The sequence below is a fragment of the Typopeltis vanoorti genome, chromosome 20 (genome assembly GCF_054136105.1).
Source record: "Typopeltis vanoorti isolate ZY-2024b chromosome 20, IOZ_Tvanoo_1.0, whole genome shotgun sequence".
NCBI lineage: Eukaryota > Metazoa > Arthropoda > Arachnida > Uropygi > Thelyphonidae > Typopeltis > Typopeltis vanoorti.
In genome coordinates this window covers 49313272-50466704 of record NC_143568.1, presented here as the reverse complement: position 1 = coordinate 50466704, position 1153433 = coordinate 49313272, and the positions used below count along the sequence as shown (strand labels likewise).

Here is a 1153433-nt window from a genome sequence, read left to right as displayed (position 1 = left end):
GAACAAATCATTTGCTATATATATTGTTCATGTACAATTGAAATGGCAAAGGACCAAGTACTTAGCTCTGCAGTACATCCCTGGTCACCTGCCTTATCCTTGACATAACTCCTCCATAAAACCAGTCATGATATCTAATAATTTACCCTCTAATCCAAATCACCAGCTTAATATCCATCCAAATATGCTTCAATTTATGAAACACAGTTCCATTTGAAATCCTGTCAAAAAATTTTATGAAATCCACCAGTAATCCTGCCTTTATCCAACTCAGTTGTCACATTATCATAAAAAAGCAATAAAATTACTAAAGCAAAACTTACACTTTACAGAAGACTATATCATAAAAAAGTAATAAAATTACTAAAGCAAAACTTGCACTTTACAGAAAACTATATTGTTCTGTGTAAAATATATTCCTGTGCATCCACTCTTGAAGTATGTTTTACCACCTTCGATAGCTTAACCATCACTCCTGAGATAGTGATAGCAAATAATTTACTACTCCTGTCTTAGAGCTTCCTTTATCAGTAGAACCTTTTTGCCTCTTTCTACTTCATTTTCCCAGAACTAAAGCATAAAATAACAGCTTGGTCAGAGTAGATGGCAATTTCCTTGCACATTCTCATAACACATGGATTGATATATACCATCTAATTTTCTGTGTTTGCATTAAAGTTTGCCATTACCCAAGCAATACCAGTTCATTGCTTGGTGTGGAATCCGTTGTGGAATCTTGTATTATCCCATCACATGTCATTGCAGTATCAACCACCGGGATGGTACGCACACACTTGCAAGATCACTCAGTAACCCAACTTACATTTGCTTTTTTTTTTTTTTTTTTTAGCTCCTTACCATTGGCACTTGCATCGTTCTTTTTACTTGTCACATAGTGAATGATGCCTTTAGGATTCCTTTTCAACTAGCTTCCCGTCATTTGCTTCCTTATCATACAGGTTACCCTTTTTGCCTGTGGGCTTGTACTGGTCGTGGTTATACTTTTTTTTTTTTTTAATATTCATTACACAACTTTTTCTGAACCGCTTAATGATGCTAAATGTCCATTTAATATCTACCTGATTTATTCTATTGTCTCTGTGTACACAGTCTGATACTGCTTTCTTCAAACCACCCTTGACCATCTGCCATCCAATTCTTGTGTTGTGGAACTGCTAAATACTGATTCCTCAGCTTGATTCCCAGTACAGGATATAAAATGCTAAGAGCTGAGATTTTTGGGGCCGAATTATAAGTTCTTTTTAAAAATGTTTAGTCATAAGTGATTCATTGTTTTCTGTATTATTATTTTTATGAGTGTGTACTTGCATCCTTTGTTTTCTTATTTCTGTGGCTTTAAAAGTTTTTTTTTGTTTGTTAGACTATATATATATATATATATATATATATACATACACACACACACACACGGTATTGTGCACATACCAGCTGCTGAATTCCTGTGTACAAATTGACCAAAGCATGCACAGGAGTTGCATTTGCTTGTCTATATGGAAACCACTGCTTTCTGCGAAGAACCAGAGAGTTAATCTACCATGACTGGAAAAACGTCATGACCTGATGGGTCAGGGCACCTTGTTCTGTACCGACGGTAGGCAGAGAGCTTGGCGGGAGTCCCATGAAACAATGAATCCAGTGCCTTGTAAACAATTAAAGGTTCTGGTGGTATCGTGGTGTGGGGCATGTTCTGTTGGTATGGAATGGGCCCCTTGATATTGCTGGCAGTTCGGGTATTGCACAAGAAATACATGTTGCTAATCAAGTCCATCCTGCAATGTTGACTTTTTATCCAGCAAATGCCATTTGCTTCATGGACAACAATGCTACTGTCCATCATACAAGAATCTGTCAGCAGTGGTTCAGCAAACAGGACAATGACCGATAGCATCTTCCCTGTCCCACAAAGACCAAATATCTGAATCCCATTCAGGGTGTAGGTATAGGACATGTTAGAAAAGCAGATTTGGAGCAAAGTCCTTTTCTGTCATATCTGAGCTAGTTAAAGGACTATTTGGTGAATTCATGGTAAATTGAAGGTGTATATACCATCCAATACGTTGTGGAATCTGACAAGCTGCATGTTGCTGTAATTCAGGCTAAAGAAGGGTCAACATAGTATTAAAAGTTTCTAAATTAGTGGCCAGTATCTGGAACTCTGCTTGTAATTTATATGTACCCCATAGAATCCTATTATTGTCTATGGCAATGGTTCTCAAAGGGTGTGCCCTGTGGTATTCCAGAGAAATATGTGTCCAGATATAAAAATATAGTTACTCTATTATACCTTTTCATTACGGATATACCGCTCTTTTTGTCAACACATCATTATCATATTAACAGCAGTTTTTCTTGCAAAGAGAACAAGAATATGGTTTATTCTTGTTGTGTATATTACTTATTTTAAAAGTGGTGGAAGTGGATGTTATGTGCATATTACTTATTTTCAGATAAATACACCCAAATAAAATGGATAGATTTCTCAAAAAGAAGCGTGATATTGAAGAATCAGATTCTGGAAGTGAGCAAAAGTTAAGTGCAAGTAAGAAAGCAAAATCGCAGCCTACTCGCAAATATAATGAGTTATTTAAGCTTTGGTTTCACCTGGACCGGAAGTGAAGATCATCCTTTGCCGCTATGTTTAGTATGTGGATGTAAAATGGCAAATGAATCATTGCTTCCTAGTAATTTGGGTAAACATTTTGAAACTATCAGCTAACGCCTATGTTGTTCTCGTATAGGGAGTAGGCATTTTGAAACTATACACTCTAATTTACAAGATAAATCTAAGTTTTTTCAAGAGATTGTCTGAACAGCAAACAAAAGTGGCAAATTCTTTTAAAAGTATAATGACTGTTTTCTGATAAAGTTTAACATTTTGAATAGCTATCTTGATAAATGGCAGTTAACATGGAAGTCGTGTGTAGGCATTTGTACAGATGGAGCTCCTTCCATGGTAGGCTGTGTTAAGGGCCTCACATCTTTTGTAAAAAAACAAAATGAGAATGTTATCGTAACTCACTGCTTTCTTCGTAGGGAGGCCTTGAAGGCAAAAACATTGGGAGAAAAATTAAGAGAAGTTTTAGATCAAGTTGTTCAGATGGTAAACTTTATTAAAACAAGACCTGTCAAATCGCGTTTATTTGAAAAGCTTTGTATCGATATGGATTCACAACACAGAAGGCTGCTTTTACACACGAAGGTGAGGTGGCTGTCAAGGGGGGAAAGTACTTACCCGTGTACACGAGCTACGACAAGAACTTGTGTTTTTTGAAGAGATGAAACAATTACATTTTTGTAACCTCCTTCGGTGCGAATTTTGGATTGCCAGGTTACAGTATTTGGCCGATATATTTCAGCAGCTCAATATTTTGAATACTAACATGCAAGGGAAAGAAGAAAATATTATCACATCCACTGACAAAATGAAAGCGTTTCAGAGAAAACTACAGGTTTGGAAAAGAAAAGCTGTTGAAGGTAATTTGGAAATATTTCCATTGGTAAGTAACACTTGCATAAATGAAACATTTCCAATACTAGTTGAACATTTAACAAATTAAGAAGAAAAATTGAGTTCTTATTTTCCATCACTTAACACTGAACAATACGATTGGATTAGAAACCCATTTATGGAAACTTCAAGTGATTTTGTTTTAACATTAACAGAAGAAGAACTGGCAGCTATATCCACTGATCGTGGATTGATGATTAAACATAAGGAATTGTCTCTTGAAGCCTTTTGGATTTCTATAAAAGAAGAATATATGTCAATATCTAAAAAAGCTTTGAACATTTTACTATAATTTTCAACATATTTATGTGAATTAGGATTTTCTACCCTCACCACAATCAGGTGTAAAAAGAGAATACCTCTTTAATGTATTGACGAGGAAATAAGAGTTTGTCTTTCAAATATATGCCCAAACATTGAAGCAATCGCTAGGACACATCAGGCTCATGTTTCTCATAAACACAAGAATGAATAAACTTAACACTTTCATTGCCAAGCTGAAAATTGGAATTTTGTGTGGTGGCCACATTTTTTTTATTTTTTTATTTAGTTAGCGACGTCCACGCGATAACGCGCGATCGGTTGTTTGGTGAGAACTCGCATCGCGCGATATCGCGTGATTGGCAATGAACGTGTTAAGGCATGTTTTATTTTATTTTTTATCGCATTGTTTTTTTTTCTGTAATATTTGACTTAATTATTATAACATATTTCTCAGAAATGTGTATATAGTGCGCCTATAATTATTTGTAGGATTTTAAATGCGCCCGGACTTCAAAAAGTTTGAGACCACTGGTCTATGGTATGAGAAGTCCAAGATTGTGCATACTGTTGTCTGCCTATTGCTGTCTCTGCTAGACCACTACTCAAATCCTCACTCTAGGAAATGGGAAATGAGATTCATGTAAAAAGGTTACGTTTTTTCTAGTCTTCAGTGAACGGTTCTGAGATGCAGATTGTAATAATGTTTAGTCATTTAGCCTCTGTAGCTCAGTCGGTATAGATGAAGTACTTTGGTGGGATAGACCTGGATTTGATTTCCATGTGATGTGAGGAACTTGTATTGAATGTTTTCGACTGAAGGTGGGCTATTTGTTCTCATAGAGGTGGAGAGTTTTTCTCCTGGAAACTCGGATTTTTCGTTCTTCAAAATAGGCAAATCAGTTTCTTGAACACAGATCTATAGGCAGAATACTTCAGGGAATGATGGTAGTCAGCAGTGACTCCTGACTAGGAAGTAGCAACTTCTGACTTATAAATCATCTTGGATCTGAATACAAATAATGATATTCTAGATATTTCCATACTCCTAAAAACAATGTATAGTCATAAGCATTATACCTTGATTGGAGTTGCATATGGAGGATAGTACATTAGTTTGAAGACTAGGAATAAACTCTTCTTCTTCCTCTTCTTAATTTCCATGAACAGTCATATATGAGTTTATACGAGAAGAAAAAAAATGTTTCCTCAGTATAATCGATGGTGCAGATGCTCACCATTAGTCAGACTGTTCTGCGTTGTATCTTTCCATTTCTGAAATGGCTGAATGATACCACTGTACAGCCTACAATATATTTGCATTTTCCTGGATAAGTCACCTTTTATCCAGTATTCTACAAAAGTGCTTTTTTCGAAGTCCCCGAGATCGCTTCTGTTGCATGCCATGTTCATAAGCACTTTTGAATGAACAGTGCATTACACACCTGTATTATGTATACTGATTTTCACCCTAATACCAGAGCCACGTGCAGGGTGAAATGATTAAGTGTGAAATAACGAGAGCGATCATAACATTTTGAGAAACATGGCCTTATAACTAAGATTTTTTGCAGTAATTAGCAACAACAAATAAGATGCAAACTGTAGTTGTGGTCATCAATGTGTAGTTATAAGCATAGATAACTTGACCAGATATATTTCAGAAGTGCATATGGAGGACGCTGAGTTTAGGTTTTCTCACTATCATTTCTATTAATCCATTAAAACTCTTTGCTCACACAGAGTAACCACTAAGATAAAAAGTAGCAATTCTAAATTTTGCTGCTAGCTTCCATCTTTGTTCTCTCTCTCTCTGATTATTTAACCTGGTAGTTTTGATTCCTATGGTTTCAGCTCGTTTAGCTAAATTTCAGATTTTATACATGATCATTCAGTTCGTGTCAGATATGAAATGGAGTGTTTACATAACTGATAGCTGAATGTGAAACCTGTTCGCAAGAAAATAAAATTACACTTTGTTACCCATTAGTACAATTGTTCAAATGACAGCTTATGTCTGCATTAAGAACTAGCAAGGTAATGCCACAACTTAGCAGGTTACATGACAGGCACTGTCACAACAGGTGTCATCATGAGTGATAGCAATTTGGGGTACTTAGTTATGATTCTACTTTGTAGAAGAGCATGAGCCATTTCTCTCCAGATTTTCTGCAATCACCCTAAATTTTTTTCTGGAAAGTAGTACCCACCTGCATGATTCCTAGGCTTTATTGATGCAAGATCAATAAAGTCAACTGGAACAGCAAATGGCAATGATGAAACTATATACCTGTAAAGTAACCTCTTGAATAATGTATGCACTACTGAAACGAGCCCAGTTGCTATTTGGATATCCCAGACTTTGCATCCAAAGAACAATTCATAGCCATAGTGGTCAAAGAGAGAATGATGAGTTTATAAATTCTGAGTGTGTTTGCAAACACTGTCACGCACAGATAAAATGATTCTATGCTATTCGTATGCTTGTGGAACAATGAGCAACCACAACTTTTTTTCTTAATTATTTTTTAAAAAATAGAAGTCTTGTATGTCTAATACTGGAATTACTTGGCAGCATGCAAATAGTTGCTTTATAGCAGTAGGGTGTATGAAGAAAGATTGTTATAACTGATTCTAGTGGTTGATTAAAGGAAACTTTTACAGGCCTTGAGCTTTTCTTCTATGGTTCCGAATTAGTCAGATTTGGCACAGATGATAGGTTTTCCCCAACCTCAAAAAACCTATTATTAACCCAACATCGAAAAATATTGACCGCAGAACTCATTATTACATATAATAATGAGTGTTAGCCTATAATGGTATAAGAAGCAGAAGTATTCTGCCATAGTCTCTCCCTTCCAAAAGGCTTGGAAAGGAGGCTTGGTTTTCACCGAAGCAGAAGTATTCTGCCATAGTCTCTCTCTTCTAAAAGGCTTGGTTTTCACAGATTAAGCTCACTATCAGTGAAGACAAAAATGGTTGGAGACTGAATGTACATCTATTCTCAAATGACGGTTAGGGCTACATGAGCACTGCCTATATATTTTGAGGTTTAAAAGGTGGAGGATTTATCATATTTTTATGTGTAACTTAATTCTTACTATCTGTGGCCTTGGATTATCAGCTCGCTTATTACAAGAATGTGTCATGGATTTGACTCGGCTCTGAGTAGGCTATTATTATTATTATTATTCGTGACACCTCCAAGGAGACGGAAGACTCATCGTTGGAGGACGCCTACTGTACAACTCTCCGTTTCCACCACTACACCAAACCTCCACTAACAATCATCTACATCATAGGTTCCTAAACTTTTTCGGGCCACCACCCACTTTGCAAGACATAAATTTTGTAATGTCCCCCTATTATACACACATATATACATGCTCTATTTTCTCATTGACATAGAAAATTGACATCTATTTCTATCTGACATGGTAAATTTTCAAATGATTAAATAATTGAAATAGAAAATTGATAAAAAAATTGATCTTGTAAGACGGGCATAAGATAATGCAATATTTAAATTTTAAATGATTATCTAATCGCAAAATGACGAAAATAATTAATTTTTAAATATATATTATTTTCTTCTATAAAGAGCCACCGACCCCTAGACCGCCAAAATACCCCCAAATGCTTCTGATCCTACTATATTCCCCCCCCCCCCCAGAAGGCTTCGGCGCCGACTGGGGGGCGGTACCGCCCACTTTGGGAACCTATGATCTACATCAACACCATCTACTGCCCACGACCACCACATCTAGTATTTTTTGTCATGAAAAACCCAAGTTTCCGGGAAAAAAAACCTGCTACCACCGTTTGAGATCTGCTAACTCATCTTTAATCGAAAATGTCCCTATAACGATTCCTCCCGTCACGACAAGAATCGAACTTAGGCCTTTTCTAATCAAAGGGCGCAATATACCGTCGTTCCTCCAATTGCGCTACTGAGGCGCTATTTAACAGAAGCCTCAGCAGTAGAACGTCCTTGGGATTAATAAAAAAAAAAAAAAAAAAAAAAAAAAAAAAACAACTAACGCCTTTTATTCCCTAATAGGGAGTAGGCGAGGCCTTTATACCCTATCTAGCTTTTGGAGACTGAGTGGGCAGTTCAATCTCCACCGGTAGCCAATCAGAGATAGCTGGCCAATGTCTATCACTAATTATAGCAGCTGCCGATGAAGAGGCTGGCAAACAAGTGCTGCCATCTCTTGGTACCTAACCCTAACAAGATATGTCACTGTCTGAAATAATGTGGGTACTACGGTCGATTTTCTTGAGTTAACGGGACGAAAAACCCGAGTTTCCGGGAGAAAAAATCCGCTTGCCTGTGCCAAAGATCGACTAACTCGGGAACCGGTCGAAGATAGGCTTAGAAAAAGTTCCTCCAGTCAGCGACTAGACTAGAACCTAGGTCTAACTTCAAGCGGTCAAGCGCAGAAGATGCAAGCGCCACTTCCACTGAGCTACACAGGGCAAAAAAAACATGAGAGTGTCCTTGGGATTTTATATGGTGAATGTCGCCGGTTCGTAACGCCACTGAAAGATAAGTAATTTTTTTGCTATATATTACTCTCTTAGTTTCTTGTACCTATTTGTTTTATAAATGTGCGTGATGGACTAAGTTAATTAGATTTATATTGTTGGTTTAGCGCCAACGCATAGCAGAATAATTGCAGCGTAGATGTCTTTGTTTGGTGTGTTAAATTTGCATGATTTCTTACATTGTTGATTTTGTGAGATGTATTCATCGCAAAAGTTGAGCGATTTGTTGAAAGAGAGAAAAACTGGTGAGCGAGTGTGTAGTAAGTGTTTTGAAAGTTAGTGAGGAGAGAAAAAAATTACGTGACAGTAGAGTAGAGATTATCGACAGAAGAAGATCGTATGATTAAACGAGATTTAGATCGTAAGAAGATAACGTTTACAGTGATTCTGTGATAAGAGAAATACACCAGAAAAGCGCGATAAAATCTTGTTTCTCTGATGCGAAAATTAATAATAATAGAGGTATTATCGGACTGCAGAAAGGGTAGGTAAAGGAATAATTTGTTATAGGTGGCACCAATGACACGAGAGGTGAGAATTACAGTATTGTATGAAGGAGAATGCCAAAGAATTATTGGAAGAAGAGAAAAAGGAGTTTGAAAAGTCGAAGTTTTAAGACTGTTGACTTGATAGAGACGAAATGAGGACTGCGATGTTAGCTAACAAATCAATATGTACATGTTGCAGAAGGGCGATTTAGAGTTTGTAGTCATGAGAATTTGATGAATAAAACGTATATAATGCTAATGGACTGCACTTTAATGGTGGATTCGTAGTAGGTGCTTAGGGAGAATTTTGTTCATTCAGGATGTGGAATTGCAAGGGCGGGAAAAACTAAAGAAATTAGGACAGATGTAGGCAAGTGTGTGTGAAAGCCATCCTTCAAGCAAATGATTGTGTGAATAAACAAAAAAAAAAAAAAAAAAAATACGGCATCTAGTCTCTCAGGCAACAGTGTCAAATGGGGTATTAATTCAGGATATAAACGTGGTTAGGGCTAAAGGTAATGTTACAGTTTCTATATAGTAGGTGCCCTCCCTCGTTGAGTCTTTGAACTCTGGAGGTGTCAAGTAATAATAATAATGATATACTAACCATGGAAATATCAGGCATAAGAAGGATGAGTTTTTGGCAGTAGTATTTTGCAAAAATGCCAAGTTTGAATCAGTCAAGGTAAAGCTTTGAAAAGTTTCTCTTGCCGGCGACTAGAATCGAACTTATAACTATCTTTCTTTTGGTAGCTTAGTGTTATGGATACAGTCGTCATTTACAGTGGATCTGCAATGTCATTGCTGATTTTCTTATCCTTTTCTTTACTGTAATCAAGGAATGTGCATACTTTGCCTTATCCGTCGCATCATAGCAAATTATTTGTTTCTTATTCTTCAGATAATTGTACTTTAATATATTCTGAAATGTTTGCAGTTATGCAACAACCTCTGTCAATGGATAAAAGAAAATTAGAAGCTGTTTTTATCAGTCACTTCCATATATATAAGTTAAGTTCTCTGTAATCATGAGAAACGGGTTAACATGATTTATGTATACTTAAGTTTATTTAAGTCCTTTTGATGTATACATTTAAGTGCTTTTCAAGGGACGCACATGTTTTTAATAGTACTCATATTTTATAGAAGTTTGACCACATAGGTATGCACTCATCAGAGAATTTTGGATGCTGTATATTACATCCGAAATAACAAACCAGCGATAAGAGAATAGACGGACATTCTTCTTATGTATTCGGCCAACGAGCAGGTTCTTCTCTTATTAGCAAAAACTTTCCTTCCACTCTCTTCTGTTCTGTTCTGTCTTTTCTTTCAAGGTTGTGTTCAGCATGCTTCATTCAGGATGTCATCTAGCATTGTTTTCTTTACTCTTCCTCTGGGTCTATTTCCGTCTATTTTTCCTTCAATAACATCTCTGGTGATTCCATTTCTTCTCAGAATATGTCTGATCCAGTTTCCCTTTCTTTTTTTATCCTCTTTAACAGACTTCTTTCTTCTTCTACTCTTTTTAAGACCTCTTCGTTAGTTATTTTATTAGTTATTTTAGTGATTTTTTTCACCCTTCTCCACATATCTCAAAGCTTTCCAAAATGTTAATTTTTTCTTTCTTCTGTGTCCAAGTTTCAGCTGCACAGAGGGCAACACTCCACACATAACATTTTATTAGTCCTTTGTTTAGGTTTCTGTCCATTTTACTTCTGAATAAATTCCATTTTCTATTAATGGCATCTCTTCCCAACGCTATTCTTGCTTTTATGTCACTTTTACTTCTTCCATCACTGCTAATCTCACTTCCTAGATATTTAAATGCCTTTAGTTGATTCAATTTTCCCCAATTTATTCTGATATCCATATTTGTCTCTTTCCTTGTTACTTTCATTACCTTTGTTTTTCTTATATTAATTTTCATTCCATAATTTATACAGGACTCCAGTATGTTGTAATCCTGTTTCAGTATTTGATAATAATGTCTTGTCATTTGCATATCGTATTGCAAATATCTGTCTACCTCCAATGTTTATTCCTTCTTCTGAATTCTCCAGTGCTTCTTTTAACATTGCTTCGGAATACATTTTAAACAAAATTGGTGACAGAGAACAGCCGTATCTTACTCCTCGTCCAATGATACCTGGTTCTGTTGTACCATATATCTCTCTCACCATAACAGTTTGTCCCATATATAGTGAAATAATAATCTTCTGTCTTTCCAATCTATACTAATCTTTTCCATCACTTCCACTGTCTTATCCCATTTTACAAAGTCAAAAGCGTTTATCAAAATCTATATAACAGATATTAACGTCTTTTTCACTTCCAGTCTTTTTTTACTTATTATTCTTAACAGTTCAATCGCATCTCTTGTTCCCCTACCCTTCATGAAACAAAACTGATCTTCTCCAAGAAATTCTCTACCTTAGGTGCAAATCTTTGTGTTAGAATTCTCGTAAGTATTTTTGATATATGGAAAATGAGGCTTATTTTTCTAAAATCCTTGCAGTTCACCGCATTACTTTTCTTTGGCATAGGCATAAATATTAAGGTCATCAAATCTTTGGGTAATTCTCCTGTTATAAATAAAATTTATTATTTTGGTTATTTCTTCAATTCCTTTCTTCTGAAGTTGTTTCAGGAATTCTGCAGATATTTCATCTATTCCCTCTGCCTTTCCACATATTAGTTCTTTAATAGCCATTTCTACTTCTGTCTTCAAAATCTCTGGGCCTATATCATCTTCATTTACCTTCTTAGATCTTCAACGTATTCCTTCCATCTCATTAGGATTTTATCTTCTTCAGTTATGATTTTCCCATTCTTGTTTTCCATGCCTCTAGCTTTAATTCCATTTCTCTTGGGGTTCATGCTTCTTGCTTTTTCGTACAAAACATCATATCTTCCCACTTTCTCACAATTTTCAATTTGTTCACATTGTTTTCTAAGCCAATCTCCTCTACTTCTTTCTGCTTTCCTTCTCAATTTGTCATTCAGGGTTCTATATTATATTTTCCCTTCTGGGATGTCTTTATTTTTCCATTTTCTTCTTTCTTCCTTTAGAGAAATCATCTTATTAGTTATCCAAGGTTTTTTTTATTATTATTATTCTTTTAGCTTTCACATATCCAATTTCTTCTTCTGCATTCTTTATTTTCTCTTTAACTTGTTCCCATTTCTTTTCCGGATCTTCAGTTTTGACAAAACTTGTTTCCTCTAATTCTTTCTCCAACCTATTTACCTTGGTTAATTTTTAATTTCTCTAAGTTCTATTTTTTCCCTTTTCATAGCTTCTTTAACTTCTTTAGTTTCACACTTATTTCTATGAATAGTAGGTTGTACTCAGAGTAAATATCGGCTCCAGGTTACGTGCATGCATTTTTTACACTATTTTTGTATCTTTGCTTTACTATAATGTAATCAATTTGATATCTTTCCGTATCTCCTGTTTTTTTCATGTGTGTAGTCTTCTCTTTGATTTTTTAAACCAAGTATTCGTAATTAGTAGTTTATTTTCTTTACAGAATTCAACTAACCTTTTCCCTCTCTCATTTCTATTACCTAGTCCGTATCTTCCTACTACACTCCCATCCTCTTCTTCTCCCACCACTCCATTCCAGTCTCCCATTATAGTAATATAGTCTTTGGTAGCTTAGTGGATGTGGCGTTTGCACACCACGGCGCTTGGCCGCACGAAGGAAGACATGGTTTCGAGTCTAGTCGGCGACTAGGGAAAATTTTTCTAAGCCTTTTTTCGACCGGTTCCCGAGTTAGTCGATCTCTGGCACGGGCAAGCGGGTTTTTCGTCCCGTAAACTCAAGAAAACCGACCGTAGAACTCACATTATTTCAGACATTAAATATATTGTGTTAGGGTTAGGGACCACGAGATGGCGGCACATTTGAGCCGTCTCTCTTCACTGAGTACCGCTTAATTAGTGATAGCCTTGGGCCATCTGTCTCTGATTGGTACCAGTGGAGATTGAACCGCCCACTCAGTCTCCAAAAGTTAGATAGGGCTAAATGGCCTCGCCTACTCCCCGTATACGGGGAATAAAAAGGCGTTAGCTGATTTTTTTTTTTTTTGATATATATATATATATATATATATATATATATATAATTTTTGAAATAATTAATAGTTAATGGTAGGGAGCTGATTAAATAGGGAATATTTTGAAGAACCTCCTTATTTCCTGTAGGTTTGAACGAGTTTCTGCTAGTTTTGAAGTGAAATGTGTTATTGTTTGCAATGAGTTTAGTACAAGTTGTGTAAATAGGTAGTTCAACGAATGAATAGCGATGATCAGTGAAAACGAGAAAATGCATAAATATAACATTGACAACTATTCATTGTGAAAAATGACGTAGCGTCATATATTTTGGAACTTTGAAGTGTTTTCGGTAACTATGATTGTGCTGGATAAGCAAGAGAAGCAAGTTGTTTATTGTGCTTTTTTATCACGATTAATTATAATAGTTTTGCAGGTGAGTTTTTCCAGTAGTTATTGGTTATGAATTAAAAATATAAGTATTGTTAATTGAGAGAAAACTGCGAACAGCAACTTTTCTGGTCGTATTGAACGACTAAAGGAAATTAGTCTCTTATAACCCTAATTTTATTTATTATTTATCTGTTTTTTTCTTGAAGAAAATCCTAGAGTTCTGTTCTTTTGTTTTGAATACGATTTTTCTTTAATGCCAAAAGTAATCTGCCATCTTGCCTATCTTCTAGTGTCTCCTTTTCACTTGTGGTGGAATCTTTCACGCTGCTCTTTTCGCTTACTATACCGACATTCTTATGGAACTATTCCAGATCAAGAGCAAGTATCTTCAGGATCATTTTAGAACTTTTTTTTTACCATATTTCTAAATCATATAACTGTCACATCAGGACTACAGTGCAATATACTAGAGAACCTTAATGCAGGCGGTATACATTTATTCTCATGACGTATACCTCAAGAAATTGAAGACACCAGAGCTAGCAGGGATTCTTAACTTTCACACTTATTCTAAAGATACATACAGATGTCACATCAGGACTGTACAATGCAAAATACTAGAGAACCTTTCTGCAGGCGGTATACATTTATTCTCATGACTTATACCTCAAGAAACTGAAGACACCAGAGCTAGCAGGGATTCTTAACTTTCACACTTATTCTAAAGATACATACAGATCAATATGTTTCACTAGGTCATTTAATTTGTTGTGTATGATCTGTTGTAGTAGTTTGTTCAGTTTCAGATTGATAAGAGTAACATTCGTTGCTTATATTGACATCACATTCTGAATTAGATGACAGAATTAAGTGGTAAAGGTAGCTCAGACAATGAGCTGCAGTCAATTATGTGGGTACTTTAAGGAAATCCAAGGACTTTGCAGGAGGTCCACCCAACCCACACATCATCTACCATTCCTTTTCATCTACCATTCATTTCCTTAGAATTGTTCACAAATGATGCACTTGCCACTCCTGATGGAAGTCCATTCTACTCACTTGCCAAGAGAAAAATCACCCTTTCTGTACTCTTAATTTCTTGGTATTGTCCTTAGTTCTTTCTCTTTCTCTCTTCCCCCACTATATAATGATTCATCTATCATTGTTCCATAAAATCCTTTCATTTCTCTATCACATTACTCCTCTGCATGTCCGTTAGGTATATACAGTATATATTTCATTTTTTTTCTCATATCCAGTATTTCATAGTTTTGATATCATCTGATTATTTACCTCCACACTTCTTCACAGTTTTCTGATCTTCTCGCCCCATCCAGGAGACTGGATCTGGGCACAGCTGTCTAGAAATGGTCATATCAAGGTCATGTAAATAGGCACAGTGACATCTCTATCTTCACATGTTAGTCCATAGCATCAATTATCTTCTGTGCAGTATTCTTCACTTTGTAATGTGTTCTCTAAACTTAAAACTACCTTCTCAAACTATCACTCTGAAATACTGTCCTCTGGGAGCATACTATAATTCCATCAGTATAATGTTTTCTGGAACCTTTTCAGACCAAAACATAGTTTTGATTTTGGTATCATGGAACTGTCATCCATTATTTGTCCATAGCGCCAGCCTATTCAGATTGTATTGCATGAACTTCATATGAGAATTATTTCTTATTACTATGTAAATTAGCATTCCCTTCAGACAGTTGGAAATATTTCCTAAGCATTTCCAATATCATTAATATAAAAATTGAACATTAATAGTTAACTTGCAGTGGTCCTGTAGTATTCACTTTTGATCTCTTCAACTGCCCTCCTCACCATACATTATTTTCTGTACTCAGAAGCTATCTTCTCGACCATGTTACTACTTTATTTTCCATTTTCAAATTGGGTTTATACAACAACCACGTTTGTGATATTTTGTCAAATTCCTTAGCATAGCCCACTAACATTGTGGTATATCTTTAATTTATTCATATAAGTCATAACTTTATCATAAAATGACGAAAAAATTACTTAGACAAGATCTCCCTTTTTGCAGAGTATAGATTCCCTGTCCATTCATTCCTGAACTCTCTCTCTCCCTTACTAACATTTCTAAACTAAATTAGCATGCAGAGCTGCTGATTGGCTTATGATTTAGTGCTTCTGTTTTGGTACCCTCATGTGATGGGAGACTATCTTGCCCACTTTCCATCATCATGGGATGGAAAGTATTCTGTATACCCTCAAGGGGTGCACAGTATACTAAATCAGCACTACATCATGAAGTTAACATTATTACTAGTTTCCAAATTAATGTTATTTGCCAGAAATCATACATTGTTAGATCTTATATTTTGGTCTTCTCTTCTAAGCTACTACTAACTGCATCAATCCAGCTTGATAATCTTTTTCCCCGCCATCCTATCATGAAACGTTTCTTTTGTTAACTTTTCCTCATCCATTCCGTTTAACTGACTGTATTATTTAGATTATCCTCTGTACATATTCTTGATTGCCAATGGTGTCAGGTTCCTTTCTATTATTGTCATTTTTAATATGATTTTGCTATTGATGGCATCTCTCCCCCCCCCCCCCCCCCAATTTTTCTCAGACTCTATCTGTGGTCTCTAGTCTTTGATCAACTGTTTCATAATTTTAAACTCTCAGGCCCATAAATTAAAATTAGTTTTGAATACCATTAGGTATTCAGACTAATTTTATTTGTTGTTTAATGGAGAAAACACATCTAAAAATGATAATTAATTAAATTTATTTAGCTAATTAGATTATAAGCCAATATTTTGCCTTGTCACCAAGACATTTTCATGGACACAAACAAATAATAAGCATGTGTGTGCAGGGACACCAGCAGGAAGGCAAACAGACTGATTTTAAATTACCATTAATGTTGGTGACTGCAAGGAGCTGGGAGACTATCTCACAGTGGTCTCCCAATTCCTACAGTCCTAACTGGTGTTTTCTGTGGGTGTGATGGGTGGAATTTTGCATACAGTCTCTAAACCTAAGCAGCTGAATTTGCTTAGGTTTAGAGAGAATTTTGTATTGCCATGGCAAATTTCAGGAACGGTCTCTACGATTTGTATCTGTTTCTGTATAAGAGGGAGATTTTTCCCATTGGATCTAGTGGTCTGTGTCTATGGCTGTAGTGTAGATGATGGATATATTTTATCGGTTTTTCTAGGTGGATGTTAGCTGTTTTTTTGGTTTTTCTGAAGTATTTATGTTTACATGAGGCAGGATGATCAAGATGGTTAAGTGGATCTTTAGGTTAGCATATAAGAGTAGCTAATATATTCACTCATCTAAATATATCTAAGCACAATTGAATTTATCTTCTCGGTCTGATCTACACTTCCAGTCATTCCTGGTACATACATATCTCATAGCATTTGCAGGTGCCAATAAACTCGCACTTTTTCACAAAAGGCATTACTTTTTCATCCATACAAATACACCCAAAAATGAAATAATGCTTACTGCTAACATATTTTGGGTGGTGCACCCCCCAGATCTCTACTAGCATTACTTTTTCACCCATACAAATACATACAAACATGAAATACTGCATACTGCTAGTCACTGCTAGCATTGCTTGATGCTCTTCAGAGGTGGACAATCAGGTTAACATGTTCTTGCCAGGCACAACACAAATTGCCATTCACTGCAAGTTTATGGGACATCATATGACAAACCTCTTATACGTCCTGCTTTCTACCTGTTATTCTTGCCACAAATTGTATGTATGTTTTCTAGAAAAAAGAAGCAAAGTTATATTAGAAGGGAAACGACTTTTTGCTTTCTGATTATATATTTTATTGATAATTAAGAAATTCTATAATTTAATTGTTTGTTCACATACCAGCCACTGAATTAGAAAGTTCACAGAAATCAGTTGTTTCTGCAAAGGCATGCAACTACCAGTACCGATCCTCTTCAATTCCTTGTGCATTGTCCAGTGAGATAGCAATCTCGTTCCTGACAGACTGTCTTAGGACCACAGTTATGACAAGAAATGTGGGTAGGCTATTTCTCCACTGATTAAAAACCTGGGATATGTTACCATTTAAGAAACCAGTTAGCCCTGCTGTTTTCAAAATTGTGGTTCCAGGGAGACGTGGATTCACAGTATGCCCTTTATTGAACTCTAAAAGATCCTTTGCTTTTCTCATTGTGATCAGCACTATTGATGATTACCGACTAGCAACATTCTTAGATAATTGCCTAGAACATGTAGTTACACACGTGACCAAGCATTTTACATATATGCTGCTTAAGTGACATTTGCATATATCTGTAAATGTTTCTAATTCAGTGGCTGGTTTGTGTATTTGTATGCTATGACAACAGTTTACAAATATTAGTTATACTTGAAAATTCTAATGAAAAAACTTGAAATTGATGTTCCATATATATATTATCAAAGATGTAAAAATGTGTCTACCCATCTACAGCAGAAGAGAAGTGAAGTGAGCTTCTGCCAGATATGTGGCACATTCAAAACGTAGCCCCCATAAATGTGTTACCGTATTTTTTGGACGAAAAGACACACCCCAAATTTATGAGACAATTTTTAGCAAAAATATATTATTATATAAAAATATTCACAAACCTTAAATTTCATTTATTATTACAATAACTTATACCAGGAGCATTCAGTTTGTTTTCACTCGTCTCATTACTGTCACTTTTCGTATTATTGTCTAAACTATTATTATCACTCTCTTCAAAAATTAAGTCATCTTCAGTACCATCCATCACATTACTTATGCTGCATTTTTTAAAAGACTTAATAATGGTCTCATCTGTTCACAACCACATGTGCTCTCTGACTAACTGCTATTGATGGCGGTAAAGTTTTTGTATGTAAATCAAGTGATTTCCACATATGCAGTGAGATGCGTTTGGCTCGCATCAAAAACATAGGAAACCATGACTTACCCAGTATCAATTAGCTTCGAACAATAAGATACACCCCAATTCTAAATCAGTTTCTCTATGTAAAAAGGTGTGTCATATCATCATCAAATTCCTGACATGTACCCTCAAGGGGTGTACAGGATATGATAGTACTACATGAAAAATTTACATCATTACTAACTTCCTATCTACAATTTTCCTCCAAATCAGTCTGTTACTTGTCAAGACTCCAACATTATCAGATCTTATATTTTTATCGTCTAAGGCACATTGTACCGTATCAATCCACCTATATCTTGGCCTTCCTCTGGGTCATTTTCCAGCCAACCTGGCTTGTTTTGCTAATCTTTCCTCGCCCATTCTGTTTAAGTGACCATACCACCTGAGATTAGCTCTGCTAACGCATTCCTGGATGCTGACAATGTCAAGTTCTTTCCTAATATCCTCGTTTTTAATATGATATTGCCATTGGTGGCATCTGTTCACGCCTATAATCTTTCTCAGGACTCTCATATCTGTGGTCTCTAGTCTTTGGGGAAGTGTTTTACTTCTGACACAGCTCTCAGATCCATAAGTTAAAACTGGTTTGAACACTGTCTTGTATACAGCTAATTTAGTGTTCTGACTAATTTCTCTCTTATTCCATATGAATTTATTCAATTGACTTCCTACCATACCAGCTTTGTTGATTCTGTTGTCTATTTCCATATTTAATTTACCATCTTCACTAAAAATTGTGCCTAAGTAGCTGAAATGTTTACTTGTTAAACAGGTTCTCCATTCAAAACACAGTTGACATTTTCAATGATTCTACCTATTTTCATTGTCTTTATCTTTTTATTGCTGACCTTCATATCATATCTATTACAACAGTTATTCAATTTATTCAGGGAATCTTGCAAATTTGTAGTGGATTTATTTAGAAGTATAACATCATCCGCATAAAGCAAAGAGCTGACATTAACATTTCCAATTTTGATATCATGTTTAATACCACTTTCCTTCATAATGTGATCCATATAGATAATGAATAACAGAGGGGATAATGTACATCCTTGTCTCACACCAGATTTAACATTAAGCCATCTGCCTATACTTCCTTCAATTCTATCTGCTGACTTGCAACTCAAATAAAGACTGAGTATTGCTTGATATAATACCCTATTGACACCATATAACTGTAGTGTATTGAATAGCTTCTCTCTTGGCACTTTGTCGTATGCCTTTTCCAGATCGACGAAACGTAAACATAGAACTTTGTTATATTCCCATGCTTTCTCAACTAATTGTCGTAAAGTGAAATTCTGATCCTGACAGCCTCTATTTGGCGTGAATTCAGCTTGTTCTTCACCAAGCTTTTCTTGTCAACTGTTTCTTAAGTATACTGGCATAAATCTTGCCCAGAACACTCAGTCGGAAAATACCTCTGTAATTCTCACATTCAGTTTTATTTCCCTTTTTATATATGGGTACTATGAGAGCTGTACTCCAATCATCAGGAATTCGTCCCTCTGTCCACGCCTTCTGAACTGTGCAGTGCAGCCACTGTAAGACTTTTATGCCACCATACTTCAGCATTTCTGGTTGGATATCATCTACTCCTGCTGCCTTTCCACATTTCAAGCCTTTGTTGGCTTTTTCTACTTCAAGTATGGATATGTATTCGTGACTGTATGCCTGTTGAGTGTTTTTTACCACTGTGCTATCACTGCTTGTTTCATTTAGCAATTTTTCGAAATAATTACTCCATACTTCAAGGATATCTTTTTCTCCCGTTTTCATGTCACCTTTATCATCTCTATCTCCTTTTACAGCACTCCTTCCTCCATTTCTAAGCTTCTTCAACAACCTCCAGAATATTTTACCTCCTTCTTGATATTTATTTTCTATGTTCTTGCTAAAGTCCTCCCATGACTTTTGTTCAGCTAGTTTTACACAGTGTTTTGCTTTCTTACATTTGTCTCTGTATTCTCTAAGAGCAAAAGCTGACTTATTTGCCAGGAACTTTTGATATGCTTTCTTCTTTGCCTTTACTGCCTCTTACTTCCTGTGTCCACCATGGAGATCTGATTTTTCTCTCCTTGCAGACAACCTCACAACATGCCTCTCTGGCTGAATCAGTCTGGATTTTCTTCAAGGTTTGCCACTGAATCTCCAAGGTTTGGTTCTTGTTCTCAAACTCTTTCATCTTTTCTTCAATAATCTTTGTGTATTTTAGTCTACAGTTGACATCTGAGAGCTGCTCAACTTTTATTCGCTTTACAACTTTCTTACATGTCATTCTTTTCAATATGAAATTAAATTTTATCCTGCTCAAGACTAAATAGTGATCACTTCCAATTTCAAATCTTCTGTACACTCTGGTGTCCTACACCAGGGAGAAAACATCACTATCAACAATAACATAATCAGTGAGACTTTTCTTATTCCTTGCCTCTTCTCTCCATGTGAATTTGTGCACATTTTTATGTTGGAACATGGTGTTAGTAATAACCAGTCCATGTCCTGAACAGAAATCCAACAGGTATTTGCAATTATTATTAGCTTTGCTCCTTCTACCTTAGTAGAGCCTTCTGTTGGACTATAGGCACAAATTAGTCTCATTGTTCAGTTCCCCATTCTGATATTTGCCCACATCATTCTACTCGAGACTGCCTGCCATTCAAGAGGATTAGCCTCGTATTTTATATTATTATTATTATTATTAAGAGAGACGTCCAGGGAGTCAGAGACTCATCGAGGGAGGCCACATACTACACACACCAGCTATCATACTTATTCTTGAATTCATTCACTCTGCTTGCACTCACAACAATCAATGACAATCCATTCCAATCACGCACCACCCTCTGAGAGAAAAATCTGGCCCTTACATCCTTCTTGGCAGCCTTCATTCTCAGCTTCCAAGGATGCCCTCTTGTCCTTTCCCCACCCTCCATAAATTGAAAAATCCCATCAATTGAAATCTTGTATGACCCTTTTAGCAGTTTGTAAGTCTCAATCATATCACCCCTCTTTCTCCTATTTGCTAGTGTCTGCAATCTACAAATTCTCAACCTGTTTTCATAATCAGTATTCGACAATCCTGGTATCATTTTTAACACTCGCCTTTGTACTCTCTCCAATATATCAGAATCACATCGGAAACCAGGAGACCAGACCTGTGCACAATAGTCAAAGTGAGGTCTTATCAAGGCCTTGTAAAGAGGCAAAATAACATCCTTATGTGAACGTTCATTTGAGCATTGCAATTATCTTTTGAGTTGTATTTGCAATCTTTGTCACATGGCCCCTGAACTTCAACTTCCTATCTATTAACACTCCAAGATCCCTAGCCTCATCAGTTTCTTCTAGCCTAATCCCACCAATATAATACGACATTGGATAGGAAATCATGCCGAAGTGAATGACTTTACATTTACTGACATTGAACTGACACCCATTTTCCCATGCCCACAATTCCAGCTTATTCAAATCATTCTGCAAGGACTGCATATCAGCAGCATTCATGATTACCCTGCCTATCTTTGCATCATTAGCAAATAACTGTATGTTGCTTGTCAAATCCTTCCCAATATCATTAATGTACTGATTGAATAACAGTGGACCAAGCGGTATACCACTTATTACCTTAAACCTTGCAGACTCAGATCCCCCGTATACCACTTTTTGATATCTGTCAGTCAGCCATCCTCTTATCATTGCTAATGTTGTATAACCCAAACCCATTTTCTCCAATTTATGCAGCAGTCTGTCATGTTGTATTCTGTCAAAAGCCTTAGCAAAATCGAAAAGTATCATGGTGCATCCATTCCCCTTGTCTAGTTCAATGGTAACATTGTCATGGAATGTGAGCAAGTTGCTAAAACATGACCTTCCCTTAGTAAACCCATGTTGTTCATTGCAAAGTAGAGATTCACTGTCAACCCATTTCTGAATACGGGCCCTAACTAATTTTTCTAAAATCTTCACCACCACTCCTGAGATACTAATTGGTCGATAGTTTGATACATCGGTCTTTGCACCACCCTTACATTCCTTCCATTCCTGCGGAATCTTCCCTGCTCTGAGACTCATATTAAACATCTTGGTCAAAGGAATGATCAATTCAACTGAACACTCTTTTTAGTACACATGCTGATATTCCATCAGTCCCTATTGCTGAATTCTTATTCAGTTTGTGCAACAGCTCTAATACCTCGGCCTCACACATCTGTGTTTCTTCATCTAGTGAAGAGGTAACAGTGAGCTCAATGTTGCGTTCACAAGGTTGATAGCTTTTGACGAAAAGGGACACTCATTAACTGAACAACCTCTTCTGCATCAGTAACCCTCACTCCATCTGGATTTAGAAGAGTTATTCTTTCATATTCATTCTTTCTTTCTTTTGCTTGCAGCATATCGATAGAATTCTTGTGGGTTGTCTTTCGCATACAGAGCCAGTTTCTTTTCATAATCAGACTTTGCTTTCCATACAACAGTTGTGACTATTCTAGCCAGCTGCTTATAATGTTCATAATGGACGTCATCCTTATGCAAACAGTATCCCTTCCACATCGTCCTTTTCTTACGAATCTCTTGCTTAATAAGTTTACACATCCATTTGACTCCTACGCTATTTATTCTTCGAACTCTTGGGACACATTCTGATTTCACATCATTTAAATATTGTTTAAATGCTTCCCATACACTGTCGATATCCTTTCCACCCAGCAACCGATCCCATTCCACTGAACTCAGTATACTCCTCAGTTGGTCATAATTTCCTGCTTTGTAGTTCAACATGTAACTTTTTCTGAATGGAACATTCATAAACTTGGTCACTTCCCAAGTGAGTACTGCATGATCACCGTCACCAACTGGAGGCAGAATAGTTATGTCTTTAACTGAAATGCCTTCTGACACTATAATCAAATCTAGCATGTTGAAATTTAGTATTGCATACTATGGCTACCCCTTCTTTTCCTCGATTGTCATTGCCTGAATATAACATTTTATATTTATTGCTCAGAAAGATCTCACCAGTTTTTGTCTTTTTTGTTTCAGTCACCCCTATTTTGTCGATCTGGTACTTATCTAATTCCTCAGCTAGCTCCATTTCTTTGCCATTCAGGCTTCTTATGTTGATAGTACCGATCTTTAACTCTGGTGATGTTGAGTTGGAGTGTGCTTTCTGATTTGTTCCAGTAGCTGACTTTTCGCTTTTCTCCCTGGTTCCCTGGCGAAAACAACGGGGGCCTTGTTTAACTGGGCGACGCCCCAGCCGGCATGAAATTTTGTCATGTTGTGCCATCATTTTGTATATTGGTTTAAGCCAATAAGAATTTGGTCGGCTAAATCCCAAATTTGCCAGCCCATCCTCGTTCGTTCAGTATCCAGGTAGATACCTAACAGGGTGCACCACGAGAAGGTGAGGATTGGACATTAGGTCAGAAGCCCTGGTCGGTTCTCCACATTCCTTTAAAGGCTATGTGGAGGTCTCCTCTCAGTTATATAGCTTTGACCCTTAAGCACCCCAGGTGTGTCTTATGGTCTGAAAAATATGATAATTAATGACCCCCTCTCTCACAGAATCACTTGAATTCTTCTCTCACAGATGTTCAGTTTTTGCCTTATGCTTTTTCTACAGGAATTTATTATTATTATTATTATCGTCATCATCAGACCTTTATGGAGTCGAGAGACTCATTGCTAGAGGTCACAGTCTCAGATGCACAGCTCATCATACATTGTCTTAAATGCATTTTTACCCTTTCTTTTTTTGGAATGCAGTGTCATTTACATACAAATTAAACAACAAACCCCAAAGCACACCAATAGTACTTTTTTGAGGGATATCGCTCTTCCATACACAACCTGCTGATACCTATCAGACAGCCAGTTTCCAATCCATTGCACTAATCTACCATCCAACCCCATCTGTTCTAGTTTAATTACCAACTTGTCATGTGGCAAATGTTGAAGTTCTTTGCAAAACATAAATATACTCTCTGTATGCATTCCCCTTGTTCAATGCATTTGTCACTTGTTATAATAAGTTAGTAGATTGCTAAAATACAATTCTCCTTTAGAAAATCCATGCTGTCTATGAAAGAGAATTCTGTTACTGTCAACCTAGTTCTGAATCATTGACCTCACATGTTTTTAGAACACACTTCCTTTTTCTGTCAGGCTCATTTCAGACGTGTATTCAAATCCCTCTTTCGGCACATTGTCATTCATCATCACTACCACTACTTTTCATGTCTTCACTCTCATGTCATATTTAAGTAATACACTCTTTACCTTACTTTTTTCTCTCATTATCTCTAGTGTTCTTTCAAATTATTTGTTATGAGCATCATTTTGTCTGCTGCAACAGTCTGCTCTGTTGCACTTTTATAACCAGAGTTGAATGTTCTTTATTGTTCTTCCAGTCAGCTTCATCTTTTGCACCTGAAATCATTTAACATGTATATTAAATTATAGAGCAGGTCTCCTGGATTATCCAACCCTTAGCCTACCCATGGTACTATTATATAATACCTAACATTGTACAAAACCTTTTATGGGTGGGATTTACATAAATATATACAAATAACAGTTGTTGATCTCTTATCTGAAGATTATCATGAGCTTGATCAAAATGTAAGGTCTTGAGGTTTGGGACACATCGATGGGATGCTGCATACTCTATTGGAGGAGATATACTTGAGGAAGTAGGGGAGACGAGATCTGGGGTTGATGATCGATAGAAACCTGAAATTTAAAGGACATATTGCAAAGGTGGTGAAGGTAACACAGAGGATTGCTGCAATAATGAAAAGGACAGTGACCTGCAGAGATAAAAGAGTTATCATTTCGTTGTATAAGACCCTGATTAGACCACACTTAGACTACTGTTCTCAGATTTGGTTCCCAGGATTTGAAGGGGATAAAATGGCTGTGGAAAGGATACACAGGCAGATAACAAAGACAGTTTCAGGACTGTACAATGTTAGTTATGAGGATCGTCTGAGGGAATGTGGACTGCTGAGTTTGGTGGATAGAAGAAGGAGAGGTGATATGATTGAGATGATGAGTCTTGATAGACTTGTGTTTCCTAGGAAGGAACTCCTGCGATGAGTCTTTTGACTCCTTGGAGGCCTAAATAATAATAATAATAAATTGTCTTGCATACAAAAGTATTAAACACTTATCTGAAAAGTATAGTAGTTGAGTAAAAATGCTTTTTTTTTTTCTCTTTCTAGATAATTTTTAATGTCATCATACCAGATCACGAAGCTGATTGCTTTCATAGTCCGGGTCAGGTGGATAAAACTGTTGGTGACAACATAGTCTCATTTCTTTTTGGAGGATTCAGGAACTGGGATGCACAGTACTTCATGCATATTGCTCATTATGGTTATACTTATGAAAATACACTTGCTTTTTTCCCACTCTTTCCCTGTGCAATGCATATTATGGCATGCCTTCTGAATGTGGTATTTTGTGATCTTTTTAGTTTTCATAGTCTATTGCTGGTCAGTGGTGTGCTCATCAATTTTGTATCATTTATTGTTTCTGCACTAATTTTATATGAACTTACTATACTTGTTATGAGTGACAAAAGGCATGCCTTTGTTTCAGCATTTTTCTTCTGCATAAATCCAGCTAGTATTTTCTTTAGTTCCTGTTATTCTGAATCACTTTTTAGTCTTTTGACCTTTACAGGAATGCTTCTTGTGGAAAAGAGAAAGATTGCTTTGGCTGCTGTATTATTTGGACTTTCTTGTATTGTCAGATCCAATGGCATTGTATCTAGTGGTTTTGTTTTTTATTATCGATTGAAGCATTTTATTTTACAACTCTATGTGCCAGGTAGAAGGACCATTGGATATAGAGTAGTGGCTCTGCAAAGCTGGTTTTCAGTAACATTTGGCGAATTTATGATGTGTTCTGTGCCTCTAATAATTTATCAATTTTATGCAAGTCGTTTATATTGTGTTACTCATTCATTATCATCATCATTACCTCAGGAAATAAAAGACTATGCATTAGAGAGAGATTATAAGATAGCAGGCACAGAGCCCAGTTTGTGGTGCACCAAAAAACTTCCTTTATCATATGGTTATGTGCAGAATAAATACTGGGATGTTGGATTCCTTAGGTATTACCAGATGAAGCAGTTGCCAAACTTTCTTGTTGCAGTTCCTATAATAACTTTAATAATTCTGAGTGCTATCAAATATGCTGCACAAAACTGGGACTACTGTATCAGATTTGGAGTCAAAGTAAAAATTTATAAGGCAGATTCCTGTATTTTTGAGAATGGCAAATGTTTTGTATATTTTGTACATGCTGCAGTACTGACAGTGATAAGCCTCCTTTTTATTCATATACAGGTAAAATTGCTTTATATATATATATATAATCTTTTTGATTTTTTATATATCGTTTACCTTACACATGCACTATCTTTTGATGTGAATTTTATTAGCATGGGTATTATTTTGCTATTATACATATACTGTCAGGGCCGGTGGAAGCAGGCCTGCATTGCAGGTGGGTGCTGTTTTGAAGTGTTAGTGTGTAGTTTCATTCTTTCTTTAAATTTTTGTAAACGAATTAAGTAATAATAATTAGATAAGTCAATATAATTGCTGCAAATTTACATATTCTGCATAAAAATAGATCAGATTTTCTCCCACTAAGATTGTCATGAACGCACCTTCTTAGGCAGCAAGCACACTGCTTCGCTCGGCTCAGAGCAGCCCTGTGCAACGACCCTATCCCATAATGTATTTTCAACGGGACCTTAGAGTCTCATTCCACTGAAGCGCTAGTAGTCGTTTGGCCCGGTTCAACCAGTGCAGAACTCTGTGAAATCGTCATGTTGCCAATGTAAGTAATTCTAACCAGGTGTAATGTGATATATGATTTTAAGATTGACAACTATAACTGTCCGTTTCATGGGGACGGTTTCTATTTTGAAATAAAAACAATAAAATTCAGTTACATTTGCTCTGGCTACTGTTAGTAGTAGATATCATTTACTACCCTGCTGATTTCGGCACTGGAAATCCTATTCAGCCCTTGTCAGTAGAATAGGATTTTAAGATTGACAACTATAAAACGGTCCGTTTCATCCCCATAGCTCAAAGTATGATTCACTTACTCTCGTTAATCGAACAGTATTTGTAAGACAGTGATGAAATAAAGACAAATTATTCAGAGTGTTCTTACATTTGACGTTTAAAATCTGCATATTTGTACTTGTAAACAGTTCCTCTTGGTAAGTATTATTAATTATATCATTGATTACCTGTTGTAATTATGGAGTTTTTATAAAGGTTTTATTTTTATTTTTCTTCTAATAACTTCAAATATAGAGCTGACCGTTATTATTATTTTTTTTCAAAAGTTATTTTGTAACCCAAAAAATTATTATATTATTTATTACTATACATACATAGTTTATTCACAATATGATACAATGTGAAAAGGGAAAAGAGATTTATATTAGAAATTAAATATTGCAAATTATGGTCTTCCAAGTCTCTCTATCTTGAGCTAACTGGTAGATGTCAGATGGAGTTTTGCAGTTCAGCCTACTGATGGTTTCACATATGTATTGCCAAAATTGTTTGCATGGTCTTCCTCTACTGTGTTTGCCATCTTCTGGTTTGTACAGGATGAGGGATTTCAAAAAGGACAAGAATTCAGGATGTCTGAGTTGATGCCCAAGCCATCTGAGTTGTAGTTTTTTGACTATACTGACAAATGGTTCTTGCTTAGCCAGATTTAGCACAGCAGAGTTAGTGACTCGGTCCATCCAGGTGTATCCAAGGATCAGTCTGAGACATGTAGTTCCAAATGAGTTAATTAGATCTGTAGTTTTTTGGTGCTTATTGTCCAGGTTTGAGAAGCATACAAGAAGATGAATCTACTGGTTGCATAGTGTAGTCTTATTTTTGTCTTTAATGATACTAATGATGATTTTCAGATGGGGCAGAGTTTGTTATGGACGACCAGAGCCAGCTGTTTATGTTTTCTGATATCATTTTCTGTATTGCTGATGTATGATCCAAAGTATTGAAAGTCCTTTACTCTTTCTAAGGGTTTATTGTTGATATGAAGTATAAAGTTTTCACAACCTATTGAGAATACTTTGTACTTTTGGATCTGCTGACCAATAAGTTTAGCCTGTGCCTCTAGTAGACTAAGATGTTTTTGTGCATTTGTTGGTTCTGTATCGATAAGTGCAACATCGTCAGCAAAGCTAAGATCCGTTATTTGCATGGTGTGGGTGGATGTTTTAATGTTAATTATGGGAGTCGATGTGTTGATGGTCCGGACGAGGTAGTCCAAACATATTAAAAACAAATAAGCTGCTAGTATAACACCTTGCAGGACTCCTGTTGTCACCGGAAAGGATTCAGATGTTTCTGTTTTAAGGATTACTATAAAAATATTTTATTACTATAAAAATTTTAAATCTAATTTCTTAAATTTCAGTTTATTTTCAAAAATAGATTAAACAAGTGGATATGAAGGAAAAGTTATCAGTGCAAAAAATCGAAAAAGAAAAGCTGCGAAAGAAGCACTGGCTCAAAAACAAGCCGGAGCTCTTAATACTTTAATTAAAAAAAATTAAAAATTCTTCTGATGATACAGATCAGCCAAACAAACCAGAAATTGATGTTGATGAACCTAGGTTATCAACAAGCTCTTATAATGATGTAATTGGTGAAGAAGAAAGTGAAACGTGGGAATTAAATGAGAAACACTTGGACAAGTAACTGACAAGGGAGACAAGAGTTATGATAATGGAGCAAATATGAAGGGAAAGAAAAATGAGCTTCAAAATTTACTTTTAACTAAAAATCCTCGGGCTTTCTACGTTCCATGTGCTGCGCACACTCTCAATTTAATGATCAACGATCCAGCAAAAGTAAATGCAGATACAAATAGTTTTTTTGCAACTGTACAAGAAATATATAATTTTTTTCATCATCTCCAAGGCATTGGACAATTCTTTTGAAATTATATCAAATATAACATTAAAACAGCCATTGGAAACTCGTTGGGAAAGCAAAATTAAAGCAATTTGCTCTCTATGTTACCAATTAGGAGAAATTTCTGATGCGCTTTTTGAATTTTTAAATAATGACAACTTCAATAAAGAAAATCAAAATGAAGCACAAGTTTTATGTCTTAAAATCAAAGACTATAGATTCATCTGCTCTTTAATAATTTGGCACGATTTGCTTAACAGAATAAATCCTGTTAGTAAAGCTCTTCAGGATAAAAATATGAATATATCACTAGTCTTAAGATCCATTGGAAATTTTAAAAAATTCATATCAGAATATCGATCAGATATAAATTATAAAAAAGTTCTTGAAATAGCAAAACAACTAAGTGACGACATGGATGGAGAAACAGAGTTTAAATTTGTATTAGAATTCGACGACAGAAGAAAAAATGTCAGTTTCAATACTAACATCCTGATGAACAGCCACAAACACCAGAAGATAAATTTAAAGTCAACGTATTTTATACACTTTTGGATACTGCATGGACTTCGTTAAATGAACGTTTTGAACAACTTTTAAAACTCACGTTAATAATTTTAATTTTTTGTATAAACTTTTTCAAACGAAGAGTTAAGAAAAAACTGCGACGACTTATATATTCTTTTGAAAGATGGTAACAATAAAGATATAAATGCTGTGGAACTCTTTGACGAGATATAATCTTATACAGATATTTTTTGAAACGATACTTCAAAAATTGAAAATCCTCTCAATATTCTTAAATATATTGTGTCAAATAATTTATCTTTTCCGAATTTTGCAATTGTTTTAAGAATATTATTAACTATACCTGTTAGTTTAGCAAGCGGTGAGCGTTCGTTTTCAAAACTTAAATTACTTAAGACTTATTTAAGAACAAGTATGTTACAAACAACGCTTGAAAGTCTAGCATTAATAGTTATTGAAAATGATATATGTGAAAACTTAGACATTAAGAATATTATAGATAATTTTGTTAATATCAAAACTAGGAAATTTAATTAATAAAATGTTTTCAAGAAAAAATGTGTAATTTAAATTCTTTCCACATGATTATGACAAAAATAAAAATAAATAAATAAATTGCCATTTGTTTGGGGGTGCCCATTTCAGCTTTGCAGGTGGGTGATATCCAGCCTAGCGCCGGCCCTGTATACTGTATTGCTATTATATATATATAAGAGCAGCTAAATGCTGTTCCTTTTATTAAACATGGCTGCCCTTGCTTATATTTTCTTTTTTAATGTATGTGACTTGTAATATGCTTAACTTGTTCTGTCATACCTAATAATAGTATTATTGTTATCTTATTTTTTCTTTTAATTTTTAGACTCATATGAAAATGTAAAGTCATATTTGACATACCCAACAGTTACAGTTGTTATCACATTATAATACTTGAATTTCACTGGTGGATAGCAAAAAAAAAAAAAAAAAAGTGCTTTCTGTAGCTTACTGAATGGAATAAATAATATAAGTGAACTCGTAGAAATGGTATAATTACTATAAGTGAACTTATATTAGAATATATTGTTAGAATAAATTAGAACTAATATGAGTGAAATTTAGTAAACTACAGTTTATTAAAATCAATAAACTCGATTATATTATGAAATCAAGTTTAACTCACTAATTATTAAGGTTATTTTACTGAATTAGAGAAGTTACATTTGATTTGTTTTCATTATATAAGAAAAAAACCCTGTGTACTAGAATTTTGCAATGATGTACGATATTTACCAGATACAGGTAATCCTCGTATAACGCGGATGTTAGGTTACATAGAAATGCTGCGTTATATGAGGCTTAGATTTGTTACATCACATAGAAAAAGTTGGGTTAGGTTTCAAAATCTTTTTTTTTTGTTATTATTATATAAACAACAATGACATATCCAACAAAAATATATTTTTATTTAATTCAGGTAATTCATGCAAGTTAAGAAAACATAAACTGTTATTATTATTATTTCGGGCAACTCCAAGGAGTCGACAGACTCATTGAGGGAGACCCTAACATCATGTCAAGAACAACTATTCAACATTCACACAGTATCTATCATACCTCGCCTTGAACTCATTCACAGTCATAGCACCCACAACAGACTCTGGCAGCTTATTCCACTCATTCACCACTCTCCAAGTAAAAAACCTGGCTCTAACACTCCTGCTAACCACATTCTTGCCCAGCTTCCATGTATGGCCCTAGTCCTCCCCCCACCAGTCCTATTCTCAAAAATATCTTCTGGATTAATCTTATAGAAATCTTTCAGTAATTTGAATGTCTCAATCATATCACCCCTTTTCCACCTATCAACCAATTTCTGCAACCCACAAAACTTCAACCTGTTTTCATAAGGTTCATTCCATAGACCTGCTATCATCTTGGTCACTCGTTTCTGGATCTTCTCCACCTCCTCCCCATCAGGAAGAAACCCTGGTGCCCATATCTGGGCACAGTAGTCTAGATGGGGTCTTATCAAGGCTCGATACAGAGGAACAATAACTTGTTTGTCTCTTCTTGTTAAGGTATTTTTCAGCAACCAAGTGATTTGATGAGCTGATTTAGCCACTTTTGCGATGTGCCCCCTAAACTTCAACTCCCTATCCACCAACACTCCCAAATCCCTAGCCTCATCAATCTCCTGGAGTACAGTTCCACCAATGTGATATACTGCTGCTAATCTTTTCACCCCAAAATGCATAACCTTACACTTTGCCACATTAAATTGACATCCATTTTCCTTAGTCCAGTCCTCCAAAGTATCCAAATCATCTTGCAAAATTTTTACATCCTGTGCACTCACTATTGCTCTACCCAACTTTGCATCATCAGCAAACAAGTGAACACTTCCTCTCAGATCCTTTCCTATATCATTAATGAACAAATTGGAAAGTAGTGGTCCAAGAACAGAACCCTGCGGCACACCACTAGTCACAAGCCGTCTTTTGGATCTACTCCTGAATAAACCACTCTCTGATATCTCTCCATCAGCCACCCTCCTATCCATCCCCATATGCTGCAGTTTACTGATTAGAGTTCCATGTGGTATCCTGTCAAAGGCCCTAGCAAGGTCCAGTAGAATCACTGTAAACCCATTACCCTTATCCAGTTCAGCCGTCACTGTGTTATAAAACATGAGCAAGTTACTGAGGCACAATCTACCCTTCACAAAACCATGTTGTCCCCAACTATGAGATGAATACATAGTATAAAATTATAAATTGTACATAAATTTCATTGCACATAATGCATAAATGTTTTAGACAATAAAATAAAATGCATATTTTAATCGTCATCACTGTCTTCAGAAATAACTTTTCGTTGATGTTCTTTAAGTGGCCGAATGACGTCACCACTTGAAATCTCTTGGATATCATTTGTATAATTATGTATGTAACTCAACAGAAAATAAACTGCTCAGCTTGAGAATAACACACTTATGATTTTAAATGCACTTTCCTGGCAGAAAATGAAGACAATTTTCAACAATAAACACTTTATACAGTAAACCCTAGATGGCGAACCTATGGCACCCATGCCAGAGGTGGCACGCCTGAGAATTTTGCTGGCATGTTAACGATTTACAGGTGATATCCTTTTATACGCTTAGAAATTATTGAAGTTTTTTTTTTAATTGTTACAATATGTACAAGCTGAATTTTGTTTTACACAAGACAGCAGCTATAAAGACGTGCATGTAATTGGTGCGGTATTAACAAATGATTGCGGTACTCAAAGACAAAAGCAACTGACAAGTGTTGATTTGAAATGCTAATTCTCTTCAGTCGAATTCCATAATATCTGAAATTGTCATAACAACATTCACTATTAGTTTTAACACATTCACAACATGGTGTCATTTATCGTTCCAGTGGAACTTCTCATTACTGACTGGCTCAACTCACACAAACGTTTCAATCCTTGGTTGAATTTTATGGCTTCTTCTTTGCGTTTTAGGTGGCAGGTGAACTCACATATTCATTATATGGCATGTTTCAATTCTTGGTAGTCTTTTATTTTAAGTTAGCCTTTGTGATCTGTCATAATGATATCGAGAATTTCAAATGCAATAAAACAAACACTTATTATTGAAAAATTGGACAATAGTTTTTAGTTAGATACTATGTTTCAGTGCAACGTATGGTTTTGCTTAAGTCTATACATAATAGTTTCTGTGAGAGGGGACATGTGATTTATTACTTAACGCTGTTTTTTTATTTCATCTGTCGCTAATTGCACTATTTGTTGAGAATGACACAGGCTGCAAAAGCCTCTGTACAGTACCTTATTCAGTGATGCAATAAAACTAAATTCGATACTTATTACTTGCGCAATATGGGCAGACACAAATTTAACGAAGATAAAATTTGATTTTTAAGTCCCGTGGTGAAAAATATGAATAAATAAATAAATAAAGGGTTACTAGAAATTGTAGACCGCGTTATATCGAAACTGCGTTGAACAAGGGATACAATTTGTAGACCGCGTTATATCAAAACCGCATTGTATAAGTACTGCGTTATACCAGGGTTACCTGTACTTAATTGTTTGGTAGATTTAAGCCATATTGCTGACAGCAAAAACAAGAACTCTTTCATACAAATGACTGTAAAAAAGGAGGAGAGAGAGAGAGAGTAAAACTCAGTCTATTCAATTATTATAATGCTTATTTTATAATAACAAGCACTATATTCATCCCTCAATATTAGAGCTTACTGACAGTCCATAAAGCAAACATTCCATTCCTTTCCATACTGGCTATTATTAAACAGTCCAATGTACAAACATAAATGTCTAGTTTTTTATACCATAGTTTAATTTACAAGGCACTAATTAAGAAAATAGATAATATATTTATTTTTTTAATTGTTGATATTTCAGTTGTTTTTCTATCCAGCACCTTCGGATCAAAAACAGTTATTCACAGTATGCAAATAACAACAATTAGTTAATAGTGGGAACAGTTTAAAACAACACAAGAAATTAAAGGTCCTATTTGGCACCATCTATTGTTGGATACAGAGAGAGAGGTTGACAAGTATTAATTTGATTTTAAAACAAATGACTCCCACAATTTTGGTAAATTGATACAGCCATAACTGTTGAAATTTAGGGAATGTTTCAAAACTGCTGATTTCAAAAACAGTTTCTCTGGTTATGATTTCTGTGTACTACTTTTGTTTTCTTTCATCTTGTGTGAAAGGGTGTCTAAGACATGGTCTGCTGGTCCTGACTTGCCATAATAATTGTGCTGAAAGTATTTCTTATGTTCTCCTAAGCAGACATCATCTGATCTCTGTCTTACCATAGCAAGCCATTTCACAAGTACATGACACTTCATATATTCTTGACTGTGAAAAATGAGAGAGTTTGTCTTTAGGTGAACAGATATAGGTTGCCGGTTTGATATATGGTTTAAATGTGGTGTGAAACTGGTATTTATTAAGCACTTTGGATATCTTTTCAGATGTGCTTTGAATGTATGGAATAGTCACAGATACATTAGGGAATGTGGAGGTATTTACTCTTTCTTCTGGGGATTTTAGCCATTGGTTAAAAAAGTGTGTCAAAGATAAGCGAGTTCAGTGGTAAGAGTGGTATTATTGGGAGAGATAGCTCTGGCTTTGTGTGAGTGTTTTTAGTATACCATGCTGTTCTGCTGGATGATAGTATGATTGATTGATTGATTGATATCTTCCAGTCTGTAAATAGAAATTGAATTATTTGGAATATGTGTTACTAGTGTATCTAGAAAGGGTAAACAATTAATTGATCCTTTTCTGTTGTGAAGTGGATTTTAGGATGCTGGCTATTATATATACTATTACAGCGGTCGCCAATCTTTTGGACCTCACGGACCACTAAACTCACAATTTTGAATCCCGTGGACTACTAACATGAATTTTTTTAAAAAGGTACAAACATGTATAAAATAATGATCATAAAAGTTGTTTAATTATAACAAAATTATTGGTGTGATATATGTTGCTGCTTGTTTGAAATAAGTTTATGGATTCTTGGCTCCAATGATGTCACTGCAACACGGAGAGCCGTTTCTATTTCAAGCCAACAGCAGTACTTGTTTTTAATTGCCATAACAGATGAAAATGTCTTTTCACACAAATAGATTGTTGCAAATGGAATCAAAATTTTGATGGCTTTTTTCACTCAGCACTGGGTATTCACTTTTTACAGAGAGCCAGAAATGATGTCTTGATGACGACGAGTGGAATTTAGCTTTGAGACTGTCGTTGGATGATAGATCGATTAGGCTTTCTTTTTCTTTCATTCTCAAATTGCTATCTTCAATTTTCGCTGAAAATGGATCCATATTGCCATGTCTGTGATCCTCTTCCTTTGGGTAACAACTGCCAAAAGATTCTGTGAGCAACCATAAGTGCTGTCGAACAATGGTTATTACCTGTTAGTTGACATCCTCTTTTTTCATATACTCATCAAGATTCGGGAACATTTGCAGATCTTCTTCAGCCAAACCGTATTTGCCACAGCAATATTTTCTTTTGAAATGCATCCATTTTACCTTGCAGTGTGAACACATCCGTAAGCTGTCCTTGTAAGGACGTGTTTAGCTCGTTTAACAGTGAAAAAATATCTGCCAAGTATGCAAGCTTGGCTACCCAATCATCATCAGACAAGAGATCTAGGAATTTCGATTTATTTTGTTGCTGGAAAAATAACTTGACTTCTTGGCGCAAGTCGAACAATGAGATTAGTATTTTGCCTCTCGACAGCCATCTCATCTCAGCGTGAAGGAGATGAGTATATTGAGAGCCCATTCTTCACAAAGTGCCTCAAATATTCGAGAATTGAGTGCTTTGTGCTGAATTTCATTTACAATTTTATTTACATCAGAGAGTACTTCGTGCAGTTCTGGTGACATTCTTTTCACCGCAAGTTACAATGTAAAATTCAATGAGTAAACAAGATGTCTGGGTGTCCAACATCTTTCACTTTTGTAACAACTCCTGAAAGATTCCTGGTCATGCTAGCAGCACCATCTGTGCATATCCCAACACATTTCTTCCATTCAATACCGTGTCTCAGTAAATAACCATTAAGTGCATCAAAAATCTCAGAGCCGATTGTTCTACCTGGCAAGTTGAGCAAACAGAGCTCTCTCCTTAACACTCAGACCTCAGAAAACAAAGGAGAACTGCCTTTTTAGTTATGTCTGTTGATTCGTCGAGTTGAATTGAATAAAATGTTGAATTTTTCACCATTTCTATCACTTGATTTTCAATATCTTCGATTCTGCGCTTCACAGTGTGTTAGCAGACATAGGAATTACTTTCAGTCTCTGGACAGTCTGTTTCCCTAAAACCTCTTCACAGGCTTGTAACAAGCAAGGCTTAATTAATTCTTCTCAAATCGTATATGGTTTTTTACTTTTCGCGATTTTGAAGTGTTCTCAAATACGAAGCCTTGACTAGGGACTTATCTTCAACAGTCATTTTTGCTAATGAACTTATTTGCTTTTGCATACTTTCACGCATCCTTTGAAAATATTCAACTGGCTTCTTAGGTAAATCTGAGTGTTTTGACTGCAAGTGCCTGGCGAGTTTCGAAGGTTTCATGGCATCATTCCATAAACTCTCGGAACACACGACACGAAGCAGCCATGGATCCAACTCACTTCCTGGTTCTTGGATAAATCCAAAATTCAAGTAGTCCCCATCATATTTTCTTGAAACCTTGAACTTTTTCTTCTCTCCACCCCCAGTTGTAATGTCCTTCCTGATGGTTCCTGTCAGGAACTGTGGAGGCTCTTATTCATTAATCAACTCATGGTTATGCAAAGTATTACCGAAGAAATGCAAAATGCTTGGTTACTTTTTCTCACTCATTGTGGATTTATTTTATTCAAATCTTAAACCAAACAAGAAATGACAGTTATCAAACTCAAGCTCTTCGATGCCATTAAATATCACACTATGCACAGTGGAAAAATGGACTCATTTGATGGATACAATCATCAAGGCTGCCGATGACTGCATAGGATTAAGGAAGAAGCAAATAAAAAAAACCATGGATCACCCAGGACATTCTAGTTCTAATAGATGAAAGAAGAAAATACAAAACCTCCCTAAAGGAAGAAGGCAAAGACAAATATAAACATATAAAAAATATGATAAATAGAAAGTGTAAAGAAGCAAAAGAACAATGGTATACAGAGAAATGTAAAGAAATAGAAGATCTAACAAAGACTGGAAGAATCGATAAAGCTTATAACATTATAAAAAGAATAAGCCAGCAAAACAAGACAAGAAGTACAATTATCAAAAATAAACAGGGGAGCATACTTATAGATAAGGAAGAAATTTTGGAAAGATGGAAGGAGTGCTTAGAAGATCTATATAGTGGAAAAGATGTAGATGCCAAGAATATAGAAGATGAAACAAGACTTGATATGGAAGAAATTGGTCCAACTATATTAAAAGATGAATTTGAATGGGCACTGAATGAATTGTCAGACAACAAGGCACCAGGCACTGATAACATCCCTTCAGAATTAATAAAAACTCAGGAAACATAACTAAGTCATACCTTTTCAAGATCATAAAGGATATTTATGAAACAGGGATCATCCCCAAAGATTTTACACAATGCTCTATCATACCCATTCCTAAAGTAAATAATGCAAACAAATGTGAAAATCATCGAACAATAAGCTTAATATCACATGTTTCGAAAATACTACTCAAAATTATACAAAAAAGACTAACAAAGAAGGTTGAAGAATATGTTGGCAATGACCAGTTTGGATTCAGGAAATAGCAGGGGGACAAGAGATGCAATCCTAGCTCTAAAAACAGTTATTGAAAGAAGATTGGAGAAGAATCAAAATACTCTGATAGTCTTTCTTGACTTGGAGAAAGCCTTCGATAGTAATCTAACTGGAATCAAATGTTTCACCTCCTGAAAACAATAAAGGTAGATTGGAGAGATAGAAGGCTCATATTTAATCTTTACACATCAAGAAGCCCCAATAGAAGCAGCCAGCAATACAACAAAAACCGCAATAGAAAAAATACGTAGAGGTGTAAGACAGGGGTGCTCTCTTTCACCCATATTGTTTAATCTGTACATTGAAGATGCAATAAATAAACTGAAAGAACTAATAGAAACTGGAATTAAGATAAATGGAATTGATATTAATTGGCTACGGTTTGCAGATGATATAGCAGATTTAGCTGATAACGAAAACAAACTGAAAGCCACCCTAACAAAGATGGAAGAAATCTTCACACAGTACAACCTAAAAATTAATTATAAGAAAACAATTATTAATTACAAGTAAAGCAAATCCAATGAAAATAAACCTGGAAATAAATATTTCCAGGTTTATTTTCATTTAAATCCTCTTTTAAATATCTTGGAAGCCTTATCACAGAAGATGGAAGAAACCAATCAGATATTAAAGCACGGATAATCCTAACCAAAAAAGTATTCTATAACAGAAGAAACATTTTTAGCAGTAAAGGACTTGGCATCCAGCTCAAAAAAAGGCTAGTGAAAACATACATATGGAGCATTGCATTATATGGTTGTGAGGCCTGGACTCTGACAAAACAAGACCTGAAAAAGTTGGAGGCATTTGAACTTTGGTGCTGGAGAAAGATGATGAAAATTAGTTGGACAGAAAAGAAAAGTAATGAAGTTCTGGATATAGTTCATGAAGAGCGGTCATTAATGAAACACATCAATAAGAGAAGAAAAAGCCTAATTGGACACCATTTGAGGCATGGGGGACTGATTACAAAAATAATGGAGGGGACTGTACCAGGAAAGAGGCCACGAGGTAGACCAAGAATTTCATATATAAATAACATAATGATGCAAACTGGCGGTAAGAGTTATGAAGAGATAAAAAGGAAGTCAGAAGACAGGATGCTGTGATGTGCTACTATATTTACCAATTTTCGGATTGATGCACCAAAGAAGAGAGAGTAGTAGTAGTATGGGCAATTCCAAGGAGTCCTTAGACTCATCAAGGGAGGCCCTAACATCATGTCATCATCATCATCATCATCATCATCAAATTCCTGACATGTACCCTCAAGGGGTGTACAGGATATGATAGTACTACATGAAAAAATTACATCATTACTAACTTCCTATCTACAGTTTTCCTCCAAATCAGTCTGTTACTTATCAAGACTCCAACATTATCAGATCTTATATTTCTATCGTCTAAGGCACTTTGTACTGTATCAACCCACCTATATCTTGGTCTTCCTCTGGGTCGTTTTCCTACCAACCTGGCAGAGAACACATGTTTTGCTAATCTTTCCTCGCCCATTCTGTTTAAGTGACCATACCACCTGAGATTAGCTCTGCTAACACATTCCTGGATGCTGACAATGTCAAGTTCTTTCCTAATATCCTCGTTTTTAATATGATATTGCCATTGATGCCATCTGTTCATGCTTCTAATCTTTCTCAGGACTCTCATATCTGCGGTGTCTAGTCTTTACTTCTGACCCAAACATCAAGGGAGGCCCTAACATCATGTCAAGAACAACTATTCAACATTCACACAGTATCTATCATACTTTGCCTTGAACTCATTCACAATCATGGCACTCACAACAGACTCTGGCAGCTTATTCCACTCATTTACCACTCTAAAAGTAAAGAACCCAGCTCTAACACCCTTGCTAACTACACTCTTGATCAGTTTCCATGGATGGTCCCTAGTTCTCCCACCACCAGACCTGTTCTGAAAAATTTCTTCTGAATTAATCTTGTAAACACTCCTCAGTTAGTTGTATGTCTCAATCATATCACTCCTTTTCTGCCTATCAACCAGTTTATGTAATCCATAAATCTTTAACCTGTTCGCGTAAGGTTTATTCCATAGACTTGCTACCATCTTGGTCACTTGCCTGTAGATCCTTTCCACCTCTTCCTCATCACCAAGAAAAAAAACCCTGGTGCCCACGTCTGCATGCAGTAGTCAAGATGGGGTCTTATTAAACTCTTGATAAAGAGAAAGTCTTGCTTGTCAAAGTATTTTTCAGTAACTAAGTGATCTGATGAGCTACTTTTGCTCTCTGCCCCCTAAACTAACTTCCTATCCGCTAACACTCAAGTCTCTGGCTTAGTCAATTTCTTGGAGTACAGTTCCACTAAGTGGTATACAGCTGGTAATCTTTTCACCCCATCATGCATAACCGTACATTTTGCCACATTAAACTCGCATCGATCCTCCTTTGCCCAGTTTGCCAATCTATCCAAATCATCCTGCAAAATTTGGACATCATTTGTATTAACTATTGCTCTACCTAACTTTGCATCATGCCAAATAACTGAACAATTCCTATCAGATCCTCTCCTATATATTGTTAATGAAGAAATTAAATGGTGGCAGTCTAACAGCAGAACCTTGCAGCATGCCACTAGTCACAGGCCTTCTTTTGGGTTCTACTCCTGAATAAATTACTCTCTGATATCTCTATCAACCACCCTCCTATCCATCTCCCCTTGTGCTGCAGTTTACTGATTAGAATTCCAAGTGGTATCCTGTCAAAGGCCTTTGCAAAGTCCAGCAGTATCATTGTAAATGCATTACCTTAATCCAACTGAGCTGTTACTGTATTATAAAAGGTGAGCAAGTTCCTGAAGCATGATATAACCTTCACAAAACCATGCTATTCCCCCCCCCCCCCCATACAGTATCTCATTTCCATCTACCCTTTCCTGTATTTTGCTCTTGACCAACTTCTCCAATACTTTGACAACAACTCTTAATATGCCGATTGGTCGGTAATTTGCAACATTGGAACTAACCTAGAGCTGAGACTTAGATTAAATAATATGGGCAATGGCACTGATAATTCCCTTGCCGCTACACATAAAACTCTAGCTGGTATACCATCCAATCCCACAGCTGTATTCACATTAAGGTTCTGTAATATGCTATCCACTTCCATTTCATTTATCTCAGTTCCCATATAAGCCTTTGGCTCTCTCATTCCTGCTATATCACCACCTGGATGATATATACTCTTGTAAAGTGTTCACTCAGTAATTCTACTATTTTGACTGATTCAGTTGCCTCCCTACCATCGGTATTCCTTAAAATTATTCTGCCATATACATTTTTCTTTTACTTGCAGCATATCGTAAGAACTGTTTCAGATTCTCTTTAGCCTGCATTGCTCACTTCCTTTCATAATCTGCTTTTTGCCTTTTTTACAACGCTAATTGCCCTTCTGGTCTGAGCCAGAAGGGCAATTAGTGCTCTTCTGGCTCAAGATGAATATCATTCAGCTTGCTGATGATATTCATCCATTTAACTCCCTCTTGATTTACTCTCCTTTACCACTTCCCATACACTATCAACATTTAGCCCTTGCAGTTTTACATGCCATGGCACCGATCCAAGCAATCTCCTAAGCTTGTCATACTTATATAAAACACAATGAATTAATAAAAGACTCGACAAGTTTCGTAAGTCGTTTGACTTACATCTTCAGGGGTAAAAGGAAACTGAAAGTTAAAACAACAACAACAAAAGAGATTAATAGTCCATACTATACAGTTGTAGCCATCTGATTATTCATAAAATTAAAAATCAGAATGCAGATTCAAAGCAGTGCTGAGTTTAAAAAATGCTGGATGATGCCACATTCTGTTGTTCACGTTCATCATGTCCGAGGTCTGACTGAGGTATATTTTTTATTAAAGCTGACCAAACTTGGTGGAGAATTAATCCTTGATTTTTATTGCATTGTGTTGGTATTTTAAGCATGTTTGCAACTTCTTTCAATTTCCTTATGTAACAGTTTTTTCCTACGTGCGACATGTTTGTATTCTGCCATAGTACATTGTGGCCGGTGGAAGTGGTATGGAAAGCTAGACCTGATTTTTGTTCTCTTCTATTTTGCACATCCTTTTGGTATTCGTTCATGCGAATTTCCCCAGATCTTCCTGTCTGTCCTATGTAGCAGATGCCGCAAAATCGCTATCACACTTCCATATATCAAAAATGTTACAGACAAGATGGCTAAATTACTTAACAAATATAACATCAAAGTAGCCTTCTGCCGCTGGAAAAAATTTCGAGATTTCTACATCCCCCGAAACCTCCTCATCATCCTTTAAAAAAAAAACAGGTGTTTACAAAATGTATTGTTCTTGTGGCATCTGCTATGTAGGACAGACAGGAAGATCTGAGGAAATTCGCATGAACGAACACCAAAAGGATGTGCAAAACAGAAGAGAACAAAAATCAGGTCTAGCTTTCCCTACCACTTCAACAGGCCACAATGTACTATGGCAGACTACAATCATGTTGTACATAGATAAAAACTGTTACATAAGGAAATTTAAAGAAGCTGCAAACATGCTTAAAATACCAACATACAAAAAAATCAAGGATTAATTCTCCACCAAGTTTGGTCAGCTTTAATAAAAAATATACCTCAGTCAGACCTCGGACATGATGAACGTGAACAACAGAACGTGGCATCATCCAGCGTTGTTTAAACCCAGCAGTGCTGGATTTAAACAATGAAAAACAGAGGGGAGGGGTTTAACCCCCCCCCCCCCCTCTCTGTTTTTCAAATGTTTGCAAGGTTCCTTGTTCTTGTAAATAAGATTTACAAGAACAATTACAAGATTTATCTTATCTTATTAATTTATGATCAAACTGGGCGAATGTCCATATCCATTGAAAAAATAGAAATACATTCACCGCTGACACTATGGTCAGTTGGGTTTAGCTGATACCTTGCACAGAATCAAATGGAAAAAAACTATTATGCTTCACTGCAACAAATATAAACTTTAAAGACTTTTTTTTTTTTTTTTTGTAGAATCAGCAGCAGGTTGGAAAAATCAACCTAATCTTCATATAGTTGTTACCCAAGAATTTGGAAACTTAATCTTAGGTCTCCTGCTCAACAGCATCTATAGAGGGCATCCCCTCAAAGGATTTGGGCTTTTAATCTAACTTTTTTCCTATTTACTGTTTTGAGTGTTTTAGTGTGTGCGCTTTTACAATTTTAAGATTGTATCCCTGATGATGTCTTTGTGGCAGAACTGAAATATAGGATCTATTAAACCTAATAATGAGTGCGAACTGAAATTACCCAAAAGATGGATAAGGAAAATATTTTCCTCATACATCTGTTTCTCTCTCTCAAAATAATCTCCACGGTACCAAATAAACACTTGCTATAGCATTCATACAAGATTTAGAATGACTTCAGAACATATATACTGTGATGGTACTTAGTGCTGCTATTATATTCTTGTGAATGTGATCAAATTGTTGCCCTGTCAATCTCAATTTCAACTTGAAAAATGTCATGTATACTGGAGGTCAGGGAAGTCCCTACTTCCCTGACCAGTTCTTGTTCCATTGATTGCTTTATTCACATTTAGCTCACTTGCTAACATTTGAAATGCCAGTCATCAATTACTTGCCAGTAAATTGGAGACTTTTTAGCAATTTAGGGCTGTAGGCTGTTTTTGGTCACCCAATTCAGTGGTAATCTGTTATATCATTCTCTCTTTAAGATTCTGAAGCCATCAAAATGTTTGGGCTTTGAATAGTGTCTCATTTTCATAAGCTGTTTGTAATATTTCATGTATTTCAGTGGTACTTTTCCAGCTTAAAAAAAAACTTGGCATTAGTTTCTGTATTTGTGCTAGATACTTTCATATAATTTGTTTTCTACTGCACTGTGCTGTGTATATTAGGTTAATTATTATACAGGTATCTTCATGGAGTCAGCATAGGGGCTTAAGACATCACAGGAGACCCTATATTGACACACTAGCCATTATCACAGAATATCTATCATACCCCTCCTTAAACTCATTCACAGACAAATCACTCACCAACTCTGCCGACGCATTTCATCAGGAGTGACCTCATTCTCTCCTCTCCTACACTGTACCAATACCAAAAAAAAAAGTCACCAGCATCAATACTTTTATATAAAACCCCTTTAATAAATTATATGGTTCTATCATATCTCCTCTCTTACACCAATCAGCTAGTTTTTGGAGCCTACAGAACTTCAATCTGTTCTCCTAAGAAACATTCCACAGGCCTGCCACAATCTTTGTCACCTGCCTCCAAATCCTCTCCACCACTTCATTACCAGGGAATCCAGGTGACCCAATACGTGTGTGTGTGCAGTAGTCCAGATGTAGTCTCATCAATGTTTATAAAGCGGAACAATAATTCTTTTGTGTATAGTTAGGACTAGTGAAAACAAGTAACACAGTTACACACTTTAATTGCATCTCAGCACACTAGAAATGGCATTACCCTTTATCAAAATTCATTTTTGAATATTAATTACATTGAGTTCCTTTATAATACCATCATATACAGGGTATTCGGGATAAATTTGACATATTTATAATTAATTATATTTTTCCGTAATCCGCCACATCCACTGAGCTATACAAGCCTGTGTACCTCAGTGGATGTGGCGTTTGCACACCACCCCGCTAGGCCGCACGAAGGAAGTCTTGGTTTCGAGTCTAGTCGGCGACTAGAGGAAATTTTTCTAAGCCTTTTTTCGACCGGTTCCCGAGTTAGTCGATCTCTGGCACGGGCAAGCAGGTTTTTCCTCCCGGAAACTCGGGTTTTTCGTCCTGTAAACTCAAGAAAATCGACCGTAGAACCCACATAATTTCAGACATTAAATATATTGTGTTAGGGTTAGAGACCACGAGATGGCGGCACATTTGAGCCGTCTCTCTTCACTGCGTACCGCTTAATTAGTGATAGCCTTGGGCCATCTGTCTCTGATTGGGTACCAGTGGAGATTGAACCGCCCACTCAGTCTCCAAAAGTTAGATAGGGCTAAATGGCCTCGCCTACTCCCGTATATACGGGAATAAAAAGGCGTTAGTTGATTTTTTTTTTTTTTTTTTTTTTTTAAAGTTACATGTATTAACACACACTTCTCTTCATTTAAAAGTTTGGACCCTTCTTCATTCATATACAAGATGTCAGAAAGGATGGATAGCTGGAACCCACCTGAATCATGGAAGAGAATAACTTGTATCATGATGATTCGTGCCCGCCATCAAAATAAGGATATTACGACTGCTGCCCAATGCTCCCTGAATACAGTAAAAACAATCAGGCATGAACTAGAGACTTGCAATGGTGACTACGAGGATGTAGCAAGAAGAAAGATCCCTAGCAGACGATCTGATTGCGTTCGTACAGCAGAATTCCTCGCAAATCTGCAGGAACAGGTGTTGAAGAACCCTGGCATTGGAATTCGGGCTTTGTTCGTGGAGTTGCTAACTGTAGTCAAGCCCTGGATAACAAGGGTAGCCAATGGTAGGCCGTATGTATGGCAGCAGGATTCGGCCCCTTGCCACACCTCTGGGAAAAGTCAAAAATGGTTGTCTGAAAATTTCTACGACTTCACCAGTCCAAATGTTTGGCCTCCAAACTCCCCAGACCTTAACCCCATGGATTATTTTGTATGGGGCGCAGTTGAAAAAGACACCAATCGCACTTCCAGTAATACAAAAGCCCAGTTAATGGATAAAATTAAAACAGTTTTTGCGGCCCTTCCCAGGGAGACTGTAGCATCAGCTTGTTCGAGGTTCCGAAGCAGAATTGAAGCTGTGATCGATGCTAATGGTGGTTATTTTGAGTAAATCTTGTTGATAGTATTGTAATTAACTCTGCCTGTAATGTTTTTTTGTCAATTCATTAAATTTAATAGATACAAAGAAGATTTTCTTTTTCCTTACGAAACTGTCAAATTTATCCCGAACACCCTGTATATTATGCAATTGAAGAGATGGTATCAATAACAAAAGCATAATTTTCTCAGAACTTGCACCTTACATATCTTTAGTCTCTGAACTATTTAATTTAATTTTCAATCTATCTTTGAGATTTGTAAGTTAAAGCTAGTTTGAACACTGTCCTATATACTACTAGTTTGGCTAATTTCTCTCTTTTTCCAAATGAATATATTTATATTTAAATAACTGTCTACTATACCAACTTTTATTTATTAATGCTATCTTAACTGAAAGTTATCTAAATAGCTAAAATGTTTTAATTGTTCCATAGGTTTGTGAATGCAATTAACTTTCTCTCATTTATTTATTGCTACTTTCCATGCCTAAATTTGTTATAGCAGTTTAGTCAGAATTCTGAAGACATTGATTTATTTAGAAGTAATAACAACATGTGGCTAAAGTAAATAGCTTGATTTAATATCTCCAATTTTGATATCAGGTTTATTGCTCTATAGATGGTTAATAATAGTGGAAATGGCATTTGTCCTTGCCTTATATCATTCACTGCTAAAGTAAACTTGTGACTTAAATGTAAGCTATATATTGTGTATAATATAATGAATGTTATAATGTTTATGAATTCGCAGAAGAAAATAACTTCATTATGAACAGCTTTTTCAAGAAGAAAATCAATGAAAAATGGACTTGAAGCCTAAATGGACAAACTTACAATGAAATAGACTTCATCCTCTCCAACAGAAGATATATAATAAATAATACCGAAGTGCTTAATAGATTTAATACAGGAAGTGACCACAGACTAGTAAGGGCAAAAGTATGGATCAACAAAAAAGGGGAATGGAATAAGCTTATAAGAAAAAAAAGTCCAATTTAGTGAATCTACAGAACCTCTACCACAATAAAAGCTGTTATAGAGAATCACTCAAAAATGAACTAAAAAAGTTAAACACAGCTACTACCATCAATGCTAATGAAATCTTAACAAAATCTATCTTGAATTGTGCATTAGAAATAGGTGTAAAAAGGCACCAAAGAGAAGAAAAACTAAGACAGGAAACCTTAGATCTGATGAAGAAAAGAAAAAAATATGAAATATGAAAAGAGATTTGAATGCCACAATAAAATAGAATATGCAGAAATTTGTAAAACTATACTTAAAAGGATGAAATTAGATCGTATAATACTAGGAAAATTAAAGAAACAATAGTAATATGAAGGACCTAAGATGAACATTATTAGTTGGAACCAAGGAAATAGTTGCTGTGAGAGGAAAAAATGGTGAACTTATAATAAAAAATTGAGATGCAATAATCAAAAGAATTCAGGAATTTTATACTGAACTCTATGAAGACAAAGACTGAGACATCCAAGAATGAAATTAGATGAAATCATCTATGGATAACTCGAGTGAGGAAGAACACGATGCCCCGAGATCTTATAAGGTGAAGTGGAAATGGTACTGCAGGAAATGAATGGAAAGACCTCAGGAGAAGATGGAATTATGGTAGACTTCTTAAAACTGGGAGGAAGAAGCCCTGTAATCAAACAGCTGACTAAACTCTTTAATAAATGCCTAAAACAGAGAAAAATTCCAAAAAATTGGAACAATTCACTTTTAATATTAATTTTTAAAAAGGGCAATAAGGAAGAAATTAAAAACTACAGCCATATAAGCCTACTTCCCACCATATATAAAGTCTTCACAAAAATTATAATATAATAGAATAAAATCTAAACTAGAGGGAATTGCAATCCTGTGAACAAGTTGGATTTAGAAAGAATTACAATACTTTGGACCATATTCACACATTAAGACAGCTCGTTGAAAAATGAATTGAATACAATCAACCCTTATATCTGGCCTATATATATAGACTATGAAAAAGCATTTGATTCAATTAAAACATCTATAACACTAAAAGCACTTGAAACCCAGGGAACTGAGAAACCATATATTGAAACACTAAAACATATTTACAATAATGCAACTTCTGTAATTAAATTATATAAAAAACAGTGAAAAGTTTCCAATACAAAAAGGCATTCGGCAAGGTGACATCATATCTCCCAAATTATTTACAGCTGCACTAGAGGAAGTCTTTAGAAGCCTTGATTGGGAAACAAAAGGAATAAACATAAATGGAGAAAGGCTGCATCATCTAAAATTTGCAGATATTGTCCTAATAGCAGATAATCTTGATCTGAAAGAAAGGCTAAATCAGCTAAATGAAGCCTCAAAAGTAATTGGATTAAAAATAAATACAGAAAAAACAAAAATAATGATGAATAAATACATAAAATAACTGTCAAAGTTGAAAACCATGAAATAGAACAAGTTACTTCATATGTATATTTGGGCCAATTCTCATCCTTTGAGGATTGCCAAAGAAAAGAGATTGAACGAAGAATTCACCTTGGATGGATGGCTTATGGGAAAATGAGAGACATATTCAGAAGTGACATCCCTATGAGTCTAAAAAGGAAAGCTTTCAACCAGTGCATACTTCCTGTCCTGACATGGACTTTAAGAGAAGCCCTAAACAAAAAGCTGAGAATAACACATCACCACATGGAGAGAAGTATGCTAAAAATATCATTAAGAGATAGGAAGACAAATACCTGGATAAAATCCAGGTATTTGTCTTCCTATCTCTCCTATCATTCTCAAACAGATGTCATGGATATTGTAAAATACTTTAAACAGGCTAAGTGGAGATGGGCTAGCCAGATGCAGTGACAGGAGATGGACTAGAAAAAACAACAGAGTGGAGACAGAGAAGGTGGAGAGATGAACTGGAACAAATTGCAGGAGTGAGATGGATGGGAGAGGCAGAAAACTGAGTGGTCTGGAAAATCATGGGGGAGACTTTCGTCCAGCAGTGGACAGAACCAAAAGGCTGAAGAATATGTTACATTTTTACCTTCTCGGTAATCGAAACATCTTTTCATGGGTATATTCTCATTTCTCAGCTGTCTTTAAGTGAAATTTAATCTTATTTTTTTACCTTGCATATGTTCCCCCCTCCTCTAATGGCATGTGACACTTTCTAGTAACACTCAGTATGATTTATTCTTAAGTCTGCTGATTTTTTTATCCTTGTTTTTATCCTACTTCATTTGAAACACTTGGTTCCAAAAGGAATTTGGAACCAAGTGTTTGGTTCCAAATTCCTTTAATTATATGTTCCCCCCTCCTCTAATGGCATGTGACACTTTCTAGTAACACTCAGTATGATTTATTCTTAAGTCTGCTGATTTTTTTATCCTTGTTTTTATCCTACTTCATTTGAAACACTTGGTTCCAAAAGGAATTTGGAACCAAGTGTTTGGTTCCAAATTCCTTTAATTATATATTTTTATACATGACTGATTTATATATTCTTACTTTTGTTAGATTTTTTTTTTTTTCATTTAATTCTAATTTACATCTGATTGGTTCTTTTGCATTTACCATTATTTTTTTATTTCTCTGTTGATATTTGCAGGTTAAAACTACTATATATTTGTTGGAGTCCGAATTGTTTTTTTGGAGATCTTAATTTTCGGCAAGTAATGCATATCCAACCAAATTTCATTTAATTTGTTTCTCTTAAATTTTGGTATTTCATTCATGATTATGGATTTAAAGAATCACTTTGCATTGATCCCTTTCCCTATTGGGATTTTTTCTAATTTGTGTTCTGATATCTTGTTACACATTCATTTTTTGTGTATATATCTGTTCATTTCAGTGATATCTTTCTTGATTCTACTACTTTCAGGAAATCCTATCCTATATCCTGATTCTGTTGAAAGCTTTCTCCAAGTTAATGAAACACATTGTATTGGTTGGTTGATTTCTGTTCCTAGAAATCAAATATGGAAATCAGTACATGATCTTACCTTTATATGTAATCTTTGTTCAACATTATATTTTAAATATTGGCATTGTAATATTCATTCTCTATATTGTTTAATTAAATTTCTCATGTTTTCAATAATTTCTTTACCTCCATATTTTAGGCTTTTCATTATAAATTCTGTGCATTCCAGATGGCTGATTCTAATAAATTATTTCTATTTCCTGATTTTAATGAGGTGATATTTCAGCCAGTATAGTGTTTGTTATGGACTTAACTGCTACAGAACAGAGTTCTGTAGTGGCTCAGTCCCAAATTACCAGCTTATAGTATTTATTCTGTAACTAAGAAAGTTCTCTAACAATAGGGCACACTCTAGGAATGCAGTAATTGGACATCAGTTCTGCATTTCTTACAAATTTCCATTGGAGGTCTTTTTCTTTTAAGTGGTCATTATTTCATCCCCTCCCCATGAAAATAGTAATTAATATTTTCTCTTTTATGTTCCAGGTTTCAACACGGCTTCTTGCATCTTCTAGTCCAGTGTTGTACTGGATTGCAGCCTTTCATACATCTAAGCCAGGATCCTGTTCAAGAAAGGATAAGGATAATGAGAAATCAGCAATGATGTTTTCCTATTGGAATTTAAACCTTGAAGAAAATGGAATCTCTCTTCAGAATTTACATTCTAAGTTGATCACTTTGTACTTTTGTGTATATTTGGTATTGGGAACTTTGTTGCATGTTAACTTTCTTCCTTGGACGTGAACAACAATGAAGACACTATATTTAGTTACATTTTGAAGTTCTCTGCTAAGGAAGATGCCATATTGTATTAAACAAGGTTGTTCCTGTTTAAATAAACTAAACATTTACACTCCGGGATTTTTTTTTTTAATCTAAACGTGCACAATAATCCACAAGGCCTTATACAGTGGAATCATAATCTCTTTATTTCTACATGTCAAGGCTAAAGATACAGCCTAATTAAATGGATACAACTCAAAAAAATCATCAGCTACTTCCCTACACACACACCAACCCATACAAGAAGCCTGTAGAACTCCTATACCATATATCAAAAGGCATCTCTGAATGCCTTTTGATTATGAAGAAATACAAACTTGCTACCTATATAAATCAATTGCAACCAGATCCACAATTTGCTACCTTCACCAAAAGAAACTCTCACCTACGATGCTACCTGGCATATACAAAGTTCCATGTTCTTGTAAGATGTCGTACTATGGACAAACAGGAAGATCTACAAGTCTCTGAACACTTAAGTCCACATCGGTCTGATTAAACTGCATAAATCTGGCCTCAGTCAACATGGAGTTGAAAACCCTAACCATAGAATCCAATGGAAAAACACCAAGCTGCTACATAGATCCTTATATAAACACGAGCATTTATATAAATAATGCACTGAAGCCTTATGTCAGAGACCCAGTCTTAACTGTAATGACTGTCTCACTATCCCAAAGGTCTGGGGAATATCTCAATTGGATAAAATAAATATATTTGATATATTTTAATTTACAGCCGAATATTTTAGTCCTCAAACATGCTACTATATGCATAGAGGGATTCTAACGTAAGCATATGCACTAACTGTTCCTTTGAATGTAATTCCTAGTATTGTTTGTAATAACTGTACTGATGTCTTAAGATGAAATATCTACATATTAAAATTTAATTACTGTGGTATAACATTTAGTTTTTGAAAACATCACCTACATATTTATGTAAAGTAGACCTTGTGAATTTACGTTGTATTTTGGGAATCTTGTGACTGCGCGCACATTTTTTTTTATGTGGCTCTCCACCCACGAAAGTTTTTTTTTTTTTTGTAAACCCACAGTACATTTCCATTGTAGGTTGGCTAAGGATTTTTTTTTTCCTATTTTTATTAATTTTATATATATTTTTTTACCTGGTCAAAGCCCTGCTCCAGTGACCAAACGTGGACTTTTTCAATCCTCCAATAAGCAGTTGAAATCAGTTTTCAAGAAGAACCAGCTTTTGTTCTCTTTACACCAGCTGCTATCCCTAATGGTCTTTAAAATGCCCCCCCCCCCCCCCGTCTCTTTTAGCCACGCACACAGCACTGATATGTTACAGGTTTTGCAACTTCCCATGTATGGAGTTAATATAAATATAAATAAACATTTACTGGTACCGATCATCACTGTGGCCTGATTGTCCCATTTTGAAATATCACATAATTCCCACTTGAAACTGGCGTTCATTCGAGAAATTTAGTTTCACGTTCAATATCAATACCATTGCTACTCCTTTTCCTTAATCCTAAATAAATATTAAGGATTTCACTTGTTCTTAATCTCAGTCACATTTGTTTAAGCCTATATCAACCTACTTCTCTGCTTGCTCAACCTTTTTTCCATTTGATGATCATCTTCAATTCTGGTGAGGTTGTTCATTACTTTATATTTATTTATCAATAGTATACATTAAATTCGAAAACTGGGGGATAAACCCATAAAGTACGATTATTTCAGATGTCATTCTCTATTCTAAGTAATCAGCACCCTGAAATATATGAGGGCACTTCCAGAGATTATTTTAATGCAACATTTTCTTTCTCTATAAATTAATATGTTGATTCTGATCTCCCCCTTCTGCTGCATACTGCAATAGTAACAGATCCACTAGCAAAGCAGAAAACAGAGAAGGAAAAATTCAGTTTCAAAGCTTGATATAACCTCACACAGTGATAAACAGGTTATTTTTTAAAAATAAATTTTCCTTTTCTCTAGTTAATAAAATATAAGTATTAGGTAGTTCAGTATAGCTCACATGTGCAGTTTTCATTATAAATGGGACAACAATTAACTAATGCACTACATGATCAAGCAAATGGGAACAGATCATGTGAAAAGATAAATTTCAGTAGATTCTTAAAGGTGCAGTTGCCTCACAGAATCAAAAGCGAGTTTTTTTAGTTGTTGAATGGAACACTGGTGTATTTAGATAATGAATTTGTCTTCTTGAATGCTGAATAATAATACAAGTCAGTATATAACATATTTTAATAGTATTCTTAATGATACTAGTTTGTTATAAAAAATACAAAAGGTACAAATATTTACAAACATTTACAGACAATACTGCATTATGGAAAATAATATTGAGCACTGTTAGATAATGAAACTAACTAAAAGCGGTTTTTTTTTTTAAACTTCAATTTTTTTCAAAGGCAACTTTCACTTATTTTATATAATCATTATTTTGATTTTGTCAAATAAGATGCTTTTAAATGAAACCTAAAAGTTAAGATGAAGCAGATCTGTAATGATAATGAGAGGGGAAAAAAGCACTGAATTTTATGAAAACTTATTTGCTTAACAGCAAGATTATGGATCACAAAATATCTGCATGCAATTTACTCAAAATAAAATTTTGAATCAAAAGAAGAATCCCCTCTTATTCACAGGTCATTCTATGCATTAAGAAATGTTACATAAAATTAGATAATTTTTTGTTGATATATACACTTTCAAACATGGGGACAGGAAATGATTAATTTATGCATTTTAATAATTGCACACATTTGAAACATATACCTAGTTCACCTCTTCATTCTTTTTTTTTTTTTTTTTTTTTTTTTTTTTGTATTTAGATTGATATTTAAATAGATAAAATATTTTACATGAGTTTTCTAGAGTGCTGTAAGCAAAAAATTTGCTATTTTAAAAAATAGCATTCTGAAACTCGTAAAATGACATAAAAAAAGGTATGCATTGAAATATGAAAATGTGATATCCCTTGTGATATTGCAAAATTAATTATTGAACTGTGCGAATCTAGTGGGAGAAAAAGAACAAAAATTTCATTTACAAATATTTAAAAATTGCGGATGTACACTTTCTTAAAATTATATTTGACTGATGGCAAAATATATTCAAACATTTCACAATATATAAATGAAAAATTAGCATTAACAAGTTGATACTATAAAAAAAAAAAAATCACTGCCAATTATTTTTTTAAAAAATGTTAAAAACTGACTACAAGATTTACAAAACTGATAACATTAAAAGAGGGTAAAAGATAAAAGCAACCAGCATGAAATTTACTTTCTCTGATTAGATAAGTTGAACTTTTTCAACCTCGAAGTTCTTACAATAGCAACAGCAAATTCTCAAAAAATTGTAAATTAAGACTAATAAATATCATTGTTATACTGTATACTATTGTTTGTCATTATTTCAGAAACATTTTTGAATATCTTCAGTTTTGATCTCAAGAAAATATCTTATGATGTTGGTTTTCCTTTGCTAGATCCTGATTTTGAAGATATCAATTTCTCCACCATTGTCTTTGCATATCTGAGACGAGAACCCAACTCTCGTGAACAGCCATATTTTTCTATCCGCTTCAACCTAAATACTCTGAATTCTCTGTTTTCATCTATATATGAAACAGCTCCCATGAGAGGACAAAGAATTATTTTTGTGTGATCTTGAAAAAAGTTTATCTAAGAGAAAATAAGAAAAAGAAATGTTAATATATTCAATTCCTGTAAGGTCATACATAAACTTTATATATGTTAAAGATATCAAGCTATTTTAAACCTGGTTTTACTCCATTTCCCAAGTAAGCAAACAGACAAACATTATATATAAACATTTGCACCTGCAAGTGTTTATATATATACAGGGTGTTCGGGATAAATTTGACAGTTTCGTAAGGAAAAAGAAAATCTTCTTTGTATCTATTAAATTTAATGAATTGACAAAAAAACATTACAGGCAGAGTTAATTACAATACTATCAACAAGATTTACTCAAAATAACCACCATTAGCATCGATCACAGCTTCAATTCTGCTTCGGAACCTCGAACAAGCTGATGCTACAGTCTCCCTGGGAAGGGCCGCAAAAACTGTTTTAATTTTATCCATTAACTGGGCTTTTGTATTACTGGAAGTGCGATTGGTGTCTTTTTCAACTGCGCCCCATACAAAATAATCCATGGGGTTAAAGGTCTGGGGAGTTTGGAGGCCAAACATTTGGACTGGTGAAGTCGTAGAAATTTTCAGACAACCATTTTTGACTTTTCCCAGAGGTGTGGCAAGGGGCCGAATCCTGCTGCCATACATACGGCCTACCATTGGCTACCCTTGTTATCCAGGGCTTGACTACAGTTAGCAACTCCACGAACAAAGCCCGAATTCCAATGCCAGGGTTCTTCAACACCTGTTCCTGCAGATTTGCGAGGAATTCTGCTGTACGAACGCAATCAGATCGTCTGCTAGGGATCTTTCTTCTTGCTACATCCTCGTAGTCACCATTGCAAGTCTCTAGTTCATGCCTGATTGTTTTTACTGTATTCAGGGAGCATTGGGCAGCAGTCGTAATATCCTTATTTTGATGGCGGGCATCATCATGATACAAGTTATTCTCTTCCATGATTCAGGTGGGTTCCAGCTATCCATCCTTTCTGACATCTTGTATATGAATGAAGAAGGGTCCAAACTTTTAAATGAAGAGAAGTGTGTGTTAATACATGTAACTTACGGAAAAATATAATTAATTATAAATATGTCAAATTTATCCCGAACACCCTGTATATATATATATATATATATGAAAGAATGATCATTAACTCGGTTAACATACATATTTTTATGAAGAATTGAATGACAGGAACCAAGATTTAAGTAAAAAGGTTTTAATATAAAAACACTACTAGTTTCGGCCTGTAACAGCCTTCATCAGGGTGACATTATAAAAAAATACTAAACACTGATGGTTAAAATATTGTCCCATCAATTCGATCCGTGTTAATTCCTCGCATATATGGTGGTCCTAAAATCCATAAAGAGAACACCCCATTACGCCCAATTGTAGAAGGTATCAATTCTCTGATGTACAATCTTTCAAAATATCTTGCCAAATACTTTTCAGGCAAGTCACCATCCTTTATCAAGAACACTACAGAATTTGTTATATACATCAAGGATATTACAGTTAATGAAGATGACATCATGGCTAGCTTGGACATAACTTCTTTGTTCACTAATGTCCCAACAAATGAAGTCCTAACATTATTTAAGGACAAGTTAGCCTTGCTTACACATTGCATCAGGTCCGGTTACTTCAAATTTCAAGATAATATATACAAACAAAATCATGGACTGGCTATGGGTAATCCTTTATCCCCTGTACTCGCAAATATTTACTTAGAGGATTTTGAAACCAAGGCTTTAACTCTTCTCTTCCTTTAACACCTAAAGTTTGGAAATGCTACGTAGATGATGTCTTCATTATTTGGAGCCATGGACATGAATCCCTTATGGTTTTCCTCAAACATCTTAATAACTAACATCAAAGTATTAAGTTTACTGCTGAGCTTGAAACGGATAATTCCTTGCCTTTTCTTGATGTCAAACTGACTCGCTCTTCTGATAAACTCAAAATATCGATATAGAAAGCCTACACATACCAACAGATGTCTGCATAGTCAGTCCCATCATTTCCCTCCTCATAAGCTTGGAATAATTTCCACCTTGGGACATACAGCCTGTTCTCTTCTGGATGACCCAAATGAACTTCTTACAGAAATAAACCATCTGAAAACTTCTTTCGAAGTTAATGGATATTCCAAGAGAATCATTGAAAAATTCCTTCTTAATCCTCCTAAACATCACTCAGAAGAAACAAATAGATTCAAAGGCAATATATCTATTCCTTACATAAGTACAGTTTCACAGAAAGTAGCAAAAGTTCTAAGAAAATACAATATCAGAACCCTTGTTCATTCCAATTCCAAAGATCCGTTTCTTAATAAGCCATCCAAAACCTTGTCATCATCATTTAAATTAAGGGGATATTAAATCCCACATTGTTTTAAAACCGAATAAGAAACTCAAAGATTGGAATCAGAGTTTCATGCCGAATATAGTAAACTATAAAGTATCAGCGATTACTAGCGTGAGCTAATGCAAGTAGTCCTAGTACGCAGTACAATCTCGGGCAACTCAAATACCCTGGTGTATATAAAATATTGTGTGATTGTGATATTCCTTATTTTCGGCAGACAGACAAATCTGTCGAATTGCGTATGGAAGAACACATGCGGGACATTACTTACAAGAGACAGCGAGCCAGTGCATTATCAAGTCATATCCTTTTCTCGGCTAATCCTAATGATGAAAACCAAAGTCACAAAGTCTGCTGGAAAAATCTACTAACATCTTCCGTTGCAATGAACTTGAGAGAAAAATCGTGGAATCTAGAGAAATCATCTTCAATCCTGTTCATCTAAATAATAACTTAAGCTACAACCTCCCAGATAGTCATTCAGCTGTAATCATGTACTGGCGTTCACGTGATGCTGCAGGAATGCACTCTTCCAACAATGCAACAAACGAAAGAACAGCTTTAAATACAACTGCAACGTTTTCATGTTAATTATGTATAGAGACTCTCTATGTTGTTCATAGTCTTAACCATCAGTGTTTAGTGGTTTTTTTTTTTTTTTAATAATGTCACCTGATGAAGGCTGTTACAGGCCGAAACTAGTAGTGTTTTTATATTAAAACACTTTTACATTAAATCTCGGTTCTAGTCATTCAATTCTTCATAAAAATATATGTTCATCCTGCATACTGTTGTGTGTGTCAATTAAAGAATAAGCCATTTTTTTTACTCGTTTAAATAGAATCTGCTAGTGTTCTTTCTAACAAGCAAGTGCATGTTTCAGTAGCTTTATTAGTTTTCACATAGATTCTGTTTGAGTGGGACAGTGTTGGGGCATTATCTCAAAAATAAGAAAATGGAACAACTAGCTGTAATAATTATTTTAAACCAGGCCAATTTGTCTCAACCATTGAATAATTTTAAAATGGCATACAGGGATGACTGCCTATGTTTGAGTTGCTCATACAATTTCAAGATGGTAGCTATTCAATAGAAGTTGATCCATGACCAGGAAGAGGCCTGTCTCAGTTCAGACTGATAAAAATGTGGAAAAAGCTTGTCAACAATGATTGCTCAAATCACCACTCAGATGACTGCAGAGAAATTAAAGAATGTGAAATTTTGCCGGAAAATCATAATTGTATGAAAATCGTTTTCATACAATTCATATCACATGTTTTTGACTCCAGAGTAGAGAGAAAATTGTGTTGCTTACTGTGAAAATTTCATTAAAATTGGATGACCAAGATTGTACCATTTTAGAATCTTGTGACTGGTAATGAATCATGGTGCTTCCAATACAACCCAGCAATAAAATGGCAAAGCATTAAATAGCAATCACTGATATCCTCAAGACAACAAAAGGTTCAAATGCAGAAGTTTCATGCAGTCCATGGGATGTCACTATGTGTGGAATTTTCATTTAAGGAGTATTGTAGCTTCAAACCATAGCTCTTTCTTTTGTAAACTGTACAATCACTAGAAGCTTCTCCTCTGCAATTGTTTATAACCAATGTTATAAACTGATTTCCTTGTTATCCATTAGCAGGACAAGGATAACCTAATGACCTTCAGTGCTACAGTTCTGTCTCAGATCTCACAAGAAATCTTACTTCCTCCTTACTCTGGATAATATCCAGATCTCCAAATGGAAACAAATCTCATCCACAACTTCTTCAGCCTCCAAAAACTTGTGTGCTTTTCCTTGAGTTATTACTTTACTGTACAACTACAAACAGTATACATCTGAAATCTGCCCAATGGGGAATATACCTTGCATTTGGAGCAGTAAACATAAAACCATCCTAAAAGATTGCTTGATGATATAAGAACCTCCAGTTAAATGAACTCTGTCCCAGATTCACTCCAATCTCATTCATTCACATACTGTTTGTGCATTGTCTCTTTGACAGATATTTTCAATGCACAAACATTCCCCCCCCCCCCATTATTTTTCAGGAAATTACAAAGTATACTAAATATTAACTATAACAACTTTATTTAATACTTCCGACATTTTGTTAACTGTGCATCAGTGCAAGGTAAAATGCACTGATCCAAGTGCTCTGCAATTGTAAAGAATATTCTAAGTGAGCATTTTGAAGATCTAATTGCAGATATTGGAGATGGAAATTACAGTTTGGTGTGTTCTCCATTTGGCCATATGACATATTTAGAAGTATCTTGTCTGTTTGAGTCTTCTTTGTCTTACTAACAACAATTCTTTTGCTAGCTTCAGTTCTTTTCTTTTGGAGCTTCTAATGTTGTCTGTCTTCAATTCTGTTGTGTTTGAGGCTAGTAGTTAACTTCACTGTTCATCTTGGTTCCTTGACAAAAAGAGCTGTGGCTATCATAACAGGGGGTCCTATTCATGAGATTTATTAATGTTCTGTCATCATGCTTTTGGTATTAAAAATTACAGAATACAATTTAGTGAATCAAGTCCCAAATTTTCAGTCCATCATCATCTATTCAGTATTATTCACACGGATTCCTTGAGAATACTGAAAATGGTGTGCACGTAAGACAATGATGACTAGGCATTTGAAAAGTTCTTATCATTTTGCTATTCATTGCAGCACATGTTTACCTAGCTTTGATCATTAATTCCCCACTTCACATAATCTGTGAAGTGGGGAATTAAGAATTGTACTTCACTTAAATTCCAACTCTGGCAAAGTTTATTTCTGTCTTCAGGTTTCAAAATTATGTACATTTCTAGAGCCCTTTATGTTTTTTATTTTTATTTTCAATCATTTGTCTGAGATTCACGTTTTAAGTAAAATTTCTCCCCCATATATATTTCATCAATTAGGTTTTCACAGCCATTGGACAGTTTAACAAAAAATCAACTTATATGACTATTTGAATAACAAAATAGAAAAAACTATTTCTAAAAGGCACTTCTAGTCTCTGTGGTTTTACTTGGTTAATAGTGAACTGATTCTAATCACATTAATTTAGCTTCCTGAGGTGGAGATAATGCTACCATGGCAGAACCCCAAGCATTAAAACATTCAAAAGAAAATGTTAAAATTCTTCCTGCAGTCTAGCTAGTCCATTCTTGAGAAATTACACAACCAAACTAATAATTTCCTCAAGACTACTTTTTAATGTTTTAGAGAATTAAGATTATCTCTCCGTCTCTGTACCCTCTCATCCCTTGCACGTACAGAGTACCTAAAATACATAAGGAAAATATTCCACTAAGACAACTTGTAAATGAAATTGACTCTCCTACTTATAAGTTATCTAAGCATCTAGAAAAATTATTGAAATCATAGTGAAATCATAGCCAACTTCTCTATTTCCTAAGGTATTAAGAAGTAGTATTAGTTATTTTACAAGATAATTTATCTAGAAAAGTTATGACACTCTTCACTCATAAATTCAGGCTACTTTATTTTTAGAAACACAATATACAAACAAAATTTTGGGTTAGCCATGAGCAACCTTCTATCACCTGTACCAGCAAATATATGCTTAGAACCCTTTGAAGAAGAAAGCAATTAATACCTTTCTGTTGCAATCATGACTGTGGAAAAAGATAGATTGATAATGTTTTCTTGATTTAAAGAAAACAGTTCCCTTCTTTTTCTTCACGTAAGACTCACATGCTCATTTTAAAAACAGAAGATCTCTATTCACAGAAAACTCACCTCTAAAGCTTGGTATGATTTCTATTTTGGGAGCCCATGCTCTCTTCATCAGGAATGAAGAAGAGATTGCCAAAGAATTATCTCACCTCATCTTCCTTTTACACTTTTTTACCTGGCGGTATTGAGGGTTTATTAATTATCGGACCTCAAACAGTTCACAGGATAAGGTGGTCAGCCCTATGCCCTGGTGTATTCTATGTCCATAGTGTTGAGTTCTCAAGGCCGGTTTGCCTGCTTTGCAGGATGAAAACCCCCAGGATAAACTGGGGAAAAAATCCTACTGTCCATGCCCAAAACTGGCTAACTTGGCTATGGCTTAGGAAGATCCTTCAGCTCCTCACGTCACCAATGGGAATCGAACCTAGGACAGTCCTTTCCCAGGCATATGGTTGCGAAGCACACAGCCACTAGGCTAACTGCGCAAACCTGCCAAAGAATTAAAGTTGCTTTTATTGGTATTTCAGAAGAATGGTTATTGTTAACAGACTGTTTCTATTTAATCTGTCTAAACACCATGTCATAGAAAGTAATGATGTGAAAGGTTACATTACTATTTCGTATATCAGCTCCATTTCTAGGAAGGTGGCAAAAATCCTCTAGAAATATAAGATCCATACTTTATTCACCTCCCTAATGAAGCTTCAAATCCTGGCTTTGCCCAGTAAAACCAAAACATAAAAATTTAAGGTATCCAGCTGTTTACTGTCTTTGGTGTGGCTTCAATTCCCCATATTATGGACAAACTGAGACATCGACCGAGTTTCATATCGAAGAGCATCTCGGATATCCTAAGGTAGAACTAGGGCCTCAGTTTTATCCAGTAGTGGTCTTAATTCTTCTGATCCTGTCGATGATCAATCCACTACATACTCGGTAAACTGGAATAGCTCTGAAATTATATAAATACTATGATGAACTTGAAAGAAAAATCACGGAATCAACAGAAATTGCATCGAACCGTGTTCACCTTATAGTCATAACTATTATTCTTCTGGAAATAACAAAATATACTAATATATTAATTATAAGAAACTTTAATACTTTCTTATATTTTGGCACTGTTACATTGTCATCATCAATGATCACAAAAAATAATGATATGTGAATGCAGGTAGTAATAGTGGGCAAATGAAGCCGAATAAAGGCAATAGAAGTTAGGCCTAGAGTCCTAAATGGTCCTTAGAAATATAGAAATATATCATCATCATCATCAAATTCCAGCCATGTACCCTCAAGGGGTGTACAGGATATGATTGTACTACATGAAAAAAATTACATCATTACTAATTTCCTATCTACAATTTTCCTCCAAATCAGTCTGTTACTTGTCAAGACTCCAACATTATCAGATCTTATATTTCTATCGTCTAAGGCACTTTGTACCGTATCAATCCACCTATATCTTGGTCTTCCTCTGGGTCATTTTGCTGCCAACCTGGCAGAGAACACTTGTTTTGCTAATCTTTCCTCGCCCATTCTGTTTAAGTGACCATACCACCTGAGATTAGCTCTGCTAACGCATTCCTGGATGTTGATAATGTCAAGTTCTTTCCTAATATCCTCGTTTTTAATATGATATTGCCATTGATGCCATCTGTTCACGCCTCTAATCTTTCTCAGGACTCTCATATCTGCGGTCTCTAGTCTTTGGGGAAGTGTTTTACTTCTGACCCAGCTCTCAGATCCATAAGTTAAAACAGGTTTGAACACTGTCTTGTATACAGCTAATTTCTCTTATTCCATATGAATTTATTCAACTGACTATATACCATATCAGCTTTGCTGATTCTGTTGTCTATTTCTATATTTAATTTACCATCTTCAGTAAAAATCGTGCCTAAATAGCTGAAATGTTTTACTTGTTCCACAGGTTCTCCATTCACAACACAGTTGACATTTTCAATGATTCTGCCTATTTTCATTGTCTTTGTCTTTTTATTGCTGACCTTCATACCATATCTATTACATCAGCTATTCAATTTAGTCAGAGAATCTTGCACACTTGTAGCGGATTTACTTAGAAGTATAACATCATCCGCATAAAGCAAAGAGCTGACATTAACATCTCCAATTTTGATATCATGTTTAATACCACTTTCCTTCATAATGTGATCCATATAGATAATGAATAACACAGGGGATAATGTACATCCTTGTCTCTCACCAGATTTAACATTAAACCATCTTCCTGTACTTCCTTCAATTCTAACTGCTGACTTACAACTCAAATAAAGACCAAGTATTGCTTGATATAATGTCCCATTGACACCATATAACTGCAGCGTATTGAATAGCTTCTCTCTTGGCACCTTGTCATATGCCTTTTCCAAATCGACAAAACTTAAATACAGATCTTTGTTATATTCCCATGCTTTCTCGACTATTTGTCGTCAAGTGAAGATCTGATCCTGGCTGCCTCTATCTGAATCCAGCTTGTTCTTCACCAAGCTTTTCTTCCACAATTCTTCTCAACCGTTTCTCAAGTATACTTGCATAGATCTTGCCAGGAACACTCAGTAGGGAAATACCTTTATAATTCTCACATGCATTTTTATTTCCCTTTTATATGGGTACTATGAGAGCTCTACTCCAATCATCGGGAATTCGTCCCTCTGTCCAGGCTTTCTGAACTATGCAGTGCAGCCACTATAAGACTTTTATACCACCATACTTCAGCATTTCTGGTCGAATATCATCTACTCCTGCTGCCTTTCCACATTTCAAGCCTTTGATGGCTTTTTCTACTTCAAGTATGGATTTTTCTACATCAAGCATGTATTCCTGACTGCATGCCTGGTCAGTGTTTTTTACCACTGTGCTGTCATCGCTGCTTGTTTCATTTAGCAGTTTTTCAAAGTAATTACTCCATACTTCAAGGATATCTTTTTCTCCTGTTTTCATGCCACTTTTATCATCTCTAACTCCTTTTACAGCACTCTTTCCTCTATTCCTAAGCTTCTTCAACAACCTCCAGAATATTTTGCCACCTTCTTGATATTTATTTTCTATATTCTTTCCAAAATCTTCCCACGACTTTTGTTTAGCTAGTTTTACACAGTGTTTAGCATTCTTTATTTGTCTCTGTATTCTCTAAGAGCACAAGCTGACTTATTTGACAGGAAACTTTGATAAGCTTTCTTCTTTTCCTTCACTACCTCTTTAACTAGCTACATCCCTCTATGGCAGAATCAATCAATGTTTTCTTCAGAGTTTGCCACTGAATCTCCAAGGTTTGATTCCTGTTCTCAATCTCTTTCATTTTTTCTTCAATAATCTTTGTGTATTTTAGTCTACAGTTCACATCTGAGAGCTGCTCAACTTTTATTCGCTTTAAAACTTTCTTACATGTTATTCTTTTGAATATGAAATTCAATTTTATCTTGCTCAAGACTAAACAGTGATCACTTCCAATTTCAAATCCTCTGTACACGCTGGTGTCCTGCACCAGGGAGAAAACATCACTATCAACAATAACATAGTCAATGAGACTTTTCTTATTCCTAGCCTCTTCTCTCCATGTGAATTTGTGCACATTTTTATGTTGGAACAGGGTGTTAGTAATAAAAAGTCCATGTCCTAAGCAGAAATCCAACAGATATTTGCCATTATTATTAGTTTTGCTCTTTTCTCCAAGTTTTCCCAAAATATTTTTGTATGTCTCACAATCATTTCCTACTCTGCTATTTAGATCCCCAACAAGGACCAACTTTTCATTTTTCATTGTGTCAGTTGCTTTTTCTAAAGCCTCAAAAAATTCCTCCACTTCTACCTTAGTAGAACCTTCTTTGGGATCATAGGCACAAATAAGTCTCATTGTCCAGTTCCCCATTCTCATATTTGCCCACATTACTCTACTTGAGACTGACTGCCATTCAAGAAGATTAGCCTCGTATTTTGTGTTGAATACTATGGCTACTTCTCTCTCAGGGAAGTATATATGGTGGGGTGGTCCGAATATACTGAATAAGGACTCGTGGACCAACAGCGCCATAAGGGGCAATCATCTTGATTGTAAGGGAAGCGGCACTCCCATGGACCCCTAGCTGGATCTATCCTCTCCTTCTTCTACTTTGAGGAAGACTCACTTACTTTAATCTTTCCTATAAGGCCTTATCAGCCAACTCTTCTTACTTTATGACCCTTGTGCTATTAGAGTACTCGAGGGCCATGGGGTCTCTTCATTTCTGGCCTTACAACTATGTCCTCTCTGTAAACCTTACTATATTTCTTCTATAATCTACCCTTTCCCCTTCAATATACCCTATTCCTCCTATGGGTTTAAATTCGGAAGAAGGCGAGTTCAGAAGCTTTAAGGTAGCAGCCCTACCACTGAACTATTCCATCGTCAGGCTAGTCCCCTGACATGGAGAACATAACCATACTTGTAAGCTGACAGAAAAAGATAATCGGATTGAATCTATGGGAAACGACCCTGGAATGGAAAAGGGAAAACGAAAATGGAAACGACAAAATATAATACACATAGCAAACTGGAATGTAAGAGGAATAGCATATAAAGAAATAGAATTAGACCAGTTATTAAATGAAAGAAACTTTAAAATAGCAGTAATCACTATAACAAAAAAAAAATTAAAAGGAACTATGAGAACTGAAAATTTTAATGTGATATACAGTGGAGTCGACAGAGACCAAAGAGCACAAGCAGGAGTCATGATTTGGATTCATAACTCCCTTTCAAAACAGTTAAAACATTATAAATTATGGAATGAAAGAATAATAATAGAAGCTAGAATAAAAATAGAGGCTATTTAACAATAATTGATTTATATGCCCCAGAAGAAGGAAGAGAACAGGATAATATTGATTTTTATAATCAGCTACAAAACATATATAATAAAATAAATAAAAATGATTACATAATTTTAGCAGGAGACTTAAATGCAAGAATTGGAAACACAAAAATTAATAATAATATAGGAATACATGGAGAACACACTCTAAACAGAAATGGTAAAAAATTGATTGACTTTGTAGTTTATAATAACCTAAAAATAATGAATTCCTTCTATAAACATAAAGACATACATAAATATACTTGGGCAGCAAGAGGATGGAAATCAATATTAGATTACTTCATATTAAATGAAAAGACATCAAAATTTTCACTAGATGTTAGAGTTCACAGAGAATATGAAATAACCAGTGACCACTTCCTTGTTAAAATAAAATTAAGATTACCACCTAAATGGCTACAAGTAACAAGAACAGAAAGAAAAATTGAAACATTTGTTTATAAAACTAGACTATTGAATGACACAAATGTACAATGGCTATATGAACAAAGAATTAACCAGTATCTAGATAAAATAAAACAAAATGAAGAAATAGAAATAGAATGGCTTAATATAAAAACGATACTAAATGCAGCAGCAAATGAAAGCTTAGGAAAGACCAAAAAATTCAATAAAAGAAAAAAACTGAAGATCTGGGATGATACAATCAAAGAAATAATCAAAAAGAAAAAAGAAGCCTATCACAAATGGTTAAGCAGTAAAAGATTAGAAGATGAAATAGAATATAAAAGAATAAGAGCCATAGCTAAAAGAGAAGTCAGAAAAAGACAGAGAATCATGGAATAAATTTGTTTCTAATTTAGAACATGATTTATATAAAATAAGACCCAATGTATATAAGATTTTGAAACACCTAAATGCAGATACCAAAGAAAACATAAAATTAAACACTGAATTGAAATTAGAAGAATTTCTAAATTACTACACAGAACTGTGGACAGACAAATATTTTAAAAAAGACAACTGGCAAACAATTAACGAAAATGAAAAGGAAATAACTGAAGAAGAATTAGAAATCAGCCTGAAAGAAACAAGAAACGGAAAATCACCTGGAGAAGATAAGCTAGGTTCAGAACTATATAAATACGCAGGAACAAGATTCAAAGGAAGAATCTTATTATTTTTAAATAAAATTTACTCAACTGGTATCCCCCCAATAGAATGGAAAAAAGCAACTGTGATTCCTATCTTTAAGAAAGGTAATAGAGATGACCCTAAAAACTATAGAGGTATCAGTATACTAAATTCATGTTACAAAATATACAGCAGAATCTTAAATAACAAACTAATGAAATATTCCGAAAACTTTATTCTAGAGGTACAAAATGGATTTAGAAAAGGACGATCATGTATAGACTCAGCCTTCTGCCTAAAATTAATAATAGAGAAAAGAAGAGAATATAATTTAGAAACACATATTGCATTTATTGACTTTGGAAAAGCATTTGACAAAGTTAAAAGAAACATTATTTAACATATTAAAAGAAAGACAAATACCAAATAATATCCTAAAAGCTGTCACAAGTATATATGAAAATAATCAAATACAAATAAGATTAAATCATGAGCTATCATATACAAGAGAGATAAACCAAGGGGTCCGACAGGGATGTCCCCTCTCAGCAACTCTTTTTAATATCTACTTAAATGAAATAATAATAAAATGGAGTAAAAATTTACATCAAGGAATTAAACTTTCACCTACAGTTAACTGAAACACTCTCCTCTTTGCAGACGACCAAATAATAATTACAAATTCTGAAGATAACTTTCAGAAAGCTATTTTAAATCTAAATGAGATATCCAAAGATTATGGTATGATAATATCAACGGAAAAATCAAAAACTATGGCCTTTAAAGGAAAAGATCCAGCAAGAACTAAAATAGTATATTAGATAACAAGATCTTAGAGCAGGTGAATTCATTTAACTACCTAGGATGTATGATCACTTATGAAAATGAAAAAGATAAACATAAAAATTGCAAAATATTTAAAAATAACAGGAGTAATTAACTCTATATTTAAACCAAACCTAGTTCAAAAACAAAAAAAACCAGGCTAAAAGTATACAATACATTAGCCCTACCGCTCTTAATGTATGGAAGCGAAATCTGGACAATAAAACAAAAAGACAAACAAAGATTAACAACAGCAGAAATGAAGTTTATGAGAAAAACTGCAAAGTATACCCTATTTGATCACAAAAGAAACGAAGATATTATGAAAGAATTAAACCAAGAACCAGTAATTGAAAAAATTAAAAAATATAAACATAGATGGATGGAACACATTCAAAGAATGAAAACAGAAAGATTACCAAAACAAGCCTTAAAGTACAAGCCATTAGGAAAAAGAAAACCAGGACGTCCTCTTAAACGATTCAATGATGACTTCTAAGGCCGGAACAGGCCATATTAGGCCTAAATCCTTGATACGTATGATGATGATGACTAATGCTACTCCTTCTTTTCCTTGATTGTCATTGCCTGAATATAACATTTTGTATTTATTGCTCAGAATGATCACCAGTTTTGGTCTTTTTTGTTTCAGTCACCCCTATTATGTCGATCTGGTACTTATGTAGTTCCTCAGCTAGCTCCATTTCTTTGGCATTCAGGCTTCTTACGTTGATAGTACCGATCAACAACACTCTGGTGATGTTGAGTTGTGACGGGGGCCTTGTTTAACCGGGTGACGCCCCCAGCTGGCATGAAATTTTGTCATGTCGTACCATCATTTTTTATTTTGGTTTAACCAATAACAATACAATTTAGTCGGCTAAATCCCTAATTGCCAGCCCATCCTCGTTCGTTCAGTATCCAAGTATATACCCAACAGGGTGCACCACGAGAAGGTGAGGATTGGACATTAGGTCAGAAGCTCTGGTCGGTTCTCCGCATTCCTTTAAAGGCTAAGTGGAGGTCTCCTCTCAGTTATACAGCTTTGACCCTTAAGCACCCCAGTCTCTGAAACGCACTCAATGCTGAATACTTATACAAGTAAAATACACTTCGCCTTAATTTTTCATAAAACCTAAACGATCGTCCATGTTAGAATTATTAATAATAAACTACTAATTAAAGGAAATAATTTTAATGTGCAAATGTTTCTGACATTTTATTGTGTATATTATTGTATTATTGAATGCCTGATAACATAAAAGCGGCCATGAAATGAATTTAATTACTTGGGGCAACATAAACATTGCGCAAGTAGCTAAATCAGCTCATGGTGAGATGGATAGCTGGGTGGTTGATGGAGAGATATCAAAGAGTAGTTTATTCAGGAGTAGAGTCCAAAAAACGGCCTGTGACTAGTGGTATGCCACAGGGTTCTGTTCTTGGACCACTGCTGTTTAATCTGTTCATTAACGATATAGGGAAGGGTCTAAGTGGGACAGTTCATTTGTTCGCTGATGATGCAAAGTTGGGTAGGGCGATAGTGAATGCAGATGATGTCAAAGTCTTGCAAGATGACTTAGATAGATTGGAGTTCTGGACTAAGGAGAATGGATGTCAATTTAATGTGACAAAATGTAAGGTTATGCATTTCGGAGTGAAAAGATTAGCAGCAGTATACCACATTGGTGGAACTGTAGTCCAAGAGATTGATGAGGCCAGGGACTTGGGAGTGTTGGTGGATAGGGAGATGAAGTTTAGGGGGCACATTGCGAAAGTAGCTAAATCAGCTCATCAACTCACTTGGTTGTTGAAAAATACCTTGACGAGCAGAGAAAAACAAGTTATTGTACCTCTGTACCGAGCCCTGATAAGACCTCATCTCGACTACTGTGCCCAGATTTGGTCACCTCGGTTCCTTCTTGATGGGGAGGAGGTTGAGAGGATCCAGAGGCGAGTGACTAAGATGATAGCAGGTCTATGGAATGAACCATTTGAGAACAGGTTGAAGATTTGTGGGTTGCAGAAACTAGTTGATAGGCGGAAAAGGGGGAGACATGATTGAGACATTCAAATTGCTAAAAGGATTCTATAGGATTAATTCAGATATTTTTGAGATCAGGACTGGTGGTGGGAGAACTAGGGGACACCCATGGAAGCTGGGCAAGAGCGTGGTTAGCAGGGGTGTTAGAGCTGGGTTCTTTACTTTTAGAGTGGTAAATGAGTGGAATAAGCTGCCAGAGTCTGTTGTGGGTGCTATGACAGTGAGCGAGTTCAAGGCAAGGTATGATAGATACTGTGAGAATGTTGAACAGCTGCATGAACATGATGTTCAGGGCCTCCCTCGATGAGTCTAAGGACTCCTGGAGTAGCCCGTGGTAATAATAATAATAATAATTAACTTATTATCATCAGTTATTTAGTGTTGTGTACATTCTAAGACCAAAGCGATTCCAAAACCAGAGGTTAAGTATTAGCAATGCGTGTGTGTTTATCTGTAGCACCAAATGATGAATGAATTATTCTTGGAAAAAAATATTTTGTTTTCAAGCATTAAAAATATATATATATACAGCCTATGGATTTACTAAGTAATTGTAAATACAAATTTCCTGTTGACAGTTAACAGGAAATTAAACTCTATACTAAGAAAGAGGATTATTATTCTTATTATATTTCTGTAGTACATAAATGACAGGAGTCAGCAGTATGTATTGATGCCTCAATTTTGCATTTCTGAAATTACTAATCTTGATTTAAATACATACAGCAAGCGTAGTATGCATTATGAAATTTTTTCACATAACATAGCACATAAATGGCAAAAATAGACCATATATATAAATGCTTGTAATCTTTGTTTTTTGTTATATTTAGAAAGAATAAAACATCACCATAGCAAAGTAAAAACAAACAAGATGCCACATATATAAACCAGTATTACATCCATTGGGATGTCATTCTAAAGAAAAAGTGATGAATTTGTTTAAGGCACCACACTTGTTATTTTTTTTTTTTAACTGACAATGTTATGATTTTTCCCTCCTTTATATTATTAATTTAATGGTAGAACTGCAGTTTAACATATTTCTACATGTATAGAAAGAGTGATATCTAGTGATCTAGTGTTAAGGGAGAAAAACAGGCAATTAAATTTGCTGACTGCACAGGGCACTACTGAATCTCAGGGGTCAGTTGACCTACTTTTGAATCTTTGAAGGATTGCTGTTTTGCAAGTCGGATAAATGGTAGATGACTGTAAATAAATAAACCACATGAGAAATATTTGTGTACTTAATTTATTTTCATGCATATGAATATTCACAATGTTAAGGTAAATGATTCCCCCCCCCCTTTCCTTCCAGTAATAATCCTACTAGGAGGTAATTTATTTCCTGTATGCTCCATTGTATGCAGTGTCTATATTACATGTAGCTTCCAAGTACTGATTAACATTTATATTTATTTGTATGTATGTATTCTGACTTTTATATCCATATTTATACACTATAAAATTCACATAATATCAGTAATTTATTACATTACAATGACTGGAAGTTGATCTTATTAGCAAAATTAATTCTGATTAATGCTTTTGGATAAGTCTGTTTTGACACTGGTTTCCAGAAGTGATGCCATGTATTAAAGGCATTTGGATGTTGTCTAGTGACTGACAGTCGTCGTAGAGCATGTTGAAGGTGCAGACAACAAATGCATGATAGGGAGTCCAGGATATGGAATCTATGTAGGTAGTGTCTTAATTTTCCATCTCCCATTAGTAGCACGGTTAAACCTGGAGATATGGCATGTTTTTTCAGCCAGAGTCTGCTTCTGATACTTGGCAAGAATTCTTTTGTTGTTGATCTGTTTTCTGATGTTTTCCATTTTACTTTTGCTGTTGTACTTTTGGTAACTTGTTTCTAGTCATTCATTTATAGCCGCTTCATTATCCAGCTGATCTGCTCTGTCGTTTCCTGCTACCCCAGTATGCACATTCACCTAACAGAACTTGATTTCCCATCCCTGATAGAGTGAGATTCCAAACCTGATTTCTGGTCTGTTATATTAACGCTATATGGTTGTTGGAACAGAGGGAATGCAGTCCAGAGCAGCATTCTTGTATAATGGACTATAATATGCAATGAAAGAACAACTGATTCCCTTTGGTTGTGCTTCTGTCAATGTATATATGGAAATCGTCACTTTCAGAGCTTTCTTTCTTTCTCCTTAATATATGTTCTCTTTGCTGGGTGAGGCCCCCTACTGTAATGAAGTGGGCATTTGTAGCAATCTGGATCGGGTGTTGGAATTTCTGTTGTATCTTCCAGAAGCGACTTCATATATAAGAGAGAATTCTTGCATTGTCAGGCAGATCAGTGTTATACGAGCAATAACACAAGCTGCCTCAAAAGATATTGTCCTGTGTTCTTTAATTATTCGTATGGCTATAAGGCAATGAACTCTGTTCAGTTTTTCTTTGAATTTAGTGCATGTTTCTAGGCAGGTGCAGCATAAGATATCAACGAGCACTGAAAACAATATATATATATATTGTTTTCAGTGCTCATTGGCCGATTCTCCACTTTATCCTTGCAGACCTAGATGGTTTACTATTTGTAAGCTTTTTTCCTGCAACATATGAGATGTTTGTCGAAGGTAAATTTTTCATCTATTGTTACTCCTGGATATTTTAAACTCACTGGCTACCCTAGAGAACTTCCTTGTTTAGGAAGAACATTATAGGTTGTTTTGATTTTTTATGTGAGATGTGGAGCACTTTACACTTGGTGCTATTGAAGGTAACTTTCTTCTCTCGTACCCACTATGCAATTTTAAAGAGTTCTTCATCTGGCCATTACTTCTAAATGTAAGACTGAATCATTGTTCTGATCCACAGCAGGAACCCTGCAGACAGCCTTGTTTGACTTCTTTTGTTAGAGCTGTTCATCGACCATTACTTCTAAATGTAAGCCATCACACCCCTGAATTATTGTCCTGGTCGACAGCAAGAACCTTGCGGACAGCCTTGTTTGACTTCTTTTGTTAGAGCTGTTGTTTTTAAATGTCATGGTTTCTCTTCAGAAGAATTATTAGAGTAGGAATGTAAAGAAAGAGTAGAATTATTAGAGAAGGTTTTTTAGACATTTGAAATCTCTTAATCAATTAATTACGGCTGGCCACTATGCAGCATTGAAGGCTCTTTGTACATCAAGTGAGATCAGTAGTAAATCTTTGGTAGAGACTGAGAGTTGTAGAGTAGGTGCCCTCCTTCGATGAGTCTTTGAACTCCTTGGAGTTGTCACATAATATTAATAATTGTGTCTACTGTGCTTGATTGAGATCTAAATGCACATTGATTGCTGCTAAATAGATCTCTTGAGTAGACCAAGTGGATTGTTTGGTTTAATCAGAAGTTTTTCTTAGTACCTTACCAGCAACGTTTACCAGACTAATTGGCCTGTATTTGCTAATTTCATTGGATGTTTCTTTTCCTGGTTTGATTATGGTTATAATTTTAAAGGGTTTACATAATAAAGGAAATTGCCATCTTTTTAGGCATTCGTTGTTTACTGTCATTATGAATTTGTGGAATTTGACAAACACGCTTAGGAGTATATTGCTGGTTATTACATTGTTAGATATTGAATGGAGAACTTCTTGACAAGTTATTCATTCAAGATCTAACATGTAAGCTTCACAAAATAACAAAGAAATTTGCATAATACTTGCTTACCAGCGGAAGGTGAGAAACACCTAAGTTGTTGTATGTGAAAGTATATGTCAGTATGTGTAATGTATTGGAATTATTTATTGTCAAATGGAAAGCTAAAATCAAGAATTATGCCAGATTAGCAATTCGTGTAAAGGAATAATGGTTTAATTTATGTATTATTAAGCTATCATAAAATCGTAAGTCGCCAGGTAAGAAATGACTAATAGGATCAATGGTCATGTCTAAGCCGCAAGCGCCTGTCGTAACGCCAAAGGCTGACGTAAGCGCCTTTCCTCAAAAACACCTAATGGCAAGGAGGGAAAGCAAGGGATCAACCTAAGGGCGATGTAAGTTATGGATCGTGCGAAAAAACAATACAGAAAAAGAGGGCGCTGAGTAAGAATATTTAAGGCAACATGCGCCAAGCTCTAGGCTTTTTTCTGTTTCTTCCGGGATTTTGGAGATCGAGGACTCTTGACGAGTGATCGGAGATAGGACAAGCCAAGAGTGCTGTGTCGATGGACAGCTGGCCGTATTCATGACTTGCACTGAGAGGTATTCCACGGAGACCCATATGAGAATCAACAGCTCATGCAGAATGACCCGCCCGATCGAGCGGAGAAGGCTCGTAGTTCCGGCTATTTTCTTGATTTGTGTCCGGTAGCAGAGAATAGAACAACTCGCTCACAAGACCTGACCCAGAACCATCCAAGACGAAGGATGACACGTGGCAGCTAATAGACCGTCGGAGGGACTTAGTAAAGTAAAGATCCTTTTGTTTTATATCTTGAGATTGTTTGAAGGTAGAATTTGTGTCTTGATAAAGCAAGACTGAGGACATTTTAGAGAACTTTGATAGGATAGAGTAATTAATACAGCCAATTCTATTAGACAAAGAATTGTATAGGATAAATCTCTAACTTGCATAGGATTGAAGTAGTGAAAACCCTTTGTTAATTGAATAAATTTAACTAAGAGAGAAATGAGTTGTGAAATGTCTATTTCATGTAAAATGTGAATGAAGGAACTCGACTTGAGTGTGACACTGTTTAATTATCCATTTGTATTACATGATTTTGCATGTCAGTTTATGTAAGAAGGTTAGATTAGTATTGAATGTCTTATACTTAACATAAGACAATCACTTAGCTAACAATTCAGAAGTTTTGATAACTTAACACAAGATTTAATGTACCTGTCTTTTAGCATTAATAAACATGTTTTGTTACTTGAACCTGAGTCTTGCCTGAATTCGAGGTGTCAAACTACCACTTGTGAAAATAGAACCAAATAGCTGGAAGGAGTTTAGATAATTATATAATTGAGATTAGATCTTAGGTCACGACTGCAAGGTACCGAGATCTATATACTTGTGTGTGAATTCTAGATTAATGTATATGCCTAAAACCTAGGAATATTTCCATGAGCTTGAATTATATTCTTGTTATAGGAAGCTGGCTGGCGCAGTTAAAATAAAAATTTGCCAGTTTCTGAAGAGGAAATATCCCTAGGAGTCAAACCAGGTTATGTATTAAGGAGAAAGATATAACAAGGTAAAAGGATATAGAGAGAACTGGATCAAAATTGGATCATACTAAATACGTACTCTAATAAAGAAACGGAAATACAGAGACGTAACACCATGTTCTCCAGGAGTCTTTGTTGGTTCCATTGATCTTAATACTGACTTGATTTCATTAGTTGTGAATAAATCATCATTAGGAATGTCTATGTCAGTTTCCATTCTTATTAAATTTTTGGATTTCTTCATCTGTTGATTTGTCATCCTCAGGTATAAACTCGTTTGTCATAATAGCTGCAGTTCCTGCTAAGTTTTTAGTGTAGGAGCAGTCTGTTTTCTTGATAGTTGATAACATAGGTGTTGCCTTATTCTTGCTTGCTGCTAATTTATATATGCAGTTCCAAGGATTCAATACCTTTGAAACAATACAGAATTTTTTCCATGATTTTTGTATTTATAGTAGTTCTGTCTTCTACTCTGTCTTAAATCTTGATTATTGTATGTTCTTTGATATAGTCATCTAAGTGTTTACACATCTTCTTAGGACTGTTAGTTCATCATTACGAAGTACTGATTTTCTTCCATTGATATTTAACTTCTTGATTGTTCTAAATGTTTGGTCGCTGGTTTTTTTCAGACTTGATGAAAGTGCGGAAGCAAGGAAGTCTATGTCGGCTTGTGCTGATACCCAGATTGCTAGGTTCTTGTCTAAGCTGAGCTGCTGTTCGCTGATCCCATTCAAGTGATGTTCTGAGATTAGACATGCAAATTCTCTTTTTAATGTTTTTAGAATTGTCTAAATTGGTTTTGTTAGTGAAGCACTTGAAGTTAATGCGATGGTTTGTCTTGTGTATTCCATTTAAATTTTTGTTACTGATGATGAAACTTAATGTTTCATCATCAGTAACAGCTTTCCTCTTCCTTGCATCTCCATTCAGAAACCTGGTAGAATAGCATCATTTGCTATTATCAGATCAATGAAGCTGCTTTTTCTGGTATTTTTGAATGATGAGTATTACAGTCATCGTTTAGTAAGTGTAGAGAATTTGATGCTAAAAACTCTTCCAAATTTTTAACTCTATTGTTTGTGCTCTCATTAAACCATAAAATGGAATGGGCATTACTAGTGGTGAGCCATAAGGGGCTCGCGTGAGCCCTTTGTTAATTTTTTCTCAAATTTGTGAGCTCCTTTTTTTTTTCTTTTTTTTTTGAAAAAATAAAGCAATGTTTTTTTGAAACATATTAAGCGACAAACTCATACGGTAACTTAACAAAAATCTATTCGGCAGTATACAGATTATTTGGAATTATTGTTTCAACTCCTCTATAACGAATGCGCCCAAGTTCAAAAATAAAATAAGCATGCGTTTATTTTATTTTCGAACAGCTGTGTCTTTACCCTTCTCCATTCTGGTAGCCAATCAAATGTTTCATAAAAGATTTCTTTCTTATTATATTTTGATAGTTAAAAAATGTTTTTCTTATGTAAGATAAATTAACACAGTTGATTGTGTGCAAATATTTCATGTTTAGATCATGAAATATTTGTTTAAAAATTATAGCCTTTAGAGGTTGATTGTTCTCTCATACTTTTCGATTGGAATTTGTACACAAGTTGTATCAATAAAAGTAGTGTGAAATATGGCTTTTTTTTTTTCCTCGATGATGCTTGCCCTTTGTTAAAATTCCCATAGCTCACCACTGGGTATTACTATCCATTCCAAGAATTAGGCCATGATTGATGATAAAATCCATGATCTTGCCCTTTTTTTTTTTAAAGTTGTATTTCATGTCAGTATGATAGTCTAGATACATACTCGCAGCAAAAGTTTTAATTCCTCTGTATGTAATTTCGATAAGTACTGTGTCCTCATTGCTGTGCTGAGAAATTAATATTGCCTCGACTTCAGGGTTGACCATGAGTATTACAGTTTTCTTTCTTTCTGATCATTTGGAAAATATTTTATAATTAGTTGGAAAGGCACATATTTTGTTGTTGATGTTGTAAGGTTCTCGTATTAATGCTAGTCCTATATTTTTTCTATTTATGAGTTCTGTTAAGTTATTTACAGCTTGATAGAGTGCTGAAGATTTATCTGAAGGCATGCCAAGTAAGTAGTGCTGCTTCTGCTAGCTTTATTATTGCCTTCCATATTCTATGTTTTCAATTTTGAGCTGTCTACAGCTCAAATTTTCTTTTTTTTTTTCTTTTTTATGTCATGATGAATTTCAGGATCATCTTTGTATTGCCACTGAAGAATTCTTCATTCTGCATGCATATTGAGTCAATTGCATTGTTCATATCAATTTCGCTGAGAATATTGTACACAATTAAATTTACAATTTGTGTAAAATGGTTCTTACTAGGATTTGGTAGTAATGTGCATTCCTTACAGATTTTTTTATTAGCAAGTCTCTGTCAGTCTTTTCTTTGGATTGAATTATTCCTCCATTATTAATACTTTTAATTTTTGCGATTCTGATTTTTCTTGGGTCTATTCTTTTATATTTTTGGTTTCTTTGCTGTTTAGTTGAGCTATCGGTTTCACTATCAATTTATAGTAAGGATTGTTTTCAGATGACTTTGTTTTTAGCATTGTTTTAACAAATTGTGAGTACAGCTGAGTATACTAAGCTAAGTTAGCTTGTTTGTAATAGAATGCAGTTCTTTTGATATTTTTGTTTCATTTTTCATTTTATCGAATACCTTCGTTAGTTCACTCACTGCAGTTAGTATGTCCTTTTTTGAATCGTTTCTTAAATTGCTGCTTACTTTGGGAATGTTATGCAGCAAATCGAAGGCTTTTTCGAACTCTAATTCATCCTGTGCCACCATCTTAGTGTTAACACTTTGACGACCATATGCAACAAGTGTGCCACATGCATACACTTTCTGCTAGCGCCATGCGATACATATATGTTTCACAGGTTAACTTGTCGTTATTCCTCAGTGAAACAGCTGTGTCTTACAGCAGCTATTTTTAATGCATGGCCTGGTGCACTAAAAATTGAGCTTAGCCCATCAAAATACTTGAAATTTTTCATGTATCAAAATAAGAAAATATACGTACAGGTATCCCTCGATTAACGCGATTAATTAATCCCTCGATGTTACTGCGTATATCAAAATCACGTTAATCAAATATAACAATCAATGCTAAAAAGTACAATTCGTCAATGATCGATTACTGTATTAATAATTTATTTTATATGGTACTCTTTTAGGAAAGATAAAAATGTATGCAAAGTAAATGTTTAATAAATACTTGTACCTACATTATTTACTGGAATTTTTTTTATCGAAACAAGTTATCAAGAGTCATTTGAATAGTTTTTGTTTTTTTCTTTTCAGCATAATGACTCTCCAGACCTCGGCAAACAAGCAATAAAACAAAGAAAAAACACTGCAAATATAATACATAATAGTACAAATTAAGTGGATGTTGAATCCAACATTATTTGATAGCCGAATATAGAAACCACAAGAGTTTCGTGCTGAAACTATAGAAACTAAAAGTTTCTGAGAATGCAAGCATAAGCAACCTTATGGGCAACTCATAGTAAAGGTAGAGTAAGCTGCGGATCGCTTTCCTTAGTATTTTCCATAATGTAAAGCACATCTCCTAGAGCAGTGGTCTCCAAACTTTTTTGATCACGTACCCCCAAGAGAGAAAAAATAAAGAGCACGTACCCCCAATTGATCGAGCAAAAATCTATTGTAATAAGTATTATAAAGAGGAAATATGCCTTGTATCATCATATAATAAATAAAAACACTAGATATTTTTATACATTATTTTTATTATTAACAGCTTACAAACATTTATTACAATATTTAATGTGAACAATGGCCTTGCATTTCTTTCATAATTTCTTGAAATTCTGGTTTGATGGCTTCTGATACTGCGATACGAAGGTCTGGTTCCAAGTTTAATTTATTTCGATATTTGGTTTTAATACCTGTCATTGCAGAAAATGATACCTCACATAAACGGTAGGAGTGCATCATTTGCTGTGTTTACTAAATTGCTATACTCAGACTTCAGTTCCATCCACCAATTGTGAAGAGATTTCTGTTGAAATTCGTTTTCCAAAGTTGTGTTGTATCTAATGTCAATTAATTGCTCTTGAAAAAATAATCGGAAGGTGGTCAATTTTTACATTTTCTGCAAATGGGTATAAAATCCATTGAAATTCTTCGCCAGGAAGATCTGTGAATAAGTTACAAAAGTATGTCTCTAAACTTTTTAAACATGCAGATATTAGACTTTTATAAAGATGGAAACATTTCTAAACATCCCTTTTCAAATTTCTCTCTCCACAGCACCATTTTCTTTCGAAATACAGTTATTTTCTCATTCATTGTTAAAATGTTACCTTTTCCTTGAAGAGACAAATTAAGCATGTTTACTTTTTCAAAAATATCAGCTAGGTAGCATAGTATTAATAACCACTTATCGTTATTGAAAAGATCTGCAAATTTTTTATCTTTATCCAGTAGGAAAATGCGCAACTCGTCTTTTAGGTCTACGACTCTCTTAAGCCCTTTTCCTCGAGATAACCAATGAACCTCCATGTGGTATAGAAGATTTTTGTGGATACTGCCCATCTCTTGACATAGTACTGTAAATATTTTACTATTCAAAGGCCTCGTTTTTATAAAATTAACTATATTGATAACATCCTGCAGTATTTTGTGTATATCAGGCTGCATTTTTTTTGCCACAATAGCTTGCCTGTGGAAAATACAATGAATGTGGTGCAATTTCAGTTACTTTACCTTTGAATCCTTTCTTTGTACCAGTTAAAGCAGATGCTCCATCGCTAGTTATGCTTAAACAGTTTTTCCACAAATTATTGTTTTTAACAAAGTTATTTACTGTTGAGAAGATATCTTCCCCTGTACATCTTTCCTGCTCACAAAAAAGTAGTTCTTCGTGTAATTCATTATTAAAATAATATCTAGTAAATACCAATAACTGAGACAGGTTGGCAACATCTGTGCTTTCATCAAACTGTATAGCAAATTTCCCACATTGAGTCATTTGTTTTAATAGTTGCTTCTTTATATTATCTGCAATGATTTCTATATGTCTACCAATAGTATTTGCTGATAAGGGAATACATTTTAGTTTATCTGCATATTCTTTTCCATGGATTATTTCTACTGTTTTTATGGCGGTTGGGAGTACAAGTATTTCCCCAATGGTGTGTGGCTTTTGGTCTTTTGCAATTAAGAATGCAACCTCAAGAGATGCCTCCAAATATTTATCGTTAATTTTAGTGAATTTTTTTAAGTTGTTGGATTGAGAATTACATGTCTTCAAACATCGTTCAAAGAATTGTAAAGATTTGTGTTCATGTTCAGGATGTTTAGTTTTTAAGTGTCTTACTAATAATGATGGTTTCATACTTCCATTACATAGCATCTCATGACACAATACACATGTAGGACGAGGTTCATTGTTGACTATCGTCGATGTAAATCCCCATTTCAAGTAGTCTTCTTGGGCAAGGTTTTGTTAAGTTTCAGATTAATGTTTTTATCACTTAATTTGACTGATAACGAACTTGTTTGAATAGAAGAATCAATCCTATCTTTTCCTTGTTGTTCGTCTGATGTAGAAGTACTATCATAATTATCTTCAATTTGCAGTTTCTTTGGAGGAAATTTTTTTAACCATTTATCCATTTTGTGAGGGTTAATTTGTAAAATTTAAATATAATTCATTTACTATTGATAATATTAAACACTTTTAAAAAATGTAAGCAATTTTGATAATATTAATTCACTATTTCTAGTGTAAACGTAAAAGTAAGCACAAAAAAGCATTGGAATTGCACAGAAAAAATATATACTAAAAAATCGTTAAACTTACTACTAATAGTCAAATAATTAATACAACTGTGGTGTCATCTGTAGATAGCAGGATAACTAAGCAATTTTCTTTCTCTAGTTGGGCTTGTCAACACTAGGATGCTCTACAAATAATGGCAATTATAAGAAGTAAGAGATTTACTCCCTAGTTTTAAAAACATGACAGCTTCGCCATGGACAATTATGTGCGCTACTCGCAAATTTAAGTTTACAGGATCTTTATAACGTCTTTGTCTATGTTAGATATATGTTTAATTGATGAAAGAAAGTAATATTCTTTATCTTTAATTAATTACTTAATTTTTTTCCTATCAATATAAAACTTTTTTTGACGTACCCTGTGTATCAACTCGCGTACCCCAGGGGTTACACGTACCACACTTTGGAGACCACTGTCCTGGAGGACATGTATGATAAATAAGCCTTTGGCTCTCTATTTCAATAATACATGATGGTTTATTTATTTTCAGTTACAATCTAAAAATTATTGAACAAACAAACCATACTATACTAACATCGGAGGTTGCGGTATCTCTCAGGTACAATTTACTGTCAAATATCACTAACCTTTACATAACATATGTTAAACCAAACTTACAGCAAAAAACAGAGCGGAATATCACTCGCAACATATGAATGCACAGCTACTCATGACCTCCAAGCTATATACTGAATTATGTAAGAAAATTTATATTAAACATTTTGCATGTATCTGTCAGATTAGCAGCGAGCTCTGCAAGATCAAAGGCATGTTAATCAAGGGGATTGCCGTAATTAATTTCGCTGCGTTGATCAAATCCCGCTTTAAACAAAACCACGTTAAGCAAGGGATGCATGTATATATTTTTACTATTTTTTTGCAAGTGTTTCAATAAAACAAAGGAGATAAATTGAAGTATTTATTTCAAAAAGGCAAGAAATGAAAGCTATTTTGATTTCAACTTGACAATAAATGAAACATTATCTTTATTATTTTTAGTCAAAAAAAAAAAAAAAAAGCTAATTGCTAAAGGGTGCAATCAGGCTTCACAAAAGCATGTCACAGTAATATTTTTTGCACTGGCCACATTTCCACGAAGAAAATGCTTTCTTCGTGGAAATGCAGCTGCAACATGAAATCTCATGTTGACTGCAATCACGTTGCAGCTGCAACATTTCTGTTGATATCTTGTTATAGCAAACACATCTTTGCCTGTTGGATGTACCCATATCTGCCAACATATGTTTATTCATCTTCTGGGATTGACGTTCTCGATTATTTTTAGACATACCTAACAAAGATTCGGCAACTTGCTCTCTAAAAGCAGTCATTGATATGTTTCAACCAGTTACACCTTTATAGAGGAAATAAGAGTTTACGACAGACGACACCCTAGAAGCATGTCGACGCAATTTTCCTGAACCATTTGATACCCTTTCTCGAACTTGTTGAATAAGATTTGATCTGGTCAGATAAATCTATGAAAGTCTTAGATTTGTTATAATCTACGATGGCATCAGGCTTATTTATTTCAGAATTTCTACTGCAGCTGACAGTCATCATCTGACCAACATGCTTTGTAGAAAGAGTTAGGACATCACATTTGTCCTGCCACTTCGTGACCACAATTCCTGTATTGCTCTCCATAGAAATGCATTCACCTTTTCTTAGTTTTTTTTTTTTTTAAAATTACTTCTCCTGGGTTGTTTTTCCTCAAGGTACCGACGAGGTGTGTTTTTCTTTCAAGAAACTTATGGGTGAGATCTACACTTGTGTAATAATTGTCTACGTAAACTCTTCTGCCACAATCCAGCAGTGGGTCGCATAATTTCATAACAATAGCAGTTGGGACATTTTCATTGGCATTTGTCAAATTTTTCTCTTTCCCGCAATAAATTCTGAAGTCATAGGTATAGCCACCTTCGACGCATAACTTGAATAGTTTGACTCCAAATTTATGTCGTTTGATTTTTTATGTATTGCAGGAATGTTATCCTGCCTCGAAAAGGGACCAATGTCTCGTCTATACAGACTCCTTCACTGGGTGTGAAATAATGTTTAAATTTAGCTCTCAAAGATTCAATTAGTGGCATGAGCTTATATGGTTTATTGGAAACATCTGCATTTTCATTATTCGAAAAATGCCAGTTTGATAGCAGCAGCTCAAAATGATTTCGTGACATGACATTACTAATTTTATTTGAATACATTATTTTTTTTTGACTAATAGTCAGACAAGTGAGGCAAACGGAAAAGACCCATCCCAAGCTGCAATCCAATGAAAGTCTTCATTTCCTGTATGTTGGTATCCTTCTATTTGTTGATTCTCATACTGGGCAAACAACTTGCATTTATTTTCTGAGAAGCATAACAATTAGTTTCGTTTGATCATGAGTTCCAACAAATGATCATCTAAGAACAATCTATAAAAATCGATGGGCAACTTTTCAAACATATTTTCAAAGAGTTCAAGTATTCCTGCATTTTCACCTTCGAATGGAAATTCCTTCAAATACCTTCCTGTTACTTTGCCCCATGCCAGAGAGGATAATTCATCTTCGTTTTCTTTTCCTGAGGAATCATTTAGGTAGAAATCTCACAACATTCTCAATAGTTTCTGGGATGTGGTCGTCTGTAAAATAGTTTTTGGTAGGTATGTTTGTGGATGAGGAACAAGATGGAAAAACAGGAGGAACGTCTGGCAGTGTTTTTTTCTTTTTCAAGAGCAGTCTTTCACTATCTGAAGATGATGAGCTGCCTACTTTACTTGGCTTGTACTCAGCATCATCAGATGAGCCCTCGAAAGGATGGTCTTCTTCTTCGGAGATCAATTCATCCAAAAGTTTTCTGCAATCTTTGCTGCTGTCTCTCATAGTCACCCATGTTACTAAAATAACAACATTCTCAAAACATGCAATATTTTACATCAGAATTACCTAATGAAAAGAAGTACCTGTTTTCTGTTTCACTATATCACTTAGCTAGCGATAAAACAAAGTCACAACAACTCAGTAAACAAATATACTAAGAAATCCAAACTTGGTAGATAGGTTATATGTGAAACACACATGCCTCACATGGCCACGTGGTGTTTTATGTTGGCACAGTCTTACTTTGCTCAGCAGGCCATGTGAAACACACGTGTGTCACACTAAATAAACGTCTCAACAAAAACAAAAAATTGTTTTCACAGCATGGTAAGTGAAATAATAATCACTAGAATAACATAATATGACGATTCAGTGTAGTGGCCTGTGAAGACGGAAAAAATTAGAATCGCAGCAGTTAAAGTGTTAATCAAAGTTGTAGTATAACAACTTTCCTATTGAATTACTAAGTTTTCTAAGGTACAAAGTTTAAGAGATTGTATTTACAGTTGTGCTACTTGCTCCGGGAAGTGAAGCTTCCACTGAATTAGACTTTAGAGGGTTATTTCTTGTGACCTTTGTGCATCCAGTGGTAGAAGTGTGTGTGTAGTGGGGAGGACTGCTAGCCCTTGCTATAGTAGCTAATCCTACTATGAGAGGGATGTTGTCTTTAAGGGTAGCTGAACAATGAATACAGTCTGACCAGCAGTATTCAGTCCATAAAGAGAGAATAAAAAATCACTCATACGTGCTTAGGACTATAATGATATGGAGTAAATTACTCACTGTTAGAAAGAGCACTGTACAAGCAAAACTGGATGTAACTCGTTACATCCAGTTTTCCTGTTTGATACTGAACAAAACCAAGGTAAAAAGAGGAGCAATCCAAGCCTACTCATGTTCTTATGTGTGTGTGTATTTTATTTTTTTGATGAATGTGTAGGGATAGAGGTTTAGATATTTAGAACATGAAAAGAAATGAAAAGGTTCTTTAGGAATGTATGATGCAAATTATGATATTCTTCAAATTTTTAGATTGTTAAGTCAGGTGACTTGAAAACTTTGGAGCACAGAAATAGTCTGGTATAGTGGAATATTTGATATGGTGCATTTTCTTTATAATAGTATTGTACCTATGGTGCTTCACTTGGGGCACTTTAAGTTGTTATTAATCAGTTGTTTTTTTAATAATGATGTTTGTTATAGTAAGAGTAATTGTAAAAAACAACTGATTTTAATATCACAAATTAGCTCCTTACTTGGTGTTAAACAAAAAATGACATTTCTGATTTTAAGCAGCATCAGTTAATACTGATTATTTTTGCTTTCTCATCATCTCATCTTCCTTATACCCTCTTTTACCTTGCGGTGTCGAGGGTCCATTGATCATCGGACCTCACTCCGTTTACAGGATAAGGTGGTCACAGCCTTATGTCCCGGTGTATCCTATGGCCTGTAGTGTTGAGTTCTCAAGGCCAGTTTGCCTGCTTTGCGGGATGAAAAACCCCAGAATAAACTGGGGAAAAAACCCTGCTGTCCACGCCCAAGACTGGCTAACTTGGCTATGGCTGAGGAAGATCCTTCAGCTCCTCAAGTCACTGACAGGAATCGAATTTCAATTTAAATATTTTACATTACATTTCCGTATTGATAAATTATAATGAACTTAAATTTCTACTCACCTGAAGAGTACCATTTGTTAGGTGAAACACAATAGCATTACGAGTTCGAAACCAGGCTCGTAGATATGGAAGACGTGTAAGTTCATCTCCTTCTCTAGGTGTTATAGTCTCTCCTGCTTTCAACAAGTGTTCGCTCATGTAGTTTTGAAAATACTTAAGTAATGTTACCTTTTTACTTAATGTTTCAGGATACTCATGTAAAGTATGATAATGCTCTTTACCATCTCTCTCTATGTAATGGATATTCCTAAAAATTAATAGGTAATAATTCACAATCAAACAATAGTATTCTGAAATGACGTGTCATGCATAAATATATTGCAATTAATTGTTATAAATGGCATACAGCCAGTTTTATTAAGTGTATTATCATAACCTTTCGACCAACCTTTTTTTCCCCTACCAATCGACTAACCTTTGCCGGCAAAGGTTGGTCGATTGGTAGAGCCTCTGCTACTAATGGCTCGGTTAAGTAAGTTTGAGCGGAGTTAGTAGTTGGAAGGGGACGAATCGTTCGATGCTGTTGGCACACTCTCCCTCGATGAGTCTTTGGACTCCCTGGAGGTGTCAAATAATAACAATAACATATTCATATGGACATCACATTCATTGAACAGTTCACAGGAGAATGCTTTTATGTAATATATAGTTAAGAATTACTATAAACACACAGTTGACTCTCACTGCAGTAAAACTACTATAACAAACTATCAGAGAGTTCTAAACAAAACTCCAGATATAATTAATATGTTAAAAAAAAAAGCAGGTAACCTTTTATAATGAACTGCTTTTAAGTGAGAATCAACTGTACATATTTTCTATTTAACTGGAAACTAATTTATTTTAGTTATTTCAACAACAATGAAAATTAGCCATCCTATGAAAACTACTTTTTTATTCTTGTAGTGCTGAATTTAACACTGCATGACATAGCATAGCATGAATGACTACCAAAACATAAGCCTGTCCATGTCTGTTTGAAGAGAGCTTTATCAACTTTATTCATCGATGAGTAAACAAAGGTTTAACCAGCAGCAGCACAGCACCACAAACATGGTCAACCATGAAGCAATTTGGGGACTTACATCTTTATATCACACAAGGACCAATGCAAGAACTCTGCAACAAGCTGGTCAGGGTCTCCTGAAAAGTCCAAATAAGGAAAAATAGAGGATCCTGCATTAAGCGAGACAAAAAACACAAGAAAGAAAAAGAAGCATGAAAGACTGTTGCATAAACTGGAGAATATGGGATCAGATTATAAACTATTAGCATGGATAAGAGGATGGCTCACTGACAGATATTAAAAAGTCGTATATGAGGTGAATCTACAAGATTCAAGGTAACCAGTGGTGTGCCTCAAGGACCAGTCCTTGGTCCATTGTTATTCAATCTGTACATTAATGACATTGGGAAGGATTTGACATATGATATACAGCTATTTGCTTATGATGCAAAGATAGGTAGGGTAATCAGAAGTGCTGCTGATAAGCAGTACTTGCAGAATGATTTGAATAGGCTGGAAATGTGGGCATGTGAAAATGGCTGTCAGTTTAATGTTAATGAATGTAAAGCCATGCATTTTGGTCTGATTAGATATCCAAAGTCATATTATATTGGTGGGATTGCTAGAAGAAACTGATTAGGCTGGGGATGGGGGTGGAGTCTTAGTAGACAGGAATTTGAAGTTCAAGGATTATATAAGCAAAAATTGTAAATACAACTCTGAGAATAATTGCAATGCTGAAATGAACCTTGCCATGTAAAGATAAGGAAGTCATTTTGCCTCTTTACAAGTCACTGATAAGACCTCACTTGGATCTTGGACTACTGCACGCAGGTCTGGTCTCCTGTTTTCCGTAGTGATTCTGATACAGTGGAGAGAGTGCAAAGGAGAGTGTCAAAATTGATATCAGGATTGTGGAATATTGATTATGAAGAGAGACTGAGAATTTGTAGGTTGCAGACACTAGCAAACAGGAGAAAGAAGGGGTGATATGATTGCAAATTACAAACTTCTGAACAGGTTATACAGAATTTCAGAAGATGGAATTTAATTTTATGGAGGGTGGGGAAAGGATAAGGACTAGATTTTTCTCTCATAAAGTGATGCATGATCAGAATGGATTGCTGGTGCGAATGGTGCCTCCCTTAATGAGTTCCTCATCCCTCGAGGTCCCATTTAATAATATTTGATATCATTGTTATTATGTAACAATTCAGGCAATAATGACTATGGAAAGGAAGGAAGGCGTATCTATAATATTCAATACTAAAAGTGAAGATGATAATCTTTAATGGCAGGTAATGTTAACTAGGATGATGCAAACAAACAACAAAATGGAGAAATGGATCACAAAAGGTTCTACTAAGGAAGTGGAGGAGGAATTTTTGAAATCATTACAGTAAATAGTCGACATTACGAAAAGTTGGTCCTTTTTATACAAGGAAGTAGGAAATGATTACAAGACATATAAAAATGTTTTGGCCAAAAAGCAGAGAACAATAATGATATTCAGGTATGGATTAATAACTAATATGTTCCAACAAAGATATCCATAAATTTACATAGCGCGAGATATAAGAATTCTCTCAGACCACATTATTGGTGACATTTGTTTCAATATTTTCAAAATGCTTCAGCATACAACATATTTGAAAGATGATGTAATCACCTTTAATTTTGAGTAGAATAAAAATGAATTTCATTCTGATAAAAAATATGTACAAATGTTTTAAAAAGCTTTCAGAGGCAAACTGAAGGCACATAAAAAAAAAATTTTGAAAACAAGACCGAAAACCCGGGGGACTTATTTACAGACACTAACAAAGAAGTCTACAAGGATTTTTTTTTTAAAAAAAAATCAGAATACCAGTTGGATTCAGAAGGTCGAAGAGGTAATAAAAGTTCTTAGCAAGTAAGTCCAGTATTTGTTCAGAAATATGTAAAAGTGGCTAAACGAAAGTGAAAGAAAAATTTGTAAGAATATGGATATATATGAGGAAAGTAGCGATATATTCAGGAGGCTAATTTAATAGCCCCCTGAACATATTGGTACTTAACTGAAGAAAAGAATAAAAGGAATCAGAAATGATATGCCATCATCAATTTCCTGATATGTACCCTCAAGGATAAGGGATAATCCTTGAGGGTACATATATGCACCCTCAAGGTAAATATATGCACAATACATCTCTAATACAGACTTAGCCTCTCCTTTACCAAGACCATACTGCATGGCAAAGATTAACATCCTTCCAGAGGTGTCCCCATTTTCACAGGACAGTACGGATCTAGACTGGAAAGTCGAAAAATATTCCAGACGAAGGCAATGACACATCACCTCTGTACCTTGTCAAGAACATTCTATGAACATGCCAAAAATGAGAACGTACGATATGGTGCTGGATGGCAAGACCCCCGGGTCTGAAGGCATCCAAACAAGTAGAACTAGTTTTTATGATGTGTCCAGGTCAAACCCAGAAAGAAGCTTGGTCACGGATGTTGCTGGTTGGAAAAGGGCGACTCCCTGTTTCACAAGAAACCACAAGATTGGAACTTCGAATGTTAGAAGTATGAACCAAGTAAGCTAAAAATAATAATGACGGAAATGGAGTGCAAGAAGCTGGATATATTGGGAATAAGTAAACTTAGATGGACAGGAATGGGCCATTTTCAGTCAGGGGACTATATGGTGTATTACTCAGGAAAAAGATGGCTAGGTATGTATTAGGTTATAATCCAGTGAGTGACAGAATCATTTCTCTCAGAGTGAGTGGACATCCAATGAATATGACCATCTTCAGGTTTATGCACCCACTGCGAAGCAGCAGAAGAAGACATAGAAGAATTTTATGTCACGTTACAAGAAGTGATACATGCAACACCAAAGCGAGATTTATGGCTACTTATCGGAGATTGGAATGCAAAAGTGGGAGAAACAGAGGAACAAGGAATAGCAGGTCATTTTGGTTCATGTATTCGTAACACTGCAAGGAAGACTAGTTGAGTTTTGTGCAGAGAATAGTTTATTTGTTGCTAACACCTGCTTTAAACAGCACAAATGAAGATTGTATGGATATCACCTAATGGAAAATACAGAAATCAAATTGACTGTATACTTGGACAAAGAAGATGAAGTGCAATTCAGTCTGTCAAGATTTTTGCAGGTGCAGACTGTGGAACAGACCATGAATTATTAGTGGCTATGATAGATGTGAAATTGCAGAAACTGAAACCAACACAAATGTCGATCAGATATGATCTTGGAAACATAACAGTTGAATACAATATTAGTATACAGAACAGATTCAACACACTCAATTTGTGTGAAAGAGAACCAGATGAACTATGGGAAGAGATTAAAGATATAATTAAAACAGAAGCAAAGAACAATATTCCAACAGTTTGGAAGAAGAAGTCCAAATAGCTGTCAGAAGATGCCATCAACTCTCAGGAAAGGAGGAAAATGAAGGCTACAAGAAATTTGCAGGAAGCACAGCATTTGAACGCAGAATTTCAATGACAAGCCAGAAGAGACAACGAAAAATACTTTAACCAGGAATGCCAACAAATAGAAGACAAAAACAATAAGGGAAAAACAAGAAATCTTTTCAAAAAGATCAGGGAACTGATAAGGAAATTTAGTGCCAAGGTGACAATATTGAAAAGTAAAGACAAAGGATATCTTACAGAATCAAAGAAAGATGGAAAGAGTATACAGAAGCCCTTTACAGAAAGGACTCCAAAATTACTGAGAAATTTGAAGAGCAGGCTTATACACAGGAGCCAGTACCACTGGAGAGTGAAGTGAGGTGGGCACTGCAACAGCTATCCAGTAAGAAAGCACCAGGAGGGGAATGGAATGCCTATTGAGCTGCTCAAAGCCCTGGGAGAAAAAGCAGTTAAAATTTTAAACAGCTCTATGTCAGCAAATTTGGATCACATCTACATGGCCTAGGGAATGGAAAAAATCAGTTTATATATCTTTACTGAAGAAAGGTGAGGAAAGGGAGTGCAAAAATTACAGAACTATAGCACTGATTTCTCATGCAAGTAAAGTCTTACTTAAGATCATTCAGAAAAGACTGGAACCATTCATGAAGAGAGAAATGCCAGATGAACAGGCAGAGAAGAACAAAAGAGAGATCAGATCACCAATGTGAGATGGATAATAGAAAGAGACAGGAATATCAAAAGAATGCCTTCCTTTGTTTCCTTGACTATAGTAATGCTTTTGACTCTGTAGATCATGTGAATCTGTGGAATGTGTTAAGAACAATGGGAGTACAAGAGCATTTCATTATCCTTCTGAGGAATCTTTATTATGAACAAGAAGCTACTGTTTGAACAGATCTTGGAGAAACAGTATTTCACAATAGGCAAAGGGGTGCAACAAGTACAGGGGTAGTGTTGTGTCCTGAATAACCCAAGAAAAAGAATTACCATTTTTTTATTCAGGAAAAACTCTCTTTGAAAATAGGCAGAGAATGTGGTGTGTTGGCTATAAACTGGAAATGTATATATATGTATATAACACTAAGATAGGAGTAAGAAATTATATAACAAATGAAAGAAAATTGTAAGACCTAACCTGTTATGTTTAAGGGTCTGATAGAGAAATTATTTAATGTATTGAATTAATTTAAGAACCCCATTTTATGTGTCATGAGATAACAAAATCTGTAAGCCAGAGTCCAAGGGTCACCTTTTTGATCGTCCAGTGTTATGTGTGCTGGGGGGGGGGGGGGAATTATGAGAAAGAGAAACTAGAGCGCTTTCTAAGAAAACATGCCAAAAGTACGTGCGATGTAGTGGAAGGAGCTGGACGGCGTGACGAAAACCCACATGACCGCATTGGCGGGCATCGCGATATACGAGAAACGCTGGGAAGAGCATGAAAACAAAAAGGTCAAGCAACCCCCAGTCGAGGCTTTTTTTGGTTCCTGTTTCCTGACCTCTCGGACGTTGGTCCGGTCAGCACCTACAGAGAAGTTCCGGGCTGGTCGTGGAAGGTATGAGTCGTCTGCCGCAGCGTATGGAATAGGGCTAGCTATTTCCTTGGACTAGGATAGGATAGCTATGCTATATCGTGCGACGGAAAAACCAAGTAGATGCCGTCCGTTCTGGATAAGCTCCTGAGCCATATCGCCCTACCCGCTGAGAATCTGGCTGTACAGTTGTCAAAAGTAACCAGACGAGCAGCAGACTGAGAAGAAGCCTTGATGCCCAGACAAGGAAGAAGAAAGGAACGAGTATCATTTCAAAGAGTAATGTAGACTCTTGTATTATATATTCACGGTTAAGGAATTGTGTGTTTTCCAAAGAACATTTTGTGTAGTGGACTTATGATATGGAACTTTAGGAACTGCCACCAACTTGGCATAGACCCATCTTTGAGAATTATTTGCCTAGAAGGGCTCTATTTAATTTGTATGAATTAATTGTGTTGTTTTAAGTGATATAACTGGTGACCACGTGACTGTAGAATGTGTAATAACTTGTGATGAGATAATGTTAGGTTACATATAGAAGTGGTCCAAGCAAATTTGTTCATGTATTTCATTAGTAGTAATGAACCAGAGATCTTACAAAAATTTGATTCAGATTACCTAGAAATAAGACTTTCATGCATCATTTCTTTAATTAATAAATATGTTTCTTAGTACCTGCCTGATCTGGTTTAATATATGAATTCAAATAGCCACTCATAAAATTATTATCGAACTTAGCGAGAAAAACCACATGTATAATTTAACAAAGCGGACCACGACTGCATGCAAGGATATAGTGAACAGAAGTTAGAAATTTACTGTAGTTTAGTTACTGTGTATCACTCTGAGAGAGCCATCATGGATAAGAGTCTCATCTATCCTCGGTATTGGCTGGTGCAGTTAAAAAATAAATTTGTCAATGCTTATCAGGTGTACTGTCTCAGAAGATATGTTTAATTACCGCATTTCATTCTAGGACAAAGCCCTAATCATTAAGTATCCTACACGTAATTAAACTTAAGAGCGGCCAAAGATTTTGTTTGTTTAAAAAAAAGGGGGAAAGATTTAAGAGAACGAGTTAAGTGTAGACTAACCTTAAAGGCTAAAAGGGACAAAATATAGAAATAAAGAATATAACAGCAGCTCGTGCATAGGCACTGTGGAACTGCAGCATCCCCAATTTTTCTCAATATATAAATATATTTATTAATTTATTTATATTTGCTTGTAATATTTAATTTTGTCATCAACAATCCTGTACAATTCTCTTATTTTGTATAAAAAATAATAAAAATCCATCTTGTAGCTTAGGAGGCGAAGGACGCTAGCAGCACTGTATTTACCACAGTGTCATATTGTGGTAAACACAGTTTACCACAAGCATATGCACGTCATAGTGAGATGGGAGCTATTAGCCTAATGCACCACTGTCCGTCGTGCAGTTCTATTGTTGTTTATATGCAGTTTGCGCCAGTAGTACAGTGTTCGTAGTGCTTATGTTTACTCTGTCTCTTTAAATATTTGGACATTACAATTAAAGGATTTAATTGTAATGTCCAAAAATTGTAAATCCATTCCTTTAATTACAATTAAAGGAATAGATTTTATTTTTAAGAAATTTTAAATTACACTAAACTGTATAATTTTATCGATAATAAACAATTTTTTCATGTTTAATTTTTACCATAATTTTGATATTTTATCCAATCACGTATACATACATACAGTGTGTATGTATATTTCGAAAATTGCAGCACCCCCATGATTTCAAGCCACGAGCCGCCACTGAACAAGGATGTATTTTATCTCTGTACCTGTTTAACATATACAACGAATACATTTTAAGATTGGCAGGGCTGGAGGAGTCTTCAGTTGGAATTAAAATTGGTGGAAGAAATATTAATAATTTGAGGTATGCAGATGATACCACCTTGCTAGCAGAATGCAAAGAAGATTTGAAGGAACTTATTATGAAAATTAAAGAAGAAAGTGCTAAATATAGCCTTAAACTTAACCTCAAAAAGACAAAAGTTATGGCAACGTGAACTTAATGATTTTGAAGTAGATGGGGAGAAAATGGAAGCAGTTAACAATTTTGTGCTCCTAGGATCCCGAATTGATAAAAATGGTTACTGTACTGAATTAGAAGATTATTACTTGGAAAGAAAGCAATGGCAAATTTAAGCAAGATCTTTAAAGCCAGATTGCTCCCTTGAAGCAATGATCATCAAGCATAAATTGTCATACTTTGGACATATTATATGGGCAAATGACAGTCTGGAAAAGATGATGATGCTTGCTAAAGTTGATGGAAGAGAAGAGGAAGACCAAGAATTAGATGGGTGGATGGAGTTAAAGAAGAAACTGGAATTCACTTGGAAATTCTGGAAGATATGGCCAGGGACAGATCTGAATGGAGAGTGTATGTTCATAGAATCACCAGGAGTTGAAAACGACTCGATGGAACATAACATAACACACCCTCAAGGAGCGTTCAGACTACTATAACAGCACTACATGGTTAAATATATATTATGATTAATCTCCTATCCACAATTTTCCTCCGAGTTAGTCGATTACAGTCGTATCTCGCTAATCTGAACTAATAAAAACCACACTCGTTCAGATTAGTGAAAAGTTCGGATTCGCGAATTTTCCCCCAAGAGGCAACAATAACTAGCATTTAAGACAAAAATAATCAGATTCTAATGGTACATCAATTTAATTCTGTAAATAAATAAAGTAACTGATAGAAAAAAAGCTACTGTACTGTAATATAAAACTTAGAAAATAATACAAATTTATTTTAGTAAAAAATTTAGTTTGTATGTGCCTGTTTTGTCGAGGATTCTGATTTAATAAAATTGCATAGTTCAGTACATAACTCAATTTGCGTAAAAAAATATCACTTTCTTGTACATAACACAAAAAAAAAGTTTCACAAAATAATAGGAAAAAGAAGTTTTTTTATTTCTTTGTAAAAAAGTCACTGATTTTCTTTTGCTTCTTGGAAGCAAAACGTTTTTCGAATGCTTCTTCTCAGAGCTGCATTAGCAATAAAATTTTGTGGAAAGGCATATCATTCTGCTTAGCCTATTCTATACGCATATTAAAACTATCAACTGCTTCTTCATGTGTTACTTTTTTTTCCCCCCTTCAAATTCTTTATCGTCATCAACGTCTGCTAATTCATTCTGTAACGTCATATTTATAATTTCAGCATCTGATTTGATTTCAAATTCACTTTCGGTTCTACCTGTAATTCATTCCGTAACATCTGTCTGTGAAATTTCAACATTTGGATTTATAATTCTAACCAAATTATGCATGTTTTGAATTTCCGCTTTTTGTGTATCACCGTAGTTATCTTCGTAAATTCTAGAAAGCCACAGTTTTTTCATGACGCTCGACAGCGGTGATTCATGCCGACAATACAGTACGTACTGTACAGTATAAAAAAGAAAACATGAACACACAATAAATCAAAATAGGCCTACAGTGTAACCATACAATTGACAGTATGAAAAAAATACTGTACTGTAATAATAATAAAATAAATAATAATAGTTAAAATAATAATTATTAAATAAAAATAATAGCACACAAAATAATAATACGTAATAAATAAAACTTTTTTTTTCCCTTTCAAACCGCAGTTCGGATTACTGGAGGGTTCGGACTAAAGAGGTTTGGATTAGCGAGAGACTGCTGTACTTGTCAGCACTCAAATATTATGAAATCTAGCATATCATTGATTGTCTCTAAGGCAATTCTGAATGAATCAATCCACCTAGACCTTGGTCTTCCTCTGGGTCTCTTTCCTGTCATCTTGGCATTAAACACCGCTTTTGCTAACCTTTCCTCACCCATTCTTTTTAAGTGGCCATACTACCTTAGATTAGCTCTGCTTACACATTTTTGAATGCTAATAATGTCAAGTTCCTTTCTAATATCTTCATTTTTAATATGATTCTACCATTGATGCCATCGGTTTACTCTCCTAATTTTTCTCATAACATTGTCGTGTATGCCGATAGTATGCCGTTTTGGCTAATTTCTCTCTTATTCCATATAAATTTATTCAGCTGGGTAGCCACCCAGACCAACATTGCTTATTTTGTTATCTATTTCCAGATTTAATTTGCCATATTCACTTAAAACTGTGCCCAAATAGCTGAAATATTTTACTTGTTCTATAGGCTCACCATTCAAAATGTAGTTGATGTTCAATATTTCTGCCTATTTTGATAGTCTTTTTAATTACTGATTTTCATGCCAAGTTTTTTTACAGCTGTTATTTAATTTATTTAGAGAATCCTGGAGACTTGCACTACATGTGTTTAGGAGTACAACATCATCTGCATAAAGCAAAGATCTAAATTTGATGTCTCCAATTCTAATATCAAGGCCCAATGCCATTTCTTTCATAATGATCATAATGTGATCCCTGATTTCACATTCAACCATTTTACTGCATTTCCTTCAATTCTAACCGATTTACAAACTTGCATATACATCAAGTATTGCTCTGTAGAATGTTCCATTTACTCCATATAATCACAGTGTTTTGAAAAGTTTTTCTCTGGGCACCTTGTCATATGCTTTTTCCAGACCTACAAAACTTAAAATATAGATCCTTGTCATATTCCCATGATTTCTCATAATGTGAAAATCTGATCTTGACAACCTGTATTTGGCCTGAACCCAGCTTGTTCTTCTCCTTCACATTTCTCTTCCACAGTCTTTCTGAACTTCTTTTCAAGTATGCTAGCATAAATCTTACCTGGAACAATAAGTAGAGGAATTCCTCTGTAATGCTCACATTCAGTTCCCCCACCCCCTTTTTTTTGAGATGGTATGTAACGGTTTGGTGTACAGACAGATTTATTAACAGCAGAGAAATATGGATGTGAAATTATTTTAATTTTGAAACTTTTCCTTCTAGCAGTGAATGAGTACCAGAACTTACTGTTTTACAAAACAAGCACTAGTTATAACCAGTGTTTGTTTTGTAAAATATATATGGAATAAGAGAAAAATTAATAAAAGCACCAAATTCCACTCTACAAGGTAATGTTCAAATAAATTTTAACTTATGGATCTCAGAAATAAAAACTGATCCAAAACTAGAGACCAGAGATATGGGTCCTGAGAAAAATTAGAGTGAACAGATAGAATCAATCAGCATTATGTTAAAAATGAATGTTAGCATTTAAGAATGTGTGAGCAAAACTAATTACAGGTGATATGGCCACTTGAAGAGAATAATTTTTCTGGTTAGCAAAACAATGTCAAGATGTAGATCTAGAGGAAGATCAAGATCTAGATTGTTTGTTGCAGTTAGAAGTGCCTTAGAAGACCAAAATATAAGATATGACAATACTGGAGTAATGGAAAGACTAATTTAGAAGAAATTAGTCTTTCCATTAAATTTACAAGGGAATCCCTCTTCACTTTAAGACAAAGCACTTTGCATATACAGTGGTATCTCGCTAATCCGAACTAATAAAAACCGTGCTCATTCGGATTAGCGAATTTTCACCCAAGAGACTACAATAACTAGCGTTTAAGACAAAAATAATAAGATTCTAATGGTACATCAAATTTAGTTCTGTAAATAAATTAAGTAACTGATAGAAAAAAAGCTACTGTAGTGCAATGTAAAACTTAAAAAAAGTACACAAGTTTATTTTAGTAAAAAATTTAGTTTTGTATGTACCTGTATTGTTGAGGATTCTGATTTAATAAAATTGCATAGTTCAGTACATAACTTAATTTGCATAAAAAATATCACTTTCTTGTACAGAACACAAAGAAAAGTTTCACAAACTAACACACGAAAAAAAGCTTTTTTTATTTATTTGTAAAAAAGTCAGTGCTTTTCTTTTGCTTCTTGGAAGCTAAACTTTTTTTCGAATGCTTCTTTTCAGAGCAGTATCATTCTGCTTAGCCCATTCTTTACACATATTAAAACTGTCAACTGCCTCTTCATGTTTTACTTTTTTTTTCTTTGAGTTCTTTGTCATCATCATCCTCTAATTCATTCTGTAGCGTTATATTTATAATTTCAGCATCTGATTTGATTTCAAATTCGGTGATTCATGCCGACAATACAGTCTTACTGTACAGTATAAAAAAGCAAACGTGAACACACACACACACACAATAAATCAAAATAGGCCTACAATATAACCATACAATCAACAGTATGAAAAAATACTGTACTGTAATAATAATAAAATAAATAATAATAGTTAAAATAATAATTATTAAATAAAAATAATAGTGCATAAAATAATAATACGTAATAAATAAAATTTTTTTTCTTTCAAACCGCAGCTCGGATTACTGGTTTGGACTAAAGAGGTTTGGATTAGCGAGATACCACTGTATTCTGTTATTTATTCTGAGAAGAGCTCTCATTTTGCTTTGTTGCCTTTAGTTTAGCCAAAAAAGCATTTACATTTTAATGGAAATTTAAAGTAGACAGCCTTTTGCTAAATTCAGTTAGTCACAATTCTACCAGTAAAACTTCCTGTTATGTCCTGTAATTAGACAGGTGTATATAAGAGCTTAAAAGACTCAGATTTTAAATTTCTTTAGGTAGAGTAATAGTCTGACATGAGTACTGCCTAGAACAAGTCCATTTTTGAGTATTTTCTACACAGTCAATTAATAGAGAGGGATAATAAAAAATACATCCATTTTCATTTTTATTTCAAGTGGCAAACATTGTCTTAGAAAGTTTTAAAAGTTCAATAGTGATTGTGGGCTTATGAAAATACACATCACCACAAATTGTCTTGATAATGCACTACATAAAACAAAAACTCTGCTTAGGTGCTTGTATATTAAAGTTTCTATTAGTGATTTTGAATTGGGGGTTTGCTAGCTTCACAGCTGTTTAAATCAACATCCATTATTTTATAATGAAGTAGCAAGAAAGCGGTTAGCCTAGTGGCTGTGTGCTTTGCAACCATATGCCTTGGGAAGGAGTGTCCGATACCTATCGGTGACGTGAGGAGCAGAAGGATTTTCCTCAGCCATAGTCAAGTTAGCCGGTCTTGGGGATGGACAGTAGGGTTTTTTCCCCAGTTTATCGTGGGGTTTTCCTCCTTCAAAGCAGGCAAACCGGTCTTGGGAACGCAACACTACAGAACATAGGATACACCGGGGCGTAGGGCTGACCACCTTATCCTGTGAACGGTTTGAGGTCCGATGATTAATAAACCCTCGACACTGCAAGGTAAAAGAGGGTAAAAGGAAGATGAGATGAGAAGCAAGAAAAAGATGCCTTCTATCCAGATTTATTATAACAACTTTATATTTGATTCAATTAGGATGGATATATAATTTGTATAAGTCATACAATTATGTGAAAATTTAGCGTTTTTTTTTACTCCATTTTTGTTAAACAAAATCACAAACCAGACTCACCCTTTGCAATTGTTGTAATCTGGATGAGAAAAATTTACTATTTTCAATTTTGAAACTTCTTAACTTATTATGAAAACAAGGCACAGCATGTGGAAACAGACACTGATATACACTATCTACCAATAAACATCTGGACACCCCTGTTATTTGAAGTTATGGAACATTGCAGGTTTGTTAATACCATAAAAACCTGTGTACAATTAGTAGGAAGCAGTATTTCATTGTAGCAGTTGAATACAGGTGATATGGCAACATGACATTCAGTGACTTTGAGAGAGGTGTCATTGTGGGCTGTCACATGGGTGGCATGACCATACATGCCATTGCCACTCAACTGGAGCATCCAAAGGCGATGTGATCAACAAATGGAGACGTTCTGGCATCACTAGTGCAGGAAAACACCCAGGGCAACCACTGAAAATGACTGACAGGGACAGGAGAGTGTTAAAATGGGCAGCATGCAAAACCAGCTACAATCAGCACAAACCATCTGTAATGAGTTCCAGAGCACCATTAAACCATGGTGAGCACTAATACTCTACAAAAATAACTCCATTTACTGGGTTTCCATGGTAGAGCAGTGGCACACATCACAACAATGAACAAGGCAGCTTGTCTGGTTAAACAGCGTGTGAACTGGAGAAGTGGAAAATGGTACTCTGGAGCGATGAACGAAGGTTCACCTGTTTCCAGTCTGATGGGAAGATGTGGGTGTGAAGGAAGCCTGGTGAACACTTGTTACCACAGTATGTTGTACCCACAGTAAAGTTTGGTGTGGAGAAGTAATGGCATGGAGTACATTCAGCTGGTTTGGTGGAGTATCACTGGAGAAGTAATGGCATGGAATACATTCAGCTGGTTTGGAGGTGAAACCACTGGTCCTTGTCTGTGGTTCCATGAAGGAAGCTAACATTGATATTCTGGATAATCAGGTGATTCCTACACTGTGGAGATTTTATGAAATGAACCCGTGTTACTATCAAGACGACAATTCCCCATGCTACAAAGCTGCAGTTGTTTGTTATGGAATGGTATGAAGAGATGTGTGATAAACAAACTGCCCTGTGCAGAGTCCTGACCTCAACCCCATCGAACATCTGTGCGATCAATTAGAACGGGATTGAGGTCCAGAGCAGCATGTCCTTGATCTGTCACTGAACTCAGTGCTACTTTGATGGAGGAATGGAGACAAGTCCTACCTGATGTATGCCGCACAATGGTGGAAAGTCTTTCTCAAAAGGTGCAGGAGGTGATCAAAGCCAAAAGGTGGACATACCTGATATTAGGATTCGCCCACTGGTATCAATTGTAAATTGTGAAAGTGTCCGGACAACTATTGGTAGATAGCGTATTTGCTTAACTAAATTATTACACTAATAGTTAGCAACACATTCAGTAGACCAAAATGGTTCCAGATATTTATTACTATTTCAAAGCTGTGCTACACCATTCTATTCAGACCACAGTTAGCTTAATTAAGTAAATTGTACTTTTTATGAAATCATATTTTCTTCGGTTTAACGAAGTAGATTGATTGCAACTCTGAGATAGTGACAAACTACTATATTAGCCATTTGATAGTGATATTTCAGAATGATATAATGAAACTACTTACTGGCCATCAGCTAAGAGGATGATACGAGACGAATCATTGAATAAAACACCTACGCTGTTATCACAAAGTTGAAGGCCTAGTCCATACTTATCTGTATAATCCACCCACTTGCTTACCCAAAATATTGGAACTGCAGCTGGATCTTCAGTTTCATCTGTACAGAGAGAGAGAGAGATAAGATTGATATATATATCAATCAGACACAGAGCAGATATGAAAAACTACACTAATTCATCAGATTTCCAAAGTGATTTATTGATAAGTCAAGATTACTAATTTAGCTGGTGGTCTGATTAAGTCCATTTCAAATGACAAGTATCAGTTGTGAGAAGCAGAAGGCTATTGTTTAGAATTACAAGTGAAGCAACTAAAGTTATGAGGCCAGTACATTGTGTTTATTAAGTGTGCTTTTTTTTCCCTGGCCTGCTCTGTAAAATAAAAATTCAAAGTTTCTGAGAAGAAAACCCTGCCATCTTTGTAAGAGGCCAGCTCATTAATTTTCAGCTGAAAAGCCCTTATAAGAGAAACAGAGGGAATCATTACCTGTCTAACATTGATTATGTGGGCAGTAGTTATATAACAAAATTCTTGACCACTGTGGGATGTTGAGTGGGTAGCTTAAACCATGTGTTTGTGATTATTAGCTCCTCTTCCTGGCAGAATTGAAAAAGACGGTCACCATTCTCATTTCTTGTGCCCAGTCCATGTTCGCCAACTACATCTCCACTTCTACCTTTCCCAACTTTAGCATTGAAATCATCCATGCCTATGTTAATATCATGCTTTTTTGTGTTTTTATTAGTTCTTTTAATTGATCATAAAAGTACTTGAAATGCAAGTACTTGACTGTTGCTAAAAGATAATTTTATTATTCCTCTTTTTACATCTCCACTAGCACTGAATTAGATGGTCAGTTAATCCAAATGTGATTTTAGATGGACTTAGATCTCCTTAAGGTTGACTGAGAATAAAGACAAAATGAAGTAAACTATTTTTAATTTCCAAGTCTGCTGAAAAGTACAGCCTCCATCAGTGGGAATACTATATTCTTTATAAGCAGTGGTTGACAACAGGTCAACTGTGATCCACCAGTTCACTATAAATTTACGGTTAATCGATTGCAACAGACATTCAAATATTTTTAATCACCAATTGGCAATTAAAAAAATTAATATTCACTTAAAGCTGATCTGGATAGAAAACATACTGTAGGGGAAAAAAAAAAAATCACAAATTTTTCAGAAAACTTATCTGAAAATGCAATTATTATATATGAAGCAGTCTCTTCTTAAAAGTTATCAGGAAAAGATATGAAATAGTATGTCAAGTAATGTATACCCAAATGCAAGAAAATATAAATGTTTACATTACTAGTTTGGTTCTACATATTTATGTGAATTGGCTTTTTTATACTGGCACAAATTTGACCCAGATGAAGATGAGCATCATTTCACTCTTACAAATTTCACACAAAGATTCTTTATGACTGGCCTTAATCATAATATAACCCCTCATTTTGGAAGCATGGTAGATGACATCACATTAATGAATAATTATTTAAATATAAATTTAATCAATACTTAATTTCAAAATTAATTTTCATTCTGTTAAATATTTTTCTAAATCAGATGGAGCGAACAGAAACGGTATTCTTGTAGCTCATTTTAAAGAAAAAAAAATAGATCATATCTTAGATGATATCTGTATAGAATTCTATGATTTTTTTTAGATTCTTATAGAGGACTCTCATATCTGTGGTCTCTAGTCGAGTGTTTTATTTCTAACCCAACTCTCAAGAAAATATTTGATATCGTAAATCTCTTGGCAACTGATAAGGTTAGAAGGCATCATCAAATTCCTGCCATGTACCCTCAGGGGATGTACAGGATATGATAGTACAACATGAAAAAAATTACATCATTACTAACTTCCTATCTACAATTTTCCTCCAAATCAGTCTGTTACTTGTCAAGACTCCAACATTATCAGATCCTATATTTCTATCGTCTCAGGCACTTTGTACCGTATCAATCCACCTATATCTTGGTCTTCCTCTGGGTCGTTTTCCTGCCAACCTGGCAGAGAACACTTGTTCTGCCCATCTTTCTTCACCCATTCTGTTTAAGTGACCATATCACCTGAGATTAGCTCTGCTAACGCATTCCTGGATGTTGACAATGTCAAGTTCCTTCCTAATATCCTCGTTTTTAATATGATATTGCCATTGATGCCATCTGTTCACGCCTATAATCTTTCTCAGGACTCTCATATCTGCAGTCTCTAATCTTTGGTCAAGTGTTTTACTTCTGACCCAGCTCTCAGATCCACAAGTTAAAACTGGTTTGAACACCGTCTTGTATACAGCTAATTTAGTGTTCCGACTAATTTCTCTCTTATTCCATATGAATTTATTCAACTGACTTCCTAACATACCAGCTTTGCTGATTCTGTTGTCTATTTGTATATTTAATTTACCATCTTTAGTAAAAATCGTGCCTAAGTAGCTGAAATGTTTCACTTGTTCCACAGGTTCTCCATTCACAACACAGTTGACATTTTCAATGATTCTGCCTATTTTCATTGTCTTTGTCTTTTTAATGCTGACCTTCATACCATATCTATTACAACAGCTATTCAATTTAGTCAGAGAATCTTGCAGATTTGTAGCGGATTTATTTAGAAGTATAACATCATCCGAATAAAGCAAAGAGCTGACATTAACATCTCCAATTTTATATCAGGTTTAATACCGCATTCCTTCATAATGTGATCCATACAGATAATGAATAACAGAGGGGATAATGTACATCCTTGTCTCACACCAGATTTAACATTAAACCATCTTCCTGTATTTCCTTCAATTCTAACTGCCGACTTACAACTCAAACAAAGACTAAGTATTGCTTCACATAATGCCCAATTGACACAATATAACTGTAGCGTATTGAATAGCTTCTCTCTTGGCACCTTGTCATATGCCTTTTCCAGATCGACAAAACTTAAATACAGATTTTTGTTATATTCTCTTGCTTTCTCAACTATTTGTCGTAAGCTGAAGATCTGATCCTGACAGCCTCTATTTGGCCTGAATCCAGCTTGTTCTTCACCAAACTTTTTTCCACAATTCTTCTCAACCGTTTCTAAAGTATACTTGGAGAGATTTTGCCAGGAACACTCAGTAGGGAAATACTTCTGGAATACTCACAATCAGTATTATTTTCCTTTTTTATATATGGGTACTGTTAAATTGTGAATGAAACTATGTTGTGTAATTTATTTTTTTCATTCACATTTAACATTGCTTATTATATATTAATCATGATTTGTATAAAAATTATTTATTGTTCCTTAATTAAGGATTACTATTTAAATATTTATTCTAAACTTAACCTACTATTAATTTATTAAATATAATATGTAATATGTAATAATTTATGATAACTAAAATATATATAAAGTAACGAAAAGTGTTATTATAAATAATTGCATACGTAATGAAAAAGCTGATTAAGTAGCTCAAATATTCTGTTTATTCTTATTTGTAAAAATTTAACGCTATGTAATCACTTATGTAGTTGTAGAGCGTTGTATTACATTAGCGAAATGTTTACGTTCATTGGTTGTCATGGAGACGCATGAAATAAACAAGCACGAGTCGAAGAGTGCGTGACCTTGGAACAAAATGGAGAAAGAAAGGCAATAAGAATTATATATTAGAGAAAAAGAGAGAGTTTTGCGGAGCCTGAAGGAAGGTAGGATACAAGCAAAGAAGTGAAGGAAAATTATAAATTCTTTAGGGCAGAAATTCATTAGAATAGTGTTAGAAGTGAGCAAAAACATAGTGAATCATATACTCAGCTGCAAGTGAGATCAGCTGTTGTTGTAGAGGAAAATTGTTGTCGTAATCGGATAAATAAAGAACTGGACATTCAATGGGAAATTCTGATTAGTTCCAGTTAGTCTAGGATTACGTCTTAATTCTATGTTGCCCTGAGAAGAATTATAATGAAATTAACTAGTTGGAGAAAAGTAAACAAGGAAAGATATCAGTACCTTATTGCTGTTGTTTAGAGTAGTGAAGCGCGATTAACAGTAGTTCAGTTAAAGCGTTGGAGAATTTTATTTAATGTGTTCCGCTAGCTTAAATAAGTTAATTCATAAGTGTGCTCACAATAATTTGATGTATTGAAGATTGTATCTGGTAAGAGTAGTCATACATGTTTGTTTATTCTAACATTAACTATAACGTATCTTCGAAGTTCAAGGTCCGAAATAAGATTGCTTGGAATATTGTCTACCTTGATTAGTGCCTGCTGTGAATTTAAACATTAAGTACAACTGATAGATATGTGCAGACTGATCAAATGAGAAGTTTTGTTTTATTAACTTGAGTTAAGAAAGCTTATAATTTTGAAGCTGTGAATTGTATGTTAAAGTTTAGAACATTGAATTGGAATGAGTGACTTAGCAAGATGCATTAAGTTATTTGTATTGTTTCATTTAAAAATAGAATACTTGTATTTGTTATATATCATATATTAAATGTTTTATTTTATCAATCTAAATATTGTGTTTGCCTGAATTCCCTTTTATTGCACCGTTCATAAAAAATTCGAATCTTGCGGGTGCCCCAAGTAGAATAGTAAATAATTCGGCCTAAAGGAGAAGACTGCTAACTTAATTAAGAACTGATCCTACTGTTTTATTTAGACTAATCTAAAAATAGGGTGGCGCAGTATAATTATAAATTTCCCTACTTTTGGATCGGTGATCAATTTGCAAATTAGTTGTTTTATTAATAAGAGTAACTTGAAACAAGATGGCAGATTAGAACACAACATGAAAATAGAACGTCACGACAGGTACTATTAGAGCTCTACTCCAATCATCGGGAATTCGTCCCTCTGTACAGGCTTTCTGAACTATGCAGTGCAGCCACTGTAAGACTTTTATACCACCATATTTCAGCATTTCTGGTCGAATATCATCTACTCCCGCTGCCTTTCCACATTTCACGCCTTTGGCTTTTTCTACTTCAAGTATGGATATATATTCCTAACTGTATGCCTGTGGAGTGTTTTTTACCATTGTGCTATCACTGCTTGTTTCATTTAGCAGAAAGTAATTACTCCATACTTCACGGATATCTTTTTCTTCTGTTTTTATGTCACCTTTATCATCTCTAACTCCTTTTACATCACTCTTTCCTCCATTTCTATGCTTCTTCAACAACATCCAGAATATCTTACCACCTTCTTGATATTTATTTTCTATGTTCTTGCGAAAGTCCTCCCATGACTTTTGTGTTTAACTAGTTTTACACTGTTTCGCTTTCTTACATTTGTCTCTGTATTCTCTAAGAGCAAAAGATGACTTATTTGCCAGGAACTTTTGATATGCTTTCTTCTTTTCGTTCACTGCCTCTTTGACTTCCTGTGTCCACCATGGAGTTCTGATTTTGCTATCCTTGCAGACAACCTCACCACATGCCTCTCTGGCAGAATCAATCAGGGTTTTCTTCAAGGCTTGCCACTGTATCTCCAAGGTTTGGTTCCTGTTCTCAAACTCTTTCATTTTTTCTTCAATAATCTTTGTGTATTTTAGTCTACAGTTCACATCTGAGAGCTGCTCAACTTTTATTCACTTTAAAACTTTCTTACATGTTATTCTTTTCAATATAAAATTCAATTTTATCCTGCTCAAAACCAAATAGTGATCACTTCCAATTTCAAATTCTCTGTACACTCTGGTGTCCTGCACCAGGGAGAAAACATCACTATCAACAATAACATAGTCAATGAGACTTTTCTTATTCCTTGCCTCTTTTCTTCATATGAATTTATGCACATTTTTTTGTTGGAACATGGCGTTAGTAATAACCAGTCCATGTCCTGAGCAGAAATCCAACAGGTATTTGCCATTATTATTAGCTTTGCTCTTTTTTCCAAATTTTCCCAAAATATTTTTGTATGTCTCACAATCATTTCCTACTCTGCTATTCAGATCCCCAACAAGGACTAACTTTTCCTTTTTCATTGTGTCAGATCCTTTTTCTAAAGCATCAAAAAATTCCTCCACTTCTACCTTAATAGAACCTTCTGTGGGGCCATAGGAATAAATAAATCTCATTGTCCAATTCCCCATTCTGATATTTGCCCACATCACTCTACTTGTGACTGACTGCCATTCAAGAAGATTAGCCTCGTATTTTGTTGAATACTATGGCTACTCCTTTTCCTTGATTGTCATTGCCTGAATATAACATTTTGTATTTAATGCTCAGAAAGATCTCACCAGTTTTTGTCTTTTTTGTTTCAGCCACCCCTATTATGTCGATCTGGTACTTATCTAATTCTTCAGCTAGCTCAATTTCTTTGCCATTCAGGCTTCTTATGTTGATAGTTCCGATCTTTAACTCTGGTGATGTTGAGTTGGAGTGTGCTTTCTGATTTGTTCCAGTAGCTGACTTTTCGCTGTTCACCCTGGTTCCCTGGCGAAAGCAACTGGGGCCTTGTTTAACCGGGTGACGCCCCAGCCGGCATGAAATTTTGTCATGTTGTACCATCATTTTCTATATTGGTTTAAGCCAATATGAATACAATTTGGTCGACTAAATCCCAAATTGCCAACCCGTCCTCGTTCGTTCAGTATCCAGGTAGATACCCAACAGGGTGCACCACGAGAAGGTGAGGATTGGACATTAGGTCATAAGCCCTGGTCGGTTCTCCACATTCCTTTAAAGGCTATGTGGAGGTCTCCTCTCAGTTATACAGCTTTGATGCTTAAGCACCCCTACTAATAATCATTAACATCATAAATCCATCTAACCATTGAGTACTATAAATATTCGACTCAATACAAAAGGCATTCAAATTGATTAATGAACCATCTCTCATTAATTCACTCTGCATAAATACAGTACAAACTGTAGAAACTGACACACACACACACACACACACACACACACACACACACACACACACACACACACACACACACACACACACACACACACACATTCAATTTCTGCAGTTTGTAATTTCTACAAATATTTCCAAGGATGTGTATATGAAGAAGACAGTCATTATTTCCCAAACCTTTTCTGAATCTGTTAAAACATGTAGCAGCTATTAATTTTCTATTGATGTCATAGTAGCATAATGCCCATACTACATACTCCAGCATGTAGCTTGAGAGAGGGATTAGCAGACCCAGCTTGGACCTTACAGAAACTACAAAGAGGTCTCAAAGTTTGTAGCTAGGAGGTTAAAACCATTTTCTCATATAATGATGTAAACAAATGTTCCATGAACTTACACGCTTAATAGTAGTCTTGATTATATACAGGGTGTTCGGGATAAATTTGACAGTTTCGTAAGGAAAAAGAAAATCTTCTTTGTATCTATTAAATTTAATGAATTGACAAAAAAACATTACAGGCAGAGTTAATTACAATACTATCAACAAGATTTACTCAAAATAACCACCATTAGCATCGATCACAGCTTCAATTCTGCTTCGGAACCTCGAACAAGCTGATGCTACAGTCTCCCTGGGAAGGGCTGCAAAAACTGTTTTAATTTTATCCATTAACTGGGCTTTTGTATTACTGGAAGTGCGATTGGTGTCTTTTTCAACTGCGCCCCATACAAAATAATCCATGGGGTTAAGGTCTGGGGAGTTTGGAGGCCAAACATTTGGACTGGTGAAGTCGTAGAAATTTTCAGACAACCATTTTTGACTTTTCCCAGAGGTGTGGCAAGGGGCCGAATCCTGCTGCCATACATACGGCCTACCATTGGCTACCCTTGTTATCCAGGGCTTGACTACAGTTAGCAACTCCACGAACAAAGCCCGAATTCCAATGCCAGGGTTCTTCAACACCTGTTCCTGCAGATTTGCGAGGAATTCTGCTGTACGAACGCAATCAGATCGTCTGCTAGGGATCTTTCTTCTTGCTACATCCTCGTAGTCACCATTGCAAGTCTCTAGTTCATGCCTGATTGTTTTTACTGTATTCAGGGAGCATTGGGCAGCAGTCGTAATATCCTTATTTTGATGGCGGGCATCATCATGATACAAGTTATTCTCTTCCATGATTCAGGTGGGTTCCAGCTATCCATCCTTTCTGACATCTTGTATATGAATGAAGAAGGGTCCAAACTTTTAAATGAAGAGAAGTGTGTGTTAATACATGTAACTTACGGAAAAATATAATTAATTATAAATATGTCAAATTTATCCCGAACACCCTGTATGTGCAAAGCAGGTTTTTAAGTTTTGGGGAGACAGCAATATGAAAGTTGATCTAAAACTGAAATATCTGGTTATCTTAGATTTATCTCTTCCATATTAATCCATTAATTGATTTCTATAAAAAAATAACTTGGCTTAACAATATTAATACATTAACATTTTACAAAAATCACATACAAGAAAATTAAGCTTACCTTCCCTAATAACAGGCTTTTCAGATGGCCTTGCAGCCACAACTGAAGTTAGATAGACTAGAAGATCCCCTAGATAATAATCGGCTGGCACTTCAGCTAAAAAATGGATTCTGAAAATTATTCTGCATCATTTTATATAAGAGATTATATAATTAACTATCAATTATTAAATGTACTATACTATAATTACAATATCTTTCTATACTTCTCATAATCTAACTTAATTTCATGCTTGTTCCCCCAAAGGTTTAATGCTAATCACTATTGTCTCCATTTACTTTTTCAATACTTAAAAACCAAGTGTGTTTTCAGTATTTTTGTAATTTAAAACTTAACAAATGCCAATTAATTTTGGTCCTGTTATTTCTGAAAAAAACTGAATGTTACGCCTCAAAATAAATATTAATTTTTATGGATATTTTTGTATATTTTTGTTTAGGAGTACCCTTTTTTTATAATGTCATTGGCTTTTTACTAAATTTTTAGCATTACTGATGTTTTAAAGACAGATACCTGAAGAATATATGGGAAGAATAATTTTGGATATACCTTTCTAGGATGTTACTGATTGTCTTCTTATTCAGCAGCATCCAGCATATGGTGATATACATTTGTATGACTGAAAGGAAGGGGGGGGGGGGGTTTGGAAATATGGAGATAGAGAGATGTAGGAGAGTTGCGGGCGAGGCACGCCAATTTTAAAAAACCCGGGTTTTAAGGGTGGGCTGGGAATTCTTTAGGAAAAGGTGAAAAATAATAGGAAAATTTTTTTTGGGAAAGGAGAAGGATAGAGTATCATGGAAAAAGATTAGGGGTGGTGCTAATGGAGTATGAGCTATTTCAACAGTGCATCGTCTTCGGAGCTCATGGGAAAAGTGGAGGCTATGGCATGTCGGCTTGGTGTTTTTGTCTTTGGTGTGTGTGTGTTATTTTCTATTGATTGGAATCATGACCTAATTTTTATGTTTTTGAGCTTCCAACTCTCGAAGATTATATAGGGTCGGTGAATATTTGAGTTTTTGTTGCATTTTATGGCTATCGTTTTGGTATTCTAAGCATTGTTTCATTTTTCTGTATGTCTATTTTATGGCTTTGTCAATTTGTGGGATATTCTTTAATAGTGTACACTGCTATTTCTGTTTTTCCTGTATTTTGTATTCTGTTTTTATTTTGGTTATTGTGTTTCTTATGGTTTAAATGTTGTGGAATTGATATGTTGCAGTCACGGAAGTGTTCCTGTAGTCTTGCCCATAAAGATCTGATTGTGGAACATTTGTAGTGGCATTACAGTCTTGTTGGCAAAGAAATTTGTAAACTACATTGTGATGTTCTAGTATTTCTTTGTATGTGTGAGATTTCCTTTATCTTATGGAAAATATTGTTTGATGATGACACACAACTGGGAAGAGCAATAGTAAATGATGTAGAAGAGCAATAGTAGAGGGAGAAAAAATTTTTTTTTCATTCCAGTAAACTGTTCTGGTTCGGAGCAAAAAATTTCGCTCTCTGCAGGATGACTTAAACTAGTAGTATGGGGTAGAGGTACTTGGCTGCCAGTTTATTTTGGCCAAGTGTAAGCTGGCGCTTTGGGAAGAAAAGATTACAAGCTGCATACTATATTGATAAAAACTGAACTGATGAGGCAAGGAACTTGGGAATGATTGTAAATAAAGAGTTGAAGTTTAGTATGACTTTTAGTTTAGTATGAAAATCCTTAATGCTATGTCTAGATTTGGATACATGTTTTGTAATGAGAGTTCGTAATTTTTTTGCAAAATTTGATAAGCGTCCATATCGCCTAAATTTACAAAAACTTCCATGGCTTGATATTTGAAACTCTCAATTTCACATACAAATTCTGGAGCATATTATATTTCAATGGCAGGTCAGCGGCACATTGTTTGAGATCATCTAGCTGCATAATTTTTAAAGTGTGTCCATTTAAAAAACTGAAGTCATTTGTTTGCGACCTCTTGTAAATCTATCAATGAGTTGTATGAGTATTAGATCTAAAACTTCAGCATTTCTTTTTTTAGTAATGCAGTTTCATTCATGGCAAACAAACCATCAGTAGCGTTCTCACGAGGCATATTTTTTATTTTGCAGCGTCTCTTTTCTGGAATGTCGTCATCATCAAATTCCTGCCATGTACCCTCAAGGGGTGTACAGGATATGACAGTATTACATGAAAAAAAAAAATTACATCATTATTAATTTCCTATCTACAATTTTCCTCCAAATCAGCCTGTTACTTGTCATCACTCCAACATTATCAGATCTTATATTTCTATCTTCTAAGGCACTTTGTACCGTATCAATCCACCTATATCTTGGTCTTCCTCTGGGTCGTTTTCCTGCCAACCTGGCAGAGAACACTTGTTTTGCTAATCTTTCCTCGCCCATTCTGTTTAAGTGACCATATCACCTGAGATTAGCTCTGCTGACGCATTCCTGGATGCTGACAATGCCAAGTTCTTTCCTAATATCCTCATTTTTAATATGATACTGCCATTGATGCCATCTGTTCACACCTATAATCTTTCTCAGGACTCTCATATCTGTGGTCTCTAGTCTTTGGTCAAGTGTTTTACTTCTGTCCCAGCTCTCGGATCCATAAGTTAAAACTGGTTTGAACACTGTCTTGTATACAGCTAATTTAGTGTTCCGACTAATTTCTCTCTTATTCCATATGAATTTATTCAACTGACTTCCTAACATACCAGCTTTGCTGATTCTGTTGTCTATTTCTATATTTAATTTACCATCTTCAGTAAAAATCGTGCCTAAATAGCTGAAATGTTTTACTTGTTCCACAGGTTCTCCATTCACAACACAATTGACATTTTCAATGATTCTGCCTATTTTCATTGTCTTTGTCTTTTTATTGCTGACCTTCATACCATATCTATTACAACAGCTGTTCAATTTAGTCAGAGAATCTTGCAGACTTGTAGCGGATTTATTTAGAAGTATAACATCGTCCGTATAAAGCAAAGAGCTGACATTAACATCTCCAATTCTGATATCATGTTTAATACCACTTTCCTTCATAATGTGATCCATATAGATAATGAATAACACAGGGGATAATGTACATCCTTGTCTCACACCAGATTTAACATTAAACCATCTTCCTGTACTTCCTTCAATTCTAACTGCTGACTTACAACTCAAATAAAGACTAAGTATTGCTTGATATAATGCCCCATTGACACCATATAACTGCAGCGTATTGAATAGCTTCTCTCTTGGCACCTTGTCATATGCCTTTTCCAAATCGACAAAACTTAAATACATATCTCTGTTATATTCCCATGCTTTCTCGACTATTTGTCGTAAAGTGAAGATCTGATCCTGACAGCCTCTATTTGGCCTGAATCCAGCTTGTTCTTCACCAAGCTTTTCTTCCACAATTCTTCTCAACCGTTTCTCAAGTATACTTGCATAGATCTTGCCAGGAACACTCAGTAGGGAAATACCTCTGTAATTCTCACATTCAGTTTTATTTCCCTTTTTATATATGGGTACTATGAGAGCTCTACTCCAATCATCGGGAATTCGTCCCTCTATCCAGGCTTTCTGAACTATGCAGTGCAGCCACTGTAAGACTCTTATACCACCATACTTCAGCATTTCTGGTCGAATATCATCTACTCCTGCTGCCTTTCCACATTTCAAGCCTTTGATGGCTTTTTCTACTTCAAGTATGGATATGTATTCCTGACTGCATGCCTGGTCAATGTCTTTTACCACTGTGCTGACATCACTGCTTGTTTCATTTAGCAGTTTTTCAAAATAATTACTCCATACTTCAAGGATATCTTTTTCTCCTGTTTTCATGTCACCTTTATCATCTCTAATTCCTTTTATAGCACTCTTTCTTCCATTCTTAAGCTTCTTCAACAACCTCCAGAATATTTTGCCACCTTCTTGATATTTATTTTCTATATTCTTGCCAAAGTCCTCCCATGACTTTTGTTTAGCTAGTTTTACACAGTGTTTAGCATTCTTGCATTTGTCTCTATATTCTCTAAGAGCACAAGCTGACTTATTTGACAGGAACTTTTGGTATGCTTTCTTCTTTTCCTTCACTGCCTCTTTAACTTCCTGTGTCCACCAGGGAGTTCTGATTTTTTTATCCTTACAGACAACTTCACCACATGCCTCTCTGGCTGAATCAATCAATGTTTTCTTCAGAGTTTGCCACTGAATCTCCAAGGTTTGATTCCTGTTCTCAAACTCTTTCATTTTTTCTTCAATAATCTTTGTGTATTATAGTCTACAGCTCACATCTGAGAGCTGCTCAACTTTTATTCGCTTTAAAACTTTCTTACACGTTATTCTTTTCAATATGAAATTCAATTTTATCCTGCTCAAGACTAAATAGTGATCACTTCCAATTTCAAATCCTCTGTACACTCTGGTGTCCTGCACCAGGGAGAAAACATCACTATCTACAATAACATAGTCAATGAGACTTTTCTTATTCCTTGCCTCTTCTCTCCATGTGAATTTGTGCACATTTTTATGTTGGAACATGGTGTTAGTAATAACCAGTCCATGTCCTGAGCAGAAATCCAACAGATATTTGCCATTATCATTAGCTTTGCACTTTTCTCCAAATTTTCCCAAAATATTTTTGTATGTCTCACAATCATTTCCTACTCTGCTATTTAGATCCCCAACAAGGAGCAACTTTTCATTTTTCATTGTGTCAGTTGCTTTTTCTAAAGCCTCAAAAAATTCCTCCACTTCTACCTTAGTAGAACCTTCTGTGGGACCATAGGCACAAATAAGTGTCATTGTCCAGTTCCCCATTCTCATATTTGACCACATTACTCTACTTGAGACTGACTGCCATTCAAGAAGATTAGCCTCGTATTTTGTGTTGAATACTATGGCTACTCCTTCTTTTCCTTGATTGTCATTGCCTGAATATAACGTTTTGTATTTATTGCTCAGAAAGATCTCACCAGTTTTGGTCTTTTTTGTTTCAGTCACCCCTATTATGTCGATCTGGTACTTATCTAATTCCTCAGCTAGCTCCATTTCTTTGCCATTCAGGCTTCTTACGTTGATAGTACCGATCTTCAACTCTGGTGATGATGAGTTGGGGTTTATTTTCAGATTTGTTCCAGTAGCTGACTTTTCGCTGTTCACCCTGGTTCCCTGGCGAAAACGACGGGGGCCTTGTTTAACCGGGCGACGCCACAGCCGGCATGAAATTTTGTCATGTTGTACCATCATTCTATATTTTGGTTTAACCAATAAGAATACAATTTGGTCGGCTAGGAATGTAAGTTTGAATATTTATTGTTTCGGCTAAACTTTTTGCTGAATTGCGAGGAGAATCGAAAAAATCATTTCGGTACTGTTGAATTTCATTTTTTAGAGCTTTTATCATTTTCACAGCATTTTTGACTGTGTTTTTTTCCCTTGTAAAAGTAAATTTACTTTATCTTTCCTAATCTTGTATCCCAAAATATTAATAGTGCAACAAAATTAAATTTTGTTAATAACTTCAGCAACATTCGAGCATTTGTTACAGAGTCTACTGTAACTTGTCTTTATCCATGACACATTTCATTAAGAAGTTGTATTATTAAAGGCATTTGATTTTCTAAGGCTTTTACCGCGTTAGCTATCGCGGACCACCTCGTGTCACTTAAACCTTTAAGACGAACAGATAATTTTTCCTTTAAAAGATCTCATCTACTAGTAGAATTTACAAAAAAGTTAAACAAGTTTAAAAAAGTTGAATTGTTCCAAAACATGATTTCATTTGAACAGATGTTTGTGCAGCATGAATGCCTATTAAATTAAGGCTGTGAGCAGTGCATGGAACAAACCTCGCCATATTGGTTAAACGTAATATCCTGGCTTGTACCCCCTTGTATTTACCTGCCATATTCGCTTCATTATCACACGACTGTCCTCTTATGTTTCTAATATTTAATCCGTCTGATATTAACTTTTTCCCGATGTCATTCACAAGTGCTTCGATAGTTTTTGCATGTGTCACAATAAAATCTATGAAGGTTTCTTCAATGCTACATTTATTCGTGTTAGGATCAATGTTAACATAGTGCAAAATTTGGGTTATCTGTTCCTGGTGAGAAGTGTAAGGTGTGCTAATAAATAAAATAGAAAAATATTTTGCTTTTTGAATATTTGAAACAATATGCTGTCTAATAAAAAGAAGCAACTATATTAATTATATCATTTTGTAATATTGAGAAATATCAAGTTAATCATTTTGAGAAATAATTAACTTGATTTTTCTTGCGACTTTCAATATGTTGTGCAGTAATAGGATCGTAATGACTAATAATTCTATCGAGTTCAAAAATTTTCCACATTCGGGTTGACCAATTTTTTCACAGTCATTTTTTTTTACGCAGTGCAGAATGGAATCCAAATAACTTTTAAATTATGCCTCCACTTTTCTTTTTCTTTTAAAATTGCTTCTTATATGTGATCATCTATAAAACCACCTTTCTTAATTTTTGATTCGAAAGTTTTCCATTCGACATAATTTTTTTTATGATATAATGAATTTTCATGACATGGTAACATAGGATTCAAATGCTGCCAGTCTCGAAACCCCGCAGTGGTCCATACATTCTGATTTTTTCCAAAAAGAATACATGGAAAACAGAACAGTGCATCTTTTCTTGCAATATATCAACCAATTTCTGAGTTCTCCGTTTGACATGGTTTTTACAAAACATTTATCAAAATGCAAATTTTCTGTATCAGAATAAACACTTATATTATCGCACAACTCTGGTCCATGTTGAACAAATATTTGTATGTGAGTATTGGTTATGTGCCATGTTGTGGGATCTGCATGTTTATCCTGCTTCCAATGCAGGGTCTGCATGTTACATTAGATATGACTTTTGTTAGTACAATCCCCAGCCCGCCTGTCACTGGGAGGGGGATTGTATTTTTTGACTGTAATGTGTGTTCATGGGGCTGGGTTACCTGTTCTGAGGGACGAAAAACCCAAGTTTTTTCTGGGAGGAAAAAATCTACCTCTGTATGAGACTGGCTAACTCACCTTTAGTCGAAAGACCAGATAAAGGTTCCTCATGTCATTAACGGAAATCGAACCCAGGTTTTTCCGACCAAAGAGTTTTGTCTATACTGACTGAGCTATGGAGACTTTATATAGGAAAATATTACTGATGCACAAATTAAACAACAAAGGATCAAGTACTGAGTCCTGTGGTACACCATTTGTCAACTGCCATCTCCTGGATTTGACTTCTGTATAAACCACTCTGATATCTGTCCATCAGTCGCTCTAATTCATAACACTAGATTCATATTTGTATGACATCAGCCAATGTATGAAAATTTCGAGGCACCTTCCTCTCTTCCAGGATAGTCTTCAAGTTCCTGAATCCACTATGGAGTTTGTCGTTGCAGGCAACCTCATGTTGCTAGCTGAATGAATCAATGTTTTTTTTAGTGTCTGATCATGAGTTTCAAACTTTTTTTTAATTATTATTATTTTTTTATTTTGCATATACTTGGTCTACAATTCACCTCTGAAAGCTGCTCAATGTCATTCTTTTTTAAAACTTTTTTCTTTCAGTATGCTATATTGATTTTTTTAAATGGCCATGACTTTCCTAAATCCCTTATATACGCTGGAATCTTGAACCAGTATGAGGATATCACTATCATCAACAACAGACCTCTTACCTTCAATGTGAATTTCTGCACATCACTGTGTTGGAACATGGTATTAATGATGATTAATCCACATCCTGAATGGAAATCTTGCATGTGCTTGCTTTTATTGTTAAGTGTTGCTCTTTTTCAAGTTTTTTCAAAATATTTCTGTATGAACATTCATTTCCTACTCTGCTGTTTAGATCTCTGATACTAAGAGAGTTTCCCTTTTTGTCAGCTGCCTTCTAACGATTAGAGAAATTCTCCCATTTCTTTAGTAAAGCTTGCTATGGAAAAATTTCTCTAATCAATAGAAGACAGCTGATAAACAGGGGAAACTCTGTTAGTATCAGAGATCCAAAAGCAGAGTAGCAACTAAAAAAATATTAAACATCAGACACTAAACTCACATCATTGCTTAAAACTGTGTGCCATTCAAGAAGTTTGTCTTCATGTTTAGTGTTATGCTATATAGATAATCTGTCCTTTTCCTGATTACTGCTGCATGCATTCAGGGAGTTGTAATGATTGTTTTCAAGAATCTGACCTGTTCTTATTGTTTTAGTAACACTAATTATGTCAACATGGCACTGCTCTAATTTTTCTGCAAATTTAGAAATGGAATTGGGATTTGGTTTATACTTTCAGAATTATATGCATTTGTGTTTATTGAGAAAGGTATTTAAAGATGGCCATGAGACAAATAAATATATTAATCAACCAGAAATGCTCAAATATAGAGGTATGAAAATTTTGCAGTGGTTGCACTTAATTCATAAAACATAGAAGATTGAATTCCAGATTATTGGAATACACCTCTCATAGTTCCCATCTTAAAAAGAAAGAGTGAGAGAGAGAGAGGAATTTCTCTTGAGAATTCCAGGTAAGATTTATGTAAACATACTTAAGCTTAAAAAAATCTAGTAGTGAAGCCAAAGAAAGAAGCAGCTTGGTTCAGGCCAAACAAGTTATGAGGACGGGGATCAAATATTCACTTTAAGACAGTTGAGAGTCAGGAGAATATAGCAAGGATCTGTATTTATGTTTTACAGATCAAGAAAAGGAATGTGACACGTGCCAAGATGTTCAAAATGCTGCAGTTATACAATATAAATGGAACACTGTACAGAGCAATACATCTTCTTCTAGCCCTTGTTATAGTTATAGTCCTTCAACTTTCTACTGAATGAGCAATACATAGTTACAGTACCCCCCCCCCCCGACTTACGTAAATTCGCAGTTACATAATAAATCTCAAAAATTACAACTACTAGAGCATATGAACATGTTTGCGGCTTTTGTCTTTGACATCCATTGCAGTATGCAACGACATAATGTTAACTAGACTCGGCATTCACAGCAAATGTAACGAATAGTAACAGGCAGTGACAGGTTACCGGTAAACGCCGAGAGCAGCAGAGGGCAAGTGTGCAAAAGCCATAACATTCAAACTGAAACCTACCAATTAGAAATAAGGAATCCGTAAACAATTCCTCCTTTCCCTGACCCGTCAGTAGTCCATGCCTCACGCAGTTAGTTTAATCACTTGTTTATCACCATTACTGTTCGTTGTTTATTTACCCTTAAAATAAATTCAAAACGCAAAACCGAATGTGCCGGTAATAAATCTAAAAAACAAAGGTCTGCAATTACTTTAGAAGAAAAGTTGAAAATAATTCTTATGTATGAAGACGGGAAAATTATATCAACAATAGCTCGGGATATAAATCGATCTATTTCGACAGTGAATACGATAGTGAAGGATAAAGTTCGCATTGTTGAAAGCATGAAAGGTGTGGTAACATTGACGGGCACAATCATTACCAAGAAGAGGCTGAGCCCGATTTCAGAGATGGAGAAATTGTTGTCTGACCGGGGTGGCATGGGATGAAGTCAAGCAGACAACAATGAACACTGTGTGGAAGAAACTCTGCCCAGAAATGGGGCAAAATCGTTTAAAGGAAGGAGAACAGACAATGACTGATACGGTTGTCAAGTTGACACAAGAATTACAGCAACCAACGGAGACGTGCGTGCAACTGGCAGATATAAATTCGAGCAATTAGAGCTGGAAGTGGATAACGCTAACGAGCTTCTTTTGAGTCACGATGAAGAGCTTACTAATGATGACCTTATTCGGTTGGAGGCATTCCGAAATTCCGAAGAAAATACTATGCCGACTGAACCGCTAACTCCAGACGTTAAGAAATTTACAACGATGGGACTAGCCAAGACTTTTAACCTGATAAACATGGCGCTAGCAAAATTAGAATCGATGGATCCGAACACCAAGCGGTTCGAGAATGTTAGCCGCCGCATCCATTCCGATATGTCTAGCTACAAGACCATCTACGATGACAAAAAGCGTGTGACCACACAATCCACTCTAGACGTGTTTGTGAGATGCCGCTCACAACAACATCAAGATGATAACTCAGACGACCCCAACTACACTCAGCCTTCAACATCAAGAGGGGTAGAAGTTGCCAGAGAACAGCATTTCTCTTCACAACCATCCACCACCGACTCTCCCACTACAGAGCTAAATTAGCTGTCACAAGACATTTTTTTATTTGAAAAGTGTTATTTCAGTTTGTTTTTATATTCTTTTATATATTTTTCATACTTTTATAGTTTATATCTGAGTAAATGCTGCTGCATGATGTTTCATTTATAAAATAATGCTGTGTAAATAATATACTGTACATATCTGTATATATATATACATACATAATAAATATTGCAGTTTCTTATGAAGTTACACTTAAGCAATTTACAAATTTGACTTACGTAAAATTCAAGTTACGTAAAGGTTTACGGAATGCATTACTTACATAACTTGGGGGGGGGGGGTTACTGTACATTTAAGTTTTTAGTCAGGAGTAAGAATCGAAGGAAGTACAGGATAGTTTGGTGTAAAATCAGGTGTATGACAAGAAAGCACACTATATCAACTCTAAATCTTCTATTATGGATGAACATTATTAAGTTAAGTGGCATCAAAACTGATAGTAAAGGCTTCAGGATTCAGCTAAATTGAATAAATTTGGTATGAAAAATCAAGAATAAGACTAAGACCAAAACTATGAAAACAGGGGCAGGAACATGGATAATATCAACTGTCTGGAGAGCTTTGTTAGACAAGTAAAATATTTCAGCTATTTAGTCAACTTTTAATGATAACAAATAAATAAATTTATAAAGGATAACTTCACATTCAGTTTTATTTCCCTTTTTATAGATGGGATCTATGAGAGCTCTATTCCAATCACAACTAGACTTTCAAGACCACACTGTCTGAATTACGCAGTGTGGCAACTGTAAAACTTTAATACTTCCATATTTGAGCATTTCTTGTATATATCTGATCCAGCTGCTTTTCTCCACTTCAAGTTTCCAACAGCTTTTTCCCACCTCAATACTGATAGTCTTATCCATATCAGTTTATTCATTTTACTCTTCACATACCAACTTTTCTTATTCAGCTTGTCTATTTTCATATTTAATTTGCCTCTGCTAAAGAAGTGTCTAAATACCTAAAATATGTTACTTGTTTAACAAGCTCTCTAGATAGTTGATATTTTCATGTTCCTACCTATTTTCATAGTTTTTTTTTTTTTTTCAGATTTGTTACTTAATTATTCAATTTAGCTCTTTACTTTTACCCACATATTATATACTTTCAAATTAATCCAGTAAGCCTTCTGGATTCCTGAACTAAATCGAATAACTGCTGTAACAAATCTGACAAGAAAATCAGCAATAAAAAGAAGATTAAGCTAGGAACATGAAAAATATCATGAAAATATGGAAAAGAATGGACAGAAGTTAGAACAAAAATTAGAAACAAAAGACGGAAGATATTCTTGTATAAAGAGATAAATGTGAAGTTTTTGGTAGTTATTAATCCATATAGGATTTATTTCAGTCGAAGCTGAAAAGAAGTTTATCGATTTCCAATTCATATAGAACAGGCTCAGTAAAGTTTTATTTAGAATTCACAGTCTGATAAGTGATTTCTATGGATATGATTTTAGCTATTTTTTCAGGTGCTTTCATATAGAAGGCAAATGCTGTTCTGAAGTGTTGAAACTGATGTTTTTAGAAGAATGTTGACTTTCATATAGAGAGCTAATTCATTCTAAAGTGCTATAGTTATAGTAGTTTATTCAGTGAAGCTTGTTACTTTTATTCAGTGGTCTGCAATTTTGAAGTACAAGAATTTGACTGTTGTGTTGCTGTCATATAGAGATCATCTATATGCTGTCACATAGAGCCCTTTGTGGTAGTCTTTCTCCTGTGTGAACTCAAAAAGGAATAAAAGTTCTTTAGAAGGCAAGATACTAAGGTTCCACAAGTTTTGTCCATATAGAATAATAACTGTTGGTTTACATGATTGGAAGAAAGTTATCCACATCAGTGTTTTGCTTATTGTAAACTGAAGAATATACTGCTGCTTGTGTAGTAGTTAAGTAGAATAATGCGAAAATAAATGTAAAAAAATTAGTCAAAGGGAAACGTGATAATTAGTACTTTGTTGCATTCCACATAGCTTTTATGACTGTTCATAAATGGCTGGGCATTTTATTTACTAGTGGTTCCCAGTTTTTTTTTTTTTTAATCAAAACATGCCCATCTGCAGACTAGAAACAAGTTCATTTTTGTCTCTTGGAGCAACTTCTTGAAGACGTTTCTTCATAATTTCCCACAAATTCTCAATGGGGTTTATATCTGGTTAGAGTGCCAGCCAAGGAATTGCATTGATTTGCCTTTCTTTGAGCCATCTAGTAGTGGTCTTGGAAAGGTGACACAAGAAGCTGAATCTTGCTGAAAAAGGAAATCACCATCACATAAATCTTTCGATGCCAGTAATATAAAATTCTTGAGAATTTCTTGGTACACTTTGAAATTAACTCTTTTGTACACAATACACAGCCTACCTGTACCCTCTGTGGTCATACATGTCCATACCATGACAGAGGCTGCAAATTTCATCAAACATTTCATGCATTCTTTATCAAATGCTTCTTGTTCAAGAAGCCAAATACAAATCGCTTGATGATCATCATCACTAAAAAGTACCTCTTTCTAGTCCTCTTGATCCCACAACAGTCTTTGCTTACACCAGTGCCTCTAGCTGCCTTTTGCTTGGAAGTCATAAGCAGCTTTTTCTTAGGCACACATGATTTAAAACCCAATTTGTGAAGTCGTCTCAACATCGTAGATTTAGACACATTCACAATACATCCACTTTCATGAACTTTACAAGTCCGGAGTAGGAGACCATAGCACAGATCTCCAAATTAAATGGCATCAAATCACCCTTACGAATCACACGTAACATCTCAGCCGTTATAAGATTTACAAGACTAAAATATGTGAGGACCTTCTATCTCAACCAAAAATCAACAACAGTGACATGTCACTTCCAAGAAGTTTTAATATGGCTCTGATGATGATAGTGTAATACTAGAGAAGTATTAACATTAATAAACTAATTTTGCATGTATTTAATACAGTAACTTTACAGACTAGATGAGGAGATTAAATACCAGATGACCAGAATAAAGCTGTAATAGCACTACTCTGTTAAAAAGGAAATAATGAGAGAATTACAGTAATTGTAATTTCTCTACTGAGTGTCATGATTTATACAAGCATACTTAAGGCTAAGAAAAACTGTAGAAGGAAATCTATGAGAACAAGCCGAATTTAGGCCAAACAGGGATTGTAAATCAGATTTTCACTTTTAGACTAGTATTTTAGTTTTGTAGATACAGAAAAAAGTATAAAGACCAGGTGCCACGATAAAATATTAAAATTATATGCCATAAATAGGATGTTATACAGGGTAATAAATAGTCCACATCTAAGTTTTAAGTCAGTACTTAGAATTGGAGGTACTGAAAGAGTTTGATGTAAAATCAGGGCTAACTATCTCATTTTCCCTCTTATGGATAATTTTTATTCATTATGGGACAGAATTAAACATATCAATATTGGAGATGTTCAACCCAGTTCAAGTTTCAAAAACTGTAAACAGCCAAGTACATGAAAAATATCAACTGCAATCTCAACCTACAGAACAAATAGAATATTTCAGCTACTTAGGAAAAGCTTTTATTGACAGTAGCAAATTAAACATAAATATCTGTTACTGGAAGTTTCATAGAAACGTGTAGTAGACATTTATATAAATAAATGTCTACGACATTTATTTATATAAATTTGAATAAACGTGTAGTAGACTTTTATATAAATAAATGTCTACTACACGTTTTTGGAGATAAATATAAATAACAGCGAACACGTGTAAGTGAAATTAGAATTTTAATATCGATCCCTATATATTTTGCCCACTGTAACATGAGCATCATTCAAGGAGAATGCAAACAACTGGTTACTACTTTCAAATTATGAAACAAGAGTGAATCATACAACATGAGTCTATGACTCGTGTCTCAGTCACAGCTGAGTGAACAAGGGATAGCAGTATTTAAGTTCCAAGGAACTGAAGTATAGTTTTGTAACTTATGCTTTTAAAAAAAAAAAAAAAAAAATTTATGGTGATTACTTCCTAAACTTTGAGATAGGCAAGCAGTCCAATCCGTTCAAATTAAGATGATAATGCAAGGTTTCACAAGTTTCAGAAACAGATGGTTGAATTTAAGTCTACTGTAATGCAAAACCTTGATTTGATTCTGATGAACTATGTCTAGTGTCCCAGGAAGGAGAAGCAAGGCCAGAATCCTTCAATTTCACAAATCTTATTTAGTCTTGGTGTTTTTGCATTCAAAGTAGCAAAGTTGGAAGGAACAGGACACTTGATGAACACTAGGTAAGGATAAAGGAAGCAATTTATCCTTGGAGATGGTAGGAAAGGAGATAACTTCTGTTCTGGTTTGAAAGTGTATAAATTGTATTTGCAAGGAATTTGCCTTAAAGGAATCTGTTCAGAAATTCCTTTAAGGCAAAATATGGAAATCCTTTAAACATCAGATTGTATTCTCGCTATAAGATGATTATTATTTTCTGGATCATTATACACTTTATTGAATTTTTCTAAAATAACAAATTGATCAAGCTCTATGAACAAGACACTTGATAATACCTGGCTAAACTTCCACCTTTGTATATTCTATTTTCAGCACTACAGGTTCTTTGTTCCTTAAGTCACAACAAACATTCTTATCACAAAAACTGATAAAGGCAATGGCACTGATCAAATGGATACCATGAAGTAAAACTTTTTAATATTTTACTATGAGACAGATCAACATACAGTATAATCAGAGATCCAACTCAGGTCAAATTAACAAATAAATTATTGGACTTTAGGTATAATCACCTACTAGGTATTTATCAAGCGATTCTTATTTTATTGAATTCTTCTATTAGAATTTAATAAATTAAGAATCACATCTATGTCTAATGGGTATAACTATAACACCATCTAGAAAATAATAATTATCCTACACCCAGACCACAATCTAATGTTAAAGGATTTCCATGCCCTACCATATAGGGACTTCCGAACAAATGACACAATTCTTCGCAAATACGATCTGAACATTACTTTAACCAGCACAGAAGTTATCTTCTTTCTTACCATCAACCAAGAATAAATTGCCACTTCTATCCTTACCTGCTGTTTATCAAGTGCTCTGTTGCTATCAACTTTCCTACTTTGGAGAAACTGGTTGTTCTGATCAGAATAGGGATCCCAGACGTCCCGTAAAATACGGGATCGTCCCGTTTTTTTGCTAATGCGTCCCATTGTCCCGAGAAAACTCTTTGGGACAGCTTTTTGTCTTGTATTTTAGAGTTCAAGACTGAATAACAAAATTGACGAGTTACAATTTCTATTCTATTACAAACATTGCTCTCCGTCATTACAAGGAACTGTAGATGCATTGTTATTTTCTCAAGGTGAGTGATGGCAACACTGCAACAATGATAAGTTTGTTAGAACAGTGCGCATCTGCATTGACATTTTGGCGTGTGCCGTGATATCGGTTCAGCTTTAAATAGCACGGATTAGTCCTCTTGGCCCACGCCATTTTAGAAGCTTGCGCCGAGAGAAACAGGTTGCTGCTTGAAGAGTATTAATTACTGTACGGCTGCTGTTAAAATGTATGGTTTTTCAATTCTCCTGTGGCCCTGTTGAAAATGCCGAAAAGGAAGTATGATTATACAGACACTTTAAAAACTCAATTTCCGTTTTTTTTTAAAAAAAAATCTACTAAATTGGGCGAGACAGATAAAGTGGAGTGTACAGTTTGTGGTGGCTTGTTTAGCATTGAGCATGATGGAAAGTCCGACATTACCCAGCACATTGCTACAAAAAGACATAAATCTGCATCTCGAGCTAGTACAAGTGCAAAAGTCAGTGATTTCTTAGTAAAGTGTGTGCATAGTAAATTTTTAGAATCAAAGGGTGCTAGCCTTGCTTCTCATCACAAACACTAGACGTTATTCATTGTAATCAAACCAAGATTTTTCACTAAAGTAGGTTTAAATTCAATAGTTTATTTATTAAAACTTGTGAAATTCTGTATCATCATCCTAATCTTAACTTATCATACTGTGTACTATCTCAGAGTTCTAGGAGGTAATTACCAGAAACTTCATTAAAAAAAAAAAAAGGATGTTTAGTTCTGTAACTCAAGCTTAACTTAAGCTGCAATTATAGAACTACACTCGGTTCTCAGGAACTTGAATAGTGCTTTCTTCTTCTGTTCACTCAGCTATGACAGACACAAGTAATTAAACTCATCCTATATTAGTCATTCTTGAGTTTGATAATTTGAATGTTGTAACCTATATTTTGCATTAACTTTTTTTAAAATATAATACCAAGCATGGAAGCCCACAGAATAAGGAAAATTGGCATGTTGGGAAGCAATTATACACGTTTATATGGACAAAGACAAATTAGCAAAAGAAAATGTACAAATAACTTATGGAACTGAGAGCCCGGTTAAAAAAAATTAGGGAAGGAACAATGAGATTTGTGATGGAATCGTAAGAAAAATAAAGATATTATAATGAAAAAAAGAATGCATAAGCAGAGCTAATTTAAAAGTATAAAAACTGAATCGGGGAGGAGAAGGTCAATAAAAACTTTTTTTTTTCCCTTTTATATATATGCTAGGAAAGCAGGGAAAAAGACCCAATGGAAGAATCAGTATGGTTTGATGCAGTCAGAAGTGCTTCAGAAATGAAATGCATTATCAATCATCATCAATTTCCTGATATGTACCACCAAGGAGTGTTCAAGTTACTATGACAGCACTACATGATTAAGTTTACATTATTATTAATCTCCTATCAACAATTTTCCTCCAAATCAATCTATTACTTATGAGCACTCCAATATTGCCATAAGAATGCATAAGCAGAGCTAATTTAAAAGTATAAAAACTGAATCGGGGAGGAGAAGGTCAATAAAAACTTTTTTTTTCCCTTTTATATATATGCCAGGAAAGCAGGGAAAAAGACCCAATGGAAGAATCAGTATGGTTTGATGCAGTCAGAAGTGCTTCAGAAATGAAATGCATTATCAATCATCATCAATTTTCTGATATGTACCACCAAGGAGTGTTCAAGTTACTATGACAGCTACATGATTAAGTTTACATTTTTATTAATCTCCTATCAAAAATTTTCCTCCAAATCAATCTATTACTTATGAGCACTCCAATATTGCCATATCTAACAATTCGTGCTTCTAAGGAACTCCTGACTGAATCAATCCACTTATACTATAGCCTTCCTCTGGGTCTCTTTTCTACCATCTTAGCATCAAACACCTGTTTTGCTAACCTTTCCTCACCCATTCTATTTAAGTGGCCACCAACCTCAGATTAGCTCTAATGGCAATAATGTCTAGTTCCTTTCTAATATTTTCATTTTTAATATGATTCTGCCATCAGATCACTCTCCTAATTTTTCTCAGAACCCTCATATCTGTGGTCTCTAGTCTTTAATCGAGTGCTTTATTTCTAACCCAGCTCTCAGAGCCATAACTTAAAACTGGTTTAAACACTGTTTTGTATACTGCTAGTTTGGCATTTTGGCTAATTTCTCTCTTATTCCATATAAATTTATTCATGTGACTTGCCGACCATATCAGTTTTGCTTATTCTGTTGTCTATTTCAAGATTTAACTTGCCACTTTCACTAAAAACTGTGCCTAAATAGCTGAAATATTTTACTTGTTCTATAGGAACTCCATTCACATCCAAACACTGAACACATTGCAACCGATGTGTTCAGTGTTTCTGCCTATTTTCTTAGTTTTTGTTTTTTGATTACTGATTTTCATGCCAGATTTGTTACAGCTGAAATTCAATTTAGTTAGAGAATCCTTGGGGGGGACTTGCACTAGACATGTTTAGGAGTACAAAATCACCTGCATAAAGCAAAGAGCTAAGTTTGACATCTCCAATTCTAATACATAATGCTACTTTCTTTCATAATTGGATCCATGATGATATTAGAGTGGAGATAACATGAATACTTGTCTTATCCATGATTTTACATCAAATCATCTTCCTGTATTTTCTTCGATTCTCACTGCTGACTGACAACAAATATAGACTATGTATTGCTTTGTATAATGTTACATTCCCGTCCTCATCCTTGTCATATTCCCAGAACGTCTCAACTATTTGTCTTAAAGTGAAAATCTGGTCTTGATAACCTCTATTTGGCCTGAACCCAGCTTGCTCTTCTCAAAGTTTCTCTTCCACAATCTTTCTCAAACTCTTTTAAAGTATGCTTGCATAAAGCTCACCTGGAACACATCATCATTATCAAATTCCTGACATGTACCTTCAAGGGGTGTACAAGATATGATAGTACTACATGAAAAATTTACATCATTACTAACTTCCTATCTACAATTTTCCTCCAAATCAGTCTGTTACATTGTCAAGACTCCGACATTATCAGATCTTATATTACTATCGTCTAAGGCACTTTATACCATATCAATCCACCTATATCTTGGTCTTCCTCTGGGTCGTTTTGCTGCCAACCTGGCAGAGAACACTTGTTCTGCCCATCTTTCTTCACCCATTCTGTTTAAGTGACCATACCACCTGAGATTAGCTCTGCTAACGCATTCCCGGATGCTGACAATGTCAAGTTCTTTCCTAATATCCTTGTTTTTAATATGATATTGCCATTGATGCCATCTGTTCATGCCTCTAATCTATCTCAGGACTCTCATATTTCAGGTCTCTAGTCTTTGGTGAAGTGTTTTACTTCTGACCCAGCTCTCAGATCCATAAGTTAAAACTGGTTTGAACACTGTCTTGTCTACAGCTAATTTAGTGTTTCAACTAATTTCTCTCTTATTTCATATGAATTTATTCAATTGACTTCCTACCATACCAGCTTTGTGGATTCTGATGTCTATTCCCATATTTAATTTACTATCGTCACTAAAAATCATGCCTAAGTAGCTGAAATGTTTTACTTGTTCCACAACACAGTTGACATTTTCAACAATTCTAACTATTTTCATTGCCTTTGTCTTTTTAATGCTGACCTTCATACCATATCTATGACTAAATTGAATAACTGTTGTAGTAGATATGGTATGAAGGTCAGCAAACTTGTAGTGGATTTATTTAGAAGTATAACATTGTCCACATAAAGCAGAGCTGACATTAACATCACCAATTTTGATATCATGTTTAATACCACTTTCCTTCATAATGTGATCCATTAGATAATGAATAACACAGGGGATAACGTACATCCTTGTCTCACACCAGATTTAACATTAAACCATCTTCCCGTACTTCCTATAATACCCCATTGACACCATATAACTGTAGCGTATCGAATATCCTCTCTTGGCACCTTGTCATATGCCTTTTCCAGATCGACAAAATTTAAATATAGATCTTTGTTATATTCCCATGCTTTCTCAACTATTTGTCGTAAAGTGAAGATCTGATCCTGACAGCCTCTATTTGGCCTGAATCCAGCTTATTCTTCACCAAGCTTTTCTTCCACAATTCTTCTCAACCGTTACTTAAATTAAGGGGATATTAAATCCCGCATAGTTTTAAAACTGAATAAGAAACTCAAAGATCAGAATCAGAGAGTTTCTTGCCGAATATAGTAAACTATAAAGTATCGGCGATACTAGCGTTAGCCAATGCAAGTGATCCTAGTACGTAGTACAATACCGGGCAGCTCGTTGCAAAGGTGAAGGAAGTTCAGATCGCTATTCTTAGGTATTTTCCATAATGTAAAAACACATTTCCTGGGAAATGTATGCTGTTATTACATTATGGAGGGAGGTCACTACCCAGACCGGTTTCAGCCTTTTTTGAGGCTTCATCAGTGAGTAGCTAGACCTAATACCAAAGTGTATAGCGAAAAGAACTTATATACTCTGCGAACGAGTTTCCCAAACAGGTGCAACCATTAAGTTACTTAAGTATAAAGAGCTAATAAGCTTCATTTCAGCAATGAAAACATTACTTAAATTAAGGGGTTATTAAATCCCGCATAGTTTAAAAACCGAATAAGAAACTCAAAGATCGGAATCAGAGAGTTTCTTGCCGAATATAGTAAACTATAAAGTATCGGCGATACTAGCGTTAGCCAATGCAAGTGATCCTAGTACGTAGTACAATACCGGGCAGCTCGTTGCAAAGGTGAAGGAAGTTCAGATCGCTATTCTTAGGTATTTTCCATAATGTAAAAACACATTTCCTGGGAAATGTATGCTGTTATTACATTATGGAGGGAGGTCACTACCCAGACCGGTTTCAGCCTTTTTTGAGGCTTCATCAGTGAGTAGCTAGACCTAATACCAAAGTGTATATCGAAAAGAACTTATGTACTCTGCGAACGAGTTTTCCAAACAGGTGCAACCATTAAGTTACTTAAGTATAAAGAGCTAATAAGCTTCATTTCGGCAATGAAAACATTACTTAAATTAAGGGGATATTAAATCCCGCATAGTTTTAAAACCGAATAAGAAACTCAAAGATCGGAATCAGAGAGTTTCTTGCCGAATATAGTAAACTATAAAGTATCGGCGATACTAGCGTTAGCCAATGCAAGTGATCCTAGTACGTAGTACAATACCGGGCAGCTCGTTGCAAAGGTGAAGGAAGTTCAGATCGCTATTCTTAGGTATTTTCCATAATGTAAAAACACATTTCCTGGGAAATGTATGCTGCTATTACATTATGGAGGGAGGTCACTACCCAGATCGGTTTCAGCCTTTTTTGAGGCTTCATCAGTGATTCGGTTTTAAAACTATGCGGGATTTTCTTATTCGGTTTTAAAACTATGCGGGATTTAATATCCCCTTAATTTACGTAATGTTTTCATTGCCGAAATGAAGCTTATTAGCTCTTTATACTTAAGTCTTCTCAACCGTTTCTCAAGTATACTTGCATAGATCTTGCCAGGAACACTCAGTAGGGAAATACCTCTGTAATTCTCACATTTAGTTTTATTTCCCTTTTTATATATGGGTACTATTAGAGCTCTACTCCAATCATCGGGAATTCATCCCTCTGTCCAGGCGTTCTGAACTATGCAGTGCAGCCACTGTAAGACTTTTATACCACCATACTTCAGCATTTCTGGTCGAATATCATCTACTCCTGCTGCCTTTCCACATTTCAAGCCTTTGATTGCTTTTTCTACTTCAAGTATGGATAAGTATTCCTGACTGCATGTCTGGTCAGTGTTTTTTTACCAGTGTGCTGTCATCACTGCTTGTTTCATTCAGCAGTTTTTCAAAGTAATTACTCCATACCTCAAGGATATCTTTTTCTACCGTTTTCATGTCACCTTTATCATCTCTAATTCCTTTTACAGCACTCTTTCCTCCATTCCTAAGCTTCTTCAACAACCTCCAGAATATTTTGCCACCTTCTTGATATTTATTTTCTATATTCTTGCCAAAGTCCTCCCATGACTTTTGTTTAGCTAGTTTTACACAGTGTTTAGCATTCTTGCATTTGTCTCTATATTCTCTAAGAGCACAAGCTGACTTATTTGTCAGGCACTTTTGATATGCTTTCTTCTTTTCCTTCACTGCCTCTTTAACTTCCTGTGTCCACCAGGGAATTCTGATTTTTTTATCCTTGCAGACAACCTCACCACATGCCTCTCTGGCAGAATCAATCAATGTTTTCTTCAGAGTTTGCCACTGAATCTCCAAGGTTTGATTCCTGTTCTCAAACTCTTTCATTTTTTCTTCAAAAAATACACAAAGTTTATTTTAATAAATAATCTTTGTGTATTTTAGTCTAAGTTCACATCTGAGAGCTGATCAACTTTTATTTGCTTTAAAACTTTCTTACATGTTATTCTTTTCAATATGAAATTCAATTTTATCCTGCTCAAGACTAAATAGTGATCACTTCCAATTTCAAATCATCTGTACACTCTGGTGTCCTGCACCAGGGAGAAAACATCACTATCAACAATAACATAGTCAATGAGACTTTTCTTATTCCTTGCATCTTCTCTCCATGTGAATTTGTGCAAAATTTTTATGTTGGAACATGGTGTTAGTAATAACCAGTCCTGTAACCAGTACCTGGAACACTTAGTAGAGAAATTGCTCTGTAATTCTCACATTCAGCTTTGTTTACATTTTTTATAGATGGATACTATTTGAGCTCTACTCCATTCATCAGGATTTTGACCTTCTGACCAGGCCCTCTGAATTCCATAATGTGAATTTAATCTAAACTATCCTACTATGGATGCAAAAGCAGGACAACAACCAACATCAGCATTGCTGAACATAAGGACTATATCCATTTCCACCAGTACAGTCACTCAGCACATGCTAGAAGTCCACTCTACTCCATCACAGCAAATATAAATATGAAATTCCTTGAATCTGCTTATGTCTTAAGAAACTACCTAAACTTCAACAAATTGGTTGCTTGGAACTGCCAAAACTTTGGGAAGCTCTCATCCTCTGCACTTTAGCCCATTATCTAAGTACACTCATTTTAGACCACTATTGAGGCCTTTAAGCTTACTCTCAATTGATACATTCCAGCCTTATTACTTAGTGTAGTGCCTGTGTGTGTACATCATATCATGTTCCATGATGATAGAAATTTGCATTAAATTTATTTTAGTTAATATATTTATCTATGTTGTAATTTCCTTAAAAAATACAGTTACGAATCGCCAACATATAAGCCTTACCACGAAACTAAACTTAATGATATACAAAATATGCAAGTATTGAATTATGGCAGTTTATATTCATATTATAATCAATTTCTCTTCTACTTGAAATTTTATTTAATTTACTATAACTGAACAGCACTTCAGCAGATTATTCTCTGGCATATTTGTAACAAACAGTGGCAGTGTAAAAAAAAAAAAGTTATCAATTACAATTTTACATCTAAATTATAAAGAATTCATTTATTCTGATCCTAGTTTTTTAATACATATCAACCCATGAAAAGTTTCAATCTATTGCACATTAGTATCATGAGTGGATTAAGGATTAGATAATTTGGAAACCCTGCTCTGGTAATCCACTTTAAGAAACTAACTACAGTAAATAGGAGAGGCTCACATAGGGTACAACATACAGGGTACAATGCAATCCAACTACCACTTGAACAAATTCAGAAAGCCATGGTGCAGTGGGATGCAAAGATACAGCCTGTTGGCTGGAGAGCAGATATGCTATCTGGTTAGCCAATCAGGATGGCAAATTCCTTATGGACCAATGTTATTAATACAATTCTTTCTTTTAAGGTTACACAGAGGTCAGCATTCAAGTGAAGAATTTATAGAGACATCACACATTAGAATAATTACTTTACTTAACATTAAGAAAGTAACAATCGACGTTTCAACCTCTGCATTGAGATCATCAAGAAAACATGCAGGATACAAGCTACATGACACTCCACTATACAAAAGTAAGATGAATCTAAATGTTTGTTAATCATTTAACCGAGCCTGACTTCTGGTGGGAAAAAACAAAACAAAAAGAACTATATTAAGGAATTTCTAAACTCCTTTCATATTGAGATTTTCTTCTGTTTGGGGTTGTTCTGGTATGGGTTCTCCACATTCTTGGAATAATTAATCCATTTTTGTTCAGATTTAGATGATGTTCAGCATTTCACAAGCTTCTTTGAATTTTCTTTCAAACCAGGTTTTGGTGCCTTTCCAGTCAATTCTGTGGCATGTTTGAAATGCATGTTCTGATAGGCCTGTTTTACCATAGTGGAGGTATTTAATATGGCATTTATGTTCATCTTTCCTGACTGGGATGGTTCATCCTGTTTTCCCTATGTAAGGTAGGTTATAGGTACATTGAATTTTCTAAATCCCAGGGCGGACAAGGTATGGAAGAGGATCTTTGGAGGAGCTAAGTAAATTTCTTAATTTTGCCAGGGGTTTGAAGGTTGTGTTGATGTTGTATTTAAGTAGTGTTCTGTATTTTCCAAAATGCCCCTAATGTAGAGTATGGCTATGGCATTCTTGTAATATTTTTCGCAATTAATGGCATTTTTTATGGAGGATCTTGTGAACTATTTTTTTTTTTTTTTTTTTTTGTAGCCATGTTTTTTTTTTTTACAAATGTTTGGTTAATAATTTCAAATTCTTGGCTCAGAGGTTGTTCATTGGAGCAAATTGTTAGAGCTCTATGTTTCAGGGTGCTGATATGACTAATAGTTTTTGTGTTGGATGGTGGTATGAATTTTTATGTATGTATTGGCCTGTGTGTGTAGGTTTGTGGTAGACTGTGAAGGAGAGACCGGCTGAGGGAAGACGTGTGACAAGTGTGTCTAGAAAAGGAAGAGAGTTGTTTTTGATTTTGATGGTGAATTGGATATATTTGTGTTGTTTGTTCAGCTGGCTTAGAAATGTTTAATGCTTTGTGGCTGTAGGGCCAAATAACAAAAATATCATCACCATATCTGAGCCAGACTTTGGGTTTTAGGCTGGTCGAATCTAGAACTCATTGCTTGAAGTCGTCCATGTAAAGGTTAGCTATTGGGGGGGGGGACGAGCCCATGGCCATACCTTCTTTTTGTAAGTAAAAATTATTTTGCCACACAAAATACCCAGAGCGAAGTATGTGGGCAAAGAAGGCTATGATATCAGGTAAAAATATGTCTTGTAAGAGAAGAAGTCTCATTGATTGGGACATTAGTGAAAAGGGTAGTTATATCAAAGCTGACTAATAAATCTTCGTCGTTGAGTGACATTTCTAATTGTGTTCATGAAGTGTGTATTTTTTAGAGTTATTAATACAATAATTGAAAACCTTTGTTTTCATATTTATAATCTGAGTTTGCTGTTCATATAATAATCTAAAGGCATCAGCAATAGAAAAATATGAAAATTTTGAAGTACCTTAGCTTAATAAACATACTTACCTGGTGATGGTTTATGTATTTTATCAAGATGTTCCTCATCTTCCATTACAGCATTCTCTGGAACATCTGCTAATTTCCCTGAAGATGGCTTTATTAATCCACATTTTTGTGTGGTATCTGAAGGAAAGTAAAATTCTAAATTAAGGAAATGTTATATACATGCATAAGTGAATTAAGTTATATCCACCTATCCAAACACAAACTATAAAAGAATACATTTTTTTTAATATCCATATAATTAGCAGTTATATTCACTATTATAATAAAATAAACTAATGGTAATTTACAAGACCATTACAATAATGTGCAATCTGAGAGTACAAAGTAAAAGTTAAAACATTGCCACCTCAGACACTGCCAGGAAAAACAAGGTCTGCATATCAAACTGGGCAAAACTATCAAGAGGCACATTATTGGTAGGAAGGTGGAATGTCTGTACTTTATGCGGGAAAGATAGACTTTGCAAGATGGAGCAATACCAGTGCAATATCTTTGGATTAGCAGAGATTGTGATGAACACGCAGGGGAGATGAAAGAATCATCAGGTGTGGGAATAATACAAAACAAAGCAGGGGGTGAATTTTTTTTGCAGTAAAAGAAGAGAAGCATTATTAGGATATAAACTAGTAAATGAAAGAATGGTAAGGTCTGCAAGCAACACTATTTAACATCACAGTAGTCCAGATCTCTTCAACCACTTCAGAAAATACTAAGGAAGAAAGTTATTTTATAACAACTCAGAGGCAATCTTGTAAGAAAGCTAAACACTGTTAAATTAACTAAACCAAAGTTATGGGAAGAATTTCATAAGAACACAGAAAATAAATATCAGGAAGGTGGCAAGATATTCTGTAGTTAGTTGAAAAAGCTCGGAAATGGAGAAAAGAGTGCAGTAAAAGAAATTAGAAATGATTACAAGTGGCATGAAAACTGGAGAAAAAGATATTCTTGATGTATGGAGTAATTACTTCAAAAAATTGCTAAATGAAACAAGCAGAGACAACACAGTGGAAAAAAAACACTCAACATATGCAATAAGGAATACATACTTAAAGTAGAAAAAGCGATTAAAAGCCTGAAATGTGGAAAGGCAGCTGGAGTGATTATATTCAATCAGAAATGCTCAAGCATGGAGGTATAAATGTCTTGCAGTGGCTGCAATGCATAGTTCAGAAGACCTGGACAGAGGGACGAATTCCAGATCATTGCAGTAGAGCTCTCATAGCACCCATATATAACAAGGAAAATAAAACAATGCGAGAATTATAGAGGTATTTCCCTTCTGAGTGTTACTGATAAGATTTATGTAAGTATACTTGAGAAATGGTTGAGAAGATTTTAGAAAGGAAGCTTGGTGAAGAACAAGCTGAATTCAGGCCAAACAGAGGCCGTCAGGATCAGATTTTCACTTTACGACAAGTAGTTGAGAAATCATGGGAATATAACAAAGCTCCGTGTTTAATTTTGTAGATCTGGAAAAGTCATATGACAAGGTGCCAAGAGAAAAAGCTATTCAAAACGCTACAGTTATACGTGTCAATGGGGCATATATCAAGTAATGCTTAGTCTTTATTTGAGTTGTAAGTCAGCAGTTAGAATTGAAGGAGGTACAGGAAGATGGTTTAATGTTAAATCTGGTGTGAGACAAGTATGTACATTATTCTCTCTGTTATTCATTACACTGGCCAACAAAAAATTTTTTTTCTGCTGATTATGATCTGACACTTGTTTTTTTTTACTAATTTGGGTGCGTGATTTCAAATATCAAACCTATTTTTCTCTTTCACGCCAGGTTTTTCTTCCATGGCATTTTCTTTTTGCTAATTTGTAAGTTTTTGATAGTTTTAAGGAGGCAGTACTATTTAGAGGAACAAAAAAATCGATTTTTTAATATTATTTTCTAAAAATATGTACTTTTAAAAATCTGTTCCTAACTTTTTATCAAGAAATTCAAAAAATACCCGAAGATATAGCCTATTATTCAAAGCGGTGCACAGATCAGAATCGAAGCGCTCACCGCTCTCGCTTGTTAGTAAACGAATAAATGCGTAAGAACCTGCAACGGTACGTGCTGGCGCTTTGAATGCAAGAGAGGCCGATAACCGACCTAATACCTTTAGGTGATGAAAAGTAGGCGATGACAACTGCTTAAAACAAATGAATGCTATATGCATCATAGCGGACAAAAAATGATCGAAATCAGTCAATCGTTAAATGATCGTGAAAGTATGATGAGCGCTTATAACGTTTCAATAAATTCTCTAGTTTATTTTGTCTTGTTAATTGTATGTTAGTCAGCAGTGAAGAAAATACATCGTGTCTACTACTCGAAATTGTGTCAATAGTGTTTATTCGTTTGCTAACAAGCGAGAGCAGTGAGTGCTCCGATTCTGATCTGCGCACCGCTTTGAATAATAGGCTATATCTTCGGGAATTTTTCGAATCTCTTGATAAAAAGTTAGGAACAGATTTTTAAAAGTACATACTTTCAGAAAATAATATTAATAAAACCGATTTTTTTGATCCTCTAAATAGTACTGCCTCCTTAAAACTATCAAAAACTTACAAATTAGCAAAAAGAAAATGCCATAGAGGAAAAACCTGACTTGATAGAGAAAAATGGGTTTGATATTTGAAATCAGCGCACCCAAATTAATAAAAAAACAAGTCTCATATAAAAGTCAGCAAAAATTGTGTTGGACAGTGTTATCTATACTGTAGCCCGCACCCCCACCCCAAAATCTGCAAGTTTGCTTTTCTGCAGTTTCAGCTATCCGTGGTTAACCCAAGTCGAAAAATATTAAATTGAAAATTTCAGAAATAAACAATTCATAAGTTTTAAATTGAGCTGTTCTGAGTAGTTGCCTGTTATCAGATCGATTATTGAGGTATCAGGTATCAGTGCTTGTGTTCAAGTAACCCTCATTTTACTTTATAATGGTCCCAAAGCGCAAGAGTAGTGATGCTGGCAATTTGGATCTGCCAAAGAGAAGCCGTAAAGTGCTTACTTTTAAATAAAAAGGTGAAAGTTCTCAACTTCAAAAAATAATAAATAAATAATAAAGTGTATGCTGAGGTTACTAAGATTTCGTTCACATTTAGTTAACTTTTATTACAGTCTATTGTTATAATTGTTCTATTTTATTATTATTGTTGTTAATCTCTTACTGTGCATAATTTATAAATTAAACTTTATCATAAGTATGTATGTAGAGAAAAAAAACATTGTATATAGGGTTTGGTACTATCTGCAGTTTCAGGTATCCGTGGGGGATCTTGGAACGTATCCTCCACAGATAAGGGGGGGGGGGGAAGACTACTGTATGGATCACATTATGAAGGAAAGTGGTATTAAACCAGATATCAAAATTGGATATGTTAATCTCAGCTCTTTACACTTTACGTAGATAATGTTATACTTATAAATCCAGTACAAGTCTGCAAGAAGCCCTGACTAAACTGAATAACTGTTGAAATAGATATGGTATTAAGGTCAGCAACAGCAAGACAAAGAAAATGAAAATAGGCAGAAACATTGAAAATATCAACTGCATTGTGAATGGAGAACCTATAGAACAAGTAAAACATTTCAGCTACTTAAACACAATTTTTAGTGACGATGGTAAATTAAATAAGGAAACAGAATCAAAAAAGCTAGTATGGTAGAAGTCAACTGAATAAATTTGTATGGAATAGGAGAGAAATTAGCCAAAACACTAAATTAGTTATATACAAGACAGTATTCAAGCCAGTTTTAACTTATAGATCTGAGAGCTGGGTCAGAAGTAAAATACTTGAGCAAAGACCTGCAGATATGAGAGTTCCTGAGAAAGATTAGAGGCATGAATAGATTACATCAATGGCAATATCATATTAAAAATGAGGATATTAGGAAAGAACTTGACATTGCCATATCTTACTAGATGAAAAGAATTAGAGGATTATAAGTTATTACTATTAACTTCACTCGATAGAACAGTACACAAGAATTAGTTTAAGAGTATAAAGATTCATGTAATCCAATGCCAGTTTTTCAATATCATTTTAGTAAGCCTTGTGCTGTAATCAATTAATGTAAAACTCTCAGAGTTCTTTACACAACTCTTTTAATCAGCTCTGAGAGTTCTACATTAATTAATGTAGTTAATCAATGTTAACACAGTTAACTCGGCTGGCAAGAAAAGGAACGCCAGTTTGACATTTCTTCTGACAACAGTAGTAACTGTTGTCAGAAGAAATGGCATTTAATTCTTACAACGAGGAAAGAAATTTTTCTTTTTTCTTACTAAGAAAAGTGAGAAATGGATTTGTTAGATTTCTTATTTGTTTACCTGGTATTTACTGACATGCATAATAATGATGAACCTCCATTAATTATACTGATTGAAAAGTTAAAATCAAATTTTACTAGTCTTGTAAATTAAGGTTGGATTTTTTCTTGTAACTTTTGTCAGTATAAATTAAGCAAATTGCTTAATTCCTCATTAAGATACCAGAAGCATTCATCATCATCAAATTCCTGATATGTACCCTCAAGGGGTGTACAGGATATGACAGTACTAAATGAAAAATTTACATCATTACTAACTTCCTATCTACAATTTTCCTCCAAATCAGTCTGTTACTTGTCAAGACTCCAACATTATCAGATCTTATATTACTATCATCTAAGGCACTTTGTACCATACCAATCCACCTATATCTTGGTCTTCCTCTGGGTCATTTTCCTGCCAACCTGGCAGAGAACACATGTTTTGCTAATCTTTCCTCGCCCATTCTGTTTAAGTGAACATATCACCTGAGATTAGCTCTGCTAACGCATTCCTGGATGCTGACAATGTCAAGTTCTTTCCTAATATCCATGTTTTTAATATGATATTGCCATTGATGCCATCTGTTCACGCCTCTAATCTTTCTCAGGATTCTCATATTTGCAGTCTCTAGTCTTTGGTTCAAGTGTTTTACTTTTGACCCAGCTCTCAGATCCATAAGTTAAAACTGGTTTGAACACCGTCTTGTATACAGCTAATTTAGTGTTCTGACTAATTTCTCTCTTATTCCATATGAAATTATTCAATCGACTTCCTACCATACCAGATTTGTTGATCCTGTTGTCTAATTCCATATTTAATTTACCATCTTCAGTAAAAATCGTGACCAAGTAGCTGAAATATTTTACTTGTCCCACAGGTTCCCCGTTCACAACACAGTTGTCATTTTCAACAATTCTACATATTTTCATTGCCTTTGCCTTTTTAATGCTGACCTTCATACCATATCTATTACAATAATTATTCAATTTAGTCAGGGAATCTTGCAAACTTGTTGTGGATTTATTTAGAAGTATAACATCATCAGCATAAAGCAAAGAGCTGACATTAACATCTCCAATTCTGATATCATGTTTAATACCACTTTCCTTCATAATGTGATCCATATAGATAATGAATAACATAGGGGATAATGTACATCCTTGTCTCACACCAGATTTAACATTAAACCATCTTCCTGTACTTCCTTCAATTCTAACTGCTGACTTACAACTCAAATAAAGACCAAGTATTGCTTGATATAATGCCTCATTGACACGATATAACTGTAGCGTATTGAATAGCTTCTCTCTTGGCACCTTGTCATATGCCTTTTCCAGTTCGACAAAACTTAAATACAGATCTTTGTTATATCCCATGCTTTCTCGACTATTTGCCGTAAAGTGAAGATCTGATCCTGACAGCTTCTATTTGGTCTGAATCCAGCTTGTTGTTCACCAAACTTTTCTTCCACAATTCTTCTTAACTGTTTCTCAAGTATACTTGCATAGATCTTGCCAGGAACATTCAGTAGGGAACTTCTGTAATACTCACATTCGGTTTTATTTCACTTTTTATATATGGGTTCTAATAGAGTTCTAATGCAATCATCGGGAATTCGTCCCTCTGTCCAGGCTTTCTGAACCATGCAGCGCAGCCACTGTAAGACTTTTATACCACCATACTTCAGCATTTCTGGTCGATCTACTCCTGCTGCCTTTCCACATTTCAAGCCTTTGATGGCTTTTTCTACTTCGAGTATGGATATGTATTCCTGACTGCATGCATGGTTAGTGTTTTTTACATTGTACTATCATCACTGCTTGTTTCTTTTAGCAGTTTTTCAAAGTTATTTCTCCTTACTTCAAGGATATCATTTTCTCCTGTTTTCATGTAACCTTTATCATCTGTAACTCCTTTTCTAAGCTTCTTCATCAACCTCCAGAATATCTTACCACATTCTGGATATTTATTTTCTATGTTCTTGCCAAAGTTCTCCCATGACTTTAGTTTAGCTAGTTTTACACAGTATTTCGCTTTCTTACAATTGTCTCTGTATTCTCTAAGAGCAAATGTGAGAGTTATTTGCCAGGAACTTTTGATATGCTTTCTTCTTTTCCTTCACTGCCTCTTTAACTTCCTGTGTCCACCATGGAGTTCTGATTTTGCTATCCTTGCAGACAACCTCACCACATGCCTCTCTGGCTGAATCAATCAGGGTTTTCTTCAAGGCTTGCCACTGAATCTCCAAGGTTTGGTTCATGTTCTCAAACTCTTGCAGTTTTTCTTCAATAATCTTTGTGTATTTTAGTCTACAGTTCACATCTGAGAGCTGCTCAACTTTTATTCGCTTTAAAGCTTTCTTACATGTTATTCTTTTCAATATGAAATTCAATTTTATCCTGCTCAAGACTAAATAGTGATCATTTCCAATTTCAAATCCTCTATACACTCTGGTGTTCTGCACCAGGGTGAAAACATAACTATGAACAATAACATAGTCAATTTCTTATTCCTTGCCTCTTCTCTCCATGTGAATTTGTGCACATTTTTATGTTGGAACATGGTGTTAGTAATAACCAGTCCATATCCTGAGCAAAAAGCCAACAGATATTTGCCATTATTATTAGCTTTGTTCTTTTCTCCAAATTTTCCCAAAATATTTTTGTATGTTTGACAATCATTTCCTACTCTGCTATTTAGATCCCCAACAAGGACCAACTTTTCATTTTTCATTGCGTCAGTTGCTTTTTCTAAAGCATCAAAAATTTCCTCCACTTCTACCTTAGTACAACCTTCTGCGGGACCATCGGCACAAATAAGTCTCATTATCCAATTCCCCATTCTATTTTCCCACATCACTCTACTTGAGACTGCCTGCCATTCAAGAAGATTAGCCTCGTATTTTGTGTTGAATACTATGGCTACTCCTTTTCCTTGATTGTCATTTCCTGAATATAACATTTTGTATTTATTGCTCAGAAAGATCTCACCAGTTTTGGTCTATTTTGTTTCAGTCACCCCTATTATGTCGATCTGGTACTTATCTAATTCTTCAGCTAGCTACATTTCCTTACCCTTCAGGCTTCTTATGTTGATAGTACCGATCTATAACTCTGGTGATGTTCACTTTCACTGTTCGCTCTGGTTCCCTGCAGAAAACAACGGGGCCTTGTTTAACCAGGCAACTCCCCAGACAGCATAAAATTTTGTCATGTTGTACCACCATTTTCTATATTGGTTTAAGCCAATAAGAATACAATTTGGTCGGCTAAATCCCAAATTGCCAGCCCATCCTCATTTGTTCAGTATCCAAGTAGATACCCAACAGGGTGCACCATGAGAAGATGAGGACTGGACATTAGGTCAGAAGCCCTGGTCGGTTCTCCGCATTCCTTTACAGGCTATGTGGAGGTCTCCTCTCAGTTATACAGCTATTGTTAAACTGATATTGAAAATTTGCAATGAGAGTACTTAGCCCCATTACATTTTTCTAGAGGCTAAATAAGTAAAAATAATGACAATATTAACAGAAATTAAAAATTCTCCAATGCTTTTATAATAAAAGAATTCATAACCAGATTATATATCTCAATAGCTACTATAGAAACTGGAACATTTTAAATGTGCATAACATTCATGACATCTAAGGTTTGCAATTTTTAATGAATGACGACCAGATTTAATGTACGATGATGCCTAGGTTGTAATTGCGTTGAGCAGGTGTGTGTAGCATGTCTAAAGATCCTTCAATTTTCAGATGAAGCTGCTATGGTGTGAATGTGGTATTTCTGATTTCTGCAAAAGTATAGGATTTCTTGGTGATATGACAGGCTAATCTATGGGTCTGTATTTCTTCTTTTCCACATTTTAAATATTTTCTGATGTGAGAATTATCTGATTTGTACTACATAACGTATGCTGCATATTTCTTAAGGGATAAACGAGGTGGTTTATGAGGATGTAAAAATCTAGATATAATGTAAAAGTTACTACTTCTTGTAGTAATAATAATAATCTGCAATGCTTATAAGCCCTTAAAGCTCACAATCTACATGGATTGGCTTTCCTAACCATGATTTTAGCCTAAAATGCTGTCTTATGCTTAACCCGGTGCTGGTGAGGTGGGAAAATGTAACAAAAGTGGTAAGGTGGGGTCCCACAGACCCACTCAAATAATTTACCCTTCGGCAAGTAAAAGGCTCCCTCTGTGGATTCTTCCTCACAGTCTTGTTCTATATCAGACTCATAGTTACTGACTAATTCTAAATCAATATCACTATCATCTCTGCTAAATGGCTCCTCGTCTGTTAAAGCTTCATCTATAAGTTGACGTAACTCATCTGGTAAAAAAAAGATATTCTCAAAATACCCTCTAAATATTTACGAAAATGTATTTGCTTATGGTATGTAAAAATATAGAAGACACAGCAGTACCGATAATATTTTAGTAGAATATACATGAAAACAACTTACGTTTCGGAAGTAAACATAGTCATACTTTTGGGAAGGTGGGGTCTGGTGGACCCCAGCACACCCAACTTGTTTGCGTGCAACAGCCTGTTGCCTATGCCGTCAAGTAGCAAATTACGGGAAGGGAAGCTATACCAAGGCATGACTCACTGCCATGCATTGAAAGCTATAGTCAATTTAAAAACTTTGGGGTCTGTGACGGGTTAAATATATTTTTTTGTCTGTAAATTTTGTGTGCACGTTATCCTGGACAATTTGTCAAGATGTAGGATGAAAAACCTGAGTTTATAGGAGCAAACCCCAATCATCACCATATATGTGAGCAACCAATTAACTTAGAGGTCCAGAAAAGTCAGCATAACCAATCCATAAAAGTTGGTGGTGGATCACAATTACTTCAGTGGTTATTGAAAAATATTAGCATTAGTTTTGCCTAAATAATATTCCAATGAATCTTAAGGATTTTTTGAAGGCAAGTGTTTTTGACGCTATATTATACTGAATATAAGTGGATGGAATATTGAGTACATGCAAGAGTTGTGCTCAAAGATAATAATATTGATCATTGCTATGCACTGTACAGTTTGAAATTACTATGGTAATGCATCAGGGTTCTCCTGATCAACTAGCAAATAATTCTGCCAGGATGTTCCTGCAGTAAATCCAAATATATTGAGATTCAGCAGTAACTATAGAAGAAATATACTGACAGAAGACTACTGAGTATTTGCTTCATTGTAGACATGTCTTCACTCCTCCCCTCAAAAAAATTATGTTCCTGCTCTACAGATCACTCTTATAAATCAGATCAGAAAAATGTCTCTCCCCTCACAAAAATTTCTGCATCTACTTTGTGACCTTAACACAAATAATGCACCCAACCGCTTAAATATTTCAAAAGCCAACTTATTTCTTACTCAACTGGCAGCCTAAACAATTACTTTATCTCAACTATCCAAACTATACTTTCACCTGAATTTACAATTCATAGAATTCCTTCATAAAAACAATACAAGAGTGTGCTGAAAAGTTGTGATAATCACCATGAAGGAATTGAGGTACATGTAACTAATACATTATTCTTCATATTCCCCATGAAGTGTTATACACTTGTTACAATGCTGCTGCTGCTGCATCATTTGCAATGATGAGAAAAAAGTCTTTCCCTTGTTGCACAAACCAGTCCTCAGCTGTAGATATGACTTCATCTGTGGTAAATTTTGTGCCTTTCAGGAATCGGAAATAATCAGATGGGGTATTGTCTATTGTGTATTCTCTGCTGGGTTTCATGGGCAATGTGAGCAGGTGCACTGTCCTGCAAAAGCAACACATCTCTGCTCATTTTCCCATGATTTGCTGTTTCCTGCAGCTTTTCCTTTAGTATCTCCTTCAATTCCTTCAGAGCTGTTGAATAAATTGCTGCTGTAACAGTTTCACCTTTCTTGAGGTACTTGGTAAGAATTACACCATCCATATCGCAAAAGACAATGGCAAGAACCTTCCCTGCTGACTTTTGGGTTCAGAACTTCTTTGGCCGTGGAGAAACTTTGTGTCTTCACTCCATTGACTGTTGTTTGGCCTCTGGGTCATAGTGATGAAGCCATGTTTCATCAACAGTCACAATACAAGCCAAAAAATTTGCACTTGATTTCTCAAAATTCCTTGTGATGACAACACACATTCTCTTTTAGTCAGCATTCAAACATTTGGGGGACCTACTTCGGTGAGAGCTCCTGCATGTCCAGATGCTGGTGGATAATGATCCTAACTTGTTCTCTGGATATCCTCAGAGTCTTTGCAATGTTTCTGGCTGGCATTTGTCTATCATCAACAAGGATCATGGCATTCATTGCATCAATGTTTTAGGGTGTGATCACTGAGAAAGGTCTTCCTGACCTGGGGGCATCTGTTTTCTTAAGATGCCCAGTTTTAAACTTGGCCACGTATCTGGCAACTATTGGATATGCTGGGGGGAATAGTCCCTAAAGTCTCACAAAGTTTGGTGAATCTCAGTTCTGGATTTTCTTACAACACGAAAAACTTGATGAGCCTGCACCCCGCATCTCCAAAGACAAAACATGTCTTCTTATATATCATAAAAGAAAAAGAACAAATTATTACAATTTGATGAAACATGGGGATTCAATGCCATGTTTCATTATCATAGTATGTCTGCATGTCAGAAAATTTGACATTCTCTGATTCTTAGCGTTCCAGTGGTTTTAAACAGCCCAGAAGGTGAGGCTGGGTGTGCGTCAAGACAATAACACCCAGAAGTCGTTAGTGGCTGTGATTGGTTATTGTGTGAAGAAATCCAATTGAATGTTGTCATTTGTCATGAGTTGCTGTTTTTGTTTACTGAGTTTCACATGCATGAAATGTGATCATGCGTTTTTATGACACTGATATAGACAAGTTTTTAATATATATTTATAATTTCTATGAGTAATTAATAACTTTTTTCCCATGTTTACAATGGGAAACAGTGTTGACGATGTACTAAATGTCCCTTTTTTTTTTGCCAGAGCTTTTGCAGATCGTACGATTATAGTCAAATGAGGTTGGAACATATGTATAATAAGTAAGTAATACAAATTATTTCAGCCTTTCTTTGGTTCATTCTGAAAAAATAATCATTTCCAAAGTGATTACTTTTTCCGATTTTTGTGCATATTATATAGCTGTATTTAAAAATCATATCAAAATTCAAAATATCCGTGTCTCACTTTAGTATTTGCCAATAATAATGTAATCTCACCATGAAGCATAAACCCTTTGTGCATCTCACATAAATGCCATGCGTGAAGCATAGCAGCTGTTCATTTGACATTTATGCTTTCCAGAATTAAAATTATATTAATTGATAAATGAAAGTATCAAAGATATCCTACAGTTAATTGCATTGGACCAATTAAGATGAGAGCTGATATGGTATGCACACTTAAAACTTTCATACATCAATAAAAATGCAAATCATACGGTTAAATTGATGTGAATTTTGTAACATGGGTTGTATAAACAACACGACAGCACATCCAACCTAAATCACCATTCCTTCTGAAGTCATAGGTTTCATTCCATATGAAAGAAAGAAATGGGAGTAGTAGGCCTGTCCATAAAGCAGTTCAAATGTAATAGGATGCTGGGCAGCTGTTACTCATGGTAGTGTACACCCAGCAAAAATGGGGGGGGGGGATACTGGATACCAACTATACTGAACGGTTTATGGAAAAGTTGCCCGCCAGCATTTTGCCCCCTGTAGATAATCAGTAGGTTACAAAAATGTAAATACAGTCAACTCTCTATAACTCGAATTTTTAATGAAGTCCCAGCCCCTTTAGTCGAGATTCAATGTTAAACTCTCTTGATAACTCGAACCGAACGTCCGATAACTCTAACTTTTCCAAACAAATTTTTAAAATTACATTCGTGTACAAATTGTCACGTAGCTTTTAAACTAATTTCTCCCTTTTTTGTATGTCTTCAGGGTTCTCTTTCCATTGTGAAAGTATTAACTGGAACTGTCAATCCTTTCACAATGGAAAGAATACATACTCGACCACGAGGGCGACAGTCAAGTGGTAGTGATGGACATGGGGGAGGGGAGGGGGGGAACAGTGCGTGTTTGCTGTTTTCGCTGCCTCATTATCGGCGATGCATCGCGTAAACAAGCTGAACATCACAGGCAGTGCAATATCTACATATTATTTTTGCATCTTGATTAATCCTGTGTGTACAATGGCAAAAAGTGTTCCATCAATAAGAGGCAAAAGAAAATTGGGAGATGATAACAACCACATTTACGTGTTTTCAAAGAGAACTGTAGATGAACAACATGGAATCTGGCTTTGTGAAAAACGTTCCATCTGCAAAGGGCGTGTTAGGACAGGGGATTAAGGAGACCCAGTTGTGAAAGTTGTAACTAAACATAACAATGCAGCTCAAGCTGCAAGGTCGGAAGCATTGCAATTGATTGGTCAAATATGGCAACATGCAACAACCACGAACGAACGGCCACAGCAAATTGTTGCATCAGTAATTGCAGAGGCTCATGCCAATGTTGCGGCATTACATCCTAAAAAGGATTCACTTAAACGAACCATTCATCATGTTAGATGCAACAATGGTACTCCTGCTTTACCGAGCAATCTCCAGGACCTAGTAATTCCACAAAATTATCAAGAAATTATTATCGATGGCAATGTACAACAGTTTTTGATGTATGATTCTCAGGACGAACTGCTCCAGGGTAGCATGCTTATTTTTTCCATTAGTAACAATCTCCAGTTATTAGCACATAGCCAGGAGTGGTTTTCTGATGCAACTTTTAGCACAGTACCCACGCATTTCCAGCAGCTTTATACAATTCGTGTGGTTCAATTCAATGCAGTTATTCCAGTGGTCTACACGCTTCTGCCAATCGTGCCACACGTCAAGTTGCTTGAAGAAGTTAAAAATCTACAACCGGGTCTCCATCCGCAGCGAGTTATGACAGATTTCAAACAAAGTGGCATGCAAGCCTTCCAACAAGGATTTCTTAGTATTGTAAATACCGGTTATTATTTTCATCTTTCCTAAAGTGTTTGGCGAAAGGTACAGAAAAGCCCGATATGAACAAGACAATGAATTTGCTCGTTGGATTCGAATGATTCTGGCATTGGCATTTATTCCTCCTGCTAACATTATTCAAGCATTTGAAGATTTAGTTGAAACTGATGACTTCCCCATTGAAGCTATGGTGATTGCAAACTACTTTGAAGATACATATATTGGAAGACAACGGAGATGCTGGCAATTGCCCATCTTTGCAATCGAATTGTGGAATGTTTACACACGAACACTGAATGATCAGCAACGTACCAACAACAGCGTGGAGAGGTGGCACAGGGGATTTCAGGAAACTTGTGCTACTTTATTCCCAAACATTTACCGATTCATTGATTCTTTAAAGAAACAACAAGGGCTGAACAATTTTGAAATTACACAACTAATTACCCGTAATTCAGGCAATCAAAGAAACAAGTATGCAATTTCTGCTAGAATCAAAACAATAGTCCAAGATTTTCAAAATCATAATGTAGTTGATTACTTTAGAGGCATTGCATAAGTTTTAAACAATAATAATGTGCATTTATTCTATTAAAACAAAATAAATTAGAATTATTAAAAAATTAGATGTATTATTTACATTTTTATAGCTTACTCATTATCTACAGGGGATGAAATGTGCCGGCGCGAAATGCTGGGAGCGACTTTTCCGGATCCCATACTGAACAGCTCCCATTGAAATATCTGCATAGGAATCACAATGCAGAAACTTACTATGAGACAGTGGGTGAAGAGTAAGTGAGAGAAGAGCTATCAATTAATTTGCTCTCATGCTGTACAATGGATACCAGCTGAGTATAATATAGTGCACAGATCAGGCAAATATCTCATTCATCAGATGTTAGCCAGGATGTATGTACTATAGCACAGTTGCCTAATATATCATAGTCACAAGTTTATTTCTGAATCTGGTCCATTTATAAGTTTTTATTAATGCTATGGTTAATTTTAATCCTGTATAATTAACTAACCATCATCGCCATCATCAAATTCCTGCTATGTACTCTCAAGGGGGGGGGGGTCCAGGATAATGATAGTAGTACATGAAAAATTTACATCATTACTAACTTCATATCTACAATTTTCCTCCAAATCAGTCTGTTATCTGTCAAGACTCCAGCATTATGAAATCTTATATTTCTATCATCTAAGGCACTTTGTACTGTATCAAACCACCTATATCTTGGTCTCCCTCTGGATCTTTTTTCTGCCAACCTTCCTGAAAACACTTGTTTTGCTAATCTTTCTTCTCCCATTCTGTTTAAGTGATCATACCACCTGAGATTAGCTCTGTAAACACATTCTGGATGCTGACAATGTCAAGTTCTTACCAATATCCTCATTTTTAATATGATATTGCCATTGATGCCATCTGTTCATGCCTCTAATCTTTCTCAGGACTCTCATATCTGCGGTCTCTAGTCTCTGGTCAAATGTTTTACTTCTGATCCAGATATCAGATCCGTAAGTTAAAATTGGTTTGAACACTCTTGTATATAGCTAATTTAGTGTTTTGACTAATTTCTCTCTTATTCCATATAAATTGATTAAGTTGACTTCCTACCATACCAGCTTTTGAGTCTGTTGTCTATTTCCATATTTAATTTGCCACCTTCACTAAAAATTGTGCCTAAGTAGCTGAAATGTTTCATTTGTTCTATAGGTTCTCCATTCACAATGCAGTTGATATTTTCAATTGTCTTTGTCTTCTGCCTATTTTCATTGTCTTTTGTCTTGCTATTGCTGACCTTCATACCATAGCTATTACAACAGTTATTCAATTTAGCCAGGGAATATTGCAGGCTTGTAGCAGATTTATTTAGAAGTACAACATCGTCCATGTAAAGCAAAGAACTGAGATTAACATCTCCAATTTTGATATCAGATTTAATACCACTTTCCTTCATAATGTGATCCATATAGATAACGAATAACAAAGGAGAATATGTACATCCTTGTCTGACACCAGATTTAACATTAAACCATCTTCCTGTACTTCCTTCAATTATAACTGCTGACTTACAACTCAAATAAAGACTAAGTATTGCTTGATATAATGCCCCATTAACACCATATAACTGTAGTGTTTGGAATAGATTCTCTCTCGCCACCTTGTCATATGCCTTTTCCAGATCAACAAAACTTAAAAACAGATCTTTGTTATTTTCCCATGATTTCTCAACTAATTGCCATAAATTGAAAATGTGATCCTGACAGCTTCTATTTGGCCTGAATCCAGCTTGTTCTTCACCAAGCTTCTCTTCCACAATCCTTCTCAACTGTTTCTCATCTCTACTCGCATATATCTTACCAGGAACACCCAGTAGGGAAATACCTCTGTAATTCTCACATTCAGTTTTATTTCCCTTTTTATATATGGGTACCATGAGAGCTCTGTTCTAATCAGCTGGAATTTGTCCCTCTGTCCAGGCCTTTTGAACTATGCAGTACAGCAAATGTAAGACTTTTATACCTCCATACGTTAGCATTTCTGGTCGAACATCATCTACTCCTGCTGCCTTTCCACATTTCAGGCTTTTTCTACCTCAAGTATTCCTGACTGCATCCCTGTTGTGTGTTTTTTTTTTACCACTGTGCGGTCACTGTTTGTTTCATTTAGCAATTTTTCAAAGTAATTGCTCCATACTTCAAGGATATCTTTTTTCTCCAGTTTTCATGTCACCTTTATCATGTCTAATTCCTTTTACATCACTCTTTCCTCCATTCTGAGTTTCTTCAACAACCTCCAGAATATCTTGCCACCTTCTTGATGTTTATTTTCTATATTCTTGCTAAAGTCCTCCCATGACTTTTGTTTAGCTAGTTTTACACAGTCTTTAGCATTCTTATATTTGTCTCTGCATTCTCTAAGAGCACAAGCTGACTTATTTGCCAGGAACTTTTGATATGCTTTCTTCTTTTTTTCACTGCCTCTTTAACTTCCTGTGTCCACCATTGAGTTCTGATTTTTTTTTTATCCTTGCAGACAACCTCACCACATGCTTCTCTGGCTGAATCAATGAGTGTTTTCTTCAGGGCTTGTCACTGAATCTCCAAGGTTTGGTTCCTGTTCTCAAACTCTTTCATTTTTTCTCATGACTGCAAGCCTGTAATGGATCACGAACCTACAGAAATTTCTTATAAAAGTTATTCGTAAAATATGTTTCAAATTCCGTTTCAGATTTCTGAGGTGGTCACAAACCCTTTCCAGAAACTTAGAATCAATAAAAATATCATTTTCCACTAAAAATGATTCCAATGTTGGAAAAGATGCAAATTATCTGTCTTTTACATAATTAATCCATAAAACCAGTTTTTTTCTCGAATGCCTTTATTTTGTCGTAGGCACCAAGAACAGTTAAAGAATTTTCCTGAAGGGAGAGATTATTCTTATTATTAGTCACCTCCAGGGAGTCCAAAGACTCATCTAGAGAGGGCATCTACTTTACAACTCTGCTTCCACCACCTGACCGCAACTACACCAATGCCATCTACCGCCAACCACCACCACCACTAGTATTTCCACAGACAATCACAAACATCCATGCCCACGGCAGGATTCGAACCCGCAGCCTCTTAACTGAGAGCAGATACGCTAGCCACTCGGCCAGCCAGGTTGGCCAGATTTAGTTCATTTAATTTCGAAAAAATGTATGAAAGATAGGATAGTGTTGATAACTATGCTTCGTCAACAAGGAGTGATGCAAAATCAGAATTATGTTCATTTACAAATAATAAAACTTCGTGCCTTAATTGAAATAACCTTGTTAGTACTTTGCCCCTGGAAAGCCAGCAAATTTCAAAGTGAAGTAAAAGTTGTATATATTCACTGCCCATTTCATCGCAGAGTACTGAAAATACCCTGTTATTTAACGGTCGAGCTTTAATAAAATTAACTAGCTTTACAGCGTTATATAGCACAGTTTTAAATTCTGGTGGCATTCCTTTGGAGGCTTCCCTATGTATGAAACAATGTACCCGATTCATATCCAGAGTTACTTCCTTGACCATAGAAACAACCCCACTATGCCTGCCTGTAAGGACACGAGTTGCATCCGAAGCCTATACTATACATTTTCCCCACTGGATCCTCTTGTGTATTATGTAATTATTGAGAGTGTGAAATATTTCTTCTCCAGTTGTTCGGGAAGACAAAGTTCTACAAAACAGAATATCACCATGAATGTTGTTATCATGCACATATCTTACGTAGCATGTTAACTGCGCATCACTTGTAACATCAGTAGTCTCGTCTATTTGTAACGCATAATAACAGCTCTTCTTAACTCTTTTGATTAACTGAGATTCTACGTCACCTGCCATATCATTAATTCTGCAACCGACAGTGTCATTTGAAAGAAGAATCAAATCAACATCTTTTAGTAACCTGTTGCCAAACATCGTTTTTACCACATCTTTCATAACTGGAAGTAGCAAATTTTCCCCGATAGAATGAGGTTTCCCTGTTTTCGCTATGTGCAAACTTAAGAGATAGGATGCTTCCAGTGCCTTGCTATTAATGGAACCCATGGCCGAAACTATATCTTTCCAATGATTTAATGTCCCTAAGCGTCGCTGAAAAAATTCAATTGGCTTATTTTTCACATCACAATGTTTAGTTTCTAAATGTTGGAGTTTTGCAGGTTTCATGCACTCATTCAACAACACTTCATAACACATTGAGGTTTCTGTTCACTTTCATCTCCACACCAAGTAAACTCAAATTCCAAATATGAACTGTTATATTTCCTACTGTATTTTTTTCTTTGAACTGCTTGTTTCTTCTTCTTTAATAGTATCAGATTTACTCACCGTTACAACACTTGTATCACAATTAGGGTTAGCATCATCTGTTTTATTTGCCCTTCTTTTCAAAGTCCTAGTTCTAAGCCACTTTTCCATTATTAAAAAATGTTTCCAAAAAATATATAAATATATAAATACTGGAGTTAACTCAGGACACACTTCGTCCAAGTGTCACTTAGCATTTCTCAAGATAAGTGACACTTGGACGAAGTGTGTCCTGAGTTAACTCCAGTATTTATATATGAGCCTTGATCAAAGGAGGGAAACCTTCAATAATAAAAATAAATAAACAACAAGCCATTGGTTGAAATGTGGAAAACACATGTTCACTTCAAATCTGACAAAACAGCAAGGGAAGGCAGAAGCAATAAAACTATATTATTGTTCTCTTCACCCCTCTTTTATTATTGTCATTCTGCCGCTATAAATTTAGCAGTAGAATGATGAATAATAATAAAAAGGGCGAAGTGAACAACAATATAGTTTTATTGCTTCCGCCTTTGAACATTCTGACGATATATATATATATTTTTTTGACTCCATTTGATTTCAATAATTTTTACTTATTCAATTTTAATTTGTTTAGATAATTAAAAAATTATATATTTAATTAATTAATTTAAGTCTGCCTGTGGACCACCTGTCCCATCGATGGGACAGATAACAATGGTTGAGAAACACTGCTCTACTGCATTAAGTAACAGCATTGGATTTCCAAATATTAACAATAATCATTTTAAATATTGAGAAATAGCATACAAACAGTCCAAACTAACCACATTGAACATGCTTTCCCGCTCCCTTTCCTGTGTTCATTTGTTTACTCCTTGGAGCAAATTTCTTTTATCATTACTTCAAGAATTCCAACATGTTTAGATTTGTCAAAGTGAGGAGGCTGCATACAAACAGAGAAATGTCAAAAACACTTAACTACTACTATATCAAACTGGTTTAAGAAATTAAATATCCAATTATCCACCATCAAGAGGGCAACAAATTTGACTACTAAATCAACCTTGCTCTGAACATAATATATTATGGTTAAATGGTTAAAGAAATTATATATCCAACTCCAGAACCAAAGAAGGCAGTCAATTTGAATACTATAACAACCTTGCTCAGACCTATAGCAACTGAACTAAACCATATTAAGCACTTCAACATGCATTTACTTAGTACGTAATTAGCTGATTGAATTATTCAAAATGGAAAGCCAGAAATATCTAAACAGATCACATATCAATTGGACTTATCACTGAGTCAAAATAAATTATATTTGACAAATTAGATTCTTGTTCGTATCTTTTATGTGAGAGTGAGTACACAAAGAATTCCTGAAGTATCTTTACGAATTGACTACTTGTACATAGTGACAGTTGACTTCACCACTACCTCAGCTCTGCATAGTGGCAGAGAACAGTTCAACAGGAAATGGCTATACTCTGAGAATATGGACTTTTCAGATGACCTTTATTGGAGGGCTCATCAAAAGGATAACAATGGAGATATATACAGAAGTCACCAAAATACTTCACGTGCAAATGAAAGTCTGCATGACTGGTATAAGGATTCATAACAGTACTTCATGACAAATACTAAAACATTTATTAAGTTTACACTGGATTTTTTTTTAATCTGCATTTTCAGGGCACAAATTACAAGCTGTGGTAGAACAGTATGCAATTAGATTGTTGTAGAAACAATTCAAATATAACTGAAAAGGAACTAATATCCTAACAGTCATGCTGTAGCATTCAGATAAAAAAAGAGTTAATTCAGAGAAGTGAGGCTAAATGTGGTCTTAACCATCTTCCAGATCCTCAGCAAATTAAAGCAGCCATACTAACTGAGATCAGAGTGTTTTATAATTTATGCTAATTCCAAAAATAGTCTTTCAGACCAATAGCAACTTCTATATAATGCAATTGTCTGCTTACATTTAATTTTGGGCAAGGAATACTCAGAGATGCTATGCCAGTCCTAATTTGTACCACAAAAATTATCACAAATGTAGTTTTTATTTCTCAATGTAGATACTATGAGATCTACTGGTCTGTCCAAAGACCAGTTTGCAACACAAGGAATCATTTACACTCTGGGATGTGCAAAAGAACGAAGATGATCTTTTGGAGAACGGATCAAGGTTGCTAGCTGAATATATGGTTTGAAAATGGCATGGAAATTCTATTTATGAGGAACATCATACATATTTTTAGATATACCCTGCATATAGCAGATGCGAATAGTTTTATTGTCATAAAAACCTATACATAAAGGTATAGGATTCGACCTATACCTTTATGTCAGGTATAGGTAGAATGGTGGAAGATAGTTTTTATCTATATTAGAGCTCGTAGCCATGATTGGAATATGGGAAAGAGTAATTGAAGCAAGGTTATGGCAGGAAACGAAAATTGGTTATGCCAGGAAGAGGGACAATGGATGCAATATTTGCGCTAAGGCGATTGATGGAGAAATATAGAAATGCAAGTGGATCTGCACATGGTGTTTATAGATCTGGAAAAGGCATACGACAGAGTGGCCAGGCAGGAGGTATGGAGGTTTATGAGAAAGAAGGGGGTGTCGGAGAAGTACGTGAGGTTGGTGAAGGAGATGTATGAGGGAACAGAAACTCAGGTCAGGTTTAGTGTCGGCATGACAGAAGGATTCCCTATTGTCGTAGGGCTATACCAAGGGTCAGCTCTGAGCCCCTACCTCTTTGACCTGGTCATGAATGTACTAGTGGAGGATGTCAAGAAGGAGGCACCATGGAGCATGCTATATGCCGATGACATTGTTCTATGCGAATCATCCCAAGAGAAGCTTGAAAATACCCTGGAAGAGTGGAGAAAGGCATTGGAGGAGAGCGGCATGAGAATTAACCGGGTGAAGACTGAATATATGTCAACGGGGAGTGACGAGGATATCATCATACGACTCCAGGGTGAAAGGCTAATTTCAGGGAAGAAATTCAAGTACCTTGGGTCGGTTGTCGAGAGGAATGGTGACCTGGATGAGGATATACAGCACCGAATAACATGCGGTTGGATGAATTGGAGGAAGATGAGCGGGGTCCTGTGCGACAAGAGAGTGAGTTGTAAGAGGAAAGGAAAGCTCTATAAGATGGTGGTGAGGCCGGCGATGCTCCATGGTGCAGAGACGTGGCCTATAACCAAGGCACAGGAGAGGAAGATGGAGGTAGCGGAGATGCGGATGTTGAGATGGATGAGTGATGTGACAAAGGACAGGATAAGGAATGACTACATCAGAGGGATGGTTAAGGTGGGACCAATTGGCAAGAAGATACAAGAAAGTAGGCTGAGGTGGTTTGGACATGTTGAGAGGAAGGGTGAGGAGTATGTTGGTAAACGAGTGGAGTATATGAAGTTGGAGGGAAGGAGGAAAAGAGGCAGGCCCAAGCTCAGGTGGAGGGATAAGATGACAGAGGATCTTAGGGAGAAAGGATGGAGTCCGAAGGATGCCCTGGACCGGAGAACTTGGAAGAGGAAGGTTAAAGATTGGTGCGCCGACCCCGTTTAACATGGGATAAGGCAGAGTGAAAGAAGAAGAAGAGCTCGTAGCCATGATTGTATTTTAAGAATGATGTGTGACTGCTTATGTAAATACCCTCTAGCATATATATAAGTTTCCTATAAACAGAAGGATAATGAACTATTTGTTAAGTCATGTAACTAATTATGTATAGAAAGGGAAGACTTTCTTTATCTACAACGAAGTGTATTTTGGAGATTGGCTGTTTTGAATGCATTGAACATATATCTAATGTGTCTAAGGCCAAGAAACCAAATAGCAAACACATCATAGTGCTCATTTGGATGTAGCGATGTTGTTAATGCATGGGTTTTCTAGAAATTCCCATAGAAATTATTGGCAAGAGGGGAAAAGGGAGGGGAAACCCAACGCAATCCCATCTAGCTGGTTAAATATATTTTCTTTCCATATAACCTGTATGCATGGTGAATTTAAATAAGTCAAATATGCAAGGTGTGTGGGGGAGGGGTTGGCTTAATATGCACAAGTTTCTGTTATAGTGCATTGGTAAATAATGAAATATCAAAGTTGATCATGATGTCAGAACATTTTAGGTCAAGATTTTTTTTTTTCATTGAGATTTTAAAGTGAACAGAATTTTTAATCGAGGAGGAAGAATTACACATGACGAGAGAATAGTGATTTTATTACTCATCTGGAAAAGTTTGTAGGTATTTATGCTATCAAACTTTAGGATGAAGTGAGAAGTACTGGATTTGTGAATTTATATCCAGAACAATTTAACATGGCAAAGTTTACTTTTTTTGGTTGAAAATTAGCAAAAAACTAATTATTAAAATTAAAAGTGTGTAAATTATTAAAAAATAATTTATTTTTTTCTTTTGATATTTTGTGTACTCCTGATCTATAAACCCAGTAAGTAAAGAAGTCTTTTAGAAGATCAAACAGAATATAACAGAAAACATGAATAATCTATTCATTTTTGTTGTATAAATTTAAAGCTGCATTTTTTGTAAGTGGTTGTGATAACATACAACTATGCAGTCTTGTCAAGACAAGAATTTTTTTTTTTTTTTGAAGCTTCACATTTTTTAATGTTAGACTTTTCAAATTCTTTACCTGCTGCAGTTTCACAGATGTAGATGACTGACCAAAGTTCTGGATTTATATTCAAAACAGTTCAGTTCTTCTAACAAAATAATAATGGCCTTGATTTGACAAGCTCTACATAGGTGAGGCTAATTTATTTCCATATTAATGCCAGAATCACCATTTGGATACATTTAGCCTTAGAGGAATGGAACTTGTTCAGATTTTAAATAACCAGGGATATTATTAGTGTACTGACATCTTTAACAAAAGGTAAGCCTATTGAGCTGTTGTCCCCCAATATTAGTTTCCACTTACCCACCTATCTAATTCCTGAAATGCTTTTGTACAAGGTAACATCTCAGTGCAGAATCTGGAAACATACTGACACATATCTATACACATTCACTCAACAAATTTATCATAACAGACACTTAAAAAAGACTGACTATATGTACATATATGACTATATTAAATTACTAATCTAAATAACTAGACATTTTGGTCTGAAAATTACAGATATCTTCAAAAACCTTATACTTAAAACAAAACTCATTTACTATAAGTAAAAAGTGAAAATCATAATTTTTCAATCACTCCTAAATGAGTATTTTTTTTAGAAATCACAACAGCACTCAACATGTGAACTACAATCTATCTCCCACAGTGGCTAATAATGCTGGTTTGGATGTGACCAGCATTCTAATAAAATCCAAACCTACAAAGAGAAACAATTTTACCAAAAGGAATATCAGCCTTAAAAAACTTATACAACAACAAAAAAAAAACTTATAATCAAAGCAAATATGGGTAATAATTATCATAATGAATCAAACTGAGTACAAAAGAAAAATTAACAAAATTTTCTAAAAGATGATTTACTTACCACATCAGAGGATTTGAATCTTAAAAGTATAAATTATTCAAAAGTGTTATATCTTGGCCTTAAGAAATTACCAAAAAACTAAAACCATACCTTCCCATTTTAAAACCTTCCAGATATATCACACATGACAAATTCAAACCCAATATTCTGTCCTGCAGCTGATAGCAGAGATGGCACAACCTACAAACTTGCTGAAAATTGGCAAAATCACTTTCTCCTCCTCATAGGGCAACTCTCCTTCCATCAAAAATTCCATTCACTTTAAAATCTCAGAAACTTTAATTCAGACATCACTTTAGCTTTGATGCCACTTCATTATTTACCAATGTAATACTAAAGACAAAAACTCTTGTCCTTAAGGAAGATTTCCCTTAACATATTTTAATCATTAATTCACAATACACTCATGTTACTTTTCACAAAAAGGAAGAATAAATAGACTGGACTTGACTGCAATGAGATCCTATCTATATCCAATCACTTCTATGTGCAATTTCTAGAAATCCCAAGAATTCAACACCACTACACAAAACTCAACACCCTAGCCTATATATGTGTTATTTGGTCTCATGACCTTAGATACCTTTTTAATTCATTTGATGCAGCCAAATTCAAATTGCATTTCACTATTAAAAAAACTCTTTCCTTCAATGAAACTAGTTACACAACTACCCAATAGCATTATCATCCAAGTTCTATTTGTTCCAATGACAGCATATGTCATTGGAACAGATAGAAGATGCCACAGAACTCATTTTTAACCAACTACTACAATCCCTATGATATAGATAAAATAATAACATACAAAATTGCCACTAAACTATTTCCATCCACTATAACTATGGTAGGTACAACCATAGTTACAGTGGGTGGAAAAAATAGATGAAGTTCTTTATAAATATAATCTCCATGCCACCCCTTTTGAACCACACATCCAGCTATTAGCCATCATCCATTCTCTAGAAGATCAGCTTCATCCTCTTGCACATCTTGGAGTGTGAAAAGGTTCCTTATGCCTACTCTGGGTAGATCTGCTAACATCTCCCTTGAAGAACAAAATAGTTCGTGATGATCTGCACAGCAAGTCAGGACAAGCAGACTATACCCTGGATACTACTTCACACAAGATTAAATGAAAGAAGTTGCTCAAGGTCTGATAGATTATTTTGGAAAACAGGATCCCCTATAAAAATCCTCCCTATTTTAATAAATATGGTTGAATTAATTTGTCAAAGATCTGGAAGACAGCCATCCTAAGGTGCATTTAGATTGCCTTCTCTGAACGAACCTTGTTTTTATCTGGTTCCTAGAAAAAGCTTGTTAGAACATTAGTTCCTTTGCAGTTACAATTTGAATTATTTCTACAACAATCTAATTGATTGCTGTGTGTTTTAGCACAGAACTCTGAGCTCTGAAGATGACGGTAGTTTGGTTTTGTCTTCTACTGTTGCTTATACAGTAAAGCATTCTTATGAACTATCACCAACACACCTAAGGCTATTATCAATATTAGTAAATAATAAAAAGTAAAATATAATTTGTCAAGTTTTCATTTACTTTGACCTACAGAAAAAAATCGCTAAATGCATCACTCATCCAAAGTATTTTAATAATATGGTGATTTACTATTTTACTACTCGTATAATGAAATAACTTTAGAAATTAGCTTTTCATTTGATATCGCTTGGGTCTCTGCCTTCCACCAATGTAGTTCGTGATGATCTACAACATTTAATATAACATAAATTAAGACAAACTGGTCAGGTAGTAGTAATAATGCATGTCTCAAAGGAATTGTGCACATACTGTAGGATACTGGAGCAATATGACATTTAGCCTACTGCATGCTTATGCCTGAATAAAGAATAAAAACAAGAATGTAGTTTCCTGTTATGAGAATGCATTTCACCATAATGTGTTATAGTTACAACAAAGACGTGTAATAAACATGCAACATACATGCACTTACCTTTGTTAAGTTCTACGAGTGGCTTTCTGTTGATAATAGATAAATCAGATGATACCATACTTTTAGCATCAAATCGAGGAGCCATTGTAAGGCACGAGGTAGGAAGACGAGTTGGGACATAACCTTGAAAATGAGATATTTAGCAATAACTACTGTAATATTTTTAATGTTTAACTTATTCAATAGTCATTTTTATAAAGGGTTTCATGCTTAAGAGTGGATTTTTTTTTTTAACTGCCTATTCTTGAAATTTGAAAGATAATTTCTATAACTCTGAACTCAAAGAATTATAGGTTTTTGTGGCAAATATTTTAACTGAACAAAGAAAATCAGGAAAAACTGAATAATTTCTGATGTTAGTCTAAACAATATCAGACAAATAATAAATTTAGTTTAATCCTTTATCCAAGTGTAGGCAAACAAAGTTTCCTCCTGAAAATATCTTCATGACTGACGTAAGGTGGTGCACAACTCCGAGCAAAGGTGGACCAAGCTCTCATCACCCCTAGTCTCAGTATCTCCCATAATGCAAAGCACATCTCCTTGAGGAGATGTATACTGCTATGCATTAAGGGTCACTACCCAGACCGGTTTCGACCTTTATTGAGGTCTTGTCAGTGGGAGGCAGACCCAAACGTGGAGATACTAAGGCAGAAGCAATAGGAGAGGTCATATTTACCTATAGGAGTTGCCAACAGGTGTACCACCTTATTACCGAATTACTCTGGATTTAGAGAAAGATGTTGGAAGTTTATTTTGCACTTGGTTAGACTATAATAAATTTAGTTTAATCCTTTATCCAAGTGTAAGCAAACAAAGTTTGCACCTGTAAATATCTTCAGGACTGAGGTAAGGTGGTGCAACACCAGGCAACTCCTAGCAAAGGTGGACCATTACACTTGGATAAAGGATTAAACTAAATTTATTATAGTCTAACCAAGTGCAAAATAAACTTGCAATATCAGACAAAGTTCAGGGAATAATTAATACGAATTAAAAGCCAGGTGTTCTTTTGACCAACTAGCAGCAAACAATACTTAAAATTAATGCTTCATAGCAGATGACTTGTTTCAGATTTCCTGAGTTCTTTAGACAGATATCCTTTGCTGACATTAAAATTTGCACTTAACCAATTATCATCAATATACCTGCAAATGACGAATCATTTTTAAGCCCTTCACAAAATGTAAAATTAATTTTGTTAAATAACCTGTAAAATTCAAAAATAGTTCAATTCCTTTTCAAGTGTTGTATACTAACAATACTATTTATCATAAAATTACTGCTACATATCCCTCAATGCGCATAAAGAACAAGTAAATCTGCTAACATCTACCTTAACAAAATTGTTTGCGATGTGCACAGCAAGTTAGGACTAGCAGACCATACCCTAGATACTCCTTCACACAAGATTGAATGAAAGAAGGCTACCATAGTGCAAAGAAGTTGTTCAAGGTTGCTCACACATACCAGCAACTGAATTAGAAACTTTTATTTTCAGCGATTTCCATATAAGCATGCAACTGCTAATACCAATCCTCTGTGCAATGTTCCCTGCACACAGTTCAGTGAGATATGTGTCAGGAGCAGTCATCATGAAATCTTTGGTCAACTGCTGCACACACGAAGTTCTGTTTGTCTGTACAAGCCTTCTCAGAGATGCCAGCGATCTCATTCCTGACAGTCTGAGGACTAGTTACACCGCTTGGACAAGCAATGCGAATTATATTTCCCTGATTAAACTCCAAAGATATCTCACATTCTGAGAAATCAGTAAGCTATACTGTTTTCAAAATCGTGGCTCCAGCCAGATGGGCACCCACAATAAGCCCTTTATTGAAATCAGAAATCATTAACACTGTTAACGATTAGTGACCAGCAGCAGTAGACATTCTTAAATAGTTGCCTAGAACATGTAATGAATGTAACCAAGTATTTTGCATATAAGCTGCATAAGCGATGTTTATGTACATCTGTCTAATTCAGTAGCTGGTACATGTACAATAGTACTACATAAGTTCGTATTATTAAATTAAACATTTTTGTTCCAAATTAATGGAACAAAATTGAATATAAAAATAATACTGATCTCATCCACTTCACACCAGATACTTCAAACTCACCACTACATGGGACATTGTTATCACCACTGTTTTCTTGCATTTCTACTCTAATTGCTTCAGTCTTTGAAAGACAGCACTTCCCAAACTGTGGGCCACAGCTACCTTGGGGCTGTACATTTTGTTGAGGAGGGCCGTGAAATAATGAAAACAAATTTAAAATATTTTAAGACTAAGTAGATTTTTTTTAAATCTTAAAAGAAACATTTAATTTTTATTATTTCTTTAGGATTAGACATTAAGTCAGAAGCCCTGATTGATTCTCTGCATTTTTTTAAAGACTATGTGGAGGTCTCCTCTCAGTTATGCAGCTTTGACCCTTAAGCACTCCTTGTTCATTGCTTAATTTTGATCATCTTTCATTTGTTAATATGCTTATATGGCCTGCCCAACTGAATTTACATTTTACAACACTTTGCGATATCAACTACTCCAATCAATTATTTCTAATTTATCCCTTTTTTTCTCTTATTCTTCTCTCCAGAGCTCTTTAGAACACACACAATCTACCTTCTGGTTTTGAAACCGTTTCTAAAGTCTCACTTCCATAGATAAACAATGGAATTATGCATGCATTAATATAGCTTGTGTTTGTGGAGCATGTATGTTCAAGCAAAACACTTAACAATACATCCATCTTTTTGGTTTCAAAGATTAGGGCTGAAAAAGGATTAGCAATATTCCTTGTCTAGTGAGATGTTCTGAATTCCACAGATGATAAAAAAAAAATCTCATAATATAATTTTCTTTTTTTATTATTACAAGACATATATTATAGAAATATATAATTTATATCACAGAGCAAACAGCTACTTTTCAGGAATATTTCATTATTGAAGATATGGCAGTTTTTTCTTTAATACTTCAACTACTTTAAAGTTGGACAAAAATTTTAAATAAGCTACAAAATGGTTTGCAGGCACACAGCTAATTCCACGGATTAAATAATCTGGGAATACTACCGTTGAGACAAAGTATTCTTTTACTTCTTTTTCATTTTTTTTTATCTTTTCTTTTACAAAGTAAAAGAAAAGATAAAAGTATTCTTTTACTAACACTTCAGTTGCTAAACAAGCAAGTGGCAACTGGAAAATGAAAATCATTATCATCTATAGGCTTAAACATCTATGGCAGAGTGGGATATGATCTCACATCTTATTAGTTTTAAGTAGTAATGCTATGACAGATCTGGCTAAGACTCAAATAAGTTCAGTGTGGTGAAAATACATTATACTGTTGCTGTATATCCAATTTATTAAAACTTAATAGTATCAGCATGGTGGATGCTCATGCTTTGTGCAGTGGCTAAACAGGATTCTGACTTAGGCATTCAGTCGTAATCCCCACACTATGGATCTAAAGTCATTCAAATCCATATACATGGTGTATGAACCTAAATACATTATTCATTTGGTGCTCCACTACTGCATGGCCTGGGGATGATCCGCAATACCATGCCACTACTGAATGATTCTCGTCATGACGAGGGGAATCCTTAAAGTGAGGTAAGTTAGCCAATCTCATCCAGAGGTAGCAGGGTTTTTTCTCCCAGAAACTCAGATATTTCATCCTGAGTACACACAAATCAGCCTTCGTAACACATGCAATTTACAGACAAAAAATACTGTTGTTGGTGTTGATGGGCATTAGATGGCATTGATGGTAGTAGTGTCATAGTAAGAGAATTAGGCAGTAGTGGAGACGGTGAGAAATATTTATCAAAGTAGAGTGTCCTCCCACAATAAGTCCTTAGACTCCCTGGAGGAGTCAAGTAATAATAATATCATCCAAAATCTCATGCACCAGATAAGGAACAGCCAGTAGAACTGTACTCATTTCTGAAAAAGCAAATAAGCAAGTCCTACCATAATCTAGATACAGCTAGTTTACAAACTGACTTAATCTACCTTAGCTCTCTAGTGCATGCACTGCATTATTTCCTATACTGCTAATACTTCCCATCTTGGATTCCTATGCTACTGGTCATCAGCATATGGGTTCATCCCATTGAGACCACCAATGTAGTTTGATTAGAACAGTTATCATTAATCAAGTCAAGAGATTTCCTAGAAATAGTGAACAGGGAAAAGTATAGTTAAACGAGCACATCACCTCCTTGCAATTAATCACTAGTCATTTTCCCTGTGATAATAGGGAAAATGACTAGCCGCACAGATGACAAACGATGTTTCTAGGAGTCCTCCTCTGGGATTTTAGTACCACAGATGAAGTGTATGTGGGACCGATCCTATCAGATTAGATCAGAATTTCAAAAGGTGGAATACTTGAGAAATCATGGGAATATGACAAGGATATATACTTAAGTTTTGTAGATCTGGAAAAGGTATATGAAGTGTGCCCAGAGAAAACCTCTTCATAACACTACAATTATATGTGGTAAATGGAATATTATACAGAGCAATCCACAGACTATATTTAAGTTGTCATTCAGCAGTAAGGAACTAAATGAAATACAGGAAGATTGTTTGATGTAAAATCAGGGGTAAGACAAGGATACACATTATCCCCACTCTTACTCATCTATATAGATCCCATTTTGAAAGAAAAGTGGCATGAGGACTGATATTAGAATTTGAGATGTAAAACTTAGATCTTTGCTTTATGCAGATGTTGTACCCCTAAACATCTAATGCAAGTCTCCAGGATTTTCTAACTACGTAGGCTGTTTACCTTCAATTAAATAAAACAGATTACCTTTAATCATCATCATTTACATGGTTTTTTCGAAGTAACTACTGTGAGACGCCATGCATTTGTTCCAACGTTGCATTCACTTCTTAAACACATGTGAGAGTCCGTTTTTTGAGAGTTCTTTCAAAACCGCCTCCACAGCTTTTACACATGCTTTGTTGCTTTCGAAATGGCGGCCTCAGTGGTTTCTTGAGCTGAGGAAACAGCCAGAAATCGCACAGTGCGAGATCAGGACTGTGTGGAGGGTGTGGTAGGATATCTGTCTTGTTCTTCTGTAAAATGTCCACTACACAACCAGCAATATGCGGGCTTGCATTATCGTGGTGCAATAAGAAGCCATTCTTCAGCAATGGACGCTTCCTTTTGACGTGCTTGATGATAATCGCTGCTGTGTTGATCATTGTCTCTGTGATGGACATTGAAGGTCTTCTCTCGCGTTCAAGATCTTCCACATTTTGCCTTCCTTCCTTAAAAGTTTTATGCCAGCAAAAAAAACTTGCCCTCGACATTGCTTCATCGTGGAAAGCTTCACGTATCATGTTAAAAAATTCCGATCGGATTGCCTTATATGAGAGTGGTCTGAAAAGTTCTCGGCCTAACATCGAAAAAATGAATTTGTAATTTCAAAATTATTTTTATTTTTCAACATAATCTCTCTTAAGACTAATTCCAGCGATGCTTCAGCGCCATTAACCCATCCCTGTAGTGGTTCTCAGTGAGATCTGCAAAATACCCCTGTAGAGCTGCAATCACCTCTTGATTCGAAGAAAAACTCTCACCAGCGAGGAAGAGTTTTAGTTTTGGGAAGAGATAAAAGTCAGGAGCCAAATCTGGGGAATAGGGTGGATGTTCCAACAATTCATAGTACAGATCCCTTAATTTTCCCATTGCCAAAACACTTTTGTGGGCAGGTGCATTGTCCCGATGAAAGATTTTTCTTCTTCAAACCGTGTCTTTTCTCATGAATTTTTTCATCTAGTCTGGTTAAAAGATCGGAATAATATTCTGCGGTTATTAGACCCAAAATACTGATGTCATGATCTTTCCTGCTGATGTAACTGACTTTGTCATCTTTGGCACTGAACAACTGGCTTCTGTCCACTATTTTGATTGCTGTTTGAATTGTGGTGTGTAATGGTGAATCCAAGTCTCATCCATAGTAATAAATCAATGCACAAAATCAGTTTTATTCCTGTTAAAATGCTCCAAGCACTGTTCAGAGATTTTCATGCGAGTGCATTTTTGATCTGCTGTGAGCAAGCGTGGCACCTATCCTGCGCAAAGCTTTTCCATATGCAATTCTTCTGGCAAAATATATCCTACACATTCTTTTGAGATGCCTATAGTGTCTGCAATTTCACACACTTTGACTCGCCGGTCATGCAATACCATATTGTGCACTTGATCAATGATTTCTGGTGTTGTTATACTTTTTGGATGTCCTTCACGTGGATCATCCTCAAGGCTGGTGCAGCCACGTTTAAACTTGGCAGCCCATTTCTTAATTGTCGAAAACAAACGAGAAGAGTGCCCATAAACTTTTATGAACTTAGAATGAATTTCTTTTGGCGTTAAACCTTCTTTTACAAAGAATTTTATAACCACACGATACTCAATTTTATCTCTTTCAAGGGATACAGACAACGCTTTTGCTTCAGACAGTATATAAAACAAACTACTTGATAGAATGACTTGCAATTTCACATGGATGCTTATGACAGATGTACCAACTTTAGAAAAAAAAAAAAATCTTGCTGATAGTGTTGCCATCTATGGTCGAGGCCGAGAACTTTTCAGACCACCCTCGTAAAGCACTTGATCAAAAGACTAGAAACCACAGATACAAGGGTTCTAAGAAAAATTAGAAAAGTGAACAGATGGCATCAATGGCAGAATCATATTAAAAATGAAGATAGTAGAAAGGAACTTGACAATGTTAGCATTCAAGAATGGGTCAGCAGAGGTAATCTAAGTTTGCATGGAAATTTAAATAGGTCAGGAAAGACATGCAGAGCAAGACAAAGGTCTAGGTGGATTGATTCAATCAGAATTGCCTTAGAAGTATGGAATGTTAGATATGATAATATTGGAGTACTCAGAAGTAATAGACTAATTTGAAGGAAAAGTGTTGATAAGAGATTAATAATAATGTAACTTAATCATGTAGTGTTGTCATAGTAACCTGAAGAGCCTCCATAGCTCAGTCAATATGGACTAGGGTCTTTGGTCGGAAAGAGCTGGGTTGGATTCCCATCCATGACACAAGGAACCTTTATCTGGTCTCTTTTGACAAAAGGTTAGTTAGCTGGTCTCATACAGAGGTAGACAGTTTTTTCACCTAGAAACTCCAGTTTTTTGTGCCTCAGAACAGGCAAACTGGCCTGTGAACACCCACAAATCTACAGAGTCATCAAAATGCATACTTAATCCCTCATTAGGAGGGCTCAACCAGTCCAAAGATACGTTGAGGAAAGAGGGGAACCCCATGCACAAATAAGTAAATAAAGTAACCTGAACACTCCTTGAGGGTGCATATCAAGAAATTGATGATGCTATTTCATGCTCCTTTAATTGCTCCACCATAGTTTTATTTCAGATTTGATATAAGTTTTTGCTAGTTTATTTCAGCGACAAGATCAGAGCTCCAATCCAACATCTACCATTGAGACTCTCAATTATACCCATCATTTACTTGTGCTTGATAATTTCTTCACTGTGACCATCATGTGCAGAAATCATTGTTAACAAATGATCTCAATTGTCATTGCAATATGTTGTTTTAATTAAGATCTGATTCTCCTTGTCCATGCTGGTTGTTTAAGCAAACAACCATTCGTTGTTTGCTTAAACAGTTGTGCATTCCAAGAGATGGTCTTTGTTAAGATATTTAAATATCTTAAAATTATTTTGTTTACTGTTGATAGTTTAGGTAATTGAAAATGAAATAAAACATGTATAAAAATATAGTTATGTTTATAGTTTTAAAGTTAGATAGTGCTAAACGGCCTTGTCTACTCCCTATATGGGAATAAAAAGGCATTAGCTTATTTATTTTATTATTTTTTATAGTTTCACTTGGTAGTTGACTAGCAACACAATTACACCTAACCCTGCCTTGTGGTTTGAGTCAGCAGAAAGCCTATTATTCAGCAACATGAACAATTGGCAAGATATACACACCTTTCTCTGCTGTTGAAATTAAAATACCTGTAGACGATTTTTACTGAATGCAATGAAATAATCATCAAGTGGAAAAGAAACTTCACACTGCAAACAAATGTATCCAGTCTGTCCTCATTACTGAAAAAATTTCTCTTTGCTGTTTGTGATACCTGGCTGTCATGAAGTCATTTCACATAGTCGCAGTTGCAATCAAGGGAATACAGTGCATGCTCAATTGTGATATTATAAATAATGAACAGCTGCTGCACATGAGAGAAAAGAAATATATGGAGAGGAGTTAAAGAATGGAAACAGATAGAAGGATATAAGGGAGAGATGGAAATTATTCCCTTTAGAAATAAGAAAACATAAGAAATGAATGGCTGTATTTTGTGGATTCCTTATTAGAAGTTCCTATTGCAAGTTGGCTCCATTCAGGCACAACTACATGGATATCTCAACAAACTGTGGTGAGAGAGTGACAAGTTCATATATCTTCATTGTTGTAATTTTTGCTTTTTTGAGTGAAGATTATATGAAAAGGTATTCTTTGTGTGGAACTGACAGTTGTCTAGTAAAAATGCTGGAATGTTCCATATACATTGTTTCCTGCTTCAGTACTAAATAACTGAGTTTTATGAAGAACACTCTTGATTGTATTTCTTCACTATGACCAGCATTGGCACATGCTAGTTCTGAGCCAGCTATTAGTTGCTGGCTGAAAGAGTTCAGCTAGACAATTAATCTGGCATGCTGAGCTGACGAGGGATTCCACAAGAAGTCCCCAAGCTGATTTGGTCTCAACCATTCCATCAATGGAGAGTTGGACAAGCGAATCCTTGTCCAAAGGTTACGAATCAGTCTTGGCGACTTCTCACATTTACATTACTTCATCAAATAGAGGATGTTCACCATCAAAAGCTGGAATATAATATTATTGCAAGCATGGATAATCTTAGAATGTAATTAGACTATTATATATACATATATCAAAAGATATTACTTATTCCAAGGTATAATACATGCAGAGCCACTATAGCCCAGTCAAACTGGATAATACCCTTTAGTTGGAAAGCTCTAGGTTTAAATACTATTTCTATGAAGAAACTTAATCAGGTCTTTTCAAATGAAAAGGTGGTAACTAGGGTTTTTTTTTATCCCACAACCAGACAAACCAGCCAGAACACATGCAATTTATATGGTAATTATAGGTATACAGTTAATGCTAAACCATTTTATCGAATAATTATGGTAATGAAACCCAAGGATACTTTGGAAGATTATGGGCACTTAAGGGCCTGTTGGAACCACTGATAATGATAACACACAGGGGACCAAAACCTAAAGATGAACACTTTCTGAAGATTACAACCGCAAATTCAGATGAATCAGCCTTGTGGCAATTTATATAACTGACGATTTCAAGTAGAAAGTGGGTACACATTTAAATATTTGAATTGTGTGCAAATGGGTCATGTGGTAGCACTCAACAGCATAAAAGACAAAAGGCTGAGCTAAGCAAATTGTGTTTGAAGGAAGCTCTTTTCGAGGAGAAATAAAGTTGCAAACTTCAGTGTCTTGTAATGCCTAAAACATCTAGTCAATTTCAAGCAGAAAAGAATTATTGCAAAGCTTGAAGGCGGCTGCAGAATTACTGATAACGACAGAGTTTGAAATATCACATAGAGTTGTATCTAGGCTCTGGGCAGCATTTCAAACAAATGAATGTGTTCCAGACATTTGCTAAGAGGTCAAATGTCTCATTCTACCATGCCCTACCATGGAGCATGAAGACAGATTTTTGGTTATAACAGCAAAACACAATTGACACACCATGACAGGTCAGCTTGCAAGTTGGCTCTATTCAGGCACAACTATGCAGATATCTCAAACTGTGGCGAGACATCAGTGACAAGTAGGCCTGTAATTTATGTCCCTTTAACCACAGAGCATGTTTTCAGTGGTGTTGTATCCATAAAAATTGTACAAGATACCAATGGGCTAATGTAATTTTTACAGATGAGTCGTTTTAGTCTTTATTCTGAATCTTGATGACACTTGATCTGCCGTGAAAGTGGTACTGCTTACCATCACGAGAATCTTCTCGAAAGGGATAAATACAGGTGGTCATGGTGTAAGAAGACATTATATTTAATGGACACACCGAGCTACAAGTGCTGGAAAATAGACTATGACTGGTGAACAATATTGCAATGAAGTTCTTCAGTGGCATGTTTGATTATTCTGTGGTGCTGTTGATGAAAAATTCATTTTTATGGATGACAACACCACACCACATCATACACGAGCAGCATTTAATATTTAAGATTTAAGAGCTGATTAAACTCTGCAATAGTTGAAATGAGTTTAAAAACATGGTTTCTGCAGTAAACAAACATACGGAATGAACCTTTGGGAACCAATGGGACTAAATGTATTCAATAATCATCTCAGTATAGAAAGACTAATTTTTGACAGGAGTTACCAAGCCTTTTTGGAATGTGTTTTGATATTTCTGACACCACAGAATATTTTCATGATGAAGCTTTCGACATTTTTACTCCTGAAAGATTCTATAGCTATGGTAAAGTTGTACCACGATTAGGATAAGTTATTATTATCCTATGACTCCCCCCCCCCCCCCATGGAGTTAGACCTCTAGAAAGTTCCTTGGTCATACACAGCTCATTATACCTTGCCTTAAACACACTCAAATTTCTTGCAGACACCACACTCTAAGGGAATCATTCACAACTCTCCATGCAAAATCCTACTTCACTCCCTTGCTCACACCCTCTTTATACAGCTTCCATGGATGACCTCTTGTTCTCCACCGATCTCCCACCATTTTATGAAAAATCTCTTCAATGCTAATCCTACAGCAACCCCTTACCAACTTGTACGTCTCTATCATATCACCCCCCTCTTCCTCCTATCCACTAAATTCTGTAAACTGCATCTTTTTGGCCTCTCTTCATACTCAACGTTCTAGAGACCAGAACCATCTTAGTCAATTGCTTCTGGACCCTTTCCAATACATCTTTGTCTTTTGAAAACCAGGTGGCCAAATCTGTAGACAGTAGTCCATACATGGCCTTATACAATGTAACCAGAATCTCTTTACTTCTACAAGTCAGTGTCCTCTGCATCATTCCTGGAATTCGTTGTGTTATCCTCCCAATTTTGGCAACGTGCACTCTAAATTTTAGATTCTTATCCACCATCACCCTAAGATCTCTTATTTACTCTGCCTCCAACAATATATTCCCACCAAGCATAAATTCTGCATGTATTCGTTTGTTTCCCAAATTTTAAAACTTTGCATTGTCTGCAAACAATGGCCCTAAAATAGACCACTGAGGCACTCCACTAGTGACTTTTCTCTTCCAGGATATTTCTACATAACTTGTTGATAGCTATCAGATAGCCAATATTCAATCCAATGTACTAGTCTAATATCCAATCTCATCCACTCCAGTTTAACTATCAACTTATGTGGTAATCTATCAAAAGCCTTTGCAAAATCTAAGTATACTACTGTGCATCCATCTCCTTTGTCAAATGAAAATCTCACCTTATTGTAATAAGTAGATTACAAAAACAAGACCTCCCTTTAGCAAATCTATGCTGTCCATCAAAAATGATACCACTGTTGTCAATCGAATTCTAGATCCTGGTTCTCACCCCCTCTCCAACACTTTAACTACAACAACTGACACACACACACGTATAATTTGATGCTTGAGCTGTGTCACCTCCCTTATGAAGAAGCACAATCTTGCCTTCCTTCCACTACTTTGGAACTTGACCCAATGTAAGACTCATATCATATTAAACAAATATGTCAAGGCAGATGCGAACTCCCTGGCAAATTCCTTCAAAATATGTGGTGATATATCATTTTGTCTTACAGTCATATTAACATTAAGTTTGCTCAAATCCCCATATACCTCTTCCTCACTTACAGTCAAGTCCCTCTTCCTCATCATGTAACATTCACAAGACTGAAAGACCTTTAATGAACTGCTTATTAAATATAATTGGTCATCCTTAGTAGAAGATGCTGTACACATATTGCTCAACTAAGTAATTATTTTTGTAGTAGATATTTTGTTATATATAATAATTGGTGGTATTTTGTTTATTTTTGACTGTTGTTAAGTGTTGTTGTTTAGTCAACTTTTATTATGCAATATACTTCCAGAAACGTTTACAGAACCGAAGCATATGAGAAAAAGGATGATCAAGACATTAATGTTAACTGATATCAACGTGTGGGGATTAGTGTGATGTAGTGTGTTTAATGTATTCATTGCTGAAAGTGAGAATGGAGAAAATATTTTTGAAAATGAATAAGAAATGCGAGTTGTGTTGGGAGCAAAACAATGAGGTGACTGATATTATGGATATAAGGCAGGATTGTCAGTGTTGTGGAGACTATTGGAGATGGTGAATGATAGTGCACAAAATATGAATGAGAGTTTGAAGGATGTGGTTGAAAGTAATAATGTGGATGATGAGATGCTAGTGTGGAAAGAAATTGCACTTATGCAGACGCTTTCACAGGACAAATCGTGAGCCAGGATGACTGGAGAAACAACTGGTGTGTGTGTTACACAAGGATGGAGAAAGAAAGCGAATGAATGGGAAAAGCATAAAAGTGCAAAAAAACTGGGAAAAAAAGAGATAGTATTGTATGGGATTTGATACTAAGAGATATACTAAAAGAGTGACAAAAGCATGTTTTGAGGTGCAAAGAACAAAGGATGTTACTGAAGCTCTAAGTTTGCAGAAGAAAGAAGTGAATAAATTAATTGTTTTGGAAGGCATCAAATTATTTGAAAGGTGAAAAATATACAATGAGAAGATATGAAAACATTGTTAGAATAAGCAAAAATAAAGAGTAAGAAAGTAGATTGTGAGTATGCTGCCTTGGTATTATAGTATGGAATTGAGAAGAAGGGTCATGATTGACAATGAGAAGATTGTGGAATGGGGTGCAGTTTATAGATATGTAGAGTGAATTTGATAGACATAAGTACCTATATATGACTGATAGAGAGCACTTAAATGTGCTTGGAGAAAGTATTGTTCATTGCGAGTTTGGAAGTCCAAAACCAGGGAAAGTAGAGATATAATGGGGGGGGGGGGGGGGGGAAAGCAATCAAGCATGTGTCTAATGCATGTACACGAATACTCAACGTATCAGAAATAAAGGAGATGAGTTTTTAGCATTAGTCAGCTCAACTTGATCTAAAAATTATTGGCATCAGCAAGACCTCGTTGTCAGAGAATGATGTAATTATAGGGGTAGAATGTAATGGATATTGTATTTTCAGAGAAGATAGTAGAAATAGGGCAGGAGGAGTATTATTAGGGTATTATTAATGACAGCCGAAGAACTTCAACCAACAAAAATAGAAGTTAAGGTAGAGGTTAAGGGGATGTTGAAATGCATGTACACGAATGCTCAAAGTATCAGAAATAAAGGAGATGAGTTTTTAGCATTAGTCAGCTCAACTTGACCAAAAAATTATTGGCATCAGCAGGACCTTGTTGTCAGAGAATGATGTAATTATAGGGTTAGAATGTAATGGATATTGTATTTTCAGAGAAGATAGAAGAAATTGGGCAGGAGGAGTATTATTAACGATAGCCAAAGAACTTCAACCAACAAAAATAGAAGTTAAGGTAGAGGCCAATAGGACAAAATATATTGTTGGCTGCTGCTATAGAAATGGGGGGGGGGGTCTAGAAGAAAATGTGGATGGCATGCATTAGCAGATTTGCACAATGGGTGCAGGCTCAGCAATTATCATGGGACACTTCGACTATGGTGATATAGATTGGAAGGAGGGAAGAACACATGCCAAAATGGAAATGGAATTTATACAGTTACTAAGAGATAATTATCTGAAACAGCACATGATGGAAGGGATCAGGGATTTGAGCATCTTGGATCTGGTAACAGCATCCAAAGATCTACCTCCTATCAGGGAAAGTGACCATGCAGTCTTCTCCTGAGAGATTGCTCAACATGTGGACATTTCAGTCAAGAAAGGGTTTATGCAGAACTACAAAGCTAGTGATTATGACAAACTTGGAGCAGTGCCATGGCATAAGAAACTACAAGGAATGAATGTCATTAGTGCATGGGAAGTCGCCAAGGATTGTTTGAGCTAGGCAGTATCAGAGTGCATACCTAAGATCAGGAGGATAAAGCTAGTAGGGATTAAGTGGATGACTAGAAATATAAAGAAGGAGCAGCAAAAAAAAAAAAAAAGGGGGGGAAAAAGCATTTGGAAGGAATATAAACAACAAGATGATCAGTATGCCAATGAGCAGTATAAAACACAAACAAGAAGGGTAGAGTAAGGAAGATTTCAAGAGAAAATTAGCTAAGCAAGCTAAAGTAAATCCAAAAGAATTCTTTTGCTACATAGCAAGTAAGAGAAAGAATGATTATGGAAAGATAACTTTACTCAGTGCAGGTGGTAGGAAAGTGACAGAAACAGAAGAAATAGTTCAGTTACTAAGTGATCACTTTGCAAGGTTATATCATCCAGGTTTTGTATATACTGATGTGAGCATTGAGGTAGATAAACAAGAGGTACTCAGCATATTGAAAAATACAAATGTGAATACAGCAGTGGGCGATGGCATATTTGCTCATGCGCTACGAGAATGTGAAAGTGAATTTGCAGTGCCTCTGACAAAGCTGTTTAATCTAGGTCAACTCTGGTAAGGTTCCAATGGAGTGGAAGGAGGGTACGATAGTTCCATTACATAATGGTGCTCCAAGACAGAAGTAGCAACTTACAAACCAGTTAGAATCTCTTGGTTAAAAGTAAAATTCAAGGAATATGATACTTTAAATGGGGCAGCATGGCTTTTTAAAAATTACACTCTGCCTCAGTAATTTATTGACATTTTATAATAAAGTGACAGCAGAATTGGATAAAGGAAATGGCTATACTATACCATGATACTGCTGGACTTTGCAAAGACATTTGACAGAATACCACATGGAAAACTATTACATAGGTTGGAGTAAACGGCAATGGATATGAGGCTGGTGGCATGGATGGTGGGGGCTGATAGAGTGGAATCAAGGCAGATAAAGGTTACTAGTGGAGAGTCCCAGGGCTCTGTACTAGGACCACTACTCTTTATTTGATATTAATGATATAGTAGAAGATTTGAAGGGGGCATTCAGTTGTTTGCTGATGGTGCAAAAACTAAAGAGGGCAATAGCTGACACTGGTGATGTAGATATCTTACAAGATGATTTAAATAAATTGGCAGTGTGGACAAAGGAAAATGGTTGTAAATTCAATGCCATAAAATGTAAGGTACTGGACTTCGGGATTAAAAGATTGCACACTTCGTATTACATTGATGGTACTAATTTACAGGAAATTGATGAGATTAGGGATCTTTGGGTGATGGTAGATAGAGATTTGAAATTTAGAGGATATATTGCAAGAGTTGGCAAAATAGCTCAAAGGATTACTCTGATTCTGAAGAGCACATTGGCAAGTAAAGATAGTTATTATCCCTCTTTATAAGGCTATGATTCAGCCACATTTTGACTACTGTGGACAGATTTGGTCACCTGAATTTCTTCGGAATCGGGAAGCAGTGGAGAAGATTCAGAGACGAGCGACCAAGCTGGTGACAGGTCTGTGGAATGTTCCTAATGAGGACAGGTTGAGGGTGTGTGAGTTGCAGAGTTTAGTTGACAGTCAGAGGAGAGGGGATATGACAGAAATTTGTAGGTTATTAAGATTGACACAGAAGAAATTTTTCATTACATGGGGAGTAGGTTCTTTTCTTGGAGAGTGGTGAAGGAATGGAATGGGATGTCAGAGGCAGCTGCAAGCACACCAACAGTGAATAGGTTTAAGGAGATGTATGATAGGTATTGTGTTAGTGGATAGAGTGGGTCTGCTTGCAATGAGTCTTTGACTCCATGGAGTGCCCATATAAATAATATCTCAACTATGTACTTGCAGCAGTCGTTCTTATACTATTTTTCCAATCAATGTCATCCTTCCATAATCTCTCTTTTTTTTTTTTGCTGGCTGCTTATCAAAAGAACTCCCTAGGATTTTTTTTTTTTTTGGTTTCATCAGCTAACTGCTGCTCATGATGCATTTGTGCTACCATTACCAACTGAGTCACCCTCCTTGCCTGTTGTTTGTAATCTTCATGAAATTGATTATTACCACTCATCTTATATTGCCTCCATAATGCCTTTTTCCTCTGTACTGTATGTTAATCTCTTCATTCATTTCACACCTACATTATTTCACTTTTGGACACTTGGAAAATACATTTAAACATTCCTTCTACTAGAGAGTTCTTGAATATCACACAAGCAGCATTGATCTCCTTTCCAGCCAACTCCCTATTCCATGCTACACCTACAGTCTGTCTCCTGAGCTTCTCATAATCAAAAGTCTTGTAGTTTACATATACTCTTTGCTAACAGAAGTCCTCACACTGCTAGCAACCACCCAGGTAATCACTTCATGGTCACTCTCATCAACTGGAGGGTGATTTGACATCTCATTTATAATAACATGTTCTGATGAGATGATCAAATCCAAGACCACCAAATCTTCGTGTGGCTGACGTAGTTGCCCTTCAAAAACTCAAGAAACACATTTTTACTTTTGGGTACTATCTCATCACCCCAGTCTATACTGCCATAATTAAAATCACACATAATGATCACCCTTTTCTTATTTGCTTGGCTAATTTGATTATATATTTCATGGTCACTAATATCTATCAGGTCAATCCAAAAGTAATGTTGTTTTTAGCATTAAGTTTTATAAGGATATAAAAATAAATCACTTGCTATCAAGTATATATTGATAGCAATTCATACTTATTGCTATCAATATATACCCCCCACCCCAAATTCCGGAGCAGTAGGCCAGTTCTCTTTGAATTCTGATGAATCGAAAGGTGGTTCGAATCTTCGAAACTGTCAGAATGGGGGAGCTAGACAATGAGACTTATTTGTGCCAACGGTCCCACAAAAGGTTCAACTAAGGTAGAAGTGGAGGAATTTTTTGAAAATAGCAGAGTAGGAAATGATTGTCAGACATACAAAAATATTTTGGGAAAATTTGGAGAAAAGAGCAAAGCTAATAATAATGGCAAATATCTGTTGGATTTCTGCTTAGGACATGGATTTTTATTACTAACACCCTGTTCCAACATAAAAATGTGCACAAATTCACATGGAGAGAAGAGGCTAGGAATAAGAAAAGTCTCATTGACTATGTTATTGTTGATAGTGATGTTTTCTCCATGGTGCAGGACACCAGAGTATACAGAGGATTTGAAATTGGAAGTGATCACTATTTAGTCTTGAGCAGGATAAAATTGAATTTCGTATTGAAAAGAATAACATGTAAGAAAGTTTTAAAGAGAATAAAAGTTGAGCATCTCTCAGATGTGAACTGTAGACTAAAATACACAAAGATTATTGAAGAAAAAATGAAAGAGTTTGAGAACATGAATCAAACCTTGGAGATTCAGTGGCAAGCCTTTAAGAAAACCCTGATTGATTCAGCTAGAGAGTCATGTGGTGAAGTTCTCTGCAAGGATAGTAAAATTAGAAATCCATGGTGGACACAGGAAGTTAAAGAAGAAAGCATATCAAAAGTTCCTGGCAAATAAGTCAGCTTGTGCTCTTAGAGAATACAGAGACAAATGTAAGAAAGCTAAACAGAAGTCATGGGAGGACTTTGGCAAGAACATAGAAAATAAATATCAAGAAGGTGGCAAAATATTCTGGAGGTTGTTGAAGAAGCTTAGGAATGGAGGAAAGAGTGCTGTAAAAGAAGTTACAGATAATAAACTAAATGAAACAAGCAGTGATGACAGCACAGTCATAAAAAACACTGACCAGGCATGCAGTCAGGAATACATATCCATACTTGATGTAGAAAAAGCCATCAAAGGCTTGAAATGTGGAAAGGCACAGGAGTAGATGATATTCGACCAAAAATGCTGAAGTATGGTGGTATAAAAGTCTTACAGTGGCTGCACTGCACAGTTCAGAATGCCTGGACAGAGGGACAAATTCCCGATGATTGGAGTAGAGCTCTCATAGTACCCATATATAAAAAGGGAAATAAAACTGAATGTGAATTACAGAGGTATATCCCTACTGAGTGTTCCTAGCAAGATCTATGCAAGTATACTTGAGAAACGGTTGAGAAGAATTGTGGAAGAAAAGCTTGGTGAAGAACAAGCTGGATTCAGGTCAAATAGAGGCTGCCAGGATCAGATCTTCACTTACGACAAATAGTGGAGAAATCATGGGAATATAACAAAGATCTGTATTTAAGTTTTGTCGATTTGGAAAAAGCATATGATAAGGTGCCAAGAGATAAGCTATTCAATGCACTACTACAGTTATATGGTGTCAATGGGGCATTATATCAAGCAATACTTAGTCTTTATTTGAGTTGTAAGTCAGCAGTTAGAATTGAAGGAAGTACAGGAAGATGGTTTAATGTTAAATCTGGTGTGAGACAAGGATGTACGTTATCTCCTCTGTTATTCATTATCTATATGGATCACATTATGAAGGAAAGTGGTATTAAACCAGATAGCAAAATTGGAGATGTTAATGTCAGCTCTTTGCTTTATGCGGACGATGTTATACTTCTAAATAAATCTGCTACAAGTTTGCAAGATTCTCTGACTAAATTGAATAACTGTTGTAATAGATATGGTATGAAGGTCAGCAATAAAAAGACAAAGACAATGAAAACAGGCAGAATCATTGAAAATGTCAACTGTGTTGTGAATGGAGAAACTGAGGAACAAGTAAAACCTTTCTGCTACTTAAGCATATTTTTTAGTGAAGATGGTGAATTAAATATAGAAATAGACAACAGAATCAACAAAGCTTGTATGGTAGGAAGTCAATTGAATAAATTCATATGGAATAAGAGAGAAATTAGTCGGAACACTAAATTAGCTGTATTTAAATTTAATTTAAATACAACTGATTTAAATACTCCAATTTAAATTATCGATCTGAGAGCTGGGGCAGAAGTAAAATACTTTACCAAAGACTGGAGACCGCAGACATGAGAGTCCTGTTGGTTATGAAAATCATTAAATCTTTCTCTCTTCGAACTCACTTCGCAAGACGGCTAATTCTGTAGCATATTCATCAAGAGATGAACAGTTGTACTCAGCAAGAAACTGAAAATGAGTTAAGTCTTTTTTTGCGAGTTGTGCCTCGCCACAAAAGCTTTGATGTGATCAAACAGAATGTGCACCAGTTGATCTTTGGATTGTAGCCGCGTATTTAGGTCATTCATATGAGAGATGTCAGTCACAAAGGCAAAGTCTGTAATCTGCTTCGGATCGTTAAATTCCGCAAATCGGATTCCCCTTGGTTTGCATGAACTGCAGTATTTCACTCCTTAAGTCAAAGACTCTTAAGAACCTTACCTCTGCTCAAAAAAAAAAAAAAAAGAACACACATCACTATAATAAACCACATCAACCATAATCCGCTTCGCACTCTTGGATGAAAAAAAATCTTGGAACTGACGATGATTCAATCCTCTTGCCCTAATAATGTTGAAGACAGTCGCAATAACTTTCATGACATTCTCAAATCCAATAGTTTTCGTGCACAAATTCTCCTAGTGGTTTAAACAGTGGTAATGAACGAAATGTTTTCCTTCTAGTTCCAGTTCTTTCTGCAGCAGCGCAACAAGCCCTTTGTTCTTTCCCACCATAAGCAGGGGCACCATCAGTTACTACACCCTTGAGGTTGGTTAAGCTGAGGTAGAAATGCTGGAGCATTTTCTTTTCGGCTTGAAGAATATCAGTGCCTTTCATCGTTCCCTTCATAGGTATGAGTGCTAGCAGTTCTTCTGTCACAATGAACTGTTGATAAATGCCACAGACAAAGATACCCAGCTGTGCTGTATCCTTCTCATCTGTGCTCTCATCGAAAGCCAGTGAATAAGACGTAAATTCAGACAACCGTTTTTTTAAAGTTCCTTCAATGTCATTGGCAAGTTCTTTGACACTTCGTGCTACAGTTATCCCAGACACACTCGGTTTTTTAAACACTTCCTAGTTATTTGGACATAATATCCCCAGCAGCGATGAGACACTCTTTCACAAACTCACTGTCCCAGAAGGATTTTGATTTTTTAGCAAATTTTTTCCGCTATTAGATAACTTAATTTGATGCACGCTTCGCTCTCTTCCCTCTGCCTTTTAAACGTATCCTGTTGGCATTTTAAATCAATTTGGAGACTGTTCAACTTTGTCCACACAAAGCCGCCCTTGAATGTGATAGAAATTGGATGCATGCTTTGTCTCAGTGTCATTTTATATTGTATTCTTTTGATACTGACACTGACTCACGACAAATTAAACACACTGCCTTAACACTGATCGGCCCCAAAAAAAAAAATACAAATTAGTCCACTTTTCATTAAAAACCCGACAAGAATCACTTGATTTATGCTTTTTTACTCGTAGACGACATAGTGATGGAAGGTGATCCCAAAAATGATCCAAAATAACCGTGTGATGGTTATTATCCACTGAATATGTCTCACACTAATGGGAAAAAGTCTGGCAATATAAAACCACAACAGGCTATGACTAACACGAACTTGCGTGCGCTTATACACGGATATGACACTGTTCACAACTAACTCACTGACTGTGCATGCGATCCTCTTGTATTTATATGAAAATAATGAAGTATCGAGAACCTTCGAGATGTATCTGAAAGGCACTAGACAGTGCACTTGAACGAACTACTGCTTCAGCCATCTACCTGCAATGTTAGTACTAGTACTTGAGTACTACTTGCCGCTGGTAGATGGCTGAAGAAACATCATCATCAAATTCCTGACATATACCCTCAAGGGGTGTACAGGATATGATAGTAGTAAATGAAAAACCTACATCATTACTAACTTCCTATCTACAATTTTCCTCCAAATCAGTCTATTAATTGTCAGGACTCCAACATTATCAGATCTTATATTTCTATCGACTAAGGCACTTTGTACCGTATCAATCCACTTATATCTTGGTCTTCTTGCCAACCTGACAGAGAACACTTGTTTTGCTAATCTTTCCTCATCCATTCTGTTTAAGTGACCATACCACCTGTGATTGCTCTGCTAACGCATTCCTGGATGCTGCTAATGTCAAGTTCTTTCCCAATATCCTCGTTTTTAATATGATATTGCCATTGATGCCATCTATTCACACCTATAATCTTTCTCAGGACTTTCATATCTGCAGTCTCTAGTCGTTGGTCAAGTGTTTTACTTCTGACCCAGCTCTCATCCATAAGTTAAAACTGGTTTGAACACTGTCTTGTATACAGCTAATTCAGTGTTCCGACTAATTTTTCTGTTATTCGATATTAATTTAATTTAATTGACTTCTTAATATACCAACTTTGTGGATTCTGTTGTCTATTTCCATATTTAATTTACCATCTTCACTAAAAATCGTGAGCAAGTAGCTGAAATGTTTGACTTGTTCCAGTTCTCCATTCACAACAGATGACATTCTCAATGATTCTGCCTATTTTTATTCTTTGTATTGCTGACCTTCATGCCATATCTATTACAACAGTTATTCAATTTAGTCAGGGAATGTTGCAGGCTTGTAGCAGATTTATTTACAAGTATAACATCGTCTGCATAAAGCAAAGAGCTGACATTAACATCTCCAATTCTGATATCATGTTTAATACCACTTTCTTTCATAATGTGATCCATATAGATAATGAATAACAGAGGGGATAATGTACATCCTTGTCTCACACCAGATTTAACATTAAACCATCTTCCTGTACTTCTTTCAATTCTAACTGCTGAACTTGAAACTCAAATAAAGACTAAGTATTGCTTGATATAATGCCCTATTAACACCATATAACTGTAGCATATTGAATAGCTTCTCTCTTGGCACCTTGTCATATGCCTTTTCCAGATCGACAAAACTTAAATACAGATCTTTGTTATATTCCCGTGCTTTCTCAACTATTTGTCACAAAGTGAAGATCTGATCCTGACAGCCTCCATTTGGCCTGAATCCGGCTTGTTCTTCCACAATTCTTCTCAACCATTTTTCAAGTATACTGGCATAAATCTTGCCAGGAACACTGAGTGGGGAAATACCTCTGTAATTCTCACATTCAATTTTATTTCCCTTTTTATATATGGGTACTATCAGAGCTCTACTCCAATCATCAAGAGTTCGTCCCTCTGTTCAGGCGTTCTGAACTATGCAGTGCAGCCACTGTAAGACTTTTATACCACCATACTTCAGAATATCTGGTCGAATATCATCTAGTCCTGCTGCCTTTCCATATTTCAAGTCTTTGATGGCTTTTTCTACTTGAATTATGGATATGCATTCCTGACTGTATGCCTGTTGAGTGTTTTTTACCACTGTTCTAACACTGCTTGTTTCATTCAGCAATTTTTCGAAGTAATTACTCCATATTTCAAGGATATCTTTTTCTCCTGTTTTTCACCTTTATCACCTCTATCTCCTTTTACAGCACTCTTTCCTCCTTTTTTAGCTTCTTCAACAACCGCCAGAATATCTTAACCACCTTCTTGATATTTATTTTCTATGTTCTTGCCAAAGTCCTCCGATGACTTTTGTTTAGCTAGTTTTACACAGAGTTTAGCTTTCTTACATTTGTCTCCGTATTCTCTAAGAGCACAAGCTGACTTATTTGCTAGGTACTTTTGATATGCTTTCTTCTTTTCCTTCACTACCTCTTTAATCTCCTATGTCCACCATTGAGTTCTGATTTTTCAATCCTTGCACACAACCTCACCACATGCCTCTCTGGCTAAATCAATCAATGTTTTCTTCAGGGCTTGCCACTGAATCTCCAAGGTTTGGTTCCTGTTCTCAAACTCTTTCATTTTTTCTTCAATAATCTTTGTGTATTTTAGTCTCCAGTTCACATCTGAGAGATGCTCAACTTTTATTCGCTTTAAAGCTTTCTTACATGTTATTCTTTTCAATAAGAAATCCAATTTTATCTTGCTCAAGACTAAATAGTGATCATTTCCAATTTCAAATCCTCTGTACACTCTTGTGTCCTGCACCAGGGAGAAAACATCACTATAAACAATAACATAGTCAATGAGACTTTTCTTATTCCTTGCCTCTTCTCTCCATGTGAATTTGTGCACATTTTTATGTTGGAACATGGTTTTAGTAATAACCAGTCCATGTCCTGAGCAGAAATCCAACAGATATTTGCCATTATAATTAGCTTCGAGTTTTCTCCAAATTTTCCCAAAGTATTTTTGTATGTCTGACAATCATTTCCTACTCTGCTATTTAGATCCCCAATAAGAACCAACTTTTCCTTTTGCATTGTGTCAGATGCTTTCTCTAAAGCATCAAAAAATTCTTCCACTTCTACCTTAGTAGAACCTTCTGTGGGACCATAGGCACAAAATAAGTCTCATTGTCCAATTCCCCATTCTCATATTTGCCCACATCCTACTGAGACTGCCTGCCATTCAAGATGATTATCCTCATATTTTGTGTTAAATACTATGGCTACTCCTTTTCCTTGCCTGAATATAACATTTTGTATTTATTGCTCACAAAGATCTCACCACTTTTTGTATTTTTTGTTCAGTCAACCCTATTATGTCGATCTGGTACTTATCTAATTCCTCAGCTAGGTCCATTTCTTTGTCATTCAGGCTTTTTATGTTGATGGTACCGATCTTTAACTGTGGTGATATTGAGTTGAGGTGTGCTTTCAGATTTGTTCCAGTAGCCGACTTTTCGCTGTTCACCCTGGTGAAAACAACAGGGGGGGGGGGCTTGTTTAACCGGGCAATTCCCCAGCCGGCATGAAATATTGTCATGTTGTACCATCATTTTTTATATTGGTTTAAGCCAATAAGAATACAATTTGTTCAGCTAAATCCCAAATTTCCAGCCCATCTTCATTTGTTCAGTATCCAGGTAGATACCCAACAGGGTGCACCACGAGAAGGTGAGGATTGGACATTAGGTCAAAGGCCCTGGTCGGGTTCTCCGCATTCCTTTAAAGGCTATGTGGACGTCTCCTCTCAATTATACAGCTTTGATCCTTAAGCACCCCAGCCTATTTAATATTTATTTTTGTATGATTTCATGTAAAATATCAAATGCACAGCATTTCTTGTGAATCTAGACAGCATCCTGCAATTCTAAATACCGCAGTATAGCTTCATTGAAATTTTTTTATTTAACCGCGTTTTAATGTTAAGTTGTTCTTTTTTCAAAATGGCTGGCGGGCCACAGCAAAGAGATCCGTAGGCCACAGGTGGCCCACGGTCCATGCGTTGAAGACCCCTGATCTACATCAACACCATCTACTGGCCGCCACCACCACCACTAGTATTTTCACAGACAATCACAAACATACATGCCCACAGCAGGATTTGAACCTGCAGCCTTTTGGCTGTAGAGCGGATATGCTAACCACTCGGCCAACCAGGTTGGTAACTGCTGGCCTTGTTGGATGAGTGTTTAAAACTCTTTAAAGAAGAGTTATTTTCTAGAATAAAATACAGCTGATCACTAATGTTAAATAACTTATATTGCAAAAAGAATGATGTTGCTCCTTGGGCTCAAAGTAGTTTATTTATTTTACTTGATTTCATTTTTTTGGAGAAGGCATACGCAGGGTTAAGTCAGGGCAGATGAGATAGAATGTACAAATATCTTCATAGTGATTACTGTGTGAACTTTATAAGGAAAAATTGTACTTTGTTTCTTAGGCATAAGGCTACATAAGACAGTTAATGGTAAAAAGTTGCACAGAAGCCTGATTAAATACTTTTAAGCCAAGTGCTACTTAAGAATTTCAACTTGATTTTTGAAATCACAACATTATTATTTATATAAATCATTATGTAAACAAAGAAATATATTAGTATATCATATCTGCTATATGTACTAGTTCAATAACTCATTTTTCATGTTCTTTAAATGAAGTGCTTCTTGTCTATATGCATATAAATCATACATTAAAGTGGAAAATATAAAGAAAGTGATTAAATTCAGGGCGCTAAAAAATAATTTGGTATAAGCAGAAGGGGATGCCCTCACAAGAAGAGGGGGTGGAGCATTTCAAATCCAGATTTGTTCAAGGTCACACAAAACAATCTGGCATATTTTCCTCAAGGTAGAATTTTTTTTTTTTAATTTAAACAAATATATAAGATTTTTACTATATTCCATTAAATGACTGATAGTACAATTAAAAACATAAATAGATTCACTTCATACTTCAAATCCCTGGAAGGCATAATTCAAATGAACATTCTCAATTAAGTGATTCTGATTGTATTCTGAAGAAAGACTGCCTGTAATGCAACTTTTCACTTGGAAACTTTATACTTACTATTAACAAGAAAGTTGTCTTGCATTATTTGGTCCATTGTTGGACGCTGACTTGGTTCTGAGCGTAGCAACTTTTGAATAAGCAATCTTGCTGAAGGACTTATTCGAGAAGGAATTTGGTACTCATTCCTCTTGATCCTTAAATAAGTATCTTTTAGACAGGTAGTTTCAAAGGGAGGCTTACCTACCAACAAGGTGTATCTGTAATTTGAAGATTAAAAAAAAGCTTATTTAAAAGTTTGAATATGATCAAATCATGAATTTTAATAAGTTTCCTGTATACTGATATATCAAAAAATTAAACCTTTTTCCTGAATTAGTCAGGATTGGTTTGATTTACTTTGCAACGATGATACTACACTATTACAAAAGTTAGAGGAGTAAAGAAGGTAACAAGTAATAAATAGTTAACTATTATGTACAAGAAAACAATTGGTAAAACCAATACTTCATAAAGTTAAAAAGAAGTCTACATAAAAAAAAAAATATATATATATAGTTTATAAATATGTTCTATATAAATATTAATCCTCAGTAGAAATTTAAAAAAAAATGAAGAGCAGAGGAATCAAAGCATGCAGAGGGCTCAAACAGATTATTAAAGCCCTAAAAAATAGTTACTACGCTCGCAGACAAAAATGAGTGCATATGATGAGCATATGCAAGATGGATAAGGTGCAAACAGAACTTACAAGCATATCAGATCTGTGGTGGCACTTTATCCATCATGCATGATTCTTTAAGGTCCTTGCAGACCAAGCCTGGTCTGGTAGAGCTTGTAGTTAGTCTATTCCATAATGTTTGCTTATGAGGATAATAGTTTTGTCTTAGTTTTCCTGAAGTCAGTGCATGAAACAGGCAGATGGTGGTAGTGGTGGGGGACAATGAGCAGATCTAGTTGCAGTTTGTACAGCCTCATTTCCCTTAATTCAAACAGAATATGAGGTAAACATCCAGAAGACGAGAGAACAAATATTGAATCTGAGAAAGCAATGGATATTTTTGGCTTTACAAATCTGTATAGATATGAGTCTTTAGTAGCATTTTATGTAGATTAGTGCAAGCCTTATACGCAGTTATATTGTAGTCTTGTTTATTTTTGTTTTTCAAGTGAGGTATTGTACAGAATTTTATTGATAGTTGGTTGTAACTATTTTTTTTAGGAAGTAAATGTAGTAAAGTTGTTGCATTCTAGCAGTATCTGAAAATACAGCTGAACTTTGTTATAACAAAGCCCAGAAATAACGAGATCACAGCTATAATAAGCAAAAAGCCACAATGATTTTAATTTATGCATATTCCCATACAATTTAATAACAATTTCGATAACTATGCAAATATTCTTAATTGCTTAGATCGTTCTGGGAATATGCAAGATGGATAGGCTGCAAACACAAAACTTACAAGCATATGAGGTCTTTGGTTGCACTTGATCCATCATGCATATGATTCTTTATGGTCCTTGCAGACCAAACTTGGTCTGCAAGGATCACAAAGTTTGTAAAAAGTTTGTAAAGACTAACAGGCTTTGGTAGAGTTTGTTAGTCTTTACTCCATAATAGTTTTGGTCTTAGTTTTCCTGAAGTTAGCGTACAACACAGGCAGATGGCAGGGCAATGAGCAGACCTAGCTGCAGTTTCTTGGAACAGACAAACATGAAAGGAGTGAGAGCTTTTCACAACCACCTGCATTGGTTTATGGGCCAGTTTATAACCTAATCTTGTCCTTGGGGACCATCCCCCACTCTACCTAATTCTCAAGTGTCTAGCTTCTGGCCTTCCTCACTTTAAAAACTAACGCTTCTTCTGAAACATATTGACTAAAAGAAAGTGTTTCTCGGATCACCAAAAAAAAAGTCTCCTTTCCTTTAGTGTTACACAGTGATCAGCATTCATTTTAGACAAATTATGGATTCTACAATCATGTTAGAAACGATTATTTTAATTTCCCGACGTTTCGACCTCACATTAAGGTCATCTGGATATATATTATATATATGGTATACTCCAGGGTGGGCCAGCAGAGGATCCTTGGATGAATTGAGTAAGTTCTTTAACTTTGCAAGAGGTTTAAAGGTGGTTTTAAGGTTGTATTTTTGTAGTATTCTGTTTATTTCGTCTGATATCCCTTTAATGTATGGAATGGTTATGGTTTTATTGTAGCCTGTTTATTTTTGTTTTTTAAGTGAGGTATTGTACAGAATTTCATTGATAGTTGGTTGTAACCATTATTTAGGAAGGTACTGCTGATAACTTTTAATTCATCTTTAAGTGCTTGTTCATTGGAGCCAATCTTCAAAGCCATGTTTTTTAGTGTATTAATGACCCCTAGCACAATTCCTATCCATGATCCTAAATCTAATATAACAATTGGCATGTTAAATTAGGACATCATTTTTACTGTAACAAAACTATCTATATAAAAGAATGTTTCTCTGATGTTCTCTTAAATAGAATATAGTTTTGATGTAGTTAATTTATTTTATTTCATTTATTTATTGTAATTTTATTTTCACTAGAGGTTAGGCCAGTAGAATAAACGTTGATCAAATCATTGTCCCTACAGCATACTGTGCGAAATGAAATTTAGCTCATCTCTGTACATATATATGTATATACTCCAGATGATGACCTTAATATGAAGGTCGAAACATCAGGAAATTAAAATAATTATTTATAACACGGTTGTAGATTCCATAACTTGTGTAAAATGAAAAGTCTAAATTATTTGTGAGTGAGAACGTTGTCCTCTTCAACAGAATTGACACTGCGGAAGAATAGAGATGTTTACACATCAACATAAACACTGGAAATCAATGTAACTGAAAAAGGAAAAAAAATTTTTTAGAAAGTTCAAGCTTAGAAACATCGATTTCAAGCATTCCTTCAATGGTGCACTGCACAAAGAAGTGCTGGAAGCTAGCTGGACTAATGTAAAACTGACATAGCATTATTACTTACACATATTTCTGGTCGTAAAATGTTAAAAAATATGACTTATTCATAAACTGATCATAGATATTTAATTCGTACGTATGTTCGTACGATATTGCCTACCGGTTTCGCTAGTAACTGACCAGTTACACAGTACAAAAAAACGTTAGTATCTGTTAGGTAGCTAAGGTAACACTTTCGTGTGACATGTCTGTATGAATCGTGACTTTCTACTAAGTATCATGAACACGCGTTACATACAAACGTGTAATATGATTATTTGTGTACTGTAGTTCTGTCGGACTGAGAGAATTAATTAAATTTTTCCAAGTATCGTTTAGTATGGCCTCTTGATTTCTGTTTAGGTTGCTGCCTGAACACAGCACTACTGCTGCTTCTTTGAATAATCGATATCTGTAATCATTATCTACGTAGGGCATAGAGCTGTTATCCCAGTCTGTAGTGTGGTTCAAAGTTGAAAAGTGATGTGCTAAACCGGAGGTGATCGTTCTGTTGTGAAAACGAAATCTTCACCAACAGTACTCCTAAACCTTCAACATGGTGGAGATATGTGGATGATATCTTCATCATATGGCAGGACAACATGGAAAACCTATATATATTTGTCAATAAAATCAACTCACTCCACAATAAAATCAAATTTACTCTAGAAGTAGAAAACAATGAACTACACTTCTTGGACATACTAGTTAAAAGACAGAGTAACAATTTCAAACTGTCTATTTACAAAAACCCTACGGACACTGGACGATATCTACATTCCTCTTCAAACAATCACAGGTCACATAAACAGAACATCATCCACATGTTGAGAAATCTAGTCAGAAACTTTATCTCCGACGAAGAAGTTCAGACAGAACTGTCCCAAATTGCTATAACACAATCGCAAAATGGTTATCCTCAAAACATCATCAACAAATTTCTATACAAAGATAACCAACAAGAAAGAACAGTCTCCCAGCAAATTTCAACAGCAGTCATCCCCTTCATGGGCTCAATTTCCACCAAAATTACAAGATTGTTAAAAGCTCATAACACCAGGGTTGTATTTAAACCAACTACTAGTCAGGTTCTAAGATCTCCTAAGGACAGTGTTCCATTTTATAAATATCCAGGTGTGTGTAATATTCCATGCAAGTGCGGTCTTTCCTACATTGGACAAACTTCGAGAAGCCTGGAAATAAGACAGAAACAACATGTTGGCGATGTAAATCACAACAGAACGATCACCTCCAGTTTAGCACATCACTTTTCAACTTTGAACTGGGATAACAGCTCTATGCCCTACGTAGATAATGATTACAGACATTGATTATTCAAAGAAGCAGCAACAGTGCTACGTATAGGCAGAAACCTAAACAGAAATCAAGGGGCCATACTGAATGATACTTGGCAAAATCTAATTAATTCTCTCAGTCCAAAAGAACTACAGTATGCGAATAATCATTATATTGCATGTAACGAGTGTTCATGATACTTAGTAGACAGTCATGATTAATACAGACATGTCACGCGAAAGTGTTACCTTAGCTACCTAAGGGGTACTAACGTTTTTTGTATTCTTAAACCTTTTTTTTTTTTGCATTTACCATTTTTTTTTTGTACTGTGCAAGCCTTGGGAAAGCTAGTCAGTTACTAGCGAAACCGGTAGGAAATATTGTACGAATATACATACGAATTAAATATCTATGGTCAGTTTATCAATAAGTATTATGTTTTTTTATAGCATTGTTACGTCATTTTTTAAAAGACTAATTTAAATCATTTAAATTAAGGGGATATTTAATCCCACATTATTTCAAAGCCGAATAAGAAACTCTAAGATAGAAATCAAAGAGTTTCATGCCAAATATAGCAAGCTATAAAAGTTCAGCGAGTCCAAGCGTAAGCAAATACCTGGGTAGTACAATACCGAGCAACTCGTAGTAAAGGTGGATAAAGCTAGGATCACTATTCTTAGTATTAACCCTAATGTAATACTCATCCCCTAGGAGATGTATGTTGTTTTACATTAAAGGAGATAGGTCACTACCCAGACCGGTTTCAACTTTTATTGAGGTCTCATCAGCGAGTAGGTAGACCAATAAATACCAAGATTGTAGTGATAATAGCTTTAATATTTTACAGTACGAGTTGTTAAAGAAGTGTACAAATAAATTAATGAAATAAAGAGCCAAAAGGCTTCTGGCTCTTTATTTCACTAATTTAAATCATTTTTATTACTAATTATTGTTTTTAATTATAAAGAAATGGTTTAATATTAATTGTATGGTTTAAAAATTATGGACAAATAAATTGTGTTTTGTAGTTCATACAAGCATAATCATACAAATAATATCTGAGTATGTTTTTAGCTTTTGTTTTTTTTAATCTATATTTATCAGTTATTGAGAATTAAAAAAAAAAAGATATAGATTGAACTCATCACTGATATAGTGAGTAATGGTTATAACGAGAAAATTTTGTTAGTCCCCTGGCACTCATTATAACCAAATATTGTATATTATGAGTGAGAAGACAGCTACTGATCTTTTTAAGTTATATAGGAAGACATTAAATCAGAGTATTCTGTTCTGCAAGCTTGAAAGTGCTGCTGTTATAGTGCAAAGGGTAGAATGTTTGGGTAACCTGAACACAGGAAAGGTGCATGCATCAAACTGCCATATGTCAGTTTGATGAGTATTATACAAATTCACCCAACATGGACAAAAAACAATTGGTCACATAGGATGATGTGGAAGTGATTTTATTTATTTTAGTCATATATATATATATATATATATATATAGCAAATGAACTACACCCTCTGTCCAAAAAGAAACCGAACTATTGATATAAAATAAAACACAGGCCAATTATAATTATTTAAATCATTTATTTCAATCAATATACTCTCCCTCAGCTTCGATACAGCGTTTGGCACATGGTCAATTAATTCATTAAATGAGTTTTTTTTTATATATCGGTTTTTGGGATACTATTGAAGGTCGTAGTTACTGCCGCTTAAACATTTTCGATGGTGTCGTACTGCTTTCCTTTCATCAACAGAACTTTTCATGAAAAGTTCTGTTTCTTTTTGGACAGAGGGTGTATAAAGGTAGTTTGTTTTGATGTACAGAGCTAGGAATCTGAAGACTTTGAATGTTGCAGTTGCAATGCTGATTGCTTGATGGTGGATGGGCTTCAACCATTGTAGCGTGCAGTCTCTGACAGGCATATACATGAGACATTTTTATCTGACAAGTGGAGCAAAGGGAGCAAATAACATTTATATGCATTCCAAGAGGCTAGGGTGTAAAGCATATTCATTACTAATAAGGCATGTATTCAACTTATAAATATGAAGTAGAAAGCCCACCCCCCCTTTTTTTTTTGTCAAACAGATGTCCAAGAACTTGGCTTCTGTTGCAACTGCGATGGGAGTGTGTCCTAGTCTTAGTTCTGGTAAGGGTGAAGACCACATTTGCAACAAAAATGTATACAAGCAGTCTACTGTGATGAAAACCTAAACCTTTGCAAGATTATTCTAAAAGATGATCAATGGCATACTGGCAACTGTTTCATATTGCAGAAAAACAGATGGTAAAGTCATCTACATGGAGGATTACTGACAGGTGGATAAAGTTCAGTTATTGAGTTAAATGTGATTGCAAAAAAGCATGACACTTAAACCCAAACCTTGCAGGACTCCCTCTTCTTGGGTGTAGGATCAAGAGAGTGATTTCCACTCCAACCTAAAAATTTTTGGTTGGATAAAATGTTCGTGATAAAAAGAGACCGAAGTCGTGCAAGTTGTTTAGCATTCCAAATCTTCAGCTGAGTCAAACTTTTCCCATGACAAAGAAAACTAACACTAAGTGCTTGAGTTTAGCAAGCCGTCACTAATGGATACCTCCAGTCAGATTAGGCGATCAGTTATTGAGTGTTTATAGAAGGCAGAAAACATGTCAAAAAAAGGACATTTCTCTCCAGAAATGTCCATAAAAGACAAGAGTTAACTATTTTTTCAGCATCATGCACAAGCAAATGATTAGAGCAGCTGGACAACAGTAAGCTGGAATTTTTGGATCCTTACCTGTCTTTGGGAAGGCAATCATTGAACTGTTTCTTACTGGGTTTCTGGAAATTTTCTGTGAAAGCAACTGGAGCAGTTGATCCATGGAGGATGGTGAAAGATGTTTAAACATATCATAATACTTATTGTGCCACAGCAGTTCATCAAACCAGCTTTTTCTACGACCCATTCTTGTTTTGTGAATGGCCTATTAATCTTTGTGGCTGTTTTGAAGAGAATTTGATGTTATTCTGTTTTGCTTTTTTCTGGGAAAGAAACTTGGGAGGAATAAAAGTTATTGCAAATGTTTTGATGCCAAAACATTGGCAATAAAAATTTTGATGAGGAAGAGAAAGTGAGCAGTCACCTTGCGATTTTCCATCAATGTAGCACGTAGCAGCCCATACAGAAAAGTGGATATCATGGGGAAATTATTGAAAAGTTATCACTGATTTCCCACTTTAACAGGGGAAGAAGTTGAGTAAGTAGGTTATTAAGTCAATGGCAGTGATTTTGGGGTAGCATATGGAAGAAGGTATTGCTTCGAGTTTAAGAGGAAGATTTTTTGACTATCAAAATATAATCATCAAATTCCTGACATGTACTCTCAGGGGATGTACAGGATATGATAGTACTACATGAAAAATTTACATCATTACTAACTTCCTATCTACAATTTTCCTCCAAATGAGTCTGTTACTTGTCAAGACTCCAACATTATCAGATCTTATATTTCTATCATCTAAGCCACTTTGTACCGTATCAATCCACCTATATCTTGGTCATCCTCTGGGTCGTTTTCTTGCCAACCTAGCAGAGAACACTCGTTTTGCTAATCTTTCCTCGCTCATTCTGTTTAAGTGACCATACCACCTGAGATTAGCTTGCTAATGCATTCCTGGATGCAGACAATGTCAAGTTCTTTCCTAATATCCTCGCTTTTAATATGATATTGCAATTGAGGCCATCTGTTTACGCCTCTAATCTTTCTCAGGACTCTCATATCTGCGGTCTCTAGTCTTTGGTCAGGTGTTTTACTTCTGACCCATCTCTCAGATCCACAAATTAAAATTGGTTTGAACACTGTCTTGTATACAGCTAATTTAGGGTTCTGACTAATTTCTCTCTTATTCCATATGAATTTATTCAATTGACTTCCTACCATACCAGCTTTGTTGATTCTGCTGTCTATTTTCATATTTAATTTACCATCTTCACTAAAAATCGTGCCTAAGTAGCTGAAATGTTTTACTTGTTCCACAGGTTCTCCATTCACAACACAGTTGACATTTTCAACAATTCTACCTATTTTCATTGTCTTTGTCTTTTTAATGCTGACCTTCATACCATATCTATTACAACAGTTATTCAATTTAGTCAGGGAATCTTGCAAACTTGTAGCGGATTTATTTAGAAGTATAACATCGTCCGCATAAAGCAAAAGAGCTGACATTAACATCCCCAATTCTGATATCATGTTTAATACCACTTTCCTTCATAATGTGATCCATATAGATAATGAATAGCAGAGGGGATAATGTACATCCTTGTCTCACACCAGATTCAACATTAAACCATCTTCCTGTACTTCCTTCAATTCTAACTGCTGACTTACAACTCAAATAAAGACTAAAAAATCAAAATATATTAAGAATGAAATCTTTTATAAAACATTTGATTGGCTACCAGAAGAAAGAAGGGTAAAGATAGCGCATGTGCTTATTTTATTTTCAAACTTGGGCACATTCGTTATAGAGGAATTGAAACAATAATTCCAAATAATCTATACACTACAGAATAGACTAATTTGTGTTAGGCTACCGTATAAGTTTGTCGCTTAATATGTTTCAAAAAAAAAAAAAAAAAAAAAATTTTTTTTTTTTTAAATAAAAAAGTAAACAAGAATAAAAGGTTCGCAAATTTGAGAAAAATTTAACGAAGGGCTCACGCGTGCCCCTTATAGCTCACTACTGCTTACATGTGATGCTAACATTTTGTAATGTGGGACTGTCATCTGACTTTAAATATGGATCCTGCAAGCAAAAGCACATTGGCTTACATATTGATATTGCTGATGTTTGGACAAATCTACAATAACTGCATTGTAGAAATGGATTTACTATTTTTGGTGGATTCATTTGGATTCTGATGTTGTGAAGTTATGATTCCTAAACCTTCTAGTTTTCTTTATGGGAACTGTAGAAAGTCAGTGTCTCTCTTCCTACTCGAGAAAAATATATTCAAAATACCAACTAACTCCACCCAGAACACCAGGTATTTTAATGGTTTTGTTTTCTTGTGGGTGGACAGTAGTATCCACGCTATCTATTAATGGATCTGGGGGCATGGTACTGATTCTCTGAGGACATTTGTGATAATTTTTTTTTTTTTTTTTGAATTAACTGATTTAAGTAGTGGAATCATTTCTGGTGAATTTTCATAGGCAAGGCCATATTAATTTTTAATCTGATTCACTATCAAGACTGCATACAAACTGTACTATTCAGGGGTTATATAATTGTGAAAAAGTGGGACATACACGTTAAGGTTCTCTTTGACACTTTCTTTTACAGTTGCCTTCTCAGAAGCAGAGTTTATTACCAGGTGTTACTGCAAATGCCGTGATATACTCCCTCTTCTCCTCCTGATACGAAATGTTTCGCTCAGTCTTGAGTTTTTGATTCTTTTCATTTACTATGCTCAAGAGTAGTCTGGATATTCTTCCTTATAAACAAGGCATTGCAGTGTTTTGCATGTCTTTGTTCTTGTGCTCTTTAGTGACAAATATGGCAGAGCTGTGAAAGGCAATCTGAAAACATAATTCTCAAACTGCATGCCACTGCTACTGACACTGAAAGTGCAAAGGGCTTGGGAATATAGAGCCCACCAATTTTTTTTAACAGATGTGGGTTTTAGGCTGTTGAACATAAGGATGATATTCCTGGTCAGAACCAGTTGACCATCCTTATGGTATGAGAATCTTATAGATGTCACTCTTTGGTGTCATTTAACTCAGAGTAAATTTACTCTTCACTGGGAACAAGGAGGAGGCTCCACTCTGATCTTAGTCCTCAAAATTCAGTTTTGCATTGTGGGCATGATTGGTATCCCCCCCCCACACACACACAAACACAAATGTTTCAAACTCTGATTCAAACAAGATACTGATGCAATGCAAAGACATGCATTGCATCAGTATCTTGTTGAGTTACAGCCTCAAAGATAGCAGTTTCTGTTTTAAGGGTTTTTATTTATTGCCATCATTAGTCTTTATTATGGGGCCAGACAGATACATCAATTACTCTAACTCATGCTTAATTCGCCTCTATGTGAAGCACATGTTTGTGGTGGAAGAGACAGATCCTCGTGATGATGCTAACTTTTTCCATTATTAATTTTTTTTCTATACTTGTTACCATGTTTGCTGTTGGTGCAATCTATAGAAATTCAGAAAGGGAATCTGGTAGTTTTGCACTACTTTTGCCCTGCTTTGACAAGATGGGTGGTTCTGGATGACCCAGCCAGGATTAATTAGCTAGTGAGCTTGCCTGCACGAGTCAATGATGTTGAAGTCTCTTCCCCATTGTCTAGGTACAGTGGTCAAATTTGTTGTAGTGCTGATAGGATCTCTGGGGTTGCTTGTTATCCAACTTACTGGTGCAGTAAATGCTGGCAAGACGATAGAAATCCACATTTCATTCCTTAATATGTGGTGCTGAATCTTCTTACTTTTGAGAATGAGTTATTTTTATGCTCATGTTTATCAGGGGGCCCCTTCAAAAAACCCAAGTATAGAAATTATTTGCATATCAACTGAAAATAAGAAGCAGAGAACACCAGAGACCAACAGATAACCATCCAGTGAGGAAAATCTTTCCCTTCTTCATCCAAATGGGTTTGGAAGGAATAATTGCTTCTGCCTTAGTATCTCCACGTTTGGGTCTGCCTCCAACTGACGAGACCTCACTAAAGGTCGAAACCGGTCTGGGTAGTGGCTCTTCCCTTAATGCATAGCAGTATACATGTCCTCAAGGAGATATACTTTGCATTATGAGAGATACTGAGACTAGGAGTGATGAGAGCTTGGTCCACCTTTGCTCGGAGTTGCACTACCTTACCTCGGTCCTGAAGATATTTTCAGGTGCAAACTTTGTTTGCTTATCCAAGTGTAAACTTGGATAAAGGATTAAACTAAATTTATTATAGTCTAACCTAGTGCAAAATAAACTTCCAACTTCTGTAATAATAAAAATAGGACATCACTGTTACTGGAAGGAAAACTATCTGTAAGCAAGAATGTTTATTTATGTAATCATAAATTAAATCTAGCCTGATGTAATTTTTTTGGTTTGAAATGTAATGCAGCTAGTCTTGTATATTTATGTATGCTCCAGATGATCTTGATATGAAGATCAAAACGTCGGGATAATAAAAAGAATTATTTTAACGCCGTTGTAGAATCCATAATTTCAAAAATGAATGCTGATCACCGTGGTAACACTAAAAGAAAGGAATACTTCACACCTTCACAGCTGCTGACTCTATACAAATCCAAAAATCTGCCCAGCCATGGAATATTGCTTCCATGTTTAGGGTGGTGAACCAAAATCCTCTCCAAGATTGCTCTGTTCTATCCAGAAGAGGGCAATCTGGCTAATTAATGATCAGTCTCTCATATATCCACTTCAGTACCTCTCTTACATTCATAAGACATTCAGAAACTGAATGTCTTACAGACATTCAGTTTCTGCCTTATGTCTCTTCTACAGATACTTTCATGGACAGTGCTGTGCTGAGTTGGCCACTATTATTCGTCCACTTGCCATCAAATCATTTATTAGAACAAGAGCCACTGCTAACCACATCCTTTTATAGTCCATCTTGAAACTCACTGAACCAACTTCACTGCTTTATCTTTCATTCCATCTAATTCTGTTATTTGGAATAGTCTCCCCCAACTCTGCCTTCCCCAAAGATTACATACACCTTTCACCTGTTCAAACAAAATATGAACAGATTCCTCTTTCTATCTCTTTCCCACACGGCACTAATGTGCTATGGTCATGTGGCCTTTTGTTGTGAATCAGATATATAAAAACTCATAATGCTAAACATTATGAAATACGAAGTAAACTAAGTCAACTGTTCTCTATATATGATTAGTCTAGACAAAGATATGTGTAAAATTTTGTCTGGTTATTCTTGGATAAAAGTAAGAATGAAAATAACTTTTTTATTTTATTTATGAAGTATAAATATACTTTCTGAGGAAGAAAAAAAACACATAGTAACAAAAGTGAAGTTATGCATCTGGAGTGCATGTGAATATTTTCCCATCTCCCCCATTTTTTATTACTTACACACACGTTCATAGAAACTGCATCACCTTACATAAACATAGTTTTTAGTAGTTAAATGGTCATTTTCAGGTTTATCATGGTCACTCATGCCCAAATAATTTACTAACTTTTTATAATAGTGACAGCTGAATTGGATAAAAAGGGAAGGGCACAATACTGCTAAATTTTGCAAATTTTTTTTAACAGGATATCACATGGAAACCTGTTATGCAGATTACAACAAATGGGAATAATATAGTACCTGGTCTGTGGATTAACTATTTTAAAGCTATTATCCTTGAGAAGAAAAAACAGTGAGTCTCTCCATGATATCTGATAATTCTGATCATATTTTTCATATTGCATGCTAGAAGAAATGGGCAAGAGTAAACCAGAACTCTACCACCTAGAACTGCAGAGGTTTAGTTTTCCTATGAGGAATATGGGCAACACCCATCAACTCATCTAATTTCACTCCAGCCTGATAATCTAATGCATCTGGCTGGGAAATATATCCAGGACTACTAATGAGCCTAGTACCATGAAGGTGTAGGAAGAACATATGGTTGCTTCAGGCTAACCAGATTTCAGTGGTGAAGTTCAGCATACTTCACCTTGTAGTGGGGAGAGCATCAGTTTTTCATCACCAGTGTTCTAAACCTTTAATGTTTAGCCCCGGACAGACAGATAGTGCTCCTAGTATCTGTACCACTACCAGAAGGAAAATATAAAGAACTGAGATAAGGAGCAGATAAAATCTGTCAAAGGATAAAAAGACAAGCCCTTAATGAAATCATATTCACAACAGAATAAGAAATGAAGAGCAAGGACAATCTTAGATAAGGTTATAAATTAAGCAAATTAAAGGAGAATGTATGCAGAGATGGCTAGATATATACAATCATCCCTCAACTTACTTCAGGGTTCCGTTCCGTCCAGCAGGACGTAAGTTGGTCGGACATAAGTCGATACATTAAATCAACAGAGTTACATGAGTTAGGGACTTAACCATAATAAGTATATTGCCATTTTAATTTTTATAAAACTGTACTGTACAGTACATTACTGCCATTATAAAACAGGAAAATAATCACCCAAATCTTCCTCCAGTCATATCTTTATTACCTTCCCTATGAGAAGGACCAATCTGCAGCTCTTCTGGTGTAACTTTTGGTTTTTTGATGAAAATGTCCAATGTGCTTTGTGCTTTGCTTATTCCTCTTCTTTTCATCATAAATTTGTTGATAGCAAGCAAACGCATCATGTACTTTCATTTCTACTAATAAGTAGCGTTCAACATTGAGGTCCATGACTTCAGCCATTTTGAGAACATTGCTAACTGCAGAGAACATTTCTGCAAGACCCTTCACTGCAAATTGTTTAACTACTTCTCCTTGTTTCTCTTTTCCCTCCTCCTTTTCTCATTCTTCCTCTTTTGCAACACGTTCTTCCAGTTCGACCAATTCTTCGTCGGTGAACTCTTCAGGGCCACTTCCAACGAGTTGAATTATGTAGTCATCGTTCACTTTGAGATTATGATTGTTAGCTAGTCACACTATTTCTTCACTCAATTTACAAAGGTCTTAATTTTTTTTCGTAACTTCCAAAATCGTACACAAACCTTTGTAACGTCTTTCTCCATATGCCACACATATATTGAGAGGTCACTTCGTTCCAAGCCACAGCAATATTTTTAATAGCATGATAAATATTGAATGCAGTCCAGAATTGCAGGAGAGTCTGGTCGTTTCCTTCAGTGGCAGAAATGGCTTCTGAAAAAGTCCTCCATAGATAATAAGCCTTAAACACTGCAAGAACTCCCTGATCCATCTGTTGGATCAATGAAGCAGTGTTTGGAGGGAGAAACAAGACCTTGAACTTGGGGTGAAGATCACCGATGTAAGACGGATGACCTGGAGCATTATCTAGAATTAATAAAATTTTAAATTCTATATTTTGTTTCACACAATAGCTTTCCATTTCACTCTCGCATAACAGTTAAGGCATCTGCAAACAATTTTTGAGTCATCCACGATTCTCTTATTGTTCCGATAATGAACTGGAAGAGTATGCTTCCTAATGTTTTTGAAGGCTTGTGGATTCTCACTGTGCCATATCACAAATGGTTTCAGTTTATATCCAGCCATATTACTCCCTAACAAAATCATAATGCAGTCTTCGAGAGCTTTGAAACCCAGCATAGATTTTAGCTTTTTGTGGATGAATGTCAGCTCGGGCATCCAAGTCTTAAGCCTCTGCTCCAAGATTGGCCATTTTGCTGGTTTTCCTCTTTAGGCCCTCTTCTTATCTGGCATCTTGAGTCGTTCTTCCTGTTTTCTCCACTGTCTAATCATACACTCAGTGAGAGGAGGTCCTGTCTCTCTGAAGCTTTCTTTCAATGTTCTTTTGGGTAATTGATGACTTTTAACTTGAATTTTGAAGAATATGACAATCTTTTTTTATTTTTGTACATTTTTATGAGCTAGTGCTCAAAACATTGTTAATGCATTAACTTACCTCACCAACGAGTTTCAGACATATGAATGCTTTCAGAGTTCTGATTGGTTTATTCAAAATCTGCCATTCATGATGTCAATCGAGAGAGTTAACAAAGGCTAGTGATTGGTGGAAGCCTGTTCGCAGAGACAAGGTACCGGCAGTTTCGCCATGGCAACCGCGGGTCTCTCAACCAGTACCCCCCCCCCCCCGTTTATAAGACAATCCCCCGATTTTTTGGTCTAAACAGTTTAGAATAAAGTATCGTCCTATACACAGAAAAATATGGTAAATCTCCTAGACACACAAAAAAAATTTTACTCATCCAAAGTATTGGTCTACTGTATAAAAATAGTTATAGGTGATTTTTTTTTTTTTTTAAATAATCTCATTATTACAAAACAAAGCAAGACATCCTTTATTTCTCACTATACATTACAAGTATACAGAAACATGCTTTCCTTTAATGTGAATTGAAAACATACAAGTATGTGTTCCCCCCCTCTTTTTTTTTTGTTCATAATGAAGGGTGAATTTATATAAATTATTCATAAACAATAATAGGAACCACAAATAATAAAATTTACGAAAACAAGAAATTAGGTAACACTTGCTGTGAAGCCAAATGTATGATGCACTAGTCACATGGTTCGGTCTTTGTCTTGTCATTGCAACATAATCATTTTTTTAAAATAATAGCATTAAAAAACCTTTTCATTATATAAAATGCTCAACTATTTAATCACACTGAACATATTCATGTTGTGAGCTGCAAAAAGAAGCTTATGACAAGTCTATATTACAACTGTGCACCTACTTAAGGGATAAAGGTCTTGGAAGAATATGATATATAGATGTATTTAATTAGATTGCAACAAATTTAATTTGTGTTTATAATTGCAGTATTACTTTGTTAATGAATTATTGATGCGAGAAAAACTATTTTTTTTTAATAATAGATTGTCTATTACATGTCGTGCATACTGTATATACATGTAAGGTTAATACTGAATTAAATGAATGTATTAATCTGATTATAAAATTTATTTATTGGAAATGATAAAACTAATTTAAACGTACACATATGAAAGCTTACTTTTTTTTGCGACACATCAAGTGTATGCAATTTACTGTTTTTCAAGTAAAGCAGTATAACTATGACATGTAATGGCAGCTTATTTTTCTCACTTTGTGACTGAAATGAAAACCAGAAGTGTGATGACATGTAGTGAAGCATGCATGGAGCGAAAATAACACAATAATACTGCTGAGAGAAAAAGAGAAGGATTTTTGAAACTCTATAGTGCATATTTATGAAGTCTGTTATAGAAAGCGAATGTTTAAAAGTTAACAATTATGTTATGAGAATGATGACAGGACAACTATTGGAGAGAAAAATATACAATAGTTTTTGATTGAGGTTGAGTTTTTTAATTATTGTACATTTTTTCATAGTCTTTCACATTTAAAAGTCATAACAAACTAGTCATCTTTACAAAAGCGAAGATGACTAGCTTACGTTATGACTTTTAGAGTAAATCTGCAACTAAAATTGCAAGTGTTATTGTGATTCTTTATTAGTGTTCGGATTAAGGATTTCAAAGACAGAAGTTTTATCTTCAACTCTCTAAAAATAAAACTTCAATAAATTCATTAGCAGCCACCCATAATCAAATAACTTGACAGTGAATGATATGTATTAAAAGGAAAAAAGTGTAAATTATGAGAAGAAAATAATACATTTTGAATGCATTTAGAACGAAAACTGAATATTCACTTGCCACTTGTCTCTGATAACTTGCTTGTGACAAGTGGATTTTTTTGGACAACAAACTTTTCCTGTAAAAATACATTAATTCTTTCAACACAAGTTTTATATCAGTGGTATACTAATAAATTGTGTACTGTACTTTCTTTCAATGCAGGAACCAAAAAGAACATCATGATTAATTATTATTAATATTGCATAAATTATTTTCCAATGATTCATTTTTACTATCCTTGTATTTATTTCAGAAATGCATTAAATTTGACAACATATCTTCTAAACAAGAAAAAAAAAAAATTAAATAAATACTTGCATTTCTACCTGAGAATGTCAATGTTGCAAGCCTATTTCCACAGGTTTTCACTCTTTCTGTGTGTTCTGTTGCATTCATTTTATGATTGAGATTATTTTATTTTTTTAACATGTTTGTACATGTGCCTGTATGTAAAATTAAGTTATTTGTACCTGAATGTCTGCTTGGATGAGTACAAATAAAAAAAAAAAAAATCCCAGCATTTTCATTATGAATGAGAACATGACTTTTTTTTTTTTTTTTTTTTTTTTTTAACCAAAGCAAAAGGGAACTGTGTTTAAGTTCAGGCAATAAACTGAACACTGCTGCTGAACCAAGTATAACATTATCCACATAAAGCAAATAGCTGGCATTTACATCTCCAATTCTGATATCAGGTTTAATACCACTATCCTTCATAATGTGATCCATATAGATAATGTACATCTTTTTCTGACACCAGATTTAACATTAAATCACTTTCTTGTACTTCCTTCAATTGTAACTGCTGATTTAATGGTAACTCAATGACTAAGTATTGTTTGATATTGTAAAAGTTCAATGCAACAGAAATTTTCGTTCGCCTAACGCATCGACCTTTTACTGAAGGTCAAACCTAGAGAACGTGTAAATATGTTTATTGTATTATCTCTTAGTGTTCTTTATAGAATATGTACAACCCAACAGGAATTAGTTTACTCCTTTAAAAACAAAGCATGTAAAATTGAAAATGCCAATTGCAACACGGAGCAGTCGGGAAGCTGTTTGATTCCTGTCTGCATAGTCAGTCACAGGTGGCCTTCAAGGTCAGAGCAGAAAGGAACAAGTGAAATCAAACAGGAGTTCCACAGGCTGACCAAATGGGATTAAGAACATAAAAGAGGATAGCAGCGAAAGTTCCAGAATCCACTTTCGGATTAGTAACATGAAAGGAGATAGTGGCGAAAGTTCGAGAAACCAGCTATCACGTGATATTGTAAGGGGGATCCAAAACTGAACCCAAGGCATGGAATATGAGGGACATATAAGTGAGGAATTGGGCAGTGATAGGAATCAACACTGAGAGAGATAGTCACCTAGTGAGTGAACTAGGAGGAGTTGCTGCCCAGATGCAAAGATAATCTGATGGAAGGAATGCGGAGGTCGATCTGCCATAAAGCCATTCGAGTCTAAAGAGCATGGATGTCCCGAGGCAAACAAGGAGGGAGAACGAAATGTCCAGCTGCTATTCCGCTCCTACAGAGTCTGTGAAAAGCCGACGATCGTAATCTTGCCCGAGTTTCCACACTGGAAAGTTGTCCCTTGCACCCCGCTTGCTGACCCCGACGAGGCCGCTGGTACTCCGTGAACTTCGAAGTTAAGGATCCTAAAGCCCGGAGCGAAAAATAGGAATATCAGACGCCATGACTGATAGAAATAGCCGATGCATCAATAGAAGAACATTTCACGTGAGTGTGATATCATTTGTTATAAGTTACCTGTGCTGTAAGAAAGATATAATAACTGACTGTTGAGATTTATAGGATAGGATAGCCAGAGAATAACTAATGCGCTCTTTTTCATAGAAATTAATAGTTAATGTGTAGAGCGGAGTATAGCTAATTCCTGAAGAATTACATGGGTTTTAAGAGTGATCTGTAACTTGTAATTAATTAAGTCTGTTTTGATATAATTGATAAATTAATGTATATGTTCTGATAATATAGATGCAGTTTAAACTAAGGTACTAAAATTCATGTGATAAATTAAATAACATAAAATAACTGATTGACTGGAAAGGATTGACATGTATTTTAATGAATCAGGGTATTTGCTATTAATATCTTGTTATTGTTGTGATACCAGAGGATTAGACGTGCGAGATATTAGCTTAGAAAAGTTTTAACAATTAACAGAACAATCAGAAGGATGTTTGTTATGAGGCATTTAGATAATCTGCATGAATTTGATGATTTGAGATTTAACAGAGGATAGTTCCCCTGTACCTTTTGTATTGTACAATTCTTACTTAGCATTCATTAAATAAGTCCTTTGAATTTTTACAAAATATTGTTGACTGATCTTATTTCATCACAATGCATTGATCTGAAATAAACTGAGCCTGTAAGCGGTAATCACTAGAATCATATCAGAGAGAGATGCCACGACTGTTAAGACTTTTTTTGAGATTTTGAAATTTGGTTAAATCATAGTCTGCCGGAAGTTTTCATAAATTCTTGTACCAATCTTGGGACATGGAGGCACAATCAGAAATTAATATGAATATCCATGGTTCTCAGGTATAAGAAGTACTGAATCACTGAACGTAGTATATGTAAAGGGACAATGAGTGAATTGTAAGAAAAAGAATATAAACCGAATGGAAACGACAGAACATAGAAAATACAACGAACAATAAAATATTACAATATAATACGCCATTGACATAGCATTTTGAATATCTTCTCTCTTGGCACCTTATCATATGCTTTTTCCAGATCTACAAAACTTAAATATAGATCTTTGTTATATTCCCATGCTTTCTCGACTATTTGTCGTCAAGTGAAGATCTGATCCTCACAGCCTCTATTTGGCCTGAATCCAGCTTGTTCTTCACCAAGCATCTCTTCCACAATTCTTCTCAACCGTTTCTCAAGTATACTTGCATATATCTTATTAGGAACACCCAGTAGAGAAATACCTCTGTAATTCTCACATTCAGTTTTATTTCCATTTTTATATATGGGTACTATGACAGCTCTTACTCCAATTATCTGGAATTTGTCCCTCTGTCCAGGTCCTCTGAACTATGCTGCAGTGCAGCCACTGTTAGACTTTTAACCTTCCATACTTGAGCATTTCTGGTCAAATATCATCTACTTTTCATCCAGTCGCTTTTCCACATTCAAGCTTTTGATGGCTTTTTCTACTTCAAGTATGGATATGTATTTCTGATTACATGACTGGTCAGTTTTTTTTTTACACCTGTGTTGTCACTGATTGTTTCATTTAACAATTTTTTGAAGTAATTACTCCATACATTTATGATATTCTACCAGAAATGTCTTAAAACTTAAATCTGTATTTAAGTTTTGTCGATCTGGAAAAGGCATATGACAATGTGCCAAGAGAGAAGCTATTCAATACGTTACAATTATATGGTGTCAATGGGGCATTATATCAAGCAATACTTAGTCTTTATTTGAATTGTGAGTCAGCAGTTAGAATTGAAAGAAGTACAGGAAGACGGCTTAATGTTAAATCTGGTGTGAGAGAAGGATGTACATTATCTCCTCTGTTATTCATTATCTATATGGATCACATTATGAAGGAAAGTGGTATTAAAGATATCAAAATTGAAGATGTTAATGCCAACTATTTGCTTTATGTGTCTAATGTTATACAGTGGTATCTCGCTAATCAAAACCTCTTTAGTCCGAACCCTCCAGTAATCCGAACTGCAGTTTGAAAGAAAAAAAAAAGTTTTATTTATTATGTATTATTTTTATTTAATAATTATTTTAACTATTATTATTTATTTTATTATTATTACAGTACAGTATAACCACGGTGACAAAAAAAAAGAGGAAATTCTCCATCATCATCATCAAATTCATGCCATGTACCCTCAAGGGGTGTACAGGATATGACAGTACTACATGAAAAAAAATTACATCATTATTAATTTCCTATCTACAATTTTCCTCCAAATCAGTCTGTTACTTGTCAAGACTCCAACATTATCAGATCTTATATTTCTATCGTCTAAGGCACTTTGTACCGTATCAATCCACCTATATCTTGGTCTTTCTCTGGGTCGTTTTGCTGATAACCTGGCAGAGAACACTTGTTTTGCTAATCTTTCCTCACCCATTCTGTTTAAGTGACCATACCACCTGAGATTAGCTCTGCTAACGCATTCCTGGATGTTGACAATGTCAAGTTCTTTCCTAATATCCTTGTTTTTAATATGATATTGCCATTGATGCCATCTGTTCACGCCTATAATCTTTCTCAGGACTCTCATATCTGTGGTCTCTAGTCTTTGGTCAAGTATTTTATTTCTGACCAAGCTCTCAGATCAATAGGTTAAAACTGGTTTGAACACTGTCTTGTATACAGCTAATTTAGTGTTCCGACTAATTTCTCTCTTATTCCATATGAATTTATTGAACTGACTTCCCACCATACCAGCTTTGTTGATTCTGTTGTCTATTTCTATATTTAATTTACCATCTTCAGTAAAAATCGTGCCTAAATAGCTGAAATATTTTACTTGTTCCACAGGTTCTCCATTCACAACACAGTTGACATTTTCAATGATTCTGCCTATTTTCATTGTCTTTGTATTTTTATTGCTGACCTTCATACCATATCTATTACAACAGCTATTAAATTTAATCAGAGAATTTTGCAGACTTGTAGCAGATTTATTTAGAAGTATAACATCATCCGCATAAAGCAAAGAGCTGACATTAACATCTCCAATTTTGATATCGTGTTTAATACCACTTTCCTTCATAATGTGATCCATATAGATAATGTACATCCTTGTCTCACACCAGATTTAACATTAAACCATCTTCCTGTACTTCCTTCAATTCTAACTGCTGACTTACAACTCAAAGAATATTGCTTGATATAATGCCCCATTAACACCATATAACTGCAGCGTATTGAACAGCTTCTCTCTTGGCACCTTGTCATATGCCTTTTCCAGATCGACAAAACTTAAATACAGATCTTTGTTATATTCCCATGCTTTCTCGACTATTTGTCGTAAAGTGAAGATCTGATCCTGACAGCCTCTATTTGGCCTAAATCCAGCTTGTTCTTCACCAAGCTTTTCTTCCACAATTCTTCTCAACCGTTTCTCAAGTATACTTGCATAGATCTTGCCAGGAACACTCAGTAGGGAAATACCTCTGTAATTCTCACATGCAGTTTTATTTCCCTCTTTTATATATGGGTACTATGAGAGCTCTACTCCAATCATCGGGAATTCGTCCCTCTGTCCAGGCTTTCTGAACTATGCAGTGCAGCCACTGTAAGACTCTTATACAACCATACTTCAGCATTTATGGTCGAATATCATCTACTCCTGCTGCCTTTCCACATTTCAAGCCTTTGATGGCTTTTTCTACTTCAAGTATGGATATGTATTCCTGACTGCATGCCTGGTTAGTATTTTTTTACCACTGTGCTGTCATCACTGCTTGTTTCATTTAGCAGTTTTTCAAAGTAATTACTCCATACTTCAAGGATATCTTTTTCTCCCATTTTCATGTCACCTTTATCATCTCTAATTCCTTTTACAGCACTCTCTCCTCCATTCTTAAGCTTCTTCAACAACCTCCAGAATATTTTGCCACCTTCTTGATATTTATTTTCTATATTCTTGCCAAAGTCCTCCCATGACTTTTGTTTAGCTAGTTTTACACAGTGTTTAGCATTCTTGCATTTGTCTCTATATTCTCTAAGAGCACAAGCTGACTTATTTGACAAGAACTTTTGGTATGCTTTCTTCTTTTCCTTCACTGCCTCTTTAACTTCCTGTGTCCACCAGGGAGTTGTGATTTTTTTATCCTTACAGATAACCTCACCACATGCTTCTCTGGCAGAATCAATCAATGTTTTCTTCAAAGTTTGCCACTGAATCTCCAAGGTTTGATTCCTGTTCTCAAACTCTTTCGTTTTTTCTTCAATAATCTTTGTGTATTTTAGCCTACAGTTCACATCTGAGAGCTGCTCAACTTTTATTCGCTTTAAAACTTTCTTACATGTTATTCTTTTCAATAGGAAATTCAATTTTATCCTGCTCAAAACCAAATAGTGATCACTTCCAATTTCAAATCCTCTGTACACTCTGGTGTCCTGCACCAGGGAGAAAACATCACTATCAACAATAACATAGTCAATGAGACTTTTCTTATTCCTAGCCTCTTCTCTCCATGTGAATTTGTGCACATTTTTATGTTGGAACATGGTGTTAGTAATAACCAGTCCATGTCCTGAGCAGAAATCCAACAACAGATATTTGCCATTATTATTAGCTTTGCTCTTTTCTCCAAATTTTCCCAAAATATTTTTGTATGTCTCACAATCATTTCCTACTCTGCTATTTAGATCCCCAACAAGGACCAACTTTTCCTTTTTCATTGTGTCAGTTGCTTTTTCTAAAGCCTCAAAAAATTCCTCCACTTCTACCTTAGTAGAACCTTCTTTGGGATCATAGGCACAAATAAGTCTCATTGTCCAGTTCCCCATTCTCATATTTGCCCACATTACTCTACTTGAGACTGACAGTCATTCACGAAGATTAGCCTCGTATTTTGTGTTGAATACTATGGCTACTCCTTCTTTTCTTTGATTGTCATTGCCTGAATATAACATTTTGTATTTATTGCTCAGAACGATCTCACCAGTTTTGGTCTTTTTTGTTTCAGTCACTCCTATTATGTCGATCTGGTACTTATATAATTCCTCAGCTAGCTCCATTTCTTTGCCATTCAGGCTTCTTACGTTGATAGTACCGATCTTTAACTCTGGTGATGTTGAGTTGGGGTTTATTTTCAGATTTGTTCCAGTAGCTGACTTTTCGCTGTTCGCCCTGGTTTTCTGGCGAAAACAACGGGGGCCTTGTTTAACCTTGCGACGCCCCATCCGGCATGAAATTTTGTCATGTTGTACCATCATTCTATATTTTGGTTTAACCAATAAGAATACAATTTCGTCGGCTAAATCCCAAATTGCCAGCCCATCCTCGTCCGTTCAGTATCCAAGTAGATACCCAACAGGGTGCACCACGAGAAGGTGAGGATTGGACATTAGGTCAGAAGCCCTGGTCGGTTCTCTGCATTCCTTTAAAGGCCATGCAGAGGTCTCCTCTCAGTTATACAGCTTTGACCCTTAAACGTGCATAATTTGGTTAAAAATATAAATCCAAATGTTGAAATTTCACCAACAATTGTTAAGGAATGGATTACAGGTAGAACCGAAAGTGAATTCGAAATCAAATCAGATGCTGAAATTATGATGCCACGGAATAAATCAGAATACAATGATGACAATAAAGAACTCGAAGAAAAAAAAAAGTAGAACAAGAAGAGGCAGCTGACAGCATTCCCCAAAATTTTATTGCTAATGCAGCTCCGAGAAGACGCATTAGAAAAAATTTTAGCTTCCAAGAAGCAAAAGAAAATCAGTGACTTTTTTTTACAAAGAAATAAAAAAAACTTTTTTTTGTGTTATGTACAAGAAAGTGATATTTTTTACGCAAATTAAGTTACGTACTGAAGTATGCAATTTTATTAAATCAGAATCCTCAACAATACAGGTACATACAAACTAAATTTTTTACTAAAATAAACTTGTGTTATTTTAGTAAAAAAACTCAGTACTGTATTATTTTTTAAGTTTTACATTATATTACAGTACAGTAGCTTTTTTCTATCAGTTACTTCATTTATTTACAGAATTATATCGATGTACCATTAGAATCTGATTATTTTTGTCTTAAACGCTAATAATTGTTGTCTCTTGGGGGTAATTCACTAATCCGAATGAGCATGGTTTTTATTATTTTGGATTAGTGAGATAATACTGTACTTCTAAACAAATCTGTTACAAGTCTGCAAGATTCTCTGACTAAATTGAATAACTGTTCTAATAGAAATGGTATGAAGGTCAGCAATAAAAAGTCAAAGACAATGAAAATAGGCAGAATCATTGAAAATGTCAACTGCGTTGTGAACGGAGAACCTGTGGAACAAGTCAAACATTTCAGCTACTTGGGCACAATTTTTAGTGACGATGTAAATTAAATATGGGAATAGACATCAGAATCCACAAAGCTGGTATGGTAGGAAGTCGATTGAATAAATTCATATGGAATAAGAGAGAAATTAGTTGGAACACTAAATTAGCTGTATACAAGACAATCTTCAAACCAGTTTGAACTTAAGGATCTGAGAGCTGGGTCAGAAGTAAAACATTTGACCAAAGACTAGAGACCGCAGATATGAGAGTCCTGAGAAAGATTAGAGGCGTGAGCAGATAGCATCAATAGTAACATCATATTAAAAACGAGGATATTACGAAAGAACTTGACATTGTCAGCATCCAGAAATGCATTAGCAGAGCTAATCTCAGGCGGTCACTTAAACAGAATGAGCGAGGAAAGATTAGCTAAACAAGTATACTCTGCCAGGTTGGCAGGAAAATGATCCAGAGGAAGACTAAGATATAGGTGGATTGATATGGTACAAAGTGCCTTAGACGACAGAAATATAAGATCTGATAATGTTGAAGTCTTGACAAGTAACAGACTGATTTGGAGGAAAATTGTAGAAGGAAGTTACTAATGATGTAAATTTTTCATGTAGTACTATCATATCCTGTACACCCATTGAGAATACATGGCAGGAATTTGATGATGATGATGATTACTCCATACTTCAAGGATATGGTTTTCTCCAGTTTTCATGTCACCTTTATCATCTCCAATTATGTTTCCAGCACTCTTGCCTCCATTTCTGAGCTTCAACAACCTCCAGAATATCTTGCCACCTTCTAGATATTTATTTTCTATTTACCAGTCTTCACATCATTTTGTTTAGCTTCCTTACATTTGTCTCTGTATTCTATAAGAGCACAAGCTGACTCATGTGCCAGCAACTTTTGATATGCTTTCTTCTTTTCCATTACTGCCTCTTTAACTTCCTGTGTTCACCATGGAGTTCTGATCTTTCTATCCTTGCAGACAACACACCACATCCCTCACTGGCTGAATCAATCAATATTTTCTTCAGGGCTTGCCACTGAATCTCCATGGTTTGGTTCCTGTTCACAAACTCTTTCATTTTTTCTTGCATTTTAGTCTACATTTCACACCTGAGAGCTGCTCAACTTTTATTCCCTTTAAAACTTTCTTACATGTTCATATTTTCAATATGAAATTCAATTTTATCCTGCTCAAGACTAAATGGTGATCACTTCCAATTTCAAATCCTCTCTACACTCTAGTGTCCTGCACCAGAGAGAAAACATCATTATCCACAATAACATGGTCAATGAGACTTTTGTTATTCCTTGCCTCTTCTCTCCATGTGAATTTATGCACATTTTTGTGTTGGAACACTGCTAGTAATAATCAGTCCTTGTCCTGAGCAGAAATCCAACATGTTTGCAATTATCATTAGCTTTGCTCTTTTCTCCAAATTTTCTCAAAACATTTTTGTATGTCTGACAATCATTTCTTACTATGCTATTTAGATCTCCAACAAGCACCAACATTTCATTTTTCATTGTGTCAGTTGCTTTCTCTAAAGTCTCAAAAAATTCCTGAATGGAGGAATTAAATTATTTATTTACCTTAAATTGGTTAACTGATTTGTTTGCTTGCTTTTTTAAATCCTGTGATTTTGAAAAGATGAAATTTGGAAGTAGTTTTGTGGGATACATGTTTGTGCTTACCTCTTGTTGTATACTTTGTGGATCCTTTCAGATAAGTTATTTATAATGCCTGCATATAGTACTTGTGAGACAAACATACAGTCACATTCATGCATACCAAAATATGCTAATGATATTTAGTTTGTAATTAAGATATTAGATTGAATTTATTTTTTCTCTCACTTGAGTTTTGTTCCTTCAGTAAGATTTTATTAACAAATAAATAAATAAACAAGGCTGACCAAATTCACATGGAGGGAAACATAGAAGTCTTTTTGAATTTATTTTTAGTGTGATATCTTCAATACTAATTCAGAATATAAGGCTATACATGAGACTTCACACAGAAAGTGATTGCCATTTAGTTTTGAACATGATAAAAGTGAATGGCATGCAGAAAAGAAAAATAAGAATGCATTAAAAAAAAAGAAAGAAAAAGAAACTTTCAGAAGTGAAAATGCAGAGTGAAATATTCAAATATAATTGAAAGGAAAAAAAAAAAGAATATTTGAAAACAGGAATCGAATCATTGAGATCCAGTCATGATATCACAGAAAATGTGTTCACAGATTCAGCCAAGAAGATAGGTGATAGTGAAATTTACAAGAATAGAAAAATCAGATTGAACACAAACTGGCAGACATGAAAAATATGAAATCATATTAAAAATTTCCTGGAAAGTAAATAAACAAGTACCCTGAAAAAATACAAAGAACAATGTAGAAAGTATGCTTTGTGTAAAAGCAGTTGGACAGAAATCATGGAAATAATAGCAGGAATGAAGAAATAAATATGAAGATGGCAAAATATCAAAAATCGCTATAACAAACTACTGAAAAATCTCACCTACAGATCCACAAGTACAATTCTATGTTAAAATAAATTCATTATAACAAACTCCAGTATGACCTGTTCCTGTGGTTCTCACAAGTTCGCTACTATAGCAAGAGTCAGCTGGTCATTCCGCGAGTTGTCATTCTCTAAAGATTGTTGACATAAACATATGAATTATATCAGATTCAACACTGAGGATCATGAGATTTTAGATTTTCCTTACATATGACTATGAACAAAATTCTTTGCACAAGTTACTTTAAATTCTAGGCTCTTCAAAAAAAAAAAAAAAACAGTTTCTTACAATTAACCCAATTACAAATGTAACAGCGGTTGAAAACTTTGAAACAAATGCTACAAAGTTCATTAATTATATATTTTTTCCCTATGAACACTGTTGACTTTCTGGCGCAGCAACACCAGCTACTGTGTGCAGAGTTTAAAATAAAGTCAAAGATAAGAACCTTTGGAAGCCATGGGAAGAAGAAAATTAAGTGGTTTCGCTTAAAAGAAGAGAATGTGAGGAACCGTTTTAGGGAGAAGGTATTAGAGAGGATTTCGGATGGACTAGAAAGTGTACAAGACTGGTGGAGACATAATTCAAATGTAATTCTAAGCTATGCAATTGAGGTCCTTGGTGAAACATCCAGAAAGATTAGAGAGCAGAAGGAAGGTTGGTGAGGATGGGACAAGTCCAGAGTGGTAGAGGACAGAGAGAAAAAGCAAGAAGCCAAAAGAGTTGTTGCACAGGTGAAGGCCATGGTGCATCAAGACCTTTATGATCAATTAGGAACAAAGGAAGGACAGAGAAAGCTTTATCGATTGGCAAAATGTAGAAATAAGGCATCAAAGGACATCGTACATGTGAGGCAGATAAAATACTCTGGAGGAAGGGTATTAAGGAGGGACGTGGATATAAGAAACAGATGGAGAACATACTTTGCAGGGCTTTTGAATGAAGAAAATGCAAGGACTCACAGAGAAGATGGGGAACCTAATGAGGGGATGGTGCAGAACATTTGTAGAGTGGAAGTGAAGGAAGCCATAAAGAGGATGAAGAATGGAAAAATGGTAGGGCCTGACAGGATCCCAGTGGAGGCATGGAAGGCACTAGGGGAAGTGGGAATTGACCTGCTGTGGGACCTGTTCATAAAAGTTTGTCAACAGGAAAATATACCTGAAGAATGGAGGGAAAGTACTCTTGTCCCCATCTACAAGAGTAAATGAGATGCCCAAGACTGTAGGAATTACAGAGGAATAAAGTTGATGTCCCACACAATGAAGATCCTCTAGGATCTTCATTGTCCCACACAATGAAGATCCTAGAGGGTTCTTGATGGAAGACTGAGGAAGGAGGTGGAGAATGCAAAGGAGCAATTTGGCTTCATGCCTGGTCGATCGATGACAGATGGTATCTTTGGGTTACGACAGATGATGGAAAAATATCGAGAGAAGCAACAGGAGCTACACCTGGTTTTTATTGATCTGGAGAAAGCATATGATAGTGTGCCAAGGCAAGAAGTCTGGTGGTGTTTGAGGGAGAAGAAGGTACCGGAGAAATATGTCAGGTTTTGGTGCAGGAGATGTACAGAAATGTGAAGACAAGAGTTCAAACCTGCCTGGGAGAGACAGAAAGTTTTCCAGTGACAGTTGGCTTGCATCAAGGGTCAGCATTAAGTCCGTTCCTGTTTAATATTGTGACGGAGGTGGTGACAGAGGAGGTGAGAGAAGACACACCTTGGACTATGTTGTATGCAGATGACATCGTGCTGTGTGCAGAATCAAGAGAAGTGGCAGCTAAACTGGAAAGTTGGAAGAAAGTACTGGAAGAGAGAGGTATGAGACTGAGCAGAAGTAAGACGAGTATATGTGTTGCAATGTGGATGGCAACCAGGAGACAGATCTAGAGCTGGAAGATCAATGACTTTAGATACTTAGGTTCAACAATGAAAGAGGATGGTGAGGCTGAGAAGGAAGTGGGATGCAGGATGGAAGAACTGGAGAGAGATGGCTGGAGTGCTATGCAATAAGAGGATGCCAATCAATCTAAAAGGCAAAATCTACAGGACAGTAGTAAGACCAGCTATGATGTATGCTATGGATATCGTGGCCCTGAGGAAAAATAACATCAGCAGGATGGAGGTAGCAGAGATGAGAATGCTTAGGTGGATGTGCGGTTTGACCAGAAAGGATCGTCTGAGAAATGACTATGTAAGTGGAACGGTGAAAGTTACGAACTTAGGAGCAAAGATATAGGAGGCGAGATTAAGATGGTCTGCTCATGTGATGAGGAGGGAGGAAGAGTATGTGGGAAGAAAGGTCATGCAGATGGATGTGCAGGGGAGGAGGAAATGCAGACGGCCAAAGAAGAGATGGAGGGAGATAGTGGAGGAGGACTTGAGGATGAACTTGGATGTGGCTACAGCCCAAGACAGGAGGTTGTGGAGGAGACTCACCAAACAGCGACCCTACTTAAGTGGGAAAAGCTGCAGAAGAAGAAGAACACCGTTGACTTTCACTACAGTAAACCTGTGGGGACTTCTTGGTAGTTTGTTACAGTGAGGTAGTTTGTCATAATGGTTTTTCATAAATCAGTTTTCTATATAAGAGTAGCAGTAATACAACTACATTATCTCTAATGACAATTAATCCTCTACACAGAATTAACTAGTTACTTACAATATACAGCCAAGTGACCAAACATCCACTTCAAAGCTGTGTCCTTTCTTAGAAAGCACTTCCGGCGCAATGTAGTTAGGTGTCCCACACAGAGTCCTCAGAAAATACAAAAATGCAGAATTAAAAAAGTGCACACGTGCGCACGCGCACACCTGTGAAAAATAAGAAACAGTAATCTAAATTTATGTTAATTTGCAAAGTCATACCTTATTTGAAATAAAGACTAGCAAACGATTTTAGCAATGCATGAAATAGCTACAATCAACTCTTACTACAACAAACTTGTAAGGACCATAGGAATAGTTTGTTATAGTGGATTGCAGCATTGCAACTATGGAGCTTTGGTTGGGACTATTCACTAGTAAGTTACTGTTCACGTGTTTGTTATGGTGGCATCTGCTATAGTGAGTCGACTATAATTATTTTTCCTTCTATCTTTAATTAAAAGCACATAGATCATGCAATATAACGTGTCCCCAAGAAATAACAATTTATTCACAGGAATATATGTAATAATATCAACTGCTTGATTGATATCATTCCAAATTAAAGCTCAAAATTTTTGAAACCTAACAGCAGCAACTCATGTTATAAAAGACAAGGTTCCAACAGCACAGAATGACAGAAGTGCAGCATATCATACAAAGAAAAAAGTGAAATATACAAATTTAGTTTACTTATAAAACAAAACTGGTAGCTAAGAAATACTATACATATAAGACAGGATCCTTAAATATTTATGTAGCTACTAATTTCTCAAATATTTAAAAAGAAATTGGCTGTTTTTTTTTTTTTTTAATCAATTTTGTTTCCATTTTATATATTCCAAACATTAGAGCCTTTTAAAAATCCCATCAAAAAACTGCACTGAATTTTTATTCTCAATATCTTTTACATATTAAGATATGCATGTCTGAAAAAATTCTTCATGTTCTTCTAGACCATGGGTGGGCAACCTTTTTAAGTGTGTGTGCCAAAATTGCAAAATCTTTGATGCAAAATTTTCTCACATGCCAACCGAAATTTTGGAGAACATATTATTTGGTGTCTTAAGTATTGGAAGAACCTTTTCTGATAATCAATCCCACTAGATTGATCAAAGAACAGATTGTAAGAGTGATTATTGGAGTCATGTAAGACTGAATGACTGTAAAAATTAGTGAGGAATTTTTTACTTAAAAGTCCTAACCTGTTGATAGAGTGGATATTTTTTTATTTGCCTTTAAGTGTAATTCTAGCTGTAATATACAACCACACAATTTAAAGATGCAATTTTTAACATCAGCAAAAGATGTAAACAATAATTCTAAATTTATATATATATATATATATATATATATATATATATATCAATCAGACAAGTTTTTTCCAGTATATTTTACAGCGCACAATCTCATAATCATTTTACTTGACTGAAGTACAATAAAAGTAAAGATATCCTTTTTTTCGATTCTTAATCCTTTATGAGTAATACATAAAAATTACAGATAAAATAACATTTTATTTTATGTAATATATTAAATAGAAGTTAATCACCACTGATGACAAATAATTTTCTTTATCATCTTGTAACCTGTAGAGATATGCATGCGCTACTAGTTTAATCTGTAAGGCTATTCCTATTACGAGACAATGTTCATCATCGAGAACAATGATTCACAAGAATATGTAGATGTAAAAAAAAAATGGATAGTAATGCCGTTGCAAAGATTTTTAAACATACAAAAGTTTCTGGAATAGTATTCCAAGTCCTTAGTCTCTCGTTTTCTGCACTTCTCTCTGTTACTCCCATCTCTAATTGCTTCCTCCTTTTCAATATTTTCCAAGTCAACTCTGAGGTCAACAAATTTCTGCCTTCAAACTGAGCTACTTTGAAAATCAATCAACTGCATTTCAAATTCCACCATATTTATCCACAAAAACATCTGCGAGTTTAATTCATCAAGTTTTATAGTGTCTGGAAAATTAATGAATTTTGCAGTCTAGTTCTCTGAACTTAACAAATCTTAGAAAGAACTTTCTAAGATTTGTTAAAGTTTAAAAATAGCTTTTGAAGACATTGGCAGTCTGTTTTGTCATCCTTTTGGAGATCATTGATGCATTTCTTTAGGTTTGGAAAATATCTAAATCTCTCACTGTCTACATCCCTCTTAAAAACTCCTAGTTTCATTTCAAATGTCTTTATGTCATCAAACATAACATCAAGAATCTTACCAGAGCCCTGTAGTATAAGGTTCAAATCATTTAAATGTTTGCAAAAATCTGCAAAAATCATCAGTTTACAAACCCACATGTCACACATTTCTTTATAAGACATTTGTTGATGTCAAAAAGAGATTTATCTCATCCAGGCATTCAACAAATCATTTCAGAACAAGACCTTGAATAAGCCAACAAACATTGCTGCATATTATTTGTCATTTGTACACTTTATCCACCTCATTCAATAGATTCTGAAATTGTCTTTTATTCAAAGCACGTGCAGAAATGTAATTAAAAATCTTGGTTACTGTTTATATCACTTCCTTGAAGTTCCTTTAGGCCAGCTTTTGCACATAAAGTCTCCTTATGTATGATACAATGAAAACTTATCAGCGGATGACCAACATGTTCTGCAAACAGATTAACAAATCCTGTTGTGATGGATGCCACCACTTCTGAAATATCAATTTGCCGAATAGATGATTTGTTCATAACTGTTTTATATATTTCAACCCCAGTGGTACGCTCAGGTAGTGTTACAAGGTTAATCATCTCTTTGCATACTTCATCAACCCTACAAAATCGAGCAAAAATTGCTAGCCTAGCTGATGATGTAATCTGTGCTCTCATCAACACAAACAGAAAAGAACTTACATGAAGCCAAATCTTTATTAATTGTTCTGCTGTATTCCTTTCCAATTTAAGTATCCTTAAGTGTGTTTCTACTCAGAGACAAATCTTTAATGCGCTTAATAATTTTTACCTTTTCTGAAAGATTGTCAAGAAGGAAAGGAGCACATTCTAGCCGTACTCCCCATCACTGGGTGGTTTTCCATGTTGGGCAATAACCTTTGAAACCTCAAAACTAGCAGCAACTAATTTGGAACTAGGCTTACCTGAAATAAATTTCTAAGTATCGGATGTTTTTTCTGTCTTGTTCATTTCATGAGAAATTAATTCTCTTTGTTCTTGCTCACTTTTATTGCTCAAGTTCTTACGAACAGTTTTAAAATGTCTCTTTCCAGAAGAAGTCCTACAAACAACTGATTTGGAACATAAAATGCATAATGCTTTATTATCTTTCTTAATCATACCAAATTTTTCAGTCCAGTATTCTTTAAATTCTCTAATATCCTATTCATTGAATATGTCTGTTTCTTTGCTGATGGTTGTGACATTCTGTACAAACTGTAAAGGGCAGGAAGCAAATAAAAATATATGATAATGGTATATATATATATATATATATATAGCATAAATATGAATAGAAGAAAGGAGTAAGAAAGAGAGGAAGTCAAGAAGGGAATAAAGTGAACCGCAAAAGGAAAAAAGTAAATTACAACTGAATGACCAAAGTTGAACAACCAAAAGGTACATACAAAAAGTAATTGCTTTCTTCATACAGCTTCCAACTTTAATGAAAATCGGATCATGGGGTATAAAAATGTGGACAGGACTTATGGACACTAACAAAAATTACAATTTGGACTCAAAAAATCTCATCATAATCATTCTCTGCATACACCTACCAAGTTTAAGCAAACCAAAAATTAGTACAATTATAAGCCTCCCTACAGCTACACACATGCAAATGAAAGAGAAAGGTGCGCATGCCATCTAATCATGCAGATAACACTTCATAATCCTGAGTATTGATAATACATTTCACATAGCTTTAACAATAACTCATGTTTATGGCAATGTAAAGAAAATTTGCATTTATATCTAATAAATTAAACATTAATTAACAATAAATAATTCCAATCCATATTTTAATGACTTATGATTTAATTAAATCCAAATATATATACACACTTTAGAAAACCGATAAATTCTTTACGAAACACGAAAAAAATAAAAAGATGGTAAAGGCGTCAGGCCATGTCTGGCTGCCTAACGAATGATGCAACAACCGAATAAGACAAAACTTGTACATCAGTATATCGCAAAGTTTGTTTCATTTTCTTATTACTAATTATTACTAAAACAGTTGATAGTGTTTGTTTCTTTATTGCATTTTTATTTGATATCGCTCTACTTAATAAAATTGCATTCTGTTAGGTTAAAATATACAACTCAATGAAGATGTTGGATATGTATTTATTTATTTTTTTTTAATAAATAAATGAGTAAGAAAGTGAGCCGTGGGTTCAGTGCCGTAAAAAAGTCATTGGTTTGCCACGTTTGGCACATGTGCCAAAGGTTCCCCATCCCTGTTCTAGACTGTCCCACCAAGCCTACAAATGCCACAAGAGCAGTGAATTTTGTAAACTCCTGGGAGGATGTGGAGGTTTTTGGTAGGTGTAAGAACCTCAAGATTTTATATGGTGGCAAAAAAAGCCACATTAATTTTGTAATCACAAAGCAACATGTAATGCAATGTAATTGCATTTTTGAAATCTCATCTAAAGGAGCTATCAGAGGAACATCAGGAATTTTGTTAATTGTCTTCGGTTCATATGCCTCAGGTAGTGCAGTTCTTCACTCCATTTTTCTGATTTACTGGAAATGTTGTAGGCTCTATCTCGATGTTTTAATCATGTCTATCTTTTGTAATGGATAGTGTTGTAAAGTGGTACGTAAAAATCTTCCAGCTGTGGCAGATTTTCTGTATACTGAAAAGATCAATCTTCAAAAAGAACCAGGGATATGATGCATGTCATGCCACAGAATGTGACAGCAATAACTAGCATTGTTCCAACGTGTACATATTAATTAATAAAGATTTTTTTTCTGATCATTTTGTTTATATGTACAAGTATTGAAGTTGTGATAACATCTGCTATGTGTAATTAAGTTTTTCTAGATTTTTCATACAAGTTTTGTACACTCGATGATACAAGTCCAACCATTTACAAAACTTGTCAGGTTATATTGTTTATTTTAATAAACCAATTTTATTTTTTAGAAACTAAGTCTCAATACCAAAAATTAAAAATGAATGTATATTATTTCTGGGAAAACTCCCATGTTACTCCTCTTTATAAACTATTATGATTATAGCTATATTGCCTGCTTCAGTTTAGGAGTACCCCTGTTTAAATGTCATTGGCTATTTACTCATGGATTCTTAGGGCATTATGAGTGTAGATGTACTAAAAAGTATATGTAGCCTAAGGAATAGAAAATTGCACATACCTTTTTCTGGGTGTAGTGGCTTTTCCTCAGTCTGCGATGTCGAAAACTGCAGAGTGTGTGTGTGGGGGGGGGTAGGCAGTTTGGTAGAATAAGTTAGAAAAACCCGGGTTTTTTTCGTAACATATAGAAACATGTACTTTTATATAGGGTGGGGAAAAAGTGAAAGGGTTAAATTTTTTTAAAATAGGGAGGGGGGAGGGGAAAGGTGGTTGACGGGGTGTGGACCGTTTCGACTATTCGTGGTCGTCATCTGAACACATCGGGAAAGTGGAAGCTATGTCAGGTCGGGTGAGTGCTTCTGCTTTAGAGGTGTTTGTGTTGTCTCCTATTGGTCGGGGTTGTGACCTCAATTTTATGTTGTGAAGCTTCCAAACCTCGGAGATTATGTAGGGCCTGTGTACGTTGATAGAGTTCGCGTCACACTTTATAGCTATTGTTTCCGATATTCTGAGCATTGTTTCATTGTCTTGTCTGTCTATTATGATGGCCTTGTCTATCTGCGGGGTGTGTTTTTGTTCAAGGGCATGAACAGCTATTTCCGTTTTTCCTGTGTTTTGTATACGATTTTTCTTTTTGATGTTGCGTTTTTTAGTGTTTAAATGTTCTGGAATAGGGATGTTACAGTCACGGAAGTGTTCTTGTAGTCTTGCCCATAAAGACCTGATGGTGGAACCTGTGTAGGTGATGTCACAGTCTTTTTGGCAGGGAAATTTATAGACTACATTGTGCTGTTCAAATATTTCTTTTTGTGTGTGAGGTTTGGTGGATTTTAGGAGGTTTGCCAGTTTTTTGGCTAGTGGTGAATACCAGTTTGTAGTCAGTATGTTTGAAGATGTATTTATAGGCTTTGTATGTGTTTTGGGTGTATGGTAGTTTGATAATTTTTTGTGTAGGGAAGTTCGTTTTGGTACTTGGGTTGTTTTGGCGGTTTTTTGCCGTCTTGTTTGCGTAGTTAATCAGTTGTGTAGGATAGTTGCGATTTAGGAAGATCTGTGTTAGTTTTTTTATTTCAGCGTTTAGGCTATTTTGATTGGTTGAAAATTTGTAAGCATTTATGAATTGTGATAAGATGACGGATTTTTTAACAGAATACGGATGGTATGAGTGAAAATGGAGGTAGTTTCCGATGTGTGAGGGTTTGTGGTATATTTTCGTGGCTATTTTGTTGTGGGTTCTGGTTAATGTCAAGTTTAAGAAGTTGATGGATTTGTTCTGTTCGGTTTCTGTGGTGAATTTTAATCTGTTGCTGTAGCTGTTTAGGGATGTTTTTAAGGTGGTGATGTGTGTGGGATTACCAATGCACAGAATATCGTCTACGTATCTGCCATAAAAGGTGATGCCGGGGGGAAGGGAAGAGTGGAGTAGAAGTGATTCTATATGTGCCAGGAATAATTCCGCTCAATGGGATAGAATCACTTCTACTCCACCCTTTCCTTCCCCCCGGCATCACCTTTTATGGCAGATACGTAGACGATATTCTGTGCATTGGTAATCCCACACACATCACCACCTTAAAAACATCCCTAAACAGCTACAGCAACAGATTAAAATTCACCACAGAAACCGAACAGAACAAATCCATCAACTTCTTAAACTTGACATTAACCAGAACACACAACAAAATAGCCACGAAAATATACCACAAACCCTCACAAATCGGAAACTACCTCAATTTTCACTCATACCATCCGTATTCTGTTAAAAAATCCGTCATCTTATCACAATTCATAAATGCTTACAAATTTTCAACCAATCAAAATAACATAAACGCTGAAATAAAAAAACTAACACAGATCTTCCTAAATCGCAACTATCCTACACAACTGATTAACTACGCAAACAAGAAGGCAAAAAACCGCCAAAACAACCCAAGTACCAAAACGAACTTCCCTACACAAAAAATTATCAAACTACCATACACCCAAAACACATACAAAGCCTATAAATACATCTTCAAACATACTGACTACAAACTGGTATTCACCACTAGCCAAAAACTGGCAAACCTCCTAAAATCCACCAAACCTCACACACAAAAAGAAATATTTGAACAGCACAATGTAGTCTATAAATTTCCCTGCCAAAAAGACTGTGACGTCACCTACACAGGTTCCACCATCAGGTCTTTATGGGCAAGACTACAAGAACACTTCCGTGACTGTAACATCCCTATTCCAGAACATTTAAACACTAAAAAACGCAACATCAAAAAGAAAAATCGTATACAAAACACAGGAAAAACGGAAATAGCTGTTCATGCCCTTGAACAAAAACACACCCCGCAGATAGACAAGGCCATCATAATAGACAGACAAGACAATGAAACAATGCTCAGAATATCGGAAACAATAGCTATAAAGTGCGACGCGAACTCTATCAACGTACACAGGCCCTACATAATCTCCGAGGTTTGGAAGCTTCACAACATAAAATTGAGGTCACAACCCCGACCAATAGGAGACAACACAAACACCTCTAAAGCAGAAGCACTCACCCGACCTGACATAGCTTCCACTTTCCCGATGTGTTCAGATGACGACCACGAATAGTCGAAACGGTCCACACCCCGTCAACCACCTTTCCCCTTCTCCCTCCCTATTTTAAAAAAAATTTAACCCTTTCACTTTTTCCCCACCCTATATAAAAGTACATGTTTCTATATGTTACGAAAAAAACCCGGGTTTTTCTAACTTATTCTACCAAACTGACTACCCCCCCACACACACACTCTGCAGTTTTCGACATCACAGACTGAGGAAAAGCCACTACACCCAGAAAAAGGTATGTGCAATTTTCTATTCCTTAGGCTACATATACTTTTTAGTACATCTACACTCATAATGCCCTAAGAATCCATGAGTAAATAGCCAATGACATTTAAACAGGGGTACTCCTAAACTGAAGCAGGCAATATAGCTGTAATCATAATAATTAAAAATGAAGATTTGCTGAACCACAAAATTATTCATGTTCTTCTACAATGCGATTTGTTTTTGGCTTTCTTTTCACTGTGGGAAATTTGATTTCAACACTGTGTAGATTTTTTTAAAATTGTTTATCCATATTATCTCTAATTTTCATGTATGCATATTATTCTAATGTAATCCATGTTTTAATATATTTATCTTTGAACTGAGTTTTGTATTTTTTTGTTTAATATTGCATTTTAGGTCCCCGCTCTCGAGGAGACACTGTAACCCCTAGAGAGTGTGTCCCTTCGGTGGCGGATAGGTGAGCCCACCATGTGTGTGTGTGTGTGTGTGATGGGGTGGTCCGAATATACTGAATAAGGACTCATGAACCAACAGGGCAATCATCTTGATTGTAAGGGAAGTGGCATGGATCCCTAGCTGGATCTATCCTCTTCTTTGAGGAAGATCCACTTACTTTAATCTTTCCTATAAGGCCTTATCAGCCAACTATTCTTATTTTATGACCCTTATGCTATTAGAGTACTCGAGGGCCATCGGGTCTTTTTATTTCTGACCTTACAACTATGCCCTCTCTATAAACCTTACTATAATTCTTCTATAATCTACTCTTTCCTCCTTCAATATACCCTATTCCTCCTATGGGTTTAAATTTGGAAGAAGGCTAGTTCAGAAGCCCTATGGTAGCAGCCCTACCACTGAACTATTCCATTGTCAGGCTAGTCCCCTGACATGGAGAACATAATCCTATTTGTAAGCTGACAGAAAAAGATAATCTGATTGAATCTATGGAAAATGACCCTGGAATGGAAAAGGCAAAATATAATACACATAGCAAAATGTAAGAGGAATAGCATATAAAGAAATAGAATTAGACCAACTATTAAATGAAAGAAATTTTAAAATCGCAGTAATCACTGAAACAAATAAGAAATTAATAAAAGGAACTATGAAAACCAAAAATTTTAATGTGATATACAGTGGAGTTGACAGAGACCACAGAGACCATAACTCCCTTTCAAAACAGTTAAAACATTATAAATTATGGAATGAAAGAATAATAGAAGCTAGAATAAAAATAGATAGAAGCTATTTAACAATAATTGGTTTATATGTCCCAGAAGAACGATAATATTGATTTTTATAATCAGCTACAAAACATATATAATAAAATAAATAAAAATGATTACATAATTTTAGCAGGAGACTTAAATGCAAGAATTGGAAACACAAAAATTAATAATAATATAGGAATACATGGAGAACACACTCTAAACAGAAATGGTAAAAAATTGATTGACTTTGTAGTTTATAATAACCTAAAAATAATGAATTCCTTCTATAAACATAAAGACATACATAAATATACTTGGGCAGCAAGAGGATGGAAATCAATATTAGATTACTTCATATTAAATGAAAAGACATCAAAATTTTCACTAGATGTTAGAGTTCACAGAGAATATGAAATAACCAGTGACCACTTCCTTGTTAAAATAAAATTAAGATTACCACCTAAATGGCTACAAGTAACAAGAACAGAAAGAAAAATTGAAACATTTGTTTATAAAACTAGACTATTGAATGACACAAATGTACAATGGCTATATGAACAAAGAATTAACCAGTATCTAGATAAAATAAAACAAAATGAAGAAATAGAAATAGAATGGCTTAATATAAAAACGATACTAAATGCAGCAGCAAATGAAAGCTTAGGAAAGACCAAAAAATTCAATAAAAGAAAAAAACTGAAGATCTGGGATGATACAATCAAAAAAATAATCAAAAAGAAACCTATCACAAATGGTTAAGCAGTAAAAGATTAGAAGATGAAATAGAATATAAAAGAATAAGAGCCACAGCTAAAAGAGAAATCAGAAAAAAAACAGAGAATCATGGAACAAATTTGTCTCGAATTTAGAACATGATTTATATAAAATAAGACCCAATGTATATAAGATTTTGAAACACTTAAATGCAGCAAGAGAACATAAAATTAAACACTGAATGGAAATTAGAAGAATTTCTAAATTACTAGACAGAATTGTGGACAGACAAATATTTTAAAAAAAGACAAGTGGCAAACAATTAACGAAAATGAAAAGGAAATAACTAAAGAAGAATTAGAAATCAGCCTCAGCCTGAAAGAAACAAGAAACGGAAAATCACCTGGAGAAGATAAGCTAAGTTCAGAACTATATAAATATGCAGGAACAAGATTCAAAGAAAGACTCATTATTTTTAAATAAAATTTATTCAACTGGTATCCCTCCAATACAATGGAAAAAAGCAATTATGATTCCTATCTTTAAAAAAAGGTAATAGAGATGACCCTAAAAACTATAGACGTATCAGTATACTAAATTCCTGTTACAAAATATATAGCACAATCTTAAATAGCAAACTAATGAAATATTCCAAAAACTTTATTTTAGAAGTACAGAATGGATTTAGAAAAGGGTGATCATGTATAGACCTGGCATTTTGCCTAAAATTAATAATAGAGAAAAGAAGAGAATACAATTTAGGAACACATATTGCATTTATTGACTTTGAAAAAGCATTTGACAAAGTTAAAAGAAACATATTAAAAGAAAGACAAATACCAAACAATATCCTAAAAGCTATCACAAATATATATGAAAATAATCAAATACAAATAAGATTAAATCACGAGCTATCATATACGAGAGAGATAAACCAAGGGGTCCGACAGGGATGTCTCCTCTCAGCAACTCTTTTTAATATTTACTTAAATGAAATAATAATAAAATAGAATAAAAATATACGCCAAGGAATTAAACTTTCTCCTACAGTGAACTTAAACACCCTCCTTTTTTGCCAGACCAAATAATAATTACTAATTCTGAAGATAACTTACAGAAAGCAATTTTAGATCTAAATGAGACAGCCAAAGATTATGGTATAATAATATCAACAGAAAAATCAAAAACTATGGTCTTTAAAGGACAAGATCCAGCAAGAACTAAAATAGTAATAGATAACAAGATCTTAGAACAGGTGAATTCATTTAACTACCTAGGATGTATGATCACATATGAAAATGAAAAAGATATAAACGCAAAAATTGCAAAATATTTAAAAATAACAGGTGTAATTAACTCTATATTTAAACCAAACCTAGTTCAAAAACAAACCAGACTAAAAGTATACAATACATTAGCCCTACCAGTCTTAATGTATGGAAGCAAAATCTGGACAATAAAACAAAAAGATTAATAACAGTAGAAATGAGGTTTATGAGAAAAACTGCAAAGTATACCGTATTTGATCACAAAAGAAACGAAGAAATTATGAAAGAATTAAACCAAGAACCAGTAATAGAAAAAATTAAAAAATATAAACAGAAATGGATGGAACACGTTCAAAGAATGAAAACAGAAAGATTTCCAAAACAAGCCTTAAAGTACAAGCCATTAGGGTAAAGAAAACCAGGATGTCCTCTTAAACGATTCAACGATGACTTCTAAGGCCGGAACAGGCCATGCTAGGCCTAAATCCTTGATACGCATGATGACGATGAATGTTTTGATTAATTTTACAGTACAATGTCATTATTAGTCTTTATCAATCCCAAGAGAGTGTGCTTATGTTCTAATCAATTGCAGGGAAAGGATATTCTTTTTTGCTCTATCTTGAGACTCCATTCCCTGATTTTTGACTGAATGGAAGTGATTTAAAACTGCCACTTGATTTTTTGTTCTAAACAGTTTCAGCAAATGCTGGATAATGGATGTGATGTACTATCACTGAATTCTCATGTCAGAACACTGTCCAAGACTGCACAGATGTATGTCTATAAATAACTTTTAGTGGAACTAGTTCCTTATAAATATACTCATATCACCAATAATGGGAACAATGTTTAGTCTCATTTAGAATACCTCATGTATTGTGAAGAACCGAAAAATTGAAAATTTAGACTGCCAAACATGGAATATGTCAGCAATTATGACTGACATATTTTTAAGGATTTTAAATCAATAATACTTGTTTTGCAAAAATTCAAGTACAGTAAAACCCCGAAGTTACACGGTAGGTGAGACCAACAAAAAAAAAAAGCGCATAAGTCGAATTTGCGTAACTCAGGGTATAATTTTGCATGTAATTTATATATACAAACATACAATTGGGACCAAAGGTTTACAAAAATACCTATATTATTTAAGAAACATAATCATAGTTTTTCGTACATAAAAAAAAGAAAGTTATTTCGATGTCTATGGTTTCATAAAATCTAATAGATTCGTCTGACGGCATAATGTCTTTTTCTTGTCACGCAAAATTTCTTCATAGCCAGCTAATGATTTTTTTATTCCTTGCCTTGTGGCTACAATTCATTCCTCGTTAGAATCTATGTCCTCCAAAATCTGTAAATTTTTCTTTTATGATTGTTCTTACTGCGGATTCCTGTAGATCGAACTTCTTTGCTAGCTCACAAATTTTCATTCTGCCTTCAAAATCCTTAATAATGTTGAGTTTTGTTTCCAAAGTCAATGTTTTTCTTTTCTTGCTAGCTGTAGAAGAATCGGACTTGCTTCTTTTGGATGACATTATTATTTTTTATGTGATAAAATTTTTATCAAGAACATAACATTAAACAATCGCAAGGTTTGTAGACTATAAAAATAGTGTATGAATGGAGGCCATGCAAAACATGTCAGTGCTTGTTCACAGCATGTGCGACACTGGCGAATGCGGCCAGCACCTGAAAGATACGACTAGTGGTGAGGCGTGAAGCGGGATGGGAATACGTACATATAAAAAACCGCGTAACTCCGGATTCGCGTAAGTCGGTGTATGATTGTACTCTTATTTATGGAAGGATAAGTCAAGTACTGAAAATATGTTAAATTTATTTTAAAACCGTAAAGGACTTGCAGTTGAAGCACTGAGCAATCATAATGCAAATCTACTAACATGCAACAAGTTTTTCTACTTCTATTAGAGAAAACGTTTCTATTTCAGGCTTAATTATAACTAAACTAAGATTCAGAATTTCAGACAGCATTAAAAAAGACACCAATTAGCAGTGCTTTGCAATTTTATAAATTCTAATATTTTGTTAACATCAAACTATTTTACTTTTTAATATCTAATACTAATTAAATTTTATTTCCCTATATACTAAAATAATCAGTTCATTATTATAGCATTTTATGACTATACACAAATCCCTATTTTAGCAAAAATGTGAATATCAATAGAATAAAATTTTTGGGGATTTGAAAACTGCAATTATCTGTTCCCAATGATTAAAGTGTCAGGAATTTAGAAACCTTAGTGTTGGGCATTCCATTATTTCTTAAATTAGAATTTTTTTTTCCTTTTTTTTTCCCCAATTCCACACTGATGGTATTTAGTAATTTTGTATTTAGAAAGAAGCATTCTTGGAGACAAAATTTTTGGGAAGATGCAGACTACTTTGTCTATTCTGAGAAGTTTATTGCATGTTACAGCTTCTTAGCTCACTGTGGTCTTATGATCAGAGGAGATGACTGAGCAATCTCAAAAAGTTAAGCCCACCTCAAGGCAGCTAACTTAGAAAAAGGCTAACCAGTTAGGAACCAGTCTAGTGTTCCAATTGGTATTTAGCTACATCAAACTGGTGAAAACAACAAAGAAGGATAATCTTTGGCTATGTGCTAAAAAGGAGCTGAGATCTCTCCAACACTATCCATTAGTCTTGTCTTTCTTCGAATATTATCAGGCTCTCTTGCACCCATATACTACTCTAGGTCTTGAACACCCTTTAACTTTTTCAAGTCAAATAAAAATTAAAATCAGTCTGGATAGTGACTCCTTACCAATATGCATTTCAATATACACATCAGAGATGGAATATGCTGTACATTATGCAATACTAAAATAATGAGATGAGAAATTAAAAGCCTCTATACACAAGTAGAGAAGCTGTGAAAATTAAAATACTTCACATACAAACTTTTCTTTGCTCATTACAATATAATTTCATGGTAATAGGGGAAAGGATGCTAGCATCATATTTAGTAGCAGCTGTCATACATGTGTTGCTCAGATAAGTCCTAATTAGTAAATATTGGAATTATTGTTAAATATAATCGATGCTATTTTCTTTATTTTTAACTGTGCTGTCAAGTGTTGTTTAGTCATGAATATTACAAAGTGATCTATGTTATGGCACCGATGCGTACAAGAAAAATCGCAGCCAAGACATCAATCCTGAATCATATTAATATGCGGGATTTAGTGTAATGTAGCATATCTTTATTGTATCAACTTTATTGTATTCATTGCCAAGACTGTATGGTTTTGTGGTACAAGAGTGTTTGTTGGATATATTTTTTAGTGAATGGAAGAAATGCAAGCTGTGTTGGCAGTGGAAGAATAAAATGAAATGGCAGATATTAAGGTAGGATTGTGAGTGTTATGAAGCATGTAGCAGGAGTGAATGATAGTGCACAAAATATGAATGAGGTTTAATGAAAGTGGTTGAGATGCCAATGCAGAAAGAAATTGCACTTACATGTACTCCTTCACAGCGCAAAATGCGAGCTCAAGCGACTGGAGAAACAAATAGCTTATGGTACAGCAGGAGGGAGACAGAAAGAAAGAGTACGTGGAGAAAAGATAAGAAGTATACTTAATGTGAAAGTAACAAATGCATGTTTTCTAGGTATATAACAAGGTGCCCAGAGAAAAGCTGTTCAAAACACTATGATTATATGGGAAAAACTGGAACATTATACAGGGCAATAGAGACTATATTTAAGTAGTAAGTCAGCAGTTAGAATTGAAGGAAATACAGGAAGTTGGTTTCATGTAAAATCAGGAGCAAGACAAGAATGAATATTATCTCCACTTTTATCTATATGCATTACATTATGAAAGAAAGTGGAATGAATCATGATATTAGAATTGGAGAAGGCAAACTTAGATCTCTGCTTTATGCAGAAGGCACTGTACTACTAAATACATCTAGTGCACGTCTCCAGGATTCTCTAACTAAATTGAATAACAGCTGTAACAAATTTAGTATGAAAATCGATAATAAAAAGACAAAAACTAAGAAAATAGGCAGAAACACTTAACATATCAACTACAATCTGAATGGAGAGTCTATAGAACAAGTAAAATATTTCAGCTATTTAAGCACAGTTTTTAGTGAAGATGGCAAGGTAAATCTGGAAATAAACAACAGAATAAAAAAAGCTAGTATGGTGAGGAGCCAGCTGAATAAATTTATATGGAAACAGAGAAATTAGCCAAAAGACCAAACTAGCAATATAAAAGACAGTGTTCAAACTAAGTTTTAAGTTATGGTTCTAAGAGATGGGTTAGAAACAAAACACTTCATCAAAGACTAGAGACTGCAGATATGAGAGTTCTGAGAAAAATTAGAGGAATTTTACATTGTTAGCATTTGGAAATGTGTTAGCAGAGCTAATCTAAGGTGGTATGGGCACTTAAATAAAATGGGTGAGGAAAGTAGCAAAACAGGTGTCGATGCTAAGATGACAGAAAAGAGACCCTGAGGAAGCCCAAGGTCTAGGTGGAGATTCAGTCAGAAGTGCCTTAGAAGCATGAAATGTTAGATATGACAATAATGGAGTGCTCACAAGTAACAGTTGATTTGGAGGAAAGTTGTTGATAGGAGATTAATAATAATGCAAACATAATCAAGTAGTGCTGTCATAGTAGCCTTACCCAGTTGAGGGTATATATCATGAAATTGATGATTATGATGCCTTAAGTATCATAAATAAAAGAGGAGTTTCTGGCATTGGTAAGCTTGACTTGGCCAAAAATTATTGGCATCAGCGAGACCCCCTGCTGAAGAGAATGATGTAGTTACAGGGATAGAATGTAATGGATATTGTATTTTCAGAGAAGTTAGAAGAAATAGAGCAGGATAATGGTATAGTCTCAATAGATCGCAGTATGTTGGCTGCTCTTCTAAGCACGACACCCACACCAGTACCTAGGTCATCTGTGGATGATTTGGTGCCCGCACGTCACACCTGAATGGTGCGCCATAAGAAGCAGCTGCCGCATAGTCTCAAAGGCTGCCTTGATGCTTCCATTCTAGTGGCCTCATCACCAGAGCGATCGCACCGTAACAGTATGAAAGCAACTCTGGCTAGCACTGCCTTTTAATGCAGAAGGCACAAACGGTGTCATTGCAGTGGCTACATGGGATTCTGACAGAGGCGTTCAGTCATAATCCAATGGATGGTAGCTTCGCACCCACCACTGGTCACTTGACCAAGCACATGTACAACTGTCCGAACCTGCAGTTCCTATCGTACTGAGCAGGATTACTATCGCAACGACTAGTCATCAGTAGGGAAAACTAACCTATAATCTTTATCATCAGGTTAGACTCTCCTATAGTATACGAATGCATCAACCTTGAGGTTCATCACCCCAACTTGTTACTCTTATATTCTCTTGGTTTACTATACTATCAGGTCAAACTTCAGACTCTCTTGGCAATGTACCCTGTCTCACATTAAAGACCTAAAGACGTTCAGTCCTTAATGTTCCGTGGTACATGAACCTAAAGTCGTTCAGTTCATGCAGTTATCACAGTATGACTTTAAGCCATACTCGCCAGTGCAAAATCAAAACCTATATTATTTAGATTATTGCCAGATTTTCGTGCTGCCGCTAACAGCAGGTGAAGCACCAGCCTGGGCTTGGCTAGTAGAATTTTCACCTAGCCAAAACTTATTCCTTCTTTCCCCAATTGCTTGCTCGTTTCCTAGAATGGAAGCATCAAGGCAGCCATTGAGATATGCAGCACCATTCAGGTATGACGTGTGGGCACCAAATTGTCCACACACGACCTAGGTACTGGTGTGGGTGTCGTGCTTAGAAGAGCAGCCACCATACTGTGATCTATTGAGACTCATCCTCTGACTGAGGAATTTAGCTCCACACCCAAAGACAATAACTTAGATTAAGTTAGAAATAAGCTAACATGTAAGCTAGGTTAAGAAAAGGGAACAAAACAAACAATTGGGGAAAGAAGGAATAAGTTCTGACTAGGTGAAAATTCTACTGCTCAAGCCGGCACTTCACTTGGCGTTAGTGACAGCACGAAAATCTGGCAATCTAAATAATAGAGGTACTGATTTGCATTGGTAAGTAGGGCTATAGTACGCCCACAGATTCGAGACCCTTCGACACTTCTGCGCGTGTCAACAGAAGAAGAATCCATTCCGATAATAGGGTAATCAATCCGTATTGTGGGACGAGTTGTTTATTATTACACGTTGGAAAATTAACTTCTCTTTTATGATCATTGTAGTTAACTATGTTGCTTGTATAACAGTTGGAAAATTTTACTTATGAAGCACGGGATTTCGCGTGTTGGCGACCAATTCGTACATCCTTCATTTCTTTCTCCCCTTCAGCATGAATAGACTATTCTTGGCAAGTCTCCAAGCGAATATTATATGACTATAATAGTCATACTGTGGTAACTGCATGAACTGAACGACTTTACGTTCATGTACCACGTTTAATTAAGGACTAAACCCCTTTAGGTCCTTAATGCAAGACAGGGGCACATTGCCAAGAGAGTCTGACCTGATATGAACCTCAAGGTTGAAGCAAGCACATATCATAGGAGACCAAGATGGGCTAACCTAATGATAAAGATTACAGGTTAGTTTTATCCTACTGATGCCTAGTCGTTGCGATAGTAATCCTGCTCCGTACGAGAGGAACTGCAGGTTCGGACACTTGGTACATGTGCTTGGTCAAGTGACCAGTAGCGTGAAGCTACCATCCGTGCGATTATGACTGAATGCCTCTAAGTCGGAATCCCATCTAGCCACTGCAACGATACTATTCGTGCCCCGCATGCTAAAAGGCAGTGCTAGCCGAAGTTGCTTTCATACTGTCATGGTGTGATCGCTCTGGCGATGAGGCCACTAGAATGGAAGCATCAAGGCAGCCGTTGAGACTACGCCGCACCATTCAGGTGTGATGTGCGGGCACTAAATCGTCCGTAGACGACCTAGGTACTGGTGTGGGTGTTGTGCTTAGAAGAGCAGCCACCATACTGCGATCTGTTGAGAAGCCCTGGCTGGCGCTTCACCTCCCAATAGCAACAGCATGAAAATCTGGCAATAATCTAAATAATAATATAGGTTTTGATTTTGCACTGGCAAGTATGGCTTAAAGTTAGTGTGGTAACTGCATGAACTGAACGACCTTAGGTTCATATACCACGGAGCATTAAGGACTGAACGCCTTTAGGTCTTTAATGTGAGACAGGGGTACATAGCCAAGTGATACTATAGTAAACCAAGAGAATATAAGAGTAACAAGTTGGGGTGATGAACTTCAAGGTTAATGCATTCGTATACTATAGGAGACTAAGAGAGTCTAATCTGATGATAAAGATTACAGGATACCTGATAAAACTCCAACAAAATAGAATTTAAAAAAGATTGTAGATCTGATGGAAATGGTTCATTTGAGGCCAGCTGGCGATAATTTTCCAACTAACAATGTATAAACCTGGTATAAACAATGTATAGACCTGTTATAAACCTGGTGGTCAAAAGCAGATGTGAATGACATGCATCAACAGATTACCACAATTATCATGGGGCACTTCTGTATCTCCCCATAGTTGGAGGAGGAAAGAACACCTGCCAAAATGGAATTGGAATTTATACAGTTGCTAAGGGATAATTACCTGAAGCAGCACATGAAGCCAGGGATTTGAGAGTTGGATTTGGTAATAGCATTAGACGATCTACCTGTAACTACAGTACCAACTCTGCCTCCAATCAGGGTAAGTGACCATGCAGTCTTGTCTTGGCAGGTTGCTCAAAATGTGGAATTTTCAGTCAAGAAAGCATTTATGTTGAACTACAAAGCTGACAATTATAAAAAAGTGAGGTGGCAACTTGAAGCAGTGCCATGGCATAAGAAACTACACGGAATGAATGTCAGAACATGAGAAGTCGTCAGGGATTGTCTGAGCGGGGCAGTATCAGACTGCATACCCAGGTCAGGAGGATAAACCGAGTATGAATTAACTGGATGAATAGCAATATAAAGTAGGAGCTGCAAAAAAAGCATTGTTGAAGGAATATAAACAAAAAGGTGATCAGCATGCTCATGAGCAATATAAACACAAGCAAGAAGAGTAACTAGAATGGTATGGATGGCTAAATCAGATCATGAGAGAAAATTAGCTAAGCTAGAAGAGTTTTTTTTTGCTACATAGCAAATAAGAGAAAGAATTATTATGGAAAAACTAACTATCTTAGTGCCAATGGTAGGAAAGTTATAGAAGCAGAAGAAAGTTCAGTTAATCAATGATCACTTTACCAGGGTATATCATCCAGATGGTAACTTTGCAGTTACTGACATGATGGAGACTGATGTGAGAATATGAGATAGATGAAATGGAGGTACTCAGTATATTGAAAAATATCAATGCAAATGCAGCAGTGGACCTGGATGGTATGTCAGCTTGTGTGCTATGAGAATGTATAAGTGAATTGGCGGTGCCTGTGATGAAGTTGTGTAATCGATGTCTCAGCTCTAGCAAGGTTCCAGAGTGGAAAGAGGATAAGATAGTTCCATTACATAAAGATGGCTCCAAGACAGAAGTAACAAATTACAAACCAATTAGTATCTCTGGAGTAGTGGTTAAAGTACTGGAAAGGTTGAAAAGTAAAATTCAGGAATGGGTGGATAGGAATATGATACTCTACAGGGAGCAGCATGGCTTCATAAAAGATAGGTCCTGCTTCAGTAATATATTTGCATTTTATAATCAGATGACAGTGGAACTGGATAAAGGAAATAGCTATACTATGATACTGCTGGATTTTGCAAATAGAAATCTGTTAGAGCAAATCGGAATTTGCTCCAACCTTTGGTGGCAGGATAAGTGGGTGGGCAGGGACATCAGAGATTAGAAGATGGTGTATGGTGGAATGTAAACGAGACAAATGAGGGTGACTGGTGGAGTGCCCCAGGGCTCTGCACTAGAACCACTACTCTTTAATTTGTACATTAATGATATAGTGGAAGATTTCAGGGGGAATATTCAACAGCTGCCTCCCCAGAAAAACTGGGGAGGCAACTGTTGCTAAAAGTGATAGATATGCATTACCTCAAAAAAAAAAAACACTTTGAGGTAATGCATTTTGGGATAAAAAATATTACATATTTCGTATCATACTGATGAGGTTAGTGGTCTGGGGGTGATGGTTAATAGAATTTAAATTTAGAGGACATATTGCAAGGGTTGGCAAAATAGCTCAGAGGATTACTTGGATGCTGATGAGTCCATTGACAAGTAAAGATAGGGAGGTTATTATCCCTCTTTAAAAGGCTACAGTTTGGCCACAAGCTGACTACTGTGCACAGATTTATTCATTTGCATCTCTAGCAGACCAGGAGGTGGTGGTGGAGGATAGACAAGTGACCAAGCTCGTGAAAGGTCTGTGGAATGAGCTTTGTGATCATAGATTGAATGTGTGATATAATAGAATCTATAAGTATGATAGAAACTTAGTTAAGGGATTCTATAAGATTGACACAAAAGAAATTTTTAAAGACATGAAGATGTGGGGAAAACAATGGATGAGACTTGGAAATTGTCTAAGAGTGGTTAGTAAGGATGCGCTTGCTAAATTCTGTACTTGGAGAATGCTGAATGAGTGAAATGGATTGCCAGAGGCAGTTGTTAGAGCTCCAACAGTGAATAAGTTTAAGAAGATGTATTATAGATATTGTGTTAATGGATAGTGTTGATTTCCCATGATGCGTCTTGACTCCACACAAAACAAAAATAATACTAATATAATTTTCCACCATTACAATAGGTAGCCTTTTATCCCTGCATTCTGAAGTGAAAATCTTGCACTATTAAGTGCAAGGTTATTATTAAATATTACAACTGTAATAACCCCACTAAACTCTCCAAATTAAAAATCAACTCAAATTGTCCCAAAGGAAATTCACCCGCATCGCTCCTTATAACTCTTCCCAACTTCGCATCATCAGCAAATAACATTATTGCCAGTCAATCCACATCAAATAAAAGTTAAAAGGAGGGGCCCAAGGACAGAACGGTGCAGTATACCCCCCCTGGTTACCTTCCTTTTCTTGCCATCATTCAAAAAACTGATCTCAAAATTCTAAGTAATATGTTACCGGATGTTTAATAGAGACATGCATGTAAAAAATAGTCTAATATTTAGGCCTTGAATGAACAGTTTCATTCAAGGAGAAGGCAGAAGCACTGCCTACAATTAAATTATGAACACTTAAAGGAATTATACTGTTATCATCATCATCATCAAATTCCTGCCATGTACCCTCAAGAGGTGTACAGGATATGATAGTACTACATGAAAAATTTACATCATTACTAACTTCCTATTTACAATTTTCCTCCAAATCAGTCGGTTACTTGTCAAGACTCCAACATTATCAGATCTTATATTTCGATCTTCTAAGGCACTTTTTACTGTATCAATCCACCTATATCTTGGTCTTCCTCTGGGTCGTTTTCCTGCCAACCTGGCAGAGAACACTTGTTTTGCTAATCTTTCCTCGCCCATTCTGTTTAAGTGAACATATCACCTGAGATTAGCTCTGCTAACGCATTCCGGGATGCTGACAATGTCTTGCTATCTGTTCGTGCCCCTAATCTTTCTCAGGACTCTCATATCTGCTGTCTCTAGTCTTTGGTCAAGTGTTTTACTTCTGACCCAGCTCTCAGATCCATAAGTTAAAACTGGTTTGAACACCATCTTGTATACAGCTAATTTAGTGTTCCGACTAATTTCTCTCTTATTACATATGAATTTATTCAATTGACTTCCTACCGTGCCAGCTTTGTTGATTCTATTGTCTATTTCCATAGTTAATTTACCATCTTCTCTAAAAATCGTGCCTAAGTAGCTGAAATGTTTTACTTGTTCCACAGGTTCTCCATTCACAATGCAGTTGACATTTTCAATGCTTCTGCCTATTTTCATTGTCCTTGTCTTTTTTATTGCTGACCTTCATACCTTAACTATTACAACAGTTATTCAATTTAGTCAGAGAATCTTGCAGACTTGTAGCAGATTTATTTAGAAGTATAACATTGTCCGCATAAAGCAAAGAGCTGACATTAATATCTCCAATTTTGTTATCAGGTTTAATACCACTTTCCTTCATAATATGATCCATATGGATATTAAATGACAGAGGGGATAATATACATCATTGTCTGACACCAGATTTAACATCAAACCATCTTCCTGTACTTCCTTCACTTTTAACTGCAGACTCACAACTCAAATAAGGACTGAGTATTGGTTAATATAATGCCCCCAATGACACCATATAACTGTAGCATTTTGAATAGTTTCTCTCGTGGCACCTTGTGATGCCTTTTCCAAATCGACAAAACTTATATACAGATCTTTGTTATATTCCCATGCTTTCTCGACTATTTGTCGTAAAGATCCTGATAGCCTGTATTTGGCCTGAATCCAGCTTGTTCTTCACCAAGCTTTTCTTCCACAATTCTTTTCAACCGTTTCTCAAGTATAATTGCATATATCTTACCAGGAACACTCAGTAGGGAAATACCTCTAATTTTCACATTCAGTTTTATTTCCCTTTTTTATATATGGGTACTATGAGAGCTCTACTCAATTCATCGTGAATTTGTCCCTCTGTCCAGGCCTTTTGAACTATGCAGTGCAGCTACTGTAAGACTTCTATACCTCCATACTTCAGCATTTCTGGTCGAATATCATCTACTCCTGCTGCCTTTCCACATTTCAGGCCTTTGATGACTTTTTCTACTTCAAGTATGGATATGTATTCCTGACTGTATGAATGTTGAGTTTTATTTTATTTATTTTTTTTTTTTTATCACTGTGCTATCACTGCTTGTTTCAATTAGCAATTTTTCAAAGTAATTACTCCATACTTCAAGGATATCTTTTTCTCCAGTTTTCATTTCACCTTTATCATATCTAATTCATTTTCAACACTCTTTCCTCCATTTCTGAGCTTCTTCAACAATCTCCAGAATATCTTGCCATCTTTTGATATTTATTTTCTGTTCTTACTGTTAAATTGTGATTAATAAAGTTGTTAAGAGAATTTTTTCCTTCATAATTTAACAGGCAATGACACTATAAAAGAAAATTGCTTGCATCAAAGTGTGTAAATTATATTATGATATTTTAAGCAAAGAGAAGATAATTGTAAAAATTTATAAGAAAAGATTGTTATCCCGTTATATAAATAGGACACTTGAGCTAGTTGAATTTTGGCTGTGAATTTTCTAGGAAAAGAACTTTAACGTATAATTGAAATAGTATAAAATTTAGATAGACAAAGCATGGTTAAATGACACATTTTGTTAGAGAGAATTAGGGCTTGATCCAAGGCCAAAGTACAGGATTAAAAGAATTTGCTGCAAGCATATCATGTGCACATGGCACAAGATGCATAAGTAAGAAAATCGCCACCAAAAGCCACCACGCTGAGCGGTGTCTATGCGCTGGGGGGGAGGAAGAATGTTACGGAAGGTGCCGATAGGGTGAGGTGATAAAAGGGTTAGGAACCCCCCCCACACACAGAGGCCTTTTTTAGTTCTTTTCTTCAGTGTGTGCGCTTAACAAGTGGAGATACAGTTCCAGAACGGGAGGGGAATCTCTGCCCCGATTCCTGGCAGAGGAGAATGGAAAGCGCCACATATCTACAGAAAAGGTTATGTATAACAAACCCGAGGAGAATATCTTTATTCTGGAAAAGACAAGGTAGTCTGCGGAAAAGCTCAGAGTCTATGCAGAATGGTTCACGTCGAAGGTTACTTTAGCCCAAGTATCTCCCTAGGAAAAAAAGGCATGACCTACAGGAAACGAGTAGGCCTATATTGATGATCGAGAAATCCCAGATACTTTCCCCAGCAAGAAGAAATCATTTCGAGGATCCAGAGAAGAGTAAAGAAAGGAACAAGCGTAGGAACCCGCTGTAAAACAGTATCATATAATTTTCTTGTTAATTAATGTGAATGAATAATATGTAATTCAAGATCTGAAGACTTAAACAGAAATAGAATAGGACTGTAGCATAATATAAACTGTGAAAGGAAATGAGTGTAAATTTAGGAGTATTATACTAAGGATGTGTGTCTATAAGGAGCTAATGCATGTTAACTAGATTTTATTAGAAAGGAATTTGAAGAATTTATGTGTGATATAGTTTGGAGCAGCACAATTGTCAATCCTATACGAGTTACATGATTTAACGCTCATATTTGCTGATAATATTTGCACAATATTTTGTAGTATTCAATTGAATTTTACCAAATTTCCATGCACTGTATAAATGTTAGTATGTTGAATAAATCTTTTGCTTCTTCTAATTCAGTTGGCTGTATGCACTATCCGATGAACCACTTGTTAAACATACAAACCTAGGCGGGAGATTTAAGTAGTGAAGTTATGGTCACGATTGCAAAGTTGTTAGTCATTGAGGTATATCTGTGTATCCTCTTCTTGTTTAAGATTTCCTCTTTCAAACTAATTGTCATAAGCGGTGCAGCATTAACAAATAAATGTCTTAGGACCTTAAGAGAAGAACCTCAGAAGCTTTGTTGCATTTGGATTTTCGCTCAACCCCGAGGCAATTCCTTTGTACTTAGAAAGGACCACGTGACACCATAGGGCGAACATAACATATAGAGCATAATTAACAAAGTAATTAATGAAAAAGGGACACAACATTACCAAAGTCTTTCCATGACTTTTGTTTAGCTAGTTTTACACAGTGTTTAGCTTTCTTGCATTTCTCTCTGTATTCTCTAAGAGCACTATGCTGACAGGAACTTTTATATGCCTTCTTTTCCTTCATTTCCTCTTTAACTTCCTGTGTCCACCATGGAGTCCTGATTTTTCTATCCTTGCCGACAACCTCACCACATACCTCACTGGCTGAATCAATCAGAGTTTTCTTCAATGCTTGCCACTGAATCTCCAAGGTTTGGTTCCTGTTCTCAAACTCTTATTTTTTCTTCAATAATCTTTGTGTATTTTAGTCTACAGTTCACATCTGAGAGATGCTCAACTTTTATTCGCTTTAAAACTTTTTTAAATGTTGTTCTTTTCGAAACGAAATTCAATTTTATCCTCTCAAGACTAAATAGTGATCATTTCCAATTTCAAATCCTCTGCACACTCTGGTGTCCTGCGCCAGGGAGAAAACATCACTATCAACAATAACATAGTCAATGAGACTTTTCTTATTCCTTGCCTCTTCTCTCCATGTGAATTTGTGCACATTTTTATGTTGGAACATGGTGTTAGTAATAACCAGCCCATATCCTGAGCAGAAATCCAACAGGCATTTGCCTGTATTATTAGCTTTGAACTTTTCTCCAAATTTTCCCAAAGTATTTTTGTATGTCTGACAATCATTTCCTACTCTGCTATTTAGATCCCCAATAAGAACCAACTTTTCCTTTTTCATTGTGTCAGTTGCTTTCTCTAAAGCATCAAAAAATTCTTCCACTTCTACCTTAGTAGAACCTTCTGTGGGACCATAGGCACAAATAAGTCTCATCGTCCAGTTCACCATTCTGATATCTGTCCACATCACTCTACTTAAGGCTGCATGCCATTCAAAAAGATTAGCCTCATATTTAGTGTTGAATACTACTTCTACTCCTCCTTTTCCTTGATTGTCATTGCCTGAATATAACATTTTGTATTTATTGCTCAGAAAGTCCACACCAGTTTTGTCTTGTTTGTTTCAGTCACTACTATTGTGTTTATCTGGTACTTATCTAATTCCTCAGCTAGCTCCATTTCTTTGCCATTCAGTCTTCTTATGTTGATAGTACTGATCTTTAACTCTGCTGATGTTGAGTTGGGGGTGCGTTTTCAGATTTGTTCCAGTAGCTGACTGACTTTTCACTGTTTGCCCTGGTTCCCTGGCGAAAACAACAGGGACCTTGTTTAACCGGAACGATGCCCCAGCCAGCATGAAATTCTGTCATGTTGTACCATCATTTTGTATTTTGGTTTAAGCCAATAAGAATACAATTTGATCGGCTAAATCCCAAATTGCCAGCCTGTCCTTGTTCGTTCAGTATCCAGGCAGATACCTAACAGGGAGCACCATGAGAAGGTGAGGATCGGACATTAGGTCATAAGCCCTGGTCAGTTCTCCGCGTTCCTTTAAAGGCTATGTAGAGGTCTCCTCTCAGTTATACAGCTTTGACCCTTAAGCAACCCTCATACTGTTGTCTATTTCAAAATTTAATTTGCCATCCTCACTAAAACCTGTGCCTAAATAGCCGAAATATTTTATGTCATACAGGCTCTCCATTCAGAATGCAGCTGAAGTTTTGCATGTTCCCAAATCTTTTGCATTAACACCTCATTGTTTGTCTCATTTCAGTTTTATGATAGGTGTATAAAAAGGCATTAAAGAATTACATACAGATGACTTTAGCAAGCTATGGTTTGAGATTGCCCATATTTTATATAATGCTAAACCTCCTATTCTGAATATTTCTTTATCTGAATTGCAAGCTCTCCAATTTTACACCAAAATAATAACATTGTTATAACAGTCTGACAAAGAAAATGCAATAGTTCTGATGGATACCACTGACTAAAATCACAAACTTAACATTTAATATGAGGCAAATTTACTTACAGTATAATCGACAGAGATCCTATGCAAAATCAGCTAAACAAATTACTAGGTCAAACTATTCCTTAGATCAGGGGTCTTCAACCTATCAGACAGTGCAGCCTGCATTAAAAATTTCAATGAATCCTGTGGGCCACTAAGCTATACTACAGTATTTAGAATAAGATGCTTTCCAGCTTCACAAGGAACGCTGTGCATTTGATACTTTACATAAAATCCTATAAAAATAAACTCGGCTTTAAGAGCATAGGTAGGAGTCGGGCTCATGACAAGTAGATGCGCTTATACACATATCATACTGTTCACAACTGACTCGCTGACTGTAGATGAGATCCTCTTGTATTTTTATTTTCATATAAATATAGGCAACCTTCGAGATGTATCTGGAAGGCACTAGACAGCGCACTCGAACGAAGTACTGCTTCAGCCTGCGACATTAATACTTAAGTACTGTTTGGCGCTGGTAGATGGCTGAAGAAGCATGTCTAATATTTATTTTTATAGGATTTTATATACAGTATCAAATGCACAGTGTTCCTTGTGAAGCTGGAAAGCATCATACAATTCTAAATACCGCAGTATAGCTTAGTGGCCCGCGGGCTTCACTGAAATTATATTTTATTTAATCGCGTTTTAATGTTAAATAGTGAATTTTTCAAAATGGCTGGTGGGCCATGGCAAAGAGCTTAGCAGGCCACCTGTGGCCCACCGTGTTGAAGACCCCTGCCTTAGATGCTAATACTATTGAAAAGTTGCAGATTCATCACGCTCACCACCACATGTATTTATGGCTTTACTAAAGTGCACAAATTAGGTTATATATCCAGTGGCGAGCTATAAGGGGCTCATTTTTTAAATTTTTCTTAAATTTAAAAATTTAAATTTAAGAAAAATTTAAAAATTGTTAAATTTTTAAATTTTTTTAAAATTTAACAATTTTTTGTTAAATTGTTAAATTTTTCTCAAATTTGCGAGCCCCTTGTTCTTTTTTACATTTAAAAAAAAAAAAAAAAATTTTTTTTTTGAAACATATTAAGAGACAAACTCATACGGTAATCTAACAAGAATTAGTCTATTCGGTAGTGTATAATTATTTGGAATGATTGTTTCAACTCCTCTATAACGAATGTGTCGAAGTTTGAAAATAAAATATACACATGTGTTATCTTTACCCTTCTCCCTTCTGGTAGCCAATTGTATGGTAAAATTAGTAGACAATCAAATGTTTAATAAAAGGTTTCGTTCTTATTATATTTTGATAGTTAAAAAATGTTTTTCTTATGTAAGATAAATTAACACAGTTGATTGTGTGCAAATATTTCATGTTTAGATCATGAAATATTTGTTTAAAAATGATAGCCTTTAGAGGTTGATTGTCCGCTCATACTTTTTGATAGAAATTTGTACACAAGCAGTATTAATAAAAGTTTTTGTGTGAAATAAGTCTTTTTTTTTTTTTTTGCTCGACGATGTGATTCCTTTGTTAAAATTTTCATAGCTCACCACTGATTATATCCAATAGTTGATTTCATTGGATCTCCTACTTATTATTCGGAAAGGTATCTTTCAACACTTCTACAAACCTGATTGGAAAAATCACCTTTTATATCAAAAATAGTTTTGACTTAAAAAATTCAGGTTCAAGGGGGGAGCGGGGTCTGAAATTATGGTTTCTTTTTATGTAATTTCTAACCAGAAAGGGTTTGTGATTCTAGGTGAATACTAAGTGGATTTATGAGTCTGGTGCAGAGTCAGGAGTGGGTTGCTCATCATCATCAAATTCCTGCCATATACCCTCACAAGGGGTGTACAGGATATGATAGTACTACATGAAAAAAAATTACATCATTACTAACTTCCTATCTACAATTTTACTCCAAATCAGTCTGTTACTTGTCAAGACTCCAACATTATCAGTCTTATATTTCTATCGTCTAAGGCACTTTGTACCGTATCAATCCACCTATATCTTGGTCTTCCTCTGGGTCGTTTTGCTGCGAACCTGGAAGAGAACACTTGTTTTGCTAATCTTTCCTCGCTCATTCTATTTAAGTGACCATACTACCTGAGATTAGCTCTGCTAACGCATTCCTGGATGCTGACAATGTCAAGTTATTTCCTAATATCCTCGTTTTTAATATAATATTGCCATTGATGCCATCTGTTCACACCTATAATCTTTCTCAGGACTCTCATATCTGCGGTCTCTAGTCTTTGGTCAAGTGTATTACTTCTGACCCAGCTCTCAGATCCATAAGTTAAAACTGGCTTGAACACTGTCTTGTATACAGACAATTTAGTGTTCCGACTAATTTCTCTTTTATTCCATATGAATTTATTCAATTGACTTCCTACCATACCAGCTTTGCTGATTCTGTTGTCTATTTCTATATTTAATTTACCATCTTCAGTAAAAATCGTGCCTAAGTAGGTGAAATGTTTTACTTGTTCCACAGGTTCTCCATTCACAACACAGTTGACATTTTCAATGATTCTGCCTATTTTCATTGTCTTTGTATTTTTATTGCTGACCTTCATACCATATCTATTACAACAGCTATTCAATTTAGTCAGAGAATCTTGCAGACTTGTAGCGGATTTATTTAGAAGTATAACATCATCCGCGTAAAGCAAAGAGCTGACATTAACATCACCAATTTTGATATCATGTTTAATACCACTTTCCTTCATAATGTGATCCATATAGATAATGAATAACAGAGGGGATAATGTACATCCTTGTCTCACACCATATTTAACATTGAACCATCTTCCTGTACTTCATTCAATTCTAACTGCTGACTTACAACTCAAATAAAGACTAAGTATTGCTCGATATAATGCTCCATTGACACCATATAACTGCAGTGTATTGAATAGCTTCTCTTTTGGCACCTTGTCATATGCCTTTTCCAAATCGACAAAACTTAAATACAGATCTTCGTTATATTCCCATGCTTTCTCAACTATTTGTCGTAAAGTGAAGATCTGATCTTGACAGCCTCTATTTGGCCTGTATCCAGCTTGTTCTTCACCAAGCTTTTCTTCCACAATTCTTCTCAACCATTTCTCAAGTATACTTACATAGATCTTGCCAGGAACACTCAGTAGGGAAATACCTCTGTAATTCTCACATTCAGTTTTATTTCCCTTTTCATATATGGGTACTATGAGAGCTCTACTCCAATCATCGGGAATTCATCCCTCTGTCCAGGCTTTCTGAACTATGCAGTGCAGCCACTGTAAGACTTTTATACCACCATACTTCAGCATTTCTGGTTGAATATCATCTACTCCTGCTGCCTTTCCACATTTCAAGCCTTTGATAGCTTTTTCTACTTCTAGTATGGATATGTATTCCTGACTGCATGCCTGGTCAGTGTTTTTTTACCACTGTGCTGTCATCACTGCTTGTTTCATTTAGCAGTTTTTCAAAGTAATTACTCCATACTTCAAGGCTATCTTTTTCTCCTGTTTTCATGTCACCTTTATCATCTCTAATTCCTTTTACAGCACTCTTTCCTCTATTCTTAAGCTTCTTCAACAACCTCCAGAATATTTTCCCACCTTCTTGATATTTATTTTCTATATTCTTGCCAAAGTCTTCCCATGACTTTTGTTTAGCTAGTTTTACACAGTGTTTAGCATTCTTGCATTTGTCTCTATATTCTCTAAGAGCACAAGCTGACTTATTTGACAAGAACTTTTGGTATGCTTTCTTCTTTTCCTTCACTGCCTCTTTAACTTCCTGTGTCCACCAGGGAGTTGTGATTTTTTTTATCCTTACAGATAACCTCACCACATGCTTCTCTGGCAGAATCAATCAATGTTTTCTTCAGAGTTTGCCACTGAATCTCCAAGGTTTGATTCCTGTTCTCAAACTCTTTCATTTTCTTCTCAATAATATTTCTGTATTTTAGTCTACAGTTCACATCTGAGAGCTGCTCAACTTTTATTCGCTTTAAAACTTTCTTACATGTTATTCTTTTCGATATGAAATTCAATTTTATCCTGCTCAAGACTAAATAGTGATCACTTCCAATTTAAAATCCTCTGTACACTCTGGTGTCCTGCACCAGGGAGAAAACATCACTATCAACAATAACATAGTCAATGAGACTTTTCTTATTCCTAGCCTCTTCTCTCCATGTGAATTTGTGCACATTTTTATGTTGGAACATGGTGTTAGTAATAACCATGTCCATGTCCTGAGCAGAAATCCCACAACAGATATTTGCCATTATTATTAGCTTTGCTCTTTTTTCCAAATTTTCCCAAAATATTTTTGTATGTCTCACAATCATTTCCTACTCTGCTATTTAGATCCCCAACAAGGACCAACTATTCATTTTTCATTGTGTCAGTTGCTTTTTCTAAAGCCTCAAAAAATTCCTCCACTTCTACCTTAGTAGAACCTTCTGTGGGACCATAGGCACAAATAAGTCTCATTGTCCAGTTCACCATTCTCATATTTGCCGACATTACTCTACTTGAGACTGACTGCCATTCAAGAAGATTAGTCTCATATTTTGTGTTGAATACTATGGCTGCTACTCCTTTTCCTTGATTATCATTGCCTGAATATAACATTTTGTATTTATTGCTCAGAAAGATCTCACCAGTTTTGGTCTTTTTTGTTTCAGTCACCACTATTATGTCGATCTGGTACTTATCTAATTCCTCATCTAGCTCCATTTCTTTGCCATTCAGGCTTCTTACGTTGATAGTACTGATCTTTAACTCTGGTGATGTTGAGTTGGGGTTTATTTTCAGATTTGTTCCAGTAGCTGACTTTTCGTTGTTTGCCCTGGTTCCCTGGCGAAAACAACGGGGGGCCTTGTTTAACTGGGCGATGCCCCATCCGGCATGAAATTTTGTCATGTTGTACCATCATTCTATATTTTGGTTTAACCAATAAGAATACAATTTGGTCGGCTAAATCCCAAATTGCCAGCCCATCCTCGTCCGTTCAGTATCCAAGTAGATACCCAACAGGGTGCACCACGAGAAGGTGAGGATTGGACATTAGGTCAGAAGCCCTGGTCGGTTCTCCGCATTCCTTTAAAGGCTATGTGGAGGTCTCCTCTCAGTTATACAGCTCTGACATCCTTGCAGACAACCTCACCACATGCCTCTCTGGCAGAATCAATCAATGTTTTCTTCAGAGTTTGCCATTGAATCTCCAAGGTTTGATTCCTGTTCTCAAACTCTTTCATTTTTTCTTCAATAATCTTTGTGTATTTTAGTCAACAGTTGACATCTGAGAGCTGCTCAACTTTTATTTGCTTTAAAACTTTCTTACATGTTATTCTTTTCAATATGAAATTCAATTTCATCCTGCTCAAGACTAAATAGTGATCACTTCCAATTTCAAATCCTCTGTACACTCTGGTGTCCTGCACCATTGAGAAAATATCACTATTCAGGCTTCTTACGTTGATAGTACCGATCTTTAACTCTGGTGATGTTGAGTTGGGGTGTGTTTTCAGATTTGTTCCAGTAGCTGACTTTTCGCTGTTCGCCCTGTATCCCTGGCAAAAACAACGGGGGGGCCTTGTTTAACCGGGCAACGCCCCAGCCGGCATGAAATTTTGTCATGTTGTACCATAATTTTTTTTTTTTTTTTGGTTTAACCAATAAGAATACAATTTGGTCGGCTAAATCCCAAATTGCCAGGCCATCCTCGTTCGTTCAGTATCCAAGTAGATACCCAACAGGGTGCACCACGAGACGGTGAGGATTGGACATTAGGTCAGAAGCCCTGGTCGGTTCTCCGCATTCCTATAAAGGCTATGTGGAGGTCTCCTCTCAGTTATACAGCTTTCACCCTTAAGCACCCCAAAAGGGTTGCTCATTAATTTATAAATACTTTAATCGAGGCTTGTGTTCTCTGTATATTTGGTAGAGCAATGTTAGATAGGACAGGCAGTCAGGGGAGAAGGGTGCTTCTCACTGTATCCAATGGAAATCTAATTATGCACAAGGTAGAGTTTAGCTGGGTGTCTATAATGTTAGTGTGTGTGCGCTTCTTTCTCAGACAGGGGGACAGTATTCTGCTGCAGAGAATGCAAGGGCTAGTGCAGACGACCTTAAGTCATCAGCACACCATAACCCCAGGCTGTTCCAGCAAGCCTTGAGATGATATTATTTCTCATTTTAATTTGTTGGATAGGTTAGTGATGTGCCTTTTATAGGTTAGGCTTCTCTCCAGGCTCACTCCAAGATATTTCGCGTGAGGCTCATGTTCTACCATTTTGTCACAGAAAGAGAGGTTGAGGTGTCTATTTGCCTCTGCATTGTTCAGGTGGAATGCTGTGGACACAGTTTTTGTTGGGTTTGGCTTCTAGTACCACTGCTTAAAGTACACCTCCAGGATGTTCAGGTCTGTGTTCAAGGTTGTTTCCAGGTTGGCAAAGGAGGTAGAGGTGTAGGATAGCAAGATCAGAGTATACATATTTGCTTGAGCTGGTATGTGGAAATCTATTTAACATCTGCAGAAATGCAGATGTTAAATAGTAAAGAGGATAACACAGAGCCCTGTGGAAGACCATTGTGGAGGAATCTGGGCCTGCTCTTTTTTCCACCAATATGGACCCAGATTTTTCTGTTGGAGAGATGGATTCAAAAAGCTGGAAAGTTGTTTTGCACCTTATGATAATGCTTAGCTTTAGGAGGAGGCCCTTGATCCAGACTGTGTCATAAGCTGATGTTAGATTGATGAAAGTGACTCCTGATTTAAGTTTCTTCTGGAAGCTTGCTTCAGTCTGTGTTGTAAGGGCCAAGATCTGGTCACAGCAACTTCTTCCCGGCCTGAAGCCAGATTGTTCAATCGGGAGTGCTCTTTTGATGAGTGGTGAAATTCTTTTAAGGAGAATTCGTTCAAGGTGCTTAAAGGTGGAACAAAGCAAAGAGATAGGTCGTAGATTTTTTGACATTATTTGGATCTTTCCCTGGTTTGGGCACAGCAATTATTTTGGCTTCCTGCCACAGTTTTGGCAGTTTCCAGTTGTTATAATATTTGAGAAAAGGGTGGCCAGCCATGTTTGACCTCGTTGGCCGAGATATTTTAGAAACTCGGGGAGGATACTGTCCAGAACTGCAGCTTTGCCATTCTTTGCGAGTTTAAGGCTTCCTGCACCTCTCAAGGGAAACTGGCTGTACCAGTTCAGGAAGCTTGGAGGCCTTCTTCAGATTTTTTCTGATGGAAAATTGCAGTTATTTTCCTGGTAGAGCTGGGACTTATCTTAGTGGTTTTCAGTAAATGACTAGCCATTTGATCAGGAGTTACCTCTGGTGGTTTATATGTTGTTGGTTCTGCCCCCTCCCCTAATTTTCTCAGAAGTGACCAGCTTTTCTGGCTAGATTTGGTGAAGTCAAGTTCATGAATGGTTGAGATCCATCTTTCCTTTCTGTTAAGTATTGCTATGAGCTCCTTAGCAACAGTTGGGGCTTCAGTTTTTTCATATTTGGCTAAAAGTTCCTCGGTATCCCTACTCCAGCATGGGATGTATTGTTTTCTGTAGCATCTAGGAATAGAGGCTTTGGCTGCAGTTTTGATTAGTTTGACAAATCTATGATAGCAATTGGGAGTGGGTGGTATTGCTGTAATGATTTGTTCAATTTGCTTTTCAAATATATTCAAGTTGGATCTGCAAAGGTTCCATCTAGCAATTGGTGTTCCACTGATGATTAGGATTGATGTACCTGTCTCTATTAGTGATCATTGCTCATGGTTTAATTTACAGGAAGTAACAAATGTTGAGAATTAATCATTAATTTTTATTTCTATAAATTATTGCCAATATTCCATGAATTTTTCTGTTCTGTGGCAATGAAGAGGAAGAATAATTACAGTGCCTTGAGTGGATGGTTGTGGTGACATGATGATTGTAGAGGATGAAGTGAAATTATTTAAAACTTTAGAACCAGTATAATACATGCTGACAAATGATACAATGTTAAGTGTTGTAAATTATAAGAACTAGAAGCAAAAGAATGAGCAATGTATGAAGTGTTGATTGTGCTAGATAAGACTGTGAGCATAACATATGTTTTTAAGTAATGTGTGAATTAGATGTGCCCTTGATGTTGTTTAATGAGTTTTACAGTGGCAGGAGTTCACATGAAGAGAAAACAGGAAATAGTGCTATACAAGTATGGTTCTAGCACATAACTTTACAATTATAGACAAGTTTGTAAATCTGCATTTGTAATTAAGGTGTTGGAAAGGATGGTTAGGAAATAAAGGATTGGGTTGGACATACACGATACTAACATACTATGGGTTGACCAACCAACCTTTCATGTATGGGCCTCAACATGAAAAACAAATTCTTTGATGATCAAGCATGCTTATGAACGGATGAGCTTTCTTCAGTCTATTTGCATTTCATAAGGAAGACTCATACAGTGATTCTTGGACTTTGCAGAGGCATTTGATAATTACCACATGAGAGATTGGAGATGGATAACATACTACTTAGTATAATATTTTAAATAATGGCTTTACACATGTAAAAGAAAACTAATTAGAATTACTTACTGTTACATATTTCACTCAAATTGTCATGAGCTTCATCCAGGGAGAAGGCTGGCTACAAGATTTAAATTATGAACACAAAAACAAGTCATACAGCATGCATATACTATCAAGTATCTCAGTTGCAACTGTACAATTAGGAAATGCTATTAGATTTCCAGAGAAGTAAGTATAGTTGTATAATTAAGAAAAAAATTATAAACAATTAACAGCAATCACTTTCTAAAACTTAGAGATAGGCATACAATCTGTTCAATTAAGATTAGGATGGTGGCAGAGCTTCATACGATTCAAGAAATGGACAATCAAATTTGAACGTACTGTAGTGCAGCAACTTGGATTGGTTCCAGTAAATTCTGTGTCTAGTATTAATGACAAGAGAAGCAAGGACTGAACCTACTGATTCCAGAAATCTTATATAATCTTGATGTTCTTGGATACTAATCTCAGTAGAATGGCTGTTCTGTTCAAAGCAGCAAAAACAAGAACAGGGTATTTGATAAACAACTTCAATAGTAACAGTGAGAAATAAGAAAATGTTATTTACTCATTAAAATGGTCATTTATCTCCAGAACTTTTAATATGACCTCTTTCCTTTCTAGACCAAGTTGGTCTCGAAGTAATTTTCATCCAACCTGTTCCAGTTTTCTGTTCATAACACTAACCACAAACACTCAGTGGTGGGGTTAAACTGAAGTTAGCAAGAAATAAAGAACTGACTAATTTGTGTAGTTCATGGTTGCTCTTATCGTATATGGATTTTTGTCTCCTGGTGAAAGGAGAGCAATAACATAAATTAATAGTTAACACTCAAATTTCAAGTTCTCTTCCCTCAGCTCCAGAAGCAAAGTAATCTAGCCTATGCTATGCAAAGGATCTGAACTTAAGCACTCCAACATTAAGTAGCATCACTTAAAACTCAATTAAAACATGAATTCAAATACAGCTCTTCTAAAAGAATTCACTGATTGCTAAAAATAATGGACAATCAGTGAATTCTAGAATGACCATATTATTTATTTTCACGATATTGATGACAACACAGACTGATACGAAAATAATATTTATTAACTTATTTGCTGATATTTCACTAGTATTACATCTAGCATCTTCAGAGCACAAAAACAGTTTGCCACAGTATGTAACAACTTGGAAGGTATAACAGTGGGACTAGTTTAAAAAACTGTAAAGGATAACACAAGGAACTGAAGTCCTAATTAGACACCATCTATGTTGGAAAAAGAGAGGAAATAAATATTAATTAGATCTTAAAATGACTGTCTCCCAGATATTTGGTAAATTTATACACAGTCATACTTGTTGAGGTTTGGAGTATGTTTTAAAGCTTTTATTGATTCCAAAAACAATCTCTCTGACTTATGACTTCTGTGTAGCACTTTTGTTTTCTTCCAATTGATCCTGTGCAAAGTGGTATCCAAGGCATGGTCCCAATCCGACTTGCCATACCGATAGTGCCGGATGTATTTTTTTTTATGTTCACCAAGGCAGATGTCAACAGTTCTTCCTGTCTGTTCATAGTAAGCCCAGTCACAAAAACAAGGTGAAATGGATGCGATGAAGAAGAGAGTTTGTCCTTAGGTGAATAGATGAGAGTTGCCAATTTAACATGAGGTTTAAATACGATGCATAGCTGATTTTATTGAGCATTCCAGATATCTTTTCAGATGTGCCTTTAATGTATGGAATGATAACAGTTTTGCTGCGGTCTTGTGTGGTAGGTAATGGGGGGAGGGGATTTCTGGGAAGAATTTAGTATTTTTTCTATCCTATGGAGATTATAGCTACTGGCTAAGAAGGTATGGCATAAGTGAGTGAGTTCAGCAGTAAGAGCGCTGTCATTGGAACAAATAGTTCTAGCTCTGTGAGTTAGTGTTTTTAGGATACCATACTGTTGAGCTGGGCAATGGTGTGACTGTTCATGCAAATATCTCCCTGTATGCATGGATTTTCTATCTGAAAGCCATGTGATTAGTGTACCCAGGAAGGGCAGACAGTCATTAGCTTCCTGTTCCAATGTGAAGTGGATTTTAGGGTGCTGATTATTTAAATGCTCAAAAAATGTATCCAATGTGTCTGGACCATGTAGCCAAATAGCAAGCACATCATCAACATCATAGCCAAACCACTGGTTTCAGAGTTACTGTATTCACAGCTAGCTATGAATAAGTGTCCTATATAGAAATTGGTTAAAGGGGGAAGCCCATTGCTGTCCCATCTAGTTGTTTGTATATCTTCCCTTTCCATGTAAAAAAAAAAAAACCTGCATGTGCTGTAAATTTAAATAGTTCAAATATATCGGGGGGGGGATGTGACTAGTAAGTCAAGGGTTTCAGTTAACGGTACATTTGTAAATAGTGATATCAAAACTCATTATATCTGAACTTTTTAAGATATGGCTGTCTAAAATACTTTTTGGTGAACAGAATTTTTAACAAAGGAGGGCAAATTAGTTGTGAGATTGGCTAGTAATTTAGCTAAATGTTCAGCAAGTTTGTATGTGGGACTATTTATACTATCCAAGGGATGTACCTTGTTTGTGAATTTTAAGTGCTCCATATATTCTGAGTGTTTTAACATGAAAAGGATTGAATTTGTGAACTGTTTCTTTTGGCCAGAAAGTGACTTTTTTTTCAATAATTTGCAAACTTTATTCTTTTGAATAAAGTTCGCAAATTTATTCTTTTGAATAAAGTTCGCAAAATTAGTGGGATCACGATCTATAATTTGGTATGTAGACTGGCCTTGTAAAAGTATGTGCATTTTGCTTTTATATTCAGCTAAATTCATCATCACAGCTGCATTACCTTTGTCTGCTTTAGTTATAACAATGATTAAAGCAATGATTTCCTTTTGTGGGATATTGTTTTTTGGGAAACTTGGAATGGATTAGGATGCTGGCCATATCCAAATGAATGTTACTGGCTGTTGCTGGAGGCAGGTTGTATATTCCTCATTCAATGACCAAGAAAACTGCTTAGCACTGATGCATTAACAAGACATTTTCAAAAATCCACCCAAGTATGTATATATTATTCCAATTAATTACTTACTTCTTTCTTTCTCCTTTATGATCAACTCGTGTAGCCAAACCAAAATCTCCAACTTTGACTTCTAGATCATCGTTAAGAAAGAGATTACCTAATTTGAGATCTCTGTGGATAACTTTCTCATCATGCAAGTATTTGCAAGCAAGAACTATCTGACGCAGGAAATAGCGAGTTTCTGGCTCTGTTAATGCTTTTCTCCTCTTATGCATTTCCATTAATGACTTGAAAAAGAAATATGAAAAATGTAAATTTAAGAGCTAATTCAATTTACATTAAACTTCATTTAGGAAAGAACATTACATGTTATCCATGTTATATAAGTTCCATGTAAAAAAAAAAAAAATTAATGAATTCATAACTATTTATGTAATCCTTTGGAATTTAATGAAAAGACAATTAACATATTACAAAAACATAGAATCAAAGAAAGCAAACTGTTGGTAGCCATTATTCCTACTACATAAAGTATAATCTACAATGCATTAGCATTGTAGATCAGTTGATAAATGATACCCATTCAAATTCTCTTATATCCTGTGGATAGGAAACAAAAGATTGAGAACCAATAGAACATTAAAATAATGCATACAGCTACCTTGCTTTGGAGATCAAGGCCTCCAAAGCAAGGAAGTGGAGGTGGAATTGCAATCTAACTCTAAAACAGCTGGGGATTAGAATCAAATTTGTAAGTTAGATCATAAATTTATTTTAAAACTCACATAAGAATATTACATAGTGGGAACAACAAGCTAACACCATATAAAGATGGGAAACCAAGTTTAGCCTCACATACTGTCTACTTCTTTATGAAGCAGAGTTTTACAAAGCATAATTGCAAGAATGCATCCAACTAGAGCTTCCTACATGCCAAGGAAGATCAAATTATCATTTTATTGGTTTCTGCATAAAAATATACTATATTTATTGCTTGCTGACCTAAATATATCTAATGAATCAAAAAACTATGGATCAAAATAAAGATGCAAACTGCATTTTAATACTACTTATGCTAGCTATTCTATCTCATCCTCTTTAAAATGGCTACCCATCCGTCTCTACACTGCAACAGGTTCAGTATTTTTTCACTTCTGGAAACATTTTATTTTGTGACATTCCAATGAAAGTAAATCCACTCTTTCTTCTAGATTCTGGTAACATTAAAAAATAGCTTCCCTTTGAATATTAACTTTTGGAAAAGGAATGTCGGAAAACTTATCTAGAGAGTGGAGGATGTGAAATTTTACTAAAGTTACTTTTAGCAAAAAATCGTTGCACAGACATGGTCTTAATAGATATGTTGTCATGATAGATCAAGGTCTCCATTGTAACCATTTCTCAGCACATTTTTAAGCATGTCTTCCTATAGCCATTACTGAACTCATTCAGTTCGACTCTTATTTCTTGATGTACAATTGTTTTAATGTCAAATAAAATCTGCATGGACTTGATAACGGAGTGAATTTATCTCATCTTCAAGCTGATACCAGGCTCTTTCTCTGTAAACCTTGTTTGATTTCCCAGATGTATTTATGAATCCATGTTTCATTACATTTGCTGATCTTATATAATATCTGTCTACTGCAAAGGAACTTAAAGATATACAGATTGACCTATTTTTTTTCCTTCTGGTCACTGGTGAAAATTATGAACAAATCTAGTAGACCAACTAATGCAGTGTTCTTGAAAATACTTTCACATGAAAGAAACTGGAGTTTCTACCTAATCAAGCAGAGGAAACAGCAAAATGCTTGTTATCATGAATTAGTTCTTATTTTTATCCACTATGTTCATGGAAAAATGCCTGAACATTTTCAATAGTTATTTCAAAGACTATTACTAGCTTTAATCAAGCATGCTATTTGCATGCTTGATTAGAGCCGCACCAGATAAGACAGCAGTGCATTAGTTATTTTCTCTCTCACATGTGGTATTTGTATTCTTAGTTTAAAATTACAATTAAAATTTACTGTATTAGTCACAGGTTCCTAGTTTAGATTCCCATTTTGTCCACACTTGGGTATATTTATTTTGCAATTCCTGCCCACAAAAAAAAATTGAAATGCTACCAATTGATAATTCTGACTAGATTGAACCGAATGAAATTTCAATATTTAGGATCTCTATTAAAATTTCTTCTCTCACCATTTTGATTTTAATCAGGCCATTTGTAGTGGAAAAATCCAACAAAATGAAATTATATACCTAAAGCACATCAAGACAAAATTATGTCAACATATTATAAATAACTTGATAATTTCACACATGCCTCTGCTTTTTACTGAAGCACTATTTGAAGCAAATAGTGCTTCAGTAAAGTCCTGTATAAATGAATTCAATATGTCACAGCCATCAGAGTTTGAGAATACAATTGAAATATCAATAATCAAAAATTCAATTCAGAAAGCCATACAATTTATGAGACAGTAGCATAAGTCTCTCTGAACCAACGCAACTATCTTTCCACAGCTTCAAATGTTTCACAAACATAGCTGTGATTTCTAGAGCAGCAATTCCGCACTATATATATAAAAAAAGTATATGAATAAAACAATGAATAAATTACTTTCTGTTATTGTCTATATCAAATTCATTGTTTTTTTTCAGCTTGACAAGTAGAATTCAAGAAAGGAAACCAGATGGAGTTGTTAGACATGGAAGTCCCCAAGGATGTTGGACTGAAAGAAAATCAAGCTTCAAGGATAAGAAATCAAAGAGGTCAGAGTGGTTTCAGAATTAGGTGAGCAACAGAGATAGTAAATGAATGATACATAATGAACAAGGAAACCTTATGCCCAAAGAGGTCAAAAAGAGGATATTCGAAATTTTGAATCTTATGGCAAGCAATATCAGACCACACAGAAGTAAATATGTCGCTCGTCTGGTAGAAGGAACCATACAGTGTAATTTGGACAAAAGTCAACTGTAGTTGTTATGGTGGCAATTCGGGGTTTGGTTAAAAATATGTCAGGTTTAGATGTCAATAGAAGGATATGCATGATTTAAATTGATATTTATGCTGCAAATGTTGAAGAAAATATGGAAAAGTGTTTTTTTGGGGGGGGGGGGAAGGGAGCACATGGTTTCAAGTTTAAAATTCTTTTGGGATTGTTTGAGTAATGTTTTTTTTTTTTTTTTTTTTTAAACATGATACTATATTTAAGTTAACTATCATGGTGGTGTTTTAGAAGAGAAAGAACAAGAGGACATACACTGAAAAGAGATACTCTTAGACATTTCACACAAATTATAGAGACTACAACTGTGTTAGAAATAATTATTTTAATTTCCTGACATTTTGACTTTCATATTAAGGTCATCATCTGAAGTACACACACACACACACACACACACACACACACACACACAGAGAGAGAGACAAGCTATATTACATTTCACATAGCATAGTATGCTAAAGAAAATGATTTGATTAACGCTTATCTACTGGCCTGACCTCTAGTGAAAAAAATAAAATAACTACATCAAAGTTATATTCTGTTTATGACAACATCAGAGAAACATTCTTTCATATAGATAGTTTTGTTACAGTAAAATGATGTCCTAATTTAATATGAGAATTGTTATATTTGATTTAAGATTCTGGATTACCTATAGTCCTATTTATAATTAACTCTCAGGGAGAAAGGTTATGCAGGTAGAATATGTGCTTTCCATATTCTTGGGATTTTTAGACCATCATTATTGTTAAGATTAGAGTGGCTGATAAGAATTTCACATGCCTCCTTAAATTTACGTTCATACCACGTTTTGGTGTGATGTAAACAACATGCTTTTTCAGTCAGTTCTATGTCAAGTATTCAGGGCATGATCAGAATGGCCAGCTTTACCTTAGTAAAATTTAATGTGCTGTTTATGTTCCTTTTTTCTGACAGGAATTGTGTGTCCTGTTTCCACTATATAGGGCAAATTACAGGTGCAATGAATATGGTATACTCCAGGCTGGGCCAGGAGAGGAAGTGGACCCTTGGATGAGTTGAATAAGTTCTTTAATGCAGGAGGTTTAAAACGTGGCTTTAAGGTTGTAGTTTTGTAGTATTCTGTTAATTTTGTCTGATATCCTTTTAATGTATGGAATAACTACAATTTTATTGTAATTTAGTTTATTTTAAAGTGGAGTCTTGTGAAGAATTTTGTTGATAATAGTTTTGCTGTAGCCATTTTTCAGGAAGGTATTGCTAATAACTTTTAATTCATCTTTAAGTACTAGTTCATTGAAGCAAATCTTCAAAGCTCTGTTTTTTTTTTACTGTGTTGCTTCAATGAACAGGCACTTAAAGATGAATTAAAAGTTATCAGCAATACCTTTCTTAAAAAATGGCTACAGTCAAAATACTATCAACAAAATTCTTCACAAGACCTCACTTAAAAATAAAATAAATTAGACTACAATAAAACTGTAACCATTCCAAACATTAAAGGGATATCAGATAAAATAAACAGAATACTACAAGAATACAACTTTAAAGCCACTTTTAAACCTCCTGCAAAATTAAAGAAATAATGGATACACTAACCACTCTGCATGGTTGGCAGAGTGGTTAGCTTATCCACCCTCCAGCCAAAAGGCTGTGGGCTCGAATCCCGCCATGCGCATGGATGATTGTGAAAATAATAGTAGTAGTGGTAGGCGGCGGTAGATGGTGTTGGTGTAGATGAAGGTAGTTGCAATTGGTGGAGATGTAGAGTTCGTACCCTCCCTTGATGAGTCATTGTACTCCCTGGAGGTGTTAAATAATAAAAAATAATAAAATAAAATAATATAATAAACTCAACTCATCCAAGGATCCACTTCCCCTGCTGGCCCACCCTGGAGTATACTGTAGTCATTGCACCTGTAATTTGCCCTGTATAGGGGAAAACAGGACACACAATTCCTATCAGAAAAAAAGGAACATAAACAGGACATTAAATTTAACCACTATGGTAAATCTGTCCTTTCTAATCATTCCAGTCAATTCTACTCTACATTGAATTGACTGGAAAGGCACCCGTTGTTTATATCAACTAAAATGAGGCCTTAAGGAGGCCTGTTATATTTAAACAATAACAATCAGGGAAAAGATGGAATAGCTATAGTATTCAACACAAAATAGGAGGATAATCTTCTTGAATGGCAGGCAATATCAAGTAGGGTGATGTGGGCAAATATCAGAATGGCAAACTGAACAATGAGACTTATTTGTGCTTATTGTCCTGCAAGATGGTTCTACCAAGGAAGAAATGGAGACTTTTTTTTGAGGCTTTAGAGAGGCATCTGGGTCAATGAAAAAGGAAAAGTTGGTCCTTGTTGGAGATCGAAACAGCAGAGTAGGAAATGATTACCAGACATATAGAAATGTTTTGGGAAAATAAAATTTGAGAAAAGCACAATGCTAATAATAATGTAAATGCCCACTGGATTTCTGTTCAGGCCATGGATTACTTATTACTAACACCATATTCCAACATAAAAATGTTGCATAAATTCACGTGAAGAGAAGATACAAGAAATAAGAATAGTCACATTCGGTATGTTATAGTTGATAGCAACATTTTCCCACTGGTTCAGGACAGAAGAGTATACAGAGAATTTGAAATAGGAAGTGATACATATTTAGTTTTGAGCAGGATAAAATGGAATTTCATATTGAAGAGTGTCTAAGAAATTAAGTATAGTTTCTGGGAAATTCCCATGCTACTCCTCTTAAACACTATTAATATAATTAACGGCTATTTTAGCCTGTTTTTGTTTAGGAGTGTCCCTTATATTTAATACATTGGCTAACATAACTCAAAAAAGGGGTATATATATATTTTAGGGCATTATGGGCGAGTATAGAAGGCAATTATGGCAGAATAAAAAATGAGGAAAAATTTTGTACATACCTTGTTTTTGGTTTAAAGATGCCTTCTAAATCCAAGTTCTTGCTGAAAGGTTGTATGTAAACGGGGGGGGAGGGGGGAGAGAACACGGGGATGTGCTTGAGACATGGGAAATAAACATTTGAACAGAGCCTTCAAGCACATCCCCATGTTCTGAATGCTAAAATGAATAGGTTGTTTTATTAACCGACTTACTCTTTATTTATAATGAAATAATACAGAGCACAATTATAACATGAAATTACTGTATACAGTTGTTTATTATAATAATGAAGCAGGAGTGTATAGTGCTTGTGTGTGCTTAGTGACATAATCAGTTGGAAACATGAAATTCTACCTGCTGGAAGAATTAACCTTGCTCCAGCAGGAGCAATTCTTCAAAACTGCTGCTTTTATAATTGGATGATTCACCAGGAAGGCCAGGTCATCAACAACAATTTCTACAAATTCAGGAATTACAACAACACATCCTGAGGATGGTTCCCAGGATATATAACTTGTGGAAGGTCTAAGTTCATCATCAGGGAATGAGGTGACAGCAAGAATGGGCTTTTTTAAAATATGAACATTATATCTATCTTAGTCCCTGCAGGTTTCCTTTCTTTTCTGTATAAATTTCTCTGTAGCAAGCAATTACAGCTTGCATTATTCTGAATACTTTGCTAATCTTTCCAATGTTAGGGTGCATTTCTTCAAACTGAACTACCTTAACAAAGGAAAATATCCCCACAAATTTTTTGCTGTAAACCTTTTGAGACTTAGCTTGTTATACTGTCTTCTGCAACTTTCTGAAGCTCTTGAATTAATGAATATTCATTTTCATCAATTTCTTGAACAAAGAATAGCTCTTCACTCAAGAGCTACTCTTCCACAGCTTCCATCAACTGCCCTTCATCTTCAACCTCCAAATCTTCAGGCAGCTAGGAGCATTCTTGTTACAACTCTATTGTAAAATTTTGTCTTTGTCAAATCCTGAGAATGTATCACATATTTTCAGCAGCTTCTTCTGAATACCATTCATACACTCTGCTGCATCTACATTCTTTGTACTGTACAATGCAAAAAATTATGTTCCTTCCAAGTCTCAGCAGAAGCAATAGCCTGAGGAAAAAGTATTTCTTAAATAACTGCTATCTGGGAGCAGCAAAACCCAATTCCATGATTTGTGGATGAGGTGGTATTCAGTGAACATGTTAATTGGAAGGCCGCTGTAAGTACAAGTGGTCCTAGGTCGTATCTTAAGTTAATAACTGACTGTATATTTGAAGAAAATTAAATGAACTAATTATATATTGGTTTTATCCTTTATCCAAGTGTAAGCAAAACAAAGTTTGCACCTGAAGTACTTTCAGGACTGGGGCAACTCGTGGTAAAGGTGGTGTACGTTCTCATCACTTGTCTTACTATCTCCCATAATGCAAAGCACATCTCCTTGTGGACATATATAATGCTATGCAATACGGGAAAGACCACTACCCAGACCGGTTTCAACCTTTATTGAGGTTTCATCAGTGGGTAGTGTCTAGTAGCCCTTCCCTTAATGCATAGCATTATACATGTCTGCAAGGAGATGTGCTTTGCATTATAGATGATACTAAGGCAAGTGATGAGGAACCTATACCACTTTTATGAGTTGCTCCAGTCCTGAAAGTACTTCAGGTGCAAACTTTGTTTTGCTTACACTTGGATAAAGGATAAAATCCAATATATAATTAGTAGCATAGCCAAGTGAAAAAAAACTTCCTTAAAATTAAATGAAAAGTACGAAATCTTTTTCCAGATGCAATGTGGGTTGTTCTGATTTTGTCAGCTATAGTGAAGTTTAATTTAACATTAAAAGTGAATGTTTATACAACTTACCCTGACTTAGAACAGGTGACTGACTTATGACAGTCATTCAATTAACACATTCACCAAATATCACCTCACTTCTACATCCTATGGATCATATGTGTTATTGTTACCACTAAGGCATATTATTTAAGAAATACTTTTGATCAAGCTTCTGCTGCTACTTGAGGGTAAAAAATCCTCGGATGTTTGGAAGAAATATAATATCTTGCCTTGTACAAAAAATGTAGTGCAGCACGTAGTGAGGTGACAGTGTATGAATGGTGCTTAGAAGAAGAAGCTAAAAATATCTGTTTATATATCACAGAATTTGATGATAATGGTGGTTTGGGGGTCGAAAATGAAGATGTAGAACAGTTGGCAGTAGAGGAAGATAAGCTCTCAAATGAAGTCCTGACAGATCTAGAAACACATAAAGCTACAGAAGAGAGAAAAAAGCACAAGCTGAGTCCCAAAAGAAGTCCATAGTGAAAAAACTGGCAAAGGCATTTTCTTCTGTTAATAAAGCAATTTGGTTGTTTGAGGAAATGAATCCTAATGTGGAGAGATTTGGCAAAATAGAATAGTGCAAGCTGTGGTTGCTTACTACAAAGAAATTTATACAGAAAATAAAAGCAAATTGTGCAAACTATGCTGGACAAGATGTACACATATTTTAAGAAGCTTACTTCTACTCTCACCCCTTCCCACCTCCGAAGTTTAGTCTAGATTTTTCAAAGTGAACCTTTCTCAGAATGCTTGATCCATTCCTCAATTCTTCAAATTGAGACTTACCTAGTCTTCCCTGATGCATCACCAATTAATAAAGCTACAGTCTAAAGAATCACTCTTGCTTCATGTGCTTCCAGCTGACTATTTTATTGGTAAGTGCACAGAAGCACTGTACACTACTGCTTCATAATTTATTACAGTACTGCATACAGTAATTTTATGCTACAATTTGTACATTAATTATTTAACTATAAATAAAAAGTAAAATTAGTTTAAAATATAACAAGACAAATGGTTTGTCCTACACATTGTCGCATATCCTTATTGTTCATACAGCAATTTTCAACTTATGACACGATCATCAGAATGGAACCCATTGTAAGATGAGGACTGACTGTACAAATATAACCAGATAATATTCAACACAAAAAAAGATGTACATGATTTATTTAGTAGAATTACTTTTGCTCTAGAAATTAACTAGTTTTTAATCCTACAACTTGGCAAAAATGGCTGCAAAACATGCAAAAGTATATAAAAATAAATTAGACGAGCATTCATGTTTTCTAACCACATCATACAGTGGAAATACCTTCAACCTCGGCAGTGGTGAAAAATGGAGACTAACTCCATTTTTCCCCACTTAGCTATTTCCAAAAAAGTTCCGAATTTCCTATTAGCCAAGTCCTAATTTCTCATCTTGAAATAAATGTTGAAGTTCATTTTACATTTGAGTCTCAGTGTGCGACTAGTTATACCAATCCTTGGTTCAAAACTGGATCTGAACCTGGGTAACTTAATCCTTAATCAACTATTGCTCATGAATCAAAAATAGTTTCCAAATAAGTGAAAATGAATGATCAACATGATTATTTTGCATATGAATTAAAAAATAGTTCTTTTAAAATTATAATAATAATCATCTCCTTATACGTTAGACTCAAATGGTTTGTCATGGCCAAGCTTCAATTAATCCTGTCTATCAGAAATCTAGAGTTACTGGGAGAAAATAAACTTTATCCTAAAAATAAACTGATTATATAAAGATTAGAGTAATTATTATTTGGTTCAGAATCCAACATGATTTCCATCACAAAGTCTAGACTTGTAAATATTATTTAATGTAAACAACTTATTTTACAATTTAATATTCATATAACTACTTTAATTTTGTCTAATATCTAATTATTTAATCAAAGATATATGTATTAATAGTGATAAGACTGTATTAAATATTATTAAGCTATTTTAATTATTACTATGTTAATATTATAAGAACTTGTATTTGATAATTTAACTGCGCATTATTTGAAATGTAAATATTCTCTATTTATTCCTGTTTGTAGAAGTTTAACGTTATGCAATAGCTCAATTTTATTATATTTTGTTTTGTTGTCATGGAAACGTATGTTAGATAGTGAGCACGTTTTTGGAACACCACGTGAGAAGGTTTATTGAAAAGAGTTTTAGAAAGAAATCACGTGAACAATTTAGGCGGGAAGAACGGATATAAAAAGCGAGGAACACTGAAAAAGAGAGAGCATTAGAGATTTATCAGAGAGATTGGCATTTAGGTTGGAATCGGGGCATTCGGCAATCACAGTGCGATAATAGCGAGTTGGCAAGTTACTCAAGCAGCTAAATAAAGTCTACTAGTCGAGAGGCGGTTAGCTAATAAGTTGTATAATAACAATTATAGCTACGGAAGACAGCTGAGTGACTACTAAATAGACTAGCAATACTCGAGTTGAGATTTAATTTCAGGGCCGACCTGTAAAATTGAAGTTTACCGATAGCTGTGTTTGGAATTGTAGTGTCTAAAGAATTAATTAAATGCCGGAAGAGTGAACAACTGTGCATATAAAGCCTCAAGTTAAGAATTATTGTGTGTTGCCTTATTTCATGAGTGATCAGTAGTATCTCATGCAAGAACGTTTTTTTTGTGTATAGTGACCGATGATTGATTCAGTTATTGCTTAGAAGATTTATTTAATGAGTGCCGTATACTGTTTAAGTGTTTACAGTTGTAAAAAGTGTTTGTGTGTAAGTTAATGAAGATAGAAGATTATCGGTAAGATTATTCCAACCATTAATATTCCTATACAGAGAAGTGTGTCAGTTTCATCCTAGAATTTCCCTATACTAACAGTAACCAGTAACTATTGGTGAAAATTAGCTGAAGTGTAAATTTAAAAGTGTTTGTTTGTGAGGAAGTGTTACTGCAATTTTTATCGAATTTGGAACTTAAAGAACTGTGAGAAGACTGTATTAGAGATAACAGATTTACAATTGTCTGAGTTTGTATGACAGTATTATCAGAAAGGCTGAAGTGTTTATAATAATTTAATTAGTGATTTGAATTTAAGTGTAAAATTTATGATTCTAAAATTAAATGTTTGTTTTTGTTAATCAAAAGTTGTATTTTGCCTGAATCTCTTTTACTGCACCATTCATAAAATATTTGAACCAAAGCGGGTGAATTAAGTAAGTTAAATATACTCCGCCAGTATATATTTTAAGGAGTAATAGTTGAGGGTTGATTTATCTTCAATTCTTGGACTAATCCAGATATAGAGTGGCGCAGTCTATAAATATAAATTTTCTCTATATTTGTATTAGAAATCAACTAGCAACTATTTTTTAGGTTAAGAACATCGTAATAACTAAATGTCGGATCCAAAGTAAGGATTGACAGGAAGTAGGATCCAACAATGGCCAAGCTTCAATTAATTCTGTCTATCAGAAATCCAGAGTTAATGGGAGAAAATAAACTTATCCCCCATGCAAAATCCTTTGATTAAGAGGTCCTAATAAACAGATTTTTGTGTCCTAGATAGGATTTGAGCTTGGGTATTTCCAACCAAAGGAAAAATGTTATTTAATGAGTTGAAAAATTATGATAAAATTAGTTTAATCCTTTATCCAAGTGTGAGCAAACAAAGTTTGCGCCTGAAAGTATCTTCCGGACTGGGTTAAGGTGGTACAACACCAGGGCAACTCGTTGCAAAGGTGGAGCAAGCTACCAACACTCCTATCTCAGTATCTCCTATAATGCAAAACACATCTCCTTGCGGATATGTCTAATGTTATGCATTAAGGGAAGGGCCACTACCCAGACTAGTTTCGACCTTTATTGAGGTCTCTTCAGTGGGAGCCAGGCCCAAGTGGAGATATCAGGCAGAAGCATTAGCAGGTCATCTCCACCTATAGGAATTGCCAATTGGTGTGCCACCCTTTTTAATTTACTCTGGATTTAGAGAAGGATGTTGAAAGTTTATTTTTCACTTGGTTAGAGTATAATAAAATTAGTTTAATCCTTTATCCAAGTGTGAGCAAACAAAGTTTGCGCCTGAAAGTATCTTCAGGACTGGGTTAAGGTGGCTCCCACTGAAGAGACCGCAATAAAGGTCGAAACTAGTCTGGGTAGTGGCCCTTCCCTTAATGCATAACATTAGACATATCCGCAAGGATATGTGTTTTGCATTATAGGAGATACTGAGATAGGAGAGTTGGTAGCTTGCTCCACCTTTGCAACGAGTTGCCCTAGTGTTGTACCACCTTAACCCAGTCCGAAAGATACTTTCAGGCGCAAACTTTGTTTGCTCACACTTGGATAAAGGATTAAACTAATTTTATTACACTCTAACCAAGTGAAAAATAAACTTTAAACATGAAAAATTATGAACTATTATATGGTAGGGGAGCAGATTTCCTCTAGATTATAAGTACATTGAATTTTCTAACTGGATGTCACAAATTATTATTATTTGTTTTTTAAAAAAGCCACATATGCTAAAGGGGTGCTTAAGGGTCAAAGCTGTATAACTGAGAGGAGACCTCCACATAGCCTTTAAAGGAATGCGGAGAACCAACCAGGGCTTCTGACCTAATGTCCAATCCTCACCTTCTCGTGGTGCACCCTGTTGGGTATCTACTTTGATACTGAACGAACGAGGATGGGCTGGCAATTTGGGATTTAGCCGACCAAATTGTATTCTTATTGGTTAAACCAAAATAAAAAATGATGGTACAACATGACAAAATTTCATGCCGGCTGGGGTGTCGCCCGGTTAAACAAGGCCCCCGTTGTTTTCGCCAGGGAACCAGGGCGAACAGCGAAAAATCAGCTACTGGAACAAATCTGAAAACAAACCCCAACTCAACATCATCAGAGTTAAAGATCGGTACTATCAACGTAAGAAGCCTGAATGGCAAAGAAATGGAGCTAGCTGAGGAATTAGATAAGTACCAGATCGACATAATAGAGGTGACTGAAACAAAAAAGACCAAAACTGGTGAGATCTTTCTGAGCAATAAATACAAAACGTTATTTTCAGGCAATGACAATCAAGGAAAAGAAGGAGTAGCCATAGTATTCAACACAAAATACGAGGCTAATCTTCTTGAATGGCAGTCAGTCTCAAGTAGAGTAATGTGGGCAAATATGAGAATGGGGAACTGGACAATGAGACTTATTTGTGCCTATGGTCCCACAGAAGGTTCTACTAAGGTAGAAGTGGAGGAATTTTTTGAGGCTTTAGAAAAAGCAACTGACACAATGAAAAAGGAAAAGTTGGTCCTTGTTGGGGATCTAAATAGTAGAGTAGGAAATGATTGTGAGACATACAAAAATATTTTGGGAAAATTTGGAGAAAAGAGCAAAGCTAATAATAATGGCAAATATCTGTGGGATTTCTGCTCAGGACATGGACTGGTTATTACTAACACCATGTTCCAACATAAAAATGTGCACAAATTCACATGGAGAGAAGAGGCAAGGAATAAGAAAAGTCTCATTGACTATGTTATTGTTGATAGTGATGTTTTCTCCCTGGTGCAGGACACCAGAGTGTACAGAGGATTTGAAATTGGAAGTGATCACTATTTAGTCTTGAGCAGGATAAAATTGAATTTCATATCGAAAAGAATAACATGTAAGAAAGTTTTAAAGCGAATAAAAGTTGAGCAGCTCTCAGATGTGAACTGTAGACTAAAATACAGAAATATTATTGAGAAGAAAATGAAAGAGTTTGAGAACAGGAATCAAACCTTGGAGATTCAGTGGCAAACTCTGAAGGAAACATTGATTGATTCTGCCAGAGAGGCATGTGGTGAGGTTGTGTGCAAGGATAAAAAAATCAGAACTCCCTGGTGGACACAGGAAGTTAAAGAGGCAGTGAAGGAAAAGAAGAAAGCATATCAAAAGCTCCTGGCAAATAAGTCAGCTTTTACTCTTACAGAATACAGAGACAAATGTAAGAAAGCTAAACAGTGTGTAAAACTAGCTAAACAAAAGTCATGGGAGGACTTTGGCAAGAATATAGAAAATAAATATCAAGAAGGTGGCAAAATATTCTGGAGGTTGTTGAAGAAGCTTAGGAATGGAGGAAAGAGTGCTGTAAAAGGAATTAGAGATGATAAAGGTGAAATGAAAACAGGAGAAAAAGATATCCTTGAAGTATGAAGTAATTACTTTGAAAAACTGCTAAATGAAACAAGCAGTGATGACAGCACAGTGATAAAAAACACTGACCAGGCATGCAGTCAGGAATACATATCCATACTGGAAGTAGAAAAAGCCATCAAACGCTTGAAATGTGGAAAGGCAGCAGGAGTAGATGATATTCGACCAGAAATGCTGAAGTATGGTGGTATAAGAGTCTTACAGTGGCTGCACTGCATAGTTCAGAAAGCCTGGACAGAGGGACGAATTCCCGATGATTGGAGTAGAGCTCTCATAGTACCCATATATAAAAAGGGAAATAAAACTGAATGTGAGAATTACAGAGGTATTTCCCTACTGAGTGTTCCTGGCAAGATCTATGCAAGTATACTTGAGAAACGGTTGAGAAGAATTGTGGAAGAAAAGCTTGGTGAAGAACAAGCTGGATTCAGGCCAAATAGAGGCTGTCAGGATCAGATCTTCACTTTACGACAAATAGTCGAGAAAGCATGGGAATATAACAAAGATCTGTATTTAAGTTTTGTCGATTTGGAAAAGGCATATGACAAGGTGCCAAGAGAGAAGCTATTCAACATGCTGCAGTTATATGGTGTCAATGGGGCATTATATCAAGCAATACTTAGTCTTTATTTGAGTTGTGAGTCAGCAGTTAGAATTGAAGTACAGGAAGATGGTTTAATGTTAAATCTGGTGTGAGACAAGGATGTACATTATCCCCTCTGTTATTCATTATCTATATGGATCACATTATGAAGGAATGTGGTATTAAACCTGATATCAAAATTGGAGATGTTAATGTCAGCTCTTTGCTTTATGCGGATGATGTTATACTTCTAAATAAATCCGCTACAAGTCTGCAAGATTCTCTGACTAAATTGAATAGCTGTTGTAATAGATATGGTATGAAGGTCAGCAATAAAAAGACAAAGACAATGAAAATAGGCAGAATCATTGAAAATGTCAACTGTATTGTGAATGGAGAACCTGTGGAACAAGTAAAACATTTCAGCTACTTAGGCACGATTTTTACTGAAGATGGTAAACTAAATATAGAAATAGACAACAGAATCAGCAAAGCTGGTATCGTGGGAAGTCAATTGAATAAATTCATATGGAATAAGAAAGAAATTAGTCGGAATACTAAATTAGCTGTATACAAGACTGTGTTCAAACCAATTTTAACTTATGGATCTGAGAGCTGGGTCAGAAGTAAAACACTTGACCAAAGACTAGAGACCGCAGATATGAGAGTCCTGAGAAAGATTAGAGGAGTGAACAGATGGCATCAATGGCAATATCATATTAAAAATGAGGATATTAGGAAAGAACTTGACATTGTCAGCATCCAGGAATGCGTTAGCAGAGCTAATCTCAGATGGTATGGTCACTTAAATAGAATGTGTGAGGAAAGATTAGCAAAACAAGTGTTCTCTGCCAGGTTGGCAGGAAAACGACCCAGAGGCAGACCAAGATATAGGTGGATTGATACGGTACAAAGTGCCTTAGACGATAGAAATATAAGATCTGATAATGTTGGAGTCTTGACAAGTAACAGACTGATTTGGAGGAAAATTGTAGATAGGAAGTTAGTAATGATGTAATTTTTTCATGTAGTACTGTCATATCCTGTACACCCCTTGAGGGTACATGGCAGGAATTTGATGATGATGATGACATATGCTAAATAGAAGACAATACTAGTCAATAGTGCAGTAGCAACATGTCTCAGATTACTATCCACAGGACCATACAATGCAGTGGCGGCCAGTGAAATTTTAAGTGGGGGTGCTGCCTATACAAAATAAAAAAATGATTCTTTTTTCCTAATCAGTAACCAACCAATTTATTAATATATAAATCTACAGATTTATTTATTGATAAATTGGTTATTGATTAGGAAAAAAAGAATCAATTTTTTATTTTGTATAGGCAGGAACCCCCACTAAAAATTTCACCAGCTGGCACTGATACAATGTCTAACCACACAGTCAGATCTTTCCACTTAAAAAAAAACATTTATGTATAATAAACTACACAACTCTGAAAATTCATCATCAATGCACTTATCAATTATAGCAAATAATTCATCCATTTATTCACTTACCCGCCTTCTGCAAAGCTCCAGAATAATATAAACATTGTAATTATCTTCAAAGAAGCTGTGAAAACCTACTATGTGTTTATGTTTCAGGCTACGGTGGATAGCAATTTCCTGGGACATCTGTTAATAAATTATTTATTGATGAACAGAGTGAAGAATGAATTCTAAATTGTAATTTGTATAACAAATTCTTCTATAATATTAACAATCCAAATTAAGCATACATCTACATATATCAATTATAAAATTTAGATACTTATCAATAAAGTTTTCTTATTAACTACAAGGAATTTAAGCTTTTCACAGAATTCTGAATATTAATCTTCAATATAAACAGTCCTGAATAATATTATAAAGAAGACTTACCTTTTCTTTTTGATGCTGTTTCAAAAGAAGAGATTTTGAAACTACTTTTCCAGCATAAACTTCTTTATTAGAGGCATCTGTCAGCTCATAACATTTAGCAAAGCCACCCTTAAAAAAAAAATTATTTCTCATAACTATTTTTATTCCTGCTAAATACAAAGAAGAATTTCTAGAATAGTAAACAACACCTAACATGAATGGATGTCAAATACAAGTTTGAGGTAGGTAATAGTATTTAGTTGTTAAACAATTTGTCATTTATTTTTTTAACTGAATAGGTTAAAAGATTTGTGTATGGTGGAAATGGTTATATTTCTTTCCCATAATAAATAAAATGGTTATAATACTAAGATTCATAATTTCACTACCTAATTTATGAAAATGACAGTACTACTACTTTTGTAGGTATTTGTCCTTGATAAACATAGTAATATGTTCCTACAGACCTTCAAAAAAGTACATTCTCAATGAAAAAAAAAAAAAAAACACTAGAAATGTACATGGAACAGAGGAAACCAAATTTATGGTATTTTAATTTACATAGTAAAGGCATTTGAAAGAATATCACATGCAACTCTGTTATGCAAATCAGAACAAATGGGAATGATGGATATGAGTTTGGTGGACAGATACCAAACGAAAAGTTAAATTAGCACACATAACGGACAACACAATCTCTAGAGGTCCGGATTCATGCAGATGCACCCAAATCTTTACTGTTCTTTGCATTATGGAATACCTAGTGCAACTTTCAATTAAGTCAGCTGCTTTCATTATGAGATACTTCCTGCACAAACAATTTGCTTAAGCTGCATTTAAAACATGAATTCTTAAATCAACTGTAGGATAACAAATGAATACAGCGAGTTGAAATGACAATATTATGGAACACATTATAATAAATATATATACTAAAAATAAAATATAAAGCATGAAGATTCTGAAAGATTTTAACTTAAATGCTATTCAGTGAATGAACTGATCAATTTTCTACTTTCAACTTATAAACCATTGTTTCAAATCCCACTGTGGCATGTAGGCACTTTTCATCAGCTGGTTTGTGTCACCTACTTGCTTAATGAAGGCCTTACATGCATTAAAAAAAAAAAAAAAAAAAAAAAGGTTTAGCCTCCAGAGCAGATTTCCCAGCATCTCAACCCTGACCAATCCATGGTACTAAGGTGCTATAGGTTCATGATCTTCTGTGATAGGGATTGATACCATACTCTGGACTGGCATGGAAACAGTGTATCAGAGATAATTTTATGCTTATACATCCAAAATTTTTGTCTGAAACTTAGATATTAACTAAAATCACAATTATCAAAAGTAGAGATATCATTCAACATAATCAGAATGTGAAAGTATCTGATTATAATATAATTTTTACAAAATTATTCTACAAATTTTTCTAGATGTCCATCTTCATTGACACAGTCAATTTTTTGATTATATATTCAGAACAACAGTTAATTACAACAAAGTAAAAGCACAAGAGCTAGTAATTTAATTTTAAATACAGTGGCTGATATTCACCTGGTTGGCTGAATGGATCATACTTCTGTTTACCAATAGGTCATCGGTTGGATTCTATTGCAGGCATGGATGTCTGTGAATGTAATTAAGTGGTAGATGAATTTCATCACCACCTATGAGATCACTGTTCTGCTTTGGTTTCTAGTGCAGCATTTCCAGATTATCTAATGTAACTACAGTGCTAATTCAATAATGCTTATATCCAATATGTTGTTCAATAAATATCTGCATCATAGTAATTTCTTGCAACTGTATACAGGGCAGTGAAAATTCAACTTTAAGTAGATTTTGTTTTGGGGAAAAAAATAAAAATAATATATATATATATAGTGGCCTTTAATGTTGAAGATAGTATATAACTTAAGTAGTTTATTCATATAAATGAGCTCCAAAGTGGATATTGAATATGTTAATTAGCAATGCTATGTTCTTGGAGTAGCTGGACTAAACACTGCATTACAACATTTTAAAAGATAGCACAGAGAGAGATAAGATAGCTTACTTTGGTTTTGGTGGTTATCACTCCTTGCTGATAGCATTTGAATCATGGAAAGCATAAAAACATAAATTTGAAGAATTTGGAAAGTAAAAGTAGAGGTAATCTATAGTACACTGTATTGCTTCTGACGATATAATTCAGTACTTCAATTTCAGGGTACAAGAAAAGAATCGCAAAAAAAGATATGGAAGGGAAGGTGAAAGTGGATATCTTAAGGAAAATGATCAAACTCCGGATTAGAGAAAGTTGCTGGAAGTTTTTCCACTTGCTTATACTATAAATTAAAGATACCAAGAAATTATATACTTGGTTTAATTCTTACTTAAATTACTTAAATAAAAGAGCCAATAGTAATAACATTATTTAAATGAAGGGGATATTAAATCCCACATTATTTCAAAGTCGAATAAGAAACTCAAAGATCAGAATCAAAGAGCTCGTGTAGCAAAGTATATAAGTTCTTTTTGCTATAACCTCAGTATTACCTGGTCTACCTACTCACTGAGGAGACATCAATTAGGGTCGAAACTGGTCTGGGTAGTGACCTTCCACCATAATGTATAACATCATACATCTCCTAAGAGATGTTTTACATTATGGGTAATACTAAGAATAGTGATCAGAACTTTACCCACCTTTGCAACGAGTTGCCCTAGTGTTGGACTATGTGCTTTAGCTTACGCTACAATCTGCCAAAAGTTTTATAGTTTACTATATTCGGCATGAAACTCTTTGATTCCGATCTTTGAGTTTCTTATTCGGCTTTGAAATAATGTGGGATTTAATATCCCCTTCATTTAAATAAATTGGTTTAATCCTTTATCCAAGTGTAAGTAAACAAGTTTGCACCTGAACTATTTTCAGGTGCAAACTTGAAAATATAAAAATTATAAAATATAAAAACTAGCAGGATAAAGGATTGAACACAAGGAGATGTGCTTTGCATTATGGGATACAAAGGCAAGTGATGTGAAGTCTTGGATTCTTTATACAAGTTGTCCCAGTCCTGAAAATAGTTCAGGCACAAACTTGTTTGCTGACACTTCTATCCCAATGGCTTTAACAGGCCTTTAAGGCCCACAACCTTCCAAGCATGCTTGGATTCCGTAACCGAAATACGAGGATAGAATGGTCACTCCTATGCCTCAAGGTATTCTTGGCTGTATCCCTGTGTGTTCACGGGGCCGGTTTGCCTGCTTGCGGGATGAAAAACACCAGATAAACTGATGGGAAAAACCCTACTGCCCGCGCCCAAGACTGGCTAACTTGGCTATGGCTGAAGAAGATCCTTCAGCTCCTCACGTCTCCGACGGGAATCGAACCTAGGACACTCCTTAGCCATGCATATGGTTGCGAAGCGCAAAGCCACTAGGCTAACTGCGCGGACTTGCTGACACTTGGATAAAGGATTAAACCAAGTATATACTTTCTTCGTATCTTTAATTTATGATCAAACTCCATTCACCTCCCATTTCATCACAGGCTAAGAAAGGGACATAGCAAATAAGGAACTGTTCCTCTTTTTCCCAAATAAACTAGCGAACTAAAAATGAAAAGGAGGAAAGTAATTTTGTAATCCTTTACTCAGCTGACTAGGTTCCGTTCCTCTGAGTTTTATTTCAGGTGTGACAAATCATCATTCATATAGGATAATTTCCAAATGTAGCTTACACCTGTATCACATAACTGCTGTCAAAATGTTTAACCTCAGTTTTTATGTGAATCTCATTCCCAAAAGGCTGTGTCTATATAGTACAACAGAATTGACTGGTTAAGGGTTAGATAACAGTCCTCTCTAGAAGAGCCAAACGTGGTCCTTTTCAAGCTATCTCAGACTTCTAATAAGCAGGGTGGTGGTAGTCTTATACTGTACAATGAAAATAATCTACACCTACACTTTTGCAAACATCCATTCCAGACTGGGATTTGAACCCACAGTCTCTTTGCCAGAGAGTGGATAAAGGATACACTGTCTACTTTGCTTAACAGGAGTAATTACCCATTACTGGTTTAATTAATTTCTTAATTATCATAACATGTATAATTATATTAATGTCAATAATCAACAACACTAGTACGTTGTTGATTTTGTCAATAATCAACAACACTAGTACGTTGCTCATTCATATTGTTTCATCACCCACAGTAAAAAAAAACTTTTCTCTGGAAGAAGTCAGTAATGTGTTACACCGAGTCAATTCAAAAACAATAACCAGCAATGAATGCACGTACCCAAGATTATGTCATCACATGAATATGTGCCACTATCTAACAAGATAGTACTTTGTTGTAGAATGGAATGATTGCACTACTATGATGATCAAAGGCACACACAGATATACAGCTGTGTATATGTGTGTGTGTGTGTGTGTATATATATATATATATATATATATATATATATATATATATATATATTAGGAGAATTCATTTTTACTCGGTAGGAATATTATAAAATAAGTTTAATGACTATTACCGAGAGAAAAGATGGCAAGATATATTTAACAAGATACCACTATAGTTTACTAGTTTCGTTACAAGAACATCATCAGGTATCATACTCAAAGAAATATATAAAAAATTACAGAGACTTAAAATTGTATTAACAGAACAAGTGAAAAACAGTAGCATGTTTGAAAAAATGCAAGTATGAGTTCCATACAAATGAATACTACGCGCTGTCGCGAGTGCGCCAGTACTGAACAGAAGCAACGTGGGCGTCCGGGAGATTGTAACTCAGGCTGTTGTTGATATGAGAGGAATCTAGAGAAATTTCTCTTGATTCAACAATCTTTCTTTCGAGTTCATCGTAGCACACATGGATATTAGCAGTTTGAGTCCAGTTTACAATGTGCTGGCGGCCTTCGTCTGAGTTAGCAGAAAAGAGAACGTGGCTAGAGAGAGCGCTAGCTCTAGTCCTATTATAGGAGATATCTCTACGGTGTTCATCCAAACGTAGAAGGATGGATTTGGCAGTCTGTCCATAATAAGGCTTTCCGCAATCACACAAAATCTTGTAGACTCCTGGAAACTGAGTAGGAAGATGTTTCTGTTTATGTTTGCAAAGTAATGAACGAAGTTTTGGAAGCATAGTGTAGCACGTTTTGAAGTTAAATTTCCTGAGGATCTTTGCCAGTTTTGGTGAAAGAGAGCTGATGTAAGGCAAGGAGATGAAGGCTCTTGGGGGAGGGGGATCTTCAGCAGTAGTTGAGTGCCTGGGGGAAAGAAATTTGTCAATCTTCTTTGGAGAGAAGCCATTGTTAATAAACGTTTTTTTAAGAAAACTGAGTTCATTTATAATTTCTGTTTCTTCGGTAAGTAATGATTTGGCTCGGTGGGCTAAAGTGGAAATAATACCACATTTTTGTGGAGGATAATGATGGGAGGAAGCATGAAGGTATCTGTCAGTATGAGTAGGCTTTCATCTCCTTGCCTTACATCAGCTCTCTTTCACCAAAACTGGCAAAGATCCTCAGGAAATTTAACTTCAAAACGTGCTACACTACGCTTCCAAAACTTCGTTCATTACTTTGCAAACATAAACATCTTCCTACTCAGTTTCCAGGAGTCTACAAGATTTTGTGTGATTGCGGAAAGCCTTATTATGGACAGACTGCCAAATCCATCCTTCTACGTTTGGATGAACACCGTAGAGATATCTCCTATAATAGGACTAGAGCTAGCGCTCTCTCTAGCCACGTTCTCTTTTCTGCTAACTCAGACGAAGGCCGCCAGCACATTGTAAACTGGACTCAAACTGCTAATATCCATGTGTGCTACGATGAACTCGAAAGAAAGATTGTTGAATCAAGAGAAATTTCTCTAGATTCCTCTCATATCAACAACAGCCTGAGTTACAATCTCTCGGACGCACACGTTGCTTCTGTTCAGTACTGGCGCACTCGCGACAGAGCGTAGTATTCATTTGTATGGAACTCATACTTGCATTTTTTCAAACATGCTACTGTTTTTCACTTGTTCTGTTAATACAATTTTAAGTCTCTGTAATTTTTTATATATTTCTTTGAGTATGATACCTGATGATGTTCTTGTAACGAAACTAGTAAACTAGTAGTATCTTGTTAAATATATCTTGCCATCTTTTCTCTCGGTAATAGTCATTAAACTTATTTTATATATATATATCTATCTATCTTTGTGCTTTGGATCACACAGATATACAGCCACCACAGGACCATCACTAAATTTACACTTCGTGTGATTTAGCATTTGTCTTTTGCGTTGATCACTTCGGACTACATCAATTAACTAAGATCTTGGTCTTCCAATGAGTATTTTTCTTATCTTGGCAGGAAACATGTATTGCTAGCCATTCCTATTGCATTCAGAGACCATACCACCAGTGGCGTAGCTAGAGAAGTTGCCACCTGGGGCGGTCCCTGAATTTGCCGCCCCTCTCAATACACACCAAAAATACTACAAAAAGTTAAAATGACGTATAGGGAAATAAATTAAAACATTATGTTTATTTTTGAAGTAACTTTAATTTTAACATTCTAAAATGTTATTTTTCTTGCTTTTCTGTTAGCAAAATCATCAATGAAACTGGAGAAGTCTATTTCATAGTAATGTAGGTGATCTTAATCAAATTTTATTTTAAAAAACTCCTCTCACAACTAGCAACACTTACAGCAATTGTGAGAAAAATTCACAGTAGTATTGCAATATTTGGAACTGAGTTCTCTAGACTTTATTTTAGAATTAACTGCAAAAGTTCAAAGAGGTTTAAAGTGTCACCCGGGGCGGACTGCACCCCCCCCGCTAGCTACGCCACTGCATACCACCATAGATTACGCTCATATATAGTCTTGAATGCTAAACATTGTCAACTTTCTAATATTTTCATTTTTAATGAAATAAAGAGCCAAAAGGCTTCACTTCGGCGATGTAAAAATTATTTAAATTAAGGGGATATTTAATCCCACATTATTTCAAAGCCGAATAAGAAACTAAGATAGAAATCAAAGAGTTTCATGCCAAATATAGCAAGCTATAAAAGTTTGGAAAGTCCAAGCGTAAGCCAAAAGGCTTCACTTAGGCGATGTAAAAATTATTTAAATTAAGGGGATATTTAATCCCACATTATTTCAAAGCCGAATAAGAAACTAAGATAGAAATCAAAGAGTTTCATGCCAAATATAGCAAGCTATAAAAGTTTGGAAAGTCCAAGCGTAAGCCAAAAGGCTTCACTTAGGCGATGTAAAAATTATTTAAATTAAGGGGATATTTAATCCCACCTTATTTCAAAGCCGAATAAGACACTAAGATAGAAATCAAAGAGTCTATCTTGCATCACCAAAGTGAAACTTTTTGGCTCTTTATTTCATTAATTTATTTGTGCACCTCTTTAACAACTTGTACTGTAAAGTATTAAAGCTATTATCACTACAATCTTGGTATTTATTGGTCTACCTACTCACTGACGAGACCTCAATAAAGCTTGAAACCGGTCTGGGTAGTGACCTATCTCCCTTAATGTAAAACAACATACATCTCCTAGGGGATGAGTTTTACATTAGGGTTAATACTGAGAATAGTGATCCTAGCTTTATCCACCTTTACTACGAGTTGCCCGGTATCGTACTACCAAGGTATTTGCTTATGCTTGAACTCGCCGAACTTTTATAGCTTGCTATATTTGGCATGAAACCCTTTGATTTCTATCTTAGAGTTTCTTATTGGGCTTTGAAATAATGTGGGATTAAATATCCCCTTAATTTAAATAATTTTTACATCGCCGAAGTGAAGCCTTTTGGCTCTTTATTTCAGTAATTTATTTGTGCACCTCTTTAACAACTTGTACTGTAAAGTATTAAAGCTATTATCGCTACAATCTTGGTATTTATTGGTCTACCTACTCACTGATGAGACCTCTGAAACCGGTCTGGGTAGTGACCTATCTCCCTTAATGTAAAACAACATACATCTCCTAGGGCAGTGTTTCTCAAAGTATGGTACATATACCCCTAGGGAGTACGCGAAAGGTCATTAGGGGGTACGTGGCAATTTTTGGCTATGCATAATTAAAGGAGTCATATTTTTCAACAAACAGTGCAATTACAGACAACTGGGATAAAACGGCACTAACTAATGAATCACATCTCCTCTCCAACAGAAACTACTGTATAGACCAAGCATAACCATATGTTGCCGGTGGAACATGTGGTTTTGCTTGTCTTTGGTTCGCGTGATCTTTTGTTAATACCGCACCAATTATATGCAGTTCTTTGCTGCTCCACGTATCTCAAGTCTTCTAAATTACTGGTAATTTTTGCTTGAAATAATGGGAAAGAAGACGGTGCTATTTGGGTAGATGACTTTGACAATGCACACAAAGAAACTGTTCTCGATGCCAAAAGTAATGATAGCGAGTAGGAGCTTCTTGGTAAGTCGCACCATTTTCAGTTTTTTTCTGAAAATTTTAGTTTCCAAATATTCCCGTCTTCTTTCCCATTATTTCAAGCAAAAATTACCAGTAATTTAGAAGACTTGAGATTTTTGTTTACATGAACATATAAATTCAAATAAAATAGATTTAATTTTAATTAATATTGTAAATTAATTTATTTTTAATTGGTTAATTAGGGGGTACTTGGTAATGATGAAAATTTAAGAAGGGGGTACGCGGATATCTGAAGTTTGAGAAACACTGTCCTAGGGGATGAGTTTTACATTAGGGTTAATACTAAGAATAGTGATCCTAGCTTTATGCTTTATCTACCTTTACTACGAGTTGCCCGGTATTGTACTACCCAGGTATTTGCTTACGCTTGGACTCGCCAAACTTTTATAGCTTACTATATTCAGCATGAAACTCTTTGATTTCTATTAGAGTTTCTTATTCGGCTTTGAAATAATGTGGGATTAAATATCCCCTTAATTTAAATAATTTTCATTTTTAATATGATTCAGCCATTGTTTTACTCTCTTAAGTTTTTCCCCAAACTCTCAATATCTGCTTTCTCTAGTCTTTATTCAGCCACTTTATTTCTAACCCATCTTTCAGATCCATAAGTTGAAATTTGTTTAAACACTTTTGTATATTGCTAGTTTAGTGTTTTGCAAATTTCTCTCTTATTCCATATAGACACAATTCTCCATTTACACGGTAAATTGGTTCCAAAAAAAATCGTGCAAATGAAAACCGTTTAAAAAAAAAGAATACAGTGCATATGAAAAAATAGAAGAATGATTCCAGATGTGAAAACCCAAAATGAACAATAAGTTATTTTCAAACAAAACATATCAAAATCTTATTTAATTTTTTAATTAAATTTATTTTTTTATAAAATCCTATTTAATTTTAATGGAATATTTTTTATTTTATTTTAAATACTTATTTAAAGTATATACATCGTATTTTCTTAAAAAAATAGTGTGTCGCTAATAAATCAGAAATTTGAAAAGGCCCAAATACATCCGACAATATAGTTATCAGTTAAATTTTATTTCCATTTTCTGACAGTAGCCGCATTCTTTGTGTGAGACTGGAATGAAATCACTTCCATCACTTGAAACACTTTGGCCATCCAGTTCGTACTGTAATGGCAAAATATTTTCTTTAATAAAAGTAACTAAATTAGCACTAATTTCTAATAATTCTGAAGGTTGATTTTTTTTTTTTACTGCAAACTCTATAATTAATCTTTGAGATCTTGTTTTGATTAAATCTTTGTATAATTCTTCATATCACATCATACATGACTTCAGTTAACATTTAAACTATTCACCTCATTCAATATTTGGATCATGTAAAATGACTTTTCTTAAGAAAAAGAAAAAAAAAATGAAAAGTTTACTAGCCATTTGAAGCCCTTCTTAAATTAATCCTGCAGTGAGTGGAATCTCTTCATTATCACTTTTTTATCGAGATTCTCAAGGTCAACTTCTATTATTTTGTCATCACTAACAGCCTTGTCAACTATCAATTCTTCAATATCTGCAGACGAAAAATCATCAAACCCTTCTCCATCAAACAAATCAATTGGGATATTCAGATGTATGCAAAAAGGTACAGGGCTTCTCTTTTTCATACATTATGGCCAAGTAGTTTTTCAACATGATTTAAAGTTGATGGTTTCAATTCTAATAATGTCAACTTAGCAAGTTTGATGAAATCAAAAATAGAAAATTTCTTCCACACATCAATAACTGTCAGTAAATTATACTCATCTAGTTTATCCTAAATGTATTGGAATGTTCTTATGTAGTAAGTTTTGAAGGTAGCGATCACACCCTGGTCTAGTGGTTCTATTAAGGATGTTATATTAGGTGACATAAAACAAAATTCCACATTCGAGTTCCAAAACAAGATGGCAAGGGCGTTGTCTATAATCAATAAAATTTTAAAGTCGAGATTTTTTTCCCATCAAATAGTGTTTAACTTCTGGAACAAAACATCGATGGAACCATTCATTAAAAATTTCTTTTGTAATCCAACCTTTTTTGTTTGCCTTCCAGTGCGCTGGTACATGTTAAAATACACACCTTTCATTGCCTGCGGTATTAGAGATTGATTAACGAGTAATGGTTTTAATATACAATCTCCTGAAGCACTGCTGCAAAATAGAGTCACACGATCCTCAGCTGCTTTAACCCTGCGGAGGTTGCGGTGGATCTGACAGATACAAACAAATTGTTTAATATAAATATTATATATATCCAGTGTAGCTTGTGCATACATATATTACGAGTGATATTCCACACTGTTTATGCAGTCAGTTTTGGTTTAACAAGTGTTATGTAAAGGTGTGTGATATTTCATAGTAAATTGTATCTGAGAGATACTGTGACCTCCAATGTCAGTATAGTATTGGTTTAGTTGTTTTTTTATTTACCATTGAAAATGGCTGGAAAAATATATCGAAAAATATCCATCACATGTTGAAGAGATTCAGCGATTTTGTTACTCAAGTCTGATGATGAGAATGATAGAATCAAATGTGAAAGTGATATTTGATAGTAAATTGTATCTGAGAGATATCGCAAACTGCGATGTCAGTATAGTATTGGTTTAGTTGTTTTTTTTTTCTTTGTTCAATAATTCTAGATTGTAACTGAAAATAAATAAACCATCGAGCATTATATTTGCGGTATTTTTTTTTTAAGTTTTATCGCATTTTAGCACATACTAATAATGAATGTATGTCTCAGATACATGCAACCTATGCTGCAATTTTTTCGACCGCAACCTCCACAGGGTTAAAGCCACCAACACTTTTTTGTGATTTCGCTATATATAAGTTCTATTTAGCATTTTTCTTTCAAAAAATGCCAGCCTCATCTGCATTCCAAACTTGATCAGAAGTGTAGCCACCATTTTCAATAATTCAAGTTTAAGTATATATGTATCATTCTAGGAGAGGATAATTATAATGGAAATATCTAAAATTATCTGTAAAAATTAAAAGATTTTTATATTCGTTAAAATTCTTATTTAAATATTCAATATTTCTTCTCTTTGCTTATTTAATTCTTTTCACTTTACATACTTAATACCGAATTGTAATCTCGTTGCTTGAAATAGTCTATCACCTTTAATCCTTTCAGTCTATCATTTTAATCCCCCCCCCCTCTCAAAGTCATGACTATGCTACTTCACGTGTATGTATTTTAGAATTTAAGAATTGCCTCTGGCTGGAGCCAATTCCTTTGTCTAAATAGCTGGCTTTTTCTCACACTGATCTCTGAAAATTTATTTGCATTTATGACTGTGCCATCAGAGATCGTGTAGAGGAATTGTATATCTTTCCAATACATGCAAGAAGAGTGCTCAGCACAACACGGAAATGTCTCTAATATTTATCTCTAAGTCAAGCAACGCTTAAATATACTATTCGTCAGTCGTGGCTACTTTTACTCTTAAGGTCACACAGGTTCTATCTTTTTATGAGAAGTGCATTGGTCAGGCAGAATCAGGCAAGTTATTTGACAAACAGAACAATTTATTCATGCTAAATCAAGATACATATAAAGAGTAATACTACACATACTAAAATAATCCAACCCAAATTCACTCAAAAAAATGACATGGAAATAATATAAAATTCATGTGTCTGTTTCTCCACTAGATTAATCAAACATTTTTCGCTTAAGCTCAATGACTAATGCAATAAATAAGCTCACATATAAATCAGACACGGGAGCAGACTTGTATACACTTTACATTAATTTAACTCAGAGTATAAATATTATTAAGCTTAACTACTTTCACATACAATTCCCTCTTCAATATATAACATCAGCTAATTCCTTAAACTCTGCAAGCTACTTCACAATTAATTTAACAAAACGGCTTTCTGTCTTTACTACTGTTCTTTATGCTAACAAAATAAAAAATTAGCAATCTTTGCCATTAATTTCACATCTAGGAAAGTCCTATACAAAAAATCTTACTTGCTACTGTGTCATCCAGTTCATTACACAAGATCATAGAGATTCTTGACACTTCAAAGACAATGCTAATACCACATATTTTTCAAGCATACTTGAAAAGAGACTAAGAAAAATTAGGAGGAGAAGCTAAATTGTGATCAAATAGGGTCTGTCAGGATCACATCTTTATTTTAAGAAAAATAGTCAAGAATTTGTGGGAACATACGTTACTGTAAAAGCCCAAAAATTGGTAAATTCTACATTTTACTGGTAAATCCTACCATTTACCATGCTGAGGTGGTAAAAGTCCAAAAAATGCTTGTAAACGCTTCCATTTTGGGCTTTTACCAAACCATTTTGGTAAATGCCAGCATTTACCAATACCAATTGGGTAAAAGTGAGTTTTGTTTGACTCTGTGCTTTTTAAGTGAGCACACGTGTTTTTTTTTAATTATTCTCTGGGTCCAAATTTTTAATTATCACTGTTTATTTAAAAACTGTAAATGGAATAGGAAATAAAAATAGGATTCTATGAGATAAAATTCTATATTTTTCACTATTAAACTAATACATTATAATTAATGAATTATAAGAAAATGTTCATGAAATAAAAGTAACTTATTAATCATTAATTACACTTAAGTTATTTGTTACAGCAAGGTTGACTGTTGTGACATTTTGAGTTACAAAGTAAATTGGCTGATTTGCACAAACATCTTCATGATACACTTCTTTGAACATTTGCATTTTTGGAATCCTTGTCCACCAACTAAAGAAAGCTTTTTTACCACTTCACATACACTTATTTCTTCCTTTCCGACTTCTTCGATGCTTAAAAAATTTTCTTTGCACAAGGTAAATTGGTTTCTTGTGTCCAACGCTTTTAGTTTAGTCGACTTAGTACCAAGTTCATAAAATTCTTCGCCTTTAACGTCTGTGATAATGGCTATTATCGATTGTCTTTGATACTCGTTAAAATTTCATATCATGATCTGGATTGAATTGCATATCGATCAGGTTGACTTGACATCAAGAATTCATTTCATTGTGTAGAATAGGTTTAACTACAATTCCTTTTTTTTTAGTGTTTTTGTTTTTTCTGGTATGGTTCACAGAGTCTCAAATATGTGACGATGGACTCTACAGTCGCATTCTTGTACTTGCAATTCAGTTCTCTGATCATGCGGGTTCTTTCACCATGGCCAATAGCGATGCGAGCTTCGTGTATCATGTTGAACAGTTCGTCAAAAGTAACATAGTACAGGATTTCTTTTTTTTTTTTCTGCAGATAGTGGCACTACAAGTTTCTCTTCGCCTCCTATGTTGAGAATAGCATAGCGTTTCAACCATCTATAGTGAACTGTTTGTTTTACTTTAACGCTTTTAGCTTCTTTCACTTCATTCAACAGAGAATTGTATCTCTCACTTGTTAAATAAAAATTATCCTTCTTATTATTCACTGATTCACTCAAAAGATCGTAAAATTGTTTCTGCACAATATCACTAACTTTTATGAAGGAAATAAAAAAAAAAAAAAGTAAAATATATTTGTAAATGCAAACATAAAAAAACAACACACTCGACCGAGCGTCAGGTACGCGAACAGCTCTCAGACAGACCCATCGCTTATTTCGGGCTTTTGCCAATGGGTGTTGATAAATGGTAAACCATTTGTTATCAAACCTTTTTGGTAAACCATTTACCAAAAAGATTTGATAAAAGTCCAAAATGGAAGCATTTACAAGCATTTTTTGGACTTTTACCAACTCAATATGATAAATACCTAGGATTTACCAATTTTCAAGCTCTTACAATAACACATACAAGGACCTGTGAATTTTGCAGATCAGGAAAGGTATCATGCAAAAAGGGACATTAGGGAGTCTATATTTAAGGAAAGTTACCTGTTTTTATTCAATGTGGGTATTAAAAGTTGGTTTGACATAAAATCTGGTGTAAGACAAAAGTGGCATTAAATCAGATACAGTAATTCCCTACCATATGACATTTCCCTTAACGATAATTCACTAATATGACCATTTTTAATTATGACCCATTTGTACAATGCTGGATTCACTCATCTCACGGTTTTTAATATGGAAGTGCTGTGAATTAATTACTGCTCAGTTTTCATGGACTGTGTATGTTGCATCAGTTTCTTCTGTGAATTATACAGTATATCTAACTTATTTTGTTGTTAATAATGGCAGATTAAAAAAAAAAAAAAAAAAATCAAAGTAAGCACTGTTGCTTTCAGTGAAAAGAAGACTCAATCCTATTACATTAGATACCAAGATTAAAATTATTAAATTTAGTGACAACAGTGTATCAAACACAGATATGCCTGAAGCTAAACTTACCTTGAACCACTGTTACAGTTGTTCAAACAAAGGCAACTGACGTAAAGTCATTGGCCTCCATATACAAGTAGACAGTTGTGAAAATACTCACACACAAACTGTTTGCTTACACTTTGATAAAGGATTAAACCAAGAATATAATTTCTTGACATCTTTAATTTATAGTTATCTGGGTTCATGGGGAGATAGTTGAAAGATTTGGAGATAGCTGACCATGATAATAAATGCTTTACAGAATTGCACATAAGGAGAGATGTGGTCTTCAAAGTTTGAGGAATAGATGAACAAAGGAGATATGATATAAACATACGAGTGAGATGTTGCAGCTTATGACTGGTACAAGCAAAACTCTGGGTCATCCCTAGCTAAGGGTGTGATAGAAAGCAGTATGTGGGGTCAAGATTCTTTTCATGACAAGTGTGTACTGTTAGATATGAGCATTCATTTTAAAAATTTTATGGAATTTACAACCGTGTGAAAAAAAGTTTTAAAAGTTTTTTTAACATGGTTGTAAATTCCATAAAATTTATAAAATGAATGCTGATCGCCGTGTAACCCTAAAAGAAAGGATTAGATATGAGCAAGTCTTTGATGAATATGCTCTAAGAGAGATATGACAGTTACTAAAGCATGAGTCACTAAAATGGCCTTCCCAAAGTTCATATGGTGGAATGAATAAATTTATATAGAAGTGCAATTAGACAAAACACTAAATAAACTAACAGTACACAACACAGCATTCAAACTAATTTTAACTTGTGGATCAGAGTTAAACGAACAGCTGACTGAGAGTTCAAGACCAGAGACAGGAGATAAGAAAAATTAGAAGGAATAGACAGAAGACATTAATTTTGCCATTAAGCAGAATGATATTAAAAATTAAGGCATTATTAGAAGGTCAAATTGACATTGTCAATAATTGTGGATACAGGTAATCTAAAGTAGCAGAGTAACTTAAACAGGATAATTCGGTAAAAGTTCACAAAAGCACTTAATGCTCGAATGGCAGGAAAAGACCCAGATACTGATTACTAATGCTAGTGAAGTTACAAATAATCCATAATGAAGAATCAACAAATAACAGATTAATTTGGAAGAAAAATAATAGGAAGCTCATAATAACGCAACTAAATGATGTTGCAAAGTAAGGCAATCTAACTAAATATGATAGCTATGGGGAATTAGGATTAAAAGTAAAACAGGAAAAGATATTTAGGCAGGACAAGTCTATTTTAAAAGAGATGAAGTACTGGTTTTTTTTTTTTTTTTTTTTTTTTTTTTTTTTTTTTTTTTTAAGGAACATCACTGAACAAAGTAAAATTTAGAACCTCCTTAGCTAAATGCTATAGATTTTCCAAAAGTTTTTAACAGTACTGATAGAGAGACATGAAAAATTACTAGATGCTAAGGAATGCCCGAAAAATGCGAGATTAATAAAACAAAGTAAAAGTTGTGCTATTTCAGATATACTGAAAGAAAGATGCTTAATGTATGAACTTTAACGTGGTCAAGATTACTGTGGTTATAGTGTAATTTGTTAAATTAAAGATGCCAAGAAATTATATTCTTGGTTTCATCCTTTATCTTAGCATAACCAAAGTTTGCACATGAAGTAACTTCACAATTGGATTACTTGTATATACAAGCTAATGACTTCACATCAATTGCGTTAATATTCCATTAATGTAAGATACATATACTTATGGACATGTATAATGCTATGCATTATGGGAAGGGACAATACCTAGACTGCTTTCTACCTTTATTGAAGTCTCATCAGTGGGAGCCAGACCCAGATAAAAGAAAAATAAATAAAACAAAAGTCTAAACTGTTTCCAAAGTGTTTGCATAAAATATTAAAGATGTTTTAGCCAAAAGAAATAACTAGCAAAATGCTGAAACACATCAAGCAAAAAAATATCACCAATGAAATAAAGATTCACATGGAAATGGAGTGATCATGTACTGAGAATGGGTAGAAGAGAAATTCTAAGAATAACTCTGATATGGATCCAGAAAGAAAAAGGCTAAAACACTTGGCAAAGAATGAAAAAACAATAAAGATGACTGCTTAGGAGAGCCAGGAACAAGTAGAATTAGTTGAAGACAGGAGTAACTGAAGAAAATGGATCTCAGCCTTAGGTGTAATAGGGTGCAAAGTGGATATGTAGGTGTTAACAATGTATCAATATACCTGTGTGAGGCTGTATCAAGAATTTGATGATATAAAAGTAGTTTCATTTGTTGATAAATTTATATGGAGGAAATGTAATGTTTCCATGGTAAACATAGCTTCTGCTTTTAGTAGCAGAGCAAAGTGATGCATAGTTACTTCTGAATTCCACCTTAGCATCTGGCATTTTTTTTCACTTCAGCTTCACCTTATTAAAAAACACTCCTTTCTAATATCCACGTCTGTTCTAATTACAAATTTAGAACGTTATTAAAAATACATCATACAAATTTTCAAACTTATTAATTTTCTCTCAGTTTAAAGTACTTTACCATTGATTTCAGCTGGTTTCAAATGTAGAAATCATATTACAGATAACCAGTATAGATGGCTAGATGTTTAGATTTTTTTTTTTTTAAATGGTAATCACACACATAAATGGTTGTTCAACATAAAAGAAACAAGAAACTTTTTAATACTGTACACGAAGATTGAATTCTAGGAAATCTGTAAGGAGACCATTCTAAAGAACAGCAGCAGAAGGAATGAACAAAGAGAATGGCTCTTCACTATACGTAACTGATTTAGAAAAGGGTGGGAGAATTACTAACATGAATTGTGATGAACAGCAATTATAAATATCTATGGAAAATACATGCAGCAGAACCTAATGCATGTGAAAGCCAGCGAAGTGAATTTGAAGATCATTAACCATCCTATTCTCTGCTGAGTCAATTTTTAGGCAAGTTTTGAAGGGAAAGTCTAAACCATAAGAATAGTATTCAACAACAGAATGTTTGTGCAATTTGCAGGGTTCATAATTACTCAAAAGGTAAGGCAACAACTTGCCACTTAGTTTCAGAAGTCTAATAGAGAATTGCCTGGAGATCAAAATTTAGGTTTGAAGAAGCAGCTATTCTAAAACTTTTACTGATTTACATGATGCAAGGCTTTACTTATATATACATATGCCTAACCTAGCCATAAATACTGTTACAACTTGAACAATGCATAAACCTTTAATCTTTTACAATTTTCAGCACATACATACCACATATATAATGTGCATAGATTTTTGTTTAGCACCACTCAGTGTTTGAAGCGGCTCCCTTTTGCCTTCATGCATGCCCGAAGTCTGCGAGGCCACATATTGATGGCAGCACACACATCCAACAGAAATGCTGCTACTGGTTTTTCCAAATCCACCTTTTGGTTGCCGATGCTGGGGTAGCTTTTCTTGCAGGCTACTCTCTCAAGCTCCAACCACGATTTCAAGTACAATGGATTCAGATTGGAACCTCCAGATGGCCAATCAGATGGTGATATGTGGTCAGGCACATTTGCCTCCAACCACTGTTGTGTGGCTCACCTTGTGTGCAGAGGCTGAGTCCTGTTGGAAGGTCCACTGCCTACCATGAAACAAGGTGTTGTTCAGGGACTGTACATACGTTCCAGGATGGTGTCTTGATACACTTTAGGAGAGGTTTTGATTGCTTTCTTGAAGAAATGCAACTTGGATAGCCCCTAATACATTACCCCACCAAACCATCACTGATGCAAGGTGATGACCTCTCTGAATCCTGGGTATTATGGAACGAGCTTTGTGACCAAACATATACCCAATCATTTTGGCAGTTAAACAAATCTTCAATGGTGAAAATCTTCTCATCTGTGAAGAGAATATCTCTTCACATACTGCCAAAGAAGTGTCTCTGATTTTATTACCCTCCGTCATAAGTTGTGGTGTTAGGAAGTCCAGTAGAAAGACGATAGGCTCTCAACCCCAGGTCATCAGTTAGTACACGTGACATCATTCTCTACAAAATGTTCATCTCTCGCAACACCACTTTCTGCATTCTCACAGGATTACCGCCAGAAACGTGCCTTCACAAGCTGTTGTGTCTTAATGCAGCATGGTTAACCTATTCTTTGGCAGTCAGATAAATCTTCTGTATCATTATAACTGTTAATAGTCTGATACATAAACATCCTGTTGATCCCAAGTGTTTTCAGTGTGTTGAAAATAACAAGTAGCTGCACCAGTAGCTGGACTACTGATAAACACATGATTGTTGGGTGTGCACAGTGCCACTAATGGAACCAGGGTTGCAAAATGCTGTGTGCAGAAGTTGTAACAGTATATATGACAAGACTGTGTATACATAAGTTGTAAACTTATTACACATTAGGAATGTATGTGGTTTACTGGTAAGTTAATCCAAAAATCCTGCTCTTGAAATCAAAGATGGGACTTTTTTTTTTTTTAAGCTACTTTCCTCTAGTAAGCAAGCGGTGAAGCCTCCATAGCTCAGTTGGTATAGACTAGCCCTTTGGTTCATGTCATGGATGGGATCCATGACATGAACCTTTTCCTCAATCAAATAATCAGTTAGCTGGTCTTATCTTAAGTAAAGAGTTTTTCCCTCCCAGAAACTAATTTTTTATCCCTCAAAAAAAAAAAAAGGTAAACTGGCTCCATGACACATAGATCTACAGACATAAATAATTGCCCTTATGGGATTTGGAAGAGGAATGGCATGCTGGCTGCATTTGAGGTTATTCAGCATGACCTCTAATCACGGGATTCTACCCATCCTAAGAGATGGATGGATGGATTGAAGAGTGGTGGTTGTCTCACCATGAGCAAAGAAATTCATCTATCCTTTAAAAACGCACATAAACATGGATGCCTAAAATGGAATTTGAGCCTATGAGCTATAATGTGGAAAGCAGAAACACCCATCAACCAAGCTAGCATTTATAAACAATGCAAGCTTACTGCTTTGGGTTATTTCAAAATTAGTTCTGAACATGATATAAATTACACCCAAACAATGAATTGAGTGTATTATGGATGTATTCCCTGTCCACTTTGGTTGATACACAGAATGAAACAAAAACCTTTCAAGATCGAATTCTTGTCATATCCAGAGCATCAAAGATGAATTGCATTCTTTGCATTAGTAGGCGGTAGGTTTAAATCTTGGCATGGATAATCAGGTAATTGATGGTTATAATCAATGCATGACAGTGCCAAGCACTAAGTAATTACTTGGAAAACACGTTGCATAACAAATTAAGTATCTAACAAAAAGCTCTCAGTTTATATAACCAAACAACATAAAAAGGTTGGAAAGATAACTTCACAACCTTCTACAGCTAACATTTTATATTAAACTATAAGGAAAAAAGTAAGTTCTCAAGAAGCATTTTTCTTGTTATTATTTAAATAAATAAATAAAAATAAATAACAGAAAAAGAGAAGCCAAGCTTTTTAAGAAATTAAAGAACATTTTTGGTATATAAATAACCTCGGTAGCGAATTATAAAATACACTGGAAATTGAAACACTCCGAAACCACAAAAATATCTAATTATTATTAATTACTTCTGCTACCATCCGAAATCTGTTTATTATTATTATTATTATTATTATAACGTGGGTAATTTCAATGATTTAATGGAAGTCTTAATTTTTGCTTTGTTTTTTACCTTTCCCAGAAAACGACCTCGGTTATACTGCGCCCTCGTTTCAGGATCCAAAACAATATCGGGTATTTCTTTTTGCTGCATTTCACCCTTAGGTTTCGAAGCCATTTACACTATACAAATCAAAGCAAACGTACTTTGTAAATATATCTGGAATAATTAATTAATGCTTAATATGTAACTAAAAATCAAACACGAGAACTCCTACAATAAAACAGTTGGTTTGAATTGCCTGCCTTTTAAGCTTTTAAACTGATACCGAACAAGGATTGGTTGATTCTCAGCGACACCTAATCAAACAGCAGAAATCGTTTAACTATACCTTAAAACAACATACAATTATTTATTGAAAGTTTTTCAATTGGTTATATTATAAATTAAAGATACCAAGAAATTATATACTTGGTTTCAGTAGCGCACTCAGGTTTTAATCTTAGGGGGGGGGGAGTTGAGTAGCCGATTTGAGGATAAACACTACGCATCGCATACGACCTAAGACTGAGCATCTGCAATGATTGCTAATTCATAAGTAGTATAGAAATAGAAGAAACAAAACAACATAAATTTAAAAAAATGAATTTTAATCAGGAAAAGATTTTTGGAAAATTTTCTAGTGTGTTTTTTTCCCATTTTCTTTGGGGAGCAGGGGCCCTTTTCCACCCCTCTAGGTAAGCCACTGCTTGGTTTAATACATTATCCAAGTGCAAGTAAACAAAGTTTGCGACTGAATTAGCTTTCAGAACTCTGGCAAAGGTGGTATGACTTCACATCATATCCCATAATGCAAAACACGTCTCCTTGCAGACATGTATAATGCTGTGCATTGTGGAAGGGTCACTACCCAGACTGGTTTGAACCTTTATTGAGGTCTTATCAGTGGTAGCCAGACCTGGAGGTGAGATACCAAGGATGAAGTAATGCAGAAGTCACATTTTCCTATATGAGTTGCCAAAAGGTGTCACACCTTATCATTAAAATACTCTGGATTAGAGATAGATAGTTGTTGAAAGTTTTTCACTTGGTTATATTATAAATTAAAGATAACAAGAAATTATATACTTGGTTATACCCATAATGCATAGCATTATATACATGTCCACAAGGAGATATGATTTGCATTATGGGATACTAAGCCAAGTGATGTGAAGTTATACCACCTTTGCCATGAGCAGAGGCGGACTGGGTTTAAAAATATTGGTTGCCAGAAGACAAAGTTGCCAGAAGACAAAGGCCCATCCACAACTTTAAGCCTATCATTTAATTTTTATAAGAAAAATAAAATTTTCAAAAAATACATAAGTTGAATAAAGCTACACTTAAATTTTTTGGGAAATAAATGTATTTTTTTAGTAATTACAGTGTACATGTATTGTACATATTACTGGCAGTATACAATAGATACTAAATGTAAACACAGATTGTTATAATTGTATTTTTAATTTTTTTTAAATTTTAAATAAATCGTTGATATTTTTAAATAGTTTGCTTATGCTGAACATTTTACACATTAACAGGTAGTTTGAAAGCATATTTCATGCAGTCTACTATATTAAGAGAAATCATTTGAAATCGCTAGATGATTGTGCGAATCTGTCAAAAATTACTTCTGCATCCAGTTCATTTAACAATTCCTTTTCAATGAATTGCAACATTTATGATTACAATTCTCCTCAGACAGTGGATTTCTTAGTCTTGTCTTTATGACCTTTAGCTTTGAAAATGTCCTGTTACATTCGACTTGACTAACTGATAGTGCGATGACTTTATGAAGTTCATAAAGGTTATCATATGCCTTGTCATAAAGTCTGTTGGATACCAGAATTTTTAGTACACACTATGGGCAAGTGCTACAAATTTTAACTTGTTGCAGTTGGAATCCATATTCTCACCATCATTATGCAATAGCTTTAATAGATCAAAGTTCGAAGCAAAATAAAACAATTCCAATGTTACTTGATCTTTGCTGATTTGTCGAGACAGCTTAATGCCTTCCAATGTTTCATCTCCAAGGAAATTCTCAGCAATAGTTTTAAACTTTGCTGGGTCCAAACAGGACAAATCTTTATACAACTTTTTGTGTTGTACAAACCTGAATTTAGTGACTGAACAATGTGGTCCATAATTAAGTTAAACACATTTACTCAAAATCAGTTAGAGAATCTCAGGAATCTCCTTTATCATCTATAAGCTCATCTGCCATTCTTTTCTTCTTCCTCTGCCTCTTAATTGCCAATGCTGTTTCCAAACAGTCAATTTCCAATGCTTGATTTTCATCCATATTCAACTGTGAAATCTTGTCATTGCATTTATTTACAAATTCCAATGCCTTGCTGTTAATATTATGAAATTGTCTTGTCTGTTCCTTCAACTTTGTTATAGCTGATTCTATTAAGCTCCGTGCAGTAAACATATCTAAACCACTTGTCTGTAAATAACTTGATAACGGGGCTGTAGTTTCAAATATATACAAGTAAGTAAACGCTGTCAATATCGTTTCAAACTTTAGAAGGCTTTGAAGTAAAAGATTTGCTTCTTGTATTGTTTTTACATCAAACTTCTCTGAATTTTGTATCATTAATAAGAATGTCAATACATTTACAAAACTGCTGACAGCGGCATCATCAAAACGTCCAAATATAGTTGTTGCTCCATTGGATTTTCCTGACCATCTTGTCTCAATAATTAGCTTCAATCGTTTCATTTTTTCTTGTCCTAGGTGTTTTCCAACAACTTCTATCCATACAGCCATTCTCGTGTATGATATTTTCACAAACGTTGCTAAATTCTGGAGCAAACTGAAAAAAGAAACTGCAGGCATGCAACATTTTGTTGTTTCAATTATCACCAAATTCAAGACATGGGCATAGCACCATATATGAACATGTTGATCAGCGACATCAGTAATTTTACTTTATAAACCATTATACTGGCGATGTTAGTTTGCTGTTCCATCTGTACTATCAGATAAACATTTTTGGGATCAATTTTAAGATGCTGTAATGTTTCAATCAATAGATCAAAAAGTCCCTGTCCTGTACCTTCCTTACTTGGCTCAAAGTAGCCGCTCAGAGATAACACCTTTAATCACATACTGAATAATAATGCTAAACTGATTGACGGATGAATTATCTTGTGCTGAATCAACTTGAATAGAATAATATTTTGCTTGAAAAACTTCAGAAACAATTCCTTCTTTTATCATATTCTGCATAATTTGGATTAACATGTTAATAGTTGTTTTACTCAGGTATGTAACAAGTCCGCAACAGCCTTTACTTTGAATCTTTCCTTGTTGTTTTAATCGTTTGATTCTTTGTTTAGAATTGATTTGTACTGCAGAAACGTGAACTTCCTTAATGGGGTCATATTTTGCCATCAATTGCCCTGTAGCTAAAAAAATTGCCATGATTCAGAATCTCATTATACATAGTGTAGGCCGATTCATTTCTGTGATCGAAAAGGAATTGCTTGCTTTCCTAACATCTTTATTATGTCTATAATCCTCATGACAATACTTCGCTGCTTCTACACGTCTTTCTTTTTAATTAGTGAAGATGCAAAAAAAATTATCTAAGGTGCTATCATTGACCACACTGATAAATTACTGAACATTTCCTACATGTGTTGTTGTCGATTCGTATAAAGCCAAGCTCTGGCTAATACGCCTGTAGTCACTAAAGCCATGTACAAAGGGTGATGGATTAAAAGTGTTGGGAGACTCAAAAGCCAATTAGTATAAGCAATATAGGCATCTATTGTCTTTGTTATATGTTAGCCATTTTCTTGGGACTGAGACATTCATAATTTTCCTCTCATACAAAAACGAGCATCAAATGGCAGATCATCAAGTGGTTAAAATGGATGTTCAGCAAAAAACTGTTTCAGATTTGCTCATGATGGATATTGAAATATTCCAGCAGTTGATCTTTCATTTTCTTGTGTAGGTTCATTTCTAGGATGTGCTTCAGAAACCAAGTCACTTATGCCTAAACGTATATCTAATTCTCTGCAACTAGTTGAAGCTATGTGTTCAGATGTTGCAACTATAGGTAGTAAATACACCGGAACAATGAAGCCAGAAGAAGTACCGGGCCTGGGTTGGTGAGTAAAGGATGCTATTTTATTCTTCTCTACATTTAAAATAGCTCTTTCGTGTTCTTGTAGCTTACATGTCATGACATCATCACCATTAGTGTTGTTTCTTGCTTATTGATTATTTGTTGAGGAACTGTACATTGATGTGGATTGACTGGGTGGTTGCATTGCAGCAAAGACAATGTTTAGACTCCATGATTTTTATGCAGAATAATGCATGGTCACACATTGAACGTTCAGTACAGCGCCATTTATGGCAGCATTTCATTAATGAGAAGGTTAACAGTCAGTTCTTTCCGACGGTATGCCCACCTCGATTACCGGACATCATTCCATGTGACTTTCGGCTGTGTGAGAATTTGAAATCCGTTGTGTATGTTAGTCGCGTTCCCAACTTGCATGTCTTGAAAGAGAATATAAAATGGGGTGTTATGAACATCCAATCCGACTCCTTACGCTCAGCTGTAGAGCATGTCGCACACCAGATGCAATTAGCTGTACACAAGACAGGTCAGCACATTGAAAATCGTGTATTTGGTTCAGGGGACCCTGATTCTGATGAATAAAACATTATTTCCTGTGACTTCGATCACTACATTAATTTCTGTGTCTCTCGCAAGTTGTTGTTTTAGTTTAATTATTATTATTATTATTATCATTTTAATGCGCCACATGACCACCTGGAATGAGTGACGCGGCTGTCGCTTACACCGTCGAAATGTTATTATTCCATTTTATCTGCTTTCATGTAATTATCCGCTTGTTTTCGGCTACGCCAGCACCACACTTTTCCCTATCGGCGACTTTTGGTATTAACAATTTTTTCCGCGAAAATCATCTTCCCATGCCTTCAAAAGTCTCATTATAAAATTTGTTCTCATCCATTTATGGTTTTAGCTACAGATTCCTCCAAAGTGGGAAAGTTATTTTATGGTCACCCTTATATAAAAATTTCCCTACCACATGAGTTCACACTTCCCTGACGTAACACAGATGAAACTCAGAAAACAAAAACAGCAACTCATGACAAAGGACACCTTTCATTTGGATTGGTTTATACAATAACCAATCACAGCCTCTAGGTGCTATTGTCTCAGGGCTCACCCTGCCTTGCTTTCTGAGTGGTTTAAAACTACTAGAACGCTAAGAATTTGACCATGCTCCATCTTTTTATAGGGCTCAAAGGTGTATGTATGCATTTTGAATTCAGACCTGGCCTATTAACCGAATGTGATGCAATGTTTACGCGTCGAAATGTGTCCTCTGCGTGAAGCATTATTATATTGTGTTTACTTTAGGAATCACGCGAAGTCTGGAAACAATTAAGGGAGTCTTTAACGGGAATAAATGCAAAAATATAATATCGGTGATATTGCTATTCGGTGGATGAAGACCGCACATCCTGAATATTCGCCCTGATACACACACACACACACACACATGTATATATATATATATATATATATATATATATAATATATTGGAGGGTGATAAGGTTTTTTCTTCTACAAATTCAGGTGTTTTGTTTCGTACGGCAACTAAACTATTCAGATGAAACTCGCAACAAATTGATATAGAAGACAGCAGGAGAAAAAAAAACTTATCTTTCTCCATATGAGACTGTCTAACTTACCTTCAGTTGAAAAGCGCTGATAAAATTCTTCACGTGCTAGACGGGATTCGAACAGACGTTTTTCCAACCAAAGGGCTTCGACTACACCGACTGAGCTCTAGTAATATACCGCCTTATCAAAGCATTGCTTAGATTTCTATAAAGTCAATCACTTGACCATGACAAACTACTCAAGTGGCTCAGTACGTTTCCTTGTTTAGGGGACACTAAGTAAATTAAATGACTTAAAACAGATATGCAACTAAAACATTTGCATAATGAATCTATAACTAAAGGAGATCGGAGATAAACTATTTCTCGAAATTAATAATAATGTAAACTAGCTGTTGTTCAAACTGAAAAAAAAGAAATTCTGGTATTAGGGCTGCCCCTATATCCAACGTAGCCTAAAATGAGATTTATTACTTTAAAACATAACACATCACGTTTCTGATAAAACATTAAAATATAACAGGTTTATTGTTCCCTTTTGTTCTTTAATTTTCAGTTCGAATTCATACTTTGCTTATGTTTTCATTATTAGTTTTATTCATGCTTTTTCTGCTAAATAGCCTAAACTTAGTTATATGTTCTTCATCATCAACACTTTTCCAAATCATATACCATTTTAGTTTGCAATTCCTACAGCAAGAAAGACAGCTCCTTTACGAAAACAGCATTGCTTATTCTGGTTTTCATTAAGACAGGAGTTTCATGAAATTTTACAGACAAGTCCAAATTGTTATTTGTTTTCGTTATTATTAATTAAGTGTAAAATTAATTGTTCTATACTAGTGAACCGTCATTGCCATAACCTTCTCCAAAATAATTGAGAACGCCATGAGCATTCTACTTTTTTGCCACCTAGAGACTGCCATCCAAGAAGATTGTATATGTGGAAAGCCCCAGGGGAGATATAAATAATAGAAGAAATCAGGTAGATTATGTTTTGATAAACAAAAGATATAGAAATAATATAAAAGATATGACAACATATCCAGGAGCGGATTGTAATACAGATCATACATTTTTATCAACTAAGATGAAAATTAATTAAAAAAATGAATTACAAAGAAATAAAATAAATCATGGAATATAGAGCAGCTGAAAATACCAAATACGGTGAATGAATTCACAAAGAAAGTAGAGGAAGAAAGGAAGGAGAGAAATATACAAGTAAGTGATAATGTAAGTGAAAAATGGAAGATTCTGAAGGAATGCATAATTACTGCTACAGAATTCAGAAGAAGAAGAAAGGTAGTTAACAGTAAAACAGAGTATAAAGACTTGAATAGGGAGTTACAGGGAAAGATAAGAAGGAAAAAGGAAGAATGGTTAGATGAAATGAGTAAAGACAACAGCAAAGGCAGAAAGAATTGACATAAAATGTGTGTTTATGAAAACATTAATATGATAACAGGAAGGAGAAAGGTACAAACGTTTGAAGCGGTCAAGAATGAAAGAGCTGAAACTTTGATAGAAAAATAGAAGATATTACAGAGATGGGAGGAATATATAGGTAAACTGTATGAAGACAGTGAAAGAGGAGAAAATCAAACGAAAGAGTAGTGGGCAGAGATGATACATCATGAGGGAGGAATTGAATCTATAAATTCAAAAGATGAAAAGAAGGAAAATCCCCCGGAACAGATGGTATACAGATAGGACGTATAAGAAATATAGGTGAAAAAGGTATGGAAGAGTTATAGCAAATTATTAACAGAATTTACGAGGACAAGAATTACCAGAGGAGTTTAGAAAATCAAATTTTATCCCCATTCCAAAGAAGATGGGAGTTTTAGACTGTAATAATTTTAGAATGATAAGTCTTATAACTCACACGGCAAGAATTCTGGCAGAAATAATTTTGGAGAGAATAAAGAGTAAAATTGAAAAAAAAAATAATGAAGAGTTTGGTTTCCGAACTAATAGAGGAACTAGAGAGGCTATAACTTGTTTAAGAATTATTGGGGAGAAAACACTAAGATATGGTGGAAAGGTGTTTTGGGGATTTCTAGATTTTGAAAAGGCATTTGATACAGTGAAACATAAAAGGCTTTTTGATATTCTAGAAAATAATGATATTGACTCGTATGATTTGGAAATCTTAAAGAGAATACACAATTAGCACCAGTATGTGTAAATGGGTAGGAAACAGGAGAATTCCCGGTGGAGAGAGGAGTTAAACAAGGATGTAAGTTTTCACCGCTATTATTTAACCTTTATAGTGAACAGATGCTTAGAGAAGCACTTGAAGATATAGAAGAAGGAATAAAAATAAATGGAAGAATCATCAATAACTTAAGGTATGCAGATGATATAGTGGTGATGTCAGAAAGCGAAAATGGATTACAACAAATTGTTCAAAGAATTGAAAACTCCTACAAAGAGTACGGACTAGGGATTAACACAAAGAAGAGAAGATAATAATATGATAATGATACAAGCAAGATAATGATAATGGGCAGAAAACTAGAAGATAATACAAAGATAAGTTGTAGAGGAAAGATTTCAATATTCAGGTAGTTCATCTCAGAGAAAGGAACTTCAGAGTTGGACATTAGAAATAGAATAGGTAAAGCTAAATCAGCATTTATGGAAATGAAGAGAATTTTAATAAATAAGAATATCAAAACAAGTGAGAATTGGAATAGTTAAAGCAACAGTCTGGAGTACTGCAGGTTTTGGAAGTGAGTTATGGACACTCAGAAAGAGAGATATGGAAAGAATTAATGCATTGAAAAAGTGTGATGTTATAGAAGGATGGAAAAGATTAGCTATATAGAGAGAATATCAAGTCAAGAAATTTTAAGAGTTGGGATGGAAAGAACACTGCTTAAAAACATTATGCAGAGTGAGACCAGATTTGCAGGACATCTTCTGAGAGGTTCCTCAGGACATCTTACAAGAACTATATTATAAGGGTGATGTTGAAGAGAAGAGAAGACGTGGAAGGCCAACCAAAGAGTGGTTTAATGACATCGTGGAATGGACTGGTTTAAGAATGACGGAGCCAACAGACCGAGAGAAAGGAAGAAGAGCTGCAACCTTCTTTTTTAGAGGATGCTACTGGACGACGAAAGAATGCCAATTAACTATTGACCACCAGTACAGATTCCACCAATCTAAATTCACAGGTTATCTACCACCACCTGACAAGTGCTATGCAAACGTGCAGAGAAATATATGCCATCGCTCTTGGCATTTCCAGATATTTTGATCGTGTCCAGCATCAAAGCCTGATGAGTGAATTGCCATCCTCTGAAATTGGATCGCAAGCTTTGCCTTTGGTCGTTCAATGTCTGACTGTGGATGGCTCTCTAATTTCTAGCTTCACCAAACATCCTCTTTATCAGCTACCTTCATTCTCCTATATATACATAAACAAACTTCTCCCACACACCACATATCATACCATCTTTCCTAAAGATACTGTTTTCCATACATTAAGGAACAAAGACAAAATCACGATAACCTGATTTGAAAAGGAAAAGTGATGCAAAAGTTTTGTTATTGTATACAAATGAGTAGCATGGTAAGCAGATGTAATTAATTCAGCAAATAAAAGCAGGCTAAATACTAAATGGAAAACTACTCCAAACGAGTAGTTTTCCATTTAGCATTTAGATTGAGAACAAAATATTTCTTGATAGCAAAATTCTTGGACTCGTTCCGTGGTTCACAACTGTGTAACCAATTCCAACAGTCACAAGCTGCATCCTGTTGATACAGTGAAGGAAGGTCACCGGCTACATCTGCAGAGAATAACCGATATCTCCAATTATCTGCTCGCCAAAACAGTAGTGCTACTTCAAATTAGCTAACATCTGATCTTGTGTCAGCTTCAGGAGCATTGGTATGATTCCACTATGTACAGAAGGCTTCATGAAGGTGGTCTGTTTTCTGGGTGAATGGCAGTCTGCTTTGACTATCCCCATGCCACAAGTCAGAACATTTGAAATCGACCAGATTCTATGTTAGCTATACCCAAGACAAATGGGGGGGGGGGCATTGTTTATAGATGTGTTCCGATTTTCTCTACAAAGCAATATCAAGCATGCTATGGTCTTGAGAGAACTAAGTACATGTTATCTGTCTAATACCTTTGAAAGGTACAATTATGATGGGTTTGGGGAGGAATGTCGTTTACCTCCCCAAAAGATCTACTGATCCACAAATGTTGCACTTAGAGACGAATTCCTGGAGTCTACCATATGCAAATGAAATGGGGGGGGGCATCCTTCATCATCGAGTGAAGTTCGTGGACCAAAATCTGCAATAGACTATTGTACAATGGACTGGACAGCCAGGTCTTAATCTCCTGACCCTATTGAGAATGCTTGGGATACTCTAGGTAGAAGTTTTGCTATTCTCAATCCCCACTCAAAAACCTTATGGGACTTATAATGGTTTTGCAAGAGCAATGGTGATTACCAACAGAGCTCCTGGACGATATTATATTATAAACAATATGAAAAGTCGATTGCTGAGGGATGACTTTCTTTATTGTCTCTTTGACATACTCATTTTGATCTCTTGTTTTTGACAATTGTCATGTTACTGAAGTAAACTATTAATTTTCAATTTTTGGAGATGTTTCTTTCACATAAATTGTAGTGCTTTTAACCTCGTATGATGAAATTTTAACCATAAAATTTCATCATACAGTTTTTGACTTTTTCTTTTTGTTCCTTAATTTATGGGAACCACTGCCTTTCACTTTGTAATTCAATAAACGATGTAGTGTCCAGATATCCCAAGCTTCAAGATCATCTGGAACCAATATCTTAAGCACTAATCTCCATACAATTATTCAACTGTGCTAGGACAACCTGGTTACCTTCAATACACTAAAGAGTTTTCCTTTTTTTTTCATAAGATAAAAATACATAGGACAGTATTACATCTATATCTGGAATGATATCTTATCTACATCCTCTTCTGGTATAAACAGATCAGATCGATATCTCATTCAGCCTCTATAACGTTATGCATTTTCTTCTGTTCATACCGCTAATTTACCATTAATATATCTGCTCATGTTTGTAGTCGTATGCCTAAAAGATCCCTAAAAATTCTCGGTGTCCAGAGAGCAATTCAGCTGGATATGAGTGTCGACTTTCAGCAGGCTGTGTTTAATAATTTCTTCCATGAGGAAAAATAAATAAAACCCTCGATTGCAACATAGTTCTGAAACTTCTGGTTTGCAAGTAAACCTGTCTTTTTTCTGAAACTGACATGATTGTAAATAACACCAGGCTACACAAATGTTATACCAATATATTCCAGTCTGGATGACCGAGTGTTCAGCGTGTCCACTGTCCAGCCAAAAGGCTGCGGGTTCAAATCCCACTTTTGGGCATGGATGTTTACGATTGTCTGTGAAAATACTAGTGGTGGTGGGCAGTAGATGGCGTTGATGTAGTTGGTATATTGATTGGTGGAGACAGAGAGCTTTAGAGTAGGTGCCCTCCCTCGATGAGTCTTTGGACTCCCTGCAGGTGTCATATAATAATAATATAGCTTACTTATAATCACATTTCCAAATTATGTGCAAATAAAAAAAATCAGCTAACACCTTTTATTCCCTAATAGGGAGTAGGCAAGGCCTTTATACTTTATCTAGCTTTTAAAGACTGAGTGGGCAGTTCAATCTCCACCAGTAGTCAATCAGAGATAGCTGACCGATGTCTATCACTAATTATAGCAGCCACCGATGAAGAGGCTGGCAACGTGCTGCAATCTCTTGGACCTAACCCTAATAAGATAGGTCACTGTCTGAAATAATGTGGGTACTAGGTTCGATTTTCTTGCGTTTACGGGACGAAAAACCCGCTTGCCTGTGCCAGAGTTCGACTAACTCGGGAACCGTTCGAAGATAGGCTTAGAAAAAGTTGTTCCTGTCGGAGACTAGACTAGAACTTAGGTCTATCTTCGAGCGGCCAAGCGCCACTTCCACTGAGCTACACAGGCCTCTGTGCAAACTTATTAGTCAGATAATTATTATATAAAACCGCAAACAATTTTTCACTTTCTCTCTTGACAGAAAATGGGCAATATGCTTTAATCCTTATTTTTTTAGAAATTGCAGAACTTTTGGTAACATTGCCTTGACCATATCTTCATTTCCATGAAGAGATAGTTAAGGCAATGTTTCCAAATGCTAGCTAGCATTTGTTATGAAGTAGTCATGTGTCGTACAGGTGATTACACTAAGATATCCGACTAAAAACCTGCTTCTTCTAAATGACAGAATAAGAGAGACACAGATGAGATTTTTGAAGGAAAAAAAAGAGAATAACAATTGCTGAAGTATCTAAAACAATGAAAATACTCTGAACAAACTTGATACTGTTAATCATTCAAGAAAGTGTAAGAACTGGAAGTAGTATTATCATGTAAACGTAATGGGATGGATTTATAGCATGGAATAAAAAGCTGCGGCTTTGGTACTGACAAACCGATATTTAAGAGCATCGATTTGCGAATATATTATTACGAGGCAAGAGGCTGAATAAATTAAGTATCAAATTCATAAACCATAAAATCTGGTAGAAGACATTTTGAGGTAGCACAAGATGAATAATGGTGATAATCAGATGCATGGGTGGAAGGTGACTCAATTGTAATAACAGCAAAAGTGCAGATGAGCAGAAATAGCAAATCAGGACAAGAAAATCCTGAGGAGTTTTTCTGATATGCGACAAGTAGAAATAACAATGTTTATGGCAGATTGGTAACTGCTACAGAGGATACAGTTGAGGTATTGACTAAGCAATGCAACATGATGTTTCAACCTCATCAGTGTGAAATTAAGAGAAGTTGGAGTGTACAGGATATTGGAAAAGATTTATTGGTGAGTGAACAAGAGGAGTATAAAGAGTTAAGCTTGATGACATAGCACGTCTTAAGGAAATTTTCCATGGAATTAGTATCAGCCTTGATTTACCTGTTTTGCAAGAAGCTTATAACGGCACAAGTGGCAAAGAAGTGGACGAAAGGTAAAATTGTTCCACTTCGCAAGAGTGGCGATATGGATACAGACACAAATTATAAGCCGATCTGTATATCTGGTGTAGTGGTTAACGTACTATAGAGGATTGCGAGGATAGAGAAGTGGATTGATAACAGCAGCATTCTCTGTGCATATGAGCATGAGTTTGTTAAAGGAAGTTGATGTTTTACCAACTTACTTATGTGCTATATCAAGGTGATGAGTGTATTTGGAAAAGGAGGATACATATATACTCTGATTAGGAAGAAGTCAATGGACCCCCCCCCCTATGAGCAAGGTACATCGTACCATATAACAAGTCAACTGTTTGTAACTGGCATAAATTGGAGGAATAAGATGCTTCCAAGTGAGTGCAACTGTGTCCAGATGAAATGGCTGTGGGAAGGGAACTGACAGAGTTTGAGAGGCATTGTGATAGGATGCCATGTTGGGCCATCCCAGATCAACAATCAGTACCATACTGAGATGGCAGTACAGGGAATCAATTGCAAATGCTACCCACATTGGAAGACCCACTACACTCACCAAACATGCCTGTAGAGTGCTACAAAGGATATGTAAAAATCATCATTCGTCAGCCAACACATTGAGTGCAGAGTTCCAGGTATTGACTGGAATATGGAACTGCATGAAACATTCAGAACTGAGGCTCATAACACAGATTTCTCTGGTAGGGCTGTAGTATTCAAGCTCCGCATTACCAGAACCGTGTAGTATTGTCTTCATTGGTGCAAAGAACATGTATAGTGGGATGTGGAAGCTTGGCAATTTGTGTTATGGAGCAACAAATATCTTAAACCCTCTACCAAGGCAGATGAATGGGTATAGCAGATTCCCAGTGAACGTCTCATACCAGAGTTCATAACACAGACTATGAAATTCATAGCTGGCGGTGGTATGGTTCATTTTTCTAATTCGGTCTCAGATTTAAGTTTGTGGTAACATGATCACTGAACTCCGAGAGTTATGTGAACATTCTGGACAATGAAATGCTTCCTACTTTATGGTGTTTCTATGGAACTGACCACTGTCTCTTACAGCAAGACAAAGCACCATGTCATAAAGCTGCCTGTAACTGAATTGTTGCAGACATGAACGTCACCACATTTGACTCACCTCCACAGAGCCCTGATCAACCTTATTTCATCTGTTGGATTGAAATGGAGCACTGGACGAGGTCAAGGGACGTCTTTCTCCACAAATCCAGGATCTCACTAATTGACTACAAAAATAAAGGTTCAAAATTCCCATTTATCACTAGAGTATGCTTGTGGAAAGTATGTCTCTAGGATTCTTGGAGTCAATGCAGAGGAGATATTAAGATAGATGCCATGGCTGTTTATTCTTCACACTATGGTATCCATTGACCTCTTTCCAAGCCGTGTATACGAGATATATCCAAAATTATGACACTATGTTCCTAATGCACAGAAATTAAAAACAATTTAGATCATACTTATATTTGTCATGATTCTTGACAGAAAGATTTTCAAGCAAAAATTGAATTCATGAAATTATATCCCAAGACCAATTATTTGACCACATCAAATATACTGAGAGCAAGGTCTGCTACATGCCTATATTTTAGGTTTGTAGAAAAAATTTAACCATACAATATCTGCAAAATAATAAATGTACTGTTTTCAGATCCTCTGTAAGATTCAAAACTGCTTGATGTCATGATAAATAATGATGCAGACTTCTTTCTTGAAAGATATACTGCTGGCCTGGTTGGTCTAGTAGTTACTGTATCTGCTCTCTCTAACGAACAGGCTGCGAGTTTCAATTCAACAATGGGAATGGGTGTTTGTGATTGTCTTTTAGGTGAGAGAGAGATGGATTTCATTGCCTAGTGGAAGCCCCCACCCCCTCTCAATTATTGAAGTTCTGAAAAAAAAATCCCTTTGGTCTGTAGATGGGGTTTGGACTATGTTATAAAATATATATATCTAATTGAATTAAAATAGAAAAAAGAATCATTACGGCAGTCGTTTTGTGGGTGGAAGTCACATAAAAATTATTTCTTTTAAAATAATTTTTATCATGAAAAACAGAACCTTCTGAATTTACAGCAGAATTAAAAATAAAACCTATCAACAGCCCATAGAAACAGATAATGGAAATAAATGAGTTGATTCAAAAATCTTACAGTATATACAGGGTGTTCGGGATAAATTTGACATATTTATAATTAATTATATTTTTCCGTAAGTTACATGTATTAACACACACTTCTCTTCATTTAAAAGTTTGGACCCTTCTTCATTCATATACAAGATGTCAGAAAGGATGGATAGCTGGAACCCACCTGAATCATGGAAGAGAATAACTTGTATCATGATGATTCGTGCCCGCCATCAAAATAAGGATATTACGACTGCTGCCCAATGCTCCCTGAATACAGTAAAAACAATCAGGCATGAACTAGAGACTTGCAATGGTGACTACGAGGATGTAGCAAGAAGAAAGATCCCTAGCAGACGATCTGATTGCGTTCGTACAGCAGAATTCCTCGCAAATCTGCAGGAACAGGTGTTGAAGAACCCTGGCATTGGAATTCGGGCTTTGTTCGTGGAGTTGCTAACTGTAGTCAAGCCCTGGATAACAAGGGTAGCCAATGGTAGGCCGTATGTATGGCAGCAGGATTCGGCCCCTTGCCACACCTCTGGGAAAAGTCAAAAATGGTTGTCTGAAAATTTCTACGACTTCACCAGTCCAAATGTTTGGCCTCCAAACTCCCCAGACCTTAACCCCATGGATTATTTTGTATGGGGCGCAGTTGAAAAAGACACCAATCGCACTTCCAGTAATACAAAAGCCCAGTTAATGGATAAAATTAAAACAGTTTTTGCGGCCCTTCCCAGGGAGACTGTAGCATCAGCTTGTTCGAGGTTCCGAAGCAGAATTGAAGCTGTGATCGATGCTAATGGTGGTTATTTTGAGTAAATCTTGTTGATAGTATTGTAATTAACTCTGCCTGTAATGTTTTTTTGTCAATTCATTAAATTTAATAGATACAAAGAAGATTTTCTTTTTCCTTACGAAACTGTCAAATTTATCCCGAACACCCTGTATATATAAATATATACAGGGTGGCCATAAAATAACTTTCTCTCAGCTAAAACCAATAAACAGAATGAGACCAAATTTTATATTACTTTTGAAGGCATGGGGAGATTATTTTCGCAAAAAAAGATTTAGATTTTCCAGAGGAGCATCATTTTCGTTGATAGTTTGATACAGCTCCTTTGTATGCTGCTCGTCTTGAAGAATGTGAAAACCACTTATACGTTTTCGGCAACTAAAAATTCTAATTTTCTTGGTAGAGATTCTGCACAAGTGTGTGACATTGCCAGTTGTAATGAATGGCATACACATCTAATTAAAATTAAGCAGGGAATATATGCCATCAGTTGTTCATAAACGCCATTATTGACACCAACCATAACACTGGCATGGTCTGCACAATTGCAATGAGATTTTTAATGTCCAGTTTCTTGGTCCAGCTTTTTTCAGTGCAGCCACAATACCACTAGCATCACACTTTTCTAGAACCACCATGCTCAGAAATGCATAATTTTGTTGAATTTCTTGCTATAATAAATGATGACCATTCCTAAAATCTTATATTATTCAGGCCTCCAAGGAGTCAAAAGACTCATCGAGGGAGGTCCTTCCTAAGACAAAGTCTGTCAAGACTCACTGAGGGGAGGTCCCCCCCCTGAGAAACACAAAGTCTATCATACCACTCTTTAAACTCACTGACCGTTCTCGCTCCCACCACTCCATCAGGCAATGCATTCCACGGCTCACTGATATCATTCGATTCGTCATTAACAAGCTAAAATTTTCATCTCCAATGTCCACAATTAGATCTTCAAAATGCTCACTTAGAATATTCTTTACAATTGCAGAGCACTTAGTTCGGTGCACTCTTACCTTTGGCATAATTTGACTGACTAGGATGATATTTTTGCAAAGATCTACTAGATCAGTGGTGACGAACCTATGGCACGTGTGCCAGAGGTGGCACGCCCGAGAAATTTGCTGGCACGTCAACGATTTACATGTGATATCCTTTTATATGCTTATAAATTATTCAACCTTTTTTTTTTTTTTTAATTGTTACAATACACACAAGTTAAATTTTGTTTTACAGGAACAGCAGCTATGATGTATTGATATATTGATAATATTGATTTGAATATGACAATGTGTATGTCAAATTATGAGTTCATTATTATGAAATTCTATATTAATTTTTAAACGTGTCTTTAAAATTCTGCAATTAATTTTGTATTATTAATGTTAATTAATTAGTGTTGTATTATTGTTGTGCCAAAAGTTTACAAATCGAGTTGCTGACATGCCCGGCACGTCAGCAACTCGATTTGTAAACTTTTGGCACACAGACATAAAAAGGTTCACCACCACTGTACTAGATGATTGTAACTGTTGAATGATGAGTGACAACAAAGAAATAATGCTAACCTACCTTCAAAGTTTGCAGTCTCATCAGACTTTTTCACAAACATATTTGTAATAGGAACAGCCTTATATGGAACTGCAGCAAGATGTTTCTTAGTTTCGCTAGGCTTTACAAGCTGACAATATTTAGCAGCTATATCACATCTGCAAAACTTAAAGTGGCCTTTTGTAGTGTCACCATGAACTGCACACAACCATTTACTAAACATTCCTATTTGCAACCACTGCCTCCTAAATTTTTGCATGTACGCTTTATTTTTCTCTTTGCTCATTTTTGAAGAAGGGTATACAACTCTTTACTGCAACGAATTATGATCAGTCTTTGAAAACTTCCCACTCGCTATCGTAACTACCAACCAGAACACTGTGCAAAGACTAACGTGTAGTGGTGCTATCAACTTTAAGGTGACAAAAATGGCAGACTGTTGGGTCACGTGACTGACGGCATCAAGCGTTTGAAACGTGTATGATGCTCGCACCAAACGTACAATACGATTCCTTATCAAATGCGAACATCTTTTAAAAACAATTTCTTTAACAGTAAGTTATAAAAACAACTAAAAAGAACTGAAACTAGTTCTTAAGGAGCTAGGTGATAGATTAAAATTTTTGGAGCTAGGGAAGAAAAAAAAAAAGCTAGATCTAGCTCCAAAAGAGCTAAATTGGCAACACTGCAGCAAACAAGCTGATGGGGATAGATAACAGGATGAATGAGATGGAAAACAGACTGATACTCTGCAAGATAACACCAAACTTGACATAAAAAATAGAACTTCCCAGAAAAAAAAAAAAGTTACCTATATGAATGACACAGGATTGCCATTTCAATGTCAATATTTAAAGGATTAACTTTGGAGTGTATAGCTATGCACAGCCTGCTGGAGATATGCTGCTATTTTGAATGAGAGTTGACAATGACTGACAAATGATCATACATTGCAAGAGTTGTACACTGCAAGCACATGAAGCTTTTTATCATAACAGAAAATTGCTGCTGTTGCAAGAGAAAATGTAAATGTTGCAAGAGTTTATCATTCCCAGTGATAAGCAGAGTTATATAACTCGGACTCAAACCTATGCTACTATTTGCAAATCTGGTCATCTTTTCTTTTTAGTGACAAAGAAACTGAAAAGGATCCAGGAATGAGAAACAACAGCAACATTAGGACTTGGAATATTGGCAGTGAAAAAGTAGTAGAAATGTATCTATTACAGAATTCACTGAACAGGCAGAGAATTCCCATATTAATACATAGTGGTATAACAGAGTGGAGAAGGGAAGAGAAAGCACAATATGCCATTCCTGAAAGTGGTATAAGAGTGATGAACAAGCAAGTCAGAACACATTTACATGGATATTGGGAGCGGAATGACCTACATTGCCAGTATTCTCATGAATGTAATGTTTGTGGATGAATTAAAGATACAATATGTAAGACATTTTGCTTATTGAGTGAGATCTCATACAACAAGTTTATGTCTCAGAGGTCTGTTAATAATAATTCTGCAATATCAATAGCAATGAATTCATTCTGAGAGTTTTAAATTTCCTGATATATAAATCACATCATATTGTAGTTCATGTCTCCTGTACATTAGGAAAATAAAGAAATCAAGGTACAAAGAGATGAGAAACCTAAGGAACTATACAGACAACATCTTTTGATCTTTGCAAACTTATTTAGTGTGATGCTACCAAATGTATAATTTGAAACAAATCAATGAAAATGTTCAGCTGCAAAAAAAGGATTTAGTCATATAAAATCAAGTGATGCTCTGGATCATGTATACACACTTGATCCAAATGAAATTCATTCTGCAGAAGAATAGCAAAGAAGAGAACAATTAAAAGATGGTCATAACTATGATGAAACTATGAAGGAAGTAGATATCTTGCAATCATCAGTGTGTGTATGTGGGGGAGAAGTTTTGTGAATCATTACTGGTACTATTTGAACCAGTTATGATTCACAAAACTTATAGGAGAAATAAAAATAGCACAGCAGAAAACATTCTGCTTCAGACAAAATAAAATATAGGATTAGACATGTTTAATCAAGTTGAAAACCATGTTGCAAATCTCAGGTAAAAAGTTTAGAAATTGGTATGTTTGAAGTATTAGGAACACTCAGACCACAGTACAGACATAAGTGTTCAGAGAAACCAAAATGCAACATTAGTGTTGGAATAGCATTTAACAGACAATGAACCTCTATATAGATTTATAATTCAACACTTGTTAAAATCAGATGATTTGAATTGATTTATTATTCATAAGTTTGATATTGAATTATTATTCACAAGATTGATATCAAAAAGGATATTCAGTTTTGTATCATAAAATTAAGAGCCTGTGTAGTGCAACTGGAAGAATGCCAATGCATCGCACCCTTCGATTGGAGAAGATGTAAGTTCAATTCTTGTCACAAGAGGAATCTTTATATATATCTATTTTCAATTAAAGGTGAATTAGCTGATCTCATATGGAAGTAGCACGGTTTTTTCCCCTCCCGGAAACTCAGGTTTTTCATCCCGCATACAGACAAATTGGCCTTGAGAAAACGTGATTTATGGACAAAAAAACTCAGTGGTGGTAGGCAGTAGAGTAAGTGTAGACAGAGCTGTAGAGTAGGTGCCTTTCCTCAATAAGTCTTTAGACTCTTGGAGGAGTCATGTAAAAAAAATAATAAAACGATATTCCACAAATTCCATCCATAACATACATTTCTGTAACAATGTTTAATGCTACTTTTCATTATGAAACCATCACAGATATGACATCTGAACTATTTATACTCCTATGGAAGCATAATGAGTAACTGGAAATTAAGAATAAAAATTAAAATGGATACAATGTGAGCCAAATACAAAGAAAGTGAGCACTTATCACATGATCAAAGCGATGTCAATTTAATGTAAGGTTTTTTTTTTAAATTATAGGGTTCAAACACAGAACTATACTGGAGAATTGTTTAATTTAATGAAGACAATGGATTGGTTAGTTCAAACTTTATTAAAAATTAGAAGAAACACACATATAAACCACAGTGAAAATTATTTAATTGTAAATATTTCATCCTAAGTATCTTAGGACATCATCAGTACAGTATTTAAACAAAATTAGGAATAACATACAGTTAGGGCGCATGATTACAATCTAATCATGTGCCCTAACTGTATGTTATTCCTAATTTTGTTTAAATACTGTACTGATGATGTCCTAAGATACTTAGGATGAAATATTTACAATTAAATAATTTTCACTGTGGTTTATACGTGTGTTTCTTCTAATTATGAACACACCACAGGTTTCGTTATTTAAAAAAATTTATTAAAAAATTTTCACTTGTTTTAGTTTATAATTGAATTAAAATCAGTAAATGACTCACTAAATTTCAAAATAAATTAAAAATTTATTTTGAAAATATTCAGGGTGTTCCCTAATAGTTTATTAATTTCAAAAAGTAGGAATTTTTAATAAAGCTTCCTATGCACACCAGATGTGTATTCCACTTGGCTGATCACTTACAAAACCAAAAGTGAATTTTTATCAAATTAATCATTCCATCAGTAATAGAATATGGTTACAGAAAGATAAATGTTTAAGTGATATGCTCAAACAGAAAATTATTCTGAACAACAGTATTGTCAAATTTATTGTTTTGATAGCCTCCGAGTTTGTCTACATTTTTAAGCTACTTGAAAAATAATGGCAATATCCTATAAAAAATAAAATAAACATGAGAAATTAGTCATTTGCTAAATATAATCTGTGATATGCAAAATGTTAATCATTATTTTACATTTAAATACAGCAGAGACCAAGGATTAATATAAAAATATACAGCATACATATACAATCCCATTTCCCCCCCTCTCTTTATTTCACATGACCATTAAGGCAGTTCCTGCTGCCATAATCTGCCAAATGCTTTCAGCTTGAAACAATTTCAAAGAAGTGAAATAACAGACTATACAAACTGACTTTATGCACAAATCCTAATGTAAAAAAGTAAGAAAAAATCTTTAAAAAGTGAAGAATAACTTGCATCATATTGATAAGTTTCAGATATCACTGTTTAATACATACTTCCACTTTCCAAAATGTGCAAATGAACATTCTACAACAATTTTATAAACCAATGAGATGATATTATGTTACACAGAAAAGTCAAACATAATTCTATAAATAATCAACCAAATACTTCTTGTGAAGCATATACTGTGTACAAAAATCCATCTTCATCTCTTTCTCTTTCATAAAGCTCTCCTAGTGTCATTGAAACAGGTGCCATGCTATGTTGATTTACCAGAAGGAAAAAAGCTTGGTTTGGATGAAGCTGTAGCCGTCTTCTGCAAAAAAAAAAAAAAAAAAAAAAGAAAATAAATTAAATAACACACCAACACCCACCCACCCAATGCACATTGTTGTTCATTGTATAAAGTTTTTTTTTCACTTGGTTACTAAGTAAATTCTTTATTGTCCCTTAACAAAAATTATCTTTTTTTTTGTTTACTCCTTTACACAAGTATAAGCAAACAAAGAATGCATGAGAAATAACTTCCTTACTGGGCTACTTGTATAGGGACTGTTGACTTCACATTCATTGTCTCCGTATCCCATAATGCAAAGCACACACTTCCTCCTGGACAAAAATACTCCATACCTGATATGCATTATTGAAAGGGTCACTATCCAGACCCAGGAAGATAACAAGGTTGAATCAATGCAGAAGTTGTATATATTCCACATATATGGGAAGAGATGTAGGTGAAAAAGATCTGGAAATGGCGGCACAGAGGGACCGCAGAGTTGGAGGAGAAGAGCTATAAAAGATACAAATAAGTTGTAAAAAAAGATTAATGTGGAAAAGATTTTCCATACAGAATAGACAGAGATTCAGGAATAGAGCAAGAGGTCAATTCCATCCTTGGCAGTGTACATATGGAGAGTGAGCAAGGGAAGATGAACACCTCTTCATGAAGAATGGTTGGTAAGTGGAATGCATTCCCCAAGTGTGGAAAATCATTGAGTCAGCCTGAAGCATGGTTCAATGACAGTTTAAGAGTTTTGTGTGAAGTGGAGAATCTTGTATAATCAGTCTTTCAACTGCATGAAGATCTACTGTTCATGTTCCATCAAGAAAAGCAACGTCAGAGAGCAGTGATGTTACGAGAAGATATGATTATCATCATCAAATGCTTGACATATACCCTCCAGGGATGTACAGGATATTATGATAGTATTGCAGTGGTGGCTGGTGAAAATTTTAAGTGGGGGTGCTGCATATACAAAAAACCTTTTTTTTCTTAATCAGTAACGAATTTATTAATAAATAAATTTACATATTAAAAAATTGCTTTATTAAAAATATTTCATCCTCACCACAAACAAACACCAATAATAAAAGTTTCGTATCAATAGCAATGACAAGCGCAAATGAATATCGGCATTAGATCGCAGTGCATTTGTTTCATGTAACGATATTGAAAAAATATAATTCTTTTCATATTTTTAACAGTGACACTCGTCCTAATTCAGCCTTGTATCTATAATAAGTAAATAATTATATGTTATTTTAGCAAAATAAAATAAGATTTATAAAAAATAGTTCACCATGAACATGCACCAATAATAAACATTTCATATCTCACAGAAATAACGCGCACAAGCTTATGATACACTGCCCAAGCGGCAGTGTATTTAATGAAGTAACGTGCAATGACAAGCACAAACGAATATCGGTGTTAGATCGCAGTGCATTTGTTTTGTAATCTAAAGTGTTAATCGAACAATTCCAGTTATTAACTATTCAATCAATGCCAAAACATAAGCTGTAACCTTTAACATGTTGTATTGCATTTATATAATGTTGAAAGCATTATTATTTATAAACACAGACAAAATTTAATTTTTTCATTTTTTCCTTGGGGGTGCTACAGTGCTTATGAACGAGCCACCACTGTAGTAGTGCATGAAGAACGTACATAACTTAATTCCTATCAACAATTTTCTTCCAAAGCAATCTCTTATCTGTCAAGACTCCAACATTATCAATTTTTAAACTACGGCAATTTTTTACTTATCAATCCTCCTATATCTTGGTCTTCTTCTGGGTCTTTTTGCTGCCAACCTGGCACACAACACTTGTTTTGCTAATTTTTCCTCTCCCATTCTGTTTAAGTGACCATACCCTGAGATTAGCTCTGCTAACACATTCCTGGATGTTAACAATGTCAAGTTCTTTCCTAATATTCTCATTTTTAATATGATATTGCCATTGATACCATCTGTTCACACACCTAATCTTTCTCAGGACTCTTGTCTTTGGTCAAGTGTTTATTTTTTCTAACCCACTTCTCAGATCCATAAATTAAAATTGGTTTCAACACTGCCTTATATACAGCTAATTTAGTGTTTTGACTAATTTTCTCTTATTGCATATAAATTTATTCAGTTAACTTCCGACCACAGCAGCTTTGTTGATTCTGTTGTCTATTTCGATATACATAATTTACCATCTCCACTAAGTTGGGTAGAGCAATAGTTAACACAGGTGATGTCAAAATTTTGCAGGATGATTTGGATAGATTGCCAGACTGAGCTAAGGAGAATGGATGTCAGTTTAATGTGGCAAAGTATAACGTTATGCATTTTGGGGTGAAAAAATTATCAGTAGTATACCCCATTAGTGGAACTGTATGTCAGATAATTGATGAAGCCAGAGTCTTGGGAGTGTTAATGGATAGGGAGTTAAACTTTAGGGGTACATAGCAAAAGTGGCTAAAGCAGCTCATCAGATCACCCGGTTACTGAAGAATACTTTGGCAAACAGACACAAACAGGTTATTGTTCGATAAGGCTTGGACTGTACTCATCAGAGTAAAAAACTCATTGGACTCTACTCTGGTGAGTAGATGAGTAAGGACCCTCTGGAGTTGCCTGCAAGAATAATAATATCTTTTTCTCCAGTTTTCATGTCCCCTTTATGATCTCTAATTCCTTTTACAGCACTCTTTCCTCCATTTCTGAGCTTTTTCAACAGCCTCCCTCTAGAATATTTTACCACCTTCCTGATATTTATTTTCTATGTTCTTACCAAAGTCTTCCCATGATCATTAATTATATGAAGAGCCAAAGGCTTCAATTCGGCGACATATAAACTTATTTAAGTTAAGGGATATTACATCCCATATTGTTTCATAGCCGAATAAGAAACTCAAAGAGTTTCATGCTGAATATAGTAAATATATAAAGTTCGGTGAGTCCAAGCATAAGCAAATACCTGAATAGTGTTACAACTGACCCTTTAGGGAGTGCAACACTGAAGCAACTCATGGTAAGGGTGGAGCAAGCTCCGATCACTATTCTTGATATTTCCCCATAATGTGAAACCCAGCTCCTAGGAGCTGTATTACTGTTTTACATTATGAGTGAGAGAAGGTCACTACCCAGACCGGTTTCAACCTTTATTGAAGTCTCATCAGTGAGTAGGTAGACCTAGAAATACCAAGTTTGTAGCAAACAGAACTTACATATACCCTACTATGACAATTGCCAAGAAGGTGTCCTAATAAATTATTAATTATATGAAGCGCGAAAGGCTTCAATTCGGCGACATATAAACTTATTTAAGTTAAGGGATATTACATCCCATATTGTTTCATAGCCGAATGTTTGTTTAGCTAGTTTTACATTTGTCTCTGTATTCTCTAAGAGCACAAGCTGACTTATGTGCCAGGAACTTTTGATATGTTTCTTCTTTTTCTTCACTGCCTCTTTAGCTTCCTGTACCTACCATGGAGTTCTGATTTTTCTATCCTTTCAGACAACCTCACCACATGCCTTTCTGCCTGAATCAATCAATGTTTTCTTCAGGGCTTGCCACTGAATCTCCGAGGTTTGATTCTGTTTGCAAAGTCTTTCATTTTTTCTGGAATAATGTTTGTGTATTTTAGCCTACAGTTCACATCTATGTGCTGCTCAAGTTTTATTCACTTTACAACTTTCTTACATGGTCTTTCTTTCAATATGAAATTCAATTTTATCCTGCTCAAGTCTAAATGGCGATCTCTTCCAATTTCAAATCTTCTGTACACTCTGGTGTCCTGCACCAGTGGGTAAACATCACTATCAGCAATAATATAGTCAATTCCACTTTTCTTATATATTCCTTGCCTCTTCTCTCTATGTGAATTTATGCACATTTTTATGTTCGAACATTGTGTTAGTAATAACCAATCCATGTCCTGAACAGTAATCCAACAAATATTTGCCGTCAGCTTTGCTCTCTTCTCCAAATTTCCCAAAATATTTCTGTATGTCTGACAATCATTTCCTACTCTGCCATGCAGATCTCCAACACAATGGAAAAGGAAAACTTTTCCTTTTCCATTGTGTCAGTTGTTTACTCTAAAGCCTCAAAAAATTCCTCCACTTCTACCTTAGTAGAACCTTCTGTGGCACAAATAAGTCTCATTGTCCAGTTCTCCACTCTGATATCTGCTCACATCACTCTACTTGATATTGCTTGCCATTCAAGATGATTAGCCTTGTAATTTAGTCTTGAATACTACAGCTACACCTTCTTTTCCTGATTCTTATGCCTGAATATAATATTTTGTTAAACATACAAATTTATTGTTTTAATACTGACCATATTGTAATTCGTACAAACATCTTACATTTTTTGCCTACCAGTTTCGCTAGCAAACTGTCTAGCTTTTTCAAGGCGTTGATGGAAAAGCATAAAAACCTAGTAAATGCAAATTGAAAGGAACATAAAACGTTGTGAACAATCTAGTAGCTAAGGTTGCACGTTCGTGTGACAGAGATTGAAAGGACTTATTGTTCTTATTCATTATCATGCATGCGTGATTGTTGTAAACGCGTAATGTGATTACTGGCTAGCTGTAGTTCAGATGGATTTAGAGAGAGTATCAGGGTTTTTTAACGAACTGTTCAGAATAGTACCCTGATTTCTGTTGAGGTTTCTGACAGTTAATAACACTATTGTGGCTTGCTTGAATAAAAGATGTCTGTAGTCGTCATCCAAATATGACATAGCTGTTTTGCCACTCTATCGTGTGGTCAGACGTACAGAAATGATGTGCTAAGCCGGAAGAAATACTTTTGTTGTGGTTTACATTACCAACGTGTTCTTTTTGTCTGATCTCTAAACTCTGTGAAGTTTGTCCGATGTAGGCAAGACCACAGGAGCAAGGAATGTGATATACTCCTGGATATTTGTAGAATGGTACCTTATCTTTTGGGGATCCTAAAACCTGTCTGATGCTGGTGGTTGGTTTGAAAACCACTCTGATGTTGTAGGCTCTTAATATTCTGGCTATTTGATAAGAAATTGACCAGATGAAAGGGATCACTACAGTAGAAATGTACTCAGAGCTTGATTCTTCTTCTCTGGGGTTGTCACCGTATAGATATTTTTTGATGATGTTTGGAGGATATCCATTTTGTGATAATGTGTTGGCTATAAGTGAGAGTTCAGTCTGTGTATCCTCCTCTTCTGATATAAACTTTTGGGCTCTATTTTTCAACATGTGGATAATGCTCAGTTTGTGTGTCCTGTGATGGTTTGAAATGTAATGAAGATATCTCCCAGTGTCTGTAGGCTTTCTGTAAATAGATAATTTGACACTATTTGATTGTCTCATTATCAAGATGTCTGAAAAATGCAGTTGGCTGTTGTTTTCCACTTCCAGAGTGAATTTTATCTTGTTATGTATTGAGTTGATTTTATTCACAAACGATTTTAGGTTTTCTAAGCTGTCTTGCCATATAATGAAGATATCATCTACATATCTCCACCATATAGATGGTCTAGGAGAGATTGTGGAGAGAATATCTTTTTCAAGTTTTTCCATGAAAAGGTCTGCACAAGATGGTGATAGTGGGCTTCCCATTGCTAGGCCTTCTAATTGTTGGTATATAGTGTTGTTAACCTTGAAGAAATTAGACTGAAGGCAGTGTCTAAACATCTGTGTGATGTCTAGAAGAAAGAGGTCTGGAATGATGTTTATTACTTCTGCCCTCTTTTGCTTCCTCCCCTCCATAAAATAAAAAATTCCATCAACTGAAATCATGTATGATGCTTTCAGAAGTTTGTACGTCTCAATCATATCACTCCTCTTTCTCCTGTTTGCAGTCCACAAATTCTTAATCTGTCTTCCTAATCAGTATTCCACAATCTTGATATCATTTTAAACACTCTGCTTTGCACTCTCTCCACTGTATCAAAATCACAACAGAAACCAGACCTGCACATAATAGTCCAACTGAGGTCTTATCAAATCCACATAATGAGGCAAAATGGCATCCTTATCTTTACATGTTAAAGTTCATTTCAGAATTGCAATTATTTTTAAGTTGTATTTGCAATCTTTGCTACATGGCACCTGAACTGCAACTTGCTATCTACTAACATTCCAAGATATCTAACCTGATCAGGTTCTTCTAGCATAATCCTACCAATATAATATGACATTGGATATCTAATCACACCAAAGTGCATGACTTCGCATTCACTGACATCCATTTTTCCATGCCTACAATTCCAGCCTATTCAAATCATTCTGCAAGTACTGCATATCAGCAGCATTCCTGATTACCCAACCTATCTTTGCATCATCATCATCAAATAGCTGTATATTGCCTGTCAAATCATTCCCAATATCATTAATGTATAGATTGAATAGCTCACATGGTTAGCCTAGCGACTATGCACTTTACGACGATATGCCTGGGGAAGGAGTGTTCTAGGTTCAATTCCCGTCGACGACGTGAGGAGCTCAAAGATCTTCCTCAGCCATAGACAAGTTAGCCAGTCTTGGGTATGGACAGCAGGGTGTTTCCCCCCAGTTTATCAGGGGTTTTCATCCTGCAAGCAGACAAATCGGCCCCGTGAACACACATAGATTACAGTCATGATTATCACCCTTAGGGGATGCAGCAGAGGAGTGATGAACCAGTTGCATTAATATGCCAGTAACCGATCATTAGGAGGGGACTCAACTTGTCCTAAGATGGATGAGAAGGATATGACAGGATATCATATCCTTCTCATTCAGATTGAATAACAGTGGACCAAGGACTGATCCTCGTGGTGCACCACGAGTTATCTTAAATCTTGAGAATAACATCTCCCGTATACCACTTTTTGATATGTCAGTTAGCCATTCTCTTATCCATGCTAATAGTTTATAATCCAAATCATATTCTCCAATTTATGCAACAGTCTTCCATGCTGTATTCTGTGGAAAGCTTTAACAAAATTCAAAAGTATCATGGTATATCCATTCTCCTTGTCTAGTTTAATGTTAACATTATTATAGAATGTAAGCAAGTTGCTAAAACATGATTTTCTCTTAGTAAACCCATGCTGTTCATTGCAAAGTAGAGATTCACTGTCAACCCATTTCTGAATGCAAGCCCTAACCATTTTTTCCAAAATCTTCACCACCACCACTCTTGAGATATTGATTGGTTGATAGTTGGATACATCAGTCTTTGAGCCACCCTTGTGTGGAATTACCATATATTCTTTGCATTTCTGGAAAGGTAAGGGAAGTGGAAATGGAGTGTTTGAGGGAGGTAATTGCAGACTGCATATCTAGAATCAGGAGAGTAAATCAAGTGGGAGTTAAATGGATGAATATCATCATCAAACTGGAACTGCAAAAAAAAAAAAAAAAGAAACAATTGCAGAGAGAATTTAAGGAGAAAGATGACCTGCAGGCATGAAGAGTACAAGGCACAAACCAGAAGGGTTACTAGTGTGATAAGAAAGACAAAAGCAGATTATGAAATGAAGTTAGCAATGCAGACTAAAAAGAATCTCCAACAGTTCTCTGATATGCTGCAAGTAAAAGAAAGAACATATATGGTAGAATGATTTTAAGGAATGCCGATCGTTGGGAGGTAACTGAATCAGTTGAAATAGTAGAATTACTAAGTGTATTACTATTACTTTGCAAGAGCATATCATCCAGGTGGTGGTGGTTGTAATATTACAGGAACAAGAGAATCAAAGGCTTATATCGGAACTGATGTAAATGTAACAGAGGTGCATAGCATATTACAAAATCTTTATGTGAATACAGCTGTGGGATTGGATGGTATACCAGCTAGAGTTTTACGTGAGGTAGCAAGAGAATTGTCAGTGCCCTTGACCATATTGTTTAATCTAAGTCTCAGCTCTGGGTTAGTCCTGAGGGGAAAATAGTTCTATTGCATAAAGGAGGCTACAAGACAGACATAGCAAATTACTGACTGATCAGCACATCAGGAGTTGTTATCGAAGGATTCGAGAAGTTGGTCAAGCATGGATGGATGGAAATACATACAGGAATGGATAGATAGAAATGGGATACTGTATAGGGGAAAAACATGGTTTTCTGAAGGATAGGTTATGCCTCACATTTTATAATAGTAACATCCAGGAATGTGTTAGCAAAGCTAATCTCAGGTGGTATTGTCACTTAAACAGAATGGGAGAAGAAAAATGATCAAAACAAGTGTTCTCTGCCTGGTTGGCAGGAAAAAGACCCAGAGGAAGACCAAGATACAAGTGGATTGATACAGTATAAAGTGCTATAGAAGATAGAAATATAAGACCTGATAATATTGAAGTCTTGATAGGTAACAGATTGATTTGGAGGAAAATTGAAGATAGGAAGTTAGCAATGATGCAAGTTTTTCATGTAGTACTATAATTTCTTGTACATCTCTTAATGGTACATGTCAGGAATTTGATGATGATGGTGACAGCTGAGTTGGATAAAGGTAATGGGTTTACACTGATACTGCTAAACTTTGCAAAGGCCTTTGACAGTATACCACATGGAATTCTAATCAGTAAAGTGCAGCACATGGGGATGGATATAGGGTTGGTAAGATGGATTGGAGGGTGGTTGATGGAGAGATATCAAAGAGTAGTTTATTTAGGAGTAGAGTCAAAAAGAAGGCCTGTAACTAGTGGCATGCTGCAGGGTTCTGTTCTTGGACTGCTATTGTTTAATTTGTTCATTAATTATACAGGAAAGGATCTGAGGGGGAACTGTTCAGTTGTTTGCTGATGATGATGCAAAGTAGGTAGAGCAATAGTTAATACAGATGATGTCCAAATTTTGCAAGATGATTTGGATAAATTGACAGACTGGGCAAAGGAATAGATGTCAGTTTAATGTTGCAAAGTGTAGGGTTATGCATTTTAGGGTGAAAAGATTACCAGATGTATACCACATTAAAAGATTACCAGATGTATACCACACTTGGAACTATACTCCAAGAAACTGACGAATCCAGAGACTTGGAAGTGTTACTGTATATGGAGTTAAAATTCAGGGGACACAGAGCAAAAGTGGCTAAAACAGCTCATCAGATCACTTGGTTGATTGATAAAGAATATTTTGACGTGCAGAGACAAGTAGGTTATTGTTTCTCTTTATTGAGCCTTGATAAGATCCCATGCTTGACTACTGCGTGCAGATCTGGGTGCCAGGATTTTTTGATGATGAGGTGGAGAGGATCCAGAGGCAAGTTATCAAAATGGTAAGAGGTCTATGCAATGAACCTGGTAGAAGATTTGTGGGTTACAGAAACTGGTTGACAGGCTGAAAAGGGGTTATATGCTGAGACACAAATTATGGAAGGGTTTTTACAAGATCAATTTAGAGGAAATTTTTCAGAACTGGTTGTTGGAGAACTGTGATAAGAAAGACAAAAAGCCATCAGTGAAACTGATAGTTTTTGTTTTTCTAGGGGGCCCATCAGTGAAACTGAGTAAGAGTGTTGTTAGTGAGGGTGTTAGAAATTGTTTTTTTGCTTGGAGAGTAGTGAATGAGTGGAATAGGTTGCCAGAGTCTGTTGTGGGTGTCATGACTTTGAATGAGTTCAAAGCAAAGTATGATAGGTGCTGTGCAAATCTTGGATAGTTCTTGCCATGATGTTTAGGGGCTGCCCTCAATGAGTCTCAGGATTCCTTGGAGTTGTCTAATAATAATAACAGTCAATATATTACGAGAATGGCCAACTTAGACAAACATCAAGTAGGAATTAAGGGTGGCAAAAATAAATAAGGAAAATCTGGAGCAGTGGATTCAGTTGGTTAAGAGGGAAAGGCAAAAAATTTGGACTTGATTTAAACATTATCAAAACAAAAAGGATTGCTTCTGGAAATTTGGATGAATTCAAGATTGAAAGAGATAAAGCAGAAATGGTTGAAAGTTATGATTTACTGGGGTCCAGAATAAGAAATGATGGTCAATATGAAGATGAAATTAAAAGAAGGGTAGCCAGGGGGTAAAAAAAGCTATGTTAAACCTGACAAAAATTATGAAAGTGATGTTAGTAATGTTACAAAAGTTACAAATGACAAAGCAATAGTATTTCTGGTAGTAATGTATGGATGCAACAGCTGGATTATTAATTATGGGGAAATGGAAGAGACTATTAAGAATCCCATGGACGGCAAAGAATGACTAATAAGAAGATTTCAGAGCATATAAAGACAGAATGATTATTATTGTTCCGGGCAACTCCAAGGAGTCGACAGATTCATCGAGGGAGGCCCTAACATCATGTCAAGAACAACTATTCGACATTGACACAGTACCTATCATACCTTGCCTTGAACTCATTCATGGTCGTAGCACCCACAACAGACTCGGGAAGCTTATTCCACTCATTCACAACTCTCTAAGTAAAAAACCTAGCTCTAACTCCCTTGTCAACCACGCTCTTGCCCAGCTTCCATGCATGGCCCCTAGTCCTCTAACCACCAGTCATATTTTCAAAAATATCTTCTGGATCAATCTTATAGAAACCCTTCAGTAATTTGAATGTCTCAATCATATCACCCCTCCTTCGCCTATCGTCCAATCTCTGCAACCCACAAATCTTCAACCTATTCTCATAAGGTTCATTCCACAGACCTTCTATCATCTTGGTCACTCGTCTCTGGATCCTCTCCACTTCCTCCCCATCACGAAGAAACCCTGGTGCCCATAACTGGGCACAGTAGTCCAGATGGGGTCTTATCAAGGCTCGATACAGAGGAACAACAACTTCTTTGTCTCTGCATGTTAAAGTATTTTTCAGAAGCCAAGTGATTTGATGAGCTGATTTAGTCACTTTTGCAATGTGCCCCCTTAACTTCAATTCCCTATCCACCAACACTCCCAAATCCCTGGCCTCATCAATCTCCTGGAGTATGGTTCCACCAATGTGATATACTGCTGCTATTCTTTTCATCCCAAAGTGCATAACCTTACACTTTGCCACATTAAATTGACATCCATTTTTCCTAGCCCAGTCCTCCAAACTATCCAAATCATCCTGTGCACTCACAATTGCTCTACCCAACTTTGCATCATCAGCAAACAAGTGAACACTTCCTCTCAAATCCTTTCCTATATCATTGATGAACAAATTGAAAAGCAGTGGTCCAAGAACAGAGCCCTGCGGCACACCACTAGTCACAAGCCGTCTTTTAGACTCCACTCCTGCATAAACCACTCTCTGGTATCTCTCCTTCAACCACCCTCCTATCCATCTCAATAACCCTATATCTATCCCCATCTGCTCCAGTTTACTGATTAGGGTTCCATGTGGTAACCTGTCAAAGGCCTTGGCAAGGTCCAGTAGTATCACTGTAAATCCATTACCCCTATCCAGTTCGGCCGTCACTGTGTTATAAAATGTGAGCAAGTTACTGAGGCATGATCTACCCTTCACAAAACCATGTTGTCCCCCATACAATATTCCATTTTCATCTATCCAATCCTGTATATTCTTTTCTTGACTAATTTCTCTAAGGCCTTGACAATGATTCCTGATATGCTAATCGGTCGGTAATTTACAACAGCAGTCTTGGAACCACCTTTATGCAGTGGAACTATTTTCCCCTCTTTCCACCCCCTCGGGACTAACCCAGACCCGAGACTCAAATTAAACAAAATGGTCAAGGGTACTGACAATTCTTTAGCTGCTTCTCGTATGACACGAGTTGGTATACCATCCTATCCCACGGATGTATTGACATTGAGGTTATGCAATAGACTACTCACCTCCACTTCATTCACCACAATTCCCGTATAATCTACTGGTTTATTCGTTTCTGCAATGTCACCACCTAGATGATATATACTTGCAAAGTGCTCACTCAGTAACTCAACTATATCAACTGATTCAGTTACCTCCCTACCATCGGCATTCTTTAAATTCATTCTGCCATGTACATTTTTCCTTTTACTTGCTACATATCTAAAACACTGTTTAGGATTCTCTTTAGCCTGCATGGCCAATGTTCTTTCGTAATCCTTTTTTGCTTTTCTTACCACACTTGTTACCCTTCTGGCCTGCGCTTTATACCGTTCATGTGCCTGCCGGTCACCTTTCTCCTTAAATTCCCTCCATAGTTGTTTCTTTTTTTGCAGCTCAAGCTTAATGGTGTTATTCATCCATTTAACCCCTACTTGATTTATTATTCGGACTCTAGGTATACAGTCAGCCATTGCTTCATGCAAACACTTCTTAACTGCCTCCCATGCACTATCAACTTCTAGTCCTTGCAGTTGTACATGCCATGGCACTGAACCAATCAAACTCCTAAGCTTGTCATACTTTCCAGCCCAATAATTCCACATGTACCCTGTCTTAATTGAAAATTCCACACCTTTAGCCACCTCCCAAGTCATGACCTTATGGTCACTCTCACCAATTGGTGGCAACATGGTCATGTTCGTTACAGCCACATTCTCATTTGCAATTACTAGGTCAAGCACTCTCTGACCCCTAGTATTTTCCATTACATGCTGTCGCATATAGTTATCCCTTAATAACAGCATAAAATCCAATTCCTTCCTCCCGTGTGTCCTCTCCTCACTCCAATCAATGCGACCACAGTTGAAATCTCCCATAATAATTACCCTCCTTCCACTCATTTCTTCTATTTGCGTATGCATACTATCCCCACCATCTTTTCCATCACCTGGTCTATAGCAGCACCCAATTGTATATTTAGTTCTGCTAGCCACAATCTCACACCAAATGGCCTCAAATGTGCTCTTTTCTCTATCCTGCAATTCAACTTCTATTCTCCTTGGCTGTAGCTTATCAGCTATCATCAACAATACTCCTCCCCCCATTTTATTCTCCCTGTCATTCCTGAACACACTATACCCATCACATTCAATCCCACTAACTATATCATCTACAGGCACTTCCAGACCACAGGTTATTGGTATTAGTGAATCATGGCTAACTATATCATCTACAGTCAGCCATGATTCACTAATACCAATAACCTGTGGTCTGGAAGTGCCAACCATGGCCAAAAACTCTTCCTTCTTGTTCCTAATACTCCTAGCATTAGTGTACTTGAATTTAAGACAATATATTTGAGACATTTGATTTAAACATTATCAAAACAAAAAGGATTGCTTCTGGAAATTTGGATGAATTTAAGATTGAAAGAGATAAAACAGAAATGTTTGAAAGTTATGATTTACTGGGGTCCAGAATACGAAATGATGGTCAATATGAAGATGAAATTAAAAGAAGGGTAGCCATGGGGTAAAAAAAGCTATGTTAAACCTGACAAAAATTATGAAAGTGATGTTAGTAATGTTACAAAAGTTACAATTGCCAAAGCAATAGTATTTCTGGTAGTAATATATGGATGCAACAGCTGGATTATTAATTATGGGGAAATGGAGGAGACTATTAAGAATCCCATGGATGGCAAAGAATGACTAATAAGAAGATTTCAGAGCATATAAAGACAGAATGATACTTGTAGACAATGATCGTTAAATAGCAGTTAATGTACTTTAAGCATATTATGTGGCAGATGCAGTGGAAATGGCAGTTATGTTGGGGAAGATTGAGGGAAAGAGAAGGAATGGAAGACCACAAAAGACCTGGTTGGACAATATAAAGGAACTTGCCAACTTGAATTTACAAACTTTTGAAAGAAAAGACAAGAGTTGAATGAGATGAAGAGCCTTTGTTCACAGGATACCAAAAGTCGGAAACAACTGGATATTCAAGACAAAAGCTATAGCAAATAATTTTGGTGAGATAGAATCTTCTTGTCTGACTCCTCTTTTTATTTCTATTTCTCTTCCATGTAAATTTATTACTGCTGAACCTCTCTCATATAGATGAGCTAATGTATTAAAATAAATACTATTCTTATATGTTTTAAAGCTTCTAACATTTTATATATTCCTATCGAGATGAAGGCTTTTTCATAAGTATCAAAGTTGAAGAAATAGGTATATCATTTTGTAGGAGTAGTGATAGCATTCAACACTGATCATGAAGATAAACTTGATTGGAAGGCAGTTTCAAGTAGAGTTATGTGGGCCAACTTCAAAATGGAGACATAGACAATGGAACTTATTTGTGCCTATGGTCCCACAGAAGGTTCTTCTAAGGAAGAAGTGGAGGAATTTTTTTGAGTCATTAAAACAGGCAGCTGACAAAGAAAATGAAAAAAAAAAAAAAAAAAAAAAATCCCTACTCTGTTGTTCATATCTCCTTGTTTGGAGATCTGAACAGCAGAGTAAGGAATGAATTCCATCAGGCATGCATACAGGAATATTTTGAAAAATTTTGGAGAAAAGGGCAAAGCTAATAATTATGGTAAGTATTTACTGTATTTCTGCTAAGGACATGGACTGGTCATTACTAACACCATGTTCCAAAATAAAGATCTACATGGGAGAAAATGCAAGAAATAAGAAAAGCCTCATTGACTATGTCATTGTTGATAGTAAAATCAGTCTTGTTCAGGATACAAGTGTGTATAGAGAATTTGAAACTGGAAGTGATCGTTACTTAGTACTAAGCAGGATAAAAATGGATATCACTTATGTAACAGTATGTAAGAAAGTTTTAAAAATAATTAAAGTTGAGCAGCTTTTAGAAGTAAATTGCAGACTTGACTTTACAAACATTATTGAAGAAAAAAATGAAACAAATTGAAAACAAGCAGCAAACATTGGAGTCTCAGTGGCAAATTCTGAAGAAGATATTGCTTGACTCAACTAAGGAGGTATGTGTTGAAGATGCCTGCAAGGATAGAAAAATAAGGACACCATGGGGGACACAAGAAGTTAAAGAAACAGTCCAGGAGAAGAAGGAATCATACCAAAAGTTCCCATCAAAATCAGTCAGTAAAGGAATACAGAGAAAAATGTAAGCGAGCTAAGCTATGTGTAAAAGTAGCTAAACAAGTCATGGGAAGACTTTGGTAAGAATATAGAAAATAAATATCAGGAAGGTGGTAACATGTTCTGGAGGAAGAAGAAGAGAAGTTGAGAAATCATGGGCACATTACAAGGTGCCCAGATAAAAGCTTTTCAAAACACTACAATTATATGGGGTGAATGGAACATTATACAAAGCAATACATAATCTATATTTAAGTTGCTAATCAACTGTTAGAATTGAGGGAAATACAGGAAGATGGTTTAGTGTAAAATTCATCTATATGAATCACATTATGAAAGAAAGTTGTATCAAGCCTAATATTAGAATTGTAGATGTCAAACTTAGCTCTTTGCTTTATGCAGAAGATGTTGTACTCTAAACACATCTAGTGCAAGTCTCCAGGATTCACTAAATAAATTGAATAATAGCTGTAACAAATTTGACAAGAAAATCAACAATAAAAAGAACAAAACTATGAAAATAGGCAGGAGCATAGAAAACTTCAGCTGCATTCTGAATGACAATCCTATAGAACAGTGTTTCTCAAAGCGTGGTACGCGTACCCCCTGGGGAAACGTGAAAGGTCTTCGAGGGGGGTATGTGGCAATTTTCGGCTATGCATCATTAACGCATGGAATCATTATATTTCTCAACAAATAATGTAATTAGAGACAACTGGGATAAAAATGCACTAACTAATGAATCGCATCTCCCTTCAACAGAAACCGCTGTATAGACTCAAGCAAAACTATATGTTGTCGGTGCAACATATGGTTTTGCTTGACACCACGCTGTCGTGAACGTGTTAAAAATAAGAAATATATAGTGAATGTTATGGAATTATGGAATAATTCCATAACATTCGGATATTATGGAATTATGGAATAATTCCATAACATTCGGATATTATGGAATTCAGTTGAAGAGAATTAGCATTTCAACTCAACTGTTGAAATGCTAATTTGTCTTTGGTTCGCGCAATCTTTTGTTAATGCCACACCAATCATATTCACTGCTTCATAGCTGCTCTACATATCTCGAGTCTTGTAAATTACTGGTAATTTTTGCTTTAAATAATGGGAAAGAAGATGAAGTTATTTGGGTAGGTGACTTTGACGACATACACAAGGAAACTGCTCTCGATGCCAAAAGTAGCAATAGTAAGTAGGAGCTTCTTGGTAAGTCGCACCATTTTCAGTTTTTTTTTGAAAACTTTAGTTTCCGAAAATCCCCGCATATATCTCACACAATTTTTTACCTTTAATTTTGGGAAAAAAGTGCGCAGTTTTTTTCAAGTAAATATGTTAATTTTTTTAGCTTTCAAATTCTTAAGTATGGATCATTGGTTAAAGATTGGATTTATAAAACCCACAAAAGAGAGCAATATAGCAAATAGAAGCAGCTGTAAGCAACAAGAAAACGATGAAATTGTATCTGGATCAAATGAAATTGATAAGGGTGTGTCATCTGACATCTGTAGAGAACCAACTAGGAAGAAGATGAAAAATCTTCATAAGTATGATATGAATTACTTGAAATGTGGATTTTCATTGGCTGGGAAATAGAAGAGGAACCTATTCCAAATTTTGTTCTATTAAAAATAAATCATATTTTTTTGTTAACATGAACATATAAATTCAAATAAAATAGACATTTACAATGAAATATACTATATTTATTTATTTATTATTTGATAGGGGGGTACTTGGTAATAACGAAAATTTAAGGAGAGGTATGGGGATATCTGAAGTTTGAGAAACACTGCCATAGAACAAGTAAAATATTTCAGCAATTTAGGCACAGTTTTTAGTGAAGATGGTAGGTTAAATCTGGAAATAGACAACAGAATAAGCAAAGCTGTTATACTAAGTAGCCAGTTGAATCAATTTATATGCAATATGAGGGAAATTAGCCAAAACACCAAACTAGCAGTATACAAGACAGTGTTGAAACCAGTTTTAAGTTATGGATCTGAGAGTTGGGTTAGAAATGGAGCACTTGATCAAAAACTAGAGACCACAGATATGAGGGTTCTGAGAAAAATTAGGAGAGCGAACATATGGTATTAATGGTGGAATCATATTAAAAATGAAGATATTAGAAAGGAAATTGACATTATTAGTATTCAAGAATCTGCCAGCAGAGATAATCTAAGGTGGTCACTTAAATAGAATGGGTGAAGAAAAATTAAAAATCAGGTGTTGGATGCCAAGATGGCAGGAAAGAGACCCAGAGGAAGACCCAGGTCTCTGGGTCTCTTTCCTGGTGAATTGATTCATTCAAAAGTGCCTTAGAAGCATGGAATATTAGATATGATATGATAATATTGGAGTGCTTACAAGTAATATACTAATTTGGAGGAAAATTATTAATAGGAGATCAATAATAATGTGAGCTTATCATGTAGTGCTGTCATGGTAATCTGAACACACCTTTTGAGTGCATATCAAGAAACTGATGATGATATTCTTTTGTGTTTTACCATTACATGATGTAAGACTTATAAATGAACTAAAGTTGAGAAGTCTCTTTCTTTTAAGTATTCATAAATTCCTAAATTCATAAATATGAATATAAAGTTAAGAAGGATGTTCTGAAACCTGCCTGTCATTTTGGTTGATGGAAATTTAATATATTTTTTATTCTATTTAATTATAATTTTATAAAAAGCTTATAAGACTGGTAGAAGAGTTATAGGTTTATAACTTCTTATGTCAGTTTTATCACCTTTCTTATACAGAAGGATGATATTTCAGTAATCCAACATATACATTGCCTATACTCAGTTTACAATTCTGCTAGTTTTAAATGCATGAGATCCCCCATCCATCTTTCAAAATTTCTATTACTATTCCATCAAGTCCAAGTGTCTTTTCCTTTTTTTATATTTTGTAGGTGCATGTTTTCATCTTCAATTATATATTCACTGTAGTTTTCAATATCCCCTTCTCTATTGTTTTAGCTATAATCCACAACACGTTTGTTCTGTTTGGAATCAGTATTCCATTTTCATCTTTTACACCTGTCATATAAAGATTAGCTGCATTATCAAGAAGTTTTCTTTATACAATTGTTATTTTCTATTGCTGTTCTTATCTTTTTTTTATTGAATTATATCCTCTCATCTTTTCCTTATCGTTTTAAAAAGTTCAGTATATTGTTTATTTCTTACACCACATGCATCCTGTTTCACATTAATAGAGATATGAAACATTAATTACTAGTTTTTTTTTTTTTTAAATCTTTCAACTGCTTTGCAGGCCAGAGAGAATTTTTAAATGGGCAATGGAACAGAGTCTGTACGCCTTCTATAGCCTAACAGTAAGAGTAAGTGACCTTATATAAATACATGAGAAAGTTATTGCTACAAATTTTCTGCCATTATTTTTATAAAAAAATTTACTTTCAATTATTGTTTGAAAGAGGAAAAAATTACCTGATAATTTTTACTAATTCTCCAACTGCAATATGGTCAGGTACTAAAAATTTGCTTCTGTCTAGGATAGGCAACTGCTTTTCACCATAATAGCGTTCAATAATTACCTGAAATTCAAAGCAAAATTTTATATTTTTGAGGGATATGATTTATTATTTACTACAATTTAATATTAGTGAGGAACCATATACAGTGTTAGGCAGATGAGGGTAATGTTATCTGTGAGAGTCAACATGAATTTGTAAAGGGGTGCTCTTGCTTTAGTAATATGATTACCTTTTACAATAAAGTGACAAGAGCAGTTGATGAGGGGAAAGACATATACTGCCATTTTTTTGAATTTTGCAAAGGCATTTAATAGGAAGCCACATGATATGCTGATATTTAAGTTGCAGCACATGGGTTTAGATTTCACGTGCAAACTTTGTTTGCTTACACTTGGATAAAAGATTAAACCAACAATATAATTTCTTGGCATTCTTTAATTTCCATTCTTCATTATCCTTAATGCTTATTCAACTTCTACCACAACTCATTTCCTTATCTCTCTCATCACTGTATTCATTCCAATTTATTTTGCAATGGCTTTCATCTTTATTTAACAGATCCTAATCTCTCTTCAGGCAATCACATCCATCCCCATTTATTAAAAAACCTGCCATCTCATTTCTTCTGTTCTTCAGAAGTTCATATAACATTTTTTAGTTCTCATCAATATCTTCCAACTTGCATAAATTCAATACAGCTTTACTCTTATTTTTTTATGGCTCTTTCTGATTATAGACAAGTCTATCATCATTTCATCTAGTCTTTGTAAGCCTCTAAAAAGATTTATTTTTTTAATTCTTCCACTCACCACTTCTGCTATTCCTACCATTACATCTAAAATTTTTTCCCATTCCTCATCTGCATTACTTGTGGTTACATTGTGGGCCATGAACAAAATCCAAGACTAAAATTCTTGCTGTACTTCAGACTGTTTCAATGTCCATAGTTTCAGCTCCCTATATCTCCCCTTCCCATATTCTATTATCTTGTCAGATGTCATCTCCTTCCAGGAGACTGACTACCATGAGCTTCCACCATGTACGTTTTTGTGCTTCTTTTTTGCATTCTTTATAGGACAAAAAGGTCCAATTCTTAATATTTCCCACCCAATCTGTTCTTTGTCTTCCTTTTCTTCTTTTTCCTTGTATCATTCCTTCTAGAAGTGTTTTTTGTAGGGATTCATGCCTTAGTATGTGACCAAGGTAGGTGGTGTTCCTTTTCTTAATGGTTTTCAACAGATTCCTATCTTCTCCAATCATCTCTAAATTAGTTTTTTTGGCAGTCCATGGCACTCTAAGAATTCTTCTGAGGATCTACATCTCAAAGGCTTTTAAGTTTATTTTCACAATATTTTGATACTGTCCAGGTTTCTGCTCCAAATAGCAGTGTTGACCATATGTAGCATTTGAACAGCCTAATTCTTGTTTTTGTGTGAATTTCCCTTGAGGTCAGAATGTTTTTCATGCTAATAAAGATTGATCTAGCAATTTCTATTCTTAATATTTCCTTATCACACTTTCCATTCTCTGTAATTGGTTGGCCCAAATATATATAACTCTCTACTTGATCTAAAGTATTTCCTCCGATCTTAATATATCAGGTATTTTCCCTTTTTCTCTTGTTACCCGCATGGCTTTTTTGAAGTTGAAATTAAGTCCATATATTTCACTTAGCTTCAGCGTCTGTTCTAGTAGGTTTTGAAGGTCTTTTTAATTTTTCAGCGAAGAGTACTGTATCATCTGCATATCTTAAGTTGTTTATATTCCTGCCTCCTTTAAATTCTTCTAATTGCTGGAAGATATTTTCAGTATAGAAGTTAAACAATATAGGAGAAAGAACACAGCCTTGTCTGACATACTTCTTTACTGGGAATTCCTCCGAGATTTCTCCTGATATTTTTATTGAGGCAGTTTACTCCCAATATAGATTTATCAGTAATCTGGTATCTTTACCATCTACTCCTAAATTTCTGATGCATTTGATTAGTTGTTCATGTTGTATATTGTCAAAGGCCTTTGTCTAGTCAATAAAACATAAGTAGACTTCTTTCTGCTTCTCCAGATATCTTTCTATAATAGTTCTAATGTTGAAGAGTCCTTCTCTAGTTCCTTTATTTTCTTGAAAACCAGATTGTGTTTCATTAATTTCCAGTTTGATTTTATGTTTATTTCTTTCTAGGATGATATATAACATATCTTTTGCTATCTGACTGATTGTTCTGTACTCTTCACATTTGATTGTCTTCGATTTTTAGGTACTGGTAGGAACGTTGGGTGCTTAAAATCTTTTGGCAGGTGTCCAGTTTCGTATATTTTGTTACATATGTCAGTCAGTGATCTTAGAGCCTTATCATCTAAAGCCTTTAGATATTCTGCCATAATTCCATCCATTCCTGGAGCTTTTCCTGGTCTCAGTTTCCTAATGGCATTTGTTACTTCCCAGGTAAGAATAGTAGACCCCCTCCAAATCTTCTTGCATTGGCTTATCTATTCTATCATGATTGTAGGGTTCCTCTGAATACTCTACCCATCTATCCCTTATTTTGTCTTTCTCCATTAAGATGTTTCACTGGTATCTTCAATGCAATGAGAGCCTAACCTTTTGCAAGATTTGCTAGTTAGTTCCCTAACTTTTTCAAGAAGTTCTCTGGTTTTGTGCTTTTTGTCCAGAAGTTCAATTTCCTTGCATTTGTTGTTGAGTCATAGTTCTTTTGCAATCCCACATTCTTTCCTAATCTCCTTGTTTAAGTTCTTGTATTCAGGACGATTTTTGTGTTTCTTTCTTTCCTCCATCATTTTCAGTATCTTGTCATTCATCCAGGGTTTACTCATCTTCTTCTCAAATTTGGGAATTGTTTGTTTATGCCTTTTTTATGCCCTCTTTAAATTTCTGCCATCTATCCTCAATCTCATCTTTAGGGTAAGGATACTTGGTGGAATCAGGAACATTAACAGCAGTGGATTGTGCCAGTTGCTTTAAAAATTTATCTTGTAGTTCTTGATTTTTAAGGGAGCCAAGATCATATCTTTCTATGTTTATAGGTTTCATTGTTTTCTTTAATTTTATTGCTACTTTAATGACCACAGGTTGTTCCAATATCAGCCCCTGGTTATGTTTTGGCTAGATAAGATGTTATTCTGGAATCATTTTTTAATCATTATATAGTCAATCTGGTTCCTACAGCTGTCTCCAGGACTTTTCCATGTGTAAAGTCTTCTAGGAGGGTGACTAAATAAAGTATTTGCTATTACCAGATTGTTTTCTTCACAGAACTGTATTAATCTTTCTCCTCAGGGATTTCTATGTCCCAGGCCCTGGTTTCCCATGCAGGAAGAGATCTTTTCTGAGCCCTACTTGAGCATTTAGATCTCCCATAACGATAGTCATGTCATCTGATTTAGTGTTGTTAAGTGCATTTTGAATGCCTTCATAGAAACATTCTACATCTTCATTTGGGTAATATGGGCATATATTTAGACAAAATTATTAAAAGGTTGAGCTGCAATTGTTAATGCAATTATCATGTGACTTATGGGCCAAAATCCAAGTAAGGATTGCACAATCTTATTTTTTAGTACAAATGCTACTCCATTTCTACGACTGTCTCCACATGAGTATATAAATAAATGGTTCTTTCTGTTTATTTTTCCACTATTAGTCCATTTAACTTCACTGATACCAACAATGTTAATTTTCATTGCTTCAAGTTCTTGTATAAGGTTATCTAACTTCCCAGCTTCATATAAGGTCCTTACATTCCAAGCTACAAGACTTAAGAGAAGATTCTTGGTTTTCAGATGTGAAGGATCAGGAGATACCCTCCCTAGAGGGTTTAAGATATCTTTGTCATATGCTATTTTCATAGTATCCATCTAACGTTCCTGAGTTTTTTTTCTCTTCTTCCCTGTAATGTTTCCAAGAGACAAAAGTTGCAGAGGGTCCAACCTTGTCTCTATTGCTTAAATCCGACATAGTTCTCTGTTTCATGGTTTACTACGGAAGGTTACGTGTGAGGTTCCTGTCTCTTCCACGGTGACTGGCCACATCTCTGTTTTGTCTTGAAGTGTGCCTGGACTATGTCACATAGTTTGCTGTCATGCCTTCATTACCATTGTGAAATTAAATTTTGGTCATCTGCTAACTTAGCCATTCTTCAAAGTGCAACAAGGAGGAGACAGCATAAAACGCTGATACCCTCACTTAGTTTTGCATGTCAGTTGAGGTATGGTCCCAGGGTGTAGCTACTGGTGCACTCTACCAGCTACTTGGAGCCATAAGTGAGAGTTGCATGAGCAGTGGGGACCAATTTTACCCAGCCACCAAATATTTTGATGTGACTGCTCAGCAGGCAGAGGTGCTACCCCTAGTACCTATACCTTACACCTCATTCTTTTATATGCTCCCTTAAAAATGACAAGAAGCTTATGATCTCCATATAAAGCAACTGAAGGCAAAACTGGTGTCCATGACTACCTTGCTACATTCTTTATCAAGAATGAAATAATCTATTACTGATTTTTGCTCACCACTCCAGGTTTATCTAGAAATTGTGTGCCTTTCTGTCTTTTCTAAAACGTGCTGTTTCCAATTTTGAGATAATTTCTAATGAAAAAAATCTAATAACCTTTGTCCTAGTTACACTAGTTACTAAGGTCTGCTATCCAGGAGGGAGAATGAGTAGAATAATTAAGGCATTGGACATGAGGACGAAATGAGTAAGAGAGTTAGTCGTGATTGTGGAGACAAATGATCTAAGTGGACATAAGGAGGATGCGAGATGAATATCAGGAGGCTATTGAGAAGAGTGAAAGTAACAGTGAAGTAGGAAAGGTTGTCAGTGTGTAGCCGAGGGATGATGATGATGAGTTGCGATGGAGAGCCAAAATAATTAATGGTATACAGCTTGTGGATGTATTGCATGTGTTGGAGAGAAGAATGAAACTATTCAGGTGTGATGTGTGCAAGAGATCAGAAGAAAGAGATGGAGAGAAAAATCAGGAGAGTGGTATTGAAGAGAGAGAGAGAGAGAGAGAATTGCTTGGCAGTGGAAACAGTAGTAGTGTGAGAGATAAAGAGAGAATGGGAATGCAAGAGGAACAGGGAAACAGAAGAGGGGGCAGCGGTGGACAGGGAGACATGGCATAAGGAGAGTGGATGTTGAAAGTGGCAGTGAATGTGTATACAAGGGTGGTCTGAAAAGTTCTTGGCCTTGACCATAGATGGCAACACTATTTGGCAAGATTTTTTTTTTAAGCTGGTATATCTGTCATAAGCATCCATGTGAAATTGCAAGTCATTCTTTCAAGTAATTTGTTTTATACAGCTGTCTGAAGCAAAAGTGTTGTCTGTATCCCTTGAAATGGATAAAATTGAGTATCATGAGTTTAAAAATATTTTGTAAAAGAAGGTTGAACACCAAAAGAAATTCATTCAAAGTTCAAAAAAGTTTAGGGGCACTCTTCTCCTTCGTTTTTGACAAATAAGAAATGGGCTGCCAAGTTTAAAAGTGGCCATACAAGCCTTGAAGATGATCCACATGAAGTATGTCCAAAATGTGTAACACCAGAAATCACGATATGGTTTTGGATGACTAGCGAGTCAGTGTGTGAGAAATTGCTGAGACTATAGGTATTTCAAAAGAACATGTAGGATATATTTTGCATGAAGAATTGCATATGAAAAAGTTTTGCGCAAGATGGGTACTGCGCTTGCTCACAGCAGATCAAAAACACACATGAAAATCTCTGAACAGTGCTTGGAGCATTTTAACAAGAATAAAACTGATTTTGTGTGTCAATTTATACTATGGATGAGACTTGGATTCACCATTATACACCAATAACAAAACAGGACAGAAGCCGGTTGTTCAGTGCCAAAGAAGACAAAGTCGGCATCAGCAGGAAAGGTCATGGCATCAGTGTTTTGGGATGCTAAAGGCATTTTGTTCATTAATTATCTTGAAAAGGGTAAAACAGTAACCATGGAATATTATTTCGATCTTTTAACTAGGCTAGACGAAAAAATTCGTAAGAAAAGACCTGGTTTGCAGAAGAAAAAATCATCTTTCATCAGGACAATGCACCTGCCCACAAGTGTTTTGGCAATGGGAAAATAAAGAGATCTGCACTATGAATTGTTGGAACATCGAACCAGATATTCCCCAGATTTGGCTCCCTGTGATGTCTATCTCTTCTCAAAACTAAAACTCTTCTTCGCTGGTCAGCATTTTTTTTTTTTCAAATCAAGAGGTGATTGCAGCTGTAGAGGGATATTTTGCAGATCTTACTGAGAACCACTACAGGGAGACGGGATAATAGGGCTGGAATAAATGTATTAGTCTTGAAGGAGATTATGTTGAAAAATAAAAATAATCTGAAATTATAAATTCAGTTTTTGATTGATAGGCCGAGAACTTTTCAGACCACCCTCATATGAAGATGGAATACATTGTGATGTAGGTGGGGAAGTTCAGACTGAGCAGATATATGTGATAAGTGGTGATAAAGGTGATTGGGCAGATGTGGTGGGGAAATCACAAGTAGCTTGGAAAATGACTGGTTATAGACCTAAATATGAACTGTTGTTTTTGTAGACAGGTTTCTGTGGTTCAGTAGTTCTGTTCTGTAGGTAGTTTTCGATATTGAGACCACATATTAATAAAAAAACATCTAATGTGTAATTAATTGCCAATAAGCTTGTGTTGTGTAAAACCGTTATATACCATTACCCTTGATGATGTAAGTCTTATGACGAATGAAACTTATCAGGTTTTTAATTGTTTATTTTTAATAAACTCTTTATATTAATGTGGTCTCAATACTGAGAACTACCTACAAAACTGTTATTTTTGTTTAAAAATGCCAGAAGTATCAAAAATAAAGGGGATGAAATGGTTCCAGTGATTGAATTTATTTTCCCCAAAATCACTGGAATAACTAAAACATGGATGAATGAAGATGATATCGTAATAACGGGAATAGAAATGGAAGGATACAGTATTTTTCTCGAGGATAGAAAGGGCAAGAAGGGAAGGGGAAGTGCTGCTGATGATAGCAAAGGAATAAGTCCACATATGGTAGACATGAAAGAGGGAAATAATGGAAATGATTATGAGGCAGTGTTGTGTAATGTGAAGGTTGAGAGGAAGAGATATTTAGTTGGATGTTGCTATAGGCCTAGGAATGTGAAGGGTGGTGATGAAGAAACATACAACAAACTTGGATTAGTGAACAAAGGAAGGGTAATTATTATGGGTGATTTTAATTATGGCAGTATAGACTGGAATGAAGAGATAGTATTTGGGAATAAGGAAAATGAATTTGAGTTCTTGAGAGATAACTATCTCAGGAAGCAAGTAAGAATGGCACGTGAGGATTGAGAGTTCTAGATCTGATCATTTCATCAAAGGATGTAATTGTGATGGGTATCACACTTTCATCCAGTCGGTGAAAGTGTTCATGAAGTGACCACCTGGGTTGTGACTAGTCATATGCAGACTTTTGTGAGGAAAGAATATGTGGAATTATAAGGCTGGTGATTATGACAAGCTTAGGAGACAGCTTGGAGCTATAACATGGAACGAAGAGTTGAGCGGTAAGGAAGTAAATGCTGCATGGGAACTGACAAAAAAAAAAAAAAAAAAAAACAGAATCAATGTGTGAATGTATTCCAAAGGCCAAAAGGCTGAATAAATAGGTGTAAAATGGATGAACATGGAACTCAAGCATGAAATCTGGAAAAAGAAGGTACTCAGGAGGAAGTACATGATGAATAATGGTAATAATGAGTTAGATGAAGAGTATAAAGAACAAGCCAGGAGAGTAACTCAGTAAAGGAAACAAAAGTGCAGTATGAGCAGAAATTGGCAAACCAAGTGAAGAAAAATCCTAGAGAGATTTTTAGATATGTGACAAGTAGAAGGAAGAATGATCATGGTAAGATGATAATGAATGAAAGTGGTAGAATGGTAACTGCTTCAGAAGACATTGTTGAGGTATTCAGTGATCAATTTATAAGGGTGTTTCATCCTGATCAGGGTGGAATCATGAGGAACTTAAGTGTAAAGGACATAGGAGAGGATGGCTTAACTCTGAGTGAGCTGGAGGTATTTAATGAAATAAATCAACTTGATGTCAATAAGGCATGTTACAGGGAATTGGCAGTAGTATTGGCATGCCTGTTTAATAAGTCTTGCAACAGCATAGGTTCCAAGGGAGTGGACGGAGGGTAAAATTGTTCCACTGCATGAAGGTGGTGCATAAGACTTTAGCTTTAAATTATAGGCCAATCTGTATATCTGGGAGTCATAGCGAAGGTACTGGAGAGTGAGATTGGTGAGAAGTAGGATGCAGAAATGGGTTGATAACAGCAGTATTCTGTGGATATCAGTATGGGTTTGTTAAAGGGAGATCATGTTTCACTAACTTACTTATGTACTAGGTGACAAATACCTTGTCTGGGGGAGGGGGAGATGCATATACAGTGGTGTACTTGGATTTTGCAAAAGCTTCTGATAGACTGCCATTAGACAAGCTGGTAAATAAATTGAAACAAATGGGAATGGATAACAAACTTTTGAGTTGGATCAGTGACTGGCTGTCAGATAGGTATCAGAAAGTTGTGCAGTATCCCAAAAGAGAAAGGTCATTAGTGTTTTGGCAATGGGAAAATTTTGGTTTTGGGTTGGCTTTTGGAATCACTGTTGTTCAATTTGTACATTAATGATATTGGGATGGATTTAACTAGTGATACTTTTGAGTTGGATCAGTGACTGGCTGTCAGATAGGTATCAGAAAGTTGTGCAGTATCCCAAAAGAGAAAGGTCATTAGTGTTTTGGCAATGGGAAAATTTTGGTTTTGGGTTGGCTTTTGGAATCACTGTTGTTCAATTTGTACATTAATGATATTGGGATGGATTTAACTAGTGATATGCAGCTGTTTGCAGATGATGCAAAACTGGGAGAGCAATGCAGAGTCAAGTGGATGTCATGGCCTTACAAGAGGACTTGAATAGATTGCATGAATGGGCAGGTAAGTGGAACTATCAGTTCAATGTTGCAAAGTTGAGCTTTGTTTTGAGTTGAGTGTAAGATTTTGAGATTTGGTAAGCAACAATGGGATGCAAAGTATAAACTTGGTGGGAAAACTTTAAAGGAAGTAGAAGAGATGAGAGAGATCTAGGAGTAATGGTGGACAATGATCTGAAGTTCAAAGACCACATTGCACGAGTTGTGAAGATGTCACATCGGATAATGGCAATGATGCAGAGGACCCTGACATGCAGAAATAGAGAGGTTATGATGCCATTGTATAAGGTCTTGATCAGGCCTGATATGGATTATTGTGCACAGATTTGGTCACTGGGTTTTCATGGTGAAAAGAATATGTTGGAGAGGGTCCAGAGAAGATTCACAAAGATGGTCAGTGGTCATTGGAATGTGGAGTATGGGGACAGATTGAGAGAATGTAAATTGCAAAGCCTTGTGAATAGAAGGAGAAGAGTGAAGTGTGATTGAGACATATAAGCTAGTCAGGGGTTGTTATCAGGTGAAGAGAGGGGACAGAATAAGAGGCCATCCCTGGAAACTGTATAAGGAGGATGTAAGTAGAAGATAGATAAGCAGGTTCTTTACATGGACAGTTGTTGGTGAGTGGAATGCATTGCCTGAGTGTGTTGTGAATGTAGACACATTGAATCAGTTTAAAGAACGGCTGGATGAGCATTGTGTGCAATAGTGTGTACCTCCCACGATGAGTCTCTGACTTCATGGAGGTCAGATGTTAATAATAATAAGAATTTCTCTGACCAAACCAAATGGGCCAAAAAGTTTTTAAACATCTGTTCTTTCTTCTCCAACCTGTGCATTAAGATCTAAAATAATTATACTCTTATTCTTAATAACGCCCTTCAACTGTTCCTCAAATAATGTCTTTTCCTCCACATCTAAACTGTGTTGTGGCACATATACCTGGCTAACTGAGATTTGTTTTCCATTAGATTCAAATAAAGTCTCATTATTCTATCACTAATTATTATTACTATCCTAAGACTCCATGGAATCAGAATCATCTAGGAGGTCCCTTTTTCTCATACACACAGTTCATCATACCATGCCTTAAAAACACATTCAAATTGTCTACAGACACCACACTCTGAGGCAACAGATTCCAATTATTTACAACTCGCCATGCAAAAAACATGCTTATCACTCTCTTGCTCACACCTCTTCATACAGTCTCCCACCATTTTATGAAAAACCTCTTCGACATTAATCCTATAACAACTGCTTACCAACTTGTATATCTCTATAATATCTCTCCTTTTCCACCTATCCACTAGACTGTAAATTTTATAGTCTCAACCTTTCTTCATATTCAACATTCCAGAGATCAGAAACTAATTTGATCAATTTCCTCTGGACACTCTCCAACATCTCTTCATCCTTTTGAAAATCAAATTGCATCACACTCTGAGTCTGTCATTTATTTCTTTACTGATGATAAAACTGACCATTTTTTGATTGGTCATTTGCTTCTTTCCAAAGCAAAACAAAGTTTCCTCTTAAATTCTTCCTGCTTTGTTTTTTTCACATTCTGTCTCACTCAAACCCAAAACATTTAATTTCCTCTTCATCATAACATCCATTAACTCCTCCTCTTTACTTGTAAGTGTCAATATGTTCAGTATTCCTATTCTCAGTTTCTTTTGCAGTACAGGTTGTTTATGCTTTATATCCATCCGGGTTTCATTAGCAGTGAATTTCAATGAATTCACTGCTGTAACTTTTGGGAGAGAAGGCAGACTCCCTCTCTAAGAGATGAAAGAAAAGGAAAAATGCACTGACTAACCCTTGATATATTTTGAGAGCATTGAGAGGAAGGAGCGAGAGGCAAAAGAAAGAAGAGTAGAGACTAGTCAACAGATAATATGACTGATGTATATTACATGAAGTAAAGCATGGTCCATCATCAGGTATTTCGGGTTTGCCACTCCCATACTCACTAAAGTGAGCCTTTGAGGTTGCCCATTCTCATTAAAAAACCAGATATATCATTAAACAAATAAAAAAAAAAAAATTAACAAGACAGATTTTCATTTGTTTCATTGCTAACTGTGATTCTCTCTTAAACCCTTAAGTAGATATGCAGTAGCAGTAGTATATTAGCATAAGTTTATTTTCGCAGTTCACAGCACTCAGGATTTAATCTTGGGGGCCGAGTTGAGTAGACGACTTGAGAATACACACTATGCATCGCATACAACCTATGACTGAGCATCTGCAGTGATCACCAATTCATAAGTAGTATAGAAATAGAAGACACACACAACATAAATGAAAAAAAAAAAAAAAAGAATTTTAATTAGGAATAGATTTTTGGAAAATTTTCTAGTGTTTTTTCCTTTTCTTTGGGGGGTGCCAGCCCTCCCCCCTCTGGCTTAGTGTATGCTTGAACCTACTATGATGAAAAGGGTTTTTAAGAATGTTATTTAAAAAACACAATATCTTGCAAAGATGAGTTGGAAACTGGATCAAGTCACAGTACATTTTGAAAAGTTAGTCTGTTCCATTGCTAGTGTTGATGATTTTCTATTATTTTTGTAAACATATTATTTGTCTTTTGAAATGAATTATTTTTATGGATAATTTACATAAATTCACCATTTTTTTCATTTATCATGGACAATAAATGAAAACTACACTTTTAGTTTTGTAAAATGCAATGAAACGAAGGTAAGGGTTCAGAAAATATTAAAAACACTGGAGAAGAGATTCTATTGTTTCATCAACTAAATGCAATCATGATGTACATTCAAGTCAAATGGCTTGAGGAATTCAAGGGTTGTGCTATGAAGATGAAGTTGCATTCCGTAATGCATCAAAACCATCCTGGGACTACTGACAAACTCTAGATTACTACAAGCTTTTTGAGGCCTTTTTACAGAGACATTTAATTTTCACAAAAAATGTTGCAACATAGACTTGGCAAGAAAGAAATCACCTGCTGAAAACACATACCCCAATCTGCTTCCAAAGAAAGATGTATTATATAAGTGCATTTTTAATACAGTCATTTTCAATAAACCATTTATGGACTTCAAAAACTTCATTGGCTTAGTAGTAGAACAGTACCAAAATTGTTGTGAAATGTAATGAATTTGTATCAGTTACTACTGATGTTGCTAAAAAAATTAGTAAATCAAAGACTCCAGCAGTGAACCACTTCCAGATGTTTCTTCAGATATTTCAGATAAGGAGAAACTCATTCATTATAATATATTCAATGTATGTGTTCACAGTTTTATTGTATGTGTTGTGTCATTATTAGTGCTGCTGAAAGTTAAGTAATTTTTTTCATATTTTAGTTATTAATATTACGTTAACTTCTTCCTATCATGGAGTTTAGGCCAAGTGGCCTATTGTGGTCTCATTCCATCAGTTTATTGGTCTTCCAATTCTTTTTCCATTTATTTTATATATGTATGGTATTTTTAGCAGTATGCTGTTGTTTTGTTTATATTTACTTATACAGTGGTAAATTGGTTTTATAATCAAGGATTGTAAAATTTCTTCATTTGTTTTATGGTCCCACTTGGTATATACAGTTGTTTTTATGAGCAATTTCATTTCTGCAGTTTGAATCTGTTTTTTATATGGAAGTTATATGAAACTTGGCCCATTCTTTTTTTTATGGTCCATATTTCACTTTTTTATAATAAACTTGGTTTAGATGGAATGTTACACAGTCTGATTCTGCTGTGTTTTTGTATCAAGGATGGCTTAAATACATTATGCCATTTACTTTATCAAAATTCAACAGTTTAACGTCTATATCTTTTTCATTTTCATATAACTTCCATCCAAGTTATTTGAAAGTAATTACTTGTTCTGATATTTTATTATCTATCATTATTTTATTTCTTATTGGGTTTTCTCCTTGGAAAGCAATTATTTTTGTCTTCAATTTTGATATTCTCATATTATATTGTTCTGAAATTTCATTTAATGATTTTACTGATATCTGCAAATCATCTTCTGATGTAGCTAATACAATTTGATCATCTGCAAAGCTGTTTCTAGATAAATTTCATATATATATATATATAATGTTAAAAATTAGAAGTGATTGGGTACATCCTTGCTGTACTCCTCCTGATATGTCTTTCAATTCTGGTATTTGTTCTAAGTGGGCTGCTATTTTATTTCCTGTGTATATTTCTTGAATAGACTGTAAGATGCTGGTTTGGTATATTTAGATCGGTTAATATTTTAAATAACTTTTGTCTATTAATTTTATTGAAAACTTTTTCATAATCAATGAAGCCCATGAATTTTTTTTTTTTTTGAAATTCTCTTTGCTTTTTCAATTAATATTTTTAGATGAAAAATTGAGTACCTATGCAAGATAGGCCTTTTTGGTATACCATCTAGTCCTTCTAAGTATATTCTAGTAGTTTGTCCTCTAGAATATTGTTTATTTTATCTTTTAATATTCCTGCATTTGGCAGACTACTTCCCCCGTAGTTATTGCAGCCACCTTTATTTCTTCTTCGTTTTTTTTTTAAATATAAATTGGGATAATCAGTGCTTTTTTCTATGAATTTGGAGTTTTCCCAGAATCCAGAACATATTTATATTGTCTTCTCCTGGTGTTTTCTTATTTTTCATCTTATTTATTGTATTTTTTAGTTGTGACATTATAATATTTTTTGTTAGATTATTCTGTGTTGTATAAAATTTTACTTCTTTATTATCATCAGTCTAGAGATTTTGAAAACAAGTTACCCATTTTTCTAAATCCATCATTTATAATTTTACCCTTTCTTTTATTTCTTTGTTGATGTATTTTATTGGTTTTGGCTCAGTTATAACCTTTTCAAGTCAGTTATAAAACTGTTCCATCTTTAATGGATAAGAATTGTATATCCAGTTTCATTAATATATAAGGTGAGTTACATGTATAATGGATACAGTATACTCCAGTGTGGGTCAATGGGAGAGAGGATCCTTAGAAGAGTCGAATATCTTTAATTTCATAGGTAGTTTAAAAGTAGTTAAGATTAGAATACTGAATAATTCTATTTATGTTATCTGATAACCCTTTAATGTATGACATAGTTATAGTTTTACTATCTTTAGTCTATCTTATTTGCATTATTTGATGAAGTTTTATCATTATCATCATCATCAAATTCCTGACATGTACCCTCAAAGTGGTGTAGACAATATTATAATAGCACTACATGAAGAACTTACATCTTTACTAAATTCCTATCAACAATTTTCCTCCAAATCAATCTGTTATCTGTCAAGTTTTTTCCTAATATCCTCATTTTTAATATGATATTGCCAATGATGCCATCTGTTCACGCCCTAATCTTTCTTGGGACTCTCATATCTGTGGTCTCTAGTCTTTGGTCAAATGTTTTATTTCTAACCCTGCTCTCAGATTCTTAAGTTAAAACCAGTTTGAGCACTGTCTTGTATACAGCTAATTTAGTGTTTTGCCTAATTTCTCTTAGTCTATATAAATTTATTCAGTTGACTTCTTAATATCAGTTTTGTTGATTCTATTGTCTATTTCCATATTTAATTTACTGTCTTCACTAAAAATTGTGCCTAAGTAGCTGAAATGTTTTACTAGTTCTATAGGTTTTCCATTCATGATGCAGTTGGGTATCTACTTTCATACTGAACGAACGAGGATGGGCTGGCAATTTGGGATTTAGCCGACCAAATTGTATTCTTATCGGTTAAACCAAAATAGAAAATGATGGTACAACATGACAAAATTTCATGCCGGCTGGGGCGTCGCCCGGTTAAACAAGGCCCCCGTTGTTTTCGCCAGGGAACCAGGGCGAACAGCGAAAAGCCAGCTACTGGAACAAATCTGAAAACAAACCCCAACTCAACATCACCAGAGTTAAAGATCGGTACTATCAATGTAAGAAGCCTGAATGGCAAAGAAATGGAGCTAGCTGAGGAATTAGATAAGTACCAGATCGACATAATAGGGATGACTGAAACAAAAAAGACCAAAACTGGTGAGATCTTTCTGAGCAATAAATACAAAATGTTATATTCAGGCAATGACAATCACGGAAAAGAAGGAGTAGCCATAGTATTCAACACAAAATACGAGGCTAATCTTCTTGAATGGCAGTCAGTCTCAAGTAGAGTAATGTGGGCAAATATGAGAATGGGGAACTGGACAATCAGACTTATTTGTGCCTATGGTCCCACAGAAGGTTCTACTAAGGTAGAAGTGGAGGAATTTTTTGAGGCTTTAGAAAAAGCAACTGACACAATGAAAAAGGAAAAGTTGGTCCTTGTTGGGGATCTAAATAGCAGAGTAGGAAATGATTGTGAGACATACAAAAATATTTTGGGAAAATTTGGAGAAAAGAGCAAAGCTAATAATAATGGCAAATATCTGTTGGATTTCTGCTCAGGACATGGACTTGTTATTACTAACACCATGTTCCAACATAAAAATGTGCACAAATTCACATGGAGAGAAGAGGCTAGGAATAAGAAAACTCTCATTGACTATGTTATTGTTGATAGTGATGTTTTCTCCCTGGTGCAGGACACCAGAGTGTAAAGAGGATTTGAAATTGGAAGTGATCACTATTTAGTCTTGAGCAGGATAAAATTGAATTTCATATTGAAAAGAAAAACATGTAAGAAAGTTTTAAAGCGAATAAAAGTTGAGCAGCTCTCAGATGTGAACTGTAGACTAAAATACACAAAGATTATTGAAGAAAAAATGAAAGAGTTTGAGAACAGGAATCAAACCTTGGAGATTCAGTGGCAAACTCTGAAGAAAACATTGATTGATTCTGCCAGAGAGGCATGTGGTGAGGTTGTGTGCAAGGATAAAAAAATCAGAACTCCCTGGTGGACACAGGAAGTTAAAGAGGCAGCGAAGGAAAAGAAGAAAGCTTATCAAAAGTTCCTGGCAAATAAGTCAGCTTTTATTCTTACAGAATACAGAGACAAATGTAAGAAAGCTAAACAGTGTGTAAAACTAGCTAAACAAAAGTCATGGGAGGACTTCGGCAAGAATATAGAAAATAAATATCAAGAAGGTGGTAAAATATTCTGGAGGTTGTTGAAGAAGCTTAGGAATGGAGGAAAGAGTGCTGTAAAAGGAATTAGAGATGATAAAGGTGACATGAAAACAGGAGAATAAGATATCCTTGAAGTATGGAGTAATTACTTTGAAAAACTGCTAAATGAAACAAGCAGTGATGACAGCACAGTGATAAAAAACACTGACCAGGCATGCAGTCAGGAATACATATCCATACTTGAAGTAGAAAAAGCCATCAAAGGCTTGAAATGTGGAAAGGCAGCAGGAGTAGATGATATTCGACCAGAAATGATGAAGCATGGTGGTATAAGAGTCTTACAGTGGCTGCACTGCATAGTTCAGAAAGCCTGGACAGAGGGACGAATTCCTGATGATTGGAGTAGAGCTCTCATAGTACCCATATATAAAAAGGGAAATAAAACTGAATGTGAGAATTACAGAGGTATTTCCCTACTGAGTGTTCCTGGCAAGATCTATGCAAGTATACTTGAGAAACGGTTGAGAAGAATTGTGGAAGAAAAGCTTGGTGAAGAACAAGCTGGATTCAGGCCAACTTGAATATTACAACTCAAATAAAGATGAAGTATTGCTTGATATAATGCCCCATTGACACCATATAACCAAAGCCGTATTCATGGGTGTGCGAACTGTGCAGTGGCACAGGGCCTCGCAGAGCGCAAAAAATTGAAAAAAGAAAATCAATTAATTTTTTTAAAATTATTATATAAATTAATATTGTAATTATTATATAAAAAATATATGTATATAATTTTACAACCAACTACAATTGTCCAAATAAAATAGCCAACTATCCAGCATTTCCTCCAAATCAAGACAGGAAAATTATAGTTATCAACTCTGAAATAGGGAAACATGAGAAAAAAAGCCTAGAAAACCCTGAAATCTTGAGATCATTAGCCCTTTCAAAAATAATGGAATATGGACCTGACTCAATAAAGATCTACACAGATGGCTCTAAAAATCCAATGGCAATTCTGGGAGTAGCATACTCATCTATGGCTCTCATAATATAGAACTAAAAACAACTAACAGTATTGAATGCAACTCATACCATGCAGAATTAATAGCCATTAATACAGCACTGCAATATTTGGACAAACAAAACCCGAAGGAGTTTATATTTTTCACAGATTCATTAGCAGCCCTTCAAGCTATTAAGAACTGCTACACTAGCCATCGAGAAATACTTAGAGACATAGCAAAAAACATAAACAAACTACATAAAGATTCCGAAATAATTTACCAATGGATCCCATCCCATGTGGGATTAAAGGGAAATGAAACTGCAGATGAAGTAGCAAAAATGGCTGCAACATCATGTGATACCACAGATTTCGATCTTTTTAAAACCACCCAAAAAGAAAACATAAAAAGAACAATTCTTCAGGACATGACTCACCACTGGTACTCAGCAGAAAATCCAGGAGCTACCATCAACTCCAAGTTTAATCGCAGTGCCACTACCATGATCTCTCACCTCAAGACCAATCAAGTTTAGCAATGGCATAAAAGTCTTCCCCACCTGCAAAATCTGTAACATCGAGGAAGCATCACCAATGCATTTGCTAACCTGAATGAATATTTCTAAATGTGAACTCAATAACAACCCAGAAAAGGTGCTGTATAAAATATATGAACTTGACCTCTATGATCTGGCGTAATAATACCATGGGATAATAAAAAAAAAAAAAACTACTGTATTGTTGTTATAGTAAGCGAAATAAGATCGTAGTGGTAGTATTGAAACTACTCTAAGATATACGCATAACAATATCGTACAACATAGTGTTAAATAGGGAAAAGTGCATTTTAAAACAGGTGTTTTTAATAATTTTAAGGAGTTTTTTATTTTAGTTTATGATTTTATGAACAAGTAAGTATATACACGTACTGTCATGGCAATTTTTTTATGTGACATTACTTGCAAATTAAAAAATATATTTTGTAAACTGGTTTTAGGTTATCCGACATCAGAATTTTTCTTCAATAGCAGTTTTCAATCTATATTAGATTTATTTATTTTCTAATATTATCTATTTTAGATATATTTTATTTATCAGGTAAGTAATTTTGATTTAATTTATTAACTTATTTTATAATTAAATCTATCGTATTTAATTCTAGAGTATGACTAGTCGTGAGAGAGATTATTATGGAAGAAAATACCCTAGTGGGCATGAAAAACGAAAGCGAAAACAAGAAAAAGAAGCAGCTGAGGAACGCCAAAGAAATTCACTGTTTAAATTTATGAAGTCGAACTCATATATTTGTTCAGATATATCAGTTGATAAACGGGAGTTCTGAAATAACTACAAACAGTTCTTCAGTTTCAACAATAATTAATAATGAGAGTTCTGAAATACTCAAAGGAAGCGAAGAACATGACGCGTTTGGTCAAACAACGAGTATTGAAGATCCTAAAACCGAGACACCCGAGGAAGGTGAACTATTTACTATTGATGATCCAGCAACATGGCCCAAAATTTTGAATAACGCAACACTAACATTAATTGTACAACGTGGTCCACCATCTCCTCTGACTGAAAATGATTTTCCAAAATGGAATGTAATTTAAAAAATCACAATACAATTTATCAGGCAAATCAAAATGTCATAAAATTTGAAGCAGAACGGTCAAGAAATGTTTTAAGACGAATAGTAGCAGCAATTCTTTATTTATCCGAACATAATTTAGCTTTAAGAGATAATTTTGATACTTTGTACACATTCCATAATGGTAATTTTTTTGGAATCATAGATTCAATCCACTTTTAAAAGATCATTTAATGCGATGTTCAGGAAAAAAAATTATAGGTAAGAAACAAAATTCGTATCTATCACTCATTGTGCAAAATGAATTAATTGTTGATATGGGAACCAAAATTCAACAAAATATTGTAAATATGATACGACAGGCAAAGTACTATTCAATAATTCTTGATTGTACTCCTGATGTTAGTCATCAGGAGCAAATTTCTGTAATTTTTTTGATTTTTACGTATATTTGAAGCAGATATTGAAATTCGTGAACACTTTTTGACATTTTTAACAACTAATGACACTACTGGTAAAGGTATATATGAAAATATAAAATCATTTTTGAATAAATTAAATCTTAAATTGTCAGATTGTAGAAGGCAAGGGTATGATAATGGAGCGAATATGAAAGGAGTATATAAGGGAGTCCGTGCTTACATTTTAAATGAAAACGAAAAGGCATTTTATACTCCTTGCACCTGTCATAATTTAAATTTGATTTTAGGGGATGTCACAAAATCATCAATTATAGCAATACATTTTTTTAATGTTATACAAAAAATATATATATTGTTTGCTACCTCAGCTTCACGTTGGGACATATTAAAGAAATTTGTTAAACAATTAACTCCAAAACCGTTATGTGATACAAGATGGGAATGTAGAATAGAATCAGTTAGAACTGTACGTTTTCAAATTCCAGAATTTTTAAATACACGAAAAGAATTATTTAAAACTGCATCAGATAATACTATCAAAGTAGAAGTAAATATATGAACAAACAGATTCATTTGAGTTTATACTAAGCCTTGCAATTTGGTATGAGCTTTTGTCAAAAGTTAATTTAGTAAGTAAAGTATTACAAAATGCAAAAATTGCTAGACTTAGCAACTAAGCATATTAAAGAGTTAGTGCAGTACTTTGAAGAGCAGAGAATATCAGGATTTGATAGCTGTTTTGAGATTGCTAAAGAACTGTCAAATCTATTAGAAATAGAAATTAAATTTAAAGAAAGTCGAGTACGTCGAAGAAAAGTATTTTTTGATTATGAAATGCCTGATGAATCACATAGGTGATGACAAAGATAATTTTAGGATAAATTTCTTTATGATATGAAATTAATAAGAAAATGACATCAAATGAATTAAAATTTTGCTGCAAACAGCTGTATCAAAAATTAAATACAGATATTGATGAATCTGAATTTTACAATGAATTCATTATTTTTAGAAATATTGTTCCAGAAGATGCACCCATTAATATTTTAAAATTCATAATTGCAAATAATTTGTTGGATATTTATCCAAATATTACTACGACATTTAAAATATTATTGACCAGTCCAGTTACATCAGCAGAAAGGTCATTTTCCAAATTAAAATTAATAAAAACCTATTTGCGATCGTCTATGTCTCAAGAACGTTTGTCGTCCCTGGCAATAATATCTATAGAGCACGAAATTGCAAAAAATTTGATTTTGATAGCGTTATAAATGATTTTATTGATAAGCGCATTAGGTTAAATAAAATTTAACATATGAAGATTTCTTTTAAATCTTATAAATTGTTATACATATATTTCATTCTTTATAGTAAAAATGGATATTTTTTTCATATTTTTATATTATTATTTATATTATTAAATAAATCAATGTTCTGGCATATTTATATGATAATGTGTACTTACATAATAAAATAATATATCATGTACATACAAACATTTATTTTTTAACTAATTTTTTCCCTTTACTTAATGATGCTAAAGAGCATACTTGTTTATTTATGTGCATAAATATTTTTCATATTTGATTTAATTAACAAGACATTCTTCCATTTAAAATTTCCATAAATGTTATGGGCCTGCATATAACTGTAGCATTTTGAATAGCTTTTCTCTTGGTACCTTGTCATATGCCTTTTGCAAGTCTACAAAACTTAGTTACAGATCTTTGTTATATTCCCATGATTTCTCAACTATTTGTTTTAAAGTGAAAATCTGATCCTGACGGCCTCTATTTGGCCTGAATTCGGCTTGTTCTTCACCAAGCTTCCTTTGTACAATCCTTCTCAACCGTTTCTCAAGTATACTTGCATAAATCTTACCAGAAACACTCAGTAGGGAAATACTCTGTAATTCTCACATTGTTTTATTTCCCTTTTTATATATGGGTACTATGAGAGCTTAACTCCAATCATCTGGAATTTGTCCATCTGCCCAGACCTTCTGAACTATGCAGTGCAGCCACAGCAAGACTCTTATACCTCCATACATCAGCATTTCTGGTTGAATATCACTACTCCTCCTGCCTTTTCATATTTCATGCTTTTGATAGCTTTTTCTACTTCAAGTATGGATATATATTCTTGATTGCATGCCTGTTGAGTGTTTCTTACCACTGTGATGTCACTGCTTGTTTTATTTCACAATTTTTTTGAAATAATTGCTCCATACATGACTCTTAAGTTGGCAAACGGCTCTATTTGTGCACGTACTATGTTCTGGTTACTTCATGTGGCAAAATAAATTTTACCTACAAAAAGAAGGTACTGCATTGGGCTCACCTCAACCCCCCTCCCCCCATAGTTGCTAACTTTTACAGGGAAGCTTTTGAGCAACATGCTCTTGATTCCTTTACTCTAAAACCTATGGTTTGGCTTAGATGTGTTGACAATGTTTTCCTTATTTGGCCACATGGTCGCCAAAAGTTAAACACATTCCTTAGCCACCTGAACAAACAACATGAGCACATACAAATTACTATTGAAATTCAAAACTCGCTCCCTTTCCTGGATATACTAGTCACACATCTTCCTTCAGGCTGTCTATCCTTCACTGTTTACTGCAAACCTACACATTCCAGCCAATATATACATGCTAACTCATATCACCATCCTTCACAAAAATTTGGAGTCATTAACACCCTCAAAAACAGAACTATAACAATTTGCTCTAATGAGCAAGCTCTTAAACAATTAAAAATTATTAGCAATACCTTTATAAATAATGACTATAGCAAAAATACTATTAATAGAGTTCTTCATAAAATTTTATCAAAAAATAATATAGATTACAGTAAAACTACAGCTATCCCATACATTAAAGGGTTATCTGAAAAAATTAATAGAGTCCTACACCATTATAATCTTAATGCCACTTTTAAACCACCTTTAAAATTAGAAACATATTCAACTCCTCTAAGGATCCTCTCCCTCCATTGGCACCTCCTGGAGTTATTGCATTCATTGCACCTGTAACTTACCTTATATTGGGGAAACTGGACATACAATCCGTACCCATAAGAAAGAGCACAAACGATACATTAAATTTAACAATTTTGGTGAAGCAAGTCTCTCAGATCACACTCTTAACACCCTGCACCAAATTGATTGGAAAAGTACTTGCTCGTTACATCATACAAAAACCTAGTATAAATGGAAATTTAAAGAAGCCTGTGAAATTTTGATTAATCACCCTAATCTTAACAATAATGGTGGCATAAAAATTCCAAAAATTTGAATGGCACACATTCAGACTTTAGGACTCAAAGCAATTTTTTTAGCATTTATTGGCCATTATCCATACCAGTTGGTTGTAATTTATATGTATACTTATATAATTTTTTTTATTTTTATTTATTAATTCTTCCTTTTTTGCAAACATGTTGCTCTCTAGCTTAATTTAATGTGTAACCTAATAATAGGACTCTAGCTTTGATGTAGTAAGTTTTTTTTTTTTTTTTTTTTTTTTTTTCACGGTTGGTAGTAACTTTAGCATGCTATGTAGATTGTAGCCTGTTTCTTTGTACATGTGTATACTCCAGATGATGACATTAATGTAAAGGTTGAAATGTCAAGTGTCTATTTTGGGTTATATTGAACTAAAGTTTTACTCTAACACGGTAGTTGTTTCCATAATTTTCATGATGTATTCTGATCACCGTGTAAGCAGGAAGGACTGGAGAATGTAGGTACAAGCATTTATTAAACATTTACTTTGCATTCATTTTTTATCTTTCCTAAAAGAGTATCATATAAAACGAATTATGAATACAGTAATCAATCATGGACGAATTGCAATTTTTACTGTTGATTATTATATTTGATTAACGCGATTTTGATATACACAGTAATATCAAGGGATTAATTAAGTGGTTTAATCAAGGGATACCTGTATATTAAATTTCCCCAGGAGAGGTTACTAGTGTTTCATTGGGGTAAGGGAGTAGTAGGGTTGCTATCTAATGCTTCTGGATAGACAGTTCTAAGGGCATTTGCTCCGTTAGGGTTATACTGGCCACCTATGCCTCATTTATACTTCAGAACAGGATGGACCACTAGATGGTGAGGTTGGCATTTGAGTGGGAGAGGCTATATATTGTGCTTCACCACCTCTTTGCACCCCTATTAGGTAACCTTATTGTAGTTTTTATTTTATGCAGGCGTGTGACTGAGTTATTTATCATCAACAGTTTCCAGATATGTACCCTGAAGAGGCGTTCAGTTTAAATTGAAAGAACTACATAATTAAGTTTCCATTATTATTAATTTCCTATCACAATTTTCCTCCAAATCAACCTATTCCTTGTAAACACTCCAATATTGTCATATCTAACATTTGTGCTTCTAAGGCACTTCTGATCAATCCACCTAGATCTTGGCCTTCTTCTGGGTCTCTTTCCTGCCCTCTTGGCAAAAGCCATTTTGATAACCTTCCCTCATCCATTCTATTTAAGTGGCCATACCACCTTAGATTAGCTCTGCTGACACAGTCTTGAATGCAAATAATGTCAAGTTCCTTTTTAATATGATTGTGTTCTACCATTGATACCATCTGTTCACTTTCCTAATTTTTCTCAGAATCCTCATATCTGTGGTCTCTAATCTTTGATCAAGTGCTTTATTTTTAACCCAACTCTCAGATCCATAACTTAAAACTGGTTTCAACACTGTCTTGTATACTGCTAGTTTGGTGTTTTGGCTAATTTCTCTTATATTCCATATAAATTTATTCAGCTGGCTACTCACTATAACAGCTTTGCTTATTATGTTGTATATTTCCAGATTTAACATGCCAATCTTCACTAAAAACTGTGCCTAAATAGCTGAAATATTTTACTTGTTCTATAGGTTTGCCATTCAGGATACAGTTGATGTTTTTAATGTTTCTGCTTATTGCCACTATTTTTGTCTTCTTATTGCTGATTTTCATTCATATCAAACCTATTACAACAGTTATTCAGTTTAGTCAGAAAATCTTGCCGACTTGTACTGGAATTGTTCAGAAGTATAACAACACCTGCATGAAGTACTAATATTAACATTGCCAATTTTTATATTAGATTTAATTACCACTTTCCTTCGTAATGTGATTCATATAGATAATGAATAATAGTAGAGATAATGTGCATCTTTGTCTTATCCCTGATTTTACATCAAACCATCTTCAATTGTCTTGTATGTCTAATCGCAAATCGACAAGGCCATAATATTAGACATACAAGACAATGAAACAATGCTTAGAATATCAGAAACGATAGTCAGAAAATGTCACGAAAACTCAATAAACGTCCACCGACCCTACATAATCTCCGAGAATTCAAAGCTCCATAACATAAAAATTAGGTAACGACTCTGACTAATAGGAGACAACACAAGCACACCAAAGACAGAAACACCTAGCCGACATGACATAGCCTCCACTCCACCGAGTTCCAATGACAATGCGCTGTTGAAATTGTGCACACTCCATTACTCCCACCCCTGACTTTTTTCAATCAATCCCTCCTCTTCCCCAAAAAATAATTTCTATCTTCAGATCCTTCTCTCACTCCTCTCCCAAATGTTCTCTATCCATCCTTAATAATGATATTATACATATAAAAAACCCGGTTTTATGGAAATAATTCCCCCACATCACTTTATTCCCACTTTCCTAAAACCCCCCTTTCCTTTAACAGCTTAATAGCATATGAATACATATCACCAGGATAAGGAGACAAGCATACAACATCCAAAAAAAGTATGTTCGAATTTTCTCCTATATTAGTTTTATAACATATCAGTAATGCCCTAAAAGGGACACACCTGGACGAAAGTGGGCTATATTAGCCATAAAAATAATAGTTTCTATACCCGGATTGTTTAAGTTGTTCCACTGGATTAATATTTCATTAATTGAAATATTGAAAAGTGTTAGAGGAGGACATCCCTGTCTTCTTACTCTTTGCCTTATAGATTGTTTTTCAGACATTTTTTCATTTATTTTTATTACCTTTGTACATAGTCAATATTCCATTCAGTAAAATATTTATCATCATCATTTGCATCAGTCTCGGGACTGGTAACTCAGCAGCAATTTCCTCCATTCCATTCTGTCATCACTGGTTTTGTCCGTGGAGTTAGCAGAGTGGCTATGTGCTTCGCAACCACATGCCTAAGAAAGGAGTATCCTGGGTTCGATTCTCATCGCCGATGTGAGAAGCTTAAGGATCTTTCTCAGACATAGCCAAGTTAGCCAGTCTTGGGTGTGGACAGCAGGGTTTTTCTCCCCAGTTTATCTGGGGTTTTTCCCTCCGCCAAGCAGGCAAACCGGCCCTGTGAACACACACACAAGGATTACAGTCACAGGCCTGATTCATCAGCTATGCCAGTCCCCGAGCCTGGATAAAATTGGGGGGGGATTGAGATGGTGCCGTACTTCCCTGGAAAAAGGGCCTCACAGCTGTTATATCATCATACGCTATAATATATAGAGGGCACTAGTGAGCCAAGCGCTGTGGACGTATACCTAAGAAGAGCTCCTGATTCAGATAAGTTATTCTAGGAATAATTAATTATATATGCGTAATTGTTTGAGTAAGAGCAGCTGTAAACGTTGTGCGCTACCGGTATTATTAGTGTGGGGGATTTTCCTTGCCTAAACTTAATTACGAAATCGTTATTATTAGACCTAGTAACCTGCAGGAAAAAAAAAAATGGCGGTGGCATTGTCATTCCATGATTTTAATTTGGATTTCAGTCGTTTCGTTAAGTGTGAGGTCTGTTATATGTATTCCTTCGATTACATAAATGATTTGTGGATGTCTAGCACGGATGGAAGAAGGGTATGTGCGAAGTATGACCTGAATGAGGAACTGATGAATGCAAATATGAAATTGATGACAGAAAGTGTTAGTAGCTATTGTGTCGCGAGTGCACATTTGAAAGAGAGGCGAAAAAATTAAAAAATCAGGAAAAAAAAAAGAGCGATTTGAAACCGTAACGGATGTTAAAAGGGACGAAAGTGAGGCAAAAGTGGCAGAAAGAAACAAAATTGAGAGAACGAATGAAAGTAGAAATGGCATGATGCAGAAATCACAAGTGAAAAAAATAGAAAGAATAAATGATAGCGAAAAAATAATGAATGATGGCGAAAGTTGGACTGAAAGTACTGAAACAAAGAAAGATGAACGAGAGTAAAAGTGAGAAGAATGATAGCGAAAGATGGACGCATGTTAGTCCGAAAGTAAGGAAACAAAGACAGATAAATGAGAGTGAAAGTGAGAAGAATGATAGTGAAAGTTGGACGTATGTTGGACCGAAAGTACGGAAACAAAGAAGGATGAATGAGAAGGAAAGTGAGAAGAGGGGATCGAGAGTCAGAAAGATTTAATAATAGAGAGAATGCGTCGCGATATTCGGAAAGTGAATTGGATTGGATGAGGCAAGAAATGAAATTAAGAGAATTCAGGTCAAAACTATTAAAATAAATCATGATGGCATGAAAGAGTTAACGAAAGATGAGCGAGTGGCGTTGTATGGTGACTCCATTATTAAAGGTGTGCTAGAGGATAAAATGCATAAGGTATGTTTTCCAGGTGGTAAAATGAGTAGAGTGATTGAGGCATTGGATGTGAGGCGGGAGCGAGCAAAAGAGTTAATTGTATTAATTGGTACAAATGATTTGAGAGAGAACAAAGAGCATGTCAGAATGAATGTCAGGAGGCTGCTTGGAAAGATAAAAGAGAATAGTGTGACAGGAAGGGTAGTCAGTGTGTTGCCTAGTTATGATTGTGGTGAAATGAGGCAGAGAGCAAGGATTATGAATGATATTCTGGCTGAAATGTGTGAGGAGATGGGAGTACAGTTTGTCAATGTGTGGAATGAGTTTGAGGGACGAAGTGAGCTGTATAGGAGCGATGGACTGCATTTGAGTGGTTATGGTGTGAGTCGCTTGGAGAGACTGCTGCTGGAAGGTAGAGAAGTGAATAGAGAGAATGAATCAGATCGAGAGGGGAGTGATGTGGAAGAGCAGGAGAGCAAGACAGGAGAGATTGAAGAAGTGGAAATGAATGGGGAAGTGAGTGGTATGAGTATAGAAAATGAGAGAATGGGTGTGCAAGAGGAGCAGGGAAACAGGGAGGCTCAGGGTGGACAGGGATACACAGCGTGAGAAAGGTGGATGCTCCAAGAGGAGGTGAGAGCACGTGTAGGCTTCCTACCTACACATGCCAGGGATCAAGAGGAAACAGATGAAATTGAAAAGGGTTCTAAAATGAAGAAGCAGAAAGGGAAATGGCCCGAGTCCAGCATGAAGAGATCACATCGAGTGAGTGGTATCAGTGAAACTAGCTGTAGATCCAGAAATGAGCTGTCGTGTTTGTATACCAATGCTAGAAGTATAAGAAACAAGGCCGATGAAATGGTTGCACTAATTGCGTCTGTTCACCCAAAGATTGTCGGAATAAGTGAGACATGGTTAGATGAGGACGACATCCTGACAGGAATAGAGATGGAAGGGTATGATATGTTTTGTGAGAATAACAGGGGTAAAAAGGGGAGGAAGAGTGCTATTGATGATAGAGAAAGAGTTATGTTCATACAAGGTGGAGATGTAAGAGGGAAATAGGGCCAGTGGTTTTTGAGGCAGTATGGTGTGAGATAGAGGTGAATAGAATCAAATACTTGGTGGGATGTTGTTATAGACCTGGTAATGTGGATGGTGGTGATATTGAAATGTATAGTCAAATAAGCCAAGCAAATAAGAAAAGGGTGATCATTTTGGGATCATTATAGACTGGAATGAAGAGATAGCAACTGGAAGTAAAGAAAATGAGTTTCTTGAGTTTTTGAGGGATAACTACCTCAGACAGTATGTAACAGAGGGCACATGAGGATTAAGGGTCTTGGATTTGGTCATCTCATCAGAGGATGTAATTATAAATGAGGTGTCAAATCATCCACCAATTGGTGAAAGTGACTATGAGGTGATCACCTGGGTGGTTGCCAGCAGTGTAAGGACCCCTGTGAAAAAAGGGTATATGTGGAACTACAAGGGGGGTGATTATGAAGAGCTCAGGAGACAGCTTGCAGGTGTAGGATAGAATGAAGAGTTAGCTGGAAAAGAGATCAATGCAGCTTGGGGGATTTTCAAAAACTATTTAGTAGATGCAATGTCTAAATGTATCCAAGGGTGAGAAGGTTAAATAAGGTAGGTGTGAGATGGATGAATAAAGAGATTAAGCATGCAATACATAGAAAAAGGGCATTGTGGAGGCAGCATAAGAGAAGTGGATGTAACCAATTTCATGAGGTCTACAAAGACCAGGCAAGGAGGGTGACTTGATTGGTTAGAGTAGCTAAAGAGAGGTATGAACAGCAGTTAGCTAATGAAGCCAAAAAGAATCCTAGGGAGTTCTTTCGATATGTAGCCAGCAAAAGAAAGAATGTTTATGGAAGGTTGACATTGATTGGAGGAAATGGTATAAAGACAGCTGTTGCAGAACGTATGGTGGAGATACTTAATGAGCAGTTCATAAAGATCTTACAATCTTGTGAATGTGACTTCATGGAGCGATTGAGAGCAGTTGATGGGGAGGAGAGACTGACTGTAAGTGAGCAAGAGGTGTTTGGGGAGTTGAGTAAACTAGATGTAAATAAGGCTGTGGGACTTGATAACTCACCGCGTATTCTGAAGGAATGTGCCAGAGAGTTGACACCTCATTATCATCATCATCAAATTCCTGCCACGTACCCTCAAGGGGTATACAGGATATGATAGTACTACATGAAAAAAATTACATCATTACTAACTTCCTATCTACAATTTTCCTCCAAATCAGTCTATTCAAGACTCCAACATTATCATACCTTATATTTCTATTGTCTAAGGCACTTTGTAACGTATCAATCCACCTATATCTTGGTCTTCCTCTAGGTCGTTTTGCTGCCAACCTGACAGAGAACACATGTTTTTGCTAATCTTTCTTCGCCTATTCTGTTTAAGTGACAACATCCAGGAATGTATTAGCTCTGATAAAGCATTCCTGGATGTTGACAATGTCAAGTTCTTTCCTAATATCCTCGTTTTTAATATGATATTGCCATTGATGCCATCTGTTCACGCCTATAATCTTTCTCAGGACTCTCATATCTGCGGTCTCTAGTCTTTGGTCAAGTGTTTTACTTCTGACCCAGCTCTCAGATCCATAAGTTAAAACTGGTTTGAACACTGTTTTGTATACAGCTAATTTAGTGTTCCGACTAATTTCTCTCTTATTCCATATGAATTTATTCAAATGACTTCCTACCATACCAGCTTTGCTGATTCTGTTGTCTATTTCTATATTTAATTTACCATCTTCAGTAAAAATCGTGCCTAAGTAGCTGAAATGTTTCACTTGTTCCACAGGTTCTCCATTCAAAACAGAGTTGACATTTCAATGATTCTGCCTATTTTCATTGTCTTTGTCTTTTTATTGCTGACCTTCATACCATATCTATTACAACAGCTATTCAATTTAGTCAGAGAATCTTGCAGACTTGTAGCAGATTTATTTAGAAGTATAACATTGTCCGCATAAAGCAAAGAGCTGACATTAACATCTCCAATTTTGATATCATGTGTAATACCACTTTCCTTCATAATGTGATCCATATAGATAATGAATAACAGAGGAGATAATGTACATCCTTGTCTCACACTAGATTTAACATTAAACCATCTTCCTGTACATCCTTCAATTCTAACTGCTGATTTACAACTCAAATAAAGACTAAGTATTGCTTGATATAATGCCCCATTGACACCATATCACTGTAGCGTATTGAATAGCTTCTCTCTTGGCACTTTGTCATATGCCTTTTCCAAATCGACAAAACTTAAATACAGATCTCTGTTATATTCCCATGCTTTCTTGACTATTTGTCGTAAAGTGAAGAACTGATCCTGACAGCCTCTATTTGGCCTGAATCCAGCTTGTTGTTCACCAAGCTTTTCTTTCACATTCTTCTCAACCGTTTCTCAAGTATACTTGCATAGATCTTGCCAGGAACACTCAGTAGGGAAATACCTCTGTAATTCTCACATTCAGTTTTATTTCCCTTTTTATATATAGGTACTATGAGAGCTCTACTCCAATCATCAGGAATTCGTCCCTCTGTCCAGGCTTTCTGAACTATGCAGTGCAGCCACTGTAAGACTCTTATACCACCATACTTCAGCATTTCTGGTCGAATATCATCTACTCCTGCTGTCTTTCCACATTTCAACCTTTTGATGGCATTTTCTACTTCAAGTATGGATATGTATTCCTGACTGCATGCCTGGTCAGCATTTTTTACCACTGTGCTGTCATCACTGCTTGTTTCATTAGCAGTTTTTCAAAATAATTACTCCATACTTCAAGGATATCTTTTTCTCCCGTTTTCATGTCACCTTTATCATCTCTAACTCCTTTTACAGCCTCTTTTCTCCATTCCTAAGCTTCTTCAACAACCACCAGAATATTTTACCACCTTCTTGATATTTATTTTCTATATTCTTGCCAAAGTCCTCCCATGACTCCCAATTCCAATTTTGTTTAGCTAGTTTTACACAGTCTTTAGCATTCTTGCATTTGTCTCTGTATTCGCTAAGAGCACAAGCTGACTTATTTGACAGGAACTTTTCATATGCTATCTTCTTTTCCTTCACTGCCTCTTTTACTTCCTGTGTCCACCAGGGAGTTCTGATTTTTTTATCCTTGCAGACAACTTCACCACATGCCTCTCTGGCAGAATCAATCAATGTTTTCTTCAGAGTTTGTTTGGCTTTTTTACACAGTCTTTAGCATTCTTGCATTTCTGTCTGTATTCTCTAAGAGCACAAGCTGACTTATTTGAAAGGAACGTTTGGTATACTTTCTTCTTTTCCTTCACTGCCTCTTTAACTTCCTGTGTCCACCAGGGAGTTCTGATTTTTTTATCCTTGCAGACAACCTCACCACATGCCTCTCTGGCAGAATCAATCAATGTTTTCTTCAGCGTTTGCCACTGAATCTCCAAGGTTTGATTCCTGTTCTCAAACTCTTTCATTTTTTCTTTAATAATCTTTGTGTATTTTAGTCTGCAGTTCACATCGGAAAGCTGCTGAACTTTTATTCGCTTTAAAACTTTCTTACATGTTATTCTTTTCAATATGAAATTCAATTTTATTCTGCTCAAGACTAAATAGTGACCACTTCCAATTTCAAATCCTCTGTACACTCTGGTATCCTGCACCAGGGAGAAAACATCACTATCAACAATAACATAGTCAATGAGACTTTTCTTATTCCTTGCCTCTTCTTCCATGTGAATTTGTGCACACTTTTATGTTGGAACATGGTGTTAGTAATAACCAGTCCATGTCCTGAGCAGAAATCCAACAGATATTTGCCATTATTATTAGCTTTGCTCTTTTCTCCAAATATTCCAAAAATATTTTTGTATGTCTCACAATCATTTCCTACTCTGCTATTTAGATCCCCAACAAGGACCAACTTTTCCTTTTTCATTGTGTCAGTTGCTTTTTCTAAAGCCTCAAAAAATTCCTCCACTTCTACCTTAGTAGAACCTTCTGTGGGACCATAGGCACAAATAAGTCTCATTGTTCAGTTCCCCATTCTCATATTTGCCCACATCACTCTACTTGAGACTGATTGCCATTCAAGAAGATTAGCCTCGTATTTTGTGTTGAATACTATGGCTACAACTTCTTTTCCTTGATTGTCATTGCCTGAATATAACATTTTGTATTTATTGCTCAAAAAGTTCTCACTAGTTTTCGTCTTTTTTGTTTCAGTCACCCCTATTGTGTCGATCTGGTACTTATCTAATTCCTCAGCTAGCTCCATTTCTTTGCCATTCAGGCTTCTTATGTTGATAGTACCAATCTTTAACTCTGGTGATGTTGAGTTGGGGTTTGTTTTCAGATTTGTTCCAGTAGCTGACTTTTCGCTGTTCGCCCTGGTTCCTTGGTGAAAACAACGGGGGGCCTTGTTTAACCGGGCGACGCCCCAGCCGGCATGAAATTTTGTCATGTCGTACCATCATTTTTTATTTTGGTTTAACCAATAAGAATACAATTTGGTCGGCTAAATCCCAAATTGGCAGCCCATCCTCGTTCGTTCAGTATCCAGGTAGATACCCAACAGGGTGCACCACGAGAAGGTGAGGATTGGACATTAGGTTAGAAGCCCTGGTCGGTTCTCCGTATTCCTTTAAAGGCTATGTGGAGGTCTCCTCTCAGTTATACAGCTTTGACCCTTAAGCAACCCTTAGTTGACACCTGCCATGTCGTATTTTTTTAATACGAGTCTTGTACTTGGTCAAGTTCCTAAAGAGTGGAAGGATGGCAAGATTGTGCCACTTAATAACGGAGGTGATCGAACTCAAGCTTCAAACTATAGGCCTATCTCTGTGTCAGGTGGTTAAGTTGTTGGAGAAGCTTGTGCGAACTATGATCCAGAGTTGGGTTGACAACAATGGTATAATCTTTGATGGACAGCATGGATTTGCTAAAGGGAGGTCATGTTTTAGTAATCTATTTACTTATTAAAATAAAGTGACTGCGTGCTTGGACAGAGGAGACGGATACACAGTAATATACTTGGATTTCGCAAAGCCTTTTGATAGAGTACCTCATGATAAGTTGACAGTCAAACTAGATCAGATGGGGTTGGATATTAGATTAGTGCACTGGATTGGAGACTGGCTATCTGATAGGTATCAACAAGTTGTGTATGGGGGTGCGATATCCAGGAAAAGGAAAGTCACTAGTGGAGTGTCTCAGGGGTCTGTTTTAGGGACATTACTATTTAACTTGTATATTAATGATATTGGCGAAGATTTGGATGGAGATATTCAGTTGTTTGTAGATGATGCAAAGTTGGGATGAACCATAAAGAGTAGTGAAGATGTTGTGGCCTTGCAAGAAGACTTGAATAAATTGAGTGATTGGGCAAGCAAATAGGGATGTGAGTTCAATGTTGCAAAATGTAAGGTTTTAAAATTTGGAAAACAAAGATGCGATGCAGAATTTATACTTGGTGAGAATATATTGTTGGAGGTAGAGGAAATAAGAGATCTGGGAGTGATAGTGGATAAGGATCTAAAATTTAGGGGACACATCGCCAAAATTGTGAAGACAACACAAAGACTTCTGGGAATGATGCGGAGGACACTGATGTGTAGAAGTAGGGAGATTCTTGTTCCATTGTATAAGGCTTTGATTAGGCCACACATGGACTATTGTGCCCAGATTTGGTCACCGGGTTTTCAGAAGGATGAAGAGATGTTGGAAAGGGTCGAAAGGTGACTGACTAAGGTAGTTTCTGACCTCTGGAATGTTGAGTATGAGGAAAGATTGAGAAGATGTAATTTGCAGAGTCTGGTGGAGAGAAGGAAGAAGGGAGATACGATAGAGACCTACAAGTTGGTAAGGGGTTGTTATAAAATCAATGGTAGAGAAGTTCTACAGAAAATAGTGGGAGATCAGGGGAGAACCAGAGGTCATCCCTGGAAATTGTATAAAGAGGGTGTGAGTAGGGGAGTGAGAGGCAGGTTTTTTTCTTGCAGAGTTGTGAATGATTGGAATGCCTTGCCTGAGATTGTGTGTGGTGTCTGCAAGGAGTTTGAGTGTGTTTAAGACAGGGTATGATGAGATGTGTATGTGATAAAACGACCTCTCTGATGAGTCTTTGACTCCATGAGGTCTTGGGAAATAATATCATCATCACTGGCTTTCTTCTTAATCTCCTGGTAACTACTCAGTGCTTTCTTTGACTTGGCCAACAAAGCTTTTCCTTGGTCTTCCCCTTCTTCTTTGTAATATATCAAACAGTATATATCTTTTACTTTGTCAAATGCTTTTTGGTAAATCTATAAACAAAAGATGAGTTTCTAAATTAAATTCTCTTCTTTTTCCTATACGTAGTTTTAAACAAAAAGCTGCATCCAGTGTAGATTGTCCTTTTTTAAATCCATTTTGACAGTCTAATAATATTTTTCCACTGTATAATTTCAATTTTTCATTTAAGTATTCCCTACTGTATATTTTGTAGCATGTATTCAATAAACTAACATCTCTGTAATTAGCAGGTTTTGTTTTATCCCGTCAGATAGGTATTCGAGTTCTTGAATTCTCCTGCCTCAAAGGGTTTTTATAATACCAATTTTTTGTGATGGGTGGTGGCAGGCATTTATTTTGTTCGTCCATTTGTATATATTTTATTCAAAAATGTTAATAATCTCTGATGAAATTTTTTTCAGCAAGTTTATACAGTTCAGATCCTATCCCATCTTCTCCTGCTGATTTGCCATCTTTTATTTTACTTAGGTTGTCCTTTAATTCTTTCATTGTTATTATATCATTTAAAGCATTTTGTAAGTTACTGGTGTAATTTTTTTCGATGGTAGTATTATCTGTCGAAAGATCTGAGAAGTGATCCAAGAATTCTTTTGCATCTATTTCACAATTTATATTTGCGTTCATGTGTTTTAGAATTTTATACAGATTGGATCTTATTTTGTATATGTCATTTTCTAGATATGATACAAATTTTTCCTAGCTTTCACTGTCTCTCTTTCTGGTTTCTCTTTTGGCTGTTGCTCATCTTTTTTTATTTTCAATTTCATCTTTTTTTTTTTTGCTACTTAACCATCTTTTAAAGGCCAGCTTTTTATTTTCAACTACTGTTTTTATTTCACTGTCCTATATACATAAGTTTTTATTTTTATGATTTTTTTGTGTTCCTAGACTTTCATATGCTGCTGACGTAATAATTTCTTTTATAATATTCCATTTTCTTATTTTTTCTAAGTAGTTATTAATCCTCTGTTGGTATAAATTTCTTATGCTTGAATCATTTAGTAGTCTCTTTGTAATTAGATTTTGTTTCTCTAGTTTGTTTATTTTTTTGTATTTTTTTTGTAACCAATTTGGTGGAAACCTTAATTTTGTCTGCACTAAATAGTGATCTGTGTCAATTTCTATCCCTCTTCTGACTTTAACATCTAGGAGGAGTTTTGCTGCTTTTTCATTTGCTATAAAGTAGTCTATTATTGATTTTTGTTCTCTTGCATACCATGTATATTTGTATGTTTGTAGAATGTATTCATTATTTTAAAATTATTCTATATTATATAATCAATGAGTCGCTTTCTATTTTTGTTTATTGTTTGTTCTCCAAATTTTTTCATGTTATTAATTAATTATTAATTTTCATTTCTATTCTGGCATTAAGATTGCCGGTTATAATTATATCGTCTGTTTTATTTAAGTTTTCATCAATTCCTTGTAACTGTTTGTAAAAATCATCATTTTCTTCTTCTCTTGCTTTTTCGGGGACATACACTGCAACAACTGTTAAATTTTCTTTATTTAATTTTAATCGCACTTCTAATATTCTTTCATTCCAGTATGTATAATGAGTTAATTTTGCTTTAATTGATTTATGGATGCAAATCATTATACCAGCTTTTGCACGTGTTTGTCCATTTCACTATATATGATATAATAATTAGTTATTTCTTTTGTTCTTTTAAGTTTCTTTTTTTTTGTTTCTGTAAGCACTGCAATTTCTATATTTTCTTCATTTAAAGTTTTATCTAAATCTTCTTTATGTGCTATGTTTCTAATGTTCCATGTAGCATATTTCACCACATTTTTCTTTTCCAAAGTTCCTTAACCTTTTCAATTTGCAGTCGTTTTCCATTTTTTTCTGTCTGGTTTGGATTTTGTTGAGATTTCAAAATAACATTTGTTTCCCTATGTCAAGTTACTAGTATTATTTAAGGAGAAATATTTAGTTGTTTGCCAATGATACAAGCTAGGAAGAGCAAAGTCAATGAAGATGACACAGAGATCCTGCAGGATTAAAGCTAGGGATATGGGGTGACTGTAGACTGGGAGTTGAAGTTTAGAGCTCATAATGCAAAGTTTCTCAAAACAGCTCATCAGATTACTTGATGTTGAAAAACACTACTGATAAGTAGGGATTTAGAGAGGTTATTCCTCTTTATAAGGATTAATAAGGCCACACTGGATTACTGCACAAAGTCCGGGATTCCTTGGAGATACGAGTAAGTCGTGAATAAGATTCTAAAGAAAGTGACTGGTTCATTGTGACAGGTTTATGGAATGCTCCTTATGAAAGATATTGAAAGTCTGTGGGTTACAAAGGCTAGTTGATAAGTGGAAATAGGAGGCATGATAGCAATACAAATTAAAGGGATTTGTACAGGATTGAGAGAACAAGGGACCACTCCAAGAAACTGCATAAGAATATGGTTAACAAGGATATGAGGATGGGATTTAGAGGGTGGTTATTGGATGGAATGGAGCACTCACAGAGGATGCTTTAGGTGCCTTGTCAGTGAATGAGGAAAAGAGAAGCATGATAGGCATCATGTGAATAATAACCATTATTCACACGATATATGAGCTCTTATGATGAGTTTAACTCTATGGAGATGCCTGAGAAAATAATAATAGAAAATCTATTGCTATACTGTTGTATGCTTATGAAGCTCACCAATCTAGAATATCAAAATGAATTCTTTCCTGTAAATTAATCTGAACAACAACTTCTAATTAACAAATGCACAGTAAAGACAAAAGAAGAAATGATATTTGTTTATACAAACTGAGTATCTTTGCTATCTGAGGCACACTTCAATTATAAAATATGCAAAGTTAATGGTGGGACTGACTACGATATGATGCTGACTATTTAAAAAAAAAAAAAGTGCCATTAAAAATTTAAACCTATTACTATTAAAATTTACTTACTGGAACTTTGTTGGGATGTTTTGCTCGAATCTGTTCGACATCCTGTTTCCTTTGGGCTATAAGAAAAGTGTATCTTCATTTCTCTTTTTATTTCAATTGTCATTAGTAATAACTAAAACATCCTGTATATTTTCATAACAAAACATTTGTACACAATTTCATGCAAATGGAAATCATTACAGGAATAGATTTTGTATGCATTTTTCTAATGACAACTTTCCCATGAAAGATTGTACACTTATAATACATTAGTATGGTGGATGAGCAAGAATTAGTTTATCTGGGAACTGATCTAGAGAATAAATATGGCACTTTCTCAAGCCACTTCTTGCTTCCAGTAAATGGGGTTGTGGTCATATACTAAATAGTGAAAATCTGAGAAAAATTAAAAACAGGAACTTAAATTTACGTAAAATAAATTTATTTATTGTAAAATTTCACTTACATATCACAGGCATCCTAAGTACATTGATAATCGAAAACAATATAAAATTACAATAAAAGAATCATTATACTGATGAGAATTAGCATGGATACAACAATACCACTGATTTGAACTATTAAAACCTTGTTACATAGTTCTCATAATATTTGTTCCACTGAAGACCTTTTACTACTAGAAATGAACTACTAGATCTTTTATTAAGAAAGCATTTAACAGTTTTAGGCAACCAGTCTCTAGATCTCCTGAAGATATTACTCAGATTCCACTCTTTTATATTAAAGGGGTTTCTGAAAGTATAGCTAAAGTTCTAAAACCTCTTAATATTGTAGTATCCTTTTCATCCTGTCAGGAAGATTTCTACCTTCCTGACAGGATTCTTCACCTAAAGATAAGCTTTACCATTCAACCTTCCAGAAGCCTACCAGGTCTGTGACCATCCATCGTGAAGAACATAAATCTTACATCCAGTACCATGAATCGGAACAGTCTGGTCTAGCAGAACATGCTTTCCTCGACTAAACATAGTGTTTTTTTTAGAAGAAAAACCATGCTTTTAATTATAAGTAGATTCCTTATAGAGCCAGTAGTGTCCAGCGCCTGTGTGCAAAACTTTAGTTGCTGCCCATATCCACCCACACCCCTCCAATAAAAAAACGTTTTTTTTTTTTTTAAAGTATTTCCTCCTCTTTGGTGTCTGTGTGCATCGCAAACATTGCACATATGGTCGGCGTGCCCCTGTATAGAGCAGTAATATAAAGTGAGTTGTGAGATCTTCCTACACCAACCGAACTTAAACAGATCATGGCCTTTGGTTATCCCCTTTGTGAGAAATATTATTACACCTTTTTATGCAAATTCCTGATTATTATATTATATATATTTTTTAAAAATATCTATTTAAATATTTAGGAATTTTATTAACAGTTTGTTGTCTATTAATGCTAAAGTGATGTTTTAGCAGCTAATAAATTTATTTTACATTAGTTTAAATTTCCATCTTTAATTTTTCTAAGTATGTCAACTTATGTACCTATATTAAAGCAGCTGAAAAATCATCTACTTAAATATAACAGTTATGTGAATATTGCATGTGTAAGGAACAAATGGATGTACTTCCCACTGAAGAAAGGTTTTAAACCTATAGAACATTAGTAATGGGCTAAGGACGTATTATTTTTTTTGTATTTTTTTTTTTAAATTTCAAACCCAAAAGCAACAATAATTGCACACACTGAGACTTCAGTTGAAAACTCCAAGAATACTTTCTACATTCAGCTTTCAGACTTTCTCTACACAGCAGGTAAAGATTTTAATGTACAAATAGGATTAGATGTTTTTGGAATCACAAAAAATTACAAGACCTTTAATATATCACGGTACAACAAATGAAAATAGATAATCTTCTAGATGAGCTATGCAACACTCATAGCAAATTTCCATCCAAACTGAAGAAATTATAAAGAAATGCAATGACATTAAACAGCAATACAGGAATCAGAAGATGCACAATCTGATGATTCTTGCACATGCTCAGCTAAAAGATCAAGCATGTGTGTGTATTTCTGCTGCAGTTCTCCAGGGAATTCTTTGGTACCATATCTTTCAAGTTTACAAGTGGTTTAAGCGATTTCAAAGTGGTTGTGAGACACTTGAGGATGACGAAAAGCTGGGCCATCCAAAAACTGGACAGAGCGAAGTTAACATCCAAAAAGTGCGTGATTTCATCAAAGAAAACTCAAAATCGTCCATGAGATTGATTGAAAACATGAATTGGAGATTCCAAAATCAACTGTGCACAACATTTTGACCACGAGTTTGGGCGTTTGTAAACTGAATTGGCGATTTCCCCCACAAGTTGACCGACGACCAAAAAATGTATCGAATTGAACACTGCAAGGACCTCATTAAAAATGCTCGCAAGGACTCAAACTTCCTTGAAACGATCACTACTGGTGACGAAACGTGGTGTTTTGAGTATGAGCCTGAAACAAAATGCCAGAGTGCTGAGTGGAGACCAACATAAGAGGGGAATCAGGAAGACAATGCTGATTTGTTTCTACGATTCCAAGGGGCATTATCCACAACAATGGCCAGGCAGAACAGAATTCATCCACCTGGTCAAACAGTCAATGGTGAGTTTTATCTCAAAGTTTTGAAACAACTGATAGCGAGAATTTGTCATGTAAGGCATGAATATGGTGATGCAGGCAGCTGGTCACTTTTGCACGACAATGCACCATCTCATCATTTGAACATTGTGAGACAGTTTTTAAGCAAAAACCAAGTTTGTGTGTTGGATCACTCACTGTATTCACCTGATTTAGCACCCTACAACTTCTTTCTCTTCCCCCAACTTCATTTGCCAATGAAAGGAAAGCGATACGACACCAATGAAAACGTTCAAGCAGCAGTAACCACGACCCTCAACAGTATCCCAAAAACGATATAAAAAAAACTCATTTAACGAATTAACTGACTGTGATAAATGCTGTATCAAAGCTGAAGGAGAGTATATTGATTGAAATAAATGATTTGAATAATTATAATTGCCTGTGTTTTATTTTCTATCAAATGTTTGGTTTCTTTTTGAACAGAGAGTGTATATAATTTATGGGATTGGTGGTAGTCTCACATTAGGCAATGCACATCACCTATCACCAGTCTGATAGGTGATGTGCATTGCTATCTGAGCCCTGTCAAAGAAAGCTATGGAGGTCAGAATTTAGACTTGCAGAGGTAGTTGCTCTGTGGATTGTGGTGGCTTGTTTGGTGCAAGATTTGTCAAGTGATAAGAAGGAATGTTGTCCACTGTCATTGGGAAAACTGTATATTTGATTGGTGGTCAAATGAAGCAGGTCACTGATATATAGAAGAAACAGGATGGGTGACAGGACAGAACCTTTTGGGATCCCCAGCATTAGTTGCATAGTTAGGAGATAGGAAACTATCAACTATCACATGTAAAGTGCATCTAGTGAGAAAACTGCAAACCAAATCATTTTTGATGTCTTGAAATGGTTATTTAGAAACAGGTTTTTTTTTTTTTTTGCTTTGCTAACTATTATGTTGACCTGGCTTCTCTAGATCTTCTGAGAGTATACTTCTTTTCCAATGATGCCTCTTATGTTGACAGTGACTGAAAGTTATAAACGCTGGTTTGAAATCCAGCAATAACTCAATAGAATCTCTTTGTTATGAATTTTCATAGTTTTTCCTGCATAAGCTGATGAATGAAAGCATTCTTTTTTTAAATCCATATTTTCATCATCATGCATATCAAGGATTTAGGCCTAGCGTGGCTTGTTCCGGCCTTACAAGTTATCGTTGAATCATTTAAGAGGACGTCCTGGTTTTCTTTTCCCTAATGGCTTGTACTTTAAGGCTTGTTTTGGTAATCTTTCTGTTTTCATTCTTTGAGCGTATTCCATCCATTTATGTTTATATTTTTAAATTTTTTCTATTACTGGTTCTTGGTTTAATTCTTTCATAATTTCTTCGTTTCCTTTGTGATCAAATAGGGTATACTTTGCAGTTTTTCTCATAAACTTCATTTCTGCTGTTATTAATCTTTGTTTGTCTTTTTGTTTTATTGTCCAGATTTCACTTCCATACAATAAGACTGGTAGTGCTAATGTATACTTTTAGTCTGGTTTGTTTTTGAACTAGGTTTCGTTTTAATATAGAGTTAATTACACCTGTTATTTTTAAATATTTTGCAATTTTTATGCTTATATCTTTTTCATTTTCATATGTGATCATACATCCTAGGTAGCTAAATGAATTCAAAAGATTGAACTAAGATCTTGTTATCTATTACTATCTTAGTTCTTGCTGGATCTTGTCCTTTAAAAGCCATAGTTTTTGATTTTTCTGTTGATATTATCATACCATAATCTTAGGCTATCTCATTTAGATCTAAAATAGCTTTCTGTAAGTTATCTTCAATATGTTTAAACAGAATTAGTAATTATTATTTGGTCGTCGGCAAAAAGGAGAGTGTTTAAGTTCACAGTAGGAGAAAGTTTAATACCTTGATGGAAATTTTTATTCATTTTATTATTATTTCATTTAGGTAAATATTAAAAAGAGTTGCTGAGAGGGGACATCCCTGTCGGACCCCTTGGTTTATCTCTCTTGTATATAATAGCTCATGATTTAATCTTATTTGTATTTAATTATTTTCATATATACTTATGATAGCTTTTAGGATATTATTTGGTATTTGTCTTTCATTTAATATATTAAATAAAATGCTTCTTTTAACTTTGTCAAATGCTTTTCAAAGTCAATAAATGCAATATTGTTTCTAAATTGCATTCTCTTCCTTTCTCTATTATTAATTTTAGGCAAAAGGCTGGGTCTATACATAATTGTCCTTTTCTAAATCCATTCTGTACTTCTAAAATAAAGTTGTATGTATAAAAAGTTATATGTATATGCATATAAAGTTGTATGTATATAATAAAATAAAAATCCATATTTTTATCATAGTAAATATGCAAGCTAAAGTTTACACATTGGAAGTCAGCTTCACCTGCAGCTGACTTCCAATTAAGTTGCCATTCATAGTCCATAATGCATAGGACATCTGATTCTCAAGAACATGCATATTAGGACACAATGAGATCAGTGCCACTTGCCAGGCTGATTTCAACTTCCAATGAGATCTCAACAGTGGAAGTTAACTGATGGAGACTGGCAAAATAACCAGTCTGTGATGTAACTAACCTTAAATCATAGTAGTAGGCATGTTCTTTGAAAGAGATGTGCTCTGCATTATGAACATTATTAAGGACAACTTGAAGAGGAAAAATCTACTACGCACATAAGTACCTTAGTCAAGAAGGCATTTGACACACAAAAATTTGTTTGTTTATGCCATATGATGAAAATAACAATATAATTTCCTGTCTGGTATACCTTACCATACAAGGGAAAAAAATCACTGTTACAATAGCAGAATAATAAATATTATGGTAATATTCCATATTACATCTTGAATAGAATAATGCTAGCAGATCAACATTTGCTGGCATTACCTGGGATCCATTATTAATGTGAAGAACTGCTATTCAGAAGCATCAGAAGAAGGTTAGGAATGGCTAAAACAACAGTCAGAGACTTGTCTAAATCTGGATCTATCTCCATGGGAACAAAGTTGAGGGTTTTGGATGCAGTTGTTTTTCCAATAGCGACTTATGAATGCGAGACTTAGAACCTAAAGAAGTCAGATAAGAAATGGATATCTGCTTTTGAGATGTGGTTTGATGAATGGGTGTTAGAAAAGATCATTAGAAAAAAGAGGAAGGGGTAGACCATCAATGAGATGGATGGATAGTGTGTGTAGTGACACTGGTCTCCAGAGGCCTCCACAAAAGCAAACAACAGGACTACATGGCTAAGCCTAGTGCGGCACATCACCGAGCATCGGAATGACCATTTGAAATGGATGCCCAGTGAACATATAGATAGATAGATTAACATCGTCTTTAGGAGATGTTATAGTGCTGCCATCTTGATGAAAGAGAATGCAAGCCTACATGGGTAAAACTTGCAACCTATATAACTTTAATTTCTGGTTTAAGTTTTGGAGAAATTAGTTATGATTAGATATGCAGGATTGCAAAGCATATATATCTGATATAGGATTCATAATCATATATTTATTATGCATTATAAAGACATGTATGATGTGTTTCAATTAAACAAAACAGTGATAAATAGTAAATCAGCAGTTTGAGTAAGAAATGGGTTGTCTGATGGATGTTAATGATTTGTGTATGGATTCAGTTTTTTTTTTTTTTGTTACTCTTACATATATTATTTTATCCAGCCATGTGTGGATGATGCAAAGTTACAGAGACTAAGAGAGAATGATACATATTCAAATATTGTTAGATGTGATGTTTAGTTGGTATTATTTCCACAGCAACTAAGACTATATGGCTGGCCAGTATATTATGTTTAATATGTGAATCTCATCTACAAAATGTAAAAAGCATATATATCTGATATAGGATTCATAATCATATATTTATTATGCATTATAAAGACATTACAAAGCCTTTTTTTTTCAAGTCATTTTGGACTTCCAATAAGCAGGATAGTGGTTTCACACTGGGCAATGAAATCCAAGTGCTACATAAAGACATTCACAAACATTCATGTCTGTTCCAAATGCACAGCATTTGAATGGAGAGTGGATATGCTGCTACTGATGAGCTTCCTAGCTTATCAGTAGCAGCATATCTGCTAGTGATAAGTTTCTAGCTGTCTGGAGGCTTCCTGAAGGTTTCTGGCAATAATAATAACCTGAGGTGTCAATTTTGAAATTTCATTTGTGCAGTTATTTCTTATTTTCTAGATAAGATGTCAACTAATACAATCCATATGCTTGTTTATTCAAGTGAGTGAGAGATGTATAGATTTCTTTATTTTGGCTACTAAAGGTGTCACTCTAGTTGAACACTAATATTGACTTTCGTTATCAAAAGTAAAATATTTCTTCCACAAAATTTAATACAAATATAATTTGCATTCGAATTATTACAATACTTGTCAAATTTTAAGCTTTAACAACTAGTTTTTGATTTCAAAATTCTGCTAACTCTTCGTTTAGTCAAAAATCCTAAATTTATGTTACACTAGTTTGCAATTTCTATATTTGTTCACTCGCTACCTACTTGATTATCAGGTCTGGCTAATATTTCTTTGAGTTTCAGTTTTAAGAAAAGAAAGAAAAGGCTTTGTAGTTAACTACTGACTGTCCAAAATACAAGTTTTATATTGTCAGCTATTCATTAATATGGTTGCTGTACATCACTGCCAAGTTAAGGGTCCTATATACAAGGACTAATAGATGACTCGGACAAGGAAGAAATTTATCAGGAAAATCAGAAATGTATGTGAACAAAAGTTAATGTGAAAGACAGCATGCTGAACAAGAATTGTAAGTAGTTATAATACTGAACAAGAATGTATGTCAAGTGTTTATGTTTATGAGATTATGTATATTAATGGTGAATTAGGCTACAACAAGGTATGCCTTATATTCAGTTAATGTTATGCTAGATTGTGAATAAGTTTAGAACTAAGGTTCAATTAGAAAGAATTGAGACTAGCAAGAGAATTGTAATGATATTGTATACATATGTGAATCATTCTGTAAATAATTCCTTTTGACTTAATTAAATGGTTTGTGAACAACACACTGGACTGATTCTGTCAATAATTTTTGATGAACGTATACTTGTACGTTATGATAAAACAACTGAAAGCATAATTTCCTTCATAAACCGTATCGTAATTTTAATTATCTTTATGCTTCAAAATAATAATAATAAAAAATATATAATATAGTGCCAACAAGTGAAAAACTGACATTAATTATAAACAGAACATTAGGGCTAAGCATATAACTTTAATTCGTTTTATATGTACGAAAACTATAATTATACCATAATTATATTATGTGTGCAAACAATCAAAAATCGCTTTCTTTTAATTCTTACCGAAAGATCTCCTTTCTTTAAACGATTTATTTGACTGTGACATTTTTCAACATGCGTTTCAACTTTCTTTGTGCAACAAGCCCCCTATACATCAGCTGACTAACATAACCATCGTCACTTCTGTTGTTTACGCTATTCCTTTTCACTCCCTTTCCTTAATATGTATGTTATTATTTTTCATTATTTAATTAAAATTTTTAAGTATAATAAAATAATTAGTATATACGAATATTATAACTTTTAAAAGGTTAATTACAGCCTTCTTTGTAATATATTATTAGGGAGGAAATATAACAGCTTATTTCCAAGGACAGCTCTACGCGTCTATGTTCTTCTTGATGATTGGCTTTTGCATGAGACGGACAGAGGTCGTTTCCCTCACTCCCCTGGAGTTGAAATGGGTACAGTCTCAGGTTGAACGACTGGTGGAGTCTAGCCTTAACTGGCAAAAGGTTCAGCTTTGGAGTTCTTGTGACATGGAAAGGTTATTTTAGTGGTGTTGAGTTATTAACCCAATGATGGTAATCGTTGGATTCACAGCAGGTATTCGTTTAATATTGCCATTTTCTGCATTGTTATTTTTTCGGATGTTGGGATAAAGATCTCTTCGCTAAAGTTCCTTCTTTTGCCGCCGATTTGGTTAATACCACATCGAGCCAATCCAAACGAGAATCCAGATCACATGGCCTCAACATGACATATCCATCATGGAGGCCCAGGTTAGTGTGCAAGCAAGAATGTCTGAAGATTGGAGGTGAAATCTTTAGAAGATGCCAAGGAAGTTCAAGTCGCAAGGTACATAATCATCTTTCTTGATTAGTATCGGAATTATAATAATTCATTGCAGTGTATAACAAACCACAACACCGCAGTTTTGTAGATTTTGTGTGCACAAATATATGTTTCGCGCGCATGCAAGATCTTAAGCTGTTGTTTGAGAAATAGAAGTTACAAAGTTTTTTAAGAATAATAAAAATGAAAGAACTGAAACGAGCTTAAGAAAACCTGCAGTAGTTCATGACAAAAATGTTGTTCGTTTTTGGATTGACACTTATTTATAGTTAAGTTCCTATCTATACCTCAGGGATAAATGAATGAGTAAACAGTACCACATGGCACATGTGGTTGCATCCATACGGCGGTGTCTTAAATCTAGAATTAAGTTGGTATCTTTTGGATATACTCACATCAGGTGATTATTATTTGCGAAATGATCATACATGGTTATAAATATTTAAAAATTATACTGAGTTAAATATTTTAAGGTTCTTAAAAACAACGTAACCGTATTTATTTATTTGGGGGGGGGAGGAGAGAAGGAGATATTCAGTTTTAGTACAATCCGTAGTTAATTTTTGAAAAATTAGACATTACTTTTAACAGAGATTGACAAAAATTTTGGAAAGTGTTGTTGATTTCAATTTGTGTTCATAACATAATCTCACTTCAGTTACTTACACTATACTTTTTTCTACTTCTCTCCATTCATATTTATATTAATTTATACTAGTTTTAAGTAACATATTGCAGATCTAAGTGCATGTTTCACTTAGATCTGTTAACAACTCAATAGCATTTAGAATAGTTATTCGGATAAACATATGCCGAAATCAGGGGAGTTGATTATTGCTTCGTTCGTCTAGTCGCTCTCCTCTGGTTGATGCTGTTTTAGGCGTTTTAAAATAAAATTCTAGCCAGATGATATCCAGAGATAACATAGAAACAGATGCTTTGAATGAAATGCCAAAAGTCAGCACGTTTTTTCATTTTCCAGCTAACTAGCTAAATACTTTTAATCTTAAAAGCTGATGAAAAACTGTTATTAGAGAATAGAAAGTGAGGTGATTAGTTGAAATCTGTGTGGGAAACATGCTTGCTATAATGAAAATCTATACAGAAAGATGAATTAAAAACTTCAGTTGTGATAAATATCCAGTTAGGCTTCTCTTAAAATATATCTTTTTATTGTAATAAAAGAGTTTATTTATTTATTTTATTTTTTCATTATTCCATTCCATTTTTCTGTTATATTTACACCTTTTGAGGTGTGTACCAGTTATGTGATGGCCTAACGCAACATTTCATAACTTGTTCCTGTTAACAGTTTCCATTCCTCTGAAATTAACTTATTTATGAGGATTGTGATTTAATTGGCTCTTATACTTCAGTCTTCATTTTTATTATGCTTCCATCTGTTCACACTCAATTTTCTTCATCTGCCTGGTTGGTCACGTGGTTAGCATATCTGCTCTCCAGCCAAGAAGCTGTGGGTTCAAATCCTGCCAAGGATATGGATGTTTTGCGATTGTCCTAACTGACCATTTACCATATGTAATGATGTAACCTGTGTTCTGGTGCAAATGACTTTTGATGTCTTTGCATAGGTCTTAGTCATAAAGAGCATGATGAGTGAGGTGAAGTGGAGTGCAGCAAGCAAGTTGAATGCATGGATATACAACAAGACTGGAGTTCATGGAGGTCCACTTGTAATAATGATAATTTCCAATGTCACCTTGCAAAAACTGATGGAAAAGTCAGTTTTTAATTTGACTGAAAAAAGAAAAAAAAAACCCTTGCAGCTGTGTTCTTATCTCATCTTCTAATGAAGCTCCTATTTAATGTGTATGCACATTATTTTGTTATTCATAAAAAAAACTTACTTCACCCTGACTGTATGCATTTTTTATGCATATTTCTCTTTGTGATGAGTGATGCATGTAAATTTCAGAATGGACATTTGGATAGGAGACTTCTTTTGTACTTACTACAGAAGTTTCTGGTAAGGAAGTTGTTTGAAATGGCAGCTGACATAAAGGAAAAACTGGTTCTTATTGTGAAGATCTAAACAGCAAAGAAATGTATTCCAGACATGATGTTTAAAGAAAATTTCTCAAAAAGAGGAAATCTGATAATTGTAAGTACCTCGGAATTTCTCTTTAGGACATGGCCTAGTAGTCGTTTTCCAGCATGTTTGTTAAGAGAAATTGACTCTTACTGATGGTGTTTTTCATGCTGGTTTAGGTACATGAGTACATAGGAGATTTGAAATAGAACGTGTTTGTCACTTCCTATTTCAAGTTTTGAGCAGAATGAATATCACGTAAAGAAAAATGTGTATGAAAGGTTTAGAAAGAATCAGTTAAGCAACTTTCAGAATTAAATTGTAGGATTGAATATACAAATTTGATTGGAGAAGAAGAAGATAAAAAAAAAAAAAAAAAAAAAGCATTTTAAAAACCAAACATTTGAAGCCCAGTGGGGAAATCTGAATTAAACGTTTGATTCAAGAAAGGAAGCATGTTGATAGGTTGTTTGCAAGGATAAAAATGCAGAACTTCATAGTGGGCTGAAGAAGTTAAATTGGTAGTCCAGTCATGTTGTTTTTTTAACCCTCATGATCTATTTTCAGAACTTATAACATCCTGTTATGTAACAGAATGGCTTTTCATGCAGAAGATTAGATTCATTTTCTGTTCTTGCAAACCTATTCCTAAGAACACTGAACCTGTATGGAGGATTCCAGTTCCATTTGTTGCTGAAATCTCTGAATTAATTCTGAAGAACCTCAAAGTATAGTGCCACATTTTTTTTTGATCCACAAACTCTTCTCTTTGTTACCTTTCAAAGATAAATGGTCTCTTCTTTTTCTGGAAGGAAAGGAAAGACTGTTTACCAAGTTCCTTGTGATTGCCATCTTTTTTTTTTAAGCAGACAAGCCTATTTTGTAAAAACCTCATCTATAATAAACATGAGAAGTGTTGTCTAATAAAGCATGGAGTTGATATTGATCACAGAATCTTCTGAGTTATAATTCTTGTATCCTTGGCACTTAAAATTTGAGTGTTTGTTCAATTAGTGCTGAGGTGCTACTACATCACCCCAACTTGAACTGTAGTGACTATCTTTCTTTACTTAAAATTTGAGAGAGTCTCTTATTAGTTGCAATTAAAATTGCATCTCGCACTCTACTGGACTTTGTTGCATTAATACTAGGTTCATATTTTTTGAAATCCATTGTTGTTATTTTACCTTATTTGTATTATCTGTTCACTGAAGATCTCTTAGATTCATATCTATATAAATGATCTTGTATCTACATATTTCATTTTTTTATACATGTTTTTGAATATTAAATGAGATAAGTAGTGACAGAACAGAAGTAAGTCTTCAAGAGGAATGCAATCAGGGATGTAATAATAAAGCAGCCAGAGAGGATATTATTATTCAGGCATCCATGGAGTCAAGAGACTCATTGCGGGAGTTCCCTCCTAGGAAACACAGTCTATCATACCTTCACCACCTATGCAATATGCCCCCTGAATTTCAGTTTTCTATCAATCATCACCTCCATATCTCTTGTCTACCCTATTTCCTCTGGTACAGCTCCTCCAATCGAGTATGCAGCCTCCTATCGATGTATCCCAAACTTCAAGACTTTACATTTTGCTGCATTAAACCTACCCCCATTTATTTGCCCATCTGTCTGATTTATTCAAATCCTCTTGCATGGCCACCCATGGATGCCCCGTATTCTCTCCCTACCTTCCATATAACGAAAAATTTCATCAGACGATATCCTATAACACCCATTCAAAAGACTGTCATATCACCTCTCTCTCTCCTGTTAACCAGAGTCTGTAATCCACATTCTCGCAATCTGTCTTAACCAAAAATGCTCAGATATTATTATCACAGCTCTAGGGAGTCAAATGACTCTTTGAGGGAGAGCAATCCACATCATGCAGTTTACTGTGTACTCCTACTTACTCCTCCATCTGTACACAGTCACTATCTATTATCTATGCTACATCATCTAGAGCTTGCTAATAGAAGGTTCGTCTGTTTGCTGTTGTGTGTGATCTTTGGACAATTTGCCTATATGTGGAATGAAAAAACCTTAGTTTTGGGGAGAAAAATAAAATTGCTGCATCTGTATGAGATCAAGTAGCCCACCTTCATTTGAAAAAGGCCACATAAAGATTCCTCTCATGATGAAAATCTAACTTGGCTTTTCTCCAGTGAGAGGTGTACATTGTCCCAACTTTTTCCAGCTACTGTGAAAGTCCATGGAGGGTAACAGAGGAGAACTTGTGGATCAGAAAAAAACATGGGCACTAGATTATTATTATTATTTTTTTTTTTTTTGAAGAGCTTTGAAATTAGTTTAGAGATTTAGTGGCCCTTCCCATAATTCAAAGCATTATACATGTCCGTAAGGATATGTGCATTGCATTATAGGATACTAAAGCAACTGATGTGAAGTCATTAGCTTCTGTATTACAAGTAGCCCACTTGGATAAGAGATTAAACTAAGAATATAACTTCTTGGCATCTTTAATTTAGAGATTTCAACAATTTATGTCACTGGAATCCACCATAGTTCAGAGCACTTTATTATTATTATTATTCACAAATATATAATAATTCACTTTATTATTTGAAACATCCAGGGAGTCAAGGACTCATCGAGGGGAGGCTGTAAATCACCCAGACTAGCTATCATATCTTCTCTTAAATTTATTCACACTATATGCACTCACTATTCCTGAAGGCAAACTATTCCACTCGCTCACTGCTCTGTGAGAGAAAAACCTAGCTCTTACCCCTTTCTTGAATGTGAACAAACCTAACTTCCGTGGATGCTCCCGTGTTCTGTCCCCATCTTCCATATAACGAAAAATTTCATTAAACGATATCCTATAACACTCATTCAGAAGTTTATAGACTGTCATATCACTTCTCTTTTTCCTGTTAACCAGTGTTTGAAATTCACATTCTTATCTGTCCTAAAAATCTAAATCCCATAATCTGGATATAATCTTTGTAATTCTTCTTTGCACACTTTCCACAGCTTCTTTATCCCATTGAAACCTGGGAGGTCAAATCTGTGCATAATAATCCAAGTATGGTCTTATAAACAGGCAAGATAACTTCCTTATCCCTACATGTCAAGGTTCACTTTAACAGTGCAATTATCCTCTGAGTTGTATTTGGAACTTTTGATATGTGACCTTTTGAACTTCAAATTCCTATCCACCATTCTGCCAAGATTCCTTGCGTTTCTTGTATCATAACCTTGCTAATATAATATGCTGCTGCTGGAAATCTCATCATGCCAAAGTGCATAAGCGCCTCCGTAGCGCAATTGGAAGAACGACGGTACATTGCGCCCTTCGATTGGAATAGGCCTAAGTTCGATTCTCGTCGCGACGGGAGGAATCTTTATCTGGTCGATTTCAATCGAAGGTGAGTTAGCCGATCTCATACGGAGGTAGCAGGGTTTTTTCTCCCGGAAACTCGGGTTTTTCATCCCGCATACATACAAATCGGCCCTTCAGAACACACGCAATTTACAGACAAAAATTACTAGTTGTGGTGGTGTTGGAGGTGGGCGGTTGATGGCGTTGATGGAGATGATTCGTAGTAGAGGTTAGGTGTAGAGACAGTTGTAGGTGTCCTCCCGCGATGAGTCTTCGGACTCCTTGGAGGTATCAGGAATAATAATAATAACTTTACACTTACTAACATTAAACTGACAGACATTTTAGTATACCCAAATTTCCAGCCTATTCAAATAATTTTGTAAGTGCTGAATATCAGTTGCATCCCTGATTGCTTTGCCTATCTTTGCATCATCGGCAAACAATTGCATATATCCTGTTAGACCCTGCCTAATGTGTAAATTGAACAACAGTGGCCCAAGGATTGAACCCTTAGGTACACCAGTGATCATCTTAAATCTGACAGATTCATATCCACTGTATACCACTTTTTGATATCTGTCTGGCAACCATCCACTGATCCAAGTCATGATTTTATATTCCGATCCCATATTCTCCAATTTATGCAACAGCCTTTCCTGTGGTATCGTATCAGAGTCCTTAGAAAAATCCAATATTATCATAGTGTATCCATTCCCTTTTATCCCACTCTGCTGTGGCGTTGCTATAAAATATAAGCAAATTGCTAAAAAAGAGCATGCAACAACTATAGAACTATTAGTTTAGTATCTCATGCAAGCAAAATTTTGTTGAAGATCATGCTACATAGGATTGAGGCCAAATTTGAGGCAGAGATGCCTGAGGAACAAGCAGGTTTTAGGAAAAGTAAGGGCACCAGAGATCAGATCCTTTGCCTTAGACAAATCATAGAAAAATATAAAGAATTTAGACTTCCTCTAGTAATGTGTTTCTTAGACTACTCTAAAGCTTTTGACAGTGTTCAGCATGTGAAACTGTGGGAAGTAATGAAAAGAATGGATTTTCCTCAACACTCTATCTGGTTGATAGCCAAGTTGTACATGGAACAAGAAGCGACAGTAAGAACAGGTGTTGGATTGACTGATTGGCTTCAGGTTGGAAAAGGAGTAAGGCAAGGATGTTTACTTTCTCCTCCTCTTTAGTATATGTATATACGGAGGACATCATGCATGAAGCATTGGATAAGCTCAAGACAGGAATTAGGATAGGAGATAGATTGATCAGTAATCTGAGGTATGCCGATGACACAGTACTCCTTTGTAATGACATGGAAGAACTAGGACAAATTCTTGACATAATTAACAAGATCAGTAATAACATGGGATTTCAACTAAATTCTAGCAAGACAAAGATTATGGTTCTCAAAGGAAATACAAACAGGGAAGCTCTTGAGAAACAAGTTTACCTTAATGGAAAAATAATTAAGGAAGTCAGCAAGTTTGAGTACCTGGGATCCATTATTAATGTAAAGAATTGCTTCACATTAATTCAGAAGACATCAGAAGAAGGTTAGGAATGGCTAAAACAACAGTCAGAGACTTGTCTAAAATCTCGAAGGATGGATCTATCTCCATGGGAACAAAGTTGAGGATTTTGGATGCAGTTGTTTTTCCAACAGTGACTTATGGATATGAGACTTGGAACCTAAAGAAGTCAGATAAGAAAAGGTTATCTGCTTTTGAGAAGTGGTGATACAGAAGGCTGGTGAGGATATCATATACTGAAAGGCATACAAATGAATGGGTGTTTGAAAAGATTAGTAGAACTTTAAGGCTCCTTAAGAATATTGACAAAAGGAAGTTAAAATATTTTTGGACACATTGAAAGGATGGAAGGAGGACTTCTCAGAACAGTAATAGAAGGTAAAGTTCCTGGAAAAAGAGGAAGGGGTAGACCATCAATGAGATGGATGGATGGTGTGTATGTGGAACAACTAATCTTCAGAGAGTTGAAGTCTCCAGAAAGCAAACAGCAGGACTACATGGTGAGGCCTGTTGTGGCACATCACTGAGCATTGGAGTGACCATATGGCATCTGTGGAAATCCAGTGAACATATAGATAGAATTGCTAAAACATGATCTTGTTTGTCTACCCATTTCTGCATTCGAGTTCTTACCAACTTCTTTAAAATCTTCGCTACCACACCAGAGATACTCATAGGTTAATAGTTAGGCACATCAGTTTTTGCACCATCCTTGTACAGAACTATCATATATTCCTACTATTCATGTGGTATCATTCTTTAGCTGAGACTCAAGTTATACAAACGTGTGAAAGGCCTAGCCAATTCAGCTGAATTCTAGCAAACTTGCTGATATTCCATCTGTTTCTATAGACAAATTCTTATCCAGGTTATGCAACAGGCTCTTCAACCTCATTTTTATGTGCCTCTAACTCTTCATCCAATATAGTAGTAGCACAGTGCCCCATGTTACATATATGGTTGATATATCTTAGCAAAGTGAGCACTCATTAATGGAACAATCTCATTAGCATTTGACACTAGAGTATCATGAATTCCTTAAAGTTATTCTTCTGCATTCATTCTTTATTTTGCTTGCAGCATAACGATAAAATTCTTTTGGATTGCCAGCAAAGATTGGTTGATTGGTAGAGCCTCTGCTACTAATAGCTTAAGCAAGTTTGAGCATGGTTAGTAGTTGGATGGGATTGGTCGTTCAATGCTGTTGGCACACTCTCCCTCGATGAGTCTTAGGACTCCCTGGAGGTGTCATATAATAATAATAATCATCTTGCGTGGCCATTTCTTTTCATACTTCAATTTAGCTTTGCGCACAATACTCGTTACTTTTCTTTTTGTGGATCTCTTGCTTAATAAGGTTGCACATCCATTTCATTCCCAACTTATTTATTCTTCAAACACTAAGGATACATTCAGATACCACCTTATTTAAGCACTTTTTCAAAGATTCCCATTCAGTAACTGATACCATTGAACCAAAGATAGTATTCTCCTAAGTCGATCATAATTTCCAGCTTTGTAGTTCAGGATGTTTTGCTAGTAATTCATTTGATAACATTATCCAGATGCCACTGATGAATGTTTTGTTGATCTGTATTTAAGGTTGTAGTGGTTAAGGCTCTGGAGATTGTGGTGATTTTTGCATTGCCAGGTTTGTTTAGAGTGGATGAGAGAACAGAGTCTTGTGGGACTGCATTTGTTTATACTTGGTTGAAGATAGGAACCATCACCCAAAGCCGGCTTCCAATCAAAAAGCTGGCAACAGAAGTCAGGGAGTAGACCAAATGAGTTTGCTTAACAGGTATTTGTGCCAGACCTGGTCAGAAACCTTGGAGCCATTAAGGCAATCACTTGGGACTTGCCAAACCTTTCCATGGTATTTGTTTAAATATGGTTTACTGGCAGTCATTTATTAGTTGAGTCTTCAAAATAGTGCAGCAGAAGTTCTTTCTATTACTTTGGGAAAAACTGGAGTAAGAGAAATTGGATGATAGTTTGAAGATATAGATTTGTTGCCCTTTTTAGGGATAGATTGAATATGGAGTAATTTCCAGACTGCAGGTAGATACCAGTAGACACTGCAAGTAGATAAGATTCAGATACATGAAGCAACTAATCAACACTCCTTCACAGTAAATTCCAAATTATCATAACAAATTTCTCTTTGTTCATCTGTTCCATGCAGCCCTCTAGAATAGTTGGTCATCTTATCTCAAGGAATATAATCCACAGCTATTCAAGGTAAATGTAAACAAGTCCTTTATCTTTCATGGTGATAGTGTACTATAAGTTGACTAACCTCTCATGGATTGATCCCTCCCAATCTTCATTATGAGAGTTGTACTCTAGTTATAATGAATTCAATTTTCTGATCATGCAACACAGCATGCCACAGAATGGAAATCAATTTTGGAACACAAACCTTTAGGACAATTAGAGGAATGCCATTAGGACCAGGAGATATTTTCATATCTAATTTCTGCACAATTTCTTGATTTCTTTCTGGTGAAATGACACACTGGGCATTGAATGTTTGGGGGGTTTAATGAGGGGATTAAGCATGAAATCTGGAAGAAGGCATTTTAGAGGTGATTATTATCATTATTCATCACAAGATGAATAATGGTAATAATCAGTTGCACAGAGAGTATAAAGAGCAGGCCAGGAGAGTGACTCAGTTGGTGAGAACAGCAAAAGTGCAGTAAGAAGAAATTAGCAAAGCAGCTCAAGAAACCTTCAGGAGTTATTTTGATATATGACAGTCAGAAAGAAGAATGATTATGGTAAGTTGATGTTAATGAATGAAATTGGGATATTAGTAACTGCTGCAGAAGACAGTCAAGATATTCAGTGAGCTGTTCATCAGTGTGAAATCAGAATCTTGTGCGAAGAAAATGAAATGTGAAAGGACTTAATGGTGATTGAGCAAGAGGTATATGACAAGTTAAATAGGCTAGTGGCAATAAGACTTGATGACATATTCAATGTGTCTTAAGGGAATGTTTTAGGGAGTTACCATCAGCCTTGGTCTACCTGTTTAACATGTTTTTCAAGAGCAAGCCCCAAAGGATTGGAAGGAATGTAAAATTGTTCCACTTCAAAAAGATGGTGTTAAGGCTAAGGCCATTCTGTATATTTGGAATTAAGGTATTGGAAAGTTTGATGAAAGATAGGAAACAAAAGTAGGTTTTTAACAGTGGTATTTTTTATGCTTCTCAGCAAGGGTTTCTTAAAGGGAGTTTGTTTTATGCTTATGTATTATAACAAGGTGACCAATTTATTGGACAAGGGAGATGCGCATATAGTGGTATACTTAGATTTTGCAAAGACTTTTAGTAGATTGCCACACCTCATGCTGGCAACTAATCTAGCAGATGGGATTGAATGATAGATTAGTGAGTTGGATAGGCAACTGACTTTAAGATAGGTATCAGCATGTTGTACATGGGAGTGCAGTATCCCAAAAGAGGAAAGTCACTAGTGGTGTGCCACAGGGAACCATTGTTATTTGATTTGTATATTAATGATGTTGGGATGGATTTAACTGGTGAAATACAACTGCTTACAGATGATGCAAAACTGGGGAGACTGATGAGGAATCAAGCAAATGTTGTGACCTTACAGGAACACTTGAATAGATCATATGAGCAAGAAAGTGCTATGTATGAAACTATCATATCAGTTTTGCAAAGTGTAAAGTTCTGAAATTTGGTAGGAAACAATGGGATGCAACGTATACACTTAGTGGAAGAATTTTGTAGGAAGTTGATAAATTCCGCCGGCCTAGTTGGCTGAGCAGTTAGTGTATTCGCTCTCCAGCCAAAAGGCTGTGGGTCGAATCCTGCCGTGGGGGCATGGATGTTTGCGATTGTCTGTGGAGATACTAGTGGTTGTGGTGGGCGTTGGTGTAGTTGGTGGAAACAGAGAGATATAGAGTAGGTGTCCTCCCTCAATGAGTCTTTGGACTCCCTGGAGGTGTCACATAATAATAATAATTTGGATTTCTGGAATACCTTCATATTATGAATCCATGCAAATATGTGCTACAAAAGAAAATGGATCCAAAAATGACGGTTGATGAAATAGAAAGGGAATGCACCAACATATACAAATTATTATTGATAACGTATAGTGACATCATCTGACTTATCATGAAAGGTCTTGCATAACTAGCATTATATCTATCATATTGAACCTCAGATTTATTAGTCACAACCCTAATATTCTAGCATTGCATTCCACTCAATTCATGCCTTCTCCACTGTAAATATTTAACAAGGGAGCCAGTGTCTCCTTCATTTGAGGTTACAGAGGCCATGTGCAGGTTGCCCTCCCCCCAGATATTACATGGGATCAAAACTTTGAACTCTTTGAGAGCCTTCCTAATCAACTCACAAATAATTCTGCTGCTACTTTACTTTTCCAGATCATGCTTGGTAGAGTCGGATAATAAGCAGCTTATAGAGCTCTCTGAAGCTACATTCGGATTGGAGTCTGATACTTCTTATAATGGTAGTGGTGACCTCAAGTTCTTCAATCCTGTTGCAGACCCTTGCTCTACAGATTTTCCTATTATTTGATCCACCACCCCGACAAATAGCATTAAAAAATTCTAGGGTCACTCCATTAAAAATACCATTCCCACAAAAACCATTAAAATATCAAAAATTACAAAAAAAGAAAAGTATATAAAAAAAAATCCAACAGAATGTCATACTTCCCTATAATCAAAAAGACCTCCAGGTTGATTTCACCAGTATCCCAGTTATCAACACTAATATCAGTAATGTGCGCCACCACCTACATGTAGATATCCAAACCTGACATGTTATTCATTATTGAACCACAACTGGCATCCTTTGCAACATCTCACCTCAGCTTTTTTTTTTTTTCTTTTCACTACATCCTCCATGAGGCCTTGTGCAAGATGTGTACATTTACCAGATCTGATATCCCATATGTATGGTTATCAGACTGGGAATTTCCTTTATATAATCTATTTTGGCTCAAGATATCTTTGCCTTCATTTGCTACCTCTATTGTTCTACTACCTTTGACTTGTTTGATAATTTTTCTCTGAGAGTTGATCACATACAATCTAATACCCCCAACAGTAAGATAATATTCCTAGATGATATCAATGTTCCCAATTCAGACTGCTTCTCTTCAACTTTACAGATCAAGCTGGAAGAGCTGAACTGTTCGCTATTATAATAATTTAACACAAATTGTTCACCAGCACATCAGAATTCTTTATAATTTTCATTGTTCTCCCAATACCCTGGACTTTTTTTTTATTTTTTAACTAGCTTTCTCTCCAAACATACTGTTGATGTTAGTGCTCATGTTGGGTCTGACCATAGCCTTTTCCATGTTTCACTTTTTAAAGTTCATCTTTTCCTGGTCATTCTCAACCTTGCATCCCACTGCCAATTGGGATGACCTTTGGGATTTCTCTGTCTGGTTTCCATGGTGATTACCTACTCTTATATAACAACAAATTATTCTCTCTGGGTAGAATGTAGAAATAATTAGCTAAAACCAGAGTTCTTTCTACATTCTTAAGCCTATTACCATGAATATTAAATTTTTTTTTCAAACAGTTATTCATGAACTTTTGTAATTCTCATGTAATAATTACCTCCATATTTAATAATTTCGGGGTTACTTCGAGGCAAGCAACCTTCTAGTTTTTCGGTACATTTTAAAGTAATTCCATATCAGCTGGGTATATATGTATCTGTATTTGTTTCAGAGCTAGTTGTTATTGAAACTTCTGGTGAATACTGTAAGGCAGAGGCATAGCTCGTGGGGGGGAGATTTGTCCCAGGCAGCATTTTGAACTTTTGCAGTTAATTCTAAAAGACAGTTTCGAGAACTCATTTCCAAATATTGTAATACTACTGTGAATGTTCATCACAATTGCTGTAAGTGTTGCTAGTTGTGAGAGGAGTTTTTCTAAATAAAATAGCTTAAGAATTACCTACATTATTATGAAATAGACTTTGCCAATGTCATCGATTTTGCTAACAGAAAAGCAAGAAAAATAACATTTTAGAATGTTGAAATTAAAGTTCTACTTCAAAAATAAACATAGTGTTTTAATTTATTTCCCTATATGTCGTTTTGACTTTCTGTATTATTTTTGGTGTGTTGAGAGGGGTAGCAAACTCAGTGACTGCCCTGGCCTGCAAAAGCTCTAGCTACATCACTGCTGTAAGGATTTGTGGTGTTCTACACATTATTTAATTTTGCATTATCAATTTCTTTACTCATTAATATTTTTTCAGTAAAGTTGATTTTATTATTACATGTACCTCAAGATATGGAGTTGAAAGAATCATTATGGGATCCCCCCCTTTCCCATAATAATCATAATTTCACGATAGTAGATTTTGTTATGTTCCAACGAGTCGTTTTTGACTCCTGGTGATTCTATGAACATACATTCCCATTCAGATCTGTCCTTGGTCATATCTTTCAGAATTTCTAAGTGCATTCCAGTTGCTTCTTTAACTCCATCCACCCATCTAATTCTTGGTCTTCCTCTTCTCCTGCTTCCATCAACTTTAGCAAGCATCATCATCTTCTCCAGACTGTCATTTGCTTACATAACATGTCTGAAGTATGACAATTTTTGCAAATGCCCATAATTCAAATACATCTATCTTCCTTCTTTCACTCTTTCTCAGGGTCCAACTTTCACATCCATACGGTACCACAGGGAATACTATTTGCTTTCAGGATTCTGATTTTCGTTGTGAGGCTAATATCTTTAAAGATCTTGTTTAAATTTGTCATTGCTTTCTTTCTGAGTAATAATCTTCTAACTTCTTCAGTACAATAACCATCTTGATCAATTTGGGATCCTAGGAGCACAAAATTGTTAACTGCTTCCATTTTCTCCCCATCTACTTCAAAATAAGTTCATGTTGCCATAACTTTTGTCTTTTTGAGGTTAAGTTTAAGACCATATTTAGCACTTTCTTCTTTAACTTTCATAATAAGTTCCTTCAAATCTTCTTTGCATTCTGCTAGCAAGGTGGTATCATCTGCATACCTCAAATTATTAATATTTCTTCCACCAATTTTAATTCCAACTAAAGACTCCTCCAGCCCTGCCATTCTTAAAATGTATTCGCTGTACAAGTCAAACAGGTACGGAGATAAAATACATCCTTGGCGCACCCCTTTACCTATTGTGAAATACTCTGTTTCTCCAAGATCTGTTTTGACAGTAACTTCTTGTTCATAATAAAGATTCCTCAGAAGGAAAATGAAATGCTCTGGTACTACCATTGTTCTTAACACATTCCACAGTTTCACACAGCCTTGCTATAGTCAAGGAAACAAAAGTAGACATTCGTTTGATATTCCTGTGTTCTTTCTATTATCCATCTCAAATTGGCGATTTGATAATAGATAATGGCGATAATAGTTTACCTCTCCTTAAACTCATTTACTGTCTCTGGCACTCCATTCCAATCATTCACCATTCTCCAAGCAAAAGATCTTTCTTGCACAACTTCTAGGGTTCTGGCCTTTACTTATTCTAGGGGTGACTCTTAGATTGAAAAGTTCTTTCACATCAATTTAAAAAGAACCTCTTTAGTAACTAATGAGTTATCTGCATGTCAAGTAAACTTTAGTTGACAGATAGCAAAGAGATAGAATTCCAGACCAGGCATCACCTTGGTCACTCATCTCTGGAACCTCTCCTCATCTTCAAGAAATCTAGGTGACCAAATCATCTGTATGCACTAGTCAAGATATAGCCATATTGCCTTCTAATGAGAGATAATAACCTCTCCATCTCTGCTCATCACCATGTACTTCAACTTTCAAGTAACTCTTTGAGCTACTGTGTAATACAATGTAATTACATTACATTGTATTACACAAAATGCAATATTTTCATCCAAAGCGCATAACATTATACTTTAAACTGATGACCATTATATTTTGCTCACACTGCCAGTTTATTTAAATCATGTGGATCTGTACATCACTTTTATTAACTATTTTGCTCTCACCAGTTTTTCATCATCATTAAACAGTATACTCCCCTCTCAGTTCATTATCATTAATAAAAAATTAAACAGTAGTGGCTACAGAGCCTTAACACTTCAGCAATCACCTTCATTCTCCTAGACACCACCACATCCAGTGACCTCCTCCCAATCCATACCACCTGCTTCATACCAGTTCCAGTTTGCTCCAACTTGTGTAATAATTACTTGTACAGTAGTATTCTGTCAAATGCCTTTCTATAGTCCATTATTATCATGGCATAGACATTTTCTCTTATCCAATCTCTGTTATAAATTGAGATCTTTGATGGACTGCATACTTTTTTACAAAGCCATGCTGTCCATCATTGAGTAATGTGTTCTTAAATTGTTTCACAGAACCATGTTCCATGAATGAAAACTTGTACATACAGACATTTATAACTTTGTATATAACTCAGTGAATGGGAAAAACAATTTTTATTAAACTAATGACTTGTTTCTACAACTGTGATGGTGGTACTTGATTATGTATCAGATGTTTCTTTGATTAAGAATATTTTGCAAGCAATGGTTCATTTGTCCTAATTTCTTTCTGATAATTTTTAAAAAAATTTTCATAGTGGTTCTGCAGAAAAGAGAAATATATTTATGTAAAGTTCTGCAGTCTTGAAAAGTTTAAGAAATATTACTTAAGTATAAAGAGCTAATAAGCTTCAGTTCGGCAATGAAAACATTACTTAAATTTAGGGGATATTAAATCCCACATAGTTTTAAAACCGAATAAGAAACTCAAAGATCGGAATCAGAGAGTTTCTTGCCGAATATAGTAAACTATAAAGTATCGGCGGCACTAGCGTTAGCCAATGCAAGTGATCCTAGTACGTAGTACAATACCAGGCAACTCGTTGCAAAGGTGGGGCAAGTTCAGATCGCTATTCTTAGGTATTTTCCATAATGTAAAAACACATTTCCTAGGAAATGTATGCTGTTATTACATTATGGAGGGAGGTCACTACCCAGACCGGTTTCAGCCTTTTTTGAGGCTTCATCAGTGAGTAGCTAGACCTGATACCTCTTATCCTTTTTATAAGTTCTTTTCGCTATACACTTTGGTATCAGGTCTAGCTACCCACTGATGAAGCCTCAAAAAAGGCTGAAACCGGTCTGGGTAGTGACCTCCCTCCATAATGTAATAACAGCATACATTTCCTAGGAAATGTGTTTTTACATTATGGAAAATACCTAAGAATAGCGATCTGAACTTGCCCCTCCTTTGCAACAAGTTGCCCGGTATTGTACTACGTACTAGGATCACTTGCATTGGCTAACGCTAGTGCCGCCAATACTTTATAGTTTACTATATTCGGCAAGAAACTCTCTGATTCCGATCTTTGAGTTTCTTATTCGGTTTTAAAACTATGTGGTATTTAATATCCCCTAAATTTAAGTAATGTTTAAGAAATATATTGCTATAGAATATCATATTCAACCCATTCCTGAATTTTACCTTTAACCAATTTTTTCAATACCTTAATTGCTGCCCTGAGATAATAATTGGTCTGTAATATGCTATATCTGTCTTGGAGCCTACTTTTTGTAATGGAACTATCTTATCCTCTTTCCACTCCCTTGGAATCTTGCCAGATATGAGACTTACAAACATCATGGTTGAGGTACTTCCTGTTTGCTTGCACATTTTTATAACGTGTTGGCTGACATTTGCAATTCCATCTTACCACTGTATTCACATTGATATCGATATTTCTCGATATGCTGAACATTTCCAGTTTGTCCACATCATTCTCCGTCAAATAGGGAACTGTAATATATCCACCTGGATGACACACCTTTCCAAAGTGATCACTCAGTAAGTCAGCCATTTCTTCTCTTCTGCCGCTTTCCTGCCTTTGGCATAATTAAAGTTATCCTTCCATAATCATTCTTCCTCTTTGCTACACAGCAAAAAAAAAAAAAAACTTTTGTATTTACTTCGTGTTTAGCTAATTTTCACTCGTAAACTGATTTAGTCTTAGTTACTATGCTGGTCACACTTCTTACCTTGCTTGTTGTCTTACTAATCATCTCTTTCTTTACATTCCTTTAACTTTTTTTTTTTTTTTTTTTTTTTTTTTTTTTTTTTTTTTTTTTTTTTGCCGTTCTTGCTTATGTTTCTACTGATCCATTTAACTCCCACTTGATTTATCTGCCCGATGCTGGAAATGAAATTTGATATACTACTTTTAACTACTCTTACACATCCATAATCATTTCCCATGTGTTACTGACATTCTTTGCAGATTGTTATGCCATGACGCTGCTTAAAGCTGCCTTCTAAGTTTTTCATAATCGCTGTCTTTTGTAGTTCCACATATATCCCTTAACTGAGAACTTCATATTTGAGCAACCTCCCAAGAGTTCTCCGTATCCTCTCTAAAAATGCAACATCCTCTGTATTCTATCCTTACATCATCTTCTGTTAGCTAGGCCTCATTGATATCTTTGTTATTTGGCCATGTCAAAATTTACATCAGCTAACCATTGTCAAAAGCTGCTCCTCCACTTTTTATTTCTCATACTTCTGAATTTGCATTTGAATAGTTTATATATTTACTTTCATCCTTTCTTTTATTCCATCATTCTTTACATGTACCCTCAAGGGGCGTATAAGATATGATAGTACTATATAGGAAATTAGTAATGTAAATTTTTCATCTATAATTTTCCTCCAAATCAATCTGTTACCTGTCAAGACTCCAACATTATCAGATCTTATATAACATCTTGTATTTATTGCTCAGAAAGATCTCGCCAGTTTTTTTTTTTTTTTTTTCAGTCACCCCTATTATGTTGATCTGGTACTTATCCAGTTCCTCAGCTAGCTCCATTTCTTTGCCATTCAGGTTTGTTATGTTGATATTTCCAATTTTGAACTCAGGTGATGTTGAGTTGGTGTGTGTGTTTTAGTTCCAGTAGATAGCCCTGTTTCTCTGGCGAAAACAACGGAGGGCCTTGTTTAGCTAGGCGATGCCCCAGCCAGCATGAAATTCTGTCATGTTGTACCATCATTTTATAATGTGGTTTAAGCCAATAAGAATGTAATTTGGTTACCTAAATCCCAAATTGCCAGCCCATCCTCCTTCGTTCAGTATCCATATAGATACCCAACAGGCTGCACCACGAAAAGGTGAGGATTGGACATTTGGTCAGAAGCCCTGGTCGGTTCTCTGTCTTCCTTTAAAGGGTATGTAGAGATCTCCTCTCAGTTATACAGCTTTGACCCTTAAGCACCCCCCCCCCTTTCTTTTATTTCCTGGTGCATAAATACTCCAAAATTTATAAACTAACCTTTCCATATCTTTATTTTAAATACTATAATTCTCTCACTTATAAAATGGAAAACAAAATATCAAGGTACTATTTTTATTTTTTAATATTAACTCACTACACACAACATGAGAGGTCACAAACTGGTGCTGTTTGTGTGTGTGTGGGGGGGGGATAAGGTGTCCATTATTTTCATCTTGTGTTATGTATACTTCAAAAATTTCTTGTTTTGTTTGGTTTCTTTTGTATTAATTTTCTTCTTTCTTATCTGGATTTTTGCTTTTGAGACTAAGATAAAATCTTCTGTGTATCTGTTACTTCTGGTGTTAGTTTTGTATTCCCAAATATATGATCTATAAAGGATCTCATTCCTTTCGTGTGTCAAGTATGTTTGTTTATTTTATATACACACACATACAGTTGGGTCTCTTTTTATGCGGTAGATATGTTCCACAGAAAACCGCATATAAAAAAAATTGCAGAAAAAAGACGTAACTTATGTTGAAAAATGAGGGATGTATTCCATAATTTTCTAAAACCTAATAAAACCGAAGTAATGAATTAAAATAAAGCTAAAATCGCATAAAATTGGATGTTTTAGTTTGTTTTAAAGCTTTATTCATTTAATTTTATTGAAAAGTAACAATTTTTTTTACATTTTTTCATCAGAATTATCGTCGCTATTAGATAATATTTGGCAATGTTTGCGAACTGGTGTTAAATCGCTTTCATCACCAGAAGAGATAGTAAGCGCATGAGATCTGTATGGTAAAGGCAACGATTCTTCACAAACAGAATTAGCCTCGTCCTCGTTCTGTGCTGACTTTTTTCTTCTGACAATGTAATCAGTGATTAAACTTTGCGATGATGATGATTTTGCTAATTTTTAATACAGTTCGCGATATCCAGATATACAGTTTTTCAGCTTCACGTTAGAATTTAAAGGCTCGTTCAGAATTTGTGTTATTAACAAAAAAAAGGATTTTCCAATTTATTGCACAATTCAAGACCTTCTCAAATTATATTTGAAGTAGGTTTTTCTTCTGCTTTACTATCGTTTTCTGGATCTTCGACGATATCGCTGTTATGACTTTCATCCAAACTGAAGAGTTTTTTGTTTAATTAAATAACCACTTATAGTAGATTCGCCTAAATTAAAATGTTTACCAATCTCCGTAGATCCCTCTCCTTTTGCTAAGCGATCTAAAATTGCAATTTTCATTTCCAAAGAAATTGCTTTTCTTTGGTCCTTTTTTTTTCTCCATTGGGCCAAATTAAATCTTTAAAATAAAAATTAGCAAAATTTAGACTTACGATAATGACACTCAATCACATGCAAAAACTCACACAAATACTCACGTGCAAAAATTAAACTGTCACGGACACTCACTGCTTGCACGTTATTCATGTTACACCAGAATGTGTTGCAACATGCTGTTTATTATGTACAACGAGGAAACCCCGAATTTGCATGAAATGTGCACCGCATAACTTCAAAACCACATAAAAAGAAACCTGAATGTTTTTTTTTTTTTTTTTTTAATCATAGTTTTAAGTCATGAAACACTGCAAAATTTCTTTCTTTTTATTTTGTTTTTCATCATTTATTTGTTTCTGTCTGAAATTGCCAATAACTTAAGGAAGGGGTTGATTGCATTAAGGTCTGCTATAATTTTGTGTATTCAGTTTTATTTCATCACTTGAGTCGCTTCTGCAGTTCTTCATAAAATTTCTTTAATTCCTTCTTTCAGAAGGTGCATAGATGTTTCAAAAATCTTGTTTCCTTTTACATATCTTTAGCTTGAATGCTATAATTCTTTCATTTATAAAAGTGCACCTTTCTGTTTTGTTTTATGTTTTTATCCACAAGTTTCTTTCTGGTCTACTCCACTATAGATCACTATATAATTTCTGATCCCTGTATCTCTCAAGTTTTTTCTCTCAATCTGCGATACCAGTCTTTAATCTTCTTCATTCGTAATTATTATTCATTGGTGTCTGATCACCAATACTGTCTTTCTGAAGGTTGAGTATTCAATTTTTGTTTGGTATTATTCTTAAGTCAACTCCCAAGCTACTGCAGACATAGTTCAATCATTGATATATGCAACCTTCCTTCCCATGACAAGGTTAACTTTTTCCTCAAGGAAGGATTTCGTTTTGCAACAATGTCAGTTGACATTAACTTATTAGATCAGTTGCAGCAGATGTTGCTTGCAGCTATTCAGTTGATAATCTTTTGTCAGCTGATACAGGATTACCATGTTATGTAGAGCTCCTGTCCTGCTTAATCAGTGACCAGATGAATCTTTGTGCTAAGAGACTTAATTGTTTTTAGTTATTTTTTGTTATGACTTCCATCCATGAAAGGTTGCATATCTGTAGTACTTCATTACTGTAAATTGAGTAGGGGGTTAATCTGGTGTAGAGACATAATGACTCCTTTTGCTGGCAGTCATGAACCTCATTCTGGCCAAATAAGTGGAAGGGAATCTTATATGTTAAAATTGGTATATCAAGCTGACCATAATCACAGTACGAGTTTTGTTAGTTATAGTAGTAGTAGTAGTGGAGTATAATTAATTATATTAGACAAGTATTACAGTCTTGTTTTAATCTTTTACATATTTTTGTTGGCGTAAGCCAGCAAAAATATATTCAGGATTGAAGATATGTCACCTTAAACTTTTGTTTGTCTAAATGGTTAAAAGTTTAAAAAAGGATTATTTCTTGTGTAATATAATTTACTTTCTGACAAGCAAAAAAAAAAAAAAAAAAAAAAGACTATAGTATACTTGCTATGCTTATCACATATGTTTCTTCAGTAAGGGTAAGCTGGAGCTGTGCATGATATCATTTGTATAATTGTTGCCATGGACACAAAAAATTGATTAATGGAGAAATGCATTAAAATAAATTTCAAATCCATGTAGAAATCAGCTACAATAACTTAGCCAATTACTATTAACTACAATAAATTAATATTTTATTTATCCAAATTACAGTATGTCTTCTTTCCTTTCCATTGTACAGCTTTATACCTGTCAATTTCCTAATATAACTGAGAGCATCTTGATGGTTTGAAAATGATTAGAGATGGGTTCTAACATTCTGTTTGCATACTTTTTGTAGAGGTGTTATTCGATAAATTCACATGACCATTATCAGAAAGGGAAGTTTAGGATTTTTTGTATACTCTTCCAGTTTTACTGTCATAGCATTTAAATGAAAATAGATTCAAAGTTATTATTTGTTTTGTATTTGTAGGGGAAGGCGGCTTGGATGATTTCTACAATTAAGGGCAAAAATCAGTTGGTCACAAAACTCAGTGGAAATTTAGATATTGATGGTTTGATTAGCCACCAATATATAAATTTTCATTTACGCCAATCTGTCCATGTTTTTGTGGTGAAGAACAGATGTTCTTCACCCTGTGGGTTTGAATCCCACTGTTGCTCTGAATGTTTGTGAATGTCTTTAGGTGGGTAAATTTCATTGCCCAACATATGGTATTAACACCTTGCTTATTGAAGGCCTGAAGTTATTTGAAAAGTTCCATTTTAATCTCTACAGCAAGGCTTCCAGATTATCTAATCCTTAGCTGACCCGTGGATGTTCTATAAGTTAGCAAACTTTTCCAGGTGGAATGAACATAAAAACGAATTGAGTTGCCTCAAATCATGTTTATGTGCACAGTTTGTAAGTAAATAACTATTGATGGCTAAAATATTTTTTTCTGTACAAGTGGGGAGGGGGAGTGTTTTACAGCTGTTTAATTATCTGAACTCCAGTGTCTAGCTATGTGGATATCGCATCACTTCTTGTAATATAAGATAAAGAACATTTAGATGAGTCTTCTTTCACATTTGGTTTGAGAATATACAATAATCAGAACGCATATCACTTTACATTTTTTTCACATTTTGTGAATTTTTTACCTACCCATAAATAGCATTTTCATGCCATACCTCACTTTTAAATGTCTGTAAGTTACCTATGTTCTGCAGATCTAACTGTATTATCTCTCAAGAATTATCTGTTCCTCAATTTGAATATATTTGAATACAAGTTAGCCAAATACTGTGGGATTTTAATCACTCCAGTAGGTTGTGGATTTAAAACATACCAACCTGTTTATTTGAAGCCTGATGCAGCTTGAAAAAACAGTGTTTGGTCTTTGGAGCAGAGTAACTAGATCATCAATTTTTGAAGGGACTTTAATTATCTAAACTTTGATTGAGTAGCTGTGAAATCTTATGAGAAGAATGAACCTGAATTTATGGAGTTGTAGTGTGACAACTTCCTCAAGCAGCATGTGCCAGAAGGAACTCAACGTTAAAGAATGTTAGATCTCATTATAGTTTCAGAAGGGATTTTAGTTAAAGATATAACTATTCTGCCTCCAGTGGTGACATTGATCAAGTAGTACTGATTTGGGAAATGACTAAATTTATGAATGTTCCACTCAGAAAAAGGATATATGCAGAAGTACAAAGTAGGAAATTATGACCACCTGGGGATTATGCTGGATTTTGCACCATGGTATCAATTGTTGGATGGGAAGGATATCAACAATGCATGAGAAGTGTTTAAAAAATACTTAAATAATGCAGTATCAGAATGTGTATCTAGAGTTTGAAAAGGAAAATAGGATAGCAGTAAGAAATAGATGTGGAAGGAATGCCGTATGCATATGAATGATGTCAGTTATGAAAATTATAGGCAGATCAGAAGAGTCAACTGTTGTAAAAGCTAAGTCTGAGTATGAAAATAAACTTGCTCTGCAAGCTAAGACAATCCAAAAAAATTCTGTCGTTATACTGATAGAAGAAACAATAACTCTACTGAATGCAGATGGTATGAAGATAACTGATGTTCAATTAATGAATGGCCATTTTGCTAAAAGGTATCACCCTGGAGATTTCACTGTATGAAGAAACTCAGATATAATAAATTTAGTTTAATCCTTTATCCAAGTGTGAGCAAACAAAGTTTGCGCCTGAAAGTATCTTCAGGACTGGGGTAAGGTGGTGCAACACCAGGACAACTCCTTGCAAAGGTGGAGCAAGCTACTAACACTCCTATCTCAGTATCTCCCATAATGCAAAACACATCTCCTTGTGGATATGTCTAATGTTATGCATTAAGGGAAGGGCCACTACCCAGACTAGTTTCGACCTTTATTGAGGTCTCTTCAGTGGGAGCCAGGCCCAAGTGGAGATACCAGCCAGAAGCATTAGCAAGGTCATCTCTACCTATAGGAGTTGCCAGATGGTGTGCCACCTTTTTAATAAATCTGGATTTAGAGAAAGATGTTGAAAGTTTATTTTGCAAGGAGTCGTCCTGGTGTTGCACCACCTTACCCCAGTCCTGAAGATACTTTCAGGCGCAAACTTTGTTTGCTCACACTTGGATAATGGATTAAACTAAATCTATTATATTCTAACCAAGTGAAAAATAAACTTTCAACATCTTTCTCTAAATCCAGAGTAATTTATTAAAAAGGTGGCACACCATCTGGCAACTCCTATAGGTAGAGATGACCTTGCTAATGCTTCTGGCTGGTATCTCCACTTGGGCCTGGCTCCCACTGAAGAGACCTCAAATAAAGGTCGAAACTAGTCTGGGTAGTGGCCCTTCCCCTAATGCATAACATTAGACATATCCACAAGGAGATGTGTTTTGCATTATGGGAGATACTGAGATAGGAGTGTTAGTAGCTTGCTCCACCTTTGCAAGGAGTCGTCCTGGTGTTGCACCACCTTACCCCAGTCCTGAAGATACTTTCAGGCGCAAACTTTGTTTGCTCACACTTGGATAAAGGATTAAACTAAATTTATTATATTCTAACCAAGTGAAAAATAAACTTTCAAACTCAGATATATGAGGAGGAGGTACTAGAGCAGGTGCACAACGTACTAATGGGATATCAGCATGGATGCTAAAAGAGTTCAGCTGAACTGGCTATATAAATCGAGTTTCAGAACAGGAATTCAACATGGGGAATATTTTCATCAGAATTTTTGAGAAGATTGTGTAAAAAATGTATGATAATCCCATTACACAAGGGTGGTGTCAAGACATATATCCAGTTATCAACCTATCAGTATCTGTGGAGTGGTGGTGAAAGTTTGGAAAAATTGGTTAGGGCTTGTATGCAGAAATGATTGACCGAGAAGCTATACTCTGCAGTGAACAGCATGGGTTTACAAAGGGAAAGTTGTTGTTGTTATTATTATTACGTGACACCTCCTGGTAGTCCAAACTCTCATCAAGGGAGGGTACCCACTCTACAACTCTCTGTCTCCACCACTCACAATCCACCAACTAGAATGAATCGCAACCAACTACGACAAAGCCATCTGCTGCCCACCACTAGTATTTTTACAAACGCCCACTGCAGGATGTTTAAGCTTATGTTTATGTTACATTACAGCAGTGGTTCTTAACCTTCTTCAAAGTCACAGAACACTTTTGATTATAAGAAAATTCTTATTTTCTTATAATCAAAAGGTCATAAAACTAACAATAAAAATATGCATGGAATTGCCATTTATAAAAATTGAACTTATTTTAATACAATACTTGAGAGCTTGTTGGCTTCTTTTACAGATTTCAGCAATATCTGATGTAGCTACTCTCATCTCTTTGTCTATATTAGTAAGTCTTTCATGCTTTTTAGTTTTTATATTGGTTAATATTGAGAAACTGAGCTCACACAAATATGATGTTGAAAACTGTAACAAAATTTTCAGTGCCTTTGTGGAGAGAGAGAGCTGGATATTCGGTTTGGACAAAAATCCAAAATTCCTCAAGAATTATTTCAGAGAATTTCATTTTAGAGTACGATCCGTTGACAAGGTAACTAATTGTTCTTCTTCTTGTAACGAAAATTCACAACTCGATGTATTAACTGTGCCAAATGGATTTCATATCCAGTCATAATTGTGTGTATTTAAGGGAGGAAAGTAACTTGATATCTTTTCTTCCAAATTGTTAATTGTTCTGTTATAGCGGGAATAATTCGCTTGACATTTTTATTCAGAGTAGCCAGTTACACTCAGAACTGTGTCATGTGACATCTTTCACCCGCGGAACACAAGTGTTCTGGGGAACACCAGTTAAGAACCACTGCATTACAGGATGGCTATGTTTAAGCAACTTACATTCTGTAATAATGCTATCATTGAGTTAGAGACAAGGGGAATTGACAAGGGGGCATGAAAAACTGTTGCATAAATTTGAGAATATGAGTTTGGATTATAAATTATTGACATGAATAAAACTGACTGATGGATATCAAAAACAGCAGGATATGAGGGATTGCAGGTCTACAAGATTTAAATTAACCAGTGGTGTGCCACACGGATCAGTCCTTGGCCCATTATTATTCAATCTATCCATTCACTTTGAGAAGGATTTGACATGTAACATACAGCTGTTTGCTGATGATGCAAAGATAGGTAGGTAGGCAGGGTAATCAGGAGTGCTGTTGATATGCAGTACTTGTAGAAGGATTTGAATAAGCTGGAATTGTGGGCATGTGAAAATGGCTGTCAGTCCAATGTTAATAAATGTAAGGTCATGCACTTTGGTCTGATTAGCTATCCAGTGTTGTATTATATTGATGGGATGATGTTAGAAGAAACTGATCAAGCTAGGAATCATGGAGTTTTATAGTTTGCCCACCGATTAGAGATCCTTCGACACTTCTGCACATGTCACAAAAAGGAGAATCCATTCCGATAAAAGGGTAATTAATCCGTATTGTGGGATGAGTTGTTTATTATTACACGTCAGAAAATTAACTTCTGTTTTATGATCATTGTAGTTAACTATGTTGCTTGTATAACAGTTGGAAAAATTTTACCTATAAAGCACGTGATTTCACGTGTTGGCAACCAATTCATACGTCCTTCATTTCTTTCTCCCTTCAGCATGAATCGACTATTCTTGGCAAGTTTCCAAGTGGAGATCTCAAACGCGTGGGTATACTATTAGTAGGCAGGAAGTTTGAGTTGAACAGACATATTGCAAATACAACTAGGAGAATAATTGCATCGCTGAAGCGAACCTTAACATAAAGATAAGGAAGTTATCTTTCCTCTTTACAAGGTCTTGATAAGACCTCAGTTGAACTATTGTGTGCATTTCTGGTTTCTGTGGTGATTCTGATACAGTGGAGAGAGAGAGTGCAAAGGAGAGTGTTAAAAACAATATCAGGATTGTGGAATACTGATTATGAAGACTGAGAATTTGTAGACTGCAGACACTAGCAAACAGGAGAAAGAGGATTGATATGATTACAACTTAGAAACTTTCTGAATGGATGATACAGGATTTCAGTAGATTGAATTTTTCATTTTATGGAGGGTGGGGAAAGGACACGAGGACATTCTTGGAAGTTTGATAATGAATGCTAGACTTTTCTCTCATAGAGTGGTACATGATTGGAATGGACTACAATTGGATGTGATGTGTGCAAGAAGTGTGAATGAATTCAAGAAAATATATGACAGCTGGTACAGATAGTATGGCCTCCCTAGACGAGTCCCTGACTTTTATTATTATGTGACACCTCCAAGAAGTCCAAAGACTCATTGAGGGAGGGCACAGCTGTTTGCTGATGATGCCAACTACAGCAAACCACAATATCTACACCAACGCCATCTACTGCCCACCACCACTGGTATTTCACAGACAATCACCAACATCTATGCCCACGACAGGATTCGACCCCCCCCCCCAGCCTTTTGGCTGGAGAGAGGATGACTCATTAACCACTGAGTCAGGAACTCAGGCCAACTTCATGGAGGTCTCTTAATAAAATATGCTAAATATACGATAAGTTTATAACCTTTCGTTAATGGGATTTACGTTTAAGAAAGATAGTTAATAGAGATCTTATCTTTGCTGACTTGGTTGGCTAAGTGGTTAACAATACCCACCTTTCAACCCATAAGCTGCAGGTTCGAATCCCATTGTGGGTATTGTTGCATGTGAATGTCTTTAGGTTGGTAGAAAGAGTTCTATGTTTGGTCATGTGTGTATTTAGTCCCTTTTACAAAGTTTAATATACTTTATTTTAAAAATTTTATGGAATTTACAACCGTGTTAAAAAAAACTTTTTTATTATCCCGACGTTTCGATCTTCACATCCAGATCATCATCTGGAGCGTTCATAAATATACAGGACAAGCTGAGTTACATCATTAACTGTAAGCTAGAGAAACAATGATTTGATCACATGTTATTCTACTGGCGTGACCTCGGGTGGGGAAAAACAAAAAAAAAATTACATCAAGCTAAATTCTATTTTACGATGACAGGAATAAACATTCTTTCAGGTGGTTTTCTTTCAGAAACAATAGGTGTCCTATTTTTAGTATTACAGTTCTTATTTTTGATTTACAATACTGGATTTTTCTACAGTCCTGTTTATAGTTGTTCTTAGTGAGGAAGGTTCCGTGGGTCACATATATACCTTCCATATGTTTGGGATTTTTAGACCATCATTATTGTTCAGATTGGGGTGGTTGATAATAATTTCACAGGCTTCCTTGAATTTCCGTTCATACCATGTTTTAGTGTGATGTAGACAGCTAGTTTCCAGTCAGTTCTGTGCAAGGTATTCAGGGCATGATTAGAAAGGCCAGCTTCACCATAATTATTATATTTAATGTGTCGTTTATGTTCCTTTTGTCTAATAGGAATTGTACGTCCTGTTTCTCCTATATATGGTATGTTGCAAATACAATAAATCCGGTATACTCCAGGGTGAGCTAGTGGAGGGAGTGGGTCTTTGGATGAGTTGAGTAAGCTTTTTAATTTTGCAGGAGGTTTAAAGGTGGCTTTGAGGTTGTACTTTTGTAGTACTCTGTTTATTTTGTCGATATTCCTTTAATGTAGGGAATGGTATAGTTTTACTGTAGTCTGGTTTGTCTTTGTTTTTTATTGTGGTTTTGTAGAGAATTTTGTTAATAGTGTTTTGACTGTATCCGTTTTTTTTTTTTTTTTTTGTAAGTTATTACTGATACTTTTAAATTCGTCTTTCAGTGCCTGTTCACTTTGACACCTAGTTTTTGTGTTGGGTGGTGGTAGGAGTTTATGTGTATATATTGTCCCGTACGTGTCGGTTTTCGGTAAACAATGAAGGAAAGATTGCCAGAGGGAAGATGTGTGACAAGTGTATCTAGAAACGGAAGTGTGTTGTTTTTCAATTTCCGTTGTGGACTGTATGCGTTTGTGTTATTTGTTTAGGTGGCTAAGGAATGTGTCTAATGTCTGGCGGCCATGGGACCAGATCGCAAAAACATTGTCAACGTATCTAAGCCAGACTTTGGGTTTTAGAGGGGAGGAATCTAGGGTAAGTTGCTCAAAATGTTCCATGTAAAAGTTAGCAATAGGGGGGTAGAATGGCGAGCCCATAGTTGTACCTTCTTTTTGTAAGTAGAAGGCATTTTGCCATACAAAATAACCCGACCGTAATACGTGTGCAAAGAGCGCCGTGATATCTGGAGGGAATATGTTCTGTAGGAGAAGGATTGTGTCATTGATTGGGACATTCGTAAAGAGGGCAGAGACGTCAAAACTGACTAATAAATCATCTTTTTCTAATGTAATGTCTTTGATGATGTTTATGAAGTGTTGTGTGCTTTTGATATAGGAGGGGGAATGACCTACCAACTCCTTGAGTGTTGCTGCTAATTTTTTGGCTAAGTGATACGTCGGGCTATCAATTCCTTCAACGATAGGGCTTTGTGGGGTGTTTTCTTTGTGAATTTTTGGTAGCCCATAAATTCTTGGGGAGCGTGCATAGTGAGGAAATAAATTTTTGACCGTATCTTTGGGCCATGTGGTAATTGACTTGAGTAGTTTCTCTGTTTTGTTTTTTGTTCTGTTGGTTGGGTTGTAGTTAACTAATTTGTATATGTTATTGTCAGAGACCAGCAGATTAATTTTTTCTACATAAGTGGTGCGGTTTAAAATGACAGTGGCATTTCCTTTATCGGTTCTGGTTATTACTATGTTTGGATTATATACAGGTATCAATAACCTCCATGAAGCTGGCCTGAGTGGTTAGCACATCCTATCTCCAGTCAAAAGGCTGGGGGTTCGAATCCTGTCGTGGGCATGGATGTTGGTGATTGTCTGTGAAAATACCAGTGGTGGTGGTGGTGGTGGGCAGTAGATGGCATTGGTTTAGATGATGTGGTTTGCTGTAGTTGGCATCATCATCAAACAGCTGTGCCCTCCCTCGATGAGTCTTTGAACTTCTTGGAGGTGTCACATAATAACATACAGCTTGTCCTGTATATTTATATATGCTCCAGATGATGATCTTGATGTGAAGATCGAAACGTCGGGATAATAAAAAAGTTTTTTAACACGGCTGTAAATTCCATAAAATTTTTTAAATGAATGCTGATTACTGTGTAACCCTAAAAGAAAGGACTAATATACTTTAGGTTTACAACCATTTGTGAGTGTATGACATTTAAAACAAAAGAAAAAGAAAAACTTTATTGTGATCCTTTTGTAATACTTTGAATATCAAAGAAAGATTTGTCATCATCATAGCGAAGTTAATTGTTTGGTAATGTTATAACATCAAACAAAAACAAGTCTGATCTTTTGATGTCATTCTTCTCATTCACCTCTTATTCTGATCCCCAGTTATGTTTAAAACTGGTGCTCATGAACCAATGCACATCCTATGTTCATTGATTCCTGTCCTACAGTATATGGAAACAAGTGCATATTCAACCCATTCCAAAGAAATGAGATAAAAGCTAGCTCAAGCTATCCTCCTATCATGCTCTTAGCAGTTCTGTTAAAAATAATGAAGAAACTCAACTTCTTCTCTACCTTATAGGCCACCAGTTAATCATGACCACCAACATGGATTTGACCACACATACATTCTTGGGGCACTTGATCAAGTCTGGCACAAAGGCCTTCCTACTTACCATTTTACCATCTTATGATTTCCTGTCCGGTCATTCACTGTGTTTCATGCAGATAGCCAGTTAGTCCTGTAAATACTGGAGTTCCCCTGGGGCTCTTTACTTTTTTCCAGACCATTTCTGTTATTCATATTGTTAGAAGATCATGTTATTCATGATTTTGTATCACTAAACCCAGATCCTATCCATTGCTTTGATGATGACATCTCTTTCCAATACCCCTGTTCATTTGATATATTTTGCAATGGTTATATCCCAAATTAGAAGATATTTCATATCAGTGCCTTAAACACTAATATTTCAGTGTGGTAAGGATAACCTTGTCAATTTAGTTCCCTCAAAATACAATCCTATTTTATTTCATGCAAGAAAGACTACACTTAACTTTTCCCTCCTCATATATTGATAATACTGAGATTGCTCAACTAGATTGGATATCTATCTCTTCTTGGATTGACACACTCGTAGTCTTTTCTGGCATAAGCACTTCATCTATAGCCTCTTACACCTCTCATCAAAAAAAAAAAAAAAAGCTAGTGTCCTTTTCTGCTCAAGATTACTTCTCGCCTGTATAACGTTTAACAGTGAGTACACTCTGCCATAAATTTACTGTTCTTGGATATGAGATGGTGTGTGTGCACTTGTGTTACATTGCACTAGTACTCCTGACACACACACACCAAAAAAAAAAAAAAACCCTCTCTAAAATGCATGATCTCTTTGGAAGACAGCTGTTTCTTTAATTGGTAACCATTCTCTCAGAGATTTACTCCAGCCACTTGCTCACTGATCTAATTCTGCTTTGCTTTTACAGGTAATTTCATGAGCACTGCTCCATTAAACTGACTGCTGTCATTCCTCTCCTGTAAACACTCAACCAGCAGCTAATCAACATCCATATGCAGTCTGTCTCCAAACATACCAAAGCAACTTCTCATCCATCTTTCATTCCTACCTCTATGCTTTGGAACAATCTTGCTCACTCATAGTTTTCCCTAAGGAATACAACAACCTCCAGTTGTTTTAAAAAAAAAGGGGGGGTCTTTTGACCACCTTCTGATACTTTGCAGTGATGTGCTATAGGTTTTGCATCCTTTCATATGTGAGACTGATGTGTTTTTAAAAAGAAAAGGGAATAAATTTACATGGTTTTGCAATTTATATATCCTATTAAAGCAGTTTATTTATTGATAATGTAAAATGTGTCTGATTTGCAAGATTTTCTAACATATCATTATCAGTTTTAATTAAATTAGCTAAAAACTTGATAGCAAAAAGCAGCTGATCCATACTTGAATTAATTTGTATAATTTGAGTAAAAATATCCCAAAAGCATGATTTTATTACTGCCTACACATATTTTATAAATCTGTCGTATAATAAAATAGCTTACTTTTTGTGAATTGTGGATGTTTATATTTATAGTCAAGCCATTTAACTTAAAATAAATTATAATTTTAAATATTTTTGTAGATGGGAATCCGTATGAGGCCATACGGGGCATGTGGGAAGGTGCTTATGTTTCTCAGTTTTTGCGACTGTTTCAGAACAAGCTTGGTTTCACTGGTTTAAATACACAGGTAGGCTATGTTAGTTAGTATTTCTCCCATCTTATATGTGTACATAAATTTCAGTGTAGGTTGTTGTTTGATGAAATTAACTATTGAATATTTCAGTTTTAAATAATGATTTATTTCAGTAGTTTTAACCTCATGACACTTTCTGAATCTTACCACAAAAGTTATGGGTCTCTCATACATTTCAGTACTTGCAAATAAATGTAAAATCTGTAAAATGTAAATCTAATAAAACAAATTGTCATATTTCCATTGTTTTTCCAGTATCCACTAAGACTGCACATCAAATTTCTGATATGTACCCTCAGGGAGTGCAGAGGATAGAATGATAGTACAGTATGAAAAGCTCACGATGTTACTAATTTCTTATTGACAATTTTCCACAAACCTGCTTTGGAAGTTAACCATTACTCTCTCGTCATGTTCAAACAACAGAAGTCTGAGATTGGCTCTGGTCATCATTCCTGAATGCTAACAGGTCAAGCCTTATCTTAATATTCTCATTTTTAATGAATTTGCTGTTGTAATATGTTCATTCCCCTAATTTTTTTTTAAGTTCTCATATTGTGATGTGCAGTCTTTGTTCTCATATTCAGCTACTTTAGTGTTTTCTTCAATTTCTTTCTTTTTTTTTTTTTAATATAAATTTATTTGGATGACTCCTTACCATTTCAGTTTTTTTATTATATTGTTTATTTCCATATTTAATTTACCATATTCACTAAAAATTGTGTGCCTAAATAGCTGAACTGTTTTAAGTTCCCATTCAGGATGCAGCTGCTATATTTTCATACCAAATTTATTCAGTTAAAATATTGGGTTTCATGTCACTTTTCTTCATAATACAAAGCATGTAGTTGATGAATAACAGTGGGAGTAGTGTGCACTATTATTTATAGTTTTATATCTGATTTCACATCAGACTATCTTCTTCAGTTTTAATCGATGATTTACATCTTAAATATGGACTGTGTATTGTTCTTTTTACACAAATATCCTTGCTACATTCCCATGGTTTCTCAAGCATTTGTCTTAAAGTGATAATCTTATCTTGATATCCTGTAATTTGATTGAGCCTGGTTTGTTTTTCTCCTTATTTCCCTTCTGCAGTTTTCCTTAGCTTCTTCTCAATCATACTTGCATAAATCTTATCTGGAACACTCAGTAGCAATTTTCCTCTATATAGATGAATTTCTTCTGTACAAGTCTCTCTAAATGAGCACGAAAAAGTCATCCACTTTGAACAGCTTTCCTGGTCATGCCGATGCATAATGGCATATAACTTTAACTAAATGTGAATTTTCATTTTTAACAATTTTGAAGCATTGTTGCATTTAGTGTGATTTGTGATATTAAAAAGCTGTCCACTTTCATTGCCAAACATGGTTCTTAAAGCTGACTAAGGAAATGCCACAGTTTTTTGTGCGAGTGTGAACCCCATCAAAAATAAGTTGTTTTGCTAGATGGCCTGCTCTGATGAAATGAAGTAATTGGTGCTCAGATGATGAGCACTGCTGAATACAGCAATGTTACATTATTGTGCCAGATGCGGATGGTATGAAGCCAGTCACTTTTAGTGATTCTAAGCTAGGAAGTGCAAGAGCAAGTTGTCTAGGCGTTGAAATTTTGTAGGAAGAATTTAGTAGATTGATGCTGGGGGGCCAAGGACAATGGATACTATCTCATTGTTGTATATTGTAAGGTTATGTATTTCTGATTTAAGAGTCTATCAATAATACACAGTTAAACTGTGTATTATTGATGGACTTGCATTGCATAACATTGATGAGGCTTGGAATCAAGGAGGCTAATCGACATGGAGATGCACTTCAGGGAACACATTTGGGAAGTAGTAGAAACAGCACAAAGGATTAGATGATGAGGGTGAAGACATTCTTCTGTGTAAGCCTTAGTTAAACTGCATCTGGACTGGTATGCACAGATATGATCTTAAGAGTTTTGTGGAATTGGAAGAATGAGAAAGATAATATTCAAAGGTGTATGCAATCGGTGTGATTTCCTATTTCTGGAATCTTCACTCTGCAGCCAGATTTAGGTTTTAACTTACAATGCTGGTTACATCTCTCTCTCTCTCTCTCTTTTATTATAATAGTCTCTGGTATATACGTGTGAAATTTGTGATATTGCTGTGCCATTGAGTAGCCAAGTTCATCTTGGAGGTTTCACTTGTATGCAATGAACACACTCTTGCACTTTTTTCTTAAACAGTATTCACTTACATTGTTGTTTTGCTTGTGATAGTTTTGTATGCAGCACATGCAAAACTATCTTTTTTTTCTTTTTTTTTTTGTTACAAATTTGATGCTTTTAATTATACTGCTAATAATGAAAAACAAATTTAATTTATTGCATTTTTTTCAAATAAAAATCTGGTCATTACATAAAAGTGTTATGTCAAGGTTTATAAAACTTGGGTTGAGGTTGTAAAGTGAATGCATTCTTTAAGGTGAAATGGGTATTTAAATTGTGTGTATTTACTCACAGTAGAAAAGCAGAATTGACTTACTATAGTAGTAGTAACAACACTAGCAATTTGTAGTGGATGGTTTCCTGTAATAGAAAATTTCTTTTAGCATTTTATATATATATATATATATATATATATATATGTGTGTGTGTGTGTGTGTGTGTGTGTGTGTGTGTGTGTGTGTGTGTGTGTGTGTGTATATGTGTGAAGCTTTAAATGTGATCTTTTCAGCAGTTTGCTATAGGAAGATTTTTTTTTTTTTGTTGTTGTTGTTGTGCTGTTTGTTATAGGGAAGTTTGTTGCACTCAATAAGCTTCTTTGCAGATTTAATTAATTTTATTTTCAATTATTGCAAACTTAATACATTTGTGATACTTTCATTAATGAAAATAATCATGTCATTAGAGGAAAAAATGTTGACTAGATTATATAAAGCAGGTCGAGTTGGAAATTTACAGATTGAGACTGCTTTGGTTGAAATACATGATCTTTGGAAGGGAAAAAAAAGCATATGATATTTTGTCTGAAACAATAGTGAATATCTATAATGATATCCTGTAAACTTTTTTATGCTTTCATTAAAAGGGTGATTTTAATCAGCAATGCTCTTGCACTGTATATTTATTATCCATCATATGGTGGGTAATGAATTACTGACCTTCATCAGTAATGAAGAAGCTAGTGAAAGTTGTCTCTCACCAATGATTACCATTTGTCTTTTTTTAGACGTGAGATTACTTTTCCGGATATTCAGTGTGATTTAGGTGATGAAATACAATCACTGTTTCATCACCTAAATGATGAAATAGTGATTGTATGCCACTTAAAAATAACACACACATGTGCACACAGAATAAAATTTTAAGTAAATGCAAAAAACTCGATGTATCAAATTCTTGTAATATCATTAGTGACTGCATGATGTCAAAATGTGATCTATATAAAATAATTTTATCGTTTGAGTGAATTGGAATTAAACAATATGCCCAATATATATTTAAGTCATACATTATTATCATGATCATTTAGAGACTGTTAAAGAATGCATGGAGGTCTCTTTTGATACATATCCATGTCATGGTCTGCTACTCCAGAATGGCTGTGGTGCAGTTAGTGGGCATAGTTTGAACACAGAGACTGTTGATGTTTCTATCCAACATTATATATGTTGGATAGAAAAGTTAAATAACAACTTTTTATACAGGAGGAGATGTAAATCAGAGAGATTATTTTTAGTATCTGCCACAGCATTACAACATTTACCAAAGTTGAACAAATTCTGCTGCCTCACTTTATCAAAATCTGGGGACCTTTATTGGCACATGTATGGACAACAGTTATGATAGGATCCTGCCCCTCACACTCTCTGTGTTGTGTGTTTATCTCTGCACTTGCTTTGTTGTATTTCTTTGTGCACATGAAAATGCATTCATGACCAAGGCTTAATAATTTATAGGTAAATAAATTTAGTTAGTATTTATCTCTAGATGTGTATTTTCTCCAGCAGACATCAACATAAATTTTTAGATTTTTTTTTTTACATATTTTTTTACACACAAGACATTGCAGAACCTCTAACACAGTGGTGCTATATATATATATATATATATATATAGGAAAGAATTAAGAAGAGAGGAGATTCTCATTGATTTTTTTTTAAGAACTGGAGATTGTAGTTGGTGAGCAAAACATAATTTGGAGAGCTGTTCCATAAATAGACATTTGTAAAGTGAAGGAATGATGGATGCAATTTGGTCAAGAAGCACCCACCCATGGATATACACATAAAAGAAGCATGAGTAGAAATAGGCTATTTGCAAGGCAGTAGTTGAAATAAGTTCATGGGGGAAGAGAGATCATTGATCACCCTGATTGTCCTCCTCTGTGCAAATCAAGGATTTTTAGTGAGGGCTTTGGTTACTATTCCAAATAGAAAACTGTATATTGAGATTGGAAAGATTAGATCAGTGTTGGTAGATGGGTCGATTCAAAATACCATCTTATGTAGTAAAGAATACCAAGGTTTCTAGAGGTAATAGATGTAAAGAGTTTGTGCTATCAGTCAGAGAAGAGAAATCTGACTGTATCTAGTAATTTATGTATTATTAAGGATAAGGGAAGATGAATTTTTTTATATAGGGAAGCACCGTGTCTCCTGCGGTTTCCGGAGCACTCCTCAGCCCTTGAAAATTCAATGGGAGAGGGTATGATTTTTGTGCCAGACTGTACTCATATTTGCAGCAGGTCTCCAAGGTGAACAGCCTCAAGTCGATAGAATAATGTAGTTAAGGGAAGTCGGCAAGACTGATCTGTAACCTCGGGACAAGGATTGGCTCTGAGGACTGGGGTCCGAAGCGAGTATGGCACTGCACTGGGTCTGGGTGAAACTGTCCAGTGATGGAACGGTTGAGCCCGGACCAGCGTCAGGGCCTTCTCGTGGAATGCCTCAGCTGCACAGCGTGCCAGATGGCCTGTTTTGGGCGACTGTTTCAGCCAGCAACTAACAGCCACTCAGAACTGGCACGGACCAGGGGAATCCGACTGTCTAATTAAAACAAAGCATTGCGATGGCTGTTGAGATGTGTTGACGCAACGTGATTTCTGCCCAGTGCTCTGAATGTCAAAGTGAAGAAATTTGGTCAAGTGCTTGTAAATGGCAGGAGTAACTATGACTCTCCCTTGAGGTAGACGTGTTGTGATTGAGCTCTGGTCTAGCTGGTTGAGGTTACCTACTATTTCTATTGAAAACTTTCATTGGGGGAAGCGTGATGTGTTCAAGATTGCACGGTTTATTATTTGGTGAGGAATTTTATAAAGATATTACAGAATAATAACTCGATAGAGAATAACTTACTAGAGGGAGTTTTTCCACCAGGAGTTTTGTTACATTTAATAAAACTGGTGGAGACAAGGTCCGGCACGACTCGTTTGAGTATTCTGTAGAGAGAGAATGCTGAGTGTTACTCTTAGAAACATGGGGAATTGCCATCCCACCCGTGCACTTACGCACACGTGCTTATCATAGGCAATTGGCTATCTGAATCCTTTGCTTGAGTTGGGAAGAGGTGAGAGAGCTCTTAAAGACTCTCACTGTGCCCCTATGCCCATACACTGTAGGGAGGTTCTTTTCAAACTCACAGGCATTGGGTTTCTCAGTGGATTGCAGATCATGAATCTTACTATGCCTGATAATGAATTACTCTGAATGATAAAGAAAAGATCCTTTGAAGGAGTAGGTGAGCTCATAGCGCTAGATTTAAGCTAGCATGTAAGCTATGTTAAGAAAAGGATCAATAAATTGGGGAAAGAAGAAATGAGTAGCTGACCATTTGAGTTCTACTGTCCAAGTCCAGGCCAGCACTCTACCTGGCATTAGTGACAGCACAAACATTATGCGTGTATTGAATTATAATTAGATATTGTTCTTGTGCTGGTGAGTATCGCTGATAGTCATACTGTGGTAAATGCATGAACTGAATGACTTTAGGTTCATGTACCACCACAGGACATTAAGGATTGAATGTTTTTAGGTCCTTAATGCGAGACAGGGGCACATTGCCAAGAGAGTCTAACTTGAAAATAAAGATAACTAAGAGAGTTTAACTGATAATAAAGATAACAGGTGAGTTTTACCCTACTGATGACTAGTCGTTGCGATAGTAATCCTGCTCAGTACGAGAGGAACCGCAGGTTCGGACACTTGGTCGAGTGACCAGTGGTGCAAAGCTACCATCTGTGGGATTATGACTGAATACCTCTAAGTCAGAATTCTGTCTAGCCACTGCAACGATACCGTTCGTACCTCACGCTTTAAAAGGCAGCGCTAGCTGGAGTTGCTTTTGTACTGTCATGGTGCGATCGCTCTGGCAATGAGGCTACTAGAATGGAAGCATCAAGGCAGCCGTTGAGAGTATGCACCAGCTGCTTCCTACGCTGCACCATTCAGGTGTGACATGTGGGCACCAAACTGTTCGCAGACGACCCAGGTACGTCTGGGTGTCGTGCTTAGAAGAGCAGCCACCATACTGTGATCTATTGAGACTCATCCTCTATGATGATGACTGAAAACTTAGTCAACTGGACTGAGTTTTCAAAGTATTGAAAGGTTATCTTTACCCTAGTGATACTAACATGAAGGTCTGTGTTTAAGGTACTGGTTGTAGAATTTGTTGAGGCTTGGATGTTGTGTATTGCAAGGTTGGTCAGATAAGTAGAGAAATAGTATGTCATTCATCAACAAAACAGAATTATATTAGTCAGTGAGAGAAGGTAATTTATGTTTGGGATAATGAGTGGGTGACATAACAGAGCACTGCAGTACTCTTGAAATGGAAAAAGCCTGAAGAGAGAGTAAGCCATTCATCAGTCACTTCTCTCTCTCATCATGCAGTCATCAACCAGAGAGAAGTAGTTGTACGGTTTAAAGAGAACAAGGTATTACACCAAAGAATGGCAACTTGTCAAGCAGTCCTTGATACCGACTCAGGCAACCCATTCTTTCATTCATTTATCACTCTCCAAGCAAAAAAAAATGTAGCCCTAATTCCCTTGATAACCACTCCAGGGATGACCTCTTGTTCTTCCCCTCTAGCCAAGTGTTGAAACGTTCCACATCTTCATTCATTTGTCACTAGATCCTCTCCATTTCCTCATCCCTAAGAAACCCAGATGACTAGACCTGAGCACACTAATCCAGATGTGGTTATCTAGGCTTTATAGAGTGGAATGAGAATGCCCTTATCTCTGCTTGTTTGTGTTCTTCAGTAGCCAAGTAATCCTGATAGCTGCCCTGACAACTTTTGCAACATGCCCTCTAAACTTCAACTCTATCTACTACTAGCCTTAAATCCTGGCTTCATCTATTTCCTGGAGTATAGTTCTTTGAATGTGGTACACAGGTTTGTAATCTTTGTATCCCAAAATGTATAACTTGCACTTTTCCACATTAGATTGACTTTCATTATGTTTTGTCTATAGCATCATCCTATTTAAATCATTCTGCAGGCTCTCTACATCACTTTGATTAACTATTACCCTATCCAATTTTGCATCAGCAAACAACTGAATATCTCTTTTCAATTTATTTCCTATATCATTTATGTACAAATTAAACACAGCCTTATGGCACACCACTAGTCACCTTGATTCTGCTTCTCCATATACTACTTTTTGGTATCTGCCTATCAGCCACCCTTTTACACATATTGCTAGTTTCATATCTATCCCCATTTGTTGTAGTTTGGGTAACACAGTTCCATGTGGTATTCTGCCATTGCTATGTTGGATAAAGGGAATATAGCCATTCGCTTTATCTAACTCAGCTGTCACTTTGTCATGAAAAGTTAGTAGATTACTAAGGCGTGACCAATCCTTGACAAACCATTATTATTATTATAACTCCAGGGAGTCATTATACTCATCGAGGGAGGCCCCAAATCATATTCATCAGAACTATTCGACATTCATACAGTATCTATCATATCGCCTTAAACTCATTCACTGTCACAGCATCCACCACAGACTCTGGGAGCGCATTCCACTCATTCACTACTCTAAAAGTAAAGAACCCAGCTCTAACACCTTTACTAACCACACTTTTGCCCAGTTTCCATGGATGTTTCCTAGTACTAGTTTTCCTAGTACTAGGAAAACTAGTACTAGGAAAACTTTCCTAGTACTCCCACATCCAGCCCTGTTCTCAAAAATATCTTCTGAATTAATTTTATAGAAACCCTTTAGTAATTTGAATGTCTCAATCATATCTCCCCTCCTCTGCCTATCAACCAATTTTTGCAACCCACAAATCCTCAACCGGTTCTCATAAGGTTCATTCCACAGACCTGCTATCATCTTGGTCACTCGCCTCTGGATCCTCTCCACCTCCTCCCCATCAAGAAGCAACCTAGGTGACCAAATCTGGGCACAGTAGTCGAGATGGGGTCTTATCAGTCTCGATACAGAGGAACAATAACCTGCTTGTCTCTGCTTGTCAACGTATTCTTCAGCAACCAAGCGATTTGATGAGCTGATTTGGCCACTTTTGCAATGTGCCCCCTAAACTTCAACTCCTTATCCACCAACACTCCTAAATCTCGTGCCTCATCAATTTCCTGGAGTACAGTTCCACCAATGTAGTAAACTGCTGCTAATCTTTTCACCCCAAAATGTATAACCTTAAATTTTGCCACATTAAATTGACATCCATTCTCCTTAGCCCAGACCTCCAATCTATCCAAATCATCTTGCAAAATTTTAACGTCATCTGCATTCACTATTGCCGTACCCAACTTTGCATCATCAGCAAACAAATGAACTGTTCCTCTCAGATCCTTTCCTATATCGTTAATGAACAAATTAAACAACAGTGGTCCAAGAACAGATCCTTGTGGCACACCACTAGTCACAGGCCGTCTTGTGGACTCTACTGCTGAATAAACCACTCTCTGATATCTCTCCGTCAACCACCCTCCTATCCATCTCACCAACCCTATATCCATCCCCATATGCTGCAATTTACTGATTAGAATTCCATGTGGTATCCTGTCAAAGGCCTTAGCAAGGCCTTTGACCAGTAGAATCACTGTAAACCCATTACCCTTATCTAGTTCAGCCGTCACTGTGTTATAATACGTGAGCAAGTTACTGAGGCATGACCTACCCTTCACAAAACCATGCTGTCCCTGATACAGTATCCCATTTTCTTCTATCCAATCTTGTATTTTCCTCTTGACTATTTTCTCCAAGACCTTGATAACAATTCCTGTTATGCTGATTGGCCGGTAATTTTCAACAGCAGCCTTGGCACCACCTTTATGCAGGGGAACTATTTTCTCCTCTTTCCACCCCATTGGGAATGACCCAGACCAGAGGCTCAAATTAAACAAAATGGTCAAGGGCACTGACAATTCTTTAGCCACTTCACGTACGACACAAGCTGGTATACCATCCAATCCCACAGATGTATTGCCTGCATGGCCAATTTTCTTTCGTAATCTGCTTTTGCTTTTCTTACCACCCTTGTTACCATCCTGGCCTGAGCTTTATACTGTTCCTGCACCTGCTGGTCACCTTTCTCCTTAAATTCCCTCCACAATTGTTTCTTTTTTGCAACTCAAACTTAATAGTGTTATTCATCCATTTAACCCCTACTTGATTTATTATTCGGACTCTTGGTATACAGTCAACCATTGCCTCCTGCAAACACTTCTTAACCACCTTCCATGCACTATCAACATCCAGCCCTTGCAGTTTTACATGCCATGGCACTGAGCCAAGCACACACCTAAGCTTGTCATACTTACCAGCCCGGTAATTCCACATGTACCCTGTCATAATTGTAAATTCCACTCTTTTAGCCACCTCCCAAGTCATGACCTTATGGTCACTCTCACCAATTGGTGGCAACATGGTCATGTTCGTTACAGCCACATTCTCATTTGCAATTATTAGGTCAAGCACTCTCTGACCACTGGTATTTTCCACTACATGCTGCCGCAGATAGTTCTCCCTTAATAACTGCATAAAATCCAATTCCTTCCTCCCATGTGCCTGCTCCTCTTTCCAGTCAATGTTACCATAATTGAAATCACCCATAATAATTACCCTCTTTCCACTCATTTCTTTTATTTGCATATGCATACTATCCCCACCATTTATTCCATCAGCTGGTCTATAGCAGCACCCAATTGTATATTTTGTTCTGCTAGATTCTATCTCACACCAAACAGCCTCAAATGTGCTCTTTTCTCTATCCTGCAGTTCAACTTCTATACTCCTTGGCTGCAACTCATCAGCTATCATCAATAACACTCCTCCTCCCTTTTTATTCACCCTGTCACTCCTGAACACGCTATACCAGTCGCATTCAATCCCACTAGCTTTATCATCTGTCAGCCATGTTTCACTAATACCAACAACCTGTTGCCTGGAAGTGCCAACCAAGGCCAAAAACTCTTCCTTCTCGTTCCTAATACTCCTGGCATTAGTATACATGAATTGCAGAAGCCCATTTGTCCCATCCCTACTTTGATGCCTTATACTAACTATCCCATTCTGATTTGTTGTCCTTCGTACTCGCTAGGGCATAATATACTCATTCACACACTCAACTGCCAAAAGTCTGCATATCTACTTCCCCCCCCCCCCCCCTCGTAATCAATCTAGTTTCCCTGAGTCTGTACATCCACTTCCACATCATTCATCAACACTTTTTCAAGTCTCCGTACACCAACTCCATTTAAATGTAACCCATCCATCTTATATAAGTCCTTTCGCCCATCGAACTCATTCCACACATCCACAAATTCCACACCACTCTCCATGCATAACCCACGCATAAAGTCATTGGCAATTATGTCCCTCGTTCTAAACACTTCACTGTCATACTGCGGTAAAATAATCACCATCCTAACTCTCTCACTCTTCTCTTTTGCTACCTCAAGTAATTCCCTCACATCCTCTATCATTTCCATTTTGTCCTCTTTCAAATCATTTGTTCCTGCCACGATTATCATCTCTTTCACCCTCTGTTTTTGCATTCGAATAGATTCGCTGACGTCCTTTATGTTCGCACCCGGCTGGTACGACCTAGTCAAACTCTCAACTATCACACCTCTTAATAGCGAATCCCCATACAGCACTCGCTCCTTCATTTTATTGACGTTTATGAACATTCTATTATTTGTCGTCACAGACTTTCGCCGATTATTAGTCGGTACGTTCAGCACACATTTTTCCATATGCTCCAGTTGCCTTTTTGCTCTGTGTATCGCTCTGTTCAAACGCGTAATTTCACTACTCGCATTTATCTCACCATTTTCATTATCAATCAAATCATCCATTCGTTCTGTATTTCTACCTTCATTTACACTTTCAACGACGCTCTCACACCTGTGAGTTGTGCTTCCCAAACTTTGAGCTTGGCCACAAAAGCTGTGATGTGATCAAACAGAGTGTGAAGAAATAGAATACGCTCTAAGTCCAATGAAAACAGGTAAAACACCAGCCCCTGATCAGATCCCTATTGAATTGTTAAAGAAAGTAAATGAAAACACACTTAATGACGTAAAGGTTATTTTTAATAACATCTATGATACAGAATACATCCCTGATGATCTAAGGAAATCCATCTTTGTCACTATTCCCAAAATTCCAAGAACGTTTGAATGTACAGAATATAGACTAATAAGTATCTGGCACTACCACGCAGTTCTCTATCACACCGCCATTTTCTACATTCTGACTATCGTTAACGATATCACTCTCACCACCCAAAACACGCTTGAGATCCTCATTCTCCTTGCACTTTCTGCACATATTAACTCCACTATCGCCCTCTAACCAGACTCCCACCGCTCTTCGCAAAGCATACATCTCACACACAGCACATTGCACAAATTCGTTTACATCAAAACTCTTAAACAAACATGGCGACCTGGCTGCCATTTTTTTCTTTTTCGGTGCCATATATACGCTATCTTATCTTAAAAATAATACTTAAAATAACAGAACACACACAAATTGCACAGACACACCAAGAAACAAAAAGCAAACAATACTACTTAAAATTCTAGTAAAATTGCCAATGTTAACACAAAATACTACTAATCTTTTCAGGAGCTCTCGACAAGCCAACAATCAAATCAGTGCAACACCAAACGGATCGAATGCTACCATCCACCCTTTTCTGAATACTATTTTTGACCAACTTTTTTTAGTACTTTTACCACTACTCCTGAGATACTGATTGGTCTATAATTAGCTACCCCACTCCTAGATCCTCCTTTATGTAAAGGAATTATTTTGTCCTCCTTCTAATCACTTGGGAATTTGCCAGAGCATAGACTTAAATTCAATTTCCTTTTGCCTGCTCAGCTAACTTCTCATAATTTGATTTTTCCTTCTTTACCATGCTAGTTACTTTTCTTACCTGTTCCTTGTACTGTTCCTGAGTTAGCTGGTCATCTTTCTCCTTTTATACCATCTGCAGTAGTTTTTTCAGTTTTTGCTTAATGATATTACTCATCCATCTCACTCCTACCCGGTTTACCCAACTTGATCAAATTCTGCAGAAATGTCAAGCAAATGCACTGTTTCTCCAAGCCTTTTCATGGTATGTTTCACAGAGGTTGGTGGCAGAACCCATGGTGACAGTTGTTTAACTAGTGGGTCTCCTAGTAGTGAAGAACTTGGCTGTTCAAATGACTATCTTTACATTAGAATATTGAAGTATGTGTTGATATTTTGATGTCTGGCTATCTCCATTTTTCAAATGGACTCAAAATGTCTTCCATGTTTTGGGATAGATGATGACCAATTATAAAAATCATAGAGATGATATAGGATAGGTGCTAATTTTGAAGTTTAGCTTTTTAATACAAATATAGATATACCATCATAACCATAGGATGTCTTGGTACCTGTGTTATTTAACATTCTTCTGAAGTTCTAGTGAAAGACTACAGAGGCATATGGTGTACTGTTTCATGTAGCAGGAGGCAAGTTGCTTTGTCACATATGATGGGTACAAAGAATTATTAGTGTAGTTAGGCAGTTGAGGTGCATGCTGGTTATTGTGATTGACACATGTGCTTCTATCATAAATAGCTCAATTATAGATGTCCATATCTTTTTGCCATGCAGTTTTATTTCCCCATAGGATTTTTTTGCAATTTGAATTTTCACAGGTGATTTTTACCTGTTATCTTACTATAATTGTTTGAATGAAAATTAATGGTAATGGGTTCTAATCTTTTCATTTGATAGAATGTTTGTTTAGATTGTTACGAAATGAAATCATTTTGTGATAATAATGAAAATTTGTCGGCTCTGGTTCCATGACTGGAACCAGAGCCGACAAGGAGGCATATAGATTAGCGAAGAAAAGTGCAAAGAGAGCTGTGGCAAGGGCGAAGGCGAGGGCAGTCGAAGAGGTTTATGAAGTACTGGAGAGAAACGGTGGTGAAGCTAAGTTGTTGAGAATAGCGAAAGCTAGAGATAAGGTCTCGAAAGACATAACATCAGTTAAGCAGATAAAGGACATCACAGGAGTAGTACTACAAGAGGAGGACAAAATCAGAGGAAGATGGGAAGAATATTTTCCTAATCTACTAATTGAGGAGAATCCAAGAGAGGTGCGAGGATGGAGAGGCAAATGAAGGATCAGTGCAGGACAAGGAGAGGAAGTGTATTGGGCACTGAGAAAAATGAAGAATGGAAAGGCTGTGTGTGTGTGGGGGGGGGGGGGGGGGACCAGATTCCTGGAGAAGCTTGGGCAGTGAGGGGGTAGACATGTCATGGGATCTGATGAGGAAAATAGCCCAATAGGAAAAGATACCAGAGGAATGGAGGAAAAGCATTCTCGTCCCAATCTACAAGGGAAAAGGAGATGTTCAAGATTGAGGCAACTATAGAGGGATCAAGCTGATGTCACACAGGTTGAAGATATGGGAAAGAGTAATTGAAGGAAGGATACGGCGGGACACAAAAATTGGTGAGGAGCAGTTTGGATTTATGCCAGGAAGAAGGACAACGGATGCAATATTGGCGCTAAGGTGATTGATGGAAAAATATAGGGAGATGCAGGCAGAGTTACATATGGTGTTTATAGACCTGGAAAAGGCATACAACAGAGTGTCCAGACAGGAGATATGGAGGTGTATGAGGAAGAAGGGGGTGTCGGAAAAGTACGTGAGGTTGGTGAAGGAAATGTATGAGGGAGCGAAAACTCAGGTCAGGTCTAGTGTCGGCATGACAGAGGGGTTCCTCATTGTTGTAGGGCTCTATCAGGGATCAGCTCTAAGCCCCTACCTCTTTGATCCGGTCATGGATGTACTAGTGGAGGACGTCAAGAAGGAGGCACCATGGAGCATGATGTTTGCCGATGATATTGTTCTCTGTGAATCATCCCGAGAGAAGCTTGAAAAGACCCTGGAAGAGTAGAAGGGTGAAAGGTTAACTTCAGGGAAGAAATTCAAGTACCTTCTTGTCGGTCGAGGATTGGTGACCTGGATGAGGAAATACAGCACCGAATAACATGCGGCTGGAGGAAGATGAGTGGGATCCTGTGCGACAAGAGAGTGAGTTGTAAGATGAAAGGAAAGCTGTATAAGATGATGGTGAGGCCGGTGATGCTCACCGGTGCAGAGACGTGGCCTTTAAAAGGCACAGGAGAGGAAGATGGAGGTGTAGGAGATGCGGATGTTGAGATGGATGAGTGGTGTGACAAAGAAAGACAGGATAAGGAATGACTACATCAGAGGGACGATCAGGATGGTACCGATCGGTAAGAAGGTACAAGAAAGCAGGCTGAGGTGGTTCGGTCATGTAGAGAGGAGGAGTATGTTGGTAAATGAGTGGAGCATATGGAGGTGGAGGGAAGGAGGAAAAGAGGCAGGCCCAAATTCAGATGGAGGGATAAGGTGGCAGAGGATCTTGGGGAGAAGGGATGGAGTCAGGAAGATGTCCTGGACCGGAGTATCTGGAAGAAGATTAGAGATGGGAATGCTGACCCTGTTTAACACGGGATAGGGCATAGCGAAAGAAGAAGAAGAATGAAAATTAGTGCCTGTTCAGGCCTGCTTTATGAATGTTAGTGGATATTTGAAGTGCTGAAGCTTAAAAAAAAAAAAAAAAAAACATGGTTTTGGAACAGTTTGCAGTATTTTTGAATTTTTTGATGGAGTATTCTCACTTCTTGTTTGTACTCATAGAATGATTTTAAACTTGTAATTAGCATCAAGAAAATGGGTGTTTTTTCCTTTTTAATATTAAAAGCTAGTTTCAAGTATTTTAAAATGTTTTATTACTTGGGTGAGTATGAAATCTTTTTATGCTTTGTTTTACTTTCTAATGAAAACTTTCTCTTCAACTTGGAGGGTGGTTGAATAAAAAAAATATGATTCAAATACATAACTAAGCATAAGAAGACAATTTTATTCACATGTAGGAAGGGACAAGAACTTGGCTGATTACAAAAAATTTGGTAAATTTCTTTGATTTTATTGATGTAATTAAACTTCATAGAAACTATAGTCTGAAAAATATTTATAAAAAAATTAAAATAAGTGAATTAATTAAAGGAAATGTCTATCAAACATAAGAAAGAATTTTGAGAAAGAATCACTCTGAAAATCTCAATGATGTTTTAGTATATCTGGGGTTTATTCATGCCCATGGTTTAAATAAAATCACCAAGAACACTCCCTTTTTTTATCAGAGAAATTTAAAAGGTTTATGGAAATCATGATAGCTACCAAATTGTTGTTACAAAATTAGTGTCAAACCACCAGACAATCTATTTTCTCAGCTATTCTGACTATAAAACTGGAATATTATACCTCCAATAGCAATGAGAATATTAGCATTAACACCATATGCTTAAGCAGTATTATTCTTGGATATGCACAGCAAAACCATAAAATAAATGACAGTTTTGGAGACTAACAGAGAAATAATTAGTGTCTACTTTCCTCTAGTGAATTACCAGTGGATACATACTGGCATGTATCCACTGGTAATTTTAAGCTTTGATTGTACAGAAGAGAAAAAGAGGAGGCATGAAACTGTTCTGATTATATATCAGTGTATTTCTGAATGCTGAAAATTCTTGGATTGCCTGAGATATTTACAGTGTTGTTCAGGATAAAGTAGTATCTTCAGGGATCCTGAGCAGATTCTAATGTAACATTGAACAGAGAAGTTATGATTGATATGATGTAAATTTTCTTTCCTGTGTTTATGACTTCAGCTCAGTTGAGAAGTATTACTGTTTTTCTTTTAGTTCTGTTTTGAAATAGCAAGATGATACGTAAATTCAAAACGTCTGATTTTTGACTGAAAAAAAATTTTCAGCAGAGAAATGAGGATACTTACTTACAGATAATGAAAATCTATATAAATTAATGTTTACTTTATGTTTCTCAGGTAGAAGAATTTCAGATGTGTCATAGAACAAAAACTCTTGAATCAAGTTGTTTATGAATTATTTTATAGTAAACATATCCCATTTACAGTAATCTTTAATAAATTACTTTGTTTATATAATAAACAGAAAACTAAGCTTTATGGTAATAAAGCTACTTCTTTTTACCAACCTGCAAGCATAAGATTAATCAGCTAGAAAAAAAAATTATAATGATCATCATAACGCTAATTATGGATATAGATCATATTGGCCTGTTCCAGTCTCATTATTAATCTGATATTCTCTTTTGAGGTCTACCCAGCTTTCTCTTTCCAATATGTTTATATAATTATAAAGATGCAGATTTAAATTAGAAGATAAGGTGATGGGGTTATGTAGAGCAAATTTTAAAAGTGAAGCAAAAAATGATGGGAGATTGGAAAGTAAAGTAATATAAAAAAAAAGTAACGGTCAACATAAAAAAAATAAAAAGTAAAATAACATAGAATAGAATATGACTAAGAGTCTGGGTCAAGGCTATTTTAAGTGTGGATGTGTTATATGGAGCTCTTGTAAAATAGGTAATTTTTTATTTTTTAAATTTATAATTTGGTTTCTTATGATTTTGATCTATTAAGTGTTTTTTTTTTAGATTAGTTACTATAGGTTTAAGTGTTATTGTGGTTTTTTTATTGTTAAGAACATGAAAGAAGTGTTATTGTGTTTTTTTTTATTGTTATAGAGAACATGAAAGAATATGTTCTTTCTTAAGAGATCCTGTGCATAATTGTTATTTTTTTTTCAACAAAAATAAAAATGATTTAATTAATTAGACTTACATGTCCACTATTGAGAGAGGAAGAAAATATGCTTGATAAGTTTGAAATTAACTGATTTTACCTGTTTGTTCTCATAAGATCCTATGATCTTGAAGAGAAGAAATCTTATGTTCTTTATGTCTGATATTAAGTTTATGAGCCCCTTTGAAGGAAATGAATTTCAAAGATTATGAATTTTATAAATATTGAGAGCTGAAAACCAAAACTACATTAAAGATGATCAGTCAGCAGTATAAATGATGTCGTGCTGGCTGTTCCAGTTTGTATAAGCTAAAGTCAACAGCTTGGACTATATATTACAAGAGAAAGGAAGAGGAAGCATCAGAAAAATTTTGCAGGTAGCCAAGGGTGATTTTGCATCTTAAAGACATATTATTTCAGTCTCCATAGTCTCAAGATCATAAGCTGGCCTTTCCTGCCAACAAGGCAAATTTGAATTTTAAGCCCACAATTTTAGAGATGCTCTGCCCTCTCTGTGTAAGGGCTTTTGCTCCTGGTAAGAGTGCTCTCGCTAAGGGCATGGATGTTTGTGATTGTCCTATTAACTATATGTACTGCTGTGACCTGTGTCCTGCTTCAGTATGACCACTGATGTCTTTGCGCCATAAAAAATCAAATGAACCCCTGGTAACAGTAGTTCATTCTGAAAAACGTAGGCAAGAGAACACATGGCATAGTGTACTGTCCTCATGCATTAGATTTTAAATACGAAACTGAAGGTAGGTTTTCTGTAAACCATTTTTGCGCTAATTTTTGGCATTGGCAATACAGAATTGTTTTTGGATCTATGAATTTGTTTAAATCGATTAAAATTAGGGCCAGATTTACTTTCTAAGGATGTGATTACACTACATCAAAAAGATGGAACACTTGCAATGCAAGGTGTCCTTCTGTAAATATGTATTTATGAAAGAATTTGCTAAGCATCTTCTATAGAAGGATGAACTAAAAAGCCTAGACAGTAAGAGCTAGTTTTATAATGTCTGAAAGTGCAAAGATAATCAAGAACATTACTGAGTTGTTAATTCAACATATACTCACTGATCTGTCTCAGTCAAGTGACTTAGCTTTCAGTATTATACCAATGAACGTCACAGCATGGTTGTTAATCCCATCTACATAGTTATATTTTTGTGAGAATGAAAACTTGAGTTACTGGAAGGAAAAATGCTGTCAGCTCTGCATTAGACCAATTCACCTTTAGTTTGAAAAGTCTCTAGAAAGTGGTCACATCCTAAGTAAAATGGCAGCCAGATTTTTCATATTTAAATTCATTGTTACTACCAACCTAAGTTGAGTAGTACTTACCTGCTTATGAAGGCATTGGAAATATGGTGCTTGGATTACCACAACCTATTTCAGCCGTTATGTTTTATTTGAAAGAAGAGAACTGGCTAAATAAGCTTTAAGATGAAATAAAAGATCTCTGTGCAATATTCTAGAACTAGACTAAGAATTTTGAAAAAAAAAAATCATAAAAAGAATGTTCCTTTAAGACCTATAGTAGATTTTGTTCAAAGTAGAACCTACAAACTAGCTGAATATCTTCCTAAAGCTCTTTTCACCTTTATTGTCCTTCTCCATCATACATCAAAATTTTTAGTTTAATGTATTACTCTACAAAAAATTTTCTTACCAAAATCAGTTTCTTTTGTATTTGCATTTAATTCAAAAATATTCGTCTTTTCAGAATAAATTGTAGAGACTAATTGAGGGAGATCTAATTTTCCTATCCTGGCTAACAGTTACGTTGAACATTTTTTGCTGTCTGGAATTATTCCTTGATGTACTTTTGTTTTGTAAAACAAAAGTACATCAAGCTAACACTAGAAGTAGTCATAATCAAACTAACACTAGAAGTAGGAGACAGTAAGAGCCTTTCTTTCTTCAATGTTCTCATCCTTAGACTTAACGGAAATCTGAAATTTTCAGCCTACAGAAAGAAAAGTAATATAAGGAGATAAATCGATGCCATTCTGATAAGACTTAATACTACTTTATCATGTGTATACTTTATTCTCTTCTGAAACAAGAACCGATGTTGATTAACAACTACAGCTCTTACCTCATCTCTGGAGTAATAAACAACGTAATCTTCATCTTCATTCTCAGGAAGACAATTGGGCAAGCATTGTTATATTTTGTACGAGAGATTTGTCAGAATAGTTCTCAAGGTTTCTGTGTTAAGTAAATCATGTCTTCTTTCGTGCTGTTTGCAAATTAGCGTCTTCTCGGCTTTCCCCAAGAATCTGCTTCCTGTTCTTCATTTAGGAGTATCTGACTCTTGGATTGTTTGGTCTTTCATGTTACAGAGAGAGATGGGTAGATCTGTGTTGGTAATTATGGTCTTGTTAATTCGTCCATTTTGTCCATACACAAGGTTCATTGGAAAGAGACGAGTGTTATACCAAAGCTGGTATAACACTTGTCTGGGTAGAAATGGAAAGAATGTACTAAAACAAACTGAAGCTCTTACTAATTCCTGTTTAAACAGGAATGACTGCTTGAGGCTTCCCAATTTTGAGACATTGCCTTACTTACCCACGTCACTATTGTTAATTAATCCACCCCCCCAGTGGTTAAATTCTAAACAAATAAGTTCCGGTGCCCTATACAAAATAACCAATTGTATTTACCTTTGGATGCTATCCGGGGAAGCTTCAAACCTCCATCCCTTTCATCACATGTTCTTAATCAGGCAACTTTATATCAGGGGTGAATGCTGGTCTTGAAATTCATGCTTGCTCTTGTTATCATTCAGCGAGTGAGAGGTGTGATTGAAGTCTGATTAGCGGAATAATGAATTACTGACCATTTAAAACTATATATTTAGAAATTTATGTACATTTAATCATACAAATACATTTATTTTACAAATGATATTCTATCTTTTTCAATTTAGCTACTTGAATACAAATTCTACCCTACGTTTCTTTATGAACTGGTGAATAACATCATCATAAAAAGTTGGTTGTAACTTAATTTTCCCAAGCAACATACACACTTGTAAACGCTAGCTGGATAGAGCTACTTTGACTACGCATGGCCTTGTGTTTAAGACAATGTGAAGGGAGTGGAAATGGCTATGCGCGCATGTGAAATCACAGTGCTGCAGCAAGGACCTGGAAGCTCCTACTACCGAGCAAGCCAAGGTAGCTTTAGCTTGCTCGGTTGTAGGAGTACTAGACGAGCAAGCATTGGCCTTCGATACACAATGCAAAGCTCAATTATTGCCACGCAAGCTTAAGACATCTTCTGTCTACAAAAATAAAAGCATAAATGGAATGTTTATAAATGCATGCATTTATTAACAAATAAATATTACTTTCTCAATTAACGAGTTTGTGCAGCAAGCATGGAGAATTCGCCCCTGCTTTATGTACACATTCAAAACTGTAAACAATCGTTGAATAATAACACCATAATGTAGGCATAATTACCGTAAAGGGAGAAAAGTCAAAACAGAAAAATGTTCCTACAAAATAACCAATTGTATTTACCTTTGAATGATACAATCCACTGGTCGAGTGTTCAGCAAGTCAGCAAATCTTTATTTTCGTTCAGCGTATTAATATTATCTCATTGCAACTGATGGAGTTTCTGTGGATTCGTTACAGACCTCTTTCTCTTCAGAAACTACACATTACAAACTCGTTTTGTATTATCACTGTCATCCGAGCTATTTTTCCGTTTAAAGACGGTGCCAATTGTTGAAATACTGTATTTACTGGAATATAACTTGCCCGCGCATATAACTCGCACCCCTGATTTTACTTTTCGAAAAAAGAAATTAAAAAGTTTCGCACATGAAAAAAAGCTTAAACATTCACGCCGGATTGATAGTAACTTGCTCCCGCGGTAAACAACATGCCCTCCCCAATAGCCACAATACTGCAGAGGCAAGAAAAACAAGTACTTTTAATTATGTTAGTGAATGAAGTGCAAGCAATCTGTTTAATATATTTCTCAACAAATAGTGCAATTAGAGACAAGGGGATAAAAACGAGACTAATGAATGAATCACGTTTCCTCATACAGAAACTATACTGTATAGATTCAAGTAAAAATATATGCTGCATCAGCAAACACAGTATCTAACTAAAAACTATTGCTATTAGTTAGATGCGAGTTCGCCCACCACAGAGCAGCAATAAAATTCAACTGAACGTGTTAAAATTCGTAAACGTGTTAAAACTAAGAAGTGTGTGTGTGTAGTGAATGTTATGGCAGTTTCACATATTATCGGAATTCGGTTGAAGAGAGTTAGCATTTCAACTCAATTGTCGGCTTGCATTTATTTTTCCATCGCGTGATCTTTTGTTAATACCGCACCAATCATATGCATGTCTTAATAATCTGCTATTACTGTCTGTTTAAAGTGTTAGACTTAATTACCATAAAGGGAGAAAAGTCACAAAACAGAAAAAATTCATCCGGGCCCCAAAGGGCCCGGATGAATTTGCATAAATTAACTTTTAGTGTCAATAGTTTTGTATTTATTCTTAGTTTCACAATTAGAAAAACATTGTCGCGAAATTAAATATATAATTTACGGTCCTAAATTCCTGAAACATATCTGAAAGCCCTGTTTATATATTTGCATAATTTCGAATGAAAGATCATCGGTAATTTTCTTATTCTTCAACCATTTCATTGTTTTGTCATTACGATATTGAAAAACATTGGGGAACTAGGTGGAGGAACAAGCGGAAGTGTTTCGTATTGATGTTGCCAGGTGAAAAACGACCAGCTGCTTGTCATGGTATTGAAGAATTGAAGCAGTTGTGAGTGGAATTCATTATGCAATCAGACACTGTAGCTTGTAGAACGCTTCATTTAATCCGTTAATTAAAAACTGAAGGCGTTGAATCTCGATACTCATGGCAGATGTTTGTTTAGAGACAACGGAAATTTGTGAGGGAGAACCTCGGTTGGTTCTTTCATATGTGCAACTGTAGGTTATAACAAGAAAGTAGTGGCAGTAGCAAATAATTAAAGAAAGCAGTACTGTATCGTATTCCGTTGCAGTTAGCAGTATTTTTGCTCATTGTTGAAGGAAAAGAATTCAGCTTTGTTTTTTGAGATTTTTGTTAGACTAAATGAATTGCAGCTGTGACTGTCGAATATGAGAAGAGCTAGGCACAAATTGGGTGATTTTAAATGAGAAATTGCCCTTTAAAATTTACGTCAGCTGGTTTTTCGATTTTTTTTAAAAATTTTATTTTGGAAGATAGTAAAAGTGACAGTCTTACCCGAAACGTAACGATTAGATTTCCTTATGTTTTAGAAGATTTGGGGACTCTTGATTAGAGATTAACCGTGTTTTAGTTGTATATTTTATTATAAATATCTTGCTTTTTATATGTAAATATTTTCAGTTATTATTATTTTTTTTTTTTCAAGCGTACTGCATTTTAAACTTAACGTTGCATGCATCCCGGTGAATAAACCTGATGTGCAGTTTTCGTGGAATCGGCCCCCGAAGTATTCCGTCGTCACCTTAAAACGGAAGGTATGGCTCTCGTCTGCTAAAAACCCTTCTTAACTCCCCCCCCCCCCCTCCACTCCCGCTCGAGCCTATGCTCTCCCACGTGTGAGACACGTTCACAGGGATTGTTCGTCGAGGGAGGGCTGTATTTTTAGACATTGCTAATTACAGCTGAAACGGATGCCTAGTGTTGCATTTTCCCCGGCAGAGATGTCCATGATCCCATGTGCCTTCAAGATTTGACTTCCTCGGTGTGACTGTAATAGAACAGCAACATTGTTTTGATTTGCTTTCCGCTTTTTAGTGACTGGTATGTTTAACTAGGTTGCGACGAAACGTTTGGTGTTTTTCACATTTATAAAAGGCCAAACATTTCATCATATTATTATTTCGAGTGCGTTCTGGAGATTTTAATATTAATTCGTACACTTTCTCAAATTGACACATTCTATTCCTCTCATGCAATTATTGTCTAAAGGCGGATAGTCTAAATTTTAATTTTTGTTTACTGGCCTTACAACTGTAACAGTTACCGTAGATTCTCTTCATGCGCTTTGCTTCAAAATTAATTTTATTGAATTGTTTTCAGATTTTTAACCGATTTTTTTTCAAATTTCATATTTTGAATCCTTACAAAATCAACTTATTGCAGTTTTTGTATTAACAGATCATCGTCCAATTGTTGCATTACTCCAGTCTGGCTGGATAGAATCTGATAATATTGAATTTAGGATGTGCACAATTGGTTCAGTTTTAGTCGCAGTCGAATTATTTTTGACAAAAATTATTCGGTGTTTATATTCAGCATTAGATAGTTGGAAAATAATAATAATTATTATTATTTTTAATAATGTGGATGAGACCTAGGAAATGTTGTAACCTATGTAGAATAGTATTAGTACCTTAGGTGGGATAATGGTTAAATAATCCAGAAAATCTACTCGAGATACCAAACATGTAACTTTTTTTCCAAGCTGCTGTAAGTTCAAATAATCAGGGTTGTGGTTTTACACTGGCCATGAAATTCACTATCACCCATCGCACTTTATCTGTTCCTACAGTAAGATTCGAACCGACTACTTGGAGAAAATATACTCTTATCCATTCGGACCAAGACTGGCAATTCAGGATTACTCTATAGCCATCTGTGCTAGCAAAACGGATGACAAAATTGTGAGATCTCAAGTGGAATATGTAAATACTCGATGTGGAATATGTAAATTTGTCACATATATCACGGTGGTTTTCGTAAAACGAGAACTATTCAGTTGGTGATATATATATATATATATATGAGAGGCTCACGGACATATATCAAAGAGTAGTAATTGGGAGGGGGAGATACTTCCAAGAGGAAGGTGACCAACAGTATACTGTAGAGTAGGGCTATCCAACCTTAGGTAATCCGATGGCCGTATCACAATGAGTATCTAGTAATTTGTGAATAGCAGCGACACAACCTCGAAAGCTGAACAAACGAGCAACACTAATCACGCGCTCACGTTCCCCGTGAGCTCCGCAGCATGCGCGTTTAAACAAAACAGTAAGAACGATTTTTTGCCACATCTAATATTTGAAAAAACACGTGGGTATATGTGATGTAAAAACACCAAATAAAATTATCAACTTCGAAATTATTGATTAGTGATTAAAAGAGCGAATGCGCATTCGATTCAAATTGTTATTTTATTTTTTCGCTCGTGAAAATCAAAACCCACAGACGGGCCGCATGCGATCCGCGGGCAGTGCTTTTGATAGCCCTGCTGTAGAGCACTATAAATAAGTTGCTAGTTTTTAATTTTGTGCCTTATTGGTATAAGACATGATTTGACGGAAAGTACCTAGTTGTTTGCTGATGTTGCAAAACCGGATATAAGCGAACCTGACGGATGATTAAATACAGACATTGCGGGTATAGGGTAATGGTGGCCAGAGTGGCAGAATTGTAAGATTATGCACTCTGGAAAACGTCATCAATTTCCCACAGTGGAGTGCAGGAAATTGATGAGGCTATAGATTTTGGTGGGGGATGTAGATATGGAGTTGGGAATATTTTGCGAAAATTGGGCAAAAGAGTTCATAGGATCACTTAGATCCTATGAGCTAACGCACACCCCTAATGTATAGCCTTATCAATTTCCTGCACTGCAGTATAGATAGGGAGTTGAAGATTGGTCATATTGAAAAAATAATGAACAACAACAAAACAAAAAAAAAAAAAAAAAAAAACTCATATGATCACTTAGATGTTGAACACGCCATCAAAGAGATAAGGTTATATTTCTTTATATAAGTGTTGCGGCCACATCCAGACAATTTTATAAATTATAAAATATATTTTATAAAATTAGAAATTTTATCTCTTTTCGATATAATTAAACTGTTTTTATTGGCAAAACTATTCGATTTGATGATAAAATAATTCCTTTCTTGCTTGTGGAATTTAATGAAATTTTGGTATTTAGAATGGCTATTAAACTTTGATATTTCACTCTGACCATTTTATTGGCAGAATCTCTCTCTCTCTCTCACACAGTCTAGTGAATATATCAGAATGACTGGATTTAGTCATTGCAATAGTGTGAATGGTGTCATTTATACGAAAATGCATTTACGGAGGCGTCTTTGTGTGATTACGATCATTTTCTTATTTGTTGAAATGTATTATACTTCTAAATATCACGAAAAAAAATGAAATTGCAAAATTACTGTTTCATTTAAATCACACATATAATAAACACCAATGATTCGATGTTTGGTCACCACATCCTTAAATTTGTGTACACGAACAGGAATAAAGCATTTACTATAAAATGCGCAGTAGGTTCGAATACTGCTATTGCAGAGATACTTGTGGAAGTATTGGGAGGGAACCTGTCACTTCCGTTTATTGCTTGTTTCATTTGCTTCCGTTTTGCTTATTTTAGCCCTGAAACGTGTAACATGAAAAAAACCTGTTTTTGTCTTCAGAGCAGAGCGCCCATTTCAAGATTATGCACTCTCCACGATATTAAACATTATAGGTTCTCAGGCTTTTGCGAATGAGATGGTCATAAAATAAAGTACAGTGGTATCTCGCTAATCCGAACTAATAAAAACCGTGCTCGTTCGGATTAACGAATTTTCCCCCAAGAGACAACAATAACTAGCGTTTAAGACAAAAATAATCAGATTCTAATGGTACATCAATTTAATTCTGTAAATAAATGAAGTAACTGATAGAAAAAAAAAGCTACTGTAATGTAAAAAATAAAAATTAATACAGCACACAAGTTTATTTTAGTAAAACATTTAGTTTGTATGTATCTATATTGTTGAGGATTCTGATTTAATAAAATTGCATAGTTCAGTACATAAATTAATTTGCGTAAAAATATCACTTTCTGGTACACAACACAAAAAGTTTCACAAAAAAAGTTTTTTAATTTCTTTGTAAAAAAGTCACTGATTTTCTTTGGCTTCTTGGAAGCTAAACTTTTTCGAATTCTTCTTCTCGGAGCTGCATTAGCAATAAAATTTTGTGGAAAGGCGTATCATTCTACTTAGCCCATTCTATACACATGTTAAAACTGTCAGCTGCCCTTCACGTTTTACTTTTTTTTCTTCAAGTTCTTTATCGTCATCTAATTCATTCTGTAGCGTGATATTTATAATTCAGCATCTGATTTCATTTCGATTTTACTTTCGGTTCTACCTTTAATCCATTCCATAATATCTGTTTGAGAAATTTCAATATCTGGATTTATATTTTTAACCAAATTATGCACATTTTGAATTTCCTCTTTTTGTGTATCACCGTAGTTATACTGTGCTGTAATAATAAAATAAATAATAATAGTTAAAATAATAATTATTAAAAAAAAGTACACAAAATAATACATCATAAATAAAACATTTTTTTCTTTCAATCCGCAGTTCGGATTACTGGAGGGTTCGGATTAGCGAGGTATCACTGTATAAGTTTTAATAACTTTCAACCAACTGAGAAATATTTGGAAAAAACAAGAACTTGTCTATAAAAACTAAAATGAGAATATTTACTAATCTATGAATCAGAAACGTGAATGTTAAACAAAAAGAATAGTTAATAATGTCCAGATCTTCCTAAACAATTGCTTAAGAATGACACCGAGAATATATTGACAAAACAAATACCAAACGAAGAGCTATGGCAGAGAGCAAACTAGAAACCCATGTTGCAGCAGATACGCGAAAGGAAATGGAGGTGGTTGGAGCATGTGTTGAGGAAAGAAGATAAAATAATAGTAAAACAGGCTCTAGATTGGAACCCACAGGGTAAAAGAGGCGGTGAAGGCCAAGAGAAACATGGAAGAGAACAATACTGAAAGAAATAGTAAATACAGTATTAATGAAAACTGGAACCAAATAAAAGCAGAAGCAAAAAAAACAGGTTGAAAATGATGGTGGAAAACCTATGCTCCCAGGTGGAGTAAAGAGGATTAAGTAAGTTTAATAACCTAGGATTAGTTGACTAATTATTAATTTTCGCAATGTTATAAAGTGAATGATTGAGGATGAACACATGGCACCGTACAGCATGAGCAGCTACTGCAAAACAAGGGTAGTTGAGTTCCAAGTACAGCTGCCTAGGGTGAGGGCAGAATTGAGCTACTGTTGAAGGCTAGTACTCGTTAACTAAACAATAGCTGTTGGTTTAATTTTGAGGGCTTATACCTACGTTCATTTTTCCAAGGTTTTCTTTGTTCTCAGATACTTAGTTCCATTTGAAAGTGCGGCGTCTTGTAAAATATCTGAATTTTCGGAAGATCTTTCCTCCTATATTATGCACATGTTCTTTTTTTTTTTTTTTTCAGTTGTAGATGCATTCATTGTCCATCATTCATTTCGTGGTTCATGGTATGAACCACGAAAGCGTTTCCAGTCCGCAGAACAAGCAAAAACGACCGGTGAACACGTGTGTATGTATTATAGGCATTGCGGAACTGCAGCACCCCCAATTTTTCTCGATATATTTATTAATTTATTTATATTTGCTTGTGATATTTAATTTTATCATCAACAATCCTATACAATTCTCTTATTTTGTATAAAAATAATAAAAATCCATCTTGTAGCACTTAGGAGGGCGAAGGACGCTAGCAGCACTGTGTTTACTGCAGTGTCATATTGCTACGCGCGCAAGCATATGCATATCATAATGAGATGCGAGCTATTAGCGTAATGCGGTACTGTCCGTCGCACAGTTCCACTGTTGTTTATATGCAGTTTGCGCCAATAGTAGTCTTCGTAGTGCTTATCGTGTTTACTCTGTCTCTTTAAATATTTGAACATTACAATTAAAGGATTTAATTTCGGAACATACAAGTAAAGTATTTAATTGTAATGTTCAAAAATTGTAAATCCATTCCTTTAATTAAAATTAAAAGAATGGATTTTAATTTTTAGTAAATTTGAATTATACTAAACTGTATAATTTTATCAATAATAAACAATATTTTTTCATGTTTATTTATTTTTTAAATTTTTACCATAATTTTGATATTTTATCCAAACACACATACACTGTACTTACAACGTATATGTATATTTCGAAAGTTGCAAGCACCCACACGAGAAGATAATCACTATGACGCAAAGAAATAAATTCTTTGCTGCTCTTAAAACTTCTGTTAATTAGAATGAAGCCCTGTATGAAGGAGTTGTCATTAGTAGCGGTTATTTAGAGTTTTTGTATACACCCCTGAAACAATGCTATCGATTTGCTAACCTGTAGGCATTTACTATTTTATCACTGAATGATAAACATAGCTTCATGCTAAGAATATATACACTTATAGTATATTAAATCGTGTAACTGACGAAAATCTTGGTTGAGTAATTTATTGGACGCTCTTATAGTTTGAAAAACTCTTCGATGTTGCGTAGATAAAGTATAATCATGGATCTCAATACTGACTGCTAGATGTGTGCGTTTCGTGACATCGTCCCTTTTGTTCTCCCTCTCCTTTCTCCATCCGCGTGCATTACAGATTCTCTTCGCCTCACATTGCGCATCGTTGCGGCATTCATCACCTCTAGTGATCCCGGCAGCTGGAACACACCTCCATGAGATCTTGTACCTTGCTTTCTAATTTGTTCGTCTAGAGTGATCGCTAACTGTGCAGACAGCATATCGTGTCGTCGATTAAAGACCTTAGATTTTACCGTCGACTTTTCACGACTCATTGCGTCCGTTGGGCGGCTTTGCGCACAGTTTGAACGAGATGTAATGACATCACCACCCACCTGCGGTCTGGTGTACTCCTAATATGCCGTTAAATTGGTAGCTTTTTGTCGAGAAACGCGAGACCGTGATTGACGCCTTCTTCCCCCACTGTTTCTAGACACTGACACAGCAGTATAATTGATGCAGTCGGCTAGAAACTTGATGATTTGGTGCTGCATATTTTAGTACTTGGAGATGCACATTAATCTCTCGCATTTCTTTCTTCACCAGTAGCTTCGAAAGCAAGCTGGAGATGCGCAAGAAATGGACAGAAAAAAAAAAAAAAAAAAAAAAAAAAAAAAACCTTTCTACTGGCAATCCTATAGTTATTCCCTTTTGTATTAATGAATTCATCCTTGCATGGTATCTTATTACTTCGCAGATAAATCTCATGCATATTTGTATTGTACATGGAAATTCACGTTATATAACAGGAGCTCTGTATGCATAAATGTTGAATGCATGTTTTTGTCATAGAAATGCATTAGTCCAACGAGATGGAGATTGTAAATGACTCTAGTCTTTGGAAGTTTTTTCCGTGTTAAGTTGCTTTGTGGGACAAAGCTCACTGTACCTGTCTATGTTGGTCGAGTGGTTAGCATACCCGATCTCTAGCCAACAGGTTGCGGATACGAATCTGCTGTGGTCGGGATTTTATCTCACACCAAGCGATAAAATTCACTCCTCAAGTTAACGAAAATGACATCTAGTATGTCCATGGTGATATTTGGTTGAACCGTACCCTATTGTTTGGAAAGTGGATACGCTAAGCTGGCAAAAGAATATGATTTATTATATGAAGTTGACTAGCCCGGTGCTAATAGTAAAAAAAAAAAAAAAAAAAAAAAAAAAAAAACAAGGTTTAGTTAGATAAATAATTTTTCATCTATAGTTTGTAACTCTCCTCCACAATTTTTTTGTTTTCTAATTATTTTGCTCACTTTTTTGTTTGACACTCGAGTACATTTAGTTGCTGATTTGCATGGAGTGGGTTAGTGGGAAGAATTTTGCGTGATATTTTTAAACTATGCATTCATCTCAGAAGCGGACTTAAGGTACCGGGAAGTTTTTATTTTTTTTTTTATTTATTATTATTTTTTAATTTGTGGTTTCCACCTAAAGGTTTTTGCGTAACTCTAGTACCTTAGTACTGTGGGTGAGCAAAGGATCTTTTCTATTTTTTTTATTGCTTTTATATATATTGTATTTTTTAAAATGTTTTATATCCTTTGCTCACCCACAATACTAATGTATCTCTTTAAAGATGCGTTTTCATAAATGCAACGCATGCGATGTTTTTATGGCAACATTTAAATGAGCGAGTCAGATGTATTTTTTTTTCTTTTTCGCCTGTTTCTGAGTTCGTTGAAAATAGGCCACATTTTTGAAACTATAAATGAAGATATTAACAAATATTACATACTTTTATTATATACACTGATATATTTACTTTACACATGTATTTTCATCTTTATGATTTCTATATGGTCAATAAAATAATATCATTCACTGAAAATGACATTATTTACACTATCTTTTGAATACCTTTTTAATTGCCATTATTTTGTAAGTTTTTTTTTTTTTTTTTAATGCTTTGCTAGCCATAGGATTTTCAAATGCTCCGGATAGTACGCGTATGAATTAAAATAACCAACCAAAGTAATTTTTAAGATTAATCATTTTAAATTAGATATAGTCTAAAACTGGGTATTGATGCATTGAAATAGGTCCAAGATTCATTCTCTGCTGAAAGCCGCCTTATAATAATTATGGATGTTGCATCGTACCCATAAAAGTGATTATTTCCTTAAAGGTCAGTTACTTATTGAAAAAAAAAAAAAAGTGGTTGAAAAAATTTGCATTTTTGTTGAACGGTTTGTTAATATCACGACATTTGGAGAGTATCTCTATATAAAAGTATGCAAATAATTTCAGTATATGTGTAGCGCGCATGCTTACAGGGCAGTACAAGTAGTGCAGAGACCAAATACAAAACATCTTTTCAGGATCTTGTAAAATTTAATTCAGTTAAGTAGCCTGTATAGAATGGTAGCGTTTCTGATTTCCATTCAACAGGCTGAGTTGGAATTTTACTTTCACCTCGATATTTGTGAATATCTATGCAACAGATCATTTCCTTAACCCACACTGTGAGAATATCCTACTTACTGGAGGTCCGAAGTGTCTTGAAAAAGTTCCATTGTGGGTTTCTGGATTATCTTATACATATTTTAATCTTACCCATAAGAGGCCGTTAAACTCATGGCACGTCATTGCTGCGTGTGGGTTATGGAGAAAGAAGGAACTTGTTCATGTTGAAAGGAGGAAGGAATCTAATTTTAGCCCTCTCACGATGCTAATGTACTAGGAGTTTATAACCTTCCTCGGGCGGGATTCGCTTCAAAGAAAAATAAACTATGACATTAGCAATTAAGTAATTTAATAATTACTGTTTAATCCAGAAACAAAAATGTGACAAATAACACGTTAAAATGATCACGGATGAACAATATAATAAGATTTTGGAATGTTATTTTGTTTTTTGCAAGTTTTTTAGTTTGTTTTTAGTTGCAAGCTGAGATGGCCTTAGCCATCTCAGCTTGCAACTAAAACATGTTTCAGTTATGCTTTTTTTTTTTTTTCCCCTGCGAGTGAGAGTAATAAGTTTCGAGGAGGAAATTTTCTGTATGACCGACTAACTTACCTTTATTTGAAAAATCCTTCAAATTGTTAATCGTATTTTCGAAGTGAATTTATTTCACGTTTTTTGGAAACCAAATTGCATGTGTTCATTAATTTTGGTTTGGTTGGGCAGTATGTGATAATTTAACATTTTCTGTCCTAGTTGGCTGAATGGATAGCATATTTGTTCTCCAACTAACGAACTGTAAATTTGAATCCCACGATGGCATGGATATTTATTATACTGTAAGTCTTTAGTCGATAATATTACTTACTCTGCTTATTATAAGACTATAAGCGGCGTTACTTGAAAGGTGTCTCTAGAAGAGGAGAAATGGGTTTTCTGACCTTTAACTGTGGGAAGGTTTGCAGATAGGTTTCATCCACGATAGATTTGCAACATTTCGTGGATGGGATTCGCATTTTGTGTGGATGAGTGTACACATCCACCCATCCATTCTGACTTGATAGTGATCTTTTAAAAAGAGGCAGCGCACTTAGCTCAGATATTTTCATTTACCATTTTTGCTTCATCTCTAAATACTCAACATCTCTCTTTTAATACAAAATCGTGATAATTCATTACAAGTCATGCATCTTGTTATAGTAATACCTAGAGATTTCTTCGTGTTCATCTGGTTTGTGGGTTATTAGCAGCTATATTATTAGTCACTGCATAACATTTGCTTGCAGTGACTTAACCAACTCTTAGTACTCACTTTAGACAAATTACAACTCTCCTGTTGTTTGTTGGGTTAAAAATTGATTCTGTAGTAGTATAGTTCGTTTGATTTTCTGTAGAACATCATTCAAAGTGCATTGTGTTCGACAAAACTGCTGAGCCTTGCCCATTGTTGCTTGTTAGGGAAGAATTGTTCTGCATTGGTATCATTAAATTGGCATCAAAGCAGCATCTAAATGTTCAATATAGGCATGTTTTTTTAAATGGTAATATTCAATATTTTGTTGTTGCACTATTTTTATTGATATTTTTCTCTATTAAACACATCTTCCGACATACTTTAATAATGTAGTGGACTGTGCACCATCTGATATAATTAATTTGTATATTTCTATCACCCCTACTTCGTCTTTGTTTATAATGGCCGGCTGATAAATAAAATATATTTTATTTATCACGCGCTATAGCCTAACACAGGGGTTCCCAACCCTATGCCCGCGGGCACCATGGCGCCCGTCGTCCAATTTGTGTGTGCCCGCCGCTGTTCAACCGTGTGCCGTATAGTTTGAAATAATCACGCAACAATTCATGGCATGCTATATGACGAGTATTAAACGCATACAATGTAAAGTAGACGCGCATTCGAAGTTGTTCATTCCAGTTTAAGAACTGGAATATCATCATATTCTCCTAATTATGAAGCACTGGCCAATGAAATGGAATGCCAAAGATCACACTAACTTACATATATATATTTAAATTTTTATATAATGTAAACTTTTAAGTAATAAAACATTTGATTATAATGTAAACTTTGTATGTATTCATTTAATAAATGAATTCAAAAAAATTGCTTGAAAAAAATAGATGGTGCCCGTCGTCGCCCTATCGGTATTTTAGAATGTGCTCTAGGAAACAAAAAGGTTGGGAACCCCTGGCCTAACAGATTTGTTTTATGACTACGCTAGTTAGACTATATATATGTGAGATTATAAGATTTTAAACCAAAGACAAAGCATATATCGTTAGTATTCCCCGCTTATATATATCCTTACCTTAAATTAGTCGTGGCTTAATTATAAATAATCTAAACGTCTATCTTATGCAGGTTCGAATTTATTTAGTATAGTGCATTGACAGAATCAGTCCAATGTGTTATCCACAAACCATTTAAGTCAAAAGGAAATACCGTATTTTTCCGTGTATAAGACGATACTTTTTTCTAAAAACATTTAGACCAAAAATTAGGGGTCGTCTTGTACATGGGGGTTACCAGTTGAGATATCCGCGGTTGCCTTGGCGAAACTGCCGGTACCTTATCTCCACGAACAGGCTTCTGCCAATCACTATCCTTTGGTAACTCAGCCGTTAATGACGTCAACCGACAGATTCTGAATAAACTAATCGGAACTCTGAAAGCATTCATACGTCTGCAACCCGTTGGTGGGGTAAGTTAATGCATTAATAATATTTTGAGCACTAGCTCATAAAAATGTTCAAAAAAAAAAAACTATTGTTATATTCTTCAAAATTCAAGTTAAAAGTCATCAATTACTCAAAAGAACATGGAAAGAAAGCTTCAGAGAGACAGTTTGGTTCCTCTCACTGAGTGTATGATTAGACAGTGGAGAAAACATGAAGAACAACGACTCAAGATGCCAGAAAAGAAGAGGGCCTTCAGAGGAAAGGAAAACCAGCAAAATGGCCAAACTTGGAGCAGAGGCTTAACACTTGGATTATGGAGCAGCACCAAAATGGGATATGTGTGTCAACCAAGCTTATTCAATATGAGACATAAAGGTTTGCAAGAGGTGCTTCAACCATTTTTTTAGGATAGTCACGGCAACCGCGGATATCTCAACTAGTTACCCCTCCCCGTGTATACGATGACCCCCAATTTTTGGTCCAGAAATTTTAGAAAAAAGTATCATCTTATACACGGGAAAAATACAGTATTTCCTTTTGATTTAAATGGTTTGTGGACAACACATTGGACTCTTTCTATCAAAACAATGTCCTCCTCACCAACCACTTGATGAGAAGAGAAGGGCTGGGCATGAGAACACGAACCAAGTTAGCCCAGGAAATTCATCAGCTTATGAGGATAAAATCAAACAGATTTTCTCCTATGTCATAAAACATCAGAAAAAATATGCCTTTGAACCAAGTTAGATTGCAAACATGGATGAAGTGCCTTCCAACAGAACTGTTGATATGAAAGGGGAAAAACAAGTGGTCATGAAAAGACACTATACTGCTGTCCTTTTATGCTGTGCATATGTACCAATCTACCTCCTATGCTCATTTATAAGAGGAAAACATATCCTAAAGCATACCATCTGGCGTTCTTGTCCAAATTCTAATGAATTTGGACAAGATGGACAACGGTTGGATGAATGAAGAGATCATGGTTATTTGGTGTGGAAAGATGTGGTCCAGAAGACCTCGAGGACTCTCAAAGAGGCCATCTCTGCTCATGTTTCATCAGTTCTGAGCACATTTAACAGAACAATTTAACAATAATAAATTTATGGTGGATAGCCATTTTTACTTCTTCAGGTAGGAGAGATGGTATTTCCAAATTTTCGTCTGGTACTGGAGCTGTGATTACTTGTTTAGATGAGTAAAGGTTCTCATAAAACGATTTTACTATTTTTTTCCATTTCACCTCTATTTGTGTGTCTGTTTCCTTGATGGTCTATGAAGGCTGACGGTAGTGGTTGCTTTAGATTTATTTCTTTTTCTACTTTTTTTAGGCTACTGCGGAGTCTAGCTGCTTTTGTCAATTTTGTTGTTCTATATATGTTATAGTCGCCTTTGATATTCTGCCTCAGTTGTTTACAAATAATTTTATATTCTAGACGGTCTTTTCCTGTATCTTTCAGTATTCTTCTTTTCTTCAATAGTCTATTGTTCTTGCTGATAGGCGTTCCCTGGTCTTAGGAGGAAGTTCATACGAGGTTCTTTCTTTGCAGTTCATTAATTGATTGTTAAATCTTCGTCGATGTAATTTTTTAATTTCCAGTCGGTTTCTTCCACATTTTTTCTAAATTCTTCTGGGTTTATCTGTTTTGAGCGTTTTTTATGTTTGGACTGTGCTCGTATGCGTTCTTCATTTTTTCTTGTGTATTTTGAGGGTGGCTATTATTGGACGGTGGTCTTAATGAAAGTCGCAGTAGGTTTTCCCAATGACTTCGACTTTTTTTATTATTCTTTTGCAATCTGTTAGGATGAAATCAATTTTATTTCTTGTCTCTCCATTTGGAGATTGCCAAGTCCATCTTTCCAGTTCTCTTTTTAAAGAAACTATTCATAATGTAGAGCCTTTCTGCTTCTACAAATTCTGCCAGGAGTTCCCCCTCGTTCATTTCTTTCCCCCACGATCCAATGTATTTTTCTTTAATAAATCCTGTACCAATTTTTGCGTTGAAATCTCCACACACTATTGTGTATGTTGTTTTTTTCAATAATGTTTCTGGTAGGTGTTCATAGAAATTTTCTATTTCTTCTTTGTCAGCTGTTGAGGTGGGTGTGTAAGCTACTATTATTTTTATTGTTATGGATTCTCCAAGTTTTAATTTTAGTGTTCCTAGTCGTTCAGAATGGATTGTGCAAGAAATAATATTTTTAGTTAGCTTTTCATTTATGATGAAGCCAACTCCTCCAGCCCTTATAGCGTTATCTGAAGCTCCCGGGAAATTTGGTTGCCATTGTTCCATTTTGCTGTTAATTCAGGGCTGCTTCGGGTTTCACAAATAGCAAGAACATCAAACGTTACATTTTGCAGTTCTTGAAGCAGGAAATCAATATGGGAGTCGGAAGACAGAGTTCGAGTGTTGAAGGAACCAATAAATAGGGTCGGATTTTCAGATGGTGGTCTACCTTCCTGTGCGAGATTCTTAGCACCCTCTGCTCTTGCAGGTTTCTCACCACCACCTTGGTGGGATTGCAAAGAGCCGCGCAGGACTGGGGGGAGGAGGATTTTTTCCCTTCTACTTGCTGGCATCTTTACAGTGGTCTACAGCACTTCTCCTGACCATGGTTCTGAAGTGTGTCTTTGATTCAAGGCTCCTTATTCGTTATTCGGAGCTGCCCGCTTGGGCTTCCCTCATCCGCCACCCAAGGGACGCGCTTGGTAGGGGTGAGTTCTCCCCCCCCCCCAAGAAGTCAACGTTAATATACATTATTCTATAAACATAGACACTCGACATACATTCTTGTATTCTTGTTCACTGTTATAACATACTTATAATTCTTGTTCAGCACACATTCTTTCACATTAACCTTTTGTTCACACGTAAGTCCTCTTCTTGTCTGTCATTTCGCTTGCTGACTCGTTCCTGTTTTCCCGCTAAATTTCTCCCTTGCCGAGTTGTCGACTATGCCTTGCCCTATAAGACCCTTAACATGGCGGCGATGCCAGCTCTTTCCTTTCGAGACGATCGCCACAATAGTTTCTCACGTGGCGACTGACCCAGGTAAGAGAAATCTCAGAAAAACCCTAAGACCAACGACGCTTCATTTTCAGCTTCCGACAGCGAACTGGCGTGATGGGGGGTCAGGTAAGAGAAGGCCTAAAAGAATCCTAAGATAAAATTCCTTCCCGATGACTTGCCTTATGTAGGCCCAGACCTCAGTTGTGCGCATGCGTGTCTCTCAAATTTGGTCACGTGTTGACCTTCGGACATGCTGACGTCATACTTCGCGCCTTTGGAATTTCCTATCAATGGCAATTGTCACGTATTGGTCTTTGGACATGATGAGGTAATCTTTCCTGCCTATTTGGAAATTTCCATCTATGGTAATTCTCAGAATTCTTCACGAATCTTAGCATAGGCTTATTGATATAACATTTACTTAAGTCTTCTTACGTCATGCGCCACATTAGTTTAACAAAGATACAATACAATATTATTTCAGTCAAATAAAATTAACACTACTCTAAGTACATTCTCCTAAACAACAACAACAACAAAAAAAAAAAAAACATGTAAAATCGAAAATGATAAGTTACATATCATGAGAGATTTTACAATACGATAGGCACGTTAAATGCCACTTTACAGGTTATTTGTTGATTTTTAACAACTTTATCAACAACTGCTCCAACAGGACCTGTGAGGTTAGGCGGATTAATACTTTTCTTCATGAATTCTGTTCCAGTGCAGGTTGCTTTCTTCGAAACCTCTTATCTGTTCGCTCCACCCTTTTTGTGATCTTACCCTCAATTTTCATTTCAGTGTATCCTTCTTGGTATTTTTCCTAAATTCATTCCCATTATATGCCCGACCACTTAAAGTGAGAGTTCACAAGCATTTCTTCAACTCTCTCTCTAGTCCCAAATCATTCATAATGTCCACATTTCTTATTTTATCTTTCCTCGTTTTTGCTAACATTGTCTTTAAACCTCCCATTTCCATGTACAATTGTATTCTACTTATGTCTGTCTCTTTTTGTTAGTCTTCACTGGTTCGTAAGACTAAATAAGTAAAAAGTTATAATGAAAAGCTTGCTTCAGTGGGGTCTCACTTTCCCCAAATAGCCGTATGGAGCTCCATTGTTTTTCTGTTGTGTGACATGTATGGCGGTGGGGACATACTTTCAACAGAGACTAGAAAAAGTCAGGCAGAATTATGCTTAACTGCCCTGCGTTAATTGTGGACAGTCTCATGATTGTCAAAACCAACGCATATTGCCTTATTGGAATTTGCCGTCCCTTTGTAAGAGTTACGAGTGTATTCATCTGACCAAGTCGTAACTTTTTTTTAATCCCTTAAAAGTCGATTACGTGTCTGCTACTAATGCATTTTTTGGGGGAGGGGGAGGAAATCAGCTAACGCTGTTGTCGCAAGATTTCTATTCTCGAAAACTCTGTTTGTACTTCAAAACAGAGCGTAACCGTCCACATAACATTCACTAAACAGGCATAATTATACTGGATTCGTGACCTTGGTTGCTTCGACTATGCGACAGTCTTCGTACTTGCTGGGCGTCAGTTCGGATTAGTCTTTTGAGATTCATTCGTATCACTCTAATGTAAATAATCGATTACTTCGCTAATCACGAAGTGAATTTTTTCCTTCCCTGCTTTCTCCTTAATGCTGGATAATAATGAAGATTGTATTAGTAACATAAACTTCTTAAACCTATCACTATGGGATGATCATTTCTAGTACTTCAAGTGGTCTCAAATATTGCTGGGGGGGGGGGGGGAAGTCCTTAAAAGTGACAAGTAAACTGATTAAAATGGTATATGCTATTTAGTCCAGTTTCTCTCTCTCCTCCTTTTTAAAAAAAAAAAAAAATGAAATCTGCAGTCTTATTTGATCCCACAAATGCTAAATCATCCATTTAATATTTTCCAGCACATCCATGGTGTGCTGGAAAATATTAAATTAAAAAAAAATCAACTTCATCAATTATTGCTTGGTTCCTTTGTTCTAATTTTTAATGAAAATGATTTTCTTTCTCCGTTTCTCAACCACCCAATTGCAGTTCTCTGTGAACATTTTTTGTACTAGCGAGTGACAAGAGGGGCACGTTGTCTTTGCGTCTGACCTCAAGCGTCTAACAGACAAGGTTATCTCCGAAAGAAAAGCTTGACCTCAAATTTGCCCTTATTTCTTGTGACGGGGTGTGAATCGCAGACGAATTTAGGGAATGGATTTGAGGAATTATTCTCGAAATAAGTTTTTTTTTTTTTTTTTGAATACTGTTTGTGATTGAACACAGATTTTTGAAGTGATGAGAGCAAACTAAGTGTCGTATACATGTGCTTCTCTTTTACTCCTCCTCTTAGAATTGACATTTTCAGTTTCTTTTTGGCCTCTTTAAATAGCGAGGTGAGGCTACCCATAGTGCGGCCCCCTGGAGTGGTGGATCAACCCAAACGGTAGGTGGGTTGGGTAGGGTCTTTGTAAAATGCTTATATTGGGTGTCCTGTTACGTAATGCAGGAGAAAGAAACTTCACATTGTATTATGTGTTTGTGAATGTGATACATTTATAGAAATGTCACGTACTTTTATAATTGAATTCAAGTAAACCAATTTTTTCACCAAGTATTTATCGTTTTAATCTTTTTTTGGGGGGGGGGGTGAGTCACGAAAAAATGTTTGAGCCTCCCTCTTTCACATCCCTTCCGGCACCTTCAGGATTATTTTTCAGGAGCTTTTCAACTCCACTTAATAGTGAATTGTTTGCTCTCATTATTCAAGTAATATGAACGCGAGAATTGGTAATAGTAATAAAAACGTAAAAGTTCTTTCAAGTCTTCTACGCCTTAAATTCTGTGCTCAAAACCTAAAAAATTCTTATTTTAAGCGACCATTCTGCCAGTATTGTATCCAATCTAGAACCTTTACCCTTTCAAAAAAAGCATAACGACTATGCACCATTATACGGAATATGGGTTGTAATTGTTCAGAGTAGAATTTCCGATGTTTTCGCGAATTACCATGATTCAAAAAATCGTGAGGTTACATTTTTCACAGAATTGTAGAGTACTTGTATAGTTTGTTAAAATAAAAGAATAATAAATAAATAAAATGTCAAAAGTTACTTTATTTTGTTTCGCCTAATTTGCCATTTAGCGGTTCTATCGCTAAATGGCAACATTAGGCAAATTTTGATAGCGATCCTAAATACTACTTAATTAAATTCCATCAGTCCAGAACGTTTTGGCAATAAAAAATGCAGATTTTAACTAAAATTCACACAGACATTTAAAATTTTTTTGCTTGTGTCATATTAATTGTCTGCACTTGAAAAAAAATTGTGATACTCGATCAGATTTCATCTGATTCCTGATATGCATCCTCAAGGGGAAAGGGTATATGGGATGCCATGACGGTACTACATTCTAAAGTTTACGTTATTACTAATCTCCAGTCAGCAGATTTTCATTTTCCTCCTTATTATATTATTTATCAGGAACCCAGTTCTTTCTCATCTTATATTTAGGTCTTCTAATTCCACCAATCCATCTAGATCTTGGTCTTCTTTGAGTGTTATTATTATTTGAGACTTCCAGGGAGTCAAGGATTCATCGAGCATGGCTATAAATCACCCAAACCAGCTGTCATACCTTCTCTTAAATTCATTTACATTAGATGCACTCACTATCCCTAAAGGCAAACTATTCTACTCACTCACTGCTCTATGAGAGAAAAACTTGGCTCTTACCCCTTTCTTGACTGTGAACAAACTTAACTTCCATGAATGACCCCGTATTCTGTCCCCACCTTCCATATAGCGAAAATTTTCATCAGACGATATCCTGTAACACCCATTCAAAAGTTTATAGACTCATATCACCCTTCTTTCTCCTGTTAATCACTCTGTAATCCCAGCCTGCCCTCATAATCTGAATCCCATAATCCGGATAGAATCTTTGTAACTCTTCTTTGCACCCTTTCCACAGTTTCTTTATCCCGTTGGAACCTGGGAGACCAAGGCCTTATAAAGAGGCAAAATGTTTTCCTTATCCTTACATGTCAAGGTCCGCTTTAACATCGCAATTATCATCTGAGGTGTATTTGCAACTTTTGCTGTGTCACCTTTGAACTTCAAATTCCTGCCCACCATTACGCCAAGATCCCTGGCCTCATCAGTTTCTTGTAGTATAACTCCACTAATATAATATGCTGCGGGAAATCTCATCACACCAAAGTGCATAACTTTACACTTTTTAACATTAAACTGACAGACATTTTCATTTGCCTAAATTTCCAGCCTGTTCAAATCATTTTGTAAGTGCTGGATATCATTAGCATTCCTGATTACCTTGCCTATGTTCGCAACGTCGGCAAACAATTGCACATGTGTTAGACCCTTTCTAATGTCATTAATGTATAAATTGAAAATGTTTCTACTGTCTTTTTGGCATCATATACTTGTTTTGCTGATTCTTCCATACTGTTTGTGATCATAAATATCTTAAATTAGCTCTTTTCATTCTATCGTTGTCTAGTTTCTAATATCTATATTATCCTGATTTCTAATGAGTCATGGATTGCCACTCCACTCCCCCAAGTTTTTTTTTTTTTTTTTTTTTCTCAACTCTGTTCGGTCTCTAGTCATTGACTTTTTCTCATTTCTCAGATCCATAAGTTAAATTAGTTTCAACACTCGTGTACCTCCAGATTATTGTTTCAGCTAATTTCCTTCTTATTCCATATAAATTGCACTAAAATTGATTCCCCACCATACCAACATGAATTATTTTATTGTCTGTTTTCATATTTAGTTTGCCATCTTCACCAAAATTTTCTACCTCAGTTCAATCAAATATTTTCTTGCTTGTAGTTGCCATTTCCTATTCTTACCTATTTTGATGATTTTTCTTTTTATTGCTGATTTTCATGCCAAATTTGTTGCATCATTTATTTAGTGTGCTGAACAATTCTGGAGCCTCGCACTGGATTTTTTTAAATACAGTAGACGCCGCTTATTGATAACAATAACCGGCTGATAACATTAAGCAAAGAATATAAAAAATTGCAGCATTTATTTCAATTTATTGTTATAAACAATTTTTAATAAGCAGAGCATAAAATTTGTTTTAAAAACTTATCCAGTGTTGTCTGTCGTGTCTTTGAATATAGTAGTTCATGAATTAATTGCTCATGCCTTTCGAAGTTTGCCTCTCTATGTTGCACACCGCGACGAAGTATTCGTAGAGCTTCTTGTAGCATTGGTTGGAGGAGCTTCTAAAATTTGTTCTTCTATACTTGTATTAGGTTCACTTTCTTCTATTAGTTTTAAAGTTCTCATCGGAAGCAGCTTGACATATTTCCGACACTGTTATTGTAGCCACCACTTCAACAATATCAATTATTGTTATTAATATCCAACCAATTTTAAAATTTTTTTGACACACCATCTGGAGTTTTATCAAAAATTTCATTTTAAGATATTCAAATTCTTCGGAAGAAGGAGTTTCAGAGTTTGTCTTAAAAATCTACCTTTTTTTGGAAGCAGTTTTCAATAGTCTTCTCTGAGACTTGCTTCCGTAACATTGCTACCAAATACAATGCATCAAGAAGGGAAATATTTTTTGTAATTGCACTTGCATCAGATTGGTCTTTTATATAATCAAGTTCATCTATAATTCTTGCGTAGACTTTCCAGCGCTAGTAAGCTTTAAAAGCTCATATGTTGTTTTGGTCACATGGTTGAATTAACGATGTAGTGTTCGAAGTCAAGAAGATTATCTCTATGTTCTTTAATGATAAATTGTTTGTATGCGCATTGCAGTTGTCTACTAACAAGACAATTTTTCGTTTTAATTTAAGATTGCACTTAACTAGCCAATTGTTGAAAATGTCATTAGTCACCAAAGCATTTGTACTAGAACAGTAGTTAACAGGCAAACTTTTGACACCTTTAAAAGACCGAAGATTTTTACTTTTTCCAATCACTAAGAGCTCTCGTTTTTCACATTTCATATTAGAACAATAAAAACTGTTACTCGCTCTTTTGAAGATTTAAATCCTTTCATTTTCAAAGAAATAGTCTTGTTTCGTCTGCATTGTAAATATCCTCAGGAAAATATTCAACAATAATTTTTGGCCACTCGGTCTTAAGCCACACATCAGCTGATTTAAAAAAAATAAAATAAAAAAAAAAAAAAAAATCAGCACTTCTTTTTTTTCACCATGAATACGCTTGTAAACAATATTCTCTTGCTTTTTCCACCTGTTAAACCATCCATCAGTTGCGGTGAAATTTTTTTGGCCCATTGTTTTCGCAAGTTCTGCTTTTTGACGCATCAAAGGCTCATCATTAATTGAAGCATTCTTTATACGAACTACTAAATCAAATTTTTAATGCTGATTCAAGTTGAGTATCCTTACCAGATCGGGCTCTCCTCCGATCCATGTTCTCATTAGTAAGAGCTGAAGTTTCAATGTTTGATCTGTTTTTCAAGATCTTACACAAGAGTGGGTTTAAAATTTTTAAACGTACAGCTGCACTATCCTGATTCATTTTGGGCAACTTATCACTCCAAAATTCTTCGCTTTGCTTTTACTTGTTTCTGCCATATGCTAAAGGCTGTTTTAAAGTCAGGTTTCGACAAATGTTCTTTGTCAAATTTTCTCCTGATTAACCTGTATTTCTTAGAATTCTGAGAACGCAAAAGGCCAAACTTTCTAGGATTTTGATAATAATAACCGGAACTTTGATTATAATAGTTTATTTTTAATTCATTTTAAATTGTGTGTTTTGGGACCGAACGATTTTGATAACAATAGCCGATTGATAATATTATCCGCGATCACAATACGCGGATTCTACTGTATTTGAATTGTTTATTTTTTTATAAGAATATAATAGTATCTGCGTAAAGAAAGAGCCAATTTAGGTATCAAGTTTAATGCTACTTTACTTCCTAATGTGATTTGCATAGATATTGAATAGTAAGCCGAGATAGTGTAGGCCTTTGTTCTATACCTCATTTTTATATCAAACCATCTACCCGTACCTTCACTTCTAGGTGGCTTATAACATAAATATAGATTATGTATTGCTTATATATATATAATGTCCTGTTTGAATATCTTTTCTGTATTGGCGCGTATCCTTTAGAACACACCCTTGTTATATTCGCATGATTTCTCCATTGCTTGTTTTAAAGTAAAAATCAAGTCTTGACAATCCCTATTTTGCGTGAACTCGGCCTGTTATTCCATAAATTTGTTTTACAATTTTTGTTATGTAGTATGCTAGTGAAATTCCCACATTTTTTCTCTTTTTGGAGATAGCTAGGTAGTGATTTACTCCCATCGATGGAATATCATGTTTTTCACATGCCTGCTGGATAATGTAGGTGTAACGGCTAAAAAAACTTCATCTCTATACTTAATAATTTCTGGTAGGATAACACTGCTCTGACTGCCTTTTCCACATTTCAGGTTTCTGATGTCCGTTTGATATATTTATTAGATATCGTACTGATATGCATTCCTCTTGGATATATTTGCCAGCAAAGGTTGGTCTATTGGTAGAGCCTCTGCTATTAATGGCTCGCAAAAAGTTAAGCAAGTTTGAGCGCGGTAAATAGTTGGAAGAGCCTAATCGTTCGATGCTGTTGGCACACTCTCCCTGGAGGTGTCACATAATAATATGTTCGGCAACTGTTGTCAGTACTTGCTTTATTTAAATGTTAAAGTAATCACATATCTAAAATAACTTTATTCTCGGTTTTTATTACCTCTTTCATCTCTGATTCCTTTTAACAATACTCGTTCCTCGATTTCTAACCTTTTCTATAGACTCCGGTTTGCTGCCTTCCTGATATTTGTTGTCTCTTCATTACGAAAGTCTTTTTATCTTATATATATATACACACACATACTAGGGGGAACCTCCCCCTAGTGTGTGTGTGTGTGTATATATATATATATATATATATATATATATACACATACTAGGGGGACACACACACTAGGGGGAACCTCCCCCTGACGCCTATGGCGCCCCCCCCCCCCCGAGTTCCGGACTGGTAGGCCGGTTATCCTTGAATTTTGAAGACTCGAAAGGCGGGTTCCCGCTCCCCCCTGCGCATACGGCGCCAAACCCCCCGAGTTCCGGACTGATAGTCCGGTTCTCCTTGAATTCTGATGACTCAAAAGTGGAGGGGGACTTCCCCCTTTGTGCCGAATTTTGAAAACTCGAAAGGGGGACCCTACGGCGCCCAAACCCTCTGAGTTCCGGACTGGTAGGTCGGTTCTCCTTGAATTCTGATGATCGACTTTTGAAAACTCGAAAGGGATCCTCCGCCTGGGGCGGCCATCCCCCCGAGTTACGGACTGGTAGGCCAGTTCTCGAATTTTGAAGACTCGAAAGGGTTTCCGCCCTCCCTACGGCGCCCAATTCCCCAAGTTCCGGACTGGTAGGCCGGTTTTCCTTGAATTCTGATGAGATGACCTGAATTTTGAAGACTCGAAAGCGGTTCCTGCCCCCCCCCCCCCCCAGTTGATCAGCATCAGGAGCTATGCTGATGATCGACACTCAGCATAGCTCCTGAGTTTCAAAACGTTTCAAATAACTGGACAAAAAACGTGACACAAAAAAAGCTTATAATTTTATATTATATATATATAAGATCATTTTATAACTGACTGGTATTAAATGAAATAACTACATATACCGGCTTGGTTGGCGTATACATGCATACATACATATACTGTATATATTTCCGAAGAGGGAAGTCCATCCAATTTGGAATAACTTTCGGTCGTGTTCGCTAAACTGCTCGTATTGGCTGATTTGGCATTTCGTGAAATGTGCCTAAAATCGCAGTAGTTCTAGCTAACAGAAATCACTATTGTATTTCGCTACAGCTGTCAATCCCTAGCTTTGCGCCATTCAGTAATTATAATCACACAGGGAGGTCACTCAAGGTTTATTTGATATATAAGGGGGACCGGAAAGTAATTATTTTTTTGAACTGCATTTTGAATATAAATTTTACTAAAGAACAAATTAATATTATTCAATTCTATAATCGCCTTAATTATAACCTTATTCCAACGATCTACTAAGTTTAGAATTCCTTTGTTGAAAAATGTTTTTTCTTTGGAGGCAAAAAATGATATCAAACTCCTTTGGACATCATCTTGCGAACGGAAGGTTTTATTTCTTATGCTGTGTTCTAAGGACCTGAATAAGTGATAGTCACTAGGGGCAATATCCGGCGAATGTGGAGGATGTGGTAGAAGTTCCCATCCTAACTGCCTAATTTTTTCTTGGGTCATTCTTGCAGAATGTGGTTTTGCATTATCTTGCTGCAAAATTATCCCTTTTTGATTGACAAGCGCAGGACGTTTGATTAACAATGCTTGATGTAGTCGCTCTAATTGTTCACAGTAGATGGCTGCTGTGATAGTCTTACCTTGTTCCATGAGTTCGTAATGAATAATTCCATGAATATCCCACCAAACGCACAACAGAACCTTTTGTGGATGAAGTCCATGTTTAGGTGTTGGAATTGAAGTTTGATTTGGAGAAAGCCACTGTTTTTTGCGTTTATTATTCTTATACAGCACCCACTTTTCGTCACCAGTTACGACTCGTTCCAAAAAGGGGTCATTTTGTTGTCTGGTCAACAATGAATTGCAAATCGCCCGTCTCGTGCTTTATTGTTTTCTGACAGTTCATGCGGTACCCATACAACCTGTTTAATAAACTTGCCACTCTTATGTAAGTGTTCTTGGACAGTTGATCATGATGAATTAAGTTTCTCCGCTAATTCTTGTATGGTTTGTTTTGGATGTGATTCAACGAGAGTCTTAAGAGCATCGTCATCTACAGTAAGAGGTCTTCCAGATCGAGGACGATCAGAGAGATCAAAATTTTTTTCTGCAAATCTCCTAAACCATCGCTGACATTTGTTAACCTTCAATATGTCTCCATAAGTTGAGCAAATGATTTGGGTAGCCTCGGTAGCATTCTTTCCTTGGTGAAAAAAAACAGCATACAATGACGTAAATGATGCTCTTCAACTTTAAAGTCCGCCATATTAAAAAAAAAAAAAACAGATTTTTTAAATAGAAGAGTAATGTTAATATTTAAATAAAAATCAAATTTAATAATATGACCTATTAAAAATAATTGATTACTTTCCGGTCCCCCTTATATATGTCAGTTAAGGAGTATGGACAAATCAGCAGTATTATTATTACGTGACACCTCCAGGGAGTTCAAAGACTCATTGAGGGAGGACACCTACTCTACGTCTCTCTGTCTCCACCACCTACAACTAACCGCAACTTAACCAACGCCATCTACCTCCCGCCACCACTACAATTCCACAGCCAATCACAAACGGCCATGGCGGGATTCGAACCCGTAGCCTTTTGGTTGGAGAGCGGATACGCTAACCACTCGGCTCACCAGGCTGACACTTGTATATGTAGTTATTTCATTTAATACCAGTCAGTTATGATAGATTCAAACGTTAACAGAGCTAAAGGTAGTAAACTTTACTTAAATTAAACATTTTATTTAAAATACTATTTATGATGGCATAAAGTTTGATTGCACTAAGATTTTCATACTTGGAAATCTTTTAAAGTTTTTAATGTTCCTTATTTTTTTAAAATTGTTATCTTATCACCAGTTCTTTGTATCTTTACCTGCATTCTTTATGCTGAGCATTAAAAAAAAAAAAGCTAAATACTGTTAACGTTAGATGCTGAGTATCCTTTAATCTTTATTCTTCAACGAATACACGATATCTTCACTAAGTTTCAGTGAACTGATAAACTTTTTTCTCTTTGTCTTCAGTATCTTAATACTCAACAGAAAGATCTACGTTGAAATATTATATCCATAATGTGGTTTGAATTCGTATATGTTTGATACAATTAATGCTTATAGTAATTTAATATCAGCATTTCTATTGTGAAAAGTGTATAAAATGCTAACGAATGCATTCGTCACTTGTATATTATTTTGAAATAAAGACCATTGGAAATAGTCTGTGGTTGTGTCTTAAGTTGTGTATTAATCTTAGTTTTGCTACGTATTATCATCGTCAATTACATTAGATCTGAGCTTCGCCCAATTCCATTTCAGGTTAGATTCGCTAACTGCAAGAAAAACTGGCTACCCCAGTTATACCTCTGTTTAAGACAATGCATATAACAGCTGCAAGGCACAGAACCAGTTATGACATACAGCTATTAGTTAGCATTGAACTAATAAAATCCATTTCAAGTGACCATGTAAAGTAACAGAAATATTGTCTGTACTTGTATTTTTTCGAAAGGTAAATATACAACTAATCAAATAGGTCGTGTTCATTGTGGCTACCTTTAGTAGCTGAGAAATATCTACTTGTACAGCCACATCTCTCAGGAGAGTACGTACTGGGTGAGTCAAAACGTTGTGGGCAATTGGATCATTTATTGAGAAAAGCATTATAGCAGAAGGATAAGAAACTTGCATTATTTAGAACAGCAACTTTTTTTTTTTTTTTTCATGCTTATGACAGTTCCTTGTATGCACCATGCGTTTCTCTGTACACGTCGAAACGATTCTGCATTTACTACCAAAGAAATAACATGTAGTATTCGATCATTGTAGCAGCCCTGCGTATGCTATTTTCCCAGTCATTCACATTTTGTGGCAATGGCGGCACATACACTGTGTCCTCAACCGTGGAGAGGAAGGTCAGGGGAAGTTAGATCAGGCGACTGCTCAGGCCAGGCTTTAGATCCTTTTCGTCCACTTTATCAGCCAGGCAGTTGCGTATTCAAAAGTGCTGTCACAGTATGATGGGCTTAAAAGGTATTAAATCTTCTTGAAGGTTAGGTTTGTCTTCAAGTTGCTGTGACAGTAACCATTAGCTTCATCATGTTTGCAGTCCACATTCTGGTTAGTTTTTTTTTTTTTTTTTTTTTTTTTTTTCCCAAGGAAAAAAAATGATGGTTCATAAATTTTCAACTATCTCTTGAGTGTGCCACGGTGGTGATATGTCTGTTCACTTTTCCAGACATATGAAATTTGGCATTGTCACTGAAACACACCGACTGGAATGTTGCATTTTCTTTGATGCAGAGAATCATATCTGTTTTCATTTTAATGAGGCCTGCAGTAAGTGTAAATGGTATGACTGGAGTGAAAAGTGTTTCAGCAGAATTCACGACAGTGCAGAGGTACATGACTATCTGGGTTTCGTTCAAACAACTGTCAAACATGATCAAATCTTAGCTTTATGGATGCAGCTAGTACTTGAAATTTGTGATACCTCTGACGGATGGAATTTGTGGTTGTGGGATTCTTTCCATACTTCGTTCTAAATCTTAGCTGAGCAGAGACTGAATTTATGGGATTAAACTCTAAGACACAGGAGTAGGCTCCTTCCGCTGTCCATCTTTAATCGCACAGATGTTCTTTAGTAGTACCAACTGTAAACCGTTTCCTTTCCCCTGCGTACACTAAAACTCCGAGTTAAAAAAAAAAAAAAATTATTCATGCCATTTTTGATCCGCCCTGTATAGCTCTTCCTAGTAGTTTACCGCTCACTGTCACTGTTTTTGTAAATTTGACTTCCGTTTGACAGTAATATGCTAAAACAAACTTATAAACAGAGTGCCTCCTTTGCTCCATCTAAAAAACAACAGTCATCTTTGTTGGGGAAAGGCCTGTATTCAAATCTTGTTTAGGATATGAGGAATATTGAAAAAGATGGCCTTTTAGTTTGTTTCAGCTGAAACAAACTGAGTGTGACAGTGCCCCCCACCCAGGAACACTCTTGAACTGGCCAGTGCCGCCTCCTATTGATTGAGTGGTTGAACCTACATGCCGTGGTTTTGAATTCTGCCATGAGAATGGATGTTTGTCTTTAAGTGGGAGATGAATTTCATCACTCCTCTTTACAGATCCTGGAATGGGCCACGTTTGGTATCTAGAGTAAGATTCCGGATTATACCAAAAAATAGCCCTCCCACGGCGGTCATGTACTTCCTATAGGTTTACAACCTCTGGTACATGAGCACCTCGGTTGAAGTTATAAAAAAATGCAATGTAAAAATTTCATTATACTTATGGCACTCCATTACTACGCCAATAAAATGCATTATCCAGAATAGAATTTGCTACTTATGTGGCATCACATTTTTAAAACATTTATGCTCTATTCGAAGTTATTGCAAGTGTACTAGCTTTTCTGATTTTATCAGCTTAATATTTTTAAGATTTATCCACTCGAGGCTACATTTATTGCAAGAGTTAATATGCAAGTCAACTCTAGTAGGACAAGCTCATTCTGCATAATAGAAAAATTGGAACAGGAGAGAAAATTAACTCCCAAAAGGTTGCTGTGGCTGGCTTGATGTCTGAATTTGTTGCTGAAACCTTCACAAATAGCAAATATAAATATTTAATGTTATTAATATGCTTCCTTGGATTAACTTATTTTATGACCCTAGCCACCCGAGCTTCTAACTGTATCAGTAATGTTTAGTTAAAGCTAAACATTACTGATACAGTTAGAAGATCCAGTGATAGTAATTGCAGTTACAAACGTTCTTCCTCTTTCAGACTTTTCTGAGTCTGTAAGGCATCATTTTTAACATCTTGGGGGTGGGATGAACTAAGGCTGAGTGAGTAGATAAAAGAATGAATGAAGCTACTCCGCACCGATTGTTTTCATTGAACTGACATCGTCCTGTATCAAAGTAATCCAGAAGTGAATGATTTTCATCTAGATTTCTAGGGCGATGATGTGTGTAGTAGCTGTTTGATTACAATCACGTAGGTGACTGTAGGTTTTAGATATTGGATAAGGTGCCCTAATAATTATTTGTTATTAGTGCAATGCTTAACGTTTAGAATATATTTGAAAATGGAATAATTTATAATATTCGCCAGATCTCCGGAATTCAGTTTTATGTGGATGTGCTTGCGATTAATGATTTGTTTGTAGTTCATATTAGTGAATCCCTTGTAATAACGAAAATGGACAAAAAGGTGTCTGCAAAATTGGTATTGTAATATCAGATGGGGATCATATTATTGCGCGGTAAATTACAAAGTAAAAGAGGCACGAAGTGTAAATCATTGATGAAGTGAAAAAGTGATGATTGTCAAAGCATGTAAGGGTATTTGTGCTTTAACCGCATAACGCTAGACATTTTGTCACTTTAAGCGAATATAGACATCGGAATATCCTCAGGTGATGCTTCAAAATAGTAGCAGTATCCCAGAACTGCTTAAAGTAATCAGCAATTGGAAAGAAAGGCATTGTTGATTAAAATAAGGGGGAAGCCACTTCACTGAGAGCAGTGTTCACGAACGCGTTTGCATTTTATTAAACCAGCACATACTAGTGAATTCATTCACAGGCTCTTATCGAGATAGCCATATTGCAGGCCTTATCAGCACGATCGTCATTGGAAGACGGTGGCGGCTCGTAGCTTGAAATCGTGGGGGTGCTGCAACTTTCGAAATATACGTACACACTGCAAGTACAGTGTGTACGCATTTGGATAAAATATCAAAATTATGGTAAAAATTAAACATGACAAAATATTGTTTATTATCGATAAAATTTATACAGTTTATATAATTCAAAATTATTTAAAAATAAAATATATTCTTCTCGTTTTGTTTCATGAAAAAACATTGTTTAGTATAAATTATACAGTTTAGTATAAATCAAAATTTCTTAAAAATAAAACCAATTATCATAACCCCAATAATGTTCTAAAATAAAAACTATAACAAATGTTATGTCTTTAATTGTAATTCCAAATATTTAAAGAGACGGAGTAAACACGATAAGCACTACTTCTGGCGCAAACTGCATATAAACAACAGTGGAACTGCGCGACGGAACAGTGCCGCATTATGCTAATAGCTCGCATCTCACTATGATGTGACATGCTTGCGCTCGTAGCAATATGACATCGCGGTAAACACAGTGCTGCTAGCGTCCTTCGTCCTCCCAAGTGCTACAAGATGGATTATTATTATTTTTTATACAAAATAAGAGAATTGTATAGGATTGTTGATAAAATTAAACATTACAAGCAAATATAAATAAATTAATAAATATATTTATACATCAAGAAAAATTGGGGGTGCTGCAGTTCCGCGGTGCCTATGCACCGCGATGTTGGAAGATAATCAGACCCCATACCTTCTCATTTAATGAAGAGGTATTCTAGATATAAGTTTTTCTGTGATCCCTTTCACCCTAAGAGGTACAATATATAATTGATAGTTCTTCCTGATCAGTTGATTTCTTAAGTTTTCCTACTCCCAGATTATTTCACGTTGAAAACGAATGCTTGCCGCGACTGACATTTTGCTTTGGTTAATTTTATGTTTGGAGAAGAGTAATGCTTGCCATATTTGTTGATTCCAGGTTCTGCCTAAGCAACCTGCACCGCAGATCACGGTTTCCTACCTCCTAGACTATTTCCAGTCAGCATTCTGCACTCACGCCACGTGTTGCGAATCCATTACTCTCTGCTTTTCATTTCTGCCTTCATTGCATGTTCTTTAGCTTGTCTGTCTGCGAGATGAAATACTCAGCAAACCCGTGGAAGAAAACAAACCCAACTTTCACACGAGTTGGCTTAGCTTATACACCTCTGGTGAAAAACGTCATTTACTCCGAAGACGCGGTTCTTTACATTGGAATCGAAGTTGGTATTTTCATCTAAATGCCGCATCACATCATCTGATCTGAGTGTGCAGGAAAGGCACTTTCTGTTAGTGATGGAAACAACCTAATCAAAATTACACTGCAGGCTTTCCAAAACTGTCGCCTTGAGGCTCTCCAGAAGTGGTCTTATTGTTCCCCCAACACCCATTTTGAGGGGGGGAAATATTTTATGGAATTAATTGATAGGAACTCGTAATTCCCCACGATGGCGGTGGTGGCATTTTGTATGGTACAGTCATCTCTAGAAACTGATGGCAGTTTACGCCGAATTCAGTTTCACAGAGCTCAAGGTCTAATTCCCAGTCTGTCGTGTTTGCGTTGTAATATTTTTGTGGAAATTTTGCTAATCCACCATTTATAAAATTGCCTCGGTGACTAGATAATGTTAATTTTCTATTAGAATTTTTCTCAGAAAAATTCGAACTGCGTCCTACCGATTGAATTTAGAATTTGAGATACGCTGTAACCGAATTAGATCACGTGGTCTCTCTCCCCCACACTGTCGCTTTTCATTAAAATATTGTTTTGATTAAAAAGGAATCAGTTAAATAAGATGCTACTGCTGCAGAATTATTCACTATTTCATGAATGTTGCTTCTGTCCCCTCTCCCCCACAATTACTTTATAAACTTTGCAACTGAAGAACACATAAAGTAAACGTAAAATTATGATTCATGGATTCTTCGACTTAATGTGACGTAGTCTCAAGCCCGAGGTTTCCTTGATATGATAGAATTACGTGAAATACTGGTGTTACGAGAGAACAGCTAGAAAACAAATAGCTATTTGTACCGAATGATTTATAAAAACCAGTTTGAGACAAAGTTCGTAGCTTAAGTTAATAACAAACAAAACGTATTGTTTTATGAAAGAATAGACAGCACTCCAATAGTCTCTTGGGATTGGGAAATGTCAAACCTGGTTACAATGAAATAATTAATTGCTTTGCTCGCTCTCACTTCTACAGGCCTCCTCACGGAGCCAAAATCAGTAAAAGGGCCGTTAGAAAGCTGTCTTTTGCACATTTTAATTGTTAATGATACACTTCATCTGATTCCATTTATAAAAGCACCTTGTTGAAAATGTGCTTTGACTAGTTTCGCAAACCAGTGGACGACGAAACAAATTAAATTTAGCCCAAGTAAGAGGTTTTGATGGCTTGCCAGTATTGGCAGTAGAGTTCTGGTATGTTCCGTCACTCTGCTTTCCTTGGCTATATTTAGATCGACTGAACAGCCTTTTAGAGCAAGCCTCGGCCAACTAGCGTGTTACCAGCACAACTAGATACCGCAACAATTCTAACAAGCACTACCAGACGTGCGGGCTTAGAACGAGGGTTTTAAGCTACAGGTATGTGTTTTGCCTGCAGCTTCTTCTTGGACAGGTACCCCCCCTTATTCTTCCCCTCGTCATTTCGAGTTGTGGTTAAGCCTGTTAAATTCATTGCTGCTACTGCTGCTCTTCAACAAAAATGCATCACTAGCACATGTTAAATATAGTGTCATTTCCATGTCGATATTGGCTTAGCGCTGACAGCTAAAACATACTTGTGTGGATATCTTAAACATCCAGTTCTTGGAGTATCAGAAAGCTAACCAGATTCAGTTCTGGCTACTTTTCTGTCTCCTTTATGAAGGGCGTCACCATTTACTCCTTTTTTTTTTTTTTTTTCCATCATATCATTTTACTCAGTTCTGATTCAATGAAAATAAGTATTTTTTACAGTTTAGGGAGGGAAGGCGAATTTAAAACTCATAAATAAGGTTTAAATAAATAACTTATCAGTTTAATTTTATGAGGTGTGAAAAATCAGTACCATATAAAAGATTTTAATTTGTTCAACTTTACTTCATACGTTTCGTTTTTGAAACATTATTTATAATATTGCTTTACATGTTTTTGTACTTGAGCTTAGCAACTGTGTATAACATTTTATTGCTGACATCATCCAGTCACAGTACTAAAAATTCTCTTATTAAAATATTACGTTGAAGTACTTTTTAATGCAGGTTTTCTGCATATTTCTGATTTAACATCGTTCCAGAGACTTGTCATACTTGTGAATTTGTAAGGGGCCCTTGTTTTATTATTTTTTCCCAACTGGTTCAGGTTTCGAACTGAACAGATTAAGGTTGTTACAAATGTCTGCTAATAAAGGGTCCCCTCCCTTTATATAATAGATTTTTATTGTAGTCTGAATGTCACACGACATTTATGAGAAAAAAAGAATTCTCAAAGCAGTTTTCATTCAAAATAAACGTAACCGTAAGAAATATATCATCACACACGCACGCGCGCACACACACACACACACACACACACACACACACACAAACTGAAAAGAACTTTGTGTTGCTAGTTAATATCTTTGTAGGAATATTGCTGAGAAATGTGAAGTATGATTGCATTGGGGGATAGCAAGTGTGGATGGAAAGTTGCTGCTTTAGTGGTAGTGGATATGTCGAAAAGTATGTCATGTTACAACGATGAACTTTGAGGTATTTTTCAGCATTTTATACTAAGAAAATAATAACCTTGAAAGACTGGGGGATGGGGATTAGTTAACTTACATAGTGATTTTTTTAAACATTTTGATGTGTTCAAGTAAAAGAAATCGCCTTACTCATATACTCTTTTCACTGTTAATACGCATTGATAAGAAGCACAACTTGAGATTGCCTAAAATTATTCTAACTGGATTGCAAGCAGTTTCTGGATGCAGTGCCTCAGTTGTCTGTTGCAAAGAACGGTAGTTGTCCTCACGAAAGAACCCCCCCCCTCCTCCCCCCTCCCGTTCGTAGGTACGTAAGAGCGGCCACGACCGGTGCTGTTTTGCCAAAGGCTTGATACAACAAATTACTGACGTTCAAGGAAATATTTAAGTTGTGAGGGCTTGCCAGGTCCGGACTTGCAACTTAGTGCACATACCATGTAGCCACAGGCTAGGCAGGTCTCGTGAACTTGCTCTTCTTGAGAATAGACACCTGCGCACGTCGATTATAAGTGAGGGGGGAGAAATACAAACCCGCCATTTCCCCTAATATCTGAAGAAGCTCGTTATTCGATTCTAGTCTTACTATTGCATTAGTATAGTGAACGGTTTCCAATGTCGTCCTTCCGTTATCGAATGTACCTACTTGATGTAGATTCCATTTTATCCATAGGAAAGAGTAGTGTGAGTCTTAATTACAAATACTTCTTTAGGCACCAGTCGAATGATGTACCTTTATTGGAACGAATTCCTATTTTTATGTTGCCAGTTTTGTACGATGCTCATTGTAATTCCGAAAGTAATGCTAAAACATAAATTAAATCACTTATATGATATAAAAATGCAGCAAACTAAGTATGTGATATTCCTCATATTCTCTATTTTTACCTGGCATAGGATATTTGTACTATTCTGTGTAATAGTGTACATCCATATTTTGAAATAGCTAGCAATTAATAGTGGTCCAAGGGAGATTACCATATATGGCAGGATACATATACACAATTTTTTTTTTCTTCAGAAAAAAAAATATAAATAAATAAAAAAAATGGGACAATTCCGATGTTTAATACTTGACAAGAAATTATATTCCTTTTTTAATCCTTTATCCTGGCCTGAGCACATTTCACGGCCAGTCTTCTTGTATATAGAGTTGACTTTACATCAATTACCAATGTGGGAAGAGTTATTTCACAGATCGGTTTTGACTTCTGAGATGTCATCAGTGCGAGTTAGACTCAGGAAGATAGCATGGTTAAATCACTGCAGAAGTCGTATATTATCTGATACTCTGAGAATGATGTCCTTTTAAATTTGAAAATGGGCATTTTCAAGTAACCTCAAGGATCTCCTTCCGTATCATCTCATCGTGTTATGAATAGAGAAGCCTTTCACTATGCCTTATTTCAATTATATTTTTACGTACAACAGAGAGAGTATCTTCGTAAATGAGTCTATCCTATCGTCGTGAGAGAGAACATGGATAATCCGTTGAAGTTAAAAACTGAACTGGAAATAATTCAGGACTAGTAAAGTTTTTACTTGTAGAGAGGTAACAGGAACTGTGTCCAGCCCTTTGGAGTTGTGCAAGCAGTTAGCTGTTGTGCAAAAAAAAAAAAAAAAAGCATTTTGTGACTTTAGTAGTTTCTGGTGTTTGAGTAATTGTCTATTAGATATGGTTAGGCTTAGTTCAGACGATGCCAGCGAGGTGCACATTCATTGGTACATAATAATGAAGTGATCACGTACCTCCATCACGTGGTCAGTCAACCTTGACACTTCCCAGTTTACTAGCATCTCGTGAAGCTGGCTTTACTAGGGGAATTGAATTCTTGGAAGAATATGAATCCGGATAAGAAAATTAGCTGGATGATGATAAAGGATTTGTTGTTTTAGGGATACTTGCGACATAAGACTGAATGATATAATCACGTAATCACAAGAAAGATATTTATAGGTATTTCAGAACCTATCGCAAGAATTTTGAAGAAATATGATTTAACAGCTACGTATTCTCCTATTAACAAATTGTCTTCTCATTTTCCTTCTCCTAAAGACAAACGCTCAACTTTATCTCTTCCTGGAGTTTATCAAATTCCTTGCAACTGTGATCTCTCTTACTTTGGACAGACTGGACGTTCTCTTGAAAAAAGAATCCAAGAACATCAATCATCCATTCTTCACAATAAACCTGAAAAGTCTGGTTTGGCTCAACACGGGATTGAAACTGACCACAGCATCCTTTGGTCCAAAACGCGCCTCTTACATAGATCCCGTTATAGGTTCGAACGTTTGTTCAAGGAAAGCGTGGAGGCCTTGCTCCATCATCCCAACCTGAATCGTAATGACTGCATATCTATATCAAAAATCTGGGAAAGCCTAATCAAGATTACTCATTAATTTTTTTTTTTTTTTTTTTTTTTAATAGCAAATTCAATCATGTTTCTACTTCAAAATATTTCGTTTCATACTTAGTGATATAACATCACGCGGCATGTTCTAATTTCAACGATCTATTGTTAGTATTCTAGCTTGTATATTTTTTAAACTGTTCTTGTAATACCACCGACGATGGTCTGCTATTTCCAGACCGAAATATTTGGTTAAATAAATATCTTTCTTGTGATTACGTGATTATATCATTTGATAAAGGATTTGCTTACTGACCGAGAAATATTTCTTAGTTATCGTACAAGAAATAATACTACGGTTTACCTATATCGAATCTCTAAAATACATGCTCGCATTTTAAGCTAGTTATGAAGATCTGTTTGAAAGCTCCCGTAATGAAAATCGTAAATGTATAGAAAAAGCAAACGATAAAATACATTTCACTCTTAAAGTATATGCTTTAAGATAGATATTCGAATGTTGAATTTTTATTTTTTCGTTGTATTTCTTTTTATGTGAATGCTATTTTTTATTTTTGGAATAGTATTTCGTTCAGCGAATGATTTATATCGATTTACTGCAAATGCAGAAGCATTTTTGTTGCAAAAGTAAAAATTAAAAAAATAACGAAAATAGCTTAAAGGTGATAAACCTTATTTGCTTGCTGGACCGGTTGGCAACGGAGTTAATAACGTATCCAACCAACAGATGTGGGCTTGATACTGCTGTGAAAGTGGATATTGGTGATTGTTCTGAGGTGGAGGATAAGTTAAATCTCCGTTGTGAGACCGCACTATTTTGTAGGCCTGAAAATTTTTTTCATGTGGGGGGTCTGGAGCAGTGTTCTCACACTTAAAAAAAAAAATAGATAAAAATTTAAAAACAGAAAAAAAAATCATAACCGACGATTGGTACTAATGACGAAAAAAAAAACTTTCGTGAGCGGGGGTCGCATCAAAAAAAAAAAAAAAAAAAAATATATATATATATATATATATATATATATATATAAATAGATTGTACTTACATTTCATTTTTGGAAGTAAGTTCGTTAGTAGCTATTACTGCTTCCATAAGTCATTCAGTTGCGAATAATATTTTTATATAATAGAACTTGCTTGTTTAAACATTAGTCTTTGTTCGTTTGATACAGGATGTTTATAAAAGATTTAAATGTCATACGCCTGGACTAGATTGACAGCCAGTTAACATGATTGCGTAATTTGACCTGATCACCATCACATGTAGATGAATTATTTTTTATCCTGACAGCAGTATTTTTCGCAGTGGATTCTGATACAATCGAGAAAAGCATCATTTCATATTTTCGATATGCGTACCAACAATTTCCCAAATAAACTGTATGAGTTCGATCTCGCACATACCAGCAGGTGAACGCATTTTATTGTGAACAGTCGCCTCTGATTATTACCACTTTCAGGTCTGGTATTGCTTTTGGAGTCAAGTCTGTTGCAATGTCGTGTGTGTATATATATATATATGTATATATATTAGTAATACAGAGCTTATAAGTATTTTACCAGAACAAGTTACCATAAGGTGTTTTAACCTTATTAAATAAAAATCTCAGGAGGAGATATAAATGTAGAAAGTATTTTACCTTGGGTATGATAAATGTTAAAAATACCAAGCAATTTTAAACCTGGTTTTTATATCTCCTCCTGAGATTTATATCTAGGAGATATAAAATATAAATGTATATAATTGTATATAATTTATATACATTTATATCTCTTCCTGAGATTTTTATTTAATAAGGTTAAAACACCTTATGGTAACTTGTTCTGGTAAAATACTTATAAGCTCTGTATTACTAAAATCTTGGTATTTCTAGCCTGGCTCCCACTGATGAGACCTCAATAAAGGTCGAAACCGGTCTGGGTAGTGGCCCCTTGCCTTTAATACAAAACATCATACATCCCTTTCTTGGAGATGTGTTTTGGCATTAAGGGTAAATATTAAGATTAGTGATCAGAGCTTATTCCACCTTTACCACGAGTTGCCTTGGTCTTGCACTACCTGTAGGATCAGCTAGACTTGCATCACTTGCAGGCGCAAATTTGACTTGTATGTCTGTTTGCTTACTTGGGAAATGGAGTAAAACCAGGTTTAAAATTGCTTGGTATTTTTAACATTTATCATACCCAAGGTAAAATACTTTCTATATATATATATACTGTATATATATAATGTGTGTGTCGGAAATCGGTCTCCATGATCGCTGCCATTTATTTGACATGAAAAGCTGACTATGATACGATTTCTAAATCCACATCACATCATTGATTTCTCTCACACCACTTATCATTTTTCGTTGTAACACGTTTTGAAAGGATACTGCAGAATCTTTCCATATCATCGTGCAGGCCAGCTAGAAAATATACTGACAATGCAAGTGCTTGTGCTTTGTCCAACAAAATAACGCACAGAAATATTTTGGCTTTTTCATTATCCTGTTGACTGGAGTGTTTTCACTCCACTAGACGCCGAATGTGTTCATGTATCCTTGTTTTTAAGAGATCTTGAACATCTTTGAAATTATTTCCTAATTGAAGTGCATCTGTTCTTAACTTGAAGAAGCTTCGTCTGTGAGGGATCGGAAACTCCAAGTTTCCAGTATCACAAACGAAGTTAGTGTTTCAATCCGTCCATCATAAGGGCACATAGTTGTCTGTCGATTGGCGCATATTGGCAATAGCTTGAACCTTGAAAGCGATTTTGATCGTACTCATATTATAATATAAAAATCTTATTATGGTCAAATTATTATTCAGATTTTGTAACTGAAATTGATTTAGGCGATTCTGGTGTATTTCGAAATACTGTATGCAATTCAGCATTCCAACACATTCCGTCACCTTAAGATGTTTTACAGGTATGCACGCTTTCATAGGAATTTGAAATATTTTATCATGAATTGAATTAATCTAATAATTCTGACATATTAAATCGCTTTTTAAAAAATATGAATCACATTACTATCGTGAATGGGTTTAAGGGTTACAATCCGTTAGTATACAGTATTGATAAAACAATTTTCTTTTGATATTAAGTGGTTGAAATGCAAAAGTGGGTGAAAAAGAAAAACGAGACATCACTGAAAAATTTAGCTTAGGGCTGAGGAATGAAGCAGGAGAAAGGATGTTTGAGTTTTGTGTTGAAAACAGTTGTTTTATTGCAAACACTTGCTTCCAACAACATCAAAGAAGATTGTACATATGAACTTCACCTAATGGAGAACACAGAAATTAGATAGATGATATTGTTGCCAGCAGAAGGTGAGGAGTGCTAATCAGCAAAAACGCTATCTTGGACAGATCATGAATTATTGATAGCTGAAGTTAAATTGATATTAAAGGTAAGAAGAAACAAAAGGACAGTATCAGATTTGATTTAGACCCTATAAATGAAACAATTAAAGTACAAGTTAGAAAGAAATTAAAAAGTTTGGAGAAGACAGGAAGAGAATTAAAAGAATTGTGGGAAGAAACAAAATATGCAGTCATAGAAACAGCAAAGAAGACTCTTAATTAAGTAACAAGAAAGAATTCTAGATTGTAAATGGTTATCAGAAGAAGCTATTCAAACAGCAGAGGAAAGAAGAAAAATGAAACTTCAGAGAAACAAAGAGTTAGACAACTGAATGCAGATTTGAATGGATATCTGCACTCAGATAGGAGATATATAAAAGATAGCTAGGAGCTGTAAAAAGTAATTCAGATAAATGTTTGCTGGAAGAAGAAGCAGTGAAAAAGAAAAAGATGGAAAGAGTATGTAGAGGATTTGTACAAGAAGAATTTTTCAAATTCTTCAATATAATAATATTGAAGAATTTGAAAGGAGAGAATTTGTTGAAGAACCCATGATAATGAAAAGTGGAGTGTGATCAGCAGTGGAACAGCTGCCAAAAGAAAAAGCTCCTGGAGCTGATGGCGTGTGAGTGTAATTATTGAAAGCAGCTGGGGATGAAGTAGTGAATGTATTGACTGAAATTTGTCAGCAGATGTGAAAGAAAATATACTGGTCTAGAGATTGGAAAACATCAGTATTTATCCCAATTCCAAAAAAATCAAATGCCAGAGATTGTGAGAATTATAAGAACCAATGCTTTAATTTCACATGCAAGTAAAGTTATGCTGAAAGTGATCCAACAAAGGTTGGAGCCATATGCGAATGGAGAAATAGCAAATATGGGGTGGCTTATGGAAAGAACAAGAAAATTTCAGAAGGAAGTATTCATTTGTTTTATTGATTATAAGAAAGATTTTGAGCGTAGATCAGCAGACTGTGGATTTTAATTCTCTTGGCAAATTTTAATTCTATATGACAACCAAGAAACTTCAGTAAAAACAGTCTTTAGAGAAAGCAGTGTTCGAGTGGAAAAAGGTGTGCAGCAGAGTTGTATACTGTTGCTCTACCTTTTTAATATTTATAGTGAATATGTTATGAGAAAAGCTGATTTAGACAAAAATCCAGCTGGAATTAAGATTGGTGGAGAAAAATGAATAATTTAAGATATGCAGACGATACAACTCTCATAGCAGAAACTAAGAAAGATCTGGAGCGGTTGGTTCTATTGGTTAAGATGGAAAGCAACAATGCTAGGCTTAATTTAAACATCGGCAAAACAAACGTGATGACTTCTGGCAATTTAAATGAATTTATAATAGAGGGAGATAAAATAGAAATTGTTGAAATTTATGATTTAATGGGGTTCAGAATCAGAAATGATGGTAAATGTGAAGATGAAATTAAAAGAAGAATAGTCATGAGGAAAAAGGCGATGTTAAACCTGACAAAAATTATGAAAGATAGAGGTGTGAGTAAGGCCACGAAAGTTAGAATTGTCAAAACAATGGTGCATGGATCTGAAAGCTGGATTATCAAGAAGGATGGAAAGCGAATTGATTCATTTGAATTATGGGTGTGGAAGAGACTATTAAAATCTCATGGACTGCAAGAATGACCAATAAGGTTTTATAGAATATAAAGACAATGTCCCTTGGAAGCGATGATCGCTAAACAGAAGTTGGTGTACTTAGTCATATTTGGTGTATGACCACAAAAGAGCTGGATCGAAAGTTTTTGTTTAAAGGTTCACCAAGAGTCCAAAATGACTGGATGGTACATAACCACAACAACAATTAATATAATGAAGCTATGGATGATTTTTTTAAAGATGCACGTTAAGATGCATCTAGAAAACAGTATTATAAGCACTTTTAAATTTGTATTTACAATTAACAGTTTTTATATTCTTATTTATTGCCAGTGCAGTTACTTGTATTTTAACTGTTCGTATTTTTTTTTACAAAACTGTTTTTCCGTAATTGTCAATTTTATTATTATTAGATAATATTTAGTCCTTGATATGCGGTGGTGGGGAAACAAGTTCTGATTTGAACTTCTGCTTAGAATCCAATATATATATATATATATAGTTATATATATATTTATATATAGTTGGCTATATATATTATTACGTGACATCTCCAGGGAGTCCAAAGACTCATCGAGGGAGAGTATAATACAAAAACTATAAAAGTTTCGTACGAAATTTTGACCACAGAGCTTACGGGAATACACTCACTGGCATTTACGAGTTGCCCTAGCCGGACCTTATAAGAGATATGATTGCTTTGCCCAAGCGTCCATATAATATTCGCCTCCTATTGGTCCATTTTGATAAGATGTCACTGGCCTGAAATCTGTTTCGAATTGGTTGGTTCTCTTCAGAGAACAGGCAACTATTTAAGTAAAGCCCTCTCTAAAAATTAGGCGATAACCCGGACCACTCCCTACGAGTGACCGAAAGTTCGTCCGACTCAGCGTTGGTTCCACTCAGTGACAGACTTATTCTACCACTGAGTAGAACCGCTCATATTCCAGGTGGAAAAGCATCCACCGACAAAGCTCCACTCGGGCCACCCCGGAAGATACTTTCTTCAGAGACTCAAATTGCATTCTCAAGGCAAATCCCCAGAAATTTTAAGGCCCCCCCCCCCCCCTCCGCCGGGAGCTAGACTGAAAAAAAACCTTAAGAGAGCAAAAATTCAATAGCAAAAAGGAACTCAAAGTGTCGGAGAGGTATTTTTCATAAGCGAACTATCGGTCGGTGCTTAAAGTATTTACTAAAATAAAGAGCCAAATGGCTTTATTTCGGCGATGCAAAATTATACAAATCTAGTGGATATTCAGTCCAACATTATTTCAAAGCCGAATACAGAAACTATAAAAGTTTCGTACGAAATAAGAGCAGAGAGAGAGAGAGATTACGGGAATACAACTACCGGTATTTATGACATTTCGAGTTCCTTAGTATTGAAGAGGGTTTTTGGTCTCTTAAGGTTTCTGCCTGGTCTCTGACGAAAACAAATCAGTTTGAAGCGGTTTCCAGGCCAGTGAAACTTTATCAGAATGGACCAATAGAAGGCGAATATATGGACGCCTGGGCAAAGCGATCATGTCTCCTGTAAGGTCCGGCTAGGGCAATTCGTAAATGCCGGGGAGTGTATTCCCGTAAGCTCTCTCTGGTCAAATTTCGTACGAAACTTTTATAGTTTTTGTATACGGCTTTCAAATAATATTGGATTTAATATCCCTTGATCTGTATAATTTTTTGTATTGCCGAAATGAAGCTTTTTGGCTCTTTATTTTAGTAAATAGGTATTACTATACTTGTTTTCCATTCTGTTGGTATTTGTCAATTTGCATATATTTTATTTAAAAATTTTAATAATCTCTGATTAATTTTTTTTCCAGCAAGTTTATCCCATCTTCTTCTGCTGATTTGCCATCTTCTATTTTACTTAGGTTGTTCTTTAATTCTTTCATTGTTATTATGTCATTTTAAGCATTTCGTAAGTTATTGGTGTAATTTTTTTTTTATTTTTATGTTAGTATTATCTATGCAAAAATCTGTGGAGTAATCCAAAAATTCTTTTACATCTATTTCACAATTTATATTTGCATTTTCTTTTAGATCTGCGTTCATGTGTTTTAGAATTTTATACGGATTAGGTCTTATTTTGTATGCCATTTTCTAGATACGATACAAATTTTTCCCAACTTTCTCTGTGGCTCTTTCTGGTTTCTCTTTTGGCTGTTGCTCATATTTTTTTATTTTCAACTTCATCTTGTATTTTGACACCCCTCGTTTGACTTGAACATCTAGGAAAATAGTCTATTATTGATTTTTGTTCTCTTACACACCATGCATATTTATGTATATTTTTATGTTTCTAGAATGTACTCATTATATTTAAATTATTATATGTTATATAATCAATGAGTCTTTTTTCCATTTTTGTTTATTGGTGGTTCTCCAAATTTTTCTATGTTGTTATTAATTTTTTTCATTTCTATTCTGGCACTAAGATCGTCGGCTATAATTATAATGTCTGTTTCATATAATTTTTCAGATATTCCTTGTAACTGTAAAAATCATAATTTTCTTCTTCTTTTCCTTCTTCAGGGACATACACTGCAACAACCGTTAAATTTTCTTTATTTAATTTTAATCGCACTTCTAATATTCTTTCATTCCAGTATGTACAATGAGTTATTTTTGCTTTAATTAATTTATCAATCCAAATCATTACACCAACTTTTGAACGTGTTTGTCCATTCCACTATATTTGATATGATAATTAGTTATTTCTTTTGTTTCTGTAAGAACTGCAATTTCTATATTTTCTTCATTTAAAATTTTATCTAATTCTTCATGTACTATGCTTCTAATGTTCCATGTAGCATATTGCACCACTTTATTGTACAATGAAACCTGTGGAGAATTCATGACTAAACAAACACACGTAATAACCACAGTAATAAGTTTTAATAAGCAAAATTTAGATTTTATACACAACATTGAACGAAACATCGGCCATCTTTCCAGTATTGAAGCCAACAGACTTCGTTTCGAAAAAACCAAAATAATCTATGATGCCAAACCTTCGGACTTAAATATCCCACCATCAGAATTGAAAGCTCTTACCTCCTTAAAACGTAATAAAAACATAATCATCACCAGAGCCGACGAGGGAAATACCATTGTTGTTCTAGATACCAATTCTATGATCGAAAAATGAATTTGCTATTCTAAGATCGAAATGCGTACGCTAAACTTGATTATGATCCTACAAAAAGACAGCTCAAGAAACTGAACAAGTTACTTGATGAAACCACTTCCTTAGATGAAGAAACTAAAAAAAAATTCAGAACATACCATGCTAGGCCTCCTAGAATATACGGTTTACCTAAGCTTCACAAGAATAACGTTCCACTCAGGCTCGTCGTGGATTCTATTAGCAGCCTGACTTACAAGTTATCAAGATTTTTATATAACCTTCTCCGTCCTCACATAGGCTACTCAGCCTCATCAATTAAAACTTCCACAGAGTTTCACGCAAAAATAAAAGACATTCAACTCTTGGAAACTGACATGCTAATTAGCTTTGACATTGTCTCCCTCTTCACTAACATTCCCCATAAGGAAACGGTAGTCTTGTTAACTCCAAAATTTTCCATCTGATATTGTTGAATTATTCAAATTTGTTGTTACGTCCAGTTACTTGGAAAGAAAAAATTTACAAGCAAGAGGAAGGAACAGCAATGGGGTCTCCCTTATCACCAAACTTAGCAAACCTGTTTCTAGAATACCTTGAAGAAAAAATTTTCACGTTTAAATCCAAACCAAAAATTTGGCTACGATAGTCGATGACGTCTTTGCTGTCTGGGGGTCATTCTGAACAAGAACTACACCTGTTTCTAGATAAAATAAACCTTCATTCTCGCATCAAATTTAGGCTAGAAAAAGAACAGGGTATAACCTTTCTGGATTTACACATCCAAAGAAAAGAAAATAGTTCCATCTCTACTTGTATATCGCAAGCCGACATTTTCAGGTTGCTACATTCACAATTCTTCTGCTCATCATCCATCTCAAAAATTTGGCATCATTAGTAACCAGAGCACACAGATTCTGCTCCTCTGAAGAATCTCTAAACCAATAATTGGAAATAATCAAAAATACAGCCATACTAAATGTATACAATCTTAAAACAACTCAAAAAATTATCATTCACTTCCCCACACATCAACCTAGACAAGAACAAGCCCATAGGATTCCCATACCTTATGTCAAAGGCATCTCCGAACGGCTTTCAAAAATTATGAAGAAATACAAACCTGCTACTACCTACTAACCAATCAACCAAAGCTATAACTTGTTACCTTCTTCTAAAGACAAACTCTCACCTCTGATGCCACCTGGCGTGTACGAGGTTCCATGCTCCTGTAAATTGCATTACTATGGACAGACAAGTAGATCTGTTCATAAACGCATTTCGGAACATCAAGACCATATCCGTCTCATCAAACCACAGAAATTTGGCCTCGCACAACATAGAGTTGAAAACTCAAACTATAGGATCCATTGGGATAAGACCAAACTTCTACATAGATCTTTATATAAACATAAACGTTTATATAAAGAAACTGCTGAAGCCCTACTTCACAGACCAAATCTAAACCGTAATGATGTTCTTGATATTCCTAAAGTATGGGAAATTGTCATATAAAATTGTGTAAAATAATTTTTATGTGTTATCTTATTTTAATTTAATTTTTTCCCCTCCAGATATATTTTAATTTAATTCTATAACACGCTGCTGCACGCATATTGGGATTCCATTGTAATCATGCACCCTAACTGTATGTTATTCCTAGTATTTGAATTAACTGTACTGACGATGTCCTGAGATACTTAGGATGAAATATTTACTTATTACTGTGGTTATTACGTGTGTTTGTTTAATCATATTCCACCACGCTTTTCTTTTTCCAAAGTTTCTTAACCTTTTCCAGTTTGCGGTCGTTTCCCATGTTTTCTGTCCGGTTTGGATTACTTTGAGACTTCAAAATAACGTGTTTCCCTATGCCAAGTTACTAGCTTGACGATAGGTATCCTGGTGATGGGACTGCTACCTTAAGGTAACTAGACTTGCATTTTTTTTTAGTAGATTGTGGAAACTACAGTTTGAGAGGAAAGAGTCGCCCTCGAATTGCTCTAATAGCACTGGGGGAAGGAGTAAGAAGTGAGAGAGAGAGAGAGTAGAGGAAATAAGAGTAGAAGACCAGTCTACAGATATGATATACGAAGTATATCAGGTCTATCTCGGGTTTGCCATGCCCATACTCACCAATGTGAGCCCCTGACATGATTTTCTGAATAAATATCAAAATTCTCAACTTTCGCATTTCTCTCTGTCTCTCCCAGTTTTTTTTTTTTTTTTAAATGCCCTTTTTATGCCAATCCTTTCCACAAAAAGTCACAAACCTATATCATAAATGAATGGCACTACAGGTTACACTACCACGTAGAAAACAATGGAAAAATATCTCCCCCCCCCATTAATCATTGTGGATGTCATTGATAAAATTACTTAAATATGTATTTGCAAACAACGGTGCCTTACTGGGGTCGTACCCATTGCATATAGGGTGCAGAGCGAAGGTTGTCTACTTATTCAACCAGGAGTAAACTTTATGCTTACCAGGTCAAATATCATCCGTGGTCGCATCGCTACGGTCTCCGAATGTGACCGTAGGATACTACGAAGGAAAATATGTAAACAAATCTGCAACATTCAGAACAGAGGTTCACAATATGGATTTCCATGGTAGGACCACAATATGCAGCATCTTCTTCAGTGGTGCAAAGATCGTGTACAGCGGACTTGAAAAACTGTGCTATGGAACTAAGCCCGGTGAATGTCTCTTTCTAGTGTGCGTAACTCCAACTATGAAATTCGGAGGTGGCGGTGTGATGATATGTTCTTGTTTTTCGTGATTTGAACACACTTCTTTCCAAGAAGTGTACTCAAGAGGCATCATCTGACCTCGTAGTTAAACCGCCTATAATTACAACCACAATAATTTGAATCGAGGATTCTCAAGAATTTCCAATTTTTTAGATCATTTTAGTTAAAAGGCGTGTCTATGCTTTTATCCCAAAAGAACATCTAATGGAACTGACATTTTGCATCGCTATTCATTTTAATTTGTAAACAGCTGACACACCTGATGCAACTAATGTATGCTGTTATGTACACTGATCGTGATCACCTCTAGCGCATGCCCATAATTTATTTATTTATTTAACGTATGGCTTGTACACATGGTTAAAAGACAATAAGATATAATACACATGAGTATAGATAAGATACACATATATGATTTTAAAAAAAAAGTCTACATTCAGGCAAATACAAATATGAAATTTATGACAAGCATCAGACAGAAGATTAGTCATGTTTTAACATTTAAGTTTTTGATCCAGTTGATCGCCTCTGGTCAAAGATATCCTTAAACTCACCTGGATATGCTGTCAGCTCGCATTCCTGTACTATATGGTAAATGGTTTGGGTCTCGGCTCCACAGGGATAGTGGGGATTTGTATCTTACTCCACTTTGAAAGTGTCTCCACATACACCATGGCCTGTACGAATCCTGTTAGCCTTCGTCCATATATTCCTGGGCAGGTCAAAACCAGATGGTTTTTGGAAGATGTTTATGTGATTACGAACTTCAGGTGATACTGCTTGGGACCACAGTACATCCCACCTACTCACCATACTCTCATTCTGGCTAAGAAGATTACTGGCGGTTTTTATGGTAGGTCTTCTGGATTTTAGTCTATTGGATAAAGCATCTGGAATAAATTCATGTATTGGGAGATTTTGGTTATTTAAAATTCTTTTATATTCACGAAGCAAGGCTTCCTGTCGTCGCAGTTCCAGAGAAGCAATATGGCTCAAAGTGGGGAGCCATTGTAAGGGTGTACTCCTAATGCAACCTGTTATTAAACGCAGAGTGGAGTTAAGTTGAGTATCTAGTTTATTGACATGGTAACTATTGAGCCAGACAGGAGCACCATACTCTGCTGCACTGTGTTGTGGCACTTGAGCCCCCATATAGTACCACAAAGCTTCTGAACTGTTATTTCTGGTGCGAACTTTAGCAGCGATATTAATCATATACTGTTTATATGTTAGAGTTATTCCCAGATAGGTGTCGAATTAAACGAAATTAATGTTCCATCAGCATATATCTCTGGTTTTTGATTTACAAGACTTGTTCAGTGAAAGCAAGAACATTCGGTTTTACCAGAATTTGGTGTTAATCTCCATTTTTTATAGAACTGCCATAAAGCTGACAGATTATTTGTCAATATTTCTTCAGTTCTTTTGATAGACTTGTCACTGATCGCCAAAGCTAGATCATCTGCATAAGCAAACTTCCTGCTGGCTGTTTCAAGAATATCTGCGATGTAAAGGCTAAAAAACAGTGGTGCAAGCACTGAGCCCTGAGGTGATCCATTCTTATGCCCATAATGATCTTTGGTAATTGGAAGGATTTGGAATATCTGTATCTGGTGATAATCTTTTTGAATACCAGCAGTTACTATTTGTTATTATTAAATTATTTACTAAATAATTTGTTACTATTACTAAATTTGTTATTGCTAAATGTTATTAGTAAACATTTCCTAATATTTGTGCAACTGTCATGCGCTTTTCAGTCAGAAAAATCTCATTGTTTCGCCAGTTGTAAGAATTTTTTTTTTTTTTTTTTCTTGATTAGAAATATATGTATTCCTGAATGCGTAAAGTTTCTTACAACCCAGTTGTTTGTAAGGTACTTGTTATGACTTGTTGTTATGAAAATATATTTTGTGGATTCCTTCAGCAGGTTGTTGATCCGACTGTTATATTTATTAAGGAAGTTTTCGTATCCAGTTCCAAGTATAGGTATTAGAACTACACTAAATATTGCTAAGCAGTGTTGTTGAATTCCGTTTCACAAACCGGAAGATAGTTTTCAGACTTGTTGGTAGTGTTGCCTGAAGTGTTCCTATAATCATGAGGGACGGGAAGGGGGCCATCTCCGTCTTCACGCAGTGACATAAATGGTCCCCGTGTCTCACCTGTGGCTAAGCAACGTGTAATTTACCCTTGAGATAAACTGGTCCTAGCACTGAACGGGGATGGTGCAACTACTTAAGAGTAACAGCTAGTAAAATCCCAGCACTCATCGTATCACTAACAGCTTCTGGGACACGAGGTGGCGCCTTCTCTCGGAGAATCTTAATATCCTTCTGCATGGGATGTGACTGTATGAGGCTGAAACGCTTTTTTATCGTCTTTCGGATCACAAGTTTTACAATTCACTGCAGATAAACATGATCGTCAAGATTACAAATGCCATACTATGTGTATATCAGGAACTTTAACTAAATTCATTTACATTTTACAGATTTCAAAACAAGAACGATATGTTGCAAATTCAATATAGAATTTTTTTTAATGCCAAACATTGCCCGTCCGTTCCCTAAAAGCACTCGCTTTTAATGAAAGCTGTCACTTGAACCTTGCAATGAGTATGTTTTTGTGCGTTCCAGCGGTCAGTTTCGCTTTTACATCTCAACCCTATCTACATATTTGTTCATAAATGGTTGTTGCTTCAGTTATTTCACTCATTGACGTTCATCTTGTTTAGATTCTTTCGAAGATAATGCACCTGCCATTCGACTTAATGTCGTTATTCTTGGCTTTGAAATGAATAATTATGCTGTTAAATGTTAGTGGTTTTGAGACTGTGGTCAAGATATTTACACCTGGAATTACTCTGTTTGGCGTTTGTTGGATATTTGATCTCCTACATCAGATAATGATTTACAGCATTTGAAATTTCCGTAGCGCAGTTTATTGGAATAAGTATATGTAATATATAACGCACAAGTCCTTTTGAATTAAGTCTTCAATAAATTCATGAAATATATACAAGATTCACGGGCTGCAAAACTAAGCAATACGGAATTGCTTTACCAGTAGCCTGATCCGTACTTACACACAGGTCAAGGACACAAGTGGTGATATTCCTTCAGGATGAGCAATTTTGTTTCGAAATCAAAGTAACAAACATATCTAAATTCCCAGAATTATTGCATAAAATTGACGTAGAAGATTTATGCATGGATTAATATATAATACGTCATTAGTAGCACATATGAAGCCAAGTCAGGCATAACACATAGTCCACTATGCTCATTAGGTATTAAATTTTCAGCAATGGAACCAAGATTTCTTTAACCTGCGTATACAAAAAAGAAGTCACGCATGGAACATGACATAAGCCCGATGGGCGATGTACTGGTTCTGTATACACTAGGTTCCTGATTTGGGATAAGAATTGTTCTTATGATCGCAAAGAAAACGGAGAGCAAGGTTGTTGATCTCATAGTTAATGATACAAGGCATTGATAAAATGCCATATTATTTTTCTAATGAAAATACTTTATTTTTAATTTCATAGCGTCAACGTAATTTGTTTTTCTATATGAAAAATACTAGCAGTGGATATTTGAAAAAAATGCGATAGTTCGCGTTTTTAAAGATCATACCAGTTAGCTCTTCGTGCATGTTTTCGAGAATCAGGTGACGGCTCGCTTTTGCCTTCATTGTCGTAATGCTAATGAAAAATAATGCTATTGTTCCTTCGGGATTCCTCACTGAAATAACTGACAACTTGAATGCATAAGTGCGATGAAAGTAATATTGAAAACTGCTTTATATTCACTGGTTGTTTTAACTAAGCACAGACAGATCAGTTGCCTTTTGAATTTTATACTTAGTTAAAAGGGCAGTGGGGGGGGGGATGCGTTACAGAAAGTCATTAATAAGAAGAAATCTTATGACTAAGAATTTCTGTCTGTCCACGGTTAGTCTTCAGGATGTTAGAAGAACACTCCAGATAAACAGCTTGATCTATCTTTAGTATTTCTACTCGCCTGTTAAGGAGCGCCTGAATCGCTAATTATAGACTTTTGGTTGTGTGCTAGATTTAATCATAGATTCTGTCTGCAATAGAAGATGCAAATGGAAGCTTTCCGTTGCTACATTGCTTCACCCATGTCACGTTGCTCTCTGTGTGTGTGTGTGTGTGTGCGTGCGTGCGCGCGCGCCCGCTCGATAAATATACTACTGTTATGCATGGGATAACACATCGCACATGTGAATTGAGTGGAGAAGGAAGGTGAATTCGTCATTGCTACTTGTGTAATTCGGATTTTTAAGTCACAAAGCGCTGACTGTGTAGGGAAGTGAATTCAAATCCGGATGCTTGTCTTAATTTGAAGTTACTTAAATGGCAATCCGTTAGCTTTCTAGAATATTTTCCAATAGTGGCGTAAATGAGATTTTCCTCATTGGACTTAGATTGATTCTTTATATTTTTATTCTGAGCTAATCAGTGTTATCATGTCGATTTGTATTGTTCAACTTAAATCTTAAGCATGTTGCATTAGACAGGATCACATAGACTCACTGTTAGAGAATTTTCAGCAGCATAATATGAACATTCTCTTGTCAAAGGTCATGGAACACGTGCAAGATATAAACACAACATCATTTTTGACAGAAATTAATAAGTCGTTGCTCTTCTTTTGGCCATAACTCTTCATTGTGTCATATAATGGTTTGTGCTGGCTTAGTAGAAAGTTGAAGTATTGTGCCACACTCCTTAAAAGCATTAATGAATTTTTCTAATGAGATGACTTGCTTGGTTTTTCCTTCACTGACTGCATTTCATCCTACAGGTGTTTTATTAGATTGGATTCCAGAACTCTAATGGTCCGATTATTCTCTTCATATGAGATGTTTACAGCCATTGTTTTATGATATGACGCGTTGGAAGGTATGAGCGCAAGTCCCATGAATTTGCTGTAGAACAAACACAATTCAGAATACCCAAGTTGGACTTAGCAGTCATGATTTCATCCGTGTATTACGATTATTAGACATAATCCACTCACTAGAAACGGTCACATTACATTGCTACTTCCAGACTTAAAATTGTCCAGTGGAGCAGCAATTTCAGATAAAAAATATTCTCCAGATATACTTCATGCCCTGGCTGTTCCTAAGCTTGGAAAAACACGCTTTCATTCGGTTTTTATATTAATTCCGCACAGGAGAGTTCACAAGACCTATAGCAAATGCTATCTGTAGGCTGGGGATCCAGAGCAGAGTATTCTGTTGATATTCTCTTTGAAGAGCTGTGGATTGTAGTCATTAGGAAGGCTGTTCCACAGAAGAAAAGTAGATGGAAATAAAAGACGGCCGGGAGTAGCACACCTTCAGTGAGTCTGGAGTTCAACTGTAAAATGATGTTGGGCAGGGCAGGTGCTGCTTGTGTTCTGTAGGTTTAACAGAACGGGGGGGGGAGGCATAATAGATGCTAGTTCTGCTAAACAATGATCGTGGAAATATCTGTAGAAGAGACAAAGCGGAAATTGACTGAGACAGCGGCTGAAGAGAGTAATCATCAATAATTGAAGCACACTTTTCTGGACTGAGTCACGAATTTTTACAGAAGTCTTAGCACAGCACCTCAAATGTGAGAGCAGGTTCTCTGGAAGGAGAAAAGTAATCTCTTGAATAAAAAGAGTGTGCCAAGTTTTCTGGAAGCTGATATAAAGTGATGTGATTATGCCAGGAAAGACTAAGAGTGAAAATCAATCAAAGAAGAGAGAGGGTCTTGACTGTTAAGTTGAGCATTATCAAAAGTAAGTGGAGAATAAATGTTATTTTTTGCAAAACTATTTGGAAGCGTTGAAAGTGACCAGGTTGTTATTTCCCCATTGCAGGACGGTTCGAAGATCAGTGCTTGGAATACTTATCATAGATGACTTTGAAGTTTGAGCTGTTTGAGAGTTTCAGTGTTGGTGATATAACAGAACTATGAGGAATGCCTGCTTTTAATAAGAAAATGCGAAGAGAGAATAATGAATAATCAGAGAGCAAACAGAGTTCAATCAGTTACAAAGGAAAGCAGATCATAAGATGACATTTGTTGAGCAGCCCTTGATGCCAGACCCTATTACAAACTCTGGAAATGTCAAGGGAAACAGCACAAGCTTCGTCAAGATGGGTGATACAAGCCAGAATATCTGTTGTGGATCTTGATTGGCGAAATCCACATTTTGCCAATCAAAATTGGAAGATGGTTTGTTTTAAATCGATTCTTCGAACTTGGTCAGTAGAATTCGAAAAACGGAGTTGAAAGTGTGGATATTAAAGTCACGAAGGAAGATGACTTCGCATTAGAGAATTTGAACTGTATGGAAAAAGACACGGATAACAAGTTAGAGGTCTGAATGATTTTCAGAACTGGGGGGGGGGGGGGGGAAGGTAGAGACAGCAGATGAATGAGGCATCAAATTCTTAAGCCATTAGAAGGTCAAAAAGAAGAGAATTAGGCATTCTCTGGCAAGAAACTGAGATCTCACAAAAGCACAATTACCACCCTTGTGGCAGAAGTAATCATATGGGGTATTTTTGGACTGTTAAGATGGGTTGTGGTTGTTCTGATGATTTTGAGATTTTCGGAAAAAGAAAATGGATATAGAAATGAAAATGGATGATGTACATCATTTTGGATTGATGTTGATAGTACGAATGTTGAAATTACTGTGGAAGGTTTTTTATTTATTTTTTTATTTTAACTGCAGTAACGCTACAGTTATTTAGGTTTATTTTCATGCTAGTATGGCAAGGTGAAGAGAAGAAGAGCAGGGGAACATACATGTCATCCATACCCATTCACGTTTGTTTTTACATTAATTTTAGTTTTGTTTGTTACATTTACAGCAGCTATTCAAAACATTACCCACCAGCCTTTGAACAAAGGATTCTCGATGCATTAGTAATTCGCAAAGATCCCGGAGATATTTTGAAAAACTTCATCGGTCTTGTGCAGCGTCAACTGACATCTCCTACACTTGGCTTTCTTATATTCCCCACAAGAGTAAGGGAGGGGGTGGTAAGGGATTAAGGTACTGAGGCTCAGTGAAACAGAACCTCCCTGCTCAGGATGAGTATCATCCAAATCCTCGCATGCTGTTATACTTAAATTATCATTCATAAACCCCATTTTCCCAGGATTTTGGAATGGTCTACCCTCCAAATATTTGAGCAGCTCTTCTCCAGGAATTTCTAATTAAATTTGTCTCTAACTCTTGAAACATTACATGCGGTTCTAGGAGGATGTTGGGGTTTAGATTACACCACATTAATGGAGAAAAATTACACTGTATGGTAGCCTGTGAATTTTCTTTTCATATGTTGTGATACTCCTGTTCAAGAAGCCAAACATGGTGCTTAATAAGCAATGGAAATGAAATAATCGACCACTGAAATGTGGCTATTAACATGATAATCTCCTTTATTTGATAATCTTCCTCATCTGTAAATGACACATGAGAAGCAAAATTAGTATACTGCGCAAACTTTCAGAGTTTTAGGTGATCAGCTGACATTAGAACGACGCCTTCAAAATTTACCAATTTCACACCAGTTTTACATTAAAACATCCTGAAGATAACACTTTCTCTGGACTACACCTTTTTGAAGTATGCCCTCTTTATTTACGATAAAGAGAAGATTACTTCACAAATTACCTAATCTTAAATTGATTCGAAAGTGGTTAAGAAAATTATCATTATTATGTAAACGTTTTTGTCCCCTACGAGTTACCAAAATGCTGCAGTCTTGATTGGATGAGATGCTTCAAACATTGTTATTTTGAAGATGCTAGTGTTAAAAGTCGTTTACAACCAAAATTAAAACAATGTAGGATAATTTGTGTGAAATTTTAAATTTTATTAAAATATGCCGAGTCACCGTCACACTGTGAGATGGAAGGATGTGCTTGATTACTTTGATACTTGAAAATGAATATTTGAGAAGTATTAATGTAATTATAAAGTTTGTTATGTCCTGAGCTGAATTTCTTGTAATTGAGGGGCGGGAATGAACGTTGTGGCGAGTTTCAGTCCTCTCCCCTTTTTCTCTTCCTTATATTTATAACTAGATAATAAATATCCCCGCAGATAGTTTTTGAGACAGTCATGACGCCTGAGTCGAAGAAATAGTAACTAACGTTAGTGTATAATAATTTTCTGCCTTAGTAGTCCTACGGGTAGCATCAGCTGAAATCAATATATATTATCCTGGAGAATTTAAATATTACGTGTTCTGCTCATATACGACAATTAATTGAATGTATTGCAGGAAAGCTAGTGAATGGTTTGATTCACCACTCGAACAGGTGTTATTTGCCTACGGAAAGTTTACCAGTTTCTATCGAGGATGCCAGTAGAGCGATGCCATCTGTGTAAAAGGTAATTGCCAATGTAAGCGACAGCCGTCAACGACTAAGACATTAGTGATCTTTGAATACATGATAAAGTTTCGCTGTTGAACTCGTTTATCTTCGTTTGTGTCTGGTAATTGGAGATCCTTTGGCTCGACTAGTTGTCAGACAGATTTGACGTGGAAATTTCACACTTGTAAGGAAGTACATAACTAATATGATATTGGAAGTGGCGGATAACACGTCAGGATGTACGGAAGACAAGAAGGCTGGAACGAACTGTCAGGTTTTCAAGATTTCTAGCTTCCTCCGCCTTCCTACTAATCTGTTACGAAAACTATACTGTGCTCTTAGCTGAAGTTTACCGAAGAACTTTACTGAAGAACCCAAGCTTTCGTGTTTTCCCCATTAGATTTCGCTTAAATTTTTTTTTTTTTAAACTCGTTTAAAACGAAAAAAAAAACAGCCAAGTAAACACAGGATGCATTAAAAGATGTCCTGTACTCCCTCATGTTTTTTTTTTTTTCTTTAATTTTAAATATTCCCCTTCCTCCATATTTGTTTAAACTTTTGCAGTTTTGTCCAGATAATTTCATTTTATCTAGATTTCTCTCTTCATCTTCTTAAAGTATGAATTATGTTTCTCTATTTGATGAAATTTTTACTCTATAACGATTTATTTAAAATCGGCTACAGAATATGTAGTTAGCTTTTGGGGTGCCTCGAACATGTTCTACCATCGCGTGTGAATTTTTGCTTCCCAAATTCTGCAGTTGAGTGTTTACTTGCCCACTTACGTGAGAAGTGCGCTTGTCCCACTGATCATTTCCTTACAGAAATCCTGGCGTATCTTCTTATCGCCTTTCTTCAGTGTACGAGGGTAAATTTGTAGAGCCTTAAATGTACACGCTGTCGTAAAACACGCCACACAGTCACATGTGGAAATTCCAATTTGACAAGACGCCCGTCTGGTTGACTTTCCAGAGCTTCTCTGGAAACTTTCCTGAACCTTCCACAACAGCATCGGCAGCACGCGGTCTTCCCGTTCATCTTGGATAACGCACAGACCAGCCTGCTTCCACAAAATCCTTGTGCCACGTGTAGATTGTGCGCCTACTAGGAGGTTCTTTGCCTTATTACGTGCGGAAATTTCTCTGAACTTATATTGCAGACTTCGTTTTCTCAAACCAAAACACACAACGTGCTCACTCTGCAAGCACGGTGTGTGTTTCTACACTATCGAATGTCGCTATTTTCAAATGGTGTGACGTTTCACGCCATCAAATATTGTCATTTGGTAATAAAGTTACGTGACCAAAAATTGATCTGTTTCACTACATTATGACACTCGCTCATCTTTTGTGCATCTTCCGAGTTATTCTGTGTTCTCCTGCAAAGTTGTATACACCCTTTTGAAACACCCAGTACACACACGCGCACTATATGATTTAAAGTATCTTTGAAGACTTTCTTCGTAATAATGTACGTAAAATAAACCCAAACGAAGCTCTCCACAGAATCTATTTGGGCTTGGTATCCAATGTAGATTGCTGCATCATAAATGAAAATTTCGTTTTCGCTGTAGTTTTTTTTTTTTTTTTTTTTTTTTTTTTTTTTTTTTTTTTAAGGTGCATTTTTTAACATGAACTAGTAATGTTAGGAATTTCTGTTCTAACAAGAGTACTATAATGCGATCATTGTAGAAAAATTTGGTCGTTGTCCTTGTGTAAATATACGTCCGTGTATGTAATGTACGTCGTCGTTTCATTTCTTCTGCAAAATCGTATAACATCACCGAAAATAGAATGTTTACTAATTATCTATGTTATTCTGAGGTGGCTGCATTCTGTGGAGGCAACACAGAATAATGATGCAACTTTGGTATTACCATTTTTTCCAGTTGCATAAATTTCTGTCAGCGGTAGTCAACTATCGTATCACCAGCGATTCATATTCCCATATGACCAAATATAGTTGACAAAGCAAGTTAATACAGGGAAAATATAGGAAGCAAGGTAGCACCACGTCAGTTTGTCTGATGAATCGCAACTATCTAGAAAGTTTACATGAAATAATGCATCTCTCCGAACTATCTCATTAATTGTACTCATGACTAGTAAACTTTACTAAATTAAAAAGTTCGTTTTTGGGTGTTCCAGTTTTTTGTGATAATGGATCGGCATTCCTCTCGACTGCTCCCCCCCCCACACACACCAACCGCTATGAATTGGAGAGATAATTATACGAACATTCGTTCTTAAGTTTGGTAACGCAGTTTATTATGTGAATACTCATATCCACTTTCTTCCACCTCGCCGGTATTACGTTGCATTTAATTCAGTATATGCCAAAAAATGTTGAAACAAGATCAAGGCAGCGAGTTCTCGCTGCCTTGATCTTGTTTCAACATTTTTAAGACTAAGTTCATTGAAGGGGTTCTTGAAAGATATTCGTAGTGAAAATTCAGTCAAATATCTCAACATTCAACTGTTCCAAATTTGCGTAATTCACTAATGCTTATTAAATTGACTGTTAAAGACATGACGCAACTATTTGTGGAAACACTTAGTAGACAATATACAACTCAAGCAGATTTCGCCGCTTGTTTTGACATGTACTGAATTAAATGCAACCGTAATACCGGCGAGGTGGAAGAAAGTGAATATGAGTATTCACACTGCGTTACCAAACTTAAGAACGAATGTTCGTATAATTATCTCTCCAATTCACAGCGGTTGGTTGGGGGGAGCGCGTTTTTAATTCTACCTCATGCCCCAATTCACTTTTATTGTTTTGCCAAAGGCTTGTGTACAGTTGAAGTCTTAAATACATAACTATATTGCGAACATTTTGAATTTGCTGATTCAAATTCGTTAACTTCTTAATCGTGTCTGGCTGAAAAATCGTCTTCTAAATCACCAAAGCTATTCTCAAAGCCTTAATTTTCATCAGAAGTTGGTCTTTTCTGATAATATCACAGTTGGCTAAATGTATTGTATGATTAAGTTATAAATCAACTGCAAAAATTACAGAAACAGTTTTATCTAAAGGCTTTTTCACGAAATAGTTGTCAGTAGTTTTGATTTTTTTTTTTTTTTTTTTTTTAGAAGCATTGCCCTGTTGTGTTTCATTATCATTCCACAAAATAGCATAATGTTTAGTTAAATGTTTTATCATCGTTTGAAGTATTTACATTTCTATTTGATACTTTTGTTAAACATTTAACGCATTGAACTATTGAGTTTACGGAAGAATTCCTTAACTTTTGATTTCTTACGCCTATAAAATTTAAATATGCCAATATTTTTTGAACTTTATGAATTAAATTTTTTTTTTCAAACTTAAAAGAAAAATAAATCATATTTCTTAATAAAAATTAGCACGTTCACGACCACGCGACGAACATAACGCTTCTTAGTTTCTGCAGTCAGTCCTTGAATTACGACCGCCATGCTATTGATACGTTCATTGAATACCATATCACTACGGCAACCCATGGACCAGGGTCTTGTTGCAGCTACTGAGGATGAGGAAACCTTCAGATACTTTTGAAGGAATATATAGTACCTTGCATCGTACAAAGAATGTAGATGCTTCTTTGAACGAGGTGACAACAGAGTGTATGAATTCGTTTGGAGGAAGCCGCTTGAGAATATATATTCAAGATTCGACAAGAGTTTGGCTATAGAATAGTGCAATTAGATGAACAACTACAAGTTGACAGTGAAGAGGTGTTAGTGGAATTAACGTTCTATAATTTCGCAAATGAAGACCTTTATAAAAGAACTAGAAGCGCAGAAAGTTGCAGAAGAAGAAAGAAAAAAGTTAGAACATGACCCCCCCACCCCAACACACACAGTCCAGAATGATGGAAAGTGCTGTTGCTTACTACAGAAAAATTTATGCAGAAAACCCAAATTGTGCAGACTAAATTGGATGTAATGTACACATTTTTTAAAAAAGTCCCCTCCTGCCGTAACGTAATCCTTTGAAGCTGAGTCAATGCCTTCCACGAGTTATTTTTCTTGTGAACTATGTTAGAATGCTTGTTTCGGAGCTGAATTTGAAGAATTTGTGGTTGATGGCCCTCCCTCCTGCGATGAATCGTCCAATTAATAACGACAGCTTTGCAGAATTACTCCTGCTGCATGTTTACTAGCTGATTTCATTGGTTAATGCACAGAGTAATTGTATTTCATGCTTCACTATAAACAAAGATCAAAATTAATTTTAATTATAACAAAATAGACCTATACATTTTAGCATTCAGGCATGCCCTTATGGTTCATGTAGTGATTTTCGACTTACGTCGGGATTGTCTGTATCGAACTTCGTTGTAATTGAGGTATATGAGCTTATTTTTATTAACTGAATATTAGTCCTGGGGAAGATTTATTTATTTATTATTTTAAATCGTCGATTGTAAATCTGTTAGAATATAAAAAGCGAAATAAGATTAAGATATTTTCAAAATTCACATTCAATGTTTAATGTTAGAACTGTAGATATGACGATAAACAGAATATTATTAGTAGAGTTAAAATAAACAAGAAGTACAAATCGATAAGTAGTAAAAATCGACAAAATAATTTTTTTATTGTTAATTACATATACAAAACTTAGATTGAGACTCGTTGAGTTTTTGATTGAGTATCGAGCCGGAGTAAAAATTCAAATACTCGCCGAGTCAGTGCTAGAATCTGAAAAGATCTACTAACTTTCGCCATACTTTTCTTTACTGAGCACATCAAAACGCATGGATATCATTTCTTCCTGTATTTACATGAGGACTACCACTCCTCATGTATGTATTGCTGAGCAGTACCTCTGTTGAAATACGAACTCTAGGAAATGTTTCACTCACTCCTGTTCTAGAAAATTTAGAATTATAACCCACTCTGAAATTCTTCGATTTCGAAAACAACTCTGGTAGTCAGTAAAACATTGATAACAATTTTCACAACAAAATCCTCAAACGTATGGTATGCCACTTGCAGGGTTACCTCAGTGGCTCCAAGAAAGCCACTCAGGATGTCTTTTCGAATCATTGTGAGTCAGTGAATATCTTTACGTGTAAAATTTTGTTATTGCCTGGTATGAGACCATTCTGCTTATTGGAAGACGGAAGTGGTGTTTTTAAAGGACTACTTATCGGGATGCTTATACATTCATTCCGTGCGGGAGTAGGATTAAAAAAAAAAATCAATTTTTGGCTTTGAAACCTTCAGGGTATACCTTAATTGCATGTTGTTGACACAATAAATTGACACAATTCATTGCACTGCGTTGTGCGCAGTTGCCTACAATAGCATTTTTGGGAATCTGCTATAATGCATGAATTATAAATTTACTCTATGCGTGTCAGCATGACTGTTGAACACTTTCAGTCAGCTAAGTAAACGTTTACTGCTTATAATCATGCGGAGGTTTCTGTGGTTAACAATTATGTCGGTTTTGTGACCACATGTTTAGTTTTAAAAAAGTCTTTTTTTTTTTTTTTAATAAAAAAGTACTAAAAAACAAACCCGACAAGTTTCGTTAGTCGTCAGGCTAACATCTTCAGGGGTAAAGATAACTAACAGTTGAAAGCACATACTATAAGAAATTACGAAAAAAAAAACAAAAACAAAAGTTCATTTGATTTTAAATCAAGTTTGGGTGAGCGTTTATCAAAAATTTACCCAGTTCAGACCTCGGACAGAGTGAAAGTGAACCACAGAACGCGACATCAAATAGCATTGTTTTCAGCTAACACGTATTAACGGTTGTATAAATCTGTTATTCGCTTTTTTAACGAATTTTTTTGATGTTCATAATACCAACAAATGAACTTGTAGTTTCTTATAGTTTGTGCCTTAAACTGTTAGTTATCCTTATCCCTGAAGATGTTAGTCTGACGACTAACGAAACTTGTCGGGTTTGTTTTTTAGTACTTGTTTAGTTTTAAAAAACAGTCTTTTAATAAAAATGTGGTCACAAAACCGAAATAATTTGGTTAACTGCTTATATTCATTACTCAAAAATACTTGTATAATCTTCGAACATTATGCGTATTCTGCTCCCTTAGTGCTTAGAAAGAAATCAACGGACACCAAACAGCCGTGGCGCCCAATTTCAGCATGACAGTACACACGGTGTATTGTCTTGCTGAAAGAGACAATGGTCAGACATTGCATTGTCCAGAATGTTCAGATACCTCTAGGAGTTGAATGTTTGTGGTACCACAAACGGTTCTGTGCCAACAGGACCATACCATCCAACCTGGCACTCTCGTAAGAGACGTTCACCGGGCATCCGCCACACCCATTCATCTGCTTGGTAGGTGTAGCGTGATTTGTCATAGCACAGCTTTTCAAACTTCCACGCATCACTGTATGCTCTTTACACTACTGAAGACGATGCTGCATGTTGGTTCGGATAATGTGCTTGCATATTGCGGTCCTATCATGGAAACTCGTGTTATGAGCCTCAGTTCTGAATGTTTTTGCGCTGATTCGTATTCCAGTCGAAGCTTGGAACTGCGCATGTCGACCGATGAATGGCACTGTTTACATATTATCCTTTGTAGTACCCTGCGGTCACGTTCGGTGAGTGGTAGATCATCGTCCATTGCGGGTAGCACTTGCAGTTGGCTCCCTGCGCTTCCATCTCAGTATGATATCACGGATTGTTGTCTTGGGATGGTCCAGTTTGGCAACAATTTGTTGAGAAATTGGGGCATCCCATTATGATAGGATGCCATGTTTGTCAATAAGATGACATCCTATCAGAACGCCTCTTTCAAACTCCGTCAATTCCGTTCTCGCAGCCATTTCATCTGAACACATTTGTTGTACTAACTTAGGAGCATTATATTCCTCCAGTTTATACCGGGTACACAAACATGTGACTCGGGCAAGATGAACCTAGCCCCTGTGGGGAGGGGTCCCTTAACTTATTTCCAATCAGTATATACTTGAAACGACTAGTGTTCATTGAGCCTCGACGTAGCACAATGTTCTGTTCCGACGATCCGTCGGAAGTTTGAATTCACTGTATGAATCATACGGATATGGTGATAGCAGGTGTGAACTTTAAAAATAGTATTTATGTCTTTAACATATGTCTGCATAAATTTTTCTGTAGCAGGCAATTACAGTATGTGTAATTCTGACTGCTTCTAAATCTCGTTTTGTGTGGTCTATTTTATTGCTTTATTAATTGAGGCGACTGCCATTTTTTTTTCACTGGAAACGTTTTTTGCGGTTTGGCTTCTTGTTCTGATCTCTCTCTCTCCCCCTCCTCCGCCTTTAATGTGTTTCTAGTTCTATAAGTACAGTGGTATCTCGCTAGTCCGAATCCCCCAGTAATCCGAACTGCGGTTTGAAAGAAAAAAAAGTTTTATTTATTACGTATTATTTTGTGTTATTATTTTTATATAATAATTATTGTTTATTATTATTATTATTATTACAGTACAGTATAACTATGGTGATACACAAAAAGAGGAAATTCAAAACGTGCATAATTTGGTTAAAAATATAAATCCAAATGTTGAAATGTCACAAACAGATGTTACGAAACAGGTAGAACCGAAAGTTAATTTGAAATCAAATCAGATGCTGAAATTATAAAAATGACGCTACAGAATGAATTAGAAGACGATGATGACGATAAAGAACTCTAAGAAAAAAAAGTGAAACATGAAGAGGCAGTTCACAGTTTTAATGTGTGTACAGAATGGGCTAAGCAGAATGATACGCCATTCCACAAAATTTTATTTCTAATGCAGCTCCGAGAAAAGCATTTCAAAAAAGTTTAGCTTCCAAGAAGCAAAAGAAAATCAGTGACTTTTTTACAAAGAAATAAAAAAAACCCACTTTTTTTGTATTATTTTGTGAAACTTTTTTTGTGTTGTGTACAACAAAGTGATACTTTTCACGCAAATTAGTTATGTACTGAGCTATGCAATTTTATTAAATCAGAATCCTCAACAACACAGGTACATACAAGCTAATTTTTTTGCTAAAATAAACTTGTGTACTGTAATATTTTTTAAGTTTTACATTACAGTACAGTAGCTTTTACAGAATTAAACTGATGTTAGAATCTGATTATTTTGATCTTAAACGCTACTTGTTATTGTAGCTTGGGGGTAAATTCGCTAATCCGAACTTTCCCTAATTCGAACGAGCACTGTTTTTATTAGTTCGGATTAGCGAGTACCGCTGTACTTCATTTGAGAGCCCTTCTTCCACACCTTCTACTGTTTTTCTTCATTATCAATCTCGAGCCTCTTAGTTGGTAGCATTATCTTGTCACCAATCTCTTATAAGACTTCTTGGAATCTTGTGATTATGAACATGTATTTTCAGCGGCTTCTTCCAAACACCGTGCTTGCGTTTTGCTGTCACCACAAACATCTCCTCTACAGTTTTTTGCAATGCAAGATGTACTTTCAAAAGCCTCTTGGGGGGGGGGGGGATTTTCATTAGTAGCAATAGCATGTTGAAAAAAAGTACTTCTTAAATTCCTTGAAGGCAGCAGCAGTAACACCCTGGTCTATGGTTTGCAGGAGTAAGTGGTATTCAGTGAACGTGCTATTGGAATTACTGTTGAGGAATGACTGTGCCGAATATTGGTGGTGCTGCATGTCCGTTGTAATCACTTGAAGTGAGCGAAGAAAATACAATTGTCTTGAATAAATGGTTGATTGTTTAGAATTATGACCGAAGCCACAATTTTTCAGTGTAGAGAACGGGGGTTTCTGGAAAGAGATTTTCACCTCCTCATCAGACTGAACTTTAACTGAAAAAGCTCATGTAAAATGCTCGTCATGACCCAGATGAGACTGCAATCCATGTGTTTCCAAACCAAGGACAAATGTTACAAAGCGTCTTTCAATAAAGGAGACGAATGATTTGTTTCATTTTCTGATTTCTTAAATTTTGAATTTTCATGAATTGAAAGTTCAACTGATCCCATACAGAAATTGCTGATCACTTTCCGTGGCTGGATCATTTTCTTTGGATATACATAGCAAATTAATATGATCAGTCTTGTATGGTGGTAAGCTCACAAACAGGCAGCTAATTTTTTCCAGAACATCTTACAAATTTGGGAAACGTTGATATTTGGTGATAAATCTATTTGAGAATTTATAGTACTGCTATATTCGTTCGATGCCTTGTTTAATTTTATCATGTTTTCCCAATGCTGTTCTCCCCCCTCCTCGCCACTACTAATGTATTGAATCACCTTATTTGATTCTTTCTGTTTTTTTATTCTGGGTCACGAACTTCTTCCACTTTTTGAATCTAGCAGACTTAATTGCAGATTATTTCTAATTGTTCTGTGCTTTGTCTGAAAAAAAAAAAATGTTTTGCCGGTGGGGACGTGAATTTATCCATTCTTTGTGCATATCAAATACCAGGCATCGCTCCTACTATGGAAATATCCTTTATAAACCGGTTATCGCGTCGTGTGGTAGTTGCCGCCGGTCACTTGCTTTTCGGGTCATTGAAACAACTGCCCGCACAAACGAGAGGACGAATTTTTCTTAGACAAGACAGTAGTGTCACCTGGTGGCTATACTCACGTACTTTTTAAAATCAGAAAATGTTGTGGGAGATAAAGATATTAAAAAAGAGGTATCGTTGTCTAGACGCTTACGTACATTGGACCAATGACGCGATGCCTTAAATCTCAGTGCAGACGGCCAAAGCGCTTTATCATCGCGAATGAAAGGTGACGTAACGTTATCTAGTGACCTTCGCATCTATCCAGTTTAGGGACACAAGTAACCTTTACTCTTCTCACCATAGGAAACCACCACTGACACGTTCGAGTGTCACCTGTAAACATCACTGTCACAGTTTTCGAGACGCCATTTTCTTTTCTTTGTAGTTAAATTCTAAATTAGTTGCTTGCAAGTGTAATTATCGTCTGTTTACCATTCGTAACATTAGGCCGAGTCCTTTCGCCATGCTCAGGCTACTAACTTAAGCATAAGTGAGGTCTGTATACATCATCCCAAGACTTCACTTTGTTATCCAGTTGGTTCTTCAAAAGAGTATTTCAACATCTTTCTCTACCGGTGTTTATCATTTTGAAATCTACCTTAGCACAAATAAATTTCTTTTCTAGACACTAACCAATAAACTCGTCTATACTCATCTTCAACACCTCTTTAAAATTTTATTTTATTATTTTTTAATGATAATTCTACCCACAAAAGGTTTGGAAACCTGCAGTAAATTTTTGCGTCGAATAATCTGGCCGTCCGATTACCTAACCTTGAGGGTTCAGGTTAGGTAAATTGAGAACCATGGTCTGATATCAATCTTTTCAAGACAGTTCAGTGTTGGTCTCACGTCGAGGTATGAGAATCATTTACTGTCAGAAGAGTTTTACAAGTATTGTTGCCAGAATGGATTCGAATTTAAGCCTGTAAATTGGAAAGCGGAGATGCTGAACAGGAGGGCTAGGCTTTTCTTCAGACATGCCAGTTAATAGACGAATAATTTTGCATGAAACTTCTCTCGTACTTAATTATGCTAGGAAATTATAACAAATGTAACGGTTTAAGGTGTTCAGATTGAAATGGCCTCTCGAGGCTCTACCCACCACTACTTGGTTTAACCACTCTTAAATTTAATTATCTTCTTGTAGAGTCAGGTATTTTGGTGTCATTTATCAGATATTATTAGAGTTTTGTTTTCAATGTGATTTATGCATTTGAGCCAAGTTATGGTTGATTTGACATTATACGGATTGCATTATACGGAAAAGCATTGCCTTTAACAAGAAAACAGCAGGCGACAAAAATAAACTGTTTACGCAATTGATTCTGTACGACAAGATATATATACTGCTCAAAATAATTAGGGGATATTCTTGTTAAAATTACTTCAAGCTGAAAGGTTTGTTAAATTTGTAATGAATATTAATTATTTAAACAATATCTCATCAATTACACCCTATCCATAAGTAACAAATGTTTATAAAGTATAAAGTACCAAATAATTATAATTATTTGCCGAAATTTATAATTATCCAACAGAAACTAAAATATCCACTAATTGTTTTGAGCAGTGTATTTCAAAATGCGAACCGTGCGAGCAACTTCTGCGAATATCTCTGTTAGTTTGATGCCTGATTGTTTAGTTTAAGGAGCTCTGTTTTTGGAGAAATCTTCATGTCAGATAACAAGTAATACGATATCACTCGACTTTGAACTGAAAGTTAGAAAAAATTATTCCCAATTATCAGATTAATGGAATTTGTAGCTTATCATTGTGACACATTTATGGAATCCATTTGAAATTGAATTCAGTTTAACATTTTCTGCTATAAATGTTTACGAAAACTTGCATTTCTTAAACCGTCTGCCGGCAAGGTAAAACGTTGAATAAAAATTAAATACTTCTTGTAATGCTTTCAGAATAAACTTCTTAAAATATATTAATCCTTAACATGAATTGCAATCAAGAAGAGAGATTTAAAACGAATATCAAGCAATTCCGATAATGCTTTCGTTATTTCATTAACTGTTTTGCTCGTATTAGAAGGCGGAGTATAAACCCCAAATGTTAAGTTCGACCATATGTAGAGAGGAATTTCCCAGGTCTTAGGGAGAAAAAAAAATTGCATTTTGGTTTGAGAATGAGATCCATTCCTTGTTAGATAATAAAGATTTACCTAGTCCTAATTTATATTCAATATTCTTGAGAAAGTATCACGTGGAAGTACTAATTAAACACGTTCGCTATTTGTGACATGTTGAAATACATAGAAGCTGACTTCACATTGTGCATTTCTTGTAATAAGGTGGGCATTTACTTGGAATTTTCTTGAAAGAAAATTCCAAGTAAATGTCCACCTTATTAAAAGTAAAATTCCACTTGGAATTTTGTATCAGTATTTGTCCTTGTGTATTTTGAGTTGACAGTTGAGTTCAACTCTGTCTGTTTCCCACTTTTTCAGGAATTAATAGCACCTGGCGTGTTCTCTTATTTTGGTCACTTCGATTTGTGTTAAGGAATACATACTTGAATATAATACAATACTTGAAGTAGAAAAAGCCATTATAAGACTGAAATGTGGGAAAGCAGCTGAAGTAGATGATATCCGACCAGCAATGTTCAAACATCGAAGCATAAAAGTTTTAGTGACTACACTGCATAATTCAGAAGGCTCTGAGCAATTCCTGATTGGAGTAGAGTTCTCATAGCATTCATATATGAAAATTGAAATAAAACAGTGTAAGAATTATAGAGGAATTTCCCTACTGAGCGTTCCTAGTAAACTTTATGCAAGTATACTTGCGAAACAGCTGAGAAAAATTGTGGACGAAAAACTTGAAGAACAAACAGGATTCATATCAAATAGAGAATGTCAGGATCAGATTTTCATTTTTAGACCGTAGTTAAGAATACATGGGAATATAACAAGAATCCGTATTTAAGTTTTATGTATATGACGATGCGCCAAGAGAGAAACTGCTCAAAATGCTTCAGTTGTATGGTGTAAATGGGACATTATATCAAGCAATATTTAGTCTATATTTAAGTAGTAAGTCTGCAGTTAGAATTGAAGAGAGTACAGGAAAATGGTTTAATGTTAAATCGGGTATAAGACAACGGTGTGCATTATCTGCACTATTATTCATCTATATGGATCACATCATGAAGGAAAATGGTATTAAACCTGATATTAGAATCAGATATATCGAACTTAGCTCTTTGCTTTATGTAGATGATATACTTCCTAAACAAATCCAATACAAGTCTTCATCATTCTCTAACTAAACTGAATAACAGCTGTAATAAATTTGGTTTGAAAATCGGCAATAAATATAGAAAAATACAGTGAAAATAGGCAGAAACCTGAACACGTCTACACCCTGAAAAGTGAACTTATAGAACAAGCATATTTAATATATTTAGGCACAGATTTTAGTCAAGTTGGCAAGTTATATATGAAAATATACAGCTGAATCAGCAATCCTGGTATGGAAGTCAGCTGAATAAATTTATATGGAATAAGAGAGAAATTAGTCAGAACACTAAACTAACTGTATACAAGATATAAAAGTTCTGAGTTCTTACTCAGAACTTTCATATCTTGTATAAAGCTAGTTTAGTATTCTGACAGACAGTGAACAGATGCCATTAATGACATTTTCATATTACAAATGAGGATATTAGGAAAGAACTTGACATTATTAGCATCCGTGGATGGAGCTAATCTCGGGTGGTATGGCCACCCGAGATTAGCTCTAACACATCCACATCAGCCAGAGGAAAGGTTAGCTAAAGAAGAAAAAGGCCAGCGGATGACCAAGAACTGGGTGGTTTGATACAGTAAAAAGTACCATAGAAGAGAGAAAAAAAGTTTGATAAAAAAAGATTTCATAATATTGAAGTTTTGACAGATAATCTGGCTAATTTGGAGAAAAATTGCCGATAGAAGCTAATGATGTCAGTTTTTCATGCAGTACTATCATAATACAGTATTCTGTATTTTATTGTCATTGAGTTGTGCAACATTAGGGAGTAATAGTTAGCTTTACAAAGTTAAAAGCGAAATTGTAATTTCTGAATTAGCCATTCTTAAAGGAATTTAATGTTATTAGATCTCATCTTCAAAGATGGACTTTTGTCCTTTTTTTTTTTTTGCAGTTATTATTATTAATAATAAAACTTCAGGTATATCCACGTCTACATTTTATAGCAATCCGAGACACAAGACATTGCTGAAAGTAGTCCATGGTGCCGTATGGAAAAGGAACCTTTTCCACTTATTTTGAGAGTGGGATGCAAGAGAAAGAAGAGGCAAATTCAGATGGTTTGTAATTCGACAGTAGGATATTGGGCAGCTGCTGCTCGTGTGTTAACAAGCTTAGCAAAAGAATGATATAAAGGCTTCAGTTGAGTGGGACGGTTTACTTGTTGCTGGAGCATTAGCATCTAGGTTAAAACGATGCTAAGCATTTTTTAATTAGGCTCGACTGCTTTTGCATGGGTCAGAAGGTACTGCTTTCATTTGTGCAGTGGGCGAGTTTACTGTATTTGCACTTGCACCTCTGTAGCTCATTCGGTATCGACGATGCTCTTTGAATTGAAAGACCTGTAGGTTCGAATCCGGTCTAGGATGCAAAGAATCTTTTATAGGGATTTTGTTGTTGTTGCAAGGTATGATATCGGTCTCATACGGAGGCAGCAAATTTTTCTCTGGGAAATTTGTGTTTTCAGAACAGGCAAACCAGCTTGAAGAATGAAGGAAATTTGCAGAAATAATACGCTGCCCTCATTCTTAGCTGCTTGTGTAATAATTCTAACAAAGTATTCATTTGACCCTTTGAAAAATTATTTGGATTTGTTGGCAGTTGTTTTGCATTAGTTACTTCACTGCAAGCTGAGACGTTTGCCTCATCTTGGACTTTGGCATACCTGTCGTTAAACCATGGCTTGTGTAGTGAGGTGGAATTTGGAGTAGACTTGGGAATGTGGTCCTTTATTTTTAAGTGCTTAATTTTTCAGTAATTCCCACGGATTCAGTAATTCGATCCTAGAAGTAGTTAAACTATGGAAAATAAGATTAGAAATCTCAGATTGTTTCATTTGCCATTGTGAACAAAAGCATATGAGGTAGAGAATGGCTGAAGAAAGGGTGTTCTGCGGAAGCTGGAACTTGTACAGATCACCTCTCCTTGATAATTGAAGATTATGATGAGTTAATCGAGGAGGGGGGGTGATCTTTACAGTTTACGCCTAATTCTCGATTTACATTGTACTCGAATTGCATGATTTCGTTTTAACACTGTTCAAGAATAGTGTGTACTGTATTAAAAAGCTATGCAGGTGCTCTATACCTGTTGTTAGGTTTTTGCATCATTGGTATCATACAGCTGTAGAGTAGATCACTCAGTTCATATTCAACTATTACAGTACACTGAAGTTTTCATTCTGCCATACAAGTATGGTCAATTTTTAGATTTGATAATTAAGCTGTAAAATAATAATATATTCTATACAATGTGTATTTAAATTATTATAAGCAAAACTGGTTCACGAACTAATGCAAGTACTACTGTTATTTATTAACTTAAATTGTTTGAAAATAATATGAGACAGTTGTTCAAATATCGCTACACAAGCGCGCGCACTATGCTTTATCTTTAATTATAAATTGTTTAAATAAAAATTGCTGTATATGTTTTAACAAGCGAAAAAGATATGGAATAACTGTTTTGTGAATTTTTCTATATTTTGAAGGCTTCGCACCTTCATCCTCTTTGTGGTGCCTCGTGTGTTGTCTGTTAATTTTAGTTGTGTATCTGTACATAAAAGTAAATTGTTACATTTATTTAAAAAAACAAACAAACCTAAATATTTTAGTGCTACGGAACCTATCCCTTCATGTTCTATACAAGTGTTGGTCGCGATTCACGATTTTAAATTTACACGGTACTTTCGCATGCTGTCATGTAAATGGAGGGTGGTTAGGTGTATTGAAAGGAGAACTGTTTAAGAAAAGATATCAATGGTTTCGGGAGAGTTGGTTGGTGAGCGTTATATGTATTCAGTTTCGTAGATAGATGATTTGCATTAGAACATTGCTTAAAGCAAATTGCTGGACTTGGCCAGTTGTCGTAGGATACTGTAGTCACCCAGGAAGGATATCCCCCGCTCCCAGGAAGTCACCTATAAAGGTATCTGGACCACATGTAGTCAAGCTTCTGAGATAAATCATAAGGGATGACAGGATTTTCAGGATTTATAGAGTAGTGGAGATAGCAGATGAATGTAGAGTGGATAAGTAAAGTCATTGGTCAGAAACGGGAAATTGATTATCAATTTTTCGCTGTTGCATTACATTGCACAAATACATAGGTATCGCTCTTGCAGCAGCAAGAACTGCTGAGTGTTAGTTAGATCATTCAGGATGTACAGTGATCGTTGAGGTTGATATTTGAGGTTTGGTGAGAAATAGCAGTTCAGTTCTAGTGGTTTATATCCGTCTTTATGCTGTGAATGCTTGCTAAGTGCATATGGTAAATATACACATTTTTTTGCGTTTTTAGGGCGGAGCCGATTTTAACCATTGTGAGACTGTAATTTTATTTTTTTTAAATAAAAATGTATTTTCTTTTAATATATTGATATTTTTAGTTGTTAGCATGCTTAAATTGTTAAGGAATAAAATAACTTTTTTATAAGTCTAATTGTATAATAATCTTTTGGAGAATGCTTTCTTATATATTAAACATAATTATTGCAACACATATTTTAATTCTGTACCCTTCTTAAATCCTGGGACCATACGTCTGTATAACTATATCATCCCAACCTGTTAAAAATTTCCTTTACAGTTACAAAATCTAACATTAAATTTCTTCTTTCCCTTCTCTCCATTCATACTACTATAAGTTGAATAACTTCTGTTTGGTAATACCATTAAAATGGTTTATTTTAGGCTGCTTTTATATTACTGATTACACTGGCCAACAAAAAAAAAAAATTTTTTTTTTCCTGCTGATTATGATCTGACACTTGTTTTTTTACTAATTTGGGTGTGCTGATTTCAAATATCAAACCCATTTTTTTCTATCACGTCAGGTTTTTCCTCTATGGCATTTTCTTTTTGCTAATTTGTAAGTTTTTGATAGTTTTAAGGAGGCAGTACTATTTAGAGGATCAAAAAATCGATTTTTTAATATTATTTTCTGAAAGTATGTACTTTTAAAAATCTGTTCCTAACTTTTTATCAAAAAATTCGAAAAATTCCCGAAGATATAGCCTATTATTCGAAGCGGTGCGCAGATCAGAATCGGAGCGCTCACCGCTCTCGCTTGTTAGTAAACGAATAAATGCATAAGAACCTGCAACGGCACGTACTGGCGCTTTGAATGCGAGAGAGGCCGATAACCGACCTAATACATTAGGTGATGAAAAGTAGGCGATGACAACTGCCTAAAACAAATGAATGCTATATGCGTCATAGCGGACAAAGAACAATCGAAATCAGTCAGTCGTTAATCGATCGTGAAAGTATGATGAGCACTTATAACGTTTCAATAAAGTTTTTTTTTTTTTTTTTTGTCTTGTCTTGTCTTGTCTTGTTAATTGCATGTTAGTCGGCAGTGAAGAAAATACATTATGTCTACTACTCGAAAATGTGTCAATAGTGTAGATTCCTTCTGCTACATTTGTGGCAGCTTTACTGTTCCCAGTCAAAGGACAAATATCACTGATTTCGTTAAGAAAGTGTACGTTGCATACTTTGACGCAAAACTTGCAGATCAGGACAATTCATGGGCTCCAAATAAAGTGTGTAAGTCATGTGTAGAAAATTTACGACAGTGGAGCAAGGGAAAACGCCAAAAATTAGCTTTTGGCATTCCAATGATTTGGCGTGAACCGAAAAATCACGTAGATGATTGCTATTTTTGTTTAGTTCAGACTTCTGGTTATAATAAGAAAAAAATTCTGTATCCAAATCTCGACTCAGCAATTCGGCCAGTTTCTCATTCCAATGAAATAGCCGTGCCAATTCATAAAGGACTTCCTTTACTTGAGAACGAGCATGATCGGGATATGCCAGATGTTCTTGAGGAGCAAGACCCGGATGTTGATTTAGACAATGAAAATTTAATTTCTAGTTTTGGACCGCAACGTTTTACTCAAGCGGAATTGAATGACTTAGTAAGAGATTTGGGCCTATCAAAGGAATCATCGGAATTGTTAGTTTCAAGATTAAATGAAAAAAAACTTACTGGAGCAAGATACGAAGATAACTTTTTATCGTAGCAGGGAAAGTGAAATGAGTGTTGTACAATATCATCCAAATGAGTGGCGTTTATTTATCGACAGTTCAAGCAGAAGTCTCAAGTGTGTCTTACTACACAATGGGAATGTATATGGCTCAATTCCTATTGGCTATTCAGTCCACTTAAAGGAAACATATGAGGACATTAAAAAGGTTCTGAAGTTATTAAAATATACAGACCATAACTGGATCATCTGTGTGGATCTTAAAATGGTGAACTTTTTACTTGGCTTTCAAAGAGGATATACAAAGTTTCCGTGTTTTCTATGCATCTGGGATAGTCGAGCTAGAGACCAACACTGGAGTCAGAAACATTGGCCTCTTAGAATATCCTTAAATGTTGGAGAACAGAATGCTATAAATCAACCTTTAATCGACAGAGAAAAAATCATTTTTCCACCTCTACACATCAAACTAGGTCTTATGAAGCAGTATGTTAAAGCTTTAGATTTACAAGGTGACTGTTTCCAATACATATGTGAAAAATTTCCACGACTTAGTTATGAAAAAATTAAAGCCGGTGTATTTGATGGACCGCAAATTAGAACTTTAATGAGAGACCCAAATTTCATCAACTGTATGAACCAAATTGAGAAAGAGGCCTGGACTTCATTTACGATGGTTGCGAATAATTTTCTTGGAAACAAAAAAAGCGTGCAATTACAAAGATCTAGTGGAAACAATGCTTGAAAATTTCCAGCGCCTAGGTTGCAACATGAGCATAAAGCTTCATTTCCTATACAGTCATCTTGATAGATTTCCCGAGAATTTAGGTGCTGTAAGCGATGAACAAGGCGAAAGATTTCATTAAGACTTAAAAACTATGGAAGATCGGTACCAAGGAAGATGGGATTCTCACATGATGGCCGACTACTGTTGTAGTATTTAAAGGGATTGCCAAAACAGAACACACGGCAGAAATTGCTACAAACAAAAATTTATTCCCTGAAACTCGTGTAAGTAAAATTATTTTTTTATAAATATTCTTCTAATTTTTAATGAATATTGTTAAGTAGTTATGTATCTAATTATCGGCCTCTCTAGCATTCAAAATGCCAGTACGTGCCGTTGCAGGTTCCTGCGTATTTATTTGTTTTGCTAACATGCGAGAGCGGTGAGCGCTCCGATTCTGATCTGCGCACACCGCTTTGAATAATAGGCTATATCTTCCGGAATTTTTCGAATTTCTTGATAAAAAGTTAGGAACAGATTTTTAAAAGTACATACTTTCAGAAAATAATATTAAAAAATCGATTTTTTTGATCCTCTAAATAGTACTGCCTCCTTAAAACTATCAAAAACTTACAAATTAGCAAAAAGAAAATGCCATAGAAGAAAAACCTGACGTGATAGAGAAAAATGGGTTTGATATTTGAAAACAGCGCACCCAAATTAGTAAAAAACAAGTATCACATAAAAGTCATCAAAAATTGTGTTGGAGTGTGTTATTCATTGCGCGTAATATAATCATTTAGTGAAGCAAGTAACAATGAAAATGATCAAATTCTTCTGAGTAGACAGGCATCCACAAATTGCAACCTTGTATCTTATGCATTTTTGTACAATAAAGAATAACAAGACGTTGACTCGCCCTTGTATAATTTGTTAATATTGATAGAAAAAACAAACAAACAGGTAACAGGCTGCTCTTAAACACTGGCTGTGGAACTCTAAATGCCGCGGTATATAAAGTTCCACATTGTCATCAACATTACTAAGAAACATTGCTATATCAATAACATTTTTATTCTAACCAAAGCTTTAAAGCACTTAAATTGTAATGCATGTCAGTAATGTAAGCTTGGATATATATATATATATATATATATATATATATATCCAAGCTTACATTACTGACATGCATTACACACACACACATATATATATATATATATATATATATACACACAGGGTGTTCGGGATAAATTTGACATATTTATAATTAATTATATTTTTCCGTAAGTTACATGTATTAACACACACTTCTCTTCATTTAAAAGTTTGGACCCTTCTTCATTCATATACAAGATGTCAGAAAGGATGGATAGCTGGAACCCACCTGAATCATGGAAGAGAATAACTTGTATCATGATGATTCGTGCCCGCCATCAAAATAAAGATATTACGACTGCTGCCCAATGCTCCCTGAATACAGTAAAAACAATCAGGCATGAACTAGAGACTTGCAATGGTGACTACGAGGATGTAGCAAGAAGAAAGATCCCTAGCAGACGATCTGATTGCGTTCGTACAGCAGAATTCCTCGCAAATCTGCAGGAACAGGTGTTGAAGAACCCTGGCATTGGAATTCGGGCTTTGTTCGTGGAGTTGCTAACTGTAGTCAAGCCCTGGATAACAAGGGTAGCCAATGGTAGGCCGTATGTATGGCAGCAGGATTCGGCCCCTTGCCACACCTCTGGGAAAAGTCAAAAATGGTTGTCTGAAAATTTCTACGACTTCACCAGTCCAAATGTTTGGCCTCCAAACTCCCCAGACCTTAACCCCATGGATTATTTTGTATGGGGCGCAGTTGAAAAAGACACCAATCGCACTTCCAGTAATACAAAAGCCCAGTTAATGGATAAAATTAAAACAGTTTTTGCGGCCCTTCCCAGGGAGACTGTAGCATCAGCTTGTTCGAGGTTCCGAAGCAGAATTGAAGCTGTGATCGATGCTAATGGTGGTTATTTTGAGTAAATCTTGTTGATAGTATTGTAATTAACTCTGCCTGTAATGTTTTTTTGTCAATTCATTAAATTTAATAGATACAAAGAAGATTTTCTTTTTCCTTACGAAACTGTCAAATTTATCCCGAACACCCTGTATATATATAAATTATTTTAAATGACTGATACCGAGAGATATGGATTATTTCAATAAATAAATGGTTTAAATAAACCATGTCATCTCTTTATCTCTCGGTATCAGTCATTTAAAATAATTTATATTTTCTACCGAGTAAAAATGAATATTCACAATATATATATATATATATATATATATATTGTGAATATATATATTGTGAATATATATATTGAGAAGTGGAGTTTAACTTAGTTTTTTTTTTTTTTTTTTTTAGATATAAATTTTATAGGAAACAATCGATCAGGTTTCTTAAATAATTGCAGTGATACCGAGTTAAAATTGATCAAAAGCAGAATTTTTTAATTGTAAGTCCAAATCGTTATAGAAACCTTCCGTAAGGCTATGGTTATAATGCGATTATGACAATTTTCTTCACTCCTGTACTCAGAATTTCAAACGAAATTCCTTTACTTAATCACTGGTATAGGTATAATATGGCTTTCTCTACATTTTTTTTTTTTTTTTCAATATGGAATTGTATATAGCATATTACTCGAGTCTTTCTAAATCTAAATTAAGCATGCGTCCTTCCTTCCTAAGATGTGGATCATATGTATTATATTTTATCCATAAAACATAAAGTAAATGCCCACCGTTTATGTGAATAAAAGAAAGAAAAGAGCAAAGTAAAGATCTCAAAATAGTATTCGCGGACGCCATAGTTTCCTCGCTCCCTCATCTTCCCCCGTATTACAACTTATCGCTTGAACCATTAATCAAAAATTACATTAAAAAGTTTGTGAATATGAATGTGAAATGATTCAAATGTGGCCATTTAAAAATGTAACAAAAAAAAATAATTAGTGGATTAATCAACATTGTGTCGTTGTAATTCTATTATTTTCTACAAGGAAAACTTTTCGAAGTTTTTTTTCAATTTTTCAAATCTGAATTAATTGGTCTTTTACGGAGTTGAAGTGTTTTCTCTCCCTGAAACTCCGGTTTTTCATTCCATAAAACAGACAACTGACCAGAACAACACATGCAGTTAGCAGACAATGCACTGGCCTCATAGTCTTAGTTGTTTCCATCTTAATTTAAAAAAAAAAAAAAAAAAAAAAAAATTCTAAAAGGTTATGTTATATGTGCGGTTAATGAATTTTAACTTGCTCGTGTTTGGTGTATGATAAAATTTGCATGTGTTGATAGACAGAACATTGCAATAGTGTGAAAGAAAACTGCTAAGAAAGAGACCACAACAAATAACAAACAAACAAAAAAAGGTGCAGTACTTTAGTTTTTATATCAATTTACACACGAGAGTCACAAAAACCTTATAACGCAATTCCAACAATGATAGGATGGTGCTTTCGGTTTTGGTAAAACCGAAAGCCACAGTTTTCTCCCCTACTGGAAAACGGTGAAGAGATCAGTGTTTAAGACAATGGTTATGGAAGATCTTGTAGCTTGAAATCAGTTAGAGCACCGCTAATTTCGTAAAATGAAAAAGGAACCGAGATGCCGTAGTCAGCATAGCTGTAGATATCATTAGTGAAAGATCATTAGAGTGTGGACCGAAACCACATAGCCCCGAGTTACCCTTGCATTGATAACGAAATCCAAGAACAATAATTTACCATGGTGATTTAGTGAGCAGCCAGAGAGGAAATTGGCAATCCATTCGCAGAGGATATAGAAGCAGATTCAAGGTGACTGTTAAACAGAAGCTCTGTTTCAGGCTCATCAAATACACTGAAAATGTGAAGAGCAACCACCAGTTCTCCAAACGTTTGGAGAACTGATGGACACCTTTGGACACGCGCAGTGAAATGAGAGAGCAGAAAAGATATTGGTGACCACTCTTTAATCATTGGGTGTCCAGGTAGTGAAGAAGTTGACTGTTAAGTCTCCATTATTTTTAAGAGAATTGAATAAAGGCAATTGAACGATAGTTTCGATGGCTGACATCTGTTCAGAGAGATGCTGGATAGTGGCTTGTTTCCTTGTTGTTCGATGCTAGACGAGTTTGATAGTCTGTAGAAAAGTCATACAGGGTGATTATTTCTAGCGCACACGTCTTCAGCACATTTAAAGGGGATATCATCTCGACCACAAAGTCATTTAGAATTTTTCTTAACCTTGCTTTGAAGGAACATTCACCGTTGGAGCACTTACTACCCACTCCAGCAGTGCATTCCAACCATTTTCCGTTTCCGACCGTAGGTGATTTTGTAGGCATTACCCACAAAGTATTCCTGGTGAGATTTTTACAAAGTAGTTCACCATTGCTTCCCTCCCCCCCCACACCCAATTTTATCCGGGTTCGGGACCGGCATATGACTGGAACGTATTCATGCCTGTAATCCATGTGTGTTCACGATGCAGGTTTGTCTGTTTTAGGAGACGGAAAAAAAAACCCCAGAGTTTCCGGTTTAAAAAAAGAAAAAACCTACCGCCGTATGAGACCGGCTAACTCACGTTTAATCGAAAGAGACTAGATAAAGGTTCCTCACGTCACTGACGGGAATCGAACCCAGGATTTTCCGATCCGACCCAAGGACATCTATACTGACTGAGCTACGGAGGCACCATTCACAACTCGCCATGTTAAAAAAGTCTTCACTTCCAATTACTCACATTACCTTTGTACAGTTTCCAGGAATGCTTGTTCTCACATTACCCATTACCTCGTGCACTAATTTCCTCTACCTCTGATAACTTCATTTCACCAACTTGTATGTCTCGATCATACACCACTTCTATCTACCGAACTCCGCCGACCGCGTGACCTTAATCTGTTCTCTCTTCATACTCGACATTCCAGAATCTTAGTTATTCGTCCCTTCTCTCTCTCTCTCTCTCTCTTTCTCTCTCACTTACTCACTCACTCCAGTCTGGTCTTAGTGCTTCTTTATACGGCATCGTGGATGTTGTGATGCCTTCAGGTGGTAAATAAATTCATCGTCCAGTGTGAGATCACCATCGTGCTTATTGGACGCCTGAAATGGCTTGCAGAGGATCATACTCCTTCTCTAGAGCACATTTCATTATTATAACCCTTAGCCTGCACGCGGTGTTAATGTTCGTTTACATTAAGTTTATAGTTTGGTGACCGGAATACAAGAGCTTACTAGTTCTACAAGTTTAATACTATCACAACAATCCAGAATCTGAAATTTCACATCATGTAATGCATAATATCGGAATCGTTTAGAGCCTTGTTCTTCAACCTGTGGTCCGCGGACCGGTGCCGGTCCGCCAAAAATTTCTTCGTCTCTCAGAAACAACGCTTCAGCCACGTATATCAAAATTTCTAAACTCTAAGCAGCAGCAGATGTCTCACTAGCTAAAAATTGTAATTTCATAACATTGGATTTAATAAATAAAATACTATCTACATTGGTTTATGCTTTTGTATTAGCCGTCAGCCGGTCTGCGAAATATTTCTCCTATTTTCCCCGGTCCGCAGGTGTAAAAAGGTTGAAGAACGCTGGTTTAGAGCACCTTCACGAAGAGTTCAAACGTCAGTTCAGGAAGGAATTAGTATAGTTATTTTCATACTGTCATCTGAAAGCTTCCAATCTCATGAACTGACCATCTTCCCTCCCCAGTTTTTATTTTTTATTTTTAATTTTTTATTGAAAAATTAAAAATAAAATGAAAATGTTGGTAAGCAGCTTTGTTATTGAGCTGCACATTTCACTTCAAAATCCTCTCGCAAAGCAGTGATTGCAACCCATGTTGTTAACTGCGGACGAATTAAAAACTCATATGTTATTTGCTGATTTCTTTTAATATCTGTTTATCGCATTCGTACAAATGACAACGTCCGTTGGATAGGAAAACTTCTTTGGAATCCCATTCAGATGCAAGCAAGGATTGAAATGGTTATGAACCAAAATAAAATGTTCCTCTCGGAACAATTCAAAAGGAGCTTTTATCTTCTTTTTTTTTTTCTAATCGCACTAATTAATCATCCAAGATAGAAATTTTATGTTAGCGTGAATTTTTAATCTATACGGATTGGAACAATTATTGTTCCTCTGAAAATATATTTGCCGTTCTGAGCAAAAAAAAATTCGCTCCCAGAAAATAATGCTCCGTCTGAAACACACACACACACACACACACACACACACACACACACGTTTATTTATTTATTTATTTTATTTTATTATTTTTTTCTTTTTTTCAAACGGAGCATTCTTTTCTGAGAAAGAGCGAAATTATTTGCTATGAACCGAAAGATTTACTGCAGCGATAGTTACAGAACTTAACATTGTTTCAGTAGGATCGAAATATATTTCCAAAAAAAAAAAAAAAAGTTCCACTTCAGAATAATTGTCTGAAGATCAAATAGGATTCATTCTTCAGATATTTATTTTAATTCCTGGTGCAAGGGAGTATTTATGAGATTTTCAACTGAAGATGACTTCTGTTTTACGCTTACGCCCGGACCTGCACCGTAACGTGCAAGCTTTCGAAACAACATCCGACGGAATAGGGTGGTTAATCCTTATTTATGTACTCTGTGTGTTGTGTATGTTCTTCTGACCCCTGCTTGTTTTTTTGGAAGAAAAAAAAAACACCTCTCTATGGGATATGCTAGCTCAACTTCGGATGGAAAGGCCAGAGACGCGATTCGAACCCCTGGTCTTTTCAACCAAATATCGTCGAAGTCGACTGAACTGCCGAGGCCCCGAAGGTGAGTTACTCAGTAAGTAATGTCAAATCTCAGTGAAACTCGCAGCAGAATAATTTCTTTCTACTTGCACTCTTATGAGAATCAGTCCAAGTAAGGACTGCGGACAAAAAGTCTTCCTCAAATTGTTTCATCTTATGTCTAAAAGTTGTTTTCCATAGGGAAATTTTCAGGTGGTAAGAAAATCATAACTATAAAAGAGAAGAGAGCACAAATTCTCTATTATATCAATAAATGTTATTTTTCTAAATATTAAGTCTTTCCAACCTTAAGGGAAAGAGCATTTGAAATTTTTAGCTAAAGTGTATATCGGAAAAACAATTTTATTATTTTTTTTTTTAATATCAAAATACCAACTTTTCTTCTTTCGTATTCAACCTGTACTTGTTATTTTGGAAATAAATTAGCCATTTTTTTTCGCCTACTATCAGAGATAATTAAAAACACATTTACTATACTATACTATTGGTGTTTCTTAAAAAATTGTAGATAAAGTGAAAAGAAAATCGCTCATTTATATAAACTTACTGCAATGTTTGAAATGCGGTATTATGTGTGTTTGGTGACTGTGGGTTTTTAGCTTTGTGCACCTATTGTTTAATAACAGTACAGTATAAGTGCTTCATGTTTACAAAATCATGTCGTGTATGGTGACTGCGCGGTTAAACAGCACAAAAGGAACCTATGATTACAAAGATGCCACTTCTACTTTGAATCGAATACGCATAGAAGTTAAAATCCTTGTGTAAAAGATAGTTAAAGAAAAGAAGAGTAAAAACGAATGAAAAAACGGTGGGACTAAGAGGGATCATCTTGGCAATGAAAATTATGAGAAGTAAGAACAATTTATTTCCATCAGCATTTATTTGTACCAAGTAAGCAAAGAATCGAAATAGTCTAGAATTATCTGACAGAAACTCCTGTTCGCTCATTCTTTAAAATTATATATTTTTAGTAAGTTAAACCCTTACTTTTCATTGTAGTAATTTTTGCTTCTAAAAAGGGTTTTGGGTCTCTTTTGTTCAGGAAAATTCAACTACGAAATGTGCTTGTTTTTAGCTTGAGCCGTAATGGTATTCTGGATTTTTTTTTTTTTTTTTTTTTTTCCGTGGTCTTTAACTTATATTAACTGATAATTTGAAACAGCTACCGAGCTGTGAAATTCTTAATCACAAGCACTCCTGATCAAATTTCGAGAATACAAAACTTCGTTAATTTTTTCTATTCTGGTAAACACTTGATCACTTCAGAAACTTCCCAAGGCAAATTTTATCTTGCGGACTTTATGAAAGAAATCTGTGGATCCTATTATTCTTTCTTTTAATACTTCTGTATTATTTCCAAGATTTGCTATTTTGGTTTGATTAACATTGTACTCGTATATTCCCCTCTGGAAGCAAGAAGACAAATGTATACCAATCTTTCCTGCGCTATTTGAACAGTATGCCACTTTCAAAGTGGCATACATAAGTAGTAGTAATGCAGGATATTAATTTGACCTTGTTTTGAAAGTGAATAAAATTCCAATATGAAGCAGACATCATCTGTTTCCATTGCCGATGGTTATGCGAAAAATTGGGTTGCTTTTCTGTAATATGATGAAACTTGTAAATTCTCCCGAGATATTTGTGTGTGTGGCGGGGGGGTATTCACTTAGAAAGTTGTGGGTTCCAATTCTAATTTCTTTTAGATTCGTAGGTTGCACAATAAGAGAAGATAATTCAGTCTTGTCAAATTTGAACTTCGTAAAGAGTGACTTCTGATTCTCTTGTGTTGCACGAAGAATTCCCAAATGTCAGAAATAGTTCTGTATTTCCTCGAGAAGGTGTTGCCGAACACACTGTAATATTTTGGACAACAGTGTGAACGACTTTTTTTAACCGTATGTCCTAATTCGGCCGCATTATCATCTTGTCAGAGTTGCCGATCGAGTCACGATTGTAATTTTTAAGCATGGCAAATACATTAACTACTTGTCCCCTTTTCTGTTACCAGTCAGCCTCATTCATACCAGTTCTGAAATTATGGCATTTTGTACTGTAATATTTTCTCTTTCTCATAAGGAACACTTCGTTTAAAAACCAGGTCGTGTACTTTCCGGATATCTAGTGGTCATTTGCTTGGCGGATAATCAGATTAAATATGCCCATGAACCATTCACCGAAGTGTTATGTTGTTGCTTCAAGAAACTGACTGCCATTTTTTTTTTTAATTTATATATTTAAACCATAGTATAAAATTAAAAAAATCGCCGGACACTTTATTCCATTTGAAGATACTGTGAAGAATATTCCATTTTGGATGGATTTTGGATGCGAACAAAACACAAAATGCTTAGAACATTATTTATAAAAATATAAACAACAGGAATGAAATTAATAGTGTATGATAGATAGTCTTGTTTCCTATTTTTGAGTAACGATTAATGATGTCAAATTAAAGAATGCCATCTGTTATCTCAGAAATAACTTATTTCAACCATTTTACATTCTAGCTTGCGGATAACATTAATGAAGTGTGATTGGAAACCTTTCTAGTTTGAAATTCGAAAACATCAATTTTAAAGACCAGGAATATCATTAATGCATTTTACTCAGTGGTTCAAATTTCGTGAAAATCGCTCCATCTAGATGGTCCACTTTATGAGTAATGATGCTATTGACAAAACACGCCGACTATCCCTAGTAGTCTTTGCAGGTTTAATAAGAAAAGTAATAGTTGTTAAATGCTGTTATGTAAAGTTAATAAGTGAAATTTGAAAATAACAAATAACTTTTGCAGATTTAAATTTTATTCATACAGTTGTAAAGCATTTGCCGAAAATTTATCTTATTAACCTCTTGATCACCATATTTAAGTCTAACCACCAATTGATTCACCAAATTCTCGCAGTATTCCGCCAAAGGAAGGGGAAAAGAAGTGGCAGACATGAAGTTGGACATTTAAGTGTGCAGGAGACAATGTGGAAGGGGGGGGGGAAGGCAAAGGAACTGGGAGATGGATATAAATTGTTCTTCTCTGGAGGTAATAACGAGGGAAGAAATGGTGTAGGAATTGTGGTGTGTGGCAGAATGAAGGGCGAAGTACTGGAAGTGAGTAGAAGGAACGACAGGATCATGCGAATGAAATTGGGTCTTGGAGAAGAGCGGGTGGTCGTATTATGTGTATATGCCCTGCAAGTTGGCTGTACAGCAGAGGAGAAAGATGAGTTCTGGAACGTGTTAGATGAAGAAATGAGGGAACTGGAAGAAAACGAGATGGTGATTGTCGGAGGAGACTTGAACTGAGACAGAATAGAGACTGTGAAAGGGTGCATGGTGGCCACGGAGTGGGAATGATGAACCAGGACGGGGAGAGGGTTGTGGACTTTGCAGTAGCGTTTGATCTGGTAATTGTGAACTCGTTTTTCTACAAGAGGGAAGAACATTTGATAACATTTAGGAGTGGTAACAACAGTTCACAAATTGACTACATTTTGACTGGAAGAAAACATCTTAAGGTTGTGACAAATTGTAAAGTAATTCCAACAGATCAAGTGGCACAGCAACACCGACTGCTGTGCGCAGACTTTAAAATAAGATCGAAGATAAGAACCTCTGGAAGCCATGGGATGAAAACAATTAAGTGGTTTTGCTTAAAAGAAGAGAGTGCGAGGAATCGTTTTAGGGAGAGGGTGTTAGAGAGGATTTCGGATGGACTGGAAAGTGTACAAAATTGGTGGAAACATAATCCCAAAGTAATCCTGGGCTGTGCAGTCGAGGTGCTTGGCGAGATATCTGGAAAGATTAGAGAGCAGAAGGAGGGTTGGTGGTGGAATAATAATGTACAAGTGGCAGTGACGGCTAACAGGAAGTCAAAGCAGAAGTGGGATGAGTCAAGAGTAGAAGAGGACAGAGAGAGAGAAAGCAAGAAGCCAAGAGAGTTGTGGCACAGGCGAAGGCCATGGCATATCAAGATCTGTATGATCGATTAGAAAGAAAGGAAGGACAGAGAAAAATTTTTATCAACTAGCGAAATGTAGAAATAAAGCAGCAAAGGACATCTTACATGTGAGGCAGATCAAAGATGCTGAAGGAAGAGTATTATGTTATGGAGGGATGTGGACATAAGAAACAGATGGAGAATATACTTTGAGGGACTTTTGAATGAGGAAAATGCAAGGACTCACAGAGAAGATGGGCAGCCTTCTGAGGGGATGGTGCAGAATATCACTAGAGTGGAAGTGCGGAGGCCATGAAGAGGATGAGGAATGGAAAATCAGTGGGCCCTGACAGGATTCTAGTGGAGGCATGGAAGGCACTGAGGGAAGAGGGAATTGACCTACTGTGGGACCTGTTCATGAAAGTTTGCCAAAAGGAAAATATACAAGACTGTAAATATTACAGAGGAATAAAGCTGATGTCCCACACAATGAAAATCCTAGAAAGGGTTCTTGATGGAAGATTGAGGAAGAAGGTGGAAATTGCAAAGGAACAATTTGGCTTCATGCATTGTAGATCAACAACAGATATTATCTTTGGGTTACGGCAGATGATGGAAAAGTTTCGAGAGAAACAACGGGAGCTACATCTGGCATTTATTGATCTGGAGAAAGCATACGATAGAGTGCCAAGGGCAAGAAGTCTGGAGGTGTCTGAGGGAGAAGAAGGTTCCTGAGAAATATGTCAGGTTGGTGCGGGAGATGTACAGAAATGTGAAGACAAGTGTTCGGACCTGTCTGGGACAGACCGCAAGCTTTCAAGTAACAGTTGGCTTGCATCAAGGGTCAGCATTAAGTCCGTTTCTGTTTAACATTGTGATGGAGGAGGTGAGAGTAGATGCGTCTTGGACAATGTTGTATGCAGATGACATCTTGCTGTGTGCAGATTCAAGAAAAGAAGCGGGAACTAAACTGGAAAGATGGAGAAAAGTACTGGAAGAGAGAGGTATGAGACTGAGCAGAAGTAAGACAGAGTATATGTGTTGCACAGTGGGCGGCGGCCAGGAGACAGATCTGGAGCTGAAAGAAAATGTCATCAGGAAGGTGAAGAACTTTAGATATTTAGATTCAACAGTGAAAGAAAATGGAGGAGCTGAGAAGGGAGTGGGATGCAGGATACAAGCGGGTTGGAGGAACTGGAGGGAGATGGCTGGAGTGTTATGCGATAAGAGGGTGCCGATCAATCTGAAAGGCAAAATCTATAGTGAGGCCAGCTATGACGTATGCTATAGAAACTGTTACCCTGAGGAAAAATAACATCAGCAGGATGAAAGTAGCAGAGATGAGAATGCTTTGGTGGATGTGCGGTGTGACCAGAAAGGATCGTCTGAAAAATGACTATATAAAGGGAACAGTGAAAGTTACGAACTTAGGAGCGAAGATACAGGAGGCAAGGTTGAGATGGTTTGGTCATGTGATGAGGGAGGGAGGATGAATATGTGGGGAAAAGGGGCATGCAGATGGATTTGCAAGGAAGGAGGAAGCGTGGGCGGCCAAAAAAGAGATGAAGGGAGCTGGTAGAAGAGGACTTGAGGATGAAAGACTTGGATGTGGTGACAAGACAGGAGGATGTGGAGGAGACATCATCAACAGTGACCCCACTTAAGTGGGAGAAGCTGCAGAAGAAGAAGATTCAGTCAGAAATATTGAACGACATTGTGATCAGACATACAGAATGTTAACAAGAGCTTATGGAATTTTAAATCGTTTTACGATCTTCACCAGCCTGTTGTGTCTATTCTGCTGACCAGGTTGAAACGAAGTATTGCACCAGTTATCCGTTTATCAAGTACTGATAGTGCTGATTCTCAAACTTTGTTTCAGATCTCGATTATTGTAAGAATAGCGTGCCATTCGTTTCTGCCGCCACACTTCTGAATGAGACATGGAATTGATCAGAAAGGAGGTGGAGGTGTGATGACTGAGTTGAGAGCAATGGATACAGAAATTAGGAGCCATGAGATTAGCTTAGCTTGCATTAGCGAAACCTAGCTGACAGCGGAAAATGTTAGTTACAGGGATAGAACTTGATAGCTAAAGTATTTGCAGGAAGGATAGAAAATATAGGTAAGAGAACTGAGAGGTACTGCTGATAGATGAATTGCAGAGAAAAAGAGTAGGGAATTAGGAAGACAGGCGTGTGTATGTGACAGTATTCTTTTTGTACATGAAATATTTGAAGACAAGTATTCAGTTTACCTATTATGGGGTAACGTAATTAATAATCAAGGCGATATCAGAGATCTTGCAGGATGATTTAAATAGGTCTACAGTATAGGCAAAAGTTAATGGGAGCCAGTTTAATGTGGAAAAGTGTAAAGTAATAATATTGGGATTAAAAAAAAAAGATTACAACCTGTGAATCACATTGATGGAACTATATTCCAGTAAATAGATGAAAAAAATTAGGATAGAGAGCGTAAGTTCAGAGAGCATGTTGCTGAGGTTTCCAAGGTAACTAATGGGATTGCTTGGTTATTGAAGAACACACTGACGAACAGAGATAATGAAATTTATCATTTCTCTTTATAAATCATTGGTACGTTCACATTTGAATTACTGTAACCAGGTCTGGTTATCTGGATTTTTCGGATGGGGAAGTGAAATGAAAAATTAGGTAACGTAATCGCAGGAGACCCATACTATCCATTAACACAATACCTCTCATACATATCCTTAAACTTATTCACTGTTGGGGCACTCACTACCTCTGATAATCCATTCTGCTCATTCGTCAATCTCCAAGTAAAGAACGTACTCCGCACACCCTTACTAACCACACTCTCAGAAAACTTCCAAGTTTGATGCCTTGTTCTCCCCCCCCCCCCCATCCTCTTACTCCCCATGTATTGAAAATTTTCTTTTGTGTCAATTTTATAGAATCTCTTTAGTAACTTGTAGTTTCTGTCATATCATGCCCCTCTCCTCTGCCTGTTAGCTAAACTCGGTCTTATAGCTACATGCTCGATTGCTTTCCCCTAATTTCTAGTTTCCCTGGTTTTTCTCTTTCAGATTCGCTTAACAACGCTTTCTCCAAGCATCTAACTCCAAAACCATTCAAATGCAGTCCATCAGATATACATGTGATTCCGTCCATCAACCTCACTCCATACATCTACTGCACACCATTGCCCCTATGTAACCTTCTCATTGGCTATTATAGCCCTTCTCTATTTTGTCCTATTATGCCGAGGCAGCTGACTCGCATCTTTACTGTCTTACTCTTCATTTTTGAATCTTCAAACTCTTTCATATCCTCTCTCATTACATATTTCTCACTTTTCAAATCATAAATGCCTGCCAAACCAATTAACTCGTTCACTTCTTTCTTCTACAAATTTACGTCTTCACTAACATCCTTTAAAGGATGTTAGTGAAGACGTAAATTTGTAGAAGAAAGCATGTTTCCCAAGTGGCTTCGCACTTGGGAAACATGCTTTCGTCACTTTCTCATTAAGTATACCTTTTATCATCCCCACAGAATACTTTATTTTTTCTTCTATTTTTTCGCACCTTTATGCTTTTTTCGTTCACCCTGTCTTTCTTTCTCTCTCCTGCTATACCACATGGCAATCGTATCACCAGTTGCTCAAGCTCACGTTTTGTCCCGTGAAGGAATCGGCGTAAGCGTGCAATTTCTTTCCGCACTGGCATCTCATCAATCCATTATTATTTTCATCGCCTTCCTTGAAACTGCCATTCGTATTTCGTGAACTATCATTCACTACTTCAGTTCCATTCTCCATAACACTCACAATTCCGCCTTATATCCCTAATATCAGTCACTTCGTTCTTCCGCTACTGATAGGACTTGCATTTTTTGCCTTCGCTCACGAAACATTTCGGACAAACATTCTCGCTCTTACTAATATTTTTGCATTTGGCTGGAGGTGGCAGAACGAGAAATCATCTCTATAAATCGAGTGTTTTAACAAGGATGTGGATCGCTTGAATAGGGGTGAGTAGGTTGTCAGTCATTTGGATATTGCGTAGTGGAAGGGTTCCTCCTTAAGTACCCATATTGAAAATTTCTAAAAAAATATAAATAAATAACGCCAGGCCGTTTTAGTGTTATCTAACTTTTTGGAGACCGAGGGAGGAAGTTCAAATCTCCACCAGATGCCATTAGAGAAAGCTGTCCCAAGAGTATCACCAACAATATCTGGCATATGGTGAAGAGAGGCGGCTGAGAGTGCCTCCTTCTCGTGATTCCTAATCCTAACATCATATAGTTAGTGTCTGAGATAGTGTGGGTTCTATGAGTTTACGGGGCGAAAAACCCGTTGCATGTGCCAGAGATCGACTAAATTAAGAACTGGTCGAAGAAAGGCTCAGAAAATTTTCCTTTAGTCGGCGACTGGATTTGAATGTAGGTCTTCTTTTGGGCGATCAAGCGTTGTGGAGTGCAAACGCCACTTCCACTGAGCTTTCAATGAAAGTAAAATAATTTTCGATGGCATATCACATCCTGTGACTGTGAATATTCAAACAAGTCATTAATACAGTTTTGCTTTGAAGTGGTCGCTATTTTAAATACTCCCTGAAAGTACTCTTTCGTCTGTGTTTCTGGTTTCATTGAAGATCATCTCGCGCGCGTGCACACACGCTCGCTGTATCCATAATATCCTGGCTGCGAAATAAAATGTCTGGATTTTTAGTTCTGCTGATTCGCAGGAAAACTTGTATCACATCTAGCAATTCGTTAATTTTCGTTTCCCTCTCCCCCATTAGTGCTTGTAAGTGGCTATTGCTTCTTTGAATGATTTAGTCGTGTACATGTTGTTTATATCAGCACATGAAATTTCTTTTCGCTTAGTTGTGAAACAAAGAATTACGATCGCGTTCATCTCTCCACTGATTTTGCCAAAAATATTATATGTGGAATAAACGTAATGAATGGGTTTGTTCATGATGCCCTTTATTGCGTTTCTGTGCGTTTTACTGTACTTCTTACTCATTGATGGTATGAACAACCGTACACTGCATGAGTAATGATATTCCTTAAAAATAATTAGTACTCGACAGCCAAACTTAAATTGAATTTCCAAGCAGTACTACTTGGAAAGAATTCAACGAACCCTCCCCATGGGCAAGGTTCATCTTCCCATGTATCGATTCGGGTGTTCGTAGCCTGTATAAATTGAGGAATATGATACTCAAACTCAATGCAACTGTGTCCGGGTGAAATGGCTGCGAGAAGAGAACTAACGGAGTCTGAAAGCGATTGTGATAGGATGCCATGGTGTAGGCCTATCTGTTCGGCAAATTGTTGACAAATGGAACCACCCCAGGTCAACAGTCAGTGATACCATACTGAGATGGAAGTGCAGGGAGTTGTTAGTGGCACTTGCAGTGAACGACTCGCCACACGCACCGAACATGAGCGTAGGGTGCTACGAAGGGTAATATGTATACTGTGATTCCCACCCACGAAAGATTGTAAATATGTTCTAGAATAGTATCATAATCGGACTGAGAATAAAATAATCCGAATTTCCTCCTTAGAAACCAAACACGAATACGTTTTTAAAGCATATAATTAAGAAGAAAAGCCAAACGGCTATTTTTTTTTTTCTGGCGAAGTTGATAGATTAAGCAGTATTACATCTCCTAGGAGCTGTGTGTTTGCACATTATGAGAAAATATCAAGAATAGTGAGGGACCTTGCTCCACCTTTGCATCGAGCTGCCTTGGTGTGGTACTACCCAAGTGGTCACTTACGCTTGGATACGCCGATAGTTCGTCGGCATGAAACGCTTAGATCGTAGTTTTCGATCTTTCGAGTTTCGCGTACTGGCTGGAAAACAGTAAGGGATTTTTATCCCCTTAATCTATCAACTTCGCCAGAAAAATAGCCGTTTGACGTTTTAAAGCAGTTTAGGCCTCTACTAAGCAGGTAGCGGTCTGACACCGGGCAGAGGAAAATTACCATCTTAAGCACATTCAGTACTCACTGGGTTCTAATTCGAACCTATTTGGTGAGTATGTCATTCACTCGGCCAGCGAGAATGACAGTTATTCCTAATCATCTGAAGCCAGATTCTAAGTTAAATAATTAGAACATCGATTCCTAGAAAGACATAGATGTATTAATAGATGAGTTAGTACTAATTATGCTAAAGAATATTTGGCATATTGAAAGGCTCGTACTACTGGAACTGACGCACATAACTGCTTTCATATTAGAGGAATCATTAAATAGGCGCCACGTATTTGGATGATGTTAGTTAAAAAAGGTTTCCATGAGAGAGAGAGAGAGAGAGAGAGTGTTTGCACATTATCAGTGCTCACTCGGTTTCTGTTTTTTTGCAGAGAGGCCTTTTTGAGGTCAAGTGTATGATAAATTAATTCATATTGAGATATTAAATGCAGCGCGAAGTGAATTAAAAAGTGTACCAATATCGTAAAGAATTTTGGTCAACAGTTCATGAACTTTCATCATTAATTTAATTTCAATTTCCTTTTTTTGTCATTTCTTCACGTTTTTGCCGGTACTGGAAAATGCTTACTGTATAATAAGTCGCTTTCATAGTGTAGCTGTTAAAAATGCTGCGAAATGAAACGACTATTATTACGCGATGGTAGCAAATTAACGAAACAGCTTCACTCGGCGAGGAGAGGAGTTGATTAATTACCATACACTTGTGTATAGTAAATCTTTTAAACCAAACAACAGGATCTGTAAGGTAACCGAAATAATTGGAGACTCCTAAAGTGAAGTTGTAATGTAAATGTAAATAAAGCAGACATTACAGATGCAGAATGTTTGTACGTACATTGATTGGAATGTGATAGACAAACCGAATTTCTTGCGAGGTTCAGCTGGGTAGTTTCAAGCCAGAGAGGGATGATCATTTCATGTTGTGTCCCCAGAAAAACGTCCAATGATAAGTGCGAAAGAGAGAAAGCCAGTATCCTTCACCACTAGGCTTGAACCTAAGACTGAAAATTTCTAACCACAAGGCATGGATATTAAGCATAGGGGGTTAGCAGAATTAGTTGCTTACGGTTCGGGATAGTTATTTATATTTGGCGTCACCGGACATCGTATTGTCGCTTCCGTACCTCAGTTTTTTTTTTGGGGGGGGGGGGGGTGAGAAACCTACTAGCAGAAGTGGTAGGGTCGCAGATTTCCTTTCCATCCGCAGCTTCAGAGCAGATATGCTAACCGTCGTAATTTAAACAAACAGAATCAATAATAGCTAACAGTAATAATTGGAGACTCTGCGGTTTGAACTCGGTTTGAAATTTCAGAACTTTTTCATTCTCGTCATTGCCTTTTTTAATCCCCCCCCCCCCACAAGTATTATTGTTATTATCACATTAGAAGTGCTGCCATTTCTTAATTGGCTACATCTGCAGAGACTTAGGGAGTCATCGAGGGATGACCTCAGAATGTGTAATTCCTTAGTACCTACATGTCTCCCCTCAAATAGAATTAACCAAAACGCACCCCACAATGTCCCCTAGCAACTTATTCCATTCACTGAGTACAAGTCATGAAAAAAGAACCTAGAGCTCACTTTCTTCCTGACTACCACCCTTACTTAGCTTCCATTGATCACGCCGAGTTTTTCCCTACTACCATGAACTGCAAAATTTCTTTTGTATTTGTAATGTAAGAATCCCTTTCTAGCTTGTATATGATAAAATATTTTTATAAAACTCACTCTCTATTCCTTCTGTTTCGTTGAAGACCACAGTCCTTAATCTGTCTTCACATGCACCGTTTCACTAGCCAGATGTGATTTTTGGCTAGCCTGTTCTGGATGAGTAAACTGTGGACCTTTTTCCACAGTTTACTCATCTCCATGGAACCCAACGTAGCTTACGCATCTGAGCACAGTAGTCCAGGTGTGTTCTCATCAAAGACTAGTAAAGTGGAATAATAATTTCTTTATTCATACAAGTTAGTGTGCTCCTCAGCAGCGTAATTATCTGATGTGGTGATTTGAACCACCTTAGCAATGTAGTCTTTCAACTTTAACTCTCTATCCACTACCCCCCCCCCCCCCCAATATATATATATTTCATTGGCGACTTGAAGCAAAGCAGATTTCCATTAATGATTCCTGCCTGCATTGTCCATCCATGAATAACTTTACATATGAAAACATCGGTTACCCTTTAACATTTGTTCATAAAGTCTGCCTTCAAGGATTATGTATCGGAAAGGATCCATATCACCAGAGCCAACTAAGTATCATAGTCTTACAATTGAATATTCCCCCCCAGACCATTCCCAGTGTCAGTAGTGTATAAGTTAAATGCGAGTGGTTCAAGGACAGAACGCTGTGGTTCCCCATCAATCATTCTTTTACATTCAGCTCCTTACACCACTCTTTGATACTTGTTAATTAATCTGCTCCAATCTGTGTCGCAAACCTTATTTTCCAATATCCACTCCTTTAAATTTGTATATCTTCCTGTTTGGAATTCTGTCATATGCATTGGCAAAATCTTAGTCTTGAAAAGGGAAAATGTATCCATTTTCCCTTATCCAGCTGTGCTGCCATTTTTGTAAGATCAAAGTGCTAGCCACCGACTTGTGGATTCGATTTCTCAGTCTCTAATAGGTTAACTACTCCAGCGATACTGATTAGTCTATGAATTGGCTGCATTGGTTCTAGCTTCACTCTTGTATAGTATAATTGTCTTGCCCTCCTTCCACTCATCAGGAATCGTATATATGTTGAGACTCAATCTAAACAACCAGGTTAGTACAAACGTTATTCCCGAATTCTGATTGGATGAATTAAAACGGTGGTTGAAGTCCTTAAATTAAGATGGCTGACATGGTATAACAAAATCATAAAATCATCATGTGTGCCACTGTCGTGAACTATTTTATGCAACTAAATTATCATTAAACTGAATACAATAAAAATCAGTGAGTGGGCTTAGTGATTTTATGCTGTTTTAAAATACCACGTACCTTGTTTTTGTAGATTTCATTATTTTATTCTTTACTAACTTACTATATCTATTGTCGATAGTTCTATGTCTAACGGATATGCTCTTAATTTAAAAGTCTATCTACATTCTTGGATAAATCCATTTTTTTTCTCTCATGTATTGTAATTTTTTTTCGCATTTTTAAAATTTATTCTCCTTCGCTTTGCTGTCATCAGAGTGATTTATTACTTTCAGTTACTTATGTCACTGCTAATTCTAATTGAACTGTATTACTCTTGCATTTCCTTAATTTCTCTATCTGTCTCTCTTGTGTGTGTGTGTGTGTGTGTGTGTGTGTGTGTGTGTGTGTGTGTGTGTGTGTGTGTGTATACACCCACACACACACAGGGTGGTTCAAAATTCCACGTACAAACTTTGAAGGGAGGTAGAGAACATCAAAATCAACCATATTCACATAAGAAAGATGACCGGAAACGCCACTGGAAAGTACTAACAGGGACACAAAGATACAGAAATAACAAGGCAGTAAGTAGTGTAAAAAACTTTATTAGGCGTAACCGAACAGTTCAGTAGTAGTTGGATACATAATATGGTTTCACATCAGGTGCTCAAAGTTACGACCATTGACAGTGATGCATGCATGACACCGACGATGCATTGGTTGCTGTTCATTTTCGCAAATACCTAGAGTTTCCCGGATATTAGCAGCGGCGATGACGATTCTTTCCACGAGGTCCATGTCAGAGGCAACAGGCGTTTCGTACACCGTGGCTTTAAGGGTTCCCCAAAAGAAATCAATGCTCGATAAATCAGGTGAGCGTGGGGCCATGCGACGGGTCCACCACACCCAGTCCATCGAGCCCCGATGGACCTGTCCAAATACTGACGCACAGAAATTCCAAAATGGGCTGGAGCCCCATCGTATTGGAACCACATCTGCCAACTCACAGTCATTGGAACATTGTTCAGTAAATCCGGCAGAACTTCCAGAAAGGTCCAATACTTCTGGGAGTCCAGTCGGGGTGGTAACAGGCATGGGCGAACTAAACAGTCGGCGATGATACCTGCCCATACATTAATGGCGAGGCGTTGTTGTGCAGCATGTGATCGCACAGCATGTGGATTCTCATGGGCCTATACATGAGCGTTTTGGTGATTGAAGACCTCTTCGCGGATAAATAAAGCTTCATCCATGAACAAAACACAAGTTGGAAAATTCAACTTGTGTTTACAGGTCTACGGCACTTTTCTGCAGAAACCACTGCGCGAATTCCACACGTCGAGGATAATCTTCGGCCATCAGTAACTGGACCCGTTGCCGATGAAGTCGAGTTAAGGACTCAGAGTGCAAAACGCACAATACACTGGATCGAGATACTCCTATAGCAGAGGCAATGGCACATGTGCTTGTCTCTGAATCATTGTCCATCGCATGCAACACCTCCTCTTCCATGGCGGGATTTCGCGTTGCTCGTGGCTGCGATCCCTGAATGATCCATAGTCACACAAATTCTGATGTAAATGCGCAAATATTTGGTGATTCGGGTACATGTCTGTTTGGGTACCTTTCGCGATACATTCGTATAGCGGCTCGTCCATTACCGTCAGCTAACCCGTAAACGAGGTACATGTCTGCCATCTCGGCGTTCGTAAAACGACGCATGTTCTTTGTACGACTTCGAAAGCTTGAATGAGGAAGCCCCCAATTGTTCACCTGGAGCGCTGACGAATAGCGCCACCTATTACTTCGGGTGACGTTTCCGGTCATGCTTTCCTATGTGAATATGGTTGATTTTGTTTGATGTTCTCTACTTCCCCTCAAACCGCCCTACACACACACACAGGGTGATTCAGAACTCTTGGGCCCAACTTTAAGGGGGTGATAGAACAGACCTAAACAAGCACTTTTCCACTTTCGTCATACAATATATGGTCCGAACTCAAGCGGTGAAGCACTAGAGGGGCGCTTTCCAGTGAACACTTATAAGCGCTGGTTTTCGCAGTCGTTATTTCTACCGTGGAATGCAAAAAGGATGGATTCTTTCACAAATCAGGAGAAGGCTGACATGCATTTCATTTACGGAGCTGCAGACGGGAATGCGAGGGAAGCCCAAAGAATCCATCCTTTTTGCATTCCACCGAGAGCTCTTTCCGACCAGACTCGTGCTTGATCGTAAAACCTTTCAGTGATTGCACCGGTATCTGTGTGAAATGGGCTCCTTTGTCAGTGTCATGCAAGGAGTGTGAGGACCACGTGTTACAGAAGAAATTCTACGTAGGATTGCAGATCGTCCCAAATGTAGCATGTGAGCAATTTCCCATGCTGTACTTGTGCCCCAATCGACGGTGTGGCAAGTTCTACGAGACGAACGATTACACCCATACCATGCAGAGGGTGCTCGCCTTGACAGCTGCGGATTACCGGCCTCATGTGGATTTTGCACAGTGGTTCCTGCAGCTGGACTTTGATGCACATGTCTTCTTCACTGACGAATTCACCTTTGCACGTGAGGGCATTTTTAATACCCACAATTATCATGTGCGGGCGAACAGAAATTTATACTAGCACGTCCACATTCGTACCAGTGGCGTTTCTCCATAAATGTTTGGGCTGGAATCTTACATGACCATTTGATTGGCCCATACCTTCTGCCAGCATGACTGAATGGGAGAACGTACCTCTTATTTTTACAAGAGATCTTGCCAGTATTACTGAACCCTGTTCCAGCAAACATTCAAACACATATGTGGTGTTCCAACTCGACGGAGCGCCACCCCATTTCAGCGTGGATGTGCGGAACGCCTTGGATGCGACATTTCCAAGACGATGGATTGGTCGGGGTAGTCCCATCGCTTGGCCGCCACTATCCCCCGATCTCTCATGTCTGGACTTTTTCCTGTGGGGCCATATGAAAAGCCTGATCTACGATAGTCCCCATCGATTTCAATGAGGACCTTATTGTCAGGATTTCTATTGCCGCTGTACGAGAAATGCTTGGTGTTTTCGCCAGTGTACGCCAATCACTACGTCGAAGGTGAAGCCTGCATTAATGTTGGCGGTCGCTCTTTTGAGCAGTTTCTGTAATTTATGTTCTGTAATTTCTGCAATTGTTTGAAATCTCCTCTGTCATTCTTGTGTTTCTTCATTTCCTGACACAGTAGTTGCTAACCCTTAGCGCTTCACCGCTTGAGTTTGGACCACGCATTGTATGACGAAAAGTGCTTGTTTAGGTGTGTTCTTTCACCCCTTAAAGTATGGCCCGAGAGTTCTGAATCACCCTGTGTGTGTGTAAAATTTTTTTTTTCATTGAATAATTCTTGTCTGTGGAAAGCAACATTCTTCCTAGTGTGAGAAATTTTTTATCCTATGAGAATGCTGCTTCGTGGAAACAGTGACAAATTCAGCCAATATTTTGATTCTAAAATGTTTGACTTTCTGAAAGTTTCGATACCTTGGCAGTAGTTTTTCTTACAACTGACGTTACAACTGTATCATATTTGATCTACGCTATATTTAATATATTGCACATCAAGTAACAATTTGTATCACTGGCATCAAAACAAAAAAAAACAAAAAAAATCAAGTGTAATGCATCCTTGATCACCTTATGGATTGATCATTCTTAAAACCTTACCATTATGAGATTCACTTGTCAGAATCTGGGTCCAAATTGACACAAAAAAAAACCTTTTAAATGACTTTTCATTCAAAGGTGTGTTGCCTGTTTCATTACTGAAATGCGGAGTTGTTGATGTTTTTTAATTTAAACTATTCCCATCCACCCACCCTCCCAACCAAGAAAACATACACTGTCAATTTGTAGATATACGAATGTGTGTGTAATAAATAATGTATAATCTGAAATTTTGATGCAAAATTAATAAAAATAGAGAAGTAAGTACTTAGGCCAGTCCTTGTAGTACTTAATGTACTAGAAGTTTAAGACCGCTCGTGGGTGGAAGTCGCATATTCCTCTGTATGAGATAAAACTGTGTTTCCTTTGAACTCTAACAGTGTGTTTCATTGTGCTCCAGTGTATCCACAAAATGCTGGTATTTTAAATCTGATACTGAAAACAAAATAATTAAAAGAGAAAATGGGAATTATAGCAGTAATAATACTTTGAATAACAAGCCATGTAAAGGTTTTTTGGATGAACAAATTTACTGAAGTCTGTGCTCTTGGGAAACTATTTGGGAAGTCGACCTCTAAAGTTTGTTAGTTGCTTTTGCATAATTCCAAACAAACTAAAATATGAGTCCAGTATTGTATTATGGTATCCAAAGTGCTCGGATTGCTTGTATCTTTAAAGTGATGGTCATCACTTCTTACATTCATTATTGAATAAATTAACATGACAGATTTGTCGAAATTGTCGCACATGGATTACTTAATTCATATTTTGTGTACCATTAAAAATGAACCGAGCTTCGTATTGAATTGTTATCATCTTGATTCTTGCTAATTACGACTTGATGGGCGCCCTTCCAATTGTAGTTACTAAGTGAACGACTGCGAACAATTTCACAATCCTGAATTCTGCTTTTTTTTTAGTCAATCTTCCCATGTCCTGACCGGATATGTTTTCCATTTGTCTGTTTTCTGTTATTCTAAGTGCGTCCTCCAAGTAAGGACAGGCAGGCAGGAATTTGATCTGGCCATCTACCATGTGGCCTATCTCTTCTTTTAGCTCCTGGCATCTTGCTTTGCATGAAGAGTTTCAGTGTTCTCTCTCCCTTTCTTATTGAGATGTATTCAAAAATATCTGAGGATTCTTCTTTCCACCTTGTTGCAGAGACTCGTTTCAATATTTAGTTTTTCTCAGATGCCTAGGGTGGATCGTTTCTCAGTCCATAGAACTCGAAGTATCCTTCTTCAGGTCCATATTTCAGAAGCATTGATGTTAGTTATCTTGTTCATGGTCCAAGACTCTGAGCTATAAAGAAGCACAGAGAAGACTCAGTCTGATCTTTGTGCTAATATTTTTCTGTTCTCCCAAATTGAAGGTGAGCTGAATCATTGCATATCTTTCCATTGTAATCCGCCTTCTTACTTTATCCATATGACTCCCATTGACAGAGAACTATGACCCCAGATAGATCAACTGATCGATTTTATCTATGTTTGTAAGCAGTTCTGTAGTTTTCCCATTATGATTCCTATCTAGGATCATCAGGTTGGTTTTACTGATATTGATCTTGAGTCCATATGTGAAACTATGTCATTCTCTTCTTTCAAGAAGTTCATCCATGCTGATGCTAGTACTAATATCTCACCGATTCTTCATCCGCCTATCGAGGCCTGAATTCCTGTGATTCAGAGATCTCTTGATTTCCTCACCATTGAGATTGAAGAGTCCGGTTGATAGTATACAACCTTGCTTTACACATTGTTGTATACAGAACCATTCTGATAGTATGTTATTAACTCCTATTGCAGTTTGGGTGTGTTAGAAAGTTGGCTTATTAACTGAATGCAATGTTGGGGAGAGCTAGACTTTATTTCCGACATCAGTTTGCACAGTTGAAGGCTTCGGTGTGTTGAATAAAACATAAGTAAACATGGCTTTCTCAATAGGGTCTCTGGTATATCTTCCCTTCATGAATTCAGCCTGTTCCAAAGAGACATAAGCCTTCAAGTGATTATTAATTCTTTCTTTCGTTGATAATATAAAGCATGATTTTATCTGAGATTAATTATTTATTGAGATTAATTCTTGGTATGAAGATTCTTCACCCACTCCAATTGCCAAGTGCAAATAGCCCAAATTCGATTGTATAATCCCATCATTACTTCAATCCCTGCCCTGCACATGCTACTTATCACCTCGGTAAAAATTTCACCATTACATACTTCTTTTCTAGTTTTCATATTTTTGTTAGCTAGTTTTGCCTCATCTCTGAGGATAGTAGGTTCATTTTTTCAACTTTATGACATTCATTATCTAGTGTATCATAATTTTTGTATATATATCCTTGCAATATTTTTCCCATCTCTCTAATATTTTTCATTTTTCGTGACCATCCTTATCTTGCACGTTGTAGATTTTTGCCTTGATATTATTAGAAATTGTTTGATTTTTGAAAAAATAAACTTTGTTTTATTACTGTCCTCATATGACTCGATCTTCTCGCATATTTTATTAATGTATGTTTCCTTGTATTTCCTACAAGATTTCTTTGTAGTAATTTCTATTGAATTCATTTGTCATTCCCCTGGATTTCTCTTGAGTCTTGTATTAATTTTCTTTCTGCTTGGTTTGTGGATTTACTGATTTGTTTCACTCACAATCATCTTGGCCTGTTTCTCTTAATCATCTGATATGACATTTTCTGCATGTTTTAGGACCTGGTGAAATCAGATATGATTACAGGTTCTTAATGGTTTTTAAATGGATCCTCACATCAGCAATTAAGTGTTGGGAATCTGATATCTACAAGCTCCTCCAGAACACGTTCTTGATTAGGTACCACAGTTTCTCATCAGTTTTTAATTATTATATAGTCTATTTCATATCTAAATTGGTCTCCATGGGATCCCTGAGTATTATCTTATGCTGCTGAAAAAACGTGTTCATGATAGACAGTTCGTTTTCACTGCAAAAATCTATTACCTTTTCACTTCTCTGGTCTCCTTAGACTATTAATATATCCTTGCTCGGTATTCATCCGAAGGCTCTGTTTAATTCATTGTCAGTGGTATCCTCATGTTTCTGCTGTAAGAACGTAAACCTAAAAAATGTGATCGGCGGCGGTTTGGGGTTAATCCTTAAGGTCATAATTCTGCTGATAAAGTTGACACCATGTACAAATTTTGGTGTGTTGCTGTCAAGCATCACGGCTACACCAGTGCAGTTCGATTCTTGCAAGCCAGAGAAGCAGGTGGTATTGTTTATTTTAGTCGCAAAATGTCCCGACTCTCTCCTTGGATTTCAACAAAGCATAACGTATTTAGTCCTTGAAGAGTCATTTCCTGGAATGAAAGTGGTCTGTAGAACACCACGGACATTCCATGTTCACATTCTTAATAATTTTCTAAGAGGAATTATTATATATATATTTTTTTGACATGTTTTGTTGGGTTGAGGAAAGGATCAGTTTGGTTAACGTCATAGTTTCTCAACAGTTGATATGAGTGAGGATGCGCATTCCTTTTCCCTCTGTGGTTAGGTGCCACCTTAGTATGCCAGGCTAGTAAGTAGCTGCCTCACTGTATTTAGAAGACACATACATAATCATCCATTTGGGTTTCCACGCGAAAATAGTAGTGATTTCCCTTTGTATTCTCTCTACCTTAGTCGCGTGGCCAAAGAAGTTTGATCATTTCATTTCAACCTTGCCCATGCGTGTTCATTCTGCTCAACTAGGGCTCTGTCTTCTATAGGTACCGATAGATGTACTGCCATCTATCGGTACGAGGAGTTTTTATTAATGGAGGCCCACAATTCGCCTGTCACAATGCCGTTATAAGGTATTTGAGGTGTTTTATAGGAATTTTGAACATTTTTAATATTTGCATTTAAGTTGCCGTCCTTTGGTTTTGAAAATACTTGCATATCTAGGAACACGTTTCAACCTACTATAAGACAGCACCACTTTTTATTTCACCGAGATACCGACAGTGCCTAGGATATACCGTTAAGTGTACCGAACACGAAATTGGTATACGTTGGATATCAATTTCGTGTTCATCATTACATCTTTAAGTTGTTTCTTTCCCTACCATAAAACTGCCATATATAAGAAGTTTTTACACCAATTCTTGCAGTTATTGTTTAAGCTATTGCTTTCTTTTTCAAGTAAGTAATCACTGTCTTCCTCAGTCTTCCATTTATATTACGCCCTCTTATTAGTTTTTAACAACGGACAAAAACTTCAGTTTATTTATTTTTTTAATTAAATGATTAGCAACAGAAACAACTTGCATTACATATATAAAAACGGTTTTCCTCACCAACTGACCAAAATCCATTCGATTTTAAAACAATTGGAAACAGCAGAGCTGACTGGTTTCTCAAAAGGTTAGATATCCCGGCTCTGTAATCAGCGGGAGAATAATCCATTATGCTTGCCTGAGAGGTGTAACTTTGGTTCTAAGACAGTCTGTCAGGAACGAGACTGTCGTTGTCTGAGAAGGCTTGTACGGACAAACAGAACTTTCTGGGTTCAACAATTGACCAAAGCGTTTAATGAAGGCTATTCCCAACGCATATCTCACCGAGCAATACACAAGGAATTGACAGTCGCATGCATGCCTATACTGCGATGCTTTTAATTCAGTGGCCGGTATGTGTATATATAATATAAATTATATTTAAATTATTATGAATATATTAGATTACGGTACTTCCAAATTGTATTCCACTGCGCACCAGTAAATTTTCTCTCCGAAAAACACGATTTCTTTTTAAATTTCGAAATGTTTGGTATAAAGCCTGACGTTTCTTTTGTCTCACTTCACCGGTTGCAATGAAGTAGTTGCTCCTCACCAAGGCCTAATTTTTGAAATTGAGCCACACATTCTTATATTCTCTCTCTCTTCTTCTTCTTCTTTTATTTAATTAATAGCTCAAGACATCCCCTGGAGAACGAAGAAGAAAACCTGTAGGAAATGAAATTAACAAGAATTACAATAGATATTAAAGGGATAAAAATCCTATGTTGTTATATAGCCAGTAAGTGAAACTCAAGATCGAGAACTATGATCTATGAGTTTCAATGCCGAAAAACTATCGGCGAAGGCAATTCGAAGCAAAGGTGGAGCAAGCTCCCTCACTATTCTTGATATTCTCTCATAATGTAAAACACAGCTCCTAGGAGATGTAATACTGTCATTACATTATGAGGAGAGGTCACTACCCAGACCGGTTTCAACCTTTTTTTGAGATCTCATCAGTGAGTAGGTAGACCTGGAAGATATCAAAGCTTAGTGAAAAGAACTTACATACTTTCACTATACGAATGCCATAAAGGTGTGCTTATATTTTGTAATTAAAATGAAAAGCCAAACGGCTAGTTTTCTGGCAATTTAATTCTATTAAATTGCCAGAAAACTAGCCGTTTGGCTTTTCATTTTAATTACAAGAATTACAATAGTTATTAAACATTTAATAACTATTGTAATTCTAAGTTATTGTAATTCTTACAATAACTATTGTAATTTAATAACTAAGCGCTTAAACTTGTGCACAAGGTTCTGTTACACATGCTATGGAACTGAAACCCACTTTATCTCCAAAGCAAGGGAAACCTACACAACTGTCGCGGCATATCTGAACTTTAAAATCCTGCATTAGTAAAGATTTAACCATCTATTTCAGATTTTTTTTTTAATGATCACTACTACTGCCCATTATGACGTTGCTCGGATAATACGATTCTAATGATTTCCTTTACTTCATTTTGCTTTTGAAAATCAAATCATGATATTAGGTAGACATATCTGTTCAGATCAGTACTGATTTGTTAAGGACATACTTGTTTCAGTAATCTGGTAATTACTTATAGAGAATGCTAAACAAGAGTAATTGATGAGGGAAATGTATCTACAGTACTTTTTCTGGATTTTCCAAAATCATCTGACAGGTTGATATTTACACCCTCTATCCAAAAAGAAACCGAACTTTTGATAGAAAATAAAACAGGCCAATTATAATTATTCAAATAATTATAATTCCCCATATGCTTGGGGAAGGAGTGTCCTAGGTTCGATTATCGTCGACGATGTGAGGAGCTTAAGGATCTTCCTTAGCCATAACCAAGTTAGCCGGTCTTGGGCGTGGACAACAGGGTTTTTCTCCCCAGTTTATCTGGGGTTTTTCATTCGGCAAACCGGCCCCATGAACACACACGGATACAGTCATAAATATCGCCCTTAGGGGATTCAACCCGTCCTAGACGGAGGAGAAGGGTAGAATTATGGAATATTAGCTACTAGCATAGAGCGAAGGCACCTTCATAGTTCGGCAGATAGAAGATGAACGAGTGATAATGATTAAGATGTTTAAACTTGAGAGATATTTTACTGGTTGGATATAAACGAGATGTTTCAAATAATAGAACTTGCGAGTAGTGAATAAGAGTAGGAAGTTTTTTGTGGAGGGTGGTGAGTGGGTGGCATTCTTATAAAATATAAGAATTTAAATGCATCATATTTTGCATGCATAGTCGACCGTATGATGAGTTTGTAGTCGGCGGTTGGACATTTCGTTGTTATGTTGTATTTGTCAGAGCTTCTTTCGAAAAGAAGCTCTGACTCTAGAAGAATAAATATTTTTACACACACACAAGCTTCATAGTTATACAAAATTATCCTTAAACGTTTTGGGTACTGTTGTATCAGAGTTATACAACTGTGCCCAAGATAAGGTAGGGAAGAGAATTCGGTTTTATTTTCGCAAGAAGCCACAAGTTTTAGTGGCGAAACTACAAAGAGAATGCTAAACTATGTTTTAGTAATGTTATAGTATCGAACTGTTACAATATAAACTGGTGCGGTACATACCATAAGAAGCCTAACAATAATTTCTGGCACCCAACTCCAGATCTTGGGGAATCATGAAGTCAGTTTTTGGAAACTTCAGAACGCGGGTAATGTTTGTGCTTGTTTTGGTTTTCACTATGGGTATCAGTTGCCCCTGATGGTGCTCATTGCTGAGGAAGGCTTCTCACTAATGAGGGACCGGTTGGGTCTATTTCTCCCATGATGACCTAGTCCAGTAATGACAAACCTTTTTACCCAGGTGTGTCAAACATCGTTTTTTTTTTTTAAATATTGACGTTGTTGATGTGCAATATGCATACATGCATTATAAATTTAACTACATAATCATAGAATGGTGACTTATACATATCATATTAGGTTATTTATTTAATAGGACATTGATATAAAATCTATGAATTCATATTATACAATTAATTTAATAAAGTGAAATTACAAACTTACATTACATTTAATGACTTTTCTGTTGCTGAGTACTGGTAGAAAGTTGCTTTATAGAAGGGCTATAGTGTGTACATTTTAATGCTACACAGGCAGCGCTCAAATCATTGCTCAATGTATTTCCCCCTTTCGATTTGATATTTTTAAGGCAGAAAATAGAGGTTCACAAGAGTATGTAGAAGTTTTTATAATATCATACGACTATGCAGAAATTTTAATGATTAAGAAAGAAAATGTAAACTTAAAACGCTCGTTGTTTATAGGCTAGTTATAAAATAGAAATAAGCTAACTACAAAATAAAATAGAAATAGGCTAACTATAAAATATAATTCTTTCAATGAACCGAAACCTACCTTCGCCTTAACTGAGAGCGATCTCACACGATTTATCGCATTTTTTTCATCAGAATATCAACATCTTTCAACATCCAAGGTGTGTCACCTGAAACCCTCAAGTGAGTTAGTGCTGACACACGTGTCATAGGTTCGCCATCTCTGACCTAGTCCATCTTGGGAGCGTGCATATATCGTAGGTATGAATAAAGAATATCACAAATAACCATCCCCAAGAAACGATTCAAATTCGCAGCCAAAAGTCTGCGGGTTTGAAGTTTCTCACGAAGGCGGGTAGTTTCCCCACCACTTACAACGTCGATGACGATTAATTCATCTCCCTTCTTTACTACAAGGATTGACTCCCTCACTCTGCGTTAATCCGATAATCAGAATCTGCTGATGTGATCCAACATTTGTTCTTTAATCTATTGTCTATAGTTCTCACTACTGCATTGTGTCTTCTGACACGTACTCACATCAGATATGCGATAGCAATAATCTGCATGAACCAAGTTTATAATACTATACAGTTTGCACTACAGTTCTTGTCATCACTTCTTCCCCGAGTTGTGCAAGCTCCAGTTGGCAGATCATAGTCTTGTTTTGTTTAAATCTGTGTGTTGTTGATATTCATGCAGGCATCGAGTTTCATCCCCTAATCAGTGTTTAGAATTTTGCAATTCAACTCCATTAGTTTAATGGTGTAGTATTCCTGTCTCCTTGTTCAGCAGAAACAGTTGTGTTACAACTATGGATGGAAAATTAAGTAAGTGTTACTTAATTTTCCATCCAGAAGTACATCAATAATCATACTTAATATATTTTTTCCGAGAAGCAGCAAGACATCATTCTTAAATGGAGAGGAAAAGTTCTAGGAATCACTTACCGCAAAATCTATGGTTATTGAGACCGAACAGCTACTGTTGATATTTTAAGAATGAATGGAGAAGAGGAGCAATCTGTCAAAGAAAAGAGAACGATATACTCCATTCCTTCAGAACTCATAGTATGCAAGGATATACCATGCGGGGGCGACTCTTAAGTTCTCAACCTTTTAATTTCGTTTGTCTGTCAGAGGGACAAAGGAAATTCGCTGTTTTCAATCAGAAAGAGAGAACGACACTTTCTTTCTGCTTGGATCAAACAGATAATATATATGATATTGTACTTGACAGGAAGGGGAATGCTGCCTAGCAAATTCAGTCTCCAGTCAGCTTGTAGTAGTGACACAATTAAGTCATCATCATCATCATGCATATCAAGGATTTAGGCCTACCATGGCCTGTTCCGACCTTAGAAGTCATCGTTTAAGAGGACGTCCTGGTTTTCTTTTTCCTAATGGCTTGTACTTTAAGGCTTGTTTTGGTAATCTTTCTGTTTTCATTCTTTGTGTACTCTAATAATTGTGTGCTATCAGAGTACACAATTAAGTAATGTTTGATAATTTCCTTTCTATCTTGGGTGAAAGAAGGCTGATCCTGAAATGCTATCTGTTCTCAAATGGGGTTATGTTGTACTTCTCTTTCTCTGAGATGATAGCTAGAAAGATGAAAGCATTCAGCAGTAAGAGAGAGAGAGAGAAAGGTTCTAACATAGATATCTGCACTTTAATCACCGGTTCTTTGTGGGTGTAGGATGGTAATTTACAATGCAATCTGATTGCTGGTATTGTTTGCTTAGGTAGAACCCCAGCTAAAACTCCATAAATGTAGCTATACCTTCCATATCTAATGGTGCTTTACAGAAGGTAAGAAGATATTGTTCTCCAGGAGTTCCATTGTGCCTTTGCACATTTAGTACAAATTTGACCATGAGAATAGTGAACCCTAAGACCGATAAAGATCCTTACGAAATTCTGGTTAGACAAAGTGTCTATTACCATTTAAGCAGCATTCAGAAATACCATGCCGGTAGTAAACGAATCCACAACTAATTGGTTTTAATATGGATATTCTTATTGCAGTCCAGTTACTGTTTTCGCATATAACATGGAGTGAGCACTTTATTCATGATGACCATGAAAAACAAAAAGAGTTGGATCAAAAACTTCAGTATAGTCATACGTGAATTACTCAAGGTTTGGACCTAACAGACGGCTGAAGACACGTAAAGATCGCCAAGATAGATTGCATGATTTCAGTCTTAAGGTAAGAACGCGTAAACTTCAGAAGTCAAATACTGATGTAAGGATGTTCTGGCTTCCATAGTGTGCAGTACACCAAACTTCTGAGACGTCTAGATGTCTCGTATCCTTTGCATACACATGCACGTTGTGAACCCTTTGAGTAGCCCTGGATATATACAACAGTCATTGAAATACGAGACCACAAAAAGATGATATGAACTAGTGTAGGTAGGGGTTTGATATATGGGTCGTAACTCCACAGAAGGGCAAAGTTGCAGTGGTACTAGACGCTACCTGGTGTTAGATGAGTTTTATCACCCATTTTAATATCATCATCCCCACTTTGCTTACTGGAAGCTTGCAGTGACCAAAAATGACGATTTTATTTGAGATTAAAGACCTGGTTTATTCATTCACCAATTCTCCCAGTATGCAATATGAGGTTTTTAGAGTTGTATCAGCATCAGGGGAGAACCAATATTTCTTCTTTCTCAGAGTACATTTTCAAAACCGTCATTCCATAAAGTGTTCGATAAAGTATTCTACCAAACATAATTCTAGCGCCGTGGGAAGCTTTTAGATCAGTTAGTGAATAATCTTCTATCGCCTGTACCTGGAGGTAGTTCAAGTAATGGCATCTGAACAGATGCTGTCACTTGAACGATATGATTTGAAGAAGAGGTGACTGATGTCCATGTATATAGCTTATTAAGGGATCTAAGAGCCTCTGTAGCTTAGCCGGTATAGACGAAGCACTTTAGTCGGAAAGATCTGGTCTCTTTCGACTAAGGTAAGTTAGCCGGGTGAAAAAATCCGGATTTTTCGTCCCTCAGAAAAGACAAACAGGCCCCGTGAACACACACAAGTCCAGTCATAAAATATACTTAATCCTTGATTAAGAGAGCTAATCCGTCCTATGGGATGGGGTGGAAGGAGGGAAAAACCCCATACGAAATAAGGGAATCCAGAACCGTATCCAATATCGACTTAAATAAGAATAATGAAATATCAACGATATTTTACGTTTTAAGAGAAAGTCTTCCATAGTTCTAACCTCACTGACATTCATTTGTTACGGCTCTCTCCCTGTTCACACAACACATTTTTGGTCCTCGAATCTTTTCTTCTCAGGCTAATAGTTTCGTTCACGAACACTGCTATATCTTTTCAGAAGTTAGATTCTTCCCTTTTATTGTGTTCTTTTATTAATTACATGTTGGCTCTGTCACTTACCGAATTTCTTTTTATTATTTATTTATTATTATTTTTTTTTTTGTTCTTAATGTGCTTTTCTTTTCTTCTTCTTTTTTACTTTTTTTCTCCAGTCTATTTTCTATTATTGAATTCATCTTTCTTGGATATTTTAGTGTTCGTAACACTTAACTAGCTTATTTTTCGACTACACAGATCCATTAGGTATAGATGACGAATTATTTTCTATTGCCATTCATGTTGCACAAATTACATACCTGCATATCAGAATAACCGATTATAATACTACGAATTAATATATTCTTGATCTCTTCCTCACTGGTGACCTTACTAAGAATACTCTAGATGTTTTGTCCTCTAGGCATTTCAGATCACCATCTGGTGTTTACTTCTCCTATGAATTAACATACAGTAATTTCCCTATACAGGTAACCCTCGTATAACGTGGATGTTAGGTTCCACAAAAATGCCGTGTTATATAATTTGCGTTATGCGAGACTCAGATCACATAGAAAAAGTAGGATTAGGTTCCGAATTAATTTTTTTTTTTTAAAGATTATATAAATAATGACATATCCAACAAAAATATATTTTTATTTAATTCATTCATGTAACTTAAGAAAACGTATAAAGTATGAAACAAATACATAGCATAAAATTATAAAAAATTATAAATTGTACCTAAACTTCATTGCACATAATGCATAAATGTTTTAGGCAAAATAAAATAAAGTGCATATTTTAATCGTCATCACTCTCTTCAAAACTAACATTTCGTAAATGTTCTTTATTTACGAGTGGCAGGACCTCGTCATCACTTGAAATCTCTTGGACATCATTTTCATAATTCTCATTGCATACTTCGGTTTGTTTAGTTATCAAGAAGTCAGTAATAAGATCTTGCTTAACACTATGCTCTAATTTTTTATTAAGTTCATAATGTGAAGCTAAACAAATATCCAATTATCTTGTGAATTTTCCACAGCGCTCCATTGAGAGATCATTATCCATAAAATAACTTTCTTGCCGAGTCCAATCCTTCTGGTAATTTCTTTAACGGATTCATCACAATCAGAATCTTCGGTAGAACTTTCCCCGCCATTTCATTTGACGTTATCTATTAATTGTACCATTTCCTCCTCATTTAAATCTGTTTCCCCATCAATCAATTCACTATTGAAAAGATTGGAGCACTTATGAAGAAGTTCGCGAAGGTTGAGTCTCATGTGCTGATCGAAACCGAATAAAGGATTACTACAGTTTGTTGACTGTCTTATATCGAAACCGCGTTCAACAAGGGTTACTACAATTTGTAGACCGCATTATACGAGGGTTACCTGTACTATCTTATATTATGTTATCGTTATGAATGTGAACTTTTTTTGTTGTACGATTTCGTTATAACTGTGCCTTTTCATTGGTTGATTGTTTTCCGGCTTATGATTCATCATTTGCAATGAACTCATCACTGAAACAATTCTTATTTGTTTTGAAACATTCATTCTCCGCTTCTATTTAAATTCTGGTCCCAAGGATGTACAAGATCTTAAATACTGAAACTTTATCCAATTGATTATCAAAATATCCACCTCCCCTTTTCTGTATTATGCTAAAGCTTGAAATAGTTGCTATGCTGGCCTGATTGGTGAAGTGGGATGCGTTTCCACTTCCGACCATCAGACTATGTGCATGGATGTTTGTAATTATTCTTAGCAGGAACATGAATTTCAATTCCTGCTGTAAGGTTACTCTGCTTATTAGACACCTGAGCTGGCTTGACAATTTCCTAATGTGATCTTTAGAGCAGGTTTTTCGGCCTATCCCTTAGTCCACACAGTGTATCCTTATAAGTTTACAATAAATAAATAAATATATATATATATATATTGTAAACCTACACACACACAGGACAATAATCGTCAGCGGTAGGACCATTCTAGGCTGTACTATTTAAGCTCTTTCTGTACTGGTATCAACGGGCCTAAAAAGTGCTAGAAAAGAATCCCAGAAGGCTATCATGGCCATAACCTTGCTGTTCATTCCACTTAAAATAAGAGTAACTGAGATTCATCACTCCACAAAAGCCATCTCTATTCCTCTCCTTTGACCGTGTTGAAATTCCATTAACCATAGCTGCTTGTCTGTGTTGAACAGGTATGGTCCTCTCAGTGGTGCTCTGTTTTATTATTATTATTATTATTATTCCTGATACCTCCAAGGAGTCCGAAGATTCATCGCGGGAGGACATCCTCAACTGTCTCTACACCTTACTTCTACTACGAATCAACGCCATCTACCCCCCACCTCTAACACCACCGCAACTAGTAATTTTTGTCTGTTAATTAGTTATGTGGTGTTCTGACTCGTGATGCGCTCAGATAGACTTCACTGGCATGCTTTGACAATATGAGGTTACTATGCGAAAAGTATATTAACCTTCCTGGTATTTAAAAATGCAAACACTGGATATACACATTTTTAGCCGAACACTGCATCTCAGCGTTTCTGGCAGCATTACATCCTGTTTGAAGATCCTGCGTGATACACTTCACCATCATCCAAAGATGTTTGATTATATTTTTGAATATTAACTCCGACACTGGATATATTGCTTGCTCAGTAAGCACATAAACAACCTCAACAGCTGCTGTCTGGAAAGGCAATATTCCACACCTCAAGGCATTTAAACAAGTTTGTAATAAACATTAAATAGCTTGTGTGACGGAGTGTTGTAATACACTTCTCGACACGCGACTGTAGCTGAAAATTAATGATGTGGCAAAACGAACAGATAAGAAGTGTGGGGGGATGTGAGGAAATGATTATGTTGATAAGTGATTTCGTTTCTTCCATTTTGTTTTTCTCCTTCCGTTTAGTAGAGGTGGAAGGGGAGTATAAATTATCAAGTTGGCGAAAATTAAGACCAAAAAATGCATGGCGATTTTTTTTCCTCCTTTATTCCTCCCCCTTCATTGGCTAGCTAAATATTTAATAAAACTTTTGGTAGGGGATTTATCAGCCTCTAATGCTTTCACTGAACTTTGCCATGTGCTGTGTACAAATAGTCGTTGCATCTCTCGCTAAGTGGCTGTACTCTTGATAATGATAAAGAAAGTGAAGGGTAATTAGGCAATTATCTGATGTTCCCTCCCCAAGAACTCACATTGATATTTATACCATTGTTATTTGCACACTGTATGCAAACTTCACAGGTTGAATGATCATTTTTGAAACACACAACTACAGAACTTAAGGAAGTCGTCCTCGTGCTAAATTAAAATACCTAGATTATAATTTATATTGTCGTGTAAGGGTATAGGAGTTATCCTGCTGGCTGTAGATATTGAATTAGATTCATTTCAGAATCTAATTCAATATCTACAGCCAGTATTAGAATTTCTAAAAAGAAGTTTCTGGACTTCTTTTTAGAAATTCAGTCTGAAATTAGACATTTTTTTCCCCCACAGAAATTTGATTAGTCTAATAACTTATTTATACCACCAATGTCGTCTGGGAGGGGTGGGGGGATGAAAAAAAAGACTAGTCAGTAATTTTTTTTCTTTTTTCCTTTTTTTTTTTTTTTTTTTTTTTTTTTTTTTTTTTTTTTTTTTTTTTTTTTTGTCTGCATTATTATAGCTTAGTTAAAATTAGATTGGTAACATGTCGGCCGTCAACGATTTGAACCAAAATTTAACATTTAGATTTCTTTTCTGTGAGAAATTATTAAAGTGATCACAGGTAATCTTCATTTATCCCACTTGCATTAATATTTTAAGTGTAGGAAAGAGGAAGAGGGGTTAAATATTTTTGCCACGCAAGTTATTTATACATTTATTGTGTTTTTAATTGCCGTTTTAGAAATATATTGGGAGTGATGTGTTTTTCTTTTAATTTATGGCGTATTTGATTTCCATAATACTGGAAATTGTTCACGATATTGTGTACATTCGTTTAAGCTTTGTATATATTAATCTATAATTTCTATGTACAATATTTTTTCCTCTGTAATCCTGGCTTAATCATGTTTGTTTCATATTTATAGTATGTACCATTGATATTTGCTTCCGCGTTCCAAACAACTCTCTTCTCAGCGTTGTTTGGATCCGCTATATTTCATAACTATCGTCTGTTCTTGAAACGTTTGACATCGGTGATCCAGAGATATTTGTAGTGTAGTTATCTACATTTCTTGGCTGCAGCCTTGGATTTCCAAATCAGATGTTCGTTTAAATATATTTTGCTACCTTACAAATGTTCATAAATATTAGTAATGCTTAGTCTGTAATAATTGCTACTCTTCCAGCCATTTGTTTCGCCTTAGATTTGAATCAAACATAAGCTTTGTTTTTGTGTCTATTATAAAGTGGCGCATAGTCTCAATATCATCTTCGTTAAGGTTAACTGAATTTTACAGGAAATTTGGGTTCTCTTATTCATATTTTCACTTGTCCCATGTCGGGAACCAACAGTTTTAATATCACTAAACCGTCGAATTTGGCTTTCCATTTCAGCAATTTTTATTTTGTTTTATTATATGTTTATTGACTTTATTAATTTAGTTCAAAAAATTATAGACCAAAATTCATCCATTTTGTTTGAAATATATTTGGCGGTACTTCTTCAAGTCACTATCTTTTTTAATTCCTTTGTTATATTCATTCAAGCTGCTATAGACGTGGTGTATTGCTCGCACTAGTGATATCCGGAATGCGTGATTCATCTAGAATTCCCGCACTTACCTGCGGGCGTTGGTCAGCACCGATGTGGCGTCCATTTGCTGAGGAAGGAGAGAGAGGGGGGAGGGAGAGTACACAGAGGTTCATTTATTTTGAGAACTGCATAGTTCCTGTGCAGATTTATTATTTTTTTAAATTTATGTTTACATTAAGATGAGAATTCGAAATCGCTTTCACATTTGCTCCCACACGGCTGTAAAAATACAGCAATACTCCAGACAATTTGTCGCAGACTTCCATTTCAAGAGCTTAGCGTAAAAGTTATTTGTTGTAGGCACTCGCGTTGTATATATAGTACGCCCACAGATACGAGACCCTTCGACATTTCTGCGCATGTCAAAAGAAGTAGAATCCATTCCGTTAATAGGGTAATCAATCCGTATTGTCGGATGAGTTGTTTATTATTACACTTCGGAAAATTAACTTTTCTTTTATGAACATTGTAGTTTTTAAAGTGGTGACTATTTTCCTTGTATAACAGTTGGAAAATTTTACGTATAAAGCACGTGATTTCGCGTGTTGGTGACCAATTCGTACATCGCCTTATTTCTTTCTCCCCTTCAACATGAATTGACTCTTCTTGGCAGTCTGCCAGCGAGAGCTCTCGCTTTTGTGATCGGACTATACTAGTCAATTTCGACCAGTGTCTGATCAGATGCCTTGCTAGATAGGCCATTTTCACACACTGCTTGCACAGAATGACACTTTCATTACTTCGCAACTACTTAAGATTGTAGAGAAATTATTCGACATTTCAGGGCTTTAAAAATAATAAAAAAAAAACATTGGAGCACTACTTGACTCTACTAATGGGTATGATGAGTATTTGAATAGAAATATCATTGGTAGGAGTTATTAATTACGGTGAAAGTACCGCGATATTTTCTCTGACAAATGCAGGAATGTCGTTACATCTTCGGTGGTTATGTAGAAATCACATCTGTATTCTAAACATATTAATGCCTACTAACATCTTGAAAAGACTTTTCAATACTCTTAACCTGTAATAAACTGGTTTAGATTCTCTTCATAGACCGGAAACATTTTATCAGCTAACGATTGCTAATCTTACATTTTGGTGTAAATATTTTTTATATTCGTCTCGCTTAATCGTTTTGGTGTGATTTAAATGAATAAAGGCTACAATAGCAGTAGATTGTGGGTATTATATCTGTTATTGGCGTGTGTTCTGGCCAGTTTGCCTGTCCAATGGGATGAAAAACTGCAAAATAGACAAATCTGCAAACCGTGGAAATTTTCTTCCTACAAATTTTGCCAGAGGAAAACAGTTATGGAACGATTCATAATGGTATTCTTACATAGTGACACATATCGCAGTAATTATACTCAAAACCATATTAGCATATAACCTTTACTCATAATTTTATTTTGCCTAACTTTGCATTAAAACGGCCCAGCTGAAACGAGTATTAAATTTCATCAAGGGTGGGAAGAATTATTATTGAACCATTTCGAAAGGTTTTATGCAATATTAACGTCCCAGTTAAAAAAAAAAAAAAAAAAAAAAAAAAAAAAAAAAAAAAAAAAAAATGGGGATTATTACTTTAAATTGGCCTAAAATTTTTTCCGGTCTTGAATCTAAGGCTGGTTCAAGCACTAACGTCATTACACATGCGTGTAATTGATTACATATACAATGCAGTTTGAAGTTTTGATTTTTGAATGTCGACATTTCCACTCTCCTCAGAAAACTGACACGCTGTCTGGAACAAATTTAAGTTATTCGAAAAACTCTTTCCTTACCTTTTGTATAAAAATCTGAGCATGTCGAAAATTGTTTTTCTTACAATTCTCCTTATTTTTCGCTCATGTACTGTAGACATAGTTTATTTTGCGACTATAAATGATTCGATATTAAAATGAAAATTAAAACGATTTGACAAATTTTTGTGAAGATCCTAAATGGTATATTTCCTTAAATTTCATCCAATAAGTACGAAATCCCTAATCTCATTTCGAAATATTTAACCAATACAAATTGATCGATTGAAACTAAAATTTGAACCACATGGAGGTTTGGTTTTAAGGAACGTTTGTGAAGCTTCATGATAACTCTTTTAAGCCAGAAAATGACACTACATCATCCTTGTGTACACCTAAATCCCAACATTTTGCTATAGTAAAATTTTCCACACACATAATTATTACTTTGTTTGTCCGTCCATATGAAGCGAGTGTATTATTGCAGATGAACTAATTTGATTAAACTTAATAAATATTTAAGACTGAGAAACAATTTGTTGTTGTTACCTAAGAGTAAAAGAGGTTTTTGTTCTCTGGAGTACTGTTGTATATCAGCAGTAACGGAGTCACTACAGAAATTGATGAACCAGAATGTCTCGATATTTTCATGTCGAAGGCTACGTTGTCGAATCACTTTGTGGCTACTATTTTTTAAGCAACTTGTAAGAAAATATTCGTTATCTACTATTTATATAATACGATGGATATTGTTTCGCTGAATGAGAACATTAAATCTTCGTATATCCATCCGGTGATACGGTCCTGCTAACTGGCGACCTATGCACATGTTATAAACAGTGGTATATTGGTAAAGATAACGGTGGGAGGACACTTATATAAAGCATAGATTATTCTCCTAGTCCTCTTTTTACTACCGAAAGAATGGGAGGATATCTCGAAAAAGCATGTAGATTGTGTTTCTACAGTGTAGCAAATCAGTGTACTCGTCATAATCCATATTTATAACTCCGTTTACTCACTTCGTTCTAAGTAATATTATCGTCTCGTTAACTGTATCATTAATATCCCAGTAAAAAACTTTAATTCTATATTCGAAATAGAATTGTCGAACTGTGTTGATTACATAATTCGATCTATAAATGTCATGATAAATATCTTAAGTACATGAGCCAGAAACGGATCGAAATGAGAAACAAATGGGGCTGGGGAAGTATTACTGGAAGTAATTGAAAACGTGATGGTAGGAGCTTCTCTTTATTACAGAGGCCTGCTTAGTTCATGGAACCTCGGAAGGAATAACAGTTATTTAATAATTGAGGTATGTCGACCAACATGTAATAACTTTATTTTTCCTTCTTTTTAATTACTACAGAATATTGTAGACAGATTTTTAACATATATACACGTTATATTTTCATAGAAAAATCGTTAAAATAATATTTTAGTTCTTTTCTGTGTATGTGCGTTTCGCAGAATGCTTAAACACCTGTAGTAGCCATTTTGTCTATCGGTCTGTAGTCTTGGGATTATTTGCATTCGTATGCAAATAGTACAGGACTGGGTGGACGGATTTTATTCATATTTCTCACAAAACATGTTAGGAAATTTCAATTTTTGTTGAAACCACACCATTTGCAGAATAAAGAGTGAAAACGTATCGAAATTTTTATTGCAGTAACTTCCCACTGGCTTATTAAAATCTGTGATTGATATGTAGAAGTTGTGCAGATAGTTTCAGCATAGTTTGACTTGGCGTGTGGCATAATTTTAAGTACCCTCTCCACAAAGTGTAATGTTTAAGATCACTGTTAAAATTTGCCAAATCATTTCAGTTTTGTGTCAGTTGAATTATTTATATTGTCAAAATATCAAGAGTACATAAGCCCAAAACGATCGAAGTTTCTTGAAAATGACCACTTCTCGATAGGGTTCTTTGAATAACGTAACATTGTCGCAGACGTGATGGATAGTACTCACAAAAACAACGGATATCTACAGTCGGAAATTGTTTTGCATCCGAAAATGTTCCGATTTAAACATAAATTGAAAGCTCATGACAAATCTTAGAATAAATCTTAAACATCAATATAAAATGAGGATATTTTACATCCGTCATCATTTTTAAGTCAGTTGAATGAAACATTAAAGTTTCGAATGCTATCATATTTTATGTTACTATTTTGCTACTTGTTTTGCTTTATAAGTTCTCTATTTTTGCATTATACTTAAATATCAATTTTCATTAAATGTCTTCTGACCGGAGTTGGAGTTTTTTTCTTTTTTCCTCCTTACTTGAACATCTTGCTTAATTCTGCTTCTTCGACTGCTTAGATTTTAACCAAAATTGACATGCCTCGCCCCTCCTTGGCACTGGTTTCAAATGCAAGTTATATTTAAATTATTCAACCGTTGCAAGTCATGTCTCTAGATGTTAAAATCAATTTAGTACGGTTTGTGAATAACGTATCTAAAATGCGAATGATTTAACTATCCTAGAAATGACCTTACCAATGCCGCAAGCTGGGAGAAGTAGACTGTGCTTGTTGAGGACAGGCCTTGAGCCTAACCAAAAATGCCAAGAAAACAAACATCAAAATCAGTGAGATTTTGATTTTTGTTTCCCTCGTGGAACGAGGGACAAGTAGTGACCAGTTTTTTAAAGGTACTTTCCCACTAAGAAACGATTGCATACCTTGCATGTACACCTTTCCATAGGAGAAACTACGCAGCGCTACTTCTCTTCGCTCTGCGAGAGGGGGGGGGGGGCAGGTTCACGTAATTAGCGCGAGAAACCCAGTCCCGTTTTTCCACATTGTGCATTGCACAAGTCCTAAGGGAAGCATAAGTTTGAGGGGGGAGGGGGGGGGGGGGGAAATGGCAGTGAAGAAAAGACACGTGCAAAAAAACTTTTGCTGTAAGGAAACTCGGGTACATGAACTTGATGAAAAGCGCCGACCTGCCCAGACATCCCGTAGTCAGACAGACGTGTGATGCGGGGTAACAACGAAGACAGAGACGTTCCATCCGGCCTTCATTCCCGCCAGAGGGCCCCTAACTCTCCCCCATTTCATTTTAGCTGCGGGCAGTTTGCTCTGGCTATCAAAGCTGCAGGGACAGGCGCGAGGGACGACCGCTTTACACATACCACCGACCTACCTCCGATACCTACCTCCCCTAGGGGAAGCAGTCAATCTACAGATGATTCTACCTGACCTCCGACCTCAGGCAGTTCAGGGTGTCCTTGAACAACTCTCCAAGGTGAAGCCAATAAGTCTGGGAGGACGACTGCAGTTCCCACCCAAACAAGGAGGGGCGGCTGATTTAATGGGTACCTCCATTCTCATCTTCCATTCGGTAAGGCAAAGTGGTCACATCGACTACAATCAACCGTATCGCGTCGCGTGAGTAGGCACTACGCTAGTGGGTGAGAACATGCAATACGAACTTGCATTCGCGTTAGAAATTTCCACACGTGATGTAGAGAAGATGAAAGAAACAGTCCACTACAAATTACCACGAATAAAATTAAGATCCCACACACACACACGTGCGCGCGCGCCCAACAAATTTCAGGTTCTGAGGATAGCTATATGAAGATGGGTTTGAGTATGTAGGCTTCAGTGTTAACATGTGAAAAGACTAGTGGCGTCAGTCATGTTACATGTGGTACCGGGCAAGCTAGTTCTTAAATATTTAGCGAGTGTATACAGCAGCGATAAATAAACACCATTCGGCATTTCGCAGCAAGCAGGAAATGTACTATTCTCGGTTGTGACCTAATTAACGTAATTATCCTTGACGAACAACGCTGGCCTGCTGTGTGTCGTGTCAGTTTATTTTAGACCGCCAGGAAGCCAAGTGAAACAAAACAAATGTGTGATTGACAGTGTCCACTTTTGGACTTATTCGAATAGATATGTTAACAGTAGTTCATAATGAAGAATCATGTGTTATAGATACAGTGACCATATTTTTTTGGAGAAAATAAAGGCCAAATCAGGAACTGTTTCATAATAAAAAAAGCAGGTTGCGTTTGTTTCACTAAAAAGCATTATAACATTTATTATAAAATATAAGCATATACGTAGCATTTTAAACAATAATATTATTACTTAAAACATTTAATTTTGATAGTTTTCACAAGAATGAACTTTTTTTAATAACTCAGTTTGTGTTTTAAAATTCATAAAACTGTGTAACAATTCATGTCAAAATTGCATTTGGTATAAATGCATGCTTTCAATGTTTTGATTTTTAATTGGGTTTTTCACTGGTCCACATATTGTCCACTAATGAAAATACTCGTTCAGTGTGGGTATTAGATCCAGGGAGACATAAGCGAAATTCAACTATTTTTAAAATGTTTTCAAAAGATTTTTTTAAAAATGAACGAAAACGTGAATCAGTGACAATGCAACGTCCCAACTTCAAGACGTCCACCCACTTCTACCACAGCTTCTACACTACACACATGGGTCGTGTTCAATTTACTATTTAAATTCACAAAATAAAGGACAAAATGGCCACAGATACAGTACAACGTTTAGATACAGCGAAACTTTTAGAAAAGAAATAAATCTAAAGGACAGTGAAATAAAGGACGTATGGTCACCGTAGTTATAGAGCAAACAGAAATCGTTTCAAAGGGGGTGTATATATGCCTACAGTATATGCCAGTAACAAATATATCTTTTTGATATGTTGATGAGAAAACACAAGGATTCAATACTATCGTACTAGTTTATTTTTCGGTGTTATGCAAGTAGTCCGTTGCCTTAAAAAGTTGGGTAGTTTTTGTTTTAATAAATAATAGTGGATGTCCGATTATCTAATCCGTAGCCACCATGGTATAAATGTGACAACTTTTCAACTTTCTGTTCTGATTTCTTCAGGAAGCGTGACCTCATTTAGGCGTTCAGCCTCATACCCGATTCACACATCATGGCTTACTATGCATTCACTTTTTTTTTCTTACATAAACTGGGATTTTGTGCAAATTCGCGATGCTTTTTTTTTTATAGTCATTTCATACACGAGATGTTTAACGTATAATATATTAGCACCATCAGTAGACAAAAAGTTGAGAAAGTATAGCTTGTGCACACTGCATTTGGAAACCTACAGATTATATTTATTAGGAAATATGTAATTGGGAAAAAGATTTCCGAAAGACAGCAGTGAATGAAGATGAATAAAAATATAAAACTTAACTATATTCTTAACGTTTTAACCGATTTACACGAGACTCCAAGTTTCCGAATCGAAAACTGATTATCATTGACCCTAGAAATATTTTTAGAAAATGCAAGCTGCAAAAAGTGGACATTGATATGCAAGTGGCCTGAGTGCAGTGGATTAGTAAGAGATGGGCCATCAACCCTTAGTGCTGTCTTCTCAAACTGAGTGGACAAAAATGGCCACAGATTTCTAGTGGCCAACTTTTCCATGCATTTGTTCAAAGGTTGGTGACTTAAGCAAGATGATCTACTGTTTGGTCGACATTGGGGGATTCCCTTCCGGCGATTGCTTATTACATGTTTTCCACATAGTGTAGAAGTAGAATGAAGAAAGGAATGTAGTGGTGAGAAAATGGACGGTAATTTAGCAAAAGATTTGTCTCACTTTAGGAATGGGTTAAATATGGAGTAATTTTTGAGTTGCTGAATAGATAGTTGCTCGCATTCCTCCCCGTTACCTTCAGTAATACTGAGATATCCAAACAGGATCAGATTTCTCTTCTTGGACTGATCTGATCTTTCCTGGCACAACCATATTTCAACTGTAGCTTCTGCAGCGCCAAAAAAAACTTGGTATACTTTTTTCGCATATGACACTGCTTCAACCCTCAGTTGCTAACTCTATACAAAGCTCAACTCCACCCAGCCATGAATATTGCTCCCATATTTGGGGGATGGTGCATCAGAATCCTCTCTAAGACTTCTTGATTCTATCCCGAAGAGGACATTCGGGCTAATTAATCACCCATCTCTCTCTCACAAACCCACTTCAGCCCCTCTCTCACACAGACGTTCAGTTTCTGCCTCTTCTACCGATACAGTAGCGAACGAATTAATCGGAACAAGCCGAATTTTCGTCAAGTTTTTGGTTTGGTTTTTGTTTCCGTTCACAATAATTGGTTTTGGTTGAGTGCTCTGTGTTTTAACTGTCTCTACGATGTTTATTAATAGTGTTGTACGTTTTTAATGGAGAACTACACTTACTCGAGATCTTTTACTAGTTAGGAAGAGCAAAATGAATACAAGATTGTATGCTGGAGACTTGGCAGCTAGTGGATTAATTTTTTGACATGACTCTGTCGAAGATTGTTGGACGCAGGGAGGACCGCCCACAAACCAATAACGAAACAACTATTGACAAAGGCTATGCAGGAAAAGAGGCTCCAGTGGAAAAAGATTGGACTGTTCAGAAGTGGAAGAAGGTCATATTCTCACATGAGAGCTATTTCTTTGTCCAAGGAGAGCGAGTCCCTTATGTTCGCAAAACAGCGGCTGAGAAGACTTCTATCACGCACCCTCAACAAGCTCCTAAACACCCAACTAAAAGATGCTTTTTGGTTGTTATACACATAATGGTTCAGGATCATTTGTGCCTATTGACGGTATGATGAAAACTTACTAATGCTTAAAAATATTGGAGAAAAGAGGGATCCCACGGATCCAGACAGACAAAACTCATCTAACAAGATTTCGCTCCACGCTACGCTTCAAAAAAAAAAAAAAAAAAAAAAAAAAAAAAAAAAAAAAACTGAAAGTTCCTCGAAAATCACAACACACAATTACTTCAATGGCGAGGAAACTCTCCTGACATTAACCTAATAGGAAATTTGTTGGCCAGTAAAAAAAAAAAGAGAGAGAGAGAGAGAGAGAGACTTGGAAAATTAAAAATTGTGTTACAAAGGATAACTTGATACAGTCCGTTATAAAGGTATGGTTTCGAAGTGCAGAAATAAGAAAAATGTGTTCTACGTTGGTAGATTCCATGCCTAAGTGAATTAATGACGTTATTAAGAACAGAGGAGCACATGTAAATTATTAGGTATAGTTGAAGTTTAATTTTTCTACTTTACTTTTTCTTGCGAAATTAAAATTTTTCTTCAAGATGTAAGTGTTCGGATTAATTTGTTCGCTACTGTACTTTCATGGACGGTGCTTGCTGAATTGACCATTATTATTCTTCCTCTCTGCTTCAAAATCATTAAAACAAGAGCCACTGCTAAACAACACCGTTTTACAGTGTTGAAACTCAGTGAATCAACTTCACCGCCTCCTCTTTCATTCCACCTAATTCTGTCATTTGGAACAGTCTCCCCACTCTACCTTCGCATCCAAAGATTACAACCCTTAACTGTTCAAGCAAAATGTGAACAGACTCCTCCTCTGTCTCTTCTATTCCTCTTGCCCACACACGGCACCAATGTGGTATAGGTCAATCGTGTGTGGATCAGATTTTTTTTTTTTTTTTTTTTTTTTTTTTTTTTTTTTTTTTAATAATAGATACCAGTGGAACAGGAGACAAAAAGACGACAGACGTCAACTTTGCGGCAGAAATAATCGGAAATATGCCATCGAGTCGTGAGACTTTTTGCTAATAAGTTTGCACAGAATTTCTTCTGATATCTTTTTAGAGAAATCAAATAGGGTATTGAGAAGATATGCAGCATTTTGGCGGAATTAGTCAATTTGCGAGCCCTGCAGTACAGTGCAGTTTATTTCTGAATCGACATGATGACATGACGTATTATGATTCCGGTCGAGTGTTGGTACTATGTAGCAAACTCGAGTCAGGCACACTGCTTTCTTATTCTGACCATAATGTTTTGTAAGCAGGACTAGTGCGATAGTAAGTAGACATATGGTTTGACGTCTGTGTAATAAGTCATCTGCGCGCGAATTCTCACGTTGCTTTGTCGGTTCTGCTTCTGAAAGACCTTATTGCTGAAAGATCCTCTGTCTTCATCTGAGACCATTGTACCTACCCAGTTATGTAGAAAATTCTTTACCCTACTTGATATAAAGTACATATATGGTTTTAGTATCAGCGTAGAGATAAATGTATTATGTCTGTGAAGTTAGCTCTCTTGCCGAGCTCAGAGAAATCTCATGAAAGTTGGGACTTTGGTATAACAACAGTCTTTCGCAGAACCTTTACATGGCGAAAGTTAGTGCAAGGTGGATACCCGACTTCTCTCTTTAATTCAGAAGGAGCATTGTGTGACCTGTTCTGCGAGTTTTTAGAGCTTTGCCAGTGGAATCAGAGAGTGGTGCAAACAAATCAAAGCGCCCCGCCGAGAAAAGCTAAGGTCAGTCTACCAAGAAGATCGTGGCAACAATCTTTTTGGGATTTCCGGGGAATTCTCTTGATTGACTTCAAGGAAAGGAATACTACCGTGAATGCAGAATATTATGTTTTACTCCTGCACAAACTGCGCGATGCCATAAAGGAGAAGAGATGAGGAATACTGAGTCATGGTGTTCGCCTGCTTCACGACAATACTCATCCTTTTCTGCTAATTATCAACAATTAAATAAAATAACTGATCCCACGAAAGGAGTCAACAAACTTTGCTTTTTATTATTGATTTTTTTATATTAACAATTCATTAATATCAAAGTTAATGTAAATAAACTTCAGTCATTGTACAATAAAGTAAATAAAGGGTAAGGGATATTTTCTTTACAGGGAATTATTCCAGGGTAAAGATATTCGCAATACATCTATAATACAGAGACTTAGCCTCTTCTTTACCAAGACCTCACTGCGTGGCGAAGAGTCACATTCTTCCAGAGGTACCCCCGTTTTCACAGAACAGTGCGGATCTAGACTGGAAAGTCGAAAAATATTCTAGAGGAAGGCAATCGCAAACCACATCTGTACCTTGCCAAGAACGTTCTATAAACATGCCAAAAGTGAGAAAGTACGATATGGTGCTGGATGGTAAGACCCCCTGGCCTGAAGGCATGCAACTGTGGAAGAACAGAGGGCTTCCACAAGTAGAACTAGTTTTTATGATGTGTCCAGGTCAAACCCGGAAGGAAGCTTTGTCACGGATGTTGCTGGTTGGAAAAGGGAGGCTCCCTATTTCACTAGAAACCACAGGATTGGAACTTGGAATGTTAGAAGTATGAACCAAGGTAAGCTGGAAATAATAAAGATGGAAATGGAGCGCAAGAAGCTGGATATATTGGGAATAAGTAAACTTAGATGGACAGGAATGGGCCATTTTCAGTCAGGGGATTATATGGTGTATTACTCAGGACATGAGACAAGTCGTAAAAATTGAGTATCTTTCTTACTCAGGAAAAAGATGGCTAGGTAGTATCAGGTTATAATCCAGTGAGTAAGTGACAGAATCATTTCTCTCAGAGTGAGTGGACATCCATTCAGGTTTATGCACTTACTACAGAGGCGCCAGAAGAAGACATTAAAGAATTTTATGGCAAGTTACAAGAAGTAATAGATGCAACACCAAAGCGAGATTTATGGCTACTTATCGGAGATTGGAATGCAAAAGTGGGAAAGACTGAGGAAAGGAATAACAGGTCGTTTTGATTTAGGTATTCGTAACTGCAGGGAAAAGACTAGTTGAGTTTTGCGCAGAGAATTCTTTGTTTGTTGGTAACTTTTAAACAGCACAAAAGAAGATTGTACACATGGATATCACCTGATGGACAATACAGAAATCAAATTGACTATATACTTGGACAAAGAAGATGGAGAAGTGCAATTCAGTCTGTCAAAACTTTTCCAGGTGCAGACTGTGGAACAGACCATGAGTTATTAGTGACTACGATACGTGAAATTACGGAAACTGAAAACTAAACAAATGTTCAGATATGATCTTGGAAACATACCAGCTGATTACAATATTAGCATACAGAACAGATTCAACACACTCAATTTGTGTGATAGAGAACCAGATGAACTATGAGAAGAGATTAAAGATATAATTAAAACAGAAGAAAAGAAGAATATTCCAAGAGTTTGTAAGAAGTCCAAATGGCTGTCAGAAGATGCCATCAAAACTGCTCAGGAAAGGAGGAAAATGAAGGCCACAGGAAATTTGCAGGAAGTTCGGCATTTGAATGCAGAGTTTCAACAACAAGCCAGAAGAAACAAGGAAAATACTTTAACCGGGAATGCCAACAAATAGACGACCAAAACAAGAAAGGAAAAACAAGAGATCTTTTCAAAAAGATCAGAGAACTAACAGCGAAGTTTAGTGCCAAGGTGACAGTATTGAAAAGTAAACACAAAGGATATCTTACAGAAGCTGCAGACATCAAAGAAAGATGGAAAGCGTATACAGAAGCTCTTTACAGAAAGGACTCCAAAATTACTGAGAAATTTGAAGAGCAGGATTATAGACAGCAGCCAGTACCACTGGAGAGTGAAGTGAGATGGAATACCTATTGAGCTGCTTAAAGCTCTTGGAGAAGAGGCAGTTAAAATTTTAACAGCTCTATGTCAGCGAATTTGAATCACAACTGCATGACCTAGGGAATGGAAAACATCAGTTAATATACCTTTATTGAAGAAAGACGAGGCAAGAGAGTGCGAAAATTACAGAACTATAGCACTGATTTCTCATGGAAATAAAGTCTTACTTAAGATCATTCAGAAAAGACAGGAACATTCATGAAGACAGAAATGCCAGATGAACACGCAGGATTTCGAAAAGTCAGAGGAACAAGAGATTAAATCGCCATTGTGAGATGGATAATAGAAAGAGCACAGGAATATCAAAAGAATGTCTATCTTTGTTTCCTTGACTATAGCAAGGCTTTTGACTCTGTAGATCATGTGAAACTGTGGAATGTGTTAAGAACAATGGGAGTCCCAGAGTATTTTATTATCCGTATGAGGAATCTTTATTATGAACAAGAAGCTACTGTCTGAACTTGGAGAAACTGAGTATTTCACAATAGGTAAAGGGGTGCGACAAGGATATATTTTATCTCCGTACCTGTTGAAATTGTACAGCGAATACATTTTAAGAATGGCAGTGCTGGAGGAGTTTTCAGTTGGAATTAAAATCGGTGGGAAAAAATATTAATAATTTGAGGTATGCAGATGATACCACCTTGCTAGCAGAATGCAAAGAAGATTTGGAGGACTTATTATGAAAATTAAAGAAGAAAGTGCTAAATACAGCCTTAAACTTAACCTCAAAAAGACAAAAGTTATGGCAACGTGAAATGATTTTGAAGTAGATGGGGAGAAAATGGAAGCAGTTAACAATTTTGTGCTCCTAGGATCCCGAATTGATAAAGATGGTTATTGTACTGAAGAAGTTAGAAGAAGATTATTACTTGGAAAGAAAGCAATGACAAATTTAAGAAAGATCTTTAAAGATAAAGATATTAGCCTCGAAACAAAAATTATAATCGTGAAAGCAATGGTATTCCCTGTGATACTGTATGGGTGAAGTTGGACCCTGAGAAAGAGTGAAAGAAGGGAGATAGATGCATTTGAATTATGGGTTTGGAGGCTTACTAAGAATACCATGAACTGCAAAGCAAACCAATAAATTAGATAGACAGAATAAAGCCAGATTGCTCCCTCGAAGCTATGATTATCGAGCAAAAATTGTCATACTTCGAACATATTATGCGAGCAAATGGTCTGGAGAAGATGATGATGCTTGCTAAAGTTGATGGAAGCAAGAGAAGAGGAAGACCAAGAATTAGATGGTTGGATGGAGTTAAAGAAACAACTGGAGTGTGTGCTTGGAAATTCTGAAAGACATGGTCAGGGACAATTCTGAATGGAGTATGTATGTTCATAGGATCAATGGGAGTCGAAAACGACTCGATGGAACATAACAACAAACAATAAAGTCACCAGTTAGACTCCATATCAGACTGCAAACGTTTATGTAGGTTCATTTGCTAAAGACGAAAGAAAGTAATGATTCTTAAATTGATTGATACCTGGAAATGCGACTGCTGTTTTCTTTCCTATCAACTTCTTTAGCCAGCGTATGCGTAGGTCTTGGCTTTATGTACAATTTTCCCAGTACTCGTTACTTTGCATTGAAAATAATGTGTGTCCATTAAGGAGGAGGATAAAAATACAGGGGGGGGGGCATGCATGTATCTTGGTGTGCTGCGGGTGTGGACGATCAATTTTGCAACAATCAGTTTATTATACGGCATCAAGCTCCACGCACTTATAAACGTCTTACAGTGGCCACGATAACGTAACGGTCAACAAAGATATGTCATTGATACTTGTCAATCATAATGAATCTTTTGCTTAGAACAAACCTTTTATTCGTAATATAGAAATATCGAAACTTATCTGGGAATGTTTATGATTTCATATAACTTGAAATAAAGCCAGTTGTTAAATTCGTCGAAGTGGTTTAACCACTGTATAATGAACTCTTCCAAAGATTGCTCTTGGCCGATTCATATTTGTTAGTTGTGCTAGATGTTCTTCAATCAAGTCAGAGATGGAGGACAAACACACAGTATCCTACCTTACAGCCTCCACCAATCTGAATCTCTTAAAATGTCAGACGATGTAGTTTGATTTCTCCCAAAGAAGAATCACTTAAAGGAGAGAAACAAAAAAAAAAAATGTAAGCTTCATTCTGGTAGCTGTTCAATTACACATTGATACTTACAGAGAATGTGAGAAAAAAAAGTCTTCTTATATAGTACTCTAATGATGTATGTGAATGCATTAATTACATTCAAAAATATTCTTTGTATGCTGGACTACACCTTCGCTGGAGTCGGGTGTCTGAAGTAACGTGGTCAGTTACAATCTCGCCATGTGCAAATTAAGATTATAGAAAATAACTTATTTTCTATAAACCTAACCCTGTTTGTGTACTGTTTTGATTTGCGTTTCTTGATTTACGAAATTTAATTCTCAGAGAACGGCGATGACCTAATGTTTTTCTTGACATGAAAACCATTAGCAAGAAGAAACAGCTCCCTACCGTTAAATCTCCGCTATTAAACTTTGTATTTAGGATACTGCATTCGGGTATACGACTTTCTGCAGATTTCTGCCGTACATATTGCCTCATCCGACCATAAAGTATTGTAATGTAGTCTTCCATGTTGATTACCATGGTTGAAGCTTGGCTTATGTTCAGCCATTCTGTTTTAGAGATTGAGACTTTGCGACTCATTACGTAGCATTCTACTACAAAGCTCAAACCCCACCGCATCTTTCAATTCTTTCCTGATCAACTCCAGATTTGTACTAGATGTACGTTTTCCTGTACGCGTTTTTGATTGAAATGGATATCTCGCATTTCCATCGGCTGATAATGTCGACTTTATCCTTGCGGGAGAATACCCCCCCCCCCCCCCCCCCCGGATTTCATCCACCCGCAAGCCGGAAAACACACGAGCTAGATAAACATTGTAGTCTTAGGTCCTTTCCCGCTATCTAAGTAACCAAATCTAATCTGAATTTTAAAGAATTCACACATCTCGCTAGCGATTATCTTCATATTGACCAGAGCAGTTGCTTGACTTTGTATTTGAATAGTGTTACATTTGACATTTCTTTATGCTGAACCAGACTTAATTGATTTTAATATAAACATCGATATTGCTCATAATTCAATCTCCTTCATTAGTGCTAAATGCTTGAACCATGCATACATTTGAGGTATCACATAATAATAGTAATAATGGGCATTTTTGCATTCGAGTAAAATGGTTTCATTTGGATAGCAGAATTCATTTAGTCCGCTTGAATTATTAAGTATCATTTAGTGTCTTATTTGTGTCAAACTTCGAAAATCCTTGTCCTGTTCGATACGTATGAATACGCTTACACAGAACATTTATCTCGTTGGTTATATACTTTGCCCTTTTTTTTTTTTGCGTTTGCATTTACTGCATATTGTTTTGTGATTGTCCGATAGATGTCGCTCGTAAGTTGCGGCTTGACAATAGAGCCGTTCATAACTGGAATAAATAGCCAAAACTGAAGTGTGCATTGTCGCAAAGGAAGTTGAATATGAAAAATCAAGTACAGTGCAGAAACTGCATAAGCTTGGATTTACTTGTCCCTTGCAGACTTTTTGGTTAGATCGCTGAGTACTTTAATTAGAATCGTATGCTCTTTGCATAGCGATGTTAAGTCTGTGTCAAATAAAAATTGAGAAGCAAATCGATTAATAATACAGTAACGTTTGTAATTCGAAAAATGTTTAATTACTTTATGGATTCATTAATATGCTGTGAATATTGTAACATTCATTTAAACGTTGGTGCAGAACGAATTCTATTCCTCCGTCAGGAGTTTGACCTTAAAAGAATTCTGAAAGTTTAAATCTCCTCTCTCTTGCATTATTAACAAAGGATTTTTGTTGTTGGTTAATAATACATCTGCATTTAATATATCTTACTTTTCTCAAGAAGAGTGGTACGCTATTCTGGACAGAAGTCATGCATATTATTTGTGAACCTTTGATAGTGCTGTGTCCAACCGAGCGCTCAAATACATCAAGGAGGAGAGAGTATGATAGAGTAAGCATATACAGTACTTTGTTTTTTAAAATCAATTTCTTTGGTCTGAGTTTAATAGGCCAGTTCATCCACATCTACCTCTCTTGGTTTTCTTCCTGTAAATTCTCTCTGTGTGTGTTTAAATCTCTATAGGAAGAAAACCTTATTAATATTTATTTATTTTGTATATATTTTTATATGATTTGGAAACCTGCTCTAGAAGTCAAACATGAGACTTTTTCCCAAGTCACTTCGAATCTCCATTATGCTAGAATGTGATCTCGCCCTGTGAATGAAATTCATCTCCCACCAATAATGTATGTATGTAACGTACAGAATATGTATGAAAATTTTGATAAGATTTTAATAAACTCTTATCAGAATTTTCATACAGAATGTTCAGAAGGCGGAATTTTCGCTAATTATTGATCAGCGAAAATTAGTATTGACAACAGTAGATCCGCTGTTGTCAATCTTGGTAAATTGTGCATATTGATGACGTGAGTTCTTCTCTCGCCAAAGGAAAGAAGAGAGGAAAAAAATAGTCGTGTGTGTGTTCGTTCTGAGATTGGTTTTGTGTGAGAGTTCAGCATTCATTGGAATGCCTGATTTTAATGTACTGCAACTTTCATGTGAGACTGACCTGTTCACTTTCCGTTGTTAAGAAACTTTATTAATGTTCCGTTAATTAATCAATAATGGAAATCGTGGCCTAATATAAATATTAACGACTGCCAATTTATTCGAGTATCATCATTGTTATTATCTACCAGTATTGCTTTAACCTAGTAGAGGGGAGGGGGGAACGGCCAAATAATGTGACACTTATTTTACTAAAATAATGTAACACTAATGTTACATTAATTGGTCTTTATTAAACCCGAACTTGCCATCATCACTGGAGAGTAATCAGGCTACAATCTGTTAAAATAACCAAAACTGAGTAAACAGAGTTGTAGCTTTTTTTTTCCCTGCTTGTTTATTTTAATTTACTTATTTAATCGTACCTTCTGTCATTATCTTTAGTATTCTTTAGTTGAAATATTTAGACCTAGACTTTCGAGACAATGAAGTCATGCGATGCTCCATTATCATGATTTTCATCTCTTTTTTAATCTTCGCAGTGTTGTTAACAGTTATTGGCACTATTCTAGCTGTATTTTTCTAAACGAAATTAATAATTAACTGAATAAATTGAATTGACTGTGAATATCTTTGAATCTCTGTGCTAATTCGGATATGTATAACTTTGAATATGCTATGGGTGTTCCAATCTTTTGGCTCTGGGATTGCTACAATAATATTATTAAAATTTGCTGTTTAAACGCTTTAATGTCGAACAGTTGAAACACTAATTATCATATTGAGTATTTTCTTAAAAATATAAATTTAAGAAATTAACCCCAATTAATAATTTACTTGCACATGGTAATTCCAGAACGAAATATTGGAAACCTATAACATATTTAGTACTGTGGTCGAATCAAGTGTTAGATAACACAACAACTGTTCTAGGGTCCAAACACGTCGACTCCTGTCTTCAGCACACAAGATGCTGTTCTCACACACCGGATGTTGAAAATAGGGTACTACATAAAGACTTATATAAACATTCGTGCTGCTGCAGTAGTTCGGTTCTAACCGCTTGTTGTTTTGTAATTACGGCCGAAACATAGACTAGAAAAATCTGTATTATGTCGTCTGTCTCTCTTGCATGTTTGTCTGCTTTCTTGGACAAAAATGCTAAATTTCCAGGGGTGAAAACCCTGCGACTACTGCATTAGATCGGCCGACTCATTTTGTAAGAGACTTTCAAAGGTTCGTCGCATGTTAGACTAGATTCGAACTAGATCTTACAGATTGTAAAGAGGAGAATCTGTCCACTAATTGCCAAGTTTTTATATTTTTCCTTTATAAGTTAATATAAATTATTAATAACATATAATACCATCTACCTACTGATTTAAAAAAAAAACCTTTTTTTTAATTACTCAATTAAGTGGTACTAATGTGTCATTTTGCGGAATTTCATGATGATTTAATCGCATATTTTAGACTAATAGAAGTAAAACATAAGGAACGGTAGACACCCCACCCCCTTTCTCCATCCGCACCTAAATATGGCGTTCGCTTTATAAATTAAAAAGATCCTAAAACGTTTATCTTATAAACCCCACATACGATGTCAAAACATACAACACAAATTGAACACATCTAGAAATATGTCTAGTAATAAATCTGCTCTTGTCAATAACATTTTGTTCTCTCCTTCAAACTCTCTGTTAGTCTCTGGAAATAACTTGTCGGTAAATGGTCCTTTGCTTTGTCCAGGCCAGTCCATTGCATAACCACATAGTTCCTTACACAAATTTGTTGTATTTGTACCAAATATTTGCAGCATTCACATATTACTTTCAAAGCTGCTAATATGTTCATGTAAAAACTATTCCATTTCTTTTGCTCTGAAAGCGAAAAAATTACACAATCGCGCTCCATTTGCAACAAATTTGAATATGTCTGGTTTGTTACGATCAGCTATAAATATTATATTTTACACGGAGATCAGACTTGACCTGAATGGCGTGTTTTATACATTAGGATCAAAATGGTGTCGATTTCCTGGAGTTAATTTTTTTTTTTTTTTTACTCCAACTTATTTACTGATGGTCTTCAATTATCGACACGAATTTTGAATATAATCCATGAATTAAGATCTGTTTCTGTTTGGGACTTGTATATTTTTATTATTTTGGAAATATAAAAACGATGCTTGCTTGCTTTCATGATAAGCAGTACTAGAACCACAAAAAAGGCCCGTCGCAGCACCAAATTCTATCGCACACGACTCAATTTATTCGAAGATTAGTAGTAGAATCTGAACATTGTCACACATCAACAAAACAGCTAGTTTCTCTCCCGGTTACTCTCTCTCCCCTTGCGCCCTTGGAGTGTCCCCTGCTCAGTGTCAGCCTCAGCGACATTGTTTGCGTGCCTGCTTGGGTAACCGCTGTGCGGTCGTGAGGTACGGATCGATCCCCTGCACGTCTGTCCAACGGAATCCGTCTACGCCTACTTGTGGGCAGTGTGTTCGGCATGAACCAGTAACAGGTGGATGTCAGGCTGCGAGCATCACGCGCGGAGCTTTTTATCACTGGCGGTGAATGTGATGCGATCTGGAGATGTAGCATCACAATGTCGTTCGCGTCACACCTGATTAGAGAGAGAGAGAGAGAGAGAGATGTTTATAAGTGGCCGTTGTTCGATTCATTTTACTCGACCGGATTTCCGGAAGTCTTCGAATTCGTCGTTTTTGTTTTCCCACTCCTTTTCCCAAAAAGCCGTTATTTTGACCTTAATTTCACAGACTGTAGTTGCAATTATGTGACTTTTTTTTTATGCTGATTTATTCCTTAAAGCTGAATTTTAATTCTGATCTATATGTCTCTTAGTCATTGTCGAAGTGTTTTATTTCTCAGATCTGCCCTAGTTATTCTGCCATTATTATTTATAAATTAGTTCTTTATTTTCTAGTTCTGTATTTTCTAGAGACATTTCATTAGTTCTGTATTTTCTAGAGACATTCTATTTGTTTGATACTCCATCATAACACTATTTACGGGTACAGACCATATTGGTCTGTTCCGGTCTCATTATCCATCCAAAATCCTTTTTTGAGGTCTTCCCTGCCTTCTCTTTCCAATTGGCTTATATTTTAGTATTTGTTTAGGATGTCGGGTGTTGGCCTTTCGGTTTACATGTTCAATCCATTTTTGTTTATAATTGTTTAGTTTTTCTTCTATTGATTTTGTTTTTAGTTCTTTTAAAATGTCTTCGTTCCTTTTTTGATCTAATAATGTGTATTTTACAGTTCTCATAAATCTCATTTCACTTATTTTTATTCTTTGTTTATCTTGTTTGTTTATTGCCCAAATTTCACTGCCATATAATAATGTAGGCACTGCTAAAGTATTGTATATTTTCAAGCGTGTTTCTTTTGGTACTATATTTGGGTTGAGTGTTCTATTTATCAGGCCTATAATCTGTAAAAATTTTGAAGTTTTTAATTTTGTCTTTTTCTGTTTTATATGATATTTCACATCCAAGATAACAAAGTATTTATCTGTTCTATTATTTTATTATTAATAACTGTTTTGCTTCTAATTGGAGTTTGTCCACAAAATGCCACTATTTTAGTTTTATCTATGGACAATTTCATTCCAAACTGTTCTACTATAATGTTTAAATTATATATTGCTCTTTGTAAATTGTCTTCCATATTTGATATTATTACCTGATCATCTGCAAATAATAGCGTATTTATTTTGTTATTCCGGGAAATTTCTATACCTTGACTGTTTAAGGTGTTCCACTGTATTAATGTTTCATTAATGTAAATATTGAAAAGTATTGGAGACATAGGGCATCCCTGTCTTACTCCTTGGTTTATAGATTGTTTTTCAGACAACTTTTCAATTATTTTTTATTTTTATTTCATTGTCTTTATATATATTCAATATTGCATGTAGTAAAATATTTGGCATATTTGTTCTTTGTAATATATCAAACAGTATATATCTTTTTACTTTGTCAAATACTTTTTCGTAATCTATAAACAAAAGATGAGTTTCCAAATTAAATTATCTTTTTTCTATAAGTAGTTTTAAACAGAAAGCTGTATCCATTGTAGAGCGTCCTTTTCTAAATCCATTTTGACATTCTAATAATATTTTTTTCACTGTATATTTTTAGTTTTTCATTAAGTATTCTGCTATATATTTTGTAGCATGTATTCAATAAACTAATACTTCTGTAGTTAGCAGGTTTTGTTTTATTCCCTTTTTTAAATATAGGCATTACTATGCTTATATTCCATTCTACTGTGTTGGTATTTGTCCATTTGTATATATTTTATTAAAAATTTTAGTAATCTTTGATGAAATTTTTTTCCAGCAAATTTATACAGTTCGGAGTTTATCTCATCTTCTCCTGCCATTTTTTTTTATTTTATTTAGGTTGTCCTTTAATTCTTTCACTGTTATCATATCATTTAAGGTATTTTGCAAGTTTCTGGAATTATTATTTTTGATGCCAGTATTATCCGTCCAAAGATCTGTAAAGTAATCCAAGAATTCTTTTTCATCTATTTCACAATTTATATTTGCAGCTTCTTTTATATCTGCATTCATGTGTCTTATTTTGTATATGTCATTTTCTAGATATGATACAGATTTTTCCCAGCTTTCTATGTTTCTCTTTTGGCTATTGCTCGTCTTTTTTTTTTTTTTTTTTATATATATATTCAATTTCATCTTCTTGTTTTTTGCTGCTTAACCATCTTTTAAAAGCCAGCTTTTTATTTATTGTCCCATATATGTAATCTTTTATTTTTATGATATTTTTTATGTGTTCCTAGACTTTCATATGCTGCTGATGTGATAATTTCTTTTATATTATTCCATTCTTTCTCAATGTCTTTATTTTCTTGTATTTTTTCTAAGTAGTTATTAATCCTCTGTTGGTATAAATTTCGTATACTTAATCATTTAGTAGTCTTACTTTGTAATTAGATTTTGTTTCTCTAGTTTGTTTAATTTTTTTGTATTTTTATAGCCAGTTTGGTGGAAATCTTAGTTTTGCCTGTACTAAATAGTGATCTGTATCACTTTCTAGCCCTCTTCTAACTTTAACATCTAGGAAGAGGTTTGCTGCTTTTTCATTTGCTATAAAGTAGTCTATTATTGATTTTTGTCCTCTTGCGCACCACGTACATTTATGTATATTTTTATGTTTGTAAAATGTATTATTTTTAAATTATTATATATTGTGTAATCCATGAGTCGCTTTCCATTTTTGTTTACTGTTGGTTCTCCAAATTTTTGTATATTGTTAATTTTTTTCATTCCTATTCTGGCATTAAGATCTCTGGCTATAATTATATGGTCTGTTTTATTTAATTTTTCATATATTCATTGTAATTCTTTGTAAAAGTAATCATTTTCTTCTTCTTTTCCTTCTTCAGGGACATACACTGCAACAACCGTTAAATTTTCTTTATTTAATTTTAATCGCACTTCTAATCTTTCATTCCAGTATGTATAATGAGTTATTTTTGCTTTAATTGATTTATGGATCCAAATCATTACACCAGCTTTTGCATGTATTTGTTTGTCAACTTCACTATATATGATATTGTAGTTAGCTGTTTCTTTTTTTGTTTCTGTAAGAACTGCAATTTCTATATTTTCGTCATTTAAAATGTTATTTAATTCTTCTTCTTTATGTGCTATGCTTCTAATGTTCCATGTAGCATATTTCACCAGGTTTTTCTTTTTCCAAAGTTTATTAACCGTTTCCAGTTTGCGGTCGTTTCCCATGTTTTCTGTTCGGTTTGGATTTCGTTGAGACTTGAAGTAATATGTGTTTCCCTTTGTCAAGTGACTAGCATGACGATAGGTATCCTAGTGGTGGGGCTGCCACCTTAAGACAACTAGGCTTGCCTTTTTTTTAGTAGATAGTGAAAACTACAGTTTGAGAGGAAAGAGTCACCCCCTCGCCCTCGAATTGCTCTAATAGCACTGGGGGGGGGGGTGAAGGAGTAAGAAGCAAGAGAGAGTAGAGGGAAAGAAGAGTAAAAGACCAGTCTCCAAATATGATATACCAAGTTTATATTGTACGAAGTAAGATCAGGTCTAGCTTGGGTATCTCTGGTTTGCCATGCCGGTACTCACCAATGTGAGCCCCTGAGAAAGGGGCTCACATTGGTGAGTACCTCTTTCTCAGGGGCTCACCACTTTTTGTTTCTATTTGTTTGATACTCAAAGTGGAAAAAATAAGTTTCTGAATATTATTTGCAGGTGTTCTGCAGTAAAAAGAATAAAATACATAGGCATGTTTGTTGTTCTTCCATATGAAGACATTTCGTAGTTTGTGGTTTTGCATGCGATGTGTTAATAACAGTGTGAAACTCATAATCGATTTTTTTTTAATTCGTATTGTTTTCTTAAGGAAGAAATGTTTAAAATGTGCGCTATACACACGAATGATAATCTCGAAAATTATCAGAGCGGATCAGCTAGTTTTTAAAGCAACTTTTAATTTCATGCATTAAGTGAATAAGTTTTTTTATTTTTATTTTTATTTATTTTTAATAAATCAATAGACATCACCATACAAAACGCATCATATAACAGTCAACTAGTTCGTGGCGAGCAGAAAACTTTCTCATTGTTTTCTCAGCTGCATAACCAGTTATTACATTGCAAAATGAAATTACTATCCTAAGTCAAGTCCCAATCACTGTTCAACATTATAATCTTTCCAAGCGTTCAAGATTCCATCAACAACAAGTAATCAGTCGACATTTGCAAGGGCGAGTATGATTTGCTTATGCACTCTGTTCTTACTATATTGAGGTTATTTGGCATTAGGCGGTAACCCCTCCCCCCTCCCCCGACACAAAGTGAACCACTGTTAGCATTTAGAACAAATAACGATCCGTCTCCAAATAAGTCTTCCTCCTTAAACAGTGGAGCTCACGATGCTTGTTCTTTCTGTTCAGACAGTAGTTTCTAGCATTGAACCTCCATAACCAAAATCGTTTCTATAACCATTGACGTGTACTTTATTCCACCATTCCGATAGATTCTTATCCTCTTTTGGTTCAAACAACTTTCATCTGTCAATTCTTCACTTTTTTCATGCCGTTCTTCATGGAGAACAATATGACAACGCTGCTCTACACTGAGAAATCGTCGTTATTCTAGTATACATTTACATTTTTTGACGAAAAGGTCAGATTGTTCTTATTCATTTAGCCATTCTATCATGTAGTTACTTTTTTATACAGTAACATTTTATGGAGAATAGGTATTTAAATCCTTCAAAAGTTTTCAATGTGATATAAAATTCTCCGCGTCATCCATGACCATAAACAAATGAGTCAACTAGAAGTTCTATAAGTTCGCATGGGTTTTTATAAATGAGTTTTTTCATATTACGAAAGCTATGAAGAACAGAGCCTAGTGAGTCTGACCAGGAATCAGATAGTTGAAGTAGCATTGGATTAGAACCTCTTGACCTCCCTCGGGTTGGTTTACTGCTCTACTGAGAGAGACTTAGAAGCGATTTCATACCCCCCCCCCCCTCCCAAAAAAAAATTAAATGAAAATAAATTGCAACCATATCTGCAGCAGATTGTATTGTGTCAATAGCATAGACCTGTTATATGCTATTCCCAGCGCATTGTGCACATACCGCCCACTGGATTAGAAACTTCGCAGAAATCCGTAGTTTCCGTATACGCATGCGCCTGCCAATTCCCTGCGCATTGTTCGGTGAGATAAGAATTGCGAACAACCTCAATTAAAAAGAAATTCGGTCAGTTGCATTCACAGACTACGGCGATCTTGTTCCTGACGGGCTGTTTCAGGACCACAGTTACGCATTTTAGACAAACCATGTCTGTTATTTTTCCGCTGATTAAACACCCGAGATATCTTACTTTTTGAGAAACCAGTCAGCTTTGCTGTTTTCAAAATCGTGGCTCCAGCCAGGCAGGCAACCATAGTAAGTCACCCATAGAACTCCGAAAGATTTTTGTGATCAGCACTATTGACGATGACCAGCAACATTCTTAAATAGTTGCCTAGAGACGTTTACGTATATCTGCATAAAGGTTTCTGATTCAATGGCTGGTATGTGTACAAGCAATGATTATAGATGTACAAATCTATAATCAACAACAACATTAAGTTACGTTTCCATCGGACTATTCATTGTTGTCGGTTAGTTAATTCTTACTGCGGCACAGTCTGTTTATCCTTCGCCATGTTTTCGTGGTTAATGGAGCGATGCAGTCCTACCCGGCCCTTGAAATAACGGATTTATATATTTATTTATTTATTTATTATTATTTATTATTTTTTTTTTTTTTTAACAAACAAACTGCGTATTGTTTATTGTTAAATTGTAGTTTGTTAATTTGTTTGTTCTGCAATAAATAGTTTTTTTCCTTATCAGGAGAAAATGTGCGGTTTTGAAATCTTTTAACGTTCCCATTCCTAATATATTGCTTTTCTATTTTGAGGTGTGTTGTCTCTTGCAATAGGGTAGTCTCGAAAAATGGCGGCTCGTGGCTTGAAATCGTGGGGGTGCTGCAACTTTCGAAATATACACACACACTGTAAGTACAGTGTATACGTGTGTGGATAAAATATCAAAATTATGGTAAAAATTAAAAAAATTAAACATGAAAAAATATTGTTTATTATCGATAAAATTATACAGTTTAGTATAATTCAAAATTACTTAAAAATAAAATCCATTCTTTTAATTACAATTAAAGGAATGGATGGATTTAAAATTTTTGGACATTACAATTAAAGGATTAAATTGTAAAGTCCAAATATTTAAAGAGACGGAGTAAACACGATAAGCACTACGAACACTCAACTACTGGCACAAACTGCATATAAATAACAGTGGAACTGCGCGAACGACAGTGCCGCATTACGCTTATAGCTCGCATCTCACTATGACGTAGTCATAGTGAGATGCGAGCTATAAGCGTAATGCTAGCAATTGTAAACACAGTGTTGTAAACACAGTGCTGCTAGCGTCCTCCGCCCTCCTAAGTGCTACAAGATGGATTTTTATTATTTTTGATACAAAATAAGAGAATTGTATAGGATTGTTGATGATAAAATTAATATTACAAGCAAATATAAATAAATCAATAAATATATTTATATATCGAGAAAAATTGGGAGTGCTGCAGTTCCGCAGTGCCTATGTATGACCCGCCCCTGTCTCGAATACGTAAATTGGCCATCGTCATTCCTATCTATCCATCTGTATGTTTACTGGACATCGACAGATGCCGTATGGTCACTTCGATGCTCATTGATGTGCCACACCAGGCCTCGCCATGTAGTTCTGTTGTTTGTTTGCTTTTCTGGAGGCCTCAACTCTGAAGATAAGTCACTCCACACACACCATCCATCCATCTTATTGATGGTCTACCCTTTCCTCTTTTTCCAGGAACTTTACCTTCTATTACTGTTCTGAGAAGTCCATCCTTTCAATGTGTCCAAAATATTTTAACTTTCTTTTGTCACTATCCTTAAGGAGCATTAAAGTTTTACTGATATTTTCTAATACCCATTTATTTGTACGCCTTTCAGTATATGATATCCTTAACAGCCTTCTGTAATACCACATCTCAAAAGCAGGTATCCATTTCTTATCTGACTTCCTTAGGCTCCAAGTCTCACATCCATAAGTCGCTGTTCGAAAAACAACTGCATCCAAAATCCTCAACTTTGTTCCCATAGACGTAGGTCCATCCTTCCAGATTTTAGACAAGTCTCTGACTGTTGTTTTAGCCTAGCGGTTAGCCTAGTGGCTGTGCGCTTTGCAACCATATGCCTCGGGAAGGAGTGTCCTAGGTTCGATTCCCGTCCACGACGTGAGGAGCTTAAGGATCTTCCTCAGCCATAGCCAAGTTAGCCGGTCTTGGGCGTGGGCAGCAGGGTTTTTTCCGCCAGTTTATCTGGGGTTTTTCATCCCGCAAGCAGGCAAACCGGCCCCGTGAACACACAGGTTACAGTCATAAATATTTACGGCAAGGAAGGCAACGGGAAACCACCTTGCTCATAATCATCTCTCCCTAGAATGGTAGCATTTAGCTACCCTCCCGCGGCCGTATGGCAGATGGGAACCAGAAGAATCTTCTTCTGTTGTCATCTGAACAGCAATTCTTCACATTAATAATGGATCCCAGGTACTCAAACGTGCTGACTTCCTCAATTCTTTCTCCATTAAGGACACTTGGATCTCAAAAGCTTCCTTTTTTTTTTGAGAACCATAAACTTTGTCTTGCTGGGATTTAGTTGAAGTTCCTCTGTTATTACTGATCTTGTTAATTATGTCAAGAATTTTCCTAGTTCTTCCAAAGGAGTAAATCTCTTACTGTGCCTAATGTATAAATTAAATTTATACAGATTAACGCAGATACAGTTGATATGCACATGTCTCCTGGCATTCCTAGGGACGTGTGTATAAAAGTACACGAAGACCTGCCGCCGTTTAATCATGTTAGAATGGAATCCAGGGAGGACCTCAGGACTTTGAAAGAGGCGTGATTGTTGGAGCCAGGCTGGCAGATGCATCTGTGACCAGAACAACTGAAATTGCACATGTTAGTCGATAAATAGGTAGGCTACTGTTGAGCAATTGTGTGAAAAATTCAACACCAGTAACGAGAAACCCATTTCAGCAAAATCTCTGCGCCTAGAAATACACAGAGTTGGATTTTCCGATCGGATTGCCTTATACGAGGGTGGTCTGTAAAGTTCTCGGCCTAACATTGAAAAAATGAATTTGTAATTTCAAAATTATTTTTATTTTTCAACATAATCTCTTTTAAGACTAATTCCGCGATGCTTCAGCGCCATTAACCCGTCCCTGTAGTGGTTCTCGGTGAGATCTGCAAAATACCCCTCTAGAGCTGCAATCACCTCTTGATTCGAAGAAAAACGCTGACCAGCAAGAAAGAGTTTTAGTTTTGGGAAGAGATAGAAGTCAGAGGGAACCAAATCTGGGGAATAGGGTGGATGTTCCAACAATTCATAGTGCAGATCCCTTAATTTTCCCATTGCGAAAACACCTTTGTGGGCAGGTGCATTATCCTGTTGAAAGGTGATTTTTTTCTTCTGCAAACTGTGTCTTTTCTCACTAATATTTTCGTCTAGTCTGGTTAAAAGATCGGAAAATATTTCCCGGTTATTGCGTTATCCCTTTCAAGATAATTAATAAACAGAATGCCTTTAGCATCCTAAAACACCGATATCATTACCTTTCCTGTTAATGGAACCGGCTTTGTCTTCTTTGGCGCTGAACAACCGGCTTCTGTCCACTGTTTTGACTGCCCTTTGATATTGGTGTGTAATGGTCAATTCAAGTCTCATCCATAGTAATAAATCGATGCCAAAATCCGTTTTATTCTTGTTAAAACGCACCAAGCACTGTTGAGAAATTTTTATGAGAGTGCGTTTTTGATCTGCTGTGAGCAAGCGCGGCACCTATCTTGCACAAAGCTTTTTGATATGCAATTCTTCATGCAAAATATATCCTACACGTTCTTTTGAAATGCGTATAGTCTCAGCAATTTCGCGCACTTTGACTCGCCGGTCATCCAATACCATATTGTGCACTTGATCAATGATTTTTGGTGTTGCTACACTTTTCAGACGTCCTTCACGTGGATCATCTTCAAAACTGGTACGGCCACGTTTGAACTGGGCAGTTCATTTCTTAATTCTCGAAAACAAACGAGAAGTGTGCCCATAAACTTTAATAAACTTAGAATGAATTTATTTTGGAGTTTAACCTTCTACAAAGAATTTCATATCCGCACGATACTAAATTTTATCCATTTCAAGGGATACAGACAACACCTTTGCTTCACACAGCTGTATAAAACAAACTACTTGATAGAATGACTTGCAGTTTTACATGGATGCTTATGACAGATATACCAAATTAGGGGGGAAAAATCTCTTGCCGATAGTGTGCCATCTATGGTTGAGAGTGAGGACTTTTCAGACCACCCTCATATATAACGAAATCACAGTGTTGGTGGCTTTAAAGCAGCTAAGGATCTTGTGACTATTACTTTGCAGCAATGCTTCAGGAGATCGTATATTAAAACCATTACTCGATCCCTAAGACCGGCGACAATGAAAGGTGTGGATTTTAACACGTTACCAGTGTTAAAATCCACTGGAAGGCAAACAAAAAAAAAGACAAAATTGAATTACAGAAGAAATTTTTAATGAATGGTTCCATCAATGTTTTCTTCCAAAAGTTAAACGGTATTTGACGGGGAAAAAAAAAACTGGACTTTAAAGTGTTTTTGATTATAGACAATGCGCCTAGCCATCCTGGTTTAGAACACCCGAATGTGGAATTTTGTTTTCTGCCACCTAATACAATATCCTTTGTACAACCACTAGACCAGGGTGTGATCGCTACCTTCAAAGCTTACTATATAAGAAGAACATTCCAATACATTTGGATAAACTAGATGAGGATAATTTACTGACAGTTATTGATGTTTGGAAGAAGTTTTCTGTTTTTGATTTCATCAAACTTGCTAAGTTGGCATTATTAGAATTGAAACCATGAACTTTAAATCATGCTGGAAAGCTACTTGGCCAGAATATGTTCAAAAGAAAAACCCCTTACCTTTGCATACAACTGAATATCCCAATATCATCAGATTAGCACATGCAGTTTACGGAGAAGGATTTGATTATTTTTCGTCTACAGATATTGTAGAATTGATGGTTGACAAGACTGTTAGAGATAATAAAATAATAGATGTCCTTGAGAGTCTCGATGGGAAAAAAAAAGTGATGAAGAGATTCCGCCTGCTGCAGGATTAATTAAAGAAGGACTTCAAATGGCTAATAATTTGCAAAGTCATTTCTTACACATGGTAAAAATACTGAACGAGCTGAACAGTTTAAACGTGAACTTCAGTCATGTATGGTGCGATATGGAGAATTATACAAAGATCTAGTCAAAACAGGATCTCAACGATTAATTACAGAGTTCGTGATAAAAAAAAAATTAAAAAATCGACCTTCAGAATTATTGGAAATTAGTGCTAATTTAGTTCGGTTTTACTGAAGAAAACGCTTCGGAAGTAATTTAATTCCAGTCTCACATAAAAGAATGCGGCTACTGTCAGAAAGTGAAGAATAAAATTTAGCTAATAATCATATGCGCTAGTGTATTTGGGTCTTTTCGAATTTGTTTTGTTAGTGACACACTATTTTCTTTAAGGAAGATACACACACACACACACTGAAAATAAGTATTTAAAATAAAAAAATATTATCCCATTAAAATTAAATAGTTTTATTCAATGATTTTCGTATGTTTTGTTTGTAAATACCTTATTGTTCGTATCGTGTTTCCACATCTGGAATCATTCTTCTATTTTTTTTATATGCACATTATTCTTTTTTTTTACACGGTTTTCATTTACACCTTTTTTCTGTAACCAATCTACCGTGTAAATAGAGAATTGGGTGTACTGTCTTCTGGATGTAACGAAGCAGAATTTCATGGATATATTTAAAAAAAAAAATGTAGCATGCTGATCCTTGTTCTCTTTAGAAAGTTCAGAGTGTGTAGGAGGGAAGGATGCTGGGAATGTGAAAGTTATTGGTCAAATCAAAACAAAGCCAATTATTTTGAAAATATCGAAAACATCGAATAAAAATTGCTAAAATAATCCTTATATTGTCTATACGTATGTTAAAAAAAGCATAAAAATAATTATGTAAGGATTACAGTAAAACCTCGCTTAACGCGAATTCGATATGCACGATTGAGTGAAATGATACTGTTTCCAGCTTTAAGCGAGTGATTAATCAGTACGCGATTTTTTACGTTATGCGAAATTTTTTTGTCGCCAATCTTCAGCGAGTGTAACTGTAGCCTGGGATACAGTTTGTCTGCAGTTCGAACTACAGGAACCCCCGCTTAACGCGAATTCGATATGCGCGATTCAGTTATGCGTACAAAAATGATATAATTTCTGGCTTTAAGCGAGTGATTAATCAATTAACGCGATTTTTTTATGTCGCGCGAAATTTTTTGTCGCCATTCTGCAGCGAGCAGAAAAGCTGGAAGTCATTAAAAGACATGAAAGAAACGCTAGTAATACGATGATTGTGCGAGACCTGGGATACAGCGAGTCTACAGTTTGGATTGTATTAAATAAGAGACAAAGAATACAGAGAACAAGGAAAAGTTGCTACTTCTTTAAGCATGCAGATCACCCGAAATAGAAGCCATTTACTGATCGAGATGGAGCGTCTTCTACCACACTGGATTGAGGATTATAACCAAAAAAGAATACCTCTTAGTACAGGGAATATTAAGGCAAAAGCTCTCAATATTTTTACCTCATTAAAAGAGACCAAATTTCAAGAGGAATGTGAAAGCTTTACTGCGAGTTTCTTATGGTTTGACCGTTTTAAAAATCGAACTGGACTGCATAGCGTAAGAATAACTGGTGAATCTGCTAGTGCTGATAAAGATTCCGCGGCTAAGTTTCGTGAAGAATTGCAAAGAATAATTCAGGAGGGTGATTATGACGATAGGCAAATATTCAATGTCGATTAAATTGGTCTCGTTTGGAAGCGTATGCCAACAAAAATTTAGCTAAAACTGAAGCATCTCAACCAGAATAAAAGTATCTAAAGATCGTCTTACGCTAATATTAGGAGACAATGCAGAAGGCGACTGTAAAATGAAGCCTATGTTAGTTTATCGTGCGCAAAATCCAAGATTCAAGATGTTTTGAAGAAATCATCACAATTGGAAAAGAATTTGGATTTAATGAACTGGATAATAAAGATGTGAGAAACTTTCTCGATTCCTATTCAGAACAGTTAAGCGAGCATGATCTCCTTCATTTAGAAGAACAGCGTACATATGAAGAAGAAAATAGTGTGCGTGAACAAGAGGAGAATGTTACGACTAAGAAGCTAACTGCAAAAGAACTTGAGCTAGTTTCAATCATATTGAGCATGCTAAAAAAATTTTGTTTGATGCTGATCCTGATATGGAACGAAGCTTCGAAGTCCGCCGAAATCTTGATAAAGTGTTCGCCAGCTATCGCAAATTGCATGGGAAGATAAAAAAAAGTCGAGCACGATTCAAATATCTTTACTTGATTTTTTTTGTAAAAAAAAATTGTTCAATCAAATGTTTAGACATTAAATAAAAATTTAAGCAATTGATTTTTATTAACTTTGATCTCATCCTCTAATATAGCTTATACTGTAATTTTTTCCCCCAAATTTACCCTAACTATTGAATGAATTAATATTATTCTTATTGTTTATTGCATTCGCTTAGCGCGCATTAATTGATGGATTAGTTATTCGCGTTAATGAGGGTTGCCTGTATCTATACCAGTGGCATCGCGTGCCCATTTAGGTTGGGTGCATTCTCGTGTGGCTTATGCAACCCTCCCTAAAAAATGCACGTCAATTTGACCGTATAATTGCGTTTTATTGATGTATGAAAGTTTTATAAGTGCAAAGCGCATCTTAATTGGTCTAATGCAATTAATTGTAGGATAACTCTAACAATTATGATAATTTTAAATATGGAAAGCATAATGGTCAAATGAACAATAGCTCCTCGCGCGCGCCAATTTATGTGAGAAGCACAGAGGGTTTAGCCTTCGTGGTGAGATTAATCATTGGCAAATGCTAGAGTGAGACACGGATAATTTGATTTTTAATACAGTCATATAATACGCACAGAAATCGGAAAAAGGAATCAATTTGGAAATTATTATTTTTCCAACCTCCTTCGACTATAATGATATAGATGAACAAGATGAGTTTTGCCACAGCCCAAAGCTCTGACAGAAAACGGATCATTCACTAGATCGTCTGAGCCGCCGTAGCTCAGTCGGTATAGACTGAAGTTGGAAAGGCCTGGGTTCGATTCCTATCAGTGACGTAAGGAACATTTGGCTATAGCGGTGACCTAAACACCTCAGTTCATACTTCCCGCACTCAAAACAGACGAAATTCATAAAACAAAAACAGCAACTCATGACAAATGTCAACGTCCATTTGGATTGGTTGACACAATAATCAATCACAGCCACTGATTTCTGGGTGCCATTGTCTGACCCTGCATCCTACCTCGCCTTCTGGGTGGTTTTAAAACCACTGGAACGCTAAGAATTCGAACCACTGTACGTCTGTTCAAAGGGCTCGAAGCTGTCCGTATTGACTGCACACCCGGGCTATTAACGCGAATGTAATGCAATGTTTACGCGTCGAAAAGTGTCTTCGTGGAGCATTAGATATTGTTTGATTTTAGGAATCACACGAAGCCAGTAAAGAATCAGGTAGTCTTTACAGGAATAAATGCAAAAACATATAATGTCAGTTATATTGCTATTCCGTGTGTGTGTGCGCTGCACACCTAGCACCCCTGATCCATATTGTGTTTATTGAGAGATAAAATATTAAAGAAACGAGATCATACGAATATCAAGAATAGGAAATGAGATGAAAATATTAGATGAGCTAGCACACAAAACAAACAAGCCCAACCTTTTGTATTTTAAGCATATGCCTCTTAAACGCAGGCACCCATTATATAGATGTCAGCTTTTTTTTATATATATATATTTATATAGAGAGAGGTTTTAAACCTGGAACCTTAGAAACACGGAAAAATTTACAAGTCTTCATTACTTGTAGATTAACTACAAGTAATGGAAATAAAATTTAAAATGACACCGCTAGCTAAAACAAAGGACTGTATGTGAGAAGTGGGTAGATGATTGAAAAACAGAACTGTCAACTTTAATGCTTTGATGTGGTCACATTTGAAGAACGGAGGGAAATAGGAATGAAAGGTATGAATTCTATGGAAAGGACAGTAAGAGAGGGTTGCAACAGAATTAATTGATGTAGAATGTTATGTAACTAGACTGATGCAGCAATTCTTTCTATGTGGCACTGACTCGAAAAATTAAGATGTACAATGCCAATAATACAAAGAACAGCGCTCCAGCTTTGCATAAATTGGAGAAGTTTTCTCCCCCACCCCACCCCACGCACACACATACACTTGTGGACGAAGTACATACTCATTAGCAGTATGATTGAACAATCTGGAAAATTAGTACAATATTGATTTACTTTATTTTATTTATTTGTGTGTGTGTGTGTGTGTGTGTGTAATGGAGACGTTAAGTTTAGAATTCATTTAATGATAGTAAATGATCATATTTAAGTTAAGGGATATTATATCCCATATTGTTTCTTAGCCGAATAAGAAACTCAAAGAGTTCCATGCCGAATATAGAAACTATATAAAGTTCGGCGATTCCAAGCGTAAGCAAATACCTGGATAGTGCAAAGGTTCATGTCGCCGAATTGAAGCCTTTGACTCTTCATTATAATTAATAGTAAATGATTTTACTGCTCTGCATGAGCCCTACATGTTGCTTACGGGAAGCTCGAATTGTATTTGAAGAAAAGTTCCATATTTTGTCCCATAACTCAGGTTCCTGTATTTTGTAACCCTTCGCCTTCCCACATGATAAATTTAACATGAGCTACCAACTTTGGTGGAATTCATATAAAAGAAAATAAAAACAGATATATCAAATTGATTAATTTATTACGTTGCTATGAGCATCATCATTTTTTAATATATTTTGCTTGTCGTTCTAGGAATTAGAAGACGCATTGCTAGCCACTGAAAGTGTTGTTATTGCGGATATCTGTGCACGCACTTTAAGGTACTTGACAGGAAAGAAAGACATTCTGTAAGTGATTCTCTCTCTCTCTCTCTCTCTCCCTCTCTCTCTCTCTCTCTGTCTGTGTGTGTGATTGTTTTTATAGTTTCCACAATGCATACAGGAGGATGATTTACAGAAGATAACGTTGTTTTTAGTTAAATAATATATAAATAAATCTAATCTTTTTAAAGGTATATTTATAACCATTCAAATTCCAGAGTTTGGCACTGTCCATTTTTTATAGTTTGATAAATTAAATCAAACCTGTTTTCTGTTAATTAATCTCATATTCGGTGTATGTGTGACAAAATCAGCAATAGTTCCATTCTCTGATCTTTCTTTGCTGGTTTTGTTTTCAAGTGTTACCATTATTGTAGGATTTCTAGTAGTAGTGTGTTTACAAAAAAAAAAAAAAAAAAAAAAAAAATATCCCTAGTAATGTGCAATTTTAGCCATTTGAAATCGTATAACAGTATAAATTATATCACGTATTATTTTTATTGGCTTACGGAAATCATACAACTTTCCGTGGTTTACTGTAGCTTCGGATTTCATTTATCTTTCTAAAAAATTTTATTGCTAGAGTTGAAAAATATTCGCATTGATATTACAAATAACTTACTCGTGCATAAGTACATAAAATGTTGCAAGTAATACAATACTGTAATCTGAACCGGCAAAAATTTTGACTTAGTTATTATTTATTTTTGTGAAATTGCTTATTTCCATAGTCAAAAATATATTTGTGTTAATGTGTTTGAGTTACTCCTCTACTTTAGTTGCTTTTTTTTACCAGTGCACTGATTTTACAAATAACGATCCTTACGCATAGTAGAACATTTTAATCCTAAATATGGCAACGTATGCAAACAATGTAATCCAAAGAGGCGAAATATTTTGACCCAGGTGTTGTTTAAAATGTTCGATGCGAGTTTTCAATACAGATTTCGTTTTTGTTGTATAGCAAATATAAACATACCGCTGTCTTGTAATTTGCCCATATATAAATTAACTTTATTTTTTATTTTGCATCAAAATTTAATTTGTTCTATAAATTGTAGTGAATCTCCAAAACCAGATTTCATCCACCCACAATGTTGTCCAATAGGAGGAAGCCGCGACAAATGGAATTGTCAACACCATGGTACACCCAGTTTACATTCAGTCACAGCATTGACGAAGAACACCTAAAGATCTTGGTCATTGTTTCACGAATTTTTGTTTTCTGAGACGTTTGCATTCACATCTTGTCTTTGAGATCTTTCCCTTAATTGTACAAAAAAAAAAAAAAAAAAAAAGTTACGAAATAATTTAAAATGACATTCGTTGTGTTTGTAGAAAATCTTGTTTAGAAGTGTTAGTTTGTTGATTTCAGCTGCTTGATCTTTTCTCCGCGCTTTAAGTGAAGAATTAGCGATCAAAGCTTTTATGCCATCCCACTGCTCTTTCTTATATCTCGCACCGATCTCTAGTGTAAAAACTGTTTGTGCTACCTTAACTGTATAATTTGAAGTTTCGGCACTGCCTGATCTGATAAAGAATGGCATCAATAATTCGACAAGGCTCGTTATTGAGATCATGTAGTACCCTCTTTCTTCATCAAGCTCATTCGACGACCATCGGCCAGGTCTGCACATCAAGTGCCTTAGAGGTTTCCGCTCTGTTCGATGAGGAGGCTTCACTGAATACTTATTGATTCCCATTGGACACATTGATTTTTGTGTGAGAAGAATGTTTCGCCGAGAAGGTCGGCAGCTTGCCTCCGCAAACATTCGAGGGCCTTTGCTGCTATCGAAGGTTAGTTCTAAGAGCTGGATTGCGGCGTGGGATAGCCAGGTTCACCGACTCATTACCTCCTCCCCTCTGTGTGTGTGTGTCGTTGACAGGTATCTTCCCGTCGCCGTCGTTCCCTCTTATATTTGACGTGGCTATTTCTTTATACTGTTGTGCTTCGGTAAGGATTGGGGAGGGTGGAGGTGGTCATTCTCGAGCCGGATGTGTCATGCGTGATGACCTGTGCCACCTTGCCTCTCAGCTAACCGCAAGCGAAAGGTATGCAACACAAAGCACTTGATACCTGTTTGGGAAACTGGTTATGTATGTGCTTTGCCTGTCGGTAGTTATTGGCGTTTTTGACCGCGCATGTATTGCATCGCTGCTGAAGGCCACATGGTCGTGCTGAGATAGTGCCGTGGACAAGAAGCTATCTGATAAGTGTAATTGTTCGTTATGTGGTCCATTAAATTAACCGTGTTCACTTTTTTTGTGAAAGCGTCAATATCTTTTCGTTGTTCAGAAGGATTTTCGATAATAATTGCCTCCTTATAATGACATTTTTTTATATTGAATAGTTGAAGTAAAACTGTGTATTTTTCCTGGTTTTCTTTAGCTTATGAGTTAAAAGCGGCCATATTCGTCTGTAGTTCTGTTATAAATTGGAAATAAAAATTTTATCTCATTTTGATATGCTCCAGATAGTCTCTCATAGCGCTGCCGTCGGATAAGTGCAATTGTTCATTACGTAACCCAGGGCTGTACAAACGAGCGAAAAAATAAAATAACAATTTGAATCGAATGCGTATTAGATATTTTAATTCTATTACTAATCGATAATCTCGATGTTGGTAATTTTATTTGGTGTTTTTACATCACTATATACCCACGTGTTTTCAAATATTAGATGTGTCAAAGAAGCGTTCTTACACTGTTTTGTTCCAACGCGCATATTCCGGGCGCTCACGGGGAACGTGAGCGCGCCATTTGTGCGTAATTAGTGTTGTTCGTTTGTTCAGCTATCGAGGTTGCGTCGCTGCTGCTCACCAAATTATCAGATACACATTGTGATGCTGCCTTCGGATAATGTTTTTTTTTTTTTTTTTCTTTAAATGCGGCCCTCGGATTACCTAAGGTGGACAGCCCTGACGTAACCTATTGTTGGACATTAAAGTGCAAAATTTTCATCGTCGTTTGCATACTCGCGTGCGCTCACACACATTCTATGTGTCAATCAACAATCCTGACCTTTGGTTTTTCTCTTGCATGTTCATATCATGCTTTGTTTTTCAAATCTCTTTTCCCTGCAAGAAGAAAACCACGATTAATTTTCTAAGTGGATATGTTGGCTATTACAACTAATGAGTTCAACTAATGAGAGGGACATACTCTCCAGGTATATCAATTTAGTACTCAGCATACACAGGTATTTTCTCGGTGCATCTGCTCAGGTTAAACCTTTTCTGCGATAATTTAGAATCGTGTCACCAAACCCCTGTAAATGTGAGTCTGTCTGTGATTCGCTTTTACAGAATTCCACTACTCCTCCTAAACACCATCATTCAACAATTTCTGATAACTATCATTACCGGTTGGAACATTTAATTTACGCGTTCCGGCCTTATTTGCAGTATCGCATGTGCTATTTCTCTAATTCTTCCAGTACTACCAATTAACATGTTTGAAATTTGGTTTTCATTTGATTTTGTTAATTTCGAAATTGGTTGTTTCCACAGTTTTTTGTTAGATACTCTAACTGTACGGTATCAAATTCGGCTTCGCTTCTTATCAGTTAATAGTCAGGTAAAGATACTCCATGAGGCTCCAGATGCATTACCTGTATATTCTGCAACACTATTTTACTTTTTAATATTTTGATACATTTTTATATTACACAAATGAATTTCCTTATCAATTTTTCAAATGCTACTAGGAGCAAACGCGTATTTTTATTGTGATGATTAAAACTCATTACATGGTTAACCTGCTTGTTCCTTTAATCACATTACAGTTGATCCTTAAACAACGCTGGGGTTAGAGGCTCCGACCCCCCCCCCCTCTCTCTCTCTCTCTCTCATTGTTCGAAAATCCGCGTATAACTTTAGACTCCCCAAAAACTAAACTTAAATTAAATATAAGGTAACCCTCGTATAACGCAGATGTTAGGTTCCATAGAAATGCCGCGTTATGCTAGACTCAGATCACATAGAAAACGTAGGGTGAGGTTCCGAAATCTTTTTTTTTTAAATAAATAAATAAATAAATATATATATATATATATATATATATATATATATAAACAACAATGACATACTCAACAAAAATATTTTTTTATTTAATCAGGTAATTCATGTAAGTTAAGAAAACATATAAACTATGAAACAAATACATAGCATAAACTCATAAAATTAAAATTTGTATTGCACATAATACACAGATGTTTTAGGCAAAATAAAGTGTATACTTTCATCGTCATCACTGTCTTCAAAACTAACATTTCGTAGATGTTCTTTATTTACGAGTGGCCAGACGTCATCATTATTTGAAATCTCTTGGACATTATTATTACTACTACTACTACTACCCAAGACCCCATGGAGTCAAATACTCATCATTTATATAATTCTCATTGCATACTTCGGCTGGTTTAATTATCAAGAAGTCAGTAATAAAACCTTACTTACCACTTTTCTGCAATTTTTTTTTTATTAAGTTCATGATATGTTGCTAAACAAATATCCAATTATCTTGTGAATTTTCCGGAGCGCTCCATTGAGGGATCATCATCCGTAAAATAACTTCTGCTAATTTCTTTAAACTGAATTCTTTAACGGATTCATCAAAATCAGAATCTTCGGCAGAACTTTATTCATTTCGACGTCATCTATTAATTGTACCAGTTCCTCCTCATTTAAACCTATTTTCCCATCAATTAATTTACTAATTTCGTTTTCAACCATATCGCAAAAGCCTTCTAAGTGGCCATTACTATAAAAGTAAATTTTTTACATAAAAAAGCATTACATATTACATGTAAATCATCAGAAAATAAAGTGCTCAGCTTGAGATTAACACACTTATGATTTTTAATGCGCTTTTCTGGCAGAAAACGAAGACAATTTCAATTGTCTTCGTTTACTGTAAACAATTTGACGTACATGCGTGCTGAAGAGTATTTCCCCTAATTACATGTGCAATACGGATAGAGTCCTGTTGCTCGGAAGCCTTACCGATAACATAAACAGTCAATTAACCCATATTTTGTATGGTGTGTATATATTATATATACTGTATTCTTACAATAAAGTAAGCTAGAAAAAAGAAAATGTTATTAAAGAAAATCATAAGGAAGTGAAAATACATTTACTGTACTCTAAATGTATTTTCATGTATTTATTTCACGTGAATAAATATAGGCTACCAAAAGGCAATCGTATTGCTGCTTTTTCGTTATTAAGGCATGAATCGTTATACCTGTAAATAAATATGAATAATTTATTTTCGTTTTGGTAAATACAGTGTATATTCACTGTATTTATTGATATCCTAAGTTTACGTCGTCTGTTTACAAAATGAATCGTATGCCTGTCAGTACCTACATCAATATTGTCTTATATGATAACACTGTAGATGTTATACGTATTACTAATATTAGACATCAAAAATGAAGAAGATAATGTGAAAAATAAATTATTCATTACTAATTATATGAAGAGCCAAACGCTTCAATTCGGCCACATGAATTGATTTAAGTTAAGGGATATTACATCCCATATTGTTTCTTAGCCGAATAAGAAACTCAAAGAGTTTCATGCCGAATATAGAAACTATATAAAGTTCGGCGATTCCTAGAAATACTCGGATAGTGCAGCACCTGACCCATTTGGTAGTGCAAACTGAGGCAACTCATAGTAAGGGTGGAGCAAGCTCCGATCACTATTCTTGGTGTTTACCCATAATGTGAACTTAGCTCCTAGGAGCTGTATTACTGTTCTACATTATGAGAGAAGGTCACTTCACCTATACATGAAGGTCACTACCCGGACGGGTAGTGACCTTCATGTATAGGTGAAGCGGGCTCTAAAAATAAGACGAACCCGAAAGATCGCCCAACTCAGCGTTGTTCCACTCGATGACAGGCTCACCCCGTCACCGAGAAGAACTTCTCAGCATTGGCTCACATCACCAAGCAGAGCCATAATCTCAGCGGTGGCCCCACTCAGAGACAGGCAAAAACCTATCTCCAAGTGGAGCCTCTCAAAACCAGATCCATCCCGCACCGGTTTCCACCCTCATTGGGGTCTCATCAGTGAGACCTCAATAAAGGTTGAAACCGCTCTGGGCAGTGACCTTCTCTCATAATGTAGAACAGTAATACAGCTCCTAGGAGCTAAGTTCACATTATGGGTAAATACCAAAAATAGTGATCGGAGCTTGCTCCACCCTTACTATGAGTTGCCTCAGCTTGCACTACCAAATGGGTCAGGTGCTGCACTATCCAGGTATTTGCTTACGCTTGGAATCGCCAAACTTTATATAGTTTCTATATTCGGCTAAGAAACAATATGGGATGTAATATCCCTTAACTTAAATAAGTTCATGTCGCCGAATTGAAACCTTTGGCTCTTCATATAATTAATAATTTATTAGGACACCTTCTTGGCAATTCTCATTGAAGGAATGTAAGTTCTGTTCGCTACAAACTTGGTATTAACTAGGTCTACCTACTCACTGATGAGACCCCAATGAGAGTGGAAACCGGTGTGGGGCGGATCTGGTTTTGAGAGGCTCCACTTGGATGTAGATTTTTGCCTGTCTCTGAGTGAGACCACCGCTGAGATAAGGCTATGCTTGGTGGGGGGGGGGGGGGTGAGCCTACCACTGGGTAGAGCCAATGCTGAGAAGTTCTTCTCGGTGACGGGATGAGCCTGTCATTGAGTGGAACAACGCGGAGTTGGGCGATCTCTCGAGATCGTCTTATTTTTAGAACCCGTTTCACTTATTCATAAGGTTGAAACCCGTCTGGGTTTCAACCTTATGAAACCCAGACGGGTTTCATAAGTAGTTTCAACCTTATGAAACCCAGACGGGTTTCAGAACGTATTACTGTTCTACATTATGACCTTCCCTCATAATGTAGAACAGTAATACAGCTCCTAGGAGCTAAGTTCACATTATGGGTAAATACCAAAAATAGTGATCGGAACTTGCCCCACCCTTACTATGAGTTGCCTTAGTTTGCACTACCAAATGGGTCAGGTGCTGCACTATCCAGGTATTTGCTTACGCTTGGAATCGCCAAACTTTATATAGTTTCTATATTCGGCTAAGAAACAATATGGGATGCAATATCCCTTAACTTAAATAAATTATTCATATTTATTTATAGGAATAACGATTCATGCCTTGATAACGAAAAAGCAGCCTTTTGGAAGCCTAGTGCAATCGATACGATTGCTACGCGGTAGTCTAGCCCATACATTAATGAATGAATCGTAATAATTTATTTTCTGCTAATTATTATTGTAACTAATTAATAACAGTCATTTTATGCAGTTTTGATTTAATACTGCATCTTTAAATTTGTTTATATTTCTCTTACTGTGAATGGCCATGTATGGTCTGTAAGTGTTTGTGTGCTTAAGTTTTGATAAATTTTCATTTTTTTTATATAATAGATTTGTGTATATTTTATGGTATTAAATTATAAAATAGACTAGTATCGCTCTGTATATATAGATACTAGTCTATAAATCAGGAAATGTTAGGTATTCATTGATGACAATAGCTAACATTCTGCGAGTTTTTTCAAAATGTCGAAATCTCTAAAAAAAAAATTAATATTACTGCACGGATTCACTGATACGCGTGTTTTTTTGTTGTTGTTGTAGTTTTGTTTTCTATTAAAAAAACACGCGTATCAGTGAATCCGTGCAGTTCAAAACCTATGTTCTTCAAGGGTCAACTATATATATATATTGTTATTTTAATTGATTATTAATTCCTGAAATCCTGAATCTCAGGAATTAGAAATTCTTGATGATAAAGGAATTCAACTACTGCTTCCAGAACTCCAAAATATGAACAGGATTACGAAATAACATGTGTTAATAATGATGAAAACTGAATCTGTATTTAAATTTTATAAATAGTAACCTACGTGTTATTTTGTAATCCTGTTGATAATTTTGGAATTTCTAATGAGGTTCCTAATTCCTGAATCTCGATTGCAGAAATTTGAAATTGAATATTAATATTAATAAAAAGCAGACTAAATGGTCAGCTTCCATTTTGTAGTGCACCTGCTACTGGTTCTCAGATACTAACGGTGGCATAAGATATTCTGATATTTATTTTCGCCATTGTTGTTGTTTCTTAATATGTATCTTCAGTATATGCAAGATACCATTACTTTGATTAAGTTTATAAAATTTCTGACTTCCTGTGAATATTTTCCCATACTTTTTTCTTTATTTATTCACCATTGAAGAAATCATTAGTGAACCAATAAAGAAATAATTTTATCCTCTGATAAATTTCCTCAAAGTGTGTGCAGGGTTTATTTTGCATGATGATACAACGTGATTCCCGTAAAAGGGACTCACGGCCGTTGAGTTCCGTGAATCCCCCCTTATTTTATCGGGTCTCGGGCCTGATTCGTCAGCTATGGGTCTTAAGTATTCCTGACTATAATCCGTGTGTTCACGAAGCCTCTTTGCTTGTTCTAGGGGACGAAAAACTCGAGTTTTCGGGTTTTTCGTCCCCTAGATATACGACCGGCTAAGTCACCTTTCGGCGAAAGATACCAGATAAAGGTTCCTCACATCACGGACAGGAATCGAACCCAGGTCTTTCCGATCAAAGGGCTTCGTCTAGTGTTGTTGGTTGATTTCTTTCTCTTTTTTTATTATTATTCCATTTTATTTTGTTTACTTTTTTTTATTTAAGTCAGTAATATTCGAAACAGTGTTCAGGTTAGTAATTTAAAAAAAATTAAAACTTGAAAGGTTCCATTATTTGAAACCAGTAACGTGTATCAAGAACAAGACGAATGGGGTTCATTGTATGAACAGAACGGGTGACAGTTTTTGAACGAAGTATTGGATATAAATGTATTTTTGATATAGTAAATTTATTGCAATTAAAGTCATTCGAAATTTCCCTGAGGCACGCGAATTTCTTGTATTCTAGAAAAATAAGATACAGATATCTTCTTACTTTCATAATGCAACGTGGACAATGACAGTTATAGAGGGAAAAGGAATAAAAGAGAATCGCTGCCAGGCCGTTCTGGTTTGCAATGCAAATATTCATTTTCCTCTCTGTGCCTTTTTTATTGGGGGTGGGGGGGAAAGACTGGTAAATGGTGCTTTGCATATTTAATATAACGGTTTTATTTCACTACCTTTATAAACATAAAATCCATTGTTTTAAGAGTTAACACAACTAATTGTTCGCTGTGATTCTGGAAGAGATCTGACCTGATTGCTAGGTTAGTTGATATCTGATACCAGTTAAGGTAGTATTAGTGTTGTGTATTGTTGCAGCCGTTTTGGTTTTTTCGATTACTCGTGATGATAGTTATGCCTTCTGACGTTGCTACATCCTTCTCACGTCCGTCTGCTAACTTTTCTCGCGCGCACATACATACAACGTGGACCACGTAAAGCGTGCACTGACTACTTGTATGGGCCGCTTGGCCATATACGCAGTGTTGCTAGAGGCAGGTTTCTGCGCGGCATGTTAAGTATCCTGGCCGTGAGATTGTTACACTCTCCCCTCCGTCTTCCATTCTTCTCCCCTACTGACTCGTGTTTAGCAGTTTGACTTACCTTGCCAACAACTTGGCTAGTTTCTTAGTAAATGCCGCGGGATATCCTAATTTAATCAGCTTGTAAGGTTGTGTTGGCTGCTCTGCCGATTAACCTTTGGTCAGTGATGGACGCGTTGAAAGCCAAAGGCGGAAGCTCTATTTTTGTAGTTTGCCACTGGTTAGGTTTCATTAGAGCATTCAGATGCATTGACGCTAGAAATATATTCGATAAATCTATGGTAAGAATTTCTTCTGAGCCATCGTGCACCAGTTTCAGATGTGCTTGTGTGGCGTTTTCCTGACGCCACTATTTAAAATAAAGAAACGGTTCAGGGATATCAGAAGTAGAAACATGTTGAAAGTACAAGAAAAATGTAGTAAAATGATTCATTTCAAATGTTATGTTTTACAGCATATTCAATCTGGAGTAATTATTCTGTATTGATGAAACGTGTTCTTGATTGCTGAAATTCTTTCAAGTTATTTGCAATATCCCTCAGCAAGTTCCACAAGAAGAGTAGTAAAGTTAAGGGAATGTAGAGTTTCATCGAGTGAAGTACTTAATGAACTCATAATTCATAATGAACTATTGTTGCAGTGGTTTTTTTTTTACCATTCCAGGAAGGTTTATTTGTAAATCTATAGTACATTTATACTGGCGGGGGCTACGCCCCCCCCCCCCCCCCCCGTATTCCGGACTTTAAAAAGGGGAGGATCCGTGCCCCTGGCGCATACGGCCCCCGAATTCCGGACTGGTAGGCCAGTTCTTCTTGAATTCTGATGACTCGAATTTTGAAGACTCGAAAGGGTATCTCCCCCCCCCCGAGTTCTGAACTGGTAGGCCGGTCGGTTCACCTTGAATTTTGAAGACTCCACACTCAGGGTAGCCCCTGTGTTTCAAAACGTTTCAAAAAACGCGACATAAAAAGGCTTATCATTATATATATATATATTATTCATTTTTTACATACTCCGGAAACGCTGCTCTAGAGACCAAACATGGAACTTTTTCAAGCCACTTTAGGCCACCAATAAGCGAGGAGGTGATCATCTAATTTACATATTATCCTGTTTGGTAATTTTAATGACTTTTTTCACACCTTTGTACGCAGAAGAAAATTACGATGCGCATTGTTTCAATCATTTAATCTGGGCCTACTGCTTTTCCTTTCTTGGAAAAAGTCAAAAGCATTCGAATAAACGAAACCATATTAGTTTTAATGGATATTACACTAATATATTATATTCTGTTACACTGCATATTATGTTGGTAAACGCCCTTCTGTTCGTTGATCATTTGAATCTGAGTTAGTCGTCTCTATGGAGATGGAAAGGTTTTTCACCTTTCAAAAGAAACTGGCCAGAAGAGAACACAAGCAATTTACAAACATGGTATAAATAGCCTCATGGACTTGGTTCAAAACATCCATAGTTTCCCATTGAAATTATGGACTGAACATTGAAAACGTCAATCTCAGTTTTTGGAGACACAAAGAGTCCAAATTTTACAATGCCACATTTCCGGTTTGGCTAGTGAAGTTTAAGTTAAAATGCACATTCGATTTTTGTTTTATTTTTATTGACAAAACGTTTCGATTGACAGCAATTACGCATCGGTAAAAATTTGCTATTAGATTTACAATCGCTATTAATCTTTATCGAACCATTTCACATTTTGTTCCAGTTGACCATTTGTAGTGGTCTTAAATGAAATAAAATTATACGTTTTTAGTGCATGAGTCAAGTAACTTATCATAGACATCATAAAAAAAGTTTCATATATTCTTGTGTAATGACATTATTATTACAACGATTAATCGCTTCATACACTAAAGAGAGAATTTTTGTTTTACCTAATGTTGCAGGTATGAAATGATCTAATTGAAGTCAATGAAATTATCCTCTTTGAATCGTTTTACTAATGAAAACGAACTGATTATAATAACGAAGAAAGTCTTTCAGACATTGTAACTTATCATAGACATCATAAAAAAAGTTTCATATATTCTTGTGTATTGACATTATTATTACAAGGATTAATCGCTTCATACACTAAAGACAGAATTTTTGTTTTACCTAATGTTGCAGGTATGAAATGATCTAATTGAAGTCAATGAAATTATCCTCTTTGAATCGTTTTACTAATGAAAACGAACTGATTATAATAGCGAAGAAAGTCTTTCAGACATTTTTGAACCTGTCACCAGCGCCGGCGCCTAGTATTTTTCTTGTGTGTTCGATTAATGTTCGGCGCCTTTCCAAAAAAGTTTTTTTTTTGAATAAAGTGTGAATAAAACGAACAAGAAATGAAAACCCTTTACAGTATAATGTTACCTACGGATTAGTCCTGCTTATACAATTTTTTTTTTTACACGGAACTCAACAATTAATCATAACTTGATTTATGATACATCAAAAAATAAAGAACTAGTTTAGGTATATCTTCTTAAATTTTAATAAAAAATTACAGTGATATATCGGGTCCAGGATGCAATTTAAAAATTTATTTGTTCGTTTCTGGGAAGATCTGAAGGGACCCGAACGGAAGACGACGTACATTCATAATTATATGTACCATTCGTTGTTCGTTTAAACTCTTATCTCATATTTCTTGACATCTTTTAGGCGCCTTTTCTTCTGCGGCGCCTGTGTATATTGCACACTTCGCACACGCCACCAGTCCGGGCCTGCCTGTCACTAATTGGAGAAAACTACTGCGCCACAATATATATCAACACAACCAATTAATCATACGCCTTGCAGGATCTTATAACTTTTATCTTACCTATTATGCCTGTTAGCAGTATATGATATTTGTTCAAAGTGTGCTATCGAATGGTGCCACTTGGCAAAAAAAAAAAACATGATTACGGTGTCAAAAGTTGGGCATCTTATTTAGAACTTCGAATTTCTTTAATCCCTTTGTTTTACAGACATATGAGACGTAATTCTGCTACTATAAATGGTCGAATTAAAATTAATATTGAAATGACTTGACCTTTCTATAGAGATCCTGCATACTCAATTTCGTTGAATTCCACCCAACCACTGCAGAATTATCTGTTTTATCGCGGGGTGGGGCGAGAAACTTATTAAAACCAAAACCGAACTAATTGGGTATAGTCTTGTGCATTCTAAATCGAAATTTATGAAAGTTGAAGCATTTAGAGTGGAGTTATTGTAATACATGCATTCACAACATTCATTTTTTCCCTTTGTGCTCCTGCAAATCGTTTATTTGCAAATAATAAAAAAAAAAAAAAAATCGGACGGCAAGATTGAAAACGAATATAATCGGTGTTACCCATTTTGCTAAACACAAAAAATAGCTCAGTGTTGTAAATCGTGGTCCAACTTGTAATGTGCATGTTTGTGTGTATTCACATACAGAACCTCTCGTCGAATATATTAAATTTGTCACATGTATTAATTATTCAATAAAGTTTTGATAGCCAAATGAACTTCAATTCAGCAGATTCGATGTTCATTTGGTTGTATGAATAACTGCAGGGGACCGATTTGAGCTTCAAAACCCAAAGATGAATTCTCTTTCCCCATTATAACCGTTTTCATTGGTACTATAATTTGAAATGATAACAGTTCCCTACCCCTCTGGATGTTAATGAAATTTGGTATTTAGTATATGTATTTCTGTTAAAATTTCTAGACCTATTTCGCTGTCAAAATTAGGCGAAACAAAATTATGCTTGCTTGCTTGCAGCGCAGTTGTAAGGTTAAAGAAGGAATGATCAAGACTAAACAGAAACATTTACAAACGGACCTTTTATGATTGTCTGCAATCACTTTTTACTTTCTATCGTTTTTAATAACGGTTCGCAGAATAGGTGAGCACCTATTAGGTTAATTTGCTCCTCCATGCACAGGTTATTTGATGACTGACTCGACGGGTTATATTGAAATTTAGCATTTCGGATACAAAAATTCTTAATTCCATTCGGATCATTTGAACTCTGTATTGAATTTAATATACACTTTAATTTTGAAAATTTAGGATGCACCAGTAATGACGTCAGTGCGGCTCAATTTTCGTTTCATTCAGAGTTTTACCGGTACCGTTTGCCAAAACGGTTAGAACTAATAATTAGTTCTAACCGTTCTGCACGGGCTGGAAAGAGTCTAAGGAAATTTGATATTAATAAGTAATGTCACTTTGTTTCGATCCGACCATTTGCAAAGCAGTATTAGATAAAACAAAATTTTCAACAAAAAAAAAAAAAAAACGATTGAAGCATGATAAAATCGCTAGTTAGCCAGATTTGTTTTCTTTAAAATCACTAGATACAGCGCTTTGGTAACCTAAATTTGTTATAGATGTGATTGTTCTGACAAAAACAAAGAAAGATCGACTGTGAATAGTTCAATATGGACAGTTCGCTGCTAATGCTTATTTGTCATCATCCGTAGTGAACAGAATAATAGTTATTAAATTATATATTTAGTTTAATCCTTTATCCAAGTATAAACAAACAAAGTTTGCACCTGAAGTATCTTCAGTCCTGAAGGTATTTCAGGTGCAAACTTTGTTTTGCTTACACTTGGATAAAGGATTAAATTAAATATATAATTTATAGTCTAACCAAAGTGGGAAAAAACTTCCGACATCCTTCTCTAATCCAGAGTAATTTAGTAATACGGTGTGACACCTTTTGGCAACTCGTATATGGAAATATGACTTCTGCATTGCTTCAACCTTGGTATCACATCTGGGTCTGACTCCCACTGAAGAGCCCTCAATAAAGGATCGAAACCGTTCTGAGTAGTGACCCTTCCCATAATGCACAGCATTATACATGTCCGCAAGGAGATGTGTTTTGCATTATGGGATATTAAGGAAAGTGATGTGAACTCAGTCCACGTTTGCCACGAGTTGCCCCAGTCCCGAAGATACTTCATCAGGTGCAAACTTTGTTTGCTTACACTTGGATATTGGATAAAGGATTAAACTAAATATATAATTTATAGTCTAACCAAGTGGGGAAAAGCTTTCAACATCCTTTTCTAATCCCAGAAGTTATTAAACTAGTATTTCGCCTCATGTTTTGCTAACGATTTTATTTTTTCTCTTTGTAATTCCCTTTATAGTGATTTCACAGAAGAAGAAGAAGAAAACTGATTTTAGATGAAACCACAAAGAAAAAGTTCAGTCATATCGATTATTATCGATATGATTATCCCTCCCCCGGATATAATTGACTGTTTTTATTGGTGAAATGATACTAATCTTCGTTGAAATTAAATGGTATTTGGTATTTAAGAAGCTGTTAAAATCTGCCATTTCAAGTGGACAATTTTAATGGCAAAATTGGGCAAGCTAAAAGCTGCTCAAGTTCAGTTGTGATAACTGCCTAGTACGTAGCTATACAGGCACGTTATTCTCCCTTTATACTGTGTGTGTGTGGTTATTTTAAAATGTTTCTTTTGGATTCAGTGATTGGGTTCCTCCAGTGTTCTATTGTTAGGTAATACTGGATTACCATAATTTCTCTGCATTTCCCTGATTGATTGATTTCTATAAGTAGTGCAGAAAGAAACTTGAGTACTAACATGTTAAGTAAATGAGTTGTGTAATCTTCGCGGAGTCAAGATTGGGATATTAGAGAAAACAAAACAATTCTAGAACCTCATTTCATTATCTTCAGAATGGTTCGTTGTTTTTCTGTATTTTTTTCCACCTGTAATTGAGATTGATAAGTGTACATTCGAATATTTTGCCATGCTTTGGTCCTGGATTTCTAGGGAGGGTGAGTGAGAGAGATCTGATCGATGTCCTCACTGCATTTCGTGAAAGTGGAGTACTAATAACTGGGTCGGGGAGAAACTGAATAGGAATTCGAGGACACGCATCGTCTCTTACGGCGAACGGAGTAGGTTGGTTTCGCAAGAATTTTCGCTCTGACTGAAGGTCATGGAACTGTTTTGTTCCGCCAAAACTGGCAACTTGTCAACTAGAAGTATAGTTTAAAAAAAACACCAAAGGATTGTTTGCTCCAACAAGTTTACTATGGAAATCGTGCTCGTGAGAACAACTTCCAGATTGGAAATATTGCATCCAGTGGAAGCGAGTTATTCCTATAACAAGCAGCATGCCACTGAGTTTTGTGGGGAACCATAACAAGAGCTTCATCACTGCCATCCTTTCGTGCATAATTTATTTGTGCTTTAAATGCTAACTCTTCGAAGACGTAGTGTGGTGTTGCAATCTTTCGTTGTTGGATTGACCAATGTTAGTCTTTGTTGTGACTCTCACGTTTTCACTATCTTAAGTGATCGTTGATATTCTGCTGTTCGTTGAGAAAAGCGGAAATTCTCTTCAAGGAAAGGCAAAGTTTTTTCCTCCCATCTTTCTTTTTGAAACTTGTTCAAATTTTCTTAATAGTAGCAATTTATTTCATTTGAAATAACACATTAAGATAACTTTTTTGTTTTTATAATCCTACTTTATTTTTTTAATTTTAAAAACATTCACAGATAAAATACCCACCAACTTTTACTTAAAAAAACAAAAAAAAAACTTCAGATCGTTTTCAGAGTTAAGTTGGTATCCCAAAGAATGTAAATGAGGAGGAATCAACACTTCTCTTCATCTCAAATTAGCATATGTTCGGCGATATCGTATATAGCTCTCGATTTTATTTTTCTTTCATTTGTTTACCTTATGAATACTCATTATATTCAAAAATGAATGCTATAAAGGATTTGATCAAAAATAATCTTTGTAATATTAATATCACACATAACGATAGTTACTGCTATTTACGGCATAATTATTTCGGCTATAGTCTATGGAGTTACAGACTATATACTTTTTTAAAAATTCTGATTGTATTCAAATATAAGTGGATATTGAATCCATCATTATTTCAAAGCCGAATAGAGAAACTGCAAGAGTTTCATGCCGAATATAGATAGAAACTATAAAAGTTTTGGCGGATCCAACCGTAAGCAAACCTAACATGACAGGGGCAACTCGTAGTAAAGGTGAGTTAAGCTCTTATCATTATCCTTAGTATTTTCCCATAATGTAAAACATCTAAGAGATGTGTGATGTTATACATTATGGGGGGGGGGGGGTCACTACCCAAACCGGTTTCGACCTTTTTTTGAGGTCTCATCAGTTGAGTAGGCAGACCCAAATTGTAAATACTCAGGTTGTATTGATGCCGAGGTTATACTTTACCATGCGAATTGCCAAGAGGTGTCACATTACAAAAGGTACCAAGAATTATTGAAATAGAGAGCCAAAAGGCTTCACTTCAGAGCTTAACCCACCTTTACTACGAGTGCCCCTGTTATGAAAGGTTTGCTTACGCATGGATCCGCCGAAACTTTTATAGTTTCTATCTATATTTGGCGTGAAACTCTTGTAGTTTCTCTATTCGGCTTTGAAATAATGTTGGACTCAATACCCACTTATATTTGAATAATTTTGCAACGTCGAAGTGAAGCTTTTTGGTTTTCCATTTCAGTAACTCTGATTGTAATTATGAAAAATAAAGTAAACCTAAAACATGCAGAAAAATTCAAAAGTAAGTTTTGGACTGCGTAATGATAGTGAGTAGTTGCTTGATAGGTTATATATATAGAGAGAGAGATTAACTCAATTATTTAAAAAAAAAAAAAACTGAAAAAGCAAGTGTGAATAAAATTCGAAGAATTGGAATAAGATATAAATTGAGAAATAGCTGAGAAAGTGGGACTTTTGGAGATCTGTGACTTGGATAATCCTGCTTCTGCAAAACTTGATAGTTGCTGTAAAAGTTATTACAGTTTTGGACATTTTACTAGTTACTTACTATACAGTTACACACACACACACACACACACACACACACACACACACACACACACACACACACTGGGGGGGGGGGGTTGGCGCCCAAAGTTCCGGGCTGGTAAGACAAAAAAAAAAGTGACAAAAATTTCAAATTTCGGCTTATTTTTTTATATATATATACTAGCTCCCCCCCCCCCCCCCGAGTTCCAGGCTGGTCAGCCGGCAAGACAAAAAAAAAGTGACATAAAAACGTTTCAAATTTCGGCTTATCTTGTATACTAGGGATCCCTGACGCCTACGCCCCACCCCCCGAGTTCCGGACTGGTAGGCCGGATCTCCTTGAATTCTGATGACCCGAAAAGGGGGTTCCTCCCCTCCCAGTACCGGACTGGTAGGCCAATTCGCCTTGAATTCTGATGACTCGAATTTTGAAAACTCGAAAGGGGTGAGAGTCCCCCCCCCCCCCGAGTTGCGGACTGGTAGGCCGGTTCTCCTTGAATTCTGATGATTCGAATTTTGAAAACTCGAAAGGGGTAAGAGTCCCCCCCCCCCCCCAGCGCCTGTGGCGCCAAATCCCCCGAGTTACGAACTGGTAGGCCGGTTCTCCCTGAATTCTGATGACTCGAATTTTGAAAACTCGAAAGGGATTTCCTCCCCCCCCCCTGGCGCCTATGGCGCTCAACCCCCCGAGTTGCAGACTGGTAGGCCAGTTCTCCTTGAATTCTGATGACTCGAATTTTGAAGACTCGACACTCAGGGTAGCTCCTGAGTTTCAAATAACTTGACAAAAAACGTGACACAAAAACGTTACAAAAAAAGGCTTAGGCTTATCCTTTTATATTATAGAGTATATATATACACACACACTAAACTCGTTATATACACACACGCACACACACACGGCGGGGGGGGGTGGAAAGTTCTGATAAACACCTAGAACAAAATTGATATTAAAGCAACTGATTTAACCACCAGAAAGAACATATCGTAAAATCCTTTAACTCCCATGTTTCACCAAATAGTAATTTTTTTTTTTTTTTCTTTTAGGATATATAAACAGACATAAAACTAATTTTTGTTCTAGGTGTTTATAAAGAGTTTCCAGAACCTCCATCGTGTGTGTGTTTTTATATATATATATATATATATATATATATATATATATATATGGGAATAAATTTTTAACTTGGGTATATTGTATATTAGGATAACCAAGCAATTTTATATGCTACTCACTGAGGAGACCTCAAAAAAGGTCGAAACCGGTCTGGGTAGTGACCCCACCCATAATGCATTGCAGTATACATCTTCTAGTGAGATGTGCTTTACATTATGGGAAAATACTAAGAATAGTGATCAAAGCTTTAACCACCTTTACAATGAATTGCCCTGGTGTTGTACCATCTTTAGACTTGAACTTTGTTTCAGGCGCAAACTTAATTGTTTGCATACTTGGGATTAGGAGCTAAAATAACCAAGCATATAAAATTGCTTGGTTATCCTAAAATATATATATATATATATATATATATATATAATATATATATATATCACATGATGCAAAATGAAAAGATGAAAAACATTGGTAATAGAAAAAATCCAGTGCTCAATGAGATTTCCCCCCCCCCCCTTTATTTGTTATACTGAAATCCCTTTGGTCTTTAAAACTGAAAAATTAGCCTAAATTTCTGTAAATATTTTGATTCTTCGTTGAAATTTGTCCAAAACTTGCAAACGACTTCCAATTCCTTTAATGTTTTGATAATTCCAGTATTCTTTACGGAGAAAGACCTTCAGCTTTTTATTTTTATGTTACATGCATTGTAATTTATTTGAATATTTAATTCACGAAAATATTTTCGAGATTTTGAAATTTTTTGCTTTACATTTTCTAGATTAAGTTAATCAAGTTTTAAAGGTAAGTTTAGAAGAAAAAAAATTTAAGTCGATCTAATCGTTATCTTAGATTCCTTATTTTTGAAAATAGTGCTATCCCTGGGTTTCTCAAATGATATTTAGTTTTCTTAGATGAATTTTATATTAGCACATAGTGAAATAGGTGAGAAGCGGTCTCACCTATTTCACTGTAAAGAAATGGTCTTCTGAAGCATTGGGCGATGGGGATGGTTGTTAATTTCTGGCTAGAAAATTGGAAATTCTTCTTCATTATTTCGAGGATCATGTGCCTTCATAAATAGCTTCATTTCTATATATGTTGGCTGTACGACTATTCGAGATGTTTCTTTGCTTTATGAACATTTCGAATAGTTATTCGAAAATATAGGCTAATTTTTCAGTTTTGAAGATCAAAGAGATTTCTGTATTAACATCTTTTTGTATAACTTCTAAGTCCCTTTGTGATTGTCAGGTACGACCTATTAATGGATAAATGCAGTATAATTTTGAAAGTAGTTGTTGCCTTTTGGAGTGTAACATTTGTAGGATGTACGTAATCTAAAATTTCATGTAAGCATACGGCTTAGTCTCGTTCCTTCAGAGAAATCAATGGGCAAAGCAAATCTGCTGTATACCAAATCGTGAACAGGTACATCCTGAACATAGTTTCTCAGTCTCCTCTGCATGTGTTTATTGTTTAAAATGGCAGCATTGAAGAAAAGTAAAATCCTTATTCGTATGACCACACCTCTCCTGATTAAAATAAGTAGGGATAGTTTTTTTTTAGGCCGATTTTGAAATCGCCATTAAATTTTTTCAATATGTCATAGTTTTCCCCAGTTTGTTTTTGTGTGTGTGTGTCATATCCACAAAAGGCTGTTGGTCTCTAGTGCATTTATACGGTACTGTGGGGTAAGGTAAGAGTTAGAAAATCCGGAAACCCTGTTCTAGTGACCAAACATCCAACTTTTTCAAGATACTGCAGATCTGTAATAAGTATGGTGGTAGTTTAATACTGGGTAATGAAATTCATCTCATTCATAAAGGTAGAAAATCCATGCCCACCGCAATATTCGACCTCGGGCTGTTGGTTTCAGGAGTAGATAAGTTAACCATTTGTCCCACTCGGTGGCAGTTATATTTTATTAATTAATTGGAACAGGAAGACCCCCGCGTTCCATACCCACAATGGGTTGCCAGTCTCTAGTGCATTAGTACGGTCCGTTGGGGTAAGGTAAGAGTTATATAATCCGGAAATTCTGTTATCGCGACCAAACATGCAACTCATCTTCGACATAAGGGAAAGAAAACCCATGTCCACCGCAAGATTCGACCTCGTGTTGTTGGTTTGAGGAGTAGATACGTTAACCACTTGTCCCACCGGGTCGTCAAGGTTATATTCTATAAATTTTTAATTTAGAATTGGAACAGAAAGAACCACACATTCCCTGCGGTTTCGTTGCTCTCCTTTGCCTTGAATTTTTTTTTTTTAAAGTTTATTATGTTGCTACCATCACGGTCAGCAACAAAAGTGCTATGTTATGCATTTAACAGGTGAACGTCCTAAATATCATCCTTCTTTATCTAGAAGAATTTGGAAGGATCCTCAAAAGCTGTCAAGAAACTTCATTCTTGTCAAAACAGCCACTCAGAAACAGAGCAACTCCTTCTTGCAATATTTAATGGAGGAACACCGATCACAGTAACCCCCCCCCCACACCACCACACACACACATATACACACCCAGAAAAACTTTGATTTCTCGAGGAGTGATATTGGAGTGCGCTTTTCCTGTAAAGAGATATGCACTCAGAAAGATCTCTTCCAGCAGTAAGAAGTCTGTATAACAAAAATATCCAGCACCCTCCCAGTTGTGGAGGCTCCATATGGACTTGTGCCTCGATTAGATACCAAACTATGTTGAGATGAAGGAAACAAAGCTGCAGATACGGCAGCAAGTTAGCTTGCTCACCAAATGCAATCATCTCCCTGTTCCATACATTGATTACTAGAACGTTTTAAAACCCATTAACAACATAATCACAATAGCTGACAAAGGGAACACTACCGTTCTCTTAGATTTGGAACACAGGATTTGGAATCTAAGAAAATCCAAATCACAGGATTTGGAATCTCTTAGATTAAAAGGTCAGCTTAATAAATGTAACAAGTTATTGGATGAAATGGCATTCCTCAAGCAACTACCCCCCCCCCCCCAAATAAATACACACACACACACACACACACACACACACACACACACACACACACACACACACACACACACACACACACACACACCAGTGATGGCGAACCTTTTTACCTAGGTGTGTCAAACTTTTTTTTTTATTTTTTAAATATTGACGTTGTCGATGTGCCACTTGCATACATGCATTATAAATGTAACTACATAATCATAGATGGTGACTATACATATCATGTTAGGCTATTTATTTAATAGGACATTGATGTAAAATCTATGAATTCATATTATACAATTAATTTAATAAACTGAAATTACAAACTTACATTACATTTAATGACTTTTCTGTTGCTGACTACTGGTAGAAAGTTCTTTTAATGAACAAACCTACCTTCGCCTTAACTGAGAGCGATCTTACACGATTTATCGCAGTCTTTTCATCAGAATACCAATATTTTTCAACATCCAAGGTGTGTCACCTAAAACCCTCAAGTGTGTCAGTGCTGACACGCGTGTCATAGATTCGCCATCACTGATATGATATATATACACTCGGGGTCTCATTTTATGCGGATTTGAAGTTATGCGGTGCACGCTCACAAATACGAGACCTTTCGACACTTCTGCGCATGTCAACAGAAGGAGAATCCATTCCGATAATAGGTTAATCCAGCGTTTCCCAAACCTTTCCTACGACGGAAACACTTCACAAATCCTGAAATTTTCATGAAACACCTTGGTTATTTTGTAATATATTCATTAATAATTAATTGTTAATATAACTGATTTTTATTATTAATTAATAATTGATCATGAATTAATTAGTAATTAAATTTGGCCCAATGGAGAAGAAAAAGCACCAAAGAAAAGCAATTTCTTTGGAAATGAAAATTGCAATTTTAGATCGCTTAGCAAAAGGAGAGGGATCTACGGCGATTGGTAAACATTTTAATTTAGGTGAATCTACTATAAGAGCAATTAAAAAGAATGAAGTCGCAATAAGAAAATCTGTCATTTGTGTCACAAAACTAAGTGCCAAATTATCATCGTACTCAAGAGATGCTTTATTAGAAAACACAGAACGTGCGTTCGTAATTTTGATTGAAGAATTAACTCAAAGAAGAATTCCTATAAGTAGTTATTAATAAAACAAAACGCTCTTCGGTTTTATGAACAGATGAAACAATTTGAGCAGTCTACTTCGGCTTCCCAGGCTGATAAAGAATTTTCGGCTAGCAAATGATGGTAAACCGGGTTTTTAAAAAGGAATGCACTTCATAACGTGAAGATTACAGATGAGGTTGCAGCAGCAGCAGATGAAAAAGCAGCCAAAATGTTTCAAGAGAAGTTAGCCAAAATTATTGAAGATGGTGGAATAGTAAATTGAACTCCTAGTAAATCGATTCCTAAGACCACGTGCTCTAAAAGGCAAAGATCTAAAACAACTGCCGGTGCATTGGATGGCTAATACAAAGGCCTGGGTAACAACTGCTGTATTTACTGAATGGTTCAATAATTGCTTTGTACCAGAAGTGGAAACACACACACATGAAGCAAAAAGCTCTCGATTTTAAAGTTTTATTAATTGTTGACAATGTACCAAGTCATCCGCATTTACAACATCCAAATGTGCAGGTAGTGTTTTTTCCACCCAATACAACAAGCATTATTCAGCCATTAGATCAAGGCATAATTGCTATTTTTAAAAAATATTACGTTAAACACACTTTTCAATTTATATTGGATAAACTAGAAAATGAATCGTTAACAGTAACTGACGTTTGGAAAAAAATTTCTATTTTGGACTGCTTAAATCATGTCGCATCTGCTATCGCTGAAATAAGACCACAAACTTTAAATGCTTGCTGGAAAGCAGCTTGGCCTGGATTTATTGCAAAAATGTGCAAACATCTAATTATCAGTTGAAATCATTACATTGGCACATGAAATTGGTGGAGAAGGTTTTGATACATTTAGCCAGAACGATGTAGACGAATTGCTTGTGGATAATGCCTTAAGTGACGATGATATTATTGGATATCGATTAACTTTAGATATCGTCGAAGATCCAGAAAACGATAGTGAAGCGGAAGAAAAACCTGTCCCCCTCACTGCAAATATAATTCGAGAAGGCCTTGAACTGTGCAATAAATTGGAATATCATTTTCTTGTTAATGACACAAATTCTGAACGAGCCTTTAAATTCCAACATGAGCTGAAGCACTGTATGTTTGGATATCGCGAACTGTATAAAATTTAGTGAAATCATCTTCGCAAAGTTTAATCACTGATTACATTGTCAGAAGAAAAAAATCAGCACAGAACGAGGGTGAAGCTAATTCTGTTTGTGAAGAACCATTGCCTTTACCATACAAATCTGATGCGCTGACTATCTCTTCTGGTGATGAAAGTGATTTTGCACCAGTTCGCAAACGTTGCCGAATATTGTCTAATAGCGATGATAATTTTGATGATAAAATGTTATAATAAAAGTTACTTTTCAATAAAATTAAATGAATAAAGCTTTAAAACAAACTTAGGCATTCTTATTTTCCTAAATTTTTATAAACTTTTTTTATGTGATTCTAAGTTTATTTTAATTCACTGCTTCGGTTTTATGCAGTTTTAGAAAATTATGGAACGTATCCCTAATTTTTCAACGTAAGTTAGGTCTTTTTTGTGAGATTTTTTATATGCGGTTTTCTGTGGAACCTATCTACCGCATAAAAAGAGACCCGACTGTATATATAGTGCCCCAAATTACATAAGTGTCCACTGAGATCTGTTGTAGAATCCATAGGCAAACCTCACTTACAAAATCTCAGGATTTCTATCTAAACTTCTTCTTCTTCCTCTCGTTGGCCACTCAGCTTCTTAGATTTAAAAAAAAAAAAAAAAAAAAAAAATATCCGCAGAATTTCTCGCAAAAATAAAAAGTATTAAACTTCAGATATGATGGTGAGTTTTGACATCGCCTCTCTTCCTAAGCGTCATACTGAGACAATAGAATTTCTAGCCCAAGAATTTCCATTAGACATATTACTTCACGTGGAAGGATCAACTATACCAACAAATGATGGGAACTGTGATGGACTCACCACTATCATTTAACCTAGCTAACGTTTATGTAGAACATCTTGAAGAACGAGTATTCGTTCTTCAAGATATTCGACCGACCTCAAACTCCCCTATTTGTGACGATTTTGCAAGTCGGAAACACACACAGAACCAGAATTCCATTTCATTCCATTCCATTCATTTCTTTCTTTTTTTTTTTTTTTATCTTTTAAATCAATACCCTCGAATTTAGTTTACATTGTAAAAGCCCCAAAAGAATTTACCTTCTAGACGTACACATTCTGACTGGAATCGGTTATTCACTTTCTACTTCTGTCTACCGAAAATCGACTTTTACAGGACGTGTATTTAATAATGCACCAGCTCACCATCCATCCATTTCAAAGTACGTATATAAAATCCTTAAAGAGTCCGAAGCCCACAATATTTGTTCCTCCTAAGTATCACCCAAACTAGAACCAAGGCCTTATTCGGAATGATTTCTCTTACCATCCCTAAAGCTTGGGAAACTGTTATTCTCAGCTGTATTTAATTTTATTTTTAATTATTATTTTCAGCGCAGTGGTGTTGTTAACCTTACGAACATGTGATTGCCTGTATAGAGGAATTCTAATGTGACGCATACGCTCTACACTTCCTTTTGTTTCAATCCTCCACTGTTGTTCTTCTCACACTGGTGTCTTACGATACGTATGTTTGTACAATAAATAATTTCTGACGTGGTACACACATGGAAAGTCCACAGGTCTCAGTATGCAAGAAATTGAATAGAGATCAAGTCTGAAATTAAATTATGGCTACCTAGTCTACGCAGGGAATTGAAGATGGGGTTTATTGCTCGACTCCACAGTCATCTTACACACGCCTTCGTATTGAGGGATGATAATGACTTGCCTGTGTGAGTTCTGTTGGTCTGCTTTATCCCTCATTCATATTTTATTCGAAATGCCCCGATTTCGTCAATTCGCGGAGTCACTATTTAGTGCCTTAATAATTTGTCTGAGTTCTGTTTCCTATTCTAGTATTATTTTTTGCTTTTAAATTGCTACAGAGGATTAACATGTATAACCTATATAAATTGCATTTAGATTGTTGTGTAGACTTTTTTTTTTTTTTTTTGTTAGCGAAATGATCGTGTTTTTAACTTTGTAAGATGCACTTTTTTTTTTCCTAATTGTTTTCTTGTACATAACGTCTTATGTGTTTAGATGTGATCAAGAATTGTTTCAATGAAAAACAGCATTGGCAAACACACCTTGTTATGATTGTTTTGCATTCAATAACATTTTTGTTATTTTAGATGTATTTGGCTAAATGTGTAAGTACCTAATTAAAGATTCATTTTTCCGTGCGCGACTTATTTGCTGATGCATTACAATGAAATATGGTGTTTAGCATTCTTTTATTTTTAGTGAGGATTTTAAACATTCCCCCACCATTCATACAATTTGCATGGACAAAAGAGTGACATTGTGTGGAAACTATATATGGCAACAACCTCGTTTTGGCTGGGTGGATTTAATACAATTTTGGATTTTCGATGGACACAAAAACATTTAGTTGTTTCTTCCATAATTCTAAGAAGCATGCTTTCCGACCGAGTTGTTTCTCTTGCTTGATGAAAGGGAGCCCTTGTAGGTCACGCAATAACGACGATGTCCTTGGATTAGAAAAATCTAGATTTGAATACCATTTGAGACGCGAAGAATCTTTAAGGCCTTTTTAGCTAAAGATCAGTTAGCCGAGCGCATGCAAAGTATACAAACCAGCAGGAGAAATCCAATCAATCAACAGGCATACTTATATATTGCACTCATTGGCTTGCTTGTTTGGCCGTAATAGAAAAATAACAGTAGCACAACACCCCCTGCGAAAAATCAGTGTTTCTGGAAAGAAATGGCTTACGCTTCCGTATGAGAACGCTATTTAAAAAGCACTTATAACGACACCTCATATCTTCGACAGGATTCGACCAGCTTCCGTTGAACGTACGGAAGTATATTTTGCCAGTCAGCAGTCACGAGGATGACGAAATTCATAAGATGTCACTGTGGTTTAGTTTTGATTGCAATTGTATCAATTATTAACTGGCAAAGTGATTCGAAATGTTATTAATTCTTCTTCTTCTGCAGCTTCTCCCACTTAAGTGGGGTCACTATTGATGATGAGTCCACTCCGCATCCTCCTGTCTTGGGCTGTCACCACATCCAAGTTCTTCATTCTCAAGTCCTCTTCTACCAGCTCCCTCCATCTCTTCTTTGGCTGCCCATGCTACCACCTCCCTCCATCTCTTCTTGGCCGCCTCCTTCCTTGCACATCCATCTGCATGTGCAAGGAAGGAGGAAGAATCATACTAGAATGTTTAGTATGATTTTTCGAACTTCTGCGGTATGGTTTCAGTCGTACAGTGTGGAATGAAATTTATGGAAAATAAAATTACGTGTCTTGTGAACATCAACCTCAAGATTTAGTATGAGGCGCTTAGAAGACAAGAATTACAAGTAACATTGGGGGAATCGGTAGCTGAGGTGATAGACAACTTGGTGGCCAAGAGGTAACTTATGTAAAAGATGCTAACCTGAAATGTTCTATATTTACTGAACTTTTAATTTAGTTTTCTCAAAACTAGGTTTTTGTCGCTTGTACCCCTTGGATTCTAAGCTCCTCATATATTCTTACGAATGAGGTGGTTCGTAATCTCATTCTTGTGGAGATGTTCAGTAAATGAGTCGAATCGAGGTTTTTTTTTTTTTTTTTTTTTATTTATTTATTTATTTATTTATTTTTTTTTTTTTAAGCATAGGGATAGATTTGTTTCATCCACTTTTGCCAATAAAATCGAATTTAGACGACTTTCTTTCTCACAGATTCACCGCAATCACTTTTTGTTAGACTTTTCATTTTTCCTTTTTGTCTCCTTTGACAGGTTTTTTTTTCGCAGCTACCATCATGGTCAGTCGCTGTGAAAACATCTTTTTGAATTGGCCATCATGAGTAGGTTCCTTCTTTTTCATCTTAACCAGCTCGTCTACCTGCAGCAGTGTGTTTCTCATGTGTTTGAGAAATCGATCAATACATATGAATCTAGTAACACAAAATCACCGAAAGCGTTATTTAAGATCACTCAGAGATTTTTATTTTGTATTTATTTATTTATTTATTTATTTTGCTGCCTCTGTTAAAGCATACGGCAGGTTGACACTAATGGATAGTCATGGCAGCGGAATATCAGTTGCTAAGGATATAGTGGAATTATTGAATGAGCACTTTGTCAGTGTATATAATAGTAGTGTAAATGATTCGGTGCAATATATAGAAGGGATAGCAAGTATTAGGGGACCTGGAAGTGAAAGAATCTAAGGTGGAGCAGATGTTGTAGGGCCTTAGCTTTGCAGAAAAAGTAAATATATAGAAAGTAATTTGACGGAACTGTCTTTCTGTCCAGCAATGCCGAATGCTGCAGGATAAGTGGTTTCACCTTAATAACCTGTCGCATTATATTTTTGTGTTGAATTCTGTGCGTGCCCCCGTAAGTTTGTGTTAGTTGTTGTGGTAATCACTTAAAAGCATGATAAATCTTAAGTTTTTTTAAGGGGATTTTGTCTTAGAATTAGGATATCAAAATTTCGTAGGCAAAATCACGTCTCTCTCTTAAATACCAACCACTGTTTTTGAATTTAGAATATTTCACTAACGTGAAATATTTTTTGAAACCGTTTTGCCAATTTCAACCGGAAAACATTTCCTTACATTTTGATAAAGAAGGTACAAATGGAACAAAAAATCATTATTTTTCACAAACCCAGACTCGTTATGAGAAATTCATGTTGTTTGACGCGTGATAAGTTGAGTGCTGTTTCCTCTTCTGTTAACCTTTCTTAGTCTTAACCATAATAGGTATGATAGCAACTGTACCGCCCTGATGCATTCAGCCCCCCCTTAACGGAGATAACGTTCGTGTGCTGTTATGTCTGTAGTAGCAGTCGTTGTTGATCACGTTGTAGGAACATGTCGAAAACAATCGCCTGTGGAATGTAGGGTTCGCCATTCAGTATGGTAGCGCGCGTTTTGTAGTCAGGATTTGCATATCTTGTTCAGTGCCGGTATCCATTATCTGTGATGGATGACTACACACAAAACATATGCATTTGGTATAAAACTTCATACCAAATTCCTGGGGGTTATGACCTTCATGCCTGGGGGTTATGACAGCTTGATAACTTTGAATTTCGTTGTCCTTTCTGTTTGACATGCGAATAACGGACCGCTCTTTGTCATATGAAAGACGTTTTTTATATCCGTAATGAATTTAGTAATACTGACGCTGGTTATCGAAGAACTTTGTAACACTTGCTCTTTGGTTGGAAAGATTTGGGTTCGAATTCGACAACGATGCAGCGAAACTTTATAGAGGCTACCTTAAAGTCGTGTTTTTCATTCCGTAATTTAGACAAACTGGCTAGAAAAACAGTCAATTAACAGACTAATACATTATTTAAGTTAAGGGATATTACATCCCATATTGTTTCATAGCCGAATAAGAAACTCAAAGAGTTTCATGCCGAATATAGTAAATATATAAAGTTCGGCGAGTCCAAGCGTAAGCAAATACCTGGATAGTGTTACAACTGACCCTTTAGGGAGTGCAACACTGAGGCAACTCATGGTAAGGGTCGAGCAAGCTCCGATCACTATTCTTGATATTTCCCCATAATGTGAAACCCAGCTCCTAGGAGCTGTATTACTGTTCTACATTATGAGTGAGAGAAGGTCACTACCCAGACCGATTTCAACCTTTATTGAGGTCTCATCAGTGAGTAGGTAGACCTAGAAATACCAAGTTTGTAGCAAACAGAACTTACATATACCCTACTATGGGAATTGCCAGGTATTTGCTTACGCTTGGACTCGCCGAACACTATATAATTACTATATTCGGCATGAAACTCTTTGAGCTTCTTATTCGGCTATGAAACAATATGGGATGTAATATCCCTTAACGTAAATAAGTTTATATGTCGCCGAATTGAAGCTTTTGGCTCTTCGTATAATTAATAAGACTAATACATGTTTGTTGAGAAAATCTTACCTCATGAATCTGTCTAGATCTTAGTCTTTCTTACCGTGACCTTTTCCAAACATTTTTGCATTAGCCACCTGATGTTGCTAATCACGTGCATTCCCTTAACACGTTCATTGCCAATCACGCGATATCGCGTGGACGTCGCTGACTAAATAAAAAAAAAATGGCCGCCACACGAATTTCCAATTTTCAGCTTGGCAATGAACGTTCATTGCCAATCACGCGATGCAAGTTCTCACCAAACTGCCGATCACGCGTTATCGCATGGACGTCGCTAACTAAATAAAAAAATTTAAAATTGGCCACCACACGAAATTCCAATTTTTAGCTTGGCAATGAACGTGTTAAATGATACCACATTGTCTTCGTTAAATCAGCTCACACACATTCAGTGAGACGATCTTTTTTTATCGTAGTTATCATCTGATTCTTGTACTGATTTTCTAAAAACTTTCACTTCAGAGTTCTCTGGTCTTTGAAGAACTATTTTTTCTGACAGTTCTCAGATCCGTATTTTAAAATTGGTGTAAACTTTTCTGGTCAGTTTATATTTCGGTGATTTCTTTGTTGTTTCATATTTAATTTTCTATCTTCACAAAATAGTTTGTCCATAGACAGCGAAAAGTAAGGTAACACGTTATTTATTTTTCGAGTATGTTTAATAATAGCAAGTTGAAATTATACACCAAGAAATAAATGAACATGCACTACTTTTCCACAAAGTCCCCAAATTTATTCAAGCACTTGTTCTAACGATAGATCAGTTTATCAATTACAAGTACTGAAGAAGGTCCAGTAAACAACATCGTTACCGTCTGATATGTTTCTTGAAGGGGGGGGGGGAAACAAATAGTGACTCTGAAGGCACTAAGTCAGGGCTGTGGAGGGATGGGGTATGTGGCTGAGTTTCCCAATGATTACAGCGCAACCTCTCCGAGTGGAGTGGCGTTCTCGTGCACCAAAATCATTCCACTTGTCATGGATCCTGGTCGTTTGCGTCGAATGTTGGCTTTCAGTTTGTCCAACGTTGCACATTAAAGCTCTACATTGATTGTTCCTCCTTTCGGCAAGAAGTCCACCAACAAAACGCCCTGGCGGTTCTAGAATACTCTGGCCACGACTTTTCGGACAGTTTTGAATTTTTTGCGCACTGGAGCTTTTGGATGTTTCCAAGTCATGAAATCTTGTTTACTCTCTGGAGTAAAGTGATGAACCCACGTTTCGTCTTCTGTGACTAGGCGAGCGTGAAAATCCTCCCCTTTGTCGCTGTATCGCAGCATATATATTCTCCAGACACGTCCCCCATGCGTGTTGCCTTGCGCTCCTCTGACATTTGTCGGAGCACTCAACTGGATCACACCTTTTGAAAGCAAGGACATCCTTAACAATTTCGCAAAGAGTGGACTTAATCCAGTTCACACGTGCAGTTTCACTCAACCAGTTTTAAGAACGATGTGCTTAATGCGCGAAATGTTGTCTTCTGTCTTGCTCGATGAAGGTCTATCCACCCGATGTCGATCTTTCGTTCTCCTTAATATATGTTCTCTTTGCGTGAGGCCACCTACTGTAGTGAAGCGAGCGTTCGTAGCAATTTGGATCGATGTTGTAATTTCGTTATATCTTCCGGAAGTGACTTCATATATAAGAGATAATTCTTGTATTTTCAGGCACATCGGTGTTAGAGCTGCAATAACGCAAGTTGCCTCGAAAGATATTGTCCTGTATCCTTTAATTATATGTTTGGCTATAAGGCGTTGAATTCTGATTAACTTTTGTCGGCTTTTCTTTGATTTTAGTGTATGTTTCCAGGCAGGTGCAACATAAGGTTATCAGTGGTAGTATAGTTTCGGTATATATATTGTTTTCAGCGTTCGTTGGCCTAACCCCCATTTAATCCTTGCCGACTTTGCTAGAAGGTTTACTATTTGTAAGCTTTCTTCGGTAACATATGAGATGTGCTTGTTGAAGGTAAATTTTTCATCTATTATTACTCCTAGGTATTTTAACTCACTGGCTACCTCGAGAACTTCCCCCTTTAGGAAGACCATTACAGGTTGTTTTGATTTTTTCGTGAGATGTGGATCACTTTAGACTTGGTACTATTGAAGGTAACTTTCGTCTCGCTTGCCCATTTTGCGATTTTAGAGTTCTTCGTTGGCCGTTACTTCTAACTGTTAGCCGTCGCGTCCCCAAATCATTATCATCGCATCATCAGCGAAAGGTTATGACTTTTGTTTCAGTAATGAAAGGAAATCTTAACGAGTCGTACTGGATGTTTCAGAAGCCTGGTCCACAGCAGGAGCCTTGCGGGCAGCCTCGTTTGACTTCTGTGGTTTTTAATGTCATGGTTGCTCTTCTGTCGGTGAAATAATTTTTTGTAAGATTTAAGTTTTTTTGGACATTTTATATCTCTTAATTGATTATGGACTGGCTGGTCACCACGCAGCATCGATGGCTCCTTGTACATCGAGTGAGATCAGTAGTACGTTTTTTTTTTTTTTTTTTGTGAAATCTTTAACTTCCATAATTGCGTCTACTGTGCTTGATTGGGGTTTAAATGCATATTGATTGCTGCTTAATAGGTTTCTTGAGTAGACATAGGAACGTGGTATTCGGTTTATCAGAAGTTTTTCTAGCACCTTACCAACAACGTTTATGAGACTGATTGGCCTGCTTATTTCGTTGAGTTTTTCTTGGATCCATTGATCTTAATACGGACTCGATTTCATTACTCGTAAATAAGTTGTCGTTAGAAGTGCCTATGTCTGTTTTCATTCTTTGTCTGTAAGTTTTGTTGATTTCTTCATCTGTTGATTCATCGTCATTGGGAATAAACTTCTTTATCATAATAGCTGGAGTTTCTGCTAAGTTTTTTAGTGCTGGTGCCGTCTGTTTTCTTGATAGTTGATAATATAGGTGTTGTCTTCTTGCTTGCTGCTAATTTATATATGCTATTCCAAGGATTCGATACAGTTGAAACAGTACAGAATTTTTTCCATGATTCTGTTTTCGCGTTCCTAATTTCGGACAGAGCTGTATATTTGGTTTTATAGTAGTTCTGTCTTCTACTCTCTCTTAAATCTTGGTTATTGGTATTTTCTTTGGTATAGTCATCTGAATGCGTTAACACGTTTTTTTGAGACTGTTGGTTCGTTGTTCTACCATGGTACTGATTTTCTTCCATCATTGTTTAGCTTTTTGGTTGTTCTAAGTGTTTAGTCGCTGGATTTTATCAGACCTGATGAAAGTGTAGAAGCAAGGAAGTCTATATTGGCTTGTACTGATGCCTAAATTGCTAGCTTCTTGTTCTAAGCTGAGCTGTTGTTCGATGTTCCCGTTAAAGTGATGCTCTGAGATTAGGCATGAAAATTCTCTTTTTTAATGCTTTTATAGATATCTCTAGATTGTTTTTATTGGTGAAGTGCTTGATGTTAATACGATGGTTTGTGTTGTGTATGCCATTTAAATTTTTGTTACCGATAATGAAACTGAATATGCGGTGATCAGAACAGCTTTGCTCTTCGCATTTCCATTCAGAAACCCGAGATAAAATAGCTTTGCTTGCTATTGTCAGATCATTGAAACTGCTTGCTCTGGTATTTTCAAATGATGGAGTGTTACAGTCGTCGTTTAGTATGTATAGGGAATTTGATGCTAAGAGCTCTTCCAAATTTTTACCTCTATTGTTTGTGCTCTCGTTAAACCATAAAACCGAATGGACGTTGCTATCTATTCCAAGAATTAGGCTGTGGTTGATGGTAAAATCCACGATGTTGCACATTTTTTCTAAGTCGTATTTTATGTCGGCGTGATAATTTAGATACATACTTGCAGCAAAAATTTTAATTCCTCTGTACGTAATTTCGATAAGTACCGAGTCCTCGTTGCTGTGCTGAGAAATTAATATTGCCTCGACTTTAGGGTTGACCTAAGAGTATTACAGCTCTCTTTCTTTCTGATTCTTTGGAAAATATTTTATAATTAGTTGGAAAGCCGCATATTTTGTTGTTGATGTTGTAGGGTTCTTGTATTAATGCTAGTCCTATATTTTTTTCTATTTATGAGTTCTGTTAAGTTATTTACAGTTGATGGAGCGTTGAAGATTTATTTGAGGGCATGCCAGGGAAGTAGTGCTATTTCTGCTAGCTTTATTATTGCTTTCCATAATCTGTGTTTTGAATTTTCAGTTGTCTATAGTAGTTGTATGTCGGGTAATCTTTGATTAGTGCCATATCTTTGCAGTTGTTTTTGATTTTGGCGAAATAAGTCCAATTCATGTTAAAAAGTGGGATAGAAGCACAATTCCTTACATGGAGGAGGACTTCCGCTCCCGAATTTTTAAGGAGGCCACAACAGTTGCCTGCTGTACACAAAACCTTAAAAGGAACCAAGGACTAATCTTACCCATGATCTGGAAGACCCTTATCAGATCCTTCAACGCCAGAACTGAATTATAGTGCCAACTATAGAACGTTCCTAAATAACAAGTGAGATCATCCACGCTCTGTGAATGTATTGTACGCGCTCTGTTCTTTGTTTAATGTAATTTGAATCGGTTGATTTTAGTTTGTAACAGTTTTTTACTTTTTAGTGCCTTACATCAGTTATGTACCCAGAAGATGCCAACAGACTTAGTTGGTGAAACTAGTTGGTATAACTTAGTTGTTTATTATATACACTTGATCAATATAATCCCAGTAAAAGTTTTTCCTAAGTCCAATTCATCTTGGACTTATTTCGTGGGCACTCGCTGAACTTATGTTCTTTAGAGCAGAATGGACAGGTGGTTTTCCCCCTGCAGTCTTGTGTATGATGGTGGAATTTATTGCAGTTAAAGCACCTCAGAATGCTTACATAGTCTGCACTATAGCAAATTCTTCACAGCATTTTAACGCTGGTTTTCAACAATTTGGTCCTCGCTGTTGGATCGACTTCTATAATCAAGTTTCTCTTGTTCGTTTTTTTTTATTTTTTTTATTTGTTATGATGAATTTCTGCGTCATCATTGTATCGCCACTGAAGAGTTCTACGTTCTGCATGCGGATTGAGTCGATTGCGTTGTTCGTATCAATTTCACCGGGAATATCATATATAGAGTAATTAGCCTTGGAAAATGTTTCTTACTGGAATTTGTTACTAACGTGTTTTTGCATTCCTTAGAAATTCCGTTATATAGCCAGTCTATGTCGGTCTTTCTTTAGATTCAATTAAGAATCCTCCGTTATTAATACTTTTCATTTTTGTAATTCCGATTTTGATTTTTCTTGGGTCTATTGTTTCTTTTATGATATTTTTGGTTTCTTTGCTGTTTAACTGAGCTATCACTATTGTTTTTCACTTTTAATTTCAATATTAATAAAATTTAATATTATTAATAAACACTTAATAAAATTGTTACTATTAATAAAAGTTTTTCACTATTATTAATTTATAGCAAGGAATGTTTTCAGATTCGTCTTTGTTTTTATCATTTTTTTAACGACATGCGAGTATAGCTGAGCTAAGTTAGCCTGTTTCTGGTTGTTTGTAGCAGTCTGTAGTTCTATTGATACTTTTGTTTCATTTTTCATTTTATTGAATACCTTCGTTATTTCGTTCACTGCAGTTAGTATGTCCATTTTTTAAATCGTTTCTTACATTACCGCTTACTTTGGCAGCGTTACGTAGCAAAGCGAGGCTTTTTCGAACTCTAGTTCGTCCAGTGCCGCCATCTTAATGTTACTCAAAGTTGTGGTGTTATAACTTTCCAGTTGAACTGCTATGTTTTCTAAGGTACAAAGTTAAGAAAATGTACTTAAGATTTTCCTGCTTGTTTCTAGAAGTGACGCTTCCATTGAATTAGGCTTCAGTGTGTTGTTTCTTGTGACCTTTATACCTCCCAGTGGCAGCAGTGCTGCCACTGGGAGGTATAAAGGTCACAAGAAACTGCTACTAGCCCTTGCTGTAGCAGTTAATTCTATTCTAATCGGGACGTTGTCTTTGAGGGTAGCTGAACAATAGATACTGTCTGACCAGCAGTATTCAGTCCATAAAGATAGAATAAAATTCACTCATACGCAATTAGAACTATGAAACTATAGTGTAAATTACTCACTGTTAGATAGCGCACTATACAAACTACCAGTCGATACTAGATACATCCCGTTTTTCTGTGCGATACCGCACAAAATCAAGGAAAGCAGGAGCGATTTCAGGCGCGTCTGAGCTACGTGGAGTGTGAGCGTTGAAAAACGGTCTCCAATGAAGGGACTCCATTCCCGTATATGTGTGTATTGCTGAACTTTGTAGCTGAAGTGTTCTATATTCTTGAATAAGTGCACTGGTGTGTGAATCCTCTGGGCCTTGTGTTCGCTGTGGCGATGCACACTGGAATGGATATTAGCAGAAGAGGACGAAGTAGATCCCATACTAAGGATAGAGTTGCTGTCCTAAGGTGTCCAAACGACGCAGCAGGCACGTATACCGGATGTAAACCGCTTATGTCCTAGGGGCTTGAAAGGCGTTAAAATTTACTCCGTAACATATTGTGCAAATAAAAATGACTGGATTACCACCAAAATTGTTGGGATGGTTTGATAGATGTAGTAAATAATGACAAGGCTATTGAGGCATATAAAGAATTTAACATGAAAGAAATGCTTTGGTTCGTTGCTGGTGTCTGGGAGAAGGTACAGGCGTCAACACTAAAGAAATGCTGGTATAAGTTGTGGACTGTCTTGACGCTTGATAATTCTTCTAATGAAAATGTTGGCAGTGACTTTATAGGATTTATCAGAGGAGAAAGAATTTGTTTAGGAATTGCTTGAGTGTGTAATTACAAGACATGCTGCCAAGGGTATTGCATGTAGGCTTAGTGAAGAAAATCTGACCGACTGGAGATGAACAGTGATGAGAAAACGCCTGTTGTTCATAACTGTACTAAGTTTGAAATTATATTGTTCCGAATCCTGATAACACTGAAAGTCATGACGATAACAGTGATGAAAATGAAATAGGTGTACTAGATCAAAATTTACTATTCATAAGTTAAGTTTGTAGATGGGTGAATTGACCAAAAGGTTAGGCAGTGCACCTTCGTGATGAAACGAGTGCTAATAAAGTTTCATTTGTTGTTTCAAAAATTACTCGGCTAAAGATCAAAACACATTAATCAACTTCACTTCCAATGTTCTTTTTCTCTTGCAACATGAGAAGTCCATGATAATGAATTCAGTTAGCTATGAAATAGTAATCCGGGCAGTCCTTAACTTGTGTGATAATTTAGAATTCCCGTAAAATTTAAAATGTTGATACTGAGAGCAACAACTGTACTATTATACATTATTTGTTAAGAACAGCATTTAATAAACCGGTTTTCGATTATATTGTACTATAATGATAACCCTGTATCATTTTTACTTGTACTAATGTATGCATTTCATTAAATAATTTAATTTACATTTAAGTTTCTAGCTGTTCATGGTGCTTTAGAGACACGGGATAAGTATAATTAGTGGGTCAGATGCATAATGGTGAATTATTATTATGGAACCCGTTGGTCCGCCAAAAGTTATTACTGTAAGACTCTGGAACCAAGAGTGCCGGAAAATTGCTGGTGTGTGTATAAAACAGCAGTTCATATTTCCTCTAATGGAGTGTATGTAATTGTTTATAATGCAAACTCTAGAGAGTTGCTTTCATCTCAAAAAAAACTTCAGCTGCTTAAATCTCATTTTGACCGAATTTGGAATAGTTGTTTGTCTTAAGATCAACTGAGAAATGCATCCAACCATGCTGAAATAAAACGTAAGTTTGGCAGTTGCTTGTTGCCTCTTACAGGTCGGAACTTTATCGACCCATTCGGAATATTGTAATTTCTCTGTGTCATTGGACGAAAGTGGGGCGAGTTGTAAAAGAGTTGAATAAAGTGCCGCAGACAACTGCAAGCGGTTTCATGGTACTTGTGATACGTATAATTATTGGATCAAATGCATAATTATGAATTATTATGGGACATCCGTTGGTCCGACAAAACAGCTATTACTGCAAGACTGGATCCAGGAGTGCCCGAAAATCGGTGGTGTTCCTCTGTGTGTGCGTGCGCGCGCGTGCCGGTCTGGCTGGCCGAGTGGTTAGCGTATCTGCTCTCCAGCGCGTGTTCGAATCCCGCGTAGGCATGGATGTTTGTGATGTCCTCTCTCAATATGGACTGGGTCACCATAGGAGTAGTACACCCAAAACCTCCCGCAATGGGAGAGGCCTTCACCCTGCAATGTGTAGAAAAATAGGCTGTCAGTTTTTTTTTTCTTTTCAAAAAAATAATATATATATATATATATATATATATATAATACGTCTCATATTTCCTCAAAGGATCACGTGAGACGAGCGATTTAAATCAGTTATCGTTATTCCTCCACTAGTTTGCTACATCCTCTAAAACGTTCGTATTATTTCATTAAAAAACATCTCCTGTGAAGAAATGAACCTGTTGCTAAGAAAGGAGGAGGTATAGTAGCGAACGAATAAATCCGAACACTCACATTTTGCAGACAAAGTTTAATTTCGCAAGAAAATAAAGTACAAAAATAAAATTCGAACTTTACCTAATAATTTTATGTGCTCCTATGTTCCTAATAAGTTCATTAATTCGCTTAGGCATGAACTCTACCAACGTAGAACACATTTTTCTTATTTCTGCATTTCGAAACCATACTTTTATAATGGATTAAATTAAGTTATTATTTGTATCGCAGTTTAATTTTCCAGGATTTTTTTTGGGGGGGGGTGTTGGGAGGTGGGTGGGTTAATATCAGGAGAGTTACCAGACGATTGAAGCAATAGTTGTAATTTTTGAGGAACTCACTTTTTTTTTGAAGTGTAGTATGGAGCGAGATCCTGTTGGAAGATGAGTTTTTTGTCTTTCTGGATCTGTGGGACAACTCTTTTCTCCAATATTTTTATGTATTAGTTCACTTTTCATCATACCGTCAACAGGCAGAAGTGATCCTGTACCGTCATGTGCAAAAACCCCAGAAAATCTTTTTAGCTGCGTGTTAAGAGTCTGCGTGGGCGGGAGAATTCTCAACCGCATTTGCGAACGTAGAGTACTCGTTCTCTTTAGACAAAGAAATAGCTCTCATCTGAGAAAAATGATCTCCTTATACTTCTCAGCAGTCCAATCTTTGTACACTTTTCCACTGGAGCCTCATTTTCTGCTTAGCCTTTGTCAACAGTTTTCCTTTTTTGGGCCTTTGGGCAGTCCTCCATGCTTCCAACAATCTTCGACGGACTGTCATGTCAGAAACATTAATCCACTAGCTGCCAAGTCTCTATTTAAGTCTAGAGCACACAATCTTGGATTCATTTTGCTTTTCCTAACTAGTAAACGATCTTGAGCAAGTGTAGTTTTCCTTTTCTGTCAGGAGAAAAAGGTACATGTCTCTGTAAACTTTAAAATCGTATTAACAATACCTAAACCAACACACACTGATTGGCAAATTTGTCTTTGAGTCATGCATGTGTGCTGAGAACGAGTGCATATTTTTGAACGCTTGGAAATGTATCCATTTATTTTATAGTTACACAAAATGAATAAAACACTACCAATGTCAACTTGTTTACATTTAAAAACTCACAACACTATTAATAAATATCGTGGAAAAAGTTAAAATGCGCTGCACTCAACCATAATAGTGAACTGAAACCAAAACCAAAAGTATTATACCTTAAACCAAAACGAAACTTATTGTGAATTGAAACAAAAACCAAACCTATTAATCTGAAAATTCGTCTTGTTCCTATTTTAATTTGGTCGTAATTTAATTAATAAATAATAATAATTTGTTCGCTATGGTCTGTTACAGTTTAGAAGTGACTGACTACCATTCTTAAGAATGCAAATGTGTACTTGTTCCCAGGAACACCTAGCAGTAAAAAGCATTTTGATAAGAAAAAAATTCGTATATATCAAGATTATTATTACTATTGTTTGTAAACCTCTCTTCAGAATGCCAATAACTATGGTACACTTCCCTAAATTAATTAAAAAGCTGTATCTTTTCGTCCCTCTCTCTCGAAAGGTTGGAAAACTTATAGCATATTTATTTTAATGCTGTTGGAGGAGAGGAATGGCTCGAATCCTTCTCTAAAGACCATTTTGTCATTATCATCCTTCAGTAAAGAGAACTGGGTAGCTAAAACTCATCTACCATATAAAGACGCCAACATATCACACCTTCATGCTGCAGTGTAACTCAAAGCATAGCCTGTAGGTTAGAGATCCCAGATACAATCTACTCAGCTGGAATGTAATAGCAACTTCCCCTTGATGTCTTTCAGATCATTTCCATCCATGACGCTAGCCACCCTGGATCTCCATTTTTCCTCTGTATTCGGCTCTTTGTTCTTTCTGTTCATACTTACTCAGCAAGACCTTTGTTTTCGAACCCATGGATATCATTGCCTACAACATTTTCGTTTTAATTCTTATACTTTTGGAAACTTATGTTGTGAAGGGTGATTAAATAAAAATATTAGAATTACAACGAAAATAAAAATGTAGAAATCATACACATCCTTTCTTTATGCTCATTATTATCTCCATGTTTGTACCCATAATCTTCAAAACTTCATGTCTCGTCTTCATTCATACTTACATAATTTTCAGTAACATACTATACATCAAGGTTTCTTCTCTGTCAACTATATTAAAACAGTTAAATCATTCGTATTCTAATGTTTCTCTGTTTCTTGATGTTATATTTTTCATCCTGTTAAAGGTGGATATTGCAGTTTCTCTTCTTCCTCTAATCTCTTTTACTTTTCTTGGAAGTTTTTTTCACTTGGTTAGACTATAAATTAGATATTTAGTTTAATCCTTTATCCAAGTGTAAGCAAACAAAGTTTGCGCCTGAAGTATTTTCAGGACTGGGGCAACTCGTGGCAAAGGTGGACTGAGTTCACATCACTTTCCTTAATATCCCATAATGCAAAGCACATGTCCTTGAGGACATGTATAATGCTGTGCATTATGGGGAGGGTCACTACCCAGACCGGTTTCGACCTTTATTGAGGTCTCTTCAGTGGGAGCCAGACCGAGGTGATACCAAGGTTGAAGCAATGCAGAAGTCATATTTCCATATGCCAGTTGTCAAAAGGTGTCACACCTTATTATTAAATTACTATGGATTAGAGGAAGATGTTGGAAGTTTTTTCCCCTTGGTTAGACTATAAATTGGTTTAATCCTTTATCCAAGTGTAAGCAAACAAAGTTTGCGCCTTACACCTTTTGGCAACTCGTATATGGAAATATAACTTCTGCATTGTTTCATATGCCGCAAGGAGATGTGCTCTGTATTATGGGATATTAAGGAAAGTGATGTGAACTCAGTCCATCTTTGCCATGAGTTGCCCCAGTCCTGAAGATACTTCAGGCGCAAACTTTGTTTGCTTACACTTGGATAAAGGATTATCCAAGATAAAGGATATCTAATTTATAATTTAACCAAGTGAAAAAAAACTTCCAACATCTTTCTCTAATCCAGAGTAATTTAATAATACCTTTCGGCATCTGGTATATGGAAATATGACTTCTGCATTGCTTCAACCTTGGTATCACCTCTGGGTCTGGCTCCCACTGAAGAGACCTCAAGAAAGGTCGAAACCGGTCTATGTAGTGACCCTTCCCATAATGCATAGCATTATACATGTCCCTAAGATGTGCTTTGTATTAAGGGATATTAAAGCAAGTGACGTGAAGTCTGTCCACCTTTACGATTTTTCTCAGTCCTGAAGATCAGGCGCAAACTTTGTTTGCTTACACTTGGATAAAGGATTAAACTAAATATATAATTTATATCTCTTACTTTTCGTTGTTTAACAGTTAATTTATGAAAATAATCTTATTCGAAACATGTATACTGAAAACGATCATACCGAATATTTTTAAAATTTATTCTAAAATCGTCTGTGTGTGTGTGTGTGTGTGTGTGTGTGTGTGTGTGTGTGTGTGTGTGTGTGTGTGTGTGTGTGTGTGTGATATGAGTTGGTTTCCTAATGACATGCGAATACATCATGTTGTTAATGATGTAGTTATTCCTGTTTGCACCTAAGTGCTTATGATTATTAAGTTGGATAACGATAGTCATCCCACAAATATTTGTTAAAAATAGCAGATTGTATATTTCGAGTGAGATAGATAAGAGAAATTTGGGCCGAAAGGGGATGCTATCGAAATCAGCAGGAATTGCCTATGGAAAAAGATTATGGAAAAGTGTAAAGAGAAATATGGAAATCAATTACATGAGGAATATAAAAGCTTAAGCTTGAATCATGACTACTGTAGCATAGCAGAAATTAGAATATGATAGAAGACTAGCACTACCAATCAAGAAAAAATTCAAGGAGTTCGTTTATTGTAAGTACGAGAAGAAATGATTGTAGATAAAGCGACGTTTTACAGTGCTCATTCTGGGACTCTTATTAGCAACGATATTGTCATCACCGGATTGCAGGAAGATATCAGCTATGTGATCGTGTGAAACCAGGAGGCTTATAATCAAGGTTGTAATAAAAGTAATCTTAAGAGAACTCTCAAAGGCCAGTAACAGTAGTTTAAAGTACAGATTAAAGACGTGTAATCGACAAAATATGTAATCTTGGTTATATCATCTCATCGTAACCGATCGGTGCATTTAAGCTGTTGAGAGATAATTAGCGGATGAGTACGGGAGAGAGATTTTCAAACCGTAGAATAAGGGACCACCAGCATTCCATATGAGTTGCGGACGTCAGTCGTGTATAGGAAATGTATTTTGCTTATAACTAATAATAAACAATGTTTCAGTATACACGTAGCCTGTAATTTTAGTGGAAGTGAAATACGTTTTGAGGACCATCAAACTTTGCGCATTATTATTATTAAAAAAAAAAAACGCATTGGAATAAAAGATACTGCGGAGATGAAATCGGAATATTAAATCGAATTTATATAATAATACTTCATCCTTAAAAAGATATTTTGCCTTTCGCAGGTAATCCTTATGAATCAGTTTTTAATTTTTTTAGTTCAATTCATGGGTGGACTGTATTCTATGTTGCACATTTCAAAATTACGCGCTATCCCTGCTGGGATGTGAATCATCTCTTTCTTCAGCGTATTCATGCTGTACTGTATACGCCAGGGGTGTTCAATCCGTCGATCGCGGAGCGATTTTTGGTCGATCTCTTGCGTATTCCTCCTTACTCACAAATTTAATTAAAACTGAAAACAGAATATTTTATTTATCATTATTTTGTATTATTTTTAATTCCCTTTAAGTGTATTGCTATTGTTTATTTATTTTTCGTTAAAATTGTCAAATCAGTAATTTTCTTATAAGTCTGGGTAAATGAATTAATTTGGATCAGTGGAAGTCAAACAGCGAGCTGAGTGCACACGATTATAAGCAAAGTGTAAAAATTCGACTGTAGCTTAAATATTAAATATTTCAAAGCACATTACATCGATATTTTACTTGGGTTAAGTCCCATGTGAATATTGGAAAAATATAAACTTTGTTTGTCTTGGTATAGTTTGTATTAGATGTTTTTTGTTTGTCTTGGTATAGTTTGTATTAGATGTTTTTGTAAATAACTCTTTTGAAGCTAACTGTATATACTGCTTTAATAAGAATGTGTTGGAGTGTTAAAAACAAAGACAATGTTTTTGTCACCAAAGCTGTACATTAGAAAGATTGTTATTGAAACTTGTATATATGAGAAAGGCTTGCAGGCTCTAAGTGTAAACATCTCCGAAGTCAGTCAGAAAGAGTTCAAACAACTTTCCGTTGGCTGGCAACTTACAATCAAAAGAAAGCGGAGAAGAACAAAAGCCGTGCCGAACTTGAAATTTAAGATGACTCATACCGATTCTTTGGGGGTTACCAAACTTCATGCGAGGTCTCAGCGGAGGCCTAATAAAAAGGGACTGAAGCAAACAGAAGGGGTCCCGGTTCCAGAATTGCTGTCAGAGAGGAGGTCGCCCGGTCCAGAGTCCGTCAGAGAGACTGCCCGGATTCACGTTGCTTGAGAGAAGAGTTTCCCGCTTCCAGAAAGGAGCTTCTCGGTTCGAGACGTCGCTAGAGAGACTACTTCTAGGCCGCAGACAAGGTTTCAAATTGCCGAAAGGAAGAGTTCCAATTGCCAGAGAAAAGTTTCCAGGCCAGGTTAATGTCAGACATTCACCAGTGTGTTGCGTTTTCATTACAATTTGATGAATCAAACGACTCACTGATATTGCTCAGTTAATGGTATTTATTCGCATGGTATTTCAAGATTATTCAAGTAAAGAAGAATTTTGGAAAATGATACCATTATCGGAAGGACTAGGGGAGAAGACATTTTTTTGGCATTTGATGAATTTGTGAAGCTACGCAAACTTCCGCTTTTTAAACTTGTGTCTCTTACTACTGAGGGTGCTCTTGCAATGTTAGGTAATAAATCAGGCTTCATTTCATTATGTAAAAACGATGACAAATATCCAGATTTTTTTAACGCGCCACTGTATTATTCACCAACAAGTACTGTGTAGTAAAAGATTAAACACAAAATGTTTTGGATATTACATTTAAAATTGTAAATTCTGTTCGAGGAAAAGCCCTGCAACTGCGGTTATTTAAATTACAGGCAGATGATAGGGAACTTCTGTTGTGCAATAATGTTCGCTGGCTCAGCAGAAGTCAATTTTTAGAAAGATTTCTTGTATTAATTAACGATATATAAAAAATTTTCTTGATGAAAAAAGAGATATTTATCCACAATTGAGTGATAAAAGATGGTTGTTACACTTATCATTTTTAGTAGATTTCTGTACGAAATTAAGCAATTTAACTTTTATCTCTACCTTGTAACTCTAAATTTAAAAAAAACATAAGGCGTGTAAAGTTCAATAAAAACTTTCCAAACAATACTTACTTTTATTAAAGAAAATATAAATGATAGCGAATTTAGACATCTCCCATATTTATTAAAATTTTTTGAACAAAATCAAGAAATGCTTCGCTATGATTTAAAAGAATTTATTCGTGAAATAGAATTAGTTGAGGAAGAAATAAATTCAGGATTTAAAGATTTTAATAAAACTGAAATGATTATGTCTTTTATCAATAATCCATTTCAAGAAAACTTGAACATCACAGAAATTTCGAATAAAATTAGTGGGCTTGATATAAACCAAGCTGAAGTAGAACTTCAGATAATAAACATTCAGAATAGTTTACATTTAAAATCAGTAAACAATGAAGTCATTTGGAAGTATGCACATGAAAAATTCCCGATATTAACTGATATTGAGCGAAAAATTCTGTCGTGTTTCGGATCGACATACTTGTCAGAATCCCCTTTTTCAGATCTCACCGTCATAAAAAATCAATTAAGAAACCAAATTAAAAATGATCGTTTGGATGATTGTCTGCGATTGGCCACTTCTTCATATCAACTTGACTATGAAAATATTGCGCGGGCCAAACAATGCCAAATTTCACATTAACTTTTTTTTTTTTTTTTTAATCAACCAGCATTTCATTTAACTTGTGAGTTTGTAATCAATCTGTTGTTTTTTCTAACTTTGGTTTTCGAAAATAGAGAAATAAATATTTTATTCCAATATTTTTTTTGTTGTTGTTGTATTAAAATAATTAAAAGTGATAAATAAATTTTTAAATACACAAAGTTTTTTTTTTTTTTTTTTTTTTTTTTTTTTAGTTGTTTATTTGTGCGTAATCAGATATCAGGTTGGGGGAACATGATCTATATAAGAGGGTTAGATTGCCGAATAACTTATATATAAGAGAGTAGGTCGCCGAATAACTTTTTATAGAAAAGTAGCTCGCGTAGTAAAAAAGGTTGAACACCACTGGTATACGCTATCCGCGTGTTGGTCCTTAGTAGCCGTCCCGGTTATCAGATCGACTGTCACGGTATCGTGGTGTCTTGTATTCAAGTAACCTTTATTTTACTTAATAATATCAAAGATGCTTCCTTTAACCCTGCGGAGGTCGCGGCTGATCTGACAGATACAAACAGATTGTTTAATATAAATATTCTTACACATATCCAGTGTATATAGCTTGGATGTCATTACTATCTGTGCATGCATATATTGCGAGTGATATTCCACACTGTTTATACAGTCAGTTTTGGTTTAACACGTGTTATGTAAAGGTGTGTGATATTTGATAGCAAATTGTATCTGAGAGATAACGCGAACTCCGATGTCAGTATAGTATTGATTTAGTTGTTTTTTTCTTTGTTCAATAATTTCGAGATTGTAACTGAAAATAAATAAACCATCATATATTATATTTGCAGTTTTTTTGTTTTGCTTTTTTAAGTTTTATCGCATTTTAGCACATACTGGTAACCAATGTATCTTCTCAGATACACGCGAGCTACGCAGCAATTTTTTCTACCGCGATCTCCACAGGGTTAAGTCAGTGGTTCTTAACTTGGGCGGTAGCGGCCCCCCCCCCCCCCCCCCCCGGGAAGTTGTGAACACCGAGGGGGGCAGTAAGCGTTAGAAATACTACTAATATAATAAAAGCAAAAAAATCCGTATTTAATCTAGCATCGCTATTTATATTGTATGTTTGGCAACACTGTTCAGAATATTGTATGTCTAGCAATGCTGTTCAAATTTATTCGCTACTTATTTTTTAGAATAAGTAATTGGGCTACTTTTTTGTCTGAATTTTCTACATTGAAAATTCATTTGGCCTATTTTTAGCAGAATCCACGACTTTTATAAGCTTTATTTGCTACTTTTCCTAACGCCTATCTGAAAACCCTGGTTGGCAGTTTACATCTAGCCCGTGGTATCGTGTGGCGCACGCCATTGATATTGTGTAGCACTATAGCCCATTAAAATGAGTTAAAAAAAAAAAGAAAGTATCGTCAATATTCAAGTGAATATTTAAAATATGGAGTTATTCGGTCTAAAAATAATGAACTTTACTAATGTACTTAATATGTGAAAAAACTTTCTCAAACGAAGGAATGAAGCCTTCAAGAATGATTGAGCATTTAATAACAAAGCATCCAAATAAAGCAAAAAAAGGATGTGGAGTACTTTCGCGAATTAAAGATTAAATTTAAAAATCGTCCTGGACTTAAAGGGTGGTTGCAAAACAAAGTAACCAACAAGAGAGGGGATTTGTTGTCTTACAAACTTTAAAATTAATTGCCAAATGTGGAAAGCCACATACTATTGGCGGACCTCTCATCTTACCGGCTATAAATGAAGCTTTAGATACAGTGATTGGCCCAGGTAAAAGTAATATGACGTCGTCAGTTCCTCTCAGCAATAGTTCAGTATCAACAAGAAATGACAAAGGACATTGGGTGGAAAAAAACTTTGTGATGATTTTAAAAAATAATTTTCTGTGCCACTCGATGAGACAACTTTACGTGACAGCGAAGCTTTCTTAATGGTCTAAATACGTCGTATAAATACTAATGAAGAAATTACTGAAGAGTTTCCATTTGCTGAACAACTGAAGACACAAAAGATTCTACAATTTTTAAGGTTGTTAAAGACTTTTAATGCTAAAAACGTTCTTCTCACAAATATTATTGCGTGTGCTACTGATAGAGCACCAGCTATGATTGGTCGTCACCGGCGCTTTATAGCACATTTAAAAGAAGATCCAAATATCTTTACAATTCACTACATTCTTCATAGACAGCACTTAGCTGCAAAACTTCTTAGCGGTAGACTATGATGTTTTGACAAAGACTAAAGGCTTTGGATGATGTTATTAAAGCAGTGAATAAAACAAAAGCCCTGTCATTGAATACCCGTATTTTTCGGGAACTTTGCTATGAAATGAAGAAGAATTTGAGTATCTTTTTGCTTCACACTGAAGTTAGATGACTCTCAAATTGAAACTGTCTGCAACGCTTTAATGATCTCTACGATATTTCACGTGTTGAAAAGGTTCACATCGCATTTCTTTCCGTTATTTTCACCAAATTAAATGAGGGTTAACATCAAGTTGCAGGGAAGCAACATGAATCTTATTAAAGCAAAGGGAATAAATGGTTTTCTCAGCAAATTAACATTCTACGAGCAGAGCATTGCAAGACGAGATTTTCTGCCACTGAAAGAAGACTTGATTATCAGATCCAAAGACTGATGAGCTTAAAATACTCGATTGGGTCATAAATCCATTTCTTTCTGATCCGCTTCTGTTCATCCCAATTTGTGTGAAGAATTTATTCACGTAAAAAAATGATTTTGAAGCTCAAGTACAATTTCAAAAGCGTGGGTATGAAAGATTCTGGCCAAACATGCAATGTAAGTAACCTCATCTTTGGCAAGAAATAAAATTATTGCTCGCTGCTTTTCCTTCTTCATACTTGGTCGAGAAAGGATTCAGTGTCGTGTTGCAATTTAGCTAAGCAGCGAAGTAGATTGCAAATAAGCGAAATAGGAGACTTGAGACTTCGTTTGTCAAACATTGAACCTGATATTGAAAAATTAGCAGGATCTCATCAGGCTCAGGGTAGCCATTAATCATTGTCTTATTAAATACAGTAAGTTTGCATCTTTTTTGAGTAAAAATTAATTTGTATCAAAGTAATTAATTTTTAATTAACTATTCAGTTCAAATATGTTGAGTAATTTAGGTTTGCCGAATAATATCTTATAATTATCTTATTGAATTATTAACCTAGTGTAAAATTGAGCCAGGGGCCCCAGGCAAAAAAGCCTACTGCTGTAGAGCAGTAAGAACCACTGCTGTAAGTGAAAAGGTTAAAATTCTCGACTTCATTAGGAAAGGGGAAAAAAAATCATGTACTGAGGTTGCTAAGATTTCATTCTCATTCGCATAACTTTTATTACAGTATATTGTTATAATTGTTCTATTTTATTATTAGTTAATGTCGTAAATATCTTACTGTGCCTAATGTATAAATTAAATTTATACAGTTTAACGCAGATACAGTTGATATGCACATGTCTCCTGGCATTCCTAGGGACGTGTGTATAAACGTACACGAAGACCTGCCGCCGTTTATTGCATGTTAGAATAGAATCGAGAGAGGACGTGAGGACTTTGAGAGGGGCGTGATTGTTGGAGCCACGCTGACAGATGCATCTGTGACCAGAACAATTGAAATTGCACATGTTAGTCGAGGAATAGTCTCTAAGGTTATGACAGTTGACAGGACAAACATCAGCGAAATGCAATAGTGGACGAAAGCGCTTACTGCAAGGGAGTGACGTTCTTACTATTCTATCTGTTCTTTAGAACTGCCTTTGTCACTCAGTCTTTCCCAATGATTACAACCTTCAACTGTTCAAGAAACACTTAAACTAATTCTTTCCTTCTGTTTTCTTTCGAGCATTAGTGTGCTGTACCGCGATAAATAGGCAGGCTACTGTTGAGGAAGTGTGTGAAAAATTCAACACCAGTAGCGAGAAACCCATTTCAGCAAAATCTCTGCGCCTAGAAATACACAGAGTTGGATTTTCCGATCGGGTTGTCTGTAAAGTTCTCGGCCTAACATTGAAAAAATGAATTTGTAATTTCAAAATTATTTTTATTTTTCAACATAATCTCTTTTAAGTCTAATTCCAGCGATGCTTCAGCGCCATTAACCCGTCCCTGTAGTGGTTCTCGGTGAGATCTGCAAAATACCCCTCTAGAGCTGCAATCACCTCTTGATTCGAAGAAAAACGCTGACCAGCAAGAAAGAGTTTTAGTTTTGGGAAGAGATAGAAGTCAGAGGGAACCAAATCTGGGGAATAGGGTGGATGTTCCAACAATTCATAGTGCAGATCCCTTAATTTTCCCATTGCCAAAACACATTTGTGGACAGATGCATTGTCCTGATGAAAGATGATTTTTTTTTTTTGTCTAGTCTGGTTAAAAGATCGGAAAATATTCCTCGGTTATTGTTTTATCCTTTTCAAGATAATTAATAAACAGAATGCCTTTTAATATCCCAAAACACGGTTGCCGTGACATTTCCTGCTGATCGAACCGACTTTGTCTTTGGCGCTAAACAACCGGCTTCTGTCCACTGTTTTGACTGCCCTTTGATATTGGTTCGTGTAATGGTGAATCCAAGTCTCACCCATAGTAATAAATCAATGCACAAAATCCGTTTTATTCTTTAAAACGCACCAAACACTGTTCAGAGATTTTCATGTGAGTGCGTTTTTGATCTGCTCTGAGCAAGTGCGGTATACCCATCTTGCACAAAGCTTTTTGATATGCAATTCTTCATGCGAAATATATCCTACACGTTCTTTTGAAATGCGTATAGTGTCAGCAATTTCGCGCACTTTGACTCGCCGGTCATCCAATACCATATCGTGCACCTGATCAATGATTTTTGGTGGTGTTACACTTTTTAGACGTCCTTCACGTGGATCATCTTCAAAGCTGGTACAGCCACGTTTAAACTCGGTAGCCCATTTCTTAATTCTCGAAAATAAACTAGAAGAGTGCTCATAAACTTGAATGAACTTAGAATTAATTTCTTTTGGCGTTAAACCTTCTTTTACAAAGAATTTTATAACCGCACGATACTCAATTTTATCCATTTCAAGGGATACAGACTTTTGCTCAGACATCTGTATAAAACAAACTACTTGATAGAATGACTTGTAATTTCACATGGATGCTTATGATATATGTACCAACTTAGAAAAAAAAAAAAAAAAAAGAAAAGTTTTTCTGCCGATAGTGTTGCCATCTATGGTCGAGGCCAAGAGATTATCAGATCACCCTCGTATATTATATCTGGAAGTCTCTTAATTATTTAATATCAGTACTTTTCCATAAGAAATAAAAAAAAAAATAAAGAAAATAATTTCTAAGTTAAAAAATGAGTGGAGGAAGAACATTTCTGTATAGTTCAAGCAAGTATGAGGCGCCCAGCTACCACATGCTCTAAGTCTGTTTGGAACATCTCAATTCGAAAATTTTGGTCATGGAATTAATATGCAAAAAAGTATGGTACCAAAATTGAATGTTCCGTATGACAAGAAATGGGGTGAATCTGTAAATGAGGATCATTAATTAATCTCATTTGCTCTTTTAAGCCGAGTTGAGAGTATGTCCTCACAAGATAGCATAACAATTGTTAATTCTTGCAAGTTAATAAAAAAAAATCTTCATCTGCATTCTTATAGTTAAGTGATGGATCTGTGTCTCATGAAGAAGTCCAGCCGATAGCGCTATTCTCCCATACCATTTCTCTTTCTGAGCTTTAGAAGTATATCATTCGTATTCAAGAGTTCTGTCCATCCGTGAGAGTTGTGTCCTGCAGGGTGTGGTTGATGTAAATTAATGAGATGTCATAAGAAACTTTTTTTTTTTTTTTCGGCGAGTACAGTCAGAACGAAGGCCTCTGCCCTGCGTGACGCTCTGTGGTGACAAGCACGTGTGTGCTAAGACGTCGCACGGTAGCATGTTTGACCGCACCTAGCGAGCATAGGGCGTGCCATGTTACCGTTGTCGCTCGGCATGCACTCGTGTTTAACTGCTGGTGTCACGGCTGACGTACTTTGGGCGGCAGCCCGTCGCAGTGGGAGGGACCTGCGACACCGCACTCTTTAAATGTGTGCGTGATTTGAGGTGGCAAAAAGTGTGGCGTGCTTTATTAGGACACAGTTAACTGTCGTAAGGGCTGTTGGTATAAATGTTTTTAAATGACCTCCCTTTACGTTGCTCTTTTGTGCAAACTTTTTTTTCTCTCTCGTTCTCAGTGTTTATACACCTATAAACACTCAGTCACATGCATATTATTGCTACGATCACGACTCGCTCAGTAATATGTGTGGAAATAGCAACTGTAGTTTCAACCTTTGCAAAAATTATTTCCTCAAAATACTTATCCAAAAATCTTAACTTTGCTTCTCTCTCTCTATCTTTCTCCCGCGCGCGTATTCTGTTTTTTGCCTTTATCTCTTCTGTAGAATTTTCATGGGCAGTGTTCTGCTGAACTGGCCACGATCATTTATCCACTTTCTTCAAAGAGTGTAAGAACGCACAATTGGTCATCATCCATTTACCTCTCATCTTCAAACTTACCGAACCCATGTCAATTCCTTCTCTTTCATTCCATCTATCTGTTCTTTCGAACTGCCTTTGTCACTCAGTCTTTCCCAATGATTACAACCTTCAACTCTTCAAGAAACACGTAAACGGATTCTTTCCTTCCGTTTTCTTACCCTGTTATTCACGCACATGTGCTATAGATTTTGCAACCTTTCACGCTTGCGGCCGTATCTGTGTGATTAAAAAAAAAAAGCCAGCTGCTCTTTACAAGTATTGTACTTATTTAGTTTGTAAGAGTAGATCAGTGAAGAGTTTATCTTCAATAATTTGTTCTTACCAACTAGAAATATAGCTAAATGGCGCAGTTTTTTGTTCACCGGGTAATTTATTTACTGAAAACGCGATGTGCAAAGTTAGAATATGTTACTTTTCGCGAAGCTGTTCAACGTGTTAAATGATTGTCATCCCTTGGTTTGTTTGCACAGATTGCTGGAAGTGCTTACTCAACCATTTTAAGTACGTAAGAAGTAATCACCACAGACAAAACACATCTGTGATTTTTTTTTTCTTTTGCATTCATCGGGTTGAAGTTTTCTTTTGATGTTTTCAATAATATTGAAACACTATTATTATATTATTAATCATATTAATTCTCTTGACATTAAGTCAAGGGAATGATATGTTAATTATTGACATTTTTCTTTTTTGCCAAGTGTAATCCTTTGAGGGCTGGGAAATATTGAAATATCTCTCTTCTTCCCTCTCACTCTACTATTTAATTAAATTTTGTTTAATTTAATTAAACAAAAACATTCATTTTGTTTTCTTGTCTATTATAGTAAGTTTCTTATGCGATCTCTGTATGAGTATCACATTTTATGCACAGGCAGAAACCGAAGTCATTGCAGATACTTGCGCTTATTTCATAAGTTTTGTGTAACCGCTTCCGAACGAGTCGTGTAGTGGCTCTAAACGAAACTTTGGTATTTGTGCTGAATTGATTGTTCCTATGGAAATTTCAGAATTTTCAGACCAATTTCTTACCTCTGGACTAGGAGATGACTACTTTTTTTAAATTTTATTATTATTATTTTAAATAATATCTATCTTTCAAAACTACAGTCTGCATCCACTATAGGATTCTATGGCTGATCAATATCTTCATTGCATGAAGCATGCAATGATTTCCTTGTTTGTTTAGGGGGAAAAAAAAAAAAAAAAAGCGGTTTTGCCTTAGTGTAACTTGCCCTAAAGATGCCCAACTGAAATAATAAGCAAGATATAAGTAGTATTACAATATTTAATTCTTTTTCTTTGCACGTGTCCATCGTTCTTCTCGTCATGAAAAATCTGTAAAACCTTCTAAAAATGTGTTTTGCAGTTCTACGCTTTTTTTTTTTTTTTTCGGAAAAGATGCCCCAGTTTTAATTGTACGAGAATGTCTTAGCCATCATTCATAACATATGAATCATATGTTTTCATCCTTTTGTTCTCTTCACAGCAGGTGAAATTGTCGCACTGTATATTGCAATCCTGAATATGGCGTCCCTTTTTTCCTTGTTTCACACCAGAAGAAAAATGTTATGCAATTTTTTTTTGGTTTCAGAAAGTCACACCAAATTGCATTCATGAGCAGGTGGGCGCGTATATAAGAGGGTGATGGACCTCTTACTGAAATGTTTGTTACTTGGTAAGTTGTCTATAGCTGGGTGTTATAAAGCAGCAGCGCTTTAGACTGCTGCAGGACGAACTGATGTCAGTAATGCACAATTCTAGCCGGCTAAGAACTTTACACTGCAGTAGACGTGAGTCAGAATAGCAAAGATTTTCTTGCCCGCAGGTCGCATTCTCAGTACTGAATCAGATTGTAGCTGTGCACACTACTATCGGGAAGGAAGAAAGAAATAAAGATGATTCACATTTGCTTCAGTATGTATATTCCTGCATCATTATTGTGATAGGTCCTCGATCAGTCTTCTCATACAGGGTCAACCGCAGCTAATGAATGTTGCTCGAAGTGACCTTCTGGATTCACAAAAATCTTAGTTTCGTTTTATAGAATTTCTTTAATTAGAATGTATTTTTTCAACTTATGTAGTAGTTGATTTGTCTTTGTTTCCATCTACTCAGATAAAGAACAGTAGTTTTTTTTTCGTCTCATCGTATGCCAAATAGCAATACCATAGCGATAAGAGATGCAAGGAATTCTCTGGCTATTCGTGAAGAAATTGTAATCACGAGTACATATAGCCATGCGTGTTTAGATTTTTCGGAAAAATTTTTATTATTAAAAGCGAAATTTTAGTGATTCGCTCTAATTTTATAAGTTGGAGAATTGTTTATCTAGTTATGACTCGCTAACAAAAATGGAAAGGTGATCCTGGTATTTTTTTTTTTTTTTAAACAAATACTTCTAAAAAGTTTACGGATTTGAATACGAAAGTTTTTTCGTTTAACATAGTGAAAGAAGCGAGATGTATAGCTATTTAATATTTAAAAAAAAATAAATTGATTATAATTTTAAAGTTTTTAATTAAAATGCAATGGATATCATGTTTGGGCGTAATTATTTTGAAAATCATTTAATTTTTGATTAAATTTTTATTAATGTATTAATTTATCAAGCATTAATATTTTATTAATATAATTTGCAGGTGTATTTATTTTCTTTAAAAACTTTTTTAATATAATCTTCATTAAAGCGCCATCAATATATCATTATAGCAGCAACATAAAACAATAATTTAGGTAATTTTGTTTGCGGGTGGGGAAGGTTTGCCCCCCCCCCCCCCCATTGCTAGCTGATCGTCAAATTCTTTTTTCAACCGTGATTTCACTTAACCACCTTAAGCGGACACCCGCTATATTGCATAATACATCTAGAGATTGGCTGCAATCCTATAGTTATGATCACTAAATAAGAGTTATTAATGCATGGTACCATGCCCTTGTGACGTGAGTCGTTCCATATGAAGATATGGAACGACTCACGTCACAAGAAGATAAATTGTTTTGCACGGCAGTATTATTGTTCGAAAGGCCGCTTTGTGAACTGATGGAGAACTTAATTCTTGTCTTCGGAAGTGGAAACCGACGATTGGTTTCTGTTTATATAGGCATCCAATAAGTTTTTGTGGAACAACCTGAAACGATGTACACTTGCGAAAGTTTCAGTACTGTGGAATTTGAGATGTCTTGATTCCATCACACTGTAACGAGACAATTATATCGTTGGGTCGTTTTTGTGCATGTAGTCATCACCGGACTGCCAATCTTTACTTATTTTCAACCTTTTATAAGTAAATTATCAAGTATTGCTTTTTTTTTTTAAACTATTAATTTCTTATATATATATTCGTTGTTTATTTTATTTTTTTACCGTGCATTTTTAAACAATTTAAATTAGAAGCATATCTTATCAGAGGAAATATCTAAATGATTCCTAAAAATGAAAGAAGTGTGGAACGGAAAAACGTTATTATAATAATATAATGTGTAGAGAGATAATACGTTTTTCGTCTATTTTGAAAATAATCAGTTGCTACATCCCGCATTCGATCACAACTTGCTTAAATCAAGTGCTTATTTTTGGTCATCGACACCGAATTCATTTTTTAATCCAGAATGTCAGACTTTGAGTCCAAAAATGAACACAAAGGTATAAAATAAATATGAAATTTAAGTTATAAATTTTCTAACAGACAACAATGTTGAGAATTTAAAAAAAAAAAAAAAATGTTGCCTTTAAGGGAAAAATAAGTTCCATAAAGAAACTGCATGAATTTCTGTCACGAATACGTTTGCGATGTGATGCAGAGATGTAGTACCTGACAGTTTTGAAATTGACAGTAAATTTCGAAATAGAGATTCAGAAACGAAACGCATTATCTCTCTGCATGTCAAGTTATATAATAACTTAATAATATTTTATTTATTTATTATATTAAATTAATAATATAATATATTATTAATAATATGCAGAGATGTTATCCTTGCGTATTATATCTCTGAATATTAATGTGTGTAGAGATAGAGAGATAATACCTTTCTGATCTATATTTCGAAAACGATCAGTTGCTACATCTTGCATTTGGTCACAAACGTAGTCGTGCTGGAAATGCATATACTGTACTTTCTCTATCAGAGAGATGTTTATTTATTGGAACTTATCTATTCTATATATATAAAAAGATAGGCCGAAATTTCAAACGTTTTTATGTCACTTTTTTTTTGTCTCTTCATTGTTTTGAAACGTCTAACAGTGTGCTTGCCTTCATGAGACAAACATTGTTGTCTCAAAACAATGAAGGAGAACCGGCTTACCAGCCCGGAACTCGGAGGAGGCGGGGATCCCCCCAATATATATATATATATATATATATATTATGTATACATTGTCGATTATTAGGAAAGAACGCAATATTTTTCTGATAAGTTACTATGTCAGTTGGGTTTGTTTTGAATATCAGCTGTCACGGTTTGTTGTTTTTAACGCAAGCAAACCTTTCTTTACTGCTGCCATCCCTGATGGGTTCTTGGACTGGTAAAATGTCTAACAAGAAAACTAATTGCAGTGGAAACCATTGGCAGTCAATGATTCGTTCACTAATCAGAATAAGTAAAAAAATCTGTATTTAATATGCATGTTGGCAGCGACACGCACGTCAAGTAAAGTGCTGATGCCATTTACAAAAAGTAGTGGTGTCATTAAATTCGTTAATATTTTTTTTTTTTTTGGTCATATTAAGTATACTTGAATATTTTGGCTTATCTTTTTACTTATGGAATTTTGGGATGTCCGACGAACAGAAACTTTTCGGATTTGATATACTTTTCATTAAAGAGCACTCAAGAACACATGGAAATAAAGGAAAAGAAAATTATTCATGAGGAAATATGCTTCTGGTTTTACCAATTTTGCCGTGGAGAGCAGGCAGAGCCGGAGTACTGTACTTGAAGTTAGCTGGTTTATAATCATATTCAAAAGTTGTTGTAAACGAACATAAGTATTTTACAATAATGAGCCAGATATGGAGGAAGTAGGAGGTTGGCTGCAATTTATAAGCAACTGTTTTACTGACAACATCTCTCATAATTATGATATCCTTACTGTATGTTTTGGAGCTGTTGGCACTTCTGAGGAGAAATTTACATATTCGACAGTCAGCACAATAATATCACCGAGATAGCTATTTCGTGATGCAGGTAGCCTTGAATATTTTGGCTTATCTTTTTATTTATGGAATTTTATGTAATATTACTTGTTTGTTTATTTATTTTTTAGATGAAGCAAGTAAAACATGCGAGAAATAAAATGTCGAAATTTATTGGATAATGTAGGGAATAGGGCATTTTATTTCTCCTACCTTTACAGATCTGTTCATATGTTGTTTAACGGAATTGTCGGAGGTCTTATTTCCAAATTTGGTACAAAACGCGACCTTTCCCACAAGTTGTATCGCTTGGTAGAAAACAATGCGACCTGCGGAAAAAGGGACCTCTCCTGTAATTATCCAATCCCCCCTCCCCCTGTTTTTGTTTAGCTGTGTTACATTTTTCACGAGACCTGTAATAAGGTAAGTAACACGTGTATTCGAAATTGGTTAAACGATGCGACTAATGGGACCTGCGATAGACAAAGCAACCCCCTCTCCCGACCATTTTTCTCTCTCCACACACACACAATACACTTCATTTCAGTCCTGGACTGATTTTTTTCAGAGAACCATAAACAAAATGCGAAACAGCTATATTTCATATTTAATTGAAATTGGTTGAGCGATGCGACATAATGTTGAGTAGCCTACAACGCTTTATAGTATGACTGGACTGAATTACTCAGATATTATAAAGGTGTCTGTTAAAAAAGAGAGTAGCAAAATATTTGTGTTTATTCTCTCTTTTTCAAGTGAACTAGTTATTATATTTAATAGGATTTCATTCTTAAAATCTGGCAAGCTGTGTCCTGATGAATACCGCATCAAATAAAAAGTGGCAGGCCGATAATATTTAACTTACAAGCAAAGTTACTCTTCGATTTTTTTTTTTTTTTTTTTTTTAATCTAACATTTGTTTTGATATGGATTTGGTTTCAGTGTCGCGTCTTGTTCAGTCATATATGTTGGTTACAAGAAGTATCGCTTGGGTTTCAAAACGTCCATCTCAAACTCGACTGTGGCCTACATGTAAGGCTCTTACTCCCGAACTATAAATCTTTTCCCTCCCCTACAGGAATTAAAAAAATAACCTGAGAAACAAAAAATGTATGCGAAGATCTCTTGAAGAATACAAGAAAGCGATCAACGCTTTTCAATTTGGAAGAAAATTGAAGCCAAGATCTCTTGAAGAATACAAGAAAGCGATCAACGCTTTTCAATTTGGAAGAAAATAATCAACAGACTCAATTTGTAACAAACGCACAAGTAAGGAAATGTAGACAGTCATATACAGCGAGTTTCATGAATAGTACAGGTAACCTTCGTATAACGCAGTCTACAAATTGTAATAACCCTTGTTCAAGTACTTATACAACGCAGTTTCAATATAACACCGTCTACAAATTGTAGTAACCTTTTATCTTTTTATATATTTTTCACCGTGCGACTTAAAAATCAAATTTTATCTTCGTTAAATTTGCGTCTACCCGTATCGCACATGTAGTTATTAGGAAGCGAATTTATATTAGGGAAAATACCCTTTAGCACGCATGTACGTCAATTGTTTACTGTATAAAGTGTTTATTGTTGAAATTTGCCGTTTTTTGCCAGGAAAGCGCATCAAAAATCATAACTGTGGTAATCTCAAGCTGAACACTATTTTCTTGTGAGTTACATACAATATGTAATGCTTTTTTTTATGTAAAAATTTATTTTTATTGTAATGGCCACTTAGAGGGCTTTTGCGATATGGTTGAAAACAAAATTAGTGAATTAATGGGAAAACAGATTTAAATGCGAAGGAACTGATATAATTAATAGATGATGTCGAACCAAATAGCGGGGGAAGTTCTGCGAAGATTTTCCGATTGTGATGAATCCTTTAAAGAATTCAGTTTAAAGAAATTAGCAAAAGGATTGGACTTGGCAAGAAAGTTAAGAAGTTATTTTACGCATAATAATCCCTCAATGGATTGCTCCGGAAAATTCACGAGACAATTGGATATTTGTTTAGCTCCATATTATGAGCTTAATAAAAAAATTGCAGCATAGTGCTAAGCAAGCAAATTCTTATTACTGACTTCTTCATAACTAAACCAGCCGAAGTATTCAATGAGAATTATACTAATGATGTCCAAGAGATTTCAAGTGATGATGACGTCATTAATAAAGAATATCTACGAAATCTACGAATTTTGAAGACAGTGATGACAATTAAAATTTCCACTTTATTTTATTTTGCCTAAAACATTTATGCATTATGTGCAATGAAGTTTACGTATGATTTGTAATTTTTATAAATTTATACTGTACTATGTATTTGTTTCATAGTTTGTTTTCTTAACTTACATTGAATTACCTGAATTAAATAAAAATATATTTTTGTTGGATACGCCATTTTTGTTTATATAATAATAATAATAATAAAACGATTTCGGAACATAACCCTACTTTTTCTATGTGATCTGAATCTCGCATAACGCGATTTATATAACGCGGCATTTCTATGGAACCTAACATCCGCGTTATACGAGGGTCACCTGTATTCTTGTATAGTGACACCATTTATCATTACAGTACTTGTACCTTGAGCCGTTTATAGAATTGCATTTCAAAAAAAAAATGCGTTAGTACGCCTCAGATTTAATTTGTCCGTCTATCTATCCATCAATTCATCCGTACTCGGATTATTGGCGAGTCTGGATATATATATATATATATATCAGGCATGAGAGGCCGTAAAGCCTGCAGTAAATAATACTATCTGTGGGCTATGATCAAAGGCAAAATTATTGGTTGATATTCCTCTTAAAGATCAGGGAGTACGTTGCTAAAGCCATCAAGGAAGTCAGGTGTATGAGGAAATAAGGCTGTTGCACCAACTGAATAAGAATTGGGCAGTAGGGATGATGGGACATCAGCACGGAGTGTTCACCTAAACTGATTGTTCCTTTGACCAGGCTATATAATTTAAGTCTCCGGACAGGGAAAATTCCACACGAGGTGGGAAGTATATACGATTATTCGATTACGCAAGGATCCTGCAAAAGGTTGATGTGTCTTTCCACCTACCAGTATCTATGGAGTGGTGGTGAAGAATTTTGGATAAGTTGGTAAGCCCATATACAGAAATGTATTGACAGAGAATCTATACTTTGCAATGAACGCAGGAGGTTTCTAAGGGAAGGCCATGTTTGAGCAGCTTGCTCACATTTTACAATAATATTACCATTGAGTTAGATGGGAGGTTGATACGCTATAATACTCTTGGATTTTGCTAAGGCATTTAACAGGATACAGCATGGAAGACTGGTGCATAAATTGGAAAATATGTGATTGGATTATAAAATATTAGCGTGGATAAGACGATAGCTGACTGACATATCAAAAAATGGTATATGGAGCTGCGAGTCTGCAAGATTTATAGTGACTAATGCTGCACCACGCGATCCCTCCTTGGTCCATTGTTCTTCAATCTTTACACATTAATTGCATTGCGAAGAATTTTACTGGTGACATCAGCTGTTTGCTGATGATGCAAAGATAAGCATGGTAATCAAGTATGCCATTGATATGTAGCACTTTCAGAATGATTTGAATAGGCTGGAATTGTAGGCATGTGAAAATGAGTCAGTTCAATATTAGTAAATGTAAAGTGTCATATGTCAATGTTATATTATATTGGTGGGATTATGCTAGAAGAAGCTGATCAGGCTAGGATATTGGAATTTTAGTTAGATAGGAAACTCGAATTCAGTAGCCTAATAGCAATGATTGCAAATACAACTCATAGGTTAATTGCAAACTGCTATTAATCTTGATACGTTCTCACTTGGACTGTTGTGCGCAAATCTGGTCTCCTAGTTTCCATGGTGTGGAAAGGACGGTGTTAAAGATGATATCTAAATTGTAGGATAGAGATTAAGAACACCGATTGAGAATTTGTATGCTGGAGACACTAGTAAGGAGGAGAAGAAGGGTGATAGGATTGAGACTTACAAATTTCTGAAAGAGTGATACAGGAATCTAGTATGCGAAGTAGATATCTATGGAAGTGAGAATGAATTCTTCAAGAAGGAATGAGACTATAGTTTTCTCTCATAGGGTGGTACGCGATTGGAATAGATTGCCTCTTGAAGGTTGTGAGTGCAGGTAGTGTGAATAGATTCAAGAAAAAGTATAACACCTGGTGGGGGTGATATGTGGCCTTCCTCGATGAGTTCCTGATTTCCTAGAGGTCTCTCTTAATAAATAATAATAAGAAGAAGAATAAAAAAACTCAATAAAATGAAATCCTTAGGTTTACACATTTAACTGCATTAGTGCGTTCCTAAATTCTGATTGGTTTTTCCGAAGCATTGTCGAACGGATAGGAACAGTGATGCATCTGACACGGTGACAACTTATAAAACATTCGATCAACATTAAGTTAGAATCAGTTTAAAGAAATATACTTTTTTTTTTTTTCTTCTAATATCCATCCTTAACATTGAAATTCGGCATGTTGCATCGCCCGGTAAAAAATAAGCTCATTATCGCTGTACCCTGCAATCTATTTTAGGTTGCCGCATCACGATTAATTGGTTACCTCGCGATATGACTGAGCGCTCTCTAAAGATAAAATGATCTATGCGTATCCTATCTTCTCCTTGGTCGTATTTCTTTTCGATAAAACGGGCCCTGTGTAATGACGGAAATTCTCCAGTAGATGTGGTATAAGTAAGGTAATCATACGAAAAACTATCTATGACATGAAACTGATTTTTTACACTTCACTTAAAATTTATTTTTCACTCCTCATCACAGATGAACGCATTTTTCAATCCCTGAACATAGTGATAACGAAAACGACAGGTGGTATCCCCTGTGTTTCAGGACGTATCTCAAACTCGATTCAGTGGCCTACATGTAAGGCTCTTATCCCCCCCCCCCCCAGATATCGGGGATATGAGCCTTACAAATAGATGTTAATTCAGGAGCACAAATTTTGAGTGCAGTTGGTGGGATTCCAACAGGACTAGAAGTCGCTTTGGTAATTCAGCTTTTTCAAGGTTCTTTTGATGTCTTTCTGGCAGAAGGTTTCAGGAGACATGTGATGCAATGTTTCAATAAATGTCCTTAGTCATTTATTTTGGCGTTGGATGAGAAGAATGCCAGGAGATCAGTTTTATATAGTTGACGTTGCGCTGCCATCTGAGCGATAAAAAAGTGGAAGCATAGATGGATAAAAGTTACGCCCAGCAGCTTTAGTGAGGCACACGTGGTGAGTTTTCTCTATTTAGTTCTGTTAATTATGAACTGTGTTGTGGGTGTCGATGTAGGTTGAATGAAAGCGGAATTTGTGTGTCAAGCCACATACAATATTTTATTTTATTTTTATTTTTTTATGTTGGGGCCCATGCACAAGAGGTTGCTGATCAACCTACAGTACGTTAGTACCGTATATGGGTAGTGGGTTGGGAAAGGAGAAACTTTGTTAATATTTGATTTAAAAGCCTGTATATTGTATTCCTTGGGAAATGCGTCGGGGGGGGGGGTATTCCATAGTACAGCAGGGATGGAGGAGGCAATCTATTTTCTCTTTGATACTGCGCAGGCACACTTTCTGGAAAACCTGCTTGGATATAGGATAGGGATTTTGGACAGAGTAAGACATGAATAAATTCTGTAACACGATCACAACAGTTATATGAATTTGGAAAACGACATAGTCTACCCATGGAAAGGAGGAGTAAAAATCAGAGGTCTTCTCACTTGGGATTGTTGTGGTGGTAAAGTAAAAGTGGTTGTAAATGTCTAAGAGGATGGCGTTCCACGAAGATGAATCTTGGCTGATATTGTAAGCTGAGTAAAGACGAGCAGTTACCTCAAAAATGTAGCTGAAAGAAGAACTGTTTAAGAGAAGAGTCAGATTGTTGGGTGGGTGGATAGGATTATCGGGAATTCTGGTAGGGACATAAACGAATTTATCTTGTACACTGCTGGTGTGTAGCCTGCCGAATGCTTTACTACTATATTCTCAAGGATAGAGAAGGTTTAGTTCTCTACAGTGTTCGACATACCTTTCATGGATGTCACTAACGCAGCATGTTGGGAAAACAGAAATCGGAACCATGCCTTGGGAACCAGACATGATAACAGCTACTTCACGCCTTAATAAGCAAGGTAGTATTTCACCGGACGATAAAGATTGCTACCTAGTACACATTCCGTCCAACTAGGAAGGTATTCTTTAACATGGCAATACTCTCTGAAGGCTTGGTTGAATTGATCGAGAGAGATTGTACGTTGTGCATCACCTACCATAGCAGCCCATTAGATAACCCATTCTCGGCATTTAGCCGAAATTTACAAAATAGACAAGCTGCTGCTAACCAACAACAGAAACTACCTCAGAGAAGTAAATTGCAAAAAATGTGCTTACCTAGGTTACAATATTACTAATATTACGTTGGGCAAATGCGCGTATTTGAATAAAACACGCGCATTTGAATGAATAAAAACGAAAAATCAAAAGAAGAGCCTGGCTAAACCAAATATGAGTGTATGCGTATATCAGTTTTGATAGCCGAAACGTTGATTACAAATTGTAGTATAAATAAGATTGTAGGCTCAGAATTACGTTAATCCAGACCAGTTTCTTGACATAGTTTTTATTCTCTATCTCGTACATAATTGACTTAATCAAATAACCTATCATGTTAGTAACAATACGCTGCATTTTCCCGACACCAATTTTTCTTCCGAAGGATCTTGAACTAGTTTAGAGAGAGAGAGGGGAAAAAAACTTCTGTTTCTTTCGTTATCCCAAAAATGTGTTTTACTCATTGGCACTTAACCCCTACAGAATGGAGGCTGTCTGTATTTATCCCGTTCAGTAAAGGGAGAGATGAAAAACTGCCACCAGACTGTCGTTTTCAATTGTCCACACCTCAGATATCTCGAAAATAAGAGAGGAGGACATCAACCCCAAAACTTTACCATGTGGAATTTTTCGCCAATTAATTGGCATGTACCATTACACAATTATTAATCTAGAACTGGTGCCTTGCTTCATCATCAGTCTCTGCAAAATATGCAAGAAAAAGGTAGAATGGAGTGTATCCTATCGTTAAAAATAGTTTAGTTTTAACGATATCCGTTTATTTATTTAAATATTTAAAGTTATATATTTATATATTTATATAACTTTAAATATTTATATATTTAAAGTTATATCCGTTGTTGCCATTTTAGGATAATGTCATCACGTCTGTTTTGCGAACGACATCTTATGGTCGTTGGTCATATGCTGAGTGGAAACCTTTCACTCTTTCTAACTTGATATTCACTTTCGGCTCCGATCATTCACCGTTTGCATTTGTAATGGTGGCTAGCCTTTTTCACTTCAGTTTTCTCGGCCCTGCATCCCAGAGGGCCGAGGAAACTGATACAAGGCTGTCTCTTGTTGCTACCTCAGTCCCTGTCGTTAAAAATAAACTATTTTTAACGATACACTCCATTCTACCTTTTTCCTTCATATTTTCCAGTGCTTGAAACGGTGGCAGTATGGTTTGGTGGAAACAACCTTCTTTGCTCTTTCGTGGAAGAAAGATCGACTTTCATAATGCCCTCACTTTTGATTATGCCTAAGATCTTCGGATAGTGTCATGAATTATATCGCATCCTTAAAATGCTCTTTCCACTAAAGACGCTTTTCACCAGCATATGGTGAAAAGCGTCTTTAGATTGGTGAAAATTTTCACCAATCTTAAACACAGGTATTCTCAACATTTGGACACTGGTCTTACCTTTGTACGATGTATCCTAAACCTTCATAAAATTTTATGTTGCTGTTGTCTGGACAGGCAGTTTACTTAATGATCTTTACGTCGCAATCCATCTAGTTTAGCCACTTTTTTTTTTAGACTTTGTGCATGTATATCATTCTTTTTCTATAAGTTCTACTACCGTGATTGCTGTTCTGAAGAACTAGTCTTCATTTTCTTCTCTTATAAAATCGTGGGCATCTGTTTGTCAGCATTAGTTCACAGTAACCGATTAAATTCCCCATCCTTAATTCCACTTTGTGAGTAGCCTATCTTTAATATTTTTTTTCCAAGAATTGCTGTCTCCATTCTTGGGATAAGGAGAGATGGAGGTTCCTGCCCATCATTACGTAATATGCTAATGAATTCAAACTCCTGTGCATTGGATTAATGTGAATAAATAAAATCAAACGATACGGCAATTTCATTTTACACACTTATGATTTTTGATCACCACCGAGTTCACCGGGCGATATAACCCACAAGATGAAAAAGTAGGCTTTCAAGAAAATAAAATAACAAATAAATTGCGATTTTCCCCGTATTCTCCCTTTAAACGTCTTCGGGGAGGCAATGATTTTGATTACATTATTTGTGCTGTGAATCAGAAAAAATGAACCAGTCCCGAATAACAGAAATATTTAATAAACCTTGGTCCAGTAAAGCGTATGCATGTCAAAATAACAGATAGTTGGGGAGAATATGATGATGATTGTAAACAATTATTTTCTCCGAGTAGCAAATTCAAGCATTGCTGAACATGCCAAATAACTATTTGCACATTTATATTTAATTAATTGATTAGACATAAGTTTATGCTGACCCCAACAAGTAGAACCGAATATGTTGCAAATTCTATACTACAGAGATCTATAAGTTTATCAGCCGGACTGTTTTATTGTTATTTATATGAACCAAACAATACACTAATCCCTCGATTAGTGCGCCTATATACATATTAAAAATAAATGTTACAGATTTTAAAAAAAAATTTCTATCTGTACATTTTTATGGCTAACTATTTTAAAAAATAGTTTACTGCAATTCCAGATCATTAGGAAAATTATACAAAAAACATGAATGCAAAGAAGTTTTTTGGATTTAAGCCGAATCATCTAAGGCAGTGAGTCTACTGTATTCTGTCTGTTCTAGTTTTGTTGTTTGTTTAATGAAAACATCCTTTTAACTCTGTATGAGGATAGACCATCTAACTTTCACTGATTCTTCGCGTGTTAGAAGATATTCGAACCCACGTCTTATTAAACACAGGATATACATAGAAATACAGTAATCAAACCATAATTAATGTATAAGCTGTAGAGCGTTTGAAGTCTTGTTGCGAACGTTATGATTTAATAAATAAAACGAACCCTGATTAATATTTAAAATTATTCTCACATTAAATACCGTTTAAACTATTCTACTTACAATTTGCTGTTAGAACATAATCAAATGCATATGGACATAGTTTTCGGTGCAAATCCTTTACAAAGGTTAATAATAATGCATTCGCTATGAAGACGCTCACACAATCTGAAGTGTTCGCATGTCTAAATGACAGAAACGGACTGTAACGGTTCGATCTTGTTTTTCGGTGTTTTACAGTTTCAACCCGGCTGGATAAGTATTGCTTTTATTCGTTAATTTATATTTTACTTACGCGAACTGCTGAAGTGAAGTATGAAAAAACAATGGATTGCATCCATTTCGAAAATATGGAATGTCAGGATTTGTGACCATGGCACATGTAACCACTGACCAATCCAATTACAAGAAATATCTTTGACTTAATGCCTTCACCAGTGTGTCTTTAAGTTTGCAGGATTGTCAAAGAATCTTTTGAATTTTGAAAAAAATCTACACTATCCAAAACATGAACATGAATTATTCGTTATTGATTTTTCTCCTTTAAAGATATTATCCGAAAATCTAACATTTTAATCTATTTTCGCTATCGAAAAATATCAGTTTGCGTATAAGTTATGCACTTGCAAACGATAGAGCGGCACTTTCAAAGATTGTTTGATTGAATGATCTTTAGCCAGCTCTGTAATAATTATATTATTACAGATGATTGTAATAAAGGTTCGGTGTAGTGGTTGAGACAGTTGTAGGTGTTCTCCCGCGATGAGTCTTCGGACTCCTTGGAGGTGTCACGAATAATAATAATAATTATATAATGGTATTTTAAAAATAGTAGCTGTAATCTAATGAAGTCTTAATTCCTATTTTTTTAAGTATTACGTAAGTAATGGATAAAGATCCATCCCGAGATAAAATGTCATCTTCCAAGTTCCAATCCAAAATTTTGCTAGCAGTCGCTTAGCAGTTGTGTGTGCGGCCTGTGCGCGCCTTAGGATTCAAGTTAGTGCTCTTCAACGCCTTCCCCCCCCCCCCCTACTCACACATAGCATTATTCAAATACTGACTGATGTTTTCCAGTACTTAGCTAGATTAAATGGGGTATAATATAGTCGGTCTGCTTGGAGCAGTTTTCTCCTTTGTGATTTGTGGCCATTTTCATACATTAAGAATACATAGAGGGGGGGGGGGAATAGAGAAATGGTTATCTTCAAGTGAAACTTATTATCACCCTCATTAAAGTTGAAGTTCTAAATTGCCTGAATGTAGCTTTATTGTCTTCATATTCATCAATCGCTCACAACAACAGTATACACTGTCTTATTTCTACTTCAAATAATCACCCGTGTTTTCCTTCCTGGCCAGATTTCTGGACGCTAACGTTCTTAGCTTTCCGCGCTGTCGCTTAAGCCGACAAGAATTAGACTTGTTCGTCGATCGATTCTTCTGAGTAGTGTTGGTATTTGTTGTCATGTGTCGCCATGGCGACACCATTGACAATCCTGCAAGACAACCCCAATTTTAATTCCTCTCCCCCGTCTCCTATGGAGGTTAGGTGCAGTGTAAAAGACGCGCTTGCGTGCGCTTCGAACAACTCCCTCCTGCTTCGTCACCAAAGGCGAGGTCTGCTCTTATAAATCTTAATGGCTGATTGGACAGCGTGTACGGTTTACTTCGGAACTTTTCTCCCGTGTTCGGTAAACTTTACAATTCTGCCAACGAGTGAACGGTCGTAATTGCACTTTGCATAAATTAATAATCCTTCACGTTACTAGCGATCAACACGAATTTCAGTCGCTGGGATAGTAGATGGTTTGTGCCAGGTTGTACCTGGATATCATCACATAAACAATAAAATATGCATGAATTGTACCGCGATGTCATGAATAAAGGGTCGCCCAGTTTTTTAAGAAGTCTTTGCTAGATTTTGGCTTAGCACAAGCAGAAATCAGTGCTGTTGGTGCTCAGTAATCTCGAGGAAGAGATAATATGATAAATACTTCTACCAGAAGTTTATACAACATCTGAATTTAATGCATACTGATGATACTTTTTGAAGTATTTACTTAGATATTGGTTAGGAAATTTTGTATAATAGGAAAATTAAGCATTTAGTAAAATTATAGACTTCAACATGGATGAGTTTTTGGACTCCCTGGAGGTGTCACAATAATAATAATAAAACATAAATTTTGATCATTATACTAATAACTTGATCAGAAAAGTTGAACTTGGTATTAAAATTTTGGAATAAAGAATAATCATATCTATTTATAAAATTTTATTTGCTTGCTAGAAAAGTGTGTGTGTATTTATAAAATTAAAATTTAACTGACTAGAACCCGAGAAAGTATAACAAAAAACTTTAATAAATCACGAATAGTTTCATCGGTGTTCCGACTTCTTCAGGTGAGTAAGAAATAACATAAGACTTATAAAAATAATAAGGTAAAAAAAAGTCTTATGTTATTTCTTACCTCACCTGAAGAAGTCGGAACACCGATGAAACTATTCGTGATTTATTAAAGTTTTTGTTATACTTTCTCGGGCTCTAGTCAGTTAAATTTTAATTTTATAAATGTATACATCCCGAGTCGATCCTAATTACAACAGTGTGTGTGTGTGGGGGGGGGGGGGGGGGGGGGGGCTTTTTTTAAGTTCAGGCAAATGCATATGCAATTTAGCCTTTCATTTGGTCTTTAATTATTTGGGAAAATATCGGAGTAGAATAATTTTTGCTGCCTCCTATCACAAAATTTCAAAAATGTAACTATTTTTTAAAAGTCCAAACGTTTTGTACTTTTTAGTTTATGGACACTCTTCTCCTTCTACTTCAGACAAACTAAAATGTGTAAGAAAATAGTGTAAACTTTTATTTTCTGTTTGACAAAAATGCAAAAGCACAAATTCAGCAAAAATATAAAAATCTTTAAACTACTTGCGGGCTTGGGAAATGAATATATGATTTGATCATAGATTTTTATATGCTGTTTTGTTTTTTGATGACAAGAATTGCTAGGCTCAGTAAGTGTTCCAGGTTCATCTTAGACTATAAATAATTTACAGTGAGTTTGATTTTGCTGGAGCTTTGTTCATAATTTGTGGTTGCTGTTGGCGGCATGAGCCAAATTCAGATGTAATGTAAAGATTTGGGAACACCTCTTGCATATTCATTTTTATGGATTTGCTGTGGATGACAGAAAGCACTTGACTCATTTCATACTGTGAAAAAAAGTGAGGGAGCTTGAAAACGAGTTCCTGACAGAAATAGACTAAAGTTGTGTTTCTAGCATTATTATTATTATTATTATTACATGACACCTCCAGGGAGTCCAAAGACTCATCGAGGGAGAACACTTACTCTACGAGGGTGGTCTGAAAAGTTCTCGGCCTTGACCATAGAAGGCGGTACCATCGGCAACGTTTTTTTTTTTTTTTTTTTTTTTTTTTTTTTTTTTTTTGTCAAAGTTAGTACATCTGTCATAAGCATCCATGTGAAATTGTAAGTCATTCTCTCAAGTAGTTTGTTTTATACAGCTGTCTGTATCCCTTGAAATGAATAAAATTGAGTATTGTGCGGTTATAAAATTCTTTGGAAGGTTTAATTTCAGACAAACTAAAATGTGTAAGAAAATAGTGTAAACTTTTATTTTCTGTTTGACAAAAATGCAAAAGTACAAATTCAGCAAAAATATAAAAGTCTTTAAACTACTTGCAGGCTTTGGAAATAATAGTGCGATTTGATCATAGATTTTTATATGCTGTTTTGTTTTTCGAATTTATGGGCACTCTTCCCCTTTGTTTTTGACAATTAAGAAATGGACAGATGCACAGTGGCATCTGTCCATTTCAAAAATGGGCTGTTGAGTTTAAACGTGGCTGTACCAGCCTTGAAGATAATCCACGTGAAGGATGTCCAAAAAGTGTAGCAACACCAGAAATCATTGATCAAGTGCATGATATGGTATTGGATGACTGGTGAGTCAAAGTGTGCAAAATTGCTGAGACTATAAGCATTTCAAAAGAACATGTAGGATATATTTTGCATGAAGAATTGCATATATGAAAAAACTTTGTCCAAGATGGGTGCTGCGCTTGCTCACAACAGATTAAAAATGCACTCGCATGAAAATCTGAGAACAGTGCTTGGAGTGTTTTTACAAGAATAAAACTGATTTTGTGTGTCGGTTTATCACTGTGGATGAGACTTTGATTCCCCATTACGCACCAGAATCCAAACAGTGGACAGAAGCCAGTTGTTCAGCACCAAAGACGACAAAGTTGGTTTCATCAGCAGGAAACGTCATAACATCGGTGTTTTGGAATGCTAAAGGCATTTTGTTTATTAATTATCTTGAAAAGGATAAAACAACAAATGGGAAATATTATTCCAATCTTTTAACCAGACTAAATGAAAAAATTCGCAAGAAAAGAGATCTGGTTTGCAGAAGAAAAAAATCATCTTTCATCAGGACAATGCACCTGCCCACAAAAGTGTTTTGGTAATATGAAAATTAAGGGATCTGCACAATGAATTGGAACATACACCCTATTCCCCAGATTTAGCTCCATCTGACTTCTGTCTCTTCCGAAAACTAAAATTCTTCCTCACTGTTAGCGGTTTTCTTCAAATCAAGAGGTAATTGCAGCTGTAGAGGGGATATTTTGCAGATCTTACCGAGAACCACTACTGGAATGGGGTAATGACATTGGAGCATCGCTGGAATAAATGTATTAGAGATATTATGTTGAAAAATAAAAATAAGTTTGAAATTATAAATTTGTTTTTTCATTGTTAGGCCGAGAACTTTTCAGACCACCCTCGTTCAATTCTCCGTCTCCACCAACTACAAAGAACTGCAAATTCCATCATCATCTACACCAACACCATCTACTGCCCACCACCAGTATTTTCACAGACAATCACAAACATCCATTACCCATGGTGAGATTCCAACCTGCAGCCTTTTGCCTGGAGAACGGATACACTAACCATTCGGCCAACCAAACCAGCATGTTTTGCATTAGTTCTATCTTTTTTTGTAAATCTTGGATCATAATTTTTTGTTATTTCATTATGAAATGGAAAGTTCATGGTAAAGTGTTTTCCACCGTATTTTCTCTTTTCGATTTCTGTAATTATGCAGACAAAAATAAGCCTTAGAAGTTAAAAAAATAGCCTTAGCAAAAAGCTGTTGAGGGAACAATATTCTAATATCATCTGCAAATAATTCATTGAACTTTTCCATCTGCTTAGGAACTTGCTTTTTAAGCACTTCCATTCCCATTCTTGGGGCAATTGTTTTTGCTTTTTCCATCCAATCCTCGAGAGGGGACTTGCCTTATTTTTGTAAGATTTGAAACAATCGTAATTGAAACAAATTTGTTTCAATTAGGATAATGTCTTTTTCTGAATCTCATGGTTTGTTCGAATAATTTCTTGAAGGATGTAATTCCAAATAATCAAATTAAGAACGAAATGGAAATGCATTATTGCAAGTATGAGGCTTTTCGATTCTGATTTGGTTTCCGGGATGAATTTCCTTCTTGAGACCTGAAATCTGTGTAGACTTCAGCCACTTTCAGAAAGTTGTTATAAGAACAGTGTGTTTGTTTTATTTTGTTGTATTTTTTGTTTATTTTTATTTCTATGTTTATTCATGTTGAACATATAATTTTGATTGCTTCATTTTACTGTTCCATTAAATTGCCACCTAGAACAAATGACATGGTTTCTTCAACCTCACTCCTGCCAGCTGATAAATCCTTAATCACTGCTTCTTGGACTTTCTCTGTTATCTTCTGCACATTTCAGTATATATAGATTTTGTTCTTTATTCCTCTTACTCATCCATTTATACTAATGCAATAGGGCAAACATAAAATACACACGAACACACTGGAAACATTTACTTAACTATAATTACATTAATTAATAACATAAAGGTATCAATCTGCTGCCCCCACAGATTTTGAAGACCTATTTGGGGAAAGGACTTGAGGACCTTCTCCATGACTCAAACCTCAACCTCAGTGCCTATTCCCGGAATTTCGGAAACTGTTATCTGTAATTATAGTTATTAGTTTTTCTTTAAATATAGTTACACTTACACACCTATATCAGATTTTGATAGTATTTTACAAAGCTCTCTTGCGACTGCACATGAAAAAATAATACCATTACCCCACTTAATTTTGATTATTGTTATTTGAATATCCCAATTCTATTTTGATACACTGATGATGGTTTAAGGTACTTAAACTCAAATATATGTTTAATTAATCATAGTTAATTGAATAACTTTTCACTGTATTCACATATAGTTTGTTTCTTTTATGGGTTTACGGTTACCTCGACATTGAAATAATGCCATATAGATTTCATTGTATTTTATTTATTTATTAATTATTATTATTATTATTAAGAGAGACCTCCAGAGAGTCAGACTCATCGAGGAAGGCCACATACTACACACAAACCAGCTATCATACTTATTCTTGAATTCATTCACACTGCTTGCACTCACAACATCCAATGGCAATCCATTTCCAATCATGCATCGTCCTATGAGAGAAAAATCTAGCCCTCACTCCCTTCTTAGCGGCATTTATTTTCAGCTTCCAAGTCTTGTACTTTCCCCACTCTCCATAAATTGAAATCTTGTATGACCCTTTCAGAAGTTTGTAAATCTCAATCATATCACCCCCCCCCCTCCCACACACACACATTCCAGCCTATTCAAGTCATTCTGTTAGTACTGCATATCAGCAGCATTCCTGATTACCCTACCTATCTTTGCATCATCAGCAAATAGCTGTATGTCACTTGTCAGATCCCTCCCAATATCATTAATGTATAAATTGAATAACAGTGGACCAAACACTGATCCTTATAGTACACCACTGGTTACCTTAAATCTTGCTGTAGCTTGTGTGTTCACGGGGCCGGTTTGCCTGCTTGCGGGAGGACAAACCTTAGATAAACTGCGGAGAAAACCCTGCTGTCCATGCCCAAGACTGGCTAACTTGGCTGTGTCTGAGAAAGATACTTAAGCTCCTCATGTCAATAATGGGAATCAAACCTAGGACACTCCTTTCCCAGGCATATGGTTGTGAAACGCATAGCCACTTGGCTAACCCCGTTGTTATAGAATGTGAGCAAGTTGCTCAAACATGTCCTTCCCATAGTTATTAATTACAAAGTAGAGATTCACTGTCAATCCATTTCTGAATGCGAGCCCTAACCAATTTTTCCGAAATCTTCACCACCACTCCTGAGATACTAATTGGTCGATAGTTGGTCTTTGCACCACCCTTGTGGAATGGAATTAATACACATTCTTTTCATTCTTGTGGAATCTTTCCTGTCCATGCCCAAGACTGGCTAACTTGGCTGTGTCTGAGAAAGATACTTAAGCTCCTCATGTCAATAATGGGAATCAAACCTAGGACACTCCTTTCCCAGGCATATGGTTGTGAAACGCATAGCCACTTGGCTAACCCCATTGTTATAGAATGTGAGCAAGTTGCTCAAACATGTCCTTCCCATAGTTACTAATTACAAAGTAGAGATTCACTGTCAATCCATTTCTGAATGCGAGCCCTAACCAATTTTTCCGAAATCTTCACCACCACTCCTGAGATACTAATTGGTCGATAGTTGGTCTTTGCACCACCCTTGTGGAATGGAATTAATACACATTCTTTTCATTCTTGTGGAATCTTTCCTGTTCTGAGACGCATATGAAACAGCCTAGTCAAAGGAATAGCCAGTTGAGCAGAACACTATTAGCACATGTGCTGATATCCCATCAGTCCCTATTGCTGAATTCTTATTCAGTTTGTTCAACAGCTCTAATGTATCTGTAACCCTCATGCCATCTGCATTTAGAAGAGTTATTCTTTCATATTCATTCTTTCTTTTACTTGCAGCATAGCGATAGAATTCTTGTGGGTTGTCTTTAGCACAGAGCACCAGTTTCTTGTCATACTTATACTTTGCTTTCTGTACAACAGTTACAGAAAGTTAAGAAAATTACAACTGTGCAAATGTACAATAGCCTGCTGCTTATAATTTTCATAACGCACATCATCCTTATGCATGCAGTATTCCTTCCAAATCATCCTTTTCTTACGAATCTTTCGCTTAATAAGATTAAACATCTGTTTGGCTCCTACCCTATTTATTCTTCAAACTCTCAGGACACACTCTGATATTGCATCATTTAAGTGTTGTTTAAATGCTTTCCATGTACTGTCGATATTCTTCCCATCCATCAACGATCCCATTCCACTGAACTTGGTATACTCCTCAGTTGGTCATAATTTCCTGCTTTGTAGTTCAACATGTAACCATTTCTGAATGGAACATTCATAAACTTAGTCACTTCCCAAGTGAGTACGCATGACTGTCACCAGCCGGAAGCAGAATAGTTACATCTTTAACTGAAATGCACTCTGACACTGTAATCATATCTAACACTCTTTGACCTCGAGCTCTTTCTGTTACATGCTGCTTGAAGAAGTTGTCCCAGAACAGCTCAATAATGTATTTACATTCTTCTCATGAGATTCTACTGCTATCCAATCACTATTTGGATAATGAAAGTCTCCCATTATGATTACTCTTTTTGCGCTTCTTGTCTGTTTGGTGATGCACTTCTTCATCACTAGCAACTGATCCACCAGGTCTGTAACAACACCCCACTATGTAATTGATCTTGTTAGATTCCACGTCACACCAGATGGCTTCAAACTCACTGCCACATGAACTACAATCATATGTCTCAACTCTAACCGGATTAAAGTCATCTGATATCATTAGCAGCACCCCCCCCCTCCCACCTCCTCTCCTATCCTCTCTATCCTGCCTAAAAATCGTGTACCCTTTACACTCAACTTGGTACATCTGATTCTGATAGCCAGGTCTCACTAATGCCTACAGTCTGCGTTCCCAACATATTGACTAAGGCAACAAACCTCTACCTCTTTGTTTCTGGTACTCCTAGCATTCATGTACCTCTCCTATCCTCTCTATCCTGCCTAAAAATCGTGTACCCTTTACACTCAACTTGGTACATCTGATTCTGATAGCCAGGTCTCACTAATGCCTACAATCTGCGTTCCCAACATATTGACTAAGGCAACAAACCTCTACCTCTTTGTTTCTGGTACTCCTAGCATTCATGTACAGACATAATAATCTACCTGCATGTTCTTTTGTATATTCTTGTCTACAGTCTGCATGACACAGTTGGACAACTTTCAGATCTCTATTCTTCTCTATTGTCTTATGCATATAGACATCTTTGCACACGTTTGATGGATCTGAACCAGATGAACATAAGTCGAAATCATTCTCTGCTCGTCAACATTTCCATCACAAAGCCTATTGTCCATCATTAACACAGTTATAAAACATTGTCACTCTTACACTCACATTCTCACCATTCCTCTCTTTATAATTTAATTTACCTGATTCTCTGTGTTAGGTCTCATACCAGTTATTAGTTTTTCTAGACTATTTATGAGACTGTTAGTAAAAGAACAGCAGAAATAATCTTCATTTATCATGTAGGTTTTAACAAGTAATATAACTGTAAACAACTGGTAGTGATTCTACACTGCCCATCAGAATTAACAAAATGCTTAGAAAATGTGGTGTAACTCATGCAGTTTTTGATGATGCAGGACCAAATTTGTTATGGTAGTGTACAGAAGAACAATGGAATAAGGAGACAGGAGAGATGTCTGACATTTTTAATGGACATTACATAAGGGTGTGTAAGAATTGCCAAAAATAAAATTGCATTTCAGAAACAGATAGAATATGCCTGAAAATCTGGTCATGTCAATATGGTATACGAACCCCTCTCACAGCTAAACTGCCCTGCCAGTAGTAGACCGAGCTTGATATAAGAGTGTCTATGAGATTCGGTTGCAACTAAACAAATTCCTCCACCAAAGCAGTCTTTTTCTCATGTGATGGAGGGAGTATCTGTGCTCATGCACTGTGATGCCCAAGGACATTCTGTACGTGATTGATTGGATTTAAGTGAGCACTTATTGAGCATATTCAGTTTCAGGATACTCTTCCACCACTTAAGCTCTGTGGGTAGTGGTATTGGCAAGCATTTTAAAAAAAAATCTGGGCCTCCTGCACCTCTACACACTCCCATGTAGTGTTCACGGTAACGTTGTGCTGTTAAGTTATCCGTATAAGGAACATGAAGAAGGAATGAAGCTGTTAATCATTATTTACAAATGAGAATAATCCTGTCTTATTCCAGAAGTGTCTTTCTTTGCTGTTGGATGGACTAGTACTACATTACTTGTTCACTCCGATTCAAACACTACACATTATAAGATTGCATACGCAAACATATAACCAAACAGAAACTCTCTGGACAGCCACTACTGACGAAAGACTGGAAATAGAATAAATTTTTTCATTAACAGTTTCCTGGGTTTTTGGAAACAAATATTTGCCGGCCTGGTTGACTGAGTGGTTAGCGTATCTACTCTCCATCAAAAGGCTGCAGGTTTGAATCCCGCTGTAGGCGTGGATGTTTGTGCTTGTCTGAAAATACTAGTGAGTGTAGATGAGGAAAGTAGTGGTAGTTGGTGGATTGAGTGGTGGAGAGTTGTAGAGTAGGTGCCCTCCCTTGATGAGTCTTTGGACTCCCTGGAGGTGTCATATAGTAAGAATAATAATAGACTGTTACCTAAACCAGAACTCATCAGAGAACAAAACTGTACCCCCATTTATCAGGGCTCAAATAAATCACATGTTCATGGCACCAGTTTTCCCAAGTTCTGCAGTGGTTTGTAGTGAATGAAATAGAAATCACTGCTTCCTTGCATGAAGTCCCCTTGAATTGAGCCTTCTTAACAGTCTGGATGGAAATGTTTTCACCTGTGGCCACAGTAACCTCAAGAGACAGTTGGTGACAGGACAATATAGAGTTCTGTGTTGCTGGAACAGCCAGATGGCAATCTGTTCTGGTTGATGTAATCCTTGGCCAGCTCTGTGTGGTTCCTGTTTCCTGAAAAAAAAACTGTCCATAGTGCTGAGTCAACACTTCATGACAGCTGCCATCTGAAAGAATCATTTATACAATGATGACTCATCCTTGAAGGTACTGGAGATGTGGTCTGACTATGTTTTTATAGGTCTTAACATATTTTTACATAGGATATGATGATCGGCTGAGGAAATTTGGACTGCAGAGTTTGGTGGATAGAAGAAGGAGAGGTGATATGATTGAGAAACTGAAACTGTTGAGAGGTGGTTACAGGGTTGACACTGGGGAGTTCTTTTGCTTGGTTGAACAGCGGGAAGGAGTGATGACAAGGGGCAATCCCTGGAAGTTATGGAAGGAAACTGTGAGCAAGAGGGTGAGGAGTGGTTTCTTTACATGGAGGGTGGTTGAACCATGCACTCATTGCCTGAAAGAGTGGTGAGAGCAAGAACGGTCAATGAGTTTAAGGAGTGGTATGATAGACTTTGTGTTTCCTGAAAGGTACCTCCTGTGATGAGTCTTTTGACTCCATGGGGGCCTGAATAATAATAATAATAATAATAATAATAATAAAGTTCATGAGTAATTTGCATTTTATGTGCTGACCTTTTGGGTTGTAGATCAATTTTTATTGGATTCTCAGGATTTGCATGCCAGAATGCTAGTTTATGAAATATTTGTCTTTTGAGACACTATCAAAAATAAAATATTCTTGACAAGCTTTTTTTCCCCCCCAAGTTCATTTTGTCAAGTGGAGTTTCTTAATCAGGTTAAAAACAAAAAAATATTGACATTTCTAATATCTTGTAGAATTTTTTTTACTTAGTTACCAAGTAAATTATACTTAACATGAAATTTTATTCTTGTTTTTATACTTTGCCCAAGCATAAGCACAAATGCCTTTACATTAGTAGTGAAGATATTACATTACAGAATGCAATGTAGCATGTAATCTGTTTCTTATCTTGTTCTTAAGGATGTTATCGCATCCTTAAGAGCAAATAGGTGATTGATCTTCCCAATGGATAAGTGTCTCCATTCTTGTGGTTAATCATACCAACAGGTCTCACTCCATACAGACATGAGGCAGTTTCTGTCCTCCTTTCAGTAGCACCTCTTATTATAATATGCTGCATTTATTTACCATATGGAGATATATCCCAGGATGATCTTGATGATCTCATGTTGAAGTTTGCTGCCTTGTACTTCAGTTCATGTAAAGATCAAAGCCAGATAACCAGAAAGAGACCTCCACATTGCCTTTAAGGAATGCTGAGAACCAACTAGAACTTCTGATCTGATACCATCTTCACCTTCATGTGGTGCTTCTCATTGTAGGTATCCACTGGGTACTGAATGAACAAGGACAGGAGGACTAACTTTTAACTTAGCCATCCAAATTGTATCACCGTAAACAAATCATCTGCCTTGTTGTTCCACATATAGCCCTTCTTGATTCTTCATTTTTCACAATCTCCCAAGTTAAGATGACATTGGCCACCTTATTTATGAATAGCTCTTCTGATCCTATGACCGGGTCCAATACTCATGCACCCTGAGTCCGTCCATGTTGCATCAAGTATTTATCTTTCAGTAAGTGTATAAATTAATTTCCTTCCTGCCATGTGATCTCTCTTCCTTCCAATTTATATATCCATAGTTGAATTCCTCCATAATAATCACTTGACCTGCACTCTTTGTACTAATTTTCTGATGCAGTTTTTAGGGATCATTCCTGGAACTCCCACCCCAATCCCATAGCAGCAAGCAACCATATATTTTGTCTTATTGTCCTTGATCTCACACCAGACTGCTTCAAATGAAAAGCCCCCACCCTACACTTCCTATTCTTTTTAGCTGCAATTCATCTGCTATCACCAGCAGCACCCCTTCCCTCATCCTGTCTTATTTATCTTGCCTGAAAATGGTAAATTCTTTGCATTCTATCCCTGTAGCTACATCATCTGCTGCCAGCTAAGTCTCACTAATGCCTGAATTTTGGCAAGGTCGGTTGCACTAAACATTGCGAAAAGAACTCACTTTTGTTCCTGATACTTCTGGCATTAGTATATAGACACTGTAGTATCACTTTAGGTCTCCAACCACCTTTACTTCATGAGTTGACTGTCCTATTCAACAGTTTTTGCTCGAGAGACTAGATTTTGTACTTGTTCGTTATTCTCACACGCACTCTCCTCATGGAGATGCGTGTGATCCACCATAATTGCTTAAGCTTTCCTGAATTTGCGCAATTAGTTCTTTTGCCTTACCTTCTTGCATCTGGATGGCATGATTATTATCATTAATTTTGCACCAGTGAAGCATGGTTTCGTTTTAATTTTGTTGAATATTCCTCTAACCATAGTCCCTGTACATAGTTTTCTCCTCACCTTGTTTTTCTCGTTTGTTGATATGATCTTGATTTTTACATTGGACCATCTGCTTCTTTTTCTTCTCATCCCTGCTAAGTCTTGTTAAGGATAACATCTTCTATGCATGATAAGCATCTAAGCATGATATTTTTTTATTTATGTCTTTAGGTATATATATATATATTTTTTTTTTTTTTAGATATGTATTTATTTATATTAGGAAGGAATTTGATGTTGTTAACATTAAAGAATGTATGAGCAGGGTTAATCTAAAGTGGTATTGCTGCTTAAACAGAATGGAAGAGGAAAGGTTAGCAAAACAGGCGTTTGAAGCAAGATGGCATGGAAAAGACCAAAGATCAACCAAGGGGTTCATTTCATCAGAATGCCCTTTACAACATTATTGGAGTGCATAGAAATAATAGACTAACTTGGAGGAAAATTGTTGATAGGAGATTAGTAATAATATAAACTTAATTATATGTTGCCACAGCTGCTTGTATAACTTTTCATGGTATATATGAGGAAATTGATGATGATGAACCTTGTACTTACAATGACAAACATAAATGGCCACAACACTATGGATTATATGGATTAATGTTCCTGCTCAGAGATAAGTTTGTAAAGCATATGCTCAATAACATTATTCCGTCAATAGCATTCACTGCTATTGACTTAAGAATCTGCTTACCCTCTCTCCTTTTACTTTTGAAGTGGGAAATTGACACCTTAAATGCTAGTGTTGGGTCTGGCTCCCACTGATGAGACCTCAAAGGTCTCATCAGTGGGAGCCAGTTACTACCCGGTCTGGGTAGTAACCCTTCCCATAATGCACAGCATTAAACATCCATAAGGATGTTTGCTTTGCATTATGCGATACTCAGGCAAGTGATGTGAAGTCATAAGCTTCACATCACAGAAAACAGTGAATCCCATTATAAAATTTATAATATAAGCTATCACAGTTGCATCACCTATAAGATCTAGTGAGTGTCCACTTTTACCTAAAGCCCTGGTTAAATGCAACTGTCAGGATAATTTAAACCTAGCTTCAGACTTCCTCCACAGATATTTTTACACAACAACATGATATTTTCTTGTGATATTTGGGTATGAATGTAATACATCTGTCATCAGAACCATAAGACGACTCCTGGTTTCAATAAGTCTTTGTAATCAGTTGAAAGAATTCCAGAGAGATTTGGGATAAAATCCAGAAAATAAAGAGATGTTCCACCTACTTTCAGTCCCAAAACAATGGATTGACAGTTGCTGATGCAAATCATTTGTATTTGTAAATTTGAGATTTTTCTAGGCAGTATCATATTACTATCCCAAATTTCTGAACCTAGAAATCAAAGCATAAAAACACCAAATTTTTTTTTACTTTGAGCTTCAGGAACATTATAGAGAGGCCATCGAGGAAACAAGCACTGAAAACAGCTGCTACAACGTGAAATAACTGCTATAGGCTCAGATGATAGCGATTATGAGATTACAGCATCATTCGTCATCTTCCATAGTTCAGTTGCTCTTTCTTTAACAGAATTTATTGCAGGCATGAATTTTCAAATTCCTGGAAAAGGGCAGTTATTCTCAAGCCTGGTAAGGATCCAAAAACTCCATATTACTTTGCAATAGCTCTGACTAGCTGTCTTTGCAAGATATTGGAAAAATGGTTAACTTTATCTTTTATGGTTTTTAGGAAGTAATAATCTGTTTTCCAAGAAACAATTTATCTTCAAAAAAAAACCCACCATTCTACATTAGATTATCACTTCACACTGAAGTTATTTATTAGCGATGCTTACCTCAAAAGTGAACATTTAGTATTGATTTTCTTTGACGTGGACAAGGATTTGACAGTTTGGTAGTTTGATTTACTGGAAGGCGACCTGCAAAAGTTTGGTCTTTAGAGGGAACCTCTGTTTTTCATCAGAATTTTTTTGTTTAACCCACCCTTCCAAAGTTAAGTGGGATCTATTCTCTCTGATGCCTTCTTCCAGGATATTTGCAACATACAGGGTGTTCGGGATAAATTTGACATATTTATAATTAATTATATTTTTCCGTAAGTTACATGTATTAACACACACTTCTCTTCATTTAAAAGTTTGGACCCTTCTTCATTCATATACAAGATGTCAGAAAGGATGGATAGCTGGAACCCACCTGAATCATGGAAGAGAATAACTTGTATCATGATGATTCGTGCCCGCCATCAAAATAAGGATATTACGACTGCTGCCCAATGCTCCCTGAATACAGTAAAAACAATCAGGCATGAACTAGAGACTTGCAATGGTGACTACGAGGATGTAGCAAGAAGAAAGATCCCTAGCAGACGATCTGATTGCGTTCGTACAGCAGAATTCCTCGCAAATCTGCAGGAACAGGTGTTGAAGAACCCTGGCATTGGAATTCGGGCTTTGTTCGTGGAGTTGCTAACTGTAGTCAAGCCCTGGATAACAAGGGTAGCCAATGGTAGGCCGTATGTATGGCAGCAGGATTCGGCCCCTTGCCACACCTCTGGGAAAAGTCAAAAATGGTTGTCTGAAAATTTCTACGACTTCACCAGTCCAAATGTTTGGCCTCCAAACTCCCCAGACCTTAACCCCATGGATTATTTTGTATGGGGCGCAGTTGAAAAAGACACCAATCGCACTTCCAGTAATACAAAAGCCCAGTTAATGGATAAAATTAAAACAGTTTTTGCGGCCCTTCCCAGGGAGACTGTAGCATCAGCTTGTTCGAGGTTCCGAAGCAGAATTGAAGCTGTGATCGATGCTAATGGTGGTTATTTTGAGTAAATCTTGTTGATAGTATTGTAATTAACTCTGCCTGTAATGTTTTTTTGTCAATTCATTAAATTTAATAGATACAAAGAAGATTTTCTTTTTCCTTACGAAACTGTCAAATTTATCCCGAACACCCTGTATAGCTCTGTTTTAAGTGTCATGTTCTTTGCTGTCAAAGACAATTCAATAAAATCTTCCTCTTACTAAAAGCCAATGCCCTTTGCCATCTTTCGTCATCCCTGCAGTAGAAGTGTTATAGAAGAAAATTTCAGCAAACCATTGATCATTCTTCTACATAGGTGCTTGACAAACAGGTTTACTTTTTTACCATCAAGTATTCTAGGAAGAAGTATTTGGTGTACTACCCTAAATGTGAGAACAGTATTCTGTGGTCTGAGCAGATCTGTGAGTTATGTAGGGATAAGAGATATATACTATAAGCAAGAAATAATACAATGCAATAGAGAAGAAATAATGACAATATTTAGTAAGTTTTATGGACTCCTATACATGGGCAAGAAAACAGATACAGATCCTCCACTGTATTATTTAAATGAGGCTGATACGGAACCTCTAATCATAATGGAAGAGTTATGAAACATCTCCTAATCAGCATATGATATATTATATTAGCAGAACATACAAAATTGTTAGGCTTTTAATTTCATAAAGTCAAATTGGATATGATCAGTTGGCATAAATTATTGATTATCTTATTACATGAAAAGGGCAGCAGTAATCATATTAATAACTATAAGCTACTCAGTTTGTTAATCACAACTGCACAAAATGTTTATATACATTATATTAAATAGAATCATAAAAGTTTTGGATGATGCACAACCATATAAACAAGCAGGATTCACAGCAAAATAATCCCTACATTAAATCATATCTGCATTGTTAACTAAGTAATAACACAAGCAAATGAATATAATCTTTCTGTAAAGTTAGTGTTTCTTGATTTCAAAATAGTCTTTGATTCTGTGTTAGTCAGAAATAATGAACAGCTTAAAACAGCAAGCCATACCAGATCATATCATTAAGAATTGTATATCAGAACTAAAACATGGGAAAGGAATTTGGTATTGGTAGAAGAATAAGACAGACACTATATCACCCAAATTGTTTTCTGCTACATTATAGGAAGTCTTTAAGAATGTCTCATGGGAAAACTCTGGAATTAACATCAATGGAAAAAAATCTGTCACTTAAGGTTTGCAGTTGACATTTTTCTTATAGTGAAAAATAAAGAAGCACAGGAAATGCTAAATGACCTCTGTCAGAAAGCAGGAAAAAAAGATTTAAAGAATAATATAAGTTAAACAAAACTTATGACAAATTCAGATGAAATCAAACTAAAATTAGAAGATAATCCTTTTGAGTATATTTACCTCAGTTAGTTAGTCAGTTAGTTTTAAGAAAAAACATGATGAATAAGTAGAAGAATCACAGTTTGGCTGTATAAAGATTGTCTGTTAGGAGATTGCCTATATGCTTAAAAAGCAAGCTATTTAATAAGTATATTATTTCATTGTCTACCTCTGGAATTGTGACATGGGCAACAACTAAAAACAGGAAGACAGATTGTGTGTGGTCAAAAGAGCCTTGGAGAGAAGAATGTTCCACATAGCAAAAAAAAAAAAAAAAAAAAAAAAAAAAAAAAAAAAAAAAAAATGGATAGGATAAGAAATCCTAGAATTAGAGAGATGACAAGTAGATATTGTGAAATATTGTAAAGTTTGTAAATGGAGTTGGGCTGTCCCCATTAGTAGATTGTCAGATGAAAGGTGGACAAAAATAAATGGGGGGGAGGGAAGAGACTTTCATATTCAGAAAGATTATTTCAGTTCGTTTCAAAAGTGCATGCATGTTCAGTTGTGCATGCAATTATACCAATGGAAAATAAGTATATATGGAAGTTCTTTTTCTTCTTTTTTTAATACTAGTTATACTCATTTAAGTATCTGAGGACAAGTGGCTGAGATATGCTGATTGAAGGTTAATATGCTGACTCTGAAATAAAATAATGGATCCCCCGACTCCATTACCAATGTTCTGTTTACAAGCTAACTGGTCAATCCACTTGAATAGCAGAATCTAAACACAGCAGAGGAGGTTATCAACACTATGCTACTACTTCATTCTACTGTGAAAACTAGCATGTTGATATGCTTGTTTTCACAGTAGAATATGCTTCCCTTGTTGGATAATAATATACCTTTATCACAGGCTCTGCTAGACTTGATTGTGCTATCCAAGTTATTCAGATTTAGATTACTAGTGATCAGAAATCCTGACTGGGTCTTCTGATCTAATATCCAATCCTCATCTCCACGCGGTGTGCCATGTTAGTAGGTATCTGTTTGGTGCTGAATGAACAAGGATGGGCTGGCAGTTTGGGACTTAGCCAACCAAATTGTGCTCTTTTGGCTTAAACCACAAATAATATGTTGCATATTTACTAATGCTTTCCTATACCAACCCGATCCTTAAACTGAAGATGAGTTAAAGAATATTATAATAGACAAGAAATTATTTTATTTTATTTTATTATTATTTTTTTTGACCTTGGGTATATACTATGTTAAAGATACAAAGCAATTTTATAAGCTAGGTTTTAATCCTTTTTCCAAAGTAAGCAAACAGACAAGTAAGTCAAGTTTGTGCCTGAACATAGTTCAAGTCTGAGGCAACTTGTGGTAAAGGTGGAGTAAGCTCCGATCAATTTCCTTAGTATTTTCCCCTAATGCAAAGCACATATCCCCTTGCGGAGATGTATGATGCTATGCATTAAAGGCAAGGGCCACCACCCAGACCGGTTTCGACCTTTATTGAGGTCTTGCCTATGGGAGCCAGACCCAAAAAATGCTAAGGTTGAAGTAATGCAGAGCTTATAAATTTTTACCTAAACAAGTTGCCACAAGGTGCTTTGACCTTATTAAATAAAAATCTCAGGATGAGAGACGAGTTGCCTCAGACTTGAACTACGTTCAGATGCAAACTTGACTTACTTGTCTGTTTGCTTATTTGGGAAAAAAGATTAAAACCTTGCTTATAAAATTGCTTGGTATCTTTAGCAAAGAAATTATATTATTTTAATCTCTTACTGAAACATTCAAACAAAAGTTTGTGTGGGGAAATGGCTTCACAAGTTAGGCTACTTGTATGTGGAGGTAGATCACCTTACATCATATTTCTAGTTTTCCCTATTGCACAACAACATTCTTTTTAGGCAAGTATATAGGCATGCATCATGGCAGTTATCTTCAAATTGTAAGTGCACCCCATTAGGGATCAGGAGACTCTTTCTGGCAGAGGGCATAAGCAGTGGTTGGTATTATTGCTTATTTTTAAGCACAATTCCCACATGTACTCAATATTCCATCTACTTAATTCAGTACAGTATAGCATTTTTGGTGAAAGTTTTTCCAGTTGGTTATACTATAAATTAAAGATACCAAGAAATTATGTTCTTGGTTTATTCCTTTATCCAAGTGTAAGCAAACAAAGTTTGCAAGTGAAGTAACTTCACGACTGGGCTTCTCCATATATGGAGGCTAATGACTTCACATCATTTGCCTTAATATTTCATAATCCAAAGCACATATGATGTGCTTAAACCAAGAATATAATTTCTTGTCATCTTTAATTTATAGTATAACAAGTGGAAAAACTTGCAACATCCATCTCTAATCCAGAGTATTTTAATAATAAGATGTGACACCTTTTGACTACTTGTATATGAAAATGACTTCTTCATTACTTCAACCTCGGTATCACTTCTGGGTTTGGCTCCCACTGATGAGACCTGAATAAAGGTCAAATATTGTATTGTGGAAATTTTATTGTTCAGTGCCAGATGAGTTTTGTATTTAGAAAGAAGCATTCTAGGAGATATCAAATTTATGACTAGATGGTGTAAACCACCCATATTATGCATTATCCACCAGTGGGGGGGGGGGGGGGATAAAATTCTGTCTGTTTTTGCTATGAGAGGTTTTTTTAAATAGTTCCATATTCTTTATTCAATGTGGTCTTATAGTCAATTGCAGGGATGACTGAAGAGAAGGCCAACTCAAGGCAGTTAACTCAGATGGGGTTAACTAGCTGGTTATTAGTCACCCTTGCGCTTTAGTTTCAATTAGTCTTTGGGTTGTTCATCTATATGAGATTGGTGAAAAAGAAAACTGATAGCCTTTGGCTATATGATGTTAAAAGAGCTGAGGCCTTTTCTCTATCTCTCATGGCATCTATCTTTTCTTTCTCCTAATACTATAAGGCTCTCTTGCACCCCTATAATAACTACTCTAGGCCTATGATGAGCAACTCTTTACTTTTTCACCTCAATAGTCAAAACCAGTCTGGGTAGTGACTCTTCCCATAATGCATATAGCATTATACATGCCTGCAAGGATATCTTTGCATTATGGGGATACTAAGGCAAGAGATGTGAAGTAATTAGCCTCTATATAAAAGTTGCCCAGTTGTGAACTTACTTCACGTCCAGACTTTGTTTGCTCATACTTGGATAAAGAATTAAACCAAGAAGATCATTTCTTGGTATCTTTAATTTACAGTATGGCATTAAAACACTCTTCATGTTTTGAAGAAATGTATGCTGAAGAACAAGTTCAACCATCTCATTATTTTTATTGTCATTAATATACTGAGGTTGTAATTTTTAAAATATCTCTGTGTGCTATTTTACTTTTAGTCTGGTTTGAAGTATAATTATGTACTACCCAAAAGCTCAGAACATAAGTTTTGCTAAAATACAGTGCATGCTAAGGAAACTATAGTTTAATATTGTTTTCTGAAAAACATGGGGGGGGGGGGGAATCTTTTTGTGCCCCTTTTTGTTTTTTTACAAAAAGGGGGGCATTTTTTTAAGATGATTGAAAATCACTGCATTATGCGAAGGGTTACTACTCAGATTGAATAGGGCCGACATATTAATGAAAGGTAAGATCAGGTAAAAGCAAGAAAAGAAAATTATTTAATTGACTGCAAAAAAAAAAAAAAAAAAAAGTTTAAGTATCTACAAAATAAGATTACTACATTCAGTGCCTTTACTATTTTTTTTTTCTTTCTTTCCCCATCCCACTTTTTTTTCTTTTATTGCAGTATAGCCAATTTTGATTTATTTTTGCGGCAACTACTTGCAGACAAATCTGAGATTCCTTATTTTCAAGAAATTGTCACCTGGAAGCATCTTACTCCAGAAGAAAAGGTAATATTTTTAATTTTGCAGTGAAGAAACCTCTTTTGTATAGCATTGACATTTTGGAATGATGTTTTTTAAGAAAAAAAAAATGAATTTCATGATATTTCCATATAAGTTAACTGTGAAATGTTTTTTTCTTAATGTTTTATGACTCCCACCCCTGAAAGGTTGTAAACATACGGTATATTAGCATTGTTAGTTTGTTAAGAGGGTTTATTCTTTTTTTTTTTTTTTTTTTTTTTTTTGAAATTTTTATTTATTTATTCTTTTTACGTAATCTAGAAGTCCTACTCTTTAGACCAAACAATGGTCTGTTTCATGCAGGCCGCTTCAGGCTTCCAATAAGTGAAGCAGCAAAATTCATTTTCCACAAAAAAATATAGTCTGTCTCCAGTGGAGATATTTATACCCACATTCTATTGGCTGGAAAGTGGATATACTAACCACTTGGCCAACTTGGCTGTCAAGGTTTACTTCAGTTCTAATGGTTTGCTCTTTTTCATAAAAAATTATATATATATATATATATATATATATATATATAGGAATACTTTGTATAGCACGGTTTGGAACAATGTGGGTTTTGGTCTAACGCGGTTTTTATTATTACATACACTAACGTTGTCAACGCTGACCGGTGACTCCCAGGCACCGCAAGTGACAGTCGAGAGCCGTGTTTATGCAGTAGTTATTCAGTTGGCTCTCACGTAGACACGTTCTTTCCCCGCAGCATTTTATTATTTACTTTAATATTGGTATTTAATATTTTTTTATTATTTAAGTATGAGTGAAAAGAAACTAAACAAACAAGACACTGTTGGAGTAACAAAAAAACGCAAGTGGTTGACATTAGTGAAGAAACGTGAAATTATAAAATGTCATGAGAATGGCGCTTCGTTTGCTAAAATAGCACATGAGAATTCAGTGAATGAGTCATCTGTACAAGCAATTGTTCAGAGCAAAGAAAAGATTAAACAACATGGAATGAGCATCGCTTCTTATATGTCAAAAGTGATCACGAGAAATCGATCTTCTACAATGGAAAATATGGAACACCTTCTAATGATCTGGATTGAAGATTGTAATCAGAAAAAGATTCCTTTGAGTCAAATGATAATCCAGGCAAAAGCAACAAGTCTACATGACAAAATAAAAGAAAATGAAAGTGAAAATGAAGGAGGTACAACCAGTGAAACTTTTATAGCAAGTTGCAGGTAGTTCTACAGTTTCAAAAAGCGTATGGGACTCCATAACATAAGAATTCAAGATGAAAGCGCAAGTGCTGACACTAAAACTGCAGAATTATTTCCCAGTGAATTGAAGGAGCTTATTGAGAAGGAAAGCTACACAGATGATCAAATTTTTAACGCTGACGAGACTGGCTTGTTCTGGAAAAGAATGCCATCGTGCACATTTCTAGCAGAGAAGGAAAAAACGCAAGCTGGGTATAAAGTGTCAAAAGACCGATTGACGCTTTTACTAGGAGATAATGCATCAGGTGATTTAAAATTGAGGCCACTGTTAGTGTACAGAGCGGAAAACCCAAGAGCTCTTAAGGGCTTTACAAACAACAATTTACCTGTTCATTGGCGTTCGAATAAAAAAGCATGGGTGACTCGTTCAGTTTTCGAAGACTGGTTTAAAACTTGTTTTTGCCCTGAAGTTAAAAGCTATTGTAAAAAGAATTCCTTTTAAATTTTTTCATTTATTAGACAGTGTGCCAAGCCATCCAACTCTATTGACTGACTTACATGAAAATGTTAAAATTCATCTTTTCCCTCCAAACACAACATCAATTTTGCAGCTGATGGATCAAGGTGTTATCTCCACTTTCAAGGCTCGCTATTTAAGACGACCTTTTGCTCAAACTATTAAATCCTCAGCAGAAGAAGATTCTTGGACTTTGAGTGAATTTTGGAAGAAATTTAACATAAAAGGTGCCATTCAAAATATTTATGAATCTTGGCAAGAGGTGGCTCAAAGCAACATGAGAGCCGTATGGCATAATATCTTGCCGCATTGTTCAAAGGACTCTGTTACTTTTGTAACACAGAAATCTCAACAGAAATTGTGCAGACGGGCAAAGATCTTGGTTTTATAAGTTTCGATTGTAACAATGTGAACAAATGTATTGATTCTCATTCAAATGATCTGGTTGATGAAACCCTTTTGGAGTTGGAACAACAATGAGCCAATGAAGCAGAAGACGACGATGACCCCCACTGATGTCATGGTTGAAGAATTTTCCTTTGCTGACCTTTCAACTTTTGTGAGAAAAATCTACGAAGCTTCCGACTTTCTCATAAATGCCGACCCGAATTTGGAAAGAAACACCAATGTGAGACAAAGTCTCAATAATGCTATCAAATGCTTCAGAGATCTAGTACTTGAAGAGACAAAGAAGACAAGGATGGTTCAACGAACACTGAAAGACTACTTTAGTAAAAAGTAAATTACTGTACGCTAAAATTGAAGCAATATTTGTTTTATTTTCTACAACTTTTATATCAGATTAAAAGGATTTTATTTGTTATTCAGTTAATAAAAATAACATTTTTTTTATTTTTTAAGATTTTTATTATCCTAAATTTTTGTAATAAACAATTTAAATTGAAAACCTTTATAAATAGACCTCGAACAATGCGGTTTTGCTTAGCGCAGACTTTTCTTGGAACCAGTTAACCGCACTATACAAGGTATTCTTGTATATACCTTTTAACAATCAAATTGTGTACTTCAACAAGGCTACTAATTATTTTAAAAATTAGAACTTTTCAAGGTTTATTGGCTACTGTTGGAACAATGGCCAACAAAATATTGCAGCAGAGAAGAGTTCAGGCAGAAATCTTGAGATATTAATTACAGACATATTAATATTGCTGACTATTAACTTCCTAGAAGAAATGTTGGATTATTAATATTCTGTAAATTGTTATGCACTTGGGAACCTTAAGGAATTATGGAAAGCAAATTACTAGAATAGAATCTAGCCATGTAAGAAACATTGAAATGTCTAACTCTTTCTGTACGAAACAAAAAAAGAATCAGTGTTTCTAATCCACTGTTCGTTCCTAACTGTCTTATAGTATAATCAGTAATACTGCAGTGAAGTGAACTTACGTGACTTTTTATTATTCTTCTAATGCAGTGTAATGCCTCCCACAGATCTTTTATCAGATGTCTTTTTTTATCTTTTTACATTGTTTTTTAAGTTCTCTCATCAGGTGGTCAGGTCTTATAGTATAATCAGTAATATTGCAGTGAAGTGAACTTACAGTGACCTTTTATTATTCTTCTAATGCAGTGTAATGCCTCCCAGAGATCTTTTATCAGATGTCTTTTTTATCTTCTTATTGTAAAATGTTTTACATTGTTTTTTAAGTTCTCTCATCAGGCGGTCAGGAGGATACAAATGCCGAGGGCAGTACATTCAATGTTGTCTGGTGTGTGATAAAGGCCAGTATTATGGAATATATGGCCAATTGCTGTGATAGTCTTGCAAGAAAAGATATGATTGACTTATCAACAGATGAACATATTGTTGGATATTGTTTTTTTCTCCACTTGGTTAGACTATAATAAATTTAGTTTAATCCTTTATCCAAGTGTAAGCAAACAAAGTTTTGTACCTGAAGTATCTTCAGGACTGAGGCAACTCGTGGTAAAGGTGGACCAAGCTCTCATTACTCCTTGTGGACATGTATAATGCTATGCATTAAGGGAAGGGCCACTACCCAAACTATCCTTTATCCAAGTGTAAGCAAACAAAGTTTTGTACCTGAAGTATCTTCAGGACTGAGGCAACTCGTGGTAAAGGTGGACCAAGCTCTCATCACTCCTTGTGGACATGTATAATGCTATGCATTAAGGGAAGGGCCACTACCCAAACCGGTTTCAACCTTTGTTGAGGTCTCGTCAGTGGGAGCCAGATCTAGAGGTGGTGATACTAAGACAGAAGCAATGGAGAAGTCATATTTACCTGTACAAGTTGCCAAAAGGTGTCTCACCTTATTATTAAATTACTCTGGATTTAGAGAAAGATGGTGGAATTTTTTTTCCCACTGGTTAGACTATAATAATTTAATAATAAGTACTATAATAAATTTATAATAATAATAAAAAAAAAAAAACTCCCAACATCTTTCTCTAAATCCAGAGTAATTTAATAATAAGGTGAGACACCTTTTGGCAACTCGTGTAGGTAAATATGACCTCTCCATTGCTTCTGCCTTAGTATCACCACCTCTGGGTCTAGCTCCCACTGACGAGATCTCAATAAAGGTTGAAACCGGTTGGAGGCTTGTGTGATGAATGGCAATGCTGTATCCCTTGAAATTTTAACTGAGGCTCGGCTGTTGCTGTCACCCAGGTCCTGGGTGTGTGGGGGGGGGGGGGGGGGGGGGGGGGAGTAATCAATGGCAATGCTATAGCCTATGAAGTTAACTGAGGCATGGCTGTTGCTGTTACCCCTCAGGTGACATATGAGCAAATGAGCGGCTCTGCTCGGTGGTGGAGTGAGCCTGCCACGGGGTAGAGCCAACCGGTTCTGAGAGTTCTTCTCAGTGGCAGGGCGAGCCTGTTACTGAGCGGAACAACGCTGAGTTTTTGGAGTTTGACCTGTACTTGAATATTCAACAAAGGTCAAAACCGGTCCTGGGTAGTGGCCTTTCCCTTAATGCTATGCATTAAGGGATTTTAGAATGTCTCCTTGAAGACATTATACATGTCTTCAAGGAGATGTGCTTTGCATTATGGGAGATACTAAAACAAGGAGTGATGAGATCTTGGTCCTCCTTTTAGGACTGAGGCAACCATGAGTTGCCTCAGTCCTGAAGATACTTCAGGTGCAAACTTTGTTTACTTACACTTGGATAAAGGATTAAACTAAATTTATTACAGATTAACATAATCAGTGTATTTATTGATTCCATAATTATAATTACTGCGTAATTATTATTGGGAGACTTCAACTAGGAACATCAGTTGGAAAGAGAAAAGATCTTATGGATGTGAGGAAATGGGTGACCAGCATGGTAAAGGAAGGCAAAATAAAATTATGAGAAGTTATATGAGTAAGCCAAAGGAGTTCTTTCTTTATGTGGCAGAAGCAGATAAGATATTCAGATTACTGAGTCACAACTTTGCAATGGTCTGTTACCCAAATGAAGATACTGCAGTGGCAGATGTGACAGTAACTGATGTGGGAATAGAGGTAGATCAATTGAAGGTTCTTAGTGTATTGTAAAATCTTAATGTGAATGTTGCTGTGCTCTTGTTGGCATTATCAAACTATTCACTATAGCTTTGCTATTTTCATAGTTCCTGTGATTTTGCTATAGTAAGTAAATCAACTGTGTGTCTGTGTGTATGATATTCTGCTGGTAAATGAATAAGTGACCTCCTCTGTGGTGGGCTACTAAATGGCCCACATGCCCATTATATTTTTACTTTTTCTTTTTGTTATTCCTATCACGTTGGTAATTTAAAAATATGAAAGTCCTGCAATAAATGACTAAAATGACCCAACTGTTAGAGCTCGCTTTATTCTCTGTAATAAAGTCAGCTCTAATAACTGTGATGGAATGATAAGAAAGCTCTGCAGTTACAAGCTTCATGATGGGGGGGGGGGGGTGCTAACAGTTTAGGCTTGTTTTTTTATGTGTTATATTATTATTATTATTATTATTATTCCTGATACCTCCAAGGAGTCCGAAGACTCATCGTGGGAGGACATCTACAACTGTCTCTGCACCTAACCTCTACTACGAATCATCATCTCTATCAACGCCATCTGCCGCCCACCTCCAACACCACCACAACTAGTAATTTTTGTCTGTAAATTGCGTGTGTTCTGAAGGGCCGATTTGTATGTATGCGGGATGAAAAACCCGAGTTTCCGGGAGAAAAAACCCTGCTACCTCCGTATGAGATCGGCTAACTCACCTTCGATTGAAATCGACCAGATAAAGATTCCTCCCGTCGCGACGAGAATCGAACTTAGGCCTATTCCAATCGAAGGGCGCAATGTACCGTCGTTCTTCCAATTGCGCTACGGAGGCGCTATGGATTGCACTGTATTTATCTACAACCACCTTGTAGATAAATACAGTGCAATCCATACAAGAAAAATCAGAGCACTGTAAAAGTGTATTAGAAACGACAAGTACAAATTATTCTGAAAAGTATTTACTGTGTCAAGTATCATGTGCCACAGATTACATTACATACAGCCTCCTAGCAGCCCACTTTTCTCGCCATTTTATGAATACGACTTGCGAATCTCTTGTTAATAAGATTACACATCCATTTGGCTCTATTTATTCTTCGAACTCTCGGGACACATTCTGATATCACATCATTTAAGTATTGTTTAAATGCTTCCCATGCACTAACGATATTCTTTCCATCCAGCAACCGATCCTATTCCACTGAACTCAGTATACTCCTCAGTTGGTCATAATTTCCTGCTTTGTAGTTCAGCATGTAACCTTTCCTGAATGGAACATTCATAAACATATTCACTTCCCAAGTCAGTACTGCATCATCACTGCCACCAACTGGAGGCAGAAATCTTTAACTGAAACAACCTCTGACACTATAATCGAATCTAACACTCTTTTACCTTGAGTTCCTTCTGTCACATGCTGCTTGAGGAAGTTGTCTCGCAACAGCTCAATAAATTCAATTTCATTCTTCTTATGAGATTTTACTGCTACCCAATCACTGTTTGGATAATTAAAATTCTCTATCATGATTATTCTTTTTGCACCCATTGCCTTTATTTGGTGATTCTTTTCTTCATCACTAGCAATGGATCCACTAGGTCTGTAAAAACATCCCACTATGTATTTGATCTCTTTAGATTCCATGTCACATTAGATGGCTTCAAATTCACTGTCCCATGAAAAGCTCTTACTGGTATTATAATCATAAGTCTTTACTCTAACTGGATTCAAGTTATCCGACATCATTTAACACCATGTGCCACTTCTCCTATCCTGTCTATCCTTTCTAAAAATAGTGTACCATTTACACTCGGTACCAGTTAGTATGTCTGATTCTGTTAGCCAGGTCTCACTAATGCATACAATCTGAGGTCAGAACATATTTACCAAGGCAACAAACTACCCTTTTGTTTCTGATACTGCCAGCATTTGTGTACAGACATAATAAGCTACCTGCATGTTCTTTTGTATAAGCTTGTCTGTAGTCTGTGTAACACAGTTGGGATTCCAAACTCAATGAACACAAAGTTAAAATTGTTTTCTCCTCATAATCATTTCCATGATTATGCCCTTTCCTGTTATTAACATAGTCACATAACATTGTAACTGTGGAAATCAGTAGGCCTTGACTTCCATTAGCTGCCATTTCCCATTGGTACCATTACTACTGAATGCCATCACATCAAATAACAATGCATTCATTTAATACAGCAGGTAAAATTGAATATTTTTATTACAGAATACACATATTTGCTATTTGGTAATTATAAGAATCATCTTTTGAAAATGGAAGAAATGTAGATGGTTGTTTATTGACATTTAAGATTTGAGAGCAGATCTGCTCCATTTGAAAGTTGTCTTGCTTGTAAGCGTTTTTTTCCCCCATATTATGTTGTCTACTATATTTCTATGTTAATCCAGAAAAAAAGTTTTGCATCAGATATCTTATGTTTGTTTTCCATGCTGTACTCTTTATTTATGCATTCTGATAGTTGTACTATAGGTCATATTTAGGATGTTACATTACATTGAATTATGAAATGATATTGACAAAAAATAGAATAGATATAAAGCATACTTGGAAGTGTAAGAACTTTTAAAGGGTAAAACCGGAAAAGTAACGCACATAAAATTTTGAAGTGATTGTTACACACTAATATTAATGTGTAGATCAGAAACATGGACTGTTTCTGATCCTTCCTAAAATTCTAAAATTAGTAGATGTTCAAAATTAGATCATATCAGAATGACGACATTAGAAAGGAGTGTATACACTCTAATATAATCCTGTGGCCTCTTTTAAGAGGGTTGCAGTTGGTGAACAGTCCACTTCCATGCTGCTCTATCTCGTGCTTCTGCAAGACTCTTGCCCATTCAGTCTTGGATGTTGTCTTTCCATTGTAGTCGGGGTCTTCCTCTCTTTCCCTCCACCATCCCCTGCAATACTATTCTGGGGAGCTCTCCAGAAGAACCCCTCATCAAATATCTTGCAAATGCTATTTTTCTTCTCTGGATACAAGCCGTATAGCCTCTTTTCATCTTGAATCTTTTAAGAGCCTCTTCATTGCTCACTCTTTCAGAGTAGCTGATATGATCCATTTTTCTCAAGCACCACATTTCAAATGCATTCAATCGGTCGCTCATCTTCTTCTTATTGTCTAGGACTCGCATCCATTTGTCCCCAGATCATTGTCTTGAGGATTCTTACTTTTAACTGTTTGTTCAGATTTCTGTTTCCTAATATGTGATATATTTGGAAAAATGCTGCTTTTGCTTTTTTAATTCTGTTCTTAATTTCATAATTAGATCTACTGTCATCTGTTATCCAACTCCCAAGGGATTCAAAACTTTTTGCATTCTCTATTTTTTGTCCGTTCAAAGTGATTTCCATCCCATCATTTCCTTTCCTTGAAATCTTGATTAGTTTTGTCTTCTGAATGTTTATTTTCATTTTATATCTCTCATTTCCAACCCTATTCAGTCTATTCAAAATTCTTTTCAAACCTTCCTCTGTTTTGCCCATAAGTACAATATCATCTGCATATCTTATATTTTTTATCAGAAGACCATTTATTTTTATTCCATCTTTCAGATCTTCCACGACTTCCCTCAATCCATTCACTATAGACATTAAAAAGGAGTGGGGACATCCCACACCCTTGCCTCATACCCTTTCTTATGGAGATCCATTCAGTATCCTCTCCTTCAAATCTGACCCTGGCTTCTTGAGTTTTATACATTCTGGACAACAGTCTGATAATTTTTTCATCTATTCCTATTTTATGCAAAAAATATCAAATAAAATAGTGTAGTTAACATTATCAAAAGCTTTTTCGTAATCCACAAAGTATAGATATAAATCTTTATTGCACTCGATCGTTCTTTTCCCAAATATCCTTAGTGTTGTAATAGCTTCCCTGTTTCTCCTGAAACCAAACTGTATTTCATTTAATTCTTTCTCTATCATCTGTTCCATTCTTCTATATATTATGTTGATTAGAACTTTTGCAACGTGGCTAATCAAGCTGATAATTCTGTGCTTATTGAAATCGATTGTTCCTGTAGGAATAAAAATAGAACGAAGTTCTTTAGGTATTCTATCCTCCTCCAAACTTCTATTAAAGATGATGGATAGAAATTTTATTCCTTCCTTTCCCAAGTGATATTTATTAGGAGAGCTGCCTTCAGCAGCTCTCCTTGAATATCATCCAGTTCCTGAACTTTCCTGTTCTTTATTCTTTTAATGGCTGCTTTAGTTTCCCATTTCTTAATTTCTGGGGTATCACCATTTTCTATCTGATCACATTCCAGGTTACCTTCATCTCCAAAAAGTCCTTTTGCATACTTCTTCCACCTTATCATTTTGTCATTTTTTTCCAACAAAATCTTTCCTCTTTCATCCTTCAAAGCACTGCTTTTTGTCCTTCTCTTCTTCTTCCCTGAAATCAAGTTCAAGCCTTCATAGACCTTTCTCATATCCTTTGCTATATCATTTTCCTCTATTTCCTTTCTGCAGACCTGATTGAGCCAGCCTTCCTTTGCCTTTTCAGTCAGAATTTTTACTTGTTTATTGATAAATTTTGCATCTGACTTTGGCTTCGTCATTATTCTTATTCTTCCATTTACTACTTTCATTCATTTTTTGTATCACTTCCTCAGTAAACCAGGGATTCCTTCCTCTCCTCTCTGCCTCACCCAGAAGACCTTTAGCACACTCCTTGATTTTCTCTCTTAAATCAGTCCAGATTACTTCTAGAGGTTTATCAGTATCAATATTGCTGATCTTATTTTCTAGTTCAGCTTGATATTTCTCTCTGATATCTTTTCTTTTTAGTCCAATTCTTATTTTTCAAGTTGCATTTTCTTTATTTATTCATTTTAATTTGATTTTTACTTTAATTGTGAGCAGGTTATGGTCACTATTGCAGTCTGCTCCAGGATAAGTTTTTGCATTTTTTATTACATTTCTATATCTTGAGTTAATTAATATGTAAACAATCTGATTTCTCACGTCACCCCTCTCTGTCCAGGTGCTCTCCACGTATACAGTCTTCTCTCGTGTTGTTGAAACCAGGTGTTAGTCACTATCAGTTTGTGTCTTCTACAAAACTCCACCAGTCTATCTTCCCTTTCATTTCTTTCTCCTAAGCCTCAAGGGACCACCGGACCATCCGCTTTTCCTTTCCCTATCTTTGCATTCATATCTCCCATTACTATTAGTATACCTCTGTTGTTTTTCAAATGTAAACATTCCTCTATTTGTTGATAGTTCTCTTCGACTTCTTCATCTAATGATCTGTTGTAGGCAAGTACACTTGAATTATAAGGATATTTCTAGGTTTGGCCTTTATTTTCAAAGCAATCACTCTTTCAGATCTCTGCCAGTATCCCTCCACCATATCATCTATCCTTTCATCCAACATTATTTTAACACCCTTTTGATGTTCTTCTCCTCCTGAGTAAATAAATCTAAATCCATCATCTGTTCTTATATCTCCTTTACCTTTCCATCACCTCTGAGATTCCAAGAATTGATATCTTCATTCTTTTCATTTCTCTGAGCACATTGGCCATATTCCCTGCTTGATACGTTGAGTTAACATTCCAGGTGCCTATATTTGTATTTTCCTTGAGGTTTCATCTTCTTATGTTGTGTGTATACATCAGCTCTAAAACTTCCAGGAGGCATTGATCCTGCAGCATCATTTGAGGTCTTATCCTCCTGGCACTCCAACACAGATCTACAAACCCCCTCCCTGGTAGCATATTGCACAAGATCAGACCCAGGGGTCCCATCTGTTCTTGTGCATAATTCATTCTTCTGTCTTGACTTGTTCATCATTACTTGGAGAAAGAGAAAAGTATGCATTGCCTTCCATGCAGCTTGATGGGTTGGACATTTCCTTCCAACTAGATGCAATGGTTATACTGCCATGACTCAGTATCTTCAGCTCGTGTACCCCGTGCACACCTAGGTGTGCCCCTGGGGAGGTATACACTCCAATTGATAAAATATCCTAATACAGAAAAATATGAAAAGTCCATATGGAAAGAATGACAGAAGAAAGGAAGATTACCAGAAGTTCTACATTACCATTCTGGTGGACACATGAAGATACAGGGGAAAGATCAGTTTTGAATTTTGGAACAGGCAGATTGTCTATTCATGAAAGATGAATATGAATTGCTCGTCTCACTCTTGAATGATTTTCATCATCTTTTGGTCCAGTGGCAGACTGTGTAGATGCCGGGACTGCAAATTCAAGGTTGTAAAACTGACAATGTTATGATTGTGATGATATTGATGGAATCCTGTTTATTTGTGTGGTTTAGATATTTTGAAGTATATATGATATCTGGAAATGATGGTGGACAAGGAGCTGCAATTTATGGGATATTGCAAAAAATTTAATGGCAAGTTAGCAGATAATTTCTTTCATCACTGCAGCACTGGAAAGGAAATTTATTAGGAGTAATAAAATGATATTCCATTATACAATGCCCCTATCAGTCCACATCTTTACTACTATGCACAAATTTAGTCACAGTTTTTGAAGAGAACTTCTAGATGTGGAAGTAGAATATGCAAAATACGTATCTTCACAGTGTCATGTGTTGACAAGGAATTAAAAAATAGCATGATGTAAAAATATTTAGCTTGGGAAGAGAATTTTGATAGTTAAAATGGGGGAGAAGGTTATGTAGTGAGGAGGAATAATTGGCTATTTCTGAAATTGTAATAACGGGACAGGATATGCAATGAAGTGGGTAATATATTTTTTTCATGAATTAATGGAATAAATTTTTATGATACTACAAAGGTGATGACCTGATTTGGAATGTAGAATGAAAAATATAGTTATGATGAGAAAATGATAAATATGTATGTTAATGTATCATGTACCCAAGTTTAAAATGAACTTTGGTATTCTGTTTATCTGCCGGTAGAATAATTCTTCTTTGCTCGACTTTTGTTTCCACTTCTTTGAGGTTATTTTTAGAAAGTAAGAACCTAATTTGAATTGTAACTGTTTTTAATCCATCATTGGAGTGTGTCGTACAGTCAAGATATGGCCTATTATATTGAATGCTAAGGCATCAAATATAATAGGCCACTTTCCGAATCTTGCTAAAATTAATTATTAATGGATGCAGTATAAGAGGAATACAATCACTCGTCGAGTATATATATCAACAAAATCTTGAGGAGGAAAAAGCCATCAGGAATATTTATTGATATTCCACCAGAAACACTCAAATATTGAGATACAAAAATTTAACAGTGCCTGTACTGCATAATTGAGAAATGCAGGTCAGGAAGTTATATTCCCAATGATTTGGAGTAAATCTCTCATATATAAAAAGAGAAATAAAATTTACATGAAAATTACAGAGGAATTTCCATATTGAGTGCGTTTGTTTCAAGTCAGATTTTTATTATTATTATTATTATCACGTGACACCTTCAGGGAGTCCAAAGACTCTGCGAGGGAAGGCACCTACTCTACAACTTTCTGTCTCTACCAACTACACTTTTTTTTTTACACTTTTTAGTAAAAAGTAACAAACAGTGTAGCAATTTAATTAATTTTTTTTTTTTTTTTTTTTATAATTTATTCTATATAATTTATTCTATCTACTGCCCCACTGCCACCACTAGCATTTCCACAGACAATCACAAGCATCCATGCCCACGTTAGGATTCAAACCCACAGCCTTTTGGCTGGAGAATGGATACGCTAATCACTTGGCCAACCAGGCTGGCAGTTTGTACAAGCTTCCTTGAGAAAATCGAATAAAAAAGAGAATATGATAAAATTTTCATTCAAATAAAATTTGGATAATATCTGGTTTCTGACCAAATAATAGTTTTTGGGATCCATTTTAACTTTAAGAAAAATGTTCAGATTTTTCTTTAAAAAAATCCTTGATGGTCTTAGGAAGTTAATGAGGCTGTTATGGAAAAGAAGGAAGAAGTTTATTGTAAGTCAGCCAGTTTTTGCACAAATTTTAGTGAAGATGGCAATTTAAGTATAGAAATAGGCAAATGAATAACTAAAGCTAGTATGGTTGGGAGTCAACTGAATGAATGTAAAATTTGTATGTATTTTTATCTAAAAGGAGAGAAATCATTCAAAACACACTTAACTAGACAATATTCAAACCAGTGTTGACTTATGGATCTGAGATCTGGGTTCGAAATAACAGTTGATCAAAGACTGGCGATCACATATGGGATTTCTGATAAAAATTAGGGAAGTGAAAAGATGCATTAAAGTCAGAATTATATTAAAATTAAAAATATGGTAGATTTCAGTTAAGGGCATCAGTTAATTGGGGCAGCCATTTATTTATGTCAAATATTGAAGAACGAAACAAATTGAGAATATAACCCAAAGTTGCTCTGCTTATTTGGACTACCTTGTTCCATATTGGGCAGTGACTGGAGATTGCACACTTGTAGTGAATTATGGCACACAGGTAGTGAGTTGCATAGAGAGTGTTCCTGTCAGTATTAGCACTGGGATAAAGAGTAGAGAGGTCAGGCGTATTTTGACATTGAACGATTCTACTTGGAGTGACTGCTAGGTAGTGTACTTTTCATTATAACAGGAGTCTGTTAATTTTTTAGTAAAAAGTGTAACAAACAGTGTAGCAATTTAATTTAATTTTTATTTTTTTATAATGGCCCTGTCAAGATGCCAAGGAAAGATCTAATGTTAACAGATAAAATCACCGTAGTTGATAAAATAAAAAGCCAACCATCTAACACTAGTCACCTTCAGCTGGCAGAGATAACTGGTGTTCTAAAATATAGAATCGCATGTTTGTTAGGCCAGCAGGACAAATTGTGAGAAGAATGGGCATCACACGATGGAAACAACAGCGAAAATCCCAAAAACGGAAGTGAGAAGGAAGGATCCAGATGTTGAGGAGACTCTCAATCAACATTTCTCTATTGTAACTGGATGAGGCATGCATGGTAATGGTCAAATTTTAAAAACTAATTTTGAAAACTTAGCTAGAAAGCTGGGCCATGTGCACTTTAAATCTACAGATGGTTGATTATTGAGATGGAAAACCAGACATGAAATAAAATTTTAGAAGGTGCACAATGAGAAGGACAGTGCTGATACTGAGTGCTGAACAGTGGAAATCAACTAAAGTACCCAAATTGCTGCAGAAGTTTAGTCATGATGAAATCTATGATGATGACAAAACATCTGTTTTACCATGTCACACAAGATGGTTGCCTGAGCTATAAACTTGCAGCGCTGTCAGGTTCAAAAAAAGCAGTGGATCACATTACTGTGTTGCTCTGCCATAACATGTCGGGAAATGTCAAACGGGAGCTGTTGGTTATTGGAAAAAAGCACCACGCTCTATGATTTAAAGGGTTTAGAATGAACAGTTTGCCAATTCTGTATTATGCCAACAAGAATGTATGGATGACTTCCATTATTTTTCAGGAATTACTAATGAGTTGGAAAGCAGAATTGCGATGAAATTCAAGCAAAATTATTCTGTTTCTGGACAACTGTGCAGCACCAGGAAATGCCAGATATGACTGATAATGAAAATGAAATCATTTCGGAACTGTAATATGTCAGAAACTATGAAGAGTTTTTATGCATTGATAATAGCCTTCAATATTATAGAAAATGAAGATTGTGAGGATGCAATTGTTGAACAAATTGCAACAAAATACCTAAAAATCCCAGAAAACAAGGAAAGTAATGAGGATGACACACCTGAAAATGAGAAAGCAACTAATCAGGAAGCCAGGAAATTTATTGCTGAATTATGACTTTATGCAAGAAAGCAGTGAAGACAGTTCTGAATTAGGGAACACGTCAAATGAAAGGAAACACACCACGGTAATCTTGATAAATTTCTCCAAAATAATTCTTATGGAAAGCATTTCTTTCATAGATACCTATGTATAATTAACCTCTTTAGTGATACTGATACATATGTGTACGTTTAGTTTTTTTTAAATAAAAACATGGTTGAAAAGGTATATTGAAAGTTTGTCTATTTTTAAACATTTTTAACTTTTTGTGATATTTTAGCTTTTTCCATTAAATTTGGAATAATTGGGGCTGCTGCTTAACTGGGAGAAAGTGTTCTAGTTCCAATGTATTCCAATTAACCAGAATCCACTGTATTAGGAAGGAACTTGACATTTTTAATATTCAGGAATGTGCAAACAGAGCTAATCTCAAGCGGCATGGTCACTTAAACTAAAATGAAAGAGGAAAGATTAGCAAAGCTGCTGTTTAGTTGCACAGGAAAGTAGAACCTGAGGAAGATGTTGGTGGATAGATTTAGTAGGAAGTGACTTACAAGACAGAAATAGTAGATTTTGCAATTTTAGATTTCTAACAAATAACAATAATTTTGAGTAAAATTGTTCAGTAAGAAGGCTTTAAATAAGGTAAACTTTCATTTTTCTATTGTATTTTCCTGTACTCACCATTTATCAGTTGAATTTGATGGTGACAGATAGTTGAAATATCATAGGAAGGATTTGTATTTAGTATATCTGGAAAAGGCTTATGATGAGATCCAAGAGAAAAATATATGTTCATATTCTACAGTTAATAGTTCAAATGGAACATTATACAAGGTATATATAGTTTCTGCTGCATGTCACAGTTACGATGGGAGATGTGGGAAGATGATTTACTGCAAAATCAGGGGTGAGGCAAGGGTGTGTGTGTGTGTGTGTGTGTGTGTGTGTGTGTGTGTGTGTGTGTGTGTGTGTGTGTGCGTGCATGCTATCTCACTGATGTTCATCATCTGTGTGGGAAATGCATCATTAAGGAAACTTGAAAATATCAAAATTGGACATATTCAACTAGCTCTTTTCAGGATTCTTTAATTTAAATAACTGCTGTAAAAATTCAGTATTGAAGAATGAAAATAGGCAGGAACATGAAAAACATCAGGTACATTACATACTCAGAGGAGTATTATAAAACAAGTAAAATATTTAAGCTATATAGCACAATTTTTAGTAAAGATAACAAATTAAGCAAAGAATTAGAATAAGCAATAAATTAGAATAAACAAAGCATGTTACAGTAGGAATCTAACTGAATATACTTAAATAAAATAAGAGAGAAATTAGTCATTACATTAAATTGACAGTATACAAAACTTTGTTCAATCCATTTTAACTTAAGAATCAAGACATGGGTTAAAATTATTTTTAATCGACCTTTCAAATCGAAAGTATAAATACTTTGAACATTTCAGCATAAACTTAAAGACACAGATATGAGAGTTATGAGAAAAATTAGGGGAGTGAACAGATGGCATCAGTGGTGGAATCGTATTAAAAAATAATGATCTTAGAAGAAACTTGCAATTTTTAGCAGTGTGTGAGCAGTACTAAACTTAGGTGGTATGGTCACTTAAACAAAAAGGAAATATCAGCAGCACAGGTGTTTGAACCAGAATGATAGGAAAAAAAGGCCCAGAGAAAGATGAAGACCAGTATCTAGGTGGATTGATGCTGTTTGAGACACATTAGATCAATATAAAATCTGATAATATGGCAGTTCTGACAAATTTATTTTGGATGACAACTGTTGAAATTAAGTTAGTACTAACTTAAACTGAATCATGTAGTACTATCAGATATCCTGTCCACCTGTTGAGGATACATATCAGGAATTTTATGATGATATTGATAATTAATGATGCTGTGCTTGTTGAGATTAGAGAAAAGCTTTTTTTAATTATGCTGATTCGAAGAATTTATAAAGATGCACGTTTAGTCTAAAACAGACTAAACCGCACCAGTGGATTAGTCTGTTTTAGACAGACAGGAAGAGCTGCTAACATCTGCCTGGAAGAACTTAAGAAATACTTTTGATGCTTTACTTATGCACATCTGGAAAATTGGACCGTAATTTGGACAGCCCTTGAACTAAAAAGAATGGCATTCCATAGAAGCCATTACAAGTCTGAGAGACTATTTTTGGAGCCATCATCATGAGGCTGTTATTTTAAGCCCATACAGCCAATGTCTGCTTGTATCCAACTTGAGGACATCATTTTTTTTTGCAATGCCTTGTGTGCATTGACAAGTTATTTTGTTCCCCCTGCCCTGAGGATGGTAGTTTGAAATGTCAGCACCTTAACATATTACCTGCTTTATTATTATTTTTGTCTTATGTGATATTATGACTTTAATACTTTTGAAATGAAATTATAGTACAAATGGTTCATAAATTGAAATTTAGGACATAAAGATAAGTTCATTGTCTGACTCTTATAACTCCAGAGAAGTCTGATGTTGATGATAATGCTGCTGCAATAAATAAATTCTATGTTTTATTTGTTTATTTATTCACTCATTTTATGAATAATATGTAGGAAAAATTATTCTCAGTTTGAAAACAAACAGTTTTTTTTTTTATTTGCAAAAGTATCACCAGTATCTCAACACATCAGTTGTGTTATAATAACTGAGCAGTTATGAAAATCATAGTAGTTCTATCTTACAAGAAAATTTGATTGCCCTTTAGGGAATTTTATTCATCAATAAATATGATCTGCTAGAATTTTGTATATTTTTGGCAGGATGATTGATGAAACCTTGTAAATTAATTAAACATTACAATTTTTATTATTTGTCTTTATTATTTTATTTAGTTCAGAATAGTATAAATATTAAAATCTACATATGAACCATGATAGCATACTTGTAAGTAGTTCATTCCCATGTTCTCATCTCCCGCTACAAGAACCAAGTTAGATGATATAATTTGAAAGTCGGATAATAGCTTAATATTACATTAGTATTGCTTTTCTGCATGATACCAATGTTGTGTATATTTTCTCACCAAAATTATTCTTTCGATCTTTTTTTGCATTGAACATTATCACTGTAAAATTCAGGCACTTGATTAATTTTTACCAGATTTGGTAATGTACATAATTTCCAAATCTGGTAAAAACAAATCAAGTTTTTACCAGATGTGTATTAAATTATAATTGACAAGAATATAATTTCTTGTCTCTTATAGTTTAATAAATACCAAACTTTTTATCTCTCCCTCAGTTATATACAACTAATTGCTTGCATATTATATTTTAGTTCTTTTGTTTTGATATTCTTTTAAAATTTTGCATATGCAGTTGAGTTTTTGTTTGGCACTTATTTAACTACAGTAATCATTCAGTTATCTTACCACAGCAGAGAATGAATTTGCTTGTTGGTTAATTGAAGGATCCCAGTGAAGGAATGAAGTGTATGAATTAAGTGAAGGAATAGTATGTAGTGAATATAACCCATCATATAACTTCCTGTCTGGAAGCCATTTGATACACCAACACATTCAGTAGTTGGATAGCTGAAAGTCAGATAATTGGGAGAGCAGTTTATTTAATTATTCATTAATTATAATCTTGCTTCTGTAAATTGTTTTTTTTTTTTAAATTATTTTACAAATATATCTTTAATAACACTATTGTGTATTAAAAGAATAGTTTTCGGATGGAAAGTAAATTATTAGGATTTTAGTTTCTTTTTAAATTAAAAAAAAAACGAACAGTATTTCCTGAACATTGATTTTGTTGATAATTCTAAGAATCCTTTCTCAGAAATGTCAGATTATCTGGTACCAAATTAATTAGTTTTTAAAATTATTTTTAATAGCTAACTTGCCATTTAAAATAGCAGTAATTCCCAGAACAGATGCCATTTTGTCTTAGTTTGGCTATCTGTGGAACTGAGGCATGTCTAAACTAATTGCTGTAAAAATCCATGAATAACTGTAGTTAATTGCTTGCGTATGTGCATTTGTGCATGTAAACACACACACACACACACAGGTTATAATGAATTGATTTTATTAGCTAGGTACTCTGAAGTGGTTGGTTGATCATGTGTACCAGGAAAAGGAAGAAGAATTCTCTGATTACTTGGACGAAAATTTTTCCGCAGATGAATTAGTAAGTACTGAATTAATTAGTACTAACTAAAACTGAACTTATTAGTAAGTACATCTTGTTCACCATTTGTCATTCATAAAGTGCATTCATATGATATAGGAACAACTGTTCATGGTTGAGAATTTAGGGAGACAAAACACACTTGTTAAAAACACACTTACTACTCTACAAAGTAAAATGAATCTAGGCTGCTTATCAATCTATTATCTAGCCTGACCTCTAGTGAGAAAAAAAAAATGTAACTTTAAAAATAAATAAATAAAAATAAAATAAAGTTAAAAAAATTTACAAACAGAACTACAATAACATTCCTAAAGTCCTCTCGTATTGAGATTTCCTTCTGGGCTTGTTTCGGTTGCTATAATGGTTGAAGATTGGTCCTCCACATTTTTGGTATGATTAGTCTGTGAACTGGGTCCGTGAAAATGGTGAACTACAATCCCACTAAGCACATCAAAAAGAAAACAACAGAATTAATTAAATCTGTGATCACATGGCCAGAAGAAATAACCAAAAAACTAATACCTCATTATACCTGCTCTCCCAAAATTTGTGGCCTGCCAAAAATACACAAAACAAACACACCATTACGTCCGATAGGTGAATGAATCAATGGCCTGAATTACCACTTAGGCCAAGAAATTAGCGGCCACACTCAAGGAGTTGGTAGGTCATTCTCCCTCCTACATAAAAAGTACACATTTTATAAACAAATCAAAAACATCGCACTGAACAACCAAGATTTATTAGTCAGCTTTTACATAACTGCCCTTTTCACCAATGTCCTGATCAATGATACTATTATTCTCCTACAGAACATATTTCAACCTGACTTCATGCCTCTTTGCCCACGTACTCTGCTCCAGGTAGTTTGTGTGGCAAAACAATTTTTACTTGGAAGACTTTGACCCACGAGCTCTAGATTCGGCCAGCCTAAAACCCAAAGTCTGGCTCAGATATGTTGATGATATTTTCAGCATTTGACCCCACAGCCGTGAAACACTAAATACATTCCTCAGCCACCTGAACAAACAACACAAGCATATCCAATTCACCATTGAAATCGAAAACAACCACTCTCTCCCTTTTCTAGACACACTCATCACATGTCTTCCCTCAGGCTGTCTCTCTTTCTCTGTCTACCACAAACCTACACACAGGCCAGTACATACACAGAAATTCATACCACCACCCAACACAAAAACTAGGAGTCATAAGCACCTTCAAACACAGAGCGCTAACTATTTGCTTGAATGAGCAAGCTCTAAACTAGGAATTTGAGATCATTAATCATACATTTATAAAAAATGGGTTCACCACTTTCCCCTCCCTTGGCCAATTTCTTTATGGAGACATTTGAAGAAAAAGCCTTAAACTCCGCCTCACAAAAACCCACTATTTGGCTTCGTTATGTGGATGATGTGTTTGCTATTTGGCCACATGGCTCAGACTCACTCCACTCCTTCCTAACACACTTAAACAACCAACATCCCAGAGTCCAGTTCACCTTAGAAAAAGAGGAAAACAACACCCTCCCCTTCCTAGACACTTTAATCACCCGCCAGCTTGATGGATCTTTGGTTTTCTCTGTTTACAGAAAACCCACCCACACTGGCAGATACATTCACCAGCAATCCCACCCCCCCCCCCCCTCACAACAATATGGGGTGATAAAAACACTATATAACAGGGCAAAATTAATCTGCTCAGATGACAAGGCCCTGACTATGGAACTAAACCACATCCTCAACACTTTCTTAGCCAATGGCTATAACCCCAAAAAAATCCAAAAAATACTAAAACCTGAAAACCACAACCCCCCTCCCCCCCTCAACAATAAGGACTACACCAGGTCTATCACTATCCCCTACATCCAGGGCACCTCTGAAAAAATAACTAATATCCTCAAGAAATATGACCTTACTTCCTGTTACAGACCATATAAAAAGTTGGCATCCCTTATCCGCTCTACCAAAGACCAACCACTTCCCCTAGACCTACCTGGTGTATACCAGGTCCCTTGCAGCTGCAAATTGTCCTACTTTGGCCAAACAGGCAGAACAACAAATATCAGGATTTCAGAACACCAAGACTACATCCAGTTTCACCAGTACAGCCGCTCTGGGCTGGCAGACCATGCCTTAGATACCCACCATAAAATTCGTTGGAAGAAGACAAAAATAATCCATCGCAGCAAGTTTAAATACGAAAGATTATTCAAAGAATCTTCAGCAGCTCTAAAAAACGTTCCTAACCTCAACAAATTTGGGTGCATGAAACTGCCCCAAATTTGGGAGACTTTCATTATGAGAACTTCAGCCCAACGGCCAAGACTACCAAATTAGCCCGCAAGAGGGCACCATTAGGACTTTAGGAACAAAATTAGTGTCTTAATTTCTTCCTCATTTGCTTTGTTAGTTCCTGTAGTGCACATACCATAGCTTTATGTTCCTGAAGATGACAATGTGACATTGTCGAAATATAGAAGTGATTCATTAAAGTTATCTTTAATTAATTTACTTTATATGCGTTGTTAATTCCGTAAATTAATTACCAGTTATGTCTAACCAACGTATAAGTCTTACCACTAGATATAAAAAATAGCTATAAAAAAACAATTCACAAGATCCTCCACAAAATCACCACTAAAAACAAAAAAGATTTTAAGAATGCTATATCCATACCATATGTCAGAGGCATTTCAGAAAAAATAGATTTATTATTTATTTATCATATGGAATATACATGTGGTTAGAAGGAAATAAAATGAAATACATATGAATATAGATAAGATACAATTTATAAAATTATAAATAAAAAGTAAACCATAAACAAGCAGATAAAATACAGGTATTAAACATATGACAAGCATCAAGCAAAAATTTAGTCATAATTTTATATTTAGATTTTTAATCCAATTGATCACCTCTAGGGATATGTCAAAAATGTCCTTTGGTTCACCTGGATACGCCATTAACTCACATTCCTGAACTATATGACGAATGGTTTGGGACTCGGCTCCACAAGGACAGTGGGGATTCGGTATCTTTCCCCATTAAGAAAAAATAGAACGCTACACAAATACAACATCAAGACTACCTTCAAATCCCCAACAAAATTAAGAAGTTTACTCAGTTCTTTCAAAGATCCTCTTCCACGCCTGGCCCACCCAGTGGTTTACAAAATCCAGTGTACATGTAACCTACCCTACATAGGGGAAACAGGACGCACTATACCAATCAGGAAAGAAGGACACAAACAACACATTAAATACCTCCATCATGGAAAAACCAGCCTATCAGATCACGCACTCCATACATACCATAGAATCGACTGGAAAGGCACTAAGTCCCTACACTACACCAAAACCTGGTTTGAGAGGAAATTTAAAGAAGCATGAAATGATTAAACACTATCCAAAACTGAACAAAAATGACAGACTAATCATTCGAAGAATGTGGAGGATCCATCTGCAACCATTCTAGTGACCAGAACAAGCCCAGAAGGAAATCTCAATACGAGAGGACTTTAGGAATGCTTATTGTAGTTCCATTTGTAATTTTTTTTTAACTTTATTTTTATTTGTTTATTTATGTATTTTTTAATTTTTTTTAAACTTCATTTTTTTTTCTCACTAGAGGTTAGGCTAGATAACAGATTGATAAGCAGCTTAGATTCATTTTACCTTTGTAGAGTACAAGAGCATGTAGCTTGTTTTCTTATACATAATGTATTTTTCTGATGATGACCTCAACATGGTCTCCCTAAATTCTCAACCATGAATGCTGACCACCGTGTAACCTTAAAAGAAAGAATCAGACAACTGTTCTTTATCATCAGTGTCAGATTAAAATTAATTTAGAGAAAATTAATTAATTTTTTCAATCATCCCTCCAAACATTCATCATTAGAAAAATAAAAATGCTTGACTAAAGATTTGCCAATGGAAATACTTAAAATTTTTGACAAAGGCATTTCAGGTGAATTTTAAATATTACCAACTATTTCTTGTCTTGTGATAGGTGACAGAATTTATTATTTATAATAGATTTGAGCAAAATTGCCTGCTTTTGAGATCTTCATTGTTAATTTAGTGATTTTAATAACTCCCATTCATACTGTTTTTTCATATATTCAGTAATTTACACATACATTTTAAGTGTTCTTCAAGTAACTATTATATTTTTGCGTTGTATGCGATTACAATCCTGAAAGAAAGAAATGTTGTTACATCAAAACTATGACTTTTTATATCATGCACTCGTATATGCATGATTCTTTTTCTTCCAAGTGGAAAAAGAGAAACGTTTTCTCATCAATATATTCATATAATCATGGAAAAAATTAATGTTAATGTTCTGAATACTGGAATAACCAAATATGTTATTAAGCTTGTCTTGATAATTTTTGATAAATTTCCATATTATTTACTTCCACTCATCATTTTCCCACCTCAGAAAATAAGATCGTATTACTGATTAGCAATCAACTGACATTCATTTACTCCTTTAAGGAATTCATAGTGTTTATACTCATAGGCAATATTCCCCATAGCTATATTATTCCCTTGTTCATGTCTATCTGTATTTGTGTTGTTTTGAGTTTCATAACAACATGACAGGTGAAAAATGTCATGAACAGTAAAGTTAAACGGAATAACATGCAGCAATTCCACTTCATCTGTGAGGATGTCAAGTTGACTCAAGCATCTGAAATGAAATATTTTCTGGTGGTATGATGCAAAACACCACAATGAATAGTTAGGTTACCTTTTGTGTATATGTGTAATTATATATTGGTCATCATATGCAATACTGCTACTCTTTTATAAATAAGCATACAGAAATTTTTTTTTTTTTTTTTTTATGATAAATGTTAACAAGTTACATGTTGGAAGTATTTGTTTGTATTAATATGAAATGTTGAAATCCAGGTCAAATGAAATTTATAGTGTGACAATTTTTTGGCCTCAACTCTGTTGGGAGGGGAAAAAAAAAATTGCCAGTCAGTTATAATATGTGTATAGTTATTTTAGAAACACTGTCCAGTGTGCATTATGTTTATTTAAGGAATCTACGATCACAAAACATGAATAAATATTTTGCTTTTAATGTATTATGCCTAGAACAGGAAAATAATAAAAATAATACATTCAAAATTGTTTAGTGTCATTCATACAGATGAAACTAACTTAGAAAGAAAGATTTGGAATTGTTGACTGCAATCTTTTATCTTTATCATCATTAATTTCCTGATATGTACCCTCAAGTGGTGTTCAGGTTACTATGACAGCACTATGCAGTTAAGTTTACATTATTATTAATCTTCTATCGGCAGTTTTCCTCCAAATGAGTCTATTTTTGTTAGCAATCCAATATTGTCATATCTAACATTTCAAGCTTCTAAGGCATTTCTGACTGAATCAATCCACCTATTTTTTTGGTCTTCCTCTGGGTCTCTTTCCTTCCATCTTGGCATAAAACACCTGTTTTAATAAACTTTCCTAACCCATTCTGTTTAAGTGGCCATACCACCTTAGATTAGCTTTGCTGACACATTCTTGAATGCTAACAATGTTAAGTTCCTTTCTAATATCTTCATTTTTAATGTGATTCTTCCATTGATGCATCTCTTCACTCCTAATTTTTCTCAGAACCCTCATATCTGTGGTCTCTAGTTTTTGATCAAGTGCTTTATTTCTAACCCAACTCTTAGATCCATAACTTAAAACTGGTTTCAACACTGTCTTATGTACTGCTAGTTTGATGTTTTGGCTAATTTCTCTCTCATTCCATATAAATTTATTCATTTGACTGCCTCCATACCAGTTTTGCTTATTCTGTTGTCTATTTCCAGATTTAACTTGCCATCTACACTGAAAACTGTGCTTAAATTGCTGAAATATTTTACTTGTTCTATAGGCTCTCCATATAGAATGCAGTTGGATATGTTCAGTGTTTCTGCCTGTTTTCAGAGTTTTGCTCTTTTTATTGCTGATTTTCATGACAAATTTGTTACAGCTGTCAATTTACAGAATCCTGGAGACTTGACTGGATGTGTTTATGAGTACAACATCATCTGCATAAAGCAAAGAACTAAGTTTGACATGTCCAATTCTAATATCAGGCCTAATGCCACTTTCTTTCATAATGTGATCCATATAGGTGATGAATAGTGAAGATAATGTGCTTTTCATTCTTGTCTTATCCTTGATTTTACTTGATACCATCTTCATGTATTTCCTTCAGTTGTAATGGCTTACTAACAGCTCAAATATAGACTATGTGTATTCTTTTGCATAACGATCCATTTACCTCACATAATTGTAGTGTAGTGTTTTGAAAAGCTTTTTGCAGGTTTGTCATATGCCTTTTCAAGATCTACCTTTGTCATATTCCCATGACTTCTCAACTATTTGTTCTAAAGTGAAAATCAGATCTTTACAACCTCTGTTTAGCCTGAACTCAGCTGTTCTCCTCCAGGTTTCTTTCCCACAATCTTTCTCAACCTCTTTTCAAGTATGCTTGCATAAATCTTACCTGGAACACTTAGTAGAAAAATTCCTCTGTAATTCTCTCACATTCAATTTTATTCATTTTTTATAGATAGGAACTATGTGATCTCTACTCCAATTGTCTGGAATTCGACCTTCTGACCAGACCCTGCGAATAATGCAGTATAGCCACTGCAAAACTTTTATACCTCCATACTTAAACATTTCTCATCAAATATCATCTACTTTCCACATTTCAAGTTTTTAATGGCTTTTTCTTACTCAGGTATTGATATGTACTCCTCTTTGCTCCTCTTGAAAATTTTCTGGTATGGTGCTGTCACCACTTGTTTCATTTAATAGTCTTTCATAGTAATTACTTCAGACATCTAGGATATCCTTATCTTCAATTTTCATCTCACCTTTATTATCTTTGGTTCCTTTTACAGTACTTAAATGAAAGCGTTCCCTTGACTTTTGTTTAGGTGTTCTTTTTACACATAGCTTCAGTTTTATTATCATGTTGTCTGCTTATGTCTTGATTTTTCAATTTTCGCGCGTGCACACACACACACACACTGATTTTGTACCAACCTGTACATTGGATCTACTGATGTTTCACCTAATGATGATGTAATTCAATAATAATTTAGATCTTGCTCTCTGGAATACAGTTAATGATATTGCTAAGTGTGTAGCTTAATATACACACACACACATATGTAAGTTGCATGTACACTACTCATAATTCAGTATTCTAAGGCACCACAAAGTACCATGTCTATCTAATTCTTGGTCTTCATATAAATTTTTTCCGTGGCATCAAACACCTGTTTTGAAACACCAATTTGAAGTTACCATACTCGCCCAAGTTTACCTGTTTGACATATTTTTGAATGTTGATATTATCAAGCTCCTTTCTGATATAATAGTTTTTATGATAAAAAATGCCTCTGATGCTATTTGTTTGCTACTTTGACTCTTTTTTAAGAACTCTCATATCTCTTGTTGTTAATCTTTCACACACACACACACACACTGGTATCCAAAACCTAAGGATAAACACTATTTCTGAAGATTACACCTGGAAATTTAGATGAATCAGCTTGTGACAATTTGTATAACTGATAATTTTGAGTAGAAAGCAGGTACCATTACATATTTTTGAATTGAGAATTGCTGGCAAAGGGATCATGTGGTAGCACTCAACACGATAAAAGGGAAAAGGTTGTGCTAAGTGAATTGTGTTTGAATGAGGTTCTTTTCATGAAGGAATAAAGTTGCGAACTTGGATGTCTTGTAATCTCTGAATGACATCATGTAGATGATTTCACATGTGTAAGTTTTATCAGAAAGCTTGCAGAACACCACAGAATTGCTGAATATTGCCAGAGAATTTGCAATCTCACATAGCATTGTATCCAGGCTCTGGGCAGCATTTCAACCTAATGGAACATATTCCAGATGTTTGATAAGAGGTTGCCCTCACACTACCATGGAGCATGAAGGCAGATTTTTGGTTATAACATTAAAATGTAATAAGTCATCTTGCAAGTCGTCCCCATTCAAGCACAAGTATACCCTGATATCTCACTTAACTGTGGCAAGACATCTGTGACAAGTAGACCTATACACCCCAAGGGCAGTAGTCTGCATCCCTTTATCCTCAGCTCATCGTAGAGCAGGTTTTCAGTGGTGTTGTATCCATAAAAATTGGACAATGGATTAATGTACTCCTTACAGATGAAAGTTGTTTAGTCTTTCCTCTGATTCTAGATGACATTTGATCTGGTGTGAAAGTGATACTGTTTACCATTGCATGAATGTTCTGGAAAGGGATAGATATGGCAGTGCTGGGGTCATGGGGTGAGAAGGCATTTTGCTTAATGGAGGCACAGAGCTACAAGTGCTGGAAAAAATGGAATATGACTGGTGAATGATATTGCATTGAAGTTCTTTAATTTCATGTTCGATTGTTCCATGGTGCTTTAGGGGAAGAATTCATTTTTATGTATGACAATGCCACACAACATCATAATTCACTGGAAATCAAGGATATTAAACAAATCATGTTGCCAGCATGCTCTCCAGATCTCAATCCCCACAGGACACGTTTGGAACATAATAGGGAGATGCATTGCTGCTCCAAATTCCCCTCCAGAACTTCTGAAACACTTGGTGCTAAGCATGGTACAACCTTGTGATAGCTGCGTTGCATTTTGGTGTGGACATATTCCATACTGAAATGTCTCTCCGCATAGTTTTCTGTAAGCACTGTACATTAATTCCTTAACTACAAATTTTGTAATTTTTGAAATTTGTAACTTTTGCCATTAATGTATTGCAATTTAATTTGTACAAAATTTATAACACATTTTTTGTGTAATACAATTTATTGGTGTGCTGGGAAAAAATTTGTGTCGACATTTGGCTGTAGTCATGAAAATTTTTCATATACAGGTTAGGTTTTGGACACCATTTTGTATGTGTGTAATTTTATTTTTTTGTATAAAATGTGTATCTGAGTATGAATATATTTCTTTTAATGACAGTTTATTTATACAAGTGAAATAAATAAGAACAAATTTACAAAAATCCTAATAAAGAGAACAAAATTGCTTGTCTATTGTTTATAACAATGAACAAAAGGAAACTAATAGCATAAGTGAGGTTAAATATATTGAGAACAAGGTGATTTTAACTGCGATAAATTAACCTGTTATATGAGAACTAACTTTCATTGATTGCTGTTAGACAACAGTGGCTGAAAAAATTGTTTGCTTATGCAACTACCAGGCAATATGTAGTAATTGGTTTTTTCTTTGGACTTTTCATTATTCTAATTGTATATTGAAAAGGACAAACAAATCAATGCATCTTTTGATCAGTGATCTGTTCCTGTTTAGATGTTTTTTGTAGAACTTGATTTAATGAAATCAAACACATTATCATTCAGAAAGAATAATTCAAATATGGTGATTTATTTATTTTATAATAATAAAAATTAAATTACTTAAATTATCTATAATTAAAGTAATTTAGAGAGTGCGTCCCCTGGTTGGCGGATAGGGGAGCCCACCACGTGTGTGTGTGTGTATGTGGTGGTCCGAATATACTGAATAAGCACTCATTGACCAACAGGGCCATAAGGGGCAATCATCTTAATTGTAAAGGAAGTGGCACTCCCATGAACCCCTAGCTGGATCTGTCCTCTTCTTCTTCTACTTTGAGGAAGATCCACTTACTTTAATCCTTCCTATAAGGCCTTATCAGACAACTCTTCTTATTTTATGACCCTTATGCTATTAGAGTACTCGAGATCCATGGGATCTTTTCATTTCTGGCCTTACAACTATGCCCTCTCTATAAACCTTACTATAATTCTTCTATAATCTACTCTTTCCCCTTTCAATATACCTATTCCTCCTATGGGTTTAAATTCGGAAGAAGGCTAGTTCAGAAGTCTTAAGGTAGCAGTCCTACCACTGAACTATTCCATTGTTAGGCTCCCCTGACATGGAGAACACAATTCTACTAGTAAGCGACAGAAAAAGATAATCGGATTGAATCTATGGGAAACGATCCTGGAATGGAAAAGATAAAACAAAAATGTAAACGACAAAATATAATACACATAGCAAACTGGAATGTAAGAGGAATAGCATATAAAGAAATAGAATTAGACCAACTATTAATTGAAAGAAACTTTAAAATAGCAGTAATCACTGAAACAAAAAAGAAATTAAAAGGAACTATGGGAACCGAAAATTTTAATGTGATATACAGTGGAGTTGACAGAGACCAAAGAGCACAAGCAGGAGTCATAATTTGGATTCATAACTCCCTTTCAAAACAGTTAAAACATTATAAATTATGGAATGAAAGAATAATAGAAGCTAGAATAAAAATAGAGGCTATTTAACAATAATTGGTTTATATGCTCCAGAAGAAGGAAGAGAACAGGATAATATTGATTTTTATAAGCAGCTACAAAACATATATAATAAAATAAATAAAAATGATTACATAATTTTAGCAGGAGACTTAAATGCAAGAATCTTAAACACGAAAATTAATAATAATATAGGAATACCTGGAGAACTGGGGTGCTTAAGGGTCAAAGCTGTATAACTGAGAGGAGACCTCCACATAGCCTTTAAAGGAATGCGGAGAACCGACCAGAGCTTCTGACCTAATGTCCAATCCTCACCTTCTCGTGGTGCACCCTGTTGGGTATCTACTTTGATACTGAACGAACGAGGATGGGCTGGCAATTTGGGATTTAGCCGACCAAATTGTATTCTTATTGGTTAAACCAAAATAAAAAATGATGGTACAACACGACAAAATTTCATGCCGGCTGGGGCGTCGCCCGGTTAAACAAGGCCCCCGTTGTTTTCGCCAGGGAACCAGGGCGAACAGCGAAAAGTCAGCTACTGGAACAAATCTGAAAACAAACCCCAACTCAACATCACCAGAGTTAAAGATCGGTACTATCAACGTAAGAAGCCTGAATGGCAAAGAAATGGAGCTAGCTGAGGAATTAGATAAGTACCAGATCGACATAATAGGGGTGACTGAAACAAAAAAGACCAAAACTGGTGAGATCTTTCTGAGCAATAAATACAAAATGTTATATTCAGGCAATAACAATCAAGGAAAAGAAGGAGTAGCCATAGTATTCAACACAAAATACGAGGCTAATCTTCTTGAATGGCAGTCAGTCTCAAGTAGAGTAATGTGGGCAAATATGAGAATGGGGAACTGGACAATGAGACTTATTTGTGCCTATGGTCCCACAGAAAGTTCTACTAAGGTAGAAGTGGAGGAATTTTTTGAGGCTTTAGAAAAAGCAACTGACACAATGAAAAAGGAAAAGTTGGTCCTTGTTGGGGATCTAAATAGTAGAGTAGGAAATGATTGTGAGACATACAAAAATATTTTGGGAAAATTTGGAGAAAAGAGCAAAGCTAATAATAATGACAATTCCCTGTTGGATTTCTGCCTCAAGACATGGACTGGTTATTACTAACACCATGTTCCAACATAAAAATGTGCACAAATTCACATGGAGAGAAGAGGCTAGGAATAAGAAAAGTCTCATTGACTATGTTATTGTTGATAGTGATGTTTTCTCCCTGGTGCAGGACACCAGAGTGTATGGAGGATTTGAAATTGGAAGTGATCACTATTTAGTCTTGAGCAGGATAAAATTGAATTTCATATTGAAAAGAATAACATGTAAGAAAGTTTTAAAGCGAATAAAAGTTGAGCAGCTCTCAGATGTAAACTGTAGACTAAAATACAGAAATATTATTGAAAAGAAAATGAAAGAGTTTGAGAACAGGAATCAAACCTTGGAGATTCAGTGGCAAACTCTGAAGGAAACATTGATTGATTCTGCCAGAGAGGCATGTGGTGAGGTTGTGTGCAAAGATAAAAAAATCAGAACTCCCTGGTGGACACAGGAAGTTAAAGAGGCAGTGAAGGAAAAGAAGAAAGCATATCAAAAGTTCCTGGCAAATAAGTCAGCTTTTACTCTTACAGAATGCAGAGACAAATGTAAGAAAGCTAAACAGTGTGTAAAACTAGCTAAAGTTTAGCTAAACAAAAGTCATGGGAGGACTTTGGCAAGAATATAGAAAATAAATATCAAGAAGGTGGCAAAATATTCTGGAGGTTGTTGAAGAAGCTTAGGAATGGAGGAAAGAGTGTTGTAAAATTAATTAGAGATGATAAAGGTGAAATGAAAACAGGAGAAAAAGATATCCTTGAAGTATGGAGTAATTACTTTGAAAAACTGCTAAATGAAACAAGCAGTGATGACAGCACAGTGATAAAAAACACTGACCAGGCATGCAGTCAGGAATACATATCCATACTTGAAGTAGAAAAAGCCATCAAAGGCTTGAAATGTGGAAAGGCAGCAGGAGTAGATGATATTCGACCAGAAATGCTGAAGTATGGTGGTATAAGAGTCTTACAGTGGCTGCACTGCATAGTTCAGAAAGCCTGGACAGAGGGACGAATTCCCGATGATTGGAGTAGAGCTCTCATAGTACCCATATATAAAAAGGGAAATAAAACTGAATGTGAGAATTACAGAGGTATTTCCCTACTGAGTGTTCCTGGCAAGATCTATGCAAGTATACTTGAGAAACGGTTGAGAAGAATTGTGGAAGAAAAGCTTGGTGAAGAACAAGCTGGATTCAGGCCAAATAGAGGCTGTCAGGATCTGATCTTCACTTTACGACAAATAGTCGAGAAAGCATGGGAATATAACAAAGATCTGTATTTAAGTTTTGTCGATTTGGAAAAGGCATATGACAAGGTGCCAAAAGAGAAGCTATTCAATACGCTGCAGTTATATGGTGTCAATGGGGCATTATATCAAGCAATACTTAGTCTTTATTTGAGTTGTGAGTCAGCAGTTAGAATTGAAGGAAGTAAAGTACAGGAAGATGGTTTAATGTTAAATCTGGTGTGAGACAAGGATGTACATTATCCCCTTTGTTATTCATTATCTATATGGATCACATTATGAAGGAAAGTGGTATTAAACCTGATATCAAAATTGGAGATGTTAATGTCAGCTCTTTGCTTTATGCGGATGATGTTATACTTCTAAATAAATCCGCTACAAGTCTGCAAGATTCTCTGACTAAATTGAATAGCTGTTGTAACAGATATGGTATGAAGGTCAGCAATAAAAAGACAAAGACAATGAAAATAGGCAGAATCATTGAAAATGTCAACTGTGTTGTGAATGGAGAACCTGTGGAACAAGTAAAACATTTCAGCTACTTAGGCACAATTTTTACTGAAGATGGTAAACTAAATATAGAAATAGACAACAGAATCAGCAAAGCTGGTATCGTGGGAAGTCAATTGAATAAATTCATATGGAATAAGAAAGAAATTAGTCGGAACACTAAATTAGCTGTATACAAGACTGTGTTCAAACCAATTTTAACTTATGGATCTGAGAGCTGGGTCAGAAGTAAAACACTTGACCAAAGACTAGAGACCGCAGATATGAGAGTCCTGAGAAAGATTAGAGGCGTGAACAGATGGCATCAATGGCAATATCATATTAAAAATAAGGATATTAGGAAAGAACTTGACATTGTCAGCATCCAGGAATGCGTTAGCAGAGCTAATCTCAGATGGTATGGTTACTTAAATAGAATGGGAGAGGAAAGATTAGCAAAACAAGTGTTCTCTGCCAGGTTGGCAGGAAAACGACCCAGAGGAAGACCAAGATATAGGTTGATTGATACGGTACAAAGTGCCTTAGATGATAGAAATATAAGATCTGATAATGTTGGAGTCTTGACAAGTAACAGACTGATTTGGAGGAAAATTGTAGATAGGAAGTTAGTAATGATGTAATTTTTTCATGTAGTACTGTCATATCCTGTATACCCCTTGAGGGTACATGGCAGGAATTTGATGATGATGATGATGATACCTGGAGAACATACTCTAAACAGGAATGGTAAAAAAATTATTGACTTTATAGTAGTTTATAATAACCTAAAAATAATGAATTCCTTCTGTAAACATAAAGACATACATAAATATAGTTGGGCAGCAAGAGGATGGAAATCAATATTAGATTATTTTATATTAAATGAAAAGACATCAAAATTTTCACTAGATGTTAGAGTTCACAGAGGATATGAAATAAGCAGTGACCACTTCCTTGTTAAAATAAAATTAAGATTACCACCTAAATGGCTACAAGTAACAAGAACAGAAAGAAAATTTGAAACATTTGTTTATGAAACTAGACTATTGAATGACACAAATGTGCAATGGCTATATGAACAAAGAGTTAACCAATATCTAGATAAAATAAAACAAAATGAAGAAATAGAAATAGAATGGCAGCAAATGAAAGCTTAGGAAAGACTAAAAAATTCAATAAAAGGAAAAAAAACTGAAGATCTGTGATGATACAATCAAAGAAATAATCAAAAAGAAAAAAGAAGCCTATCACAAATGGTTAAGCAGTAAAAGATTAGAAGATGAAATAGAATATAAAAGAATAAGAGACATAGCTAAAAGAGAAGTCAGAAAAAGACAAAGATAATCATGGATCAAATTTGTTTCTAATTTAGAACATGATCTATATAAAATAAGACCCACTGTATATAAGATTTTGAAACACTTAAATGCAGATACTAAAGAAAACATAACATTAAACACTGAATTGAAATTAGAAGAATTTCTAAATGACTACACAGAATTGTGGACAGATAAATATTTTAAAAAAGACAACTGGCAAACAATTAATGAAAATGAAATGTAAATAACTAAAGAAGAATTAGAAATCAGTCTGAAAGAAACAAGAAATGGAAAATCACCTGGAGAAGATAAGCTAGTTCAGAACTATATAAATATGCAGGAACAAGATTCAAAAAGACTTATTATTTTTAAATAAAATTTATTCAACTGGTATCCCTCCAATAGAATGGAAAAAAGCAATTGTGATTCCTATCTTTAAAAAAGGTAATAGAGATGACCCTAAAAACTATAGAGGTATCAGTATACTAAATTCCTGTTACAAAATATATAGCAGAATCTTAAATAGCAAACTAATGAAATATTCCGAAAACTTTATTCTAGAGGTACAGAATGGATTTAGAAAAGGACGGTTATGTATAGACCAGGCCTTTTGCCTAAAATTTATAATAGAAAAAAGAAGAGAATACAATTTAGAAACACATATTGCATTTATTGACTTTGAAAAAGCAGACAAAGTTAAAAGAAACATATTATTTAACATATTGAAAGAAAGACGAATACCAAATAATATCCTAAAAGCTATCACAAGTATATATGAAAACAATCAAATATAAATAAGATTAAATCACGAGCTATCATATACGAGAGTGATAAACCAAGAGGTTCGACAGGGATGTCCCTTCTCAGCAACTCTTTTTAATATCTACTTAAATGAAACAATAATAAAATGGAATAAAAATTTACATCAAGGAATTAAACTTTCTCCTACAGTGAACTTAAACACTCACCTTTTTTGTTGACGACCAAATAATAATTACAAATTCTGAAGATAACTTACAGAAAGCTATTTTAGATCTAAATGTGATATCCAAAGATTATGGTATGATAATATCAACAGAAAAATCAAAAACTATGGCCTTTAAAGGACAAGATCTGGCAAGAACTAAAATAGTAATAGATAACAAGATCTTAGAACAGGTGAATTCATTTAACTACCTAGGATGTATGATCACATATGAAAATGAAAAAGATATAAACGTAAAAATTGCAAAATATTTAAAAATAACAGGTGTAATTAACTCTATATTTCAACCAAGCCTAGTTCAAAAACAAACCTGACTAAAAGTATACAATACATTAGCCTTACCAGTCTTAATTATGGAAAAGAACCAGGAAGCGAAATCTGGACAATAAAACAAAAAGACAAAGATTAATAACAGCAGAAATGAAGTTTATGAGAAAAATGCAAAGTATACCATGTTTGATCACAAAAAAAACGAAGAAATTATGAAAGAATTAAACCAAGAACCAGTAATAGAAAAAAATTAAAAAATATAAACATAAATGGATGGAACACGTTCAAAGAATGAAAACAGAAAGATTACCAAAACAAGCCTTAAAATACAAGCCATTAGGAAAAAGAAACCAGGATGTCCTCTTAAACGATTCAACAATGACTTCTAAGGCTGAAACAGGCCATGCTAGGCCTAAATCCTTGATACTCATGATGATGACCTATAATTAAAATCACACGTCACATTTACAGGGAAATGTGATGGGGGAAAAAACTAAATGAGTAATAAAATAAATACTTTCTGCTTCACGTAACGCGCCTATAAAAACTTTATCACATGTTTGACAAATATTGACCATAAACGACATTATGAATGGCAAATATTATTTTTATTGCTTTCAATTAGGAGACAAATTAAGTCCATCTAGGATTGTAAAGTTGTAAACTCGTGTCTCTTTCATATCTCTGGTAATGCTGGATGGCTGCTCAACCACCAACTGAGAATGGATGTTTAAATGCAAATGTCATTAGGTAGTTCTGAAATTCATCATCTAGTATGACACCACTATTCTGCTTATTAGAAGCCTAAAATAGCGTGAAAAAGTTTAATCTTTCTCTCTCAAGTGTTGGTGGGGGGGGCTCTCCCAGTGTGCTAGATATTGGTTTTCAACCTTTTATGAATGGGATTTACATACACACACATGTAAAATTCATGCTTTATACCTTTTACATTATATGTAACTTCTACTACTATAAAATCAACCATTCAGCCACAGTCTGAGACTAACCAGATCAGTGCAGCAAAAGAATAGCAGGTGGACCACAAACCAAGTTATCATTATAATGATAACTCAGTTTGTAATCACATTGTTATTTTACCACTAGATTTGCCTCCATTCGTATAGCTTGTCTTGTGTAAATTCTGAATCTCTTTAATTCTCACATCATTCTATTTAGTGTTTAAAATGCAGATTTATTTGTGAACACTTGAACGGTGCCAGTATTCAACAATTATGAATTAAAAATTTGCTAAATAATTTTTAATTAATATGTTCTCAGCCACAAGTACTATCCAATTTCGTATAGTTATTTAATTTCACCACTTTTAAAAATTTGTACAGAATTTTTACTATAGTAAAATGTCAACTTCATATGTTTGTCCTATTTCTTTTTCACTATCTTTGTATTTTGCCTTCTAGTAGAAAGTAGTTTGGTGATGTACAACAAATTCCTATGTATATCTATTATATGCCTTGATCTAACTGATATGCCTTCAGTTAAATCATGTGATTAGTTGTAATTTATTAATCTAATAATCAACAAATTAAAACTAACCATGTGAATTTTCAACTGACATGAGACAATCCTTTCAAGCACTTATAGATGGGGATTGTGTCGTGATAGTTATGAGATCTTGGTCGAGTCTCCATTTGTAAGTTGTAATCCAATATTGGCTGATCAGAGACTTGTATAATGATGTCCTAAGCCCGCTTTTATAAGTTAAGCTCTTTTAATTAAAACTTCATTGTACCAAGCTTTACTAGATATCTTACTAATATGATTCAGGAACTTAGAGTCAAAATAACCAAACCTTGTATTTCAAAAATAGTGACTTTTATCCAGTGGTTAAATTCTAAACGAATAAGCTCTGGGTCCCTTAAAGTAAGGATCATAAATGTGAGACTTGCTAGATTGTCACAATTTTTTAAAAAAAAATTAATTATTTATTCTGGTGGAGTTAAAGCCATCAGAACTTTTCTTCCACGCCACCAGAAACATTAAATACAGATACAAAATTACATATTAATATAATACTTCTAACATATTAAAAGTTAATTCTATTTAAGATAACATTAGGTTATATGAGCGATGAAAAAAAACAGTAAGCTATTCAGCTTGTTACATAAATGCAGAAAAGAAAAAAAAAAAGAAATACAATAATGATGAAATAAATAACTCAAATTCCTTAGTAAATTTCTAATTTAACTTATTTAGACTGTAGAAACATTGAACAATTATTGTCTTATTGATATTTGAATGAATATGCTGTAAAATGTAAAATAATACTGTATTTTTTAAAGATAAAATTAGACAAACATATGCATTTACTCGCATCAGTAAATTAAATTTGAAATATAACTAGTGAAATGTACAGGAAAGTGCGCAAAACTATCAGGCTTACCCTTAGTTAACAGTTGCAGCAGGTCTACAATAGTTTCCATAAGGCTTCCTTTGATTTGTCTGTCTCTGCATCAGGTCTCTTTTTACAATAAGCAAGGGCACTGTTTCTTCCTTGAGACATCCAGCGTTTAACATATGGAAGAGGATCCCACCGGGAAATTGGTGGACTACAACTATTTACTCTCACCAAAGATGAGACATTTTCAACCATGAGCGCATTTCTTGTTGGTGTCACAATATTGTTCATAATGCTGAATCCCTACTCAAACTCTGTATTGCTCACTGGTATTGTTTCAACATACTTCAGAAGTTTCTTCATGGCATCTGACACATGCATCTGTGCTTAAAATCAGTGGTTAAATTTAGTTAAATACTGACTGTTGCTGACAGTGTTGCCAATCAGAAAAGACAAAAATATCACTATGAGTCTGTCAAAATTCTGCTACATTTCGCTGCAGTAATGTTTGCTTGTCAATTGCTGCAAGATAACGCATTACAGGGAGGTCCAACCCCCCCCCCCCTGTCCCTTTCATCACATGTTCATAATCAGGCGACTGTTGATATTGACTTTATATAGACATTCAAAACTGTAAACAATTGTTGAATAATAATACAATAATATAGGCATAATCACCATAAAGGGAGAAAACTCACAAAAGAGAAAAATGTTCCAGGTCTGAACCTGATGCATAAAAAAGTTCCGGGGCCAGGCCCCGGCTAAATTTTGCCATTGCTTTTACCAAATTGCATGTACTTATATTTATCCATGCATAATTTTAAATTCCACTCTCCAGTCTCTTATATTTCTCCTTTCGGAAAGTGGTCTGTACGTTTGATTACTCTAATATTATCAGCAAAGAGTAAAATATTTGAATCTAAATTAGACATCAGTTTATTAAAAAAACAAGATCCTTAACATTAAACCATAGATATCATACTCATAACAACCTCACTTTAGAGAACTACCCTTCTAAACATTTCTTTTTGTCTTCTCGTCTAGTTTTCACCTATTACACTAGGTAACTGTACCTGTATGAGTTATTTAAATTAGGACTGACCTTAGAAATGATATTTGCTAAAATAATAGCATAATTATACAAATTAATACATACTTATACATGAATAATACAAAAATGGCAGGAATATAACATAATTAGTCATTATGCTATATCCCTGTGACTCTTTCAAAAAAGGAAAATATTTTATAATCGTTCTCTCCTTTATGAAACCATGCTAATCTGTGCTAAGCAAGTTATTCTCTTCAGAGATATTCCTAATTAATCTTTTTTTCTAACACTGATGAGAGTAAATAGCCTGTAATTATCCACTTTGTGAAATAAATAATACTTCTTAATTGCAAGGTAGCCCTTACAAATTTGTTATTCACAAGGTACGATTTCCATTCTTAGTGATTCATTTGAGATGATATAGTTTCAAGTCATTCATTAATGAAAGTAGTGAAGAATAGCTTTGTACACTCCACATCCTGCTATGTATTTTTAAGGCAATGGCTATAAGATATTGATTAAAAACTATAAACTACTCTATGAACTATTTTTTATTTTATTTTATGCATTTATTTTTATTTTTTTGTTTGCGTGTTTGGCTATTCACGTGAGAGGTTATTCAATCTATCGTTTATTAATACCCTAGATACATATAAAGTTGAAAAAGAGTGAATTTATTATCTGGAGTTGGAAGACCAGCTGATCATACACTTTAGGAAATAATGATAGGGGCTTCTAACAGTAGTAGTGGGAATGGGGACAGGGTAGATAAATTTATTCTGTGATCATGTAAACCTATTACATTGCATTTTAAGATTAAAATGATTAAATTTAGTGACGATGATATTATTGAACACTGTGAAGGCTGCAGGCTAGGCTTAAAAGTTCTGAGTGAAGTGAAAATTGCTAATTACTTAATTGTGCAGTTATTCATAAAGAGGACAATAACCAGAATCGAAAAACTTTTCATGGTGTAAATTAATGTTTCCTTAAGCCAAGATATTCAGAATAAGTTTTTTGTTTGCATATCTAATGTAAATAAATGTTTATTTACATATACGACTGCTTAAAAATATTATTAAATCACTACATGCACCTACAAGTGAGAAGAGAGAAGGAGCAGTGATTCATTATATTAGGTTCCAGATGACTGTCTGGAACCTAATGTGTCATATGACGTGGATGTGCCTGTATGTGGTTAAATTAATTGTAGGAAGAATTCTAGTACACAAAAATGGCATTGTTACTTTGATGTGCACAGTACAGATCGTGTGTTTAGTGTACTGTAATAGCTAACACAGTGTAACTACAATCTGGGGAAAATGTGAAAGAGCTAAAGATTTTACTCTCATTTCAATTCTTAATTGTTCATGATATACGGTGTTAAATAAGGAAACAAGAAAGGCGAAAGAATTTTTATTTACCCTTGTATATATATGTCATGTCGAAAATATTTACAATATCTTAGAAATAAAAGCAAAAGAAACCATGGAATTGTTCTGAAACTCTTAAATGTAATGAAATTTGCAGCCCAAATTTCCGTAGTAAGACAACAAATAACATTAATAACAAGCTAACATATATGCTGTTTCAAAATTTAACCCACAATCATCGGTAAATGCTGCATTATCTAATGTAAGTAATTCGTTAAGAATAAACAAATATTACTAAACTTTTATGCATTTAAATCTGCCTGCTACTAGCAAAGTGAAACAAGTAAAAGAAGTGTTAAGTTAAATGAAAAATAATGTTAAATATCAAAACTGTAGCAGCCTAAAGTTGAATGAAAAGCCAAAGAAGTGGAACTAGCAGTTCAACTGAAATTATTCCATTTCAGCATAACTTAATATATTTTCTTTTCTCTGCAGTTTAGTGCATCATAAAATCACATTGCATAAATTGTCTGCATTAAACAACTTAGCCTCCAAAGCAATCAGGGTTCAATAAAGCACTGTTATCTTCTATTCCAGCATTATTACTTAAAGTTCCTCGATATGTAAAACTTAGTTCAGTGATGGTTACAAAAATGCTGAGACTGGCCAGATCAAAGCAGTCGATGTGCATTTCTTTATGAAGTTAATTCCAATAAGCCAAGGAATTTTTGAGGTATGTCCGCTGAATACATTGATGTAAGTAAGCAAGAAAATGAACTTGTCTGTTTTTAAAAGCAAAAATGATTCCATAATATATTTAGTCACGTTCTTTTGTGGTTTATTATATATTTCCTTATATTTCAGTATTCAAATCAATCTACCATCATCAGGGAAGTATACAAAACAATGAAAGTGTTTTTTTTTTTTATTTATTTATTTATTTATTTTTTTTAGGTGATATACATTTCACAAAGCAGATTGTTACCAAACATAAATACTATGTTTTAAGGATGGCTTAAGTTTAAGAGCTATGGATCTGAGATGCTGCAGGATATGGATTTACTTTTCACACACTAGCACACAAATGCATATATTTCATGCATTTTACTATCAAGTGAAGGGTAAATGTTGTTGACATACTCCACTGAAAACCCATACTTGTTTCCTCTTGAATATGGCCAGAATAGTTGATGTACTTTTGTAAATAGTAGGTCTGTCATTTCAAATAAGCATTTATTTATCTTTACTCACTAGTACTGCCATCTTGAAAAGATGTTCACTTTCATGGAGATAGGTCATGATACAGGTGCTGAATTCTCTGTCATATTCCAGTTTTATCTTTTTTTCATATAAACTCTCTCTTATGTATTATTTCTTAACCTACAAAGCTTTTTTTCTGCCTGGTCAAAATATGAAATATGTCGCTGACAAATTAACACAAAAATCCTTGTACTAAGTATGTGAAAATTTTGTAGATCAAAGAGTTGGCTTTATTTGATTTATAGATAGGTGAGATACCATAACTCTACAATCTTGGAAATCTAATGGCACCATGACTGCTCCTGAAATCCATCTCATATGGAGGTGGTAGGATTATATCATCCTGCAGAACAGGTAAATCAACTAAACAGTTTATAGATATGAAAAACATGCAATTTACAGGCATATGGCACTTGCCTCATAGCCTTAATTGCTTTGCATGTAAATCTAAAACAACCAAGAACTAAGTTCCTCTGAACCTTGTGGTATTAATCATATTGTGCAAAAATCTTGGACAGCACACTTTATTTCTAAGGCTAGTATCAGTAAAAATTTCTAAGATTATATGAATTACACCAGTCACATTTAAATGTATAAACTAAATTATAACAATCATTCAATCCCCTAAGCATGATTAGTGCATTATGGATTATTAATATAATTACTAGTATTAGCATTTGAGCTTATATGCTGCCATATTCGATTTTTTGATAAGATGAAATGGGTTAGAAAGAAAATATTTAGATTAGACACTGCATATCAAAGAAAATATAAGCATAAACATTCTCAGATACCATCAATAAATTGTATGAAGCTGACTGTAATTTGGCATTGATGCCTTGTTGCTATGAAAGAAAATGAACATCTTTTCAAAGAGAAAGTAATAGTATTGAGAAGACACTTTAGAACACTTCTCTGAAATGACAAAGAAGTGTTCTGCAGTGTTGTTCACTTGAATTTGGTCAACTACGTTGGCCATATTTGATTAAGGGTTAAAAAGTTTTTCATTACAATTCCCTTAGCATTACCTTTCATGTAACAGCATGAAATGTGAAATATAAGAGAAAACAATAATCATGTATTATAGTTTTCAAAAATCGAGCCTTACAAAAAACTGATAGTTTTTGGTTATAATTTGACTTTTTGAATTGGCTGTTTCTTCAGGTTTTTGAATTTTTATTAATAAATACCCATTTTTATTTTATGATTGTCTCCTGATGAAGGTAGTCAGATTTGATTATCAAACATATAAAAGTAAATAATAAATAACAAAAAAGTGATCATTTAAATATTATATGGAATTCATTTTACTTTTATGATGATGGAAAACCGACAAAACATTTTTGATGTTATCTGTTTGCATACTTTTTTCTTCACAGAAACACTAAAATAGAGGTTATGAAAACCAATTTTCATGGTTTGTCAAGGGAAAACTTCTCCTTTATATTTATGCATTTAAGTGCATTACACATCTCCAGTTTTCAAAAGGAAGCATTTCCCAAATAACAAATTGCCATAATATCAACAATGGAAATAGATTTGCTTACCTCTGTTTAACTTCAAGGTTGTTACCCATTACTGTTACTTAGCATACTACTTATTCCTAATACTGTCAATCTAAAGAACCTAACAAATAGAGATACTGCCATTTTCTCTAACAGTAATCACTTTTATAAAAATATAAAAACTTTGTATTTTTAAAATAAATCTCTTTTTTGCCTTCCCTCCTCGTCCAAAATATTACTCTGGAACATCTTCCTACCATGTCCTAGTTTTGCAACTTTTCATACTGAACATCTCATTTGACACAACTATAATTTATAAAATTCCTGGTGAAATCAGTAGTTAATTAAGTTACCAGCACGTACCATCAGCATTTGAAGAATTGATTGCTAGTAAATCTATTTTTCATAATGAAAGTAATAAGTGGAAATTATAACATGAAAGGAACAAAATAAGATATTTATTTGCTTCTAATATTTTGCTGGATTTGTAAGCAGCATCTTCAGATCCCAAACACTTTTTTCATAGTACACAAGCATCAGCAGTCAGTTGTTAATGGAACTGAGAACTGATTGGTCTGTTTTGATGCCCTCTAATTTTGGATAAAAATATATCTATAGATGTTAGATTGGAATTTGTCTCAAAATGTCCTACATTTTTAGTAAATTAATACACATAGTAATTTCAACTTATAATGACTTTGACTTTAGTTTTGTTTCATCTAATTGTGTATTATGGGATATCTAAAGTATGTTCTGCAATAGTTACTTGCTATAATGATGGTAGTGAATGTATGTCTTATATTTTTCAAGGCTGATGGATGTTCTTCATGTATGTCCATAGTATGCCAAGTCAAAACAGAAGGCACTTCATATGCTTTGGGTTGTGATGGAATTTGTTCTTAGCTGAGCAGCTGCTGGTTTGAATTGGTGTTGAGCTTATATTTATTTAGCACTCTGGCTATAAATAATAAATATAAGCTTCACACCATGTTCAAATCGCTTAACAAACTAGCAAACCTCATCCTTTCTATTAAGGCAAACTCCATCTTCTGTCGCATCCAGTAGCAATTGAGTCTTCTGTTAATCTCTGACAATTGTTGAACTTTGATTCTTTTTGAAACTTTAGTATACATTTTTCTCTTCTTCATGTATTATTCTCAATTTTATTCTACTGAATATTAGCTATCGATCAGTTACTATTTTCATTCCCACATGTATTTTCGTATTGTAGACCACTTTGAAGGCATTACTGTCAACTGTAACATGTTAAAATAGAGGAAATTATGGATTCATCCATATTTTATAGCCAAATATAAGAAGGAAACTTTTAGGTTTAAAATTTATCAAAATCTTATGAGAAGATACAAGGCCTACCCAGGAGTTCACATGTTCATGCTTTTATTAGTGCTTAAAATTAGGTTTGCTGGCCTGGCAGCAGTTTTGAATATCAGAGACCAGGCAGACACCTCAAGAGAGCAAAAACTCTGTTCAATGCCTTAGCAATCCTCTGTCAGAAAGTTATATTCATAAATGAACTCTTGTTCACTTCAGAAATTTTAATCAATTGCTGAAGTGTGGAGCTGATTGGCTTGACAGTTTGGCATAAGTAAGAAATTAAAATTGAGGATGTTATGCATTCATACATATTTTATATCCACATATAGAAGAAGGTTCCTACCTGGTCTAATAACCAACAGCTGTAAGGCCAGTGAAACCTAATTTTAAGCACTAATAAAGAGTGAACATGTGGCACCTGAGCAGAGCTCTTGCAATTTTAAGTAGTGGATATCAGGGAAACACTGCATTATCTTCTACTTTTTTTTTTTATGTTTCTTTTTGTATTTGGCTATAGAATATGGATAGATCCAGAGTATTCTCTTTTAATTTTCTATATCCAAGTATGCAAACTGAATCCCAATATTATTAAATCACCCTGGAGAAGAGGTAGTTGTGGTAAGAGTTTTTTCTTGGTCAAAAAGTAAATTATACTTGACAAGAAGTTATATATTCTAATTTTAATCCTTTATCCAAACATGAGCAAACAAAGGTTTATGCATGAGGTATTTTTATGACTAGGTTGAAGGTGTTGACTTCTGTGTTAATTTATTTCACAGTATCTCCATGAGTTTAGCTCCCTCTTATAAGACTGCAGTAAAGGTTGAAACTGGCCTGGTTATTGACTTTTCTATTATGCATTGCATGCAGCGTTCACACTAAGGCTAAGGTGTAGAGGATTTTTTTTACATCCTAAAGGCACAAGAACCTATATCACATCAGTGCTGTGTATGAGGTGCATATAAGAGTTCAGAAAGAAGAAACTTATTGACATTCTTCTTAAATAACTGTAGGTTGAAATTGAAATTAAAAATTAAAGTTAAAATTAGATGAGGAAGAGGAGAAGCAGGTTCAAAGAGTTTTCAGTTGTACTGTAAAGGGATGTTGGACAGTTGCTGCTCTTAAGAGGCCTAACAGCAAGTGGAGGAATGATGTTTGCCAATTCACTGGCTCAATGATCATGGAAGTACCTGTAGAAGAGACTCAGAGCTGAAACATTGCCTCTGTGAGATAGAGGTTGAAGTGAGCCTGTGAAGGAAGGATCATCTGTGAGCAGAATTGCTCTCCTTTTGAAGCATCAAAAAATTTTAAGGAGATTTCAATGCACCACCCCAAATGTATGAACTGTATTCAATGGATGGATGGGTTTGTATAGAGTTAATAGCTGGATGAGCTTAAAATAGCTTCTTGAGCAGAAAAGAATGCCTAATTTTTTAGAAGCTGAGGTAGCTTTTGATATAATATGTTTCTGCCAAGAGAGGTTGAAGGTAAATGTCAGTTTAAGGAGAGATAATTCATTCTGTCTGGTTATGTGTTTATTACTGAGGATGAGGGAAGGGGAGCTGAAATCCCTTTTGTGAGAGAAAAAAGGCAGGTCTGTGTTTTAGTGGCATTGAAAGTAACTAGGTTATCCTTGCCCCAATGAAAGATGTTATGGAGATCAGTGCTTAAGGCACTGGTTGCAGATGATATTGATGTAAGAAATGTCTGGGAACTACACGGTTTGTCAAAGGAGAAGGATAAGTGGAGAGTGCTATCTTCGACAAAGCTGTGGATAGGATTTGTAGTGCTTGAGATCTGGTCATTTATGAGAAACAGATGGTAGGTGAGAGAATCAAGCCCTGAGGCACTCCTGCATTGGTGGCATAGCTCGAAGAGAGGGCGCTATCTACAATCATGTGCAGTGAATGACCATAGAGAAGCTGGCTATCCAGTTACAGAGAATGGCAGATAGACTGAAGGAAGGAAGAAAGTTTACAAAGAAGACCTTGATGCCATATGCGATCAAAAGCCTTGGAAATGTAAAGGGTTGCAGCACACTTTTCTTTGAACCTTTCCATGGCACAAGTCCTGTGGTAAGTAATGGTACAAGTCCTGTGGTAGGCTAAGATATCAGCCATGGATCTGGATTTGCTGAATTCCTACTGGTGAGCTCCTAGGTACTAAAGAAGTTGACCTTTGATAACTTTTTTTTTTATTATTTTGGAAAGGATTGAGGTGATTGCAATTGGTCAGTAGTTGGATGGTAGGCTTTCCTTTCTCTTTTTTTGGAATGGGTTATATGTTATTTTCCATGAGATGTGATAGGTTTCAGCTGAGTATAGAAGATTGAAGAGATGATATAGAACAGGTGTTAGCTCTGGAGCACAACATTTGACTACACTAAGAGAGATGCTATCCTGATATTTTCTGCCAAAAGGCCATAGGAGGCATGTGGCTCAGTTGGTGGTATGGAAGGAGGTGATTTGCTTTCGTTGTCTATGCAGGAGTTAGAGGAGAAGAGTAATGATAGGAGGTTGGCGGCTTTTTCTTTGGTTGCTTTAACAGTGGTCACATCACCATGGTTGATAGGAGGGAATGCAGGTGAGAAGTTGCATTCGATGCCTTTTGTGAGTTACCAGAAGACACAGTTACCATTTGAACAAGAGGCTAGTTTCTGCTATTGGCCTTTATGAAGTTGGATTTGCATTTGCTGATAGTTGATTTACATTTATTGTGTGCTTCTACATAGTCTGAGTATGAAGCTTGGGGTCTTGATACAAACTGCCTGCAGTAAGCTGAATTATTGTCTTCAATTGCTTTCATACATACTCTGCTGAACAAGGGCTAGGAAAGGATGGGAATTTTGGATGGAATGAGAGATGAATGCTTTCATGCCACTGTGGATGATTTCTATGACTCAATCAGTGCAGATGTCTGGATCAGAAGCCGTTGTCATGCCATGGGAAAGAGTAGTAGTTCTGTAGATCATCCCACTTTGTAGTGTCAGAGGACATGAGGTTGGGTGTGGTTAGTGGAGGGGCATTCTGTGAGAAGCTGGATGCACAAGATTGTGGTCTGAGTTGTTGAGAGGAGATGTAACCTCTAGTTAAAAAAAAATCAAGGGTAGCAGGAAAGTGGAGGGGATTATCTGAAATTCAGGTTGCAGCTGCACGATTTGCATTAGATCATTGCTTATAGCAGAAACTTCTGCATACATCCAGCTGGATTGGTATTGTTGGAGAAGAGGATCCACTTGGAGTTATGGGCATTCAGGTCACCTAGGATGATGACTTTGCTGTTTGGGTAGCTGAATTGTAGATGGTAGAGTTCAATGCAGAGGAAGGTGAAGAGGTCTTTGTGATTTTCAGAGTTTGATGACTGGTATATGCAGCAGATGAATGGTACTAAGTGGGGGTAAGGAAACCTTCAGTCAGAGGAGACTGAAACAGGGGATTCTAAATTTGGCATTCTCTAGCAGGCAATTTCAGAACATATAAAAGCACTGGTACCACCTTTGTGGTGAAATGAATCGTGAAGAGCATAATTCAGGCATTGAAGGTGAACTTTGGTTGCTGTAGCTGCAATTCGGGTTCCTATTAAGAGCAGGTCGTCTAGTTTCGATGTGTATAAGTGGTGATTAACATTGTTTATGTTATAATATTTGCCATGGAGGTTTATAAAGTGTGGGTGGAAATGATTTTTTTTTTGCGGGGGAGGTATCCTGGTATGTTTGTATTATTGTTTTTGTTTGATTTCTTTGAATGAACTGATTGTAAACAAAATAAATCTCTCTCAATAGTGTTGCAATGATTGTTTTGTGTTTCATTTTTGTTTATTATTAGATGAAAGGAAAGAATGGGGGCATTTATTGGACCAGTTACAGATAGGATCAGTTTCATTGCCATGTGGGATGCCTCAGCAGGGTCTCCCACATACCACTACTCTGACTCTCTCACCAGGCACGACCAGGCAAAGTATATCCACCAGTTGACTGAGAAGGCTCCCGACTCATTACTGACTGATTCAAGCCTGTATATTATCTGGCAGCTGGCCTACATTATCACCATTTTTACTTCTGTACCATTGAAATGGAGGAAGGCTTGCTGCAGATATGACTTAAAAAAAAAAAAAACGACTAATATCAGCTAATAAATGACTAAATAATCCAGCATGTTCAGATCAGGTTTTTACTTAAAAGACTATGGCAACTCGTGAATGCAAAGAATGTATTCCCGCAAATTCTCTGGTCACCTTACTTTTGAAACTTTCATAGTTTCTACATTCAGCTTTGAAATAATGCTGGATCTAATATCCACTTTGGTTGTCTAATTTTACATCGCTGAACTGAAGCCTTTTGGCTCTTTATTTTAGTAATTTCTTTTACTTTTTATTCATTTTTCTTTAAGTATATATTTAGTTTCTTCATATATATTGATTGATTCCAATTTGATTTCTGCATGTTTTTTTTTTATTACTCCTTTGTGTTTATAATTAATTTCTGCTTTTAATTACTTTATATTTATCAATTGTTTATATGCTTTTCTCGTTATTATTGCTTCAATATTTTCATCTCACTTTCTTAAATAAGAATTTTACCTCTTCCATTTAATTTTTGTACTCTGTTGCGTACTTATTATTGTGGTTTTTAAATTATTCTATTCTGCAGCATCACTTTCTTTTATCTGTTCTGTTTTTTTTTTCTTTTATTCTTTGCATTTATTACTTTAGCTATATTAAACAACTCGAATCCCACCATGAAGAAAAGCTCGAGGCTAGTAATATTGGCAAGTATCTAATGGATTTCTTCTCAGGATGTCGACTAATCATTTTTGATGGCATTATTTTTTATGGTGTTTCATGCTAGTTAAGGATACAGAGCATCCAGAGAATTTGAAATTGGAAGTGATGATCATTTAGGAAGATAAAAAAAGAACATGTAAGAAAGATAAGAAGTAAAGTTGAGCAGCTTTCACGGTTAAACTGTAGACTCAACTACACAAAGATGAATCAATAAAAGCTGAAACAGTTCAAAAACAAGAGTGAATCTTTTGTGTCTCAGTGGCAAACTCTGATGAAAACATTAATTGATTCAGCAAGGGTGACATGTGGTGAGGTTATCTGCAAGGGTAAAAAAATAAGAAACCATAGTGGAAGGCTAAAGTTCTATGAGGGGTGCTTTCTATGTGTGCTGTTGGCTAGCCTTTGATGTTGAGCACTGATAGTCAGTTGAACCATAAGTGAGATAGGCTAACAGAAGCAGAGGATGATGGAAAATATCTTCAGGAAGGGTACTCAGAAAGAAAAGTCCTGGAAAAGAAAAAGGCATTCTGAAAGCTCCTACCAAAAAAGTCAGCAGATACCCTTAAAAATGGAAAATAATATGAGCGAGCTAAACTGTGTAAAAGTAGTTGAACAGAAGTCATGAGAAGACTTTGGCAAGAATGTAGAAGATAGATACCAGGAAGATGGCAAAATGCAAAAGAGAACTGAAAAAGGAATATGAGTTGATAAACGTGACAAGAAAATTGAAGACAAAGATATTCTAGATCTTTGGAGTAATTACTTTGAAAGAATGCTAAATGAAACAAGCATATTGATGCCAGCCTAGTTGAGCGAGTAGTTAACATACCTGCTCTGCAATCAACAGGTTGCACATTCGAATCTCACTGCGGGCATGGGTGTTTGTGATTGCTTTTAGGTGGGAAATGAATTTCATTGCCTGGTTCCTACTTACTGGGGACCCTGAAGTGGTTTGAAAAAAGTGCCATGTTTGGTCAGAGCAGGGTTTCTAGACTATCTAAAAATAAAAAAGATTACAAAAAAAATTAAAAAAAAACTTACCTCACCCCTGGTACCAATATACTGTAGGTTTACTAATAACCTTTCCTGGGTGAGAACTACATAAAAAAATTTCACATAATAGCACAAGGAAAGGGTTGAATAATATTTCTTCAAAGGCCATATATTTCGACCAGAAAATTACAGGCCATCATCTGTGGCAAACGGAAGTTGAATACAAAATAGAACATGAACAGTGGATTGATTTGAAACACTGAGAGTCGCATGATTCTATACATGTTGCAAATTAATCCATTGTTCATGTTCTACTTTGTATTCAACTACTGTTTGCTACAGATGATGGCCTGTAATGTTTAGGTCAAAATATATGGCCTTTGAAGAAATATTATTTACTCCTTTCCTTGTGTTATCATATGAATTGAAGAAACTATATGGCAGAAGTGTCTCTAAGAGAATAATGTAACATGCAGTATATTGGTAGAAAACATTCAAGAGAAATGTAAATACATATCACTATTTGAGGTAGAAAATTCTTCAAAAACCTGAAATGTGAAAAGGCAGCTGAAGTAGATGATATTAGATGGCGTTGATGTAGATGATTGGTAGTAGAGGTTCAGTATAGTAGTGGAGACGGAGAGTTATACAGTGGATGTCCTCCTGCGATGAGTCTTCGGACTCCTTGGAGGTGTCACGAATAATAATATATTAGGAAGGAACTTGACATTGTTAGCATTCAAGAATGTGTGAGCAGGACATTAATCTAAGATGGTATGGTCACAAAAGAAAATGGGAGAAATGGCTGGAAAAACTCCAAGAGGAAGATCAAAATCTAGATGGAATGAATTCAATCAGAAGTTCTTTAGAATGCTGAAATGTTGCATATCAATAATGGAGTTCTCACAAGTAATAGATTAATTTGGAGAAAAATCATTAATTAGGAGATTAGTAATAATGTAAACGTAAATCATGTAGTATTGTCATAGTAGCCTTTTCACCCCTTTACAGTACATTAATATTTAATGTGATATATAAGGAAATTGATGATTGGGGTTGTTGTTTCTCAAGTTAATTTATGTTGTGGCAATCTTTATGCATGAAAAAAAGTGTTAGTAATTTTTAAATCATAATACCTGAAAAAATCTATACGCTTGTATCCATTTCTGTTACACATGATTTCATTATTCATTCCTGTATTGTACTAAGCTGAATGTTACATACTGTGGCATTGAAATCTCCCATTGTTAAAAAATATTTTATTTTTCCCTTATATTTTTGTAAATCTGAATAAAAGGCATTTTTCTCTCCTCTTGCTTCCTCTGTGGAAAATAACCTTAATATTCAGGAAACCTTGATTTATTTATAATCTTAGTTCTAGAATTCTCTTGCTCTAGTGATATTTTTAATGTATTTTTCTTAATTGATTTATGAATAAGAATCATTAATCCTGCTTTTGACCTTTATTTTTTAACCTCCACTACAAATATAGATGTAATTATCTGTATTTGTAAAAATGTTTGGATGAAACAGATAATTACATCCAAACATTTTTTCTATTTATTTCCATTGTTATTGTTAATTTCAGACTTTTTTCTTTTAGAGTTTATGTAATTCTTGGTAGTTTTGCACTTCTCAGTATTTGTAATGAATATTCCAAGTAGTAACATTTCAGACATTTGTTATTCTTGTTTTTCATTCTTTTCCTTATCCTGTTCACATCCAATGACCTGTCAGTCATTTTTCAGTTGACAGTTCAATTTCTTCTATTCTGAAACTGAAGTAAGGGAAATTCTTCTGGGTTGGCTGCCTGCCATTTCCAGTCTAGTTGGGTCGTGGTGGTAGTAGTGCTGCTGCCACTCTAAAGCCTCTGAAATCTCCCTTCTTTCAACTGTACCTAACCAAGTTTCCCTCTATAGTGCCCAAGTTTCCCTCTATAGTGCCCAACTTCCACTCAGTTTACTCTCACTTTGGGGTTTGCCACATAGTGGTGAGAGTTGAAATTGCAAAGGAGAGACTTATTGACCCTGTTTGAGGGATCATACATTGAACATCCTTCTCAATCGAATTCTCCATAATGAAGGTAGCAAATGTATTTCTTGTCTTCTACAAGGTAAATAATCACCAGACACTTAACTCCAGGATGTGACAGAGGGTATAGTTTTTCTTTTGGTGAATGAATGGATTAAGAGTGCTAGTTAGAAGTGCAGTTTGAAAGTGGTAATGAAGGTTATAATACTTCAGTAATTTAGCTGTCTTTTCATTTGTACCCCAGATATGTGAGATAGTAGTGATTTGTTCTATGTTTGGGGAGAGCATAGTAGTATTTTATATATTTTGTTGGAGCTGTGGACATCAGCCATGAAAGTGTCTCGAAGGTAGTTGAGCTACAACACTATAACAAACATGTCACTGAGTTACTGTTTTGAGGATTCCATATTGTTGGACTGGATGCTGATTTGGTGTTTCTAGAGGTATTTTCGTGTGTGTGTGTGTGTTTTGACTTTCTGTAAATAGAAATAAAATATAAACTATTTGAAAAAGTGAATGACTAGTATGTCAAGAAAGGACAGTCAGTTATTTCAGTTATTTTTAAGTTGTCAGGCTTACATCATCAGTGGTACCAAAACTTATATAAAAATACTAGAAAAAAATGAATGACAGAGATGTTATCAGAACTTCACAACTAGTACATGCAAAGGCAACCGTGGCCCTACAGAAGTTAAAACCATTGTGGAGAGATAACAGAATAGCAGTCACAACCAAACTGAGACTAATTGACACTTTGGTGAATTCTGTCCTCTTGTATGGTTGTGAGGCCTGGACTTTATTTAGGGAAGATGAGAGGAGATTCCTGTCTTTTGAAATGAAAACTTACAGAAGATTTTTGAGAATTTCCTATACTGCTCACGAAACCAATGAAAATGTCTGAAAACTGATTGATTCAATAGACGAGAGAAAAAGGGAAAATATTCTGACAGTCATCAGAAGACAGATGAAATGATTCGGACATGTGGAAATGGCTAATAGCATTCCAAAGCAAGCACTAGAAAGAATTGTTCCGGGATCAAGGGTTAGGGGCCGACCTCGATTAAAATGGACAAATTCTTCCCTTTCTCAACTGACATCAAGAATAAGAGATCGAGATGACTAGAGGAAGCTAACAAAGAATATCACCTACCAGCCATGAGTGATCCAACGGTCCATTTAGGACTACGGGAGAGAAGAAGACATACAAAGTGACCAGAAAAAATTTTGTATTAATTGCAGTAATCAATGTCAGTTGTTGTTGTTATGTTTTTCATGAAAGCAGACCAAAATTTCTATAGAAAGTTGCTTTAGCAAAACCAAAGTTGCTAAACCTTGGTTTTTATTACATTGTGTGGGGTTATGGATAATTTCTGAGGCTTCTTAAATTTTTCTTGTCAAACAATCATGGTCAATATGTGGCATTTCCATTTCTTGCCAAACTACTTGGTGGTGTGTTTGTTGTATAGAAGGCTAATCCTGATTTATACTGCTTTTTTTTTTTCCCCCAACATCTTTTATGTATTTGAACATGCAAATCTCCCCAGATCTTCTGTCTGGCTTATGTAGAAAATGCTGTAAGTGCAGTGAATTTGGTAAACTCCTGGTTTTTTTCATGGGAGGATGCAAGAAACTCAAGGTATTATACATTGACATTAACTGAAGATCTGCTAAACCACAGAAATATTCATATTCAGGTCCATTTAGTCAGTTATTTCATTATTTTTTCTAATGTGATGTGTATTTTAGGGTATTGGCTATTTAGACAAATTAAAAAAAAATGTCTATAGAGCTACATAGCAAACATATCCATACACAGGTAACCCTTGTATACGCAGATGTTAGCTTCCATAGAAATGTAGCATTATATAAATCGTGTTATGCGAGACTCACATCACACAGAAAAAGTAGGGTTATGTTCCGAAATGTTTTTTTTTTTAATTATATAAACAACAATGACATACCCAAGAAAAAAATATTTTTATTTAAATTTGGTAATTCATGTAAGTTAAGAAAACATATAAACTATGAAATATGTTTTAGGCAAAATAAAATAAAGTGCATATTGTAACCGTCATCACTGTCTTCAAAACTAACATTTCGTAGATGTTGTTTATTTATGATTTGCCTGACTTCGTCATCACTTGAAATCTCTTGGTCATCATTTGTATAATTCCCATTGCATACTTTCGCTGGTTAGTTATCAAGATGTCAGTAACAAGACCTTGCTTACCACTATGCTGCAATTTTTTATTACGTTCACAATATGGAGCTAAACAAATATCCAACTGTCTTGTGAATTTTCCAGAGCGCTCCACTGAGGGATCATTATCCATAAAATAACTTCTTAACTTTCCTCCCAAGTCCAATCCTTCTGCTAATTTCTTTAAACTGAATTCTTTAACGGATTCATCACAATCAGAATCTTCGACAGAACTTTCCCTGCCATTTGGTTCGACATCATCTATTAATGTTCATCATCTATTAATTAATCAGTTCCTCCTTATTTAAATCTATTTCCTCATCAATCAATTCACTGATTTTGTTTTCAGTCATATCGCAAAAGCCCTCTAAGTGGGGCCATTGCTATAAAAACAAATTTTTTACATAAAAAAAAAGCATTATATATTGTAACTCACCAGAAAATAAAGTGCTCAGCTTTAGATTAACACACATGATTTTTAATGTGCTTTCCTGGCAGAAAACGAAGACAATTTTCAACAATTAACACTTTATACGGTAAATAATTGATGTAAATGCATGCTAAAGGTTATTACCCTAATAAAAATTCGCTACTTATAACTATATTCACGATACGGGTAGACGCAAATTTAACAAAGTTAAAATTTGATTTTTTTAAGTCGCGCGGTGAAAAATATATGAAAAGATAAAGGGTTACTACAATTTGTAGACTGCGTTATATTGAAACCAAGTTGTAATAAGTACACGCGTTATACAAGGTTACCTCTAGTTAAATTAACGATGCCGAAAAATTAGTCAAAAACTTTGTTGTAATGAACATGGAAATGAGGTCATGGCTGTAATGAGCAAAAACCCATAATGATTTTCATTTATGCATATTCCCATACAGTTGCTCACCTTCATAATGATTGTACTACATGGATAATATACCCTACAATTTTCAGTTGCTATGCAAACATTCTTAACTTCTGGAGTAGTTCTTGGAAAAGTGAAAAGAATAACTTATCTTTTATGACCACCTGCATCTGACCATGAGCCGGTTTATAATCTGATTTTGCCCTTATGAACTATCCCTATTCTCCATACCTCCCCATTGTCTAACTTCAGCACTCCTCCCTCACTTTACCCAAATGACACTGCCACTACTGTAAAATCAGTTTACAATGAATCCTTCCATCGGAAACATGTCTACTGAAACCCTCGGATCGTAAAAAAGTCAAAATTATTTCACTACTTAGAATGTCATGCAAAAAATGTTTATTGTTATTATTATTTTCCTGACTCTCATGGAGTAAAGAGACTCATTACAGGTCAACACTAGCGAACACAAAGTCTCTTAAACCACTATTTAAAATCTTCCGCAGTCTGCACATTCCCCACCCTCTCAGCCAATGCATTCCATGCTCATACCATGCTCCATTACCCTTTTACCCACAACTTTTGCAACTTTCAGGAATGGCCTCTTGTTCTTGTTCCTTTCCCTCATTCTACCATATGAAAAATCTCCTGAGTGTTAATACGATAATAACGCTTCAACAGCTTAATCTTAAAAAAAGAAGGTGAGTTAACTGATCTCATACGGAGGTAGCAGGGTTTTTTCTCCCGGAAACTCGGGTTTTTCATCCCACATACAGACAAATCGGCCCTTCAGAACACACGGAATTTACAGACAAAAAATACTAGTTGTGGTGGAGGTGGGCGGTAGATGGCATTGATGGAGATGATTTGTAGTAGAGGTTCGGTGTAGTTGTTGAGACAGTTGTAGCTGTCCTCCCGCAATGAGTCTTCGGACTCCTTGAAGGTATCAGGAATAATAATAATAATAATCTATCATATCTCCTTTTGCTTTCTATCCACCAAACTCTGCAGTCTGCATGCCCTTAGTCTGTCCTCATAATCAATGTTATACAGTCCTGATATCATTTTTGTTATTCATCTTTACACCTTCTCCAAGGTTACTTCATCCCCTTCAAATCCCACTGACTAGATTCGAGCACAGAAATCTAGACATGGTCTGATTAAAGCTTAATACGATGGGACCAGCATTTATCTCTTGTAGTCGGTGTTTTCCACAACATTGCTGCCATTCTCTGAGATGTCTTCATAACCTTTGCAATATGTCCCCAGAACTTTATCCACAATCACCCCAAGTTTCTTTGCTTCCTCCACTTCATCCAGTATAACTCTATAAAGTGATTATGAAGCATCTCTTCTCTGGATCCCAAATTTTAAAATCTTACATTTATGATAGTTGTATTAAACTGACATCTCCTTGCCTTTTCCCACCCTTCCAGCTTATTGAAATCCCTTTGAAGAGCCAAAATATCAGCCCTATTACTAATAACCTTCCCAAGCTTCAAATTATCTGCAAACAACGGAACATCTTGCTGTATTCCTGTGACAATATCATTGACATAAAGATTGAACAGCAACTGGTCCAGCACTGAACTCTGTGGAGCTCTACTTGTTACCTGCTTACTCCCTGGTACTGCTTCCCCTCTGATATCTGTCAGAGGGCCAATCCAATCTGATATCCAAATCCATATGATGCAATTTAAAAAGCAAATGCCTTGAGAAAAAAATGACAGTGACAGTGTATGCCTTACCTTCATACACTGCTCTTGTTACTCTATTGCAGGGATGGCCAATGTATGGTGTATGTGTGAAAAGTGATGCATTGGATGATTAGAAGTGGCACATTGTACCAATGCAAAAAGTATTAACCAAAAAGGATTTGTGGGAAAAAAAGCTAAAACTTAAATTGTAGTTATTTAAATTAAGTATTAAATTGATGCTGAGTAGTTATGTCACATGAACGTGTCACCCTAGCTACCTAACAGATATTAACGGGTCTTTGTATTTTTAAACCTTTTTTTGTACTATGCAAGCCTTGAGAAAGCTAGTCAGTTACTAGCGAAACTGGTAGGCAATTTGTAAAAACACAAATACGTTATAAATATATGGTCTATGTAACAATAAGTCTTTATTTTGTAAAGCTAAAACTTAATAATTATTTTTAGTGATTTTGTTTTGTTTTGTGCACATCTTTTTCACATTCACTTGCTTGATCCTGCAGTGCTAAGCGTTAGCAACAGCAGTGTATTGCAGATTTTTATTAGTTAGTTTACATTTGATACTTGTGCGCTACAGAGTTGTGCTTTGTTCATCCTTTGTGAACATTTTCAGTTTTGTACTTGAGTTGTATGGTGCATCTGAACTCGTACTTAAACAAATTATCGCATGGAACATAAAAGGTTGGCCTGCATAAATAATATTACCTTTATCTGCCCAATTCTGTATGAGATTTCTCCAAAATTTAACAACTACAAAAGAAATACAAACAAGTCTGTAGTTTGATACCTCCATTCTACCACCACCTTTATGCAGTGGTACTGTCAATTTCCCCATTACAAGACTTATAAAACAGCCAAGTTAGCAGCACAATCCCTTAAAACATGGTGAAATTCCATCTAATTTCCCTGCCTTACCAACATATAGTGTACTTAGTATTTGCAATTCATCCTCTTCCTTCATATCTAACACTTCACCACTCATTATCCTTCTAGGAATAAAGCTTGTAGTACCAGGATGGAACAGTATAGTTCACCCACCATTTGTAGGTCTCTCCTTGGCATTTTACCAAGAATTGTCGATTCATGCTGAAGGGGAAAAAGAAATGAAGGATGTACAAATTGGTCGGCAACATCCGAAATCACGTGCTTTCTTGTCTGTCGCTGTACTAGTACTAGCTTGATTTTTGTCGTCGCTTTTTTGCATTATTTTTTTATTATTAATTTGTATGATTGATCCAGTACAGTCAACAAGGTCTGTTGCTAAACGTTTCAGTAGCTCTTGCAAAAGAATATTGAATAATGTGCTGACATTATGTAAAATCAGAAGGCCCTCTCCTTGTACCCCTTTCTCAAGTCATAAAAAGTGCAATTGCGGGCGTATCGGGATCGACTGTTAAAAGAATTCGTAGGGAATCAAAAGGTGAAGGTAAGCCAAAATTTAAATCTCCTAAAAAAAAAAAGCGCAAGAGAAAGAAAACCATCGAAACCGTAGCTTTGAATGATTTTGATGTACGCGTTATAAGAACTGTTCACGAATTTTACGTGGTCGAGAAAAGAGTGCCAACTGTTCCGAAATTGATTCATATGCTTAAAGAAAAAATTAATTTTCCATGGAAAAGAGAAACTTTAAGGAAAATACTTCATGAAATCGGATTTTTAAAAAGTTCCAGAATAAAAACTTATCATGGAGCGAAGTGACATTGTTTTATCTAGAACACAGTATTTGAGAGCAATAATACGTTTCAGGGAAGAGAAAAGACCGATTGTGTATCTAGATGAAACTTGGATTGATAGTAATTTAACTTATGGAAAATGTTGGCAGTCTAAAGAAGAATGTGGAGTGCTGCAAACCGGAAATGCCTCGCGGTGCATAATAATTTTGTGTGCGGGTGGAGAAATAAGTTTTTTACTGAATTCAAACTTACTATACAAAGCCAATTCAACTACTGGAGATTACCATGGGCAAATAAATTCTACGATCTTCAAAAAAAAAGTGGCAGATGAAAAACTGATTCCAAACCTTCCTAAAAATGCTGTTGTTATAATTGATAATGCTTCATATTGCTCTATTCGATTAAACAAAGTTCCAAATTGGTCTAATAAGAAGGAAGTTCTTATGGATTGGCTCTCTGCAAAGAACATTTCTCATTCCCAAGATACGCAAAAAATTGAATTGCTTAATTTGGTCAAAAGAAACTCTCCCACAACTAAACTATTTAAATTCGACACTATGCTCAAAGAGCATGGATTTCTAGCTTTGAGGCTACCACCATATCATTGCAATATTAATGCTATTGAATATGTTTGGGCAGAAGTGAAAAGTTTCATTCGCCATCGCAACGTTACTGGGGATATTGACATGTCGAAACTTTTTAAGCTTTCTGAACAGGCGATTGAAAGTATTACAGTTCAAAACTGGGGAAAATATTGCTCTTATGTCACCTCATTGGAAAATATGTATTGGGACAGAGACGGAATTATCGAAGAATTATGCGAACCTTTGGTGATCAGTTTAAGTGAAAGTGATGGCGATTCGGATGACTCTGAAGATTAAAAGGATTTGATAATGGTATTTTTTTTCCAACTTTTTTTTGTATGGGTTTGTTAAAAGAGCCACAACAAGTCATAAATAATTAATCGGTTTAGGACATTAAAGTGTCTCAGTTCTCTCAACTGTAAGTTTAGAATATCTAAGTTCATTTGAAAAAATGTCTGTTTTTCTATATAATTATTTTTATTTTATAGAAAACTTTCTTAAAAATAAACTTTGTTAAATTTTTGTTTTATGCTATATCTTTTTTAATTTTGTTAATACTCTATGTACATTTTTCCAACTGTTATACAAGCAAAATAGTTACACTTTAAAAACAGCAATGTTCATAAAAGAAAAGCTAAATTTTCCGACCTGTAATAATAAACAAACTCATCCCAGAAGACAGATTGATTACCCTGTTATCGGAATGGATTCTCCTATTTCTGACATGCGCAGGTGTCGAGGGATCTCTAATCGGTGGGTGAACTATAACAAGTTGATCATTAAATAGGTCAACTATGTCATCTGCTTTGGTCACCCAATTCCCATCTCTATCCTGCAAGGTAATTCATTTACTATTATTTTTCCTCCCACTCGCCACATAACGAAAAAACTCCTTGGGATTCTCCTTTGGTTGCAGTGCCAGTCTCCTCTCATATTTAAATTTTTCTCTCCTTATAACACTACTTGCTTTTGTTGCCTCTGCCTTATATTCTTCATGCATGTCCTCCACGTCTCTCTTTATATGCCTTTTATAATCTCTTTATTCTTCTGTAATTCCCCTTTTATTCCTTTTGTCATCCATTTGACTCCAAATTGCTTTATCTTCTTCTTCATTACTCGAGGTATACAAATCTGTCATTGCTGTCAACAATTTTTTCTAACTATTCCCCATACACTGATGACCCCTCTTTCTTGTAAAATGTTTTCTTTGTACTCTTCAGTAGTATTGATATTATGAAAGCATAAAAATGTTTACATATAATTGGATAACAGCATAATGCAGGTTTTCTTCACTATATTATTTCAGGAAATTACAACGTACTAGGATATACATTAAAATAAATTTTAATATATTTCTATATTTCGGCAGCGTCACGCTGCCATTTTCAAGAACTTTGGTACAAGATACGTGCACGCAGGCACAGCAAAACAATAAATGAGTAAGAAGTATGAAGCTATTATTTCTCCTAAAGTCCTGATGGTGCCCTCTAGCGGGCGATGTTGGTATTCTTGGGCGGTTGGGCTGAAGGTCTTCTGATGTATGTTTCCCAAATTTGAGGAAGTCTCATGCAGCCAAATTTGTTGAGGTTTGGCTCGTTTCTTAAGGCTGAAGTTGATTCTATGAAAAGCCTTTCATATCTGTATTTGCTACGGTGTATTATCCTGGCTTTTTTCCACCGTATTCTATGGCAGGTATCCAGATCGTGGTCAGCAAGACCAAAGTGGCTGTATTGGTGAAACCGGATGTAGTCCTTGTGTTCTGAAATTCTGATATTTGCTGTCCTGCCTGTTTGGCCGAAGTAGGACAGCTTACAGCTGCAAGGGACCTGGTACACACCAGGTAGGTCTGGGGGGGGGGGGGGGGGGGGTTGGTCTTTTGTTGAACGGATAAGGGATGCCAATTTTTTATAAGGTTTGTAACAAGAAGTTAAGTTATGTTTTTTTAAGATTTTTGTGATTTTTTTCTGAGGTGCCTCGGATATAGGGTAAGGTGATGGATTTAGAGTAATCCTTGTTGTGAGGGGGAGGAGGGGGGTTGTGGTTTACTGGTTTTAATATTTTTTGGATTTTTTTGGGGGGGGGGGTAGCCATTGGCTGAAAACGTGTTGAGGATGTGGTTTAGTTCTGTGGTTAGGGCATTGTCATTCGAGCAGATAAGTTTAGCCCTGTTGTGTAGTGTCTTAATGACTCCATATTGTTGTGTGTGTGTGTGGGGTGGGGTGGGGGGGGATTGTTGGTGAATGTAAAATTGGCATCCCTTATCCGCTCAACAAAAGACCCCCCCCCCCCCCCCCCCCCCGACCTACCTGGTGTGTACCGGGTCCCTTGCAGCTGTAAGCTGTCCTACTTCGGCCAAACAGGCAGGACAGCAAATATCAGAATTTCAGAACACAAGGACTACATCTGGTTTCACCAATACAGCCACTCTGGTCTTGCTGACCACGCTCTGGATACCTGCCATAGAATACGGTGGAAAAAAGCCAGGATAATACACCGTAGCAAATACAGATATGAAAGGCTTTTCATAGAATCAACTTCAGCCTTAAGAAACGAGCCAAACCTCAACAAATTTGGCTGCATGAGACTTCCTCAAATTTGGGAAACCTACATCAGAAGACCTTCAGCCCAACCGCCCAAGAATACAAACATTGCCCACTAGAGGGCACCATCAGGACTTTAGGAGAAATAATAGCTTCATACTTCTTACTCATTTATTGTTTTGCTGTGCCTGCGTGCACATATCTTGTACCAAAGTTCTTGCCAAAATATAGAAATATATTAAAATTTATTTTAATGTATATCCTAGTACGTTGTAATTTCCTGAAATAATATAGTGAAAAATGCATAACCAACGTCTAAGCCTTTCCACGAGAAGCATAATGCAGGAGGGGGGGATTAGAAAGTGTGAGCTTATATAAATGTTGATGAAGCATTGCTTCAATGGTTCACTACACAAAGAAGTGCTGGACAGTCCGATCTTTAAGTGGCTCAAAAGGAAAAAATTGCTGAACATATTTTATCTTAAGAGATTCTATAGGTGTCAAAGTTCAGTATGTATGTATGTATGTATGTTATTGTAATATTAACTACTTTTTTTTTAATGTAATTCTCCTGAGGGAAAGTATTACAAAGTATGTAAACTAGAAGTCATTTAATAAATTAGTAATTTCTTCTCCATGTAGTAACTATATCAGATACGAGATTGACATGTATCTAAGCAAGGCCCAGAAGCCTCAAAAGTACTAAACTTTCAGTGCACCCAAGAAATTGGATATGATAGGAGAAAATTTTGACTTCATAACTAGGCTACTTGTATATAAAGGGTAATGATTTCACATTAATTGCTTTCTGCAATACACACACACACACACACACACACACACACACACACACACACACACACACACACACACACCATTTTAGGTGTGTGTTTGTGTGCTCGCATGCATGCGTGCATGCACTTTCCACTGTGTGATTCTTGTGAATAATGTGAATGTGCGTATAATGCTGTGCATTATGGGAAGGGCCATTACATAGACTGTTTTGACCTTTATTGAGATCTCATTAGTGGGAGCCAGACCCATAAGAGACCTATCTCTTCTCTAATAATTCCTAATTTTTTAAAGTGGTTACAGTCCATTTATCATTCATTCATCTGATGAATACATAGGAACAGAAGCAAATGCACTCTAAATTTTCTCTAATTTACTAAAATTTACATTTGTTTATGTTATGAGGAAAGGTAGGATGTGAGATCAATTTGGTTAAATTGGGAATGTTATTCATGTATACTTTTTAAATATTTTTATTTATTATTTTATGCCACTTCCAAACTTGAAAAGCGGCAGAATCTGTAATAGATGAGCACCATGGATAAGCTTACGGTTATTTTTCTAATATATTTTAAATAATTCAAAATTCCCATTCTAGAAACAGAAATTTTTGAAGCCACTTGAGGTCTCCAGTACAATAGGACCGTAGTCTCGTGAAATTCATCTCCCTTTGAATAACATTCACACACATCCATATAGGTGGTTTTGTTGGGAACATAGAATAGTAATAGAATCCATGGCTTTTCCTCTGTAGATCTTTTTATTATGAACATGGAAGTAAAAGATTGGATATTTTTATCCTGTATTTTTCTCCTTAAAGTAACTGAAGCATTTTGAATAATAAAGATAACAAATAATTCGATTGAGAATATGATAGATTATTCTACAAATTTGCATTTTTTTTTTTGCCGAACACTCTGAATCTAAACAAGTATGAATTTAAAGAAACCTCCAAACATTCAAGAGACTATATACCAAATATATACTAAATTCATCATATTTGTCAGGACATCACTGTGGTCATAACTGATATTTCTATTATCTAAAGCACTTCTAACTACATCAATCAACTTAGATTTTGGTCTTTCTATGGGTCTTTTTACTGTCATCTTAGCAACAAATCCTTTCTCATTCTGTTTTAAGTGACCATATTTATCTAAGATTAGCTCTGTTCACATAATGCTAGCAGTGTTCATGATCCTTCCTGCTATCTACGTGATTCTGCCCTTTATGCATTATGTTTACTTCTGATTTTAGCAGAACTCTCATATCTGTAGTTGGCAGTCTTTGTTCAACTTTTCTTTCTAATCCAGCTGTTAGAACCAATTGGAGATTAACATATCCAATTTTGATATCAGACCACATGACGCTTTCCTTCAAAATATGATCCATATATTGGGTTACATAAATTAAGAAACAAAGAGAAAAATCTGAATAACTTGATGGGGGATGAAATGTTAGGTGTTATGTAATAAGTGACACTGAGTCTGGTTATCCTGTACAAAGTAGTGGCACTGTCAGAAGTGTATGCAAATAAGCCACTGTGTTCAAGCACACATTTTAGTGTGCTTCATTCTTTTAACCTTCTTATCTTATTTATTCCCTTTTCTATCATATCATAAAGCTGTCATTATGGGCTAACAATTTTTTGTTTCTATTTTTATTGGTTATTTTATAATTTTTTATTTATTTTTTACCTGGTTTGGAAACCCTGCTCTAGAGCCAAACACATAACTTTTTAAAGCTGCTTCGGACCTCCATAATTGGGGCAGTTGTCTCATACTGGTGATAAAATTCATCACCAGTGTGAGATTACACAGGCAGTTACAGACCTAATATACTAACTACTTGGCCAACCAGACTGGCAATTTATTTATTTATTTTACTTTTATTGTTTATAAATTGCATTTTAAATGTAAATATATGTAATTATTGATTATAGGTTTTTCTAATATATATCACTTACCATAATTTCAGCACACTGTTATTGCTTTTTATGTGTAGACCTCCAAAGCTTGTTCTTCCATGTTGACATTACCAGTATTTATCCATACAGGTCTGTTCAAGTTGACAGATTAGGACTCCACTTCATTCGGGGATGTATGCCATCTGCAGACAATGGGTGCAACACAACTCAAGTGTGGCATAGTTAGAATATCTGTGCTACTTCTGTATGTGCAGAAAAACACCACTTCTGATAAAACACTGGTATTTTTTGATACAACACTGATATTTTCTTCAGAATTCACAGAGGTTCTCAAGCACATTAAGATGGCATGTATTGTTTGTTGTCAGTATGAGTTATGTGTTATCCTGTGATGACCGGCATTCAAGAGGGGGGGGGGGGGGCTTGTTATTCATCTTTTAAGGGCAGTATTCTCTGTGGACAATGATTTAGACTTAATTGAATTATTCATGCTTTCATCAACTTCATGTTATCATTCATAACACTCTGCTTTCACTTCGTTTCATGCTGCATCTACATTCTTCATGCAATGCAAACTGTTATAGGAATATAACAGTCTCAAAAATCCCCAAGGCTTTTCTCATCCCCACTGGCAATAACAGAAGCTTGAACAGAAGTATTTCTTGAATAATATGCCTTTAAGGCACCAATAATACTCCTGCAACCCTAGTTTGTGGGTTGCCGGAGTAGGGTGATAATTGGTGTGTGTGTGTGTGTGTGTGTGTGTGTGTTAACAGGATGGCCTGTCTTAAGTATGAGTGGGCCTAAGTCAGGACCAACTGTATTTATATGATAATTATATTTTAATTATAATCATAATGCTGTCTCTTTTTGCTTCATGGAGGAGTATATTTTAGCATATAATAGAATAATACAGGTGTCTTACTTTATTGGTGTTGAAGTCACAATTTTTAGCAGCAACTTAAATAAATCTTAGGGTAGCTGATTGGTGACAGAAATCAAGATAGTTTTTTTTTTTTTTTTTTTTTTTTTTTTTTTTTTTTTTTTTTTGGTGTTAGAGTGACAAAAAGAAGTAATGGCTGAAACTTTATTTAATTGCTGATTGCCTTGGTTAGCATTTAAAAAAAAAAAAAAAAAGCATGGGAAATGTTTTTGTTTTTACCACCCTAAGATTTTGTAATTGTTTTTACACAATCTCAGTGTTTTTCTTCAATTTTATTGTATTTACTCAATTAAAAAAAAAAAAAGTGAGTTATTATGCATCCAGGGATTCAAAGGAGGTGCCTTATAATAACGATAAAAATATAGTTCTTGATAAATGAACTCTTTAAGTCTAGACATGTTAACAAATTCTGGACTGATGAATAGGAGCTTGAGTGTAGTAAAAAACTGCTCTGTTCCTGCTAACCTATATGTAGACCATAATTTCATAGTCTATAAAAAATAGAATCTTAATAGTCAATATAGTTAATAAGAGAAATATGATCTGGGATTAATACTGTGGTGCCAAGGTGGCCTGGATGGTCATACATACGCTCTCCAGCTATGTTAACTGATAGATTCTAGGCAAATGATCTCAGCAAATCCTGCTAAATAATATGATTTTGTTTTTCTTCCCTCAATGAGAGCTCAACCTAGGTTAATGATTAGTGAATCCAGTTATTGTCTCTAAGTTTTTTTTTTGTAAATGAACAGTAATTTTTTTTTTAGTATACTTTGAAGTAAATACACTAGAAACAAATTATTATATAGGTTCTGTTTCTGTCAAAAAAATAAAATAAAATATTAATAAAAAAAAACAGGTACCTGGAGAGTTGTGTGTGTAATTTGTTGAGCATTTATGCAAATATGGGATAAAGTAGAAATTAGAATTTATTCATGAATAAATATTTATGAATAAATAATGTTTATGCCAGAAAGATAATACTTTTAGGAAGAACAGCCTGAATTCCCTTCTTTCTCTTAAAATTTCTGCATCATTGTTTTAACCGATTGTCAAGTAAATAAAAACCAACTATTTGCCATATATCTAATTATGCATTTAAAAATATTTTAGATACAATGCAGCTGAATAGGAATGTAAGTCCCAAATGAAAGATAACAAACTTTCACTTATTTAACACTTTAGCATTCTCATTATCTGGTAGGTTTTTAGGACTGCTTAGTGTTTCTTCAGGAAGAGAGAATTTCACCTCAATCTCTTTCTATCTATCTATCTATCTATATATATATATATATATATACAGGGTGTTCGGGATAAATTTGACATATTTATAATTAATTATATTTTTCCGTAAGTTACATGTATTAACACACACTTCTCTTCATTTAAAAGTTTGGACCCTTCTTCATTCATATACAAGATGTCAGAAAGGATGGATAGCTGGAACCCACCTGAATCATGGAAGAGAATAACTTGTATCATGATGATTCGTGCCCGCCATCAAAATAAGGATATTACGACTGCTGCCCAATGCTCCCTGAATACAGTAAAAACAATCAGGCATGAACTAGAGACTTGCAATGGTGACTACGAGGATGTAGCAAGAAGAAAGATCCCTAGCAGACGATCTGATTGCGTTCGTACAGCAGAATTCCTCGCAAATCTGCAGGAACAGGTGTTGAAGAACCCTGGCATTGGAATTCGGGCTTTGTTCGTGGAGTTGCTAACTGTAGTCAAGCCCTGGATAACAAGGGTAGCCAATGGTAGGCCGTATGTATGGCAGCAGGATTCGGCCCCTTGCCACACCTCTGGGAAAAGTCAAAAATGGTTGTCTGAAAATTTTTACGACTTCACCAGTCCAAATGTTTGGCCTCCAAACTCCCCAGACCTTAACCCCATGGATTATTTTGTATGGGGCGCAGTTGAAAAAGACACCAATCGCACTTCCAGTAATACAAAAGCCCAGTTAATGGATAAAATTAAAACAGTTTTTGCGGCCCTTCCCAGGGAGACTGTAGCATCAGCTTGTTCGAGGTTCCGAAGCAGAATTGAAGCTGTGATCGATGCTAATGGTGGTTATTTTGAGTAAATCTTGTTGATAGTATTGTAATTAACTCTGCCTGTAATGTTTTTTTGTCAATTCATTAAATTTAATAGATACAAAGAAGATTTTCTTTTTCCTTACGAAACTGTCAAATTTATCCCGAACACCCTGTATATATATATATATTCACATAGGATTTGCTACATTTTGCATTTGCCAGAAAAAAAAAAATAATTCTCTGTGGATTTTAAAGAATTTAAATTTATTTATATATATCACATTAAAATGTGATGTGAAGTAATGTCATTGTAGTTTTTTAACAATTTTTTTTTTTTTTTAAATAAAAGCGTGGGATTTGTGCTGGTCAGGATGCCTTTAATAATGCATACTGGTACTTAGATGGTAAGTACAGTAGTCATTTATGTGATATTTTACTGGATTTATTTTTTTGGAATTAATTTGTAATTTGAAAATTTTCTACTTATTTTATACATTTTATAGTAACTTTTCAAAAATCACACATCATAATGAGTATTATAATTAGTCTTAATTCAATTGAATATAATACCATTGTTGTCCTGGCTGTGCTATTCAGATGATTTGTTTGCTATTTCTCCCTATGGTTCTCTTACATTAGATATAGTGCATTTAATAAATCAATACTATAGCACATGTCACATCATAAAAAAAATCAAGTAACTGTCTACCCTTCACAGATACATTACTCCTACAACTTTGACATTGTTCATTCATTCATTCTTTTTTTTCTATGTATTATTATTTTTTATAGGTGATGACAATGCTGTCTATTTTCATTTTCTTTTTATTTATTTATTTATTTTTTATCTTTGCTCTATTTCTCCCGAGTCTTTTCATTGTGTATGCGTTACTTTTTTCAGGCTAACATCCTGCTATCCTGTTTCCTCTGTTTTTGTGATGCTGGACATCCAGAAAGTGAGATCCTGGTGATGTGAGTGACAGCTTTTTTCTCTGCTTTTGCAAAACGGGTTGTCGTAGATGGCCCAACTAAAATCTCTTGGCTAGTAAGCTCACCTAAAAGTCTCCGGTATGTTTAAGTCTTCTTACCCATGATCCAGACACAGGGGCTCACAACTTGCTACAATGCTGGTATTGCATCTCGAGCTGATCCAGCTGCTCTACCACCAAGTGGATTTATTGTTTACTGCATAGTGGATGTCCCTGTGTGGCTGTTTGTTGGCATAGCGTTGGGGATCCCTCACACCAGACCAGAAATTCTTTTGAGCACGAATCCTTCATTCTCAAATTTGAAATGGGCCCTGATAAGTACAGAAATCTTAGGTGCATCATCTGCTAAAATTAAGAAACAGAAACTCATTCCATGTGAATGGTTCACTGTTTCTAATCAGTCATGCAACTAATAAACAAATAATAGTGGAAATGCCACCATTCTTTATTCAGAAAGGTTAGGATCAGCAGGATCTCCCAGAATGGTTAAACTATAGTCTGGTGATATTTTTTAGACACACCATTTCAGTAACACTGAGAACCTCACCAAGTATTATCCATGGGAAAGGGGCTAGTATACCTGTTGTGGTAATACCCCATAAAATAATTCCAGAAGAGTGGATTTAAAAAAAAAAAATTTTTTTTTTTTTTTTCTATTATTATTTTGCACCCATACACAAGAGGTTCGTTGATCAACCTATAGTGCATTTGTACTGTGTATGGGTAGTGGATTGGGAAAGGAGGAACTTGTTTACATTTGATTTAAATGACTGTAAATTGTATTCCTTGGGGAACACAGCAGGAGGGAGACTGTTCCACAATGCAGCAGTTGTAGGGTTGAAGGAGAAGGGGAAAAAAACTTGTTCTGTTTGTTCCTAGGTGTACTGTGAAGGGATGTTGAGAAGTAGCTGCACATGTTCCAACAAGCTTGGTACTGAGTGGAGGAATTATATTGATGTTATTTCAGATTAGCATTTCTCATGGTAATATTTGTAGAATATACATACTGCAGAAACCAAACGTCTATGCGAAAGCGGGGAGAGAGAGAGTTGGTAAGAGATGGGTCATTAATAAGTCTAATTGCTCTGCTCTGTATTGAGTGAAGCATTTTAAGAGAGCTTTTAGGGACCCCATCCCATATGGGGGAGCAGTATTCGATAGCTGGGCAAATTTGTGATTTGTATAATGTTAGCAGCTGTTCAGGGATGAAATCCTAATTTTTTTGAAACTGAGGATGTATTGGTTGTGATGTGTTTATGCCAGGAGAGGTTTGATGTGCAGGTAATTCCAAGAAGAGCGATATCAAACTGTCTGGAAATTTGGGTATCGTCAAAAAGGGTATGGGAAAAAAATGGTTCTTTTTTGTGGGAAATAGGACAGAACTGAGTTTTATTAGCATTGAAATTGATGAGGTTATCCGAACCCCATTATAGGATGGCTTGGAGATCGGAATTGAAGTTGATGTTCTGTAGGGTAAGGTTTATCAAATGAAAGCAAGGAGTGTAGTATGTTGTCATCTGCAAAACTGTATATTGGGTTGGAGGTCAATTGAAGTAGGTCATTGATATATAGCAGGAAGAGGGTTGGTGAGAGGACAGGACCTTGTGGAACCCCAGCATTAATTGAATGGTGAGTGAATAGGGAGCCATCCACCATCACACACAGTGTGCAACCAGACAGAAAGCTGGCAATCCAACTGCAGAAGTCCATGGTCAGACCAAATGATGGTAGTTTGCTTAGTAAGTCTTTGTGCCAGACCCGGTGAAAGGCTTTGCGGATCACTTGGGATTCACCAAACTTCTCCATGGCATTTGTCCAGACATGGGTGACATATGTGAGCAGATCTCCTGTTGATCAGCAGTGATGGAATCCATGCTGGCAGTTGTTTATTAGGAGGGTGTCTTCAAGGTAGTGTAGGAGTTGTGAATTGATGACTTTTTCCATTACTTTAGACAGGACTGAGTTAGGCGAGATAGGGCGGTAGTTGGACGGCAGTGACTTGTCATCCTTCTTGGGAATGGACTGAATATATTTCAATTTCCAGTTTTTTTGATAGATTCCAGTAGAGTAAGAGAGTATATATAGGCGACATAGGATAGGAGTTAGTTCTGATGCACAAACTTTCAGGACAATTGGGGGAATGCCATCAGGGCCAGGAAACTTTTTTGTGTCTAATTTGGACACTATTTTCCTGGAAAAAGGATATAGGGGGCATTGTATGCTGGGTGTCTGGAATGTTGGGGGACATTTACTATTGTCAGTTATGCATGCATTGGAAGCAAAGTGTGAAGCCAGAAGATTGGCTTTTTCTGTGGGTGATATCCAATAGAGCCATCTTGTATAAGGGTGGGAATAGTGTTGGGCAGAAGTTACGGCCAGTTACTTTGGCGAGAGACCAAAAGGCATGGCTGCCATTTGGACAGGCTGCTAGCTTCCTACTTTTTGTTCTTTCAAACTCTGTTTTCAAAGCATTGATTGTTTTTTTTTTTTTTTTTGCATCTATTTTGAGCTTCGGTATAAGCTCTAAAGGAGCCATAACTGGCTGAAATTCTTGATTTCAACCAGTTATGGTATGTCTGGTGTTTCATGTGTACAGCCATTCTGAATCTGAATGGTTGTTAATCTCCTTAACATTCCAGATGGAAGATGTGTTCAGATATTAAAGATGAAGGAGTGACCTAAAAGATGCACCCTGATAACCAGGAATGATGGCCTGGTTCATATCAGCATTACTATTCTTACTTTTGACACATCTACGAGGGTGGTCTGAAAAGTTCTTGGCCTAACAATGAAAAAATGAATTTGTAATTTCAAAATTCTTTTTATTTTTCAACGTAATCTCCGTTAAGACTAATACATTTATTCCAGCGATGCTCCAGCTCCATTATCCCATCCCTGTAGTGGTTCTCAGTAAGATCTGCAAAATACCCCTCTAGAGCTGCAATCACCTCTTGATTCGAAGAAAAATGCTGATCAGCAAGGAAGAGATAGAGGTCAAATGGAGCCAAATCTGGGGGAATAGGGTGGGTGTTCCAATAATTCATAGTGCAGATCCCTTAATTTTCTCATTGCCAAAACACCTTTGTGGGCAGCTGCATTGTCCTGATGAAAGATGTTTTTTTCCCTTCTGCAAACCGGCTCTTTTCTGATGAATTTTTTCGTGTAGTTAAAAGATCGGAATAGTATTCTCTGGTTATTGTTTTACCCTTTTTTAAGATAATTAATAAACAAAATGCCTTTAGCATCCCAAAACACTGATGTCATGACCTTTCCTGCTGATGTAACTGACTTTGTCTTCTTTGGCATTGAACAACCGGCTTCTGTCCACTTTCTTGATTACTGTTTGGATTCTGGTAATTACCATAATAATAAAGCGATGCACAAAATCAGTTTTATTCTTGTTAAAAAGCTCCAAACTATTCACCCGAGTGCGTTTTGATCTGCTGTGAGCAAGCACAGCACCCATCTTGCATAACGCTTTTTCATATGCAATTCTTCATGCAAAATATATCCTACACATTCTTTTGAAATGACTATAGTCTCAGCAGTTTCACACATTTTGACTCGCCGGTCATCCAATACCACTTGATCAATGATATCTGGTGTTGTTACACGTTTATGGATGTCCTTCACGTGGATCATCTTCAAGGCTGGTACAGCCACGTTTAAATTGGCAGCCCATTTCTTAATTGTTGAAAATGAAGAGGAGCGCCCATAAACTTTTATGAACTTCGAATGAATTCCTTTTGGAGTTAAACCTTCTTCTACAAAGAATTTTATAACCTCACGATACTCAATTTTATCCATTTCAAGGGATACAGACAACACTTTTGCATCAGACAACTGTATTAAACAAACTACTTGATAGAATGACTTGCAGTTTTACAGGGATGCTTATGACAGATGTACCAACCTTGACCATTGATAGTGTTGCCATCAATGTTCGAGGCTGGGAACTTTTCAGACCACCCTCGTATACCTCTAATGCCAGTAAAACCAGGCTATCCAAGTTGCCCTGTGAGATGCTACATTCCTGGTCCATTTCAATGCTTAAAATATCAGAAAGATGAAAATTGTCAACAGGTTGGTATTCCCCAAGGCTGGAATGAAGGTTTTTTGTTCCCTGCTCTATTCAAAAATGTCGTCCACTATCAAAGTCTTGATTTTACCATCAAGTGTGCCAAAGCAGTCCAAGGGAAGGGAAAGTCAAAATTCTACAGGTGGATTAAGATAAAAACTTCAGCTTCATACTCAACCTAAACCTGCAATATTTATGTTACATCCTGAAGAAATATAAATGTGACTTTGCAAGTGCTAAACATAGAAATTACCACTTACAGAAATGGTGGTCACCCTTCTGGTCCCTCGCAAATGCTATTTGGATGGGCTTACTTCTTTCTCTCACTTGAATGGCACTGCTAATACAACACCTGAAGACAAAATTGAGCTTCTGGCATCATTCTTCTCCTCTCCAACTCCTACGTAAATGTCTCGTGTACACCTGCACAGTGGCGCACTCAGGATTTAACCTTGGGGGGAGGAGTTGAGTAGATGTTTTGCGAATACACACTACACGTTGCATACGACCTATAACTGAGCATCTGCAGTGATCGCTAATTCATAAGTAGAACACAACATAAATTTAAAAAAAAATGAATTTTAATTAGGAAAAGATTTTTGGAAATTTTTCTAGCGTTTTTTCCTTTTCTTTGGGGGATGCCCGGACCCCTCCCCCCCCCTGGGTGCACCACCTGCACCTTATCAGGAGCAGTGCACTACATGCATCCTGTCACTTTTCCCAGAAAGGCACCAACAGAATCTTGATCAACATATATATACCAGAAAAAGATTTTATGCTCATCTTTCCATACTCGTGTTTAAGAAATGTGCTCCAGAACTGTTAAATCAGCTGTATACACTGTTATACTTTGCTGCATTCGCCTCACAGCATGGGGATGTCTGTCATTATCTTTGTTACCTGGCAATTTGGTGACTCCGTATGAATTCTACACTAAAGTTCTACAGCAGAATTCCTTGCTTTTCAGATGTCATGAAAAGATTTGCTGACACCTGTGCTGTTGCACTACCATTTTGATGAAATTTGATAGGATCTGGTGTAGGGAGCATAGCAGATTGTCATTTTATGTTCTGCCTTTCCAGTGTAGTTGGATAGCCAGTTTTCTCTTTGGTAATTTGCTAAAATGGTGGATACTGCTCTCTTTCTGATTCCACTTTCCATGCAGTTATGTCTCACTCCTCTGTTATATCATTTGCTGTCTTTCTCATAAATGACTTTTACTTCTCCCCTGAAATTCTATTTATATTTTTGCAGTTGGTAGTATGCTCAATTCTTGTTACTTATTTCATATGTCTTGCATTGCAAATATCCTAAGCTTCAGGATTCGTACATTTCCCTAAATATTGATCTTCGTGCTATCATTTAATGGATTAACAACAACCTGGCTGCTTTCACTGCTGTGAAAACAGTGTTGTCTTTTTTTCTTGTAACCCCCTGCCACCCCGATTTAACCCTACCACCACTACCACCTTTGATAACAACCTGCTTGAAAAATTAAAGATACCAAGAAAATATATAGTTGGTTTAAGCCATTATCCAAGTATAAGGAAACTAAGTTTGCACCTAAAGTATCTTTCAGGACTGGGGCAACTCTTTGCAAAAGCGGTATGACTTCACATCACTTGTCTTAGCATCTCAAAGTGCAAAGCACATCTGCTTGCAGACATGTACATATGCTATGCATTATGGGAAGGGTCACTACCCAGACCGGTTTCGACCTTTATTGAGATCTCATTAGTGGGAGTCAGACCCAGAGGTGAGATATGCATTATGGGAAGGGTCACTACCCAGACCGGTTTCGACCTTTATTGGGATCTCATTAGTGGGAGTCAGACCCATAGGTGAGATACCAAGTCCTTATCCTTATAAGGACTGGCTTAAAGGGGCGAAGCAAGAATGCTTTTCATCTTTACCGTTATCTGTAGAGGACAGTGTAGGGATAAGGTGTTATTGAGCAATTAAAGCTCTAATCGTGGCAGGAGGGTAACAGCAATAGCCGAGCCTCAGTTAGAACTTCATTAGCTACAGCATTGCCATCCATTACTCTCCAAGGGTATTGGATTAAATGAATCCACTCCAAAATTCTGATGAGATACCAAGGTTGAAGTAATGCAGAAGTCATAGTTTCTTATATAAGTTGCCAAAAGGTGTCACACCTTATTACTAAAATACTCTGGATTAGAGATAAATAGTTGTCAAAAGTTTTTCACTTGGTTATATTATAAATCAAAGATACCAAGAAATTATATACTTGGTTTAATCTATTATCCAAGTCTAAGCAAGCAAAGCTTGCGCCTGAAGTATCTTTTAGGACTGGAGCAACTCGTGTCCCATAATGCAAAGCACATCTCTTTACAGACATGTATATGATGCTATGCATTATGTAAGCAAACTTTATTTGCTTTCATAACTATTTTCTACACAGTTAAACTGTGTAGAAATATCCAGATTAGAATTGCTACTCTAACATATGGAGTGTTGCAGCAGAAATTTACCTGAAAATTCTTGATGCTATCCAAAAAGAGTCCTCTTTGGCTAATTATCGATCTTTCTCCTGGACACTCACTCCACATACTGTTTTACAAATGATTTTGTTTCTGAACAGGATCATTTGTGAGACAAAAGTATCAGTACAAAATATTTCCATAGAATTGGCATCCATCATTTCTGCTAAGCTTACATAACAGGAACAGCAATTGCCCAACATTCACTTAAAGTTGAAATGCTAAATCACTGAACTTGCTTGTCGCACTCATTTGTTTCTTTTTCCTGTGTCCTCTGGTAGATGTAACAAATATCTTTCTGCATCGAGTATTTCCCAAGCATTGCAATGTCTAGCTGTTCAGAAAGAACCTTAACAAATTGTCTCCTCTTTTAACTTCACTGACGCCCAAGTGGCAATAGTTTACTGTACATTGGGAACCTCTCGTTGTGAGGGAACTGATTTCATCATTAGTTTTAAACATCTTTACTTTTTTTCCAAACAGTATTTGTGCACTAAACTCCATAAGTCATATCTAAGAGTTTGTCTTCACGTCTTGTCAAAACTTTATACAACTTTTTTTTTACTGTAATCTACCTATATCTTGGTCTTCCTCTGGGTCCTTTTCCTGCCAACCTGGTAGAGAACACTCTTTTTGCTAATCATTCCTCTCCCATTCTGTTTAAGTGAGCAAACCACCTGAGATTAGCTTTGCTAATGCATTCCTGGACTGACAATGTCAAGTTCTTTCCTAATATCCTCGTTTTTAATATGATACTGCCATTGATGCCATCTGTTCATGCCCCTAATATTTCTCAGGACTCTCATATCAGTAGTCTTTATTCAAGTGTTTTACTTCTGATCCCGCTCTCAGATCCGTAAGTTAAAATTGGTTTCAACACTGTCTTGTATACAGCTAATTTAATGTTTTGGATCATTTCTCTCTTATTCCATATGAATTTATTCAATTGACTTCCTACCATACCAGCTTTGTTGATTCTGTTGTCTGTTTCCATATTCAATTGACCATCTTCACTAAAAATCATGCCTAAGTAGTTGAAATGTTTTACTTGTTCCACAGGTTCTCCGTTCACAGCGCAGTTGACATTTTCAATGATTCGGCCTATTTTCATTGTCTTTGTCTTTTTATTGCTGTCCTTCATACCATATCTATTACAACAGTTATTGAATTTAGTCATGGAATCTTGCAGACTTGTAGCGGATTTATTTAGAAGTATAACATCGTCCACATAAAGCAAAGAGCTGACATTAACATCTCCAGTTTTGATATCATGTTTAATACCACTTTCCTTCATAATGTGATCCATATAGATAATGAATAACAGAGGGGATAATGTACATCCTTGTCTCACATCAAATTTCTAACATTAAACTATCTTCCTGTACTTCCTTCAATTCTAACTGCTGATTTACAACTCAAATCTATTTGGCCTGAATCCAGCTTGTTCTTCACAATTTTTTTCTTTTCTTCCACAATTTTTCTCAACCGTTTCTCAAGTACTGGCATAAATCTTACCAGGAACACTCAGTAGGGAAATACCTCTGTAATTCTCACATTTAGTTTTATTTCCCTTTTTATGGGAAATAAAACTAAATGTTTCTATGAGAGCTCTACTCCAGTCATCGGGAATTCTTCCCTCTGTCCAGGCTTTGTGAACTATGCAGTGCAGCCACTGCAAGACTTTTATACCACCGTACTTCAGCATTTCTGGTCAAATATCATCTACTCCTGCTGCCTTTCCACATTTCAAGCCTTTGATGGATTTTTCTACTTCAAGTATGTATTCCTGACTGTATGCCTGTTGAGTGATTTTTACCATTGTATTATCACTGCTTGTTTCATTTATCAATTTTTCGAAGTAATTACTCCATAATTCAAGGATATATTTTTCTCCCGTTTTCATGTCACCTTTATCATCTCTAATTCCTTTTGCAGCACTCTTTCATCCATTTCTGAGCTTCTTCAAGAGCCTCCAGAATATCTTGCCACCTTCTACTTCAAGTTTCAATATGTATTCCTGATTGCATGTCTATTGATTATTTTTTTTACCACTGTGCTATCACTGCTTATTTCATTTAGCAGTTTTTCGAAGTAATTTCTCCATACCTTAAGGATATATTTTTCTCCAGTTTTTCATGTCACCTTTATCATCCCTAATTCCTTTTACAGTACTCTTTTCACCATTTCTGAGCTTCTTCAACAATCTCCAGAATATCTTGCTGCCTTCTTGATATTTATTTTCTATGTTCTTACCAAAGTCTTCCTGTTGCATTTGTTTAGTTAGTTTTACACAGTGTTTAGCTTTCTTACATTTGTCTCTGTATTCTCTAAGAGCACAAGATGACTTATTTGCCAGGAACTTTTGATATGCCTTCTTTTCCTTCACTGCCTCTTTAACTTCCTGTGTCCACAATGGAGTTCTGACAATTTTTTTTATCCTTGCAGATAAGTTCACCACATGCCTCTCTGGCTGAATCAATCAGTGTTTTCTTCATGGCTTGCTACTGAATATCCAAGGTTTGATTCCTGTTCTCAAAATCTTTCATTTTGTCTTGAATAATGTTTGTGAATTTTAGTCTACAGTTTATGTCTGAGAGGTGCTCAACTTTTATTCACTTTAAAACTTTCTTATATGCTCTTCTTTTCAATACGGAATTCAATTTTATCCTGCTCAAGACTAAATGGTGATCACTTCCAATTTCAAATCCTCTGTACACTCAGGTGTCCTGTACCAGTTAGAAAACATCGCTATCAACAATAACATAGTCAATGAGACTTTTCTCATTCCTTGCCTCCTCTCTCCATGTGAATTTGTGCACATTTTTATGTTGGAACATGGTGTTAGTAATAACCAGTCCATGTCCTGAGCAGAAATCCAACAGGTATTTGCTATTATTATTAGTTTTGCTCTTTTCTTTAAATTTTCACAAAATATTTTTGTATGTCTGACAATCATTTCCTACTCTGCTATTTAGATCCCCAACAAGTACCAACTTTTCCTTTTTCATTGTGTTAGTTGCTTTCTCTAAAGACTCAAACAATTCCTCCACTTCTACCTTAGTAGAACTTTTTGTGAGACCGTAGGCACAAATAAGTCTCATTGTCTAGCTCCCCATTCTGACAGTTGCTCACATCACTGTACTTGAGACTGCCTGCCATTCAAGAAGACTAGCTTCGTATTTAGTGTTGAATACTATGGCTACCCCTTTTTTCCTTGATTGTCATTGCCTGAATATAACATTTCGTATTTATTGCTCTGGAAGATCTCACCAGTTTTTTCCTTTTTTTGTTTCAGTCACCCCTATTATGTCGATCTGGTACTTATCCAATGCCCTCCACTAGTTCCATTACTTTGTCATTCAGGCTTCTTATTGTGATAGTTCCGATCTTGAACTCTCGCGATATTGAGTTGGGGGTGGGCTTTAGGACTTGTTCCAGGAGCTAACTTTTTGATCTTTGCCTTGGTTCCTTGACGAAAACAATGGGGGCCTTGTTTAACTGGGCAATGCCCCAGACAGCATGAAATTCTGTCATGTTGTACCGTAATTTTCTGTTTTGCTTTAAACCAATAAGTATACAATTTGGTTTGCTAAATCCCAAATTGCCAGCCCATTCTCATTCATCCAGTATCCAGGTAGATACCTAACAGTGTGTACCACAAGAAGGAGAGTTGGATATTTGGTCAGAAGCTTGATCGTTTCTCCGCATTGCTTTTGAAGGCTATGTGAAAATCTCCTCTCAGTTATATAGCTTTGACCCTTAAGCACCCCTACATTATTATTATTCAGGCCTCTATGGAGTTAAGAGACTCATCATGAGAAAACCCATTAATCATCCATTTGTTCCCTAAAAATTTATTTCAAAAAAAAACATCTGAAACCACATGGGTATATAAGGCCACAAAATTTCACAAATCCAGTACTCTTGTATGTCCTATAATGAAGAGTGTAGACATTCCTTATTACAATCTCTTCTCCCACCCACCCACACACACACAAATTAAAAACTACTTTTGGTGACAAGTGCAGATTGACTGACCATGATCAGGATATACTGCCACACTAGGTTTGATGCAAGAAGACTACTGTGCTTCATACAGATCCGAAGGAGAATATTTAGAATTACCTTTCACTAGCGCTTTTTTTCTGTTGGTACGCAACGCTATGCAGTACCGGCACCTTTTTTCTTAAGTTTTTAAAAATCTGCAATTTATTGACAGCAAAATGTATTATAAATATTCCGGTAGATGGTACTGTGTTCACGAATTGAATTTTCAGTTTTGATTACTCATAAGTTGGTACCCTGCTTTCCTATTTCATAGGTTAGATGCAACCGGAAACAGGAAGTTGTGTTCACTTCCAATTGCTTCCAATATCAGTTTATCAGTTCTATATTCACTCTGCAACAGGCACATGTTCACGTGAGTTTTGAATTAATCTAAGTTAAATTAGTGCAATCATTGTTCAAAATGAATAAAATAAGTACCGTATATTATCGCGTATAATACGAACTAGAAATTTTGTTTGAAAACGAGCCCTAAAATGCCATGTCCACGTATAATGCGATCTGTTAATCTTGTTCCATAACATTATAAATAATACAACACGAATTAACAAAAGAAATATTTATTTTAAAACAAAATGTCAAAATCCTTTAAATTCTTCATCTTTTGAGTCATCAAACATTTCATTTATAAATTCATCTGTAGGGATTGTGTCATTAGTGTAGCAGTTGTCGTTGTCCATGCTCTTCATTTTGTTGTGCGTCATCCTCGCTTTCGTGTGTGACGTGATCTTCGGATCCATCCATTGAATTACTTATTCCACATTTAAGAAATGAGCGTTGAATCATTTCAGATGGTATCAAATCCCATGTTTCTTTAACCCAGCTGGTGACTGGGGTGATCTCAGGCTTCTGAAAATTCCCACCCTTTGTCATCTTCACCAAACTAGATGACATCCATTCTCTCCATTTTTCACGTAAGTGATCTTTAAACAGTTTATTCAAGCTGAGCAGCTGCAAAACAGAAGTTTGACCACCTGGTATGACTTCTAGGTCTGTACGTAGCTCACGTGCTTTCTCTTTGCTTGGCTCCGTTAAATGCGCCTGGAACATATCCCAGACTAGCATGCTTTGTTGACGTAACAAGCACCTGGACATATGTTCCATTCTTGATCCAGCCACAATTGTACACCTTCTTCATCCATCCAACCTTTCTGATTGGTGCAAACAATTACACCTGGTGGAAATTTCATATGCTTCGGAATTTTCTTCCTTTTAAACATCACTGTCAGCTTTAATTTGGTTCCGTCTGCCATGCATGCTAGAACAACGGCAAAATGCGTTTTTTCATGTCCTGTTGTTTTTATGAAGACACCCTTTTCACCAACTGAGTTTACTGTTCAATTTCCAGGCATATCGAAGTACATGGGCGTCTCATCCATATTGCCAATTTGGGAAAGTTCATATCCGTGACACTTCCGTAATTTTATGATAAATTTATGGAAGGACTGCACTTTTTCTTCAAGCTGCTTCGGTAACTTCTGTGCAATTTTTGTTCGGTGTCGTAATGTTAATGCTTTGCATTCCATAAATCTGTTGCACCACCCAGGCGAAGCAAGAAAAGATGAAATACCTGGTGTGTCCTTGAATTTACCATTCTTGAGTTGTAGAGATCGAAAACGAATTGCATTTCTTGTTACTATCATGCCATCTTGTTGTTGCATTAAAATCCTTTCATTTAGCTCTTCTTCGAGTTCTGGAAAGGATGCTACATCTCCATGACGGGCACGTTTCGTTTTGGGGATTTTTTCAAGACTGTCTTTTTCTTATGCCAGAGTCTAATATTACTCTCTGTTACACCAAATTCTCTCATAGCAACACTGTTATTATGTTCTTCTGCAAACTGCACGACACGCAATTTAAATTCTGCTTCAAAAGATGAATGTTTACGTTTCTGTTGGCTCATTTTCAGGCTAGGTTTGTTTAACGAATAATATTTAAAATGAACCGTGGTTAAACCGATATACCTAACTGTGCTCTATCTATCTATCTCACTGTGCTGCATCATTCGGCGACCGAGCGTGCATCATATCTGCACATAAAGCCAGTAATGTAAGTAGCTTTATGCACAGATACGATGCGCGTTCAGTCGCTGAATGTGAGTGGGTCAAGTAGATTTGGTTGCATAGGCATTAGCTAGTATATATTGTGTGTGCAAATCTAATAAGATGTTATATTGTTTAGGATCAGCATATAATGCAAACCCCTAACTTGAAGTGGTATTTTTTACCATGAATTTTTTGCATTATACGCAATAATATATGGTAGTTTCTTTATGATGCCAATGAGTAAAAAAAAGGAAGGCTGAAGAAGCAGAAATTGTTGAATCTACTTGTGATCCTGTAAAACAGAAAATACACTTAGTGCAGAGGATCACGAAACCAAGACTGAAGATCCATGTGGTCAAAAGGAAGCAGATTCTGATAATGATTGGCCCGAATGTTGGACACTTTTGTAGAAAAATGACATTTTGCAAGAGGAAGGAGTGGCTGTATGTCTAGAATAAAATGTTGGGCTGAAAAGCGTGTCGTGATGTCGGAAGTGTTGCCATTGATAAACACATGAGAACGAAAATTTCAGCGGAGTGGGCAAATGGTAAAATCAGTCATTTTGGAGAATCTCACAAACAGTTAATGTCATCAAGAAAAAAGATTTACAATCGTAAGGAGAGTTCAGCGCACAAAGCATGCCAAAAAATAAAATCTGAAGCAAAAAACGAAACATTAGAGAAAGTTTTCCTAAATACTTTGTCTCATAATCAAGACGTAACTGGAAAAGTGTTTGTTGGAACCGCTTACAAAGTTGCGAGGAGAAATCAATCATTCAACAACTTTGAAGACGAAATACATTTACAGGAACTTAATGGCCTAGACATGGGATATATATTCTTCATTCTGCAAATGCTTGCATTAACATTGTGAGCCATATCATAAATGAAATGAGAAAAACATTAGTAGACAATATAGTGAACTCCAAGAACAAAATATCGTTACTTATTGGTGAATCGACAACTGTGAGTACCACAACAACATTGATTGTTATTGTTCATGTAGTGCTTCCTGAACTTTCGGCTCCTGCGAGTCTTTTCCTAGATTTGATCGAATTATCAGATGTAACTGCTAGAGGAATTCCAAACTCTTTAGTTAGTCATCTTGAGTGTTTAGGATTATCTGAAGATTACTTAAGCGAGTATTTATTGTCTGTAACTTGTGATGGTGCAGCCGTGTTGGTTGGTGCCCGTAATGGTATAAGGTGGCTAATGCAAGAGAAGTTTCCTGGTCTTATTTTCTGGCATTGTGCTAGCCATCACCTTGAATTGTCTGTTAGTGAGATAGTGAACAACGTGGCAGGAGTGAATCGCTTTAAGAGTTTCATGGACAAACTTTATGTGACATCATGGTTCACCTAACAATGCTAGGGAACTACAGGAATGTGCAGAGACCCTAGAACTTCAACTTCTTAAAATTGGCAGAATTTTATGCGCTCGCTGGGTTGCATCTAGCTTTCACACTGTTTCTGCAGTGTGGCAAGATTTTGAAGCCCTCATCCATCACTTTCTGGAGGCAAAAGAAGACAGCAGAAGAAGCAAAACAGATCACTTTCTTTATGAGGGCCTTTTAAGAAAAATAACATCATGCGAGCTTGTTCTTGATTTGGGACTTATGTGTGATGCTCTCCAAGAACTTAGTGAACTAAGTCTATATTTACAAGAGAGAAATATTGATTTGTACAAAGCAGACAGGAAGATAAAGAATATAGTTCAACTTTTTGAAGAAAGAATTGAAAATCCTGGTCCGTATTACAGTATTTCTCTTCAAAGTCAGAAGAACATGAAGTTCAAAGGAATTGAGCTCCACAAAAATGAAAGGCACTGTCCTGCAATAAGTTCATCTGCTTTCTATAAAAGCCTGAAATAAGCTGTTGGAAAAACGATGCTGATTTGCCTGAATGTGCTAAGATTTTAGATTCCAAGTATTGGCCAGAAAATCCGGGGAAGCATCTGACATTTGGTGAAGCTGAAATCAAAAAGTTAGCATGCAAATTTTGCTTAAATGAAAGAGAAGCAGTTCGTGATTTCCATGAATATCTTCAAGAAAATAAAGTCCCAGACATACTACTTGCTCTAAAGCACACTTTGGGCACAATGGCAATATCTTCCAGTGAATGTGAAAGGGGTTTCTCTCAGATGAATCTTATAGTAACTTCATCTAGGTCATCTCTGCATGTATGGACAACTTCTGCACTGATGTTCATCAGGATAGTAGGACCTCCTCTCACTCAGTTCAACCCTATCAAATATGTGGAGTCATGGCCGTTCCGAGGTCATCATTCTGCAGTTGATACCAAAAGCAAGAAGCGATCTAGAGACGATGAGGGTATATCGGAGAATATGTTAAAATCATGGATGGAAGTTGCTGTAATATCTTCATGGTGAGTACCGGCACCTTTTTTTTCCAGAAAAAAAGGCCTTTAACTATAAATAAAATGACCAACTGTCATGGATTGTCTGGGACAGCCCTGAATTCTAATACATTCTCCTACATTAGTAACTGTCCCCCAAAACTTTCTTAATTTTAAAATTCTAATTTTACAATCCCTTTACCTTGCATAAAAATTGCATCACCATTCATATGCTTGTTAATTCACTGGTATATGCACCAAAAGCAGTATTTATGGTTACAGATATATTTCATCCATTGAACTAAGTTGTCATTGTCTATTGGTGGCAGTATTATTTCAGAAGACAAAGAGTATTGCTGACAGTGTTACTTAATGATTTGATTTAAATAGTGATTTGATCTTTAAATATAAGGAAATAATTTTTAGGGAATTTGTTCAAACAAGTGTAAATTCTTCACTAAATAAAACTGACAAGCAAAGTAATATGCAAAATTTTTACACCTCCTGCATTTCATATTTGGAACTGTGGAGAAAGGAGTTTGATAAGCTGAAGCACTTCAAATGGGTTACGTTAAAATGTGCAGTATCTGGAGAGATACAGGAAACATTAATTTTTGCAAGAAAATATTTCGATGAAAAAGTTTTCAGGCCATGAGTTATTTGACGAAATTTGATATTTGAAAAGAAATGTGATAATTGAAAATTTTCAATTCAGGAATTGGATAAGAACAAAATAGAATTGATATGATAAATAACAAATATATTGTTATGATCTGAGGATGCTAGTTTGAAATCTACTGAAATTGTAAATCATTTGTTTTTCCTTTGATGGTGTTTAAACTGTGAAGGAATTCTGAGTAGTAATCAACACCTGGCTGGCCAAGTGGTTAGCATATCTACCTTTCATTTACCAGACAGCTGGATTGAACCCTCCATGAGCATGAATGGTTGAGATGAATTTCATTCTCTGGTGTGAGACTTATTTTGTTATTTATTTAATAACAAAAATAAATGCTGCTACAGGAACAATATTAATACATGAAATCATAGATGAATATATATATATATATATGTATTCGCTATGGTATGAAATGATATGAACGCAAATTTAAGGAAGCCTGTGAGATTCTTATCAACCACCCCAACTAAACAATAATGATGGTCTAAAAATCCCAAGCATATGGAAGGCACATATTCTATCCACGTAACCTTTCTATCCAAGAGCTAACTAGAAATAAGACTGTAGATTATCCAAAATCAAAAATAACAATTGTAAAAAAAAAAAAAAAAAAGACATCATCATCAAATTCCTGCCATGTATCCTCAAGGGAGTGTACAGGATATGATAGTACTACATGAAAAATTAAAAATTTACATCATTACTAACTTCCTATCTACAATTTTCCTCCAGATCAGTCTGTTACTTGTGAAACACCAACATTGTCAGATCTTATATTTCTATCGTCTAAGGCACATTGTACCATATCAATCCACCTTTATCTTGGTCTTCCTCTGGGTTGTTTTTCTGCCAACCTGGCAGAGAACACTTGTTTTGCTAATCTTTCCTCACCCATTCTGTTTAAGTGACTATACCACGTGAGATTAGCTCTGCTAACGCATTCCTGGATGCTGACAATGTCAAGTTCTTTCCTAATATCCTCGTTTTTAATATGATATTGCCATTGATGCCATCTTTTCACGCCTCTAATCTTTCTCAGGACCCTCATATCTGCGGACTCTAGTCTTTGGTCAAGTGTTTTACTTCTGACCCAGCTCTCAGAACCATAAGTTCAAATTGGTTTGAACCGATTTTATTCCTGACTGTATGCCTGTTGAGTGATTTTACCATTGTACTATCACTGCTTGTTTCATTTAGCAATTTTTCGAATTAATTACTCCATACTTCAAGGATATCTTTTTCTCTTGTTTTCATGTCACCTTTATCATCTCTAATTCCTTTTACAGCACTCTTTCCTTCATTTCTGAGCTTGCCTCCAGAATATCTTGCCACCTTCTTGATATTTATTTTCTATGTTCTTGCCAAAGTCCTACCATGACTTTTGTTTAGCTAGTTTTAAAAAGTGTTTAGCTTTCTAACATTTGTCTCTGTATTCTCTAAGAGCACAAGCTGATTTATTTGCCAGGAACTTTTGATATGTTTCTTTTGTTGGAGTTCCATGGAGAACCATGGAGTTCTGATTTTTCTGTCCTTGCAGAGAACCTCACTACATGCATCTGCTGAATCAATCAGGGTTTTCTTCAAGGCTTGCCACCGAATCTCCAAGGTTTGGTTCCTGTTCTCGAACTCTTTCATTTTTTCTTCAATAATCTTTGTGTTTTAGTCTACAGCTCACATCTGAGAGCTGCTCAATTTTTATTTGCTTTAAAACTTTTTTACATGTCATTCTTTTCGATATGAAATTCAATTTTATCCTGCTCAAGACTAAATAGTGATCACTTCCAATTTCAAATCCTCTGTATACTCTGGTGTCCTGCACCAGGAAGAAAACATCGTTATCAACAATAACATAGTCAATGAGACTTTTCTTATTCCTTGCCTCTTCTCTCCATGTGACTTTGTGCACATTTTTAAGTTGGAACATGGTGTTAGTAATAACCAGTCCATGTCCTAAACAAAAATCCTGTTGGATTTTTGTTCAGGACATGGACTGGTATTGCCATTATTATTAGCTTTGCTCTTTTCTCCAAATTTTCACAAAATATTTTTGTATGTCTGACAATCATTTCCTACTCTGCTATTTAGATCCCCAACAAGGACCAACTTTTCCTTTTTCATTGTGTCAGTTGCTTTCTCTAAAGACTCGAAAAATTTTCTCCACTTTTACCATAGGCACAAATAAGTCTCGTTATCCTGTCTCATCATGAGATTGCTGCCATTCAAGAAGATTAGCCTTGTATTTAGTGTTGAATACTATGGCTACTCCTTCTTTTCCTTGATTGTTATTGTCTGAATGTAACATTTTGTATTTATTGCTCAAAAAGATCTCACCAGTTTTTGTCTTTTTTTGTTTCAATCACCCCTATTATGTCGATCTGGTACTAAAAAAAAATAGGAGACATCATTGTTACTGAAAGACGTAGTTATTGAACAAGAGATTTTTGTTTAATCGAGTTCGATGAATCTTCTTCAGAATTCGCACCTGGCTTTTTAGCTTTATAAAGGCCTACATTTTTTTTTTTTTTTTTTCATTTTTGTTTCGTTTTTATTTTTTTTTTTTCCCCAACTTGTACTGTTTTCATTTTTACAAATTTACGGAATTCTTATTATAATTTTTTTTTTTTCTTAGATCTTTAAAATAATCCATAAGTTTAATTAATATTGATGATCAATAAATATCCTGATCTTTTTGCATTGAAATATTGACTGTGTATATCCTTTTCAGTATCACTTTCCACAAGCGTAAAAAATGCAAAGAACTTGTATCTATTCATTTGATGGTGCAATGATTGATTGAGAGAGAGATAATGCCTCATCACCCAGAAAACAATCATCTTTCATTTTATCCAATATTGAATTTATTTGTACAAATTGCCTTGCACTTCTCCTTTCAGTTATATAGCTTTGACCATTAAGCACTGCAAATAGGACATCATTGTTACTGAAAGAAGACTGTCTATATAAAAAAGAATGTCTTTCTCGTGTTAAACGAGAAAGATATTCTATTATGTTAAATAGAATTTAGCTTTGATGTAGTTTCTAAATAAATATTTTTTATTTATTTTTTTTTCACTAGAGGTCATGCCAGTAGAATAACGTGATCAAATCATTGTTTCTTTAGCTTATTTTGTGTAATGTAACTCAGCTTGTCCTTGTATATTTGTATATACTCCAGATAATGATCTTAATATGAAGATCGAAATTAAAATAGTTATTTATAACACGGTTGTGGAGTCCATAATTTCTAAAATGAATGCTGATCACTGTGCAACACTAAAAGAAAGGTGTGTATATATATATATATATATATATACACACACACACCTTTGTATTCTTAGATGAATTTTCAGATTCGAACTGTCTGAAAACCTCTTGTTGCAAATTTCATATGAAAAAATTTCTCTTGTTTGAAACTTTCATGTTTTTCAGGTGAGACGAATCGAAAAATTTCTTGTGACAGATTTTGCATGTAAAGGAGCATGCTATAGTGTGAATTTTGATGAGATATTTAAGATAGCCTTAGTTATAGAATTGCTTCCCACATATTTTACACGAAAAGGATTTTCTTTAGCCAGATAGTAGCGTTTTTGGTGCTTTTTAAGGAGGTTCTATAACCGAAAATAAAGAGCTACACATAGGGACTAGTGAAAGGATTCTCAACAGTATGCACTCTTAGATGACTTTTCAGACCCGAAGAGCCTGAATGTGTGTGTATGTATATATATATATATATATATATATACACACACACACACCTGTGTGAACCACCAGGCGAATTTAAATTCAAGGATGAAAATAGTAGAAGCTTTTTTGTTTTTCATCAATCACCTTACTCTTAGAGCATTAACCGTAAGGTAGTTGTGAGCTTTGAAAATATTTGAATGCAATTAAACTGTTTTACTTCAGAAATTGTAATTTTACTTTACGTGTTATTTATTTTGTTCATCGGCAAGAAATTTATTACCAATAATATTAGTACTTTTATTATTCAAGTCAGTGCAATAAAACAAGTGATTTTATTTAGTTTTATTTTTAATGAAAATATGGTAGAAATTATTTTAAAACCTTCTCATATACTTGCATTGAAAATGATTGTCATTTATTAAAAGAATGATTCTTTCAAATAAGATTTCTTGAAATAAATGGATTTAATCAATCTCCCCCCTCCCCCCCCTTCATAGAATTTTAAATATGGCTGTATGGTTGTCATCATCATTATACTTAGATACATTGTTCTGCTTTTATGAACTTTTTAAAATTCATGAAGAAGAATAAAGCATAATTAGGCAAAATTTAAAAAAAAAAAAAAAATTAACATTCCTTGTTACCAGGCATATATAATATTTATGTGCAGTAAATAATTAAAACAATCTCCTGTACCCCATCGATGACCATTTCTTTTCCCAGGAATTGATTTAAAAAAAAAAAATTTTACAGTATGAAAGTTTTTTTCTTATTTTGTTTGCCATTAACAACAGATTATAATTACATTATAAAAGATCTAGAAATATAAAAATATTGTGCACGTCTCTGTTAAGCTTCCCTGCATACTGGCTTGAATGTGCTATTTTGGTTGGCCGAGTGGGTAGTGTGTCGACTCGTCCATCCAACAGGCTGCAGCTTCAAATCCCACTGTATGTTTGTGAATATTTTAGATAACAGATGAATGTCATTATCTGATGTGAAAACACTGTCTCATTTACTGGAGTCCTGAATCAAGGTGAAAAGTTTCCATGGTTGATATATAGAGTAGGAGCTTCTGGATTATTTAAAATAACTAAAAATAAAAATATATAAGATTAATATAAATAGAAAACAGTTGTTAGCCCACCCATGCTACTATACGGTGGTTGTATGCTCGAATTGTCTTCTTATTTAAAAAAAAAAAAAACATTTGGCAAAAATTTATTCTCATCCCTTCTTACACACTCTTGATGTGTTACTGTGTCTGTATGTGTGTGTGTGGATGACATTTCAGCAGATAGCCTTAGTGCCAAAATAGCTTGGCATCATTCTTATTGGCTAAATGATAATGGCTTCTCAGCAGTAGTGTTCCCTATTCTACTGCTGAGAAGTGATGCACCTATTTCTCTCACAGGTGGCTTTCTGACACCATTGTCCTTGGTAACAATCCCAATACCAAATATTCTCTCCATCTGTTTTCAGAGGAAACACGAAACTAAAATATAGATTTAATTAAATAGTCATAATTAGAACATATGTTATATATTTTAGTATACTGGTTAATGCACTCGCACTCTGATAATATAAAAACTTAGTCCACCAATCTTACTAATTAGTACCATTTGTGCTGCTACTAGTAAAGGTACTATTAGTTCTTCTCTTATGCTCTGTATCTGCTACTTGTAATGTTTCTTCTTCTGCAGCTTGTCCCACTTAAGTGGGGTCGCTGTTAATGATGAGTCTCCTCCACATCCTCCTGTCTTGGGCTGTCACCACATCCAAGTTCTTCATCCTCAAGTCCTCTTCTACCATCTCCCTCCATCTTATATTAATGTATAATATATAATATTGTTTTATTCATTGTTATGTACAGAACATTTACAGACAAAACTGTGGTTATGGGTGGTGTTGATGGTAGTTGTGTTGTAATAGGAAAATTAAGTAGTTGGGGAGATGGTTAGATGTGTGTAACGTACCATATTTAATCTAAATTATAATTGTTAAATACTATTTGTAGTCATTTTATATGCATATCATTCATATCATTGATATTCTTTCCCATATATTATCAGATTTTTTTAATACCTTTTCAAAGATCTGAGATTGTATCGGGAAAACTCACCAAAGAAACCAAGCAGAAAAGAGTGGGAGTGTGTGTGTTTGACTCTCTCAGACTGGCATTGTTTTCTAAAGCAGTTCAGGAAGACAACAAATCCTCAAGAGAGAGAACTTTACACATATCTTAACTATCAGCTCTTTCCCATTATTGAGGGTCAGCTTGAGGTAATTCTTTTCTGATTAAAAGAGTGAGTAATTGAGAGATGAATAAACAAAATTTTTATTATGTAAATATCTTTGGATGTTGATCTTTATTGGAATTGTTGAAATACAGTTATATTTCTATGCCATGTTTTTTGCAAACCTAAGGTTGATGTATGAAAAATGTCTACTTATATAATTCCAGAAGCTAAGCTTATAATTTTCACTACTTTGTAGGACATGATTAGTATTGACTATACATACACACGTAACCACAGTAATAACATTTTTTAATAAGTAAATATTTTGTCCTAAGTATCATAAGGACATCTTCAGTACAGTTAATTCAAACAATACTAGGAATCACATACAGTTAGGGTGCATGCTTACAATAGAATCCCTTTATGTGTGCAGTAGCATAATTTAATTCTATAACATGCTACTGCATGCATAGAGGATTTCCATTGTAAGAATGCACCCTAACTGTATGTGATCCTAGTATTGTTGGAATTAACTGCACTGAAGATGTCCTATGATACTTAGGCAAAATATTTACTTATTAAAAGATCTTATTACTGTGGTTACATGTGTATGTTTAGTCATGAGGTTTCATTATACAACAAATGATTATTATTTAAATGATATTCTTTCCAAAAAAATAAAAATGAATTGAAATATTCATTGGTCTGGATCTTATGGTGTATGTTAGGATTTTAAATGTATTAGTAACTTGATTATTTTGAAGATCCCAGTGAGATTAGCTGTATTTGTTGTACTTTATTTATTTATTTATTACTTAACATATGTCTGATATTGCTATCTTAGCCTTTCAGTATGATAACAGTGCCTTTCACAATTATTTAACATTACGTTCTAATTAATGATCACACAATATCATATAAATTTATCATGCATTCTGTTAAACATCAAATCAGTTTCACTGTGCGTGCGTGTGTGTCCTTTATCAATATATGCACAGGTAAGCAGGAAAATACTAGGCATTATTGCGAAAAATATGTGGCTGTAATATTGAGGGGGGGGGTAAATGTAGTTTACTTGTAAGAGTTGTGCATGCTCTCAGTGTTGTCATACTTAAGTTAATGAAGTTCAAAGGTGTCTTTCCGGTTGTCGGTGCTCAATGTATCGCAAGTTTTCAGCTCCACTTTATAATTGCTTTCATAGAGAACCTGTGCAGTCATCTGATTTTTGTGATCAGAAAGGATTATACCTTCTATCATTTTCAGAATAATTTTAGCATAGTATGCTGAAAAGTGTATGTCTGTGTGTATAAAATTAAAATATGAATGGGTGGAAACATGAAAAAAAAAAAAGAAAGAAAGAAACCTTCTATTTGTAGCAAACACAAAGGATATTAATTATAACACTGCTTGGGTAATGCATATTTAGTAAGAACTAAATGTAATGGAGCCTCTCTAGTTCATTCAGTAATGATGTGTTTTGTTTGGAAAGATTTACATTCAGATCTCATCTAGGATTATGAGATCTTTTCATATCTTCTCAGATGTTAATGAGATCTTCTCAGCTGTAGGTGATTTCAGTGGTCTCATACTGAGGTAGCAGGGTTTTCCTTCCACTAGCATGGGCTTTTTCATCTTGCAAAGCAATACCAGCTGAAGAAATACACACAGTTGACAGATATAGTATAGTATACAGGATTAAATGATCTTCCCAGAGCATTAATTACATTTATATGAAACTGAATTGCTTTTTCTTGACCTGCCATTGAGTCAATGTATTTAAAGGTTAAGGAAAAGAAAACTGGGCTTTCTGTATCCCCAAGTGCTTATCATCTTTATGATCAAAATTAGCATTTTGATCATAACACAAGGACTAAATCTGGTTTCACCAGTACAGCCACTCGGTCTTGCAGACCATGCTCTGGATACATGCCACAGAATACGGTGGAAGAAAGCCACAATAATACACAAGAGCAAGTTCAAATATGAAAGACTATTCATGCAATCAGCCTCAGCCCTTAGAAACATGCCAAACCTCAACAAGTTTGGTTGCATGAGACTGCCCCAAATTTGGGAGGCTTACATCAGGAGACCTTCAGCCCAGTGGCCAAGAATACCTACATAGCCTGCTAGGAGGCAGCACCATCAGGACTTTTAGGAAACCTAGCTACCTCGCTTCGTTCTCATTTACTGTGTTTAGTGCCTGCATGCACGTGCCTTTATTGTAAGTTCCTTTTGAAGATGGCAACGTGACGTTGTTGAAACATTGGAAATATATTGAAGTTTAATTTAATTTATATTTTATTGTACGATGTAATTTCCTTAAGTTATTTAGTAAGCATGTATAACCAATGTTTGAGCCTTTTTACGAGAATCTAAATTAACATCGTGTGAACCTTACTTTCACATGACAATGTCCAGGAAGTTGTTATTGTTATGTTTCATCAAGTCGTTTTCGACTTCTGATGATTCTATGAACATACACTCTCCATTCAGATCTGTCCCTGGCCATATCTTTCAGAATTTCCAGGCATATTCCAGTTGTTTCTTTAACTTCATCCACTCATCTAATTCTTGGTCTTCCTCTTCTCCTACTTCCATCAACTTTAGCAATCATCATCATCTTCTCCAGACTGTCATTTGCTCACATAATATGTCCAAAATATGACAATTTTTGCTTGTTGATCATAGCTTCATGGGAGCAATCTGGCTTTATTCCGTCTATCACTGATTTACTGGTTTGCTTTGCAGTCCATGGTATTCTTAGTAAGTGTCTGCAAACCCATAATTCAAATGCATCTATCTTCCTTCTTTTACTCTTTCTCAGGGTCCAACTTTCACATTCATACAGTACCACAGGGAATACCATTGCTTTCATGATTCTGATTTTTGTTGTGAGGCTAATATCTTTAAAGGTTTTGCTTAAATTTGTCATTGCTTTCTTTCCGAGTAATAATCTTCTTCAGTACAATGCAAATCTTTATCAATTCGGGATCCTAGGCGCACAAAATTGTTAACTGCTTCCATTTTCTCCCCATCTACTTCAAAATAAGTTCACATGTTGCGATAACTTTTGTCTTTTTGAGGTTAAGTTTAAGACCATATTTAGCACTTTCTTCTTAAGTTGTGTGTATTTGTCTGCAAGAACATCTAAACAAATTCTTCTGAAATGGCATTAAGAATTTTGTCACTTAATTTACAGAAGTTGTTTTTTTTTTAAAAAGTGAGAGAATTATTTTTAAAAATAATACTAAAATTTGGTACATTTTCCTTTCAAGAGTTAAATGAAAAATTAATTACATTTACTTTTTTTAGTAAAGCTAATTTATTTATTTTTTATTTTTCATATTTGCTTTAGTCACTGCAGCAGTTCACATAATAAGTTCCTTCAAATCTTCTTTGCATTCTGCTAGCAAGGTGATATCATCTGCATACCTCAAATTATTAATATTTCTTACACCAATTTTAATTCCAACTGAAGACTCCTGCCATTCTTAAAATGTATTCATTTTAAACAGATATGGAGATAAAATATCCTTGTTCACCCCTTTACCTATTGTAAAATACTCAGTTTCTCCAGATCTGTTCAGACAGTAGCCTCTCGTTCATAATAAAGATTCCTCAGAAGGATAATGAAATGCCCTGGTACTCCCATTATTCTTAAGTTGTGTGTATTTGTCTGCAAGAACATCTAAACAAATTCTTCTGAAATGGCATTAAGAATTTTGTCACTTAATTTACAGAAGTTGTTTTTTTTTAAAAAGTGAGAGAATTATTTTTAAAAATAATACTAAAATTTGGTACATTTTCCTTTCAAGAGTTAAATGAAAAATTAATTACATTTACTTTTTTTAGTAAAGCTAATTTATTTATTTTTTATTTTTCATATTTGCTTTAGTCACTGCAGCAGTTCACAAATGTGTACAACCACATAGTTTAGAGAATTTTGAAAGCTACACAGTAATTGTAATGGATCATACCTGTTAACTCATTTAATGTTTAGATACCTATATTAACTTATAATTTAATTGCATATTGCCTTTAATGACTTTGATAATGAATGATCCCTTAATCATGTTGAGAAAACTCCTTACTTTCAGTATTAGTGTTTTGTTGTAGGCATTGTACCACAGGAAATATTCCACATTAAATGCATCTAGCTTATATGATTCTTATGTTGTGCAAATAGTTTTCTCTCAAGTATTTATCCAACTTTTCATGTGTTAGCCATGACCATATACCATCCCACATGTTCGATTCATTTTGAAATTTGCAAAAGCATGATGATCGATAATGTCAGGTGATTTTCGTTATTTCGCTTACTGAAATATTGGATATTAAATAATTTTATGAGGGGGAGGATGGAAAGTTCTGATAAACACCTAGGACAAAAATTATATTAAAGCAACTGATACAACCATAAGCAAGAGCATACTAGTAGCAGAGTTATGAAGGTAACTTACGTTCTTATATCCTCATATGTTCTTTCTTCTTGTGGTTATATCAGTTGCTTTAACATAATTTTTGTTCTAGGTGTTTATCAGAACTTTCCACCCCCTCATGTATCTATCAGCAACGTATGTTTGAGATATACTATTGTAAACACAATAGCATGTAGATCACTCTTTCATTGCTTATTAAGAAGAGTTAAATATTCTTTTAAACAGAAAGTTCTAATGAAGGTACTGAAAGTTCAGACTAAAAGGATGTTTGTCAAGTGATGATAAAATATTACTGGGGTTGAAACTTTAAGTTTCAAAACCATTAATTATACAGTCTGTTTAATATTTTATAAATTCTCAGACTGTATAATTTCTAGTGCACATCTGCTAACTTTGTCTCATTTGATTCAAGAGAATCTTCAATTTCTGCCCTACTCTCCTGGTTTTTATATTTTCTTCTACTTTTTTGCAAAGAATGTTCGACTTGAGATTTGCTGTTAAATTTTTTTTAATGGATATCTATCCCTCTCTCCATTCCTACTGCACTGAGTTAGCATAATAGTTGCAGTAGTGATTTGTTACTATCAGTGTAGTGGAAAGAAGATCAAATCATAGTTTCATGCCATAATGAAACTATGATTATTCATAATGTTAATGTCATCACTAACCAGCCATGATGTTACTGTCTTTATTTTTGAGAAATATGATTTAATTAATAGAGAATAGCATGACAGACTCATCATATTTTACTAGACTTACTGTTGCTGTACCCAATTGGGAAACAGTTATAAAATTAACATAATTATCCTAAATTAAAGATGCCAAGAAATTATATTCTTGGTTTAATCCTTTATCTAAGTGTTAATTGCACCTGAAGTATTTTCAGGATTGAGCAACTCGTATCTGGAAGTAAATGACTTTACACCACTAACCTTATTTGCCCACACCTGAAAATACTTCAGGAGCGAACTTTGTTTGTTTACACTTGGATAAAGGATTAAACCAAGAATATAATTTCTTGACATCTTTAATTTATAGTATAACCAAGTGGAAAAACTTTCAATAACATAATCATCATGTATGGAGTACTTGCACATGATTTCATCAGACTCATTTGGCTTCACTAGTGAAAATATACATTTAAAAAAATGTTGCAATTTTTTTGCATTTACAGAAATTTAGGAAAAAAAAGTGGTTTAAAGAGATATACTTTATTTTAAAAAAAAGTTTTATAGAATCAAATTGATATGTTTTTTTTTTCTTTTAAAAAAAAAAGAATGCAATATCTAATAAATTGACTTATTAAGTCCATCACTAATTTTTGGATTGTACTTAGTGTTTTTTATTTCATTTCACAAAGAGATACCAAGTATAGCTGGTGTAAATACTAAGTAAATGTTAACATTATTGACTCTAAAGCATGAGTTTAGTTTTAAAAATCTTATGGCTTATTATATAAATTAAGTGGATATTAAATCCAACATTATTTCAAAGCCGAATACAGAAACTATAGTAACAGAAACGAATGTATTCCCGTTAGCTCTGGTCAGATTTCGCATGAAACTTTTATAGTTTTTGTATTCGGCTTTGAAATAATGTTGGGTTTTAATGTCGACTTAATTTATATAATTTTGGCATCACCGAAGTGAAGCCTTTTTGGCTCTTTATTTTAGTAAATACTTTACGCACCGACTGAGAGTTCACTTACGAAAAACAGACCTCTCTGATGCTTCGAGTTCCTTGGTACTGAGAGTTTTTGCTCTCTTAGGTTTCTGCCTGGTCTCTGACAAAAACCAATTAGTTTGAAACATTTTTTCACACTTTTTCAGAAGTAATTGTGCAAATTCATGATTAATTCTATAAATTGAAAAAGTTGGGAGTTCATGATTCTAACAGTTTTTCCAACACTTTTTTTTTTTTTAAACAACCATTGCACTTCAGAGATGATAACAATTTTCTTAGACAATACTTCACAGTAGCAATAATCCCTTATGTAGCAACACTTACACAAAGGTTCGTTTGAAGCAAAATTCATTGAATCACAAGTATGTCTTTTTCATGTTCCACTGTGGATCACTGTCTACTGCTTATTGAAGATGAAGTAGCTTGAACAAGTTATGTGTTTGGTTTCTTAGCTTGCCTACAATATAATACAATTGTAACATTGTATATGCTGACAGCTTTTTGTCGGTGGGATTTATAACAACAACAACAAAAAAGGTGATTTATCTATATTTGTATGATAAAACAAAAGCTTTGTAGTTTCACCTGTGGTGGGTACACTGTTAATATATACACTTGCAAGATTATAGAACCTTGGTTTTACTTCATGTTCCTCTGAAAGGTTTCAAAAATGTCAATGCTATGTGTTTATTCCTTAAGTGTATCCAAAGAAAACTAACTCCTCGTATACTGAAAATATATGGTCATGCCAAAATAACATTGGTCATGACCATTGAAGGGACTGTGCCAATTCCTTAAATTCTCCTTAAATAACATAGATCTGTTTTTCCTCCTTTTTTTTCCTTATTAACTAATGTAACCCACAGACTTTCATTCTATTCTTATGGATTCTTTTATCCTTATAGATAGCATTCCACAGACCTGTCACAATCTTATTCATTCTCCTGTGGATCCTCATCTCCAAGAAATTCAGGCATCTGGATCTCTGTGCAATAATCAAGATGTGGCCTTACTGAAAAGGAATACTAATCTCCCTTTCTGCTGGACAGTGTGCTCAACATCTGAATAATAAGATGTTGAGCACTTTTGGCCACTTTTGCTATATGCCCTTTAAACTTCAACTCCCTGTCCACAATGTATGGCGTCATTAATATCCTGTAGTCGCAGTTCCATCTGTTATCCTTTGACCCTACTTCAGATTTTTAATCCTCCTGCAGGATCTCTGTATCATTTTCATTGACTGCCACTCTTCCCAGTTTGGATATTTTCCCTTACATCAAAACTTGTGTCATCAGTCTACAGATTAAATAGCTGTGGCCCAAGTATCTCTCATTGGCAGGTCAAGGTCCCACTGATTAGACCTCGATACAGGGCAAACCTGGTCTGCATAGTGGCCCTTCCCTAATGCATAGCATTATATATGTTTGAAAGGATGTTTGCTTTGCATTATGGGATACTATGGCAATTAGTGTGAAGTCATTAGCCTCTATATACAAGTAGCCCAGTCGTAAAGATACTTCACTTGTGAACTTTGTTTGTTTCCATTTGGGTGAAGGATTAAACAAGAATATAATTTCTTGCCTTTAATTATAGCCAAGTAAAAAAAATTTTCTACATTAATCAACTTAGTTAGAACAGCTGTCAGTTCCCATGCATGTGCTGTAATACACAGATTGTTATCTCATCTAATCTCATGGCCATATTTGCATTAATGGTCTGCAAAATCCTAAGCATCTCTAATTCATCTACTTCTCTTCTTATATCACAAAGTACATTATCCCAACTGGCATTATATCTTTGCAAAATGATTATTCAGTAATTCAACTATTTTGTCGACTACCATCACACACATTAAAATTATCATTTTACTTGCCACATGGTGGAAGAATTCTTTGGGATTTGCTTTTCTCTAGCTATTTATACTGCTCATCACCTTAATTAATAAGGCCTATAGCTCGTTAGAAGTGACGTTTACATCCTCTGTGCTTGGCCACTCGAAGATAGACTTCAGTTCATGTCTAGTTGCCAAATGGAGGAATTTATTCTGGTTTTCTTTGACTGGTTCATGTGTAAGTCCATCTCTGGCATGGGCAAGAGGGTTTTTTTTGCAAAGGCTTTTGACAGAATCACATGAAACACTGTTACGCAAATTAAAACAAATGGAGATGGATATGACACTGGTTAAGTGGATAAGAGAGTGGCTGCTGGACAGATATCCAAAAGTGGTATATGGAGGGGCAGAATCGAGGCAAAAGCAGGTGATTAGTGGTGTGCCACAAGGTTCAGTGCTGGGACCATTGCTGTTTAATTTGTACATAAATAATATAGAAAAATATTCAGTTCTTTGCTGATGATGATGCGAAATTAGGTAAAGTACTAGTTAATGAGGCAGTGTGGAAAGCTTGCAGGACGATTTAAATAGGCTGTCAGTATGGGTGTCAGTTTAATGTCAAGAAATGTAAAGTTATGCACTTAGGAATAAATAGATTACAAGCCGTTTATCACATTGATGGCACTGTTCTGCAGGAAAGAGATGAAGCTAGAGGTTTAGGGATGGTGGTGGTAGTCAGAGTTGAAGTCTAGAGGACATATTGCTAAGGTAGCACATAAGATTACTTGGCTAGTAAAGAATATATTAACAAGTAGAGATAAAGAAGTTGTAATTCCTCTTTATAAGGCCTTGATATGCCCACATCTGGATTACTGTGCTCAAGTCTGGTCCCCTGGGTTTCTTGGGGATGTGAAAGCGGTGGCGAGGATTCAGAGGCGAGTGACCAAGATGGTGAGTGGCCTTTGGAATGTTCCTTATGAGGATAGATTTGGTGTGTGGATTGCAGAAGTTGGTTGATAGGAGAAAAAGAGGGGATATCATAGAAACATTTAAGGCTGAAACCATCTATATGATGGTTTCAGCATTTGGCTAGAAGGACCAGAACAAGGGGTCATCTCTGGAAGTTGAATAAAGGTGTGGTCAGTAGGGGTGTTTGAGGACTAGATTTTTTGTTTGTAGAGTGGTGAATGAGTGGAATTGTTTGCCAGAGTAAGTTGTGAGTGCTTTTTCTGTTAACGGGTTCAAGGAGAGGTATGATATAGAAGATTGGGTCTTCTGCGATGAGTCTTCGACTTCATGGAGGTGCATGTATAATAATAATAATAATTATTATTATACAGGCACCTTCTGGAAAAATACTATGACTGGTGAATGATACTGCAGCAAAGTTCCTGTCATGTTTGATTGTTCTGTGGTGCTGTAGGCGAATAATTCATTTTTATTGCTAACGGTGCCAAACCACATCGTACAGGACAGTAAAGATACTTCTAGAGACAAATTGAATCAAATTGCCAGCATGCTCCCAAGATCTCAACCCCATAGAACCTGTTTGGGATTCAATAGGCAGATGCATTGCTTCCCAAAATTCCCTTCCAAACCAAACAAGGCCTTATCCTTGCTCTGTAGGATGAGTGGGGCCAGTTTGCCTCAAGAACTTCTGAATCACTTTGTGCTAATCATGGTAAGATATTGTGAGAGCTGCATGGTAGTTCGGGGTGGACATATTCCATACTGAAATGTCTCTCTGCATAGTTTTCTGTAATCATTATACATCATTTCCTTAATTACATCCTTAAGAAATTTGTAACTTTTGTCAAAAATGTATTGCAATTTAATTTGTACGAAATTTATAACACATTATTGTGTAATATAATGTACTAGTATTCTGGCAGTAAATTTATATATACATTTGGCTGTAGTTATGAAAATTTTTTCATACACAGGTAAAAATGTAGTTCTTCCTTACCTTCTGGACACCAGTGAATGCACACATGCCTGTGTGTGTTATTTTTTTCATAATTTAGAAATTCCTTCTCAAGAAACCAAACATGGAACTTTTTCATGCCACTTCACAACAGTGCCTCCCATTAGCAGGTAGGGTAGGTGGTGTCATACTGGACAATGAAATTCATCTCCCACCTAAAAAAAAAAACATCCATTCTGTGATGGGGATTCAGAATGACAGACAGCCTGTTGGTTTGGAGAGCACATATGTTAACCACTCAGCCAACCAGGCTGGCTGATTCAATTCATTTAGTACTATGTGTTCTGTAGCAGTAGAAAACCATGTCACCTTTCAGTTTACTTGGTGAATGCAGTTTATTTTAATGAGATCATTTCATTTCCAAAACATGTCACAAATGTTGATAAATCAACTTAACAGTTTACTCTTCCTGAAAGTGCTAGGATATAAGTAAATTTGGTACCATGTGTATTGAGCTTTTTAAAGAAAATAATGTCACATGTCATTGTTGTACATCAGGAACTGTATAAAACTTTAAAGCCAGAATCGTTTTGATATTTTTAATGTCACAGCTATCAAGTTCTTTATGGATAGAGTTAAAAGCTATTACAAAATTTTCATAGACACCTTCAGTAGTATGTTTATTGCTAGCCATAATCACATTTTGATCAGACAGTTGTGAATTTTTGTATCACAGTATCACTAACGATACTCTTTTTCAGATTATCTTGAAAGAAATAAATATGCTACAGGCCATACCACTTCCGAAGGTAGCAGGATATTAGTTGGCTGTTACTATGGCAACAGTGAAGCCCGTTGCATTTGTAACTAAGCACTTTCGTAGAAAATCCCCTAAAAGCTGTCATTGTCCGAATTACACCATTCTACATATAACATTACATTATGATTGCTAATATGAAATTGCGTGGCCAAGATGATTCTATATGATGGTGTGGATTTTCTGGAATTAACTGATAGGCTGTAATGAAGTAGATGTCATATAGTTTAATATAAACTGGCTTGAGATAAGCAGTGATTATTTACGTTATGAAGTGAACTTCACTCGTCACTGCTCCCATTTATGAACATGACATATTTTATTACAATAATATATACATAAATACTCTTATCCTTTCATTAATTTAATGAGGAAGCTCCTCAACACCTCTCAGGCTGTGGATAGCTTGTTCATCTTCACTAAATAAAAATTCAGAGCTGTCATCTACCGTGAAACACGTTTTTCACCACCTCGTTTATCATTCCATCAAGGGCCCAGAATTTTTCTTCTTCTTCAATAACATGGGCTATGCAGCTTTTCCATATGCACTCAGTAATTTTTTGAAATCCTTCCGTGACCAGTCTTTCAACATCTGAAATTTTGAAAGTTGTATTTTTAGCTGCAGCATGCCCTTTAATTTGTGCCCAGATGAGTTCTATGGGATTCATTTCACAATGGTATGGTGGAAGACGAATAACTGGGTGTCTTTTCTGTTTGCCAATACTGTCAATGTGATTTTTTGAAACTGACTCTTGACATTTGCCAACAAGTTAAGTAGTTCTGTTTTCATCATATCAGAAGTAAAACCGATTCCTTTTTCCTTCAGCCACTTCTGAATGTCCTTTTTACATGTAGCTCGAGATGGCACATTTTCCAGTTGGACAGCATAGTAAGGCACATTGTCCATTACAATAATGCTGTTAGGCTCGATGTTTGCCAAAAACATGTTTGTAAACCAATGTTCATAGTGCTTTCCATCCATTTCCTTATGATAATTGCCTTGTGATTTCTGCGCTCATAAAATTTCACCCCCCCCCCCCCCATTTCAGCATCCATCTGCGCTGCCACCGTGTGTTATGATTATACAGGATCCCCTTTCCACTTGGTGCTTTCAGGCCTGTCATTAAGCCCAACAAAAATGCTTGATGAGCACTTTTTACTGTCATGTAGAACTTTAGTGCAGATGTAACCAGCATTCACCCAGGTTTTGTCTGTATAATGAATTTTTTGTCCCTCGCAACGATATTTCCTGACAGAACGCAAATACTGGCTATGCCATAAAATTATATCATCCCTTTCAAGTAATGCCAATGATTGCTTTCTTGTGGTATAAACAAAACCAGGGTCCTTTAACAACTGGTAAGTTTTTAATGAAATGTGAGGGAGATCTTCATTATTCTTTACAGCAGTCATTACCTTATATGTCGTAGGAATTTCATTCTTTCAGAAGAAATGGTAGAATAGAATGCTGACAGCGTAAAGTCGGCTTATTTCACCGAGCTTGTGCATAGTCCTACGGCACTAGTCCTCTTCTTTCCCCAGTGTACGCAGTTGTCCCGTCGTGGTCAATTCCTTCATGTGGTATACTGCAGTCTTGCTTATGCCTGTCAGTTCTGCTGTTTGCTTCATGATATCACCTACTGTTTTCATCTGGATTTCTCTTCCATAAACCAGTGTAAACATTTCGTATGATGTGCTTTTCAGAGCTTCTTAGAGATTTGCCTTTGGGATGCGTTACTAATTTAGGACTACTGTAAGCGGGAATACAAGAGCCAACACCACCAGTCGTCTCCATCATGTTTAGGGTAACGTCGGTGGTCGTCGAAGACCACGTAATCGATAATTGCATTTTAAAAATAAAAAGTTCCTGGTAACAGTTGAATGGTATGAAACATAAATCTAGTATTGGAAAATAAGGAAGTAGTAAATTATTATATACAAAGTACCACACGATGTGATAATGTAAAAAATTTAAGAAACTACTTTATGCAGCATAAGCCTATAATACAAATGGTAAGAAAAGCCTGAAATGTAGCTTATTATTCCCCATTTCCAAGATAACCTGAATAAGAGTATAGAAATTCTGTCAGCATCTAAATTAAAAGTCATAGTGAATTCTGAATAGCTTCACCATTACTTCCATAGTTGCTAATCATGTTTGTCATGTTCCTTTTTATATAATCAACACCCTTAGCAGAAATCTAGCACTCATTAAAAAAATAAATAATACAACAAGATTATTATAACCATAGATGATAATGAAATAAACATATTACAACAAAAACGATTCATAATCTTTTAAAAGATCATATTAGATTATAAATATCTCACTAACTTGCAAAAGCAAAATTTTCCCTTGATACAAAAAAATCATTAATATATTGAAATCTTACTATGATAAACAAACCCCATCAGATATGTTGGACTTCAAAAATTCATAAATACAATATCCCCTTTCATTTCATTGTTTGAAAGTATTAGTCCCACTTATAAGCATTTAAAAAATAACCCCCCCCCTCCTCCAAAATTAAAATAATAACAATCACTCATCATGATTAGCTTTAATATTACATTGCTCTTCTTGCTAATGGATTAATTAATAAACCTTGATCTTATTTCATTATCTCAGTATTTTTTAATTATTCAAATTCACTATTCATGTTATTTATTTGTTGGTGTATACGTGAGTATATGGAATGCAGTGGGTTCATTTCATTTCTCTGTCCCCTCTCCTCTCCGTTTTCTATATGAAATGTTTTGAGAGCACAACAGATAATGTTTGTGTTGTTTGGCCTCATGGCCCAAGCACATCAATTTTTAGTATATTTAAACCTCGGTTGTCGAACACAATTCATTTCTAAAGGCTGTTCAGGAACCGATTTGGTTGAAAACTGAAACCATTTTCCCATAAGAATTAATGTAAAATGGTTTAATCCTTTCCCGAACTCCAGATGATTGCTTATTTAAACCTAAATAAGCATGAAGTAATAGTATTTCATGCATAAAATCATATACAAAAACAATGAAAATGCATAAAATCTTACACAAAAAGAATAAACACAATAAATAGGCAAAATATAGACAAAAATTTAACTTCACTTTAACTATACAGAGGAGAGTTGTAATTTATGAAAAAATAACAAAACACAAAGAAAATCAAGAAAACACGCTACAAAGTCGAGCAGGTGTCTGCACCGAGTTGAGGCTGCTGTGTAACTGAAGCCCTCCTGCCTTACATCTCATCTCGCGGAGCATGTAGTTTCCAGTTTGCCTGTTCGAGAACCAAGATTTTGTTCGAAAAATATGTTCGGGTTACCGATTTGTTCGAGATGAAAGCTGTTCGACAACCGAGGTTCCACTGTACTTCATTATTGAAAAACAATCAAATATGTCTTCTCTTATTAGACACATTAGTCAACATTTTATAAAATGTTTCAGTTTTTTTTTCTCTTTACAGAAAGTCGACGCACACACACACTAGAAAATAGTTTCATAAATAGCACATCATTCAATGCAGTAATTTGGCATCCATTAAGTACTGTAAATACTGTTACATAGGGTGGCCTGGGCAATTCTGCTTTAGTGACACATGGCTTTTATCAGAAAACTTTGTTATCTGCACCATACATTTTGCATCTGATAAGTATTTCTGTAAAATAGGTAATATACTATATGCTGTTGTATTGAATTGTAGTTTTTTTTGTACAATGGTTGTATTTTATTCAATCTTTTCTAACCTAAACCTTCTTCTATCTTAACCTTATTCTACCAATATCCTACCGGCTGCACCATTTATGTTGTGTCGCTTTCTTCCTTATCACAACTATTTTACCCTTTTATGCTATATCTCCGTAATACACTCTATCGGGTAGCACGTGGTACCTCTGAGGGACAATGGAATTTCCTCGAGATCGAGGCAGTGCCAGAGTATCAGAGTGTCTCAGATTTACTTCTCGTAAAACGCCAAGAAATTTATTTGTTTCGCTGCGCCACTTAGCGCTATTAGATTAATTAATATTAACAACCAAGAGGTAATCTCAGGACAGTACTTAATGATACTTATTAACTCTGCAGACGTGGCCAAAATGTACCCTTTTAATATCTCGCATAGGTTCGCATTAATATTTTATAAGCGGTGCATCGGATTCCAGAAATCACAGAAAGTCTTTGTTAGAATCAAAAGCAAGGTTTATTATACTCAAAAGTTGATACACATAATAACATAAATTAAAATCCCATCTTAAGGGAGTTCCAGACAAGGTATATAATATTCAAACACTACTATTACACTCATAAAATATTATACAGTAGCTTCCTAAAGTAAGAATTATATTAGCCTTCGCTAATGCATTAGTCATGTACTATTATCACAATCAATCTAAAACTCCATAGCTCTGTCAGACTACACAAGATAACATTCATATCTTTCACAATCTCTTTATACTTTTGCCAATTCTTTACTCTAACATTTCCTTAACTTCATTCAATATAAAGGCGAACTTTAACACAACGGCAGATAGTAAGGTTAAAATCAATATTCTTCTAAAGTGATAACAATACAATCCTATCCTATATCATTAATGTTCTTCTTCTATAACATATTAGCGTGACACAAATCTTTCATTCATAATCAGTGTAACACAAACAAAGTTGACTTATCTTCCCTTTTTGGTTCTTTAGTGCTTCATAGGTTCACAGGAAACTGGCCTTGTGTGGACAGCTGGACTTGCTTCTTTTCGCGGAGAATACGGCCGCCGAGACCGTAGCTGCCTATCGTGAATTTCTCCAATACCGAGGGCACTCGCACCCTACACCACCACGAGAGACGAAACACACAGGAGATCCAGGAACAAATGGCCTTGTTACAGGGTCGCATAACCCTTATATTTCCCTCTTTCCTTCTCGGTGATTCCCACCCTTTTCGATGTCCAGCCAACTCACACGTGCTACTATGTCATGGCATCCATATCTCTCCCCTGCTATCGCACGTACGCTGACATCATGTTGTTTGCTTGGGGCGAGTCGTTCCCTCGCGTTTCGACTCTGTAACCTTTGGACTTGACTCTTTCCCCCCCCCCCCCCCCCCCCCAACTGTTGAATTTGTGCTTACATTTTAGAATTCTTTTATACATACTTTATAATGCTCTGCTAATGTCTTACACTTTCAATATTGAATTAACCACATTCGTGAATGGCACAAAATACATACTTATTTACCCTTTCATAACAGAACACACTTGATATACATAATACTTAATTTTCACTTAGAGGCAATTTACTGTATTTATCTCCTTTTTTTTTGTTTGGAAAAGCATGTTAGATTGTGATAAGATAGGAGTTCATAAAATTCCACTTTATCACAATCCAATAATGCTTTCCTATCTCTTTACTTTCCTTGACATGCAATATCATAGCGCATAATTATTACTGAAATCCTGATATCTGGAAAAAATGCCTTTTTTTGTGACTTCCACCATGAAAGGTTGGGAACCTATAATACATTAATATTGTGGGTGGGCTTAAGATTTTTTTTTATTATTCTTTTATTTTATTTTATTTTTAAAATATTTTATTAATATTTTTACATAATCAAAGAAACCTCAATGTAGAGACCAAATATGGAACTTTTTCAATCTTCCTATAAACTTAGAGGTCATTTCTCACTTGGTGAAATTCATATCCCACATAAAAGCAATCAGAAATATCCCTGCCCATGAAAGATTCGACTAACAGCGTGTTGGAATTTGGATAATTTAATGACTTGGCCAACTAGGCCAGCAAAAAAAATTTATTCTTCACACTAGTTTTAAACCACATATCAAACTAACTACATATCGCTTTTCCTGAAGAAAATCTACAACCATGACACATGCACAGGTTATAGGTATGCAAAATAACAGGGCCACTAAAGTGGCCCTGTTATTTTGCATACCTATAACCTGTGCATGTGTATAACTGATGGATGGGTAGGTGGACAAAGAAATATTGATCAACAGTTATGCAGTGTTGAAATACATCTAAAAAAGAAATTAGCAGATATTCCTGGTTCTGATGTCTTTAAGTTCCAGTATAATTTATAATTTAAATTAAAAAAAAAAAAAAAAAAACTAATAGGAAGTATTGAGTGTGATGACTTTAGCAAGAAGAGTTTTAATTGACAGAAGTATCAGAATTGGCTTTAGCAATCGATCAAAACATATCTGAATTTGTTTTTTGTTTGGCTTTGTCAAAACTAGTTTTAGACTTGCTCATAATTTGTTAGTAACTATTTCTAGCTCTTTTATAAGCATAAAATTGCACAAAACTAGCTGTCTTGAAATGAAGATATGAATGAATGTTAAAGTACTTATGATTTATATCATGGAATCCTTGGTACATTAGTTGCAAAATCAGGACTTAAATAAGGGACAATAATTTAAATTAGCGTGAGAACTGAAATTTTCCATGTCTATAAAAATACTTTCACTGATGTGATGAAGTCATGCACTATATTGAAATAAGTTTTGGGACAGCACTGTTTCACATCCATGTAAATTGCACATCCCTCAGCAGTGTCTGGATGCTTCTCTTTCTTTGATCACACTTTTCACAATTTTCTAGGTATGCTCTTCATCAGCTTGTGATAACCAGTGGTATTTTGGATCATTCTTCATTTGACATGACTACCAGTCTAGTCTGGCCCATGCTTGGCATTCTGTCTGACAAATAGCCAGACATGTCATACCTGGCAAGTCTGACTGGTCTGTTGGGTTGAGAGAGCACATTGCTCTTTACAGAAAATTAAGTTTCTGCACATTATTTTCTTTAAACTCTGTTGTGATTGCAGTATGGCATAGTATGTTATGTTGAGAGAGAGTGATGGGTGTGCTTCATAAAATGGCAACAGTGTAGAAGCAATTCATTATGTAGAAGTGTTGGAGTATTGCATATCCATTAGCATTCATCCTTCAAGGCAGTACCATCAAAGATTCAAGCAGACATAGTTACATGCCATTACATCTCCACCAACAAACTTAACAACTGGGGTCACATACTTAGCCAAACTTATCCAGTTGGAAAACATATAGCATGATTTATCACTCCATATCATGGTTTATGTTTGGCTCATGTACAGCTGCCTTTGCATAGAAATCATGACTCTTGCTTTGTATAACGTGTCTTATTACTAACCCGATCCTCTGTAGAATCAATCATTTGTCTCCTGGCTCATTTTTTCAGTGTTGAACTGCATGGAAATTTTTTGTATCACTCTTACAAGCATTCTTTATTCCCTTTTCACCATCCTTTGACTTCCTGCACATTTCTTGGTTGAGGTTCACTCTTGTAATTGTGTAATTTACCAATAGCTGATTCTTGGCAGTGCAGTCCTTTACCATTGCATACAGGTAAGCCATTGATATAGTATTTATCATAACATCTTTTTCAAGATGCATAAATTCTTCTTCATTTGACATTGACAGTATACAGATGCAAATTGCAAAGACTGATATATGCTGATTGATTGTTTGTTTTAAAGCTGGTTGTCCAATACTTATTTTTTGCTTTTTTCCCACCTTTGATCAGAAGACTAAAAAAGTCATTATCAGAGGGGGACATTAAAAACAGAAATTACGAAATTCTTCATTGGATATTCTTAGTATTCTAACCTGTATAGCATGTTTAGAAGAATTACTGGAGAAGAGGCTGAGAGTGGTCACATTAATTTGATGTTGTGGTAGACAGAAACATTATACATGGGGTTGTTGATGATAGCAGGTACTCTGCAGCTTTGTCTGTTGAGGAGGTTCCCATTTTTTGATTCTGGACTCATAAGATGAAAAAAGTACTACAATTAAATAGATACCTGACTCTGGTTGTGCTTATCAGTAAGATTAATATCAGCCAGAAACAATCAAAAAGACATCTAAACTAGTGAGCAAAATCATAATTTGTTTTCACTAAATCTACCTCAGGTTTATGACACACACACATCACAGATGATCTCATCATTTTTCCATTCCAACAGTTACATCATTAAAATAATGGGATGGCAAAATCATATGAACAGTTTCTAGAATGATACTACAATTAAATAGATACCTGACTCTGGTTGTGCTTATCAGTAAGATTAATTTCAGCCAGAACAATCAAAAAGACATCTAGTTTAGATGTCTTTTTGATTGTTTCACTGATCAAATGAATTATTTTGCTATAACTAAAGAATTAAATATCATACCTGGCAAATGCATCTTATTTAAATGGATAATATTAATAATAAAAATTTCTCATTTTTTTTCCCCCTGTAACTTGTCAGTTTTTCGCAATCTTTTTTTCTTTTCTGTCAACAAAAGTTAATTAGTATGAATACCTCCTCCATTGTTGTCTTATTAATGTCATATCATATTATTTGTCTTATTCTTGTCTTATTAATGTGACATTAATATTTGTCTTATTAATGTCACATTGCTCTGCAGGTTATTATTATCCATGCAATTAGTAATATTTTCTAGTTCTTTTAAGTTTCTTTCTTTGTCTTCCTTTATCTTTTGCTTTATATCTGGGGTATTGATGAGCCACATTTTGTTTCATGATCATTGTATCATGAACGTAACTTTTTAACAAATAACCAACTACTTTCTTTTTTTTTTTTTCATATGCGTAATATAACCTACTTTTCTTAGATGTTTTTAATCATGAGATATTGCAAAGTGGTTCACTTATAATTTATAGAAAATCTACCTAGAATTCACAGTATCATGCAGAGCAGCTGAAATGTAAGTAATTGATGCAGTTTGTGTCCCTCCATGCAGATATTGGTGATTCTCCCTGTTTTGTCCAAAATACAAAAATTTGCAGCATCAGGAGATGCTGTCATCCCCAGGATAGTCTTGATGATAGAGAGGGCCTTTTGGTGAGCAGATAAGTAGCTACATCCAGGGGTATCCTGGATGTAGGATTTTCAATGGATTTTTTTGTGTTCTGGATTTTCTGTGGAGAGGAGTGAGCTCTGATTTTGTGAAGGGAAAATCCATTGGCTAAAACAGTGTTGTGAATGTGATTGATTTCTCTGGAGAGAGATTAGCATAGTCCTAGCTCAATTTGCTAATTTCAATAACACCATATAGTCATGTGACAGATGATGGATAGATTTTCTGTAAACAGAACAGGAGGATGATCTGTTTAATAGTTAAGCGAGTAGAATTCACACTGGTCGATGAAATTCTTTGTCTGTCAACCAATTTTTGTAACCTGAAAATTTCAATCTTTCCTCCTAAAGAGCATTGCACAAGAATCTCAGACAGCCAAATCTTAGCCTAGTAGTTCAAATATACTCCATGGAGTCTTGGGTAATAATAACAGTAATAATAATAATATGGCTGTATCCAAGCCACTTAAAGAGGAATAATAATATTCTTAACGCTACTTTTTAATGTGTCCTTCAGCACCCAGATGATTCTATGAACTATTTTGAACACTTTTGCAATATGCTCTTTATTCCAATCACTCCCATAATCCATAGTTTCATCAGTCTTTTTTTCAGTCCAGTTTTGTCAGTGTAAAAATAGCACGTAATGTTTTCATTCCAGAGTGCATTACCTTATATTTTATCCCATCAAACTAACAACCAGTTATCTTTGTCTATATAAATTATCCTACAGCATCTCTACATCAACCATTAACCATTATTCTTTACAATTTGGCATTATCAATCAACATTTGGATATTTTTCCTTAAATAATTTCTTTGTACTGTGTGAATTATTAAATAGCAGTGTCTTGAGTACAGAGCCCTGCACTACACCTCTAGTCACCTACCATCTCCTCTAGTCTTTTCCTCTCTATTGCTACTTGATGTCTGACCATTCACCACCTTCTCATTCATATTGCCCAACATATTCATTCTTCATTTAATGCAGTTTCTGTTCTGTGCAGTAGCCTGTCAATAACTTTGCATAGGTCCAGTAGCAATGTCATATATTCTCTTTATCCATATCAATAGCTATTTTATTGTAGAAAATGAGTGAATTACTGAGGCAAGACATAGATATTGCCATTTCCTTTGTACATTCTTATAGTATCCTATAAACTCATTCCTGTATTCATATTAAATATGCAGTATGCTAAACATGCACACATCATTTCTTATCACATCTGTCATAGCTATATCTTCGCCTAGATGACACAGCTTCACTAAGTGATCACTGAGCAACTCAACTTTGCTTCTTCTTCTACAGCCATTCTTCATTTTACTTGCAACATAGTAAGAGAATTCTATGGGATTTTCATTTGGCCTGCTTCACTAATTTCTTCTTATAATCCTAGATCTTTCCCATCAGTCAATCTGTACTGACCTAAGGTATGGAGGTTCCCCTCCCATGAAAGTTTGTAAATCTGCTGTACATTTAATATCACAGATAAGATAAGGATTGAATACTTCAGTAGCCCTACTCTTAATGACCAAACATAGTACTTTTAGCATCCTAGACCCTTTACGTCAAGGATATTATGTGACAGTACTAACCGGAAAACTTTACATTATTATTATTAGCTTCCTGTTGACAGTTCTTCAAATGAGTCTGTCTTGCATCACTGCACATAGGTCTTACTCTGGATATTTTTCCTACCATTGTGACATTAAAGTCTTGTTTTATGAAACCTTTCCTCTCCTATTCTGTGACCATACCACCTGAGATTAACGTGCTCACATCTTCCTAAATACTAACCATGTCAAGTGGTTGGCAATCTGGAAATTATCTGGAATTCACCCTCTGACTAGGTTTTCTGAATTATGCAGTGTAGCTACTGTAAAACTCTTCTACTTCCATATAAAGAGGTGGTGGGCTACTGCTGATCTGATATGAGATAGGTGTTAACAGGATGAAATATATATTGTGGAGTGTTGATATATACTAGCATTTCAGTTTGCTGGGGATGATGAAATGCATTGCCAGATTATCCTGATTGATACTAAATAAATAATCATTATGTGGGACTTAAATATCCAAACATTGATTGTTTAGGAAAGAAAACTCAGAAAACTATAAGAATTTGAAGGAGAATTTGAGTTGTTGCAAAACAACTTTCTCAAGTAGCATGTGAAAGGAGAACTCCAAGCTGAAGTTCTAGATTTGATCATAGTGTCACAAGGGATCTCAGTCAAGGATTCAACTGTTTTGTTACCAGTGGTGACAATGATCATGCTGTCCTGACATGGGGAGTAGCTAAGTATATGGATATTCAAATTAGGAAAAGTTACATGCTGAACTACAAAGCTGCGAATTATAACAAACTTGAGGAAAACACTATGTTCAGTCCCATGGTATATCTTACTGAATAGAAAGCATATCAGTATTGCATAAGAAACTGTGAAAAGATGCTTAAATGATACAGTGTCTGAATGTGTCCAGTTTTTGAGGAACAAATAGTGTGGGAGTAAAATGAATGTTCAATCTTAAGCAAGAGATCCATAAGAAGTTAATGTGGAAGGAATATTACAAGAATAAGGATGCGAGGAGTATTGAAATATAAAAAGTGGTGCCAGAAAGTTATGCATATTGTATGGAAAGTAAACTTAAGTATGAAAAGAAATTGGTTATGCAGGCTTTAAGTTGGTCCAAAAGAATTTTATTATTATACTGCAAGTAAAAATAACTTTACTGAATGTAGATGGTACCCTTATGTCAGAAACAGATGGATGTGATTGTTCCAATAATGAGTGCTTGCTTTGCTAAGAGCTATTTTTTGGATTATGCAATATATTTAAGCCCTTCTCATATATGGGGTACTCATGCATCATAGGCTTACTTTCTTGGGGGGAAGTAACAATAGTTAAATTAATTTTTGAGAATGCTAGCATCCTGGTGTATGGCATGGCACACTGTACTACCGCTACATTGGTTCTCAAACCAACGTAGCAGTTTCTTAATCATTGTTTTAGAAACAGAGGTGCATAAGGCGTTCTGGAACAGGTGTTGGAAACCTGGATAAGAATTCAGCAATAGGGACAGATGGGATATTAACATGCATGTTAAAGAAACATTCAGCTGAGCTGGTTAGGCCCTTGACATATTTGAAGAATATTATTCTCAGCAAAATCAATTCCAGGAATCAGCTCTTCAACCATTGTAGTTTTAATATATATATTTATGATACTGGGCAGAACCTTGCAGAAGCTCTACTTTACTGAGGCATTACCAACACAAGAAATAGGTTTTTTTCAAACCACCTTCTTTTCTAATGGCTTCATTGAGTCTTTTGTAAGCAGTGTTATTAAGTTATGTAGTTTCTCTATTGTCAGTCTCCCAAGAAGTTGTTAGTGGTATCTCTGAATGAATTTCCAAACTACTTAATTCCATTGGTCTCAGAGTGGCTGTTTGCCTTATTAACAAACTCTTTATTAATTGGCAAAAATTAAAAATTGCAGAAATTGCACAATTAATAAAGTCCTGCAATGGATATGCTTCCTCCTTTGGCCTTGATGTCTGTCATACTCTGGCCAAAGCAGCAGAGTTGGATATTTGTGCACATCTAGACTATATTAGATTTTACAAGCTGAAAAAAATTTGAACTTGCTAAACATGCCCATCTTCTCCAAAAACAGAATTCTGCAGAAAAAGACTGAAGTCCTTCATAAAAGCCATTTTCTTTGGTACAGTTATATAAAGGAAACTGCTGAAACCTTTAGTTCTTTTTAAATAATAGTTTGGACCACTTTATTCTACTTTTATTTGCATGTTGTGGACAGGTTCTCATTGTTGAGAGTTCAACATGTGCCTTGTTTAATTTTAGTCAAAAAATTTGTGCCATTCAAAATTTTTAACATATATCTTTCATTGTATTAATTTTTCAATTTAAGGTTAATTTCATTTTGCAGTTAATTCATCAGGTAGAACTCATTCTGGGAATATTTTTTTTTGTATATGGTAAAAAAAAAAAAAAAATATTATCCTAAGACCCCATGGTGTCACTCATCTAGGCAGTCCCTTTTGTCATAAACATTAAACACATACAAATTCTCTGCAGATACTACCCTCTCAGGCATTGCATTCCAATCATTCACAACTCTCCATGCAAAAAAACCTGCTTCTCACTGCCTTTTTCACACCCCCTCCTTATATGGCTTCCTGGAATGACCTCTTGTTCTCCCACCATTGTAACAAAAACCTCTTCAATGGTAATCATATAACAATTCCTCACTAACTTTTACATACATCTCTGTCATATCACCATGCTTCTATCCACTAGACCAGTGATGGTGAACCTTTTTACCCAGGTGTGTCAAACTTTTTTTTTTTTTTATTTTAAATATTGACGTTGTTGATGTGCCACTTGCATACATGCATTATAAATGTAATTATCATAGATGGTGACTTATACATATCATATTAGGCTATTTATTTAACAGGATATTGATATAAAATCTATGAATTCATATTATACAATTAATTTAATAAACTGAAATTTCAAACTTACATTACATTTAATGACATTTCTGTTGCTGACTACTGGTAGAAAGTTCTTTCAATGAACAAACCTACCTTCGCCTTACTTTGAGTGATCTTACATGATTTATCACAGTTTTTTCATCAGAATACCAATATTTTTCAACATTTCAGGTGTGTCACCTGAAACCCTCAAGTGTGTCAGTGCTGACGTGCGTGTCATAGGTTCGCCATCACTGCACTAGACTCTGCAAATTGCATCATGTCAATCTTTCTTCATATTCAACATTCCAGAGATTAGAAACTATTTTGGTCAATTGCCTCCGGATCTTCTCCAACATCTTTTCATCCTTTTGAAAATCAGGTGACCAAATGTGTGCACAGTGTCTATATGTGGCCTAATCAAGGCCTTATACAATGTAACCTGAATCTCCTTCTACAAGTTAGTGTCCTCTGCATCATTTGCAAAATTTCTTGTGTTGTCCTCACAATTTTGGCATTATGTCCTCGTAAGTTTCAGATCCTTATCCACCATCACTTCAAGATCTCTTACTTCCTCCACCTCCAACAATTCTACATCCTGTCTTTGTTTTCCAAATTTTGAAACTTAGATTTTGCAACATTGAACTGGCATCCCCACTTCTGTGCCCATTCACTCAATCTATTCAAGTCTTGTACGGCCACAACATCTTCAAACAGCTATATATTCTCATTCAAATCTTCCCCAATATCGTTTGCATACAGGTTAAACAGCAATGGTCCTAAAACAGATCCTGAGGCACACCACAACCAACTTTCCTCTTCTGGGATATTGCTCCCCCATACGTGCCGGGAGCATAACCCCCTTTCGGGTCATCAGAATTCAAGGAGAACCAGTCTGGAACTCGGGGGTTGGTTGTTGGGGGGGGGGGGTCAATCAGTGTCATCCTTCCATAATCATTCCTTTTTTTAGCTGGCTACATATCGAAAGAATTCCCTAGGATTCTTTTTGGCCTCATTAGATAACTGCTTCTCATACCTCACTTTTGCTACCCATACCAACCAAGTCACCTGCCTTTCCTGATGTTTGTAAGCCTCATGGAATTGGTTATTACCACTTCTCTTATGCTGCCTCCATAATGTCCTTTTTCTCTATATCGCATGCTTAATGTCTTCATTCATCCATTTCACACCTATCTTATTTAACCTTCTGACTCTTGGAATACATTTAGACATTGCTTCTACTAGATAGTTTTTGAATATCCCCCAAGCTGCATTGATCTCTTTTCCAGCTAACGCCTTCTTTCATGCTACTCCTGCATCTGTCTGCTGAGCTCTTCATAACCACCACACTTATAGTTCCACATATACCCTTTTTTCACAGAAGTCCTCACACTGCTGGCAACCACCCAGGTAATCACTTCATCCTCTCACCAATTGGAGGGTGATTGGACATCCTCTGATGAGGTGATGAAATCTAAGATCCTCATGTGCCCTCTGTTACATACTGTCTAAGTTAGTTGTCCCACAAAAACTCAAGAAACTCATTTTCTTTACTTCCAGTCATCATCCCAGTTTATATTGCCATAATTAAAATCGTCCATAATGATCCCCTTTTCTTATTTGCTTGGCAAATTTGATTATACATTTCATAGTCGCTACCATCCACATTACCAGGTCTATAATAACATCCAACCAAGTATTTCGTTCATTCTATTCGCCTCTATATCACACCATACTGCCTCAAAACCACTGGCACTATTTCTCTCTGGCATCTCTACTTTGTATGAACATAACTCTTTCTCCATCATGAATGACACTCCCCTCCCTTTTTGCCCTTTCTAACCTTACAAAACACAGCATACCCTTCAATCTCTATTTCTGTTAGGATGTCGTCCTCATCCAACCATGTCTCACTTATACTCACTATATATCAATGAGCAACAATTTTGTTTCAGACACTGAAGGTTTTCAAATGAAAAGTGTCCTTTTTAAGGTTGTTGTTATATTTTGTTAATATTGGAGCTGTGAGTCATTCTGTCATCTTTGTCATTGGAATTCCAGAAGGTAAAAATAAATTAGTCTTTCATTACAGATAGTTCAGACTTCATGTAGAGCCCATGATTTTTATTTGTCCTCAAGTTTAATTCCAAAGTGGGTGCAATATGTTTTTAAAGAATTTTTTTCCTGTTTATATTTTAGTTCTTTATGATAGATTTATCACTATTTCTGATATTTTACAAAATAAAAAAAATATCTGTACTTACACAACTTCTTTTTTTTTTTATAATGCCATGTTTAGTCTGTAAGCTTCTTATAGATGCTTTCAACACTTTAAAAATAACTTGCCTAACTGCACAAACTTTTTATCTCATGCTGCTACTTGTAGAACCTTCAGTAGATTAAAAAAAAATCATCATTCTGTCAGTAAAGCCTATTACTTCATATTAACAGTGCCAAATGCATGCTGTGACCTATTGGTTTTATATTTTATCTTCTGAGTTCTACTGCTTTGAGATATTTTTTGTGACTATTATATGAGATGCAGCTTATTCTGCTCCCATATAATGTTATGTTTCTCCCTTCTGTGGAATATTAAGTTCACTTTATGCATTAGTTTACCACAAATTCTGCAGGTACAGTGTAACATGTTACCTTTAGTGATTGTAATATATCAGAGGTTTTAGTGAAATGAAGACAGCTTTTATGTTATACTGTTCTAAGATCTGGGCTATGTGAAGTAGAGTAACAGCATTTCTATAGTTGTGCCTTTCTTGACAGATAGCTATCCATGATCTTTCTTTAGTATTGTAATAATTTTTAATAACATATAGTAGTTATATATCACAAATATTCTAGCTTATGTTACAAGTTTTGGAACAAACATCACATATTTTGGTATAATTTTCCAATCCATCTTTTCGCACAAAAATAAAATAAAATAACAATGGCTGCTTGCTAAAGAATGAAATATTTGTACTTGAAAATTTATTGGGTGATTTGGGATACCTCGGCAGCTTGAAATTTTGTTCCATGGTCGGGAGCGTGTTGAAATCCTATCACTGTAAAGCGACTTTAAACAGTAAAGCTGAGTTAGTCTTGGGCAGAATAGCTTCCTGCTGTTTTGAAGAAGAAAAAACCAAGAGATTGGTTAGAGAATGCATACAAAATATAGTGACAAATGGACTAGCCAACAAGTTGTTCAAAATATGTTAAATGATTACATCTAAAGATGCTTGCATGACAGTTAATAACAGAAATATCAGATAGCCCCTTAACCCACCTATAATACATTCATACCTTTTTTCTATTTTTTTTTAATAATTTTGTATATATATATATATATATTGGTATTTTTAATTTATTTTTTATATGGGCTGGAACTCTGCTCTAGAGACCAAACATGAAACTTTTTCAAGCCACTTCAGGTCTCCAATAAGCAGGACAGTGGTCTCACATTAGACATAGAAATTCATCTCCCACCTAAAGACAATCACAAAAATCCATGCCCACAATGGGATTTGAACATGCAGCCCATTGGTAAGCTAACCACTCAGCCATCCAGGCTGAGTGATTAGCTTACCTGCCTTAGCCTTAAAATTCAGTTTAAAAATGAAATATATCATGCTTTTAATACATATAAATATCAGCATTGTTCCTTCTTTTAAAATATTGATCTAACTCTTTGAAAAACTTCAACGATGTTGCTAGAAAGATATTGCCGCATTGAGTATCATGTAAAATTGCATCATTGCAGTATATCAGTGCATGTCACACTAGCCCTCACAGTCCGGTAGTCTCGCAGGCAAACTTCCCAGATCGGGGTTACATTTCACCACCACTTCGTTTTTTTCCTCTCCTGCAATTTCTTTATATTTCAAAAATTGAAATTATTAAGAAGTTAATTCGGTGACTTTTTGGAATTGTGGACTCTTTAACTATGATAGTTTATTAATGAAAAATAAATCTGTGTATTTTTCTGACCACACAGCAAGGTGCCATGTGTGTATGTTCTCTGCTTAATGTGGTTTGAGAATAATGAATAGGTAAAAAAAACAGGTATCTATATATAGGTAATAGTTTATATGATTAAAGCCAGCAGGAAGCAAACACAGTTTATATTACTTTAATACCATATTACTTTAATTTAGACATGACTGGTTTCATCCATGTTTTAAAGACGTCTTTCAAGTGTACAAAAAATTTAGAAGTATTAACATGAAGCTGACTGACAAATAATATAAGAATAACATGGCATCAACAAATATGGTATTATTATATACTATCCTGCTCTTTTTGCTTAGCAGGTGGATCATTGCTCGAAGAGCAGTGAGAGACTAATGTGCATAATGTCGAAAACATGGTTACCTCTCATCTTTTATGGAATGCAACTACTTTTTTTGCAAAGACACAGTCTTGTCTTCCAAAAAAAAAAAAAAAAAAAATCCTACACTGGATCATTTAATCTGACTAGAAACATCCAGAAATAAATTCCTAAAACACAAGCACTTAATATCAGTTTTCTTTAATGTGGAAAAACATATAACACAAAGTTTGCTCTAAGCTGTGTTAAATTTTGTCTTGGAAGACCTCTCTCTCTCTCTCTCTCTCTCTCTCTCTCTATATATATATATATATATATATATATATATATATATATATATATATATATATATATATATAAAAATAAAGAGAGAGATTTTAAATAGATTCATGTTTGTATGTACAAGGCAAACATGAATCTTTTTAAAATATCAGTGCCAGTATGTATAAAGAAGTAAAGAAGTTCTCTTCGTACATGTCAATGCAAACAGAATTTGCAGGAGTCAAAAAATATATAATGAGCATATTGTCAGTTCTCAGTCTTTGTTTATAAATTCACCTTTGTGTAAAATGAGTAAGAAAATAAAAAATCCTGTCACTTGTGAGATGTAGTCAGTAATAAGATTTCTGAATGCTAAAAATGTTCCCTTTGCTGAAATTTATTGGCAAGTTAGCGAAATGTATGGAGAAAACACCCTAAGAGTGGGGGAAATGGTGACAAGATGTTGTAGGATATTCAGTGAGAGGCAAACAAATGTGCTTAATAAAAATTGAACTGGCTGGCTGTCAACAGTCCTTGCCATTCTGCTTGATCAGGTGAATGTGAAGATTTGAAAAACATAAGATTCACCATTTCAAGTTGTTTTAATTTGTGACAGCACATGGTCCACACTGCTGCTCTAATTGCCTGAACATTTCAACTAGAAAGTCTTCCTCAACACCTACCCTGTAACCTGATCTTTCACATGGGATTAGGTCCAAACACTGATAACAGCAAATTAGTTTGATAAGGGGGATACAAAAACTCATATCCTGATATGACAAAAGTCTCATTTTAGGCGATGAATATATGGAGAAGCAGCTGACGCTATGTGCAAACTTTTGACAATAAAGTGTTATTTTATTTATTTATCATTTCATTCAACCAGAGCTTAGTTTCTGGATTATGCCTTGTATTTTTGCTGCAAATGCAGTGTACACTTATCTCAAAACTGACACATAAGATAAAATGCCTATAATTTTGTCAAACATAAGTACCAAGATCTTTGCATTTGTTGCAAACTGGAAGTATCTTTTGGTCTAAGAATTAAGACTTGGACAAAATATAATTCCGGTTGCAACAAAAAGCAAAGTTCTTGGTACTTGTAGAAAGTATTTTACCTTGGGTATAATAAATGTTAAAGATACCAAGCTATTTTAAACCTGGTTTTTACTCCATTTCCCAAGTAAGCAAACAGACAAATAAGTCAAGTTTGCACCTGCACATAATGCAAGTCTAGCTGACCCTGCAGGTAGTGCAAGACCAAGGTAACTCATGGTAACAGTAGAATAAGCTCTGATCACTAATCTTAATATTTACCCATAATGCAAAGCACATCTGGAGGAGATGTATGATGCTTTGTGTTAAAGGCAACAGGGCCACTACCCAGACCGGTTTCAACCTTTATTGAGGTCTCATCAGTGGGAGCCAGGCTAGAAATACCAAGATTTTAGTAATACAGAGCTTATAAGTATTTTACCAGAACAAGTTACCATAAGGTATTTTAACCTTATTAAATAAAAATCTCAGGAGGAGATATAAATGTAGAAAGTATTTTACCTTGGGTATAATAAATGTTAAAGATACCAAGCTATTTTAAACCTGGTTTTACTCCATTTCCCAAGTAAGCAAACAGACAAATAAGTCAAGTTTGCGCCTGCACGTAATGTAAGTCTAGCTGACCCTGCAGGTAGTGCAAGACCAAGGTATTATACCCAAAGTAAAATACTTTGTACATTTACATCTCCTCCTGAGATTTTTATTTAATAAGGTTAAAATACCTTATGGTAACTTGTTCTGGTAAAATACTTATAAGCTCTGTATTACTAAAATCTTGGTATTTCTAGCCTGGCTCCCACTGATGAGACCTCAATAAAGGTCGAAACCGGTCTGGATAATGGCCCCCTTGCCTTTAATACAAAGCATCATACATCTCCTCCAGGAGATGTGCTGTGCATTATGGGTAAATATTAAGATTAGTGATCAGAGCTTATTCTACTGTTACCATGAGTTATCTTGGTCTTGCACTACCTGCAGGGTCAGCTAGACTTGCATTACGTGTAGGCGCACTTGACTTATTTGTCTGTTTGCTTACTTGGGAAATGGAGTAAAACCAGGTTTAAAAAAAAAAAAATTCTTGGTACTTGTGTCTGCAAAATTATTTGTTTCTACCTTGTATATGTCAGTTGTGAGATAAGTGCTGAAGAAAGATAAACAACCTCTACACCTTAACTTCCACCTTTTGCAATATCAATAGATGTATGTTGCTCTACTTATATCAGGTGCTTATCAAAGCAACTTAATACTTTTATCACAGATTACATGTCAGTGGCTAAATCCAATCCATCATCAGTTTATCAAGACTGCAACTGAGGCATTTCCTATATCACCTGTTGTGGTATTTTACCTCATTAGTTGCATATAGTAAATATGTGATCAAAATAAAATTCACTCTCAGCCCATCCTACATGGCCAGTTGTTTTCTATCCACAGTAGAAAAATCTGTATAATGCCTCTACTGGAAGCCCTAAACATAATTTAAACCATACTGCTCAGAGTCCCACTAAATATGCTATCAATGGCACAGCTGTACTTCATAATGCAGCTTATCATGTATATTCAATTATTTAAATTTAAAGGTTCCCTTTATCTATCAATAGTTCTTGCAGACACAGTGCAAAATAGTCTAATATTGTTTCTGGCTTACACAGACTGTTCAAAATCACTCTATACTGGGGTGTCTCCCTTCTCAGACAGCATAATATTTAATTAGATCCCATCAATGTACCAACTATACTGCTCAGCTGCATTAGCTTTGAAATGCTACCAAAGGTGCAGAATTTTTAATGATTACTCTTTCTCTCTCTGGGCACTTAAAAGTCTGACATCTCAGTGAAACCCAGTGCTCTCCTGGATTTATCATTTATTCTGTTAGATAAGGGGGACCCTATTAGGATATTCTCATGTTGGATTCCAAGCCACATTGGGATCAAAGAAAATGAGGCTGCATTTCTGTAGCCAGGTTTATTCATTCCATAACATCTGCCTGTGCTCTACATTGATTAAGGACATATTATAAGGCCAAAATCAATCACAGCCCCAATATAAAAATTACTTCTTAACTAAAATCAAACAGAATTCTTTCTTACTTAGATATAGAAAGCTTAATTCCAGCTGCAGAAACTGACCCACTCAAAATAGACTCCTTCATGTGCTTATTCACATTATTATCAACCTCATAAATTAAGTATCATTTCAGCCCTAGCATGCCATCTTATTAACAGTGAGAATGAGTTAACTGAAGAACTCCATTTCCTAATAAAAATCTTCCTACAAAACATTTTTACAAATCCACTACCTTTAGATTTCTTTTCAGCTAATAAACTCATTACAGTCATCACAACAAGGAAATTAAAACTGATTTTCCCTTCCTCATATTGGCTTTATTTTGTCAAGCTAGGCAGAATTCTAAAATAATATTAAATCAAAATGCTGTTTACTCCCATCATAAAAATAGAATACTTACTGATCCATTAAGGCAAGTGTATATATCTGAAATACCCTATTGCCTGTAGTGAGACTGCAGTGAATAATATGGGCACTCATAAAAATTTATTGAATGTATCAAAGAGCATGCTATAGACATGAAGATATGTCACTTTCATCCAACCTTGCAGCCATTCCATTATGACATTTCATTAAGACATTGAGCTCTTTGGAATGCTGCTGTTACTATGATGTTTTTTATACACTGGAATCATTTGCATTAAGTACAAAACCAGTCATGTCAGCATTAAAATATAGTGTATTTTATCTTTTTTTTTTCTTTCCAGTTTAGTCACAAGCTATTTTCCAGTATATCAGCAGCATTACATTCTGAGACACATGTGTTCACTAGATAGCTTTATTTTTGTTGTTGAAGCATTTTAATGACTGTTTAAATAGAATGGATTTTTGGTTACATAAAGTCCATTCTATTTAAACTATTTATCTATCCAAACCCCAAAATGTTTACAGCCTTTTGTGAGTAAGATTGACATTAAATGAATAAATAAAAAATATATGTATGTATAAGGAGGTATAAAAAATTGATCATATAACTACAACCTAAATGACAGGGATCTATAAATAATTTTCCTCTTCATGTTTACACACACACATACATACATAAACAACAAATAGCAAAATCTCAACAGATGCAGTTAGATATTTTATTGCCTATGAACAAACTTCTGAGATTGAAAACATCAACCTAAAATTGTGTAAAGAAATAAATAAACATTTACAGAATAAAAGCTTTTAATATGTCATTATTGATCATTCAGAAATGGAATACTAATGAAATGTAAAATTATTCTCTGAATGCATGTGTGCTACCATATAGTTGCTCTTCTACATATGAATGTTATCACATACATTAACACGCTGCCTATTTCTCATGAATATTAAAGTTGCATTTTGTGAGCTGTTTTTCTAAAGTATTGAATATCATTAAAGAATACATCTTTGTTGTTGAATATTTGCAAGTGTTTAGTGTTGATATAAACTGGGTGTTTAAAAAATGTGAAAACTTGTTTTTTTTTTTTTTTAATGTTTTTTTAAGAAAAAACTAGAAATTGAAAAATATATTATTCGGAAGAGGTTGGATTTGAAATAGCTGTAGTAATGATATCTTAATGATAAAAAAATGTAAAGGCTCGTTATAGCTTGTCCTGTACAAATTGGGTAATATTGTTTAACAGGTAGCATGTATGTTAGGTATAATAGGGTCTCTTGGGTAATGTAGGTGCCATTTCCCATTCATGTCCATGCAGGTGAAGAAAAGTAGTAAGTGGATGTCTCTGAGCTGCAGCTGCTGATCCATGGAGTCAATAACCTTTGTAGATGGGAGAGACAAGATGGAGGTAACTTAAAGCATGTCTAACACATTAATTACAGTTTAAAACAGAAAGTCATCCACATAATTTGAACAGTCTTATACAGGAAAAATAAAGTAGAGAAATAAACAAATATTTTCTTATAATGACATCACCCTTTTTAAGTGCAGTTATTCTGATTGTTGGAAGATAGGTATATTGTTTAGAGCAGCAAATATGAAATATCAAAAATACAGGCATTGGCTTTGATTTTATGACCAACAGGCAAAATTATTTTCTTTCACACTGCTAAAATGATAACATAGCACTAGAGTACTTCTTGGAATTGCTCACTGATTTTTTTTTTTTTTTTGCATGCATATTCTCCTCATCCATTTATTATAAGATTTGAGCAATATCTTTTAATCTTAAAACATTGAGCAATTTCTGCTAATTCCAACTTTGATATTCATCATATTTTATAGTATTATGTATTTTATCAATATACAAAACTGTGTGTGTGTGTGTGTGTGTGTGTGTGTGTGTGTGTGTGTGTGTGTGTGTGTGTGTGTGTGTGTGTGTGTTGATAAGCTGATTTGTACTGAGTAAATAGTTTTGCTTTTTACAATATTATGCATGCACAAAAAATAAAGATAAAATTTAAAAAAATATATATTTACGGATGATTTGATGCCAATTCATGCACTTCAGAATTAACAAATCTGTTTCACTGGATGAAACATAATTTGTTAATTCTTAAGTGCATAAATTTGCATTAAAGAAGTTACATTAAATTTTTCAAAAAAATCCTGATTATTACAAAATGGTTAACTTTGATAACATAATGACATGTTACTGGAAAATTTTGATTGAGATATCATCCAAAACTCAGATGATTTCAGTAATTTATATTAAATTAATTCACCATTAATCTGATTTTATGGTAAACTTTCTAATTCATTCTTAATTTTTAAAGATATATATATATATTAACGTGGTTAGCATATCTGCTGTCCAGCCAAGAGGCTGTGGGTTCGAATCCCACAGAGGTAAGGAGGTTTGTGATTGTCCACTCTCCCAATATGGACTGGGTCACCATGGAAGTAGTAGACCCAAAGCTTCCTGCAGTGGGTAGAAATATAGGCTGTCCACACATACACATACATACATACAATACATATATATATATATATATATATATTGTTGTTAGAATTGACTTGGGATGTATACATTTAGAAAAATAATATTTAAACCGACTAGAACCCAAGAAAGTATAGCATAAAAACTTGAATGAACCACGACTAGTTTCATTGGTGTCCCGTCTTCTTCAGGTGAGTAAGAAATAACACAGAACTTATAAAACTAACAAGGTAAAAAACATGGACTTTTCAGCTTAATAAAAAGAAGAAGAATAGCAACAGTCATATTTGAATTGGTGACCGCATGCTATTGTTAGCGTGAGTTGAATGTGAGTGACAGCTGATTTTAGAGCGCCAGTACTGGATTACTGTGCTATGGGAATCAGGCAAACTGTAGCTAAGATTGTTGTTCATGTGTGAAGGGTCCAGAACTATTTCTTTGGATTCTACAATTCGTCTTTCAAATTCATCATTGCATATATATAAATTGGTTGTGCGGTCCCAATCAATTTGGTGTTGGCGTGCTTCTAGGTTAGAGTTGACAGAGAAAAGAACAAGACTGGAAGGGGCGCTCGCTCGTGTTCTTCTGTAGGAGATATCACGTCTGTGTTCCTCGAGACATAGTGAAATAGATTTGTCTGTCTGACCAAAATAAGGTCGACCACAGTTGCACATAACTTTATAAACACCTGGAAAATGCAGTTGGTTGTGTTTTGGCCGACTCAGAAAAGAACGAAGTTTTGGCAGAGTGGTATAGTCGGTCTCATGTTGAATTTCTTCATAATCCTAGCTAGTTTTGGGGTAAGAGAGCTAATAAATGGTAACTGGATGTGAGTGATAGGGTTGGATTCATCTTCTTGTCAAGGTTGTTGACGTGGTCTCAAATGTTTAGTGATGTTACGAGATGAATATCCATTATTTAAGAAGATGCTTTTCAGGAATTTGAATTCTGTTTGAAGGTCTTCTTCTGTGGAAGTAAGATATCTTGCACAGTGGGAATATGCACCTATAGCATATTCCTACTGTAGGTGGGCTAAGCATTTTTTTCTCACTATTTTTTAATAATTTTATATAATTTTTAGGTGCTTTTTTAACAGTCCAGAAACTCTGCACTAATGAAGAGAAATAAGTAAGAACTTCTAATCTTTATGTAGTCGCTCTCTCTTGTTTTGATGCTAGCAGTTAATTATACTCTAAAAATAAAATCCTTACTTGGACCAGCATGTTTTGTCTGACATTGGGAAGCATCAGTACTGTACATTTGAATGACTGCTATTCTCCACTTCAGAATATGTGTTCAAAAAGATTCTATGAATCTTAGATGTTGAAGTAGATAACATTGCCTATGTACAACATTATAGATTTCCATCTTCCATTTTATATTCAACTTTGGTGCCTCTTGCTGTTTCCCTTGATGAAGTTGCTTACTTTATTCTCTCAGTCTACTAGCATTACCTGCACACATAGAAAATACTCTGCTTTCATAGCTCTGTATAAACAATTCAAGATCAGAGTCGTCTGTTAGATCTGGTGTTTTTTTTTTTCTGATCCTATTGTATCTAATCAGATTCCACCGGAATGAAGAAGTGTGCTGCATATGAATAAAACTTCTGCTAGAACTCATAAGGAGATGCAATAGAGATCTTCAACTTAAGGGATTCTACCAGAGTAATACAGAAGGGATTATTAAAAAGATTGGATGTTAAGATGGGAAGATCAAGAGGCCATCCCTAGAAGTTGAAGAGTGTGAGGAGTAGTTCATTTGTTACATGGAGATTTGTTGGTGAGTGGAATTCATTGCCTGAGTGCATTGTGAATGCAGGGAGTGTAAATAACTTCAAAGTGCATTATGATAGACATATCGCCGATTTAGTGGGCCTCTCATGGTAAGTAATAGACTCACCATGAGAGATTGCCGAAATAATAATAATAAATGAATAATACTACCAAAGATGCATAATTTACATAGACATCCTGAGCTCTTTATAAACTATATTTGAGAGAATATGAAATATTAAATTTCATATTCTCTCCAATGGAGGAGCTTCATTTGGATATTGACTTGTGGTCGATCCTGAGCACCACATGGAATCAAATGAAACTGCTTATGTAGTGTCTAGATCTGCTTCATTCTTCTTCAGTTAGCATTTGTCTTGTCCACTAATGGTCAGTAAATAAAATTGATTTGTAGTAGTCTTTATGGGTAGGAAGAGAATACAGATAAATAATGAGATTTCACCTGCAGTTAAATGTAACACTTCAATTAACATAGGACAAAAAGTCATCTAATGCATTTTTTCTAGTTTTATTATTCTAGCTAAGACATCTATACTTAGATTTGAGCTGACAGAGTGTGCATAAAATTTTTTTAAACAGAATCAACTTGTATAATTTACTTAAAGTCCATATTTTTCATCTTTGTAAGTATATTTAATTGGTCATTTCTTAACATATTTACATTTGCTAAATATTTTATATATTTATTTCAGCATCTGTACCACTTAAACCTAAGACATGTCCTAATATATCCTCAGTCTCTCGGTAGTCTAACTTAAACACTGCATGTCCTCTGTGCTGTTTAATAAACTCTGCATCATTTACATTTTAAGCTTACATGTTCTTGTAGAATTATTATTAATGGATTTTAAATGGATAAAACTGTACTTTTATCCATTTAAAATGGATAAAAGTACAGTTAAAGAAAGGCTGAAGTTATATATATATATATATATATATATATATATCGGGTGAATATTCATGATGTGCCAAGTGTGCCGTGCTCATCCACTGAATAGCAGTATCACTAATATTATATTTTTGCATTTATTCCCATTAAAGACTCTACTAATTGTTTCCAGACTTTGTGACTTTTCAAAGCGTAAACATTGCATTACATTTGCGTTAATAGCCTGGGTGTGTGTGTTCAAAATACATACACCCCTTTGAGCCCTTTGAAAAGATGTACAGATGGTACAGCAGATCAAATTCGTAGCGTTCTAGTAGTCCACATTTTTTATATTTGTACATATATTTAATTGGTCATTTCTTAACATACTTACATTTGCTGAATATTTTATATATTTATTTCAGCATCTGTACCACTGAAACCGGAGATACGGACTAATATATCCTCAGTTTCTTGGTAGTCTAACTTTAAACTCAGTTTAAAACTAGTTTTAAACTGCTCAGAAGGCAAGGCAGGGTGAGCTCTGAGACAATTAGCACCTAGAGGCTGTGATTGGTTATTGTGCCAATCGATTCAGTTGAACATTGGTATTTGTCATGAGTTGCTGTTTTTGTTTTCTGAGTTTCATCTGTTTTACATGTGTAAAGTGTGAACTGTCAGGGTAGGCAAGTTTTTCTGTATAATATAGACAAGTTTTTTAATATATAATTTTAGATAAATTTATAACTTTTTTTTTCCCATATTAACAATGGGAAACATTATCGTAGTCAAAGGAGGTGAGCTTGTCCTCTTCCAAATTTTACACCTTTGAGTAATTCAAATATATCAACTAAATATGGCATTCTCCTCCTTATTGTTTTCTAATATACAGCAATCCCTCGATTAGTGTGCCTTATGTGTTCTTTAAAACAGGTGCATTAATCGAAAATGCACTAATCGAATATAATAACCTATGGGAAAAAGTATAATTTGTTCCTCAAATTTCTTTTTTAAACCTTAATTTTTTTATAAAAGAATTAAGGTATGTCTCAGGGCCTAGTTAAAGGAAAACCATGAAGCTGAAAGACAATAAAACATATTCAGAATATAAATTTTATTATTCTACTTCTTAACAAAGAATTGAACTAACATAGTTTGGCGGGCATTTTGTTTCTTTTTTTCATACACCCGACTATGGCCCTATTGCCTCTTCTACTCTTCTGCAAATTTTACTGCTTCTGTCTTCATCAGGATCAGCCTCTAAACATTGCTGCTTAAAAACTTCGATTGCACGAAAAATATTTTCAAATTGTTTCTGTGAAATCTCTTTTGGCTGACTATCAGTGGTTAAATTTTCTTCATATTCTTCGGGATCTTCCCGCTGTGCATCTAAATTTAGCAGATCAGATTCACTCAATTCTTCAAAATGAGATTTAATTAACTCTTGGACGTTATCAGTGAAGGAGAGAAAGAAATGAAGGACGTATGAATTGGTTGCCAACACGCGAAATCACATGCTTTATAGATAAAATTTCCCAACTATTATACAAGCAAAATAGTTACCACTTTAAAAACTACAATGATCATAAAAGGGAATTTAATTTTCCGGCATGTAATAATAAGCAACTCATCCCAGAAGATGGATTGATTACCCTATTATCGGAATGGATTCTCCTTTTTGTGACATGCACAGAAGTGTCAAAGGGTCTCGAATCTGTGGGAGTACTATAGCAGACGACAAATTTTGGCAGTAAAAATTTGGAACATAGTATACATAGTGTACATGGAAGTAGTGTAGTATGCCATTAAAAATAACTTTGTAAAATGTTTTAAATCTGTAACATTTATTTTTAAGATAGGCGCACTAATCGAATTTGGGTATCGAAAAAAAATGACGCACTAATCGAGGGATTACTGTACAGTATCTTAAAACAAACACATTGTCCTCCACTCTGCATAGATTTGGTTACAATTAATTGATAAATTAAAGTATTCTAAGTTATCCTACAATTAATTGCATTAGATTAATTACGATAAGCACTAATGTGCTATACATACTATTAAAACTTTCGTACATCTCTAAAAATGCAGTCATATTGTCAAGTTGCCATGAATTTTGTAGCAACATAAGCCACGATAGCACGCCCAACTGAAATGGGCACATGATTCTGCTGATATATATATATATATATATAAAACAAATGGTCTGCGCGGTTAGCCTAGTAGTTATGTGCTTTGCAACCATATGCCTGGGGAAGGAGTGTCCTAGGTTCGATTCCTGTCGGTGACGTGAGGAGCTGAAGGATCTTCCTCAGCCATAGCCAAGTTAGCCAGTCTTGGGCGTGGACAGCAGGGTTTTTTCCCAAGTTTATTCTGGGGTTTTTCATCCCACAAAGCAGGCAAACTGGCCTTGAGAACTCAACACTACAGGCCATAGGATACACCGGGCATAAGGCTGACCACCTTATCCTGTAAACGGAGTGAGGTCCAATGATCAGTGGCCCCTTGACACTGCAAGGTAAAAGAGGGTATAAGGAAGATGAGATGAGATATAAACAAACTTTAAAGTATTTCTCTTCCAATTTTCTTTTAATTCTACAAATCACATGTTTGCCCATGGTAACTTCCTGGTGTATATCACAGTTCTTGACCATAATGGGGCATGAACTACCATTATGATCAAGCTGGTAATTCCCCTTAGGTGGAATGTAAAGAATATATGACTTAAACCTGAGACATGTTTGAATTCATAGTTCTAATTTTGCAAGGCATTTCATGAAGTTTTTCTGCATCAATAAAGCCAATCAAGATTGATTCTACATTGGTTTCTCATATATCAAAATTTTATTTGAGCAACAACATTTAAAATATTGTTGCTCAAAAATATCTTTCTTTTGTAATTATAAAATCAAACTTGTACCACAGTACAGATATTTATATTTATGGTACAAATATTTATATTTATGGTATAAATAATAAATGAATACAATAGAGTGCATTCTTTACATTAGAACCCCTCTCTATACATGCAGCTGTGTGTTTGTCAGGTTAAAAAATACTACTGGGTTGTAAGCATTGAGATTTCTCCTGTAAAAAATCTTATTTTTATATATTTGTTTATTTTTTTAATTGGTAACTGAGACGTCACTTCATAATTTAAAAGGAATATCTAAATGGCACTCTATTTATTATACATTAACTATTTATGTTCTAATCACCATGGTCATTCTAACAATGCAAGTGTTATATTAGAGAAATATTAGCATTTCTAAGTTTATTAATAAAAACTTCAGTTTTCTTTCATCTTGTTTTTATCCATTGTAAATCATAATTCTTCACAGCAGTCACGTAAGGTATTGCAGATAAAAGAATTGCCATTATAAAATATGCTATAGGTCTTAGGGGAGAATTAGGTTTATGGATTTTGGGTAAACCATACATCCGGGAGGATGGGGGGGGGGGGGGAATCCACAAGCCTAATTCTCCCCTAAGACCTATAGTAGATGCCACCAATGCACCTTGCTACAAATTATCAAAGCAGCTAGCTAACTCTTTGACCCCTCCCCCCCACTGGTCTTACCTTATCTTATCTAAAAAACTCCATCCATTTTAAAAACTTAATTGAAAATCTTACTTTAAATAATACAGATATATTGGTCAGCTTTGACATCATCTCTTTGTTTACAAATATTCCCCTAATTGACACCTTAACACTCTTAAAAAACGTTTTTCCTTCTGATATCTTAGAGCTCTTTTCCTTTGCCATCAACTCTGGTTATTTCTCTTGGAAGAACAAAATCTACAAACAGATAGAGGGAACTGCTATGGGTTCCCCCAGCTTGCCAATTATTACATGGAAAATTTTGAAACACGAGCCATTGACTCTTCCCCTCTAAAACCTTCTATCTGGCTAAGATATGTAGATGATGTGTTCTCTATTTGGCCTCATGGCCCAGACACATTAGATTCCTTCCTCAGTCACTTCAATAGTCTACATCCAAGAATCCAGTTTATGATGGAAAAGGAAAATAACAATAGTTTACCCTTCCTAGACACTTTAGTAGCACGCCTTCCTAATGGTAACCTTTCTTTCTCTGTATATAGAAAACCTACTCATACAGGCAGATACATTCACAAACTCTCCCACCACCACCCCCTCCCAGAAATGTGGCATTATTAAAAAAAAAAAAACTCTGACCATTAGGGCCCACAATCTTTGTTCCAGTAAAACTGCCATTTCAATCGAACTCAAACACATACACAACACCTTCCTTTCGAATGGCTATAATGACTACAGAATTAAAAAAAAAATAATCAAGTCCTTCCCCATTCCCCGACCATCTCTTCAGAAAAAGTAGCCAGATCATTAAAAAAGTACAACCTCCATTCAGCTTTTAAGCCTCACCGTAAACTTGCTACCCTTATCCACTCCACTAAAGACCAGCTTCCTCCTCTTTCAGTGACTGGTGTATATAGAGTACCTTGTTCCTGTAAACTTGCCTACTTCGGACAAACAGGCAGGTCAGCATCCATCCGGTTAGAAGAACACAGTTCTTACATCTGCAAACACGATCATGGTCAATCTGGCCTTGCAGACCATGTTTTGGATACATCCCACAGGATCTCCTGGGAAAAAACTACCATGCTCCACCATAGTAAATTCAAAAAAGAAAGACTATTCTTTGAATCTGCATCTGCACTCAAGAATCAACCTAATTTAAACAAATACAGTTGCATTAAACTTCCCAAAATTTGGGAAAGTTTAATTATCAGAGAACCCTCTTTACATCCCAGACCATCTGCAAATGCCCATAGAGGGCGCACCACCTAAATAGGACTTTGGTTTCACTTTGTATTGTATTTGTGTGTGTGTTGTTACAAAAAGATTTTGTAATCCCCGAAGATGTCTCTGTGATGGAAACGAAATACTGGAAGTATTAAAATTAGTTTTAATCCTTTCTCAGTGCTGTTAATATTCCATTAAACATCTAACATGCATTCATTACTTCTGACATTCGATGCAAGAGAATGCCTTTTTATATTAAGGCAACATGTGAGTGGTCTGGAATCTTCCTCATTTTCATCTTCTGTATCTTGAGAAAATTTATCTCTGGCTTGTTTTGTTACATTTTCATTTTTCATTTCCATTGATCAGGCTGGAAGAAATGCCAATATATTTCTTGTTAACAGTGACCTAATTCATGCTGTCCACTCACTCACAGAATACTACATAATCCTTATCATTACTCTCAATTCTCTTACTCTTTTTATATATATATATATATACACACACACATGAGTATTAATATAGTTTAAATGACTATAACACCGAGAATAAAAAAGAATAAGGTTTAGTGTTATAGTTGTTTAAACTATATTAATACTCATAACATTATTTACCGAGTAAATATGAACTCCGATATATATATTATCCCACACAAGACAGGTCCCAAGATTTTATGACATGAATTTGCCATGTCTGGGCAAGTGGTTAAAAGAAGAAAGTAATTATTGATGTGTTTTTATTGAAGACCTGAGGATTGTAATCCGTGGAAAAAACAGTATTGGATGATTATTCAGAACAGCAGAAGTGGGGGGGGGGAATAGAGGAGGAGAAGAAGAAATTGGTTCAATGAGTTTGGAACTGAATTGTATTGGTGTGAATCATCAGCTGTCTTGTTCGTATATGTTTCGAAGAAAATGGAAGATAGTAGTGGCTAGTTCGGTGGAGCAGTGCCCAGAAAGACAATGAAGTGTGCATAGGATAGAGTGAGTGAGTGAGAGAGAGGTGTCAGTCAGTTGCTCTCTTTTGAATACAATTAATTATTCTGAGGGAGGGCCTAGGTGAACCATCCAAAATGTGGAAACAATATTCTGTGGTTGGGTGGATTTGAGCTATATAAGGGATTGGAGTTAAGCAGGAGAGAAGTACTGATGAAAAAAAAAAAAATGAAGTTTTTGGAGCCAAAAGAGGCTATGGATATGATGTGCTTGTGCCAGGATAGGCTACATGTGAAAGTAAACCCAATAAGAGAAAACTAGCCCTGTTGGTGAGCAGGATATTGTCAAAAATGAGGCAATGAGCATGAAACATGGTGTTTCTTCTGGGAAATTAAATCGGATTGTGTTATGTGGCATTCATCTGTTATTCTCACCCTACTTGAGAACAGCAAGTTGATTAGTGTTTAAGGCATTTGTTAAAGAAGGTACTGGAGTGTAAATTACCTGAAGTATCAAGTTCTCCTTCCAGATATTCTGCAGACATCAGTTCTCCTCTTGATATATCAGAAGAGATAGCATTGTCAAAGTTTAGTTTTCTGCAAAATGCCCTTTCCCTTTCTATATTCATTATCATGCCCTTAGGTACTTCAGTGGCACCAAATGGCATGACTTTTGTGACTTCTACTCTTTCTCTGACAAAATAGTTCTTGCAAAAATGAAGACTTTCAACCTTCCCATTCTGCTTGAAACCTTCAAACATTGTGTAGGCCTTGGTTTTCAAGCAACTATATCTAAGCCATCAAAGCAAAAAATTTTGCCAACACTGCATCTTGCAACAGCTGCAAGAAATCCAAATCTAACACTTAGGGCAAACAAAGTTTAATTAAGTATCATCATGGCTAGGCTTCTTTTATGCAGAATCCATTAACTTCACATCAATTGTTTTAGTATTCCATGATGCAGAGCACACTTCCTTACAGATGTGTGTATATTGCTGCTGCTGTGCATTGAGGGAAGAATCACTATCCATATCTGTTTCAACCTTAACTGAGGTTTCATTAATGGGAGCAAGACCAAGAAAGATACCAAGCTTGAATTAATAAATGAATTGATTCAATCTGGGTGGCGACTCTTCCCTTAATGCATAGCAGTATACACACATCTGTAAGGAAGTGTGCTTTTGCACCCAGTCAATTGATGTGAAGTGTTCTGTATACAAGTTACCTACTTAGTAAGATACTTCACATGTGAACTTTGTTTGCTTACACTCTGATAAAGCATCATTAAACAAAAATATAATTTTGCATCAAGTATAATTTACTTTACCACATTTGCTGCATGGCAAATCTGGCATTTTGCCCAGACATCAGAAGAATTGTTAATAGTTTGGAGACCAGAAAGATTCTTTATCTCTGTGGTATCTTCCAAGTGTGCAGAATTTTTTGGTCAGAATTTAACACCAATCCCATATCATCTTTAAAATTGTGCATGACCATCATAGTCTATCGTGTAGCCTTGGAAGAAGCTTATATCACCTCATTCAAAGAGAGAGGGGGGGGGAGTGTGTGCATGTGTGTGTGTGTGAGGGGGGGGGGGGCTCAACTATCAAAGTATTGATCAGTGACTCATTTCAAATCTCAGAAAATAATGGAGAGTATCATTACCAGCCAACTTGTTCACCACTTGAACAAATGATCCTCATCCACCAGAATGAATTTTCCACTCAATCTTCTGTAGAATTCCTGGACAACATTTATTCACCATTAGACACAAGTCATGAAAAATGTTTGGAGAAGCGTTCAAGATCACTTTTCACATTTTTGAATAAACTGAATAGGTCTGGTATTCAGATGTATAATAGGTCTGGTTAATTTATCCCCTACACATGAGATACAAGAACCTATATATTCACATTTTACTTATTAAAGAACTGGAGGTTGAAGATGTTGGGAAACACATGATGAGAAAAGCCATTCCAGAAAATGGAGGTAGATGGGATAAATGAGGAGGAGGTAGATGTGTTTGCAGTGTACTGAAAAGGGATGCTGACCATTGAAATTCGTGTAGAAGAGAGAGAGATATAGCATCTGTGAGATAGAGGTTGAAGTGAGCTTCTGAGGGAAAGGTCATCTTTGAGCCAAATTGCTCTCATCAGGAATGTTTATGGAAGTTTTAGTTGCACCACTCCAAATGTGTGAAGAGTATTCTAAGGATGGGCAGATTTGGGATTCGTATTGGGTTAGTAGTAGCCTGGTGGATGTAAAATAGCATTCTTGACCTAAAAAGAATGCCTAATTTTTTAGAGCCTGAGAGTTACTGATGTGTGTGTGTGTGTGTGGGGGGGGTGAAACCGAAGGTGAATGTCAGTCCAAGGAGAGATTAGCTCATCTTGTCTAGTGATTTGCGTATTACTGAAGATAAGGGTAGGTGAGCTGAGGATAGTATGGAGATCAGTTTTTAAATCACTGATTGCAGATGATCTTGATGGAAGGATTGTCTGGAAACTATATGTTCTCTCAAAGGAGTAGAATGAATGGAGAATGTTATTTTCAGCAAAACTATAGATAGAATTTGTAGCAATTGAGAGTAGGTTTTTTATGTATAAGAGAAAGAGAGTAGGTGATGGAACAGAGTCCAGAGACACTACTGCATGGGGGGGGGGGGGGTAAACCTCCAAAGAGAAGGTGCTGTCTGCCATGACATTGCAGTGAATGGCCAGAGAGAAGGCTAGCTATCCAGTTACAGAAGGTGTTCAGGTAGAATGAAGGAAAGCAGTTTGCAAATCAGGCTTTGATGCCAATCACAATCTAAAGCTCTGAAAATATCAAGGGCAACAGCACATTTCTCCAAACCTTTCCATGACACATGTCCAGTGGTAATTATGTAGAATAAGAGATAAGCTATGGATCTCGGTTGGCATATTTCATACTGGTGGTCAGTGATTAATTGGTGAGCTTCTAGGTCGTAAAGAAATTGGCTATTGATAACTTTTTCCATTATTTTTGAGAGGATTTGAGGTGATAGCAGTTGGATAGTAGGCTTTTGTCTCCCTGTTGTGGTATGGGTTGAATCTCTGCTTGCTTTCATGAGATGTGATAGGTTCCAGCTGAGGAAAGAAGATTGAAGAGATGGTAGAGGACAGATGTTAGCTATGGAGCACAACATTTGAGTGCAACAGGAGAGATATTGTCCACACTAGACAACTGTGTAGTGTATAGGTTGTCTGTTATTCATTCTTATGTTTTTTTGCGAAAAGACCACAGGGGGCATACAGTGTTGGGTTGCTGATATTGAAGGATATGTGCCTTTGTCATCTCTGCAGAAGAGGAAAAGAATGATGCTGGGGGGGGGGGTCAGTTTTCATTTTGGCTCTAACAGTAGTGCCATGTGGATGGGAGAGGTGTAAGTGCAAGTGAGCAGAAGTTGCTTCCAAAGGCTTTTGTGAGAAGCCAGAAGGCACAGCTTCCATTTTCCATTTGTACAAGTGCCAAGTTTTCTACTATTGGAATTTATGAAATTGGATTTGCTGATAGTTGTTTTACATTTATTGCATGCTTCCCCATAGACTTGGTATGAACCTAGGGTTTTTGATGCAACTGTAACCTCAGGAAGAATATAATTTGGGCATTGAAGTTGAACTCTGGTGTAGCTGTAGTTTGGGTTTCTGTTAAGAGGAGTTCTGGTTTGGATGTCTGTAAAGGAAACTGTTGAAGGGGAAAATAAAGGAGGTTTTCCTTCAACTGCTTTCATACATGTTCTGTTGAACAGAACTCAGAAAGTAGATGGGAATTTTGGATGGAATTGGAATGAGGGTTGAATAAGTTCCTGCCAGTATTGATGATTTCTGTGACTCACTCAGTATGCATCAGAACAGTTTAAGCAGTAGTCATGCCATGGAAAAGAGGAGTAGTAGTTCCAGAGGTCATCCCATTTTGTACCTTTATAATGGCAAACTTTGTTTTGCTCACGCTTGGATAAAGGATTAAACTAAACTTATTATAGTCTAACCAAGTGAAAAATAAACTCTCAACATCTTTCTCTGAATCCGGAGTAATTTAATAATAAGGTTGCACACCCTATGGCATCTCCTATAGGTCAGGATGACCTCTCATTGCTTCTGCCTTTGTATCTCCACTACTGGGCCTGGCTCCCACTGATGAGACCTCAATAAAGGTCAAAACCGGTATGGGTAGTGGCCCTTGCCTTAATGCATAGCATTACACATATCCACAAGGAGATGTGCTTTGCATTATGGGAGATACTGAGATAGGAGTAATGAGAGCTTTCTCCACCTTTGCAATGAGTTGCTTGGTGTTGCACTACCTTACCCCAGTCCTGAAAATACTTACAGGCGCAAACTTTGTTTTGCTCACACTTGGATAAAGGATTAAACTAAACTTATTATATTATGGAAAATTACAGACTTTTTAACTCTCCTACTGGCTGAGGTGGATGAAATAGCCAGACTACCTCAGAATTTTTCATGGATCAAAACTTCATCGGCATTCTATCTTTTATCAAGTATTTACCCTCCTCTGCTGTTAATCCCTTAACGGCGATTTTAGAGCCATTAGTGGATTAACTGTGGTGGAGGACTTTTGAGTCACTTGTCTTTACATGTACTGTAGTACTTGGAATTTGCTTTACTATACTAGGATATTTGATCTTTTTTTTTTCTGCACAATTTATTGTGTCTATTTCCAAAAATAGAAGTTTCACATCTGCAAAAATAAATAATCAATCCTGAAATAACCACAGATTTTTTGCAATGAATATATTTTAATAATAGTAAATTTCCTTCATTTACTGACAATATAGCTTTTTCATGAATTTTCAAATGTTTATTTGCATTTAAAATATTTTGTTAAATATTTATATATTTAAATAACATTTAGTGATATAAATATGATATTTTGCTTTCTTTCTTTGCAAAATACCTTTATATGGACAGTCATATTTCAATATTCAAAATTAAGTGGATATTGAATACCACATTTCAATTTTAGGAACTTTATTTATTTTTTTTATGAGCATTAAATAATTATAAACTGCATTACTCGGTTTCCAATATTGTAATACTATGCTATATTTTCAATATATAAAACTGTTTATGCATACTACACAAAAGAAAGTTCAGTAGTATTATTTTTGTTTGTTTTTCTTTAAAAAAAATTAAATATTACTACTTCTGCTACTGGTTGCTATTTCTGAAATAATCTACGTAAGAAATAAGCCTTTAGCTTTTCTTCCTTAGCTGGAAGAAAAGCTAAAGGCTTATTACTCTCAGTGCTAAACACTAAAGTTCCTCAAGCTGTAGTGCAGAATACATCAAGAATGTTGTTTTCTTTTCAATTGTTGATTACAGATATCCTAACAGAAATACTGACATTTCTTTTACATGCTGATACATTATTTATGCCAAAATAATTTCTTAATTTATAATGATCAGTTTCACGTTTATTATCGAAAAATTATAAATTATTTCATACAATTATCTTGAAAAAGAGGATTTGAATTATTTTAAAAGAAAAGGTGCATATGCTTTTCATAATCTTGTTTTTTTTTGTGTGTGTGGGGGGGGGGGGGGGGTATAGAGCTTTTCAATTTGCAGATATATCAGAGAATTTATTTCATAAATCGTTTGCAAGGCAACGGTTACAAACGTAAATCACTTGGAGAAAATACCCATTCATTTTAGTGTAAAATAGTAGCAAAGGTTTAGTTACTTTAGATATCTAACCTAGAAGAAAATGTTATGTCTGCTGATATTAGAATGTTACGTGAATAATTTTTTCTGACATGATTTCTCTATTCGTTATAATGTTACCAATTTCCAGATTTTTTCCCTCCTGCATACTCCATGTTATATGCAGTGATTTCTTCTTTGTACTAAAAGAAAAAAAAAATCAGATAACAGAAGAAAAATATGTAGTATTTTCTTTTCCACCGAGTGAATTTACAATGTTCTTTCTTTGTGTTTTGAAAAGAAAGTGCAAATTATTTTTTTCTTACTATTTTTGCCATTATAACATCTGATATAATTATAAGAGTGACATTTTACCGTTTTTCTCCCACACGAGAAACAGAAATAAGGTAGTAATAATATTGTTGATTCTGTCAAACTTCATTGTAGCAGAAATTTTTATTGCAAAACTTTGTAATATACGGAGGCTGTTCAATAAGTTATAAGACTATATTTATTCAGAAAATAGATTACCTTTTCTTTCAAAACCACCTCCCTAGCTTTTACACATGCTTTGTTGCTTTTAAAATGGCAGCCTCTTAGTGGTTTCTTGAGCTGAGGAAACAGCCAGAAATTGCACAGTGCGAGATCAGGACTGTATGGAGGGTGTGGTAGGATATCTATGTTCTTCTGCAAAACGTCCACTACACAACCAGCAATATGTGGCCTTGCATTATCATGGTGCAATAAGAAGCCATTCTTCAGGAATGGACGCTTCCTTTTGATGTGCTGTACCATTGTCCGCAAAACATCTGCATAGTATGAGCCGTTTACAGTATTCCCGGGTTTACAACATGTTGGTAAACAATGCCTTCGTAGTCAAAAAACATTATGTTCATAACTTTACCAGCCGATTTTACAGTTTTTGCTTTCTTGGGGTAAGCGAAGATGGATGCTTCCATTTACTGCTTTGTTGTTTCATTGTAGGGTCATAGTGATACAACCAAAATTCATCTGCTGTAATGATGCATTTTAAGAAGTTGTCGCCTTCTTGTTCCAGTCTTTCTTTCCAATCTGTGCACACATCCACTCAATGCAGCATTTGCTCCGGTGTCAAGAGTTTGGGAATTTATCGGGTGCAAACACGTTTCAGTCCCAATGTTGCCATGATTGAGTGAACACTTCCCACAGAAATATTCAGGACAACATGCAGCTGGTGTACTGTAATTCTGCGATCCTCCTTGATGATAATCGCTGCTGTGTTGATCATTGTCTCTGTGATGGACGTTGAAGGTCTTCCCTAACATTCATGATCTTCCACATTTTGCCTTCCTTCCTTCCTTAAAAGTTTTATGCCAGCGAAAAACACTTGCCCTCGACATTGCTTCATCGTGGAAAGCTTCGCATATCATGTTAAAAGTGTCAGATGCCGATTTTTGCAAAATTTACTTGCACAAAATTTAATCGCATAACGCTGTTCCAAGGACGCTTCCATTTCGATGACTGGTCGCGGCTTATAGGCATGCCGAAACAAGCTTGCGTTTAGTCACGTGACACTCTGGCACATCAGCCTGTATACGCCATCTATCAACCTCTTTTGTTAATACAGCAACATTTCTTTATTCCACAGAAATTAATATTGTGATGAGTGGTTTCGCGACAGTAAAATTAGTCTTATTACTTATTGAACAGCCCTCGTATATATATATCTCCGAAACAAGAAATTTGGATCCCATATCACATTACTGTCGAGTGTTGGCAAGGTGAAAATTTTCTCGTTATTATTTATATATTTTATTTATTTATTTTTTTGGTGAAATAGTTTACCTGGTATACTCTTTTCAGTTCAATAGGAACTGAAAGAGTATTCCAGTTCCTCTTATATTTTATTCCTTCGAAAATATGAAAATATAATTCTGTGTTATAAAAAGAACTTAAAAATTCGCCTTCAAGATGAAAAGGAAACAGTACATTCACGTATCCCTCCATCAATATTTGTAGTCCTGAAAAGAAACATTTTTTATTTCATACTGTTCAGAATTTAAAATTCTTGAACAGTGTGGAACACCCTAAAGGGTGAACACACAAAGCAGTTTTACACTCAGGGCACCAGATTTTTGTTTCCTTTCTGATATTTTTTTATTACATACATAACATTTTCATGCAGGCTTTTTTTTATTAGCCGCTGGCGGTAGATTTTCGGGATAATGGTTGGAGTTAGTATCGTTCAACCTGAAATGTCTGGCAGGATTGCCTGTTTCTCTGCTTGCTGAAGAAAGCGTGTGTGCATGCAGCATTGCTTTCGCAATTTCTATTCTGTATTCTAGATATGTTATGGTTAGACAAACATTTTTTCTTGTGCAGGAGGAAACTGTTCCAAATAACAAAATCCGATATATGTCCAAACACTTTTTTGTAATATTTTTTTGCTGTTTCCTCATTACAGAGTAGAATGATAACTGCTGAATGCGAAGGCTCCAACTTTTCTGCATCGCACAAAGTTTCCTTTGCTTACCCTGAATGTCACTGCTGCTTGCCATCTCGTAAATGAATTGTGTCTTGGGTACACTTGCTAATTATTCCTTTCTGCCCAGCTCTAAGCTAACGGAGATTACTAATCCACCCCCCACCAGAAGCAGAACAATAGAACATGCAGCACACTAAAGAGCCTCAAGCAATATCTGAAATATTTTACAGGCAGAAATTACTTGTTTAGTTTTTCCATCTTTCTTTATTCTGATATTGAATTTGAAGGATGACAGTGATTTAAAATATTAATTTCGCCTATAACCGAATATCACATAATTTCCTGATTTATAATAATCAGGAAATAATATGTGTTTTCTGATTTATAATTTACTAATTTATAATAATCACCATATAGATTCTGTATCGAAAAATTAAAGTTATGTGGAGCAATTACTAGAGAGAAATAACGAATTAAATAAAAACTGTACCTGCATTTCATAACAGTTTTCAGGTGTGTGATAGTGATGCAACGGGGTGGGGTGGGGGGTTAAACTATCAAAGGTGAAATAAAGTTCAATTCTATTATAAAAATATGGAAATGAAATTTCACATTTGATATACATATTTTGAATGATAAAACATAAGCAAATGTATCGCTTACTTTAAAAATTGGAGTATAATATCTGAATTATACAGAAAGTATATACATATAAATTTAAATCATAACTGTTAATTTCATTTAGTAACAACCAAAGTACAAAGAACAGTTGAGTATTATTATTCGTGACACCTCTAAAGAAAAAAAAATTAGTGTATGATTAAAGAATTTCATGTTATTCTCTATAAAGCAAAGTTACTCAAGCGTGTCCTAAAGGAAATCTGTGAAGTATTATTCGATTTCGATAATTTAGAACAACAATAAAAGCAATATAATCTGGAACGTCGCCAACCAGTTTTCTTTTATTTTTTTAATTATTAAGAATTAAGAATATTAAGAATAAAAGAACAAAAAAATTAAGAATAAAATTAGTTCTCCAAAGTAAGGCTATATTTAAGTGAAGAAATTATGCAAGGATCTTTATTTTGTCCAGACATTAAAATTGGATTGTACAATAAAAAGAGAAAACAAAAATATAAATAATTTCTCTATTTGTAGTCTATCCTATATAACTAAGATCCAGTTACCCAGCATAGAACAAGGAAGTACCTTTCTTGTTATATGGCAACTGAGAGGCAGCTACGAATGTGAGATAATCCATTTAACCATTCTCTTCAGCTTGAGGGTTTATCACACCTTCTAATGGACATGACGGTCATATTGCACTTCTTATCCCTGTCCTTTCAACAGGTAGGCTGAATCATATCCAGATTTAGCTGCACGTCTATAGACGTCCTGGCCGTTTGGGAGGTTAGCATGACCCCCCATACAGAGAGCAACTAGTTTCCATGCCAATCCATGACCTCAACATCATTTACTTTAGTTTGAAACCTACGAAACCAGTTTTTTGTTCTATTTAATTCCATTTATATCCAAGTACTGTAACCTTCACTTGTTGAAGGAACACATCAAATCACATTAATTAGGTTTCTTTTTAATCACCTGATTACATATAGCACTAATGTGCTGCTGGTGTTGCAACTTGTTAACCCCTTAATGTACCAATTAAAATCAGAAAGTGGTAATTTTTCTGCTAATTTTTTGGGCGAGGGTGATTGGCTGGATCAAATTCATCATTATTTGAAAAATAATGATGGATTTGTGCAAACGAAATAGCCGATACACACCATTGGCAACTTTTCTCAGCTGAAAGCAAATAGGCACAAGATTGTCTACCGTCTATATTTGGTTGTATTTATATGTGAAACCAAAATTCAAAATCAATTTTGGTGCAATAAACAAAAGACATGTCACAGACGTCTTTGTATGTTAAGGGGGTTAATCTTGTTATAGTATCACATCATGTTGATGTTTAGTGGAGAAAACACATCTCTCGATAATAATTACAAATTAAGTTTCTTTAGTTAATAAATTACTACGCTGATACTTTGCCATGGCTACAAAGAAATACATTAAAATCTTGCATGCATTACACTAGCAGGAACTCAGATACAGACTTAGTGAGAGGATCCATCAGTTCTAACTAGCATATGGAAGCAGTGATAGAATCTTGCTGAAAGTCTCCTGATTATGATGGTCTCCCAGATATTTGGTAAAGTGAGGCATTCGAATTTGTTATGATTTGATGAATGCTGCAATGCATTATGAATTGTTCTATTGGATTCAATCAAGCAAAGGAAACAAAATTACTCCATTACAGCTGTACTGCTGTAATGGACATAGTTTCTGTGTTCCTACAGGAAGATATATCCTGTCCTTTCTGTTTGTCAAAGTGTTTGCAAGAGCAAAGGATGCTGTGGATCTCATGATGGTGAGGATCTTTTTGGTTAGCAGATAATGGTAGCTAATTTTTGGTATGTCTTAAAGGAGGTCTGTATATCATACCCTTTTAAAACACATGAAATTTTTTCTGAGATGTCCCAATGTAGGGAATGGGTTTACTTTTCTTGTGTTCTGGATTTTTTTATATTTTTTATATTGTTGTTGTTGTGTGGGACTGGGGAGGTTCTGTTGATTTTGTAAATGGTAAAGCCGTTGGCTAAAAATTTGTGAATATGATTGATTTCTGTGGAGGGATTAGCATATTGTCAAGTATATTGTCATAGCTTGACAATATACTTTGCTAAGGTTTTAATAACACAATATTGTTGTTTGTTGAGGGGGGGGGGGATGATATGACACATGATGGGTCAGTTTTCTGTAATCAGATAAAGAATGCATTAGGTATTCAGGTGACCAGAATGTCAAGGAAGGGCAGACAATTACTGTTTCATTGTACCATGGTGAAACAGATACTTGGATGTGTTAGCTCTTGAGGTATGCTAGCATATTACAGCCATGTGTCCAAATGAAGAACACATCATCCTTTAACATAGCCTTAATGTAGGTTTGAGAGTGGCACAGTTTAGGGTTCATAGTTAATTTCCTAGAGCCTCTTTAGCTCAATTGGTATAGACAAAGCCCTTTGGTCAGAAACACCTGGTTTGATTCCCATCCATGATGTGAGGACCCTTTATCTGCTCTCTTTCGACTAAAGGTGAGTTAGCCAGTCTCATGGAGGTAGAGGGTTTTTTAACCCAGAAATTCAGGTTTCTCATCCCTCAGAGCCAGCCTGTGAACAAACATGGATCTACAGTCATGAAAGTCATAATTAATCCCTCATTAGGAGGGCTCAACCAGTCAAAAGGGACGGTGGAGGAATGGGAGAAAACCCTACAATTAAATAAAATAAACTAATTTCCTGATCTATACCTTCTTCACTAGCTCAATCCATTAATGTTTTCTTCAGAGATTGCTCCCTATGATGCCATGATTTAGTTTTTGTTTTCAAGAACTTAGGGCTATATTTATAACTTTTTTTTGTGGGGGGGGGGGGGTGCTTTCATGAAACATTTTGAAAATGTTTCATGAAAAGTCCTAAATATAGATGGTAAGAGGGGGAAGCCCATAGCTGTACATTCAGTCTGCTTGTAGGTTTCCCTTCCCACATAAAATAACCTGAGTTTATGGTAAAAATGAATAGTCATCTAATTTTGTCTTCATTTAACTTTAACCACCTTACTGGCCATTATGGATCAAATACGCATCCTCATACACTCGTATCCATCATATATTTCGATGTAATATCAATGGTATTACAATTTTAATATGCACTTCGCATCCATGATAACATTGACGTTTATAGACGTCTTGGCCGGTAGCATGGTTAATTAACTAATAATTTTTGGAGTGGTAGGGTAAGTGTCAATTAAGTGCTAAAATAGATCAATCTCTGAGTATGAATGACATTTCCCCATCATATTCAGAGCGATCAGGTACTACATTAGCATTTTCTTTTTCCACTTTAGTGACAGCATGACTTTATTGAAAAAGTAGAACTATTATTATTCATTAAAATTATTTTTGGAATAAAATCCTAAAGTCAGGAAGACAAATTATGAATGAAATGGATAACATCATTAAGCATGAGTTGTTGCTAAAAGAAAAAGGTTTGTGGAGAACATTTAAAGAGAAATATGATCAGCAGTCTCATGAACAGTATACAGCTCAGGCCAGAAGGGGGTCTGGTTTGGTAAGGAAGGCAACAAAAAATACAAAATGAAATTAGATGAGTGAGCCAAAGGTAATCCAAAGGAGTTCTTTCGGTATGTGGTAAGTAAAAGGGAGAATGACTATGGTAGAATAATTTTGATGAATGATGATGGTAGGGAGGTGACTGAAATAGTTGAACTGTTGAATGATCACTTGACAAAGGTATATCATCTAGGTGGAGATATTGCAGTAGAATATGTGACAAGGACTGATATTGAAACAGAAGTAGATGAAGCAGAGGCGTACACAATATTACAAAACTTTTATGTGAATACAGTTATGGGATTAGATGGGATGTCAGCTTGCATATTACATGATTGCTGGGGTACTTGCAGCATATTTGATCAGATTGTTTGAATCTCAGCTCTGGTTAAGTTCCAGTGGAATAGAAAGAGGGCAAAATAGTACCGTTGCATAACATACGTTCCAAGACAGAAGTAGCAAATTATTGACTGAACAGCATCTCATTAGTGGTGGTCAAGGTATTGGAGAAGTTGAAACAGCATTCAAGAATGGATGAATAGAAATCAGATATCGTATGTCGGGAAGTATGGTTTTGTGAAGGGAATGTCATGTCTCAGTAATTTACTCACTTTTTCTAATAACGTAACAGCTGAGTTGGATAAGAGGAAACTGAGTTAAATGGGTACCATATAGAACTCTGTTACGTAAACGGGTGCAAATAGGCTTGGGTTTGAAGCTCATGAGATTGATAAAAGGGTGGCTAATAAGTACATCAGAGAGTAGTGTATTGAGGAGTTGAGTGCAGAAGAAGGCTATAGGTCTGGTTACCTGTAGCCTTCTGCACTCTACTCCTCAAGTCCTTGGAGATGTGGAAGAGGTGAAAAGGATCCAGAGGCAAGTGACCAAAATAGTGACAGGTCTGTGAGGTGCTCCTTATGAGGATGAATTGAAGTGTGGGTTGAACAGGAATTAAATCTATGGCTGAAATATAGTTTAACAGTCAGCATGTGATGGCATTCATACTTAGCTGAAATTATCGCCCATCAAAAATCACAAGTTCATGAGATTTCTGAAGAACAGTGACCAGACTTGGGGTAAGATAATGCTTTGGTTTTTATTACAATTCAGTAGCTCTGCATAGCATTTCTATTTTCATTCCAAAGTACAGGCCGACCTTCATTGGTTGTATACTAGACTAATCTGGATTTGAGTTTTCTTTTCCTTATCTTTAACACATGCATGCAGATCTCTCTCTGTATCATTCTGTTTGTTTTATATAACGTATGGTGCTCGAAGAGGGGATTTCATAAACCCTGGTTTCTCAAGGAGCGGATTTTGTTTATTATCCATTTCTCATGTGACATATATTATGTGGAACAAACAGAATGATCCAGAGAAATCTTCATTGGTTGTATACTAGACTAATCTGGATTTGAGTTTTCTTTTCCTTATCTTTAACACATGCATGCAGATCTCTCTCTGTATCATTCTGTTTGTTTTATATAACGTATGGTGCTCGAAGAGGGGATTTCATAAACCCTGGTTTCTCAAGGAGCGGATTTTGTTTATTATCCATTTCTCATGTGACATATATTATGTGGAACAAACAGAATGATCCAGAGAAATCTGCATGCTAGAATATGTGTAAGACGAGGGTTGCCCTGTACTGAACTGGTTGCTTAATTTGAAAATGTCCCAGTGCAGACTGCTTTTTCTGTGCAAAGGATTTTGGCCAAGAACAGCATGTGTGTAGTCCCACACTTTCCATAATTACATTCTATAATAGATCTAGCAATCTGCTGCCCTGTTTCACTCTTTTTATAAAGGAAGTTGAAGAGAATACAGATTGAAGCAAGGCTCGACAAATATGTTTGCCCATGTCAAGTAGATTTTGACAACTGGCAAGTGACTGCAGATTGGACAAAATGGAATTTTTTATTTAATAAAAAATAACTTTCTAAGCCCTTAAAGAAAACATAGAAGAATATACATAATATAAAGGGCTATTCTAATAAAAAAAAAGAAAATAATAATAATGTAACAAATTCTATTTTCCAAAAAATAACTGTTGTTTTGCCCATTCTTATTTATTGACTTCTCCATTTCGAATGATTCTCTAAAAAACAATACATATTGAGGGATTTTATACAAGTACTTTTTTTTTTTTTTTCCATGGCAAGTAGGATTTTGCATAATTTGTGTTGGATGGAAATGATCATTTTTGCTATATTTTCTTTGAAATTTTTTGCGATGGATGCCATGGCAAAAAATCAAGCTAAGCTGATGGGAATAAATTTTCACAATTTTTATTTCATCCTTCTGGGGTCAGCCATGTACCTGTCAATGAAGCAGTGATGAGTAAAAGATTGTATTGTCAGGTTGCAGCAACTGCGACTCCAAAACGTTAGATTGATTTTCACTCTTTTCAAGATCATGTTGGTACCCAAAAGCACCAAATAGTAAAACATGATCAAGGCAGAGCATTTTATAGATATCCCACTGCATCAGACCTTATAGCTTTTAAATGTACTTGGGCCAAGGCATGGTGTACACCAATTGTGAAGAGGAATCTTGGATATAGTTTACACTACCAATAAACTATACAACCAATGCAAAAATGTGGAACATAATGGAAGTGTAATTGCTGATCCCAAATCACTTACAGACTGTCTAATGAAAAATTTGCTAGAATATCAAAACAGCTTTTGCCTACAATTTGATACTCAAAGAGAAAAAAATTACCATTAATTTTTCTTTTAATGGCTGTTATAGGGTCTTATGATATACATTGCAAAATGTGAACTATCTTCCATGGATTTTATGTACTATGCTTACTTTTGAATGTAATACATTACCCAAGGAGCAGTTTGGAAAAGATCCAATCCACAAATGCTTACTATCCCATTGCTCTCTTGTTGTCTTTATAAGATCTTGGGGAGGGGGGGGGGGGGTCAATGCTTTTCTCCTGTGGTAGACTTTTTTGTAGTGATTTTTTCTCCAATTCAGTGAGTGATTCTATAGATACTAATCAATATTAGAGCACTTAGCACCAGATACTATCCGACTACAGATGCGAAATCCTCAGCTGACAATGTGCCAAGAAGCGTCAATTCATGTTGGGGGTAGGGGGGAGGAATAAGGCGATGTCTGAATTCATCACCAACACACGAAATCATGTGGTTTACATATAAAATTTTCCAGCTATTGTACAAGCAAAATAGTTACCACTTTAAAAAAATTAGAATTTTCATAAAAGAAAAGCTAATTTTCTGACATATAATAATAAACACTCATCCCACAAAACACATTGATTAACCTATTATCGGAATGAATTTGCCTTCTTCTGCCATGTGCAGAAGTGTCAAGGGGTCTTGCACCTGTGGTCGTGCAGTATGCATTTCTTGAAAATGCACACCTAGTGTCAGTTTTCTTTGACAGAGAAAAAAGCTTACTTTAACATAGTCTGGAGATAATGTACATAGTAGAAGACCTGTGTATTATCCTTGTTCTGAGAGGATATTTTCTTATTTTATTTTATTAGAAGGTATTCTCTCTAGATGAATATAATAAATTTAGTTTAATCCTTTATCCAAGTGTAAGCAAACAAAGTTTGTTCCTGAAAATATCTTCAGGACTGAGGTAAGGTAGTGTAACTCTGAGCAAAGGTGGACCAAACTCTCATCTCGTCTCAGTAGCTCCCATAATGCAAAGCACATATACTTGCGGACATGTATACTGCTATGCATTAAGGGAAGGGCCAATTCATTAAATTTTTCCAAGTCTCATTGAACGAGACTTGGAAAAATATAATCAATTCACTCAGTTAGACGGAACTACAGTACGCAAACAATCATATAACGCGTGCTCATGCAACGCATGTTCAGGATACGGACTAAAGATTTGCAATACATGCTGACATTGTCACGCGAACGTATCAACCTAGCTACCTTATAGTTACTAACTATTTTGTATTCTTTATACTTAGTGCATTTTTCATATTTTTTTTGTGTTTGCGTTTAAGCCTTGAGAAAGCTAGACAGTTGCTAGCGAAATTGGTAGGCGTTATTATATGAACATATATAGTAATTTAAAAAACCTATGGTCACATAAACAATAACAAGTCTTATATTTTAACACTTCATGACCAAATATGAATACTTTAAATAATCAAATAATATAGTCCATGAGACTTTTCTTATTCCTTGCCTCTTCGCCTCTTCTCTCCATGTGAATTTGTGCACATTTTTATGTTGGAACATTGTGTTAGTAATAACCAGTCCATGTCCTGAGCAGAAATCCAACAGCTATTTGCCATTATTATTAATTAGCTTTGCTCTTTTCTCCAAATTTTCCCCAAAATATTTTTGTATGTCTTCAGTCATTTCCTACTCTGCTATTTTTAATTTTCATTGTGTCAGTTGCTTTCTCTAAAGCCTCAAAAAATTCCTCCACTTCTATCTTAGTAGAACCTTCTGTGGGACCATAGGCACAAATAAGTCTCATTGTCCAGTTCTCCATTCTGATATTTGCCCATATCACTCTACTTGAGACTGCCTGCCATTCAAGAAGATTAGCTTCGTATTTAGTGTTGAGTACTATGACCACCCCTGCTTTTCCTTGATTGTCATTGCCTGAATATAACATTTTGTATTTATTGCTCAGAAAGATCTCAGCAGTTTTGGTCTTTTTTTGTTTCAGTCATCCCCTATTATGTCGATCTGGTACTTATCTAATTTCTCAGCTAGCTCCATTTCTTTGCCATTCAGGCTTCTTATGTTGATAGTACTGATCTTGAACTCAGGTGATGTTGAGTTGGGGGTGTGTTTTAAGATTTGTTCCAGTAGCTGAGTTTTCGATGTTTGTCCTGGTTCCCTGCCAAAAACAACTGGGGCCTTGTTTAACTGGGGGAAGTCCCAGCCCGCATAAAATTCTGTCATGTTGTACCATCATTTTTATATTTTGGTTTAAGCCAATCAGAATACAATTTGGTCGGCTAAATCCCAAATTGCTAGACCATTCTCACTGGTTCAGTATCCATGTAGATGCCTAACAGGGTGCACCACGAGAAGGTGAGGATTGGACATTAAGTCAGAAGCCTTGGTCAGTTATACAGCTTTTCCTTTAAGCACCCCATAAGTGATTAAGTAAAAAATTTTTGAGAGAAAGCGAGAAAAGCAAGTCTCTGAACTCCTTTTTCTGCCCTTTTTATATTGCCTTTTTTTAAATACTGTATTGCAGAATTTGTTAAACTTTGCCAAATTATTCACAGAGAAGAATTAACAGGTATGTTTGACTGTAAAATAGTTTAATATAGCACTAGATTAAAGTTAGAATATAGGTAGCACTCTCGGAAAGCCTAGGGGAAAAAATGAGCACAAGCAACTTGGAAAAAATATAAAGATTTGACTAGGCATAAAAATTGACAGATGATGTTATAACTACCACTGCATTGGGGGGGGGGGGGGGTGGGGGGGGGGGGGGGTGGGGGGGGGGGGGGGTGGGGGGGGGGGGGGGTGGGGGGGGGGGGGGGTGGGGGGGGGGGGGGGTGGGGGGGGGGGGGGGTGGGGGGGGGGGGGGGTGGGGGGGGGGGGGGGTGGGGGGGGGGGGGGGTGGGGGGGGGGGGGGGTGGGGGGGGGGGGGGGTGGGGGGGGGGGGGGGTGGGGGGGGGGGGGGGTGGGGGGGGGGGGGGGTGGGGGGGGGGGGGGGTGGGGGGGGGGGGGGGTGGGGGGGGGGGGGGGTGGGGGGGGGGGGGGGTGGGGGGGGGGGGGGGTGGGGGGGGGGGGGGGTGGGGGGGGGGGGGGGTGGGGGGGGGGGGGGGTGGGGGGGGGGGGGGGTGGGGGGGGGGGGGGGTGGGGGGGGGGGGGGGTGGGGGGGGGGGGGGGTGGGGGGGGGGGGGGGTGGGGGGGGGGGGGGGTGGGGGGGGGGGGGGGTGGGGGGGGGGGGGGGTGGGAGTTTATCTTCACATTTGGTGTTGAATACAATATCATTTCCATCCTTCCTTTCCCTGATAGTTTTTGCCTGAATGTAACATATTATTTAGCAGAATTTCATCTCATTTAGTTTTCTTTGTCTCAGTAATGCCACTGCATGATTCTTCAGTTAGATCAGTTTCTTTTCCATTGATACCTCATACGATAATGCTACCAATCTTCAGTTCTACTGATGATGAGTTTGTTTGTTTGTTTGAACCAGGGCAAACTTCACTGTTTGCCTGTTCATGTTTAATGGGAACCTTGTTTAGCTGGGAAATGCTTCATTATGAAATTTCATTATTATACTGCCATATTGTTTTGGTTTAAGGTGGTGGGTTTCCAATCTTTTTTGACTCCTCAAAAAGATCTAGTTGATCTTTTTAAAAAATTTTTGGACCCCTCTATTTTTCTGTTATTAAAAGAAAAAAAAATACAAATTGTTATAACCATTTTATTTATCAAAATCGATATCTAATATAAATATAAATCCTGGCCAATATTGCCAGTCACGTTGGCCAAGTGGTTAGCATATCTGCTCTCCAACCAACAGACTGTGGATTTGAATCCCATGAATGTTGATGTATAGGATTGCATTTATGAGTTTTTGTTGTGAATTTCATAACTTGGTGTGAAAACCACTGCCTTCTTATTGGCAGAGTAGAGTTTCAAATGTTAAAAAAAATTAACATTTTGAACTAGGATAAAATTGTTATGAAATATTTTTAAAAAATTGTTGAACTAGATATCCTTTAGCTTATAATATTGTGGTATAATGTGAATATGGTGATATGAATAATCTGAAGTTATTGTTGTCAAGGTACCACTATAAGGTGACCTCCCTGGGTATGAAACAGTATTCAAAGATTACTGATCTTTTCGAAAGCCGATGTGACTTCCAAAATCAGATCGGTTATAAGAAGATAAGATTTCACATAACAGCTATGGACTTAGTGGTTATATAGGTTATCCATACATCGTATGAATGTTGGTTTCAAAGTCTGAGGATTTGGCTGTAACAAATATGACCACATTGCCACCAATTGGTGAGAGTTATCATAGGGTCTTGGCTTGGGAGGTGGCAAAAGGTGTGGAATTTACAATTAAGACAGGGTACATGTGGAATTATCGGGCTGGAAAGTATGACAAGCTTAGGAGTTTGATTAGCTCAGTGCCATGGCATGTACAACTGCAAGGACTAGAAGTTGATAGTGCATGGGAGGCAGTTAAGAAGTGTTTGCATGAAGTAATGGCTGACTATATACCTAGAGTCCGAATAATAAATCAAGTAGGGGTTAAATGGATGAATAACACCATTAAGCTTGAACTGCAAAAAAAAAAAGAAACAACTATGGAGGGAATTTAAGAAGAAAGGTGATTGGCAGGCACATGAACGGTATAAAGCGCAGGCCAGAAGGGTAACGTGTGTGGTAAGAAAAGCAAAAAAGGATTACGAAAGAACATTGGCGATGCAGGCTAATCCTAAAGAGTTTGTTCGACAAACTCTTTAGAAATACTAAACGCAGAATGATTTTAAAGAATGCCGATGGTAGGGAGGTAACTGAATCAGTTGATATAGTTGAGTTACCGAGTGAGCACTTTGCAAGAATATATCATCCAGGTGGTGACATTGCAGAAATGAATGAACCAGTAGATAATACGGGAATTGTGGTGAATGAAGTGGAGGTGAGTAGTCTATTACAGAACCTCAATGTCAGTACATCTGTGGGATTGGATGGAATATCAGTTCGTGTCTTACGAGAAGCGGCTAAAGAATTGTCAGTACCCTTGACCATTTTGTTTAATTTGAGTCTCCGGTCTGGGTTAGTCCCGAGGGGGGTGGAAAGAGGGAAAATAGTTCCACTGCATAAAGGTGGTTCCAAGACTGCTGTTGTAAATTACCGACCGATTAGCATATCAGGAATCGTTGTCAAGGTCTTAGAAAAATTATTCAAAAAAAGAATACAGGATTGGATAGATGAAAATGGGATATTGTATGGGGGACAACATGGTTTTGTGAAGGGAATTTCATGCCTCAGTAACTTGCTCACGTTTTATAACACAGTGACGGCTGAACTGGATAGGGGTAATGGGTTTCAGTGATTCTACTGGACCTTGCCAAGGCCTTTGACAGGATACCACATGGAACCCTAATCAGTAAACTGGAGCAGATGGGGATGGATATAGGGTTGGTGAGATGGATAGGAGGGTGGTTGATGGAGAGATAACAGAGAGTGGTTTATTCAGGAGTTGAGTCCAAAAGACGGCTTGTGACTAGTGGTGTGCCGCAAGGCTCTGTTCTTGGACCACTACTTTTCAATTTGTTCATCAATGATATAGGAAAGGATCTGAGAGGAAGTGTTCACTTGTTTGCTGATGATGCAAAGTTGGGTAGAGCAATTGTGAGTGCACAGGATGTCAAAATTTTACAGGATGATTTGGATAGTTTGGAAGACTGGGCTAGGAAAAATGGATGTCAATTTAATGTGGCAAAGTGTAAGGTTATGCATTTTGGGGTGAAAAGAATAGCAGCAGTATATCACATTGGTGGAACCGTACTCCAGGAGATTGAGGCCAGGGATTTGGGAGTGTTGGTAGATAGGGAATTGAACATTGCAAAAGTGACTAAATCAGCTCATCAAATCACTTGGCCTCTGAAAAATACTTTAACATGCAGAGACAAACAAGTTATTGTTCCTCTGTATTGAGCCTTGATAAGACCCCATCTAGACTACTGTGCCCAGATATGGGCACCAGGGTTTTTTCTTGATGGGAGGAGGTAGAGAGGAGCCAGAGATGAGTGACCAAGATGATAGCAGGTCTGAGGAATGAACCTTACAAGAACAAGTGGAAGGTTTGTGGGTTGCAAAAATTGGTCGATAGGCAGAAAAGGGGTGATGTGATTGAGACATTCAAATTACTGAAGGGTTTCTATAAGATTAATCCAGAAGATATTTTTGAGAATAGGACTGGTGGTGGGAGGACTAGGGGCCATGCATGGAAGCTGGGCAAGAATATGGTTTACAAAGGTGTTAGAGCTAGGTTTTTTACTTGGAGAGTGGTGAATGAATGGAATAAGCTTCCAGAGTCTGTTGCGGGTGCTACGACCGTGAATGAGTTCAAGGCAAGGTATGATAGATACTGTGTGAATGTCGAATAGTTGTTCTAGACATGATGTTAGGTCCTCCCTCGATTAGTCTGTCGACTCCTTGGAGTTGCCCGGAATAATAATAATAATAATAAAAATACCATCAGTGATTTTCTACACCTTTTACACGGAAAAGTCAGCTGATCCTGCACTATGGATCTCAAAACTTACTTTTTGAATGTCATAATTCCTCAATACACCATCTGTATTAGAAAAAATTCTGGCAGTCCAGATGTGGCCAACAGATGCACCTAAAAGGTAAGAATGTGTCCACTTGGCTGGTTGACATTGACTTTAGACAAAAAGTACTAGCATTTCTTTCCTAATTGCTTGGACAAAAATAGATTTCATAAGACATGAATATGTTAAATGTGGGCTATGCAAATATGGATACCTTTTTTTTAGGACAGGCCTTATAAATTCAAGGAGCCATACAAACTTGTCCAGAGTAGACGTTTACAAACATCCATGCCTACAGTGAGATTAGAATTCACAACATGTTGGTTGTAGAGCAGTTCAGCCAACCAGATCAGCTGTTAACAGTTAAAAAAATTATGAAAGTCAGGTACAAGATTATTATTATTCATGACACCTCCAAGGAGTCCGTAGATTCATCACGGGAGGACACCTACAACTCTCCGTCTTCACCACTACACCGAACCTCTACTACCAATCATCTACATCAATGCCATCTACTGCCCACCACTGGTTGTCTATAGCTAGGCTTAGACAACCTCAATTTTAGCCTAGCTATAGACAACCAGTGCTCTGTGTATCATTTTTCTGCAGGCATCTTCTTTTGAAATGCTGAAGGATTGTAATAATACTCTTGGTTCAGCCTTCAGGAACAAAAATGGAAGACCTGAATGTTGGAATCCTCAAATTGTTCATCCATTGTTGAACCTAGAAAATAAAATATAATAATAAATAAATAAAAACCTGCTCAGAAATCTGTATGCTTCCAGTTGCATTATTTTTAAGTACTGATTTCAGTGTAATGAGATCAAGAGACATTCTTTCTGAATAAAATTGTCACAAAATTGCTGTCTATGAAAGAGAAAAATGGACAGATGAAATAACCCAGCATATATTAAATTACCTGTGCTTAGGTCTTACACGAGTCTTCAGTTAGTACTGTGAACCTCTCTGAAGTGGCAGCAATAATTCCGGGAATTTTTCTTAAATTGCTATCACAGACTTGACTTTTTTTTTTTTTTAAATTTGATTTATTTTGTCATATATTCAGTCATATTTCCTAATATGACTGGGAAAGAACATTTTAGATTAATTATCCATCTTTTCCATGTATTAGTCGCCATAAAAACAGCATTTTTCAAAGTATTATTTTCTCTTATCCATGTTATACTGATTGCCTCTTCTAATTAATCACCATTATTCTGGCCAGTCAAACAGCTTTCAAAAAGTTTGCCCTTTTATGATTAGAATTAATAGATGCCACAGATTCATCAACACTAAGAGGGGGAAAAAAATTTTTTTTTCTCTTTGCATTGATGAATAATAGTAAACAAATGGTTTGTTGTTATGCATAACACATTCTGTCTGTATAAAGTATATCCGACAGGTAATAATAATCTGCAATACTTAGAGGCCTTTAAGATCTACAACCAACAGGTCATAAGAAATGAGACCACTGATCACTTATTATTCAGTCAATTATATTCTTTTGAGAAATTACTATCCAAATATATTGCAACTATAGAAATTTGTTAGTTTGTGATGAGAAGTAGGATAGAATAAAAACCTCATTAAAAAAAAAAGTCTCCATTAAAGATCTCTAACAAAATAAAAACAGATACCAGAGATGAACAGAGCAGAATATTTCCCCTGTTCAGATGTTATTATGTGGCTCCCATCCACAAAAGAGTTTTAGAAAAATTCTTAAATACATTCATACTGTGGATGGGCTAAGGATTTTTTCCTAATTTTTATTAATTATATATATATATATATATATATATATATATACGAGGGTGGTCTGAAAAGTTCTCGGCCTGGATCATAGATGGCCACACCATATCGGCAAGAGATTTTTTTTTCCAAGTTGGTACATCTGTCTTAAGTATCCATGTGAAATTGCAAGTCATCTGTTTTATACAGCTGTCTGAAGCAAAAGTGTTCTCTGTATCCCTTGAAGTGGATAAAATTGAGTATCGTGCAGTTATAAAATTCTTTGTAAAAGAAGGTTTAACACCAAAGGAAATTCATTTGAAGGTCATAAAAGTTTGTGGGCACTTTTCTCCTTCGTTTTTGACAGTTAAGAAATGGGATGCTGAGTTTAAACGTGCACTAGAAATCATTCATCAAGTGCATGATATGGTATTGGATGACCAGCTAGTCAAAGTGTGTGAAATTGCTGAGACTATAGGTATTTCAAAAGAACATGTAGGATATATTTTGCATGAAGAATTGTATATGAAAAAGCTTTGTGCAAGATGGGTGCCGCGCTTGCTCACAGCAGATCAAAAACACACTCACATGAAAATCTCTGAACAGTGCTTGGAGCGTTTTAACAAGAATAAAACTGATTTTGTGCATCAATTTATTACTATGGATCAGACATGGATTCACCATTACACACCAGAATCCAAACAGCAGTCAAAACAGTGGACAGAAGCTGGTTGTTCAGTGCCAAACAAGACAAAGTTGGTTCCATCAGCAGGAAAGGTCATGGCATCGGTGTTTTGGGATGCTAAAGGTAGTTTGTTTATTAATTATCTTGAAAAGGGTAAAACAATAACCGGGGAATTTTATTCCGAACTTTTAACCAGACTAAACGAAAAAATTCGTGAGAAAAGATCCAGTTTGCATTGCAGAAGAAAAAAATCATCTTTCATCAGGACATTTCACCTACCCACAAAGGAGTTTTGGCAATGGGAAAATTAAGGGATCTGCACTATGAATTGTTGGAACATCCACCCTATTCCCTAGATTTGGCTCCTTCTGACTTCTGTCTCTTCCCAAAACTCAAACTCTTCCTCACTGGTCAGTGTTTTTCTTCGAATCAAGAGGTGATTATTGCAGCTGTAGAGGGGTATTTTGCAGATCTTACTGATAACCACTACAGGGATGAGATAATGGTGCTGGAATAGATCTATTAGTCTTAAGGGAGATTATGTTTAAAAATAAAAATAATTTTGAAATTATAAATTCTTTTTTTCATTGTTAGGCTGAGAACTTTTCATACTACCCTCGTATATTATATATATATATATATATATATATATATATATATATTTATATACACAAAAAAAAAGATAAAGTATTATTTATTAAATATACTGCCATATATTTCAGTCTGAAATTAACAAACCATTGTCAGTCGCTTAAAAACAGTTTTTACAATGTAGAATGCAAACAATTGATTTATTTGAAATAGAACGAGCCTCGTGGTGTTAAATTGCCAATAGCGTTAGGCTTTCACTGAAGAAAAGGTTAATCGTAAAAGTGTAAAATAAATTGCATATATATATATATATATATATATGCAATTTATATATATATATATATATATATATATATATATATATATATATATATATATAAAATTTATATTATCATACTAAACATCACTGGATAGATTACTTCACTTCTGCATAGATACTAATTACATCAGGTAGATGTAATTAGTATCCAGTTGGTTTCTTTAGACCTTATGTCTTTATAAAATATCATTATTGGTCTTAATTGTTTTTAAAAAAAAATAAAAAATGTGTTATTCGAATCAAACTTTCCCATGTTTTTGATAAGGATAGGCAGCCATTCCAATTCAAGTTAGGGCAGTGAAGCAAGGCCTCAGCACTCTCCTTAAATAGACATTCAAATTTGTACTGACATCTATGTAAAAGTTATGTTTCAGACCGAAGAATGTTTGGTCTGCCTCTATTCCGTGTTGAGCTAATCCAGAATTATTGGATTTTTCCTGGAAAATATATAATAAACTTTCAATGTATTTCCCCTCTTCTAAAGATAAATACTCACCTATGTCTCTTCCAGGTGTATACCAAGTTCCATGTGACTGCGATCTTTCTTACTTCAGACAAACTGGATGTTCAATAATAAAAAAAAAGAATACAAGAACATCAGTTATATATTTTCCACAAAAAGTCTGACAAGTCTGTTTGGTTTCTTAAGGTCTTAAGAAACCAACCAGATACATCTGTCTGATGATCTCTTTAGTATGATAATGTATGTATGCAATTTATTTTACACTTTTATGATTAACCTTTTCTTCAGTGAAAGCATAATGCTATTGGCAATTTAACGTCACACAGCTTGTTCTATTTCAAATAAATCAATTGCTTGCATTCTATCTTGTAAAAACCATTTTTATGCCACCCACGATGGTCTGTTAATTTCAGATTGAAATATACAGTATATTTAATAAATAATATGTATAATATTTCTGGGAAAACTGCCATGTTACTCCTCTTAATAAACTATTATAATTACAGCTATTTTGCCTGCTTCAGTTTAGGAGTGCCCCTGTTTAAATGTCATTGGCTATTTACTCGTGGATTCTTAAGGTGAAAGGGTTGATTTTTTAAAATAATTCCCCTTCCCCATTTTAAAAAATCAACCCTTTCACCTTTTCCCCACCCTATATAATATAATATATATGTTTATGTATATTATGGAAAAAACCCGGGTTTTTCTAACTTAATTCTACCAAATTGCCTACCCCCCCCCCCCCCCCCCCCCACACACACACTCAGTTGTTTTTCGACATCGCAGAAGAGAGGAAAAGCTGCATCACCCAGAAAAAAGGTATGTGTAAATTTCTATTCCTTATGCTACATATACTTTTTGGTACATTTACACTCACAATGCCCTAAGAATCCATGGGTAAATAGCCAATGACATTTAAACAGGGGCACTCCTAAACTGAAGCAGACAAAATAGCTGTAATTATAATAATAAATAATACTTTTACTTTGTGTTTTCGTGTATATATTGTATAGAACTATGGCACAAGTTTCTCTTAAAACTGTGTGTGTGTGTGTGTGTGTTTGCATAGTCTGTAAACATGAAACTTTTTCAAGCCACTTCAGGCTTTCAATAAGCAGGGCAATGAAATCCATCTCCTACCTAAAGACGATCACAAACATCCATGCCCATAGCAGGATTGATACTTAAAGCCTGTTGGTTGGAGAACAGATACGCTACAACTTGTCTAACCAGGTCGGCATTTTAGTTTGTGATATCATGTATTTTGTGGTAAATTTGCAGATTACAAATTTTAGAATTGTATCTTATCTCTTAGTGTTGGTACACATCTCTAAAGGCATAAAATACAGAGTGCTGTGAATATTTTTTTAACATCAGTACTTTAATAAAAAATCATAAAGAAATTATTCAAATTAAGTGGATATTGAATCCAACATTATTTCAAAGCCAAATAGAGAAACTGCAAGAGTTTCATGCCAAATATAGAAACTATAAAAGTTTCGGCGGATCCAAGTTTTCATGACAGGGGCAACTCATAGTAAAGGTAGAGTAAGCTCTGATTGCTATCCTAAGTAATTCCCATTATGTAAAACACATCTAGTGGATATGTATGATGTAACACATCTCCTACTACGAGTTGTCCCTGTCATGAAAGGTTTGCTTATGCTTGGATCAGCCGAAACTTTTATAGTTTCTATATTCGGCTTTGAAGTAATGTTGGATTCAATATCCACTGAATTTGAATAATTTTGCATCTCCAAAGTGAAGCCTTTTAGCTCTCTTTTTTCAGTAATTCTTGGTGCCTTTGGTGATGTGACACCGTTTTTGGCACTTGTATGGTAAAGGATAAGTTCTGCATCACTTCAACCTGAGTATTTACATCTGGGTCTGGCTCCCACTGATGAGACCTCAAAAAAGGTCGAAACCAGTGTGGGTAGTGAGCCTCTCCCCCCCCCGATAATGTATAACATCATATATGTCCACTAGGAGATGTTTTATATTATGGGAAATACTAAGGTAGTGATCAGATCTTACTCCACCTTTACTATAAGTTGCCCCTGTCATGAGAGGTTTGCTTACGCTTGGATCCGTCGAAACTTTTATAGTTTCTATATTCGGCACGAAACTCTTGTAGTTCCTCTATTCGGCTTTGAAGTAATAATGTTGGATTCAATATCCATTTAATTTGAATAATTTTGCTTTGCTGAAGTGAAGCCTTTTGGCTCTCTTTTTACAGTAATCATAAAGAAATGTTCACCAAGTGATGTTATTTAACACTGCTTAAAATAATTTTCATTTAGTCTTCTGAGTAAAACGAGCTACCACGATATGCTTGAAATTAGCTTTATATGCTATAGAAATGCTGGGTAGACAAGAAAAATGAAACTTGGCCATCTTGATGAGTTTTCACGTAGGATATAATAATTTATATGTAATATCTGCTGAAAGAATTAAAGAAGTGATATCGGTGCAGTACATTTGACCTACACAGATATTTTCAAAAATCTCACAGTTAATTTTTTTTAAATTCAAACTGACTATCATATGTACTGCAACTTTTTCCCATTTATTGCAGACTACTCTTTAAGAGTGAAATCATTATTGCTAAAGAAACATTTTTATGGTACTGATCTGCAAAGGAAGAGTGTTGCAGTGGCAGCCCGTACATAAGCACTGCGACACTGCAGCACCCCAAGGAAAAAATGAAAAAATTAAATTTTGTTTGTGTTTATAAATAATAACAATGCTTACAACATTATATAAATGCAATACAACATGTTAAAGGTTACGGCTTATGTTTTGACATTGATTGAATAGTTAATAATTGGAATTGTTCGATTAACGCTTTAGATTATGAAACAAATGCACTCCAATCTAATGCCGATATTCGTTTGCAATTGTCATTGCACGTTGCATCATTTCCACACTGCTCAAACAGCAGTGTATCTTTAGTATGCATACGTGCATTATTTCTGTGAGATATGGAACGTTTATTATTGGTGCGTGTGCGTGGTGAACTATTTTTTATAAATCTTATTTTATTTTGTTCAAATAACATATAATTATTTATTTATTATAGATACAAGGCTGAATTATGACGAGTGTCACTGTGGAAAATACGAAAAGAATTATATTTTTTCAATTATCGTTACACGAAACGATAATTGCGATCTAACGCCGATATTTGTTTGCGCTTGCACTTTACGTCATACAATACACTGCCTTTTGGACAGTGTATCATATGCTTCTGCACATTATTTCTGTGAGATATGAAACGTTTATTATTGGTGCCTGTTCGTGGTGAACTATTTTTTGTAAATCTTGTTTTATTTTGTTAAAATAACATATAGATACAAGGCTGAATTATGACGAGTGTCACTGTTGAAAATATGAAAAGAATTATATTTTTTCAATTATCGTTACACAAAACAAATGCACTGCGATCTAACGCCAATATTCATTTGCACTTGTCATTGCTATTGATACGAAACTTTTATTATTGGTGTTTGTTCGTGGTGAGGATGAAATATTTTTAATAAAGCAATTTTTAATATGTAAATTTATTTATTAATAAATTCGTTACTTTTTTTTTTGTATATGCAGCACCCCCACTTAAAATTTTCACCAGCCACCAGTGGAATGTTATTTCACAAAGTAAAATAAAAACGTCTTTTAAAATTTGTTGGAAGATCATACATTATTCTGAAAAATATGTTTAGTCTCCATATTTGGAGACTAAACAACTTATCCCACATTTATTTTATGATATTTGAAGTTAAAACAGTAATCTGTCGCAGGTGGAGGATGGCATCTAGTGAATAGATGCCAAGTAGCCTCATAAAATACTCATCACTGGATCACTTTATTTTAAGAATCTGGTCACTTCTGTAGAGTACATAGACTCATGCAGGAAGCTCACACTAACCATTATTCACACAACACCTATCTTCTCCCCTCTCTCTATTCCCTAACTCGTTTCCTTCTATTCATTCAACACTCTCCAAGTAGAAAATCTAGACCTTGCCTTCTTGTTAACCACACTCTTACACAACAGTGGTCATCATTTTGTTCACTCACATCTGACTCATTAAGACTTCTTGTGACAAGTTATCTGCCAAAATCATTTATCTTAGTGAACCTTGTTTATCCACACTCTTGCAGTGTATTCCACTCATTTCCTTCCAAATGTGGCCTCTTTTTCTTACCCCCAATCCATAATGATTATTATGGTAAGAGGTTGTGTAAAGTCCTAATATCACTTTAATTACTTGTTTCAACATCCTCACAGTTTCTTTCTTACATTAGAAACTAGAAGTGACCAAATTTGTGCGCAGTTCATTTGTGATCAGCTTAATGTGCCTTGTATGATGGTACACTACCTCTTTATTTCTATTTGTCACTGTCATCCTTATAGCAGCAGTGTGAAAACTAGTGACTAAATTTGTGTACAAAGTTCATGTGTGATCTTGACCTTGTACAATGGCACATCCACCTACTGTAGATAGTAAATTATACATCACAAATTATGTTCTTGTTTAATCCTGTTATCTAAGTGTGAGCAAACCATGTTTACGCATGAAGCATCTTCACAACTAGGCTACTTGTTGTGAAGATGTCTTGGTATCCTATAATGCAAAACCCACTTCCTTTTTGACATAAAATTAGTTGGAAGATCATATATTATTCTGAAAAATATGTATCATGTGCAATGCTTGGCATTATGGGCAGGAATTCTATCCAGACCAGTTTCAATCTTTAAAGAAAAATTTTAATTTTGCAATAAGATAAGCACAAAAATTAAACTCCAACTTTATCTGAGTTCATTAGTTCACTTAGGCATTGACTCTACCAACATAGAACACATTTTTCTCTTATTTCTGCATCTCGAAACCATACTTTTATAATGAATTGTATTAAGTTATCCTTTGTATCACAATTTAATTTTCCAAGTCTTTTTTTTTTTTTTTTTCCATTATGGCCCACAAATTTTCTATTGGGTTAATGTCAGGAGAGTTACCTGGCTACTGAAGTAATTGGATGTTGTGATTTTTGAGGAACTCTCACTTTTTCTGAAGCATGGCATGGAGCATGATCCTGTTGGAGGATGAATTCTTTGTCTTTCTAGATCTGTGGGACCACTCGCTTCTCCAATATTTTTATGCATTAGTCACTTTTCATCATACCGTCAACTGGCACAAGTCACATCAAGTGCACAATGGAAAATTTTGGGAAATGCCATCAATGACCCATAATAGCAACTTACAGACTTACAGACCCATAATAGCAACACTAAACTTCAAGATTGATCAAGAACAGCAAATCAAAAGGACATGGAACCTCAGAAAAGCCTACTGGACAAGGTTTACTCAAATCCTGGAGCCTCTGTCAAGATGAACCTGTCTCTGGAAACCTTGACAGAAAATTACAAATCCTTACTTCACACATCAATAAAGCTGCCAAAGCAATGATACCAAGAGGCAAACGGAAAAATACCTGGAAAGATCATAATATTGATTCAATGATTACAGTAAGAGACAATATCAACGAACAATTCAGAATTAATAAAACTGATGAATCCAGAAAGAAATTAATGGACATAACACACAAAATAGAGCAGGAAATTTGGAAGTGCAAACAAGAGAAATGGACAGAGCTTTGTAGTAACATGGACCCACAAAATTACAGCCAACACTGCAACATTATTAGAATCCTAGACAACAATATCAAAGAAGAGAACCAACAGAAAAACAAACTTCATCATAAATGCTGGGAAACAAGCTATTACAGACCAAGAAATTGCAAACACACACTGGCAAAAACCTATTCAAACAACTCCAAACTTCAGTATAACAGAGAGGACAAGACCCTCAATAAACTCGAGTAAAATACTAAAACAAGCAAGAACAAACCAAACTAATGACATCTTCTCCGAAGAATTTACACTAAGTGAACTAACTTCATCAATCGAGAAAATTGCACCTAATAAATCTCCTGGTAATGACCTTATCTTTGGTCATATGGTCAAACATCTTGGCAAAAATGCCAAAGAACAACTTCTGGACATTCTTAATACCTCTTGGTGAACAGGCAAACTTCCAAAAGAATGGAAAAAATCAGTTATTGTACCCATCCTGAAACCTGACAAAAATGCTGCAGAATGTCAAAGCTATAGACCTACCACATTAACTAGCATACTCTATAAAATTACTGAAAGAATCATACACTCCAGGCTCATTCACTGGCTAACAAAAAAGAAGAAAATTAACTACTACCAAACTGCCTATAGAGCCCGTCATTCAACAACAGATCATTTATTCCACTTCTGCCAAACAATAATAGATTCATTTCAGGAAAAACCAACAAAAAAGACAACTGCCATATTCCTTGATATGACTGCTGCTTTTGATCGTGTTTGGATCAAAAAATTAATACAAACAGTACATGATATTGGAATTAGAGGAAACACTTTAATCTGGATTACTGATTTCATTAGAGGAAGAAAGATCAAGGTTAGAATCAATGCAGCAATATGAAGAGAGCAGAGAACCTGGGCTCGTGTTCCCCAGGGCTCAGTACTCAGTCCCTTACTATTCCTTTTATATGTCAATAAGATTCATCCCTTCCTTACAGAAGACACAAAAGCTTGCTGCACAGATGATATAGCCATCTGACACACTAGTGCTAAAATCAAAGAATCAGAGGAGATTCTAAACAAATCCATGAGAGGATTAGAAAAATGGTCAGATGAACTTAAACTGAAAATCAATCCAGACAAAACAAAACTAAGCACCTTTAGTACAGACTGAAAAATAGACATTCCTACAACCCAAAAGTCGTGATCAACAACAAGCTAATTGAAAAAGTTGCAAATCCAAAATACCTTGGAATTACGTTTTGCATACCACATCTCTAACACTTCCAACAGAGCTCTAAAAAAATTAAATATACTGAAAAGGCTTTGTGGAACAAATTGGGACGCAAAGCCAAAAATCCTCAAAACTACTTACACTACACTAATAAGGCCAATAATGGAATATGCAGCACCTATCTGGTCACCTTCGGCCTCATCAGTAAAGGAAAAATTAGACAAAATACAAGCAAAAGCATCCAAGATGATCATTGGTGTAGTCTCATCCACTAACAACAACAGAGCCCAACAAGAATGTGGGCTTGACCTGCTGGAGGATAGACGAAAATTTGCCACCATAAAATTCATAAATAATATCAGAAGCTACCAAAGCAATCATATCTCCCTAAAAACTTATGAACATTGGAATCAAAAATGCAGACTTCACAGATCATCAACTTTACAATATGATGACACTATCAGGAAGGAAATTGGTCTTGATGAGCTGAATGCCCACATAAACAAAGAACCTCTATTTTCCAGTCCTTTACCTCCATAAATCTAAGCCTTACCAAACTGTACAAAAAAAGAATCAAAAGAAATGCTCCAAGAAAAAGGCCTAAATACTATCAACCTTCTTTCATCCTCAAAACAGGTTATTTGTACCGATGGATCGTCAGACACCAATATGATTAATGGAGGCGCTGGTGTTCTTCCTCTACTCCTGAAAGGTGAAGAAAAACTTTCAATAAAAGTTGGATCTGGGAGAATTGCTTCCAATTTTACCAGTGAACTTGATGCAATAAATAAAGCACTCGAAGCCTACTTAAAATTATCATCTCAACAATCTGAGGGAATTGTAATTTACAGTGACTCAAGATCAGCTATGGAGGCAATAAAAAATGGCCATACCAAGCTCACGCAGGACATCCATAAACTCTTAAATCAACTAAAGTGTTTAGGAAAAAGTTGCATTTTACAATGGATTCCTGCTCATGTTGACATTGATTACAATGAAGCAGTTGATAAATGAGCAAATGAGGCCAGAGAACTCAACCAAGAAACTCACATGATAAATCTTGCTGATGCTAATGCACTAGCAAAAGCTAAACTAATTCCACTGAAATCAGTAATACAACATCACATTCCCGAAATCAATGCTGACAGAAAGACCTCCACCACCATAACAAGACTACGAACAGGACATTATAGAGGAATGAAGATCAATACAGATGAAACGAGAACATTATAGAAACTGCAACAACTGTCCCAATACTGAACTGACACCCACTCACATCTTTATCTGTCCAGCAATGACAGCAGCCTTGCAAGAAATAGATCCTAATCCTGAACAACAACTCTATACAAACAAGATCATCGACATAGCCAAAGCAGTTCAAGGAGCACATGGAAATCTGAGACCCTTCAAAGGACAAGACAACAACTTTTCATCATACCATCAACAGGCACAAGTGACCCTGGATCCTCATGTGTAAAACAACCCCAGAATATTTTTTTTAGCTGGGTATTTAGGGATTTATTGAAGGTGTGCAGGAGGTATTCTCAGCAGCTGATTTGCCAACATAGGATACTTGCTCTCCTTGGACAAAGAAATGGCTGTCATCTTAGAATATTACCTTCTTCCATTCTCAACAGTTCAATCTCTGTACACTTTTGCATACTGGAGACTTTTTTCCTGCATAGTCTTCATCAACAGTTGTTTATTTTTTGGTCTGTGGGCAGTCCCCTGTGTCCAACAATTTTTGATGAACTATCATCTCAGAAACATTAATCCTAGTAATCATGCGGCGGTTTCTGTGGTTAAGTAGAAAATACAAAAAAAAAAAGAGAGAAAATAAATGGCTTGGCATTTCACACAACTTCTACTGGTCATGATGTACTCTGGGACAGAACAAACATGTCCTACATTAATAAAAACTGTTTCACAAGAAAATTCAATGAGGCAGCAAATATGGTTATAATGCCTATGCAATGCAACAAAAATCAAGGCGTGATTTTAAATCAAGTTTGGTCAGCGTTTATTAAAAATTTACCTGGTTCAGACCTCGGACAGAGTGAAAGTGAACCACAGAACGCAACATCAGATAGCATTGTTTCCAGCTAACACGTATTAATGGTTGTATCGATCTGATATTCGGTTTTTTAATGAACTTTTTTGATGTTCATAATACCAATAAATAAACTTGTTTTTTCCTAATTTCTTATAGTTTGTGCTTTAAACTGTTAGTTATCTTTACCCCTGAAGATGTTAGTCTGACGACTAACGAAACTTGAAAAAACAATCTTTTTTTAATAAAAATGTGGTCACAAAACCGGAATGATTCGATTAAACCTAGTTGCCAAGTCTCTATTTAAATCTACAGCAGACAATCCTGGATTCATTTTGCTTTTTCTAACTAGTAAGTGTAGTTTTCCTTTTCTGTCAGGAGAAAGGTGCCTGTCTCCATAAACCTTTTTAAAATCTCATTAACAGTACCCCAACCAACACCATGGCAATTTTTCTTCGAGTCATGGATGTGTGCTGAGAATGAGTACATATTTTTGAATGCTTTCTTGGAGATATATCCATTTTATAATTACTCAAGCTGAATTAAACACTATGAATGTCAACTTGTTTACTATTACAAATGCACATTAATAAACACCATTAATAAACTTCATGGAGACAGTTAAAACATGATGCACACAACCAAAATAGTGAGCTAAAACCAAAATCCAAAAATAGTAAACCAAAGACGTGACAAAAATTCTGCTCGTTCAGATTAATTTGTTCTCTATTATTGAAATACTCTGGATCTCAATGTGTTATTGTCCTCTAGCTGCAATATACCTATAATTCATCTGAAATATCTAAGCATTAGTGGCCAAACACCATTGGTGTATGCCCATTGAATGCTGTTGGCTGCACGTATGCTGGACACTTAATGGAGTTAAAAAGCACTGGGAAAGGAATAGAAATAGTTTAATCCTTCCAGTATTTTCTTTGAGTCATAGAGCCATCATTTGAAGAGTACAGTATAAACTTGTAACACACACACACACACACACACACATACAATGGCAACACAAAACTCATAAAACTCATGACAAAAGACTAATTATAACAGTTGGGATGCACTATGCGAGTATCTGCCAGAAGCCTTGATTATAATCCAGAATATCTTGTAGCATTAATGTTTCCCATATTTTAAGATCTATAAAATCTAAAAGATCTATAAAATTTTTAGGGCAGCTGTAGATTCTAAAAAAAGTTTAACTTCTAAACTTGCTAGCTACTGATGGAGCATGGTGGGCTTTTTGCCTATTTGATTCTGTGTGTGTTATCTAAACCATGGTGTCCTAGACCTGATTGACAATAGTTGTGATTGCATATATATATTTTTTATGTTCTTCTGTGCATATGGTGGCTGATCTTTCTCTCTGTCCATAGTGGGCCAACTTGCAGGAACTTGGGAGTGGAAGAGTTGGTCCTTAAAGGAATGGTTCTATTTTTATGATTATTTTTTATTTATTTATTTATATGTGCCACGTGGCGATAGCATTACTAAAATCCTTCTGAATTTAAGGTTGCAAATTGGGAGAAGAGGACTGATTATTATTATTTTATTTTTTTTATTTATTTTTGATCCTGTAGAAACTAGTCATTAGATAGAAGGCGTATATGACTGAATTCTGCTACAAGATGGCTCCAGAGATTGTAGACTCTATTGATTATTGGTTTTATGATACCATATTGTTGAGGGGGTGGGGAATATGGAAACGTTTGTGAATGGATTTCCTGTATCTCTACCAGAGAGGTTACCAGTAGGAAGGCATGTTACTAAAATGTCTAGTAAGGCTAGAACTATTGTTAATTTCCTTTTCCATCATAAATTGGATTCTTTTGTATTGATTATCAAGTTATAGGAGAAATGAGTAATGTGTCTGGCCATGAGGCCAAATGGAGAACATATCTGTGTGTATTAATCATGAGATAGAAGGCTTGGAGGAATTAGTCGAAAATGTGCTTTTCAAAATCTTCCATGAATAACTTCAGTCCATAATTTTTGTTCAGATTTAGTTGGTGAAGCAAGACTTCACAACAGTCTTTGTATAAACATTCTAAGAGAGAGAGAGAGAAAAAAAACTGCTTTTGTGAAGGACCCTTGGTCTTATTCCAAAGGCTTGAGCTTCAGTTGAGATGACATATTCTGCAAATCCAGACTGTTCCACCTCATGGAATTTAACATAATTGAGATATTCATCACAACAAATAGCTACCAGTTTCGACAATGTACGATAGCCCTCTATGATAGTGAATTTGATAAATGTCAGAGTAGGTTAAAGGCAGAAATTCATCCTTTGCAGAGCAAAAGCAGAAATTTTATTAATAGAGTGAAATGATGTCTGAAGACCACCAGATCTGAGCAATTTGTCTGTTCTTTTAGAAACACCTTTAAAATAAGGAATACTAAAGTGATGAAGCATTTCTTGGTAGGGAGGTGAAGTCCAAAGTTGTTAAAGACCTTGTTTACATAAGTCTCAGTGAAGCCATTATACAGGAAGCTAGTTTTAATATAATTTATTTCTTATATGATAGCACCGCCTCAGTGGGGCATAAAGAGTGAGCAATGATGTATAAGAATAATAATGGTCATTTTTTCAGGATATGCAGAATTTTGACAAGGATGGTGTTGTGAAAGAGTGTGAATATCATTTCTGGTTGGGTGCTCTTTCTAAAAACAAATGTGTAGGCTACCATCTTGTTGAAGAAGAGAAAGCGATAGCAGGTCTAAAAAAGTAATACAATCTTTTTCTACTTCAAGTGTGAACTGAATGTGATGGTGAACTCTATTAATCTCCTTAAGGAAATACAAATGGAAAGCCTTGCCAAACTGCAAAAATGTCATAACCATATTTTGTACCACAAGGAAGATAGGAGAAATATTGTCTTAGCAGTCCTTGTTGAAACCACTCCACATGATAATTTTCAAGGTTGGTAAAGCTTGTTCTTGACAAATAACATCACCAGGGTGGATGACAAAATCAGAGAAGTAAAGAATATTAGTTGGGAGAGTCTTGATGCAGAAAGTCCAGTGTTACATCTTGTAAATCATTACTGGACTGAGACAAAATATCCAAGCTGATTAAGAGAGATCACTCAGACGAAAATGAAGTTTTGAGATTTTGTTTTGAAAGAACTGTTCTTAAGGAACAAAGAGAATTTTCTTATGAATGTTGAAAGTAATTTAGAAAGGTGCTTTGTAATTTGGGGTCAAGAGAAACCAATGCAATCAATGCAATGACATATATTGCTTTTCGAATTTTAGGATGTCCATATAACCTAGGAGGTTGACCGTGATAAATTTTAGTTTCTTTTTTTTCTTCATTTCTGCAAGAGAGCCATTGTTGGTAACTGTGTTCTATGTTTTTATTTGACTAGATTTAGGATGATTAGAGAACAGAGTTTTCTATAGTATTTTTTTGGCCTTGATCAACTGTTGCCTTCTCCTTATGAACTCTAGTAATTACTAAAATTAGTGTTCCTCTTTAGAGTAAAGTCTTAATTTCTGGAAAAGATATATTAAAAGGTGAAGGATTGGGCTTAGGATTTCTGCTGCTAATTAGAGGACAGTTTTCTGTAGTATTTTTTTGGCCTTGATCTACTGTTGCCTTCTCCTTATCAGCTTTAGTAATTACTAAAATTAGTGTTCCTCCTTAGAGTAAAGCCTTAATTTCTAGAAAAGATTTGGATGGATTTCTGGAAGAATTGGGCTTAAAATGAGGATTTCTGCTGTTTCAAAATGAAGATTGTTACCCATGTGTGAAGGAATATTGTCAGTGATTCCACCTGTGGAATCCACCCCCTTGGTGGATACACCACAGATTAAGATTCCACCCCCTGGGATTCCCCAGAGGGTGGAATCTGTAGCTGAAAAAATTTAGGAATAATAGCAAAATCTGGACCTTTACGGATTTTGCTGTTATTTTGCAGAATGAGAACTCTCTTCCCATAAAGTGCCCTAGTATTGTCCTCGTTATCAACCTTTTGTTTGTTCGGTGTAGTCATGGGTTTTTGTTCTCCTTAATTGCTGTTTTATGGTTATTTAAAACCGTAAATATATGAAAGTTATGGAGAAATGCCATGGAATAATTTTTATTTCATATATAAATTGGGAAAAAAAATTCCATGGCACTGCATAGAGTTCCAAGACTCGTCTTGGGGGACCACTACCCCACAATAATAATTAGAAATATTTAAAAATTAACAGTGCAAATCTAATTAAATTTATTTCAAATATTAAATAAAATACACAGTTGCTGTACAGGAATGTCATAAAAATCATAGCAAGCTTTCTCAGTAACCGTGTTTTAGTTGTACTTCTTGTATATTTTATTATAAATATCTTGTTTCTTATATGTAAATATTTTCAGTTATTTTTTTCAAGTGTACTGCATTTTAAACTTAACGTTGCATGCATTGTGGTGAAGAAATCTGATTTGCAGTTTTCATGGAATCGGCCCCTGATGTATTCCGTTGTCACCTTAAAACACAAGGTATGGCTCTCGTCTACTAAAAATCCTTCTTACCCCTGCTTGAGCCTATACCCTCCCACATGTGAGTCACATTCACAGGGATTGTTCATTGAGTGAGGGCTGTATTTTTAGACATTGCTAATTACAGCTGAAACGGATGCCTAGTGTTGCATTTTCCCTGGCAGAGATGTCCATGATACCATATGCCTTCAAGATTTGACTTCCTCTGTGTGACTGTAATAGAACAGCCACATTGTTTTGATTTGCTTTCCGCATTTTAGTCACTGGTTTGTTTAACTAGGTTGCGACAAAACGTTTTGTGTTTTTCACTGTTTCATCTCTTCTCTAGCAGTCCAAAAAGATTATTTGTGATGGCTAACAAGAAAATCATATTTTGTATGAGTTTATCCTCTGTAACGACAAAGGCCATATCAACTGAATTGTAAAAAAACATTGTATAACATCTAACAACCCAAAACAAAGTCAAGGCAATTTTTCATGAATTGACTTATACTTTGTTTAAAAAGGCTAATTTTTTTTTTTGCTTGTAAAATTAATAAGCATTTAGATGAGCACTTTTAGGCTGAAAGGTTTCTTTCATCCTATAGCTGGTAGGCATTACCTGAGCTTCTCCTACATCTATTCAGTAATCTAATCTAGTTCAGTAATCATTTTGCTGGTTTAATATCTTCATGTCAGGGCAAGAAAAGAAGCACTCCTCAGACTGATCTTACAGCAAGATATTGAGATGTTTTCTCTTACTACTAGTTAGGGTATTTGCAGATTCACCACATATTGTGACAGGTTCTTTGATTATTACCAAATCTCTGTAGAGGATGTGCTTGTTTCAGGATATATTAGAAATAAGTAATTAAGAAGAATCCTATATTTGGTTAGTATATTTAAATTACTTTAAAGGTATAAATATGTGAACCAACAGAATTATTGTTTTTTCCCCGTATATAGATATAAGGGAAAAAAGAACAGCTGTGAATAGAAATAATTTCATTTGAGGCAAATTTTGTGATATTCTGCATATTCAGTATGGTGCTGGGATGTTACAGATTCCATGTGATCCTCTGACCTGGAGATGCATGTTCTCATTTATGATGGGTGTAATTTTGAAAAAAAAGAAAAAAAAGATTTGTTTGCGAAATATATACATGACTAACCAATGATACTGTCTCAGTATACATTGGTAGCTTAGTAAATAGGGAAGGAGTTATTCAGCAAACTAATAACGTTGATCAGCTGATTCCTGTAGGCATTGCAGGAATCCCTATGTGTTTATGGAGCAGCAAATCATCTTTTACAATTTACTGTGCTTTTTGTGTATATTTATTTCTTATTTTCACAATTGGATACCTCACTCTCTAAAATATGTCCATTAAATGAGGAACTGCTTTCTAAATATAAGAGACAATTGCAATCACCATTGGAATTATCCACCTGTTTGAGAATTTGTCTTTCTTCACATGAGTTTCTCAGCAGCTCTTCTATGTTATCAATCATCTCTATGCATCCACCAGAACCACTCCTCTTATAAAACATAGGATTCATTTTTATTAAGGAATAGAGGGATTTTTACTCATTAAGTCCATTATTTCCAAAGATTGGGATCATCCCTGTATAGTGAAAAACATCCCCTCATCAACAAACAAACAAACATTATATTTCACATGTAAGAAAAACAAGTAGTTTTATTGTATCACTTAATACAGTACAGAGACATTTGCAGTATATATACACACATGCAGTATATATATACACATATATATATTATTATTACTACCCAAGATCTCATGGAGTCAAAGACTCATCTGGGAGTCCATTTTATCACACACGCATCTCATCATACCGTGTCTTAAACACACTCAAACTCCTTGCAGACATCACAATCTCAGGCAAGGCATTCCAATCATTCACAACTCTGCACGAAAAAAACCTGCCACTCACTCCCCTACTCACACCCTCTTTATACAGTTTCCAGGGATGACCTCTGGTTTTCCCCTGATCTCCCACTATTCTCTGTAGAACTTCTCCACCATTGATCTTATAACAACCCCTTACCAACTTGTAGGTCTCTATCATATCTCCCCTCTTCCTTCTCTCCACCAGACTCTGCAAATTACATCTTCTCAATCTTTCCTCATACTCAACATTCCAGAGGTCAGAAACAACCTTAGTCAGTCGCCTTTGGACCTTTTCCAACATCTCTTCATCCTTCTGAAAACCCGGTGACCAAATCTGGGCACAATAGTCCATGTGTGGCCTAATCAAAGCCTTATACAATTGAACAAGAATCTCCCTACTTCTACACGTCAGTGTCCTCCACATCATTCCAAGAAGTCTTTGTGTTGTCTTCACAATTTTGGCGATGTGTCCCCTAAATTTTAGATCCTTATCCACTATCACCCCCAGATTCTCATTTCCTCTACCTCCAACAATATATTCTCACCAAGCATAAATTCTGCATCCCATCTTTGTTTTCCAAATTTTAAAACCTTACATTTTGCAACATTGAACTCGCATCCCCATTTGCTTGCCCAATCACTCAATTTATTCAAGTCTTCTTGCAAGGCCACAACATCTTCACTAATATTTATGGTTCATCCCAACTTTGCATCATCTGCAAACAACTGAATATCTCCATCCAAATCTTCGCCAATATCATTAATATACAAGTTAAATAGTAATGGCCCTATAACAGACCCCTGAGGCACTCACTAGTTACTTTCCTTTTTCTGGACACTGCACCCCCATACACAACTTGCTGATACCTATCAGATAGCCAGTCTCCAATCCAATGCACTAATCTAATGTCCAACCCCATCTGTTCTAGTTTGACTGTCAACTTATCATGAGATAAGTTGAAAATATGTTTTGCGAAATCCAAGTATATTACTGTGTATCCTTCTCCTCTGTCCAAGGAAGCAGTCACTTTATTGTAATAAGTAAGTAGATTACTAAAACACGAGCTCCCTTTAGCAAATCCATGCTGTCCATCAAAGATAATACCATTGTTGTCAACCCAACTCTGGATCCTAGTTCTCACAAGCTTCTCCAACAACTTAACCACAACATCTGTCACAGAGATAGGCCTATAGTTTGATGCTTGAATTCGATCACCTCCTTTATGAAGTGGCACAATCTTGCCCTCCTTCCACTCCTTAGGAACTTGACCGAGTGCAAGACACCTATTAAAAAAATATGTCAAGGCAGGTGTCAACTCTCTGGCACATTCCTTCAGAATACGCAGTGATATATTATCAAGTCCCACAGTGTTATTTACATCTAGTTTACTCAACTCCCCAAACACCTCTTGCTCACTTACAGTCAGTCTCTCCTCCCCATCATCAACTGCTCTCAATCTCTCCATGAAGTCACATTCACAAGATTGAAAGATCTTTATGAACTGCCCATTAAGTATCTCTACCACACATTCTGCAACATCTGTCTTTATACCATTTCCTCCAATCAGTGTCATCCTTCCATAATTATTCTTTCTTTTGCTGGCTACATATCTAAAGAACTCCTTAGGATTATTTTTGGTTTCATTAGCTAACTGCTATTCATACCTCTCTTTAGCTACTCCCACCAACCAAGTCACCCTCCTTGCCTGGTCTTTGTAGACCTCATGAAATTGGTTACTTCCACTTCTGTTATGCTGTCTCCACAATGCCCTTTTTCTCTGTATCGCATGCTTAATCTCTTTATTCATCCATCTCACACCCACCTTATTTAACCTTCTCACCCTTGGAATACATTTAGACATTGCATCTACTAGATAGTTTTTGAAAATCCCCCAAGCTGCATTGATCTCTTTTCCAGCTAATATGACATATATATGACTACTATTAACTCGGAGTTCGGATATGTTCATTTTAATATAAACTGACTAAAAATCTGAGAATTATAACAAATTGAGATTTATTTGAAAATGCAACATGTTTTGTCAGCATTGACTTCATCAGGCGTTAAGAACATAGAAAGCTATTAAAAGACACTGAAAAAAACATTGAGACACTACAAAGCTATACAATTATAAAGCTATAATATCATCATCATCATCATCAAATTCCTGCCATGTACCCTCAAGGGGTGTACAGGATATGACAGTACTACATGAAAAAATTACATCATTACTAACTTCCTATCTACAATTTTCCTCCAAATCAGTCTGTTACTTGTCAAGACTCCAACATTATCAGATCTTATATTTCTATCATCTAAGGCACTTTGTACCGTATCAATCCACCTATATCTTGGTCTTCCTCTGGGTCGTTTTCCTGCCAACCTGGCAGAGAACACTTGTTTTGCTAATCTTTCCTCTCCCATTCTATTTAAGTGACCATACCACCTGAGCAATAATATAATATAAGCTATAATATTTGACTGTAAATTACAGTTATTATGAACTTGAGCTATAGTCCGTGGTAAAGTTCTATTGTTGTACACTAGTGCGTGTGTGGAACCACACAATCTCCAGTATCTGATAGTAGAGCTGAAAGAGTCAGGCAAATTATAGCTGAGATTATTGTTCATATGAAGAGGGTCCAAGGTGATTTCTTTTGACTCGACAATGCGGCGTTCTACCTCATCGTGGCAAATGTGTAGGTTTGAAGTTGTTGTCCAATTTACTTCATGTTGGCGGCTTTCGTTGTTCGTGTTTATTTAAAACTGGACATGGCCTGATAGGGCAGTAGCTCTGGTTCTCTTGTAAGCAATGTCTCTAACCAAGCCGGCAAGTAGAAATTGGCTCTCTATAAATTTCTGAAAGAATGTTATTTATTTAAATATGTTTTACTGATTCCATAATCATAAGTAACATATGACAGACAGGAATGTAAGCCAATATAATTAAATAATAACAATGAAGTAACTTATGGGATAATTTTATTTATCATAATATTTTTGCTCTGATATCAGGAGCATCTTCACTATGAATTTTAAATTAAACAGGCAGAAGAGACAACCAGAAAGCTCAACAGTTAAAACCTACACATTACACCAATAACATAAAGCAATTGGAAATAGGTTTCCATGCATCTATGTGTAGTAGCTTTTTAATAATATATCTTGTTTTAAAACTAAAGTAGTTTCTTAACGTATTTTAAACTATGCCACAGTGTGTTATTTGCATGTATTTTACATGTTTTTTGATTGTTAATCGTTGATCTCTCTCTCTCTCTTGCCTATTTAATTTCAAATTCATACTGAAAATGCTCTTGGTACTAGCACAAAAATCATATAAAATAAAATTATCACATAAGTCATTCAAGTGCTATTATTGATTTCGTTATGCTCATTTATGCTGCTATCGGCCATTTATCATGATTACTCTACCTATAAAAACTATTTAAATAATAGTGTGTTCAGTTTTAACTATGGAAAGATGGTGAATGTAACACAGAAGTAATGCGGTATACTTTAATAGAAAGTGTAACACACTGACATAACTGGCATGGGACTGTACTTACAGTAACATATCCCTCACTATACATTTTGGAGCCTAAAAGAAAGGATTAACATATCCTTCAGTGGCGTGAACCAACAGAAACCAAGAATTTTCTCAATGGTTCTCTCTCTGTTATTGATGTTTATATCAAATCAGCAAGAATCCATTCCTGCTGCAACATTAGATGCATATATTAACACAAATCTTCATCCATTCATTGTAGAAATAATATAAATCCTCTAATGCCTTCTATCCCTAAACAGGGATAAAAGTTTGAGGATCAGAGGGGAGCCATTCTCTACTTTAGCCATCACTGCCAGCCTGTCAATGATTTCTTAGGCATCAGTTGAGAGAGTACAGCAGACAATGGCCACCAGCTTGCAATCCTACACTATATACATTAGTGTGTGAAATAGTGAATTATATAGTCAATATTCCTTAGTTTCAGAGTTAAAAACCAGAACTTCCAAGTGGGAAAAAAACTTTTTTTGTTTGTGCCAGAGATTGACCCCCAGGAACAACCTGAAAAAGGGCCTAGAAAATGTTCTTTTAGTTAGCAGCTAGAATCAAACTAAGAAAAATTGTTGGAATAATTTCACTGGGCATCAGTTTTACATTTTTTTTTTTTTTTTTTTTTTTTTTTTATAAAATTTTAACAACTGGTTCTGAAACTGCTTTAGAATTTAACAACAGATCGATACAAACTAGTGCAAGCCAGATATGGTTTCTCTCTCTCTCTCTCTCTCTGTGTGTGTGTGGGGGGGGGGGGGTAAACATAGCAGCATGAATAAAGGATGTACAATAATGTGCACTGTTGTCATCCAGATTGTGTCTCATAATGTTATTCACACATTGATGGTTAATTTTAATTTTTATTTATTTATTTTATTTTATTTTTTTTCAGGAATTAGGAAGTAAACAAGATAAAAACACTGAAGCACAAGATATTTACATTATTAAAAGAGAGCAGGAGGAGGTGGGTGACATGTTGGAAAAGAAACCTTTTATAGATGGGAGTATTGGTGCGTCTCCTATATTAGATGCAAATGGTACAGACTCTTTGTGTCATGAAAATCATAATGGCAGTGTTGAATCTGTGAAAGGTGCTAATGAACATGATTTGCAAGATTTTGTGTTAAAGTGTGAGGATCAGAAACCACTGGTCTCTATGAATCACTGTGATGGAAACATAAACATCAGTGAAAGTGGTGCTGCGAAAACTTCTGTAGACATGAAACCAAGTGCTGTGACCAACGCTTGCAGTAGTTCTTGTTCAAATTCTTGCAGGAGTCAAGAAACATGTAATGGTGCTCCTGCTAACTGCAATAGCACAAGCTCAGCAGGTAATCCTGTCTCCAATCCATCTAATAGAGAAAGTTCTCATGATGGTAAGGTTAAATTTTAAATGGGAAGAAGTAATTGAATATGCTTTATTGTCCCCCTCCTTTTGTAAGATGTGTATTAATACTTGTATCCATATTGATTGCTGTTTTATATTTTATTTGCTGTTATTTCATATGCAACAGCTTATGAAATAACTGCAAACTTAATTAAAATAATCTTTATTAATAAGAATTTACACTTAGTGTCATGGTTCATATAGTAACGTGCAAGGTTTGCATCAAAAGGCATATGATTACACATAGTAGCAGGCTGACCTACAAGTGAAAGATGAATGCTAGTGATCAAGCAGCACATCTGCCAGCAAGCAAGGGGTAGGTAGGTACAAAGTGAATGCACTTAATAGGATTAAAGACTGGGAAGCAAAGATGAGAAATGATATGAAACAATTTTTATTTTCTTTTATGGATAGTCTTATTTTAATCACACATAAATTTTTTAAAATAGCTAATGAGTAATTAATATTGCAATATTTCCTCAGTTATACTGTTGCATTGTTTTCTGTATAATATCTCACGGCTCTTACTTTTTCAAATCAATTAATTGTTCACATTCTACCTTGTAATGATTGTCGCCACTGATGATGACCTGTAATATTCAGACTGAAATATATGGCCTTAAATAAATAATATCACTTATTTCTTGTGTTTTTTCATGAACCTCTCATGAACTAATTTTGCTTTCCTGACCATACTAGTCACTTTTCTTGCTTGTGCTTTGTAAATGAACTTGTTTGATAACCTTTTTCTTTATTATTAATTTTTATGGGTATTTTGCCTATTTTTCTTTAGGAGTAACCCTTTTATGATGTCATTGGCTTTCTACTCAATTTTTGTAGGACATTATTGATATTTTTGGACATACCTTTTGTAGGATGTTCTTGGTTGTCTTCTTTTGGAGCAGCATCAGGTGTATAGCGATAAGCATTTATAAACCACTGCTGTAGTATGACAGAAAGGAAGGGGGAGGATGGAAATGTGGAGATAGAAAGATCAGAGAATTGCGGGTAAGACAAAGATATGTGAATTTAAAACTTGGGTTTCGAGGTGGGATATAAATTCTTTGAGAAGGTGAAAGATAGAATATTTTTAGGGAAAAAGGAGAAGGATAGAATATGATAAATCAAGATTAGGGGTGGGAGAAATGGAGTGTGTGTGCTGTTTTGAATTAGTATCATCTTCAGAGCTTGTGGTAAAAGTGGAGGCTATGTCATGTCTTCTTAGTGTTTTTTTCTCAGGTGTATCTGTGTTGTTTTCCATTGGTTTGACTCTTGACCTAATATTTATGTTGTGGAACTTTCAACTCTCGGAAATTATATAGGGGCGATGAACGTTTATTTAGTTTTTGTCACAATGCATAGAATATCGGAAACAATAGCCATAAAATGTGACAAAAACTCAGTATGTGTTCACTGCCACTATGTAATCTCTGAAAGATGGAAGCTCTACAAATTAAAAATTAGGTCAAGACTCAGACCAATGGAAAACAACACAGATACACCTAAGATAAGAACATTAAGCCTACATGACATAGCCTCCACTTTTCCCATGAGCTCTCATCTTCAGAGCTCACACCCCATTACTCTCACCCCTAATCTTGATTCATCATATTCTGTCTTTCACCTTCCTCCCAAACAATTTGCATACCTTTGTCTTACCCGCAATTCTCCCACATCTTTCTATCTCCATATTTCCACCCCCCCTCCCCTCCTTCCTTATATTCTTCATTGTATCTGCCTTTAAAATATCAATAATGCCCTAAAAATTGAAAAGAAAGCCAATGACATCATAAAACAAGCACTCCTAAAGAAAAATAGGCAAAATTGCCATAAAAATTAATATTAATTTAGAGAAGTAACATGAAAAATTTTCGAGAAATAATGTATTTTTCTTTATATTCCCTCCACAATGTTTTCTTTTTTCCAAATCTTACTTAATGATGCTACTCATCACATGCTGCTTCTAAGCCCATTCCCTTACCCTTCTCATGCATTAAGGATGTCCTTCGTTCATTTGCAAATTGTTATGTCATGGCATGAGAAGGGTTTAATCTCTTTCTCTCTCTCTCTCTCTCCACAGCCAGAGATAGTGTGGCTCACTACGTTGACTTTGGATACATTTTCTGATTCTATTAACAGATACAGCACTCTCAAACCTGCCCCCCCCCCTTTCAATGCATGTTTTTTCATGTAATTATCTCATAGTAATTGTATAAATTCCATTTCCTCTTTCCAATCTGTATCTTCATATTGCAATCACTCATAATGTTACTCAGCCTACACTCATTGTGCTGATCTGCCAAGGCATCTCATCCACATTTTCATTTACATGTATGGATAGGTTGCATAATTATAACTTTTTTTTTTTTGACTTCCACCCACAAAAGCTGTAAATCTATAGTACAATTAGTACCATGGGAGGACTAAGACTTTTTATTATTATTTTTATCATTCAATCCAGAAATCATCTCCATAGAGACCAAACGTGGAATTTTTTTTCAAGCCACTTCAAACCTTCAATAAGCATTGGAGGCATAGAATTGATTGGAATGCACATACACTAACCGCTTGGCCAATCAAGCTGGTGAGTAAATTTAAATATATAATTAAAATTAGATAACTCGCACATAAAATAAAAAGTAAGCTTGATAAAACAGAACGGTATATTCAGAGGACATTTCACAAAGGAAAATTAAATCTTAGCATGTAAAAAAATGTATCTATTATTATTATTATTATTATTATCATGAGCTACTCCAAGGAGTCCTTAGACTCATTAAGAGAGGTCCTAAAATTCATGTCAAGCACTATCTCCAAGCAGAAAATCTAGTTCTAACACCCTTACTTGCAAAGATTACCCCTAGTTCTCCTACCACTAGACCTGTTCTGAAAAAATCTCCTCTGTATTAATCTTTCAGTAATTTGTATATCTCAATCATATCACCTGTTTTCCACCTGCTAGCCAGTTTTTGGAACCCACAAATCTTCAACCTATTCTTGTAAGGTTCATTCCATATATCTGCCACAATCTCGGTCACTTGCCTCTTCATCGCCAAGAAACCCAAGTCACCAGATCTGCTTACAGTAGTCAGGATGGGATCTTATCAGGACTCAATAAAGAGGAATAATAAACTGCTTGTCAAAGTGTTCTTCAGTAACCAAGTAATCTGATGAGATGCTTTATCCACTTTTGTTATGTGCCCTCTAAATTTTAACTCCCTATCCACTAACACTCCCAAATCTCTGGCTTCATCAGTTTCCTGCAAACAGTTCCATCAATGTGGTATACAGCTGGTAATCTTTTTACCCCAAAATGCATAACCTTACACTTTGCCACATTATAACAACATCCATTCTCCTTTGCCCAGTCTGCCAATCTATCCAAATCATCCTGCAAAATTTTGACATAATCTGCATTAACTGTTGCTCTACCCAATTTGTATCATTGGCAAATAACTGAACAGTTCTTCTCAGATCCTTTCCTATATCATTAATGCACAAATTAAATAGTAGTGACCCAAGAACAGAGCCCTGCAGCAATCCATTAGTCACAAGACTTCTTCTGGACCCTACTTCTGAATGAACTACTCTCTGATATCTCTCCATCAACCACCCTCTTATCCACCTCACCAACCCTATATCCAACCCCCATGTGTTGCAATTTACTAATTACAATTCGATGTGGTATCCTGTCAAAGGCTTTTTCAAAGTTCAGCAGTATCACTGTAAATCCATTACTTTTATCCAGCTCGGCTGTCACTATTATAAAATGAGCAAGTTACTGAGGCATAACCTCAGTACTTCAGGAAACCATGTTTCCTCCTATACAGTATCCTATTTCCATCTATCCATTCCTGTATTTTGCTCTTTACCAACTTCTCCAGTACCTTGATAACAACCCCTGATATGCTGATCAGTCAGTAATTTGCTAAATCAGTCTGGGAGCCTCCTTTATGCAAGAGAACTATTTTCTCCTCTTTCCAGCCATGTGGGACTAACCCAGAGCTGAGACTTAGATTAAACAATATGGTCAAAGGCACTGTCAGTTCCCTAGTACCTTCACGTAAAACTCAAGCATCTATTCCCATAGCTGTTTTCACATCATGGTTCAGTAATATGCTATGTACCTCCATTTGATTTACCTCAGCTTTCACGTCTTTGCCTCTCTCATTACTGCAATATCTCCACCTGGATGATATACTCTTGCAAAGTGTTTAATTAGTAATTCTAGTATTTCGACTGATTCAGTTACCTCCTTATTATTGGCCTTAATTAAAATCATTCTTCCTTTTACTTGCAACATATCAAAAGAACGTTTGGGATTATCTTTTGCCTACACTGCTAATTTCCTTTCATACTCTGTTTTTGCCTTTCTTACCATACTGGTTACTCTTCTGCCCTGTGCATTGTACTATGCATGTGCCTGCTGGTCATCTTTCTCCTTGAATTCCCTCCACTTTTTTTTTTTTTTTTTGGTAGCTCCAGCTTAATGATGGCATATTTATTCATTTAACTCCCACTTAATTTACTCTCCTGATTCTATTAATTCCCTCAAGCACTCCTTTAATACTCATGCACTATCAACATCCAACCCTTGTAGTTTCACATTCCATGGCACTGATCCAAGCAATCTCCTAAGCTTGTCATGCTTACAAGCCATGTAATTCCACATATACCCCTTCTTAACTGAAAATTCCACACATTTAGCCATCTCCCAAGCCAAGACTATGTGATTACTCTCACCAGTTGATGGCAACGTTGTCATATTAGGTATGGACACTCTCAAACCCCCTAGTACATAGATGGTGAACCTATGGCACCACTGAAGAGACCTCAATAAAGGTCAAAACCAGTCTGGGTAGTGACCCTTCCCATAATGCATTGCATTACACATGCCCACAAGGTGATGTGCTTTACATTTTGGGATACTAAGGCAAGTGATGTGAAGTCAGTCCACCTTTGCCATGAGTTGCCCCAGTCTTGAAGATACTTCAGGTGCAAACTTTGTTTGCTTTATCTTAATTTTATTTTAATCCTTACACTATATAAAGAATTAAACCAAATATATAATTTATACTGAGGAAAGTGTTAGGTGCATCGCTCCAAATGTGGGAACACTGTTCTAAGGTTGGGCAGATTTGAGCTTTATAGAGTGTCAGGAGTTGAGCAGGAGAGAACTGTTTAGAACAGGAAAGCATGCCAAGTTTTTTGGTGGCTGAAGAAGTTATGGACTTTATATGTTCTTGCCAGGATACATTGAATCATAGAGCTAACCCAAGTAGAGAAAATTGGTCCTGGTTAAAATTCACCAGGTTACTCTCACCCCACTGGAGAATGGAGCTTTGTTACAAAAATCTCAAAGCATGAGGTACCTGATCACTAAAAGGTTTAGAAAATGAAAAAGAGGAGTAGAGAGTACTGTCGTCGGCAAAGTTATGAATATGATGGATATCAGGGACAGAAGATCATTAATGTATAGGAGTGCAGCATGGATGAGAGTACTGAGTCCTTGGTGGGGGGGGGGGGGGGTTACACCAACATTAATTGAGAAATCTGACGAAAGGAAACCTTCCATAGCCCGCAGGGAGTGGCAAGAGAGGGGGGCAGGGCTACTTGCCCCCCCCCCCCCCTCCCTGGGTGCGCCAATGATTCCACGCATATCTCCTCTTGACAGTACCCCCCCCCCCCCTCCTGTTTGACCACCTCATGATAACTCTCACTGACCAGCAGCAGCATTGATATCTCATTGACAACCACCAATATTTATGATATTCAGGATATCAACAAACACCATAAAACCAGCCTTATATCCAATGTAAAAAAAATAATAACAATTCAGTTTTAAGCACTGTTTTCTCGTCATCATCAATATTCTGATATGTACCGTCAAGTGACAGAAGGTGATTCACATAACTTAGCTCTCTTACATTTTTCTCTGTATTCTTTTAGGGCATCTTCCGACTTATTTCCTAGGAACTTTTGGTATACTTTCTTCTTTTCTATTACTGCTTCTTTAACTTCCTGTGTGTTCAGGATATTATGACAGCACTACATGATTAACTTTACATTATTGTTAATCTCCTATCAACAGTTTTTCTCTAAATTAGCCTATTACTTGTCAGGACTCCTATGTTTTCGTAGCTAACATTTCATTCTTCTAAAGCACTTCTGTCCGAATCATTCTACCCTAATCTTTCTCAGATCTCTTATATCTGTAGTCTCTAATCTTTGCTCAAGTGCTTTATTTCTAATCCAACACATCAGAACAGATGTGTAAGGATCACAAAATTGGAAGCAATAATCAGAACTCAAGATTTAATCTTGGGGGGGGGGGGGGGGGGGGGGGCGAGTTGAGTAGACGATTTGAGAATACACACTACGCATTGCATACGACCTATGACTGAGCATCTGCAATGATTGCCAATACATGATGCCCATGCTCTCTGGCCTGGCTCGGGCAAACAAAGTATCGCACGAGCACTACTTTGTTCACCTTGTGTTCACAATGGCCGTAATTCCCAAGAGCCAGAGGGTATTCCCACCTTATGTGACCGTTAATTCATAAGTAGTATAGAAATAGAAGACATGACACAACATAAATAAATAAATAAAAAAAAAATAATTTTAATTAGGAAAAGATTTTTGGAAATTTTTCTAATATTTTTTCCTTTTGGGGGGGGGGGAGGGCTACTTGCCCCCCCCCCCCTCCCTGGGTGCGCCAATGATTCCACGCATATCTCCTCTTGACAGTACCCCCCCCCCCCCCCTCCTGTTTGACCACCTCATGATAACTCTCACTGACCAGCAGCAGCATTGATATCTCATTGACAACCACCAATATTTATGATATTCAGGATATCAACAAACACCATAAAACCAGCCTTATATCCAATGTAAAAAAAATAATAACAATTCAGTTTTAAGCACTGTTTTCTCGTCATCATCAATATTCTGATATGTACCGTCAAGTGACAGAAGGTGATTCACATAACTTAGCTCTCTTACATTTTTCTCTGTATTCTTTTAGGGCATCTTCCGACTTATTTCCTAGGAACTTTTGGTATACTTTCTTCTTTTCTATTACTGCTTCTTTAACTTCCTGTGTGTTCAGGATATTATGACAGCACTACATGATTAACTTTACATTATTGTTAATCTCCTATCAACAGTTTTTCTCTAAATTAGCCTATTACTTGTCAGGACTCCTATGTTTTCGTAGCTAACATTTCATTCTTCTAAAGCACTTCTGTCCGAATCATTCTACCCTAATCTTTCTCAGATCTCTTATATCTGTAGTCTCTAATCTTTGCTCAAGTGCTTTATTTCTAATCCAACTCTCCGAATGTCTTGTATACTGCTAGTTTAGTGTTTTGAACACTGTCTTGTATACTGCTAGTTTAGTGTTTTGGTTAATTTCACTCTTATTCTTTAAATTTATCCATCTGGTTCTCCACCATACCAACTTTGCTGATTGTGTTGTTTATTTCCAGATTTAACCTACCATGTTTGCCTGGAGGAACGAAAGAAAATATGTCTATGGCAATTAAGAGGGGGTGGATGAGATGATTGTGATGGTAGGAACAAATGACTTGAGAGGTAATGTAAATTGGGCAGCGAGAGATATGAAATTCTTGCTTGAGATAGTACGAAAGAGGACAGAGAGAGGAAAGATAGTGTGCATGTTGCCTAGGTATGATAGTGACGAGCTGAGCAGAAGAGCAGTAATATTGAATAACATAATAGCTGGAATGTGTCAGAAGAGAGGATTGGAATATATGGATGAAAGATTGCTGCTCTGAACGAGTCAGTGTGTCAATGCAGGGAAACTAGAATGCCCAAGGTGGATGGTAGCAGGGTTGGCCTCTTGTGGGAAAGGGTAGTTGGGAGAAGAAGGACGACATCAGGTAATGCTGAGCCCAGTGGAGTCTAGAGGGGATAATGCCAGGAATTGGTGGCGCTGATAGCATCAGCCTGGCCAAAGATTATTGGGATCACTGAGACGTGGTTGACAGAAGAGGATATAATAACAGGAATAGAAGTAGGAGGGTACAGCATTTTTCGGCAGGATAGAAAGGGAAAGTGTTGTGAAGTACTGCTTATGATAAGTGACAACTTATGTCCTCTAAGAGTGGAGACTTTGGAAGGCAGTGGCACTAATGATTTTGAAAGCATATGATGTGAGGTAGAGGTGGGCAAGACAGGATATTTAGTGGGGTGTTGCTACAAACCAAGGAGCACAGAGGGTGGGGACCAGGAGATGTTTAGACAGTTGAGCTTGGCAAGTGCAAGAAGAATGATTGTTATGCGAGATTTTAACTACAGCAGTATAAATTGGGGAGGGGAAGATGCATGTAGCAATAAGGGAATGGAATTTCTAGAATTCTTGAGGGACAAATGTCTTAGGCAACATGTAATAGAGAGAACAGGAGGTTCAAGAGTTTTGGATTTGGTCATAGCATCAGAAGAGTTAATAATAACGAGATGACATCTCTCCCACCAGTTGGAGAGAGTGACCATGTGGTTTTGACTTGGAAGATGAATAGACATGCAGAAATATCAAACAGACAGGATCATATGTGGAATTATAAGGCAGCTGATTATAATAGTCTTAGACATCAACTTGGGGAAGTTTCATGGAGGGAAGAATTGGAAGGCCGGGATATCATTAGTGCTTGCGAAATTATGAAGGAATATTTGTTAGCAGCAATAGTAAGCTGTATTCCACAAGTGAAGAAGAGGACACAGTTTGGTGTAAAGTGGATGACAAACAATATTAAACAGGAGCTGCATGTAAAAAGGAGGCTATGGAAGAGATATAAGGAGACAGGTAAAGAGCAGTTGCATGAAGAATATAAGACACAGGCCAGGATAGCGACTAGTCAAGTAAGGAAGGCGAAACTGGAATATGAGAAGAGATTGCCCCTAAGATCCAAAGAAAATCCTATGGAATTTTTTAGCTATGTGGCCAGTAGGAGGAGAAATGATTGTGGAAGAATGTCATTGTGGGATAAAAATGGGAATAGAGTGACTGATGTAGAGGAATTGTGGAATTGTTCAATGAACACTTTATTGGCATATTTCATCCTGGAGGAGTAAATTTTAATACTAGAGGGATAGGGCAGGTTTGAGGTTTAGAGGTGCAGGAGGAGAAATTGTTCCAAATACCGAGTACTCTGGATGTCAGTAAAGCTGTGGGACTGAATGGTATTTCACCACGAGTTTTGAGAGAATGTGCTAAGGAACTGACAGCTCCTTTGACCTGGCTTTTCAATGAAAGTCTGGCTACGGGAAAGGTGCCCAGGGAATGGAAGGAAGGTAAGATAGTGCCATTGCATAAGGGTAGACTGGAAGTGTCTAATTATAGGCCAGTTTGTGTGTCATCAGTAGTTGTTAAGATCTTGGAGAAATTAGTTAGGGACTATATACAACATTGGGCAGATGAGGATAATGTTATCTGTGAGAGACGACATGGATTTGTTAGGGGATGCTCTTGTTTTAGTAATATGCTAGCCTTTTATAATAAAGTTACAAGAGCAGTAGATGAGGGAAAGGCATATACTGCCATTTTCTTGGATTTAGCGAAGGTATTTGACAGGGTGCCACATGATAAGCTCATATTTAAGTTGCAGCACATGGGTTTGGATTCAGGATTAGCTATTCGATAGGTATCAGAGAGTTGTGTATGGTGGGGCAGTTTCAAGGAGGGAGGCAGAGGATTACAAGTGGGGTCCCACAGAGCTCAGTACTGGGAACTATATTGTTTAACCTTTATATGAATGACATTGTCAGTGGATTGCAGGGGGATATTCGGTTGTTTGCGGATGATGTGAAGCTGGGAAGGGTTATTAGTAATAGTGCAGATGTGGTAGTCATGCAATAGGATTTGAATAAGCTAGACAGATGGGCAAATGAATGGGGGTTTCGGTTTAATGCAGCAAAATGTAAGGTCTTGAGGTTTGGGACACATCGATGGGATGCTGCATCATCTATTCGAGGAGCTATACCGGAAGAAGTAGGGGAGACAAGAGATCTAGGGTTGATGATTGATAGAAAAGTGAAATTCAGGGGACTTATTTGCAAAGGTGGTGAAGGTAACACAGAGGATTGCTGCAATAATGAGAAGGATGCTGACCTACAGAGATAAGAGTTATCATTCCCTTGTATAAGACCCTGATCAGACCACACTTAGACTATTGTTTTCAGATTTGGTCCCCAGGATTTGAAGTAGATAAATTAACTGTGGAAAGGATATAAAGGTGGATAACAAAGACAGCTAGTTTCAGGACTGTACAATGTTAGATATGAGGATCGGCTGAGGGAATGTGGACTGCAGAGTTTGGTGGATAGAAGAAGGAGAGGTGATATGATTGAGACTTTTAAACTGTTGAGAGGTGGTTACAGGGTTGACACTGGGGACTTTTTTTTCGTTTGGTTGAACAGCAGGAAGGAGTGATAACAAGGGGCTATCCCTGGAAGTTACGAAAGGAAACTGTGAGCTAGAGGGTGAGGAGTGGTTTCTTTGCATGGAGGATGGTTGAACCATGGAATGCATTGCCTGATGGAGTGGTGAGAGCGAGAACAGTCAATGAGTTTAAGGAGTGGTATGATAGACTTTGTGTTTCTTAGGAGGGGCCTCCCACGGTGAGTCTTGATAGACTTGTGTTTCCTAGGAAAGACCTCCTGTGATGAGTCTTTTGACTTCTTGGAGGCCTAAATAGTAATAATAATCTTCACTAAAAAGTGTGCCTAAAATAGCTGAAATATTTTACTTGTTCTATAGGATGTCTGTTTAGAATGCAGCTGAAGTTTTCTATGCTCCTGCCTATTTTTATAGTTTTGGTCTTTTTTATTACTGATTTTCATGCCAAATTTGTTACATTTGTTATTCAATTTACTTAGAGAATCCTGGATACTTGCAATGGATGTGTTTAGGGGTATCATCTGCATAAAGCAAAGAGCTAAGCCTTTATCTCCAAATCTAATATCATTTTTAATGCACTTTCTTTCATAATGTGATCCATCATCATCAGATTCCTGATATATACCTTCAAGGGGTGTACAGGATATGATAGTACTACATGAAAAATTACATCATTACCAACCTCTTATCTACACTCCTCCATGTGGGGCACCTGTTTGTGGTGGAGGGGACCTCCCAGTGATTTTACTGGCCATTTTCATTCCTCCTCTTTTTCTTTGCTCTTCTTCCCGTATTCTTTGCTCTACTTCTCCTGAGTCTTTTTCACTATCCTTTTTTCAGACCACCATTGCTGGGATCCAATGCCATGTTTGCCGTGCGGTGCTACCCATGGACATCTGGAAAGGGGGATCCTGGTAGTCTTGCACTACTTTGGCTCCTGATTTGGCAAGAAGGACAGTTCTGGATGGCCCAGACAGGATAAATCAGCTAGTGGGCTTGTCTGCAAGGTTCAACGGTGTTGCAGTAAGTCTCTCACCTCATGGTCCAGGGTCGGTATCCTAGACCTGCTACAGTGCTGGTATAATGTGCAGGGTTGCCTTGACGTTCCGCTCCTGAGCAGAGTCTTTGCTTGCCAGGTAGTGGGCTTCCATGTTTGGCTCCGTTGTGGGTGGGGTGCTCTGGTGCCGAACTAAAATCTCCTTAAATATGAATCCTTCATCTACAAATGTTTCAGGGTCCCTACCCAAGTCCCAGCCAAGTACTATACCATAGATACAGTATATGGAAACAGAAGCAAGAAACAAAAGATATCGAATACTAACATAAATGTACCAACCTTTTTAATCATTCATGCAACAGGTGAAAAAGCAATTGGGAAAATGTCACCCTTCTTTATCCAAAATGGTTTTGAAGGACTGGCAGGACCTCCCAGAACTGTCAAGAAATTGCGTTCTGGGGATATCCTCATGGAGGTATTGTGTAAACAACATTCCAAGAAACTTCTGAGAGCAATGACAATGGGTGGAATACAAATTACAGTAACACCTCACAGAACCCTCAATTCCAGTAGAGGAGTGATATCAGAATGGGATCTCCTTAATGTTCCTGATGAGGAGATATGTTCAGAGCTTAAAGATCAAGGAATGACGGATGTGAGGCACATCCTGATACATAGGGATGGTCGCCTGGTCTCAACCAAGAACATCATCCTTACTTTTGATACACCTATGCCTCTGACATCTGTAAAAGCAGGGTATCTCAGCTGTCCTTTAGAATGTACATCCCTAACCCGCTGAGATGCTTTAAATATCAAAGTTATGGACATGCCCAAACTGCCTGTCCTGGTTCTACTACCTGTGCCCGATGTGGTAGTAAAGAACATAACAAATCTTGCTGTGAAAAAAAGCTAAATCTGTCAACTGTCAGGGAGATCATCCAGCTTACTCTCATGCATGTCAGAAATGGAAAGATGAAAAAGAGATACAAAACATAACATATCAGGATGCAAAAAGAAAGCTGGTCACATTTCACCTGTTCTGCGATCCTCTTATGCTGAAAAAGTAACAATTAAAAAAGTGCCAAAAGCTACTCAAACATGTATGACTGTTCCATCATCTGATAATTTCACCATACCTGAACTTTATGATTGCAAGTGCTTCTCTGTTGAGTGCGTTAATCACAAGACCTATGGCTTTACTCCAGAGACAACTTCAAAAATTGCCCCATTCGATGAAAACTCACCTGTCAAAAAAATTATGGCAGAGATATCACTCAAAGATAAACCACCAGACACTCGCACAGAAAAAATGGATACCTCTGTACCCAGTGAAAGCAAACTAAACCTACCAACTGACCCTAACACATTTGATGTTTTGAACATTCTACCAGAGTAAGAGATGGACACTGGCCGTCCATACTTCCCTAAAACAATGGATAAATATAAACCTGACAAAGGTAAGCCCTCAACCTCCCGAAAATCAAGACAATAGGAAAATTTTTACAATGGAATTGTCATGGGATTGTCGTGCTTCTCTGTTGAGCGCATTAATCACAAGACCTATGAACCTTACTCCAGAGACAACTTCAAAAATGGCCCCATTCGATGAAAACTCACCTGTCAAAAAATTATGGCAGAGATATCACTCAAAGATAAACCGCCAGACACTCACAGAAAAAATGGATTAGCGACAACTTCAAAAATGGCCCCATTCGATGAAAACTCACCTGTCAAAAAATTATGGCAGAGATATCACTCAAAGATAAACCACCAGACACTCACACAGAAAAAATGGATACCTCTGTACCCAGTGAATGCAAACTAAACCTACCAACTGACTCTAACACATTTGATGTTTTGAACATTCTACCAGAGTAAGAGATGGACACTGGCCGTCCATACTTCCGTAAAACAATGGATAAATATAAATCTGACAAAGGTAAGCCCTCAACCTCCTGAAAATCAGACAAGTCAATAAAATCAAGACAGGAAAATTTTTACAATGGAATTGTCGTGGGATTTGCCAGAATATTGATGATATCAAGATGTTGTTTCAGAAACACAGACCTTTCTGTTTCTATCTACAGGAAATGTACTTAAGACCCAATGAAGACTGTACCTTTAGGAATTTCACTGTTGTGTGTAAGGACAGAACTGGAGGTGGTCCTGCTCATGGAGGAGTAGCTATGCCAGTGGGCAGTCATATTCCTTTCCATCAGGTCTAACTTAATACTTCTCTGGAAACAGTAGCGATTCTCTTCTCCATGGGATTTCTTATTACAGTATGTTCAATTTATTTACCACCAAATGCTGAGTTAAATGAAATTGATCTTGATAACCTTATCTCGCAACTGCCTGAACCCATACTTTTGATGGGTGACTTTAATGGTCACAATACTCTATGGGGTAGTGCCAACACTAATAGACAAAGTTGAATCATTGAAAGAATTCTTGATAATAATAACCTCTCCCTTTTAAATAATAAACTCAATACTTTCTTCCATATGCCTACCCGTTCATATTCTGCAATTGATCTTACAATCTGCTCCCCTTCTACTGCTCATGTGGGACATTGAAGAGAACATATATTATTATTATTATTATTACGGGCGACTCCAGGGAATCCTTAAACTCATCGAGGGAGGCCCTAAACATCACGTCCACGCAACTATGCGATTACATTCTCACAGTATCTATCATACCTTGCCTTGAACTCACTCACCGTCATAGCACCCACAACAGACTCTGACAGCTTATTCCACTCATTTACCACTCTAAAAGTAAAGAACCCAGCTCTAACACCCCTGCTAACCACACTCTTGCCCAGCTTCCATAGGTGTCCTCTAGTTCTCCCACCACCAGTCCTGATCTCAAAAATATCCTCTGAATTAATCCTATAGAAACCTTTTAGCAATTTGAATGTCTCAAACATATCTCTCCTTTTCTGCCTATCAACCAATTTCTGCAACCCACAAATCTTCAACCTGTTCTCATATTGTTCATTCCATAGACCTGTTATCATCTTAGTCACTCACCTCTGGATCCTCTCCACCTCCTCCCCATCAAGAAGGAACCTAGGTGACCAAATCTGGACACAGTAGTCAAGATGAGGTCTTATCAAGGCTCGGTACAGAGGTACAGTAACTTGCTTGTCTGTGCTCGTCAAGGTATTTTTCAACAACCAAGTGAGTTGATGAGCTGATTTAGCTACATTTGCAATGTGCCCCTTAAACTTAGTCTCCCTATCCACCAACACTCCCAAGTTCCTGGCCTCATCAATCTCCTGGAGTACAGTTCCACCAATGTAGTATACTGCTGCTAATCTTTTCATCCCAAAATGCATAACCTTACATTTTGTCAAATTAAATTGACATCCATTCTCCTTAGCCCAGAACTCCATTTTATCCAAATCATCCTGCAAGATTTTGATATCTTCTGCATTCACTACTGCCCTACCCAACTTTGCATCATCAGCAAACAAATGAACTGTTCCTCTTAGATCCTTCCCTATATCGTTAATGAACAGATTAAACAGCAGTGGTCCAAGAACAGATCGCTGTGGCACACCACTAGTCACAGGCCGTCTTTTGGACTCTACTCTTTGATATCTCTCCATCAACCACCACCACCTATCCTTTTCACCAACCCTACATCCATTCCCATATGTTGTAGTTTACAGATTAGAATTTCATGTGGTATCCTGTCAAACGCCTTTGCCAGGTCCAGCAGTATCACTGTAAACTCATTACCCTTATCCAGTTCAGCCATCACCTTGTTATAAAGCTTGAGGAAGTTACTGAGGCATGATCTACCCTTCACAAAGCCATGCTGTCCCCCATACAATATCTCATTTTCATCAATCCATTCCTGCATTTTTCCCTTGACTACTTTCTCCAATACCTTGACAACGACTCTTGATATGCTGATCGGTCGGTAATTTGCAACCGTAGTCTTGGATCCTCCTTTATGTAGTGAAACTATTTTCCCCTCTTTCCACACCTTCGGGACAAAACCAGACCCGAGACTCAGAACAACATGGTCAAGGGCACTGATAATTCCTTAGGCGCTTCACGCAAGACCCGTGCCGGTATACCATCCAATCCCACAGATGTATTCACATTAAGGTTCTGTAATAGACTATTCACCTCCACTTCATTCATCACAATTCCCATATAAACTAATGGTTCCTTCATTTTTTCAATGTCACCACCTGGATGATATACTTTTGCAAAGTGCTCGTTCAGTAACTCCACTATATCGACTGATTCAGTGTCCTCCTTACCATCATCATTCCTTAAAATCATTTTGCCGTGTAAAGTTTTTTTCTTGCTTGCAGCATATTGAAACAACTGTTTGGGATTCTCTTTAGCTTGCATAGCTAGTTTCCTTTCATAATCCGCTTTTGCTTTTTTTTACCACACTCGTTACCCTTCTGGTCTGCACTTTATACCGTTCGTGTGCCTGCAAGTCACCCCTTTCTTTAAATTCCCTCCACAGTTGTTTCTTTTTTTGCAGCTCAAGCTTAATGGTGTTATTCATCCATTTAACCCCTACTTGTTTTACTATTTGGACCCTACGTATACAATCAGCCATAACCTCCTGTAAATGCTCCTTGACCACTTCCCATGTTCTATCGACATCCAACCCTTGCAGTTGTACATGCCATGGCACTGATCCAAGCAATCTCCTAAGCTTGTCATACTTGCCAGCATAGTAATTCCACATATACTCTGTCTTAATCGAAAATTCCACACCTTTAGCCACCTCCTAGGTCAAGACCTTATGATCACCCTCACCAATAGGTGGTCATATTCATTACAGTCAAATTCTGAGATGCTGTTACCAGGTCAAGCACTCTCACACCCCTAGTATTTTCAATTACATGCTGTCTCAGATAGTTATCCCTTAATAATTGAATAAAATCCATTTCCTTCCTCACATGTGTCCTCTCCTCCTTTTAATCAATGTTACCATAGTTGAAATCCCCCATAATAATTACCCTCCTTCCACTCATTTCATCAATTTGTTTATGCATACTATCTCCACCATCTATTCCATCACCTGGTCTATAGCAGCAACTAACTATTTTATTCTGCCAGTCTCAATCTCACACCAAATAGCCTCAAATGAGCTCTTTTCATTATCCTGCAATACAACTTCAATTCTCCTTGGCTGCAGTTCATCAGCTATCATCAATAATACCCCCCCCCTCATTTTATTCTCTCTGTTCCTCCTAAACACACTATATCCTACACATTTTATCCCACTAACTATATCATCTTCCGTCAGCCATGTTTCACTAATGCCAATAACCTGTGGCCAGGAAGAGCCAACCAAGGCCAAAAATTCTTCCTTCTTGTTCCTAATACTCCTGGCATTAGTATACATGAAATGCAATGATCCATTTGTCCCAACCCCTATCTTGATGCATTATTCTAAATATCCCATTTCCATTTTTTGTCCTTAGTACTGGCTCAGGTACATTATATACATTCTTACACTCAACTGCCTCACTGATGTCTGCATATCCCCCCCCCCCTCCTTGGTAGTTCTAGTTTCCCTGGTTCTGCACATCCATTTTCACTTCATTCAGCAACACTTTTTCCAGTCTCCGCACACCAAATCCATTCAAATGCAGACCATCCATCTTGTATAAATCCTTTCGCCCATCAAACTCATTCCACACGTTCACAAATTCCACACCACACCGTCTGCATAGCCTGCGCATAATGTCATTTGTGATTATGGCCCTCCTAACTGGAAGTGATCACTTTCCTGTTCTCTGCACGATGTCTTCACAAGAACCATGTTCACTCACAGGATACCTATATGGAAAATGGACCAGACTGACTGGAACACTTTCTCTCATCTTGCAAAATTTAATGCTGATGCCATTAGTCAAACACCTATCAGTGAAGTGGTAAAATATATAACAGAATGCATTGTCCAGGCAGCAACAGCTCCATCCCAAAAACATCATCTCGGTTTCCAGTCTATCCAAAGCCTTGGTGGAACTCAGAATGTGAGACAGCCAAAAAAGATCAACACAGAGCTTGAGGCATATTTCGTAGCTACCCCACCACATCAAACAATAGCTTTCAAGCATGCTCGAGCCAAAGCACATTATGGAAGATGTCACAGTCAAAAACAATCATGAATCCAATTTACTACATCAATTAATCAAATGACCAGCCCGAAAATTTTATGGGATAAAATCTGGAAAATGAAAGACAGATATAGAACACATTGTTTGTCTACTTTTGGCCATAATGGAAGTGTTATTGCTGATCCCAAAGCTATTGCAGATACTTTGGGAGAAACTTTTGCTAGAATCTCAGCAACATATTCTTCTGATTTTTAATATTGAAAGAGCAACAAGATGAACAAAGACTTTATTTCTCTACCAACATTCTTCAGCCATATAATCAGCCAGTTGTTCAGGAAGAATTAAAACAAGGCTCTCCTGCAATTTCACCCTAGTGCAGTAGGGCCTGATGACATCCATTATGAAATGATAAAACATCTACCATCATCCTCTATGGATCTTCTTCTCTTATTATACAATAGAATACTTGCAGAGGAAGTGTTTCCAAATTCTTGGCATAAGTCAATTGTCATTGCTATCCCAAAACCAGGAAAAGATCCAACACAAGCAAATAATTATCGATCCATTGCTCTGACCAGCTGTTTTTGTAATATACTAGAGAAAAATGGTTAATGTGAGACTTTTCTGGTATTTAGAAAGCAACAGACTTCTCTCCAGTACACAATGTGGTTTCCATAGACATCCATCAACTTTAGACCATTTGGTTTGTTTAGAAACTTGTATAAGAGATGCATTTCCGAGGCGAGAACATCTTTTCTCAGTTATTTTTTGACATGGAAAAAGCTTATGACACAGCCTGGAGATATGACATATTAAAAGACCTCTATAACCTAGATCTCAAAGCACACCTCCCTATATTTATTATAAACTTTCTGTCCAGGCAAACTTTCCAAGTCAGAGTGAGAAGTATGCTATCTCAACCATATCATCAAGAACAAGGTGTTCCCCAAAGCTCTGTCTTAAGTGTGATCCTTTTTGCTATTAAAATTGTTTAGAGTGGGAGGAAACAGCTTCCTCCCACTGTAAACAATGCTCTATATGTTGATGACCTCACAATTTACTGTCACTCACATAACATGAGGGTAATTGAAAGACAACTTCAGCAAGCAATTGATCATGGCTCTCTGTGGACTCTTAATAATGGATTTAGGTTTTCAACAGAAAAAAGTGTCTGTGTACACTTCTATCGAAAACGCAATCATCACCCAGATCCTGAACTGAGAATGGGACATACTGTTATTCCAGTAGCTACAGAAACCAAGTTCTTGGGACTCATCTTTGACAGTAAACTCACATTTCTAGCACACATTCGTCAACTAAGAGAAAAGTGCAAAAGAGCTTTGAACTTCCTTCGCACTCTGTCCTCTAGTGAGTGGGGTGCTGATCGAGCTTGATAACTGGATTATGGGTCCCAAGTCTATGGTTCTGCAAGACAGAGTAACCTACGATGGTTGGATTCCATCCATCATCAGGATATAAGGTTAGCTACCGATGCCTTTCGTACATCACCCACTTGAAGTCTCAATGTTGAAGCAAATGAACCAGCTCTATCACTTTGATGGAAACAGTTATCTCTTAATTACACCCTAAAAATAAAATCTCTCCCAGATCACCCTACATGGAATAGTATCTTCTGTGTGCATTGGGAAGTTCAATATCACACACATCAAAAACTGCTATACATCCTTTTGGTATGCGTGTTAAAGAAACTGTGCAAGCTGTTGGTATAAATGTTGACAACATTAGCTACACTAAACATAACAGCATTCCTCGATGGCAGGTTTGCTCACCATTCTGCACCCTCTCACTTTGTCAGCTACAGAAATCTTATACTCCATCATCCATCTACCTGCAATTGTTTAATGCACACAGATCAGCACACGCTGATTTCTTACCCATCTATACCGATGGTTCAAGACCTAATACATCTGTTGGCTGTGCTGCTGTATTTCCTGACATCATTATCTCAAATCAAATCCCACCAGTAAAATTGCAGTAATTATGCAGATCCCTGCAATAATTATACAGCAGAGTTACATGCCATTCAGCTTGCACTTGTGCATATAAAAGAAAACTGCTACTAAAAGTGTATAATTTGTACAGACTCATTGAGCTCTTTACAGGCTGTTTCCTCTCCTATGTATAATCCACATCCAGTACTTTATGAGGTGCTTCACCTGTTTCACAAAATGAAAATCCTTAATTTTGATGTTCAGTTCTGCTGGATTCTCAGCCACATCAGAATTAAGGGAAATTAGGCTGCAGATGCAGCTGCTAAATCAACTCATGCCTTCTCCACATACTATTCGACAGTTCCATATACAGACTACAGATGCTTATAAGATCAAAGCTAATTGCTCAGTGGGAGTCAACATGGCAAGAAGCATTAACAAACAAATTATATGACATTAAACCTGAAATTAAACACTGGCATTCTAGTCAACATACAAAGAGAAGGGAGGAGGTGGTTCTTGCTAGGCTCTGCATAGGTCACAGTCACCTTATGCATTCTCATTTACTGAGAGCTGATGACCCTCCCATATGTGAAAAATTCAACACGCATCTCACTATTTATCATATTCTGGTATATTGTCAAAAATTTACACGCGAGAGGAATGAAAATTTCACCTATCTAATATACACTCAGAGAAATGCTAGCAGACTCAGCCAAATTGCATAATGTTTTTAATTTTTTAGAAAGAATTAATTTGTACAAACACATTTGACATATAAATTTGTTTATATGTAAATACTGTTTTGCTTAACTTAACTTTTATACATACATATTATTCATTAGGTTAAATTTGACCAATTATGTGTTACCATAGGCCTTGATCTTGTATATTTGTGTCACCCTGCTGTAATTTTGTTAATATGTAAATACCATAATGCTAAACTTAAATTTTATGCATATAAGCTGTATAATAATTCCTTTCTGACTCTGAGTATTAGTATAATAATGTTTGTTGTAATCTTACTGTATGTAGATACTGCTTTCCTTGACTTGTTTTGTATATACATATGTTAACCTGTATTGTTATCTATTTATGTACTGCTGAAACCTTTGCAGTAATTTTATTTTGTAGATACTGCATTGTTTAACATAAATTTTGTGTATACATTTTATTTACTACTTGATTTTTCCACTAATCATGTAGTGCTGTAGGACATCTTATCTATTTGTATACTTCTAGTAATTCTGTTTATATGTATTGCTAAATTCTGTTTATACTACATTGCTAAATTTAATTTTCATCCATGCATATTGTATAATAATCCCTTTTTGACTATTTTTGTACTGCTGTAAAAGCATCTATTATAATTTTACATATATGTAGATACTAAATTCCTTGGCTTAGTGTTGCATATTTTGTATTAACTTATATTCTTAATTCTTTGTACACTACTGTAATAACCTCTGACCTTGTGTGTTGCTGTGCCCTCTGCAGCACTTCTGTTTATCTGTAGATGCTGCTTTGTGGAACTAGATTCTTGTACAGACATATTGTTTACAATTTTCTGTATATGCTAATGTATAGTTGTAACCTTTAGTATGGCACAGTATGACCTGTGTTGTCTTTGTGCCAAATAAACTATAAACCAACCAACCAACCAATCCTATCTATAATTCTCCTCTAAATCAGTCTGTAACCTGTCAAGACTCCAATATTATCAGATCTTATATTTCTATCTTCTAAGCCACTTTTTATTGTATCAATCCACATATGTCTTGATCGTCTGAGTCTTTTTTCCTGCCAACCTGACAGAGAACACTTGTTTTGCTAATCTTTCTTCTCCCATTCTGTTTAAATGACCATATCACCTGAGATTAGCTCTGCTAATGCATTCCTGGATGCTGACAATGTCAAGTTCTTTCCTAATATCCTCATTTTTAATATGATATTGCCATTGATGCCATCTGTTCATGCCCTTAATCTTTCTTAGGAATCTCATATCTGCAGTCCCTAGTCTTGGTCAAGCATTTTACTTCTCACCCAGCTCTCAGATCCATAAGTTAAAATTGGCTTGAATGCTATCTTGTATACAGCTAATTTAGTATTTTGGCTAATTTCTTTCTTATTCCATATAAATTTATTCAGTTGACTTCCTACCATACCAGCTTTGTTGATTCTGCTGTCTATTTCCATATATATCTATTTCCATTTTCACTAAAAATTGTGCCTAAGTAGCTGAAATGTTTGACTTGTTCTATAGGTTCTTTATTCACAATGCAGTTGATATTTTCAATGTTTCTGTCTATTTTCATTGTCTTTGTCTTTTTAATGCTGACCTTCATACCATATCTATTACAAGAGTTATTCAGTTTTGTCAGGGAATCTTGCAGACTTGTAGCCGATTTATTTAGAAGTATAACATCATCTGTATAAAGCAGAGCTGAGATTAACATCTCCAATTTTGATATCTGGTTTAATACCACTTTCCTTCATAATGCAATCCATATAGATAATGAATAAGCGAGAGGGGATAATGTACATCCTTGTCTGACACCAGATTCAACATTAAACCACCTTCCTGTACTTTCTTTAATTCTAAATGCTAACTTACAACTCAAATACAGACTAAGTATTGCTTGATATAATGTCCCATTGATACCATATGACTGTAGCATTTGTAATAGATTCTCTTTTGGCACCTTGTCATATGCCTTTTCCAGATCTACAAAACTTAAATACAGATCTTTGTTATATTCCCATGATTTCTCAACTATCTGTCGTAAAGTGAAAATCTGATCCTGACAGCTTCTATCTGAATCCAGATTGTTCTTCACCAAGCTTCCACAATCCTCAACCATTTCTCAAGTAAACGTGCATAAATCTTACTAGGAACATTCAGTAGAGAAATATCTCTGTAATTCTCACATTCAGTTTTATTTCCCTTTTTATATATGTGTACTATGAGAGCTCTACTCTAATCATCTGGAATTTGTCCCTCTGTCCAATCCTTCTAAACTATGCAGTGCAGCCACTGTAAGACTTTTATACCTCCATACTTAGCATTTCTGGTTGAATATCATCTACTCCTGCTGCGTTTCCACATTTCAGGCTTTTGATCGCTTTTTCTACTTCAAGTATAGATATATATTCCTGATTGTATGCCTGTTGAGTGATTTTTACCATTGTACTATTACTGCTGGTTTCATTTATCAATTTTTAGAAGTAATTACTTCATACTTCAAGGATATCTTTTTCTCCCGTTTTCATGTCACCTTTATCATTTCTAATTTTACAGCACCCTTTCCTCCATTTCTGAGCTTCTTCATCAACCTACAGAATATCTTGCCACCTTCTTGATATTTATTTTCTATGTTCTTACCAAAGTCCTCACATGACTTTTGTTTAGCACAGTGTTTAGCTTTCTTACATTTGTTGCTGTATTCTCTAAGAGCACAAGCTGACTTATTTGCCAGGAACTTTTGATATGCTTTCCTCTTTTCCTTCACTGCCTCTTTAACTTCCTGTGTCCACCATGGAGTTCTGATTTTTCTATTCTTACAGACAACCTCACCACATGCCTCTCTGGCTGAATCAATCAGTGTTTTCTTCAGGGCTTGCCACTGAATCTCCAAGGTTTGGTTCCTGTTTTTTCATTTTTTCTTCAATCATGTTTGTGTCTACTGTTCACATCTGAGAGCTGCTTGACTTTTATTCACTTTAAAACTTTTTTACATGTTCTTCTTTTCAATATGAAATTCAATTTTATCCTGCTCAAGACTAAATGGTGATCACTTCCAATTTCAAATCCTCTGTACACTCTGGTGTCCTGCAAAAGGGAGAAAATATCACTATCAACAATAACATAGTCAATGAGACTTTTCTTATTCCTTGCCTCTTTTCTCCATGTGAATTTGTGCACATTTTTATGTTGGAACATTATGTTAGTGTTAACCTGTCCATGTCCTGAGCAGAAATCCAACAGGTATTTGCCATTATTATTAGCTTTGCTCTTTTCTCCAAATTTTCCCAAAATATTGGACGACCTGGCTGGCTGAGTGGTTAGCGTGTCCGTTCTCCAGCCAAAAGGCTGCGGGTTTGTATCCCGTCGTGGGCATGGATGTTTGTGAGTGTCTGTGGAAAAACTAGTGGTGGTTGATGGTAGATGGCATTGGTAGTTGTGGTCATTTGATTAATTGAGTGGTGGAGACAGCGTTGTAGAGCAGGTGCTCTCCCTTGATGAGTCTTTGGACTCCCTGGAGGTGTCAAATAATAAATAAATAATAATTTATTTATTATTTGCTATTTAGATCCCCAACAAGGACCAACTTTTCCTTCTTCATTGTGTCAGTTGCTTTCTGTAAAGCCTCAAAAAATTCCTGCACTTCTACCTTAGCAGAACCTTCTGTGGGACTATGGACACAATAAGTCTCATTGTCCAGTTCCCCATTGTCATATTTGCCCACATTGCTCTACTTGAGGTTGCCTGCCATTCAAGAAGTTTAGCCTCATATTTAGTGTTGAGTACTATGGCTACTCCTTCTTTTCCTTGATTTTCATTGCCTGAATGTAACATGTTATGTTATATTTATTGCTCAGAAAGATCTCACAAGTTTTTGCCTTTTTTATTTCAGTCACCCCTATTATGTCGATCTGGTACTTATCCAATTCCTCAGCTAGCTCCATTTCTCTGCTATTCAGGCTTCTTATGTTGATAGTACCGATCTTGAACTCTTGTGATGGGTAGGTTTTAGGATTTGTTCCAGTAGCTGATGGCAAAAACAACGGGGGGGGGGCTTGTTTAACCAGGCGATGCTCCATCCGGCATGAAATTCTGTCATATTGTACCATCATTTTTTTTTTATTATTTTGGCTTAAGCCAATAAAAATGCAATTTGGTCTAAATCCCAAAGTGCCAGCCCATCCTCGTTTGTTCAGTATCCAGTTAGTACCTAACAGTGCATACCACGAGAAGGTGAGGATTGGACAATAGGTCAGAAGCTCTGATCGGTGCTCTGCATTCCTTTAAAGGCCATGTGAAGGTCTCCTCTCAGTTATATATCTTTGACCCTTAAGCCCCCCCCCCCTAATGTGATCCATATAGATGATTAATAAGAGCAGAGAGAATTTTCATCCTTTTCTTACACTTGATTTTACATAAAACCATTTTCCTGTATTTTCTTCTGTTCTAATTGCTGACATTACAACTTAAATGTGGACTATGTATTGCCCTGCATAATTTTCCACTTCCCCATATAATTGCAGTGTTTTGAAAACCCGTTCCTCTGGGAAAGAAACTTTTTGTATGCACTTTCCAGGTATACAAATCTTAAGTACAGATCCTTGTTGTACTCTCATGATTTCTCAACTATTTGTTGTAAAGTGAAAATCTGATCCCGACAACCTCTATTTGTCCAGAATCCAGCTTGCACTTCTCCCAATTTCTCCTCTTCCACAATTTTTCTCATTCTTTACAGATGAGCTTGCATAAATCTTACCTGGAACACTTAGTAGAAATTCTTCTGAAATTCGATATTCTGACTAGGCCCTCTAAATTATGCCTTGAAGCACTGCAAAACTTTTATATCTCCATATTTGAGCATTTCCAGGTCTAATATCATTTACTCCTTACATTTTACTAATGTACTACAGGTTTATATACCAAACTCTCATGTATGGACTCAACATAAAAAAAAAAAAAAACTGCAGCTGCCTTTCCAGATTTGAAGTTTTTGATGGCTTTTTCTACCAGAAATATTGATATGTACTCCTGTTTGCATTTCTCTTGAGACTTTTTTACTACTGTTCAGTTCACTGCTTGTTTCATTTAATAATCTTTCAATGTGATTACTCCAGACATCTAGGATATCCTTATCTTCAGTTTTCATGTTACTTTTGTCATGTTTGATTCCTTTTACAGTACTCATTCCTTGATATCTAAGCTTTTCTTTTTCAAAGCCTCCAGAACATTTTTCCATCTTCTTGATATTTACCTTCTAGAATCTTAACAAAGTCTTCCCATGATATCTATTTTCACACATAGCTTCGCACTCTTACATTTTTCTCTGTATTCTTTTAGGGCATCTTCCAACTTATTTGCTAGGAACTTTTTGTATACTTTCTTCTTTTCCATTACTGCTTCTTTGACTTCCTGTGTCCAACATGGCGTTCTTATTTTCTATCCTTGTAGACAAGGATAGAAAATAAGAACACCATGTTGGACACAGGTGTCAAAATAAGAACACTTCACCATCTGTCTATCTATCTGCATCACTCACTGTTTTCTTCAGAGTTTGCCATGGAGACTCCAAGTGTTGGTTCTTGTTTTCAAACTGTTTCATTGTTTTTTTCAATAATTTTTGTATAGTTGTTTCTACAGTTTACGTGTAAAAGCTGCTCAACTTGAATAATTTTTAACTTTTTTCATACTGTTTTTTTTTTATTTCAATGTACTATTCATTTTTATTCTTCTTAAAAGTAAATGATGGTCAAAATACAGTTTCAAATCCTCTGTACTCTCTTGGATTGTGAACCAGCATTGAAAATATCATTAACAACAATAACATAGCCAATGAGGCTTTTCTTATTTCTTGTGTCTTCTCTACATGTGAACTTGTGCACATCTTTATGTTGGAAATGGTGTTAGTAATGACTAACATGTGAGGAGAAATTCAGCAGATACTTACCATTATTATTAGCCTTGCCCTTTTTTCCAGATTTTTTCAAAATCTTTTTATATGCCTGGTGTGATTCACTTCCTACCCTGCTGTTAAGATCTCCAACAAGTACCTCTTTTCCCATTTTCTTTATGTCAGCTGCCTGCTCTAGTGACTTGAAAAAGTCTTTTACTTATTCCTTAGGAGATCCTTCTGTTGGGCCGTAGACATAAATAAGTTTCACTGTCCATAATCTCATTTTGAAGTATTCCCACATAACTCTATTTGAAACTGCCTTCCAATGTTGTTTGTTGGAAGAGGTTTGTCTTCATGTTTGGTGTTGAATGCTATTGCTACTCCTTCCTTTCCTTGATCCTTATTGCCTGAATATAACATCATATACTTATTATTTAGTACGATCTCATTTGTTTTTGTCTTCTTTGTTTCAGTGATGCCAATTATGTCCACGTGGTATATGTTCAGACGTGTGAAAATTTTTGAATTACATGTTTCTAGTATTAGTAAGCAAGTAAGACGTTCTTTGAAGTAATAAAACTGAAATTCATGTGTATGTAATAACTTTATAACAAAAACATTTTGCAAAAGCCAAATTGTCATCGCTAACAGAGGAAAAACTGCAGCATGACATGAGTAAGAAAGACTGATAAGCAAATCTCATAATCCTAGGGACAGAGTTGAGTGTTTTGGGCTCTTGGGTAAATGTGTGTGCCAAATATACATTAGCTTCACAGAGCAAAATTTTGTGAGGTTGGAATAATTTTTTAGAGCAGAGACTGATGTATTAGTTTTCCAAATTTATATTTTGAAGTAAAGTATTTTTTGTTTCAGGTGAATCCTGTGATGAACACCCTAATTCTACCTATCTGACTTTGAAGTATGAGAAATAGTAATGAAACATTTTTAATTATTTGTCATAAACATTGCCATATGCTTCCTAAATTTATCAACGAGAGTGATAATTAATGCATAAGCTTACTTCAGGTATCACTTTGTGTATGTAATAAGCTCTTTAAGTTGGTCCATCCATGGAACACACAGTTATTTTTTATGATACACAATAAAAATGAAAACACAATTTAATGACAAACTCTGAAACTTTTGGATCACCCCTGTGTAATATATTTAAAAAAAAAAAAAAACTATCAACATTTTTTTACTGACACAAAAACTTTATACGTTTAAGATTTATTAAAATTATTATAATTTATGCTAGCCTTGTTGACCAAGTGGTTTGTGTATCCCCTCTCCAACCAACAGGCTGCAGGTTCAAATCCCACTGTGGATCCCACTGTGGGTCTTGGATGTTAATACTTGTCTCTTTGGGTGGGAGATGAATTTCATCATCCAGTGTAAGACCAAAACCACTACCTCTGCTTATTAGAATCCTGAAGTGGTCTGAAAAAATTCCATGTTTGATCTCTAGATCAAGGTTTCTGGGCCATGTAAAAAATAAATAAAACATTCTTCGCCCATCCATGTACAATAGGTTTGCATATAGCCTTTCATGGGTGAGAGCCACATTAAAAAAAAAAAAAAAAAAAAAAAAAAAAAAAATTCACTTATTGGGGGGGCAGGGGGACCTGTCACGTTGGATTGCTTTGATATTGAATGAGGAATCTTACCTATTTAAACAGCTATCATTCTAATGAAACCTTTATCGTTAGCATTAATAAAAGACCACTATAGAGATGTCTGGACAGCACTCATGCCTTTTAAGGAATGCAAACTATGGCAACTCGGGTGCCAAGGATTGTATTCTCAGCCTTGTAGTCTAGTCAATTTTCGAAATTTTCAAAGTTTATATAGATATAATTTTTTTTTTCTATCATTTTAACAAATGAAGCCTTTGGCTCTTCTTTCAGTTATTATGATTTATACAGTTTATTTTTGCACTTTGTGAGGTTAATGCACATGAAACTTCTTTGTCTGCTTCTAATGTTTTACTTTTTTCTTAGTTAATATGCAGCCGTTGAGCGATAACCCCAGTGATGCTTCAGTAAATAGCAACAAAGAAAATGCACCCCCCATAAGTGGAGGCAGTGGAATGGGTAAATTAGTATTTATTTCATAAGTTTTTGCTGTTGAAAATGTTTTATTGTTCTTTCATTTTTTCAAAATAATGCTGTTAATACTTTTAATACTCACTGTTACCACTTTGTCTCAAAGCTATATTTACTTTAATTACCATTATTATTCTCATTGAGTAATTAGACATTGGTACTGTGGAATTAAAATAAACAAACTTAAATATTTGTTTTTAATGTATCATTAGTTTGTTTTCATAAGGTAGTAAACTTAAAAATACTTAGATTAGTCTGATAATATCCTATGAAAATTACTTCTCTGCAACTCTGAGGTGATTTTTGAAGTGTTTCCAAGTTTTATTTTCTTTGATTACTTTGCAAAATAGTTTTCATCATACTGCCCACCTTTCAAAAAAAAAAAATAAATAAATAAATATATATATATATATATACACATATATTTAATTAATGGATTATATATATATGTTACCTGCAAAGTGTGAAAAGCAGGCATTCTATAGAATGCGTGACGTTTTTAGGCAAAGTATGAAATGTCTTTTATTTTAATATTTTACATACTAGGCATTTTTTGTATAGAATACCTAAGCATTATATAGAATGACAAGTACAGTACTATTTCAGCAAAGTATGAAAAATGCTTTTATTGAAAAGATGCATTTGAAAATGTAAGATACCGGATTTTTCTATGGAAATAGAAAAAGACCAGTGCTGAACTACTTGTTGCTACAAGGTAGACTGGAATAACATTTTGAATTGCACTTAACTGCCTTTTTCATAAAAGCACTTTTTCATAAAAGCACTTCAAATTTCGGCACTTGGTCTTGCAAGCACACCTCATGAACCCTTGGCTGCTACCCATGGACAGAGCAGAAGCGGCTGACCAGAGAGCTATTTCATCGTCAGGAATGTCTCCAATTCTCAGTAAGTCCTTGGGATATAAAGTGAATTGTGATCTGGCATAGAGTTGGTTTAAAATTCCTTCAGCAGTTCCAAGTCGGTAAAAACTATTGTCTGTCACACTCATAACAACCGCCAGCAGATTGTATGAGTCACCCCGTCCTTTGTCGACATCTGGGATAGGAACTCGCGCAGTGGCCCCCAAAGGTGCAGGAGGAAATTTATTGTTGGAATCCATTTTCATTTTTTTGGCCTGTATTTCCAGATTCAATTTAGATCGAATTTTACCTTCGACAGCATTCTCAATATTGAAGCAAAGAGTACACAAAATGTTAACATCATAACCTTCTATTTTCTGATCTCAATTGTCTTTACTCTCATGTCCACAGGTGGCATCAACCTAACCTAACCTAAACATAACCTAATCATTTCTGGTTAGGTTAGGAAGTGCTCTGGCTCTCTGTTTTAGGCGAGCGTCGAAAGTCATGTCACTTGCCTTGCGACATTTATACTTTGCCGATTTGTCTTTTGGCATTCTATAGACTGCCTAGGAAATGTGTGAAAATCTAAGCGTTTCATACTTTGACGTCCCACTTTTGGCATTCTATAGAATGCCGGTTTTCACACTTTGCTGGTAACATATACTTGCACATTTGATGCTGTTTATCTGTCTGAGATCTAGAACAGCTATTGACTAATTCACTGGAAAACAAAAAAAGAGATCAAAAGGTTGCTCTGAGAAGAAACTTATTAATACTTGATGTAAAAAAAATTTGTTAGTGTCTCTGGTCATTTGCTATGAATTTCAAAAAAATAAATAAATAAAGCTCGCTTGAAACAAAGTATTTCCTGTTTTACTTGTTTACTGAGTAAACTTATTTTAATGAAATGGGTAAAAAAAACAGTTTATTAGAAAACTAAGCTCATTAATAAAAATAAAATTTATAGTTTATAGTATAACCAAGTGGAAAAACTTCCAGTAAGTTCATTAATGCTGTTGTAGCTAAAATTTCTCTTGTAGAATGTAAGCACTCTTTGAACATAGTGACCAGAACAGTTAACAATCATTAGAACAGTGATTCTTGTTGATAAGCTTATATGTTGGTAACGCATGGCTAACACGAACAATGAGCAAACTCATTTGCTCGTTGTTCGTGCCTGCGTGCACTTATCATATTTTTATGTTCCCGTGAAGATGGCAATGTAACATTGGCAAAATATAGAAAGTATTGATCAAAGTTTTCTTTTAATTAATAATTAGTGTACGTTGTGATTTCCTAAAATAATTTAATAATCATTAGAACAGTCATTTAGATAGCCGTTGATAAAGCAAAGCAGCCTGTATTTTTTTAAATTTTTAAACTTGATTTAATATGATATTGAAGGCATTTTAAGAAGCATAAATTATTTTCCTTTTCTGCATAATTCATCTCCTGCATGATAAAATCAATGTGAAATTAGTCTTGTAGATTTGACTGGTGTAAAAAAGTCTTCAGATTTCCTGGAATAATCTTTCAAATTAAAACTGAAAAGTGCCATTTGATGCAGTGAACAGTGTTTATCCCACATTCATGTAATCTCAACAACTAATTTGACTGTAGTAGTAATGGTCACATGAACAAGGAATTTGTATACACCAGTATTGTATTATGTCTTTGGTAGAAAGAAAAAATAAATTTTGAGACATGATCAGTTCTTTGAGAGGCATCATTGACATCAGGAATAGCTATCAGAATCTTATTCATCAAAGGGTTGCTTCTAGCATATAGTTATTTTATATCATATTAATATATGTCACCGTTTAAAGAAAGATCAGTCCATATGTGAGCATACTCTCATGCTGATGGATTTTCATTTGAGCAAATGGCATGAATGTGATAGCCAGGAATTTTAATAATACTAAATTTCTGAATAGATAGATGATGAGTCAATATCTTTTCTATAAATGGTGGATATTTTATAAACAGGAAAACTTTAATGATCCACCAGGGAGATTATGCCTGAGACAGTCCAAAAATGGTAAATATTAGTTATTTCTTATTTCCACAGTAAATTTGATAGTCCAATGGATGCTTTGCACTTGTTGAGGGAAAATTTGAAGTTCATATTTAGAGCCAAGCCAGATGGCGAAGATATTAACAAGAAACTGTACCAAATATAAGACTGCAGAAATATAATAATAAACAGCTGTTCCTCTGAACCATATACAAATTTAGCATGATAAGCCATGCATAACTGTTTCCACCACCTTGCAGTGAAACTTTCCTCCATATGTTAAATTGCCAGAAATGTTACAAAATCTAGTTTCATTATGATCAGAGAAAATTTCTTGATTAATTGCTTAAGAGTATCCAATAATGTTATATATGTGAATATTGACATACACAACTCACTATTATGTTATTCTGGGTTAGTTTATGTTTGATATCTAAAGTGTTTTTGATATAAAAAGGATATGTTCCTTTACTGAAGATTTTTGCCAATCCGTGAATTCTTGGAGATTCTCTCAAGAGGATATGAAATGGAGCTAAATATTCTATATTTCAAAATATGTTGTCCAAAATTTTTATTCAGCCTCTTTAGTAAATTTGGTTGGATCATCAGACCCTAATCTGTAATTGCAATCATTTCTTCCCCATTCCACCCTAAGTTTCCATCCCTTATCTAAGCCTTGGTTCTCCCACAGGTGTGCCAGAACTGTACAAGAGAAGAATTGACCTAACCTAACCACCCACCTATACTGCCTTACCAAAGCCTAGAAAACTATCAAAATGTCAGAAAATAACTTTGAGAGACATAAAAGCAGGAAAATTGAATCCTGCCCACATGGCAGCCATGCATTCTGGTCTCTAGCCAAAGCCATTGGTTGCAACGTTTGCCCACCACTGTTGCATCCTGATGGCTCTGTTGCATCATCATCTACAAGAAATGCCAATCTCCTGGCTTCCTAGTTCTGTGAAATGTCCCACAACCATCCCACACACACTACACTCAATGCAGAGTATGCCCTTTCATCAAAAAGAGAGCAGGAGAATTTTGTTTAAATTGGATACCAAAAACGTTTTCTGGCTCTGATGGCATTCCTCCAGACATATTAAAGAGAGAGAGAGAGCAAAAAGATGACGCAGAATAGGAGAGTCTGTGTCATCTTTTTTACTCTCTCTCTCTCATTCCACCACTATCTACCTTGCAGTATGGAAATTAGATCATATTTAACTTACCCCTAAAAAGGGAGACAAATCAGTATCCTCAAACTACCACCCAATCTCTGTTACTCCAGTTCTTTCCAAAGTAATGGAAAGAGCTAGTAACACTTAACTGCTATGCTGTCTCAAAGACTCTCAGCTAATATATGACTGCCAGTATAGGTTCCATCATTGTCAGTCAACAGGTGCTCTACTCATTTATGTCACCCATATCTGGACAAACACCATTCAAAAGTTTGGCGAGTTTGACTAGGTCTGGAACAAAGGCCTGTTAAGTAAACTCCCATCATTTGCTCTACTCCCTGACTTCCACAGTTGGGCTGCCAGCTTACTGACTAGATGCTCACTTTGGGTGATTGTGGATGGCTACTTATCTTCTAAAGTATACAACCAATGCAGAATCCTACAAGACTCTACTTGGGATAACACTAACCTCAAATCTCTCTTGGCACAAACATATTACATATATTGCCTCCTCTGCCTCCAAACAGTTAGGTTTTCTTTTTTGCTTGAAGCATTATTTTAACTCCAAACAACTAACTTTATACAAATCACAAATCTGTCCAATCATTGAATATTTCTCCTATATCTGGGGGGTAGTGCCCCCAAGAGCTCCCTAAAGATAATGGACTCTGTACAGAAAAAAGGCAGTCAGACTGAACAGTTGTCTTCCATTCACTTTCACACAGACATTCAGTTTCTGCTGCTTGCATCTTTTACAAATACTTCTATGGCCACTGTTCATCAGAATTAACGTCAATAATTCTCCCACTCTCTGACAAATTAGTTCAAATGTGTGCAGTAATTAACCAACACTTCGTCACAATGCATCTCCAAAATCGCAGAACAAATTTTTTCTCTTCTTCATTCATCCCTTCCACTGCTGTCCTCTGGAACAGTCTGCTTACATGTTTCCCAAGGGATATAATCCACAGCTTTTCAATATTAGGTTTTGTACTAATTAAGTTTTCTCCCAATGCTTTTTTACTGCCTTATCTATTAATCTCATTAAGGATTATCCATTTTTATTCAGTTGTAATTTTTATTTATTTTTTATTATTTCTAGTTAATATAATAATCTTCTTTGGTATAACTATCTTATACTATATTTAATCTAATGAATTTTTCCGCTTTATCTTTTGAGGTGAATTTATGGTCACTTCTAATGTCTGCCAGTGTGTTAAAATTGTTACATTGGATTTTTTTTTTTTTTTTTTTTCCAAAGTGTAATTTCTGAGGTTAGTTTAAGTGCAATGAATTGCTGATTTTTATCTTCTTTTATTTTCTCATGTATTATTTATTTTTAACTCATTATTCCTACAAAATCAAGTAGTCTTAATAAAACTGTTTTGGACTTTCATTTTATGTGCTAGGTATGATGAGATTATTTAATATATAATTTTTAATTTCCTTAGTTTTAAATGAAGTATCCTGCTTGATAATTATACATGGTCTGTTCAAAAAGTTCTGGGACAATTATTATAAAGAAACTGGGCATATTGTTATGCAGTTATTTATACAGACATATTGAAACGCAACGAAACAAGCCTGAAGTCATTGTATCACCTGCTCTGCTTTGATGAATGAATGCACATTTTTCCTTTCTTTTTGAATGTCATGATGTTTAGGAATTAATGAACAGCATGTGTATTTATCAAGTTTTGCATTGAACCTAGCAAAAAAAAAAAATCCCATAGAAACTTATCAAATACCTTAAGACATTCAAGTGCTACAAAAGGTTTAAAGATCGTCAAACCTTGATTAAAGATGATCATAGCTTTGGACAAGCATCAGTATCCCAAATCCATGAATTGGTGGCTTGTGTTTACAAAAGCTGTTTGAGAGCTAGCCTGTGCAACATGAATCTCAGATGGAATTGTGCCACCAAATTCTAATGGATGATTTGGAAATAAGGAGGATTGCTGCAAACTTTGTGCCAAGACTTCTCATTCAGCACCAAAAGGAACATTAAGTTGCATTTTTGTCATGAGCTCAAAGATCATTTCTCATCATCCAAATTTCATCAGGAGCATCATGACAGGTGAAGAGATATAATTTGATGGCTACCACCTAGAGGCGAAGGCTCAGTCATTTTATTTCACCAACTATTTCAACTCTTGCAGTTTTCTGGCTTGAAAGAACATTACAGTGGTACCTCACTCACCCTATTCACCAGATAGTCTTCTATGACTTTTTTTTTTTTCCCCTAAGCTAAAATTTATACTTAAAGGTTGAAGGTTTCGAGGTATAAATGAAAATAAACAGAAATTAACAGAGCAGCTCAAAGCCATTCCTTTAGAACAATTCTTCTAAAGATTCATTCACAACTGGAAAAAACTGGGGACACTGTATTGTAGTCAGGAAGAGATTATTTTGAAAGGGATATGTTCCTACAAGCTCATAAACTTTTGTATATATATTTCAAATAAATTATGTCCTGGAACTTCTTGAACAGAGCTCATATATTAAACAAAAAAAAGGGGGGGGAGGCCAAGGAAGGAAATTTTGCAATAGCCATATCATAAAATGTAAGAGAACAAAAAAGTATATAATTGTTCTCTTATGTTTTTATACATCATTATTCCAAAACTGTCTCTCTTATACTTTCGTGTTTTTGTACTCTGCTACATGTTAATGTGTAATTGTCGCTTTGTTGTATTTCTTTGCCTTTTTCTCTCTAATATTGCACAGATTTTAATAGTATTGTCTCATTTAATTCTGCTTCTTTTCCTATTGGTGAACTTTCATTTCAAATACCAGTTCTTAGTATTTCTTTTTTCATCTTCATTTTCCTTTTTCTGCCCTTGTCAATTGCAATATAGCTGTCTGGTCTTTCAAATGCTGGTGTCTTTGAGCAGTAGGTTTCACAGTCTCTGGCAAGCTGCTAACCCAGAGAATGTATCCTATGTTAGCCAACCTATGTTGGTGTAGCCTTTATATTTGAAGTGACCTTTCTAAAAATATACAGTTTTAGTATGTCTCACCTACATTAACCATTAATCTCCACACCATAATATGGTAAAGGTAGGATTAGTTGAAGGACATAAACATAATTGAATAATTTTGGTATTAATTCTGTGTTAAAGTATACAATTTTATTTCACCAGTGAAATTCGGATTTTTTATCCTACAAGTCACACTACCTAGGTAACATCCAATTAACAGACATAATATTCTGTTCTTGCAGCCTTAGTTGCTTTTTACTATTCCAACTAAACCAAACCAAGTTAAACAAAAGATTATGGGCTGCCAATTAGGAACTTCGCCAGCCAACTTCTATTTTATATTATTCTGAAACTACATGTATATTATGATGTTAAAACAGTCATATATCATTTCAGATGGGAGTACTGTCTAGTTATAAGATCTGCTGGTTTTCCTCAGGAAATCAGAGCAAACAGTGAAAAATTAGCTACTGGAATAACTTTAGGAGAAAATCAAGAAGTGGAGCTAGCAGAAGAATTAGGGTGCTGTGTTAATGTAAAAGTGTTATCAAACCTAGAAGACCAAAACAAGTCAGATACTCATAAATAATAAGTATAAAATAATTTTCTTACGCACTAGGAATCAGGGAGAGAAGTTATTGTATTCAGCACTAAACATAAATATAAACTACTTATGAATAAAATAGCATGATGCAGACAAATTTCAGGAGAGAAAAGTGCAACAGAGACTTATTTTTCTTGTGCACTTGAGCATCCAAAAGTCTCAATATGCAGATTTCATAATTGAGAAGTGCTGAGATCTATTCTTTCTCTCTTTCTCTTCTTCTTCTTTTTCAATAAAATTATCTTGTTGGCTGAGTGGATAGTGTACCTGCTCTTCACCCAACAGGCTGCTTTTTTGCTGCTGTATGACTTTAGGTGGGCAATAAGTGAATTTCAGGAGGAAGACTAGGGACTAGTCTTTTTCAGTAAAAATTGCCTTGGTTGAGGATAATGTGGATAATGTATCTGTTCTCCACCCAGTATGCTGCAGGTTTGAATTTTGTCTTGGGCATGAATTAATCAAAGAAATAAAAAAAATGATCATTAATCAAAGTGACTTTGTGCATTGCAATGTATGCATTATCAAAGGCAGCCTGCAATTATGTTTGAAAGCGATAGTGGTGGAAAAGTGTGCCGAAAATGCTATGAGAGCGAGAATCAAAAGTGTGTCTCATGTCACAAGATTGAAGTAATGGATGAAACACAGAATACGATTGAAAATGTGTGTGATGTAATGCCAGGTAGCATTGAGAGTGAGATTATATGTGACACAATTGAGAGAGAGAGTAAAAGTGTTGAACGAAAGAATAGTATGATTGATGTGAAGAATGAAGAGTTGACTGCAATGAGGTAGGTAGCTCAGTTGCGCAGAGTGATACATAGGGCGAGGCAGAAATGAATGCAAAAATGTCTAGTGAGTGGGACAACTGATAACAGAAATATAGAAAAAAGTTCAACATAAGAAAAATGAGGGTTTGACTGAGAGAGAGAGGGGGGGGGAGAAAATCAAGGACTGGGTGTTATACAGCAATTTAATCATAAAAGGTGTGATCAATGAGAGTTTGACAAAATTGTTCTTTCCTGGTGCAAAAATTAATAATGTCAGTGAGGCTATTAGACCACAAAAGGGTAGGGTGAAAGAAATTATCATAGTGGCTGGAACAAATGATTTAAAAGGAGAAAAGTATGCCATGAGAGAGGACATGAAAGAATTACTGGAACTAGCAAAAGAAAAGAGTGAGAGAGTTAAGATGGTGAGTCTGTTGTCATGGTATGACAGAGTAGAGCTGAGAAGGAGGACCATTAGCATATGACTCGATGCGTAGGTTATACAGGAGGAGTGGTGTGGGGTGAGTTTGACAGGCAAAAGGACTTATACAAGAAGGATGGTTTGCATCTGAATGGATTTGGTGTTCAGAGACAGGAAAAAGTGTTGTTGAATGAAGTGAAAGCAGATGTACAGAATCAGGGAATCTATCCAAATCATCTTGCAAAATTTTGACATCATCTCCATTCACTATTGCCGTACCCAACTTTGCATCATCCGCAAACAAATGAACTGTTCCTCTCAGATCCTTTCCTATATCATTAATGAACAAATTAAACAGCAGTGGTCCAAGAACAGATCCTTGTGGCACACCACTAGTCACAGGCCGTCTTGTGGACTCTACTCCTGAATAAACCACTCTCTGATATCTCTCTGTCAACCACCCTCCTATCCATCTAACCAACCCTATATCCATCCCTATATGCTGCAATTTACTGATTAGAAATCCATGTGGTATATCATGTCAAAGGCCTTAGCAAGGTCCAGTAGAATCACTGTAAACCCATTACCCTTATCCAGTTCAGCCGTCACTTATAATATGTGAGCAAGTTACTGAGGCATGACCTACCCTTCACAAAACCATGCTGTCCCCGATACAGTATCCCATTTTCATCTATCCAATCTTGTATTTTCCTCTTGACTATTTTCTCCAAGACCTTGATAATGATTCCTGTTATGCTGATTGGCCGGTAATTTTCAACAGCAGCCTTGGAACACCACCTTTATGCAGCGGAACTATTTTCCCTTCTTTCCACCCCCTTGGTACTAACCCAGACCCGAGGCTCAAATTAAACAAAATGGTCAAGGACACTGACAATTCTTTAGCTGCTTCACGTATGACACGAGCTGGTATACCATCCAATCCCACAGATGTATTGACATTGAGGTTCTGTAATAGACTATTTACCTCTACTTCATTCATCACAATTCCAGTATAAGCTGTTGGTTCTTCCATTCCTGCAATGTCATCACCTGGATGATATATTCTTGCAAAGTGCTTGCTCATTAATTCCACTATATCGACTGATTCGGTTACCTCCCTACCCTCAGCATTTTTTAAAATCATTCTGCCATGAACATTTTTCCTTTTACTTGCAACATATTGAAAAAACTGTTTGGGATTCTCTTTAGCCTGCATGGCCAATTTTCTTTCGTAATCCGCTTTTGCTTTTCTTACCACACTAGTTACCATACTGGCCTGAGCTTTATACTGCTCCTGCGCCTGCTGGTCACCTTTCTCCTTAAATTCCCTCCACAATTGTTTCTTTTTTTGCGGTTCAAGCTTAATAGTGTTATTCATCCATTTAACCCCTACTTGATTTATTATTCGGACTCTTGGTATATCAACCATTGCCTCCTGCAAACACTTCTTAACCACCTCCCATGCACTATCAACATCCACCCCTTGCAGTTTTACATGCCACGGCACTGAGCCGAGCACACTCCTAAGCTTGTCATACTTACCAGCCTGGTAATTCCACATGTACTCTGTCTTAATTGAAAATTCCACACCTTTAGCCACCTCCCAAGTCATAACTTTATGGTCACTCTCACCAATTGGTGGCAACATGGTCATGTTCGTTGCCACATTCTCAGTTGCAATTCCTAGCTCAAGCACTCTCTGCCCCCTGGTATTTTCCACTACATGCTGTCGCAGATAGTTGACCCTTAATAACCGCATAAAATCCAATTCCTTCCTCCCATGTGCCCTCTCCTCTTTCCAGTCAGTGTTACCATAATTGAAATCACCCATAATAATTACCCTCCTTCTACTCATTTCTTCTATTTGCCTATGCATACTATCCCCACCAGCTATTCCATCACCTGGTCTATAGCAGCACCCAATTGTATATTTTGTTCTTCTAGATTCTATCTCACACCAAACATCCTCAAATGTGCTTTTTTCTCTATCCTGCTGTTCAACTTCTATACTCCTTGGCTGCAACTCATCAGCTATCATCAATAACACTCCTCCTCCCTTTTTATTCACCCTGTCACTCATGAACACGCTATACCAGTCGCATTCAATCCCACTAGCTTTATCATCTGTCAGCCATGTTTCACTAATACCAACAACCTGTTGCCTGGAAGTGCCAACCAAGCCCCAAAACTCTTCCTTCTTGTTCCTAATACTCCTGGCATTAGTGTACATGAATTGCAGAAGCCCATTCCCATCCCTACTTTGATGCCTTATGCTAACTATCCTGTTCTGATTTGTTGTCCTTCGTACTCGCTCAGGCATATTATACTCATTCATACACTCAATTGCCTCCCTAAAGTCTGCATATCTACTCTCCCCCACTTTAATAAATCTAGTTTCCCTGAGTCTGTACATCCATTTCCACATCATTCATCAACACTTTTTCAAGTCTCCATACACCAACTCCATTCAAATATAACCTATCCATCTTATATAAATCCTTTCGCCCATCGAACTCACTCCACACATCCACAAATTCCACGCCATTCTCCATGCATAACCCACGCATAAATCATTGGCAATTATGGCCCTCCTTCTAAACACTTCACTGTCATATCGCGGTAAAATACTCACCATCCTAACTCTCTCACTCTTCTCTTTTGCTACCTCAAGTAATTCCCTCACATCCTCTATAATTTCCATTTTTTTTCTTTCAATCATTTGTTCCTGCCACGATTATTATCTCTTTCGCCCTCCGTTTTTGCACTCGAATAGATTCGCTGACGTCCTTTATGTTCGCACTTGGCTGGTACGATTTCGTCAAACTCTCAACTATCACACCCTTAATAGCGAATCCCCATACAGCACTCGCTCCTTCATTTTATTGATGTTTATGAACATTCTATTATTTTTCGTAACAGACTTGGGACTGACGCAGACCCGAGGCTCAAATTAAACAAAATGGTGAAGGGCACTGACAATTCTTTAGCCGCTTCACATACGACATGAGCTGATATACCATCTAATCCCACAGATGTATTGACATTGAGGTTCTGGGAGGAAGGAAGTGAATTTTATGCAATTACTAAGGGATAATTACCCGAGACAGCTTGTAATGGAATATACTAGGGTTTCAAGAGTGCTTGATCTAGTAATTGCATCTGAGAATTTGTCTATAACAAATATGACCATGTTGCCACCAATTGGTGGGGTGATCGTATGATCTTGACCTGGGAGGGGCATAAATGTGCAGAATTTCCAGTTAAGATGGGGTATATGTGGAATTACAGGGCTGGTAAGTATGACAAGCTTAGGAGATTGCTTGGATCAGTGCCTTGGCATGTGAAACTGCTAGGGCTGGATGTTGATAGTGCATGGGAAGTGGTAAAGGAGTGTTTGAGGGAGGTAATGGCATACCTATTACCTCCTGTCTCTAGATATGGACTGCATACCTAGAGGCATGAGAGTAAATCAAGTGGAAGTTAAATAGATGAATCTCATTATCAAGCTGGAGCTGCAAAAAAAGAAACAATTGTGGAGGGAATTTAAGGAGAAAGGTGACCTGCAGGCACATGAACCGTATACAGCCACAAGCCTGAGGGGTAACTAGTGTGGTAAGAAAGGCAAAAGCAGATTATGAAAGGAAGTTAGCAATGCAGGCTAAAGAGAATACCAAACAGTTCTTGCGATATGCTGCAAGTAAAAGAAAGAATGTATATGGCAGAATGATTTTAAGGAATGTCGATGGTAGGGAGATAACTGAATCAGTCGAAATAGTAGAATTACTAAGGGAACACTTTGCAAGAGTATATCATCCAGATGGTGATATTGCAGGAAAAAGAGAACCATCTCAAAAACTAAGGTAAATGAAATGGAGATGCATAGCATATTACAAAACCATGATGTGAATACAGCTATGGGATTAGATGGTATACCAGCTAGAGTTTTATGTGAAGCGTTAAGGGAATTGTCAGTGCCCTTGACCATATTGTTTAATGTAAGTCTCAGCTCTGGGTTAGTCACAAGGGGGTGAAAAGAGGGGAAAATAGTTCCATGGCATAAAGGAGGCTACAAGAAAAGTAGCAAATTACTGACAGATCAGCATATTATTAGTTGTTATCAAAGGATTGGAGAAGTTGGTGAAGAGCAAAATACAGGAATGGATAGATGGAAATTGGATACTGTATTGGGGGACAGCATGGTTTTGTGAAGGGTAGGTCATACCTCAGTAACTTGCTCACGTTTTATAATACAGTGACAGCTGCCATGGATACTGTAGGACTTTGCAAAGGCCTCAGTAAACTGCAGCACATGGGGATGGATATAGGGTTGGTGAGATGGATAGGAGGGTGGTTTGATGGAGAATATCAGAGAATAGTTTATTCCGGAGTAAAATCCAAAACAAGGCCTGTGACTAGTGGCATGCCAGAGGGTTCTGTTCTTGTACTGCCACTTTTTAATTTGTTCATTAATGATATAGGAAAGAATCTGAGAGTAACTGTTCAGTTATTTGTCGATGATGCAAAGTTGGGTTGAACAGTAGTTAATGCAGATGATGTCAAAATTTTGCAGGATGATTTGGATAGATTGGCAGACTGGGAGAAGGAGAATAAATGTCAGTTTGATGTATCAAAGTGTGAGGGTATGCATTTTGGGGAGAAAAGATTACCAGCTGTATACTGCATTGGTGGAACTGTACTCCAGGAAATTGACAAAGGCAGAGACTTGGGATTGTTAATGGATAGAAAGCTAAAGTTTAGGGGCACATAGCAAAAGTGGTTAAAGCAGCTCATCAGATCACTTGGTTACTCAAGAATACTTTGACAAGCAGAGACAAGCAGGTTATTTATCAAGCCTTGATAAGACCCTATCTTGAGTACTGCATGCAGATCTGGGCAACAGGGTTTCTTGGTAATAAGGAGGAGGTGACGAGTGACCAAGATGGTAGCAGGTCTGTGGAATGAACCTTCCAAGAACAGGTTGAAGATTTATTGGTTACAGAAACTGGTTGATAGGCGGAAAAGTGGTGATATGATTGAGATATATAAATTACTGAGGATTTTTTACAAGATTAATTCAGAGGAAATTATTCACAACAGGTGTGGTGGTGTGAGAACTAGGGCCCATCCATGGAAACTGAGTAAGAGTGTAGTTAGCAAGGGTGTTTGAACCAGGTTTTTTGCTTGGAGACTAGTGAATGAGTGGAATAGGTTGTCAGAGTCTGTTGTGGGTGTCATGACAGTGAATGAGTTCAAAGCAAAGTATGACAAATGTTGGATAGTTCTTGACATGGTATTTAGATCCTTCCTCGATGAGTCTGACTCCCTGGAGTTGCCCATAATAATAATGATGATTATTCGTGAATATGTCTTTAGGTCAGGATAAATTTCATCACTCAGTGTGAGATATCTACCCTGCTGATTTGAAGGCTTGAAATGTCTTGAAAAAGTTCCATGTTTGGTCTCTTAAGCAGGGTTTCCAGGTTATGTTAAAAAAAAAAAAACTTAGTCATCCTTATTGCACTAATATACTATAGGTTTATAACCTTTTTCAGGTAAGGGTTGCATAAAAAAAATCTAAACTGTTGCTGTATATTGCAAATATAATAATTCATAGATTGTTGTGCTTTAATAAAGAGTATGTATAAATAAACACAACTGTGGCATAGAAATCCTGGAGGCACCAACATGACAAATGTTGGATAGTTCTTGACATGGTATTTAGATCCTTCCTCGATGAGTCTGACTCCCTGGAGTTGCCCATAATAATAATGATGATTATTCGTGAATATGTCTTTAGGTCAGGATAAATTTCATCACTCAGTGTGAGATATCTACCCTGCTGATTTGAAGGCTTGAAATGTCTTGAAAAAGTTCCATGTTTGGTCTCTTAAGCAGGGTTTCCAGGTTATGTTAAAAAAAAAAAAACTTAGTCATCCTTATTGCACTAATATACTATAGGTTTATAACCTTTTTCAGGTAAGGGTTGCATAAAAAAAATCTAAACTGTTGCTGTATATTGCAAATATAATAATTCATAGATTGTTGTGCTTTAATAAAGAGTATGTATAAATAAACACAACTGTGGCATAGAAATCCTGGAGGCACCGTATTGGTATCATTGTGTCGTAGGGTATAGGGTTGAGGATTAACTTTGCAGATGCCTACTGTGTATTTGGAGGGATAGCCAAGTTAGGAAAACCTGTAGAATATTGAAAAATCAATGAAGACTGTCTGGTATTCTGGTTTGTAGGAAACCAGAAATTCAGTTTGAACTAAAACTGAATAATTTGCTTTCAGTTATCTGTCCAGCTTCAAGTTAGAGAAGGTAGCTTGTGATATGAAAATTAGTCTTCAAGGAAGATAATTTCACAATTTGAGTATTATGAGTATTGACCTGCATGAAATCAATTCATAGATATAAGTTTTGAAAAGAATATCATGGTTGTCTGAATTAGAAGTGTAGTAAAGGCACCAAATGAAACCTGTAAGGTGATTTGCAGATCAAAAAAGTAGGGATTCCAGGTTGGATAGCATTTGACAAGGAATGTCGGATTTGACATAAGTGCATGTTCCTTACTTTCTGCATAACATCATGCAAAATGTCGTTGGGATAATTATGGTAACTTTCAGAGGAAACGTATTTTTTGGAAACTTTAAAAAGCACATATAAACTTTATTATCCATTGCATTTTAGTAATTTTAAAAAATTTTAAATTATAACAAAATTTTAAATAAAAAGAAAATGCTAACTGAAAAATGTTAACTAATTTTTCAGCTTGTTCAATGATATGAAGTTTTGTATTCATATCCATAAAGTTATTTTGATGTACTTTTGTTTAAACTTCATTTATTTGCATCACTTGCATTTCCTTTGTGTGTGTGTGTGTGTGTGTGTGTGTGTGTGTGTGTGTGTGTGTGTGTGTGTGTGTGTGTGTGTGTGTTTTGCATCATGACTCTGAATCAGTCATAGCTTGCTCTTAATAACAGAAGGTGTTCAGATTTCTCAGAACATGCACTCTATATGATATGAAAAAACCCTAAGTTCGATTCTCGTCACGATGGGGGGAATCTTTATCTGGCCAATTTCAATTGAAGGTGAGTTAGCCAATCTCATACGGAGGTAGCAGGGTTTTTTCTCCTAGAAACTCGGATTTTTCATCCCACATACAGACAAATCAGCCCTTCAGAACACACACAATTTACAGACAAAAAATACTGGTTGTGGAGGTGGGCGGTGGATGGCGTTAGTGGGGATGATTTGTAGTAGAGGTTCGGTGTAGTGGTTGAGATAGTTGTAGGTGTCCTCCTGCGATGAGTCTTCGGACTCCTTGGAGGTGTCAGGGATGATGGTGATTAGTAATAATAATAATAATAATAATATGTACGCTATTGAGTGCAAACTCTTGACTGAGGGTGCCTTGCATGATGGATGACCGTATAATAGTTTCTTGTATAATATGTGTTGTGTATATGCTATCTTGTATATGATGAGATGAAGAACTGAATATTTGCTCTTCTTATTGGAAACAAAAACAAATCTATGTAATACTGCAAAAGTTTGTCAGAATTTTAAGTGCACATACTATTTTACATGTATTTTGTGACGTGACGTTGTCATTTCACTGCTTTAATAAAGAGTTTTAAACAAATTTCACTTGTTTAAAACTTTTTTGCTTGCTTTGTAGATTTGACCAAGATTTTTTTACTGTATTCAGAAAAGGGAAAAAAAAAAAAAAGGTGAGGGTACATGGTATCATAGATGTCATGGTAAGTGGAAACCACTATAGAACATTGTAGTAGGCATAAAATGTAATGTAGTTTTTTTTTAAAGTCCTTAGAGAGGACTGCCTATTACAAAATTAAAAAATAAACTAGTTTTTAGAGAACCTTAAGAACAGAGTAGAAAATGGATCCAAAACATACAGAAATGTTTTGGATATATTTGGAGAGGAGATCAGAGCTGTAATTAATTCGTGAAGAATTTATGGAGACAAAAGCACACATGTGGGAGTAATTACTTATAATTCAGAAAATAACACTTGACGTTTTGACTTCTGTATCGAAGTCATCATCAGGAAAATGTAGCTTGTGTCCCATATGCATGGGACACAAGCTACTTGACACTACTCAAAAGTAAGATAAATCAAAATGCTTTGTTAATCGTTTACCCGCCTGACTTTTGGTAAAACAAATAAAGAAATAAATTATTATTATTAAATAAATAAAATACATACAAAAATATAAATTAAGAAAATAAAATAAATTTTTATACATATCAGTATAATAATATACATATGATTAAAAAAAAATCTCTAAATAAATAAAAATATTCAATGATGTTTCAGTATCTCATAAGCTTCCTAGAACTTTCTTTCAAACCAGGTTTTGGTGTGGTGTAGCGACTTGGTGTCTTTCCAGTTGATTCTGAACAGGCCTGTTTTTCCATAGTGAAGGAATTTAATGTGGCATTCATTTGTCTTTTTCTTATTGGGATGGTGCACCCTCTTTCCCCAATGTATGGTAGATTGCAGGTGCATTGATGGGCAAGGTAAGGAAGGAGATCTTTGGATGAGCTGAGTATGCTTCTTAAATTTGTAGGGAGTTTGAAGATTACCTTAATGTTGTATTTATGTAGTGCTCTACCTTTTTTTTCATATTCTCCTAAATTATGGTATGCCATAGCCATACCATAAATTAGGAGAAGAATTATTTAAATAACTGTTTTATGGTTGTAGCCATTTTTTTTACAAACTTTTGTCTGATAATTTAATATTCTTTGTTCAGCACGTGCTCGTTGGAGCAAATTGTTAGGACCCTGTATGTGAGGGTGCTGGTGACCTCCTAGTTTTTGTGTTGGATGGTGGTATGCATTTTTCTGTATGTATTGGTGTGTGTACCTTGGACACTCAGCAAGAAAGATGTGGACAAGATAAACACCTTTGAGATGTGGTGTTGGAGAAAATTTGTTGAATCTCTTGGATGGACAAAAGGTCTAATGAAAGAATAAGTCAACTAAAAATCAAGAGGTGGCTATGCAACATTGTAAATGCAAGAGTTCTCAAATATTTTGATCACATTTCAAAGCACAAAAATTGGCAACATGGAAAAACTTGTCACCCAGGGCAAAGTGGAAGGACAAAGAAAAAGAGGATGCACCAGATTAAAAAGATCACTGGACTTACTTTGGAGTTGGTCACTGCTGCAACAAAAGACAAAAAGAAGTGGAGAGACATTGTGGCTAGGATCACGAGTCCTCAGACGTGAGGAGATCAAGCAAGAAGATTGGCCTGTGTGTGTGTAGGTATGAAAGGCAGCCTGAGGGAAGATGTGTGACAAATGTGTCTGGAAAAGGAAAATAATAGGTCATCCATGATAGTTGGGTAAGAGTGTGGTTAACAAGGGCGTGAGGAGATTTTTCACTTTGAGAGGGGCAAATGAATGGAATGGGATGACCTGAGTCAGTTGTAAGCACTTTATCTGTTAATGGTTTCAAGGAAAGGTATGATGAATATTGTGTGAATAGGTTGGGTCTCCCACGATGAGTCTTAGGATTCCATGGAGGTGCCTGTGCAATAATGATAAGCGTTACAGAGAATATCAAACTATCACAAAACTGAATAAAATATAAGTTTAAAAAAAAAGGACACAAGAAACCTAAAATTATAGTAAAAGATGTGTGTAATTTAAGTACTGTTAAAACTAGACCTAATGTAAAACAGGAAAGATGAATTAAAAACAAAACTATTTTAAAAAGAACATAAGAAACCTAAAATCATAGTAAAAATTATGTGTTTATAATTTAAAATTGCCTTTAAAAGTAGACCCACTGTAAAAGAGGAATGTGTGGTTAATGGACAACTTTGGATAGAATATAAAAAATATTCTAAGTTAAGAAAAATTGTAGAAGTGAAGAACAAGCTGGGTTCAGGCCAAATAGAAGTGATCATGATTAGATTTCAGTTTAAGACAAATAGTTGAAAAATCATGGCAATATAACTAGCATCTGTAGTTAAGTTTTGTAGATCTGAAAAAGGCATAGGACAAAGTGCCAAGATAAAGACTGTTCAAAATCTACAGCTATTTGGTGTAAATGGAGCATCTTCCTCTTCCACCCTCAATTCTAACACGCAGTTAGAATTGGTGGTGGAAGAGGAAGATGGTTTGATGAAAGTTCAGGTGTAAGACAAGGGTGCACATTATCTCCACTTTTATTCATCATTTATACAGATCATATTATGAAGGAAAGTGGTATTAAACCAGATGTCAAAATTGAAGATGTTAATCTCAGCTTTTTACTTTAAGCAGATGATGTCATACTCTTAAGTAAATCCTGTTACAAGTCGGCAGGATTCCATGACTAAATTGAATAACTACTGTAATAAATTTGCTGTGAAAATCAGTAATAAAAAGATAGTCAATAGGAAGAAACATTGAAAACATCAACAGTATTCTAAATGGAGAGCCTATAGAACAAATAAAATATTTCAGCTATTTGGGCACAATTTTTTGCAATGATGGCAAATTAAATATATTGAAATAGACAATGGAATTAGAAGAGCTGGTATGGTAAGAAGTCAGCTGAATAAATTTATATATGAGAATAAGAGAGAAATTAGTTAAGATGCTAAAATAGTCTTATACAAGACTATATTTTTAACTTATGGATCTGAGAGCTGGGTTTGAAATAAAACACTTGATTAAAGAAGACAGATATGAGTTCTGAGAAATATTAGGGCAGTAAACATATGGCATTAATGGCAATATCATATTAAAAGTGAGGGTGTTAGGATACCGTAATTGTGAAAGGATGATTCTCACAAATTTTTATGTTCACTCTTTCCACCAAATCGTCTCTCACCACACTTAGCCAGCTGCTGTGTCCTTCATCGTGAACACTGTTGCGCTCTTCTTTAAGCAAACGACACACACTTTAACTCATTATGTTAGGCCTATAAACCTTACACAGTCATTGGTGAATTTCTATGGCACTATTGTTTTTTGCCAACAAAAACCGTATCACACCATGAACCACTCAACTGGCAGGATTTTTTTTATTTAATCTGTTGACCATTTTACTTTCATCACATTATTGTTTGTTGTCCTCTATAAATTCTTCATAGAGGACAACAAACAGTAACGTGATGAAAGTAAAATGGTCAACAGATTAAATAAAAAAAATCCTGCCAGTTGAGTGGTTCATGGTGTGATACGGTTTTTGTTGGCAAAAAACAATAGGCTAGCTCATGAGTCATTCTATATTACTACGCATGCCTCCCTCTCCCATATCTATTTGGCAGTAAATTCTGAATGAACCTTACTTTCTGGATGTGTCTCGTATATACAGAAATATACATATAGCATAAACTCGTGGATTTAGTCTGTTAGATGAAAGTGAGCTTGGTCGCTTTGTTTTGTACCAGGTGGTAAATATCAGATAGTTCATGAGCCTCGTCTACAAGTTTGCTTATGTATTGTTAAAACTATTTCTTAGGTCTTCCTCTGTGTCTGTTACTTTGCCTGTAGAGAGCAAGATCACAACATAGGTGAAGGTAGACGTCTAAGTTGGTGTCCCAACCATCACAGTCGACTTTTTTTTGTTTTTTTTTAATTGGTTCTGATAGAGGTCTTTGCTGACTTTCTACAAGAATGGCAGTATTAGGAATGTAATCTTGCTAAGCATATCATAGTATGATTCAAAGGCATGTTGTTCCAAAGCTATTGATTACGTTACATTAACTGCTCATTGAGTAGTGATGTTCCATGTCTTAGCACCGTATGTAAATATAGTTTGACTAGGGGTTTTCTATAGATGAATATTGGTATTTGTGGTGATGAGATTGGATTTCCAGATATTATTTAGTTAAGCTTTTATGGAGATGAAGAACTTTGTGCTTTCTTTTCACTATGTCAGTTAGACTATGGATGTAAGAATCGAGGTACTGAAAATGATTTTCTTCTTCAAGAATGTGGTCATTTAGCCTAATATTTCCTTCTATTCTGTTCTTTAGGACTTTAGTTTTACTGCTGTTTACTGCCAACACAATCAGTGCTGCATTTTTACATAAATTATCTATGTGGTTTTGGACAGTCTCAGTGTTAGTCAGTCAATATGACATCATCTGCAATAGAGACTGCTTAGGTGGATGTGTCCTGCCAAATCTTAGAGTTTTTCTGTACTCATTTCCTGTAAGTCTGAATACTGGGTAAGATATTGAAAAGATATTGTTATTATATGGTAACCTCCATGGAGTCAACAGACTCATCGTGGGAGACCCACCCAACCAGCAACATGTCTATCATAATGAGTTGGAGTTATTTACACCACCTGCATTTACAATGCACTCAGTCAATTCATTCCACTCACTAACATCCTTCTTCACCATATCTTTATGTACAGTTTTCAGGGATGGCTTCTTATTCTTCCCATCTTACCATCCATTCTTTTTATAATTCCTTCTATATTAATCTGATAGAATATCTTAACTAACTTGAATGTCTCTTCTTTTTCTCCTATCCACCAAACTCTGTAATCCACACACTATAAAATGCTCTTCATATGGTGCCAAAGAATCTCCCTGAAGAACTCCATTGGAAATAGGAAGGCTCTATCATCTCTCCATTAATCATTACCCTTGAATGATAGTTTTGGCATGGTTCTGCTATTGCCCTGATTATTTTGAAGGATATGCCATAATAACTGAGAATTTTGAACATCCTTTGTCTATAGATTGAATTGAAAACTTTTGAGAATTCTATGAAGTTTAAGAACAAGGAAAGGATTTTATCTCTTGATCCTTCTAGCAACCTTCTAAAACAGTAGATGTGATCAACTTTGATTCTATTTTTCAAGAAATTCGTTTGAGTAGAACAGGTGGTAAATATGATTCAATTTGGTTTAGAAGCATCCTGTTATAGATTTTCAGTGTGGTAGAAGTAGTGTAATTCCTCTGTATGAGTTGTTCAGATTGCTTTTCTTGGGTGTTGGTATTATTAGGCCTTCTCTCCATTGTGATGGAATGCTGTATATAGCTAGAGCTGTATTACAGATATTTCACAGTTGTTTCCAAAACTCTTTTCCTCCATGTTTAATGGCTTCTGCTGTTATACCATCTAATCCAGGTGCTTTCTCATTCTTTTGGTTTTTTAGTGCCGTTTCAGATTCTTTAATTGTAAAATTATTACATGCAATGGGAAGTTCTTTTTGGATTATTTCTGGCAAGTAGTGAAACTAAATGATGAATTATTCAATAATTTTTCAAAGTGGTTTTTCCATAATAAAAGTTCTTCACTTTTATCTTCGGGTATCTTGCCTTTTTTAGCTTTTATTCTCAGTCTTTTGGGCTTCCTCTCTTTGCTGCATAAGGAATTAGCTACCTTGTATATTTCTCTAGTTTTATAGGTATTTTTGTAAAGTTCTCTATTTTGACAAATTGCTTGGATGTGGTTTTCCTTGTCATTTTGAAAGGCCATATATGCTTGTTCATTTATATATATATATATATCATTTATGTATCACTTGGTAACGCTGCTTAATGTCATTGTGTTTCTTTACCGATTCTTCAGTGGTGTGTGTGTGTTACCCATTTCCTTTGAGAAGATGAGGTCTTGGCGCCTTAATAAGCTGCCATGGCGCAATTGGAAGAATAGCAGAACATTGCTCCCTTCGATTGGAAAAGACCTGGGTTTGATTCTCGTCGTGACGAGGAGAATCCTTATATGGGCTTTTCAGTTGAAGGTGAGTTAGCCGATCTCATGCAGTGGTAGCAGAGTTTTCTCCCAGAAACTCGGGTTTTTCATCCCACGTACAGATAAATTGGCCTTCAGAACACACACAATTTACAGACAAAAAAAAAATTACTGTTATTGGTGACGATGGGCAATAGATGGTGTTGATGGTAGTAGTGTCGTAGTTGGAGAGTGAAGTAATAGTGGAGAGGATGAGTTGTATTTTGCAAAGTAGAGTAGTGTGCCCTTCCACGATGAGTCCTTAGACTGCCTGGAGGTGTCACGTAATAATAATTTTTTTTTTTCTGCTATTTCATTGATGGATTCTACAATATGAACAAAGCTTTAGAATGATTCTTCAGACACTGAGCATTTTGTTAGCTTGTTTTGTAGTACTTTGTTATGCTGAGTTTATATGGTAGTGAGAGCTAGGTCATTCCAGTGATCCTTGTTTGCTGTTCTTGGTTTAAGTTTAAAAGCACTGAGACTAAGTTTTATGTGTGCACTTATTATTCTGTTTAGTTTAGTTCTACATTGTTGTAAGCATTGGAATTTTGAGCTGATCTCGCCCACTTTCCATTGATTAAAATATGATCAGTTTGTGATCTTGTTCGATTTGGACGTGCCCAGGTTCAGTTCCAGGTTTATGTGAAATTTGCTCTGCAGATTGACAAGGTTATGAGTGTTGGATAGTTCAGCTAGAAGATATCCATTTTCATTTGTTGTACTGTGATATATGAAAGGCCCTATGTTTTTATTTTGCTATCAAGAATAACATAATAAATGAGATTTCCTGTATTTTCGCTCCCTGTGAATGTATGCTCATCTTTATGTAGAAACTTGGTTTTAGTAATGAGCCCATGTCTTGAACAGAAATCTAGGAGGTGCTTATTGTTGTTAGCTGTTCTGTTTTCTCAAATCATTTTTATTTCTGTTATTCATTTCCTATTCTGCTGTTAGATTTTCAACAAGGATTGGGCTTTTCCCTTTTTGCCAGTGACTTGAAATATTTTCCACTTCATCATAGTAGAGCCTTTTGTGGGATGATGCACAGATAATTCTCATTGTACAGTTACCCATTTTGATATTTACCCACTTTGTTCATTTCTTATGTTATTGTTGATAATGATATCATTGCATTGGTTCATGGTGTAAAAGCATACAAATTATTTTTAAATATTAAATAATCATTTAATTTTGAGCAGAATGAAAATGAGTATCATATTGAGAAGAAAAATATGTAAGAAAATTATAAAAAGAATCAAAATAGAGTAGGTTTTGGTGGGCAGTTTTAAACTCAAATATACAAGTATGAGAGAAAATTAAATAGTTTGTAAACCATAGAGACCTACTAACAAAATCTGTAGAAAATATTTTGTTTGATTCAGTCATATGGTAAAGAGTTAAAATAAAAATGAATATTCATTCGCATGAATAATAAAAAGAATAATAATAATCAAAACATAATGCCTGTGAATTTAGAGGCAGTCCTAGAAAAGAAGAAATCATATTAAAAAATCCTAGCAGGTGATTCAGTACTGTATTTACTTGAATATAACTCGCACTTTTTTCTCAAGAATTCAAGTTAAAAAATCGGGGTGCAAGATATATGCGGGGATTTTCGGAAACTAAAGTTTTTCAGAGAAAACTAAATTGACAACTCCTTAGTATTCATTATAACTGCTCACATTGTTTATAAAAATTAATGCATTTAAATTTTAATTTTGACTGAATCAAATTTAAATATATCATGTGATGTGTTTAAATCTTTAGTGACAATGCTTCTGTGATTAAATTAAAACAAACAGTTTTATCATTGCTTGTTCTTTTATTATTTTGGAATCATAAGATCACCATGATTTAAACAAACTGAAAATGGGTATGACTTATGAAGAATCTCCTTTGCTATCATTATTTCTGTCTCTAGTGCGATTTCCTCGTGTGCATTTGTCCAGGTCATCTACCCAAATAGTCATCTTCACTCCTGTCTTTAAAAAACTCTTAGCAATTACTTCTGGCAAAATCATTCCCAAGCTCTCAAAATCCAGTTGTATAACAGTTCTAATGATGGTCTCTTAATCTTCCCTGCTGGAGTCAGATCGTAGCTGCCATCCATTCCATGTAGATTTTCATACCTAGTCCTTGAATGGTTTGTTGACTGATATATATGCATTCAGAATGGTCACATAGTCTTCCCATCCGAAAGTTTTTACTATTTCAGTTTTTACTTTTACTATTTACTAAATGATGATTCTCTTCAACCTAATTCTAAAATATCTTAAATTGCCATAACAACATATAGTATTTATTTCTTAAAGTTTTAAACTTTTTTCGTGTGCAAGGTACATGCGAAACTTTTTAATTTCTTTTTTCCTAAAGTAAAATCAGGGGTACGAGATATGAGTATCTAAACAAAAGTCATGTATGGACTTTTGGGAAGAATGGTAAAATTATGACATCATATAAACCATGAGCAGTGAACATCAAGAAAAAATTGTTTAATCAGCTGCTTTATTTTGTCTTATTGCATACATCCTCAGATTAAGTTATAAATTTGAAGGGGGGGGGGATGCTTGTATGAATTAACTGATTTCTAAAGTAACAATGTGTAGTTTTAATAAAAGTAACATTTCATTTATAGGACTGTAACCAAGAAGGAATTTTGCCTTTTTTTTTTCCTTCTCAAAATGCCTCAGCTATTCCATTGTGCTCACCATCCTGCCTTTGCAATTCCATCTCTATAATTTTACAGACTATTTCAAGATTCAGGATTTTTTTTCTTTTAATTTCTTTCCTCTATGAAATATTTACTAATAACAAATGTCAACCACTATCCTATGAAGTAAACAAGAAATGTTTGTCTTTTAGGCTCTTTTCTTTTCTTTGTTGATATATATGTTTATTAATTTTTTATTTGTATAGGGGAACTTCCTCCGGTATCAGCTATGTCTAACATGGTGGGTTCCACCATCACCCCTGCCACCACTGCCTCCGTCCAGCCACTGCCAAGTAATATGCTCAGCAAATCATCTTTTTCAATGGAAACTCAATACATGCAGCAGCAAAGTCAGATATTTGTGTTCTCAACAATTTTAGCAAACAAGGCAGCCGAATCTGTTCTTTCTGGTCAGTACCCTTCTATTATTGCCTTTCACTGTGCCCAGCCAGGAACTAAAAGATTTCTGGAAGTAAGTATAATATTTTTCAATTCCCGAATTATTTATTATAGTTAATGATTTCAGAAGTTATAACAGTAAAAGAAGTTCCATGTTTGGTCTCTAGAGTGGGGTTTCCAGACTAAAAAAAATGAATAAAAATATAAAATTATGACTATTGGTTGTGACATTGAATCCCTTCACTGTCAAAGCATTAGTTTCATTTTCTTTCACACATTTATTGGAAATGATTTCACATATCATTTAGATACAATGAATCTGGGCACATTTGAAGAAAGAATAAGAAAGAAAAAAATTTAAATCATTTGTTTAATTGGATGGAGTATTATTTGCCAGATTTTCACTATTTTTTTACCTCTGCATTGTATTACTAATACGGCATTTTGCCTCTCTTTTAATACTGTTTTTAGCTCCAGTTTTACTATACTTCCATAAAAAATTAGAGGTGGGATAGCCTCCAGTTTTAATTTGCAATTAATATTTTGATAGACTAGATAAATTTTGCTGTATTTGTCTGCTTACATATATATATGAAAAAACTGCTGAGAATTCTGTTTTTTAGCACATAAAATTACAATAAAAGAATATTTAACTGCATGTGTTGGAAATGGGTCAAAGCTATATAACTCAGAGGAGACTTCCATATCGCCTTTAAAGAATGCAGAGAACTGACCGGGGCTTCTGACCTAATATCCAATCCTCACCTTCACATGGTGCCTCCCCATTAGTACTGAATGAATGACGATTGACTGGCAATTTGGGACTTAGCTAACCAAATTGTACTCTGTATTGGCTTAAATCACAAATATATGATAGCACAACATGATGAGATATCATGCTGGCTGAGGCCCTGCCTGGTTAAACAAGACCTTCGCTGTTTACGTCAGAGAACCAGGATGAACAATGAAAAGTCAGCTGCTGGAACAGACTCAAGCTCACCATCTAGAAGAATAACAGAAAAACATCAGAAGAGCTGAAGAGAGCAACCATCACTGTAAGGATTATTAATGGAAAGGAAATCAAGCTTACAGAAGAAATTGGGAAAAGTACCACATGGACATAATTGGCATCATTGAAACAAAGAAGACAAAAACAGATGAGATCGTACTAAATAGGTATAGGTTGTTACATTCAGCCAGTAATGATCAAAGAAGGGAATCAGTAGCAACAGCATTCAACAACTTCTTGATTGGAAGGCAGTTTCAGGTAGAGTTATGTGGGCAGACTTCAAAATGGGGAAAAGGACAGTGAAATATTTGTGCATATGGTCCCTGAGGAAGAAGTGGAGAAATTTTTTGAGTCATTGGAGCAAGCAGTTAATATAAAGAAAATAAAAAAAAGTGGTACTTGTTGGAGATCTATTAGCATAGGCAAATTCCAAGTCTCACCACAGGTAGTACGTTCACCCAGACCAAACATGCTGTTTAGATCCTGCTTCCACATCAGAGATGCTTGTCTTCCATAGTTAAAGAGCCAGAATGTAATCAATCTGGTATCTTGACCTATCAATGTTAGATATCCAAGTATTGGTCCATTGTGGGTGTTTCTGGAAGTAAGATCGAAACAGCATGTTTGGTCTGGGTGAACATATCACCTGTGGTGAAGACTTGGAATTTGCCTATGCTAACAGATCTCCAACAAGTACCACTTTTTCTATTTTCCTTTAATAAGAACCAAAGTAAGACTAAGACTCTGAAACCTTTCAAGTCAGGCATGTCCCACTAGACTGGATGTCAGAGTAATTCCTAGTGAGGATAACTCATCTGAAATGCTTTGGGAAGGAGTCAAGGTTATAATATGGATACATAATGAATACAAAGAAGAAGTAGCTCGGTCCAATTAGAAGACCAAGAGACCCATGGATATCAGATTCAACATGGGATCTAATCGAAAGAAGCATTTGGAGAAAAAAAGACACACAGGGACTGAAGAATATAAGAGATTACATAGAGAAGTCAGAAGAGCTATCAGGCAGGACAAAGAAGATTTTTATACTAATAAATGTGAAGAGATAGAGTTGCACAAGTTTAAGCCCAAATTGAATGTCATCAAAGACAGGAATGGAGCAGTACTAACAGAAGAATTGGAATCTTTGAAGGTACCTGTGGCATAACCGTAAAAATAACTTAACACGATAACCACAGTAATTGACTTTAATGAAATAAAGGTACAAATATTTCGTACTGAAATTAATAGTACATCATCAGTGTAGAACAAACAGTTAAAAGGAATGGAATACAAAGTATAGAACAGTTGGTGGATTAATAATTAAAATTGTTGCCACATGCTAGAAAATTAATATTAATAAAATATTATTAAATAATTCTTAAAAACTATTTTTTTGATGGTTACATATGAAATATTACCTTTATGTCATTAAAGTGAATTACTGTGGTTATCGTATTAAGTTATTTTTACAGAACTGGAAATAAAAAACAGGTGGAAAGAATATTATGAAGAACTTTACAGCAGAGAGGATAAGGAAAATTTTCAGGAGCCCTCTCACCAGGAAAATTTCAATTTGGAGCCTCCTCCTCTTAAGCATAAGGTTGAAAAAGCAGTTAAACAGCTTAACAACAATAAGGCCCTGGGTGCAGATGAAATTCCAGCAGAATTAATTAATGCTACAGGGATGGAGGAAGAGTGTTTCACCAATTAATTACATGGATATAGGAGACAGGATCGTGGCCTATAGACTGGAAGACGTCATGAATAATAGTTCTAACTAAAGAACTATTATTTTAATCTCTCATGCAAGTAAAATTTTATTAAAGATCATTCTAAATAGGATTGAAGCTAAAGTTAAGGCAGAGATTCCCAAGGGACAATCAGGTTGCAGGAGAAAGGTAAGGGTACAAGAGATCAGATCCTTTGCCTTAGACAGATCATAGAAAAGTATAAAGAATTTTTAGACTCCCTATGGTCATGTGTTTCATGAACTACTCTTAAGCTTTTGACTGTGTTCAGCATGTGAAACTCTAGAAAGTAATGAAAACAATAGGTTTTCCTCAACTTGTACAGGGAGCAAAAAGGCACGGTAAGAACAGGTGTTGGATGAACTGATTGGCTTCAGGTTGGAAAGGGAGCTAGGCAAGGATGCCTACTTTCTCCTCACCTGTTTATTATCTATGCTGAGGACATCATACGCTTAGCATTGAATAAGCTTAAGACAGGAATTAGGATAGGTGGTAGATTGATCACTAATTTCAGATATTCTGATGAAACAGTAGATTACTCTCCTAAGGAAGAACTAGGACAAATTCTTGATGAAGTTACCAAGATTAATAGTGAGGACTTCAACTCATTCCTAGCAAGACAAAGATTATAGTTCTCAAAGGAAAAACAGACAGGGAAGCTTCTGAGAAACAAGTGAGCCCTAATGGAGAAAGAATCAGCACGTTCAAGTACCTGAGATCTATTATTAATGTGAAGAATTGCTGTTCAGAAGACGTTAGAAGAAGATTAGCAATGGCTAAAACAACAGTCACTGACTTGTCTAAAATCCAGAAGGATGCATCTTTTAGTGACTTATTTATGTGAGACTTGAAACCTAAAGAAGTCTAATAGGAAAAGGATGGCTGCTTTTGAGATGTTGCGTTACAGAAGGCTGAGGATATCATATACTGAAAGCAGACAAATAGATGAGTGCTAGAAAAGATCAGTAGAAATTTAAGGAACCTTAAAGATATTGACAGAAGAATGTTGAAATACTTTGGACACATTGAAAGGATGGAAGGAGGACTTCTAAAACAGTAACAGAAGGTAAAGTTCCTGGAAAAAGAGGAAGAGGTAGACTGAATGAGATGGATGGATGGTGTGTATGAAGTGACTTATCTTCAGAAGTAGAAGCCTTCAGAAAAGCATACAACAGGACCACCTGTCAAGGACTGATGTGACACATCACTAAGCATCTGAGTGACCATACAGTATATGGTGATGTCCAGTGAATAGATAGATGGATGATGGATGCAAGAAGTTAAATAAGCAGCCCTGGAAAAGAAGAAAGCATACTGAAATTTCCTAGCAAATAAGTCAGCAGATGTCCTAAGAGAATACACACAAAAGTGTAAAAGGACCAAGCTATGTGTGAAAGTAGCTAAACTAAAATCATGGGAAGACATCAGTAAGAAGATAGAAGGTAAATATCAGGAAGGTGGAAAAATGTTCTGGAGACTATTGAAAAACTTAGAAATTGAGGAAAGATAAGTGTAAAAGGAATCAAAGATGATAAAGGTGACATGAATATTGAAGACAAGTTTATCCTAGATGTCTGGAGTAATTACTTTGAAAGACTGTTAAATGAAACAAACAGTGACTGAACCATAGTAAAAAATAAAAAAAATTCAAGAGAAATACTAAACAACTTAAGGAATTCACAGCGAATATAAATTAAAATAAACTTTAATATATACTTCAAATAAAATAAAAAAATATAGGAAGTATATATTAAAGTTTATTTTAATTTATATTCCAGTATATGTTGTGATAAATTCCTTAAGCTATTTAGTAATCATGTGTAACCAACGTATAAGCCTTTCTACTAGAATTGCTATCATCCATGGAGATTCTATCGCACGCAAGGCCCGCCAATACGGTAAACTGAAGCTGAAGTTATCGAGACAACTGAATCGTTTGACCTTCCTAAAATGCTGCCGGGATAATCAGGTAATCCCAAATTGTCTGAAATTTAAGCACCGTTTCTTTTCACAGAAGGCTCTCTGAATATATAACCGCACTAGCTTCGCTTTGCTACGAGAACAAATTACCGCCACTCTCGTTCTCCTAGCTGACACAAACAAAGCTATTCGGGTGCTAGAGGAAGAGCTTTCCAACACGCAGAATCACAAACTTTGGTCAATTCTATATATGGCGTCTCGTGCACTTCAGCAGATAAAGAATTTGAGAAAATACGGAGTCGACGTATTCAAGAAATTTGATAATTTTAAAAAGAACTCTCTCCGAACCAAAACTACCACTCAACACGGTAGTCAACCTTTCTTCCATTATTTTGAAGCCTGAAGCACTCAATGCTCTTGCACATGGCACAATTTCACCATTGCTCCTAGAAAAATACCAGCCGAAGAAATTATGATCCAGATTGAACGCAGTATCCGCTACCTTCCAAACCACATCGCCAACAATATTAGACTGGATGTAGCCTGTGTTTTCGCCAAAGCAAGACCACTAAAAACCAACATATCCAGTAGTGAATATAAGGTTATGCAGGAAATGAAGAAAGACAAAGAAATAGTAATCACCAAATTGGGTAAGGGGAATGCCACTGTGGTGCTCAACCATACTGACTACACAGGTAAGCTTAATGCTTTATTATTAGATTGGGCTACTTACCTCCCCATTGAATACAATCCCACCAAGTCACAAATTAGAAAGCTCCATAGGCTCCTTAAGAAGGTCACTTTTTGGCCTGTGCAAGTTACTAACAAATTAAAACCTTTTAACTCGAGACTCCCCCCCCTCCCCTTCCGGTATATATGGGCTCCCAAATATACATAAAAAAAATGTGCCATTACATCCCATAGTGGATAGCATTGATTCCCCCACGTAAAAATTAGCCAAATCACTCGCACACTATACTGGCAACACACCATCACACACAAAAAACTCAGCCCACTTCAAAGCCAGTGTTGAAAACCTTACACTCCAACATACTGACATAATGGTCAGTTTTGACGTCTCCTCCTTATTCACAAATGTCCCACTCAAGGAAACCTTAGAGCTCATCCAAGCCAAATTTCCTCCTGATATCTCAGCCCTAGTTCAGTTCACAATGAACTCAGGCTATTTCGTTTGGCAGGGAAAATTCTACAAACAGATAGGGGGACAGCCATGGGTTCACCATTCTCCACCCTTGGCCAACTTCTTTATGGAGACTTTTGAAGAGAAAACCTTAAACTCTGCCCCACAAAAACCTACCATATTGCTTCGCTACATTGATGATGTGTTCGCTATTTAGCCACATGGCTCTGATACACTCCTCTCCTTCTTAACACACTTAAACAACCAACACCCCAGAATCATGTTCACCCTGGAAAAAGAGGAAAAAAACAACAGCCTCTCTTTCCTAGACACACTAGTCACCCTTAAACTCTGCCAAGAAAACCTTAAACTCTGCCCCACAAAAACCTACCATATTGCTTCGCTACGTTGATGATGTGTTCGCTATTTAGCCACATGGCTCTGATACACTCCTCTCCTTCTTAACACACTTAAACAACCAACACCCCAGAATCATGTTCACCCTGGAAAAAAGGAAAAAAACAACAGCCTCTCTTTCCTAGACACACTAGTCACCCGCCAGCCTAATGGAACCTTGGTTTTCTCAGTTTATAGAAAACCCACCCATACAGGCAGGTACATTCACCAACAATTCCCCCCCCCCCCCCTTCACAACAAATGGAGTTATTAAGCCACTATACAACAGGACTAAACTAATCTGTTCAAATGACAATGCCCTAACCACTGAACTAAATCACATCCTTAACACTTTCTCAGCCAATGGCTGCAACCCTCAAAAAATACTAAAACTAGTAAACCACAGCCCCCCCCCCCCCCTGACAAAAAAGATTACTCTAAATCAATCACCATTCCCTACATCCGGGGCACCTCAGAAAAAATTACCAAAATCCTGAATAAACATGACCTGACCTCTTGTTACAGACCATATAGAAAATTGGCATCCCTTATCTGCTCCACTAAAGACCAACCACTTCTCCTAGACCAGGGGTGTCAAACCGGTGGCTGCATGTGGCCCATGGGCCACATGCAGCCTCCAAAGCAATTTCTTGCGGCCTGTGACACCTCAAGGAAAGATGAAAAAAAAAGATGGTTGCTTTTTATAATAAAACAGAAATACTGTATTTACGCGAATATAACTCGCCCTAACGTATCACTCACACCCCTGATTTTACTTTACGAAAAAAAAAGTATGAAGTTTTGCATATATGTCGCACACAAAAATAAAGTTTAACCACTTTCAAGTCGGGGCGATAACTCGCTCCCTGCAGTAAACAACATGTCCTCCCCAAATGCCACTATATTGCAAATACATGGAAAACAAGTAGTTTTATTGTTCCACTGAATAAAGTGCAGAGACATTTGCTGTCTGTGTAATATATTTCTCATCATGTGTAATATACAGTCATACACCGAGTTACGCAATTTCTTATATGTACGTATTCTCATCCCGCTTCACGCCTCACCACTAGTCGTATCTTTCAGGCGCCGACGCATTCGCCAGTGTCGCACATGCTGTGAACAAGCACTGACATGTTTCACGCAGTCTCCATTCATACACGATTTTTGTAGTCTATAAACCTTGCAGTTTTTAATGTTATGTCTTGATAAAAATTTTATCACATAAAAAATAATAATGTCATTCAAAAGAATCAAGTCCGATTCTTCTACGGCTAGCAAGAAAAGAAAAACATTGACTTTGGAAGCAAAACTCAACATTATTAAGGATTTTGAAGGCGGGATGAAAATTTGTGAGCTAACAAAGAGATTCGATCTACAGGAATCCACAGTAAGAACAATCATAAAAGAAAGGTTTACAGATTTTGGAGGACATAAATTCTAACGAGGAACAAATTGTAGCCACAAGGCAAGGAATAAAAAAATCATTAGCTTGCTATGAAGAAATTTTGCGTGACAAGAAAAAGACATTATGCCATCAGACGAATCTATTAGATTTTATGAAACTATCAACATCGAAATAACTTTCTTTTTTTTATGTACAAAAAACTACAATTATGATTATATTTCTTAAAAAATATAGGTGTTTTTGTAAACCTTTGGTCCCAATTGTATGTTTGTATATATAAATTACATGCAAAATTATACCCCGAGTTCTGCGAATTCGACTTAGGCACTTTTTGTTGGTCCCACCTACCGTGTAATTCGGGGTTTTACTGTATTTCTTTAGTGCAATAAATGGATAAACACGGCACTAACTAATGAATCACATGTCTCTTTCCACATTAACCATGCTGTTTAGACTCGAGCAAAACCATATGATGCACCGGCAAACACAGTATCTAACTAAAAACTATTGTTTTTAGTTAGATGTGTGTGAGTGCACCCACTAACTCAAACGCAAAGCAACAATAAAATTAATTTCGGTTTAATTTGATTTAAATGCCATCTATTGTAAATATTAATAATAATAAAAAAAATGCAGCTAATGCCTTTTATTCCCGTAATATAAATATAATAAATATATTCTTTATTTTTTTTAGTTGTCATAATCATTATACTATTATTTTATGTCTTGTAATAACTTAGAATAAATACAATTTTTGTTATTAATTTTCCAATTTATTTATACTCATTCTTTCACTTCCCTTCGATTCTAATTAGTGAAGGTTTTTTAGTTGAAAATTTTTTTGCGGCCCATTTGAGATACACTTTTATAGCAACTGGCCCACAGTCCAGTTGAGTTTGATACTCCTCCCCTAGACCTACCTGGCTTATACCAGGTCACTTGCAGCTGTAAGCTGTCCTACTTTGGCCAAACAGGCAGGTCAGTGAATATCAGAATTTCGGAACACAAGGACTACATGTTTCACCAGTACAGCCACTTTGGGCTTGCAGACTATGCTCTGGATACACACCACAGTAATACACCACAGCAAGTATAAATTTGAAAGACTATTCATAGAATCAGCCTCAGCCCTAAGAAACATGCCAAACCTCAACAAATTTGGATGCATGGGACTGCCCCAAATTTGGGAGACGTACATCTTGAGAACTTCAGCCCAACCGCCCTTAATACCTAATATAGGTATTAAGGGCGGCACCATCAGAGACTTTAGGAAAAACAGTAGATCCTCGCTTTGACCTCATTTGCTGTTTTTAGTGCCTGTGTGCACGTCTTAATCTTATGTTCCCATGAAGATTTTGGCAACGCGACGTTGCCAAAATATAGGAAGTATATATTAAAATTTATTTTAATTTATATTCCAGTATACGTTGTGAATTCCTTAAGTTATTTAGTAATCATGTGCAACCAACATATAAGCCATTCTATGAGATTCAATACTTGAAGTAGAAAAAGCTGTCAAAAACCTGAATGTGGAAAGGCAGCTGGAGTAGAGATTCGACCAAAAATGCTCAAATATTGAGCTATAAAAGTTTTGCAGGAGTAGAGCTCTGTTTATATATTTAAAAAAAAATAAAGGAATAAAGCTGAATGTGAGAATTACAGAAGAATTTCTGTACTTTGTTCCATGAGATTTATTCAAGCATCATTGAAAAGACACTGAGAAAAGTTGTGGAAGAGAAACTGGGAGAGCAACAAGCTGGAATTAGGCCAAATAGAGGTTGTCGGGATCATATTTTCACTTTATAATAAATAGTTGAGAAATCATGGGAATGTGACAAGAATCTGTACTTAAGTTTTGTAGATCTGGAAATGGCATACAACAAGGTTCCCAGGTAAAATCTTTCAAAACACTACAGTTAGAGTATTATACAGGCCATTTCATAATATATATATTGAGTTGTAAGTCAGCAGTTAAAATTGAAGGGAATATGGGAAGATGATCTGATGTAAATTCAGGTGTAAGACAAGGATGCAGTTATCTCCACTCTTATTTGATCATCTATATGGATCACATTATGAAAGAAAGTGGCATTAAACCTGATATTAGTATTGGAGATATCAAACTTAGTTCTTAGTTTTATGCATATTATGTTGTACTCCTAAATGCATCCAGTGCAAACCTCCATCTCAGTTAAATTGAATAACAGCTTTAATAAATTTAGTATGAAAATCAGCTATAAAAAGACTAAATTATGAAAATAGGCAGGAACATACAAAACTTCAGCTGCATTCTGAATTGAGAGCCTATGAAACAAGTAAAATATTTCTACTATTTAGGAAACAGTTTTTAGTGAAGATGGCAAGAATAGCAGTACACAAGACAGTGTTCCAGTTTTAAGTTGTGGATCTGAGAACTGAGTTAGAAATAAAGCACCTGTTCCAAGACTAGAGACCATGAATATGACTGTTCTGAGAAAACTTAGGGGAGTGAACTGATGGCATCAGTGGCAGAATTGTATTAAATATTGAAGATATTAGAAATGAACTTGAGCATTCAAGAAAATGTTTGAGCAGAGCCAATCTAATGTGGTACCACAGCTACTTAAACACAATCGATGAGAAAAGGTTAGTAAAGCAGGTATTGATGGCAGGAAGTACACCCAGAGGAATACCAAGGTCTAAGGTGGATTGATTCACTCAGAAGTGCCTTAGAAAAATGAAATGTTGTTAGTTACAACAATAATAGTGCTGACAAGAGATAATAGACTAATTTGGAGGAAAATTTTTGATACGAGATTATTAATAATATAATCTTAATAATATAGTGCTGTTATGTAGCCTGAAACCTCCCCCCCCCTGAGGGTACATACCATGATGATAATGATTAGGAAGTATGCTTTTTTTTTTTTTTTTTTTTTTTTTTTTAAGTAAAGCTACTCATATGTTATCATGCGGTATTTGATTAGAGATTAATTTGGCCCATCGAATTTTTCTCATAACACTACTGTATCTCTTGTGATTCTTCACATATAAGCAACCTTCCATTCTCACCAATATCCAGACTTCTAATTCATTTCCCACAACTTTCTTAATATTGATTAAAGAATGTTAGCCACACTTCACTTTTATTGACTAATAAGAGGGAAGAGATTTATCTGTTTTTGTGGTGTTAATTATACTTCAATTTGCTTTGTCAGTTTCGTAGCATTAGCAAGTGCTACTGAGATCACAGTTGCTACGTAAAAGTACATGCTGTTGTATGTGTGTGCATTATTTCCCTGTATCACAGTTTTTGCACTCATGAAAATACAATTCTCTATTGCACAATTGGATTATTTTTTAAATCATGCTAGTTTTTATTAAAAAATAATTTCTGCAAATTTCCTCATTGTTTAAAATATAATATCAAAGAAGAAATTTTGTTCCACTGCAGTATTTCACAGTAACATAAGATATAAATCTGATCAGTGTTAGCATAATGGCATTTTTAACACAGTTACATTTTTAAGTTGTAATCTACAAATACACTTTGATTCGTTCATGGCAGATTGAGTATTAATCTCAGCTGTGTTTACTACTGTTAATAATAATAGCTAGTGTGTGTGTCGTCGGGAGGGGGGGGGGTTAACAGTTTATTTACTTGACTTTATAGGTGCATCCAAAGGCTGTTGCTACTGAAATCATTTCATCATCTTCTTTTTACCCTCTTCTACCTTGAAACATGAAATGCTTATTTCCTATATATTATATATTTTTATATTTCTAGTGCTTTTATCTTATAATTATAGTTTATTGTTAATTGGCAGGACAAAATAAAAGAAACTTCCATACTGTAATTATGAATTTTTATCAAAGAAAAAAAAAGTACTGTTGATGGGTATATGCAAAATTGTAACAAAGCAGTTTACTAGCATATATAATATTTATATAATGATACAATTATTTTATCTGCCTGGAAAAAGTAATCTTATAATAATTATTATTATTTGTTAATTTTGTCTAATTACACTTAAATTTCATTTCTTATTCGCAAAAATTTATTTCAGATTATATGAAACAAGTATTCATGTATATCAAAAGTTTAAAAAGTTTCTGCTTTTCCAAATTAAGTTCCGTTTTGTTTATTCATAATCCTATTTAAATATTACTTCAAATTGAATGTTTAGTTTCCACATTTATAAATTTTTCTCTGTAGAAAACAAAACAAAAAATTCTTAAGATATATCACATCACAACTTTTATAGTAAAGGATATTAGAATTTTACTGTCTTTCCAATCCTTTCACTTTACTGTTATTCTTTGAATTCAACTGAGTGATGTGTGTTTATGAGAGCTGCCTCTCTGTGGTAGGTAGAACTTGGTATTCTATAAACAAACTTATATTTTCCCACATTTGTGATTTCCATACTTATAATATGACAACAGTAAAGATTCCAGATTCCAATTATGACCTTAGGTAATTAATTTAATATTTAATCTAAAAACAATTTACCGACTAACAGTGAAGTACATGTATATATTCTTTGAGAATAATGAATTTTGCCTCCTATTTGAACTGCACAAATGAAATGTTTTATTTTTTTCCTTATATTATTAGGAAAATACTAATAATTCATTAAAGCAGTATAAAATGTGCCCTCTATATATTAATATTTGCTGGTTCTCTAGCTTTTTTACTACTACTACTACTGGCATTCTTAGGTCATAATTGACCTGGATGCATAATGTTTTGCTGAAATGTGTAAATGTAATGAAGCAGATAAATAAAATTTGTCATCATTCTTATAAACAGTTTTTTCCTGCAGTCAAGCAAAACACCATTTAAAGGCTTTAGAATTGTATTTCAAAAAAAGATAATTGCTATTTGATAAATAAATATTATGTGATGTCAAATTGGCAAATAATGTTGGGAATCATCTATTCTCTTTTCTGCGCTTTTAGTAGAAATATCAATATTATTGCAATCATTTCTGGATAATAAAAGCTAATCCCTAATGTCCATCTCCTATTGGTAAGCTTTGTCCTATTAATAAGAAAAAATAATGTGCACAAGAAAAATGTTTTGAATAAATAACACACTGACACAGTTCAAAATTAACATCGAGAAAATTAAAAGCCGGCCCAGTGGTTAACGTATCTGCTCTCCAGCCAAAAGGCTGTGGGTTCGATTCCTGCCGTGGGCACCACCACCACTATTGTGAAAATACAATGGTGGTGGTGGTGGACAGTAGATGGCATTGGTGTAGATGATGTGGTTGGTGGGTGAGGTGAGTGTTGAAGATGGAGAGTTGTAGAGTAGGTGGCCCCATTGATGAGTCTTGGACTCCCTGGAGGTGTCTAATAATAATAATAATATTTTGATTCACATATCATGAATCATTGTCAGTGTAAAACAAATCAAAAAAATTAATCAACGATGATGGTATTTGGAGAATAGAATCTCTCCTTAATCCTAAACTTCCACCTCTAAATATCGCATATGCAGAATTGAAAGTCCTATGTAATCTTCAAAAAAATAAAAATCTTGTTATAACTAAAGCAGACAAGGGCAGATATTACTGCTATTTCTAAATCTTTTTATTATAAATGGATATATTATTATGAAATTGAGTAAAAACTACTCATTAATTGGCAAAGGCCCCTACCAAGAGTCAACTGAATAAACTCAACTCTTTATTAAATGATGCATTTTTGATTGATCCAGGTACAATTCATAAACTAAAAACATATTGTGCAAAACCACCTAGAATTTATGGCTTGCCAAAGTTGCATAAACCACTATATCCTATTCATCCAGTTGTGGATTGTGTAGTTAGCCCTACATAGAAAATTCTGAAGTTTCTCTCAAATCTCCTCTCTCCCTTAACTGGACATTCTTTTTCTTATATTAAAAATATAAGCAACTTTATATCCAAAATTAAAGATTTCAGACTTCACTCCACAGATTTACTAGTAAGCTTTGATATATATAGCTTCACTTTTTGCAAATATTCCTCTACTGACATCCTAGATTTATCATCTAAGTTTCCTTCAGATATTATTAATATTATTATTAAGGGAGAGACCTCCAGTGAGTCGAGAGCTCATCGATAGAGGCCATACTATCCACACCAGCTGTCATACCTGTTCTTGAATTCATTCACTCTCCTTGCACATACCATAACCAGTGACAGTACATGCCAATCATGCACCACCCTGTGAGAGAGAAATCTAGTTCTCATCCCCTTCTTGATGGCATTCATTCTCATTTTCCAAGGATGCCCTCACATCCTTTCCCCATCCTGCAGAAAATGAAAAATTCCATCTACTGAAATCCTGTATGTCCCTTTCAATCGTATCTCCTGTTTTGTAGTTTGTAAGTTTCAATATCTTCATAATCAGTATTCCACAATCCTGATATCATTTTCAAGACTCTCCTTTGCACTCGATCCGCTGTATCAGAATCACCACGGAAATCAGGAAGCCAGATCTGCTCGCTGTCCAAGTGAAGTTTTATCAAGGCCTTTAAAGGGACAAAATGACTTCCTTATTTTTACATGTCAGTGTTTGTTTGAGCATTGCAATTATTCTCTGAGCTATAATTGCACTTTTTGCTATATGGCCTTTGGACTTCAACTTTCTGTCTAGTAAGACTCCAAAATCCCTAGCCTGATCAGTTTCTTCTTGCATAATTCCACCAATATAATATGACTCTGGATATCTAATCTTGCAAAAGTGCATGATTTTACTTTTACTAGCATTGAACTGACAGCCATTTTACATGCCCACAGTTCATGTCTGTTGAAATCATTCTTAGTACTGTGCATGTCAGCAGCACTCCTGATTACCCAATCTTTGCATTATCAGAAAATAGCTGTATGTTGCATGTCAAATCTTTCCTGATGTCATTAATGTATAGAATGAATAACAATGGACCAAGGTCCTTGTTGCACATGACTGGTTAATTTAAATCTTGCAGATTCACTTACCCCATATATCACTTTTTGGTATTTGTCATTCAGCCATCCTCTTATCCATGCCAATAATTTATAATTCAATGCCGTCTTCCATGCTATATTCTGTCAAAAGCCTTAGCAAAATCCAAAAGTATCTTGGTCATAGGTAACATTATTATAAAATGTGAGCAAGTTGCTCAAACATGACCTTCCTTTAGTTAGTTGTTCATTGCAATGTATAGTTTCACTGTCAACCCATTTCTGTCTGTGAGCCCCTAACCAACTTTTCCAAAATTTTCACCACCACTCCAGAGATACTAGTAGGTCAGTAGTTGGATACATACTTCTATGCACCATCTTTGTTCAATACATACCATACATATTTCCACTGTTGTAGAATCTTGCCTGTTCTGAGACTCAAATTATATAGTCTGGTCGAAGAAATAGTCAGTTAAACTGATTTAGCATCTGTGTAGATATCCTATCAGTCCCTATTGCTGAATTCTTATTCAGTTTGTGCGACAGCTATAGTATTTCCTTCTCCAGGATGATAGCTTTTAGCAAAATGGCCATTCATTAATTGAACAATCTTTTCTGCATCAATCACCTACATACCATCTGCATTCAGTAGTTATTCTTCCATATTCATTCTTTTTTATACTTGCAGCATAATGATAGAATTCTTTGGGATTGTCTTTAGCATGCAGAGCCAGTTTCTTTTCATCATCTGACTTTGTTTTCCATACAACAGTTGTGACTATTCTAGCCTGCTGCTTACGATTATCATATCTGATAACATCCTTATGCACAAGTATTCCTTCCACATCATTTTTTTTTGCTTATGAATCTCTTGTTTTATATTACACATCCATTTTACTCCTACCCTATTTATTCTTCAAATTCTATGGAAACATTCCAATATTGCATCATTTAAATATTTTTTAAATACTTCCCATGTATTGCTGATATCCTTCCCATCCAACAACTAATACCATGGCACAGAACTCAGCATACTTTTAGGTGGTCATAATTTCCTCCTTTGTAGTTCAGCTTGTGACCTCCAAGTGAGTAAAACATGATCACTGTCATCAACTGGAGGCATAATAGTTATATCTTTAACTAAAATCTCCTCTGACACTATAATCAGATCTAACATTCTTTGACCTCGAGTTTTCCTTATGTCACATGCTGCTTGAGGAAATTGTCTTGCAACAGCTCAATAAATTCAGTTTCAATCTTCTCGTGAGATTTCACAGCTACCCAGTCAGTGTTCAGATAATTAAGGCTCCCCCATTTTAATTATTCATTTCTCACCCATCATCTTTATTTGGTAATGAATTTCTTTAGCAGCTGATCCACTAAATAACATCACCCCACTGTGTATTTGATCTTGTTAGACTCCCTTTATTTCTGATATTCTTTGCATTCCTGTACAGACATAATAAGTTACCTGCATGCTTTTTTGTACTCTTGTCTGTAGTCTGTGTGATGCAGTTCAACAATTTGCAGATCTCTTGTCTTATCTAGTGTCTCACACTAGATGGTTTCAAACTCAGTGCTACATGAAAACCTGTTTCTAGTATTGCAGTCATAAATCTCAACTCTAACAGGATTCAAGTCATCTGATATTATTAGCAACACATCCAATCTTGTCCCTCCAAAAAAACACTGTGTATTTTACATGCAATACCAGTTAGTATGCTTCTGATAGCCAGGTGTCAATTATGCCTACAACGAGGTCCCAACATATTGACCAAGGCAACAAACTCTGATACTATTAGCATTCCCATACAGACATAATAAGTTACCTGCATGCTTTTTTGTATACTCTTGTCTGTAATCTTTGTGATGCAGTTCTACAACTTTCAGATCTCTGTTGTTATCTAGCACCTTCATTATAGGTCTGAATCAGATGAATGCAAAATCATTCTCTCTTCTTAATCATTTCTACAATAATGCCCATTCCCACAGTTACATAACATTGTGACTCTTACACACAGTCAGTCTCCCTGACTCCTTGTTAGGTCTTATACCAATTAATAATTTTTCTAGACTTCTGATACTAAATGCATTCAACTGTAGGCAGTCCCTCTTAAACAAATCCATTCTTCTTTCAAACTTGCTCCACACATCCAAAAACTCTCATCTCTCCCTCGTACACAGCCTATGCATCAAATCTTTTGCCATCATAGCTAGGGTTCATATATATTTGGAAAAAAAATACGGTACACTTTCGGTTTGAATAAATCAAAAATTTTTTTTGCTTTTCTTACTTACGAACATCAGCAAAGGGAAAAGAATTTAATTAATTATAGCAATCTTAAAATTGAACTTTAAACAATACTAAATCATTGATCTTTGCTCGTGATATACTTCTCAGATGACTGTATTTTCTCAAGTAAAGAATGATTATGTTTTATCAAGTTATGAAATTCCACACAGTCCTTATTGAAAAACATTTTAACAATGAGCATAGCTTTCACAGTTTCTACAGATATCCTATTCTTTTCGTTTGTCCATAAGGAGTTCATCCAGGAAAAGTCTTTCAATACTAGCATTTGTGCCAGGAATGCAGCAGAAGAACTCAACAATCTTCTTCAAATTTATTAATTCATTTACTCCAACACGGTTGCATAATTCATACCAAATTTCTCCTGTAGATTTTGCTTTAATTTCTTCTTTCTTCTCTGTAATTGCCTTTTTCAAGATCATCACCTCATCAAACAGTTCAGTTTCATTGATTTTTGTGTTTCGGCAGACCTCTTCAATAGTTGTTACACTTTTCTGCACATTTTTCCAACTGAGAATGGCTTCTGGATTCTTCAATAAAATCCAAGACAAACTTTCAAAAGTAAGAGTGTCAGAAGACCATTCTTGGATGTATTCTATACAGGTGTTATAAAATTCACTTTTATAATTACCATAATTCTTCTCAGTGATGAGTCCATCTTCAATTAATGCCTTCAGTAAGGACTGTTCTTTCCTTGTTGCAAAATCATTATCTCGTCTCTGCTGAAGTTTCTCTAAGAGGCTTTCAATAATGGATTTTGCTTCAGCAAGAGTGACTTTCTCACCTTCAATTGCACAAATTGTTGCATGAAACAGTTCAGATCGGCATTCTAGAAATGTGGCTATTAGCTCTTAAACTGGATTACTAAAGAAATTTTTAGAAGCAATGGTGGTTTATCAAGTGAAAGAACATATGATTTGAGAACTTCGTACATCTCATTCATCCTTTTGAGAGCAGGGTACAGAGACAACCATCGCGTTTTTGAGTGCCCTAACACTGTCTTGTACTCAGTATTTAAAAAGTCACAAAAACCTTTGAGTGTATGCACTCGAACAGTATAGATATAAAAATGCTGATATAATTTTTCAATGACAGCTTGAACGTCCATGGGCAATGTATCAGCTGCACATTGTATAGCATTATTTATGATATGGGATGAACAGCCAACTCCTATTAATGTATGATTCAATTTTGATTTCAATTTATGAAAAACATTGTTCTTTCCTTTTCTGGAACTTCCAAAATTTCTATTAGTATTATCTGCTGACAATGCAACAACTTTCTTTTCAATATTCCACTTTGTCACTAGTTGCCATACGTAAGTTGGTCTGCAGTTTCACACGGTAAATCTAAAAACTCGAGAACCATAGTTTTGATGGCCTCTTCTGGTATGAAGTATCGAACTAGAACTGGAACTATTTTCAAAGCACCATGGTTAGAACTGTCTATCATTATTGACACATAATTAGCTTTCTCAAGTTTGTTTCTGAAAACAGCCATTGCATATGGTGCTAATACACTCACAATTATAGCTTGAGTCTTCTTTTGACCGCAAGTGAACTTTTTGTCACATAGTTTCCAGATTATTTTCGACGTGCAGTCCATCGAACTGAAACTCTGGTTGTGCATGCATACATGATATGCAAATATAGCTTCATCAGCTTCAAGATTTCTTTCCATTTTGCCCATTGTTTTTTTTCTTGGTAATTACATGTTTTATGTTTAAGGATGGAAATGTTAAACACAAATTAAGGGACAATTCTGTGTCCTGAAGAGTTTTATCGGGACGCCAGGACACAAACTCGTAATAAGGGACAATCTCGTAGAATACTGTGCGTATATGAACCCTGATCATAGCCCTTCTGTACTTCATTGCTATCATATCTAGGCTTAAAAATATACTTATGATTTTCACTTTCACACTGTTCACTCTCATTTCTTCTAACAATCCCTTCATATCCTCTCTCATACTGAATTTATTGCTAATTAAGTTTGTTCATTCCTTCTAGAATTATGATTTTTTTTTTTAATTGCATGTACTATATTTTTAATTTTTGCTCTGAGAAAAAAGTTATTAATTATTAAAAGAGAAGTGTATGGCTCTAAAATGTATGGCTTTATCAACAACTTTTTTTCCCAAATCTTTCTTTTGGATCGACATATCCATCAGACTTTGGCTCACCATCACTCACAAAAATATGACATTATTTATATAAATCTAGTGGATATTAAATCCAGCATTATTTCAAAGCCGAATGTAGAAACTATGAAAGTTTCATAAGAAAAGTTGACCAGAGAACTTACGGGAATACCCTTGCTGGCATTCACGAGTTGCCCTAGTGCAGATTACACACCGACCAATAGTTTGCATACAAAAAATACACCTCTCCAACATTTCAAGTTCCTTAGTACTGAATGAGAGTTTTTCCTCTCTTAAGGTTTCTGCCTGGTCTTTCAGGAGAACCACCCAGTTCTAAACAGCTGTCAGGCCAGTGAAACCTAATCAAAATGGACCAATAAATGGCGAATATATGGACACTACGGCAACTTGTGAATGCCCACAAGTATATTTCCATAAGCTCTCTGGTCAACCTTTCTTACGAAACTTTCATAGTTTCTACATTTGGCTTTGAAATAATGCTGGATTTAATATCCACTTGATTTATATAAATTTGCATTGCCGAACTGAAGCCGTTTATTTTAGGATCTTTATTTTAGTAAATATGACATATTTTCTTTCTTCATCTGATCTACTTCAGACAGAAATTTCCACAATTAAAGAAACTGCCATTCTCAATGGTTAAAACTCCAATACAGTAAAGAAGATTATCAACCATTTTTCTCCACCCTCTTATTAGAAAAGAAGACTTGCGCAGAATCACCATCCCATACATTAAAGGGATTTCAGAGCGCATTTCTCTCACTTTAAAGAAGTTTAATATTTTCACAACTTTCAAGCTCATTGATGCTGTCTCCAAAAGATTAAAAATTCCATCTTCTCTACCTGCTACCTGAAGCTATTCAGTCTCCATTTCTCTCTCTCTCTCTCTCTTCCCCCTCCTCCCAAATACAGAATGCTGAAGCACATATAGTAAACAGATACCATGTGTGGACAGCAGCTGTAAGTTATTCTACTTTGGACAAATAGGCCACTCTGTTTCTATATTGCCTTTCTGAACACCAGTCCTGCACTTCCTCAAAAAACAGAAGAAATCAGGTCTATCAGAACATGGAATTACTAATACTAGCCACAGGATCCTTTGGAAGGATGTTAAATTACTACATAGATGTGTCCATAAATATAGCATCTCTTTAAAGAAAGTTCCAAAGTACTTCGGCATCATCCAAATCTCAACCTTAACAATGAACCTTCTGTACCAAAATCTTGGAAATTATTATTAAAAACTATAATGTTTAATTACAGTAGTATCTCGCTAATCCGAACCTCTTTAGTCCGAACCCTCCAGTAATCCGAACTGCGATTTGAAAGAAAAAAAAGTTTTATTTATTACTTATTATTATTTTTATTAACAATTATTATTTTAACTATTATTATTTATTTTATTATTATTACAGTACAGTATTTTTTTTAATACTGTAGATTGTATGGTTACACGGTAGGCCTATTTTGATTTATTGTGTGTTCACGTTAAATTGCCGACAATACAGTACGTACTGTATTGTCGGCATGAATCACCGCTGTCGAGCATCATGGAAAAAACTGTGGCCTACTAGAATTTACGAAAAGATAACTACGGTGATACACAAAAAGCGGAAATTCAAAACGGGCATAATTTGATTAAAAATATAAATCGAAATGTTGAAATTTCACAAACAGATGTTACGGAATGGATTACAGGCAGATCCGTAAGTGAATTCGAAATCAAATCAGATGCTTAAATTATAAATATGACACTACATAATGAATTAGAAGACAATGATGACAATAAAGAATTCAAAAAAAAAAGAAGTAAAACACGAAGAAGCAGTTGACAGTTTTGTGTATAAGCAGAATGATACTCCATTCCACAAAATTTTATTGCTAATACAGCTCCGAGAAGAAGCATTTGAAAAACGTTTAGCTTCCAAGAAGCAAAAGAAAATCAGTGACTTTTTTACAAAGAAATAAAAAAAAAAACTTTTTTGTATTATTTCGTGAAACTTTTTTTTGTGTGTTGTATACAAGAAAGTGATATTTTTTGCGCAAATTAAGTTATGTACCGAACTATGCAATTTTATTAAATCAGAATACTCAACAATACAGGTAAATGCAAACTAAATATTTTACTAAAATAAACTTGTGTACTGTATTATTTTTTAAGTTTTACGTTATAGTACAGTAGCATTTTTTCTATCAGTTAATTCATTTATTTACAGAATTCAATTGATGTACCATTTGAATCTGTTTATTTTTGTCTTAAATGCTAGTTATTGTTGCCTCTTGGACGAAAATTCGCTAATCCAAACTTCTCACTAATCTGAACAAGCTCGGTTTTTATTAGTTCAGATTAGCGAGATATCACTGTATATAAGTTTTTATTACATGTAACACGTATGCACACTTCAGTTGATTCTAATAGTATCGTTGTTACCTTGCCATCTTGTGACTTCATATAAAGAGAGATGCCATTCTCCATATACCTTCATTGTTTAATTTTTTGATTTCTAACTGTTTTACGCTGACAATGATGCATGATACGTGAATCAAAATATCTGTAATTAATCCATCTTAATAAAATATTTTCAATTGTGTCTACATGTTACTTATTCAGAATGAATGACAGACAGTTATCTCATAATAAATCTAGTGGGGGGGTGAATTGCTTGAGGTAAAGAACGCTGCATCAAATCTATTCACATACAAAAAGAAATTGAAAGGCAAAAAAAATTATCACTTCCATCTTCTTGCATTTAATGGTAACAGCAGTCTGAAGTTTGCACTATAAAATCAGAAGTTTTTCCCACTCGCATACTTCACAAATAAAAACATGACTATGCAGGGAAAAAATAGTCCTAGCATTTGGGGAAAATGCATTTTTTCATTATTTAATTTTTGTATTAGATGCAAATATGACTCTAGCAAAATATAAGGTATTTTTATCAGTTAGTTGGTGTAAAAGTAACAGAAATCCATGAATCTTCACAATGTTCATCAAATGAAGTACATTTCTAGTTTTTGCACAAACTCACTGTCATTAAGAAATTTTACTCTTCTGTCAAAGTTATAATTTTATACTTCCTTACAAATTAATTGCATTTATTTGCAAAATGTTCGGGGGGGGGCTATTGTATGCAGAAAATTCCGCTTTCCAAAAATACTATTTGGTTAATTCAGTTCACTGTATTTAGAAAGAATCTAAATAGGAAGCAGAAGTCTTAAACAAGTGCAATCTAATTTTACCACTTCTAGACTACACAAATAATTTTATACTTCCTTACAAATTAATTGCATTTAATTTGCAAAATGTTCTGGGGGGGGGGCTATAGTATGCAGAAAATTCCACTTTCCGAAAATACTATTTGGTTAATTCAGTTCACTGTATTTAGAAAGAATCTAAATAGGAAGCAGAAGTCTTAAACAAGTGCAATCTAATTTTACCACTTCTAGACTACACAAAAATTGTCATTATTTATCCATTCTTATAAAGATCATCTTCAGCTCTTACTTCTATTAGTAAGATAGTAGTAATAAACTAATATCCAGCATATCCAGTTTCATTGCCATGTCTGCTTGGATCTTACTGATTATATTATGGACTTTTGTCACAGGATTTTATGTAAAATTCTGGCCACCTAACTAACTTCATAGAGGTAAAAATGTAAATTTCAATCTCTCTCTCTCTCTCTCTCTCTCAACAGTTGCTATGTTAATAATGCATATAGAAAATTATTTTACAGTATGTTTCAGATTATTTATGTTAGAACACAATAATAATATTTATTATTCAGAAAGAATCTAAAAAGGAAATACTATGGAAATGAGTTTTGTAGTCTGTTAATTAAAATTATGCTTAAAATTTAAAAATAATAATGCAAATAAGTCAGCTTGTGCTATTAGAGAATACAGAGACAAATGTAAAAAAGCTAAACACTGTGTAAAACTAGCTAAACAAAAGTCATGGGAAGACTTTGGTAAGAACATAGAAAATAAATATCAAGAAGGTAGCAAGATATTCTGGATGTTGTTGAAGCTCAAAATGCAGGAAAGAGCTATAAAGGAATTAGAGATGATAAAGGTGACATGAATACTGGAGAAAAAAATTTCCTTGACGTATGGAGTAATTACTTCAAAAAATTGCTAAATCAGGTGTCAGACAAGGATGTACATTATCCCCTCTGTTATTCATTATCTATATGGATCACATTACTTGAAGGAAAGTGATATTAAACCCGATATCGAAATTGGAGATGTTAATGTCAGCTCTTTGCTTTATGTGGTTATACTTGTAAATAAATCCACCGTAAGTCTGTAAGATTCCCTGACTGAATTGAATAACTGTTGTAATAGATATGGTATGAAGGTCAGCAATAACAAGACAAAGACAATGAAAATAGGCAGAAACATTGAAAATGTCAACTGTGTTTTGAATGGGGAACCTGTGGAACAAGTAAAACATTTCGGCTACTTAGGCGTGATTTTTATTGAAGATGGTAAATTAAATATGGAAATAGACAGTAGAATCAACAAAACTTCCTATCAATATGAATTTATTCAATTGATATGAAGTCAATTTGAATAAATTCATATGGAATAAGAGAGAAATTAGCTGTATACAAGACAGTGTTCAAACCAATTTTAACTTGTGGATCTGAGAGCTGGTTTAGAAATAAAACACTTGACCAAACACTAGAGACTGCAGATATGAGAGTCCTGAGAAAGATTAGGGACATGAACAAGGATGTACATTATCTCCTCTGTTATTCATTATCTATATGGATCACATTATGAAGGAAAATGGTATTAATTAATTTCCTAATATCCTAAGATGGATATTACGAAAGAACTTCACATTGTTATCATTCAAGAATGTGTTAGCAGAGCTGGTCTCAGGTGGTATGGTCACTTAAACAGAATGGAAGAGGAAAGATTAGCAAAACAAGTATTCTCTGCCAGGTTGGCATGAAAAAGACCCAGAGGAAGACCAAGATGTAGGTGGATTGATAGCAAAAAGTGCCTTAGAAGATGGAAAGATAAGATCTGCTAATGATGGAGTCTTGACAGTAACAGATTATTGATTTGGAGGAAAATTATAGATTGGAAGTTAGTAATGATGTAAATTTTTCAAGTAGTACTATCATATCCTGTACATGCCTTGAGGGTATATGTCAGGAATTTGATGATAATAATAATGCATGCTTGTCATCTACTTGATGGAGATGAAATTTTCGATATAATTAGTGAATGCATCATTGTTGCATAATGAATCTTTAGTTAAAGTTAGTTTTATGCATTAGAACTCTTAAGTCACCTATAAAAATGTGTAAGAACCAAGAAAAGCAGTTTTAGTGAATATTTGATATCTCCTGTTTCAAATTTGGAGATAAACAATATTCTATTTTCTCTTTCATAAAAACGCTAGAGTAGAAGAATTTATGCAAGTATTTTGTCACCATTTGGACATAAAATATTTTTACCTTTTGAATATGAAAGGATAAATTAATATCCTTTGTTAAATTTTCATTTGATATTCAGCATTATTCCATTAAAAATCAACTCAGAAAAAGTTTAAAGAGTGCTATCTTTTTTTTTTGATTTGGGTATAAAAAGGCAATAGAAGATGTATGTATTTGAACATAAATAAAAATACCATTATGACTAACTTTTGATTCAAATAATCCAATTGTGAACCTAGTTGAATTTTTCTGTTTATATTGTATATTGATTAAAGTTTAAATATACATATTTTAAATCATGAACCTAACTGAAGACTTCTATTTATGGATGAAATCATTAATTTAAATTATGTTTTGAAGAAACTTTTATGATGAAATGAAAATTAAAACTTACAGATAGTCTCAAATCTGAAATGTGGAAAAAACCAAAACCAGTATTCCTTAAGTATGACGATTGTACTTATGGCATCAAAAATGAACTGTAATATTTCAGAACTTTTTTTTCCAAGTATTCAAAATAATTTCAATTCTGTTCTTTCATCTTCATCACTTCCTGTGATCTTCTTTTCAGGAATAGATGAGATACAGTACTCTCAGATAGTCACTACATTTCAGGTTCTTGGCATTTTACCAAAGAGAAAAAAAAGTACAGTAGATTGTCCCCTTTAATGGCAATAGATTCTTATCAGCCTTTAAATAATTATCATCTGTATATGAATAATATGTAAACTAGTCATTGACATAACTACATAATGCAAATTCTAGTATAGTCCTATGTATAGGGAATTCATCAATGAATTCCCTATACATTGCACTATACTGAATTCCTGTAAATGAATTCCTTATACATAGCACTGTATAGGGAATTCATTTGATGTTCCAATGGGTCTTGGTGAATTCTTGTGAGAAAGAGGTGGAGAATCAGAAAATAACATCGGAACATGAAATGACAGACTTTCATATGGCATAACTACAATTTGCTTACTATTATGCATTAGTGAGAAATTGTGTCATGGCAGATGCGTAAGTCATATCTGTGGCATCATCGTTATTCATAAATGTGAGAGGAAAAAAAAAATATATATATATATATATATATATATATATACATACATACATACAGTTGGGTCTCTTTTTATGCGGTAGATACATTCCACAGAAAACCGCATATAAAAAATCTCACAAAAAAGACTTAACTTACGTTGAAAAATTAGGGATACGTTCCATGATTTTCTAAAACCGCATAAAACCGAAGCAGTGGATTAAAATAAACCTAGAATCACATAAAAAAAAGTTTATAAAAATTCAGAAAAATAAGAATGTCTAACCTTGTTTTAAAGCTTTATTAATTTAATCTTATTGAAAAGTAACAATTCTTTTAACATTTTTTCATCAGAATTATCGTCGCTATTAGACAATATTCGGCAACATTTGTGAACTGGTGCGAAATCACTTTCATCACCAGAAGAGATAGTTAGTGCATCAGATCTGTATGGTAAAGGCAATGGTTCTTCACAAACAGAATTAGCTTCACCCTCGTTCTATGCTGAGTTTTTTTTCTTCTGACAATGTAATCATTGATTAAACTTTGCAATGATGATTTTACTAATTTTTTATACAGCTCGCGATATCCAGACATGCAGTTCTTCAGCTCATGTTGGAATTTAAAGGCACGTTCAGAATTTGTGTCAATAACAAGAAAATGATTTATCAATTTATTGCACAGTTCAAGACATTTTCAAATTATATTTGCAGTGAGGGGGACAAGTGTTTCTTCTGCTTCAGTATTGTTTCTGGTTCTTCGACGATATCTGAAGTTAATCGATATCCAATAATATAATCTTCACTTAAGGAATTATCCATAAGCAATTCATCTACATCATACTGGCTAAATGTATCAAAACCTTCTCCACCAATTTCATGTACCAAAGTAATGATTTCAGCTGATAATCTAGATGTTTGAATGGTTGCACTGTTTGCAACATGTCCAGGCCAAGCTGCTTTCCAGCAGGCATTTAAAGTTTGTGGTCTTATTTCAGCGATAGCGGATGCAACATGATTTAAGCAGTCCAAAATAGAAAATTTTTTCTGAACGTCAGTTACTGTTAATGATTCATTTTCTAGTTTATCCAATATAAATTGAAAAGTGTGCTTAATGTAATATTTTTTAAATGTAGCAATTATGCCTTGATCTAATGGCTGAATAATCTTGTTGTATTAGGTGGAAAAAAAACTACCTGCACATTTGGATGTTCTAAATGCAGATGACTTGGTGCATTATCGACAATTAATAAAACTTTAAAATCGAGAGCTTTTTGCTTCATATTTGTTTCCACTTCTGGTACAAAAGCAATTATTGAACCATTCAGTAAATACAGCAGTTGTTACCAAGGCCTTTGTATTAACCATCCAATGTTCCAGCAGCTGTTTTAGATCTTTGCCTTTTAGAGCATGTGGTCTTAGAGATCGATTTACTAGGAAGGGTTTCAACATTCGATCCCCTGATGTATTGCTACAAAGTAACAGCCTTACCCAAACTTTGCTTGCTTTAAACCCAATTGCTTTTTTCTCAGACTTTGCGATGTATGTTCGACTAGGCATATTCTTCCAAAACAATCCTGTTTTGTCAGCATTAAAACTGTATCGGGACAATATCCACCATCTTCAATAATTTTGGCTAACTTCTCTTGAAAATTTTTGGCTGCTTCATCTGCTGCTGCAATCTTCACATTATGCCTGTAATCTTCACATTTGCCTGTAATCTTCACATTATGAAGTGCATTCCTTTGCTAACCGAAAATTCTTTATCAGCCTGGGAAGCGGAAATAGATGGCTCCAATTGCTTCATCTGTTCATGAAACCAAAGAGCTTTTTGTTCCTATTAGTGGTGATTTAATTAAATAACCACTTATAGGAATTCTTCTTTGAGTTAATTCTTCAATCCAAATTACGAGCGCTCGTTTCATTTTTTCTAATAAAGCGTCTCTTGAGTACGATGATAATTTGGCACTTAGTTTTGTGCCAAAAATGACAGATTTTCTTATTGCAACTTCATTCTTTTTAATTGCTCTTATGCCTAATTTAATTTGCCTAAATTAAAATGTTTACCAATTGGTGCCGATCCCTCTAAGCGATCTAAAATTGCAATTCTCATTTCCAAAGAAATTGCTTTTATTTCTCCATTAGGCCAAATTAAATCTTTAAAATAAAAATTAGCAAAATTTGGACTTACGATATTGAAAAGACAAGCACTCACATGCAAAATTAAACTTCACAGACTCTCACTGCTTACACATTATGCCAGAATGTGCTGTAACATGCTGTTCATTATGTATAACAGCATGTTGCAGCATAACTTCAAAACTTCATAAGTTTTGAAGTTATGCACCGCATAAAAAGAGACCCGGGTGTGTGTGTGTGTATATATATATATATATCATCATCAGCCATTGTCGATCCACTTCTGGGTGAAGGCTTTTTCCAAGATTTCTCCAAAATTACCTGTCTATGACTCTTTTCCCATGTCACCCCTGCAAATCTAATGATATCAATTTAGGTCGGCGTCATCGTCATTTTTCCTCTCGTGGAATCCAATCCATTACTTCTTTTGTCCATTGTTGATCTTATCTTTGAGTAATATGCCCAGCCCATTTCCATTTCGGATGTTTCACTCTTCCTATGATGCCAGAGACTTTGGTTTGGTTTCTTATCCACTTATTCCTTTTGTGATCCAGTCTTGTGATACCAATCATACTTCTTTCCATACTAAATTGTGTTGTTCTTAATTTTTGAATTTCCTCTGCATTTAGTGTCCATGTTTCACAGCCATATGTCAATATAGGAAGAATACATTGGTTAAAACTTTTCTCTTTGGGCATAATGGTAGTTGCCTTTTGAATATTAAATGTAATTTTCCAAATGCTTTCCACCCAAGCATCGTGCATCTTTTAAAATTGTTCCATTGATATCTGTTGTCCTAAGTATATGTAATGATCTAGTTGTTTAATTTCCTTAGTATTGATTTTTATTATTTCTGGTTGGACATAGCTATTGAACATAACTTGGGTCTTCTTTAGGTTTATCTTAAGGCCAGCTGTTTCGCTAGCAATTTGGAGTTCATGGATACGAGGCTGTAATTCATGCACAGTTGAAGTAAAGATAACCATGTCATCTGCGAAGCGTAAATGGCTTAAATATCTTCATTTATCTTCAGACCTTTCCCTTCCCAATCAAGAAGTCTGAATATTTCTTCTAGGTACACTGTGAATAATTTTGGAGATATTGTGTCACCCTACCTTATACCTCTCTGTATTTCACAGTAGAGATGTTTCCATTGAAATGAATTGCTGCTGCGTCATTGGAATATTCTGATTTGATGGTCCTGACATATGGCTCCTCCACTTGTTGGTTTCATAATGCTTTAAGTATTGCACAAGTTTTTACTGAATCAAAGGTTTTCTCATAATCAATAAAACCAAGACATAATGGTAACCAGATATTCATTACACCATTCAATAATCTGCTGTACAACTTGACTATGGTCCATTGTACTAAAGCCACTTCAAAAGTCTGCCTGTTCTTTTGGTTGTGCTAGGCCTAGAGTCGTAGAAAAGCCTATGAGCTAAGACTTTTGAACCACTGATAGTAGACTGATGGGTTGGTAGTTCAGGTCTTCTACCTCACATTTTTTATTGTATCAGAATTAGGGTAACTTCTTTCTTTGATGTTCTTGGTACTTTTTTTTTTTTTTTTTCAGGCATAAAGTAAATATTATATTTATGGCTATTTAACTTATTTTTGTTTAGGAGTACCCCTTTTTTTATAATGTTATTGGCTTTTTTTACTCAGTTTTTAGTGCATTACTGATGTTGTAAAGACAGATATAGGAAGAATACTTCCTTTTGTGATGTGTATATTCTGTAGGTTATACATACCTTTGTAGGATGTTGCTGGTTGTCTTCTTATTCAGCAGCATCTGGCGTAAGAAGCAGACAACCAGCAACATCCTACAAAAGCATGTCCAAATTATTCTTCATGTATCTGTCTTTAGAACATCAGTAATGCCCTAAAAATTGAGTGAAAAGCCAATGACATTTAAAAAAAAAGGGGTACTCCTAAACAAAAATATGGTAAATAGCCATAAATATAATAATATTTACTTAGAGGAGTAACATGGAAATTTTTCCAGAAATAATACCTATAAAGTAAGTAGTTTTGCTAAGAGTTTGTAGATCATTTCTCTACTTTCTTTTAGAAGTTCAGCTATAACTCCATCCTCACCTGCAGCTTTTCCATTTTGCAAGCTTTGGATGCCTTACATAACTTCTTCTGGTGGAATTTGTGGTACTTCAGCTATTTTGTAGTTGTCTTCTTCATTTAATTCATCATCCTGATATAATACTGAGCAAAATTCTTCAATTCTTTTTGCTTTAGTATCTATCTTTGGTTATGGTCCCATCTTGTAGTTTGACTGCAACCATCTGTATATTGCTGTTTGGTTTTTATGAGACTACGGCTGTTTTCAATTATTTGTTGTATGAATTTACAATTGAATTTTCAAATTTTTTCTGTGATAACTTTTCTGATTGTTTTGCACAATTCATTGTATTCAATTTTATTCTGTAGTTTATTTGATTGTTTCATTTCTTCATAAGCTGTTTTGTTTCTCCAGAAATTTTGTCTTGTTTCTGTTGTGTGATACCAGCTATTTCAAGTGAGCATTATAAAATGTTTGGGGTAATAATGTCATTACTTTCTGATGGATCAGCATTGTCATCTATAATAAGATGTTTAAATCTATTGTTTAGTTCATGTTGCAATATAGCTTTTTTAATGTTGAGTTTTCACTGGTAATTTTTTTCTTTCCAAAAAGAAAAAATTACCATTGAAGATGTCTTAAAATCCATTGACAAAACCAAAGATCTCTTACAAACAATCAAGAAATTAAAAACAACATATCTTGGCCACATCATGAGAAATGGCAAATACCAACTTCTACAAACTATTTTGGTAAGAAGAATTGATGGCAAAGGAGCTAGAGGAAGAAAAAGAATATCTTGGTTTGACAACATCAAGACGTGGACAGGAAAGAGCAGTGTACAACTGCTCAGATTAATGCAAAAACGCAGTTTGTTTGCCAAGATGGTTGCAGACCTTCGATTGAAGATGACACCATAAGAAGAATGTTGAGTTTGTGTACATATATGTTTTGATTTGATCTTCAAAACATTTTTCTTCTTTCTTTTTGGCAGTTTATTTGGATTTTACTGCATATCATACAATGGTCACTTCCAATGTTGAAGGTGTTTATAACAGAGAGTCTTGAAAGATATTTTTCTTATTGCCGATGATGAAGTCAATTTCACTGGTTTTTCCATTCGGACTTTTCCATATCCACTTCCTATGTGTTTTTTTCTTGAAAAAGGAATTCATAATGTACAGGTTTTCTTTTTCTGCAAATTCTGTTAACCTTGCTCCTCTATTCATGCCATATTCAAAATTTCCCATTGAGCTTTCATTTGATTGTTGTATACCAATTCTAGCATTAAAGTTTCCTGTTACAATTCTGAAATGATGTTTTCCTTTATTGTAGAGTTGAGATACATCATGATAGAAGGCTTCAATTTCTTCATCAGTATGACTTATTGTTGGTCCATAGACATGTATATAGCAGTGGCATTCCGGTGGCCGTTTAGGGTGTGGCTTACGCAACCTGCGCTAAAAAACTTGTGTCAATTTTGACCATGTGATTGCATTGTTATCGATGGATGAAAGTTTTAAGAGTACATAGCACATCAGTGCTCATCTTAATCAGTCCAATGCAATGAATTGTAGGATAACTTTGAATACTTTAATTTATCAATTAATATAATATTAAATATGGAAAGCATAATGGCCAAATGAACAATAGCTATGCTTCGTGCGTACTATTTATGCTCCGTGGTGAGATTAGATTATCATTGGCAAATACTAGATTGAGACAGATAATTTAAATTTTGATATGATTTTTAAATACAGCCATATAATATGCAGGGAAATCGGAAAAAGTAATCACTTGGGAAATTATTATTTTTCCAGATTGAACCAAAGAAAGGCTGAAATAACTCATTTTACTTATTTATATACAAGTTCCATCCTCCTTCGACTATAATCAGTCATACAATCCACAAAAGCTCTGACAGAAAATGGGACATTCAGGAGTTCGTCAACATCATTTTCCATTGTAAATATGGGCAAAAAAAGTTATGAATTATTAATAGAAAATTACTTGTCTATATCTGTCTAAAGACGTCAGTTCACACTTCACATGCATAAAACAGATGAAACACAGAAAACAAAAACAGCAACTCGTAACAAATGACAATGTTCAGTTGGATAGGTTGACACAATAACCAATCACAGCCACTGATTTCTAGGTGCTATTGTCTCAGCGCTCACCCTGCCTCGCCTTCTGTGAAGTGTAAAACCATTGGAGTGCTAAGAATTTGACCCGTTGCGCCTTCGGTATGTCTCTGTTCAAACAGCTCAAAGGTGTATGTATTTGTAACCACACATCTGGGTTATTAACTCGAATGTGATACAATGTTTACATGTCGAAAAATGTCCTCTTTATGAAGCATTAGTATATTGTGTTAAAATTTTAGGAATCATGCAAAACCAGGAAACTATTTAGCGATTTTCAATGGGAATAAATGCAAAAATATAATATTGGTATTATTGCTATTCTGTAGATGTGCACTGCACATCTAGCACACCTGGGATATTTGCCCCTGAAGTATAGAGTCCTGTGCTTCCAAGTATGTCATTACTGGTTTGTGCATTTTAGAGATGAAGTTCATCTTCATAACATATAGATGATAGATGACCAACAAAGTAACTAGTAGTACTTGTGAAAAAGAAGAATGAAATTTTTGAAAATCTGTGCTAAAGTTATGACTATTGGAAGGGTTAACTAATGTTTAATATTTATTGGCAGAATAGGACTTTTGGGGGGGGGGGGATTACTAAAAAACTTATATTCAAAAAAGAAGTCATTTCAGGTTTTATGCTACCAGATGCTACTTTCCCACCCATCTTTGCTGTTGAAGAAGACTCATTATTCAACAAATGAGTCCATAATAGATTGGAATCCCTCTTACACTTCTAATCCATAATTAAAATCCCCTGTATATCTGAATCGCTTTCAGAATAGTATTAAACATATTACAGTTGCTAATATACTCTTTCATAGTAGATATTCTGTTGTAGATTAAATTATTTGTTTGTAGCTTAGACATTCACCCACCTAATTACATTATTTGTTATGCACAAGTCTTAAAAAGTTGAGGAAATTAAAAGAGTGAATTAAGGGAAATTAAAAGAGAAAACCATATTAAAAATCAGTATTGCAAAGATGATGAGAGTAGTAACCCAGAGGATTGCTGCATTACTTAGATGGACACTGACCAGCAGAGATAGATGTTCCTATTCTATTGTATAAGGCCCTGATCAGACAACATTTGGATTGTCTTCAGATATCATGTTGTGTTATTAGGATTTGAAGGGGATAAATTAACCTTGGAAAGAGTGCAGAGATGGATAACAAAAATGACATGAAGACTGTACAGTGTTATGAGGATAGGCTGAGGACATGTGGAGTGCAAATTTTAGATAGAGAGGTGATATGACTGAGACGTTTAAACTGTTGAGAGGTAGTTACAGGGTTCACAGTGGGAAGTTAAGTTCTTTCTTATGGCATGAAGGGAAGGGGTGACAATAAGGAGCCATTCCTGGAGGTGGTGAGCAAGAGGGTGAGAAGTCGCTTTTTATGTATGGAGGATAGTTAAATCATGAAATGCATTCCCTGATTAGTGAGAACGCAAATGGTGACTGACTTAGTGTTGCCTAGGATGGGTCTTCCACAGCAAGCCTTCTGACTCCGTGGAGGTCTTGAATAACAATAATAATAATATATTAAAAACCAATTTGACATTTCTCAAAATATAGAATATTTTGAATAATGTCAAATCAAGATTTGTTTTTGGTCACTTAAAGAAATTAGTGATTAACAGCATATTTCTAAAGAAAAAGTTAATTGAAGGAAGCTTTTAATTATGTAATATACTGTCATGATATTATAGGATGTCATGATCAAGAAATGATCTGGTGCAGGCATTTTTGACTGCATCATCAGTATTCAGCATAGAGGAGATTAGAAATTAATGCTCATGATCTATAAAGCAAATTTTTTTTAGCATGAAAGAAATATTCAATTACTGATGAAGTTATTGCTGCTGTTTAGTATTATATTTAAGCAATTTAAAATTCAGTTTCAATATTATTTAATGACTCTTTTTTTTTTTAATATATATATATATATATATATATATTGCTCCCAACCACAAAAAGTTATTTGCAAACCTATAGTACAGTTTGTACCATGAATGGGCTAAGAATATATTTTTTCTCTTTTCATCAATTATTTATATATATGTATATGTATATATGAGCCTCTGTAGCTCAGTCAGTATAGACAAAGCCATTTGGTCAGAAAGACCTGCTTCGATTTTTGATCTGTGATGTGAGGAACTTTTATCCAGTCGCTTTCGATAAAATGTGAGTTAACTGGTCTCATATGGTAGTAGGGGTTTTTATTCACCTGGAAACTCGGGTTTTTCGTCCCCCAGAACAGGTAAATAAACTGGCCCTGTGAATGCACGCATCTACAGATATAGGATACTCTGGGAATAAGGATTGGCTGACCTATTCCATGGTATTTTCTGGCTTCAAATTGTAACAGGCCACTATGCCTAATACGTAAAGGAAGAAAAAGTGTGTGTGTGTGTGTTTTAATTAATTTTTTACATAGTCTGAAAACCCTGCTAGATAGACCAAGCATAGAACTTTTTCAAGCCACCTCAGGTTTCCAATAAGTGGGGTGGTGGTTTCACATCAAGCAATGAAATTCATCTCTTAAGAGCATTTAAAATATAGACAGTCTTCTTTCATCCATGAAGTTTTACCTTACTGTTACAAACAGCATCAAGAATGGTACATAATACAAATCCAGAATCTTTGAAAATTTGGATTTCAGGTGCATCAGTAGCCAAGTCAGTTACTGGAAAATCTTAAATTCATCAGAATAATTGAATTAATTACCATCAGCATGAGAAATATCAATGGAAAAACACAACGAAGTTAGCAGAGGAATTACGGAAATACCTTCTTGGCATAATTGATGTTAGATAGATAAAGAAGACAAAAAAATTTATAATTATAAGTTATATATTCAAAAATGATTATATGATTAATGATATATGATATTGCTCTAGTAAATTATACTTGATAATAATATAATTTGTCAAGCATAAGTTCAGACAGTAAGTGGTCAGAATGGTATTTAAAAACAAAGTAAAATTTGAAAAATAGGAAATTGAACAAAGAGACTTATTTGTGACTGTGGTCCCACAGAAGTTTCTATAGGAAACAGAAAATTTTTTATTCATTGTTCAGTTAACATGGGGGAAAGATGTGAACCTTGTTGGAGATTTAAACTGCAGAAAAAATAAATTGATCAGTTACAGTGGTGTAACCTCGGTTGCCAAATGACTCTTATCTCGAACAAATCGGTTCCCGAACATATTTTCAGAACAAAAAACACACCAGTTTCCGAACAGTTTTTTTGTAACGAAAATATGTTCAGTAACCGATTTGTTCGAGATGAGAGTCGTTCGACAGCCGAGGTTCCACTGTAACTGATTAATTTATTTTTTCTGCAGTTTAGGTCTCCAACAAGGTTCAGGTCTTATAAAGTAAATCTTTCTCCTAAGTTAACAGAGTTAACTATGCAAAACTTCAGTATTCCTAGTTGAATTCTATCATGAGACAATATTAATTATGAATCAATTCTATGATTTCTAACAATCGGATCTACAATTTCTCTCAATGTTTAACTTATCAAACTTCAAGCATTACTAAACTATAACATACTATATACAAATTATCACCACACCATATCAGAATTTATTCTCAGAGATAAAACATCCTGGTATCAGGCTAAGCCCCAAAGTCCTGTTTCATATCTTATATAGGTCCCACTAATATTTCTTGTACATTAATGCAAATAAAGTTCTTTTACACACACAGAATTCGTACATTACCGGGACCTTCGGACTTCGTTGGGTCTATCTCTCAATCCTTACAATTCTTTCCACAGCTCATTCCTTCTTCTTCCTCACAGTTGTTAAACACATTCAAACTCTTTGCAGACACCACATTCTCAGGCAAGGCATTCCAATCATTCACAACTCTGCATGAATAAAACCTACTCACACCCTCTTTATACAGTTTCCAGGGATGACCTCTGGTTCTCCCCTGATCTTCCATTATTCTCTGTAAAACTTCTCTAGCATTGATCCTATAACAACCCCTTACCAACTTGTAGGTCTCTATCATATCTCCCCTCTTCCTCCTGTCCACCAGACTCTGCAAATTACATGTTCTCAATCTTTCCTCATACTCGACATTCCAGAGGTTAGAAACTACCTTAGTCTCCTTTGGACCCTTTCCAACATATCTTCATCCTTCTGAAAACCCGGTGACCAAATCTGGGCACAATAGTCCATGTGTGGCCTATACAACAGAACAAGAATCTCCTTACTTCTATACGTCCGTGCCCTTTAGTATGCTTCAGTCATACTAAAAAAAATTGTGTAAAAGCAGCTTGTGAAGTTCAGGCCAAATGCAGATGTTGATGGAGTCATATAGTTACTTTAAGACAAATAGTTGAAAAATAATGGGAATCTTGAAACTTTTTATACTGTAAATTAAAGATGCTAAGAAATTATATTCTTGGTTTAATCCTTTATCCAAGTGTAAGCAAACAATGTTTGCACATGAAGTATCTTCATGACTGGGATACTTGTATATAGTGGCTGATGTGTGCTTTGCATTGTTAGGTTACTAAGGTAATTAATGTCATAAGCCACTATATACAAATAGCCTAGTCGTGAAGATACTTCATGGGAAAGGCCGCTACCCTGACTGATTTTGACCTTTATTGAGATGAAAAAGTAAAGGGGATGGTCATCATAGGCCTAGAGTAGTTAGTATAGGGGTACAAGAGAACCTGATAGTATTAGGAGAAAGAAAAGTAAAAATAGACAGAATTTTATCTCTCCCTGATGAATATTTCATAATGTGGATGGTCTATACCGCCTAGCCAAAAAAAATTTTTATCTTCTAGAATGCTTCTTTCTAAATACAAAAATCATCTGACCGAACAATAACTTTTTCACAATACAATATTATAAAGTATTTGGATGTCATATTGCTGGTTTTCAAATCCATGTTTCTTTCTAACCTTTCATAAATGGTATTTTAATTCATTAATTATAAAAATCAAAATTCTTTTCCTATTGCTGTCAGATGGTGGGTACTGTAAAAAAATAACCTGTTCTGTTCCAAATACGCATGGCAAGAGGGCAGCTGTAGAATGCATGTTCTGCTGTTTCCAATCGGTAATGTATGTCACACATTGAATCTTCGATGTAAAATACACCCATTTCGTGTTATTGACTGGAAAGCGACCATATGCACTTCTCCAAGCAAGATCCCTCCTGTTAGGGTATCCTTGTAACTTCAATAATTTATGAAACAAAGTGTTGTTGTCAGTACATAACTGTGGAAGTTCGTGACAAAAGAGATTAAAGATTTCTTTATACCAAATTTTACTTTTTCAATGGAAAGGATGTTAATGCCAGAGTGTTGTAGCAGTATTAAAGTTAAGAACAGAGTGGTGTAGTATTCAGGAACAATCTCAGCTTTTGGACCTTAGGCTTACTATATAATTGCTTTTCTTCAGCTTCTGTGATGTCTGTAATATTTATTATGTACAACTGACAGAATGGATTATGGTTTTGAGTACTCTGGCTTTAGAATAAAAGGAAAGGAATCCATTTTCCAGTCTTCTAAGATTTCAAAGTTTTTGTATATAAGTTCTTGAACTGGTAATATTGCATAAGTAGAGTAAGGAATTTCATATATAATGACTGGTTCTGTCTTAGGAGTTAGTCCAAAAGGAATACCTCCAAGATCCCATTTTCCAAAAACTTGTAATTTTGTCTTGTCTGCATTAGTAGGTAATCCACTGATCTTGCTGAATTTTCTCAAAATACCAAAAAAAAAAATATATATATATGTGTGTGTGGAATCATTATCCTTCAAAGTTGCCATTACATCATCAGCATAGTTGAAGGAACTGTTATTCCTCCCACTGAATGTGCATTATCAGCTTCCTTTAAGAAAGGTTCAAGAACCAATGCAAAGAGAAATGGACCAAGAGGACAGACAACCTTGCTTGACTTCTTTTCAAAATTTTACCGGGTCCAAAAGGAATCGATTAACTAAGAGGCTGATGGTTAAATTGGCATATGCTCCTTTGGTAATGGATAGCAGCTTTTTACTTACACAAATTTGCTGGAGAATTTGGAACAGAAAGGGATGCCAGACATTATCAAATGCTTGAGTAAGGTCTACTGATAGCACTGCCATCGACTTCTTTTTCATGTTAACTAAGCGGATTAGATCACATAGCAGAAATAGATTAAATTCTACTGTTCAACCCAGTACTCCATACACATGCGTGCTTTTAATTATGTATCTCATTTCCACTTTGAGCCTGTTATTGATAATGCAGAAAAATATCTTGTAGTCAGTATTAGATAGAGAAATAGGTCTCCAGCTGCTGATTAAAGTGTTGGAAGTTTTTTTCCACTTGGTTAGACTATAATAAATTTAGTTTAATCCTTTATCCAAGTGTAAGCAAACAAAGTTTGTATCTCAAGTATCTTCAGGACTGAGGCAACTCGTGGTAAAGGTGGATCAAGCTCTCATCACTCCTTGTCTTAGTAATATCCCATAATGCAAAGCACATCTCCTTGCAGACATGTATAATGGTATGCATTAAGGGAAGGGCCATTACCCACACTGGTTTTGACCTTTATGAGAGGAGTGATGAGAGCTTAGTCTACCTTTACCGCGAGTTGCCTCAGTCCTGAAGATACTTCATGTGCAAACTTTGTTTGCTTACACTTGCTGATTAAGGTGTGATCTCTATTAGGTTTTGGAATGAGGGTAATGCTTGCTAGAAATTCACTTGGTATGTATTCTAATGAGATAAAAGAATTGAATAGTGTAACTAGAATGGGAAGAATAAAATCCCAGGTCTCTCAATAAAGGACCCTAGACAATCAGGTACGGGGGATTTTCTTGTCTGGCATTCTTTATAGGCATGGTAACTTCAGATGCTGTAATGGGTCTGTCAAGACCATTTAGGATGTGAAGAGGAAAGCAATTAATGTTCCAGAGTTATAATTTCGAACAGTACTATTGTCTTCAAACATGTTTTTGAAAGGAGTCAAGGATGTCTTGAGTGGTGGACATGTCTTCACCATCAACACAGATTTGAGTGATAGTCCTTTCTTTGTGGAGTTTAGTGAATTTTCTATTGACGATTGCAGGTGATGGCTATCTGCTAAGTGTTGCCATATCTTCAAATTTCTTTCTTCTACTTGTTTCTGCCTTTCCACTTCTATCTCCATGTTAAAGTTTCTAATGATGCTGCTACATTCTATATCATTGAATTGGTTTGTTATGAACTAGCTTCTTTCTTTATACAGGTCTTTCAACTCTTTTCTTTTGAGGAAAGCCTGTTCCTTTCCACATTCCATCATATTCTGTTTTATTGCTTGTTTGAATTTTAACCACATATCCCAATCCCAGGTAACAGTATTCCAATTTAAACAGAGGGTCTGGAATTTAGTTGAAAACATCAACAGAAAATTTATTGGGAGTCTCCATGGTCCAGAACATATCTCTACTTGTTCCATGCAGTGGAACTTAAGTAGCACTGGATTATGACCTGACATGTTGATATCAAGATGTTTTATCTAAATTATCCGATTTATAAGGGAAGAAGAGTTATAAATTCGATCAATATCAGTACCAATACCTTGATTCATGTACATATATGCCTGGAGATTAGGATTGCAAATCCTCCATATGTCTACTAGTTGAGCATTGTTGAGACATGTTTTTAACTGTGCACATCCCACTTTTTCACTCCTAGGTTGTCTTTCTATCTTGTCTAATGTGGGTTTTCAATTCAATTCCAGTCTCCAGCTGCTATGATGTAGTGGGCACCATATAAATATGCCTCCAATTCCTGGAAGAATTTTTGTCTAACTGTTCCATTAAATGAAGCATAAACATTTATAAGCCTTATTACACATTCATCATCTGAGTATTTCCAGTTTATTGTCAAGATTCTCCTTTTTGCATCCCTTTGAACATTACAGAATGTCCCAAGGAGGAGGGCAAGAATAAGAATTCCTACTCTAGCCCTGTTAAATCTTCCAAAGCTTCAATAAGAAAGAAGTGGATATCTATCTGTTAAAGTTTTTATATCTGAAGTAGGTTTCTTCGAGAAACAAAAACCTGATATTATGGCTTAGCATAAGTTTCCATATAGTTCCTTGTTTAATTTGCCTGTGGAATCCTGATACATTTAATGAGGCAATGCAGAAAGGAGATGCTATGATTAATGAAGTGGCATTGGTAAGTCTTTAAACTTTTTTCTACAGTTGCTTTCCATTATTTCAAATTCATGCCTATCATTCTTCATTTGGAAGCTAGTTAATTTTCTTTTCATCTAGATAATAATTGTACCAAGAAAACTTTGAATCAGTAAACTTTATTTTTTCTTTAATTGTATCTCTCGCTTTCCGTTTATTAGCATGAGGTGGTTCTTCATAGTTCATAAACTCTTGTGATCCTGAAGAACTATCCTACTTTCACATGAGATTCACTAGTACAGTTGACACCATCCTTCAGAACCTTCATATGTCCATTTACCTCATGCCTAACTATCATTTCACGATCCCCAACCTTCTACATCTTTACATTTTTTACTTTTATTATTACTTCTTTTTCTTTTAGATGTAGTTCCTTTCTTTAAATTTTTTTTGTTTAATCAATTTTTTTATTAATTCATCTTTCCTTTTTGATGATCTTGTCTGTACATTAAGTTCTTTCAGTTGTCCTACTTGCTTTTCTGTTTTTTCTCCAGTTTCTCATGGTTTTGCATTTTGTCTTTTATCTGAAAAACAAACGAAAGAAAACCAAAGTACTTATCTTGCCGAAATTTGAGATAACTTTTATTGAGGTCTTATCACTGGAAGCAATCCCCTCAGTTTTACTAGATTCATTATTGGCAATTTCAACTTGTTCCATCCATATTTGACAGCGGCTCCTGTAGCTCTGGTTAAACCAAATCAGCTATAAATTAGACCTAAATTATAGCTGATTTGGTTGCACACTTTTTGTGATTTTACCAGGTATAGTTTTTTTAAAAGTGCCATCTTTGCTAGACTGAATTGGAAGATCCAGGAACTCTTCATTATGCCTCTCTGATATATACAATGTTCTAATTGGGTCTACCGGTGCTCCCACTCTTTCAGTGAAAGTTCTAAAAGGACAGGTGTTAACACAGTGTTCAGAACTTTTGCATTTCTGACAGAGTTTAAAACGCTGATTAGCAATATGTCCGATCTCCATGCAGTTGAAACATTTAGATTTGGAGCAGTTACCACCCAAATGATCGTATGAGCCACAACGCAGGCACTGTCTTTGTACTCCGGGATAGTTTACCACTTGGGTTGTACTGATGATGACAAAAGTTTGTACGGGTGTCCTCATATCCATTGTGAAGGTGGCATCACCAGAAAACCAGTTTGGATCTTTACCTAATATACCCTTTCATATGGTACTAATCTTTCCCCATTTCGCGAATGTCTGTGTAAGAATTTCATTACTGTTCTGTATATATTCCATTGGAAATCTTTCGATTTTTACTGTTTTTATCTCGCTCCCAACCTTTACAGCAATAACTGTGCTGTCTTTGAAAGTAAAACCCTGTAATAGTTTGTCCCTTGTTTCTACATCTTTAACTACAATTAAATATTGCCCTCTGCTGTATGGGATGAAAGAATAAATCTTATTAGCAATAATTATGTCTTAAAACCTTTGTCATCCATCTCGCTTCTTCACATCCTGAAATTTCAATTCCTAGAGTTCGCATTTTTGGAGGAATTGGTACCATTATCTCAGGTGGGGTAAAGACTAAAACCTCTGTGTTTGATTGCAAGAAAAAAAATAAAATAAAAAAACATTTCAGTCCTAGGACTGAGAATTAAATAATCTCGTGATATAGAAATAATTCTACACCACCAGCAAATACTCTATTTGAGCTTCTTTAAATTGGCGGCCGTGATACTGCCGAAAATAATCTCATAATGTAAATATTAACTACAGTACCAGCATCTTAATATGTACTTTAAAAAAAAAAAAGTGCTGGGGGGGGGGGGGACCACCACCACCACCACCACTAGCACCATTAAACTAAAATCAAACTGAAAAACAAACGAAATAAAACCAAAGTACTTATCTTGCCGAAATTCGAGATAACTTTTATTGAGGTCTTATCACTGGAAGCAATCCCCGGAAGTGGTACCAAGGTTGAAATAGTGCATAAATCATATTTCCATATACAATAGCCAAAAGATGTTGCACCTTATTACTAAAATACTCTGGATTAGAGATAGATGTTGAAAGTTTTTCCACTTGTTTATGCTATAAATTAAAGATGCCAAGAAATTTAAGCCTTTATCCAAGTGTAAAGTGTGACACCTTTGGGCTTCTTGTATGTGGAAATATGACTTCTGCATTACTTTAATCTTGGTATCACTTCCGAGTCTGGCTCCCGCTGATGAAACCACAATAAAGGTCGAAAACCGGTCTAGGTAGTGATCCTTCCCATAATGCACAGCATTATAAATGCCCATAAAAATATGTGCTTTGCATTGTTATTATTTATTATTATTATTATTACATAACACATTGAGGGAGGGCACCTACTCTACAACTGTCTCCACCACTCAAATCCACCAACTACACCTAACCGTAACTATGCCAATGCCATCTACTGCTCTTCACCACCACCACTAGTATTTCCACAGACAATCACAAACATCCATGCCCACGGTGGGATTCGAACCTGCAGCCTTTTGGTTTGAGAGCGGATATGCTAACCACTTGGCCAACTAGGCCGTCACAATTTTTCATACTATATTATTGGATACTAAGGCAATAACATTATCCAACTTAGTATCCAATAATAACAGTATTGTATACCAAGACAAGTGGTGTGAAGTCACCAGTCATCTTTGCTATAAACAAGTTACCCAGCCCTGAAAATACTTCAGGCACAAACTTTGTTTGCTTACACTTGTATAAGGGATTAAACCAAGAATATAATTTCTTGGCATCTCAGCAAGCAAACATAGTTTGTGCATGAAATATCTTCACGACAATGCTTTAGTCTGTCAATTTGTTTTAGTTATTTTTCATTGTTTATTTTGGAACTTAAATGGATGTTTTGTAATATATACAAAATCAGGTTGCCCTGCTCATTGCAGAAGTCAGATACTAGAATAGAAGAGGACTGGTTCCATAATATATTAAACTAACATAATTGAAAGTGGTGACTCCACTCCACATTTTTGATCAATTGCAGGCACCCACCATTTTTACTGTATCATTGTATGATATTGTTTTCTCTTTTTTGAACATATTACTGTATTTTATTGCTGGTAGCCAAACGGTTTAATTTTGTATCATGATATTCTAGACCTCTCAACTTTCATGTTTGCAGATTCTGGAAAAGAAACTGCTTTAATTACATCAACAAGGTACACATTGAATCTTTTTGGTGGACACACCCATGGTTCTGTACACAAAGGAATCAGTTATGTCAAATAACTAAAAAGCCAGTTGTGACAAAATATCATTCCATATCCAATTAAGGATGGATTGAAATGCACTGTGCTTTTATCTGAGATTTCTAAATTCCACATTCCAACAGTACACTCACTGTTAAAGTTTATCTGAAATTTCTGATATTTATCACAATGCACATCAACGAGGTACACACAATCTTTTTGGTGGACACACCCATAGTTCCATATAAAGGAATCATTTATGTCAAATAACTAAAAAGCTGGTAATTTATCAACCAGTGTTTATCGAAAACCTACCTTTACTGGCAGATACAATCATCAAAAGTCAGCTCATCACACCTATCAAAAAATTGGTGTGATGAGCTCACTTTTGCAGAAGAGGAGCACATAATGTGCTCCTCTTCTGCAAGCTTGCAACAAGAACTTCATAGCTTATCAAAGCCTTAATGGAATTTAATGGTTACAACCCTCATCAAATCCAGCAGATAATTGTCTCCTATGTTCCAACACCTCAGGATTCTTCAACAGACAGCAGGGTTCCAATCCCTTTGTTTCTGTTATCTCTGACCCTATTGGTTCAGAGGTAACTAGAATTTTGAAGAAGTATCACCTTATTCCCACATTTTCTTATCAACAAAATTTCTCATCTATTGCCATCTACAAAAAAACAAATTTACCAGATACTTTGTGAATTTAATCCGACATGCTTTGGACAGACCGGCTGTTCTGTGGAATAAAAAAAAATTAATGAACATCAGTATTATATTGAATACATGAAACCTCAAAAGTCTGGTTCAGGACAACATAGATTGGCACTAAACATAGTATCCGGTGGGATGAAGCTTGTCTTCTCCACAGAAGCTGATTTAAATATGAATGCCATTTCAAAGAAAGTTGCAAATCCCTTTTACAACTACCAAATCTGAATCGGAACGTCTCCCCCCCCCCCCCCTTCCCTCCCAAAAGTTCGGGAGATTCTCATTTTATGTAACCATCAAAAATAGTTTTAATATTATTTATTCATCATCATCATCATCATCATCAAATTCCTGCCATGTACCCTCAAGGGGTGTACAGGATATGACAGTACTACATGAAAAAATTACATCATTACTAACTTCCTATCTACAATTTTCCTCCAAATCAGTCTGTTACTTGTCAAGACTCCAACATTATCAGATCTTATATTTCTATCATCTAAGGCACTTTGTACTGTATCAATCCACCTATATCTTGGTCTTCCTCTGGGTCGTTTTCCTGCCAACCTGGCAGAGAACACTTGTTTTGCTAATCTTTCCTCTCCCATTCTATTTAAGTGACCATACCACCTGAGATTAGCTCTGCTAACGCATTCCTGGATGCTGACAATGTCAAGTTCTTTCCTAACATCCTCGTTTTTAATAAGATATTGCCATTGATGCCATCTGTTCACGCCTCTAATCTTTCTCAGGACTCTCATATCTGCGGTCTCTAGTCTTTGGTCAAGTGTTTTACTTCTGACCCAGCTCTCAGATCCATAAGTTAAAACTGGTTTGAACACAGTCTTGTATACAGCTAATTTAGTGTTCCGACTAATTTCTTTCTTATTCCATATGAATTTATTCAATTGACTTCCCACGATACCAGCTTTGCTGATTCTGTTGTCTATTTCTATATTTAGTTTACCATCTTCAGTAAAAATTGTGCCTAAGTAGCTGAAATGTTTTACTTGTTCCACAGGTTCTCCATTCACAACACAGTTGACATTTTCAATGATTCTGCCTATTTTCATTGCCTTTGTCTTTTTATTGCTGACCTTCATACCATATCTATTACAACAGCTATTCAATTTAGTCAGAGAATCTTGCAGACTTGTAGCGGATTTATTTAGAAGTATAATATCATCCGCATAAAGCAAAGAGCTGACATTAACATCTCCAATTTTGATATCAGGTTTAATACCACATTCCTTCATAATGTGATCCATATAGATAATGAATAACAGAGGGGATAATGTACATCCTTGTCTCACACCAGATTTAACATTAAACCATCTTCCTGTACTTCCTTCAATTCTAACTGCTGACTCACAACTCAAATAAAGACTAAGTATTGCTTGATATAATGCCCCATTGACACCATATAACTGCAGCGTATTGAATAGCTTCTCTCTTGGCACCTTGTCATATGCCTTTTCCAAATCGACAAAACTTAAATACAGATCTTTGTTATATTCCCATGCTTTCTCGACTATTTGTCGTAAAGTAAAGATCTGATCCTGACAGCCTCTATTTGGCCTGAATCCAGCTTGTTCTTCACCAAGCTTTTCTTCCGCAATTCTTCTCAACCGTTTCTCAAGTATACTTGCATAGATCTTGCCAGGAACACTCAGTAGGGAAATACCTCTGTAATTCTCACATTCAGTTTTATTTCCCTTTTTATATATGGGTACTATGAGAGCTCTACTCCAATCATCGGGAATTCGTCCCTCTGTCCAGGCTTTCTGAACTATGCAGTGCAGCCACTGTAAGACTCTTATACCACCATACTTCAGCATTTCTGGTCGAATATCATCTACTCCTGCTGCCTTTCCACATTTCAAGCCTTTGATGGCTTTTTCTACTTCAAGTATGGATATGTATTCCTGACTGCATGCCTGGTCAGTGTTTTTTATCACTGTGCTGTCATCACTGCTTGTTTCATTTAGCAGTTTTTCAAAGTAATTACTCCATACTTCAAGGATATCTTTTTCTCCTGTTTTCATTTCATGTTTATCATCTCTAATTCCTTTTACAGCACTCTTTCCTCCATTCCTAAGCTTCTTCAACAACCTCCAGAATATTTTGCCACCTTCTTGATATTTTTTTCTATATTCTTGCCAAAGTCCTCCCATGACTTTTGTTTAGCTAGTTTTACACACTGTTTAGCTTTCTTACATTTGTCTCTGTATTCTGTAAGAGTAAAAGCTGACTTATTTGTCAGGAACTTTTGATATGCTTTCTTCTTTTCCTTCACTGCCTCTTTAACTTCCTGTGTCCACCAGGGAGTTCTGATTTTTTTATCTTTGCACACAACCTCACCACATGCCTCTCTGGCAGAATCAATCAATGTTTCCTTCAGAGTTTGCCACTGAATCTCCAAGGTTTGATTCCTGTTCTCAAACTCTTTCATTATCTTTTCAATAATATTTCTGTATTTTAGTCTACAGTTTACATCTGAGAGCTGCTCAACTTTTATTCGCTTTAAAACTTTCTTACATGTTATTCTTTTCAATATGAAATTCAATTTTATCCTGCTCAAGACTAAATAGTGATCACTTCCAATTTCAAATCCTCTGTACACTGGTGTCCTGCACCAGGGAGAAAACATCACTATCAACAATAACATAGTCAATGAGACTTTTCTTATTCCTAGCCTCTTCTCTCCATGTGAATTTGTGCACATTTTTATGTTGGAACATGGTATTAGTAATAACCAGCCCATGTCCTGAGCAGAAATCCAACAGATATTTGCCATTATTATTAGCTTTGCTCTTTTCTCCAAATTTTCCCAAAATATTTTTGTATGTCTCACAATCATTTCCTACTCTACTATTTAGATCCCCAACAAGGACCAACTTTTCCTTTTTCATTGTGTCAGTTGCTTTTTCTAAAGCCTCAAAAAATTCCTCCACTTCTACCTTAGTAGAACCTTCTGTGGGACCATAGGCACAAATAAGTCTCATTGTCCAGTTCCCCATTCTCATATTTGCCCACATTACTCTACTTGAGACTGACTGCCATTTAAGAAGATTAGCCTCGTATTTTGTGTCGAATACTATGGCTACTCCTTCTTTTCCTTGATTGTTATTGCCTGAATATAACATTTTGTATTTATTGCTCAGAAAGATCTCACCAGTTTTGGTCTTTTTTGTTTCAGTCACCCCTATTATGTCGATCTGGTACTTATCTAATTCCTCAGCTAGCTCCATTTCTTTGCCATTCAGGCTTCTTACGTTGATAGTACCAATCTTTAACTCTGGTGATGTTGAGTTGGGGTTTGTTTTCAGATTTGTTCCAGTAGCTGACTTTTCGCTGTTCGCCCTGGTTCCCTGGCGAAAACAACGGGGGCCTTGTTTAACCGGGCGACGCCCCAGCCGGCATGAAATTTTGTCATGTTGTACCATCATTTTTTATTTTGGTTTAACCAATAAGAATACAATTTGGTCGGCTAAATCCCAAATTGCCAGCCCATCCTCGTTCGTTCAGTATCAAAGTAGATACCCAACAGGGTGCACCACGAGAAGGTGAGGATTGGACATTAGGTCAGAAGCCCTGGTCGGTTCTCCGCATTCCTTTAAAGGCTATGTGGAGGTCTCCTCTCAGTTATACAGCTTTGACCCTTAAGCACCCCCCATATTATTTATTAATATATTAATTTCTAGCACATGGCAACAGTTTTTAATTGGTAAACCGATTGTTGTTATGTACCTTGTATTCCTATTTCTTTGATTTGTTTGTTTCTATGCACTGATGATGTACTGTTATTTTCAGTACAAAATATCTGTACTTTCATTTCATTAAAGTTAATTACTGTGGTTATTGTTTAATTTGTTGTTTATAATCATGCCACAGGTACCTTTTAAAGAGTAATTTCTTATCTCTTGTTATTTACAATGGTTTCTACTTTCCTTGCCTAAAAAAAAAAAAGTGAAGCTCACAAAATGGTATGTAATAATGCAGAAAAATTTATGCTGTGAATTTTCTACTAACGAACTAGCACACTTATAATCATCATTTCCTGCTTTTGTTTGCTTATTATCAACAATTTCTCTCACAATAATTTTTGCGTGTGTGTGTGTGTGTGGTCTCTCACATGGTCAGATGTTTTTTTTTATGACACTGTTAACTGCATCAACCTCTTTTGCTCCAAAACCCCCCATCCCCACCCTCTTAGTAGATACCTGTTTTGCTAACCTTTCCTTTTTCATTCTGTTTAAATGATTATAAGTTATTTATGCTCACACATTCTTGAATACCAACAGTGTCAAGTTCATTTTTAATATGATTCTGCCATTGATACCATCTGTTCACTCTCTTAAATTTTCATAGAGCCTCTCATATCTGTTGCTTCAAGTCTTTGATCAACTGTTTTATCTCTAACTTAACTGTCGTATCCATAAATTAAAATTGGTTTGAACACTATCTTGTATACTGCAAATTTAGTATTTTGGCTAATTTCTCTCTTATTTCATGTAAATTTATTCACTTGGTTCCTTTCCTACCAGCTTTGCTAATTCAGTTGTCTATTTCCACATTTATTTTGCCATCTTAACTAAAAATTATGCCTAAATAGCAAAAATGTTTTACTTGTTTTATATTTTCCCCATTGAAAATGTGTGTCAATGTTTTCCACTGTCCTGCCCATTTTCATAGGTTGTCTTTGTACTGTTGATTCTTATATGGAAATTGTTATAGCAGCTTCAAATTAAATTAGGAATCTTGAAGATTTGTACAGGATTTATTTAGGAATATGATATTACTTGCATAAAATTAAAAGCCAAGTTCAATACAGTACTCCTTTAATCATCTAATTTCAGCAGCAAATCAGTTTGCTGGTAAGGTTAATGGATAAGTTAACTGAAGGTATAGTCACATGGTACTATACCAGAAGTTGTTTAACATGCTAACCCATTCAATATGGAGTGGGTTGTTTGAGGGTTAGAAAATGGAGAGATCACTGTATTTCTAATTCCAATATAGTTTAATATCACTTTACTTCATAATGTGATCCATATATATGATAAAGAAGAATGAAGATGGTGTGCACCTTGTCTTCCACCTGATTTTGTATCAAACTAACTTCACGTACATTTTTAAGTATATGCTATATATTGCCCTTTGTAATATTCCATTTACATCATATAACTGTATTCAAACAACATGCCTTTTTACAAAACTTTAAATATAGGTACTTGTTATATTTTCATGCTTTCTTCCCTACTTCTCTTAAAGCAAACATCAGATTCTGACATTTGACCTGAATTCAGTTTAGGGTTTCTCTTTGACAGGTTTGACTCTAGTATACTTGATATACTAGATGGTGGTGAAAATAGAGTTAGTTACTGCGAGAGTTCTTCTGGAATTTGATCTTACCAATTCTTCTGATTTATGTTGCATAACCTATAAACATTCATGTTTGATCATTTTTGGTTAAATACCTATTATAACTAATAATTAAGGAATTGACAGCATAGACTAGAAATATAAATTAAATAAACTTTAATATATACTTTCTGATATTTTGGCAAACATCACGTTGCCATCTTCTTGGGAACTTAATACAAAGACAAGTGCACACAAGTACTACATAACAGCAAATGAGAACAGAAGCTAGGAAGCTACCATTTTCCTAAAGTCCTGATGGTGCCCCCTGCTTGGCTATATTGGTAGTTCCTGGCCTTTGGGCTGAAGTTCTTCTGATAAATGTTTCCCAAATTTGGGGCAGTCTCATGCATCCAAATTTGTTGAGGTTTGGCATGTTCCTAAGGGCTGAGGCTGATTCCATGAATAGTCTTTCATATTTGAACTTGCTGCGGTGTATTACTGTGGCTTTCTTCCATCTTATTCTGTGGCGAGTACCCAGAGCGTGGTCTGCAAGCCCAGAGTGGCTGTACTGGTGAAATCAGATGTAATCCTTGTGTTCTGAGATTCTGATATTTGCTGTCCTGCCTGTTTGGCCAAAGTAGGATAATTTACAGCTGCAAGGGACCTGGTATACACCAGGTAGGTCTAGGGGAAGTGGTTGGTCTTTAGTGGAGCAGATAAGGGATACCAATTTTCTATATGGTCTGTAACAAGTGGTCAAGTCATGTTTTTTTTAAATTTTGTTGATTTTTTCCGAGGTGCCTCGGATGTAGGGAATGGTGATGGATTTAGAGTAATCTTTTTTTGTGAAGGGGGGAGGGGGGGTTGTGGATAACTGGTTTAAGTATTTTTTGGATTCTTTTGGGAGGGTAGCCGTTGGCTGAGAAAGTGTCACGGATGTGATTTAGTTCGGTGGTTAGGGTTATATTTCTAGTCTACGCTGTCAATTCCTTAATTATTAGTTATCATGTCTAACCAGCGTATAAGCCTCTCTACAATAAATACCTATTCTAGTTGCTTTTTCACATTTCAGATTTTTGTCACCTTTTTTCATTGGGAATACTGTAATGTACTGATGAATGCATTCCTCCTGGATATTGTTTGCCACTCACTGGTTATTTCATTCAAATTTTTTCAAAGTAATCATTCTAAACATTCAGAATATCCTTATTTTCAGTTGTTGTTGTTTTTTATTGTGGGAGCCCATGCTAATTATTATTCATTTTAAATATAACTTTCTTTAAATCATTCACTGTTATAGTACTCACATCTACCTCTGGTTCCAGTCATTTACTTCTCTCCAAGCAAAAAATTCTGGTCCTTCTAACCACTCTCTTACATAAGTTCCAGAGGTAACTTCCTAGTTCTCTCCCTACTCAATAAGTCTGGAATAATTCATTGTGTATCATTGTTATAGAATCCATTTATTAACTAATAAGTTTCTATTAGGTCTTCTCATTTTCACACATCAGCTGAACTTTGCAATTCAGATGCCTTCAAACTATCCATAAGGTGAATGACTCAGAGCTGCCACCATCTTGGTCATTCATCTCTGGTACCACTTCATCACCTCATCCCTAAGCATTCCAAATTTCTGTGCAATAGTCAAGATGCGACCATCTCATAGCCTCATAAAGAGGAATAGTAACCTTCCTTTTCTTTGCTTGTGCATGTATTCAATATCAAAGAACTATTTTGCCAACTTTTATCTTAACATCAACCCTCTGTCCACCATTGTCCCCAAATCCCTAGCCTCAATTTCCTACAATCCAGTACCATCATTATAATACACAGTGTATAATCTTTTCATCCTGAACTGCATAAGCACTGTTATATTTTCTTATATGTTATGTATATCTGTTACTTTTTCTCAGCCCTGCTTTGCCTTTTTTTGTTCTTTACTAAAACTTCGTGAATTGTCATTTGCCGCCAGTCATCTACTTCTACTAGATCTTATGTTCTGTAGTTTTATGACTGTGTCAGTTAATCTATGTATTGAGTGCAAGATTATAAGATTTTTAAATTAAAGACAAAGCAGATATTGTTAGCATTCCCTGCTTATGTTAATCTATACCTTTAGTTAGTCATGGCTTGATTATTGATCACTTAAACTTAGTCTTATGCTGGTTCAAAATTGTGCATAGACAGAATCAGTCACAACGTGTTGTTCATGAACTGTTTAATTAAATCAAAAGGAATATTTATATTTATACAATCTGATCCACATTAATATATATATATATATATATATATATATATATATATATCTACACACATACAAACAATAGCATTACAAGTCTTTGTTAATTTCAATTCTTCCTGATTCAGGCATAGTTCTATGTTTCTTCCCTTAAAGTTAAATCACAATCCAGAATATCCTGCTAGTCATACATACATAACTGAAAATAGAGCATACCTTAAATTTGCATTGTCTAGTACAGTACCTTGCTCTTACAATAATTAATTTTACACAGTTGAGATTAAGACATACCTTGAGTGAGCTTATTTCAATATTAACTTACACAATCTTGTTGTACCCATAAGCAGACACACTTGATGTACATTCTTGCTCAAAAATATCAGATACATGAGTACTTACAATTCTTGTTCAACACTGTCTTTTACATGAATCTTTTGTCCACACGAAAGTACCCCTTTTGTTCAGAAGCAGACACACTTGATGTACATTCTTGCTCAAAAATATCAGATATATGAGTACTTAAAATTCTCGTTCAACACTGTCTTTTACATGAATCTTTTGTCCACACGAAAGTACCCCTTTTGTTCTCTTTGTTTCTGCTGACTCATTCTTAATTCCCTGCCAAGTTTCTTCTTTGTCTGAGTTGTCAGTTATTCTCTACCCTTTAAGACCCTTAACATGGCAGCAATGTGCAGCCCTGGATTTCCATTGTACGCATGTGCACTTCTCTTGAAACTTTCATATATGGTCATGTATGGACATTTGAACATGTTGTCATACTTTGTGTATCTTTTGATATTGCCATATATGGACATGAGTTAACAGCGTTACATAATGACATCATGCACCAAATTTTAACAAAGGCTCAGGGCTAAGTTATTATAAGTACAAAATTTATTACAGACGATATTTGGCATTTCTTTAAGTGCAATCTCCCTAGAAAACATGTAAAAACGAACATGATAAGTTACTTATTATTCATGACACCTCCATGGAGTCCAAAGACTCATCACTGGAGGACACCCACTATACAACTCTCCATCTCCACCTTAACACCAAACCTATACTACCAATCACCTCCATCAATGCCGTCCACCTCAACTAGTATTATTTGTCTGTAAATTGCGTGTGTTCTGAAGGTCCAATTTGTCTGTATGCAGGATGAAAAACCCGAGTTTCCAGAAGGGAAAACCCCTGCTACCTCCCAGCTTATCATGAAAGATTTTGCACATTAAACTAACAACCATTATCCTTTGCCTACACTGCCAATTTATTTATATCATGCTACAAACAATCCTCAAACTTCTGAATACCCCTGTTAAATCATTTCCTGTGTCATTAGTATACAGATTAAACAGTAGGGCCCAAATACAAGATCCGAGGCACTCCACTAGTCACTCTCATTTTACACACACGAAGGTCGTCTGAAAAGTTCTCGGCCTCGACCTTAGACGACACTATCAGCAAGAGATGTTTTTTTCTAAGTTGGTACATCTGTCATAAGCATCCATGTGAAATTGCAAGTCATTCTATTAAGTTATTTGTTTTATACACCTGTCTGAAGCAAAAGTGTTGTCTGTATCCCTTGAAGTGGATAAAATTGAGTATCGTGTGGTTATAAAATTCTTTGTAAAAGAAGGTTGAACACCAAAGGAAATTCATTCGAAGTTCATAAAAGTTTATGGACACTCTTCTCCTTTGTTTTCAATTAAAAAATGGGCTGCCGAGTTTAAACGTAGCCATACCAGCCTTGAAGATGATTCACGTGAAGGACGTCCAAAAAGTGTAACAACACCAGAAATCATTGATCAATTGCATGATTTGGTATTGGATGACCTGCGAGTCAGAGTGCATGAAACTGCTGAGACTATAGGCATTTCAAAAGAACGTGTAGGATATATTTTGCATGAAGAATTGCATATAAAAAAGCTTTGTGCAAGGTGGGCATCACGCTTGCTCACAGCAGATCAAAAACGCAATCGCATGAAAATCTGAACAGTGCTTGGAGTGTTTTAACAAGAATACAACTGATTTTGTACATTGATTTATTACTATGGATGAGACTTGGATTCACCATTACACACCACAATCCAAACAGCAATCAAAACAGTGGACACAAGCCAGTTGTTCAGCGCCAAAGAAGACAAAGTCTGTTCCATCAGCAGGAAAGGTCATGGCATCGGTGTTTTGGGATGCTAAAGATATTTTGTTTATTAATTATCTTGAGAAGGGTAAAACAATAACCAGGGAATATTATTCTGATCTTTTCACCACACTAGATGAAAAAATTCATGAGAAAAGACCATGTTTGCCGGAGGGAAAAAATAATCTTGTTTTGGCAAAAAATCAAGTGTTTTGGCAATGAGAAAATTAAGGGATCTGCATTATGAATTGTTGGAACATCCACAGATTTGGGAGCCAGATTTGGCTTCCTCTCCCTCTGACTTCTATTTCTTCCCAAAACTAAAACTCTTTCTGGTCAGCATTTTTCTTTGAATCAAGAGGTGATTATTGCAGCTGTAAAGGGGTATTTGGCAGATCTTATTGACAACCACTACAGGGATAATGGCACTGGAGCATTGCTGGAATAAATGTATTAGTCTTAATGGAGATTATGTTGAAAAATAAAAATAATTTTGAAATTATAAATTCGTTTTTACATTGTTAGGCCGAGAACTTTTCAGACCACCCTCGTGTGTATATATATATATTTTTTCCCTTCCACAATGTTTTCCTTTTGGTTTTTCCTCTTGACCCTGGATATGCAATCCAATACAACTTCCTTCATAGAATTGCTCACAATTTTTCATGCATTAATGACATTCTTGCCTTGTTGCTTCTCATGACTCAGCTACAAGTTGCCTCCTAAGTTTGTCATAATTGATAACTTTGTATTTCCATGTGTAGTTCCTTTCTTATTTGAACAACTTCCCCTACAAGACTGCATGGTCACTTTCCCTGATTAGAGAAGATAGAGATGTATTGGTTATGGATACATCTTCTGATGGTATTGCCAGATCCAGCACTCTCAAACCCCAGGTCCACTCTAGCCATGTACCCTTCTATTCTCTGTTCTCATAGTTGCAGTCCCTTATAATAATTGCTCAGTTTTCACTCATCATTCTAATATTTTAGCAAAAAGTAAAAGAAATTCCTTGATTAAATAGATATATCTTCCAAATTCAAATATGAGAGGCTGCTAACTTCATCACCACTAGTGATGTTATATCTTTGGATAAATTTACATATTTGAATGCTGGATCTTTGTTATTTCACTTGCACTGATTGCATAACATGCACAAACAGAGGCTAAAGCTTTTGGTCTGTATCTTTTAAAATAGTTAAGAAAAGGCACAGCAAGTGATCAGAAAAATGAGAGTGCTTGCTGGTTGCCAATAAGAATGATTAGGAGTGTGACATAATGAATGGTACAAAAAATGTAACTAATAGTTGAAATGCCTAATCTTCTTTTTCACTTATAAAGAAGTTATGTTTTCATGAAAGTAGCTCAAAAATTATTACATACCTGAGGAATTTTTTTTTTTAGAAATATACGGGTTAAAATAACATATTAGTTTTGTTTTGTGTACCTTTTCAGAACTCGGCACTTTTTCCATAGAATAGGCAAATTAGTCAAGAATGTTCATGCACACATACCGAGAGAGAATTGACAGACATGGTATGTGTACTTAATAGTCCTTGCCTATCTCTGCATATTATTTAATGAGAACTGTATGAAGGCTAGACATAGAATTTTGAAATTTTGTGAGAATTTGAGATGAAGAAGCACTATGTTGATTTTTGACTGACTGGTGACAAGATAATTGTCTGCTTTTATGTTTCTTCTGATCTGGCTTGATTTGTTTTTATTTAGTTTGTGAACTGAATAATCCAGTTCACAAACTAAATAATCAGATTAATCCAGTATAAACATTCAGTACTTTTCATTTAATGTGATCTTGTGTTGCTTATGTTGAGCACTTAACACATCATTATAATAGGACTTACAAAATACAGTAATGCTACCACAAAAATTAATAAAAATATAATACAGCAAGTGGATGACAGTTTTAAGAGAATAAATATTTGCTACTAAGTATGCTTGTTAAGCTTTTTTTTGTCTAGCTACCTATTGACAGCTATGCTATTTTAATTAGCATCTGGTCCACAAAAATTAACCATATAGCCATTTGTCAGAAATGTTTGGATGCATTTTTGTTATTATTATTTTTTTTATTTGTAGAAATTTAAATATATATATATATATGTGTATGTGTAAAGTTAAGTATCTATATTCATTATTTAATAATATGTATATTTGTTTATCAGAAACATCCACTTAAAGTACAACAGTTCAATCGACAAAATCCTGCAGCGTGGTTAAACACTTTGGCTCAAATGAAACAAGGAAGTAGGCATATGAAAGGAGTGGTGAATCAGTTCCCTTCCCCATATATGATTAATCATCAGTATCCCTCACCTTGTACTGGACCATGCAGCGTTCATGGACCTGGACCATGTACAGCTAATCCTAGAGCACCTGGTGGATGGCCAAATGCAAATACAATTGGAGGAACAGGTATAGGTCAAGAAATGTCACCCGATATGATGTGTGGGCCTGGTGCACCACAGCCTTGGCCCCAACAACAGTTTTCTCAAAACATAGGACAGAATCCTGTAAATCCAAGATTTCAGAATCCTGCAGCATCTGGAATGGGAATGGCAGGTTCTGGAGGCGGCATGATGACTTGTATGAACAATATGGGTACTCCACCTTATGGTAGTCCATATCAGGCTCCAAGTGGTGGTCCTGGCTTAAATCCATCTCTGATGAATCAGGTACCTGCAGGACCTTCTACTTTGACAGGTAGGCATGTTTTAATTTATGTAACACACACACACACACACACACACACACACACACACACACACACACACACACACACACACACAATAAGAACAAGAGCAGCTACCAGTCATCACCCATTTACAGTCCAACGCCAACTTGCCAAACCAACTTCTGTCTTCTCTTTCGTTCTGCCTACCTTTGTTCTTTGGAACAGCCTTTCTCACTCTGTCTTCTGCGAAGACTTATAACCTTCAGCTGTTTAAAAAAATTTTAAAAAATGTCAACAGGTACCTCCTTTTTTCTTACACTCTTGCCCACACTATGGGTCTTTATGTTGCTCCCACCTGCGAAACGTTATTTGCATGCCTATAATTCATTTTGTACTGTGAGTGATCTAAGGATTTTTCAAGCCACTTCAGGCCTCCAATAAGCAGGGATGATATCTCACACTGGGTGATGAAATTCCTCTACCACCTAAAGACAATCACAAATATCCGTGCACCCTGTTGGTTAGAGAGTGGGTATGCTAACCACTTGGCCAACCAGGTCAACGGGTCTTGCATAACCTTTCATCTGTGGATCTAATATACTTTAAAAAAAAAACACTTGCAGCAAGTTTTTTCCTGAACCAGAAGATTCATTGTACTTAAACAAGAAATTATATTCTTGCTTTCATCCTTCACTCAAGTATGAATAAATCAAGATTTGCACATGAAGTGACTTCACATCTTTTTGCCTCGGTATCACATAATGCACATCTCACATTTAAATGTGTATACTGCATTGTGGGAAAAGTCATCAGAGCAGTTTTTATTAAGGTTTAACAAAGGTGTGTTGGCCTTCTCCAAAAACTATGAATGATCTATAATGATTATTTTTAAAAAGTCATCACTCTAAATCTGGAACATTCCAGGATACATTGGTTCCCCTATACTCGTATGACACACTGTCAAACTTTGGCTCTACTCAGTAGCAGGAAAAAGCTCACCACCAACCTGAACCTCACTTATACCAAGTAATAAATAGGCACCAACTCTAGTATTACGGTAAGAAACCTCTGGTATATCACTTTAAAATTCAACACTCTTGATGTGAATTGGTGTATCAGTATTGGTGCCAAAACTTGACTCTACTTCACAGCAAGCAACAACTCACCACCAATCTGAACCTCAGTTTAGCTAGCAGCAAGCACTAACCATCTCTACTCATAGATTAATCACTCTCTGGAAGATTACTTTAACACTCGTCATTCTAAATATGGAAAAAATTTAGAATACTCTCCAGGATGCTCCACTGTATGCCAAAACCCAGGCAAGCAAGAACCAACTCTCTCTTCTGGAAGATTTTGATTAAAGACACATCATTAGAAGCTTTATATTAGGCAAGCATCTTCTGAAATACTGTGATCAAGGTCATATCACCAGAAACTAAATCCATGGAAATATTGAGAGTCAAATCAATGGGAGAAGCCATATTTTTATACATAAGCAGCAGAATGATGTGACATCACTGAATAAGAGGCAGTTTTGGTTTGTTTGGTCAGAAAGTAAATTATATTCTTGTTTTAATCCTTCACTCAAGCATAAAGATGAAACAAGAATTTAATTTCTTGTCAAATCTAACTCTGATCTGGGGGGTGGGGGGGGGAATTGCCATAACTATATCTGATCCAGAGTACTGTGATAATAAGAAGTCATGTTACACCATTTTGTTACTTATATATGGAAGTAATGAGACTTCTTCTACTGATGAGATTTTAATCAAAGTCAAAGTTGGACTGGATCATAACTCTTCCACAATGCATAATGGACTAGCAGAACAAACTGATGTGGAATCAGCCACCTCTATACGCAAGCAGTAATGAAGATACTTCACATACAAGCCTTTATTTTGTCATGCTTAGGTAAAGACTGAAAGGCTGATGTATAATACACATGCACACAATATTACAGAAATTATTTGCTTGCCAAAGTATGTAGATTCATTAATCATGACATGAAGTGACATCATTAGTAAGATTAGTTTGAAAACATTTTTTCATTGTATATTGCATTTGTACATGCCACTTTTCTGGGTAGACTTTCCACAATGTTGATAAATAGACATAGATATTTTGATGAATTTCTCCACCAAAATGTCAACCAGTTCCTGTAGGAAAGTTGGATGTGTTGATTTAGCTCTTAACTGACATTCTAATCTAAAGTTTCTCTGTAGGATTCAAATTTGGATGCTGCAATCTTTACACTCATTTCTTTAAATGTGACCTGAACCATTGCAATGTGATGTGGTACAGTGTGCTTATACTCATCTCAGATGTTTTCGCAGTGTAAAGCAACATAGTGTTCAGGCTATCGATATAACATTTGGTATTCTTGCTTCCAGAAATTATACACCTTAAACTTTTGGTTGAGATAATCCACTGAAGCACAATTAAAGGCCTAATTCATCCTCATTGTTTCCTTGCTTTTCATCCCTATGTCTACATCATTTATTAACGTCAGCTGAATTTAGATGCTCTGATTGTGTGCTGTAAAAATTGATTTGATGACTAATATGGTAATTTATAAATAGTCATCAAATCATAGAAAAGTTAAATTATTTGTGACATTCAGTTCTATAACAAAATTATTATTTTTAAAGTGACAGCAATCCTTTGGTGTTTCAAGAGGAACTTAAGATGTCAGAGTATTACCTAACAGACAAATCTTTATTTGCAGAGCCTTGATATTTAATTCCCTGCTTTCATGCTATTCTTGTGGATGATTCTAATGGATGAACTGTCTGTACACTATAGTTTCTGAAAAACAGCTACAATAAGGAGTATCACAACCACTTACCTCTTTGAATAGTGCATGATTTAAAAGCTCAGCTATATATTGCATCTCTTTTGAAATGTTGCCTAACCATGACTATTAAATTATTTAAGGAATTTACAACGTATACTGGAATATTAATTAAAAGAAACTTTAATAAATACTTCCTATATTTCGGCAATGTCACATTGCCATCTTCATGGGAACATACAAATATAGCACATGCATGCAGGCACTACAAAAAGCAAATGAAGCAGAAGATCAGAAACTATTGTTGTTCCTAAAGTCCTAATGGTGCCCCTTAGCGGGCTATATTGGGTTGTCTTGGCCGTTGGGGCTGATCATGATGTAAGTCTCCCAAATTTGGGACAGTCTCGTGCACCCAAATTTGTTGAGGTTTGAAACGTTTTTTAGAGCTGAGGCTGATTCTATGAATAATCTTTCACACTTAAACTTGCTGCAGCATATTACTTTGGCTTTCTTCCAACGTATTTTGTGGCGGGTTTCCAGAGCATGGTCTGCAAGCCCAGAGTGGCTGTACTGATGAAACCAGATGTAGTCTTTGTGTTCCAAAATCCTGACATTTGCTGTCCAGCCTGTTTGTCCAAAGTAGGACAGTTTACAGCTGCAAGGAACCTATACCCCAGGTAGGTTTAAGGGAAGTGATTGGTCTTTGGTGGAGCAGATAAGGGATGCCAATTTTTTATATGGTTTGTAACAAGAAGTCAGGTCATATTTTTTTAAGATTTTGGTTAACTTTTCAGAGGTGCCCTGGATATAGGGAATGGTGATGAATTTAGTGTAATCTTTGTTATGAATGGGGAGGGGAGTTGTGGTTAACTGGTTTTAATATTTTTGGGGGGTTGTAGCCATTGACTAAGAAAGTGTTAAGGATGTGGTTTAGTTCAGTGGTTAGGGCATTGTCATCTGAACAGATTAATTTTGCCTTATATAGTGTTTTTACAACACCATATTGTTGTGTGTGTGTGGGGGGGGGGGATTACTGGTGAATCTCACTCCAACATACCGACATAATGGTCAGTTTTGTCGTTTCCTCCCTATTCAACTTTGGAAGTTGTAACAGAGGAGTTAATTTGAAAATTATAGTACCAAACCTAATATTCAGTTGAAATAGGAATAAATAATTATTTATTTGTGTTGGAAAAAATACCTAATATAATAAATGAGTTAAAAATATATAAATATCACTACTGTGAAATAAATGCCGGGCTGAGAGGATAACACTCAATTGGGCCCAATGGAAATGAGTCAGACAAGGGAGTGACACCTTTCATTCTTTGCATTTGCACATATTTGATGGTAAACTTCTGCCTCTCCTGTAAAATCATAGTTAAACTTGTTTTGAAATGTCACATGGAGAAAATCACGTGAATATCATGTACGCACCCAGGGGAAATCATACTTTTTGAACATAATAGTAAGAAACCTAATGTCCAAACCTCACCTTCTCGTGGTGCACCCTGTTGGGTATCTATCAAGATACTGAACGAACGATGATGGGCTGGCAATTTGGGATTTAGCTGACCAAATTGTATTCTTATTGGCTTAAACCAATATACGAAATGATGATACAACGTGACAAAATTTCATACCGGCTGAGGCCTTGCCCGGTTAAACAAGGCCCCCAGGCCTTGTTTAACCGGGCCAGGGAACCAAGGCAAACAGCAAAAAGTCAGCTACTGGAACAAATCTGAAAGCGCACCCCAACTCAACATCACCAGAGTTAAAGATCGGTACTATCAACAAAAGAAGCCTGAATGGCAAAGAAATGGAGCTAGGTGAAGAATTAGATAAGTACCAGATTGACATAATAGGGGTGAATCCCAGAAAGCTAATCTTTCTGAAACTAAAAAGACAAAAACCGGTGAGATCTTTATGAGCAATAAATACAAAATGTTATATTCAGGAAATGACAATCAAGGAAAAGAAGCAGTAGCCATAGTATTCAACACAAAATATGAGGCTAATCTTCTTGAATTGCAGGCAGTCTCAAGTAGAGTGATGTAGGCTAATATCAGAATGGGGGATTGGACAATGAGACTTATTTGTGCCTATGGTCCCACAGAAGGTTCTAGTAAGGTAGAAGTGGAGGAATATTTTGCTATTCAACCAAGCGAAAGAACTCCCCAGTGTCAATCCTATAACCACCTCTCAACAGTTTAAAAGTCTTAATCATATCACCTCTCCTTTCTTCTATCCACCAAACTCTGCAGTCTACATTCCCTCAGCCGATCCTCATAACTATCATTGTACAGTCCTGAAACCATCTTTGTTATCCGCCTTTGCACAGTTAATTTATCCCCTTCAAATCCTGGGGACCAAATCTGAGAACAATAGTCCAAGAATGGTCTGATTAGGGTCTGGTACAATGGAATGATAACTGTTTTATCTCTGCAGGTCAGTGTCCTTCTCATTATTGCAGCAATCCTCTGTGTTACCTTCACTACCTTTGCAATATATCCCCAAAATTTCAGGTTTCTATCAATCATCAACCCCAGATCTCTTGTCTCCCCTACTTCCTCCAGTATAACTCCTCCCATAGAGTATGCGGTGTCCCATCGATGTTTCCCAAACCTCAGGACCTTACATTTTTCTACATTAAACCGACATCCCCATTCATTTGCCCATCTATCTAGCTTATTCAAATCCTCTTGCAGGACTGCCACATCTGTACTATTACTAATAATCCTTCCCAGCCTCGCATCATCTGCAAACAACTGAATACCCCCTTGCAATCCACTGACAATGTCATTGATGTAAAGGTTAAACAATATAGGTCCCAGTACTGAGCCCTGTAGGACCCCACTTGGAACCCTCTGCTTCCTTGAAACTGCCCCGCCATACACAACTCTCTGATCCCTATCGGACAGCCAATCCTGAATCCATTTGACCAATCTGACATCCAGACCCATGTGCTGCAACTTAAATTTCAGCTTATCGTGTGGCACCCTGTCAAATGCCTTCGCTAAGTCTAAGAAAATTGCAGTATATGCCTTTCCCTCATCTAATACTCTTGTAACTTTATCATAAAAGGCAAGCATATTACTAAAACAAGAGCACCCCTTCACAAATCCATGTTGATTCTCACAGATAACATTACCCTCATCTGCCCAGTGCTGTATACGGTCCTTCATTACTTTCTCCAAGATCTTACTAACTACTGATGACACACAAACTGGTCTATAATTAGACACTTCCAGTCTGCTACCGCCCTTATGCAATGGTACCATCTTACCTTCCTTCCATTCCATGGGCACCTTTCCCACAGCCAGACTTTCATGGAAAAGCCAGGTCAAAGGCACTGTCAGTTCCCTAGCACATTCTTTCAAAACTCGTGGTGAAATACCATCCAGTCCCACAGCTTTACTGACATCCAGAGTACTCAGTATTTGAAACACACTCTCCTCCTGTACCTCTAAACCTTGAACCTGCCCAATCCCCTCTAGCATTAAAACTGACTCCTCCAGGATGAAATACTCAAATAAAGTGTTCATTGGCAATTCTACTATGTCCTCTGCATCAGTCACTCTATTCCCATTTTTATCCCACAATATCATTCTTCCATAGTCATTTCTCCTCCTACTGGCCACATAGCTAAAAAATTCCCTAGGATTTTCTTTGAATCTTAGGGCCGATCTCCTCTGATATTCCAGTTTCGTCTTCCTTACCATACTAGTCACTCTTATGGCCTATGTCTTATACTCTTCATGCATCTTCCCTTCACCTGTCTCCTTATATCTCTTCCATAGCCTCTTTGTCACATGCAGTTCCTGTTTAATATTGTTTGTCATCCACTTTACTCCAAATTGTGTCCTCTTGTTCACTCGTGGTATACAACTTACCATTGCTGCTAACAAATATTCTTTCATAATTTCCCACGCACTAATGATATCCGTCCTTCCAATTTCTCCCTCCACGAAACTTCTCCAAGTTGACGTCTTAGACTATTATAATCACCTGCCTTATAATTCCACATTCGTTTCTATCTCTTTGTTGATACTCCTGCATGTCTATTCCTTTTCCAAGTCAAAACCATATGGTCACTCTCTCCAACTGGTGGGAGAGATGTCATCTCAGTTATTATCAACTCTTCTGATGCTATAACCAAATCCAAAACTCTTGAACCTCTTGTTCCCTCTATTACATGTTGCTTAAGACATTTTTCCCTCAAGAATTCTAGAAATTCCATAGATAGGATGGGTCTTTTTGTGCTTATGGCATCAGATGATTCTTATCACTTGTGATTCAGGGCAACTTTTTCAATTGTTTTCTTGAAAGTCTATAATGGTGACCTGAATTTTAGGTCATCACATCATGTTTAGATTGTATTGCATGTAAGAATATCTCATTAGTGGAATGTTTTTGTTTGTGTTTATTTCTTAGCAGTGGAAAGTGAGTAGTCTGGTATAGGAATGTTGCAATTTTGATAATGTTCAGTCAACTGCAACTTTATGGAACAGCTGGTAGATCCAGTGTAACTGGTATTGCATCATGATTGGCAGTTAATTTATAAACAACATTATGGAATAATAACACATCTGTCTGTGCTGTTGTGATTCTGTGTTTTAGTAAATTTCATAGTTTGTTGCTGGTGGTGAAGACAATTTTATAATTTGAATATTTTGAAGATGCATTTTTACATTTTATGGCTTTAAAAATATTGTGGATACATGGGAATTTTAAGACTACATGGGATCTTGATGTGTTTCTTTGAGAAGAAGGTATATGATTTTGGCTGAGTGAATAGCATAGTTGTTGGAGATACTATTAAGAATGGAAGCTGTCTTTCAAACATGTAATTTCTTGGTTTAAAGCCATGCTAGAGGATGAGCATTTTAGGCATTAATGAATTGTTTAATATGGCAGATTTTTTGATACAGTAAGGGTGATAAGAGATGAAATGCAAATAATTTTCAATGTTAGTGGTTTTTGAGTACTGATAGGATGATAGAATCTAATGAGGTTCAAATTTAAAAAGTTTATGGATAAAAGTGTTGAAAGAATGGAATAACTGTTGTATAGCATTTGTATTTCTGATACCTACATGTATCTACTGTATGTAAATGTAAATTTCTTACCATTATTATGTATGTAATACATACATAATAATGGTAATTTCTTACTATTATGGAAACTGTGTTTCCATAATGGTAAGAAAAAGTTCAAGTAGCTTGCTAATGTTTGGATCCAGGGGAAGACTGAGAATTTGTTCATAAAAGTTATCATTCTGTTTAAAGAAATTGCTGAGATTATAATAATAAAATATAATTATCGAGAGAATATCCATAGGAGATAATTTTGTACCATCTGATAATTTATAAGCAATGTGTGGACAGTATCTAAGGTTTTGGGCACATCAACATTTGTATATATAGAGGAGACATCTAAAGAAGCCATTTCTTTTATAGGATAGCCTGGCAGGATATTTTTCCCCTAAGTTCACTAATAGCAAAGCTTGTACTATAAATGTCTCTAGAGGTTTGCTATAGTGAGCATCTATATAAATAACACAAGATTTTCTCCATCTTTTGAGTACAGGTCAGCCTTATATAACTTATCATATGCTTTTCTTTCTTTTAAGGTTAGGTTAAGAATTTATGGAGACAAAACACACATGTTAAAATAAATACTTAATACTAAGAAAGTAACAATTGATGTTTCGCCCCTGTATTGAAGTCATCATCAGAAAAATACGTATGTATAAGAAAACAAGCTACATGCTCTTGTACTCTACAAAGGTAAAGTGAATCTAAGCTGCTTATCAATCTATCTAGCCTGACCTCTAGTGAGCAAAAAAAAAGTTTAAAAAATTAATAAAAATAAAATAGAGTTTAAAAAAATTTACAAACAGAACTACAATAAACATTCCTAAAGTCCTCTCGTATTGAGTTTTCCTTCTAGGCTTGTTCCAGTTTCTATAATGGTTGTAGAAGGGTCCTCCACATTCTTAGAATGATTAGTCTGTCATTTTTGTTCAGGTTTAGATTGTGTTTACTCATTTCACATGCTTCTTTAAATTTCCTCTCAAACAGGTTTTGGTGCGGTGCAGGGACTTGGTACCTTTCCAGTCAATTCTATGGTATGTATGGAGTGCATGGTCTGATAGGCTGGTTTTTCCATAATGGAGGTATTTAATGTGTTGTTTGTGTCCTTCTTTCCTGATTGGTATAGTGCATCCTGTTTCCCCTATGTAGGGTAAGTTACATGTACTCTGGATTTTGTAAACCCCTAGGGGGGGGGGGGGGGGGGGGGGCAGGTGTGGAAGAAGATCTTTGGAAGAACTGAGTAGATTTCTTAATTTTGTCACGTGTTTGAAGGTAGTCTTGATGTTGTATTTGTGTAGTGTTCTGTCTATTTTTTCTCTAATGCCATATCCATCCATATGGTATGGATATGGCATTCTTAAATTTTTTTATTTTTATTTTTTTTTAGTGGTGTTTTTGTGGACGATCTTGTGAATTGTTTTTTTATTATAGCCCTTTTTTATAAATGTATGAATAATGATCTCGAATTCCTGGTTTAGAGCGTGCTCATTCGAGGAAATAGTTAGTGCTCTGTGTTTGAGGGTGCTATGACTCATAGTTTTTGTGTTTTGGTGGTGGTATGAATTTTTGTGTATGTACTGACCTGTGTGTGTAAGTTTGTGGTAGACAGAGAAGGAGAGACAGCCTGGGTGAAGATGTGATATTTTCGATTTCAGTGGTGAATTGGATACATTTGTGTTGTTTGTTCAGGTGGCTGAGGAATGTATTTAGTGTTTTGCAGCCGTGGGACCAAATGGCGAAAATATCGACATTGCCAGCAAAGGTTGGTTGATTGGTAGAGTCACTCTACTAATGGCTCACGAAAAAAGTTAAGCAAGTTTGAGCACAGTTAGTAGTTGGAAGGATCAATCGTTCGATGCTGTTGACATACTCTCCCTCAATGAGTCTTTGGACTCTGTGGAGGTGTCTAATAATAATAATAATATCTGAGCCAGACTTTGGGCTTTAGGCTGGCCGAATGTAAAGCTCGTTTCTCAAAGTCTTCCATGTAAAAGTTTGCGATTGGGGGGATGGGGTGAGCCCATGGCCATACCTTCTCTTTGTAGGCAAAAAAAAAAGATTGTTTTACTACACGAAATACCCGGAGCAGAGTACGTGGGTAAAGAGGGCCGTGATGTCAGGTGAATGAGCAAGCTCTAAACCAGGAATTCAAGATCATCATACATTTAGAAAATATGGCTATAATAAAAAAACAATTCACAAAATCTTCCACAAAAACACCAGTAAAAACAAAAAAGGCTTTAAGAATGCCATATCCATACCATATGTCAGAAGCATTTCAGAAAATATAGACAGATCACTACACAAATACAACATCAAGACTATCTTCAAACCCCCGACAAAATTAAGAAGTCTACTCAGTTCTTTCAAAGATCCTCTTCTACACCTGCTCACCTAGGGGTTTACAAAATCCAGTGTACATGCAACCTACCCTACATGGGAGAAACAGAACACACTATACCAATCAGGAAAGAAGAACACAAACAACACATTAAATACCTCCATTATGGAAAAACCACCTATCAGACCACACACTCCATACATACCATAGAATTGACTGGAAAACACCAACTCCCTACACCGCACCAAAACCTGGTTTGAGAGGAAATTTAAAGAAGCATGTGAAATGATTAAACACAATCCAAGCCTGAACAAAAATGATGGACTAATCATTCCAAGAATGTGGAGGACCCATGTACAACAATTATAGCAACCGGAACAAGCCCAGAAGGAAAACTCAATACGAGAGGACTTTAGGAATGTTTATTGTGGTTCTGTTTGCAATTGTTTTAAACTTTTTTTTGCTCACTAGAGGTCAGGCTAGATAACAGATTGATAAGCAGCTTAGATTCATTTTACCTTTGTAGAATACAAGAGCATATAGCTGATTTTCTTATACATATCTATTTTTCTGATGATGACCTCAATACAGGGATTGAAACATCAGTTGTTACTTTCTTAGTATTAAGTGGGGTATTTATTTTAACACATGTTTTGTCTCCCTAAATTTTTTACCATGAATTATCACATATGCTTATTGATAATCATATATAGGCAAATAGTATCTTTCGGTATCTTCAGATAGTGGATTTTTTCCCATATGCTAGAGGTTCTGTAAAAACTCGATGTAGCTTAAATATCAAAGTGCTTTACATCGATTTTTACATAGGTCAAGTCCCATGAGAATGTTGTAAAAATAACCATGTTTGTCTGTATATTTTGTGCTAGATATTATTGTAAATAACCCTTTGGAAATGAACTGTATTAATCCTTTAACAAGAATATTTTAAAATGTCAAAAACAAAGGCAATCTTTTGCCACCAGAATGTTGTGTAATAGCTCTCTATGAGGGCATAAGAAAGGTTATTTACGAATTTTGTGTGTAAGAGAAAGTGCTTACAAGCTTTGCGCATAAACACCTCCAAAGTCACTCTGAAAGGTTCAAACAGCTTTCCGCTGGCCAGCAACTTATGATCAAAAGAGTGCACGGTGGAGAAAGAAGTGCGGGTTAAACTTAAAAGAAGATGAAAGAGTCATGCCGAATTCTTAGGGGGGTTACAACCCTTCGTGCAAGGTCTCAGAGAAGGCATAATAAAAAGGGACAGAGCCGAGCAATAGGGGCTTTCCTTCGCCGCAGAGAGAGAGCCTCCTGTCACCAATGAGATAGGGGACCCATTTCGGCAGTCAAAAGAGAGAGTTGGCAGAAGTTACAGTTTTTTAGGAGGCAGCAGTTTGAGCTATTGGAGATGGCAGATAGAAGAGCCAGTTGTCCAGGCATTACGGCAAGCCCAAGCCAAAGGAGAAATGCCGATGTAAAATACCCGAAGCAGCTTCACTCGGAAGTTTTTCTTTTTGCCGTGGGAGAACAACCTCTTGCCGGAGCTGAATGAGTACCGCAGGTTGCAGTCTATAGCCCACTATTTTCCCGACAAGATACTGCTGATGCCAGACATTTCTGAAGGAAGCTGGAAATCTGAGATGAAAAAAATGCCATAAGACTTTAGTGAAAGACTTTTGACTGAATGTGCGATGCAGAGCCTTTGTAAGTTCCATCCTTTTGGACATTTCCTTTTATAATATGTTGTAGATGGACTGCTAAGAATTAGTTTAATAGTAATAAGAAGTGTCCATAAGAGAGTCAATTGGCATGTTAGACGTTGATATCAAGTTTGTAAAAATAACTTAACGGAGCATTAGCTAACCTCTTTGTGAGTAAACTAGAAGTTTAATAAGTTGAATTTGCAAGCAGAGAGTAAATAAGTTTTGGAGTTAAAGAGATTATTTAGTGTTGAAGTAAAAGGGTTCTAATTTTATGCTCAAGATTTTATAGATGAGTAGAGAAAGCAATCTCCCTGTCGTTTGATTCATGTATATTTCATATTAATGTAAATAAATGTGTTTTAATTATTTGTTAAAAGAGTGCTGCCTGATACTTTATTTTTCAATGCAATGTTTCTAAATATAATCGGACTTGTGAGTGGGAAACAACTAAGGCATTAAAAACGCAATTTAATTACTTAAGATGACTGATTATGTAAACTTTGTTGAAGGAATTTACGCTAGTAAGAGAGAGAGAGAGAGAGAGATCTACTGGACATTTTATTCTGTCTTATGCTGAATATTGATATATTGAATGGCGCAGTCTTACAAATAAATTTTACGGTGTTCATAGGCATATGACTAGTAAATACGGAAGGTGGATAAACATAGTATGCAGGTGAATAAGTGAGAAAGGTTACAAGAGGAAAAGCGCGCACTGCTAATTAGTAATAAAGAATAAAAGAAGATATTACAATAACAAACCAGACAGCATTTTGTTACAGTTCCTAGAATAATGCTTTCTTGCAATGTATGAGCATGTGCTCAAGTGGCACTATGTGTGCGAAATTTGTTTTCACAATATTAGTGCTCTTTGCTGTCAAAAATTTAATTTAAAAAAAAAAAAGTTTATACTGTGTACATTATAAACTTTTTCTTTCCTCCTCTTCTACCTTTTACATTGTCAAGGTTTCGTATTCTTGCAACCGTCTCGAGGATAAGGCACGTGTGTAAATGCATGTCTTCACGGGGCTGATTTGCCAGTTCTGGGAGATGAAAAACCTGAGTTTCTGGGTGAAAAAAAAAATCCTTACATTATAAACTCAAGTTTATAATGTAAGGATTTTGAAAATGACTGAAAATGACTGATCAAAAGAAAAGAAAGACACCTGAACCCTCTTGTTTGGAATGTGAAATATTAGCTTCTCAAAATTAATATAGAATTAGTATGCACATACTAAGGGTGCAAAACATATAGCTTCTATCATCTTGCATTTAGGTAAAATATACATTTGGTACAGTATACCAAAGTAAGCACTGTGATGGGAAATTTTCCCTATAGTGCACAAATGCATTTATCATGCAAAACTGCTGTATTCATACAGTTTAATTTAATTTTGCAAGTTAAATGCAAATGTTTATAAAAGAAATAAATACACGACCCCACAAGCATGACACTGCTCATTTCTACAAGAACTTTTTTTTACATACTTTTGTTTGTTTGCTTATTTTCATTAATAGATTACTTTTTCTTTTATGAACTTTGTCAGCTGCAGAAATTAAATTACATTTCATTTTTGAAAATAAACTAAGTTGATAAATGTGATGAGTTCAAATAACAGGTGTCATTTGTGCACTGGGGAAGAATAACTTCCATTTCATAGTACAAATTTTGATTTTCTGTTACTACTCTAAATTCAAGAAAATGGAAGTTATATGTTTTTGCATCTCAGTTTTTTTGTATGTGCATTTCTATTAGATGTGAGTGTTCTATATTAATTATAGAAAACTAATATTTCACATTTCAAGCAAAAATACACTTTGGGCATCTATTTTTCTTTTTTTTTTTATTCCATCAGTCATTTCTTTTTCCTGTATGCATCATTTATTCTTATTAAAAGAATCATGCTCTCTAATAGGAGATGGACATTTTAAAAATTGCAAAGAAGCAACAGTATGCTACTTATAAAAAATTTGATCGCAATATTATTCACATTTCTAGTAAAAGTGCAGAAAAGAGGAGAGATTATTTCCAATATCATTTGCCTATTTGGTATCAAATAATAGTCATTTATAAATAATAATCCTAAATTTTTTTGAAATATAGTTCTGAATAAAAACTGAAAGGCTCTTAAAAAAGAGCCTTTTGTGTAACTTGGGATGGGGGGGGGGTATTATTTATAAAAACAATTAGCATACATCCTAAATTTTGATAATAAAATAATGTGCAAGATAATTTTTATTTTTCTTCAACAGGTACATTTTAATTTTCAAATTTGTAGAGCTTCCATTTTCCAAGTACTGAATTATGAATTAGTCATTATCAATAGAATTTGACTTTTATTTATCTTCACCACATTTGCATTTTAGAAAAATGTTATATATCTGGGTCAGTTATTAACTTAGCATGCTACTAGTAGTAGTTTAAAAAAAGTTACAGAAACAGCAAATGTTTAACATTATAGTAATCAATTTTTTATTGCTTTGATGAGTTATTACTATTTTCCTGTTTTCAATATAAGAAAATAGTAAAATACATTTCACTTTTGCATTCAAAGAGGTTGCAAAGTTTGTTAATCTTAAACAAATTCAATAAACTTTTCACACTAAATGTAAGTTAATTACTTGATGTCATATCACATCCCTGAGGTTATGATTGGCACATAATGGAACTTTTATTGTTGGCATAGTATAGAAATCATAAATATAGAAAAGTATAAGCATGTTTTCAGAATACCCAATTCCACACACCATGGAGAGAGACACATTTATTCAGCAGATTTCAAATAGTGAAATTAAAGATCAGATGACATAAAATTCTAACATTGTAAATGATAATTATTATTATTGTTATTATCTGAGATGAGTCCCTCACCTTGATGAACCTCAAGAACTCATCAAGAGAGGCTGTAAATCACTCATACCAGCTCTCGTACCTTCCCTTAAATTCATTCACTCTATATGCACTCATTTTCCCTAAAAGCAAACTATTCCACTCACTCACTGCTTTGTGAGAGAAAAACCTAGCTCTTACCCCTTTCTTGACTGTGAATAAAGTTAACTTACCTTCCATGAGACGAAAAATTTCATCAGATGATATCCTATAACAGTGGTGTTCAACCTTTTTTACTACGTGAGCTACTTTTCTATAAAAAGTTATTCGGAGATCTACTCTCTCATATAGATCACGTTCCCCCAACGTGATATCTGATTATGCACAAATAAACAACTAAAAACTTTATTTGTGTATTTAGAAATTTATTTATCACTTTTAATTATTTTAATACAACAAAAAAAAATATATATATATATATATATTGGAATAAAATATTTATTTCTCTATTTTGGAAAACCAAAGTTAGAAAACACAACAGATTGATTACAAATTCACAAGTTACAGAAAATGCTGCTTGATTTAAAAAAAAAAAAAGAAGTTAATGTGAAATTTGGCATTGTTTGGACCTCGCAATATTTTCATAGTTAAGTTGATACGAAGAAGTGGCCAATCACAGACGATTATCCAAATGATCATTTGTAATTTGGTTTCTTAATCGATTTTTTATGACGGTCATATTTGAAAAAGCGGATTCTGACAAGTATCTCGATCCGAAACATGACAGAATTTTTCGTGCAATACCAGTTAATATTGGGAATTTTTCATGTGCATACTTCCAAATGACTTCATTGTTTATTGATTTTAAATGTAAACTATTCTGAATGGTTATTATCTCAAGTTCTACTTCAGCTTGGTTTATAACAAACAGCCCACTAATTTTATTTAAAATTTCTGTGATGTTCAAGTTTTCTTGAACTGGATTATTGATAACAGATACAATCATTTCAGTTTTATTAAAATCTTTGAATCTTGAATTTATTTCTTCCTCAACTGATTCTATTTCACGAATAAATTCTTTTAAATCATAGCGAAGCATTTCTTTATTTTGTTCAAAAAATTTTAATAAATGTGGGAGATGTCTAAATTCGCTATCATTTATATTTTTCTTTAATAAAAGTAAGTATTGTTGGAAAGTTTTTATTGAACTTAACATGTCAATTAAATTGTAACTCTAAGTTTAAATTGCTTAATTTCGTACAGAAATCTACTAAAAATGATAAGTGTAACAACTATCTTTTATCACTCAGTTGTGGATAAATATCTCCTTTTTCATCAAGAAAATTTTTATATCGTTAATTAATACAAGAAATCTTTCTAAAAATCGACTTCTGCTGAGCCAGCAAACATTATTGTACAACAGAAGTTCCCTATCATCATCTGCCTGTAATTTAAATAACTGCTGTTGCAGGGCTTTTCTTCGAACAGAATTTACAATTTTAAATATAATATCCAAAACATCTTTTGTGTTTAATCTTTTACTACACAGTACTTGTTGGTGAATAATACAGTGGTACGTTAAAAAATCTGGATATTTGTAATCGTTTTTACATAATGAAAGGAAACCTGATTTATTACCTATCATTGCAGGAGCACCTGCAATGATAGGTAATAATAAAAGGTAATAGACATAAGTTTAAAAAGCGGAAGTTTGTGTTGTTTCACAAATTCATCAAATGCTGAAAAAATGTCTTCTCCCCTAGCCCTTCCCAATAATGGTATAATTTTCAAAAGTTCTTCTTTACTTGAATTATCTTGAAATATCATTCGAATAAATACCATTAACTGAGCAATATCAGTAAAGTCGTTTGATTCATCAAATTGTAATGAAAACGCAACACACTGGTGAATGTCTGACATTAACCTTGTCATAAAACTTTGTCTGTGGCCTAGAAGTAGTCTCTCTCTAGCGATGTCTCGAACCGAGAAGCTCCTTTCTGGAAGCGAGAAACTCCTCTCTCAAGCAACGTGGATCTGGACCAGGCAGCCTCCTCTCTGACAGCAGTTCTGGAACCAGGACCCCTTCTGCTTGCTTCAGTCCCTTTTTATTAGGCCTCCTCTGAGACCTCGCATGAAGTTTGGCAACCCCCAAAGAATCAGTATGAGTCTTTCATCTTAAGTTTCAAGTTCAGCACGGCTTTTGTTCTCCTCCGCTTTCTTTTGATTGTTAGTTGCCGGCCATCGGAAAGTTGTTTGAACTCTTTCTGACTGACTTCGGAGATGTTTACACTTAGAGCTTGCAAGCCTTTCTCATACATATAAGTTTCAATAACAATCTTTCTAATGCCACCATGTACAGCTTTGGCGACAAAAATATTGCCTTTGTTTTTAACACTCTAAAAGTTAGTTAGCTTCGAAAGAGTTATTTATGAAAACATCTAATACAAACTATACCAAGACAAACAAAGTTTATTTTTTTACAATATTCACATGGGACTTAACCTAAGTAAAAAATTGATGTAATGTGCTTTGGAATATTTAAGCTACAATCGAGTTTTTACACTTTGCTTATAATCGTATTCACTGTTTGACTTCCACTGATCCAAATTAATTCATTTACCTGGGTTTATAAGAAAATTACTGATTTGACGAAAAATAAATAAACAATAGCAATACACTTAAAGCAAATTAAAAATAATACAAAATAATGATAAATAAAATATTATGTTTTCAGTTTTAATTAAACTTGTAAGTATGGAGGAATACATAAGAAATCGACCAGAAATTGCTCTGCGATCGACAGGTTGAACACCCCTGTCCTATAACAACCATTCAAAAGTTTATAGACCTCTATTATCACCTTTCTTTCTCCTGTTAACCAGAGTCTGTAATCCACATACTCGCAAACTGGTCTCATAATCTAAATCCCATAATCCAGATATAATCTTTGTAACACTTCTTTGCACCCTTTCCACAGCTTCTTTATCCCCTTGGAATCTGGGAGACCAAATCTGCATACAATAATCCAGGTATGATCTTATCAAAACCTTATAAAGAGGCAAAATGACCTCCTTATACTTGGATGTCAAGATGCACTTCAGCATTGCAATTTTCCTCTGAGTTTTATTTGCAACTTTTGTTATGTGATCTTTGAACTTCAAATTCCTATCCACCAATACACCAAGATCCCTTGCCTCTTCAATTTCTTGTAGCATAACCCCACTAATAAAATATCATATCTGGAAATCTCATCACACCAAATTGCATGACTTTACACTTACTAACATTAAACTGATTGCCATTTTTGTTTGCCCAAATTTCCGGCCTATTCAAATCATTTTGTAAGTGCTGAATATCAGTACTTACAGAATACAGAGACCAGCGCCTCCGTAGCGCAATTGGAAGAACAATGGTATGTTGTGCCCTTCGATTGGAAGAGGCCTAAGTTCAATTCTCGTCATGACGGTGGGAATCTTTATGTGAACTTTTTCAGTCGAAGGTGAATTAGCCAATCTCATACGGAGGTATGAGGGTTTTTTCTCCTGGAAACTCGGGTTTTTCATCCCACATACAGACAAAAAATACTAGTTGTGGTGGTGGGCGGTAGATGGCGTTGATGGAGATTATTGGTAGTAGAGGTTCGGTGTAGTGTGGGGACATTTGTGTAGTGGGTGTCCTCCCGCAATGAGACTTCAGATTCCTTGGAGGTGTCACGAATAATAATGATATAATAATAATCAGTAGCATCTGATGTGTTATGTGCATTAAAAGAATTATATTTTCATTAATGCATAAATGCATTCATGAAAATATAATTCTTTAAATACATAATTGTTTATAAGATCATGCTAGTTTTAAAGAAAAAATAATTTCTGAGAATTTCATCATTGTTCAAATTAAAACATCAGGAATGAAGTTTTGTTGTACTGTAGTATTTTGCAGAAAAGAAATATAAAGAAAGATATAAATATGCTCACTGTTAGTATACAGCATTTTTAACACAGTTGCAATTTTAAGCTCTAACCTACACTTGGATCTGCTCATTGTTCTCTACTGTTACCAATGATTGGGTGTGCAAAATTTATTGGCTGTATGTTAACTCAGTTTCATAGCTGTATCTCAGTCAGTGCTAATGAAATCATGACATGCTTATTTTTGAATAACATAGTTCTAACCTTAAATACAGATATTAAATAGAGTTAACTGTATACAATATATTTTTATATTTCTGTTCATTTTATCTTATAATTATAGTTAATTGTCAATGGCAAGACAAAATAAGAGAATGTGGTTTGTTTGTTTTTTTTAATTATAAAAAGAAGTTGATAGTTACAAAGAAGTAGAATACAGTATTGATGTTATCATATAAATATTACATCAGCCTAGAAGAGATAATCTCAGAATTATCATTTGTTAATTTTGCCTAATTATATGTTAGCTGAAAGCATATTTTTTGTTCTCAAAGAATTTTATTCTAAGTAATCATGAAATAATCAATTTTTGACCCAAATTAACTGTATATGTCTAATTTTAAAAAGTTCACTGTTTGTTTTCGAAATTGTTTTATTGATGGATTATTCATAATCCTAGTTAAAAATTACTTCCCGTAAGGAATGCATAATTCCTATATTTGAATGATTTTTCTCTATAGAAAACAAAATAAATATTCAGACATATCATGACATGACATTTATAATTACCAAACAAGTGATCATTATGACTTTAATTTTCTAAACAATGATTGGGTAGATCAGATATCCCATGATAAGAAAAGGGAGGAATTTATTGAATTGTTGTGACACAACTTTCTCAAGCAGCATGTGCAAGAAGGAACTCGAGGTCAATGAGTGTTGGATTTGCTCATAGTAGCATCAGATGTGGTCTCTGTTAAGAATATGGCTATATCACCACCAGTTGGTGACAGTGATCATGCTGTGCTTTCTTCAGAAGTATCTAATTGTATTGATGCTCCAATTAGAACAGGTTACATGTTGAACTACAAAGCTGGAAATTATGATCAACTAAGGAGAATACTATCTCTGGTCGCATGGTATCAGTTACTGAATGGGAAAGGTGTCAGCAATCCATGGGAATCTGAAAAAGTGCTTAAATGAGGCAGTATCTCAATGTATTCCTAGTGTTTGAAGAATAAATAAGTTGGGTGTGAAATGGATGTGTGCAACCTTATTAAGCAAGAGATCCACAAGAAGATGATGATGTGGAAAGAATATCATGAGATAAGAATGAGAGGAGTTATGAAATATATAAAGCTCAGGCCAGAAAAGTAACAAGTATTGTTTGGTGGAAAGCTAAATCAGAGTATGAAAAAAAAATTGGCTATTATGCCAGCTAAAGGGAATCCAGGAATTTTATCATTATGCCACAAACAAAAAAAAAAAAAAAAAAAAGAATGAACGTGAAAGAATAACTTTATTGAATGCAGGTGGTATTTTAGAGTTGGAAGCTAATGAGATACTTCAATTAATGAGTGCTCACTTTGCTAAGATATATCAACCACATGTATGTAATGTTAGTTTTTGCCTTTATTTGTTTTCTTACGTTTTAGTGTTTCATGGTATGCTAGAATTCCTCTCCCTTATCCTTACTCAACTCCGTTCAAAAATTGTTAGTTGTACCTGCAAATATAGCAATTTATCTATCCTTGACCCCTCTGCTACTATAATCTGCTTTAGCAAAATCCTATCCCTTTGGTGGCCGTTCCTTCGGTTGGTTATGAGTGCAAAGCTCAGCAGACAAAGAGTCTGTCTCGGGCTAGAGTCAAGCCTCTTTGAATGCAAAATCTGGAATTAACTCCCTTTCAAAATTAAGAAAAATTTGTTTGATAATGCTGTGCCATCTTATTTCCTATACAAGAGAAATCTCCTTGTCATGGAGTTAACACACAGACTATTTTATGATTCTAGAATCTAGCAAACAGCAATCCCAATTACAAATCCTTAATAAACTTATTCTACATGCAGTCGTAGCCAATCCCCCGCATTTGAATTCGTACAGGTTCTGATTTTAGTGGTGCATTGATTTTAGAGATCAAGCAACTTTATAAGGTAAAGAAAACATGAATGTTTATTCATTCTTTAGCTCGTTGTACATTTATCAAAAGTCCACTTAACTAAACTTAATTGCACTTGCACGTAACAATTATTAACTAGACAAAATAGAACCACAATCAATACATCACATTATGAGACAATATCAAATTTAAGTTGTCCTGCTTCTACTCATGTAGCACAATTAAGCTAGTGATTATCTCATTCACCTAAGGCTAACAGACAATGGCATACCTTAACAATTCAATGTGAATCTCTACTGCTATGCACGTTTAGAGTTACAGTAATTTATCGATAGGTTAAGTACTAGAGTCCTGTTACTAATTATCAAGCCCTATTACATAATATATCAGCACTTTTCTGCACTTCAGCTTAGTTCAGAATACAATGGAACTAGAAAGATTTTACATTACCGACCACCTGGTTCATGCTGGTATCTTCTCCTGATCAGTCCTTTGTGAGCATGTGGCTTGTTACCTCATTCTACGGCCTGTTGCCTTCGGATATGACCCTCTAGTGACTACGTTCACGAATCACCCTCTTGCCGATGTGGCAAGACTTCTCTGCCTGGACAGGCCCTCTTGATTTGGCGTGAAGCTTCGGTTCTCGCTAACTGTCTAGCTGTACCGTAGATATGCCTGGACTGGACCGTCGCCTGGTCGCTTAGCCGCCGCTGACCATCATCCTTCCCGACTGCTCATGCCACTTCTACCGGTACCCGAAAGCCAGAGGGAGATGAAGAGAAAAAAGAGCCTCGAGCCCATGCTGCTATGCTTCTTATTCCTCCACATTTCTGCTCTTTCCCTACATCACTGATTCCGCTTGGCACCTAAGTCCCTTGCACTCGGTACTATCTTCTCCTCGATATGTTCTCCGCGTGGATGTCTCGCGCGCATCTCGGACCTCGTGACTGCCTCGGGTTATGTCTTTAAGCCGATTACTTCAATGTGAACTTTGATCTAACCTGTCCTGTTCTAATATAATTCTCACAAAAATCCGATTCCTTTAGGTTATACATAGAACAGTTAACAATATAACAAAACAGGGGAATTCACAAAACAAAGGACTAATACATTATTTACAATTTCATTTATACCTATATACAAGTACTTCTTTAGAAAAATTTATTTGTATCCTAGTTAAATCCTGAATGAAATGTTTTATGACAATTTAAACTTTTCATTCAAGATTTAACAGTAACATGGCACACAGTGCTACAGCTACTTTGGATGAAGAGTTAGAAATTCATGAAAATGAGGTTGAAGAGCTGTTGCATAACCTGAATAAGAATTTTTCAATAGGGATAAATGGAATATCAGCCTGTTTGCTAAATGAATGTTCAGCGAATTGGCTAGGCCTTACACGTGTCTGTGTAACTTGAGTCTCAGCTCAGGAATGATACCACAGGAATGGAAGGAATGTATGATGGTTCTATTTTAGGATGTGTCTAATTACTGACCTATCACTATCTCTGGTGTGGTAGTGAAGATTTTAGAGAAGTTGGTAAGAACTCGCACACAGAAATGGGTAGACAAACAAGCTATACTCTGCAAGGCAGGGAGCAGCATGGGTTTACTAAAGGAAGGTCATGTTTTAGCAATTTGCTCATATTTTATAACAATGTTATGGCCGAGTTGGATAAAGGAAATGGATACACTGTGATAATGTTGGATTTTTCTAAGGCATTTAACAGGATACTACATGAAAGGCTGTTGCATAAACTGTAGAATATGGGATTGAAATATAAACTCTTGACTTGGATCAGGAGATGGTTGACAGACAGATATCAAAACGTGGTACATAGCGGGTGTAAATCTGCCAGAATTAAGGTGACCAGTGGTGTATCTTAGGGTTCAGTTCTTGGCATTATTGTTCACTCTATACATAATGACATCAGGGAGGATCTAACTGCATTCACCTGTTAACATTTCCCCAATTGTTCTCAACCATTGTGTTTCAGAGCTAACATCTGTCCTACATTTTCTCTATGATCTATTATATATATGTCTTGTACTTATCCTAATGCATGGAAGTAATCTCGTCTCCGTCCTATTCCAAAAAAAGGCAATTAGAAGCCTGCCATCACCTCAGTCCTCTCCAGAATAATGGAGAAAGTCATCAATAGCCAAATCTCTACTATTAGAGGCCCACTAGTTAATCAGTGGCCTCTAGTATGGCTTCCATCATTCACGGTCCATTGCTAATCTTGTAGCTTACACCACTATACAAATGCTTGGAAAGGTTCACAGAAACTTGTGCTGTTGCCTGCGACATATGCGAAGTAGACCACAATGCCACACACACACAGCTGAAAGCTGTGTGTGTGTGGCATTGTGGTCTGCTTCAGAAATTGCGATCCTTTGATCTCCCTACCACCCTCTGTAAATTGGATAGCCAGCATTCATTCTGAGTCATGGTAGATGACCCTCTCTTTGAGCTTCACCATCAATGGTGGAGTGCCTCAAGGCTCTGTCCTATCACCTGCTCTTTCTCCTGTTCATAAATGACCTACTCACAATCATCACTAATCCTTTCCACAGTTTTGCCGATGAAAGTACTCTCCACTCATCCTACTTATTTGACAAACCATGCAGTATTCTCACATTCCAAGCTACAAAATCTACTGCAACTAGTGCCTTAAACATTGAACTATACTATTCTTCAATGGGGAAAGGACAACCTTGTCATGTTCATTTGCCACCAAAGCACAGGCTTGGCGTTTCTCTTTCAAAAGAGATCTCAGCTCACCTACCCTTACCCTAATTAATACACAAATCATCATACAAAATCAAATCTCTCTACTTAGACTAACATTTACTTTCAGTCTCTCTTACCATAAACACATCATATCAATAGCCTTCTCTGCATCAAAATACTAGGCATTCTCTTTTGTTCAAGAGGCTATTTTATTGCCTATTCTTAGAATACTACTCTCATGTGTGTATATGCAAAATTGTAATGAAACAACACAAATAGATGCAATATATGTGAAATCACATAAATATTTTATCTGTCCAGGAAAGGTTTCTCAAAATTATTATTATTTATTAATTTTGCTTAATTACAGTTAGCTGAAGATGCATTTTTGTAATTACAAAGAATTTTATTCTAGATAATCATGAAACAGTCATTTGTTTGGCCTGAATTATGTGTCCAAGCATATGTCCAGGTTTAAAAAAAAAAGTTTGTTGTTTGTTCTGAAGTTATTTATTTATAATCATAACTGAGAATTATTCACAGAATGAATGCTTAGTTTCCACACCTAAATGGTTTTTCTCTATAGAAAGCAAATCTTTAGACATATAACAAGACATATACAATAATTTGGCATGTTAGAATTTTATGGTCTTTTGATTTTTCCACATTGTTTTCATCTTTTGAATCCAGCCGTCATAATGCATGGTTATGCCAGTTTATGCCTCTTCATTGTAGGCAGAACTGGGTATTTAACATACTTATACTTCCCCATATTTGTGATTGTCATACTTATAATAAAGGTTTCATTATGCTTATCATCTTGTATGTGCTGATAATGACTGAAAGGATTTAATTAACACATCAGGTAATTAACTAATATTTAGTTTGAAAAGTTTACTGATTGAACTGTTAAGTACATATGCCCTAAATTAAAGATACCAAGAAATTCTATACTTGGTTTAATCCTTTATCCAAGTGTAAGCAAACAAGTTTGTGCCTGAACTATTTTCAGGACTGGGGAAACTCATATAAATCAGCTAATGACTTCACATTACTTGCCTTAGTATCCCATAATGCAAAACACATCTCCTTGCAGACATGTATAATGCTATGCATTATGGGAAGGATCACTACCCAGACCAGTTTCGACCTTTGTTGAGGTGAAAAGTAAAGGGATGCACATCATAGGTCTAGATTAGTTATTATAGAGGGTGCAAGAGAGCCTTAGGAGAAATAAAAGACAGATAGTACCATGAGAGATAGAGAAAAGGCCTCAGCTCTTTTAACATCATATAGCCAAAGGCTATCAGTTTTCCTTTTTCACCAGTCTCATATAGATGAACAACCAAAAGATCAATGTAAGCTAAAGCACAAAGATGACTGATACCCAGGTTGTTAGCCCCATCTGGGTTAACTGCCTTGAGTTGGACTTCTCTGCCTGGGATTGCTCTCCAGTCATCCTTGCAATTGACTATAAGACCACATTGAAGGAATTATTTAAAAAACTTCTCATAGTAAGAACAGACAGAATTTTATCTCCCCCTGGTGAATATTGCATAATGTGGGTGGTTTACATCATCTAGTCATAAATTTCATATCTCCTAGAATGCTTCTTTCTAAATATAAAATTCATCTGACTCAACAGCAGTGGAATGCCGAACACATTACATAATCTATTCCAAATACAAAGGGCAAGAGGGCAGCTATAGAATGCATGTTCTACTGTTTTCAATTGGTAACAGATGTCACAGATTGGATCGCCGATGTTAAAGTACCTCCATATGATCGTATTGACTGAAAGGCGGCCATTTGCAATTCTCCAAGCAAGATCCCTCCTGTTAGGGTATCCTTGGAACTTCAAAGTTATGAAACAAACGATTGTTGTCAGTACCTAACTGTGGAACTTCACAGCAAAAGAGATTAAAGATTTCTTTAGACCAAATTTTACTTTTTTTTTAATGGAAAGAATGTCAATTCCAGAGTGTTTTAGCAGTCTTAGAGTTAAGCACAAAGTGTTGTAGTATTCAGGAACAATCTCAGCTTTTGAACCTTTATAATCATTAACTCCAAACAGGAGAAGACGAAAACCCAGGTAGTACAGGAGAATGTTTGCACATGTGTGATTAGTCTTTCATGGATTTTTGAAGCTGTATTGCTTAAATAGCAGAATTTTAAGACTGGAAGTCTAAATCCTCCATGCTTCTTTGATAGTTGAATAAATTCCTTTTTAACTTCTTGGTATTGGCTGAACCAAAAAAATTGCACAGGTTTACTGTATAATTGCTTTTCTTTAGCTTCTGTGATGTCTGTAATATTTATTAGGTACAACTGAGCAGGAAAGATTATGGTTTTGAGTACTCTGGCTTTAGAAGAAAAGGAAAGTGGCCCAATTTTCCAGTCTTCTAAGCTTCAAAGTTCTTGAACTGGTAATATTGGGTAAGTGGAGAAGAGAATTCCAAGTATAGTGAGGGGTTCTGTCTTAGGGGTTAGTCCAAAAGGAATGCCTCCAAGATCCCACTTTCCAAAAAATTTTTAATTTTGTCATGTCTGCATTAATAGTTAATCCACTTCTTTTGCTGAATTTTTCCAAAATACCAAAATATATATATATATGTGTGTGGACATATCGGCATATTGATAGTTGTAGCCTTTATAGTTGAAGGAACTGTTATTCCTCGCACTGAATGTGTATTATCAACTTCCTGTAAGAAAGGTTCAAGAACCAATGCGAAGAGAAACGGACTAAGAGGACAACCTTGCTTAACTTCTCAAATTTTTACCGGGTCTGACAGGAACCAATTGGCATAGGCTCCTTTGATAATGGATAGCAGCTTTTTACCTACATAAATTTTCTGGAGGATATGAAACAGAAAGGGATGCCAGACATTATCAAATGCTTGAGTAAGGTTTACTGATAGCATTACCATCGACTACTTTTTCATGTTAACTAAGCTGATTAGATCACATAGCGAAATAGATTAAATTCTACTGTTCAACCTAGTACTCCATACACCTGTGTGCTTTAAATTATATATCTCATTTCCACTTTTAGCCTGTTATTAATAATGCAGAAAAATATCTTGTAGTCAGTATTAGATAGAGAAATAGGTCTCCAGCTACTGATTAAGGTGTGATCTCTATTAGGTTTTGGAATGAAGACAGTAATGCTTGCTAGAAATTCACTTGGTATGTATCTTGATAGAAAAAAGAATTAAATAGTGTAACTAGAATGAGAAGAATAAAATCCCAGGCCTCACAATAGAGTTCTATCCCTAGACAATCAGATCCTGGAGATTTTCTTGTCTGGCATTCTTTATAGGCTGTGGTAACTTTGGTGATGTAATGGGTCTGTCTTGGATATGAACAGGAAACCCATTAATGTTCCAAGAGTTATAATTTCCAACAATACTATTGTCTTCAAACAGATTTTTATAGTGTTTTTGAAAGGAGTCAAGGATGTCTTGAGTGCTGCACATGTCTTCTCCATCAATGCAGATTTGAGCGATAGTCCGATCTGCTAAGTGCTGCTGTATTCTTATCTTAAAATTTCTTTCTTTTACTTGTTTCTGCCTTCCCACTTCTATCTCTGTGTTAATGTTTCTAATAATGTTGCTACATTCTCTACCATTATGTTGGTTTGTTACAAACCAGCTTCTCTCTTTATACAGGTCTTTCAACTTTTTCCTCTTGAGTAAAGCCTGTTCCTTTCCCCATGCCATCATATTCTGCTTTACTGCCTGTTTGAATTTTAACCACATATCCCAATTCCAGGTAACATTATTCTAATTTGAACAGAGGATCAGGAGTTTGGTTGAAAAGATCAAGAAAAATTGGTGGAAGTATCCATGGTCCAGAACATATCTCTACTTTTTCCATGCAGTGGAACTTAAGCAGAACTGGATTATCTGACATGTTGATGTCAAGATGTTTTACCTGAATTATCCTATTTATAAGGAAAGAAGAGATAAATTCAATCAATATCAGTACCAATACCTTGATTCATGTACATATATGCCTGGAGATTAGGATTGCAAATCCTCCATATGTCTACTAGTTGCGCATTGTCGAGACATGTTTCCACTCCTGTGGTGTCCTCCTGTTTTGTTTAATGTATGGTTTTCAATACAATTCCTGGAAGAATTTTTGTCTAACTGTTCTGTTGGATGGAGCATAAACATTTATAAACCTTATTACACATCCACAGTATTTCCAGTCTGTCGTCATGATTCTCCCTTCTGCATCCCAAGGAGTGGAGCAAGAATAAGAACTCCTACTCCAGCCTTGTTAAATCTTCCAATTTTTCCAATAAGAAAGAAATGGATATCTATCTGTTTAACTTTTTACAACTGCAGAAGTATGTTTCTTGGAGAAACAAAAACCTGATATTATGGTATAGCATAAGTTCCCATATAGTTTCTGATTTATTTTGCCTGTGGAATTCTTGTACATTTAATGAGGCAATGCAGATAGGAGATGCTTTGATTGATGAAATGTCACTGATAAATCTTTAACTACTAAATTTTGGACGAACCCGATGAGGTCTTCAATTTGTGAAGGAGCAATTTCGTAGCCTGCTTCATATAACCTGTTTTCCAGTTTCTTACAGTTGCTTTCCATTTCATGCCTATCATTCTTGATTTGGAAGGTAATTATTTTCTTTTCATGTAGATGATAATTTGAATCAGTAAACTTTATTCTATTTTCGTTAATTATATTTCTTGCTTTCTCTTTATTAGCATGAGTTTGTTCTTCATAATCCATAAACTCTTCTGAGCCTGAAGAGTTTTCATTTGATGATCTGCAGTCTTCTCCATCTTTACATTTTTTATTACTTTTTCTTTTAGATGTAGTTCCTTTTTTGAAATTTGTTTTGCTTATCTTCAATTTTTTTTATTAATTCATCTTTCCTGTTTGATGATCTTGTCTGCATATTAAGTTCTGTTAGTTATATATGCTTTTTTGTGTCTTCTCCAGTTTCTCCTTGTAGAACAGTTGCATGTTTTGCATTTAGTTTTGTACCTGTTCAGTTATTATACTAGGTTTATTATTGGTAATTTTAACTGATGTTCCATCAGTATTTGACTGGGAAAGTTGCTCCTGCAGATTTGGAATTTTGGGGTTAATTTCTAGCTGATTTGGTTGTGCACTTTTTGTGATTTTACCAAGTGTAGTTTGTTTAAAAGCGCCATCTTTAGTAGACTGAATTGGAAGATCTGGGAACTCTTCATTATTCCTCTCTGATATATATGGTGTTCTAATTGGCTCTACCAGTTCTCCCACTCTTTCAGCAAAAGTTCTAAAAGGACAGGTGTTAACATGGTATTCAGAACTTTCGCATTTCTGACAGGGTTAGAGGCACTGATTAGCAATATGTCCGATCTCCATGCAGTTGAAACATTTAGATTTGGGGCAGTTATCACCAGTGATCACATGAACCACAACACAGGCATTGCCGTTGTACTCTGGGATAGTTTACCATAACTTGGGTTGTACTGATGTTGACAAAATTTGGTATGGGTGTCTTTATATCCATTGTGAAAGTGACATCACCAGAAAACAATTTGGATCTTCACCTGATAAACCCTTTCGTATATTACTAATCTTACCCCATTTGGAAAATGTTTGTATAAGAATTTCATTACTGTTCTCTATATATTGCATCAGAAATCTTTGGATTTTTACTGTTTTTACCTGGCTCCCGACCATTGTAGGAATAACTGTGCTGCCTTCGAAAACAAAACCCTGTAATAGTTTGTCCCTTGTTTCCACACCTTTAACAACAATTAAATATTTCCCTCTATCATACGGGGTAAAAGAATAAATATTATTAGCACCAGCTATCTCTTAAAATCTTAGTCTCGTTCTTCACATCCGGGAATTTCAATTCCTTAAGTTCGAACCCTTGGAGGAACTGGTATCATTATCTCAGCTGAGAAAAAGACTATAATCTCTGCATTTGATTGTAAGGGTGGGTGGGAAACCTTTCAGTCATAAGACTAAGAATAAAAATCCTATGATACAGAAATAATTTTACACTACCAGCAAATGCTTTATTCGAGCTACTATAAATAGTGGCCATTATACCGCCAAAAGTAATCCTGTACTGATGTTGACAAAATTCAATCAGTTCTTTTGCCGTTTTCAGAACTTCTTTACATATTGTATCTGATCAATACTCTTGTAAGAATATTTTTATGTTTTCAATAGATTCTAAAGAAAGTGTAATGTTCATATCAAATTGTCGTGTCTTCTTTCATCATCGAACTTCCGTACCAGTTTTAAATTCTTGTTCTTGAAGCATTTTACTCACGGTTTATTCTGTTAAGTAAATCATGCCAAGTTATAAGAGAGCTATAAATTTGTAATCCTTTAATTTAGCACATAATGTTTGTGTTTCATGCTGAGTTTCTTTATAAAAATTTTCATTATTTATATTTTCAAAAAATGCATCGTAAATTTCTTCTAAATGATATCATAGAGGGCGGATTGCATTAATTTTCCTTTCCCATCGCGTTTCTGATGGCTGTTTCAATGTTAATTTTTTTACGAACTTTAAAAGGATTGCCCAACGTTTGTAAGAGAATGAAAAGAAATTGTATATTTCTTGAATAATAGCAAAGAAACTAATTGTATCTGCATTCACTTTGGCTGCATCATTAATGATTAAATTTAGAGTATGAGCAGCACATGGCAGCATGTAAAAATCTTGAGGATTTTTGTTCAAAAGCAAATTTTGGAGCCCATATTTTTTCCCTTTCATATTTGCTCCATTGTCATACCCTTGACCTCGCATGTCTTCAATGGGAATGTTCCATTATTGTTGCACATAAAGCACGTCCTGTGGAATCTGATATATCTGCAAAACCTAAAAAGTTTTCCCTGATCTTGACAATTCCATTGTCACAGGAAACAAAGCGAATAATAATGGTCATTTGTTCTGTTTTACTTGCATCAGGTGTGCAGTCTAAAATTATGGAATAATATTTAGATTTTCGAATTGATAATAAAATTGTATCCCCGATTGCATTACTTAAAGTTTCCAATATTTCATTTTTGACTGTCTTTACTCAAATAGCGTACTCTATTGTTTCGTTGTTGGGCCCTTTCAACATGATTTTCCATAATGGATCAAATTCGCGAACAGTTCAACTAATTTTAAAAAATTGCCATTATTCCTTTCATTTAATTTATCAGATGATCCGCGAAAAGCTAAATTTTGGCTACCAAGGAATTTTATAATTTCAATCAAGCATTCTAAAACACTCATCCAATGTTTCTTTTCCATTGAGTCTGGCAATCAATAGTAGTTTTGTTTTTTAAATTTTTATCAACTCCTTCCATTTTAAGAAATTTTTCATGTGAGTTAAACTAGTCTCATGTCTATGCAAAGTTGTACTTACATTTCTCCAATCGTTATAACATTCTACAAGACTATTTGATTCAGTAGGTGCAAAAAGTTTGCAACAAAAACAGAATTTAAAGTTTTGGAATAAATGAGCCATGTCCTTGCCATGAGCTCCCGGTTTTCCATTTTTCTATTATAATATGTGTCACCAAATTTACGGCCATATGTATCTCTGGGATATATTATATTTTTCTTTTGAACAGGCCCCATTTCAATTAAAACAACTATTAATTTTTTCATCAATATTTCCCCATTCACCGATTTTCTAAATTTACAGAGACTAACAATGTGTTAGTTTCGTGGTCAACTACAACTAAATCTTCTCCTAACTGTTTTTCACTTAAATCATGCGTCTTGTTCAATAGTTGCAATAGTACTTTCATGCAAACTGGTTGATGTGCACGGTTCTTCAACTCTGATTTCTGATGTATCAAGTTGGTTACAATCTGCATCAGAATATTTTAGTATTTTAACAAATTTATTAAGAGCCCCAGTTCGTTTCTTAATATCTGCTTCTTTCGCAGCATGACACGATTTTGTGTACGGGATAACTTATTTTTAATTTTTGATTCCATTTCTATTTTATACCCACAAGAAATTATTACACAACACGACACAGACGAAATAATAGTCCGCACTGCGCTACTATCAGTAACCTGCTGAGATGCGTACCATATGACTGGTTAACTAGCAACAAATGTTTTGTACAAAAATTCGTTTCGGCGCATAAAAACCGTTCACCGTTTCACTTTAGATAGACTGCAGTAGACACAACATTCTGCAGGCAAGCATTTAGCTTGCTCTCGCTGCAAACTTGTAAACAGCCGGCTGATTAAAGAGTCCACAATATATAATTTTTTTTTTTAATTTTTATTCGGTGCATCCGGCCTTATTTATTTTAATATTGATCATTCTAAGAATTTTTTGTTTTTATGATAAAAATTTTGTTTCTTAAAAATGAATTTATGAACCATGCCCCAGCGGCAGCGCCCCCTTCGTAGTGGTGCCCGCATGCCTGCTTCTGCTGGCATGCAGGCGGAAGCTCTAGAAAAGCTCAAATATGATGGCATATTGACTATGAATTCAATATAATCTATTATTATTATTATTATTACCACGGGCTACTCCAGGAGTCCTTAGACTCATCGAGAGAGGCCCTAAACATCATGTTCACGCAGCTGTTCAACATTCTCACAGTATCTATCATACCTTGCCTTGAACTCGCTCACTGTCATAGCACCCACAACAGACTCTGGCAGCTTATTCCACTCATTTACCACTCTAAAAGTAAAGAACCCAGCTCTAACACCCCTGCTAACCACGCTCTTGCCCAGCTTCCATGGGTGTCCCCTAGTTCTCCCACCACCAGTCCTGATCTCAAAAATATCATCTGAATTAATCCTATAGAATCCTTTTAGCAATTTGAATGTCTCAATCATATCTCCCCTTTTTCGCCTATCAACTAGTTTCTGCAACCCACAAATCTTCAACCTGTTCTCATATGGTTCATTCCATAGACCTGCTATCATCTTAGTCACTCGCCTCTGGATCCTCTCAACCTCCTCCCCATCAAGAAGGAACCGAGGTGACCAAATCTGGGCACAGTAGTCGAGATGAGGTCTTATCAGGGCTCGGTACAGAGGTACAATAACTTGTTTTTCTCTGCTCGTCAAGGTATTTTTCAACAACCAAGTGAGTTGATGAGCTGATTTAGCTACTTTCGCAATGTGCCCCCTAAACTTCATCTTCCTATCCACCAACACTCCCAAGTCCCTGGCCTCATCAATCTCTTGGAGTACAGTTCCACCAATGTGGTATACTGCTGCTAATCTTTTCACTCCGAAATGCATAACCTTACATTTTGTCACATTAAATTGACATCCATTCTCCTTAGTCCAGAACTCCAATCTATCTAAGTCATCTTGCAAGACTTTGACATCTTTTGCATTCACTATCGCCCTACCCAACTTTGCATCATCAGCGAACAAATGAACTGTCCCACTTAGACCCTTCCCTATATCGTTAATGAACAGATTAAACAGCAGTGGTCCAAGAACAGAACCCTGTGGCACACCACTAGTCACAGGCCGTTTTTTAAACTATTCAGGAAAAGTTTATTTCCTGAATAAACTACTCTTTGATATCTCTCCATCAACCACCCAGCTATCCATCTCACCAACCCTATATCCATTCCCATATGTTGTAGTTTACGGATTAGAATTCCATGTGGTATCCTGTCAAACGCCTTTGCCAGGTCCAGCAGTATCACTGTAAACCCATTTCCCTTATCCAGTTCAGTCGTCACCTTGTTATAAAACTTGAGCAAGTTACTGAGGCATGATCTACCCTTCACAAAGCCATGCTGTCCTCTGTACAGTATCTCATTTTCATCAATCCATTCCTGTATTTTTCCCTTGACTACTTTCTCCAAGACCTTGACAACGACTCCTGATATGCTGATCGGTCGGTAATTTGCAACCATAGTCTTGGATCCTCCTTTATGCAGTGAAACTATTTTCCCCTCTTTCCACGCCTTCGGGACTAAGCCAGACCTGAGACTCAGATTAAACAACATGGTCAAGGGCACTGATAATTCATTAGCCGCTTCATGCAAGACCCGTGCCGGTATACCATCCAATCCCACAGATGTATTCACATTAAGGTTCTGTAATAGACTATTCACCTTCACTTCATTCATCACAATTCCCATATAAACTAATGGTTCCTTCATTTTTTCAACGTCACCACCTGGATGATATACTTTTGCAAAGTGCGCGCTCAGTAACTCCACTATATCGACTGGTCCAGTGAACTCTTTACCATCGTCATTCCTTAAAATCATTTTGCTATGTACAGTTTTTTTCTTGCTTGCAGCATATTGAAAGAACTGTTTGGGATTCTCTTTTGCTTGCATAGATAGTTTCCTTTCATAATCGGCTTTTGCTGTTTTTACCACACTCGTTACCCTTCTGGCCTGTACTTTATACCGTTCGTGTGCCTGCAGGTCACCCCTTTCTTTAAATTCCCTCCATAGTTGTTTCTTTTTTTGCAGCTCAAGCTTAATGGTGTTATTCATCCATTTAACCCCTCCTTGTTTCACTATTCGGACCTTAGGTATACAATCAGCCATAACCTCCTGTAAATGCTCTTTGATCACTTCCCATGCTCTATCGACGTCCAGCCCTTGCAGTTGTACATGCCATGGCACTGATCCAAGCAATCTCCTAAGCTTGTCATACTTGCCAGCACGGTAATTCCAAATATACCCTGTCTTAATCACAAATTTCACACCTTTAGCCACTTCCCAGGTCAAGACCTTAGGATCACTCTCACCAATAGGTGGCAACATGGTCATATTCATTACAGTCAAATTCTGAGATGCTGTTACCAGGTCAAGCACTCTCACACCCCTAGTATTTTCAATTACATGCTGTTTCAGATAGTTATCCCTTAATAATTGAATAAAATCCATTTCCTTCCTCACATGTGTCCTCTCCTCCTTCCAATCAATGTTACCATAGTTGAAATCCCCCATAATAATTACCCTCCTTCCACTCATTTCATCAATTTGTTTATGCATACCATCTCCACCATCTATTCCATCACCTGGTCTATAGCAGCACCCAACTGTATATTTTATTCTGCCAGTATCAATCTCACACCAAATAGCCTCAAATGAGCTCCTTTCACTATCTTGCAATACTTCAATTCTCCTTGGCTGCAGTTCATCAGCTATCATCAATAACACCCCTCCCCCAATTTTATTCTCTCTGTCCCTCCTAAACACACTATAACCTACACATTCTATCCCACTAACTATATCATCTTCCGTCAGCCATGTTTCACTAATGCCAATAACCTGTGGCCAGGAAGAGCCAATCAAGGCCAAAAATTCTTCCTTCTTGTTCCTAATACTCCTGGCATTAGTATACATGAATTGCAGTGTTCCCTTTGTCCCACCCCTATCTTGATGCGTTATTCTAAATATCCCATTCCCATTTTTTGTCCTTATTGCTGGCTCAGGTACATTATATACATTTTTACACTCAACTGTCTCACTGATGTCTGGATATCCACTTCCCCCCCCTCCTTGGTAGTTCTAGTTTCCCTGGTTCTGCACATCCATTTTCACTTCATTCAGCAACACTTTTTCCAGTCTCCGCACACCAAGTCCATTCAAATGCAGGCCATCCATCTTGTATAAGTCCTTTCGCCCATCAAACTCATTCCACACGTCCACAAATTGCACACCACACCGTCCGCATAACCTGCGCATAATATCATTTGTGATTATGGCCCTCCTTCTAAACTCCTCTCTGTCATACCGCGGTAACAGACTCACCATTCTAACTCTGTCACTCTTTTCTTTCGCTACCTTTAACAGTACTTTCAAGTCCTCTCTCACTATGCTAATAATTCAGGTCAAATTGCTCTTGATTGGAGTAGAACTCATAGTTCCCATTTATAAAAATAGAAATTAAGCTGAACATAAAAATTATGTAAGCATAGTCAGTTGGAAAGATGCTAAGAAAAATTGTGGATGAGAAACTTTGAGAACATCCAGCCATTCAGACCATATAGAGGTTGATCAAAAACAGATTTTTACTTGACGATAAACAGTTGAGAAATCATTGGAATAATACAAGGATTTGTACCTACATATTTTTATATCTGGAAAAAGCATTTAAGAAGATGTCAAGAGAAAACCTGTTCAGAATGCTACACTTATATTGGATAAATTAAACATTATACAGAGCAGTACATAATCTGGATATTTAAGTTGTAAGTCAGCAGTTAGAATTGAAAGAACTGCAGAATGTGGTTTGATGTAAAATCAGGTGTGAGACAATTGTGCATTCTCTCTTTCCAATCTTATTCATCTTCTATATGGATCACATGAAAAGCAGTGGCATCATACCTGATACCAAAATTATAGATATCAGCTTAGCTCTTTGTTTTATGTAGATGATTTACTCCTGAACAAATCCATTGCAAGTCTCTGGAATTCGTTAGCTTAACTGAATAACAGTTGTAACAAATTGAGTGTGAAAATTAGCAATAAAATGACCAAAGATGTGAATATAGGCAGAGATCTGAAAACTTCAGCCTTTGGTGATTTATGCACAATTTTTAGTGAATATGGCAAATTAAATATGGAAATAGTCAAAGGAAGGGTGGTATGGCAGGAAGCTAGTTGGATGAATCCATATGGAATAAGGGAGAAAATAGCCAAAACACTTAACCATACAAGATGTTCAATTTTAATTTATTGATCTGAGAGTTGGATTAGAATAAACACTTGATTAAAGACTAGAGATAGCAGATATAGAAGAATTAGAGGAATAAGCAAATGGCATAAATGACAGAATCATATTAAAAATGAAGATATTAGGAAGGAGCTTGACATGTTTAGCATTCAAGAATGTGTGAGCAGCAATACACTAAAGTGGTATGGTCACTTAAACATGTTATGAGATGAAAGATTAGCAAATCAGATATTGGCAAAACACTAAATATCTGCAGGTCAGCTGATCATCAAGAGATTTAATATTTCCGATGCCTGGAAAGGAGGAGTTCAAAGGGGTAGTATGTGATCTTGAGAGTACACATGTTGCTGGCAGATATGTATTATTAAAAGTCAAGAAATGCCATTTATTCCTACCAAGTGTGGTGCATGCATTGTCCTCATCATGATTCCTGGGCAACAGTTTTATAGATAAGTTACAAGGGCAAAAAAAGTGAGTTCCTGACACTTTCAAATTGGGACCAGTAAGTTAAAAGAGACAACTCTAACAGAAAATATTGATCCTCTGGGATTTCTGGTGGTTGGGCATGTGGCTTATGACCCACCCTGGAAAAAATTACATTGTCAAGAAATTTTAGGAAATAATAACTGCTGTACAGACTAAACAGTGACAAAATGGCAAATGTTTTAAGGATTTAAGAATTAGATCATGGAACATACTTTCTCTTTACTGGTCTAGATCCATAAGAATGCTACTGGAGCAGTTGGATAAATACCACTTACATTACTGCTATACAAGAAAAGAGATGGACAAGAGAGGGGATCATCATAGAAAATAAGAATCATATTATATTTTATAGTTGCCAAAAGAAAGGTCACATGTTTGGAACAGGTTTCATTGTAAACAAGAGAATAAAACATCTTATCATGGATTTCAAAGCAAACCCACCTAGAATGTCTAGATTATGAATCAAAGAATGGTTTTTTAACTACAGTTTTATCTATTGCACATACTTGAACTGGAGAAAAGAAAACAATGCTGCTGAAAAGCCAAATTGATCACGTCTTAATAGATGCAAGACACTTGTCCAACTTGATGAACGAGATCCTAAATATTGATTCTGACTACTATCTAGTTATATCAAAGATCAGAAGCAGAATTTCAAATATAAGGAAGATGTATGGATCCCATGCCAGAAAGTTTATTATTATTATTATTTGACACCTCCAGGGAGTCCAAAGACTCGTTGAGGAAGAATGTGCCAATACCATTGAACGATTGGTCCCCTTCTGACTACTAACCATACTCAAACCTTTTTAACTTTTTGCTAGCCATTAGTAGCAGAGGCTCTACCAATCGACCAACTTTAATAATACAAGACTGAGCGAATCAAAAGGCAAAGCCAAATATAGTGAAAAAATGAATGAAAGCTTATCTGCTGTGATTGATAGTAAGAGTGTTAACAATGCTTGGGAAACTGTTAAGGATATCATAGCAACAACAGCAGATATGGTACTAAGGAAAAGTAGATAGTTGAATATATAATCACTGGTTTAATGTAGAATATGAACATGTGATTCTAGCAAAAAAAAATGAGGCATTTACATGAATGCAGCAAAGTAACTGCACTCCTAAAACTGTACAGGAATATTGTATGGTCAGAAAGGAAGAAAAAAAAAGAGTGCATAAAAATAGAAAGAAGGAATTCTATGAGGAGGAACTGAAAGAACTGGAACATCTTAGTATAACAAAGTAGGTCCTACTATCAAAAATTAAATAGAAGTCAGAAAGGCTTCCAGCCTAGAACAATGTTATGTATGGATAAGGAGGGTTTAATCCTGAATTGGAATGAAATGATACTAGAAAGATGGGTAGTGCAATTTGATGAACTATTGAATACTAATATATCTGATCAGTTGGGTGGCATCGATAAAATAGAGAGCCAAACAGAAGATTTAGAAGCAGTTGAACCAATACCAATAATTGCTGAAGTGTTTTGTTGAATTGTTGCAGCTATTATAAAACTTAAGAATAATAAGACCTCAAGAATAGACATGATACAAGCAGAATTAATTAAAAATACAGGTACAAAATATTTATAGGAATTAATTTCATTATATGCCAAATACTTGAAAAATGCAATGAATTGAGAATTGAAACACACCATCTCTTCATAGATTTTAGGGCTGCATATGATGGCATAGACCTAATTTATTTATTGTAATGAAGGCATTACAGATACCGCAGAAGCATATTGCCTTGGTTATAGCTACAGTGAGAAACATTCTCGTCGGCGACGTGAGGAGCCTAAGGGTCTTTCTCAGACATAGCCAAGTTATCCGGTCTTGGGTGTGGACAGCAGGGTTTTTCCTCCTGCAAGCAGGCAAACCAGTCCCGTGAACACAGGGATTACAGTCAGGAATACTTGAGTTCCAGCCATAGGCCTGATTCATGAACTATGCTGGTCGCAAGCCTGAATAAAATTTGGGGGGGATTGAGATGTTACATCATCATATGCTACAATAATAACTGAATGTCAGATTAAAATTCAGAACATGTCTGATCCAATACATATCAAAATGTTCAACACGAGGATGCCTTAGTTTACTTATTGTTTAATATAGCGCTTGAAAAGGTTTTCAGAGAGGCTAGGTATTAATACAATGGAAACTATTTTCTACAAGTCAATACAAATTCTGACATGTGCAGATGATATCGATATTAGGAAGGATAGCAAAGAAGATGCATGTGCAAACGAACCAAAATTTATACCCACCACCACCACTGCCAGATGTGTTACTGGCATATATATATATGAAGAAAAAACTTATTATCATGATCCTTCTCAAATTGAAATTGGTTCCTATAAAATTGAAACTGTATGTAGCTCTACATCTTGGGATCAGAAGTTAATTGTAAAAGTAATATCAGTGTTGAGATTCAAAAACACATTATTTTTGTGAATAGATCTCTTTGGACTTAGAAACAAAGTCACATTTGATAAAAATAATTAAATAAATAAATAACTATGTACAAAGTGCTTATAAGACCAGTATTAACTTATTCTCTGAAAACTGGGTAATATCAATGACAGATGAAAGATTGTTATATCTATTTGAAAGAAGGGTTCTTAGACATATTTTTGGAACAATACAAGAGAATGGGATGTGGAGAAAAAGATACAATTATGAATTGTGCAAATTTTACATTAAAATCAATAGATTAAGTTGGACAGAATATATTATTTGTGTAGATAATAGTAGAGTATTAGGCTAGAAGGAAAAGGAAAATTGGAAGACCTAAAAATTGAATTGGGAAGATGGAGTGATTCAAGGTATTAAGACTCTGGGAGTTAAAAACTTGAGTAACTTAGCAGTGAATAATGAAGGCTGGCAAAAGTTCCTGACAAAGGCCAGGGGCCCATACAGGGCTGTCGAGTTGATGATGATGCTTGAAAAGTAGGATAGAACAATACAGACCCATTTCACAAAGTAGTTGCAAAGGATCCAACTAGTTGACCATCTGACTTTGAACTCTATCAAATGCTTAACTGTCTTCTAACCAGATGCAGTAGGAGCATGCTGTGCTTGCACTCCTAGGGCATCATTCAACTCCAGCTTGCAACTGCAGAGCATCGGTTCAGGTAATGACTCACATTATGTATGAATGCAGTTTATGACCCTTCTCTGTCAGCCATTTTGATGCAGTCAGACCTAGTGAGCCTATCAACAGATGCGCGCTGGCAATATGTGCAATATGTGCAACGCACACAGGCACCAAAGATTTCTGGCAAGGAGGAAATACTTTCAAAAAATATTATTCATTAATTATATCAAAATAAATTACATTTTTGTTTAAATTGTAATTATATTTTATAGATTTGTGTTAAACAAATTATTTATAATCACTTATTTGTTATTATTCCTTAAGATCTTATTTTATTTTGATCGTAGTTCTAACAAGTAGTTTAGCGTAGACAAGTAAAAACTTGAACTTGCGTGACTTTACTGTTTACAGGATGTCGCTCATTTGAATTTGTTTAATCTTGTTCATACTCGCATTTGCTCTAAACACATATAAGAAAATCTGCTGCAGTTTTTAACTTTATTCTATGTTCTGCTGTTATCAGCAGAATATAGGCAACTTGCAATGTACCTGAATTGTCATGAGAAAAATTTAAATCATTTGAACAATTACAAAAAATGGACAGAATTAATTACATCCTTAAATTAAAACTTGTATTGATTCTTTGCAACAAGCAGTTTTAGATAATGAAAGGAAACATTGGTATGAAGTTATAAAAAGAATAATTTTTGTAGTACGGTTTTTAGGCAAATAAAATCTAGCTTTTCATGGTAAAAGTAATAAACTTTATGATCGCAACAATAGCAATTTTTTAAATTGCATTGAGATGTTAGAAAAGTTTGATCCTTTTATATCAGAACACACGCGACGTGTAGCTAATGATCCTGACTTTAAAAATATGCCCTCCTATTTGGGAGATAAAATTCAAAATGAAATACTCACTTTATTGGCATCAAATATTAAAAATAACATTTTAATAGTGTTTTTTTTATTGGAGGGAGGGGTATAAGGGCGCCAATAAAGATTTGCACACAGGTGCCAGACACTACTGGCATTCCCCCCCCTACACACACACCTATCAATGAAGGCAGTTGAGTGGCTGATGAATTTGGACATAAATTTATGATACAAATGATGACTCACTATGTGTTAGGGTTTACTCTTATATTGTATATATTTTGTTTCTTATGATTATTTTTAATTCTAATTGTACCTGCTCTGTACCCATACAATAAATAAATAAGCAGAATACAGGTTTTTGATGTGTATGTAGTGGGGGGGGGGGTCAGAGGAAGACCATGATTTAGGTGGTTTGATGCAGTCAGAAGTTTCTTAGAAAGTAGAAATATAAGATCTCACAATGTTAGAGCACTGACAACAAGTGATAATCTAATTTGGCAGAAAATTGTTGACGTGACTATTATTATTATTATTGTTCATGCCTCCACGGAGTCTGAGGACTCATCGTGCAGGGGGGGGGGGGAACACTCTACTCCATTCCAAAATAGAAGTTACCAGCGATTAGGTAAAAATTCTATACGAAAGGAAAGAAAAATTTGTACAAATCACCTTCTCCCAACCTCCTGCAATCCTTATGCTTGCAATGGACCGTTTTATAAAATCAAAATAATTTAGTTTGATTTACACCAATTTGAAATGTAATCTCTGTATGGTTAATTAGCAACATTTCTTATATACTGTTATTAAACATCACATTCAGCAGTTATCTACTGTACTATAATATTGGATAAAAATTAAATAGAATAAATTATTACACCTGTTAAAAAAATATAATAGATATAAAACCTTTAATGATTGTCATTATAAAGAGAGGGAAAAGGTTGCATTGCAAACCAACTATTCCTTGAATATCACCCAAAAAGAAAAGAAATGGTTGCAAATGTTTCAAATATTTAAATCATTTAATTGTAAAGAGAAAATGGGTTTCACATTAACCCACAAAAGGCACAGTCACTTTTGGCTTAATACTATAGTGTTAACAATTTGAAATGATTTCCCCCAATGTCTGCAGAAAGAACAGCAATGTTTGATTATCTCAGGTTTCATTCTCCATATATCTTATCTGTCTGTCTATATATATATATATATGAATATCAGCCACACCTATTGTATATATAAATATATGACCTGTGCACAGAAACAAAGGAATAAAATAAGCTGCATGATTCATGTATAATTTTGGGGGGTGGGGGGTGGAATGGACATTTTTGAAGATCAAGTGCATCTGAAATTTCTTTGGTGTAGAACAGTTTACAAAAAAAAATAATAATATAAAAAACACAAAGCATTTTTGTACAATACTTCCTAATAATATACTTAAATAATCTAAAAGCTATTGGTTTCATGTAAAACACTGGAAATGAGGCTTTATATGCCTACTATTTACACAAAAATTATCATCATCTTCATGAGCTTTTAGATGACCTGCAATATCATGAAAATGCTTCATTTCTGTTGTTAATATCACAAATGCAAGTCCAATATTGGCATATTCTTTGGCACTAGTTTCTATGACAGATATATTTGGAAATTGGTCTGTTAGTTGTAGTGCTTCTTTACAAGGTACTTGCATAGATTCCAAATCACACTTGTTACCAATAACAAGAAGAGGAATATCTGGTACATTATATCAGCAGACTTTTTCTACCCATCGCTGTACATTAAGAAATGTTGAATGTTTTATGATATCATAAACTATGATTGTACAATTTGTACCGATAGTAACTCTGTGTGATTGTGCAGAACCTTTCTTGTCCAGCATTATCCCAGTATCTGGAACTTGACCTTCAACCATAAATGATTTCATAGCAAAGTATACTCCAATCATGTTGCTATACCTTTCTACATAAGTTCCTGATCGGAACATGTGCTGACATGGCAGTCTTCAATTAAAACAATTTTGAAAATAAAATTGAACTCTTCATAGTCATTCATTCTACACTATAAACTACTATAAGAATTTCATGACAATATAAAACCACAAGAAACTTGTGAAATAACTTTGATATCTCAAGACAGCCATACCACAATCGTTTCACTACAATGCCTTCAGTATCACCTCCCTACACACTGGAAATGAAGTTTATATGACATGAGTAATAATGTGATTTAATTATGTAGTACTGTCATAGTATCTATACACTTCTGAAATTTACATATTAGTAAATTTATGATAACGTTATTTTATAAGGAAATTACAACATAGACTAAATATTAATTACAATAAATTTAATTAATATTTCTGATATTTCAACAAGTTAAATTGCTATCATCAGCAAGTATAAATTGATATGTTTACCTAGTGCATTACACTAGGTAAATGAGGCTAAATCACAACATCCAAAAGTGAAAAGTCCTAAATAGTTTCAGCCAAAAACATCCATTTTACCCATAGTGTAGTTAAGGGGGGGGGGGGTGGAATGGACATTTTTGAAGATCAAGTGCATCTGAAATTTTTTTGGTAGAACAGTTTACAAAAATAATAATAATATATAAAACACAAAGCGTTTTTGTACAGTAGGTTAATATAAAACACTGGAAATGAGTTCAGCCAAACAGCTAAGAATGACACTCTTTCCAGGGAACACTATTTAGGACTTTAGGGTCACCTTGTTACCATGCTTCAGCCTCATTTACCCAGTGTAGTGCTTGTGTGCACACATTGGTTTGTACTATATTCTGATGTGATGGCAAATTGACTTTGATGCAATGCTCATTAGCTAATCCCTTATTATTGTAATAATTTTGTTATTCAAAATTTTAAATACTAATGATAATAATTAGCAATGCTAACATTCAACAGTGTGATAATTATTTATATATAAGTTGATTATGAATATATTTTTTACTCTAGGAGTAAAGATACCTGATGAGAACCTCACACCACAACAAAGGCAACATCGAGAAGAGCAACTTGCTATGATTCGTAAGATGCATCAGTTATTGTTTCCTGATCAGCACCAGCATGATCAGTCACAAGCATCTAATATGGTTGGTCCACAGTCTAATATGATTGTTCCAGCATCTGGTATGATGCCTCAGGGGAATCAGTCTCGCTTTGGTAGCACCACTGAAGAAATGTGCATGCAGTCAGGTATGGACATTCCATATCCACACCAATCTTGTATGGGTATGGTGGATCATGACCATCACCATCCTTCAGATATGTTTTCACCTGGAATTATTGGTTCTCACTTTTCTCATCAAAACCTCCCTCCAGCTTCTATGGCAGCTCAATTTGAATGGCAGAAGCTACAACGACAGTTCTATGAAGAAAGACGAAAAAAGCAGCCTTGTGGAGGACAGGCTATATCCGCCCCAGTGACTCCATCCATGCCGCAGAGTCAGCAGCAGCCACCACCACCATCATCATCACAGCAACAGTCACAACAGCAACCACAACAACAGCAGCAACAAACCTCCATGAACAGTCCAAGTCCCAGTGTTGGTTTAAGTCCTGGTACTCGAATTCAAGGACCTCCTCCTCCATATCATCAAACAGCACGTGGTACCATGCCTAGTCCCCATCCAGCATCACCAAATCCAAGCTCCCTCTCTTTGCCCTCACCTCGTATGGCATCAGGATTACCATCCCCTGCTGATCCAACTCGACAGTTCCCTCATCCTACACCACCTGGAGCACGCCTTCCTCATCCCAGTCCTGGAACCTCAGCAGGAAATAGCAGCATACACACCACACCTCTGAATTCACCCAAACCACCTAATACCTCCTCAGGGCCTTCATCTAATAGTGCTGCTATAATTAGGACACCTACAACACCATCCAATCCTAATTCAACCCCAACAAGCACACCAAACAGCTCTATGAGCAATGTGCTACTTAGTCCTAGTCCCAGTACTCCTGTCGGTACTTGTAGCATGAGTAATAGAAAACAAAGTACACCAGGAGGCCAACCACAACAGCAGTCTTCAAGTGGAACAGAAATCCAAGATGCAAGTCTGACTACAATGGCAAACACAACTACCGAGTTCACTTCAGTTGCTCATTCTGTATCAACCCCTAATAGTACGCATGGTGAGTAATTAGATTTGATTTATCAATATGTTCTGATTTAAGTTTATTCATTGAATGTTAATTTCAGTTCTATTCTGTTTGTTATTGATTCTGAAAGCTTTCATGTGTGAAAGTGATATAAAAAAAAAAACATCTTCATGACAGCCTTTGTCCAGTGACAGCTTTTTCTTGAAGTAAACTATTTTCACTTAATTTATAGTAATAAATTCAGCAAACAGTACTAACTAACTTGTAGACAAATTTTAAATTCAAGTACTTCTGATGATAGCATTCAGACCAAATTTTTACTTCTTGACTAACCCTTTTCTAATCTATGATCTGATCGTTGACCTGATTACAGTTTGTAGAGGCACCCGCAAACTGAACATTGTTTGATATTGTTTCACTATATATAAAGCAATCAACCATTTGTTTGGCCCTTAAAACTAATCAAATTAATGAAGAGAGACATTTGATAACCTCTTCCAGATGTTGTCAAATGTATTTATTAATTCAAAATGTGTGACAATCTTCAGAAAAATTGCACAATGCATGATACACAATATGATATGCTTAATGAATGGCAGTTAATATTTCTGGTCATCCTTTCAGTACTGATAAGATTAAAACTTTAACTTAGGGTATGTAATATATAGTCATTTGAACAATTTCTGTTTTCTTGACTATGTAATAAATGTTGAAAATTTGAGACCTTCAAGCAAAAACTCTAAGAAACTACAATTTTATGAACACACACAAACATTCCCAACATCAGCTGTTTGAAGGTGGACAAAAGGAAGGGTGATTATCACAGTATATTATTGTAAATATAAAAAAAAAAATACCTCTTATTTTCTAATGATCCTACCAAGTTTCAAATCAAAAAGCTAAATACAAATTTTGCACATCACATCTTGGAATAAAAGGTCTAAATTCTTGTCAAAGAATTGTGTTATGATTTATGTATATTGCTGTGTGGATAGCACTTCTGCTGTCCAGTGAATAGGTTGATCATGAGTTTGAATCTCACTGTAGGCATGGGTGTTTGTAAATGTTCTAAGGTTACCAGCAGATGAATTTCACTGTGTGGTGTCAGATCATCACATTGCTTATTGGAAGGCAGAAGCAGGTTGCAATAATTTATTCTTAGTCTCTCTAGGGTAGGGGTTTGGATTATCTTACCCTTAACTCATTCTCACAAATTATTACCATATTTTCAACAATAAACACTTTAAAGAGTAAACAATTGACTTACATGTATGCTAAAGGGTATTTCCCCTCATATAAATTCACTACTTATAACTACATGTGCAACAATAAACTTTAACAATTTTTTTTACATTTTTTCATCAGAATAATCGTTGCTATTCGGAAACGTTTGTGAACTGGTGCGAAATCACTTTCATCACCGGAAGAGATAGTCAGCACATCAGATCTGTATGGTAAAGGCAATGGTTCTTCACAAACAGAATTAGCTTTACCCTCATTCTATGCTGAGTTTTTTTCTTCTGACAATGTAATCATTGATTAAACTTTGCGATGATGATTTTACTAATTTTTTATACAGCTCGCGATATCCAGACATACAGTACTTCAGCTCATGTTGGAATTTAAAGATTCATTCAGGATTTCTGTCATTAACAAGAAAATGATTTTCCAATTTATTGCACAGTTCAAGACCTTCTCGAATTATATTTGCAATGAGGGAGACAGGGTTTTCTTCGACTTCACTTTTCTGGATCTTCGACGATATCTAAAGTTAATCGATATCCAATAATATCATCATCACTTAAGGCATTATCCACAAGCAATTTGTTTACATCATTCTGGCTAAATGTATCAAAACCTTCTCCACCAGTTTCCTGTGCCAAAGTAATGATTTCAGCTGATAATGTAGATGTTTGCATGGTTGCACTGTTTGCAACACATCCAGGCCAAGCTGCTTTCCAGCAGGCATCGCATTTAAAGTTTGTGGTCTTATTTCAGCGATAGCAGATGCAACATGATTTAAGCAATCCAAAATTGAAATTTTTTTCCCAACGTCGGTAACTGTTAATGATTCATTTTCTAGTTTATCCAATATAAATTGAAAAGTGTGCTTAACATAATATATTTTAAAAGTAGCAATTATGCCTTGATCTAGTGGCCGAATAATGCTTATTGTATGGGTGGAAAAAAACCTGCACATTTGGATGTTCTAAATGCGGATGACTTGATACATTGTCAATAATTAATAAAACTTAAAATTGAGAGCTTTTTGCTTCATATATTTTTCCACTTCTGGTACAAAGGAATGATTATACAATACAGTAAATACAGCAGTTGCTACCCAGGCCTTTTATTAGCCATCCAATGTACTGGTAGCTATTTAGATCTTTGCCTTTTAGAGCACATGGTCTTAGAGATCGATTTACTAGGAGGGGTTTCAACATTCGATTTCCTGATGCATTGCTGCAAAGTAACAACGTTACTCAATCTTTGCTTGCTTTTTTCTCAGACTTTGTGACGTAAGTTCGACTAGGCATTTTCTTCCAAAACAATACTGTTTCATCAGCGTTAAACACTTCATCAGTACTCCATCTTCAATAATTTTTAATAACTTCTCTTGAAAATTTTTGGCGGCTGCTTCATCTGCTGCTGCAACCTCGCCTGTAATCTTCACGTTACGAAGTGCATTCCTTTTTAAAAACCTGGTTATCCATCCTTTGCTAGCCAAAAATTCTTTATCAGCCTGGGAAGCTGAAGTAGACAGCTCCAATTGCTTCATCTGTTCATAAAACCGAAGATCTTTTTGTTTAATTAAATAACCACTTATAGGAATTCTTCTTTGAGTCTTCACGTATAATTCTTCAATCCAAATTACAAGTGCTCGTTCAATTTTTTCTAATAAAGCCTCTCTTGAGTACGATGATAATTTGGCACTTAGTTTTGTGCCAGAAATGACAGATTTTCTTATTGCGACTTCATTCTTTTTAATTGCTTTTATAGTAGATTCGCCTAAATTAAAATGTTTACCAATCGTTCTAGATCCCTCTCCTTTAGCTAAGCGAACTAAAATTGCAGTTTTCATTTCCAAAGAAATTGCTTTTCTTTGGCGCTATCTTTATTTTAAATCTTTAAAATAAAAATTAGCAAAATTTAGACTTTCGATAATGAAAAGACAAACACTTACTCACACAAAATTAAACTTCATGGACACTGACTGTCCATGAAGTTATGTGCGTAATGCTTGCACGTTACTCCAGAATATGCCTCAACACACTGTTCGTTATGTACAATGGTACATAAGTTTTGAAGTTATGCACCTCATAACTTCAAATCCACATAAAAAATTAAGCATAAAAAGAGATCCCAGTGTGTGTGTGTGTGTGTGTGTGTGTGTGTGTGTGTGTGTGTGTGTGTGTGTGTGTGTGTGTGTGTGTGTATTATTTATTTATTTATATATTTTTTTTTAAAGAATTGAATGACTTAAACTGAGAGAAATGGAAAAAATAGTTATAATTACACAACTAGTTTCAGCTTTTTAAACAGCCTTCGTCAGGTGCACATTATAAAAGAAATAACCATTACATATGGAGGAAAAAACTGTAAACATCACATAAAGTAAATGTATATATTTAACGTTAAAACATTGAAGTCAACGTATTCAAAGCTGTTCCCCTCGTTGGCTACATTGTTAGATGTGTGCGTGCGTATAGCATCTCGTGAGTGCTGGTATTTGATCACGGCAGAATGACAGTCTAAAAAGGTTGTAGCTTAGGTTGTTTAGATCAGCGCTTCCCAAACTGTGGGCCGCGGCCCCCTTGGGGGCCATAGTTTTGTTGAGGGGGGCCGTGAAATAATGAAAACAAATTTAAAATGTTTTAAGACTAAGTAGATTTTTTTTATTTTAAAAGAAACGTATTTAACTTATATTATATATTATTTCTTCTTTGTTATTTTTTATATTTTAATGGAAAAATTTACACATTGGTGTTGGTTCACAAACTTTGCTTCGGCGCTTAATGAATATTAGTAGATATTGCTTATTCATATGTTTCATTTCAAAGCAGTGGTTAATTGTATTTACTTCAGATGCTCTCCAGGGAAGCTCCAAATCTTCCTGTCCCTTTCATCACGCATTCGTAATCAGGGACTGTTGATATTGACTTTATAAACATATCAAAACTCGTTTTATATTATCACTGTCATCCGAGCTAGTTTTCTGTTATCAATAAAGGTTTCGCATATACTTCACACATGAAAAAAAGCTTAAACAAGTTCAAGCTTAAACAAACCATATGTTTCATGGGCAAACACAATATCTAACTAAAAACTATTGTTATTAATTAGATGTGTGTGAGTTCGATTTCCCAAGGCAGCAATAAAATTCATAAAAGTGTTAAAACTAAGTAATATATATATATAATGGATGTTATGGCAGTTTCATCGGTTGAAGAGAGTTAGCATTTCAACTCAATTGTCAGCTATGCTTTTATCTTTCGGTTGCGCGATCTTTTGTTAATACCACACCAATCATATGCCTTTGCTGTCTGTTTCGCGTTAGGCTTAATTACCGTAAAGGGAGAAAAGTCACAAAAGAGAAAAATGTTCATTGTCCGGGGATTCCCTTATTCAGGTAATATTCACTAATTTCATGTTATCAGTCTGTGGTGTGCAAGTATCGGTAAGTGGTGATATTATTTGATCTATTCTACGTTAAAAAATTTAACCCTGAGATGGATAAGTGGCTGATAATAAAATAAAATAAAATAAAAAAATCCTGCAAACAATCAGAAGAAGCAGAAACAGACTAAAAAAAAGGACAGTATTTCATATTTTACCAGAACAGCCCGCATCGTCTTCAGAACCCAAACGGTAAGAGACAAAAAATGTAATATATGCATTTAATTTTTGCAATATTCGCTGTGTATGTTTTGTATTGAATATAAATACAATTAATATTATAATAATATATCTCTATTATGATTTTTTTTCGAGGGGGCCATGAAATATTTTAATTTTTGCAAAAGGAGCCCTGACCATTCAGAAGTTTGGGAAGCACTGGTTTAGATGTATAGGGTTGAGGATCATTTCCTTAGATTCTATAATCTTCCTTTCCAATTCGTCATGCCAAGTAAAATGTTGTTGGAGAAGAAAACCATAACCAAAGGATAGTTTGGCTATGGTTTTCTTCGTCAGAATTGACCAAAAACAAAACATAGTTAGATAAAGCACTAGCACGTGTTCTCTTGTAAGTGATGTTCCTCAATGCGTAACTCTATTGACTTATCTGTTTGGCCAAAGTAAGGAATGTCACAGTCACCAGATCTAATAAACACCAGGATATTTAAGATTATGATGACTAGGTTTTGGATGGCTTACTAGAGAATGGATTTTTGGAAGAGGAGTAAATAAAGTTCTTATATTGTATTTTTTAAGAACCTTGACTAATTTGGGAGAAACAGCTTATGTATGGTATGGAGATATTGTCTTTTGCATTATTTGTCTCTTCATTATGGGGACCAGGAGGATTAAATAGGAATTTTTTGGTAATCTTTGGAAAATATCCATTTAGTCGAAAAGTAGATCTAAGAAAATTGATTTCTTTATGAAGTTCAGTCAGGCAATCATGAAGAGAGTGAGCTCTATGTCCCAAAGTAGAAATTATTCCAAATTTTTGAGGAGGATAATGATGGTGTTATATCTGAAATTTGTCGGCTGTGTTATTGTTTTATCCTTACTTTCATATAATGTTATTTCGTAAATCGTAAGTTTAATCTTATTATACATTCAATTTACTGTCTCTAGAATCTATCCCTTTGCTTACTCAAAACTTTGTACAGTCACGATCCTACTGGCTACTCTATATTATATCTTACTCTACCTCTATAATAACTCTCCTTCTAATCTATTGTCGTGCTCCTAAAATACTAATTCAGATTTATTTCCTCTTCGGTTATTGGCAAAATTTATATTTTTGCTGCGCCAGCCAATATCCTATAACAGAAGAGACTCTTGTTCAGGGAAATAGTTCAAGATTTAAAAGGATGCACACAAAAATTTTATGCACACCACCGCGCTAGGCCGCACGAAGGAAGTCTTGGTTTCGAGTCTAGTCGGCGACTAGAGGAAATTTTTCTAAGCCTTTTTTCGACCGGTTCCCGAGTTAGTCGATCTCTGGCACGGGCAAGCAGGTTTTTCCTCCCGGAAACTCGGGTTTTTCGTCCTGTAAACTCAAGAAAATCGACCGTAGAACCCACATTATTTCAGACATTAAATATATTGTGTTAGGGTTAGAGACCACGAGATGGCGGCACATTTGAGCCGTCTCTCTTCACTGCGTACCGCTTAATCAGTGATAGCCTTGGGCCATCTGTCTCTGATTGGGTACCAGTGGAGATTGAACTGCCCACTCAGTCTCCAAAAGTTAGATAGGGCTAAATGGCCTCGCCTACTCCCGTATATACGGGAATAAAAAGGCGTTAGCTGATTTTTTTTTTTTTTTTTACACAATAATTTATCTCACGCTAGCGCTGTGCAGATTCAGTTAGCAGTCGTAGACCGAATCTCACTTAAACAATTATATCTAAATTCCTTCCCGCCAAAAAGGTTCAATTTCATAAGTGGTGGTTTGAATTCGTAATCAGGCATAACTCAGGTATAAGGTACAAAACATGTTTATTGGAAAAACATAAAACATTTACAGCTATGTAAGTTTAAATACTCAATGAATCAAAATTCACTCTAAGTTAAGGGTTATACTAAATCACAATGAATCAGAGCAAGTCAAATCCTTCAATTATGAAAGGATTAGGTTTAAGCAAAATACTACTACTATATAACTCCTTTCACAAGTTACTCACAGAATACTTATTGAATACTTTCATTAATACTCTATCAACGATTATCTTAATTCTAAATTTCATTTTTAGCAAGTCTAGTCATTCACAAATTACTGCCTATTTAACAACTCTTCTTTGTTCCACAAGGGCATAATTAATTCAGTCAAATTCTCACTAAAAGTTCTCTACTAGTGTCCTTTAGTTACAACACACACAAATTTCTTGTTCTTCTAAACAAAATTTTAACATAGAACGAAAACTCTTACATTACCGGATCCTTTCAGATTTCAAGCCGCCATCTCATGTAGGTCTGGATTACTGTACTGCATATTCTTCGGCTGTCTCTGTGCCTGGCGATGTACTACGCTTTTTCTTCTAATCGTTTCTGACTGTTGCGTGCTGTCTACCGCTCCGCAGGAAACTTTCTCCAATGGGACATTCTGCTAAGGCTCGATTCCACATGGGCCGTCATATTGCGATCAGCTCTGCTTGAAAATCTTCAAGCATTCTCAAGAAAAGAACCTGCCATCCATCATTACCATAGAAGACCCACTGCTCTCTCATGAATCCTCCGACAAACTCCCCCTAAAACTTGAATCCAGCACTCCAAGATCAAAAGGTCAAAAAAGCCCCATAAAACAGCGTGCTTCGTCTTTTATTCGCCCTATTCGGGCGCCCTCTATTCATTGCAGTTTTCACCCACGAACCCCATCATTCATGCCCCTTGGGTGATCCTACACTCTCGCTAACCTGTCCGGTTACATTATTCTAGGAAGGCGCTCTGACATCATATTTCCGCGTAGGTATAGCCTCCATCGCTACGCTCGACTCATACCGATTATACGCGATTATTCCGGATTACTATTATAAACTTTTCTCAGAATTTCGCAAAGTACTAGACAGCTTACTTGGGAATTACAAATAACCTAGCAATAACTCTCACTAGATCGCACACATGGACTATACATTATTACAAGACATAAAACAACACTTTATAATTATTAGCCGATGTGCAGGTATCTCCTTAATTAGTAGTAGTTTGTCATGTTAAATCCCAAATAAAGACTTTACTTGTAAAGCTCTGCATTCAGGATCTAACAATGGGATTGACTGTGGAGATATCTGTTGGTGTGGATAGGTTTCCTGTAGATCGAGATTTTTAGTTTTTCTGAAGAACTGGTCAGTTTGATGTCTAATAAAGGAAGGGAACCATTAGCTTCAAACTCAGCCGTAAATTTAATATTTTGGTGTTTACCATTTAGATGTTCAAGGAATTTCAAGAGAGATTCACTGTCATGGCTCCAAATTAGGAAAATGTCGTCAACATATCATTTCCAGTTCTTGGTTTTAAGGGATAGGAAGAGATAGCTTTAACTTCCAACTCTTCAATATAAATGTTGGCAAATACAGGAAATAAAGGATTACCCATAGCAAGACCATGATTTTGTTTATAGATGGTATCCTGACTTGATGCAATGAGTAAGGCGAAGATCTTTTTTGAATATTTATCCTTGAGTAGTACCAGAACTTCGTCTATAGGAACATTTGTGAACAAGGAGACTATGTCAAAGCTAGCCATGATTTCATCTTCTTTGACAATATATCTTTAATATATGACATAAAATCCATAGAGTTATTAATAAAAGATGGTGACTTGCCAGAAGAACATTTGAGAGATTTTGCCAGATATTTGGAAAGGTTGTATGTAGGAGAGTCAATACCTTCAATGATAAGATGAAGTGGGGAATTTTCCTTGTGGATTTTGGGGACTTCATATAAACGTGGAATCAGTGGATGGAGAAAGTGAAGAGAAAGGCAAATGTTTCTAGACAGTTCAGAAGTAGTTTTCAGTAAGTCGTTGGTCTGGTTTTGGAGTTCATGAGTGGGATCTCTCTCGAGGATTGAGTAAGTGCCACTCTGTAACAATTAAAACATCTTGTTTTTATAATCTTCAAAGTTAAGAACAACTGTGGCATTGCCTTTATCTGCAGGAAGGATAATTATATTTTTGTTATTTCGTAGCCTTTTAAGAGCCTGTCGTTCCAATGGAGAGATGTTGTCTGTAGAGGGTTTTGTGTTGTTGATGATAAAAATGGATTCAATATGGAGTAGTTTTGCTTCTTGTGAAGGGAGAAAGGAGATAGCCTTTTCTATCTTAGTGAGTAGTGATTTTTTAGGGATAGATCTGGGGTGATGGAATAAAATTTAATCCTTTACTGAAGATACTTTTTTCTGCATCTGAAAGAATATACGTTGATTTATTAATCACAACTTTGTCAGGATGGATGTGAGGTTTTGAGAAATTCAAATTATTTTGTACTCTAGATAGATTTTAAGGAATAGGGATTCTTCTTGAATCCCTATCCCTTAAAACCAAGAATTTGGAAATGATATGTTGACGACATTTTCCTAATTTGGAGCCATGACCATGAATCTCTCCTGAAATTCCTTGAACATATAAATGGTCAACACCCAAATATTAAATTTACAGCTGAGTTTGAAGCTAATGGTTCCCTTCCTTTTTTAGACATCAAACGGACCCGTTCTTAAGAAAAATTAAAAATCTCGATCTACAGGAAACCTACCCACGCCAACAGATATCTCCACAGTCAATCCCATCATTATCCTCCTCAGAAATTTGGAATAATTTCTACTTTGGGACATAGAGTTCACTCTCTTCTTGATGACCTGATTGAACTTTATAAAGAAATCAATTTTCTTAGATCTACTTTTCGACTAAATGGATATTCTCAAAAGATTACTTTTGAGAATTTCCTATTTAATTTAATCTAATCTAATTTAATTTCCTATTTAATTTAATCCTGTGAGTCGCAATAATGAAGAGACGAATAATGTTAAAGGCAATATCTCCATACCATACATAAGCTGTTTCTCCCAAATTAGTCAAGGTTCTTAAAAAATACAACATAAGAACTTTATTTACTCCTCTTCCAAAAATCCATTCTCTAGTAAGCCATCCAGAACCTAGTCATCATAATCTTAAATATCCTGGTGTTTATCAGATCTGGTGTGACTGTGACATTCCTTACTTTTGCCAAACAGATAAGTCAATAGAGTTACGCATTGAGGAACACAAGAGGGACATCGCTTACAAGAGAACAGTGCTTTATCTAACCATGTTTTGTTTTTGGCCAATTCTGATGAAGAAAACCATAGCCAAACTATCCTTTGGGACAAATCTAACAACTTTTTCCGTTGCCATGATGAATTGGAAAGGAAGATTATAGAATCTAAGGAAATCATCCTCAACCATATACATCTAAACAACAACCGAAGCTACAATCTTTTTTTTTAGACTGTCATTCTGCTGTGATCAAATACTGGCACTCATGAGATGCTATGTGCATGCACACCTCTAACAATTTAGCCAACGAAAGAACAGCTTTGAATACGTTGACTTTAACGTTTTAATGTTAAATATATACATTTACTTTATGTGATGTTTACAGTTTTTTCCTCCATGTTTAATGGTTATTTCTTTTATAATGTGCACCTGACGAAGGCTGTTTAAAAAAGCTGAAACTAGTTGTGTAGTTATAATAAACTTATACAAGTGAATATAGGGTTCCTTGTATAAGACCTCAATCAGAAAGCTAATGAATTTAATGTGCACAAATTTAGTCACCTTTTTTTCAAGGGAATGAGGATGTACAGGAAAGGGTCCAGAGCTGATTGACTAAGGTCATTTTCAATCCTGGAACATTAGGCACGAAGAAAAAGATTGAAGAAATGCAATTTGTGGAACTGTGTGAATAGGAGGGAAGATATGATTGAGACACATAAGTTAGTAAGGAGCTGTTACCAGATTAATGTTGAAGAGATTTTTCAAGGAATAGGGATAGCACAAGAGACCACCCCTGGAAGCTATATAAGGAGGGTGTGAGAAAGAGAATAGGGAGCATGTCTTTTGCGTGGAGAGAGTGGATTGCCAGTGGAATTCATTGCCTTAAATTGTGGTAAGTGCGGAAACAGTGCATGAGTTCAAATTGTGCTTTATGAAAAGAAAAGAAAAAAAAAACATTATCCTTTGAGTTTTTGACTTCATAGATGTCTAATGTTAATAACAGTATCTGTGCTTGCTTACAAATTTTACAAAATGCATTTAAAAATGGTTTAAGCATATTCTGAAAAAATAGCCATGCCATTATACAGGGTGGGAAAATTAATATTTTCAATTCATTCACAGATGCAACTGTTTATTATTATTATTCCTTTTTTTTTTTGTAATAACCAAATTAGACAACGAAACTAGTCACGGTCATTTCAGAGATGATTAAAACAACAAAAGTATGCAGAATGCATCACCAGCACTGTAATTCTGAAAGAAGAACTCATGATCCCTCTGTCATTTTGGTAGCAGCTCATTTACTCACAGTGTTACATGTAGACACTGTTCATGATATACTGTATTACATCTGTAGTCTTTCTTTTTTTTTTCCCCTGGTCATCAAGCAAATAGAGTGAGTTATGACATCCAGATTCTCCACCACCACCATTCCAGTAGGAATCGGTTGTTCAGTCAGGTTTTGAAATATTTGGTTGGTATGTAACTTGAATAAAGTGACTAGTACATGGATTTTCTGAAACTAAGGTTTCATGTCTCTCCTGATGTCAGATGATGGAAAAAAATGCAAAGCTTAGTAGGTAATGGCTTGGTTGGTTTATTGGTGCAAGAATGGCAAAAAGTCACACTGAGCCATAGCAAAGGTTACAGCTGTACACAAGGTCAAACGTTACAGCAATACATATACATATAGTTAAAAATAAATTAGGAAATAATATGTATGTGCAAAAATTAAGTTAAGCAAGGCAGTATCTACACATAAATACAATTACAGCAATGCACAAGATCAAAGGTTACAGCAGTACATAAATGGTCAAAGATAAATTAGTAAATAGTATGTACAAAAATGAAGTTAACCAATGCAATATCCACATATAAATAAAATTACAATCAAATGCATTTGCACAAATTAATTCTTTGTGAAAGGCTAAAAACATCATGCAGTTTGTCTGAGTCTGATTACATCTGCCTGAGTATATGGCTTGGTAAATATATATAGGTAAAAAGTCCTTCCTCTCTTGTGTAAAGTGCTGGAACCCCCACCAGAATATGACAAATTGTATGACGTGTGTTGCATTTTTCGCACACAGGTGGGTAATCAGCCCTCAGTAAATAAGAATGTGTAAGATTACTGTTACCTAGGAGCCTAACAAGAACAACTTCCTCTTCTCTACGTTGACTAGAATGTCAATGCTTCCTGCCATGATGACTACCATTGGGCATTTAGCTTTGATCTTATAAAGTGTCTTTAGCCTGTATCAACTTTAGCCTGTATCAACTCATACCTTTTCGACATACTGTTAAACAGTATGTCGAAAAGGTATGAGTTGATCTAGCAGCTGCATCTACAGTCTCATTTCCCTTAATTCCAATGTGGCTGGGAATTCAGCACAACTGAACATCAAAATTAAGGGTTTTCATTTTGTACAACAAGCATAACACCTTGCACAGTACTGGATGTGGATTATACATAGGAGACATGATAGCCAGCAAAGAGCTCAATGAGTCTATATAAATTACGTTTGGTAGCAATTTTCTTTTATATGCACAAGTGCAGGCTGAACAACATGCAACTCTGCTGTATAATTACTGTAATCAGGTGGGATCTTGTTAGAGATAGTAATGCCAGGAAACACAGTGGCACAGCCAACAGAGATCTTTGATCTTCTATCATCAGTATAGATGGGCAAAGATATCCAAGTGGGTTTCTCTCTGTGCATTAAACAATTGCAAGTAGACAATTGAGAGTATAAAATAGATGAGACTTTTGTAGTTGACAAAGTGAGAGGTTGCAGGATGGAGTGCAAACCTGTCATGGAGGGATGCTCTTATGTTTGGTGTAAGCATTGTTGCCAACATTCATGGCAACAGCTTGCATAGTCTCTTTAACTGCAAAAAGAAAGTTGCAGAGAAAATAGACTAGTCTGTGTAGGATGATCTGGAAGAGACTTGATCTTTAGGGACAATTAAAAGACAATTTCCATCTAATTGATAGTGCCAGTTCATTTGCTTCAATCTAAAGACTTTGAATGGGTGATGTGCGAAAAGCACCAGTAGCAAGCTAATAATGGATGGGATCCAAACATCACATGTTTTTCTACCTCTCAGAACCATACACTTGAGACCCATAATCCAGCTTTGAACATATAAGTGCATGATAAAGACAAAGCAATGAAGATCAATCTGCACTCCATTCAGTAGAGAATAGAGTGTAAAGGAGATTCCGTGTTCTCTTACACTTTTCTTTTAGTTGACAAATGTTTTCTTTCAAAGGTGAGTCCCAAGAACTTGGCTTCTTGGGACTCATGGAATGACTGTTTGTCTCATTCTTAATTCAGGATCTGGGTGAAGAGTGTTTTCTACAGAAGCATCCACACACTTTTTTCTGCTGAAAACCTGAACCCATTATTTAGAGGTGTCTTAATATGCCATATATCCAGATAACAGTTTGCATACCTGTATCATAAGCTTTTTCCATGTCGAAGAATATTGAAACCAGATGTTCTTGTTTCAGGAATGCATCTCTTATATGAGTTTCTAAATGGATCAAATGGTCTAAAGTTGAATGATATCTACAAAAGCCACATTGTATATTAGAGAGAAGATTGTTGCTTTCTAAATACTGGAGAAGTCTGGTATTAACCATTTTCTCTATCTTACAAAGACAGTTGTCAGAGCAATAAGTTGATAATTATTTGCTTTTGTTGGATCTTCTCCTGGTTTTGGGATAGTAATGACAACCGACTTATGCCAAGAATCCAGAAACTCTTCCTCTGTTGTATATTAAGAGAAGGAGATCCATAGAAGATGTTTTATCATTTCATAATGGATATCATCGGGTCCTACTAACAAATGGCTGATTGGATGGCTCAAACCCATTGGGAGAAAAATTTAGCTGTTGTTTCTCTTGATGCTCTTTCAATATTAAAAAACATTCGTTTCTGAGATTCTGGCAAAATTTTCTATCAAAGTGTCTACAATAGCTTTGGGAACAGCAGCAAAAACACATCGATTATGATATAAGGTAGACATACGGTATGTTCTATATCTATTTTCCAGATTTTATCCCATACAATTTAGGCACTGGTCATTTGATTAATTGATGAAGTAAATTGGATCCAAGATTGTTTTTGACTCTGACATCTGACATAACATGCTTTGGCCTGAGCATGCTGGTAATGGAGCTATCCCATATCTCTAACCAGAGGAATTTAAATGTTAAATGACTAATGTAAAATTTTGGGTAGAGTAATATAAAGACTAATATAAAATTTATAAAATATATACAGGGCTAGCAGCATATTTCACTGGTTTTGGTCCATTTTAGTCTTTAATTTTTAGTTTTCAAAATTTTCCCTTTCAAAATTTATAGTCCATCTGATTCATCATTTTCCTTGTTTATTGGTTTTATGCATCATTATCAACATCCTTCTCTTACCACATGTTCTTAGCTCAGTCAATCTTGGCTCCAAATATTTTGTCATTCTCATCTTCCAAAAATATACAACCAAGCATGTCTTTTAAATTACTCTGAAGTGACTAGATTTTGAGTTTTCAAACACAATTTAAAAAGGATGTCTTTTAATATATGACATATCTTGAAAATGTAAATAGGATTACATTTTCATAGTTACATCATCTGTATGAGTAATGGGCATTTACATATACCTTTTTATGATTGTCTTCAAACAATTCCTAACTTACATTAAATGAAATTGAATGAAACTTTGTTGACTGCCATATCTGAAGGTCCTGATGAGTATAATTAAGGATGGGAAGAAGGGTTCCTCTCAACATGCTACATAACAGCACTCTTTGTGTGAATTTTTTTGTGTTCACGAATGAGCCATTCTTAAATTATGTCAGAGCATTTATTTTTTCCAGATCATTTTTCATCTTCTTTACTGTAAAGTTTTATAGCGCTTAACAGCACCATCCCATCGTCCATTTTAAAAAGAAAATAAAATATGTTTATAACCTACAGTTTGAATTAACTAAAAAGTGATGCCTTCAGCATTTTTCTTTTATCCCATTTTTTTCAAGTTTTAGTACTTTAAATTATATTTTAAATCTCCCCTATTAGAGTGGGAAATAGTTATGTGATGAAAATTCTATCTGATACACTGGAATGAATTACCAAAATACATTGAATTATTGGATTTGCATTACAATATTTTCATGATATGATAGTCTCTGGAATAGCTTACTATTCATAAAGAGTGGATTCACTGTATATTCAGTAATCAGTTAATTTTACAGCTGGCTCTGGCTATATCAAATGTCATTAACAAACTCACTCACTCTAACAAATTACCACAATGCCCCAGCCACAGCTCTACAGACAACAGTACTGTTCTGAAGAAATTTCACTTTAGCAAACTGTCCACTGTAACTGGATTCTCTTATCTTGTAATAAGTTTCTCATTCATCGTTTATCATAAACCATAGAACACATTAAAGTAAATACAAATAAATACTACTTTGGATTAGGAACAGTGGCTTTTACATAGCACAAAGAAATGTACTTGACCTCAGCAGCCATGTGTGTTGTAGACTAGCTACCTACTGATTTCCAAAGTTACTCATTAAAAAAAGTGCCATCTGTTCTCTTTAGGGAATCCTCTAAAGACTTTAGAGGATTGTATTTTATTATATGTAATTTTTATATATATTTTTATATTATATATATAATATATAATTTTAGCCTCAGTTTTATATATAAAACCGAGACTGGTCATTGTTGGAGATTTAAACAGTAGAGTAGGAAATTATTACCAAACATGTAGAAATGTTTGGGGAAAATTTGCACAAAAAAAGCAAAGCTAATAATGATGGTGAGTACCTGCTGGATTTCTGTTCAGAACATAGATTAGCTGTTACTAACACTATGCCCCAACATAAAAAGGTGCACAAATTCACATGAAGAGAAGATGCACGAAATAAGAAAAATCTCATCGACTTTCTTATTGCTGATAGTGATATCATCATGCTGGTTCAAGACACAAGTGTGCAGAGGATTTGAAATGAGAGTGATCACCATTTAGTTTTGAGCAGGATAAAATTTAATTTCATATTGAAAGAAAATTGCATAAGAAAATATTCAAGAAAAAATTAGAGTATGAAAACAAGAACCAAACGCTGAAGATTCATGAAGACCCTGAAGAAAACATTGATTGATTCAGCCAGAGATACATGTTGTGAGGTTGTTTGCAAGGATAGAAAAAATTGACCTCTATGGTGAACTCAGGAAGTTTAAGAATCAATCAAGGAAAAGAAGGCATATCAAAAAAAAAAAAAAAGTTCCTGGTAAGCAAGTCAGAGTATACACTTACAAAATATAGAGAAAAATGTAGCAAAACAAACCATTGTATAACGCTAACTAAATAAGACTTGTGAAGAACAGAAAATAAATATCAGAGTTGTGGCAAAATATTCTGGAAGCTATTGAAAAAAGCTTAGGAATAGAAAAAATAGTGCTGTCAAAGGAATCAAAGGTGTAAAGGCGATGTGAAAATTAAAGATATTAAAAAAATTCTGGATAAAGGAAAAAGCCATCAAAACCTGAAATGTGGAAATACAGCCAGAGTAGATGATTTCTGACCAAAAATGCTCATCAATGATCTTATTTCAGAATGCCTATTCAATGAGGATCCACTTAAAGAAAATTATGGCAAAAATCTCATCTAAAAATAAACCACCATAGGAGAAAAAAAAACAACTTCTGGATTCATGGAAAGTAAAGTAAATCACCCAATGATTCTTGTACATCAGATTGTGTATTAAACATTTTTTTTTCCCCCAAAGGAAGAGATGGCCACTTGCCCTCCATACTTCTCTAAATCATAAATATAAGCCCTGACAAAGGTAAGTCCTCAACATCTCAGAATTTTGAGAAGTCTACAAAACAGTCGGAAAATTTCTACAGTTGGAACTGTCATGGATTTCACCAAAATATTGATAATACCAAGATGCAAAAATGTAAACCCATCAGTTTTTGTCTGGTGGAAATGTATTTTAAACTTGGTGAGGACTGACCTTTAGGTATTTTACTCTTGTTCATAATGACAGAACTGTTGATGTTCCTGCTTGTGATGGAGTAGCTATCCTTTTCAGAGCATTATTAAGCTGGACATTTGATTTCTTATTACAGTATGTTCCATTTATTTACAACAAAGTTCTGGAATAAGATCAAATTTGATAATCTTATATTCCATCTGCTACAGCTCATGCTTCTCTTGGGTGACTTTAATGGACATACACTCTGTGTACCAACATGAATGAATGAGGCTGTATAATTGAGTGAATGCTTGACAGTCATAGCCTCTCACTTCTTAATTCTACTCCCTTTCAATATTCTGCTCCCCCGCTATTTTTACACTGCTCATTTGGGATATTGAAGGAAACGTCTGTGGAGTGATCATTTTCCTGCTATTTGCAGGAAATGTAAGCCAAAGCGAGTTGCCCTGGTTTGTACTACGTGCTTTGGCTTACGCTAGTATCCGCCGATACTTTTATGGTTTACCATATTCAGCATGAAACTCTTTGATTCTGATCTTTGAGTTTCCTATTCGGTTTTGAAACAATGTGGGATTTAATATCCCTTTAATTTAAATAATGTTACATCGCCGAAGTGAAGTCTATTGGCTCTTTATTTAAGTAATTTAATGGGTGCACCTGTTTGACAACTCGTATAGCAGAGTATATAAGTTCTTTTTGCTATACCCTCAGTATTAATAATTTGGTCTACCTACTCACTAATGAGACCTCAATAAAGGTTGAAACCGGTCTGGGTAGTGACCTTCCGTCATAATGTATAACATCATACATCTCCTAGGAGATGTGTTTTTACATTATGGGAAATACTAAGAATAGTGATCAGAGCTTTGGCTTATGCTAGTATTGGCCAATACTTTTATAGTTTACTATATTTGGTATGAAACTCTTTGATTCTGATCTTTGAGTTTCCTATTCGGTTTTGAAACAATGTGGGATTTAATATCCCTTTAATTTAAATAATGTTACATTGCCGAAGTGAAGCCTATTGGCTCTTTATTTAAGTAAAGTATATTAGATTTTATTGAGTAATTTCTAACTCCAAAAAACAAGTTTATTTTTTTCTAAAGGAAAAATTTTTGGTACATATATTAAAAATCTTGTAAAATACGAATGTAACAAATTAATATTTCTCTCCCTCTTATAAACTTAAATAATTTAAAATGCAAGTAACCATTCTGTTATTGTTCAGGTGAAAATGTTATGTTTGGATCCAGCCTCACTGCATGTGTTCAGTCCACAAGTCAGAAGCATCCTCCTGAACACTGTACAGGTCATCCACCAGTAAGTGGACCTCACAAGGAGCCAAGCCTTATGCCAGTGCCATCTCCTCAGCAAATACAGTATCTAAATACTTTTGAAGGTCAAGAGCTCACAATTCAGAAGCAGCCGAATACTAGTATTCGTGATCTAGATATGATGTCTCCCAGTGGGTAAGTGCTATTTGTTTTAATTATCTACTTCATATATAACAAATCTGAGGTCTTTTAAAAATGTTTTAGTTTTCTCTCAGCAGCATTCTTGTTTCTTGATTATATTTTTACATTTTTTGTATTTATATTTTATTGTTGAATAAGTTTAGAAATAATGAATAAATACATTGCAGCCTAATCCTTCAAAGAACTCATTACATACCAGTATATGATATATGTCGGTGGTGTTCAACCTTTTTTTACTATGCAAGCTACTTTTCTATAAAAAGTTATTTGGCGATCTACTCTCTTATATAGATCACATTACCCCAACCTGATATCTGATTATGCACAAATAAACAACTAAAAAAAAAATACACAACTAAAAACTTTATTTGTGTATTTAAAAATTTATCACTTTTAATTATTTTATTACAACAAAACAAAACAAATATATTGGAATGAAATATTTATTTCTCTATTTTGGAAAACCAAAGTTAGAAAACACAACAAATTGATTACAAACTCACAAGTTACAGGAAATGCTGATTGATTTAAAAAAAAAAAAAAAGAAGAAGAAGTTAATGTGAAATTTGGCATTGTTTGGACATTGCAATATTTTCATAGTCAAGTTGATATGAAGAAGTAGCCAGTTGCAGACAATCATCCAAATGGTCATTTGTGATCTGGTTTCTTAATTGATTTTTTATGACGGCGATATTTGAAAAAGTGGATTGTGACAAGTATGTTGATCCGAAACACGGCAGAATTTTTCGCACAATATCAGTTAATATTGGGAATTTTTCATGTACATACTTCCAAATGACTTCATTGTTTATTGATTTTAAATGTAAACTATTCTGAATGTTTATTATCTCAAGTTCTACTTCAGCTTGGTTTATATCAAACAGCCCACTAATTTTATTTGAAATTTCTGTGATGTTCAAGTTTTCTTGAAATGGATTATTGATAAAAGATACAATCATTTCAGTTTTATTAAAATCTTTGAATCTTGAATTTATTTCTTCCTCAACTAATTCTATTTCACGAATAAATTCTTTTAAATCATAGCGAAGCATTTCTTGATTTTGTTCAAAAAATTTTAATAAATATAGAGATGTCAAAATTTGCGGTCATTTATATTTTTCTTTATTTAAAAAAAAGTTAATGTGAAATTTGGCATTGTTTGGACCTCGCAATATTTTCATAGTCAAGTTGATATGAAGAAGTGGGAAATCGCAGGCAATCATCCAAATGATCATTTGTAATTTGGTTTCTTAATTGATTGTTGTAAAAGTATTGTTGGAAAGTTTTTATTGAACTTAACATGTCAATTAAATTTTTATCTCTACCTTGAAACTCTAAATTTAAATTGCTTAATTTCATACAGAAATCTACTAAAAATGATAAGTGTAACAACCATCTTTTATCACTCAATTGTGGATAAATACCTCCTTTTTCATCAAGAAAATTTTTATATCGTTAATTAATACAAGAAATCTTTCTAAAAATTGACTTTTGCTGAGCCAGCGAACATTATTGTACAACAGAAGTTCCCTATCATCATCTGCTTGTAATTTAAATAACCGCCGTTGCAGAGCTTTTCCTCGAACAGAATTTATAATTTTAAATGTAATATCCAAAACATCTTTTGCGTTTAATCTTTTACTACACAGTACTTGTTGGTGAATAATACGGTGGTACGTTAAAAAATCTGGATATTTGTCATCGTTTTTACATAATGAAAGGAAGCCTGATTTATTACCTATCATTGTAGGAGCACCATCAGTAGAAATAGACACAAGTTTAAAAAGCAGAAGTTCGTGTTTCACAAATTTAGCCGAAAAAATGTGTTTTCCCTGTGAAGCTTTGGCTAACCTTCCGAATAATGGTATAATTTTCAAAAGTTCTTCTTTACTTTAATAATCTTGAAATATCATGCAAATAAATACCATTAACTGAGAAACATCAGTGAATTCATTTGATTCATCAAATTGTAATGAAAACGCAACACACTGGTGAATGTCTGACATTAACTGAGTATTCAGATCGGCACTTAAAATTTCAACTTTTCTCATAACCGTTGTTCTGGAAAGTTGTAAATCTTTAATATTCGAAATGATTTCATTTTTATTTTTAAAATCAGAAAATAAAAATTCTGCTGCTGCAAGAAACAATTCTTTTATTAACTCTCCATCAGTAAAAGGCTTTTTTGCTTTTGCTAATAAATGACACACTTTCAAAGATGCAATAGTGACTAATATTGGTTTATTTATTACTTTCGAAATCATATTTTGTTGTCCAGAAATTCCTGCCTTTTAATTTATAATTTTTGATTTACGTATTTCGGAATTTTGGGGAAAATTTTCATCATATTTTGCATGTAGCGATCGAAAATGTCTCTCAATATTACGTTTTTTTGGAATTGTTACAGATGAATTACAAATCAAACAACAACACTTTCCATTTACCATTGTAAAGAAAAAATCTGTTTCCCATGCCTTGTGAAAATGATACGTATTCGATTTCTTTGATACACTCATGATTATCCTCAAATTAAACGAAACGCATACGATGTGCTTTTGTTATACGTCTACTTTTGCTATCCAGTCGTTACTGCGACATTGTAAACTTTATTAGTACTTAACTTTGTATACTTGTAATTTCTATTAATTATTGTGATGTCTTTTACTCTGTACTTTATTCTCCATTATTCTAATTTGCTGTGCGTGCTTTCTCTCTCAGAATCTTTCTTGTTTATCTTATTACGTGCTATGTTTATCTACCTTTCGCATTACGAGTCTTATGCCTAAGATATTAGAAAATTTATTTAAAATGAGACTGTGCCACTAATATCTTTGATTAGCAAAAAAGAACTCAAACATGTGGCTGGTAGATTTCTCTCTTTCTCTAACACAAATTCCTACATTAAAACTTTCACAAACAGTCATGGTCTATTCTTTTTCTTAATTTCATGCTTTGGCCAACTCACTTAGATTCCCGCTCAACAAGTCCGATTTATTTTAGAAACTGCAGTTGTAAATAAACAAACAGGCAGCACTCTTTTAACAAGAAAGTCAAATGACAATTATTTACATTACTATGAAATATACACAATTTTAACGTTAGGGAGATTGCTTTCTCTATCCATCTATGAAAACTCTTTAGCAAAAATTAGAATCTTCTTTCTTCTATATTAAATACTTTCTTTAACACATAAGGTTACCTACTCTCAGTTTACAAATTTTTACTTATTAATCTCTAATCTTACTCATAAAGAGGTTACCTAAATCTGTGTTAAGTTATCTTTACACATTTGATATCAACCTCTAACATGCCAATTGATTCTCTTATGGACATTTCTTAACACTTAAACATATATCTTAAAAGTCTTTCTTGTATCAACTATAACAGGAATTATATAAAATTCCTGTTACAAAGGCTCTGTATCTCACATTCAGTCAAAAGTCTTTCACTAAAAGTTCTATGGCAATTCTTTAGTCTCAGATCTTCTTCAGAAAATTTTGGCTCGGCTGCATCTCATCAAGAACGTAGCTGTGGGCTCATTCAGCTCCGGCAAAAGGTTACTCTCCCTCAGCGAAAAGAAAAACTTACGAGTGAAGGTGCTTTGGGAAATTTGCCTTTCCTTTTCTCCTCTGCTTGGGTTTGCTGAAAATGCCTGGACAACTGCCTTTTCAACAGCTAGAACTGCCGCCAACTGTTAACTGGGTCCCTCTCTGGCCTGGAAACTTTTCTCCAGCAATTGGAACTTTTCCTTTCAGCAATTTGAAACCTTGTCTGCAGCCTAGAAGTAGTGTCTTTCTAGTGACGCTAGAGAGAGACTACTTCTAGTCTCTCTCAAGCAACGTGGATCCATGCAGTCTCTCTGATGGCGACTTTGAACCAGGCGGTCTCCTCTCTGACAGCAATTCTGGAACCGGGATCCCTTTTTATTAGGCCTCCTCTGAGACCTCGCATGAAGTTTGGCAACCCCCAAAGAATCGGTATGAGTCTTTCATCTTAAGTTTCAAGTTCAGCACGCCTTTGGTTCTCCCCCACTTTCTTTTGATTGTAAGTTGCCAGCCATTGGAAAGTTGTTTGAACTCTTTCTGACTGACTTCGGAGATGTTTACACTTAGAGCTTGCAAGCCTTTCTCATACATATAAGTTTCAATAACAATCTTTCTAATGCCACCATGTACAGCTTCGGCGACAGAAACGTTTGTTTTTAACACACTAACATATTCTTATTAAAGCAGTATATACAGTTAGCTTCAAAAGAGTTATTTACAAAAACATCTAATACAAACTATACTGAGACAAACAAAATTTATTTTTTTTACAATATTCACATGGGACTTAACCTAAGTAAAAAATCGATGTATTGTGCTTTGGAATATTTAAGCTACAATCGAGTTTTTACACTTTGCTTATAATTGTATTCACTCGGCTCGCTGTTTGACTTCCACTGATCCAAATTAATTCATTTACCTGAACTTATAAGAAAATTACTGATTTGACAATTTTAATGAAAAATAAATAAACAATAACAATACACTTAAAGGGAATTAAAAATAATAGAATATAATGATAAATAAAATATTATGTTTTCAGTTTTAATTAAATTTGTATGGAAGGAGGAATACACAAGAGATCGACCAAAAATGGCTCCGTGATCGATGGGTTGAACACCCCTGATATATGTGAACATTAAAAACATTTCAGGTGGTTTAGTTTAGAAAGTACTGTGCAGTGTAAGCAACATTGAGAACATGAGTAGACATTGGAAACATATAGAAATGTATTAAACCCAGAGTTACATACAAATTACTTTTTTAATAAAAGAATCTCAAAACAACCATGTTGCATGCTTAATACTTATTCTATTTTAGAGTTAAGTCATACTACTAAGAGAATAGCAATTGCTGTTCAAAAAAATAGATATTCTGTAGTGCACTACAGAATATCTATTTTTAATGATGAATTTAATGATAAAATCCCCAGTGCTCTGGCTGTGAATGAAGTCGTTCTTTATCATTCCAGATCTTTTGCATAATTTCAGTACTAAAAATTGTCTGATTGTAAAGGACTTGAAAAAATTTTAGAAAGATCTCAAATACTAAATTTCATCAAAATTCATCCAGCCAGAGAGGAACTTGTGGACTGAACATATGCAGTGAGGTTGGATCCAAACATAACATTTTCACTTGAACAATAACAGAATAATTACTTGCATTTTAAGAAATATTAATTAATAGGGAAAGAAATATTAATCTGTTACAATCTTACAAGATTTTTAATATACATTATACAAGTGCAATGCAAGTTCAGAAATATTTTTTAAAAAATGGCTCTGAGCATGTTTGTAATATGTTACCTAACATTTTTAATATAATAAATGAAAGGCAAGAAGATTGTTTACAGACAGTTATTCTAAATATATCAACAATTATAGATGCGTTTGAGATATTATATGATAATGGCATAGTGATAAGGATGTTCTACAGAGCATTTCAGAATTTTTAAGTAAAAATAAAAGTTGTAAAAGTACAGAAGCATTTTATATAATATAATTACTAATATATACTCTTCAAAAAGACGCTTAAATTGTTATTAATAGATTTCACAGTTTCAGTGGGTGGATTGGTTGGACATTACAATCTGGCCTTGAAAGATGATGCCTCCAAATTGAAAAGGCACACAACTCTGTCAAGGATCTGCCAAGTGGACATTCATTTTGTGGTTAATGACTGTTCATTGATGTAATGTAGTTCACTTTCTTTGATATACTCTGAATCTGTTAAGCTATGCAAACTTTTTATCTAGTCTTGGAAAGTTGATTTGATGAAGTTGTAAGCTTCAGTTAAAGCACACTACTATTTTAGAATTTTACATAAATCTCTTGGGCCCCTGTTTTGCCTCAAGGGCTCCTTAGGTACCTGATGCTGAATCATTCCTTACTCCATGTAAATATTCATCTGTTACATTATCTGTAGATGGTCCCTCCCCTTCTTTTTTGCTTCTTTCTTCTTTTCTTGCTCCTTCCCCCAATGCTATTAGAATTTTCAAGGACTAGGGGTGAATCTTTCCTATTTTTGCTGTGTCATTTCGTCTTATGCAGCCACCAAAGGGGGAAAGCTAGCCCCAATAGGTGCCGGTCCCAAAGCCCGGATAAATGGCAAGTGTTGACGTCGGGAAGAGCATCCACTCGTAAAACTTCACTGCCAGCTATAGCTATGATTAGATGAGTCAAGAAAGTGATACAAGGACTAGGGCATATCCCTTAGGTGATGTGCAGCTACAGCTGCGAGAAGTGGACGAGGACTACCTCATCAAAGGCAGATGTATTTAAAGAAGCGAGTCCAGCAGGTGGAGAGAATGTTGCAAGTGGGAATGTTGGAAGCTGACTGGAAGAGGAAGTGAGGTGGGAGACATGATGAGGAAGAGGAAGTTGGACATTTTATGTGTGCAGGAGACGAGGTGAAAGGGGGGAAAGGTGAAGGAACTGGGAGAAGGGTATAAATTGTTCTACTCTGGAGCAAATAAAGAGGGAAGAAATGAAATGGTGTTGGAGTTGTGGTGTGTGGCAGAATGAAGGGCGAAGTACTGGAAGTGGGTAGAAGAAACAACAGGATCATGCGAATGAAACTGGGTGTTGGAGAAGAGCAAGTGGTCATCTTATGTGCATACACCCTGCAAGTTGGCTGTATAGCAGAGGAAAAAGATGAGTTCTAGAATGTGCTAGATGAAGAAGCGAGGGAACTGGTAGAAAACGAGATGATGATTGTTGGAGGAGACTTGAATGGGCATATAGGAAAACAGAATAGGGACTATGAAAGGCTGCATGGCATCCATGGAGAGAAGGTTGTGAACTTGTTTTTCTGTAAGAAGAAGAACATTTGATAACATTTAGAAGTGGTGAGAATGGTTCACAGATCGACTACATTTTGACTAGAAGAAAACATCTTAAGAAAATAACAAATGGTAAGGTAATCCTAACAGATCAAGTGGCACAGCAACACCGGCTGCTGTGCGCAGAATTTAAAATAAGGTCGAAGATAAGAACATTTGGAAGCCATGATATGAAGACAATTAAGTGGTTTTACTTAAAAGAAGAGAGTGTGAGGAACCTTTTTAAAGAGAGGGTGTTACAGAGAATTTTTGATAGACTAGAAAGCATACAAAATTGGAGACATAATTAAAAAGCAGTTCTGAGCTGTGCAATCGAGGTACTTTGCAAAATATCTGGAAAGATTTGAGAGAAGGAGGAGGAGGAGGGTTGGTGGTGGAATAATTATGTACAAGAAGCAGTGATGGCTAAGAGGAAGGCAAAGCAGAAGTCGGATGAGTCAAGAGTGAAAGAGGACAGAGAGAGAGAAAGCGAGAAGCCAAGAGAGTTGTTGTGCAGGCAAAGGCCATGACATGTCAAGATCTTTATGATCAATGAAGATCAATCAACAAACAAAGGAAGGACAGAGAAAAATTTATCAATTGGCAAAATGTAGAAATAATGCATCCAAGGACATCTTTTATGTGAGGCAGATCAAAGACTCTGGAGGAAGAATATTAAGTAGGGATGTGGATATAAGAAACAGATGGAGAATATACTTTGAAAGGCTTTTGAATGAGGAAAATGTGAGGATTCAGAGAAGATGGGCAGCCTTATGAGGTGATGGTGCAGAGCATCAAGAGGATGAAGAATAAAAAATCGGTATGCCCTGACAGGATCCCAGTGGAGGCAAGGAAGGCACTGGGGGAAGAGGGAATTGACCTGCTGTGGGACCTATTCATAAAAGTTTGCCAACAGGAAAATATACCTGAGGAGTTGAAAGTTTATTTTTCACTTGGTTAGACTATAATAAATTTAGTTTAATCCTTTATCCAAGTGTGATCAAACAAAGTTTGCACTTGAAAGTATCTTCAGGACTGGGGTAAGGTGGTACAACACCGGGCAACTCATTGCAAAGGTGGAGGATCACTCCTATCTCAGTATCTCCCAGAGTAATTTAATAAAAAGGTGGCACACCGTTTGGAAACTCCTATAGGTAGAGATGACCTTGCTAATGCTTCTGCCTGGTATCTCCACTTGGGCCTGGCTCCCACTGAAGAGACCTCAATAAAGGTCGAAACTAGTGACCCTTCCCTTAATGCATAACATTATACATATCCGCAAGGAGATGTGTTTTGCATTATGGGAGATTCTGAGATAGGAGTGGTTAGCTTCCTCCACCTTTGCAACGAGTTTCCCGGTGTTGTACCACCTTACCCCAGTCCTGAAGTGCAAACTTTGTTTGCTCACACTTGGATAAAGGATTAAACTAAATTTATTATAGTCTAACCAAGTGGAAAATAAACTTTCAACATCTTAATCTAAATCCAGAGTAATTTAATAAAAAGGTGGCACACCGTTTGGCAACTCCTATAGGTACAGATGACCTTGCTAATGCTTCTGCCTGGTATCTCAACTAGGGCCTGGCTCCCACTGAAGAGACCTCAATAAAGGTCGAAACTAGTCTGGGTAGTGGCCCTTCCCTTAATGCATAACATTATAAATATCCGCAAGGAGATGTGTTTTGCATTATGGGAGATACTGAGATAGGAGTGATGTTAGCTTCCTCCACCTTTGCAACGAGTTGCCCAGTGTTGTACCACCTTACCCCAGTTCTGAAGATACTTTCAGGTACAAACTTTGTTTGCTCACACTTGGACAAAGGATTAAACTAAATTTATTATACTCGAGGAGTGGAGGGAAAGTACTCTTGTCCCTGTCTACGAGGATAAAGGAGATGCACAAGACTGTAAGAATTACAGAGGAATAAAGTTGACGACCCACACAATGAAAAGCATAGAAAGTGTCCTTGATGGAAGACTAAGGCAGGAGGTGGAGATTGCAAATGAGCAATTTGGCTTCATACCTAGTCGATTGACAATAGATACTATATTTGAGTTACGGCAGAAGATGGAGAAGTTTCAAGAGAAACAATGGGAGCTACATCTGGTGTTTACTGATCTGGAGAAAGTGTACGATGGAGTGCCAAGGCAAGAATTCTGGAGGTGTCTGAGAGAGAGAAGAAGATACCGGAGAAATATGTCAGGTTGGTGCAGGAGATGTACAGAAATGTGAAAACAAGAGTTCGTACCTGCCTAGGTGAGACAGAAAGTTTTCAAGTGACAGTTGGTTTGCATCAGTGGTCAGCATTAAGTCCATTCCTGTTTAATACTGTGTTGGAGGTGATGACGGAGGAGATGAGAGAAGACGTGTCTTGGACAATGTTGTATGCGGATGACATCATGCTGTGTGCAGAATCCAGAGAAGAAGTGACAGCTAAATTGGAAAGATGGAGGAAAGTACTGGAAGAGAGAAGTATGAGTGAGCCGAAGTAAGACAGAGTACACGTGTTGCAGAGTGGATGCGAGACAGATCTGGAGCTGGAAGGAAATATTATCAGAAAGGTCAGTGACTTTAGATACCTAGGTTCAACAGTGAAAGATGATGGAGAGGCTGAGAAGGAAGTCGAATGGAGGAACTGGAGAGAGAGAGAGAGAGATGGCTGGAGTGCTATGCGATAAGAGGGTACCGATCAGTCTAAAAGTCAAAATCTACAGGACAGTAGTGAGACCAGCTATGATGTGTGCTATGTAATGTTAGATCTTGAATGATGGCTCTATCAAGAATAGAACTGCTCCATTCAAGATTTAACAAGAGAACGATATCAAGCAAAAGCACATTTGTACTCTTGGCAAAACAGACATAATATGTGAAGAAGCAGATATTAACTTTGCTTAAAAAGGAATTAAAATATAAAAGAAGAGGTTGAATCTTAAATTAAAATGAAACCGAAGAAGGAAATAAATATTAAATTGTACTATGTTTAAAGTTTTTGTCTAAAATAGATGGAATCTTAATTTGTAAAAAATATCAATGTAAAAATATGCCATGTATAAAGTCGTGTATCATCGTGTGAACGAAAGTTCAAAGGTTGCAGTTTGACCACCAAAGATGATGTAACGAGCGACGAGTAAGTATTCGTGGAAGGTGCAAGAAATTCGCATTCCCCGAAAAAAGCAATGCACGTACAGCAAGGAGGTGACGTCACTCGGTGAACAGCAAATGGGAGAGCGTCGTAGACAAGTTTGGAGTGCGGAAAGAGGGTACTAGAATGGGGTTTTAAAAGGATTAACATCGTTTAGAGAGGATCTTTTTTGCTTCTTTTTACGTGTTTTTCTCCTGGTTCCTGTGGTGTTCCCCGGTCATATGTGCCCTCCCTGTGGGTCTTCTGCTCGAAGTTCCCGAGCAGATCAGCATGCCTGATATCTGACAAGACGCGTGAAGACTGCAAACCGGCAGAGTGTTTCCCGTTGCTGAGCGACGCAAGTCGAAGAAAATATAGCACGAGATGATGGCAGTGTTCGAGTTTTAGACCATCGGCGTGGATGTAACTGATGAGAAAGCAGCAAAGGATTCCTCTGAAGGTAAATTGTGTTAGAAGCGGTGATGCGAAAAGTTCTTAAGCCCAGAAGAAACAAGTGGCGAATTGGGGACGAGCACGTGGCGGCAATCTATCGTACAGAGGGACAATCTATAACAAAGAACAGACAGACGGAAGGATCGAGAAATCATCTAACAAGGTGGTAATGTACAAATCTTCTTTTTTATGTGTTATCTATTGGTGACGAAGGTGTCAAATAACCAGAGTTTAGAAATGGAGAAAGAGAAACTCTTGAGACAATTTCCTGTGTTATGTTAATTGAATTGGACTGGTAGTCTACGTTCATAAGTTGCCTAGGCCAAGTTTAATGTGTATAGGTTGTTAGTAGCCGTAATCTAGTTTAATACCGACATCCATGTTTGTGATATAGATGAATATTAAGATTCTCATAAGTGTGTTTGAATAGCCTGTCTGTTTGATTATTATTACCCTGCTTTACTTGTATTTTAGTATTAACCTTGATTTGCTTGATTATATGTGTCGTTTAAATTGTAATGTTCTTAGATAAATAATAAATGTGTTTTCCCATGTATACCTCTGAGTTTGTCTGAGTAAGAGATTGAATTTTACCACTCACGAAAATTTTGTACCTAAGTTTAGAGGAAAGAAGGGGAGTTTAAGATTGTCATGGCTATGACTATACTGAGAACTCAATCTACCTAACTACTTAATCTATATAAGTTATTACATGAATTCTGGGAAAGTTTTCTTTGGATAAGAATTTCTATCCTAGAGTTCTGACTGGCGCAGCATTAACAAATAAATTTCGTCAGAGTTCGAAGAGAGAAACAGCCCCAGAAAGTCAGTTTAGAAGCCAGATCTCAGTAGGCACAAGGAGAACAATAGAAGTAAAATATTTAAGAAAACAACAACATAACAATGCCGCAGCCAGTAGGATGTGTTTGATCCAACGAAATAAAAGAACTGGATCAAATACCATGAGATGGTCTTCGGTCTCATACTCAGCAATCAGGACATTTTGAAAATTTTGGAAAAAGGGAGGGAACTTTGAAGTTTAATCTTTATATAAGAGTATAAGCCAAGCATACAAGAATGTTTCTTCCATCTATTTCGGATCTGAGCAACCCAGAATTTTTTAAAAGCATAAACCCCCAGCAGATTTTTCCTCAGTTCTCTGAGGAAAACTCTGATGATGTAGGAACGTTTTTTAGTTTCGTAGAAGAGCTTAAAAGGGTGGGTCGATGGAGCAACTTACAACTCCTAACACTGTTACGTGGCAGGCTAATAGGGAACGCGAGGAAATTTTTCTACTTGCACCCTATCTTAAGAGGGACCCTGAGTTATGAGGCCTTTATAAAGGGATACTCATCTCTGAATTTTCCAGGAAAGGAAGGCTTGTTCAAACACTTAGGAAGCTGTACAAATGCCTGCAGGGAAAAGGGGAAGGGGTAACTAGTTTTCCCAATAGAATATTGACACTCGCCAGAGAAGGGAGTCCACCTTGAGTGGTTGGCACTCCAACAATTCTGGTCAGGAATCTCCTATTAGTTGCAAGAGTGTGTCTACATGAAAGGGGTGAGAAGTCTTGATGAGTGTTATGAAGCAGCTAGAGAAAAGGAGAGAGTGTTGGAGGACATGGCTCAAGTCCTTAACTTGAGAAATATGTTATTGGAGGAAATCAGGGGAAAGGGACTTTTCAGAGGGGCAAGAGCCAGTTGGTTCCAAGTGCAGACGATGAAGGCAAGCTCTATAGGATGCAAAGCATGACACTGCCGGAAGTACATGGTGGAAGGAACCACACCCTAGTGGAAGGATTTGTAGAAATAGAAACAGAAGCCCAAGTTTCAGTTATTCCATATTCACTGTTCAAGAGGCTTAGCTCTCTGAGTGCCGAGAACCTCATCGAGCTTCAGCAACCCCACAGACTAGTAGGTATTGCCAGAATTGAGCTTTCTTCCACTATAAAATAAAGGTATGGATATCCATACTTGTTTCCCTGTAAACCTTATGCATGAACTAATAGTTCTCCCTGAAATGTCAGGCCTGAGCAATCAGGTTGTTCTGGATCTGGATTTTTTAGAAAAAAATCGGCTCGTGTGTGATTTTGGAAAACAATTTCTGTTCCTTTGTGGAAGAACCATCCAACCTAGACATGCCCTTAATAATGGTAGCAAAACAAGTGAAACCATGCAGATTAATGCGCGTGGGTTGGAGGAGAATCATGATGAATGGAAGGAAAGGCTTGCACACAGTGCCATGGAATTGCATGACTCCAATCTTGTTAAAGAGGAGCTTTGGGAATTTTTCCAGATAGCATACAGGCAATACCCCAAGGTATTCACAGAAGGAATCACTTCCCTCCCCTGTACGAATGTGGTAGAGCACACAGTGCAGGTCACCTCAGAAACACCAGTATATACAAAACAATATCAAACCCCTCTGAAATACCAGGACAGGTTGGAGAAACTCCTGACAGAATATGAGAAGGCAGAAATTATTGAAAGGTCGAGCTCCCGTTGGAACAGCCCTTTCATACTTGTGGAGAAATCAAATGGAGATCTGAGATTTGTGCTAGACCCGAGGGAGGTCAACAAGGTTACCCAGCCTATTGACTTCCCTGTGTGCACGATAGAGGAATTACTGGTCGACCTGGAGGAGCAAGAATATTCTCAAAATTAGATCTGAACTCTGGCTACTACCAGATCCCCCTCAGGAAGAAGGACAGACAGTATTTTGCCTTCACCACAAAGTGGCAAACCAACTGTGCCGACTTCCCCAGGGAGCGAGGAACTCAGCCATGAGTTTTGAGAGCCTCATGAACACCGTTTTAGCTGACATATTAGGAAAGGGAGTCTTGTGTTTCCAGGACGACCTGCTAATTTACTCATCCACTCTATGAGAGCACAAGGGAATCCTATTGACGGTTCTCGACAGACTGAGCAAGGCCCGTCTGTCACTTAAATGCTCAAAATGTAGATTTTTTTTTTTTTTTTTTTTTTTGAAGAAAGTGGAATACCTGGGAAACGTAGTAAACAATACAGGGATAAAACCCTCCAGGGATAATGTGAGTGGCATACTAAGAGCAAAACCTCCCTCCACAGTGAGACAAGTCAGGAGATACCTGGGAATGGTAAACTTACAGGAAGTTTATTCCCGAGTGCTCCAGGGTAATGGATCCCATAGTGAGACTTACAAAAAAGGGAATCAAGTTTGCACGGGAGAGGGAGCAGCAGAGAGCGCATCAAGTTTTGAATCAGGCTTTGACCATGTTGCCTGTACTCACATATCCAAAGCTCGGACAGACATTCTTCCTTGCCACTGATGCCTCTAAATACACCATTGCTGCGGTACTGGAGCAAGCAGAGGAAGAAACTTTCAGGCCAATTGCCTTCATAAGCAGAAGACTGTCTCCCTCTGAACGGAACTACTCTGTAATTGAGAAAGAGGCCTTTGCAATCATATACAGCCTTAGAAAGTTTCGATACATGTTACTGGGGCAACACATTATCCTCAGGTCTGACCACAAGCCCTTATCCTTCATTTCATCGATGAAGGATAAGAATCAAAGAATTGTGCACTGGTCCCTAGAGATGCAGGAGTTCAATGTGGAGGTAAACTATATTCCTGGGAAATCAAACGTTGTGGCCCACTACCTATCTAGGTCATTAGAACCCAACCCAGAGGAGGACTCCTGTGCTGATGAGGAAAACATCAACCTGGTATTAGTGATCAAAGGGAGTAAGGAAAAAGAGAAAAAGCCCTTGCCCCTCCGACTTCAGACCTTAGGAAAGCAAGAAATCATTGACTCCCAGAAATTGGATCCAATGTGTGTGGGGGGGGGGGGGGGTCACAAAAGGTTATCAGATGGGGAAGACCTCTTGCACAATCAGATGTTCTGTGATGCCCTACACCTAGATAAAGACAGCCTTCTGTTGTTGAAACAAGGCATCACCGGAAGATGGAAGGAAAAGATCCTAGTTCCGAAGGTCATGATTCCTTGGTTGCTGTACACGCTTCATGGCGCGGACCTAGCTTGACATCAGGGCATCCATAGAACCTGGAAGATGGTGATGGATAGGTACTTATGGAAGGGGATGAGAGATGATGTTGAGGCTTATGTGTCTTCTTGCCATTTGTGTCAACAAAAATCTACCATCGCTGGCAAGTCTCCCTTCCAACCATTCCCGCTCCCCTTACGGCCCTTTCAGGCTGTGGCTATGGACATTGTGGGACCTCTTCCCACCACCTCGAAATGAAAAAGTATATACTTGTCGTAATTGACATGTTCTCGAGGTTTCCTGAAGCCACAGCCATGAAAGATCAGACAGCAAAGACTGTAGCTAACAAGCTTTTCAAGCTGGTCTTCTCAAGGTATGGAACACCCGAGACCCTTTTATCAGACCAAGGCACCAACTTCACTGCCGAGGTGATGCTGCAACTCTGCAAGTTGTTGGGGATAAAGAAGCTGTTTACCATCCCCTACCATCCCCAAGGAAATGGGATGTGCGAAAGAATGAACTGGACTCTGAAACTCACACTCTCCGAGTTAACAGAGGGACGAGTTTCGGAGTGGGGCACTCACCTTGCACACACCCTTTTTGCTTGTAGGACTGCACTCCATTGCCCACAAAGGAGGCCCTGTAGTTGTGCTTTATGGATTTGAGCCTTTATTCCCCAACGACTTCAGACGATATCTAAACAACCTCATCAAGGAAAATAGATTGGCACACGAACTAGTAGCCGAATCCAGTAACATGTGCTGTCAACGTGCCAGGTCATATGGCAACTAGTTAAGGAAGTACAAAGATTTGAAACTGGGAAACTTGGTCCTACTGGAGCAGAACTCCGGAAGAAAAAAAGTAGGAAAATTTGGAAAGGGGGGGGGGGGGTGCTGGACCCTTTGAAATAATAGGAAAAATGTCCCCAGTAACATACAGGATTAGAGAAACGACACGTCAAGGAAAAACCTCGATCGTCCATTCAGACCGTCTGAAATTATACAATGTAGATCTGATAGGTTGATTTGTCTAGGAGATTTGCCCAAAAACATCTGCGGTAAAAGGGGGAGAACAGAAGGAAGAAGGCCCCAAGAGAACAAAATCAGAACCCACCCCAAAGCACACTCGCTCAAGAGAGGAAGTATCATCGGAGAAGAGGAACAAAACCCCTCAGATGAATATCTTCCCAGACATATCAGGTACAGAGAAACCTTGGACATAAATCGCAGGGACCAATTCAGAGGGAAAGGGGGGGTTAGGTTGCAGAGAAACACTGCAACCCCCCCCCCCCCTTGTCTAGATACGCATTAAGGCCCAGACAAAATGGAAGAGTCATCTCCAGAGAGGAGAGGTAAAAAGAGAAGTTGGGAAAATTTTCTAGGGAAAATTTTTACAAAAAGGAAGAGGAGCCTATGTTAGATCTTGAATGATGGCTCTATCAAGAATAAAACCGCTCCATTCGAGATTTAACAAGAGAAGGATATCAAGCAAAAGCACTCTTGTACTCTTGGCAAATAGACATAATATGTAAAGAAGCAGATATTAACTTTGCTTAAAAAGGAATTAAAATATAAAAGAAGAGGCTGAAGCTTAAATTAAAATGAAATCGAAGAAGGAAATAAATATTAAATTGTACTATGTTTAAAGTTATTGTCTAAAATAGATGGAATCTTAATTTGTCAAAAATATCAATGTAAAAATATGCCATGTATAAAGTTGTGTATCATCGTGTGAACGAAAGTTCAAAGGTTGCAGTTTGACCACCAAAGATGATGTAACGAGCGACGAGTAAGTATTCGTGGAAGGTGCAAGAAATTCGCATTCCCCGAAAAAAGCAATGCACGTACAGCAAGGAGGTGACGTCACTCGGTGAACAGCAAATGGGAGAGCGTCGTAGACAAGTTTGGAGTGCGGAAAGAGGGTACTAGAATGGGGTTTAAAAAGGATTAACATCGTTTAGAGAGGATCTTTTTTGCTTCTTTTTACGTTTTTTTCTCCTGGTTCCTGTGGTGTTCCCCGGTCGTATGTGCCCTCCCTGTGGGTCTTCTGCTCGAAGTTCCCGAGCGGATCAGCATGCCTGATATCTGACAAGACGCGTGAAGACTGCAAACCGGCAGAGTGTTTCCCGTTGCTGAGCGACGCAAGTCGAAGAAAATATAGCACGAGATGATGGCAGTGTTTGAGTTTTAGACCATCGGCGTGGATGTAACTGATGAGAAAGCAGCAAAGGATTCCTCTGAAGGTAAATCGTGTTAGAAGCGGTGACGCGAAAAGTTCGTAAGCCCAGAAGAAACAAGTGGCGAATTTGGGACGAGCACGTGGCGGCAATCCATCGTACAGAGGGACAATCTATAACAAAGAACAGACAGACGGAAGGATCGAGAAATCATCTAACAAGGTGGTAATGTACAAATCTTCTTTTTTATGTGTTATCTATTGGTGACGAAGGTGTCAAATAACCAGAGTTTAGAAATGGAGAGAGAGAAACTCTTGAGACAATTTCCTGTGTTATGTTAATTGAATTGGACTGGTAGGCTACGTTCATAAGTTGCCTAGACCAAGTTTAATGTGTATAGGTTGTTAGTAGCAGTAATCTAGTTTAATACCGACATCCATGTTTGTGATATAGATGAACATAAGATTCTCATAAGTGTGTTTGAATAGCCTGTCTGTTTGATTATTATTACCCTGCTTTACTTGTATTTTAGTATTAACCTTGATTTGCTTGATTATATGTGTTGTTTAAATTGTAATGTTCTTAGATAAATAATAAATGTGTTTTCCCATGTATACCTGAGTTTGTCTGAGTAAGAGATTGAATTTTACCACTCACAAAAACTTCGAACCTAAGTTTAGAGGAAAGAAAGGGAATTTAAGATTGAGAACTCAATCTACCTAACTACTTAATCTATATAAGGTATTACTTAAATTCTGGGAAAGTTTTCTTCGGATAAGAATTTCTATCCTAGAGTTCTGACTGGTGCAGCATTATCAAATAAATTTCGTCAGAGCTCGAAGAGAGCAACGACCCCAGAAAGTCAGTTTAGAAGCCAGATCTCAGTAGGCACAAGGAGAACAATAGAGGTAAAATATTTAAGAAAACAACAACAACATAACAGTAAACCATGGCCTGAGATAAAATAACATGAGCAGGATGGAAGTAGTGGAGATGAGAATGCTTAAGTGGGTGTGTGGTGTGACCAGAAAGGATCATCTGAGAAATGACTCTGTAAGGGAAACTGTGAAAGTTAGGAGCGAAGATACAGGAGGCAAGGTTGAAATGGTTTGGTCATGTGATGAGGAGGGAGGATGAGTATGTGGGAAGCAAGGTCATGCAGATAGATGTGCAGGGGAGGAAGAGGAGGAAGTGCAGGTGGCCAAAGAAGAGATGGAGGGAGGTGGTGGAGGAGGAGGATGACTTGGATGTGGTTACAGCCCAAGACAGTGGAGGTTGTGAAGGAGACTCATTAAAAACAGCAACCCTATTTAAGTGAGATAATCTGCAGAAGAAGATGATCTTGGGCTTGCTGTTTGAGGTTGTCCTTTTCAATTAACCATAGATTAGCGAACTGTTGTACCCTCACTTTATTTTATATCCAACCTTTTAGTTAGTCATTTGGGGAGAGTAAGATAATATTTATATATTATTTTATTTTTTTGGTTAGAATGTTTCATCTTTATACCTATGATGGTGCATTAACTTCAGAATCAGTATGTTACACATTTGTTTTACACATTTAATCATTCTTTCTATATATACATACAAGAATAAGTAAATAACCATTCTTGGAATTACACAGTATGAGCTCAATAAAAATATATATCTCATTTTCTCACTCACAGTTAAATTCAGTTCTGACACATGACATCATACTATACAAATCAAGAATATAGCATTCAGCTAAAGTTCTATGGTTTCTGTTGACAGTAATAGAATGTCTATCCATCAGTCTCTTCTTTATCTTCCTTTACTTTATTTATTTTCTTTGTTTCTGTTCATTCATTCTAACTTATGTATCAAATTTTTTAACTACAATAAAAGAAGTTAAGGATCTCACTTGATTATTATACTTGTATGAATCTTCTTTTAATAAGCAAGTTTCCTTCAACACATCTTTTCATTGTTTTTACTGGAGTAGCCATGAAGAATAATCACTCAAGCAATGGGACTACATTTAATTGAGTAGTTCCAAATGCACTTTCAATCAAAAGAACTTTATTGCAGATTACATCTTGCTTCATGGAACATATACCACTTGCTTTTCTTTAAGCACATAACATTCTGACTAATATACAAAGGCCTGATACATTATACTGTTCTTCAATTATTAACTTTGCATTTCCTGTTTGGAGAGTAGATAAAGATGCACATAAAAACTTTACTGAGATTACAGAACTTAACTTGGTTTTTGACTCTTTTCCAGCTCTCTTCTCTTGCTTAGCATTTTTGTTATCTAGCAACTATCCTAAAAACTCCCAACTAATGCCCACATCGATTACCGATATTCAAAATGAAATTCAAGTCATAGCATTCATTTTTCTTATAACATAGCTGCTATTCCTTGTACAGCTCTTGTACTTTATAATAGTGTATGGCATAAGAACACTACTATAAAGAAACATGGAATAATGTTATGCAGTTCTATTTCTATGTAAATTCTATTACAAACTTAAATCTTATTTATGAAATTTTCTCAGTATATATAATACTGTAAAAAATGAACATAATAAGCAAAATGATTATGCAAGATTTTTACAGAACTAATAAGTGAAATAGTGCAGTAAGATTGTATTCACTGTGGAAAAGAATACTTCAGATGAGCTCTTCTGAATACTCTCAGAAGTGTTATCATTCATTGAGCTAATAATGATTCTTTCTATAGCAAACCTCATGCATTATTTGAAAAGCTTGTTCAATTTCTAAGCACTTTATTGACCTGCTTAACGTGTGGCAACATAGTAGTTGCCACAGTTAACATTATTGCATAGAGCATTTATAGCTAGCTCTCTGTCATCTTTTCATTAAATATTCAGTATTATTTCAATAAAAATAATTTTTAATACAGACTCCACAATCAGTTTTACTATAAACTGTTAGGGATCTTTGATACAGAATCATTAACATTTGTTTTATTCAGTGCAAGTGAATTCAGATTATAATTGAACCTATCTGAGAATATTTTCATTGCAAAAATTGCTAGTCTTGTTATAATGACAAAAAATCTTATTTACATCATTAAATTCCTGACATGTACCCTAGGAGTGGGGTGGCAACGATATTATGATAGTACAATATGATACACCATTACTAACTTCCTATCAACAATTTTCCTCCAAATTAATTTGTTATCTTTCAAGATTCCATTGTTATCAGATCTTATATTTCTCTCTTTTAAGGCATTTTTACTGTATCAATTCCTACAGTAGCGAACAAATTAATCTGAACACAGATTTTAAACAAAAAATTTAATTTTGCAAGAAAATAAGTACAAAAATGGAACTCCAATTTTACCTAATAATTTATATGTGCTCCTCTGTTCCTAATAAGTTCATTAATTCACTTAGGCATGGACTCGATCAACATAGAACACATTTTTCTTATTTCTGCATCTCGAAACCATACTTTTATAATGGATTGTATTATGTTATCTTTTATATTACAATTTAATTTTGCAAGTCCCTTTTTCACTATGGCCCACAAATTTTCTATTGGCTTAACTCAGGAGAGTTACCTGGCTGCTAAAGTAATTGGATGTTGTGATTTTTGAGGAATTCTTTCACTTTTTTTTTTTTCTTTTTTCTTTTTGTTTTTTTAACTGTGACATGGAGTGAGATCCTGTGGGAAGATGAATTCTTTCTCTTTCTGGATCAGTAGGACCACTCTTTTCTCCAGTATTTTTATGTATTGGTCACTTTCATGATACCATTAACAGGACCTGGACTGTCATGTGTAAAACAACCCCAAAACATCTTTTTAGCTGGGTGTTTAGGAGCTTGTTGAAGGTGGGCAGGAGAAGTCTTCTCAGCTGCTGATTTGCAAACATTTGGAACTCCCTCCCCTTGAACAAAGAAATGGCTGTCATCGGAGAATATGACCTTCTTTCACTTCTCAACAGTCCAATCTTTGTACACTTTTGTCCCCTGGAGCCTCTTTTTCTGCATAGCCTTCATGAACTTTTTTTTTGTCTGTGAGCAGTCCTGTGCTTCCAACAATCTTTGACGGACTGTAAAGTCAGAAACATTAATCCCACTAGCTGCCAAGGCTAGCAGACAATCTTGGATTCATTTTGTTTTCCTAACTAGTAAACTATCTTGGGTAAGTATAGTTTTCCTTTTTTGCCCACATTTTCCTATTCTGTCAAGAGAAAAGGTACCTGTCTCCCTAAACCTCTTTAAAATTGCATTAACAGTACCCAAACCAACACCACACTCATTGATAATTTGTCTTTGAGTCATGGATGTGTGTTGAGAAAGAGTACATACTTTTGAACGCTTTCTTGGAAATGTATCCATTTTATAGCTACACAAAATGAATAAAACACTGTGAATGTAACTTGTTTACATTATTTTTAAAAAAATGCACAATACAATTAATAACTTCGTATAGACAGTTAGAACACACAGCAGGACTTAGCTGAATCACTCTCCCACATTATGTGAAAAACAAAAGGAACAGTATGTATCCTCCTGATACAGCATTCAAATCAATCTGCCTAAACAGTAAAGTGACCAATGATAAACTCCTCCTGGTACATCCCTCCATCTGAAGCAACTGCCCGTGTTGGAGGGGATCTCCCATTGATGGTACTGGCCCTTTTCATCCTTATTATTTTTTCTAAGCTTTTCTTTCCATATTTTTTGCTCTACTTCTTCTGAGTTCTTTTGCTATCCTGTCTTCCAAACTACCAATGATGGTGCCTTGGAATAGATTGGGTCTTCCAAAATGAGTCTTCGGACTCCATGGAGGTGCTAGTATAATAATAATTAAACAAGTAACTTAAAAAGTTCCTGGCAAATAAGTCAGCTTTTACTCTTACAGAATACAGAGACAAATGTAAGAAAGCTAAACAGTGTGTGAAACTAGCTAAACAAAAGTCATGGGAGGACTTTGGCAAGAATATAGAAAATAAATATCAAGAAGGTGGCAAAATATTCTGGAGGTTGTTGAAGAAGCTTAGGAATGGAGGAAAGAGTGCTGTAAAAGGAGTTAGAGATTATAAAGGTGACATGAAAACAGGAGAAAAAGATATCCTTGAAGTATGGAGTAATTACTTTGAAAAATTGCTAAATGAAACAAGCAGTGATGACAGCACAGTGATAAAAAACACTGACCAGGCATGCAGTCAGGAATACATATCCATACTTGAAGTAGAAAAAGCCATCAAAGGCTTGAAATGTGGAAAGGCAGCAGGAGTAGATGATATTCGACCAGAAATGCTGAAGTATGGTGGTATAAAAGTCTTACAGTGGTTGCACTGCATAGTTCAGAAAGCCTGGACAGAGGGACGAATTCCCGATAATTGGAGTAGAGCTCTCATAGTACCCATATATAAAAAGGGAAATAAAACTGAATGTGAGAATTACAGAGGTATTTCCCTACTGAGTGTTCCTGGCAAGATCTATGCAAGTATACTTGAGAAACGATTGAGAAGAATTGTGGAAGAAAAGCTTGGTGAAGAACAAGCTGGATTCAGGCCAAATAGAGGCTGTCAGGATCAGATCTTCACTTTACGACAAGTAGTTGAGAAAGCATGGGAATATAACAAAGATCTGTATTTAAGTTTTGTCGATTTGGAAAAGGCATATGACAAGGTGCCAAGAGAGAAGCTATTCAATACGCTGCAGTTATATTATCCGCTCTGTTATTCATTATCTATATGGATCACATTATGAAGGAAAGTGGTATTAAACCTGATATCAAAATTGGAGATGTTAATGTCAGCTCTTTGCTTTATGCGGATGATGTTATACTTCTAAATAAATCCGCTACAAGTCTGCAAGATTCTCTGACTAAATTGAATAGCTGTTGTAATAGATATGGTATGAAGGTCAGCAATAAAAAGACAATGACAATAAGCAGAATCATTGAAAATGTCAACTGTGTTGTGAATGGAGAACCTGTGGAACAAGTAAAACATTTCAGCTACTTAGGCACGATTTTTACTGAAGATGGTAAATTAAATATAGAAATAGACAACAGAATCAGCAAAGCTGGTATGGTAGGAAGTCAATTGAATAAATTTATGGAATAAGAGAGAGACTAGTCAGAACACTAAATTAGCTGTATACAAGACAGTGTTCAAACCAGTTTTAACTTATGGATCTGAGAGCTGGGTCAGAAGTAAAACACTTGACCAAAGACTAGAGACTGCAGATATGAGAGTCCTGAGAAAGATTAGCGGCGTGAACAGATGGCATCAATGGCAATATCATATTAAAAATGAGGATATTAGGAAAGAACTTGACATTGTCAGCATCCAGGAATGCATTAGCAGAGCTAATCTCAGGTGGTACGGTCACTTAAATAGAATTGGAGAGGAAAGATTAGCAAAACAAGTGTTCTCTGCCAAGTTGGCAGGAAAACGACCCAGAGGAAGACCAAGATATAGGTGGATTGATACGGTACAAAGTGCCCCTGACGATAGAAATATAAGATCTGATAATGTTGGAGTCTTGACAAGTAACAGACTGATTTGGAGGAAAATTGTAGATAGGAAGTTAGTAATGATGTAAATTTTTTATGTAGTACTGTCATATCCTGTACACCCCTTGAGGGTACATGGCAGGAATTTGATGATGATGATGACTTACTTCCAATACTTGGGACAATTGCTCACAGAAGATGCACATTGCACAAAAAAAAAAGTGAAATCAAGAATCGCACAGGCAAAGAAATCATTTTACGATAAATACCACATACATCAAACTAAGAAAAAGACTAGTAAAGACCCTTGTCTGACCAGTTGCATTATATGCGTTGGAAACCTGGACATTCCTTAAACAGGATCAGAAATACCTAGAGTCCTTTGAGATTTGGTGCTGGAGGCAATTAATGAACGTGAGTTGGAAAGAAAAAAGCAATGGCAAAGTTCTCAAAGAAGTTGGTGAAGAAAGAAGTATATTGGAGACCATCAAGAAGAGGTGAATCAACAATTTTGTTTCTACATAACAATTTGCTCAAAACAGTAATAGAAGTTAAAATCCTAAGTAAAAGAATGAGGGGAAGACCAAGAATGAACTTAATCAAACAACTATGTGAAGATTTAGGAACAAGAAGATATGGAGAAATGAAGAGAATCTCCGAAGAGCGGAACAGATGGCAAGAACAGCGCTACGGCCAACCAGTTCATGGACTGAAGGACAACACAATGACTCCCCAACAGGAAGATAAAACAGTTAATATACTGAGTGCCCTAGAGGAAGTTGAATTCGATGATGTCTTTGATATTTTTCTGGAAGAAGGAGAAATAATGTACAATTGGCATCTACAATTTGCAAAAAATAAATAATTCCAGTATAAATAACTAATGAAAACAAAACATATCAACATAGGAAGCCAGATGATACCACCAAAAAAAAATAATGAATATATTTCTACATTGGAATTGTTATGAAATCCAAAAAAACAAACCTCTCTTGCAGAAATATAAACCAGTTTCAATTTATATATATATATATATATATATATATAAAAATCAGTTTCTAAAACATGTTTCTACCTGCAGTAAACATGCCTGAGCCAAGTAATGATAACAGATGCCTGTCTGCTGCATTATTGTATTATCTTCTTTTATTCTGTATTACTAATTAGCTGTGCATGCTTTTCCTCTCATGACCTTTCTCACTTATTCTACTGTGTGTTATGTTTTTTCACCTTCCATATTTATTAGTCGTATGCCTATGAACACTGAAAAATTTATTTGTCAGACTGCACCATCAGTATATCGAATATTCGGCATAAGATTCAATAAAACTTCCGGTAGATCTCTCTCTCTCTTACTAGCGTAACTTCTTTCAACAAAGTTTACATAAACAGTCATGGTTCTTAAGTAATTGAACTGCGCTTTTAATGCCTTAGCTGTTTCCCCCTCACAAGTTAGATTTATTTAGGAACAGTGCAGTTGTAAAATAAAGGATCAGGCAGCACTCTTTTAACAAATAATTAAAACACATTTATTTACATTAATATGAAATATACATGAATCAAACAACAGGGAGTTTGCTTTCTCTACCCATCTATAAAATCTTTAGCATAAAATTAGAACCCTTTCACTTCAACACTAAATAATCTCTTTAACTCTAAAACTTATTTACTCTCTGCTTACAAATTCAACTTATTAAACTTCTAGTTTACTCGCAAAGAGGTTATTTTTACAAATTAGATGTCAACTTCTAACATGCCAATTGACTCTCTTATGGACACTTCTTATTACTATTAAACTAATTCTTAACAGTCCATATACAACATATCTCCTAGATTATAAGAGAAAATATACAAAGGGAAGTAACTTACAGAGGCTCTGTATCGCACATTCGGTCAAGAGTCTTTTACTAGTCTTTATGGCTTTTCTTTCATCTCGAGTTTTAGGCTTCCTTCGGAGTATCTTGCTACAGCGGTATCACGTCGGGATATTAGCGGGCTTTTGGGCTGCAATCTGTGGTACTCGAATAGCACATATACAAGAGGTTTCAGTACAGAGAATTTCAGCAAATTCTCCTCTGGATCCTTACTTCGGGAACTTCTGCTTCTAATTGCCGCCACTTCTACTACTAATCGTCAATGACTGTAACTGCTGCCGACTGGCTCTGGCTCTTTTTGGTACCAGTGCTTCGCCTTTTTTTGCTCTCTCAGCACCTGGATCTTGGCTCTCCTCTTTAGTAACTGGGATCTTGCCTCATCTCTTTTCTCTGCCATCACTGCTGTGGTTCGGATTCTGCTTATGGTCTGCAGTTCACTTCCTCTCTGGTTCTGACTTCTGATGACTCTCTGCTAATGACTGGAAGCCCCTTATACTTGGCTCAGTCCCCTTTTATTTTGCGATCTAGGGTCCTTGCACTAAGGGTAGTAAACCCCAAAGAATTTGGCATGACTCTTTCATTTTCTTTTAAGTTCAACCTGCTCTTTGTTCTCGTCCGTGCACCCTTTTGATTGTAAGTTGCCGGCCAGCGGAAAGTTGTTTGAACCTTTTAGACTGACTTTGAAGGTGTTTATGTGCAGAGTCGTAAACAACCTTTCTTATGCCCTCATAGAGTGCTATGAGGACATAAGAAAGGTTCCGGCGGCAAAGCATTGCCTTTGTTTTTAACACTCTAAAATATTCTTGTTAAAGGAGTATATGCAGTTAACTTCCAAAGGGTTATTTACAATAATATCTAGCACAAAATATACAGAGACAAACAAGCTTAATTTTACAATATTCTCATGGGACTTGACCCATGTAAAAATCGATGTAAAGCGCTTTGGTGATTTTAAGTTATATCGAGTTTTTACAATGATCCGTCATTACAAAATGTTACCATCATTTGTAAGGATAGGACATGGGCTGCACCTGTCCATGGAGGAGTTGCAAAGGCTAACATATCCAATTCCAGCAAGTACCACTTAATACCAGTGTAGAAGCACGTGACAGAGTTTATTACACAAGCGGCAACTGCAGTTCCTAAAACATCTGGTTGGTTTCCTTATTTCCTAAAGTACACTGGTGGAATGATGATTGCACAGTATCATGGGAAGCTCAGAAAAAAAAGCATAGAATATCTTCTGAAGATACCATAACAATAAACCTAATTGCTTTCAAATGTGCTTGAGTGGGAACAAGACATCATCAGAGCCAAAAACAATCTTGGATCCCATACACATCTTCCCTAATGAGCAGCCAGCAGTAAAGAGGTCTGGGATAAAGTCATGAAAATGAAAGGCAAATACCACCCACTAGCTCTCCATCCTAGAACATGATGGGTGCACAGTTGCCGACACACTTCGGGAAAATTAGCTACAACATTAGCAGCATATTCTTATCTTCCCCACCTCCTCTCCTGAGTTTCTGGGCATAAAATACAAAGCAGAAAGCAAATTCTGTTTTCTTCAAATGGTACTGAAGAATAAATACAACAAGCCATTCACTAAATAAGAAATGAAAATAGCTTTGCTTAAATATTATCCGACTGCTGTTGGTTCAGATAATATCCGGTATGAAATGGTCAAACATCTGTCACCATCAGCCATGGATCAACTGCTGCACCTTTTCAATAGAATTTTCTGTGAGAATGGGTTTCTGGATGCCCGGAAAAAGGCTACTCTTATTGCCTTTCCTAAGACCTAGAAGGAACCGAAATCCCAAATGACTATCATCCAATTACTCTGACCAGCTACTTGTGCAAGAAAAAATGGTTAACTCTCATCTTTTTTTTTTCTAGAGAGAAACAACCTTTTTTTTTTTCCAGAACACAATCTGGCTTCTGCAAATATCATTCTACAACAGATCATTTAGTCAATTTGGAAGCATCCATTAGAGATGCCTTCCTGAACCTTGAGCATTTAGTATTTTTTTTCTTTGATGTGGGAACTGCCCTCTCCTGACAATATACTCAAGAGGAGGGAGTCCCACAAGTCTAAATTTTAAGTGTCATACTTTTTGCAATCAAGCTTAACTTGATAATCGAATAACTTGCTCCAGCTGTAAGTAATTTTGTCTGTGTGGATGATTTTACCATCTTCTGTTGTTTGTACAATATTTAGTCACAGAAAGACAGCTGCAGCAAGCCATGGATTTTTCAAAATACGTGCTTACGAATCAGGTTTTCACAGCAGAAGACAGTTTGTATGCATTTTTGCTGCAGATGTCATCTTCATTCTGACTCAGAATTCAAACCAGAAGCCATATTCTTTGGGCTCATATTTGACAAGAAACTTGCTTTTGTCCCTCACATGTTAGCTGCAAAATAAGTGCTGTATGAATGGCCTTCACATCATATATCTTCCAGCTCGTGGGATGCTGGCAGATGTTCATTGCTTCAATTGTACAGAATACTGATAAGATCAAAATTTAAGTATGTGTCCAAAATCTATGCTTCTGCTAGAGAGAGAGAGAGAGTGGACATTATCTACCATCATGCTATATAAGAATTGAAACTGGTGCATTTCAAATTTTACTGATCCTTAGGGTACATTGAAGCAAATGAAACCACCCTTGTTACTTTGACATCAACAGCTCTATTATATGCTACAAAAATAAAATTCCTGCCATGCTATCCCACTTAACTATTTTTTTTGCCCATGGTGGAAGATTCTGTACAATACCCATCAAAGCCAAAGACCATCCCATCTCATCTACCTTTTACCCTCTTTTACCTTGTGGTGTCGAGGTTTATTAATCATCAGACCTCAAACCGTTCGGGATAAGGTGGTCAGCCCTGTGCCCCTTTGTATCCTATGTCCGTAGTGTTGAGTTCTCAAAGCCGGTTTGCCTGTTTTGCAGGATGAAAAACCCCAGGATAAACAGGAAAAAACCCTGTCCACGCCCAAGACCAGCTAACTTGGCTATGGCTGAGGAAAATCCTTCAGCTCCTCATGTCTCCAACGGGAATCGAACCTAGGACACTCCTTCCGCAGACATATGGTTGCAAAGCGCATAGCTGCTAGGCTAACTGTGCAGACCACCTCTGGGACTTCATATATATACTACCATGCAGCTTTTCTTTCTGCAGCTGCCTATTTCCACCTCTCCTATTGTCTCTACCAACAGCTCTTTCAAGCTTATAGAATCGAATACTCTAATTTTATACCTGTTTATACTGGCAGTTCAAAAATCAGAGGCCCTGTTGGGATCTTCTGTCTTCCCAAACAGCATAATATCTGCACAAAACCCACTAGAATGAAACAGCTTCACTGCTGAGCTGCATGGGATAGAGCTCGCATTAAAATAAATAATACTGCATTACTACCGAAAGTACATAATGTATTCAGATTAATGAAGTTTTCTACAGGCAATAAAATGTAGAGCTACAGAAACATCCTGTGTTCTCTACAATCCAACATATCCTCTTTCAATTATGAAAGCTAAGCATGGGTGTACACTTCTGTTAGATTCCAAACCGCATTAGGATTAAGGGAAACAAGGCTGCAAATACTACACTTAGGTCAGCTCATTCTCAAGCTTCCACAATCTGTCTCTCCTATATAATGATTACCAGCAGATTATCAGATATGGATTTTATGGATAATTTATATTATATAATTTATTATGTATTGGGTTGGCAAATAAGTTCGTTCTGTTTATGCATTAGTACAAGTTTACGCCGCTTTGCTTGTCGCTATTGTTGCACTACCCTGCAACACTATTGCACAGTTGAAAGGCGACATTTCACATAACCTTTCAGTGAATTTTCGTTCGGCCTACTTCAGTTGCGTGTGTGTAACATATTTTTAAAAATGGAATGAAATAATGTACATTATGGGCATATTTTGCTTTTTTATTTCAAAAAAGGCAAACGAGCTGCAGAGGCCCATAAAAAATATGCAGTGTATATAGGGATGGTGCCTTAACAGAATGCTTATGCCAAAAGTGGCTTGCCAAATTCTATTCTGGAGATTTCGATGTCAGTGATGCGCCTGTCGCCCGACCAAGGTTGATTCGAGTGTTGTGAAGGATATTGTTGACAAAAATCTGTCACAAACAGTGCGGGAGATTGTTGCAGTACTGAACATATCCCATACCAGTGTTGAAAACACAAGCTGGAATTTGGGTGCCGCATGAATTGACTGAGACCAATATGACTGCTCACATATCCATCTGTGATTCGCTGCAACGTCTCCAAGAAAACGACCCATTTTTGAAGTGGATGATTACGGGAGTTGAAAAATGGGTCGTGTATGATAACGTGGTACATAAACGATCATGGAGGCACAAGAGCAAACCGCCACAAACAACCTTGAAAGCGGGATTGCACCCAAAGAAGATCGCTCTCTCTCTGTGTGTGTGTGTGTGTGTGTGTGTGTGTGTGTGTGTGTGTGTGTGTGTGTGGTGTAATTATAAAGGTGTTGTCCACTACGAGGTGTTACCGTTGGGCGGAACGATTGATTCAACTGTCTATTGCTCACAGTTAACGTGACTGGCCCGTGCAATTAGTACAAAACGTCCTAAATTTGCAAAAAATCTTGGCTGGGATGTTTGCCGAATCCTCTGTATTCACCGGACCTGGCACCTTCTGATTACCACTTATTCTGATCATTGCAGAATTCTCTGAACGGGAAAACCTTCGCTAATGAGGAGGCTGTCAAATGACACCTGGATCAGTTTTTCACCAGTAAACCTCAGGAGTTTTATGAACGCGGCATAATGAAGTTGGTGGACTGATGGCAAGAGGTCATTGATAAAGAGGGTCAATTTATAACTGACTAGTATGTATTATATAAATTAAATAAAATGTGTTTCATTCCACTCTGAAAAACCGAACGAACTTATTTGCCAACCCAATATATAATTATTATAATATTATATATACACACACACACACTTTATATAATTCACCCTTCATTATGATGAATAAATGGAAGAAAATGCAAAATATACATTTTAGTTTTGTAAAAATGCTGGAGAAAGATTATTAATTCTTTAAGAAATACTTGTACTATGAGAGACTTCTTTTAATTAACACAGAAAAACACAAGAAATAAGTAATACTATTTATTTAAGGTCATATATTTCAGCCTCAATATTACAGGCCGTCATCAGTGGTGACAATCGTTACAAGGTAAAATGCGAACAATGAATTGACTTGAAAAAGTAAGAGCTGTGAGATGTTATACAAAAAACAACACAATGGTATAACTGAGGAAATATTGCAATATTGAATTCATTAACTATTTTAAAATATATATATATATATATATATATATATAATGCTTGTTCAGACATCGATGAAGTAAGCATGTTTCAGACCATAGTATGTTATAATCTGTACCTATTCTGTGTTATGCCAAGTCAGATATCTCAGATTTACTGTTGCTAATATAAGATTGGTGTTCTTGTATTCTCTTTTCTGCTGAGCATCCAATTTTTCTGAAATAAGAATGATGAGTGTCACAAGGAACATCGTAGACACCAGAGAGAGAGAGAGAGACCAATCTGAACTTCCAATAGGTAAAATTCCAATAGATAAAAATTTGACTATTCAGTAAGTAGGTGAATCTATGCAATTGACAATTGAGCAGAGAAGAATATCTTACTTATGTATCTTAGATAAACCAATAGAACCTAGGAGTTCCAGCAAAATAAGTTTTTAGTTTTTCTATGGCGTCTTCATCTAGGCTTACAACTTCATCTAGTAATAAGTTCAGTTTTCTGAGTTGCCTGTTAGTCAGATTGTACTATTCTTGGTACATTGATTATCCTGTAATAAAAAGGATTTTCTTTGATAATTTTATATTTTTCATCTAGTGAGAATGCTAATAAACTCCGTTTGAAGGTTTCATCCATCCTACTGAAATCCAGGCTTCTGCCTACAAACATCTCTTTGGCTGAAATGAAAATGTTACAATCCTTAAGATGCAACAACAGGCATTTCATTATTACTATTCTGACAAGGGAAAAGCTACAGTTGTTATGGATTCTGCCAATTATAAAAGAAAAATCACTCTTATTCTGGGGTCAATCAACGTACCAAGAATATCTGTTAGTGGGCTTGTAATCCATATAAGCTCGCTAGCAGACAACTCAGAACCTAAACTCATTACTAGATGAAATTGTATGCCTCAATGGAGATACCATAGAAAAAAACAAGGATTTGTAACTCCTGCTCATGTTTCCCTACAGCCCACTGATATAATGGTTAACTTTGATATGATTCTATATCTTTCTTCACTAATGTTCCTCTTGAGGATACATTACATCTTCTTTCAGAAGCATTTCAACAGGATATAGTGAAATTAATAGACTTTGTTGTGCACTCTGGATATTTTATTTGTCAAAATAGGTTTTGCAGTCAAGTTGAAGGAACTGCAATGGGAAGTCCACTCTCCCTCGTGCTAACTAACTTTTATTTAGAAGACATTATTTTCTTGTCCATACACCCTCAGCCTTCATTTTGGGTTTGTTATATAGATGATTTTTTTGTTATCTGGCCCCATAATGAAGCAACTCACCATCTGATGAATTATTACTTCCATTTATCAAAAGTCAACTTTCACTGGATGCTACATTCAACAGCAATCGGCTCATCGTCTATTACAGATGACTGGAATTATAAAAAATTTATTACAACATGTTCATACTGTTTGTTCTTCACCTCAACTCTTACATCAGGAACTCAGACATCAAACGATATTGTGAAATTGAATGACTTCTCAGAAAGGGCCACAACAACAGCTTTTTAATTCCTGTAATCCTAGCTCAAATAACAAGGAAACAGTATGTCCAGTTCCAATCCCTTACATTTCTAGCATCTCAGAACCCATTTCCAGAATTCTTAAGAAATACAATTTAGTGGCTATTTTATCAACAAATTATCAGCATGGTTTTTTCCATCCAAAGAAGATGAATGGTTTCCTGTAGTTCTCCCTGGTGAATACCAAGTTCCTTGTGACTATCATCATGCTTAGTTTGGACAAACTGGATGCTCTGTACAAAAGAGAATACAAGAACACAATCTAATATTATATTTTTCAGTAAATCTGAAAAATCTGGCTTGGTACATCACAGAATAGATACAGATCACAACATCCCATGGTCTGAAACATGGCTACTTCTTTGATGGCAGTATAAATTTGAAAACATTTGTTTAAAGAAAGCACTAAGGCCTTATTTCACCATTTAAACTTAAATTGGAACTACTGCCTCTCTTTATCTAAAATATAGAAAAGTCTTATTCTAATCACACATCGTTAATTTTTTTAAAAGAGCTAACGAATAATTAATATTGCAATATTCCCTTGGTTATTATTATTATTACCACCCCAAGACCTCATGGTGTCAAAGACTCATCTGGGAGGTCCTTTTATCTCACACACACACACAGTTCGTCATACCGTGTTTTAAACACATTCAAACTCTTTGCAGGCACCACATTCTCAGGCAAGGCATTCCAGTCATTCACAACTCTGCATGAAAAAAAACTGCCTCTCACTCCACTACTCACACCCTCTTTATACAGTTTCCAGGGATGACCTCTGGTTCTCCCCTGATCTCCCACTATTCTCTGTAAAACTTCTCCAGTATTGATCCTATAACAACCCCTTACCAACTTGTAGGTCTCTATCATATCTCCCCCCCCCCCTCTTCCTCCTGTCCACCAGACTCTGCAAATTACATCTTCTCAATCTTTCCTCATACTCGACATTCCAGAGGTCAGAAACTACCTTAGTCAGTCTCCTTTCGACCCTTTCCAACATCTCTTCATCCTTCTGAAAACCAGGTGACCAAATCTGGGCACAATAGTCCATGTGTGGCCTAATCAAAGCCTTATACAACGAAACAAGAATCTCCCTACTTCTACACATTAGTGTGCTATCATTCCCAGAAACCTTTGTGTTGTCTTCACAATTTTGGTGATGTTTCCCCTAAATTTTTGATCCTTATCCACTATCACCCCCAGATCTCTTATTTCCTCTACCTCCAACAATATATTCTCACCAAGTATAAATTCTGCATCGCATCTTTGTTTTCCAAATTTTAAAACCTTACATTTTGCAACACTGAATTCACATCCATATTTCCATGCCCAATCACTCAATCTATTCAAGTCTTCCTGTAAGGCAACAACATCTTCACTACTTTATGGTTTGTCCCAACTTTGCATCATCTGCAAACAACTGAATATCTCCATCCAAATCTTCACCTATATCATTAATATACAAGTTAAATAGTAATGGACCTAAAATAGATCCCTGAGGCACTCCACTAGTGACTTTCCTTTTCCTGGATATCGCTCCCCCATACACAACTTGTTGATACCTATCAGATAGCCAGTCTCCAATCCAATGCACCAATCTAATATCCAACCCCATCTGCTCTAGTTTGACTGTCAACCTATCATGAGGTACTCTATCAAAAGCCTTTGCGAAATCCAAGTATATTACTGTGTACCCTTTTCCTCTATCCAAGGAAACAGTCACCTTATTGTAATAAGTAAGTATATTACTAAAACATGACCTCCCTTTAGCAAATCCATGCTGTCCATCAAAGATAATACCATTGTTGTCAACCCAACTCTGGATCCTAGTTCTCACAAACTTCTCCAACAACTTAACCACAACCTGACACACAGATAGGCCTATAATTTGATGCTTGAGTTTGATCACCTCCTTTATGAAGTGGCACAATCTTGCCCTCCGTCCACGCCTTAGGAACTTGACCGAATGCAAGACACCTATTAAAAAAATATGTCAAGGCAGATGTCAACTCCCTGGCACATTCCTTCAGAATACGTGGTGATATATTATCAAGTCCCACAGCCTTATTAACATCTAGTTTACTCAACTACCCATACACCTCTTGCTCACCTACAGTCAATCTCTCCTCCCCATCATCAACTGCTCTCAATCCTTCCATGAAGTCACATTCACAAGATTGAAAGATCTTTATGAACTATTCATTAAGTATCTCCACCACACATTCTGCATCAGATCTCTTTATACCATTTTCTCCAATCACTGTCATCCTTCCATAATTATTCTTTCTTTTGCTGGCTACATATCAAAAGAACTCCTTAGGATTCTTTTTGGCTTCATTAGCCAACTACTGTTCATACCTCTCTTTAGCTACCCTCACCAACCAAGTCACCCTCCTTGCTTGGTCTTTGTAGACCTCATGGAATTGGTTATTTCCACTTCTCTTATGCTGCCTCCACAATGCCCTTTTTCTCTGTATCGCATGCTTAATCTCTTCATTCATCCATCTCACACCCACCTTATTTAACCTTCTCACCCTTGGAATTACATTTAGATATTGCATCTACTAAACAGTGTTTGAAAATCCCCCAAGCAGCTGCATTGATCTCTTTTCCAGCTAACTCCTCATTCCACACTTCACCTGCAAGCTGTCTCCTGAGCTCTTCATAATCCCCCCCCCCCTTGTAGTTCCACATATACCCTTTTCTCACAGAGGTACTCGCACTGCTGTCAACCACCCAGGTAATCACCTCATGGTCACTCTCACCAATTGGTGGATGATTTGACACCTCATTTATAATTACATCCTCTGATGAGATGACCAAATCCAAGACCCTCAGTCCTCGTGTGTCCTCTGTTACATACTGTCTGAGGTAGTTATCCCTCAAAAACTCAAGAAACTCATTTTCTTTACTTCCAGTTGCTATCTCATCATTCCAGTCTATATTGCCATAATTAAAATCACCCATAATGATCACCCTTTTTTATTTACTAGGCTAATTTGATTGTACATTTCATTATCACCACCATCCACATTACCTGGTCTATAACAACATCCCACCAAGTATTTTATTCCATTCACCTCTATCTCACACCATACTGCCTTAAAAACACTGGCACTATTTCCCTCTTGCATCTCTATTTTATATGGACATAGCTCTTTCTCTATCATCAATAGCACTCCCCCTCCCTTTTTACCCCTTCTGTCCTCACAAAAACACATCATACCTTTCCATCTCTATTCCTGTTAGAATGTCATCCTCTTCCAACCATGTCTCACTTATTCCGACAATTTTTGGGTGAACAGACGCAATTAGTGCAACCATTTTATCTGCCTTGTTTCTTATACTTCTAGCATTTATATACAAACACAACAGCTCATTTCTGGATCTACAGCTAGTTCCACTGATACCACTCACTCGATGTGATCTCTCCATGCTCATCTGGGGCCATTTCCCTTTCTGCTTCTTCATTTTAAAACCCTTTTAAATTCCAACTATTTCCTCTTGATCCCTGGTCATCCCATTCATTTCCTGCCTACGCATGCTCACCTCCTCTTGGAGCATCCACCCTGAGCCTCCCCGTTTCCCTGCTCCTCTTGCACACCCATTCTCTCATTTTCTATACTCATACCACTCACTTCCCCATTCATAACCACCTCTTCAGTCTCTCCTGTCTTACTCTCCTGCTCTTCCTCATCACTTCCCACTTGATCTGATTCATTCTCTCTCTATTCACTTCTCTACCTTCCAGCAGCAGTCTCTCCAAGCGACTCACACCATAACCACTCAAATGCAGTCCATCCCTCACATACAGCTCATTTCGTCCCTCAAACTCATTCCACACATTAACAAACTGTACTCCCGTCTCCTCACACATTTCAGCCAGCATATCATTCATAATCCTTGCTCTCTGCCTTATTTCACCACAGTCATACCTAGGCAACACGTTAACTACCCTTCCTGTCACACTATTCTCTTTTATCCTTCTAAGGCCTCCTGATATCCATTCTGACACACTCTTTGTCCTCTCTCAAATCATTCGTACCTATTAATGCTATTAACTCTTTTGCTCGCTCCTGCCTCAATTCACTCTACTCATTTTAGCACCTGGAAAACATACCTTGTGCATTTTATCCTCCAGCACACCTTTAATAATGGATTCGCCATACAATGCCACTCGCTCATCTTTCATTAACTCTTTCATGCCATCATTATTTATTTTAATAGTTTTTACCCGAATTTTTTAATTTCATTCCGCATCCATTTCATTTCTTGCCTCATCCAATCCATTTCAACTTCCGAATCTCGTGACACAGTCTCTCTATCGTTCAATCTTTCTAATTCTCGACCCCCCCTCTTCCCATTTTCACACTCATTCATCTTTCTTTGTTTCTGTACTTTCGGTCCAACATGCGTCGAACTTTCGCTATCATCCATTCTTTGATTTTTTTTTACTTTCGATTTCTGCGTTACGCCATTTCTAGTTTCATTTGTTCTCTCAATTTCATTTCCTTCCACCACTCTCACCTCACTTTCATCCCTTTTAACATCCGTTGTGGTTTTCAAATCGCTCTTTTTCTTTTTTACTGATTTTTTAACATTTTTTTGCCTCTCTTTCAAATGTGCAGTCATTTTCCCTGTGCCAATTTTGCTACTAACACTGTTTGTCATCAATTTCATATTTGCATTCATCAATTACTCATTCAGGTCACACTTCACACACACACACCCTCCTTCCATCCTCACCAAATATCCACAAATCATTTATGTAATCGAAAGAATACATATAACAGACCTCACACTTAACGAAACAACTGAAATCTAAATTAAAGTCGTGATATGACAATGCCGCCGCCATTTTTTGCTGGTTACTAAGTCTAATAATAACTATTTCGTAATTAAGTTTTGCCAAAAAAAATCCACCACACTAATAAAACCTGTAGCGCACAACTTTTACAGCCTTTCTTACTCAAACAATTACGCATATATATTTAATTATTCCTAGAAAACTTATCCCAATCAGGAGTTCTTCTTATACATGTCACTGCACTTGACTCACGAGCGCTGCAAAGGTTATACCATTGCATTGTTTTATGTATAACATCTCGCTGCTCTTCCTTTTTTTCAAATCAATCCATTGTTTGCATTCTTCAGTGTAATTAACTATCCTTGCCACTGATGATGACCTGTAGCATTCAGGCTGAAATTTGTCCTTGAATAAGTAGTATTACTTATTCCTTATGTTTTTTTTTTTTTTTTGATGAAAATTGAATGTCTCATGAAACCTAAATGTCTCCACTTTAAAAGGGCATTGAAAATCTTGTAGTAATCTAAGGTTTCTGTTGGCAGTCCGTGTTAATTAATGGAAAGCTGGAGAAAAGAATTAAGAATTCTGGTGTATGAAAACTAAAACAATTAAGATGTGCTTTTCAAGACAAATGGCTCAAGGAATTTAAGTAGGATGATCTACAAAGATGAAGTTGCATTCTGCAATGTATGAAAAAAGATCCAGGGACTGCCAACAGAAACCTTCAATTACTACAAGATTTTCGATGCCCTTTTAAAGTGGAGACATTTAGGTTTCATGAGACATTCAATTTTCACCAAAAAAAAAAAAAAAAGTGTGACATACTTTCCCAAAAGTCACCCAGGTAACACCTATAGCTGATTTTTTCAAAAAATATTTGAATACCTGAAGTGCCTTTTAAATACAGCCTATTATAAAGCTAAATTAAATAAACTATTTACTGATTTTAGAAACTTCATAGACTTAGTAGTAGAACAGTATGAAAATGACATGAAATGTAAAGAATTTGTCAGTTATTGCTGATGTTGTTAAACAAACACTAGTTAAGGAAATCAAAGACTCCAGTAGTGAGCCTTCTTCTAGATACCTCTATAGATATTTCAAATGAGAAGAAACTCATCCATTATATGAGATTATTATTACGGGTATCTCCATGGAGTCAGTAGACTCATTGCGGGAGACCCAAACTAGCAAAACAATATCTGTCATATCTCTTCTTGAATTCATATACAGACGAAGAGCTCACAACTAAGTCAGGCAATGAATTCCACTCATTCGCCACCCTCCAGCCAAAAAACCTTGTTCTCACACCCTTGTTGACCCCACTCTTCTTTAATTTACATTACTTTATATAAGTTACATTACTGTAACTTCTGTGAAGAATGGCCAATCACAGAATATAAAGGCAGCACACCGTATTCAGTTTAGGATAGGAAGTTAAGAAACAAAAAGAAATTTATGATCTGGGCTTTGAATTAGTAGCTATTTATCTAGTCAGACACATATTGTTTATTTTTTAACGGTATATATTAGAACACAGAAACTAAGTAAATAATTAATTTATTAACTTATTGCTGATATTTCGCTGGTGTTATAACCAGCATCTTCAGAGCACAAAAACACAGTTTGTCACAATACGCGAGACTATAACAACATGGTGTAATCAACGGACTAGTTAAACAAAATTGTAGCAGCAACACAAAGACTAGAGTCCTGATTTTTGGTGCCCTCTATCTGAGGGGAAAAAAAAACTGTAGCTATCACATAAGACTAGAGTCCTAAAAAAAAAAAAAAAAAAACTAGTTTTTTCTTAAGATGACTGTCTCCCAGATCTTAAGCAAGTTAATACAGCCATATTTGTTGAGATTTGGAGTGTGTTTCAGGGCTTCTGTCGCCTCTAAGAACAATCTCTCCGACTTGTAAGAGCTTCTCTGTTTTTCCAGTTGATCCTGTGTGCAGGGGTATCGAGAGCATGGTCTGCTAGGCCCGACTTGCCAAATTATCACTATGGCAAGTCGGACCTAGCAGACCATGCTCTCGATACCCCTGCACACAGGATCAACTGGAAAAACACAAAAGTACTACACAGAAGCTCTTACAAGTCGGAGAGATTATTCTTAGAGGCGACAGAAGCCCTGAAACACACTCCAAATCTCAACAAATATGGCTATATTAACTTACCTAAGATCTGGGAGACAGTCATCTTAAGAAAAAACTAGTTTTTTTTTTTTTTTTTTTTTTTTTTCTCAGATAGAGGGCACCAAAAATCAGGACTCTAGTCTTTGTGTTGCTGCCACAATTTTGTTTAACTAGTCAGTTGATTACACCATGTTGTTATAGTCTCGCGTATTGTGACAAACTGTGTTTTTGTGCACTGAAGATGCTGGTTATAACACCAGCGAAATATCAGCAATAAGTTAATAAATTAATTATTTACTTACTTTCTGTGTTCTAATATATACCGTTAAAAAATAAACAACATGTTCTGCGAACACATAAGTCTGTCCACACGTTTAGTCAGACACATAGTTAGCAATAGTTCTGTGATAGCACATCAGAAGCAGACATGACGTTTAGGATTATTTTACTATAATCAGTTTCTATTTATTCCGTTATCACATGATTTTTTTATGTTGTTTGAGCATTACCATTCTCATATTCAAAATTTAAAACTGAAACTGATTTGTTTAAGCCTTTGATATGAAATCTAACACTACTCTATAATGTTTTTCATGGATAGCATGTTGTAATGAAACCTGTTGATTTTAAAAGCATTATTATAATTGGAGCTGATTTTATATATGTACTATATATATCAAAAAATGTGTTAACTGATACAGTGTATGCTTAGGAGAATTACCACCGATAACAAAAATAACATTTTGTGAACTAGCATTGACAGAATCACGAGGACTTTTATTTGCTATTTGAACTGCTAATTGATGTTTCTGCATATGCGAATAAAAGTACTCTTGATTCTCTCAATGCTAGTTTACAAAATGTTATTTTTGTTATTGGTGGTAATTCTTCTAAGCATACGCTGTACCAGTTAATATATTTTTTGATATATAGTATATATATAAAATCAGTTCCAATTTTTACAATAATGCTTTTAAAATCATAACTGGTAATTAGCTTACGGAAACACATATAAAGCGTTGTTAATTCCTTAAGATAATTACCAGTTACGTATGACCAACATATAAGCCTTGCTACTAGCTTTTAAAATCAATAGGTTTCACTACAACATGCTACCCATGAAAAACATTATAGAGTAATGTTAGATTTCTTATCAAAGGCTTAAACAAATCAGTTTCATGTTTTAAATTTTGGATATGAGAATGGTAATGCTCAAACAAAAAAAAAAAAAAAAAAATCATGTGAAGACAGAATAAATAGAAATTGATTACAGTAAAATGATCCTAATTGTCATGTTTGCTTCTGATGTGCTATCAGAGAACTATTGCTAACTATGTGTCTGACTAGATAAATAGCTACTAATTCAAAGCCCAGATCATAAATTTCTTTTTGTTCCTTAACTTCCTATTCATTGTGCTGACATTATAGATTAATCAAATTCTCACGTGGTATTACTTTTAAAGAAAAAAAGCTTAAATAAATATTCTTATCACCAGAAACCAATTATAAATCTGAATCTTGCATTTTTTGAATGAAATCAAACTGATGTATTTTCCAAATATTCTGTTGAAAAGATTTTAAAGATTTGCATTTAGCATATATCATTGTATCTGAATAATTCAAAGAAAACATTCATTTTACATTGACTTTTTTCACTGAATATAATCTTAAATGCACAAAGTGTAATTTCTTACTGTAGTATAATTTAAACTTATTTTTATGAAAGGATCTTCATAATATAATTAATTTATATTATGAAGATCCTTTCATAATATATCCTTTCATGGAACTATATATTTAAAACAGTATATTTTTTTTCTTTTACCAGAATACCTTCTGCAATGGAAATAGGTGGCGTTACCCATCATCAGTTTTCTGACACTACTCATTTTCCTAATCCTGCTGGAAGTTGTCCTCCTCCTCTTGATGGTGCTCATGAAAATATTTCTCCTCATTACTCAACTCCCAGTATGGAAGGAGGACCTCGAAGATTTCCCGTTCCTATGCCTCAAATGGTTGGATTCGATGCTGGACATCGCCATATGGTTCCTGCATCACAAACTATGGAAGGTCCCATACCAAGGTTTCCTGTATCCCAAGGTTATGAAGGAATACCTCGTATGCCAGGTCCAGGAATTGAAGTACCAGCATCAAGATTTCCGGGCCAGTCACCGCAGGGTCCTTCATATGGATCTTCTCAAATGCCCAATGCAATGGAAAATGTTCGTTTTTCAGGAGCATCAAACAGTGCTGAATCCATGCAGAGGTTCCGTGGCCCTAGTCCTCATAATGCTATGGATGTAATGCATTCAAGGTTTCTTGGAAACAGTCCACATATGCCAGTTAGTGAAAATGTTCCATCTGGTTCTCAGTTTGGCCCTATGGTGTCCGAGTCAATGGCTCAGTCATATTCCACCCCAGCACAAACTGGTCTGTCAGGCCCTGCCACTAATGCATGTGTTGGCCCAAATTTTGCTACTGTAGGAAATGGAATGGGTCATACTCATCTACAGAATCTTCAGAAAATGACACCACCTTTTGATATGGTACCAGCTACAAAATTGCCATCAGATGTAATACCACCCATGGGTCCTGGTCCAGGTGGGGGAGGAGGAACAATTCAGCCTTACACTGATGCTGTCTCAGGCGGTCCTTTGCAGCCTTCATCGCAGCCACCACCACCACCATCTCAAAGACTAACACATTTTGATCCAATTGCTTCCATGGCTGCAATGAGTGAATCAACAGTTCCATTAGTAACAACAGCTGGTGGATCACAGAGCATGATGACATCCACAATGAACATGTCTAGTATGCAGGTAGCTAATAATGCAGCAGTAAACAATCAGCCAAATGTTGTGAACTTTCATACAAATATGCAGTCTATGCAAGGAGTTCACCAAAGTAGTGGTGGTGGTGGTGGCAGCAGTGGAAGTGGTATGCACAGCCATCAATACAACATGGCCAGTCAAATGGCACACAACCTTGGTGGTGGGCCACAGACTGTAAATAACACATATGTAAATGCCACTATGTCAATACAACAGCTCAATATTCAGAATGTTACAACGTCGACATACAATGCTGGCATTCATGGACCTCCCATGCACCCCCATAATCCTGTGATGCATCAGCAGAGTGGACCAGGATCAGGAGCCCACACAGTCAGTTCTTCAGTCACTACAAACCATCCAATAATGCATAGTGCTGTCTCTCCCAAATCAGCCAATGTTACTATGGGTATAGGTGGACCTACACCTCGTGTGGGTCCTCATCAGTATCCTAGCCAGCCAATAAGTGCACAAAGAAGTGCCACTACAGTGGGTGGTGCTATGGGTCCAGGCATGATGCCTCGTGCACCTGGTGCTATAGCACCATTCAATAGTGCAAACATTCAGGTGAAAGCTAGTGCACCAAATACTATTCAGTATTTGCCAGCTAGGCCTCAGAACGCTGCTCCTGCTCCTAATAGGCCTCCCAGTCTAGAGTTCCTACAAAGATTTGCAGCTCCCTTAACTAATCTGGACAATAAAGTTCCAACGCACAATTTACAGTATTTTCCAAATACTGGGGGAAATAATACGTCTACAGGTCCGAATATGGCTTCTTCTGTTACTCCAGCAACTCCTGGAACATTAGGTGCTACCATGATTGCCGGACAACGGCCAATTGGTATGGGAGTAGGCCCAATGATGCGAGGTCCTGGTCCCAATGGTGGTGTTTCTCAAACTGGTAATCAGGTGTATGCAGGATTCACAGGAAGTGATTCTCCAATATTTGTTCGACCTCCAGGATCAACAAATAGTTCAGTGACTAATCAAATGATGTCAATAAATATGGGTGCTGGTCAAGGGACAGGCATATTTCCAAATAAACAAATGCCTATACCACTATCAGGAATGGCTCCTGATGCAACCCAGCCATTACCTCCCTCTATGGGTCAGTCATTCAACTATAAACAGTCACCTTTTTATGGCCCAACAACTGCAGACCCTAACTATGCAGTGCAGTTTCACAACTTCCAGCAACAGTTATATGCTACAAATACTCGGAGTCAGATGAATGCACAGAACAATCTGACTTCTGGACAGAGCTTCTTTGGACCCAAATGATTTCAGGTGCTCTGTATATGTATGTACGTATGTATGCATGTTTCTATATGTATGTATGGTGCTGTGTTCATAAAAGGTTAATACCACGTGGTGGTATAATGGTGACTGAAATCTGCACTGCCATTAGAAGCAGTCAGTTTTACTGCCCAATGTTCCTGCCAGAATGGCATACATTACTTATGGTATCACTCGTTGTGAAATAGACGGTCGCATAATACCCAGAAGTGTATATAGTCCTCAAGCATTATCTGTGTCAGGTCACAGTTTGTACAGGCTTTCTTTGTAAATAACTTCTATATTGCCAACAGTTTGTGAATGCTCATCTCTATTTCTCTTTTTCAAGTGTTTGTTACCGAAAGAATGTTGTTGTTAACCAGCTTAAAGTAGGGTGTGACAGCTCTGCTCAAACAACCTGAAATCTTTCAGGTTATAGCACAAGTCTCAGAAGAACACTTTTTTCATAGTGTAGGTGAACTAACTAAGATTTATAAAAGTTGCATAGCTACATGACTTTTGTAGACATCAAGATTGCAGAAATATTTTGCCAAATTTTACACACACCAATCATAAACAAGGTGGATGTTTTTTTTTATTTTAAGTGGAAGTCAACTTTTAGTGGTGCCATGATATTTTTGATGTCTGAGAATACTCTTATTTCCCAAACCTGAACTTGCCACAAAGTGTTGTAATATTATTTACTTAGTGATATTTTTTTTTAACTCCCTTGCCTGTGCCATGTGTGACAAATTTTGTCACAATGTTTATTTTGTAGTTTGTACATAAATCTTATTTTGTGTTCTGTGATGCAGCATAAAAAAAAGGCATGGGCCAGCACTTAAGCAGGTTATCTGTTGATATGTTTGCCTTAGTGTCTGAAATAAACTCGATTGTTTCTCATACCCCTCCCCATACCTGGTTTGTGATGCATACACCCATACATTGATCTAAAAGACAATTTTGAGTTTCTACTACTACCTCATGGCAAGATAGTTCAAGCAGATTTTAAAACAATCCTCCCTCTTCCTCATTTGCAGTACTTAAATTGACTTTAGTAATGACAAGACACCTAGATCAAATTGATGATGAAATAAGTTAACAGTTAACGGTGCAGGCAGCTTTTAATATTTCTTTACAGTATTTTGTTATTGCTTACTATTTTAACAGAAATCTTTGGAAATTTCTTCAGGTTAATCTGTTACTTTTTTTTTAGTTGTCTTGAAATGTTATTGTTATTAGCATAACAAAAACATTTCAAGGTCAAAGCAGAATCATAATTTCTCATTACTGGTGTCACTATTATTTATCATGCATATCTTTTGGTGCATCTCAGATTTGATTCTGAAATTTTAATATTGGGTATGATAAAGCCAGTCACCAATAACTCTGATCTTATGGATTGTTAATTTTTTTGAGAATATGATTTTATTCTAAAATTTTGGCTGTGAGATTAACATTTAATTAAACAAACAGATCAGAATATCCCATTTTTCAAAAAAAAAAATAATAATAATGCAGAAAATGATAGAAAACTGTAAAATGCATTAATTTTTAAAGGAAAGATTTTTTTTTTATCCATTCTTTTGATCAAATTAGGACAAAAGTACCACAAACATAACTGCAAACATCAATAGGTGTAGTGAGCAACCTTGTAATTGTAACACCTTTTTTCCCCTTTAAATGTTTCATATCTTGCCTTGCTGTTTCTCTCTCTCCTTCTACACACACACACACACACACACACACACACACACACACAGTATATATAAAATCAAATCAATTTTAATGAGTTAGCTAGATTCAAGAATGAATAAATTGTAATTTCAAAAATTAGTCTTAATAATGAAATCATATATTGCTTTTGCTGGTGAAAATTTTATCCCAGTAATCTTTATAATTTAAAGCAGTATTCAAAATAATTTAATTAACAGATCAGATGTTAGTTATTAATGAATTTAAGATTTGCATACTTAATCTAATAAATGAACTTTTACTGAAACTTATCATCTTCTTTGGATCCTATGATACAGTAATCAAATATTGTTTTCACACATTAAATGCAATTTAAACACAAATACACATAATTGCCTTTTTATCATGTTTAATGGTTATTATTACTCTGTATTTTTATTTGTTTCTGATATCTTTGATTATTAGATGATAAACTTCTCTTTTAAAAAAAAATACTAGCATTTTTGTTTTTCTCTCATTTTTGGTGATTCTTGATTAGTTTTGTATCTTATGTTTTTTTGCTCAGTTTGTTCTTTTCTTCTCTAGCTTTTATACTTTATAATTAGAGATCTTCTTAAAACTGTACATATATACCTAAAACCATTTGCAGTTGAAATTGTATATCACTTTGCTATCTAATAATGAAGTCATTTAATGACATTATTAAGTGCAATTTGCAATAACAGATACATCATGTTATGCCAAGTCGTTTACATTGTTCTTTCCTTAAAATTAACAGTTAGGTATCACCAACGTATAAGCTTATCTACAAGAACTTGTTCTGAAAGCACAGTTGTCATGCCACATTATAAAAACATCAAAAATATTAGATGCTTGGTATCTGCAGTTGTATTAATTTGTTTCTGAATAGTGCTGAATTGTCTTAGTTATCTGTATTTTCTATATAATTAAGTTATATCATTACATTTAAAAAAAAATAATAGACCATAGACTTTCAGATTATTAAGGATGAAACTGGTGTGCTGTATGATTCATTTTTAGAAGAAACGATGACTTAGATCTTATACTTTTAGCTATTTCATTATGCATTTATACATCGAAGTAAGTTTGATTAGCCCATTGAATATGATCAAGCTCATTTAATGACTGGGAGTTATCATCTAATATGTATATTTAAAGTATATAAAACACTGTCTATTCACTCAAAGTTCACTGGTAAATATAAATCACTTGAGTGCTTGTGTTTAAAGGATGTTCTTTAAAATATTATGTTCAGGAAAAAGTACTGACTTTTATTTTTAAAAAATACTCAGTTTAAAGATTCAGAACTCTTGCAATTGCTGTGTAATGATTCTGCGTATTTTAAATTAAAACACTTTTGTTAGGATGTCTTTGATTTGTGATTCAAATATGATTTGTGTTCCGAATGCTTGTGGTAACAAATGTCATGAAGGCCTAAACTTTTATTTACTGCTCACACCCTTCTGGTTCATTGTAGGTTGTGATTTGAATAATTTGGTCATTTTTGAGTTTAATATTTTTGGTCTTAATATTTCAAAATTTATTTTATGTGCTGCATCACAGTCAAGTTAATATTTGTGTCTTTAACTTATAAGGAGTGTTTAATTGGTTTTTTTTTTTTTTTTAATTTCTTTATACCTGTGGCAAATCTGTACTTATTTTCTAACATATAATTAGATTTGAGTTGGTGACACAAGTACAACTGATATTTACATTGTAAAATTTATGATTACTCTGTTTTTAATAATAACGAAAAATTAAGTGGTATCTTTTAATTTTATTTTTGTATTTATGTATTACTCTGCTGTAATACATAAATACACTAAATTCTCTTAATCTGGCAGCTTTACTTTAGTTGACACTTATTTTTAAGAATAAGTGTCATTTAAGATTATGTGTAATTGTATGTTTGGAAAGAATTCCTGATTTATGTGATTATTTATCTTAATTATTAATGCTTTCTAACCTCTATTTGAGTAGCTAGTAACTGATTGACTTTTCACAGAAAATTTAGATCATAAATAGATGCTAAAAAACTGTTTTTTTCACTATCAGTTTTTGATTTTATTGAATTTTAAACAGGTAAAAATTAAAATATTACATAAGAAAAATTGTATGATAGTTCACACCATATATGCATTGCATCATGTTCAAGATCTGTTGTAAGCCTTTTTTGAAAAAGTGGATTTTTTTTTATCATTAAATTAACCATCTTAATATGATTTAGTCTCAACATTTATCAATTATAAAAATAATTTTTTTAAAAAAAATAAAGAACACAATTTTGGAATTGTGATTTTACCTAATGAAGTCAAACTTCTGAGATTTTCTCTCTAAAATAAAGAACAATGTAACAAATGCATACATAAACATTTATGTGTTTGTTTTAATATTTATGAAATGCCATTTTATATGTTGGTACTGCTTCACTTAGATATTGAAAACTAGCCATCTTCCAACTTTTAAAATATTAAAAAAAATTCAGTATGACATAACAGAAATAGGATGAGTATTTCTGTATCTATTCATAATTGTATCTTCCTTCTTGCTCCTCACAACACATTTTTTATTTATTTTTTTAACATCCAAAGATTCAAATTTTTGGTTAACTTGCTCTGGTCTCAGATCTAGTGGTCACCAGTATGTTATTAACAAAGTGAGTGAGTAACTAAACATATGAAAAATTAATTCCCATTTGCACTTTGAATTCAGATCCTGTTATTTATATGCACTTATATTAACTCCTGAAAAACTTAGAATATAAGTTTATACACTGTTATCATATTATTTATAGTGTATTTCTTTATGAAGTTGTCAAAAAAATGTCTTGAATATTTGTTCATGATTTAACAAGAGAATGAACTTGCAGTCTGTGCACAGCATTTCTTATTAAAAGAAAAAAAAAAAGTTAAAAATTCAGAGTTATTAATACAGTTAAAAATTCAGTTCATCCAAAGCAGGCTTTTACTTTTACAAACGTCTGTGCCCTACACAGGATTAAAACCCACAGCCTTTGATAATTTCTGTTTCAGTGCTAAATCAAGTTAATTGCTAAGCTAGTTAGTTCTTAACTACATTTTTTAATTAAGATTTTAAGAAATATGCCTATACTTGGGTAGTAAATTTAAAATTGAGATATACAATAGCTTGTATTGCATGCTTGACAACAAATCTGATACTAGTTGTCAATCCTTCCTACTACCTGGCAGTTCTCATTACTGATCAAACAAGGAATGGTCATCCAAACAGACTCATATAAGTTACCCAGCACAGATAACATGCAGTTGTGTAAACTTGTTATCAGAGACCTTCAAAGAGTCAATGGCTCATCGCAGGTGTAGCCATGCATTACACTAGCTGTCCTACAATCTCTTGAAATCATTCATACTAGATTAAAAGAAAATTTTAAAAATGCCTTTAATCCACCTATGGTATTAATGTACATATAGGTTTAAAACCTTTCATGGATTGGAGTCTTCTTTAAAAAAAAAAAAAAATGTAGTAGCTGGTTCAGGTTATCACAGTAAATTAAAATACTTGAAAATAGCAATAAGCAAAGTATCTCGTGCAACATACAGAAGTATTTCATATACAAAAACTTTTCTCTGTGTAAAGTGTTAAATTTTTGAGGATCTGTTTGTTAATGTGCTCTGCAAGATTGGAATTTTTTGGTTATAGATATCAGACTGCATTCTGCTTTCCTTTAAAGTGATAGTGCTTTACTAGACTCATGTCTCAGTGAATCCATTTTTTATCATAAGTCTGCACCTTACATGCCATGTTTTCACCATATTCACCTTCCTTAAAAAGTTCTCTGCTGTGCTGTAATTTTTAGTTTTATCAAGTCAATCTTAGAGTGTTTTGTTCCATATCTTAATTTAACTTTAAAGTAGTTGATATGGAGATTATATTCTGATTTCACAGCGTACTAAGTTTTTGGTTAATTTGACTATAATTTTGAACCTTGAGTAGATCATATTTAATTACCGTAGTTCAAGCGATGTATGTGTTATTATTTTTACTTCTTTTTGAATATTAGTAATAAGAGAAACTGTGCTGAGTCCAAAACATTAACTCCTTTTTATTATCATTGGGATTTTTTTTTTTTTTTCCCAAGTAATCTCAATTGTAAAAGGTTCGAAAGGATATATTGGGGCAGCACAGTGAGGTGGTCCAGTGAAAAGGAAGAGAGTCATTAACATTCCATTTCCTGCTCCCAAGTAGCATATTTTAATAAATAAATAAACTAAATATGTTGCAAAATAAAAGCATGATATACAACCACAATTTTTTACTTGAGTTTACTTCACATATTTATTTTTATTTTGAATTAAATTAGTTACTAATAGTATCAGTATTTTTGCTGTGGACATCTTAGAAATACTACATTGAAACATAAAGTAAAAATACTGATACTATTAGTTACTAATTTAATAAATAAATAACCTTTAAAAAATTAATAAAAAGTAACTGTAATAAATTTACAGTTGCTTTTTATTAATTTTTAATCATTAAAAAACTATGATATATATTAGTCGCTGCTAGCAACTCAAATAAATATATCGTAGTGGAAATGACAGCGTAGATTACATTTAGTATAGAGTATCCTTCAAGAAAAGAAATCTTGCTTGTCAACTTGGTATTGTAGTATGTTAATATTGTAGTATTGTTAATGCAGTTTTAATGCTTAAAACTGCATTAACATACTACAATACAAAATTTAATTGAATGGGAATTTAAAACCTCTTCTGTCTGATACTGATAATTATAAATTTTATATATTTACATTAATTGCACAAGTTCAATGTATATATGTATGAACACTGTTTACCGTACTGATATTTCAAACATTAAGGTCTTTGTCTGTTAAAAAATATATATTCATACATGAGCTAATAACATTTATTGAGTGTTGTCTTGTAATTGTGTGCTCTTGCTGATAATTCTTTACTATAAAAATAGTGAACCATGTTGGGGACAGCACTCATTTGAAATCATTATGCTGGAAGATTTAGTTTATCTTTCACTGCCAAGCATGCAAGTGTCTGCATGATCATTTTTTATACATATGTATATATTGCTGGCCTGGTTGGCCGAGTGGTTAGCATATCCACTCTCCAGCCAAAAGACTGTGGATTCGAATCCCACCATGGGCATGGATGTTTGTGATTGTCTGTGAAAAACCTTTTGGTGATGGTGGTGGGCAGTAGATGGCATTGGTGTAGATGATGCAGTTCACTGTAGTTGGTGGATTGAGTGGGGAACACGAGAGTTGTAGAGTAGGTGTCCTCCCTTGATGAGTGTTTGGACTCCTTGGAGGTGTCAAGTAATAATATATATATATATATATATATACAGGGTGTTCGTGATAAATTTGACAGTTTCGTAAGGAAAAAGAAAATCTTCTTTGTATCTATTAAATTTAATGAATTGACAAAAAAACATTACAGGCAGAGTTAATTACAATACTATCAACAAGATTTACTCAAAATAACCACCATTAGCATCGATCACAGCTTCAGTTCTGCTTCGGAACCTCGAACAAGCTGATGCTACAGTCTCCCTGGGAAGGGCCGCAAAAACTGTTTTCATTTTATCCATTAACTGGGCTTTTGTATTACTGGAAGTGCGATTGGTGTCTTTTTCAACTGCGCCCCATACAAAATAATCCATGGGGTTAAGGTCTGGGGAGTTTGGAGGCCAAACATTTGGACTGGTGAAGTCGTAGAAATTTTCAGACAACCATTTTTGACTTTTCCCAGAGGTGTGGCAAGGGGCCGAATCCTGCTGCCATACATACGGCCTACCATTGGCTACCCTTGTTATCCAGGGCTTGACTACAGTTAGCAACTCCACGAACAAAGCCCGAATTCCAATGCCAGGGTTCTTCAACACCTGTTCCTGCAGATTTGCGAGGAATTCTGCTGTACGAACGCAATCAGATCGTCTGCTAGGGATCTTTCTTCTTGCTACATCCTCGTAGTCACCATTGCAAGTCTCTAGTTCATGCCTGATTGTTTTTACTGTATTCAGGGAGCATTGGGCAGCAGTCGTAATATCCTTATTTTGATGGCGGGCACGAATCATCATGATACAAGTTATTCTCTTCCATGATTCAGGTGGGTTCCAGCTATCCATCCTTTCTGACATCTTGTATATGAATGAAGAAGGGTCCAAACTTTTAAATGAAGAGAAGTGTGTGTTAATACATGTAACTTACGGAAAAATATAATTAATTATAAATATGTCAAATTTATCCCGAACACCCTGTATATATATATATAAATAAATACATAATTTGAAATATCCCAGCAAATATTACTACATATTATTTGTATATTTTTTTTTTTTTGTAATATTACATAGTTAGTTGTTAGTTAACTATGTAATATTACAAAAAAAAAAAAAAAATAATATACAAATAATATGTAGTAATATTTGCTGGGATATTTCAAATTATGTATTTTACATGACACCTCCAAAAACTCATTGAGAGAGGACACCTACTTTACAACTCTCCATCTCCACCACATTATCTACATCAATGCCATCGTATTTTCACAGACAATCACAAACATCCATGCAGGATTCAAACTCACAGCCTTTTTGCTGGAGAGCAGATACACTAACCACTTTGCCAATATAGTGTATTATTTGTATATTTGAATTATTCTATTACTCAAATTTTTTAAGTTTTCATCCTATCAGCATCATAAATAATTAGAAATTGCTACAGAATCTTTGATAAATCAAGTAATGTCTGTTTAGAACTATATTTAAATACTTCAATCAGACTACTATTTAAGTAAAAAAAAAAAAAAAAAATTGAAGAAGAAAAAATCACTCATTTAGCTACATAATTTTTCTTGCTATTGCATTTTTTTTTATTATATTTATTGCTATTGTCAATAAAGGGCAGGTAGGAAAGGAAATGTGTTACAAAATTTTAGCAGGTATAAGCTACTTAATTCTCTAATATTGTAATTGTTAAGATGCAACAGGCAAGTATTAGTTTTATACTGTCTATACATATACTTTGGACATAATGCTTTTACTGCTATGCAGTATTCTCCAGTACATGAAATCATATATACATAATCACGTATATACAAAGGCCACAGTCCAGTCTAATTTAGTCTATTTTTGTAATGCTGTTTCCATTCAAAAATTTAGGGTCTGTTTTCGGGAATATGTCCCATGCATGTTATATAAGTTATTGTTGTATATTTGCAAATATTATTTATTTTATTTTATTTTTTCTTCGAAAAATCATTTTGACATGTACTTAAAATACAATAAATATATAACAAAAAATACATTTGTTATGTTTTTGCTTGAAGGTGGTTATTTCAGTATCAGTGAGCTAGAAAAAAAAAAGTCATGTATGCATATACATATGTGGTGTGTTATATATTAAACTTGAATTTGAAATTTTGTTGCTAGAAATGGAACTTTAAATTTCCTGAGAAATTGTGAAATCCTTATGAACTAGACTTACAACAAAATACCTGAAATTCTATCTTGTACTTATCTGTTAAAGAATAAAAATCACTAAGCAGCTTACTTTTCAGCTAATGTGAAATGTTGGAGTAAAGTGACATTTGAGTAGTTAGTATTAATTAATATTGTTGGACTGTTTCCTGTTGGTTGGCACCTACACATCCTGTGCATCATTGCCAGTAGTTGCATACTGTTCATTAATTAACACTGGGATATGTGGGTGCCTGTTTTGATTAATATTTGGCCTCACTTGCTATTACAAGGAGCACCATAAAAGAAACCCTTTGGTGAAAAGATCAAAATTCATAAATCTGTAGTCTTTTTTTGGGGGGGGGGGGTATTTAACAGATGTGATTAGCTATTCATTTTTTGTTTGTTAATACATTAAATAGATAATTTTATGTAAGTATGATATTTATCATGTATAATCTGGCGGAGGGTGGGGGGGGGGACTTATTGGTATTCTTATGCAGCTGAAATGGCAATAGAAGTTCCCCCCCTCCTCCAGATTATACCATATGATAAATACCATACTTGCATAAAATTATCTATTTAATGTATTAACTAATAATGTTAGCTATTATTAGGCTAGTGATTTAACAGCAAATACCTTTTGTGTATTTTCTTATCACTACTACATTGTGCCAAGAGAATCTTAGCATTAACATATATCTAAATGTGAACCTTCTACTTATTTAGTATAATATTTTGCTTTGCATGATTTCATTTAAATTAATTAAAAAAAAAAAAAAGACACTGAGTTCTGAAGATTTTTCTAGATTAGATTTTAAATTAAAGAATGTTAAATATTAATATTAAGGAACATTTCATTTTTACTCCAGAAATTATTTAATTTGCTTTTTAAAAAAAAAAAAAAAAAAAAGTTGAAAAAAGCTTTCATAAAGTTCTTTATTATACTGTTAGTGACAAAAATTATTGAGCTTTATATAATTTTTGAAAGTTTTTAATTTTTTAATTCTTGTAATATCTAAGTACAAATTTAGAAAATAACTTAAATACTTCATATTTCAAAGAAAAATAACAGAGTTGTACCTTCTGCTAACTCTCAAAATAGCTGCTTACTTTTCAGTTATATTTTAATGCATTTTCTTGCTTCTGTTACTTTTCAAATGAGGATGCTTCTCTGATAGCATCTACAATTTAAAATGTTATGTGGTACTGTACCACAAAATGTTCCAAGTAAATAAGTCTCCATGTGGACTTAGTTATACATTTTGAGTTTTCACAGGAATGTTTCTGTTAGAAGGGAAATATTGAAACAATTGAATGTATGAAGATTCCATAAGTATCTTCATATATTCAAGCAGCATTTTGATTGCTATTCTTGCCACCTCTATTTCTTTTTTTCTACAACTAATAAGTGGAAGTGATTCTAACATCTTTTTCTTGGCATGTGAACTTGATGTCCTTTAATATATATGTGTGATGAGTGAAAGTGCTAACTTTTTCCTTCCACTTTATCTTAATTCTTGAAAAATCTGACTGCTGGTTTTTGAAATTAATTCAACAATGTCAGCACATTACCTCTTATAACCTCATGTCAGTATTCAGTGAGTAATTTAATTATTACTCAATTAGTGCAATAAATATTCTGAATAAAGGAACTAATTTTACTACTTAATGAAATGTATTTTGGTTAGTATTTTCTTTGCAACATGAGCTTATTAGTGCATGAAACAATGTACCCATGTTGCAATTGACATATCAGTGATGCACTGTATAAGAATATACCACATTATTGTACTACATACTACACTAATATGAAGAACAAAATTAATTCCAAGTTTCTTTATCAGGTTGGTGGTTCATGATGTGTTCATTTTAGTTTGTGGTAGTTCAATACATAAATAGTAAATAATTCTGAAAAATATGTTGGTGCTTGATCAGTGAGCAATTTATTCCTTCCAAACTTTACTTTGTCATGGAATTTAAATTAGTTTTCAGAAGTCTCAGCATTTTTGCTCAAATTTCCACAAAAAATTTTAAAAAATTTCATAATATATATATATATATATATATATAATAAAGCAGCCATTTTGTATTTAGTAAATTAAGTTTATAGAATTACTATTATTTGGCCAATTTCCAGTCTTAAAAATACATTTTGTATTATGCTTTTCACCATTCGGTTTCTTGTTTGTTGTTATTGCTTGGGGTAATAAATTTACTCCCTGCCACAGATTATTCTGTTAGTTGTTATCTGAGAGTACCTGCTTATTGCCATGATGTGTGGGTCATAGGGTAGAACTGCCAACTCTTCCTAAGAAAATAATATTGTCATGTCATCATGTGCTCTCCTTGCTGCTCATTGGTTGATAAGAAGCTTGTATTCATTGTAGGCATTCGAAGAGTTCCTAGGTGTAGATCATCAGAAATCAAGTTAATGTGCTGTTGTGAAAGGCAATAGTTCTGTGTCACAAAAAAATATATATATATTTTTGATATATTTTATATATTTTGAAAGCTTGCTTATAAACAAAAGCTGTAGCTGTCTTACCCTCTTGCTGATCATTGTGTATTGACCCTCCCTCTTAGTTTTTTTTTTTTATTATTATTGTTTTATTTTATTTTATTATTATTTTTTTTTTATTGGTGTGTCTGCACTCTGTGTGGCCATTGCCATGTATACTAAAATAATGTCGGGGAAAGAGGAGAAATTAAAAAAAAAAAAAAGTGCTTTTATTGATATGTTCTATCTGTCTCATTTTGCTTAAACAACATAACCATGTATAAAGTACATCTGCCTTTACACACTGTTAAATGACCTCTTTCAATCTTGCAAAAGTTGAATTTTGCTGTATGTAAATGAACAGATATGGTAAAATGCCATCTTGAAATGTTTGTTATTGTTTAAATATAGGCCTGTTATGTGCAGTGTATTTTTATAATAAAGATAATATTACTATAAGTAGTGTACATACCACCACACTTTTTTTTAATCCATAATCAGATCCAATAAATAAAACAACTTATTAGTCATTTTGTGGGGGGGGGGGGGGGGGCTTAACAGGTATGTCTACAGCAAATTGACAATTGAAAAAGCATTGCTAGCTCCTCTAGTTTTCATTTTTTCTTTTGTAATGAATTTAGAGGCAAGATCATTATCATAAAACTATCTTATGGTAAATCATGTATTCAATATTGAAATTCAGTTCTTAAATAATATATTATTATGATACATAGTAGGAACAGATTAGAGCATTGTGTGATACAAGTGACAGGTGTCGAAACAATGCAGATAATTATCACATCAATTATGTATAGTCTCAACAGGGAGACATAAGTGATATGGAAAGATAATTAATTTCATATTCCTAAACTGAATTAATTCCATTTTCTTCCTCATATATGCTATTCTCTCTTTCAAATTCTGCAAATGAATTGTTAATCTTCCTCCAAAACTCCAGGCATACAGAATTATAATACAAACACCTCTTCTTAAAATGATTCCTCTAAAAACACAGTTTTTTGTAACTAATATATGACATTTACAATTTTTACTGGTAATTTATGTTGCCTGTTAGCATATCATCTGTCCATTACATTTTCTCTATAGTAAAGTGTCAGAAATTCTTAGATCTGGTATATCGCAACTTTGGGATTAACTGGTTTATTAATGTAAATTTGGTCATTCATAATACATAAACTTATGAAATTTGTGTTATAATTCTGTATTAATTTCTGGAGTTTTGGAGGAAGATTAACAATTCATTTGCAGAATTTGAAAGAGAGAATAGCATATATGAGAAAGAAAATGGAATTAATTCAGTTTAGGAATATAAAATTAATTATCTTTCCATATCACGTCTCCCTGTTGAGACTATACATAATTGATGTGATAATTATGAGGACTAGTCATGAAGTACATCTAGTCTCAGTGGAAAGATTAAAAAACAAGTATATACTTTAGATATAAACTGCATGTCACTTTTAATCCTTGATTCCCTCTGTCGTATGCAAGGATTAAGAGTGATATAGAAACTGATATTAAACAGATTCATCTAATGGTTTTCAATTTAGAAGTAGGTTGTCCACATGGGGGCAGCTTGTGCATGGGCACTGTAGAACTGCAGCACCACCACCCCCAATTTTTCTCGATATATAAATATATTTATTAATTTATTTATATTTGCTTGTAATATTTAATTTTATCATCAACAATCCTATATAATTCTCTTATTTTGTATCAAAAATAATAAAAATCCATCTTGTAGCACTTAGGAGGGCGAAGGATGCTAGCAGCACTGTGTTTACCACAGTGTCATATTGCTACGCACGCATAAGCATATGCATGTCATAGTGAGATGCGAGCTATTAGCGTAATGCAGCACTGTCTGTCGCTCAGTTCCACTGTTGTTTATATGCAGTTTGTGCCAGTGGTAGTGTGTTTGTAGTGCTTATCGTGTTTACTTCGTCTGTTTGAATATTTGGACATTACAATTAAAGGATTTAATTGTAATGTCCAAAAATTGTAAATCCATTCCTTTAATTACAATTAAAGGAATGGATTTTATTTTTAAGTAATTTTGAATTATACTAAACTATAATTTTATCGATAATAAACAATATTTTTTCATGAAACAAAACAAGAAGAATATATTTTATTTTTAAGTAATTTTGAATTATACCACGCCATAATTTTATTGATAATAAATAACATTTTTTCATGTTTATTTTTTTTTTTTAATTTTTATCCAAACATGTATACACTGTACTTACAGTGTGTATGTATATTTCGAAAGTTGCAGCAACCCCATGATTTCAAGCCACGAGCCGCCACTGGTTGTCCAGTCTCATACAGAGGCAGGAAGATTTTTCCACCTGGAAACTCAGCCCTCTCCATTTTTGCAGAATAAACTTACTAAAGAAAAAACTTGCAACTTCAAGAATAATATGCTCCCTCATGGCATTAATTTGTATATATCCCATACATGAGAGGTCGAAAGACCTATAAGCACTTCAACATGTGTCTAGGGTGTAGGTGAGGACTCAGAAATTTATTGACAATCCTTTTTTGAAGAATTGTAGTTTGGAAATACTTCTTGCAGGAGGCTGTTTCAGAGGACAGAAGTAGTTGGACTATATACTTGTTTTTTAATCTTTCCACTGAGACTATATGTACTTCATGACTAGTCCTCATAATTATCACATCAGTTATGTATAGTCTCAACAGGGAGACATAAGTGATATGGAAAGATAATTAATTTTATATTCCTAAACTGAATTAATTCTATTTTCTTCCTCATATATGCTATTCTCTCTTTCAAATTCTGCAAATGAATTGTTAATCTTCCTCCAAAACTCCAGAAATTAATACAGAATTATAACACAAATTTCATAAATTTATGTATTATGAATGACCAAATTTACATTAATAAACCAGTTAATCCCAAAGTTGTGATATATTTGCAGTTGTACATTAAAGAGGTGCAGGGCAACTGCTATTCCTGTATTAACAGATGCAACAGAAAGTGGAAGAATGATAGTTGCCAGTTTAATGGAACAATGAGATAGAGGTTGAAGTGAATCTGTAAGAAAAGAGTCATGAGCCAAATTGTACTCCTCTGGACAGCATCAAGAATTTTTATTTCTTCCTATGTATTATCTTCAGTAGCAAGAGAAACAAAAATGTTTATAAGTATTTTTATCCAATTTTATAAAGCCTAGCAATATTGAAGTTGACCTTACTAATGGAAAGAATCTAATTGCTTTTTTACATATTCCTTATCTCTAATTTTTTCTGAAAAATCATTTTGTCAGTGTAGAGCAAGTAAAAATGTCTTCTTTATCCTTTCCTAAAAAAAATAAAACAGATAATTTACTGTAGGAGTAATGCAATAAAATTTTTATTGCAATAGCACCACTGCACTGCAATTGGAAGAATAATGTGACGTGAACCCTTCATTTGGAAAAGACCTGAATTCAATTCTTGTCGTGATAAGAAAAATCTTTGTGGGCTTCTTCAGTTGAAAGCGAGTTAGCCAGTCCTGTGGAGGAGGTAGCTGGGATTTAAAAAAAAAAAAAAAAAAAAAAAAGCAAATGAGTGTAAAGTAATTTAGTACCGTGTAAGAACAAGTCATTGAACTGCCATGAATTAATTTCTCTTTGAAAGAAACAAATATACCCAATGGGAACAACTGCATAAGTTTTAAGGAGATATGTTACAATAGTATTATTACCTTCCTCAAGAGTCCTCTAATTTCCATTGAAATATCCTTTCTTTAGGATGAAATGAAGCAATAAGAGTCTCGGATAGCATGTCATAATAAATATGAAGTTTGTTACATGTGCAAATGTATTTGATCTTACTGAAACATTCTCTTTGTATTTTGCACACTGAGAAAATAATCTCTCTCTGAATGAAATGTAGATTTGTATACTTCAGGCATAAAAGACATTATGCTTAAGAAGAAGTAGTGGGTACCTCAAGGAAGCTTTGATTTCCTAACAGGTTTTGTAGTTTTCTTTTTCCATGTTTGGAATTTTAAATTAAATGGCAGAGGCTATAAGAAAATGGCACTTCAAATAAAACTATAACAGATGTAGAACTTACAGAGGGGAAGTTTTGTCAGTGCTGCTCTTAGACCTGGACAACAGATTCACCTGTTTAAGGATCCACATATCACAAACACAAAAAATAAATGTACTAAATAAAAGAATGATTGAAATATTTGGAATTAATCATATGGAAAAATTAATTATATGGAATAAATATATAACAATTGATGAATTATGTATCTATTACTTTTCCAAACATCACCAGCTCATCAACAGAAGTCCCACTTACAAAAAATAATTAAATTCAGTCATCTTTGATATTTTTCTGATTTTCAGTCATATAAATACCATAAATTTACATGTTTTTTTTATTTTTATTTTTGTCATTATTTAACAGCTTGATAGCTGGATTTAAATATTTAGATATATGGTATATGGGCCTGCATTTGTACCCTTGCTCCAGGTCCTGCAAATGTTAGAGGACTTGATTTGGGTTAGTATATTTCATATAGAAAATCAGGTCAATAGTTATGATTACTGTTCACTTCACAAGTGATGCATTTGAGTTAATGTTGGCAGTTTGAATAACAGTAACCACTTCCTGAATTTTTTTCTCAGACAGAAATTTCTTCTGTAGTTTAATGCAGTGGTAAATTATTTTTCCCAAGTGAAAATAAGAAATAGTTACTTTACTAAATAACCACACAAAAGCTTTGTCTATATATACAAATCTAATTATGTATTCTATATTCCAGCACAAGTTTTAAAATGTACTCCACTTGAACATTCATGGTCTTAACATAAAATGTGTTCGCTACTACTTATAGATAACTAAGCCTGATCATTTTTTTAACAGAATCCACTGCTGCTAGCAGTAACCTCAGTTTACCTCATCCATTAATCTAAAAATCCATAGTACATGATTTCTGCCATTGCAAAGAGTAGAACTAGGATTCTCAGTGACATCCCACCACTGAGAACACCAAACTTGAAATCTCTTTGAACTTCTTGAACTTAATATTGCATTCTTGTTCTGTTGCGTTCGTTTGCTGTCTGTAATGATAACTCCAGTCTCTTTGAATATTTTCTTTTGAAGCTTGATTCTCTTGTAAACCTTGAAATATTCATGCAGTGGGGACTTTCCTGTCTACAACTGAAACACTTCAGTTTTTCCAGTTTCACTGTTTAAGCTCAAAGAGGTGCAGAATTATTAAAGTTTAGCAATGCTTAACACAAATAGGCCATTATCCACTTTGTAGGGAGCTTTTAGTTAGAGTGAGTTATCTGGTCTCATCATAGCAGGATTTTTCATTTGCAAAACCATTATGAAGCAAGCTGATTTGATATACAGCTGTATAGGTGATCAAAGTAAATTGCTTCCAATTATATCAAGAACAACTCACTGCATGACTGCCTGTGGTCTTTGGGAAAAAAGTATCAGACGTGTTGGGAATAGCTTAGATGTCATCTGGGTCTTAATAGTATTCCAGTCATGCCCAAAACCTGTATTCCTCACATTGTATATCATCTTTGCAATCTTTTAATCAGACATCTACCTTACAAAATTGAAGTAAACTTATATTCAGCCTATGATGAATAGGAAAATAAGTCATCAAACTGTCACCCTCATCTAAATTATTATTATTAGACCTCCAGGAAGTTGAAGGCTCATTGAGAGAGGCCAAATGTCACCCACACCAACTGCCATACCTTCTCTTTAAATTCATTCACATTAGATGCACTCACTGCTTCAGCAGGCAAACTGTTTCACTCATTCATCACAGTTCCATGAGAGAAAAGTATAGCTCTCAACTTTTTCTTAACTACACACAAACTCCCATTTCCTATCCCTACCTTCCATAAAACAAAAAATTTTATGAACTGATATTCTATAACACCTTCTCAAAAGTTTCTATATCATATTGCCCTTCGTTCTCCTGTCTACTAGTGTCCATAGCTTATATACTCATAATCTACATTCCATAATCCCAATATCATCTTTTCAGCTTTGCAGCTTCTTTATCATTTTGGAATGCAGGAGACCAAATCTGTTCATAGTAATCCAGGTCTGGTATCTAGACGTAAAGAGGCAAAGCAACTTCCATATCTTTACATGTCAGTGTTTTTCAACATTGCAATTATCTTGTCTGCTGTATTTGCAATTTTTGCTATTTGATCCTTGAACTTCAATTTCCTGTTACCCACATTGAATATTAATTCAATGTTAGTTAGTCCTCCAGGAAGTCGAGGATTCATTGATGGAGGTCAAACGTCACGCACACCAGCTGCCATACCTTCTCTTTAAACTCATTCACATTAGATGCACTCACTGCTTCAGCTAGCAGATGAGAGAAAACTTCCAGCCAATATTCAAATCCCTGTAAATTATGTATATCAGTAGCATCTCTCATTGCCCGTCCTATCTTTGCATCATCAGCAAACAGTTGAAGATATGTCAGGCCATTGATATATAGATTAAACAACAGTGAACCCTGGGGTACATCAGTGGTCATATACTACTTTCTTGATACCTGTTTGTTCAGCCACCCACTTATCCTAGCCAATAATTTACATTCCAATCCCATATTCTCCAATTTATGCAACAGCCTTTCATGTGGTATCCTATCAGAGTCCGATAATATCATAGTATATATATCCATTCCCTTTAAGTAAACCATGCTGTTCCTTGCAAAATATATTTTATTTGTCCACCTATTGCTGTGTGCGAGTTCTTGCCAACTTCTCTAAAATGTTTAAAATTACTCCAGAAATACTGATAGATTAGTATTTAGACACATCAGTCTCTGATGGGATCATCATACATTTTTTTCATTGCTGTGGGATCTTACCTAAACTGAGTCTCAGCTCAGGTAAGATTCCACAGTAATGAAAAGAATGCATGATGCCAAGAGCCTTGACAGTATGGCTGAACATTCCCTTAATTCACATACTGATGTCCCAATTGCCAGATTCTTATCCAGGTTATGCAGTTGGGACAGATGAGATACGAGCACATTTCCTAAGGGAATGTGCAGCCAACCTATTCAGTAACATACCATGGAACAAAAATGGTATTCTCTTGAGTTTGTGATAATTTCTGGAGTAGCACCTGTTCTGATTGGAACATCCATATAGTCTCTCAAAATTATGATTCTGTCATCCCAATCCATAGATCTAGTCTTCCATACATACTTGTGAAAGAAGTCTGAAAAAATCTCCTTGAGCTGGCTGTTCTTGTCATTTCTAGGGCATTGACACAGAGGTCTATGTAGCTAATTGCTAGTTTCCTCCTTGGTCAGTCATTGTATCACCATGATATGATTTCTCTGACATTGTAAAGTATCCTAAGGGTTCATACTTATCTTGTGGCGCACTCAGAGGGGGGGATCAAAGGGACCTGCCCCCCTCCCCCCCCAAAAAATGAAAAAAAAACTGGAAAATTTTCCAAAAATCTTTTCCTAATTAAAATTTTTTTTTTTTTTTTTAAATTTATGTTGTGTGGTGTCTTCTATTTCTATACTACTTATGAATTAGCGATCACTTTAGATGCTCAGTCATAGGTGGTATGTGATGCGTAGTGTGTATTCTCAAATCGTCTACTCAACTCGCTCGCCAACCCCCCCCCCCCCACTAAAAAAAACATTAAATTCTGAGGGCGCTACTGGTTCTACTTCTTATTCATATTTTTGTTAATGATAGTAAGCCCCATTACTTTTTTTTTAACCCAACACCCTGTCCACAATCATTTCAACAATTTTTATACCAAATACCTTAAAACACAACTTTCATTGCTGCCAAAGCACAGAACCAGAAACGTGTATTTAAAAAAAAAAAAAAAATCCTCTGATGATAGTCTTCACATTTAATTTCGAGTTGTTGATTCGTGTGTACGCGTGCGCAGGCATACGTGCAGTCCAATTAGCATTCTTAAGGACGAAGTCACTACTTTTGGTATAAAATATTTAAAAATAATTTTCATAGGGTAACAGCAATTTTTCTGTGTGCTTTAAAACTTTTATAAAATGTCTCTAGCCACTCTTGATTATGGCTCATTTAGTATTTTGATTAATTGTCTTATTTCATATGAATTTATTTAGTGGGTGTCTGACTCCATGGGGACCGGATGTTAATAATAATTAAACCAATACCATCCAGAATTTAATGCTCTGGAATAAAACTTGCCTAAATTGTCCTGTCTATATGTTCACTGGGCATCTATAGATGCCACATGGTCACTCCGATGCTCGGCGATGTGCCACACCAGGTCTCTCCATGTAGTCCTGTTGTTTACTTTTCTGGCGGCCTCAACTCTAATGATCAGTCACTCCACACACACACACTATCCATTGATCTCATTGATGGTCTACCCCTTCCTCTTTTTCCTGGAACTTTAACTTCTATTACTGTTCTGAGAAGCCCCCCCCCCCCCTTCCATCCTTTCTATGTCCAAAATAGTTTAACTTTCTTCTGTCAATATCCTTAAGGAGCCTTAAAGTCCTACTGATCTTTTCTAACAGCATTCATTTGTATGCCTTTCAATATATGATATCCTCAACAGCCTTCTGTAACACCACATCTCAAAAGCAGATATCTGTTTCTTATCTGACTTCTTTAGGTTCCAAGTCTCGCATCCATAAGTCGCTGTTGGAAAAACAACTGTATCCAAAATCCTCAACTTTGTTCCCATGGAAATAGATCCATCCTTCCAGATTTTAGACAGCTCTCTGACTTTGTTTTCGCCATTCCTAACCTTCTGAACAGCAATTCTTCATATTAATAATGGATCCCAGGTATTCAAACTTGCTGACTTCCTCAATTCTTTCTCCATTAAGGTACACTTGTTTCTCAAGAGCTTCTCTGTTTGTATTTCCTTTGAGAATCATAATATTTGTCTTGCTAGGATTGAGTTGAAGTCCTGTGTTATTACTGATCTTGTTAACGTTGTCAAGAATTAGTCTTAGTTCTCCCATGTCATTACAAAGGAGTACTGTATCATCAGTATACCTCAGATTACTGATCAATCTACCTTCTTGTAGATTGATCAGTAATCTTCTGTCCTGAGCTCATCCAATGCTTCACGCATTATGTCCTCCACATATATACTAAACAAGTGAGGAGAAAGTAAACATCTTTGCCTAACTCCTTTTCCAACTTGAAGCCAGTCAGTCAATCCAATACCTGTTCTTACCATGGCTTCTTGCTCCCTGTACAAGTTGGCTATCAACCTGATAGTGTGTTGAGGAAAACCCATTGATTTCATTACTACCCACAGTTTCACATGCTCAACACAGTCAAAGGCTTTAGAGTTGTCTAAGAAACACATTACCAGAGGGAGGGAGGGCAAAGGATCTGATCACTGGTACCCTTACCTTTCCTAAAACCTTGTTTCTCGAGCATCTTTGGCCTCAATCCTATTTAGCATTATCTTCAATAAAATTTTGCTTGCATGAGATATTAAACTAATAATTCCATAGTTCTTGCATACCTTCATATCACCTTTCTTATGTAGTGGTATGAAAACCGACTTCTTCCAGTCTCTAGGCCATGATCCTATCTCCCATATCCTTGTAATCAATCTATGAACCACTTATCCTTCCATCCCTTGTGGCTTTAACTCTGCTGGGATTTCATCTGCACCTGGAGCCTTATTGCTGTTAATCTGCTTAACTGCTCTTTCAACTTCATGCCTAAGTGGAGGAAGTTCCAAATCAGAATTTTCCTGGTGAGAGGGTGCCATATTTTCTTTATCCACTCTGCTGTACAGTTCTTCACACTATTCTTTCCATCTGTTTTTGATTTCCAACTCTTCTGTTAGTAATGCTCCATTCCTGTCTTTGATGACATTCAATTTAGGCCTTAAACTTGTGCTTCAAGGCATGAACTAAATAAAACAACCTTTTATAATTGTGCCTCCTCATCTGGAACTCTATTTCTTCACATTTATTAGTATACAACTTTTTTTTGTCCTGCTTGATGGCTCTTCTGACTGCTCTATGTAATCTCTTGTATTCTTCAGTTCCTGTGTCTCTTTGTTTTCCAATCATCCAACCATGTTGATGTTTCTTCTGTGAATCCACTAGGAATTACTCTAACATCCAATCTAGTGGGATGTGCCTAACCTGGAAGTTTTTGGAGTCTTAGTCTTACTTTGGCTCTTACTAGCTGATGGTCTGTACCACAATCTGTTTCAGGACAAGTATGCACATCAGAGATGCTTGTCTTCCACCACTGGAGTGCCAGGATGTAATCAATCTGGCACCTTGACCTATCAATATTAGATGACCAAGTATAGGTTCATCGTAGATGTTTCTGGAAGCAGGTATTGGTAATAACTAATCTGTTAGCGTGAGCAAATTCCAAGTCTTTCACCACGGGTGTTGCATTCACCTATACCAAACATGCATACTCCAGCCTAAATCATACTCTTTCCCACTTTTGCATTTAACTTTCCTAATATGTAAATTATGGTCTCTTCTTGGTAGGCAGTCCAATATTGTAAGTTTTCATAGAATTCCTCACTCTCTTCTTCAGGCCTATCCTTGTGGGGTGCATAAACTACCACAATTGATATATTAGTAGGCTGAGCCTTAAGTCTAATAGAAAGTATCCTATCATTAATGGGGTTATAACCAAGAAGGCTTCTTGCCTGAGCTGTCTTCATTATCACAGCTACCCCCATGATGTTTTGAGTCACCACCTGAGTAATGACTAGCTTACCATCCTGTCTTTTGAAGTGACCTCCATTCCATCTGGTCTCTGTAATTCCCAGGATGTTAATTTTATACCTATCCATCTCTTTACAGACAATCTGAAGAATACCCATCTGTAGACCCCGAACATTCCATGTGCCTATGTAAAATTTCCTTCTAAGATTAATTTTATACCTTCTGTGTTGCTCATTCACAGTATCACTGACTTTTGATGGAGACTGTAATATACGTCTCGAACAGGACCTTCGCCCTAATTGTTTGATATATATATTATTATTACTACTACACATAGCTTCATGGAGTCAGAGGACTCATCATGGAAGATCCGTTTATTCACACAATACATATACTTCTTAAACTCATTCACTGATGAAGCACCCACAACCACTTCTGGCAACCCATTCAATACCCTCCAAGCAAAAAACCTAGTCCTTATATGTTGCTAACCCACTCTTACAGAACTTCCACCGGTAATCCCTTGTTCTCTTCCGTCTTGCCATATAGTGAAAAACGTTCTTCAGTGGCGATTCTATAAAACCCCATTGTTTTTCTTTGCAGTGATTCTGGCTTCATAGCCTGGTCGCAAAGGATTTTTAGATCATACATCTCTTTCTACTGTTAGTTGATTTTTATTAGAACCAGAGACATAGGCCATTTGTTTTGTCGGCTCAGTGCACACGACTGAAGGTATTTAGTCGGCGATTTTGAAGTTCTACAGGGACTTCCTCCATGAATGCAGATTCTCCGAGAAAAATTACTTTAGGGCCTATTATTTCGAAGTCCTTTTCATATTATAATATTTTGAGTTTATTTTTACTGAAACAGTGGGTTACCCTGTGTTTTGCCATCTAGGCGGACTTTTTATTTTCAAGTCCATCCTCAGACAGTGGAAATATCCTATATGCCTAAAGCATTTGATCTTTATTATTAACCATCAAATCTTCTTTGGTGTTATTTGCAAATTTAGATATTGAACTTGTAGTTCCATTATGAATAGTGCTAAAAAATTAAGAACATGAATCGACTCAATACTAGCCCTTAGCACTTGTGGGACCTAACTAATTCTCAGAAATGCATTTCCTGCTTACAGTTCCTTAAGAAGAGTCTCATTGTTATTAAGTTCAATAAAAAAAAAAAGACATTAAAAAAAAACTGTTGCGTTTCACTTATAATTTTATTGGCATCTAAGTGCTACTGCAAGCACCCTCAACAACAAACTCCATTATTTCACCCACAGCAGATGTGAAATTTACGGACTTGTAGTTCCCCGTATATCACTATTTAACTATTTTCTTTAGGTTGACAACATTTACTCGACAATATAGCAGTCCAGTTTATCAGTGGAGCTTAACTAAGTTTCCTACTTGTATTTTTTTTCCCTCCTGAATAATTTTGGTTATGGAAATCTCTTAAGTTAGCTACCGTACAGAGTAGATTACTAATTTCATTTATAACCAGAATCTTTTCTTGAATAAAAAATAAACTGGCTTAGAGCTAATTTGCTGTATTCCCCTTCTCTCATAGGCCCTGCTCTTTGCTTTTCATTTGTATTGTGAAATATTCGCTCAAACTTGCGACATTTATCATGTAATACTTCAATTTAAATGCAAATAAATAATCCAGTTTAAAAGTATTTGTATATCTTATACAACCTGTGTAATCCTCAAAAAGTATTGTCAATTAATGTAAACTTTAAGGGTAGAAACCAGTGGCAGCCCGTACATAGGCACTGCGACACCCCCAAGGAAAAAATGAAATTTTGTTTGTGTTTATAAATAATAACAATGCTTACAACATTATATAAATGCAGTACAATATGTTAAAGGTTACAGCTTGTGTTTTGACATTGATTGAATAGTTAATAATTGGAATTATTCGATTAATGCTTTAGATTATGAAACAATTGCACTGCGATCTAACGCCGATATTCGTGTGCACTTGTCATTGCTTGTTACGTCATCCCCAACTGTAACTGCTCAAACGGTGTATTTTTAGTATCCTTACGCGCCTTATTTCTGTGAGATATGAAACGTTTATTATTAGAGAGCAGAAGGAGGGTTGGTGGTGGAATAATAATGTACAAGTGGCAGTGACAGCTAAGAGGAAGGCAAAGCAGGAGTGGGATGAGTCTAGAGTGGAAGAGGACAGAAACAAAGCAAGAAGCCAAGAGAGTTGTGGCACAGGCGAAGGCCATGGCACATCGATATCTGTATGATCAATTAGAAACAAAGGAAGGACAGAAAAATTTACCAACTAGCGAAATGTAGAAATAAAGCAGCAAAGGACATCTTACATGTGAGGCAGATCAAAGATGCTGAAGGAAGAGTATTATGGAGGGATGTGGACATAAACAGATGAAGAATATACTTTGAGGAACTTTTGAATGAGGAAAATGCAAGGACTCAGAGAAGATTGGCAGCCTTCTGAGGGGATGGTGCAGAACATCAGTAGAGTGGAAGTGACGGAAGCCATGAAGAGGATGAGAAATGGAAAATCAGTGGGCCCTGACAGGATTCCCGTGGAGGCACTGGGGGAAGAGGGAATTGACCTGTTCATGAAAGTTTGCCAACAGGAAAATATACCTGAGGAATGGAGAGAGAGTACTCTTGTACCCATCTACAAGGGTAAAGGGGATGCACAAGACTGAAAAAATTACAGAGGAATAAAGTTGATGTCCCACACAATGAAAATCCTAGAAGGGTTCTTGATGGAAGATTGAGGAAGGAGGTGGATTGCAAAGGAACAATTTGGCTTCATGCCTGGTAGATCAACAACAGATGCTATCTTTGGGTTATGGCAGATGATGGAAAAGTTTCGAGAGAAACAACGGGAGCTACATCTGGCATTTATTGATCTGGAGAAAGCATACGATAGAGTGCCAAGACAAGAAGTCTGGAGGTGTCTGAGGGAGAAGAAGGTTCCAGAGAAATATGTCAGGTTGGTGCAGGAGATGTACAGAAATGTGAAGACAAGTGTTCAGACCTGCCTGGAACAGACAGAAAGTTTTCAAGTAATAGTTGGCTTGCATCAAGGGTCAGCATTAAGTCCATTTCTGTTTAACATTGTGATGGCGGTGGTGACGGAGGAGGTGAGAGAAGATGCGCCTTGGACAATGTATGCAGATGACATCTTGCTGTGTGCAGATTCAAGAGAAGAAGCGGGAACTAAACTGGAAAGATGGAGAAAAGTACTGGAAGAGAGAGGTATGAGACTGAGCAGAAGTAAGACAGAGTATATGTGTTGCACAGTGGGCGGCGGCCAGGAGACAGACCTGGAGCTGGAAGGAAATGTCATCAGGAAGGTGAGGGACTTTAGATACTTAGGTTCTACAGTGGAAGAAGATGGAGGAGCTGAGAAGGAAGTGGGATGCAGGATACAAGTGGGTTGGAGGGAGATGGCTGGAGTGTTATGCGATAAGAGGGTGCGATCAATCTGAAAAGCAAAATCTATAGGACAGTAGTGAGGCCAGCTATGACGTATGCTATAGAAACTGTGGCCCTGAGTAAAAATAAATCAGCAGGATGGAAGTAACAGAGATCAGAATGCTTAGGTGGATGTGATGTGCGGTGTGACCAGAAAGGATTGTCTGAGAAATGACTATGTGAGGGGAACAGTGAAAGTTACGAACTTAGGAGCGAAGATACAGGAGGAAAAGTTGAGATAGTTTGGTCATATGATGAGGTGGGAAGAAGGGTCATGCAGATGGGTGTGCAAGGAAGGAGGTAGCGTGGGCAGCCAAAGAAGAGATGGAGGGAGCTGGTAGAGGACTTGAGCATGAAAAACTTGGATGTAGTGACAGCCCAAGAGGAGGATGTGGAGGAGACTCATCATAAACAGTGACCTCACTTAAGTGGGAGAAGCTGTAGAAGAAGATGAAACGTTTATTATTGGTGCGTGGTGAAATATTTTTTGTAAATCTTATTTTATTTTGTTAAAATAACATATAATTATTTATTTATTATAGATACAAGGCTGAATAATGTCGAGTGTCACTGTTGAAAATATGAAAAGAATTATATTTTTTCATTTATTGAAACAAATGCACTGCGATCTAACGCCGATATTCGTTTGCACTTGTCATTGCTATTGATACGAAATTTTTTATTGGTGTTTGTTCGTGGTGAGGATGAAATATTTTTAATAAAGCAATTTTTAATATGTAAATTTATTTATTAAAAAATTCGTTACTGATTAGGAAAAAAAAGCTTTTTTTTTATTTTATATGCAGCACCCCCACTTAAAATTTACCCCGGCCGCCACTGGTAGAAACTAAAGTTCTAGTTCCACTAGAACTTGATTTTGGATAATTGCCTTCATTAACAAGTATGCCTTGCCAATTACGATGTCTTCTAGTACCAAACATTCCTTTACAGAAGTTTCCTTTATTATCTCTGTTATTCTGAACTGAATTTGATAGCATTTCAAATATATCTACATCCACTCACCTTGTAAATTTCTTACTAGGTATTCTTAAGCAATTTTCAAACGCTCTGGCTTCCTTTCCTACATGTGTTAAGATAATCGTTACCATATAGTCCCCTTCTTCCAAAAAAAAAAATAAATAAATTCCTTTCTTGAAATATTTCTACATTATACTTTAAGCAGGTTTCTTTCTTTATTTATAAATAAATCAGCTAACGCATTCTATTCCCTTATAGGGAGTAGGCGAGGCCTTTTAACCCTATCTAGCTTTTGGAGACTGAGTGGGCAGTTCAATCTCCACCGGTAGCCAATCAGAGATAGCTGGCCCATTTCTATCACTAATTATAGCAGCCACCGATGAAGAGGCTGGCAACAATTTTTTTTTAATTAATAAACAGAGACCTTGGCATTTATTCCCTGATGACATACCTAGGCTGAGTGCTGGACTACGCACTTGTTCAGAAAAATAAACTATCTATTCTGTTTAATGAGATTGTCATAACTGTCCATTTGATTTTCTTTTTTTTTCTACCATCGATTGCATGGAATTCAGCCGTTCAGTCCACATTCTTGTCCTGGTTTACTTGTCCCGCTTTTCTTTGTCAGTGATATTAGCTTCTCAACCACCTTGTTAAGGCTAGATCTGCTGTCGGCAGATATTCACTCGATAACTGATTGCTTTCCTTTATCATTTTAAAGTATCCCCATTTCCTTATATCTGCAATTTCTTTACGAAATATGCAAACACCTTTTATTCTCCTGGAGAGAACAGGATAGGCCTTTTTAGCCCTATCTAAATTACGAAGACTGAGAGGGCTGTTTAATCTTAACAGCAGTCCCAAGACAATCACTAATTACACTTTTCTTTCAATTGCGTGTGTGTGTATATATATATATATATATATCAGGGGAACCTGTAACCTCTAGAGAGCGCGTACACTGGGTGGCGGATAGGGGAGCCCACCATGTGTGTGTGTGTGTACATGCACGTGCGTGTATGTATGTATGCATATATATATATATGGTAGGGTGGTCCGAATATACTGAATAAGGACTCGTGGACCAACAGGGCCATCTTCTTGATTGTAAGGGAAGAGGCACTCCCATGGACCCCTAGCTGGATCTATCCTCTCCTTCCTCTACTTTAAGGAAGATCCACTTACTTTAATCTTTCCTATAAGGCCTTATCAGCCAACTCTTCTTACTTTATGACCCTTATGCTATTAGAGTACTCGAGGGCCATGGGGTCTTTTCATTTCTGGCCTTACAACTATGCCCTCTCTATAAACCTTACTATATTTCTTCTATAATCTACTCTTTCCCCTTCATTATACCATATTCCTCCTATGGGTTTAAATTCGGAAGAGGCTAGTTCAGAAGCCTTAAGGTAGCAGCCCTACCACTGAACTATTCCATCGTCAGGCTAGTCCCCTGACATGGAGAACATAATCCTACTTGTAAGCTGACAGAAAAAGATAATCGGATTGAATCTATGGAAAACGACCCTGGAATGGAAAAGTGAAAACGAAAATGGAAACGACAAAATATAATACGCATAGCAAACGGGAACGTAAGAGGAATAGCATATAAAGAAATAGAATTAGACCGGTTACTAAATGAAAGAAATTTTAAAATAGCAGTAATCACTGAAACAAAAAAGAAATTAAAAGGAACTATGATAACTGAAAATTTTAATGTGATATACATGGAGTCGACAGAGACCAAAGAGCACAAGCAGGAGTCATGATTTGGATTCATAACTCCCTTTCAAAACAGTTAAAACATTATAAATTATGGAATGAAAGAATAATAGAAGCTAGAATAAAAATAGATAGAGGCTATTTAACAATAATTGGTTTATATGCCCCAGAAGAAGGAAGAGAACAGGATCATATTGATTTTTATAATCAGCTACAAAAAAAACATATATAATAAAATAAATAAAAATGACTACATAATTTTAGCAGGACACTTAAATGCAAGAATTGGAAACACGAAAATTAATAATAATATAGGAATACATGGAGAACACACTCTAAACAGAAATGGTAAAAAATTGATTGACTTTGTAGTTTATAATAACCTAAAAATAATGAATTCCTTCTATAAACATAAAGACATACATAAATATACTTGGGCAGCAAGAGGATGGAAATCAATATTAGATTACCTCATATTAAATGAAAAGACATCAACATTTTCACTAGATGTTCACAGAGGATATGAAATAAGCAGTGACCACTTCCTGTTAAAATAAAATTAAGATTACCACCTAAATGGTTACAAGTAACAAGAACAGAAAGAAAAATTGAAACATTTGTTTATAAAACTAGACTATTGAATGATAAATGTACAATGGCTATATGAACATAGAATTAACCAATATCTAGATAAAATAAAACAAAATGAAGAAATAGAATAGAATAGAATGGCTTAATATAAAAACGATACTAAATGCAGCAGCAAATGAAAGCTTAGGAAAGACCAAAAAATTCAATAAAAGAAAAAAACTGAAGATCTGGGATGATACAATCAAAGAAATAATTAAAAAGAAAAAAGAAGCCTATCACAAATGGTTAAGCAGTAAAAGTTTAGAAGATGAAATAGAATATAAAAGAATAAGACCCACAGCTAAAAGAGAAGTCAGAAAAAAGACAGAGAATCATGGAATAAATTTGTTTCTAATTTAGAATATGATTTATATAAAATAAGACCCAATGTATATAAGATTTTGAAACACCTAAATGCAGATACCAAAGAAAACATAAAATTAAACACTGAATTAAAATTAGAAGAATTTCTAAATTACTACACAGAACTGTGGACAGACAAATATTTTAAAAAAGACAACTGGCAAACAATTAACGAAAATGAAAAGGAAATAACTGAAGAAGAATTAGAAATCAGCCTGAAAGAAACAAGAAACGGAAAATCACCTGGAGAAGATAAGCTAGGTTCAGAACTATATAAATACGCAGGAACAAGATTCAAAGAAAGACTCTTATTATTTTTAAATAAAATTTCCTCAACTGGTATCCCCCCAATAGAATGGAAAAAAGCAATTGTGATTCCTATCTTTAAGGAAGGTAATAGAGATGACCCTAAAAACTATAGAGGTATCAGTATACTAAATTCCTGTTACAAAATATACTGCAGAATCTTAAATAACAAACTAATGAAATATTCCGAAAACTTTATTCTAGAGGGACAGAATAGATTTAGACAAGGACGATCATGTATAGACCAAGCTTTTTGCCTAAAATTAATAGTAGAGAAAAGAAGAGAATATAATTTGAAAACACATATTGCATTTATTGACTTTGAAAAAGCATTTGACAAAGTTAAAAGAAACATATTATTTAACATATTAAAAGAAAGACAAATACCAAATAATATCCTAAAAGCTACACAAGTATATATGAAAATAATCAAATACAAATAAGATTAAATCACGAGCTATCATATACAAGAGAGATAAACCAAGGGGTTCGACAGGGATGTCCCCTCTCAGCAACTCTTTTTAATATCTACTTAAATGAAATAATAATAAAATGGAGTAAAAATTTACACCAAGGAATTAAACTTTCACCTACAGTTAACTTAAACACTTTTCGCTTTGCAGACGACCAAATAATAATTACAAATTCTGAAGTTAACTTGCAGAAAGCTATTTTAAATCTAAATGAGATATCCAAAGATTATGGTATGATAATATCAACAGAAACATCAAAAACTATGGCCTTTAAAGGACAAGATCCAGAACTAAAATAGTAATAGATAATAGATAACAAGATCTTAGAACAGGTGAATTCATTTAACTACCTAGGATGTATGATCACATATGAAAATGAAAAAGATATAAACGTAAAAATTGCAAAATATTTAAAAATAACAGGTGTAATTAACTCTATATTTAAACCAAACCTAGTTCAAAAACAAACCAGGCTAAAAGTATACAATACATTAGCCTTCCCGGTCTTAATGTATGGAAGCGAAATCTGGACAATAAAACAAAAAGACAAACAAAGATTAACAACAGCAGAAATGAAGTTTATGAGAAAAACTGCAAAGTATACCCTATTTGATCACAAAAGAAACGAAGATATTATGAAAGAATTAAACCAAGAACCAGTAATAGAAAAAATTAAAAAATATAAACATAAATAGATGGAACACGTTCAAAGAATGAAAACAGAAAGATTACCAGAACAAGCCTTAAAGTAAAAGCCATTAGGAAAAAAAAAACTAGGATGTCCTCTTAAACGATGACTTCTATGGCCAGAAAAGGCCATGCCAGGCCTAAATCCTTGATACCTATGATGATGATGATGATGATGATATATATATATATATATATATACAATATATACATATATATTTATAAAAAGATTGAATGACTAGAACCGAGAGATATATACAAACAAAGTTTATTAGCACGACACAAGTAGTTTCAGCTTGCATCAGCCTTCGTCAGATGCACTTTAAAAATAGGAAATTACCAGTAAAAAACACATTGAGGAAATAACTGTAAACAACACGGAAAATTGGTGTATTTATATATTTCAACGTTGAAACGTTGAAGTCTGTGCATTCAGAATTGTTCCCACGTTGGCTTTATTGTTGGGCGTCTGCATGCATATAGCATTCGTGAACGCCAGTATTTGACCACAGCAGAATGACAGTCTGAATGGTTATAACTCAGGTTGTTGTCGAGATGTAGGGGGTTGAGAATGATTTGCTTTGATTCTATTACCTTCCTTTCTACTTCATCATGGCAACGGAAAATGTTATTAGACTTGTCCCATGGGACTGTATGGCCAGAGTTTTCTTCTTTAGAATTGGCCGAGAGAATAGAACATGACTAGACAAAGCACTGGCTCGCATTCTCTTGTAAGTGATGTCTCTCTTGTGCTCCCCGATGCGTAACTCAATTGACTTCTCCGTTTCGTCAAAGTAAGGTATGGCATAGTTGCACCAGGATATTTAAAATTATGATGTCTAGGTTTCTGATGGCTCACAAGGGAGCGGATTTTAGGAAGAGGAGTAAATAATGTTCTTATGTTGTATTTTCTAAGAACCTTCGCCAACTTGGGTGAGACAGAGCTTATGTATGGAATAGAAATATTACCTTTTAGACTAACTGTCTCTTCATTACGGCGACCGGGAGGATTAAATAGGAATTTATCAGTAGTTTTTTGAGAATAACCATTTAGTTGAAAAGTAGACTTGAGAAAACTGAGTTCTTTATTAAGTTCTATTTCATCATCAAGAAGAGGGCGAGCACGATAACCTAGAGTAGAAATGATTCCAAGCTTCTGAGGAGGATAATAATGGGAATGACCGTGGAGATATCTGTTAGTGTATGTAGGTTTTCTTTAAATCGAGATTTTTAGTTATTCTGGGGAACGTGTCAGTTTGACGTCCAAAAAAGGAAGAGAACCATTAACTTCAAACTCAGCCGTAAAATTTATGTTTTGGTGTTGACTATTTAGATGATCCACGAAGTTCAGAAGAGATTCACGGCCACGGCTCCAAATCAGGAAAATGTCATCAATATATCTTTTCCAAATTCTTGATTTTAAAGGATAGGAAGAGATGGCTTTAACTTCCACATCTTCTAGATAGATGTTAGCAGGTACAGGAGACAACGGATTATCCATTGCAAAACCATGATTCTGTTTATAGGTGGTATCCTGAAATTTGAAGTATCCTGAGTCGATGCAATGAGTAAGTAAGGCTTACTCATTGCATCGACTCAGGATCTTTTAGAACTTTTAGATAATTTCTCCTTGAGTAGAACAAGAACTTTGTCTGTAGGAACATTGGTGAATAAGGAGATTATGTCAAAGCTTGCCATGATTTCATCTTCCTTAATAATGATATCTTTTATACATGATACGAAATCCGCGGAGTTTTTAATAAAGGACGATGACTTACCAGAAAAACATTTGAGAGATTTTTACTAGATATTTGGAAAGATTATATGTTGGAGAGTCAGTTCTTTCTACTATAGGTCGAAGTGGGATATTTGCCTTATGAATTTTGAGAAGTCCATATAATTGTGGTATAAGCAAATGGAGATAACATATTGAAAGGCGAATTATTCTAGGTAGTTCAGAGTGAATTGTTGGTTCGGTTGTGGAACTCACGAGTGGGATCTCTCTCTCTCTCTCTCTCTCTCGAGCATCGAGTAAGTCACTCCGTAATAATTCCATCATCTTATTTTGATATTCATCAATGTTAAGAACAACTGTGGCGTTGCCTTTATCCGCGAGAAGAATAATTATATTTTTGTTGTTTTGTAACTTCTTAAGAGCCTGTCGTTCCGATGAAGAAATGTTGTCTGTAGGGGATTTGGCGTTATTGATGACGAAAATGGATTCAATGCGGAATAGGTTTGCCTCTTGCGTAGGAAGAAAGCAGGGGTAGCTTTTTCTATCTTAGTAAGTAATAATTCTTTCGGAATAGACCTAGGAGATAAAACGATTTAGGCCTTTACTAAGGATGCTTTTGTCTGCATTAGAAAGATCATACGTTGATTTGTTAATCACTACTTTGTCAGGATGGAGGTGTGGTTTCAAAGAAGTCAAATTACTTTGTGTTTTTTTAAGGGCGTCAAAATTTTTAATAAGTTTCAATTTATTTTCATTCTGAATTTATCGGCTTGAGATTCACTTCTCACTCTAATAAGATTCCAACTGTCACTACCTAGAGATTGTTCAATTTCCTGAGATAACGTGGTTTTTTTATTAAATAAAAAAGCGAGAGTGCGTTTTCTATCAAATATCCTCTCGGTGAGAAGATCTAACTTTGCCCTATGATAAATCCTTTTAGCTCTTTCCGTTTTAATGTTTTCTTTAAAGGAGATAAACCTAGGAAACACGGCATGGAATTTACAGCGGCTTGAATTCCATGCCGTGAGAAATGCAAACAAAATATGTCGTACTAGTTGTGTCGTACTGATTGAACAATCTCTAGGTAGTGACAGTTGGAATCTCATTAGAGTGAGAAGTGAATCTCAAGCAGCCAAAATTCAAAATGACAGTAAATTTAAACGTATTAAAAAATTTGATGCCTTTAAAAAATACAAAGTAATTTGACTTCTTTGAAACCACACCTCCATCCTGTCAAAGTTTTGATTAACAAATCCTCAGTAAAGGCCTAAATTTCGTTTTAACTCCTAAGTCTATTCCGAAAGAATTACTACTTACTAAGATATAAAAAGCTACCCCTCCTTTCTTCCTACCCAAGGGGCAAACCTACTCTTCATCGAATCAACTTTCATCATCAATAACGCCAAACCCCCCTACAGACAATATTTCTTCATCGGAACTACAGGCACTTAAGACGTTACAAAACAACAAAAATATAATTAGTCTTCCTGCAGATAAAGGTAGCGCCACATTGTTCTTAACATTGATGAATATCAAAATAAGACGATGGAATTATTACGGAGTGACTTCCTCGATCCTCGAGAGAGATCCCACTCATGAACTGCACAACCGAACCAACAATTCACTCTGAACTACCTAGAAACATTCGCCTTTCAATACGTTCTCTCCATCTGCTTTTACCACATTTATATGGACTTCCCAAAATTCACAAGGCAAATACCCCACTTCGACCTATTGTAGAAGGAATTGACTCTCCAACATACAACCTTTCCAAATATCTAGCAAAATCTCTCAAACGTTTTCCGGTAAGTCATCGAGCTTTATTAACCATCTTACCAACCATGATGGATCAAATATGCATCCTCCTTCATTTCGTACCCATCATATAATTGAAGGTAATGTCAATGGTATTACAATTTTAATAGGCACTTCGCATCCATGATAACCTTGACATCTATAGACGTCTTGGCCGGTAGCGTGGTCAAAAACTCCACGGATTGCATATCATGTATAAAAGATATCATTATTAAGGAAGATGAAATCATGGCAAGCTTTGACATAGGCTCCTTATTCAACAGTGTTCCTACAGACGAAGTTCTTCTTCTACTGACGGAAAAATTATCTAAAAAGGTCATGGCCTAATTTACTTATTTGCATCAACTCAGGATACTTCAAATTTCAGGATACCATCTATAAACAGAATCATGGTCATGCAATGGGTAATCCGTTGTCTCCTGTACGTGCTAACATCTATCTAGAAGATCTGGAAGTGAAAGCCATCTCTTACTATCCTTTAAAACCAAGAATTTGGAAAAGATATATTGATGACATTTTCCTGATTTGGAGCCGTGGCCGTGAATCTCTTCTGAACTTCGTGGATCATCTAAATAGTCAACACCAAAACATAAAATTTACGGCTGAGTTTGAAGTTAATGGTTCTCTTCCTTTTTTGGATGTCAAACTGACACGTTCCCCAGAAAAACTTAAAATCTCGATTTAAAGAAAACCTACATACACTAACAGATATCTCCATGGTCATTCCCATCATTATCCTCCTCTGTAGCTTGGATCATTTCTACTTTAGGACGTCGTGCTCGCTCTCTTCTTGGTGATGAGAAAGAACTCAATTTTCTCAAGTCTACTTTTCAACTAAATGGTTATTCTCAAAAAAAAAAAAAAACTGATAGATTCCTATTTAACCCTCCCGGTCGTCGTAATGAAGAGACCATTAGTCTAAAAGGTAATATTTCTATTCCATACATAAACTCTGTCTCACTCAATTGGCCAAGGTTCTTAGAAAAATACAACATAAGAACTGTATTTGTTTAGGAGTGTCCCTTGTTTTAATACATTGGCTAACATTACTCAACTATGTGACTGTGACGTCACATACACTGGCTCTACTATTAGGTCTTTATGGACTAGACTAAGAGTACTTCAGGGACTGCAATATTCCCATTCCGGAATATCTGAACACAATGGTTAATGGTTTCTTAACTTTGTTGGTATATTTTCCAGAGTTCGTTTTTTAATGTTCTGTAGTTATCTACATGTTTTAACTTTCTTGGTAGGTTGTTGAATTGCGTGGGTATCTGATGTGATCTAACGAAAGAACCGTATGAGTTGTTGAAGGATGTGGGGATGTTCTAGGTCGTGCTATACGATATGTGTCTCTGTTGTTTCTATAGGTGATGTTGAAATAATTCCTTGTTAATGTCATGTAGTGTTTCAGGTTTTTAATGCTCAGAATTCTGTGTATCGCCATGTGCTTGTCGGATATTGGTTGTTGCGTGTAAGGTGTCCAGATCACTGTTTTCACGATTTTCCTGTGTAGTGTTTCTAATTTTGTTAGGTGGCTGTTTGATGTATTTGCATAGACTGTTATTCCGTATCTGAGTAGGGATTCGCAGATACCGTGGTATAGGAGTTTTTTTTTATGTTGGGTGGAATAATGTCTTTAACTTGGAAGAGTTTTTCTGCGATGATCCGGAGTTTGGTGTGTAGTTTTCTATATGTTCTGTCCATTTAAGGTGGGAATCTATATAGAGACCGAGGTATTTTGCGTGTATTACAAGTTTGATTACGGAACATTGGCAGGTATTTTTGTTGTTAATGCAGCCGTATGTGTGACAATGTATCGTTAGTGATGCGGGGCGTATGATTCTTGGGTTGTGTATTATCAACATCTGTGTTTGGTGCCGTTGATTAGAATTGCGTTTTGGTGGAAGTATGTTGTGATTTCGTTTAGGTCTTGTTGTGCTTTGCAGAGAGCTGTGTTAATGTCTGTGTGGATTGTTAGTAGTGCAGTTTCCGGGAGAAAAACACGCTTGCCCGTGCCAGAGACAGGGCCGGCTCTACCGGCGGTGCAAGACGTGCATTTGGTTACACGGGGTGACAAGTTTTTTGGGGCGGAAAAGTTGGCATAAACTATACGAAAAATAAGGGAGGAGGGGACGGCAAAATATGCTACTGCACGGGATGACAATTCGAAAAATAAGGGAGAAGGGGCGGCAAAATTCCTAGGGACGGCCCTGGCCAGAGATCGACTAACTCAGAATCGGCCGATAATAGGCTTAAAAAATTTCCTCTAGTCGCAGACTAGATTTGAATGCAAGTCTGCCTTCGTTCGGTCGAGCACTGTGGTGTGCAAAAGCCACATCCACTGTTCTATGGAAATCTCATTTAATGGATAATCAGTTCCCGACGGTTCAAACCTTCCTTCACTTGTGAACGACTTTATTCGCCTGTTGGTATCTTCTGGTATGTCTAATTCATTTACTTTTAATGACACATTAGTCTTTAGTGTTAGAACCACGAAGATATCTACTCCGAGGTCGTCCTCTTTTCTACTTAATTGCCGGTGGCAATTGGCAATTCTGTGCTTTTTTTTTTTTTTTGGTTGCACCTCAGAAAGTAACAAGGTCTGGTTACTTGAGTCATGTTCACTCTTCTCCTGAATATCAATACTGGAAGTATCCCGCTGTGTACAGATCTCAACAGTCAGACTTTTAGCAGCACTAAGCAGCATAGCAAGTTGGTCCTGCGAAATGATCACTTCACCCTTGTACATAAAATCTATTATTTTTAAATCCGTGTATTTTATATCTTTGAGAATAACAACTGGATGTTTACAAGAGTTTTCAAGAAATATGCCATAAAAGAAAGAACTGCAAGCAGACAACACTATTTTGTGTGCTTTAAGTCTCTTACCTTCACATACTAAAATCACATCTACAAACGTTTCAGTAAAACGTAATTGATTAAAAGCAGTTAGTACATCATTGACATGGTGATTATTCCTTCGTAAACAGATCTGCTGAGCCTCCATCTTCGTAATCTAGTAACAATTTTATTTTTAAGTTAACAAATAACAAGTTGGAAAAATGAAACTAGCACCAAAATTGTTGTCTTTACCAGCAATACAATGGTAGTCATACACGTGTAAATTAGGCCTAACTCGATGCGTATACGAAACTCCAATCAGTGAAAAATGACACCCCATTACTGACTTTACTCACCACATTAATGACTTCATGTATCCCCGGAATGTCTGATCACACATATACCATCAATATAATAATTCAACTTCGGCACAAACTAATAATGTAAACACGAGAACTGAAAATTATCCGACATTAACTAATACGCCACCAGTTTAAAAAAAGAAATCAGCTAATGCTTTTTACTGTATAGGGAGTAGGTGTGGCCGTTTTAGCCCTATCTAACTTTTGGAGACTGAGTGGACAGGGATGACTAGCAACCAATCAGAGATAGCTGGCCCAAGGTTATCACTAAGTGAATCACCATGCAATAAGCAGATGGCTAACAAGTGCTGCCATCTCGTGGTGGCACTTGTTAGCCACCACGAGATGGCGTAATCCTAACACAATATTTGTAATGTCTGAAAATAGTGTGGGGTCGACGGTCGATTTTCTCGAGCTTACTTTTTTTCTTTCTTTTTTTTTACGGGATGAACAACCCGAGTTTCCGGGAGAAAAACCCCACTTGCCCATGCCAGAGATCGACTAACTCGGGAACCGGTCGAAAAAAAAAAAAAGCTTAGAAAATGTTTCTGTAGTCGGCTACTAGATTCTAACCCCACTCGTCATTCATGCGGTCAAATGCCATGGAGTACAAACGCACTTCCACTGAAGTATATTTTATTAAAACGATAACAAGTAAATACATAATACTAAAATATTTACATCATAAATAGATATATACATATAGATTACATTCAGGTTTAACACTTAATACCTTTGTACCTACTGTTATCAGAACAATAACAAATAAATACATAGTAGTAAAAATAAACACATCATAAGCAGATATATGCATCATATATTTACATTTGTTTTAACCTCCTTAGAGGTACTGTATTACTATTTGTTACAAGTAATTCATTTTGTGAATTTACTTCTCATAGTCTTTAACAGGGATCAGTTACATGACATTTCAATTAGTTACATTCAGGTTTAACTCTTAATACCTTTGTATTACTGTTATTATACAAATAAAAATAAATACACAGCAGTGAAATAGATACATCATTGATAGATATATTCATCATATGTTTGCATATGCTTTAACCTCCTTAAGGGTATGACCATTTGTTACAAATACTGTAATTCATTTTGTGAATTTACTTCTCATAGTCTTTAACAGGGATCAGTTATATGACATTTCAATTAGTTAATTTAAGTTTAACTCTTAATACCTTTGTATTACTGTTATTATACAAATAAAAATAAAAACCACTGCACTATACAGGTTCAGATTTACACGGGCTCGAGTTTCGATTTAATCATTAAAAATCGATTACTGACCAGCTAATATAGTACAGGCTTTGGAGACGTTAAATGAGTCTCTACATTTGAAATTCAAATTGTGGTTTACCTCCAGATTTCAGGACTGCTATAGATAATTAAACAACAGTGTACAGAGAGAAAGAAACTGAAGATGAGATAGTGAGCTTTTATCAGAAAAAATGTTGATTACAACATAACAAACCACTGAATTAGAAAATTTTATTTAATACTCTGTTGGTCTTCCTTTGTCGACTGTTAATACCGATTCTCTTCAATTCCCTGCGCACAAGTCAGTGAGGGCTAGAGAACAGCCTTCATTAAATGCTTTGGTCAATTGCTGTACACATGAAGTTCTGTTTGTCCATGGAAGCCCTGTCAGACGAAGGCGATCTCGTTCCTGAGAGTCTTAGGATCACAGTTATGCTCTTTATACAAGCAATGTGGGTTATTTTTCGCTGATTACAAACGGGATGCCTCATCTTTCGAGAATCCTGTCAGTTGCATTGTTTTCATAATCGTAGCTCCAACCAGACGGCCACATACAATAAGCCCTTTCCCGAAAGATTCTTTGTTTTTTCCCACTGTGATCACCATTACAGACGATTACTGCCCAGCAGCATCCTTCAATAGCTGCCTAGACACGTGTCGACTTACGTGGACAAGTATTTTCCATATATAGGTGAGTTATAACGTTTATATATACCTGCGTAGTGGTTTGTAATTCAGTAGCTGGTATGTGTAGTCACAGTTCTAAGTACAATATTGTAAAATGGCGGCATAAGAACTTTAAAAAAAGTTGGATTTTATTTAGAACTAATGAATATTATCTAGAGTACCATGATTAGGGCGTCCAAAAAGTCACTCCCCCCCGTTGAATTTCACGATTTACGCGTGATTATCTGGCACTATATCTAAACAAGTATATAGTGCTGAGTAAACCGTGCCAGAGTGTTACATTGTTTTGTTCATCTTTTTTCCCCACTATTTTATATCAGTCCTCATTGGCTGGGGATTTATAAAATCGTAAAAAACAAAGTAAGGCTATATTTAATAGCATACTAATGTGAAGGAAATGACGTTTGCATTCATAGCTAGGCTGATCGATCAACTAGGTTCCTAAGTTGATCGATCTCTGGCAATGGCAAGCAGAATTTCTCCTGGAAACTTTGGCGCTTGTCTATATTGCCTGTGTAACTCGGTGTGCAGCCGTGCGTTTCCAGAACATACCATATGCCGTTCACGGCGCTAAATTGCCAGCATAAGAAGTCTCGTAAGTTCGATTCTAGTCGCCAACAGAGGAACTTTTCTAAGTTTCTTTCGACCGGTTCTCGAGTCGAAAAAACCCGCTTGCCTGTCACGTGCAAGCGGATTTTTCCCTCTGGGAAGCTGGTTTTTTTTTTTTTATCCCATAAAACTCTAGAAAATCGACCGTAGGATTCATACTATTTTTAGACAATAAAAGATAGTGTTAAGATTAGAGACACAAGATGTCCTCACTTGCCAGTCGCCTTTCACCGAATTTCATGTATAATTAGTGATTGTCTTGGGCCAGTTGTCTGTGATTGTCTACTTGCAGAGATTGAACTTATCCCTCAGTCTCCAAATGTTAGATAGAACTAAAACGCCCTCGCCTACTCCTTATAAGGGAATAAAATCTGTTAGTTGATTGATTTTTTTTTTTTTTTTGCTGAACTTTGATTTTTACCCTCGCAATTCCATGTCGTTAGAGGTCTGCCTCACTCTCTTCACTGGATGCCCTTTAAAATCATTCATAGTGTTAGGCCAGCTATCTTTGATTGCCCAAGGTTCTTAAATTGTCTGCATCTCATAGATAGGGTTAAAATGGCATTCTAATCCCTTTGTGGAATAAAAAGCTTTAGGGAGATTAATAATACATAATCATTTTAAATATTATTTTCTCACCATATGTTAATATTTCAACTTTACGAAGAAAGTGGTAAACAAATATTAAGTAATAGCAACACGATTCTGCTGTTATTTGAAGAATTTGTGCGGAGGGATTTTTTTTTTTTTTTTGGCCCAGATCATGTTACTTTAAATAATCTCCTTCTGTCTTCTCATGTGGAATGATATCCTTAATAATTTTGATTATACAAAATCGTCATTATGAAATTTCTCTATTCATCCCCAGTAAATCAAGAAAATTCTTGTAATTAACGAGAATTTTTTTGATTTACCCCAAAAATAATGAAAATTTCGTAATTACCATGAATTTCATTATTTTTGCACAAGAGGGAGGGCAGTCAACCATAGACGAAAAGAAGTATTTCCTGAAATTAAATAAAAGTATGTATTAAACTATATTATAAAAGAAATAATCAGTTACGAAAAAAATAATAAAGCAAAATAATTTTCAGTACAAAATGTTAAGGAAATGAGCAATGGGATATAAACTTTAAAAGTGATAATGCGGTGTCAAAGAACGTTTTAAATCATGAAAATAAGCACCCTATCGAGATGTATTTTTTTTTTTTAAATGTTTGATTTAAATATAATATATGAATGTATTATGGAAACAAATAGTCAGAGTATGTTATTGATGATTTTGGTAGCGACAATGTTGAATAGTCTATTGAATGGTTTGCGTAATTCCAAAAACTTTATCTAATTGTTTTTGTAAATTTCAACAGCAAGTATAACCTTTTAGTGAAGTCGAAACAACAACCGAGACCTTGGCACGTAAGACTTATTTTCTGTAACACAGTGAATTGAAAATGTGCCTCTAATTTTGAAAACACTTGAGTTTGGTTTTCATCACCCGAGAAATCTGCCCTTTTTCTTCCCCCCATTAAGGTAAGTTACGGTCGTATTCTTGAATGGCAGTGTTTCTGCCCCCAATCGGAAAACTTCCTTAACAGACAAAATTAGTAGATTCTTTAACTAAATTGAATAAGTACTGTGAGAAGTTTTTCATTAAGTTAGTAATAAAAAGACACAAATCATGAAAATAACAAGAATATGAAAAACATAAACTGCACTTTCAATCGCGAATTTATAGAATGTAAAACACTTAAAAAATTGCACCCATTAGGCACTGTTCTTAGGTGAGATGTCTAATATTCAGATAGACAGTAGAATAAACAAAGTCATGATGGACAAGCCAGTTGAATGAACTTTTATGGTCAAAACACTAAACTAGCAGTACAGTTTTAACCATTTTTAACATATTTTTATTGCATAGGTACCTTCACGAAGTCCAACACATAATAATGGAAGACCCAAGATATCCACACAGTATCTGTTATACTTCTCTGCAAACTCATTGACAAACACAGCACTCATAATAGACTAACCATGCCAAACTGGTCTGAGGTTTTTCATTCTCCACAAAACAGGTAATCTTGCCAGGACAGCACTCAATTTACAAACATAATCCATTGGCCTTGTAGCATTAGTTGCTTTGGCCATAAATCCAAAACAACCAACTAGCCAATTCCTGAAATATTTCCTCTCCATCAATCCTATAAAATCCCATTTAGTAACTTAAATGTTTCTATCGCATATCCCATCTTTTCTGCCTGTCAGCAAACTTTTGCAAGCAAGAAACTTCCAAAGTATCATAGGGAATATTCCACAAAACGACACATTCACCATCTTTGTTACCCCCACTGTGGATTCTCTCAACCACTTCATCCTCAAGAAATCCAGGTGACTAGATCTAAGCACAGTAAACAGATGTGGCCATATAAGGCCTTATTTTCTCTGCTTGTTAGTGTGTTCTTCAACAATCAATTAATCTTGTGAGCTGAGCTACCTTGGCATTCTAAACTTCAAACTCCATCTCCCAACTTCCCCAGAACCCTAGCTTTATCAGTTTCCTGGAGTGGAGTTTTATCCATTTGGTACACAGCTTTAATTTTTTAATCTCAAAATGCATAACTTTACACTTTTCCACATTAAACTGGCACCCATTATCTTTTCCTTATATCAGTGTTTCTCAAAGTGTGATATGCCTACCCCTGGGGGGGGGGGTATGCAAAAGGTCTTCAGGGGGTACATGACAATTTTCGGCTATGCATCATTATTACATGGAATCATTACTAAGAAAAAAAGAATTATTTTAAACATATATATATTTCTCAATAAATTATATGTTATGTATGAATTCTACTCAAATTGTGAGTTACTATCGCCACGATGTTCATGTCCTGGCGATAGTAACTCGTTCCCTTCGGTAAACAACATGCCCTCCCCAACAGCAGCACTATACTGAAGATGCAAGAAAAACAAGTAGTTTTATTGTATCACTGAATAATGCAGAGATACATTTGCAGTCTGTGTAATATATTTCTCAACAAATAGTGCAATTAGAGACAACTGGGATAAAAAGCACTAACTAATGAATCACATGTCCCCTCCAACAGAAACTGCTGTATAGACTCGAGCAAAACCATATGTTGCACCGGCAACAGATAGTTTTGCTTGACACTACCCCATCGTGAACATGTTAAAACTAAGAAATATATAGTGAATGTGTTTCAGATGTTATGGAATTCGGTTGAAGAGAATTAGCATTTCAATTCAACTGTTGGCTTGCTTTTGTCTTTGGTTCGTGCGATCTTTTGTTAATACTGCATCAATCATATACACTTCTTTATAGCTGCTCTATCTCTACTGGCCTACCACTGCTGTCTGTTTCGCGCTCTGCTTTTACTTCTCATTAGTCATTTGTGAAGGATTGTTCATTATGTATCTCAAGTCTTGTAAATTACTGATAATTTTGGCTTGATATAATGGGAAAGAAGATGAAGCTATTTGGGTAGATGACTTTGATGATGCACACAAGGAAACTGTTCTCGATGCCAAAAGTAGTGATAGCGAATAGGAGTTTCTTGGTAAGTTGCACCATTTTCAGTTTTTTTTTCTACAACTTTAGTTTCCGAAAATTCCCGCACATATCTTGCACCACGATTTTTTAGCTTTAATTTGGTAAAAAGTACGAGTTATATTTGATAATTTTTTTAGCCTTGGTAATTTTTTTAGCTTTCAAATTCTTAAGTATGGATCATTGGTTAAAGACTGGATTTATAAAACGTACAAAAGAGAGCAATATAGCAAATACAGGTAGCTGTAATCAACAAAAAAACGTTGATATTGTATCTGGATCAAATGAAATTGATAAGGGTATGTCGTCTGACATATCTAGAGATCCAACTAGGAAGAAGATGAAAAATCTTTGTAAGTATGATATGAATTAAATGTGGATTTTCATGGATGGGAAATGAAGAGGAACCTATTCCAAATTTAGTTCTATTAAAAATAAATCATGTTTTTTTGTTTACAGGAAGAACATATGAATTTAAATAAAATAGACATTTACAATGAAATATATTTTATTTATTTATTTATTATTTTGATAAGGGGGTACTTGGTAATAATGAAAATTTAAGAAGGGGTACGTGGATATCTGAAGTTTGAGAAACACTGCCTTATATTATTAGCCTATTTAAATCACCCTGCAAGCTCTCTACATTGCCTTAATTAACTATGGCACTACCCAACTTTCTCCTGAATATTTCCCATGAATTTTTTCCTTCAAACTACTTCCTATATCATGTGTACAAATTAAACAGTAATGGTCAAAGTCTTGTGTTGTGGCATCACCAGCTTTCTTCTGGATTTTCTTTTCAATATTGTACTCTCGGTATTTATTTGCAAAATCCAGCAGCATTATTGTGTACTCATTCCCTTTAATCCAACTTAGTCATCACCTATTATAAAAATGTAAATTACTAAGGCATCACCTGCCCTTCACAGAGGGATGCTGTTTCCCCATACAGTATCATATTTTTATCTACCCAATCTTTCATTTGCTCTTTTACCAGCTTTTGCAGTACTTTTACTACCACTTCTTAGGTACTGGTCTGGTCTGTAATTTGTTACCATAGTATTAGAGCCTCCCTTATATAAAGGAATTATTTTGTCCTCCTTCCACTCCCTTGGGAGTTTATCAGAGATGAGACTTAAGGTAAATTACAGACCAGACCAGTACCTAAGAAGTGGTAGTAAAAGTACTGCTATATTTGTATTGAGATTCTGGAAGTATCCTAAGTACTTCCAATTCATCAGCTGCTATTCTCACTTGAATTATAAACACTTGCAGAGTGGTCAGTAATTTTGTCTAATTCTGTCACATTACTATCATCAGGTTAAGGTTATCGTTCCATAGTCATGCTTCCTTTAACTTGACACATAGCTGAAGAACCCTTAGGATTTCCTTTGGCCTGATCAGCAAATTTCTTCTCATAATTTGATTTTTCTTTCTTGCCTTAGCCTTGTACTGAGGACTGTTGTGACTAGACAAGCACTACTTTGTTTCCCCTAAATTCAAAAAACATTTAAAATAAAATAAATAAATAAACAATAAAAACTGTGTTTTTATGGCTGAGATATTATTGTGTCAGTTTTTGCCACTCTCCAAACTTGATGCTCCTAGGCATTGCCTTAGATTCTGACAAATTATATCAGCTATGCTTTTACTTGTCATGAGCTTGCTGATCACCTTTCTCCCTATATATATATTTTTTTATTATTATTATTATTACGGGCAACTCCAGGGAGTCATTAGACTCATCGAGGGAGGCCCCAAATCATTTTCATCACAACTATTCGACATTCATACAGTATCTATCATACCTCGCCTTAAACTCATTCACTGTCACAGCATCCACCACAGACTCAGGGAGCGCATTCCACTCATTCACTACTCTAAAAGTAAAGAACCCAGCTCTAACACCTTTACTAACCACACTTTTGCCCAGTTTCCATGGATGTCCCCTAGTCCTCCCACAACCAGCCCTGTTCTCAAAAATATCTTCTGAATTAATTTTATAGAAACCCTTCAGTAATTTGAATGTCTCAATCATATCTCCCCTCCTCCGCCTATCAACCAATTTTTGCAACCCACAAATCTTCAACCTGTTCTCATACGGTTCATTCCACAGACCTGCTATCATCTTGGTCACTCGCCTCTGGATCCTCTCCACCTCCTCCCCATCAAGAAGAAACCTAGGTGACCAAATCTGAGCACAGTAGTCGAGATGAGGTCTTATCAAGGCTCGATACAGAGGAACAATAACCTGCTTGTCTCTGCTTGTCAACGTATTCTTCAGCAACCAAGTGATTTGATGAGCTGATTTGGCCACTTTTGCAATGTGTCCCCTAAATTTCAATTCCTTATCCACCAACACTCCTAAATCTCGTGCCTCATCAATTTCCTGGAGCACAGTTCCACCAATGCAGTAAACTGCCTCCAATCTTTTCACCCCAAAATGCATAACCTTACATTTTGCCACATTAAATTGACAACCATTCTCCCTAGCCCAGACCTCCAATCTATCCAAATCATCCTGCAAAATTTTGACGTCATCTGCATTCACTATTGCCCTACCCAACTTCGCATCATCTGCAAACAAATGAACTGTTCCTCTCAGATCCTTTCCTATATCATTTATGAACAAATTAAACAGCAGTGGTCCAAGAACAGATCCTTGTGGTACACCACTAGTCACAGGCCGTCTTGTGGACTCTACTCCTGAGTAAACCACTCTCTGATATCTCTCCGTCAACCACCCTCTTATCCATCTCACCAACCCTATGTCCATTCCCATATGCTGCAATTTACTGATTAGAATTCCATGTGGTATCCTGTCTTATTTATGACAGACATCCTGTCATCCTGTCTGCTTAATGATAATCACTTGTTCATTTGACTCTTACCTGATTTATTCTCTTAACCTTGGATATACAATTTGATATTGCTTTTTTCAGATATGTGATAACCATATTACATGCACTGCTATCATCCTTCCCTTGCAGATTCTTATGCAATGGCACCATACTTCCCCCCCCCCCCCCATCTTAAATGAAAATTCCACATTTTTGCAACCTCCCAAGTCAGGATTATATGATCAGGCACCAATTGGAGGCAATGTGGCCACCTTGGTTATGGACAGATCTTCACATCCTATGGAGAGATCCAATACTCTCAAATCCAAAGTCCCCCACAATCATATTCTGGTTTAAGTAAATTATCTCTCAGTTGGGTATATTATTGGTTGGATTAAAAATAAACCACTTGATGAGAATTTGGGAAAAATTAGGGAAGTGAAAAGATAGTATTAGGGACAGAAATGTATTAAAAACGAAATATGGAGCAAGAGGAAGACTAAAGTGTAGGTTGATTTAAGTAATTAAAAGTGCATTACAGGACCAAAATGTAAGACGTTTGACAAATGTGTGGTTCTGATGGGTAACAGATTAGATTGTTGATAGGAAGTCAATAATAATATAATCACGTTGCACTATAATAGTATGTTGTACTGTCCGACCACAGATACAAGACCTGCGTACCAAGAAGAGTCAGTTCATGTCGAAGGGAAGAAAGGAATAAAGCAATGTATGAATTTGTTACCATCATGCGAAATTATTTGCTTTATACGTAAAATTTTCCAACTGTTGTACAAGCAAAATAGTTACCACTTTAAAAACTAGAATTTTCATAAAAGAAGAGCGATTCCGATGTATAATAATAAACACTCATCCCATGAAACACATTGATTACCCTATTATCGGAATGGATTAGTCTTCCTGCCACCCACGGAAGTGTCGAGGGATTTCGCATCTGTGGTGGCGCAGTACATCTCTTGATGAAATACTGTGTATAGTGTCCTCTTATGAGCTCTGGGGCTCCATGGAGGTGTCACGTAATAATATTCTTATAAAAAGTAAATATATATATATATAGATATAGATATATAGATATACGTGTGTGTATATATATATATACTAGGGGGTGCTACATCCCCTCCCCCCAAGTTCCGGACTGGTAGGCCGGTTCTCCTTGAATTCTGATGACTCGACACTCAGGGCAGCCCTTGAGTTTAAAAACGTGACATACCAATGTGACATAAAAAGGCTTATCATTTTATATATATAGGGTAGATATAGATATTTATTTATTAATTATTATTAAGAGAGACCCCCAGGGACTCATCGAGGGAAGCCACATACTACACATACACCAGCTATCATACTTGTTTTTGAATTCATCCACACTGCTTGCACACATATACCATCCATAAATTTCATCAGCTGAAACCCTGTATGAAATCCTTTCCGAAATTTGTAAGTCTTAATCATATCATCTCTCTTTCTCCTGTTTGCTAGTGTCTGCAGTCTACAAATTCTCAATCTGTCTTCATAATCAGTAGTCCACAATCCTGATATCATTTTTAACACTCTCCTTTGCACTATCTCCATTGTATCAGAATTGCAATGGAAACCGGGGGACCAGACGTTCACACAATAATCCATGTGAGGTCTTATCAAGGCCTTGAAAAAAGGGACAATGACATTCTTATCTTTACTTAGCAAAGTTTGTTTCAGCATTGCAATTATCCTTTGGTTGTATTTGCAGTCTTTGCTACATGGTCCCTGAACATCAACTTTCTATCTGCTAATACTCCATGATCCCTGACCTAATCAGTTTCTTCTAGCATAATTCCACCAATATAATACTACATTGGATATCTAATCATGCCAAAGTGATAACTTTACGTTCACTGTGTTACGTCGTTGTTTTCTCTCTACTTTCTAAACTTGATATACCTGATTAATCTTTATTATCTTCTCTAATGTATAGCCTAACTTGATTCTATCCAGCGATATTCCCTTTTCAGATACTGACAAAATTTGTATTATGCTGTGCCAGCCAGTATCCTATAACAGGAATTAATTCAAGCTCAGGGAAATATTCCTAGACTCATTTGCATACACTCTAATATACACTTCACATACAGTTATATAGCTTTCGGTACTTTGCAGTCGTAACCTATAATCTATTCTTAAATATATATACCCAAATTCTTCCTGCCATGATTCTAATTTCATAAGTGGTAATTTGATATCTCAAATTCAGGCATCACTCAGGCATATGCAATAAAACATGTTTATTGGAACTAAAAGACAATTACAACTAAATTGAATCAAAATACTAAAACATCTAAATCTCATGCTAAGATAGATAAACAATTCAAAATTAATCAAATTCACTTAGACAGATCAAAATATTAATCATACAAGATTAGAGTGGAAAGCAGTGACAATATCACATTAATTTAAGATCCTCTCATGCATGCTATTCATAAAGTACATATTATACAACTTGTTGCTTTCTCAATTAAGGTTATCTACCAAATAAAATACATTTATCCTTCAGTCACATTCAATTGGAGATTCATTCCTGACAATTCCTTGTCCAACAGAACTTGCTGTTTGAAATACGAAATCTTATCAAAGTTCTCTAAAGGATTGTCCACATTACTTAATCAAAACACAAATTTCTATCACTTCCGTAACATATAACAAAGATCTCTACATTACCCAGTTCTTTCTGAAGGTCTATTAACTACCACGTGTTGTTCTGGTCATCCTTCGATTGGCTATCTCAGTGCCTGGCTTTGTGGCTACATCGTCCTTTCTTCTGCTGCTGAACATGAACTAGTTTCTGCCGTGACTAAGGGCTATCTCTGCTCCTTACAATGGGACATCCAGCGACTGGCATGATTCGCGTATGGCTCCACGTGGAATCTTCTCCAGCATAAGCAGGAAAGCGGCCCGCTGTCCAACATCAAGAATCCTCGAGATGAAAATTCGGAAAAAGGCCTTGCAATATGGCGCACATTGCCTTATATTCTGTGTTCAAGCGCCCTCTTTTTGCTGTATCCTTTTCTGCACGACCCTTTACTTTTAATGCCCTTAAGTTGATCCTTTACTCTCCCTTTTGCTGTTAGGTGCTGTCTTCGAGGAAGGTGCGCTTACGTCACTTTCCATGTAAGCTGTAGCCTTCGGCATTACGATCAATACGCGTGGTTCGGACACGACCTTTGAACTGTTACTCATTACCTGTCTGGTGACTTACATTATTTTAGATAGCTTAATAGGACACAAATTTAAGCTAATATTTCTTTTACATAGAATCACTAATTTGACATAATTCTCTAATTTAGTCTTCTGTTTGACAACAAATATTTCTAATACATTACACATATTAATGCACATTCTCATATAGGACAAACAAGGTCTTTCTTACTTTCTGCTGGTGTGCAGGTATTCTCTTAAATTAGTTAAATTACCCGTGTTAGATTCTGAATGAACAACTTCTTAGAAAATCCTCCATTCAGGATCTAACAACTGACATCCATTTTTTCATGCCCACAATTCCAGCCTATTCAAATCATTCTACAAGTACTGCATTACCCTACCTTTCTTTGCAAAACCAACAAATGTCACTACCAATGATGATTGCATTTCATTTGAAACTATACTACACAAACAAAAGTGTTTGTTATTTTTTTCTTTTTCTTTTTTTTTTAAGCTCACCTGTGAAAAGCTTAGCCTATAACATTGATATCATCAATACTTTTGGGTGAGCTGCGAGTTTGATAATCTAGGAAGCTTTACTCTAGATACCAAATGTGGAACTTTACCAGATAGATACCAAATGTGTTGGATGTCTAACAAGTGGTGGTCTCATTCTGTACAACGAAATTTATCTACCACTCATGTGTTAGATGAAAAATATTCCTTGATATGACTGTCCATTGAAATTTAAAATGTGACATTGATTGGAGAGTAGATAGCTAACCACTGTATTAACTAGGTTATCCTCTGGAATGTAGGAATGATTATTGAAGAAAAGTGGCTAAAAGGCTTCAACTTAGCATTGAACTTTAATATAACAAGCATTTTTAAAAATTGCTGTTTAGAAAATGAAAATCCCCATTTTTTAGGGACTTTTGCCATAGTATGTTTGCTGAAACTCCTAGTACCTTCAAATGGCATCTAGTTATTGTGCACTATTGTCATTTCTGTTTTCTGTTGCCTTATGATTTTTAGTGATTTAGAAATCTGTGTTACAAGCCTGAATCTTAACCAGAAACAATACATCTTCCTGAAAGACATTCCAAGAATTTTAATTCTTTGAATGTTGACTGCCTGTGTGGGGACACCTGTAACCCCCACTGGGCACGTTCCCTGGTGGCAGATTGGAGAATGCTCATCATAATTTACTATGAAGGGTAGGAGGAAAATAAAATATCCCCCGTGGACCAACAGGATAGCACTTCTCTCGTAGGCTGGTCTGGGGGCCTTAAGGTGACAGCCCCACCACCAGACTTGGGTGCTGAAGGCTAATCCCCTACACACCTTAAAATTTCTCCCATTCAAAGATATAACAAAGAGATAGCCGAACTGCCTAAATGGTTAATAACAAAGCGAGGAAAAAGGTACATGAGATATGGAACATGGAACATTAAAAGTCTGCATGGAAAAGAAAACAAATTAATAGATGAATTTAAAAAATCAAGATTAGATCTGCTAGCAGTCACAGAAACAAAAAGGAAAGGTCAAGGTTGCCAGAAAATGAAAGATGGACATATACTTTTCTATACAGGGGTAAACCCAAGAGAATGGGGGAAACAAGGGGTAGCTTGCATAATTAAACCAGATCTCAAAGAATATATTACTAAATGGCAACTAATAAATGAAAGGCTGTTGACAATCACTATTGATTTTAAATCAAATAACCAAGTATTCACTGTGATTGTTGCATATGGCCTAAACGATAATGCTAATAAAGAAATTAAAGATGAATTCTTTGAACTCTTACAAAAAACAATTGAAGAAGTTCAAGGGCATATTATACTACTAGGAGACCTTAATGGCCGGGTAGGGAATCAAGTAGAGGAGGAAACGAAACAAGTGTTGGGATCACAAGGAGAAATAACCCGGAATAATAATGGAGAAAGAATAATAAATCTTTGCCTTACAGATAATTTAGTAATAGCGAATACTATGTTCAAGCCTAAAGAAATCCATAAGTTTACTAGGGAAGAGCCCAATAGAAACGAAAAATCTATAATTGACTACGCCATCATAAGCAGATCGTACTGGAAGTATACAAAAAATTGCAAGAGTCTATAGAGGTCCTGAAATGGGCAGTGACCACTACTTATTAGTATTGGAAACAATCCATAAAATAAAAGTTGAAAAATGTAGAAAAACTAGCAAGGAAATAAATCTTAAGATAAAGAACTACAAACTAAAGAAAGAAGAAACGGCCATTGAGTATAAAAGTAAAATAGAAGAGAAGATGAAAGAAATAGAAAAAGAGATATATGAAGACCAAGATGTAGAAAGCCTATGGTACAGGTTCAAAACACTTCTAGAAACAAGCAAAGAAATCTGTGGTGTATCCTTAAATAATAAACAGAAGAAACATAAAACACCCTGGTGGACTGAAGAACTAAAAGAAAAAATTAAAAAGAAAAAGCAATTGTGGAAGAGATATATAACATCAAAGCTACAGGTTGATAGAGAAGCATACAACAACCAAAGAAATAAAGTTAAAACCTAATTATATGAAGAGCCAAAGGCTTCAATTTGGCAACATGAACTTATTTAAGTTAAGGGATATTACATCCCGTGTTGTTTCATAGCCGAATGAGAAACTCTAAGAGTTTCATGCCGAACATAGAAACTATATAAAGTTCGGCGATTCCAAGCATAAGCAAATACCTGGATAGCAACACCTGACCCATTTGGTAGTGCAACACTGAGGCAACTCATAGTAAGGGTGGAGCCTTACTTTGGCATGAAACTCTTTGAGTTTCTCATTCGGCTATGAAACAATATGGGATGTAATATCCTTTAACTTAAATAAGTTAAAATCTTAGTGAAAGAAGAGAAAAGAAAATGCTGGGAAGACTTCAGACATACTTTAGAACAAAATTTTAAAGGAAACCAAAAACTCTTCTATAATGTTTTAAGAAGAATGAGGTCAGAGAAAGAATGCCCCATAAAGTTTATCAAAAATTAGGATGGAAAGTTACTCACAAATTCCGAAGACATTATGGAAAGATTGAAACGGTACTTCCAACAATTATTGGAAGTTGCAGGACATGGAAAAAATAGAACCTTAAGAGCAAGATATGCAAGCAAAACAGAAGATCAAAGTGAGGAAATTCATGCAAACGAACTGTTAGCAGCAATAAATAAAATGAAACTGGGCAAATCAGCAGGTCATGACCAAATAACACCAAAAATGGTAAAGAATTTAGGAACAAAAGCCATAAAATTTCTTTTACCTATTCAATATCATATGGAAAAAGAAAATTATTCCCAAAGACTGGGAAATAGCAATAATAATCCCTATATTTAAGAAAGGATACAACCGTAAATGTGAAAACCATAGAGGAATTTCGCTTTTAAGCGTTCCAGGAAAATTGTATGCCTATATTTTAGAGGAGAGGCTCAGGAGCCAAATAGAGGATACACTGGACGAAATGCAAGGCTTTCGAAAAAATAGAAGCATGCAGGATCTTATCTTCAGTCTTAGACAAATATCAGAGAAAACATTGGAATATGGAAAAGAACTACATGCATGTTTTATAGATTTCGAAAAGGCCTTTGACCGAGTTCCCAGACACCTAATATGGCAAACATTAAAGAAAAACAAGATATAAGATAACTTAATAGCAGCCATACAAAGCCTCTACAAAAGTAACAGAATTTTATGTAAGAACCTGTAATAATAGATCAAAAGAATTTGAAACAAATGTAGGAGTGAGACAAGGCTGTATCCTCAGCCCTCTTATCTTCATCATAGTAATGGATGAAATTTTAAAAAGGCATGCCAAACAAAAACAAAAAAAATTCCACCTATGGTATTATTATTATTATTCAGGCCTCCATGGAGTCAAAAGACTCATCGTGGGAGGTCCTTTCTAAGAACATAAAGTCTGTCAAGACTCATCGAGGGAAGGCCCCTCCCCTAAGAAACACAAATTCTATCATGCCACTCCTTAAACTCATTGACCGTTCTTGCTCTCACCACTCCATCAGGCAATGCATTCCACGGTTCAACCACCCTCCATGCAAAGAAGCCACTCCTCACCCTTTTGCTCACAGTTTCCTTTCGTAACTTCCAGGGATGGCCTCTTGTCATCACTCCTTCCCGCTGTTCAACCAAGCAAAAGAACTCCCCAGTGTCGACCCTGTAACCACCTCTCAGCAGTTTAAAGGTCTCAATCACATCACCTCTCCTTCTTCTATCCACCAAACTCTGCAGTTCACATTCCCTCGCCCGATCCTCATAACCAAAATTGTACAGTCCTGAAACCATCTTTGTCATCCGTCTTTGTACCCTTTCCACAGTTAATTTATCCCCTTCAAATCCTGGGGACCAAATCTGAGAACAATAGTCTAAGTGTGGTCTGATCAGAGACTTATACAACGGAATGATAACCCTTTTATCTCTGCAGGTCAGTGTCCTTCTCATAATTGCAGCAATCCTCTGTGTTACCTTCACCACCTATGCAATATGTCCCCTAAATTTCAGGTTTCTATCAATCATCAACCCCAGATCTCTTGTCTCCCCTACTTCCTCCAGTATAACTCCTCCCATAGAGTGTGCAGCATACCATCGATGTTTCCCAAACCTCGAGATCTTACATTTTATTTTGCTGCATTAAACTGACAACCCCCCATTCATTTTCCCATCTATCTAGCTTATTAAAATCCTCTTGCAGAGCTACCACATCTGCACTATTACTAATAATCCTTCCCAACTTCGCATCATCCGCAAACAACTGAATATCCCCTTTGCAATCCACTGGCAATGTCATTGATATAAAGGTTAAACAATATAGGTCCTAGTACTGAACCCTGTGGGACCCCACTTGTAACTCTCTGCCTTCTTGAAACTGCTCCACCATACACAACTCTCTGATACCTATCAGACAGCCAATCCTGAATCCAGTTGACCAATCCGACATCCAAACCCATGTGCTGAAACTTAAATATCAGCTTATCATGTGGCACCCTGTCAAATGCCTTTGCTAAGTCTAAGAAAATTGCAGTATATGCCTTTCCCTCATCTAAAATTCTTGTAACTTTATTATAAAAGGCTAGTATATTGCTAAAACAAGAGCTCCCTTTCACAAATCCATGTTGACTCTCACAGATAACATTACTCTCATCTGCCCAATGCTGTATACGGTCCCTCACTACTATCTCCAAGATCTTAACAACTACTGATGACACACAAACTTACCTATAATTAGACACTTCCAGTCTGTTACCACCCTTATGCAATGGCACTATCTTACCTTCCTTCCATTCCCTGGGCACCTTTCCCACAGCGAGACTTTCATTGAAAAGCCAGGTTAAAGGCACTGTCAGTTCCCTAGCACATTCTCTCAAAACTCGTGGTGAGATACCATCCAGTCCCAAAGCTTTACTGACATCCATAGTACTCAGAATCTGAAACACACTCTCCTCTTATACCTCTAAACCTCGAACCTGCCCTATCCCTCTAGCATTAAAACTGACTCCTCTAGGATGAAATACTCCAATAAAGTGTTCATTTAACAATTCCACTATGTCCTCTGCATCAGTCACTCTATTCCAATTTTTATCCCACAATATCATTCTTCCAGTCATTTCTCCTCCTACTGGCCACATAGCTAAAAAATTCCTTAGGATTTTCTTTGGATCTTAGGGCCAATCTCCTCTCATATTCCAGTTTCGCTTTCCTTACCACACTAGTCACTCTTCTGGCCTGTGTCTTATATTCTTCATGCATCTTCTCTTCACTTGTCTCCTTATATCTCTTCCATAGCCTCTTTTTGGCATGCAATTCCTGTTTAATATTGTTTGTCAGTATATCACTGTATGCCTTGAGAGAATGTTCCAGTGAGTTAACTGGAACATTCTCTCTTTAACTACAATTAACTACATCTTTAACTTACCTCTTTAACATGAGTTTTGGATTTGCCCAAGTTTCAGAGGAGTGGAATGGGAGCAAAATTTGTTTGCTTCATAAAGGGGGGGGGATAAGACTAAGGCTTTGAATTACAGGCCAATCTGTTTGTCTGGAGTTGTGGTAAAGGTGTTAGAGAAGCTACTGAGGACTAGGATTCAGAATTGATGACAGCAACATTCTGTTTGAAGGACAGCATGGGTTTGCTAAAGGAAGTGTTTTAGCAATTTATTTACTTTAAGGTGACAGGTGCATTAAACAAAGAGGATGCATATACGGTGGTATATTTAGATTTTGCTAAGGTCTTTATTATTATTATTATTCCGGGCAACTCCAAGGAGTCGACAGACTCATTGAGTGAGGCCCTAACATCATGTCATGAACAACTATTCGACATTCACACAGTATCTATCATGCCTCTCCTTGAACTCATTCACGGTCGTAGCACCCACAACAGACTCTGGCAGCTTATTCCACTCATTCAACACTCTTCAAGTAAAAAACCTAGCTCTAACACCCCTGCTAACCACATTCTTGCCCAGCTTCCATGTATGGCCCCTAGTCCTCCCACCACCAGTCCTATTCTCAAAAATATCTTATAGAAACCATTCAGTAATTTGAATGTCTCAATCATATCACCCCTTTTCTGCCTATCGACCAATTTTTGCAACCCACAAATCTTCAACCTGTTCTCATAAGGTTCATTCCATAGACCTGCTATCATCTTGGTCACTCGTCTCTGGATCCTCTCCACCTCCTCCCCATCAAAAAGAAACCGTAGCGCCCATATCTGGGCACAGTAGTTTAGATGGGGTCTTATCAAGGCTCGATACAGAGGAACAATAACTTGTTTGTCTCTGCTTGTTCAAGTATTTTTCAGAAGCCAAGTGATTTGATGAGCTGATTTAGCCACTTTTGCAATGTGCCCCCTAAACTTCAATTCCCTATCCACCAACACTCCCAAATCCCTGGCCTCAATCTCCTGGAGTACGGTTCCACCAATGTGATATACTGCTGCTATTCTTTTCACCCCAAATTGCATAACCTTACACTTTGCCACATTAAATTGACATCCATTTTCCCTAGCCCAGTCCTCCAAATCATCCTGTAAAATTTTGACATCCTGTGCACTCACAATTGCTCTGCCCAACTTTGCATCATCAGCAAACAAGTGAACACTTCTTCTCAGATCCTTTCCTATATCATTGATGAACAAATTGAAACGTAGTGGTCCAAGAAGAGAGCCCTGTGGCACACCACTAGTTACAAGCCGTCGTTTGGACTCAACTCCTGAATAAACCACTCTGGTATCTCTCCATCAACCACCCTCCTATCCATCTCACCAACCCTATATTCATCCCCATCTGCTCCAGTTTACTGATTAGAGTCCCATGTGGTATCCTGTGAAAGGCCTTTGCAAGGTCCAGTAGAATCACTGTAAACCCATTACACTTATCCAGTTCAGCCATCACTGTGTTATAAAACGTGAGCAAGTTACTGAGGCATGATCTACCCTTACAAAACCATGTTGTCCCCCATACATTATCCCATTTTCATCTATCCAATCCTGTATTCTTTTCTTGACTAATTTCTCCAAGACCTTGACAATGATTCCTGATATGCTAATCGGTTGGTAATTTACAACAGCAGTCTTGGAACCTCCTTTATGCAGTGGCAGTCTTTCATAGATTACCACATGATAAGCAGGTAATTAAATTGGAATTGCATTGCAGATTAGTGCACTGGATTAGAAATTGACTGTCTGATAGGTGTCAGCAAGTTGTGTATTGGGGTTCAATATTGCAGAAGAGAAGTCACAAGTGGTATGCCCAAAGGGTCTGTTTTGGTACCACTGCTGTGTAATTTATATATAAATAATATTGGGAAGGACTTGAATGGTGAAATATAGTTATTTGCAGATGATGCAAAGTTGGGAAGAACTATGAGGAGTAGAATGGATGTTGCAGTCCTGCAAGAGGATTGAACAGACTTTCTGAATGAGCAAATGAATGTGGCTACCAGTTCAGTGTAGCAAAGTGTAATGTTTTGAAGTTTGGGAAGCACTGATAAGATACAGAGTATAAGAATGGTGGGGATATCTTAGAGGAGGTGAGGAATCTGAAGTGTTGGCAGAAAAGGACCTGAAATTTCGGGGACATTTTGCTAAAATTGTGAGGACAGCACAGCACATTATAGCAATGATGTGGAGAACACTGACAGGAGTAAGGATGTTATGATTCTGTTGTATAAGGCATTTATCAGACTGCATGCAAATTACTGTGCACATATTTGGTAACCTGGTTTTCAAAAGAATGAGTTGTTGGAAAGGGTTCAGAGATGATTGACTAAGGTGATTTCTAGTCTCTGGAATGTAGAGTACGAACACAGATTGAGGGAATGTAAATTACAGAGTGTAGTGGATAGAAGGATGTGTGTGTGGGGGGAACATGATCTAGACATTACTGGATTAATGTGGATCAGATTTTTCATAGAATGACTGGAGATGGGGAGAACAAAAGGATATCGTTGGAAGCTGTATAAGGAGAATATGAGCAAAGGGTGAGTAGATTTTTGGAATTGGAGAGTTGTGTGTAATTGGAATGCATTACCTAGAAGTGTGGTGCTTGTGGAGAACTTGAATGAATGCTTTTAAGTTATGGTATGATGACGTGTGTGTGTGTGAGATGGAGGACCTCCCACGATGAGTTGACTCCATGGATGTTTGATAATAATGGAAAGACCCTTCTACTAACCCGTTCTCACCATTGCATGAATGCTATGCTTATCAACTCATTTATGTCTTATAATCCTAACCAATCTGTCTAATACTTGAATCACAGCTGCGATTAGATCAGTAAGATACACTGAACTTTAGATTTTAAAGCTTTGCACTTAGCAACATTAAAATGGCACCCTGAATTATATGTCAAGACTTAAATTTTAAAGGTTAAATTTCTCTGGAAAGGAGTTAACATCCTTTCACATTATCTTTATATATATGAGTAGGGATCTGGAAAGTTTTGATAAACACCTAGAGCAAAATGATATTAAAGCAACTGATATAACCACAAGAAAGAACATACTAGTAGCAGAGTTATGAAGGTAACTTATGTTCTTATATCCTTGTATAAAAACATAAAACATGAAACATTACCTCTTATATCTCAGAACTTTCTAGACCCCCCCCCCCCTTCATAGCGCTTCTCATCTTTCATCATTCACAAACAACTGAATATTCTTCTTATTATTATTATTACTGTTATCCTCAATGAGTCCTTGGACTCCCTGGAGGTGTCTAATAATAATAATATTGGCTGCAGTACTTATTATACCTTTCCATAAACTCATTCACTGGCATAGTACTCACAGCTACCTCTGGCAATCCATTCCATTTAGTCACTACTCTCCAAACAAAAAAATTAGTCCTCATGCTGTTGCAATTTCCAAGGATGACCCCAGTCATCCTTGGAAATTGCATGATCCCTAAATGTCATGTATTGAAAAATTTCTTTTATATCAGTCTTGTAGAATCCTTTAGTAACTTATAAGATTTTATAATGTCTCCTCTTTTGCACCTATCAAATAAACTTCACAACACACACCTTTAATCTATCCTCATGAGGAGCATTCCACAGACCTGTGAGTAGTTGGCCACTTGTTTCTGAATCCACTCCACCATCTCCTCCTCCCCAAGAAACCCAGGTGACCAAATCTGTGCACAGTAAGCAAAACGTGCAGCCTTATAAAGAGGGATAATAACCTCCCTTTCTCTACCGGTGAGCATATTTCAACATCCATCTAATAATCCATTGACTATTTTGCCAGCTTTTGCAGTATATACCCTCTGAACCTCACCCCTCTGTCCACCATCACTCCACATCCCTAGCCTCATCAATTTCTTGGAATCCAGTAACATGAGTGTGATACACAGTATGTAATCTTTACATCCTGAAGTGCATAACCTTATGCTTTACCACTTTTCCCCCATAGCCAATTTATTTAAATCATCTTGCAGAATCTCTGTCAACTTTATTAACAGTTGGCCTCTGCAAACAACTGAATACTCCTTCTCAAATCATTCCCTATATCATCAATATCCAAATGAAACAGAAGTTGTCCTAGGTCTGACCACTAGGTCTGTATTCACATCAGCAGATGTTTTCTCCACCTCCTACCCCAATCCAATCCATGTTGCCAACTTCATTCCTATTTGCTCCAAATTATGTAGTAGTTATTTGTGTGGTACAGTTAGATTCCTTTCCAAAGTCTAGAAGTATCATGGTGTAACCATTTTCTTATCAAATTCATTTGACACTCTGTTATAGAATGTGAGTAATTTGCTAAGGCAAGATCTTCTGTTTAGAGAGCCATGCTCCCACCATAGGGTAACGCATTCCTATCTACCCATTTCTGAATTGCACTTTTAACCAGTATTACCTTAACCACCACTCCTGAGATACTAAGTGGTCTGTAATTTGCTTCTCCTATTTTGAAGTCTCTTTTATGTAACAGAATTATCTTGTTCTCTTTCCACTTGCTCAGAACCTTGTCAGTGCTGAGATTTATTATTATTATTATTACGGGCGACTCCAGGGAGTCCTTAGACTCATCGAGGTAGGACCTAAACATCGTGTCCACACAACTATACGACATTCTCACAGTGTCTATCATACCTTGCCTTGAACTCACTCACTGTCATAGCACCCACAACAGACTGGCAGCTTATTCCACTCATTTACCACTCTAAAAGTAAAGAACCCAGCTCTAACACCCTTGCTAACCACACTCTTTCCCAGCTTCCATAGATGTCCCCTAGTTCTCCTACCACCAGTCCTGATCTCAAAAATATCCTCTGAATTCATCCTATAGAAACCCTTTAGCAATTTGTATGTCTCAATCATATCTCCCCTTTTCCGCCTATCAACTAATTTCTGCAATCCACAAATCTTCAACCTGTTCTCATAAGGTTCATTCCATAGACCTGCTATCATCTTGGTCACTCGCCTCTGGATCCTCTCCACCTCCTCTCCATCAAGAAGAAACCTAGGTGACCAAATCTGGGCACGGTAGTTGAGATGAGGTCTTATCAAGACTCGGTACAGAGGCACAATAACTTGCTTGTCTCTGCTCATCAAAGTATTTTTCAACAACCAAGTGAGTCGATGAGCTGATTTAGCCACTTTTGCAATGTGCCCCCTAAACTTCATCTCCCTATCCACCAACAGAAGCTGTCCTAGGTCTGACCACTAGGCCTGTATTCACATCAGCAGATGTTTTCTCCACCTCCTACCCCAATCCATGTTGCCAACTTCATTTAACACTAAATTTAAGCAATTTAGATTAAATAGCTTGGTCGACACTGCCAGTTCACTTGCACTTTTTAATTCCTGTAATATACTGGTTATATCAATCAGAAATATTGATGTATTCACTTTGATATTTCTCAATATGCCAAGCACCTCCAGTTCATCTGCCTCAATTCTCACATCAGCAGCTGCAATATTTTCACCTGAATTATGCCCTTTTTCAAAGTTATACATAATGCCTCAACTATTTCTTCTGCTTTGTTACTTTCCTACCATCAGCATTGATTAAGTTTTTTATCCTTCCATAATCATTCTTCCTCTTACTCACTACATAGTGAAAAAATTCTTTTAGGATTTCATCCCCTTACCATGCTAGTCACCATTCTTGCCTGTGTTTTGTATTGCTCATGGGCATGCTGAAATTTCTTCAGTGTTTTCTCTCTTTTGTAGCACATGCTTTATGATATCACTCATCCATTTAACTTCCACTTAATATATCCTCTTGACACTGGGTAATCTGATATTGCTTCCCTCAAACAACCCTTTGCCATTTCCCATGCACTAATGACATTCTTCCCTTGTTTTGGCCAATGTCATGGCTCATACCATGGCACTGCTCCAACTTACCTCCTAAGTTTGTCATAATCACCAGTTTTGTGGTCCCACATATATCCCTTCTTAACTGAGTGATTCACATTTTAACAGTCTTCCAGGAAAAGACTGCATAGTCACTTTCCTCAGTAGGTGGCAGAGTAGCCTCCTTGATTATAGATACATCTTCTAATACTGTTATGAGATCTAGCACTCTCAAACCCCAATCTTCTCCATCACACGCTGTTGCAGATAATTATCCTGTAGTAACTGTTTTTCCATCTTGCTGTGTGTCCTTTTCTTCCCTTAATTTATGTTTCTGCAGTTGAAGACCCCATAATAATTACTCAGTCTGCTGAATTACTCTTGCTAATATCCTAATCTGTATTTCACCCCTTTCTCCAGCCTATAGCAGTCAAACAGTATACGATGTGCTGTTGCCTTGTATCACGTGAAATAGCCTTAAATGCATCTCCCTGATTCCTAAAATCCTGTGTAACCTCTTTCTTGCTAGTTGCATTTTTTTGGATATCATCAATAATACTCCTTCTTCTTAATACCTTTTCCTCTCTGTCCTTCTTGAAAATACAATACAGTGCTTTTACATTCTAATTCTATCCCTATATCATCTTCACTCAACCAAGTCTTCCCAGTGCTGATGATTTTTGGCCAAGTGAAACTGATGCCAAAAATTCCTCCGGATTCCTCCAAAACATCTTCCTCTAAAAACTCCTCCTGAACATCTGACAAACCACATGAAATATTGTTAACAAAAAAAAAAAAGTTAAACAGCATTCGCTCAAAAAAGAACCTTATGGCATGTCATTGGTTTCTTTCACTTTTCTTAATCTTTTATCTGTGCCAATGTCTCTCAAAGCATACACCATCTTGCCATGCAACAATCTATCAGATGCCTTCATGAACTCCAGAAATATCACTATTCTGATCTCCTTTATTCAGCATATTTGTCACTTTTTCAGAAAATGCAGGGAGAGTAGACTGCTAAAGCAAGACCTCTACAAACGCATGCTGACCATTATAGGGAATTTGTACATATCAACTTAATTTTTTGTTCCAGTCCTAACCAGTCTCTCCATCACAACTGTAGATACACAGACCAGCCTATAATTGGCCTCTCTCTCTCTCTCTTTCTATTGGCCTCACTCTGTGCAGTGGTACTATTTTGCTTTCCTCTGCAACCAATATTTCCATAGCTTTGAAAATATTGCAACACTTCCATTAAACAGCCAGGTCAAATACATAATCAACTACTTTTCATGTTTTTTAAAAATATATAGTGATACATAGTTGGATGATAATCCAACATCCACAGCATTATTGACATCAATAATGCTATTATCTGCTGCAACCATCAGTTTAAATTCTTTGTGACATGATATACAGCGAGTTTAATGACAACACCAACCAAATTTCATGGATAACTGGGAGGCTAGAATAATTGGCAGTTTGAATGAGCATTAACATTCAGATGATTCGTTCTTTTGCAGAATTACAGACATAACGTTATAATCAGTTGGATGTTTGATGGGGGTTCATTGTTAAGATCAGTAAAACTTCAAATAATGGACATTATGACAATAGAGCTTCAGATTTTTTTGATATTAGATAGGGGTTCAGTGTTCAGCTAATGCAGATAATGAATGATGGAACAGTTTATTTTCATATATTTGATCAGATTTGGAAAGGCAACCAGGATAAGGATATTTCAAAAAGGATGTCAGAAAATTGAATACCACATAAATAGCTGTAAATTAAAATATTTTTCAATCTAACATTGAGATTTTCATTCAGCTCATTTTGAATGAACTGTCCGGCAATATTTCATTCAGATACAAAGATAATATTTTTTTTTTTTTTTTTTTCATAACTTAATTTCTTTCACTTCACTTCCTTTAACAGTGGCAGAGATAAGAAGACTCAGTAATAAAAATGAGTTTTATATAACAATAGATTGTTATTGATATCTACTGAAATTGCAGATACTGCATGATGGCTATCATGGAGTAATGTAGGACTCTTTGTGAGTATGGAGATTGGGGGAGGGGAATTGTAAGCTAGTTAGTCAGCAGTGTAACTACTTCAGATTGTAAAACCATTTAATAGCAGAAGAATTTAGCTCCAAGTATAACTTGCAAAACTTTGAACATTCATAAAAATAAGTCCTTAATTCATAAGATAATTTCAGTAAAGGCATATATCTTTTCTTTGTTTGCTTTCAAGTTTTTCTTGTAGACAAATGCATCTTGTGCATAAATTTATTAATATAAAATATTTAAATTTGTTTTAATCCTTTTTATGCTGTTAATAAATGGTGATTCTTTATTGCAGGAGGAGGACCAGAAGTACTTGCTGAAATTTCCACAATCAAGAATTGCAGGAATAATACAAAACACCTAATTCATATGTGGCATTGTTTCATTGCTATTTAAATTTTGCAGCACAGTAATTATTACAATGAGTGTGGTCCACTTGTGGTGGTGAAGTTTTGCAAAGTTCAGAGTCAATTAATTAAATTTATACAAAACAAAGAATGATTGATTGTTCAAGTTCCACATTTTCTACAGGAAATTTATTAGAAGAAATATTCTCAGTTATCGATGAAAATCAAAATCATGACCAAACTGGACAGCAGGATAATGAAAATATTAGAAGGGCCTTACAGTTATTTTACAGGTGGAGGAATGAAACCAATAGTGATTATATGGAAAAACGGGATATTCAGAGTGGTATGAGTTATTCGTTATTTATGGCCTGTTTTCGAAAGAATATTAGTGATGTGAGTCTTGTATTTGATATTTTAAAGTTAATGGCTGAAGGTGAAGGTTGTGTCTGTTTTTTCATACAAGAGCAGTTATATCCTAGAAATAAATCATTTCATTCATTGGCAAGAAATGATGCTTCTAATACTGAGGTGATTTGGAGATCCTTAGCATATTTGCTTAGAATGGCAAACTTCAGTAAATTTATTGTTAATGACCAATATTTTGTTGATTTTTTTTGTCGTAAAACCACTGCATTTCATTTCTATCTGGCATATTCAGATGTTGTGCTACTATTACTAAGGAATGGAGCTAGTTTAATAGTAGATGGTGCAGTCCATGGTCCAGATGTCCATATGTGTAGGTTTATATTGCACTGTATGGAAAATGTCACATCAAATAAAGTGAATTCTCTTAAAGAGACAGAGATTGGAATTTTCCAGGACAGAGTCAAGTGTGCCCAGTTTGCTCTTCGTGTTACATCTCAGTTAACACTTAATTCATTGCAAACTGCCATTGATTACCAGGTTGCATTACAAAAAATTACAAGTCAGCCTATTTGGGAGTTCTCTGCAACACAGTTTCTTGATATGGTGTATCCTTGGTTGCCTTTACTAAAACACAGATGCATGAATCCGTGTGAGCTTACCCATCTCTGTCGACGGAAAATTAGAAATTGTCTTCATGAAAAGTGGATGCTTCCTGATGGTATTGAGAAACTTTCTCTTCCTCAAAATATTTGCAAGTATCTGGATCTTCAAGTTTAAGTATCCTTGGTCTGTTTTTAAATAATTATTCCAATGACCAATGAAGTTGAGCAGTTAAATTTATATCAGAAAATTTATCATACCACTAAACGCTTCTTTCCAGTGGATCTGCATAATAAAGAGAAATTGAAATGTAACATTTCATCATTTAAAATTTTTTATCATGAGTTAAGAGTATAAAATCTATCACTCATCAACAACTTCAATTATCAGTGAACTGTAGCTGTACAAGCTGGCAAAAACTTGTCAATACTACTGAATTTTGTATATGATATGTGAAATATATTTTTATTTTAAAACATGTTAAAAATGAATCATTGTTATAATTCACTGTTATGTCTTTTTTTTTTTTTTTCCCCACGGATACTTTTTCGTTCTGTTGTTAGAAACCTCCCAAAATTTTCTTCATTTTACTTCACAAATAAACTTTTTTTTTTCACATTTGATGTCCATAGATGCTGTATGGTCACTCCCGTACCTCACAGGATTTTGAGAGTGAAGTCTTCTGCTAGAATAAGTTGTAAGGTCTCAGATTCCCTTTCCACACAAAGTTTGTGGGACAATCACAAACATCCATGCCCATGGCAGGATTCAAACCCACAGCCTCTTGGCTGGAGAGTGGACTAACCAATTGGCCAACCAGGCTGGCAACAAATACACCACTTGGAAAAAATGTCAATACTTGGAGCATACTTTCCACAAGCATGCGATAGTGATCAGTGGGAATTTTGGACCATTGTTCCTGTAGGCATGTAATGAGGTCCTAAACTGTTCTGGGGCAGATGTCCCTTGACTTCATCTGACACTCTATTTCATCTCACAGATGTTCAATAGGGTTGAGATGGACTCTGTGGAGGCCAGTCAAGTGTGGCGACATTCATGTCCACAAACAACACATTTACAGCAGCAGCCTTATGACATGGTACATTGTCTTGCTGAAAGAGATCATTTTCAGTGGTCATTTCTGTAGAAATGCCACAAAGTGACCTCAGACCTCTGTGGTGTCACAGAAGTCTGAGGTCAAACCAAGAAAAACAGGACAATTCCATTGTCCTTCCACCTCAGAATTTCATAGTTGGGTTATGCACTCTGGTAAGAAACTTTCACCGGGCATCTACTTCATCCATGCCCGTCCATCTGCTGTAGAGGATGTAGCGTGATTCATTGCTCCATTACACAGCTTTCCAAGTTTCCATGTCCCACTATACACTCTCTTTATGCCACTGAAGACAATGCTGCATGTTAATTTATATAATGTGCTTGTATATTGCAGCCCTACCATGAACCCATGTTTGGAGCCTCAGTTCTGAATATTTTTGTACAGATTCATGTTGCAGTTGGTTCCTGGAACTGCATTCAAGGTGTGGTGTTGATCAACAAATGGCAGTTTTTACATATTATCCTTCATAGCACCCTACGGTCATGTTCAGTGAGTGTAGTGGGTTGTCCATGGTGGGTAGCACTTGCAGTTGACTCCTTGCGCTTCTATCTCAGTATGGAATCACTGATTATTGACATGGGATGGCCCAGTTTATCATTGATTTGCCAAATAGATAGGCCTGCAACATCTAATCACTATCTAATCACAATGCCTCTTTCAAACTGTCACTTCCCATCTCGCATCCTTACCCAGACGCAGTTGAACTGACTTGGGAGCATCATATTCCTCCAATTTATACTGCTACAAACACTACTTTTTACATGGCATGATGCACCTTGCTGATAGGAGGTGTCTCTTGACTTCTTTCCAAGCAGTGCATATACAGTCTTAGTTCCTAATTCAACAATGTTCATTCCCATTTTCAGTCTCCAAAACTTAGATTTCTTCATCTTCAATCACAGTTCATCTCAGTTTCCCCCGTTTACACATACTTCATGGCTTTAGTAGATTAGGGCAGAGAGTCTCCCTTCTATTAAATTCATTCACTGGCTTTGTTGCTCTTCTACTGCTACAACTTTCTGAGTATTTTGATTTCCTTCTTTAAATGTTAAAAAGATAACAAAAATTACATGATAACCACAGTAATAAATTTTAATTTTTTTTAAAAACAAATGCCTGTTGTTTACTATTTTTGGACATCCTTATACAACTTCCAGTACTCTGTCAACCAGTGTTTATTGGAAATCCACCTTTACTGGCAGATATATTAATCAACAGTCTTCTCATCACACTTCCCAAAAATTAGTGTCAAGCCTTTAATTAATAGAACACATAATGTTTGCTCCATTATCTCAGTTTTATAACAAGAACTTCTCACTATCCAAAATTGAATGGAATTAAATGGTTACAACCCTCAAATCCAACAGGTAATTGACTCCTATGTTCCAACACCTAAGTAAGGATTAATTCTTTGCCAGACCACCATAGAGTTTCTTTTTATCCAATTCAATCCTTTTCTGATATCTCTGAACCTATTGGTAGAATTTTTAAGAAGCTTCACTTTAATCCCACATTTTTCTATCAGCAAAATTTCATCTTTTATCATCTACCACTCTGTCGCTGCTATCTTTAGCTGTTGTTCACCAGATCCTTTGAATATAATTTGACAAACTTTGGGTAGGCAGGCTGTTCTGTGGAAAAAAGAATTAATGAATATCCTTACTACATTAAATACCTGAAACCTCAAAAATCTGGTTTTTGACACAGCATAATATTCATACTAATCACAGTATCCCTGTGGGATAAAGCTTGTATTTTCCATAGAAGTAGTTAATAATATGAATGCCTTTTCAAAGAAAGTTTTGAAACCCTTTTACACCAGCCTAACCTGAATCAGAATGATGTAAAATATCAAAAATAGTTTTAATATTATTTATTTTTTATTCCTCTGTCTTCATAAAGTTTACTTACATATTCTTCCCATCTGTGTAATATCTTCTCTTTTTCTATCAGAATTTCACCTCTTTTCATTCTTGACTGCTCCAGTCCTTTGCATCTTTCTCCTTCCTGTCATCATATTTATGTTTTAATAAACACCTTTTATGTCATTTCTTTCTACCTTTGCTGTTGTATCTTTACTTATTTCGTCTGACCACTCTTCTTTTTTTCCTTCTTATCTCTCTTTGTATTTCCCTACTCAAGTCTTTATACTGCTTTTTTTTCTCCTCTGTGATATTTTCCTCAAAATATTGTCTGTCATCCATGGCTTCTTTCGTTTCTCTCTTTCCTCTTCTGTTTGGGCTAAATGTAATTCTGTAGCAGTAATTATGCTTTTCTTCAAAATCTTCCATTTTTCACTTACATCATCATCACTTTCTCGTATATTTCTCTCATTCATTTCTTCTTCTACTTTCTTTGCGAATTCATTCGCCATACTTGGTATCTTCAGCTGTTCCATGTTCCATGCTTTGTTCCGTTTACCTGCAGCTACCCTTTTTAGATTAATCCTCATCTTAGTTGACAACAATATGTGATCTGTATCACAGTCTGTTCCTGGATATCGCCACATCTTTTATAATGTTTCTATATCTTTTGTTTATCAAAACATAATCTATCTGATTTCTTCTACTATTTATATCCTCCCCTGGGGTTTTCCTCGTATACAATCTTCTTGGATGTTTCTTAAACCAAGTGTTCCATAATTGCTAAATCATGTTTTCTACAGAAATCCAACAGCATATCTCCTCTTTCATTTCTCACTCCCAATCCATATATCCCAACAATATCTTCCTCCCTTCCTCTTCCAATTTTTGCATTCATATCACCCTGTATTATAATTATATCTTTTGTTTCTTTACATTTCAAACCCTGTTCTATATTGCCATAAACTCTCTCTCTACCTTCTCATCCTCATAATCACAAGTAGGTAAATATATCTGAATAAGTAGAATATTTCTTGGTTTTGTTTTCATCTTTACCACCAAAACTCTGTCTGAGATTTGCCAGTAGCCTTCCACACATCCTGCCACTCGTTTATTCAATATTATACCAACACCTGCTTGATGCTGCTCTTCCCCTCCTGAGTAAATTATTCTCATTCCATCCTCTGTTCTAAAATCTCCTTTTCCTTTCCATCTTACCTCAGCTATTCCCAGAACATCTATTTTCAATCTTAGCATCTCTATCTTTACAATCTCCAATCTTCCAGTTTGAAGTAAGGTATTCACATTCCAAGATCCAATGTGAAAATTACTTTTACTCCCTTTTCCACATGAATATATTCCATTTTCCTCTTCTTCACCTCCTGTGGACTTTAGTAAAGAAGATTCATATGACTGACATGCAATCTGGTCAATATCCATACTGGAACAAGTGACCTCCCTGGTAGACAACAAATAGACAACAAATCAACAAAGCTGATATGGTAGGAAGTCAAGTAAATTTATATGGAATAAGAAAGAAATTAGCTGTATACATGACAGTATTCAAGCCAATTTTAACTTATGGATCTGAGAGCTGGGTCAGAAGTAAAACACTTGACCAATGACTAGAAACCGCAGATATGAGAGTCCTGAGAAAAATTAGGGGGCACGAACAGATGGCATCAATAGCAATACCATATTAAAAACGAGGATATTAGGAAAGAACTTGACATTGTCAGCATCCAGGAATGCGTTAGCAGAGCTAATCTCAGGTGGTATGGTCACTTGAACAGAATGGGAGAGGAAAGATTAGCAAATCAAGTGTTCTCTGCCAGGTTGGCAGGAAAAAGACCCAGAGGAAGACCAAGATATAGGGGGGGATTGATGCAGTAAAAAGTGCCTTAGAAGATAGAAATGTAAGCTCTGACATATTGGAGTCTTGACAGGTAACAGACTGATTTGGAGGAAAATTGTAGATAGGAAGTTAGTAATGATGTAATTTTTCATCTAGTACTATTGTATCTTGTACACCCCTTGAGGGTATATATATATCAGGAATTTGATGATGATATTTTTAATTTTGGATGTTGACATTGTCAGCATCCAGGAATGCGTTAGCAGAGCTAATCTCAGGTGGTATGGTCACTTAAACAGAATGGGTGAGGAAAGATTAGCAAACAAGTGTTCTCTGCCAGGTTGGCAGCAAAACGACCCAGAGGAAGACCAAGATATAGGTGAATTGATACGGTACAAAGTGTCTTAGACGATAGAAATATAAGATCTGATAATGTTGGAGTCTTGACAAGTAACATACTGATTTGGAGGAAAATTGTAGATAGGAAGTTAGTAATGATGTAATTTTTTTCATGTAGTACTATCATATCCTGTACACCCCGTGAGAGTACATGGCAGGAATTTGATGATGATGATGATGATATTTTTTAACATTAATATTAATAAGTACTATCATATCCTGTACACCCCTTGAGGGTACATGGCAGGAATTTGATGATGATGATGATGATATTTTTTAACATTAATTTCTAGCATACGAGAATTGTTTTTAATCGTTCCAATTATTGTATTTACTTGTATTCCTGTTCTTTAGTTTGATTGTTGTTTCCACACACTGTTTATGTACTGTTATTTTCAGTATGAAATATTTATACTTTTAAAAGTTTATTACCATGGTTATCATGTAATTTTTGTTGTTTTATAGTTATGCCACAGTTATCTTCTAAAGATTAGATTTTTTATAAATGTGGATTTTTTCCATTCCAACATTTCTAACACTGAACTCATTTTCCTTGAAGAATGTTCACAACTTCGGCTAGCTTTTCATTTTTTGATTGCACTGATTTAGCAGGTAAGGATGTTGAGGCATTTACTGTGACTAGTTGCACAAATGTGTTCACCAGACCATTCTGGTGAAGAAGTTGAGTATACAGAATTTTTGGAACAACTGCAAGAAGAAATAGATGATACAAACAAGAGAAACATCCTGATAATCTTTTCAAAGAAAGTTTTGAAACCCTTTTATACCAGCCTAACCTGAATCAGAATGATGTAAAATATCAAAAATAGTTTTAATATTATTTATTTTTTAACATTAATTTCTAGCATGCTGGAATTGTTTTTAATCGTTCCAATTATTGTATTTACCTTGTAATCCTGGATTATTGGAGATTTTAAAGCAACAGTTGGATGATTTTCAGATTCTTACACAGATGTTATGTGAAAATTTAGAATAGAAGAAATAAATGATAGAGGAGAAATGCTACTAAATTTCTGTGAATTAAATGGCCTATTTATCAGCAATCCTCAAGGAGCATCCTCAAGCAATGGCAAACAAGATAGAGTGAACTTTATTGTTAAATCTAAGTTTACCAAGTTGATCTTTTACTGTAATATCATATCTGAAAAAATAGGTGTGCTCCTAATTGGAATAGAAAACAATATAATAATAAAATTAATATCCTGTTATGCTCCAACATTTGTAGCTGATAATCAAGAAACAGATCTTGAACTGGCATTAAAGTTCAAGTCAATATGCACATTCATTGGTGGAGACTTTAATGCCAAAATAGGTTGCAGAAAACAAAATGAAAAGTTTATAGGTCCAAAAGGAAGTGGTGGAGACGAAGTGTTGTGGTGTGGGTGCCCTCCCTCAATGAGTCTTTGGACTCCTTGGAAGTGTCACAAAAATAAAAAAATAGCCTAGTAGAGAGAAATAGAAGAGGAGAGAGATTAGCTGAATTTGCTGCAGCTGAACAACTCTTTATTATGAACACTTTTTTCAACAAAAGTCCAGGAAGAAGATGGACTTGGCAGTCACCAAATGGAGACATAAAAAATGAAATTGATTACATTTTAACAGACTGTAAAAGACTGGTACAAAATGTTGGTACAATAGGCAAAACATATTTCAACATAAACTCTGACCATAGACTCCTAAGAGCCATTATAAGAAGAGACCACAAAAAAAAAAAAAAAAAGAACAACATATCAGAGCAACATCAAACAACAAAAGACAACCCAAACAAATAGACTATCACAAGTTCAGGAAGTACATAGAAGAGACTGAATTGACTATTAAGAACTGCTATATAAATGATGACTATACTGAATTTATTAATAAATTCAACAAGTGCAAGAAAAAAATCAGAAATTTCTGTGAAACAAAACAAAAGAGAATGACTCTCACCTCAAACCATAAAACTACTGAAAAAGAGAAAAGAACAAAAGAAAGCTGAAGGAAAATTTCTAGAATTCTTCTGGAAAAGAATTCCAGAAGACTACAAGCTTTCAGGATACAAAAACTAAGAGAAGTAGTACAGGTAAAAACCAGCCTGAAGAAAATAGAGAAAGACCTAAATTTTAAACAGTCAATTCCATCTGCTCTACAGGATCAAATGGAGAAAAACATACTAACAGAAAAAAGATAGAAGAAATTGTGCAGAATTTCTATAATCACCTTTATGCACCTAAATGCCAAGTCTCAGAACCTATCATTCCAAAACCAAGCAATATACCAAATGTACTTCCTGAAGAAATAGAATATACCCTTAAAAAAATTAATAAAGGTAAAGTCTCAGGACTTGATCATGTTAAGGCCAAAGAAATCCAACAAAGTGGACCAACTATATTCAAAACCTTGGCTACCAGATTCACACGGTACTTCAAAGAAGAAAAAATTCCAGAGGAATGGAAGACCTCAAAAACCATACTTCTATTCAAAAAAGGGAACAAGGAAGACATAAAAAATCATCGTCTAATCTGTCACATATATAAAGTCATGAACAGAGTAATACTGAACAGAATCCAAAACACTCTCAAAGACAACTCCAGTAGAGAGCAGGCAGGATTCAGAAGAGGCTTCTCCACAATAGATCATATCCAGGTATTTGTAATTAACAGAAAAATGCAGAGAATACAGAATCCCTCTTTCCTCCTTATTGATTTAAAAAAAGCATTTGATAGCATAGAACACAATGCAGTCATTAGTTCCTTACTAGAAATAAATGTGGATCCTACTTATATCCACATGATAAAAGAAATTAACAAAAATCAGACCACACAAATAACTCTATTTGATCAACTTATAAATATAGATATAAAGAGTGGGGTCTGCCAAGGTGATGTGATCTCTCCAAATCTATTTACCAGCACTTTAGAACATATTCCGAAAAAATAGATCTAAACGGTGGAATAGGCATAGATGGTGAAAAACTACAAATCCTTATGTTTGCTGATGATCTAGTACTAATATCTCAAAACTCAAAAGATCTAGAAGAAATGGGTGAAAAAATATACACCCAAACAAATAGACTATCACAAGAAAACAAAATGCATTTAAAACATCTACACAAGTGACAGTCACCTATGTATTAATAACATTCCTATAGAACAAGTTGGCTCTTACAATTACTTAGGACAAACAATAAAAATGAATAGCGATTTATCTGAAGAACTGTTAAAAAGAAAGAAAGCTACATGGCTATCATTCATCAGAATAAAAGTGACACTTACTGATCCAAATCTTGACATCTCTGCGAAGGCAAAACTATTTAATAGTGACATTCTTCCATCACTCACATACAGATCAGAACATGGAACACAACAAGCAAGAAGAAGATACTCTCAGGATAACTCAGCTTGCAATAGAACATAGCATTTTCTATTGCAAGAAAACATTAGCAAAATGGAACATGTTAGAAATATGGAACTAAGAGATCAGGCATAAAAGATGTGGTAACTGCAGTATACGAAAGCAAGAAGAGATGAGGCCACATAGCCAGATTCAGGGATAACAGATGGACATATAGAATACTTAATTGGCAACCAAGAATAAAGAGAAAACCAGGAAGACCACATACAAGATGGGATGACTCATTAGTGAAATCTGTGGGTATAACATGGAAGAGAGGGGGGGGGGGCCAAGATCAAGATTGTTGGAGGCATCTTTGTGACCTGCACTCATGGAGATATCCTGAATGAAACACAGGTCCATCAGGGCAATTTATCACAGAAACAATGTTGATCAGTTCAAAATGTAAAAACCCTCAAAAAATGGATATGGATACAGACCATGAACTCCTTACAACAAAAATAAACATCAAATTTGTGAAAAAGAAGAAAATAGCACCTAAAGCAAAAATAACAGACATCAACATACTTAATAACCAGCATACAATCATCAGTATGGAAAACTGACTACAGGAAAATTTGGAGCAATAAGAGAAGAAGACATAGGAAACTACTGGAACCAGTGTAAAGAAGAATTGCTGGACGCAGGAGCAAGGATCCTGGATTACTCCAAAAAGAGTAACAGTGTATAGATGACTGGAGACATTCTGGTACTAGTAGAGAAGAAGGAGAGATGAAAAACAAGCTATCAAGAAAACACCCTGAAAACAGACTCTCTTAATGCTATTCAAGAAACAAGTAGATAGAAAATGTAAAGAAAGAAATATTCAAAAAATGATACCAGAACTTTGTATGAAACAGTCAAATTACAAAGGGCTGAGCTACTCTTCTTACCCCATCACTATGCTCAGTAGTGAGAAGGAAACCGAACAGAAACAGATACAATCTGGACAAAACACTTTTTGTAATTACTCGAAAATAAGAGTATTCCCCATCAGGCCCATCACACTGCACAAATAGATCAAAGATTCTAAAAGAAGAAATTATCATGGATATAAAATCAATGAAGAATGAAAAGACATCTGGACTGGACAGCATCACAAAAGAACTGTGGGAGGGAGGAGGAGGAGAAGGGACTATACAATACTCGAACTATTTATACAGCCTAATGCCAGCCAGGTTGGCCGAGTGGATAGCATATATATCCGCTCTCCAGCCAAAAGGCTGTAGTTTTGAATCCCACTGCAGGCATGGATGTTTGTGATTGTCTGTGGAAATACCAGTGGTGGTCGGCGGTAGGTGCCATTGGTGTAGTTGAGGTCAGTTGGTTATTGAATGGTGGAGACGGAGTTGTAGAGCAGGTGCCCTCCCTCGATGAGTCCTTGGACTCATCGAGGGAGGGCACCTGCTAATATTTGAGCATAATATTTATTGGGCATAATAATATTTGAAAAAGAGGAAATCCCTGATGACTGGAGTCATCCCAATACATAAAAAAGGAGACAAAAGAAAATGCAACAACTATAGACCCATATCATTGCTGAGACATGCTTACAAGATATTTATTAGAATCATTCAAAACAGAATAAAAAAAAAATAGTATGAAGAAGTAATGGAAGAAGAAGAAATGGGATTTAGTGATGGAAGAGGAACAGTGATGCAATCTTTGTCTTTCAGAGCAACAGAGTGAGTTGAGAAAAGCAAAAGAGTCTTTTTGTATGTTGATTGGATTTTAACAGTATAGATGCAAACACAGATTGATAAGAAAATAACTATTTATTAACTTAAATGCTAATATTTCGCTGATATTATATCCAGCATCTTCAGAGCACACAAACAAAGTTTGTTACGGTAGCGAGACAACTACAATCCTGTGTAACAGTGGGACTAGTATGAGTAATTGTAGCATGCAACACAAAGACTAAAGTCCTAATTAGGCGGCATCTAAGTTTTTTTAAAAAAAAAAACAGTGGTCCAAAGTTTTGAAAAAAAAAAAAAAAAAAAACATATTAATTCGGTCTTGGGATGACTGTCTCCAAAATCTTTGGTAGATTTATACAGCCTTATGTTGAGGTTTGGAGTATGTTTCAAAGCTTCTGTTGATTCCAGGAACAACCTTTCTGACTTGTAAAAACTTCTGTGCAGTACTTTTGTTTTTTTTCAATTGATTCTGTGTGCAGGAGTATCCAAAGCATGGTCTGTCAGGCCTGACTTCCCATAGCAAAAGTGGTGGATATATTTTTTGTGTTCACTGAGGCAGATGTCCACAGTTCTTCCTGTCTGTCCATATTAGGCTCGATGACATGAACAGGGCACTTCATAGAATCCCAGATGTGATAAAGGAGAGAATCTGTCCTTAGGTGAACAGATGAGAGTTGCCAATTTCACATAAAGTTTAAATACGGTGCATAGTTGGTGTTTGTTAAGCACCCTAGATATCTTTAATGTATGGGATAGTGATAGTTTTGTTGTAGTCTTCTGTGGTAGATAGTGGGGATTTTTGGGGAGCATTTAGTATTTTATCTATCTTATGGGGATTATAGCCATTGGTCAGGAAGGTGTAACGAAGGTGAGAAAGTTCAGCAGTGAGAGTAATGTCATTGGAACAAATTGCTCTAGCTCTATGGGTTAGTGTTTTTAGGATACCATATTGTTGAGAAGGGTGATGGTGTGATTGTTTGTGTAAATATCTTCCTGTATGTGTGGGTTTTCTATAAAGCGAGAATGATAAGGAACCTTCTGGAAGACATGTGTCCAGGAAGGGCAGACAGTCATTGGCTTCTATTTCCATTGTAAAGTGGATTTTAGGGTCCTGGCTATTTAGATGCACTAAAAATGTATTCAATGTGTCTGGGCCATGTGGCCAAATAGCAAACACATCATCAACATAGCGTGAGTTTGAGACTAGGTTTGAGAGTGGCTGTGTTGATAGCTAGCTTTTCCAGGTGTTATATGTAGAAGTTGGCTAAGGGGGGAAGAAAGGGAGGATTCTGTAGCTGTCCCATGTAATTGTTTGTATATTTTCCATTTCCATGTAAAATAATCTTCCTGTACTGTGAATTTAAATAGCTGAAATATAGGGGGAAATTGTGAATTTTGTAAGTTAAGAGTTTCAGTTAATGGTACATTCGTGAATAATGAGATGATATCAAAACTCACCATTAAGTCTGAACTTTTTAAGGTGTGGTTTTCTAAAATACTTTTTAGGTGGGTAGAATTTTTAACAAAAGAGGGAGAATTGTTTGTGCAAGTGGCTAGTAGTTTGGCTAAATGTTTAGCAAGTTTATATGTGGGACTGTTTATACTATCTACAATAGGGCATAAAGGTGTACCTTGTTTGTGAATTTTTGGAGCTCCATATATCCTGGGTGTTTTAACATGGAAGGGTTTGTGTTTGTTGACTGTTTCTTTTGGCCAGGAAGTGACTTTTTTCAATATCTTGCACACATTCTTTTGTTAATTGGCGGGATCTCGATCTATAATTTGATATGCTGACTGGTCTTGGAGAAGTGCGTGCATTTTGCTTTCATATTCTGTTGTATCCATCACTACAGTTGTGTTTCCTTTGTCTGATTTGGTTATGGTAATGTGGTTATTATTGCGTAGCTCTTTTAGAGCCATGATTTCTTTATGTGGGATATTATTTTTGGGAGGCTTAGAATGGATTAGAATGTTGGCCATGTCTAACCGAATATTATTGGCTATTGCTGGAGGCAGGTCGTATATCCCACGTTCAACGGAAGCCATTATTTCAGCTTTTGGAACTTTTTTAGGAGTAACTGCAAAATTGTGTCCCCATTTTAACGCACTCGTGGCTTCTTTGGTTAAGGTTACTGATGATAAGTTCACAACGATGTCATCTTGATGTAATTGCGGTCGCTGCGCAGCAATGCGTTGCTGAAGGATTTCAAATTTCTTCTGGTGCTGGTTTTTAACTTTGGTAAATTCTTTGTTGGCTGTAGAGTCAGAGATGCTATCCAGGATATCCCATAACTCTGGGTTCAAAATGTTAGATAGTATATCACGTAGTGCACTGATGGAAGAATTTATTTTTGATAGTTCTCGGCGAATAGCATATAACTGTTCCTGTAATAGTGCTAAACTTGTTCGTTTATAAATACTGTGCGGCTTTGGCCGAGTGAAACTTATTCTTAATTTTTATACAGTTGGGTATTAAATTGGTATCTCGGCACCTTTTTAAGAAGGCTAACCTGTTCAGTCGCTGTGCCAATTTTACTTTCCACTTACTGTATTGTTGTGCCTTGCGTACGATATCGTCTCTGTGAAGAATACTTAACTGTGTGGAAAGGCTTATGTGTTTGTCGCACATGTTGATTGGATTTTAACAGTATAGATGTGAACACAGATTGATAAGAAAAAAACTATTTATTAACTTAAATGCTAATATTTCGCTGGTATTATATCTTCAGAGCACACAAACAAAGTTTGTTACAGTCTTTTTGTATGCTTTATAGACTTCAAGCCTTTGATTTGGTGGATAGAAACTGCATGATAAAAACACTGCATAAAAAAGGATTGAAACCATACATAATCAATATCAGAAAGTACTATAAAGACACAAAGACAATAGTAAAATTCAGGAATATTGAAATGAGTAAAATCCCATACTAGAGGAGAGTTATGCAGTGCTTCCCCACACATGTTCAACCTGTTCCTTGGAGAGGTGGTTGGAGAATTGCTTGGGTGTAACAGTGAATGAAAAAAAAAATCATCCCCTTAAAATATGCAAATGATACTGTTCTGATAGTTGATAATTCAGAGAACCTAAAATCAGTGATTTCTAATCTAAATCTAACCAACAATAATCTTGCTTGGATAGTCTTGAATCATTAATCACTTGAAGATATAAGTTATATGAAAACTATCAAGCACAGAATTATTCTATGATGGTTAGCAATGAACAGGTCAAATAAAATATGGAGAAACAAAAAATTAGTCATAGCCTAAAGACTTAAGTCTTCGATTCAGCAATCCTTCCAGTAGTACTGTACAGAGCAGAACTAGATTGCTGTCAAACAAGATGACAGATTCAAAGATTTTAAATCAAAGCACTTAAGAAGAATCAATGGCACAAAATGGAAAAAAAAAAAGACAAACGATAGAGTAAGGGAAGAGTTGGGTTAAACTGATAACATCCTAAATATGCTACACAAAAGAGAGGTACAGTGGTTTGAGCACATAGCCAGGATGTGCCAAGAAAGCTTTATGTCCTTTTTTATGGAAGGGGGAGGGGGGGGCAGAGGAAGAAGATGGTATGAAGCCTTGAAGATTCACTCAGACTTGACCTCATTCCAACAGATGGCAAGGCTGGCAATGGAGGAAAGGAATCCATGGAACACCCAACCTGTCCTGAATTGATGAGAATGATGATGTGGAAAATATGACTTCTGCATTAATTTAACTTTGGTATCTTTCTGGGTCTGGCTCCCACTGGCAAGACCTCAGTAAAGCTTGAAACAAGTCTGGACAGTGACCTTTCCCATAATGCTATATATAGTTCGCCCACCGATTAGAGATCCTTCGACACTTCTGCACATCTCAGAAAAAGGAGAATCCATTCCGATAATAGGGTAATCAGTCCATATAGTGGGATGAGTTGTTTATTATTACCGGTCAGAAAATTAACTTCTCTTTCATGATTATTGTAGTTAATTATGTTGCTTGATAACAGTTGGAAATTTTTACCTATAAAGCACGTGATTTCGCGTGTTGGCAACCATTTCGGACGTCCTTCTTTTCTTTCTCCCCTTCAGCATGAATCGACTATTCTTAGAAAGATGCGAAGCAGGGACCTACAAATGGTGGGCGAACTATACACTTCTAAAAGGAATGTGCCTTGCAGTGTGGGACACTGAGACGGTTGATGTGAAGTCAACAGCCTCTGTATACAAGGTAGCCAAGTCGTGAAGATACTTCAAGTGCAAACTTTGTTTACTTACACTTGGATAAAGTATTAAGTAAAAATATAATTTCTTAACAAGAGTTCTTGTTTGAGCAATTTACTTATGAAGTACAACAGGGTGTGCTGAACTAAAGGAGAATGGCATATACTGTGATATATCTTGGTTTTGCAAAACTTTTGAAAATTTGTAATGACTAGTTAGCATTTTATTTGTGAACTATGGAGGCTAGATAACAGATTAGTGAATTTTATATGAAGTTGTTTGATATATGGTCATCCCAATAGTATTGTTGTTTTTAGCATTAAGTTTTGAAAGGATATAAAAGATAAATCACTTGCTAATTTAATCAAGTATATATTCTCCATTTGAATCAGTAATGCTCTTCCAGCATTGTGAAAGCTTCATAATGCCATTTTTATAGAATTCAGGAGATTTGGAGGCAAAGAAGTAACATAAGGCTCAATTCCTCGAATGTATTGTATTGTTTTTCATTAATGAAATATTGCAATCTTTTGGTAATCTGAAGGTGCACGAACAGGAGAATGCAGAGGATGTGGAAGTTTTTCTCAGCTGAGTTCCTCAATCAAGTACAGGTGATTCTTGCACTATGAGGGTGTGCGTTATCATGGTGAAAAACAACACCCGCTTGATTGACCAGAGAACACTCTTCTCTTTCAGTTTTTCATTCAATTTGATCGAGATGTTCACAGAAACTTTAGCTGTGATTGTTTGGTTTTATGGCAGGAGTTCAAAGTGTATAATACCAGCTATATTCATATAATAGCAGGCAAAACTATTTAATAGTGCCATTTTTCCATCACTCACATACAGATCAGAAACATGGAACAACAAGACAAGAAGAAGACTCTCAGGATAATTCAGCATGTAATAGGATTTGTAACATTAGCAAAATGGAATATGTTAGAAATATGGAACTAAAAGATGTGGTAACTTCAGTATATGAAAGCAAGATGAAATCAAATGCTTAACTAAACTTTCTGAGGGTGAAGGTCTTGTTTTGGCTGAGGTTTAGCCTGTTCCCCTGAATGAACCCACTGCTTTCGGTGCTTAACATTCTTGTAAAGTATCCACTTTTCATCACCAGTGACTACTTTACAAGAATGTTAAGCACCAAAGGAAGTGGGTTCATTCAAGGGAACAGGCTAAACCTCAGCCAAAACAAGACCTTCACCGTCAGAAAGTTTAATTAAACGTTTGATCTCATCCTGCTTTCATATATACTGAAGTTACTACATCTTTTATGCCAGATCTTTTAGTTCCATATTTCTAACATGTTCCATTTTGCTGATGTTACAAATCCTATGTTCTATTGCACGCTGAATTATCCTGAGAGTCTTCTTCTTGTCTTGTCGTGTTCCATGTTTCTGATCCATATATGAGTGATGGAAGAATGTCACTGTGAAATAGTTTTGCCTGGTATTATATGAATATGGCTGGTATTATACACGTTGAACTCCTGCCACAAAACCAAACAATCACTGCTAAAGTTTCTATGAACATCTGTGTCAACATTTGCACTGCTCTTCATTCTTGAGATCGAACCTCTCAAGAATGAAGAGCAGTGCAGATGTTGACACGCTCTTCAATTGTTGTTTGTCAGTTTGTGAAGAACCCACTTGCTGAGTTTAGGCACTATTCCATGTTCTTGCAAATGGCAGTCAATGGATGGTCGATGATAATGAATTAAGATCTTTGCTAAATCTTCAGTTGCATTGGCATTTCTTGCAATAGTGGCTTCCAGTATATCATTATCAAGAGAGAGAGAGAGCAAGGGGGAGTCTTTCAAGCTAAAGTCCCCTTGTTGAAATTTTTAGAACCATTGCTGGCACTTTCACACATTCAAAACATTATCGGCATATACCACTTGCACATTTTTACAGTGTTAGCAGCATTGTTGCCTTTTTTGAACTCATAAAGCATCATGTGCTAATGTGCTCTTAAGTGACCTCCATAGTAATAAAGGGTTATTTAAATAATAACTAATTCCATCTTGAAAGGTGGAATTCCTTAGAATGAGGCCACCTCAGCTTAGCAGTACTTATAAAGCTTTAAAAATTCATGTTTAGACAAACCGAGACATTTGAACAAGTACAGTATAAAAACGACGTTATTATTCGGATGACCTGATATATATTATATTAGCAAGTCATGAGGCAGTGGTACATCTTATAAGCCACATATTGAGTGCTCCTAATAGGTTAATGATATTGGAAGAAGTATAATGGAGACAAATTTGGCATAGCTGTTGGTGAATCTGATGTATCTTATCAGAAGGATTTGAATATGTTCTATATAGGTAGTGAGTGAGGTTATCAGTTCAGTATTGATAAAGCTAAGGTACTACTATAATTTAGAAGGTAAGGATGAAGTGTATTGAAGGAAGTGAAAGAGAGTGCAACCTGAGGATGTAGATAAACAAGGAGCCGAAATTTAGAGATCATGTTGCAAACACTGTGTTGACAATATAACATATATCAATGATTATATTATTATTACTGCTGCCTGGCAATCCACACCAGCTACACACTTATCCATCTTCCAAACTGTGCCCTCAACTGAACACTAATAGTATATTTCTCTGTTAATTGTTTGGGTTCGCTGGCCAATTTGCCTGTTTGCTGAGGTGAAAAACCCAAGTTACCCAGAAAAGTTTCGTGTTATCTACATATGAGATAAGCTAACTCACTTTCAATTTAAATAATTCCATATAAGGATTCTTTATCATCATTATGAGAAGTGAGTTTGAGTAAACTCCAAATCTATTTATCTACTTAAGGATGCATTATTCTATCGTTTTTCCAACTGCACCATAATAGAAATTCTAATGATGAAGAAAACATTGCCATGTAGTGAAAAGGTTATTGTTCCACTCTGCAAGATCTTAATCTCACTGCATTTGAATTACAGCGTGGACTGATCACCTTTTTTGTGAAGTAAGATCATTTTGCAAAGAATCTATAGAAAAGTAACATCACAACTTGGGAATTGTTGGATAAGAGGAGTGATTAACAAATTCTATCTGCACAGTTTTAATTGGTCATAATAATAAAAAGTTGGAGAGAGAGCTTCATGCCAGATTTATTATAGAGAAGATATATATACAGTATATATATATACCAGAAAGTAATAATAAAATAATTATTTATTGAGCAGAGGAGTATGACTGGTTATCATTGGAAATTGTGAGGAGTATATTGTTTGCAGCTATTTTGCTTGGAGAGTAGTGTTTGTTTGATGAAGCCTTAAATGAGTTTAAGGTGTAGTATATGTTGGGATGATCACTTTCATCAAAGCTTGTGACTCATTTTAAGTCTGGCAAACACACACTCATGCACATATACCTTCTCTTCCAGGCCAGCCATTCTGCCTTCTTGTGGTGTAGTTTATTCTGTGGGCACAGTATGTCTGCAAATCTTTCACCTCCCAATGCTTGCCTCTTTGTTTTTTTCTTTTTCCCCCCATCAACAATGAAGAATCATTATTATTTGTCACCTCTAGGGAGTCCAAAGACTCATCGAGGAAGGGCATCTACTCTACAGCTCTGTCTCCACCACTCACAATCCACCAACTGACTGCAACTACGCCAACACCATTCATCACTGACTACCACCACTAGTATTTCCACGGATAATCACAAACATCCATGCTCACGGCAGGATTCGAACCTGCAGCCTTGGTTAGCGTATCCACTCCACTTGGCTGGGGAGCGGATACGCTAACCACGAATAAGCATAATCATACACAGTTTTACTGTAGATCACAAAAAAAAAAAAAAAATCAAACATTAATAATATTTGCAAGAAAAAAAGTTTCCATATCCACTTCACCAAATGGCATGCAAATCCACGTATAATCAGCAAATCAGATTTATTATTCTTAGTGGAATGTCACCTAATGGCCTCAAAAACTACTTTCCACCTCTGCTGTTCAAACTAAATACCTTAAACAATCTTTCTATCACGATGACATTCCACTAGGAATTATACGTCTGATTTGCTGATTATATGTCGATTTGCATGTCATTTGGTGAAGTGGATATGGAAACTTTTTTTTTTTTTGGCAAGTATTATTAATGTTTTTTTTTGTGATCCACAGTAAAACTGTATATGATTATGCTTATTCTTCATTGTTGGTGGGGAAAAAGAAAAAACAAAGAGGTTTTTTACATGTCATGCCATGGCACCAGTCCAAGTAATCTCCTAAGTTTGTCATGTTTATCAGCCCTGTAATTCCACATAATACCTAGTCTTAACTGAAAATTCCACACATTTAGCCACCTCTCAGGTCAAGACCATATGATCACTCTCATCAGTTGGTGGCAACATGGTCATATTCATTATAGACAAATTCTCAGATGCAATTACTAGATCGAGAACTCAGACCCTTATATTCTATCACATGCTGTCTCAGGTAGTTATCCCTTAGTAACTGCATAAATTCCATTTCCTTCCTCCCATGTGTCCTCTCCTCCTTCCAATCTATGTTCCCATAGTTGAAATCCCCCATAATAATTACCTGTCCTCCACTCATTGAGTCTATTTGCTGATGCATACTATCTCCATCATATTTTCCATTTCCTGGTCTATAGCAGCATCCAACTGTATATTTTGTTCTGCTGGCTTCAATCTTACACCAGATAGCCTCAAATGTGCCTTTTTTTAAACTGTCCTGCAGTTAAAAAAAAAAGTTGAACTTCTGTTCTCTTTGGTTGCAGTTCATCAGCTATCATCGATAACACTCCACCCTCTCATTATTTTCTCTCTGTGTTCCCTGAATGCACTATACCTTCTCAGTCTATCCCACTAACTATATCATCTTCTTAGCCATGTCTCACTAATGCCAATAACCAATTAGAGATAGCTGATCCAAGACTAATTATACACGGCATCTGGTGAAGAGATGCGAGTAACAAGTGCTGTCATCTTGTGGTTCTTAATCCTAACACTATGTTTACTCTTTGAAATAGTGTGGGTTCTATGTCAACATGAAATATATCAATATTCTTGAATTTACAGGATAAAAAAAACCCAAGATTCTATTGGAAAAAACTCGCTTGGCCATGCCAGAGATCGACTAACTTGGGAACTGGTCAAAGAAAGGTATAACCTATTGAACAGGTAAAATATTTAACGTACATGGGGCAATTTTTAGTGAAGCTAGAAAAAGGTGCATTGGTAGACAAGATCTAAATGTTAATAAGTGCATTAGAAGACCAAAATATAAGACTTGACAGTAATGTAGTCCTCAAATATTACAGACTAATTTGGGGGAAAATTGTGATGAAAAAATGAATAATCCTGTAGTACTGTTATTGCATCCTTTAACTTCTCAAGGCTATATATCAGGAATTTGATGAGTCATTGCTGGTAATGGAGTAGAAGTGAAAAGTAATCATGGTGGTTAGATTTTTCTCATAAAAAAGTGAGTGGAATGTATATTTTTTAGGAACATATCAGTGAACAAATTTTAGGAGAAATATGTGGTGTATGAGAAGTGGGCTTTGAATGAATCCTTGGAAGTTCCCATACTATAATATAATAATTGTAGAATATTGGCTTTCTGATGGGTATGGATGAAAGGAAGGAAGATGACATGCTACAGGCTACTTTCCTTAAGTTGTTGCTGTTTGACAGTACTTGTAAATGATATGACACGTTTTGTAAGTAGATATGTAAGGAGTTTGGATTGAAAGTGATAGTGGTGGGAGAATGTGCAGAAAGTGTAAGCAAAGTGAGGAGTTGAAGTATGTGTCTGGTTGTGAGACAGTTATGGTTGAAGAAAGCCAGAATATGAGTGAAAATAGTGGCTTGATAGGGAATTGCGATGTACAAGATGGCAATGAGAGCGATGATCAAAGAAAGAGTGAAAGCAACTATACAGAGAGAGAAAATGGTTTAAACGATAAAAAAAATGAGGAATTATTTGTAGGAAGCGAGATCGCTAGGTTGCGCACAGTGGTACAAAATGCGCAGCGCCAGTTAGAGCACCTGCAAAACTCTTTCCAGAGTGATTCGGCTAATGTAAATAAACAAATGTTTGAAAGGAAAAATAAGCGTAAGAGTGGGAGAGTTTCTGAAATTAAGGAAAGAACGTTGTATGGTGACTCGTTATTAAGAGGAGTGATAGATGGGAGTTTAACTAAATCGTACTTACTGGGTGCGAAATTTAAAGATGTGAGAGTATTAGAGCGCAAAAACAGAGGGTGAAAGAATTGATAGTTGTGGCAGGTACGAATGAATTGAAAGGAGATAAATTTTTTATGAGAGAGGACTTGAAAGTATTGTTAAAGGTAGTGAAAGAAAGTGACAGAGTTAGAATGGTGAGTCTTTTTGCCACGGTATGACAGAGAGGAATTTAGGAGGGCCATAACTGCAAATGACATTATGCACAGGTTATGCAGACGGTGTGGTGTGGAATTCGTGGACGTGTGGAATGAGTTTGATGGGCGAAAGGATTTATACAAGATGGATGGCCTGAATTTGAATGGATTTGGTGTGCAGAGACTGGAAAAAGTGTTGCTGAATGAAGTGAAAATGGATGTGCAGAACCAGGGAAACTAGAACTACCAAGGAAAGTGGGGGGGGGGGATATGTGGACATCAGTGAGACAGTTGAGTGTAAGAATGTATATAATGTACCTGAGCCAGTACTAAGGACAAAAGATGGGAATGGGATATTTAGAATAACGCATCAAGATAGGAGTGGGACAAAGGGATCACTGCATTTCATGTATACTAATGCCAGGAGTATTAGGAACAAGAAGGAAGAATTTTTGGCCTTGATTGGCTCTTCCTGGCTACAGATTATTGGCATTAGTGAAACATGGCTGACGGAAGATGATATAGTTAGTGAGATAGAATGTGTAGGTTATAGTGTGTTTAGGAGGGACAGAGAGAATAAAATGGGGGGAGGGGTGTTATTGATGATAGCTGATGAACTGCAGCCAAGGAGAATTGAAGTGGTATCGCAGGATAGTGAAAAGAGCTCATTTGAAGCTATTTGGTGTGAGATTGAGACTGGCAGAATAAAATATACAGTTGGTATAATTTATGCTGCTATAGACCAGGTGATGGAATAGATGGTGGAGATAGTATGCATAAACAAATTGATGAAATAAGTGGAAGGAGGGTAATTATTATGGAGGATTTCAACTATGGTAACATTGATTGGAAGGAGGAGAGGACATGTGAGGAAGGAAATGGATTTTATTCAATTATTAAGGGATAACTATCTGAGACAGCATGTAATTGAACATACTAAGGGTGTGAGAGTGCTTGACCTGGTAATAGCATCTCAGAATTTGATGATGACTATAATGAATATGATCATGTTACCACCTATTGGTGAGAGTGATCATAAGGTCTTGACCTGGGAGGTGGCTAAAGGTGTGGAATTTTCGATTAAGACAGGGTATATGTGGAATTACCATGCTGGCAAGTATGACAAGCTTAGGAGATTGCTTGGATCAGTGCCATGGCATGTATAACTGCAAGGGCTGGATGTCGATAGAGCATGGGAAGTGGTCAAGGAGGTTATGGCTGATTGTATACGTAGGGTCCGAATAGTAAAACAGGTAGGGGTTAAATGAATGAATAACACCATTAAGCTTGAGCTGTAAAAAAAGAAACAACTGTGGAGGGAATTTAAAGAAAGGGGTGACCTGCAGGCACACGAACAGTATAAAGTGCAGACCAGAAGGGTAACGAATGTGGTAAAAAAAGCAAAAGCGGATTATGAAAGGAAACTAGCTATGCAAGCTAAAGGGAATCCCAAACAGTTCTTTCAATATGCTGCAAGCAAGAAAAAAACTGTACATGGCAAAATGATTTTAAGGAATGACGATGGTAAGGAGGTCACTGAATCAGTCGATATAGTGGAGTTACTGAGCGAGCACTTTGCAAAAGTATATCATCCAGGTGATGACATTGAAAAAATGAAGGAACCATTAGTTTATACGGGAATTGTGATGAATGAAGTGGAGGTGAATAGTCTATTACAGAACCTTAATGTGAATACATCTGTGGGATTGGATGGTATACTGGCACGGGTCTTGTGTGAAGCGGCTAAGGAATTATCAGTGCCCTTGACCATGTTGTTTAATCTGAGTCTCGGGTCTGGTTTAGTCCCGAAGGTGTGGAAAGAGGGGAAAATAGTTTCACTGCATAAAGGAGAATCCAAGACTATGGTTGCAAATTACCGACCGATCAGCATATCAGGAGTTGTCAAGGTCTTGGAGAAAGTGGTCAAGGGAAAAATACAGGAATGGATTAATGAAAATGAGATACTGTAAGGGGGACAGCATGGCTTTGTGAAGGGTAGATCATGCCTCAGTAACTTGCTCAAGTGTTATAACAAGGTGATGGCTGAACTGGATAAGGTAATGGGTTTACAGTAATACTGCTGGACCTGGCAAAGGCGTTTGACAGGATACCACATGGAATTCTAATCCGTAAACTACAACATATGGGAATGTATATAGGGTTGGTGGTTGATGGAGAGATATCAAAGAGTAGTTTATTCAGGAGTTGAGTCCAAAAGATGGCCTGTGACTAGTGGTGTGCTGCAGGGTTCTGTTCTTGGACCACTGCTGTTTAATCTGTTCATTAACAATATAGGGAAGGATCTAAGAGGAACTATTCATTTGTTCGCTGATGATGCAAAGTTGGGTAGGGCAGTAGTGAATGCAGAAGATATCAAAATCTTGCAGAATGACTTGGATAGATTCAAGTTCTGAGCTAAGGAGAACGGATGTCAATTTAATGTGACAAAATGTAAGGATATGCATTTTGGGGTGAAAAGATTAGCAGCAGTATACCACATTGGTGGAACTGTACTCCAGGAGATTGATGAGGCCAGGGACTTGGGAGTGTTGGTGGATAGGGAGATGAAGTTTAGGGGGTACATTGCAAAAGTAGCTAAATCAGCTCATCAACTCACTTGGTTGTTGAAAAATACCTTGATGAGCAGAGATAAGCAAGTTATTGTACCTCTGTACCGAGCCTTGATAAGACCTCATCTTGACTGCTGTGCCCAGATTTAATCACCTAGGTTCCTTCTTGATGGGGAGGATCCAGAGGCGAGTGACTAAGATGATAGCGGGTCTATGGAATGAACAATATGAGAACAGGTTGAAGATTTGTGGGTTGCAGAAATTGGTTGATAGGCGGAAGAGGGGAGATATGATTGAGACATTCAAATTGTTAAAGGGATTCTATAGGATTAATTCAGAGGATATTTTTGAGATCAGGACTGGTGGTGGTGGGAGAACTAGGGGACACCTATGGAAGCTGGGCAAGAGTGTGGTTAGCAGGGGTGTTAGAGCTGGGTTCTTTACTTTTTGAGTGGTAAATGAGTGGAATAAGCTGCTAGAGTCTGTTGTGGGTGCTATGACGGTGAGTGAGTTCAAGGCAAGGTATAATAGATACTGTGAGAATGTCGTATAGTTGTGTGGACATGATGTTTAGGGCCTCCCTCAATGAGTCTAGGGTCTCCCTGGAGTCGCCCGTAATAATAATAATAATATTCTATTGTTAATGGATGATTTCAAGGCAGAGAGTTTTAAGGTATGATGTAATACCTTGTAATTTAATGATTATTCAGAAAGATTTGAACAGGATGGTAACATGCACAGATGAGTGAGCTTACTAGTTGAACATGTTGACTGCCGAATATGAGTTATATCATATTTTTCGTACTGAATATTAGTTGTGTGTTCTCTGCCCATGAAGGACTAGAATCTTTCATCCAGTAATATAATCACACAAGCAATGAAAATATTTTTTTACTAAAAAAAAAGATAATACTTACAGTGACATACAAGGGTGGCCTGAAAGGTTCTCGGCCTAACAATGAAAAACGAATTTATAATTTCAAAATTATTTTTATTTTTCATCATAATCTCCCTTAAGACTAATACATTTATTCCAGTGATGCTCCAGTGCCATTATCCCTGTAGTGGTTACTGAGAACCATTCAGGTTCTTAGTAACTCAGGTTTGCAGATCTTACTAAGATCTGCAAAATATCCCTCTACAGCTGCAATCACCTTTTGATTCGAAGAAAAACGCTGACTAGCAAGGAAGAGTTTTAGTTTTGGAAAGAGATAGAAGTCAGAGGGAGCCAAATCTGGGGAATAGGGTGGATGTTCCAACAATTCATAATGCAGATCCCTTAATTTTCCTATTGCCAAAACACTTGATTTTTTTCCAAAAAAAGATGTTTTTTCCTTCTGCAAATCGGGCCTTTTCTCACAAATTTTTTCATCTAGTCTGGTTAAAAGATTGGAATAATATTCCCTGGTTATTGTTTTACCCTTTTCAAGATAATTAATAAACAAAATGCCTTCAGCATCCCAAAACACCGATACCATGATCTTTCCTGCTGATGGAACAGACTTCTTTGGCGGTGAACAACCTGCTTCTGTCCACTGTTTTGACTGCTGTTTGGATTCTGGTGTGTAATGGCGAATGCACATCTCATCCATAGTAATAAATCTGCACACAAAATCAGTTTTATTCTTGTTAAAACACTCCAAGCACTGCTCAGAGATTTTCATGCGAGTGTGTTTTTGATCTGCTGTGAGCAAGAGTTTGTACAGCACTCATCTTGCACAAAGCTTTTTCATATGCAATTCTTCATGCAAAATATATCCTACACATTCTTTTGAAATGCCTATAGTCTCAGCAATTTCGCACACTTTGACTCATAGGTCATCCAATACCATATCATACGCTTGATCAATGATTTCTGTTGTTGTTGTTACACTTTTTGGATGTCCTTCACGTGGATCATCTTCAAGGCTGGTATGTCCACATTTAAACTCGGCAGCCCATTTCTTAATTGTCAAAAACGAAGGAGAAGGAAGAGTACACAAACTTTTATGAACTTCAAATGAATTTCTTTTGGCATTAAACCTTCTTACAAAGAATTTTATAACTGCACGTGACTCAATTTTATCCATTTCAAGGGCTATGGACAACACTTTTGCTTCAGACAGCTGCATAAAACAAACTACTTGATAGAATGACTTACACTTTCATATGGATGCTTATGACAAATGTACCAACTTAGAAAAAAAAAAATCTCGCCGATAGCGTTGCCATCTATGGTCGAGGCTGAGAACTTTTCAGCCACCCTTGTAGTGAAAAATGTATCAATTATATTTTTGAAGAGAAAATACAGGTATCCCTTGCTTAACGTGGTGAAATTAATTGTGGCAATCCCTTGATATACGCGGCAAGAGTTTTGATTAATGCGCCTTTAACTCTGCGGAGCTTGCAGCTGATCTGACAGATACATGCAAAATATTTAACATAAATATTCTTACACAATTCAGTGTATAACTTGGAGGTCATGAGTAGCTGTGCATTCACACAATATTCCACATGATATTCCACACTGTTTTTTGCTGTCAGTTTGGTTTAACATATGTTATGTAAAGGTTTGTAATATTTGACAGTAAATTGTATCCGAGAGATACTGCGACCTCCGATGTCAATATAGCATGATTTAGTTTTTTTTTTTTTTTTTTTTTTATTCTTTGTTCAATAATTTCTAGATTGTAACTGAAAATAAATAAACCATCATGTATTACTGAAACAGAGAACCAAAGGCTTATTTATCATGCATGTCCTCTAGGAGATGTGCTTTACATTATGGAAAATACTAAGGAAAGGGATCAGAGCTTACTCCACCTTTACTACGAGTTGCCCATTAAGGTTGCTTATGCTTGCATCCGCCGAAACTTTTAGTTTCTATATATTCTGCACAAAACTCTTGTAGTTTCTATATTCGGCTATGAAATAATGTTGGATTCAATATCCACTTAATTTGTACCATCACGTATTATATTTGCAATGTTTTTTCTTTATGTGTTATTGCTTGTTTGCCGAGGTCTGGAGAGTCAATTTGCTTGTTATCGTAGAATTTATGCCGATAAGGAATAAACTAAAACTGTTCAAATGACTCTTGATAACTTCTTTTGATAAAAAAAAAAATGCTGTAAATAATGTAGGTAGAAGTATTTATTAAACATTTACTTTGCATTCATTTTTTATCTTTCCTAAAAGAGTACCATATAAAACGAATTATTAATACAGTAATCGATCATGGACGAATTGTAATTTTTACCATTGATTATTAGATTTGATTAACATGATTTTGATATACACGGTAACATCGAGGGATTAATTAACCGCATTAATTGAGGGATACCTGTACTAACAACCATGTGTCACTGGTGGCAAGTTTATATTAAACAATGACAGTCAGTGTGTTAATGGTATTGACTGCAAAGTTTTTCATTTTGGAATCAGATATGAAATGCTATATACTGTTGGAAGTGGGGATGTGAGATTCAGGGTAATGTTTAAACAAAGTACTAAGCTCAGCAACTGTTTGTGGAAATTATGCCCACAGATTGACTGTGCAGAGGAGGGGTAAGGGACAAGGAAAGCTTAGAGAAAATCTATAAACAAGTAACTAAAGCAATATCAAACTGAAATGTTAAATTATTACAGCAGGTCTGACTTATCCTTAAGTCTTTTGCCTGCATGGAGGCATGTCAGTAATAAAGTTAAGTGAACATTAACAAGTTCTTTAAGATCGTCTGCTAACATTAGTTATTCCTTGTCCTTCCCCTCAAGACTGGATTCATTGGTGGCATTTGGCTGGATTGCTAAATTTATTTTATAGTGACTTTAATCTTTTTTCTCAGAGGTGTAAAAAAAGCATTTAAAAAATTGCCCCCTCCCTTACAAAAAAAAAAAAAAAAACTTTTGGACTCACTGAGTTTACATTTTGCCCAATGTACTTCATAGTTGATTGGTCTCTCATGAGAGAAGGGTGCAGTCTGAACATCTAAAAGTCATGTTAGATATCATAAGACGAATAAGCTATTGTGGTATCTGAAAATGGCATTTTATACTGGTTTCAGGGGTGATGTAAAGTAAGTAAGACCAAAAGTTTGTTTTTTGTAAAGGAGGGGAGAAATTTTTTAAGGAACAAAGAAAAAAAAATCACAACATCAAAAACTGTATAATGATTTTTGATGCAATTCGGTGAAAAGTAGTATGAAATGTGATCTGAAAGAAATACCCCAAACATTGTAAATAAAGAATTTATTCAGTAACAAATGGGTACATGAAGACAGTGATGAAAACAAGAGCTCAAAATAAGATTGCTAAAGTGTCTCAATAAGGAATGTGTTCACAACAATGCTTCATACTGTTTATGATTTCCAGGAGCTCAGTTGGTAATAACAACCATTGCTCTGCAAAGCTCTCCTAAGTTCCTCAAGGTTATGGGGAGGGTTGAGAGCAGCAACACATCTACCTAGTGCATCCCAGACATGCAGATGAACATATAACTGGGTAAGGAGACCTGGCTGACCATTTCGTACGTATGATAGTCTTTTCTTGAAGATATTGGTTTACAAGTTTTGCTTGATTCAAGATGAGCATTATCATCTTGTAAGATAAATGTCTCCCCTGTTGCACTTACAGACAGATGAACATGGAGTCCAAGAGCTTGTCTTTATAAGTTGCAGCATTCGTTGTTCTGTTAGGAAGCACATACAGGTTAGTGCATCCACCAAACAAGATGTCTTCCTAAACTATTCAATTACATCCACCAGAAGTGTCCCTTTCATGGATTTTAGAGGGATGACAACATGTTCCTGGTTCTATGCAGAACACAGCATACCTAGTATTGCTTTGTAGAGCAAATGAGGACTTGTCTGTAAACAATTCCAACTTCCATTGCTCTTGGAGCCTGGTTCATTTCACATATTCTTTCCTGTAGGGACATACAGACTACCAGTCACCTAGCATGTAGACCAACTTTATGAAGCCTTCTGCACACAGTAGGAGCAAATACCGGTGTTCCCACAGCCCACCTAAGGTCACATAATATAATAGCTGATTCAGAGTAGTACTCCTTTTTCAGTGAGCAGATAATCGAAGATATCTGTTACTTACTGTGGTTATAGCTCATAGCCTTCCTTCACTGTGCTGTTTGTGACCCTTAGAATTGGTTCTGAAGTCTGTGAGCCACAGAACTGAATACTTCCATCTGACTTTGACTGGCCTTCAGTTTTGCACTCCAGACGCGAAATGGGAAAACCACTCTAAAACACTCACTTTTATGCCATGGCTCATTTGTATATACTGATGACAGCACCACCATTTGCATACAGTATATAGACTCATTGTCACTTTTTTTATGTAATGTAGCTGACTAAGATTTTTTTTTTTTCATTTTTTGCCTGAGTTATCATGATTTTTCTCATTGTTCCTTAATTTATGGAAAGCAGTGTATATAGTGTCCAGTTATCTATAATACCAGCACTACTAATATTCAAAGAAAACTATATTACAAATGAGGAATGGCTTGATTTTGAAATTTCTGAAATCTGTTAGCCATTGATTTCAGATGTGAAAGAGTTTTGTTATACTTAATGGCTTACTGAAAGTTTTGATATTTACTGAAACTTGCTGAGGTTATTCAGACTACTAGACATCTCCTTTGCTCTTGTCTTGATAGGAAATCAAGTAATCATGAAATGTGTAGGTAGGAAAAGCTTGAGAAGACAGAATTTTATTAGGAGGTCATTACTTTTCTTATTTGATGAACCTGAAGTTAGTTTTTGAAACTTGCTAAATCTAAATGCAGCTAGTGTGTGAAGAAAAAGATAAGTATTTGCAGAGAGAGGACTTTTCATGTGTATATCTTTATTAATAATAGTTTTAAGTTTATGCTATTGAGCTTTTTTTTTTTTTTTTGGATGATTGGTGTAGTTTTTTATTACAAATTTATTGTCTCTGTCTTATATCTAACTGTTCTTGTATCTATCATGGCAGCCACGAGATCTAACACATTGTCACCCAGCCTGCATTATTCATAGCATAGATGAGGATTTTGCAGCATGCTACACATCCTGTAGATTAAAAATGTGGCAAGTGAGAATCACTGGATGACATAAGTGTTTTGATCTCAGTATCCAACAGCAGTGGAGATAGTGCTTCAAAAATTGAGTGCTGACTTGTGGATACCAGTAGCACGTTAGAGGGTTAAGAGAACCTGAAGGAGTTGGCCTTGGGTAGTGTGACAGTAGAAGATTTTGTCTGTTGGATGTTAATGTCAAGTGAACATAGAAAAGGAGATAAAAGGCATGATGAGACTATAATGCTGGAGAGGTTGGCTAGTGTGAGGAGAACAAGAGTTAAGAGAGAGAGAAAGAGAACGGGGAGACAGGAAAAGAGAAAATAGGAGAAAGTCAAAAGATTGTGGGACAAGGGATAGAGAGATGAGAGGAAGGAAGGATAGTGAAAGAGAGAGATTGGAAGCAGAAAAGATCGGAGTCCAGTCAGAGAAGAATGAATGAAGCTCTGGAGTGTCATGTATGGAGATTCATTGACTCAGGGTGTGCAAAGTAGAGTGTCAGAGGAGTACTTGTTGGGAGAAATAATAGTGTGTGTGTGGCAATGAAGTGAGGTGAAAATGATGGTTGGCATGAATGACTTGAGAGTTAACACGAATTGTGTACAAAAGATT

General features: G+C 35.6%; 5 protein-coding genes and 1 pseudogene across 7 annotated transcripts; 3 read left to right on the top strand and 3 right to left on the bottom strand.

The window, feature by feature from the left end:
- Nucleotides 1-13010: 13010 nt before the first annotated feature.
- PIG-V (phosphatidylinositol glycan anchor biosynthesis class V) lies at nt 13011-50757 on the top strand. Its single transcript, XM_090410120.1, has 3 exons — nt 13011-13322; nt 25450-26583; nt 50388-50757. The coding sequence occupies exons 1-3, from the start codon at nt 13245-13247 to the stop codon at nt 50643-50645; spliced, it is 1470 nt and encodes a 489-aa protein (XP_090266246.1). The 5' UTR covers nt 13011-13244; the 3' UTR covers nt 50646-50757.
- A 2155-nt stretch (nt 50758-52912) lies between these two features.
- Nucleotides 52913-290026, bottom strand: polo (Serine/threonine-protein kinase polo). Of its 2 annotated transcripts, XM_090410779.1 has the most exons (12): nt 289810-290026; nt 269355-269462; nt 268992-269108; nt 252985-253202; nt 214390-214485; nt 184543-184742; nt 159088-159210; nt 133434-133550; nt 108334-108429; nt 99884-100037; nt 84838-85084; nt 52913-54378 (listed from the first exon to the last, which is right to left on the bottom strand). In XM_090410779.1, the coding sequence occupies exons 1-12, from the start codon at nt 289912-289914 to the stop codon at nt 54157-54159; spliced, it is 1803 nt and encodes a 600-aa protein (XP_090266905.1). In that variant the 5' UTR covers nt 289915-290026; the 3' UTR covers nt 52913-54156. The 2 variants fall into 2 exon arrangements, with proteins under 2 accessions (XP_090266905.1, XP_090266906.1); XM_090410780.1 differs by lacking the exon at nt 84838-85084 and having other exon boundaries at nt 54264-54378.
- Nucleotides 290027-310643: 20617 nt separating this feature from the next.
- On the bottom strand, nt 310644-374916 carry LOC150095423 (microtubule-associated protein 1 light chain 3 alpha-like). Its single transcript, XM_090410214.1, has 4 exons — nt 374636-374916; nt 366680-366735; nt 329690-329796; nt 310644-311369 (listed from the first exon to the last, which is right to left on the bottom strand). Exons 1-4 carry the CDS (start codon nt 374676-374678, stop codon nt 311210-311212), a joined length of 366 nt encoding a protein of 121 aa, XP_090266340.1. The 5' UTR covers nt 374679-374916; the 3' UTR covers nt 310644-311209.
- A 226-nt stretch (nt 374917-375142) lies between these two features.
- Nucleotides 375143-1059182, top strand: lgs (BCL9 domain-containing protein legless). Its single transcript, XM_090410672.1, has 14 exons — nt 375143-375430; nt 407155-407261; nt 575961-576055; nt 663349-663454; nt 682546-682641; nt 730768-730822; nt 752911-753098; nt 841267-841750; nt 869869-869961; nt 895446-895711; nt 951566-952103; nt 995711-996892; nt 1015026-1015266; nt 1055857-1059182. The coding sequence occupies exons 1-14, from the start codon at nt 375406-375408 to the stop codon at nt 1058138-1058140; spliced, it is 5760 nt and encodes a 1919-aa protein (XP_090266798.1). The 5' UTR covers nt 375143-375405; the 3' UTR covers nt 1058141-1059182.
- Nucleotides 994199-994791, bottom strand: LOC150095422 (ras-related protein Rab-43 pseudogene; annotated as a pseudogene).
- Nucleotides 1059183-1099324: 40142 nt separating the features above from the next.
- On the top strand, nt 1099325-1123804 carry LOC150095420 (uncharacterized). 2 transcript variants are annotated; one of them, XM_090410446.1, is made up of 2 exons: nt 1099325-1099510; nt 1122293-1123804. In XM_090410446.1, exon 2 carries the CDS (start codon nt 1122495-1122497, stop codon nt 1123488-1123490), a length of 996 nt encoding a protein of 331 aa, XP_090266572.1. In that variant the 5' UTR covers nt 1099325-1099510; nt 1122293-1122494; the 3' UTR covers nt 1123491-1123804. The 2 variants fall into 2 exon arrangements, with proteins under 2 accessions (XP_090266572.1, XP_090266573.1); XM_090410447.1 differs by lacking the exon at nt 1099325-1099510 and adding an exon at nt 1099744-1100017.
- The last annotated feature ends 29629 nt before the right edge of the window (nt 1123805-1153433 follow it).

Bases quoted from the DNA above. Each gene is read 5' to 3' on its own strand.
- LOC150095420 (XM_090410446.1), top strand. From the start codon at position 1,122,495: ATGATTGATTGTTCAAGTTCCACATTTTCTACAGGAAATTTATTAGAA.
- LOC150095423 (XM_090410214.1), bottom strand. From the start codon at position 374,678: ATGTCACAGTCAAATAAATCGTTTAAAGAAAGGAGATCTTTCG. The intron at 329,797-366,679 runs GTAAGTAAATTT...TTTGAATTTCAG, and splicing joins AACATCCCAACAAAGTTCCA to GTAATTATTGAACGCTATTA. The intron at 311,370-329,689 runs GTAATTTTTTCC...TTTTTTTTGCAG, and splicing joins GAATTAGTAAAAATTATCAG to AAGACGGCTACAGCTTCATC.
- lgs (XM_090410672.1), top strand. From the start codon at position 375,406: ATGCCAAGGAAGTTCAAGTCGCAAG. The intron at 841,751-869,868 runs GTAAGGTTAAAT...CTTTTTTCTTAG, and splicing joins TAGAGAAAGTTCTCATGATG to TTAATATGCAGCCGTTGAGC. The intron at 895,712-951,565 runs GTAAGTATAATA...TTTGTTTATCAG, and splicing joins GAACTAAAAGATTTCTGGAA to AAACATCCACTTAAAGTACA.
- polo (XM_090410779.1), bottom strand. From the start codon at position 289,914: ATGGCTTCGAAACCTAAGGGTGAAATGCAGCAAAAAGAAATACCCGAT. The intron at 269,109-269,354 runs GTAAGTCTTCTT...ATTTATTAACAG, and splicing joins AACAGCATCAAAAAGAAAAG to ATGTCCCAGGAAATTGCTAT. The intron at 85,085-99,883 runs GTAAGTAGTTTC...ATTAATTTTTAG, and splicing joins ATCCTCTTAGCTGATGGCCA to GAATATCCATTACATAGAGA.
- PIG-V (XM_090410120.1), top strand. From the start codon at position 13,245: ATGATTGTGCTGGATAAGCAAGAGAAGCAAGTTGTTTATTGTGCTTTT. The intron at 13,323-25,449 runs GTGAGTTTTTCC...TTCTCTTTCTAG, and splicing joins TAATTATAATAGTTTTGCAG to ATAATTTTTAATGTCATCAT. The intron at 26,584-50,387 runs GTAAAATTGCTT...TTTATGTTCCAG, and splicing joins TCCTTTTTATTCATATACAG to GTTTCAACACGGCTTCTTGC.